Source organism: Triturus cristatus, chromosome 7 (genome assembly GCF_964204655.1).
Source record: "Triturus cristatus chromosome 7, aTriCri1.1, whole genome shotgun sequence".
NCBI classification, from domain to species: Eukaryota; Metazoa; Chordata; class Amphibia; order Caudata; family Salamandridae; genus Triturus; species Triturus cristatus.
The window spans coordinates 1,440,429,204-1,441,582,636 of NC_140590.1; the positions used below are offsets into that span (position 1 = coordinate 1,440,429,204).

General features: G+C 44.5%; 2 protein-coding genes and 1 non-coding gene across 9 annotated transcripts; all 3 read left to right on the forward strand.

The window, feature by feature from the left end:
* Positions 1-110,990: 110,990 nt before the first annotated feature.
* On the forward strand, positions 110,991-706,805 carry EPB41L1 (erythrocyte membrane protein band 4.1 like 1). 6 transcript variants are annotated; one of them, XM_085619170.1, is made up of 26 exons: positions 110,991-111,395; positions 221,381-221,429; positions 432,239-432,441; positions 458,347-458,505; positions 526,260-526,364; positions 558,500-558,542; positions 561,349-561,424; positions 565,558-565,776; positions 570,552-570,639; positions 572,337-572,489; positions 590,157-590,254; positions 603,820-603,995; positions 625,473-625,630; positions 635,382-635,417; positions 637,386-637,580; positions 640,341-640,442; positions 658,690-660,192; positions 660,734-660,829; positions 666,019-666,432; positions 678,505-678,618; positions 681,880-681,960; positions 682,986-683,111; positions 684,688-684,783; positions 689,512-689,592; positions 694,305-694,421; positions 704,541-706,805. In XM_085619170.1, exons 3-26 carry the CDS (start codon positions 432,253-432,255, stop codon positions 704,547-704,549), a joined length of 4,434 nt encoding a protein of 1,477 aa, XP_085475296.1. In that variant the 5' UTR covers positions 110,991-111,395; positions 221,381-221,429; positions 432,239-432,252; the 3' UTR covers positions 704,550-706,805. The 6 variants fall into 6 exon arrangements, with proteins under 6 accessions (XP_085475296.1, XP_085475298.1, XP_085475299.1 ...); XM_085619172.1 differs by lacking the exon at positions 635,382-635,417; XM_085619171.1 differs by lacking the exons at positions 110,991-111,395; positions 221,381-221,429 and adding an exon at positions 336,123-336,260.
* Positions 706,806-805,288: 98,483 nt separating this feature from the next.
* LOC146812161 (signal recognition particle RNA) lies at positions 805,289-805,588 on the forward strand. The gene has a single exon (XR_014967326.1).
* Positions 805,589-806,028: 440 nt separating this feature from the next.
* Positions 806,029-828,988, forward strand: AAR2 (AAR2 splicing factor). Of its 2 annotated transcripts, none has more exons than XM_085619176.1 (4): positions 806,029-806,169; positions 807,069-807,851; positions 812,904-813,133; positions 827,825-828,988. In XM_085619176.1, exons 1-4 carry the CDS (start codon positions 806,031-806,033, stop codon positions 827,990-827,992), a joined length of 1,320 nt encoding a protein of 439 aa, XP_085475302.1. In that variant the 5' UTR covers positions 806,029-806,030; the 3' UTR covers positions 827,993-828,988. The 2 variants fall into 2 exon arrangements, with proteins under 2 accessions (XP_085475302.1, XP_085475303.1); XM_085619177.1 differs by having other exon boundaries at positions 806,104-806,191.
* The last annotated feature ends 324,445 nt before the right edge of the window (positions 828,989-1,153,433 follow it).

The window sequence follows — 1,153,433 nt, forward strand, 5'->3', positions numbered from 1 at the left end:
TTATCTACTGTGATATAATGCTATTGTCCTCACCCCCCTCTGCTGGCTCACTTTGGGCTACCACGTGCCAACGGGCACATCCTTGCATCAAAGTACAGGGGTGTGTGTGTGTGAGGTCAATCATCGCTTTTGTACAGGAAGGGTACCCTTCCAGTGCAAAATACTATGCTTAGACATAGTTTAACACATTATCAGCTTTGTAGGGTGCTATATAATGCAGCATACATGCAAAGTTGAAAAGGTTTTGAGAAAAGAAATATTTTCAAACTTTACACCTGCCTCAAGGGGATATTAATTTTTGTTGTATGCACCCTTTTTTAGCAAATAGGGTTTTGCATCAAAATCCATGGCTAGTGGCTGAAGTAGACAAGCCCACTGCCCAGTAGTGGTCTGTGGAGGGAGTTCCGTGGGGCGGTGAGGCGGGGCGGGGGAGGGGCAGGGTGGGGAAATGTAAACACCGGAATATGGATGAACGGAGGTAAGTACACATTTAAATAAATAAAACAAATGTTGCTTGCGCTGCATCGCATTTTGCGATGCAGCGCGCTATGGAATTCGTTTTATTTATTTAAATGTGTACTTACCTCTGTTCATCCATATTCCGGTGTTTACATTTCCCCGCCCCGCCTCACGGAACTCCCTCCACAGACCGCTACTGCCACTGCCCCATTCTTCATGCTGTAGTGAGCAATAGCAGTATGTGAATGACACAACAAACCAAAGGATGAAGTGGGATGGCTGAAAGCCCCTTTAAGCATGTATATTATAGATATAATTTTCATAAAATCAAATGGTCTCAAGGTCTTGGCTAAGCCACACCTAAAGGAATATTCTTTGTATTATTCTTTTTAAATAACTGTGTGTGTGTGTAACATACTCTAAACCACGCCTTACATTGTAATCTGAAATCTGACATTGAACCACCTACCTTGCCCTGGGACTTTACAAAGTAAAACCCAAACATCCTTGGCAAATGAGTAAACTAAACTGGTTTTGTCAGTTTCCCTTGAATAAGACCTGCCCTGTAAATGGTATCTTTGCACAGTGAATATTTACCTCAATATGTCAGAACCGTTATAGCTTTAGGAGGTATGTCTCATTCTTTTTCTTTTTCTAGTCAGTGCACATGCCACATAATCATAGTGTGTTGCTGGTCCGCCAGAGCTGGATAAACATCAGATATTCAGGCCTGGAAGCAGCCTACTTTCCTTCTTCCAATACGCAAAACCAAAGCATTCATACCTGAAAAGTATCCACAAAAAGCTCTATAGCAGTCAAAAAATAAATGTACTACTTCGCAGTTATGTGTCCTAACTCCGTAAAATAACGCAGTCGTATATTCTAAGCGAGGATTGGCTGGACCAAGCCCTTGCTACCTGGAAGGAGTGCCACAAAACATAACCCCGCCCACAACTCCACGGTCAGTAAATTGAAACGTTTTAAAAACTTGCATGACTTAGTCGTGCTTCTATACCGCTGGAGCAGAGAACTGGAGAAGATTGAAATAAGTACTATGCCCATAAGTACCTTCAAGGGGCAGATTTGTAATTCCCTTTGTGAAATGCCGCTGCCCGCGTCCCACGCAGTGGGACATCAGCAGGGCAGCTTTCTAGTGGCTGCCCGTCGCAGCCTTCCCCCCCCTGTTCCGCCTCGCGAGCGAGGCCGCGCCCAGGGAGGGGAGCTCCCAATGAGTGTGCCGGTAGGAGGCGGGCCGATGGGGGGGCGAGGCTAGACCCCCCTACTTAGGCGTCTCTCTCTCCCAGTTCCTCCTCTGCTTCCTGCGCGCCGCTCCTGCCTGGCCACGCGTATTGCCTGCCGTCTGCACCACGCAACTACGATCGGGCCCCCCCCCCCTCAGCGTCGTCGTGCTCTTCGGGATACCATCTACTTTCGGTGAGTCTTGCTAACCTCTCCCACCCCGGCCCTGTCCCTGGGCATGACCAGGTGGACGGGGCTCTGTGGCCCGGATGGCCATGGGTGTGGGGGGCGCAAGCAGTGCCCCGCGTCCCTGCGGGGCGATGCGGGTGGTGCTGGGGGGGCATCTTCGCGGTGCGACTGCGGGGTGGCAGGCTATCGGGGAGGTCCAGTATCGGATCGGGCGGGTGGTTACGAGTGTGTCGTAGCAGCCACATGCGTTTCCCGTGCCGCTGTGCGGGTGTTTGTAACCACCCCCCATCCCGTGCGGCCATCTTGCCTTGGGGTTCCACGGTATCAAGGCTCTCGTGGAAAAGGTTTTTCGTCGACGCTCAATATTTAGCGCTGGTCACTCGGGCGGGTTCCCAATTATCCCATCGCGTTAGAATGTTGCACCCGGGCCTGGAAAGGAGATGGGTGACACGGCGCGAGTCGGGCCACTGCCGGGCCGCAGGAGGCCTCGAGGGAAGAGTGGGGGCTCCTCCACCACAGGGCGGGCCGCGGGGGGTTGTGTATCTGTTTGGACGTCGCGTCCACATCCTGTGATTCTGGGCAATAATTCAACCCCCCCCCGTACCTGAATGTGTAATGTAAATACGGTGATTGTGTAAAGCGCTCCAATACCGGCGGGTTGAGTTCGCGCTATATAGCAATACGCAACAAAATAAGAATGCTCTCTTTTCCCGCTAAATCTACACGGGCCATCGAACGATGTGGCGCGTTAACAGACCTGCTGGTCACGGGCTCGGATCCCGGCCAACCGAATCTTCAGACCAGCGCAGGTGACGCTCTAGCTTGTCGGCAAGCAGCGTGTATTGACATGCGATGCGCGCGTAGCCGTACAGTCACGTGGCCTCCGCGCGGACAGAGCGGTAATTAGCGCTCCCGGCTCTTTGCTCGCCCAACTGTTGGTGCCTTCTCAGACCGTGTATGGTACCAGTGGGGTAATCGGTATCGTTATCGGTCTTGCCTTAGCTCCGAACATCCCCCCCCCACCCCCCCCCGCACCCACGCCGCAAACTTCGAGCGCGTGCATGCAGCCCACAAGGTTAGAAGGGCAGCGGGGGGCAGGCTTTCACGCGGTAAAATACGCGCGAGCCGGACTCGGTGCACTATTATGACTGTTTAGCTAAGAATGCTTGAGCCTGCCAGGCACCAGGGCAAATTTTGTTGTCGGGTGGAATATTGCCGTGCGCCGCTCGGTGATCAATGACCATGGGCGGCAAGGGGCTGTGTTTGCATGCGCGGGTTTCTGCATCCGTTAGGCATCTCGCGCTCAAGGTTTTTTCCCTGGCTATGCCAGGGCTGGGGGCTGGGCCGCTGGGTAGGTCATTTACTGTCTCCGTTCCAGGAGTGCGGCGAACAAACTCGGTGCTTCAAAGATTTGGTTCTGTCACCAGGAGCTATAGCTCAATGGTAAGTCTGGTGCCCCCGGGCTATCTAGGCTTTCACAGGACGAGGGGGCGGGTCCCCCCCCCCCCTAAATGCTGTCGAAGTGCCATAAGATGGCAGATTTCAAACTCGGTTGGACAAAGGCCAGGCTGCGCATAAGTGTGTTGGGTTAGCGTCTATGTGGTTGTTGTTATATTTAATCGCACTGTTTCTCCCATCGTGCTAACTCCGTTCCTTTCCCCACCTACAGATCCGCTGAGGGACAGCCCGCAAACGTAGGGGCAGGGACCGAGGGGAAGGCGCAAGGGGGACGCGCGCTAGCAGTGACCGCAGAGTAGACCACCCGCATGGAGGATATCGGGACACCGGGTCCACTGTTCTCCCAGGAGACGTCGATCGAGGAGACGCAGTCGAGCGCACCGCAAGAAGGGGTTTGGGCGGACTTTATGGCGTTCGCCCGTGAGAAGGGCACGGCGTGGGCCCAGGGTTTCCTTGAGGGTCGCAGGCTGGAAGATTCGGGCGTGGTCGTAACCCCCCCCATCCGAGGGCGTCCAAGGCCCTTCGGGGTTAGAGCCCTGGAGGTCCACCCGGGTGCGTAAGCCCACATCAAAAGACATGCCCGAGGCCCCGCCGGCCAGGAAACGACAAGCGACCGCACCACGTACCGTCCTACCGGCAGTTGCAATACCGCCGGTGCACGACTCTGCCACAGGAATCACGGACATGGCCCAAATGGGCAAAGCCATGGACCACATGCTTAGCCTCATGTCCGTCTTTCAGAGCCGCTTGGACGCTTTATCTGCACCGCCACAGGTGCCCCCAGCGGCGGTGCCCGCGCCAGCCCAGGCACCCGTGCTCCAAGTCTGGGCTGGTCAGAGCACGGCCGTGGAACAGCGTAATGGTGAGCCTGGGGGAGCCCCGGGGTTATCACTCTCAGGGAATGCTGGTCCACCCGCAAGTATTGCAGCGAGTACATCCACGTCTGGCGCGTTGGCTTCCCTACCACCCCCACCTGCGAATGGCACGCCCACCACCTCCGTTGCTCCTGAGCCTACGCCCACCGCGGCACCAGGGTGTGCTGTGCCAGTAGGGGAGGGCATGGGCCAGGTTCCCAGACCCCTTGTCACCCAAGCGCCATTGGCATCAGGCCGCTGCTCCCTGGCATGGTTGGTACCGCAGGCCGCTAAGGAAGGGATATGGAGGCGAGAGTACATAGACATACTAACACTACTGATGCACGGGTCGGCAGGGGTGGACACAAGAAAGATGGGGCGTAAGGAAGAGGAAAGGGTCAGATATCAGCGATGGCCTGACAAGACAATCGAGAATTGGACGTCAGCATTTAACATATTGGCGGCGGTAGTAGTGCAGAAATTTCCTGAACAGAGCGAGGCCCTAATGCAATATGCCAGCACGATCCAAGAAGAGGCGCGGCTCTCTGGGGGGTTGGGCTGGTTCTATTACGACCAGGACTTCCGGAAAAGAATGGCCATATGCCCGGACCTGGGGTGGGATCAGAAGGAGATTCAACTTTGGGTAGAACACATGTGCCGACCCACACGGGATAGGAAGGATCAGGCATATAAGGGGCAAGGGGAGGCAGACGACAGGAAAAAGGACCAGTTTCCCAGGCGCCCCTTCAAGCAGTCTTTTCGTGGGGGCAGGGGGCGGGGGCAGAGGCAGGGCTCCAAGCGCTTCAATTCAGGCACATGCCGGCTTTACAACGGGGGCAACTGCACTTGGGGAAGGTCATGCAAATTCTCACACAGCTGCAGCAAGTGCGGCGCACAACACCCTGCTGCTGCTTGCCTCCCCAGCCAGGGCGCGCCACAGCCTTCCACACCCAACAGGACAGACTCACAACGCCAATGAGACCACAAGTGTGCCACCCCCCTCGCCAGGCCCCCCCACCACCACCACCGCCCCCTGCTTTCCTGGGCACACTGCACAGCGCCCCAGCCCTGCGAAGGGCCCTTCCCCCATCATCCTGGAAAATTTCATCCCGCTCATTAGGCGCTATCCATTGGTGCAGGACAGGGCCCTACTGGCGGGTGGGTTCCTTGATGGCTTTAGGATTCCCTACAAGGGACCGTTGGAGTCCAGGGACGCACGGAACCTGAAGTCAGCAAGGGATATGCCCGGGGTGGTGGACCAAAAGGTACGAAAGGAGTTGTCAGCAGGGAGGGTTGCGGGGCCGTTCAGCAGCCCGCCCCTGGACCATTTCTTGGTGTCACCGCTGGGAGTGGAACCTAAAAAACAGCAGGGTGCCTATCGCTTAATCCACCACCTATCGTACCCCGAGGGGAATTCTGTGAACCACTGGCTGGACGAGGGGATTTCTTCTGTGGCATACTGCTCCCTGGACATGGCCATTGACATGGTCCGGAGAGTAGGGAAGGGGGCGTGGCTGGCGAAGGCGGACATTGAGTCCGCATTCCGCCTGCTGCCGGTGCATCCAGCTAGTCAGCATCTGCTAGGCTTCAAGTGGGCGGGGCAGTTCTTCTATGATTGCTGCATGCCAATGGGTTGCGCAGTCTCCTGCGCCTACTTCGAAGCCTTCAGCTCGTTCCTTCAGTGGGCCTTGGGGGACCTTCACGGGATCACGCAGGTGACCCACTACCTGGATGATTTCTTGTTCTTTGGCCCGGATGGGACAGACGAGTGTGCGGTAGGCCTGAGTCGCTTTGAGGAGCTGGCAGAGTTTCTAGGAGTTCCCCTTGCCCCAGGTAAGACCGAGGGGCCGGCTCAGGTCCTGACCTTTTTAGGTGTGGAGCTAGACACGGTGAAAGGCGAATTGAGGCTCCCCGCTGAGAAAGTTCAGGGCTTGTTGCAGGACATCCAGGCGCTGCTGGGCAAGGACAAAGCGACCCTAGGGGCTGTCCAGAGCCTGGTTGGCAAATTGAACTTTGCAGCCAGGGTGATTCCAGCGGGCAGGGTATTCTCAAGGAGGCTGGCAGGGGCCACGGCAAATGTAAGACAGAAGCACCATTTTGTACGATTGACCGCCGGCTTGAAGGCGGATCTAGCAATGTGGGCAGAATTCCTCATTGGTTTCAATGGGACTGTGATTTGGAGGGCCCCGTGGATAGCCAGCCAGGAGCTTTGCTTGTTCTCTGATGCGTCTGGAAGGGAAGGTTTTGGCGTGATCCTGGGTGAAGAGTGGTGCGCTATGAGGTGGCCTAATGCATGGCGTAGAAAGAAGGTGACAAAGAACATTGCAGTGTTGGAACTCTTTCCTATTCTGGTAGCGCTGCACCTATGGCGGGCCACCCTAAGCAACATGAAGGTAGTCTTCTGGTCAGACAATATGGCGGTGGTGCACGCCATCAACGGCCTTACTGCCTCGTGCCCGCTAGTCCTAAGTCTGCTGAGGGAGTTAGTGAAAGAGGGTCTGTGCGGCAACATTGAGTTTAGGGCGCGGCACATCGCGGGTGTACGGAATGTGGCAGCTGACGCTCTTTCTCGCTTTCAGTGGCTCCGGTTTCGAGAGGCCTGGCCGCGGGCAAGGGCGGAGATGACACCATTCCCAGACCACCTTTGGCGCCTGCTTCAGTGGGGGAAAGACTGAGGAGGATGGGGGAGAGGTCCCTGGCGCCGGCGACGCGGAGGAAGTACGGCTCCCAGTTGGCAACGTTCAGAGCAGTAGTGGAGGCGCAGGGTGGCTTAGCCTTGGGGAGCAAGGATCAGGTGGAGACCTTTGTGGTGTTGGCCAAGGAGAACGGCAGATCGCACTCATGGACATGTGGTCACCTGGCAGCCGTGCGCCATGACGCCAAGCTAGATGGGGGTGTCGACCCAACGGGGTCATCCAAGATTAGGGCGGCCCTGAAGGGCTGGGCCAGGGACACCAGGGCACCCATTGAATTCATGGACCTACAGCTCATCCTGGACACTGTACCCCTGATTACTTTCTCCCCGTTCGAAGCAAGGCTCTTTTCAACGGCATTCTGCCTGGCATTCTTTGGCGCTTTTAGGGTTAGCGAGCTGGTGGCAAAATCGAAGGTTGACCTGTCTGGCACAGCGCTGGGTATCGCGGATGTGGCCCTTAATGTATCCCTGGAGCTCCGCATTCGCAAATCCAAGACAGACCAGGTGGGGAGGGGGAAGACAGTTGTTCTACAAGCCTTGGGGGACAACAGGTACTGCCCGGTCCACATGGTCAGGGAATACCTGGCCTTACGCCCAGCGGCCCCGGGCCCCTTCCTGATTCATGCAGATGGGTCCCCCCTCACCAGGTTTCAGTTTGACCGCATTCTGGGTGCCACCCTTGACAAGGCGGGCTTATCAGGGAGTGGGCGCAGATTCTCCTCGCACTCCTTCCGAATTGGCGCTGCCACTTCAGCGGCCAAAGCCGGCCTGGGCCCGGAGGGTGTGAAGGGGTAGGGCGCTGGGAGTCCGATTGTTTTAAGAGATATGTTCGACCTTGATGCTGCATGTGCAGTTCTGAGTTTTCCCACCCTAGTTTTCCTTTTCGGATGAACATATCTAATTTGGTGTGCAAATAAAGACACAACTACCTAAAAGCTGCTTCATCGTTTCATTGACAGGTCACCAGGTTTGGTTGATGGGACACTCCTACATCACGAGGTTGGAACGCTGGGCAGCACACAGGAACTGGTCGCAGAATATTGCTAACACACAGTTCGTGTGGTTGGGCTCCCCGGGGATGAAATGGAGTGAAGCACGGGGCACAATTGAACAGCATTTGGCTGCTGGGGGGGTACAGCCCTCGATCATCATCTTACACCTTGGGGGAAATGACCTTGTTTCCAGGGGAAGGAGGGCTCTTCTCATGTCCATGCAAACTGACCTGCCAGCCATTAGCCAGGTTGGGGGGTCATGCGAAGTGTGGTGGTCGGAGATTCTACCCCGCAGGATTTGGAGGGGGGCCAGGTCCCCGGCAGCAGTAGAGCGGTCACGCAGAAGGGTCAATAGGTCCATGCAAAAATTCATGGAACGCAGGGGCATGGGCTTCATCAGACATGCATTGATCCAAGAGAAGGTGGAGGGGTACTACGAGACGGATGGGGTGCACCTGTCCAGGGTAGGGATGGACATGTTCCTGCTGGACGTGCAAGAGGCGCTAGCAAGGGCAGGGCATCAGTAGCAGCTATGGAGGGAGGGGGGCTCTGGCAGCGGCGGTAGCCTCCCCAGAGCTGTGGCGGAGTTACAGGGCGTTCTGGAGGCAGAAGGGTACAGTAAGGGTACCTCTGCGACAGGCGGTAGAGTAAGGGTATCCCTGTCCGGCACAGTAAGGGTGCCCGAGCCAAGGTCCAGGAGCCGAAGGGGGTTCTGGGAAGACCGCGACGGCGCCCCGTTAGTCCTTCGGGCGGTTGGGGGGCCTGACCAACCGGGGGTGTGCCACAACACGCTCCGCCCCTGTCAAAAGGGGCGGGAGTAGGAGACAGATCACGTGACCCAGTGGATGATCTGAAAATAAATATGTGCCGCACTGCCGGGCATCGACCCACCGTGCGTGCTGGCTCACCAGGCGGGCGGAGCAGCGAGGGGCTGCTTGCCCTGGATCGCCCGTAAGATAACCCATTTATCGTCATACTTATGTTGTATGAAATAAACCTGCAGCAGTTCTTCACCCACAATGAAAGTGTCAGTGCAATCCTTGGGTGACGTCTGTGCATGCGTGTTGAGTGGAGCAGATGACGGTGTGGTCACTATGCCGCTGCCCGCGTCCCAAGCAGTGGGACATCAGCAGGGCAGCTTTCTAGTGGCCGCCCGTCGCAGCCTTCCCCCCCTGTTCCGCATCGCGAGCGAGGCCGCGCCCAGGGAGGGGAGCTCCCAATGAGTGTGCCGGTAGGAGGCGGGCCGATGGGGGGGCGAGGCTAGACCCCCCTACTTAGGCGTCTCTCTCTCCCAGTTCCTCCTCTGCTTCCTGCGCGCCGCTCCTGCCTGGCCACGCGTATTCCCACCCTTTCCGCTTACCCTGCGTGGCGGAGACAGCGCGTTATTGGAATGTTTTAATGTTTCTCTTTTGCGTTGCAGGCGGAGTTACAGGGCGATCTGGAGGCAGAAGGGTACAGTAAGGGTACCTCTGCGACAGGCGGTACAGTAAGGGTACCCCTGTCTGGCACAGTAAGGGTGCCCGAGCCAAGGTCCAGGAGCCGAAGGGGGTTCTGGGAAGACCGCGACGGCGCCCCGTTAGTCCTTCGGGCGGTTGGGGGGCCTGACCAACCGGGGGTGTGCCACAACACGCTCTGCCCCTGTCAAAAGGGGCGGGAGTAGGAGACAGATCACGTGACCCAGTGGATGATCTGAAAATAAATATGTGCCGCACTGCCGGGCATCGACCCACCGTGCGTGCTGGCTCACCAGGCGGGCGGAGCAGCGAGGGGCTGCTTGCCCTGGATCGCCCGTAAGATAACCCATTTATCGTCATACTTATGTTGTATGAAATAAACCTGCAGCAGTTCTTCACCCACAATGAAAGTGTCAGTGTAATCCTTGGGTGACGTCTGTGCATGCGTGTTGAGTGGAGCGGATGACGGTGTGGTCACTATGGTGTCTTGATGATTAGCATCCTTCCTGAAATCTTGTCACGTTAACCGCTTCAATGTGATTATTCTGGGTGCTCCAGCACCTTACGAACAGTCGCTGCTGGCATCTCTGGGGAGTGGAGGGGTGGGCAAATGGGTGGTGGGTAAAAATAATAAAATAAACATCCTTCAACGCGGCCTTTTCCTCGCTGCACATCCTCCTCCTCCTGCCCTAGTACGATGTTCAGCACAGGCCCCAGTCAACTGCCTTAACCAATCCTGTCGTTGCTATCATGCTGATGACCAGCAAGAGAGAAGGGCCAGGATTGGAGGGAACTGCCTCTTTCGGCACTCGAGAGGGCACTGGCTATAACCCAGCTGTCTTGTGAAAGCTCGGTTAGAGCTATCATAATGCGCATGTCTGGCTGTCCGTCACAAGACGGCTGGCCTAAGGGACATGTGCACTTTGAAAAATGCACAGGCAGCCCACCCTCCTCCCTGCTGCTGACTCAGCAACTTTCCGAGTCCTGACACTCAGTTCGGGATAGGGGGATGGAAAATAATATTGTAATTTTAATATTTTAATTTTCATCTCTAGGGCATTTGGGGGAATGTTAGGTGGCGGGGCAAAGCTCCTCCGCTCTCACGGAGCCCCTGCTTACAAAAGCAAAATAACTAATATTAGAAATGTAAATAAATAAATCCTTTTAACACATAGAGGTGGTTGAGCTGGATACTGCCTTTAACACATCCAATAAGGGCAAACCATTGTTATTCTCTTCAATCCCTTGCACCTTTGCAATTTCCTTTTCCCCGTCCCTAAAATTCTCTGAACAGGCAGTGGGGTGGATCTCTTTAAACAACCATCAATTAATAAGCAATCCTATTTTTAGCAATGCATAAGTAGTCTTATTATTAGCTTGTTTTACTGCTTTCTTTCTTGTGCTTTGGAGATGCACAGCGAATATTAGAGCATGTACTGTCACAGTCTTTGCATGCTCTTTTGGATAACGTTTTTCCTCACTCTTTATCTACAGACGGGAGAACTCTACAGACCATATCCCACTGTCCCATCTCTTATGTTATATGGTTGAAATTTCCTCGCTGCCCTTTGCAGGCGAGGTGCTGTGACAAAAGGATTTGGCATTATTTATTCCAACGGTTTGCGATCCATTGTCATCAGTGCCTAATTTGTGAAAACTATAAGGACAGGTAGGTTTCTTAAAGTTTTACTTAGAAGCCCAAACCGCCTGTGATGCCCAATACCAAGGCTACCTTCTCTTCTCTGCCTCTTTATGCCGCATTTGTAGGTTCCTTTAGATCCCTGTCTCCTCCCTCTTCCACTGTTTCTTATCTTTCTCTTCTCTTCTTTCTCTCTCCCTTTTCAGTCTTTCTATCTTGCTCTTAGTCAATGTCTGATAAGTTCCACTCTCCAAAAATGATTGCGACCAGCAACCACCTACATAAATTAAGCACTGAATGCAATCAACTGAATAAACGAAAAATAATTGTAATGGCCAGTGTTTTGAAGTCTGTCCTTATTTAAAGAAAGATTATAGTAACTCTGGTACATCACATGTAAACAAACAGTATACTGCAACAGGAAGTATAGCTTTGCTCTTAGCTTAGCTCTCAGAGATCTATTGAAGTGACTCTAGTTGAACAATACAACCTCAAAACACCATGGTCCTTATTCATGAAAAACTCGTAACAATATGGGTGGGAGGGGTTGGAGTACGTCTCTGAACAAATTACTCGCTGTTCTGTCTGCTCTGCCTGTACTCTTGGTTTTCAGGGGGCTGACGCCGCTTGAGATGCCTCCAGCCCATGTGCTTTAGCAGCTGAATGTGCTGCAGATGACCCCGTATGTGAAGATATGGCCAACAAGGATCAAGGTTCCCCTGATTGTAAATTCGATCTGGGAACCCAAGAGCCCTCACCCCCAGGATGACAGCATTACTTCAAGATGGCACCAGTAGCGGTCTTGCACTGAAGATCTGCAGAGGTGTAGATCTGGTGAGCCAGACAGGAGCCCTGAACAGTGATAGGTCCTGCGACTCCACTGTGGTGGACTCACCGAGAAGACAGGTGATCTTGATTTAAGTGGGCTGAGAGGAATGGGCACTTACTGTTTTCAAGTTGCATGTTGTGGTTAACACTAAACTGCGAGTCGCAGTAGATTACAACGATTTATTGTGCTAAGTCAAAAGCTGTGATTTATTGTTTCTTGAAAATTTCATTTCTCCGGAATCCTACAATGGATTTTTGTCTGTGAGGCGTCTATTTAAAGATAAAAGTACAAACTATTTTTGTAAATTGGATTCGGATTTATATTGTGTTGCGTTTTCTTCTTAGATGTTATGGTACTTCCTAATGCATTAGACTTGTTTCTTTGATCAAGCCTGACTGCTCTGAGCCACAGGTACTCATGACAGAGCTTTGATTTTTACAAACCAACCTGACTGGACCTTGTTCGGAATTGTATGTTTATTACATGGTGAGGTCGCACAACCACACCATATAATTTCCTAATAGATGGGAAATAACCACATTGACCCATTTCTATTCGACTTTTCTGGATTCCTGGGAAAAAAATTGCAAACATTTTCCACCAATTCTCTGCAATCTTAAAGTGACTAGAAAGTTCAAATGGTGGATGGAGGTATGGGATCTGGGAGCCATGAGTGAAGGTGGACTTTAGTCTGCCTGTGTGAGCATTGTCTGCTCCCCTTGCACTGCTGGACTAATTGAGCGGGACTGGGCTGTGATGATGCGCGCAGTTCCTGAAGCAGTGAAGAGAGGTCCAGGGTCTCCGGGCCTGGAATTATCAGGTCTAGAATTTGTGGAGCTGAGAGTACTATGGCCGGAGAGACTTGAAATTGCTGGTGACACAATGTCATCCCGAGTAATTCTTCCGGGTGAAACTCCATCACTCGTAATAAGAGCCCACGTGTAGTTTAAGCTGCCTTTGGATAACAAATACTAGATAATTATGGCCCATAATCAGTTGATTGTAAAGAGTATCATAATGACGATGCTAGGGACAGTGCTTGAAATGGAAAAATAGAAGTACAGGTACTCTGTATCAGAGTACCTGCTTGTTTCTGAGAAGTGCCGGTTCTCTCCAATTAAAAGTATAGCATTTCTCTTGAGAAGTGCCGGTACTCTCCCTCCCAAAATAAAAAAGTGCCGGTACTCCGTACCGGACAGTACCGGCCCATTTAAAGCACTGGCTAGGGGTTTTAATTAAAGCAAGCAGAATGTTGCCCACCGATCCACTCCTGCCCTTTATTAGACACTAGAATTCAGCCGTATTGTAGTGCAGAGGCCAGACCTTGGGCCGCAGTATCATTGCACATTCTGCATTACTGATAGCTATGTTTCTGGTTAGATGAATCCATGCTTAAGATTTTGGGGCAGGGTTACTAACTTTCCAACCAAATTGCTGCTCTGCCGTGAGTGAAAGGGAAAAGAGCAGAATAGCGCCATATCTACTACAATATAATGCTGCCCTCCGGTAGACTTTAGGCTACCATGTGCCAACGCACAAATCCTTGCATCTGTGTGTGCGTGAGGTGAGACATAGCTTTTGTACAGGAAGGGTACCTTTCTGATGCAAAAGACTAGCTTAGACATAGTGAACCCATTACCCACTTTGTAGTGTGCTATATAGTGAAGCATTTATGCAAAGTTGGAATGTTTTGAGAAACGAAACCTTTTCTCAAACTTTACACCTGCCTCGAGGGGTTATTATTTTTTGTCGTAAGAACCATTTTAGTAGATAGGGCTTTGCATCAAAATCCATGGGTAGTTGCGTAGGATTGCCAATGTCGCAACTGTGAAACTTCCTCATGAAGCAAAGTACTGCAAAGTATCTGAAAGTGCTACTTTGCATTACTTAAGGGCAGTGGCGTAACGAAAGTTCAAGGCCCCCCCCTGCAATATACACGGAGGGGCCCCCGCTCTGGATTTATTCCGGCGCGCTCAGGCATAAGTGCTGTGCCGAGGGGGCTGCCCGCACTGCGGGGGATGCGGGGGCCTGTGTTACGCCCATACTTAAGGGCAAACATCATCAAACTATTGGGCTGCAGTCCCAGAGTGCTGCAAATACCTCTGCAACTACTTGTAAATGAAGATGACCTGGAAGTGTGACTATGTTTATCTGGCACGTTTCCAGACAGTCTTCATTTACATGTAGCAGTTAAAGCACAGAAATAATGTATGTGGACTGTGATCCTGGATGCCATGGGTTCAGGGGTCAGTAACAGAGGAGCTGGGGACCTAAAAGTGGTTAAAAACAGTAAACTTTTGTGTAACTAGTTTTTTTTTCAGGTAATGACATATAAAATAAAATTTCACATGTTAAACTGATCAGTAGGAAATGTACTCTTTTCCGTTGTAAAACCTCGGTTGGCTAATGCGATCACTGCGGATGTCTGTGTGTTACGAAAGAGTCACAGGATTGAATTCTAGTTGTCGCAGTGGAAAATAGTGGCCTGTGTATTAATACTGCTACGAGGTCCCAGCCTGTGGCAGAAAGCACTGTGATTATGTAAGTAATTATTTACATTTATGTACTTTAGTAATAAGCAGGAATTATGTGATTCTGAAGCACCATTGTTTTCCACATACTTATGTATCTGCTGCATTTGCACATAATCCATCGTATGCTTCTAAATCTGCAGATTTTAACAAAAAAGCGATTTTGTTTCCAGCCCAACTGGATCAAAATGTTCTAAACCTTTGCAACATGTGTTCCTGCACAGTGGAAGGCTCCTCACAAAAGTTGACTGATCATCTTTCAGTTGCTTAATGCTGTATTTGGTTGTTAAATGGGTATTAATGAGCTTAAATCCTTCCCCAGACAGAATTACTATGAGTGTAAAAAAATTACAAAATAATGAATTAATACTATCTCAGAATGTGCGGTATAATTTGTGTTTGGGTATTGCAGAATTCAGTCAACCGTGCCAAATAATTTGGTCCTACCCAGCCGCATAATTCCTATGGCCCAGGTAATAAGTAATCAGCCTACACCTAAAATCATTTTTAGAAGTGTTAATAAAAGGACGCACTCCAGAACTCAGCTGGTAACGCCCACACAATCCAAATGACTTCATCAGATAAAGCCTGTACCGAATCCCAGGCAGACTTTATATTTGGTGATTAACCAATTGTACACATTTATATTTCTTTCAGGTAACAGGCCCATAGTGAAACGGCTTGCTTCTTATTTGGTTTTGTGGTCCAACCACATTACAGAGATTGCCTGACGAAGATAGGCAGGCAGGCAGGCAGGCAGGCGGGCCGGCGGGCGGACGGACGGACGGAGGGATGGATGGATGGATATGACATACAGAAGTGCAGTTATAAATGCTCTTCATTGCATATATAATAAAAAAGAGGATAACTTCATAAAGAACAGTTCCTTAAGGAAACAACCTGGCATGCTGTAAAACAGCAGCAGTCAGATAACCAAAGGTCACTCCAAACAAATTTTCGACAGCATTAATAAGAGAGAGGAACTAATAAATGTGGAATGTGCCCTGTGCTCAAATCAAAAGCATCTGTTAGAAAGCATCCTGCTGTTTATCAGGATCCAGACACAAAGGCAACACTAAAGTAATAAACAAGTAAAAACAAAAACACTGGCACTGATGGGAACTACCCTGTGTGCGGATGTGCACCTGGAAAAGAGCAAAACACATTCACTCAAAGTGAAGTAAGCCAGAGGCTGACGTAGGCTGGCCCACTGCCCCATGCTGTAGTGGGCAAAAGCATTAACAAACCAAAGGATGAAGTGGGCTGGCTGAAAGCCCCTTCAAGCTTGTATATTATACATATAATTTTCAGAAAATCAAAAGGTCGAAAGGTCTTGGCTAAGCCACACCTAAAGGAATATTATTTGTATTGTTCTTTTGAAATAACTGTGTGTGTGTGTGTGTGTTTGTGTGTAACATACTCTAAACCATGCCTTACACCGAATCTGAAATCTGACATTGACTCACATACTTTGCCCTGGGTATTTACAAAGTAAAACCCAAACATCCTTGGCAAATGAGTAAAATAAACTGGCTTTGTCAGTTTCTCTTGAATAAGACCTGCCCTGGAAATGGATTTTTTGCAGTGAAAATTCACCTCAATATGTCAGAACCGTTATAGCTTTAGGAGGTATTTCTCATTCCTTTTCTCTGTCTAGTCAGTGCATATGACACATAATCATCGTGTTTTGCTGGTCTGCCAGAGCTGGATAAACATCAGATATTCTGGTCTGGAAGCAGCTTGCTTTCCTTCTCCCAATATGCAAAACCAAAGCATTCATACCTGAAAAGTATCCATAAAAAGTTCTATAGCATTCAAAAATGAATTTACTGTTTCGCATTTACGTGTCACAACTCCGGTTAAGAACGCAGTAGTAGATTCAAAACAAGGAGCAAGGAGTGGGTGGACCCCGCCCACAATTCCACAGTCAGCAAATAGCAACATTTTAAAAACTCACATGACTTAGTAGTGCTTCTAGGCCACTGGGACAGCGAACTGCAGAACATTGAAAATAGGTATCATGCACAGAAGTATTTTCAAGCGTCAGATTTGGAATCTCCTTTGTGAAATGGGGCCTTGATTAGCATCCTTCCTGAACTCTCATCATGCTAACGACTTTAATGCAATGATTCTGGGTGCCCCAGCACCTTACAAACAGTCGCAGCTGGTATCTATGGGGAGTGGCGGGGTGGGCAAATGGGTAAAAATAAAAAATAAACACCCTTCAACACGGCATCTTCCTCGCTGAACGTCCTCCTGCTAACGCAGTCCGATGTTCAGCACGGGCCACATCCAACTGCCTTAACCAATCCTGATGCTGCTATCATGCTGTAACCAGAAAGAGAGAAGCGCCAGGATTGGAGGGAACAGCCTCTCTCAGCGATCCCAAGGGTACTGGAGGTCTGCACCTGCTATAACCCAGCTGTCTTAAGACAGCTTGGTTTGAGCTTTCAAAGGGCGCATGTCTGGCTGGCCATCACAAGACGGCCGGCCTAAGTGACATGCACACTTTAAAAAGTGCCCAGGCAGCCCACCCTCCTTCCTGCTGCTGACTCTGCAACTTCCCCAGTCCTGACCCTCATTTCGGGATGGGTGGATGAAAACTAAAAATTGTAATTTATTATCATTTTATTTTCCATCTCTGAGGCTTTTGGGGGCATTTTAGGTGGTGAGGCGAAGCTCCTCCGCTCTCATGGAGGAGCCGGCCCTGCTTACGAAAGCAAAAAAAAGAACAAAAATTTAAATAAAGGCAGGGGCGTGGCCAAGCGGTCCGCAAGACGGACACAGGTCTTTGAGGCTCCGCTCGGTGCCTGAGGCATGTCTTAGCTACGGGTAGCGGTGTTCGGTGTTCAAGTGTCTACTCCAATGGAATTGGTGTTCGAATGCGGGGAGACTGTCTTTTTCCTTTTTTAGGCTATTTTCAAGTCATTTACCCTGTCATTGCTCCCCCACATCACGAACCTCAGAATCGTCAGTTGAGGTTGCCATTTTGTCTAATGCAGAGTTCAATGGAGCCGGGTTCATGTGCCGGGTCGCGCTTGGATACATACGGCTCCCAATGTTATAATAGAAGCAGGGAAGCCTTGGAAATACAATCTTAACATATATTTGCCACTTTTAGAAGGACAGTCTATTGTAATTTGGCATGCCAGGTGTACATTACATTCATGGCATTGTATTCAGCTCCTTCTAATTAAAATAAATATTCTGGAGATAGAAAGTTTTGACTGCAAACCTTTCGGAAACTGCAATAAAATTCTTATTTGCTTGCTTTAACACTGCAATTGCCAGCAATCTAATACACAGGTGGGCTCACAGTTTGGATTATTTTTTATATCCGCTCATTCCACAATATTTTATTGTGCTCAGTCTTTAACTATTAGGTGCCACACTTGATACTTTGTAACAATGCTTACTCTTTAGATATTTCTCTGTGTGTGGCATTAGGTCTTCTTTACAGCCTTTTTTAAACTATTTTTTGCACGCTTAGGGAGTACTCTCCCTCTCCAGTCTGAAGGCTGTTACCTCATCTACCATCATGCCCACTGCTCGCAAAGACTCAAACGCTCCGACCAACAGGCAGAAAAAGGACCTTGATTCCCCTACTAAGTCGCCTCTACCTTTGACTTTGGAAGACCTTATGGAGGAGATCAAACATCTGAAACCCTTTGTCATGGAGATTAATATTACACTTCAATGTACTGAGAAAAAGTGGTCGACACTAGAGTCCAGGGTGTCAATTGTCGAACAACAGATTAGTGAAGGGCAGGATTCAGCTGTCAAAATTGATGGTATGACTAAGGACATAGCGCTCTTGAAGCAACAGACAGAAGATTTAGAAAACCGGAACAGGCTTAACATTCTTCCAATTCATGGTATTCCAGAAAGAACAGAGGGGTCAGACATGCTTGGTTTTTTTGGGGTACATATTCCCAAGCTGGTGAGCCTGAAAGAAGAAACTCATCTCAATGTACAATTTGCTCACTGAGCTGCTTATGGTTTTAACGGCAGCTAAGCAAAGGAAGCAAATTTCATGGTCTGGTCAGAGAGCCTTTATTTCCCAAGATGTAGCATGTGCAACTGTTGCTCCTCAGAAAGAATTTTTATCTTTCCGGCCAACTCTCTGATCTATGAATGCAAGATATGGACTTGTACACCCATGCTTCTTTAAAGTCACATTTAAGGACCAAACGTTTTCATTTTACTGTCCTGAAGACCTGAAGAAATGTATTCTCCAACATAAGGGCAAAGCAATGGATCTCGGAAAAGTTTGAACTTTTTGTTTGAATGTCACCTCACCTGTCATAGGCTTTTGACTTTGAACCTTGTATCTGAATTGAATACATGTTTTATCTTATAGAAATAATTATACCGTCATTAGTGATACCATTCTTAATTGTTATGGTATCTGTTTATGGTTGTTGTCCTTACCCAATTGGTCTATTTGTTTAACCTTCTAATTTATTAATTCCTTCTTGCAGCTGTCTGTTGTCCAATCTGGACTCCCTCCTTTGATGTGTTGTTCTCCAAGTACCTTCCTCCTAGACATACTGTTTCCATACTACCCTCGTGTTTAGTAAGTTGTATTCATAGAACATCTATGTACTATTCATTCCTATAGTTCACTTATTCGTCTTATTGTCTTACTGGTCATAGTTACGTGGATTGTTGCAGTGCTTTTATCTACTTTTTCCTTTTATTTATTTTTTCCTTCTCTCTTCATATTCTCTGTTTCTTCTCCATTATAACGATTGCCTCCGTCCCTATTGTTATGCAATCTAAATGGACTTTTGCCTGCTGTTCGTCTTTGGTCTTGCGCTTTTCTACCCCTTCATTATATTCTTCTTACACTGGATGTCTTACATTTTTCATTACTAAAGGTTTTTGGCTTTTTGTCATCTTTATTGTCTCTATCAGAGTTACTGTTCCTCTTCTTATTTTCATCTCCTCTACCTCTTTTTCTTTCCTTTCTCTTTTCCTTTTTTCATCTTTTCTTTTTTTAGTCTCATTACACATTATAGTTATTCATTTGATACGATGATTGGATCATTTTATCAGTTATATATCAGATGGTTTGTTGTTCTGGTTTCCTTTTTATGGATCCAGAAGGAAAGGGTGGCCTATTTTGCAGACGAAATCAGAAGCAGCAGCAATCCCGCAAAAAGTATTTTTTCAATAGTTAAAGATCTCAAAGCGTCAGGGTCTCCCATAGCGCCTCCAATTTCATCAGACCAGCAATGTGAGGATCTGGCCGCCTTCTTCATTAAGAAGGTGGATAACATCTATAGGACCTTCCTCCCTACTTCAATCTGATCAGGCCCTGTCCATAGACCTCTCTCCACCTCCACACTCGCTGTCCTCCCTTCGATCTCCCACGATGAGATGCGTACGTTCTGTAGTAGGGTCAAATCAGATTCTCCTGCAGATCCTCTTAAGCCTGAGCAATTTTTTAAATATTTGTCTTCACACCTTACACCTCAGTGTCAGCTGATCAATCTGTCACTGTCCATGGCGGCTGTCCCCAGGGCTTTGAAACAAGCCATGGTGGTCCCTCTGTTAAAAAAACCCACATTGGACGCCACCAAACCGGAGAACTTTTGTCCCATCTCTCTCCTGCCGTGGGTGTCCAAGATCACTGAGGCTTACATTAACTCCATTCTGAAAGGACACTTGGAAAACAACAGCTTGCTTGACTCCTCTCAGAATGGTTTTCGCCCGGGTCTTAGCACGGAGACTGCTCTCCTAGCTGTGACCGAACACCTGAGGGAGGCCTTGGATGCTGGATGTACCTCGGCGCTAATACTATTAGATCTCAGTGCTGCGTTTGACACAATATCACGTCAGATCCTGTTGCAACGGTTGGAGGAGGCTGGCAACGAGGGCCTGGCCCTGGGATGGTTCTCCTCTTTTCTCTCCGAGAGGACCTTCCAGGTGGCCGCTCCCCCTTTCGCCTCCCAGATTTATTTTATCAATCAAGGGGTTCCACAGGGCTCAGCGTTATTTCACTTGTATGTCCAACCTTTAGCAGCAGTGGCTAGGAGTAGAGGACTAACGGTGGTATCATATGCTGATGATACTCAGTTGGTAGTAGCACTCTCTGATTACTTCACGTGGGATGCTGTTAAGATCAGGAGCGATCTTGCTGCCTTCGCAGAGTGGATGACTGCCAGCTGCCTCCAGCTTAACGCTAGCAAATCCGAGATTCTGCTGATACCGAGCTGTGGAGTGAGAGCTGGTGGCTGGCGACCTTGGGTGCTCACTCGCCCCCAATCAGGTAGTTAAAAACCTGGGTGAATGGATCGACTCAGCCCTCAGTTTCCAGGTCCAAACCAAAAATGTTGCTGGGACCTGCTTTGGAGTCCTGCAAGGGCTCAAACCGCTGTTGGGCTTTTTTGATCCCACAGTCCGTCAAGTCATCATCCAGGCATCCATCATGTCTAGTCTAGACTATGCCAGTTCTCTCTTCCTGGGGGTGAATAAGCCTGAAATCCTTTGTCTGCAGAGGGTTCAAAAGTCGGCTGCTAGAACTCTTCTTGGCCTCCCTAGAACTTGCCCTACGACCAACACCATCCGCCAACTACATTGGCTGCTGGTGGCGAGGCGTATCGAGTTCAAGTCCCTATGCATTGCCTTCAAAATCATGAACTTCTCCTCCCCAGATATCCTGGCCAACCTGCTTTCCCCCTATACACCTACTAGCCTACTGCGATCTATGGGCCAGCATCTGGCGGTTGTCCCTCGGATGAGAAAGGTGCGTGCAGGAGGATGCTACTTCTGCACCCTGGCAGCAAAACTGTGGAATTCTCTTCCTGCGCACATCCGTAGCATTGACAACTATCTGGCATTCTGCAAGGCCATTAAAACACACCATTTCCCTTCGTTTTAGGCCTGGTCTTCTGGTAGTAGCCTCCCAACCTCTGTTTGTTAGTGCTGGGACGCCCCTTTGCTAGAGCAGCTGCGCGCTATACAAAACCTATAACATAACATAACATTGGTTTAATATATATGTTAAGGTATCACAATGGTAAACTCCCTTAACGTCATTACTTGGAATGTCAAGGGCTTGCGTAATCCTATTAAAAAACAGAGGGTTCTGACCCATTTAGCTCGGCTTAAATGTAATATTGCTCGATTAGAGGAAACGCACCTACTTGATAAAGATTTAAACTCACTGCATAAAAACTGGGTCGGTCACATTTTTTGTTCTCCAGCCCTTGTTCATAAAAATGGGGTTATTATTCTTGTTCACAACTCCCATGCCTTGGTAATAGAGAAAGAGGAAAGTGATGCGGAAGGCCGATGGGTCCTAATACATGCCACCATTCATCACATGCCTATTTCTTTACTGAATATTTATGGCCCCACTGGTATAGATGTACAATTTTGGGAACAAATGTCAGTTGCTCTATGCTCTTGTTCAAATCCAAATCTAGTAGTTGGTGGTGACCTTAATCAGACTGTTGACCCTTTCCTAGATAGAAAGTCTCAAGTTAAATATGTCCCTAACAAGATGCAGAAATCATTTACACTGTTTATTCACTCCAGAGGATTAGTTGATGCCTGGAGGCCATACTCTATGGACACGCTGGAATAAACATTGTACTCACTAACCCATAAATCCCAATCCAGAATTGACTACCTATTTCTTCCCCCCCCCCAGTTGCCTCACTTACTCATGCTCAAATTGGGTCAATATTAATTTCAGCTCATCCACCAGTGATGATAGATTTTGATTTACTATCTGAGGCCTCTAAACCTAATAGATGGTGCTTCAACAATAGCCTATTGAAAGAGAAGGACTTTGTACAGAATTTTGAATGCTTTATACAATAATTTTTTTCATACTGTTTGGGATACTTTCAAAGCCTCTGCCCGAGGACATATAATTAAGAAAAAAGCTATTAAAGAATCCTCATTACTGTTTCAGTCCATCAAACAATTAGGACACCCATTTTGTACTACCAACAATGATATTGAGCTTCAATGTTTAACGAGAACTAAATTTGAATTCAATAAAAGGTCAACAGAGGAAGCTGCTGGATCATTGTTACAACTTAATTCCAAGTTTTATGGTGGATGTAACAAGGCAGGCACATTAATTGCCAACTATCTGAAAGTTAAATCTCCAAAATCTAAAATAGTAAAGATTATAGATGATAATGGGTATTCTCATGTTAAAAACAACAACATTTTGAAATGTTTTACTGATTTCTATACAGAACATTACATGCCAGACCACTTCCCCACTGACGAAGCAATAGATTCCTACTTTCACTCTCTCCCACCAAGACAGCAACAGATGCAGGATCTTTAGTTTCTAGAAGAGCCTATTTCAATTTCTGAAATAAATCTGCTCTTTGTGCTTCCCAAGGATAAAGCACCAGGTCCGGATGGTTTTTCTTTTGAATTTTACTCCTGTTTTTCACATCTTTTGCTTCTATACTTACTTACTTTATATCAATGTTTTATCTCACAAGTTGAAGTTAAGGGGACGTTTTTGGAGGCTATGATTTGTTTGATCTCTAAGAAGGATATGGACCCCTCCTTATGTGCCAATTATAGGCCCATCTCCCTCATTAATCTAGATTGCAAACTTTCTGCCAAGATTTTGTCAATTAGACTCTCTCCCTTAATTCCTGATATGGTTGGATTTGAGCAGACAGGATTTGTTAAGGGTAGACACATGACTGACAATTCAAGGTTGTTTCTGGATATTTTATATATGGCCTCCTTTGACAATACACCTCTGGCTGCCGTAACTTTTGATGCCGAAAAGGCTTTTGACCGTGTCAACTGGAAGTTTATGATGCTGGCTCTAGAATGGCATGGTTTTAGTCCGGCTTTTCTCAAATATATAGCTATATTATATTCCTCCCCGATGACGTCTGTTTTTCTAAATGGTTCCCAGTCTTCATATTTTCCCCTTTTACGGGGTACCAGACAGGGATGTCCTTTATCTCCTTTGCTTTTTATTTTATCCCTTGAACCCTTTTTGCACACACTACGAAACTCCTAATCATTTCATGGCTTTCGACACAAAGATACTGAGACTAAGTTCTCGGCATACGCTGATGATGTGATCCTTTATGTCTCTAAAACGGAAATATCAATACCAACTTTTACTAATCGATTATCATCGTATTCTGGGTTATCTGGATATAATTAGAATTTTTCAAAATCGGAGATACTCTCTCTTAATAAGTATTGTCTGAAGGTTATGTTTGATGACACTGGACTTAAATGGTCTTCACAATTTAACGGGTGTTTGGGAATTAAATATTCTACTACCATGGCAAAGACTATTCAGATAAATTTAGAGGATGTTCATCATAAGATCCCTCAAATATCGGAGTAATGGTCCCCACTATATTTGTCTTGGTGGGGCAGTTTGACTCCTATACAGATGATGTTTTTACCGGTCATACATTTGTACCTGTCCATGTTGCCTATTAAATTACCTATAACATTTTTTAAACTACTGAATAAATCGATTGCAAATTTTTTGTGGAATGGTAAAAAGGTGCGCATCTCTTTAGCATCTCTATGTAAACCCAAAGAGTTGTGGGGTGTAAGTTTTCCAAATTTTCAGCAATAGCATAATGACTTTTTCTTAAAACAGGTTCTACCATGTATGGGAGACACTGATTCTCCATCCAATAATATCTGTCGCAAACTGGAGGATTCACTTGTGTCACCTTTTCCTTTATAATCTTTACTATATTTTCCAAAACCTCTTTGAGACTTCTCCGCTCCACCTATTAAATATTCCAATATGATATCTTCTCGTATTGTCACAAGGCCCTTGTCCCCAATACAAGAATTTTGGGAATCCTCTATACGACATAATAAATCTTGAATCAAACTATTTTCTGGAAACAATGGGTTCTGAAAGATATAATCCAAATAAAACAACTATTATGAGATATGACTCCTCTTCCTTTTTCCGTAATTCAAACCAAATTTGCTCTTCCTTCTACTTATGTCACTAACTATGAGTCTCTCAAGGATGCTCTTTTGTAAGCTATCTCCACACTCACTCAATCGCAACCTCATATAAGTTCCTCACCTCCTGATCCAATTGCACTCTTGTCATCACTTAAAGCATCACATATATATATATAAATATTTGCATTACATTACTCCTTCCCATCCCAAATCTAAAATTGAAGCATTGTAGGAATCTGCTCTTCAACATTCCTTATCTTTAAGGGTTTGGGGTTCAATTTGGACCAAAATACACCACACTTTACCCAATGCCAGCACTACACAAACCCTTTATTATCTTTATAATAGGTTATATATTACCCTGCTTTCTGTGCAAAAATATAACCCAATTCTTTCAAATGTGTGCTGGTCTGGTAGAACCCTCCCTGGCACATATCTTTATATGTTTTATCATTGTCCACCAACCGCTACTTTTTGGTCACAGGTCTATGGAAGTATTTCCAATATTTGCTCTATTAATTTCCCCTTTGATATCAACCATATTTTTCTGGGAAGTTCTTCATGCGCTTGGCCAGTACGCAAGGTAGGTACATTTTTGGATCTGTCACTTGCTATTGCGTTTCAAGTCATTACATCAAACTGGAAGAATGCCAAGAAAATTAATGTTACTAGTTGGTGGAATCTTCTTTGTTCTCATCATAGGCTTGATGCAGCATCAGCTACATCTACATTACAGATGATAAATAAAGACCTCTTTTGGTCTCCGCTTATTGGTTACTTAAATAAAATGCCTAAACCTTCCAAGGATTCTACAATGGTTTTTCAACCCCCATGATTGATTTTCCCTTTGTGTTTAATATCATACATAGTTATTTTACCATCATTATTATATGAGAAACATTGTTATATGAAATGAAGCTATTATACGGAATACGTTATAATATGTTATAAGGTTTATTATGTGATATATGTACAGATATGCAATATATATGGTATTATTCTTCCTTTCTTCTTTTTGCTTTCTTTCTCCTATTCTTTAACTTTTTTCTGTTTTCTTCTTCTTCCTTTCTCTCAAATACAAAATACAAAAATTGCAATATTATAAGTGCAGAATTATGATATTATCATAGTAAGTTTATTGTGCAACTTCTTCCATTGTATTTTATATATTATTTAGTGTTGCCTTTTCTGTTAAGTATTCTATTTCATAACTTGATTTTCCACTCTAAGTAACAGATAATTCTGTACATTTGCATTTCACTTTAATAAAGCTTTTATTAAACAAAAAAACAAAACAATTTAAATAAATAAATCCTTTTAGCACATAGAGGCGGTGGAGCTGGGCACTGCCTTTAACACATCCAATAAGAGCAAGCAGTTGTTATTCCCTTGCTCTGTTGCAATCTCCTTTTCCACGTCCCTAAAATTCTCTGAAGAGGCAGTGCGGTGGAGCTCTTTAAACAACCTTAAATGAATAAACAATCCTAATTTTAGCAATTAATATATACTCCTATTTTTAGCTCGTTTTACTGCTTTCTTTCTTGACTTTTAATATGGCAATGCACAGCCAATATCAGAGCATGTACTGTCACAGTCATTGTGTGCTGTTTTAATCAAGTTTCTCATCCTTTATATCCAGACAGGAGAACTCTACAGATCATATCCAACAGCCCTGTCTCTTATGTTACATGGTTGAAATGTTGTTGCTGCCCTTTTTAAACGAGGTGCTTGGACAGAAGGCTTCGGCATTATTCACTCCAACGGTTTGCTATCCATTGTTACCAGTGCCCAATTTGTGAAAAATATAAGCAAAGGTTGCTGAAAGTTTTACTTAAAAGCCCAAATCGCCTGTGATGCCCAGTACAAAGGCTTCCTTGTCTTCTCTGCCTCTTTACTGCGCTCCTTCAGGTTCCTTAACATCCATGTTTCCTTCCTCTGTCACTGTTTCCTATGTTTCTCTTTTATTTTTCTTTCTTTCTCCCATTTCAGTCTCCTTTTCTATCTTGCTCTTAGTCAATGTCTGATAAGTCCCAGTCCCCAACAAATGAGTGCCACCTGCATCCACCTACATAAATTAAGCATTGATTGCAATCACTAAAATGTACAGAATTTTAATGACCACTGTGTTGAAGTCTGGCCTTATATAGAGTGTCGCCCCCGGCTGCCAGTACAGCAAAAAAGACAATTAAAACAGTAATAAAATGAATTGCCATTTTATTTTTCATTGCTTCCAGCCCAAGCAGTGTTTGGGGGCAGGGTTGCTGCTGACTGGCTGCAGGGGAGTGGTGCTGACTCCACCAGTTTACACTGCGCAAGTCACTTTGGCTGGCCATCTTGTTACGGCCAGCCTGGCTTGTACAGTGTAAACCTCTCCACCTAGCTGTCTCCGACAGCTGGGTGGGGAGCAGGCACAGGCCCCCTGTGCCTGCTGGAGTGTTGAGTCAGCCCGCTCCAGCCAATCCTGGAGCTACTGTTCTGCTGCTCATCTGCAGCATGAGAGAAGCGTCAGGATTTGCAGAAGGGGCTTGCCTGAGGCTCCATGAGGTGCCACCAAGCTGACTCCAGAAGAAAGAAGAAAATGCGGAGCGAAATGTGGGTAAGAACATTTTTTGTAATTATCTCTTTGCCTCCCCCCCCCCCCCGGGTTTGTCTGTCTGTCTGTCTCCCTCCCATACCCCCTGGCCTCCATAGAATTGAGGGCCATGGCTCACCACTGCTAGAGGTACATTAAGTCTGGTGCATCACATATAAACAGTACAGTATGAGTATGGTCCATCAGGAGTTATGGCTCTGCTCTTAGCTTAGCCATCAGAGATCTAATCAACTGACACCAATTGAACAATACAACCTCAAAACACCATTGCCCTTATTCTTGAAAAAACTTGTAACATTATGGGTGGGAGGGGTGGAACATGTCACTGAACAAATGGCTTGCATTGCTGTCTGTTCTACTCATACTCTAGGTTTTGGGGGGCTGCGCCTCTAGTTCATGTGTTTTAGTAGCTGAAGGTTCTGTAGCTGATGCCATATGGAAGGATCTGGCCAACAAGAGTCAGGATCCCCTGATTGTAAACTTTGTCTGGGGACCCAGGGTGCCCTCACTCCCAGGATGAAAACGTAATTTCAAAATGTCACCAGTAGCAGCCTTGCACTGAAGATCTGCAGAGGTGTAGATGCGGTTCAACAAGACACGACCTCTGAACTGTAACAGGCCCTGCTACTCCACTGTGTTGGACTTCCACCTGAGAAGACAGGTGATTTTGAATAAAATGGGCTGGGAAGGAGTGGACACTCCCTGGAATGGAGGTGACATAGCTGTCTGAAGAAAACATGGAGAGAAGACCACTATCCCTTGTCTGTATCCACGCACCCAGTTGAAAGAATTTAGGAAGTTCTCTGAAACGTATATTCTGCTGACGAACACCCCACAGAATATTGGAAACACTATATATCGCAGACGCTTTTGTCTACACTCTCTCGTGAGCAACCAGAGGCTCTGAAGGCGACCATTACAGAAGGAGAGTTGCAATTGGCCATCTGTAATCTTAAACCCAATAAAGCAACTGCTTCAGACAGTAACACTTGCATCTTTTATAACATTTTTGCCTGTTTCTGCTCAGAAATCTAACTGCATTATATGACAACATTGCACAGGAGTAGAAGAGATACCCTCAATGAGTGAGATTGCAATTAAAGATATTCCTAAACCTGTCAAGGATCCTATGCTCATTTGTTTTGTAGGCTCACAGCTCTCCTTAATATCAATGTCTGAATGTTTACTAACATCCTGGCTCCTCGGCTGGAAGTTCTCATCCCAGATTTGTCCATGTGGACCAGTCATGCTTTGTCAAGGACAGGCAGGTTCATGACAATGTTTGAAGAGTCATTCGCTTGGTCAAATAAAGCCCAAAGAAAGGAGCTTCTGGTAATACTAGTGTCCTTGGATGCCAAAAAGGTTTTGATCAGGTGGAATATCAATTTCTTAGGACACTCCTGAGGAAATTAGGGTGGCACAATTTTTTTTACATGGTGATCGCTAGCTACTAAAATCCTATGGTGACAACTGTGTTGAATTTGACATAACTGATAACATTGCATAAAGGGGCCAAACAGGGATGCCTCTTATCCCTGATCCCAGTTGTAAGCATCAGCTCACCTGCATGCCATATTAGGCAATCGCAGGACACTCAGGATACACAGAAGCTAATTTTGTTTGTCGACAATGCCCTCCTAACCCAGGCTCATTCTGAGTCAACTCTAACGGCACAGGTCACTCAATTTCATTTGTTCCAAAATTTGATAGGTGAACAAAATTATCATATGAAAGTCTGAAATACTAAATCTGACAGTGCCTAGCACTAGAGTGCCCTGCTTATAAGAACAGTATGATTTTCAATGGGTCGCGAAACACATTATGTATTTTGGGTTAAAGATACCACCTAAAGTATCAAATCTGACCCAGCCAATTACCCCTGACTCTTAGTGGACAGCCACAGAGTCTTGGAGAGATGGCTGTCCCTATTTCTCTCCTGTCTTGGCAGGGGTGAAAATAAATGTTCTTTTTAGAGTCTTTTATTGTTTTCATTATGAAAATGGGGTGACCCAATTATAGTCTTGGACCTGGGTTCAAATTGATACAGAAAACAATGGTCCTAAACCTTCCTTTGAACAGTGTAAGTCAAATTTTCAGTAAACGTTTTATACAATTTTGAGCTTGCGTAGTGTCTGCTCATAGTAGTTAAAACATTCAATATAATAATGTGCAATTATCAAAAATTCTAAATAACATGAGTTTTAGTCAATCATAATTGGAACGGCAGAAGGAGTCTTACTGCGTTCTAGAAACAATGAAAGAAACAAAGAGAGGTTGCTCCAAGGGAACGTGCAGAAGGGGTGCTCTAGTGAAAGGAGTGGGAAGGATCCCAAGTAAGGTAAGGAAAATATTAAAAACAATTCATTGACTGGATTGATAGGAGAATTTCAATCTTGGTAAGCCTGGCCACAATTGACCAATAGTTCGCAAAGGTCTATTAACAAATATTTTTAAAATCCAGAGATGTATCATCATTTAGCACGGCATGGGTGGGGGCTTGTGATCCAGGCTTAATTGGTGTGGGCTTCGACGTTTCGTCCCGACTTGGGGCACAGAGGGTGTTTTGGGGCCTCGGCCTGCGGGTCTTCCTTAGGACAGGGATGGGCAACCAAATTCAGTGGTGTGGTGTCCGTGTTCCACACCTGGATAATTAACAAATAAGGTGTCAAGGTTGTGCACAAGATTAATTTACAGGATTTCAGGGTTACAAGGTAACCGTAGTGGCTTAGTCATTCAAGCTTACTCCCAAGTATTGTGAAGCAGGAGAGTGAATCCTCGTATTGGTCCATGGTTAACCTGGAGGCTATCATCCTCATCTGAAAACAATAGGGCTTATCAGTATATGATTCGTAAATGTTGAAACCTCTTTGCGGGAATTGAACACTTACCCGTTGATTAAGGGTAGTGTAACCGATTGACTCGATTCTGGGCATTGAATGCAGTAACTAAAGCAAACAAACAAACAGAAAAACGGCCGTCAGGAATGTGTCTGACACCAAATTAACTACTAAGATTAACTACGAGGCCCCAACAGGCGAGGGGCCCGTGGAGCGTGAAAATTACCTTTGGTGTCATTCTCCTTGAGCCGGGGAACCGCACAAGAGATAATTGCGGAATTGCTAGGAGCTTATAAGTAGCACTGGCCACGGGGGCGTTCACTTGAACGCTCCGCTTGCGTGAGTCTAACGCTGATAGAGCAATGGCAAGTCATGCCGCTAAAGATAGAGGAAAGACTATCACTCGTGTGTGTGTTGGGCAGGTATGGTGCTCTACCCTTCTAATAGTTCACGGATCACTGGTGAAAAGGAATTCACAATCAAAATATTGAACCAGCACGTGTGGAGATTATGTAACATGGAAGAAGAACTATGCAGAGTCAATATTGGTCATTTCTGTCCATGACATGCAGTTAGCCTGAATTACTTGGCGCACGGAATCATGTAATATAAATCTCCGGCGTGTGTAATACTGAACTGTTGAACATTAAAATGATCATATATGGACAGCACGGTTGAACAATATTACATGGGGCACAAAAAATATGACAGAGCAATATTTAAAATAGTGAGTATACGGCGCATCAAGTGATTACTTACAATTAAACATACAAGCGATATAAAGTCAGTGGTTGCTATTCATGTATCTATCTTCAGAATTGATGTCTCGCTTAATTGAAAGGGGGTAACCCCTTAGACTTCTCAAAAAGGCACGCAAATGTTCAAACAAGTTCAAATATTTTGCCCGGCCACTGACAATAATTTTTTGTGTGACTAATGATATCTGAGAGAGAGACTTAAACAGGAAATCTGGGAGTGGCAGTCCTATCAGTGCTTCATTTGTGAAAAAAAATGTTTAGAGGCCCAATATGATTCTCGTATATCAAGACTGACTAGAAAGAGGTGAGATTTCACCTCATATCTCTTCCACCACCCAACACTTTCTGTCTAATTAGGGGAGTCTCGCAGGTTATTTATCCCTTCTCTCCTAATTTGTTAGTTTCCTCTCTTTTTCTCCACCTTCCTTCTCTCTTTTTTGCCTTTCTCTCCTTGCTATGTGTCAAAGTCTGATGATGATAAACAATTTCTGAAACCAAAAATGGTGTCGAGGCCATGATTTAGAACCATTTGTCCTGGTGCAGTAATTGATGTGGTGTCAATTTTTTATCAGGTGGTCTACTGTCTAGAATTCATGAGAGTATTTTTAAGAAAATAAAGCATACCTGTCATTCCCTTCCATGTTGGCCATAATTATATCGCTGCATTTATATAGATTCCATCATAACTATCTAAAGTAGTTCATGTTTAGTAATGCAGATGTGTCTGCAGTTCAACAAATATATGCATGTAAGAACAAAAATAATAAATAAATTCCACATACCAGGCCATTTCTCTCAACCACAAGTGTATTTAGTTTTAGTAAGGCCTGCGGCAATTTTACGCACTCTACAATATCTGCGGCTGCCCGCGGCCCCCGCAGTGGGCCACCCTGAAAGGGTGGCACTTTAGTGCCATTTGGGCACTAACACACCCCTCACTAGTGGTTGGGTTCCTGTTAGGAGTCTGCTCGCCGTGGTGCGCCAAGGGAGTCACATCCGGTGCGCCGAAGTGGGGGAGGGTATATATGCCTCCCCGCCCTTCCTAGCGTCCTCTGTTCCCCAGCCACGCCGTCTCGAAGTGCTGTGTGATCGTCGCTGTTTGTAGCGAGTCAGGTTGCTCAATGTGGTTCCGGTCGTGCTCCGTGTGCTGCTACGCGACATCAGTCACGGTGAGTGCACTAAGCCCTCCCTATCTCCCTGTCTCAAGGACAGCCCCAGGAGGGCCACCATGGCCTGGGCGCGGGCTGCCGGGGGGAGGGGTGAGCTCTTTGTGAGCACGGCCAGCCCCCAGCGGCGGTGGCCAGTGCTCGGGCCAGCGGGGTACGGGCATGCCCGGGGGTGAAGGAGCATTCTCCCAGCCGTTACTTTACCCGTCTTCGGCTGGGCCCCTAGTGAAACAGGGATAGTGACCCATGGCCACTCAGCAGGGGATCGCGGGAGGGCCTCGACGATGAGGTGGGCCACAGCTTGCGCGTGAATTCCATTGTGTCAAAGGGGGCGGCGAGCGCCACCTGGAGCCGCTCCCTCCCTGGCGTAAGCGGCCTGCTGGGGGTAGTAACAGAGGATTCGGATGGGGGTTCAGGGTCACTGCAGGTTGAGGGTTCATGGGCCTGCTTAGAGACACCAGGCCCCGAGTGCTCCAGCACACACTGCCGGGATCACACACAGCACGACGTGCGTGATGTGCTAACTTGATTAAGATGCTCCAGGGCGAGGCTTTGTGCTGGTGGCTAGTGTGTACGTCCCATGTCGAGCCCCGAGGCCGGGCACGCGTCGTTCTCCCACAGGCGTGTGGGGTAGTGCGAGCGGAGCGATGGTTTAGCTTTCCGGTTTCTGCTGTCACGCACCTTTCCGTGCACTACATGGGCCTGCTCTCGGTGCCCGCCCTGGTGCCCCCACCCTGAGCGTTGCTGGGGCCTAGTGGTTGCGGCAGGGGCTTGCATTTTGATACCCGGTGCTCCAGGGGGCGAGAAGAATGGCGCTCGCTGTCTGACCCTACCGCGCCATTGATTACAGATCACCGGGTGACCCGGCATGAGAGCAGTTACCCGCGGCAGCGTTCTCTCGTGTGCCCCATGCATGGCTGTGCACCGCCCCAGCAGCCCGGCTAGGCTGGGGCGGTTCCAATCTGGGATTGGTGCTCAGGAATCCGACAACAGGCCGGAAGGTGGTGTAGGTCCTGAGGCGCAGGGCACGTTGCATGGGCGCCCCGAAGAGTGCTCGGGCGGATCGCGCTGCGGGCATTCCCAGGTATGGATATGGCAGCACAGGGCGCCTACGTAAGATGTAATCATTTAAGATTGATCATGATGTGGGTAATGGTAAAGCATGCCATACCACATAGAGGGGATCCAGGGCTCACCTGGTGCTGGGTCACAGTTGGTGGTTAGCTTTGGGTTGTTGCTTTTGTTATAAAAGGTATCTTTGCTTGCACCTCTTAAGTTATCTTGCCTTCTCCCTCAATCCAGGTAATTGCTACGAGGACGGGATCATAGGCCCAAAGTAGGATAACGGGCATCTGTCGCCGCTCAGACCCAGCTGTGATGTAAGTTGGGGATCGGGAGGCGGGGTTAATCTGCAGGTGGGGATCAGAACCGCTTCCGACTATGGAGTGTTCTGTGGGTAAACCAGGTCGACTGAAGAGGGGTGCGGCCTGGCTTACTGTGACCGCGGTGGTCCTGCATGGCTAGTGCACGGATAAAGGGAGCACTACCGATGCGGCTGAAGGCGCCAGGGGACGCCTGGCATGCAAGTAACGCTTTGTTTATTTATACCCAGAAGTTTTCAGCGAAGGGCGGCATGCGCAGCTTGTCCCCTGGACGATTGAAAGAACTCCATGCTAACGTTCGATTGCGGCACGATCAACGCCAACGAGTCGCGTAAGACAGGAGAGGCATCAATAGAGAGCAACTATAGCGGAATCAGACACCCCACCACTCTCACCACTGCACCCTTCCGCGGCTGACGCCAAAGACGATTTGAATCCCCAGGAGCCGAATCAGCAAGCTAGGTTGCCTAGGAAGCAAGTGGCGAAGGCTGGTAAAGGCACTCTGCCCGACAATCCCGAGACATGAACAGCCAAGGAACCCCCGCCCCCCTGTTTTGGCAAATCAGCTGTGTGGAGGAGTCCCAGCCCAGCACGTCGCAAGAGACAGTCTGGTAGATCTTTGTGGACATGGCTAAGGCCAGAGGAGTAGAGTGGGAGCAAGGTATTCTCAACTCCCGAGGTCAGGAGGACTCCAGGGTGGTGACGGACCCCCAGGGTACCGCACAGACAGGAACAGCGCACGTGGGATCTGCCAGACCCAAACGGGGGCGCAGGCCTACAAATAAGGAATTCCCTTTGTATCCACCCGCACCAAAGGTCAGGGTAGTGACCAACCCGCAGGAATCAGGGACCGCAGGGGCACCGGCACCCGCACCAAACACTGTCGTACCTGGCTCCGTGAACATTGAAACAATGGGTAAGGTGATGGACAATATGTTGAGTTTGATGGTGCAATTCCAAGCACGTTTAGATAACATCGCGCCACCCACCCGCTGGCGGCTCCAGTGCCTGGTGTAGTGGGGGCAGCTGCAATAACGCGGTCTGGGGTGGCCAGGCCAGCAGCACGAACATACAACCTCCACCGGATGCTGCCACTAAAGCTGTAGGAGCGGGGTCTCCCCTAGAGGCAGGGGCTGAGTCCAATGCAGCACAGGCCACCAATGACGCAGCGCTAGTCAACACTGCCCCGAGTTCGGGGGCCATTCAGCAGGCCACACCCTCATCGAATGCAATCCACATGGCCCTGCAGAGCCACCCACTGACCAGCGTTCTGGGGCTCCTGTCTGCCACCGCACAGGAGCCCCGCACCTCCGCCCCCCACTGAGCTCCAAAAACCAGCAGCAGCGACGACAGTGCCCCTGCCACTTATCACGGTGGCACCCCTGGCGTCGGGGTATTGCTCATTGGCTTGGGAGGTGCCCCTTGCTGCCAAAGAAGGGATATGGAGGTGGGAATTCCTAGATATCCTGACCTTATTAATGCACGGGGCAGGAGGGGTAGATACAAGGAAGGTGGGCGGAAAAGAGGAGGATAAGAATGTGAGATATCAACCCTGGCCTGAAAAAACGATTGACAAATGGGTGGAGGCATTCACCATCTTGAGTGCAGTGTTTATCGAGAAGTACCCAGAGCAGGGGCTGGCATTAGTGCAATGTTCCCGCACCATACAACAGGAGGCAAAACTGTCAGGCGGGTTTGGGTGGTTCAGCTATGATCAGGACTTCCGTAAGAGGAATCAAAAGGGGTGGGACAACCACAAGGGGCCTAAGCAGACTGGAATCGCCCTTTCAAACAGCCCTTTTGAGGCAGCCAGGGAGGGGGACAGAGGCAAGGAAGTAAGAGATTCAACTCCGGCACCTGCAGGCTGTACAATGCTGGGTCATGCTCCTGGGGCAAGGTCTGCAAGTTTGCCCACAGCTGCAGCAAGTTTGGGGCCACCCACCCGGCCGTGTTATTCAGTGTCAGGCGGGAGGGTCCACCACCTCCCACTAGAAAGCAGGATAGCTAGTAGAATAGAGAAGACAGGACCACCCCTTGAGCCCCCTACCCCCGCTCATCCCCCGCCCCCCCAGCGAGCGCCATCCCACCAACTTCCAATGTCAAGGGTCCCTCCCCCATCATCATACAGAACCTCCTCCCATTGCTCCGGTCTTACCCAAACTCTAAAGACAGGCTGCTCTTAGCTCAGGGCTTCGTGGAGGGTTTCACGATTCCATACTTAGGCCCTCTGGGTTGCAGAGATGCAGAGAATCTCAAGTCAGCCAGGGAATTGCAAGGAGTAGTAAGGGAGAAAGTTCAGAAGGAGGTGGCACTGGGCAGGGTAGTGGGTCTTTTCGATCACCCACCCCTTGAGCATTTCCTAATCTCCTTGCTGGGTGTGGTCCCCAAGAAAGAACCTGGTTCCTTCCGGTTGATTCACCATCTATCTTACCCGGACGGCAACTCGGTGAACCACTGGTTGAAAGAGGGGACATGTTCAGTTTCTTACTGGTCATTAGACATGGCGGTGAACATGGTAAGCAGAGCAGGTAAGGGGGCCTGGCTGCCCAAGGCTGACATTAAATCTGCTTTCCGCCTGCTGCCGGTTCACCCGGTCAGCCAGTACCTCCTGGGGTTCGAATGGCAGGGAGAGGTATTCTTAGACCCTTGCATGCCCATTGGCTGCACTGTGTCCTGCGCGTACTTTGAGGCCTTTCTTCAGTGGGCGCTCTCCTGGGCATATGGCATAGAGGGAGTGACTCACTACCTGGATGACTTCCTGTTCATCGGGGGCTTAGGGACTCAGGAGTGCAGCGAGGGAGTACAGTGATTCCAAGACCTGTCGGGGCATCTGGGGGTCCCCCTGGCACCGGGTAAGACTGAAGGTCTGGCACAGGTTCTCACGTTCTTGGGCATTGAGCTGGACACCATCAAGGTGAGTCCAGGCTCCCTGCCGAATATGATACGGGATCTGATACAGGATATCCAGGCGTTACTAGGCAAGGACAAGGCTACCCTGGGCGCTATCCAGTGTCTTCTGGGAAAACTTAATTTCGCGGCCAGAGTGAACCCGGCAGGAAGAGTATTCTCAAGAAGGCTAGCTAGGGCAACGGCCAAGGTACACAAGAAACACCACCTGGTTAGGCTGGGCAGAAGTTTGAGGGAGGAGCTGTTAATGTGGTTGATTTCCTACTGCACTTTAATGGGACAGTGATCTAGACAGCATCCTGGGCAGGCAGTCCTGAGCTGTGCCTCTTCACCGACGCCTCGGGGAGAGAGGGTTTCGGTGCCATAATGGGGGAAGAATGGTGTGCGCAGGAGTGGCCTAATGCATGGCGTCAGCGTAAGATAACCTTGAACATAACTGTACTTGAACTGTTCCCCATTGTGATTGCTCTACACTTGTGGCCCAAGGCGTTAGCAGATAGGAAGGTCATTTTCTGGTCTGTCAACATGACGGTGGTGCAGGCAATCAATGGGCAGACAGCGAGGTGCCCCGTGTTGCTGTGCTTGTTAAGAGAATTGGTCAGGGCCTGATTGCGATGTAACATCGAATTTAGGGCTAGGCACATCGAGGGGGTCAAAAATGTGGCAGCTGACGCTCTCGCTCGTTTTCAGTGGCTCCGTTTCCGGGAGGCCTGACCGCGAGCTAGAGCAGAGATGACCCTCTTTCCAGCACACCTATGGCGCATCTTGCACTGGGGCAGCCGTTGAGAGTGATAGGGGAACGCTCCTTGGCACTGGGGACCAGGAAGAGATACAAGGCCCATCTTACCAAATTCTTAAGCGTTTTAGAGACACTGTGCACAAACCCCCCGTTCCATGGACCAGAAGGTGCAGGCATTTGTATTATGGGCCAAAGATCAGGGGAAGAGTCACTAATGGGTCTGTGGTCACCTGGCGGCGGTGAGCCATGAGGCCCAGCTGATGGCTGGGCAGGACCCAACTAAATCCTTCCTGATCAGGGCGGCCCTCAAAGGGTGGGCCAGAGAGGAGGTTAGGGCTCCGGAAACTAGGGGTCCCATTGACTTTCCCACCCTCCAGGGGATGCTAGAGGTAGTCCATCAGGTCAAACACTCACAATTTGATGCCAGACTCCTCTCGGCAGCCTTCTGCCTGGCATTCTTTGGGGCGTTCAGGGTGAGCAAACTGGCAGCTAGATCAATATTAGACTTGTCTGGCGACGCCTTAAGCAACCAGGATGTTAAACAGGTGGACTTGCTGGTGATTCATATTAGGAAGTCCAAAACAGACCAGGCAGGGTGAGGGGCAGATGTAGTTCTGAGACCATTGGGGGACCCAAGGTATTGCCCAGTTGCCAGAGTTAAGGATTATATGGCCGTGCACCCCGGGGCACCGGGGTATTTCCTGATACATGCAGACTTGGGTCCCCTGACGAAATTCCAGGTAGATCGGATCATGGCCGCCTGCCTAGCACGCTTGGGCCTTGCCCGCCATGACAGAAAGTACTCCAGCCACTCCTTCAGGATTGGGGCGGCCACAGCGGCATTTAACGCAGGCATGGAGCCGGAGGGCATAAAGAGGGTTGGGCGCTGGCAATCGCGCTGTTTTCAGCGTTACATCCGCCCTTGAAAGCACAGCATGTAAATTATAAATATTGAGTGCAGTGGTTTGTAGTGATGTTGATAAAGTGTGATTTAATGGACATTAAACAGTGTGTAAAAGAGGGCGTCCGTTTATTCACTAGGTTCCCGAGTGTGGGTGATCGGCCATTCATTCGTTGCCAGGTTGGCTCAGTGGGCTGCACGCAGGAGTTGGATGCGGGGGTTTGCAAAAACGCAGTTTGTTTGGATGGGTTTTCCGGGAATGAGATGGAGCTGCATCACTAACAGACTGGAGCAACGACTGGCTCAGGGGGGAGCCCTCCCCAACATCTTGGTGATCCATTTAGGGGGCAACAACCTCATTCCCATGGGGAGGAGGGCACTATTACAAGCCATTAAGTCTGACTTGGGGGAAATCAGCAAACGCATGGGACAATGTGAGCTCTGGTGGTCTGAGATCATCCCTCGCAGAGACTGGCACGGGGCCAGGTCCAGCGAGGCAGTGGAACATTCCCGCAAGAGGGTCAATGGTTCTATGCGTAGGTTCACAGACCAGAGGGGCCTGAGTTTCATCAGACATGAGCTGATCCTGGCTAATGTCAAGGGATACTTTGAGAATGATGGGGTCCACTTGTCTCTAGTGGGGATGGACCAGTTCCTCCTGGACTTGCAGGAGGCCTTGGAAATGGCAGGTTGCAGGTGACTATACAGCTGTGTTGGTGGGGGGGCTCTGGTGGCGACGGGGGCCACCTCCAGAGCTGTGGTGGAGTTACAGGGTGATCTGGAAGCAGATGGGTACAGTAAGGGTACCTATGTGCAGCACAATAGGGGTGCCAGAGCCAAAGACCAGGAGCCTCAGGACAGGTTCCTGGAAAACCACGACGGCGCCCCGTTAGTTCTTCGGGCGGTTGGGGGCCTGACCAACCTGGGGTTTGCCCTGCTACGCTCCATCCTGAAAAGGGCGTGAGTAACAAGGGACCAATGTGTCACGTGATCCAGAGGAGGATCACCAAAAGGTGTAGCACCGACTGGGTGGCCCACAGTGCTGGCTCATCAGGCAGGTGGGACAGCATAGGTTGGTACAGCTGCCTGCCTTGGATCGCCCGTAAGATAACCCACCATATTGCATACTTTTGTATGGAATAATCCTGCAGCAATATTTTCCCATAACAAAAGTTGTCTTGTGTATTTATTTATTCACGCATGCTCAGACTGTGGGCGGGGGAAGTTACCGATAATGGCACTATGAACAATAATAAATTCTTCTGGCCTTAGCTCAAAAACAGATGGAGAATCTTTTTTTTAGATCTACCACGTTAGGAGTAAAGAATGCAAACACAGAAAATGTAATGCCTATAGGAGTGAGACCAATATGGTACTGTAAGAGGAAATTGGCAATTAATCCGAAGCTTCATGAGAACAGGTTTTCAAAGTTTTATGAAAATCTGAAAGATCTGGAAGTCACTGGACTTTGACTGCAGGAGCGTTATGCAGTCCAAGAGCCTTCGATGAGGTGATTCCACTTTTCTTTAAACCTGGAAGGTGGGACGACCAAACGAAATTGATCAGCATATGTCAGTCTGGGTGTGGGAACAGAGGGGTGGGTCTTCCTTTCGAAGTAGGGAAGGCTCACCTCATAAATGCATCTAGGACCTAATCCAAGCAGGAGGTTGTATTGCAATCGATGTGAAAACAGTTTACGCAGGTATCGAAATTATGAGTTGTAAGATTATTATCATACCCCTTGCTGCTTTCCTTGGCAGACTCCACCAGGTAAAACCTGTTTAAATGTATTGAGGGGAAAATACTTGGCAAAAAATGTCTAAATTTGCGAGATACCAATTTCACATGATATGCCTCATTTTTACCTGGAAAGGTTAGAATAAGTAGTAGTCAAGGGACCAGGAGTGAGCGGAGCCTGGGGAGTGGGTGGGGCCTTGAGCCCAATGCCTCCAGCAACCACGAAAGTGCTACGGAGATGGCATGGCCATTTGGAGGGACTGGTACTTTGTTAGGATTTGAACTACCCTAATACCCCACCCCCCAAAAAAACACCCCACCCCGCAAAAAACACCCACACAAACCAGGCTTCAAAAGCTGCAGCTGATGTCCTGGGGAGGTTGCAAATCCCCAGTGGACATCAGCAGTGATCAGCCTTTGACACAATGTGAGTTGGGTTTCCAACTCACACTGTCTGCCACCGTGTGATATTGGCTCCTCACTGGGTGACCGTATGGAAGGGAACAATATCAAGTGACACAGAGTGTAGTCGTGTGAGCTGGGAAGTCCAGAAATCAAAATCAGGGTCCTCAAGATTGCGCAGAGAATAAATGAAAAGAACAGTCTTGTCATCAGCGAGACAATGTAGCAGACTTCTAACAATTTGTGACAGTGTCTCCTTTGGATATGTCAAAAAAGCAGATAGTCAACTGCATTCTGAATACCCAGCAATCTCCATAATTGACAGACCCGTGATCTATTAAAAGTGTTGGCATAATCAAGCTGTCAAAAACTTAGATGACATCCTCAGGGCCCTGCCATTTATGGATGAAAGGTCACGTTTTTGCTGCTCGTTGAGAATAAAGAAATTTCCTTGTACATCTATTGATGAGATGTCCTGACCACAACAAAAGCTCCTCCGTTTTTACAGCAGTTATCATCAAACTACGGACTGCCTGCTATTAGCAAGTGCTATAAAAACTCACATGAATAAATTGAACAGCTCTATTGAAAATGATGTAGAAAGGAGATTACCCATAATTAGAGCAAGCATTAGAAATGCAATAGGTCTCGCATTTTTTGAGTTAGAGCTATTGGCATTGTAAATGGCATTTATTTTTAATCGTGTGTAATATATTAGTAACTAAAATCAATTTTTCATTCTGAAGAACTGTGAGCATCATAGGCAAGTTTATTTTATATTAAGCATTGGGTACCCTTTTGTTACAATGTTAATGAGGTTTTTGTGTAAACATAAACTGAAAAAATTAAATTAAAGCAAAATTATTAATTAAAAAAGAAAGTAGCACTGTAAGTTAATAAAGAGATGGACTTGGTTGCTAAGCAGTGCGAATGTGCTACTTGATACCACACTTAGTAGCAGTGGCATAGAAGACTGTCGAACAACAGCTGGACCAGATCCTGTATGCTACTAGGGGAACCAGATTTTTCCCAGTCCTAACTTTCTATTCACATCTTACTCTTTTCAGGATTGTTCAGTTAATCAACATGAACCGAGACTACAACTCCCAGAAAGCACTAGATTAATAAGAAATAGCTCTTGGCTAGAATACGTGATTGGTAAAGACCAGGAACATCAGGCTTTAATATTTCCCAATTAACTTTCACTTCATCCCATCAAGTGAAAGCTCACGCCATGGCACACTGAGCCTGACAAACACAAGCAAACATTTAGACACCGCAGCTCCAGACGGGCTGAAGAGAATGGTACCAGGTGCTAAGGCTACTGAAGAAACTTTAAGGGGCATATCAGCAACAGACGGCGATAAATATCGCAAACTGTGCTTAGCGCTTTTTTATTTATCGCTAGCTATCGCTGGAATTTATCGCCTGGTCAGTGCGAAATTAACAACGCGTTTCTCCAGGGCGATAAAATTCCAGCTATAGCGGCGTTGTAGGAGGGGATATCGCCGGAAATACAGCGAAAAGTCCACAGGAATGGCGAAAACGTAGTTGATAGGCCAAGGTGCACTCAGCCTGACAATCCACCTGCCATTGGATAATGCAGGTATGTCAGGTTTTCAGCAGACGTTAGTTTTCGGCAAAAACCGCGGTTAGCGTGGATTTTAAAATTGCTAACCGTGCTGTGGGCCGCCTTGTAAATATTGCAATGTGCACATAGCAATAATTGACATGGTATTCCGTGAGGGCTACGCCCAGTGACGCCCACTTGCATCTCATTAGAGATGCAGAGCAAGGCGTCGGGAAAACGGCTGCTAACATGCGCTAAAGCATGTTAGCACCGCCTTGTAAATAGGGCGAAAATATTATCTCCGCTTTTTTGGCTTTTAAAGCCAAAAAAGCGGAGATAAGGCCCTTGATAATATGCCCCTAAGTATTTCTCAGTGTTCTAACCCCTAAGGCATCCTGGTTTGGTTCAGTTAAACATGCACACACTCATGACAACGTGTAAAAGAAAAGCCCAGAACTGGTGCATTGCATCCCTGTTGACCTGGAGTCACCTGGAAGCCTTTCCAGAGCCACAGCTCAGCCCTGGTGTGTTCACCCATTCAACATGTATTCATAGCTGGGGAGGGAAGCGACAAGTCCTTCCCACCAGCTGCATTCCCACCCCATACCACTTCGCAATACTGAAACAGAAAGCAGGGATAAGCTACTTCCAGGGATGAAGAGGTGGGTTAACTCTGAACTTTGCATGGAAATAACGGTTGGAAATTTAGACAAATGCACATTGTCCCACAAAGAAGCTACCTCTCCCATTCCTGCCAAAGCACACCATGTCATTACACTCCACAAGCAGTCCTGGCCTTTTAGCTACAAGAACATTGCATTCTGAGACTTGTAGTTTTGTTTCTTTTCATAATAAAAAGGCCAGCAAATAATGGCAGGCCTGGCCAAATGAATTACAAAGATACCATGGAGGCCTTCTTAAAATAACAAAGCTCCAACAATAACACAATACGTCATAGCACAATGGCACGCACTGCGTATGGAACCAATTTATACAGTGCATGAAAGTGTATTTAAATTTTAAAGCCACTCTGAACACAGGGAAATCAGAACAGCAAGCATATTGGAGGGAGCAGCTCTCACCACCATTAAAACATGTTTTCTCAAACCAGTGCCTAGAAAATCAATGGGGCCTATTAGCAAGAAGTTGCGATATTTATCGCAAAACGCGATTAGCGTGTTTATTGTTATCGCTGCCTATTGCTGGATATTTTAGCGGGGAAAACATGCTATTAGCAACGTTTTTCTCCATTGTGCTAAAATATCCAGCGATAGCGGCGAAATGCGTGAATATCGCTGGAAATCCAGCGATATTCACGCATTAAAGCCAATGGGAACTTAACCTGAAGATCCGCCTCCCATTGGATAAACAGGTAATTCATGTTAATAGCCTGGCTATAAAGTACACCACTTCCAAAAAATACAAAGAGGACAGGTTTCGAAGAAATATTCCAAGCCTCGCACCATGAAACAAGAAGCAGGCGGAGGAAGCTGGCTGGGGAGATGGGGGGGGGGGTGTGTGGGGGGTGGTGCACACCTAGTCAGCTGGATGCTGCATCTTTGCTCGTTAACACCTCCCAGCATGAAAGTCAGACAGCTAGGGAGAAAGGCACTCAATCACCAGGCAGCCTGCCCCTGAGGCCGGGACAAAGACTCGGATCTCCATAAAGGGCCACTGTGGTGGCCACACAATGAAGTGACAGCTAGAACAGGTTTCACAGCCTTGATCCACAAGCTCTTACCTTCCCTGCAGTATGGGATTACATCACAGTGCTTCCGAGCCAATGTACGAGGTCTCATTGTGATAGATTTCTGCAGTAAACTAGGAAGCACTTAACGTGTTTTATTGGATCCTGTGCTTCTCTGAATTTCAACTAGAGTGATTTAAAAAATCCCTCTGCAAAGCGGGGCATAAAGCGGGCCTGCGGCCTCAAATGTGTCTATGAGCACGTCTGTTGGTGGGAGAAGGGTGGTGCTACTCGCTTCCTGGATGGGGGCACGCCCCTTGCTTGTAATGAACGATGGTGGACCAGGGATGATGGTATGTGCCGTAGTGGTCCGGGCTTGTGGTGTGCAGGGATGGTATGGGCTGTGTTGGGGCGGTCCTGGTGCACTTGAGCATATGAGCCTAAGCACTCTGATTCTGGGGGAAATGAGAGGCTGTCACACCTTCATCTCCATTATGTATCTGAACTTTAGTGGAGCAAGCATTCTTATGGACAGCCCCATCTGACTGCTGCGAGGGGAGACCCCCCCTTCCAGACTGTAGTACTCTGGAGGGGACTGGGGTGATGTGGCTAAAAGTCTTCATGGCGTGCCATGCAAAATAAAATAAAAATGCACTCTCCCATTGTTGTTGATCAGGCGTGGAGCACTGCATAAAGAAACATATAAACACCCCCCAAAAAAGATTTGGGCGAGCCACGCTATTTGAAAAGAAAGTAGCAGGGCCGCCATTGTTCAAGATCAAAGGGGGCATGCCGCTCTGCATGCTCAATTTTGCCAAGCATCGTGTACGAAAAATAAAAATGATGTGGTCGCTATTATTAAAGCTGAAGCGCAGCGTGAGGCACTGTATTCAAACTTTCTATATAAATGCTTGCCGTGGAGTGGAGAGGTGTCTTTAAAAGATAAAGCATGGCGTCCGTGATCGGGCACCACGCTCAGCCAGGAAAACCAGGGGAGTGGAGAGGCGGTGGACGCCACGCTAAAGCGCTGCTTTAAAGAGGCAGTGCTGTGTCTGGCTGGATATAAAAGAAGGCCGTCATTGCTATACACTCACACAGCATGTCGTGCCTGCTTCTGCAAGACATTAATTAAGTAAATAGTTCTCCCTAACTGCTAATGAAAGCTAGAGAGTAAAGACACATGTAAGAGGGGCTGTCCTTATAGGGGTTAACAACAGGAGAGAGGGAGGTACTAAGGAGGGACTACTAAGCCTATTGACAAATCAAAAGCCATCACTTACAAAGGACAGAAAGAGGAACTGTAGTATGGGAATAACGAAGAAATAATGCTGCAAGACGAGTTTTCTTTCTTTGTAAGAAAAGGATTTAATCCAGAGATATGAACCCACGACTTCTCCAACTCAAGATCCCAGTAAGAATGATATTGTACAAGTTACATTCCAAACTCTAGATTACACAGAACAAACACATTCTAATCTTTAAAGAGACATGTGTAAATAACAAGTACAATTACAGCATATAACACATCCCCCTTTTTACACAGAAAATGAAAACAATAAACAGCATTCAACATACCACATTAATAATAAACAAAATCCTTATTTCGAGAAGATGGGATTCTAATACGAGAACTTTGCCTTACACACCTGTGGTCACCAGAACCACTTACATTTCTAGTTTCACCATTGTCATTACAGATCATTAAATCGTTATTCCTAGAACCATTATCACCATCCCCCTCTCTTAACAAGGAATTAGAAAAATACGAAGACAACTCATTTTTATCATTCTTGCCATTCAGATCACCTAAATTGAACCAATCTGAATGATCAAACAATTTACCTTGAGACCTCAACTTATCACAAATAATTTTTGCTTGACCCTTTTTAAGTTTGATTAGAGCATTCCGATTCCACCATCCACGATCTTGCAACATAATTGACATTCTCGCCACCTTTATGACCCTAGCTGGTTCCGAAAATTTAGATTGACCTTTCCCAACTCTAATAGGTTTTTTAATGAGTACCCAATCTCCCGGAACCAAATCCATATCCTTGACATGTTTCCTAGCATCATAGTTAGCTTTATAAGAAAGCTGTTTTTCCTTTACAAATGTCCTAACTTTTTGCCAGTCAATCTCATGTTGATTACCTAGATCAACTTTACCCTTCAGCCATGATGGACAAAACATTGTGACCGGTTTCCTACCTCTCAATAACATGTATGGGGACAAGTTTGTAGTAGAATGGGGAGTCACATTATAACTCCAAATCTTATCACAGATATACTTATACACATCCAACCCATTATTCAAGGCAGTTTGTACCCCTTCCTTCAACATTCTGTTGGCTCTTTCAACCAACCCATTTGAGGCCGGACTATACAATGGCACTAAAATATGTTTTACAGAAACTTCACTCAAAAAGTTTTCAAAGTCATTAGAAACAAAGTGAGTACCATTGTCGGAAACAATCTGGGAAGGCAGCCCTTCAATCAAAAACAAACGCTGCAAAAAAGAAATAGCTGCCTTGGAATCTGCGCTCCTGACAAAAGAGAAATACAACCATTTAGAAAAATAGTCAATAGCCACAATCAAAAATTTGCAATCATTACCAAGTATGTTAAAAGGACCAGAAAAATCCAACCCCAGCTTCTGCCATGGTCCACTGGCCCATTCCACCGGACACAAAGGGGAAGTAGAATTACGCCAATGTTTGTCAGAACACAAACACTCGGGACATTTATCCACAAATAACTTAACCTGATTATCTATGCCTGGCCACCAATACACATCTTTGATTTTCCTAACTGTACTGGAAATTCCCAAATGTCCCTCATGCGCAAGAACTATAATTTTACTCCTTAAAGACTCGGGTGGTACAACTTTGTCATCTCTAAGAAGAATATCATTGACAACTGAAAGCTCATGCGCCACTTGCGAGAAACATTTATCCTGCATAGATAAACTCCTGTCACACGGCCATCCCTGAACCAAAAACTTCTTCACCCTTTCCAAGCAAGAATCTTTCTGTGCACCTTCCATCCATTCCTCTTCCGATAACTTAGTCATATGTGTGATATCACTAATACTAAACACCACATCAGAATCAGTATTGCTATCCGAAACTTCACACTCCAAAGGAATCCTAGACAAACAGTCAGCCCTGACATTTTTGCCACCTGGAATGTACTTGATATCAAAATGAAACTCCTGTAATCTAGCAAGTAGTCTGATTAAACGAGTGGAGGCTTTGTTGGAATTACTATCACCTAACATATATATCAATGGTTTATGATCAGTGAACAACTGAAATCTTGAACCCCAGATATACATTTTAAACTTCTCTACAGCCCAACAGCATGCTAGAGCTTCACGTTCTATAGTGCTGTAATTTAATTCAGCACTACTCAAGGACCTTGACGCGAATGCTATAGTGAATTCCTTTCCCTCCACCATTTGACTTAAAACTGCGCCTAGACCCTTTGAACTAGCATCTACAGTAACTACACAACTATGACCATGAGAAAAAGCTCTGATAGCCGGTGCTTCCAAAATTAATTTTTTGACCTTATCAAAGGACACTTGAGTTTCCTCAGACCACAAAAATTTCGCATTCTTTTTTAACAGGTCCCTCAGAGGTTGTACAATGATCGCATAACTTTGCACAAACCGAGCATAATACTCACTTAAACCTAAAAAGGCTCTCAAAGCATCCTTGTCTAATGGTCTCGGAGCTTCTTTAATGGCATTGATAAGAGATAATTTAGGTTTGATACCCTCAACAGAAATATTATGCCCCAGATAATCCACATCCTGAGTAATACATTTACATTTGCCTTTATTGACAGTCATACCAGCCTCTTCTAATATATGTAAAACTTTAATAAGTAGTGAATAGTGTGAGTCAAGAGTGGGAGTATGAATTAAAATATCATCTTGAAAAGCCTGAATGCCTTTAATTCCGGAAAACAACTTGTCCATGAGACGTTGGAATACACTAGCAGCCGATGCTAACCCGAACGGCATGCGTTTATACATAAAGACACCAAAAGGTGTAACAAAAGTGGTCAAAGATTGAGATTCCTTAGATAATGGAATTTGATGGTAAGCTGATTTTAAATCAATTGTGCTAAAGAATTTGCTACCACCTAAATTTGCTAACATCTCTTGGATTTTAGGAAGTGGATGGCAATCCACAACAATATTTCTATTCAAGACTCTCAAATCTGCACATAAGCGGATCTCGCCAGAACTTTTGCGAGCCACTACAGCCGCAGAAACCCATTCTGACGACTCAACAGGCATTATAATATCTTGTGCATACAAATCATTCAAAGTCTTCCGTAAATCTTCTCTAGCAGACAAAGGCACAGGTCTGCACTTTTGAACAATAGGCAAAGCATTTTTTTTAAGTTTGATAGTATGATGGAAATTTTTAACCAATCCTATCTTATCAGAAAACACCCTAGGATACTTTGCTACAACATCTTCTACACTGTGCTTTTCTAAATCATGTTTATGTACAATAGTTGATATAGGTAAATCACCTAAAGTAACAGGTTCTATATGTCCAGGTCTCAAAATAATTCCCAGATCTGCCTGATCTTGCCACCCCAGGATGTCCCTGCCATTCACAGCAACGTAAATCTTAGTGTAAATCTCTCTGCCCATAAACTTGATGGAGTCAGAAAAATATCCTTTCATGGTAATATCAAACCCCCCAAATGCTTTAGGATTTACATCAGTAGGTTTCAAAAGAACCTTTGACCAAAACTTACAAAATGTTATCTCATCTAAAATAGTTATGGGGGATCCTGAATCCGCCATGACATTTACATCAATAACCCCAATAGATACGCTACATAACGGTCCTTTACACCTTCTTACATCACCCCGTAAACTATTTACTTCAATAGTAGATAACAAGTTGTTCATGGCACTGCAAATATCCTCCTGTCCAATATCTACGCTATTGATCTGACTTTTATGTTTAGAAAATCTGCATACTGTGTAAAAGTGACCAATCTTCTTACATGTATTACATCTTTTTCCTTGTGCAGGGCAATTGGGTGAATTCCCCATGTGATACTTAGAACCACATCTATAACATGAACCTTTTTTTACAGAAGAACTGTTAACTTTCATTTTCGTAGACACTGCACTAATATTTGTTTCATTGTTGTTAGCACACACATCAACTTGTAAAACTTTAGAATCAACATTACTGGAAGAATTCTGTGTCAAAATTTTCGACGATACAACAGATCGTTCTATACTCCTTGCAATGTCCATCACCTCATCTAGTGAAGGATTCTTACATGTTAAAATACGTTCTTGTATTTTCTTATTATGACAGTTAAACACTAACTGGTCACGCAAATAAGTGTCCAATTGGGAAGCAAATTGACACTTTGCAGCAAGAACGCGTAGCACGGCTAAATAATCCTCAATGGATTCCTCTTGTGTTTGCTTACGCTTAAAAAATAGATGACGTTCAACCATAACAGAAGGCTCATCTACATATTGTTTACCTAATCTAGCCAAGGCCTCAGCGTATACATTCCAACCTTCATCCCTGGGTGGAGCTGTTACAACAGGTAAATTATCAAAAACATCCTGACCAGCATTACCTAAATGGTTAAACAATAATGCTTTTTTCCTTCCTGCAGAGTATTTTGTTGCATCAATAGCTTCCAAATAATTGTCAAAAATTCTAAACCATCTATGCCACGGTATAAGTGGTTTACCAGGATTTGTTAAAAATGGCGGTGGTTGCATCACATTGTTTGCTGAAGATGAAGACATCCTTAAAATATAATTATATGTCCAGAAAACAAAGAATGAATTTTGACAAATAGTTATTAATTACACCCAAAACTAATATATTTTTAGGTTAATTAATAATCATAACATCACCAATGCAAATGGTCTAGAACGTAAATATCATTAAAATAAAAGAAACAGATTAAGACAAAAGTACATGGCACTAGAAAAGCGAAGAAATGCTCCTTCAATGAGCTATACCGCCAATTGTTCCATATGCTCGATGTCCGTAATAAAAGAGAATCCAAAAAGCCAAAAAACGGGATATTTTCAATCCGTAATGTAAATGACGTTGTATCCCCAACCAAAGATGGCGGCTTGTGCGAGAATCTCGCAGTGACGAGCAAACGTGAAGTGAAGTCGACGTTGAGGCGTGACGTAGACGTAGACGATGAGCTGATGTTGCTGAGCCACGCGTCTGGTCCCGCGACTGCTCCCGCGACTCCAGTAGAACAATGGCGAGAATCCAAACATAAGCAAGCTGCAACGGGAACCACCGTCAAGGTAGAGTGCTTTCTATAAAATTTGATCAGCCACAGCGAATCTAACACTCACGAGTATCTCCGTGTAGATAACGCTGGCTGCGCACTTTTGACGAATTCAAAGCCACACAGTTTTCGCACTGAAGCAGTTCCAAATATGTCCACAGATTGTAAAATTAAAATGCTTAAGCTTAAGCAGAAATGCAGCGATGAAAAAAAATAGTCTCATAAGTTTTACATGAGAAAACACTCATGTAGGTGCCATTTGTCTTGAATCAGTTGAAAAATCAATAAAGTCGAAGATGAACTTTTGTAGATTGTCCAAACACGGTCGGTGGGTTCCTCAAAATGATCCCAATCGTCGCCAATATATGTAGTATGGGAATAACGAAGAAATAATGCTGCAAGACGAGTTTTCTTTCTTTGTAAGAAAAGGATTTAATCCAGAGATATGAACCCACGACTTCTCCAACTCAAGATCCCAGTAAGAATGATATTGTACAAGTTACATTCCAAACTCTAGATTACACAGAACAAACACATTCTAATCTTTAAAGAGACATGTGTAAATAACAAGTACAATTACAGCATATAACAGGAACCAATTATAAAGGTGAGTGGAACATGGGCAGAGCCTAAGACCCATATTCTGAATACAGCATGTCTCAAAGAGACAGCACAAGCGCTGCCTAGGCGAGACCTAAAAATGTGTAAGAAAACAGAAAAAAATATTAGTAACATAAATTGGGAACCAAGCAGTACAGATATTTAAATACATGAAACATTAGAAGTCCAAATTTCAATAAGAGAGTTACATACCTGTAGGAGAAGGGACTTGTCACAGAAATTCAGCATCTGACCTGACTAACAAGAGAATGAGAACTCTCGTTGAATGTGAAAGTAGACATAGGGGATGTATCACAAGGTGAACTAGCATTGGTAAATCCAATAGGTTTGCCTTGCACTTTGAGCCCTGACCAAAACATTAAAGAAAACCTGTCCTAGTAAAAAAACTAATTTAAAATTGTATCCGTAAGATAAGGATAATGCGTGGTAATTTTGTATTTTGCGATGTAATAGAGTACCTCATGATTTTGAAACCACACACTCTACATGAGGTGAAAAGATACACCAATAGCCTGAGGTAAGAGAGAAATACTCTTCTGGGTGGAGTCAAAGCCACTCTATGTACATTTAAAAGTATCAGTAACAAAAGTCCAAGTATATATCAATGCTGTCAACCAGACCTAACAATTAGGGGAATTTTGAAATAATTATGCAAGTGACTGGAATAAGGAGATCTGTGTTTTTTTCAATGCTACTATCACTCAGTGCCTGCAGCATTACTAGTTCACATCAACAGATGCCACTGTGGCTGAACCCAGTGCTTAATTTATATATTTTTTATTAGAAATTTACTCAAAAAGTGTGCTTCTTAGATCTCGCCTAGGCAGCGCTTGCGCTGTCTCTTCGAGACATGCTGTAGTTCAGATATGGGCATTAAGCTCGACCATGTTCTGCCCATGCTTTTAATTGGCTCCAATAAGTGTCTTTTGGAATTCTCTTGATTTCATTGGTTTATTTGTTTAGTAGTCCCTCTTTGTCCCTCTTTAGTACGTCCTTCTCTTCACTTGTAGCCTCCCATAAGGATAGCCCCTCTTACATGTGTCCTTACTCTGTATGTTTCATTAACTATTACTGAGCACTATTTAGTTAGGTTGTGCTTTGTTTGTAGTAGCTCTAGGAGGTAGGACATTCTCTTCCGCTTCTGCAAACCACCCTGTCTCACTGCATTGTGACTTCCCCCTTAGTACACTGCTCAGTAAGAGTGCATGGGGTAAAACATTGTATATTTTATTTTTACGGCACTCCGCACTTCATCTTTGACATGGTGGGCGCGGTTTCTAACAATATTTTTCTGTATTTTTGGCAGTGCGCCAATCCGCAATTTCACTTTCATAATAGCAGCTACACGCCTTTTTTTCTGCGCTGCCTGCTCAAATCAACTTTTCCAACATTATTTGTTTCTTACCAGCGCACCATGCTGCACTTTCACTTTCATAATCACTGTCACGTGCCTTGTTAACTTTTATCAGCTCCTTTCTTTTGGTCACACCGTGCTTGATCTTTAAAATGGCAGCCACGCTTTTATTATTATCTGTGTGGCTCGCTCAAATCAACCTTTCCAACATTATTTATTTCTTTTTTACCAACGCGGCATGGTGCACTTTCACTTTCATAATAGCAGCCATGAGCCTTGCTTTTGGTCACACCATGCTTGATCTTAAAAATGGCGGCTGCACTTTTATTTTCTTCGGCGTGACTCCCTCAGATCAACTTTTCAAACATTATTTATTTATTACCAGCGCGCCATGCCGCACTTTCACTTTAATAAAAGCACCTACATGCCTGCTTTGCGAACTTTGCCTTTCGCTACACAGTCCCTGGGCTACAAACCCATATTTTCTTGCTCAGCAGTGCTCACTTCAACTAGCCTCTGAAAGACTTCCTAAGCTGCAACCCCTTGTGACAGCTTCAGGTCCTCTAAGATGCATTTAACTGCTTTCATGACTTGAGATGTGCATTCTTATAATCTATCTATCAGCTTCTTTATAAGGAGTATTTTAACACGACAAATACTTAATAACAATGGTACCAGATTTTACCATCCATGACATATGCCCACCCCTTACAAAGCCACAGGGATGCTTTTTCTTTCTTCCAGGGCGTCTCTAGGTTAGACTCTCACGTATTGGTTTTTGTCATCGTGGTGGCATTTAGAAAATGTAATATGATAGTCTCTTTTCTCGTTCTGAATTAAAAAAAAAAATCTTCTGCCCGAGTAGGCAAATGAGAAATTCTACTCCACCACTGCAAACAAAAAAAAGGTTTAAAAAATTATCATTTACAACGCCAATAGCTCTAACTTTCACAAAAGCGTGACCTACTGCATTGCAAATGCTTATTGTGATTTGGTGTCAATCCTTTCAGACATTTTTGAGAAATTTGAGTTGAAAGAGGTGCACGGAATAGTCATGAAGGGATTAAAAAGTTATATATTTCTGGACAGTTCGTCCTGCGGGAGTCCCACAGATCGTCATTTAAAAAATGGGGAATTCTGGTTAGCCGTGGGAGCTTTTTTTTCTCTTAAGCCTTTTCGGTACTTCAGGACTGGGGATGGTCTTGCACTACAGAGGGATTTGGTTGGCTGGCCCCAATAAGAAGTAAATTGTTGCGGCAGCCAGTACAGGTCTTAGATTCCCAGCTGTGCGTAGTGGAGCTTTGGTCATTCTTGGGGGTGGGCGAGGGACAATCTACTGCTGCGCATTGCCACACGACATGCACAGTGGAGAATTGGTCTCAGGATTGACCTCCGGCCAGGACCTTCATCCAACTCCTCACGGATGCCCAACCAACATTTTGTTTGTTGTTTTTAATAGGAGTACTACCAACTCGTAACGTGGTGAGGTGCAGGGCCTGGCCAGAGGACAAGTCCTGTTGCCATCCTCTTACTATGTATGGCAAAATGCCATGTTCAGCGGGGTGTAGACTATCTGCAAGGGGGTTGGGTGTGTGTCCTGACTAGATGTCAGGTCCTTCAGCCTAACACCTTCTGTGCACAGTGGGGTTGGGTGCAGGTCCAAGCCGCAGACCAGGCCCTATAGCCAACCCACTCCAGTCACAGCCTTCAGCTGGTCAGTAAACTACACCACACATATTCCCAAGACGGGTAAAATTCGGTCGGTTGAGGCTTTTTTCAGAATAGCACCATAGCTATCAGGTGGGAAATGTACATGGTTGATGTTGGCAGGCTTTAGGGACACATTTCTGGGCAATATTTTTATATTGTACTTGTTGCTACTACGACAGGTCTGCAGGGTTACAGGCAGACATTCTGGGAACAAATAGGGAGTCACTGAAGGGCTTTCTTCACCACTGAGTGGACAAGCAATCTCAGTGCATTACCTGGGGCTGTTGTTTAGCTGTTGTTTAGCTATTATGCTTTGAGAAGAATGGGGGAAATGTAGAAGAGTGAGAGAGCAGGAATGTGGGAGGGTCAGTAATGAAAGTAAAGGAAAGTTGCCCGTAGGACTGTTTGAGGACAATTATGGAATTTGGGGGCATATTATCAAGAACGGCGTTAAAGATTATCGCCGGTTTAGCGGCAGAAAACTGCCGCTAAAGCGGCGATAATGGGCTTGATAATATGTCCTTGAGAATTCCAATAGAAGTCCATGTTCTGGTGTGAACATGGGCTTCTATTGGAATTCTCCAGGGCATGTTATCAAGCCCATTGTCACAGCTTTAGTGGCAGTTTTCTGCCGCTAAGCCGGAGATAATTTTAACGTCGTCCTTGATAATATGCCTCTTGGAGTGATAATGAATAGGGAGGGATTTAAAACAGGTGGTGAAGTCTTACTAACAGGAAAAATGTTTTATTAAAAGAAAAGTAGCACCAGTCCCTTCAACGGGCATAGGCTCCTTTTCAAGAAAATGTTTCCCATTTGAGAAAGCAGGGGCGGAAGTCTGCTGTCCCCTGTAGGATTCCATCCCTGCATTTGTAGCTAATTACAGGGTATTATAACATGCAACGGCTTAATTCATTAACAGGTCATTTTGCAATTAACTGCAAATCTATATGTAGCGCATTAGTACATAGATCACCAAGGGAGTAGCCACAAAATAAAATACTCTCCACTTTGAACTAAACGTCTGATGGTGTCAAGGGAAGCAAATGAGCCATACCCTCCCAGAGGAGCTCCTTTGTCTTTTCCATCCAAACATCTATCCATTCATCCTCTCACATTTCACCCACCCGCTGATATCCACTTTTTTACTTTTACATTCGGTCATCTATTCTTTCTTTCATCCATCATTCAATCTTACCCTGTTTCATCCATTCATCATTCCATCTATCCATCATTTTAGTCCCATACCCAGAAGTATATTTTCAGGGGGGCATGACCCCCAGGCATGACCAAACATTAAAGCTGTGCTCTAAATGTGAATTAGTTCCCAAATTACTAAATATCAACTCCCAGAATATTGTGGTACGAAAATATCAAGGATAGGATATTGAAAGGCAAGCGCATTTAGAGTGTAGATTTACTATTCCTAACTTCACATCTAAATAACTTGTAGATATATATTGCGTAGGTACATATATGTGTAATAAAGTATAACAAATCTATACCTACTTACCTATCAATGCTTTGGGTTCGATCTGTCCTTAGCATTCTATGGCATTAATATTGTGGTTTTGATATTCAGGTGTACAACGTGTAATTCTGTGTGAAGAAATATGTGGATTTTTTAAGGTACTTATTAAAGCACATCCTATCCATTAGATGGGATGAAAAGTAGAACGGTATAAGTGCTGGCTTGCAACTTTTTGTTTTGTAAACTGTTGAAGCTTTGAGTAATACAAACATAGCAGGTTCTTTTAAAAAAAAAAGCTGGCTTCACCTCAAAGCCCTTCCTCCCACAACTCTCACCACAGGTGGTGGATGTCCGGCCTCCACACTCAAATTTTGTTTGCTGGTGGATGTCCTAACTGGGATGTTCTGCATCAGGACATCATCCCACCTGGAAGGCCTGGGTGGATAAACCTTAGCTCACTCAATTTCGGAAGCTTCATCTGCTCGTACAGTGTGGTGTTTCCTAATTCTGACCAACTTCGTAAGTAAAGTTTTAATTAAAATACCACTAGGTTAAAATTGCTTTACAGAAAGCTTGAAGCATATGCATTAAGAACATTTTGGTAAAATAGTGGGGAACAGTGTGATTTCAACAATTTAGGCTGCAACAATGGTGATAATTAAATAGAATTTAAAAGTCATGTTACAGTGGATGTTGAGCAGATTCCACAAGGAATTTCACTTTAAGGTTGTAAGTAAAGATGGAGAGTTCAATTACATTTGATCAAAAGCACCTGTCAAAACAGCATGGACTTAAAGCAGGCTCCGACATTGGCATACACCCCTCATAGTTACAGGCAGGTTGTGCAAAATCGATTGTACAAAAGACATTGACCAGCAAGACAGGTAGGCATGGTGAAGGAGAGGTGATTGTGTGAGCCTGTGAGGGGACCATTAGAGGCCTGTGGCTTGGCTAGGGACACTAGTTCCATCTCCAGTTAGAGGAGTTGTTGATGGGCAGGCAGCAGCACTGCCTCTAATGCTCTTAATGGTGGGTTCATTGTTTCCATCTAAGATCCTGCTCTGTGATAACTGTAGGAATGTAGGATCTGCTTCTTATGGTTAGCACCACTTTCTGCCTGATGTTACACTGTTTTGACTAGTCTGACTGGGATCCTGCTAATCAGGACCCCAGTCTATCTGCTTTCTCCATGAAATGTTATGTCATGTACTTTGGTACACTCCAGATTGGATACTGGGGTACCCTTATAAGTCCCTAGTATATGGTACACATGGACCCAGGGCATAGGTACCCCATAGGCCTCCCATGGGCTGAAGCCTGTATTATGCCACCCATGCGAGCCCATGCAAAATCGAACTACAGGTCTGCCATTGCAGCCTATGTAAGTTGGTGCTCCCCTTGGGGTTAAGGACTCACTCCCCTGCATTTTCAGGCACCATAACACAACTGATCGGTCTGCTGACCCCGAGCACCTGCGGACTCCGAAGGCTCCAGCAACACAGGAGGTGGGTTCTGAAGTTCCTTGAGGTTGAGCTGCCCTCTCACTGAGTTTGAGGCCAGTATCTCTTGTGGGGACTGCATAACTCGAACCCCTGTGCACTGTGTTCTTTTTCAAGTGCATATTCTTGTTGGCGAATCCCAAGCTTGTGCATTACCCTGAGCAGTATTTTCACCAAAGAACTGCAGCCTCCTCATACCGAGTGCTCCGTGGGCTGGTACTTTGTGATCTTGCTCGAGGTCCCCTCGCGACTCCTGGTCATTCGACCTGTGGGTCCTCTTGAGGGTCATCTTGATTTCTATTGGGCTTCTCTGGTTGCTCTAGACGTTCCCTGACTCCCCATTGCTTGTTGAGTCTCCTGGACCTTGCTGGTCCACACCGTAACCTGCATGACCTTCCTGCGTGGGTTGCTGTTGCCAAGACTTGTTGGTGCTCCAGCCGGACACTGCCCCTCAGCACTCGACAACCTTTGTGGGACAGCTTGCCTCCAGCTCCTGTTTCCTGGACCTCGTGGCTGCAGATTCAAGCATCCCTTCTTCGCACCTGAAGCACCCGACATCGGTGGGCACTCGTCTACCGAGCCCCTGGTCATCCTGAAGTCACCCAGACTCTGTCCCCTCTGCTTTCAGGTTCCTTCCATCAGAATCCACCCTTGGATTCCAACTGATACTTTCTTCCTTATCGGCAGCAGCTCTTCTTTGAAGTCCTCCATTGAGAACGACGGCGGTTTCCACCACCACTCCAGCCCTATGCACCCGGCATTGTGCTACTTACAACTCTTTCTTTGCTAAAGTATTGTACCCTATATAACCCTATATAATACTCTCTAGTACCCTCATGTAGAGGGTACTAGAGAGTGTTATATAAATAAATACATATTTTATAACTACTGTGTGGTTCTCCTTTCAATTGATTAATACTAAAGGTGATGTTCTGGTAAAACAAGCTGCTTTACATTCCTTCAAGATTAAACCTAAAGGCTGCTCTCCACAGCTACCACTAGGATAGCTTTCTAAAGGTTATCTTTGACCTCACACATCATAAGGGTCATTTGGACGGCTGCAAGGTGCCCACTTTAATTAGTGGACAGCATATACCAGGCCAACTTCTCACAATAACATCTATGTTTGATGCTGCTTGCATGGTACCTGCCATTTGGATACTACAGGGTTGTCTTCTTCTGGAATTATGGATATTCTCTACTCTTTAATGAGCAGTAGACTTATTGCATTGAATCTTTCAAAGTGGCACCCTCTATGTAGCTAACATTGCTTGGACAAGCATGGAGTTTTCTGAGTGGTGAATGTAGAAAACAAAAAAGCCTGCCATGCGTACTGTAAATGGAAAATATTTACTTGGAGAGGGACTGTTCAGCATTAACACAGTTGTGGATTAAAGTCAAGCTGTGTGTTATGTAAGTAACAATGGTTACACTGAATTAGGATTTTAAAGACCACTCTGCAAGGTGAGTTTTGGATCTTACAATTTGATCTCTTTTAAAAAATAGAGTTCAAAATTGTGCTTTAAAATCAATAACTTTGAGCCAGGTCTATCAGCCAATAAATATAACCTACAAATTACACTTAAACTCTCCAATCAACATTTCTCTACATATACCTAGCTCTTATATGCTCATTTAGGCTCTCCTACATTCTCTATTCTCTCCCAACCTCTATTCACACTAACTCTCTCAACCTTTTCCCCACTGTCACTTTAGGTATGCGGCTGAATCTGTCTTCCCATTCCTATCTCTCCTGCTCTTTCTGTTCTTTTTCTATTTACTCTCCTTTCTTTCGCTCAATATTCTCTTTTACCTCTACTCTTCTCTTCTACCATCCTCACACTTCCTAATTTTTTTAATTCTCTCTCTAGCCCTCTTCTTCATAGACTTTGTATATCAACTGAAACTTTCTCTTGGCTGTGCATGGCCATTAGCAGTCACTGCTACCTTTCTGTGACCACTGTGCTTTTTTGCTGTTTCCCAGTCCCAGAAGGCTACAATTCTGGGGACCTCCTGGAATTGGAGAAGTCTCCTATGATAATGGAACAAAGAAGTTAGTGCAACGTGGCAGTTTGTTGTCAATTCTAGTTGGACAGGACATTAGGCTGCATGGATTTGGGTGGCTTTTAACTGCTTGATGGCAGACAACGCCTGTTGACTTGCTCCACACTACCTCCACTACCTCAATGGGCCATCCATAGCACTAGAAGAGAAAATGTTTCTGGTAAGAACACCAAATTCAAAGTCGGCATGCGAGGGAAATGCTTTGATTTTTCGTTTTGCTGTATTGTGCAGTGCAAGGATTTGGGTGTATTATATGGTATGGCTGTGTGGCCATACTGTGTAATACACTTGCAAAACCTGTTGTGGGTCTAGTCAAGCTTATTTGTAAAACCCAAAGCTCAACCCTGGGTAGCTATGACTTTCCGCAATGAGGTTTCAAGTAACTAGTGCAAAACATTTAACAGTATCAAAAAACGAAATAAGAAGCCACACAACATGAAAGAAATCTAACACCAAGTTATACAAATAGATTATATTTTTATGAATTGCTAGAGTCCAAGATGAGCAAAAGCCAGCAGAGGATTATGGAGATACAGATTTTGAAAGAACACTTAAATCTCACTTTAACCACGAACAAGCATTGGTAACCGTAAAGTTTGTAAACTTTTGAAAAGTTTGTAAGAGTTGAGTTCGACTCCTCAGGCCCGGCTTGGGCAACCACATCTGACAGGGGGAGGGTCTGGGGGGCCCAATGAGTATTTGAACAGTTACCTGGTCACCAAAACATTTTCCAGCTCAGTTTCAAACTTTACAGCACGACCACCATAGACTTCAATTGAGTGGTCTGGGTGCTGTAGATGCAGGAGCTGGAAGATGCTCAAGGATGTTCTGGGTGCTGTGCAGTTGATGAGGGTGGCTTCTCGGTTACTCCTTGGTCCATGGGTCTGGTGGGGCGATTTTGGCCACAGAGGTCGGGGTCTCTTGCAGTCCCCTTTAAGTAAGTGGAAGACCAGCTGCTGCTGGACTACTGGTCTCCATACACAGTGGTTCCTGTTATATCCTTTGGTGGAGGCTGGTGTCCCTCTTGGGTGACCAATCTGAACTCAGATGACACACCCATGTCTGGTTGACTTGGTGCACCTTTTGGCTGTTGAGGAGTGGTCTCTTGGGGCACCCAGTGGCAGTCAGTGGGGATATTCCTGAAGTTGCTACTGACTTGCTGAATTGGCCTACTTAAGCTTGGATGTCCCTGGTGCTGGTTCCAGAGGGTCAGCCAGCTGACCCTTGGAGTCACTTCTTTGGATGGGGCTGGGGCCTGGCTTCTCCCCAAGCCAGAAGCCACAGGCACAGTCCTCTCTTTGATAGTCCAAGATGCAACAGGTGTAGTCCAGCAGATGATGCAACTTCTCTCTAACAAGTCCAGGGGTCAGCAAGGCAGTCCTTCTTCGGTCCTTGTTCCAGTTCCTATGTGATCTGAGGTTCAGGGTGCCAGGGGTGCCCTATGTATTCCCACAAGAGGCCTGGTGGATTGATGTGGTCACAAGACAATGGTCTACCAGGTCCCCTCCCTCTTAGTGATGATTTCCAGGCTATGTGTGGCATTTGGCAATCCCAGAGTGCTCTATTCTGCCCACTCTCAAGATTTTGGGACCATTCCTTAGATTTTAGGAGCTTGGTAGACCACCCTAGAGGTGGGCTACCTGTGGGTTACACGCCTACTGGAAAACTCGGTCTGGACACTTGTTTCCCTTCTCTGTCCCCACTGCCAGTCTGTCTACCTGAACAGGAGTGTGATCAACATTTGCCCACCAAAGTTGGCTTCACCTTTAAAGCTTGCCTTTTGTTCTAACACTCTCAGTGGCTTCCTGAAAAGGGGAGTATTATACCTGGCATCTTTTGGCATGTTTCCCCCGTCTTTTTGCTTTCTGACCTCCTGGTTTTGACTCTGTTTTTGCTGGTTTAGTTATTTGCAAACTTTCTTACTGCTGTTCAGTGTTAAAGTGCAAGTGCTCCTATTGTAAATTGTATTATGGATTGGTGTGTCCATGATTGGCATATTTGATTTACCAGTAAGCCCCTAGTAAAATGCACTGAGTGTGCCGGGGCCTGTAAATCAAAGGCTGCTAATGGGCCTGCTGTACTGATTGTGCCACCCACACAAGCAGCCTTTAAAAGGGTTCTCAGACCTGCCACTGCAGCGTCTGCGCACCGTTTTTACTGCCATGTCAATTTGGCAAGTGCACCCACTTGTCAAGCCCTTACCTTCCCTTTTATTACATGTGAGTCACCCCTGAGGTAAGCCCAAGGTATCCCGGTGGGCAGGTTGTAGTGTATGTAAAAGGTAGGACAGGTACTGGTATGTTCTGATAGTGAAAGACAGTTTATTTAGCTTTTTCGCTATTGAAAGACTATTTGTCCCACAGGGTGGCATGGGAGTTTACTTAGAACATCTTATGAATATGTCTTCTCATTGGGACAAGATGGAGAAATGGAGTTTAGTATGCCTGAACTCAGAATGTAAAAATGCATCTTTTAGAAAAGATATTTTTATGTTCTGTGTTTGAAAATACCACTATTAGAAAGTGGGTATTTTCTTGTTTAGCCATCCTGTGTGCCTCTGCTGGGTTGTGGATTAACTGTCTGGCTTTGGAGTGACAGGGGCTGGAGATGTGCATTCTCTTCAGGAAACCACTGGGGAGGTCGAGGTGTGTCCTGCCTATCCTGGATGAGTCAGGGCAGGCTGAATAGACCTGAACTACATTTAGATTAGTGGGAGGAGATTTTCTTGCACCAGAAAGGGCCATGTCTGCCCTGGACAATGCTGTCTCCACCCCCTGCCAGGAAGCTGGGCCAGAGAGGATCAAACTGGTTTGGACTAAGCACAGACACTCTCTGCCAAAGAGAACAAAGAGTAACTGTGTATAAATATTAGGGCCCATACCCCAGAACATTAGAACTTGCTTGGAACAAGGAACCTGCCAATAAGAAGAGCTGGAAGAACTGCCAGGAGGAGTACTGCCCCTTTACTGTGTTGTTGCTTTGCTGGGTTGGCCTGCAGTTGCTGCTTCTGCCTTGGGAAGTGAAATGACCGGACTGAACTTTCTTCACTTGTCGCTGAGTGTCTCCAAGGGCTTGAAATAGAGCTTGCCTCCTGTTCACAAAGTCTCAGGGACAGCAAAGACTTCACTTCCCTTAGGGTACCTGTGGAATTTTCATACATATAGAATGTAAGGCTTGTTGCTAGGGTAGAATGTTATTGTTTGAAGTAGCTTAGTTAGAGCTGTGAAGCTGGAGGAGGAAGCTGGAGGTACCTGCTCTTATCCACTACAATAAAGACTACTTTCTTCATATCCTGCGTGGAGTAGATCTTTACACTGGTGACGAGCTGAACTCTATCCCCGCAGGGGGCAGACAACTCGTACCTCCACCCCTAGATACATCCTTTAAAGGAACTTTAATTTCCTCATTGTGAGTACTTTGCTTTTATTCTCGTTAACCAACCCTTCGCTACCATCAATCCTATTTACTGAACATTTGCGGCACCTTCGCTTTACCTCGTAATAATAATATTTCTTTACCAACTTTGATCTACTGTCACCCGGTACCAGGTGTACAGTTGATTTGTGGCATATGGAAAGTGATTTTATTGGGGAAAGAAGTGTACTACTGGGATTTGCTGTGGTTGGCTACGAGTGCGGAATAAAGAGCTGTAAAGCTGTGCAAAAGATTAAATTCAAATCGTTATAGCTGTTCATGGTGAATGCGAGCAACAAATACTTTGAAAAATAACAACTTACATTTCAACAGTGACAGAAAGGTGACTCTACGACTCGCGAGCGTTGCCTGGTGCTTAATCTACGCAATGTCACTCGTGCAGAGTCCAACGCGGGGAGGTACGTAAAGGACATAAACATAAACGACGTAACCAACGTAAACGACGTATGGAGGCGGCCATTTTAGAATGTTGGGAAAAACCTCTTCTTAAGCATAGGATTTGCGAGGTACTTTCTATTTTAATTATCGGCACGGAGGATGTTATTTTGAAAATCTCATCTCTTCGACAAGGTACTTTTCATCAGACATCCCGTCAAGGTGGAAATAATTAAGACGTTCTTTTTAATTGTTGCAGAGAACTTCGGAAGATTGACTGATTCAAACTGTTAGTCGTATTAACTGCTCCATCATACAAGGTTTTTATTTTAATTTTTTATGTTAGTTTATTTTATACGCTAACATTGATTTCTTGCAGATTGTGCACTAATTAAAGCAAATTCGTAGTTTATTTGATTATTTTTGTGGAAGTTAAGGTTTCTCATACAAAACTATTTCATTATTTATACTTAATTGTATTTAAAGTATATTTAACGCTTTGTTATGGGTGATCAAGCACTAGCTGCTCCTCCTTCTTTCCTTCCTACCTCTGGAGAGCCTGTCATTCCTTGGAAGGAATGGAAGAAGCTATTTGTAACATATATATTAGCAACTGGTGCAGATAAGAATGGTCCCGTATGCAAACAAGCCAATTTGCTCCACCATTTAGGTGTTGAGGGGCCACTCTTGTATGAAAATCTCCCTGAGATTTCTCTTGGTGTAGGTGATGGTCAATCTAGTAACGTTTATGATATGACTATGCAAATGCTAGAGTTGAGATTCATTACTATAGTGAACATTGTGTTCGAAAGGTATACGTTTTTCCTGTCGAACGCAAAAGGTAGATGAAGACATTGCAACGTATGTCGCTGCTCTTAGAGGTCTTTCTTTAACTTGTTGTTTTGAGAATTTAGGTGATTCTCTTCTAAGTGACCAAATAGTAAGGTGTACAAATAATAAGAGAGTGCGTGAAAAGTTGCTCATCAAAGATTCTACATTAGAGGAGGCAATACAGATAGCCAAAGGTCTTGAACACACTGACTTGTGGATAAAAGAGATGGACAAGTGTAGTAGTTCAATAATGTTGAAAGATTCTGTATCAAAGGATGTAAGTATTAAAGGATCTGATATCCATGCATGCATCGATGAGACTAAGGCCATGCAACCTGTTATAAAATCCCAATTTAAGCAATCACAATTTAAACCTTTTAACAAAACAAATGAAGCTCCTCGTAGCACTAATGCTGTCCCTGGAACAAACACACGTGTTGTAAAATGCTATCGATGTGGTGCGCCAGGTCATATTGCTTCCAGCACTATGTGTATGGGTAGGAACGCTATTTGAAGGGCATGTGGCAAGATAGGTCACCTTGCAAAAGCATGCAGGACAAAGATGCAATGTGTACAAGAAGTGGATGATTCTTGTGAGAGAGTTCATGAATTATTTTTATGTGTGGATGACATTAGTACTCTTGATGAAGTTAGTTACAACAGAGTGATGGAAAATAACATTATCACAGGGAGTACTGATAAATTAGAAAAAACCCATTGTACCATTAGTTTAGATTTGAATGATGTCAGGATGTTAGTTGATTCAGGTAGTTTATATACACTACTGTCAAAAGAAATGTATCTCAAAGTTTGGGGTGATATGAGTAATATGGAATCCTGAGACATGCCTGACATCAAGGTTGTAGGGTATGGTGGCAAAACCATTGACATCTTGGGACTTAAGTGGATGGTGATTTATTTTGAAGGAAAAAAAGTGTATGGACGTGTCTATTTAACAAAACAAGGTTCTAATTTATTAGGTTGGCGTCACCAAAAAGATTTGGGGATCATATTGGATCCTAATGCCACTGAGCCTGTGAAGTCTACCGTAGTGCATGATGTTGATAATTATGATTCATATGTAATGGAGAAATTCTCTAAAGTTTTCTCTGATGAATTGGGAAAACTTACACATTTTTCTCATAAAATTATTCTCATAAGGAATGCTATGCCCGTTGTGCATAAAGAGAGGTGTGTACCTCATCTCAGGAGTGGTCCTTTGCAAGAGGAGCTTGAGAAATTGTTAAAACAAGGAATGATTGAACCTATTGAAGCTTCAGAATGGTTGAGTCCGGTTGTGGTCGCACCTAAGGATGGTGGAAAAATGTGTTTGTGTGTCGACTTGCGCGATCTGAACAAAAATATATGGGTCGACAGGCAGCCCCTGCCTAATATTTCTGAAATGTTGACTGCTACGGGTGGTGGGGCTATATTCAGCGTAATTGACATGTCTGCAGCTTCCCACCAAATTGATCTCAGTGAAGAATCCAGACACCTCACCTCTTTTGTAACACCGCTGGGTGTGTTCCGCTATTGCAGAATGCCATTTGGTTTGGCATCTGCCTCAGCAGTGTTCCAGAGAGTCATGGAAGGAATTTTTGTAGGGTTGGAGGGTGTTCTGTTTTTTCAGGATGATTTATTGATTGTTGGGAAAAGCTATGAACATCATGACAAAATTATGGATGAGGTCCTAACTCGTATGCAAAAGCATGGATTGACCATTAAGAAAGAAAAGTGTCAATTGAGGAAAGTGTGTGTGACATATCTGGGACATGAGATTGTTTTTGTCGTCAGAGATGCCCCCATTCTCCTTAATAAGGAACACCTGAAATCTTTCTTAGGACTGGCAGAGTACTGCTCTAAATTTGTGAGTGATTTTACAGAAATTGTGGAGCGATTGAGGCTATTGATGAAGAATGGTGTTATTTGTAATTGGAATGAGGATTGCGACAAAGCATTTAATAAAATAAAAGCTGGCATTCTTCATGCGCCAACTTTGGGACATTTGAATGTCAAAGCTAGAACTTTCATTACAACTGATGCTAGTGCAGTAGGAATTGGTGCTGTTCTAACTCAAGTAAACGATAGGGAAAAAAAGATCATTGGGTTTGCCTCTAGGAGACTTCATGGAGCTGAAACATCACAGTCTGTTATTGAGAAGGAGGCCCTGGCATGCTGCTGGGGGATTAACACTTTAGGTATTTTGTTTGGGGTTTGCCTTTTAAGGTGCGGACTGATCATAAACCTTTAGTGCATTTGTTTAAAGGAGGCAAAGGTCTTGAGGGGAGCGTAACTAGGTGGATATTGTCAGTGCTTGAGTACAATTTTGGAATGGAATATATGAAAGGATTAAAGAATGTGGTGGCTGACTATTTATCTAGAAGGCCAGTAGAGGTTACCAGTGAGGAATTAGAGGTTGTTGTTGATGCGATTAAATGCAGTGAGGAGCAACCCTTTGATAAGGAAGAGTGGGATGCTGCCATGTTGCATGATGATATCTTACAGCGTGTCATGAATGGTGTGTCTGAAGAATGGAGAGGTGATCTTGTTCAAGATGCTCGTTTCAGGAGCTATTGCCATGTTGAAACGGAATTGAGTGTGAGTGAGGGAAAATTATGGAGAAGAAACCAGTTGGTACCACCAGAAACTCTGAGGACTAAGATTATAAAAATTGCTCATGAGGGACACTTGGTAAGAAACATGACTAAAAGACAAGTACATCAGTCATTTTGGTGGCCAAGCATGGATAAAGATATTGAAGTAGTCATTAAAGCTTGTTATGCGTGTGCCATGAGTGACAAAACAAAGGTTGTGAGGCAGCCCCCTCTTGCTTGTGTCGAGTTTACCAAACGTCCTTGGGAAAGGGTGGCGATTGATTTTCTTGGTCCTATTTCCAAACTTGGTTTACGTTGCAAATTCTTGATGGTTCTGGTGGACTACCACTCCAAGTGGTTTGTTGTTGAAACCCCTGATTGTATTGATTCTGAAAAGGTTAGGAGAGAATTTTTATGAACAAAGGGATCTCCAAAGTACTTGTATCTGATAATGGAGTCCAATTAGTATCAAGAAAGATGCAAGAATTTCTCTGCACGTTGGGTGTGAAGCATGAAAGAGTTGCCATGTTCAGGCCTCAAGCAAATGGCCTGGTTGAGAGAATTAACAGATTGATCATGGAGAATATTCAACTCTCGATTTCTAATGGTTTGTCATAGATGGAGGAATTTAAGAAATTGATGTGGTCTTACAGGGTGACGCCTCATTCGGTCACTGGGGTGTCGCCATTTGTCTCTCCCAAGGGGCGTGAACTGGGTGTGAAAGAGGTTCCAGGATGGCTTAAAAATAAGGATTGTGTGTGGGTTGATCGTGCTGCAATTTAGAGTGATGTTGCTAAACAGCAAATGACTGCTGCAAATACTACAATATTAAGAAAGGTGTCAAATCTCCTGACACAAAAGTTGGTGATTGGGTAGTTGTAAAACGCGGGGGAATAGTTAATAAAGGTGACAGCAAATTTTCCAAGCCTATGTAAGTTAGAACAGTAAAGAAAAATGTTCTCATTTTATCTGATGGATCTGCTTGGAGTGTTGGGAATGTATCTAAATGTTGTTCTCCCCGAACAGTTATTTGTGATTAATGTTCTTGCCATAAAATTCCATATTCTTGTACAATGTTTTTAAAATGATACATTGTTCTTGTTCTGCTATGTATAAGGGGGAGATGTGTGGAGTTTTCATACATATAGAATGTAAGGCGTGTTGCTAGGGTAGAATGTTACTGTTTGAAGTAGCTTAGAACTGTGAAGCTGGAGGTACCTGCTCTTATCCACTACAATAAAGACTAGTTTCTTCATATCCTGCGTGGAGTAGATCTTTACAATACCGCCTCTGGAACCGTGGGTTTCAGTTGCCACAGAGGCGGAAAGCAACCAACACGGTCACCGACACAGTTGCTGGTTCTGTTTCCTGAAGGCACCACAGAAAGCACTGCAGCACTGCAGCACCGCAATCCTGGTCTCACCGACAACCGCCACCAAGCCTCTGCTTGCACCATGGCCAGGGGGCACTGCACACTGCACCGCCTCGCTTCACTCTGCCACCCTGGTCTCAATGGCGCCATCGCTGCACTCAAAACTCGTGTCTGCACCGTGGTTTGGGGGCACTGCTCGTAAGTCAGATGACGCACTGCCCCATCCCACACCACTGTCTGGGCTGACAATGCCAGCTCACATCAACCGGCATTGTCGCTTGCTCTGTGACCTGTCAGCACTGCAACAAACACTGCCTCACTTCGCACCGCAGCACTGGTCTCACCAATGCCACTGGATGACCATCACTGAGCCACTGCCTGCACCGTAACCTGAGGGCACCGCACGCTGAACCGCTAAGCTTCACATTGCAACCGCGCTGGTTGCCATGACCGGCCCGCACCGACACGGTCGGCCGGAACCAAAGGTACTGTTTACAAGTCTGCTGGCACTGATACCGGCCCGCATTTACGTGGTTGGCCAGAACTGTTGGATTCTGTTGTTTTCAGTACCGCGGTAGCCCCGGACGGAGTTACCGCCTTTAAGGAATTGCATTTAAAGCCATTCTTGCACAGTGCATATTTTTGATTACTGTATGTTGGTCTTTTATCGTTTTGTTCTTGTTTGCACAGATAATATTGGTTATTTTTCTAAAACTGGTGAGGTGTTTTTTGTAGTGTTTTCACTGTATTTCTGTGTGTTATGTGCACATTCATCACACACTGCCTCTGAGATAATAAGCCTGACTGTTCGTGCCGAGCTACCGATGGGGTGAGCAGGGGTTATTTCAGTAGAGTATCTCCCTTATCCTGACTAGAAGGAAGGGTCCATATTCAAAGGTGCAAACCATTGCCAACTAGAGACCCCCATTTCTAACAGGGAGGTGACACCTCACCCTGTAGCAGGCTGCTATTCTTTCTAAGCCTGGGTGGCCAGTGACTGTGTGAGGCCAATAGACAAACTGGGTCACAGAGTGGAAATTTTCTAAAAGTTGCATTTCTTTAATAGTGACATTAGGTCCGACTTGGGCATCACATCGGGTTTAATGCCACAATTATTTTGATACCTTATAGTACTTATCTAAGTAGCCCTATTCAGAAACTAGCTGGGCTAAGTGGTCAGTCGGTAATGCTGTGTTAGCCAATTGGGCTACTAACTCGCCCACAGCAAAATGATCATTTAGAAGTTTTGCTGACAAATACATGCCTTACTTAATAATATACAGCTCCTTGCCTTAGATCTTCCCTAGGGAGGCTTACATTGTTAAGAAAAGTGCGGGCTTTACCATTGGTTTTAATGGCAAAGCTGAAATAACAGTGTTATCACTGCCTTTCCAGTCTGCAGTGGAATGTTGGGAGTCATTTTGAACCTTGTCACACACAGTGTGGCACAATTAGTGCTGCAGCCCTGGGTAGACACTCTGCCTTACATGCCCTGGGTTCCATATACTGGGACTTATGGGTTAGTCAGTTTCTGCCAATTAGGAGTAGCCAATTCGATATACACTTTGTAAGGGGTTAGGACACTGGTACTGAGGTCTGGTTTGCAGGCCTCTGTGCACTCTCAGAGTCAATTACACCAGCAGCTTCAATCCAAAAACGTGTGGGTGAACATGCAAAAAGAGGCATTTCCTTACACAAAACATGCTGTGCGCACTTATGTTACATAGCAAAACAAAAGTGAAAGCAGACAGTGCTAATGGAATCTGCGGGGACCTTTAAATGTATTAACATACAGTGTCCTTAAATGTCTCCCGATAACAATAGTACACCACTTGTGTGACTGAGCTATCACCTGTGAAAGGAAAGGCTTTCTAAGCCCCCTAAAATGTAACAAAACTTCAAGATTTTGCTTTGCAAATTGACCATTTCTGGCAATGTGGGCAGCTGCAGTATTTAGGCCCGTGCTTGGTCAGCACCCAGGTAAACCTACCATTGCCAGACATTTCTGAAAACAAGGTATCTAGGGTAGTCTGGGGTGGTGTAGCTTGCATGAATCCCAATACTTTTTCTTATAAATAATGTCCTGCAATCACCAAACATTGGCTAAATCACAATTTCCCCTCATATTTCTGTAAAGGAGAATTCAGGAACCTGTATGGATCTGTAAAATTCCTACCGTGCAGCATTCCTGCACTTCTCCCAATAAAAATGCTACCCCAAATGTTCACCAAATATTATGCATTGAGAATATTAATTACGTAGGACTACATAACAGCATTTTATTTGCTATGACCATAATTTAGATAAAGACTAAGCAGACTTTCAAAGGTGTCAATATATTTCAAAAAGCAGACTCATACTACTCAGATCTCAAATTACAATATAGAAAAATCAGAAAATGTTAGTTGATGTTCTGTGGATTTATCTAGAGAGGTACATTATAATTAGGGCTCCCGGTTATATGGTATTTATTTTTTTAATATTTCCATCTGAATTTATCCATATTTCTTTTTGGGCCATTTTATCTGTATTTTTCCATATTTATTTTGTGTTTTGCGTATAAATGAAGTTGAAAAGCTGCACATTTCCATATCTATTTAACTGATAGACGCGCACTCATACCTTGATGTCTGTCATGTTTTAGCTATTTAAGCTGTCAAATGTTACATAACAATACATCTACTGGTAAATACTAGCATTAGTCCATAAATGTATGTTGACATATGCCGTTATTTAAATACATTTCATCCTGTATTTTAATTTCCCATGCTGTCCATATGCTCAGCTGCTGGCCTATAACTCATCAAACACAGCATGGAGAGTCACTTTAAAGCAGCACAATTTTCTGTATCTATCCACTTTTAAAAATAAATGCATGCAGAAAACACATTGTTTTCTATATGTATTTATCTGTAATAGTACATAAAAACGGAAAACAGGGAGCCTTAATTATTATACAAATGCTTTGAGCCTCAGATGCCCTGATTATCGTTCCCATAATATTTGGTTCAAGGAATTAATCCCCAGAATGTTGAACATAGTAGGGTTCTCTAGATCGTAAACCATTTATGAAAGATAATTAGTCTGTTAAAGTAGCCCTTTGTGACATGGCAGGCTATATTAACAGTACTCCTAGTAAGGGTATTTGCAGCCCTCTGCAGCAAGAACAGTATCCTAACAAACTATCTGCCTCCTTCAAACAAGATTTCTAGAGAATGTGTATTATCTCACCACCCTGCATTCCACAATAGACCAGCATAGGCTAGAGCTATGTCAGTTAAGAGTCATAGCTAACTTGTGAAAACTCTGTCCTCGTAAAATAGGTTAATCAAAAAGCACTACGTAATATTGAAATCTAGAGATTTCCTGATTGGACATTGCTTCTGAATGACTGGTAGGTTTAAGTAGTGACAAACACTTATGTATCAGGAATAGGAAATATCAGGATATTGGTTGGCTTAAGAACAACATGACTCAATGTACTGTACAGTTGTGCAATCTCTTCACGCATCACATTCTTGTTTGACATACCATATGTGAAAAGTGAGAAGGGAGTTCAGCAAATGCCAATGGAATTCTTGGACTCTCAGCTGGGACAGTGAACTAGTGTTGATACCCATGACATTTGAGCTCCCCACAGACAACACTGTGGTGTCCCACAGGGGTCCATAATATCCCTGATAATATTCAACATCTGTCATCATTCAACCTCACCGGTTACAACTATGTAAATGGCACCCAAATCCTTTTTAAACATGGATGGTCTGGTAAACCTCTACAATTTAAAACTTGATGACTGCCTTTGGGCCCTAAACATAGGGCTGAAGAATAACCATCTAAAGCTAAATAACAGAAAGACATAGACCTATGGACAATGACAAAAATACCAAATGTTGTCAAAGGGCCTCTCCAATATATCAAGTGAAGTCAGAAACCTAGAGTTAACCATGGATTCAGACCTATATTTCATATCACATGTTAACAACGTAAAACAGAGTGCCTTCTTCACAATGAGAACACGACATTACACCCTCCCATACCTTGAATAACAACAAGAACTGCAAGTCAGCCTCACACTCATAATCTCTAAGCTTGACTGTGCCAACAGTCTACACCTTGGTGCACCCGCATTCATCATATGCAAAATACAGCTCATTCAAAATGCCGCTGCAAGACTTCTTCTCTGTCTTCACCCAAGAAAACACATGACTCTAGTTTTACAATGACACCTATAGCAAAAATGGCAATGTTCAAGACACTTTGCATTGTTCATAGAGCCTCCAAGGAAAAAAAAACTGCTATACCTACAAGCTAAATTCAGGCAATATAAACAAATTTGGACACTGCATTCCAAGCTAACACCACGTATGATCATGCCACCTTATCATAAAAAATCCATAGGAGGCATTGCTTTCTCAGTACAATTGCCAAGATCTGAATCTCAATACCTGCTACCATTCGAACCATCCAAGGAGCCTATACACTTCAGACGACAGTTGAAAACATAAATTAGGTAGGTCGCTCCCCCACGCCGCACAGCACCACCTGTGCATCCGTGCCCTGTGCTCACTGCCGCCGCTGACGCTGTAATGTCGAGGCCCCCTGCCTCTGTTGTGCTCTCTGCCTCCTCCGTGCCCCTGTGCCCCGCTGTTGCCTTTCTTTACTTTCTGTGCCCGTTGTTGCGCTCTTTATTTCTCTCTGTGCCCCACTGTTGTGTTATTTCATTTTGTGCCCCGTTGTTGCCTTTCTTTATTTTCTGTGCCTGTTGTTGCACTCTTTATTTCTCTCTGTGCCCCACTGTTGTGTTATTTCATTTTGTGCCCTGCTGTTGCCTTTCTTTATTTTCTGTGCCCGTTGTTGCACTTTTTATGTCTCTCTGTGCCCCACTGTTGTGTTATTTCATTTTGTGCCCCGCTGTAGCCTATCATTATTTTCTGTGTCCGTTGTTGCACTCTTTATTTCTCTCTGTGCCCCACTTTTGTGTTATTTCATTTTGTGCCCCGCTGTTGCCTTTCTTTATTTTCTGTGCCCGTTGTTGCGTTCTTTATTTCTCGCTGTGCCCCACTGTTGTGTTATTTCATTTTGTGCCCAGCTTTTGCCTATCTTTATTTTCTGTGCCCGTTGTTGCACTCTTTATTTCTCTCTGTGCCACACTGTTGTGTTATTTCATTTTGTGCCCCGCTGTTGCATTTTTTTATTTTCTGTGCCCGTTGTTGCGCTCTTAATTTCTCTCTGTGCCCCACTGTTGTGTTATTTCATTTTGTGCCCTGCTGTTGCCTTGCTTTATTTTCTGTGCCCGTTGTTGCACTTTTTATGTCTCTCTGTGCCCCACTGTTGTGTTATTTCATTTTGTGCCCCGCTGTAGCCTATCATTATTTTCTGTGTCCGTTGTTGCACTCTTTATTTCTCTCTGTGCCCCACTTTTGTGTTATTTCATTTTGTGCCCCGCTGTTGCCTTTCTTTATTTTCTGTGCCCGTTGTTGCGTTATTTATTTCTCGCTGTGCCCCACTGTTGTGTTATTTCATTTTGTGCCCAGCTTTTGCCTATCTTTATTTTCTGTGCCCGTTGTTGCACTCTTTATTTCTCTCTGTGCCACACTGTTGTGTTATTTCATTTTGTGCCCCGCTGTTGCATTTTTTTATTTTCTGTGCCCGTTGTTGCGCTCTTAATTTCTCTCTGTGCCCCACTGTTGTGTTATTTCATTTTGTGCCCCGCTGTTGCCTTTCTTTATTTTCTGTACCCGTTGTTGTGCTCTTTATTTCTCTCTGTGCCCCACTGTTGTGTTATTTCATTTTGTGCCCACTGCTGCTCTCCTCTCTGTGTCCCCCGTTGTCTCCTGCCTCCTCCGCTCCCCGCCCGTTCCCGCCGACTACATCCTCCTCTGAGACCTGAACTTCCACCTCGAGAACAACAACGACACGAGCTCCACCACCCTGATTGACAACCTCGCCAACCTCGGACTCAGACAGCTCATCACCCACTCCGCCGGCCACACACTTGACCCCATCTTCTCCGCAAGCTCCCACATCAACTTCAACCACACCACCGAACTCCACTTGACCGACCATCGCTGCATCCACTTCACCTTCCGGAAACCCACCAAGCACCATTGCACTCAACAGATCCCCCGCCGCAGCTAGAGCAAAGTCACCGAAGACCAGCTTAATACCACCCTCGCCTGAAGCCCACCCACCGACCCCACCGACTCCGACACTGCTGCCCGCAACCTCAGGCGATGGATCGACGACTGCGCCAACACTCTCGCCCCGATCAGGAAACACTCCAACAGACGCACTAACAAGAAAGCCAGCTGGTTCACCGCGGACCTCCAGGCCTCCAAGCAAACCTGCCGAAAACTAGAGAAGAAATGGCACCGCGAACAGACACCGGACAGCTATGAAGCCCACAAGAACGCCATCCGCAGACACCATCACCTCATCAGATCCGCAAAAAGGGTCTCCTTCAAGGACCACCTTGACAACAACGCGCACAACAGCAAAGAGCTCTTCAACGTTGTGAAGGAACTCTCCAACCCCAGCTCCAACACCAACGACATCCCACCATTGCAAGACCTGTGCGACTCCCTTGCCAACTTCTTCCATCGCAAGATCGCAGACATCCACGACAGGTTCTAAAACCCGGCCGCCCCGACAGCCCCCGGCCACCACCCACATCGCTCCCCTGCTCACCTGCTCACCTGGACCAACATAAACGATGACGACACCATCAAAATCATGAATACCATCCACTCCGGCTCTCCGTCAGACCCATGCCCACACCACATCTTCAACAAAGCTTGCGCCACCATCGCCCCCCATCTTCGCAAGGCCATCAACATCTCCTTCGAGACCGCAACCTTCCCGGAGAGCTGGAAGCACGCCGAGATCAACGCCTTACTCAAGAAACCCAAGGTGGATCCGAAGGACCTCAAGAACTTCCGGCCCATCTCCCTGCTCCTGGTCCCTGCGAAGGTCATCGAGAAGACCGTCAACGGACAACTGACCTGCTACCTTGAGGAGAACAACATCCTGGACCCGTTCCAGTCCGGGTCCCGCAGCAACCACAGTACCAAAACTGCCCTCATCGCCCCCACTGATGACATCAGGGCCCTGCTGGGCAACGGCGAAACCGCGGCCCTCATCATCCTAGACCTATCAGCCGCCTTCGACACTGTCTGTCATCGCACCCTAAGCACACGCCTCCACAACACAGGGATCCGAGACAAGGCTCTGGAATGGACCACCTACTTCCTCTCCGGCAGAACCCAGAGCGTCCGCCTCCCACCTTTCCGTTCCGTAGCCTCCGAGATCATCTGCGGCGTACCCCAAGGATCATCCCTCAGCCCGACATTGTTCAACGTCTACATGGCACCGCTCGCCCCGTCGCCCAACTGCACGACCTCAACATAATCTCTTATGCCGACAACACCCAGCTGATCCTCTCCCTCACCAAGGACCCCCTCACCGCCAAAACCAACCTCCATGAAGGAATGAAGGCCGTCGTCGAGAGGATGAAGAACAGCCGTCTGAAGCTGAACTCGGACAAGACAGAGGTCCTCATCCTCGGCTCCACCCCCTCAGCCTGGGATGACTCCTGGTGGCCGACCACACTGGGAGCAGCACTGACACCCACCGACCACGCACGCAACCTGGGGTTCATCCTCGACTCAACACTCTCCATGACCAAGCAGTCAACGCCGTCTCATCCTCCTGCTTCAACACCCTCCGCATGCTCCGCAAGATCTACAGGTGGATACCCACCGAAACAAGAAGAACGGTTACCCAGGCCCTCGTCAGCAGCAGGCTGGAATACGGAAACGCCCTCTACTCAGGAGCCTCGGCCAAACTCCTGAAACGACTTCAACGCATACAGAACGCATGCCTGATCTTCGACATCCCTCGCCACAGCCACATCACACCCCACCTGAGAGACCTGCACTGGCTTCCCGTCAACAAGAGGATCACCTTCAAGCTCCTCACCCACACACACAAGGCACTCCACAACACAGGACCGGCATACCTCAACAGACGACTCACCTTCTACACCCCGATCGCCAGCTCCGCTCCGCCGACCTCGCCACCGTCCCCCGCATCTGAAGAGTGACCACCGCCGGCAGATTATTCACCCACCTCGCCGCCAAGACCTGGAAAACCCTCCCCATCCTCCTACGGCAGACCCAGGACCTACTAACCTTCAGGAGGCTACTCAAGACCTGGCTATTCGAGCAGTAGCAGCACCCCTCCCCCCCCCCCCCCAGCTCCTTGAGACCCTCAAGGGTGAGTAGTGCGCTTTACAAATGATCTGATTGATTGATTGATTGATTGATTGATTGATTGATTGATTGATTGGTTGATTGATTGATTGATTGATGAATAGTTCCAAGAAAATTACAGCTCTATACATCCCGACAACAGAACTTGGAGAGACAGTTGCAATTTGAAGCTCAATCTTTAGCTTACAATCCACCGATTGGAAGCAACCATCATGCCAGCTTCGCCACAACTTTACACAACATTTCTGGTTGGACAACTCAGTTCAGTAACCAGCTAAGCAGACTATAATCATAAGAAATACAATAAAGTGACAAGTAGAGCTGTTCAAAGCAGCCAGTGCACTGAAAAACCATAAACTGTGCCTCTCTCACCTCATCATCCACCACACAGCTATGCCCTGCGTCTTAGAACACGATACCCGCACCCTGGTGGCCATCATGCAAGACATGGAAACACTTCACACATAGGATACAAAACAAAGGCAACAGACTTTCAACCACACACCACCGTATATGGCATAGCTTGCTGTCCACATAGGTAAGTGTTCAAGTGCCACACATAGGGGCAGGAAGTACTATACAAATTAATAATACAATACAATACAATAGTTTAATTTGTGCATCACCAAGATTGTTTTGAGCCTAATAAAATCTTTGGTTTCATCACATTTCAGAATTATAAAAAAAAGTGTGCTTCCTTTGTGCTTTCATAGCTACTTGCATATTTTGAAATATTTGTTCAGTTCCTTTATAGGTATTTACATTTTTAGTGAATTAAAAAAAAATGGACATCATACAGTATTTCGTTTCTCACTCCTTGTAAGCAAGGTCGCTGGAAATATGTGATTTTGTGGCTGTAGCATTTTCCCCATCAATATTAATTTGCTTAATTTGCTACATAATCCATCTGCTGCTGCATACTCTGCATAGTTTAACAAAAAACTATTTTTTTTCTAGCTCAAACTGATCAAAAATTGCTATAAATAGGGCAAAACGTGCTGCTGTACAGTGGACGGTCCTTCCCAAAGGTTGACATATCACCTTTCAGTTATAGCTGTATTTGGTGTGGAACTGGTTCCAATGCAGGGACACCTTTGCCCAGACAGTGCTCATGTGTAAAAAATACGAAATAATGAAGTGATAGTAATACATGTGCCACATAAGAACATAAAATGTGTGTTTTCTTGCCCCATAACTAAATTAACATTGCCCCATAATTTAGGCTTTCCCTGCCGCATAATTCCAGTGGCCCTGTCAGTACCCCAGCGAGATTGTTACATAGATCATTTTAAAAAATCGTATCTCTTCGCAGTCAAAGAAAGAAAAGTAAACAACATCTCCACATTGAACAAATAGGCTGGAGTTTATCAGAAGACTTAGCCTGACATTTAACCTATCTTGGAACATACAGGAAATGTAACAAGATAAAATAAATATTTAAAAGCATTTTTATTGTTCGTTCAACTTCTGAAGTCCTGCATCTCTAGATACTGTGCCAGCTGCCTTGGTTAGTGGGGGACAAATAGTGATATGGTTGGTCTAGCCCTCAAATGCCCCTTCGTGGCTACAGCCCTGCATCCATCCATCAATTCATACATCAATCTATCCATCTATCCACTCTGCAATCCATCCTTACATCCATCCATTCTGCTATCCATCCATTTATCCAGCCACTCTCTCATCCATCCATCCACTCTGCCATCCATACATTTACACTGCCATTACACCCTTCCATCTGCCATCCATCAATCCACTCTGCCATCCATCCACACTGCCTGCCATACACCAATCTATCCATCCACTTTGCCATTCATCCATTCACTCTGCCATCCATTCAGCTTACCTGCCACCCACCCATCCACCCAGACATTGAATTAATTGTCCATCCATCCACTCTGTCATCCGTTTACTCAACCATCCACTCTGCCATCCATTTACTCATCCTTTCACCCGCTCCTCCATCCTTCCCCTTACTCTGCCAAGCTTTGACTTCTCCATCCACCAATTCATTCCCTTACTCTGCATTCCTTTCACCTGTCCATCCACCTATCTATCATCCCCTTATGCTGGTATTTTGTCACCTGTCCATCCACATATCAACTCACTCATCTATCCATCCTTTACTCAGCTGCCCTTTTGCCTGTCCATCCACCTATCCATTCACCCATGCATTCACCCTCTCATTCATCCACCCACACACCAATCTCCATCCTTCCTTCCTTTATCACATCTTTCTAGTCAATATTCCTTCATTCTTTCCCATTTCTACTTACCTATCTTTTGTTCTTCCTAGCTCCTACATGTTCTTCTACTAACACTATTTTATAGTGTAAATTACGAGCTTTTATCTGCTGAGTTGAAGACGGAAGAGGCACATAAAGAACCCCACCCCTAGTGTAGTTGCAAAAAATGGGGTTTCATGACACCCCTGCAGATCACATTGCAGATAGCATTGCAATTCGAAAATCAGCTGTTGTGAAAATTGCACATCTCTAGTTTACAAATGGAAATAATAAATTGGCCCTAAGTGTCTTATTTGCTTGCTGTAGTTTCCACTTCTCTCCCATCTTCAGCAAATAGGAGAGCATCTCAGGCGCTGGGAGCGAGGCAATGGGTCAAGTTTGTGATATCATAGGGAGTCAAGGGGTCTGTGATGTCACCTCTGCTACTCCTGCCATTAATGTGAATGTACGTTGACGAGTGAAATAGCAGTTTATAATCAGAGGAGCAAGATGTTAAATGATCTTATATTATGGAAAATACAATTTCCAGCATCATGTTAAAGAGAACTTTTTGAAAATGTGTGTTTGTAGCTCCCATCCAGAGCAGCATGGTTCGGATACCGGCAAAACCAAGTTAGCCGTTCTCCTTTGCTCGGTCGATACTTTCACTGAGTTTAAAAAGTACAAACCTGTGGGTTTAGACCCTACATAAAACACTTGTATTAAGTCACCATCGAAAAATAATGAGAAGTTATATAAACCACAAGTAGGAAAACGGCTACCTACAGCTTTAGCTGTCTGGTGGTCAGAGCTATAGTTTCAAAATTACATAAACTGGACTATGGGACTGCCCCTTGCTCATGACTGGATGGCTTTGTTGTCTATCTCTCTTCCTTGCTCAATGGCTTTCCTCCCTATTTCTGTGTTTGCCTGCCCAGCAGCATTTTACTCACATTGTTCTGATTGGATAAGTTGTGTCCTTCCACTGCTTGTATGAGGGGTCTTTTCTTTTGTTTTTCCTACAGTACTCCATGAAAGTGTATGTAGATTCTTGTTTTCTCTCCCATGTGCTTCTCGTTCACATTGGACCCCAGCCATCAAAGATCATATGTTGCTTTCCAATCAGCCCGCGTTGCTCTGCTATTTTTTAAAAAGCAAACTTCCCTGCCTTTTCCTCTCACTCCTATGTTGCTTTCCAATCAGCCCGCGTTGCTCTGCTATTTTTTAAAAAGCAAACTTCCCTGCCTTTTCCTCTCACTCCTCAGCAACGTTCAGCTCCCCTACACTCAGGGGGGCCAGAATTACAAGAACTGACGCATCTCTGCATATCAGCAGAGATGCGTCAGTTAATTTGCGTCTCGCTAAAAAAACCTTGCGCCACTGTAGATGTGTTGAATTTACAATGCGGTGCACCGTGGCGCAAGGATTGACAGATGTGTGACGCATCTGTCGGCGTAAAGGTAATGCATTGCTGGAGTCGTGTCACAAGCGCGATGCAACTCCAGCAATGCTCAAGGGCGGCCTATACCTATTGTGCTGCGTCACTCCTTACGCCTGCTTCAAGCAGTGGCGTCTTAAAAGGGATACAGCGAAATCTTGTAGACTGCGTCACTTTTACGAGGCTTTCTTGCGTGGGAATGCCCACCCTGCAAACATTATGCCTGATGCAGGTATAATGTGACACAGGGCTTTACAACGTGACGCATCTTCCTAGATGCGTCACGTTGTAAATGTGTCGAAACGTGGCGCATTGTTTATGACTCTGCTGCATCACAAATGTGACGCAAAGGCGGTGTAAAAGTGTTGCACGGGGCTTGTAAATCTGCCCCCAAAATGGCAGCAGCGTCATAGTGAATCAAACAATCAATCAGGATTTGTAGAGCGCGGCTACTTCACCTGTGAGGGTCTCGAGGCGCTGTCGGATAGTGCTGTGTGTTCTTCTATTAGTTGAACATCCTTGTCTTCAGCTCCTTCCTGAATTGCTGGAGCAATGGTGAGGCTCTGAGGTGCATGTGCACACACTTGTCATGAAGTGCTCGCCTCACAATGCAAGTGTGAGCACGGCTCGTCATGCACAAGTCGTGCCTCTTGGTGCCAATCTTGCAGCTGATTTCATTTCGTAGGAACGACTTTTCAAGTTTGCCAGAAATGCGTAACGCATGCGTTTGCATGCCGATCCAAACAAGCGCTAGTAAAGCCTTAGTTTGGTATTTAAAGCACAGGCCTATTAGCTTCGCCAATGCTTGTTTTAAAATGATTTCTCGTCCCTGCTAAAATCTAGGAATATGCAACAGAGAAGGGTGGAAGGGCCTCACTCTCTCTAATGAAATAAATGCAAAGACTTTCCTCGTGAGATATGCCCGTCCTTCCGGAGAAAGGAAGACGATAACAAGGCCTTCGGAGCAGTTTCCAAGTCATAACATGGCAGTTATGAGAATTCTGCAGTACACACTTGTGCAGGGCGGGGGGAGGGGGAGGAAGAATGATACCAAGAATAAGAGAACTTTACACGAGAGTGGGGAGATGAAAAACAGGGAGAGGGGGAGAACTAGACAGAAAGAGAGAGAAACAGAAGAAAGTGTGCATGCTAAAGAATAGGAGACGAGAGAGTGAGAGAGACAGAGGCAAGAGAGGGCAGAGCGGAGAGAGTGAGAGAGAGGAGAAGGAAATTGAGACATAGAGTGACAGAATCATAAAGAAAGAGAGAGATAAAAGATGAGGACGATGGAAGAGACAGACAAGAAAGACGTGGATAGAGAAAGAGCCAGGAAGGACACATAAAGGCAGGCAGGCAGATTTGGTGGATATATTAGATAGATAGATAGATAGATAGATAGATAGATAGATAGATAGATAGATAGATAGATAGATAGATAGATAGATAGATAGATAGATAGATAGATAGGCAGCTAGAGATAGATAGATAGATAGATAGATAGATAGATAGATAGATAGATAGATAGATAGATAGATAGATAGATAGATAGATAGATAGATAGATAGATAGATAGATAGATAGATAGATAGATAGATAGATAGATAGGCAGCTAGAGATAGATAGATAGATAGATAGATAGATAGATAGATAGAGAGAGAGAGAGAGAGAGAGAGAGAGAGAGAGAGAGAGAGAGAGAGAGATAGATAGATAGATAGATACGTGGCAGTCTTTTTACTATAACAGGGCTGGATGACTGTTCAGCTCGCACTTCACTGCACCCAGCTGGCAGCGACCCCACCACTGTCAGGCACAAAGAGTCTTTTCAAGCACAGCACCAACAACTGGAGATGCATGAAAGGCTGCTAACATAGAAATCATTGGATGAGAGAGCAGCAGGCAGCGGGTTCCAAAAATAATTCCCCTTTGAAAAGAAATGTTTAATTCTGTTTGCATGATCTCTCTATACTCACACATCTAGGGAGGTCAGCCAAGGGCGCAATGCAGCAACCAGACATGCAGCCCACGTCAACAGGAAATACCACTGTATGCCATACAAGTCAGAGACAGAGCTCGCCTCGCATCAGTAAGGGTCCCAACAGGGTCGGAGTAGGACAAAAAATAGGCCAGGCACTGAAATAAAAGTGGCCCTCATTAGCGAACCAAATAGCTAAAAATGTGGGCCATATTTACAAATCAGGCCAGTTTTAAACTTGTAAAGACACGATGCATGGGTATTTTGCAAGGTATGGGAGACTATGCTGTTGTGCTTGCTGCAGGTAATGCTCGTAGTAATATCTGAGACATTAGCAGTAAAAACTGGCCCACCAGACCATAAAATAGGCCCATAAACTTCAAAACCAAGCATTGGCATAGCCAATAGGTCTCGCCTTTGGGACCTTATAAGTATTTAGTTATGCAGCACAATATCCTTACAATATCAAAACAACAATGTCTCAACCAGTAATTATAGGGACAATTTTAAACAAAGATGCATAAGTCATAAAGGAGGGAAACCAAGAGACCAAAGTATGAAAAAGTTTTTTAGTTATTATTATTATGCAAAAGAATTGTAACAGCACTATAATACAATTAAATCAAATTCTGGTAGCCAAACATACACCAGTTGTGTACTGACCGTGCTCGGTGTAAGTGATAAGTGCAGTGACACAAGTGATATATACAGTGTGGGCGGCGCAAAGTGAAAGGACAACATTAATCATGAGCAAATTACAAAAACACAATAAATAATTTGCAATAAGGTATAAATCCTTAGGAGGCCGTGGGTTACACTGGGATGTCGACGGCGTTTCGACCTTATGCACTTAAGGTCATCATCAGGACAATGGCTACAATTTGAAGAGTGCTGCAGAGAGGTAAAGAGAATAAAGAGTGGGTGGATCATCTTTTAAACTAAGGAAAGCAAGGAGCAAAAAATGGTTTAATAAAGACAGCAGTCAGTGGTGCGGGCAGTGAAAGTAGGGTAGGGCGGGGGGAAAAAGGGGTGTGTGGGGTGAGGGCAATTGGGAGAAAGAACGTGTAAATTTGGAGTGGAGGGGGAGGGGGGAAAAAAAGGAGGGGGAGGGAGAAAAGGGGATGAATTGGGAAGGAAACGAAGGAAGGGGACGATATTGATTTTTTTCTTAAAGAATTTGTTCCTTCAACTACCACCTTTGTACGAGACAGCACACATTTGATTAATATTATAGAGGATTTCCCATTCAATATCGATTCTGATCTTATGGTTGGTCTAGATATAGAATCTCTATATACAAATATTCCCCATGCTGAAGGACTCGCTGTTATTAAAGATCTCTTGGATACTAGACAAAGACCTGTCCGTATTCCCAGCGAGTTCATTTTAGAGTTGTTACATATTGCTCTAACCAACAACTACTTCCTTTACAAAGACACCTTTTATCTGCAGGTAAAGGGAGTTTCAATGGGGGCGTGCTTTGCTCCAAATTTTGCAATATTGTATGTTTACCATCTTGAAACTACTTTTGTTCTATCTACCCTTAATCCATTTTTGACTAATGTCAGACTTTGGCGTCGCTATATTGATGATGTTCTTTTGTTTTGGCATGGTACACATGAAGATTTGGAATCATTTATCATTTGGATAAATGGTTGTCAGAAGCATCTGACCTTCACGTCAGATATTAGAACAAACGATCTACCTTTCCTAGATTTGACTCTACATTGTGAGGATGGCATAGTGGGTACTAAACTTTACCGAAAACCCACGGAGCATAATACCTTGCTTATGTATACTAGTTACCACCCGCGAGGCTTGCGTGACGGCTTACCATATGGGCAGTTCCTTCGAATCAGAAGGAACTGTAAATGGAAAAAAGACTATGTACGTGAAGCAGCTACCTTGACTGAAAAACTTTTGTGTAGAGGATACCCTAAACATCTGGTACGCAGGGCCTCTAAGAGAGCCTGGTATTCTCATAGGGAAACGATCCGATCCCCTTCTGAAAGAACCCAAAACCAACGGATTCCATTTGTCAGTACATACAGTCCCTCGAGTAACAATGTAGGGAAAATAATCAAGAAAAACTGGACAATTCTTCGGACGTCTGGTTTATACAAGGACCCGCCTTTGTTCTCTTACAAAAGAGGTGATAACCTCTCAGACAAACTGGTACACGCAATAACGTGGCCTGTAAAAGAAAGTATAACTCCATCAGTTACATCTATGTGGGGTTTGCCTCCTGTTATTGGCCATTTTAAATGCCAGACATGCACCGCGTGCGACCTTACTTTTAACACCAAGTCCTTTGTTACAACTGATCGCACCTATACTCTAAAGCATTTTTCAAATTGTCGGACCACTAATGTAATTTATGCTATACGCTGTCCCTGCAACTTGCTATATATTGGTCAGACTACCCAGATGATTAAGCACCGAATCAGCCAACACAAGAGTCGCATCAGATGCTGTGTGGAGACCGCTCCATTGGTTACCCACTTCAAGCAATTTAATCATACAGAATCTGATTTCACATGGCAGGTAATCGATCATCCACAAATACCAACTAGAGGCGGTGATCTTCAACTTCTACTGAATAGATGTGAATGTCGCTGGATCACGCGCTGCAACACTGTGAATTGTGGTCTTAACTCCCTTGATGAATGGAATTCTGTTATGCCAACATCATAAGAAAACTCTGATTTATGTATGCTTTAATTCCTTGTACTTGAAAGCAACAGCGGGTATTGAATATGAGAACTTGTATCCCCTTCCCCTCCACTTCTTTTCCCACTATATCGGATGTAGGAGGGGCTTAATGTTTGTTCCGTTTACCACCACGGCACTATTATCTGTACCTTGTTTGTTATACTGTGGATTGCTTACATTGATGGTCTAAGCTACTGTGTTAATCTAAACCTTTTCCTCTGATTGTAACAACTGATGATCATGTGGATACTTGGTTTAGCAAGTTCAAATTAGACACTTGTTGACCAATGTGTTTGTTGTATATATATTGTTTATATATGTGAGCTCTCTAATGTTAATTGCCTTCAATTTCCTTTCTTTTCTTAATTCGCTCTTTCACGTCCCCTTTGCGCCCCTTTCCCCTCTTTCCCCTCTTCCCTCCCCTCTTCCACCCCCCTTTCCCGCTTTTCGACTTTTTTGTTTAATATTAGTTAGCCCTAACATTCAGTCAAGACCTATTCCTTCTTTCCTGTACCCGCTCCTGTCATCCGGTCCTTGCCCGTCGGCTTAAGTGCATTTACATCGGTTATTTAGTGTTTACTTGTTCCCCTGGGGCACTTGGGTCAGCCGGATGTTTACGGTCTAGTAGTTCCCCTTGATGGGCGCGCCTGCGCGCTTTTGACTTCCGCATTTGGCTGTATTTCCAGACCATGATTCTATCGCGGTTTGCGATTCAGTCACCCTGGCGTATTGGTTCCGCTCACTCTGCCGGCGATTTTTCGTCTGGTCTACCTGGAAAGAGTTTATTGGCTCCACTTAGCGGTCGTCGTGCTACCCTGGCACGCTCACGTACTCCCGTTCGGATAACTTCAGTGTTGGACATACCGGTTGGACTTTGACCCATAATAGTCGGTAAGGGCCCCCCTTTTATTTTATTATTACTTTTTTATTACTCTAACGCCAATTAATAATTGAGCTAAGGCCCGCGATTAATGTCCGCTATCTCCTGGTTTGTAGATTTGGGCACAATTCTCATACATTGTAGGCTGTCCATATGAACAGGACCCTTGACTGTACGACTGTAACGGACCCAGCATATCGGCCAATTTGGTATGTTTGTTCATTTTAGTCTAAATTACCTTGCCCCTCCGACCTGTGGTTACCTTGAATCCTAACCAGTTTCAATTTCCTCACAGTTCCCGAACGTAGTTCTGGCATTCCAAAGCATTTCGTGATACCGTCTTACGTAGAAGTTCCTGACGATCGCCCGGGCATTAGCGCTTTGTGCGTTTTCATTAGACCAGCACTCAGGTGAATTCCTACATCTGCTCACCGTACTATGATGTACCTTTAGTCATACTTTTCCTCCCTTTGTGATAATACACCTTTCCCCCTCGTCCCCTTCCTTCGTTTCCTTCCCAATTCATCCCCTTTTCTCCCTCCCCCTCCTTTTTTTCCCCCCCTCCCCCTCCACTCCAAATTTACACGTTCTTTCTCCCAATTGCCCTCACCCCACACACCCCTTTTTCCCCCCGCCCTACCCTACTTTCACTGCCCGCACCACTGACTGCTGTCTTTATTAAATCATTTTTTGCTCCTTGCTTTCCTTAGTTTAAAAGATGATCCACCCACTCTTTATTCTCTTTACCTCTCTGCAGCACTCTTCAAATTGTAGCCATTGTCCTGATGATGACCTTAAGTGCATAAGGTCGAAACGCCGTCGACATCCCAGTGTAACCCACGGCCTCCTAAGGATTTATACCTTATTGCAAATTATTTATTGTGTTTTTGTAATTTGTTCATGATTAATGTTGTCCTTTCACTTTGCGCCGCCCACACTGTATATATCACTTGTGTCACTGCACTTATCACTTACACCGAGCACGGTCAGTACACAACTGGTGTATGTTTGGCTACCAGAATTTGATTTAATTGTATTATAGTGCTGTTACAATTCTTTTGCATAATAATAATAACTAAAATACTTTTTCATACTTTGGTCTCTTGGTTTCCCTCCTTTATGACTTATGCATCTTTGTTTAAAATTGTCCCTATAATTACTGGTTGAGACATTGTTGTTTTGATATTATAATTCACCCGGTCTCAACTGGGTATACGGGTTTACTCCTGTTTCACGTTCTTGCACAATATCCTTACAGCAACAACATTAACTGTTGCATGGCTAAACACTCATAATGTCTCAAAGGCGAGACCTATTGGCTATGCCAATGCTTGTTCTTTCTCTTGCTCTTATTGTAGTCTGTTGCAACCTCAGACCAAATTGGCCCCTGCATCTCAACCACACACCTCTGAGCTGTTCTATATTGTAGTGAATAAACAAAGCAAGTGAACACCCACTGGGAGAAATTTCGGTAACATTCTGCACTTGAACTAGGGGTGGGCAAACAATTCTGTGCCGCAAGCGGAGTTTGGCCGGTTTTTTGTCGCGCAAAACAGAGAGAAATTGCATGCTAGACCACCTCCCGGAGAGATTTCTAAACGCGGGCGGTCGCGGCAGGTTGCTACCACTCGCATAGAGAAAGCTGCCACTCGTGTTGAGGAAGCTGTAGTTCGTGTAGAAAATCTACTCAAGATTCAGATAGAAGCAGTACCCTCTGATGCTCCACATGATGCTGTTCATGCTGTTTTACAACGCAGGAGAAACTCCTGGTGCTAAAAGTCAGCGCAAATAGCGCGACGTAGCACACTCCGCTGCTCGCAGAACTCCGCGTAGCGAGGCAGAGTTTTTCGACACTTCGCAGAGCTCTGCATAGTGCGACTCAGCAAACTCCGCCCAGGCCTAACTTGAACCTTGACTAGTGGGTTCAAAACCTGCCTTCTTCCACTGAACCAACAGCTATGTATTTGTGGACAGCTCACTGTATCTTCCTGTGCCTCAAGTTGGACTAATGTCTGGAATTTCATAAAAAGTAAAACAAAATAAAGAAAACTGTACAACTCTGCCTCGTAAAAAACTAACAGAACACGGAATTGTCGCAGCACTAGGTAGCGCACTGCACTGACTGCTTACGAATGTCCCTCACACCACATCCTGGTTTATACAATCTATTGTGCTACTGTTGGTACAAGACCTCATGTCTGAGATGCTGCTCCTGCTGCAATAAAAATGTACTCTTTAAAGTTCTTGGCTGCTTCTAGGTGCAATGTCTGATCTGTCGCAAATACCTAAAATAAAACTATTGCTGTCGTGTTGTGCCAGGGTTTGGCTAAATGCCCCAAGGTTGTGCTCATCACCATGGTGACACTAGCACTAAGGTGCTGCAAAATGTGCCAGGGGTGCCACTCAAAGATCCCATCAGGCCTGTTAAATGAGCAAGGGGTGGCACTCAAAGATCCCATAGGGCCTGTTAAATGAGCAAGGGGTGGCACTCAACAAGTCATGGTTCCATCCAATATTGTAGGGTAAATCCCCTGCCAAGTCTCCCAGGTCCATGCATGAGTGCTGCCTTTTGACTTTGAATTGCGGACTTGTAGTATTGTTTATTCCATTATAAAACAGAACTACAAGTCCCAGAATTCAAAGCCAAAAAACATGGACTGGTGAAGCACATCGCGCATGGACCTGAGAAACTTCGTAGCTATGAGGGTATCACCCAATGCACCACGGTGCTACATAGTATGCCAGGTGCTAAGGAGAAGCTTACAAAGCATTCCTAACTTTTGACGCCTACAACTGAGTCATTCAGGGGGCAAGGAGGAGCATCTCTTGAACAGTCCTTGGGGATTACAGGTGATGCATCTCAATGCCAGACACTAAAGCCTAACATTTGCACATCAACACCACTCATGACTAACAATCCCCTCAAAAACGTGAAGACACAATGCACACTCAGCACCCAGCAACAAACCAGGGGTACAACAGGCCTCTCACATCACTGGATACTTACATTAACTAGCACAGCCATGATAGCCCACAGCTACATTTTATTATCCAGGGGAGAAGAACACCCGTAGAATTAGAACACATGACCACCGAAAGAAACCTCAATCAACACGAGCAAAGAATATACTGAAAACGAATATAGACAAGAGCTCTCAGAATCTCCCGCCAACAGTGTAATAGGGTTAGCAGCACACATGCACTTGGACATCAAAGGTAAATGCACGAGGCATCCCCAAAAAAATCTTTCAAAACACAACTGCTTCAAGTCTAAAATACTTGTTTATTTAAATCAAAGAATTCATTTAATTTACAATATAATAACAAAGTTTCGCAACAACACGTGTTGGCAACATTATTATTGGAAGAAGTACACAACAAATAATCTACTGAGCTCTTAAATTATTATCTGAGTTTTGTATATTGTGAATGAAATGAACTCTTTGGTTTAAATACATTTATATATTTGGATTCAAAACCAATTGTATTTTGAAAGAATTTTTGGGAGGTGCCTCCTACTTTTACCTTTGATGTTAAACTGTTGATGGAAGAGGGCACCTACCATGTGGGGTACAGTAAGGCTTTCCTTTGCCACACATGCACTTGGACCCGGATTTCAAGGGCCGCGGAGGGAAGGGGTCTATCGCAGCACATACTCCAGAGATCAGAATATATGGTCTGCAATAATTATTGCCTATTACAAGTTTAACCCTGAAAAATGGGGCATAACATGCAGATTTTAGGGCATAAGGTGAGCCCATGGGTCCAACTGAGCGAAGATAGGACGGTGTTTGAAAGGGGTGAGGGGGTGGAGTGCAGCAGCAGACAAAAGAAACCCACACAGCATGAAGCGTGACACACATGTACCTAAAGTGCCCGCGCGGACAAAAACACAGTACAATGCCTGGTTGAGTGTGGGGGAAGCACTGCCGGAGTGAAAGCTTGGCGTGAGGGAATCACACGCCCCCTGGTGAAGCCTACAAGCGTGGAAGAAGGGATCGCAAGATAGCCCGCACAAAGGCAGGGCGCCGATGCGTTGTGGCTAGGAAGGTTAAAGAAAGGAGAGTGCGGCGGGTGAGAAGCATGACTGATGGTGCCCGCAAGTTAAGGCCCTGCCACCTCTCCTGACCCTCCTGCAAGAGGCGAGAGGCCTCCCCCATACATGAAGTGTCGATGTGGGTAGGTAAAAGGATTGCACCAATAGTGAAGCAGGTTAAGGGCACACCAGCGTGGTGAGTGGGAGCGGATAGAAAGTACGCTGGCTGTTAGTCTGTAGCACACCCCCGGTGTGGCCCAAAGTACTGTTGATAAGGCGTAGCGCGATTGGGTTGGGAGGAAGCCCAGAATGGAGACCTCGGCTTGAGGAGCCTGAAAATGAAGAAACTCCGGGGCAGCTGTGCCGCCGTGGACACATCCGTGCCCTCATCATCACTCACCTGCTTGCTCTGGGCTGCGCGGTTCTGGTAAGAGAAGGAGCGATATGGCGTGTGCCGTTCTGCTGTCCGTGAGTGCTGCTGGCTGTTGATGTGGCATTCAGCCAGCAGTAAAACTGGCCTGCACCGGCCAGGGGCTACTCAGGGCTGCATCGGCACCAAATGCCCCCAGCAATCTGCACGGCACCCGAATTGGCTGGAAGGTCAGCAGACTCTGTGAAACGCAAACAATTTTACAGCGAACGCGGCTGTGAAAATGAAACTGATCGTGCTACCTGGCTGAAAGGAGGCTGATAGGCAGTGAGTGGCCGGGAAAGGTGGGTTGTGTGTGTGCCGTAGGGGGGCCGGGTTGTGTGTTTATGCGTTGGTCGTGAGGAAAGGCTAGGCAGGGAAGGGGGTTGCTACAGAGGAGGAGGGCTGCGTGGGAGGGGGTAGTGACGGCTGTGTGGCAACCAAGCAAGGTGGAGAGAGGCACGCAAGGCTTAATGAGCCTTGACAGAAACCCTCATGGCAGCTGCGCGCATGAACGTTCGTGTGAACGCAAGCTTGAGGCCAGCAAAAGCCTCTGGTAGCACTTTGAAAAGCCACTCACTACATTTCTCGCAGTGTAGCGCATGCGCTGGCTCAGCGAGACCTAAAAACAACCTAAACACTGACCTCTCAGTACAGACCATCGGGCACTGCCTGATTGCCCAATAGGCAGGTCCGACCCAGGATCCCACTCAAACCACATCAAACAGGGCAATGGATGACCTTCCAAGCAGCGGCAGCGCCTTTGCTATGGTGGAGGAGCATAAACCCCCACCAGCCCCAAACTTGAAAACAAAACAATAAAACAGGTTTGTTATTGTTTTATTTTTCCAGTTCTAAGGGCCGGGCCAAGTCTAGGGGGAGGGGCCATCATAGGGGCAGTGTACCAGGGGGATTGGTGGGCACTGCTATAAGTGCGCATGTGGGTTTGGCCTGCCGTCTCAGGATAGTCAAACCGACATGTGCACTGAGCTGTCTCCAACCCGAGCTGCGTTGCCAGGTTGTAGACAGCAAGCACAGGCTCTCAGTCCCTCTAAGAACACAAATTCAGGGCGCTCAGGCCAATCCTGTTGCTGCTTTCATGCATGAGAGCAGGGTTAGGAGGGCTGCAGGGGAGTCTGGACGCCTGTGTTGCAGCAAAGACTCAGAGCAGAAGAGCGGCGGCGGGCAGGTATGTTCTGTTTTTTACTTTTTTTTCATGTTTTTGTCCGTCCTCCGGCCCCCGACACACCGCCCGCACACCAGCCGCTACTGCTCCCAAGAGGGTCCTCACTCATCACTTCCATCACAGCCCTGACTCTGCTAAAAAGGCCCACATCATCCTTCAAGAGTCAGAGCCCTAGCCGATGACACCAATTAGAGTATCCGGTGCCCTTTACCAGTTGGCTGAAAAATGGCCTGACAACCGATGCCACGAACATCGGTAATTCCAGGGAGGGTGGAAAAACTCCTGATTACATGTCTTTGGGAAATAACATACAGGACTCAGCATTTCTGTAATGTTCTCACACGAGGTCTGCTTCAATCACACCTACTTAGTGTGTTTTTCTTAATTTTGACCTTGACATTTTGCTTTCTTTCAGCAGGCGAAGTGTTTAGGTAGGAGCTGCCAGCATCCAGGGGCATAACACAGGCCCCCGCATCCCCGTGGTGCGGGGGGGGGGCCCAAGCTCCAGGGGGCCCCCTCAGCACAATGCTCCGGCCCGGGAGCTCCTGATTGAGCCCTGAGGGGGCCCCTCCACATACCTTGCAGGGGGGCCCCCTCAAGTTTTGTTATGCCACTGCCAGCATCGCTCGTGGGTGAGGGGGCGGGCGTGGGGGTCACGAGGGGGGTGGCTCGGGGGGTGTGTGGTAGTCTCGCTGGGGTGTTGTGCGGGGGAGGAGGGGGAATAAAAAAAAAACTTAAACTTGCCTCTCGTCTTCTCTGCTCCTGCCTCCAACAGGAACAGGAAACAGGCAGCCAGACTCCCTCCACTAAGCCAATCACAACTCTGCAGTGCAGTATTGTTATTGGTCTGAGCGCCATCACACGGCGCTCAGCCACAGGCTGGAGGGGTGGGCATGTTCTCCATGCGGGCTGTATTGCAGCCTGCATGGAGAACAGGGCAGTATGCATGACTGTTTTGGGCGGCCCGAAAAGGCTGACTAAACAGTCATTGTGCACTTAGGAGTGGGCAAACCTCTCCTCCCCTGCTCCCAGAGCAGAGCAGCCCCCCTCCCCCATCCGACTGCCCGCAAACGCAGATGGATATGAACCATAAAATGATCATAAATAAGTTATTATGATTTTATGTTTCTAAAGTTGCCAATGCTGTGAAGCAGTGGGGCGATGCTTCTCCGCCATGGCGGAGGAGCCACCACTGTGTTTGGGTGAAAACCTTGCAACTGGCAGTGTAATCCCGGTAGTCCGGTACCTTCTGTTACCAGCCCCACCAAGATTACAGCACACTCATGATGAGACCTTAACTCAGGCCACGTCCTTGCAGATCTAGCTATTCCATGTCAATCAAATATCTCCATTAACTCACAGAAGCAGAATCCTAATAGAACCCAAAGCATTTAAAGACATAAAGTAACTCGCATGAGTGAGAGCCCCAATTTTACGTCCACCCATATTTATTTCTAATTTAGCCTAAACAACCCATAGTCTGTCCAAGCTTCTGTCAACAAGATGCACTTATTTGAGCAACATCATAGAATTACCTTAAAATACACTCACATGAATGGAGACCCTCCACTAACCAACGTCAGGCCCCACCCTATCTCAGCCCTCAACACTAACTTAAACTACATCAGTCAGAGCCTCCTCTTAACCTACTGCAAAATGAGTCCAAACCTCATTTAGGTCAGAGCTCTCACTTAACCTTGATTAGGAACCAGTCATAAAATAATATACTTGATCAAACTGAGCACTAATAACACAAATCAAAGCCCTAACAAACCACTGTGTTCATAGACACAATATAACTCACTTAATGCACAGCCATTAAACTAATGCCAACCAGAGCCATAATGCAAACAATCAATTAGAGCCCAAATTTAACCAATAATAACCAAAATTCTAACATAGGTTAAACCTCTCCAATTTCACCATATCTGTCAGAACACCCCAGAGAGCAAAAAGCAAGTAAAGCTCTGCTTGCAAAACATCAAGGTGATCTGACTCAAAATGCATCTGGAAGAAACGCAACTCTTCAAATGCATTAGATGTGCCATTCAATAGAAAAAAATATTTTCTGAGCATCCCCTAACAAGCAGAAGTCCAACTCAATTTAAATCAATCACAACACTCACTTAACAGAAGTTCTTGTTTGATGGGGGCAGTTATGGACAAGAAGATCTGTGAATATTGTATTATGGACCAAAAGGCCCTCAAGGTGTAGTAGGTATTCCATACAATTAGGGCTAGATCTACAAAGATTTTGCATCTGGTTTGCTTTACTTTTATAATGCAGACTCGACGCAAAATCCTTTTCAGGGTTTACAAACCAATGGAAATCAACCAGGGCGAATTGCGGTTTTCGTTTCTCTGCGTCAAGGGGGTGTTCCATGGGTGGGACATGGGCATTCAGGTGTAAGCACCGATGGTTTTGACGCCCAACCCTATCTAGTAACCTCTGCTTAATTTGTAAAATATTAAGTGCGAGGGCACTGACCAGGAGGCAACTGCAGCTTGCACCACCCATCGGCCCTGCCATCGCTGCCAAAACAACTACTAATCATCTCTCTCACCTGCAAGTGCAACAGTTCAGATTATTCCAGGTCCCCAAAACTAAAGTAATGGCTGGGTAAGCAGGTAATAGTCATATTTAATGTATATTGTAATCATAAACAACCGTTGCTCTGCTCATCTCTTAATTAGATGAGCAGCAGCACCATGTGGCAGACTGTCATAAATATGGCGTTAATAATTAAGTACTGGTGCCGAGCACGGGAAACCAATTAAGTGCCTGTACCGAGCACCGGAAACCACCGGCTCAAATGAAGCACCTGCAGTAACAATAGTAGACAGGGTTGTGCACCCAAAATTAACATTACTTGAAAGCAGGCATTAAAAAGGATAAATTCTCTAATTTCTCGTATATTTCCCACTTTGCATGTGTGCTGCACTGTACAGCAGACATCCAAAGTGGGAAAAGTTTATCAAGGCTTAATATTTTGTTCTGAAAGAATAGCCTTCCAGTACAAACTTATACTAGACATATAAAGTAATGTAAGGTGCATTTGTAGAGATCTGGTTGTCACCAATGAGGGTATCCAGGCACTGAGTAGGTCAGTGTAGACGTGTGGTTAGGCTGGGTCTGAGTATAGACAGCCTCCATGGTCTCGCAATAAGACTAGGGTCGGACTGGCCGTAGCGGGCACCGGGCAATCCCCCGGTGCGCCGCACGGGTGGGGGCCGTTTTTGGGCCCCTGGGGGCCATTTTTGTTACAGGGCCGTTTTTGCAGCATAGCTGCAAAATCGGACCTGTAACAAAATAGGATGAAAACCGGCCCAGGCAATGAGCTCGGCGGCACCCCCAACCCCCCGCGAGGGGGGTAGGCGGGTGGCCGAGCACTTTGCCAGGGCCAATTTTGGTTCCCAGTCCGGCCCTGAATAAGACTAATTAAAAATCCAGATCTTCAGCTTCTTGCGGAATTCAAGAAGCCCTGATGTGTTGGAGGAAGTCGTTCAAGGATTTTGCATCTTGGTAGGAGAATGATCTACCTCCCATTCTGCTTCTGTGGATGCGGGGTGTGTGCGCGTGAGAGTGATGCTGAGGAAAGTTGTTTGGTGGGTTGGTGGAAGTGAAGCCAGTGACTGAGGTATGTGGGTCCCGTATTGTGTACTAACTTGAATGCATGTGTGAGAAGTTTGAACTGGCAGCACTTCTCGATGGGGAGCCAGTGGAGCTCTTCTAGGAGTTGTGTGGTGTAGGTTTGGCACAGTAGGTTGAGGACAAGTGTGGCAGTGGTGTTTTGGATAGGTTGAAGTCTGTGAAGAAGATGGGTTGGCTTGACAGTGTACAGTAAGTTGCCGTATTCCAACCTGCTTTCGATTAGGGCCTGTATGATGGTACATCTGGTGTCCATAGGGAGACACTTGAAGATATGCTGGATGTGAAAGCATGAGGAGTGCCAGCATTGACCTAGGGCTTTATGGTGAAGTTGGTGACCAGGATGAGGACTAGGTTCCTAGTGTGGTCGGATGGGGTGGGTGAGGGTCTGAGTTAGGCGAGTCACCAGGTGGAGTCCCAAGGTGAGCTCTTATTCCTGAAGATCAGCACTTCTGTTTTGTCGGTGCTGAGTTTGAAGCAGTTTTCTTTTATCTAATTGACAATGCCGATCATGCATTGTTTGAAGTTTGTCTTGGTAGTAAAGATGTTTTCTGAGAGGGAAAAAAAGAGCGGGGTGTTATCAGCGTAGGAGATGATGTTGATTGCATGGAATCTGATGATGTTATCCAGGGGAGTCATGTACAAGTTGAAAAGTGCGGGGCTGAGTGATAATCCCTTTGGGATCCCACAGATGAGGTCCATGGTTTCTGATGTAAACTGGTGGAAGCCTGACTTGCTGTGTTCTTCCCAAGAGGAAGCAAGCTATCCATTTGAGTGTCAGTCTTTGTATTACCACTATGTGTAATCTGGTGATGAGTGTGAGTGGGAGACTGTGTCGAAAGTGGCCGAGAGGTCAAGGAGGATGAGGGTGGCAGTCTGTTCAGGGTCGAGTATGCTGCGTATGTCATCTGTGGCAGCCATGACTGCTGTTTAGGTTCTGTGGAATCCTGATTGCGAGTCGTCCAGGACCTTGTGGTGTTCTAAGTGGTCAAAGAGTTGTCTGTTGATAGTCTTCTCAAAGACTTTGGCTGGGAAGGGTGCAGTTTGATGGGTAAGTAGTTACCGAGTACTTTGGGTTCGACTGAGGTTTTTTATAGGAGGGTGGTGACTTTGGCGTGTTTCCAGCTATCTGGGAAGGTAGCTGTTTTAAGGGAGGTGTTGATGATGGAAGTGAGGTTAGCACTGATCGTGGCTCTTCCAAGGTTGTAGATATGGGGCGGGCAGGAGTCTGTGAGCGCCCCAGAGTGGACTGTCTTCATTATTGCTGCAGTGTCCTTGATCGATAGAGGGTTCCATGCTGTCAGTTGATAGTCTTTGGTTAGTAAGTTTAGTAGACTGGGACATTTATGAGGGGTGGCTGGTGTTTGAAGTTGCTGTAGATCATAGTGATTTTTTTGTGGAAGAAGATGTAGAGGTTGTTGCAGAGTTCTTGTGTAGGGGTAATGGTGTTGCTTGCAGCTGTTGGGTGCATGAATTCCTTGGTGATGGCGAAAAGTTCCTTGCAGTTGTTGGAGCTAGATTTAATTCTCATGGTGAGGGCATTCTTCTTAGACTCTTTTACTTAATGGTGGTAGTGTGTTAATACGGCTTTGTAGGTGTTTCTTGTGGTGCTTCCTCGGGTGGTTCTCCATTTCCTTTCAAATTGTTTGCAAACTCTCTTGGATTCTCTGAGGTCAGCATTGTACCAGCAGGCTTGTTTGCTAGATCTTTTGGGTTTGGCGTTTATTTAGGGGCATCAGGGTATTGGCTCAGGTGGGGATCTAGTTGCTGAAGTTGTTTGTGTCATTGATGAGGTAGTTCGTTCATTCTGGATAGTTTAGTTGGAGAGCGTTGAGCCATTCCGTTACTGTAACTTTCTCCCAGTAGCATCTTGGGTGTTACTAGACTCGGTAGGGGTGGTTAGTGGCTCTGTTATGTGGAAGTGGATGATGGGGTGACCTGCCCAAATGAGTGGAGTGATGTGGATTTTTTTTCATCTTGTTGCTGGAGGAGAAAATGGGTTCCATCGTGTGTTCGGCGATGTGGGTGGGGCCTTGTACAAGTTGGGTAAGGCCGATTGTTCTGAGACTTTCAAGCATGTCCGTGAAGTTGGAGTCCGTGGGGTCGTTGAGATGAAAGTTAAGATCACCTAGGAGTATGAAATCTTTGGTTACAATGGCAAGGGTGCGGTGAGGTCGGTGAGGAAGTTGCTGAAGAGGGGTGTGAGGTCCTGGGGGCCAACAGGCGAGGGCGCCTTTGATAGTGGTTTTACTGTCTGCCTGAAACTTGTATTCCAAGTGTTCCATAAAAGTGGCTTTTGGGTCAGTGTAAGAGGTACACTTGATGAAGTCTCTGTGAATCATTGTTAGTCCTCCTCCTGGTTTATGGGGTCAGTCCTAGAGCAGATTTCTGTATTCTGTAGGGATGTCTGTGACGATGTCCGGCACTGAAGTGGGGTTGAGCCAGGTTTCAGTGAGGAAGAGGCGTTATGGTGCATTGGAGACGATGAGGTCCCAAATCTCAGTGGAGTGCTTGCTGAGTGAGCATGTGTTGAGGAGCATACATGCGAGTTAGTGTTAGTGTGCGAAGTGGGCGTGTGGTGCTGTGTGAGTGTGAGTCTTGAGTTCTGGCTTGGTTAAGGGTGCGGTGCATGTGTGTAGGCAGTGGGAGTTGGTGTGTGGAGGCATATGAAGTGGCAATGCAAACAGCCAAAGGTGCCCACCATGGACTGAGGTGTGGCTCGGCGGCAGCATTTGTGGTAGAGGCCAGGATGGAACTCATCAGCGGTGTAGCTGTTGGAGGCGTTTGGACCAGGGTTCCTGGCATTGGTTACAGTCCAGGTGTGGATGGGCGTAAACAGGCTTGTCTTTGATGCACCTTTAGAGTGCCCGCTGCACGCGCACATCCTTGTACAGCAACTTTGGGTAGTGTGCCTTGTTATGTGACAGCAAAAGAAACACAATTGATGGACGGAATGTAGAACAAATCAAAACATTCACCCCCAGTCAAGAGATCTGGGTTAAATCCATCATTCTTTTGCTCACCATGCAACAGCCCGAACTGCCAAGCCAGGTCCGCCCTGGACCGGAAACAAGCATCCTAGGACCGGTTTCGGAGTTTCACCCCTCCTCAGCTAGGATAGCTTGATTCCAGAGGCACAGTGAGCCCAGGACCCACGTCTAGGCATACCTGGCGCACTTAGGGCGAGAAAGCAAAAGACACACAATTGATGGACAGAATGCAGAACAAATCAAAACATTCACCCCCAGTCAAGAGATCTGGGTTAAATCCATCATTCTTTTGCTCACCATGCCATCCCAGTTTAGACCTGGCCATATGCAAATCAGTCTTGACCCTGTGCCTCATGGGAACAGTCCAACCGAACTGCCAAGCCAGGTCCGCCCTGGACCGGAAACAAGCATCCTAGGACCAGTTTCGGGGTTTCACCCCTCCTCAGCTAGGGTAGCTTGATTCCAGTGGCACAGTGAGCCCAGGACCCACGTCTAGGCACACCTGGCGCACTTAGGGCGAGAAAGCAAGACACACAATTGATGGACGGAATGCAGAACAAATCAAAACATTCACCCCCAGTCAAGAGATCTGGGTTAAATCCATCATTCTTTTGCTCACCATGCCACCCCAGTTTAGACCTGGCCATATGCAAATCAGTCTTGGCCCTGTGCCTCATGGGAACAGTCCAGCCCGAACTGCCAAGCCAGGTCTGCCCTGGACCGGAAACAAGCATCCTAGGACCGGTTTCGGGGTTCCACCCCTCCTCAACTAGGATAACTTGATTCCAGTGGCACAGTGCCCAGACGTGGGTCCCATGCTCAATACGTCACTGGAGTCAAGCTATCCTGGCTGCAGAGGGGTGAAACCACGAAACCGGTCTTAGGGTACTTGATTCCGGTCCAGGGAAGACAGGGCTTGGCAGTTCGGGCTAGACTGTTCCCATGAGGCACAGGGTCAAGACTGATTTGCATATGGCCATGTTTGAACTGGGGTGGCGTGGTGAGCAAAATAACGATGGATTAAACCCAGATCTGTGACTGGGGGTGAATGTTTTGCCAATGTGCAACATTCCGTCCATCATCTTGTGTGTTTTGCTGTTAGCGCTATGTGGGAAGGGTATGCCCAGATGAGGGTCCCGTGCTCACTACGCCACTGGAGTCAAGCTATCCTGGCTGAAGAAGGGTGAAACCCCAAAACCGGTCTTAGGATGCTTGATTCCATTCCAGGGAAGACATGGCTTGGCAGTTTGGGCTGGACTGTTCCCATAAGGCACAGGGTCAAGACTGATTTGCATATGGCCATGTTTGAACTGGGGTGGCGTGGTGAGCAAAATAACGAAGGATTAAACCCAGATCTGTGACTGGGGGTGAATGTTTTGCCAATGTGCAACATTCCGTCCATCGTCTTGTGTGTTTTGTTGTTATCTGACAGGTTCGTAAAGCTGGGACTTAATGAGATTACATTGTTTTCAGGACCCTTTAAAGTTGAAAGCTGAATGAAATAGGACAGAATTATAAAATAAATAGTGGAGCAGGGCCTGCTGGGTGATCAGGAAATGTCAGGAAATACAAGAGTTAAAGTGACACAATTAAAGGTTTTGCACAGCAATCATCAGACCTGACTATTATATATGAGTTATGCCCTAATAGGCTTAACACTTGTCCCAGGTGCTAACTATCTGGCTATGGTCTGAAAATGGCAGGAAATAGCAACATATTCTAGCACAGTTGTTCATAAAATGAAAACTGTAACTCTAAACATAGTTAAATTAAATATTACACGCTATATTCTGGGCTTGACCATGTGCCATGTAAAAGGAAAATGAGCTGCACATTTGCAGCATAATAAATACTACTTACCGTAAGAGAAGTGCAATATACTGGCTGCAATCAACCTATGCTTTGGAAGCTAAATGACGGGATGGGTGAATAAACAGACATTAGCAGAGGAGATCTGCATGCAAAGGACTATGGATACGATAAATCAATCAATAAAATACTTTATTTTGGTTCTTTTACAAACCATAAAAGTGCATAAACAATATACAATACTTTGTCACAGAAGAAAAAAACATACATTTCACCAAGTGCCAGTGCAAAGGAGGAAATACATTGATGATATAGGCACATAAAAAGGACAGAGTTTCACAATTTAAACATTACTGTTCCAGACAGTTTCTCAGTCTGACAGATAATTTTAAAAACTCCTTGATTTGGAGGATACTGTCACTGTGCAAAAGCTGCAAATACAAAAGTGCCGGCCTGATTTGTTTAAAACCAAGTTTTTTTAAAAGAGTTACTAAGTATCGCTTGCGTGGAAATTCATAAAATTGACATAAAAAAATAAAATGCAGCATATCCTGCGGAGACTTTCCGTCGCAGCCGCAAGGCGCTGCTGATTTATTAAAAATGTCAGTCTTAGGTCTAATAAGCAGGTGATGGAACAGATTAAACCTGAATCTGGTCAATAAGAATTTTTCATGTGTGGTCAGTGAACCTGCCAGGTATGGTTCAAGAGCCTCAGTAGTCTTTAGCATAACAAACCTCCTCACACTATGTTTCTGAAGCTCCACTTCTTCTCTCAGGGTCCTCCTGTCCACCAAGAAGGCCTGTTTAACGGACTCCAGATCTCCCTTTAAAATTAGGCATGGGTTGGCAAAAAGTTCAGGTCGTCCAAGTTTTGCAAAGTTTGACTTTAAATAGTTTAGCCAAGGGGAACACATTGCCTTGTCCAGGCCCATAAAGTCCTTCACAATTAAATGTGTTAGGGGTATGTCCTCATGTAGCCATAATTTGAGCCAGCAGGTCAAGGGACGTAGAGAAAACAGATCACATAAATATTGCGCCCCCAACTCCTCATGTACAACAAGGTTAGACGTACCAGTGGGGACACACAGTAGGCGCTTCATGAATAAATTTTCCACGATCTGTAATTTCTCCCGGCCAACATACCCCCAGATTTCTCTGCCATAGGATGCAGTTGCCACGGACTTAGCATTATACAATTTCAGCATGGCGCAAATGGGTTTTTTCCCCAGTTTGGCAGCAAGGTTGAAAATAGATGCATTAACCCTCACCATTTCTCCTTTCTTTTTTACAAGATGAGGTTCCCAATTTAGTCTTGTGTCAAAAAGAACTCCTAGATAGGAGAAAGTTTTAGATAAGGGAATTACTTCTTCACCAATCTTAAATGAGAAGGACCTTTTTGGTTGCTGACCAACTTGTAGAACAAACGATTTTGTATTATTTACCAGAAGGTCTCTGTCAGTCATAAACAAATTAAAAGCATTTAACAAGGATTGGAGCCCCTTCTCTGTTCTTGAAATTAAAACCGCATCATCTGCATAAAGAAGTATTGGAATTCCACGCCTGTCTACTCTTGGGCAGTCAGCACAAACATCCTGTAACACACCATCTAACTCATTAATATAAAAGTTAAAAAGAAAGGGGGCCAGAATACAGCCCTGCCGGACACCCTTTCCAATGCTAAAGTTATCTGTTACTCTCAGATCTTGGGAGTATCTCACGTTGGCTCTGGTATTACAATGTAAATCAACCAGAAAATCAACCAAACCGCTATCTACCCCCTTCGACCTCATGGACTGCCACAGCTTTCCCCTGTTTACACAGTCGAAAGCGGAAGACAAGTCCATAACGGCGAGATGGATGGTACCTTTTTGTATTACGGTGTATTTGCTTAATATCAAAAAGAGGTTGAGGCATTGGGTTATTGTCGAGCGGCCTTTACAGAAACCATACTGCGAGGGGGACATAATATTCTTTTCCTCAGCCCAATCCGTAAGTCTTTGCAGTACAATTCTTCCTACAATCTTGACCATAGAGTCTATCAGTGAAATGGGTCGGTAACAGTGTGGGCTACCCTTGTCCCCCTTCTTAAAAACCGGGACAATTGTAGAAACACCCCACGATTGTGGACATCCTTCTTTCACAGCAGCATTAAAGACAGACTCTAAGATGGGTGCCCAAAAATTAGGTTCAGACTTAAATAAGTCAGGGGGAATCCCATCAGGCCCAGGGGCTTTCCCACCTGTGAGCCCCAAAATGCCCTCAAAAACTTCACCTCTGTTAAAAACAATTTGTTCACCAGTATCAATACAGGCAGAAGTCGTAATCGCATCCACAGTACAACAGTATAACTTCTTAAAATGCGCTTCCCAATCCTCCTTGGATATATGGCTTTCTAGGCCGTCTCCCGGCTCCTGGGCCAGGAACGGTTTCCTCACCAAGGCCCACAATCCAGTACTACTCCGTAGGGTGGCAGGATCTAGAATCTCTGACCACGCCTCTTCCCTAAGGGATTCCTTATGTCTAGCAATAATATTTTTATAGGTCTTTCGACACAACTGGACATCAGCTTTAATCCTAGGTTTTGACGCCAGTACTGCTCTTAAATTTCTGGCGGCTTTTGAGCAGTCGTGATTGAACCACCTAGGTCCTTTAAAATCCGACTTCTTTACAGGTGCTGATAATAGCTGAAACACCTTATCTGCTAGACATTGGAAAGCATTTAAGACAGTATTTGGGAGTGCACCCTCTTGTGTACAAACCGTGATTTCATCTGCACATGTAACTTTAATTTCATTATACAGCAGATCGGGGGTAACCGTGGACCATCTCAACCGGCGTCTGCCGTCTGTGGTATTCACCCTACCAATAGAGGAGTCTTCTCTTTCTTTAGCTATCAGTGGACCCCTCATGAAAACAGTGAGAGGGTTATGGTCACTGAATTCATTAGCTTCAATGGAGAAGGATCCCACAAAAGACTGCATTACTGATGTTAACAGAACAAAGTCTATAAAGGTTCCCCTCCCATTCCCCTTAAAGGTCGGGGTATCCAAGCACTTGATAGGGGCCATCAAAGCCATCTTAGTTGTTAGGTCCAACTCTTTAAGCATATCATTTAAGTGTTCCCCCTCAGTTGTATGCTTGAAATGGAAATCCTCAAACCGTGAGCAATTAAGTTCTGTAATCATTTTAAAAAGGGGATCTCCACAGGGATGTACATTAAAATCCCCCATCACCATGAGGTTGTGAATGCAGTCCTTCATAGAGTTACTAATAAAGGTGTTCAGTGTTACTATCTGACTGGAAACAGTACTTAAATTAATAGCATTATAGAAATTGACCAGGCCGGCCCTGCAGTTATCCCCTGTTAAAACTAACCCAATAATACCAGTATGGTTTGTTGTGATTCTCCGCACCTTACAGCAAAGTGCTATAAAAAAAAACACAACCATTCCCCCTTTGGGTCTACCCCTAGTGGTCGCTACTGCAGGGACATAGTAAGCCTTATACCCTTCCAGAATATGATTGCAGTCAGTTGACCAGGTTTCCTGCAAACAGATAATTTGGTACTTCTTAATGTACCCAATCCAGTTGCAGTCCACCATTTTTATGCCTAAACCCGCAATATTTCAGGAGATTACGTTATTTGAGTTTGTTACTGCCAAGGTACTCTCCATACATCCCAGGTCCTCTGATGTTCGAGTTACCTGCCCAGCAGATACCTCATGTCAGTCACATGATTTTTTTCCCGAGAGAGCATCAAATCTATTATGTGTTGCAATATTGAGACCATTCCCACTCTGGCTACCAACATTGTGCAAGTAAGCTCCATTGGGGGTCAATGGCTGTAAAGATATACATGATCTAAGAGGCCCAGGGGTCGGTGGATTTTTAATCAGGTGGGAGTAGAAGTACCCCAGAGGGCGTATGCAAATGCTATTAGGAGTATGAACCATTGATGCTGCTCTTAGTAAAACTGTGGCAACATGTTGAGGATGCCTGAAGTTAACAATAATGCAGTCACCATTTGTTGACTTACTAGATGGTCTGATCCAATTCACCCTTCTTGTTGTTATTATTTGGTCAGCAAATTTAGCAGGAAACCCACAATTTTTATTGAGCCAAAAGACCGTTCTATTCTTTAAAGAATCATGAGTTTCCTCATGGGCCTGATATGCATGGGACTCAATGGGAGGGACATTTGTAAGTACAGCCACATAAGGTGCACAGTCAGGTGGCAGATTGACATGGCGAGTTTTCCTTACATAACTGTGGACTGGCATGCCCTCAGGAACTCCCGTAGCCCTTATGTTCTGCATGATTGGTGGGTTGGGATCAAATGGGGCAGGCTCAGCAGCAGATGTATACTGCCTAGTATTTTTTAGATTACCCCTGCCTGATCCCAGACCCTCAACAGTTGGTTTATTATTCTCTACATTTGAGTTTCCTGGTGCTAAAGCCAGATGCGATGTTAGCAGCCCACCTAGTCTTTCCACTTCCAGAGCCATTATGTCTAATTTAGATAACAGGGGTTGCATCAACTCAGTAATTTTTGCCTCTATTTTTTCTTCCAGAGAATGAATTAGAAGAGCAAATGGTTCCAAATCTATATTAATACTGGTGCCACCCATACCACTACCATCCTCTGGGTCCTTTCGAGCTACCACACTACTTGGGGCTAGATTGCTCTTTCCTGCTCTAGGTTTACAATTCTTCCCCCCACGTTTAAATTGTACCTTCCTGCACAATCTTACTGGCCTAAAGGGGGGTGATAGGGGTGGTGTCTCTTCTTCTGACGAGTCAGGTACTGTTTCTGGGTGGTCTTTAGTCTGATCTGCATGTACCTGCGCCTCAGTAGTTGTGATAACCCCATTACCCCCTTCCTGTCTATCTGTAGCAGCTAGATCCACCAGAGGGGGAGGCAACTCTGCTGATAAGACAGAATCATTACCTCGCCCTAGAGACGCTCTGCGGGTATTATTAATTTGATTAACCTTTTGTACAAGATAATTTTCCATGGAACCTGCCCCAATTACGGGTTTATTGGCCTTAACCTTAGCCATTTGCCAAGCTTGACAGTAATCCTCAGCACAACACAAGTTACCGGCGAATAAAGAACAAGCTACTAACTTCTAGTGACAAACAAATTAAAACTCACACTTTTGGTGAGTAAAACAGGTCCAAAGGCCAAAGGTCAAAGTACAGGGTCCGTGGCCCAGCCCAGCCTCTTCTGGCCTCTTCTGCTTAGCCCGGCTTGCTCCGGCGCGGGCAGTCAGGTAAGATTTATGCGCCTCCTGGCGCTCCTTTGCCTTTGCCGTAGGCAGCTTCCGGCCGCACTGCACGCTGGGACTCGTAGTCCCCACAGCCCTGGCTCCCCTCCACACTGCGGCCGCACAGGTGGCAGGAAGTGCGGCGGCGGGAGAGAAGTGAAAGGTACAAAACTTACATAAAGGGCAGCCACAGCAACCAACAATGGTCCTTTTCTATTCTTTTCTGCGGGAATCGGTAAGCTTTGTAACAAGGAAACGGAGGAGATGGAATGTCCCCCACGAATCCTCAAGCTGAAATCCGATGAAGAGTGAAGGAAAATGCACGTTCTCCACGCTGAAATCCGACGAAGAGAAACTGACTCGACGACCGGAAAGAAATCGGGTATGCGGAAGCAGGTTCGGGAGCTTGAACGCGCACAACAGACCTTCACTGACCAGCTGGAGGCTTGCGGTAAAATTCCCGCCGTAATATTAGTGTTGATTCCCTCAGTCGGCAGCAGTGCTTAGCGGGGGCCGCGGGGAGGACAAAACAATACTTTGTGGAGGCCGCAGGTAGCAGAACACCAGAGCTTTAACAAAGCCTCGGTGAAGTCAAAGCTTACGCGATTCCGCGCTTTTCCGTGGCTTCTCCTGCTCCCGCTCCTGCTCCTCCAGTGACTCCGGCAGCTCCAGTCAATTAAAGGAGTTAGCAAGAGCTATGTTGTTCTCCCCGACACATTTCTGCCATACTCGTTTGGTCGTTCTGAACGTGCACTTTGAGTTGTCTGATTGACAATCGTACACTGAAGTACAACATATGGTGTAGTTAATAGTTTAAAGACAGGCAATAGTTTGAACCCATTCCTGCTGTTGTGGATGTTTCCAGTGATTTGGTGTGCACCTATTTGATTCTGTTGTATTAAAACTAATAAAAAAAGTTCGAAAAACACAGAACTCATTGTAACCCACATTAATCAGAATCATATCTCAAATGACATTAAACAGAATCCAAGTCGAGCGACACCATACACAACCACTGCTCTTCCTGCATAATGAAACCACATCATGAAGAACTTTAGCTAAGCCCAAATCGTAAGCACACATCAAAAAGCACCGGAACTCAACTAACCACAATAAAAGCTGAAACTAAAACCGTGTCTAGAAGCATACTAACCTCTCCCGCATAAAGAAGCACATAATATTGGACAACTCGACCACATCCAAGACCGCCCAGCACAACTAAAATTAAAAAACACAATTCAAGCCGGATCAAGATATCCTTCAACTGAGCGCACATAAACACCTTGACTCAACATACATCAACAGCTACCAAAATGAGTCCATATAAAGAACAACCCTATGTAAGTCTCCACCAAGTAGAACTCCAACTACACCCTATTAGGAATCTAGAGATGACCAATATCAACCCATTTAGAGAAACACCTCAGCGGAGCCCACCTTTTTACATGCTTCTGGATACAGAATACAATGTAGCAGTGTTGGGGATGCACCAGGAAGGTGTGGGTGTGCTTTTTCACTTTCTTGGGTCCTGTGGCCGAGAATGAATCACAGAACTCATCAAGGATGTTTATGAAGGCACAGAAGCCAATGATAAGCACAAAGTGAGTCACTTGTATGTCCTCCACCATCACGCCGTAGAGCTCCATGATAATTCGTGTTAACTTCTTCCTCGTCATGTGAATATCTCCATCGATATCATGGGTTCTAGAGCATGGTAAGCATCTAATTTTGTACGGTGCCATGCAGCTTTGGCCCTGATTTCATCTTGTTGAACTGACCAGCTGCCATGATATTTACATCTGCCTCTGTGTACATCAATGTTCTCCTTTCCATGCTTTAACTGATGGTTTCGCATTTGGGACGTAGCCATTTTAATGATGTGCTTCCCATACTAAGAACACTTTATGTGCATCATCATCTTTCGATTCGTCCATCAGGGGCGCTTCGTGGTCTTCATCACCACCCCTCACTGCTCGGACAGACTCTCCCCAGGAATGTGTGTTTTTCTGGTATCCTCAACATCTATTTGATTGGAAGACTTTTGCAAAAGGATTCCTCTTCAAAGACACGCGCAACACACATTGAGTTATTTTTTGCATGAGCTGGGCAGGCAAATTTGTGTGGAAATGTTTTCAATGCAGCAACCGCAGACGTTGATCTGCTTTAAAGCATTGCCCTTTGATTTGAGTCTGGCAATGCCTGTTTCTAAATAACTAATGTGACCGATCACTGGATTCAGCCTTTAGCTTAACGCAAATGCCTCCATGTGGGCTTCACAGGATTTTGCTAAGTCCTAAAAAATTTCCCAACTCCAAGATTTTTTGAGTGATGTACGTGGCTCTTTAAGGAAGAACTGTTGGGAATGACTATTCAGAGGTGCTATGAAGGCTACAAATTCCATATCAGGCTCTTTGCAGCTGAGTTTCGGGAATGGACATCTTCATCAGCAAATGTAGCCGAGTGGAGCACCGGGCAAGATGTCCACCCACCAGAGTTTCCATCGTGAGGGGCTGGATGCTGGGAATCGAAAGTGAATGACACACCCCTTAGGCCGGGAATCCCCACATCCAATCAAGGTGGCAATGTGAAAGCTGCTCCCACTATGCCCAATACAACATGATTCATTCACATATTCCTCATCACCTATTGCTCCTGACCCTGATGAAGGAGTGTTTAGCGGGAAGTGACGTGAACACCTGGTTCTAAATTTTGGACTGTCTGCACGAGCACAGTTTTGTCCCATTTACTTTCCTGTGGGGATGCCTAGTGTCCCAGTTATAGGAGTCTGTAACAAAAAGGAGCCCGGTTCGCCTTCTAAAGGGGACCAAAGCCCTGATACAAAGTGGAAACACAAATTCACCCTATTCCTGTGAGTGGAAATGTGAGTGTGGGTTCAGTGCCATCTTACCTGCTGAAAGCTTAGCAGGTTCACCCTCTTTTTGTGGTAAAGACTCACAGTGCTAAGGTCAGTCCAGGAGGGTAGGACGCCCTAGGATGAGGACTGGTGAGAGGCCCTAGGCTGCGCTGGAACCAATATATTCCGGAGGTTTATACATTTTTTCAGATATGCATTTCTAGGGGTATTACCCAAAGGTGCAAGAGCACTTCACAATAAGCAAAGATTGTTACATACTGAGAAAAATTACAAAAAAAGCAAATCATTGCATAAGCACAGAATTACAAATGTACACTTTCAGCATTACAACTGTTAGCTTTATAATAAGCATACATTGTTGTATAAAGTCCAAAATAATAAAATGGTAGATCATTAGATAAGGCACAGAATTACAACTGTGCGCAGAAGTAGTTAGTATAAAATGGTAGGGTCTAATGCGACTGAGGTAGTGCAATAAATCTCATGTTCAGAGGCCAAGACATGTAAGTGAAAGAGCATATTCCCCAGGAGGGGAAGCTAGGATGTCATTAGCTGAAATGCCTTTGACGGAGAAGGGCTTTCAGCTCAATTTAGAAGCTAGTTTTGGGGGCAAGGATTACCATATTCTAGTTGCTTTGCCAGAGAAGCGTCCTGCCTTGAGTCATATCATTTTTTAAGATTGAAGGCTCAAGCACCAGACCTTTAACATTTTGCAATCGTCTTGTTCCTCCAGAGAGCTTAAATGTGTCCACCAGGTAATGAGGAGTGGATGAGTGTAGGGCCTCTGGGTGATACAATCAGTGGCATAACGAAACTTGTCGGGTCCCCTAAAAGGTACAAGGAGGGGGCCCCCCATTCCAGCCTCACCCAGGAGCTCTCAGGCTAGGGTACTGTGCTGAGGGGGGCCCCTGGAGCTCAGCCCCTCCGCACCGCAGGTGCTACGGGGACCTAAGTTACGCCACTGGATACAAGCCATCTTAACATGGTCCCTGATTTCATGGGCAACTGGCGGAGATTGACCAGCAACCGTGATTTGTGGTCATTCCTTATGGCCCAATAGACAAAGTGTGCTGCCAAATAAAGAACTGATTTAAGAGGGTGAGAAAGGTCTTGGGGAGACCAGTCAAGAGACACTTACAACAGCTGATTTTAAAGAGAACCAGTGATTGAACAAGAGATTTCAGGTCTTGCTCTAGAATGTAGCAACAGATTCCCCAGAGAAGACGCAGTTGAGATCGCGCATTTCAGGCCAATGTGCCAATTTACGATTATAATTAGTGTCTTTTCTTTAGGATTTCCACTACAGACGTGGCACTGTCAACAGTGGTGGGTATGCTGTCAAGGATGTTGAGTGAGTGCATCCAAGATTGAACCGGAAGTGGTGATTTTGAAGCAGAGATGAGGAGGAATAGTTTATTCCCAGTGACTTAAAGGATGCTGGCACATGACTTACAATCTCCAATGCTGATTGAAGGACAGATATATCCAAGGAGGAGTGGAGCAGGGACTGCTCAATGATCAGAGTAGTGCCAGGAAATGCTAGATTTAAATGTACACAATTTTAATTTTCACACAGCAATCATCTGACAATCATACAAAAACTATACCCTAATAGTCCTAACACTGGTCCTACTCTAACGCCTATCTGTCACCTGTAGGACCATGTTTGTAGTTGGTATTGAGACATTCTTTTGAACATTTGTATGTGAAAATCCCTTGATCAGTATGACAGACATTGCCACACAAGTAATGCTCATGGACAGGGCCACATAAAATGGTGGGTTCTCACTTTCATATGAGTCAGGAGAGAACATGCAGACGGCATATAAATATACACTACAGAACGAGGTATGCAATTACTTAAACATTTTAGTGATCAATACACTGTAGGGAAACAGTATTACTTTAAGTGTTTTCTAACTGAGAGTTTAGGTTGAATTAAGTAGATTTAGCACTGGGGAGAGGGGAGGAGGTTGGATGGCTTCTTGTTCAATGCCGCAATCTTGGTGGGACTGTCAGCCTGCCTGGTATCATCACACAAAGGACACCATCCTGATATCCCACTTTCCATCCCAGAACCTCCTCGGCCTGGGTCTCTTTGTTCCCTGATTTCAGGACCCTGACACCACTCAACATCTTCCAGAAACAACTTAACACCTGTTCAAGCAATATCTACTCTAATTCCTTGCAGTCAATCTATCAACTCAATCATCAGATGCTCAATCATCATTTTTAACTGCACTGTTTATTGCCAAGTTCATTTCCTGCCTCCCCATCCTCAAGTGATCCGTATTTTTTTTGGAAAGGTTCCACATTCCAAGTCCCTGGGGCTGTGCCCCAGCAGTGCTATGAACGTGTGTGCTTGCTTTTGGCTCCCCAAAGGCACTTTGGTTTTAAGGAATGGGCCACAGATGATTGTGGAACCCCTTGTGTAATGGAAATTGCGCCAGCGCAAAAGGTGCACGAATGCGGTCTAAAGAGGCGTTCCCTCATTCGCACTGGAGCAGAGATCCGTGAAAGTAAGTTGTAATAATGATGAAAGACACTCATAAGCAGGAAGTCATGAAGCCGGTAATGTAGAAAACAGGAGGAAGATTTATTGTAAAAGGGTAAGTCTGGGTTACGAGTAGATTCGATGGTAATTGCATAGCCCCACCAGGAACGGCCTCCTGCTGCTCAGCCCACTCTCAACTGATCTTTCAAAGCACACATAAACATTTTATATCATCACACTCACACTCTGAGCAGCAGGAAACTGGTAACCAGGGAGAGGATGCATGGCAACAAGTTAAGATACCAGATAAGGGAACCCATTGCTTTTGTGAATGTCCTTATCACAGCTGCGGGTGCAGAGGCAAGATATCCTTCGAATGTCACACTGACTGGACGCCACATGCGAGATAGCGCACAGCTGTGGTGGCCCAAGGATGCCCCTTGGGAGCAGCTACGAGTGGTCCCAGGGTGACCCAAGGGCATCTCCTGCCGGCGGGAGCGGTAACTTACTGGTCCCACATCTGTGGCGATCCTTGTCTTCGTCTTGATAGGGTCAACCACAGTCTGCAGTGAAAGACAGGAGGCTTCCACCAGATGGTCCCCAATCACTATTGCGCTGATCCCATTGCAGGCATGGATTTGCGTCTGGACTGGGAGCAGTAGATGGTTTAAAAGGCTGGCCTTGGTCTGTTTTACCAGCACAACTAGTAAAAGCTGAAACACGGTGCAAACCGGGCATACAATGCATCCCATTTGTAATACGGCTCCTGGTGCGCTATATAACTGTTCAACTGAAGAAACACAGCAGTGCTGCTATTTTGGAAAGCTGAAGTTCAAAACCAGGGGCGCCATTTTTGTTAGTTGTCAAACCAATCACTCTTGGTCCATAAGTTCTGAAATGTCACTGACACTGACTTTGTTCAGAGTCTCACTGTGTTAAATGGTGGCTGGCAGTCTCTATTTGTTGATGGTGTTCTTTGTGGTCGGTGCTTCTGCTCAGGGTTGGTTGTGAGAAGAAGTGCATGGTAGCAACTTCCGGTTGTTTGGAGCATAATCTGTCCAGTGTTCTAGGGCAGTGTTCATGCAATGGCGGAGGCATTGGTAACGGGAGACACACAGTGCTCTCTACTAGACTTCACACCAAGCTGTAGAACATTTTGTGTTAGTGGTTGGCAGTAGCTAACAACTGTTTGTCTGAGGCGTACTGCAATCCTTTGTTTGTTGCGATTGATGTGCCAGCACCTGAATTTACGTTGCACAGCAGAGGGTTGCCCTCTGTGGGTCAGGGACATCTTAAGGGTTTTGGGGGTCCTGGGCCAAACGCATTTTTGGGGTCCCTGCTCAGAATAGTTTTGAATTTATGATCCAATTTCAGCTCTTTCATGCACCCTTTGGCCAGGTCACTGACAGTGCACTCGTCCAAATTCTAAATGTGTTTACATCTAATATTCAGAGATAGTGATGTGTGTTTTCAATATTGTAACGCAGCAGCAGCTCACTAATAGTACTGCCAATAATCTCGGTGACACTCTCCCTTTTTTCATTTCTGAGGTCCTGTTTTGATCTAAAGGAAACTTTTTATGGACGTTGCAGGAAACATAAACACAGCATTTCTCTACAAAATGTCTGTAATAGACTCTCATATATAACTCACATTATAATAAGTTAAAGGAAAACGGTATTTAAAACACTCTGTTCAAGATGTATTCTGTGTCACCAGGGCAAGACTCTCTCCAGAACAGAGCTGGCTCTATCAGGGGGCCTCTGAAAAGCTGGGGCCCTGGGCCAGAGCTCACTTTGCCCATGCTTTAATGCTTTAAAACGCCTCTGCTGTGGGTTGTTCATTAGGGCGGTACCAACCTCTTGTCGGCGGTTGTGTGTTTACGAAGCTGCCTTGCTTCGGACGGCAGTCGAGTTAACTTTTAAATGTGGTACCTAGCTGTTGCTGTCATTGACCTGGTACTGGCCGGCAGCAATAGGCGCCCGCCCTCCATTGAGTGCCAGTGTCGGGCTGCATGCTGCATTGTAGCTTCTCTGTCCTGGTGAGCTGTGGGTCCTGCGGGCGCTGCCGATTACAGGATCTATCCCTCACCGAGGCACTAGGTGGTGTAAGTCGTGGAAGCGCCGGGTTCCCCCTGCTGTAATACAGTAGATCTGTGTGTTTTCTGCTGCTCCTGCTTAGGAGGTTGGTTTAGTCTCTCGTGACGTCTCCCTCGCTCTCTCTCTCGCTCTGTCATCTGCCTCCCTCCCTCGTCCAGATTCAGCCCTGTTTTCCAGATCAGCCGGATCTTTTCGCCTTGTGGCATCTGGCTTTGATTTATATATATTTTTTTTTTAAAACGAAGGAAAAAAAATCGCCGCCGAGATTACCATTTTTACGGCAGCCTTTTTACGCCTGGGATTGTTTTCTTTCTGATCGCTGCCATTTATTCGCGTTTTCGTGTCTCTGGGACTGATCAATCGCTGCATCCACACAGGGGGAGGCTGTGCGGCCGGGAACCCCCCTCTCCGTCCCACATGAGGAACAACACCCGGGACCACTGGATAGCCTGAGGCTGGCGGACTGCCCCGACCCCCTCCCGCAGGTAAGGCCGGGGGAAGCGGCGCCGGGGGCCCTGTCTGTGGTCGGCGGGAGGAGAGCAGCCCGGGTCAGGGGCAGGAGAAGCGGAGGGCGTGGGAGAGGGAGTAGGAAGACACGGAGGGGAGATGTAAGGCGAGGGCGTGGGGGAGGAGGCAGATGTGGAGAGAGGGAGCAGTCAAGGCAAGGAGAGGTGAAAGTACGCACAGGCAGGGAAAGGGGGACGTGAAAGGGAGGGAGAGAGGGGAAGAAATGAAAGTGCAAGAAAACGAGAGAGAGAAGAGGAGGAAGACGAAGAAGGAAGGGAAGGCGAGTAAGAGCAGGGGAAGGGCGGCAAGGAAAGGTAGTGTCTAAGAGGTAAGCAGAGATAGGAAAGAAGTAGGGGTGAATGCCATAAAACGAAGAAGGACATGAGCTTCAGGATGCGAAGGGGACAGAGAGATAACAACTAGGCTGCGGCTTGTAAGAGAAGGAAGGGGCAGAAGGGACAAGAGAAGTAAAGGAAGGCGAAATGAGAGGATGTAAACCAGGAAGGCAAAGAGAGATGGCGGCAGAGAGGGAGTGGGGAAGAGACGGCAGCTGAGCAGATTGTTGTACAGGTAGAGGAGGTAGCCTGGCTGCCAGAGCCAGGAAGGCCTGGGGAGGTAGAAGGGACTCGGTGCACATGTCTGGGGAGTGATGGGGTTGCGACAGGAGGAAAGTGGAAACAGGGAGATAGAGAGAAAGGAGTGTGGATTAGTCCAAGGCAAGACAGATAGGATGGTACAACACGGCAGAAGGGGGGACAGAGCGGTGTCTGAGGCTTCCTGTGCTTGCACGCCTGGCAGATGTCACATTGCACGTCATGTGGCACTTTTCACAGTGTGACTCTCCCCATGACAAGGCTACTGTCATCATTTTTTGACACTTGACACTTTATAGGGCACGTGTGACAGTAGGGCGTTTTACCATGTTACTAAGGTATGCGTTGTACTTTTACATGCATTTGTGATGCCAGTCTTAGCACGTTTACTATAAGAATGTTCAGTTTTAATACACATTTTATATCATGGATGTCGTTCGATACCTTCCACATAGCATTAACCCCTGTGTGCCGTGTGTGCACTCGGTAAAATGCTCATGAAAACGTATGGCATTCCAGCCTGCACGTGTTCACACCCTCAGTGCACATTTCAATGGAGTGCGGCACTACGCTCACTTCACAATACTCACGCTGTGGGTTGCAACGCACATTATCGAGCTCAGTCGCCTTGTGCTTTCCTCAGCTTTCCACTCCCTGCCCTCCCCACCCGGGCCTTGCCCGCCACGCCCCTCCAGCTGATCCAAACCCCAGCCAGGTTTGCCATCTTGTGTCTCTGCGTCCCCTGGTGCGCGTGCAAGGTGCATTTCCGTCGTGTGCGTGAACGCAGGGCACGCCCTGACGCCAGATGTCTGCTCTGATTTTCTGAGGGGCTACGTTGCGGGATTATTCCCCATGGACACCTTTCTCTCGGCTCTGTGGGCGCACGACCCCCGCTGATCGCAGCACGCCTGGCCAGATTGCATATCCTGGGTTATTTATTTGATGGTGGGGTTAGTAATATAACTGGAGCGGAATTCGTGGTCCTGTTTATTCTCTGATTTTTTTCCTTGCATGTGCGTGTTTTTTTTCTGGCAGTACTGGCCCGCTTCTGCTGTAGGGTAAAGCGAGGGAAGGGTAACAGAGCGGGGCAGGCTCCCTGTTTTCTGTCAGCATCATTGGTGGGGGAGAGAGGCACTGTGGGCGGGTACTCCGTAGTATCACCCACCGCTGCCCGATGTCCCCCACAAGAGGGAATGTCCTACGGTATCCATCGCTGTGCAGTGTTCCTGGGAAGGCGGGGTTGCCCATGCTGCTCCCATTGATGGCTGCTGTCGCTGTCCTTGCTGCGGTCACTGCTCGTGCTGCTGGGAGGAGACCTATCTCCTGCAGCTTGCGGATTTTGTGAGAGAAGGTATTATTTCTAAAACCCAAGGGCTATGTTATGTTCTGAGGGCCCACCACCAAGAATGGAGGGTGCAGTGCCACAGAGAGGAGGGGTTGCAACACTCACAGTGCCTATAGCTTGCAGTGTCCGCAGGGCTTTAAGTGGGATGAAAAAACCTGAGGGGTCTCCGAAAGGGGCGTGGCCGAGGTAATTAAGGGCGTGGCTTAAAAACACCGAAGCTAAAAATCTGTGCTTAGCATAGTGTGACGCTCAACTGGTATTTAGCTGTTTCTGTCATTTTATTCAGAAATAAGATACATCAAGTAACATTATAACTACAACAAGCCAGGACTATTGGCTTTGCCAATGGTTGTTAGTGCCATAAAATAAATAAGCAACAACTATGGCTTTGCTGCGTATAATATTGAAAATGCTTCACTTCTGAAATGATGAGACTGAAAGAGCTAAAACGAGTCTCTTTGAAGTTACATCAAAGGCTTTAGGCAGTGTTACTGCTGCAGAGTTAAGATTTTTTCATCCTCAGGTTGAGGGTAAATTGGAGAGCCCGACAGGGACCCGTCTCAGCACCCGCTTTTAAGAACTTCTGGTGGTGAGCATCGGCAGGACCTGGCCCTCTAAAGCCCTGAGTGTCAAACTGATAAGGGATTGTGCCAAATCCTTCCTGCGCTGTATAGCGCCTAGGGTTTGTGGACTGCTTTTACAGCACTCTGCGAGGAAGGGTTGCTCCTCACCCCACACAGGCTTTTCCGGAACCCTTAAATGAGGGTCTGGTTCTATAACACCCAGAGCTGGCAGTGTCTCTGTGATGAGCGGTTACCACTACAACACCCTGAGCCTGAAGTGTCCCTCGGAAGAGGGTTTGCAACCACAACCCCAGAGTGTTTGGTGCCACTGAGATTGCTGTTGAATTATTGGAGCGACCAAGGCGTGTACAGTTACTGAAAGAAGGTTGGCGGGGTGTGGGTTATACCAGGCCTATATACAAACAGCAAACCTCCCCCTATTCAATTCTTAATAGGTAATACATCCAAGAGTAATTCAAAACATCATTGTACCACAGAAAATATTTTCATTTTGGTTTATTTTATGAAAACAATAATATTGAGAAAAGATTGTGTTAAATATATATTAAATTCCTGGAATTTCTGCTTATAAATGTCGAATGAGCCAACCCTTCAGAGAGCAAAGATATAAAAGATACAAAAAGTCACACCTCACAAAACACACCCAAACAGGACATACATACCAACAATACATAAATGGGAAAGAAAGAAAAACAAGAATACATCAGATATACAATGGTCACAAAAATTACATTGGAGTTCAAACAACAAACATAGGACTACAAATAGCAAAGAAAATCCTTAATTTCAGTTGATAAACAAACAGAGCGCCTATATGCTTATACCAGACCTATGTCTATCATCCCCAGTAGTTGTGTATCATGCAAGATGGTGCTGGGTCCTCACGGTGCCCAGAACCAAGCACCGCTGCTTGGTCTAGCGTCAGTGTTTCTGATTTCTTGATCCACTTTATTACAATGTCATGTTTTATGAAAACATAAAACCTGCCAATGGGCACTATGATTGCTTTGTCGCGGTGCACCAACAAGGTGTGGTGCTAAAAAGAACTAAGCAAACACAGGGAGATGATGGACAGAGCGCTGAAACTTTTCAGACACTCACCCCCACTCACAGATCTGGGTTGAATCCATCATCGTTCTTAAAAAGAAGTATTCAGTCCAAGGGATGGAGTGTGGACCAGGGAGGACCCTACAGGGGCAGCGTGTTGACTCTGCTTGCGCGTTCTGCCCTCCTAGTGTTTATTCTGGCACGTACCAAGTTGTAGGCAGATGGTGATCTCCAGACTTGGACATTTGACCATAACATTCAGCAATGTCACCCAGTGGAGCTAGGGTGCAGGAGGCCATAGGATACTAGAAATATTCCCAGCCAACAGCAATGTGGACTTTTGTCAATACCTGGACACACATGCAAACACTAGAATTGTTTCACATGTGCTGTACCACTAGACCACAGCTTTGACTTCATACATTCTGCAGCAGAATACAAGAAAATCATTGCTGCCTGGACCATAATTCTCACGCCAAGGATTTTGAATATTAATAATGATGAATTGCTATCCGCTTTTCTGATCAAACAGACATGTTGTAAGTAGTACGTTGCTGCACATATACCATGACCAGATTTTTGGGGATCTTGGCATGTTACTCATTCCTCCCAAACTGTCACATTCATCAACACTACTTAATGAAGGTCAGGTGAACAATTTAAAGATTACAAAGATTGCATTTATTTTATTTTGCCATCAAAACCCATGTGAGGGGTGTTTGGTGGGGACAGGGCACCCAGACTAGAAGGTTAATTAATATGGAAGTGGCCCGGGTTGGGGAATGGCTGTGGATTCTCTCAGAAACTTAGGCGGGCATGCCAACGGGAGGTGTGGGAGTACATCCTTGCAAGACCTCAGTCTCACCATGCTCTCTCTGAACCAACATTACAGGTCATAAAACCTGCATGGGAACTATCATTCATTTGTTTTTCTTTTGTTAAAGGTGGTTTCTCCACCCAAAACACATCTCTGCAATTCTCTACCTCTTTCATTGTTTGAGTAAACAAAAGTATATGTTGCTTAGCTTAGGATTGTTTGGAATAAAACATATTGCAATCAAAATCAGAAGCCTCAGAAAATAATGGGAGGTATTTATTTGTTAAAGGTTATGTAAAATTATAGTCAAAAGAGAAATAAACACAAACTTGTCACCATGTTCAGTTGATGAGATACTTTGTCAAGTTCCACAACAAAAATCATTAGTATAAGTATAAGTATAAAAAGTCTTATATAGCGCTCTAATGCCAACGGCGTCTTGGCGCTGAGGTGTGAGAAGGAGGACCGTGCAACAGACAGAGAGACCTAAAAGACATTAAACAACCTGGACTTTAACGCTTTCCTAAAGGAAAGAAGATCCGGCTCCAGGCGGAGAGAGACAGGAAGCCTGTTCCATAGCTGCGCCGCACAGATGGAAAATGTGCGACCACCCCATCTAGCACGTTTATGTCTGGTGATGCACATAAGACCAAGGTTGGCCGAACGTAGATCGCGACGGGGGACATAGGGCTTGAACAGGTTATGACAAAGAATGGACCCACCCCCGTGGTATGCCTTGTGGCATTAAACAGGGCTGAAATCAGATTGTAACAGTTAGATATGAGGGACAGGAAGTCTTCATCGCATCTTCATATATCTCTACAGGAATAGCAAGGTACAACTCTCTGAACCTCTTGCCTTTCCTCACTCCTTACACTTAGATTGCTCACAATACCTTACACTTCAGGTATACGCTAATGTGAGCAGCATGAAAAATGCTTATATCCACCCACACAGCAGAAGTCCATGCTGGGTCCACCTCCGCCATGAGACATCAAGTCAGATGCCCCATACCGATATGTAGTAACTTATCCACACAATATAAGTAAACCCCACTCCCTCTCTGGTGCCCTCATGCTGTGGGCCGCTTCCTATTAGAGTGCTTTGATTCTGATGTCTTTCAAGGAGGGATGGGTTCAATTGTATTCCAATTCCTAGCAATCCCATGATTTGTCAAAACCAGTTTGAGGGGTAGAAATATTAATCTTGTACCACTTTTTCCATTTGATAAAGAATACTTAATAGACACATTTCCAGAAATGTGTTAAATTCTAGAAATCCCAAAACAAATCCCCAAAAACCTTATTGTCTTACAACCAACCTCGGTTGAATTTAGTTTCGAGTAAGTGAATTCCATGGCAATCAAGTTTATTGAACATATATAAAATATTGTTGGCTCTACACAAACGTAACGCACCAGTTTTCCCATTCAGTGGTTTCAACAGGTTTTGGACAGATGATCCCTAAACTAAAATATGCACAATACATTGAAAATGCAATGTGATATTCAATTCCCAATTTAGATAGGAATTGAAACTCATTACCTCTGCTTGGAGTAGAGACGATAATCTCAGCTATTCAATCAATTACCTTCTAACAGCAAATGTGTATGGCATCAAAAGTTGTTCTAGGATATTGTGACTTTTTACGCAAGCAGATCTTGTTTTTATTTCACATATGTCAGTTTCCTCTTTTGCTGGTTATTACTGGCTGCCTCCCTGGGATTGGCTATCCAAGCAAGGCAATGTACTTGTTCGGCCAGGGAATGCTAATGGGCACTAATATTTTGTTTTTGTGCTGTAAATTTGTTTACACCGTTGTTTTAAGTAATGTAAACATTTTTGTTACCATTGATTAAGTCTAGTCAAAGTCCATTGTACATGAATTAATAAATCCTGAAAATGTCTTATTGCTTATGAAACTGGATTTACTCTTAAAATATACAATTAAAGTATTAATAGCTAATTGAACCTGGAACGGATCTATTTATATCAAAAGTGATATGTGGTACTAGTGCTACAGTGGAGTAAATATAAGTAAGGATGTATTGCTGTGCATTTTTTAACGTGATTTTAAAAAAGAAAGATATCTCTATTTTATATGATTTGTAGGGTTTGTAAATCAAATGAAACTTAACAATAATAAACAAAAATAGCATTTGTGGATAACATTTTCACGCTCCATCAAACATGTGTAGGCTACTGGAGCTTTCCATAGATTTATCATGTGCAGTAAGACATTTATAGCGGCTTAGCTTAGAAAACATGTTTTGTGACACCATCTTGATAATTAACATGGCCCTGCTTCACTCATATAAGTTAGTGAACTAATTGAATATTATTTTATTGTTTTTGTGATGTCATGCTTCCAGGAGCCCTTTGGGATTCTGACCTTTCTTTAGTCCCACTGTAGTCTATTCAGCAAACAACAGCAATTACTCTATGTTAGTAATTTTCAAATTGCAGAAACCACAGAACTGATAAATTGATTTAAAACATGCACTGTCCTCATTTTGACACAACTTCAATCTGATCCTTGGTCAATACCCTAGAAAATGTATTAATAATAAAAAAAATGTGATAACCCCTGGGGCAAATTAGAAAATCGATTATTAGATTGTCAAGGTATCTAGCCACTCTCTCCACAGTGCCCAGTATAGTCCTTACATTTTGTGCTAGCATACCACATTCTTTAATACATGCCCTGGAAAATTCAGCAGAATGGTTAACACTACATTGATCATTCAGTTGTTCTATGGACTCGTAGTAAATCCAGAGACCACATGCTGCAATTCCATAATAGAAACAAGCTTTAAATTCTGGGGACCCTGCAACTACTTTGTCATACACCAGCCTGTTGCACTAAAGAGAGATTTTGGAAGTCCCACTGCACCAATGCAGATTATTTTCAGGTTGTATGTGCTATATAATTTAATAATAGATGCGCTAGAAATAATTATAGGGATCACTTATAAGCAGTAAACAGTCTGAGGTTGGCAATGGCATTAACATATTTCCTACCACTTGCCTGATATTTATTCCCAAACATTTATATGCAGTCTTTAGGTATACATGTTGGAGTAAATAGATTTACAGCTCATAGATATCCTTTTGTTAATGCCCTGCAAGGGTAAATTCAGACGGTGTTACATATAAACATACATTTTGCCTAATATAGAATTTATGAATTTGTCCCACCATAGAGATTCCAGCTTGATTCAGTGCCGCTAAGCAATGTTCAGCATCACTGTTATTCAATGGAAGCGCCTAAGGCAGAGCACCATGACAGCTAATCCTATGGCATCATATAAAGGATAAGCAGATGAGGCAAAATAACCACACCATTCACTGCTGCAAAGGAGAGTGCATTAATAATGAAGTAATAACACTCACAGCTCCAATGATAGCAACCAAGGCAGTAGGAGAGGTGTTCCTCTCAACTAGTGCTCGAGCCACATTCATCATGGACCACCAGCTGCAGTAAAATGGCATTGTTGCATCTGGTCTGCATTAGAATATATGGACAACCGGCATTAGTTTTGACATCCGCCTAGACTCCACCAAACCTTTCTCTGGTGTCCAGTCTACATTTTCGATCACCCCTCAAGATCTTCCATCTTGTTTGTTCTGATAACCTGAATGGATTGCCTAAACAAACCCTTACGCTTATGTGACAGTAGAGGATGTAAATCACTTAGACGTCACATACTTCATGGAGAACACAGCACACTCCAGGGAGTATAGATTTGACCTCATGTTCTCCTCACTTTACAATCTTATTATATCTACTTACCAGTATAATTTCCTCTATGTGAAAGATTCTAGTGTATTCCTATTTTCAACAATATGATGGTTAATACTTAACACATACAGTATCACCCAATCATCAGTTCCTACAATGAAGTTTATTAAATGTAGGTTGAGGACACATGGCTACAGGTTCAAACAACAAAATACATCAGAAGATAGGCAGCAATTTCACACTTGCCTTGAACTGGTACATGAATGAACTCAATGAACGTCTGCTTGAATACTCCCCGGACCTTTCTATAATATTTTGAAAATACTTGTTGATCCTTGCACACAGAGGAATTCTACATACCTTTCTCTGAAATATATTGTAGTGCATCGATTTAAATAGGATTTGTGTTCCGTTTACAAATCGCCTCTTGTCAGGTCTCAACTTATATGCCTCCTGAACAAAAAACAGAAGTCCTGTGCTCCTGCATCCTGAGGCAAGGCAGACAGGTCCTCCTGGATCCTCAATGTGGCTTGTCAGATTCAACTTGAATGTGTAACCCAAGCTAGCTCTCCTGATGATTCCCAAGCAACCCATTTGAAAGCTTATAAGAAGTTGTAGTGAGCCCTGAGCGGTCAGGCCCATTTGTACAGTCCGAAGAGTACCAGAAAGACTCTGCAGTGCAAGCATAAGCCATATTATTCTCCTTTAACCATCTGGTGACCTGTGGTAACCTTGAACTGAGGTCTTTATCTTAGTATTTTCACCATAGAATGCGAAGACTAAGTTTTGCTGCTCACTCAAGGTTTTGTTGCATCTGAGGTCTCCATCATGTTGGGTTTCAAAAGGATCACTGATTAACAAAATCGGAGAACACTATCTGCAGAACGTCCTACTTCCGTCACTTCCACACAGTCTCTTCCTCTTGGATGGAACCTTGTTAAGGGCATGGAGCTAGCGCCTTCTACTCCTTTTATTCACTCCTTCACATCCTACCCTCTTCTTCCCTTGTCTCCACTCACTCATGGTGATGGAGGTGAAGGTTGAGTCTATGGATCATATATGTTGTTTGTGGTTGACTTAGAACAACCACAAACAGTGATGCAGTTGCCCATCGTTACTAAGATATACAGTATCCTTGATAAATGTCGGAAAGCTACATTTGAAGATGGATACTGACTAGGGAAACAGATCAACCTGGGTGAAGGCTGCAGCATGAAAGCACTTGACCAGGAGGAATGCATGACTGGGAATAGAAGAAGGTACAACAACCTCCACATAAACCTATGAGAGGGGACATCCGTCACCTCTACTACTAAAGAATACAATTAATCCCAAAGAGCTCTGTAGTGGCATCTAACCAAATACAAGATATAAATCATGTTGCCATTTCTGTTCAATCTTAATCAGACAGTGACCACAAATAAATAAACCAATACGATATGAAAGCATGGAAATTACTGCATGTCCGTCAGCAAATTTAAAATACCGCTTTTCTACCATACAACCTCTTTCAAGGTCAGGGAAAGCATTGACCTTATGGAAAACAACAACAGCTACGGTACTACAATCTATAGTCACAACAACAGCTACGGTACTACAATCTATAGTCACAACAACAGCTACAGTACTACAATCTGGAGTCAGACATATACCTAAGAAGACCAAAAGATCCAAATGTCCAAAAGGTATTGCAATATGAATCATGGATTTGGGTTAGCAAATTTGTTAATTATTTCTCTCGCTTATTACACAAAATATATTTTACTGACTGCATAAAAATTCCTTGTCATAGAATATTTTGCATACACAAATCTCAGGTAATATTGATGGGAGATGGGTTAGAGCACAAAATTCCTCATTAGTTTCATAGTTTCTACAAGACATTTTCTGCTGGAACCAGTCTCCAGCAGACGACAATTACATGAAAAAGCAGAACTGAAAGGAAAAAACACAATAGGCAAAATAAGCAGGGCACAAGTCCTAAAAAAAGAAGTGGGGGGACGCTCCAAGTTAGGTGGTGTCACCGGAAGTGACCTCACAGCCGGAAGTGACGTCACGAGATGGAGTCCCCACTAATTAACAAAGGTTAGAAGGCGATGGGGGCAGGTTCAAAGGGCAAAGGAGAATGTTTACGTTGGAATTAGTCACCATATTGACACTCAAAGGAGCGGGGAAATTAAAGATGCGCTTATTCGGTGCGTATTTATTGCCCACAGTAAATTTGCCGGTCTCCGTCTGAAATGCATAAACACATACTGACCTTTTCTAATATACGGCCACGAGCGCCCGTCTGTCATACTGAACGGCTCCATCAACGTGAAACAACTTAAAGAGCTCTGTTCGCCCTCTCTCGACAATAGAAGGTTAGGTTTGGTGAGTGCTGAGCGCGCGCGCAGGCTCGGGTACCGGCTCCATCTTTTGGGCAGGGTGGACGGCGTCCACCCGGTAAAAACCCGGTAAAATAAGTGGGGGGACGCCGTCCACCCGCGTGGTACCCCGACTCGAGCCCTGAAAATAAGTAAAAGAAAAACGAAATAATCAGTAATCATGCAAGACTTCACCCGCATCAAAACAATTCCCTGAGCCTCATAAGGGAGACCGAGCTGTTTCCTCCCCTTAACTTGCACACACACTGCATTCAATGTACAGAATCGAAGAGATCACTCAGGACATTTGGAAAAGAAGCAACAGATTGAGCAGAATATAAAAAAACAACTGTGCAAAAATTCTGAAGAACACAAAATAAAAACCAACTAGAGAGCAGAAGTATAAGCAGCTATGCAGAAAAGAACTGAATCCTACCGACGAGAGACATAAGGGCAGCCCGGGAAAGTCACTTGGCACAAAATGCTTTTCAGCATTCACATAATACAAGTAAATGGGATAAATGTAGGTTTTGTGATAGTCAGTTGGAGACTGCCTCACAACAGGTTTCTGGCTAACAAGTAACCAGAGCAGAATAATGGTATACCAGCAGACACAACAAAGAAACGTGCCTCATCCATTGGCAATTATGTAGCTATTGTCACATCAGATAGACACAGGGATCTCGGCACCGCTAGAGCTAGAGAAACCTAAAGGTTTCAACAACATGGAACGTTCCAATCCCAAACGATAACAAATGTCCCAGTAAAAGGTACAATCTGAAATGACGCTATGATTATAGAGATGTCCCTCCCCCGTGATTACGCTGTCCTGTGCACAATATTATGAAACGCCTGAAGTTGAATACACTGTGGAAATAGAAACAATACCACTGAGTGTAGCTGGAATGAGGTTAATCAAGAGAAGACTGTCTGGGGCATATTTGCAAGCCCCTATCGTCACTTGTTTTGAAGCTCCGGTGGCATAGCGCCATTTTCAATATTTGCAATGTGGCACTAAGCCACCTTGTAAATATGCTCCTTTCCACTGGAGACCTCTGCAGCAGAGGGGCGTGCAATGGTTGCTGCTGTGGGCGTTCCACCGCAACACCCATTGCTTTTTGACGCTGCACCAGGTTTACAAGGAGGTGTACATCGGTGGCAGTGCCAAAAACTAACATGCAACAGCAGGCATTAGAATGGCGCACAAGGAGAAATGTTTTAATTTCTCCTCGTTTTTGCCTGTCTGTGTGCTGCAGAATGCAGCACACATAGAAAGAGTAAAAAGCCATTAATAATTGTTTATGTGCAGGAAGGTGTCCCTTTCGGCACATAAACACTCATTAAATAATGACGATTTTGCAGCACACATAGAAGTAACAAATCGCCATTAGTGATTGTTCATGTGCAGGAAGGGGAAGGGACACCTAAACAATAATTCCCTGCAACACAGGGCCCCTTGCACTATGGTGCAAGGGTGCCTGCATTGGTACTAGGAAACACCAATGTTTAGTGCCAGAGCTGGGAAAATACAAGGGTGCGTCGTATTGTAGTAAATACGGTGCATCCCTATGTTTTGAAAATATGGAGTTGCTCTGCGCTGCGACATTTTCTAGTAAATATGCCCCTCTGTTTTTTAGGTAGGTTGCCCATAGATGTGACAACAAACAAACTCCAGAGAGAAGGTATTTCTGGCACAATTAATAATATTAAAGAGAACACTCGATTCGCATTGAAGAGAAAAATGTTGCAAATTATCTAAACATGCAGTGACTGCAAGGAAGCCGGTCTGGCCTTGGAATGTATTCTTCGATACACTAGCCCAGGGTAAACAGTCCTGGCCTGTACTGTGTTTGACAGCCAGAAACCCAGATAGAATGTGTTACTTTCACCAAACTGAATAATAAAATAAACAAACAAAGTGTTCTTGAAAAACAGGAAAACCCTGACACGTTTGTTGTCAATGTTGTGGGAGAGCGGGCCAGGGCACAACCAGGGGCACACTGTACAACTCACTGAAGAAATTCATGCCCTCCTCACTTATCTTGCATGGCACAAGACAGAACCGGGAGACAATATTAACTCCTCGTAATAATGCATACATCATACCACCAACTCCCTATATGAAGCTCTATTTTTAATACCCAGAATCAAGGCATTCCCATAAGATGTGGAATTCTGCAAGTATGTCGTAGGCACCGGAATTGTTCTAGAATATTCCATGGCTTGATAGGAATGTGAACATGCTGGATCCCCGATTGTTTTTCTTTGACATACATTGGATTAGCTGAAAGGTTTGAAATGCACACTGTAAACAGCACCCGCTCTGATTGGAAAATGTAAATCAGACTCTCTAATGTAAGGATCAGCAAAGAGCTGAGCTGTTTGCATAAGATTGTTGGTTGATCTGTTTCATGAGATTTTTGTTCAACATGACTGCCTTTGCTGAATTGTTGAGTGATTTTAACCGTTTTGTTGAACTTATTACGGTCTGGACTTCAACTCGGGGAAATTAAAAAATTGTTTTTTATAACTTGCTCTGCTTTCGGCTGTTCAGTGTGTTGCCATCATGTGTGCTTTGTTGACAGTAGTAACAGTTCATGGCAGATCTTGACAGCAGCTGCCAACCGACAAACACCTGCAGGTAGACAGGTCATTGAACATGGATGTGCACAGTGTTTTGCATTGTCTCCCTAGTTTTTTAAACATATATGAGCCACTGAACCTAAAGAATTCGTTTATAAAATAAATGTCAGTAATTCGAATAATTCAGATGTGAATCACGAGTAATAAACTAGAGTCTGAAAGCCTGAACATGAGGACATTTTATGTTTGTTGACATACAGAAGTATTGTATAAGCAAACCCCAGCCAGAAAGCCATGAAGTGCTGAGCAGAGGACTGAGGCACATTCTTAGGAACTTTAAAAGATTTTACAAAATGCATTAACACAATGGATACCTAACGGTAAAAAAGGTAATGTTCCGAGTAGAGGGGCTTCAGTGTCTGAAATGCAGGGATGGTTACGTTCAATGAAGATGTGTGTCTTTAGTTTCCTGCCTCAATTGAAAGAGGGTGGCAATGGCGTAGCAAGGGGGGAGGTCCTCCCTGGGCAGCATGAGGTTTGTGGGCAGCGGCCTCCCCCGCTCTTATTAGTATCGCCGCGGTAATCGCCAGCAAATCCCCCCCATGCTTTTACCTGCAGCGGTGGCCGCCACGGGAATCTCCAGCACCCCCCTACACTTACCTGTGGCGGCCGTGGGAATGGCCAGCACCCTCTCCCCGTTCTTACATGCCACGCCCGTGGGCGGCAAACGCAGGGACCGCCACGGGCGCCACATGGTATAGCTACGCCACTGGAGGATGAGGACCATCCCGATTGATATAAATGGGAATGCTTTTCCAGATAAAATTAGTTCTATTCACATAGGTAAGTTTACACTCGATGATTTACTCAAGTGTAAATCTACACCTGCACCTAGGAGTAGCTTTCCACTTTTTTTGCTATTCACTATTTCAGAGTGTGAATTTACTCCCCATGGAGCCCCCTAGTACAGCTATTCTTAACCTTTTGACTTCTGAGGACCCCTGCAGAATCATTACTGGAATCCGAGGACCCCCACTGACTTATTATTAGAAGCTGAGGATCCCCGGGCTAAGCAGTTTCTACAATTTGAACTTTGATTAATTCGCAAAAATACAAAAACAAGCATGCACCAAACAAATGCTCAAATATTGAAATAGTATGTTTAATTTACACTCAAATATGGAAAACGATATCACATTTTCGATTTTGCATCTATATCTGTATTTACTTTATTAATTTTAATGAATTCACTTTTAATATTATTTAATTTTGTAACACAGTCATCGACCCCCTGAGTAGGTCTTGTGGACCCCCTGGGGTCCTCAGACCACATGTTGAGAACCACTGCTCTAGAATAAAATTTACAAGTATAAAGTTGCTGCTTGTATCTTTTCCAGCCGTGGCCCATGCACACAGAGTGGTGGGGCCAGGTGGGGGGGATTTCGACAGACAATGACGAGGGAAAATTAAATAAATAATTAATTTTTCCTCGTCATCGTCCGTCAAAATCCTCCCCCACAGGGCCCCACCTCCCCACCAATCTGACCTGCACAGGCAGCGGCTGATCTTTTCACATATAGGCAGAGGTGTCCTACAATAGGGCAGCTATATCCATGTGGTAAAGTACAGGACCATTTATTAAAGCTTATTCAACGTGAAAATACTATTACAATGTTATTATTTAATATTAATGTTATATATGTGTATATATTTATTTTAAATCTAAAATTAATCAAATAAAATGTTATATCACATTACCATAAATATGTATTGAATACGTATTCATTGAAATTATACTTAATTAATTTTAAAATAAAAATCCCTCCTACATAAAAAATATTTAATATGCATAACATTGTAAATACATAATTATTTACCAAACGTTTTAAAGATTTTAATTTTTATTATTTGAATGTTAAAATAACTTACATTTTAATAAAATAATAATTATTTCATTAAATGTATCTTTTTCAAATAAAAAAAATTATATATTCATAATAAAAGTAAATATAATTGTATTTATTTAATATTATTTCCTGTGGGGTGTTATTTATAGTCGATGCCTCCATTGTTTTCTATGGCAGTGTCTTTTAGTGTCTGAGTGGCCATGTGTAGTGCCGGCCTTACTCTAAGGCATGACTGGAGTACATTTACCACTGTTTGGGGACCTTTTTGGCTGTATCAACTTGATAACTACAGACTGTGAGTAGCAACAGGCGCTTATTCTTGTGTAGGTGTGTGTTTGTGCTTTGTGTCCCCCCCCCCCAGGATTCCATCCTTACCCCTCTTGAAAGCCTCTTATTTGGGTGAAAGTATTCCCCATTTTGCAGACACTTCTCATCTTTCCCTCTTACATTTGCTACTAAGATTTATACCTGTAGGGCTGTGATCTCCGCAATCGTGGTGGAGTTCTCCAAATGTAGGTCTGCAATTTGAATTTTGCAGTGCTGTGAGTAGTACTACTACACTTATATTAAAAGTACTACATAATTCAGTTTGTAAATTGGCCCTTCACTGTGTGTAATGTGAAGGCTTGACTTCTGATCATTTCTTTCGTTCAGTTCCTGGTATCCAGTCTGGCAAGGCCTTGCCGTGTGGATTTTGTCCTTTCTGCCCATGATGGCTGATTTCGCAGCTAGATATGAAATTTAATTTCTGACTAAAGTGAACTTACTGGTCTTGAAGATACTGAAGGACAGAGCGCAAGCCAATGTAGTATCTGCAGAGGTGGGTTGACATGGTTACATTTCTTCAGGGTTTAAGTGTGGTAAGTTGTGATGTGCAGGCTGTCTTTTTGGGGTGCCACCCTGGACTCACAGAGGCCACTAGGCCCATTGTTGCCTTTCTCCAAATGGGCAAATTAAAGTGCATTGTCCTGTTGACCTAACATTGGGTTGTGTTAGGAAGGGTTGCATTTTTTCAAGAGGGTACAACGCTGTGGTGTGCACTTGTAGTAATGCCCCTTAAAGGCAGGCTGAAATCAAGTGATTTTTCGTTAGTTGTCAGCTGAGGGGTGTCACCTTTGAAGATCATGACTGCGGGTATGGCTTCAGACAGATGTTGCTTGTTGCTGCTGGAGAACTGGAGGAATCTTTTTTTGTCAGGCTGAGTTTAAAGTAGGTGTCTGACATCCAGTTCTCAATGTTCCTATGGCCAGTGTTATTATATATATAGAGAGAGTGTGGATCAGAGATGATAATTTGAGATTGATTTGTGTGACGTCATCATACTGATAGATCGTGATGTCATCTATAAGTAAAGTATCTTGAGGTTCCATGGACAGGCAAAAGATTATAAGGAAAGGCATGGGTTCTTGGGGAAATCTTCAGGAAACAGGGAGTTTCTGGCATTGTTAGATTTCCAACGGGATGGACTAGAGCTGTTGGTGAGGTTGTGTTGCACCATTTTTCGACTCTAAAGACAAAGGTCATACATGTTTCCAGAGTGTTGATCAGTGCTTGCTGGTGAAAAGTGACAGAGGGATGGCTCCACTGAGCAGAATCAGGAGGCAGGGATCATTTGTATCATGGAAGAGGAGGGCTGCTTGCTTGTTTCCAAGCAGCAGAGTTGTCTACAGCCTGATTGGTAGATCTGCAGGAGGTTCTTCTTGTGGATCGGCATCTCAAATTGGATGGAAGCTGGTCCCTGGATTATTAGAGGACTGCGTATTAGTCATGGACAGGTTTTCATGAACAGCGATGACTATGTGCTATAAACAACTGATTTGCACCTGGGATTTCCAAATGTATGAGTTGCAGTAATTCCTTGTTGTAGTTTTACCTCACCATTCCACGAAGAGTGAGGTGCGGAGGGTGTAACAGCCACAGAAATCAGCGTGTCTACAGGTGATTCCAGGATGTTTTGCTCTCATGTACATGGCAAATATGTCATTTGAAACACGCTGTAAGGGTTCAATAGCACTGCACATATACATACTCACAGCTTACAATTGCAATTCGGCCAGTAGCTTCTGCAACTGGAATTGGGAGCCCCCCAAATCCCAGAATAAGGGCCTTGTACCCTACTCTGTTGTTGCGTATGCACTAGAAATTGTATCACTGTCATTGAAAGCCATTAGAATGACCCAGTACAGAAAAGGACCGCCTCCTGGTCTGAATCTGGGAACAGAGCACAAGTTCTGTGCTTCATTACAAAGGGCGCAGATAGTAGTGTAGTTGGAAATATGGTTGATGAAATACTCTGGAGGCAGACTGTTCTTGCACTTGAACTTCCAACATAAAGTTAGTTTGTGATGAATTGGCAACAAGCAAAGTGCTTGCCTTGCTGATGGAACATTGCTTCTTTTTCTGAGACCAACAGCGAGGCATATACTGGCATATTGCCAGAGGTGCCTAACCAGCAAAAATGCCCCCACAGAGACATCTGCCATAGTCCAGCATGGTGTTAATGGCATCTGCGAGGCAGACAGGAGTGGTAAGGTCAGTCTCTATTTGGGATGGGCTTGTTGGAAGTTACTCATGACTGAGCTGACCTGGGAAGAAAGGGAAATGTTGAGATTAAAAATTACCCCAAGATGTTTTAGTTCAAAAGCTGGGTTCAAATGTTGACCCTAATGCTCGGGACAGGCAGTGGGGATGCGTTGGATCTGACCTCGGCCCCATGCAAGGATACCTCCTTCTGACTGTTGTTGAGTATATGACATGTCTCACCTATCCAGGCTTCCACTTTCTGTAGGGTGGATTGGAGGTCTGTGATGGGGTTGTTGCTACTAGAGAACTTGATGTATTCCTGCGTGTCATTATCATAGAACTAAACCCTCAACTGTGAGGTCAATTAACAGTAAAAACAAGTGGGCCAGGTAGAGAAGGTAAAGAGAAGGGGAGAGAATAGTAATCCCCATTAAACCTCTCATCATAAAGTGGCTTGAGAAACAAAGGGACCAAGGGCCACTCTATACGAGTAGATAGATGAAAAAAGATAATAATTTATTATAATAATTTCTAAGTAACCTACCAAACATTGAGAGATGTTGAGGGGAGTAGGTGCATCATTACTGGGGACAGGAGAAATTTCAGGTATCAATTTGAGTTGCGCCTGCGTAATCTTGCATAATGTCGGTAATTTCGCATAATGCTTGCTCCGCAAAATTCCTAAAGTTACACTAATATACCATACAGTGTAATTCTGTACTGTTTCTTTCAAAAACGTAACATAAGAGCACAGGAACACGAACGACCAGAACGTGCTGGTGTTTTCCGCATATTATTTTAGCACAAAATGCATCCTGACATCCAGCATAAATGTGAGGATACATCATACACTAAAATGCGGCACCAAATGTCGATTTAGCATTTTGCGTAAATAATCAATAATTTTTTGAAAATTTCCTGTCATTGCATGAAGGCAAACTACATAAATTCCGCACAACCCTAAATTGAACACTCTTGTACCTTGTGGCACTGAAGGCGAATACATTTCTCAGCTGGCCAAAATGGTTTTCCCGGTGGTGAGTAAAAAATATGCACTAGTGGGGGAATCTGTGGATGCCTAGTGGCTATCACCTGTAGATATGGGTACTAAGTGACAGTCCAAAGGCGTAGATATAGGATGCAGGTAAGCAGGGCCCAGACTATGTCATAGCTTTTCCTTGAGTATGAGGTTTGTAAAAATCAGCAAATACTGGATACCTACCCAAGTCATATATCAGTGCCAATGACTGGGAAGAGTTCCACATTTCTTTCTGAATCATCTTGTAAAGCTCTTGCTGGTGTTAAAAAAATGTACCCGTAGAAATGCGCTACTCTCTTGTACTGTGTGACATTATTTTTAGAAAATGTACTTAAAAGGAAAATTATTTTCTAGCTCCCCATTTGAAGAGATCCTGAAACATGGGGTTGTTCCACTGGTGTACTTGGCTGCCCTTGGTGCTTATAAGATACACCATTTAAACCAGGGGTGTCAACCTAGGGTCTGATTCATGCAAGAGTGGTTAAACGCCCACTATGCAAATGAGCTTAAGCTCATTTTTGTCATAGACGGAATCCTCAAAGTCTGGCATGTATCTGGCCACATGGGCCTGCGTTGGACATCCCATTTAACCAATATCTTTCAGTAGATAATTTTTCGAGATCCGGCTTGCTTTCTGTATTCACCCTGTGACCAGTGGGATAAAAAAGGTTATGCCACATTAATACGAACATATGGCAGCATCGTCCATTGGATAGTCGTTTGAACTTGAGTATGGAGTTAAACGTTTTCAGTTGGTAGTTTTTTGTAACCGAGTTGTTTCACACAGAGTGGTTGATTGTAGTAAGAAATGGTTGTGTCCCTGCACTGACTAACTCAGTAATGACAATCATTTTTGTGACACCATACATTTGGTCTCTTTTTTTGAAAACGTATTTTGTTCATTAAAAATGCACGCAACATATTACTCCCGAGGCAGATTACACCACTGTAGATATGGCCATTATATTTAGGCCTGGGTGCAGTTCGCTGAAGTGAGCAAAGAACTCCACCGTGCTATGTGGAGTTCCGCAAGTCGCGGAGTACTGTGAAATCAATTCAAACGGCACCACGCGCAAGAGGGCGCTGCTTCTCTCTGCGGCTCGAGTAGATGTTCTACTTGAGCGGCTGCTTCCTCAACGTGAGCGGAATGTTTCTCAAAGCAAGCGGTAATGACCAGCCATACCACCTCATGTTGAGGATTGTCGCCAGGAGGTGGTCTGGAGTAAGATTTTCCTCGCTCGCCAACTTAACCTTGGTGAGCCGCCGTAGAGGAAATACTCCACTCTGTGCCACTGGGCGGAGTTTTTCTGAACTCCACGTTCTACGCTGAATCCTGAAAGAGAAAACCTCTGCAAACTCCACGACCGGAGTGGAATTTTACGTCCAGGCCTAATTATATTGGAAGAAGGTTTTTTCGATTGATAATAGCTTTGGCCCTGTTTGATTGATGTGAACACAACTTTCCCAATAATGTGTTTTATGTGCTTAGATTAATCTGTAAAAAATCCTCCAGATTGCTTGAAAGGGGATATGAGAAATGGAGGGGCCAGAAAGTCGCATTTTCAGTCCACATTTCCACAGCAGGATCTGATTTGTGTTACGGCTATTGCAGGACAAAATTACACCAACCTTAGCATAAAGATTGTGTTTATCACGCCACAGTATTGTTTCACAAATACATTTATTTTGTAACTTGCCGCTGTGCATAAAATCCGCCAAAGTTCATCCAACGTAATGCTTTTTTGTGTCAGTCAGTGCATGTCCAATTTTGGAAAGATTCGTTCTACCATGTAGAATTGTACAATGGTGATAAGGATGTCTTTTTTAAAGCACATGTGCGACACACTCACCTACATTACAAAACTAGCTGTGGGAATCCTGAAAAATTGTTTAGGAACAAATCTAACTTATGTAGTTCTATTTAAAATGCCATATAAATGTATCAAGGGTAGCAAGCGCTATATAAATACAAACCTTTTTCCCTCTTCTATCCCTCCACTATTTTTCTCAATCCAAATAACTGACTAACATATCCGCCACTCATATTACTTTCATATTTCCACTATACTAATTCATCACTAATTCTTTATGGGTTCCGGAGTAGCATGCTACTCGCCGAAAAAGCACTTTGACGCCTCGTCAGGGGTAGTAAGCGCTATATAAATGCAATTATAATACAATACATCTGGGGTTGAGTTAAATAACTGCACAGTAAATGTTGATAGTGTTTTTTTTAATGTAAAGTTAATCATAAAAGTGAGCGTCATGTCTATAGAGTATGATGGTGGAGGTCCTTTCCGTGAACATTATACATCTGTATTTTCGGCGGGTTTCCTGAACTGCTGATATGACTTTATTTGTCTACAGGAAGGCTGATTCGCTGAAGATAAGTGGGTATCGTTGATTCTCTTCAGATTTAGACTTGGGGTACCAAAGAACTAATTTTGTGTTTAGGTTGTGACAGTCTTAAGGGCCAATTCACTCATCATGCCAACTCAAATTCTATTTAATCTGTTAGAATAATTGAACTGAAGTATCAATCTGGGTTTTATGAAAATTTAGATAACGGGTAATTCACAATTAATGTGATACTCTGTGATATTTTTATCTATTAATCAACCTAAGGCCGTTTTGCTTTGTACCACGCAATGGGGTGCAAAAGAAATGCAACACCCTTAAAATGGGATTAATCAAGCGTCGCAAGGCCCCCTTGCTTGGCTCTGAGTGGCTTGATAAATCCAGAGAAACGCAACACAGCGTAAATCGCTGCAGTTGTTACTCTACCCCAGGGAAGAGTTCCAAGGGTGGTGCGTGGGTGTTCCCAAGTAAAACCCATGGATTTTGATGCATTCCTAGATTTACCATGAGTTTAGACCTGGGAATACACCAAAGCTGCTACTCATCGCCAGGGAAGAAGTAACAAGGAGAAATATCTTTATTTCTTGTTGTTTTTTCTTTTTTCTATGTGTGCTGCTAAGAAAGAGAAAAATGCCTCTAAGTGCCTCTTTTCGTCAGGAAGATGTCCCTTCCTGCACAAAAACAATCCTGCCTGCAAACCAGGCGGCCTTACACCATGGTGCAAGGGGGCCTGCGTTGGCAGCACATTGTGCGCTAGTGCTGGGAAAAGACAGGACTGCACCATATTATGTTAAATACGGCACATTCCTGCCCTTTCCCGGTCTCGCAGCGTGCAGCGTGACTTCTTCATAAATATGCGACTTACGGTTTATTTTTTTGTTTCAGTGTAATTGGTATGATGGTTTAATTACAATGGCTAAGAGAAGAAAGAGAATAAAAGAGAAATCAGGAAGGAGAGAGGACTAGAAAGTGTTTGACTCAATTTATAGAGTATAATTTTCTCCATGTCAGTTTCACAAAGATCCTAATCTTAGAATCCTTGTGCTAATCTAACCATCATTCATCTAATACTGCACTTTGAAATAGCCAAATGGCACAATGAATGCAATAATAAAACAATACATAAATAAATGTTCAATTAAAGGTGAAAAAAGGAACTGCTACAAAACCGTCTCAGTGGGAGCAGCACTTTGTATCTGAAGTCAGCAAATAAATCTGCGTGCCAAGGCAAATCCAAAATGAAAATGATAAAAGTTATGACAGGACTACTTCCTTTCCATTCTGCATACGTGCCAAGAAAGAGACAACTTCTGAGCAAATGCACCTGTATTTCAAGCAAAACTAATCCTGGGCTGATGGACGCAAATATTCTGGTGCTTCTGTCTTTCGAATAGTCTGTCTTTTCTAGGATGCTAGGCACCATTTCGAAAAAAACAGAGCAATGTAGGTCCCCTGATGGTTCGCAAACTTAAGGCTGTAAGTCTCCACCCTGGTGGTGAGATGCTCCTTTGGTGGTTAGGGTGATGCAAGTGGCAATGATGGTGTTGCCATTTGACAACCTGTACAACAGGTGGCGAGGACTTGCTTCGAGTGAGGGCCACTGGAGGTACTTCGTAGCCATGTAACTTGTTGCATCGTTGGTGCAGTTCTTCTTTTTCTTTGACATGTGTAGTTGCTAGCAGGGATGCCATCTGCCTCAAGCAGCTGGTGCCTGGGAACGGACTGTCGCACTTGGAAGCGTGAGGCAGGGACGCGGTTCGCGCTTGCTGGTGGCTTACATTTGGTTCTCCTGCTGAGCTGTTGCCAGGGATGTCGCTCCACTGCAGTGGCTGGCTTGCTTCTGTAACTGCAGTCAGTAGTGGCACATAGTAAGTGGCACAAGTACTCAGTCTTGTCGTCTTTGTTAATTTCTCCTGCACACTTGTGGTTGTAGGGATCTTCAGCGTGATAGGTCCGTCACAAGCCTTCCTCTTCAATTCTCCTTCGTGATGTGGCGTTGTGCCATGCTTGCCTCTTCTTTTGACCAGGTCTGATCACGCACACTCCTCTCTTCTCCTTTTTCTGTTCTCTCACTGCGATGTGGCACCCTGCCACATGTCTCGTGTTCACTTCACATGGGCCTCTCGCTGGTCACGTCCTATTCCTAGGACAGCATATATACTTCAATCGTGGACCTCTCGCCGGTCCAGTCCTGTTCATAGGACTGTACATTTTCTCCTATTGTGGATGTGGCAACCACCCACAATCCTCTTGCCCCCTTCCTCACGGATCATCTTGGTGCTCCGCTGCAGAGGTGGAGGGTCACTTTCCTTCAGCCTTTGCTCGAGGGTGCAGTGCTTGTGCTTCAAGGCTGCGCCATAGAGTACCCTTGCTCCTGGATAGGTTTGTGCGAGTATGTCAGGGTTGGGGCTCCAGTCATTCTCGGTGACGGGCCAATGGTGGCCATTCAGTGCTGGGGTGGGCAGCAGGTGTAGCCTCTTTCGTGCTGCATTTCTTCTCACCGTCTTAGGCCTCACTTCCTTTCTTGTGCGGGAAGTACTGCTGGGCATACACTACTAGTGTTCTTTCATAGACTTCTGTGATGCAGTCATAGATTGTCTCTGTGCCCCTTGAGTTTGTGCCATTTCTGTTGGATCCTTGCGTGCCTGCTCTTCTTTCTTGCGGTGGTGACTGTTCACCTCCAGGGGCTGTGCAGCGCTACACTCGTGAGTGAGGTGGTGGCAGACAGCCACGAGGGGGCATGCAGCGCTCTGTGCTCCTCCTGCCGTTTGTGGGCTTGCTGGCTGACTCGCAGGGCTTTTCATTGTTCAGGGGCTCACCCTTATCTGCTGGTTTCTGGTGGAGCAGGGCCCTGCGGGGCTGACAGTCTCCTTCTGCAGAGAGAGGCCAACAGTCTATGTTCCTATTTTGAAGCTTGGGAAGGACCCAACTCAGTGTCAATCCTATCGCCCCATATCACTACTAAACTGTGATTATAAGATCTTTGCAGGTATATTAAATGCTCGGCTTAGTAAGATAGTGGGGTCAATAATTCATCAAGATCAATACGGTTTTCTCCTGGGTAGGCAAATGCTGGACTTGGTTTACTCCTTAATAGGCTTGGTCGATCTGGCAACAATGCAAGGGCTTCCTCTCTCCATCATTACTGTTGATTCTGCAAAAGCCTTCAACCAAGTTAATTGGCCCTACCTAAATAACACCTTGAAGGCTTTTGGTTTTGGAGACATTTTCAGGGAAGTCCTTAAAAAAATATTTAATGCCCCCTGGGCCCAGATTTTGGTTAATGGAAATCTTACTGCGGCGGTAACAATACAGCGAGGCACGAGGCAAGGGTGTCCATTATCCCCTATTTTTTTCGATTTATACATCGAACCATTGGCCCAAAGTTTAAGGCAGAATGATAAAATTTCCCCTTTTAAAGTTAATGGGTTTACCAGGAAGGTAGCATTGTATGTGGACGATCTCATCTTATTATCCTCTAATGTCAACCCCATGTTATCCGAATTACTGTTTGAAGTACAGGTTTTTGATAAAATGTCGGAATATCAAGTCAACAGTGATAAGACCGAGATTATGGCTTGGAATACTCCAGCTCAGGGGGTGAGGCTTGCTAAAGAGCTAAGATACCTGGGAGTAATAATAACCCAGAACATAGGAAAGATCCCTAAAATAAACCTAGAGAAAGTTTCTAGGGAGGTGGAGATTTGATTGAAGAGATGGCAGAGCTTGCCGTTATCCCATTATGGGAGAGTCAATCTGATTAAAATATGTGTCCTACCCAAGTATGCCTACCTTTTTAATAATATTCCTTTGGAATTTGATAACGCTGATCTCCTTAAAATGCAGGGTAAGATCCCCTCATTCATCTGGGCAACTAAAGGAATCAGGCTGTCCTGGAAGAAACTAAGGCGGAAACTGTCACAGGGAGGTTTGGGTCTGCCGGACCTTCAGTTGTACTGCTGGGCATAACAATTAAAAAACTGCAGGATGTTACTTTTAAAACCAGACAGCTCCCTGATTGGCAGTATGTTTAAAGCTATGCTTTTAGATCTATATGAGGTGGGTTTTATGTACAAATTTGGTGCTCCTAAATATTTTTTAAAGGTTAGGTTAAAGACTTTATCTATGGCGGCTAAGCTATGGTCGGAGTGCCAGGCATGTTTGGGACTGTACTATTATAGTGAATGGGCTCCAGTGTGGGACTCCCCAGGAACACCAGAATGCCTCTTAGGCGCTCTAGCTCAGCCATTAAAGGAGGCTGGAGTCTCACATTAGAAGGACATAGTGGATGGCAACAACTGTTACCCCTGGGAAGTCTGGAGGAACCTCACTAGCAGAGCTCTCTCCAGATTCAAATTCTGTCAAATCTTTTCATGGTGTAAGAGCCAATGTTGGTCAATCCCTGAGGATACCACCATGGAAGATGAGTTGTAAGACCCAACTGTTAAGAGAAAGGAAGTAGGACGGTGATACCAATATCTTCTTGCGGCACCGGATAGAAAAATGGAGCGTCCATACCTGGTCTGGGAGAGGTGCTTGCCGAGTGAAGATCTGGAAAATGTATGGCAAGTATCCTTAGATATTTTATATCCATCGATTAAATCTGCTGCACTCAGGAAGAATCACTTTTTCACACTCCACAGGATATACTGGTCTCCCATGGAGCTTGCCAAAATAAGAGGCAATGGAGAAGCTAAGTGTACGAGATGCAGAGTCCCGAAAGCGGATGGCGTTCACATTTTTGTGGCTTGTCCCGCAATTCAAGAATTTTGGGGCAGTGTGGGTAAGACCTTGTCCGATGTTCTGGGCATGGAGGTTGAGGTAAGCCCTTCTCTTATCCTTTTTGGTATTATACTGAAGCCCGAAGGGGTGCTGGGGCTCCTGGGGCTACAAAGTAAGTTGGTATTTTATTTAGTTATTTTGGCAAGAAGGGAGATTAGTAAGTTATGGCACCAAGCCCTGCCCCCAACCTGGAGAGCCTGGTGGAATGCGGTACGATATTTTAGAGATTTGGACCAAAAGGTAATCTGAATAGAGATAGATCAGATTTGGGGTTGTTTTGGAATCTGTTAGATTGTACAGTCGCTGTTTAAATTATTTTGCACAATCCAATGATTATACCTCTTGGTCAGCTCATGATGTGTGGTGTGGCTGGGCTTCGCATAAATAACATCAGCTGAGTCTAGACCCCTTAAATAAGAGCAACAGAGGTGGCACAAATCGAGAGGTTGTTTCATCTACGGAGGTCATATGAGGATAAAAAAAACCCAAAAAAACAGTCTATGTTCATCCTTGCGGTAATTTGAACATTCATGCTCCCTCAGGGGAGCCGGGGGCGCTGTCTCGAGCAACCGCCAGGTGGCGCCAGAGTAATTTCAACATGGGCCATGGCAGCCTTACTGACACTGCGAAGCCACACTGCCTCTCACAGGCAACACAGTCTTTTATTCTAGGACTAGGTTTCTGAGTCACTGAAAGCTGTTCCAAATGTGGGGCGGCAGGTATGTTTATGCAAGTGTCTTAGTGGAAGCCCTTACTTATTCTTGGGTGCTGCCTTTTCGGCTTTGCTGCTTTGGGCTTGGCTGCCTTAGGTTTCACTACCGTGGCTGGGTATTAGTTTGGCTACTTGTGGCTTTACGGCCTTGGCTTTCGCTGGACTCTTGGCAGCTTTCTTGGCTGGGGCTGCTTTGGGCTTCTTCGGGTTCTTTGCTGCTGCTGGTCCCTTCACCTGGAGCTGCAGCCTTTTGTGGGGTGCTGATGCCCATGCGTGTCTGCACTGGCCTCCTCGGGTACTGTCCCTCAGTGTTTCTCCTGGCTTGCCGTTCGAGCCACATGTATCATCTCTCGGGCCAGGGTGCGGTGCAGCACGCGACTGTTAGGTGAGGCTGCAGCTACTCCTTCTATGTCATGGCAGCTTCGCTGATGCTGGGGGCCACCGCAGCGCTTGACAATCGGGTGCAGGGCTGGAACGCTGGTGCAGTGCTTTCTTCAGTGCTGGTGCAGGGTTTGCACACTGCAGGAGTGGCTTGTACATGTCCTGAGTCTCCGTTCAGTTGAGGGCCAGCTATTTTCAAACTGTGTTCATATTGTTGGTGCAGTACAGCAATTAGCCATTAGGGGGCACTGCGATCACTCTTCTCATGCTGTGGCATCTTTCCTCAAACTGTGGGCCATGCCGCATTCCTGGCGCAGCGCTCCTGTCTCGGTGTTCCAGAGTGCTGCAGGGTCTGTTCCTGCGGGCCCTTCAGCCATGTCACGGTAGGTGACTTTTTTTCGCCCACTTAGGCACTTCAGGGGTAGGGGGCTGTAATGGGGTAGAAGAGGAAGAAACACGAGAACCAGTGGGCCGTACTAATCTAGGGTTTATTAATTTCAATAAACATCTTCGTCGTGCAGTTAAAACATCATGGGCTGGTGCTTTCCCTCTCCTGGAAGCGGTAGACTCCACGTCGCGTCTTCTGTCCCGCCATCTCCCGGGAGTCTCCGTGGTGGGGTGATAAATAAAACAACAGAAAAGCAGTTTGATAATTTCTAAAATAAGGGTTGGGGGAGTGTAGGACCACCTCCCAATGTGCTACACACACTCCTATATAAACGGTGAGGTGAAGGGGAGCCGGGTGCGTTCTCGCGGTAGGGATTCATCAGGCAGAAGGGGGAATAAGGCGGTTAATCTTCCGGGCGCCCTTCCCGCCTCCCAATCCAACCCGATACCCGTTCCTGTACCTTAGAAAGCCACGCTCCTCCTGGAGCGTGGCGGGGCTGTTCGTGTTGTAGAGGGCTTCTCAGCTAACTCGGCTCTTCCTGTAGATTGGGCGTTCCGGGTGTTCTTTCTTCGGCAAACCCGCAGAGGATCGCGATCTGCCGCTCAGCGTCTTCTTCCTTGTCGGTGTGCATACACACTTCCTTCTTGTCGTGGGCCAATCTTATCGGGCGGTTTGACGACACGTCAGCAAAGGGCAGGGCTTCAGTGGACGCGATTCCCCAATTAAAGGGACCTACCTCCATTTCTTTTACTGTATTCCAGTGCGGTGCTGAAGCGTGGTTCCACTCTTCCTGTTGGGGAGAGAGAAGAGGGAAAGTGGGGGACGTTGCAATCCACCAGTCCTCACACATATTGCCCTCCTCTGATGTTAATCCCACCTCGTTACAGGGGCCTTATTCTGTGTAAGTGGGGGGAAAATGTAGGGAACTGTGGGCAGAGAATCAGAGGGCGGGAATAACCCGAGGATTGGGTCAGTGGGCCGAGTCAGAGGTGAGGCCAGAAAGAGCTAATCATTCTAATTTTTAGTATCCGTTTGGCATTTCACTGACCAGTTACAGCTTATTACGTTATTTAATTCAACCAATGGATACACGTTTATTTAAGGTTTAATATGAGTTATTGACATTAAAATACATTTGCAAAGGTGGATTTGTTTCCAATCTCAGAATGTCCCAAATACGCTTAAAAGTGGAATCACAAGCCATTTGTCTACGAGCCTTGGAGTTGGTAAAATATCCTAGTTTGCAATTGTTTTCTTAATAATTATGGCTAGGCAATATTTGCCACATAATTCATCAGCTGCTGCATAATTTGAGGATTTTAACTAATAATTTGTTTGTAGCTCAAACGGATCAAAAGTTTCTAAAAAATGTGACTTGTGTTTCTGTGAAGTGGACAGCCCTTTGCAAAGGTTAACTGATCACCTTTCTCACTGCTGCATTTGTATGTTACACTGGTACTAATATGGCAAAATCTGTGCAGAGACTGTTAGCAAGTGTAAAAATGTCAAAATAATAAAGTATCAGAAAATATACCGCATTATGCTGCAAGCCTTTTTTTTGCTGCATAATTTAGTCAACACTGCAGAATACTTTTGTCCTCCATTGCTGCATAATGCAAGTGGCTCCAAAGCAGGCATCACATGCTAATAGGGCTTGTGCATGAAGCAGAGAGACCGTGAAGTTTGTGAACTTAGTTTGGTGTGCATGCAAATCCTGCATTGCAGACCCCTGGTGAGTTGCAACTTCTACTGCTGAAACAAGGCCAATGGAGGTACCAATGGGTGAGGCGGACTGGCCTCAAGGGTTGGCTTTAGTGCTGGTGGAGCCCTGTGCGACAATGTTTGTTGGTGCCCCCAAATGACTTCCTCACTACCGCCCTTTAACAGTGCCCCTCAAGTCTCCATAACCACACTCTTGCTCAGATGCATTCAATTTGATTTACAGCGCCACTGATCCAAGTGTAGGATGTCAGAGCACTTTACATCACACACATTACACAGAGACAATCAATCATACGTGTGTAAATCACTGTATAGGAAATGTTACATAAGACAAAGGACTACAATGTGTAGGAGTCACATTACAACCATACTAGTAGTCAGTATAGTTTAACAGTGATTGGTCTGGAGAAACACAAACTCTGAATTTAGAAAATAATACCTTGGTTGGAGGTTCTCTTTAATAATCAGAATTGAATTCTATCACATGAACCCTTTTTGCAACATTAGGATAATCAAAGACCGTGGAAAAACAATAATGCTCTAATTTATACTTTGCAGTTTGCATGATGCTCTTAGATGACAGTTAATATCTCAATGTTCTATGTTAGGATTTTGACTTATAAAGTACAATTAACAAAAAGATCTCACTGACAAAAGCGGTAAACCACTGACCTATTTACATTATGTGCTGTTTGTGATCTGCATGGTACATGTACTTTGCAGCAGGCACATTAACCCATTGCGCTACCTTTCCACTAGTCAAAACTTCCACTTGACAAAATGACATCTCTTGCTAGGAAGAACATTAATCACCGAAGTTATCATGACATTTTTATTGTTGCCAGGAAGGAGGCAGGAAGTGCTTTTAAAAACATAATATATTAGCAAATATATTAGCAAACTTGACGCCCCCACCCGAAGCCAGCGCCCAGTGCGATCGCACTGGTTGCACCGCCCTAGAGCCGCCATGCTCAAGGGTCCTGTGACCTCAGTGACAGTCACTGTCGCACTTGGGTGTGCTGCTTCATAGGCCTGCCCGCAAGACTGGAGGTGAACTTCAGCATGGATTGTGGTGGACAGGCCTTCAAGGTTAACCCATGCTTGCCACCGCTAGGGTCCACCTGCTGGTGCTAAGACACCAGGGCTTCTAAGGTCTTGCAGGGCCTTCTAAGGTGTTTAGTAAGAGAATGTGCTCCCTCAGGAGTGTGGTCTGGTAGACTGGTCATAAAAGCTGAACCTGGTTCCCCAGTTCCAAATTCAGCAGCTCTGACCATCGTGGCACATCCTCTCCCCCATTGAACACCATACTGCCCCACTTAGAGAAACTCACACTGCCTTCAAGTACAACCCAATTGTTACCCGCTATAAACACCTGGATGCAACTCAATTCAAATTACGCACTAGAAAAGAGTAATATGCTGCCAAGAAAAACAGTAACAACATCCTGGAAAAAGCAAACACTCAAGGGAATGTAAGATTAAGTAAAGCATGTTAAATGTAAGAAGGAACAACATGGTTACCTTAACGCTTCTAAACTCATTATTCAGAAATCAATACGTGTTTTTCGTGAAAAGTTAAGTACATGACTATTGGGCCCAGAAGGGACCTTTTTCAATCACCATTGCTTATATTCTTACAAAACGTAAGCAGCATGGTTTAAAAAGACCACATCCCTGAACACAGAGCCACTGTACACAATTTGTTTTCCAATCCACGCATCAAGCATATATTGCACAGTACCTCCAGGATTGGTGCACTTCCCCACCTGGGGAAAACAATATTGTTCAAAGAAAGACAAGAAAACAAAAGTAGTGCTTCACTGGCAAACTCTGTAAACGTGTGTTTGTTTGGGTGTAAATAAAATCTATCTGGCAACTTTGCGACCACTCTATCTTGCTTTATTTAGTTATTTTTCACATTTTGAACTTTTTATTTCTCTCCATCCCAAGGCTGCACTTTGGAATAGAAAAAATGTCTGAAAAAGATGGCATGTCCAGCAAAAATGTTTTTCTTTTTTGGATCCATTTCACAGGGGAACAAATAAATGAAACGAGAGGTAAGAGGGAGTAATGACCATTTCTTAAAGTCACGGTTTTCAGTAAGTGAGGAGGAGCAAGACATAGAGAGAGAGGGAAGAAGAGTAAAAAGGGGGGGCAAAGTGGTAGAAGTGGACACGGCACTTGTCTTCTCTGGGCTAGAAGGAAAAGACAGAAACCTTTTCCTTCTCTGCTTGCCCGCCCGTCCTGAACGGCCACGAACGCTGAGCCTTATCTATAGGCCTTGGCTATTTCTGCTGTCCTGGGATGCATGTTTAAAAAATTTTAAAGTAGGGGAACTGAATCTATTAAATTAAAGAAGTAGGGGCCTGCCGATCCCAGCCACATAACCACTGCGTTGAGGATGCCCTGTCTCAGCTGCTGCACGCCACCCCCTTCCATGGATCTCCTGCATGCACAGCTTCACGCTGTTCTACCCGTTGGGCTTACCTCTTGGAGGGCGGGTCAGCAGGTACTTCTCCTGGTCCACCGCTGCCTTATTGGGGTTACTGCAGTAGAACATGAGGCCTGTTCTCTCATTTTCTTTTTACTCTTACTTCGGGGAACTTAGCCGATCGGTGTGCTGGCCAGGGCCGGACTAGCCGTAGCAGGCACCTGGCTTTTCCCCGGTGGGCTGCCTGGGTGGGGGCTGGTATTAGCCCCTAGGGGATGGTTTTGTTACTGGGGGCCGGTTTTGCAGTGTATGAATATCGGCCCCCAGCAACAAAAGCGGCACAAAGCTTTCCGCTAGCACCCCCTCCCCCCGTCGGCCGAGCTCTTTGGCAGGGCCGCTTTCGGTTCCCAGTCCAGCCTTGGTGCTGGCGCACGGCAGGCGGGCCACTGCAGGGGCATGAAGGCAGGACACCATCGTCCTTGCTCACTGGGTGGCCTTATTCTTGCCCTGTCCTGCCTCGGTCATTGTCTTGCAAGCAGCAGTTGCGGGAGTTCCTCGGACTAGGGCTATTCTTCCCCCCACTTGGAACTACAGAGCGGCTACAAGTGCACACGTGGGGTCAGACCTGCTCGTCGCAATAGTAGGATTCGGAGCCCTAGGCCCACATGCAGATGCAAGGATGGCACAGACACATAAATAGGGTACATACAACTACGTGCTCCCTGACCCTTTTATTGGCAGCCACCACCTCATTCATGACACCTGTGTTAGATGGGTGTGCGATGAGTGTGAGAACAGCCCACAGGGATTGGCTGGATACAGTGACGTGTCCAATAGGACACTACCAACAAGACTGGTTGTTTTCAGATGTAAAATGTATGTCTTATATTTGTTTGCACATCTAGGTAGGAGACATGACAACACCTATCCAAATGAAATGTATTGTTAGAGTGACTGTGGCCATGGGTTTGCCAATAGACTGTTAAAACCCTTCTGCTCTTTGCATTCAGAGATTTTCCATGCAGCATGGGGGCTTTTAAAATTTGTGGCAGCTCCGCGTCACATATCAGAGTCCAAACATCAACCTGCAGATATGACGAGAATTTTGACTACCAAAATATTGTGTAGGTAAATGTGTTTTCAAGGTAATTGTGTCAATTTACTCTTATTAACTCCGCCTTCTTAATATTGTGGGAGACAATATTATTGCTGCGATAGCTCTGCAGATCAGTATGTTGTGGGACTGCTCCTCTATGGCCTTAGTAGCAATCTGTCCTTTTCAAGGCACTTTTTGGTGCTGTCGTTTAAAGGATATATTGGTACATTTAAACACTTAAATGGCACTACCTGTACTACATTAATATTTTAGCTACATGCAGGAATAGATAAATGGTGGTGGGGCACAGTGCACCTTGATTCTCATTTAATAGAAAATTGCAGAACTTTATTATTATTCTGTCAGTATTTACTACCAGAAAAAAACACCTTGTAAAGCAAAGCTTAAATCACTCCCCTCACAATGAGATCACCCTTTTCCTCTCCTGGTGATATATTAGGAACCTCCCAGCCTTTGCAATGTATGTATATATAATACATGCTATTCTGCAGTCCCTGTATAAAAACATGTCTCTATTTTCTTTATAATTGAATAGGTGACTTGTGATGCATCCAGTCACTAATTATAAAGATATTACGTAGCTGCTCAACTGTAAAAACGTATTACATTCAGGTACTGAGGTCAAAATGACTTCTGTTTCTTCTGCTCTGTTTTTCGAGCTCTACAGTGACATGCAGAATGGTAATATTTATACCAACATATCTATTTTTTGCACTCCCTATGTAATTATAAACAGCTAGATTTGTTTTTTTTCTTGGGGGGGTGTTCATATTGCACGAACTCAACCCGAAGCTATTAGAGTGCTTTACATGTGCACTAGTTACGTTGCAGACTTACACATTCATTTTTGGCAGGCACAGGGAAATTAAGTGATATCCCAGAATCACAAGATGTTGAGCACCCATACCGAGACTTGAACCTGGTTCCCCAGCTTCAAGGACGACAGCTCTAGGTGTTAAGCCACATCCTCTCCATGTTTCTACACATTTGGAGCTAATGTATCTTATGTTTTGTTTTTTCAACTGACTTGTATGAAACTGATTCCAATATATTTTTGTAATAAATATCTAACTGCTTTAATGATGAGTTTAGCATTGTACTAGGGATTCTATTTGTATTCTTCATGTTTGCAAACATGCTCTCTCTATCATATGAAAGAGCTACACGCTAAAGATTTACGTGGTCTGTGGGAAAGATGATGATGTGACCGTGTATTATAAGAAATAATGAATCTCTTGCCATACATGATAAAGATATTTCAAGTTTCCTCTCAGATTCATAACCTTATAAAGAATATCGGCTTTCAGCCTTGTAAATCTACATGGTCATGGAAGTCCTTACGATATCCTTATAGTGAACCGCAGGGAGTAATTTATCCATATGACAGGCCTGGGCTGGGCTTCCTTCAACAGATTAAAAAGCTTATGATTGAAAACCTCTTTACTTTCATCTTGAATCATATGATAAGGAAACAGCACAAGAAATCCCATATCCAGACGCTGCTCTTTACATTCACTGCAATGAAAAGTTGGGAGAATGTCTGTTCTTTTCTTTATATTATTATAGGTGTTACCATTTATGCTTTCTCCAGTAATCGCTTTTTTAGTTATTCGTCTAAGTATAGCCATGCCATTTAATTGATAATAAAAAAACCTATGTCAATATCATTTAGTATTTGCTTCTCAGAAATAAATCAGAATGTATACTCACGCGAAAGTTTCTACTAACAGATGAAAACAAATTAGCAGAATTCTGACAGAATGGGGAATTGCCCTTCTTCGGTTCACCCTGACATTTTAGAATTCATTAGAGAGAGCAGGTTAACAAAAAACATACAGGTTTTAAAAAGTATGCTGCTCTGAGTATGGTACAGAGCCAACAGCTACAGTACCATTGGGGCTTAATCGTTGAGGCATTTGATTTGAACCAAAACTAGAGTTAGGGTTAAACTAAAACAATATGAAATGTGAAATTCAGTTACTAATTACATAAAAGATGAAAGGTGGGATATACTCCGTGAACTATCAAGTGCAAACAAACTGCAGATAACATCAGTTAAGTACACACAGCATGCCTATAGCATGCACAGTATAACGTAGGTATGGTTGATACTTATCAAAGCGCTTATGAGTGGTGATGGAGATACACTAATTGTATGCTAAACCTTCTGTCTGTATAGGTGGACAGGCAGGTGGATATGCAGACCAATTGATAGAATAGTGGACAGATTGAGGAATATGTAAACTGAAAGGTAGATGGACGAGGGAAGAAAGATGAATCAATGCACCAATTAGTAGGATGTCTGGTGAATAACTTGAGCAGGGTTATCTGGACTGAGGGACATATAGCCTAGGGAAACATGGATAAACAGATGCAGAGCTTGAGAGATTGACCAATCGATTGGCAGAGCAGTGAATAAACTGACAAGACAGGTAGAATGATTGATAGACAAATAGATTGTGAGATAGTAAGATGTGAAGATAGATCAGGGATGAACAAATGGATTTCTTTAGGAGTAGAGCAGTTGGGCTGGATATAGAGACACATGAATAGCATAGAAATGTGCTGATGGATAAATGCGCAAGAGCTTGATAGAGCAGATAAATTGATGCGGTGCATGGAATACTGAGCTGAATGGACAGATGTATGTACAGATGAAAATATGTGTTGATTGTTGGTCTTTAAAGCTGGCTAGAAAGACAGGTGGATATAGGAATGGAAATATATACAGGTGGGCTATTCAGCTTAAACAATATGCAAAGAAAATGGCCAGACATCGCAACAAGAGCTGGAAAGACAAATAGGTCGGTATATGACTGGGTAGATATATAGAAACAATAATTCGCAAAGTCTGTAGGTCTGGCGTTGGCTGCCAGCCCTTTGACTGTGTCATTGCTTTTTTGGTCATGTTTTTTGCAAAACGCTATTGTTGGGGAGGCTGCTGAGCCCTCATCAATCTGATAAAATAACATTAGCTAAGAGCAAAAATCACTTTTTGGTCTCTTAAAAGCACGCAGTGCCTTATTAGTCCTTGGCACCTAAGGGAACAACTTTGTTTGTGAGTGTAATCAAAAGTTCTTGGCTAGTCCGTTAGTAGGTAAATTGATGATCAGTAGATGTAAAGATATATACAGATCGTCAAATACTTTGGGGCAACTGCTCAGGGGTTTGGGCTTCTTTTGGGCTACGTTGTAGCCTAAGGGTATAAAACCAGGCATTTTGTATGCCAGCCACTATTTTGTCAGGTGGAAGTTTAAGCTTAGATAGGAAATTTAGAGGGCTAACAGGTTAATAGATGGGGTAAAGAGTGAAGGGTTTTTGGAGCTATCAGTTACATTCGAAAAGCCTGTTATCAGATACAATGTTGATGCATTAAGCTGCTATGAAGGGATACATTAGGGGTGGCAGGTAGATTAAAATAGGTTTAACTTTGTATAGTGAGGTTGTAGTTTTGTAATGCGAAGGCCTAGGTTAATTGTGATTGTGCACCTGTTTTTCCACACAAACCTGGTGTCAGTGGTCTGTGCTGCTCCCCTCTTCCCCAAAGAAGCACGACACACTCAATACTTTACCAGCGAGGGTGGAAAGTGGGAGCGGTGAAAGGGTAGGTAGTGGCCAAAAGGTGCATACAGAGAGGTTCCGCAACAGGTGAGCTGGTTTGCTGACAAGCTAGTGCCCTCAAGGTCAGCTGGAAGGGAAGCGGGACTTGGAATACCGAAACGCGCTCTGTGTACACATTCCTGCCCGACTGCCTACCCTTGCCCCTCCCTCTGTCGCTCGCGGCAGGTATTAACATACCATCAGATCTGACAGCCTGTGGCCACGCCCAACCCTGCTGTTTACAGCTGTACAGTTCCCCTGGCTTCCATCAAAGCGTCTCCTGACCCGCCCACGCAGCGTGACCTTTGTACGCACAGCGTTGCATGTTCAGCTTGTCGCGAGCCTCCCTTCTCTTCAAATGACACGATAGATTTCAAGCAGATTTGTCGCAGGTCCTCGCCTATTTATTTTCAATGAGAAAAAAATTCAAAACTGGTCTCGTAAAGGCTGAGGAATTCATTATGTTATTCTTATGCCGTATGTTTTGGCTGGAAGTGACTGATTTTGAGCAACTTAGCAAACATGCAACTCATTAGCGGTCGTGGAAATAGGAGCAAGAGGGAGCGGGGCGTTTTAGTTCTTCTCTTTCAGTTACAATCAGTGCTTATTTTATTTTTTGTTTTTGTAAGGGTTGGTGACGAAAACGTATCTTCGGAGGCTGATGTCTATGTTCCCCCACTGGCATTGCCCACTTCCATCACTGGCACCGCACTGCCCCTGCCTGCATAGAGAGTACCTAAGCTAGATTGCCCCGGGCAAGCAAAGCAAGTTAGACAGTTTCTCACAAGTAGGATTTGGTGGGGAGAACCCAACCTACAAAATCTCTTTGCACTTTCCAGATTTCAAATGCTGTGTAATTCATTAGCACACTGCAAATTGCAATGGGAACACATGTGCCTGTTACTATGTGCATTTTGCTGAGAGGCCCACGATTGGATGAGCATATATTATGAACACCTCTACGACACATTAACTGTCATTACTCTCAGAAACCTGGAAGGCTCTCACTCTCGACTCCAGAGCTCTTTATCAAGCCACCTCAATTGACTCCGACACCTAGAGGCAACCCAGTGCACAAAGTGCTCCATACCGGACTAATATGGTGCACGAAAAACAAAATCACAGAAACAACATCTAGGAAACGATCACTCTTGCGAAGCAGGGACTCATACAACATGCTGCATGATGTTAAACGTGAACTATAACCGTGTACGCCTCACAGACTTGCATTTCCTTAAGGGTTCTTGCACAGATTGTTGAGTAAGAACTCATTGTGTTTGCCTGTAAACTTAAGGACTTGAATGAGAAGGCCCTTTAGGGGCTCATTTAATTTCTGTTTGTAAATGCTGGTGGTGCTGAATAATACTGACCCTAAACAAAGCCCTGTTTAACACATATTCATGCTCTCTTATTTACACATTCGCCCCCTTACTCGCACTCGGGCTAGAATGACAGAGAGGCCATTAGTGTTGTGTGAACAGGGCAGCACCAGTCTCCCATAGTGTATACAAAGCTAACAGACTGTCGGAAAGAGGCCTGGTCCCCTACCAGTGGGGCCAACCTGCACCGACTGGCACAAATTTACCACTGGTTCCGACTGAGATCCTCTTTCTTTCCTTCGCTACCTAACCGTGCACTCCTTCACCCTTAGTCTTCTTTCCCCTGTCAGCCTGTGCTGCTCTTTTCCTCCAACAGCATCTTCTCTTCTTTCCCTCTGCATCCCCATCTCCATCAACCCAGGACCCCTCTCCTCAGCACCTCCCTGTCTCCCTTTTTTTTCATTGCCTCATCTCAGGTGGGCCTGATCTCTGTGAAACGACAAATGCCCCGGTAATCAGGGTAAACAGTAGATGACAAAGGTAACTTTTAAGGTGTGTACTTTCTAATCCAGGTGACAACCACCATTTATGGACAAATTGACAGCTTTGTGGCTCTGTATTCTTCTGAAAAGGCATGTTCTGAACGAGGAAGAGTCTGAACAGGCTTCTCATAATTAAAGTAAAGCACTGGCAGGAAAAGAGTGTAGAGGGGGTTCGGGGGCATAAATGCATTTTTGCTAGAGTTCTCTTGCACTGTTCCTGTGTCTGACGCAGGGGTGTCCTGATGCCCCCGCTTTGCAGCTACAGTGGGGTGGGGCTCTTTTTGAGCCTCTTCTGTCTGCAACTCGCCAGACAAAATCTCATAATTATGAAGCAATACTGCATCAACAGAAGAGCAAGAGGGGCAAGGAAAAACAAAAGAGGGGTACATAGAAAAGGGAAAGACAGAAGGAATATTGAATAGAAGGAAGGGTGAAAGGAAGGAGGGAAGGTCAGAGGAATAAGTAGGTGGATAAATGAGTGGGTGGACAAAAGGATGAACGAATGAATGAATGGATAGGTGGGTAGACAGGTGAAAGGATAGATAGATAGATAGATAGATAGATAGATAGATAGATAGATAGATAGATAGATAGATAGATAGATAGATAGATAGATAGATAGATAGATAGATAGATAGATAGATTAAAGAGATGAATTGGTGGATAGACAGGTGAACGGATGGTAGAGTGGATGAATGGATGGAAGAGTGGGTGAAAGGAAGAGCGAATGGATGGCAAAGTGGATAGAAGAGTGAATGGATGGCAAAGTGGATGAATGTCAGAGTGGATGGTAGGGTGATGGATAGATGGCATGTGAATAGATAGCAAGGTAGATGGATGGATTGTGTGATGGATGGATTGGTGGATGGAAGAATAGATGGATTGATTGGATGGGGAAAGACTGAATGATGAATGCAAAAATGAATTGATGTAAGAATGTAAAGGTGAAATAGTGGATATCAGTGGAAGGATAGGAAGGTAAAAGGATGAATGTACAGATTCCTGGATGGAAGAGACACGGGAGCTCTTCTAGTGAGAAGTCGGCTCACTTGTTTTGTGACATCAGAGCTTTTATTTCAAAGTGGGGGGTGCTTTCATTTTCTGTCTACTTCCTTTGTCTGATTGAACAAAATGGTTGGGTGGGTGAGATGAGAATGGTTTAGTTGACAAGTGGTGTTCTAGATGGAAATGGTGCTTGAGCAGACACCAGGCTAGGTGGAGAATATGTCCTCTGTCACAGCTCGACAAGTTGGTAGCACTGGTGCAACTGGAGCCGAGGAACAGCTAATGGGATATGCAGGACTCTGGATAGGGAGGAAAAAGGAAAGGGAACTGCTGTGGTGGACCAGAGATGAAGCATGCAGGACCAGTATGTATGGGCAGTAGCTGAATGGAACAGGTCAGAATGGGCCTGGAGAAGGCACATTAAGAAGCCAGGGACTCATCAAAATGAGACTGAAAGACAGGGGCAGTTTGGGCGGTGTGGAGGAGTAGCACAAAAGAACCAGGCAAAGTCAGGAGCGCACGGGGGGATTTGAAAAATCTGCGATGTTCCAGGTGAAGAAAGACCCAATACACAAAGTGGGGGCAAGGTGAGAGAACATACAAGGTGGATTCCCCTGCCTATGAAAGGCCTTGGGTGAAAGTAAGAGTTGGTGACTGGAAAGAGACCCAAACATCCACTGCAAAGTGGGGGGGACACTAAAATGAGTCTTGAAGGGATAGTTGAGGATTACTTTCTCCTCATCCTCCTCTCAGCATCAATATGGTGAATCTTTGGGAACATGCTCTAAAAGTGTGATGTTTTGAAGTTGCTGGTGAGGTGACTTTCCTTTTAGTGACTCGCTGCCCAGATTTAAGCTATATTTAAGCAGAGTCTGTTGGCTCAGTGGGTCAATGCATGTGGTCCAGTAACCTTTCTTTGACCACAAGGATGCAGGTTTAGATTCTGGTGGGTCCACGTAGCCTTTCATCCTCCTGTGATCAATTAAATGAGTACCATTGAGTTGGGTAACAATAAACTTCCGCTATTCAGTGCCAAGATTCCACAAGGCTTGTTCTTTAAATAGAAATGTTAAATTATTTTATTATCATTAATCTAATTCAGTTTGGATGTTGTCATCACACACTTCTACAGAAAAATAATGAATAAGTGAGGTGAAAAGTAACATCTCACACGAGAAGCATTAAACCAGCACCATCAACACAAGGGAAAGTCACTATATATCAGGAGAGTAGAAAAAGAGGAAAGGACAGATTGAAGGCACCAAAAAGAAGCATACCAACATAAAGGATGACTACCACCAATTGTCACACAGCAGTTCCGGTTATTGATTAAGAATTTACATGGAAATCACATGGTTATTCTAGACAAATTAAAATGATAGGAATAGTTGCTGGTCAAGAGAGAGAGAAATACTTTGCATCTGAAGAGATAACTGCCATTGACCGTTAACTGGTATACTAATGCAAGGAGAGATGAACTTCACAAAGAAAGATAAGTATCACCAAGAAATAAACTGGCCGCTAAGACGTAAACCTTGAAATATTTGCAAATGGATAAAGATGCAGTCATCAATAGACTTTATAGAGAAAACACAGGGCTAAGGGGAGCGAATATGAGCGATCGTAAAGCAAATTGAAAGCCAACATAGAATGGGGAAAGAAGCTAGTAGAGATAAGAGGTACAGACAAGGTACAGTTAATGGAGAAAGCACCATAGAACCGAGGATGGATAGTTTAGCACCTCTGGGATATAAAGCGGTAAACCACCATACACCAAGATATCAATAGAAAAGCATTTGAAGAGAAGAGAGGTGCCTCACACCAGCCAAAAAGACATCCCTTGCGGGGATTGAAAAAGAAGTACAATGCACCACTGCACTAGCTCAGAGGGGGAGTATGCTTCTCCATATTACTAACACTATACTAGCACCATGGCGGAGCATGCTAGTCCATATTAGGTATACTATACTAGCTCTAAGGGGGACCATGTTAGTCCATATTATATACACTATACTAGATCCATGGGAGAGCATTCTAATCCATATTATATACACTATACTAACTGTAAGGGGAAGAATTCTTGTCCATATTAGATACTCTATACTTGCTCGGAGGGGGAGCATGCTAGTCCATATAACAAACATTAAACTAGCTTCGAGGAGGAGCATGCTACTCCATTTTACTTACACTATACTATCCCCATTGGGGAGCCTGCTGGTCGATATTAAATAGATTAAACTAACTCTAAGGGGGAGAATTCTTGTCCATATTACATATACTATACTAACTCTAAGGGGGAGCGTGCTAGTCCATATGACAAACAATATACTAGCTCCAAGGAGGAGCGTGCTAGTCCATATTAGAAACAATATACTAGCACCAAGGGAGAGCATGCTAGTAAATATTACAAACAATATACTACCTCCAAGGGGGAGCATGCTAGTACATATTACAAACAATATACTAGCACCAAGGAGGAGCATGTTAGTTCATATTATATACACTATACTAGCTTCATGGGGGATCATGCTAGTCCATATTACATATACAATACTAGCTCTAAGTGGGACCATGCTAGTCCATATTATATACACTATACTAGCTCCAGGGGAGCGCATGCTAGTCCATATTACATATCCTATACTAGCTCAAAGGGGGAGAATTCTTGTCCATGTTATATACACTATACTAGCTCTAAGAAGGACCATGCTAGTTCATATTATATACACTATACTAGCTCCATGGGGGAGCCTGCTAGTCCATATTATATATACTATACTAATTCTAAGGGGGAGAATTCTTGTCCATGTTACATACACTATACTAGCTGTGAGGGGGAGCGCGCTAATCCATATTACAAACGATATACTAGCACCAAGGGGGGGACATGCTTGTCGATATTACAAACGATATTCTAGCTCCAAGAGGAGCATGCTAGCCCATATTACAAACAATATACTAGCAACAAGGGTGAGCATGCTAGTCCATATTACAAACAATATACTAGCTCCAAGGGGGAGCATGCTAGTCCATTTTGCAAACAATATACTAGCACCAAGAGGGGCATGCTAATCCATATTACAAACAATATGCTAGTGCCAAGGGTGAGCAAGCTAGTCTATATTACAAACAATACGCTAGTACCAAGGGTGAGCATGCTAGTCCATATTACAAACACTACGCTAGCACCAAGGAGGAGCATGCTAGTCCATATTACAAACAATACACTAGCATCAAGGGGGAGCATGCTAGTCCATATTACAAACACTACACTAGCACCAAGGGGGAACATGCTAGTCCATATTACAGACAATACACTAGCACCAAGGGGGGGCATGCTAGTCCATATAACAAACACTACACTAGCACCAAGGGGGGCATGCTAGTCCATATTACAAACACTACACTGACACCAAGGGGGAACATGCTAGTCCATATTACAAACACTACACTAGCACCAGGGGGAGCATGCTAGTCCATATTACAAACACTACACTAGCACCAAGGGGGAACATGCTAGTCCTTATTACAAACAATACACTAGCACCAAGGGGGGCATGCTAGTCCATATAACAAACACTACACTAGCACCAAGGGGGGCTAGCACCAAGGGGGAGCATGCTAGTCCATATTACAAACACTACACTAGCACCAAGGGGGAACATGCTAGTCCATATTACAAACACTACACTAGCACCAAGGGGGGCATGCTAGTCCATATTACAAACACTACACTAGCACCAAGGGGGAGCATGCTAGTCCATATTACAAACACTACACTAGCACCAAGGGGGGCATGCTAGTCCATATTACAAACACTACACTAGCACCAAGGGGGAGCATGCTAGTTCATATTGCAATCAATACACTAGCACCAAGGGGGAACATGCTAATTCATATTACAAACAATACATTAGCACCAAGGGGGATTATAAACACTATACTAGCTCTAAGGGGGACCATGCTAGTTCATATTATATACACCATACTAGCTCGATGGGGGAGCATGCTTGTCCATAATATATATGCTATACTAACTCTAAGGGGGAGAATTATTGTCCATATTACATACACTATACTAGCTCTAAGGGGGAGCGTGCTCGTTCATATTACAAACAATATGCTAGCACCAAGGGGGAGCATGCTAGTCCATATTACAAAACAATATGCTAACAGTCATATTTGGCAGCCCCGCCCCCACCAAATGTATGGCCCCTCTCCTACGATCAATGATTTTTGTAGGGGGTTAACGGGGTTCCTGACTTTTCTTGACGGGGCATTAGCAGAGTGCATGCTGTTGGCGTTTTATGTTGGATGTGCTGCCTGAAAGCTGGAAAATCTTCTGTCTGTGGTTGCCGTTTTGGGCATTTCAGCTTTTTTTCAGATGTGTACTGCTCACATTTGGGGTACGCATGTGTCTGTATTCAGTATGAGAGAGATGGCTAGTGTGTGTGCGCCGGGGGTTAAAGGGGGTGGGGGTGAACGGGGGCTGCCTCGGATTAAACAAGCTCTATCTTTTTAGTATACATACACAGGGTGAATAACACAAGATGGAAAAAATGAGCTCACGTTTGGTCTCTCTGAGCGTGTGATTTTTTTTTTTCTCTTTTGACTCCTTATGCATAATTGCTGGACACAAACTTGCCTTAATGTTCTGTGGTCAGTGTATACACACACAGGGTGAATAACACAAGATGGAAAAAATTAACTCACTTTGGGTCTCTCTGTCCCTGTGGGGACGTGTGAATGCCATTCTCAGCGTTTAACCTGCTCCCAAAATGTCTTGCTTTGAACTGGTCGCCTGGATCGTTTGTCATGGTTGAAAAGTGAGTTTGCGGGTATTATGATGTTTAAGGTACCAAGCAGGAATCTTTCCGTCACTTCCTGAAGATAATACGCAATATTAAATGGAGGGGTGCTGGTTCTAAAGTAGGCATTTTGTAGGGTTGAAATGCTGTCAGTGGCATGTTGGAGTAAGCATGCATATCCAGTGATCTCTCCTTGCTGCTTCCTGGTTGCTCACGGTGAAATGTATTGAATGCGAGTGTATTTTTTAAGCTTTGTGAACATTTAAAATGAAGTAGAATATAAGAAATGCGCACCACGAGGCATCATTTAAAAAGGTTCACATTTACATATATTTTAGTTGCCATCGTCACTGCATTGTTAATAACTTCAAAAACTGCTTACGCCAATTATACCAGTGGTTTGTGGGCATTCATATTTCTGCATGCACACTGCAGGGTGTGAGTCGTGGGTGAATACAAGTTGATTGGCCAAGGAGGCAATTTGATCTTTATATATGTATGCACACTATGCTATTATATACCTAGATACATATATAGACCAACATATATATGCACATATATACAAATACAATACATCTGCATATCTAAATAACGAAACCTCTAAATGCATGCATAAATATGCATATTATGTACATTGAAAAATGCTAACACAATAATAAAAACATTTCTAAAAAGAAACACCATTTGCTTAAAAAAATGCTCTAACTTTGACAAAGACGAGACCTGTTGCATTTTTAATGCTTGTTTTTGTTACCTGGTGATTCCTGGCGAGGCGACACTTTCAAGAATGCAATGAAGAAGAAATGGCGGACGTGTCACTTTTATTTTAGATCTGTAGGCAGAACCTATTTTAGCAGCAAAATGTTTTTCAAGGCATATGCTCTTAAGAGCCTGCCTGGATTGAAACTACATCTTTCCTATGTAATAAGCCTTTTGCTTGGACCTTTGTTCTGAGGTGATATGAAGACCTCACTACCTTTATATCCTCACCTCTTCAATAACGTGGTGGCTCCTGGATGTTCTCTGCGGATAGATTCCAAAGGGGAAGTTACCTCATTTTTGTTCTGGCATTTGTGAGATTCTCCATGGCGGATTTAAAGTTATTTATTATTTGAGAGTCTTGTAAAGCACTGATTGTCATATTTTGGTTCCCTCATTGCCCAAAATAGGGTAGAAAACTGTAGAGTCTGGAGAAAAAATAAAGTAGGGGTGAAAGTGTTCAATGAGATAGGTTAGGCTTCCATAAATGATATTCTGTGGTCATGAACTCTTGTCACTATAAAGGCCCATAGAAGGTGAGTCTATATAGTTCAGTATCCGAAGAGTACCTGAACCGTATCTGGTTGAGTTCTGACCGGCAGGAGTTGGTGAGGTACTTTCACGGTCTTCAGTCTTATACTCCCAGGTACCCATCTAAGTGTTTCATCCTCTTGAGTGACCGTTGCTTTGTATGATTAGCAGCGGATGAGTGAAGCTTTTACAGCCAGGTTGTAAGCATGGAGGTAGCTTTTGCAGGCTTTTGGCCCTTTTCCCAGAAGACTTTCCAGACTGTGCTCACAACCTTGAATTTTATCCTGGCTTGATGAGATCCTGCTTAATTAGGTTGAGAAAAATGTGGGCAGCCTTCTTTAGTAATCTTTCTACACTGGTAATGAGCATTCTAGGGAGGCCAGAATCTACATGTTACATCAGTTCAGTCAATACATGGCAGGGCTGTAGTCAACTCCACCGGATGGTCAGGTGGGGTAATAGGAGTATGTTGCAGAGTAGGGAGAGCTGGAGATTGATTCATTTGACCATTGCATTAACTGGTGGAATGGACAATAGTTTCTTGTTAAAGGGAATCCCCAGATTCTAAGCTTGCAGAATGTTAGAAGAAGGGCATGGTCCAAGGCCCCAAGGCCAACCAAAGTGTAATGAGATAGCTTCCCTTTCTCCCATTAGGAGGATTTCAATCATGTCCTTAATCCTGTGAAAGGTGAGGTCCAAGCATGAAGGGGTATTGTCCAGTGGCGGCTAGCAGAGGGAATGCTGTGGGACAGTGGGGCAGGATGGGGAGGGGTAGTGGAGTCGGACATACGACAGCAAAGAGTAAAGTAAGTAAATAAATAAACCTATTTACCTTGCGCTCGCTGCATCGCCAACTGGTATTGTCAGTGGTATTTAGGTGGGTGTTTTGGTGTTTTCTGTGTAAAACTTTGAAGTGCACTTGATATTGCTATAGGAGCTGCACCAGGGCCCATACATAAATGTTGAACAAGGGGCAGGACAGAAATGATCCTTGGAGGATGCCACAGGGTTCCGGGCATGAAGACTATTCTAAAATTCCAGTCCTGAATTTTTGGATGCAGTTGGAGAGAAAAGACTAAACCCATGATAGAGCAGTGCTCATTAGCCCGGCTGATTTTTCTGGCCTATCCTGTGGTTGTGTGGGGTCCAGCAGTGTCATATGCCGCAGATAGGTCAGGGAATAGGAGGATTGTTTTCTATCCTAATCAATTGGGAGGAGTAACTTTCCATAGGGGTTTAGGCTTTTATGCTAGTCCTCACTGGTTTAATCCCTGATTGGTGGTCACGGAGGAAGTGATTCTCTTGGAGCTGTGTTGTCACCTCCTTTTCCAAGATTATGCAGTGAAGAGAACGTTTGGAGAATGGCTTGTATGTAGCCCTGATCTGGGGGGTCTGTACTTGTGATTTGTTCAGTAATGGGTTGATAATATCATGCTTTAGAAGGTCAGGCATGACTCCTTATCAGAGTGAGGTGTTTATCAAGTTTGTAGGTTTCAGTGCAATGGAAGGAAGGAGTAATTTAAGACAACTGGCTGAATATAGGTCCATATGTGAATTTGCCATTTGTATCTTAATAGCAGTGTTCAGCATCTCATCCACCTTACAGGGTTTTAAGGAGGTGAATATGGGAGGCATTGGGGTTGGTAAAACATAGCAGTGGGTGTGGTGTGCTGGAGATGTTACCCAACATGAACTGGGGGCAGTGCTCTTCCCGAAGAAGCAATATTTCTTGGACACCCCAAACATTTGTACTTCCATAAAGCAGCCTTTTTGAAGGGAAGCTTGGAATCCATCAAATAAACAACCCCTTATGCCGAAAGCGAGTTTGTGGGGCATTGTCACTTTCCTACTACGTTTTACCCCAATCATTTATGGAGGTGCTGTATAGCAAACAGTGAAAAGGGAATGGATGATGTGCCCTTCTGTCTTCTGCTACTACGTGTTGGGCATTGGCAATTTTAACCGAGGAATATTCTCAAAATAGGTCACCCCCCAGTATCCCACCCTGTCCAACAGGACATATGTCTTCACAGTGTACTAGTTTGTACCGTCTATAGAGTATGGGCAAACAATTAAAGCCATCTACAAAACCTTCAGAAGAACCATAGAGCTTTGGGAACCCGCCAGTCTCCTGAAACATTTTTCAACATTTGGACCCCATCTAATTTAATCAGTCAATGAGCCCGTAATAATCCCTATGTATCAGGCTGGACTCGCAACCCCTTGCTGGTTAAGAGTACTGTCTTGAGGTTTTGGAGTCTGCTTCTAGAGTATGCAATCAGGTAAAACATTGTGGGCTACACAGAGAGCCCATCTGTTGCCAGTATAGGGTTTAAAGGATGTCATCATGGCATTTGAGATGGACAACTCCGAGTCAGGTCTTCTGCTGCAATTTAGAACAAATGAGTAACAGCACCAGCTCCAATGGATATTAGTTGACAATGCACCCTTTGTGATCCCTGGTTGTGAATGAATATGGAGGATAATGCGTCCAAATTTAATAAGAAATCGCATAGGATCACAATGCATGAAATGTGAAATTATGTATCTGTGAATTCTTTGTCCATGGTAGATAGAGGATGCTACATGTAAGGTTATTGGTGTCTTTAAAAAATGTCTTTAGATTTAGGTAAATACCAGTAGTAACAACAAATTCCAGGCAGTTGCAAAGGAATCCCTGATTACCATGTTCTTTAAGGAAGTGCAGTTTAGTTGAAGCAGGTGTTGAAGTGCTGCACCGAGCCTAAAACTAGTCCTTAGTGAAACAAACTCCCTCTTACTACATATATCCTAAAAGAATATGGGTGGGTAGAGGCACTTAGGAGAGTGATTGCTTTGCACTTGTGGTACTTCTGGTATCTATAGCGTGAGAGACTTTGATGGAAACGTTTGCCACACGCCATAGAAAGTTCTGTAGACAACAGTGGTTTCTTAAGGTGTTTTGCTAAGTGTGAATTCAACAACACACATAGAGTTGACTTGTAGTGCAGCGGAAGTGTGTCGTACAGACTGTAACCTCTTCTCTCGCTTCTATCAATATCAATCCAAATAGATGCCCCCATTAACTCATGCCAGAATAATTCAAAGAAGCAGGATCCTGATTCATTGTGGAGCTCTTGCCAAGCAAAATAACTACAAGAGGCTAGAAGCGAGGAGAACATTGTATGCTACACAGTGGTATATCTGTCTTGGAAACGTCCAATGCTAATGTCTTGTCATGCAGGCCTATAGGGAGTGATAGCCGTTGCTTGGCACTTATGAGAAATGTAATTAATTTATGGGTGGAAAGGGATCAATGCATGGATCAAGGAGACCATTATACAATCAATGAGACATGAGAATGTAGTATGGCACTTAATAATCCCAGGTTCTGTGATGGTCTGCGGGAAGTGGCTAACTGGATGAATTCCAACTGTCTCCAGTTAAACACCAAGAAGACGGAGATTATGGTGGTTGGTAAACAGGTGGCTTTGTGGGATGACAAATGGTGGCCTTCGGAGTTGGGTGTGACTCCCCTCCCAGCGGCAGAGATAAAAACTTGGGGGTGTGGCTTGATCCTTCTCTGAGTTTCATCTGTCATTCCAAGAAGGTGGCGGCTTCTTGCTATGGCATCATCAGAGGACTTCGACCCATCCTCAAATTCTTTGATGCACCCACAAGACAGCTGGTGGTCCAAGCATCAGTGCTGTCCAGGCTGGACTATGCCAGCTCCCTACTGGCGGGGATAAACCAGTCAGAATTTCTGCGGCTCCAGCGGGTTCAAAACGCTGCGGCCCGACTGGTGACAGGTCTGCCTAGGCGATGCTCGGTGTCCAATACTCTGCGCTCTCTCCACTGGCTCCCTGTGCAGCAGAGGATTAGATTTAAGGTTCTCTGCTTTGCATTTAAAATCCTAAAGGGTACTCCCCCACAAATCTTGGAGAAATTGCTGATCCCCTATGTCCCCTCTCGCACTCTTAGATCGCTAGGCCAGAACTTAGCAGTGGTCCCGCGTTTTAAGTTGAGCAGAATTGGTGGCCGCTCCTTTCGAGTCCTGGCAGCGAGTTGGTGGAATTCTCTTCCTCCACAAATCCGGGCCATCGATGAGCTCCTTCAGTTTAGACGGGCTATCAAGAACTTTTTATTTGTTTAGTTTATCTATTGTGTCTCGTCTCCTTTTGTCCGCTTTTAGTGCTGTGTTGTGTTCACCTTCTCAAAGCGCCAGGACGCCCCTTTGCTGGGGCAGCTGTGCGCGGTACAAATAAAAATAACATAACATAACATAACAATAATGACACTATAGTTTTTCCCTTTCTCACCACCCAGGATGCAGTCTGCTCTTGGCTCCTCAACGGGCTCATACGTAAAGATGGACTGACCTGTGAGGCATTGTGGTGATTTATTCACTCATCTGTACCTTGGAATGGCAATGGAGTTAGTCACATCATCAGCCAATCTATCTGTCCCATGATGTTACTTTTTTCACTATGATTTTCTTGTTCCGATCTGTCCTATCTTGCATAGTACTTGTCAAGCACTCGGGTGACCTCTCTGGGTTTTTTATGGTTTAGAAGACGTTACTGATGTTTATGGTAATAATAATTCCCTTGAACTGGGCTCTACTGATCCCAAGAGGAACCACCATGTCAAGGAATCTCTTGAATTGCCTGGAGGTCAGCTCACCTTAGTTAGTGTCAGTTTCTCTTGGCCGATTTAACCAAATTGAGATGTATTGCTGGGTGTGTCGAGTCTCTGGTAGACTAGTGACAGCAAAACCTGTAATTCTTGGTAGTTTCCCGAGAAATTTAACACATGCAGTTGGCAGTTTGAGGAGACACTGGAGTCTGGAGAAAGACTGTGCAGTGTTGGAACAAAAGATGAGGAGGGATTTCCGATCATTGCTGTCTACCCTGGAGAAGTTGGAATCACTGGTTCACTTATGTTTGCTAGTCCCAGCAATTATCCAGTAACGCTCCATGATCCTGATGTGGAAATCTGCAAATGTATGACCAAAGTGAGTGGATCAACACTAGCCATTAAGTGAAGGAGTTGGCATGCCTTATAAAATAGAGGGTTTTTCAAGGATTTATTTGTAAGCAGTGTTATTGGATAAGTAGCCACATGGTAGGGGTCCAGTCCCAGCTGTACAGAACAGGAGAATCAATATTTGACCCCCACACAGCCAGTCTGGCTTTTCATGGAATTTTGACATTTAGGTTCATAGCAAACGTAAAAACTATCCACCTTGCTGTGATCTCACGTATGTATAAGTGGAAGGTTTAAGATCAGAGTGTCTTAACTTATGTTGTAATGGACCTCAGTCATTCTCAATCCCCATGTGCCGAATCTGTTCGCCCACCAGAAAGTGAGGAATAATAGTGACACATCATAATATCCCCGCTCCTTCTCTGTCCCCTTGATGGACAGTTGTGCAGTGAAAGAAGGTTGACCAAGGTTGCATGGTCAATCTTTGTAGGGAAGTGGCTTCACAAGTGGTCCTGTTGTGGTGGGAAACACATTGACACAGAGGAGAGTGAGCCATGATGAACATCATGAGTGTGGGTGCACAGAGTTACAGACACAGGAAAGCACACAGCCACGTGCCCTGAGGTTTAGGACATCAGCAGGACTTCAGATTGAATTAGCCTGCAGATGGTGTGCTAGTTGGGCTGTTTGGCCAAAGCCATCTTGATGACTATCTGGAGATTCCGCATGCTACGAGCAGAGATTCTCATGAGGTGGCTGTAGGTAAGTTTCATTATTTGGCCTATTAATTGCGCATGTCTCTGGTACCCCCAGTACAATTTCAATTAAAGGATTCCAAGAGTTCAAGGTAAAAAAGTTTACCACATCTGTGCTACATGTGCAGCCACGTGTGTGCTGGATTCCTAGCGTGGTTTCTCTCAATGCTTTGCACTGCCTACTTGCATTTTAACCATCGCCGAGAGGGAGTACCTCTGGCCATCCTTTATTTCCTTCTCTCTATAGGTAAAGCTCCCTTGCAAGTATTCTCTCTCACCTTCCTTGGGGCTGATTTGCTTCCTTCCCACCTCTCTTAGGTGTTGGGTTCTCCTCTTCCTTTCTTACCTGAGCTGTGTCTTTGTTTCGCGCTCTCTGGTCCTTCGTTCTACCCGCTTAATGTACTTTTTGTTTTGTTTATTTGGTGTCAGGCCCTCATGGACATGCTCTGCTCCTTTATTGAGACTGCTGACGTGTTATATATCTAGTGAGCCAGAAGAGGTGTCAACAAAACCAATATGGTGATACCGGCACGTACTGTTAAAAAACACCACTGTGTAGAATGTGCCTTTAAACACTTCCAGTCGGTTACATCTCTTTACTAAATATCATTGTGCTGAGGAACTTTCGCTCAATACACAATTGAGAAGGAAATGCGCAGTAGACGTACTCATTGACCATGGGCACGGCCATGGCTTTTCTTCTACAGATACCTTAATTCATGGGGCAAAATCCATTGATGAAAATTGATAGAGCGTTTTTATGAATCTAGTGAATGTAACTTTTACCTAAAATATTATATTGGGTATTTTTCTCATATTTTTTCTTCTTTGTATCATTAAAGCTGTGTGAGGTTGAGCTAGAAGCGGGGTGCTGCCGCCTGCTCTCCCTCGCCCTGCACCGTGACGAGGTACAAGAAGCGTGGTAGACTAAGGACAGGAAGCCCTTGGAGATGCTAGTCACTCCCCCACCTATCCCGCCCTTAGGGTGGGGCCTAGCAGGGCTATGCTGTCAAGTAAAGGCTCAGACACATTTCATGACTAATCTCGCTTAGTTCCCGCCTTTTCCCACGTGTGGTGAGACGCACAGAGGCCCAGCTATCATGAGGATTATTGAATGACGCAGCCTTGTGTTGCGTGAGAGAGGGAGACATTTCTCCACCAGCCAGAATAAAGGGAAGACCATAAGTTGGTCTGCTGTGTTTGAATCCGATTAAATCTTTGCATCTGGAAGGCATCGTTTTAGGAGAGGCTGGAGCTTTGATTGGTTCTGGTGGCATGTTGTCAATTTACCTTATCTGTTGTTTGCAAAGCAAGAAGTTGCCACTGTTGTGGAAATATAGTGCTGCTGTGAGCTGGAGACCGCGTGAGTTCGGTGAGATGAGTGCAGTAAGTGCTGTCCCGTGTGGGAATAATTGGGGGTGGTTTGTGATGCGAGACAGACGTGTCTTGTCATCTTACAGGAGACATGTCTTCGCAGTTATGCACGCTAGAGTTGCACATGTGGCTTAAGATCCATATGGATTACCTGCTTCAAAGAAAAGAGAAGTAATAGAGGTGTGGTTAGAAACGTAGGAGTGATGCGTGACAGGGGCTCCGACCATTTCGGGGGGGGGGGGGGGTTGTTGCTGCAGCTAAGTGAGAGATTTAGGTGAATAGAGTATTCCATAGATACACGCCCTGATTTTTTGAGTGTCCTTTCAACCACACCTTGTTTGAATTTATATGGTTAGTTATAGACCACGAGTCCTTTGTGTCACTGGACCAAAGATGCTTAAGAAGCAAAACAAAGTGCGGAACTTATAGATACATGGCATAGCGTAGAAAAACAAACAGGCTCCTGTAATCTAAAAAGCTTTGCCAATACACAGTACATGAACTTCTACACGAAACAAACTACGGACAAAAAAGTAAATGAAGGTTATTGAGAAAAAAAACTGAAAATTCCTTTTTTCTTGGAGAAGTGGGAACTATCAACAATATGTTTTTGCAGACAGTTTCCCCCACAGTTGCAGCTTTGAAATGGTGACAAACTTGCGGCTTCATGACGTTGTAGTAGTTGTCACTTTTGGAAAAGTTCAGAGTATGGATTATAAATGTAAACACCCCTTTTCGTTAGGGCTTTTTGGAAGGTTAGAGGGAGTTCTATTTTTCTGAATCTAGCTCGTAAGGAATTCCACAATTTGTTGTTTCAGACCAAAATGGAGGGATCTCGTAGACCAGTTTTGTAAACATTCGAAATCGCCTCTTGGACCTCGGACCACTTTTAGTCTCACTCTCCTATTATATGGAGCAGCGTGATGGCTCAGCTGAACCTCTTTTTTCATTTATCTTCACCACTCTCTCTATGGGTGGGCATGTATTTAATGTTCTTATGCCCCCCAGGTGGCTTCTTCACTCTCCCCTTCCTGTGGTCTCTATATTGAATCTCGTCCGTTGCTTCCCTCGCACCACCATCCTTTTGGCTTTTTGATGATTTTTTTCACGTTTTTTTTTTTAAATATAAGCCCCCCTCCTATTACTCCCTCCACTGTGATCACTGTTACTCTCTCCACTCGTGGCATTTACTCCACCACCTCAACTACTCCACTATTCCTCCCCTACCAACCCCATCACAGCTTTTTTTTTATTATTTGCGTTTTTGGAGGCTGGTAGCTGCAAATTGCTGCTACCCCCCCACACTGAAAATACACTTCTAAAATGTCTAACATATCTGTTTAGGTCTCGCCTGGCGTTAGCAGCGCGCATGCCTGCCCAATCGCCTGAATTTCCTCTTAGGTTATTAGTGCGCTATACAAATCAAGATAACATAACATAATGTAGAGTGTGTGTGCGTGTGTGTTTGTGTGTGTGTGTGTGTGTGTGTGTGTGTGTGTGTGTTTGTGTGAGTTTTGCTTACAATGTCAAGTTGTGGGAGGAGCTAGGCTTCATTGGAACACCATGAAGGTACTGGAATATTTCATTGGTGCCTTTTCAGAACCTGTGGCCTTTTATCAAATTCATAATAAATTCTACTTTAAAATTCATATTTGAACCAATTTTTTACAAAGTGTTCTTGGGGCGGAGAATCCCACTTCTCCCACCCACACCACATCCCCAGCCATCCAACAAGTTGAGTTTGCTTGCTACGCTCGATCGCTGGAATTCAAGGCACAAATTTGCCCCGCCACATTTAGATATCACTAACCACCACTGCCCCTCAACATTCAAAGTCCCTCAATACCTTCATTTCCTCTAATCATCTCTTTAGTTTGGGCTGATCCTCCTTCCATGCCAAGACTCTAAAGCTTAGCTCCTAGAAGCACCACACATACGCCTCAGTCACCGTCTATCCCAGAGCCCTTCGTTTCGGTGTTTCAGCCACTGCCAGACACCAGAAGTGACTCAGTGAACATCTCTCCTCTGAATGAAGCAGCTGGAAACAGCTTCCTGCAGGAAATGGTCATTAATGAGAGCGGCAGGAAACCAATAACACTCGGACTCCACTGAATTTAATAAGCTCTCTGCCTCCATTACCAGGGTGGACGGCTGCTTGAGCATGGCAGCCGGCGTCGTGCTGAGACTGGGCTTCAGTGCGCTGTTGAATCTTCTGGCTTCATTTTAGAGGTTTACTATGTAGTGTTCGAATGGCCCCAGCTAACATGATCGTTTTTTTCTTATTTTCTTCTCAGTCTATACCATACAAGGTGCCTAGTTAGCCAGCTTGGCCATTAATTGAGGTAGTAATTGCTACTTCTGGCTACTATCCCTGGAGTCATAGCCCTTAGTTACTACCCTTGGTCTCAGAGGCCATGACCTCTGCGAAAGGAACAAGAGTTGATGCAGGCTTTACGAACCTGTAGTGCTCCTTCATTACTCATTCTCATAGTATGTCAGCAACAAATAGGAGAACACTGCAGGGTTACGTGGGAAACAATTGGGCCAGCCCTATGATGTTCATGGTCCCCAAATTAGTGATGATGTCTATCCCTCAATCGCTGTCATTTTAGTGACTCGACGGGCATGTTAGCAAGCATTTGCAATGCAATAGGTCTTGCGTTTGTGAGAGTTTAAGCTAATGCCATTGTAAATGACAATGCCTTTTATTTATCAGTTTTGATAATTAACACGTAAATAAAAGGCATTGGGCCAGATGTACGATGCGCAAAATAGCACTTCGCAAATTGCGAGTCTTTTGCGACTCACAATTTGCAAGGCGCTATTTTGCATATACAACAGTGTGTCTAACACTGTTTGCGATTCCTAATGGGGTCGCAAATTGCAAGGTTCATGAATATTAATAAGCCACTCGCTATTTGCGAGCCCATTGGGAACGACAGACCCTCCCAGGGATGGTGGCCTGCTGAGCTCAGCAGACCACCATGTCTGGGATTGTTTTTAAATAAAGCAGCTTTCTTTTTAAAATAAAGCAGCTTTTTTTTTAAATGCAGCCCGTGTTCCTTAAAGGAAAACAGAATGCATTTAAAAAAAAAAAAAAGAAACGTTTTTGTTTTATATTTTAAGGGCAGGCAGTGGTTCCTGGGACCACTGCCTGCCCTTAAAATTTTGGAGGGGAATCAGTCACAAAGGGGAAGGGGTCCTCGGGGGACCCCTTCCCATTTGCGACTTCATTACCACCCTCTTGAAGGGGGCGGTGATTTGCGAGTGTTTTGCGTCCGCAATTGCGGTTGCAAAACATTCATACAAGGCTCTGCGGTCGCTATTAGGAAGGGAACGCCCCTTCCTAATAGCAAGTCGCAATACACTATTTTGCGAGTCGCTAATTATTGACGATTAGCAAAATAGTGTAAGTATATGGCCCAGACTAAAATTGCAGGCGCAAACGGGTCGCAAACCCATTTGCACATGCAATTTTACGTCGTATGTCTGGCCCATAGTCATTTACAATGCCAATAGCTCTAACGCTTGTAAATGCAGACCTATTTCATTTCAAAGAAGCGGCTGCCATTGTCCCGGGCTGCTTAGAACGTGAAAGCACGCATGGTGCACTGAATGTTGCAAGAAAGCTTGTCGTGCCTGCAGTAGGAGAAATTCATTAAAGAAAATCGTACTTACAGACTAAATAAGACATACCGTGTAACAACAGAAGTAAAAGGGCCAGTCCCCATGTGAGGTTACAAATGAAGACAAGGTGGTACTAAGGAGGGACTTACAAGCCTATTAACGAATAAAGAAGCCAGCATTTACAAAGGAGAATGACACATGTGAATGAAAAATATGGGCTGAGAGTGGGCAGAGCTTCAAGTCCATACTCTAATACAGCATGCCTCCTAGAACAGCGCATGTGCTGCCAAGGCTCGACCTAAAAAGGGAATCCCTGGTAGGATGATGCCAATGAAAGTCTGGCATGGATGTGGGAAAACCAGCTACATATTAGGTTCGATCCTGCATTTAATGACATCGGCCTATCAGCTATCCCTCTATTTCCCTGTCTACTAGTACCAGTCTGTATATTACTTGAGCTTGCTAGACTGAATATTTGTCAAAGAATCGAAAACGCAGGTCTGTCTACATAAATGCAGATCTTTTCCCTCCAATATCTTTCTCAATCCAAAAAACTGACTAACATATCCACCGCTCTAATTACTTCCATATTTGACTATACTAATTCACCACTAATCCTTTATGGGTTCTGAAGTAGCGTGCTACTCGCCGAAAAAAAGGGCTTCAACACCTCATCAGGGGATCAAGCGCTATATAAGTGCAAACCTTTTCACTCTTCTATCCCTCCAGTATCTTTCTCAATCCGAATAACTGACTAACATATCTACCGCTCTTATTACTTTCATATTTCACTATACTAATTCACCACTAATCCTATATGGGGTTTGGAGTAGCATGCTACTCACCGAAAAAGCGTTTCGACGCCTCATCAGGGGTCGTTGGCGCTATCTAAATTCAATTAATTACAGTACAATACATTACAGTGTGATTGTTCTGTACAGGTAAACAGCCTTTAGTGCGCGGCTGCTACTGCGTATACCATTATTTCGCAAGCGTTACTACGCTTGCGATGTTACAACGCGTACCATTAGTACACAAGTTGTTACATCGCAAGCGTTGTTACTACGCATGCGTTGTAATGGTATGCTTGAAAAGAAAACGATCCATGTCGTTGTAAGGCAACTGAAGCTGTTTCCTCACAACGATGTGCACCGCCCCTCGGAGACGATGTGAGGAAGGTCCCAGGAGGAGAGAGGAACCATGAGGAGAGTGAGGTAAGGGGGATGTAGTGTGTTTTTGTAGAGTAGGGGGTCGTGCTGTGGGTACAGTTTAAGGATTGAGGGTAGTGTTAAGGGGTATGTGTAGTGTTTAATGTTTGAGTGTAGGGTTTAGGGTAGTGTTGTGGTGTATGTGTAGAGTAGGGGGTTGTGCTGGGGTAGTGTTTTAGGGTTTAGGGTAGAGTTGTGGTGTATGTGTAGTTTAGGTTAGTGTTTTAGGGTTAAGGGTAGTGTAGGTGGGTCGAATGGTATGGTTTAGGGTAGTGTTTTGGTGTATATGTAGTGTAGGGGGTCGCGCTGGGAGTGGCGTATTAGGGTTCAGGGTAGTGTTGTGTTTTTGTAGTGTAGGAAGTTGTGCTGGGGGTAGTGATTTAGGGTTTAGGGAAGAGTAGTGGTGTGTAGTGTTAAAGGTTTCAGTGTAGTGTCGTCATGTATGTGTAGTGTAGGGACATGTACACATAGTAGTGGAATGCGAAGTAATGGTCTGCGCATTAAAATACATTTGTTATATTATTCATGCTTTTACGAAGTTAAGGTAAGCGTAGTAATATTATGCGTACTAATGCCGTTTGCGATGTAAAAAAATCGCACTAAATGCATGCGTAGTAATGGCATGCTAAGTATCGTCATACATTCTTCTGTACATGCTCAAGCGGCTATCGAACAACTAGACCAGTGAGCTGAATGAGAAAAAATGGCCTCCGTACCAGAATCTGCCTTAGAGAAAAAATTAAGTTCAACATGCTGAGATAACAGACCAGAAGTAGGTTACCCACCTCAACAAAAAAGTGGCAGCAGATCGGGAAACATTAGCATCAGAAGAATACACACACAAATAATTGACAATCCACAATTAACTATTTAAAACAGGAATTAAAAAGATCAAGTCTAGTCAGTTAATGCAGGGCCACTGAAATAGGCCCAAAACCAACAATTTGTCTTCAGACAAACTCTTAATAGAACCCTTTGCACCAACAAACTTCAAAATGCTGATTTGTAAATGGAAAGCCCTGGGCTGGAATATTCAGTAGGTGGCATGGGGTGAGTTATAATTATTCTGAAAAAGCGGATACAACTGGTCTTGCAGAGAGGCATAGATACTTGCAAGATGAAGACAGAAAAGGACCGTCCGTCTCATCTAGGCTGTCACTATCTTCACCTGCTGCAGTATCTCAGAACCATCCATATATTCTGGCTTTACCCCAGCTGTTTCTACCACTTACTGCTTGTTGTGAGACAGGTTTATTTTATTTATACCTTACTTGGACTAATTCCGCATTTTTCTTGCACCTCGCTTCTGGACTTCACCGTTTGCCTCTCATGGAGGTCTTGAAGAACACTTGCCCTAATGTCTGCCAGAAAGGAGAGAGGGTGAGATATGTTCAAAATATTTAAACACTTTAGGGGTGTAAATACAGCAGAGAAGGCAAGCTTATTTCACAGTAAGTGTAGTTATACAACAAGGATTCATGATGTAAGTGGATAACGAGGAAACTTAAGAGTCTACCTATTGGAAACTCATTAGAACATAACATGTATTTGTAAATTGCGTACCCACCCCATGGGGCGCCTTTGTACTAAATAACAGATGTTAGTTTAATCCAACTCAGTGCTACTCGTTTTATTAACCTCCGATGGATGAAAGGCTGAGTGGACCCACCGGGATTTGATCCTGTGACCATGAGGTCAAACACAGGTTGCTTTTGCGGATTTATTAGGCCACCAAGTCACCAAAACAGATGTGTCCTACATAGACTGAGAAGAAGCACAGCTCATTTGATCTAAATTCATACTATGTGGATACCCTCAATATGGGTCTTGGGTTTCAGCAGAGCAGCTGGTACTCCTCTAACCTACAGTCTGTCTATTAACATTCTAAAGCACCTAGACAAATCTAAGGATTGTCACCCTTCTCTTAACAGTCTCAGTCGGCCCATTTAGTTAAAATCTAAACAGAAAGTGGTGAGTTGAAGCTGTTGATACCCTTGTGAGTCAGGAAGTGAGTAGGGCCTCCCTTTCTGATAAGGGATTGCACCACAAACTAGAAAATATATTGCTACTCACCCAATACCCCAACCAGCTCATTGTTAGGTCAAATGCCTGCAAGTCTTGATGTTTCCAATATACTAACATACAGAAAAGGAGTACTTTGGCTATGCCCAGAATACATTTTTCTCTCACTCCATTCTATTGGCTGAATGGTGCATTATTCCGCCTCCTAGGAAAGGGTTCCATTGTACTGCATTAGATACTATTTTGCATCAGAAAAGTACTCTCAGTGAACACATTTTCTGTCACATTGTGTTTTTTTATCTTGTAAAAACATTCTGAAGGCCGCTGGAAGCCCCATTTTTACAGCAGCCTGTGTTCCTCTTTTTGTGCCCTCCTGTTGCTTATATATCAATACGTCATCTTCGCAGTCCTTTCAGTGAAGAAAGGAAAAGTTCACTCTTCCCAAAACTTGGCCAAATGCTTAATCGGCAGATTACATCATTGTTTGATGTAGTTTCCCAAAACGAAGCCGCCAGCACAATAAAGTCAGTCCTTCTTCACTTTTGATTCGATCATCCTACTTTGCTGAAAAACAGCCAGCTAAACTTTAACAGCAAATGCCGCCTACTTCTCATAATAATTATAACAGCTCGTTTTTTCGCTCCAAATAAATGATGTAATCATTAATAACCTTGAGTATTACTGCTCTAAATAACACACGTATTCGTTACACACTTTATGTTAGTCAGTTTAGGATAAAAGGTTGAGTCTGCCTTCAGAGAAATCTAACTCATGACCTCTGGTACACCTCGTTTAGTTAGTGGCATGCACACTGCTCTCTCAGCCATCCTAATACCTAAATAGTCAATACATCACGTTAGCACGTCAGCAATCCTGGCTTTAATGTACTGACATATGCAGCAGACTTTGAGCATGTCTGTATTTTCATGCTTTAACTGATTTAAGTCACATACTTGCTTTGCCGGTGCATGTTAGTCTAGGAGCTAGCACTCCGAAGTGGACGAAAGGGCACGTTGAGGAAAATAAATAAGACAAAAATAATAAAAATATAGAATGGATGAAGCCCTTCTTGACCTCCTTTGGCCAACCTTGAAGACATTGTCTTCGATTTTAACAAGCAGGTAATTATGCACAGCTTATAAAGCTGGTGGCCCATATCTGGCATTATTCATGCCCTGTCCAGCTCTCTTCGTTGTATGAATGTTGTATTTTATCACTTTCTATTCACCATTCTGGTAGTGTTATTGACCAATGGTACGAAAATACATTATTTTCCCCCCAAAATCACCCTTTGTGTTGGTTTCAAATTTCATCTGGAATATGTAGGCAGGAAATCAGTCGGCCCCTGTTCTCCACATCTCATCTGATGCCAGACGTCACTGATAGTCGAGAACTCTTCAACTTGAGGTGCGCGCGCTGGCCCTCAGTGCACAGTGGCGTTCCAGTGTCAGCTGAACCACTTCCTGAACACATTTAGGGCATTCATGGCTTGAGGCAAGTCTGTAACTGACAGTCTACAGACAGTGGTTGAAAAAGAATCGTTATTGAATGACGTGAGCATCTCACTGCTAGAAAGTGAGTAAGAGGTCGAAGGAAAAGGAAGAAAGACTACATACATATATAATGAATGATTTTCCTTTAGACTGTAAATTCTACCTAGGGTATTGTATACAATCAGGGTATGCTGGACTGTACTTTGTGGGGTTGCCTGTCTGTAGACGTGGTAAAGCAGTAAGAAGGGTTGAAATCATGAAAGACCCCAAAAGAGACACAGCATAGATAAGGCAGAAGGATTCCCCTTGAAGGGTCCGCCAATTTGATATGAACATGGAAGACCCCCTGAGGGACTGAATCGCCTGTTGATGCCCGCCTGTGAAATTATTTTCTATCATCCTGTTTACTTAAGTTCCCTCGCCAGTGGTTAATTTGTTCAAAATAAAAGTGCAGTAGTACAATTCTTTCTTAGGAGCCATCCCCTCTGCCTCCCCCCAACCACCACCACCAGAGCTGCAAAATGCCAAGGATAACGATTACCAAGGTTGCTAAGTTCTCAAGTTCTCATACCAGTTCATGTCTTGTTCTTCCACCACACTCTGTTTCCTGCCTCTGTCTCCTTCTTGCATGTTTTTTTTACCTGCTTTATTTGTTTGTGAATGTTTTCTTATCTTTCTCTACTACTTTTATTTCTATCTTTTCTGCCTTTCTCTGAGCCAAAGTCTGATAATGAAAAATAGGTCCCAGACCCCAAAAATGTGTGCTGGTGCCCACCAACTGCAACTACTTGCACAAATTAAGCACTGCCCACAGCCAAGATTCCAATCTTCTGAAGATTGCTGTTTGCCTCTGTGCTGCCTGTATTTGGGCAGGTCCCCAGGGTGTGTCGTTACATGGTGATGCAAGGCGTGTTGCTGTGTGTGGTTTGACTGCAAGTGCTCTTGGGAGTCCCTCCTTTGCATTTGTTCGGTTGCCAAGCTTCGCCTCACCCTGTCTCTGCATACAGAGCTCTGAAGCCACAGACACTGCATGTATTTCTTTTCCAGGCAAGGAGTCGCCCACCATTGAGCAAGCCCCTCAGTCCTTCCATCTAGGAATATGTTGTCAAACATCATCTTGAGATGAATCACCTTTTTGTTAATTTAGTTATAGCAGATAAAATTGTATTTTTTGCTTCTTGCAGTATCCTTGGTAGATCTACACATGGCTTCTTTTTTACTGATACAGGCTCTCTGCTGAAATTGCCTTTGTCTTTTCGCCCCTCTGCTGTGCCCGAAGGATATCACCAGCCACTTGGTGAAAACATTACGAATGCCACTTCTTGGGCCAAACAGGGCAGATTGCATCAGTGTGCCGCAAGCCTGTGTAAGGACTCAGTGAAACTGTATGATTGTTTTTAGTAATGTTCGTTATCTCTGATTTTCCCTTCCTCGTCCCAGTATTTACTCCATGAGTAGAGGCCCTGCCTCCATGGATAGAACCCTATAATAAAGTATATCAAAACCAACCTTTTCAGTGACCCCCTTCTCTTGCCCTCTGCTTTGACCTTAAAGGTAACCTGCCAAAGTCTACATGATGCCCTGTGTTACTCACTACCACCTCTATATTTTAGGGACCCTCTTTTAATAGGACAAAGCCACTGCAGCACATAAAAAGAATGGGAAGTGTTAGTTCTGGTGAATAAATCCCATAAAATCCCTAATCTGGTGAAGTTGGGCCCACTCCCAGCAAGTGACCCAGCCAACCCCAGCACGGCTTGTAGCACCTGAGCGCTGATGAGACTCCAGGCCAGGACCGCTTCACCCAACGGACCCTCAGTCTTAAAACCATCCTTCTCTAAACGTCTCACTGGTCCCATGTAGTTTACTACTACATAGAATCTAGTCATTTTGGGTGTTATATGGTTACCTAATTCAAGGACTATAAACAGGGCCACTGGAATTATGCGGCAGGAGAGGGCCAATTTATGCAGCAGGGTTGAGTAAATTATTAAACAAAAGGCAAATTATGGGGTGTAAAACGCCACCTTTTTTAATAGTATTACTTCATTAGTGTGTACTTTTTACACTTGTTTACACTGTTTGGGCATTGGGTGCACCTCATTGGCACCAGTTTCATACTCAAATATAGCAATATACAACAGAAAAGTGACCAGTCAACCTTTGCAAAAGGCCTTCCCCTGCGCCACAACACCTGCCTTTACGTGTTTAGTAACCTTTGAACCGTTTGAGCTAAAAACACATTGTTTTGTTGTTAAAATCTGCAGGATTATGCAGCAGATGATGGATTATGTGTCAAATGCGAAAAACGCCGCAACCCCACAATTGCATGATTCCAGTGGCCAAGACTAGAAGAGAGAGAATAACCTACCAACTGAGTGTCTAGGGAGCCTTTTCGTGTCCTTCCTGTGTGGTACAGTGTATAATGGCTCTAAGAAGCTTTAAAGTGCCACCTAAACTATCACCAGAATGGAGGATAGGTAGGGGGTTCAATGAAGCTGAGTACATCCACTTGGTGTTTTTCAACAGGGCAAGGAAGGAGAGCGCTGTTCCTGGATGGGCGAGGATCATCGGCGTTGTAGTTTTAAATTATGAGTGAAACACTTTTTTTTAATAGTGTTAATGATGATCCATTTGGGCCTTTAGAACCTGCTCCACCTTTCATTATTGCTCCTCAGACAAGTACTGGACTCCTGTGCGTCAGTGCAGGATTCCAGCTCTAACTAACCAATGGCAGAACACATTTTAAAGCAGTGGGATTTTTCAAAGGGTCATCTATTGTCTTTTAACTAAGGCACAAAAAATAACAAGCATTGGAAAATCCAATAGGTCTCGCCTTCGACATACTGGCTTTGCTATGCTTTTAGCTGAAGCTACTCAGTATCAGTAAAAAGCAAACATTTTGCTGTGACATGAGCATATTGTTTACTGAGCAAAGATGGCAGGCAATATTTGGATCAGTAGATAAAAAAATGGTCTCCATGAATGGGCTTTTGGAGGGGGAGCTGGTCAGGCGTCCGATATGTAGGACAGGGGAGGCAGTGCCAGGGAGGGTAGTAATAGGTTGGTGTTGGACAAGGGAAAATTGAATTGAATTGAATTGAAAGGGCATTTATAGAGCGCATGGATACCCTAGAGCGTCCCAGCGCTATAGCAGAACAAAGAATAGTATAATCCATGTCACGTATAACTCTGCTTGTAACAAGAATCCTCTGTGGCACTATTAAATGTTTTATCCAGGCTTTCAAATAGTTTAATCTCCCTAGGGCACATGGCGTGTCAAAGCAGGAGAGCGGGAAATATGCGGCTGCTAGGGACCAGAAGTGGTGGAGCAGCGGTGTGGTGAAAATGAAAAAAGAAAGATCACTTTGCGGTGTGGCCACCGCGTCTCCTCCGTCCTCTTCTGTTCCTGACTCCCTGCAGCACACAAGCTCCAAGACTCCACTAAGCCAATCACAACGCTGCTGTCATTTGGTAATAGTATTACCAACATAACAGAAGTGCTACGATTAGTCTGAGCGGCCTTGTTTGCCCCTCAGACAATGCCTGGGAGCATGGGACTGTTCTCCACCCGGCCGTGCAACACTGCTGGGTAGAGAAATGCTAAGTTTTCATGATGGTTTGGTCATTCTAAGACGGCCGACCGAACCATCAGGCGCACTTATGGTGCCCGCCACTCCTCCTCCCTGCTGGCTGTTGCTGTGGGTCAGGATAGCACAGCCCTGCCCCGCCCTGGCTCAGTACTGAAAAATAAAAGGATAATAGCATTGTGTTATTAACAGTTTATTTTTCCTTTTTGCACTGCTCAGAGAGCGGTGAGGCGACGCTCCCCCGCCTTAATGGATGAGCCATCGCTGTATAACCACTGACCTCTGATTAGGTTTTCACAAGGCAGTACTGCTAGGTCACAGAAAATAAATTGTAATATTTTTCTTCAGCATTATAAGAGGAAGATGAAAGGGGGAAGGAAACCAATAAAGGGCAGAATGTCTCTGGATATAATTTTTACAGTTAAAAAATAATTATTGAAAGGAGCTGTGCACTAGCACTCCATACCACGATCTAGAGGCTGTGTGGCACTGTGAGCCGCATGCAGTGCTTAATTTGAGCCAGTGGTTTCAGGTTCTCTGCACCGTCACTTAATTGTGAGCACCAGTACTTATGACAGTCCACCACATGGTGGCAGTGTCTGTATAATTTTGAAATGAGCACATCAGCAGTTGTTTAATAATTGTTTAAACATTACAAATAACTAAGACCTGTCACACAAGCCATTCTTATAGCTTTGAGTGGTGTGAACTAGTCCAAATTGTCACCCTTGTAGAAATGCCAAGGTTAGTAGTTGTTACTGCCAGCGCAGGCAGTGGCAACAGGTGGTGCAAGCTGCAGTGGCCTCATGACAAGGGCCCTGGCACTTCTTTTTTTTTACAAATTAAGCACTGGCTGCACGTGTTCCAGTGGTGCTCACTGGTACTGATTTATCCGACCTGGGAATGATGAAGGGCCAAGGGAATCCGGCAGTTTGCTCCTTTACAGCAGAACTACCTTGACTTTGAAAATGCAATTATTTTAAAAATGGGAAAGTGTCACTCATATTGACTGGCAGCTGTGTCGCTAGCTGATCTCTGTTCATGGGAAGCCTTAAAACCTGCATGCACGTGCAGCGTGTACCTAATCATTGCGCTGTTTGGGGGAAGGTGAGGACGTGGGGTTGCCAGCATGAGGGGAATCGGCGCAATTGTTCATCTGCTCCCCTATGTAAATAATACAGCCTCTCAGACCTTGGGTAAAAGCCACTCTGAAATGAGAATCCCTGCATGGCAGACTCCCTGCTGCTTTCAAAATCACTATGATTGTTTGCTGTGCACTCTTTGCATACCAGGCCCAGCGGGGAATGTGAAGGAACTCTCTGCTCGTACTGCCACTCCCATCCAAAACTGCTGCCTCTGAAACTGTGAGTCTCGGCGCCTGCTCAACATCGTGTGATTCTGGACAAACTGCTTAATATTTCCGTACCTAAAACACACAAAAATGAAGGTGTGCTTGTGCAATGTAACTGGTGCTTGTGTAAAGCACTCCAATATCTTCGGTTCGAGTTAAGCGGATACTTAAAAAAATATATTATAATAAAAATGCGCTCCCAGTTGAGTCCTCTCTGAAGGTATCTAGGAGTTATGTCCAACGCTGACAGCAAAGGATGTCAATATTTTGCCTCATTTTTCATGTGGGAGGCGTATCATTCATAATCCTAGAAGCAATTTAGTATGTGATGGGCGCTATGTAAAGGGCGAGATCTATAAACTGCTGTATAGCTCCATTATTATTAGACGTCCAACGCCCTTGAGCAATGGACGAATGTAACCTGAATGATAGTGGGACCCCAGAGGGAAATGCTGTTGACCAATTGCAAATGGTTGGATTGCATCCAAGGTCTGACGTGGATTTTTGAACACCTGGTGCACAGCAAAAACAAGAATTTAATAGTGCAAGCGCTACTGAGGGAGCAGCAGGCAGTTGGGGTGGGTAGTCTGGGGTACCCCGCTTATTACCTCAATCGAGTGGGGCGCAGCGGATGGACACATTAACTTAAATCAAGCAGTGGAGGCTCCTCTGTTAAGGCGAGGATCGCTGCCCCACTGAGCAGGGGGAAAGAGTGGTGGGCACTCTGTTAGTGTGCATGAATGTTTGTCCGGCTGTCTCGGGCCGGCCAAATAGTCATGCACATTTCGAATGTTCTCCACCCAGGCTGTAGAAATGACGAGGAGAGATGCTGTGGTGAGGTACATTTATTTTTATGCACACCCATCCAATCCCTCCCTCCCAGTCCCGCCTAGCCACCCTGATCCTTGCCATCCGCCACTGAAATCAAGCTGTGCTTGGTCCCTGCTTCACAGCAAGCATCGTATGTGATGTTTTGGCTGCACTGGCCAATTAAGGAGGCTGTAAATGAGAGTGATGTGAAGCCAACAAATGGTAAGCAGTGGGCGGGCTCCAATCCGTTTTGTATACAGTAGTGTCTTGCAAGCAAGATGCATTCGCTAGCCCAAGCTCTCGCAGGCTCGACCCTAAAAATACCTAGAGATGTACAATGCCCAAATACAGATATGTAGTAGTTTGCACCTTTAAAATACAGTATCTATACTGTACACATATACATATGTGCACTTTACTGCTGTCTTGGCACTCAATATATTTTTAGGTCTCGCCTACGCAGCGCGCATGCGCTTTTTAGGAGGGCCTTTTAGCCATCGCTCTTTACTTTTTCAAGCACTGCACTCGTGCTTGTGGCGGCATCCACCTTGCGGGAGCGCGCAGTGACGCGCCACAAGCACGAGTGAAGTGCTTGAAAAAGTGAAGACTGCTCTCGCGGCCGCGCATCTTGTTTTACTTTGCACGCACTTTATGGCCGCTCTGAGTGCCTTTACCTTGCTTCAACGCTCCTCCCCCTCCCCCACCACAGAGCGCATCTGTGGTGGGGGAGCCCTTTCTGTGGGCTGTCCCATGTATGCACCGTTCTTACATCTATGCGTTGGTGCTACTCTTAAGGTAAACACCCAGCCGTTTCCCGTTGTAAATTCTAAAAGCTTCACTAGCCGATGCTTTTGGAGGCTGATAATAGTCATATTCTTATGTAGGAAAATTGAAAATAGATTCTAAATTGTGTGGACTGTGTTCCTTTAGAGCAGCATCTCCTATTTGAACCGAAAATCGACATTACGTAGTGCAAAACGTGAGTTCACAAGCGGAAAATGTGTACCATATAAATAATCTAAATTGAAATTAATTGCAGTCTGTCATCCTGAAAATGTGGCATAAAGAAGTCCTTCGTGGGCAAAGTCTGGCAACCCCTGAATTTGAGTATCTTTTGCAGAAGCGTAACTTTTTGTGGCTCTGAAGGTAGTTGAAAGTGCTATCATTTACAGTACTTCGATAAAAATGCATGTAATATTAACGGTTCAGTTTAGAAAACTACCTTTTAGCTGAAGAAACAATTTAGAGGTCTGAAAGTCACTGACAAGAATTTCCCTCTTTAGATTTCTAAATTCCAATTATGTGTGTTCCTCTTCCCCCACGCTTTCTCTCAAAGATGCACAAACCAGTGAACCCCATGCGGGCATTTAAGTGCTTAACTGTTTGTGACACCATCCACATTTGGATGTCAGTATTCAGTCAATGACTTGCAATCACAGTTGAGGTCACAATCTGTTATATTTAATGTATTTAATTACAAATTATTTGGAAGTGGAAATGCTTATTTAAGGCCCCGTTTTCCTAACTATTCGTAATAGTTCACATAGTGTATATTTCTACAAAGGAATTTTGAAAATTTATTTGATTTTGAAAGCTTTTGCTTTAGTGAATTTCAAACAAGCATTGGCATAGCCAATAGGTCTCGCCTTTGGTACCTTATAAGTGTTTAGCCATGCAACACTTGATGTTGTTGCACCAAGGATATAGTGCTGGATAACTAAACACTTATAAGGTCCCAAAGTCGAGACCTATTGGCTATGCCAATGCTTGTTTCTATTTTAACCATCTACCACACCGCTTATTACACACGTACAGCAAAAACTGTAATGTTTCTTACACAATCTCATACTCTGTGCACTCTTACACTTGATCAGTTTGGTTGCGAGTGAGGTATTCTGAAAATGGCGGGAAAGTGCAGCCAGACTGCATTGCACTTCCCTGGCCATGGCCATTCCTGGGCCCATTCGTTTCTCTAATCTAAAGGTTCATTTAGTATTGGACACATATGCTGCTAACAGCGCCCACTCATCTGCTCAGGATCAATTATCGCACATGACAAACGCTTTCGTGCTCTTAAGACTTGAAGTACAATTACCCAGGGGAAATGCTTTATTATGAGTCTGCCTCACGGAGCTTAAATGCGTAGTAATGACTCCAAGCGGTCCACTCCTGACTCCACACCCTGTGGTCTAATCATGGAACCACCCCAGCCTCCCAGTTGAGATAGTCTCTCTGCAGCCCTCTCGTGCTGCTTGCAAACAAGAGAAGACAGGTATATTTAAAGTGGTGTAGAGAGATTCGGGTCGGTTAATGTGAGTGATACGCAGAGGGCGTGGCGTGGATAGCCCGGGGCGGGGACAGGGCCGCGTGCAACGCATGCGAGGACTGGCTGATGAGGAGAGGGCTCGAGGCCTCCGAGCGGCGGGGATTCCAGAGCAGGGGCTGCCGGGTGAAACGTGTAAGACTTGTTTGCTCTCGCTGGCAGTGACAGCCCTTGGCTAGGCCTCCGCCGGTCCGCCCCACGTGGCAGGAGGCTCTCCGAGGAAGAGACAACAAGCAGCTCTTTGAGCTTCGCCCGGCCTCAGTACAAGCGATTTACCGGCGCCCAGGGGAGGACAGTGAGGCTTTATTTTAACACCATGTGACGTCTTGAGAAAGCCCGTGATCCCTTGTGATTCCACGAGAACTCGTGAACATGGGAAAATTGTTTGATGATGAGGGCGAGGGGGAAAGGCTGCCTGGAGACGTGCACTAAACTTTGCTTGGCTGACTCAACTCCGTTATGACGTGCGGTGGCCTCTGGCTGCCGGGGTCGGCATGTAAATTACTATTATTAAATTAATGAGGGGACCCAATTTTTTTCCTTAGGAGCCCTCCGCCAGCTCTCCTGAATGATAGGTTGACAAATATCAAGGATGTGTGTCTTGATTTCACCCACATACCTCTTTCTTCCACTGCTTCGCATTTCAGGAGTATAACTATCACTTGCGCAGCAGGCGCACTTGCACCGGGTTCCAGGAGTATGATGATCCTTGAGCATCCATGTTACGGCTGACTTTGACTACAACATGAGCACCCAAGTAGGCCGTTTCCTTGGTTGTTTTACAACTCACAGCATCCTTCCTCTGCCACTGCTACAATTGTTTTTTTTAACTCCCACTTGCAGGTTAGTAGGCCGATCCTACCACACAGAGCAAGCGAGGCTTATTGGCTTTACCAATGCTTGTTTTTCATTCAGTTCCTCGTCAGGGGTAGTAAGACCTATACATATATGCAATTCCAATTCCTGCTTTCTCTCTGTCACTGTTTTGCTGTCTTTCCCTTACACCTTATTTGACTTCATGGTAATATTTTTATGAATTTTGAACCAAGAAATTACTTTCTCCTTTTCTCTCTATTGCTCTGGGGCAACATCTGATTATGAAAAGTAATTTCAGGTCTCCAAAAAATGACTGCTAATCCCCATCATGTTTAAAAACTTGCACAAGTGTGGAGTGCACGCCAAGAAAAACCAAAATACGAGGCAAGGGGTTGCCCTCAGAAACATGAGTGGTGGGCATATAATAGGCTGTGATGATAAATGTTGTTAACTATGATTGTACTGTTACACTATTTTGTCCTGACGCAAATTAAATTAAGCTTTTTGTTTTTCGGTGGGTTATGACTTGTAATATGAAAACCAATAAAATGTGGTTATTAAAAAAAACATGCACAACATAAGCAGTGGCCAGATTTTCATTTTTAGGCCCCACTTACCAGACAGTGCAAGCTGCCTCATTGCAGAAGACCTATTGTGGACTTACCAATAACTTACAGGGGCTTGCAACCCACCCATTCCATACCATAATTTGGTTTAATTGCCACTTACTTCTGCTTGCTTCAGTGTAAATGGCTTTCCTTGTCTGTTTTGTGTTTGTTCTTCTCCTGGAGCACACCTCTTGCCCATCTCTCTCATTGGCTGGTGCTATCCTTCCTATCCATTGCTCTCGTAATAAGGTGGATGGGATATCCATCATGTTTGTGACTGAGTAACCTGCCCGTGACCTGTAACCCATATGATTCACGACCAGATATTTAGAGCAAGTTAATGCACAGAAATCTGATGTGTCTAAAATGTCTATATGGGCTTGGGACTCGGCGATAGTCCCTAAAGGTGCTGCATTGTGGGCATCTCCTTGCCTTCGCCATCTTCTTGGCAGCATATAGTTAACCGCAGAATTGATAAAAGGAGAAGAAGACTGAAAGATCAATAAAAAGGGATAAAACTTCAGACAGACACCAGACTTGGTCTCCTTACATGTGTTTGGGCCTATGCATTTCTACAACTTAAGACATGTATGTATCTCCTTAACAGAATCATAGTATTGTTGAAGCCCGCCGGACAAATAAGACACACAAACTTTTCTAGAAGACACGCCACACACAGGTCATTCATAACTTGGACATTCCACCTTGTGGTGTTAAAACTGCATGGTACGTATGAGTCATGAGGTAAACTCATTTCAGACTATAAAAGTGTCCTACATTGTAAATCAGTTTCAGATATCAAGGGAGTAAAGATATAATAAGCTCTTGATGATGGGTGCTGAAGGAGGCAAGTTACATGTGTTACACAGGCGCAAAGAATAAAAGGTGCACACTTTGCTTTCCTACAAAGCAGCACGCCGCCCGCTTTTATATTTTTCATAGTAATTTCACCACTAATCCTTTATGGGTTCCGGAGTAGCATGCTACTTACCGAAAAGCGCGTTGACGCCTCATCAGGGGTAGTAAGCGCTATATAAATGCAATTACAATTACACTTAATTTTAATTCTCTGAACATAATCCAAATTCGAATGGGAAAAAGAAGTTACATATCATAGAATACACTACTTTTGTTTTAGACGTGAGATCCTACTACTGTCTATGCCCCACCGACAATTTATGTAGACGTTGGCAAGTAGTATGCTGCTCTCACGCCAACCAATTCTGTACTGGCAGATTCTGTATGACTATCGCAGATAGTCGTTTTTCAGCCAGTTCTACTCCTGGTACAGGTAGTTTCAATGATGTTACTTTGTTTCTTATCATTATTTCAGATATTGCTACTGCTTTTAAAGTCGAGCCTGGGCAGGGCATTCGCTGCTCTGCGAGGCACGCTGTTTTGAGGTGTGGAATAGAAGTTCCGCCCATTTCCCACCCATCTTTTCAATTGGCTCCTGTTACTATCCTTATCGTTGCTTTTGAGTGATAAATAGTCTTAGTAGTCCCTCCCTGGTACTGCCTTGTCTGCATTTTTAACCTCCCATAAGGACTGGACTTTATATTTGTGTTGTTACATGGTCTTCTTTATCTAGTCTGTGGGCACTATTTTCTTTAATGATCTTCCACTATTCCACCCACGAGGTGCTTTCCTACATGTCAGCATGCCGCCTGCTTTGATATTTTTCATAGTAATGGCTGCAGGTCTGCTTTAACTATAGCGGCAGCACATATTTATTTAATTTGCAGCGTGGTATGTTTTAACTATAGCGGCCGCGCTTATTTATTTATTTAATTTGCAGCTCTGTCCGCTTTAACTTTAGAGGACGCGCTTTTTTATTTATTGAATTTTCCAGCGTGGTCCACTTTACCTTTAGTGGCAGCGCTACAGAACCTTTGTTTATTTATTCGTAATTTTTGGCTGTAATCTCGCCATACCGCGCTTTCACTTTAAAGTTGGCTGCGCCCCTTTCTTTAGACGCTGCTCACTGTAACCTGAATATGGGGATCCGCGTCTAAAGAAAGGGGCGCGTATAAAGAAAGGGGCGCGGCCACCATCAAAGTGGTCTCGCATTTGCAAGAGTTTGAGCTATTGGCATTATAAATAACAATGTCTTTCATATGTGTGTTGGTTTTAAAAACACACAAATAAAAGGCATTGCCATTTACAATGCCAATAGCTTATACTTTCAAATGCAAGACCTATTGCATTGAAAATGCCTGTTCATTTTTACCTCCAGGAGGTATTATGTGGCTGTTTCACTCTCTCTGTGCACTCAGTGCCGTTAGCACTGCTGCTGTCACAGTTGTTCTGTACACTAGGCACTGGTATTATTGCACTTCTCACACTGTTTCAGCTCACCAAGTACCATTAATACTGCTTCTGATACATTGTTTTTAGGTTCCTTCATCTACCTTCTCTTATCACTCTCTTTCTCTGTATCAGACGACCCATTCTCCGACCAAGGTTTCTCTCATATTCTTCTTCTTTTCATCTCTTATGCTTCTTTCTGTTTCTCAATCTCCTTAATTTTCCCTGTTCCTCGATTACACCTGAACTCACAACTGTATTCACCATTCATCTGCCTGTCATCTTTTCATGTGTCTCATTTTCTCCAATCCTGAGTTTCTCTATATCTCGGTTTCTCAATCCACACTTGATTCCTTTAACTGCTATGTTGTACATTTTCTTTATTTTTAACTTGGTGCCTCTGCTTCTGCCCCTCCCCCTTTGCACAGAGTCTACATTAGGACCTTTCTACACAGTTGCCTTGTAATAGTACCACAAATGACCATAAGAGGGTGCCAGATTGCAACAAATGACCTAAAAAGCATTACTGGAAAGGACAAGGGAGCACCTAGTCTGCATAATATATTTTTTTCTGAAAAGGGTTACACCACATCTGCCAAGCCAGTCAAATTCTCCTTTTTTCTCCTCTCAGTTGTTTAATACTCTTTGTCTCCATTCACTTTTTATTTTTCTGTTTTAAAATTTTTCTTATTAACACTTTTCTCCGTACCTTTGCAACACAGTTTCTTTCTGTCTAAATCCAACCCAGTACTGGAAATTAAATTAACATGGACTTTGGGAACCATGCATAAGGGATGTCAGCAGAAGGTGTGCGTAGTCACGGGTGATAGTGTCTTGAGGCGTGCAGAATGAAGGAAAGCCTATGCCAGTCGATTCATTCTTTATTCGTCCTTCCGAAGACAGGTCATAAAAGCCTATGAATTTTTTCAAACTCTTTACCCAACAAAATGGACAGCAAAGGAAATGTGATAGTGTCTTTAATTTACTTTGATAGTAAATCTATTTTGGCTTACTTGGTCACAAGTAGAATATATTATAATGTTGCAGCTGTAGAACATACTGCCATGCTTATACTTTAAAGATGGCGTACTCAGTCACAAATGTGACGGATATCCTGTGCTCTTTATTACAAGTACATTATATCCAATGGCAATTGTAATATGGCAGACAGGATATCTGTCACATTTGCGATGGAGTATCCCATCCACCAAAGTCTAAATCAGGCCCATACTGTGTAATTGTAGGCCTCAGATTCAAATTTTACATAATAAAGCTTAGTGTGTTTACATTTTTGTTTCTGGTACCTGTAATGTTACCTTCAAGTTATAATCCTGATAAAATAATGTGTAAATTGTGCACCCACTGTAAATACCTTTCTGTGACCTCCAAAACATAAACTGGAAATTTTTCACGGATTAACTCAATTGTCCATAATTGTATGATTAGTAATATACACATTATCAAGTAGCAAAAAATGTATTTTGCTTTGAGTGAAATATAATTGAGGAGTATTATCTATGCTCATTCTAAAAACAAAGCCATGAAGTAGAATTAGTAATCCCATGAAGCAAAGAATTTGAATTTACCTCCCTATGTTTCACTCCCACACGTTGCCTCCAAAGCAACAGCGGGACACAGCGGCACTTGCACTCTTTAACCCTGAGAGTGGTACGAGTGACTGTAATCGCTCATCATTATCCCCTGCTCGGAGGTCTTTGACCACCAATTGGAGCAAATGCCAAATCGATTTACATTGCAACCCCTGAAAGATCACAGAACTTTCTTCTTTGCCTTCATCGAATGAACCTGCTGGCAGTGCTTCATTTGTAAAAGAATAAGTGCCGGAGCCTAACGTTTTGCTCAGAAACCCATGGCCAGTGTTATCGAATGTCAGGGGTGCTGAACTCCAAGGCTGTGTAGTCATGTACTCTTTCTTCCACCATTAGATAGATAGTCCCCTTTCCTTTATCTCGCTCATTCAGGATCTTTTTAAATTTTGCTTTCTTTCTTTGACACTGTCCTAAGACTTCTCTCTTCCTCCTTCCTCCCCCCTTGTGTGTTTTCCCTCTCTTGCTTTGGATCAAAGTCTGATGACAAAAATATGTGTCAGTCCCCAAAAATGAATCCCAGTGAGCCCCACCTTCAACTATTGACTCAGATTCAGAGCTGCCTGCTGGACACCTCTGAACAAAAGAACAACCAGAGCAGGGATTTATTTGCTGAATGCCGCTGGGACGGATGTACAATCGATAACACCACCAATATTCACCATGACTGCCAATTGTATACCAAGTGCAAGTAAACATTTGTCGGTGAGATACTGACATCAGTCCATCTAGAGAATGTTTTCCTAAACTGTGGGTCGCAAGCCCATTTTTGATGGGCCATGAAAGTCCAAGTGATAAATAAAGATGCCTTTAAATTCTATAGTTATCTTATCACTTTTTCTGCGGTGTAAAGATAGAGGTCAAATTGCTGGGTGTGTCTTCTGATAAATTGGTGCTTATGTTTTTTAACATGAAGATTGTTGTTTACAAACTCTTCTCACTTTGCAGTCAGAGAAAGAAAAGTGAATTATGTGACAGTCTTACTGAGGTACAGGGAAGTGTCAGGAAAGAATGTAAAATATAATTTTTTGCAGCATGCAACAAAATGTAAATACCTGTAAATGAACTATGAACATTCAGCAGTAAGGAAAGCAAAAATGAAGCCCAACATTTGTAATTCAGGAATGTTGATGATACAAAGATTTTAACAGGATCAAAACAAATCAAAACACTTTACTTGGTAATGCACAAAAGATAAATATTAATTGAAACCCAATTTCCATACATTATCATTTGTGTGCAATATAGTCAGGACCATTAGAATTATGCAGCAGTATGGAGGTACAGCACCAAATTATGCATCGGAGTTGACTAAATTACGAGGCCAGAAAAGTCAAATTATGCTGCATAATGCAGCACATTTTTGCCTGTTTTACTGCATTATTCTGTAAGAATTATGCATGGTATTATTTTCTGTGCAAAGATTTTAACTCAATAGTACCAGTTTAACAGCCAAATACAGAAATAAGCAACTCTAATATGACCAGTTAATCTCTTTGTGTAAGACCTTCTACTGCGAATGAACAATTTTTAGTAATTTTGTATCCATTTGAGCTAGAAATTCTATTTTGCTCTAATCTCCAGATTATGCAGCAGAAGATGGATTGTGTGGCAAATGCGTAAAATCCATAATTATGCAAAAAATGCCATGGTTGCAGAATCATACATTTCCAGTGGCCCTGAATATAGTTTTATCAGTAAAACCATATGTCTACGCAAATCTTGTGGCCATTTCATTGGAACATGCGCGGTCTGTAAATGATAATGTTCTACCACACTATCCTTTAGTTATAATGAAAAATTGCCTGCCTCATGTCAATTAAAGCTAGGTGGTTCATGAAAGTATGTAATTCTGAAAAGTGGGTTGTGTCTCTAAAAAATTTAGGAAGCACTGATCTGGAGGCTCGTCCAGGTATGCTGGCCTACTTCCTGTGGACCATTCCTAGAGATCATATGAAAAGTCACTGCTTTGCTGCTGAGTGCATAAGAAATCAGAAAAGGGACATTTGTCCCCCTGTGAAACATCTATAAAGAATCCAGCAGTGGCTGGTTGCATTACAAAATTAACATAATATAATGCCTCATGCCATCAGAAATAGTTGGCATATAAATGATGACAGTAGCAAGAAAAGCTGTAGGGTAAAAAAGTAGATTTAATACAAAGGGAAGAGCTGAAGAGAATTTATTGCCTTCAAAATGATCTGACTAATAACCTGGGAACAACCTTCTATTGGACAATGGTCGCTTCAGCAAAAGGGTTGAACATTGTTAAGTTCTGCTCTGGTGGTGGGCCAGTAGTTGTATTCTCTTCCTCTCTTTTTCACTTGCCCACTATTTAATGGCACTTGGTTGTGTTCTCCTTTCCGGTATATCACTTTGACTTGACACTACTAGTGGTTTTAATTATCAATTTCACTTTTGTATGCAACAGGCCAAGTGACTGAGTAGGCAAAACTGCGGTACAAAATAGAACCTGTTGAGTCAATGGCATTGCGTCAATGGTTCCCCATCAGCCCCATCACTTCCAGCGAACACTCACTTCTGCCTGGTAGGAGAAAAGCAGGAGAAGCAGCTGGAGCGATGCAGAGGAGAAAGGACACTACTTATCTATAAATTACCAAAAACAGGTAGCCCCTGTCTGGTTATTGCCAACTTTTCTGATAGCTCTCACTGAGTTACACTGTTCATAGGATGCACACAAGAGAACGTAAAGACCATTAGCATACCAGATAATTGATACAGCAATGCTGTAGGACCATAAACGTCAGAGCACACTTACCAGTAGCCCACCCATAATGTTCCTGATCCAGGAGCACACCCAGAACCTGCTGCAGAACCAAAACCGCTGGAATACTTAAGGTACAGAGTGTGTATCGATGGCAGAGAAAGCCCCAAAAACTCAAGGCCAAATGGCATGTGAGTGAACAGAAGAATGGGAGAAACAAAGTTGCTAGATCGAATATATGACATTACAATGCAAACATTTACAACGCATGCTTTTACAACCCGGTTTTTAAATCGCAGCTACCATTACAATGCATGATTTTACAACGCATGCCATTACAACGCATTTTTAGAAACTACATTTACAATGCATTCCATTACAACACTTACCATTACAATGCATAATACCTTTAGGGCAACAGTAGGGTAAGTGTTGGATAGTGTAGGGGTAAAAATTACTATTCCCACTCCAGTGAGTGCAACAGTAGGGAAAGTGTTGGATAGTGTAGGGGTAAAAATTACTATTCCCATGTACCCCAAAACCTATACCCACCCTAAAACGTAAAATATCTCCATCACTTACCTTATAATGCGTTGTAATGGCATGCGTTGTAATGGTATGCGTTGTAATGGCATGCAGTGCAGTGACTTGCGTTGTAATGTCTGTATTGTAATGGCATGTGATGTAATGGGAGTGCGCTGTATCAGCTGCGTTGTAAAGGTAGTGTGTTGTTATGACTGCATTGTAATGGATAATAGATGTCTCTACGTTGTTAACCCAGATAAGCAGCAATCCAGCATTTTTTAATCACTAGACCACTAATGGCGCTGGAGGCTAAGTGCCACCTCTCAGGCCACCATAATTTCCATCCTCTGTGTGTTGCACACTGAGGCAATCATCTGCCTATTGTTGGACTGAAAATGTGTGTGGCTGACTTCTTTTAGCATTATGCGAGTTAAGTTAGCATTTGCGGCATCATTTTGTATTCAGCCGGCATTTTGTGCCATGGTCGAAATTAAGCTTCTGTCTCACACCGTTTGCCTCAGCGGAAAACAGCCTTGATTGTTCTTTTTTTAATTCAAGGTTGAACTTCGTTGCACTAATGAATAGCTCATTCTGTGTTTGCATGACTTTCCTCGTATGTAGCCCGGCTGCCACTCAGAGAGACTGGCACGGGCTGAGTAACCTTGAAGCTAAGATAGTGTGTACCTGTCTCAGGATGGTAGGTCATCTTTCTGTACCTCCTTTGTTCATCTGCACCCAGGCTGGAAAATTCCAGTTTGGGCATGTCTTAGGGGGTTTTGGAAATGTATATCTAACTTTACCTTGTGGACAGGGGTCAGTCCCTTGGCAGCTATCTAAGGATGCTGATCAGACTTTTGGTTTGTATTCTCTACTGGCTGACCATCTCTTTGTTTGTATGGAAGGCTGAGAGGTGGTTGTGAGTGACCCGGGTGGCCGTAATCGGGTCACTTCCTTCACTAGCCTCTTCATAGCAGGCTCTGTGGTGCTACTGTACCTGTGCATTTTTTCCCCCACTGGATTCTGACACCTGTTTTCCATAGAGCACATGAAAGTCAAAAACACTTTAAAACCTCTATTTGGTTCTTAGTAACTTGTGAAGCTACATTGCAGGAAGTTTCTTTCTGTGTCTTGATGGGATGCCTGGTGTTGAAGCCAAGCCTGGTAGATGTTCCTCCTGGGCTGCATTTGACCTTCATCAGTTTCCAGCCAGGATCCATTTTGGAAACAAAAGTCATGCCAGTCCTTGCAGTGAGGCCGTCTGCAGCTTCCTATGGCGATGTGCACAGAATCTGCAGATACTGCGGCCTGTGTCCGGATATTGGCACACTGGGAGGCAAACAGGCTGGATGGACTCTCCTTTCTGTTCTGCTGTCCCTCGGAGGGTGACAAATCATTGTCTGCCACTGTTTTATCAGTTAGGCACGAGAAGGTGCAATGCGTGCCTGCGTGCTAGGTTGCATGGTGCAAAGTGGGACTGTGTATGATATCAATAATAACCAAGCTGACTTTAGTGCCCACATCTCCACCACAAGATGGTGCATGCACAGGGTCGGATTTGGATCACAATTATGACCAGACACTCCCAAAAAAGTGGCCCATATTCCCTGATCATCCTTTTCATGGATCACCATCTGGTTAGTCTCATTCCAAAGTCATTAGAGCAATGTACATGAGCACCACCAGTTACACAGAATCAATTTTTTTTTTTAGGTATGGAGATTAAGTGATTTGCCCAGAATCACAGGATGTTGAGCCGATGCTGGGACTTGAACCTGGAGGCTTATTTACAAGCCCCTTGCGCCTCTGTTGTGGCACTTTCAATATGGGAAAAAGTGATGCACCTGCGGTACATGGGGCTTGTAAATAAGCCCCTAAAGTTCCAACGTCTGCAGCTCTGATCATAACGCTACATCCAATTTTATGCAATCCTCTCTTCCTCCCCAACAATGCCTAAAGGACACTGAAGCTAGGGCGTCAACACTTGGCCGCTAGGGAAGCCACTTCTCTTACTTCCCAGCCCACTATAGCCTCAGGGCAAAGACCTGCCACATGAGGTGTCAAGAAAAGCACCCTGCTGCTGCTCCAGGGGGGCTCAGGTGAGACTGGCCCAGTGTAACAAAATCACCTGCCCCCGCAAGGCCCCTGCATGCTCCCACCCTCCTCACACCCACCATGGCCTAAAGGTTATAGCCCTGCGGGGCATGACACTGCTAATGGCAGGGCAGGCCACACGAGGCAGGTGAGAATGTCCCAAAGGCCAAATCCACAACCAGCCACCAGCCTCAATGTACAGCATCGCAGGGGAGTGACCAAGAACAAGACACCATATTAAAGTGGCCTGCCAGGGACTGGGGAAGAAAGTAAGTCTCTCAGGACCGTTTACAGAGGGAAGGCGTGCAACATATATTGGGCTGAAAGAGCTTTAGCCCCCCCCCCCCCCCCCACGCCCCTGTTGTCTGCTGTAGCCCGGGCTGTGCAGCTTTAGCTTTGAGGACAGAAGGTGTTGTGGACTGGGCATGGGGTGGCCCCTTAGACACATTTGAAGTATTTTGCAGCTCTTCTAAAGGCCATTTAACAGCTATCGAGTCTTTTGTATGTTTTCACTCCATCCTTTGCCCCTGCCGCCTGCAGCCTGCACTCTTTTAAAGGACTGTTGCTGCCACAGTGGGATAATATGTATTTCAGGGAAAATACAGAGGTAAGTAAGTAGAAAATCAATAGGGAGTGCCAAGCCAGAGCACATTAAATTATTGGGCTTGCCTCTAAGCGCTATAACACAAGCAAAGTCCTCTGCGTGATATGTAAATCTGCTGGGTAATTTTAATACCTTTTGCCAGGAGCGGGGATTGGAACTCAACAGTGTGAAAACTAAATGTATGGATTTTAACTCGGTTAGAGCTAAAAGCTACGAATGCAAACTCTTTGTCAATACAGATCCAACAGAGCAGGTATGTAATTTTGAATACCCAGGGCTAAGGCTCAGACCCAGCCTAGATTGGTCCATGCAAGTACAAAAGGCAGATTGCACATTAATACATCACGATTGTTAAAGCTATGGGTCATCTATCATTCAATTGGACGGACTCTCTACCCCTAGCCCTCCCTACACCCCTTCTTGTTATCTTTCATCTCTCGGGCTCAACCACTGATTTCATCTGACGTGACTCAGTTGCTCTGTATATACTTGTTATCTTTTATGTGAACATTTACTGTTGTAAAGCGCTCTAAGACTCTTAAATAAATAAAATATATAATAAAGCATTCTCCAAGAAGGTCAGTCCAGCGATTGAGATCTATAATATAAAGGATCTGGGAGCAGTGGAGATTTGGGGACATGCTAATTGCAGCTAATTGCATACTGAGAATAGGTGTATTAGGCCGTTTGCGCTCCCTAAGAGCACACCGCTGGCTCCATTGTATTTCAACATGGCACTTAGGAAAATCTCTGGGAAGGTCGAGCTTAGACCTTTACTATACTGGCATAGGATATGGACCTCACCCACTCTAGAAGACTATAGAGACTCCCTTAAAGACATATTAGCCCTAGCTGACATCCGACGCATGCCATGGTTCACGCATATTAGGTCCTTGTTCAGGAAGCTGGGTCTGGAAAGCTTCTGGGCAGCACCAAAGTACGTACATCTGGCTCTAAAATGCTAAATAAATCAGCCTACTGGCAGAAGGTACACCAAGACGTTATTGGCACTAGTAGAGGTACCTTGACATTGGACTTTTTGGAGTTTAAGCTGTCTCCTAGCAATGAGGATTCAATTGTTGAGATCACTCCCCCTCTAGCTAGGAAATTGTTTTTAAAATTTAGATATCAGTCCTTACCCATCTTTCTGTGCTAAGTGGGCAAATGCAAAATATCAGAGCACAGAGTGCCCGGTGTGCAAGGGGCCTCCTGAAGATTTACGTCACCTTTTGTACTTCTGCCCAGTGTAAGTTTTCCAGAGGAGAAAATGGCTATTGCCCCCGTGTAGGACCCTGGGTGTTGGGAGATACTTGGCCGCCAGCAGGATTTTACGTTGTGATACCTCTAGGCTGGTGTTGTTTGTGGTCGTAAAATACCTCCAGGCAGCCTGGGGTTGGCGGTCAAAGTGCATTTGTGCAAATGATGTGAGAGCATCCCAGGTAAATCACTAAGAGGGGCCAGGTGGTCTTTCCACAACAGTCATTCTTGAGTAGAGGCATAGCTGTTTATGGGACTCACCCTTAGCCCCAGTTTATTGATGTTTTAGGCCTTTTCCCCTTGCACCTTTTTTTGTACTAAGTTTTATATAATTTATTATTACTCTATGAATGTTTTTATATCTTTGGAGTCTCTCTGTAAAAAAGGGCCTATTGATGGAACAGGGTTGCCATTTCACTATGTAAGTACTGGGGATGTCATGTGTCCCTACAGTGATGTGTTTTTTAAAGTTATTTTTATGGTTTTGTGCTTTTATGATCTTTTGTAGATCGAAATAAATTTATATGATGATGATATGGAAAGCGTGGTGTAAAATGTGCTAAAGACTTTTTGAAATTCAAAAAGTATATTTCTTTAATGTGGAAGTGTTTCACTTCAGGACACTAAAATGAGCTGCTGCATTAAGTGACATTTATCAGAAGTCTTAGAGTAGATTCAGTAACATTATGCACTGGGGGGCAGATTTACAAGGAAGTGCCGCAGCACGGCAACGCAAGCCCTTTGACTATGTCGCATTCCTGTGCTCTCCCCTGCGCTGGCGCACAAACTGCTGCCATGCGCCAGCGCAGGCACCCTTGCACCATGGTGCAAGGATGCCTGCGTTATGGGGAGATTGTTTTTGTGCAGGAAGGGGCACCTTCTTGCACAAAAACAATAACTACAGGCATTTTCCTCTTTCAATGCGTGCTGTAAAATGCAACATGCATTGAAAGAGGTAAAAACGAGGAGAAATGAAAACATTTCTCCTCGTTGCGCCTCGCTAGGGTGGCGTAGCATTCAGACGCATTTCCAGATTTGCGATTCCTTGTAAATCTGGAAATATGTCTTGTTCCATTGGTGATGCGTGGGAACAGCCACAGCAACACACATGTAACGCCCCTTTCTTGCAAAGTGCTGCGTGTAAAGGGGCCATATTTACAAGGACAGGAAAAGTCACGCAGGGTGGCTTTTCCTGTCCTTGTAAATATGGAGCAGTAACAAAAAGTGACGTACTGGTGGCGCAGGGGGCTTGTAAATCTGCCCCTGGGTTTGCAAAAGTTTATTAAGAATTTACGTGTCAGGACAAAACTTGTTTGGGCCGCAATGATGTCTGCTTTACTTTACTTTGCGTTAACGGGATGTTTCAAAGGGCAGTACATGAGTGTTCCATGTTTCCAAGGTTTTTAATGCAAAGTCCTATCTACTAACAATAGTAGAGAGGGGTTTTGTGCCCAAAAATATTGCCTCTTTGAGGCAGGGCGTTATAAAGAAGAATTTTTTTTATTGCTCCATACATTTCCATCTTTGCATCTGCTGCTTTGCACAGCATGTATTCAAATTGGGAAAAGCTTTAAAGTTTTCTTAGGTAAAGTATTTAGAACTGGAATAGTACCCTTCCAGTGCAACACCTATGGTAGACATCATGCATACTCCCTTGCACTATCGTGCAAAGATGCGTGTGTGGCAACAGGAAGCCTGAATGTACATCATTGTTAACTTAAAAGATATGGACCTGCCCTGCTCTCTCCTCTCACGCAATGCAGTGCAGCATCTTTGGTTGCTGTGCTGCGTTGCATGGCTTTTTAGTAAATCTGCCCCACAGTTTCTAAACATAAACCTAGAAACATGAATGTCTCTAATGATGATGCTATTAGTGAACCAAGATACAAGTAAATTATCATGTGAACCTTGCTAAGGCTTTAATAACGAGGAGCAACATTACAATCTATCGAAACATACACAAGTGAGGTTTTTGTACAGTACACATCTAAACTGAGTTTTTTTTAATGTACACTCAAATGAAATGACAAAGGAAAAGGAGGTGCAATTAAATAAGGCAATTGCCTTGAATCGCATAATTTTGTCACAGATGAAACCCTTTGATCCCAGGTATCTTAGTTTCACGTTGCACAATTTAACCACTAGATGAAGGAACAGGGCAGGGGTTTGGTGATTTACAAAAGGGAAGCAGAAGCCTCATGAAGACTTGGCTTGTTTTTGGTTAGATGTTACAAAAATCTTCCTGAGTCAGAGCTCAGGAGTTGGCTCTGGCCTTCAGTAGCTCGCACACCTCCATAAAGGTGAATTTAGGCATGTCCAAAAAGCTAACATTTTGTTGCAGGACCAAGTGATGATTTATTTTCTCAACTAAAGTTACTTATTGACATCATAAATAATCGTAGTTTAAATTATCCCCGAAACTTCACTTGCCAATCGCCAGTAACATGGTGAGTTACTTAAAGGTCTCGGGATACACTGTCCTGCATTCACAGAACTCACACTCCTCCATCTACACTCACACAGATTCACCACTCACTGAACTCACATGACACTCCGCTCACCCATTACACGCACAGTTCACCCTTCACATACATGGACACACTGGTCACCCAGTGGTCACCCAGCTATCACATGGGCACCCACCTCACCCTGCACTCATTTATGCACACCTTCCACTCAGCACTCACAACGCTCACCATACATTCACAGCACTCACTGTCACCAAGCACTTACATGGGCACACCTTTCACACTTGTAAACATGCACGTATGTCTACAAACGCACCCACAGAATATCTGCACTTTCCGTAGATCTAGATGCCCATTCATTTCCATCCACAACCACAGGGCGGGTGTACGAGGGAAGAATGTACTGAGGTTGTGGGATGGAATGGGGAGAGGGATTGGGCTGAGGCTGTGAGGGCTGGTGTGGGGGGGAGATCAGTCTTAGTCTATGGGGTGAGCCAGGAGGGAGTGGTGCTTACAGGAGTGGACTTTAGGTGAAAGCTGCTGGAGGGATATCAAGCACTACAGGCTAAGGGCGAAGCACTTCTTCTGAGGCTGTGGGCTGGTGTGAGAGTTGAATGGGACTGCAGGCTAAGAGTGTGAAGCAGGTGGGCACAGGCTGTTGATGTACTAGTTGGTAGTGCACATAAGCCTTGTTGGTCTTCATACTGGCTGCTCTGAAGGAAGGAGGTGGGGTACCACTGGCCAGACCTGTTTTTGCTGCTTCTGAAGCCACAATGTAGACCAGCATCTGAACATATTGGTCTGCATAGTGGCAGTGCACTGCAGGGGCTGCTACTGGAGGGAAGAGCAAGCGGAGGCTGTTGGGGCTAGCATGGGATGGGGGAATGGGTATGGAGGAGCTGGTGTAGTTGGGGAGAGTGAACTGAGGCTGTGGGTTGGTGTGGGAGGAGCGGGTATTGGTGGGAGGCATATTAGGATGTCCACACACAAGCTATAACTGAAGCAAACAGCACATCCATTGTAGTGCCTGTAAAGGTGGGTGTTTTTCTGCACGTCATAAATGCAGATCGGGAAGAAAAAACGTAAAGAGGCACCGACGTCATCACGCTGTATGCAGCAGTCATTTTAATGAGGAGTAAATCCTTATCGACAAGCTCTATTCACCAATACTACTACCGGTCATACTGCTGCTAGATCACGGAGCAATACTAATAGACAATACTTTTACATCATGATTGAGGGGACTTCCTCTGGCGAATCGGGAACATCGAACTCAAGCAGATTGCATCTTTCTATCAGACAGATCATCATCTCACTTTATCCCTTCAGGTCGCCCCATTCACAACTAATGTGCCTAACACTCTACCTCCCCTTTAACACTTGCCTTGGCTCTCCACCAGACCTAATCTCGTCTGTCAACCTCAGCTATTACTTTTATACATATAATACACAAATCAGATTTAAGTATGAAAACCCATCTGACTTTGGCTCATACTTAAATGGGGTTTGTTTACCCCAAGAGGTCACATAAAGCATGAATTGGAGCCTCAGGAAAATAAACATAACCCAAACTGAAATGTCACTTCTTTTCCTCATATTGACTATAAAGATACCTCTTCCCTCATTGCTTGATATTCTTGACCCGCACCTCTGGCTGGAAGTGTTAGCCCCCCCCCCCCCAAAGGTTGGGTCTAGTTGCGTCGCTGAGAGAAGCCCTAAAAAAACAGCCCGACAGGTGACCCTGAGGCACTGGCCCACCGAATGCCCACCTCCGCAGTCCGGTCCTGTGCATGCAAAGCACACAGAGCAGCACGGAAACACTGCTGTTCTGTGTTCATGCCACTGGTGATCTAACTTAGAACAGGAGCAGCGGCTCGTTGCCTGTCTGCATTGGCACTCTGTCCCACTCTGCACCTGTCCCTCTTCAGTACCTTTTCAGAGCCATGGTTCAATCCCCCTCCCACCCACCCCCAATTAAAAGGCTCTGGTGGAAGGAGCACTAATGTCACATATCCTGGATTCCTACTACAGGTAGTGCTGTTGGAAGCACACCTTTTTCGCTAGGCCTTATTCTACCACTATTCTTTCGCACAGTGGATGACTGGTCACGGTAGTGTGGTAGGCGTGACTGTTGTTCTGTCACTGGACTTTTGTATGTGGGTGCAGGTAGTACTGCTGTTGTCACACGTTTTATGTTCTCATCATTGTGCAGGTGGTGGTGGTGGCGGCACCCTGAATGTGTGTAGTCCATACTGTAAACAATGTCCTAAATTAATCGTAAACAAAGTACATTGGCACCTTGAACTTACGTTACCCTGAAGTGTGTGGAATGATTCAGTTGACCTGCTCAGTGCTGCCTATATGGCCTCAAGGCACTTGGATGAATCTGAGGTATAGGTTTGATGAGGCTTGTTTTCCACAACTTCCTTATTTGGTATATTCAGCAAATAATTTCATGAGCATTCTTAAGAACGATGTATCAGCTCATAGTACTTAATACATTATTCAAAATTAAACAAAGTAATGCAACAAACCATAATCTAATTCACCATGCATTTTATTCTCATGTCAATTGGTGAAATAATCAGAAAGTTTGACTGTACGTTTTTCAAATAGCAGGGGAGGTTGCTCCAGAGGGAACGTGCCTGAAGGAAGGGTGCTCAACTGTGAGCAACAACGACATCACACCGTCACAAGACCTCTGCAACTCCCTCGCCACATTCTTCCACCGTAAGATCGCAGATATACACGACAGCTTTGGACCCCATTCTCCGCCTCCAGCCACCGAACCAACGACTCCCACCACCACCATCAGCGCTTGGACCCCCATCAGTACTGAAGACACCACGCACGTCATGAACACCATCCACTCTGGATCCCCCTCTGACCCATGCCCCCATCACATCTTCAACAAAGCCGACAACATCACTGCACCCCACCTCCGGAACGTCATAAACAACTCCTTCACGTCAGCCACCTTCCCTGAAAGCTGGAAGCACGCCGAAATCAACGCCCTTCTGAAAAAACCCACAGCGGACCCCAAAGACCTCAAGAACTTCCGCCCCATCTCTCTTCTTCCCTTCCTGGCTAAAGTCATCGAGAAAACCGTCAATGAACAGCTGACTGATTTCCTCGAGACAAATAACTCACTCGACCCATCACAGTCCGGATTTCGAACCAACCACAGCACCGAGACCGCCCTCATCGCAGCCACCAACGACATCAGGACCTTGATGGACAAAGGAGAAACAACCGCCCTCATTCTCCTAGACCTCTAGGCAGCTTTTGACACCGTCTGCCACCGCACCCTGATAATCCGCCTCTTCCACACCGGGATCCAAGGAAAGGCCCTGGAATGGATCACCTCCTTCCTCTCCCACAGAACCCAGGGAGTTCGCCTCCCTCCCTTCCGCTCAACGGCCACCAAGATCATCTGCGGTGTACCCCAGGGCTCCTCGCTCAGCCCAACACTCTTCAATATCTACATGAGCCCCCTCGCCGCCATCGCACGCAAACACAACATCAACATCATCTCCTACGCCGACGACACCCAACTGATACTCTCCCTCACCAAGGACCCAGCCACCGCCAAAACCACCCTCCAGGAAGGAATGAAAGACGTCGCAGAATGGATGAAGCTCAGTCGCCTGAAGCTGAACTCAGACAAGACGGAAATCCTCATCCTCGGACATTCCCCCTCCGCCTGGGACGACTCCTGGTGGCCCACAGCACTGGGCTCCGCACCTACTCCACTGACCACACACGTAACCTGGGATTCATCCTGGACTCCTCCCTCTCGATGACCAAGCAAGTCAACGCCGTCTCATCATCCTGTTTCAACACCCTACGCATGCTCTGAAAAATCTTCAGATGGATCCCCACCGAAACCAGAAAAACCATCACCTAGGCCCTCGTCACCAGCCGACTGGACTACGGAAACGCCCTCTACGCAGGAACCACAGCCAAACTTCAGAAACGACTCCAGCGCATACAGAACGCTTCCGCCCAACTCATCCTTGACATCCCCCGCCACAGCCACATATCCGCCCACCTGAGAAACCTGCACTGGCTCCCCGTCAGCAAGAGGATCACATTCAGGCTCCTCACCCACGCACACAAAGCGCTCCACGACAAAGGACCCGAATACCTCAACAACCGCCTCTCTTTCTACACTCCCACCCGCCAGCTCCGATCAGCTGGCCTCGCCCTCGCCGCCGTCCCACGGAGCCACAGAACCACCGCCGGAGGAAGATCGTTCTCCTACCTGGCCGCCAAGACATGGAACTCACTCCCCACACACCTACGAATGACCCAGGACCACCTCACCTTCAGAAAACACCTCAAGACCTGGCTATTCGAGCAGTTACAGCACCCCTCCCCTTAGCGCCTTGAGACCCTCACGGGTGAGTAGCGCGCTCTATAAATGTTTTGATTGATTGATTGATTGATTGAGGTGGTGAAAGAGAGTATTCAATGTGGTGACATAAGGGAAGAAACTTAATACATTTAAACAGTTGGACTGGTTGTAATTCACCATCCTATCGGGCCTGGCCACATTTACAATAAAAACCTCAAATTTGTTACAGTTTTCATTTACATAGAAATATATTCTTGTGTGGCACGTTGGGGGTGAATTCGGGGTCCAGGCCAATTACAAGGGCGTCAACATTTTGACCCGTATTGTAGCCATAAGTGTGGTTTGAACCTTGGCCTTGCGGGTCTTCTTCAGGACAGAGTGGGGCAACCTGGGTAGGTATTGGGCCTTGTCACATACCTGCCGTAACTCGCGGGATGTGGATTTTTAGTCAAAGTGAAGGGGTGGCGGTCCACATAGTTCTATGGCTGTGTGGGCAATTCCGCTGGTAATCGCGCTTACAGACAGTGGCTTGAAGCTTAATTCAGCTAAGTCAGTCAAGATCCAATAGTTAAATGAAGATGGTCCACGTAGTTAGTTGACCGTCAGTGAATACGGAAATCAATTCCAAAACTTGAGTCGCTGTAAGACCGCATCCAGGTTCCGCCTCGAATAGCTGGAGTTACCAGCGGAATTGCCCACACGGCCATAAAATTATGTGGACCGCCACCCCTTCACTTTGACTAAGAATCCACATCCCACGAGTTACGGCGGGTATGTGACAAGGCCCAATACCTACCCAGGTTGCCCCACTCTGTCCTGAAGAAGACCCGCAAGGCCAAGGTTCAAACCACCCTTATGGCCACAAGACGGGTCGAAACGTCGACGCCCCTGTAATTGGCCTGGACCCCAAATTCACCCCTAACGTGCCACACAAGAATATATTTCTATATAAATTAAAACTGTAACAAATTTGAGGTTTTTATTGTAAACGTGGCCAGGCCCGATAGGACGGTGAATTACAACCAGTCCAACTGTTTAAATGTATTAAGTTTCTTACCTTATGTCACCACATTGAATACTCTCTTTCACCACCTTACACTTGAGCACCCTTCCTTCACGCACGTTCCCTCTGGAGCAACCTCCCCTGCTATTTGAAAAACATACAGTCTAACTTTCTGATTGTGTCACCAAGTGACATGAGAATAAAATGCATGGTGAATTAGATTATGATTTTTTGCACTTCTTTGTTTAATTTTGAATAATGTATTAAGTACTATGAGCTGATACATCGTCCTTAAGAATGCTCATGAAATTATTTGCTGAATATACCAAATAAGGAAATTGATTTATGTCTTTTCAAAGTAAGGTCTAGGACCATTGTTTTTTGTATCGTACTGTACCCAGGTCCGTGACCTCGATTGGGTTACCCCATTTTTGTAATGTTTTCCACAGCAACTGCGCGGTAGATCACATCATCCTATGTGGTGACTGAGAGTGGAGCACCTGAAAGGACCAGAAGGTGGATGGGTCAGAGTCATATACGGGTTGCAGTATGCATACTAAATTTCAGAAGTCTTTTGAGCAACATTTATGGACAAATTGCATGTTTTGTAGGAAAGAACTTCAGGTTGCATATTAAGGAAGAGAGTGGCAGAAAATACATGATTCATAGATCTGACAGAAACACAGCAATATGCTGTATAAATATTTCATTATTGTGCATCACATACCTCGGACTTAGGCGCGGGATATCACACGCACACGCACACACACAAACACATTGAAAAACAGACACAGGAACATACATACAAATACTCCTTTCATAGCACTCTTTCTCACACTCCCACTCTCCCTCTGTTCTGTTAGGATGATTTTATGTTCTGCCAGAGATACTATGTTGCAATCTTGTCCCTTCTGGTAACCAAAGGGCTTAGAAACGAGAATTCAAACTTTCTGTAGGCAGATCTAACAAGCATTAGCAAAGCCAATGGGTCTTTCGTTTGGGTTGGGACCCACCCCGCCCAGCTAAAGAATTTTAAAAAAGCCATTTGATCCAGCCAACCATGTCATTTTGTGGGTGCGAGCACCATACATGCATGTGCCTGCAAAATGACGTGCCCACTTTTAAGTACTTTCTAGTTCCCAAAGTGAGTTGGATTGGTAACCGAAATGAAAATAAAAATGGACAAAAGCATTTTTTTAAAGCAGTGCGAGGGGTAACAATGGTGGGGCGGAAGCCATGTGGGGGTGCAAATGGGGGAAATCAGATGACAAGAGGGGGCAAAGTGGATTGCTTGAGGGAGCAAATCGGTGAAGAGAAACTGGAAGCAAGAGAGGAAGAAGCACACTGGTGAGAAAACCGTTGGTTGTTTTTTCCCCATAGTTTTATATAGCGCAAACTTGGCCTGAAGGTTTCAGGTATCAGAGCGCTTTACATGAGCACCAGTTGTGTTACACAAAGACACATTCATTTTTTTTGTTTGGCATGGGTAGATTACGTTATTTGCCCAGAATCACAGGATGTTGAGCGTCCCTGCCGAGACTTGAACCTGGTTCCCCAGTGTCGAGGTCGACCGCTCTAGCCATAAGGCCACATCCTTTCCCTAATTGGATGGGAGTATATGAGGGCGAGGGCAACATCGCAGGGAGAAGAATACAGGTGACATTGAGCAACATAAAGTGCAGGCAGAGAGAAACACATGAGGAAAACAGCTGGACAACACATGCCTACCCATGGAGAGCTTTACTAAAAGAAAAAAGTAATGCTTGGAAAGCAAGCATTGGAAGCATAGAAGCCAGTCCATGAAAAGAGATGGAAAAGAGGGAGAAACACAAGATTGACTAGCGGGGGCATGAATAAGAAGCAGGCATAAAAGAGTGACAGGAAAGCTAACCAATGGTCAGCAATGGGCAGGGCCCAATCTCCTGAATGTCCTTGATAAGCTGACAATATTTCTCACAACAGACAGTAGATGTGCTATCTAGGAGGCAAGACCTAAAAATGAATGTTGTGAACTTCGAAATGTGACATATCCTTTGAACTGGCTAGGAGCTGCTGATTGCCTGTAATTGAAGTTATAAATCAATGCAACTTCAGCAACTTTAAATAGATTGGCTCACCATTACATATGTCTAAATTGTTTTTCTCTAGCAGATGGTTTGCCAAATTTCCCTTATCTTTCCACAAAAACGGGGCGAAGTGCATCTAGAATTGAAAAGCGTGCCTTGCAGTTCCGCCTCCGGGTCAGCTACACTGTTTCACTGTTAACTACTGAGATTGTTTAAACTGTCTAGTCTGGACAGTGCGAGCTGCTGAGCGATTTCCTGTTTACATGGCATCAAAAGATTGGAAATGGGCTCAGTGATAAGTTGCCCTTATTTCCATGGATAGGTTCTCATTCTCTTGTTCACTTGTATGCCAATAGAGGAGAGGTCTTCAAAAACTAAGGGGCGGACCCCTGGGAAGGGGGTCTTAAGTGATCTCAGGGGGTCGCCAGTCTCTGGCCAAGAGAAGCATAATACTTTGTTTTAAGTGTTAAAAACATGAGAAGCAGTAAGCCACCTTGTAATGGCATTACTAACAACTTTTGTCATTTATATACTGACTGGGAGTATTTGTAACAAGCATTGGCATAGCCAATAGGTCTCCCCTTTGGGACCTTATTAGTTTAGTTATCCAGCACAATATCCTTGGTACAACAACATCAAGTGTTGCATGGCTAAACATTTATAAGGCCCCAAAGGCGAGACCTATTGACTATGCCAATGCTTGTTTTTATATTGATGGGGCCCCATGCCGCTTTCCCAAAATATAAAAGTTTGTAAAAAACAGGGGGGGGAAAAACACTGACAAAGTCAATAGGCTAGCGGCCAATGTCAGACCTACTGGATTTGCAAATGCATGTGCTACTTCTGAGCTATCAATAATACAGATACTGGCATAGAAGTTATAGCTCACAGTGGGAATAGCTAAACAAAAGAAGACTAAATTGCTGTTTTTGTGTTTTTTTTGTTTTTAATTAAACACAGACAGAACAGGAGGAAAAAAACTCACAAACTCTTAATCAGACCTTCTCCTGCCAAGCACTTCGAGTCTGGAACCACCTCCCAGCAGAAGTCAGACTCACATGAACTGGATGGCTTTGTGAAACTGGTTGAAAACGCATTCATTCGAAACAAATTTGAATCTTATAGCTGGAATATCCCCTTCCACTCTCCTGTGTTTTTTATTTCTTCAAAGTGGACATACACTGTTAAATGTAAAAGCACTACACTGCCACTATGGCGAGGTTCCCCTAATGTAAATATCTATAATAATAAATCAATAAAATGTTATCTATGTTGATGCTTAACAATTTATAAAAAAACAAAAACTGGGTGGATTTGTGGAGACTGATGATGCTGAAGAGAAGGATGGGGGTGAGCAGACAGGGAGGTCAAACTAGTCAGTTAGTCAGTTAATGTTATGCAGCCACAGTCAGGACGCTCTTGGTTAAGTGATCTGCCATGACTAAATGAGCTCCCGGAGAAAAAAAAATACCGAAAGTGAAGCCAAAGTTAATGCAGCATTAATAATGGCGAGGGTGACTCAGTGCAGGGGACAGGCAAGGCGAGAGACAAAGAGCAGCGAAAAATGGGGCCAGGGGATGATGATGAAGCAGGCCCGCCAGGAACGCCCCAAATTCTCATTGGATGAAGTCATGTCCAGAGCGGATGAGAGAACATTTTGAATTAAGGGGTCTGGGTAGAAACAAGGGCCCAGAACTACAACTTATTCAACTTAAACCAGAGAGGGAAGCATTTCTGTTCGAATGCTGAACCTTGTGGCCACAATGAGAACAAGCATTGGCCGCGCAGCCGTGAAAGTAACACGGCCGCGAAAGTGAAAGTGATAGCGATCGCGATCAACCACGGCGAGCGATGCAAGCATTGGCCGTTCACGAGCGGCCGCGAGAAGTGATCTGTGGTGGGGGAAGGGGAGAAGCCGGAGTTGTGTGATGGAGGAAAGACAGATGGCGGCTGCGCGCGTGCACGCACGTAAGCTTGAGGCCACCAAAAGCCTGTGGTGGCACTTTCAAAAGCCGCTTACTAAATGTCTCGCAGGGCAGCGCATGCGCTGGCTCAGGCGAGACCTAAAAAGGGGTAACAGAGCTTAATTGCAATGTTTATGTTTAGACATATTTAATTATTGCCAATTTAGCAGAATAATTGTGAAAAAGTTGAGGGTGGCCCAGTTTTTGTTTTTACAGGGTTGGGTGCAGCATTAAAACGTTTGAAGACCACTGCGGTAGAGTGACCGGCTAACAAACTCTTGGTACTTGTGTGTCACAGTCCCTTTGTGCTGAAGAAAGCACAGCATAAATAAGACTAAAGGCTGCTCCATGTTTGTCTGCAGGTGCACCATGAACATTTTTTGCAAGAGGATTTTCTTACAATTTTTTTCCCTCCAGAGTATTATTCAGCAAATTGTGTAGTTCTGGAGTTTTTCTTGTACCACCCATTTTTTTGCAGAATAAATTGTAACCATTATATTATTTTCTAAAACGTCACCGATTTTTGAATGTTTGCAAAGATTGCACCGATTTCTAAAAACTTCATAAAGGTGTAGTTTAAAAACCTTTGCAACTTGGTGCACCCGTTGTAGACAGAATGTGTAGGGCAGGAGAGCTGGATAATTATCTACCTTTTTACAATCATATCTAAGACATTTTCACCAATGTACTGTTTCAGAACAGAAGTTTCAAATTTGGACAAGAAAGAGGAATTAATTGCTCGGACTTTGTAGTCGATAAGTTGAAAGGTCAAATGCTTTTATGCCCATGGAAACAGTACCTCTTTCAGAGCTGGATAGCCAACATCTACCTCAACCCACCAATACCAAAGACTTTTCTTATTTTCCAACAGCAAGCAACAACTAGCATAAAACTGACTGTTTTACTTTAACCTGTATTGATTCTGTACCCAACTTTTAACTAATGCCAATGGACTCAAATTCACCTTGACACCGTCCTCACACTTACGCGACACAACTCAAATTCACCCATGATTCTGATCTCACCCTCAATCAACATAGTGCCAAGTGAAGTAAAGTGGCTTGGGAACAGCTCTCTATACTGAACAAAGCTAAACCATTCCTCTCAGAAAGTTACTTCAGAACCGAGTATCAAGCAAGTAACAAGCATTGGCATAGCTAATAGGTCTCGCCTTTGGGACCTTATAAGTGTTTAGCCATGCAACAGTTGTGTAACTAAATACTTATAAGCTCCCAAACGCGAGACCTATTGCCTATGCCAAGCGGCCTTGCGGCCGCGAAAGTGAAAGTGATCGCGATCGCGATCAACATCAAAGCGGCCTTGCGGCCGCGAAAGTGAAATTAATTGCGGTAAAACGCGGCGCGCGCGCCCGCGCACACGCACTGTAGCTCTAGGCTGGCCTGGTAGCACTTTTTGGAGCCCTCTCAATAAGTCTCGCCAGACCAGAGCATGCGCTGGGTCAGGCGAGACCTAAAAAGCTAGGCAATAAGCCATGTCAATATGTGCACCCAGAATCTGAAATTGTATCTCCGTATCTATCTCCATATCTATTGGTAAAGACTCTACATGTCTTCAATTTGGGAAAGAGCTGATGACACACCTCTTTAAATAACACTAATAGTGACACCTTCTTTAATATCTACCTTACACTACTTGCCCTACTTGCTGAGGCCTTGGGAGCAAAAATCTCCTATGGTGATGCAACCCAGTAACCGTTCTCTTGGAATCGGGATGCAGAGATCCCTGGTGAAAAAAATCTGAACCTGCCTGTCAGCAGTTTACCAGTGGCTAACACACCACCAGCTCAAATGTAACCCAGGAGTGAAGGCCTCAGAAACATGGCAGTCCTTTTGGCCTTATGACGCCCCCTGAAGACGCCCCCTCTCCGGGGTGCCAGGTGAATTCAGTAAAGAATTCAGCCATCAAATTTGATGGCTGTCTTTTTTTTCTACCTCAAGTGAATTCAGTGGTGGGGACTTGCTTTTGACTATTGTGTGGTTTAAAAATGTTTCCGCACTTCTTTTCTTTCACAGCTAGGAAACAGGTGATACAGGCTTTAGTATGATCAAGGCTTGATTATGGTAATACCTTGTGTCTGTGTATTCCTGATAATCTCACCAAGAAATTGCAGGTGGTCCAAAATGCAGCAGCTCTCACTCTTTAGTGCTTGCCTCTGAGATCTCATGTGTCCCTGCATCTGAGGATTTGCACTGGCTCCCTATAAAAAACAAGCATTGGCATAGCCAATAGGTCTCGCCTTTGGGACCTTATAAGTGTTTAGCCATGCAACAGTTGCATAACTAAATACTTATAAGGTCCCAAAAGCGAGACCTATTGGCTATGCCAAGCTGCCGTGCGGCCGCGAAAGTGATCGCGATCAAACATCAAAGGCCCTGCGGCCGCGAAAGTGAAAGTAATTGCGATCAAGCGCGGCGCGCGCGCCTGCGCACATGCACTGTAGCTCTAGGCTGGCCTGGTAGCCCTTTTTGGAGCCCTCACAAAAAGTCTCGCCAGACCAGCGCATGCGCTGGGTCAGGCGAGACCTAAAAAGAGAATTGTATTTAAGACCCTTTTGCTGGTCCACAGGGCTCTTTATCAGACTGGAGCTGGATACCTCAGGGCAAGGATTAGTGTCTGTTTTCCCTCTAGGTGCCTTCGCTCAGCCTATGTCTTTCTAGCCAAAACTCCTAGGATCTGGCGTCTAGGGCTCTCCATTAAGGGCCTTCAGCTTGGAATAAACGGCCTCCTGAGCTTCGGATCATCATAGCCACTCCTCAGTTCAGAAAGAAACTGAAGACAAGGCTCTTTAACCAGGTCTAACTATTTAGGCCTTCTGTGCAGTGACGGTAGAGGTGCAGAGGGACAGGACACTCCCCGCAGTAACAGTGCACTTTATACGTGCCCTTTCATTCATTCATTCATTCACAGAACATACTCCACCTGTCCTCTCAGAACCCAGCACCTCGTTCCAAGTTCACTCTGATTCTGTCAGTGCCTTGAACCCTGTACAACACTTTGCTGCCTTTCAGCTATGTTAGCGCTATTCAAATACTTCATACATTCTTATCCACTCTTGCCAGTTGGCCTGTGTAATCTGTTCGCGTCTCATGCCATTCTGAATGAAGTCACAATAAATATTAGACAATCTACTCAGCTGATAAGTGAAAAAAATATGAAAAGGAAGAAATCTTCCCACCATCAAAAAATATAAACCATAGTTTCATGTCTGTGCAGTCAAGTTGTGGAATTGTAACTCTTTATTCCATCAGTCCATTCACAGTATTCTTTTTCAGACATGTTGAACTCCAAAATTAATCTACGGTCCAAATATTCGGCCCAAAATGAACCGTTTTAGTTTTGGCCGCACCTTTTTGCCTTTTAAATGCAAGTTTTGTTTTGTAACGGTTTTTTGCAAAAAATTTGGGAAGCTGTCAGGTCCTCACCAATGCAAAAGAAAAACATTGGTTTAAACCAAAAATGTTTTTTAGTTTAAAAAAGCACACAATACCATAGTAGTTACTAGGCATAAGGGAAGTATTTGGTGAGTGGATGTATTCCTTGTGCAAATGCAGAATGCTGTCAATCCCAATAAAGTCATCCAATAACTTTCCCATGCTGTATGATGTTTTGGGAGGAAGAAAAACATGCATGTCAGAGTAACAGACCAATGAGTGAAGAGTGCTGGTTGAAAGCTCTTCTAAGAAAGTGAATTATTCATATAAATTTAGTCAAATGAAAGGTCTTGGCCACTGCAGGACCTAAAGAGTAGCTAACGCAAAAATGAAAGGTAGAACAGTCCTGGTTCCAGCGCATACACCGAATCTTCTGCAGAACCAAAACCGCTGGTACCCTCACGGTACAGAGGGTATTGATTGCACATGAGGGATGAATCATTAACTATGAAAAACAGCGTGATCATTGTGTGTACTTTTTAGATGTAAAATAGTCCCTTGCAATGGGCGCACATCCTGAAAGTTGGAATGATACACCAGATACCCAGTAACAGGAGGTGAGAGAGAAATTCTCCTCTGGGGAAGCCAAAATCCCTTTCTATGTACTTTTTAGTTTTAAATCTGTTTGTTTGCGTACAGTGCAGTACCATCTACATCCAAAGGCTGGTGGATTCAGTATCCATGAAATAGCGTATAAGAGAAGAAAAACCCAAAAGTAGAAAGAAAACTGGGGGCACCTGTCCCCAACTGCAGCCTCAGCCTTCCCTCCACCAACTAGACTACCCCACGCATGCCACTACCCCTTGTTTATGATGTCCAATATTGCCCAATTCCACTGCAGTGTAGCCCGGCAATGATTGTTGTATGTTCCCCCTGTGCCTGATAGCGCTCGCGGGTAGCGAAGGGTATAACTTTGCAGTGACACTTACGGCCATGAGGCGATGCACCCTTAGATACCTAGGACACGTGAGTTCTTTATATTACAGCTGGAGGCAGGCGATGCACTGTCCTCAAGTTTTCTCAAATGATGCCTCTTTCATCTCAAGTGCCACTGTTCCATCCCCAGCAGGTTCCAGAGATGGAGTAACCATGACCCATAATCTGGAACTGTGCCTTTGCCCCAGAGTGCCACAATGACCTGTCTAGCTGCACTAAAGCCAAAACTTTCGCTCTTTCACGGTATGAGCATAGCAGGAATGTAAGTGCATTGGGCAGGCCCAGTAAGGTACAGGCTTGAAATGGGGGGATGTCTTTATGAAAGATAGTGTTAATGCAGTGAAGGACTTCTGTCCAATGTGCCCGTAGATTCGGCAATTTCACAAGAGGTGTGTAAGCGTGCCAGGCAAGTCGCATCCTCTCCCAACACTCCTGAGACTTAGTCAAATACCAATAATAGATCTGGGTGGGTGTGTAATACCAGTAATGTGTGACCCTGATCATGGCTTCCCATCTGGTGGCACAGGTCAACATTGTATGGTTATGACGGTATATAGCCTTCCACTTTTTGTCTGTGAATGTGTGCTTCAGCTAATTTTCCCATCTCTTCTGGGCAGCTGTTCGTGCTTATGGGATTACTCCTAGAAGTAGCTTATAGAGATAGGAGATCAAATGTTTGTCAACAGATTTGGTGAACAGCCATTTTTCAAAATGGATCAGGGATGGGCCTGGGGTCTTCTTATCTCGAGCTGTGTTACCAAGTAGCGTATTTGCATGCAGTGCATGTCTCCCTGTCTGGGATGCCATAGCCTCTCCGTAGCTGTTTAAAGGACTGTAACCCCAATGCTTTTACAGTTTGCTAGTTGCGAAGCCATAAATGCGTTACCATCTTTGGCTGGTGAGACATTGGCGTTGCCTAGTATACGAGTCATTAGGGAAGGAATGGACGTCAGGCTCAATTGAAGTGTGGTGCCATCCAAGGCCAAGACGATGGGCCGCTTTACAGGGGGAGATATATACTCTCCTGGGTCTGTGCCTTTTGGGCAGCCAGGGGATCAATCAATCAATCAGTAATTTGTAGAGCGCACTACTCAACGTGAGGGTCTCAAGGCGCTAAGGGGGGAGCTGCTATTGCTCGAACAGCCAGGTCTTGAGAAGTCTCCTGAAGGTCAGCAGGTCCTGGGTCTGTCGCAAGTGGATGGGGAGGGTGTTCCATGTCTTGGCGGCAAGGTGGGAGAAAGATCTGCCACCGGTGGTCATTTGGTGGATACGTGGAACGGTGGCGAGGCCGAGGTCAGCGTAGCGAAGCTGGCGGATGGGAGTGTAGAAGGTGAGTCGTTTGTTGAGGTATGTAGGTCCGGTGTCGTGGAGTGCTTTGTGAGCATGGGTGAGGAGCTTGAAGGTGATCCTCTTGTTGACGGGAAGCCAGTGCAGGTCTCTCAGGTGGCGGGGATGTCGAGGACGAGGCGTGTGCGGAGGCATTCTGTATGCGTTGAAGTCTTTTCTGGAGTTTAGCCATGGTTCCTGCGTAGAGGGTGTTGCCATAGTCGAGCCTGGTAGTGACGGAGGCCTGGGTGACCGTCCTTCTGGTTCCGGTGGGGATCCATCTGTAGATCTTGCGAAGCATGCGGAGGGTGTTGAAGCAGCAGGAGGAGACGGCATTGACTTGCTGGGTCATTGACAGGGATGAGTCCAGAATGAACCCCAGGTTGCGTGCGTCGTCGGTGGCTGTCGGCGCAGCTCCCAGTGACGCCGGCCACCAGGAGTCGTCCCAGGTCGGAGGGGGTGGAGCCAAGGATGAGGACCTCCGTATTGTCCGAGTGCAGTTTCAGGCGAGTGTTCTTCATGCTGATGACTGACTGATCCATAAATCCCCACTATTTTTCGGAGGTCTTATGGTGCCATTCCACAATGTAGCACAATTGAGTGTCCGTATAGTAGTGCCTGAGGTATGGGATCCCCATTTCGCAGTCTGACGACAGGAACATATTGTTGCTGACTCGGCATTTGGGGTTACTTTCCTTTCCAGATGAACCCCTCTAATACATTTTGCTTCGTGAGTAGCCTGACCCAAGATGGTTGCAGAGGGAACACCTGCATGACATACAGTATTTTCGGCAGAAGTGTTATCTTAATCGCTGCCATCTGCCCTAAGTATGAGAGACCCCCATCTGCTAGCTCTGTAGGTTCTTACGAGTTGTGTGGAGAAGATTAATATAGTTCTGGTCTGGTGTGCATTCAACAGTTGAGCACCTTTTTATAACCAAGTAGGTGAGGTGGCGTTGCACCCAGGAGAGAGAAGAGGCTCAGCTCTTGAAAGGTAGCCTGTTTCTCCACCACGGGTATTGAGTGCTAGTACCAGCAACTTTTGTGCCGTTACCTTGAACGCTGAGAATGTCCAACTTCCATAGGAGGGGCAGGAAGGTGGTTGGTCAATGTCAAAAGGACATCCTCTGCATAGAGTGCTATTTTGTGTTCTCTTTGTCCAGATGTAACACCGGTAATGTGTGTGTTTCCCTCTGCTAGGGGTTCCATGTAGAGAGTGAAAAAAAAGAGGAGACAGCCTTAATGGGTACCCCTCTGTATCACAATGGAGCCTGATGTCATCACATTGAGTCGGACCCGAGTATCTGGTTGATTTTAGGCTGAACATCCATGTCTGGAATTTAGGAAGCATTTCACTTCTAGATAGAACTTCTCTAAGAAAGGGACACAGTATGATAGAAAGTCTGACAATTTGGCGCAGGAGGTTTGTGCATAATGTCCAGAATGTGTTTCGTGTTATCTGAGCTTCCTCTGACCTATAAGGTCTTGCATATAAGACGCTAGTCACCGGGCCAGGATGCCTGTGAAGATCCTTGCTTCTACATTGAAGAGCGAGAAAGGGTGGTATGATGAGCAGTCAGAGGGGTACTTGCCCGTTTTGGGAATCACCATGAATAGGGTTGTCTGCATCGTTGGGGTGAGCATTGCCATGTTTGCAAAGGAGTTGTACAACTTAGTCAGTGTGAGTGCAAATTGTGTTCTAAACTTTTTGTAGAAGGCTACTGTGAATTGGCTTTCCCAATGAGTAATTTGGGTATGCCAGTGATGACTTCTTCTGTCTTTATGTCTCCCTCAGTTTGTGGTGTTGTGAGGGATGGCAGTCGAATCGCGCCTAAGTATGTCTGGGTGGCCTCAATGGGGGAGGGATCTGTGGAGTAAAGTGTGGAGTAGTGTATGCAGAACTCCTCTTCTATTTCCTCTGGGGTGTAGGCAGTGTCCCCTGTGTAAGTGGTGATTTGAGCAACATTAATATCCCTTTGCTGTTTTACCCTTTTACCCTGTTTACAGTTTACTAGTTTACCCGCCTTATCCCTCCGGTATAGAGTATATATGCTTAGTGTGTAATGACGTGTATTTTGTGGCATTCCAGTCTAGGGCGTCCACCTATTGTCTCGCTGCCGTAAGTTGATGCCAGATCATATGTGTGCATGATCTTTTCTGTTGAGCCTCAAGGTTGATCCCTGACTCTTCCAACTCCCTATATTTTGCCCTCATATCTGTATGGAGTTTGGTTGCAATGGATATATATTCTCCCCATAAAACTGCCTTAAAGGCATCACATAGGGTAGCAATTTGCAAGACTGATCCCTCATTTTCGACCATGTAAGATGTAACACAGATGCAGAGAGATTCCACAACCTCTGCCCGCCCCAAGAGGGTGTCATTTAGTCTCCAATGCCGGGAGTGTGGAGTTAATCCAGATCACTAAGCATGAGCAATACTGGAGCATGGTCAGACAGGGAGATAACACCTATATTAGCCTGCTGTACCCTTGGCATAAGTTGTGTCATGCCCAGATAAAAATCCAGTCTATTGGAAGTCTGATGTGACGCTGAAAAAAACGTATAGCCTCTGGTTGTGGTATGGTGGGTTCGCCATATATCTACCAACCCAGGGTCTTTGAGACACTCACCGGTGGCCGCTGAGAAAGATCCCTTATGCGCAGTTCTGTGCACTGATCGGTTAAGATCTGTGTCCATTACTATGTTGAAATCACCTCCTAGGAGTATCTCTGCATCTGTGGTTGTCAGAGTCAGAAATAGTGCCTTGTGGAGGAAGCCTTCTTGGTTTTCATCAGGGGCATATACATGACAAAGTGGGAATGATCATGTATGGGGCAATATGCTTATCGCTAGCAATCTGCCTGGGATTTCTGCCACAGTGGCAAGTATTTTGACAGTGAATGTGTTTGCTAGCATTATGGCCGGTCCCCCCCCGCCCCCTTTTTAACCACTCCAGAAGACAGGACCTGTCAGGAAAACCAGTGTGAACATAGCTGGGTTCAGTCCTTCTTAAGCAGATGTGTTTCTCGCAATATACATATGTCACATCCAGAGTCTTTAAGCATTCGTAACACTGAGTCGCTCTTTGCTGGGGTGCTAAATTTCAAGCTAAGGACCCGCCGGGTTAGGCATGAGTGGAATTGCCCGGCATCCCCATCTGTGGGTGGGGATGTTGTTACGTGAAACTAGGACCGCGTGTTTATTGGCGAATATATAATAGGAATCATGATGTGGTTCCCCAGATCCCCTAATAACATAACAAGTATTAACAAACTTTTACTTACCCCAACTGGAGCAATCCATACAAATTGTGAGTCAGTAGTATGTACTTATGGCACATGGTCTAGGGACCAGGCATCCATGTGTCACCGGCCCCCTGGTAAGCTGTAGCATAACGCTTATGTTCAGTGCCCACAGCAGGGAGGTGCCAAGCCGGTGATCATGTTCTCACAGTCCGGCCTCCTGGTTGTCAGCCTGCAGCTTGTTCAGGAATGCTTGTCATTCTTTCTGTATCTCGTCCTCTGCGGGTTTAACCATTGATGCCTTCTGTGACATTCTGGTCCACTTCCCAGTTGTTGCGGTGGGTATTCTGTCTTGGGCGGTGTGGCTGGTTGTGCTGTTGGTTCGGACAGTTCCGGAAGGCCGATGATTGTGGTCTTCTCTGCAAGGGGGCAGATCCCGCATGCCTCACCATGCCAGGTGAAGAGCAGTCAGAAGCTATGTGCTGAGTGGTTCATTACTGATTTACTCGCAAGGAAATTAATTAGCGGTTTGAGTTGCTGACTGCGCTACATTGTGCCATGTCTTGGTAGAGGTGTATTGTAGTGCCTTAAAATTCGATGGCAGTCATTTGGCGAGCGGCTTCCATTATGGCTTCCTTCTGGCGGTAGTAGTGCAGACAGGTGAAAACGCCTGGTGGTGATCTGCTGGCGCTCGAAGCTCTATGGACCTTATGGATCCTATCAAGTTTCAAGTACATTTCAATGTTCCCATTTTCCATCCCCTGGGGGACTCCTCGGATGCAGATGTTAGATCTTATAGATCTGTTCTCCAGGACCTTCAGGTGAGCCTGCAGCAAGAGGTTCTGGTCTTGCAGGTCAAGTTCCTGTGTGTTGGCATCTAGCTCTTCCTAACCTGTGTCACTGGCATCCTCCAGGGTGGATATCCTTTATCCCAGGTCTCGCAGGTTTGGCCGCATATCTTTCGTGTCCTTTGAGATTTCTGTGTGGATGAGAGTAATGCCTTGACAAAATTTATCGAAGAGTTCCACCATGAAGGCACTAGTTAGTGGGGGCTCCACCCTTGTAAGTGAGGTGCCACATGATTAGGATTCTCTGCTTTCCTCCTTTTAGGGGCTCTGCGCGCACTGGCCATCTGCTTTCTTCGAGGGAGCCCTATTAAGTCTTTTATGGTTGAGTCTTTTCCGGACCAGTGGGCCGCATTGCCTGCAACGGATTAGGTGGTGTGTGCGTCCCTTGGGGTGACAGAGGCCTGTCTCTACCTCACTCCGCAAACTTCAGAATGTGTAGTTGCTTCCTCTGGGGGCTGTCAGAGAGTAGGGTCAAGCCCAGGTCTGGTTGAGCTGTAGACTCACCGCTGGACAGCAAGGTCTCTGACTGGCACCTTGACCAGGCCCACGGTACTGAAGAGGGTGCCCAGCAGTCAGGCAAGCACTGGTTCTCAACCCGCAGGGTGACAGCACAAACCCCGGCGATGTTTTGTCCAGTATCAGGCTCCACCAGGTTCAGGTAGCCCCCAGTTGCTTCCGGATCATTAGGACCTTGCTCCTGCAGAGTTCTTCTCTCAGGAGCCTGCTGGGGTGTCTCTCATTCCCTGAAGCAGGCTTGTGCCTAGAGTGCAGGGCCCCCAGGATTCCTGCCGCGGCTCCAGCCCTGCTCACAGGTCAATCCAGGGGCAGCTGGGTTGAGGGGCAGAAGCAGGAGCAGTAGTTTCACTTTCCGGGGATTCAGCTCTTTGAGATGCGGGTTCTACAGTTGCGCCCAAAGCGAGCCCTGCCTGCTCACCCCTTGGATGCTTCCAGTTTGGTCGAGCTATTCCTCTCACAAGCTCTGGCAGTTGCAGGGTTGCCGCCCTGGTCCTTTGCGGAGAGAGAGTAGTCACCTTCACCCAGTAGAGGGGAAATCCTCCTCACTGCAGCATCCGCTTCTCGTAAGCTAAAGTACAGGCTGCGTGGTCCGGCAATATGAAAATTAGAGATGTCCTGTTTCTGAATGATCTAGAATGTAGCAATATACAAAAGACAGTAGGCTACAGAGTCAAAGAGATGGGAGTCCATTTCTTTGGAATATAATGCCCTCACACACCCAGTTGGGTGTCATGCTTCATCATCGGGCTGCTCCTCGTCTGGCCGGCGCTGCAATGCCTGTCGGGCTCCCGATGAGGGGCACTTTGGCGGAGATCTTTTTCCAAATAGCCGTTTGGTGCCGTGGGGGTAAGAGATTTAGTGAGTGTAGATGAATGAGTGGTATGTGATGTTTATGTGAGTTAAAACAGGGTTGGGAGTACCAGCAAAAATAATTTTAATTGTGGGGTCACCTACCCTGATTAAAATAAAGAGGTAAGGCGCAATGCTAATTTAATGTCTTGGGTGTGGCGCTCTTCCGTGTGGTTGGTCAACATGTTTCTTCGCAATTCTACAAGTCTAGAGGCGATTAGTCAGGACCTAAAGTTAAAAATCTATCTACACTAAGGTGGACCGAAAACCAATAATGAACTAATGTTTGAGATTTATGCCACCATGACTTACTCTGTCCAATGACTGGTAGTACTGGTTCTACCCTATTTGGGAAATACTACTGCTTCATCAATCCCCGGCAGGTCAAGATATGAGGAACTTCCCCATATAGTTTGCGTAGTACGCAATATGTCCAAGGACCTACCCACTGCTGCCGGTACCAGGAGCCATTTTCTAGCGGGAGACATGTGGCAGTGTGGGGATCATTCCAACAGCTGCTCTGTGGGTGTCAGCCATGCCAGCATGACTCACTTCACTTCAGCGAGGGCTCCAGCTAGCAGGCAGGGGCAGCCAAATCTGGGAACCGATAGTCTGGGCACAGAATGGAGGAGAAATACTCCTACCTTGCCACCATCTTGGCCACACATCCCTCTATGACCATTTAAAAGACTTGATATCAACAGATCTAGCGTACAGCTGCACTGCCAACCCATGCCTAAAAATATATAACAAATAAGTCCTTGCTAGAGTCTTACAGTAATCACCATACTAGGGGAGTAAAGGTGGGACACAAAATGGCAGGCAATACAGATGTTACAAGAACCAATGTAACTTAAGCGTCTGCTGAAAGCACCCAAAATCTGGGACAGAGGTCAAGCTCAGTGACCAGAGGGGATTAAGGGTGTCACAGCATAGTGTAACCCACCAGTCAAGGCCTTTATCATAAAATCCATATCATTTAATCAATGGTCTCTCGGTTTAGAGGTGGCACACTAGATTAGTTTAAATAATATTTCTTTGAACAAGCTTAGCTAAGGCCTCACATGTACTTACAAAAATTCTGTTGCTCAAACAAGTTGAGTAGCATCGTATCCACTGCTATGTGTGACTCGAAGGTAGTTAAGTTATGTCTCTGTACCCTCTGTTAACCAGTATTGGAAAATTGGCTGGGGGTGTAAGAAATTCTTCTCTCCACACATTTATCAAAGTGATGTTTATGGAGAAGAATTGTCCTCAGCATCACCTGCGTCTCCTACCTCCTCACAATCTCACCAAATGAAGATTAAAACCTTCTCTAAGGTAAGTTGCTGGGAAAATCCATGGGCACAGTACACCAAGGAAAGTAAAGAAGAGTAAGAAAAAATAGTATTTAAGGCAAAGGAAGTACAATTGTATATAATCTTTTAACTGGTGTCTTAACCACACCTCCCTGTGGCAATGTCTTGATGTTGATCTATATAATACAAAAATAGGGGTTAGGGAGTTTAACGTGGCCCAAAATACACCCTCTCTATCCTAACTAGCCACACAAGACTATCTATCTGACCCTGGGAAGATAACTAGGCATATCAGCTAAAAGCGGTCCGAATAGGGGATTTTTCATAAAAAGGACTTTCTGTGCATCCTGATGAATGCCCTGGCCTTGTAGGGCCCCGCATTAATCGCAGGAACAAGGTGACAAAACTACAAGGATCAAGGATTATAAAGGACCCTTACGTCCTACTGGTTTCTATTGATGCGACTGAGAGGTAGGTGGCAATAAAATCCAACGTTACTTGGATGTATTTTTAATCCTTCCTTTTGGTTATGGTCCCAGTGCTCCTAACAAGAAAAGAGTAATTAATTCAAAAATAATAATCTTGCAGAGAGATTCAGGTGGAGCCCACCACATCCTCCAAAAATTCGGGGACGGTGGTGAAGGGGCCCCATGATAAAGCATGCTATCTAGGTGAATGAGGGCCTATGTCCTTTTTAGGAAACATTGTGTAAATAACTTACATCCAGAGCATTTGTAACTAATACACTTAGTTATCTTCCAAGTACCAGATACCCTTGTGTGGCTAGTTACTTTTTATCTAGCTAGTTGCAAACTACAGTTCCAGCATTTTTTAGAACCCTTCCTCTATTGCCTTTGGGTCACCAAGAAGAGATAGGATGGAGCGTGCTCTGGACGCAGATAGTTGTGGTTCCCTGCCCCTCACCTTCCGGGTTCCAGTATAATACATTCTTAAAACCTCTCAGAAATCTTAGTTTTTCCAATTTGGTCTTAAACCATCACACTAAGGACTGATTCATAAAGATCCCGCACACTTGTAGCGAAGGCTCCACAGTTGTGGCGGGCTTTCTACACTTTAGGCAGAATCTCCGCAATGAGAAACTGCAATGCGGCGATCCTGCCACGAATGCAGAGATGACTGGGTAGCCTCTGCCACATATGCCGAGGCTCTTTGTGAATCAGGCCCAAACAGTGAAGTACCTGGGGGGGGGGGGTGGTCGGCACTGTTTTTGGGGGATTTGGAGGTGAGCAAGTCGTGTCTGTTGACTATCCCCATCCCCTTGTCCACGGAGAGCAGGTCGTCTGTCGGCCGCCCTCCCCCCAGAACAAGTTGTCTGCTGGCTGTCACCCCCTCCCCCGCTCTTACCTGCACCGGGCGGCAAACGTAGGGTCCGCCCCGGGTGGCAGGAGTTCTAGCTATGCCACTGAGCCAAAAGATCTGTTATTTAGAGCTAGGAGCAAGATCAGAAAGCTCTTATTGCATCATAACCAGCCAGGTCAAATCCATTATTTGCATATCCTATTTGACTTGTGCTACTCATGCATCTGTCTCTTTGCCATATTTTTACATTTTGTTTCAGTAGTGTCTTGAAAGACTGTTCTGTATTTTGACATTGTAATTAAAAATAATCGATGCCAGATAATCTCTGTAGATCTTTCTGCAAAAATACCCAAAATGTGTTTACTAAATTAGACAGCATAGCAAACATACAACGTAAGCTAATGTACCAAACATACAACATACTTCATGCACTGTGGCCAAGAGAGATGGGTCCCTATGAAGTATAGAAAACTGAAGATATCCAGTGTTGCCTTGATGCAAAGCATCAAGGCGACATGCACAGAAAGACCAGTCAGCATAGCCCCTACCCTGGTTATTAACTAGGGTTTCGGCAGGACTATGCAGTGTCCAGAGTCCCCTAGTCCTCAATATTATGCAAGAACTTCATAGTCTCCCACCTAACGTAAGAAAACAGCCACCATTGTGTTACCCAAATCTTGATAAAGTGTTTCATGATGCAGCCATCTTCTTTGCGGGTCACAACTCTGCATTTTGTGGCTGATGTCCTCAACTGCTGGGGTCTCTGCAAACAAGACCCGCCCCTCATTTCATGGGTGTTTGTTCAGGATTGAAATACGCAGTACCTAGGGGCGAAAGTTATTCCATGCCAGGGGAGGCTGTGTCACCCAGCTCTTTATAGCCCTCCTTTCTATTTCCCACAATACGCTCAGCAGTCTGAGAGTGCAATGGGGGTGCTTCATGACCCTAACAATCACCGACACAGGAATAGGCTTGTAATGCCAGCGGCTATAGTTTGCAACGCTGTGCTTCATCTGAAAGTATCTAATTGGGCAAGGCCCTAGGCCGTGTTCCAATCCGTCCTCCCCACTCACCCAGCGAAACACCGCATGATTCCAAAACCATGGCCTGATGAACGGTATAGGAGACCTTGTTATTCGTCTTCAATTAGAGATAGGTTCAAGTGTTAACAAGCATTGGCATAGCCAATAGGTCTCGCCTTTGGGACCTTATAAGTGTTTAGCCATGACACAGTTACATAACTAAACACTTATAAGGTCCCAAAAGCAAGACCTATTGGCTATGCCAATGCTTGTTTTAACTGCTAGAATCTATTGAAGCCTCACGGAGAACATCAAAGCGGCCGCGAAAGTGAAAGAAATTGCAGTAAAGCACGACGCGCGCGCCCGCGCACATGCACTGTAGCTCTAGCCTGGCCTGGTAGCACTTTTTGGAGTCCTCACAAAATCTCTAGCCAGACCAGCGCATGCGCTGGGTCAGGGGAGACCTAAAAATGATGTTTAAGTTTGGGGTTACGGGAGTAAGGGTTAAGGTAGGATAAGGTTTATTGAGGGAATTACGGTAAGAATGGGGTAAGGGTGTAGGCTTCATGTTAAGGCTAGCATCATGGCTTCATAAAGGTTAGTTAACGGTTGATAAGGCTTAGGGTCATAGTAATGAATGAGGTTAGGCTTAAATATAGGTTTAGGGTCAGGGTCAGGGCGGAAGCCATCGAAGCTGCATTGTCCAGATTCTGATATGCATTCTTTACTATACTAAGTTGACTGATGCCAAAATGAAACATTTGTAGTTATAGTTTGTTTATTACCATGTTCTTTATTATAGCATTCTTCATTTTAATTTAGATCTGTCTTTACTGATCAAACTATGTAAGTTGCAGTTCACATTTTCCAACTATGGACCTTCTGCAACTCGATTAGAAATAACTGGCTGTTATTAAATTTATAATCTATGCAGAAGGAAATTTCACACAAAGGATCATGCATCTGTGTCTCCTTATTTGAAAACTGAACATCGAATATTTATCAGCTCAATTTTTTAAAAATTGAAATATAAAATAAAATATAGGATGTAAATACTGCTCCAGTTGTTTTACTCTAGCTTATAACTATATCATATTTTTCAATTTGTTTTGGAATTGCCAAAAATATTAGGGGCATATCTACAAGGACGGCGATAAAGCGCGCTTAGCGCTTATCTATTTATCGCCGTCTATCGCTTGATTATATCGCCCTGTTAGCGCGTTATTTACAGCGCGTTTACCAAGGGCGATATAATTGCCAGCGATAACGGGGAGATCGCTGTTTTGCAGGGAACATCGCTGGTTTTCCAGCGATGTTCCCTGCAAAACGGCGATAACCTTGCTGATACGACCCACAGGGTCGTAACAGCACAATCCACTCCCATTATAGGTATGACTAAGTCTGCATTTCAGCAGACGTTTAGTTTTTGGATAAAACAGCGGTTTTCTCCAAAAACTAACGTGTGCTAAAATGCTGGGGCAGCCTTGTAAATATCGCGATGTGGACATCAGCGATATTTACAAGGTTGTCCTGCCCAGTGTCGCCCACTTTGCATGTCATTAGAGATGCAAAGGGAGGCGTCGGGTAAAAGGGTGCTAACATGTGCTAATGCATGTTGTCACCCTCTTGTAAATAGGGCGATATTTTTATCTCCGCTTTTTGGGCTTTAAAAGCCAAAAAAGCGGAGATAAAGCCCTTGTAAATATGCCCCTTAATCTTTCTGGGAATGAGTAAAAGAGTTACTTAAACGCTGTGGCTTTAACCAAATCACATGGGTTACTATTACCAAACTCAATGCTATTCAATTTGTCAGCCTGGAGTAGGTACATGCAGCATTCAGTGATGAAAGGGGGAATAGTACCTGTAGGGATGCAACCCCTTGCTTTCAGGTTGTGCACACATCTAGGCAGTAGGCACCTTAAGCCACTGATGTGTCTTGCTGCATTAAGTATCTGTCCAGCAGTATGGTTCCCTTGGCAATCAATGAGTTCTGTATCCCACAGGTAGTTCAGAGGCACCCCTCAAGTTGAGAATGTTGTCACTGATCGAAAATCCAATACTCTTTTCTAGTCAATGTCCAAGCATTGATATCACAAGGTCTTTCCCCCTCTACAGACCATCACATTCTCTTCTGGGAGGGTTCTTTTAAGGGCCATGTAGTTTGCCACATGTACATTTGCTGCTGTCCCTTTTTTGCATAAAATTAATGGTTGTTTTTCTTTCTTTCTGTATACTAGGCCCCGTACAGCACAACTGGCAGACTCCAAGGACAGAGCGAAAAATACAGTGAGTAGACGTTTTGCACTGAAACTATTTTCTGGTTTCATTTGATGAGTATAACATAAATTAAAATTAACTTTGTTGGCTTGGCAAGTTATACTACAGTTGCCAAAGTTAGTCAGTGACATAAAACCAACAGACAAAAGCCAAGATCAATAAATTGTTGCATTTCAGATTAGACGTAAAAGGATACACGTAGAGTTAAATCTAGTTGGGTAGGTGTTCATGAGTTTAGATTTTGTGTTGAGCTTAATAACAGCATATACCTTAGATGCAGCCATTGTTGTTGCCTCTGTGTGCTCTTCTAAGGTGTTTTAGTGTTTTTCTTCAACATTTTTCTTGAATGTTGTATTCTTCTCTTACATTTTTGGGGAGTTTGTTTCTCTCAGATCTTTTTACCTTGGAAGGTGTGGGAGAAAATTACTGTTGGTGTCTATTTCTCCCTTGCATCACTTGCTGCACAGAATGACTTTTCTCTCGACGTTTTTATTTCTGATTGTATTGAACTGTTTCGATTTGCAAAGTATGGTCGCTAAGCAGTGCTTAATTTGTTTTTTTTTTAAAGTGTGTGCAGGAGTCCAATTTTTTTTAAGATCCTGCTGCCCAAATGCCAGTGTTGCCAAGTCCCACGGCTGCTTAATCTTGATTCCAAATCATGCTCTTTTTTCCCCCCACCATATACATCCTCTCTCTTTATCTGACTCTTGCAGGTCATTTTCCACCCCTCCTTTCTCTCTCTTTTTTTTTTTTTTACAGTTTTGCTATCATTCACTGTCTCAAATTAAGCACTGTCCATAAGTCTATACCTGTTAAGTATGTGGCTGTGTTTTGCATTCCTGAAAAGAGGTGAGATACTGTCCTGTACTGTAATATGTAGGCACAAATTATTACATTCCCCTCAGTGTGGTTCTCCGGTGGCCTGCACCCAAGGGAGACAAGCCGTCTTTGCTCTTTCTCTCATCTTTTTAGAGTGTGGACACACAGGAAAATCACTGCCTTGAAATGCAGAGTCAGTAGACCTCTTGGATCGTCATTTCCAAAGACTGTGCTCTGTGAACCATCATGGACTAGTGTTTCCTTGGACTTGCGACTACCAAAAACACTTATATACTACTGTATCACGAAGAGCACCTGGGTCTCCGTGTAATACTGTATTACCTAAAGGATGCTTTGGACTAGCTCCCCTAAACCTTTTGCTCATCCCCAAGGGAGTAACCAGAACAATTAAATACCCCCCACTGTGAACCAAAGCTCTTATGGCACCAAGCAAACAAAGCAAGTCATCACGATCCTCCCCAAAAGAGCTGTCTTGCCTCTTATCTCCAGGCATCTATCCATTCATCATTCCATCCACGTGCAGATATCCACAATTCCACCTTTATATTCAGTCATCCATTCAATCTTTTATCTATAATTCAGCCTTTTGTCATTCCTTCATTCCACCCATCCATATCCAACCCTATGCATCCATCTCCAAGCCTATCCTTCCATTTATTTATCCATCCATGTACCCTTTCACTCATCCTTCTCTCCATCCACCCATTTACTCATCAGTCCATCCTTTCTGCCATCCATCTATCATCCTTGCACTCATCCATCAGCCTTCCTCTCACTCACTCGTCCATCCAGCCACCCTTTCACTCAGCAATCCAATCATCAATCCTGCCACTCATCCTTTCACCTAACTACTCTTCCACCCACCCATTTACCCTTTCACTCATCCATTCATCCACACACCCATCCAAGCTTTCATTCACCCATCTACACTTCCTCACACTCATCCATCCATTCTTTCACTAATCCATCCATCTCCCTTTCATCCTTTCACTAATCCATGCTTTCACTCATTCATCCATCCAACCTTTCATCCTTCCACCCACCCACCCACCCTTACTCCCTTTCATTCATCCATACACACTTTCATCCATCCATTCTTTCAATCATCCATATATCCTTTCACTCCATCCATCCCTCCACACTTTCATTCCATCCATCGGTCCATCCTCTCTTTTACTTATCCCATCCATCAATCCATCTACCCTCTCTTTCACTCAGCCATTCATCCTTTCCCTCACTCATCCATACACCCTTTCACTCAACCATCCAGCCTTTTACCATCCATCCACCCTTTCACTAATGCAGTCATTCTTTCACTCATCCACCTTTTGATCGATCCGTTAAGTTCATCCATCTTCCCATTGACCATCCTTTAACTCACCCATCCATCCACCCTTTCACTCACACACCCATTCTTTCACTCTCTCCCCTTTGCCTGGCAAGTTGCAGACAGAAGAGGCCCGTCAAGAACTCCACCCCGCTGTAGCTTATAAAGTTGAGGGTTCGTGGCATCCCAGAATCCATCCTTTCACCCATCATCCATCCACCCTTTCAATGCGTCCATCTGCCCACCCTTTCACTCCACCCATCCTTACACTAATCCATCCTTTCTCATCATCCATCCACTCTTTCACTCATCCATCCACTCTTTCACTCATCCATCCATTCAATCTTTCATCCATCAACCCTCCCATGTATTCATTCATCTATTCTTTCACTTATCCATCCATCCACACTTTTATCCACCCACCCCTTCAATGTATCCATTCATTCTTTGACTCATCAATCCTTACATTCATCTTTTCATTCTTTCATTCATTCATCCATCCACCATTGGACTTACCCATCCACCCTTTCACTCACACACCTATCTATCAGTCCTCTCACTTACTAACCCAACCAACCACTCACCTTTCACGTTAATTATTCCGTTGGGGAGAGGATGTGGTCTCATAGCTAGACTGCCAACCTTGGAGCTGAAAACCCAAGATTCGACCATCGGGGTCGACTCCACATCCTGTGATTCTGGGCAAATCACTTAATCTCCTTTTGCCTACCGAAAAAAATGAATGTGTCGTTCTGTAACGTAACTGGTGCTTATATAAAGCGCTCCAATACCTTCGGGTCGAGTTCGCTCTATATAAATCTGCAAAAAAAAAAAAAATAGAGCCTTTTTTCACAGACAGAAGAGGCCCATCACAAATTCCACCCCGCATTAGCTGCTAAAGGCGGGGTTCATGACACACCTATGTCATCCCCATGTGACTTACATGAACAAAAAATTGAATTTCGATTCTCATGGATGAAGATTCATACGCTTATGTTGAAGATAGCCATACTTGATGAACTTTTCCAAAAGAGAAAAAAGTACATTTAGGTATGGCCTCCCCACCCCTTGCAGAGCACCACCTGTCTACTTTAGCGATTCATGAGTACGGTTGAGCTGTCGGTGTGAGTGTGTGTACAGCAGCTCCACTGTAGGCTGAAGGAGATACCAACCTGGTACCCTGTTGTCTTAGCTTCCCTCTGGATTTCTGTTTGTTTTTCAAAAACAAACTCCCAAGGTGGTCCCAAGCAGAGAAACCTAGTGCGGGTCACCCCACACTAGTTAGGACAGATTGAGCCTTACTATGACCTGGCGTATCGTCTGTCAGACCCAGCTGAGGCTCTGCAGCTTAAACCCCCTGCTTCTCACACCTCTAAAGGGGGAACCATGAGTTTGGAGGGTGAATGAACCACCATCTTATGATGTTTCACCTGCTCTGCCAAACTCCAGATGAGGCTCATGGTCTGCAACAGGCAAAAGAAGATATATAGAAATTGTTTATTCTAGTGGGCCATCTGTGCAAACTGTTGTGAATGTCTACAAAGCCTGGGCTTTTGGGATATTCAGAAACAGTTCCCATTGTATGTCACTCCATTAAAGCACACAAAAAGCCAGCAATGAGTATGATTTTCTAAATGGGAAAGCTAAGGAAACACACCCATTGTTAACGACGCACAGGGGTGAGGGTGTCTGTACCAGGCAAAATATTTTCCTTGGTGGTAGTAAAGTAAATTGATATGAGTGCAATTGCGCATTTCTGATACATTTAGTCATGTGCAGTGAACTGTTCATCTAGTGGACAATCTAGATTAGGAAGTGGGTTTCTGTGACATGCTCATGATATATTTTGTGCGAAAGGCAGTAATGTTTTTGTATTATTTGCAGAAAGCACCATCTTATACATTTCAAATTTCACTCACAAACCCATATTTTTCCATACCAGCACCAAATCTAGTCCAAACATTAGAGGAAACCGAGATTTTTGAAACAGCCATAGGATATTTGTCTTGGACAGCGTTGTGTTTGACTTTGTACTCAATGGTGCAGGGTGATGGACTTGTGTTCTGTGCACTCTGCATAATGTCATCTTAGGTTCTAGTAAGATATAAAGCTCGTGTGTCTTAGCATCCCTTCCACAGTGAAACTTTAATCACAATGGAGATCTCTCTGGAAGTGTCTGGATCATGAAAAGTCATTTATGAATGAGCTCTTGACCTTGTAAAAGGCAAATTTTGATGTTTACGGTTTTCGTTCTAGATTCTAAGCAGCCTGCATGTACAGCCCCTTTGTCTATGGCTGTTTTCTCAAAAGCGCAGCTAGATACTTGAGTACAGTGTGAGTGGTAGAGGTGGGCGAGCAACTTAAAGCTCGAGCCAGGCTTGAGCCAGAGGCTGGGCTCTGGCTCTGGCTCGAATGGAGGTCCTCATGGAACCTCCAGCCTAAAACAAGCGAAATTGTCATGTGGCCTTCCTCTACCCTCATGCACAAAGTTAATAAAAACACAGCGTTAGCATTTGAGGTAAAAAGAAGAGGTAAATAGATACCAATGCAATGAATGATGTGTGCAAAGTGAAGCCAGAAAACCTGAGATTATTCCCGAGTTCTCTGCTTAACCAAACAGTGTGATCTTAGGCAAATATTTTCTTTGAGCAATCCCTCTTTTTCTTCATTACCTCTCAATAACCTAAAGTGTAACTTATTAAGGTCAAAACTGCTGCATTTTAAATAAATTCACTTTTTTCTAATTCCGAAGAGACTTTATCATATTTTATGTGATGTTTGTTGAATAATTTACTTGGCAGCTATTCCTAGGGTGTGGCTCATGCACAGGCACTTAGAGCAGACGCAGACCCTTGGCTCGGCTCTCCCTGTTATTTTGTTGGCTCACCCACCACTAGTGAGTGCTACGCATTGTACCCTTTATGCAAGAGAACGAATCAGGACCTCAAGTGAGATGGTCATGTAAGCGCTTTGATCAAGATCGATGAGCTGTGCTGCCACTATGATCTAAAATTGATCTTTAGAGACAACAGTCAACGTAGTTTCAGAGCCATGAGAGGGACAACTTAAAGATTGCAATTGATCCAGAAATTGATTTGCCTCTATGAATGAAAAAAACTCAAAGGTAACTTCCTTTTCTACTATTTTGGTAAGGAGTGGAAGCAGCAAAAGTAGGTGAAATATAGTAAGTACTTTGGGGTCTGGAGTCACTTTAAAAAAATGAGAAACTGCAGAAGCTTTTTCAGTTGGTGAGACAGCTCATCTCGATGAGTGACAGAGGGAGGGATCAGGTGTGTACTCCTCCTTAGGTAGGAGGCAGCATGGGTGTGCACCTTGCCTTTCTTCGCTTACAGCCCATCACAGCAGTTTCTGTGTTCCTTTCACGTCCCCCTGGGCAGAGCTCAAACCTGTCAAACAGCTATTCTTACTCTGCAGAGCAAGCATCTGGTGTTATTGTGCTCACTATGATATGCAAAGAGGTGGTTGGTGACAACAGCATCTGTGACCTCCAAAACCACAAGGCGATCTGGCCAGTGTATCCTATGTGCCTCCCGTGAACAGAGCGTACAGCTTATACCACACTTGGGATAAGATGTTGGGTGGCTACAGAGAAGCTTCTTTATTGCTTTTGAGAACATACAGATGCCTGCTGAGAACGTGACCAAATATTGATCTAAGACTCTATAAACATAATTTTTGTTAATGGCAAAACAGTGATACTTCGGATCTTCAAACAAACTTGAACCTAAACATAAAGTAGTGGATATCAGAGCTTACACCCATCCTAGACAGAGTAACCTGTGAACCAGGGAACTAATGTAGAGGCTCAAATAAAGGTAGAATACAAATCTAAAACTTATGAACATGTCCTCTGTTAGAAAGAAAGCATCCACTATAGTAGAATGGTAACTGCTAGAATTACTTTAGTACTTCCACGCAAGGGGAATCATGACACTTCACATGGAACTGATTGGTTTCCGAGTCCGATTCCTTGCAAAAAAATGCTTGATAAAGGATGGAGAAGAGTTGTAGTGTGTGTGAGAGAGAGTGGAAGGGAGGTAGAGAGAGAGAGAGAGGGAGAGAGAAAACGTGAGAGAGAGAGAGAGAGAGAGAGAGAGAGAGAGGAGAAAGAGACAAAGAAATCAAGAGAGTGAGTGATGGTGAGAGAGCGAGAAAAGTCAGTGACATCACTGGTGACATCATCCACAGAACCTCTAACACACCCACTCACACCCCCATACATTTTCTCGTATGCCCACTCACTTACCCACACAACCACTCACATACCCATTCACAGACCCATACCAGTACTCACACACCCACTCACTTCTCCATAGAGCCACTCACACATCTACTGGTTCACTCATGCAGCCCCTCAAACAACCATTCACTCACTCAAACAGCTGCTGATACAAGCACTCACTCACCCATACAGCCACTCACACAGCCACACACTCAGCCATTAAAGCTACTCACACACCCCCTTATTCACCTACACAGCCGCTCACACACTCACTCACACACCCACATAATCATGTACATACCCAGTCACACATACAAAGAAGCACTCACACATCCACTCACTCACCTATGCAGCCATTCACACAGCTACTCACTCACCAATACAGCCACTCATACACCGACTCACTTAACCAAACAGCCACTCGCTCACTCATACAGCCACTTACACACCCAGTCACTCACCCATACGGTCACTACACACTCACTTACCCACCCACCCATAAAGCCACTCATGCTGCCATTCACTCACCCATACAGTCACTAACACACCCACTCACTCACCAGTACAGCCACTCACACCATCTCACTCACTCACACAGCTACTCACACACCCATGTATACACCCATACAGCAACTCACAGACCCATACACGCAAGGATACATACAGTCACTCACAATATATGTTAGAAGTAGTATCACTCAGTAGTAGTGCACATAAATGAACTTTTGTAGTAGGTTAGTATATATGTTTAACACCCTTAAACTCTTAAAAACACTTCCACTAGCTGGATGATGCAATCAGTGGAGTCATTTGAGATGTCATCAGGGATGTCACTGACCATGTCATGTTTGATGTAATATGTGAGGTCATGCAATGCATTGTGAGTGCGTAAATTATAGTTAGCTCAGGTAACTATAACTGCTGAATTTCACTGATTTTGTATGAGTGAAATCTGAGCCTAATTAGAATGTTGCTGTAACCTTTGGTTTTTTTGCAGTGAATATATGTTTTTATATCAAATGAAAAGGAGCATTCAGGTCTATACAGGATTATCTGTTACAAAATCAACAGGTGGTTAAACTGTTCTCTAGCAATAGTTTTGCGAGTTGCTTGATTCCAATTTTATAAAAAAAATGCCAATGTGACAGAAGCAATCCATTCGGCCCAGCCAACGCGTTTCGTCCCTGTGGGACTTCATCAGGGCTTGATCAATATCCCAATGTTTTCATCCACCCAGTGTTGGCTCCTGTTATCTCGTAAATCCTCATAGATACAATTTTGTACCACTGGATGGCGTGTTGCGCTCCCATCTTATCTTCATCCTTTCGGCTTCCTGGTTCGAATGTTCTATGAGTTCACGTTGAGTTGAAATGTGTAACCTATATGCTATATGTGTCTTTAGTTAAAATAGATGTTAGAAACAATTGTTTTGTATGGTGTGAGTTTTTTGGGAGTTGAAGTGTAACTGGTGATAACTTTCTGCTACATGATCAGCCCAGCCTGCACCCATTCATTTCTGTGAAATCATTGAGTTGCCAGCACATGTCGAAGTGAAATAAATCCAGTGTTTCCTGAGGTGGTGTTTGAAAAACGTGTTTGGTTATTGTGGATATGGGTGTGTTTTCTCTGAAGAGGGTGTGATTGCACAGAGAAACATGTAATCTGAAGATTTCAGGAAGATATACAAAGGGAGAGACTGTGCCCTTCTGACTATGCGTCAGTCTCTGGTAACAGGAGTCCCTCCTTCCTTTGTTCGCTAGTTGTCAATTCCCCGCCTTGTGTGAGCCAGAATAATTCATATTTTCCCTTGTGCTTCAATTCCTGTATGTGCAAAGACTGGGGGCTTTCATAAATGTTGTATGTCACAATATTCAGCAGAAAAAATATCAACCCATATTTATTATTTATTTAGTGTTTTATCGAGCGCGAGCGCGAGCGTGACCCGTTAGGGTATCAGAGCGCTTTACAGGGATAACACGTTGTATACAAGTATGAAGTAGTCAATGAAAAAAAACAAATAAAAACGTGAGTAGAAGGAGGTGAAACATTTGGGGAATAACAGGGTGTATACAATGTTCAGATCATAATGCAGAGACATCCAGCAAATACATTTGTGGGAGTACAAGGTCAGTACAAGATGCATAGCAGGCATATCTATACAGAGTGCAGAATGCCGACTATTTATTGTCGTAAAGGTAAGTATATATAGGTAAGTGTAGGTTAGTCCACATTTATGTGCTCTATATGTATGTATCTTACCAAGTTGCATAGATGTGGAGTTAAGTCTAGTAAATCTGTCATACATATATATACGTATCTGTATGACATAGTAGTACTCTAAAATGTGCACTCAGTATTGCTGCAGGTGGACAGCCAGCTCCTATTATTGTGATTGAGCACTCTTAAAAGAGGCTGACTTCATTTCTAAGTGTAATAATATCCATACACTTACTTGAATGAGGTCCTCTGCCTCTATGAACATTTTAATAGAAACACCAAGCAAAATGACCTACAGGTTTGGCTGAGAGCAGTGGGATGCTGAATGGTGGTCAGCCAGTCTTCCTTTCTCATTGACCTGTCAGGAACGAGGTCAAATGGTTTCCTTGTGCTCCCACCCACCTCACGCACAGAAACGCCTTACGTGGAGGCCAGTGTTGACCAGGCAGAGGGGTCAGTGTGGGGGTGTGGTACACACCATGCTGTTTTTATAGTTCCTCTACCACATTTTTAACAGTGTGCAGGAGTAAAGCTAAGCAAAAAGTAGGAGCGAAAATTCCTTAATGTTGACTGCTGTGAACAGACGAGAAGTTATTAAATAAGTGGATGTTAACAGGTTGAGGAGAGACTGTGTGATGCAGCAGCTTCCTTTAAAGGTCACAGTTTGACCCTCATGCTTACCATGGCGATCCATGTTGATGGATGTGCTACACTTTATGCACTCAGCTTCCAAGTGAGCCATCTCCTGAGTCTCTAGTCTGAGGGAGACCAGAGATACCGACTGCCACCTAATGCGGGGACGGTGACTGAGACTGATAGAGGCGTGAATTGCCCTATTGCACAAGCATTTTCTGATGTGCATCCACAATTTCTCCTGGGCACACATTGTTTGATACCAAATACTTGCATATCCTATTACAGAGGAGTAATGTTTTGGGGTGCAATGTCAAACCTTTTAAAAATTGCGTTATTTCATGAGATCCTTTTTCAAAATATCTGTTCAACCCAAGGATTTTACCCAATGTATCTGAAAAAAATCTTTGCAAACCATTATTTAGACCTATTCTTGTTTAAAAGGTTCTTCATTAAAAAAAAATCTCATCCTACTTTCCTTGACATGGGACAAAAAATGAGTGATTCAGTTGCTGTTTTTGGTGAAATTGGGAATTAGATGGAAAGATGGATTGCATATTATTCCCCAGGTCTAATAAAGCTCGGACGTCTTGTTTGCAGAAGATATGAGTTTGCTGCAAGTCAGATCCGGAAACTAAAAAATAGGACAAACTTTGACATTTTGGAATTGGGCTTGTGCGACTGCACACTTAAAAATTTTGAGCACGTGGTATGTATTAGAGTCTTTGATTTATATACTAAAATTCATTTTGTTGAATTTTTTAAAGAGAAAGCAAGTAGTGATTGGCATCTGGCTCTCTAGCAGCCTTGTTTCCATTAAAAGTAGCCGTTTTAAGTACAACAACACCTGAAAGCCAGAGTTTATTTAATGCATCTTTAATCTACAAATGCTTACTTTGTTATGCATCTATATACCTTCCATGTATTTATGGATCTATATATTTATCTCTTTTCTTCTAATTCAGCATATCCAATGTGCTACCCTATTTCTCATCCTATACCTCTCTCAATATATCCCCTACCTCAAGTTTCTGACTCATCTCAAACCTCTTTCTACTACTCTTTCCAATGCACTGCCCTATTTCTCACCATATTCCTCTATCAATGTATCCTCTACCCCACTCTCTCATTCATCCCAAACCCCATACCACTACTATGATCCCCAAAATAACCCTTTATAGACTGTTTCCTACTCTACCCCTCCTTGCATCATCTCATACCTCTTTTACTATTCAGATCCCCCCCAAAAAGCCTTTCTAAACCCTTCCCTCTGACTCTTCCCCCTCCACATCCCTTTTACTCATCCCAAGCCTCCTCCTACTGCTATGACCTCCAAAACAAGCAAAAAAGTATAAATTCTTTCCTCTTTTATCCCTCCACTATCCTTTTCAATACAAATACCTGACTAACATGTCCACCTCTGAAATTAATTTAATATTTTACTATACTAATTCACCACCAATCCTTTATGAGTTCTGTAGTAGCGTGCTACTCGCCAAAAAAGTGCTTCAACACCTCATCAGGGGTCGCAAGCGCTATATAAATGCAAACTTTTTTCCCTCTTCTATCCTTCCGCTATCCTTCTCAATCCAAACAACTGACCAACATATCCACCACTCAAATTTCTTTCATATTTCACTATACTAATTCATCACTAATCCTTTATGGGTTCCGGAGAAGAGTGTTTTTCAGAGAAAACACTTCAACACCCCATCAGGGGTAGCAAGCGCTATATAAATGCAAACCTTTTTCCCTCTTCTATCCCTCCACTATCCTTCTGAATCCAAATAACTGACTAACATATCCCCCACTCAAATTAATTTCATATTTCACTATACTAGTTCACCACTAATCCTTTATGGGTTCTGGAGTAGTGTGCAACTGGCAGAAAAAGCACTTGGATGCCTCATCAGGGGTAGTAAGCGCTATGCAATTACAATACAATACAATACAATACAATTGTGGTTAAACTAACTGATTAGTCGCATGAGGTGAGGCATCTACACATTATTAAGTGAACCCCTGACTGGGAACTCTGGTGAATTCTAAAAGCTCCTATTGTTATTTGTCTAGAGGCTTTAGGCCGAACCTCCAAAGAAATCTATTCTTGTAATTCAGGCTTATATATGAAAATGTATCAATTTAAAGGCCCCATTCTCTAACAAAATTCTGAAATCTAAGCTCAGCGATTAATTCACTTACATGTGTGCAGGTTTACAAATGTTTTGAAGTTTCAAAGCATACTCCTGGACACCTGCGGCAGTGGCAGGATGGCAGGAAATGAATGAAAGCCAGGAGCGGGTTAGGGATGCACCTGGATGGCTGTTGGCTGTTTCCCTGGGATTTTTTCTGGTTGTTCCAGAACAGGAGTGGGTGTAACCCTGTGAGCCTCGAGCACAGGCATCAACAAGGTGTGCTCTTGTGCCCGAGGCTTGTTGTTCAGCAGACGCCTGTTTACCTGGTGCAGGAGGGAGGAAGAAGGAGGTGTGCCAGAAATAAGGGACGGTGGGCACTGGGCAGTGCAGAGCTATTCTGGAGCAGGCTGCTGCAGGACTCGCTGGCATTGTGACACCTTTCCGACCTTCGTTGCTGTGGCCTTGAGCTGTCTTTCCGCTTACTGACAAGGCACTTCCTGGCCTGTATCCTGACATGGAGCAGACATAACACACTGCCCATTTCGTCACAACACAGCAGAGAAGTGCTTTGCCTCCCCAGACTGTGATAGTCGCTTCCCTCTCTGCTTCAAAAGCTGGGCTGTTTTTTCTTAGTATATGTTTGTGGTACTCTAAGCCAGTTACGGCCAGATTCACTACAATTTTGCATTGGGGTTTGAACACTTTTTTGGCTCAGCCCCAAGACAAAATCATTTTTGCCATTTACTAAGCCACTGTGCCTGCTTTAGTAAATAGAAAGTAATGCAAGGCAGTGCATAGATCTACCTTGCATCACATTGCATCAGGTGGATGCTACACAGGTGGAGCATGGACGTTCCCATACATCCACCCAGATTAAAAAGGACTTGTACACCTGGGTTTGCGCCAAAATGGTCCACCTAGCTGAGGCTGGCGTAATGAGGAGAAATTGCGTTATTTCTCCTCGTTACTTCCTCTTTCCATGTATTTTGCATCCTGCAGCACACATAGAAAGAGGAATGAATATGCATCTAAGGATTGTTTTTGGACAGGAACTGTCCCTTCCTTCACAAAAACAATCCAGTGGGCAGTGCAGGCAACCATGCACTATATTGTGTGTTGCCACTAGGCAGCACACAGTGCGCCAACACAAAGAGTGAGTAGAAATTATCCCTATCTTTGTAAATATGGAGCATTTCTGCTCTCTCCCTTAAACACAACACAGCACAGCAAGTTCCCTTGGTGCACCACATTGCGTGAAATAATAATGGATGTGCCCCCTAGGGCTTATTCTGTCCTACTGGATGGCACCTTTTTATTTTATTATTTTATTTCAATGTGATTATAGTTCTAGATTCAGTACAGGGCTCTCGTACCCTCAGCCTTATGTTTTGTAACTATCATAACATGTATGTATGTATTTCTATAGAGCAACACTAGCAAAAAGGCAGTAGAGACCTGTACATGGTCAAAGACAAGCATAAAGACAACAAGAAAAGAGGAAGCAGGGTTGTGAGAGGTTGATGCATTATGATGCAGTGTTCTTTAAAGACGTGAGTCTTCAGCCGTAAAATAAATATCAAAGTCACAGACCATAAGTCTCACGCATAACGAATATGTCCCATCTTTAGAGGTCAGATTAAGGGCCAGATCTAGAAGCAAACTATATAAAGTCAGTCACTAAGGCGAAGGACGTTGCGTTTGCCATCCTGACGGACAACCGTTTACTAACAGTTACAGATCACTCCTTCTATGTCCCATGATAGGAACCACAATTATGGTGGTTCCTCTCAATGTACAAAAATACAAAAGGTTTAGTGAGTGAAAAGCCTCCATCAGTTTTGATGGCCTTCCACCAAACTCTTGCAAACCTTTTGTTTTTCAATAGCAAACTCCTAAAGTGGGAATTCGTTAATGAGAAACAAAACAATAATGGCCCCCACCCACGCCCAGGGAGTTTTTCCCTTGGAGGTCGGGGTCATTATTTGTTTTTTTCTGTCCCTCATCTCCCAGGCAGACAGGCAAAAACATATCTATCCATCCTCCCAAAATAGGATGGGCAATGTAATGCTCTTCTTCCGGCGGACCCTACTTGGTCAGAGGAAGCTGACCATCAACGAAGCCAATGGGTGCTCCATCAACAGAAATCTAACCCTTAATAGGATGGACAGACCATATGTTTGCCAGGCAGAGTAACTCTGTTGCATTTGTAACAGGGTACCCTTTCCGCCAAACTCGAAATCACCCCCTCAGTCCTCAGTAACAGTAGACTAAATGCCACATCTGCAGAGCGGCAATAGAACTTGAACTCTAAATACAGCTCAGTTCAGAGCTCCACATTGTGCAGAGAAGTTCTTTGGAGTTGTACAGACTTCACAAAGTAATTCCACCACAGGGAAATCCCCATACAGTTCCTTTAAGTTGTTTAAAGAAGCTGCTTTGAAAACGTAAAGTTTTGTTTCATTACTTTTGTAAACCAATAGTCTAATGTAGTCAGGATTAGTGTTGGCCTACTTATTTAAATTAATTATGAATCTTTATGTAAATTCACTGTTCTCGCTTCATGTAGTGTCATGGTTGTCAGTTATGGGACATCACTTCCTGTGACATCATAAAATATGCTAATTAGTTCCTACTGCTGAGAAACTTCTAAGCTCTGTATAGTACAAGAGTATAAGTCATTAGACCAGAAATGTTAGAAGTTGAGGACCGAGAAAGAGAGGGAAGGACAGAGGGAGAGAGTAAGAGAAATTAAAGGAAAAGAAAGTTCCAAAAGGGAATCAGGAGTTATAAAATGGAAAGACATGAATGACTTGGGGGAAAAAGAGGAGAGATACCAGAGTTAAGGTCTAACTTATTGCATAAAAATACAGACCAGCATCAGTGGGTATCATATTACACACCAGCATCAGTGGTCATCATAGCGCTGCTACAGCTGCCACTCTTCCATAGGGATAGCAAAATGTCATTTAACCTAAGGTGGCAGAAATCCTCTTAATGTCCATGATGAGAATTGGCAGAAGATGAGCGGACTAACAAAGAAAAGACTGATAGACACACCTGGGAACTTCTGGATTTGATTCACCCTACGATTGGTCACCAAGCCATTGCTGATGTGTGTGACCTGCTACTGTACATCAGAGAACATGCAGTTGATGATTAAATATTAACAATCCACACATATATTTATAACAGCACACATTATAACATGTTTATCGAGCAACTAAGAAGAAACTGAGCTATAAATACAGTAGGATCAAGAGATGTTGCATTCAAATATGTCACTGAGAAAATAACCTCTGGTCCTTAGGTAGGATCTAAATCCCAGAGAACTAAAACTAAGCCCTGAAAGTTCCTATGTTTGCTCATAGAAGTATATATACTACACAGAGCAGCAAGTGGCCAATCAAAGAAGAGGAGACAGTATAAAGGAAGAATGTTTTGAAAGTTATCGATAACAGATTTTGAAGTCATGGAGAGAGAGAAACAACAGGAAGAATAATGGTAGTATAAGAGTGGGTAGGGATAATGGAGGTGCATTACAGACAGAGTCGAAAGTTTGAAGGTGTACATTGGTGCTAGGAAGATTATGGCTTGAGGATAAGCTAAGAAAGAGGAACAGTGAGAAGACAAGGATAGAAGAGAGCCATGATAGGAGAAAAGCTTGGAGTGGTGATGAATGTCTGAAAGAAGTGAAGAGGCAGCGATGAATTGTGGGAGGTGGTACTGTGCACACTAGAAGCAAAGAGAGTGAAAAGCAGGTTTAAAAATATGAAAAGGATGTCACGACTGAGACAGGAAGGGAGTAGAAGGGGATTCGCTGTCTGCAAAGAGCTGCGATTGAGATGGCAGATCCTGGGTGGAAAAAGTGACAAAGAATGTGATTTTATATGAACAGTAAAAACAGAAACAGAGGTAAGGAATAATATAGAAATACAATGAGGTCTATATAAATTTTGGACAAAGAGTCTTTAATGTCTTTATGTTAAAAAAAAATCACGCACACTGAACATACAAGTGGAGACACATTTGTAGTGAAAAATAAAAGCAAAAGAAGAAGGCTCAGGCATTTACAGGGGCTTGGATTTAAATGTACAATTGTCCACGCAAATACAAAGAGCAACACCATAGCACAATACAATGAGCAATTATGAAAGTGTCAAGGTGTACAGAGTCGACGAAGTTTCAATCCCACTTAACTTGATACTGGGATCATCATCAAGACATAAGATTATATGCCCGAGATTAATGCCTATAAAACAGTTCTGAATGTCCACAAATAGAGGACCCGGATATTAGCTAGTCCATCCGACACTCCCGTGAGTGCTGAAGTTTCTGCGGGGTTCCTGAGGGAACAGATTCCCTATGTGTGTGCTGTGCGATCCGTGGTGGGTTCATCTATGCCGGAACTTTGGGAGGAGTCAAGACAAACGTGTCCCCGATTTTATGTTCTGTGTGCGTGATTCTTCTTCAATATAAAGACGTTAAAAGACTTTGTCCGGATGGACAAAAAAATGTATATAGATCTCATTGTACTGAAACATCTACACATTTTTTCTTTTTAAAGTACACAGCTATTACTTTATAATGCTCTCTGGTCTGTCGTAGGTTCTAGTTTGTACTACATAAAATAAATAAAAACAATTATTTTCTATCACTGGATGATGGGAGAAATCAGACCTATTGCAAAGTGGATATCAGTCACGTGTTATCTGAGTCTGTGAGTAACCCTATGTTTGTGGACTATGGAGCTACAGATTAGTTTTATTTAACCTGGGCATTTACTTTTTATTGTGTATGTTTTTATGTAGCCTGGGTATTTACTTTGTAATGCGTATGTATGTGTGTATGGTTAATGTGGTATTTCTATAGCACGGACCTAACCAAAAAGTATTGAAGTTCTGTACAGTGTCCAAGAAAAGCATAAAGTCAATGAGCAATAGAATAGGTAACTGATTTGTGGACAATTAATACATTCATATGTGGTGTTCTTTAAAGAGGTGTGGCAACAACTCTTTCCTAAGGTAGAGCGGCATTGGGCCAGTCGTGATGAATATGGGGACGTAGTTCCGGATCCTGGGTGCTTAGATGGGAAAGACCTGCTGCCTTGTTTTTTGTATCTTTTACACTTCTTAGACTGCAGTCTTATGGTGTCCTGACTGTAGTTGTGCCGAGAGCCACTAGAAATGGTAAGCTTGTCTGCAAGATAAGTAGGGTGCTGGTCGTGATGGCATTGTAAATGTTGCAGCTGGTTATGAAGGTGGTGAGGGCTGGCAAGAAGAGCCAATGATGTAGGAAAAAATGGTTCCCTAGGAGTTACAAAACATAGGCACTGGAGGAGGTGTTGTGCCTCCTCATCAGAGCCTAAATATTGATGGAGGCTCTCAAAGGCCCTGATGAAAGGGGAAAAGGGAAAACTAAGAAATGTGGGCTAAAAGTGGCAGAGAGATATGAGTTGTCAAGAGAAGCGGTGTTGAATGTTGTATTAGCCAGAGAGGTGATCTAGAAATTTCATAGACGGAATAGTTAGAATACTGCTTCAGCTGCTGGGTTCTGTGCTTGACCCCATCATCACAGTTTCAAATCTCAGTGGTTCAACTCAGCTTTTCTTCCTTCCGAGGTTAATAAAATGAGTACATGAAACACCTTTATCTATGAGAAGCTCCAGGAAATCTCTTGGAGGGAAAGTTTTAAAAATTCATCTGTTTTGTAATTTTGGAATTACTGGTAGAAAGAGACAAACAAAAACAAACTGGAGAAGGGAAAATAGTAGCCTGGATTCATAGAGTCCTGAGCTGCAGAAATGGTGAGAGAGGACAAGGAGGCGAGTGGGATGGAAGACCTAGAGTTGTCTTAGAGATGGCAAAGAAGGGCTAGACTTGCTTGGAGGGAGAGAGAGAGAGGGCCAGCAGAAAGTCAGGCGAGGCAGTGTGTGTCTTAGGGAGGATATGGAAGAGATAAACAGATGAAGACAGAGCAGGTAAATGAAATTGAAGACAGGGAGATGTTCTGGAGAGTGCAAAGTGGAGCTTAATTGGAGGGGAGCAAGAAATGAGAGAGAGTGAGAAACAGTGCAAGTAACTTGAAGGGGAACAGAGTTGTGACCTTTCAGGGGCAGAGGTAGAGAAGGAGAAGATGGCATTGAAAGAGACAAAGGCCTGATACCTGGCAGAGAGAGTAAGAAGGAATTGGTGTATAGAAGGCAAGCAGACAGGAGATGCTGAAGAAAGAGAGTGTTGCGCCCTGGTGAACAGAACAGCTGCAGATAGGTGTCTTAGAGATGGATGGCAAGGAAGACTTAGGATCCGATGGGGGTGAGGGACCAATAAAAGCTGAGGGGAAACAGAAAAAGATTGAGCGTGATCAATCACAGTGAGGTTAGAGTCAGCTCTTGATGGACAAAATGAATGGAGGACAAAGGGGACATCAGACAGAGAGGCAGTGTGGGAAGAGAAACTGACATTAATACATTAAAGAGTGTGAAAGGAAAGAGCAGGAAAGGAAGAAAAGGGTGAAAGAAGGAAAACAGTGAAAAATTACAAGAATTGGAGGAGAGATATAAAGGAGAGCGGGAGGGGCAGACTCAGAAGAGACGAGTGACGTAAGACTCGAACAGAATTAGGAGGTTCACCTTGATTCCACCCTTCCCCGCTCTCTTTGTTAATCCTGCCTCTGGGAGCGGGAACAGTTACTGCGTTCAGACTTCACCCTGTCCTTTCAGCAGATGAAAGCAGGAGCGGATGAAAGCTTTGTATCTGGAGATGTGAGGGGTAGGAGCAGAAGTCAGCCTCTTCCTTTCACACAGAGGGATACGGAGGCTTAACTGCGGCTGGCAGTCATCAATAATTGCACATAACCCGGGCTACAATTACAAGCGATGGATGGGTCCATCTCTCTGGAGATTGTGGCTCTAGGGGGTAAGGAGCTGTGCAGGAACAAGGAGGGGGCCTGAGATCAGCCCAACTGAGCTTCTCAAGCGCAGTAGGGGACTACCAGTACGCCCATGACAGTACCCAGGCTTTCAGTTGCTTCTCATATATTTTATTATGATATGCTGTCAATTTGCTTTAGGATTTATTTTTAATTCCTGGAACCTTAAAGTAAATGGAAATTTTCATCTATCATTTAAAAGGGAACTCCAGCTCTGAACTATGTCCATATATCCATTCGAAGGTCATATATCTACACTGATCTCACGTAGCAAATGAAAGAAGGTCATAATGCTGCATAAGCAATAGCACGGAATGTTTGTGTAATTTTAGTGCTGCATATTTATGAGGCGGTGCATCAAACACACCGCTCTCAAACACTTGGAATCGGATAAAAGGGATCATGCTTTCTAACCTTGTGTCTCTAGATAAAGAAGAAGGAAATACCCTCAGTAATAGAAAGTTATAGGTCTCTGTGATGGATAGCTGTGTGCCACAACTTTTATTCAGAAATATCATCTAATAAAACTATTTTTCAATAAATATAATCTACAAAAAAGTTGACCCACTCAAGGTAGAGTTCTTTTATTTACTCTTTTGGGGCAGTATATTTTTTTAAGATATCTAGGACACGATAATAATGTCAGACGATAATCAGACAACAATATATCAGTACCACACCGTGATGGATACCAGTCGGGCAGAGGATAATAAAAGGAATGGGATCTGTTTTTTTTGTGCATATGGACCAGGACCAGGGAGGGCAATATGACCAGATTAAGGCCTGAGTTAGTGGAGGTTGGTAATGTAGGATCATGTGAAAACGTTGGTAGTTGAATTTCCTCCCTAAATGTGTTTACTTTGAAGAAAGGAAAATATTAAAATTACAAAGGCTGCTTGTCGGTGGGAGGATCCCTGATGCACCAGGTGAACTTAAAGGGGATGACACGTTGAAGGTGACATAAAGCTAGAAGGAATGGTATAAACTCGGAAAATAAGAAAAATACATTTCAACATTAAGAAAAGGTTTCTAAGCAGATGAGTAAGTAACCTGCAGTATTAGGTGGGTGGACATTCATCACAACTTCAAACATGTCCTTGTTCTTGATTAAGTAATAGGCACTTTTGTATAGAGGTTGTGCCTCGCCTAAAGATAGTACTTTGTAATGATGATTCATAACCACAAAAAAACACCTCTCTTATGTGAATGTGTGGCTTTACTATTCACAGGAATACATTATTCAATCAAAAATGAAAAATCTACTTGAATAAGGGAACATTTTTATTAGTCTAAAATTTAAATTTGCTCTTTATCTGGCTGTGCTCCCAATACGTTTATAGCTATCTTCATAAAAACACTGTTTTCAGGACTTTTAAGCCTGCACGAATGCTTCTACCAAACCAAGGCGTATCCCACAGTTTGTGTGATCCTTGGATTAAGTCAAATGTTTGATTGTGCCAATTGATGCAAAAGCTGCAGGATTATTTAATCTTGGAAAAATTATCACCTGTGATGGTTGTTAAAATGAGGGCTGATCCAATCATTAATATCCTTTTCTCAAGAAGAGGACCAATCACACATTTCCTTGTTTTAAAAATCAACATACACCGTCGCTTGCATACTGTAACCATGTATTTTGTAAAGTTCTAGCTGTTCACCGCTGCAGCTTACGAGTGCTGATAACAGATGGATATTCTTGCTAAACTCAATATTGCGCATTCTTTTGACCTCAGAAGGTAGAATGGCTGAGTCTAGAGGGTTCAACACAGATCACCAGACTGACACCTCAAAGAAACCAGACTGGATGAAAATCTGATCTCTTCATTAACTGAGCTGATTTTTCTTGGTGGGACCAACAAGCTCATATTGTGCTACTAGATGTGAAAGTGAAGATGTCATTGTGCGGATCGTGCTGATTGGGAAGTATGGCCTTGGAAACTTAGGGCTTCATCAGGATGTCGGTCTCTTCGAAAGTGGTCGGACTGACCGCCGAATTACGATGCATGCTGAATACAGTCTGACTGACCACTGGACAACCGTCGACATTCGGCAGCCTTTCTCCGACCGCTGAGGTGGTTATCGGAGAAAAGCAACAGCCATAGAGCTGTACAGGGAGGTCTGACTGCCGTCCGGATTACGATGTGCCTTTCTGAGGAGCCGACCGTGGTGGTCCAACTGGCTGCCTTGACTTATCAAAAAAATAATGATTTGGGGAGCATACTGACCCGAATCATTGTCTCCCCGACATTCTCTGGCATGGATCCCTTTCTCCAGGTCCCCTCCACACCGCAGCAGCTGAACCCCGAAGACTACAAACCTGCGTGCACCGGAATGCAATTAAGTCAATAGGTGGTATGTATCCCCATTGACTAGACTGAGTACAGATCATCACATCCTAGCAATGGGGTTCATGCAGCACAATGCATATCCCCACATATGTCATGGATTTGTGTACATATCACATGTTTCCTGTGAGTTGGTATGCTCTTGCAGCAACATATTCAGGGATATGTGCACCGCCATGGAGGAGACTGCCACAGTAGCAGCGGCTGCATCGTAATACGGTGGGGGTAACTTTTACGGCCACGACAGTCTAAATCAGATCGCGATCGCGGTGGTCGTAATGAGGCCCTTAGTATGGGTTTAGACAGGTCCACTGTTAAAACATGGACTCTATATCCCTGTTGACTGACTCTCCAGTCGCCTGCTGCTTTAATATGTCTTTAACGTCTGCCTTTCTAGCAAAGCTGTGATCTAGATCTTTGATTAGCTCTTTCCACTGATTGCACCATTTTTCTTCTTGCACATCTCCTTCTTAGACCTCAGAGAACCAATCAGACTTCTGGAATCGCAACCATTCATTCCTCTGCTTGAGGTTATACCTATGTGCCTCATTTCAAATATGTCTGGCATGGTTTCAATTTGTGTTAGTACATTGAGGTTCTTCACCTATACTACAAATACCACTGCACTTTATAAAGAAATCAGACCCGAAGTGTGAAATTCCGCAGCTAGTGCTTCTGTCCTAGATGGTGATTTATGCAATGGCGGCTCCTCCGCTATGGCGGAGGTATGTCGCCTCACTGCTTTGCAGCAGTGAAATGAAGGAAACATAAAATGATAATAGCTCAAAGTTATTAGGGTTGTATGCTTTCCTGCAGCAGCAGCTTTAAGGGTGGGACAGGGCTGGGCTGCTCACACAGAAGCAGGGGGAGGGGCGGTTTGCCCACTCCAAGTGCGCATGACTGTTTGGCCAGCCTTCTTGGGCCGGCCAAACGTTCATGCGCACTTTGCATGTTCTCCACCCAGGCTGTATTACAACCTGGGTGGAGCACATGCCCAGGCTCCCACTGCTTGTCTGAGTACCAACTCACGGCACTCAGATCGCTCAAAACGCTGCATGGCAGCGTTGTGATTAGCTATGGTGAGCCTGGTGCTTGCTGCTTTCTGTTCTGGCTGGAAGAGACGACGGAGGAGACACGCAGCAATCAGGTATGATTTATTTTCTTTTTTTACACCCCTCACACCTCACCCACCCCAATTAGTGCCAGCCGCCACTAGATTTATGTGTATAATCACCCAGCTTATGCTTGGGTCTGTTTTCTGATTATTGGCTTCTGGTTACAACACACATCCATCAACCGGTTGCTTTGATTGATTAAAAATGATGCATGAAATTATTTGCAATTTGTCTAGGACTAGTGGAAAGGTACTGGTATGAAAATGCTGGGAACGAATATCGCTAGGAATCTAGGGGAAAGCACAATGTTATAAAAGTCACTAACCTGCCAACGCACTTGAGCTATGCAATGAATGAACAAACCGACAGGCTGAAGTGTTATTGACTGCCACTTGGTGTTTCTAGTTCTGAGGAGTAATTGACTGCCTTTGTGTTTCTACTACTAAGGAATTATCAACTGACTTGGCGTTTCTAGTTCTGATGTATTGTTGACTGCGTTGATATGTGCTTTTATGGCTGTGTTTCACTGCCGAAATAAAGTGCTATCTGATCTGACTGCGTTGATTTTTCTAGTTCTGAGGTGGTATTGACTGCGGGGGTTTTCTAGTTCTGATAAGGTATTGACTGCCTTGGTGTTTCTAGTACTGAGGTGTTATTGACTGCCCTATTGTTTCTAGTTCTGAGGAGTTATTGACTGCCTTGGTGTTTCTACTACTGAGGTGCTATTGACTGCCTTGGTGTTTCTAGTTCTGATGTGGTATTGACTGCCTTGGTTTTTCTAGTTGTGAGGTGTTATTGACTGCCTGGATGTGAGGAGTTATTGACTGCCTTGGTGTTTCTACTACTGAGGTGTTATTGACTGCCTTGGTGTTTCTAGTTCTGATGTGGTATAGACTGCTTTGGTGTTTCTAGGTCTGATGTGGTATTGACTGCCTTGGTATTTCTAGTTCTGATGTGGCATTAACTGCCTTGGTTTTTCTAGTTCTGAGTTGTTTTCTAGTCGTGAGGTGTTATTGACTGCCTGGGTGTTTCACTACTGAGTTGTTATGACTGCCTTGGTGTTTCTAGTTCTGATGTGGTATTGACTGCTTTGGTGTTTCTAGTTCTGATGTGGTATTGACTGTATTGACTGCCTTGGTATTTCTAGTTCTGATGTGGTATTGACTGCCTTAGTTTTTCTAGTTCTGAGTTGTTAATGACTACCTGGGTGTTTATAGTTTCCATGGCACCCTCTCTTAAGGCATAAGACATACAGCACGTTCTGCAGAGCATCTCCACAAGGGACTTTGTAAAATGTGGGTTTCCATGCTTGAATATGTTGTATCCTACTTGCAAACACTAAAATAATTTTTCCTACTCCCTGTAGTTTTTGTGACTGTGTCTTTCTCATGTGGCTGCAAAGTCTTCACGCAGACTGCTGTGTGTTCATGTGAAGCTGCTACGGCGCTTCCAAGATGAGGTACCCACAGGGCTTTAAGTGGGGTGAGAAAACTGTGTGTGGGGGGGTCTCCCATAGGGGCGTGGCCTATGTAATTAAGGGCTTGGCTTAAAACATACGCTAAAAATCTGTGCTGAGCATAGGGGGCCGACTGGTATTTTGCTGCTTCTGTCCATTCATCCAGAAATATAATACAACAATTAACATTACACGTACAAATTAGGAACTGGTGCTAATGTTTGCATGATATAAAACCTTAAAATGAGTCACTTTGAAATGACATCAAAAGCAGCAACGAGTGCTACTTTTCCAGAGTTCATTTTTTGTCTTTTCCCCACCCCGAGGATAAAAATGGAGAGCCCGATATGGACCTGTTTCAGTACCTGCTTTTTAGGTCTCGCTGAGACAGTGAAAGCTGTCTCTTTGAGACATTTTGTAAGAGGGTTTTCAAAAGTGCTACCCACATGGTTTTACTGGCCTAGAGCTTGAGTGCACGATGGCGTGCACGTGCACAGCTGCTCCTCTGCTCCTTGCATTTTCCGAGATGACTTTCACTTTTGCAGCCGTGCGGCCGCTTTGATGTTTGATCGCGATTGCGATCACTTTCGCTGCCGCACGGCCACTTATTTCTTTCTCTCTCTTAATATCTCCGCTACCATTGTTATCTCACTTCTCTTTTCCGAGATTACTTTCACTTTTGCGGCCGTGGGGCCGCTTTGATGTTTGATCGCGATCACTTTCGCGGGCCGCACGGCCGCTTGTTTCTCTCTCTCTCTTAATATCTCCGCTACCATTGCATTGGAGTGACCTCTTGGAATCACTCCAGGCTTTTGTGGAAACTCGTGCATGTTTTGCACTGTTTCCAATGCGCACTCGTGCATGTACGGCGTTTACTATGCGGGAGCGGCCAGCGGCGTCATCCGTTTGTAATTATCGCGCTTACTCCCGCAAGGTAAACGCTGTACATGGACTGAGCCCGCAGCATCGCCCCAAGGAAGTCGCCTCGCGTTATCTCCTCTCCCCCTCACACGCTAGCGCTCATATAACACGGAGACCTATTTACCCGTTTTTAAACAGCGGGTATTTTTCGCAAATTACATATTTGTATATATACTCCAGCTTTCATGAGCCCTACTGCTTGTGCCACCGCAGCTCCGCTTTGAACTTTTACTCCTCTACACAATATACTTTGAATTTTGAAGACCCTTCCAGCTGCAGTCTCTTTATTCCTCAAGCATCCTTTTGTTTATTTATTCATTTTCATTTGCAAAGAAAACTTCACAAGATTTTTTTAGTGGTTCGAGTCTTTGTGCAGAAATGGATTTTGAACAGATCTTCAGTGATTTCGGCCCCTGCAACTGGCAGGACGTGGCCGGGGGATCTTGCGCCCCTCATGCTGCCAGGGGTCTCTTCTGAACACAGTCTGGAGGGGCTGTGTCCCCTGGTCACCAACCTGACACTCGACCTCAACAAGCTGGGCGGTCTGGGCAGGTAAGGACGGCGCCTTCGCCAACTTTGCAACAACCCCACTTTTTCTGCTCTCTACCGTGCTTTTGCACTGTCCTGTCTTCACCACTCCCCGCCCCCCCCTCCAACTACTGCACTGACACTACACCCATCACCCAAACTCTGTACCGCTTTTGGAGTTTGTTGATAACTAGGCCTGGTTCTTGGCCCTGCGTTATTTTGTTAAGTTTGCATCGGTGCTGGCATGTATTCTTTGTGTAGCTCCTAATAGTGGTTGCGGAGTCCATGGCCCACTAGGGAAACTGCTTCTTGTGTGTGCAAAACAGGCCTTGCATGCACCCTGCAGCTCCTACTATATTGCGTTGAAGTCCCCTCCTCATTAGATTTGTGTTTGCATTGTGCCCCCTGCATTAGATTTTCACAGTGAGTCTATTTCTGTCCACAACATTTTATTGCTAGACTATGTGCATGTTCAGTTATTTGTCCATCACACAATTCATTCATCAGCTTTGCTGTTAGGTGTGTTTTATGAACACCTAGTCACTGCCACTAATCCTTCACTAGCTCTCCTGAATGTGAACTTTGGTGTGTACGTTATGACAAAGTTGGTAGAATATCCACCAGTTGTGTTTTTACAATAGGGGCCTGTGCTATGAGAGAAGTCCTGCCTCTGCCCGTATCCTGGGGGGTGGCAGGCTCCTTCTGCACCCCCTCTTTTCTCTTAAGGGTAAAGGCCCAGGAGTAGTGCATTCACACACATTGTGAATCTGTGTTTTGTTTTTACACTAGTGATCCTTACTAGGAGGGCATCGCAGCCTCTGCCTGTGTGCTGTGGTCATTTCCCAGCTGCAGTGGGATGGCAGGTTCCTTCGGCACCCCCTCTTTTCTCTTAAGGGTTAAGGTTCAGGGGTAGTAGATTCACAAACATTGTGGACCTGTTTGTTTTTTTACACCAGTGATCTTTGTTAAGATAGGAAATGCACCACGTGCCAGTGCGTGTTATAATCAGTGCCAAGCGGCAGTGCGATGAAAGGCACCCCCTCCTCTCTGTTAAGGGTTATGGCCGCGCAGTATTCCATCCACACACCCTGTGACTGTGTTTTGTTTTACAATAGTGATCTTTGGTACAAGAGAAGTCCACCCGCTGTCTGTGTGCTGTGGTCATTTCCCAGCTGCGATGAGATGGGGGCTTCCTCTTTTGCAGCCCCTCTTCTCCCAATGGTTAGGGAGTGTTGCAGTCACGTGCTGCGACGCTGTCCTTTGTTTTACACTAGTGATCTTTCTGTGCCCGGTTCATTTCTCCCCTGGTGCCCCGCCGGCGGCCTGTGCAGCGCTGATCTATCGGGGGACGCTGCATCCCTTAACTTCTGAGGATTATGGACCTGCATAATCACTGTGGGGCTGAGTGACAATCTTGGAATCACTCCAGGCTTAGCCAATAGGTCTCGCCTTTGGGACCTTATAAGTATTTAATTATGCAGCACAATATCCTTGGTGCAACATCAACTGTTGCATGGCTAAACACTTCTAATGTCCCAAAGGCGAGACCTATTGGCTATGCCAATGCTTGTTAAAACTGCAAGACCCGGCACACTTAAACCCTGGGTACCCAGACTATTCAATCAACAAGTGAAATGTGCAGTTTACCACCATCTTGTGAAGCGTACAACGTGTCACTGGCGAGGACTCCATTAATAACACATTCAAGTTCCAAGCATAAAATAAACCTAAGCATACAAAAACTAACGCACGCATTCAGTTGTTGAGCGCCTTGGATGAAAATAGAGGGTTAGTAGGAAAACAGCCGGGTGGCACGGCTGTACGCACAACGCAGGCACCTTCCTTGCTCCCTCTCCACGCATTCTGTGCTGAACACAATATCACTTATGAATTTCCAGAGGAAAATGGGGAGGGGGAGCCCACCGTAATCCTATTACGGATTCAGCCGAGTTTATTTAACATGGGACCACTCTGCAACCACCGAGAAGGGGACCATTGTCTCTGTTGCCATGGCAACCCATCTCGGATGCGACCCAGTCGAAGAGAGCGGATTGGCTGCTGTTTATTTCTCAAGGTGTAGTTCCCCGCGTGAAGAAACTGCTGCGTCTGATATGCGTGTTCCCGGCAGGGTCCCCACAGCCACACTTTGTTGTCAAGCAAGCTAGATTGAGAAACTGCACTCAAAAGGGAAAACTCAGCTGCAGAGGAATCTTTATATGTCGATCTCAGCTGCTGATCAGTGATTGCCGCGCCGAGACATCGCTGGCAGTTGCAAGCACCAGGATAAAGTGTATAAACAGCGACGCTTCCAATAAGAAAACTAGGCGAATAATATGAAAAAAAGACATTCTTTCAGCAGAGGCATACAAGTGGCATGCAGCGTAATATGGAGAATAAGTAGCTTGTTTATGGTGTGGGCACAATTGATACAGACATGAAGCAACACTTCATTATACATTAATTCAGTCTTGCATTGTGTTCAGTGCCCTCTGGTTCTCAGACGCAGCTGCTCATACAAAAATAACCAACTATTAACACACAGGGCATTCCTGTAGTCTAACCCTTGCAGCCTCTCCACAGAGCTCGGCCTCTTATCCCTGAGCAAATGTAAATACAGTGACAAAGAGGAGGGTAATGCGCTTTTTTTTAGCCAGGCACAAACAAGGAATTGTCAGGCCCGCATCTCAGGGCTGCAGACCAGGCAGCTCCTCTGAAGTAAAAACATCTCTTTCACGCTGAATTTCTTCATCTATCCGAGTTGTGTTAGCCGTAAAGGTGCACCGAGGTGGTGCCACTAGTCATATTGCACACACATATGCTGGAGAATGCTGAGGTGGGTCACACAGAGAGGGCGCGCCCAATCGCCCCCACACAGCACAGGAGATGCTCAAGTGGATAGCACAGAGGTGGTCCTGCTCGCCTCATTCTCTACACATAAGGCAGCGAAATGCTGAAGTGGTTTTCCCTGAAAGGCTACTACTGTACTTGTCTCCCATGCATACCTCACATTAATGCTGAAAAGGATCGCACAGAGAACTGACAGGTGGCATTGTCCCCCAGGCGTACCCCTGATGATGCAGAAGTGGTCCACAGCACAGCGATGGTTACCACTGTCATTATTATCAATGTGTACCCCAGATAAATGCTGAAGTGGTTCGCACAGAGGTGGTACTACAGGACTTAGGCTAAATGCATATGCAGATAGATTCTTAAGTGGTTCGCACAGAGGTGGTACCACTGGCCTTAGTCTCCATGCGTACGCAGAGCAATAATTAAGTGTTTCGCACAGAGGTGGTACCACAGGCCTTAGGCTAAATGCATATGCAGATAGATTCTTAAGTGGTTCGCACAGAGGTGGTACCATTGGCCTTAGTCTCCATGCGTACGCAGAGCAATACTTAAGTGTTTCGCACAGAGGTGGTACCACAGGCCTTAGGCTAAATGCATATGCAGATAGATTGTTAAGTGGTTCGCACAGAGGTGGTACCATTGGCCTTAGTCTCCATGCATATGCAGATATATTCTTAAATGGTTCACACAGAGGTGGTACCACTGGCCTTAGTCTTCACATGTATGCAGATGAATGCTTAAGTGGTTCACACAGAGGTGGTACCACTGACCTAAGTCTTCACATGTACGCAGATGAATGCTTAAGCGGTTCGCACAGAGGTGGTACCACTGGCCTTAGTCTCCACATGTATGCAGATGAATGCTTAAGTGGTTCACACAGAGGTGGTACCACTAGCCTTAGTCTCCATATGTACACAGATGAATGCTTAAGTGGTTCGCACAGAGGTGGTACCGCTGGCCTTATTCTCCACACGTACCCTGAGGAATGCTGAAGTGGTTTGCACAGAGGTGGTACCAATGACCTTAGTCTCCACATGTATGCAGATGAATGCTTAAGTGGGTCGCACAGAGGTGGTACCGCTGGCCTTAGTCTCCACGTGTATGCAGATGAATGCTTAAATGGTTCGCACAGAGGTGGTACCGCTGGCCTTAGTCTCCACATGTATGCAGATGAATGCTTAAGTGGTTCACACAGAGGTGGTACCACTAGCCTTAGTCTCCACATGTACACAGATGAATGCTTAAGTGGTTCGCACAGAGGTGGTACCGCTGGCCTTATTCTCCATACGTACCCTGAGGAATGCTGAAGTCGTTTGCACAGAGGTGGTACCAATGGCCTTAGTCTGCACATGTACGCAGATGAATGCTTAAGTGGGTCGCACAGAGGTGGTACCGCTGGCCTTAGTCTCCACGTGTATGCAGATGAATGCTTAAATGGTTCGCACAGAGGTGGTACCTCTGGCCTTAGTCTCCACATGTATGCAGATGAATACTGAAGTGGTTTGCACAGAGGTGGTACCACTGGCGTTAGTCTCAACGCGTACGCAGATGAATGCTTAAATGGTTCGCACAGAGGTGGTACCACTGGCCTTATTCTCCACACGTACCTTGAGGAATGCTGAAGTGGTTCTCACAGAGGTTGTTCCACTGGCCTTATTCTCCACACGTTCCCTGAGGAATGCTGAAGTGGTTCCCACAGAGGTGGGTACCGATAGCCATAGTCTCCAAGAGTACCCAAATTAATGATGGAGTGTTGCACACAGAGGTGGTACAGATGGCATTAGTCTCCAAGCATACCCAAATAAATGCTGAAGTGGTGCACACAAGGGAAGTACTGCTGGCCTTATTCTCCACGCGTACCCAGATGAATGGTGAAGTGGTGCCCATAGGGGTAGTACCACTGTGCCTATACTCCACGTGTACCCACATGAATGCTAAAGTGGTTTGCACAGAGGTGGTACTGCTGACATTATTCTACATTCATACCACAGATGAATCCTAAAGTCATTCACACAGAGGTGGTGCCGCTGACCTTATTCTCCACACATACCCAGATGAATCCTGAAGTGATTTCAACAGTGGTTGTACTGCTGACTTTATTCTTCACAGCGGAAGTGGTTTAATCATCAGAGGAGGTGCAGCTGGACTCATAGCCAACACATAAACCGAGGTTAACACTGAAGTAGTTCACTCAGGGATGGTACCACTGGCCTAACTATACATGTGTTCGCCACAGATATGCTGAGCCTGTGCTCATATTGATGGCACCTCTGGTTTTCTTCTCCATGCATTATCCAGGGGAATGCTGAGGTGGGTCCATCACTAGTGGTACCTTCAATAAATCGACTTTACATAGCTTTATGGGCTGAATCAAACCAATTGCAGTTCAATAATACCGGAACACTGAATTTGCTTTTGATCAAACTTAACTGTATCCTTTGGAAATAAGAGCTAGTGATACAAGTTTATGGACAGGATTGGTCACACCAACAAAATATTAAATAGCCCATTTCTGTGTGCTCATCTTAACGTCAGCCACTATAGCATAGAAATCCGAGAAAAAGAGAACGATGGTGAAACAAACAAATATTTTGCTCATGTACCTCAAGAGAATGATGAAGAGGGTCCCAGATAAGTGATACCAATCCGCCTTTTTCCCTGTGTGTACCTCTATAACTATCCTGAAGTGGTTTCCACACCAGTGGTCTCCAATGACAAAGCCAGGTCTGGTGGCTCAGTGGACTAATGCATCCACTGCAGGGGCCTGTGTTCGTCCTCATAGTCACAAGTTCAAATCCCAGCAGGTCCATTCAGCCTTTCATCCATCTGAGGTCGATAAAAAGAGTACCATTGAGTTGGGTAACAATAAACACCTGTTATTCAGTGCCAAGATGCCCCGTCAGGGGTGAATGTATGCTTACAAATATATGTTATGTTTCACAAGCTGCCTGCTTATTGAACCATTCATGCGAATGAATATTTTATGTCTCTTCCGAGTGACTTAAAGGTATATTGGTGCCGGACTTTGCAGCTTTCACTACTACACTGATTCGCTTTTTCAACAAGGCATAAACCACATCAAGACCTCTTTGCAAGCTGCAATGATAACATCACTTAATGGGCATTTCTTGAAATGCCCCACGGGATTTCATGGCACTATATAATAGAGGTTTATGGTTACCCAACTCAATGTTCCTCAGAATCTTAGGAGGACAAAAGGTTGAATTCACCCGCTGTGATTTCAACCTGTGACCTTCCACGTAGTACATGCATCAGTCTGCGGCGTCAGAGACAGGCAAAGTAATGCAGTGCTTGCAAGTTAGCATTTGTCATGCTGTCAGGAGCTTAATAACCATGTGAAGCAACTAACCCCTTTTTGCATGGTACTGGTCTTAGCCTTCTCTGAACTTTTCCGAGAGGTGTGGTACTCTTTGCGTGGGTGCCTCTCTTTGTGTACACATAATGATGCATAAGTGTTTTGTGCGGCTACTCAAAGTAGGGGCCAAAAGGTGAGTATGTTGTAAGTATACGATTTTGCACGCCGCCTTGGTGTCAGGGATTCAGAAACAATGGAAGATGGGGCTGTCGGAACCCCCAACTTCTTTGGGGTGTCAATACGTCACTATGGCGGCAGGTACATTCAGGGCCATCACTTGTCTCTATAGGCGGCTGTCCACGGAGAGGTTGTCACCTATGGATGCCTTGCGGGGTAAATGGGAGGGGGATCTTGGTAGGCCCATTCCTGAGACGACGTGGGCACAGCTGTTACGGCGGGCCTGGAAGGGCACGCGCAACGCTAGATTTCAATTGGTCCAATTTTATACTCTCCACAGGGCTTAATTAACTCCGGTCAAAATCTTGCGGTACTTCGGAGGCTCCCAATCGCCGTGCTCCCGGTGCAGAATGGAAGGTGCTGATTTTAGTCAGATGTTTTGGTCCTGCCTGGGACTGGGCTCTTATTTGGTGGATGTGGTGGAGTGTCTGAATCAAGTGACTGAGCGCGAGCTGGAAGTGGAGATGGGGACTTGCCTTTTGTTATGGTTTCCGCACACCCCCAGTACCAAAATTACGAGCAAGTTTTACGATTTGGGCTTGATATTGGCGAAGAGAGCGCTCACTATGCATTGGAAGGCTAGGGCCGGTCCGAGCTTTCGGAGATGGAAGGCGAGTTTCTTGTTCTGGGCGGGGAGTGAAGGGACGCTTCGTCTACAGCTGGCCAGGCGAGCATCTAATGACAAGGCGCTGGATGCGGCGCGGGCGTGGGGGGCTCTGGTAGACGGGCTTCGTTCTTTGGAGGAGTTGACTGAGGGGGATAGGGATCCTGTAGACATGGACCGGAGTGTGGAGCCTGGGGTGGGGCCCTCCGGGGCTACTGGAGAGACCGCGTAGGACGAGGCCACTTAGGTACACTCATGGAGGACTCAGCCTCTGCACTCTATATTGAGAACTGTCGAGTGGGCATGGTGGGATCATTGGGCGTAAATGGGCATCAAGGCGGGGCCTCTTGTTTCCTGAGAACAATGAAAGTGCTCTTCTGCTTGTTTTGAGTTAGGATTTCTTGGACTGTGGGACTCTACATGTAGAGGTTGAGGAGGGGTTGCTGCGGGCACACTGACAGGAGGGGGTGGGGGTAGAGAGGGTGGTGGGCGGGGGAACTAGGGAGGAAGCATGGATGAACCGATTTCTCCTTACATGTACATCGATGGTTGGGTCTCCTATACGATGCTATTGTATGTAGTATTGGTTTTGTGGTGCACTGCTTTGAAAACTCAATAAAAATCTTTAAAAAAATAAAATGTTGTAAGTATCCGAGGCATCAGAACCTCTGAACTTAAAGAGTACTTTCTTGCAGCATGAACCTGTTCTAGACTTACATGTATCTTATTTGCTAATTGTTGGTTGGTGTCCGGAAGTGCAAAGGGTATGATTTAGAGTTTGGTATATTTTACTCTTTCACAAATGTGACGAATATCCCATCCACCTTATTGCAAGTGCATTAGAAAATAATGCACTTGGCTCCAACAATAGGAGGAATCATTATGGCTCACCCTGACGTCTAACATAAGCACAAAATGCACCATTAAGCAATCCACAATTTAAGATCCTTTTTTCCACCAAGGAGTCAGGCATGAATTATGAGCTGTTGAGAGAAAAATAGATTGTTACTACCTTCTTCTTCAAGGTACACTTGAGAGGTCCCTTCAGGACACCACTCACTTTGTTGACAGTTTGAGGCGACCTACGTGTTACCAGGAAAAATTGATGTAGAAGGTACCAATCTAATCGGCACATTCATTTGTGGGTGAAATATTGTGCTTCTTTGTGCTTCTTTGCGTGAAGTAGCTGGTCTTCGGAAGGATTCATTCAGTAGTGGCTGGTGTGTGGATAGACTGGAGGGGCAGAGGGGGAGGGGACGGATGAATGAAACATATAAAAAAAAATGTAAAAACACTTACCTGCATCAACCACATCACGCCCCTCTCTTCTGCAAGCACAGGCTCCCAGGGTGCACTGCAGCCAATCCTGACGCTGCTTTCACGTTGCTGAAAGCAGTGTAAGGATTGGGCTGAGCACCGAGGATTTGTTCTCGCAGTTAGACTGGGAGCCTGTGCCTGCTCCCTCCAACCCTCCAATGCAGCTCAAGTTGGAGAGAGCTTCTGTGCGCATGAGGGTTTAGCCGGCCTGAGATGGCCGGGCAGACCGTCATGCGCACTGAATTGCACTGCAAAACACTCCACCAGCCTGTCATCCCTCTTGCCACGCCCCCAAGCCTCGGCTCCTGAACAAAAATAAAATGATAATAAACAAGGGTTTATTATTGCTTTATTTTCCTTTTTTTTTTTAGCAGGTGGGGCGACGCACCTCCTCCTCCATAATGGAGGAGCCGCTGCTGGATTCATTGCTCCCATTGGTGGCTCAAGAAGAAGAGCACCTCTCGCAGCTCTGAATCAAGGCGCTGTTGAATGTTTCAAAGGCTCTGCTGCATTGAAAATGTACAGGTATTTTGTGTAGGTGACTTTGCTTCGGAGGTAGCTAGTGCTCGCTGGTGAAGCGATCTGGGCACATTGCTGCTATGTTGCTGCTATGTTCTAGGTTATGCAGACCTGAATGTCTGATGTATACTGTGTTCAGGTTACTATGAAGCTGTCCGCACTTAACGAAGAGAGCCATGCAGAATGTATCCATGGCAGTTAGACTGTCTAGCCAGACCCCAAGGATCTAGTCATTGGAGTCTTTATCTAATGGTTGTGTGTGCTCACTAATGACTGAGGCATCTGAGCATGCCATGCAGGGTTTTCAGAGGCACTTTGTCCAATTCTTTCCTTATATCTTCATTATGTAGACGCAGTGCATGCAGGGGTCCGTGGCCATCATATAATCCTACATGGTGTAGAATTGCTTGGGGCCATTGGACTGTCCACAGGGATCGCAAACAAGCACTGGCAATAAGGTCCGGCCAGCCCCCGGAGGGTTTTGCGGGAGTACCGGCAGGAACATTGCTGCTGTGTCTGCTGTTGTTACTGTGGCAGATTTTGCAGCACTGCTGCAAAACCAGCACCTGTGACAAAAACGGCCCTCACTGGTCCAAAATTGGCCCCCACCCTTCAGGACCACCTGGGAAACGCCCGGTGCCCGCTACGGCCAGTCCGGCCCTGGTTCTCTGTAATTCCACTTTATTTAAAGTGTTTGAAGGTAAGCACAGTTGCAAGGCTTACACTGGTGGAACATGACACCTCCTTTTAATTGTATGTGGCCTCTAGTGTTCTGCTCCAGCAAGGGCTTGTGCAAGTGGTACATGGGTCTAATGGCTCTGCTCAAGAGCCAGTGCATTTGGGGGTCATTTTGTTCTGCCCCTGCCTACAACTTATCTGCCGAGGGTGCAGCAACCTTTCTTGGCCAGGCTGGACATTGCAAAGGCCTGACCTGGCAAAGTAAACAATAAAGGAGCTTCTAGTACAAGTTCTGTCTGCAAGGTGCAGTGATGCGTTCTGGCCTACTGGGCATTAAACATAAAAATAGGACTGCACACCAACAAATAGACTCGGTTAATTGATGGGCCCACAGTTATAGAAATGGAAGACTGATTTTGCTATTCTGCAGTGTTACCATGAGTGTTCCGTGGAATTATTGCTTTATTCTTAAGTTGCATTTTGGATGCTTTTACATATAACTGCATGTAAGTGGTTTTCTTTACTTGTTTGCACAACAATATTATGCCGTTTCACTAGTGGTTCATTTTGCTTTTGCAGATTGTTCATTTTTGGTACTAATGGTTTGCCAATGATTTTATTAGTATATTTATCCTCAATATTATTGGTTTCATTATATGAGTTTTATGTGTCTCTGCATTTGATAATTTTACTGTTATGTTCAATTTTTGTTTCCTATTGGCTGCATTTGTTCCCTTGTTGCTTTCCCTGGGAGGGTGAATGATGGGATACGTGCTACTTTTCTTGTATGGTGCCTACTTCACCAGGTAGTATGTCCATCGCCTGTGATTTGTTTGAGGAGGGTGCTGAACTGTACTAGCTGGGTTAACCATTGGGTCAGATGTTTATGTGGAAAATATGTGCTCCACCAAGTGGGATGCCTTTTGTTCTGCAATGTGGGCATGGAGGGTGCTGATCTTGACTAGGTAGAACAGCTCTAGCTATATGCATGCATGGACAGGTTGAGCTGTCCAAGCATGCTCCATCAAGAGGAGTGTGAGGCATACATGGCCGGTGCTTAACTGTACTAGGTGGGATACTGGGCTGCCTAATGGTTTTGGGTACATTCATGGATATAATCTAATACACTGTTCTATGATGAGTGTGTGGATTGCTGTTGTGCTTTCTGTGGCGTGGTACAAAAGCGAGGATTTTCCTGTTCCCTTCCTGTAGCCCTTATTTTTATTTTAGTCCAATCAGGAGGTGCTGCTCTATCCAGTGGCGGCTGCCACATATAAAGGGTGGTGAGGCGGGTGCAGGGAGTGTGTGGGGGGTCTCATGCCCGAGGGGGAGGGGTTAGAAATAATAGATTTAAAGAAACTTACGTACATCCGCCGGCCACCTCCAGCGTTGCGCCGCCTCTCCTCTTCCTGGGTCCCAGCAGGCCCTGGGGCAGACTCTGTCCAGTCCCCATGCTGCAGAGTAGTGCGGGGATGGCCTGAGCGGGCTGGAAAGATGCTCCTCTCAGGCCAGGGAGTCTGTGGGGTTTCTCCAGCCCGGCTGCTCAATGCAGCTGGGCTGGAGAAACCCTAAGTGCACATGTGTTGTGGTTGGCGTAAGACAGCCGGCCAAACACACATGAGCGCTTAGGGAGTGGAGTGCACGTAGCACTTCTCCTCCCCCCCCCATGCCTTGGCCCCGCCCCTCCCTAGAGCGCTGGCTAAGAACCGGCAAATGCAAAATAAAACAATGCAAGAACATCATTTTATTTTACATTTGCTGGCTCTGAGCCAGGCAGTGCGACGACGCTCCTCCTCCATTGCAGGGGAGCCACACTGGCTCTATCTGGGTTTGTGTGCAGATGCTTGTAGGTGTGTGTAGTGATACATAAGGTGTGTTTTTGTCTTTAAATGTATGTGTTGCCTGAGCGATAGTGATGCTGTCTGCTTTGGTTTATGTTTATCATTTGAAGAAGTTATGTGTTGTTGTGTTGCTTCACTTCTTCCACTGTAGGCTTGTTTTTGTTTTTGTTTGTAACAATGAAACTTAATGGATTTAACGTATGCTTCATGCACTGTATGTGGTAAGTGTTTATTTGCCTGCAAATGTGTGATTTAACTGTGTGTCTTTGAGCACAATATGCTTTCTTTATTTAGTGAGATACTTACATACTTCATTACTAATGATCATTATGTAAGGTGAAGATGGGTGAAATTGTCTGTGTATTGTCTATGTTGTCCCTGTATGTCTTAGTTTATGTGAAAGTGATGAAGTGTGAGTGTTCTTTGGAATACAGTGCTGGCTTTTATTGATGAAAGCAGAGACAAAGCTTTGAAAATTTGCTGTTCCTGGTGGAACATCATAGTTCTGGATCCGCTTGAATAAAGACATCTACATGTGAGGGAACTATGATACTCTCTTCATCCTACTACACCTGGGAGGTCACTTGAGGACAACACAAGTGTTTTGCTTTGCCTAGATGTCGCCATAGTATCAATATATGATATTGCCCAAGAATTGGTTCTGTCAAATTTACTTTGTATACGTCAAAAAGCAATTGATTACTTTCTACATACACACAAAGGAGAGGTACAAACGAAAAAATAGCAATTTATGACTGTATCAAACTCATTCAGTTGTTCACAATAATCTCGAAATTGTAGAGAAGGGTGCTCCGTGGTTTGTGCAAAAGTGCTTGTGCAGTATCAACTGGTGTATGATACAAGAGGATGAATAAAGATGTTTTCTATACATAGTCACAAACAATATTTTGACAAAATCGCCTGGTCAACAACAAATTTGATTAAAGTCTCTGCTATTGGGATTTTGTACTGTATTCACAAAATCTGTTGTCCTAAAAGAATATCTTTCAGGATCCAGGCATACACAAGGATTCTGTCGACGTCTCGACCCACCAGAAGAAAGTGTCTGTAGTGCATCAAAAAGGGGTCTTCATCAGGACAGAAAATGAATAAAAGGAACACCCAGGTCGTCATCATGAAACAGCAAAAAATGATTGTGTCAATGATTGAGTGGGTACATATTCCCTTTACCACTAGATGGCAAAAATGATTCCAGCAATGCCCAGAGTCAATAGCATCCAGGCACCCTCCATGGAGATGTGCAAGCGAGTTAGTGATTTCTTGGTGAAAGTCGCATCTCAAGGATGATCTGCAAAAAGTGTCAGCTTCTAGAATTTGCTACCGGACATTATCTATCTTAGTGGGAGACCAGTGCTGTAAACAAGTAATAAAAGTTAGTTTGGGTGGCTTCAATACTATTGTTGCAGGTAGCTATTCAGGAGCAACCATTTGACTTATTTTTTGAATGAGGAGGTCGAAGGGTTAGATCTGAATTCGGGAGGAAGAGCATTCCATGATCTTGGAGCAAGACCTGAGAAGGCGCAGTTGTATGTTCTCTTCTTTTTGAATTTATGAGGTTTCAGCAGAAGAGTGTTAGATCTTCTTAGGGCCCGAATTATACCAGATAGGTTGAATGTTTTTGCCAGGTAAACGGGAGTGTTATGATGAAGCGCTTTGTGCGTCAAGCATGCTATCTTGAACTGAATCCTTGCTTCGAGAGAGAGCCAATTGAGTTGAAACAGATGTGGTATGATGTGATCACGTTTTCTTGATCCTGTGATGAGCCTGGCAGCAAAGTTCAGAGTAACCCTCAAAGGTACCAGTCTAGCTTTGGGTAGCCCTGCCAGGGTCACACTTCCGTAATCTAAAAAGGAAATAATTAGGGATTGGATTGCTAGCTGCATGTCATCAGAAGGCAGGAATGGTTTGATTTTCCTTAGAGTGTTCAGTTGGTGATTGGCTCCTCTAGTTGTTGCACTGATGTGGTCTTGCATATTCATGTATTTGTCAAGAGTTAGGCCTAAAGATCTAGTGGAGTCAACAATATGTGGAGCGCAGTTGAGAGCCATTAGTTGTTTGAGCCAATCATGAATGGGGGCAGCATGATTGTGGGAGCCAATTACGAGGAATTCCTTCTTGAGTGTATTTAGCATAAGTTGATTGTGACTTAACCACTGTTGAGTTTTCAGAAATGCACAGTTAAGAGTTTTGATATCATCTGGTGAAGAAATTGTCATATACAATTGAGTGTCATCGGCCTACATGTGATAGTGTATGTTTGAGCAGTTCAGATTTCGGTGAGAGGTTCCATGAACAAGGTGAAAGCGTGTGTGAGAGTGCGGATCCTTGAGGCATTCCATTGAGACTGGCGTACTGTTAGAGAGAGAATGGTTGACTTTGATTCTTTCCGTTGTATTATGTTGGAACGAGGCAGACCAATGTAAAACTGGACCTGGTATCCCCATCCGTTTTTTCAAGAAGATCAATCATGTTTTCATGTTTTACCTTGTCAAAAACCAAGGAAAGATCAAGAAATATAAACAGGCTGGTTCGTTTTGGTCAGGTAATCTCAGGGCGTCATAAACAATGAGTGTTAGAGCCGTTTCAGTACTGTGTCCCTATCTGAAGCCCGATTGGTATCGGTCAAGAAGCTGAAACTGTTTGATGTGATTGCAAAGTTGTATGTGTACGCATGTCTCAAGAAGTTTGGCTAAAGTTACGATATTATAAATTGGACGGAAGTTGTTAGGATCAGATAAGTCTGCATTTGGCTTCTTTGAAATGGGGGTGACTTGTCGTATCTTTAGGCAATCAGGATTCATACCCTGCACAAGAGATTCATGTACAATCTTAGAACAGAGTGGGAGAAGGGCAGATCTAAGCTCTTTGAAGAACTTGGTGGGCAGTGGATCAATGAAATGAGTTGAGGTTTTAATAAAGTCTGTTGAGTAGCTTGGCATCTTCTGGCAATATAAAGGTATTCCACAACATATTATTTAATTAAGTATAATCCATAGAGCCAGAAAGAGGGGAACTTGCAAAGGGCAGCCATGGAGAGGGAGTGGGCTGGGTTTGATAATGTGGATTTGGTTAGATGAGTTGCAGTTCTAGTTAAATCTTTCTTGGCTTTTCAACGAGGTGTGCAGGGAACTCCTCACCACTAGGAAGTGAGACCTTGAGTGCAGAGTGTTGGTTGGTTGAGTGGTTAGCTTGTTGTTTGATGATTTAGAAATTATTTTTTAGTCTGTTTTTGGCATTGTCAAGCTATGATCTAAAGTGATCGGCTTTGACGCTATGGATAGGTTTGTTATACGCACTTCTTGTCATCCACAACTGCTTGAGGTTTGTTATGGATGGAGAGTTTCTCCATGATCTCTCCACAAACCTTAGTTTGCATCGTTCCTCATTAAGGGAATAATTGAACCAGGGTTTGGACTGTTTGCTGGGCATCCTTTTGAGTTGCTTCGGAGCAATTGTGTTGAATATCTTTGTCACAGAGTGGATGTAATATTCAGTTATGTCATCCAGATTTGTCATGTTAGGGGGCGGAGGAAGGAGGTTATTACTAATGGAGGTTAGATCATTACATTGATGTCCCTCAGGTCTGGAGACCATTGTTTGGTCTTATGATGTTCTCCTTGTCTAATCATCACCCTTTTCAAGAAGAGAAAAGCGATTAGGTAGTGATCCGACCGGCGATATGGCATCTAGTTGTATAACGTTATATTTAGCTATGATTAGCTGATGCAAAACAGGGTGAAGTTTAGGTTGGAGAGGAAAGCCTTGAAGGTGCACAGTAAGGGATCAGTTGCATTGTTCCAGTGTAAGTTGAAATCCCTAAGAAAGATATGGTTAGGGTGTTGGTCAGCATATATGGTCTCCATTATTTCTTCAATGAAAAAATGATTATCGCCTGGGTCATTGTTCCAGATTTCAAAGCCCAGGTGTTCGCAGGAGAACATTGGAGCAGTTTGTTTATATCTCAGGGTGAGAATGGAGCGATAGATGCTGCTATGCCGCTCCCAACTTTAACAGGTCTACCCAGTCTGATGATGTCACAGGGAACTAAAATGTCCAAAATTGATGAGGAGGTTTCACTGAGCCAAGTTTCAATTAAGATCAGGAGGGCCAGTTCTTGTGTAAGTATGAGGTTGGGAATATCAGCTGCATCCCTTACCACAGACTGCAGATAAGAAGCATTGATTTGATGTGAGATTGAGTTTCTACGGCTTCTAAGTATGATGTTGGGCCAGGTAATAAATTATCCTTGTTCATAGTTCTGAGGTTGACACTAGATTCTCTAAACGCGTTGGAAGGAATAGTTTGTATATTGAATAGTGAGGATGACGAGTCACTGTGAGAGGCACTGTAAGATAGTAGTAGGGATTGAATGTCAGCATCAGATAGACGGTTAGTAATCCTTTGGGGCCTGGAGCAGTGATTAAGATGTGGCTGTGATTTCCAGTGCAGGCTCAAGGGTTTTCCATGGACAAAGTTTTTCTCCGACAGTGTTTATTCATTGCGGGAAGGCTTGGTTGATTAGTCCCAGAGGTCATAATTAGATTCCAAAGCTTCTCCATCTTCATAGAGAAGTGTAAAGAGTTCTGGAGGCCATTGTTCACTAGTTGAAGATCATGCTTGAGGTCTGCCAGCTCATCCTCAATGGAGGGCGGGTTTAAAGTATGGATGGATGGTCTAGGGTAAATAAGGCCCCTCAAAGGAGAGAGTGTTGGTATGCAATGTGATTCCTAATAGGTAAGGAGGTAGGGGAGGTGACAGGAAGTTGCGGGCTAGTGGATGGTGTACTGGAGGAGGAGAGTGGAAGAGGGGTAGGAAGAGGTGCCAGATTTGTTTCGTCGATAGGCCTCTTGTGATGCAGAGCAGTTGAAACCTGTTGGTATAGGAATGCAGTGTATGAGTGGGGCGCCCATTGGAGTTAACGCGATGGTGAGTAGTTAGTAGACATGAAGTTCCCCAAATTGTTGTCGAACGCTTTAGGGGAGAGCATTGTGTTCAAATCTCATGTGAGAAGAGGGAGAAGGCAAGTCCCCCAACTTGGTACTCAGGCAGACTTTAGATGTGATACAAGGCCTAGGTTCGTCAACAATGGTTTCATCGTTGGTGCAAGTGGACTGGTCATGACGAGTCAGACTAAGTGAGGAAGAGGTGGAGGAGGTGGTAGAGGTGGTAGATGATGCATGATGTTTCAATGTGGAGGGAAGCATTTGATTTGGTAGAGTAGACGCTACATTGTTAGCCACTGTATTTTTAATCCTCATGAAGATGTTGTCAAACTGTTCAAGATTTCAGTCTGATGCTTGTATAAGGATGTTTCCATTGTTGTATAGGGAGATGGCGAGATCAGCATTAAATTCTGGTGAAGGTATTGTGGTTGTTTGAAAACCGTGAGGTGTTTTCCTCATTGGTTTGCATCGGAGCATGGAAGTTAAGACTTTTCTACATTGGGCTCTTCTGTTAGTAAAGAAGATTAGTTCATTAACCACAACAGCTTTTGAAGTGCAAAAGTAGGCATCGGAGACAAGGGTTTCGGTATACCATTTGAGAAGATTATGTTTGAAGTTCTTAGCAGCGTTTTTAGATAGGTCAGGGGGGTAAACAATCTTAAATACATAATGACCAACAGGTGACAGCAGGTTATGGTTGAGGCTAGTGTTAATTGGAGCCATGGTGGAAATAGAAATAACGCTGTGAGATGTGAAGAACTCTAAGTTGGAAAATGTATTTTCAAAAGCCAATTATAGGATAGCAAATCATATTTGTGTAAAAATAGAGCTGTTGCTCAACTAGTCCTATGTTTGTTCTATGTCTTGAGGTATCTGTTGTCCTTTTTCAAATTATGAATTCTATTCAAACAAAGAATAGGTATGTTAGCATGGGAATTACTTTTGTTTCAATGCATCATGGATACTGCATACGGTTCAATGAATAAACCAGGTTTATAATTGGCAATGAAGAGGCACCATTACAAGATAGCCGCTACTTATATGTACTAAAGTGAATAGTCCTACCTTTCTTTTAATGCGATGGCAAGTTGCACGGAGTCCTACTTTACTTTCAGTGCATGTGCTAGAATGCAAGTCCTATGTCTATTTTCATCAAGTTAGTCGGGCCACCATCTTGTAGAATGCTAACAAACATCTCCATTTAAATTCATAGAATCATAGAATTATTAATATAAGAAATAAACAATAAACATCAATACTAAACTATTTTTTAAAAAAATGAAAAACTATGAATTCTCATACAAAACATAAAACTATGCATTAAAGTTAAAAATACGACTTCATCAAAAAATATTATATTAATGAATACTGGGAACCAAATAAACACACATATAGAACCTCAATCCAAAATATTGAATCATAATCATTCAGTAAATTAATAATCAATTTCCCCAATTAATAATTGATACATACAATTAGCCATTAATATTACACAATAACACATAAAAATAATAATTATATTAAAATGTATTAGGCATAATAAACACAAACACAATATAATTTAAAAAATAATAACACTAGCAGCAATAATTTAACTTTTGTCATTTCTCACACCAACCAAATATCATAATACTTTCAGAAAATAATTCATTAAAATAATATATTTTTCTGTACTGTTATAGACAACACGAACCTGTTCCAAAGGCATTATAGCGCTTTGAATGAGCACAAGAACACATTACACAAGGTAAAACGTTTTTAGGCACAGGGAGGTTCAGTAATTTGCCCAGAGCCACTCTCAAGACTCGAACCGGGTTCCCCACACCCAAGGTTGGCCACATCTCATCCCTATTAATAATAATAATATAGATTTTCATTAACTTCTCACTGTACTCCCTTACAAATCCAACAACCTGCCAATAAATAAAAAAAATAGAAATTAATGGAAATATAATTTTTGAAATATATGACCAGACCAAAAAAAAGAGCTTATACGAAAAATAATTAGCAAAAATAATAATAATAACTTATAAAATTCACATTGATAAAATATCTTAAAAACTGCAGTGCAATATTGATTCCAGCAATATTCAATAAAATCATATTAAATACTCTGATATTTTTAACTAATGTACAAAAAAATATTCCGACTTGCAATATTATGCCCCATGATATTCTAGACATCATGGTATTTTTGCAACAATATTAAAGACTAACGATATTTTTGAAAAAATTATATTACGATCAAAAATCAGACCATAAGAGGGCAATAGTGTAATGGGTGGCCAGCTGGAGAAACAGTGTTTTGGGTAAAGCATCACTTATAGGCTGCAAATCCTAAATCTTATACCTACTGCTGTTAGAGGAGATATGTTAAGGTCAGTTATAGCCTGCATAGCAATGTTGTTGGGAGGGAGCTAAGCTGTCTTGAATTCTTTATGGTAAGGGTTGTATAGTGAGAAGATTTGTGGGGAAGGAGAAAGTGATGGGGCGGGGTAAAAGATTGACGAAGGGCGGTCAACGGATTGATTTGGATGTGTTTGGACTACAGGAGCAAAAGGGCATGTGTACACTTGACTAAACACATTGGATGCAAAAGTCTTACTCATGGACGTCCACAATTCTCTCACTGGCTTATATTGACGCCCCTCTTTTTGGAAATAGTAATTTAGGCACATATCATGCGAATCTTTAGCATAAAGGCCAATGATTAAGCAGATATTACAGACATGCAAGCCTTTTTCTATTGGCAGTAATCTGCCTAAATGTCTGATCAGGCTCAAGAGTTCCTGCCTCTAAGAACAGCCATGCCCTTTTAAAGCAAGTAGCAACAATTCCAATGCATGGATTGCCCAGTCAGTATTGGACTGACTGTGTCTTCACATACTGGACTAGGGCCTTTCCTCTTCAGATCCTGCCAGCTTCTTGCTCCACATAACTAAATTGACTGTACAGCACTAGAATATTGGCAATGGAATCATCCACAGAGCTGCACAATTTCCATGGCTGTTCACATTCCTGGGCTAGTTTCCTCCCACGCTGAGGGTGCCCAAGCATTGCATTAATAAGTCAAGTCTGAGCTTCTGTTTGCTTTGGCTCACAGCAGAACCAATCTCCAGCTCTGCCAAGGGTCGAAGGGTCCCTTTTCTCTCCTTTTGCAAATCGGCGCCATGATTTCTTCGGAGTGTATAAATAGAGCATGTGCTGCAGGCTGGCACGCACAGAGAGTTAGCACTAAGGCAGCAGAGACAGCCGGCCCTAGCTCCATGCCATGAGTCCATTAACTTGTAATGAGGGTGGAGAATGGGGAACATGTGACGAGAACCCTGGGACCTCTGATTGTGCCTTGAGAGCGGGAATAAAATCACATGACCGAGATCACCAGGGGTGTGGGAGAAAGATGCATCTATAATCATGTGGTCCTTTCTTCCCTTTTTCTTGGAAGTGTAGAAACTCCCACAAGAAACAGAAAGGCGGTAAAGGGAGAAAGGAAGAGGAAGGTGAAGATAGGAAAACAGTGACAAAGAGAAAGATGGGATGAAAAGGAACTTGCAGGAGTCAGACAGGAAGTGTAGGTTTATGGAAGAAAGAGGCACGAAGAGAAATCAAGACCAGGCAGCCTTGATTTTTTGGCGACCCGGGTATAAGGCTCCTTGGGAAAATCTTGTGAATCTGGAAAAAAGCAGCGTCAATTAAACATCTGGAAGCGAAACATCTCTGGCATGCGAGCTTACCTCACCGGTCTTTCAAGCTAGTGTCGAACACCCAAATCAAGCCGCTCTCCTGGCGAAAAGACAAAGCCAAATAAATTCAGGTTGCGCAACCACGCATGGATGACCATCCACACCTACAAGGCATTGATTGTGCAAACGTATATGAACGCCATTGTAAGAAATTATATAAAAAATAAAAGTGCGCCAAGCCAGATTTGGGTTTCTACCATCAATCGACGCACTTGCAAAATGGCACCAGCCAATGGAGAGCAGAGTTTAGGCTTTGCCAATATCCTTTAGAAGACTTTCTCCATGTACTTAGGGGGAGATTTAGTAAGCTTTTGTGCCGTTTTTGCATCACAAAAGTGACGCAAAACGACGCCACGCCTTTTTTTTGTAATTTACTTTCCAGCGCTAAACTTTAGCGCTGGAAATAACGTAAAAGTAATGCAAAGCAGCGCATTGCGCTTCTTCGCGTTACTTTGTGCTATGGGGGCGTAGCAAGGGTGGTGCATGGGCGTTCCCATGCAACCTCAAATGGTTCGTCACGCTAAACCCAATTTACTAAAAACAGTAGATTGGGTTTAGCGTGAGAAAACTGCGCCCTTTTCAACTAGGCGCAAGGAAGGAGAAATGCTTTCATTCTGCCTTCCTTTTCTGTGCACTGTGCAGCACGCATACAAAGTGGGAAACGCTTTCCCTTGTGTCCAGCATAGTATTTTGTAGAGGAAGGGTACCCTTCCTGTACAAAACCTATGCTGGACTCGTGCCCACACCCTAGCGCTGCGGCGCTAAGGTGTGTGCATGGCGCACGGCAACTGTAATCAGCGCCGGCACAAGGGAAAGGGAAGTAGATAGCCATATCTTTGGAGATATGGCGCTCTCCTGGCTCCCTCCCTGTCGCGCAACGCAGCACAGCCTCACGGGGGATGCACTGCGTTGCGTGACTTTTTTAGTGAATCTCCTCCTATGTATCTGCCCAGTTTTACTGCCTTGGCATAAACTCTATCTTCGAAATTGCTTCAATTACAATGGCATTAGACCCTGTCTCTAAGCAATTCTGTTTTTCATGAAAGGTTTGACACCACAAACCATGGCGTGTTTTGCAAAATGTCTTATGAAAGCAGAGACACTTATCAAACAGACTACAATTAGACCTGCCTCCATGATTGGTCACCCGCCTTTGGGCCAAAAGACCTGGACTGTCAAAATCGACAGATTTTACGTACACCATACAAACTTGTTCAACTTGTTAAAACGTGGAATCTGAGCCTGCCGACGGCCATCAGGTCCTTGAATGTGTACAAAGTGTTTCCTCGTTTCAGAACTGCTCACCTGGAAGTAGCAATATCTCGGGTGCTCTGAGCAGCATCCATGAGTAAACCAGCAATCAGTTGCCATTTCACTTCCTAAATGTCTTTTACAGCCAGCATTGTTTCCTGGCCTAAGACTTTGATAATGCCAAAACAACTGCACTTTAGCAACTTGTCGTGCAATAATAAACAATGAAATGCACTTTGGCCTTGGTGACATAGGGAAGGGATGATTTAACTATGCCAGGATGAGTGTCAGCGAGGTATCGCACATCCTTTTGTTGCACAGCGCCTTAAGTGGAAGCATGGCACTTCAGCACTTTACCTTTTCTTGGTTTTGGACTAGGATAATTACTGATGCATTGCATTTTAGATTTTTACAGTTTCCTTATCCAACGTCGTTATATTGTATTTTAAAGTCTTGTGTTTTCAGCTCTCCACGATGATTTTAATATTATTTTTCTTTTTTTCGTTCTTTCTTGTATCTGTTTTTCTATTTTCGATGTTGCTAACATACTGGTCACGTTTATTTTTTAGTATCCGATTTCAATTGTTTTTTTTTAATTAAATTGTGCAAATAAAGTATTCAAATCCTTGTGAACCTGAACTTTTTAATTAAACACTGGTTGTAGTCCAGTGGCTCAGTTGTCAATAGAAGAATCAGGATGCCCGACCTCCAATCTACATTTCACCACTTTAAAAACAAGCTCTGGCAAAGCCAATTGGTCACACCGTTAAAAAACAAGTGGCAAGCTATTGCGTTGCCATTGCTTGTTTGATATGGCAGATGCAAAAAGTAAATGGCTACCTTGGGTGTGTATTGACATCAGGACGCATGCACAAACTACTACATCCATCTTTGAAAGGGTTTGCAACAAAGTAGGGGTGCAATGGAGAAGATGGCAAGGAAAGACATACACTTTCATGGCAAGCTAACATTCAAAGAAAAAAGTTGGTTCTTGATGTGAGCAGTGAAAGGATACAAGTCAACCAGTCTACAATATGGTAGAGAGGCAGAACAAACACAGTATAGGGAGCATGCAGGGTCGGCAATGATCTCTATATATGACAGGTGAGAGTCTGACCAGGGTGATGGATGTAATAACCCCTTTCACCCTGTCGGACAGCAGCCCACCCAGCCATACCTTAAATCCGACCATAGTTCTTCGACGAAAGACAGCTAAAACTGTCTGTAGGCATGACCTAAACAAGCATTTGCAATGCAATAGGTCTCGCATTTATAAGAGTTTGAGCTATTGGCATTGTAAAATTACAATGCCTTTCATTTATGTTTTGGTTTTAAAAGAAATAAAAGGCATTGTCATTTACAATGTCAGTAGCATAAACTCGCATAAAAGCAGTGTGTGGAGTGCAGCAGTGTGCTGCGTGCAGCAGTGTGTGGCGTGCAGCAGTGTGTGGCGTGCAGCGGCATGCAGCAGTGTGTGGCGTGCAGCAGTGTGTGGCGTGCAGCAGTGTGTCGTGCAGCAGTGTGTGGCGTGCAGCAGTGTGTGGCGTGCAGCAGTGTGAGGCGTGCAGCAGTGTGAGGCGTGCAGCAGTGTTTCGGGTAGCAGTGTGAGGTGTACAGCAGTGTGCAGCATGCAGCAGTGTGCGGCGTGCAGCAGTGTGTAATGCAGCAGTGTGTAATGCAGCAGTGTGCGCAGCAGTGTGCGGCGTGCAGTAGTGTGCGGCGTGCAGCAGTGTGTGGCGTGCAGCAGGGGGAACAACCTTTACAACGCAACTTTTACAACGCACTACCATTACAACGAAACTGTTACAACGCGAGTGCATTGACAACGCAGGACATTACAACGCAAGTCTTTACATCGACTTGCACTAGATGGCGTGCTAACATTAAAAATAGTGTAGTTTACTATCCCAACACCTTCCCTACTGTTACGTGGACTGGAGTTGGAATAGTAAATTACACTTTTTTAATGTTAGCACGCCATCTAGTGCAAGTCGATGTAAAGACTTGCGTTGTAATGTCCTGCGTTGTCAATGCACTCGCGTTGTAAAACTTTCGTTGTAACAGCATGCGTTGTAACAGCATGCGTTGTAACGTCATACATCCGTGCAGCAGTGTGTGGCGTGCAGCAGTGTGTGGCGTGCAGCAGTGTGTGGCGTGGTTTGTAAACAACAAGAAAAGCGGACATCAAAGGAAGGGTGGGAGGGAACGAGCATATGGGGTGTGAGTTATAACGAAAGTTAATTGTTTTAAGAGGGGATGCAGGAAGTGAGGCCGAGCTAGCACTGGCGAAAGCAGTCTGCTGCTTTCAAGTCCGATGCCAGATGCCAACTTCGCGCTTGAATGCCTCACATGCACTGGCCATAAACCGCATTCCTAAGGTCTTATGCCCCTTACTAAATCTCTCTGAATGCGTGAGGCGGCGCACGCGCAGGAAGTAGCTGGTGGCAAATGGAATGCGCGTGGTTGTGCGCGTTACCGCCACCCGATCCGCCTGGGAAGCCTTTGGGAGCATTTTCTGAAGCCCCTACATAAGTCTCGCTGTGCGATCGCTTACGCGATAGCCAGGCGAGACCTAAAACGGTGTTGACCCAGGAGACAGTATCATCTACCTGTGCTCTGTTTCAATTATCTTCTGTATTTCGAAGCTACAAAAGATGAAAAAACTATATATTAAAATTAATCCTTTGCTAGTGTACAGAGTTCAATTTGTGTACTTACTCTTAAAAATATCAGTCTAATTTTCAGTGCGATTTTTCCTTTGCTTTAATTTGATATATTTCCTGGCTTGATGTTAAGGAGGAGGAATTGGAGAGGCGAGGGAGCGGTGCTCTCCGTCACTGATTCTTGAGGCAACGGGGAAAAGCCCCCTTTTTTGACCAACCACAAATGCGTCTTCTATTTTAGGTCGAGCCTGGGCAGTGCATGCGCTGCTGAAAGGCATGCAGTAGTGGAGTATGGCTTTGGAGCCTCGCCCACTCTCCGCCCATATTTTTAATTGGCTTGTGTCATTGTCCTTCATAAGCGCTGGCTTCTGAGTGGTTATTAGGCTTGTTAGTCCCTGCTTGGTACCGCCTAGTCTGCATTTGTTACCTCCCATTACGGCTGGACCTTTTAGTGGTGTTATTACATGGTCTGCTTTATAAGTTGGTGAGCACTATTTTATTTAATGCTCGTCCCCTATTCCACCCACTACCTCGCAGCACGCCGCCCGCTTTTATTTACATTTTTACTAATGGCGGTCCGACTTAAATAGCGGCCACGCTTTTTTATTTATTCATTTTAGCAGCATGATCCGCATTTAGCAGCCGGGCTTATTTATTTATTTATTTAGTTTACCTGCACCCATGCGGCGCTATCACATTAATAGAGGCTGTGCCCCTTTCTTTACACAAACCGCATCAAAAGAAAGGTACGCGGCCAACATTAAAGTGAAAGCGCGACATGGGCACATTTACCAAAAAAACATCAGTTTGTCAACTTGGCAAACAGATACTTTTTTTCGTCAAAGCCCACATGCAGTGTTTTCACTTTAATGTCGGACACACCATTTTCTTTATATGCGGCTTGTCTAAAGAAAGGGGCGCAGCCTTCCTGAATGTGAAAGCACTGCATGGGCTCTAGCAAAAAAACAAATATTTGCAATGCAATAGGTCTTGCATTTGCGATAGTGTAAGCTATTGCATTGCCAATAGCTTAAACTCTCTGGAATGTGAGACCTATTGCATTGCAAATGCTTGTTTCTTTCTGTTTCTACAATGTTGTTTTGCTACTGTCATCCCAGATAAGTTTTATTTTACTTTGAGTCAGGTCCCATTTCTACCTACCATGCATTAAAGAATTGCAATAGGAAAGAAAACAGTTTGTATTTTCAATCCGAAAAAACGCTCATATCTTTAATTTCACATACCAGTTAGCCTGAATCTTAGATTTGTGTTACAAAGAAGTTCTTTTGTAAGGAAAAGGAAAAGTGGGTGAACAAAGCAGGTGCACAAAAGGTACACAATGTTGGAATTTCCTTGCAGAAATCATTTTCCTATTTAGTAGTGATATGTACAATTACAAAATTAGGCCCTGAATTATGCATCCAGAATGCCTGGGTAGCATAGTGTTTGCGGGGGGCAGTCATTCCTCTGCAATATTACTTTCTATTGGAAAATGATGCATGTTTCAAAAATAAATTAGTGTTCCTTTCCTCGCCATCGTATGGATTCCCAAGGGAAGATAATTACACCCTAAGAATGTTCTCCTCCACTTCAAAGCATAGATCCCAGAAGAGCTTTTCCGATGAGTATAGGTGTTTAGCCTGTTTTGAGTCATCTCCAGTTTTGGCAAATATGGGAATAAGCCGTAGGACTTACAGCAATTTGTCCTGGATCTCACAATTCACAGTCAGATGACGAAGCCACTGTTTCTGCTTACATCTACTTGCTCCACTGTTGGCAACTAAATCACTAAAACACTACTCCTAGATGGTGCATTGTAATTGGCAATGACTAATAGGATTCTATATGGCCAGGTATCTCTGAGGCCCAGTCCAGTGGCGTAGCTACAGGGGGCAGTATGCCCCAGGCGGCACTGTTTTTGGAGGCGGAGGGAGTCGTGTAAGTCGACTACCACCATCCCCACAGCCCGAGAAGAAGTGGTTCGTCAGCCGCCACCATCCCCTACCCCCCCCCGGGAGCAAGTCGTCCATCTGGTGCTCCCCCCCCCAACAAGTTAGCCACCACCCCCGCTCTTACTTGCACCTGGGTGGCAAACTTAGGGGTTGCCCCAGGTACCACTAGCTACGCCACTGCCCATCCCCAGTAATGCCAGCCTCCCTTCAAACTTCCCCACATTGTTTTTTTACTCCGCCGCCCCCTTTATGGGCGAGGCCATGGCGCAAATCCTGAGTCACGACCCCGGAATCACTACAACCGCTTCCGGGGGCACGCACCTGACAGACCCAATCACCGCCTGCCATTTGAGAAAGTGGCAATGGCGAGGTCACATGCCGCCACCCCCTCCCCACCCCAATGCTGGCCCTGGCAAGACCATTATACATGTGGCTCACCCGAATTGGGCCAGCCTTTGGCATATGTGGCTCCCAAGTAACAATTTATAGTCAAAGATTTTCCTCAGAATTTGAGGGGACTCCCCTTCTTTTTTTCTCTAATTTTGGGTTTCAATTCTTAGCTATGGCAATGAAAGCTAAAATATTTCAAGCATAAAGGTACTGGCAGTTCATTGAATACAGACCGAAGATTTATCAACACCACATTGCACTATGTGCCGACCAGGTGCGAGCTGGCCCACGGTTTATCTCACATTCACAGCCACAGCCTGTGGCTTGCCAGGACATGATAATACGACCCAAGGTTTGCTTAAATGTCACACCCACACAGTGTAGCAAGCACGGCACAGCCCCAGCCACCCTGTGTGTTCTCTGTGTCACGCTGAGGTCATGAATATGCACTAGGTTTGTAAGCTTGTCAGGATCTGAAGAGTTAATCTCCTACCCCCATGGTGAGATATACTCGCTGGAGCAGTTTATTTGATTACAGTGATCATACAATTTTAACACCCTCCCTTGCTGCCGGGCTTGTCCTTCTCTTCCTGATACCACTGCTGGCTCTTATTCCAGACCCACTCCTACCCTACAGTTACCCATGGCGGGACTGGTCACGTGGGACACAGACACCATAACAGGTGGAGCACTGGGGTGCTGCTTTAAGGGGTGAATGAAAGAAGACATCATCAACTGTGCAGCCTGACCCAATTCCCTGAAGAAACACATGAAACTTTATTGTACACACATATATCATTTACTCCCTTGTCCTCAAATCCTCCTTCAGATGGTCAGACTCACTTACTACTCTCACTCGGTACAATAAGGGACTGCTATGAGCACTTTTTTTTAGGTCAAGCCTAGCGGCAGCGCTCATCCGCTGCTCGCTCAGCGAGACATGCTGTAGTCGAGTATGCTGTGGAAGCCTCGCCTACTCTCCTCCCATATTTTTCATTGGCTGATGTCATTGTCCTTGGCAAATGCTAGCTTCCGATTGATAATGAGGCTTGTTAGTCCCTCCTTGTTACCTCTCTGTCTCCATTTGTGACCGCCCATGACGACTGGATCTTTTACTTGGCTCCGTACACGGTCAGCTTTATCTAGGTGGCGAGTACTATTTTGTTTATGGGCACTTATGGGGACAATGGTGGCTGCTATTCTTTTTGTATTTGGAACCTGAGCGCGTTGCCCGCTTTAGGGACACCGCACCCAGTTTATCTAAGTATTTATTTTAATTTAATACTGAGCACGGTGTGGACTTCTGGGACACCGCTCTCTGTTGAATGTTTTTTTAAAAACTTTCATAGTGAGCGCGGTGCCCATCTTCAGGGACATTGCGCTGTCTTTTTTTTTTTTTTTTAACTGTAAAACTGAGCGCAGTGCCACATCAAGGACACTGCACTCGATTTCTTTATTTTTAAAAAAACGTTAACACTGAACGCGGCGCCAACTTCAAGGACACCGCGCTCAGTGTTAAAGTTATAAAAAAAGAAAAAGAAACCGGGCGCGGTGTCCTTGAAGCGGTGCCACGCTCAGTTTTAAACGTAAACAAGTATTTGCAATGCAATAGGTCTCGCATTTACGCGAGTTTAAATTATTGGCATTGTAGGTGACAATAACTTTTCGTTTTGGAGTTGGCCAAGCCCTTTTGATTTCACTAAAATTATATGCATATTATAAATAGATAGGGTGACCACCGAGCTCTTATTGATACGTACTGACCATGATATGGGCAAAGGTCAGTTAGCAATTCTTTAACAGAGAGCATTTGTCCGTAATTGTCCTCCCTGCCCATTAAAGCATCACTCTTCCCAGCAGTGAGGCTGGGTAAGGAGGTGAGGCTTCAACTGAGGCCAGAATGTATGGAATTCAAAAGTCTGAGTAAGTGGGTACCAGCATGAAGGCAGAGACTGGGCATGATGTGTATATCACTTTGACAAATTGTAGTTCCAGGCTGCATTTTTATAGATTGTTCTGTCATAGACAACTTCCAAATTGAGGTAAAAATGTATTTACAGTAAAGTACGCAGGGTAGTCTTGAGCTAGTGTGGTTCTCCATTAAAAGCATGGATTACAGTAGTTTCCAAGTGCTCAACCTTGTGTCCGAGCCTAGGATTCTGAAATGATCTCCGGATGAATATTGAATTATAATGGCGAGCAGGTTAGCCTGAAAAAAATGGGCATCTTGTGTTGGTTCACAAAACACCTGGGTTTTAATTGTATATGTTAAATATTAAATTGCATGTACAGACCAGAGTGAAAGCACAATTCTGCAATCTGTTCTGTCCCTTGACCCCTGCCTAAAAATACATTTACATACGATTGTGTTTTGATCACTATTATAAATTAATAAGAAAATTTGAAAACCCCCATAAAAATGATAACTTTATTTGTTAAGGAAGTGGATCTAATAGGCAGCTGTGCCTAATACAAACTGGCAGGGGTGCCACGTTAGCTTTCAGAGGTGGATCTTGCAGCATACACATACCTGACATCAGTTCTCTTGCCTGGAGCCTACATCTGAAATTCCAGAATGACTGGTAAGTTTGGCCTCACTCTCTCCTCCGCCACCATAGCATGCACACTTTTAGGAAAAGTGCATGCATGAAGTTGGCCCTGATATTGGCTCTCAAAGGCTGCTTAGTGTCTATGTTTACAATTTAAATAACTCCATTTACATGTGAATCTTTGAATTCTACTGTTATTTATAATACAAAACGAAACACATAATCGTATTTTAACTTGTACTCGTGTTGGCGTCTAATTACCTAGTTTCCTATTTCTGCGTGACCTTCACAAATGTGTCTGTAAAATAGACCTTATTCCAGAATTTTGTCCAGAATTTTTTATATTAACTGCCCAGAATTTTCCTTCAGTCCAGGAGGTCACCCTAGGTATAGAGACTTTGAGCCAGTCCTCTTCATCCATTTGTCTGTTAATGTGTCAATTATATTTTTATTCTGTCCACCACACTATACAGCATTAGGCAAAAGTTAATTCCACTTCAGTCAGTGGCTGACTTCAATGTGTGTGTCAGCATTATGTATGTTCACAAAGAGCACGTACACACACAAAGTATTGATAGGTTGAGTTATGAGACAATGCAGCTGTTTGGTTGTGAAATAAATAAATATTGTGGGCATACCAAGAACTTGCAGAGTCATGAAGCCCGCCCATTGCTTACCGTTGGTTGGCTTTCCTATCACTCTCATTTCACTGCTTCTTATTTGATGTCTTTTTCATCAATCTTGTGTTTGTCCCTTCCATAGAGCACAGACTCTTTACCAATCTATTTGATTGACTATTTTATAGGCTCAGACTTCCTGCTTTTATAAAAACAACTTTTTAATTTTCTCTTCAGCACTCCATGAGAGTGCATGTGTTACCCGGCTGTCTACCTGTGTGCTATTCTTACCCCTTCACTTTGCTCTCTCAACCATGCTCTTCTCGTCCCCAACTACTGTTGTGCTCTTTCCCCAACTTTCTCCTGCAACTAGATCAGCTATTTTAAATTAAAAAGAGCGGGCAGCGTTGTGATTGGTCTGAGCACTGTGGTTCGGCGCTCAGACGGGGACTGGGAGGCTTTGCATGTTCCTAACCAGGCTGTGTAAAGCAAGCCTATTGGGGAAGCTGCAAAGTGCGCAGGACTGTTTGGCTGGCCTAGAAGGGCTGGCCAAGCTGTCATGTGCACTTAAGGAGTGCAAACCACTCCTCTCCCCGCTCTGGCCAGCCCCGCCGAGAGCCGCAACCTTCAATGGGAAAAATAAAATGATAATAACAATAGATCACTATCATTTTATTTTTATTTTTGATCAGTGGGGGCAACGCTCCTCTGCCTTAGGGGAGAAGCCGCCACTGACCATGACAAAACAAGCATTGCCAAATCCAAACGGCTGATAGTCAACGCAATACCTTTAATCTTTGCCAGTGTTACTTTTAGGATGCTCTTCATGGGAGTAGGAACTAGGGGAAGGAGAAATGCATCCTTGCCTCACCCCACTGTACTAGGCCCCACTGCTCAGACGCACACCAATCTGGTGAAGCATACGATGGTCCCAGATGCATGGACAGGGGCGTAACACAGGCTCCTGCATCCCCCGCAGTGCGGGGGGGCCCCAAGCTCCAGGGGCCCCCCTCAGCACTGCACTTCGGCTGGGGAGCTCCTGATAGAGTTCAGAGGGGGCCCCTCCACGTACCCTGCAGGGGGGCCCCCTCAATTATCGTGACGCCACTGTGTATGGACCGCATTACACCGGTCAGATACAAGCTTCCGCAATCAGTGTGAGGTGAGCATTTAGAGAGGTGTTCGTACATTAAGCACCCAAGTTGTCCATTATTTAAGAAACATCGAACAATCCTAAACGTGTTTGCTGCAATCAAACATCAATTTAGTTGACATATTTTTCTGCATATCTTTGCATAAATCTGAAAGTCGACAGCTGTTTCTTTTATTTTAAATAAATGAACTATAGAAAGTCCATGAACGGCATGCTTTTCTTACTGAAACATCAGGTGAACTTTCACATTTCTATGTTCAACCCAGTCTTTTATCGTCGTCAAGCAATACATTTTTAACTAAAAAGTAAAACAGAAAAAATACTTTGAGAAAGTAGAAATATCTCCTGTAAAATGTATATCTGCTACGAACAGGGTCTTTGGAAAAAGTGAAATAAATTAATGTTTCTGAATTGCTGTGTGCTTTGTTGAACTGGAACTTGAACAGGGAATCCATTAGAAAGTAAAATGTTTACCCCTTGAAGTCACTTGTGCTATGTCATCACGTTGGGCAGTGGTGGGTTAGAGTTAGTCATTCCATTGGAGCATTGATAGGGAAAATATATTATTTAGAAGCTACGCAGCAAATTTGAGAACCAGGAGATTATTTTGAAATCCTGCCTTTTACATTTTATCAAATTGTGTGATCTTGGAAATCTCTTTCTGCCTGTCTATTCCCTTGTCCTTGTCCATTGGCCTAAAAATGAATAGTGCCTAGAGGTAATGTGAAACTTCCCCAGATTTCCCGGGTTGTTCTTTTTCAAGTGTGAGTAGTTGGTTTATCCAAATCTGTCTTTATTGTTTCCTGCCTGATACTTGTAATCTTTAGAAACACAGAACTATGGAACCACAATTGAGCGAAAAAACAAGGCAGGGTGATGTATTTATGTCTGGCGTTGTCTCTCTTACAGTGACTGTCAATGTTGGCAATTGTTCCAGTCTGTGATTAAGGTCTGAGATAAAGAAAGCCTATTAATATTCATAGATTGGGATGGTAGCCATAATATTCACTCCTTGGATGGTGGTCCTGGGCAAGTAAATCAATCAGTGGTTCCTATGTGTAGGGAGGAAACTCCCTAAGCGCCAAGGCAATTGATTTTATTTGTTTTACACTAACAAACTCCAGCTTTGAAATGTATCTGTGTAAACCCAAAAAGATTGTTGCAGAGCTGGCATAAAGACAAGGTGCCTGCTGGGAATACTCTTCTGCCTCCAGAGTAATTGTCGCACAAGTGGTTGATGTGAACGCTCTCTAAATCGGATGAGTAATCCTTTGTCAGCGGAGTCGATGCCACAGCCCTTGCTGACTTGGAGGGCCATTCAGGGCTGCCCAGTGTATGAATGGTGCCATTCATTTGTAAAAGAAAAAACTTGGAGTGGCTTTGCAGATTGACTGATGCCACATAACAAGATATATATGAAGAGGACAGTAACTTACATCCTTAAGAATCAAAGGCATTTAGGCCCTACTTTTATAGGTTCTTTTCAAGGCGGAGTTACTCTTTTTTGAGAGTTTCTGTGGTGTGCTATTTCTTTGCGACCTATTGATGAGGTGGATCCTGCAGTTTTTTTTCCTAGTACTCTTCTGTATAGACTTAACCTTGACCAGGCAAGAGAGCTTGGGCAGGTCACAGCAGTAGAGTCACAAATCTTGACACACTGTAGCACATCACTGGTCTCACAGGTTCAGCTAGAAAAACTGATAACCAGATAGTGCATGGTTGCAAAGTACCACCTGAGTCTGAGTGGAGTGGTCAAGGAAGATTTTTTTCTAGCTCAGATCTGTATGCATAGATATTGAACCAACCTGGTGGTCCACCATAAAAGTGATCAAGGTCAGCAAAAACAGTTAGTCCCAGCTTGCCTATCGTACTGCTGGCCTCAAGAATATCCCAGTCAAGGAGGACTCTGTAGACCATCTAAGCCTAGCAACACCAGCAATCCATGGTCCAGGGCTGCTACAATACTCCACAGCGTCCGCTAGTAGGGCAAGAGGCAGCCAAGAAGAAGCAAATGCCTGAAAGAGTGCACAGGCAGCAGGCACTCTGCTAAATTTGCATAGCTGTTTAACTTTCACAGTAGCTTGCAGGGTGAAACCCAACACTATTGGTGCTAGGGTACTCGAACAACATAGCATTCCTCAAAAAGTGTCTTCTTAGTTTTAGATCTCCGCGCTGTGCGTTCCATGTAAAAACACATTCTGCATCTCTAATTCATCTTTCAACGTTTTACTTCCTAACTGTGCACTTTCATATGCATGCACATGTTAATAGGGACTTGCAGGTTTCCTTATAAGTCCGATGGCAATTTTGGTAGGGTCAAAACTACAGTCTCAAAGGTAATCTTGTCCCCCATGGAATTTAAGTGTCTCTTACACACATGATGCATATAGCTTCCATTGCACCATTGTGGTTATTGTCTTCTTAGGTCTCAGGTGGTTTACCCGTCTCGGGCCCTCTGCTGAAATTGAGGCCTGTAGTGCATGCTGGCTGTCCAGCGTACCTGCAGTAAATACCCTGCGGGTTGGTTTGTAGTGGCCAATTGAGAAGAGAGGGTTTTTTTCATCTTCTTTCTCACCAATGATGGATCTAACTGCAGACCATTCACTACTTCAAAAAAGCTTAAATAAGGGCCCAAGTTCAATTTTTCAAATAAAGATTTGATACACAGGAAACCCGACACTAATCTCTGCCAATATTACAATATAAATGGAGTGAATAAAATGGCAGGCCTTCCTGAGTTTACACATTTCTATCCAATAAGGGATGTTTGGTGAAGCAGTCAGGTATCCTAGTTACACAACTGACAATTTAACTACTAGACGGGTTGCACCCTGAATATCGAACCCAGGATATCAAGCAATGCAAATATCGAGAAAAGAAAATTCTAATATATAGTAGGTAGATGTGGAGTTAGGAAAAATAAATCTATACTTACCTATATGAAGTTACCATTCGCTATTTTGTCTCTCGATAGCCTGTCCACAATGTTCTTGTATGTCGGTATTCTTGGGCTTCATATTCAGTAGGACAATCCTACTAGACCACATCCTCCACCTTTTTTCCACCACAGTACTTTCAGCATCCTGCCTCTGCATGCCCACAAACACTGGATCATACCCTTTTTACTGCTCCAAGAAAACCCAACGATGAAATCATCTAAGAAATCTGCAGAGGCTAAGCATACTTTATGGAAGAGGGAATGCACATGGATCATAAAACACATTGAAAGACTAAATGTCTCGTCCAATGGATGAATGGCTCCTTGATTTGACATAAATCAATACCTTTCATTGATTCAAAACCCACATTACTATGGTGCAGACTATACGGTTTCAGTGCAATGTATTCATGTTGATTTTCATTTGATGGCCATTCCGGGTCCGCATGAAAGGGCACCCTGTTTTGGAATGCTCTTCATATTCTACCAGTGGCGCTGAGCTCCGTACAGAAACCAATAACACAACATAACATATAATGGCCTCCCCTGCTCACCATCAGAATGGAGTAAGAGTGGCGGCAGAAGGATCTAGAACAGTGATACTCAAACTATGGCCCAGTGGCCGCATGCGGCCCTCCTGACCTTTACATGTGGCCCCCTGGTCAACAGCAGCACTGGGCTGTTGATTACTTAACTCAGCACTATGACTAGATAGATTATTTAAACATTAAATGAAGTTAAAGAAAGGAAGTAAATATGTTGTCCTGCACTGCTTAACTTCCGGAGCACCTTCATTTTTAGGTCTCGCCTGACCCAGCGCATGCGCTGGTCTGGCGAGACTTATTGAGAGGGCTCCAAAAAGTGCTACCAGGCCAACCTAGAGCTACAGTGCATGTGCGCGGGCGCCACTTTTACAGCGATTACTTTCACTTTCGCGGCTGCACGGCCGCTTTGATGTTTGATCGCGATCATTTTCGCGGCCGCACAGCCGCTTGGCATAGCCAATAGGTCTCGCTTTTGGGACCTTATAAGTATTTAGTTATGCAACTGTTGCATGGCTAAACACTTATAAGGTCCCAAAGGCGAGACCTATTGGCTATGCCAATGCTTGTTAAAGACATGTTGCAGAAAAAGGGTAAAAATATGATAGCATCTCTTCAAAAATCAAAAAGTGCATGTCACTAACATGCAAAATATTTTCACCTTAGTACATCAGATTATAGCAGTGCATTGAGAAGTATTTTCTTTTTAAGTGATAGTTTTCAAACATAAATTCAGAAACATTCATTCTTCCCCCCACCCTGAAAACAATACCAATGGTGAACTAAGAGGCAAGTCAGTTATTATGTGCCCTCTTTGGGTGGTTTGGGTACTCATTATACATGAACTACATTATAATTTAATAAATCAAACACAGAAGATTTTGTCCAGTGCAGATCCTGAAGTCATGCATTTTCAGGTTCTCTTATATGCGATAATAAGGAAAAAACAATTGCCTAGGATCACACAATTTGGTAGAGTGGGAAGCTGGGATCAATCCCAGGTTTTCTGGTTTCACATTGTGAAATTCAGACACTAGATGTATATGCTTTGCTTCCCCTACACCCACCATACTGCCACAATCCCCATCGCCCCTCCCCCAAAATGCCCCACTCATGACTGCCACCATATTAGCATCAATGCGGCCCTTGGTCACATCACAAACCAAACTTTGTGGCCCTCGGGAAAATGTGAGTACCCATGATCTAGAAAAAGGATATCAAAAGATGCTAGCGGGAGAACTTTAAAGCAAATAAAAACAGATCAAACAACCCCCATGTGAGATGAGAAAAGAAGACGCTGGCCTCTGGGAAAAACAGAGCGAACACAGGTACAGGGAACCACAAGAACCAAGGGCAGGGGGCTGTGAGGAATACTGCTCCAAACGCTAGGGGAGATCTGAGCATCCTAAATAAATTGACAACAGAGCTAAAACCACCACATATAAGGACACGTTCAGGTCATTCTACTAATATTGCTTAAGTCTATTCTTTATTGTGAGGTTAATAAAAACATACAATAAAAAAACTATAGAGTGTACTGGACTCAGCAGTTGAGAAACTAAAAAATGGTTAATCGCAGTAATACCCTCCTTTTAAAAAATTTGCTCTCTGTTGTTAATTCTAATTGTCGATTAACTGCAACAATTGAAACATAAATGAATGAGAATATATTATGTTTCATTTTCATCCTGAAAGTTAAGGTTTTCTTTCAAAATGGTGTTCATATCCTCAGAAAATATTGGAATGACTGCTTGAATGTGATTTGAGGGCCCCTCAAAAAGTAGTCCAGCTCCATCCAGGCTGGGAGCTTTACCATGAGGTCCCAAAAATGGATGCAGTCTTTTTCCACAAGATGCCAGCTCACCATTCAGTTGAAGAACAACTCCTCAAAGGCTGGTTCCAATTGCCCCAACTGCACGCACAGTGCAATCACTCCACCAAACATAGGAAAGACAGTAAACAGCGGTAAACAACGTTTACCCCGAAACCTTTTCAATGCAGGGAATCACAACGCGGTCGTTACAACGACCGCGTTGTGATTCCGCATACCATTGATCTGCAAGTCAGAACAACGACTTGCGGAGGGGGTGGGGAGGTGTTGGATTTAAAATCCAACACCTTCACTAGTGTCCGCACAGACTGGTGTTGGAATAGTAAATTATACTATTCCAACATCCAGCGCCTCCCCTCCCCTGCGGGGAAAAAGGCTGCGGAATAACGTCATAGATTCGTAAACAGCCAGTGCATTATAGGGTCTGTTGACTTTCGGAGTGATGGGCTGCTTTTCCAAGGCTGACTTGCTTAAGGCGAAGACTCAGCTGACGTGCATCCCCTTCAATGCACACTGCAGAAACAACCCAAACACATCCCAGCTCCACGCAGGGCTGGACAGTAAGACAGGGCCGCTGGAATTATGCGATCGTGCAGCAGCAGCGGTTTTCGCATAATTATAGATTTGCCACATTTGCCACATAATCCTCATCTGCTGCATAATCTGCAGATTTTCACAAAAGAAAGTTTCTGTTTCTAGCTCAAATGGTTCAAAAGTGACTAAAAATGCAACAGCACATATTGCCGCTCAGTGGAAGGCCGTTTTCAAAGCTGGACTGGTCACCTTTCTGTTACTTATTGCTATATTTGGATGTTAAACTGGTACTAACAAGATGCAACCAATGCCCACACAGCGTTACTTGAGTTTAAAAATGATGAATTAATGAAGTAACACTTTGCAAAATGTGCTGCATTATGCCGCATAATTTGCTTTTTCTTGGTGCATACTTTACATAGCCCTGCAGCCAAAGTCAAAGTCAAATAAACTTTATTCGGATAAAAATATGGCCCTCTCCTGCCACATAAATCCAGTGGTCCTGAGGTTACAAGACCCTAGAATCCACTTGCCGTTCACATTCTCCAGAAAATCACTAAACTCACTCCACGACACACTTACTCATGGGCCTGGACATGTACATAAAAATCCCTCATATGGAGTCCCACCCACAATCGAAGCCAAACTCTGCACCAAACCGCTAATAGGTCAAGCACTAGGTGAAAATATGTAGTACAGAAACATAACATAAACATCTCAGTGTAACTAATGGGCCTTGGAAGGTGACAAGGCAAATCAAATCGATATTTTAACTGTGAATAACAGTTGTTATTATGATATGCTGAATACTCATTTAAGGGGGTTTGGGCTTGGTATCTTGAAAGGGTCTGTACCAGTCACGTGTTCAGACAGCCGACTTGGCACTCATTTCGACTGCAGAAAGATGAAAAGCTGGCTTAGCACTTCTGAACCTCGTACCCTCTCCAGCTCACTGAGGCAACTCTGCAGCGACAGCGTTAACACGCTGAGCTATTTTACCAGCCCACGGCCTGGAAACTTTGGCCTACGTCCTTATGGTGCGCGCATTATACAACTAATATATGCAGAAGTACAAAACGTCATTATTTGTAACACTTGGGATTTGGCAACGAGACTCGGATGTCCTATTCTTGTAAAAGGAACACAGTTTGATGGTCCCCTGGAGTCATATTATGCCTGTCTGAAGATCTTATCCATTAGAGACAGAAACATAAAATCACTGAATTGGGCTTTAAATGTGTGTGTGAGAAAGAACATTGTTAGCAAAGTAATCAAATATTTTCCCTTAACGCAGATTCTTCTGCAGTGGATATTTGTTTTAGAAATGCCATACTCGTTTTGTACTTCATTTGTAATGAGAAAAATGGTAAGTCAATGAAGATTGAGGGGACTCGAAGTCGAGATGGATTTGTTGGAAATGAAGTCTGTCAGTTATTGAAAAGCATGAATGGATGCGGGCTCTGGATCCATGAATGAAGCTGCCAGGAGAGTGGCTTCTGAAGCGTACGACCTCACAGAGTGAAGGATGGATGGGTTTCAGTATTAATGCACCAAGGAGGCTGGAAGTATGAGTGAATGGCTTCATGCCTGGGGTCTTTGGCAGTAAAAATGATGAACAACTGGAACAGGTTTTTGATATGATGCCATTAATTGGATAGATCAAAGAAAAGGTGATGGAGGAATGTTGATAGCCTTAGAGCCCGTGTTGCGGGCTCTACCGGCCATTGAAGGCCCGCTCCAGAGTTAAAGGCCCGAGCCAAAGGTTCTAAGGCTATTAGAGCATTTCACCCCTAGAGGGCAGAATGTTCTAATTTGTAAAACAAAGGCCTCTTGGAGCCCGAGGGTATTGCTATCCCCTTGGGCTCCAAGCGCCTTTTGCTTACAGCAACAGCTCCCAGGGACGTAACAAAGGCCCCTGCATCCCCTGCATGCGGGGGGCCACGAGCAGCAGGGGCCCCCTTAGCACAGTACTCAGGCCTTAGAGCTTCGGATTAAATCCGGAGTGGGGGCCCCTCTGTGTACCTTGCAGGGGGGCCCCCTCAGCTTTTGTTACGTCACAGCTCCGGGCTTCCACTGGTCGTTAGAAGCCTGGAGCACTCCACTGTTTTCTATGGAGCGCTCAACATTCCTATGTTCTAATAAAAGTGAAACCACTGGCAATCGCTTGTGGCTGCATTCCAACCCATTGTTCTTTTGACCACCATGACAGTTTGGAATGAGCCACACACAAAGCAGTCTTGACCCTTCTCCACTAGGAACAGTCCAGTCAAACTGTCAGGTGAGTTCCTGCCTGAACCGTGACACAAGCAACTCAAGATCAGGTCCGTCCTCATTGGGGCTCGTCAGTCGGGTGGAGCTTAGATTTAGTGGCATAGTGAACACTGGACCCACATCTGGGCATACCCTTTGCCACCTAGGGCAATTATGAATTTAATAGAGCCACCTCATATTTGTTTTTTAGTTCCTCAGACCCCTTCACTGCAATGATCCTACACTTTTACTGAATTTCCTGTTTAGGGAAAGAACTGAGGGGCATATTATCAAGCACGGCGTTAAAATTATCGCCGCTTTAGCGGCAGAAAACTGCAGCTAAAGCTGCGATAATGGGCTTGATAATATGCCGGTGAGATTTCCAATAGAAGCCCATGTTCACACCAGAACATGGGCTTCTATTGGAATTCTCTACGGCATATTATCAAGCCCATTATCGCCGCTTTAGCGGCAGTTTTCTGACGCTAAAGCGGCGATAATTTTAACGCCGTTTCTTGATAATATGCCCCTGTATGATAGTAGCTCTTTTATCGTGCACCAGTGTGCAGTGACTGGGTACGTTTATAGAAGCATGGCCTGTGTGGTCATGCTGTGGACGTTTAGGTGGGTGTCCTGTACGTATGTGATGGTGCTTGGCATATTGGGTGTGTGTGCAGGGTGAAGCCTGGCCTTTAATTCTAGCTGGAAGAAGGATGGAGTCTCCCACTGAGCTGTTATTTTCTTAACAATTCCTTGTTCACGTTTTTTCATTTTTTTTAATACGAATTTTTTTAAGATAGTCTTGTTGGTATGGCATCCTCCAAGGCACTCATCTTTCTACAGAATTGTATTGCACTTGCTGTGACAATGTATTTCACTAGTGCTCTTGACAAATTATCATATGCCTCTTTTCTATTTGTAAAGTGTCACACAATAGCAAGGAAGGAGAATGATGGTGAAAGGGATTCCAGGGGGTTGGGGGGAAGTGGACATTAATCCACAGTCCCTATGTTTTTTTAAGGTCATCACAGTCATGCTACAAAAGTTATTTACAGACGTTGAAGCAAAACGTCCTGTTTATTAATAATGAGGCAGCTGACACAACTATAACACTACATGGCAGCAGCTGGTGAACCAGGCATGATTTCTATTTTCCTGGAGGATATATATTTTTAATTTAAATACAGGCGCTTATGCAATGTGGAGCTCTGACTGAAATGTTTTACAGGGCCCTGCAAAAACTTGTCACATGATTCGATGATGATTGCAACGTGTTAACTTTAGGCTGTTAAAGTAGGAAAAATGACAGCAGTTATAGTTAAAATATAATATGGTTAGCTGATTCTTGGATTTTGTACTATTGGTGTCTCAGTTCAAAAAAGCGTGTGGTGAACCTTCCCTTTTAATTCTTTAATCAACTGGCTGCTTGATAGGGAAGTGCAGTTGTGTATGGTCCATCAGCTGCCATTCATTAAAAACCATTTTGAGCTGTGGTTAGATGAAAGACCAATAAATGCCTCTGTTTTTGCATGTGGAAAAAAGGTGATTGATTTGATTAATAAGTAAAATACATTGAATGCGGAGTGAAGGGTTGCATGTGGTGCTTCCATCGTATTATCCCTAAAGAGGGACCGTATGAAAGGATCCTCAAAACTGCCCATTGTATTCCCTCTCTTGAGGTTCTTCACAAATCTGCTTCCTGCAGTCTTCAAAGTCTTTTTCGCTTTGCTTCGCCCACTCATCATCATTATCCTCATCATGGGTTTTTATAGCTCGCTAATCAAACTTATATGTAGGAATACGAGCGAAGAAAGTCAGCATGAAAACAGAGGGTTTCTAGACCAATGTCTTGAACTTCTTCCTGAATTTTATTCTGTTCTTTCCTTACAACTCCACAGGACTCCCGTCTTCCAGGAGATCTTTTGAAACATCTCAGCGTCATATGCTTGGACACCTCATGTATTCAGTGATCCTGCTCCTCTCTTTCCCATCCAGGCTAGACCTATTCTTGATGTCGCCGTTGTGAGATTCCTAGGTGTTTCTCTGGTGCTGGGGCCTGGAGACAGACATCAGGGGAGAGACAGACATCTCGGAGTACGCTCTCGTCACACTTAAAAAGAGTTTATTGTGTAAGGGCCTGGTTTTAGTCCTGACTGATCGAACAGACTTTTTCATTTTGGAGAAAACTGTACTTTTTTTTTTTAGAACCATCAGACTCAAGCATTTTTTAAGAATAAACCGGACATGCAGCCCTCACAGTTTGAGCCCCCGCCCCCAATCTTATGATCGCAGAAATGATAGCATTTAAGAACATTGTTTTAAAGTAGCTCAAGGAATTGGAGAGCAAGAAAAGTTTTATTCCTTACAACATCTCTAAAGATGAAAAGGATACCTTCGATTAGTTGGCAAACAACACTAGCATTACAATTAAACCAGATGATTAAGGTGGGGCCATTATTGTTCAAGATACCTTTGATTCCGAAGGAGAGATGCATAGGCAATTAAGAGGCAACAGACATTATGAGAAATTGACTACAGATACCTTGAGAAAGATTCAGGTTTAGATCAGACTAATTACTTCTGAGGCTTCGAACGAAGGCACGATCGAATATAAGGAATACACCTACCGTAACCAACCACACCAAAGGATACCCGTGATTTGCACATTGCTTAAGATCCATAAAGATATATACAAACCCCCTGTGTCATCTGATAGTATTGGGGTGTGGCTCGGTTTTAGAGCCTCCTTGCAAATATATTGATCAATATATTAAATGGGAAGTCCCAAAATACAGTCCTATGTTCGAGACAGCATGCAGTCCATCAATCTGGTAGATGGATTGAGGACACTGACTTGTTAGTGACAATGGATGTTTAATCGTTGTATGGAAACATCCCTCAGGATGAGGCGATAGAAGTCATCAGTAAGTGTGTGAGGCATACTGGCTTGTAAGAGTCAAGGTGTGAACTAATAATGACACTAGCAAGGGTCGCCCTTAAGAAGAAGAACTGCTTTTTTGTTTTTTTTTTAAAAGACATGTACATACAAAAGAAGGGAGTGGCAATGGGAACTTATTTTGCTCCAGACATGGCAAACATATTTGTGAGCAAATTTGAAGACAAGATCATACATGGTTACTCTGACCCATAACATTGCACACATTAGGAAATGGAGATGATACAATGATGATGCCTTCTTCATTTGGCATGGTGGAGAACAGGAACTGAGAGCCTTTTTAACATGGCTGAACAATCAGAGTCAGAATTTACATTTTACCATGCATCATAGCAGCCAGTAGATTAATTACCTTGATCTGTTGGTCAGACATATGGATGGGAAGGTATATAACACCTTACACAAGAAACCCACTGAAACAAATTACTTGTTATTCTGCAATAATCATCACCCTAGGGCACTGAAAGACAACCTACTCTTCGGACAGTTCCTACATATATGTGGGAGCTGCACATTCAAAAACCTTAAATGAGGCAGAGCTACTCAAACAGAAATTGTTGGACAAAGGTTGCCCCCCAAAAATAATCTCGAGGGCAGTCCAGAGAACATGGTTCTGCCCATGTGATAGAATACTGACTACCAGACCAAGGAATAAGGAGCAAAAGAGAGTTGTGATGCTCAGTACTTTTTCCCCGGTGAGCATTGAAGTGAAGAAAATCTTAGACACTGGCCATTATTAAGTGATGTTTGTGAGGAAGCCCCGCTTTTGGAATTCAAGAGAAACAGAAAAATCAAAGATTACGTGCTTAGGGCTTAAAGGGAACCCACCAACATAAGTGACATTAAATTGTTGTGGGGTCTCCCAAGTGTTTCATGGAACAAAGCCACGCCATGGATGACATCTACTGGCAGGTCGCAGAGGAGATCTCTCTCTCAAGGAAGGGAGGGGACTTTGCTGATCAATTGACCATCAGAGAATGCAAATGGATGGACCTACGTGAAGGCACCAACAAGGGACTTAATGACCATAATGACACGATGTGCCTATGCCTGGTGCAGTTCTAATGTACTTTGGTAGATATTCCATGTCTAAACATTTGTGAGGTTTCACTTGACCGGATGTGTAGATCTACATGTGCGTCTGTTATCACTGACCATCGATATGACACGTATAAGATAGACTTTTGATAATGAAAAACAGAATTTGATTGTTTTTACTACTGTGGTGTGGGTCTAATTCTACAATCGCTGTCTGGATACACTGTGAATGGTATAGCAGATGTTAGAGGTTCTAGCCCAATACAGTGCGGATGTATGAAGTGGGGCACCGTGCGCAATATTCCATTGCAGTTGGGTCATACCTCACATATCTCACATATCTTGGGGAGGACCAATGCTAGGTGCGAGTGTGAAGGATGTTTGCTGCCCTTTGTATGAGATGGAAGGTTTTCTGGACCTTTGGGGTGCTGATGCTCTGTACACCAGCAAGTGACTACCTTTTGTGGATTACTAGAGCTGGCCTTGATATGTTGTGGGCATTTTTTACATTTGCACACAATCTAGAATATTCTAAGGAAGATGGGGTACACGTTCCCTAGAGTAGAGCGTTGTAGGTCAGCAGATATATATCGGGTATAAGCGGAGAAAACCCCCAATATTTCAGCCCCCGATTATTGGTCTAGAAGTTGGACTTACAGTAGCAGTGACAATGGAGCCGCGTCTGCTGCGTCTTCCTGACGCATCACAAATGGGAGCTGTTGCTTTGCAATGAGGAGTATGGCTGTCTCCCATTGGTGAGTTTTCCTATTAATATGTAGCCCATAATGTGTTGAGCTGCATATTTGATCAAGCTTGACAATAATAGATTTGGGATTTATCCAACATAATTGTTTCCAAACAGCTAAATAGAGACGGCGACTGATGCATGCCGGTGGAAGTTGTGTTGAATTCCGTAACTTCATTTGTGAACACTTAAGCTGAATGATGTGGCTTGACTATGGTTGCTCACCTTTTTGGGTGACATTAAGACATATTATATAGCGGATAGATGCTTGCTCACGTTTTGGTGATAATGATTAACATAGAAGTCTGGAAGGTGCATGGATTCACATGTAACGGTTACCGCAGACCTCGGTTTGTTTTACTGATGGGGTGAGTGCTTAGCTGATAGCGAGGGAGCTATTACACCGCTGATGGCTGCGTGGACTCTCAAACTCGGACTGCCTGGTGGCACAGATGTGTCCCGGATTAAGTTGGAGGTAGTTTGATGACTGATGTATAGGTACCACCTTAGACCCATGTGGGGGTAATTATGGACCTCTTTTTGATTTTATCCTAGATTGAAAATAGGATACTTCAACACCGTGGTTGTGAGTTGAGTTGTTAGGCCACCACTGGCTTGCCCATTGTTGCCCATATGTGATTTCATTAAATGGAGAGTGTTGGTAATTAAGTTCACACTTCATATGTGAGAGTTGGATGACGGCATCCTGAGGAGACCCCTCAAAGTTATTGGGGTCGAAACGTCGACAGCGCCCCCCCCCCCCCTCCCCCCTCGAATGGTTGAGCACAGTAATGAACAGAAGGGGCTGGCTAATTTCATAAAAGCTCTCACCAATACTTTAAACCCTTGGCTGTGCATATAACTATTGGGGATTGCGCAGGTTGCTGGTGTTGCAAATATTATGTATTCTGTGTATTATGCGAGCACTGGGTCCTCTGTACTATTGATTCACTTTTTCACACTAAACCTGTATTTGTTCTTAAATGTTTGAATGCATATATCATGGAAATTCTGCCTGTAGAGCGAGCAATTTATTGAAAATATTTGTTTATCAGTATTTAGTAATTGACACTGGAGAATGGTTGTGGTTGAAATTAACTGTAAATTGTAAGTGAAGAAGTAGAAATCAGAGCCTTCATACCGCTGGATGATTACTCTGGCTTACAATAAGTCCCATGAGACATTCTCTATGTATTGATTTATGTTTACCAATGGCCCGTGGGCATATTGGGTTGCACTTGTTATGGATCTATAATATGTTTCATGCAACATCCATGAAAAACTTTCTTTTAGATCAAAACGACCTCACACATGAGAAATGGGAGGGTGTCACAGAGATTATTTGCAGTAGTATTAGTGACCTGCTGCTGTGTTGCAATATCCAAAAGACGTCACTATCCCTGAATATTAGATGTAAACAGGTTTAGAATTTGGACAAGTGTGCCTGTGCGCTGTCAGTGACCTTGTCAAAGAGGGCGTGAAAGACCTGAAATTGGATCATAAATTCAAAGTTGATCAAAATAGGCGCCCTCAAAATACGTTAGGCCCTGGGCCCCAAATCCTTAAAATGTCCCTGCAAACAGATGTTGTTTTAGTCTAAAGTTCTTATTAATCAAGATGCAACATATCTGATCTAGCATAGCTTAGAGGTACTGAAGTTGACTTTTCGATAATGAGATAGAGAAATATAGCCACTACTTGAAAAGGGAAAACAGAAGTGCAGGCACCCTGTACCAGAGTGCCTGTTTACTTCTGAGAAGTGCCGGTACTCTCCAATTAAAAGTATTACACCTTTGCTTAGAAGTGCTGCTACTCTTCCTTTCTCAATGAAGAAGTGCGCGTAGGAAGGTATAAGACAGTACCAGCCCATTCAAAGCACTGAATATAGGAAAACAGCACAGCATACATTTAGCCCAAAAGTAATGCATAAATTCCTCACACACACCATTGATGAAGAGACACAGTAATGTCCACCCAGCACAATAGTTTCTCTTTATATGAGAACAGCGCCGCCTTATGGACAATACCAAAACCTGTGTCAAGGTAGGGGGAGATAAGGTTTATTAAGTGCCACATACTTTAGTATGTTTGCAGTGCCTCTCATTTTCATTCTGAGCTTTAATTCTTTAGTGAGTTCATGCCACAGAGTCCTGATTTCGAAGGTTTATCCGACAGGAGCTACACATTCTTGGCGTCCACTAGTGAGTGCATCTGAGTGCACATCCAGGGCACGAGTCGGGGGTACACGCCGGTGGATGGCGTCCACCCACTATTCCACTATTTTCACAGGGTGGACGCCGCCCCCCCGCCAAGAAGTTGGGCCCCACAGAAATATTTTGAACTTGTCCCATTGTGAGACCCCGGAGCGCGTAGCAATTTGCGATGCAGGGCACGCTACGGAATTCGTTTTATTTATTTAATTGTTTACTTACCTCCAATTATCCATATTCCGGTTTTTAGTACCCCCCACGCTGCCCCTCCCATGCCCCGCCTTTCCACCCCACGGAACTTCCTCCACGGGCCGCGGCTGCCCGGGACACGTTCAGCAGCGCCTGGCCTGCACGTTATCTGCTTTCCATTTCCAGCAGCAACGTGCAGGTAGCGAGGGGGCTTTTTTTCACCTCCAGCTAGGCCAAAGTTAAGGGCCCATTAGGCCTCCTTTTTTTAATATCTTGACTGGAGGCGGCATGGAACCTCACACTTAAATGTAAATGCCTCAGAGGGAAACAAACAAATGCACACAGGTTGCTATCTCTTTACTGGTACTTAAGAGAGGCATGCTTTTGCCTTTGTTCTGCCCCTGTATATGAGTGCAGACACTGTAAGACTGTCACATGGGGTCCCAGTATTTACACAAATAACTTAAATAGCACTTTTTCATTTCATTTATAGCCCTACCTCGTGTCGTCATGTGCTGAGATGGCACACGCCATGATGTCACTTGCATAGTGTATAACTTGGTCAGTCCCCCCACTTCTTTTTATAGGACTTGTGCCCTGTGCACATCATTTCAGTGCCATGCATTAAAATGGGTTTTATGAACGTAGTGGGTGATAAGTAGTTTCTGGTTGATAATTTTGCTGGTGTCCTGTCAGCAGCACAGTGTCTGTCATGAGCATCTTTCTGCAACCATCAACAGATTTATAGCATCTCACAGGCCTGGTGCACATCGGGGCATTTTCACACAAACACCACTATTTTCATGTCTCCAAAAGCAATGCTTCACATGATAGGGTAAATAAAGGTAAAAGTTTTTATGATGTTGCAGTTGCATTTTTATAGCGTTTCATACCCCTTTGTGGGGTGCGAAGCCCATTATTGGACAGGTAGCACGCAACACTGTGGTGCAGGTCTTTATTGGAAGGGCTTTGTACTGACTTTGAACCTATGTGGGAAGCGTTTTGGTGTTGTGCGTGAGTGATCAGAGCAGGGCTCATGTCGATTTGCTGTGTAATGGAGGAAGGGTAAGCGAAAGATCGATAGAAAGCGTACAGGCTTTAATTAGGTGGCCGCTGTAAATTGCTCTGCAGGTTCCTTTTGAGTTTGTGGTGGTTACAGATGAATTTCAGTCCACCTCCTATGCTCTGTGAAGCATTTAGTCCATATAAACTTTGGACTGTGTAAGTCCAGAGAGAATGAGGATAGGGCAGAAAGAGATAGGCGCTCCACCTGAATATAGCCTGGAGCCCGACGTACCGGGCTCTACGACCATTAAAGGCCCGCTTCAGTGTTTAAGGCCAGAGCTGAAGGCGAGCGACTTTAACAATGATATTGTTAAAGGCTCTTAGAATATTCCACCCTAGAGGGCAGAATGTTCTAATTTGTAAAAAACAAAAGCCTCTCGGAGCCTGAGGAAGTTTAAATTCTCTTGGGCTCCGATAGACCTATATTCCCAGCAACAGCTGTGAATGAAAAAAACATTGGAATGTTGCTCTACCAGCCATTAAAAGTCCAAGCACTTCATTGTCTTCAATAGAGCGCTAAACATTCCAATGTTCTAATATAGCCTTATAGCCCACCGTAGCGGGCTATACCGGCCATTAAAGGCCCGCTCCAGCATTAAAGGCCCAAGCCAGAGGCAAGGGCCTTTAACAAGGGACCAGGACTTTAATGGCCGGTATAGCCCAGTTACGAAGGACTATAAGGCTATTAGAACATTCTGTTACTAGAGGGCAGAATGTTCTAACAAATAAAGCAAAGGCCTCTCAGAGCCCAAGGGGAATGAAATTCCCTAGGGCTCCGAGAGGCCTTTGATCAAACAACATTGGATTGTTGCTCTGTCGGCTTTTACCGGCTCGTAGAAGCACGGAGCACTCCATTGTATTCAATGGAATGCTCCACATGCCAATGTTCTAATATTATGTATTACAGTCATCACCATATGAGTAATGCTTTAGAGCGTCTAATCTTGAATTTGAAGTGGTTTTAGGACAGGAGCTGAATGAATGTCAGGCTTTCTTTTCCAGTTGTGGAATACCAAGAGTAACAATAAGGTGTGGGACATAAATTATGTCAGGCTTTGATTGTCCCTTGATGATGACTCTCATTAATCATCCGGATGTAATTTGGGATTCAACATGGATGGAAGTTTAATTAATTATCATTAGCGATGCTTTTTCTTCAGCCCTCTTCTTTTGAGGAACTGTGGCCTCAGTTTGTCTGGGCCATGGCTCCCCAAGCACAAATCAGGATGTTGCCCTGGAATCAGGAGTGATGTCTGCCCTCTTGTGCTGGCGATGACAACCATGGACTCCCCCTGATGAATTGAACTCATAGAGGTGAACAGTCTAGCTCCGGCAAGACAATAAGTGTGGTTGCAGATGTAATGCGATGTACAACCATAGTGTAATAGAAACAATTACTTGGGATACCTAAAGAGGTGTTGCACATATTGATGTCTGGTAATTGTCTACAGTGATCATAAAAAAGCTTGCACAGTTGCCGGTTTCGTCAACAACATTCCCAGCCCTACGGTGTGTGCATATCCTCTAATGGTTCTGGCCAAGAGCGTTGGGTGGGAAGTGTCTTCACACTGTAGAAAATCTACCATCTGTACAATTTGAAAAGTGGAATTCCCAAGTGAAAAGTACTGCATCTGCGTAACCAAAAACCTTGTAATTCTCAATCGGACTGGTAACCCTGTTTCTCGCTAGATCAGGAATTCTGAGGACCTTATAATTGGCACAAAGTTACAACATTATGGCAATCCACACATATTCTAAATGCAATTGACATCCCTAAATAAGCAACTTTTATCAACCCAAAAAAGGTTGACGTAAGTTTGAAAATAGAATCAGAAAGTTTACCACATTCCTCATATTAACAAAATGTCTAGGGTAATGAATTTCACCACATGGAATAATGTTTTCTAGTTACAGAAGAAAAAGGGAGTGGAAGTTATAATTGCCCCTTCATCCATAATTGTTGCCATCATTGCAGATAGTCTGACCAGGGGCAATAGAAATATGTACTGGAATCAATGACTTTTGCTTGGTTCTTAACTTACTCCTTAGTATTTGTTGGACCCAAAAATAATTACTTCTTCATGTGTCTTTGGTGATGGGTTTAGATGCAGAGGTTTTATAATCTTTTTGTGAATTGACCCAAAGTCTTTAAATGCAAACTCTAGTCTTTTGCTTTAGTTCTATCTTAAAGCATTTTCTAGAGAGACAGCTTAAATTTATGATAAATAATCTTTTATATTAATTTGTGTCAAATGTCATTTTGATTGTAATTGACTTGTGGTTTCTGAAAAAGTACAAAGAACATTATTTGTTTTATCTTCACATTTCTTTTTACACTCAGTGTGTTTGCACTGAATCACATGAACGACACAAGGTCATCAACTTATAAGACATTTAAAAGATATATTCACTTGAGAAGTTTCAACATCCTAATAGTCAATTTGTTTTGAAATTGCTGTATAAAATACACAATTCTGCAGTAATTGGGATATTAAAAATACTTTCTAGCTTTTCTATCTGGAATAAAATGAACATTTTGCAATTACATTTTTTGTACTTTAGATACTAATAATTTATAACTTTTTTACTTATGTTGTGGGCTGTTTAAGTACTGACCTCCAATGCCACTTCCAATAAAATGTATATAGAACAAACTTACAAGGAGCAGGTGAGAATTAGATGAACAGCGCACATGAGTATTCCAATTCTAGGCCGCCATTTTGGATTTGGAAGCAGCAACTAAGCCTGTAAACGTATTTTTGGTCGGCCACTTACTGACGACATTCACTCATGACAGCTTAATTGTAGGTGATGCTGTTTCCCGCAATGCTGCTGCCATGAAGTCCTGCTGAAGGGCACACTGTATCCGTCCTGTATTACAGAGTTCTATTACTGAATTATTTGCTTATGAATGTAGCACTACCAGGACAAGGAGGTATGGCTTACTACTAATACTGGCCTATTTGCTGGTTTGGTGCATAGTATGAATATTAAAAGTAATGGCAATAAAGGATGTAATTCCTGATTTCGTCTTCTAAAGGTATAATCAAAGTTTCTAAATAACACAACAAATTTACTGAGAAAAATGGCAGTAATATTTGAACCACAATGTTTTACAGGATTCACAAATACTATTCTAGATTTGCTAATCTTGGACCCTACTAAAGTCTTGCGGACTCATGATCCAGGATTTGCATATTCAACATAGGATTGATAATCCCACAGTAAAATACATTGTTAAATATGTATTTTATTGTTGGGGAGGTTCTCTTGTGGCCTCCACGTGTGTATTGGATGTAGGGTGATCTACCCCTCAGTTGCCCTTTTTGGGTCGAGCCTAGAGCAGCGCATGCGCTGCTTGCTCGACTTTTAGTAAAGGGGTAAAAAAAAGTGCTACCAGATGCTGCCATGGCCGGCCTAGAGCTTGAGTGCATGTGCGCGGGCGCGCTCTTTGCGTGCCTCTCTCCGCACTTCAATTCCCTCCCCCTCCCCCACCACAGATCTCGTCACTCTGCTGGCCTCATTAAGTGCATCGCGATCACTTTCACTTTTGCACACAACTCCCGGGCTTCTCTTGTTGCATTAGTTTGTCAGTTCAAAGGTCAGAGTAAAAATTACCCTCGCCAATGCAAACTTGTTTTATCTTGTCCCAGGTGTATACTCTACCCATCCAATGGGTGTTATGCAAGATAAGGCTGCCAGCTGACTGGCTCTTCTCAAACCCCCACTGTTCTTCATTTCGGGCAATCAGGAAGCTTTCACACTTTCTTACCGACGAGTCTAACATCTGAGCTCAGAGTCTGCAGACCCCCCCTGTCCTGTTTGGAGCTCCCAAGCCTTAGATAAGCAGTTATGTCTACCTGGGCTCTGCCTGTCCACGGAGATACAGTCTCGTGCACCTCCCTCCGCACGCTGGCTCTGCTCTGTTTCTTCCACACACATTGCCAGTTGTTTGTGAGAGGGAGCCCTCACCAGGACACCGGCTATTCAGCTTTCAAGAAAAGGTTTCTCTAAACAGGTTTATATATTTACGGTTATACTATCTGTTTCATTTTATTTGTATGGATGCGCACTCCAATGAGAAGTCGCTAAACATAGTACCAGAAACAGCAAATTGTAGTTAGTTATTATGGTAAGTTCATGGTAAATACATATTTTGTCGCTTTAACAGCAAACATATCGGAATAAACATCTTCCTGATGCTCTTTGGCTTTTTCTTGGGATGTATAAGCTTTTCTTTAGCATTACTCTATTTCTTTAAAGGGGCCATTTAGTGAATGATTTCCCAATAAGTCTTACACCCCAAACGAGCTTCATCAAATATAGACATTTCAGAGCCTTTAGTGTTGGACATTGTGGATGATGTAGATGTGGGTTAGGAGAGATTCAGCCTCTTAGGAATCTGGTTCCAGGCAGAGGGCAGGCTTCCACTTATGATGCAAGAACAGCCCTTTATAGGTCTCACCTGAGACAGTGCATGCTCTGTCTCTTGCAAGACGTTTGGTTATCTTACAGGAGGGAGAGGTGCGGGGGGGCTTAGAGGCCTCCCGTTGCTTACCAGTGGCTGATTTTAATGTTACTCTCATTTTTTTAAAATTATTGGTCAGCTTCCATAGGCTTCCTTCCTCATCCTCTTTGACTTTGTCCCTCCCCTGGAGCATTGATGTATCCTTCCACTGCATATTTTCTCAGGTGCTAATGTTATATTTTTGTTAAACACTCTACAAGACTGTGTTTTTCAGCTATCTCCCTTTTGTACTTCTCCCCCCGTATTCCTCTTGCCTGCTGACCCGCCTTTGTCCATCTGCTTGCCCCAGCTCCTCTCTCCCAACCTCCATTGTCCATCTACTTCTCCCAGACTTTCCCTCCCATTCTCCGTTGTCCCTCTGCTTGCCCACTGTCCTTCCCTGCCACCTTCCATTGTCCGTCTACCATCTACCTACCACCAGCCCCGCCATCTCACCCTTTGTTGTGTGTGTGCTCCCTTCATTGCCCATCGCTTGCCCGGAGCTACTCCGACACACCCTCCATTGCCCATATGCCCGCGACCTTGCCTCCCGCCATTAGTGTTGCCTCCCTCTCTCTGTGTTGCCTCGGGGAGCAATAACAAATTATATGATGTGGCTAGTGCTGGTCAAATCATAGCACTTTTAAAAATTACTTTTAGCCATGCTGCACAGCAGATGCACTGCTGTACAACATGGCTAGAAAGCATTAACAAAGACAATAGTATTTGTTGGCGTGACCTATTGGCTTTGCCAAAGCTTTTTTCATTCTGACCAAATACCCACAGAGTGTCTTGTGTATCGATTTTTTACCACAGTATAGCTCAGAAGGGGGACAAGAAAATCTGTGAGTGTCTAAGAAGGTTTAGAAAGAAATGTATGTTTAATAACAATAATATTAATAACAATAATGATAACAGTAATGCTATTAATTATTATTATACGGGATTCCACAAACTGACTTGAATGTCTGCTCTTAATTGACTGATGATACAATTAGCCTACTAAATGAGACTTGTTTTATCAACCTCTGTTAGGACAAAGTGGAAGAGAGCTCTGCTGGGATTTCAATCTCTGACCTGCATTACCACATATGTTTCTGCAGTGGTTTAGGAACCATCCATGGAAACTGTGCAGAGAGGAGAAACATTAAGGAGGCAAAAATTTGGGAACCCGAGACCCAATAAAGTGAGCAGCGGTGTCGCCATAGCGCGAGTGCTGATGCAACTCACTAAAAAATCATACTACCTTTAGAATTATGAATAAGTGTTTGCGCAAGCACTCTGAATGTATTACAACACCTGAGAACAGCTTTCCAACTAAATAAGCAAAGAAACCAAAGAGGGAAAATATTACTTACGTTATAAAAAGTAATGCATATGATGCTTACTAATCTGCCACGGCCAGAGAGACTCCAACTTAAGAATTTGGAGCGAGGACAGCAGCTATCAACAGTTTATCAATATGGGAAGTCTTCAAAACTTTAGAAATGCACTCCTTATGCCTGAGAAAAGCTTTATGAGTTTGTCACTTAGGGCCTTAGTTTGAAATTGGCAGGCAGGCTACTCCATCAAATATTTGGTGGTTATTCCTCCCCTGTAGTATAAATCCAATGTAGCCTATGGCACTTATATTAAGGTGGACAGGCTATCTGCTAGTTTGTGACACAGTATCCCATCTGCCAAACTTTAAACAAGCATTGGCATAGCCAATAGGTCTCGCCTTTAGGACCTTATACGTTTTAGCCATGCAACATGTATGTTGTTGCACCAAGGATATTGTGCTGCATAACTAAATACTTATAAGATCCCAAAAGCGAGACCTATTGGCTATGCCAATGCTTGTTCTTTTTCCCAATGTAAGCACTTGATGCACCTCGGTGGGTAATGTCAGTTAATGGCAGCCCCAAGACACACATATTTCTGTGAATGCCTGACAATCAGAGTGTGTTGGATTTGCAAATATGCAACCTTATGCATAAATCCTAAATGCATGGCATAAGAAAATGCTGTCTTCCAAAAGTGACCCTTTAATTTTTAGAGTGGAACCTGTGAGAGCATGCATCTTGCTTGCAAGATACTGTTGTGTACATACCAGGACTTGGAGCACGCCCGTTGCTTACCATTTGTTGGCTTGCATGGCACTCTTCTTTTCAACCTTGTAAGTTGTCAAGGCAGACCTAACATCATTTCCATTCCTCTCTGCGAAGCAGAGACCAAGCACTGATTGATTCAACTTAATCCGGACCCGTCTGCTGCTCCTGATGTGATTGAGGTACTGGTTTGTTCTATTTAAATTTAGTACCCTGCAAATAGAAGGCGGGAGACTGACAAAAACATGCCCAGCAGGACACACAAAATTGCAAAGATTCATTTTCTATAGTTAAGTTTCTTTTGTTTTGCCAAGTCTTTTCTCACTTTTCACTCATATTTTCTGTTGTTTTTGCTTGTGGACGCTGTTTTCAAAAGATGAGGCTTATTTTATTGCAAAGCAACATTGTTTCTTATGTGTAATTTCTGAAGGATCCCTTAACACATAATTGTGCAGTACGCCTCAACCCACCCCACTCCAATCCAAGCCAATCCACCTCTCCTTCTCTCACCCCACACCAATTTGCCCTCCTTAGTCCACTCCACCCCAGATCAATCCAATCCAATCGACTGCACTCCAATCCAAACCATTCACCCAAATCCAATCTACCACACTCCAATCCTCCCAAAACAGCCCACTCCAATCTGCCCCTCTCTAGTTCACCCTTCTCCAATTCAAAACAATCTGCCCCACTCCAGTCTGCCTATTCAGCCCAAAACAATGTGCCCTACTCCAATCTAAAACAATCTGCCACACTCCAATCTGTCCCACTCCAATCCAGAACAGTCTACCCACTCGAATCCAAAACAATCTGCCCCACTCAAACCAAAACATTCTCCCCTACTCCAATCTGACCCACTCCAATCAACCCCACTCAAATTTGCCCCACTCTGCTCCAATCCACCTCACCCCAATCTAATCTACCCCACACTATCCCAAATCCACTCTAATACAATCCACCCTACTCCAATCCACAACAATCTGGCCACTATAATCCAAACAATCTGCCCCACTCCAATCTGCGCCACTCCAATGCAAAGCAGTTTGCCCACTCAAATCTCCCCCACTCCAATCTAAAACAATGTGCCCAACTCCAATCAACTCCAATACAAAAACAATCTGCCCCACTCCAATCTGCACCACTACAGCATGCCCCACCCCAATTCAAAACAATCTGCCCCACTCCAAACCAAAACAACCCACCCCACTCCAATCCACCCCACTCCATTCTAATCCACCTCACCCCAATGCAATCCAACTCACCTCTTGCCAATCCAATCCACCATGCTCCAATCAAAACTATCCAAATCCTATCCAACCAAATCCATTCTACCCCACTCCAATCCACCCACAACCCAACCACACTCTAATCCACCCCACCCCAATCCAATCCACTTCAATCCAATCTACCCCATCCAACCCAGTCCAGTTAACCCCACTCCAATCGAATCCACGTCAATCCAGGCCACCCCAATCAACCCAATTCACCTCACTCCAATCCAATCCACCTCACCCACTCCAATCCATTCTATTCCACTCCACTCCAATCCAATCCACCCCACACCACACCAATCCAATTCAGCCCACTCCATGCCACCCTCTCCTTTCCACCCCACTTCAGTCCAGCATACCCCATTGTAGTCCACCCCACCCCACACTATTCCAACCCACCCCACTCCAATATTACCCACCCAAATACAATCCACCCCAACCACCCCATTTCAATCCACCCGTCCCACTCCAATCTAATCCATCTCATCCAGTCCACCGAACCCCACTCCAATAAAACCCACTCCACTGCAGTCCAATCCAATCCAGCCCATTCTACTCCAATTCACCCCACCCTACTCTACCCCAATCCACCCCACCCCAGTTCAATCCACCGCACTTAATCCAATCCATCCAACTCACCAAACTCCAACCCACCCCACCCTTCAGCAGTCCAATCCACCCCACTCCAATCCAATCCACCACATCTAGTCCACTCATTCCAATCCACCCTATTCCATGTAGTCCAACCCACTCTACCCCAATCCAATTCACCCCAATCTACTCCAATCCACTCCACCCCACTAAAGCAAACCACTCCAACCCACTCCACCCTATTCCACTTCACTTCACTGTATGGCACTCCACTCTTATCCACTCCACTCTATGAAACTGCACCCTACTGCACTTCTTCCCACTGAACCCCTGAACTCTACTCCCCTCTACCCTACTCTACAATACTATACACCCCTTACTCCACTCTATGACACTCTACTTCAACAAATCCAATCTAGGCCACTCTACTCCCCCCATTCCACTCGAGGACACTCCACGCCACTAACTTTTAGCCATGCTGAACTGCAGCCACACTGGTGTACAACATGGCAAAACACATTGCCAAAGCCATACCTAGTGGCTTTGACAATGCTTGTTATAATTAGATTCGGATATGCAAAGCAACTTTCTAGATAAAACTTAAATGTTTTCACAGGCATCTAGTGGGCTTTCTGCCCCCCTCGTGGCGGGGTAGACTTAGGGTAATTGCTTCCCTGTGGCAATCCCCAAACAGGGATCCACTGGGAAGAGGTAGCATTGGCAAGGGGAGATTCTCCCATTTCCAAGGATACCTTTCCCTCCCCAATCAGTGTTTCGGGGTTGGGATATGCTCCCCCGACCACCGATTCAGTGAAAGTAAAATGAGTCCTTTTGCTTGTTTACTTTCACTTTACTATAATGACATCAGTACGCCCTGCACACTGATGAGCTTTACAGTAAAGTTAAAAAACACACTCAAGCTGCTTGGGAAGCTCTTCTCAAGCAGCACCAGCTTAAAATGAAATAAAGGACTCCCATTGGTGCAATGCAGTAGAGAGGCCTTTATTTACCTCGCCAGTGTTGGCCAATAGTGGACACCCATGCTGGGGAGGTAGTGCGCTTGTCGGCTATTGGCCTACACCCTCACCCAACGGATTCAGCATAGGCTTATAAAAGTCTCAGAAGTGCATTTAAAAAGCATAGTTAAAGTTACAGTAACAAGTTAAAACTACAAATGCTCTAACATTCTCAAATTATAGTTAGGATCATAATACATGTTTCAGGAAACCGAGATGCCCCCGGGTGAGTCGTGCGCTATAGAAGAATACTTAACATAACATAACATAACAATACATAGGCACAGCAACAATGTCAACTTTTACTCACACAATAAATGCAATGCTAATGACCTCACAATATTTATATCAATAAATAAAAACGCCTAAAAACACTACATAGATAAATAACGACATATAGTCATAGCAGTAAACAATAGTATATAAAACGTTCTCTTTTCCATGCGGTTATGGGTAATGTAGTATGTGATCTCGTCAGTAAGATTATTTACAACTTTTCTAATTGCATCAAGGGTGAACACAGTGGAAAATTATTTATTTAAAACATTTTTTACACCGGTATGTGTCCCCTCTCCCTGAGCCCAGAGCCAGAGGCAGGGAATACTAACCCTGTCCTCCTGAGGCTCCATTAATTTTTTCATAGGATACCGGCCACGGTCCCCATGTCCTGTTATGGCGGTGACATAATTTTTCCTAAAATTTTGTCCAGTCAATCAGAAAGATTCAGGTCTGAGGATTCAGCTTGGGTTTGCACACCCAAACTGGCTGACGGGAGAATAAGCTCCTTCATCCAATCAGATTTTAATATTTCTGAGGCTTTTGTCTGCTGAGGTCTGCAAAACTGGCTTTGCACACCTCTGCGAAGTAATGTCCAGATAGTTCTATCATTTAACCCTTCATGCCCACCAAAAAAGTTTTAAATGCTAAGTTCTTGAAAAAAACGAAACTGATTTATACCAAACCACTTGACAAATCTGTATGAACCTTACCATTCTGAACCCAAAGCATATAAACCTTTTGTTAGACCTGTCAGCCCTTTGGGTGGTCCCTCCTCATCATTATTTCTTTTGTCCCACTTTTGCCTCAAACCCTGTTTGAATTTTTCCTTTTTGGGAACCACCAGACTTTTTAGTGTTGCTGCAGATTCAGGGAGCCATTTTACCTACCCCTGAAACTTCTGTCTGAGGGCCTGGAGCACAAAATGGTGGCCACCTGTGACATCACCAGCATCCACTGGAACCTACCAGCACCTTCCAGAACATTCCAGAACCCTGTGACCGTTGGAGGCGGTTTAGAATGTTGGGAAGCTAAGACAGAGAGTTGGCAGTTGGAGCTGGCAGTTGGCACCTGACTGGTGAGGAGTGAGCAGCAGAAACTTGAAGGAGGAAGGAGTGAAGCAGCAGGGGTGGAAACTTGTGCCTGGAGTGGGGTCCATAAACCCACCCTTGATACTAGTCCCTACTGACGGAGCCCAGCCTAGAGCCCTGTGTGGGAAGAAGTCAGAAAAACCATCCTGAGGACCTGGACAGCAGGAACAGGCCTTAGAAACAAGAGAACAGCAAGATCCTGACCTGGAAGCTGGTTTCCCTGAAGTCCGACGTCGAGTAGCCTAAGACCTGGAGCCCGAGGTGGAGAAGCGGCGCTGACTGGAAAAGCAGACGTCGTACCCGGAGCCGCCAGAGGTCGAGAGAGGGCGCCGTCAGAGGTCGTGAGGAATACCAGAGGTCGAGGAGGAAGTCACCCGAGGTCGAGTGAGCGGCGTCATCGGAGGAGTGAAGTCCGCCCTCCGGAGTCGTCGGAGACCGAGGTGAAGGGTAACGGAGGTCGGGAGTGAGGATCGCACTCCGGAGTCGCCGGAACCTGTGAGAATCGTGCCGGAGGTCGGGAGTGGAGGTCGCACTCCGGAGTCGCCGGAAACCTGTGAGGAGCACCGGAGGTCGGGAGTGAGGATCGCACTCCGGAGCCGCCGGAAGTCGACATCGAGGCAAGGCCGGCCGACGTCATCGAAGCCGAAGTCGCCATCGGACCGGAGCCGCCCGAAGTCGACATCGAGTAAGACTGCCCGACGCCATCGAATCGGAGGTCGAGATCGAACCGAGGCCGCTGACATCGAGACCGGATCCGCCTGCCGGCGTCGTCAAAGAACTGACATTGTGCCGAGGCCGCCGACATCGAACCGGAACCGCCTCACGGCATCGATACGACTCCAGCGGCGTCGGAGCATCAGAAAAAGGGCAGTAAGTGGAGTAGAGGGCGCCTAAGGCCCTGTGGAGACCTGAGAGACTGCTCTAAGGGGCTAGGGAGGTGCTGGAACCAACCTGACTGTGCCAGGGGTGAACTGGGACTAATCTAGAGAAGTTGTGTGGAGAGAGAGAGCCAGGTCTCTGGTATTTTCCCCCTTTATCTACCTCAGTTTAGGCCTCAGCCTTGACCAAGCCAGGGAGTAGACACCCCCAAGCCTTCCACATCCCCACAAGCTGTGCCTGGGCCAAATCAGCCCTTAGGAATTCAAAAGTGATCTGAATCCATGAGTGTCACTGTCAGCTTTTGAGTATTTATTAGGGGCACTGTATTTATTGTATTTAACCTATTTATTGTTCCACTGTATTTATTGGTCCACAGTATTTATTGATGCACAATATTTATTGGTTACAGTATTTATTGCCTCAGAATATTTAATTGCCTGTCTGTATTGCACTTTTATTTATGCCTTCAGTATTTATGATCACCCCTATTTATTGAATCATTAAGCCAGTATTTATTTGTCCTGCACTTTCTAAAAAGTTTGTATATTGTGATTGTTATTTATTTTCTCCAATCAGCAACTACGAGAAAAAGCAGATAAAGAAAGTTATTTTCATAATTTTTACGGTGTAGAGTCGTTTTTGGAACGGATGCACGCATGGTTATTGTTTGGGTATGTTGTATGCTTAGCACGGAGCCTGATTCCTGACCACTCGAGCCAAGCTACCACAGTGTGTCCGGAAGACCACCACCACCCCTTCTAGTGTGGGAGTGGTTTTCCAACATAAATTGTAGTTCAGTGGTGGGATAGAGCTGTGCCTACGCATACTCAACAATAACTGTGGGTAGTCCATAGGCCTACACCGGGAGTTTTCTCAAGAGCGGCCTTCCTAATTGTGGGTTTTTGTTTTTTCCAAATTTACTCTGGTGGTGGGAGGAGGTATTATTAAAGGTACCCCCCTGCATAGTTACTGCACAAAACCTGTCCTCTAACCTGAGTGGGCGAGATGGAGTTTGTACTAGAAAATCTATAAACGTACACTGTGGCCCAACTCAGGGAGTTTTGCCAGCGGGAGGGGGTGTACTGTCCCCCAGGAGCAAAGAAGGGTGCACTCCAAACCAGCTTAAGGGCTTGGGGGGAGGCACGCCGAGAAAGCAAGGCTGAGAAGGAAGACAGGGATGGAGAGCCTGACACCGAGGGGGCTGAGATGTACCAACCTGAGGTGGGGAACCTGTCAGCAGGGCCCAGAACCATTTCTAGGAAGGGCAGCAGTGCCTCTAGCGGTGGCTTGTCTGAGGTGGAGTTAACAGACCGGAGGGAGAAAAGACAGCTCACATGGGACCTAGCAAGGCTGGAAAAAGAGAAGGAGGAGCAGAGGATGGCCCATGAATTACGACTGAAAGAAATAGATCTTCAGATCTTGAGAATCGGGGCACAACCTGTTCCTAATGGTGGCAGCCAGACCCAAGAGACCACCAGGGAATCTAAACCATACCTGCCAAAGGACATAGTAGCTAGCTATGGTGTGGGCGACGATATCGCCAAGTGGCTAGCGGCCTATGAGGTCTCACTGAGGGCCCATGGGGTTCCAGAGAAGTACTGGGGAGGGGGATTGTACAAGTACATGCCTCCAGCTGGTAGGGATGCTTTATTGGCCCTCGAAGAGGATGAGCAGACCCACTACCCCACCATGAAACTGGCGCTCATCAGAAAGTTTGGACTAACACCTGAAAAGTACAGACAGAAGTTCAGGGGTAGTCACAAACTGGGCACGCAGAATTGGGTGGACTTCCTGGACTATGCAAAGAAGGCAATGGAAGGTTGGATTCAGGGCAGTGAAGTGAGGAACTACGAGGGGCTGTTTGACCTAGTACTGAAGGAACACCTGCTCGAGAAATGTTTCCCTGAACTGCGGCAACACCTGGTGGATAGCAAGCTGACCAGTCCCCGGAAGCTTGCTGAGGAGGCGGACATTTGGGCTAGTACCCGGGTGTCCACAAGGGGGACTGGAGGGGATACTCAAAAGGCCGGACAGGGCGCCCCCCAGAAGAAAGAGGGAGGGGAAAAGAAAAAGGAGTTCTCCAAAGGCCCCCAAAATAACTTCCAAGGGAAGGGAACAGGATTCACCCCTAAGGCTAACCCGCCCAGAAACCCTAATCCTGGCCAGAGTCAGCAGCCAAGGGTTGTCCATTGCTATGAGTGCGGTGGCGTTGGACACTATAAAGGAGATCCGAAGTGCTTGAAACGACCACCCCCTCCCACTGGAGGAAAGACCCCCGGAGTAGCTAGTGTAGTGCTCGGGGAGGAGATGCCCTTAACTAAGGGAAGGGAGTGGGCGGGTGTCACTTTAGTGTCCCTGGGAGAACGGGAGATGGTTCCTAAGATCCAGGTGCCCGCAAATACTGCAAAGTATGGGCAGTGGGTCACCATCAACGGCCAAAGAGGGGAGGCTCTGAGAGACACAGGAGCCAGTATGACTATGGTGCGTAGCCAACTGGTGTCTCCAGAGCAGGTAATTCCCGATGTACTCCACCTAGCCGCGATGGCTGACGGCAGAACAGGCCACTATCCAGTGGCCGAGGTTCCCTTTGAATGGGGGGGGGTTGCAGGTTCACTTCGAGTTGCCGTAAGCCCTGCCGTGCCAGTCGATTGTCTGCTGGGGAATGACATGGAGCACAACGCTTGGAAGGAGGTGGAATACCGGACTCACACCGAGATGCTGGGTACACCTGACTGGGCCTGTGTTAGCACAAGGTCCGCGACTACCCGAAGAGGGAGTTCGTTTCGGCTGGAGCCTGGAACAAAGGCCCAGCCAGCTGCCAGTCAAGGGAAGAACCGAGGACAGGAGGAGCCTGCCTCGGCGTCCCCACCCCGTAGGACGGATAGGCCACTGGAGGTGGTGGACCAGGAGTCTGCGGTGGGGGACGTTACCAACCTGGAGGACCTACCCATCCCGGCCGAGTGGCACGTGGAGGGAGGCCCGTCCAGGGAGGAATTCTGCCAGGGCCAGAGGGAGTGCCCTACCCTTGAGGGGCTAAGGCGACAGGCCGAAGCCCAGGCAGCAGGGAACGTTGAAGGGAACTACAGTGTTTACTGGGAGGATGGCCTCCTCTACAGTGAACCCAAGGCACCCCTACACGGATCGTCACGAGCCTTGGTAGTTCCTCAACGTTATCGAGCCTTCCTTCTGGAGTTGGCTCACGAGATACCATTGGCAGGACACTTGGGGCAAGACAAGACCTTCGCCCGTCTTGTCCCACACTTTTATTGGCCTCAGATGAAAGTGTCGTCCGATACCTACTGCCGGACATGTGTGTCTTGCCAAGCCAGTGGGAAAACAGGGGTGAAGCTGAAAGCTCCCCTGGAACCACTTCCTGTCGTTAGCACCCCCTTTGAAAGGGTGGGCATCGACATTGTGGGTCCATTAGATCCGCCAACTACAGCTGGTCACAGGTTTATCCTGGTTCTGGTGGATCATGCCACACGGTACCCAGAGGCAATACCTCTGAGGACCATAACAGCACCTGTTGTGGCTAGGGCCCTGATGGGAATCTTTACCCGAGTGGGTTTTCCCAAGGAAGTTGTGTCCGACAGGGGGACCAACTTCATGTCAGCGTATATGCGGGCGATGTGGAAGGAGTGTGGAGTGACATACCGGTTCACCACTCCTTACCTCCCCCAGACCAATGGTCTGGTGGAGAGGTTTAACAAAACCTTAAAGGGCATGATCAGAAGTCTGCCTGAAAGCCTGCGGAGGAAATGGGACGTCCTCCTACCCTGTTTACTTTTTTCCTACAGGGAAGTGCCACAGAAGGGAGTGGGCTTCAGCTCCTTCGAGCTTCTGTATGGGCACCCTGTGCGTGGACCTCTCAACCTGGTGAGAGACGGATGGGAAAGAACTCCCAGAAAGCTTCCCCAGGATGTGGTGAGCTACATGCTGGCCTTCCGGAGCCAAATGGCTAAGTTGTGGAAGCAAGCTTCTGACAACTTGGAAGCCAGCCAAGCAGTGATGAAGGCGTGGTATGACCACAATGCTCACCCGGTGGAGTTGGAGCCTGGCCAGAAGGTGTGGGTGATCGAACCGGGAGAGCTTAGTGCCCTCCAGGATCGCTGGTCAGGACCCTTTGAGGTGTTGGAGAAGAAGGGTAAGGCTACCTACTTGGTGGACCTGAAGACCCCTCGTCAGCCCCTGCGGGTGCTGCATGCCAACCGCCTCAAACCCCACCACGAGAGGCCCGAAGTCATCTTGATGATGGTGACTGACGGAGGAGAGGACGTGGAAAGCGAGCCTCTCCCCGATTTGTTTGCGTCTCAAGAGAAGGATGGGTCGGTGGAGGGAGTGATTCTCTCCCCATCTCTAACTCCTGAACAGCAGGAGGACTGTCGCCAGGTCCTGGGGCAGTACTCCTCGTTGTTCTCCCTTGTCCCGGGTAGGACTCACCTGTGCGTCCATAATGTGGACACAGGAGACAGCCCACCTGTGAAGTCCAAGATCTACCGGATGTCAGACAAGGTGAAGGCCAGCATTCATAGTGAAGTCACTAAGATGCTGGAGCTAGGAGTGATCGAACCTTCTAGCAGCCCCTGGTCCAGTCCGGTGGTACTAGTACCAAAAGCTGCACCACCGGGTGCCCAACCAGAACTGAGGTTCTGTGTGGACTACCGGGGACTGAATTCAGTGACCAAAACTGATGCTCATCCGATCCCTAGGGCGGATGAATTGATTGACCGGCTGGCAGCTGCCCAATATCTAAGTACCTTTGACCTTACTTCAGGGTACTGGCAGATCTCTTTGACTGATGGAGCAAGGGAAAGGTCAGCCTTCTCCACGCCCAATGGCCACTACCAGTTCTGTGTGATGCCCTTTGGGCTCAAGAACGCACCTGCCACGTTTCAGCGCCTGGTAAACCAGATCCTCACCGGAATGGAGAGTTTCTCTGCTGCTTATCTGGATGACATAGCCGTCTTCAGTAACAGCTGGGAGGATCACTTGCGTCACCTGCAAGCTGTTCTCCAGGCCCTGAGACAAGCTGGATTGACGATCAAGGCCAGCAAGTGCCAGATCGGGCAGGGGTCGGTAGTGTACCTTGGACACTTGGTGGGTAGGGGAGCGGTGCAACCCCTCCAGGCGAAGATCGAGGCCATCATGGCCTGGGAACCCCCCAAGACACAGACTGAGGTCCGAGCATTTTTGGGCCTCACGGGATACTACCGCCGCTTCGTGAAGGGGTACGGTACCATCGTAGCCCCCCTCACGGAGCTCACGTCCAAGAAACAACCTCGACGGGTAGTCTGGACGGAGGCTTGTCAGCAAGCCTTTGAGAGATTGAAGAAAGCCATGTGCGAGGCCCCGGTCTTAAGGGCCCCAGACTTTTCCAAGGAGTTCATTGTCCAGACAGATGCATCAGAACATGGCATTGGGGCAGTGTTATCGCAACTCAACGAAGAGGGTCTGGATCAACCCGTGGTCTTCCTATCCCGGAGACTACTTCCCAGGGAACAGAAGTGGAGTGCAATAGAGCGTGAAGCCTTTGCAGTGGTATGGGCTCTGAAGAAGTTGCGGCCATACCTGTTTGGCTCGCACTTCCTGGTTCAGACCGACCACAGACCCCTTCGTTGGCTGATGCAAATGAAGGGGGAGAATCCCAAGTTGTTGAGGTGGTCCATTGCCCTACAGGGAATGGGCTTTCAGGTGGAACATCGGCCTGGAGTGGACCACGCCAATGCAGACGGTCTCTCAAGGTATTTCCGCCTTAGTGATGAGAACTCCCAAGGGGTTGGGTAGCTCTCCCCACTTTCAGCTGGGGGGGACGCGTGTTAGACCTGTCAGCCCTTTGGGTGGTCCCTCCTCATCATTATTTCTTTTGTCCCACTTTTGCCTCAAACCCTGTTTGAATTTTTCCTTTTTGGGAACCACCAGACTTTTTAGTGTTGCTGCAGATTCAGGGAGCCATTTTACCTACCCCTGAAACTTCTGTCTGAGGGCCTGGAGCACAAAATGGTGGCCACCTGTGACATCACCAGCATCCACTGGAACCTACCAGCACCTTCCAGAACATTCCAGAACCCTGTGACCGTTGGAGGCGGTTTAGAATGTTGGGAAGCTAAGACAGAGAGTTGGCAGTTGGAGCTGGCAGTTGGCACCTGACTGGTGAGGAGTGAGCAGCAGAAACTTGAAGGAGGAAGGAGTGAAGCAGCAGGGGTGGAAACTTGTGCCTGGAGTGGGGTCCATAAACCCACCCTTGATACTAGTCCCTACTGACGGAGCCCAGCCTAGAGCCCTGTGTGGGAAGAAGTCAGAAAAACCATCCTGAGGACCTGGACAGCAGGAACAGGCCTTAGAAACAAGAGAACAGCAAGATCCTGACCTGGAAGCTGGTTTCCCTGAAGTCCGACGTCGAGTAGCCTAAGACCTGGAGCCCGAGGTGGAGAAGCGGCGCTGACTGGAAAAGCAGACGTCGTACCCGGAGCCGCTAGAGGTCGAGAGAGGGCGCCGTCAGAGGTCGTGAGGAATACCAGAGGTCGAGGAGGAAGTCACCCGAGGTCGAGTGAGCGGCGTCATCGGAGGAGTGAAGTCCGCCCTCCGGAGTCGTCGGAGACCGAGGTGAAGGGTAACGGAGGTCGGGAGTGAGGATCGCACTCCGGAGTCGCCGGAACCTGTGAGAATCGTGCCGGAGGTCGGGAGTGGAGGTCGCACTCCGGAGTCGCCGGAAACCTGTGAGGAGCACCGGAGGTCGGGAGTGAGGATCGCACTCCGGAGCCGCCGGAAGTCGACATCGAGGCAAGGCCGGCCGACGTCATCGAAGCCGAGGTCGCCATCGGACCGGAGCCGCCCGAAGTCGACATCGAGTAAGACTGCCCGACGCCATCGAATCGGAGGTCGAGATCGAACCGAGGCCGCTGACATCGAGACCGGATCCGCCTGCCGGCGTCGTCAAAGAACTGACATTGTGCCGAGGCCGCCGACATCGAACCGGAACCGCCTCACGGCATCGATACGACTCCAGCGGCGTCGGAGCATCAGAAAAAGGGCAGTAAGTGGAGTAGAGGGCGCCTAAGGCCCTGTGGAGACCTGAGAGACTGCTCTAAGGGGCTAGGGAGGTGCTGGAACCAACCTGACTGTGCCAGGGGTGAACTGGGACTAATCTAGGGAAGTTGTGTGGAGAGAGAGAGCCAGGTCTCTGGTATTTTCCCCCTTTATCTACCTCAGTTTAGGCCTCAGCCTTGACCAAGCCAGGGAGTAGACACCTCCAAGCCTTCCACATCCCCACAAGCTGTGCCTGGGCCAAATCAGCCCTTAGGAATTCAAAAGTGATCTGAATCCATGAGTGTCACTGTCAGCTTTTGAGTATTTATTAGGGGCACTGTATTTATTGTATTTAACCTATTTATTGTTCCACTGTATTTATTGGTCCACAGTATTTATTGATGCACAATATTTATTGGTTACAGTATTTATTGCCTCAGAATATTTAATTGCCTGTCTGTATTGCACTTTTATTTATGCCTTCAGTATTTATGATCACCCCTATTTATTGAATCATTAAGCCAGTATTTATTTGTCCTGCACTTTCTAAAAAGTTTGTATATTGTGATTGTTATTTATTTTCTCCAATCAGCAACTAAGAGAAAAAGCAGATAAAGAAAGTTATTTTCATAATTTTTACGGTGTAGAGTCGTTTTTGGAACGGATGCACGCATGGTTATTGTTTGGGTATGTTGTATGCTTAGCACGGAGCCTGATTCCTGACCACTCGAGCCAAGCTACCACAGTGTGTCCGGAAGACCACCACCACCCCTTCTAGTGTGGGAGTGGTTTTCCAACACCTTTTATTTGGAAAATGTCATACCCACTTGTAGAACAATGCCAAGTATATTAGGAAAACGTAAAGAAAAGTATTTTCAGTGGAAAAATTTAATTCCGACCTGATCATAACTATAACTGCGCTATTGCTACCTGTGCCCAAGAAAAAAAGGGATTCCAAAACATTGACTTCCTATATTAATTCCAGTAAGACATTTTTGCAAGTGATACAGAAAAAAATTGCTGAACGGAATAAAACCTCAGATGTCATCAGTGATGTCATCAATGATGTAACCTAATGTCATGGGTGATGTAATATGTGAAATCATGCAGTGCATGGTGGGGGCTCGCGTTATAGTAAGCTCAGTAAATTATAGCTGGTGAATTTCATTTTTTTGTTTGTTTATTTAATGTTAATTTTTACCTTATTTCAAGACCTATCTATAACACCAGTTTAACCTTTGTTTTTTTCATTGAATTTATATACATAATACTACACCTCCTGATGATCAAAGACCAACTAACTTGCCCCTCTTTTTACTACATGACAATTAAAGTCCTCAATTGATTCTAGATTCAGTCCTCTGATGAAGCTTGGCACTGAAGTAGTAGGCATTAATATCTTGTTTGGGTAAAAACGCAGGTAAAGTTTGGGTGGTTGGAGGTCTTTGAGAGCCCGCCACACACTGACTTGAGTTGAAAAGATCAGCATCCTGTCAGTTTTTATCTTGACTGAAATAGTGTCTTGTTGATATTTTGTGACAGACCTCTCTGGGTTTGTAGGTTAATAGTGAACCTTTGTAAAGATACTTCAGGTGTGCTGTGCATTAATAAACCCCTGAGGGTAAAAAACATTTGCAAAGGAAGCTGGAGGCACTGGCGTAACGAAACGTGGAGGGGCCCCCTACGGGCTCAATCAGGAGCTCTGCAGCTAGAGTGCTGTGCTGAGGGGCCCCCCTGGAGCTTGGGGGCCCCCCCGCACCGTGGGTCCTCGGGGACCTGTGTTAGGCCCCGCCCGGAGGCCAGATCGGATTCATGACAATGCTGAATGCCAGGATATGGACACCAACCACAGCACCAACCTAATAGGGTGTGTACTCAGATTGTGCGGCACAAGATAAGTGCATACTCTTCCAAACTGATGGGTTAATATTTATAGATGGTCCACCACATAATTTGGTGCTGCTGACAATTCACATGCATGTAGGATGGTTCAGTGGTATCATTTCATGAAAAGAGGCTGCTCCTCCTGGTTGTGCCGGGGGTATCATAGTCTGCTAAAGACATTCATTTGTTTTCACAGTCAGTCTCTTGCCTGGTAAATCACCACACCTACTGACAAGAAGAAGAACTGTAAAGCCTCAGAGTACCATCTCAGCCATCATCTTGGGTGAACTTTCATGAAACAGCAGGGGCCGGATGTATAAAGTATTTTAACAGTCATAAGCAGTTCAGCATTTGCAACCATCAAAATGCTTTTTCTTATGTGCTAATTTGCGTTTTCTTATGTGCTAATTCCATTTTAGGACTCTGAAAATGTTTAAAAAATATTTTCAACACCTAAAACTTGATTACGAATGTATACCTGTTCAGTATCTGGAAGAATTATGTTGCAGATGATTCTTCCAAATATCAGACTGGTATCAAACTAATCAATGCAATGGTATTTTACTCACGCCTCAAAAGAGGTGGTAATACATTTGTAAAAGTGAAGGGGCCCCCTTTGCGAATGTAAAGAATAGTTTGGAAATGGTACCCGGGACTACTGGCAACACTTAAACAAAAAAAAATAATAAACTTTCTGTCTAAATGCAGTCTAGGCTCCTTCAAAAAAAAAGTCTTGCATTTAAAAAAAAGTTTACTTTATTAAAAAGCAATCACAGACATGGTGGTCGCCTGGCTCCAGCAAGTAACTATCCTTGTGATGACCTCCAATCACAATTTGTATCCATTAACATTCATGAGGTAGATCAGACTGTGACCCATTCTTATTGGGATTTTTAAGAACTGCCCTATTAGTACATAGGTCAAATCTTAAGATATTTGCTGTCTGCAAAAATACTAGTCTAAATTTGCGACCAGATATTTGTAAATCTGCCCTAGGTTACGTTACTCAGTAGAACACGGAACTTTATAAGCCATCAACCTAGTAAACATAATGATCACAACCACTTTCTTTTGGCCTCCCTCAACGGCCAGCTTCAATCAGTACATGGCACCAACGTTGCTTAATTCGTGCTAGTAGCTAGTTGGAAGGGGTGGACACCAGCAATCATTTTGGGGACCAAAACGTATTCTGCATCATTAAACTTTGATCTGCAGTGACAGAAAAGCAGAAAAGAGAGATTGGGTTAAAGGGCAAATAATCTGTAAAAGTGGGATAAAGAGTTAGGAAGTTTATGAAGCATAGGATGGCGACAGAAGAAGAAGGAATGAGGTGGAATCAAGTCTAGGCATTCCTGTATCCTTGGTCTCCCACACTTTCTAACACATTAGGCAATGCCCACTACCATCTAAAAAGATAACACAATTTCAAGAAGAGAATAAGAAATCTGGCCCATCTCTGTCACTGCGATGGACGTGCATGGCAAACGTTGCTCACAGAAGAATTACACACTCGTCCACCCATAAAAGGAGAAATTTAGTGTATAGTACACATAAGACCACAAATAGCAGTTGTGTACCTGGCTTTTTGTACGTTTATTCTAGTTCATTTAGCAGCAAGTAGGTAACAGGATACATCCTAGCAAGGCTGAACAGGTTCCATTCAAGTAATACAGACAACCTCTTGGTTACCTATAAGGAATAGCTTGTTGACCAGTTGTTCATGGTGCTGGATGATGCATGGACTTCAAAACACAGGGCCATTGATACATGTTTCCCCAAACCAAGAGAGATATGTACATCTCCTAAAGTGTCACCTCTAAACAACAAAATAAAAGTGGCATTTTTTAATATAATCATTTCACCTAAAACAAAATTCTCCTAAGGAGCATGCTAAAGCATGTTTATTATAAGGGCTCCCAGTTTTCCGTTTTTACTGATTTCTACAGGCAAATACAGCCAGAGAACAATGTGTTTCCTGTCTGCATTTAAATTTAAATGCAGAAAAATACAGAAAAGTATGCTTCTTGTGGGTGACTATCCTGTCCTTCATGACTTCCAGGCCAACAGCTGAGCACAAAGACATCATGGGGAGGTAAAAAATGGGAAGAGTATCCTTAAATACAGGAATAGCTTAAAATATATTTGTATATAATGCCAATATTTACCCTTGGGTGTAATGTTTTGTTATTTTTGGCTTCCTAATTTGCTGAAACGCGTCAGACATCAAAATATAAGTGCAAGTTTATCAGCTAAATAAATGTGAAAATATACCATTTTACAACTCTACTCTCAAAACACAAAACCAATACGGATAAATACCAATAACATGGGTAAAGCATAAATATGGATAAATACAGGGGGAAATGTTAAAAAAATAAATACCATAAAATTGGGTGCCCAATTTATTATGCATTTTAAGCTATTGTTTCAAAGATGTATTCATTATTCAAAAGCAACAACCAGCACTGCAAAAGCATTAATGCTGGGTAAGTGGAAAAGTGTGTAAGTGCCCAAGAGGAAACTGGATGCTCAGCAGAAACATGAATGTTTGAGATCCGCGCAGAAATACATGACTTTATAGATGCTGAGACTGGAGTTTAAGTTCCAATCATGATTATTGTCTCTGTTAATCTATCCTCATTGACATTTGTGAGGGGCAGCTGAGAGCAATTGATGCTGTCTGGCAGCCCTAATACCGCCTGACCTCTAAATGGCGTATGATATAGTCAATCACTTCATCCTACTTTGTTGTCTCCAAGACTAATTAGACACTTTGCTGGGGCAGCTGTGCGCGGTACAAATAAAAATAACATAACATAACATAACATAACTTTGAGGCTTTACTTGGTGTGCATCAAGTCATTCCCACAGGGCGATACACAATAAATAAACGTGGCTTGCATATCTTGGAAATCCAGGGAATATTATGGGAGGTCCTAAAATGATAGCCTCTGTCCCATTGGCTCATTAATTCATGCTTTCCTCACCTGATGACAGTGGTGGCTGACACAATCAAAAGGTGGTGAGGTGGGTGTAGGGTGTACAGGGAGGAGGAGTGCGGGAGGTGGAGCATGGGGGAGGGTGTTTGATAATAAAAATGTTTTAAAAAGACTTATCTGCTGGTCACCAACAAAACTGCATAAAGCTGGCTTGCTTCCCCATTCAAACTGCTGGAGATGTGATAGTACGTCTTGTAACATTTCTCATATCATTTGCGGATGTCCAGTGATCCAACCCTTTTGGAATTATATAGGTAAAACCTTACATTCCACGATGCCTCTACAAACTCCACTTTCGCATGCTACCATTCTTCTGCATGATACACGTCAATCACAATCACTCTCTAAACCACAAGCCCGACTCTTACACACAGCCTTAGCTACAGCCAAAATTTGTATACTACGGCAATGGAAGTCACCTCAACCACCATCACAAGAAATATGGATGGTGGCCATGATTCAAACAGCTTCCTACGAACGTATTATATACAACATACAGGATCAATCTGATCTCTTTCTTCGAGTATGGTCACCTTTTCTAGCTTTAAATACCGATGCTAATATTAATGACCCATCTACACAGTAATTTAATTCTTATCCCTTTTCATTCTCATTCATCATTCATTATTGGTGGTTAATAAATCTTAATACATATTGTGTCTACCTATTTGTTGTTGTTTTTAATAGCTACTCACCAGAACACTTACATATAATTCTGTATCTTTTAATATATATATTTATACATCAAGTGAAATTATTATCCCTTATATTCATCTTTTCTCTATTCTTATTGGTTTTCTAGAGTGTCTTCTTTTCTCAGGAACATATTTATATAGCTTTATATAGCATTATGTCTTATATTTGTGTACATTTTCATTTATCGTTTTCTTTTGTGTTCCCTTCTTTGCCTTCCCTTTCTCTCTCCTCCCCCCCTTCCCGTAATTCCATCTTTTATGGCCTCAATATAAAGTCAAATATTTGTTTTTGCATGGATCTGTTTATGTGTTTATTAAATTATATAATATGATTAATTATTCAGAAAGTTTTATTATATGCTTATATATAACAATTTTCTTATATATTTATTGTATGATAATGCAAACAGTTATTATACTATGTGTATTCTTTTGTAAATTTCAATAAAAAATTGAACCACAAAAAAAAGAAAAAAATAAATAAATAAATAAATAAAAAAAAAAAAAAAAAAAAAAGACTTATCTGAAGCTTCTGGCTGCCCCACGCCTCGGGGTTCCTCTGCTTCCTGTCCCAGCAGATACTGGTACAGCAACAGAGACTCCCGGTCCCATCCCCACGCTGCTCTTATGCTATGAGAGCAGCGTGGGGATTGGCCTGAGAGGGCTGGATTAACGCTCGCTCAGGCACAGGGAGTCTGGGATTTGTCTGTGCAATACAGCTTGTTTGGAGATACCTAAGTGCGCATGTCTGTTTGACCGGCCTAAGACGGCCGGCCAAACAGACATGCGCACTTAGAAGTGCACAAACCACTCCTCCTCTACCCTCCCATGGCCCGGCCACTTCCTACAAAGGCTGGCTCAGCCAGCAGCTGAAAAATAAAACATTATTATGATATTGCTTTATTTTTCAGCTGCTCGCTCTGAGCTAGTGGGGCGACGCTCCTCCGCCATTGCGGAGGAGCTGCCGCTGCTGACTGATGCCATCAGCTGAACAAGATGATGTTTCAAACTCTGTAGATGTATACATACATTCTGATATGCTTATCAGGAGACTGGGCACACTACCTGTACATTAACTTGCCATGGCCTGAAGAGAGAAGGCAAACTATGCTCCAGCAGCTTAATATCAGACAATATGCTATTGGGAAAAACGGCTCAAATCAACTATCGTTCATGATTCACCATAGGTGTGCAACCCACTAATCCCATACCCCAAAGCACGTAACGTAGATATCATCTTTGACCCAGTGCCTTTGTTCATCTCTCTCATGTTGAAGCATTGATGAAGGATGCACAACCCCACAAGCATATATTTAGCCAATCAGTATTTATCTTAAAGCGGGCCCCATCAGTACACTCATATTAATCTGATATACACTTGTAATAGCATTACGCATAAGCCTCCCAGAGAAGGGACTAAACAGGTTCTACTAGAACTGATCCTAGTGACTTGACTGTCCCTTGGCTTTAATGGCCCGGGGACATCACACCTCTTTGTGTGCCTTACGTCATCTTCATTTTGGAATTTAGTGAAGTATTATTAACAAACAACATTTGTTTACCCTAATTGTACATTGTTCTATTTAGTCTGCATAGATATTCAGTGCCTTATTTAGACTTTGGCGAATGGGATGCTTTTTCAAAATGCAGCAGATGTTCCATCCTCCATAGTACAAGTATTGAAGGTTATAATGCACTTGTAATACACCGAGCAGGTAATCCACCATGTTTGTGATGGAGTATCCTTTCCACCGAGCTCTAAATACAGCCTTTAGACACTTTTCCCACGTCCTGAAGGGATGTGTGCATGCTTTGAAAGAGGAGGATGGTCAAATAGAGTACGGAGAAATGAGTACAGAAAAAATAATATTAACTAAAAGTTCATTATGACATTGAATAATTAGATTTTATTAGGAATGAACTATACAATATGGATGCATGTATACTTAGGAAAGATGATTAATATTTGAGAAAGTTAGTACTAATCACTTTATGGGGCAAAGTTCAATGATTTCAGAATCATACAAGAATGAGACTGCTCTGAAGGATTTCAAACATATGGCCTTTAGATCACTGGAGATAATATGCATGAGCATTTAATCAGTGAAACCTCTAGCCTGCTTTAATGCAGACAAATTATGGACGACGAGACGTACGGTGATCAGCAATTTTGAAATACTGGAAATCCCCTTGTCTCTTCTCTTCTCTTCTCTTCTCTTCTTTTCTCTTCTCTTCTCTTCTCCTCTCTTCCCTCCTCTCTTCCCTCATCCCTCCCCTTCCCTCCCCTCTCCTCACCACTCTCCGCCCTCTCCTCCTCGCATCTCTTCTTCCCTTTACTTATCTTATTTTTATGAGCTACATATCATTTATTTAATTTATGGTATTATTTTTGCATGTAAGGCATGTTTACAAAATGCTTAAATAAAACTGTGTTTGCAATTAGATGATAACACAGGTTTTTCAAAGTGGGTCATCAGCTGCTCTGGATTTTCAGACAAAGGCATCCAAGTGATGTGTAACTGTTTTGTTTATGACTCACATATGTGAAACATAAATATGGGCGACTGTTGTGTGAATAATCCTGGAATTGGTTTGATGTTTGTATTTTGTTAAGAATTATTAAACTGAAGAAGGACAAAAAACAAATAACCGTAAACCACACATTGATAAATAGAGTAAGGGAAATTAGAATAATAAAGTGTGGTCCAAAACTGTCTATTTTTTAAGATTATCTTTTATTATGCTTCTCCAAACCCACACATGCTTCATCACATTAAGCTGCCTTTTATGAGAAATATGTTCAAAATGTTGAATTTAATGAATATTATGATGCGTTTTTTAATGACAGGAATTCCAGAAACGAATCAGAAAATTGTTTATCAATTATTTAACTATCTAGAAATGTTTTTCAAACGTACTATGTTCAATTAGTATGGAGATTTCTAGACTCAATTCTAAAAATGCTTACTAATATGATCCATAATTGTGCACTGAAGACACTCTCGTTAATTGATAAAGGAAATGCTCTTAAGATAATACAGCCATCACCACTCATACATTTACCAGAAAACAAATCTTTGATATTGATCTGGCTTAAATGATTAGTACAAGTACGTGTCTTGAGGAAAAGGCAGGCTTGATAATGAATAGAAGAGTTGGCGAAGAAGAAAAGCACGTTTTTGCCTTTTGCAAGTGCAATCAAGCAACATTTTCCCATGCCTAGGACAATTCAAATGAGGGATCATTGATGATTTATAGAAATCACAAGCGTGTTAAATTTTGTTGGACTATGAAAGAATATCTAAGAGGACAGATCAGTACATGGATTTGAAAGCACCGATTGTTTGTTTTGTTTTTTGAGATTTAGTGACCAATTTTAATTTCACAAGTATGTTATTTCCTCAGAAATTAGAAATTTAAAAAAGAAAAATGAGAATAATTTAGAGGTCTACATGTCAGACAGTGAAAATACTTTTGATAATTTTCTGCCTCCTGAATTAGGAAACTTGATCACAATGTCAATTTAGGTAATGAATTAGGCCAAGTTGAACATTATGTTGATAGGCGTTTTGTGTCATTGAATGGCCAGAAGAGGAGTACAATAAGGGTGTTAATGGGTTATAGGCAAAATTATACTTTGAAGAGTTAACCATTAAAACTGACCACATATGTAAAAAACATCATCGGCTTCAAGAAGCAAATCAGTCTTTTGTTAGTAAATCAAAATGTAAGGTAGCCACAAGTTCAAGAAGTATTGCGATAACGGGGGATAAAGAATCTGCTGTGATGCATGTGGCATTCAAATTTTTGCTGAGCCAGTGCTGCAAAGGGAGTTAGTGACTATAGTACAGTGTTTTGGCCCAATAACCTGTGGTCTTACATTAATACATGAATTGCAAATTGGTCTGGTGAACTTTAACTCCCTAATAATCGTGATGGTCAGGGGCTTTAACATAGTACTTCAGATCATGAGTCTATCTGATCTACAACTACTTTATTAAATAATCGAAGGTTTCCAATGTGTCCACACTTCAGAATTTGGTAGTAGAATATGTTTTGCAGGATGCATGGCAGGCACAACAACATTCCCTAAGTTAGTAAACAGTTCAAAAGTAAAATTCCTTTTGATTATTTCCAGAACCGCTGTAGTGCCTGTACTCCGCCGTCTACCTGCAGTACTATCTGGTCTCTCGCGAGCCACACTTCACTACTGTCTTTAATCCATTCTCCTTCGAATTCAGGACTTTCTGATCTTTCCCTGGTCTCAATTGAATGCTCTTTCAAAAAATGATCCCCTTCAAATTCTGTCTCCGGCCTTTAGCTACTAGAAGGGTTATTTCTAATAAAAGAAGAATTTGCTATGATTTATGTGACGTTTGTGATTTATGATAGTTCATAAGTAGCTCCAATGCCATGATAGCTATGTAGGAAGCCCTTAAGCATTTTTCTGAAAGCAGTTTGTTTGATATGGTGCTAGGAAAAGGAAAAATGAAGAAGACAAGTAAATCTACAGGTCTCAGAGGGATTGGGTCAGGTTGGTGTGTAGGTGAGTGAGCTCATGAAGTTGTACTCCAAAATATGTATATTTAAACTGTAAGATGTTACACCATAAGAAATAAACCAAAGGTGTTATGAAGAAAGAAAGAAAGTGTGGCAATTACTGGTATGTTCGTGCTTAAGCAGCAAAAACAAAATCTTACAATAGATATTTTCAATCACTGTTAGGGGAGGGTTTAGTCCCACCCAAACAATGCTTTCAGGGGTTGTCTTTATTTTTATGTTGCACTGTTTAAGGAAGTTTAGACACATAATGTTAATACCAGATTTTGTAACAATGTTGGTAATCTCTGCTATCCGTCTCTGATCACAAGCCAATGATTGGAAATTTGTTTAGGGAAGGAAATCTCGGAGACCTTTGTTCATTCACCTCAGGCAAGACTATCGGGGAGAATGGTGTTGTCAGGAAACAATTTTCAATAACTTTTGGTACTAACATTCCATTACATGTATAATGGATGCCTGGATAACTCTTTGCCTCCTCCATGTGCGGGTGCATTAGTAACCTTTTCAAAATGTAAAAACGTGGATTTCATTGTCTAATACCCTTACTAAATTCAAGCTAGAGGTTTACAACGCAGGGCCCGATTCACAGAACTACATAATCCTAAACTTACTACTTTTGGTATTCACAGAAGGCATTTAGTAGTAGTAAAGTTAGGAATTTGTCTTTTTAAGTCTGTCCTAGTTTGTCTTAAGTCTGTCTTAAGTCTGTATTACGTCTGTCCTAAGTTTGTCTTAAGTCTGTCATAAGTCTGTCCTAAGTTTGTCTTAAGTTTGTCTTAAGTCTGTCTTAAGTCTGTCTTAAGTCAAACTTAAGACAAAATCCTAACTTTACTACTACTAAAGGCCTTCTGTGAATACCAAAAGTAGTAAGTTTAGAATTTTGTCTCAGATTAGTTCTGTGAATTGGCCCCGAAGATATTGGGCAGCTGACTCGCCAAAAGTAATTATAAATTGAACTGAACAGAGTCAGTTTGTGAACAGTCTTATCCACTGATATGCACTATGTGTTGGAGGTAGTGGCCATTGCAGATATTTTTTTTCTGCCCCTTGACATACTTGACTCAAATGATTGAGTTGGTGACTTGGGAGTTTGTACCTAAAGTAATGTGTATTTTGTGTATGTTCCTTTCAAATTCGTTAGGTTTCTCCTTTCTTTCACCACTCTTTCAGGAGTGGTGAAGAATTTAAAAATTAGAGTTGAAGTCAATAGAGTTGCCCATTGTCCTTACTACTCTTAGCCGTCCATATTTAACAACTGCCAAGATTTATTAGTGGTGAACTGAAAATTCTGGGCACCGCAGGGGGTCACAGATGTCTACTAATTGTAGTTCTATTAATGTGATGTGGCTGTTTTGCAAAACTGGGAAACATTTTGATGCTTTATTCTCAGTAATCAGGAAACATCCCTGTACATCATGATAAGGATTTAATTCCTCCAAGACAGATTTATTTTTGGTTTATGCGGGTTTCGACACATTGATAAGAGTGTTTGTACGGGAAAGATTTATGTGGCACATAATGTGAATTAATCTTATACACTGAAATATAAAGCAGTATTGAAGAATAATGAGAAACACTTTGAAATGTATCAGCTTGCCCCCATGCCTTTGGCTGGTTGGGTTAACATTACATAAGAAAGAATCGTCTGTCTCAAAATAATTTTCGTCCAGACCCTATAAATATATGTTCACTCTGCCTAATGTAATCAGAATAATGTCATTAATTTGGGCGGGCAGTCCTTACAGAAAGGCAGAAAACAAAATCAGACTCAACCATTCACTTGCCACCCCTACCAGCTCTGGGGGTTGTTTCCATGTGTCCTGCCCCCTTCAGTGTCAGTGCTAGACTAGACCTCTATGGTGCATACACAGACATCCTCCAGTGTGAAGCCAACTCGTTAAGGTCACCAGAGCATATTCTTCCATGAGTTTTGCCTCCCTCACTGGTGCCCAGGAATAATTCCCATGTTTTCCCTGCCATTCAAATGGCAGGAAAATAACAAGAATATAGAATTTGGAGAAATAACATGCAGGAATCTATATTACCGCATAATCCCTATTATTTGCCATTGAATTTTCAGAGAGATTCCAGCTGCTTTCAGCAGCCAACACTTCCTAGTGGAAATACCACAATTCATAAATGCAATGGGCGGAGTAGCTTCCATTACCAAGCCCATCAGAATTAGCAGGCCGCTTGTAATCGAGATCATAGCATTGGATACATGAGCTTCCAAATTGTTCAAAGTGATAAAAGTTTAAATCAAAATGCGGAAGGACTGGTTACTGTTTTTGATGAGTAAAACTAATGTTTTTGCTTCTTCTGCAGCTGTCCCTCTCATCCTCCCTTTGGCTCACATTATGGTGGCAATACGTGGGACATCAGGCTAAATAATGTGGAAGGTTCTGCCCTAAAATATTGTTAGGACCCAGGCCTCACTAGCCCATACACCGTGGCCCCGTTGATTGGGGATCCATGTGTTCTGTCCTACAGAAGTTCCTGCCTTTTAACCAAAGACAGTACATTAGCTGCCTCCTCGTGAAGGCTGGAAACCTGAGAGAGGTTTATTTTGCAGGCCCCCTTTCATTTGGGAACCCGAGAGAGGGTTTATTTTGCAGGCCCCCTTTCATTTGGGAACCCGAGAGAGGGTTTATTTTGCAGGCCCCTTCCATTTGGGAACCCCAGAGAGGGTTTATTTTGCAGGCCCCTTTTCATTTGGGAACCTGAGAGAGGGTTTATTTGGCAGGCCACCTTTCGTTTGGTTTCTCTCTTTCTGAAAGAGTCAAGGGGCATATCAACAACAACCGGCGATAATTATCGCTAAGCGCACTTAGCGCTAGGATAATTATCGCCGGCTAGCGTGGATTCTTATCGCTGAGATAGCGTGCTATTAGCAACGCTTATCTCAAAGGCGATAAAAATCCTCACGCTAACTGCCTAACGTGAGATTATCGCTGGAAACCCAGCGATAATCTCACGCAATGTGGCGTTAGCTTGTTGATAGGGACTCACAAACGTAGCCATGATATCCACCTTACATAGGATATCATGGCCAAGTCAGTCCTGAAGCAGGCGTAAGGAAAGTAGCGATAACAGGGGTTATCGCTACTTTTCTTGCCTGCTATGCTTCATAGCGTGGGGCTTGATGATAGGAGAACTCCTGTCATGTCGGGTCAGGAACGCCCACTTTGCATCTCATTAGAGATGCAATGCTGGGCGTTAGGAATTCGTGCACTAATGCAAGTTTTCACGCGTTAGCGTGAGGTTGCTAATTAGGCGATAAAATTATCACCGCTTTTCGGACGAAAGCGGACGCAAAAGCGGCGATAATTCTATTGCCTCGCCTTGCTGATATGCCCCCAAGTCAGTTAAGTATTCTGGCTCAGTGGTGCACAGTAGTATCTCCTGACTCTCCTCGGCCAGAGATTCCTACCCATAGTGTGCACGCTGCCTGCCTTGTCCCTCCATTGCTCTTTAAACACTGAATTAAGCATCTTGTTCCAATGTGTTTGTTGCCTGAAGTAAACAGCATCTTTCCACCAAGATCTACTGCGCGCTCCAGCAAGAACTCGCCATCCTTCTGGCCTCAGTGCAGTCCACTTTGTGGAGGTTTATGAACAGTTTGCGGTTAATAATTACTGCAAGAGAATTGCTTGAACTTTCCGTACGTGGGATACCAAATGCTAGGTGCAATTCCCTCCAGGCACAATCCAATTCCAATTACACTGAAACGCTCTGATTGGCTGCAAACTGTGTATGTAATGGTTTGCTATGGATTGCCTAAAGTTAATAATCTATTTCAAGTGGGAAAGAGAGTTTTCTCTGCTTCAGAGCAGTTTTTCATTTGGTATTTCCATTCGAGTACCAGCACTCAGTTTTGGGGACTGGGATTTTGGGACCACAAGTCTCCTCGTCTAGTAATTATCCAGATGTATTTTTTCCAGCCATTGGATATTTCAATTATCTGTTTTATTGACACTATTTGCAAGAGTGCAAAATACAGGCGTTGTGGATCTACTGAATGCGTGTGTGATTGACCGTTGTTATTCTCTTTTCATTGGTCATTCACCAGCCTACATAGCAATGGAACGTTTCATTGAACCTCTCATATTTGGCTTTCAGCATGACCCGCTCCCTTTGAACCTCCTCTCGCCTCGCCCTGAGTCTCTGGCAATTAGTGCAGAATGCAGACTCTGCATTACATAACAAGCCCAGTTTTGGTTATAACTAGGTGCAGTTCCCTTCTGTCACCACTGGGGTCTGTTTGAGCTGCACTCATTTCCTGAGCCTGGTGCTGACTCGAACACTCCTTCTCCAGGTCAGCTCCACACATTAGCCGTGCTGCAGGAATGTTATTGTCAGGGCTTTAAGTGGGCCGGGTCTGTCTGACTGGCAGTTAGTTCTAAAAAGCAGGTGCGGAAACTGGTCTCTATCGGGCTCTCCATTTTTGCTCTCACCCTCGAGGTGAAAAAAACATCTTTAACTCTGCAGCAATACCACCCTTCACTGCCTTTGAGGTAACTTCAAAGAGACTCGTTATAGTTCTTTCAGTCTGATCATTTCTGAACGGAAGTATTTTCAATATTATATGCATCAAAGCCATAGTTGCTGCTTATATATCTTATGCAACTAACAGCCATTGACAAAGCCAATAGCCCTAGCTTGTTGTAGGTAATCTTACTTTTTGTATTATATATCTGGATTCAATCACAGAAGCAGCAAAATGCCAGCCAGGCAGCACAGGCTGTGCCGCCTTCTATGCTGGCACAGATTTTTAGCTTATGCGTTTCAAGCCATGCCCTTAATTACATCTGCCACGCCTCTTTGAGTGGCCCCCAGTTTTTTCATCCCACTTAAAGCCTGGTTATTTTCAAAGGCATACGTATGTCTGCCCTTGATTTTGTTTCACCAAATGTTCTTTTTTGTTGGTTGTATCAAGATATTTGATGTGGGGGTTCCTGAATTTACAACGCCCTCCTAAAATGTTGAACCCTCTTCCACTCGGTCTCCAATAATGATATGAATCATATTCCGCAGCATTGACCCTGAACACCGGAATATTGCCTTTTAAGCATTTAAAGCTGGAAATGCCGCTCAATAGATTGTGTATTACTTCCTGAAATACTGTAACTGTTATGTTATGTTATGTTAAAATCGCTTATAAAGCGCGCAGCTGCCTCAACGAAGGGGCGTCCCGGCGCTAGTAGCAGTTTCCAGAAAAAGAGAGAATGATCAGGTCTTGGGAAAGAGGAAGGTTTTTATAGCTTTCCGAAAGGAGGTCAGACATTCCAGGCTGTGGATCTTTAGAGGAAGGGAGTTCCGTAGCTTGGCTGCCAAGAGACGAAAAGACTTGCCCCCAGCTCTCGATCTCTTGACTCTGGGAACAGATGCTAGGATCAATTCGGAAGAGCGCAGCATACGGCTAGGGATGTACGGGGTGATCAGGCCAGACAAGATCTCGGGGGTGGAGAGTTTTAGGATTTTAAAAGTGAGACATAGGGATTTGTAGTCAACCCTTTTTGAGATAGGCAGCCAATGAAGGCGTAGGACAGCCCCAATTCCTGAACACGATCTCGAGAGACCGAGGATAGCGCGGGCTGCAGAATTCTGAATGCGCTGAAGACGATTCAGTTCCGCCTTATTGGCGCCTAGCAGCAGAGAATTGGCGTAATCTAGCCTCGAGAGGATAGTGGCCTGGACTATAAGTTGACGTGTAGCCGGGTCAAAAAAACGGAGAGTGGGTCTTAAGGTACGTAAAAGACCAAAGCATGTGCCGGCTATTTTTTTGGTGTGCTCTTGGAAGCGCAGGGTTGAATCAAACAGGAATCCGAGGTTCTTTACCACCAATTTGGGGGAGGGGGCAGGGCCCAGAGACGGAGGCCACCATTAGGAGTTCCAGAGCTCCCTATCCCTGCCTACCAGAAGGACCTCGGATTTACTGGCGTTGAGCTGGAGACAATTCTCTGTCAGCCAACCCGCGATAGCCTCAAGGCCTAACCGAAAGTGAGAGGCATTGTGGGCATGATCGTCCGAAAGAGCCACCATAAGCTGGGTGTCGTCCGCATAGGAGACCATGGAAAGACCATGGTGACGGGCGACAGCAGCTAAGGGTTGCACGTAAAGGTTAAACAGGGCCGGACTTAACCCCGAGCCCTGAGGAACCCCCTGCTCAATGGGTTTGATGGAGGAAGCAAAAGGGGGGGCGGAAACTTGGAAGGATCTGTCTGACAGGAAGGAGCGGAACCATTCAAGGGCACGGTCTTTTATTCCCGCTTCCTCTAGCCAACGCAGGAGGATCCGATGAGAGACCGTGTCGAACGCGGCACTCAGGTCGAGCAATACGAGTGCCGCTGTTTGACCTTTGTCAAGGATAGAACGTAGGTTTTCGCTCACTGCTAGCAGGGCCGTTTCGGTACTGTACCCCGCACGGAATCCATTCTGGGATTGATCAAGGATTTTATTTTTGATTATGTGGTCAGAGAGAACTTTATTGGCATGTGCTTCTGCTACTTTGGCAACCCACGGCAGAAGAGAAATTGGTCTGAAATTCTCGGGCTTGGTGGGGTCCAAAAGAGGTTTTTTCAGCAGTGGAAGCACCTTAGCCTGTTTCCAAGCCGGGGGCACCAGTGCCGTACTGAAAGAGGAGTTAATAGTCGAGAGTAATGGGAAAAGAAGCACCGAAAGGCACTCTCGAAATTGGGCTGGTCTCATGGGGTCAAGAGGAGACCCAGATTTGACTTTGGTACTGAGAGCAAGGAACTCCTCCTGTGAGATAGGAGGGATGCTCTCCAGGGAGGAGTAGGATGTAGGGGTTGGAAGGGCTTCTGGCAACCCAGGGCATTTGGAGAAAGACTTATAAATATTAGCAACTTTTTGAACGAAATAGGTAGCAAGTTCTTCGCATTGTTTTCCGGAGGTGATATGAGCGGTGAGTGGGTCTTTCCTTTTTTTCAGGTCATTGAGGATCTTAAATATACATTTTGTGGGATTGTTGCTAGCTGCAATCTGATTAGTAAAGAAATCAGTACGCGCTAACTGTATGGCTTTGTGGTAACTTTTGATTGCGGCCTGATATTGTTTCTTCACTAAGGGACAGTAGTCCTTGCGCCAGGCTCGCTCACGTTGTTTACAAGCGCTCCGCAAAGCGGCAAGGGAATCCGTGTACCAGGGATTGGAGCCAGAGTCACGGCCCTTGGACCATTTTGCCGGAATAAGGGAGTCGAGTGCCGCGTATATCCACTCACAGATAGCGTTGTAGGCTTGTTCTGGGTCGGATTTGTCAAGGGTGGGAGGGCCGGAAGACAAGAGGGCCAGAAGATCCTCCAGCTTAAGTTTGTGCCAGCTGCGTTTAAACACAGCCCTAGACGTAGCTGTAGGTGTGGTCGCCACCTGTGGGAGGAAGATAGCGATAAGGTAGTGGTCGGACGAGCAGACTGGGCTAAGGGGTTTGACCTGGAGGGAAGAAATAGTAGAAAAGACAGGGTATAATAAGTATCCAGCCGAATGAGTGGGTTCCAGCACCAGTTGTTTGAGTTGACAGGCTTCAAGATCAGCGAGCATAGCTGTAGCACCAGATCAAACAACATCCTGAGTAATCTATATGCGCCCTCTGTAGTTTTGCAAATCATGTACCCTCAAGACTCTAGGGGTGCAGCGTGATCCGTGATATTCCACAGATAAATCCAGGATCACAAAAACCCTAGCATATGCTAGAAGATTGATCATATCTCCAATGGTGAGGAAGGGGTGTCTGTTTACACCCTTTTACTTGTTCAGTCCATCAAATCGACAGAAACAAATGTGCTTTCATCCTCGTCAGCTGTATACGTATTTAGAAGAATTAAGTGAATTTAGGTACCTCTATGCACCCACTGCTTAATTTGAGCCGGTGGTTTCCGGTGCTCAGCACGAGCACTTAATTGTCAACCCCGGTACTTATGAGAGTCGGCCACATGGTGGCGCAGTTTGTCTCATTTAGAGATGAGCACAACAACAGTTGTTTATTAAACCAATATACATTAACAATTACAAATACCTTCTTATAGCTTTGGGGGCCTGTGATAGTCTGAATTGTTATATTTGCAGAATTGTGATGCTTAGTAGTTGTGTTGGTAGTATCATTGGCAGTGCTGACAGGGTCAATGTTTTGTGCAAGCTGCAGTGACCTGACAAGAGCCCTAGCACTTATTTTTTCACACATTAAGCATTGATAGCATCCCATCTTTAGTATCTCATAGCAGTCACCCCTCAGACAGAATTGAACCCTCTATAAACATTTTATATATAAATCCCACAGTGATGCAGACACACACAATGATCTGGTGTCGGGAGACAAGGCTACAGGTAAAGCTTTAACATATCATATACACACATTTGCAGAACTACTTAAATGGTTAAGATATCACATTCATGATTGTTGTATGCTTCTTTAAAACTTTATTTGGCCGCATTATGGCCATAAAAGTAGGTTTACACAAGGAGTAACCAGTACAAATACATAATAAAAACAGAGCAAAACTACTGTTACATATGCAGTTGTTTTTAAAACGGTTACTTACCCCCATATACATGTGGTGTAACGTAATAAAACCTATAGTACCAGCAAATACCTTACTAAAAAGAAATATTATCCAATATCAATACTAAGTTAAAAAGGTCATCAAACATGTTTAAAAGCGTTTTTTTATTCGGCTCAACAAAACCCAATTCATTTCTACCGGCGATCCATATTTTTCCTTCTGCGTACAGCCCCAGCTAAAAAGCTCGCAACCCCATCACATATCAAAGGGGATGAAAGCATTTGCAGATAAATCAGGGCAGTTCTTACTTGTGCAACCTGGTACGTCACAAAGAGGAGCATGGTCTTCAGCAAAACGGCCAAATTTCTTATCCAAAAATTTGACATATTGTATACCACAATCTTAGGCATCTTATCTGTCCAAGTGTCCATATTTGCCAAAGCTGTGTGAATCCTGTAGCTCACTGTTCTGTAGGACTCAAGCTACCCCTCACTGATGATGTCTGAAACCGTTGCATGGTTGTGCGTGTTCCCGCTCAGCGGGACCGTGACCTGGCAGTTGGATAGGACCGTTCCTACGGGAGGTGGACCAGGAATTATTGGCATGTGGCTGCAACCTACAAAGGAGGCAGCCAGAAAGTAATGGACTGGAATGCAGCCCAGAATAATTAACAGTGCCTGAGTTTAGTTCTAGAATTTCACCCCTCGCTTTTATTGATATCATATACTAATTCAACAACCCAATTTCATGTAATAGCTACCTAACGGTGTATAATTAGGCATTTTTCCTTTGACGGAGTTGGTCTCAATTTTGGACTCGCGTTCATTCATTTGCACCATTGGGCATCCTCAGTGGTGTGGTTTTTTTTCATCTTAAATTGGCTCTTTGACTGGCAAATTAGATGTATTTTGTGAAAAAGTTGGGCTTTATCTCTGGCACAATTATTTTGGTATTCTTCGACAGCATGGAGGTAGATGCTGTGCCATTACTGTCAATATGGGCTTTTAAAAAAATAAAAGAAGACACACACAAAGGGGAAATCATGAAGAGATAAACTTGAAAGCAACCGACTGAAGTGAGATCTTTCATCAGTATCTTTTTCATAAGTGTTAGAAATATACGGTAACAATGCCAATGATTTGTGATAAATGGTCAACGAAAACACACACCCTCAAAGCAAATCAAAACTAACACGCTGCCACTCTCCAGGCTCATCCCAATGGTGTTATGCATTTCAATCCAGTGAAAAACAAACACGTAGCCAGACGCATTGGCCCTGTCACTGCTTGTTTAATGATGTGTTTTCAAAACTGGAGCTGGGATCAGGATGCGAGCCCTCCCCCTGCTGTGGCGTTCTGTTTTATATGCCGAGAGCCGTGGTCTCATTAACTGAGGGAGCAAAAAGCACAGCAGACGCTGGTGACAGGCTGCAGGAAGTGAGCGATAAAGAAAAACACACAAAAGAGACAGAACAAAAATGCGGGCTCATCAGGCGTGCTAGCAGCCTGTCACGCTTAGCTTCTGGGCCCACCTTTGTAGCTGTCTGTGATGGTCTCTTCTTCTCCCTGTTACCTTTTACAAATCATATGTATTGGTTAGTCCCCATTTGTCATCCTTTTTTTCTTGCGTTATTGTCATCGTTGTGTTTATTTATCTCCCCTTCACCTCTCTCTTTTACTCTATGTCTGTCTCCCTCTCTCTGCATTTGGGACATTTGAGGTAATTTTTTCCACCCAGAACTGTTGATACCGCAGACATATTTAGGTATTGGGTGGAAGAATTACTCCACATTGATAGTTTTGGGGGAATAACATGCAATAATTGGTGTTTATTTCGCTCACAGACATTAGATAAAGTCTTCAGGTGGAAGCCACGGCCTTCCTGCACGTGTTGGGTTCCCGGTGGAGCAGGTACTCCTGTTATTGGCCCGGTCACTCTGGTTACCGGCCAACTGGGATTACTCATTAAGGATAATGGGGCAACCCAGTAACCCTCAGAACCTGGGCGTAATAGTGAAAGCAAAGAACAATGGCTCTGTCGGGAAGTAAGCAAACTTGCTTGGACATGTACTGAATACACTTTAGAACTGTACGGGACACACACAGACCCAAAGAAACAGAAATGAATTCGTGTTGCTGGATGGAATAGTATTAATTATTGTAATGAAAACACCGAAGTGTTTACTGGGATTACTGGCTCATACACAATGAAGGCCTATGTTGGTAGCAACTCAGAATTAATAACTAGGTCAATTAAGCTGTAAGAGTATCACTTTTTTAAATGAATGATTATGTTACCAATGAACAATCCAGTGGCGTAGCAAGGAGGGACGGGGGAAGTCCGCCCTGGGCGGCACGAGATATGGGGTGGCGGCCTATCCCTGCCACACCCTCCGCTCTTACTTGCAGCCGTTGCAGGCGGCAAAAGGGCTGCCAGCCACCCATTACATTCGGCCGCCTCGGGCGGCAAATGAAGGGACCGCCATGGGCGGCAAAAGGGCTAGCTTCGCCACTGGAACAATCAGAACGCAATCTGAAAGAAATTCAGACGGGCACTTATGCTTGTCCCTGATGGTGTACAATACCAGGAGGTGTTCTTGCATTTCAGTATAAAATAACCATAAATATATTTGTTCTTCAATGCAATCAAAGCTGCACGACAAATCTATGGAAAAACATGACTGGAGCTAGTTCTTTAGCCAAGGAATTGCCTTTATTTGGTTTGGATGATTTTTGGGAATATTTGCGTGAAAGGGCAGGAATGCACCATATTTAACATCATACGATCTATTCCTGTCCTTTCCTTGAGCTGGCGCACTTTTGGGTGCCCAGCACTAATGCAAGCACCCTTCCGTCATGGCGCAAGGGCGCCTGCGTCGTAGGCAGGATTGTTTTGTGCAGGAAGGGACACCTTGCGAAATGGCTTTGCATGGCTTGATGAATCTCACTTAGGTTTCGTGTCGCCATTGCGCCCCCTTGCGTAATGAATCTGGCCCACTGGGTCTCTAATTTCATAAAAACTGGAGTGAAGAAACATGTTGTTATGCCATTTGAGAATGGTGCCACGCTCCACAAGCCCTAAGGGATAAGAGTACACACTCACCAGAAGGGTGGAAACACCATATTTCTCCCCAAAAACTCAAGAAGCAGAGTTCAAGACATGATTCTAGATTTAAAAACTGCTATACACTTTCTTGGATATACTTTTTTGCTATTGCTATTTATTACAATTGTTGAATGTGTGGAGAAACGATATCTCAAGAGAGGGTCAATATGCCTGCCCCTCCTCATTCCAGTGCTTAATTTGAGCTGGTGGTTTCCGATGCTCGGCACCAGCACTTAATTGGTTTCTGGTGCTTGGCACCACTTATTCGTCAACACCGCACGTATGACAGCCTGCCACATGGTGGCGCTGCTCATCTAATTCAGAGATGAGCAGAACAATAGTTGTTTATTAATACAATATATAATACCTGCCTCTCCAGCCATTCCTTTAGCTTTGGGGACCTGAAATATTCGGAGCTGTTGCACTTGCCGGTGAGAGAGATGGTTAGTAGTTGTTTTGGCAGTGATGGCAGGGGCGATGGGTGGTACAAGCTGCAGTCTCCTCCTGGTCAGGGCCCTAGCAGTTATTATTTTACAAATCAAGACCTGCCTCATCCTCAGAAACGGTTAAATAGAATTTTACATTCCACGCATCTGCATATATGGTCTATTTTACTTGTATCTGCCAAAAAAGTAACTAAAACGAGGATGTAAGGGGTTAAATGTATGCCGAAAGCTAAAATCAGACTGAAGGGGCCTCGTGATTAAGCAGTAGAGCTGTTTTCATTTGTAAAAATGTGTACAAGGCAGAATCCCTCCAAAACTGAACTCCTCCTCCTCTCCTCCTCACTTTCTCCTCCCCTGGTTCAATCATGGATGAACCAGATGAATCTACTTAACAATAAACCCATCATTGTCGACAGCGCAAAATCCCTTGGTGTCATACTCGACAAAAAACTCAATCTACTCTCCCACATCGATTCCATTGCAAAGTCTGCTCGATACCAACTGCGCCTTCTTTGGGGGATTTGTCGCTTCTTCCCGGAGCAAGACCTTAAAACCCTGGTCCAATCGCTGGTTCTCTCCAGATTGGACTACTGCAATTCTCTTCTTACTGGCCTCCCCAAATCCCACCTGTCCCCCCTTAAGTCTGTTCTCCATTCAACTGCTCGTGTCATATATGGGGCCAAAAGAAGCGACCACATCACACCCATTTTATCCATCCTCTGTTGGCTTCCCATCGTGGCAAGATCTATCTACAAGACTGCCTGTATCACCCACAAAGCCTTGCACTCCTCCTCCCCTCGCTACCGGGCGAATAAACTGAAACTCTCTGGAGGCTCCAGACCATCACGTAATGCAGAAAATGTATTGCTTGAACCTCCCACTTTCAAGAAGGAAAGATCGATGGCCCAATCCTTTTCAGGCAACGCGGTGAAAATCTGGAACTCACTTCCGCCTCAGCTCCAGGCCACCACCTCTTCCCAGGCCTTCAAAACTGACCTCAAAGCTCTCCTCCTTCAAAGACACCCCCAAATTTAATCCACGCCCTCTATTATCTAAAGGAAGTCCTTCCATTATAGGAAATTCTGTTCTCCATGCCTATAGAAGTGCCTTCCCAGTGTGTTTCTGTGTTTTGAGTGTCTGCCATTTAGTGCAGTATTATACCTCTACTTGTACTTTGTACTCTTTTGTAAAATGCACACGTCACCTTGCCTTTTGTAATGTATCGTTTGCTACCTCTTGTATTTTGTTTGCTTTTGATACATGCACAATTGCCACCATTGCCTCATGTAACGTAACGTTTGTTTTAGTGTTTTGAGTGTCTGCCATTTATTGCAGTTTTTTACCTCTACTTGTACTTTGTATGCTTTTGCAACCTGCACACGTCACTTTTTCCTTTTGTAACGTATCGTTTGCTACCTCTTGTATTTTGTTTGCTTTTGATACATGCACAGTTGCCACCATTACCTCATGTAACGTAACGTTTGTTTTAGTGTTTTCAGTGCCTGCCATTTATTGCAGTATTTTACCTCTACTTGTACTTTGTATGCTTTTTTAACCTGCACACGTCACTTTTTCCTTTTGTAACGTATCGTTTGCTACCTCTTGTACTTACTTTGCTCTTGATACTTGCACAATTGTCACTATTGCCTCATGTAACGTAACGTTTGCTTTTGTAACATGCTCACTTGTAATTTTCGCCTCATGTATCATTACTGTTCCTATTGTGAAGCGCTCTGACGCCTTCGGGTAAAGTCCGCGCTATATGAAAACGCATAAAATATATAAATAAATAAACATAATCATTTTCTCATCTGATGTTCATGCTGCTGTGGTAATAAACTGGAATCTGACCTTTCCACTGTAGTAATAAACGTGGAGTATGCGGTAACGTTCACTACGGAGAAGAGCTAGCGGCATAGGTGTGGGCAGTGCATTTGTATTGTAACGGGGGCATCATCTCAGCCATAAAATACGGGATTGGGGAGTGATACACAGCGCACCGAGTGCCGGAGGGAATGATAGGCAAAGTGAGAGAGCGGAAAGTGAGAGGAAGCGGCACCCCACTGGCCTGGAAGTGGGAACTCAGCCCAGCGCGTGGCTGTGTGCAGTGAGGTGTGCCCTGCTGCGGCTGCAGCATGCATCAATCAATGCAGCTCCCGGCGGCCCCTGCGGAGGGCACTGCGTTGTACACAATTCACGGACGGCTCGTGTGATGGGGGGGAGTACCGCAGGGAGGACGGGGACCCCCCCTGGAAGGTAGGACCGTCGACGCGGGAGGGGAGGGGGGCAACGGTGCGACACAGGAGGAGACAGAGTGAGAGGGGCGGGTAACAAGATCTATGAGGGAGAGAGGGGTGGGAGAAAGAGGGGGGCTGAGGAAGAGAGGGAGGGGAGGCTTTGAGAACGGGGGTTGGGGGGTGAAGGCGCTTAGAGAGTGGAGAAGAGAGGGTCGGTAGCAAGCATGGAGTGCGAGGCGAAGAGTGGAGGCGGCAGCAAGGCGAAGAGTGTGAAGAGGAGGTGGATGAAGCAGCGCTGAAAATACTGTCAGGAATGAAAAGCTTTATTTAGGATGTAGATATGTGTCCTTTTATGGGGTTTTTCTCTCTTTCTGAATATCCGCCCCTCATTCACCTACCGGCTCCGTGGAACAAAACGCGTCTCCCCCACCAGGCGCTTCTCAAACCAACAATAAATACAGATAGTGAATGGGGGAACACCCAGGGGATGGCGGAGTGAGGAAGAATGCTAGAGTAGAAAGATAGGCGAGCAAGAGGATGAGAACGAAGGGGAGAGAATGGCGAGAATTTAAGAGTGAAAAAGGGAGAGTTGAAACGTTGAACTGAGTGAGGGTGAAAACAGGGAGAAGAGAAAGGGTGAGTAAGGGTAGTAACAAACAGAGAGGAGAGAAAGGGTAAGAAATGGAGCTAGGGAGTGAAGAAGCTTAATAGGTTGCAATACTCGATAGATGGAGAGAGAGGGTAGTACACAAAGTGCCTGCGAATGCCCAGTGTGAGGGGCTCTGCATAGCATGGATACGTGGGCCCTGACGCAAGCGAGGATATTTGGACCACCCTGCCCCGGAGTCGGTCTACCTTTGTAATGTTCTGGGTAGGGGAGGGCAGATCACACGGACACATGCATGGTGCTAACCTAGGCTTCTTTTTTAAAAGCCCTCCTTGTTACTTGGCTCTTCGACTTGGAGCTTGTCTCCACGCATGTTGTTCCTTCCACGCATGTTGTTGCTGCGCTGTCCTACTCTGGGATCCTGTGCCCCCCCCCCTTCCTTTCCAGTCCCTAGGCAGGAAGTGGTGTCCGGTGTCCAGGCTGTGGACCTGGGGAGGCTTCAACCTGCAGGGTCCTAATGTACCCAACGCATGACAAAATCCCGCAGCCCCACCTACTCGGTGGCCTGGACCATGTCTACTGCACCCCTCTATGCTTGTTTTTCGGCCATCTTGAACTCAGGCCTCCAACCCTTGCATACCTTTAAAGAGCACAGGGTACCATGCTGTGTAGGTATGAGGAATGGCCTCGTTGCAGAGAGTCCCATGCCTCACACGGATTTGCTACTGACGCCAGGAGAGCCCCACTTCACCCGTTTCAACTTGCGGCCAGGCACAAGGATTGTATTCTGGCCACTTGGGATGTAACTGTGGTAGTGCCTCACTCTGAACCTTTATTGAGTCTGGTGTGGCTAAAAAGTGCCACCCTTCCCCTCGCCCCATGAGAATTTGCATCCTCAAGACATACTATGCATTGCTTTTGAGGAGAAGCTTTCAATAAAGGGCTGCAGTAGGCTATCATGTCCTAAATAAGGTTCCCAAAATATATTCCACTTGGTGTAGATTTTCTGTTATTAAATGCAGTGTGGCAATAAGATTGTTCTAACAAGAATATTGAGGTACCCACACCTTGATGCGCTACCATATAAATTTCACATATATTGCATCAAAATTTGTCTCGGAGCTCCAAGCAATAAGCAAGCGGATATTAAGGTTCCTCACATGCACTTTTTCCTATTTTACGGGTCTGTAAAGCTTTCAGAATCTAGGCAACCAGCTGTTGTAGGGTTCTCGTCCAGGGACATCTTAAGGGTTTTGGGGCCCTGGGCCAAACGCATTTTTGGGGTCCCTGCTCAGAATAGTTTTGAATTTATGATCCAATTTCAGCTCTTTCATGCACCCTTTGGCCAGGTCACTGACAGTGCACTCGTCCAAATTCTAAATGTGTTTATATCTAATATTCAGAGATAGTGATGTGTGTTTTCAATATTGTAACACAGCAGCAGCTCACTAATAGTACTGCCAATAATCTCGGTGGCACTCTCCCTTTTTTAATTTCTGAGGTCCTGTTTTTATCGAAAGAAAACTTTTTATGGACGTTGCAGGAAACATAAACACAGCATTTCTCTACAAAATGTCTGTAATAGACTCTCACATATAACTCACATTATAATAAATTAAAGGATCTGTTTAAGATTTATTCATTGTCAACGGGGCAAGACTCTCTACAGAACAGAGCTGGCTCTATCAGGAGGGCCCTGAAAGGCTGGGGCCCTGGGCCAGAGCCAGGGCCGGACTGGCCTTAGCGGGCACTGGGCATTTCCCCGGTGGGCTGCCAGGGTTTAGGGGCCTGGTTTTGGGACCCAGCGGGCCGATTTTGTTACAGGGCAGTTTTTGCAGCATAGTGACGAAATCTGCCGAAACAGGTCCTGGCAAACATCTCGGCCGCACCCCCAAGCCCCCGGGGGCCGGGCGAGCACTTTGCCCATGCTTTTAAAAGGCCTCTATTCTCGTCCACAAGACTCAAAAAGAGTGGTCGGTTGACACTGTATCTTATTTATTTATTTAAAAGTTTCTATAGCGCGAACAAGACCCCGAAGGGTATGGGAGCGCTTCACAGTAATGGAAGGGGTAACAAAGGAGGGGAATGTTGAGGTAGGAGAGGCTAACATGTTGAGCTAATAACATATCTGGTAGTGTTTCATTTGTTTAATGGTGTGTCATAGTGGATAGGTGCCAACAATGTTAGACTTGACTAGCGTAATATGTGTGGAGCCTCATGGCCATGGAGATGCGTGCTGAAGAGTATATATGGCGTTACACTCCTTTTCATTTATACATAATATGGGGACCAGAGGCTCAATGCTTTTCCTGCCTGGTGCAAACGATTATGTCAATTTCATTGTGGTCATTTCCTCAAAAAGTACATTAACTATGAGAGACAATTTACAACAATCAATCTCATAGAATTCCAAGTTCACTTATTAAATATATAAACGTGAAACACAATACAGAGCATAAGTAGGGAATATTTTCTAATCTAAAAGTAGTCTTCCGTCACTAGTACTACAACGACTATGACTGCGCTTACTAGTGTTACTACTTCTGCTTATCCAGCACTATTAGGGTTTGTATCACTTGTCTTGTTTGTGCTATCAGATAGAACTTTCTGTGGCAATATGTCCATGTTTTTACTGATGTAACTATATGTTTATTTAATGTGACAAAACCTATACAAGAGTTCTCTGGTAAACTGCTTGTTTGCAGGGGTGGAACAACTATGGGCACTTGGAGGGGGTACTGCTGCACCCCATAAAAGTTGAAAAACTTTAGAAGGAAAATGTACAATAAGGGGGCCTTTCAAATGTTTTTCTTCTGGCAGCATTTGTTATGTTGCCAAAGGCAGTCTGTCGAGTGTACCCTTTGCATTTAGTAAAATGATATTGTCTAGCACCCCCACTCTAAACATTGTTCCAGCATCACTGCTTGTATGAAGTAGTAACTTTCCTTAGACATTTTATCGGGCATATCCACGTTACGTAAATATGCATATACATAAATAAGTATCAGGCTTATTTTTGTTACTACAAGTACTGACTATGCTCTAACTAGTAATGGTACTCCAAGTTCTCATAGTTATTCTAGCACTACCACTGGTTTTATGTCTATACATGCTAACACTATTACTATAATTGTGAACGGTACTCCAGATCCTCCAGCTGATAGTAATACAGCAAGTACAACTACACATATTAACACCACTCATGGCAGCACTGCTATGGCTATTTTTACTCTTCTCACTACTACTGGCACCACTAGTACTAATCCTGCACTTCCTACTATTGCTAGAGGTACCTCAGCGTTCATTAGTATTGCTAAAGCTGCCACTCATATCATTAGCATGTTTAATACCAGCTCTACTTCTGTTGTTACATATGCAGATACTCCTTGTACTCCTACTGTTCCCAGTTTGACCAGTATGCTTCGAGCTCCCTTTCAACAATAATATCCCTTTACATTCTTTACTTTGTCTTTTATCTGATCACTTACTTCTCAAAGTCCACGAAGAATAACCCTGAAGATAAACAATTTAGTGCATGTTTAGGTTATGAAGTTGACTCGGTGTAAAGAATAATCAATGCGTTTCAGATGAATGATTTGATTAATGACAGCGTCAGGAGTTGGAATGTGTAGCTGGCTAGTGAAGTTATCAACTGGACATAGCATGTGGTGTACTCTGTTCTGCCCTGCTCAAGCAGACCACACGATTTGTAATTTTATTTTCTGTGATTTTACTGCTTTCATTACATGGCGCTTTAAAGTACTTAGCAGCGCTTACTATAGTGCATAGCAACACAAAGGCCAATCGAAACAGACTTGATTTCAGGGCTTACCTGAATCCCAGGTAGTCTGTTTCGAGGGAGAGATCCACAGAGAGCAGCCTATTGTGCATACACTTCTGCCCCCAAAACATTTGTATCTCAGTAGCAGTACGTAGCCCGCCATCCTCCCACTTTAGGTATCCAATTGCAGTGTATGGTGACTTCCGGTTGGAAGAGTATGGTGGGTCTCAACCGTGTATGGCCTTAAGCATGATTCATGGCATCTTGAACTGGGTTTGTTCTATGATCTGGAGCCAGTGAAGGGAAATCAGTGGGGTGAGATATGATAAAGGGCTCCCGGTATTTTTTTCCTTTACATTTCCATCTGTATTTATCCCTATTTATTTTTTGCTATTTTTATCTGTATTTATCCATATTTATTTTGGGATTTGTGGAAAAATGAAGCTGAAATTAGTATATTTACACATTTATTTAACCAGTAAATATGCACTCATGCTTGAATGCCTGCTAAGTTTCAATGTTGTAAACCCCCACAGAAGATGAATCAATGCACTGATTAAAAATATGCATATTTCAGTATCAATTGTGTGCATATCTACTGCTGTTAAAGCCTCTTAGCTAAAATAAGTCTCTTTTTTTAGTCCCCTTACCTAGCAATCCACACAACAATTGGCTTGGCAGTAATGGCAGACAGTAATTAGAATTACTCAAAATGCAACCCAATTTCCGTTTTTATCCAGATTTAAAAATAAATACAGAAAATAAAATAAATGTTTTCTGACTGTATTTATCTGTAAAAATCAGTAAAAACGGAAAACAGGGAGCGTTAGATATGAACTGTGTGTTTTGGTCTAGGAATAATGCTGGTAGCATGATGTTGTGCTATTCGTAGCCTTGATATGCAGGTTGCATAAATTGTGATGCACTGATTATCTTAGAGATGACTTCTGATTAAACAAAGCTGACCTACTGTGGCCGGATAAACTGTGGAAGGATTCTAAAACTGCAAGTGTAATAGAAGCGGATCTAAGCATGGTCCTTTTCCTGTCGAATAGTTACAGGTTTGGATTCAGGCTGGATTCAGGCTGTTGACTGATTGAGAAGAAGATGATGACAGGGGCCCAAAGACATTGGCCAGGGCCATTCTAGTGGAAGCAGAGCAACGTTGCCAAACCTAGAAGGAGGGCTTTAATCATCAAAGTGTTTAGCCAAAATCAATTTTGGTGTACCCAATTTTGAAAATCTATCAGGCCATTCTGCACTTGATGATAATGAGCGGGGGTCTAAAGCAAATTTGAATCTCCTCAGCATGTTCACATGATAGTCAATATTGGATTCTCTAAGGTTTTTGTCAAGGGTATTATTTAGATTAAAGTAGGTGCTAGTCCATATTCTCATGGTACTCCCCAGGTGATGAAGATGGTGGTGATCAAATAGGGGAATAATCTTAGATGGTAGGATCTGTAAGTGAGGAAGCAGGTTAACCTTTAAAGGTCTGTTCCTTGGACACCACAGTCTTTTGTGAACTAGTCTTGAACAATTTTGTGCTTGATCCTATTAAATGCCTCTGTGAGTCATGGCGTATTAGTTCACATATGTGGCCCTGGTCAAAAATGGTCTAAAATATTTAGCTCTTTTTTGATGTTTATTAGAATGATAATGAAGATTGTTCTGGTGGGTATATATTTGGATTTTAGCTAAAGCCTCAAGAGTTCTAGCTTGAAATGGGTCTTGAGTTATCTTGTGACTAGGACTCACAATAGGAGTTTTGAAGAGCAGGGTTGTTCCCTTATGTTTGAGCTTTATGGCTATGTCTCATACTTTGAGTGGCAAATTGATAAAGTGTAAAATAGGTGGTTTAGGACAGGTTGACATTGCTTAATGATCTTTGCCTCTAAGTTTTTTAAACAATTTTTCCTAAATCATTTACAAGAATTGTGACCTCTGTACCGAACCACCTTCTAGTACATTCAGTTCATCTCTTACCTTAGTACATTTAGCTCATCTCTGCATCGGTTCAGAAATGTACATTTTTCCAAATGCCTGTGTTGTAAATGCTGTTTGGTACGTCTAGTGGTACGGTTCCTAATGAGTGATGTGAATCAAGAACACTTGAAACGTGAAATAAGAAAAGCATTTGGGCAAAAGCCAGGAAAAGAACTTTATTGCTGGCACGATAGCACAGTTGGTGCTAATCCTTCTTCAGGGATCCATGCGGAGCTTGGAGTTAACAGGTATGGTGACTCATGCTTTCATCCTTCTGGGGTGATGAAAATGAAGTACCGTATTTGATTGGTAATAGTAGACCTCGGGCACCCACTGTGAATCTGAGAAACTGTGCCTTAGAGTGCTGTGTTCTATGGAAGTACAGATATTATTATTATTAATAAAATTGCGTAGGAAAGTGGTTCTTAACCTGTGGTCCACGGATCCCTTATTCAGGGGGCCCGCTGATCCATATAAGTTCTAGACATTATTTTCCATCAACATTCATAAGCATTTGGAGCTACCTTCTCATATAAAGGTGGATCCTCCTACCAGGAGAATAGCCTTATCAATTAACAATAATGCTTCCTTGAAATCTATATATTCAATATGTGTATAAATCAAATCAATAAAGACATACTTGAAAATAATCATAGACATTTAAAAAACGTATTTAGTCTGAAGCTAATGCTAGCTCTGGACAGCGCGAATGGGCACAGCCACTTTTCTCCTTCAAACATGCTCAGACCTGAACTAGCAATCAGCTTCTGACTAAAAACAATTTTAAATTGCCACTCATTTTCTAGAAAATCATATGCATTTGCACACTTAGAAAACCCGTTTTCTATGCTCTCAGTGGTGTATGCATGTATACTCACGTGGACTGCACTAAAGGCCCTTCCAGGATGCACGTTCTGCCAGCCACTACTTTACATTGGCTGGCACTTACCTCCAAGCACATACACTCCTTTTTGAAGGGGGGGGGGTATGCACTCTTCTGCTTATCTGAAATACTTCCAGAGACAGAGTATCTAGGCTGACCAGATTTTCAAAACAAACAAGCATTGGCATAGCCAATAGGTCTCGCTTTTGGTATTTTGTATGTGGTTAGTTATCCGGTAGATATTCTTACGTGTAGTAATATAAAGTGTTGCATGTCTAAAGATGTATAAGGTCTTGAAGGTGATATGTAGTGTTTTTTATGTTATGTGTGGAGTTCAATAGTGTGGCCTGGAACTGTGGTGTTGAGTGAAATTATGCTTAGTGAAATTGTATCATGGTGGGCAGTGCATTTATGTTGATTGGTGGTATGTGGTATAGAGTGAATTTATGTGGAGTGCATTTATGTTACATTGAGTATAGTGCAATTATTTGGCGTGTAATTATGTGGCACTGAGTGGTACTTGGAGTGTATGTTGCATTGAGTGCATTGTAACTATGTAGCATATAAGTATGTGTCACTGTGTGGTATTATGGCTCAGTTCAAGGTCCTATTCGACCCTCAAGTCTAAAGCAAGCTGAGCTTTCATGTAGCGCCTACGTTAATGCGCCAAGAATTATGTGCAAACCAGTAACCTTCAATGTGAAAAGGGCTAGACAAAGAGATACTCTTCTATGGGTTAAACTATGCAATTAGGAACTAGAAAACCTGCGATCAAGCCAAGCTTTCCTGCTTTATAAAAGTGTGATCCTTGGCAAGTATTTTATTTCACTGAACTTCGTTTTTTAATCATTACATATGAGAACACCTTTAAATATGCAAGTGTAGGATGTGGCTGCACGAAATATTCTTGGGTTTGGTTTAATAGATTAGAATGCTGCTTCGTCTAAGAATCTAAGCACATACACATGACCAGTGACTCACCCCTTAATTTACCGATGGCATTGTCAGGGCGCCAGGAATGGTTAAATACTATCACTTTTTACAAACGCCTGTCGATGCAGTGATAGGATCAGATGTACAAGGGCGAAACGCTTATGAATCTTGAATATATAGACTTAAAAAAAAAATGTGAAGAAAGGTTCTCATATTTTTGCAAGATGTTTTATAATGAGCATGCCAATTGCCAAATACTTTCAGGGCTCGGCTTGAGCACAGGCTCGTAGAGCTTAGCCAGACCCTTGGCTCGGCTCTCCCTGTTAGTTTGCTGGCTGACCCACCTCTATGTCACAGTGCTAGAAATGTGCTTGTGAATGTTTCTTTGTGTCACAGCAGTGCTCCACTACAGTAACATGTGGTATCGGGTTGGGTGAAGTCAGACGGGTCACGGGTGTGTAGTTTATGGGCGCAGTCTGGGGTGTGTGGGGGTGTCACCTCACCTCTCATCTGCTCCCTTTATGTTGTGTGCCAGCCAGGTCCCATGAATAAAGTGCAAAAGCAGGGGCTACCTATAATCCATTCCTTGGATGGGTGTCCGTGAGCTGCTGCACAGCGGAATGGTTGTGGATAGCCATGTGTTCATCAGGCAGATACGTAGAGCAGAAGGGGTGCTCAAATGTGTAGGCAACTTTGCACTGGACAGACAGAGGGACTGCTACCAAGAGCAGACAGTTTTCCGTGGGTAGACGGCTGCGACTACAGGTATGGTGAGGTGGGCAGAGGGGTGCTCTGGACAGCAGGCACCTTTATAGGGGGTATTCGCCAGCAGGAACTGGGGGCTAAGAGGGTGCAGGAGACTTCACAAGGGACACAGAGGGATGCTGCCAAGAGCAGACAGGCTCCCATGGGAAAGAGGGGTGGTACAACCGGCAGCTTTAGGGGGCAGAGTGGTGGTCGCAGGAGCCGGCAGCTGTACAGGAGGCGATCCCAGCAGCAGGCAGGTTTACAAGGGACAGAGGGGCACGGGATGCCGCTGATCCCATGCACTGGGGGGGAGGGGGGGGCAGTGAAACCACGAGTCCAACAAAAATGCACAGTGTGACCAGTGAGCAGACGGGCTGCAGCAGCCCTCCCTACAGACCTAAGACACGCATCATGCCCCCCACTGACAGCACACGGGCAAGAAGTACAAACATGGAGCAGTAAATGAAATTAACTTTTTTACCTTTCCCGGCCGGCGACGGTTCTCAAAACCAGGCTCGCAGTGGAAAGATCGAGTCAGCGACCCCTTGTGGTTGAGTCGCCCAAGTGTCACTGGGTGCCCAAGACTGGCTCTGCTCATGGTCGCACGAGCACATTGCCTCCCCTGGTAACTGAGCAGCAGCTAAGTCTGGGCGCGGCCCCCCGGCAGCTGGTGGATGCGGAGCGCCTCGGGTGTATCCCGGGAGCTCCTCACCCAGCTGCGTTCACAGGAGGCACTCAGAGGAAGCAGCAGCGCTTCAAGCACGCAACGTCTCCCAGGACATCCAAAGCTGTGCACTCCTTACCTGCGCTCAGCAGCGACTATCCCGGGTCTGCATTAAAATGCCGTGGAGTCTGGCCGTCCTGCAAAAGTGTATCCGAAAGAGCCAGGCAGGGCGCCCTGCACAGGATTAGAAAACAGCTAGGCTATGTGTATCAAGCAAAGAGGACGGTACCGCTTCTGGGCAGCTTTTTTCCAAAACATCCTGTATGTAAAGAGAAAACAAGCCCATGAGTGGTGCGCGCGCGCAAGCCAAAGCGAGCGATCTGTTTTCAATTATCGCGCCCGTGTCTGGGCACGATAATTGAAAACAGATGTGGCCTGTGCGGGTAACCACAAGCAATAGGTCGTGGGCAGAGCAAAGGCGGGACATGCACCCGCCTTTGCCCAATTGCGTGCTGTCTTTCTTAGAGAGACGCACGCAAAGCCCAATAGCCTGGGAGACAAACGAAAGCACACGCACAAGTGTGTGGTGAGCTTTCTAAAGCCCATTACTAAAAGTCGAGCAAGCAGCGCATGCGCGCTGCTCTAGGCACGACATAAAAACCGGTACTGCCATTGATATAGAAATAGTACTAAATGATGGCACTGGTCAGTGCAGTGTAAACATTTAGTCTTATTTCTCTGTCAATAGCTTTTCCGATATATGTATGTATGTGTGTATATATATACGGAGGATCCACGCACCCTCCCGATCACGAGCTTCATGCTAATTGGCTGTCAACACTCCAAACCAGGAAGTGTTGGCAGCCATGTTGTGCCTCGGTAGAACCGAGGCACAAGAAAACTGAAAAACAAACGCGTAAAACACGAAAAGGGGGCAGGGTAGAAACACCCTGACCTCCTAGTGACTGTATAGGACTATTGCTGAATGAGTGGATGTGTGTGTAGATCTTGGAATTACTGAATAGGTGTGTTGTAACTGGTATTGGTGTGTCCATTGTTTTGAAAATGTTAGTTTCTATTTTTGAGTGGGTGTATCAAAGGTTATATTAGGGTGAGAGGAGGTCTACCACTCTATCACAAGGATGATGCCATCAGTGATGTCATTTAAGATGTCATCAGTGATGTCATGAGTGATATCACTGACCATGTCATGAGTGATGTAATATATGACGTCATCAGCAGTGCATTGCGGGCGCGCGAGTTATACTTAGCTGAACTAACTATAATGGGGGAATTTCTATGGTTTTGTACGAGTGAAATGTCCAACTAACTATAACGCCTCTGAAACCTATGGTTTTATCAGTGAATTTCTAAGGTTTTTTAAATGCTAATTTCTAACTATAACGTGCCTGAAACCTATGTTTTTTTAGTGAATATATATATATATGGACCACACCACAGCACCGCTGAGCAAGTCTTTAATCTTCTTGCTACTGAGGTCTATGCACACACACCACAGTAGCATGAAAATGTAAGACTTCCTTGACCAAGCTGGGGCATGTTGCTAGGGGAGCTTTTTAGGTCTTGTTCCTAGCATTGCAGTGTGCAACACTGCTCGCGCTGCGAGAGACCTCTTGTAGGGGGTTTGAAAATGAACCTAGGAATCGCACACGCTCATGCGTGTGCTTTTTCTTTTGGGCCACGCTATTGGCCTTTGCGTGCGTCTTTTTATCAAAGACAGCACGCAATTGGCCAAAGCCGGGCGCATTGCTCCGCCCATGGCCTATTGGTGTCTGTTATGCTCACCCCTGCCATGTGGTTTCAATTATCGTACCCAGACATGGGCGCGATAAGTGAAACCACATGTCTTGCTGTGGCGCGCGCGCACCACTTGTGGACTTGTTACGTTTGTTTTCCCTCTTCTGTGTCAATCTCACCTTTGTTTCCTGCATTTACATGTTGCTGCAATCTCCTTCGCCTCCCTACATAAATAAAGTGCGGGATGTTTTTGTCTGATGTACAATTGTATGGTGTGGCTTCGTCAGGGGTGGGGGATGGGAAAACTGCGCGATGGCGATCACTCATGTTACTGCACCTCCTGCACGTACAGCATGCTGCGAAATGGCATCTCCTTCCCTTGATTCCTGTAAGGTGCAGGCGGTGGGTGTAGTACCGCTTACCACGGGGATCCCTTTGGCACCATCTCTAGTCTGCATATTTTCAATTTTTTTTTTATCTAACAAATATATGAAACAGAAAAGGGTTTTGATTGTCTGATTATTTAACGCCGTATCTGATGTTAACTTTAACAAACACCAAGTCCAGTTTGACAGTAGGTGCCATAGCGCTGCGGGGTCCAATATCCACTTTGGGTCTTGGCCCCCGTACACAGGTTAGTGCGTGGTGGTAGCTGCCCAGGTACTCGGCTGTCACATTGCGCTGTCAGTAGCAGACTTTCACGGTGTCACCAGGAGATGACATTGTGTCTATACTGCTGCTGGTGCCAGTGGGCCGTCACACCCAAGTGTTCTGCCGAAAGTCACTGCTGGCCTGGTCCCCTATGTACAGTTCCCTCCAGGCAGCTAACCTGTTCACCAGCAGTCATGGAACCGGAAATATTTAGTGTAGGAACCCACTGTGGCGTGTGGCAAGAGGTGCAGGAGTAGGTTGTATGTCACCATGCCAGGTATGTAATACCCAACCGAAACACACTTTAAAAGGCCCTTTGCCGCCAGATCCAAGCACACCTCAGTGCAGCAGCCCTGCTTCAAATGTAATTAACAACGCTAATGCTATTGAGACGGTCCGATGCACTTGTAAAGGCAGTAGCAGTACCTGAAGTTACCGGAGGAGCTCTTACTCTGTGGCTGAAGGGACATTTACGGTCGGGCTCCAAGTCATTACAGGTGCTTTTTCTGGTACGAGTACTGTTCAGCTTCAAACTATTGTTTTATAAAAAAATAAAAATCCATCGATTTTGAAACAAACACCAGGTGTTTAACAGCACACCTACAAACATATCTTCATTAGAGTGGATACGCATGCGTACTAGTATTTAAATGCACTTGTACAGTGTCGCCTCTTCTGAGTGATCCGGAAAAACTGCGCAACGCCAATCACGCATGTTACTGCACCTCCCGCACTTAAAACTCGCTGTGAAAAGGCAGGCGGGGGCAGTTAAAAATGTTTTGCAGTGAAGGACTATTACTGGGGACAAGCAGGCTAATGCAAAGAAGATCGCGTGGGCATGATGCATGTTTCTATGCCTTATTCTGCGAGCCTACATTGCACGACCTATTTGATAATTGAACCTACCATTTCACTTGAGTTAGAAAAAAGCATTATTTATAGTTATTTCATATTATAGGCAATTAAATATTACATGCCTGCTACGTTTAAAACGATGCTATGGATTTGCGCAGTTTTAGTCCTACTTCTGTTACACTTTTACTACTGACTAACTTCCTGTTTGATTCAGTACTTTACAACACTCTTGGAGCTCAAAATAAAGTTTGTTATATTTTTCTGTCCAAAAACCATACCAGGAGGCGCATTATTTGTTTTAATCATCAGTTGAAATACTTTTAATATAAAAAAGATCGGCATTACAGAGTTATATTATCCATTCATGCCTGCATATTACAAGCATTTGCAATGCAATAGGTCTCGCATTACTGAAAGTTTGAGCTATTGGCGTTGCTTTATTACTTACATAACCAACAGCTCAAACTTTCAGTAATGCGAGACCTATTGCATTGCAAATGCTTGTTAATTCTGGCCTTGGGTGCGCTGCAGGGACTGATTCACCCTCTCCCCCCCAAGTTTAATCCTGCTGAGCTGCCTGAATAAAGTCAGGCAGCACAGTAGGAGACTCTTTCAAACACATTGTCCCTGGTGTCATGAAATGGCCGGTGTGAACGTGAGACTTCACAGCACAGTTGTATGGGCCACAACCGGGACATTTCTTTGTTTTAGTAGAAAGTGAAAAACCGGGACTGTTCGGGCAAATCCGGGACGTCTGGTCACCCTAAGAGTGTCACTTCCCAGTAGGCAGCATATACTCTTGCATAATGAGCACCTGGTCCTTCTAGCTGATATCTGATCACTGTCTTTATCAGCTTTTGAATTAAAGACCCTGTTTAGTCTCCATCTTTGTTCATACCAAGACCAATGTCAATCCAGTTATTACCTCTGCCCCACCACTTCTGCTGAGAGCTATTATTTCACACAATTACCTATTACTTTGTGAATAACTCCCTGGCCATATCATGATGTGCAGTCGCTCTCATACTTAAACATGCAGTTGCAGAGGAAAGCAGATCTGCTGAGTTCATATAGCATATACTTGTTTGTGTATTATCTTAGGTGCACAAATTATAAAAATGACTTGGGGGTGTCTGTCTTCCAGTTGTGATACAGTGGGGTCTGCAATAAAAAAAGCTAAGAACCACTGGCTTAGGGAGATTGGTAGTGCAGAAGGTATTGGCTTCCTTTCTCACTCCCACGAGCACACATAAATGGCAGCAGTCCTGTGGAGGGTGGGGTACTCCTGATTCTTTTAAAATAATGACTTGTTAATGAAGGTTACTGCTTTCAATACATATGTTTACGTAACATTTGATGTACATTCTTTAATAAGCACAAGCACATATCTACAATGAATCCAAGAGTATGGCAAAACCTCCAGTAAATTCTGAATCTAATCAGCAATAGTTTCTATGTATTGATCAGCATATATGCTAGTAATAATATTTATATAAAGATGCTCATATTTTTAAGTTACAAATTGTGTGTGTTTTTTTAACTTGCTGTCGCCTTCAAAAAATACTCCACTTGACATGCAAGAAAGTGCTGAAATTGAACTCAGCCATTATGTATGTGAACCCCCCTCCCAGGTGCTTCAAAATGCTGACATTTTTAAGTCTGGCAGACCAGACCCCCAAATTATATATTTTTTCATTTTATTGTAGTTTACTTTTTATTCCAGTTGTGTAGTGTTATGTGAAGCAGTTGTCATGCTGGTGGCATCATCGTGCTGTATAAGATTTTTAAAAGTAGGTACAACGACATTAAGGTATTCATTGAGATTTGGTTGGTGGTTGGTGAAATTCCACCAGTGGCGCCTTCTGGTTTAGTACTTCTTTGAGAGATCAGAGGGTTTCCCTTTCCTACTCATCTCTAAATTATGCCAGTAACTAAACATTCTGGACAGTGCTGTGGACCCTAGAAGTGAGTTGCATTGATAGTTAAATTCTAATAAATTGTTTACAAAAAGTAAGGTGTGGCCAATAAGAAATGCTGAGAGCACCGTGGTAAACACGCTGGATTAATGAGGGGTTCCTACCCAAGGTTCCCTATGCCCAGGGCCAGTATTGTATTTAGTTGTATTTTATTGTATTGTAGAATTTATATAGCACTTATTACCCCTATTTGAGGCGTGAAAGCACCTACCTGCATAAGTAGCACACTACACCACGTAAGGTGTGTGGTTGGAAGGAAGTTGTCTTTGCTTTGATCCTTTGTGGAAAGTGTCTCCATGCCCTGCGGGATGACCACCAAGGTACGGTTATAGTGTTATGAGATGCAACGCGTAGCACTGGCTGTGCTATGCCTCCCAACTCCTATGAAAAGGCACTGCATCCTGAACAACACACAATGCCATGTAGCATGCCTCGGAGAAGAGGATGTGGCAGCACAAGGATTATAGAAAAAACCATGGCTGGATGAGTCACCCTCATCCTCTCCCCTCCCCCGCTACCACCTTCTCCCAGTCCCCTCCCTTCCCTCACTGCTCCACCTACCCTGAGATAAGCTGCATCCATGCTGCTTCTGCAGCCCCTGCTCCACTGTATGGCAGGCTGCTGGGGACAGACAGTCTGAAGTCCCCGCTGATGAGGGGGGATTAGACAGGAGAGGAGGGGTGGATGACAAGATGGACACGACAGGAGAGAGCAGAGGTGCTTTTGAAAGGGGGGGGTAAACAGAACACAAGAAACAGAGGGATGGGGGAAATGGGAGCGAAGAAATGGAAGAGATGAGTGGAAAGAAATAAAGACAAATGAGTGCCACCCATGACGGAAAGGACTAGGGGGATAAGAATAGGCAGCAGAAGGTGGGAGAACATGATGCGAGACAGGAAGATACTAAGAAGGGAAAAGATGAGAGAAGCGAAATTATTATAGGGGAGGAAAATAAGAGGGTTGAAGAAGAGGAGTAATTGAAAGGAAAGAAGGAGAAAATAATTGGTATGGGGATAACAGAGGTAAAAAAAGGAAAGGACAGGTGAGTAAGAGTGATGAGCGAAGAAGATAGATATGGAAATAGAGTAAAAGGATAAGAGAAGCGAGTAGACAAGAGAATAAGGGAAGAATTAAGGATAGAGGAGCAAGGATTGTTATGGAAGAGAACACTATAAGCACAGCACAGGGAGCCAGATAAGTTGAAAAGAGGGGAGAAAAGAAAAGAGAATCCTGGAGTAGTTTTTTTGGATGGAAAACATTTGATTTTGTGTGATTTTGTCAAAGGTCACGGGATGTAATTTCTGGTAACATCATCATTATGCACACACGTGGTGTCGAAACTTGAAAACGCCTATCTGTTTTGAAGCATGCATCCCTCAGTCCGGGGTTGAATTAGTTCCTACCTACCCCAGAGGGTCGGAGGGAGCATTATTTCCATCCCCATCATCTGGTTTGAAGGGCTGTTGTGTTCATGGGGTCCTCTGCTGAATGCCCTCATCACTGAAGATGGGTTGAATGAAAGCAAGATGCTTGGGGGCAGATTTACAAGGTCTGGCGCATCTCTGCAAATCAGCAGGGATGCGCCAGAAAACTTGCGACACGCAAAACTACCTGTGCGCCACCACGGATGTGCTGCATTTACAATGTGGCGCGCCGTGGGGCACATATAGGCATATGCGTGTCGTATCTGCCTGCGTAAGGTTGGCGCAGTGCTAGTGTCATGTCACGTGCGTGACACAACTCCAGCACTGTTCCAACCCGGCCTATGTCTAACATGCTGCATCTCGCCTTACTCCTGCTTCAAGCAGGCACAAGGTTTGGACGCAGCGGCGTCGGAAAAGTCACTGAGTGAAATCTTGTAGATTTCACTCAGGCACTTTTCCGAGGCTTTCCTGTGACGGACCACTCACACTGCGACGGTACGCCCACATTATACCTGATGCAGGTATAATGTGGCCTAGGGGTTTACGGCGTGATGGATCTCCAGAGATGCGTCACATTGTAAATCCGTCGCAGCATGGCGCTTGCTTTACTATGCCGCTGCGTCATAGAAGTGACTCAGCGGCGGCGCAAATGCGGCGCAAGTGCCTCGTAAATCTGCCCCTTGGTATCTTCCCTCTCCATCCAGTGGTCTTCAAATGTTTTCATTTTGAGTCAGGCAGGGCCCCAAAAAGTGAGTTACCATTTTCAATCAATTATTATGTAAAATGTTAACTATTTCCAGTACTTAAGTTGTAAAATATTAAGTGCTCTGACCAGGAGGCCACTGCAGCTTGCACCACCCATCGCCCTTGTCATCGCTACCAAAACAACTACTAACCATCTCTCGCTTATGTAAATGCGACAGTTAATTTTATTCCAGGTCCCCAAAGCTAAAGGAATGGCTGTATTAGCCATTTTAATGTATATTGTAGTCCTAAACTACCATTGTTCTGCTCATTTCTAGATTAGATGAGCAGCCCCACTATGTGGTGGACTGTTCTTAATATGGTGTTGAGAATTAGGTGCCGGTGCCGAGCACCGGAAAGCATCAGCTCAAATTAAGCAGTGACTATTTCAAATATTTTATAGGACCTGTTGGCTTTTTCTCTGTGTACCAGTTTCTCCCAAACTGTGGGTCGAGCTAATTATTGGTGGGTCTGAAAGTCAGAGCAATACATAACGATGCCTTTAAAATCTGTGTTTAACTTGTGTGCCAGTCATTCAAAGACAGAGGTCAAATGTCAGTCTGATTTATTATTTTAACATGGGGATTGGTGTTTACTTCTCTTTCTCTGACTGCAAAGCATGAGGAGATTTGAAAGTGAATTATGTGACAATACAGAATGCCCCTTTTTGCAATACACATTCAGCAGTTAGGAAAAGAAAAATGAAGCATTTGTAATTCTGAAGTGCCCTGGAAACAGAGATTTTAATAGAATCAAAGCAATTCAAGACACTGACTTGGTGATGCACAAATGATAGATATCCACAGAAACCGGATTTCCATACATTATGGTTTGTGTGCTATATAGTTGTATCCGTAAACTGTATGTCTGTGCAAATTTAGTGCCCATTTCAATATAAATATGCTGTCTGTAAATGACAATGCGCTACTACACAATGCTTTAGTAATATTTAAAAAATTGCCCCACCTCTTGTCCATTAAAGTTAGATGGGTCGTGAAAGTTTGTTGTTTTAAAAAGTGGGTCTTGGTTCTAAAAAGTTTGGGGACCAAGTGTCTGTAATGTGATGCAACACATTTGGAATCCTTAGTGCATTTTTTCCAGTAAATGGTATTGTATATGTTTCTTGGCACTCGTTTCTTGGAAGATAGCTTGTTTGAGTCAATAGGTTTGGTCAAGTTTTGCTTTAGGATTGGTGTCACCAATATTTAGTTTTATTGTAGATACAGTTCCTGGTTTGAATGAGGTATTCATGAGCATTTAATTCTTGTTTTAAACTGTGTTTAAAAAAAAAAAAGCAGTACCTAACATGTAGTCAACACCACAAAGAACAGACAAGATATGAGTAATATACACTTACACATATAAACTTTGACAGGCATGCATTTGCCACTGAAAAGACATCTTTTGCCAGGCCCAATGGACAACCCTCAGTAGTTTGGGAAAATACAGTATGCACAGTCTTGAGGTAGATACAACCGCATATAAACATAGCGCCATGCTTACACCACCAGCGTGAGACAACCCACTTTTAAGTGGGACACCCCTACAACCTATGTTTTTGAATAATCTGCAACGCCCCAAAATCTTCAGTGAAGTTATGGAAATAAACCTCCACACTGTATAAACAGCCTCACTCAACTGAATTTGTCTATAGCACAGTATTTCAACTATCTAACTTGGACACATGCCCAGATATCCACTGTTGCATAGTCTTTTGAGAACAGAAGCTTTGGCCTTTCTCACAGATTTCTTGGAAGAGGTGTTGGCATTAAGCCACAACCTATTCCTAAACATACCTCTACAGCCAACATCAGATGTGCTCAGCCTTTACCTTGTTTAATATGGAATAATACCTGCACCCAAAACTTTAATTATTGGTAATTAATGCACCATATAAACTTCAACATGCATTATCACTCTAGCCTCCTGGGTTTAAAGTCTTTCCATGCTGTGGACCCACACATGTACATTTCATAACCCCATGCTGTATATGACATACCCCTGTATGTTAAGCAGTGCACCCCCAGCCACCATTTTGTGTTAACAAGTCAGTGAAACCAGCCCCCCTCCCCTCCTCAGCAACACGGATATTCTACATCAGAGGGTGCTCTGAGACAGCAGTAATCTGCTGCGAGATGTTTAAACTGTATTTAATAGGGACTGTGCACTTCGTTTTTTGGCCAGGAGAGGGTGTAAAGTTTTATTCAAGCAGTATTGTTAAAGGACAAGTTTGTTAGGCCCTTACCAGCAGAAGTCCAAAGTGTGGATTGAGCCTGTCTGTCTTCTAGGAGATTTCTGAATAGAGCAGCAGCTTCCAACTCCCTGGCCAGCAAACCTTGTCTGAGGTAGCTGGGACCTTATATAGTCTGCTATTGTTTGGTACATGTGTACACTGATTGGCGGTTTCATCTGGTGTTTCAATTGGATTAGGGTTAGTGTCCTCATCGGTTGGGTATTTGAGGGTTCTGATTGGTTTCTGGGTCTGCGATTCAATCAGTGTAAGGTTGGGGCTAGGGCTAGAATTTCTGTTGGAAGTAGGGACTAGGGCTTCCTGTGTTATTGGTTGTTGGGACTAGGGTGGGACTAGGGCTAGGATTAGGCCTTTAATTGAAAGTAGCGATTAGGGCTTCTGGTGTGATTGTTTGCGGGACTCGGTGTGAGACTAAGAGTAGGGTTAGGCTTTCTATTGGAAGTAGGGCTTCCTGTGCCATTGATTGCTTGGACTTGGGTTGGGACTACTGGTAGGGCTAGGGCCTCTATTGGACATAGCGTTCAGGGTTTTTTAAACTGGTTGGTTGCTTGGACTAGGGCTAAGATTGGCTGTAAGGTCCTGGTCTCCTACTGGTTCCAGATTTTAGGGGTAGTGTTGAGATTGGATAGTGTTAGGACTAGGGTTCTATTGGCTGAAGGGGTCACCTGATTACTAGAGCTATAAACGGCCAGGGTTAGGGCGTCTCAGCCCGGGCATCGAGGTTAAGGGTGGAGAGGACAAGGGTGGTTGCCTGATTGAGCCTGTTCGAGACTGGTCGGGACAAGGGCCAGAAATGCTGCCCATGTTCCCATTCAGTAATACCCACCAACAATTTATTTTCACTATAGATATGTACCTATCTGTATTGCTTTGTATAAACATGTAGAATAACTATGTTGTTAAAAAAAATCATCTTTGGTCTACATGTACTTGCTTCCATTGTGCAAATATGTACCTCCATGTACTTGGATCTGTGTGTCTTTTACTTTTCTCCTGAAAAAGCATATCCAATGCACTACCCTGTTTTTCATCCTGTATCTCTATCAATATCTTTAATCTACATATAGTTACCTCCTTTATGTATCTATATACTTTCAATGTACTTATGGATCTATATTTATCACTTTCTTCTAAATTGGCATTTCCAATGCACTACCCTATTTCTCAGCCTATACTTCTCTCAATATATCTTCTAGCCCAACTTTCTGACTCATCTCAAACTATTTTCACCTACTCTTTTCAATGCACTACCCTATCTCTCACCTTCTACATCTATCAATATATCCTCTACTTCCACTCTCTCATTCATCCCAAACCCCATACCACTACTATGATCCCCAAAATAACCCTTTCTAGACTCCCACCTACTCTACCCCTCTTTGCATCATCTGACACCTCTTTTACTATACCGATACCCCAAAACAAACCTCTCTAAACTCTTCCCCTCCAAAACCCCTTTTTACTCATCCAAAAGCCTCCTCCTACTGATATGACCTAAAAAAAAAGAAAATAAATCGTTCACTCTTCTATCCCTCCACTATCCTTTTCAATCAAAATAACAGACTAACATGTTCACTTCTCAAATTCCATATTCCACTATACTAACTCACCATTAATACTTTATGGGTTCCAGAGTAGCATGCTACTCGCCAATAAAGCATTTCAACACCCCATCAGGGTTACAAGCGCTATATAAATGCAAAAGGAGGGGGTGAACGGCCCAGAGATCCTAATGCTGGATATGAATCCCTAGTATACGTGGAGGAACTTCGCTCAAGGCTCTGGACCTTAACAAAGACAATTTTGGGGAAGGTTATGAGCAGGTATTCCTCCTTTCCAGCCTTAGAAACGTATCACAAGGGTAGTTCCATGTTTTAAATTAACTCAGTAATCCAAGTTGATTTGAGTGTATAGGGATTCTTTTTATTCACCACATTGTCTTGTTCATTTCACTCTTTTATAGTTTTTCATAAATTAAAGTATAGAAACGATGAGCAGCCGACACGTGTTTCGCCCTATATGGCAGGTAGGGTTAGAGCTTTCTCAAGACTGCATTGGAGAAGAGAGAAAAAATATTATTGAGTAATAGAACAGACGGTTCCCCAAAGCGAAGAAAAAAACGAGAAGGGAGACACCAAACGAGTGTGCTATGTGGTGAGTGAATCTAGAGGAAAATAATTTTACTCGTGGAATTCAATAATTAGATTAATTTAGAAAGAGGAAGAAAGTGCCTTTGAGAGAAAGAAAATCTTTTAAAAAGATTACCTTAAGACTAAAAGTGGAGGAGGAGTGGGCATAGCGTGTACCATCATTTCCTTAAGCATGCTTTTCTTCAGAGAGAAGAAAAAAGAGAAGAATTAAAATACAAAAGAAGAGGGGGGGCTGGTGCTGTCATGAAGATGAATTAGAAAAAGGAGGTTCAGCTAAAAGAATGAATTATATTAATGTCATTGGAATTGATGTGATGAGATCTTTTGTTTAACAAATATTAATAATGTGCAAGAGTGAATGGATACATGCAGAGTTAAATCATGCTAATCAGAATGGAAGCTATGTTAGGAAAAGGGTTTGCAGTACCTAGTCTTTACAGTCCAACATCGTGGTATCAACGAAATGGCTATACATTTTCAGGTTTGTGGTAAGGCTGTGTATTTAGCATCCAATTTCTGCAAGGACAAGTGTATTATTTGCAACATGTTTCAAATTTTTTAGAACAAAAGCTGATCTAACAGTCTATCAAAGAAAGCATTAAAAAAGGTCTATTCTTTGTTAATACTTATCCACAGTTTGTACAAAAAAGTTGTGAAAGCAACTAGTATTGGCGTGACACTTGTTTTCTGTTCATTATGGTTGAAAGTAGACATAGTGCACCATTGACAACAAACATAATTCATAATTAATGGTGCTGTGGTTGCATATCTAACTATGAGTTCATAGACAAATCACTATTTAGTCAGCTTGAAGGACTCGTCGGCATTTTTGCTTTTGTAGAACAACCTGGCGTGTCCCACAAACCTCGGGATGGAGAACACAAATATGTGCTGGAAGGTGCCATACAAGCAAAGAGATTGAATATCAGAATGTGCTGTAAATGGACTTAACGTTGTGGTGCAAGTCTGATCAAAGAACGAGAAGGCGGCCACGGGAGGATACAAATAATAGCCATAATAGTTCAATTTTGTGCTGTTAATAGGAAGTGCAGCAGCGAACAAAATTAGCGCGCTAGATTGTAGCGGATAGAGGAAGTCAGGGAGAATTTCATTCTATAGCTGCCAGGTTACTTATTACAAGGACGCACAGCCTGTAAGTGGGAGTAGTCAGTTTGGACAACTGGGTCTGCTTGAAATTAACTTGCCGTATATGCGTGCGGCCGATCAGGGCAGAAAAAAACTTTTTTCTTTTTTAAACCCCCCCAACCCTTCTCATTCCAAGTAACTGACTAACACATCCACCACTCAAATTAATTTTATGTTTCACCATACTAATTCAACACTAATCTATATGGGTTCCAGAGTAGCGTGCTACTCGCCAAAAAAGCGCTTCAATACCCCATCAGGAGCAGCAAGTGCTATATAAATACAAACCTCTTTCCCTCTTCTATCCCACAGCCTACCCTTCTCCATCCAAATAACTGAAAAACATATCCACCACTCAAATTACTTCATATTTTACTATACTAACTTTCAGCACTAATCCTTTATGGGTTCCAGAGTAGCGTGCTACTCGCCAGAAAAGCGCTTCAACACCCATTGATGAGTACAGGCCCCAGCTAGGCCCGCAGGACACAAGGGTTCGCTCTCCTGTAATGGAATCTATAAGGAAGTTGGCACGGAAACTGCAAAGTACAAAGACAGCATTTATTAACCCTTAAGGGTGGTCCTACAATCCACACAACACTCTTCAGTATTGCATAGAGTAGCACAAAGAACTTACGTACATGGTCCCCTTTTATACACAATAGAGGGGCTCATAAGTGGGTGGATACAACATGAGGCCGAAGAACATTACCATTTATGGTCATTTTCGATACTGAATCAATATGTGGGCGGAGCTAACACACTCCTTGAGCCCGCGAAAACATGGTCAAGCAAGGCTAACTGATAACAGATGTGGTCAAGTCTGGGCATGCGCCAGACGGACAAAGGAGCTATTTATAGACTGTTACTAGGCAAATTACAAGAGCAACTAACACAGAGATTGGACTCGTCTCGTGGGGAACACGTGGAAGTATGACAATACAAAATGGAGTCCGAACTTCGGTCAACATAACAGAGAAAACATGATCTAAAGTAAGGGGATTAATGTCTTTAGTAAATGCTTAATCACATCGTTGTTTCAATTTACAACAGACGACCCTTTCAGCATTTACTGAAGACATCCGGTTTGTTAGGATAATCATCATATATGTCAATTGTCATCATTTCTTCAACTTCTTTAGCTAAACGTTTCTGGTGAGCAACATCGGCAATAGCTTTCTTATCAGGGATACAGAATGATACGCATACAGAACAGAGCAGGGGACCACACTGAACACAGATACAGCAAGAAAATAAAATTGCTATAATTATGCAGAGACCAGTCAGAACCTTCCATCCCCAGGCAGTAATTAATGCCCAAAACCATCCAGAAAAGGACCAAGTGCCGTTTTCTGTATGGATTTCAGCTGCAATTTTATGTAGTTTGTTGATGGCATTACAAACTGATGGCGTATGATCAGGGATAAACACACAACAGCTACTTCCAATAATTTTACATGCTCCTCCTCTGTCAGCTAGCATAACGTCTAATACCATACGATTCTGCAATGCAACAATTCTAGTAATTTGCAATTCCTCCGTAAGATTCCCAAGAGCAGCAGCAGTCTGATTTGTCACAGCCTCTACCACTCTTGTTAATCTTCGGATCTTCCTACTGTTCAGGGCAGCTCCAACAAAGAAAAACAGTCCTAAGTTAAATTCAATATACTGTTGCAGACTGGTATCAGTCTGATCTACATCATCAATTGATAAAGTACGTTTATACCTATTTACAGTCACATTATTCAATAATTTCAGATCCTTATGATAAGATGCGGGTGCTAGGAATACAGGAGGTAATAGAAATGATACATAGCATACCCCAGACCACCCAGCCGGCAGACGGTAATAACCTTTATTTCCACACACAAAGTACGTATTATGGGAGGCTAAAAAGGTACTATTGTTCAACCCATCAATGTTCAGAACAGTAATACAATCACTAACACCAACAGGGATAAAACCCACACTCTGGACACACAAGTCCGCTTGAGCTTGTGCTACTTGAATCACAAATTTGTCCTTTCCCACAGTGTCTCTTGTGTTCGTGAAGATGTAGGGAATGGATTCATTGTCTGGTCGGTACTCTTCCCACTCCCAAATTGTCCCATTCGCTTGCGGATACCCATTTTTATCTTGGTGACATTCTTTATTGAGTCTGAAGAGCAATCGTCCCACTGTCGGTTTCCGAGTGGCAAAAAGCAAAGTGTACCATGCTCTACAAGAGCCATTATGAGAGAAAGGAAGTGGTATAAATGGCGTTCCCCCTTTCTTCTGATGGGCTGGCATCATCCCACATATCCAACAGTTCGTAGCGTTCGTAGCAACGTGGGTATGATGCAGCATCTGGATGAAAGTGTTATTCAAATAAGACTGTCGATGCTTCAACTCTTGATACGGTAATGTATAAAAGTAGTGCTCCTCAGGCACCGGAGTTGTCAACACAAGTATTTTCCGAGCGGGAGTTACATCCTCCACAAACCATGTGGTTATCCCAACAATAGCTACTGTCAACATAAACCCTAATGCACAAAGGATTTTCTTTTTCTCCATGTCAAAAATAAAAACCCAATATCTTCCTGAAACTAAAAGTCTGTCAGAACTCTTCCCACTTGGGCAGCGGTCGATTTCTTCACCAGCGGGCCAAGACGGGTGTCGCTACACTAATGCAGGGCTGATCCCCCCCCCTTGCCTCATCGGCTCTCCGTTTCACTAACCCAAGGGCCGTTCTGACAGTATGTCCCGGTACTGGAGAACTCACTTCCTTGGTCGAAGATGATATCGCCTTCCTCCAGGAGTCGCGTGGTCCGGAAAGAGCTCCTCAGTGGCGTTTGGCTCCGCAGCACGGCCTGTCTCTGCAGCCAAGATTTCTCGTTGATCGGTCAGCACGGCAGGTTCCACCAATCCGGGCGGCACCTTCCTACAGTGCAGGGAATGGATCCAATTCTTTCTGTTGGAGACTCGCACAGCCGTCCTCGTTGCGAGGAGGACCTGCTCAGGACCCACCCATCTCGGTTCCAAGCTGTTTGTTCTGTCAAAGATTTTCACCATCACGTGGTCACCAGGTCGGAGACCATGCCCTTCACCAGTGGACCGATCAGGGAGCGCCTCTCGGACCTGTTGATGAATAGAAACCAAGTTATCCGTTAACTGTGCCAGATAATCGTTCATCATTACACAAGGTACATCATACACAGCTTTAGGTTTCGGTGGACCCCAAATATTCATTGGGCGTCCAAAGACAATCTTGTACGGTGTAAGGCCAGTTCGAGAGTGTGGTACCGATCTAATTGACAATAACGCCAGCGGTAGAGCATCTGGCCAAGTCAAAGACGTCGAAGCTTGAATTTTAGCAATCTTGAGCTTCAGTGTACCATTATACTTCTCGACTAGTCCCGCAGACTGAGGGTGGAATACCGCGTGAAACTTGTGGGTGATGCCCAGGCCCTTCAAGACATACTTTATAACATCCGCTACAAAGTGAGGCCCATTATCACTCCACAGAAGTCTACAGACGCCATATCGAGGGAAGAACTCCTTCAGCAGCAGCTTCGCAGTAGTCATTGCAGTATTGTCTTTCGTAGGGTACGCTTCAACCCATTTACTGAAGGCCCAAACCACTACTAGAACATACTTCAAATTGTTACAGCGCTCGAGCTGGATGTAATCCATCTGCAAAACCTCGAAGGGTGCAGTGGGTGTCACGAATCCTCCTGCTGGAGTTCGAGTACCCTTTCCTGGGTTATACCTCAAGCAGATCATACAAGTCTGCACCACCCTCTTTGCCGTGCTAGCAATCTCTGGATGCTCCCAGACTTGGGTAAGCAATTTTACAATTGCGGAAGCTCCAACATGTGCTAGCCCATGTGCCATCTGAACCATAGGTTGTACAAAGGCCGTGGGTAATTTCCATCTATCCATCTGCTTATTTCTCCAGCAGCCCTCATCATCCAGTTCTCCCTCACTAGCCCATTGTTCCCGTTCTTTGTCAGAAGCGGTCCTTTGCATTTCCCGCACTTCCTCCTTCGCATCATGCCATCTTTCCACCTGTGACTTTACTACATACATGGCAGTAGCACCGGGCTGCATCGCAGTCTCCCGTGCTACTCGATCTGCCAACGCATTCCCTTCTCCAACTTTGTCAACTACTTTCCTATGGGCGCTACACTTAACGATGGCAATTTTCTTTGGGTATGTCAATGCAGTTAAAAGATTGTGAACTAACTCTCCATGCATTATCTGTACTCCATGTGACGTTAAAAACCCTCTCTCCTTCCAGAGTAGGCCGAAGTCATGCGCTACTCCGAAGGCATAGCGGCTATCTGTTTAAACATTCACACATAATCCTGTACTGAGCTCACATGCTCGTGTTAATGCTATCAGTTCCGCTGCTTGAGCTGATTTCTGTGGTATGCGTGCAGTCTCCACTATCGTTTGCAATGTGGTAATTGCATACGCCGCTGAAGTCGTACCATCTGGTAGCTTTAGACATGATCCGTCCACCCACAGTTCTCCATCTACATCTGGAAAGGGCGTATCCTGGAGATCAATACGACCCTTTGTTTGTTCCTCAGTCACAAGAATACAATCATGTGTTCTCCGCGCCTCAGGCTGGGTTTCGGGGTATGGCAACAATGTTGCCGGGTTTAACGTTACGCACCTTTTCAACGTAATATGAGGAGCCAAAAGCGTCAACTCATATCCCGTTAAGCGAGCACTGGTCAAATGCTGCGTCTTCGTTTGATTAAGCAGGGCATCGACAGCATGGGGGACTAATACCAACAACTTATGAGATAACACAATTCCCTCACTTTGGCGTATTGACACAGCTGTCGCCGCAACCGAGCGAAAACACCCTGGTAATGCTCGGGCGACAGGATCAAGTACAGCCGAAAAGTATGCACAAGGGCGCTGCTTATCGCCGTGCATCTGCACTAAAACTGACAATGCACATCCATCTTTCTCATGCACATACAACGAAAAGGGTTTTGCATAATCAGGGGTCCCTAACACTGGTGCTGAACAAAGGGCCTGTCGTAGTTGCTGAAAAGCAGTATCACACTCATCTGACCAAGGGATTGGGATAGGCGTGTCCTTTGTCAAGAGGGCTAACAATGGCTTAGCTATATGTGAAAACCCCAATATCCACTGTCTACAAAAAGAAACAAGACCCAAAAATGCACGCACGTCCTTCTGCGTGGACGGTCTCGGTGTGTCCAAAATTACTTGGATACGATCCGGTGTGAGTGCACGTCCCTCCTTAGACAAAAGGTGACCCAAATAAGTCACCTTTGGTCTACAGAATTGCAATTTCTTCCTAGATACCTTATGATTGTGGGATGCTAAAAAAGAAAGTAAGGATAACGTACTTTTTTCACACAACTCCAGGGTGTCAGCCGCCAGCAAGATGTCATCGACATATTGAATGAGGGCGACCCCCTCGAGCAGAACAAAGGAATCCAATTGTCTTTTCAAAGCCTGACTGTAAATGCTAGGGCTTTCTGTGTAGCCCTGGGGAATCCTACAAAAACGATAAGATCTATTATTTAATGTAAACCCAAAAAGATATCGGCTATCAGGGTGAATGGGAATGGAAAAGAAGGCATTCTTCAAATCGATCACTGAGAACATAGTCGCCGTAGGCGGGACCAAAGTAAGCAACGTCGTGATATCGGAAACCACTGGATACTGAGGTATCACGATCTTGTTTACTTCTCTCAAATCAATTATAAACCGATAAACTCTGGCATCCGTATCCTTTTTCAGTATGGGAAGAATCGGACTGTTACAGATGTTGTAGGGAACTTCCTCCACTACCCCTACCGCCATCAAATCCTGCACTATCTGTATGAGAGCCTCCTCGCCCTCCTGGGAAATACGGTACTGTGGGAGGCGTGGTAACACCGCCCCCTCCTGGACACTAATGTGGACCGGTGGAATCACCATTTGTCCCACATCAGTATCCGACGTTGCCCACAAAGCACGAGGGAGGGTAGCTAACAGCGCATCCTCTGACATCACACACATCCGTTCAGACCGGGGGTAATTGTCATTCAATATTACCCGCACACCAGCAGGGGAGCAGCGGATCGTAGCCCTAAAATGCTTTAACATATCAAGGCCCATGATGTTGTCCGGTGTGTACGGGGCAAGTAGAAACGGACGGGGTGCAGAAAAAGAATCAACCTTAAACATGAGGGGCTGCGAAAGAGGGCTTCGGGAGAGTGTACCGTCAAACCCTACCGATGTGACCATTAAGCCGGATGGGGGAGCCCCCGGAACCAATTGCTTAGACAGCGCACTACGTGTCGCTCCTGTATCCACTAGGAACTGATCAGTAGAGCCCAAAACCTCAGCCGATACATAAGGACCCTTCTGATCGACCGGCACCTCAACTGATTCTAACCCCCATCCAACGCATTCCTATGCATGCTGAGAGTCATGGTACCCCGATCGGTCAATCCCCGACACTTGATACTGATGCTGGCGATCGAAAACATTTGGTCTATCTCGGTGCTGCCCAGCAGAATCAGAACGAGCCTGTTCGTTAGAATTCCCTCTAAAATTGGAGAAACCCCCTCTACCTCGCGGGCCACCCTGAGTATGCCCCTGACGCGGAGCATGCAACACCGGGCAGTCCCTAGCCCAATGACCCGATTGCTTACAATACGCACATTGGTTCCTATTCAAATCAGATCGGCCCGGGGGAGGACCATAAGATCCTCCCCTACCTCTATTACTACCCCGTCGGGGCGGGCCATATACTTGTGCCAACATCACCTTTGTTTTTAAATCTTTCGATTTCTTTTCCTCCTGGCCCTTTGCTTCTTGCTCCTGACGCTCATAATACTGAGCGATAGTCAGGAGGGCCGTCGGTGTTGCGGAAGACCAAGAACTTTCACTCGCTTTTAAACGAGCCGCAACTGCCGGCAGCAGATTAGCCACATATTTATCCGCAAAGAGGTGGCGACCCGTATCATCAGTAAGCGACTGGCCACTAAAATCATGAAACGTCTCTTCAAAACGCGTAAAGAAGTCCGCAACTGACTCGTCAACTTTCTGTTTACATGAAGCTAACATATTCCAGTCAATCTTTTTAGGGGGGATAATTGTCTTCAACTTAGTCAGAATAGCAGCAGGGAGGTCTAAGATACTCTGGGGTGGTTTCTGCGCGGGCTTCCGTTCCCTATCCTCATCCTCAAGGTCAGACCACCGAGCCTTAAAGGCAACTATATCATCTACCTTTCGGACAGATCGCCACATATCCGGTGGTAGAATAAGGCCAAAGAACAGGTCTATATCTGCTAAGGTCATAACGCAAGAATTTCAAGGCCCCCTCGACTTCTTCGGGATCAGGCAACGCATTCTTTAAGGCCATAACATCAGCTCTATGCCAAGGAGTATAAACCCAATTATACACAAAATATCCCTTAGCATCGGCGGAGGTAATGTCCGAGCTAGTCCCCGCTCCTTTAGGAGGAACATACAAAGGCGCCGCCTCTCGCATTGGTTTAACATGCACTATGCCATCCTTATCTGACTGGGAGGTGGATGAGTGGCCTTCTGCTGTGCATGGATCCGACTGCTTCACCTCCCCTGCTTGTTGGCGCGCTTTTCCTTTAAGGGCCAGCACCGCGTCCCGCAAAGCAAACAGCCGCCGAGCCGTGTCAGGAGCCTTAGAGGGAGAGAAAACACCATTATGCAATGCTTTAGCATCCAATGTCACATCATCAGGCTCAAAAACACTGGAATATTTCCGGTAAGCAGCAGTCACTTCATCAGCAAAGTGACCCAAAAAATACAATTTCTCTCTCTCCTGCCACGGCCCCCAAGTATGGAACAATTCATCCAGGGACACCTTGCCCTTAAGTGCTCGGAAGGAAACTTGCCGAAGCTCAGCCATTTGCTCAGCCGACAGGATGGACCGCGTGTCTACCTTACCCGGAACCGGGTCAGAATCTTGTGGCCTCGGAGCAGATGCGCCCACATAAGGGGGCGGAGAGCGATCTAGTAAATAAAAATCATCATCAGGATTATTAAGGACAGGATAAAGTGGCTGCCGAACAGCATATTGACCCGAGACTTGCAGCCTACGCTCTTTCTCTTGTCTCTCCGTTTGTTCTTTGTCCTCCCGACGCCTCGCTTCCTGTGCTCGCACATGATCATTCTTCCGTTGTTCTTTATCAAACAGCGCTTTCTCACGCTTCTCTCGCTCACGCACTTCCTTCACCCACAACCGCACACACTCAAACATATCCTGCCGAGCACGCCGTTTACACATACACTGTTCCACATACTCAATCTTACGTATATCAAACGATCCATACAAAGGCCATCGCAACTCAGGATCTTTTTTAGTATATTTCCTCCATACTGTGCTGTACATTATGGAAGAAAGACCATGCTTTACATACATATCCCTATTAGGAGTCCCCTCTGGGGGAGCCGGAGCAGAGTCCTCGAGGTTCAACCGGTTTCCAAAGCAGCAACACCACTTACGGAGTGCGCTAAAAGCAGGCATGCTCAGAAATAATGCAAAATATGCAATATTATAAAGAAAATGGCACTTAATCGTTGCGCCGTTCAAGGTTACACAGTTCCGGAGAAATCTCTCCACATTACCTGCCTATATGTGTTGCAACGCATATATTTTCACAAAGACAAATACAAAATATGACTAGTCATCACAAATCAAACTCAAATAGCCAGACCAGGCTTCAAAAACTCGGAGCAAGTACCGTACAACGGTTCTTACCAATCAAGAGTCCAGATTCCAACTGCCAAGCTCCAAAATCGCCCAAACGGCTTTCACGGCAGGACCGACAGAAGAGGTCTCAGTCGAGGACCGGCGCCACCCAGACGGTCAGCTCGGAAGGGAAGGAAGAAAAACCTCGGGATGCCAGGGCTAAGACGCCGCTGGCAGTGATCACGTCCCTGGCCAAATTCCTCACCTTCGTCGCGACCAGTCCTTCGAGCATCCGAGTCGCCGATGAGCCCCACGTGACGGGCGCCAATTGATGAGTACAGGCCCCAGCTAGGCCCGCAGGACACAAGGGTTCGCTCTCCTGTAATGGAATCTATAAGGAAGTTGGCACGGAAACTGCAAAGTACAAAGACAGCATTTATTAACCCTTAAGGGTGGTCCTACAATCCACACAACACTCTTCAGTATTGCATAGAGTAGCACAAAGAACTTACGTACATGGTCCCCTTTTATACACAATAGAGGGGCTCATAAGTGGGTGGATACAACATGAGGCCGAAGAACATTACCATTTATGGTCATTTTCGATACTGAATCAATATGTGGGCGGAGCTAACACACTCCTTGAGCCCGCGAAAACATGGTCAAGCAAGGCTAACTGATAACAGATGTGGTCAAGTCTGGGCATGCGCCAGACGGACAAAGGAGCTATTTATAGACTGTTACTAGGCAAATTACAAGAGCAACTAACACAGAGATTGGACTCGTCTCGTGGGGAACACGTGGAAGTATGACAATACAAAATGGAGTCCGAACTTCGGTCAACATAACAGAGAAAACATGATCTAAAGTAAGGGGATTAATGTCTTTAGTAAATGCTTAATCACATCGTTGTTTCAATTTACAACACCATCAGGGGTAACATGCGCTATATGAATGTAAACCTTTCTTCCCCTTCTATCCCTCCGCTATCCTTCTCACTCCAAATAACTGACTAATATCCACCACTCAAATTACTTTCATATTTCACTATATTAATTCACCACTAATCCTTTATGGGTTTCCGGAGTAGCGTGCTTGAACACCCCATCAGGGGTAACAAGCGCTAAATAAATAGAAACCTTTTTTTCCTCTTCTATCCTTCTGCTATCCTTCCGAATCCAAATAACTGACTAACCTATCCACCACTTATAATTTACTTGCATGTTTCACTATACTAATCCTCTATGGGTCCCGGAGTAGCATGCTACTCACCGAAAAAAGCGCTTTGACGCCTCGTCAGGGGTAGTAAGCGCTAAACAAATGCAATTACAATTACAACATGCAATTACAATATGACTAATGTGTTATCAGTGATGTCATCAAGGAAATAATTTGAGATGTTATCAGTGATGTCATCAGTGATGTCATTTACTATGTCATGAGTGCTATAATATGTGATTTCCTAAGCAGTGCCTGGCATGGGTGCAAGTAATAGTTTGCTCATTAAACTATAGACATGCTCACTTGAGTTATGCAGGAGAGGAAGACCAAAGTAGGCAGCAGGAATGACTAAATTATGAGGCAAGAAAAGGCAATTTATGCTGGACAGTGCAGCACAAGTTGTGCTAGTATTACTTCATTATTTTGTCATTTTAACTCCTGGTAACTGTGTCTGGGAAAAGGGTTTATCCTATTAACACTAATGTAACTCCAAAATAGAGCAATAAGCAACAGAATGATGACCAGTTAGCCTTTACAGAAAGCCTTCCAGTTCTCAGGAACCCAAGTCGCTATATCTTTTTGTAATTTTTGATCCGGCTAGAAAAATTTTTTTTGTTAAAATCTGCAGATTAGCCAGCAGATGATAGATTAAGTGGCAAATAAAGTGAATTCATAATTATGACAAAATGGTTGTGGCGGCAGAATCAAATAATTCCAGTGGCCCTGACTATGCATGGTGAATTACTATGTTTTTTTAATGGTAGTATTTATCATATTTCAACTCCAGAATATGACCTCACTTTAACTTTTTTTTGTGAAAAAATAAATAAATAAATATACATATATTCAGTCACAGCCACAGTTCACCGCCGCTGCTCCACTTGCCTCGGGTGCTTGTTCCAGCGGTGGTGAGCCGCTATTCGTATTGCCACACCAGTAGACGATCCAGGTCCACCGAAAAAGGAGAGCACTCACGTGAATTCTGCAGTGAAAAAGTCTTTAATGTGCGAAACCTCCACTGCACCAATAGACGTGTTTCGGTGTTGCCGCCTTCTTCGATAACATCGAAGAAGGCGGCAACGCTGAAACACGTCTGTGACAGTCACCACTCTGTAGTTATAGTTAGAACTGTGTTTCCATAGGAAATGGCTTATTTGCTTCGCTAATTACTTTGGTGCAATTTGGTGAAGCTTCACAAAACGTTCCCAAAAAGTGCCCAAACGCAATATCCCCATTCAATATCCTTAGCGTTTTTTGGAAAGAGCCACAGCAAAAATGGCTGAATGGAATTATACCAGATTTGGCAGGAAGCTAGATCTTGGTACGCAGATTATGCTTTTTGTGATTTGGTTTAAATCTGTTCAGTTGTTTTTTTTGTTGAAATTATGGTTAAAAACTTTGGCTATCTGGACGGTTGGGTTCACGAGAGGCTTGCAAGAAGCCCACAGTGTTGCAAAATAAAAAAGTTGAGCAATCATTTTTTTCCAACAGCCATTTCACTTCTGCGGGAGCCTTCACGCTGTGATTGTCTAGCTGCAACACGAAGAGAAATGTTTCAACTGCCATTTCAGGACACGGGTCTCTGGACAAAGCTCATGGGGGTGTTGAAAGCACAGCTTGGCCACAAGCCAGGTCTAGCTACCAAACCCACGCTGCGCATGACCTTTGTGGGGTTGGCATTACTTTTGGAAAGAAAATAATACTTTACGTTAAAAAAAGCACTGAAATTCACAGAAAAAACAAAGGTTAAGAAGATGCTATAGTTAAGTGAAAATGTCAGGTTTAAACCAACATAATCACTGAAATCCACCAGTTATAGTGACCTCAAGTAACTATAACTTGTGCCCTAAATTACCTATACCTTGGACCCTCATCATGCCCTGCTAAGTGCCTCACATATTATATCACTCATGGCATGTTCTGTGATACCGTTGATAGCATGAATGCAGCATCTGAAATTACTTCATTGATGGCAACACTGTGCATGTCAGAGGCACGAGTTATAGTTAATTTATGGAACGACTAATAGTTACTTAAAAAAAGTATAACTGGTGGATTTCAGAGAGAGTTAGTGAAAACATAATAGGCAGCTGTTTAATATGGTACTATATTACATCAGTGGGATCTGGGGACTTTATAAAATTAAGCAACTGACAGCCGAGTGCCTTGTAATTTTCACCAGAACCCCAAGATGGCAACAGATCACCATAATACATGTTACCGGTTAAGTATTTTTTTATATTATATGTTTATTTTAGAGTAGTTTACTGGATGAAGCTGTTTTCTTCAAAGTGTACCTAACGGTTGGCACTGGATGTAATTAGAATGTTTAGGTTTCGTCTACTTTTCATGAAGAAATTGTTTGACAAAGCTTGGATTGGAATGGTGCATTGAGGAATTGATACCTTAATAACATTGTTTGGTAACACGGAGCCAAGTGTTCCCATATGTAGATTAAAGAGAGAGTAGCGGAGACGAAGGTCCTTGAGGGACCCTATGGTGATGCTTATAATGAGGTCGCTTTTTAGATCTGGCTTGACAGTGCACCTCTCGCCTGACCTTATGTGGTCAACAAAAAGATCTCACAGTACTACTGAGAGAGGAGCTCAGGCCCCACCCTTATGTTGGTTTGAGTGCAGGATTTGGTTGGGCCAAATGTTTTTGTTTCCATTCAAACGAGTTGTGTATTTCACTTTTTGGCTTGTGTCAAAATAGCCAAATTGAGTAGGTTATGGCATAAAGCAAATGATCATGGCTCTAGGCATTATCTGTTTAACATGAAATTTTCTTTAAAAGTACGTAGGGCTGACACATTTCTGGTGAAAATCATACGTTAACATCAACCCATTTAAGAGTGTATTGCTATCATTCTGTATAACAGCACGAAGAGAAGAATTCTGTTACATGGAATCTCACAGATTACTGTAATAGGCAATGGTTTTGGTGTTGGTTACCCAATGTGACAACCTGTGGATACAGAAGGTTCTTTCTGTGAAACTCCTTGTTAGCCCCTCTGAGTAGATATGGTATTTTGACAAATCTATTTTTTGCTGCCTTTGTAATTTCATGGCTGTGTGCTTGATGGCAGTGCTGAACATGAGCCGGTGGTTTAAGGTGCTCGGCACTGGCACCAAATTGCCAGCAACAGGGCTTATGACTGTCTGCCACATGGTGGCACTGTCTGGCTGATGTAGGTATGAGCACAACAGCACGCATTTATTAGTTTATTTACATGTACAGTGACTAATACCAGCCTCCCTTGCCATTCTCATAGTTTTGGGGGCCTAGAATAATCCGAATTGTGGCACATGTAGGAGTACGAAGTTTAGCAGTTGTTTTGTTACTATCATTGACAGCATGGCAGAGGCAATGTGTGGTGAAAGCTGCAGTAGTCTCCCAATGAGAGCCCCGACACGTATTCTTTTACAAATTAAGCACTGCTTGATGGTTACCTTCTGGTAATGCTTACATTTAAAACAGTTGGCCTGACTTGGTTATGGTGAGAAATATAGGTGTAATTGGTTCACTGGGTAAAACTATGTCCAGTGCAATTGGTCTGATCTGTTTATTATGAGAAATTATGATGAAGTTAGTAAGCCTAGCATTTTTATTGTGAAGAGCATTTGGTAAAGGCAGCAGGCCTTTAAGAGTGGATTGCTATCACAATATGTCACAGGCTATAGACAGGTTTTTTGTTACATGTAATCTCCAAGATTACTGTAGTAGGCAAGGGTTTAGGTACTGGCCTACGACAAACCCTAGAGTTTTTCACTTTGATGACTCTTGTTAGCCCTATTTAGAGGTGGTGTACCTTATTTTCCAAACTGCTTTTTTTCTTTGTATTTGTAATTTAATTTTTTTAACTGTATACATGATGTTTTCCATTGTAAGCGTGCTTGAATAGGCCTGTGTGGGTTTTAGTGTCAAGACAGGCGTTAATAGCTAATTAGGAAGAGTTATGCCAGATTCCGTAAGTATGATATGTTTATTATGAAACATTGTGACAAAGCCAGAAGGCCCGACTTACACATTACGAAAAGCATGTTTTAAATGCAGTCAGCTGTTAAGGATGTACTGTTATTACATTGTGCTATAGCCTGCTCGCAGATATTTTTGAATCTCACAGGTGACCGTAGTAGGCAATGGTTTTGATGTGGTGACCCATCCAAATAAAATTTAGGGATAGAGGATTTGCACCATGATAATCCTTAATATGCTCTTTTAGGAAGGATTGTAACTTCTTTTGACAAATGTAATTCTACACATATTTGTAATTGTATTATGGTATACCAGATGTTCGCCTTGTGGGAAAGTTTATACACAGCGCTGTAGGTCTAAGCTGGTAATGGTAACAAGCCAATGATAACGGATACATGCCTGAAAATAACAAGCATTTGCAATGCAATAGACACCTATTGCATTGCAAATGCTTGTTTGTAAAAACACCCATGCAGCGTTTTAACTTTAATGTTGGCCGCGCCCCTTTCCTTAAATGTAAATGTAGTGCATTTATATAGCGCTCCGCACACCCCCGAAAGGGTCTCTCAGGCGCTGTGCACATACCGCTGTGGAACCCTTCCTGGCCTTTCCCTGTGAAGTGCCCACTCCTGGGCATCCCCAAGGTGAAGCCAAGCATCCTAGCGCTTTTGGGGCCGTTGTGGAGATTAAGCAAGCTATTGCCCAGAGTTGCAGAGTGGGACCCATGATTAGAATAGGCACCAAGGCGAGAATGATCGGGTCCGGGGAAATTGAGCCCAAGACCCGCCGAGGCGGGAATTGAACCCTGGTCCGGGCCAGGCCTCTGCATCAGGGTCTGCCGCTCTAACCATTGAGCCACACTTCTCAACCTTGGACAAGCCATCTCTAAAGAAAGTGGCATGGCTGCCATTAAAGTGAAAGCGCTTTTACAAAAAAATATGTTGTTTATCAAGTTGACAAACAAATGCTTTTTTTTTGGTAACAGTGCCCCATGCCGCGCTTTCACTTTAATAGCGACCACGCCCCTTTCTTTAGACACAGCTCATCTAAAGAAAGGAGCACGGCCGTTATTAAAGTGTGAGTGCGGCATGGGGCAATATAAATAAAAATAGAAAAAAAAACAGTAACAAAAAAAAACAAGTGCCCGCGTTTGGCGCAGAAAATAAAGCAAAGACAAGGCCGCCACTATAATGTAGCGTAGCGAGAGAGCGTGTCCTGCCTGCAACAGCAGGCATGTGAAAACTATTAAATGAAATAGTGCTCAGAGGCTGTAATTAAAGCCTACCGAACAACAACACATGTAAAAGGGGGTGTCTTCATGGGAGGTTACAAATGTGACAAGGTACTAAGGAGTAGCTGCTAAGCCTATTGAACAATGAAAAGCCACATTTTCTGAAGGACAATGAAAAATCTGGGCGGAGCTTCAAGTCCATACCTGAATGCAACATGCCTTGCAGAGCAGCTCATACGCTGCCCAGGCTTGACCTAAAAATTGCCCCAGGTTGCAATCGAAATAGCTATAAAAGTTGCCCACGTTTAAAAATCAGGCCAGAGTTGAACTTATAAAGACACACTGTATTGGTTTTTTGCAAGATATGTGAGACTGCGTGCATGTGTACTTGCTGCACGCAATGTGTGGGATAATATTAAGAAAATCAAAAGTAAAGACCAGTCCACCCGGCCAAAAAACAGGCCAACAAACTGCTAAAAAACAAGCCGACACACTAATCTTTCAGCCCATCCCAGTGGGCATGCCTGATTGCCCTAGAGGCCAATCCGACCCTGAGAAAGAGCTTTTAAGTTTATTTTCAAATTGTTTCCATTTGCTGGGAGTACAAAGAGAGAGTTAGAGTCTCATTCAGTTTTTTGAGAAATTGCTGTTTTTAAAAATGAAGTTTGGTGTTTAGGTTTCGTTTCCTCGCATGCGTTGTCTTGTGTGTCGAATCAATGTTTAATTTATTTTCTCTAACTTTTGTTCTGTTCATCACCTCACTCACTATAACTTACATTCCTCCCAGCCTCCTTTACACTTCCTACTTGTTTTCTGCTCTTTTTTTACTTTGTTTCCTGTTTCTTCTTCAATCTTTCTTCCGTTTGAAAGAGAAAATAGACTACCACCAGAATATTTCTCATGTAATCTTTTATTGTTTTCAATTCTCTTATACACATACATCTACAGCCATTTTAGGAATTGTAAAAAAGTTTGTGTTTTTTTATTATTTTGTTTTCAGTTTGGACCATGGATTAATACTAGATTTGGTACTGTTAGTCATGAAAATCGTAATTTTGACAAATCATCTAATTGTTCGTTGGTTTTTCATACGTATCGGTCCTATAGACTGGTATTCTCTATTTCAGAAAGTCATGATTATGAGATAATCCCAGCATTAAATGCTAGTACCAAACTCGCCCACACCCAGTGAACTTTTGTGGCTTCAGTAAGGGACAGTTGTGTTTAGAACTGAGCAGTTATTTTGCCAGAGTTCTGCCGCCTCCGGGGAGTGCCTGCCAGGCTGGGCCCTGTGCCGTGCTCACAGATGAGTGACCGCAGACAAGGTCAGGTTGTTTTTCATACTGATGGGCAGACTGTCAAGCTGAGGAGGAGTCAGGTAGCTCTTCCATAGCTGCAAGGTCTAATTTTCTGTTCCAGGCATGGATGGAAGATGACAGAGCTGCAGGTTAAATCTCCAGTCCAAATAACTTTTCTTCCCACCCAAATTTCAAACCTCGCCTTTTAGCCTAAAGAACATTTCATTCTGAATATTTTTAAGACTGTACTTATTTTGAGAACGTCAAGGTCTGTGTCTCGCTCTCTCTGTCCAAATATGCGTCTGGTGCTATTGACGTGCTTAACGCAGAGGCTTTGGGAATCGACAAGAGACAGCCAGGGTATGTAGAGGTTTTTTTTTGCATACTTATGGATTCACCGCATTTACCACATAATGGATTATCTGCTGCACAATCTGCAGATTTGATTTAGAAAATCGTTTCTAGCTCAAACTGATCAAAAGTTACAAAAAACCTTACGATGTGTTGTGCGCAGTAGAAGGTTCTTCTCAAAGGTTAAGTGGTCATCTTTCAGTTGCTTATTTTTGTATTTGGTTCTTAAACTGGTACTAATGAGGCAGAATATTTCCCTTAACAGTATTACCATGTGTGAAAATTACAAAGTAATGTCATGCAATCAGAAATTGGGCTGCATTATGATACATAATTAGCCATTTCTTGCCACATAATTTAATCAACCCGGCCGCATAATTTAGTGCTCCCCTGCTGCATAATTCCAGTAGCCCTGGGTATGATGGACCCATATTGAACTTGTGATTGGTAGACTTTGCTGTTGGAATTTAAGAACAGTGGGAATGAGGAAGTAAATGGGTTGCAACAGCCATAAATGCAAGCCTGACCATATGGCTGTGAAACTGCTCTTAAGGTCCGAATGCCCCTAGTTTTGGGCACAAGTCTGTTGGACATCTTCCAGCATAACTCATGGAATTTATTTGCTGTATTGTTATGTTTATTGCATGAAACTAAACTTGTAGGTCTCATTTCAGCTCATATAATTACCGATTGCACCTAATCAACTGTTCTACTTTACGTTCATTGAATGAAACTGACCAGGCTTGACAAAAGAAATGAACTTTAGTGCCCAGTAGTGTATCAAGGATGCAATGGGCCTTGTGCAAACAAGAACAAGCCTTTTCAATGCAATAGGTCTCACATTTGCGAGAATTTAAGCTATTGGCATTGTAAAATACACTGCCTTTTATTTATGTTTTCAAAACCAGTACATATATAAAAGACATTGTTATTTATAATGCCAATAGCTCAAACTCTCGCAAATGCGAAACCGCTTTAACCCCTTCCCTGCTCATGACGGAACCACTCCGTCATGAGCCACGGTTGCGCTGTGCTCATGACGGAGTGGTTCCGTCATGCTGCGGCCGTTGGCCGCCGCTCCGCCCACGCGGCGCTAATTCCCCGCCTGTGCGGGCGATTAGCGCAGTGGGCGGAGACGTGACAGAACCACTCCGTCATGAGCACAGCTCAACTGTGGCTCGTGACGGAGCGGTTCCATCACAAGCACAGCGCCACCGCGCTGCCCCCAAACCCCCCCCAGCGCCGCGGCGGAATTCCTGCCGCGGCGAAGGGGTTAATGATGGCCACGGCCCTTTCTTTAGACGCTGCTCTCCGTATTCAGGTTACAGTGAGCAGCGTCTAAAGAAAGAGGCGCGGCCAACATTAAAGTGAAAGCGCCATATGGGGTGCTTTCACCCAAAAATAAAAAAATAAATAAACAAAGGTTCTTTAGCGCGACCGCTAAAGTTCATGCGGACCGCGCTGGAAAATGAAATAAATAAAAAAGCACTTCCGCTATAGTTAAAGCGGACCGCACTGGAAATTAAAAAAATAAATAAGCACTACTGCTATAGTAAAAGCGGACCACGTTGCATATTAAATAAACAAATAAGCACGCCCGCTATAGTTAAAGGGGACCCGCAGCCATTTCTATTAAAAATATAAAAGCGGGCACGTGCTGCCTTGTAGGAAAGCACGCCGTGGGTGGAATACTGGAAGATCATTAACGAAAATAGTGTTCACAGACTAGATAAAGCAGACCGTGTAACAACAAAAGTAAAAAGTCTAGTCCTTATGGGAGGTTACAAATGCAGACAAGGCCGTACCAAGGAGGGACTACTAAGCCTATTGATCAATCAAAAGAAATGATTTTGAAAGGACAGTAACAGGAGCTAATTGAAAAGATGGGCAGGAAATGGGAGGCGCGTCTCTTCCATACCTCAATACAGCATGCCTCACAAACAGCGCAAGTACTGCCCAGCCTCGACATAAAAATTGCCCCTTTGACTGATGTTAGGGTAGTAACATACAGCAATAATTAGAGTTCAGTGGGCCCCTGTGTGCCACTGCACCTGCTGCACCAATTTTATCTACACCCCTGATAGTGCAGAATATAATGCTTGACTCAACTTAATTTAATTTGCATGTATACTGTTCAGTTCAGTAAATCTTTATTTCGATGGTTAAAAATCATCATAAAAATAAATTTTATAAAAAATCATGTAATTTACGTTTCTGAACTTCATTAGGATAAAATGCAAACACCAAACAGAGCTGATACAATTCATACAAAAGAGGTAAAATATTATGTACATCATTGCTTAATCTCTTGTGTTCCTTAACCTTACTGCTACTCTCAAAAAGCTTATTACTGAGCATAAAGTGCGCGTGTCATTTGCTCTTTGAAGAAACAGTAATGCGGATTTAGCATGACGAAATTTTCCCTCTCTTAAAATATCAACGAAGAACGTGCGCCGAGGGATACGATAAAATGGACACAATAATACAAAATGAAGGGTGTCCTGCGGAGACCTATTGTCGCAGCCGCAGGCACGCTTCTGCTCAATAGTTACAGTAAAACCAGATGGATAAGATAAAATATTAGGTAACAAATTGAGCCTAAAACGACACATTAAAAACCTGTCCTGCTGATTATACATCAGAAATAGATAGGGTTCCATGCCCTCCCCATTTTTGACCAGGCAATAAGCCGCTACTGAGCGCTTTAGTAATGCAGGGGCTGCTCTGACAGTTTCCAATTTTTCCAGCAGGAGTTTTTTAATTTGTGGTTTCCGGGTCATAGAAATTGTGCATGGATTGCTAAAGAGAGTATGCTGGTCTATAGTCTCTAGTGTTGTTTTAACATATTTCAGCCAGGGGATATGCATCCCCTTATCCCTTTGCAAACAATCTGTAACAATTTCCCTGCTCAGTTCCGCCTCTGGATTGGCCCAAATTCTGAGCCATGCCTTAACCGGCCTAATCTTTACCTGGTCTGTAATATACGGGATTCCAAGTTCTGAGTGTGCAATTTCCGCTGGTGTAGACTGTGGGATCTTTAGGATTCTACGGAGAAATTTATCTTCCTCTTGCTGTAAGTGTTTAGCATCCCTAAAGCCCCATACCTCGGCTCCATACAATGCCTTTGCGGTACTTATTGAGCTATATAGGCTCATTACTTGTTCTGGGGACCAACGTCCCAACCTGCGAGCAAAATTTAATATTGCACCATTTGAGGAGACCAGTTTAGTACAACGTTCCTCAATCAGCGAATTAAACTGAATCTCACCATCAAATAAAAGGCCTAAATAGGGAAAAGTACTTACAGTGCCCATTATATGGGTCCCTATTTTAAACACACATTTCTTAATGGGCCTTTTGCCTGCAACCATCGCAAATGATTTGCTCAGATTCACTGACAGGTCTAAGTTGTCCATGAACTTTACAAATCCATCGATGAGCGATTGTAGACTTCATGGAGTTCGTGCAAGCAGGACCGTGTCATCCGCGTACAGAAGTACCGGAATTTGACGCTTCCCTACTTTGGGACAGTCTACATTCTGGCCAATAAGGCTTATCTCTAGATCATTGATGTACAATGAGAACAGAAAAGGAGCGAGAATACACCCTTGCCTTACTCCGCTTGTGCATGGAAATGGGTCAGTTCGCCCCCCCTCCGCACTGAAACGGACCCTGGCGGTGGTATTCCAGTGCAGCTCTCTCAAAATTTTTATAAGGCCCGGGTCTATTCCCATATTATTCATCATTGCCCACAATTTGTTCCTATTCACATTATCAAAGGCTGCAGCCAGATCCATAAATCCCATATAAATGGAGCCATTACTTGCTTTGGTGTACTTTGCAACCAGTAAGTATAGATTTAAACATTGGTCACTTGTCGATTTTCCCGCTCTAAACCCATACTGTGTGTCGGCTATTGTATGACGCTCTTCTGTCCAGGTCATAAGACGGTTCAAAACCACCCGTATTTTGGCTGAGACGTCAAACAACATGTATACTGAAAAAAGTCACTGAGAAATTTGGAGATAATAACTGCTGTAACAATCACAACATGATGTGAAAGCTACTGATGCTATGTAATATGAAATGATGCACCTGTGTTTTATTATTACCTTAAAATCAGTAAACAGATGTTTGAATTTTAAAAAAGGATGGCAAAGCACCTGTAATTCTTTGATATTGATGCGCTTTTAGGGTCGCGTCTTAGATGAAAATAGGGACCTTAAATTAAAACGCAGCATGAACCATACTGACTGTTTTGACTGAGTATTTCTACTTTACTAGAAACATTGAAGGGTCCTGGTTCCCTCCATCTAATTGGCAGAGTTTCCGCACCAGGACATAATCTTAAGGCATGTTTAGGGATCATCTGCAGTGTGTCATGGTTTTTCACGATACCTATATATATTTTTATAACATTGTATTGTATTGTATTGTAATTGCATTTGCATAGCGCTTACTACCCCTGGCGAGGCGTCAAAGTACTTTTTTCGGCAAGTAGCATGCTACTCCAGGACCCATAGAGGATTAGTGTTGAATTAGTATAGTGAAACATGCAAGTACATTTTAAGTGGTGGATAGGTTAGTCAGTTATTTGGATTCAGAAGGATAGCGGAGGGATAGAAGACCCCTGATGGGGTGTTGAAGCATGCTACTCCGGAAACCCATAAAGGATTAGTGGTGAATTAATATAGTGAAATATGAAAGTAATTTGAGTGGTGGATATTAGTCAGTTATTTGGAGTGAGAAGGATAGCGGAGGGATAGAAGGAGAAGAAAGGTTTGCATTCATATAGCGCGTGTTACCCCTGATGGGTGTTGAAGCGCTTTTCTGGTGAGTAGCACGTTACTCTGGAACCCATAAAGGATTAGTGCTGAAAATTAGTATAGTGAAATATGAAGTAATTTAAGTAGTGGATATGTTATTCAGTTATTTGGATAGAGAAGGGTAGTCGGCTGGATAGAAGAGGGAAAGAGGTTTGTATTTATATAGCGCTTGCTACCCCTGATGGGGTTTTGAAGCGCTTTTTTGGCGAGTAGCACCCTACTCTGGAACCCATAAGGATTAGTGTTGAATTAGTATGGTGAAACATGAAATTAATTTGAGTGGTGTTATGTGAGTCAGTTATTTGGATTGAGAAGGGTTGGGGAGGGGTAGAAAAGGGAAAAGGTTTGCATTTATATAGCGCTTGTAACCCTGATGGGGTGTTGAAACGCTTTATTGACGAGTAGCACGCTATTTTTATTGAAAAGGACAGTTGAGGAATAGAAGGGTGAAGGACTTTTATTTTTTTTATTTCTTTTTAGGTCATAGCAGTAGGAGGATGAGGAAACAAGGGTTTTTGGAGGGAAGAGTTTAGAGAGAATTGTTTTGGGGGATAGGTATAGTAAAAGAGGTGTCAGATGATGCAAGGAGGGGTAGAGTAGGAGAGAGTCTAGAAAGGGTTATTTTGGGGATCATAGTAGTCATATGGGGTTTGGGATAAATGAGAGAGTGGATGTAGAGGATATATAGATAGATGTATAGGGTGAGAGATAGGGTAGTGCATTTGAAAGAGTAGAAGAAAGTAGTTTGAGATGAGTCAGAAGGTTGAGCTGGAAGATATATTGAGAGAAGTATAGGCTGAGAAATAGGGTAGTGCATTGGAAATGCCAAATTAGAAGAAAGTGATAAATATATAGATCCATAAGTACATTGAAAGTATATAGATCCATAAAGGAGTTAAGTATATATAGATTAAATATATTGATAGGGGTACAGGATGAGAAATAGGGTAGTGAATTGAATATGCTTTTTCAGGAGAAAAGTAACAGACACACAGATCCAAGTACATGGAGGTGCATAGATCCACAATGGAAGCAAGTACATGTAGACCAAAGATGATTTTTTTTTAACAACAATTATTCTACATGTTTATACAAAGCAATACACTAAGATAGGTACATATCTATATTGAATATAAATTGTGGGTGGGTATAACTGAATGGGAACATGGGCAGCATTTCAGGCCCTGGTTCCGTCCAGGCACAAACAGGCAACTGGCCTTGTCCTCTCCGCCCTTTGCCTCGACGTCCGGGCTGAGATGCCCTAACCCTGGCCTTTTATAGCCTTAGTAATCAGGTGACCCCTCCAGCCAATGGGAACCCTAGCCCCAACACTATCCAATCACAACACTACCCCCTAAAATCTGGAACCAGTAGGAGACCAGGACCTTACAGCCAATCTTAGCCCTAGTCTAAGCAACCAATCAGTTTAAAAAACCCTGATCTCTACGTCCAGTAGAGGCCCTAGCCCTACTAATAGTCCCAAGCCAAGTCCAAGCAACCAATGGCACAGGAAGCCCTAGTCCCTACTTCCAATAGAAAGCCTAACCCTATTCTTAGTCCCACACCTAGTCCAGCAACCAATCACAACACAACCCTAATCGCTACTTCCAATTAAAGGCCTAAACCTAGCCCTGGTAAGAACCAATATGATGATGCTTGTCTTGGTGGAGGGTGAAGGATACAATGGTCTATGTGCCTGAGATGTAGTTGATATGGTTAAACGTGGTTATGACACCCTTTTTAGAGACTTTATGCAGAAGTTTCTCTTTAGCTATCACAAAACGCACCTTTTAATAGGCGGGTAGCGAAAATGTTGCAATAAGATTTTCGTTCGCAGCACAGATTTTAATCCCTTTTGTTCATTTTCAGCAAGGATGCGAACATATAGTAGCACATTTTGTAGCCTAAATGCATCGTTTTATAGTTCTTTAATTAGGCTGTTTTTGGCAGGCATTAAGCTTTGTTTAAAGTATTATGATCAGACTGTTGGGTCTGACAGGTGCAGATAAAAAGCTCTATTTTGGCGCTGTTTAGCTTGAGCCAGCTGATTGCCTTTCAGTTTTCTGTTTCTCTTAGACATCTGCTCGTGTACATCATACAGTATTGAACAACAAAAGTGCAGTACACCGGAGGTACAGAATTCCCAGTACAATATTGTTACAGCAGACCGATCTGCTGGGTCGACATTATCTAGAAAAACATGAAGACCAATTAAACGCATGCAGCGACAGAGAGCCTTGTTACACTAAAGGCCTCTGGGTATGACACTTCATGGAGCTTCGAGTGGATTTAATGCTGAGAGCTCTGATGTCAAAAATTAAAATGCCCAAGCGGAAACAAAACGCTCAGAAGCTTAGGCTGGCATTTAAATCATGAAAAACAGACAGCGGATGTCTGGGTGTTTTGCAATACATCAATCCACCTGGGATAATCTAAATTTACCATGGTAGGGGTTTCAGGTGAATTCCCTAGTTCCAAATGGACAATCCCCACTTTTGCTTTGCATATTGAAAGGGTATCGCTGGCAGAAGAGAGATTTGGCGGGAATTGCAGTAAACTGATGTGCTGGAGAGCCAGTGTTACAGCAAACAAATGATGGACGGAATGCTGACAATACAAACATTCTCCCCCAGTCAAAAGATCTGGGTTAAATCCATCGTTCTTTATCCCACTACGCCACCCCAGTTTGGACCCAGCCATATGCAAATCAGTCGTGACCCTGTGCCCCATGGGAACAGTCTAAACCGAACTGCCAGGCCAGGTCCTCCCTGGACCGGAAACAAGCATCCTGGGACTGGTTTCAGGGAATGTCACCCTTCTTCAGCCAGGCTAGCTTGAATCCAGTGGTACAGTGAGCAAGGGACCCACGTCTGGGCATACCCATCCCACTTAGGGCGAAAAGTGTTACAGCAAACAAATGACGGACGGAATGCTGACAATGCAAACATTCCACCCCAGTCAAAAGATCTGGGTTAAATCCATTGTTCTTTTGCCCACTACACCACCCCAGTTTGGACCCGGCCATATGCAAATCAGTTTTGACTCTGTGCCCCATGGGAACAGTCCAGACCGAACTGCCAGGCCAGGTCCTCCCTGGACCGGAAACAAGCATCCTGGGACCAGTTTCAGGGTATGTCACCCTTCTTCAGCCAGGCTAGCTTGAATCCAGTGGCACAGTGAGCAAGGGACCCATGTGTGGGCATACCCATCCCACTTAAGGCGAAAAGTGTTACAGCAAACAAATGATTGACGGAATGCTGACAATGCAAACATTCCCCCCCAGTCAAAAGATCTGGGTTAAATCCATTGTTCTTTTGCCCACTACGCCACCCCAGTTTGGACCCAGCCATATGCAAATCAGTCTTGACCCTGTGCCCCATGGGAACAGCCCAGATCGAACTGCCAGGCCAGGTCCTCCCTGGACTGAAAACAAGCATCCTGGGACCGGTTTCAGGGTATGTCACCTTTCTTCAGCCAGGCTAGCTTGAATCCAGTGGCAGGGCACTGTATTTTCAGGGTGCTTGTGCTTTCTGGGCTGGTTTTCTTTGCCACCCCTGCCTCTGCTTCTAAATGTTCATGGTATTTATGCATACTGGTGTCAAAGACTTTGGAGAATTCAAACAGGATCTCCGACCACTCAAAAAAGCGATCATATGTCGAGGTCGTGGTATCAACTGTTCTTTTATGGCAGTATCCAATTCGTAGTCTTTATACTTAGACTTTTCACTTGCCCAGTTGCCAACATGTTTCGTCTTAAGCTGTAATCGTGACAGCAGACTTCCTCAGGGCTCAATGTCAGAGTACTCGGGAGTGGTCATCAGGTTGAGGATATCTAGTAAACGGGATGCCAGGGACCCTACACAAGATTTGCCCACTCCTGTAAGGAGACCTCGACCTTACCTCGTACCCCTAACCGGTTTACACTCTAGAATATTGGGAAATACCACAATATAGGGCTGATCTATTTTGCTACACCTACCGGAATCGAATTTATAGGATTTACTAGATATCCTGAACATCATGACCACTCTCGGGTACTCTGACATTGAGCCCTGAGGAAGTCTGCTATCACGATTACAGCTTGGGACAAAACACATGTTGGCAATTGGGCAAGTGAAAAGTCTGGGTGTAAGGACTAGAAATGGATACAATGCTTGTTCAAGAAGTATGACCACGAGAACTAAAGTGAGCAAAATAGAGAGGCAGGAGGAGGAGGCTGTTTAGCATGTACAAAGGAAATCACTAGGTGAACGGCGACGGTGAGGCTCGGCGGCTGAGCCTGTTTACCGAGGCATACTGTCTGCCGCTCACCCCCCGGAGAGAGACAGGCGCCTTTTGTTAGTCCCTTTCGCCCCCCCCCCCCCTTCCTTGCCCTCTCATCCCAGGGGGAGGGCCTCACCTGCCACAATAAGCGAGTGTCTTCCAGCCTGGAAACCAGCGGCAGGCTCACTTGAAGCACCAAAGTTTTCTCTGCTCCTTCCTCCCTTTTACTTTCATAAATATTTTATTTGCCTGCCTTCAAAGGGCGCATTATGATGAAAACTGGGAGGGGCGACTAGCTCTGCCGTGGTGGTGGTGATGGGGGGTTACAAACAGGATTCACAATGCCTCATTATGCAGTAAAATTCAGTCCTGCTCGTGGCTGCTTCATAACGTCTCTCGTGACGTTCTCTTATAAAAGACTGCAGCGATTATAGGGTATTTTACCGAGCTGTGAGCAATTCCCAGCTCACAAAGCAACCACTGCAGTGTGTGACCTTCACCAGGCCAGGTCTCAATTATCATCCCTGACAGCGCACCCTACTGGGGAAGCGGAGCCTCAAGTACACATAACCTACGTAGAATTAGTGCACCCATGCTGGATGCCTCCGGTGTCTCCAGCTGAAAGCGCACAAACTGTCAAACACATTAATTAACTCACCACATGTAGCGCCTTGATACAGTACAGTGTCTCCCACTAGTGGAAAACACACAGAAGGACACAAGAGATGACCATTAGCGATCCTCCATTGTCAGACATGCCAACCCTCCCGATTCAGGCGGGAGCCTACCATTTCAAGGCTAGTCTCCCGCCTCCCGATTCCTGCAAGCAAAAACCCGATTCCTCTGGGTTTCAGCTGACAGGGTTTGGTATTGTGTAGCGTGCTAATTCTTCCAGCAATAGTCAGAGTGGTGATGCAGGGGCTCTAGAAGGGGTGAAAAACCATCAAAGCTCCATTAGTCTTTTAAAGACCTGTGAAGTGCTGGGGGCGGCTGTGTGTAAGCTGTTTCAGCCCGGGCTGCCACAAACGGGGGGGGGGAGGGGGGAGGGGTTATGCACAGCCAGCAACCTGCCAGGCCAGTGCACAACTCTTGCATCACCCTGTTGGGCACATTCTCTCACTCGCTGCAGCTGGTCCTAACGCACTACATGAAAGGTGCCACCCAGTGAAGGAAGTAGAGACCGTCGGTCATGAAGTGTCAGGGCCTCGTGCACCTCAGCCAACTCTTCTCACACAATCTTGCACTGCTCAGTCAAAAATACAGGTACGCCTCACCCCCGCTCCAGACAATTGGGGTGCTAAAATGTCACACCAGTGGCTGTTGTGCTAGCTAATGTAACTTCTACTCACCACAGCTAGGGCTAATGCACCATAACTGAGTTCATGGTGCCTTTCTGTGGAAAAAGCCCTTCGAACTTCCCGCACGTGACCTCACCATATGGTGCCTCCCACGCGGAGAAGCCCAAAATGAAGGACAAGAGCTCGGCGCTGCTAGCAGTCATGCGCAGATTACAGGACTAATACTTGTGAAAGCGTTGTCTCCCGTAGGAGTAACGACCTTTACTCAGCACTCCCTTTTATTTGTTGAGTTTCAAATAACGGTGATTCAATTGTTGTAATTTTCTTACATGATTTATTTTCAAATTCAAGTTCTTGATAATTTCATTGACATTCATACAATTTCCGACATGGTATTGTTCAACATGAAATTCAAATTTCAATTTTCACTGTATTTCAGCCCTATGCATTTCGGGCGAACCCTTCTTCAGGGGACTTACATCTCTGAAAGCAGAAAAATAATATTCAAATAACCATATACAACATTTATATCATCAAAACGTTTTACATACGTATTTACACTAGCATCTATTTCGGTGGTTGGAAGAATGGTTTAAAAAATTGTGGACGGAAGAGTACCGGACTGAAATAATTCATGTGGTGAGTCAGTAATTAAAGTTATGTGACACCTGATAACATAAACTGTGATTGAAAGTGGAGCGTAAATGACTGTAGGACGAAAACACAGGTGGATATGTGTAAACGCTCTGTCATTAGCAACGGTATTGACCTGTAACTAAGATGGTTAAAGTTCTAGAACTAAACCCCGTTGAGGTAAATTTATCTTCAACAGTAACGGCTCACGGATTTAACGATATCGATAGCTTGAGTGTACTAAGAATCAAAGCTAACCTTTCAGTAAGCAAACAATCTCATCCGCCCGTCTGCCATGGCGAACAGTGTTACTTCCTCTAAAAAGAAAGAGGAATGGTGCGAATAAGTAAAGTTGGATGTACCAGATTTTGCGAACCACTCGTGCAGGTGTAAAGATTTCTTACCTCGTATACGGCTACGGTCGAGTTGAATAGAGGGGTCCTGTTTGCAAAAATGTCGAAAGCGTCTGCTTTCTTATATATTCGCGATATCATGAGTCATTCGTCACGTGACGATAGAAAGTGAAAAAAGACGATTTCTACTTGTACTTTATGCGATTAATTCAAAAGTTGTTGTGATTACAAAGAATGTAATTCAACGAATATAAAAGAGATTGTTTCTCAACCAATATAAAGAGATTGTTTGATAAGCCTGATCAATAACTATGAAAGCCAGTCTTAGGGATGTGTTCTGGAACTCGAGGTGCCGATGTATCGATAAAGTTTCAGGTAAAAAAATGATGTGAAAAAAGGGTTGACAACAGGGTGAAACTTTTAACAACGTGCTTGTCGTGACTCAGTGTATACTCGCTTATATCTCCTAACGGTCAATGTGATATTATAACGAGTATGAACAAATTATAATGGAATTAGAGGTACGTGGGGGGGTTTCCCGTGCTTATGAAAGATAATGTAAATGGTGTGTTCTGATAAATTGGTACTTTAAATGAGACTTAGTATTGGGACCGTGGAAAAGTATACGAAAATTACAAAATGAACATATACGTCTGTTAACATTGTTTTTAGTATACACAGTAATAATGGTACTTAAGTTCAAGCTACAGTAGATGAAATACGTAACATCATAATCTTCCTACAGGAAACAATGTAATTCAAAACGATCATTTAGACCTTTTGGTTGAAGCGTATTAAGATGGGATATCCAAAATATTTCTCTTCTCAAGAGATGTTGAGAATTGTCTCTTCCTGGGAGGATGGGTACCTGTTCTAGTATGCAAAATCGCAGTTGACTGGGATTGTGATGGTGTTCAGTAAAATGGGAAGCAACTGTGGATTTAGTGTTCTTGAGTCTTATGTTGCTTTTGTGCTCGATAATCCTGGTCTTTAGTTTTCTTTGCGTTTTGCCCACATAAGGTAAACCACATGGGCATTTCAATAAATAGATCACATTGCTGCTGTCACATGTACCAGATACCCGTAGTTTGATTTTTGTTCCTTGTGAAGGATGTAATATTTCACTGCCCTGTATTATAGCATGGCAATTACTACAGTTGTAGCATGGAATAGTTCCTCGATGTTTAACAGGGTTAACTTCCTCTTTGGGTCTGAGCAATTCTTTGAGATTACGAGTGCGTTTGTACGCAAATCTTGGGGTGTTGTTGAATATTCCTCTGAAGTCTTCTTCTTGTGTAAGTAATGGCCAATGTTTTAATATGATCCTTTTGATGTTAAAACTTCTTGTAGAAAATTTGGAAACAAATACTGATCTTTGCGGATCATTTTTAAGTTGTGTTGTCAAAAGCTGTGTTCGTTCCAGATTCCGGACTCTTTCCTGTGCTTGATTTAAAATGGTTTCTGGATATCCTCTTTGTCTAAATTTCTGGATGGTTGTGATTTTAGATTGATTGTAATGGTCTGTATTGGAAGCAATTCTTTTAAGACGTAGAAGTTGTGAAAATGGCAAGTGTTTTTTTAAGGAAGGCTGATGAAAGCTTGCGAAGTGTAGAAAGTTGTTTTTATCAGTTGGTTTGGTAAATACTTTGGTTTCAAGGTTACCTTCATTGTTAATGACTAGAACATCTAGGAATGGAATTTCTCTTTTATTGATGTGATGTGTAAAGCCAATTCTTTCATCGACCTGATTCAATTTTTCAATGGCTGTTAACAGTTGTATTTCCGTGCCATTCCACAGTAAAAAAATATCGTCAATGTACCTTCCGTACATGATGATGTGTCTGTGCCAGTTGGGGTTTGATAAAATGTAATCCTGCTCAAATTTGTACATGAAAAGATTAGCATATACCGGTGCTGCACAATTACCCATGGAAGTTCCTGAGGATTGAATAAAATATTGGTCTTCCCATTTGAAGTAACTGTGGTACAGCGTAAAATGTAAAAGTTCCATCAGAAATACTTTGAACATTTCCTCATGGTCACTTGTGGTTAAGTAGTGTTCAACGGCTTGTAAGCCCAGATCGTGGGGTATGGACGTGTACAAAGATTTTACGTCAATGGTACACATGATCATGTCATCTGTAAATGATGGTCTGTGAGTCTCCAGAAGGTTGAGAAAGTGAGTAGTGTCTTTGATGTAAGTACTCATTTTTTGAACGAGTGGTTGAAGATGTTTATCTAGAAACTTTCCCACTGGCTCATGGATGGAATTTATAGTAGAAACAATTGGACGGAACGGTGGAACTTTGGCGTTTTTGTGTACTTTGGGAATCATATAGATATATGGAGTTGCCGGGTTGGATTTGATCAAGTAATCTTTCTCTTTGGTACCAATGATTCCCTGAGAAATTGCTGTATTCACTATTAAGTTCAAGGTATTCTTGAATTCGATGGTGGGATCCCTGTTTTGTCTTGAATAGATGTTTAGGTCATTAACATGTTGGTTGACGTTGTTTTTGTAGAAATCTGTATCCATGATTACAAGGGCACCGCCCTTGTCTGCTTGTCGAATGGTGATCTCATTGTTTTTGGACAATTTTTCCAATGTTTGTCTTTCTTTTTGAGTTAGGTTGGAAGTTTTTGAACGCGGTTGTTTGAAGGTGTCTTGTATTTCCTTTAACACGACTTTTTCAAAGGCATCCAGTACCTTGTGGCTCGTGGGTGGAATGAATTTGCTAGGGTTCCTTAGGCCCATCAATTTATTCTGTGGTTGTTCTGCTGTAGGTTCTGACACGTTGGAAAAAAAGTGTCTAAGCCTGAGTGTACGTAAAAATTTATATACGCTGACTTGTGTCTCTAGTAAATTGGAGTGATAGGTTGGTACATAGGAGGTTATCGACTTGGAGAGGTGTATACATGGGCAGACATATATGCCCGACGCAGACAACAGCGATCAAACACAGGAAGATCTTCGGAAGAAACTTCTTCTTCAGATGAAGCTCAATATAGAAAAAGGCCTCCACCAATGAACACAGAGAGATCAGACAGACCATCTGTCCCCACAGCACAAGACCAGGAGCCTTCAACAAGCAGAGACACCTCTTCTTCTTCTTTTTTAGAACGCGGCACCCTCCAACAAGAAGAACCCGGAGGAGCAGGTCCAAAAAGAAAACCAATGACGGACACGATTGCCAAGAACACAAGGAGTCAGAGACCCTAGTAATGAACATCTCAAAAGTATCAATCTCAAGTGTTCAACTGCAAACATTACAGAAAGGAACCTCCTATGTACCAACCTATCACTCCAATTTACTAGAGACACAAGTCAGCGTATATAAATTTTTACGTACACTCAGGCTTAGACACTTTTTTTCCAACGTGTCAGAACCTACAGCAGAACAACCACAGAATAAATTGATGGGCCTAAGGAACCCTAGCAAATTCATTCCACCCACGAGCCACAAGGTACTGGATGCCTTTGAAAAAGTCGTGTTAAAGGAAATACAAGACACCTTCAAACAACCGCGTTCAAAAACTTCCAACCTAACTCAAAAAGAAAGACAAACATTGGAAAAATTGTCCAAAAACAATGAGATCACCATTCGACAAGCAGACAAGGGCGGTGCCCTTGTAATCATGGATACAGATTTCTACAAAAACAACGTCAACCAACATGTTAATGACCTAAACATCTATTCAAGACAAAACAGGGATCCCACCATCGAATTCAAGAATACCTTGAACTTAATAGTGAATACAGCAATTTCTCAGGGAATCATTGGTACCAAAGAGAAAGATTACTTGATCAAATCCAACCCGGCAACTCCATATATCTATATGATTCCCAAAGTACACAAAAACGCCAAAGTTCCACCGTTCCGTCCAATTGTTTCTACTATAAATTCCATCCATGAGCCAGTGGGAAAGTTTCTAGATAAACATCTTCAACCACTCGTTCAAAAAATGAGTACTTACATCAAAGACACTACTCACTTTCTCAACCTTCTGGAGACTCACAGACCATCATTTACAGATGACATGATCATGTGTACCATTGACGTAAAATCTTTGTACACGTCCATACCCCACGATCTGGGCTTACAAGCCGTTGAACACTACTTAACCACAAGTGACCATGAGGAAATGTTCAAAGTATTTCTGATGGAACTTTTACATTTTACGCTGTACCACAGTTACTTCAAATGGGAAGACCAATATTTTATTCAATCCTCAGGAACTTCCATGGGTAATTGTGCAGCACCGGTATATGCTAATCTTTTCATGTACAAATTTGAGCAGGATTACATTTTATCAAACCCCAACTGGCACAGACACATCATCATGTACGGAAGGTACATTGACGATATTTTTTTACTGTGGAATGGCACGGAAATACAACTGTTAACAGCCATTGAAAAATTGAATCAGGTCGATGAAAGAATTGGCTTTACACATCACATCAATAAAAGAGAAATTCCATTCCTAGATGTTCTAGTCATTAACAATGAAGGTAACCTTGAAACCAAAGTATTTACCAAACCAACTGATAAAAACAACTTTCTACACTTCGCAAGCTTTCATCAGCCTTCCTTAAAAAAACACTTGCCATTTTCACAACTTCTACGTCTTAAAAGAATTGCTTCCAATACAGACCATTACAATCAATCTAAAATCACAACCATCCAGAAATTTAGACAAAGAGGATATCCAGAAACCATTTTAAATCAAGCACAGGAAAGAGTCCGGAATCTGGAACGAACACAGCTTTTGACAACACTACTTAAAAATGATCCGCAAAGATCAGTATTTGTTTCCAAATTTTCTACAAGAAGTTTTAACATCAAAAGGATCATATTAAAACATTGGCCATTACTTACACAAGAAGAAGACTTCAGAGGAATATTCAATAACACCCCAAGATTTGCGTACAAACGCACTCGTAATCTCAAAGAATTGCTCAGACCCAAAGAGGAAGTTAACCCTGTTAAACATCGAGGAACTATTCCATGCTACAACTGTAGTAATTGCCATGCTATAATACAGGGCAGTGAAATATTACATCCTTCACAAGGAACAAAAATCAAACTACGGGTATCTGGTACATGTGACAGCAGCAATGTGATCTATTTATTGAAATGCCCATGTGGTTTACCTTATGTGGGCAAAACGCAAAGAAAACTAAAGACCAGGATTATCGAGCACAAAAGCAACATAAGACTCAAGAACACTAAATCCACAGTTGCTTCCCATTTTACTGAACACCATCACAATCCCAGTCAACTGCGATTTTGCATACTAGAACAGGTACCCATCCTCCCAGGAAGAGACAATTCTCAACATCTCTTGAGAAGAGAAATATTTTGGATATCCCATCTTAATACGCTTCAACCAAAAGGTCTAAATGATCGTTTTGAATTACATTGTTTCCTGTAGGAAGATTATGATGTTACGTATTTCATCTACTGTAGCTTGAACTTAAGTACCATTATTACTGTGTATACTAAAAACAATGTTAACAGACGTATATGTTCATTTTGTAATTTTCGTATACTTTTCCACGGTCCCAATACTAAGTCTCATTTAAAGTACCAATTGATCAGAACACACCATTTACATTATCTTTCATAAGCACGGGAAACCCCCCCACGTACCTCTAATTCCATTATAATTTGTTCATACTCGTTATAATATCACATTGACCGTTAGGAGATATAAGCGAGTATACACTGAGTCACGACAAGCACGTTGTTAAAAGTTTCACCCTGTTGTCAACCCTTTTTTCACATCATTTTTTTACCTGAAACTTTATCGATACATCGGCACCTCGAGTTCCAGAACACATCCCTAAGACTGGCTTTCATAGTTATTGATCAGGCTTATCAAACAATCTCTTTATATTGGTTGAGAAACAATCTCTTTTATATTCGTTGAATTACATTCTTTGTAATCACAACAACTTTTGAATTAATCGCATAAAGTACAAGTAGAAATCGTCTTTTTTCACTTTCTATCGTCACGTGACGAATGACTCATGATATCGCGAATATATAAGAAAGCAGACGCTTTCGACATTTTTGCAAACAGGACCCCTCTATTCAACTCGACCGTAGCCGTATACGAGGTAAGAAATCTTTACACCTGCACGAGTGGTTCGCAAAATCTGGTACATCCAACTTTACTTATTCGCACCATTCCTCTTTCTTTTTAGAGGAAGTAACACTGTTCGCCATGGCAGACGGGCGGATGAGATTGTTTGCTTACTGAAAGGTTAGCTTTGATTCTTAGTACACTCAAGCTATCGATATCGTTAAATCCGTGAGCCGTTACTGTTGAAGATAAATTTACCTCAACGGGGTTTAGTTCTAGAACTTTAACCATCTTAGTTACAGGTCAATACCGTTGCTAATGACAGAGCGTTTACACATATCCACCTGTGTTTTCGTCCTACAGTCATTTACGCTCCACTTTCAATCACAGTTTATGTTATCAGGTGTCACATAACTTTAATTGCTGACTCACCACATGAATTATTTCAGTCCGGTACTCTTCCGTCCACAATTTTTTAAACCATTCTTCCAACCACCGAAATAGATGCTAGTGTAAATACGTATGTAAAACGTTTTGATGATATAAATGTTGTATATGGTTATTTGAATATTATTTTTCTGCTTTCAGAGATGTAAGTCCCCTGAAGAAGGGTTCGCCCGAAATGCATAGGGCTGAAATACAGTGAAAATTGAAATTTGAATTTCATGTTGAACAATACCATGTCGGAAATTGTATGAATGTCAATGAAATTATCAAGAACTTGAATTTGAAAATAAATCATGTAAGAAAATTACAACAATTGAATCACCGTTATTTGAAACTCAACAAATAAAAGGGAGTGCTGAGTAAAGGTCGTTACTCCTACGGGAGACAACGCTTTCACAAGTATTAGTTTTCGCCTCTTGGCTCAAGAGGTCATTTACCAGGCACCCTAAATAAATTCAACAGCATTTACCTATCATAACCAGGAGTGCGACGTTCCACAATCCATTTGGAGTTCCGCATTATCTACAGAGCCAACGTGGACACGCACCCACAAACAAAATGCAATTTGAAGATATTGCACAAACGTCAGACCAACGTGCCGACACGTTCGTATTTACCGAGGAAGACACCAAACGAATCTATTCCTTAATAGATGACCCTGAAAGCACCACAACAACAACAGGATCAACTCAATCAAATATCAAACAACTGATGTACATGTCAAAACGTATTTTAAATCAACGGTTGCACGCTAGCACACTAATAAAATATCATAAAGCTCAAAGAATTCCAAGAGGTCTACGGATATCCCTCAAATCAACATTGTGCAAAAACAACGCACGCTTTACAGAAAAGTGGTTCGCAATTCTGAACAAATGTTCCTTAGACTTAATATTACTTATTGTTGAAGAATTAGCCAAACTAATTGACGAATTAAACAAAGAAGCAACTGTACTAAAAGAAGAACTAAACAAGTCTTTAACCAAGGAGGAGTGGGACAACGTCCTTCAAGACATCAATAACCAACTCGATACATATTCCAAAGAAATAAATGATCGTAAGATCAGGAAATTCAAACGAGACACCACCGATTATCGACTTGGAGAGGTGTATACATGGGCAGACATATATGCCCGACGCAGACAACAGCGATCAAACACAGGAAGATCTTCGGAAGAAACTTCTTCTTCAGATGAAGCTCAATATAGAAAAAGGCCTCCACCAATGAACACAGAGAGATCAGACAGACCATCTGTCCCCACAGCACAAGACCAGGAGCCTTCAACAAGCAGAGACACCTCTTCTTCTTCTTTTTTAGAACGCGGCACCCTCCAACAAGAAGAACCCGGAGGAGCAGGTCCAAAAAGAAAACCAATGACGGACACGATTGCCAAGAACACAAGGAGTCAGAGACCCTAGTAATGAACATCTCAAAAGTATCAATCTCAAGTGTTCAACTGCAAACATTACAGAAAGGAACCTCCTATGTACCAACCTATCACTCCAATTTACTAGAGACACAAGTCAGCGTATATAAATTTTTACGTACACTCAGGCTTAGACACTTTTTTTCCAACGTGTCAGAACCTACAGCAGAACAACCACAGAATAAATTGATGGGCCTAAGGAACCCTAGCAAATTCATTCCACCCACGAGCCACAAGGTACTGGATGCCTTTGAAAAAGTCGTGTTAAAGGAAATACAAGACACCTTCAAACAACCGCGTTCAAAAACTTCCAACCTAACTCAAAAAGAAAGACAAACATTGGAAAAATTGTCCAAAAACAATGAGATCACCATTCGACAAGCAGACAAGGGCGGTGCCCTTGTAATCATGGATACAGATTTCTACAAAAACAACGTCAACCAACATGTTAATGACCTAAACATCTATTCAAGACAAAACAGGGATCCCACCATCGAATTCAAGAATACCTTGAACTTAATAGTGAATACAGCAATTTCTCAGGGAATCATTGGTACCAAAGAGAAAGATTACTTGATCAAATCCAACCCGGCAACTCCATATATCTATATGATTCCCAAAGTACACAAAAACGCCAAAGTTCCACCGTTCCGTCCAATTGTTTCTACTATAAATTCCATCCATGAGCCAGTGGGAAAGTTTCTAGATAAACATCTTCAACCACTCGTTCAAAAAATGAGTACTTACATCAAAGACACTACTCACTTTCTCAACCTTCTGGAGACTCACAGACCATCATTTACAGATGACATGATCATGTGTACCATTGACGTAAAATCTTTGTACACGTCCATACCCCACGATCTGGGCTTACAAGCCGTTGAACACTACTTAACCACAAGTGACCATGAGGAAATGTTCAAAGTATTTCTGATGGAACTTTTACATTTTACGCTGTACCACAGTTACTTCAAATGGGAAGACCAATATTTTATTCAATCCTCAGGAACTTCCATGGGTAATTGTGCAGCACCGGTATATGCTAATCTTTTCATGTACAAATTTGAGCAGGATTACATTTTATCAAACCCCAACTGGCACAGACACATCATCATGTACGGAAGGTACATTGACGATATTTTTTTACTGTGGAATGGCACGGAAATACAACTGTTAACAGCCATTGAAAAATTGAATCAGGTCGATGAAAGAATTGGCTTTACACATCACATCAATAAAAGAGAAATTCCATTCCTAGATGTTCTAGTCATTAACAATGAAGGTAACCTTGAAACCAAAGTATTTACCAAACCAACTGATAAAAACAACTTTCTACACTTCGCAAGCTTTCATCAGCCTTCCTTAAAAAAACACTTGCCATTTTCACAACTTCTACGTCTTAAAAGAATTGCTTCCAATACAGACCATTACAATCAATCTAAAATCACAACCATCCAGAAATTTAGACAAAGAGGATATCCAGAAACCATTTTAAATCAAGCACAGGAAAGAGTCCGGAATCTGGAACGAACACAGCTTTTGACAACACTACTTAAAAATGATCCGCAAAGATCAGTATTTGTTTCCAAATTTTCTACAAGAAGTTTTAACATCAAAAGGATCATATTAAAACATTGGCCATTACTTACACAAGAAGAAGACTTCAGAGGAATATTCAACAACACCCCAAGATTTGCGTACAAACGCACTCGTAATCTCAAAGAATTGCTCAGACCCAAAGAGGAAGTTAACCCTGTTAAACATCGAGGAACTATTCCATGCTACAACTGTAGTAATTGCCATGCTATAATACAGGGCAGTGAAATATTACATCCTTCACAAGGAACAAAAATCAAACTACGGGTATCTGGTACATGTGACAGCAGCAATGTGATCTATTTATTGAAATGCCCATGTGGTTTACCTTATGTGGGCAAAACGCAAAGAAAACTAAAGACCAGGATTATCGAGCACAAAAGCAACATAAGACTCAAGAACACTAAATCCACAGTTGCTTCCCATTTTACTGAACACCATCACAATCCCAGTCAACTGCGATTTTGCATACTAGAACAGGTACCCATCCTCCCAGGAAGAGACAATTCTCAACATCTCTTGAGAAGAGAAATATTTTGGATATCCCATCTTAATACGCTTCAACCAAAAGGTCTAAATGATCGTTTTGAATTACATTGTTTCCTGTAGGAAGATTATGATGTTACGTATTTCATCTACTGTAGCTTGAACTTAAGTACCATTATTACTGTGTATACTAAAAACAATGTTAACAGACGTATATGTTCATTTTGTAATTTTCGTATACTTTTCCACGGTCCCAATACTAAGTCTCATTTAAAGTACCAATTGATCAGAACACACCATTTACATTATCTTTCATAAGCACGGGAAACCCCCCCACGTACCTCTAATTCCATTATAATTTGTTCATACTCGTTATAATATCACATTGACCGTTAGGAGATATAAGCGAGTATACACTGAGTCACGACAAGCACGTTGTTAAAAGTTTCACCCTGTTGTCAACCCTTTTTTCACATCATTTTTTTACCTGAAACTTTATCGATACATCGGCACCTCGAGTTCCAGAACACATCCCTAAGACTGGCTTTCATAGTTATTGATCAGGCTTATCAAACAATCTCTTTATATTGGTTGAGAAACAATCTCTTTTATATTCGTTGAATTACATTCTTTGTAATCACAACAACTTTTGAATTAATCGCATAAAGTACAAGTAGAAATCGTCTTTTTTCACTTTCTATCGTCACGTGACGAATGACTCATGATATCGCGAATATATAAGAAAGCAGACGCTTTCGACATTTTTGCAAACAGGACCCCTCTATTCAACTCGACCGTAGCCGTATACGAGGTAAGAAATCTTTACACCTGCACGAGTGGTTCGCAAAATCTGGTACATCCAACTTTACTTATTCGCACCATTCCTCTTTCTTTTTAGAGGAAGTAACACTGTTCGCCATGGCAGACGGGCGGATGAGATTGTTTGCTTACTGAAAGGTTAGCTTTGATTCTTAGTACACTCAAGCTATCGATATCGTTAAATCCGTGAGCCGTTACTGTTGAAGATAAATTTACCTCAACGGGGTTTAGTTCTAGAACTTTAACCATCTTAGTTACAGGTCAATACCGTTGCTAATGACAGAGCGTTTACACATATCCACCTGTGTTTTCGTCCTACAGTCATTTACGCTCCACTTTCAATCACAGTTTATGTTATCAGGTGTCACATAACTTTAATTGCTGACTCACCACATGAATTATTTCAGTCCGGTACTCTTCCGTCCACAATTTTTTAAACCATTCTTCCAACCACCGAAATAGATGCTAGTGTAAATACGTATGTAAAACGTTTTGATGATATAAATGTTGTATATGGTTATTTGAATATTATTTTTCTGCTTTCAGAGATGTAAGTCCCCTGAAGAAGGGTTCGCCCGAAATGCATAGGGCTGAAATACAGTGAAAATTGAAATTTGAATTTCATGTTGAACAATACCATGTCGGAAATTGTATGAATGTCAATGAAATTATCAAGAACTTGAATTTGAAAATAAATCATGTAAGAAAATTACAACAATTGAATCACCGTTATTTGAAACTCAACAAATAAAAGGGAGTGCTGAGTAAAGGTCGTTACTCCTACGGGAGACAACGCTTTCACAAGTATTAGTTTTCGCCTCTTGGCTCAAGAGGTCATTTACCAGGCACCCTAAATAAATTCAACAGCATTTACCTATCATAACCAGGAGTGCGACGTTCCACAATCCATTTGGAGTTCCAGATTACAGGACTGCCATGTCTCACACTGGCAACAGCAACAATTGCTGGACATGTGCGCTCACCGCATCTAATCCATAAATACCACAGCATACAGTGCCTTCCGCTGCAGGAAACGGAGTTGGTGGGAGATGCTATCGCTTGTTCTCCATACCTGGGCCACTGGAATTATGCGGCGCAGGAGGACCCAATTATATGGCAGTGTTTTGTAAACTATTCAGCAAGAAAAGTCAAATTATGTGCCATAATGCGGCACATTTTGGGATAGTATTACCTCACTATGTTATCATTTTTGTCACTTTTGAACACAAACTGGGCAAAGGTTTCACCTCATTAGTACTAGTAGACACCCAAATACAGCTATAAGCAGCAGAACGTTTACCAGTCATCCTTAGCAAAGGGCCTATAACTGACACAATGTGTTGCCGCGTGTTTAGTAACTTTTTATCCTTTGGAGCGAAAAAAGAATGTTTTTAAAAGAAAAAATTATGCAGCACATGATGGATTATGTGGCAAATGCGGCAAATCCACGAATATGCAGAAAACGGTGCAATCACATAATTGTAGTGGGCCTGACCACATCAATCGGCCTTCTACTGTGAGAAGCAGACACTGCAAAACTTGTGAACTCTCTACAGAAAGCAGTTGTGCGCCATTACCTAAGGAGCCTGCCACTGGGAAAACAGTTAGACACATAAACTCATCGCACACGTGTACCATTCCATATGATGACTGCTATCAAGGAAAGCATAGGTTGCAGGGCATGCTATCAGTCACTACACAATCACTTACAGTGCCTTCTACTGTGATAAGCAGACACTGCAAAACTTGTGGATTCTCTATAGAAAGGCTGTGTGCACCATTACCTACAGAGCCAGCTACTGGTAAACAGAGACTGTTGGAGACATGAACTCTTGCATTCAAGCAACAAACCATGTTATGCCTACCACTGAGGGAAGCTAAGACTGCAGGATATGGGAACATACCACAGCTAGTACTGGGTTTATGCACAGAGGAAGTCCAAAAGTAGTGGCACCGTTGACTAAACTGTGCAGCAAGAAAAGGCTAATTATGCAGCGTAATGCAACATATTTTTATAGCATTACTTCATTATTTTGTAATTTGTACATTTGATCTATTTGAGCTTAAAACATTTTTTGTTGAAATCTGTACATTATGCAGCAGATGATGAATTATGTGGCAAATGCTTCAAATTCATAATTATGCAGAAAACGCCACAGCTGCAGTATCACATAATTCCAGGGGCTCTGACTTTACTATACTGTATGGTGACTCTTGTTAGTGAAGCAGAGACAGAAGGACATATGAACTCCCACCAGCTAATCCTCTTGAACTATAATTTACGCTGCCACCTATTGGTTCAAGGAGAGAATGTAGGCCACCTAAACGTGCTAAAGTGAGCTCTTCTACACAATCAATAACATAAAATAATTAAACATAACTTTGGTTTCTTCATTAGTGTGGTGAACTGGGTGTGTTATTGTTGATTAGGTTATGTTATGTTTCCCTCAATTGTAAAGTACATTCCTGGCACTAGTAGGACCTGCTAACGTTTCAGAAATACTGCACCCGTTTCACACGTTTCCGGGAGTTTCTTTGCTTTGGCTTTAGTCCTTGTGGTCTCCTGTGAGTGTGACTGGTTAGTGAAAGTCGGTCAGTTTGATGCCATGTACAGTAGTGGTTGGTGTTGGTTCACTGGAGTGAGTATGATGTGTCTGTGGAACTAAGAACATGTCAGCAGTAAGGGTGCTGGTGAGTTTGAGTTCACTCTACAGAGATGGAGGTGAACAATGCAGTGCCACGGATGTAAAAATTAAGCCTGGGTAGAGTACGCAGAGTTTTACTCCGCAGAACTTGGTGAAGTGCCAGAAAAACTCCGCCGCGCCCTGCGGAGTTCCACCCGCAGCGGGGTCAGTTAGGTTGCGCTGCTCACACTGATATTTACCGCCGGGAGTTTGTCACACGCTTTAAAATCAGCATGAACGGCACTAACCGTCCCGCCAGAGGACACTGCAGCTTTCTGCTGGCTCGAGTAGACATTTTACTTGAGCGTCGGCTTCCTCAACGTAAATGGCAGATTTCTGAACGCGAGTGGTCGCGACCTGCTGCGACTGCCCGAGATAAGATATCTCGCCGGGAGGAGATCTAGAGCGTGATACTTTCTTGCGAGCGCTCACCAATTTACCAATGGCGAACCGTGTCACTTCGCAGAGTTTTTCAGCACTCCGCACAGAGCTCAGAGTGTGCAAAGCTCCGCGAACTCCACTGGCGGAGCGGAATTCTCCGCACTCCCCTAAAAAGAATCTGACGCCATCTTTTAAATCGATTTTCAACCACATTGCAGAGTGGCTGGCATGGAAGTTTTAAGCCATGCTTTCTGGTTGCACCAATTTTGGCAAGTGAGCTACAAACTACATTTAGTGGTGAAAAGGGGAGTGGGGATAAAACTGAAAGAGTAGATAGAGAGGTAGAATCCAAGATTCCACGTGCGCATACTCATGTATTTTGGGATATAGAAGCCAGAGAGGACAATTGCAGAAAACAGAAGAGGAAGTTGGAACTTCATGCTGAAGAGTGACCATGGAGTCATTTTATGTGATTACCTCAACATTTTCATCAGCAACAAGAAATTAGGGAGAGCCTTGTGACTGCTGAGCTCACAGAGCACACTGGGGAAGTTCACGTGAACCTATCACTCATCCTTGCACACGGTGTCATCAAAACCATATAATGGCAAACATCTCTGAAATATAACAGGCAACAGAAACCAAGCATCAGACAACTTTAATAAATCATAGAGGTAATGCCCTTCAGCACACAGGTGCGTGTACACAATGCTGCACACACAAACACAATAGGATCCAGCTGGTCATCGCCCAGTGTAAACCAACAGCACACATTAATACACTAGTCTATATTAACCTCTCTGTGCATTGTCTCCCCGTGATTCACCTCTGAACAAGAAGAAATGGAACCAAACAGAATTTCAGAGGACCTCCTGGACGCCGGTTAGTGAGCCTCCTGGACCTGTAAAGGGCACCTAGGCTCTGGAAGTGCCACAGGACCACAGAGTGTGGAAGAAGCGCTATGCAAATTCAAATAACGTAACATAACAAAGAGATGCAGGGCTGTCAGACCATAGCATGGCTGAACCTATCAGAAGAGGTTAACTTCTGGAAGCCTCCTCATCTCTAAAAGGATCCTCGTAGATTAAGATAATGGGTGGTAGCTGCTGAGAGGATTCGAGGCCTAAATGGGAAAAAATACACCTTTTGGGCAGAGATGCCTGAAGGTGAAGGAATCAGATGAAGAGAAGAATGCATTTTAATGCTCAAGAGGTAAAGACCATTGCAGGCAGTGAGTACTGTGAACTTTTTGATCTGGCTTTAGCCAACTCCTTTTGATTCTAATAAAATTCTATACACATTATACTTCTAGGGGTTTTAAGCGAGCTCTGTTCATCCATTGGTCTGTTTTTGTGTCATTCACATTTTTCTTCCACCCACCACAGTATAGAGCAGGCGAAAATGGATCCGCCCTTTCTGCTGTTTCACAAAGAATACATCTGCACACAAGGTATCTCTGTCCAGTGCCAGTGACCGCTATGGCAATGTGTGCATTATGAGATCATTTTTTTTTATTTTTATTTACCCACAGGTGTGTTTTTAGAATGATAAGGGCCCGCGTCTTCCCCAATAATATTTGGCAAAAGCTGTGACAAAACAAGCATTGACAAAGACAGACGACTAACAGCCATAGCCTACCCTATTCTCTTTGCTAATGTTTTTTAAGTTTGACACCAGGTGGTCATGCTATAAAATGTGATTGGGTACGTGGGTGTTTATCGACATAGGAGTATCGTCAGGAAGTAGCTCTTCAGAGAAAGAAGGGGTAAATCACTGGAACACCTCCAGCCTGAGCAGGCGGGGCTAAATGGCTAACAGAATTGTGAAAGAGCTGTGACCCACGAGACAAGAGGTGGTTGGGAGAGAAAACACAAAAGTGAAGTCTGTGGTGTGAAAGTTTCAAGAGAAATCGGTCAGATGGAGCAGCCTGCCAGCTCCGGTCAACAGACCATATATATATATATATATATATATGTCTTTATAAAAGTATGAATACCCATCCCAGGGACATCCCTCTTTCCCCAAAGTGCATTGTCCGTTCTGAAGTAGATATTCCCGCCTCGGTTCGACCACCTTGCATGTCTCCTGTGTTTGTGCATGGGCCCTGCCTGTTTGCTGTCTGTGAAAAGGGCGCGCCTGTTCATGCTATGCAAATAAATACAAGTGTGATATCTGTGGGCGGGCTCCGTGCCAGCCTCGGGTGTTTCCGTCTCCTGGTGCCCGCTACCAGCTTGCAAAAGGCCCTCGGCAAGACTACAAACTGTACCGGCTGCTACTAAAGACTGCAAACGGTATCACCTGCTACTACATGCACTCTCTCCCTACCCTTTCTCTCAGGGTCACCAGGGCTTTAAATGGGCCGGGTCCTGCCGGTTCTGAGCACCGGTAGTTCTTAAAAGCAAGTGCTGAGACGACGGGTCTCTATCGGGCTCTCCATTTTTGCCCTCACGCTCAGGGTTAAAACATTTTTTTTTAACTCTGCAGCAGTGACACCCTTCACTACCTTTGATGTAACTTCAAAGAAACTCGTTTAAGTTCTTTCACAGTCTCATCATTTCAGAACTGAAACATTTTCAATATTATATACAACAAATCCATAGTTGTTGCTTAATTATTTTATGCAACTAACAGACGTTGACAAAGCCAATAGTTCTGACTTGTTGTAGGTATGATGTTACTTGTATCATATATCTAGATGCAATGACAGAAACAGCAAAATAGACTATGCTAAGCTCAGATTTTTAGCTTATGTGTTTTTAAGCCACACCCTCAATTACATTGGCCACGCCCCTTTGGGAGACGTCTCAGTTTTTTCATCCCACTTAAAGCCCTGGGGGTCCCCAAGGCACAAATAGAAAATAAAGAAAGGTTGAAACGTCCTGTGCACTTTGGATATTTTTCACTTCTAGTGATTCCTCCACACTGCACAATGGTAGGCTGTTCAGGGACTAGGGGTTGGGAAGGAGGAGTTAAACGGTGTGTGCTTTCACTACCTCTATATTTTGGGCAAACCAGTGTAAGAACTCTACCGTCATCCTTTTAAACCTGCCAATATATGTAATAATGCCATCTTTGTCTTGTCTTTTCACCTCTAGATCTTGTGTCCTCTTGCCTTGTCACAAACCACACTTGCCCCTAATAGGAACAGTTCTCTCCATTCCATTCATCCCCATCACCTGTCCCTGTGCTCCAGAGGTCATATGTGCCATGCTCAACCTCCAGCCACATATTCGCTCAAGCCCATTCTCAAGTCCGAATACTGCTTTGGAATATTCCTTCCATGTTTTGTACTTGCTCTTTTCCTATTGGCTCTTACTACCCGTTGTGTTTTTCCTGCTCCTCCCTGTCTTCTTTTTGTTGCATTTGTTTCCTGGGTCAAACTGCCTTTGGATATTCTCTTCAGTATGAATATGACCAGTCACTTCTCTACTCACCTCAAGTGGTCTGTCCCTCCATCGCTGCTCTCTGTCTGCTTTCTACCTCTCCTTTCTGTCCATGTATTTATCCCAACTGCCCCACCAAGGTTCCTGGTGCTCACGAGAGTAATTGTTTAAAATTATTTTGAGTTTTATATAGATCCAGCTAGACTGAAGGTATCAGAGTGCTTTACATGTTATGTGATAATGTTTGCAAGAGGTACATGAGTGGATTAATAAGAGTCATCGTTGAACAATACCGCATTAAGTGGTTACAAAGTCACACAAGTATAACACAAGGACGCATTGAGGAATGGCATCGGGAGACAGAACAGGAGACTGAAAGACTCATGTGTCTGTCTTGAAGGAAGTAGTCAAAGAGGGAAACGTAGAACAGCTTGTGCGTTTGTTGAAGTAGTTGTTGAGGAGTAGAAATTTAAAGTCCAGCGGACAACGTCTGTTAAAAACGCATCAAGAATACATCAGACAGACATCTTCGTAGCATGCAGCATGCGTATTCTGTCTATTGTGTGTTCTGTGAACCTCTGTTCTGCTCAATGTTTGCCTCTCTTTCGCCCCATGTGGTGTCCTATTCCTCTCCCTTCACTTATTGCTGAGATTGGAATACACCCGTTTCAAGGCCTTCTTGCCCGCTGTTTCTCTCTATTCACTTTCTTGCGTTGTTGCGTGGAATCATTCTTACCTGTAACCAGTCTCGTTTTACTCTCTACTTGCGTAAGAGTTCTCAGTCCTGTCTGCTCCCTCCTTCAGAGCTCTCCATTCATCTTCTTCTGTGGAACACTTCCTTGTTTAAGCTCTACTTTCTGATTCTGAACCATTCAGCATCTCAATTCTTCTCGGAGTAGATCTGGGACCCTTCTGGTAGCATTCAACAACTCTTACCTGAACTAGAACCTCTCCAACTGGAAAAACGGGATGCATTTAAAAAAGAAAAAATGAAACTTTGTAGGTTATTTTTTTTAAAAAGAACTGCCATCTCTTATTTATAATCGCAATGGGGAAGGGGTCACCAGGGGACCCTCCCCTTTGGGAATGGGTTACCAGCAGTTTTAAACAGGTGGTAAAGTATTACGGTTTTTGCAAAACAGTAATACATACCATACAGATCCAGTATTTTGAAATGACGCGCTAACACACCTCTTCCAAATATATGATCACAAATGTAAATAGTGATTTGGTATCAAGTTACCGAATCATATTGTGCATTTTGTACATTAAAAAAGCATTTTTCTGGTCGCAGACGGCCAGATTCTGCAAATCGTTCCTTTTGCGACCGGAAAAATGCTTTGTACATCTGGCCCTATGTCCATGGTATCCCATACCAATATGTACTCCTGGTAAGTATGTATAGAGAAGAAGAGATTGACTGTACTTAACTCCAGTCTACATAACTTGACAATATGTTGGTAGTCGATATTGTGGATACGATTTTTTGGCACATTGATATTTTGACCACAATATTGTGATATGAAATATTTTATATGGCTCCTCTATCGAGTTAATTTTCCGTTTTGTTTTTTTAGTTTAAAGATTTTTTTATTAATTTCAGACAAAAGCAACAAAATAGCAGAAACGGGGACTAAATACTTTGCTTAACATGAAAAAGGAAAAACAAAAAAATAACAGGACAGTTAGTGGCAAAACAAAACATAATATACTTAATCAAGAAGAGACCAATTGTCTAAACAGAATAATACATATTCTTCCAAAAATAGAAAAAAAAGAGACACATTCATGTACTAAATAATCATAAGTAGGTGTAGGGGAACACCGAGAAAAAAAAGAAAAATGGGAAGAAAAAATGAAAAAGATAAAAGAGAGTGTGATTAAGCGGGCATATCCTGTTGAGCAGCTACATTGGCCAGCCAGCCCCGGACGGGGTCCCAACTCCGAATGGACTTTCTCCTGCGAAAGTCTTTTTTAGTTAATACAATCTCCAGTCTACTTATGCACAGGAATTCACGCCACCAGATTTATGAATCAGGAGACTCACTAGAGAGCCAAAATCGTGCCAGAACCAGTAAAAAGTATATGCCCAATAGGTAAGGGTAGACAACTGGTCGGGTCTGGTGGCTCAGTGGACTAATGCGTCCATTGCAGGGGCCTGTGTTTGACCACATGGTCACAGGTTCAAATCCTGGTGAGTCCACTCAGCCTTTTATCCATCTGTGGTTGATAAAATGAGTACTGTTGGATTCCAATAAACATCTGTTATTCAGTGCCAAGATACCTCTGGGTGAACGTGCGCTTTACAAATACACATGGTATGGTATGTTATGTTACTGGTGAATGCCCCAAGAGGTCATTTTCCAATATGCCCCCCGCAACGCTAGAGGCCACCACGTTTGCTCCTCAGACTGGTGGTCCCGACCTATCCATCGACAGAGGCACACATGTATAACAAACGCTGCATCATCGTTCCCCTGAATTCTGGTGCCACAGAGGGTCCTGGAGGCGCACTGAAATGTATTTCAACCACAACCTGCGTTGTTTCTCATTGCTCCCCAGCACGAGCTTAAGGGGAAATTAGAGGCAGCAAGTCTCGTTTGCCAGAGCAAAGAGCCCCAACGAACAAAGCTAATTTCTGAGCGAGGGAGAACCATGGGTGTTAGTTGCTGCCAACAACCCATGGGGCGCATTAGCAGACACTAGGAGCGACGAGCTGTCAGTCAAGCTCTGCCTCACTCGTAGGGGATTGTGCTGTACCAGCTTATCATGTTCACATTATGTGTGAACTTCATAGTTAGGTACAGAGGAGGAAATCGGTGATAAGACAAAAAAAGAATTAAAAAAAGAAAAACATATTGAGAAGGTGGGAGAGTGTATAAAACTAAACGAGGAAACAGAACAGTAATAAAGGGAGGAAATAAAGATAAATGGGCAGAAAAAAACTAGAAAGCAAATAGGGAATGGAAGAAAACAACAAGCATTGGAAATGCAATAGGTCTCGCCTTTGTTTAAATGTAAGCAATTTGTTTTGCGAATGGTATTTTATTTGAGCCTTTTAAACCTTTTTTTAACTCCCCAAAAGGTCCCTTGCTTTCTTTTCCTATCGTTAGAAACACCTTCAGCTAAGTGTTACATCCAACCGCCCTCACCTTTATTACACTTTTATTAAGCCAAATTGTGACAGAGCAGTTATGGGCTGTGTGCTCGGTTAACGAAATAAAAACAAGCATTGGTAAATAAGAATGTTGATCTGTTAACTGTGACAATATCTGTAAATTATCGTTTAAAACAAGTAAAAGGTGTAGCTTTTTATTATTTTAATCCAACGTTTTAAAGTACCTATTGTAGCTGTTTAAATTGAAACTGGGGCACAGGAGCTTTTATAAAAATATCCTTTGTGTTTCTGATCTCTGAGGGTCAGGGCCAATTGCGCCATACCTGCTCGCTCTATTCACAGGTTCTGAGTTTTCATAAAATGTCGTGTCTAAAGAAAGGGGTGAGGCCGTCATTAAAGTGAAAGCGCGTTAAGGGACGTTTGTACAACAAAAAGCATTTTTTTTTCGTAAAAGCGCCCCATGCCACGGTTTCACTTTATTGGCACGGCCGCCACTGTATGAGCATGCCGTGCTATGAACAACAACAAAAATTATAGCAATGGGGGAGAGCGTGGCAGGAGAAAACCATTTAAGCAAATAGTAGTCAGAGGCTGTAATTAAAGCCTACCGAGGAACAACACATCTGGAAGTTGAGAACTACAGTTGCATTGCTATAAGGTAGTCCAGCTGTCCAATATAATAGGAACAGACCTGAAGAGAGTCAAATGTAAACCCTATAATAGCCCTGAGCACATTTGTTGTGACTGAAACGTATCTGTCAATAGAGACGAGTGATGGAAAGGAGTTGGCCTGGGCGGGAGGTTGGAATGATGCAGCATAGTGGGTTTCAAGGTTAATACGTTGGGATCCATTTTACAAAGTCACGGGATTATTAGACCTATGGGAAGTGGGAGGAAAAGAGTTGCACTTTGAAAGGGTGAAAGATATGGGAGTACAGATATTAAAGCAGCATGTTGTCTTGTGCGTTACAGAATGGCAGATTAAATTACAAAATGGTAGGTTGAATTACAAAAGGGAGACTGAATTTCTCAATGCTTGTGGGCAGTGCCCAATTTGTTAAAAACAGAAATAAATAAGTGCAGGAGACACTGTCAAATGCTTGGGTTGCCAAATACTAATTCCCTCTAGCCTTGGATCCACCCCATGCCCCTTACCTCTTCCACCATGCACTTACTATCTCTTAATCTCACACATGCAGGTTCTCTGTCTTTTGTTCTTCCATTGTTCTCCATTTTCTGCCTTTCTCTCTCTAACTTTGTGTCAAAATATGGCGTAACGTGAACCCCGGTCACCAAAAATGAGTATCAGGGTACCAAATCAGCAACTGACATCACAAATTAAGTTCTACAGGTGTGTGAGTTACAAAACTAGGGATATAATTTAGAGAATGAAAACCTATATTTCAGAACATAATTTGCGAGTATCGAAATGGTCAATGGGAGTTACAAGAGGTTAGGGGTGAAAGTTACAGAATGGGGACTTAGGAAATGAAGAGAGAGGAGCAACAAACTAAGCCATGAGAACCACAGCATTATTTTACAGATTATAAGAGAAGATAACAGAGCAAGGAATGTTTGGAGTAACCACAGTGAGTTTAACATTTATGAAGCAGAGCAAATGGAGTTACTTGGGCCAGATGTACAACTGTAAAATTGTATTTTTTTGGGACTTGCAAATTGTGAGTCACAAACATTGATGTAAAACAGCGTCTGAGACACTGTTTGTGATTCCCAAATAGGTTGCAAAGGACCTGCCTCATTAACATTCATGAGGCAGGTCACATTTTGCGACCCATTGGACAGACCCCCCAGGATATTGCGGCATGGATTAGCAAATTTAGTGGCACAAATATGGAAATTTAGCGGCACAAATATGGAAATTTAGCGGCTTTTTTGCGGCACTTAATTTTACTCATAATCATTCATTTTCAGTCTGAAATCAATGGAAACTGTTTCATCAGAATATTCCACTTTGCAATAGGCATGTTTAAAGTGTCTGCAGCTCTACGAAAGCACAGCTCCAGTCCTAAGCTCGCGGGAGGGAGCTGGATTTCTCCCGGAGATGTTCTAGTGCCCATGTAGGCACCCCTGCCAGGACACCGCTGCCTCCCGGATCTGTGAGGCAGGAAACCTCTTCCTCAGGCACCCTAGGGTGCATGATCCTAGTGGCTGATCCCAATAAGTGTACATTATCAGGTGCAATCTTCCCGGGATAGAGGGTTTACAGACAGGTAAGCATACTTCCACGAGTCATCTCTCTACATTCCTCCCTCGCACCCTCCCAGTTCGGCGTTAAAGAAGAGAAATCAGTCAATAAAGATGACATAGCATACAGATGATGCTAGTCCAACTATGCTCAGCAGGCGAGCACTAGGCCCCGAAAGGGGACCGCTCCCCCTCCCCACTCCAAATCAACTTCACCCTCATTTGAAGCCCTATACTGAAGATCAGTAGACATGGGCTCCTTTCCCATGTCTAATGGAACTGTCCAACAAATTGAGAGAAAGTTTTTAAAATGGATTTAATGATAATCAACCTGCTAGCGCTGCGAAGAATCTTTAAAAGAATGGAAGAGTACTAGCACTTCTCTTTAGAAAACAGATATTCTGAGATAGTGAGTACATGTAGTTTTATATTTCTGTTTCAGTCACTGGATGAAACACATGACCCTGACCAGTGTTAAAAAGGCAGGTACAGTGGGTGCCAAGTTCCAGCACTTCTTACATTTGAAAGGGAGAGATTTACAGGGGCGGCTCCTCAATTAGGGCGGAGGAGCGCTGCCCCACTGCTTTCTCACAGTGCGAGAAGCAGAAAATAAAATGGTATTTTAAAAACCATTTTATTTTCTGCTTCTCGCGCTGTGAGAAAGCAGACAGGGGTATGCCTGGTTGGGGGCGGGTTTGAGCATATGCCTGGTTGGGGGCGGGCGGGTCGGGGAGGAGTGGCATGCCCTGGGGCCAACCAAAGCAGTCATGCACACTCTTCATTTTCTCTAAATTTTCTCTATGTAGGGTGCGTGCAGCCTACATAGAGAAAATGGCCTCCCTACAGACGCCCGGCTGGGCGCTGCCCGCGACTCCGCACTAATCACAACGCTGCCATTGCAGCGTTGTGATTAGCTACAGGAGGGGAGGGAGCATGCGTATTCCAGACAGCCCCGGGAGCAGTGGTGGCGCAGGACCGGTATCAGGTAAGTTTTAGTTATATTCTACCCCATACCCCCGTACCACCTGCCCAACATCCCTTGCCCCCCCCCGCGAGAATTGCGATCGGCCACTGACCGGACATGTTTTCCTGTTCTGGGGGACTGCAAATATTGTCACTAATTAGCAGGAGCTGAAACCGCGCTAGAGGGATGTGTTGCTGTTATACCTCTCACCTCAGGGTAATTGTCAGAAATGTCTGGAAGCCAATCTCTGGCGCTATTTCATAAAACAACGTAACATTTTCTAGATATTGCAGATGGCTGCTGATTAATTTATTATGACCCCACTCATTTCCGGAATGTTCTAAAAACATTATCGATCTTGTGACTAAATTATGACATTCTTGACTCTGGTGCTGTAGTCATTACAATTTTAATTGCCGATTTCTTTTTTTTTTAATCAGTTATTCAAATCCGAGTGAAGGGTAGATGAGTAAAAGGCAGAACTTTGCATCCTTTTAACACCATTTGAAGTTTTGAGGGACACGTAAATAACACATTTTGCATTTTTTGCAAGCATACACTGGGTGGTCTGCTTAGAGTTAAGACAAGGCAGAGATAATCAACACAGCAAGCGTAGAGATCAGACTGGAACACTGATGGAAGGCTTTGCTTCCTAGATATCTGTGTTGTTCCGCAAGGGAAATACAAAGGACTGCCAGGCCATTGCCTTGGTGAAATATGAGACTGAACAGCTGCAAACTGGCGTGTGATCAGTGAACGAAGATTTTAAAGGAATGTTCATAAAGCCACATGATGGCACACACATGTGATATAAAATGACACAGCACCACCTTCATCAAAATTGATATGCATGGCACATAGAAAATACAATGAAATAGCTTCATCGATGTATGCACATGCATGGCATGGCGCACATGACAACGGCGTGGCACGTGTTATAAAATTGCATGGAACATCCTTCACGATGGCATATCACATAGACTAGGCGTAGGTGACATAACATTGTATGGAACAACCTTCAATCAGGATAAGGGGAAGCCTGATAAATATTGGCGTGGCATGGCCCATGGGTGACGTAAAATTGTATGGCACAACCTTCAGCCACATAAAGAAATTAATGACAGACGTGATAAACAATGAGGTGACTCAGGTGATATAACCATGTGCATACTTTCGGCTAGATATATATATGCATATCGCACACAATAAACAGAGATGTGGCACGGCGCGCACAGCCTTCATCAAAGTATATAAATACATATCACACACAATAACAGTGACGTTACACAGCGTGTACAACCTTCGTCAAGTTATATACACGCACATCACGCAGGATAAACAGTGACGTGGCACGGGTGCTATAAAATGGCGTGGACAAACATTCACTAAGACATGGAACAGCATGGCTCAGTTCCACTCACTGCTGCTGCCTCGAAGCTACGGGACCGGGCAGTGCCAAGGCCTATTCCAGCCACGGTGACTTAGAACCTTGCAGCACTTTTAATAGAATAATACTGGTACTTCTAAGATGCAGCAAGTACTCTGAGACAGTGAAAACCAGCACTTTTATATTTTCAGTTTCAGCACTTGGTACAGTGGGTGAAAATCTGCCCCATTCCTAGAGCTCTAAAATTACGACCACAGCTAGCTTTACACCGAGTTATGCAGAGGAAGCAGTGATCTTATGGCTGCACGGCGACACCTAGTGACGCGTGTGCCGCGTGCAACCAATAATAAGCCTTAATTATTTCCTTTCTTCAGGGAGACCCTTTTTAGCGGCCAAATCGGCAAATATCGCGGCCATCGCGCTAATCTGCCGATTTCGCGATTTTTTCGTGAATCGCGAAATCGCGAAATGCTGGAGGGTCTGATTGGGAATGGCCGGCACTCACAGGGATGGTGGCCTGCTGGAGTCAGCAGACCACCATGTATGTGACTGCTTTTTCAATAAATCAGCTTTGTTTTTTTAAAGTGCAGGCCGTTTTCCTTAAAGGAAAATGGGATGCATTAAAAAACATAAAAACGAAACGTTTCAGTTTCATTTTTGAAGAGCAGGCTGCGGTCGTGGGACCACTGCCTACGCTGCCTACTCTTAAAACATTTTTGCTGCCATTCACAAAGGGGTCCTGTTTGCGACTAGCTTACCACCAATTTAAAATTGGTGGTAAATGCAATTCTTTTGCGATTTCATTTGCTTTCGGAAAAGGATCTTACATCCCCCTGCGACTCGCTATTTGGAAGCGACACCCTTGGCACGCCTCTTCCAAAAAGCGACTTGCAAAACCTATTTTGCAAGTCGTTAATAGGTTACCGACTTGCAAAATATGTTTGGTACATGCTACAGCCCTGTTTAGCTGTCACAAACGGGCCAATTTCCCTTCTGCAACTGCTAAAAATGGTTGTACATCTGGCCCTTGGCGCCTGGAAAAACATACTCGGAAAGCGAAGGTTTTGAATGCAAATTGGAGTTTCATAAAGTGGCTGTATGAGTTACAGTATGGGTTGAAGAGGAGTTATATAATGAGTTGGGGGCGAGTTACAGAATGGCGGAGGATGGAAGCTGCAGATTGGGAGTTAAAGAAATTATACAGGATGGGTGCTATAATGCAGAGTGATGAAAGTTACAGGCTGGGGTAAAGGACTAGCAAAGTGCAACGATGAGAGGTACGCAGTGATAGTTAGGCCCATCCCCTTTCCTCCCCTTTGGTTCGGCATTGTTTGTGTTGTGTTATGACATAGCTATTTGGTCAATAGCCATCGGGGGAATAGCACAGCTACAAGGTAATTATGAGAGCGCTTGAACTAAAGTTGAGTACATATAGATAGGCAACCTATGCATATATGCAATGGCCCACTGTCAATGTTGAATGTAAGAATTATTAAACAAGTGCTATTCAATGTAAGATTCAATTGTAATCCTGAAGTGTTTATACATATCGGGCCCGATTCACAGAACTAACTTAAGACAAAATCCTAAACTTACTACCATTTTGGTATTCACAGAAGGTACTTACTCATTTTGGTATTCACAGAAGGCACTTACTCATTTCGGTATTCACAGAAGTTAGGAGTCCTAACTTTAGGACTCCTAAATGCCTTCTGTGAATACCGAAAGCCTTAAAATTAGGATTTTTCTTAGTTTAGTAGTAGTATAGTTAGGACTCCTAACTTTAGGACTCCTAAATGCCTTCTGTGAATACCGAAAGTCTTAAAATTAGGATTTTTCTCAATTTAGTAGTCGTAAAGTTAGGACTCCTAACTTTAGGACTCCTAAATGCCTTCTGTGAATACCGAAAGCCTTAAAATTAGGATTTTTCACAGTTTAGGAGTAGTAAAGTTAGGACTCCTAACTTTAGGACTCCTAAACTGAGAAAAATTCTAACTTTAAGACTTTCGGTATTCACAGAAGGCATTTAGGAGTCCTAAAGTTAGGACTCCTAACTTCTGTGAATACCGAAATGAGTAAGTGCCTTCTGTGAATACCAAAATGAGTAAGTGCCTTCTGTGAATACCAAAATGGTAGTAAGTTTAGGATTTTGTCTTAAGTTAGTTCTGTGAATCGGGCCCATCATTTGTAAATCTATAATAGAAAGGACATGTACAAAATGCCCCTCAATTTGGCTATGTACTGGTGCGTATCATTTAAGTTTGTAATGTCTTTAATCTCTCTAAAAAAGGCTAATAAAACAGATCAAACAAAAAATGAGAGGTACACAGTGATGAGGGATAGGACTATGTGTTACAGAGTAGAGGTAGAAATACAGTGTCAACGGATGTGGTGTACCAAGTGTATTTTAAGAGTTAGAGGCTCGAAGGATTTACTGACTGGAAATAGACATGAATTACAGAATTAGGTAATGAAGTTGGAGAAGAAGTGTTGAGTGTTACTAAATGATCGATGAGACATACCGAATAGGGTGGATGGAGGGTGGCTCAAAACTGCAGTTTGGGAGGATTTGAGTCACAAAATTGAGCTGTTGAGTTATAGAATTGGGTCCAGTATCTTGCAGAATCAGTAGAGTTTCAAACTGGGGTGGATGGGAGTTAGAGTTTAAGGCTGTGGTTTACAGAATAGGAGCGGCGACAGTCACAGAATGTGTTGTCATTTGAGTTACGAAATAGGAATGGGTACTACACAATGATGGGGGCGGAGTTTGTTAATGAGAAGGTGGGGCTTTAGTGGAGAGTGGTTTTACCACCCAACTTACCACACAAATGTGCTATCTAAAATAATAAGACACGCGTGTGAAATGCAGGAAATGAGTCAAGAGTGGCACCAATTATTTAGATAACAATTTAGACAATCAGTGTCAAAAGCATATTATTAAAAAATATAACATTGTGCATTCTAGGAGATAATGAGTGTCAGAGACACATCTTAGATGAAAAGCTAAACCATGCAATTTTGTAAGTTTAAAATCATGGCACCCACCCACCACAGGCGTCACTGGTCAGGTAAACCTGTTAGTAAAGGGGGCCAGGCGCACGCTCCAGAGGGCAGTTGCCAGTACCCTACACACTATGGGCATCATGTAGGAAGCCAAATACCGGTCGGTAACGGCCGATTTTCGGTAATTATACCGTTACCGACCGGTATTTTGGCTTTTGAGATGTAGGGGGAGAATTTCATGATTCGGTATTTACCGAATCGGTAAAATTACCGAATCGGTAATATTACAGATTCGGTAAATATACCGATTCGGTAAATACCGAATCATGAAATGAGATGTAGGGGGAGTGTGTGGTGGGTGTGGGGATTCGTTATTTACCACCAACTAAAGGTTGGTGGTAAATGACGAATAGGTGACAAAAAGCATTTTTGTGCACGTTTAAGTGTGCAATGTGGCAGACATACATGCCCTTAGGGCATGTATGTGCGCCACATGTGCACACATGGCCGAATCAGGGGTGCAACAGGGTGTCAATGTGACACCCTGCCACCCTTGCATGTGCTCCCCCATTACCGAATCGGTATTTACCGATTCGGTAATGAGGTATACCTTCCCATCAATGGGAAGGTATGCCTCATTACCGAATCGGTAAATACCGATTCGGTAATTACCGAATTTTTCCGAATCGGTAATATTTACCGACTCATTACCTACATTGCATTTACCACTTCATAAATACCGAATCGGTATGATTCGGTATTTATGAAGTGGTAAATGCAAGCCCACCTACATAAGGCCCTATGTCTGTATGCTTTTTTTCCTAAGTATCTGGGCCCAGCGCCCACTAGTCTACAAACTGAAGAGCTAGGTGCAGCCAAACCAATAAACTTGAGTTCCTTTTACAAGAAATTACACATTTTCTTTAAAAGGCGAGCAGACCTTTTCCAATGAAAAATCAGAAGCCTTTAGTTGCATATTATAACTTAAAAAAAACACAAGGAAAATTATAGAAAGTAATGTTATTAGAAAGTAATATTATTAGAAAGCTATGTAATACACAATTGCATATATATTGTCTTGAATAACTTAATAGTACTGTACCTTAAAAGAGAGTAATTGGTTTAAATGAAAGAGTCATTCCTCTATTGTCAGTAGAAAATAGGCACTTTTTCATATAGCTGAATAAATATCAGTTAGCAGGAAAAGAACAGCCGAGCACAACAATGTGGGACCTCTTGTGTTCCAGGAGTGCCTAAATAACAAAAAGGTGACATTTTAATTTGTGATAGATAGAGAAAGCCGGCATTCTTAGCAGGTTTTCTTTCATCGCTATGCACGTTTGAATACCCTTTAAGTTTTGGCTTCACAGAAGTGCCCTCTTAAGACAGTGTATATGGAATGTTGCTTACTGGCAGAAATGTGAGGCAATAACTTGCATTAATTAGCATAAATAGAGAGCCATCTCCAGATGGAATTCAGAGAGTGTTCTTAAGTGCATTTTTGGCCAGACTTCAATATTTCCTTTTAAAACAATCGATCCTGTTGCATTTAGGAGAGGGTCATTAGAATAAGGGGAATATTGTGCCAATAAGAAAAAAGAAGCTAGTCAAACCCTGACACCATACAACTACTTTCGGAAGAACTTGAGTCCATTTTTATGGGAAAGCCAACAATTTTCACTTTGAATACACAGTTAGCATAGTCAATCGGAGTCTCTATGATTTGTTTGTGCCAGTCAAATAGATACTCCACTCCACCTATTTACCACCCCCTTAATCCCTATTTGCAGAGTCTCCCTCCTACTTTGTGAACATGTCCTTACATCTGTAGTTCTTCTCATGTGTAGACATGTTTGTTTCCCCCCCATGCTCACTTACTGCCCGTCATAATCTATAGCTCCGCTTTCTTCCACTTTTCCCACTATGCCTTACATGGGGCATGTTTATAAGTCCCTTTTGCCATGGGAGCGTCACTTTTTTGATGCTCGGGCAGCGTAGCGTCATTTCACATATTTACAAGGAGGCGCTAAGCCACTTAGCGTGACTTAATGCCACCTTGTAAATATGCCCCTTTTCGCCTCAGTCCTCTGTGGCAAAAGGGCGTGCAATGGGCGTTGCAGTGGGTGTTCCACTGCAATACCCATTGCTTTTTAACGCTTCCTCAGATTTACAAAGCTGAGGCAGCATCAAAACTAATACCGGGAATGCCTGGTCTTAGCATGGCGATATGTATGTTGCTCTTTCCATGTGTGCGGCATTCTGCAGCACACATACAAAGGGCAAATCGCCTTAAATGATTGTTAATGTGCAGGAAGGTGTCCCTTCTTGCACATAAACAATTGTCCCTGCAGCGCAGGCACCCTTTCTACATGGAGGCAGGATGCCTGTGCTGGCGGCAGGCCGCTTTTAAGCGCTAGGGGAAATGCAAGGGTGAGCCGCGGCATTGCCAAAGTTGGCATAACACTGTGCTCTGATTTTTTAAATAAATATGCCTCTTGGTCCCCTTCTTTCTATCCCACCTTGCATGTCATGTCATCCTTTATGCTGCAGTTTAGCCTCCACCCTTCTTCCCTCTATTACTCCAATCAAACATGAAGAGCATACAATCGAAGTTGAACCATACTTACTTTGAAATAGTCTGAAAATGGAATAAGGTCGACCCTTGGCAATAATAAAAACCCTTAATAATACACAGCCTCTATTGGGAACATATTTGAAGATGCTGAAACAGAATACCCTCCCTACTTAAAGGAAGCAGGCACAGTGCATGCTCCCAGAGTGAAGTCATGAGTTAAAACATAGGTAAATCCGCTCCATGCTTTACTCATGAGCTGATGGAGGCAAAAATCTACGCAACCTGAACGGCAATGGAAAACAAAATATGACAAAACTGGTAAAAACAGTTTTGAACGGAGTATGCTGGATTATAAAAAGAATATTCACTGTAAAGACCATCTATTACACCAACAATGTTTCTGAAGAAACCAATATCCAGAAAGAGGTCTTTAAAATAGTAAATTATCTCTAATCAGTTTCATCTTGATGGTAAAATCTCTACGCAAGTGGCCTTCCGAAAGGTGATGTGCTTCATGTGGAGATGGATGAGCAGCAATCACCTAAACTGAAGGCAGAACAACAGAAGCAGTAGTCATTAACAACAGGCTTGACTTCTGGTTAACTACTACTGATGCTCAGTAGCGGCCCATCCTCTGCCAAAGTGGTGAGCAGGCGGGGTCGGAGGAGGGAGGTAGGGAGGGTTTGGGCACAAAAAAATAAAATACAAGTAAACTTACCTAAATGCTGCTGCCGCTGCCATCTCCCGGGCATCAGATCTTCGTGCTTCTGGCTCTGGGGCAGGGCTCAGGCTCCCAGCCTGCCCTCCAGCCAATCCTGAAGCTGCTCTTGCATGAAAGCAGCTTCAGTATTGGCCTGAACATTTGTAACTTGCGCTCCCAGGCAGACAGGGAGCCTGTGCGTGCTCTCTCCAGCCCCAGCAATGCTGCTGAGGCTTAGGAGAGCTTCTCTGCGCATGAGGGGTTTGGCCGGCCTGAGACGGCTGGCCAAACACCTCATGCACAGTGAATGGAGTGCCCACCACTTCCCTACCTGCAGTGTTATCAGAGTCAGAGTCCTGGGGGTGGGTCCAGGGAATTAAAATATATACAATAATTAAACGGTTTTAAAACCCGTTTCATTATCGTTTTATGTACAAGTGGTGGCGCTCCTCCGCCCTAATGGAGCGGCCGCCGCTGCTGATGCTTGTAAATGAGGCCCCTTCCCACCCAGACAAACTCTGCAAAAAGTCTGGATGTGAAAGTGGATAGTAGTCTTAGAAAAACACCTAAGATTGTCTTGGTGGTTTCCAAATGTATGTTTTTGCTCTTGTTTATTAGGAAGCTGGCGTCATGCCTGTCCGCAGAAGCCCTTAAATTGGTAATGGTAGCAATGTTTGGCTCGAGGTTGGACTGTGCCATTCCTTATATGGGGTTCTGCCTAATACTAATCTTTTTAGGCTTCAAGCAGTTGAAAATATGGCTGAAGACCTCATGATACACCTCTGTTGAAACAGTTACATTGGTTAACTGTGGATCAAAGTATACAGTTTAAAATATTCTGCCCAAACTTTAAAGCACTGCATAATCTTCATTTATAGCAAAGGGCATTTCACTGTATGCACTAACTCACACTCTACAATATATGCAAAAATCGGAGCAGGAGAGCGAAGCTTCTCTGTGCACGGAACTCACTGTGGAACTCGCCGCATCAACAGATTTGCGCTGAGACTGATGTTAACTCTTTTAGAAATCACTTGATTTACAAGGAATGGCACATCCCTGCATATTAGCAGGGATGAGCCAGTAAAGATGCGACATGCAGGAATACCCTTGAGCCACCACAGATGCGTCGCATTTACAATGCGATGCACCGTGGCGTAAGGATAGTCAGATGTGTGCCGCATCTTCTGGTGGAAGGGCAGCGCATTGCAGGAGTTGTGTCGCAAGCGCGACAAGACTCCAGCAATGCTCAGGGGCGCCCTATATCTAACATCCTGTGTCACACCTTACGCCTGCTTCAAGCAGGCGTAAGGTTTTGACGCAGCATGGACGTAAAAGTGAATCTTATAGATTTCACTGTGTCACTTTTACAGGGCTTCCTTGCGACGGAACGCCAACCCTGCATACATTCTACCTGACGCACGTATAATGTAGCGCAGGGCCAGTGGCGACTGGTGGAATTTGAAAGTGGTAGGGCGTAAAACTAGTCAACACATGTTTTTATGCTAGTGACCGTAGGAAGTGTACTCGAAATTTTCTAGGGGTTTTGATCCTCCCCACCCTGAGAAAAGTTCTTTAAAAACTTGGTGTAAAATAGTACATTTACCACCACAATTTCTAAAATAAATGTATGAAAACAAAGTTCTTATTGGCCTCTTATGGCTGTCAACGCCACATGCTGCTGTTAGGCTCTATGCTGTACACTGTGAGACTAAAGTGCATTTACCATAGAGTGGGCACTCATATCTCAATGCAGATACATATCTAACATTTTCTGAAGACTTTCTATATCCCAAAATAGTTGCTCATTTCTGTAGCTCAAGCAGATGTGTCTGTCTGTTGGGGCTTGAATCATATATGTGGTACTTATCAACCTGAACCTCAGAAGGATGAAACGTCAATTGGGTCTGACTGGATTGGGTTTTGAGACCTACTAGATCACAGGCATGGGTCTGCAAGAAGTGTGTTAACCAAAGGAGCGATCTTATCTCTGTGTTAGATAAGATTATTATTGTGTGTATTTGGCGACCAGGCATGCCCTTTCCTTGTGACTGGTGAAAGTAGCATCACTCATGTGCTTGCTGCCAGGTGCCATTTCTGCAGATAGTATGCTGTGTGTATGAGAGTCCCAGCTCAAAATCCTCTGACCAAGACACCCCAAGTCCTCTGACCAAGACACCCCAATTCCCATGATTCCCACTCACTCCACCACAACAGTCATACAGCCAGCAATAAACTAAAAACATTAAAATTGGAAATGCAAGAATCCAATTACTAGAACTTTTCAGGCTTTCCTTTCTTTTCACAACACTGAACACTCTCTACATGGAAATAGTTTGCACTGAAATTTACCTGTCAAGCACTTCCCACCAGCCAAGGTTTCGCATGAAGCCAAAGGTATCATAAAACTAGAACATCAAACTGAGATTGCCTGCCAAGCGCAACAGTGCGATTGTGAACCGAGGCCGAGCAAACAAACACAAGAACATACAATTGTCGCGTTGTGTATGTGTTTAAATTCATTAGCAAACCAGCAATGTATTTGAAATCTCGTTGAATTTGCCCCAATTAAGTGCTCCACAACAGATATAAAATCAGAATATTGTCCCCGTGAGTCGAACACACTCCAAACAGCGTTTAACCGTGTTCTGCAAAACGTCCAAACTCTTTAATCCCAAATTTGCCAACAAACTTGGTCAGCAATCCATCAGCGTCCTTTATGCTCATCTGCCTCTGCATTTCTTTAATGACCGTTATCGCTGACGGTTCACATGTATCTTAAGAGGAAAGGGTTACAGTTAAGTAAAAGTAAAATCATCACGAGTGTGTCAGTTAGCACGAGTCAGGATAATAAAATAAAAGAGCCCCAAAAAAAAATTAGCAGTCACGGCCGGCATTACGGGTGGGTGGGAGGGGGGGGTGGAAATGGGGTCATCGCATGGGGATGTGGGGGAGGCGGGAGGGGTTTAATTAAATTAAAATGTAAAATAAAACTTACCGTCCCGCTTCTGGATGGGTCCCGAGTCCGACGCCCGCTCCTGCCGTCCACCAGTTTCCAATTCCGAGCTGCAGCCCTCGTCATCAAGGAAAGGCAGCCTCCCTCCCTCCCCTCCGCCAATCACAACGCTGCAATGGCAGCGTTGTGATTGCTGAGGCGAGGAGTGCACCCCACCCAGGCCATTTTCTCTATGTAAACTGCTGCATGCAGCAGCCTACATAGAGAACAAGCATTGTCATAGCCAATAGGTCTCGCCTTTGGGGCCTTATAAGTGTTTAGCCATGCAACTAAATACTTATAAGGTCCCAAAAGCGAGACCTATTGGCTATGCCATGCGGCCGCGAAAGTGAAAGTGATTGCGATCAAACATCAAAGTGAAAGTAATCGCGGTCAAGCGCGGCGCGCGCACACCAACGCACATGCACTGTAGTTCTAGGCTGGCCTGGTAGCACTTTTTGGAGCCCTCTCATTAAGTCTCGCCAGACCAGCGCATACGCTGGGTCAGGCGAGACCTAAAAAGGGAGCGTGGGCGGTCCTGCTCGAGGGCAGGGGGGAGTGGGTTTTCCACTGTTGTGCATACTGACTGTTTGGTCGGCCACAGGGCCGACCAAACAGTCATTATGCACAACAGTGGGAAAGCCACTCCCTCCCTGCCCTCGAGCAGGACCGCCCATCCCCAACCAGACACTTCTGCTTTCTCGCCGTGCGAGAAGGCAGAAACATAAAATGGTAGTTATTACCATGGGGGAGCCGCCACTGCGCAGGGCTTTATAACGTGACATATTTCACTAGATGCGTCACGTTGTAAATCTGTTGCATAGTGGCGCATTGTTAACGACTCCGCTGCGTCACAAAAGTGACGCAACGGTGTCGTAAAGATGATGCAAGGGGCTGGTAAATCTGCCCCCTAGTTTTTAAGCTGGCAAAAGCATCGTGGAGGAGTGTGCAAAGTTTTACTCCTGGAACACCCTTTTACATATTCCTATATGCATTTAGGAATTGATCCTAAAATGCCTAGAATAGGGAGAACATGAGAATGTACAATAAACTGTCATGTACAATTAGAACACATAGAAGTGAATTTTGCCCTCTTTCCCCTTTTGCTAAAAGATAGTTGGGTGTTTCGTGAAGGATGCACAAAGACATGTAAGAGCGCTTCAAATGCAACATCTGTACGACTACTTCCGGTACTCACAAATGCTTTTAGAACTCAACTCCCATATTGTCTAATCAACAAAATATTCTTCATGCTAATAAAACACAAGCATGGTAAGTGCAAGGAACACTGTGTCTAATAACAACAAGGATGCTTGATGGTTACAAAAGACACATACACAAAGAAACACACACACGTACAGTCTCTCCTGGCATGGTTGAGATGATAAAGGACACACACTAGCATACTTGCCCAAACTATTTGTTTTTTGAAAATGTATAATCAGTTTAACTGAAAACAATGGAAACACATTACATAATCAGTGACTGGATATGAAATTCAGCTGTGAAGTGGGCGATCTTACAGGACATGACACGCTTGGGTCTAGGAGCCGAATGGATTGGTTTGCTCTTGCATCTAAATATTTAACAGTATGAAAGAGGAATGGACTTTACAAGTAAACTCAACATAATGATTACTACTCTGTAAAGCTATTACTAGAGTTGGACTGGTGGCAGTGCGGATGTAATCGCTTTCTTCCCTCAATGATTGTGAGGCCATTGTGAAGAACAACCCATGGTGTGTGTATATATATATATATATATATTACCTACTGGCGGTCGCCAGTAGGTAGTTATAGTTAGGACCACGTTTCCATAGGAAATCCGCAACATTCTATTTTGAATAACTTTGGCGCCGGTCGACGAATCCTCGTGAATTTTTCAAAATAGGTGGGGCGCTACGCTCCGCTCCTACCCTGAAACTCTCGGGGGGATTCGTCAAGCGGGGGCTGAGATAAAAGGGGGGTCCCAAAACGCGTTTTTCCCATGCATTTTTCCATAGGACCTTTAGACAGGGCTACAGCCCGAACGGCTGAACAGAATTTAATGAAATTTGGCAGAGAGGTAGTCCCCAGGTCAAGGAAGTGCCTTTTGTAGGTTTGGTGTAAATCTGTTCAGTAGATTCTGAGAAAATAGCCTTTAAATCAATATATATATCTGTGGCAGCTTACGGTGCGCTTACGGTGCGCTTACCGTAAGCTTACCGTACGCGTACGGTGGCGTGCGCGAGCGCAATTCTGATTGGCTCTTAGATCTTAGTAAACATTCGAGTCGGTCGAAACCAGGAAGCGGCGGCCGCCATTTTCTCTCTCGCTTCCTGAGTTGGGCAGCAAAAACGTACCCCAAATATATGTAAAGAGGCAGTTTCATGAGATCCTAACCACCCAGCATTGATACAGGGGGTCCCCAAACCACCCCCAAGCCCAAAAAAAAATAAAAAAAAATTTTTCGGAAAATCGCCGATTACGCTTACCGTACGCGCACGGTAAAAAATTATAAAAAAAAAAAAACTATCCACATTCTCCCCACCCCGTGTGCAAATGGTGCCCGAAGAATACATTTCACAAAGATGCGCAAAATATGTCCCCCATGTGCGCACGGTGCGCGAAGCGCATCGTGCGTACATGGCCCATCCCCCTTAACGTGGGCACGCGGTGCGCGCAGCGCACCGCGTGACCACTGTGCGTGCACGGCACTAACTGCGTAAAGTGGGCGCGTGGTGCGCCAAGCGCACCGCGTGCTCACTGTGCGCGCACGGTGCGCGAAGCGCACCGTGCGCGCACGGAACGAACTGCGTTAACTGGGCGCGCACGCCACGAATGGCGTAAAGTAACTTAGCATTTAAAAAACCTTGCAAATTCACTGAAAAAACCATAGGTTTCACACATGTTATAGTTAGCTGGACATTTTACTGATAAAAAACCAATGAAATTCCCCCGTTATAGTTACTGCAGGCAACTATACCTCACGCGACCGCAATCTTCTGCTGATGACATATGTGTCTTTATGAAAAAAAAATATTTGTAATATATGTAAAGCTAAAATTTAATGGAAGAAGACATGGGCAAATAAGTGTCTAAATACAGTATTAGCATCAGCAGAGGATTGCGGTCGCGTGAGTTATAGTTGCCTGCAGTAACTATAACGGGGGGAATTTCATTGGTTTTTTATCAGTAAAATGTCCAGCTAACTATAACATGTGTGAAACCTATGGTTTTTTCAGTGAATATATATATATATATATATATATATATATATACACTGAAAAAACCATAGGTTTCACACAAGTTATAGTTAGCGGACATTTTACTGATAAAAAACTATTGTAATTCCCTCGTTATAGTTAGTGCAGGCAACTATAACTCACGCGACCGCAATCCTCTGCTGATGCTAATACTGTATTTAGACACTTATTTACCCATGTCTTCTTCCATAAATTTTTAGCTATACATATATTACAAATATTTTTTTTTCATAAAGACACATATGTCATCAGCAGAGGATTGCGGTCGCGTGAGTTATAGTTGCCTGCACTAACTATAACGGGGGAATTTCAATGGTTTTTTATCAGTAAAATGTCCGCTAACTATAACTTGTGTGAAACCTATGGTTTTTTCAGTGAATATATATATATATATCACTTTCTTCTCCACATCCGACAAAAATCCACACCGAACAGATGGACACGGACCCAATGTGAGTGCTAAGGTGATTTTACTTAACTCCTTTTGTCGCCATGACGCGTTTCAGCTCCACAGAGCCTTGTTCACAGGACATATATATATATATATATTACCTACTGGCGGTCGCCAGTAGGTAGTTATAGTTAGGACCCTGTTTCCATAGGAAATCCGCAACATTCTATTTGGAATAACTTTGGCGTCGGTCGACGAATCCTCGCGAAATTTTCAAAACTAATGGGGCGCTACGCTCCGCTCCTACCCTGAAAGTCTCGGGGGGATTCATCAAGCGGGGGCTGAGAAAAAAGGGGGGTCCCAAAACGCGTTTTCCCCATGCATTTTTCCATAGGACCTTTAGACACAGCTACAGCCCGAACGGCTGAACAGAATTACTTGTAATTTGGCAGAGAGGTAGTCCTCAGGTCAAGGAAGTGCCTTTTGTAGGTCTGGTGTAAATCTGTTCTGTAGTTCCTGAGAAAATAGCATTTAAATCAATATATATATCTGTAAGCGCGCTCCGAGCGCGCACCGTAAGCTTACCGTACGCGTACGGTGCCGTGCGCGAGCGCGATTCTGATTGGCTGTTAGATCTTAGTAAACATTCGAATCGGTCGAAACCAGGAAGTGTCGGCCGCCATTTTCCCTCTCGCACTCGGAGTGGTGGAGGAAAAACAAAGTTGGATATCATAAAAAGGGGGCAGGCTAGACAGCTCCTAACCACCTAGCCTTGGTTATGGTGTGCCAGAAGGCCATCCAAGGCCAAAAAATATATTTTTTTTTTTGAAAAAACGCCGAATACGCTTACCGTACGCGTACGGTACAAAATTAATTTAAAAAATTCAAAATCCATATTTTCGCCCCCCCGTTTGCAAAAGGTGCCCGCAGGGCACCTGTTGTGCATGGCATATGTCACCTTAGTGAACATTTAACAGAAAACCTTTTCTGAACGAAGCGCATAATATGTCCTCCGTGTGCGGACGGTGCGCGAAGGGCATCATGCGTACATGGCCCATCCAGCCTAACGTGGGCACGCGGTGGGCGTAGCGCACCGCGTGCCCACCGTGCGTGCACGGCACTAACTGCGTTAAGTGGGCGCGCGGTGCGCGAAGCGCACCGCGTGCTCACTGTGCGCGCACGGAACGAACTGCGTGAAGTGGGCGCGCACGGCACGAACGGCGTAAAGTAACTTAGCATTTAAAAAAACGTACAAATTCACTGAAAAAACCATAGGTTTCACACACGTTATAGTTAGGAATTAGCATTTAAAAAACCTTGCAAATTCACTGAAAAAACCATAGGTTTCACACAAGTTATAGTTAGCTGTACATTTCGCTCGTAAAAAACCAATGAAATTCCACGTTATAGTTAGTGCAGGCAACTATAACTCACGCGACCGCAATCCTCTGCTAATGACATATGTGTCTTTATGAAAAAAAAATATTTGTAATATATGTATAGCTAAAATTTAATGGAAGAAGACATGGGCAAATAAGTGTCTAAATACAGTATTAGCATCAGCAGAGGATTGCGGTCGCGTGAGTTATAGTTGCCTGCACTAACTATAACGTGGAATTTCATTGGTTTTTTACGAGTGAAATGTACAGCTAACTATAACTTGTGTGAAACCTATGGTTTTTTCAGTGAATTTGCAAGGTTTTTTAAATGCTAATTCCTAACTATAACGTGTGTGAAACCTATGGTTTTTTCAGTGAATATATATATATATATATATCAATCAAAAAGTCTCCTGTAGCGAGAGGTACTGTTTTCTAGAATTGATACTGCAGCAAGGCACAAGGGCCCTTCTTAATAGAAAGCGACTAACAAAATATTTTGTTGAAATTATGTTGTAACCAGGAATTTAAGTTAGGTCAGTAACATGTGGGTCACTGATAGGTAATGGCAGTGAAACCCTTCTTGGGGGTTCGCATAGGAACCTGGAAGGAGCCACAAGGTCGACGTCCCATGGGCTCCTCACATAAGGTATTCATATCCTGCAGTTCAAGGGTTGTGAACAACTGTGGTGGGCACAATATTGGACCAAGTAACATCTCCCAATTCAGGACTCTCACGCAAGTCATTAATCGAACCGGTAGCCTCTGTTCATGCGTCAGCAGCCATATAGTCTGTGCAGACGCTGAAGTACAACCCAACAGAAACATGTTTAAGGAATCAGGAAGCCTCCAAGCAGTTGTAATGTTTTGTGGAAAGGCTGATGTTGCACTTATCGGTGGTATCTCCAGACCCAGTTCTTAGGCACTCCTTCCCAGCTGATGGACCTGGATCATTATCTTTTATCCATCAAAGCATAGGTGACTGCAAGTTATCAGCAGATAAAAACCAAAGCAAAATAGAGCTACTCTTTAGTCAGTGTGCAGAATGGCTCAGCAGGTTCAACCATTGTTTGTTGAAAGGCTTCTTGACACTCCAGACCCTTGTATTAATCACAAACTTGGAACTAATCCCACTGCTATGTTCTAAAGTTTGTTCTTAAACCATACCCTACTCCACCCGAATTATTCCACTTCTAGCCTAAGTCACTTTGCACTCCGGTGGCTCCCTAAGATCCATGTCATATACTTACTAATGCAGGCACAGAATTCAGAATTGTAATTACTACTGTATCCAATGATGTAGGTCCTCAAAAGAATCCGTGCTGATTAATAACAACAACTATTGTACAATTTTGTGCTGTGGCTTTCCAAATGTGATCTGAGAGTCCCTGTATTAAAGTAAACTGGTAAACAGAAATAGGCAGAGCTTAATTTGAACTGGTGGTTGCAGGTGGGGCCCACCAGAACTAATTTTTGGGGATCAGCACTTATTTTTCCTTAAAACGACAAAACGGGGAAAGAAGTAGGAAGACAAAGATGAATAAACAGTGCCAAAGAAAGAAAGCAGGGATACAAAAAAGAACATAAAAGAATAAAGTTAAAGGGGCAGGGAGTGTAAGAGGCATGAGATGGTATCAAGAATGCAGCCTTAGTATCTGGTACCACCCACGCCATACAATAGCACCAGCTGTGAGTTTCTAACTAAAGTGTTGGACCCCGTTGCCTCTCTTGAAATAACATAACATATATTTGTAAAGCGCTCGTTCACCCAAGGGTATCTTGGTGCTGAATAACAGATGTTTATTGTTACCCAACTCAATCGTACTGGACTGAGATTGTCTTCATTTGCTTGTGGACGCATTTCCCTTCGCTTCCATCAGCCCAAACCCGTGTATCGGAACAGACATCTTTATTTGAGTCTGCAGTTTTTTTCTCTGCACTTCAGTGGTGTAACATGCCTGGGCCAGGAACAGAAGCCGAGTGGAGAGTTCACACTGTCGCTCCGACTTTCATGATTGCAGGTGGGTCGCACAACTCCTTCTTGATGATGGGTTTTAAAGCCCTGGTGCCAAGTTTACTGTGTGAGACCATGCTGTCAGAATCAGGGGGCTGGAAGAAGAAAGAGCCAAGTGTATCCGCAAAGTCTCACAAGTGGTATCAAAGCCAACAAGGCAGTGGAGGTTTTGGTACTAGCGAGTGAAAGAGAAGTAGTTCTCTTCTCGAGCTTTCAAGACCAAGGTTTAGCAACACGATGCTCTGTGTGACTAAAGAATAGCAATTATGTATCGTTCGAACCTAAAGCTGTCATCTTGTTTGATTCAGTGCCTGGCCTCGTCTGGGTTTTTTATCATCACTCCTTTGCTTTCCTTTTGCCCTTTTCTCTGACCTACACATAGTAAAAAAATGACCAATCTTTTTACAATTGTTGCATCTTTTGCCTTGAGCTGGGCAATTAGGAAAATTTCCCACATGAAATTTTGAACCACACCTGTAACAAAAAATGTTAGGTCTACGCTCATACACTTTTTTATCTTTAAAACGATTTTTTACAGCATTAATCTCAATTTGGTTACTATTATCAGACGATAAACTCATAACATTGGCGTTATTTGGTGCACAAGCAGTCTCGGATAAAATTCTTTGTGATGTAACAGAGCACTCAATACTTTTTGCAATAACCACAACTTCATCCAAGGTTGGGTTTTTACAAGTCAAAATGCGCTCCTGTATTTTTTTGTTGAAACAGTTAAATACTAATTGATCCCTGAGTGCAGTATCTAAATAGGATCCAAAATCACATTTTGTAGCCAAAACCCTTAACGTTGCCAAATAATCCTCTATAGATTCTTCTGATGACTGCTTTCGTTTAAAAAAAACATGTCTCTCAACCATTATGGAGGGCTCATCTTTGAATTGATTACCCATGCGAGCTAAAGCTTCCGAATATACATTCCAAGAGTCATCAGAGGTCGGATGTTGAACAGAAGGTAGGCTATCAAATAATTGTTGGCCGGCATCACCAAGATGATTAAATAAAATAGCTCTTTTCCTTGAAGAAGAGTACTCAAGAGCATCAATTGCTTCCAAATAATTAGTGAACACCCTTAACCACTTGTGCCAAGGTGTAGGTGGCTTACCTGCAACCTTCAAAAAAGCTGGTGGAGCCACAATGCTCTCATTGGAATTAGGCATTGTGAAAACTAAAGGTTTCTTTTTTTTTTTTTTTTTAAACTGTTCTTTCACAGACTGTGTCCGGAAATATGCAGAGAAAGAAAAAAAAACGAGAAGAAAAAAAAACGATCAAAAAGTATGACGTGGCTCCAATGCTTTCCAATACAAACTATCCCAATCCAACAAAATGGCCGCCCAAACGTGATGATGTAATCACGCGTTGCCGTGTCACAGACGTTCGACGTGAAGCAGGAAAGCAGGCTTTCGAAGAATCAGCTGGAATTAGAATACCAGCGCGGACCACGCAGCAGCATGCGCACAGAATCCAGGGAGCAATTCAAATCATGCCCAATCAACCAACAGGCACGAAGTAAGCCGTTGAATTAAAAAGACGGGTGAGTGAAATAATCGTACTCACAAGTGTCAAGTTGCATTAAATGCCAAAATACACAGGATGCATCGGTCGGTGGGTCTTTTATCCTCTTCTTTGTAAATTTGGATGTGAAAATCGGTTAAACGCTTCCTTGAATCGACAGCGTTCTTGCCAAATGAATCCCAATCCTAGCGTCGCCAAAATATGTAGTATGCGTCTTCCAGCAGTAAAGATAATAAAGAACTCCAGGAACACAGGAAGACGTTAAAATGTTAGGAGGTTTAATCCAAGTACAGCAGACCCACGACGTGCTCTATTCGCAACCAAGTCTTCATCTGGATGTCACACACCGACATTCCAGAATCATACTAAGTCACACAGAACACTCACATGAATTCCACATCTTAAAGCAACAACAACCATAATAAATGAATTACATTAAATACACACTTACTACACTAGGCAAGACAATATCCCTTCCGGTGCATTGATGCACAGGCAGAGACATCCAATAAAAGAGCTACATCGTTAGGAATAGTGAATCTATACAAAGCTACGTATACCTAATTTCACAGTATTGTGGTAGTCAATATTTTAGATGCGACATTTTTTGTAGCGCCATATTCTTCCACACAATATTCTGACATTAGCCTTATAAAGTGCGCCTCCCAGAGGAGGATTCGATACTTTCTCTTTTTGGTTTTCCTTTACTCCCTTGAGTTAGGCTTTCATCGGACTCCTCTGGCCACACTGAAAACGCACCACTCAGAAGCACGCACATTTTAGATCACCTGTCCATTAGCTCCTCTGCACGAGAGATGTGCTCGCGCCCTCACAGCAGCTTTGCAGTCATTGCTAGAGCGGGGCGGATATGAATCCTGTTCTGTTACCGAAGAATAATGGCTGATAGGACTGGCTGCTTCATTGGCCCTCTCTGGGTTGATGTCACAAAGTGCCTCATTGTGACGTAGGATGTCGATGCTCTTCACACAGACTCCCAGTGAAGAGATATGATCACATGGTGACGTCATAATTTATTTGACTTGCTGAGTGTCCGCTTTAGGACACCGTAGCATTTGTGTCGTCACGCGTCATCAGCTGGCATTTCTGGAATGTTTCCAAATTTCAGTTGGTGAACAGAAGTCAGCTGATTACTGAGCTTATCGGACGTGCACTGCTTCCTGTGCGACATGGCCCTCTTTGAAGTATGTATTGGATTTTTGAATAAAGACACGTTTTATATGAATTGCGTGTGAAGTGTCTTTACAGGTGAACACTGCAGTGAGCTTAAATTCTTGGATGTAAAACTCCGACCTGTTGTAGTCCATTTCAACATCCCCCAGGAAATGGCAGGCAGCCTCGGATGACTTTATTTGTGTTATTGGTAACGTGTGGTGAATCCTAATGTGATGGATAACAGCAGTGCATAGCTTCTCAAATCAGCATTCTCATTCCTTAGTTTGTGTTTTATTGCATGGCAGGTATAAATACAATTCAATAAAATACATATATTTTAATACATTCATGGATTATATTGGAATTTTAGGATTTTGTATGACCTCAAATATTGACTGCTTTGCAGTGGTAAGTAGGCAGACATCTATGTATGGTTTATATTTAAAAAAAATTTTTTTATCATATACTCACATTAAAAAGTATGACATTATTGTAAAGTTTGTACCTCCTCTGTGACAGCAGAAAGGGTATCATATCAAGAAAAAGGACAGACCTTCCTATGATGAAGTAGCATCATCGCACCTCTTCTATGCTAATCAGCACCTCAACAGTTTTTTTAGGACTTGCTTCTTGCTTTTTTCTGTTCAAAAGAAGGAGTTCTGGGTGTCAAGAGCTGGGTAGCTTGATTTGCACGACTCACAATGAATAAATGTGTGGTGTACCTCAAGATATTTTCCATGGGCTAGCGGGCACATACGTTTGGGGTGTAGTACCAGAATATCTTTGTCCGAATGTCGCCTCGCATACGTAACGTGTCTGGAATATTTTTTTGCAAAATATCACCCTATTGGAGTTAATAATAGAAAATCTACACCCTATTTTTGAAAATAATTTTTAAGGCACAATATTTCTGGTGGGCGATGTTTATGTATATGGTAATCTGAGATACATCCAAATCTGTACATCTGGCTGTAATAATCATCAAAATTTAGAGAGTGGCAGGCAGGATGAGGGGGCAGAGACTCACTCTGATTTCAGGCTGAAGGTCAGGCTTGTTGCTTCTTTTCTCTTTCCAGGCAGATGTACATGGGTGACCTTTTTTCATTAATCAATGCAAATTCCTGCCCAGAAGCTCCAAAGCGTACATTAGTAAATAATCTTTCAGGCGTGAGGTGGGGGCCATGTGCTCCTTCATGATGTCTGCTTCACTTATCAAAGACAGCAGGGATTTAGCATTTAATTTCCTCATTCAGTCACTTACTTTCTCTTTCTCTCTCTCTCTCTCTTGCCCTTGTGTATGGAAATCTTCTAGAATAATTAGTAACCATGACGACGGAGACGGACCCAGATTCTGAGTTGAAGAATGCCCATGAGGAGCCACCACAGCAGCTAGAAGTGGCAGCAGCGGTGGTGCCATCAGCGGCCTCCACGCCAACAAATCCAGGGCCACGGGCAAACAATCTGGATGCCCAGGAGAAGTCAGGAGCCAATGCTGACTCATCGAAAGGCGAACAGGTGCGTGCCCTACATACCATGTGAGCAAAGGGTGCTTTCCATATATTCACCTACTGACTTCTGCTTACATTTGGTTGGATTTTTTTGTGAATCTCATTTCCTTGTATCTTATTTAGATGCGTTCCATCCCCTTCTTGCGTTTGTCTCTATCACTGGCATAGCTTCTCTACCATCCTTTTGATTGGATGACTTGTATCCTTACACTGCCTACATTCAGGGAACTACATAAGAGGGCATGTGTTTTCCTGCTCTCTTCCCTGTGTGCTACTCCCCATTACATCGCCACCCCTTGCACGCTCAGTGTTCCTCTCCAAATCCAAGCTCAGCCAGTTGCGAAACACAGGCACCCGCAGCCCCCGCGGTGCGGGAGGGGCAAGCTCCAGGGGCCCTTCAGCACAGTACTCTAGCCATGAGCTCCTGGTGGATTCCGGAGGGGGCCCCTTCAAGTACCTAGCAGGGGGGGCCCTCAAGTTTCGTTACGGCAGTGAGCTCAGCTGCTGGTTTTCTCGCCCCTCCTGCTCGTCTTGTGTGGGTAGGTATTTTATCATTAGCCTACCCCTCACTTTAGTTGCTTTTCCTACCTCCTCATTGCTGCAACAGCTCTGGGGTGTTTACTTTATAAGCCCACATACAATTCCTTCCCGGTCCTTCCCCCTTGCTTAGCTTGTTTAAAAAAAATATTTTACTCCCACCCCAACTCTTCTGTTGATCACCCTGCGCCCCTTGCTGCTGCTCAGTCGCATTCACATTTTACCACATACCCGCTTCACCATTGTTCTCCCACCGATGCCCCTCTCAAAATACTCAGGCCTGTTGCGTGTGTAGGTATTTAGGTATTTATGTACTGCACCGTGTGTCTGACGTCACTGAATTTCACTCTTTGTGTATGACATCACTGTGGATCAGTCTGTAAGTATCACATCATTGTTTATATCAGTGATGATCTCTTTGTTTGTATGACATCACTGATGATTCCTGACAAGAAATAATCTCAGGTGTGAATGCAGTACACTGAGGATTGGTGAGATATGTTAAGAATTGATCCAGTCGCGAGGCAGAAGGGCTAGAACTAAGCCTGGCCAGCTTCTGCTTATGCGTCAAACATCTACACCACGATAGAATCTACAAAAGAAAGCAATCATGGTGAACATTACTGATTGCCAGTTTGTGATCCTGCTGCAAACACCACAGACGATTAAAGGGCTGTCACCCACATCGCTCTTTGGAACGGGGTAGTACCATACGCAATCAGTGATTCTTTGTACAGATGCCCTAAGCACAATCACAAATAAAGAGCTTCCTTAATCAAGGTTGAGCCCCTCCTGACGTATCTACATTCCGGGTGAAGTGTCAGTGATGAAGCATGCTACAACAGTGCTGTGGGGGAGAGTCCTTGTAAAAAAGCAGACATGTCTGTAGTGTTTATCTGGATCCCAAAATACCAATCACCAGCATGCTCCTTGATTAGTTCTTAACCTCTTCAGTGCCCATGACGAGATAGTCTCGTCATGGAGCACGGTTGCGCTGTGCCCATGACGAGACTATCTCGTCATGAACCCCACCCACTAGTGCAACGCCCGGCACAGGAGGGGGAAAGGGCGTGGCACTGAAGGGGTTAATAGAGGCCTATGTCACGGCACAGATGAATATGTCTTAGATCCACTTTGTGTGTCTGATGTCACAGAGGACAGCTAAGTATGTTTGACAGCACAGAGGACTGTGCGTGCGTGTGTATTACTTCACTGAGAATTGCTAAGTGTGTATGACGTCACTGAGGACCACTCGGCACAAATGACATCACTCAGTACAAGTAATCACCGAGGACTGCTCGGTCTGCATTGGTGTACACTGATGAGCAATGCTTAGTATGTGATGCATCATTGGGGCAGCGCTGTTTGTATTCTACTACAGCGCACTGTTGCGTGTGTGTGGTTGTGTGCATGTGTGTGTGTTATCACCAACACCAACAGTGAATAATGATCTGTAGCCAGGGTCGTACTAGGAAACATAAAAGGCCTGGGCACCAAAATAAAAGTGGCCCCCTATTAGCGAATCGGAGAGCTAACAAGGTGGTCCATGTTTGAAAATTGTGGCAGTTGTACAGACAGCCTGTCTAGGTGTTATCCATGGGAGATTGTATTCAATTGTGCTTGCTGCAGGCAGTGTTTTCGATAATGTCAGGGAAATTAACAATAAAAACTGGCACACCAGACCATAAAACATGCCCAAAGGCGGCCAAAAATCTGGCCCACATTTTAACCAGTTAGACAAGCCTTTCAGACACTGCCAAAGAGCTCTGTAGGCCAGTCCAAAAATGTTCGGTAGCACGGTTCATCTCAAGTCTCACTAGTGCAACAAATTAATTGGGTTATGGTCATGAAAGTTAAGCTGTGTTAGACAGGAACAAGATTTGATATCTTGTGTACTCCCTTTACAAACACATATGCATTCTCTCTCTGTCTCTCATACACACTGCTCCCAAATCTTAATAAAGGAGTCATGATGGCTGCACAGGTATGTCCCTTCATCAAGGCAGAAGCACATGCTTCCGGGAATGTCTAACTATTGTAACATCACTGCAGAAATAGGTGGGAAAATATCAGGGAAAAAACATAGAAACCATTGCCGTAAGAGTAGCCAGTGATAGCGAAGATGCGAATAGTGCTGCAAGGCTAGTGGCAGACTCAGAGAGGAAACAATAGGTACTCAACACGTCCCAGAGACTATGGAGAGAGAATGAGAAAGATGCTTGTTTCTCTGTCCTTGCTCAACGACCTTCAGCATAAGCGCCATTTGTAGTAGGAAGAGAAAGGATGGGCAATAAATACCACCTCCCTCAGCTGGCAGTCAAAGGAAGGCTTGCTCAAGGTCTGTACCTTGGCAGGATGGCACATCTGCTACCAGGAAGAGTGAGTGAATTAGAGGAAACATTTACCTTGTGATTCAGTTTATAACAGTGGGTAGAGCTAATGGAGTTATAGTGACCTTGGCAAAATGGAAGGCACTCCAGACCCACTTACTTGCGGAGGAGCAGTTAGAGCAGCCCTGTGTGCAGACGTTCATTGGAAGTGTAGGACCAGACAGTTATCCTCTAGGCTCTTGACCAGCAGCGGCCTGCCCTTTTAGGCTCCGGGGCCACGCCCCCACCTTTTTCCTGGCAAGAAGAGTGTCTGTCAGGATAAACAAAGGTCAGCCTGACAGACACTGTTCTTGTTCAGGTCATGCAGCAAGGAGCTTAACATGTGTAAAATGCTCAGGCTGCCTGAACTGAACTTTGGCAGGCTGAGGATTTCACAGCCCTGTGGGAGGGACCTCCTCAGCCTGGCAAAAGTGCCTCAAGGCCCTCCCCCTCATGACGAGGGGAAGTGTTAGTGAATGCCTCAGAACTGGGCACCTCAGTTTTAAGCCCTGAAGTGCCCAGGGTCGAGTTTAATCAGCAACATCTCGTCACAGAGAGGAGTAGGATTAGCAAGTCTCACCGACCTCATCCTGTGACGAGTGTGGGACTGCTGCCGTCCCTCATTGACTGACCGAAGGCAGCAGTCCCATCCCTCCTGGGAACTCAAGGGCTTTCCTCTCCGGGACCTGCATGGCAAATACGTTTATGTTTTTGAATGTTTGGGGGGTGAGTGTGTGTATGTATAAATGTATGAATTTTTTGTGAGTGAGTGTTGTGTGTGCATGTGAATGCATGGGAGTGAGAGAGTGTGTATGTGTGCACCCCCCGCCCCCGGTAAAATTACCGGCCACCACTGCTCTTGACTCATCCTGTCCTATGAGACTACCTGCTTGGGATGAAGCTTCTGTCATAAGGGGTGCTGGGACACAAAAAGGTGCTCATCCACAAAGAGACAGATCTTTTCCCTTCTGAGTATAGAACTACAGACATACAAAGAGCTCCTTCTTCACCTGCTTGCTTCCATCTGTGCCAACTTTCCAGCTGGGTACAATGAAAAGGCTAGGTTACTAAAAAAGGATTCAGCAATCCTGGAGAAACATTCTTATCTTGTATAGCATTCGGTCTTGCAGACCTGCACAGGAAAGGACACACACACACACGCACGCATGTGCGCGCGCACACACACACCCATGCACACACACACAAAATTACAAGATACCAGACACCTCCACCTTTAATAATCAAGTCAATAAAACATTAATATATCTCGAGTTTCTCTAAAATATAATGTCAAGATGAAACCTCTTCCACTGTGCCTTGTCCAGGAATCCACCTGAGCGCCCTATGAAAAAGTATTCTTTTCTCTCCATTCACCTCTTCATTAAGTATCAAAACCATGCTTAAGTTAAATACCCAACCGTCTGACATCTCTTTCTTTACAATACTTGGGATTTTCACTTTGCCTCAGCCTCTCCCAGAATGATGCCTCACTTTCCTCATTCTTCTCAACCACTTTGGGCTATTGGGTAAATTTAGTCTCCCTTCACTTCAGTTCTCAAAAGGCAATCCCATAGTTAGATAACTCATCAGCTCTTCCAAACTGGTTATAGTTATCTTTGAACCAGATTATATTAACATCCTGATTTCCACTCCATTAATGAACAATGTGCCATAGGGTCCACCCTTACTTTCTGGTCCACATCCAGACCATCATCTTCTAGCTCTGTGACCATGTGCAATTTCCACCACCCTCCAGCTTTACAAAATGTTAAAGCCACCAGTTCTGTTGTAGATTATACATTAGAGGCCGTACAGTCTGTCAAATGCGTTGATGCTTGTACATCTAAAAGCACAACTCCCACATCTTTTAATCCTTTCACTGCTGTATGTTTCAACTATTCTGCTTACTCTTAGTCCCATGCTCCCCAAAGCATGAACATCACACTACTGTAATTCATCACTCACACACTCCATGCATAGAGCGCTCTGTTAGATACCCCCAAAATATTTTGCAATCCTGGGTCTTCTTTCAACGCCCAGTCTTCCTGTACCTGTGGACAACTGCAGGGAAGCATTCCTTGGTTGCCTATCATTTCCAGGAAGTGATTACACATTTTGTTGATGCCAAAAACATAAAGACATGAACCGTCACATACTGCATGATTAATGATAACCTAGATACTTTACCAACATTTCAATGCCAAGGATACTTCCTAGATGGATCCTTGCTTCTGCCAATAATGAAACACAATGCTTTGCGATAACCAGCATACCTACACATCCTGTGTCTTCAGAATGCATGGCATTCGTGAGCTGTGTGTATGTGGCATACTACCATGCATACAATGTCCTTATCTGTTTGTTCTTGTGCACAGTGTTGGGTGCTCATGCTCTACAAAAATGCAACTGTAGCGCATAAGTCTCCGACAGAGGTGTAAAAAGGAGATGGAAAATTCGCTAAGGGATCAAGGACATATCTTGCATCTTGCAGCAGCATGTAACGTTGTACGATAGAAATATGCAGGGAAATACATCGCATGCCTTAACCACGCATTTTTTACCCCGCATTGTTTTACAACGCTTATGCTTTCACAGCATATGCCATTACCGCGCATTATATATATAATAGCTCTGCTCCTGAATACCGAGAAGGAACAAAAAGTCACTGGCAAAAGGTGATGAGGAGAATACTGTGGAAATGTGCCCTACCTGTAAATTTCAACTGCTTTCCAGTGCTTATGAGGCGAAGCCTTGTCTTATTCACCGTCACCGGCAATCCTAAAGAACAGAAAAGAGGACAGTATTAGGCTTGTAATAATACTACCCGCTGTTTTCAGCAGCAGGTAAACTTGGAATCAGCTTGTTATATAGCCTGTAACTTGACTGTGGTGAAATTTGTGCTTGAGAGAATGGTGATCCAGCCGTGTGACATCCACAAATATTCAAGTGGAAGGCGACTGTTTATTTTGTTCCGATGTGAAACTGTGCATGTGAGAAGGTAGAGGTGACTTCTGCTCCAGTGAACATAAATAGGTGGGAGGGTGGTGAAGGAAACATTTCTTTGCTACTTTTGCACTAAAACTTAGAACTGATAAAGAAGCAGGAGAGAAATGGCGGCCTTGTGGAACAGTTTAGATCAGAAACGATGCAGGGATTAACAGCTCTATAAGCAAAAAAACCTATTTTTTCTGCGATGATCCCCGCATCTATAGACTCGAGCTGTTCTTCGGGTTATTCATAGCGCTCTCTACTGCCTCTAGTATAGGTGCATTAAGGCTTATTCTGCCTTAGAAGATGTACCTTGTTAAGCTCTCCTGAACAGTAGAACCCCCTCTATTGAACAGGACAGGGCCACCATGATCCAATCAGAGGCGTAGCTAGACTTTTTGCCTTTCAGGACGATCCCTGTCATTGCTACTCAGTGACGGCCAGAGCGCTGGCGACAGACGATGATGACGGGGGGGGGGGGGGGGGGGGGGGGTCAACAGACGACGAGGGAGAGTAAAAAAAAACATGAAAGCTCATACCTTCCCCCCAGCCACGCCACTGGATCCAATCTTGGAAATGTATTGTGGTTAATCACAGTGTTTACCATGTTACGTTTGTAGATGGAATATGTGATTTTTGTTCTTTGGTCAGTTTCCTACACCTGTGTCATAGTAATAACGGTGAATGAGCTTACATTTTTGATAAGGTCATAAGTAGGTTACACTGCAATGCAGAGGCAATTGTGAGTGGTAGATTACTTCGAAAAAGGAGTTGACTTTTAGCAAAATGTGCGTGGTTGCCAATATAACAATGGAGGAGATCTAAACAAAAACTTAAGTTATGGGAATCAAAAAAGCCTTAAAGGTAATGAATAAGGTTTGCAGTTAAATTACAGCTGAGTCTGCCAAGAGCCAAACCCAAAACAGGTTTTTCATCTGGAAATTGGTAGTGTTCCGTCTTACCACGGAGTGAATTGCAGGATAACATTGAAACTATGTCGTGAGAAACTCCCCTGATATGCTTCCGCCTGATACTAGGAAGAATCTTTGTACACAAAAAACTCATGCAAAGACAAAGCTAAAAAGTCTGTATTTGTTGTAGGATATGCACAGGCAATCAAAACTGACAGAACTCAAAGAGGACATGCATACAGGCACACATGTCAACCTAATACACAATACTAAAAGTACACACGCACACATAGCATTGCCACATTTTTTGTGTGTCCTTTACAAATACATTAAAGGGGCTTAAGCAAGCTTAACCACGCATGGTAGTTCAGCCCCAGACACATCAGTAGTGCAAGGCTAACTCAATGGGGATAAAAAGATAAGGATGAACGTGCAATCGTTGCCACTAGATTGTCTGACCTCCCAGAAAACTGGAAAAAGGATAAATGGCCACAGATAAAAAATAAATAAAAAAAATAACCCATTTCAGACCATCTGCTTTTGGTCAGAACTGCAATGTTATGAGAAATATAAATACCGGCCACATTTTATTTCCTCTTGGAACTTTGTCTTCCTGAACTGCTAAAATAACTCAGTGGCTCACCTGATAATGAAATGTCTCTGCTCTTTCCTCAACCCAAGTTTGAATCCGAGCAAGATGAAGTGAATCCCACCAAGCTGCAATCCTATTGTCTCCTGTTAAACGCCGTGGAGGCGGCAAGCACTACAAGTAAATAAAATACACTTTATGTTCCAAACTAGTTGCTGTCGAACTGAAATTAAGAGAACCGTGTTTTGTTGCTGAAAAAATTCAGACATGCTGAACTAACTAACTTGAATCTGCAGGATCCCAACTTCCCAAGATGTTTTCTTATCGTGGGCTAATTACTTGTATCTGTTTTAATACTAACTTCTGATCTGTTGCCCTGGCCTCCAGATGGAATTGCAACAATCGATATAACCCTTCCCTACTGCGTACTACTGCTGCAGATTTAAAATATGCATTTTAAAATAGGAATAATTTAATAATATGTGCATAGGTGCTGAAAGTAAGGGTGCAGTGGGTCTGCAATACCCCCAAAAATAACCATGCTCGAGTTCAGAAGGTAAAGGAGGAATAAAGGTGCCTTCTAATTGTGGCTGTATCTTGTTACATTTGCTGTGGTTTACGCTGTAGGATGTAATTTTTTCCCGTGCACAATCACATTTAAATACATGTAAATGTATTGTACAAATATTTCAAAATGTACCAGCAGTTAAGAAAGCACATATCAATTACTGTTTTTGTAATTCTGAAGTGTGATGAAAGAAGAGATTTTCAATAGGATCAAAATAAAACAAGACACTTTTCTTATTTCTGTGTAAATTATAGTTAGTCGTTGAAAGCGGATTTCCGCACATTTCAGCAAAATTGCATTTCAATGGAAAGTGTGCTGTCTGTAAATGACAGTGCACTACTCTGGCATGCTATATTAATTTATTTTCAACAGTGTGTTCCTGATCACATCATTACATACTACACCTTTACTACTCTCCTGCTGATTTAGTGTGACTCATTTGCTACACATATTCTCTGTGCGATGGCTGGATTTTTCACATCTGGCTTTGCAGATATGGCAGCAGCCCTGGTCTGAAAATTGTTCCATCACCACTGAGACTATAGTAAATGGGTTGCTGGATAACATTCAGAAAAGCTTAGGGCACAGGTCATAAAGGTAAACTTAGAAATTAAGTTTAAGTTTAGACCTGAAGGCCAAGTTTAAACCTGAAGTCTAAGGGCCCACTTCACAAAAGTAAACGAAGACCTGAAGTCTAAGTTTAGACTTGTAGTCTAATTTTAGACCTGAAATCTAAGTTCAGACCTGAAGTCCGAGGGCCCAATACACAAAGGTAAACTTAGACCTGAAGTCTAATTTTAGACCTGTTGTCTAATTTTAGAACAGAAATCTAAGTTTAGACCTAAAGTTGAAGTTTAAACCTGAAGTCAAAAGGCCCATTTCACAAAGGTAAACTTGGACTTCAGCTCTAAGTTTACCTTTGTGAATTGGGCCCTGAGTAATTTAAGAGAACACCCAGACATATTAAAACTTCTCTCAGTGCGTCACCGATAAAATGGCAATGTGTCTTATTGTCTGTAGCAAACCTTGTGTAAAGGATTGTTACAGTGAAGCAGTGGCTGATGGGAGATGCCACCAAGCACATGGCTCGCCTCTGTGCAGGGCACTGCCTTCTCAGTGCCCTCAGGGCTGTTATGGAAAATGTGACAGTACTGTGACATTTTGCCTGATTTTGACAAAACCTCCAGTGCAAATAATATTTGGTCTGGTTTGCGTAGAGTTTATTGTAAGATCTCTTTCCTTCATCCTTTAAGCCTGCAGCAATGCGCAGCTTTAGTCAAAGATACCTCCTTCTTGTAGCTCTAAACTGTATGCTCTCTTCAGGAAACCTGCCTAGCTAGCAACAGATGCATATCAGAGAAAAACAGCGAAGAAAATGCTGTTGTGAAAGAACTTGTGGAGGAACGTAAAGTCCGGTGTAATGTTAAATCATCTTATGGACACAATTCCACTCTGCTGCCCTGCGCATCGAAGTCTTCTGTCAACAAAATACTAATCCATCCAAAGTCCATCTACCCACCAAACAAATGTCAAATTGTGCCTTCTGGCTTCATTCAACAGCAAAATCATTTTTACTCCTCAGCAGCACCTGGACTCCAAGCATCATTAATGTGGCACTCAAACCAGAGAAATGTACAGAATTCAAATTAAGAAGGGTAGTCAGAAGTTCGGGGAAAGTCCATTTGAGTCTTTCACTCGGGGAAAGTCCATTTGAGTTTTTCACTGTTGTGCGGATCGGTCACTTACATCAATGTTATTTTAAGAATTTTCATAATGATCATGCACATCAGGTTTAATTGTGAATATATGACGTTACAATACATGCAATTACAACGCATGCTTTTACAACTCAGTCTTTACATTGCAACTACCATTACATTGCATTATTTTACAACGCATGCCATTACAATGCACTTTTAAAAACTTACATTACAACGCATTCCATTACAACGCATACCATTACAACGCATAATACTTTTGGGACAACAGTTGGGTAAGTGTTGGATAGTGTACGGGTAAAAATTACTACTCCCACTCCAGTGAGTGCAACAGTAGGGTAAGTGTTGGATAGTGTAGGGGTAAAAATAACTATTCCCATGTACCCCAAAACCCATACCCACCCCAATACTAAAACATCTCAATTACTTACCTTATAATGCGTTGTAATGGAATGCATTGTAATGGTATACCAGAGTAATAATATAGTTTGCGAGAAATAAGCATGCGTGCAGGCAAAAGGGTAGACTAGATAGATAGGATAGATTAAGTCCTGGAGTATAGTCATGCGTTCACCGGCATATATTTGTTTATCAGTATCCTTTTGACTTCTTTCTTGAATGAGGCAGTTGAGGGATTCATTCTGATTTCAGGGGAATGGGCGTTCCAAATCCTCGGGCCATGCCTGAGAATGTTGGGTTGTAAGTTTTCTTTTTATGAAATTTTGGTGGTTTCAGCAAAAGGGAACTAGTGCTAGCCACCAGACCCCTCTAGTTTTTGTTTAAGGTACTGTTGAATAGTAATTAGAACTACTCTTCAAAAATACATTTAACATAATGCATACTTTTATTTTTTTGGAGCAACCGTGTAGATATAATTTTATTGGATTCAAAAGTGATTTTTTGGAATGAAACAGTTCTTCCCCTATAACATAAAAACAATGCTCTGTGAACTTTCTGTGTATACGCTTGTAGAAAGACTGCAAGTCCCTTGATACTATTCGGCTATCAGAGCTTGACGGTGCAAAAAACACTGCAGTTAATAAAAAATTAGCGACGTGGTATTGCTTTATCGTAGCCTCAGTCTGTTGCCAAACTTGTGTTGTCAAATTCGCTAAAATATTTTGTACTTGCCACATAGAAAGAAAACCTCAGGTTTCTGTAGCAACCGAGATCTGAGGACCCCAAAAATAGAATGAAATGCCAATGCAGCAAAACATATCCTAGTTAGCACAATGCCTGGAGGTATTTAAGGAAAACCTCCGACGACCCGTACACATATTCTTCTGAAGAGAATGAGGCAGTTCTATTAGTTTAAGTATCTCTATTTAGGGAAAGTCTATAGACACCAGTGAATTTCCCTATACTTTTCAACTTTGATCTGAAAATTGTATTTTTTACCTGAAGATAAAGTCTGGATATCTACTCCTGGCATACAACAAGCAAGACTATACATTTTATCGTCCTGAAGTGTTTTCACATCCTATATGGTGTCAAGAAAACAATTACATATATCAGAGGTTCAAAGGCAAAGAATTGCAGGTTTTAGTCTACTTACAGATGTTGACTACATAAGAGCAAAAACTGTCATCTATAGTATTGCAGAACTGCAAAACTATCAAACAGGCACCCTAGAAAGTTATTATTAATAGATATTTTAATATTCTTTCTGGGATAATGCCAGTAGTATTACAGAAGGCAATAATAAACAATTGCTTCATCTAAGAGTATTGTATGTTAATCTTTCTGTATGGCAACAGCTCATACACTAGAAAACAATTCTGTACTCAACCTGCAGACAAGCCAGTGCTATGTCCAGAGTGGTCCATTCGTTTAAACCCAGCCTCTTTAACAAGTTTTGGATCATGCAATATGTGTATGCATGCATGTGCATGCGTGAATGCATGAGTAATGTGTTTATATTCGTGCCACCCTCATGGCACGTTCACGGCAGGTATCGGGATCTGTTCAACCTCTTACCAGCTTCTATGTCATTTTAATCTCTGGGTCAGGGATCAGAGATCCTGAAAAGCAATATCGGGCTGGCCTGTGGGGTAAACAGGCAGTGCCTGATGGACTGGTCTGACAGATCATTGTGTGGGCTGGGGGTTTAGCAGTTTGTTGGCTGGTTTAATGGCCTGGTGGACTGGTATTATTGTTGATTTTCCTGTTAATACCACAAGCATTGCAGCAAACACAAACGCATACAGTCTCCCATACCTTGCAAAGTACCTAAAAAGCATGTCTTCACAAGTTCAAAATTGGCTGATTTGCAAATTTGGGCCAGTCCAAACTGGGGTGGCAAAGTGGGCTAAAGAATGATGATGGATTCAACCCAGCTGTGACTGGGGGTGAGTGTCTGAAAAGTTTCAGCACTCCGTCCAGTCCATCATCTCCATGTGTTTGCTAATGGTGACCACTTTTATTTTGGTGCCGGGCCAATTTTCTCTCCCAGTCCAACCGTGCTGAAAAGGAGTGATGTAGACATTTACAGCTGGGAGGGGTGTGTCAGACTTTCAAGTCCTATAAGGGGACCACGAGCTCAGCTCTTCTGTGCTAAGCATGGCCAGATGAGGCCCACGGCTGCCCTTGGCCTTAGCTAAATTTTATATTGAAAGAACCTTATGCGGCACGAATCTGGAGGTGTGGCAGAGAGAGCCTCTTCATGAACGTGTGGGTGGCCTAACATCAAACATTATCTCTTTTGCAGCTCAAAGAAAATTAGGTGGTACTTGAAACAAGCATTGGAATTGTCATTGGAACAAAATAAGCTAGGTATTACTGCAGGCTCACTGGTTTGCTTCGAAATTGAGCTAGTAGCAAGATTGCAGTTATTGCAAGGGGGTTGATATCCAAGTTGGTATGAAGGGGAGAGGAAATTAGAGCAAGAAAGTCTGAAGGAGAAATAGAGAGCAGGGAGATAGTAAGAGGTTGTGGGGCATAGGGAGCGAAAGTGAAAGTAAGTGAGGGATGGTGGAAGAGAAAGTGATATAGGGAGAGGTGGAAAAGGAGAAAGAGAGAGAGAGAAGAGAGAAAGTCATAAGCGTCATCTACAGGTCTCCAGGGGTCGCTGGTTGAGAAACCTGGCCTGGCCCTTGTGACCAATAGTACTGCCATTGCGACCCCTGGCCTTAGAGATGACAAAAGGACTACCTGAAACAGAAAGGCAGCAAATCCTAATGGATGTCGGTTGGGGCTCCACTTTTCTGGATTTCTGTCAATTTATTTATTGCATAAATAGTGAATAATATTATTCTCTATTTGTGTAATATTGTATTTGTGTAATAAACAATGAAGTTCAATTGGAGGGAATATGACCCAAGCTGGCAGTCCATGTAAGTAAAAAATGCATTTAAATGTATGTTGTATGCACCGAGAGAGAGAGAGAGAGAGACAGAGAGAGAGAGACAGAGACAGAGACATATGGCATGCGATGTTTCTTCTGCTACCCCTGGCCTTTTGGTGAACTGACACCCATAGAGAAAGCGAAGTCAAAAAGAAACAATGGCGAGAAAGAGAGACATAGAGAGTGGAAGAAGGGGTGAGTGAGAGAGTTCGCAAGAGATGGAAAAACATGAAGCAGTAGGAGGGAGATTGAGAGAAATGCAAGAGAATAAGCATTTTGGTACTTTTGGTGGCTTGGCCCTTGGTTAGGCTCTTAGAGCCAAGTTGGACCTTGGTTCGGCAATGGCTCTACTCCTCTAAGTAACTCTCTGGCTTGGCCACCTCTAATTTTAAAGTGAGTACATCAAATGTCCAATTGTCGTGGTTATAAATGTAAAGGAATTGCACCTCCTTATTTTCGTTTTTTAAAATAAATTATTTGTATTAATATAACAGGCAGATATACCATCAGGCATGCAATACATTCGATGAGGTTAGACATTACAGTTGGAAATCAGGTATCAGACATACCTAAGGAGAGCAATTTAGTTGTAGACCATATTTTACAACTCCTGGTTATTGTGGGTGGCGACATCAACTCAGGATAGTGTTGGGGGCGGCGTGCATAAATAGCCCCTGGAAGCGTCCCATTTGCCCCAAATCTGCATCCACTTCTTTGGACAGCCCCTACTTTCGTAGATTGTTTTTTCAGTAACCATACACCAATCCATGTCCCGCTCGCATGGTTGAAGTGTTGGCACTTGCAGGGCCCCCCACAATTTTGCAATGTTACTTTTGGCTATCATTATTCACAGGGTGGCCCAGGTTCTTTCTTTGCTGTTCAACTCCATCTCTCCCCATATATTTAGCAGGCATTATTTTAAGTCAGGTTCTATAATTTTCTCCAGAGTTTCCCCAATAGAGTGTGTTACCTGCCCCAATAGTTCTGAATGCGTGAACATTCCCAGATTGTGTGGTAAAAATGCCTTCCCGTCCACATCGTCTCCTGCATGTCGAATCTACCAGGTTTAACTTGGCAAGAGCACGACCAGAATAGTATATTCTATGCAGTATCTTAAGTTATACCAGGCTAATTCATGCAGGAATTGCCACCACTCTGGGTGAGTACATAGCCTCCTTCCATTCCTCTTCCTCTAGTTTCTCAACGTCTTGCGCCCAGCGCTCTCTGAGTGGAGTAAGGGGATCTGGGGCGTTATGAATTAGTTTTTAATAAATATACTTCAACACAAAGAGAGAAAGGGTAAATTTGGAACGACTCCTAGTCCCCTTAAAGAATAAATGTAATCAACAAAGAAAGAGCAATTCCAGAAAAGGATTACTGCTGACTCAAAAGAAAAAAGTAATTCCTTTTTAAAAAAAAAAAAAAGAACCCTCACTCACCAACCTAGTTGGTGACATGCTTCATCATAGAGTTCCCACCCGAGGGGCTGAATGCATCCCGGGTGTGCTGTGATGCCTGACTACAGCGGAGCAGTTTTTTTTGTGCAAAGTGAGTGCTCAGTGAAAGGTGATTTAAGATTGCCTCTATGAACCCTATACATTTAATGATGGGGTCATAGGGCAAGATTAAAACATACATGGATGTCCTATATGGTTGAATTGACCAATGGCATCCATGATGTACTTGTGACAAGGTCTACATGTTTCAGCCTTCTCATGCGTTATCGCAAGGCTTTCTTCAGGATCAGTGAGAACAAAGAGGTGTGCAGTCGCTAAGGTGCACCCACACTGTGCAAAGCTAACAGCAAACTTACAGTTCAGCTCACAACAATTATTTATAAGATGCAGTTGTTATGACTCTATTCAGCAAGGTCCTAGGTGTTGCCAGATACAACAGTATGTCGTCAGCATACAGGGAGATTCGGTCTTCCCATTCCTCTGTCCAGTGTGCAGCCCTCGTATTGTTAATTATCACCTATGCTAGTGGATTATTGTAGAGCAGTAAAAACCCATGCCAAAAGGTTTGGTCCAAATCCCATTTTTCCCAAAACTGCAAACAGGTAATGCCACTCAGTGGTTTTTAATGCCATTTTAGCAGCCAATGACTCTACGATTTCATTCTCCCTGAGCGTCTGTACGCGTCCCAATACCCTATGTAGTCAGCGCAGGTTCAGAGCAGTGTTCCTTCCAAGCATAGAGCCGGATTGGTCTGGGTGCAATAATTTGGGTCTAATCTGTATTAGCCGTGTGGGCAGTAGTTTCGCCAATATCTTCGCTTCCGTATTTAGTAGGCAAATGGGGCGGTAAGAAGTGCACCGACCTCTGGGTTTTACTTCTATGTTTTTGACCACGATAGTGGCCAATCGCTGGTCTCGCAAGAGGATGCCCAGCGTCTGGCTTTCGATGTACATATTCCTGAGATAGGAGGCTAGGTTTGTCGCTCCCATCTTATACAGCTCGATTGGGAGGCCATTTGGCCCCATTGTTTTCCCCGGTCAGAGTGCACAGATGGCCTGAGTTATTTTGTCTTCTGTTATGCCTGACTCTAAGAATTCTAGGTCATTAGAGCTGAGGGATGGCAGTTGCATATCAGAAAGGAGCTCTGTGGATGCTTTCCCATCAGAGGTGTTGCTTGGGTAGTAAAGGCGCTCATAAAAATTTGCAAACTCCTCCGCTATCAGCTGCGGGTCTTGGAGCATCCCCCCGAGATCTGTTTTGACTTTGGTCACTAATCTACTTGCTCGTAATATGTCTCATTACATCGCAATGCATTACATCACGTGCTTTTACAACGCGGTCGTTACAACGACTGCGACGTTAGTGCGCGATGCATCTACATCGCAAGTCATTACAACGACTTGCACTAGGGGCCGCGCTGGACTTAGGAATAGAAATAATTACTATTCCTACTCCAGTTTGCGCAACAGTAAGGAAGGTGTTGGAATTCATTTCCAATACCTCAGCGCTTCCTAGTGCAAGTCGTCGTAATGACTTGCAATGTAAATGCATCGCGTACTAACAACGTGGTCGTTCGGAGGGAGGAGCCAAGATGGCGACCGGAGCAGACGCTTGAGCGCCCGGCTCCGTCGGTCCGTGGCCTCGGACTACTATCCTGATGCCCATCCTCGCCGATTCTCGAGGTGCACCGTGTGCGAAGACGCGCTGACCGCGCTGCTGCCTTCCCGGAGTCTCAACCCGCCCGGATGCCCGAGTTCTGGGTGCTTTTGTCCTCGGCACTGAAACCCTGCGCCCTTACGGCCTTTGCCGGCCTCCTGGAAGCTCCGCAGTTACCGGACCAGCTAGCGCTAACCTGAGCCCCGCGGTCCCGATCTCGCCTCGCACCATGGATCGTTGCCGGATGAGCCCGGGGAGAGACGGCCGGACACCTTCTGCACCCTGTGCCTGACGGGCTGGAGCTGTGGGGTGGGCCCCGGTGCGGTGAGTCTCCTGCCCCGCTCTGAGGACCGAGCTGTGGGGGGCTGCTGCCCCCTTTGCCTATTGCCTAGCCAGCGGCGAGGGGGACCGGCGAGAAGATAAGCGACTGTCGGCCTTTCCTGTTGCGGCGTAGACCTGAGGGGAATTGACCCCTTGCCACGACCCCCCCCCCCTGGCCATTGCACCGTATAGCGGCAAAACATGGCGTTGAGTGCCTGCTCGCGGCTGGGGGGTGATACTCCGGTCTCGCCCGCTGCCCACTTCGCCCTCCCTCTTCCGGACACCAGCTCCACAGTGCCGTCCCGGATTGCTGCCGATGTTGGGGCCCAGCTTCCGCTGACATGCGGCTCCGTTCTGGCTGTCCTGCGGGACTTTCAACTACAGATGTGCGCTGGCCTGCAGGCGCTGAGTGAGAGGTTTGACCCCATACTGTCGGCTGCGGGCCGTGAGCGCACTGTTTGTCATCCACAGGGCGTGGGTCCTCCGGTGCTCTTGTCCTCTTGCGGGGACGCAGCGGCGGTGTATGATTGTGCTACACTGGTGCCTTCATCTAGCGCTCCCGGCGCCCAGGGTCCACCGCTCTCCACCTCAACTGCGGATACTTTGTCCCCCTGGTCATGGCTGCCTGCTTCATTGTTCCCTGCCTCACCGCGTCCGCGAGGATATCCTGCTGAGCGATACCTAACGGCTTCGAGGGACCGTCCGCGGTGGCCCACTGCTGCCTTTTTGTGGAACTCCTGTACCTTACTTGCCAGGTTTGGATTTTATGTGGTGCAACGAGGGACCTCAATCGATGGTCGGCGGCCATTTCGTGATCCTACTTCACCATCCTCTCACAAGCGGCCATCTTGTCTTTGTCTGCTCGGGACACGGGGCCTTCACGCAGGAGCTGGTTTAATCCCAAGCCCGCGATCGGGCCAGGGCTAGACTGACTTCTATCGCTATGGTTTATGGACGGGCTGGCCTGGGACTGGGACTGTATGTATGTTTTGCGCGCACTCGTCGCGACTTGTATCCCTTGCTTAAACTGTGGTGCCATGGTATCTTTGCATGCCGTTTTTTGGCGTAGAGGGCTCTCAGGGTGTGGGGGCCATAACTGGCTGATGGTTCGGGGCGCTCTGGTGTCCAGTGGGCTCCTACCCACCTTCTTTTCTGTTTTCTTCCCTTCTTTACTCTGTTCCTACTTTCTCTCTTCTCTATATTTCGGGTTCATTGGGCGACAGGCACTATGCTGGGGGGGGGGTAGGCCGTAGCCTCCGCATTGGTGTAGGGTGGGGGGGTAATACTCTGTTCTCAATTAGTTCTATGGGCCTTTCTTCTTTTATGTCTCTGTGCTCTACTTTCTTCGATTCGGGGTCCGGGTGTGGGGTGGATCGAGTGGGGGCGGCTCTGGAGGGGCGCGTACTTGCTCATGTGACTATCCTGATATATCTCTGCACCGCCTCACTGATTGAGATTTTACTCCCATTGTTGTTCTTACTGATGTTGCTGCTCGCCCGTGTGGTGAAGCTATCTTGCGGACTCGAATCTACTTTGCTCTTATCCTTCATTGACTTTTTTCTCTGATAAAATTATCAAAAAACTTAAAATTAACCTTCACTTCTCCTTCCCCTGGTGTCAAGGATCTCTCCAGTATATAACTCATAACCTGTTGTTAATCCTGACCGTTGATGCACGGGGGCTGTAATGTGGGTATCAGTGCTTTACTGTATCGTGGCCGGCCTGACGGTTGTAGGCCCGTATTTGTTCTTTTAAGATGCACGAATAAAGGTTTTTAAAAAAAAAACAAAAAAAAAAAAAAACAACGTGGTCGTTGTAATAGTAGCGCGATGTAATGACAGCGTTGTAAACGCTGTTTCCCCTTGCTCATTCACGGGAATCTTGCCAGGCAAGTAGTTTCCCCGCCTTGTCTCCCACTTCATATCTCTTTTGCCTTGTTGCTCTGTCTCTGGCTTCTTCCCCAACTAGGTCTTTGTATTCTTTCAATTTAACCTGCAATGTATGTTTGACTCCCCCAGTATCATCTCCCGGCAACTCCCTTTCCAAGTGCGTGATTTCATTTTCAAGCTTTTCCACTAGTGCCCTTTTAACCCCCACTATTAGGGAGATGGTAATCCCCCTGACCACCACATTGAATGCTTCCCAGATAGTTGATGCTGAGTCCACCGAATCTTTGTTTTCACGAAAATAATGGTCTATATCTGTCATTAGCCTGGCCTATACTTGGGGCTGTTTAAGGTACCATGGGTTAATCCTTGGCACCCCCCACTACACTGCGCTCCCAATGGGTAATATGCCCAGAGGAGGGAATGATCAGATATGCCCCTTGCCAGATGACGTATCTCTTTGAACCATGTCGCCTGATCTGCCACTGTAAGGATATAGTCAATTCTAGACATGCTATTGTGAGCCCCAAAGTGGAATGTGAATTGCTTTCTGTCTGGATTATGCACCTTGTGGTCAAAAGGAGGGACGTGGAGCCAAGTTTGTGAGGTCCTGCTCATAGGCCCCAATGGAACAGTAGAAAAGGAATGAGCAGTTCCTGGGGAAATGCTCATTCCTTTTCTACTGGATTATGCACCTGCCAGACATCCACCAGACCAAATGCTTCTAGAAACTCAGAGAACTGTGAGGCTTTACCGTCAGGTCCCCGATGGGGATGACGGTCGTGTGGTCCAGACAGTGCCGCGCTAAAGTCTCCACCTATAATCAGTCTCCCCAAGTTTCAAGAACAGATCTCCTAGGTCTTGGAATGCAATGTTATGGAGTGCCAAGGGAATATAGACAGTCACAATTGGAAGTTGGTGTCCTCCCCATAGTCCAGTAACAGCTGCATATCTCCCCTGTGTGCCTGGTCTATTGTAAGGGGGGAAGGTATTCCGCAAAAGTATCCCCACCCCTCTGAAGCCAGTGGTAAACCCGGAGCGGGCCACTAGTCTATAACCCCAGCGTGTTAATGCCTTGCAAGTATTGCCCACAAGATGCATTTCCTGCAGTAGGACAAAATCTGGCTAAAGTTGTTTGGTGTATTGCAATACAATCCCTTGTGTAAGCTTGTTTCCCATCCCATTCACATTTGAGGACAGGAGCCTAAGTCCCTCATCTTACGTCGTCACCATTTTGCCAGGCATAGGGTCTAGCTACTGTCTTCCCTACTATGTCCCTAGCGTGCATTTTGGTGAATTTGTATTTTGGTGTTCTGAATGTATGCTCTAATGTGTCCTCGTCCCCCCCCCCCCTCCCCGGGGTTTCCGGAGGTGGCAATTGAATCGTGTATCAGCTAATTTACAACAAGAGTCTCTATTTTAATGCATTGCATTTAGTATATCCATAGTGCCTTCAAACTTGCATAGTGTATTATCAACAGACCTACCTCCCCCTCCCTGCTTCCCTGCACTTCAGGCCTAAAACTACCCGGTTCCTCAACTATGCAGATCGCCTGTTGCTCCATTCCCAACTAGTCTACAAGAAGAAAAAACAAAAGGAGGGGTAGTACCTGTGCCACTACTTCGTTGGCCCCTCCCTCCATGCCTGACGCAATAATTTCAAAGGTTTAGATTAACGTGTCAAGGATATTGTCCCTTATGCAACCCCGTTACTTCATCTTCCGAGATCCTTAAAGTCATCTGTGTCTCGAGTCCACTGAATATGCAGGTTCTGAGTTGATTGTTCCGGGTTCAACATGGCCAGGAGTCTCTTTGTGAGGTTTCTCTCTGCACGTTCTGGACCCGTGCCTCCCACTGATCACCATCCTTCAAGCCACTCATGTGCTGCCTCGAGAGTGTCAAAGAACCAAACTTTCCCTTCTGCTTCAGCCCTAAGTCGTGCTGGAAATAGCATAGCGTATTTCACCCCCTTGTCTCGGAGCATTATTTTGACTTCCAAGAAGGGTCTGCGTAGCTTTTGGACCCTAATTGTAAAATCTGGAAAAAATGTGAGCGTGCTATTCTCATATAAGACTGGGGAGGCGGCCCGGGCTGTCTGCAGTATAATATCTTGATCCCTGAAGTGGAACACTCTAGCTAGTTGAGGTCTTGGGGGACGCCCAGGCCTGGGACTCTGTGGGCCCTTTCAGTCAGGAAAACGCTTGATAGATCTTTTCCCTGAAGATATTGCTTCACAAGCTTCTCTACAAAGAATTTACACCGCATGCCCCTCCGCCCATTCTGAGACACCTAGGATTCTGATGTTGTTGCGGCGTGATCTTCCTTTATGGTCATCAAGCTTCATTTCTAGTGTATGACTGGCGGCCTGTTGTGGTGCAACTCGTTTTTTTAAAGTGTCTGCAACCGACTGCAATTCCGCCATAGTTCTTTCTATATTTTTTACTTTGTCACTCATGTTGCGTATGTCAGCTCTGATTGGCGTCATCTGAGCCATGATGGAGTCCATCCTATTCTCAAGGGATGTACGTACCCCTCCTATTGCCTCCATTATGTCTTGGAGGGTGGGTTCCCCTTTGGTGCTGGTGGTCTCTTCTAGTGTAGCTGAGCTCGCGATAGTTGGGGCATCAGCCTCTAAGTTATTGAGGGTCATGTACTTATCCAGTTTGGTTTGGTGAGTATCTCTATTTCCTTTAGCGCTGGGCATTGTAACAGCTGATGAGTGGATCTCGACTCGGGTGTTATGTTCTTCCAGGTGGTCACCGCCACCTGACTGTGGGGCAAATGCACCCCACTAGGCCTGTGGGGTTTCCACAAGGTATTAGGAGCGTCTCTATGGGGGTGCGCTGGGTCCACCTGCCGTCCCTGTGATATTTCTTATTTCCTCTTGGTGGCCTGGCTCTATGGCCACTGTGGATAACTATTCCCTGTAGCTAAATTTACTGAAGGTCAGTGCTTATTTAGCTCCTAGTGGAACGCAATGGCGGCGTGTCATTCATCAATTGAATTTGATTGTGGTAACCTCTTGGTTGCAGCGTGCCTGCTGTGATCAGCTCTTCAGTGGTTGGCTACCACTCTGCGTGCCTCTGTCTTTCCCCCAGCTCCGATGGTTTCTGTTTCGTTGAACCCCAGATTATGGCTCGATGTCAGCACGCCGGGCACTCTCAGTGGGGGGGGGGGGGGGGGGCTTCACGGGACAGCAATCAAGCAAAGCAGTGCCTCCTTATCTTTCCCTGGTTGGCATTGTCAAGTTTAGCAGGCGGCCTTGTTGATATTCTGGGCCCGTCTGATCTCTGTGGAGACCCTTCACTGCGGCTGTTGCTCTGCTCCGCAACCACCACCGCCCTCTCCTCTCCCGTACCTCTCGGCTTTGGTTTCCCTTCTCCCAGCTTTGGTCTAATCACTGGTGAGAAAGGCTTGCACAGGCGGCGTGTCGCCCAGTTCGCAGGGTTTTGTTACAGCACGGTCGCCGGCGTTCGGTTTTGATGGACAAACACTTAAGAAGCGTTTAGTTGCTACATTTGTTTTGTGATTGTAAGACCTCAGTGTGTGTATGTGGACGTTCTACATTTCTGATTGGTTCAACTGCTGTATCATGCTACAGGGATGGATTTTTGCTTGTGTTTCTCATCCTTCATGCAGTATATGCATTTTTTCATTGGCTTGCCTCAGGTAAAAAGAGGTATTTCTTGACAGCAAACATTTTGAGAGCAGCCATTTGTTCTCGGGCTATCTACATAAATTCCAGTGCCCTTGCCAGTGGAGCAAATTAGCTACTTAAAGGTTTTTGCCGGCAAAAAGATTTATAAAGTGCCATCGGTTTGCAAGGAAAAGTAAAAACTACAATTTTTGGAGTACACAACATAAACATATTTAGCTTATCAATCACAATCTTTTTCATCTTTCTGGGTCTTGGAAAACGACTGACAATATATAATCACTGCATAATGACTACATTCTTAGTTACATATTTTCTTATCGCACTTTGAAATGGCTAATAAAATTTGACGAGAGAAGCAAAGCAAAGCAAAGTAAATGAATCTAAATTAAATTGTTATCTAAGAAACCGTTCGTCTCGTTTTTTTTGCTTTTCTTCCAAGTGAACTTTGCATTCTGGGGCCTTTTAGTTTTGTTTCAGCTATTATACACATGGATTTAAAAACCTCAGGATACAAATGCCACCTGCTATTAAAGCAGCACTAGACTGGCTCAAGGTCTCACAGATGACATCTTCCTCCCAGTGTATATAACCATGTACTCCCAAATGCACATTACTCTCTGGACCTATATTTCACACATCCCTGTACTTCTAAGCAGTGCTTAATTTGCAAACAATCAAATGCCATGGGCCTTTTCGGAACGCCACTGCAGCTTGCACCAACCATACCCTGCCAGAACTGTCAATTGTGGTACCAACAGAACACCTAGCCATTGCACTCCTACAAGTGTGACAATTCAGACTATTTCATCCCACACACATCTGTAATAATGGCATGAGAGGCAAGTATAATTCATGTGGCGGACTGTCACTAGAGCCGGTGCTGACAATTAAGTGCCGGTGCTGAGCACCCGAAACACTGGCACAAATTAAGCACTGCTCCTAAGCCGTACTTCATCAAATGCTGATGCACAGCACTCAAAGGACCATTTAGACCCTGTCACACGAACGGCTGGTCTGGCGGTGGAGGGAAGGTCATGGTTTCCTCCTCCCTTGCTGATTTACAGATTCCCAAATGCCTGGCGAGGATCTCAGTTATTCGAAAAATAGTGTTGCTTCAGCAGCTTCCTTCGCAGCACTAGAGTGTTGCAGGGATGGGCCCCATGTTTAAAGCATTCGCTCTGCAAAAGCTTTAGTTTATTTTCTCTAAACAAAGAACAAGTGATCCAACACAAAAAGTGTTCTCTTCCTACACATGGAGGCCATTCTCTATTTTTCCTGCCTGTGCACGCATGCCTCTCATGGCAGGCAAAAAAAGGATGGGTTAAAATGCTAACCGAGCGATTGCCAGTGATTAGATGTATTGCAAGCATTCCTCCCATCACCATTTGTGTGTTTGTTGTGAAGCCTAATGTGCTTAAGGGTATTCCCAGATGTTGGCCCCTTGCTTTCTGTGCCACTGGAACCAAGATTCACCAGACTGAATAGCCCCAACCAGGGCCAAACCAGTCTTGGGTTTCCTGTGTTCCTGTTTTCAGGGAAGACCTGGCCTTTCGATTAGGGCTGGATTGTTTCTATTGGAACAGGATGAAGACTGATTTTCATTTGACTGGGTCCAACTGAGATGGCATAGTGGGTAAAAGAGCAAAGAGATGGAATCCTACCCGAGCGATTACTAGTAGATAGACTTATTGCAAGAAACAGCACTTCATATTTAGGTGGTCATTCTTATTCCGCTGATGAATATTTAGCAGGTAATTCTTATTCCGCTGATGAAAATGATGTGGTAATACCATACCTGGGATTAACAATAGGGCAGAGTGGGGTCATTACTAGGCACTTCATTCTGCACCTCGGAACAGATGATACTTTGATAACTAGGCATGTGTTCCCTGTTCAGACGTGTGAAAACCCAGAATAAGTTTTTACCCCTGCATGGATTCCATCAGGTTGTATTGAAAATCATGAGAAAAAAACACCAGTGTGGCAATTAAATCAAAATCCAGATTCACAATTTGGGTACAAACTTCTATTTGCACCCAGATTTCAATGTCTGTGGGACAGAATGAAGCCCAACAATGTTGCTAGGCTCTTCAGTGAAGGACAACCAGCAGCCTCCGATGCAGAGTATTTTTAGAGTTTTGAGATTTTCTATACATGCAAGCTTATGAATTAGAATATTCATATATAAAAAAGTACATTTTAGGAGCTTAACAGTACAGCATCAAAGACTTGATTTCACAAGAGCTTATAGGTTATAGATTGTGCTCACAAGATTTTAAATGGAACCCTTGCATGGGCAGAGAACCAATGATCTGCTGATACTAAATGCCCCTCATAGGTACTTACCCAAGCCATATATTCTGTGACATGAAGGAGGCCGGACACCCTTGGGTTTGATTGCCATGGGTTCTGACCTTTCCAAAAGGTATGAGGGCTAGCAAGTCTAGACCATAGAGAAAAGCATGATAATTCTAATGTTTAATACAACAAGGATAATGCAGTGCGTGTAGTTGTTAGTCTATCGGGATCTCTGAAGTTTGTGGCACCGTTCCCTGGGATTCAAAAGCTCATTTCATTTGCTCAGCCTTCAGTATCTTCACTATTTGCCTGGTTACGTGATAAGAATCCACCACTGAATTCTACATGCATCCGTTGAGCAGGGTGTCTCAGATAAGGACGAAAACGCATAACATGAAAAATTTTAATAACGGTCAAGGAGTTCAGAGGACTGCAAGTAATAATTTCAAACATTCTACAGACTTCTGAATTTTAACATTACATTTACTCTCTCATGGGTGAACTTTTTTATTAAATCTTTGCACTGTCCATGTTAATTTATCATGCCAACAGTCCATGAGCTCACATTAAGTACATGACCAGCTGGTTTGTATTCTTCCCAATGATCTCCCCTTCAACACGTGAACACAGCTCTTGGTTAGTGCATGATAGTGCAGGCACAGAAGTGAGGTATAGCAGCTTGATGTTGGGCACGAGGAGTAAGAAACTGCACAGTAACAGACTCCTGTGCCTATTGCAAATACTTCCTATCGCCTGCTTAGGATACTGGTCTAAACTGACAACCGGTATCCTACTTACAACCTTAGTATAGTGTCCTGTGCCTGCTCATTCCTATAAGTGTGGCTGCCTGGAATGATGAGGGTGAATGAAGGGGTAATGTGATGATGATGTGGTGTGTGTGGAGTGGAAGTTGGGGAAAGGGATAGTTGAGATGAAGAAGCCCTAACTAGAGGTACTGCCCTCATGCTGTGTATAAGGACTTAACAAGTTAATAAAGGCAATACTATCCTCTCTCTGTATGACTTGTGACTCTTCCCTCAAGAATTGCGCACAGCAGGGCTGACCAACCATAATAAAGGTTTATGGATGAGATGTACAAGTATGCACCTGATGTATTAAAGGCTCAGGTATTGCACGCTCACACATGTACCTTTACTGTACAACTGGTTAGAAAGAAGCCAGTTTTACTTCCTGATGAATCTCTCCATATTCCACTGTTACTGCCCGCTAGAGAATTGTGGACATGCTAAAGCTCTGGCCACCACATTTTCCTCTGCAATTCTCCAAGTATACAGCTTGATGAATCCTGGGGACTTTGATCCATGTTCCATTTGGACCTAAAATAGAACCTTTGACACTCGGATATTAAAGAACAGATCTTGAACTTTGCTCTATTAACTAAACACTCAGTATTCACAAACCTGTTCCTAAAATGTCCATTATGATTACGCCTTATTGTGAGATATAAGAAAAGTAAAATCTTTGTGCTGGTCATTTGTGGTTCTACATTCAATGCAATTTGTAGGCAGAATTGCTACTCTCTTTGCTCCCATAACTCAAATTCTAACAATATTACATTTGATTTGATTGTGATGTATGTGTCTTATTGCCAGGACATGGAAGACAAGGACTACACTGATACGGATGGCCTATCAGAGAAGACAACCCCAAGTCGAACACAGCGATCTCCACAGAAATCCTCAAAGAGGCTGAAGAGCGCCTTCTGCCGAGTAGTCTTGCTCGATTCTTCCGAGTATGAGTGTGAAGTGGAGGTAAGAAGCCTGGCATGTCCTTCTGCCCTCTTATTTTTATGTCAATATCCCTGATCAATCTTGGGAAAAGTCCTTAATCTGGCACTGCGAATTGACTGATGATCCAAACCTTAGAGAAGTTCTGTCAGATCACTCTTGACAATTTGTTCCAGCATGCAGGGGCCTCTGCCAATTGTCCCGTTATGTTCTGCATATTCGCAAGTGCGTATTCCAATTTTCTATCATTTGCGTCTTCGAACTCCTCAGCTCTATCTCACTGTGCTCACAGCACTCTATGAAAAGATGTTTGTAGCATGTAACACTCAGATACAACTGTTCCTAGATAATTAGATTGTCCGCCAAGCACGGTAACAAGAATGCATGAAGAGAAAATTAAGTACCAATATCTCATTACTGGAATCTGCCATGTTGAAGAACCTCCCGTCAAGCTTTTCATTTCAAATTGATAGATCACGGGATGCCGAAACCACAGAACAAGGAACTTGATGCAACCATATTAAATAAGCAGGATTTTTTGGTTCCGGATCCTTACATTCTGTTCCAGGTAGAATGTAGAATAATGCACTAGTGTAGATATTCACAGATTCTCCCACCTGTTTACAGGAGACATAATATGAACAATGGGCACATCAATGCATGCCTGCACTATTGTGACATTGTCTATCCAAACAGGAAGATGCAAATCATAGGCTCAAAGTTGTGCTTCATGCACTTGAAGACCTACCTGTTGGACAATAGCATTTACATTCATGATCATGATGGTGACTAACATTCACTTCAGTGCATTTTAATGGTAAATACAAGATAAATGTTTAGTCTCTATGTTGGGCTCTTGGCAAGGGGATTTTGTCATGGATAATGTGAGGCTGGGATTTCTCTACGTGAAATTAAAAAGGAAGTCAAGTAATGTCTGTTCATGGCAACCTGTACTAAACTTATGTCACTAGATTGGTGGAATTGCAAAAGGATGGCCTTCATTGATGTCTAGTTGTCTTTTGGAAGTATCTATTTATTTACCCCATAAGTACCTCTTTGAAATGAAAGAGCAAAGATAGCGCAAAATATGTGATTGATCAATTGAAGACACCTTCTACGCACACATTACAGAGAGAGATTTTTTGTGGCAAGTGATATTTTAAGGCCACTTAGTTAGCCTTCTGAGGTGCACACTGACCCGAATAAGTACTAGAGGAAGTTTGGAAAAGCACAGTAGGTCTGTTTTTAATGCATTTTGGCCTAGAACGTTTGCAGACAGATGTTGGTTGCATGTCCCATCCTGAACTTTGGTGTTCGGATTCCCATCTCTGTCTAAGGTACTTTGAAAACAGGAAGGGGTGTATCAGTAAGAATGGAATATATTCGTCTAAATAGGGGTATGAACCATGCCACAGAGTTCAATTAACACACATCAAAATGTCTATTTTTCCCGAACCTGCATATGGCCGAGTAAGGATAAACCTATTTGTTGGAAGTGTCCTGAAGAGGTCCAAGCAAGAAAATTAAAAAGCTATAGCCTTTTCTAAAAAAGAAGACTCTGCAAGGTTTACCTTTGTGAGATGTTAGTGATCTATTTTTACAAATCCAAAACTCCTTCCCTAATTTGGAACTTGTGTCTTTTCTGTCTAACTCTGACGTTCAGGGTATTATGCCAGTGCCACACTTTTCTTCTGATCTTTTATAAGCAAGCACTGAGGCAGCCTTTCTCAATTCTTAGCCTCATCAAGCATGGGCGTATAATTTATTTATTTCCCAAAAAAATATCTTATTGAAATATATAGAATATTTTTAAGCAACCGATAAAATAACAGAAGGTTTCCAAAATCATACATCATAAAATGGCCTAATACCATGTATACTGGTTCAATTTAGAAAATGCAGCTACACATTTAATATTAAAAGCATATATAAAATGTGACGCCTTCAAACAAGTAGACAACCCTTATGATAACACACAAAATGTTTAATTGAAAATAAAGTGACTTGTGCTACGCTATTAGTTCTGATACCATATGTCTTGAAAGTGTGGCGAATTATTTTTCCCTCGCATTAAGAAAAAGTAAACAGTCTAAGAAGAGATGGATTGTTAATTATTTGCTTTAAGATCACAAGTGCAGCAGCAGTTATTAGCAAAAATTCTACCCCTGAGGCCTGAAATTCTCAAACCTGGATCAAGTGTAATGCAAATTTGCAATATCGATTCTAGATTTGTTTATTCGGAATATAGTACAAAAAAGGAAAGCCCCCTTTGTCCTCGTGGCTAGAGATGAAATGAGACACAGTCTTTTTTGAGAGCACTGTCGCTGATTTGGCTAGCATCCCTTACCCTTTTACTGAGAAGACTCCTTATTTTGAAAAAAGAATCGGAATTTGGGGGCTGATTAGGATGGCGGCCGGACTTCTGTCTGACCTCCACCCTATCCTAAATGGACCGCCCAACAGGCTGTCGGCTTTCCCGCCAGGGGTATTAGGATGTGACTCATGGTGGTCACAATGCCTATTTTTTGCATTGCTGTGGGTGCTGCTGGCTGCAGCACATGCCGCAATACAAATAGGGGACACTTTACATATCCCTGCACTACGTGTCAAGCACCATGCGGATTGAGGGGGAAGGGGGGCCACTACGGGCCCCCAAATTCCCTTTCCGCCTGCCTTTTTTCATGGCGGGTGAACCGCCATGAAAAGGCGAGCGGAAAGGGACATTGTAATCCCTAAGGTGGTGCCTGGCAGGCACCGCCACCATTGCAGGGAATACAACCACCTCTGCCGTACCGGTGGGCTCAAGGAGCCTGTCGGATGCGTGATGGTCGGTCTTTCCAACCGCCAACCAACTGCCCGCCATTGTAATATGACAAAGTGGTTGCTAGTGTCCCTGTTTTATTCAGTTCACTACGTAAATTATAGGTGAAATACATACAGCATTGGCGCTTGTTTTGTTATTTAGATTGTAATATGGTGGGCGGAGAACCTGGGTCCGATGGTGGTGGGACCGCCACCGATGGGCTGTCGGTGGCGGCCCCACCGTCCTCGTAATCAGCCCCTAGTTTCTTAGTTGAAAATGTCAAGTCTTGGACTTGGCAAGAAAGTTAGAGATAATGGCGTGAAACATATCTGGCCGAGACACTATATCCCTTATAGATATCACTGAAAGATTGTCTATGACTAGTAAGGAAAAGGAATGTAAGCCTAACTTCAACCTTAGAGCCTGGATCCTTGAAATAGGAGGGGCAGTTACAAGATATTACAAGCATTGACTTTGTCAGAACTCCCAGTTCAGTTGCTGATCCAGCGTAAGCAGTTCAGCACCATAGAGGGCTTTAGGTATTAATTTGCCCGTGATTGCCTTTTTTTAAAGGTTCGACTGAATAACCCTCAAAACTGGTATCAAACCTTTTAAGAGCATTAGCAGTAGAGAGTAGGGAAATTTTTAGTACAGGTTGATGGTTGTCCCATTTCAAATTATTGGCAAAGTAGAGATCAAAGATTTTTGGAAGCGCTGACCTTTTTGAGGGACATTATTGAGAAACCAAGTAAACCTCTTTGTAAATCTTAGTAACGATTAGCATCTTGGTCTTCTCCATTTTGGCAATTAAACTATTAGAATCACAGTATTTTCTAAGGGCTTGAAGTTTCCTTGTTAAATCTGCTGGGGTATAGTCTTTCAAGACTAAATCATCCAAATACAGAAGATACTGGATATGTATTTTACAAACTTTCTGCAAAAGCAATTGTTTTCGGTAGTACAGTAGGAAGAGCTTAGATAGAAAAAAGGATAAATAGTAAGGGCGCTAAGACACACCTCTGCCTCTGACCATTCTTAACTGGGATTTTTTCAGATAATACTCCAAGTCTATTCAAGTCAACCTGAAGCCAATTACAGGAATGCAACAGGTGGATCATAAACAGCAAGTTCTGCGGTATGTTTCAATTCTGTAATTTATTCCATAATAAACCCCGATCAACCAGGTTGAAAGTGGCACGGAAATCTACAAAGCCACAGCATAATTTACCAACTGTTGCAATGGATCTCCTCGCCGCTGTCCAAAGAGCCTCACTGTGGTCCACAGTGGAATCATTTTGTCTTTCCCACACTGTTCTCTAAGGATAATACTATCAGCAAATGCCCAACTCTGAAAACGTTTTAACAATGTTTGCACATACATCTTTGGAAGGATTAACCTATAATTAGCGGTCTTCCCGCAATGCCTTTCTTGTGGATTAGCTTGATAATTGCACCCTGACATCAATCAGGTATCTTCCCTGTAAATGAGACCCATTTAAAACAAGCATTGGCAAAGCTAATTGGTCTCTCCTATACAAGAGCTATTGGGTTTGGCAATATGTTTTTGCCATGTTGTACACCAGTATGGCTGCTGTTCAGCATGGTTCCAAGTTAGTGGCATGGAGAGTCCTAGAGTGAAGTGGGGGGAGTAGAGTATCATAACCTGGATTTGTTGGAGTAGAGTGGAGTCTGGGAATTAGAGTATCGTAGAGTTGAATAGAGGGGAGTAGAGTTCAGTGGTTCAGTGGTAGAAAGTGTGGTAGAGTGCTGTTTCTTAGAGTGCAGTGTTGTGTGGAATGGAGTGATGTAGAGTGGAGTGAAGTGGGGTGGGGTGGAGTAGGGTGGAGTGGATTGGATTGGATTGAGGTAGTTGGTGGATTGGATTTGTGGATACTAAGGTGGATTTGATTGGGGTGGATTTGGTGGAGTTGAGTGGGGTATGGTGGATTAGAGTAGGTGGACTGGATGGGGTGGGGTGGATTGAAATGGGGCAGGTGAATTGGATTGCAAGGTGGATTGGATTGGGGTGGATTGGAGTGAGGTGGGGTGGATTTGACTGGTTTGGAGAGGATGTACTGGATTAGGGTAGGGTGGTTTTAAGTGGGGTGAATTAGAGTGGAGTGGAGGGGTTGGATTGGACTGGACTGAAGGGGGTGGATTGGCCTGGAGTGGGATGGAATGGACTGAAGTGGGGATGATTGAATTGGAGTGGGGGGATTGGATTGAAGTGGGGTGAATTGGAGTGTGGTGATCTGGCTGGATTGGATTGAGTGGGGTGGACTATACTGGAGTGAGGATTATTGGAATGGATTGGGGTTAGAGTGAGGTGGATTGTAGTAGGGTGGGGTGGATTGGAGTGGAGTGGGGTGGGGTGGAATGGAGTGGGATGGATTGGTGTGGCTGGGGTGGATTGGAGTGGAGTAGATTGGATTGTAGTGGGGTGGATTGGAGTGAGGTGGACTGGATTGTAGTGAGGTGGATTGGATTGGGGTAGGGTAGATTGGAGTAGGGTGGGTTGGATTGGAAAGGGTGGACTGGATGAGGTGGATTGGATTGGGGTGGACTGGATGGGGTGGATTCGATTGGAGTGGGTTGGAGTGAAATAGGTTTGCATAGATTGAGAGGAGTGGGGTGGATTGGAGTGTGGTGAACTGGATGGATTGGATTGAGTGGGGTGTACTGAACTGTGGTGGGGTGGATTGGATTGCGGTAGAGTGGGGCAGATCGAAGTAGAGTGGGGTAGATTGGAGTGCAGTGGATTGGATGGATTGGAGTGGAGTGGAGTGGATGGGGTGGGTTCAGTTGGAATGTGTTAGAGTGAAATAGTTTGGGTGGATTGAGAGGAGTGGATGGATTGGAGTGGAGTGGGATGGACTGGAGTGGGTGGAATGTAGTCGGTGGGGTGGGTGGATTGGAGTGGAGTAGATTGGATTGACTGGGGTGGACTGGATTGGGTTTGATTGGATTGAGGTGGACTGGCTTGGGGTCAGGTGGGGTGGTTTGGAGGGCTGTGGGGTGGGTTGGACTGGAATGGAATGGGGTAGATTAAATTTGGCTGGATTGGGGTAGATTGTATTGGGGTGGGGTGGATTGCATTGGAGTGGTTTGGAGTGAGGTGGATTGGATTGGAGTGGGGTGGATTGGAGTGGGGCAGATTAGAGTGGGACAGATTGTTTTGGGTTGGATTAGGCAGACGGTTTTGGATTGAAGGGGGGCAGACTGGAGTGCTGCAGATTGGAGTGGGGCAGACTGGTTTGGATTGGAGTGGGGCAGATTGTTTTGGATTGGGGCAGATAGTTTTGGACTGAAGTGGTGCAGATTAGAGCGAGGCAGATTATTTTGGATTGTGTGTGGTATATTGTTTTGGATTGGAGTGGGGCACATTGCTGTGGGGCAGATTGTTTTGGATTCGAGTGGTATGGAATGGATTGGAGTGGGGTGGATTGGGGAACTGCGGGGTGGAGTTGGGTGAGGTGGTTTGAATTGGAGTGAGGTAGATTAGATTGGGGTGAATTGGATTTTGTGAGGTGGATTGGAATGGAATGGAGTGGAGTGGTGCGTATTGCGGTGGGGCAGATTGGAGTGGAGCAGATTGTTTTGGATTTGAGTGGTGTAGATTGGAGTGGAGTAGATTTAATTGAGTGAGGTGGACTGGATTGGGGTTGACTGGATTGGGGTTGTTTGGATTGAGGTGGAATGGATTGGGGTGAAGTGGGGTAAATTGGGGTGGGATGGGGTGGGTTGGAGGTGTGTGGGTTGGGTTAGATTGGAATTTGGAGATTGGATTTGGCTGGATTGGGGTAGATTGGTTTGGGTTGGGGTGAATTGGATAGGAGTGGTGTGGTTTGGATTGGATTGGGGTGGGATGGATTAGATTATGGTGAGGTGGATTGGATTGGAGTGGGACGGACTGTTTTGGGGTCGAACGGGCAGACTGGAGTGGTGCGGACTGGAGTGAGGCAGATTGGTTTGGATTAGAGCTGATTGTGGTTGGGTAGATTGTTTTGGATTGGAGTGTGGGAGATTGTTTTGGATTGGAGTGGTGCAGATTGGAGTGGGGCACATTGTTTTGGACTGTAGTGAGGCACATTGTTTTGGATTGGAATGGGGCAGATTGTTTTGGATTGTGTAGGGCACATTGTTTTGGATTGGAGTGGGACAAATTGTTGTGGGAAGAATGTTTTGAATTGGAGTGGGGTGGATTGCATTGGACTGGAGTGGGGTGGATTGGGGAGGTAGTGGGGTGGATTGTATTGTATTGGGGTGAGATGGTTTGAATTGGAGTGGAGTAGATTGGATTGGGGTGGATTAGGGTGGATTGTATTGGTGTCAGGTGGATTGGATTGGAGTGGGGTGAATTGGGATGGAGCGGATGGATTGGAATGGAGTGGAGTGGTGCGTATTGCTGTGGGGCATATTGGAGAGAAGTAGATTGTTTTGGATTGGAGTGGGGCAGATTATATTGGGTTCAGAGGGGCAGATTGTTTTGGATTGGAGTGGTGTAGATTGTTTTGGATTGGTGTGGTGAAGATTGTTTTGCATTGGAGTGGGGAAGATTGGAGTGCAGCAGACTATTTTGTATTGGACTGGGGCAGATTGAAGTGGGGCAGATTGTTTTTGTTCGGAGTGGGGCTCATTGTTTTGGATTAGAGCAGGGCAGATTGTTTTGGACTGGAGTAGGGCAGATTGGAGTGGAGTGGTTTGGAGTGAAAGAGGATTGAAGTGTGGTGGATTGAAGAAGATTTGATTCAGTGAGAGGTTTGGATTGGAGTGGGGTGGATTCAAAGCCGGACTGGTCGTAGCGGGCACCGGGCGTTTCCCCGGTGGCCGCCAGGGTGAGGTTCGTTTTTGTTACCGAGGCCCTACAATATCGGCCCCCAGTAAAAAATCGCCTGAAACCGGCCCTTGTAAACAGCTCGGCCTCACCCCATCTGCCCCCCTAGGGGGGCCAGCCGAGCAGTTTGCCAGGGCCAGTTTTGCAATGTTTGCAACGCCCACAGAAAAAACAAAAGAAAACATGAGTGCAAAGTGAGAAAAGAAAACTTGGCAGAATAAAAGAATCTTAACTATAAAAAATAAATCTTTACAATTTTGTTTGTCCTGCTGGGCATATTTTTGCCAGTAACACGCCTTTTGTTTGCAGGGCACTAAAAGTTAAGCAGAGCAAAATAGTACCTCAATCACGTCGGGAGCAGCGGACGGGCACTGATTAAGTTGAATCAATCAGTGCCTGGTCCCTGCTCCACAGAGAGGAGGAGAAAAAATGTTGGGCCTGCCTTGAAGAAATATGAGGCTGTAAAGAAGAGTGCCATGCAAACCAACAAATGGTAAGCAGCAGGCGGCCTCCCAGCCCTTTTACGTATACAAGTGTCTTGCAAGTAAGACGCATGCACTACTGCATGTTCTCGCGGGCTCGACCCAAAAAAGGGCTTTAATCATTAGCCCATTCATGGGGGTCTGCCTTAGATATTCAATCAGTAAACTATCCGGGTCCCTGCCCAAGAGGATTTCATATTACAAATTATCTCTGAAATGATCCCTGATTTCTGTTGTTACATCGCCTGCTCACTCACAAGATATTCATTACACAGAGAAAGTGATTTTCAAAGAGTGACTTTTGTATAATTCTGTAATAAAACCCATCCCCTGAGCTTCACAGACTTGAGTCTCTCAATTACAAGGAGACATAAGCTCAGTCTCATCAAGTGACGACGTTTAGAAAATTGCCTCATGTCGGGAAGAGCATAGCTTCAAATTCAAAAATGCATTTGAGATTACTTCAAAATTAGGAATGGACAATGTTGAATAAAGTAGTTTAAATCTGAGGAATCAACAAGTTTATACTTTTGCCTAGGAGACTGATGAAACCAAAAGTTGTATCAGGTTTGGGTAAATGCTTTTTTGTGTCATTTTCAGTTGGTTCTTTTTTTATTGGGTCTGACCTGTAGTTGATAACATTATTGTGTACAAAACCAGAAGGGTCAGCCCATTGCTTACCATTGGTTGGTCTTCTTGTCAATCTCATTTGCTTGTTTCTTTTACAAATTCTTTCCTTCCTGTTCTTGCTTTTTTCTCTACCCTGAAGCACAGCTTCTTTGCCATCATTTTGACTTGATAACTTGTATCATTCTATGACTTCACATTGGGGAACTCCATTTTCTTTTGCTTGCATCCACTCGCCCCTCTCACCTTTATGCTGCTTCATCCTTTGCATCCCAACCTCATGCTCTCTGTGTAGCTCATCAGCCATTTGGCTTATCTGTTGCTTCGCCAACTCTCTCTTCGCCACTCATTGCCATCAGGGCCGGACTGGAAACTTAAAACAGCCCAGGCATGAATCAGAAATTCAGCCCCCATGTGCAGATCTGCTAATGCGCGCTAGAACCAGAGCATCTCTTTTAAGTTGCAGCCGAATCCCGTAATATGCACCACCACTCCTGGAGGGCTACCCCGGCCTCTAAGTGTCAAAACCAGCCTCATGGAGCTCCAGCCTACCAGGGGATTGCCTGGTTGCCTGTTTGGCCAGTCCAGCTATGATTGCCAGCATTCAATTGATTTCCCAACTCCCCCACTGCTCCTCTGTTGATCCCTTCACCTCTCCCTGTCCCTTTTTTACAAATGTTTATTTTTTTGGTAACTCTTTAGGAGGGCCCATCTACTTCGATTTGGCATTGACCTGCTTTTTTCACTAAATGTGCTTTAACACATTTAATTTTTTTTTTATTTACTTCTCCATAATGGGCATCCGTCCTGTTGGATAATTAAATCAAAATATATAAAATTGCCACCACTTCATAGTGTATGTGCATACATAAATCATCACCCTGGGGCCAAAGTCAAAATGGCAGACAGGTCAAGACATATGCACGTGCATTGGGGCATGGCCAGGCTACCGACCAACATGGCCGCACGGCGCTGAAGCTCCGCCGAACCGCCCGCACACAACTAATTTATCCCTCATTATCGAGCCACTGACTTCAACTATGCGGCACCAGCCTGTTGCGGGAGTGCTGTTGAACATATGCGGAGCTCCCGAGTTGCGGAGATGATGCCTGGCCGTGACGAGAGAGGGCCGTAACCTGCCAAGGAAGATACGCCATCACGATCGGTAGGGGGACGCAGGCCCGGCATGGATCCGGGCCTCTTACATGCTAGCGTTGTGCTGCTCCTGCCTGCCCAGGAATAAGATTGCGGTGAGTGCACTTGGTGCGGGCTGCTGGTGACTCCCTCCTCCCCCACTTCACTGTCTCCTTTGTCCACATGAGCGGAAAGTGCCTTGTGCGCTCCCGATACTCCCGAGGCCAGCAGAAGAGCCTGGGAGGCAGCCGCCCGGCTGTGGGATTGTGCACCGGGGGGAGGTGAGCGGCAGAGTTAGCTGTGCGCTGCACACAGCCACCCTGCACGGAGCTGCACAATTTGACCGCCACCAGAGAGCATACCATTTTCGCCTCACTAGTCAGCCATCTAACGCTGGCCCCGACATTTGATCCGGCCAGTGGCCGTCATTTTGAGGTCCTTAGCTGCGGTTCCACCTACTGAAAGGTACTCAGCGCCACATTGGACGTAGCTGCGCTACATTATTGGGCGTAATAGTGCTGCTACTGCTGGACCGTGGTGACACCTTTGTCCTCCGAATTGGCTGCCCCGTCCCACTTCTACAGCATTGCGCATAGCACCTGGCCACTGTGCTGATCCTTCTGGGCGCCCCTCGCAGCGCACCAAGTCATTCTCTTAACACAGGCCTTGGCACCTACATGTGGTACAGTTGCCACTGCGCCTGTCTGTCCTTACGCAACGGCATGGGCTGTAAGGATCCCAAGCAAAGGGTCCTGCCATTTGAAAAGCTGTCGGACAAAACACAAAACGCAGGCCCAGACATGGCAGAGGGTGGGCAGGGTGCTGGTGTGGGTGGTGAGTCCTCGACCGCTGCTGACTCGCTGTTGCAGGAGATGAGGGCCGGCTTCAGAGCGCTGGATGGCAGATTCAACTCTCTTGGCAAACAACTGGAGGGGCTGGGGGCACAATTAGAGGTACATGAGAAATGGCTTGATGTAGCAGAGGCCAGGATCTCGGACATTGAGGATAATTCAGCCCAGTCATTAAAGCGCCTAGACAGAGTGGAGCGCATTGTCAAGAAGGTTGCTGACAAAAATGAGGACTTGGAAGCGCGTAGTTGCCGCAACAATGTACGCATTTTGGGGGTGCCGGAATCTAAGAACACGAGCCGCATGGACACTTTCGATGAAACAGTACTCATTGACCTATTTGGCAGAGAAGCTTTCACCCCTGGATTCATGGTCGCGCGCGCTCACTGTACCCTGGGCCCTCGATCTAACCCTGGCTGTCCACCCCGACCCATCCTGGACCAAATCATGAACAACCGAGATCGGGACACTGCCCTGCGACTGACCAGGGTGCAGGGGGACACGACCTGGCAGGGGTCCCTGTACCCAGACTTTACAGTTATGATGCAGGAGGCCAGGCGTAAATACAACGGAGTCAAAGCCACTCTCAGAAACCTTGGTCTCAAATATGGCATGCTCTATCCGGCGCGGCTGTGTGTGGACATTAATGGCAGGTCTCACATTTTTGAATCACCCAATGATGTACAGGAATTTTGCCGGACTTATAAAAATAAGGGCGGCCAGCAGACAGCTGATGGGGCAGGGCCCTCTCTTCCGCGGCGTGGCTCGAATGCTAACATGGAACTCTTCTCCACTGAATGAACAGGCATAAACGCAATGCAGCTTGAGGTGCCCATTATTTGGGATGTATGTTTGTTGGAATAATATCATGTCTACAACTTGTACAGTTTCATTGTGCTGGGTAATCGGCGGGGCGTTGCCTACCCCCCTGGTGTAAAATTTGAGGATCTCAATTTGGTATCTAGTAAACTGTTGCTTCTACTTACTGCACCAATTTAAATGTTCCTGGGAGGTTTGGTATAATAGTTTGTTAGGGTTTGCTCCTCGTGATTAGACACGCGAGGCTGGGTGGCAGGAGGGGGGGTAATATGTTGGGGACACATGTGTTATGACTCAGTTTGCACTATGCTCACGGTTCAGCTACACCTTTTTTTAGTTCACAACTTTCACTTTGACACTTAATTTACTCAGATGGCTAGGATAGGCGCTATTGTGGGCCCGTCAGACCTGGCCCTAATGTCTTGGAGTGTTAGAGGGCTCAATGACAACAGGAAGTGGAAACGTCCTACATTACCTGCAGCGACATAAGATAGACATTGCATTTCTTCAAGAAACGCACTTGCCCAAAGTAGAGAACACACAATTTGCAGTAAGTTGGGGGCAGCGCCGTTATTTTTCCAACAGAGCAAAAACCAAAGGAAATGATGGACGGAGTGTTGAACATTGCAAGCACTCACCCCCAGTTAACCGATCTGGGTTTTATCCATCACCGTTCTTTAGCCCACTCTGCCACCCCAGTTCAGACATGGCCATATGCAAATCAGTCTGACCCTGTGCCTCATGGGAACAGTCCAGCCCGAACTGCCAAGCCATGTCTTCCCTGGACCGGAAACAAGCTTCCTAGGACCGGTTTCTGGCATTTCAGCCGTCTTGAGCCAGGCTTGCTTGAATCCAGTGGCAAAGTGAGCAAGGGACTCACGTCTGAGCATACCCTGCCAACTTATGGCGAACAAAGCAAAAACCAAAGGAAATGATGGACGGAGTGTTGAACATTGCAAGCACTCACCCCCAGTCAACTGATCTGGGTTTAATCCATCACCGTCCTTTAGCCCACTCTGCCACCCCAGTTCAGACATGGCCATATGCAAATCGGTCTGACCCTGTGCCTCATGGGAACAGTCCAGCCTGAACTGCCAAGCCATGTCTTCCCTGGACCGGCAACAAGCTTCCTAGGACCGGTTTCTGGCATTTCAGCCGTTTTCAGCCAGGCTTGCTTGAATCCAGTGGCAAAGTGAGCAAGGGACTCACGTCTGAGCATACCCTGCCAACTTATGGCAAACAAAGCAAAAACCAAAGGAAATGATGGATGGAGTGTTGAACATTGCAAGCACTCACCCCCAGTCAACTGATCTGGGTTTAATCCATCACCGTTCTTTAGCCCACTCTGCCACCCCAGTTCAGACATGGCCATATGCAAATCAGTCTGACCCTGTGCCTCATGGGAACAGTCCAGCCCGAACTGCCAAGCCATATCTTCCCTGGACCGGAAACAAGCTTCCTAGGACCGGTTTCTGGCATTTCAGCCGTCTTCAGCCAGGCTTGCTTGAATCCAGTGGCAAAGTGAGCAAGGGACTCACGTCTGAGCATACCCTGCCAACTTATGGCGAACAAAGCAAAAACCAAAGGAAATGATGGACGGAGTGTTGAACATTGCAAGCACTCACCCCCAGTCAACTGATCTGGGTTTAATCCATCACCGTTCTTTAGCCCACTCTGCCACCCCAGTTCAGACATGGCCATATGCAAATCAGTCTGACCCTGTGCCTCATGGTAACAGTCCAGCCCGAACTGGCAAGCCATGTCTTTCCTGGACCGGAAACAAGCTTTCTAGGACCGGTTTCTGGCATTTCAGCCGTCTTCAGCCAGGCTTGCTTGAAGCTAGTGGCAAAGTGAGCAAGGGACTCACATCTGAGCATACCCTGCCAACTTATGGCGAACAAAGCAAAAACCAAAGGAAATGATGGACGGAGTGCACTCACCCCCAGTCAACTGATCTGGGTTTAATCCATCACCGTCCTTTAGCCCACTCTGCCACCCCAGTTCAGACATGGCCATATGCAAATCAGTCTGACCCTGTGCCTCATGGGAACAGTCCAGCCCGAACTGCCAAGCCATGTCTTCCCTGGACCGGAAACAAGCTTCCTAGGACCGGTTTCTGGCATTTCAGCCGTCTTCAGCCAGGCTTGCTTGAATCCAGTGGCAAAGTGAGCAAGGGACTCACGTCTGAGCATACCCTGCCAACTTATGGCGAACAAAGCAAAAACCAAAGGAAATGATGGACGGAGTGTTGAACTTTGCAAGCACTCACCCCCAATCAACTGATCTGGGTTTAATCCATCACCATTCTTTAGCCCACTCTGCCACCCCAGTTCAGACATGGCCATATGCAAATCAGTCTGACCCTGTGCCTCATGGGAACAGCCCAGCCCGAACTGCCAAGCCGTGTCTTCCCTGGACCGGAACAAGCTTCCTAGGACCGGTTTCTGGCATTTCAGCCGTCTTCAGCCATGCTTGCTTGAATCCAGTGGCAAAGTGAGCAAGGGACTCACGTCTGAACATACCCTGCCAACTTATGGCGAACAAAGCAAAAACCAAAGGAAATGATGGACGGATTGTTGAACATTGCAAGCACTCACCCCTAGTCAACTGATCTGGGTTTAATCCATCACCGTTCTTTAGCCCACTCTGCCACCCCAGTTCAGACATGGCCATATGCAAATCAGTCTGACCCTGTGCCTCATGGGAACAGTCCAGCCCGAACTGCCAAGCCATGTCTTCCCTGGACCGGAAACAAGCTTCCTAGGACCGGTTTCTGGCATTTCAGCCGTCTTCAGCCAGGCTTGCTTGAATCCAGTGGCAAAGTGAGCAAGGGACTCACGTCTAAGCATACCCTGCCAACTTATGGCGAACAAAGCAAAAACCAAAGGAAATGATGGACGGAGTGTTGAACGTTGCAAGCACTCACCCACAATCAACTGATCTGGGTTTAATCCATCACCGTTCTTTAGCCCACTCTGCCACCCCAGTTCAGACATGGCCATATGCAAATCAGTCTGACCCTGTGCCTCATGGGAACAGCCCAGCCCGAACTGCCAAGCCGTGTCTTCCCTGGACCGGAAACAAGCTTCCTAGGACCGGTTTCTGGCATTTCAGCCGTCTTCAGCCAGGCTTGCTTGAATCCAGTGGCAAAGTGAGCAAGGGACTCACGTCTGAACATACCCTGCCAACTTATGGCGAACAAAGCAAAAACCAAAGGAAATGATGGACGGATTGTTGAACATTGCAAGCACTCACCCCTAGTCAACTGATCTGGGTTTAATCCATCACCGTTCTTTAGCCCACTCTGCCACCCCAGTTCAGACATGGCCATATGCAAATCAGTCTGACCCTGTGCCTCATGGGAACAGTCCAGCCCGAACTGCCAAGCCATGTCTTCCCTGGACCGGAAACAAGCTTCAGTAATTACGTCAGGGGAATGGTGATCCTCATACACAAAAGGGTCCCATTTCATCTATATTCCATCGTTCGTGACAGAGAAGGCCGCTATACTATTGCTACGGGGAAATTGAAGGGACACAACCTCACATTGCTATGCATTTACGCACCTAACACTGACTGCCCCGACTTCTTCCATGAGCTACAGTCGCAGATTGTCCGACTAGATGCGAGTAACTTGATAGTCGGCGGGGATCTGAATTTTGATATTGAACCCCTCCCTGAACTGCTCGTCTGCCTCCACTACTGCTAAACCACGCGCACATAGGGCGTTCCTCGAAATTTGTGACTTTAATCGATAGTTGGCAGCAGCGAAACCCCTCCACCGCTGCTTACACACACTAAGCGGCCCAATAAAATACATGGACCAGGATTGACTTTTGGTTACTTACGACGAAACAACGGCTCATATTGTTAACAGACTTCAAGGACTCAGCAGAGTGAGAATCCAATTTTTTAAGTAAATATGCGATTGCCCGTAGATATGGAGAGGGAGAACGCCCGGGTCGTACGCTGGCACACATGCTGCGTCCCCCATATAACAAGGCTTACATCACTGAACTGAGATCTACCTCGGGTCAGCTCATTAACACCACTACTGAGATCCGTGACAAATTTTTAGACTACTACACGACTATATACACCTCCAGGACTGCACAGGATTCCACCGCACTCTGTCTGAGATAGCTCTGGTTTATTTGGAGAAATACATGCAGAACTTCCTGGCGGAACCCTTCTCGAAGGATGAACTCATTAGTGCTATAGAGGCTTTGAATGGTTCTACAGCTCCTGGTGACCAGGGCTCGACAAATCCACTGGCCAGCTCGCATTTGCGAGGGAGAATTGATGAGGACGAGCTATTTTTAGGTCCTACTCGCCCTTTCTGGCGAGTAGGAAGACAAACCAACTTTTGTCCTCTGTCTTTTAAAACGGAGCAAAAGTGACAAGATAACAAGATTTACAGGCATTTTTATTGCTCACAAAGGGAATGAGCAATAAAGATGCCTTTAAATCTTGTTATCTTGTCACTTTTGCTCCGTTTTCAGAAACGAAGGTCAAGTAGGTTGCAGTGTGGTTGAGGAGATTTTCCAAGGGACTAGACCTGCAGGACTAGTACCATTTTTCGGATTTATCGAGCCCTGTGGTCTGGATGGCTTCACGGGCATTTTTTATAAGACCTTTAAAGACTTGCTGGCCCCTAAGTTAATAGAAGTGTACGCCGAATCGCTTGAGCGGAACATATTGCTACCTACGCTCAGAGACGCAGTCATTATACTTATCCCTAAGCCAGGCAAAGACCCCTTATGTTGCGCCTCGTATCGGCCGCTCTCCCTATTGAATCTGGACTACAAAATACTCGCAAAAATGATCGCACTGTGCCTCGCCCTTTTGATGGACAAGATCATTGCCCCAGCGAAATCAGGATTTGTTCCTCAAAGATCTACCTCACTTAATCTCCGCACCCTCTTTGCGGTCCTGCAGAGAATAAACCCTGAGGTCCCTGCCTCGGCCATTCTATTAGACACGGAGAAGGCTTTCGACTCCTTGGAATGGCCCTTCTTTGTGTCCGTGATGCTACGTATGGGTAAGGGATTCGTAGCCAACACGGCGATGCTATACAGTAGTCCAACTGGGAGATTGCGACTCAACGGTTCCCTGTCCCGCCCCTTCCCGTTGTCACGAGGCACCAGGCAGGGTTGCCCCCTGTTGCCGCTTTTATTCATCCTTACAATGGACCCGTTAGTCTGCCATTTTCAAGAAAAGCATCTGCACAGGGACCTGCAGTTCAATACTGGACCGTCGCTGGTTTCTTTATAAGCGGATGATGTTATACTTTATGTGCGGGAGCCTGGGGGGAATATAGACCCCTTGATACGGGAAATCATACATTTTGGACAATTTTCTGGTTTAGGTATAAACTGGCGGAAATCAGTAATATTCCCCCTAACATCTAGCACGGTACAGTGGGATTGTGAGTTCCCACTTGATTGGTGCATGGACTCTACCAAATACTTGGGCATGCACATCGATCTGGACACTGCCCAAATACTTAGGCTCAATTATGGTCAGGCGATTCACAACTTGGAGACACAGGTTGAAAAATGGCTGCGCCTACCCCTCTCCCTTGTGGGACGGGTCGCCCTGATCAAAATGATTGTGCTGCCAACATTTTTATACCTCTTTAACAACATCCCGATCCCTTTACCGAACAGTTTCTTTTTAACATTACGCTCTCATCTAATTAGACTGACATAGGTGGACAAGCGACCGAGGGTGAGGTGGCAGATATTGACATTGCCCTATGATAGGGGATGGTTCAGCGTCCCAGATCTTAAGCTCTATTATTTAGTTGACCAGTGCAGCTATGCATGTGCTTGGTATCATCCAGATGCCAGAATTCCTTATCTACGACCAGAGGCGGACTTGGTACTCCCGGACGCCTTACGCTTTGTGTTACCCAAGGGCCTGGCCAGGGACCCCAAGGACATTCGAACTGTTCCACCTCTAGTTGGGCTATGGACAAGCTGCGACGCACTGCCGGCACCCACCTCTTGTATTCCTCGGCACTGCCCATTCCTAATAATCACTGGATACCGATCATGGGGGAGAAATTGGTGCAGCGCCTACTAGCCAAATTCGACATTGTTAAATTTGGAGACCTGTTCCCAGGAGGACATGTCTTCCAGATGACGGAAGAAGGTTTTCATTCCGCCACTTTCATGGATAGATTTGTCATGGACCGGCTATGCTCGGCTCTTAAGGCAACTTTGCCCAGTTTCCTTCTTGAACCAGATTCGTTCACCCCCTCACGATGTCACGATGACAATAGAGAATGTCAAGGGCACGCACTTAAAGGCTATACCGGGAATACTCATCCACAATCCCTATCGCAGATGATAAACTCCGGAGGGTCTGGGAGGAGGACCTGGGGAACCCCATTCTCGATGACCAGTGGGTCAAATGCTGTTCCATGGCAAAAACGGTTTCCTTAAATAGCCGCCACAAACGTATTCATTTTAAATTCCTACGCAGGATATATGTGACCCCAGCGACAACCCACAGATTAGACTTGACCAGACCACACACCTGCTTGAAATGCGGGGCTCTGCAGGCATACTTTGTTCACCTCACTTGGACATGCACCAAGATACAAGCTTATTGGGAAGAGGTACATAAGGTGCTTGGGGACATGATAGAATTGGATGTAGTGCCAACACCTGAGGTGGCATTACTGGGTTACATGGCCAACTTTCCTAAAACAGTCCGGAAATTTGTCGCCCTCAGCTTATTACTGGCGAAAAGAGAGATTGCCTTACACTGGGGGCGTAAAGCCGCTCCTACATTTAAAAATTGGCTGAGCAGCTTAACATACTGCAACACAAATAGCGACCTATATGCCACTACTTTGCCACGCTCCTCGCGGCCTAAAGACATTTGGGGTCCACACAAGAACAATGGGGCCACGGAGAGACTGCTCCCATCCACACCACTTGAACAGGGCATAGTCCCCACTGGGGTGGGTTAATTACATCAATGGGCCAGATGAGACATCTTTCTCACCCTACTAGACATGGAATAGTATAGTTATATTCAGGTGCCCTGGGGATACGCTGCATGACATTGCCCAGACTGGGGAATGCTGGGATGATTGCAAGTAGCCTTCTGGGATTGTGTTTGATACTCTTTTGTGATTATTGTATATGCCATTATATTTATGCTGATGTACTGCTACAGTGAGCTATATGGTTTTATTTTCAGATGCCGTATGACACAAAATGATAAATAAAGTAAAAAAAAAAAAAAAGACATATGCATGTGCATTGGGTGATGCATGCCCTTACATGTGTCATCAAGCTGGGGTGGCTTCGGCCTATTTTTCCAATGTTCATCAATCACCAGCAAGCTTTTTTTTTTTTTTTTTAAATGATTCTTGTTAGCATTAGCAACAAACATTAACAAAACGAAAATGTCAGCTAAAACCAAAGAAAATACCTATTGGCTTTGCCAATACTTGTTTATTTGGCCACGTTAGCAACGTTACCTTCAGTCCCGTCCACAAAAATAAACAACTCTTCCACAATATCAAGTGAACAGGTGCAGGCCTTATAGTAAGTAAAGTGTGATGCATTTGTACTTCTGTTTTTTGTATTTTATTTGGATTGTGTTAGCTGCTTTCTTATTCTCTAGCTATGATTTTGACACATTGCACCAACCAGGCATCGATACCAGGAAGAAAGGACCCAGGTGCCACGTGCCAAACCCTTCAATTGAGGACTTTTAGCATTTGAGAGTGAGACCTGTGAATGCAATATAATCATGAGGAATCTGGGTGCAGAGATGTACCTTTATTTTGCAGAGATGATGGAAATTGGTTCGAAATGAAATAAGTACACTTTTGGGTTTGGATTGCAGAAAGTGACTGCTTTAGCAGGCTTTAGATAGGTACACACAGTATTGCTTCCCCCAAGGATATGTGAGTCAGGGAAGTGTATACTTGTGGTACTTTTTATTGTGTGAATCTCTTCTTGGCTCCCTTCTACTTGTAGTCCTTCCTACATGTGTTCACACTTCTCTATCTCCCTCAGATAAACTCAATAAATTATGACGGCTGCCTTGATCCGCCCAGGAATGTTTGGAAATGGGCCATTCTGGCCACAGTTGAGCAGTGAAAATTATCCATATTTGGGATGTAGAGGATCCCTCATAGTCCTGGGACCCGATGCCACTGCGCCTGCAGAGCCATTAATAGTTGTGAAATTGGACACAGTGAAGCCACTCATATTCATTCTCCACACATTCAGTCACTTACTCAGTCGCCTACACATTTTTAAATGCTCTTGCGCATTCTAATGCAGAAATGTCTGCCATACTGTTCCTCCACTGATATACTACCACGAAGTGCAAAACTCAGCACTCTCTCTCATCCCATCACTCACTGTATGAATCGCTCTTCAGCAGCAATCCCAGTTACTGAAAGTCAGTCTGAAATGGGCAAGGGTCTGCAGCTTGCACCCTTTGCCCCACAGACTCACTACACGTCACTGCACAGAACTCACTCACCCAATAACTTTGAACTAGTAGTCAAATATCCTAAAATAATGCACTGTACTCAGTAACTCACTCTCTCAGTCACCCTCCCTTAGCAGTGCAAAATCATACAATTCTTGAAGCAAAACAAATAGCAGTTTGTGCACTGCATCCTTACATGTGTCCCACTCATACCCTAAAGTGAGCCTATCCCTTAGCGGAAACAAGAGCATTGGGCTCCCTAGAGCTGCCACTAAACCACCCTGCGGTGAGGTACCACACTCTAGCAGATTATCCCTCTGCATCCTAACCTGTGGGAGTGCCAAAAGCAAGGCCTCTAGTTTCTGATCTGATACCTCTGCTTCCAAGAAGTAAGAGCACCTAGGGAACGAGGGGGAGTGTACCATTAACTCGAGCTGTAGCACTCACCATCCTTTTTTCAGTCGATATATTTACCAGTGAGTCACTCCCTTGAGGATTTTCTTGGCGGATATCCAATTACTTGTGGTTGCAGCCCAATTTCTGTCACCGCACTGATGGGGACACACACACAGTATGTTGTGTTATTGGAGTTTTTATAGTGCGCTTATCACCAACCAGGGTATCCAGGCGCTCTGTAGCAGGCGTGTAAAGCCAGCCCAGGAGGGCTTGCTTAAAAAGTCTGGTCTTCAGCTTCATGCAAAAGTAAAGAAGAGTGGAGGAGGTTTTGATGTGTTGTGGGAGGTTGTTCTAGGTTTTGGAAGCCAAGTTTGAGAAGGCGTGGCTCCCTTCTCTGCTTTTGTGTATGCTTGGGGTGTGTGCTAATGAGAGACAGGCAGAGCAGAGGTGCCCAGAAGGTTGGTGGAAGGTAATGCAACTGTTCAGGTAGCCAGGGCCTGTGTTGTGGAGTGATTTGTAGGTGTGGGTAAAGAGTTTGAAGTGTGCATGCTTATGAATCGGGAGACAGTGGAGTTCCCTAAGGTGTAGGGTAATGTGGGCTTGGCATGGGAGGTTGAGGAGTAGTCTGGCTGCTGGGTTTTGGACTGTCTGTAGTTGTTTTGTGTGGTGGTTAATGATCCCTGTATACAAGGTGTTACCATGGTCTAGTCTGCTGGTGATGAGGGCTTTGGTGATTGCTATACTGGCGTTGTCTGGTATTCACTTGAAGATTTTATTCAGACTCTGTGGGGCGTTGAAGCAGGATAAGACCACTTCGTTGATTTGGGTGGTCATGTCCAGTCTGTTGTCTATGATGATTCTGAGATTTCTTACTTGCATGCAAAGTGTATGGTGGGTCCAAGGTCTGTTGGCCACCAAGTGGAGTCCCATGGCAAGGTGTATTTCGCAAAGACCATGACCTTGGTTTTGGCCGAGTTCGGTTTAAGGCAATTGGGGTTCATCTAGGTGGCCACTTCAGTCAGAGAGGGACAGTATCAGTTGTGTGTCGTTGGTGTAAGTGAGGATGATTATTTTGAAAGATTGTAAGCTGTCGGAAAAGGAGTCATGTAGATGTTGAAGAGCATCTAACCTAGGAAGGAGCCCTGCTGGACTCGCAGATAAAATCTTGTTCTTCAATGGAGTAGGGGGCATATTGATGGTTTGGGTTCCTCCTTTGAGAAAGGAGCAAAGCCATTTGAGGGCGTGATGCATTCTAGAGTCAGCAGACTAGAATGGTATGAAAGATGAATTTTGCAAAAACAAAGGACAGTTGGGTTTATCGTGCTGATGCAGCACCAATATGGAGAGTACTACCAACAATCAAAAATCGAAATTGTGTGCAAATTCTGAAAACACCCTCTGTCCAATGGTGCTACCTACAAAAGGAAACAAACAATTTTTACTAGATCAGAATTGCACCACGGTTTCACACATAAATATTAAATGTCCATAAATTCTCATTAGGTCCAATACATATAGGAGAAGCCACTTGATCCAATTGATGATTTTTATTATTGAAACAATCCTTCAGCCAACGCTGTTGGAAATCTACTGCTGAACTAAGAACTGTATTAATATTACTCTGACTCCATCTGAACGTCTGTCCGGCTATCATACTGGATGAGATGGCTGTTTCTCTGGGACTGGAATGATGCCACCCTCTCTATACTTGTTCTTGATGTTGGTGATTTCCTCCAATTTAATAATAAGTGGAATAACAAAGAACTATAATACCTTTGAAAACGATCGATCTCGCGATATATGATCTCTTCATCTTTGAGGATCGTCACCAAGATTACTTAGCGCCCTGAAGAAGTCCTACCAGAATAGGACGAAACGCGTTGGCTGAAGGATTGTTTGAATAATAAAAATCATCAATTGGATCAAGTGGCTTCTCCTATATGTATTGGACCTAATGAGAATTTATGGACATTTAATATTTATGTGTGAAATCGTGTTGCAATTCTGATCTAGTAAAAAATGGTATGAAAGATGGTCTAGAAGGAATGGGACTGCCTTCCCACCCATCGAGGATCATCCACATGTCATCCATTGCTGCTATGAGGGCTGTTTTCATGCTGTGGTTGGGTCTAAATCCTGATTTATGGCATAGAGAAGTTGGAGTTTGGCCAGGTGGTCAGTGTGGTGCTTGTTGATGGCTTTTTCAAAGACTTTGGCTGGGTAGGGAAGGAGGGATATCAGTCAGTAATTGCCGAGGGTGGTCAGGTTGGTCGAGGGTTTCTTTAGGAGGACATTGACAACTGTGTGTTTCCATACACATAATTTGTCACTCACCCACAGACTCAAATTTGCACTCTGATTTCATTGCTCTCTCTTTCTCCCTCTTGTGCTCTCTGTAGCTCTGTCTCTTAACACCAAAAGACACACAATTGATGGACGGAATTCAAAACAAATCAAAACATTCATTTCGTCCCGGGCTCTCTGTGCCACTGGATTCAAGCTATCCTGGCTCAAGAGGGTTGAAACCCCGAAACTGATCCTAGGATGCTTGTTTCCGGTCCAGGGAGGACCTGGCTTGGCAGTTCGGGCTGGACTGTTCCCATGAGGCACAGGGTCAACACTGATTTGCATATGGCCAGGTCTAAAGTGGGGTGGCATGGTGAGCAAAAGAATGATGGATTTAACCCAGATCTCTTGACTGGGGGTGAATGTTTTGATTTGTTCTGCATTCCGTCCATCAATTGTGTGTCTTTTGCTTTCTCGCCATAAGTGCGCTGGATATGCCCAGACGTGGGTCCCGGGCTCACTGTGCCACTGGATTCAAGCTATCCTGGCTGAAAAGGGGTGAAACCCCTAAACCGGTCCTAGGATGCTTGTTTATGGTCCAGGGAGACCTGGCTTGGCAGTTTGGGCTGGACTGTTTCAATAAGGCACAGGGTCAAGACTGATTTGCATATGGCCAGGTCTAAACTGGGGTGGCATGGTGAGCAAAAGAATGATGGATTTAACCCAGATCTCTTGAATGGGGATGAATGTTTTGATTTGTTCTGCATTCCGTCCATCAATTGTGTGTCTTTTGCTTTCTAGCCATAAGTGCCCCCAGGTATGCCGAGACGTGGGTCCCGGGCTCATTGTTCCACTGGATTCAAGCTATCCTGGCGGAAGAGGGGTGAAACCCCGAAACCGCTCCTAGGATGCTTGTTTCCGGTCCAGGAAGGCCCTAGCTTGGAAGTTCAGGCTGGACTGTTCCCATGAGGCACAGGGTCAAGACTGATTTGCATATGGCCAGGTATAAACTGGGGTGGCATGGTGAGCAAAAGAATGATGGATTTAACCCAGATCTCTTGACTGGGGGTGAATGTTTTGATTTGTTCTGCATTCCGTCCATCAATTGTGTGTCTTTTGCTTTCTCGCCATTAGTACGCCGGGTATGCGCAAACATGGGTCCTGGGCTCACTGTGCCACTGGATTCAAGCTATCCTGGCTGAAGAGGGGTGAAACCCCGAAACCGGTCCAAAGATGCTTGTTTCTGGTCCAGAGAGGACCTGGCTTAGCAGTTTGGGATTGACTGTTCCCATGAGGCACAGGGTCATGACTGATTTGCATATGGCAAGGTCTAAACTGGGGTGGCATGGTGAGCAAAAGAATGATGGATTTAACCCAGATCTCTTGACTGGGGGTAAATGTTTTGATTAGTTCTGCATTCTGTCCATCAATTGTATGTCTTTTGCTTTCACGCCATAAGTGCAGGGTATGCCCAGACGTGGGTCCCATGCTCACTGTGCCACTGGATTCAAGCTATCCTTGCTGAAGAGGGGTGAAGCCCCGAAACCGGTCCCGGGATGCTTGTTTCCGGTCCAGGGAGGACCTTGCTTGGCGATTTGGGCTGGCCTGTTCCCATGAGGCACAGAGTCATGACTGATTTGCATATAGCCAGGTCTGAACTGGGGTGGCATGGTGAGCAAAAGAATGATGGATTTAACCCAGATTTCTTGACTGGGGATTAATGTTTTGATTTGTTCTGCATTCCGTCCATGAATTGTGTGTCTTTTGCTTTCTTGCCATAAGTGCGCCGGGTATGCCCAGATATGGGCCCCGGGCTCACTGTGCCACTGGATTCAAGCTATCCTGGCTAAAGAGGGGTGAAACCCAGAAACCGGTCCTAAAATGTTTTTTTCCGGTCCAGGGAGGACCTGGCTTGGCAGTGTGGGCTGGACTGTTCCCATGAGGCACAGGGTCAAGACTGATTTGCATATGGCCAGGTTTAAACTGGGGTGGCATGGTGAGCAAAAGAATGATGGATTTAACCCAGATCTCTTGACTGGGGTTGAATGTTTTGATTTGTTCTGCATTCCGTCCATCAATTGTGTTTCTTTTGCTGTCTCTTAACCCAGCAGATGACCATATGAAAATGCTGCCCAGATTAAGAAGCCCTTTGGTGCCATTCTATTGGTTGAATACACAATACAAATGCTGATAAAATAACATTGCGTTTATTTATATGCTGCCATGCTTTGGCTGACAGGCTGTCTGCATGCCCGCCAGGAGGGAAAGGCTAATGGTGGCCTCGACTAGCTGTATCTGTCTGGTGGTATACCCTGCAAGACCATGTGGGCTGTGTTCTGAATTCCCTTTATCAAAATTGCAACATGCTCACAAGTTATCCCAACAGTACCCTAAAACCAACATACCACGTGCACTCAACTACAGCTCAGAGATGCCTTAAATTGCTGACTTGAGGCCCCAGCAGCACTCAACCCCAACTCACATTAGATGAAACACCTGGCACTGTAATGTGCATGATACAGCTCCAAGAAATGTTGTAGGCTAAGCATTTGCCACGTACATTTTACACCTATTCACCTGCATTCACATAGGGCCAGATGTATGATCATTCCATTTTGTGGGTCGCAAATTGAGATATTTTTGACTCGCAAAACGAAATGTACACACATTTAGCGATTCCCAATGGGGTCACGAATGACCTGCATCATCAATATTCATGAGGCAAGTCGCAATTTGTGACCCATTGGGAATGGGCTACAATCAGAGGGATGGTGGCCTGCTGGTGACAGCAGACCACCATATTTGTGTTTGCTTTTTAAATAAAGTAACTTTTTTTCTCAAATGCAGCCTGTTTTCCCTAAAGGAAAATGGGATGCATTTAAAAGAAAAAAACAAAAACCACTGCCTGCTCTTAAAAAATATTTTCGCACACTTTCACAAAGGGGAGACGCCTTCCCGTTTGTGACTGTCTTAGCACCTAATTGAAGTAGGTGGTAAACTGCAATTGTTTTGCAACCGCAATCATACATCCCCCTGCGACTCGCTATTAGGATAGGGATGCCCTTTGCAAGCCACTTCCTAATAGCGACTTGCAATCCCTTTTTTCGCACGTTGGGAATAGTTTACTGACTCGCAAAGCAGCGTTTGTACATACTAAACCCATTTAGTGGTCTCAAACGGCCCGATTTTCCATTTGTGATCGCTAGAAACGGTTGTACCTCTTGTCCATATATAAGGGTGTGGAAAGATGCCTCGAAACAAAACATCCTGAAGCCATGCAAGCGACAACTGCACAACCCAGCATTATGAAACAAATGCCAATATCTTTCTGCAATTGCGTCCATGCAGGTGCATACACCCCATGGATCTATAACTGATTCTAGCTAACCACTATGCCTTACAATCCATCAAAAACAATACAATAGTGTACTCCAAACTTGAAGGCCATTGCCCAATATGGCTAACATATAAATAACAGGGAGCACAACCAAATACAGTTATCATCTATCCACTTTGGTTCTAGAGAACATGAATCCCAGAACAGTAATGTGTACCCAGATACAAAAAGAGCTTCTTAACAACACAAATAGATGGGAAGCGCTATCCAAATTCACTTACAAAATAATACATTTGATTAACACCTCAGTCCTCTGACGAAGTCCAGAAGTGCTTTGCAGTGATTGCGGAAGGTACATGGTAACACTGTGAAAAGGAAGACGCATATTGTACATTGGATACAATTAGAATTATTCAGACAAACAAGAAGGGTAATGAAGTCTATGAGGATGTAGAAACACAGAGATGGTTTAAGGAACACATATGAAGCGCAACCACATACATGAACCGCAATATAAAGGATGGAGTGACGGAAGACAAACAGTGCATCTATGAGGTCCCAATTATAAGTTGGGCCGAGTGGTTTCCTATGGTGGGATAGTATAATTATTACTGGCCAGGTGTTTCCACACCCTGATTTCTCAGATGTAGGAACCCAGGCACAATTTTATGGGCAAAAAATCCTGCTGGTAAAATCACACTTGGCTCTAAGTGCAAGAAGACACAGGGCCCTGGCTTGTGGACTCACCTGACCAGTGCTTAATTTGTTTAAAAAATAAAATTGTGCTATGGCAAAAAGTATATCGCAAAACACGCCAACTGGCACAACCCACAACTCCCGACACTGCGACTGAATGCCAGTGTCAACATTACCTGCCAACAATCACACTAAAACAAGTGGGATTTTTTTAGACTATTCTAGATCATCTCAAACAGTAGAGATGGCCTGGAAGTGCTAGTCCTATCCTTTTGTTTTTTACGGTTTATTAAATAGTTATCCACTATACTAACAAAATCTGCAGTACCGGGGCGGCTCCACCGCTAAGGTAGAGCAGCGTCGCCCCACTACTCTTTGAGCAGGAAAAAAAAAACGGTAATAACGTAGTTAATATCGTTTTAATTTTTACAGGTTCGGAGCTGGGTGAGGAGGAGCTGGAGGCCAGGGAAAGGAATAGTTTGTGCACTCTAAGTGCACATGACTGCTTGGCCAGCTGTCTGGGAACAGCCAAACAGTAATACACACTTAGCATGTTCCCCACCAGACTGCATTACACAGCTTGGTGGGGAACATGCCCAAGCCCCCAGTACCCAACTGAGCGCCAATCCACGGCACTCACACCAATGACAATGCTGGCTTAGGGGAGCCAATCACACATTGCAGCATTGTGAGTGGCTATGGGAAGCCTGATTGCTTCCTGGTTCCCGGACTCAGGAGAAGCGAGGAAAGACGGCCGGTGGAAGAGGTAAGTGGTATTTTTTTCATTATTATGTTCCCCCCACTACTTCCCCTTCCCCCTCCTCTCCACACTCATTCCATGCCAGCCGCTGCTTCTGCAGTAAAATAGACACAGATCGCCTCCATGTGGTGAACTTTTCTAATTTTGTGCCGGTGTTTAGAAATAAGTGCCGGTGCCGAGTATGGACAAACATGGGCACAGACTAAGCACTGCACCTGACCATCCCCTGCGAAGGAGCGAGCACAGCAGCCGCGGTCGGTAGTAAGAGTAACTGCAGGGTGGTGACGTGGGGAGGGGGAGGGGCAGGGTGGGGGGTAGTAAACTATGGATTACGGAGGTTTACAGGTAAGTTAACATATAAATTAATAAAACGAATTTCGTTGCGTGCACTGCATCGCATGTGCAAATCCATAGTTTCCTACCCTCCACCCTGCCCCTATCCCTCCTCACGTCACCGCCCTGCTGTTACTCCTACTACCGACCGCAGCTGGAGCACAGCAGGCTTTCTGCTGCCTCAGACCAGCCTCCCTGCCCCGTCACACCTTCTCCACTCCCCAGGCCATACAGTGCACCACCCCTCCCCCCCCTCCGCAAGTGGTAAATGGGAGTACTAAACCCAATGGAAAAGGGACTATCATGCAGAATTTGGGCCAGACAAAATGAGTCTGCAAGGTTATTCCCAGTTCTGTGGAGATTTATTTTGTAATTGCAAACTACTGGCTGGGTGTTAGTGCAAAGTACCAGTGTTCATGGGTGCAGAGTTTGTACCCTGCCAGTATTAAGTAACCCACAATCCTGATCAGGGATGAGAAGAAGGGAAAATTGTGTACAACTATCACTGAAGCAAGCTAGGCGGATTAGTAAAAAAAAAAAAGAAATGACGCCCAAGTAAACAGCTGTGCAATCAAAGCTACCATTTAATCTTGGAGAAAATATCAGGAAGCTTGCACAGTACAGGCAGGACTCAGCTCATGCACAGAGCTCAGGCTTGGTAATGTCATAGCAAAGGATCACTAAAGGTGAATACACTGGCAATAATAACGATAAGGCTGAATGCTGAGCTAGTACCAGCGTAACCAAGACTCCGAAACACTCAACAGATCAGCAAAGGATTAATCGAAGATGCATGAATAGCATGAAACAGGTCTGAAGCATGTTCTTTCCAGCCCCCAGTCATGTCATCAGTACATCCGGGGACTTGTAGCAATACATTAATAATAATATAAATGTTTCATGAATATTAAAATATATAGAGGTATTGCTTAATCAAAGGGGGAGCAATCTATTGACATGTCAGGCAAAAATCACCCCCTGTCTTTCTGTGAAATCATCCCTTTGATACACAAGTAGAGTTCCAGCATTGCACTTAAAAATAAAGAAAGCCTACGGCATCTTAGGTCAAGGTTTTATAAAATAGCATTATATTATTTTACTGAAGAGAAGTGTATCATTGACTGAAGAGAGGTAGCATCACACTGGAAAGGTGTTAGATCATCTGAATGGACCCAGCCAGCAGTATAGCATTACCACAGCGCCATCTGCCTAAGCCTGGTTCCTAGCAATCGATTTAGAGTGCAGACATTATTTACCCATAGTAGATAGTTCTCACAGATTGTACCATCTTCCAGAGGAGATAAGACCTGATCGAATGTTTAATTAGCTCTGTTTCCTCAAGTTCGTCCACGCTTCGCACCACAAATCCTCTCCTAGTCCAGATTGTATCAGCTTTAGTGATCTGTCACGAGTAGATAAACATAGATGACCCCCAACCACCGCAACACAGCCATACGAAGGAGATCGTGGAATGTTCCCCCCCTGATCTAAAGTCATCATATCTTTAAGTACTATCTGCATTGTCAGCAATCTCATTGCTCCGCATATTCGCCTACAGCACCTAAGGTCCCTGCATTACTCTCGACGACATGTACGTAAGTGATGTTTCTCATTGAAAGCTAAAGCTAATAGTGGTTGCGGGAGCCTAATAATCTCCTCAGAAATTGATTCCACTGTCCTTGCAACTGGGATGGATCCACATATCCTCATATTTCCATACACCAGAATGCACTTGAGCCACTCTTTGCCCTACATACCATGTGTTCATTTGTTTTCCACCATAAAACTATACAGATCTAGATAAAATGCTGTTATGTTGCACTGGCTTCTCCATTTCTTTGTGTGAATTAAGTGAGTCAGTACATATATAAGGGGTGAAGTACCAGCTGCCGTACATAATAAGGATACTGCAGCACTGAGGAGTTCTGTGAACATTAAGAAGGGTGGAGCCAAAGGCCTAATTCCCTTATAAGGTCATGGAACATCGAAGTAACTTGCTACATCCTTTTAAAGTGTCACAGAGGATATTTTATTCCTTCTAATACACAATCACACCATCAACATTGCCAGAAACCAATTAAATCATTAGTGACCTGCTCTTTCATATGAAAGAGATAGTATGGTTTCAGACATGAAACATAAAAGTGAAGTCTGTATTGGGAAATGAAAAACACCAAAAGCAGTTAGTAATTTGTTGCAAAAGGGTATTAGAGTCAATTTAATGGAAGTCAGATAAAATGTTTTGGAGATCAGAATGTGTACAAATATGCAGAAAGATTCTATCGTTCCCGGATGATCTATAGCCAGGACCTCTGTAATGATGTGATGTTGTGGCTGTGGCTTTTGCTGCATAATTATAGATTTGCCGCATTTACCAAATGATCCATAATCTGCAGATTTTAACAAAAAAACGTGTTTCTTGCTCAAACGGAAAGAAAGTTGCCTCGCAGTGGGAGTCCCCACATGTTAGAGATGGGGGTCTCTAGTTGGCAAGGGCTTGCACATTGGTCCAAGTAGGGACCCTTCTTCCTAGTCAGGATAAGGGAGTTACACTCCTAAAATAACCCTTGCTCACCTCCTTGGTAGCTTGGCACGAGCAGTCAGGCTTATCATAGAGGCAGTGTGTAAAGTATTTGCACATAACCAACAGTAATACAGTGTAAGCACTACAAACGGACACCACACCAGTTTAGAAAAATATCCAATATGTTTATATACTTCAGACAAGAACAACAAGCATTGGCATAGCCAATAGGTCTCACTTTTGGGACCTTATAAGTATTTAGTTATGCAGCACAATATCCTTGGTGCAACAACATCAACTGTTGCATGGCTAAACACTTATAAGGTACCAAAGGCGAGACCTATTGGCTTGCCGATGCTTGTTTACTTGGCCACTGGTCGGTTGGGTATTTCAATCTCTTATATATCCCTCTTGGTCCACCTGGTTTGTTGAATGGTCAATAAATGCATGTTGTTCTTCTTCAGATGCACAGCTGTGTTTTAATAAAAATGGTGATTGTTATTGTTTGATTTACTTTGTGTTGTGTTTTTGTATACAAAAGTTAAATTCACAAAAAACGAATTCAGTCACCAACTATTCTTAGCACATTTCATTTAGGGATGTGTGAAGGTTTTGTTAAGCGCCCAGAGTCTTGTATAGATCTCGATAATTTAATTATATGTAGATCGCTGACTTTCCTGCAATTACGCCCTGGTCTAGTTTGTCCCAGTAAACGGGCAATATTTCCTTGAAGTGCTAGTTATTGTTAGAAATGGTTGTGCCTTTTTCTCACGAATTAACTTTAGAACTGTTTCTTTACTTTGCAACTGCATGGATGTTGACAGTCTGTTTTTTTCAAACAAATTTAAAGGCGCTTGGAAAGTCTCATTTTTCAGTGATAACTCATGGGGTAAAATGTTGCTGTAGCAATCAAAGTATTTATAGCACTCGGAACAATTACAGCAAGCTCACACTATAAAACTTCGTCTTACACCCCTAATTTCAAGAGGTAATCTATTTCTGGGGAGATTTAGTTCTTGGCTTTATCTCCACCAAGCTATCTAAAATGGTAGTACACTTCCAAACGTAAATGCACACCAAAGATCGAAAATAGAGTTGGTTACTTGATGGTGAATAGGTCACATCGAAGTACAAAGATTAACAGCCTCATTTAGAGTTCTGTGTTAATGTAGGGTGCAAAAACTCCATTTTAAAATACCAGTTGTGCAAGTTGTCAGGTCAAATTTTTCGTTTGTTTGCTACTTTTGTGATTTTTAGGGGGGATTGCAGTCTTTGTGGCACTGCCTGTTGGCCCTTTGTTCTGCCTGGACCTCATTCTGTCACGCTTGCTCTAATAGCGAAAGACACTTATTTATAGATGGACTCCATTTCACTCCTGCTTATTTTAAAACTCCCGTTTTGTCGTCTAGGTTATTTTTGGTTAGCACTATTTTTCCCCTGTTTTTAACATTGCCGGCCACGCTTACCTGCATGCTGTCATCCTTACTTGCACGGTAATTTGGAAAGCACCGCATTTCGCGGGTCCCTCGCCATTGTCTCGTTGGCGGCCATATTAGGTGAGGGGTGAGCCACATCGCGGTCTAGTCCTCATTTAGGAGGCTCGACCAGCATAAATAGCAGGCAAATCTTAGGCGAGCTCTCATTCAGCCTCGGCGCATTCCCTTGCAGCGCTTTGTCATTGTGTAGCTCCTGCTTATTTTAAAACTCCCGTTTTGTCGTCTAGGTTATTTTTGGTTAGCACTATTTTTCCCCTGTTTTTAACATTGCCGGCCACGCTTACCTGCATGCTGTCATCCTTACTTGCACGGTAATTTGGAAAGCACCGCATTTCGCGGGTCCCTCGCCATTGTCTCGTTGGCGGCCATATTAGGTGAGGGGTGAGCCACATCGCGGTCTAGTCCTCATTTAGGAGGCTCGACCAGCATAAATAGCAGGCAAATCTTGGGCGAGCTCTCATTCAGCCTCGGCGCATTCCCTTGCAGCGCTTTGTCATTGTGAAGCTCCTGCTTATTTTAAAACTCCCGTTTTGTCGTCTAGGTTATTTTTGGTTAGCACTATTTTTCCCCTGTTTTTAACATTGCCGGCCACGCTTATCTGCATGCTGTCATCCTTACTTGCACGGTAATTTGGAAAGCACCGCATTTCGCGGGTCCCTCGCCATTGTCTCGTTGGCGGCCATATTAGGTGAGGGGTGAGCCACATCGCGGTCTAGTCCTCATTTAGGAGGCTCGACCAGCATAAATAGCAGGCAAATCTTAGGCGAGCTCTCATTCAGCCTCGGCGCATTCCCTTGCAGCGCTTTGTCATTGTGTAGCTCCTGCTTATTTTAAAACTCCCGTTTTGTCGTCTAGGTTATTTTTGGTTAGCACTATTTTTCCCCTGTTTTTAACATTGCCGGCCACGCTTACCTGCATGCTGTCATCCTTACTTGCACGGTAATTTGGAAAGCACCGCATTTCGCGGGTCCCTCGCCATTGTCTCGTTGGCGGCCATATTAGGTGAGGGGTGAGCCACATCGCGGTCTAGTACTCATTTAGGAGGCTCGACCAGCATAAATAGCAGGCAAATCTTGGGCGAGCTCTCATTCAGCCTCGGCGCATTCCCTTGCAGCGCTTTGTCATTGTGTAGCTCCTGCTTATATTAAAACTCCCGTTTTGTCGTCTAGGTTATTTTTGGTTAGCACTATTTTTCCCCTGTTTTTAACATTGCCGGCCACGCTTACCTGCATGCTGTCATCCTTACTTGCACGGTAATTTGGAAAGCACCGCATTTCGCGGGTCCCTCGCCATTGTCTCGTTGCCGGCCATATTAGGTGAGGGGTGAGCCACATCGCGGTCTAGTCCTCATTTAGGAGGCTCCACCAACATAAATAGCAGCCATGCCTACGCGCAGCGTCATCGCGCAGCGGGATCGCCGGACTTCCGCCGGAGTTACGCCTGAGTTCAGCCCGTCTGTGCCCGTCCGCGCTGAGGACGTACTGCAGGGCGGGCTGGACTCGGCTGGCAACCCCCCTCCACTCTATGAGGTGCCTAGGCAATACTCTATGTCGGAACTCATGGCTTTTAGACCATCAGTGCAGCGATGCTCTCACCGCTTTTCTCCTGAAGGCATCTTACATTCTCAGCGATGCATGACATGTAAGGTTTCCTTTCGCTGCCCCACTCCCAGTACTATTAGATCCCATTCGCGCTCGGGATGTCTTTCTGTTTCGCTGCCTAAAACCGGTTTCCTAATTAATGCGCGATCGCTGATCAAGCACAATGTTGCCTTCCACGAATTTGTGGAAGAAAGACAGCCGGACTGGGTCTTTATCACGGAGACCTGGGCTTCGGATTCCTCCGGTCACGATCTACTCTTGGCCATTCCTGATGGCTATTCTCTCCATAGGCAGGATAGACCACTGCGTAGAGGTGGAGGAATTGCCGTTCTTTTTAAATCTTCTTTTTCTTGCACTGTTAAATCTCTATCAATGCCTGGAGATCGCTTTGAGGCACTCTATTTTTGCATTTTGTGTGCTCCATCTGTCTCTTTTACTGGGATACTCATATACAGGCCACCCGGCCCTAGGGCTAGTTTTTCTTCAGATCTCCTCAGAATCCTAGAACCTTATTTTGGAAAATCCTATCTTTCCATCTTGGGTGATTTCAATTTCCATCTTGATGAAATCAACTCAAAGGATACCCTGACATTAATTGAGTCACTCGGAGCTTGTGACCTCGTTCAGTTGGTGAGCAGCCCAACACACAAGGCTGGCTATATTCTTGATGGGGTATTTTCTAGTGATTCTAGGCTATCCACTGGCCCGCCTCTGCCGTTGGTCTGGACAGATCATTTTGCAGTACCGCTTGAACTCGCTCTCCCTGCCCTGCCCTTAGCTAATCATGTCGCTACTTCATTTACTCTTAGGAGAAACTTTAGAAATATTACCGATGACACTATTGCTTCTCACATTCAGATCTCGGAATCTTTCTCCTTGAAGGATGCGGATGAGGCAGCTCAAGAACTTATGGACTCTATTACCAATGCAGTGGAAAAGCTTGCCCCCGCCTCCCTTCGATATGTAGCTCGGCAGAAACTCACTGCACCCTGGTTCTCTGAACATCTGAGACTCCTAAGGCAGGGGTGTAGGAGCAGCGAGAGAAGCTGGAGGAAATCCTGGGATCCGAAAGATCGAGAGGTTCATAAGTCCGCTTTACGGGACTACAAACAGAGAGTTGTAGTGGAAAAGCAGGAGTACTTCTCCAATCTTACAGGTTCCCTAACCTCATCCAGGGAACTTTTTAAAATTGCTGATTCACTATGCTCTCTCCAACTCCCTGATCCTGTAGTTAGCTCTCAGGATCTTTGTAATAACATCTCTGACTTCTTTCACAGCAAAATCTCGGACATTCACATCGCCTTAGAAGCCCAATGCCACTCCTTGGATAAGGATATTCCTTCTGCTATAGCCAGTCTGGACAGTTTGGGTGAAGGCCCTTCCAAACTATTCAGGCAATTTCCCTTATTGTCTTTGGAAGGACTGAACCTCCTACTCGATAGGACTAAATCTTCCTCCCCAATGGATCCTTTACCACTAAAAATACTGAAGGAGTGCAGAACCAGCATTCTTCCGCCCATGTTGGAAGTCATGAATAGGGCTATTGTCCAGGGTTCCTTTCCATCAGTGTGGAAGAAGGCTATTGTAAAGCCTCTCCTTAAGAAACCGTCTTTGGATCCTGGCCTTCTTAAAAACTTCAGGCCAATCTCTCTGCTCCCTGCCCCTGCAAAAATATTGGAGGCACACCTCAACTCCCACCTCTCCACTTTTCTTGAGACCAGTGAGTATCTTGATAACACACAGCACGGATTCAGAAAGTACCACAGTACCGAATCCGCACTCACTGTTGTAGTAGACAACATCCGACGTAAAGTGGATAGTGGCCAAACTACAATACTGGTCCTATTAGATCTCACAGCCGCGTTCGATACCCTGTCTCCCGCCATTTTAACATCTCGGCTTAGGGAGGCAGGGGTTACTGGGCCGGCCTTGAATCTTCTTAACTCCTTTCTCCTTGGTAGAGAACAGAGAGTAAAGCTTGGAAATTTCCTCTCCCCTGCCAAGTCATTGCAATGTGGGGTGCCACAGGGGTCGGCCCTTAGTCCGACCCTGTTTAACATCTATGTGGCCCCCCTTGCTAGACTAGTAAGATCGCAGGAGATGGAGGTGGTGTCCTACGCCGACGACACCCAGATCATGGTGTCACTGGCTCATTCCTCTGTCCATACATCCGCCATTAGCTTTAGGTCATGCATGCAGCATGTGGCAGATTGGATGATCATCAATTCCCTAAAGCTAAACGGCGATAAGACAGAGGTCTTGGTCTTTGGGAAAGACCAAGATGTTTGGTCGAGCGAGTGGTGGCCTTCATCTCTTGGCACCTGCCCCACTCCCTCCCAATCAGCCAGAAATCTCGGCGTGGTATTTGACACCTCACTCTCTATGATGCTCCAAGTAAATAGGACCGTGGCCACATGCTGGGGTGTTATCAGGATTCTAAATAGGATCCGTAACTATCTTTCTCTCCAGGCTCGTAAGCAGATTGCAGTCGCTCTTGTTGGCTCCAGGCTCGATTATTGCAACTCCCTGTATGTGGAGTCCAACAAGGGCCTTATCAATCGACTGCAAATCGTGCAGAATGCTGCAGCACGTTTTGTTCTGGCCCTTCCCTTGGCATCTTCAGCCACGACTGCTAGGAGAGATCTTCATTGGCTCCCTGTTCAGCATAGAGTCTTTTTTAAGATTCTATGTCTTACATACAGAGCTCTTGCGGCTGGCACGGACGATGCACTTGGGTCTCTGCTTACCCGCTATATCCCAACCAGATCTCTTCGATCTGCTGGGTTATTTCAACTGGTAGTGCCCCGCACAAGGCTAGCCAGATGGGGAGCGAGAGCTTTTTCTGTTGCCGCTCCTAAGCTCTGGAACTCTCTTCCAATTGAGGTCAAAACCCTTCCCTCAATTGATCTGTTCAAAAAGGCCCTTAAGACGTGGTACTTTACCAAAGCCTACCAATGAGAGAATGCTGGTTTGATTTGCGAGCTGTATTATTTGAATTAGGCGCCTTGACGCCCATTGGGCAAAGTTTGCGCATGACAAAACTCATTTCATTCATTCATTCAGGTAGGATATTATCTCAAAATGAGCGCCTAAGTGCTGGTGGTATGATGAATTCTCCGATATTGCTTTATTAAAGAAAGGACAGGAAAGGAAGGATCGTGTGGTAATGTGATCAGTGCACATTTCTGTCATTTTCGCACTATCAGAACGAATGCAAACGTTATGTCGCAGAAGATTGTGTAAAGCAACGCTCTACTGAAGATAACTTTTGCTTTACAAGGAGAAAAATCATGAAATGGAAACTCCTTAAACAGACAAATCTGGGCTGCATTTGATTTCTTAGAATATCTTTTTCTTTATTTTGGCAACCTGTTGGTTGAGATGATGTATTGAAATTGTGCTTCTTGGACTCCTTACACCCTGAATGTTGTTAGATAATAGGCTGATAATAAACCACACAGTACTCAAAATGTAGAACCTGCATCATGCAGAGCCCTAAAAAAGGTGAAACATGTATGTGATTGTTGAACGTACTTTAAGACAGGTCACTTTATATCTTCTAGAGCTGCATTTACGGTGGTGCAGCCTTTGAAATTGACACTGATCTAAAGATTAAATAAAGAGCTACTGCCTTGAGCAGGTGGCCGTTCTTCTGTGTTAGTCCACATTTCGATACGTGAGGCACAGAGAACAAGACTCGACATTCATCGCACACCCATAAACGTTTGACAAGTTGTGTGTTTGCTGTAATACAATTTATGATGGATTCATTTGCCAGTGTATTCCTCACCTTGTGAATATCCCCTGCGCCAGCAACATTCGGAAAATGTTGTAGCTCTCCATGCCGACGAGGACGACGTCACAGAAGCACGGCTCCACACGCGGCTCCGCTGACGTCACTGGATCCATAACAGGACCTCGTCGGCGTGATGACGTCAGTTCCCTTTTTTCCGCGCCGTCGACGCTAACGGTTTTCTGGGACTCTCCGTAGCTTTACTGGTTACTTTGTGTTTCTGCTGGTGTTTCTGCTTTCTTCTTGCTTCTTTTTCAAGATGTCAACGAAGAAGTCAGGATTCAAGCCGTGTAGAGAGTGTGGTAAACACATGTCCATTATGGATCCACACGAGGATTGTGTCTGGTGCCTGTCGTCGGATCACGACGTCGAGGGATGCTCTTGCTGCCGCAAGATGAATCCAAAGGCATTAAAGGACAGAGAATCTAATCTAGTTATAGCGAAGATGTGAAAGGCGAAGAGAGGTCGAAGACGCTCAAGATTGAGGTTGGGATCGATGTCGACGTCGGGTCATGCTTCGAAGTCGAAGAAACATAAAAAGAAGAAGAGGCTCGTCTCTCAACGCCGTTCGGATAAGGAGACGGCTCAGAGATCGACTTAACCTGCTCCTCGACGTCGTAAGACTATGTTTCTCCCTCTCCTTCTGTGTCAAATCCGGCTTCTCCTGTTTGCCTGACTTCGCCTGTGGCTTCTCCGGAGCGCTCTCCGGCTCCATCACCGACGCCGACGCATTCTCCGGCTCCGGTGGAAGAGGCTCTGGCTCCTGATGAGTCTTCGACTCCATTGGCTCCACCGTCAGCGCCGATTGGCCAGAGTCCGGTAATGCCTCAATCTGAGGCTTACCCCCCCTTTCCAGGCCCGGGACAAGACCCATTAATCTGGGGGTCCCTCAGGCCTACGCTCAGGCTCCATTTATGCCATTCTTCCCAGCGATGCCGTCTTGGCATTTCCCGGCGCCGAGGTTGTCGACGCCGCTCCCTTCTTCTCTGGCTCCAGCTCGACCTCGTTCGACTCCGGCTGCTCCTCCGGATCCGTGTTCGACTTAGGCTCCGGCTCCGTCGGAGTCGGTTGCGGCACCGCCTACGCCGGTCCTGAGGATTAGGTCCAGGCGAGAAGCACAGAGAATTTTGGAGGATCAAAGGTACCAGGTGGAAGAAATGGAAGAGGGTGAGCGTATGGAGTCAGATGACTTGTTTGAGGAACTGAAAGAGGCAACTGGCCTAGATTTGTCACCGGAATGGGAGCTTACTCCTCCTACTGATGCTCCCTCTAAGGATGTGGCTCCTTACCACACGGTCATACGGAAAGCAGCGGAGCTTTTGGACTTACAGCTACCAACTGCTGAATTTAAACCTAACATAACATCCTTACTGAGGTTCTGCATTCTCCCTTTACTGCCATTTAATGATGCCATCACTGAGCCAGTCATGGAGGTTTGGCATAAGCCCTTTTCGGCTCCTGCAGTATCTAAGTCTGTTGCTAGGAGGTACAGGGCGGCTCCAGGAGATCCGGACTTTCTTACTTCCCATCCTTCTCCTAAAAGTCTGGTGGTTCAGGCTGCCTGCTCAAAGAAGTCTTCTGGGGCCTTTCCACAGGTTCCTGGTGATAGGGACTCTAAAGAGCTTGACCAATCGGCCAAGAAAGTGTTCTCCTCCGTGAGTATGGCCTTAAAGTTAACAAATGCCACCTGTCTTTTGGGCCGTTATATCCACACTCTCATGGATTCTGCTACACAGCTGGCTCCTAAGTTATCTGAGGAGGACAGCCAGAATTTTAATGAAGTCCTGTCGGACACTCAGGTGGCTGCGCATCAGGTTATCCAGAGTGGCCTGGACACTGCGGACTCTGTTGCCAGGATCATGGGCTCCTCGGTCGCCACAAGGAGGAGTGCTTGGCTTAAATCTTCAGAGTTCTCCACAGAGGGGCAGGCAATGCTTATGGACCTGCCTTTTGATGGTTCTTGGCTGTTCGGGACAAAGGCGGATGATTCCTAGGAAAGGTTCAAGGACAGCAATGCCACGGCCAAGTCTCTGGGCCAGCACAGCCTAGAGGTTCTTCTTATAGGAGGTACAGAGGTTTTGGGATCCTTTCGGACCTACAGGCAGCCTCAGCAGCAGCAACAGCAGCAGCAAAATACCCTGTATAAGAGCTACAGGGGCAGGAACAGGGGTCGTGCTCGAGGTCGTCAGCTCTCCTCCTCCTTCTCTTCCTCCCTCCCTCCTACCACTGCAAAGCAGCCCTAGATCCACCATTCTGGATCATGTTGGTCCTGTGGGGGGGTCGGCTTACCCATTTTCTACAAGATTGGGAATCGGTCACTACAGACCTTTGGGTTCTAAATCTTGTAGAGAATGGGTATGCTCTTCCCTTTCGGGAATTCCCTCTGAATTACCCTCCTTGCCAGGGTGCTTGCTCGAAGGACCACCTTCTTCTCCTGCAGGAGGAAGTCTTAACGTTACTGAAAAAATGTGCGATAGAGGTGGTTCACGAGCAGGAAAGGGGTCAGGGATGCTACTCCCGGTATTTCCTGATTCCGAAGAAGGATGGCAGGCTGCGTCCAATCCTGGACCTCAGGATCTTGAACCTTTTCTGAAGCAGGAGAAGTTCAAGATGCTCTCCCTTGCGCAGGTTCTTCAAGCGCTGCAACAGGAGTACTGGATGGTGTCGATCAACTTGCAGGATGCGTACTTCCACATCCCCATCCTGAAGTCGCACAGGAAGTATCTCAGTTTTACGGTAGGGTCGCAACATTATCAGTTTGCGGTCCTTTCGTTTAGTCTTACTACTGCACCTCGAGTCTTCACCAAGGTGATGGCAGGGGTGGTAGCCCATCTCAGAAGGTCGGGGATTCCAGTTTTCCCCTATCTGGACGACTGGCTGATCAAAGCGGAGTCGCCAGAGAAGGTGCTTCATCATCTGCAGGTTACAACTCAGCTGTTGTACATATTGGGTTTCTCGATTAACGTGCCCAAATCTCACCTGGTGCCCTCTCAGCGCAACCTGTTCATAGGGGCGGTACTGGACACTACTGTGTGTCGAGCATTCCCGCCTCCTCAAAGGAATCTCGATATACAGGAAATGATTCCTTTGTTTTACAATGGAGCGGTCGTTCCAGTCCTGAAGGTCCTTCGTCTGCTCGGTCTGTTTGCTTCCTGCATTCTATTGGTCAACCATGCACGCTGGCACATGAGGGCGCTCCAGTGGTGCCTCCGCAGACAGTGGTATCAGCACAACGGAGATCTCAGGGAGTCTGTGAGGATATCCAGAGAAGCTGCAGCGTATCTGTCTTGGTGGAGCGTGGAGGGCAATCTGTCTCAAAGAAAGCCCTGTCATCTACCTCCATTGGTGGCCACAATGATAACGGATGCATCCACTTTAGGGTGGGGTGCGCATCTGGGGGATCTGGAGATCAAGGGTCTTTGGTCTCCAGAGGAAAGGTTGCTTCACATCAACCTTTTGGAGTTGTGGGCGATACGTTTGGCACTCAAGGCCTTCCTCCCTTCCCTTCGCGGTCAGTCGGTTCAAGTCCTGACGGACAACACTACCGCAATGTGGTATGTCAACAAGCAGGGAGGAGTGGGGTCGCATTGTCTCTGCAGAGAAGCTCTGCGTCTCAGGTCCTGGGTTCAGGATCATCAGATTTGTCTGATGGCAAATAATCTGACCGGAGTTCTGAACGTCCGTGCAGACAGTCTCAGTCGGCAGTTCACTGCCGACCACGAGTGGAGGCTCCATCCGGAGGTGGTTCGTCACGTCTTTCAGACGTGGGGAACTCCTCGGGTGGACCTGTTTGCCACTCACGAGAATGCTCACTGCCCATCATTCTGCAGTCTCCAGTATCCGATGCAGGGAGCTTTGGGGGACGCGTTTCAGTTGAGATGGGACTCGCATCTCCTTTACGCATTTCCTCCCATACCCTTGATTCCTCGGGTTCTGAGGAAGATTCGCCAAGACCGGGCCCAAGTCATATGGATCGCTCAGGACTGGCCTAGAAGTCTATCTATTCCTATAGGTGGTCTAAATTTGTCCTTTGGTGTGGAGAGAAGTCTATTGACCCTTTGAGGGCTCGTTTATCCAACATCCTTCAGTTTGCTCTCTCTCTTGCTCAGCAGGGCTTTGCTGTAGCTACTGTGAAGGGTTATTTATAGGCTTTGTCTGCATTCCTTTGTTTGCCGGATCAGCCGTCCTTGTTTAAGTCACCTATTGTATTACGGTTCATTAAGAGCTTGACCAACAAATTTCCGCCCACTCCATTTATTGTGCCTCAATGGGACTTAAATCTTGTCTTAACTTACTTGATGGGTTCTCCCTTTGAGCCCTTGCACAAGTGTCCCTTAAGGCTGTTGTCTTTCAAAACAGTTTTTCTTATTGCCATTACCTCGGCAAGGAGGGTAAGTGAGCTTCAAGCTCTGAGTTCGAAACTCCCGTTCTTGACCATTCATGCTGAAAGAATGGTACTCAGGACCAGGGCTGCTTTTCTGCCTAAGTTGGTAACTCCTTTCCATCTTGGGCAGTCCATTACCCTTCCTACCTTCTATCCTCCCCCTCACCCTTCCAAGGAGGAGGAGCGGCTTCGCCGCTTGGACCCTAAGAGGGCGGTGAGCTTTTACCTCAATAAGACTAAAGACTTTCGAGTGGATGATCAGCTGTTCGTGGGCTTTGTTGGCTGCAGGAAAGGCAGAGTGCTGCACAAGCGCACCCTTTCCAGATGGATTATCTTGTGCATCAAGATATGTTACTCTTTGGCCGGGAAGGAACCTCCAGAGGGTATAAGGGCTCATTCTACCAGGGCAAAGTCTTCTACATCTGCCTTATCTAGAGATCTTCCTGTGGAGGACATTTGTAGAGCGGCAACTTGGGCCTCCCTTCACACTTTTGCGAAGCATTACTGCTTGGATTCCGAGGTGAGGAGGGACGGACACTTTGCTCGTTCCGTCCTTCAGGACTGTTTGGTATAGAAGGGTGGACACCCTCCTCCGGGAGTGGGACTGCTGTGGGAATCTTTTCACAAGGTGAGGAATCCACTGGCAGATGTATCCATCAGAAGAACAAGTTACTTACCTTCGCTAATGCTTTTTCTGGTGGCTACAGTATCTGCCTGTGGATTGCTCACTGACCCACCCGCCTCCCCGTTGTCCACCCTTGTATACCTACAATAGTGATGGTGTGTAAAAATGTATTTATTACTGTCATAGGAAGTGTGTATTATGTACTGTGTATACTGTATATATATTGTTGTCAGTCCTTCCGTGTGCCCCGAAGGCATGGAAAAAAGGGCGGAACTGATGTCATCATGCCGACGAGGTCCTCTTATGGATCCAGTGACGTCAGCGGAGCCGCGTGTGAAGCCGTGCTTCTGTAACGTCGTCCTCGTCGGTGTGGAGAGCTACAAAAGTTTCTGAATGTTGCTGGCACTGGGGATATTCACAAGGTGAGGAATCCACAGACAGATACTGTATCCACTAGAAAAAGCGTTACCGAAGGTAAGTAACTTGTTCATTACCACTAGATGTCAGGAGAGCCATACTGTTAAACAAAATGAAGTTAGGCAGTGCTAATATTGATGAAAAACTCGAAGCGCAAAGATGGAAACTGTCTGTCAATAGCTTGATGGTACTTGGTGAAAACGCTAAACAGCGTTTACCTGCCTGCAATGGTCTACCACCCTCTCAAATAATTTATAACAGAACTATTAAACGACGCCCCATGGACCTGAATTGATATATGAACATTAATGGTGGGACGAGCACCAAAACCAAACAAGCATTGGCTGCGTGGTCGTGAATGTGACACGGGCGCGCGGCCGCGAAAGTGATCGTGATCAAGCACGGCGAGCGATGCGCTTAATGACCATGACGAGGAAAGCCATATGGCGCCTCTGCTCTGACCCACCTAGACTATCCGGAGCCACTGCTGCTCCCCAGCCCCTGTCATCCAAAACCCAGACAGTCAATCCACAAACCCAGCAGAGGCCTGCTGGATGGCTGAGCAAGAAAATACCTACTTTCTAAAAGTGGTATTTTCAAACACAGAATGTAAAAACCACCTTCACTAAAAGATGCATCTTTAGATTCTGAGTTCAGGCATACTAAACTTTATTTTCCCACCTAGTTCCCAGGGCCAGTTATGTTTATAAGATTTTATAAACAAACTCCCCATTCTGCCCTATGGGGAACAGGTAGCCTTGCAGTAGTGAAAAACGAAATTGGCAGTAATTTACTATCAGGACATGCCACACACACCACGGCATGTCCTACCTTTCACATACACTGCATCCTGCCCACAGGGTGCAGTGTATGTGCACCCCTAAGGTAGGCACAGTACCTTGGGCCTACCTTAGGGGTGACTGACATGTAAGAAAAGGGAAGGTTAGGGCCTGGCAAGTGGGTGCACTTGCCAAGTCGACATGGCAGTACCAGACTGCACACAGGCTCTGAAATGGGTGGCACAATCCAGTGCTGCAGCCCACTAACAGCATTTGATTTACAGGCCCTGGCACACTCAGTGCACTTTACTAGGGACTGACACATAAATCGAATAGGCCAATCATGGAAACACCAATCCATACACATTTTACAACAGGAGCACTTGCACTTTACCACTGATCAGCAATGAGAAAAGTGCGCAGAAACACTAATCCAGCACAAAAAGAGTCAGAACCGGGGGGTCAGAAAGCAAAATCTCTGGGGAAACACGTAAAAAGATGCCAAGTCTAACACCACACAAAAGTTAATTGGTCACCTTTCTGTTGCTTTTTTTTATACTTGGGTGTTAAACTGGTACCAATGAGATTAAACCTATGCTAGGACAGTATTGTCAAGAGTAAAAAAGTACAGTACAAATTAATAAAGTAATCAGTGCAAAATGTGCAGAAAAAGATAATTTTCTTGCCACATAATTAAGTCAACTCTACCACATCATTTGTTCCTCCCATGCTGCATAATTCCAGTGGCTCAGCCTATAGTCTGCAAAAAATAAACATTGTGTGATCAATATCTCCTTTCTGCTGATCACAGTTTGTGTTAAGAAAAACAGATCAGAAGAAAGAAAGCCAGTTCTCCTTTTCATTGTTTAAACTGCAGCTGTAAGTATGCACTGTGAGCTGCCTTTCACTTTGCCTGCTACCTCTGACATAACTATTTAACAGTAATAACTTATTACAATTAAGTAGCTACATCATTTTCTTAATACATATGACTACAGACGGCACAGCTCGACTGTAATAAGAAAATCAGAGACAGGCTTTTTTTTACAGGGATTGCTGGCTTCTATATATTGAAACACAAACTCTATTCCTAAGTCTGGATTTATTGGTCCATTATTAACGAAGTTGCCCTGGAATCTCATAAACAGGATCTTGTGATTTTGCTGCCTCGGGGACATTATATTGGACTTTGCAGTATTAGTAGCAAGACACAAACTGCACACATTATGAACATATGTATTTATCAATTGTTGCAGACTCGCTGCAGCAGCCAATCAAAGCAGATAAACATACACATTGCATGTTATTTCACAAGTTGGCTAAAACACATAAAAATAATTTTATTAAGCTCTCTATGTAAATAAAATGTACTTTCATGCATGTGATTTAATTAACAGTGACATTATTATTATTAGTGCGATTTATAAAGCGCACGGCTACCCCAAATAGGGGTGTCCCGGCGCTAGAGACAGCTGAGTTGCGACCTAAAAAAGCCCAGGGCCTAAAAGAGCCATGTTTTCAGTATTTTTCTAGAGCTGGATTCAGTATTTACCTTCCGCAGGAGGCTCTGGTAGGGTGTTCCACAGTGATGCTGCACCCACTGTGAAAGTCCTCCCTCCCAAGCGAGCCTTCACAAAACGAGGGACTTGCAGCAGCATCTGAGAGTTTGAGCGTAACACCCGATTTTGTTTATATATGCTTAATCTTACCTTTAGATAGTTAGGATAGTTTCCTTTTAGGGCCCGATACGCCAGAATCATGGCCTTAAATTGGATTCGCTTCTCCACCTTAAACCAGTGGAGCTTCTGTAAATACGGAGAGACATGACGTTTGAAAGGTATTCGTAGCACCAGTCTCGCAGCCGCATTCTGAATCATCTGGAGACGTCCTATGGCATATTTGGGTAGGCCAAGATAAAGACTATTAGCATAGTCTAACCTGGACGTGACTGTAGCATGTACTATAGATTTCCGACAATCCTCCGGTAAAAAGTGCAGGATTTTCCGCAAATTTTTCAAAGTGCTAAAACAGCCCGAAGACACCTGCTTAATTTGAGCAGAAAGGGAGAAATTTGCCTCCCATTTCACGCCCAAATTCCTGGTGCACGAGCCAGGTATTGGTGGTGTCCCCATCTCTGATGGCCACCACAGTGCTGGATCTGGAGCTAAGCCCTTGCCAAAAAACATAACTTCGGTTTTTCCGGCATTGAGCTTTAATTTGTTAGCATTCATCCAGCATGCTATATCTTGAAGGCACCCCTTGAAATTCCTAAAAGTATCTGCTGACCGCTCCTTAAATGGAAAAACCAACTGGGTGTCATCAGCGTACGAGATCGCCTTGACACCCCAGTTGGCGATAAGAGTGAAAGGCGGAGCTAGGTAGACATTAAACAACAGGGGGCTTAGGGCTGAGCCCTGAGGGACACCACGTTTAATTTGCTTAGGTCTAGAAGCAAATGATTGTAAAGCAACTTTCTGGGAGCGCCCACTTAGGTAAGATTGTACCCAAGCTAGCACCGTCCCACCAAGACCCGCATCTTGTAATCTCTGGACCAAGATGGCATGGTCTACAGTATCGAAGGCCGCGGATAGGTCCAGGAGCACCAGCAATGCCGATGCTCCTGAATCCAATGTCCATTTTACCGACTCTGCCACCTCAAGAAGAGCGGTCTCAGTACTGAAGCCTGCCCGAAAGCCAGATTGAGTGTCATGTAGAGCCCGGTTTCGCTCTAAAAAAGAGGTCAGTTGGCGTTGAACCATTTTCTCTAACATCTTACCCGGGGCAGGAAGCAGGGAAATGGGCCTCAAATTGCTAAGGTCGCCCGGGTCACCATTAACTTTCTTCTTCAGAGGGAGGAGAGTTGCGTGTTTCCAGGAGTCGGGAAAGATACCTGTCTCTAAGGAGGTATTCCAGATATGGCGAAGGCCCTCGGTCAGAGATGGAGCTAACATTTTCCAAAACTTTGGAGGGCAGAGATCATCTGGTGCGCCCGACCTACATTTCAGTATTTCTGCTAATGCCTCCTGGTACGAGAGCTGGGTAAAATTTAAGAGTGTTGCCCTCACGCCACCATCTGCAGGTGTTTCCAATTTTACAGTGTCCTCGGAGGGAGTAAAGGAGTCATAAACTTTAGAGATTTTGTCGTCAAAATAGTTAGCAATTTTTTCGCATCGTTCTACAGAAGCTGTAACCTCCAATTCACTAGCCTTAGGTTTAAAAAAGGATTGAACTACTTTAAAAACTTCTGTGCCGGAGTGGTCCGCATTCTGAATGCGTGCTACAAGGTAATCCCGTCTGGCAACTTTTAGAGCCTTATGAAGTTCTTTTATCGCTTTTTTATAAACCACTTTGGCTAAATCACAGTAGGCTGCTCTCCATTGGCGTTCCAGTTTTTTGCAGTTACTTTTTTGTTCTTTCAGGGAAGCGGAAAACCAAGGTGCCGAGAGTGAGCATCTAGCGGGTTTCCCCATTCTGATAGGTGCAACAGCTTCCATTGCATCCCCAATCCATTGGTGCAGTCTAACTGCATCCAGATTGGAGTCCTGAGACAGCTGAGGATGACTCTCCCTCAGTATGGGACTTAAGGATACCACCGACAGTTTCTTCCAGTCTCTTTTTTGCACAGTCTGGATATTTTTTAATAACTTAACAGTCGGAAGGGTAATTGAAAAGGGGATTAGGGAGTGGTCCGACCAGGTCAGTGGAAGTGGAGACCCTATTTCAGTATTTTTAATATTGGAAAAAATAAGGTCTAAGGTATGACCCGCAATGTGTGTCTGAAAAAACACCCCTTGTGGGAGGTTAGCCCCCTCTGGAGATGACACAAGTTGTGCCGCTTGTACGCAATCTGGGTCGTCTACATGTAAGTTAAAGTCACCCAAAACCAAAAAATTAGAATAAGCCACTGATTTTTGGGCAATCAGATCACATCGAGACTGCACGGCGGTTGCTGCACACGCAGGCGGTCTATAAATGAGAATGCCAGCTAGGGCAAATGCGGGGGTAATCTGGAAGCAAAAATGTAAGCCTTCAATACCATGCAGGAGCAGCGAGGCAGAAGACACAAGCTCCCAGGAGTCTCTGAAGATAATTGCCACACCCCCACCTCTTTTTCCCCCTTCACGATTAGCAAAACATATTTTAAACCCTGGCGGGATAGCTAGTGAGATCGATGTCATTGCGTCAACGCACAGCCAGGTTTCTGTAAGGAACAGGGCATCCCAATTCTCTTCAATTAAAGTTGACCAAATCTCCTCAGCATGTCTAGGTAGCGATCTACAATTAACTAAACCTAAACTGATTAAGGACTTCTGATCAGACAAAGAACCCTGGGAAGCCTGCCCTGCTCTGTCCACCTTACTTTGAAACAGCGTCTGACCGCATTCTATGCAATAGTGTGGCAGTGGGGAGCGAGCCAGATCGAGCTGATGCGCCCTCCTACAAACATCACCCTGGAGGCTGAGGAGTAGCTCTCGTGACCACCTGATGTGGCTCATTCTAGCAATCCCAGCAGCGTGGCTGGCGCTGGCCGCGCTCCGGACGCGGACAGGCGCAGACGGGCTTGCCTTGGGCGCGCCAGCGGCGCGCCCGCTGGGCACGTCCGCTGCACGGCCGCCGAGTCTTGCCCAGCATATACCCCCCGCACCGGAAGTAATGTGGGAAGTGGGCGGAGTCGCGTCTGTCCCTCCGCAACAATCGGCACTAGTATGCCGTGACGGACCGGGGACTGCGACCCGCCAGAATACTGACACCACCAAGCTATCGCCCCCCGAAAGTGACAAAGTGCAGCAGCAGCAAAGATTAGCAACAGAATAAAACGTTTAAAAGGTCAGTGCAGAAAAAGGCTGTTAACTGGTTAAAACAGTATAGAAACAAGTTAAAAAATAGATTTGGCAGTTTTCGGTCACCACGCACTTCAATACAAACTGCCAATTGCATTCAATGCTCTGTAAGAATAGAGGTGGGCGAGCCTACAAATTAGCTAGAGGAGCTAAGCCAAGGGTCTGGCTTGCCTCTAAGAGCCCTACACGAGCAGAGCCCTGAAAATAGTTGACATGTAAATCACCCAACAAACATAATTTAAATATATGAAAAACTCTCTTCAAACGTCCAAAAAGTGCATTACTTTAAAAGGCGGAAGCGTTTGGCCTTACTGCATCAAAGAACATCACTGCATTGAGAGGTAATTATTTTAAATGATTGCTTTGAAATATGAACTTAGTAACATGCCTGCCCATCATGCCCTGTCGATAATGCTATTAGGCAAGTCATTTGTCATCTCTACCCTAGATGTGGTCTAGGGTCTTATTAAAAATGGAGCCACAATATAGTCTATTAAATCAAACAAAAGAGGTTTTTACACAGCCCAGCTCAGGTAGTTGAAGGTGCCGTCATATGTGATCAAGAAGAGGAGGCTCATTGAAGTAAAACATTTGCCTAGGATCACACAATATGATCAAGCGGGGAATCCAGGACTAATAGATACCAGGTTTTCCGGTGTCACCGTATGCATTTAAGCTACTAGGGGCCTGATTATAAGCTTAGGTATTATTTATCGCCCCTGATAAATAACGATACCATGAGGTACATTATTTATCAGGTGCGATAAATAACACCTATTACAAGTTCATGGGTAAGAAGATGTGGATTTTGTGGTTTAACACACCAAAATCTACATGAGCCGGTAAATACTCTATATTTTCCCCGGTTAATTTCGGCAGGTTTGACCTACCGAAATTTAACAATGGTAGAGTTATTTAACGCATCTAGGGGCATATCATCAAGGCAGCGCTATGAAATAATCTCCGCTTGGATTTCCAGCGATAATCGCACATTGGCAGCTTGCGCCTGAAATTTTATCGCTGTTGAGATAAGCGTTGCTGATAGCACGCTATCTCAGCGATAAAATTCAGCGTTAGCCGGCGATAATTATCCTCCCGCTAAGCGCGCTGAGCGATAATTATCGCCAGCCCTTGCTGATATGCCCCCTGATTATTATAGGATGCGTTAAATAACTTAAAACTTGTAGTTCCAACCCATGCGTAAACAGGAGTTTGCACATGGATCGGAATACTATGAGGAACTCGTAATCAGGCCCTCAGTGGGTATCTCTTTCCTCTCATGGCGAATGAGGGTATAGAGTGGGTGGCAGACAGAAGCCCCATGAAAGCTTGGCTTGAGGGTCCAATGGGACGTGTAATTGAGCTAGAGCCAGGCCTCAGGCTGGAGACAGCCTCGAGTGCCCTCTGGCGTGCCCGCCTCTTTGCAAAAGGCATGGAACCTTTAACGCAATCAAATTTTGAATCAAACAGAGACCAAAAATTAAACACAGATCTCTGCAGCATTTTTCAACCCCTGAGCTATCTTTCCAGTATTGCAACCTTGCTGACTACACGATGAAGTGTAAATCAAGGGGCTGAACAAATTGACTAAGCTCTCTTAAAATACTGTTTGTGACCAATAAAGTGGGCCGGAACGGCCGTACTATCGTGTTTTCCTGGTGTCAATTTTGTATGAGAGCAGCACTGGCAAATGTAATGTATATATGCAAATGTACAGGCAGGTCAAAGGCTTTCTGTCAGTCAATCTGTTCCGAAAGGCTGCCTCTCATGACACCAGCCTTCCTGAATCCTGCTCTCTTTCCCCACCCCTCCAATTTGTGGGTGCTTGAATGAAATGTTATTGTTGTCAGTTGTGCGCGCGGCTGCCCTCGGAGGTCCACGTCTCCTGAGGTGCCCTCGGGACAGGATCCTGTTGCAGGTGATTATTGCTGTGGAAGGGGCCTGCGCGTGCTGTGTGAGTGCCGAGGCGCGTGAGTGTGTGTGGGGGAAGGGGGGAGCTGTTGAGGGGCCTCTAACGCTGATTGGCACCGGCGAGGGCTACTGCGCGGGAAGGCGCGCTCAGCATCTCTCCTGATTAGCCTGTCAGCGAAGGCCTGATAAGGGCGCCTGAGCGCCGGCCTTCGCGCAGGAGGCGGCGGCAGTGCTGGCTGGCTGTGTGCAGTGCGGCTGCCTGTTCATTTATCCTCCACAGAGGGGGATGGGAAGGCCACGGCCACTCGAGGATTAACCCGTCCCTCGTGGTAAATGCCGGAGCCCAAAGCATTCTGGGATTAGAGTTTCCACCCAATCCTCCTGTGGCCTGCCTCGCTGCTTCCTCTCCTGACGAAGAGTTCTAAGACTTGCCTTTGACGGATTCACTTTAATTATTGTCCTCGAGCAAATTCCGAACACGCAGCTAGCTGTCAAATCTCTTGGGAAATATATCAAAAAAATTGAGCAGACCTCTCTTCTTTTCCAGTCTCTTACTCTGTCTAGTTCAACTCGTCAAGTTTACCCTTCCTGCCTCTTTTTGTACAACTCCTTCCCTGCACCTGTCTCACATGACAACTCATTGAAGCAGGAAAGAGGGGGGATTTGTGAAATAATTTGGGACAATGTATTGTACGCGTTGACTTGCAACTAAAATAAAACAATATGTAGCTTAAAAGTGCAGGGGGCATAATATCAACAGAATGCGAGAATTATCGCAAATCGCACTTAGCGCGTTTTCTTTTATCGCCGTCTATCGCTGGTTGACATCGCCGTGTTAGCGGCATATTAGCAACGCTTTGATCAGAGGCGAAGTCAAATCCAGCGCTAGACGGCGATAAGTAGCAATAGCGTGAGAAACCAAACGATAATTAGTAAGCTCTAATGAAAGGCTTGCTAATAGGCAAATGTGAACTTAACCACACAATCCACCTCCAATACAAAAGAGGGTAGTCAACTTTTAAACAGGTGTTAAATTCCTGCGATTACCGCGGTTAGCGCGGCTTTTTTAATCACTTCGCGGTCCGGTGCCGCATTGTTAATAGTGCGAAGTTGTGTTTGCAACTGTTTTCATGTAGTATTGGTGAGGAACGCCTACTTTGCATGTCATTAGTGACAAATATCGCTGACATGCAAAGCAAAAAAATTAACGGCAGCTATCTCAAGAAACCAAGCGCTAAAGCATGTTAGCGTGTTCTTGTTGTTAGTGCGATAGAAAAATCACTGCGCTTTCGGTGATATGTGTCGCTAAAGTGGCGAAAGATTTCTTGATAGTATGCCCCCAGGAATCTGATGCCTGAATCGGGTGTGTTGGCATCTGTGCTGTCTACCTCTCTGTTTCTCAGAGCCCATCTTCTTGTGTGCCTCTGTTTTCCTTCCAACTCTGGGGCATATTATCAAGGGCAGTATTGTCGCTTTAGCGGCAGTTTTTGCCGCTAAAGCGGCGATATTCTTATCGCCCTATTAACAAGGCGGCTCTACCATGCATCAGCGCATGTTAGCAGCCGATTTTCTAACGCTACGATATACATCGCTAATGAGATGCAAAGTAGGCGTTCCTTACAATAACTTAATTGAAAAACGTCGCAAACACAACTTCGCTGTATTATCAACGCTGCCCCGGACCCGCGTAGCGATGAGAAAAGGCACGCAAAGCCCCCATTATCGCATGATCCTAACGCCTGAGTAAAACCTGACTTACCATTATTGCCTATGGGAGGTGGATTGTATGGTTAAGTACACACTCTCCTATTACCAAGCTTTTCATTAGCGCTGTGAAATCATCGCTGGATTTCACACGCTAATGAGGATTATGGCAGTCTATCTCTGGATTGTACTTCGCCTGTTAGCAAAGCGTTGCTAATACGCCGCTAACACGGCGATGTAATTCAGCGATAGATGGCGATAATGTAACACGCGCTAAGCGCGTTTTGCGATATTTATCGCAGTTTGTAGATAATATGCCCCTCTGTCTTTCTCACGCTATACTGCTGCCTATACCACACTCCTTCCTCTCCTCTCTCCTCCATCCCCTTACCTTACTATACCTTTCCCCTCGGCTCTTGTGTCCATCCCCTTACCTTACTTTACTTTTCCCCCCTCTGCTGTTGTGTTTCCCCCTCCTAGAACACCTCTTATCTCCATTTACTTTATTTCTGCTCATTTGTTCAAACTGTTTTTCCCTCTCCTGTCCCTGTTCTTCCCTTTCATCCCTGGTCTTTCCACCTCACTCAGTGACAGCTCCTCCATGTGGGCGGAGGAGCATCGCCCCACTGTTTTTTCGCAGTGCGAGAAGCAGAAACATTAAATAGTATTTTAAATACCATCTTATGTTTCTGTTTCTCTCACTGCGAGAAAGCAGAAGAGCATGTTTGGTTGGGGGCAGGCGGTTGGGCGTTCCTGCTCCAGGCTGGGGAGGATTGGCTTGCCTACTGTTGTTGGCGCTGACTGTTTAGTCGGCCCCAGGGCCGACCAAACCAGTCATGTACACTCTGCATTTCCTCTATGTAGGCTGCATGCAGCCTACATAGAGAAAATTGACTCCTCATAGAGGCCTGTGGGGTCGGGATCCTTGCCAATCACAATGCTGCCATTGCAGCGCAGTGATTGGCTATGTGGAGGAGAGGGAGGCTGCCTGCTTCTTGTAAGGCATTAGGCACAGAGAGTAGATGGGGCGCGGGACCAGAGGCGAAGGTAAGTGCAATTATTTTTTTAAATCAACTGCCCTCCCCGCGTGACCCACCCGCGAGTCATGCCGGCCGCTACTGCTGTAGGCCTTCCCTCCCGCTTAGCTGTTATTTTCTCTAGCTATCAAATATACCCCACAGGGTTCTAATCTCTCTTTTGTACTTCTTATCAGTCTCTTTAGTTCTCCACAATTTTCTCCTTTCTTCCCATAGTCTTTTTTCCCACTCTTATTTTTGCACAGCACTATTTTGTCTGCATAGGCACTATTGTCTCTTTTATTCTAACTCTTTATTTGGTCTTATTTCCCCGCGCTTGTCTTTGCAACTTTTTTCCCTCACTTCTTCTCACGCTACTGGCTCTCTTTTTTTTCCTCAACATGCATCAGTTTCTATGAGTTCTCCCAACATATTGTGTCTTATTTTACCTAGCTCTACCCTTTCTGTTGTTTTCTTGCTGTACTCTGTCTCTTCTCACCATAATCGGTGCTGCCTCTTCTTCCTTTAAGGTGCTTTGTGGCATCCAGCACAGAATCCCCCACCTCCCCTATCAAGGAGTAGCTTTAAAGTTTTAGCGTTTCATCACTATATCTCTGATTTCAAGACAAGATTGGACATTTTCGCAATCTGATATCTCCCATTTCTCGTAGGGAAGACAATCCTGTTGGAAGAGGAGGCCAGTCACCAACATCCATCATATAGGTTTTTTTTCCAAACGTGTTCGAGTAAGCTCAAGTTCTCCTAGAAAACACCCAGATCTGCATCCAGATACCAGAGAAAGCCAGACAATGGAGGATAAGCATCTGTCCAGCAGTCCAGTTCAGAAGTGGTTTTAGGCACGAACACAGACGTGTTTCTCCTCCCTAAGGAGGGTTGTAAGATTGCTCTTTTTCTTATCAGACTCAGCAAACCTATTGTAACAAACTGGGTTATTAGTTGAGAAGGATGTGAGTCCTTCAAAAGCAATAGGCCCGAAATTGTTTTATTACTTAGAACCAAATACCTGATGGTAGAATGTGACTCTCTCAGGGTACCAAAGCAGAGCCGTCCAGGGCCTTCTCAGGGGAAAAGTTGTGAGTTAGCAATCCCACTTCGCTGGCTCACAACAACAGCGCTCAATAAATTATTGTCCAGTTAGTTCTTTATTCTTAAAAAGGAAAAGTACTTTTATTACACACATTACTAAATGCTACACATTAAATTACAACTATGTACACCAGGCAGATGGAAGTACCTTTGAGACACTCTCATATCACATTACACCGCTAGTGGATCCTGAACTCCATATTCACAATACTCCCCACCTATACTAAATGCAACATAACAATATAAGGGGGGTCATTTTGAATGAGGCAGGCCTACTGGCTTTGTCAAGGCATCACCACATTAATAACAATAATTACAAGTTATACTTTGTCATTGTAACGCATAAGGGGTGTCAGTATATGTAAAGCAGGCTATTGGATTTTACAGGATGTCACCACATTAAGAAAGTTAAATCAGCCATGTTTCAATATTATAACACCATTAAAATGAGTAAGCACAGTATTAATGATCAATACTTTTCATCAGAATGGTAAATGTTCATTAGTAAACATCAGTGTCACTAAATCATATTGACTTCAAAAAACACGTGTCAGTCTTTCTTTACAATCTAAAGGCCACCAAATACAGCTTAAGCACCAGCCACAAGGGGTTTCACATTTTAGGGCCCAGAAGCAAAAGCTGAAGTTCTGTGGGTGCTTAAAATTAAGTAAAACCTCACTCAGGGTCATGTATACCTTTACCTGGGTGAGTTAGGGCAATACAGACAAACCATTCTTGAGGGGGAGGGAGGCTTTTGCATGCAGCTCACGCAATATTTGTAACTGTCGGTGGGGCTGCTGCCCCTCCTTGGAGCACCGTGGTGAAGAAAAGTAAGCGAAAAAGCCACCTAGTCAGGCATTATGGGGTGCTCTAACCCAACAAGGTGAATATTTCTGAGCAGGTTCTCTTACTGTTCCTTCTTATTAAATCAGCCTTGTGCCATCGTACTGCTTTTTCTTTGGGTGCCCCGGCACAACCTGGAGCTCACACGTGTTGCAGGGCACTTTGGGCCCTGCAGAGGGAGTCTTGAGGTCCCTGAAAACTCGCTGGCTCCCCGCATATGCTGCACTCTCGCTGGCATTTTGTTTTCTGCATCCACTATGGAGGGAGCAATTGCTGTTGTGCTTGTGTGGTCGGAGCAGCACTGCCTTCTGCTCCTGCTCCAATAGCAGGAGGTAATCAGTGTTTAATTTGAGCTGGTGGTTTCTGGTGGTCGGCACTGGCACCTAATTGTCAACACCGGCACTTAAGACAGTCTGCCATATGGTGGCGCTGCTTCTCTGATTTACTGGTTAGCACAAGAACAGTTGTTTATTAACTGAATATACATTAGAAAATAGTAAACGTGCCACCCAAGTAATTCTTATGGGTTTGGGGGACTGGAATAGACCGAATTATTACACTTGTTGGAATGTGATGGTTAGTAGTACTGTCACTGGCTGCGCTGGCATGGGCAGCTGCAGTGGCCTCCAGACAAGGGCCCTGGCACTTATTGTTTTACAAATTAAGCACTGAGTGAGGTATTGGGTGCGACCGCTCCCCTCAGACATGGGCAGTGGGGTGGCAACACTTCGGCAATGAGGCCCAGAGCTAGAAAAAAGAAAGTTGCATCAGCCCCCAGGAAGATGGGGGCCTGCTGGGCATTCTGAATCTGGGAAGGTTGCCCCAAGTGTGCCCCCATCCCAAATGGATTTAATGAAATAAACATGCCTCGACCTCTGGATCCTTGTTCCGCTCAACTCCCCCTCCCCTCGGGGTAATTTTGGAAATAGTGGCAGGGAGCCAAGCACTTAGTTTTTAGGTCTCGCCTGATTTGCGCTGGTCTGGCGAGACTTATTGAGAGGGCTCCAAAAAGTGCTACCAGGCCAGCCTGGAGCTACAGTGCATGTGCGCGGACGTGCGCGCCGCGCTTGACCGCGATTACCTTCACTTTCGCGGCCGCTTGGCATAGCCAATAGGTCTCGCTTTTGGGACCTTATAAGTATTTAGTTATGCAACTGTTGCATGGCTAAACACTTATAAGGTCCCAAAGGCGAGACCTATTGGCTATGCCAATGCTTGTTATGTTTCTTTCCTGTTGAAAAGCATATCTCAGAAGAAGCATATCTTTGACCTTGTTAGGCTGATTTTCTTCATCTATATTTTCCTCAGGCCTGCTGGCCGGCATCTAAAGGATGCTTTCCACGAGGAGCTGAATTTGTACTGCTCCCTGCCTACTTATTTTATAAGGCCTACCGCAGGTCAGTACCAATCCTGTTGTGAGTCCAGTCTTTGATAGGCTACCTGTGTGAAAATACTGAGTTGTGCACAATGGTAGTCGCATATGTGCACACGCGCTTTTCACATTTGAGGTTGGCAACCATCAAAGAGGCCTTGGGCACCTCAACATTCAAAGCTAGAGCCTGCCAAATAGATCTTTAAAAAATTTGGACTGCGTGCTATGTTATTTTAGTGCATCAAGTCCCATATTGCCAGAAATGGCTTCTTGTTACTGTTATTGACGTGATCGCCATGGAATGACGGGAAAATAGCATTTTGGGATTTTAAAGATTTTTCTTGGAGTATTTCACTTCAGTGTCCCTGAAGTTAAGGAGCATTGCATTCCCAAGGCAAGGCAAAATCCATAATATTGAGCTGTTCATTCATCGACCCATGAATCATAATTAAACAGTTGTTGCACACATTTGCTCAAAACCACATACAGGATAATATTTTGAAAGGTGAATTTGGCTTCTCTCTCGTGATCTAGATGTCCTATTAGTTATTGAAAGGCTGTCTCTACCAATGTTTAGGCCTACAGCTTCTTGGACATTAAACGTGCTTTTGATCACTTAATACAACCACCTTTTAATTCCACTTACCTGGTGTCCTTTAGAGACTTGTGGTATTTTAATGTCATTAATTTTGTTTCCTTTGCTTCTGCTAGAATCATTAACGAATTGCAGATGTTCTATTCAACCACTCTTTTATGGATTTAAACGGATTCAATTAAAAGCAGAAACTACTACAATTCCATGATATAATAATGTAAATCTTAAAAAGTTGAAATAGTAATTTGCTTCTCATGTCTATACTGTCTTCACGAGGCATCTAGTACAATGATCACTGAACAGAATGTATAAGCGAGTAAGAGAAAGACGGGGGATGATTGGTTAAGGTCACTGGCCATTGCACTGTAAAACAGTCAGAGGATTGCTTTGAAATCACACTGTAAATTTCACACGTTAATCATTTACAAACATGCAAACTTGATATGAATGTAATGTTTAAGTATGTTTAGTTGGAAACTGCTTTGAAACTATTGCGTGACGTGCTTGTATTAAGTGATATGGCTGCATTCATTCTAAAATGCAGATGCTGCTGCAGACAATCCCGGCGATCAGCCTGGCAATTTTCCTTTCGACTGGTTTATTAAAGATGGAATATGTCCTCGACGACCCCCTAATTGGGTCATGTAAATGAGGATCCTGAGGTGAATGTCTTCAATCACATCTACACAGCATACAGGCAACGATTACATCTGTAATTTATTTAATCAGAATCCTTCCAAGAGATCACCTTCCATATATGACAAACTAAGACAGCTTCCCTCAAATGTCATCCAATTACAGAGGTTGACAGTTTACGCAATGAGTATCTATACGACTATGACTACCACCTCCTGTAATAAGAGCCTTATACATGAGGTTTAGTTTGAACAGCCTGCTGTAACCAGCTTTAAGTGGGAGTCTGGAGCACTTGGACCCTCCTGCCCACGTACAGTTATGTGATAAGGCCTCCCTGAAAAATGGCAAGGGCCCTGGTATTGAGGCCCCCGTGAGTCTTTTTTATGCTAGGGCCCCTAGTTGTACTGAGATAGCTTCTGCCATCGGTGGCATTGGTATGGTATCCACAATTTCTATCTATAGAGGGAACATATTTTTAGGTGGCATTTGGGAATCGTAGGCGTCTAATCTTATTTTAGGAAAATTTAAGCCTTTGACAAGAGCTCGAGGATGTGCATGTTCGTATTAGAATTAGCTACACAGATGATTGCTGACCTATTTATATCAAACCTCTACAGATTTTTCTCATCAAATAATTGTTCATGTCCAAATTCGTGTTTTATAAAAAAGTAATTTCTGTTTCCTCTGGAGGAGCGTAAATAGATAGTAACTATATGCAGGACTGCACACTCTCTAAGAATTCAGTCAGCTAGTTTTAACTTTAAATTCTATTATGGAGTGCATAATAAATTGCATATTTATGTGAATTTAAAGGCCGTTTGATCAGAGGTTTTGACGACTATTACTACACCATACTCAAACGGAACTGAAAGGCCACACCTATCATCATCATCAATAGGGGATACTTATGCATGGTCTTTGAAGACATTTATAGGTGACAAATTAAGGAAATCTTGTAAACCCATTTACTTATGCCCTTTAAAATGCTAGACTTTTAAATTTCATTTTTTCTTTTCTTCACTAGCACATCGCTGTAAAATAGTTTAATAAATAAAAAGGTAATACACAAAAATAATTAATTATTGAATAATACACAAAGTATGAACTATGAACCTTTTAGCTGTGACCCACATTTTATCAGGGTCTTTCTAAGATATTGCCGCTCCAGAGGTGAGGTACATTATTTGCTCTGCCCCTTCTTTTGTGTACATGTCACTCACCCGGACTTGCCCACAAACTCACCACAAAGTTTTAATCAAGCTACAGTGATGCACTTTTTGCATAGTTTTCTTAATGATCTATTATGTTATTTGTCCATGTTTTATTAGGCTACAGTGATGCACATTTTTCTTCTTTTCAATTTCCAAAATTATAGAGTATTTTTTCTTCTCGGTGCTCATTTCCTTTCAGTTGCCACAATCTGGCTTTATCTTGCCAAGCTTATTCTAGCCCATTGTCTACAATTTTGCACAAAAGAGCAATTTTGACTTGTTTCTACCTTTTCAGTGGAAACACATTATTAGTTTGTCAGACACAAATGGACTATCAAACCAGCTTACCCATCTAGTGCTTCTCCACTCCGTTGTCAAAGTCTCTTCCAGTGCTATCCTTTTGTCCCCATACCAAATCCTCATACGTACTAGCATCTCAGAGTGAGTCTTGGGATGTGTCTTTAGTCACTTTTGATACCTTCATCCTCTGTAGCTACTGGAGGAAGCATATTCAAAAAGCAATGGGGTAACCCAGTATCCCTCAGAACCTGGGCGGTAAGTTTATAAGGTAACAATGGTTCTGTTGGGTGAAAGTATTGCTTTGCACTTACGGTTTAGTCAAGCATTTTTTCACAGAGTACATTAATTTGACTTTAAGCAACACACAAGACAGTTCAAATGCAACCAAAAAATTCTTTATATATGAATTGCGTCATTCATATATGCATACATCAATATTATACGAGTGGCCGTCATGCAATGATGTGCTGACAGTAGTGACACAGTGAGAAATCGGTGCTCAGTGACAATGTGCGTGATATGTGCAGTAGTTTAAAAGCGATTTTTTCGTGAGTGGCCAGGATGTGTCGAATAGTAAGACTGCGCTGTGGAGGAGTTCTTTTTTGGCACAGGTTCTATATGAAGGTCCACAAATTAGTCGACGTTTCAACCCTAGTACTGCCCTCTTGATAGGTCAGTGCGGGTCTTCATCAGGACTTGAATATAAGCGTGACGGCCTTGGGAGGTATAGGTCTATGGAGTAGGTAAAAATCCGGCGTGAGTATACTCCAATGGTTTATCATATAGACGGGCCCTGGTTAATTCACTTTGGGCTCCATCTTAGTGTTTGAAATTGAGGTGATTCACCTCAGACGAGCCAGGACCTACAGGCCGGCTTTTCGTCTCTTCAGAAGAAGTAATAATTCGTCTGAAGAAGCCCATCCCTACCTACACTTTGAGGTATTAGGATCTGGATTATAGACAGCGCCGCCCAAACAAATAGACCCCTTCAATTTCAAACACTAAGATGGAGCCCAAAGTGAATTAACCAGGGCCCGTCTATATGATAAACCATTGGAGTATACTCACGCCGGATTTTTACCTACTCCATAGACCTATACCTCCCAAGGCCGTCACGCTTATATTCAAGTCCTGATGAAGACCCGCACTGACCTATCAAGAGGGCAGTACTAGGGTTGAAACGTCGACTAATTTGTGGACCTTCATATAGAACCTGTGCCAAAAAAGAACTCCTCCACAGCGCAGTCTTACTATTCGACACATCCTGGCCACTCACGAAAAAATCGCTTTTAAACTACTGCACATATCACGCACATTGTCACTGAGCACCGATTTCTCACTGTGTCACTACTGTCAGCACATCATTGCATGACGGCCACTCGTATAATATTGATGTATGCATATATGAATGACGCAATTCATATATAAAGAATTTTTTGGTTGCATTTGAACTGTCTTGTGTGTTGCTTAAAGTCAAATTAATGTACTCTGTGAAAAAATGCTTGACTAAACCGTAAGTGCAAAGCAATACTTTCACCCAATACTGGAGGAAGCAGGCACAGACCATCAAGAAAGAACAGCACACGGCTTCAACTAAGGATTGCAGGCAGGCAGGGAGACAGCTATCCTCTCCCTGACACCCAATGCTTTGCCACAATTTTCCTCTGTGAACCCCTCCTACTGAACAGTGCTGTGTTGATGGGCAGCTAAGTTTATAGTTTCACATAATAATAATAATTCATGATATCATGTCTAATCTATTGAAGCTGTGGAGAGACCAAAATGACCAGTGGTTAGGTTCTCAGACTTTGTTTTGTCTCTCTAGAGAATTAAAAGCATTTCTGGGAAACACAGTAGTTTTGACGGGATCTGTTCTGGTGATAACGTACACTTCCTAGAAATTCTCAGACATGTCTCCAACAGCACTTTGCAGCCAGAGGACATGTGTGGCAGCCTCAGGAAAACACTTAAAATACATCTCTTCTGTTGATTTTCCCTTCATCTAGTTCTTGTTAGTAAACCATGATAGCTAGTGGGTGCCTACTTTGCCATAATTCTCTCTAGGTAACCCAGTGCTTTCTGAATAATTCATTTCCACAATCTTTTCTAAATAAGATCTATATCCTTGTTTTGCAGTGCTGAGCATCGCTCTTGCCCAGTATGCACTTGGCTACTTGTGAATATACATCAGCCAATCTGATGAAGATTTTGTATGTGGACTAGTGTGTGTATGTTTGGATGGCTACTCTTTCTCCTCTTCCTCCTCTTTTTGGCTCTGATGAGCAGCACTTGTGCTCTTCGCTTATGCATCTCAGGAGGAGGTGCTGGTAGCGATACTGTGTTGTGTATACATTGAGCTAAGAAAATTGTGTAGATGCAAATTGCATTTAATTAGAAGAAATATAAAAAATATTATGATGTAAATATGTAACTCTTAACCAGTCGACATAAATATTCTGATAAGTGGGTGTTTGATAAAATTTAGACTACCAGGTTCTGATAGGTTGGCCAGATTAGTAGAGAGCACAAAAGGCACACTTGAAAAGGTTCAACTATTTGATCTGAAATTTGTAGTCTAATTGCAGGTAAATCAATTTTACCAGTGATAGTAGTTCAGGCTGCTAGGTGAACGCTTCATTCAGAGTTGGCTGGAAACTCTGTAACTGGGTGCAAATGGTATTTGTGCCCCATCCCTTCTTATTCTAAATTTGCTCTCAGATGCAGTGTTTTACCGGGGCAAATCCTTCCTGGTGTCACTTAGTGGAACTTACATGGGAAAATGCTTGTTTCAATGGCCTGTAGAACGACATTTGCATTTTATGCACTGAAAGTCGGAACATAGCACTAAAGTCAACTATGATCAAGCCAGAACTGTCTGGTAACAGAATTCCCCCTAGAGGAGGTTTACATCACCAAAGATCACAGGACTCGAAGTGAGCCTGTTGCTGTTTAAATTTGTAATGTCTGACATTCACTATTGAGAATATTTCTATATGTCTGTATAATGATCAAGATGAATGTGTGAGGAGACGCACACCTATATAAACCTGTTAACTACCTATTCTTCTTAGAGACTAGGGTGCTGCAGTGTAACACTTGCTGTCTGACCAAGTGTTTATATTAAAAGCAGAAGAAACACACAACCAACGAGGTCATGAACACTGCGCACTATTCCTATAGGGGAACACCCCTTCGAGAGATGTACATCAAATAGCAATTCTTACATAAAATTAAAACGCGAAATTATACTTCAAACACAATATTTTAGTGCAAATCACATATTAGGTCATGTATAACAATTCAATGTAAATTTGCTTCTATTTTGTACGAACATAAATGATGTGATCATGACATAATATAATCACATAATAATGGCATCAGAAACAATTTGGCATTGATAGTTGAAATTTTGAAATTTTTGAAGTCATGCCCGATGCATTTCGGGACTGATGCGTCCCTTCTTCAGGGAAAACCGTACGTGAGGGTAAATGTTGATAGCCTTCTGCAGGATGTTGAATCTAAGTTCCTGTAAAAGCGCTACAATGTAGGTTACCGGGTAGATGAAAAGACAGCTTGCCGACATCGACTGTTTCGCCATTGTTACTGACGAGGAATCAGTAGCAATGGCGTAGCGTTGGACTTCAATCTCCGCTATATTCAGAAACAGTCGATGTCGGCAAGCTGTCTTTTCATCTACCCGGTAACCTACATTGTAGCGCTTTTACAGGAACTTAGATTCAACATCCTGCAGAAGGCTATCAACATTTACCCTCACGTACGGTTTTCCCTGAAGAAGGGACGCATCAGTCCCGAAATGCATCGGGCATGACTTCAAAAATTTCAAAATTTCAACTATCAATGCCAAATTGTTTCTGATGCCATTATTATGTGATTATATTATGTCATGATCACATCATTTATGTTTGTATAAAATAGAAGCAAATTTACATTGGATTGTTATACATGACCTAATATGTGATTTGCACTAAAATATTGTGTTTGAAGTATAATTTCGCGTTTTAATTTTATGTAAGAATTGCTATTTAATGTACATCTCATGAATAGGAATAGTGCGCAGTGTTCATGACCTCGTTGGTTGTGTGTTTTTTCTGTATAATGATCAATACTTTATGTTCCTGTGAAGCATAAAGTCACTAGGCTGTGTTCACACAGGTACCTCTACACATGTATACTTAACTCATGTGTACATTTACTCTTGCATCTAGGAGTAACATTACACTTTTTTGCTGTTCCTCATTTCCATGCATAAAATTACTCCTAGGTGCAGACTTATATGTGTGCACCCCCTGGTTAAGCTCATAGAACAGGATTTACAAGTGTAAAGCTCAAAACCTTTTTACACGTAGGCAAAGATCTCCACTGTCGGCATAGACATCTCCTTAAGGTAAGTGTAGAAAATGTTATTCAGCTTAAAACAATACTTAAACATTTTATGAAATATTATTGCAAAATAATTTGATATATTTATTTTAAATCTAGATTTAGTCTAATATAATGTTAACATCACATTAACTTACTTGTATATTAAATAAAGAATTTCTTATAATACATTTATTTTATTTACAAATAACATCCCTAAGAAAAAATAAAAAAAATACCACCTGCATTACATTTTTGTACTTTAATATGTATTTACCTCTGTTAAAAGTTATGTATAGAAATCATTTTAAAATCACAATAACTGTTTAAGAAAACATTTAAAAACTTTTATAATTTTAATATTAAAATAACTTTATTAAAATGTTTATTAATTATATATATTTTTTATTTTCAAATGAAACCAAATGGATATATTTATTTTAAAAGGCAAAGTAATTGTATTTATTTTAGCATCATTTCCTTTTGAGGTCTATGTCTACATTATTTTCTCTGGGAGTGTGTTACAATACCTGTGAATAGAAATGTGTGGTGCAGAACTTCCTGGAAGGCAGACTGTTGCACTATTTACAAGTGTTTTGGACCTTTTTGGCTGTAGTAATTTTAGAAATGCAGTTTGTGAATAGCAATGGGCTTACTCTTGTGTGGGTGGATGTTTTATGTTTCCATGTCCCTCCGTAAACACTTTTATAACCCTTTGGAAACCCCCTCCTTTTGAATGTAAGTATACCCAGTTTGTCCAGCCACTCCCCTGTCTCTGTATCAAAACGTAGATGTATGTATGCTGAGAGTCCACCACATAGAGGAGATCTCTGCATAGGAAAGATAAGAGAGATCTGCACGCATAGGTTTATGAATTGCATTTTGTCGTGTTAGTTCATACAACACAGTTTGGGAATTGTGCCCACTTTATTCTAAGACCCTACTCTTTTTTTAATTCTCTTTATATTGATATTTTTCCATTAACAATAAAACAACCGTGACAAGACTTTGAGCCAAGCACATTTACATTCACTGTAACACAAATATATAAGTGAGTATTTCTGTCACATTATACATCATAGTCTTTTTCCCCACACCCTTTGCACACGATTCATATATTTAAATTAAAAAGAGATGTCCAGGTGCCCCAAATTCTAGCATGCTTCTTAGGAGGATGGGCTCTCACTAGCTATGACCCTTCTAATAAAGGAAAGGTGCTAAAACTATTTAAATAATGGAAACACAAACGTGGGCACAATGCCAAATCAGTCATCAGAATAACATTTCTGTGATTAGGCTGCCTTCTCCGTAGAATTAGAGCTTGCCAAGGCCACTGTAACTTTTTGTTTGCTCCTGCTTCAGCCTACTTCGTCAGTGGCTGCAACATTTTGTAGGTCTCCCATTAGGTGGATATATTCACTGTTTAGAGCAGGGCTTACATCATGACTGATGTGAATGATTTTATTGTCAACGACAATATGATCAGAGATTCCCTAACGCTTTAATGAGAAGTTGTTCATTTCTGACAGTGACAGAGAACCAAAGAAGTCATGTCATTCTCCTTCTGGAAAGCCCCGCATTCAAGAACAATCAAACAGTATTTCAAGTCTTCTTTTGTAAGGCATCAGCATATGGAATATTCACTCATGAAACACATTCCTTTCCCATCTCTCCGCCAGTGCAGAAAGAGCATTGGTTTTTATGTCAGCATCCATATGGTGATGCCCTCATATACATTGCTAGATGGTTGTGGATTAATCACTGATCCTCAATCTGACCCCTTTCTCTACCAGCCCTCCTTAATGTCACCCCTCTCATGCCAACATCGGGTCAACTCTGAGGCACCTGCCATCTGGAACTCATTACCAGTCGTTCTGAGAGGCTCCAAGGACCTCTTCTGATTTCGCAATTACTAAAACCATACTTTTTAAATGTTTACTGTAGCTGATTTCCTTTGACGACCCCTTATTTTTTCTCAAGTTCCTTTCAACCCCTCCTTAAACTCCATCTCTCCATCGTGCCTCTTCCTTGTCTTCATCTCCTCCTCTCCTACTACTTTTTAATGCTCTCTCTATACTTAAACTCTTGGGGCCATATTATCAAGAACGGCGCATACATTATCGCCGCTTTAGCGGCAGGAAACTGCCGCTAAAGCGGCCATAAGGGGCTTGATAATATGCCCTAGAGAATTCCAATAGAAGCCCAGGTTCTGCTGTCAAGGACATCAAACCTGGGCTTCTATTGGAATTCTCTAGGGCATATTATCAAGCCCCTAATCGGCGCTTTAGTGGCAGTTTCCTGCCGCTAAAGCTGCGATAATATTTGCGCCGTTCTTGATAATATGGCCCTTGGTCCGCTTTATGCCTCTATTCTAACTAACGCGGCATTTTCCCTTCTTAAATTCTATTTCTCAATCTGTTGTTTGTTACCTCACCCCTGGTTTTGTAACTCTCACGCTCTTTACATGAGCTTAGTGGCTGTAGTCATTCTGCCTACCCTGAGCACTCACCTTCCGCCACTGTTTTTTGTTCCTGCAGCAGCTTAGAGCCAACACTGCTCATATTATTCTCTGTAGACATTCTTCAGTGCACTGCTGAGTCTGCTACTGAATTGTTGTTGTCTTGTGATATGTTGCCTTCCTTTGTTACTTTTTGGTTCTATGCAAATAGCTGACATGAGCCCGCGTGTTCTACTGACGTATAGTGCACATTGAGTGTGCTTTAGAAAAATGGGAGGGGGGTTAATAAAAAAATATTTTTGCGTTACAATTACGCTTCATAAAATTGGGGGGGGGATAAAATACTTTTAGTTTCTATTTCAATACTTTATTTTAAAGGTCGCATGTGTCTTGCTGGAACTTGTATGCTAAAACATTTGATTGCTTACTTGGTTCTTAATGGCATTGTATGAAGTAGGGAGGCAGTTGCCTGGTTTTGAAAGGGAGTTGCATAAACCTACTACTGTTTAATCAGGCACCTTGGTCTTCTTCTTGTGAAAGAAAGCTCCATGGCTCAGGTCAGTGCCTGGAGTCAGGCTAGATTCATAGCCTGGATAGAACAGATACTCATGTTTTATGATTCATTTCTCAGGGCTGAGCAGAAAGTCACGGTTTGAGCAAACCAAAATACTGAGTGTCTGTGGTTCTTTTCTACTTTTGCATGCAAGGTAGGAGTAGAAGCATTGTTTTTACAAAACAAAGGGCCACCTGTATGCGTATATACGTATGAATGTGTGTATGTATGTGAGGATACTTGCATTACACAATTTTAGGTCTAAGGCAACGCAGCATTGCAGGTGGTTGGAGGAGGTACAAATCTTAAATGGGGTACAGATAAAGAAGTCTTTCTTGAAGCCATGCCTGGTGCTTTGAACAAAGGAGATGTGGCATCTTGTGCACAGGGTGTTTCTTGAAGAGACAGACATTGTGTCCCTACATGAAGCGGTGGAGTGATGGTGATGACTAGATCTGCTGCAGGATGCTACTTCAAATCCCTTAGTAAGTAGAAGAAAAGTGTAGTCTTTTGGTCTTCTCGTTTTGTAGCCTAACAATGTCTACTTGCTTAGTGCTGGTCATTAGAGTTCTTAATTGTGGGAAACCATTGGAATGGTGTTCAAAAAGGAGGGCACCCTCTGCCAATGCAGCTGTGTCTCAGATCATCCTTCCCAACATAGTACGAAGACTTTCCCATCAAATCAATTTAACAGTATCATTGAACAAATTACTGAAAACATCAAAGATTCAGAAACTGCCACATTTCCACCATATGTTTAAGAAACAAACTGCTCAAAAGGTAGTGTAGGTTAATAAATAAATCCTGTAGGTGTGGCATGTCTTACTGGATTTTCATGAAAAGTGTATTGTGCTCAGGGCAGTCAGACACCCAGCAAGTCAGCCGCAAGGCAGGGTAGGGTACTTATTTAAATTACGTCCTGGTATATGAAAGGCTGCCATTCAGGAATTCTTGTGATGTGACATGGTGTCATCCCTGTGAGTCAATTTAATGAGTATCTTAACCTAAGGTTGCCTGAAAAAGCTAAAGCTCGTTCTCCTTGGCCCTAAAAATGAGGATCACTCAATAATTTTTCAGTGCTCTTAAATTTCCCAGGTCTATGCCTGAGTAACTCATGTAAGCCTAGATTGTCTTTGTACTTTGGAGCCTGGTATCCTGTTCATCCCTAAATAAGGACCACAATTCTTGGAAGGCAAAGCAAAAACCTGGCCTGGATGAGCTTTTCCACGCATGGGCCAGGAAAGTACTAGAGCACTGCTTTTATTGATTTTTGATGGCCTGGATGAGACATTTTACAGTTAATAGCTATGTATGTTGGAATGTGTTCTTTTACATCATACTATCATTCTGAAACTTGCACTGTGTGGAATGAAGCAGTACTTAATGCGCTTACTTGGTTTCTTCCTCCCAGAAACACGCTAGGGGGCAGGCTCTGTTTGACACAGTCTGTGAACACTTGAACCTGCTGGAAAAGGACTACTTCGGCCTCACTTTCTGCGACTCGGACAGCCAAAAGGTAAGTGTGTGGTCCAAATTTATATTTTTAAAAATACATATTTTTATTAAACATGCTCATCACATAATACCAGAGTGAACAATACACAGCAGTTGCAGAGATACATCGCAGTGCATTGCCATCGGAAGGTCGATTCTCGTCATTACAAATCAGAACAGACGGATCATTTGAAATCAAAATACACATACAAGCAAAAGGGGCACTCCTAATTTACACCTCGTCCCCTTAACTGCAAACGTTAACCCACATCTTGAGATTGTCTTCCATCAAAGTTCATTCCCCGATATATCTGCCATGGGTTCCATATTTCCCACCATTTTTGGTGCATCCCCTACTGCGATACACCACTTTTCTGACCTTTGACACCAGTCTCTTTCTTTTTCCCAATCAGCCACCGTATGGTCCAAATTCAAACCAAAGTGTCCTGCTAGTGTGCGCTATGGAGAGAAGTCATACTGTAAACACTTTTGGCTCTATACAGGTCGATGAAGGCCATTGCTTCTTTCATGAGGACTATTTAGTAAACAAATGATGGGAGCAGCTTTTTTGTGGAAACCTGAGTTTCAGTAATTCCTTTCTGATGTGGCGTAGCATAGTGTAGGCAGCAGTGCTGTAGAGCAAGTGCACCTCTTTCATATATATCATAGATGTATGCATTTATTTGTTATTAGTTGATCCTTGGGCACCACGTGACAGAATGCACCTAACTCAAAAATATCTTCGGGAAAAACCGACATAGCCATCTTGATTGTAGTCGCCCTATGAGGTGCTATTGAACTTATTGCATCCAGTAGAGTTCCGGTAGCGAGATCTCTGGATAGACGAGTGGGCTTCAGTAAGAAAAACTGGAAGGAACAGAAACTGTTAGAGAATTTATACTACAATAGGAAGGTGATCTAGGTGTTACATTTGGAGGAGGAGGTTTCACTGTGTTGTGAATCAGTGAATGTGCAATTTAAACAACACCTCCTTACTGCATCTATTTCATCTACATAGGCCTGATTACAGGTTTCCTGGACCGGGATTCGGGTGGGGGTGGGGTGTAATATCTCAGACCCAAAATAGTTAAGTCTTCACACTTCAGACCTTATAACTCTGGGCCTGGACTTCGGAGTGGATGGATGTGCGGGAACTGCTAGTAGCTGCTGTGCTCAGCCCCCATGTGATTATTGCAGCTTGAGGGGTGCAGCAAAGGATCCAGCAGTTGTTATATTAGCCACTCTGATATCCGGCATCACTCCACTCACCGCATTTCAAAAACAGCCCTGCACACATTTACCACTTGCTGCAAGCAGGTAGTCAACATGAGCAAATTTGAGCCTGTTATTTCCCATTGAAAGGGAAAAAATCCGGAATCGTACTCAGTGTTTCTAGCCCCAATCCAATGGAAATAATTTATGATCCCTAGATTTAGGTGCTGGTATGCTGACAGGAACTGCAGATTCTGGGCCTTTGGCATCCATGCACTTCAGCCGGGGACGTCGAAATCAGACCCATTATGCCTCTGTCTACAATCTGAGATTTTTAACAGAAAAATCTCTTCAAAAAGTGTTTTGTTAAAACAACACTGGTTAAAAATGCAGCAACAGCTTACCCTAACCACTGTTCTGTGGACCATCTAACATGCCTCCACTTTGCTGATGTTATTGATTGAAGGAGTGTGGTGCTAGCCTAGTTCCCTCACTTGTAAGTGTAGGCTTCAGAAGGGGCTGATATTCCCTTTCAGTTAAAAAATGCATGTTTAAAAAGTGCAACCTATTATCCAAATATATAAAAATCAGCCTCTGTAGCAGTCTGCTGTCCTGAAAGGCTAAAGAGGGGCTTCAGTGTGGAAGCCGTGTTGGTGCCCAGTCCTTAGAGCACCCAGAGTATCCAAGCCCTCTCAAAAGTTGCTTACGCAGACCGTGCCTGTGCCTTCTGGCCTTTGAAATATGCCTGTAGCTCCCCACCAAGTTGGATGAATTCAAGGGTTGCACTCACCCTCATTGTGGCCAAGTTCAGGTTCCACCCTGTAGTGTCAGTTTGCCCCACTTTGCCAATACACCATTGGTCATGTATATTCTCCCTTCCGTATGAGATTTCTTCGCCTCATCTAATCTTCCCCAAGGGTTAAAGGCAGCAGCCCTGAGGGAAGAGCCTCATGCATCATTTATGTTTAAGATTTTTATAGATCCACAGGGCACTGGGAAAACCAATCGAACAAGAAGATGTGGAAAGAACATTGATACCACCCACTTGCCTCACCCTTCAAGCCTAGAAGTAATTTAGGAGATTATATAGAGGTTGGCGACGAGTCCAGAAGCCCGCCATGATAGAGAAGGAATTTCCTCCACTGCTCTCATGGAAGACTGACCGCCATATTTAGAGATCTCTGCCAAGCAGGTGGGTATCTTAATGCCTTCAACAGAGCTGCTGTTGTGCCGCATCTGGTAAAGGTACCAAAGGTTTGCTGATCTGCTGGCATGTGAAATGCGGCTGCTCAGCAATATTTGTGATCCTTCAGAAACAAATTCCCAAGCAAGGGTTAATTTTTGAAAAACAAAATAAATGTTCATGTTGTGAGTTCCTCCGTGTGTGTGGGGGTAATTTTTGCACTTCAGTTAGGCACCCCCAGTCTTTCTGTGGTGATCCTGCTCAGGTAAAAAGTACCTTGGAATGTCCACCCAAAATAGGGCAGATGACTTTAGGCACTTTGACTGATGGCTCAGTGTAATTCAAACCATCAATCAAAAGTTCTTCCAGTGAAACCAGCGGAGGCTCCGTCAACAAAAGCATAACGTTTCACATGTCTCTAAATACAGCGGGCCTACCATGAGGTTGGCAGACAGGGTACTCTACGACGTCTGTAGTGTGTGTTTAGCAGACTGGATTCTCCACAACTCGAGTTTGCCACACAGGATACTCCATGAGTCTAAATAAGTTCCTAAATCTGATACTCACCTAAGATACATTAGATCACCCTTACCAGCACCACTTCTCTAACCTAGACTCAGGTCTGTGATTGAGAGTTTGGAACCATTTGAAAAGCCGTTTCTGGATTACCAGAAGTGCTGAGAAGCCACACTAATGGCAGATTGTGTGCTGTATGACACTATGGAGACTATCTATACTTCCACTCATGCATCATGCAGTCACAACATTAAAATTTTTGCTGATGATCAGTGATAATGCTGCTTTTATTTGGGTGGGGAACCATAACTCAGTGATTAGAATGCCCCATGGAGGTATCACCAGGAAACCACCTTCTAGACATTCATTAAAGGGCAGTCTCCGCCGTATACCTATAGAAGGGCTTGTCCCCTGAATGTTTGCATGTATGGACAGTGTCCATACTGAGTAGTGATCAAGGTCCTGATGATTGCCACGGACCCTGTTTTAGGTCCACTTGGCAGAAACATGTTGACCACTGTCGTGCAGGAGTATTAGCTCTCCTTTAGCACCAGATGTTTTCTTTAAACCACCCCCGTGGTCCGCCAGGAACAAATCAGCTTCAGAGATACCTGGGAGATTTGTAATCACATATTCTGAGATCCTTGTTTAATTTCCTACACATGGCAGAGTCTAAAAGTGTTTTCCTTCTTTAAGGAAGCCCGCTCAACATTAGTACGAAAGCTTGAGAAAAAAGCACGACACCTAGATAGGATACGAGGGCTTACCTGACATTGAACTGCTCACCATGAACTAACACAAAGAACAATCAGTTACTGTTACCATCCTGTGGGCAAGCTTTCAGCCTTTGGGCACATTGTCGATTAGTCAGGTTTGTATTTTTAAAAATGTACCTACAACCTTCCTTCGCATAAAGTGCCTTGGGTTTTTGTAACCATGGTGGGGCCAGCAAGCGCTCAACACAACAGAGTTTTCATGGAGGCTATTGTGGCTGCAACGGTCATAATTAAGCCTTCTGCCAGCCCCTGCACCATACAGCCAACCTGTCACACAGAGGAAAGAAGTTACACATACTGGCAGAAAACGATACAGTAATTCCAACATTCATCAGAAACTGTGGGCTACAAATTGAGGAACATTATTATTACGTTCCTCAATTTTGACAGTGGCTAGTGAGTCATGGTACTCTACAATACTCATTAATACCTAGGAATATATAAAGGATTTCCATTACCACTTGCTGTAATTCAATTAATGCAAACTTTGATAGCCACAGTGGGGTATGTAATACAGTCTTGAGATATGTCCTTGTCTAGCCTGCATTTTAGGATATGAAAACTAATGAACCTGTCAAAAGAGTTTAGGCGATACGCGTGCTGTTGTACAAGGATTGGTTTTTAATGTGGATAAAAAGGACGCGTGTAGAACACCTCATCTAACCTGCAATGAGGGACTCAAATCAAATAGTGAACAGGTGAGGAGAACCACCTTTCACTACTTAATTACAAAACATGATGGGCCCATATTCAAACAAATGTACTATTTGTGGAATACTCACAAGGATGTGTTTTAAGACTTTAAGGGGCAGCAAAAATTGTTACCTTCCCCTAACTCTTCTTTGTCCCAAGCTCTATAACAAAAGAGAGAAATGCTTCTTTATCAGGACCCTCGCTGATATGTGGCCCTTCCTGAGGCTGAGCGCAAAGTCAGCTTTATGTCTAATAAACCTCCTGGACTATATTTACTGTCTCTTCTGAGACTGGGACCATTTGCCCAAAAGACCATATGCAGGGCTTGGGCTCTAACCTTTACACAAGAGGTTCACCTTCCCGCTACTTCACAGCAGGGGGCTGGTGGAAGAAGAGGTAGGTTATAATCACCATCTCCAATATACCCTTTGTATCCCTTGGTAGTTATCATTTGACAATAGTATTGCACCAACTGCTTCAGCCTAACCACTACATTCCAAAGTAAGTCTATGTAAAAATAGATGTGAAGTTAGGAATAGCAAATATATACTTGCCCTAGTGATGTAGAGGCAGTTGATAAAGTGTTTGCAATATTTGTGTAGGTTGTTACTGTTGATCTCAATACAGTGTCATACAACCACAGCTCCCTAGCACTCTGGCAGCTGAGAGTTCCAATTTAATGAATAAGGTGTCACAGGTTATTGACTTCTAATATCATGAATGTATGGAGGGACAAAGAAAGAGTAAGCATTTGCCTTAATTTCAGTATGTAAAAGTCAAATGGAAGGCTGGATGAGATGGTAGTGTGGCTTGCAGCTTTTCATGTTTACTTCCAACTCCTTGATTTACAAAACGAAGAATGCAAAAACACCAAGGTGATGGATGAAATGTTTGAATTAATATCAGCCACTGGCAATCACTCTGGCCATATCCCAAGCCATAATTTTTCACCCACCATGCCACCTCAGTTTAGACCCGGCCATATGCAATTCAGTCTTGACCCAACTCCTCATGGGAACAGTCCAGCCCGAACTGCCGGGCCAGGTCCTTCCTGAACCAGAACACACGCAACATATGACCTGTTTAACCCTAGTTAGGGCTCTTCAGCCAGGTATAACTTGATTCCAGTGGCACAGTGAGCCCGGGGCCCATGTCTGGGTTTTCCCAGTGCATTTAGGACATCAAATACAAAAACAACAAGGTGGTAGATGGAATGCTTGAATTAATCTCAGCCACTGGCAATCGCCCGGTCCACATCCCAATCCATTGTTTTTTGCCCACCATGCTATCTCAGTTTGGACCCAGCCATACGAAAATTATCTTGACCCAGCTCCTCATGTGTTTGATGTGACATGGGTATCACCAGACATTGGTCCCATGTTCACTGTATCACTAACTACGCTGTACCTAGCTGAAAGAATGAAGGCCGTCGCCGAGTGGATGAAGAACAGCCGTCTGAAGCTGAACTCGGACAAGACGGAGGTCCTCATCCTCGGCTCCACCCCCTCAGCCTGGAACGACTCCTGGTGGCCGACCGCACTGGGAGCAGCAACGACACCCACCGACCATGCACGCAACCTGGGATTATCCTTCACTCAACACTCTCCATGACCAAGCAAGTCAACATCGTCTTGTCCTCCTGCTTCAACACCCTCCGCATGCTCTGCAAGATCTACAGGTGGATCCCCACCGAAACAAGAAGAACGGTCACCCAGGCCCTCGTCTCCAGCAGGCTGGACTAGGGAAACGCGCTCTACGCAGGAGCCTCTGACAAACTCCTGAAACGACTACAGCGCATACAGAACCCCTCTGCACGCCTGATCCTCGACATCCCTCGCCACAGCTACATCACACACCACCAGAGAGACCTGCACTGGCTTCCCGTCAACAAGAGGATCACCTTCAAGCGTCTCACCCATGCACACAAGGCACTCCACAACACCGAACCGACATACCTCAACAGACGACTCACCTTGTACACCCCGGACCGCCAGCTCCGCTCCGCCGACCTCGCCCTCGCCACCGTCCCACGCATCCGAAGAGCGACCACCGGTGGCAGATCGTTCTCCCACCACGCCGCCAAGACCTGGAACACCCTCTCCATCCTCCTACGGCAGACCCAGGACCTACTAACCTTCAGGAGGCTGCTCAAGACCTGGCTATTCGAGCAGTAGCAGCACCCCTCCCCCCCCCTAGCTCCTTGAGACCCTCATGGGTAAGTAGTGCGCTTTACAAATGTTCTGATTGATTGATGAGCCCTGGGTTGCTTGTGTTCCAGTTCAGGGAGGACCTGGCTTGGCAGGACATTTCTCATTAGGGCAGGATTAAGACTGAGTTGCATATGGCTGCGTCCAAACTGAGGTGGCATGGTCACCAAAATAACGATGGGTTGGGATGCTACCACGAGCGATTGCCAGTGGTTAGACAAATTGCATGCATGCCTTCCATCAACTTTTCTGTTTTTCATGTACCGCCTTAAGTGGCATGGGTACACCCAGATATGGGTCTGTGCTCACTGTGTCACTGAAACCAAGCTGTACCCAGCTGATAAGCCCATGACTCGGATGATGCTGGTCCTGGGTTGCCTGGGTTCTGGTTCAGGGAGGAACCGGCCTGGTAGTTTGGGCTGGACTGCTCCCACGAGGAGCAGAGTCAAGACCTATTTGCATAGAGCTGGGTCTAAACTTGGGTGGAATGGTGAAGAAAAGAACTATGGAGCTAACCCAGAACTCCTGTGTAGGGGTACATGTTTGATTGCTTTTGCATTCCATCTGTCATTTGTGTGTCTCATGCTTTTTCACCCTAAGTGCTCCTGGTATGCCCAGAAGTGGGTCCCAGGCCTACTGTGCCACTGGATTGAAGCTAGCCTTGTTGATGAGAAGTGATAACCGAAACCATTTCCAGGCTGCTTGTTTCTGGTACAGGGGGGACCAGGCCTAGCAATTAGGGCTGGACTGTTCTCTTGAGGAGCAGGGTCAAGACTGATTTGCATATGGCTGGGTCTAAACTGGCATTTGCAAATGTTAAGAGCTGCCTATTGGTGTCACCCATGCCAGTCCCCTATAACAAGCTTTTTTCTTTTATCCATGTGGGACTTTGATGTCAAATATATATACCTTCTGGCATGGGTAGATGATTTTTGTACAGAATGCACGTTTAACAGGTGGTCACAGCCACACTGGAAGTTAGGAATTCCCTCTACACTTTCTGGCCCCATTGTTGTGTGAAAGGGAGCTCCCCTGTAGGTTAACAGGTAGTAAAACGAGGCACCCTCTCTTGCCTTTGTGTCTTTGGTTTGGGTTTCTCCGGCCTGGGGGATCCCTTCTCAATGCCTCCATCTCAAGCAACAAAGTGACACTCACCACTGGGAGTCCTTATCAAATATGGTACCAGATGGCATCCTCAAGAGCAAACGATTTTGAAACACTTTACTTAAAAATAAAAGGTGCAAATGTTTTAGTGCTCACAAAAGTATACATGCAATCCCTTGAACTGAGAGAAAAGAGACAAGGTAGTAGACTAAATTCATAGGACAGATACATAAAGACTAAAAACAGTATATTTTATTTCAATCTACTCCACTTCCCAGAACTGCAACTGTTTAAGCCACACGTACACCCGCCACAACATTTACCACATTATGCTGTATTTTATTTTTTTCAAATAACGTTGTAGCAGTTAATACAAAACAATCTGAAGTTATGAGGCCAGCCTTATGGTTTAGTGTATGTTTGGTACTAGCAATCTAATTTAGCCTTTGGAAGGCCAGCTTCAATGCGCTGGTGTGGTTGACATACCACGTCTTCTATACGTGTGGCAGGCGGACCATTAAATGCATAGGTGCAGAAAGTAGGGTTGCGAGAATTCCAGAAAATGAATGAACAATACCTCTTCTGACAAATGGCTCCTTATATTTTTTTAATGGAGACTGGTGTTTTCTTTTCCTTCTCTGACTGCAAAGTTGGAGGATTTTCTAAAGTGAACTATCTGACAATCGCGCTGGGGTACAGGAAGTGTGAAAGGAATGGCAGTAGGAGTTCATTTTTTTCTAACACACAACACTTACATACCTTTTTTAAAAGGATCAAAATGATTCAAGACACATTCCTTGGTGATTTGCAAATAATAAATACTCTCTGAAAACTGTTTTCCACATATTATCCTTTTAACTCTACATAGCTTTATCAGTAAAACTGCATGTCTGCAAATTTAGTTGGCATTTCAAAGGAAAATGTCCTGCTGTCTGTAGGTTACAGTGCGCACCCACATTATGAATTAGTAATATGTTTGCAAGAGTGTGTTCTAAAATTCACCACTTTAAATCTTCACATAAAGAAACCCATGATATGGCCACTTCCTCAGTCACAGTCTTGTTGCCTGTTCAATTTCTTTCCAATGGTCACATCGTCATCGTCATCGTAATCGGACCGGCTGGAGTGACGATGTGACCATTGGAAAGAAATTGAGCAGGCAACAAGACTGCGACTGAGGAAGTGGCCATATCATGGGTTTCTTTATGTGAAGATTTAAAGGAATAAGAGGAAAAAGCAAGAAAATAATGCACAGACGATAGTCTAGGTGGTTATAAAAGTGACGCTTGGAACAAGTAGGAGCCCTGATGATGTCCCAAAAGGGACGAAACGCGTTGGCTGTGGTTGCTTAAAATATGGCTATGGTTGCTTAGAGTTTATAATCAACCTATTGAATTTGCACAAATTGTGAATATATAGGAGAAAGATCGCTTATGGAAATTCTTGAAAGAATTAAGGCTCTGATTGTTGCAATCAACTTGGTGGATATGTACTAATCACGACAATTTGTTGGAGTAATCCATTTGAAAATATTCAAAAAATATAAATAAAAGAATCTAACTGGAAGAAGATCGTTTTGGACTGCATCTTTTGGATTGCAATATTTAATTGCTTGAATTGCTATTATTATTATTCCGCTCCTTCTACTATTTGTTTATCTAATAATTTTGTGAGTCAAATCAGAATACACATGGAAATACCAGAATTCTCCATCAGGAAAAATAGTACAGTTAGCTTATACTCAGTTTGCATTAATTAATTCTTGCAATGACAGTAGCTGAGGAGAGAAAAGATAGAGAGCAAGTATGGAGCATTTACCCTACAATTATATTTACCTAGAATGGTGTGAGGACCCCGACATCAGAGTGTCAAAGATTCAGGATCAGCTCAGGACAGGGAAAGTGACTTCTTCTAGTGTAACACCAGCGTTTCACCCCTCTCTGGTGCTACTCTCTCCGCTCGGGCTCGTCCGGACCCCTTCCTAGATGTGCCTCCTCAGTTGTTCCACAAATTTCCCTAGTGTTGGGTTCTTCAGTCAGATTGCAGCAAACTCGGGCAGCATCTCAGCATAGCATCAGCATCTCAGCATCAAGTGTGTTTAACTAACTAGAACTTACCTCTGTTATACCAATTCAAATGTATGATTCACCCCCAAATGTTTCAATTTCACGTTCACCCGCAATTTGATTGGGCCAAGCAGTGGGGTGAGGACATCACACCATACTAAGTGCAATATTTTTCTTTAGTCTATTGTCTAACTTCCCGCACCTTAATTTTAATACTCACAAGCTTTATTCCCACAAGCATTTCATATGTGGATCGATAAGTCTATATAACAATGTAGCGTCCTCTTCCTCTCGTAGGGTCAAAAGTTGGGTTGCCCATGTCCTTGCTGGGCTTAGGGTTTGGCAGTCAGTCAATTACTTCACTTGTTCCAGGATAAGCAACCAAACCACAAGGAAACAGAGACGCGGTCACCCTCCAAGGCCCAAATACGAACTATTAATAAAGTCAGAGAAGAACATGTTAGAATATAAAATTTAATGAATTCACTGTATACCACTTACTTCTACTCTAACCCCATTTATTTAATATCTTTTGCATTAATGGATTAGTAAAACTTGCATAGGTTAGTTTCAGCACAGCATGTGCGTTAGTGCGTTACTCTGAAACAGCCATTTTAGAAGCTATTGCGCAGCTAAAGAGTTTTCCCCCAAGCGACAGAAAACGTCATACTACGTAGATGTAGTAGACGCATGCGCAGAAGAGTTCCCAAGTTTTTGGCGGCCATTTTTAGGGCACTCTGGTTATTCATTAGTGAAACACATATGAAAGCTTCCCCTAGATTCAAATGTAAAATATGGTGCACTATTAATACTCACAAACGGGTTGATTATAATGTTACAGGTTATTTGAGAGGATTGCATATGAGCAAGTGTCTCTTTATGCGAGACCTTGCTCCATCACAGTCTACTAGATGCAAATCTAGACACTGCTCTCACACTGGTTATGCAGCATGAGAGCAGCACCCTGATTGGCCTGAGCGGGCTTGTTTAATGCTTGCTCAGGTCCTAGGGGCCTGTGTCTGTACTCTATCTGGCTGTACAACACAGCTCTGGTGTAGAGAGATCAAAGTGCGCATGGCGCTTTGGCCGGCCTTAGACAGCCGGCCAAATGGTCATGCGCACTTAAAATGTGCACTACTCTTCCCCCTGCTCTCATCATAGCACCACCTGCCCAGACTTGGCGGACTTTAGCGGAAAGAAATATAAAATAATGTTATTATCATTTAATTTTTTTGTTTCCGTCAGCTGCCTGGCTCTCAGCAATGGGGCGACGCTCCTCCGCCTTTGCCGAGGAGCCGCCACTGCATTTATTCTTTGTGTGATGCTTTGATTTTTCCCAATCCCTACGACTTCTGTGATGTTATATTGATGGCTTCACATTCACTCTGAAAATTGTCCCAGCACTACTGATTAAATGTCAAGTGGTTCTCCCTTCCGCAGGGAATTCTTCTTGAATTTTTTCCACCTCTGTTCCATAAGCCGCTTCAGAGGAATTAAGAATGTGGCAACAAGACCTCTGTGCAGAGCTGTCATTTGGTCTTGTAGTACAGGAAACTGACTTCTAAAATAGGAGTGCATTTGTAGGACCCACATTATAAAGGCTCCTAATAAGCGCAAAGATTTCTCCTAGCACACAGGAAATATTTAAAAAGGTTCCTGTGTCGGACCACCTTAGTATTATATTAATGGCTGTCCGTTACAGCAGGGACACTGCACAGTGCATGAAATGGAAAAAAACAGTGCAGGTACCCTATATCAGAGTACCTACTTGTTTCTGAAAAGTGCTGATACTCTCCAATTGAAAGTAATGCATCTCTGCTAAGAAGTGCAGGTACTCTCTCTCTCAAAATAAAGAAGTGCAGGTTCTCAGTACCTGACATTTAAAGCACTTGACACTTCCATCCGAAGGACTGCTCTAAAGTGGGAGGCTTGCCCGATACCACTCACATCAATTTCAGATCTGATGATGGGGAACTGGGGAATTTTTTCATGGCAGAGATGTCATTACCGCCGTCCTCTAAATAAGGCCGTAAACCAGAGCATTAAGGGAACATTTATAGGAAACAGGAATGGCTAGTCTGGCTATCTTGGATGCAGAGACGACCCTCGAGCACTGCATGGCGGGAGATTGCATGCAGGACTGAATAGACTGATCTACACCTTGGTTTGCTGGATAACTTTGGGATATTTTGCGGTGGAAAAATAATCCTCCTCTTCATGGAGTAAAATATAATTTCAGCAGTTTCTTTTTAGAACTGCTTTTGCAACCTATGACCTTTTAGTAGCCAATATATGTGGTCAATGGTGCTGTGAAACTATAAAATACATAATTCAGCCACTTTTTACTCTGGGCAAAGGCCATCCATTTGGCCTGCCCCTGGGATATGTCCGGACTCATTTGCTGCCGTGCTAGCTGGTATTACATCATTTTCCAGGGCTGCTTCCAGTCTCAGCGGAGGCCTGGAGCCAGGCAGACACCAACAGAGACGGAGGTAGGTGCCAGGACGTGGGCAGGCACTGAGCAGGAGGTCGTTGAACCGGCAATCTGGGCCCTGAGTGGGGAAACGCCTTTGAAAGCGGCTGTCTCAGTAGCTACAGGTCAGATTCAGTTTACAGTTTATTTACTCTTGAGCGTGGGGCTAGTTTTCTGTTAATATTTGAGACAGGTTGCCAGCAAGCCAGACTTTTTCCAGCTGTCAGCTGATATTGAAGTTGCAGTTGGCAGGAACTATTTTAGTCACAGAAAAAAGGATTTTTTTTCCAGGCGTTTAATCAGTTTGACAGTTGTAGATGTCAATAAAATAGTGGGCTGTTATTTACATCCCACATCGGGTCTCTTTTCCCACCCACGTACCAATTTTCATGCTTTGCAGTCAGATGCGCATATGAAATCTATCACGTAACTTTAAAGCTCATTTTGAAAAGTTGCCAAATGCCAGGAAAGACCCTGCTGCAGTTCTTGCTAAATGTAATTTATTTCACCTAAAATCAGACACAAACTTGATATATGGAGTCAGCCAGAGGCACCAAGTAAATCCAGGGGGTACCAGTACCTGTGATTAAAGATATTTTTGAATTATAGGCCAATGTCATAATTTCTGGCAAACATGCACCTAAAAATCAAGGGTTGCCTGCCAAAACTGCTCTAATAATTCCAGAGTACTGAATAAAAAATAGCTTTTGCCATGTTTGCTTCTGAAAAAAAATCAAAAATCAACAAACTGTGATCCAAAATGGTGGCATCACATGACTAAGAGAGGGTCTTTGAAATTTGAGTTGGGCAAAAATCTGTCAGCCAATATTATAATTGAACTTTTCCATAGTTTTGTAGGTGTGGCTGCTATCAGAAAACCCTGCAACAACTCACATTTCCGAGAGGTAACCTACCTGGGAAATCTGTGGTGGAATCACTCATTTGAAAGAGCACTAATACAGCAAAATAGTAATGTCTAGTGGCAAAACATTAGACGATATGGTCCTAAGAACAGCAGATCTCAGAAGTATAATAACCACACACAAGTAGCCCAAAACATTGTAGTTATTATAGCTGGGCTAGAGACAGCTTCAGTTGTCTGGCCAACCTCAAGTGAAAACAAATGAAAAAAATCATAAATAAAATAAGCACTGGTAAAGCCAACAGGTTTGTTTTTGACAAGTGTGGGATTTTTTTAAAATTAATTAACTTTATTTGCAACCATATGTAACAGGCAAAGAAAAGTGGAAAACGTAAAAATACAAAAAGTAAAGTAGAGGTGCATCAGCCCAGGAACAGGAATACACTGCATTTCAGGCAGCTCTGCACTTGTGATCAATCATCTTTCAGAACAAGCCAGTCAGTTGATAACGTGGGGTGACCCACTTCCCTATGCTGTATGCTATGGTGGAGGGAGACAAAATGTGAATAACACCGGCACAGACCAGTTCATGAAGAGGGCTGACTGAAAGCTCTGCATGCATGTATACATGTATTGACATCATTATTGTGATTTTGTTTGGGGGGGATATGAGGCTGGCAAGACTATGAAAGCTGTCTGTCAGCCTGATCTAAAAATACATACTTAGAGACTTATATAGAGGGGCTCTGGGTCAGCCGTTTTCATCCATTGGTCTTTTGATCTTTCCCTCAAATTTTGCTTCTGCCTGCTACAGCATACAGCATGGGCCAATGACTCAGCCTACATCAGTCAATGACACTCTTGCACTGTGAAAGATGGTGATGGCATTTTACCAGATCACATGTGCATATTCACCTAACAATTAAGGCTATTTCAGTACCAGAACTGGTGGACCACTGTTTTTTTTTCATTACATTCTTAATCCCTTTTAAATTTTAGTCACCCTTGTGTGTTTAAATGTGTCTTCAGGTTACAGTAATACGAAAACTATTGTTCCATTCCTTTGCACCACTAAGAATTATATTTTCCCGTGATATGCATGAAAACAGGTCTCTAGAACTGTTCTAAGTACACCTGTCGGCTAAGAAGGACCCATGCTGTGGCATGCAATTGGTATTTTGTATTTGCATTTTTTTATTGCAAGTATATGACCACCATATTTAGGAGAGGCATGTTTTTTTAAAAAGAAAACAAATGTAATTATTGTGACAACTTGCCAAGGCCAGATCTATTGGTTTTGCCAAAGTTTGTTACTTTTGTACTGAGTAAAAAAGTCCTGAAAGATACACACATTTTACTGGTTGAAATGACAAGCTGGCACCTTTTTAAAAGTAGTTACACCTTTGCAACTGACGGGGCACAGACGTGGCATGGTTTAAATATATATTTCTGAAATGAAGAACGGGGGGGTGGAATTCGAGAGGGCCCTGAATGTTCTTCTTCAAGAAAGCAATGTCACCATTCTGAATTTAACAGTTCACGATCAGTAAATTAAGATGTACTTAAAAGGAGGATAATTCATGTTGGTCCATTCTCGAGTCTCATACATTTCCAGCTATGTCATTATTGATTTATTTTGCTGCAGAGTGGACAGAAGTATATGGAGAGACCGTGCATACCTATTTTCTTACGCAGTTCTTCACACTTCTTTGAGTTCTTTCTGGTCCCTCTTGTATCACAATATTTTTGTCATACTGGATGTCAATAGTAATCCTATGGATACTGGTTTAAGATGACATGGTGTTTTCAGCATCTCCTTGTCCAGCTTGGTATGCTTTTTTAAGGAGAGTCTTTAAATTTATGTAAATGCTCCCTTTGAAGTCCATTGAAGCATAGGGCGGCTTTCGAGAAGGGACAGACGCTTTGCTGCACATGACACTGGTATGAAATTTGAGAAAAGCTCTCTTATCCTACCTCTGTCAGATGCTACACTTGTGTGTACAGAGGTGCCACAGAAAAGAGTCTCCCTTTGTATGGAATATACCCTCAGTTGCACCCTATTTGACCCCACATTCCCAAAGTGGATATTCCACTTAAATCAATTTCCAGTTTTAATGCTGGAAACAGATAGGTGGAGCAGCAGGGGAAGAATTTTGTCAAAATTTTAAGACAAAAGTCTATTAAGATGGTTTTCTTGTTAATAGAACCATCACCATTCTTTTTGCTTTCGGATTGAAAGAATGTGGACTGTATAGATCACGAACACAGAATCCTGCCCTCTGCTTTTATGTGACTATGCTAATGCATTGTGGGTGTTGTACTCTTGGTTTGATCCAGTCAGTAATTAGACAAACACACGTCATGGCAATGATTTATAGGTTGAAAGCCCAAGACATAGAGCGAGGTGGCCACCTTAGTGCCAATGCGACAAATGTCTTGAGGATGGTTATAAGCCAGTCCCTTTTTTCAGCTAACTGCACTTGCTAACTCTTGTAGGTTTGTTTTCCCATCACAAACATGGGCCCAGCAGTCCCAGCATGATCCTGTTCGCTTAAAAAAGAGGGCTGCCTAAAGTAACTGTTCAAAGAAAGATTATCTTATAGAAAATTGTCATTATTTAACTCCTAAAATGAAGACTGAAAAAAGAAGTAGAGAATGAAAAGCCTGCGTAGGCCACAATGGTATAGGGCCTTACTGAATCCACCCACTCTTTAGAAGGTCTCAGTGCTTAATTTTGAAAATATTAATTACCACGGCTTTCTTCAGGAGGCCAATGCAGCTTGCACCACCCAGTGCCCCTGTCAGCGCTGCCAGTGACAGTACTAACACAGCTATCAACTCCTAAAAGTGTGTAAATTCAGACTGTTCTAGGTCCCCAAAGCTGTAAGAATTGCATCGGTGGCAGGTATTAGTCATTTTAATGTATAGTTAATTAATAAACTACTGTTGTTGTGCTCATCTCTAGATTAGACAGGCAGTGCCACTATGTGGTAGACCATCGTAAGTGCTGGTGTTGACAATTAAGTGCCAGTGCAGAGCATTGGAAACCAGTGTCTCAAATTAAGCACTGTAAGGTCAATGCTACTTTGTATAGAGGCAACTACAATCTTTGTTGATGTCTTTGGGACTTGCAGCTTGATGGCTCAGTGATCTGTGCTGTCTGGTTGTTCCCATGCGAGGAACAGGTTCTTTTGGTAAGTTACCATCTACATTGTTCTGCAGCATTCATAGTCAACGCCTCTTAACAAGATTTAGATCCATTGAAGATCCATAATGAAAGCAAAACATCTTGATATCAGGAGATTATCTCAGTGTAAATGTAGCTGTATTGAAGAAGAAATGAATGTCGAGCAGCGTTTAGGGTCAGATATATTAAAGGGTTTTACCCATTCTGTGTCTATGGGAAAATGTGTTCAAACGTATGGCCCTTAATTGCAAAAATGAATATTGAGATAGAAATTGAAAGGACTGCATCTACCACAATACTGCGGCCCCTGCTGAAAGTATGAACCTCTGATATGTTTTGTGCTGCTTCGTCTGAGCTGCTACCACCATCAGTGTTGTCGGTTGAAGATCAATCGATCAGGAGATTTGTAGAGCGCTACTTGTCACTCGTGAGGGTAGATCACCATCATGCTGCATGGAAGTGGACTGCTATGTCACAGTGCTCAGCATAAGGCTGCTGGTCTAAAGCTTGCCTGGACAAAAGGTCACAGCATTAAAGTGGAGAGCTTATCTTTAATCGTATCGATTTCCCTAGCCCTCCAACACCATTAGTGAGATCTAATAATAGCGTGAAATTGTGTGTGAGACCCTATTGCATAGAAGATTGTGCACGGTGTCTGACTCATAGTTTATTGCCCGTGTTTCTTAAAAGCCTCCAGAAGCTTTGGGATAATACATGTGGCCTACACACTGCAAAAAAAATCACATCAAATGTAGAAATTCTATGCATTCCCCCTGCAGCCAATGACCGCTGCGTATTCCTGCTGATGTGCGCGCACATTGTACAACACACTTGTCAAGAAAGTGTTAAAAATGCACGTTCTCTAAGAACGGTTTTTGATGTCGCATGCCTCTCTGAGTCGACCAGTACGTAGGTAAACCTGTATTAGCATTACAAAACCAAGAAAGCTATACAGATCAGCGTCTTTTCAACGTTTTTTAAGAACTTCGGGCAGATTTACAAGCCCCGTATGCCACATTTGCGCCGCCTTTGCGTCACTTTTGTAATGCATGCTGCCGGGTATTGACAACGTGACCCAGCTAGGGAGCTGCGTCACATTGTAAAGCCCTGTGCCACATGTGGGCGTTCCGGGGCGGGGGGGGTGTTTCGGCGCAGGAACGCCTCCTAAAAGTGGCTGAGTGAAATGTACAAGATTTCACTCAGTCACTTTTACGGCCATGCTGCGTCAAAACCCTGCGCCTGCTTGAAGCAGGTGTAAGGATTGACACAGCATGTTAGGCATAAGGGCACCCGAGCCTTGCTGGAGCTGCGTTGCGCTTACGACGCGACTCCAGCAATGCGTCACCTTTACGGCAGCAGATGCGTCACGCACCTATCTGTTCTTGCCCCATGGTGCGCCGCATTATAAATGCGGCGCATCCATGGTGGCGCAAGAGGTGTCTGCCGTGATGCAAAATAACTGGCGCATCCCTGCTGATATGCAGGGATGCGCCAGTTATTGTAAATCTGCCCCTGAGCTTTGCAGAGAAAGGAGCTTAGTTACTTATTTGCTTGATTTACACCAAGCATATGAATCAAACCAATTTCATTTCGTCATAACCGAAGTGCTATCTGTCAATGTGTCCACATAGACGAGGTTGTGCCCTGAGACTTCAACCCAAGCTTCCTACTTAAAAATAACGTTTTTTTTTCATTCTCAATTGTGTAAGCGGTCCAACAAAATAATACTCTCCATCAAATTTATGGAAACACGCTTCTACAAGCCACCTGCAGTATGATTGGAGCACACAGCCAAGCTTCAAACACGACAACTGATGCTTCACATATAGACTACACTGTAAACCCATGCTCTTCAAACCATGCACAACAAACTCAGGGCTCTGTTCACAAAGGTAAACTTAGACATGAAGTCTGTTTAGACAAGACTAGAAGTCTAAGTTTAGAGCTGAAGTTTAAGGGCCCAATTCACAAAAGGTAAGCTCAGACCTTAAGTCTAAGTTTACCTTTGTGAATTGGGCCCTAAGACTTCAGGTCGAAACTTAGACTTCAGGTCGAAACTTAGGGCCCTATTCACAAAGGTAAACCTAACCCTGAAGTCTAAGTTTAGACCTAAAGTCTAAGTTTAGACCTAAAGTCTAGCTTTACACCGGAAGTCTAACTTTAAACCTAAAGTCTAACTTTACTACCTTTTGTTATTCACAAAGGTAAGTTACTATTAGTAAACTTACTAGTAATAAAGCTACTAGTGGTTAAGTTCATAGTAGTAGCTTACCTTTATGAATACCGAAAAGTAGTAAAGTTAGACTTTTGTTCTAAGTTAGACACAAAGGGCCTCCGCACTCGTGTTGGAGGCCCTTCAGTCGTGGCGGGGTCCTTTACTCATGGCGGCACCTCTGTAATGGCAGTTTAAAAAAAAAATATTTTTATTGACAGTGCGAAAAAATAGGATCACTGTACATACTCTTTCAAAGCACAAGTAACCAACCATATGTTTGCCCTGCATGGGCACCGCCTACACATCTCTTACAATTACATGTTGGCAAGTTGAGGCATATCATGTACACAGAAAATTATTGTTCCCTGCCCCCATCATTGATAGATCTTTTCTAATATACCCACAGGAGTGAGCTCATCCTTGCATTGTCCATCCTGCCTCCCCCTGATATGGGTGTGGGCCTCGCCTGTATCCATGCAAGGCAGAGCCCGTGTGCACTTCCCCTGCTGCCCTTGTTATCTTATCTTATTGGTCTTGTGGAATACTCTTTTCATAGTTTCTGCACACTTGTCATTATACCTGTTTCCCCATTGGGTTAACTGAACTTCATAACTTCATAACTTAACTGACAGTGACCCCATCCGGCAGTTACTGCGCCCTCCCCAGCATTACAGTCTATAGTCTCTTATTGGGTTTAGAGAGAGACATTTGCGTTTTGCTTAATCCCCCTATCCTGTTTGAAGGTGCGTCAGGGTGGGTGGGGGGTGGTGTGGTGGGGGGCTTGATTGGCGGACCGATTGGGGGAGAAGTCGTAGTTAGTCAGAAAGGCTGACGATACAGTAGCATGTGGGCTGGTTAGTGGTCAATACTAATGTCTCTGTTGTTTGCAGGAGAGTTTCATTCAATGGGAGGTGGGGTCGGATGCAGTGGTCACTGTAGGTCTGCAGGGGGGGGTGAGGTGCCCATCGGTGAGTTCCTCTGTGTGTGTGCAAGGGTCCCACTCTCAGACTGTTCAGGGTCCCTCCCTCCAGGATGATCTGTCATCTGTGCCCTCTCCAGCATTATTCCCCAAGTCTCTAGGTCTCTGTCAGCGTTCTCATCTGTGCGGGCAGTGCGTAAGCGGCGTTCCTCCGCAACTCCCCATTCTCGCAGGTCTGCCCTCCAAGTCTCTGGAAGAGGGGTTGCGGTCTGCTTCCAGTAAATGGCTATGCAGTGTTTCGCTAGCACCAGTCCCAGCATGGTGAATTTATGCTGCATACGGTTTGGGTTGTGGCCTTGGGGGTCGGCAGTACGCCCAACAAACAGCGCTTTATTTTGGCTCAACTGGGAGCTTTGTCGCTTTCTGCAAAGTCTCGAGGACTGTGCTCCAATAAAACTGAGCAGGGGGCAGTCCCATGTCACGTGTACGAAGTGGGCTGGAGAGGCACCGCATCTTGGGCAGTTGGGCGAGTGTAAAGGGTCAATCCTCGATAATCACAGGGGGGTCAGGTAGGTGCGGTGGAGGTAATTGAATTGTGTGAGTTTAAACCTGGGCGAATGCTCGTTTCCATTCCCCCACGGGTAAATCCTCCGAACACTTGCCCTGGATCCCTGCTAAGTCGATTCTGTGATCAGTTTTCAGGGCTGTGTATAGCCGAGATATTAGTCCCCTAAAGGAGCCTGGGTCTATGATCGTGCACAGTATGCTTAGTATATTGCAAGAAGTGGTCTTTTCGAAACCTGGTAAGTTTCTTTCGCAGCCTCAGTGGAGAGGAATTTTCATTTAAATAGAGTTATCTAGCTGAGGTACATCCACCTTCGTAGCAACCGGCAACGTCCATTATTGATTGTGTATGGCGAAAGCCTGGAAGTCATTTTAAGGGAAGTGCGTTGGCATATGGGGCTTTCCGTAATACAAGGGTGACCACTCGTGACCAAGCCCAGGTAACCTGTTTTATCTCAAATGGGCAGTCTCGGGGGGTCCTCGAGACCATCATAAGGTATTTTGGCAGGTCTGCCTCTGGGGACCAGCCTGCAAGTAATCTGTTTTCAGTATTCGGGCCGTCTGCACACCATTGCGCCGTATATTGGAAAAGTCCTGCAACATAATAGAGGCGCAAATCTAAGAGCCTCAGGCCGCCCTGACCCATGTCTAGTTTTAGGGAATCAAGTTTGACTCTGCGGTGTTTACCAGCCCAAACAAGTAGACCAGGTGACTGTTTATGGTGGTAAAGGTGTTGTTAGGGATGCGGCAGAGGGAGTTTTGCAATGTATATTGGCAGCGGGGCAGTAGCACCAACTTCGCCAATGCTACCCGTCCCATGACTGACAACAGTAGTCAGTTCCAAAAGAGTATTGACTCCTTTAAACCTTTGAGGGTTTTTCCAATGTTCAAGGCATATTGGCCTTCGGCCGTGTCGGCTATCTGCATCCCCAGGTATCGAAAACGGTGACCCTCCCAAGTGAATGCCAGAGGAGGGAGTTCTGTCATGTTTTTCCCCACTAGTCCTGCCAATGGAAACGCAAATTACTTTTGTTGGTTAATCGTCAGTCCTGACAATGTCTCAAAGTCAGCCAGTACTGTCAGGAGTTCTTGGGTAGCTTCTGCGGGGTGATGCATATCTAGCAATGCATCGTCTGCGTAGAGAGATAAGATATGCGTGCGCCCTCCTACTACCAGGCCCCAGTGTTAAGTGTCTCTCTACAGACGGATTACTAGAGGTTCCATTTCGAGCTCAAATAAGAGTGGGGATAGGGGGCATCCCTGTCTTGTACCTTGTTCAGTAGATATTAGAGTGGAGGCTAGTCAACCACTGCGCACTCTGGCAGTAGGGTGTTAGGTGCACCCAGGCAATAAAGTCCAAGCCTAGTCCCATTTTGAGTAGTACTTCCCATAGGAACTCCCATTGCAAGGTATCAAAAGCTTTTTTTTATATCTAAGGAGATCACCGCTGCCGGTATATCCAAGCTCACAATGGAGTGTAGTACATGTGCGAGTCTGCCCAGGTTTATGTGGGTTCCCCGTCCTAGCATGAACCCGCAATGATCTTCCTGTGCTTGTAGGGTTTCTACTCTGTTCAATCTCGATGCCAAGACTTTGGCCAGGATTTTAGTGTCCACTCCAAGCATAGAGATGGGGCGGTAGGAGATCAGTGATGTGTGGTCTTTGCCCGGTTTGATTAGCATGACTATTTGGACTCCTCGTATGGACTTTGGGATGTCCCCGCGCACTTTGCCTCGCACAAGGTCTCCAGCAGTTTTGGGAGTAGAGTTTTCGCAAATGTCTGATAATATTCTACTGGGAGGCAGTCCGGCCAGGGTACTTACCACTTGCCATGTCCCGCACCGCTTCTTGGAGGTCTTCGAAGCTGATCTCCCCCAGAATCTTGCTTTGCTCATCTGTGCGACGCGGTAGGCGTATCCCATCCAAAAACTGCTCTATGCCCACCCTTTCAGCTACTTGGCCTCTTTTGTATACCTCTGGCAGATGTGTGCATAGCCGTGAGTTTATGGCAAACTGTGTGTGCATGAGAGTACCATCTGTCTGACTTAGTGCTAATATAATGGGGGGTGGATGCTCTATCTTAAGGAGCCATGCTGACAGCTTCCCGCACGTATCAACTTCTCCATGTAGGAGCTGCCAGTATTCCTGTTTCTCTGACTCGGCTGAGGGCACTCAGTATTTCCTCATCCTCCATTCCTAAATCTGAGCCTGAACTTTGAAGTGTAGTCAAGGTATTCTTGGCTTCCATAAGGTCCTTCGCCAATCGCTGTCTCATACCACCCACCTTTGACAAGCATTCTCCACGCAGCACCACTTTCACTGAAACCCATTCCAACCCTCTAGTGTCTGTAGACAGCCAGTTACTGTCAAGATAGTTATTGATTGAGTCACCGAGCTCTGCTTGGAAAATGTCATCTTTCAGCGCTCTGGGCAGTAGTCGCCAAAGTGGGACCTCAGGCCTACAGCACCTGGCGCCCCATTGGAAGAACACTGGGGCGTGGTCCGATAGGAATCTACCTTGTATTTGTATACTCTGATCGGCCTCAGCTGTGTCACTAGTAAGCAGGAAGCAGTCTAGGCGGCTGTAGACCGAATGAGTTGGAGTGTAGCACGTGTATTCGTGCTTTGTCAGGTGTACTGTCCTCCAACAGTCCATGCATCCCTGTCATTGCATTACCCCCCTGGAGGGCTGCTGTCATATTGGGTTTTGTGTGTAGTTTCGGGGGGTGCCTATCAATAGAGCCATCTAGCATGCAATTAAAATCACCAGCCCACAAGAGAGGTGTGCCAGTGTTTATATACCAGTAGTTCTTCTAGACCTAAATAAAAAACGCCGTCATCCACATTCGGGGCATAGATATTCAGCAGACTTCCCTGCCATCTAGCACTCCGTGTACCAATATATGCTGCCCCTCTATGTCCGCTGTGTAGCCCAGGACCTGAAATGGAGTCTGTGGGGCTATCCAGATTGCTACCCCTCAAGTGTAATTGGAGTAAGTTGCGAAGTACATCTGGCCTCTCCATTTTTTGTGTAGTTTTTGGGCCTTGTTATCAATCAGATGAGTTCCTGCAGCATGGCTGTGTGAGTCCGCTGTGTACAGAGATATGTTTGTGCCCTATATCTTTTTTCAAATGTGTTAAGCCCCCGTACGTTCCAGGTAACAATATTAAAACCAGCCATTTCTTATCTGCGTATTTGGACTAAGGCTGTCATGCTGTCCCCACCAGAGCTTTTGTCAAACCAAGTTATCATACCTGAACTGTTTCCCCCCACCCGCCGGGTAAACACATGATGAATCTGGTCATAATATTTTAACACCCACTTAAAAAGTCAAAAACAAAACTTATTGAGCATACAGCCTGCTAATATATCAATATGAAAACTTGACACAAAAAAGACATACAATGCTCTTTCACTACCTCTCCTGCCAGCCACAAGCTTTCACAACCTGTCGTGCCACACTCACTCTACAACTATCCCTGCGCAGGGGTGCTACGACTGCCCACCGATGGAAAGCTGCCGGCATTCCCGTGCCCCTACCGCAGCGTCACTCACTCAATCACTCACATTGCTATATCACGCTTACTCCAAATCTCGTCTCATAGAGTGTCCCAATATCCAAACGAAGCGTAGGAATTCAAAAGAAGAGAAAAAAAGGGGGGGATGGGGAGAAGGGGACAGCAAGAAGGGGAAATGGAATAGGAGAAGAGTTGGAGACAAAGAGAATAGGGGAAGAGGAGTAGGGGTTGAGGCATCTGAGTTGGCTGCCTGTAGTGCAGGGCTGAAAGGGAAGACTCTGTGGAGGAACAGATAGGAGAGAGAGGGGCGATCCAATGGGGTGCCATGAGGCATTTCAAATCCGTCCTTGGCGAATATTAGGGGAGTTTCTGAGGGGTTTCTTCTTTATGTTTGTTCTACTTCTTTATCCCATTCACCAGGCCGTCCCTGGAGTGCTATGAAGCTCAAGCTGGGAAACATGAGGCCTCTGATCCATGTGGTGGGTTCAAGTGTTGGTGGTTTGGGGGTATCTTCCACTATGTTCCCAGCACTGGCTTCCTAACTGGCTGCTGTCACCACCTCCACCAGGGCTCTGGCTTCCTCGTGCTCCACCTGAAGCAGTGATTGACTTACTTGGGCCGTCTGACGGCCCTCACTGTTGGAGCCGGTGTGTTCCAGGTCCAGGGAGCCATCTCGTCGCAACACCACTCTTTGGGTGGCCTGTGAGGTTTGTTTGTTCCGTGCTTCTGAGGCTTTGCCAGTGCCCAAGGCTCTGATGGGAGTCTGATGAGCACATTGGAGCTGGTATCCGGTGGTCTCCCCTCACCTCAAACCAGTCCCCGGCTGCCTCAGGAGTTGTGAAGTAGTGGGCTTTTTCCTTGTGAATAACTTTTAGTTTTGACTTATAGTTTTGTGTGGCATAGCAACATATACTGCAGATTCAGTGCCCTAAGTTTCTGCCTCGAAGGACATCCTTTGTTGCTGGACAATGCATGTGTTGTCAGAAAAGATATGATGATGTGGTTCTCAAAGGTCAGATCATCCCTATGCCTGGCCTCTCGAAGGATGTGATCGCGGTCTCTATTAATGAGAGTCTTAGCAATGAGAGTGCGAGGTGCAGCTCCCAATTGGGGAGGGGGCCCCAGCTCCTGGTGCACCCGCTCTGTCACAAAGCAGGGGGGAAAGGGGCGTCTTGGGCAGTGTTGTTTTGATCCAATTTTCCAGAAACAGTTCAGGTTTAGAGCCCTCCGCTCCCTCCGAGAAGCCCACAAAATGTAGGTTACATCTGCGGGAGCGACCCTCTGCATCTTCAATCCTGCGCTCCAGCATGGTTGTTTTCACTGTTAAATCTGTTAGAGTTGCTTTTAGAGAGGATACATCTGTCTCCAACGTCGATACCTTTTGGTCAGTGGCTAGGGACCTTTTCGCCACCGCTCGTGGGTCGACTCGGGCAGGACCACATCTAGTGATACTGCCTCTATCTTGGCCTGAACCAATAGCTGGAGGCCTTTATAGCAGCGAGAATCTGGGTGTCTGAGGGCTCACCCGCGGGGCCCATAGTTGCGGCCGTGTACACCCCCGGAGGCTCTGAGCGTATCGTTGGGTTCTGCCCTGTGAATTGGTCTATTTTGGTTTGTTGGACTCCTCTCTGTGGCCTGTCTTTCCCTATTCTTGCGTCACTGAATTAATTTCTCTTCCAACCTTCAACTCGCAGGGTTTTCATGTTGGACTTGCCTACTGTTGTTGTTAAAGATTAATGCACGTGGGCAGAGGGCAGCCCGCAACCCCTGTGTTGTGGTGTCGGGCCTGATGATCTTCCACGAACAGTCACCCCAGAGATCCTTGCCTGCTGCCACTGCCGCAGTTTTCCCAGAGGGCCCCGAGGGGGGTGATCCGGCCCGCATGTCCACCTGTGGAGAGAGGGCTCAGTGTCTCAGGTGATTGTGGGTCTTTGGCCCTCCTGCTGTCTCTGCTGTCTCACCCATACGTTTGTTATGGTGTGATCTCAAGATCTGGTCCGTAGGGAGCCCGGGGGGGGGGAAGGGGTGCGCCGCAGTGCCACTTCACTCTATTCTTCCGGAGTGAGTAAGGGGACAGGGAGAGGGTGCAAGGGCTGCCGTTCTGCCCTCCTAATGGCCAGCCCCCTTAGTTCTTATGTGCCGCCCGGCGGGTGAATCCCTGGTGAATCTAGACAGCTTTGCGTGCCACCCGCCATGGTTCCTGCCTGTTGTGATGCTCCCTCTTCTCGACACCCAGGCCAGCACAGTCACTGGGGTTGCATCAGGGGGCCCCTCCGTTACCTCTTTGGTGCCTCTATCCTCACTCCGATGGAGCCAGTCCCAGAGAGGCCCACACTGTTGTCCGCTGCCCCAGAGACCTCTGTCGTTTCTGATTAGGGCCTCCGATCAGGGGCGCGTTGTTGCTTCGTCTACCAGCAGTGGGTATCCGACCACTCCGGGGGGCAACAGTACCAGAGCCACCCTGTCCCCAGCTAGATCTCCTGCCACAATACCGCTCGCCGCCGCATCCATGGAGCCCCACACCGCACACCAGGCACTCCGTCACCTTCGATTCCTCAGCGCTGCTCCTCCTAGGGTTCTGCAGGCTGCGGCCTCCTCGCTCCCTCGTCTGTGCTCAGGGCCTCCCGCCAATGCTCTCAGCTTACTCTGGGCCTTGCTCTGCCCACGCCATTCTGGGCTCCTTCCTCCCATCTTCCGAGGCCCCGGATTAGGCCCATCTCTGCAGCCCTTGGCCCTGGCATCGGTGGGGCAGGTCTGCTATGCGGCCCGCAGCACTCAGGCCGCCCAGCCACCAGCAGGGCCGCACGCTCCAGAATCGCTGCTTCAATCTCATCGGGCCCTGGTCTGCTTATTGGGCACCCCGTCGCTGCTAGCCTTTTAATGTCTCTCAACTTGATTGCGGGCTTCTGTAGTGTCTGTTGGTCACTAGGGCATTCCACCATTCCGATCGGCCGCAAGCCCTCTCTGTGAGTACCCGGCTACGCAGGCCTCGCTACTTCTACCATCCGCAACGGGCCCCACAGAGTATTCTTTTGGGGCTCCGTTAGACTTGGGCTGGCCACCGACTGTCTGCGGGCAAATTCTGCTGGCACCCTGGGTCCAGAAGGTATTTTTGTATTTATTTATTTATTTAAATTATTTAGTGCATTTTTATAAAGCGCGGACATTACCCAAAGGTGTCAGAGCACTGTACAATAGAGCTAGTTACGTTACAAGAGAAAAGTGGTACATAATATAACATTACACAGACTAAAAATGAAGGGTACACAAACACAAAATCCAACACAGCACACAGGTGTGAGAAATGTACAGGAAAAATTACAAATTTACAACGAAGAGCGAACTTCCAAGAGGGGCCTGAGAATAAAGGATACACAAACACAAAATCCAACACAGCATGCAGGGGTGAGGGATGCACAGGAAAAAATACAGATTTACAATGAAGAGCGAATTTCCAAGAGGGGCCGGAGTATGAAAGTATTAGTTCTGAAAGTGTCTTTGGAAGAGAAGAGTTTTGAGTTCAGCTTTGAAGATCCGGGTAGAGGAGGTGGCACGGAGCAATGGGGGAAGTGAGTTCCATATTCTCACCGCATTGCCTGAGAAGGATTGCGCCATCGATCTTTCCCTTTTGAAGACGGGGGGCTCAAGCAGAAGCTTTTCTGCATTACGAGAGGGTCGAGAGTCTCCGGACAATTTCAATTTATTTGCCAGGTAACGAGGGGAGGACGTGTGCAAGGCTTTGTGTGTGATGCAGGCAGTTTTGTAAATAGATCTTGCCTCAATCGGAAGCCATCGAAGAGAGGACAGGATAGGAGTGATGTGGTCGGTTCGTTTAGACCCTGAAATGAAGCGAGCTGCTGAATGGAGGATGGATTTGAGAGGGGAGAGGTGGGATTTGGGTAGGCCCGTCAGAAGAGAAATGCAATAATCCAGTCTTGAGAGAACCAGCGATTGTACCAAGGTTTTTAAGTCATTCTCCAGGAAGAACTGACGGATCCCCCATAGAAGGCGCAACTGGTACCGTGCGTTCTTGGCAATAGAGTTGATGTGGGAGATTAAGTTGAGTCTTTTGTCAAGAATGACACCTAGAGATTTATCGCTGTCGACAATGATGGGTTTGTTGTTGAGCAGGTTCAGCTGATCCATCCACGATTGAACAGGAGGAGGTGAGAGAGAAGTCGAAAGGAGGAGGAATTCAGTTTTGGCGGGATTTAGAATGAGTTGGTGAGCTAACATCCAGTTGTGGATGGAGTTGAGAGTAGAGTCGAGTAAAGAGAGATCGTGTGCGGAAGACACCTTGAGGTAGATTTGAGTGTCATCCGCTTAAAGATGGTAATGGATCCCAGATTTGCTTAGGAGGTTCCCTAATGGTTCCAGGTAGAGATTAAACAGAGTGGGTGCCAGGATAGAGCCTTGAGGGACACCTTGACCTACAGCCAATGGAGATGAAAGACTGTTCGCTATCCTAATCATTTGGGATCTGTCTGAGAGGAAAGAGGCAATCCATTTAAGCACTGTGCCATCCAATCCCATTCTCTGTTGAAGAGTGTTGAGGAGGGTGCTGTGATTAACAGTGTCAAAGGCTGCAGAGAGGTCAAGAAGAATCAGAAGGCAGGATTCCCCGGAGTCGAGTATATGCAACACATCATCAATCACTTGCAGCAGGGCTGTTTCAGTGCTGCAATTTTGGATGAATCCGGCACGGAGCTCATTGCAAAGCATCTGTCTCGGCGGCCATCTTGGCCTCTGTAATTGCAATTAACCATTGCCGAGGTCCTGCCATGACTATGGGTCCTCCGCAATGAGTACGGAGGCCCTTTGTTAATCAGTCCCTTAGACTTCCGGTCTAAGTTTACTTTTGTGAATTGGGTCCTCAGTAGCCATATTGCCAACCATCAGAATGTGATTTGAGTTCTTGATAGGCTTTCAAGTGCTTTTGAAATGCTCCATTACAGTACAGTGGGGGAGACCCAGCGTAGAGCTGGAAGGCAAGGAGAGTGATTGGTACATCCACCAGGACAAGCAGGAACTGGAGTATTGAATGAATCTGCTAATTAATCAGGGTGTTACCTCTAAGTCCCACTTCATTGGTCAGGTGATGTAATTTATAGGGAAATGCCTAGGCACTTCCTAGAGAAGTAATCCATAAGGAACAGAGTCCATGATCCTTTAAGGAAACACAAAATATAACTATTATACCAGTGAATTGAGTACTGATGTTTACCCACCAGCAGCTAACGATAAGAAACTCCATGGCCACGGCTGCAATAAACCCTAGCCCTCTGTAACCACCTAATCACATAGCTAGCCGAACTGTGATTCAAAGTTAACGGTATACACCCAGTCTAAACACCCACCCTGGAAGGGATCCAGGGCAGCATTCAGAGGCCAATGAAACGGATGGTTGAGTGCCCCTTTAAATCTTTACTATGCGAAAAGGGTAGGAGAGCTGGGATGACCACCTTGAGCAGAGTACATTTGAATCAACCTCAGAAGGATGGAGGTTTGATCGTTCTATTTCATAACTGAACTGACCAGGGCATCTGACAGTATGAGCAGTGAGCAAATGAGTCACTCAGCCACCTTAGGGGCAGGAAAGCCAGGCTGAAAAACAGAAGCCAGGTCAATAATTCCTGCATAAGTTAGAAATACTAACCAAGACTAATACCAAGGAAATAAAGAAAACGAAATGAAGACAAAACTGAAACTTAGCCGTCATAAAGAGAAAGTAAGCAGCACAGTTCAAGTTCATACTCCAGGAAAATAGCAGTGAAAATCTTAGTAATTCCATCCCAATCTTTGAAACATTAGATTAGAACTAAGAGGGCCGGCCAAACAGTCATGAGCACTTGGGGGCATATGTATCAAATTCCGTTTTTGCGATTCTCAAATAGCGAATTTTAGGGAATCGCTATTTGAGAACCGCAAAACGGGATGTAATAAAAAATTTGCAAATGTTTTGCGATTCCTTGGCATTCCTTAATTGCGATTAGCAAATTGCTAATCGCAATTAAGGAATACCTTCTCATTCATTCCTATGGGCTAGGAGACTCATAGGAATGAATGGGAAGGCATTCTCATTTTGCGATTCACAATTTGAGAATCGCAAAATGAGAATGCAATTTCAAGGGTGCCAGGGTGTCAAAAGGACACCCTGTTGCACCCCTGAAATATGTATGTGTGCACATGTGGCACACATACATGCCCTAAGGGCATGTCTGTGCGTCACATGGGACTTAGAACAATTCCAAAAAGTGAATTTTTCAAAGAAATCCCAAATTACCACCAACTTGAAGTTGGTGGTAATTTGCGATTCCTTACGGCCAAATTGCACTTTTTCTAGGCTTCATACATTGCATTTAAGGAATCTCAATTTGCGATTCCTTAAATGCAATCGCAAAATAGAGAATCGTAAATTTTGCGATTCTCTAATTTGCGATGCCCTTTTGGGATGATACATCACAAAAGACCTTTTCTCGTTCGCAAGCGGGCCGATTCTGAGAATCGGCCCGTTTGCGAACGGGAAAAGGTTTTGATACATATGCCCCTTAGTGAGTGCAAACCAATCCTCCCCTTGCTCTGGCCAGCCTCGCCCCACCACTGACTGCAATAGTAAAGAATAAAATAATAATAACGTTAGATTATTATCATATTATTTTCCCGTTTGAGCAGTGGGGTGACGCTCCTCTGCCATAGTGCAGGAGCTGCCACTGCTACTAAATTCCTACCCTTAAGGACATTCACAGGCCCATAAAAGTCTTCATAGTGGATGCAGAGAAAGTCGCCATGCAGTGAGGCTGCCATTCAGATGTCCCATTGGAAATTGAGTTACAGTGACAACCTGTAGCATGCTGAAACAGGTTACTTGTGGCAATGGAACTGTAAAATGTCACACATCTGTGTGGCAGTGCAAGGCTGAAAAGGTTGTACAGTACTTAGGCTCATCACAACTTATTTTTAATTAAGGACACGTCTTTTATTGCCATGTAATTAGTTTTCATCTTCTGCTCTATTATACAAATTTCTTTTTACTGGGGTATTGAGGCTCTGAGTATATAGTGGTAGGGTAATATTTCAAATGCTCTGATGCTGGTAGGTAATTTGCACATCATGTACAAAAGCTATTTGATGCGGTAGACAGTAGTCTGTGACATGGAGTATAGAGAGGCGACTGACAGATGAAGGTAAATGAAGTCTCGTGAGTGAAGTCTCAGTGCTGTGTGGTTTCTGGTCACATAATTCCTGAACAGCTGAATCTTGAGCTCTTTCCTGAATTGGGGTTGAGGTGGTCAGTCTGATTTGGGTGGGCATGCTTATCCACAGTACTGGAGCATAGACAGAGAATGTTTTTTCTCAGGGTCTCTTCTATATCATTCTTGTTGATTGAGAGTTTTTTCTGTTGTGTTTGCCACTGGATTGAGTGAGTCACACACACATACTGATAATTTTGCCATTCATGCTTTGTACATATGTGAGGAAACATCGCTTCAGAATTATTGGAGCTTGCTGTGGAATCCGTGAATAGACATCAAATGATGTGTTCTAACTTATGCTAAAGTTTGAAGATATGTGCAGCACAATGGAAGAGTTATTTGGCTGAGGCAGATTAGCGAGTAAGACTCTGGCTAGTTGAAATAAGACCAAGGTTTGAATGGGACTTGGCGTTTGGCTTGTAGTGTTTAACAATGAACCCTAGGGAGATCTGGCACCAGAGGTTTTCTCTCAGCAATTATTGTTTTGAAAGAGAGATGGCACACTAGATCAGTGGATGGGAGGTGGCTTTGAGCTTCATATGAAGAAGACTTGGATTGGATGTTTGGGAAACCCACATCATAAGTTGATGATACCTTAAGGAAGAGTCTGGCATCATCAGCAAAGAGGTGGATGTGAAGTTGGTGGTTGTCGAAAAGAGCTCTCACTGGTCCCGGCTCCATGAACAGATTGAGAGTTCCATGAGAAATATTGGGGTCTGGGGAAAATTCACAGATGACATGTATGGCTGCCCATGCACTGGTGCAATCACGAAGGATTAGATTAGGTACATTTTAGGGCTTAGTCTTCAATGCCTGCATGCCTCAGGAGGATGGTGTGAGTGTCTGATTATGGACAGTTTGGAAGGTGGCTGCGAAGTGAGGTATGCAGAGGGCATCAACAATCTGCTGAAATGGGCTGTTTGTGTTTTGTTGTATCTGCTTGGCAGGACTGAAGAGATTGTGTCTGCCTATGTAAATCTGCGCTTGCATCACCATTGCCCTGTCAAACCCGTTGGCAAACAATATGGGTGACGTATTTTAACTACCAAGGGTTCTGGGCTAAAATTTGTTTCTAGAAAGGCAGTGTTTCTCCAATTTAAGAGAAAATGATGTGAAAGAGGTATTGGTGAAGGAGACATTAAATGAGGTGCAATGCAGAGGTTTTCTTATGATTGTAGATCAGAGGATTGTCGTCATAGGTGGCTGCTTTCAGTGATGACAGAAGCAATAGAGTGATCCATGACTCTTTGGTTCTTTAAAAACTAATAGACATTAGTGTCATCAGCATCAGATAGGGAAGAGGAAATTTAAACAATGTAGGCTACATACGAAATATTTAATGTAGCATGATCTATTAACTGAATACGTGTTTTTATGAACTACTGGAGATGTTTCTTCTTTTTTTCAGAATTGGCTGGATCCCTCTAAAGAAATCAAGAAGCAGATAAGAAGTAAGTGGTGTATGCTTCTTAAATGCTCTCTCTTTCTCTCTGCATGATAATTCAATGGTTGTCATACCCACTCTTACCACCAGAGCACGCAGCCCCTGTGAAGCATCTACTTTGGTGTATACAGGCTTTTTAATCCACTTTTTTTTCTGAGATCATTATCATGTAGGATAACAAACTTCACACTGTGCTTGACATGTGGAGTAAGTAGGCTTTGTACCCTGCCTTACCTAAACATATTCTGATTGGCATTTCTAACCGCAGATTTCTCTCCATTTAGAATATTCTCCAGTCACTAGACTGGATTTGGAAACTTTCATTGCCGTGCTCCTGCTTGCCTCTAGGTAGCCCCATGCGCATCCACCTTGGCTTGACTCCGCCCAGAAGTGACGGGCAGAGCCATCAGTTCTTTTCTTACTGCACCTTCAAATTTAGATCGAGAGCACCACTTCCATTTTAGTTGGTCTTTCAACAACTCCCAAATACTGAAGGTGGTGTGCAAGGGAAATGGCCCCAACAGAACTACCAGTTTCAAACTATGCCGTGGCTGCAGATGCAGGTCATAACGAGGTGTGCCTTTTGTGTTTGGGCTAGAGGCATGAATCCAAGTCATGGGATGCATGCTCTCTCATGTACCCCAAAACGATCAGACACTGTGAAGTAAAGCCGTATATCATCAAGTACAGGAAGAAGTCACAGATGTCACATAATTCCCACTCTAGATTAAAGTCCAGTTCGCCAATGTGATCCCAAGGCAGCTCCCATAGGAGGTCATCTTTTCAGACCAAGTCTTCCTGTAAGTCAAATTCATAGTCTTAGTGGAATTCTGCCACACTTTACTTAAAGAGAAGTCCTGTGGGCATCAATTTGCAGCTCATTCTTGCTCCCGATCCTTGATTGAGGAACCAATTCCGTAGGTGGTCCTGATGAGCCACGAATTCCTCAGGACATTGGTGATGCTACTGCAGGTCGAGGCCTTTAAGGAGGCCATGCTGTGCATATTTGGTACTCTTTCGCTCCCTGTGGAGCGCCTGTGGGCCCCAAAGGGTCCATAGGGGCCTTCAGTCAAGTTACTGCCAGTGGATTGGCCCTCTGTGCCATCTGAGCCCCTGAAACCGATCTCAGATTCCACACACAATCTGGTGCAGATTTCCATTCCAGCTCCAAGACGTGTGCTGGGCCCTTCCCCATCGACTTTGGTCCCAGGACCTTAGACAGATCTAGTGCCGACTCTACTGTGTGACACCATGCCAACTTTGTCTCAACCCCATCTAAGGTCATGCTCTGAAGCTGCTGTGACACACCCAGTCTCCTTACGCAGTCTGATCCTCTGCCTCCATTACCATGGAGGCATACCCAAATACCCCATTGTCTACTTGGCTCTGATTCTAACCCGGTCTTGACAATTGTGGTGATAGGGATAATTTACCTCCTCACTATGATGAAGACAGTTTCTACATGGACTTAGAGGAGGCCAGTAGGCTTGAAACTTCCCCAGAAACACAGTTAAGTTTACCTCTTGTGCCCCAATTGAAGGAGAGTGCTTTCTTGGCTGTGGTGAATCAACATGCTGCTGATGTCCTGGACCTACGGCTGCCTTATTTTGAAGTTAAGACAAATGTCCTTACAGAAGTTTTGGAACCTGGGCCTTCTTCACTTGAGCCCTTTATCCTGTTCATGGTCACTTGGTATAAGTATTGGTTTTCTCTGCCAATGAATAGGCAGGTGGGCGGACTCCACATACCGGCACCTAGCAACCCTGACGTCCTTGCCCACCATCCTACTTCAGAGAGCCTGGTGATCCAGGATTTCACCTGTTCATTCCCTACGTCACCCCCCACCCCTCACCCGAATGTGGCTCCAGCATAAAAGAAAAGAATATGGTGCCTCGAATTCTTGGCATGAGGATCCGTCCCCCAATCAGGCTACAACTCAGGAGGACCTTCTGTCACAGCAGCATCTGCACCGAAACTTGCAAATCTACACCTCTGTGCATGGAGGTCGAGCACCATGCAGTTGACTGAGTTCAGTCTACCACATGAGGTTGTTGATGTCATCTTTGCTGCTAAGCATTAACATGCAACGTCCATTTATGCCAGGCTCTGGGACAAATATGGGGCCTGGTGTAGTGTCTTCAAGGCAGGTTATTTTCAAACTAAGGGGCCGATTCACAGAACTAATCTGAGATAAAATCCTAAACTTACTACTTTTGTTATTCACAGAAGGCATTTACACCATCTAGTGGCATGTGGAAGCACTGCAATGAATAGTTATCAAACCCAGTCAGGTTTTGAATTACCCCTCCCAACTGGTGACATAAGCGGGTTTGTGCCATTTCTAATCTACGACATAGAGAGGTCTATATTAACAGATTTAATGCAAAGGGCTCTCTAATCCTTGATGTCTGGATTATGCAATTATGTGACATATTGTGTAGGCTGTTCCACTCTGCCAACTGCAGAGTACACAAGTTTGAATCCTCTCTTATACGTCGTATATGCAGCTTATTCACCATCTCTAGCCATTGCTCTTCATGCGTTTTGTACTCACCACTGTTAACCTATGGTGGTGCAGGCTTAGTAAACTTTCTGACCAGGAGGGTATGTGTGTTTTCATGTTTCCCCATCTGTCTGTGAAGCCTTTGTTTTTGTGGCAATCTGTCTTTCCATGTCTCTCTCTCCACAACTACCATTTGCACCTCCACTTTCGCTGCTCATCTTCTGTTTCCTTTCTCCTTCCTCTCATTTTGTCTAGAGCTTTTCTGCTTTGGTCTTTCACATTTTCATCCTTTCCTATTTAATTTTCTCAGGTGCTTCCTGGATTTTTGGCTTTACCGTGAAATTTTACCCTCCGGACCCTTCCCAGCTGACAGAAGATATTACCAGGTGAGGTGTGGCACTGCCAGCTTTTCAGCAGGCCTGACAGCTCTCACTTTTTAAGAGAAAAACATTAAGATATCTGAAACTATAAGAAGCTGTACAGCAAGATTCTGTACTTTACCAGTGTAAGAATCCCTCTCAGTGAAAAATGCTAAAGGTAAAAGTCCTTTCAGGGGTTTGCCAAAGCATACATGAAAATGAACAGTGGGAAGGAGGCTCATGGGGTCTGTATTAGGTTAGCCAACAAATCAATGTGCATGATTGAGTTATTTGCACATCAGTCCTGAATACTTCCTGACCCTTAAAACTGGAGATGAAAAATAGATATGATATATTGACTTTCGAAGTTCATTCTAAAGGTGATTAAGAAAGGGATATTTCTTGCTAATTGCTTCTTTAACCTCTTCTGTGCCCATGACGAGATAGTCTCGTCATGGAGCACGGTCGCGCTGTGCCCATGACGAGACTATCTCGTCATGAACCCCACCCACTAATGCAACGCCCGGCACAGGAGGGGGAAAGGGTGTGGCACAGAAGGGGTTAACTTGAAATAGAATAGCTTAGGAAGCAAATCAACAAAAGCAGAAAAATATTAAATCACTACGAACATATAAAAGTACACTTATGAAATTAAATACAATCAGGATGGATTCCAACCATTGTATACGAGAATCAAGGAAGATTTTTTTGACATTTAAAACTGTAACTGTCAGAACCCCTTTCAGGGGGCTTCTGGCCCAACCGTAGCGGTTGAGGCCTTTTACTCCTGATGTCCTGGGGTCTGGCCTACTATGGATCCCAAACAACTGGGCCAAGTACCAATTCTGCACTTGACTCTCAGTGGTAGCTGTGGTGAAGTAGTCAAGGTTCTGTCGGGGGAGGGGCGGGGGAGTGTAGATACAGTGAACACGACTCTTAACTAAAAATGCAAACAGTATGAACAATAAATAAGTGTCCACCCTAGTACTTGCTTTTATAAGAAAAGTAACATTTTATTTATAATTCTGCAAATACAAGCGAATACAACATTCAGAAGCAACACCGCATTCCCCTCGAGGTCAGGGCTCTAGCAGTCCCACCCTCCTCTGAGTAACGTGTCTACAGTTAATCCCCACTCACTGGTGGCCACATCAGGAAATGCAAACTATTAAGCTGTAAGAGCACTCCCTTCTGGCCTTTTAGGAACTTAGTCGAAGGTGTGTATGGTGACACAGCACCATTAGCAGCAAGTCCCCCGGGACCCCAAAGACCCAGTTTCAGTCTTACCCACTCGTGCAGTATGGCTGTGTTCAATGGTGCATCGAGTGTCCTCTCCTCTGGTGTCCCAAAACAGGGCCTGCTCTAGGGCGGTGCGACCGGTGCCATCACACCGGGTGCTGGCTTCCTGGGAGCGTCGTGTTTGCAACTTTATTATGCTTTTAAAGCACCTGCTGCCACGTTCCTTTCCTCCTGCAATTACGGGGCCTCACAAAAATGTCAAGGTAACACCTGTGATTAATGTTCTTCCTGGACAGAGAGATCAGAGTTTTGTGTAGTTGAGTTTTTTTACTAATGTGAAGATAGCACAGGGGGTTAATATGCCTACTGCAAAGGACGTGTACCAAGTAGATTACAGAGTGCATTTAATGTAAATAGATCAGCAGGTTACTGCTTTTAAAAGAGCCATCCTTTTGTTACTTGCAATTTATAACTTAACGTTCTAATATAGAATAGTGAGGTATTATTTAACTTTCACCATAGAACTGCATACACTCTGCAAAGTAAAGAACATTGATTAATGTTGCAAAAAGGGTTAATTTGGGTAGAAATGGATTCTTATTATTAAAGAAAACTCCCAACTATGCTGTTTCTTTTTCAACTCTGAGTTTGTGCTCTTCCACACCAAACACTCCTAAACTATATTGCCTACCCGTATGGATGACATTTTACTCCTACACTTTTTGTCCTTTGGATTATGTAACATTTCCTATACACTGATTTACAATCAAGTATGATTGATTGTCTGTGTAGTGTGTGTGATGCAAAGTGCTCTGACATACTTTACTGGTATGAGTAGCGCTATATATCGAATTCAATGCATCTGAGAGAGAGTGGTTATGGAGACTTAGTCACTGGTAAAGGGTGCTACTGAGAGAATTTGTGGAGGAGGTGGTCATTGGGGGCGCCAACTCCCATTGTCGCACTGGGCGCCACCAGCGCTAAAGCTGGCCCAGCCCCCAAATCTGGATCTGGTGAAGTCGGGCCGCTCACGACAGGTGAAGCAGCACCCAGCAGCACAGGCTCTTCCTGTTAAGCGGTGCTGCCGGGTGGTTTGCAGTGATTGGAGCTGCTCCCGCTCTGCAGCCAAAAAGAGGTAAGTTGCTCTTCCTCCTAACGGGGAAAGGGGATTGGTGGTGATGGGAGGGATCCTCAGCAGTGTGAACCTCAGGAACTTTGCCAGCAAGAGCAGATCACAGCGTGTGGGCCCAACCCACTGGTCACAGTAGTTCTTAAATCCAGGTTGATGGCCCGAACTGTTGGCCAAAGCGGTACCGGCAGCCCCTCCTGACATACGGGGTTGCAGTTGTACTCACAATCAGGGCATAGACTATCCATAAGAGATCACACTCACTACTGCAGCCTCTCCTGGCATCCTGGTTGCAGATCTTGGCAGTCCCAGGTTCTGCACACCTGGCCAAAACTCACTTCACCCATGGCCCCATCTGGCATACGGGGTCACCTAAGGACAGCGGTCCTGCTTGATGCTTTCAGCCAAGTGCTTCCGATAAGACTCAAAACAACATGGCTCCTCTCCTGGCATACAAAGATCGCAGAGCCGATACTGCACATGGGTAACAGCCCAATCAGTGCACAGTCTCACACTTTGCTCAGGAAATCCTCCTACAGGGCTCAACACTGGACCTCACTCCCTCCAACTCTCTCCTCTCCCTCATAGGGCACACTGGTCTTGGCAAGCTGGCAGGCAATGGTGCTCCAGGCTGTAAGGCAGGTGATATTGTTGTCCTGGGTTATGTCCACTCACCCAGCAGGGAGACTAGAAGGCCTTTGCCCCCATTCCTGGTCACAGTCAGAAGTCTTGCAGAGCTTCCCCTTGTCACACAGACTGTCTGGCTGCTTGGCAGATGACACATTTTTGGGGACTCAACCTCCCCTTCTTATAGTCCTTTTCCCAGGGGCCGCTCTTCCGCCATATAAAATTCTAATAACTCTAAGCTATTATCATTTTATGCTTCCTGACGTGTCCTGCTGCTATGCAGTGGGTGGGCGGGGCTGCTCTGCTCTCCGAGCAGGGCAGGGGAGGAGTGGTTTGCCCACTCCAAAGTGCGCAATGATTTTTGGTCGTCCCTCTCGGGCCGCCCAAACAGTCATGCGCACTTCCCTGTTCTTAATCCAGGCTGCATTACAGCCTGCATGGAGAACATGCCCACCCCTTCATAGCTCAGACCAATCACAACGCTGCATTGGCCTGCTTCCTGTCGAAGGCAGGAGAGCAGGAGCTTAGAAGATGCGGGACCTGGCCTCGAGGTAAGTTTAGAATTTTTATTTTTATTACTTTGCCCCCCCGGCGTGACACCACCCGCGACACCACCCTCCTCCCGCTGCTCCCCGTCGCGAACCTTGTCCCCGCACCCACCCGTGAGCCATGCTGGCCGCCGCTGCCTTTTCCAGATACCAAATGTAATTTAGGGTCTGGGTCTTTTAAGTTTTATGTTGGGGTTCTACTTCTTTGGAAGTGGGCACTTCTCCTTTTCATCTTTCTTGATGAACGAGGTCTGTCACACAGGCATGATTCCGAAGCTGATTGTCCACAACCTAATTCATGGGATTGCCCAGTGTTTACACCTGGACATCAGCCGCAATGTGATGTGCATCAAAGGGTTACTCCCAGACCCCCTTTATGGTTCTCTTATCAGCCCCATCTATTTGTAAATCAAATTTTGCGGAATTCTACAAGTTATTTGCACTAATAATAACATTATCATTATTATAATCATCATTATTATTACTGTTGTTATTATTATACAATAATAATAATAACAACAACAGTAATAATAATGATAATAATACTACTACTACTAATAATAATAATAAAATGTGGTTTCTTCTTTTTTTCTTTGTTGTTCCTGGCGCAACTTTAGGTATTACCTCTGTCTGCAGCTTAGATCCGACATCATCAGCGGGCGCCTACCCTGCTCCTTTGTCACACATGCACTGCTTGGTTCATACGCGGTTCAGGCAGAGCTTGGGGACTATGACCCAGAGGAGCACGCTAGCAACTACATCAGCGAACTACGATTTGCACCCAACCAAACCAAAGATCTTGAGGACCGAATCATGGAGCTTCACAGGACCTACAGGTGAGAGGATCACAACACTCTCCCATGTCATGCTCATCAAAGGAATGTACAAAGTATGGCACTTTGATGAGTCTCCTTGGAATAGCTACCCAACACAACACTGAGCACAAAGACAGAATGAGAGAGAGCAGGAGATTCATACAATATGCAGGTCAACCTAGTCTAATACATAGCTAAATCCAAGTATATTAATTTATCTGTTGGTCACAACATTTGGAAAATGTGAAAATGTGTCCACTATTTTTGGGAATCCGACTTCTGATTATCACTTTGCTGTTTCTTCAACAATGCTTGTGCCATCCTTCAACCATAATTCATCTTTGTCCACACACCCAGAGCATTATTTTATCTGTGTTTGATGGAACTAGACTTGAATGATTTTTTCCTGAAATCAGTTTTGTGAATATGAAAGTTGATTTTGTGGAGGAAGGATATCTGTTACCATGCTCTGTTTTCTTGAGAATATGTATTCCGAAGAAGAGGATCTGTTGATGATGAATGTCAGTGATTTGGCATAAACCATGCATTGTGTGGAGAAGCTGTCGATATTCATGTTGGAGAAACATACTTAAAGCCGTGCTTGTGTGGTGTTATTGTCCACTGGGATGAACTCAGTGTTGGGTAGGTTCAGCTTCAGGAACACAAGATATTACATGATTTCTTATTTTTTGTATTAATTTGGTCCTCATAGCTGCCATTGCATTAGAGTCGCATGATAGTAAGCAGACTAGGATTTGCTCGATGTAGTGTTTCATGGCTTTAAAAAAGACCAAGTTTCTGTTTGAGGTAATGGTTTTGTATTATGAAGATAAGGAACCTATGTGTGTGAGGGTTAAGGTTTTTTTATGAGGGGACTAGGGAAACTCATCTGTATGCTAGGCCAGGGTGATGTGTGCTCTTCTCTTTACATGGGTAATGCATCTGGCTTAACCTTTTCAAATTCTGCAGTTTTGTTGCAGCGCCCTGTAAATAGCATATTCTGGTGCTACTGGGTTGCTTCACTCATTGTATGACCATAGTGGTAGCTGTGTCAAGGATTTTATAAAATGAGTATCCTAAGAAATTTTTTGTCAATGACGACCTATAGAATTGCAGGAGTATTTCAGTTCCTCCAATTTGTGATTTATTTTGGGCTGTGTTGGTGAATGGGTTGATTTGGATGTAATGAAACAAATCAGTAAGCATCTCTCTATGGAATATGGTCCCAACTCACAAAGGTAAACTTAGACCTGAAGTCTAAGTTTAGACCTGAAGTTTAACTGTAGACCTGAAGTCTAACTTTAGACCTGAAGTTTAATTTTACACCAAAAGTCTAACTTTACGCCTGAAGTCTAACTTTAGATCGGAAGTCTAACTTTAGACCCGAAGTCTAACTTTAGACCTGAAGTCTAAGTTTAGACTTCAGGTCTAAACTTAGACTTCTGGTCTAAACACAGACTTCAGGTCTAAGTTTACCTTTGTGAATTGGGCCTATGTTCGGGTACAGGATAGAAGGGCCTACAACACTTCTGACTTGTTGTTAGGCCCTGCATTTTCTCATAGTGGCCACTCATGTCTCTTCCAGCCGTCCCTTCAGCTCTTATGTGCATTTCTGACAGATGATTAAGTTTATGATGTAACAAGTAGCCAACATAACCTGGAAATGATATATGAAGGAACATATTTTTTCTCATTTGAGTAGCCGTTAACAAAGGCCTCAATGATTATCTATGTCTCCACTAATTGAATCGCAGCTTGATTTAGAACAGAGTAAACCTTATTCAGCCTCTGTATTTTTCCAAACAACCCCTTACCCTCACTCCAAGCTCCATTTCCCATGCTCAGACCCCTGTTTCGTTGGATATTCCTGGTGCTCTAATATTCTGCTAAATTATTCTGGTTCTCTTGACTTATTCTAACCATTACGAGGACTTATGTGTTTTGAGTAGTAACTAACCTCATCAAATATGCTACAAAACAATCTCTAGCCTTAGACACTGTCCCTGCCTTTGTTGCATTTGTTGGACCAATCTCTTTTTACATTCATTGCCTTGTGGGAGTAACTAATTTCTCTGCTCCCACAATTTCATGATGTTTTCATAAAAGACAAATCTTCTATAGCCAAGAGGAGGCGAGGGTTCATAAAGAAGGCTTGCGCCCGAATTAAGCAATACTTACACAGGGAAGCCTTGCATTGTAATTGGGAGGACCACAAGGTCTTTCGTCTTTGTTTGGCACAGTCTAATTTTAAGATCCAGGTTGCTGACTGACTCATGTGTATCAGTATTCTAAAACAGACCATCATAGTGAGCAGTTCAACTGGTGCTTCCTAATCATGTATCATTCATCTATAAAAATTGCCCAACTAGATAGTCACTCCATGTTGCTAGCAGTTTCAGGAGACAGCACGAGGGACAGCATCCCTGTGTTTTTTTGATGGCGGAGTCATCTGGATGGCTATTTATTAGTGTGTACAGACGAGTTCCAATCATGACACTGAAGCGAATCTGTTCTAGAATTACAGACTTTAACTCTTGCTTACCCTTACCAAAGGCTTATGAAATCCTTTTTTCCCAACCTCATGCATTTTTTACTTTCCCAATATCCACACTGGTGTGCTTCTATCCCACGGATTTGGTATCTCCTGGCTGCCCCTGACTGCTCTTTTTCCTGCTCCTTCCACAGCTATAACCATCACAAACAACCAATGCTACAGGCCTACCCACACAATATGGCGACCCTGAAAAAACTCAACTGAGCTCCCAGCCTCCAAGGATATGGCCAAAAACCTCACAACAGTCACAAATAGGGGTATTTGGGTGAAAACTGTCACAACAGGGGTATTTGGTCTGTGATTAAGATGACATTCAGCCAACTTATCCTACATTCATCTTTTCTACTGAAAGGGTATGGGCCCATTTACTCAGAAATCCCCTAATGGCGAACACTTGATGGTCCTTTTTATGCAGCATGAAAGTGTAAAGGGGAACAAGACAATTCCACAATCTAATTGAATATACAGTGTAACCAGTGTGGCTACACAATAACCCAGGTCGACAACCAAATAAAGTTTAGTCAAAATGTATTACAAGTTAAAAAATAGGTGGACATTCACGAATCTCAGCATAAAGGGTATAAAAGTACATAGGAAAAAGAAGGAATCAAAATTTTCAGAAAAAATTCACTCTATAGAGCAAGAAAATGACCACAAACTCTATAATTACTACATAGATAGTCAGAAAGCAAAAATTGAGATTTCCTTGCATCAGTAATTCGTTGGGACTTAGCATTTAAGTCCTATCCAACCCTACACTTACACTAAAGTGGCATCCTTATTTTAGAATTTAGATCAGAAGGTTAAGAAAAGGTGTCAGGTGTAGAGCCTTCCTAAGAAATCAGTCCACCATCAGATGGGTCAAGTAACATAAAAGCCACTAACAGGAAAAAGCAAGTTAGCACTCAAGTAAAATGGAAAAAGGCAAAATGGAATGGGCTGGCTAACCCTCCCTACCACGGGTCATATACCAAATCTCTTTCGACAGATGCCCCATGATACTTATCTCAAACGTTTTCCCACAATAGGCTCAACCGGGGTTTTTTCCATGAAATTGATTCCTTCCATGGCCTTCTCCATGCAACAATTCGTCCTTGGTCTCCTCTCCTCCTCCCATGCTAACGCACCTCCTTCGACCTTTTCTTCGCTACACTATGCCAACTGTAGTTTCTTCATACCTCAACTATCTAGTGAAACAATGACCTTACTCTTTTCTAATGAAGCGTAGTTCACCTACAGTGTAAAGCACGAAAGCATGTAACATTTCTACGAAATTTGCATGGGAATCTAATCATTAATCCAGAAATGTGAATGTCCCAAAAATTTGTTCTGAAATCAGGCCTACGACTTAAGCTAAAATAATAAATGCACCATGTCAGTTATGATTCATGATTAACATTTTCATAAGTTCATTAGCATTTTCAATAGACACTTTTCCTAAACTACATTAAATCGATTATTCCAATTACATCATTAGCATAATAAAAATTCAAAATGCATTTAACATGTCAGTTTACCACATCGCTAATAAAACCTATGTAAGTACGTTACATCATTTTATGTAGTTATTACAATTCTATAAATCATTTGTTAAGCTCTCATTGAATCACGTTAATTTCACAAAGGTGCATCAATTAGTTCACATTTCTTCTACCATCTAATTTAATCTATAACACTAAATCATATGAGAGTGCATACTACAAGTGGTTATGTCCTAAGCAGTATAGAATTTCTACTCTCTCACTACCTTGTTGACACACACTACCAGCTCCCGTATTACTACTAGTAAGGTTGCAGAATAGCTCACAGTTGGCATTTCCTGCCAGCAGGCATTTTTTCCAAGGAAGAAACTTTAAAAAACAAATTGACTGATTAATCTCCATACTTCCTTTAATTTCTGCACAGTGTTCTAGATTCCCCAAACAAACCAGCACCCTAGTGAATAGGGGTATGGTTAACACATCTACTTGACATTGTCTCTTTTTATTATTTATAATTTCTATTAAACAAATTAGGTATTAATGTAACTCCAGTGTTTTGGCCTGTAACACATCTACTTGACATTGTTTCTTATTGCTATTCATAATTTCTCTTAAACTAATTGGGTATTAATGTAACTCCAGTGTTTTGGCCTGTGGCGTTTAGGGGCTCAGGCAACGGAGTGTGAAGGACAGCATACAGTGTTCCTCTGTCCTTCTGATTGATCTTTGATTGCTGTCTATCTTCTCTCTTTACTTTGCAGAGGGATGACGCCAGGTGAAGCAGAAATACATTTCCTTGAGAACGCAAAAAAACTTTCCATGTATGGAGTAGATCTACATCATGCCAAGGTGCGGCTCTGGAGAGAAAGGAAGGAAGGGCCAGAGAGCAAAGCAGGGAGGGACTTAGAAGGTCAGAGAAACACAAAGCGGGAGTGTGATGAACGAAAAAAGTGAATTGGGCAAAAAAGATAGTGGAAATGAGAGCCAAGCAGGAACTGAGGTAAAAAGTGAGACATTTAAGGTAAAATTAGCTGGAGAAAAAGTGAGGCGGGACTAGAACAAGCTGAGCGAAAGACAAACTGGAGAGGTGAACAATAACATTGTGACGATAACAGGAGAATGAGCAGAAAGGAAGAGCGAGATTCCATGAGTCAGTGGAATACATGTGGAGAGATAAGAAAAGTCGACGAGATGAAGTGAAGAAATAGAGTATCACAAACAATCTGTAAGAGGAGAGAGGATTGAGACAAATGACAAGTCTGTGGAAGAGAGAGCAAAAAAAGATATGAGCATGATAATACTTTAGGGAGGAGAATGGGAATCGCCAGCAAATCAGTGCTTAATTTGAGCCGGTGGTTTCCGGTGCTCGGTACTACCACTTAATTGTCAACAACAGCACCTATCACAGTCTGCCACATGGTTGTGCTGATTGTCTATCACAACAGTTGTGTGTTAATTCAAAATACACTAAAAAGGACTAATATATGCCACCAAAGTCATTAGTCTGGCTTGTAGAAGTGTGGTGGTTAGTAGTTGTGTTGTTACTGTAATTGGCAGCACTGACAGCGACAATGGGCTGTGCAAGCTGAAGTGGCCTCCTGACAATTTCCCTGGCACTTATGGTTTTTATTGCAAATTAAGTGCTGCCAGCAATCGCCTTGATATCTTGCCCTCTCATTTTCATGTCCATGTTGCTAAATAATCATACATTCCACTCCAAGATTTTTTTTCTGCTTCAAGATTTGTAGTGGTGTGCCCATGTCAGGCTTCACTTCCCACCTCATACCAGCCATGGCCCGTGCAGGTAGGAGCAGTTGGGGGGGGGGGCATTTTGACAGACGGCGGTGAGGGGAAATGTATTATTTATTTAATTTTCCCTCATGGTTGTCTGTCGAATCCCCCACCCCCCCACCCCCAACATGGCCTACCGGCCACATGCACAGTGAGGCTGAGAAGGGAATGGTGTTTTCCTTCTTTGAGTGAGGCCTGATGTATACATAATCCACAAAGAGATAGTGGAAGGGCAGACACCACGTGGCTTGCAAATAATCTCCAGAGCAGATATATACAGGTAACCACAGGTAATTCTCAGGTAAGAAATAGTATCACATTTGTTACTTCATTCGTGGGTAGGGTGATGAGCAATACTGCACATCTAATAAAGCTACAATGGGAAGATAGAGAAAAGTAATGTCCTTTTTTGAAAAAGGAAAGAAAACGGAGCACAATTTTCTGTTGAGGGTTAGTGTGATGTTATCAAAACCATATGCAAACCTGGAAAGCGACTTTCTAGGATACTTGGGTAACATATGAGACCACGTCAATATGATTTCTCCCCGTACCATGTAATGGTAAAAACGCTTCATTACGTAAAATGCATTTATGGAGTGTTGCAACTGAGACGCCAGGAGATTCAAAGTGATAAACATACATTTCCATGGTGCCCACTATTTGCGCCATAGAATAATGCGTATTATCAAGTTCTCTCTGGTCTGGCCTCCATTAGCAGTGCAGTGGTTCTTACAGATCTACTATTTTCCTTACAGGATTCTGAGGGCATTGATATCATGCTAGGGGTCTGTGCAAATGGATTGCTCATCTACCGGGACAGGTTACGGATTAACCGCTTCGCATGGCCCAAGATCCTGAAGATTTCCTACAAGAGAAGCAACTTCTACATAAAGATTCGACCTGGAGAGGTGGGTGTGTTCGATTATGACATATAAAATGTGAATAGAATGAAAATACACGTATATAAAATTACAGAATGTGAGTAAAAAGATTTAAAAAAATCAAAATTGTATTTTGATGACTACAGCTAGGGATGGCGAGCAACAGTTTGAGTGCAGGTGATGAGAGATTTTAGAACAATGCATTTGCAATGATGGTGAGTTGTTGGAACATGGACTCCTGCAACATGGAGAGACCTTGGAACAGTACCCCCTCCACGGTGGGAGAATTCTGGGAACAGTCATTCTGTGCTACTGGGCAGAGTTTGAACTAACTATGTATTCTGTTTGCTGGAGAGAGATATAGCATAGCTTCAGTGGCGGCTAGTAGGGAATGGGGGTGGGGGAGATGATGACAGGGGGGTTAAAAATATATATTTTTTAAACACACTTACCTTTTCTCCGCTGGCCGCATCGCTCCTCTGCTTCTCTACTCTTCCTGACTGCAGTCCAGAAGAAGCTGCAGAGGCTCCACTGACCCAATCACAACACTGCAATGCAGCGTTGTGATTGGTCTAAACGCCATGGATCGGTGCTCAGATCAGGACAGGGAGCCTATGCATATTTCCTGTCTATTACAGCCTGGTAGGGAATATGCAAAGTGCACATGACTGCTTGGCCAGCCAAAACGGCCGGCCAAGCAGTCATCCGCACTTTAGGGGCTGATTACGATGCGTTAGGATACGGCTCCAACTGTTGGTTGGACCCATTCCTACTGCATCGTAATCAGCTGGTCGTATTCCTTTCCGACCGACCCATTAGGATGGTGACGGTCGGAAAGGAATCATACCGGTCATTACGACTGGCTTCGAAGGGCTCAGAGAGCCTGTCCGCCAGTCGGAATTACTTTAGCAATCCCAAGGGTGGCTCTTTCCGCCCGAAGGATTACAATGTCATATTCCTACAGCCTTTCTGTGCTGGCCTTTCCTACACAGAATGTCTGCGTAAAGTTGACTTTCGGGAGGGCCCCCCATGGGTGCACAGACTCCAGTTGGAGGCCGAGGGGTCACTTATGGTGACCTCTGTTGATCCCTGCACCCCGTGGCAGGCACCTCAAGGTGCCTGCCACGGGGTGCAAGGATGAACTGCACCTCGCCGTTTTACAATGAGGGCAAGCATTCCCAGTCAGAATGCATGCTCTCATTGTAAAGAATAGGAGTGCGACCCAACAGTGTTTGGTCGCATCCTAATTGTTTGGGTGGGACCGCCGACAGGAGGTCAGTCGGTAGTTCCAAGTACCAAAACAATGCCGGGTGGACTTAAGTCCACCCGACATTGTAATAAGGACCTTAGTGTGCATAGTCCATTCCTCCTCCCACCCTGAGCCACCAGCCCTGACCCGCCCTAACACAGCCTGCAAAAACTCCAAGTAAAACACCTTAGCGGAAGAGCCTCCACTGCATAGCTTAAAACAATGGCAATACGTTTAATTAAGATAGGGAGGAGGAAAATAAATGGCAAAGTGGGAAAGTGCAGTGTGCTGGCTCACTGTGCAAAGTTCACATATTTAAGTGACATATCCAAATCAAATCAGTGCCTTTTTGCACTTGGCACAAACACTTCTGTGGCTCGATTCTGAAGTTAGATATTCTCCACTGTAATTGGGTTGGATCACATGATGGTAAGTCAGGGCGCAAGGGGTCAGTCCAGACGATTACATCACAAGACCCAGAACATTATGCCAGAGGGGGAAAATAAAACATAGATTAAAAACTATATTGATGGAAATAATGTCTCAACATGAGAATCGGTCTTATTATCCGATCTTTCCTGTTAAGCAACTGGATGTCATTATCAAATTTGTATCAAAGACAATAGTTATGTTGCCTTATTTGCTGACTGTAGGTATTTACAATAATTTCTGCTAAGTAGTTCTGGGAGCCATAAGAAAACATAAAGGTTTAGAGGAGGCATGCAAAGGCTATTTGAAGTAAACGGTTTCCAAGTAGCCTCTTTTCTTCCAAACTTCCTACATGTGTAGCTTCATTAAAACCCACTTTTTCAAAAGTTGTACACTTTTTCTTTTATTTACTGTTAGGAGCAGCACCAAGTGTCCCTTCCTTTGCTTCACATCCAGTACAAAAGTCCGGAGAGAAAAATCTTTAGGTGTGTTTGCCTTCACATTAGGCTGTCTCCTATAGTGAGCGCAGATAACCTAATTTCCTTTGGGTTTGACAATTTATTTACAGACAGTATACTAAGTACATGCCGTTTCCATCAATCCTATCTTTTCTTATTTTTTCAGTGTCTATTGGATACGTTTCATTTAGTTTACCATGTTCATGTGCTCTTTCTACACATTATCAGATGGTCTGAATAGGACATGATCTGTCTTGTGATGTAACAAGGGAGGGTCTCTTCGTATTTTGTTGACTTGGCGGTTATCATCTTCGTTTACACATTCCACGCCTAGAGTTGGAAAGCCTTTTGTAAAAGTGGGGGAAAGCAGTAGTCTTTCAAGAGAATGTATCCACAACTCCTTTCATTTAAGTTAAGAGCATCAAAGGCCCCAAGCACGCCAACAGCCAAAGTCATGTCAGGTCGGCACAGCCTCTCCGATCAGAATACCCCCCTCATTACATTTCATAAATGATGCGGTGGTTACGGAATATATCGCAAATAATCACGTGGTTACAGAACACCACATCACCTCCCTCACCCAACACACCTAAACACCAACCTAAACACACTCTAAAACAATAAATCAAAATATCCATGAAAATGAGCAACTATGTACAAATTTTTTCAGAATAACAGGAACAATTTGCTTGGATAAAGAGAATGAAAGGAAAGACACATCTGAACATAATCTTGCAAATGGACTGGGTTCCTCCTGATCCATGTGGTCTCATACTTTGACTTTGTAATAAACCATCAACAGTGGAGCTAGAATCCTCACACTCCACAGGATAGTAGTTGGCCACGCTGTTGAGATTCCAGATCCTGTGATCACTTGTTCTTATTGCATTTTTAAACAGTTTTATGGCCTTGAACGGCTGACTAAATTTGAAAGCTTTACTCTCCTTCCTTGGGGACTTGATTTTTATCCAATCACATACTTGCACCAGTCTACTTAACAGCTTTCCACACATCATAAAGTTTCTTCCCTCTCACCTACTTCTCTCTCTCTCTTTTTCTCTCTCTCTCTCTCTCTCTCTCTAAACCCTTCCACTCCTCCCACCTGACCATCCACTTCTTTTCTTCTCTCATTCACCTATCCACGAACCGTCTCACAACTGGGAATCCATCCCTTAAACAAATGGAGTGGGGAAACACCAGTGGTGGAGTGCGGTTCCAAACGGTATTCTTTCACTTTCTTTCTCATCTCATTTTCCCAGCCCACCCCACACAGCAGGAATTGTTGCAAGCTCTCCTTAAGTACTCTGATAAAGCGTTCAACAACATAATTTGTTTCAGGGTGGTACATCGCTGCCTTCTTATGCTTTACGCCTCTACATCTCAAAAACTCTTCAGCCTCTTCAGAAGTTAGTTGTACCCCATTGTCTGTAGTGCAAGTGTGGTGGAAGGGGAACTTTCTCTCTCAAACAGATCTTCTAAAAGAACTATGATCTGCCTAGACACCACTGAATTTACTATCTTTATCTCCGGAAAACACAATAACATATTGATGCACACCATAACCTATTTGCACATGATTTCACCATGACAGGACCAAGAATGTCCAACACTATATCCACCCATGAACCAGAGGCATCTTCCCTCGGAACCATGGGTGGTGTCCTGCACTTAAGAACTTTATCGCTACACACACACTCTACACAATTTCTCACCTCCCTGTCAATCATCAAATCCATGGCCGGCCACAAATAAATTTCTCTGGCCCTCTCTTTAGATTTGGATAATCCCATATGACTAGCATGGGTGTATTCCACCAATCTTTTCTTCTTCATCAAAATCTTCTCTAAAATAGTCTTCAATCTCTGGACTATCCTCCTCGTGCCCATGGCACACCTTCTAAAAACAGTCTGCTTGTAATTTACATTCACCAGGCACACAGGGCACCTCAAATTCAAACTCCTTAATTGCCGCCACCCGTTTGTGAATGCGATTACAGACCAGATAATTTTTTTTCTTAAAAAAAACATTTTTAAGAGGCTTGTGATCTGTTTCAATTTCCAATCTGTACCACCATAGACATTTCTTGAGCTTCCTCACTGCCCAATGTACTCCTAAGGCCTCTTTCCAACAATGGAGTAATTGAGCTCAGCTCCTCTCAAACCCCGCAAGACAAGTCCTGCTCTGTCCGCTTGATGTCTGTATCAGAACTGCCCCCAAGACTTTCAAGCTGGTGTCTGTCACGATCAAAGTTTTGTCTTTGGTATCAAAACTTCCCAAGTCTGACACATTTTCCAAACTGGTTTTTACATCTTTAAATTCTTGCTCACTTGACTTTCACCAGACAAATTCCTTGCCTTTTCTGAGTAGAGCCCTCAAGTATGCTGTTCTTTCGGCAAACCTGGGAATAAACTTCTCACCACATCTAAAAACACTTCCCATCATATGAACCCCCCCCCCCACTTCATCATCCTCTCTGGTGTGTAATACAATTAAATAACTTCTTGAAGTGCTGGGCTTTAAAGTTAGCTGACATCAAAATTCTCCCTGCAATATCAATTGATTGCTGCATATGGACAGCTTCCTGCCCTAACCGAGCACACCATTTACTAACTTGTGCGGCCAGATCATCCTGTTGTACATCGATTAGTATACCATACAATACCCCTATCCTTGCCCTTCCTTTAATTACCTCAACTAACGATTTAGTAATCATTCCCTCCTGCTTATAATGTTTGAATAAAAAGTCCTGAATTTGCCAATACTTGAAGAACTCATTTTGTTGCAATCCGTATCCGTCAACTAGATCTGAGAATGAGGCTAATACACCACCCTCAAATAAGTCTCCTAATTGCCTAATCCCCTTAACCCTCCATATCTCCATCCTTAAATCCCAAAATATAGCAGGGAGTGTAAGCGTCAAATTTATCGGAGAGTAATAACATATCCATGGAATGGCTAACATCTTTCAAACTGATTTCCAAACCATATATGCTGCCAACAAACCTTAAAGCGTGTTTTTTTTAAATAGCTAGGCTCAGAGAGCTTAAATAGACACATTTCTGACCTCCGCCCCCAACAGCATCTGACATATTGATGGTGTTTCCGCCACTGCCACATCTTCCCCCGTTAACAATATCCGCATATTTTGGAGCAGACATGCATAATAATAAAATGTAAAATTTGGCACGGCCCATCCCCCCTGTCACCTGGTTGCATCATAAACTTGAACACCTGACGAGCTTTCCTTTGTCCCCATAAAAACCTATCACTTATAGATTGCACTTTCTGCTGTTGCATTCTAGTCAACTCTGGAGGCACCGCCCTAAAATAGTACATGATTTTGGGAAGGATACTCATCTTGAGCACATTGCACCTCCCCACCAGTGAAAGATGCAGGCGATCCAGTTGCTGTTGAATCCCAGAAACTATACCTCTCCAATTGACCTCAATTAAATCTTTCAGAGACATCCTAACTTTAATACCCAGATATCTGGCTTTGTCAGTTACCCGAGAATCTCCCGGGCATGCCATTTTAGTACATACATGCCATTTTAGTACATACAATCTATGTTTTGGTTGGATTCAGTTTATACCCTGAAACCTCCCCAAATGCGTAGGCCAGACTTTCTATCTCTGCAACTGCTTGCTCTGGTTCTGAGGTTGCCACCGCAATGTCATCTGCATAAGCTAAAGCCCGCACCTGATATTGCCCACATACCATAGAGGTAATTCGCTCACTCTGTTGTAACATTACCAGGAACGGGTTAATGTATTGTTGGAAAGGCGTTCGCCGGAGGGGGGTTTGATGCACGTCTTGCCCACCCCTTTGACCCACCTCTCCCAAGTAAGCCGAACCAGGCGCGCACACCCTGAGCTGCACTGTGAACAGAGGGACACCACACGTATTCTTTGTAGGACGATAAGTTCTTTTATCGATGATTTCAGGGATCTTTATGACCCAAAAGGCAAATAGTACAGCAGTGGCACAACGTACCACAATTCAGTCGTGGGGAACGGGGGTAGCGGGACAGTCTTTCAAGATAGTGTCTCTGTGAAATACCCTGCGGAAGCTCACAATCCTCGAGCTGGAGGGTGTCGTGTCTCTGGGCGATCTCTTATCGAGTCGTCCTCAAGGGGAGCGCCGCGAGTCTCTCAGCAGGCACAGGTGGTCGGAGTTCAGGAGCCGCGATTCCGTCAGCAGCCTCAGATGGTTCAATGCTGGGGGCCGCGAGTCGCTCAGCAGGCCTAGATGGTTCAATGCTGGGGGCCGCGAGTCGCTCAGCAGGCCTAGGTGGTTCAGGGTTCGGGAGCCGCGACCTCGTCCGCAGGGCTCAGATGGTTCAATAGCAAGAGGCCGCGAGTCACTCAGCAGGCCCAGGTGACTTCAGCGTTCAGGAGCCGCGACCGCGTCAGCAGGCTCAGATGGTTCCAGGTCTTCTCTGTCCTTGTTCCTCCGGCACCCCTTGTTATACTCCGCTGGTTCTTTGAAGTCCGGAGTGCTCGCAGAGGGGGGACTGGCATGACGGAGGGGGTTCGGCGGGATTTCCTGCCGCTCACTTCTTGGTCTTTTCAGGTGGGTCTGGGAGGGACCCCAGACGCTCGGTAGGGGAGGCGCCTGCTCCCCAGGGGCCTAGTGGCCGATTGAGTCCTCCCGGGGAAGGCGACCCGAGGTGTGACTGGGCTGGCGCCTCTGGGTCTGGCTCGAGGGTTCCCGCTCCCTCGGTTGGGCATGCGTGGTAGGGTGTTGAGTCTGTCAGGTCTCTGGCCGGCCCGTGGATCGGGGGTGGCTGGGGCGGCCGGAGTCGGGGATGTCGGGTCTTGAGGGTGGTTGCAGGTTGGCGGGATGATGGAGAGGGCCACGCCGTGAGGCCGGTCTCACACGCGTCCCCCCCAGCTGAAAGGCGGGGAGAACTACCCATCCACTGGGGGGTTCTCCTCGCCGAAGCGGAAGAACCGGGACAGGCCGTCGGCGTTGGCATGATCCGTCCCGGGGCGATGTTCGACAGTGAAGTCCATCCCTTGGAGAGAGATGGACCATCGTAGTAGCTTGGGGTTCTCCCCCCTCATCCGCATTAGCCACTGCAAGGGCCGGTGGTCCGTCTGTACTCGAAAATGGGTTCCGAACAAGTAGGGCCGCAGCTTCTTGAGGGCCCAGACTACGGCAAAGGCCTCTCGCTCTATAGTGCTCCAACGCTGCTCTCTCGGCAGCAGCCTTCGGCTGATGAAGGCTATGGGCTGATCAATGCCCTTGTCGTCGAACTGCGAGAGCACGGCCCCAATGCCATGTTCGGATGCATCGGTCTGGACCACGAACTCTCGGGAGTAGTCGGGGGCCTTGAGTACGGGAGCGGTGCACATGGCGGTTTTCAAGGCGTCGAACGCCTGCTGGCACTGGGGGGTCCACTGCACCTTCTGCGGAAGTTTTTTGGAGGTCAACTCTGTGAGGGGCCCTGCGATACTACCATAACTTTTAATGAACCTCCGGTAGTACCCCGTAAGGCCCAGGAAGGCCCGAACCTCTGTCTGCGTGGTGGGGGGCTCCCAGGACTTGATGGCCTCGATCTTCGGCTGGAGAGGGGCGACCTGGCCGCTGCCCACCTGATGCCCCAGGTAGACCACGGAGCCTTGTCCGAGCTGGCATTTGCTGGCTTTCACTGTCAGGCCCGCTTGGCGCAGGGCCATCAGTACTCGTCGGAGGTGCTGGAGATGCTCGTGCCATTGAGAGCTGAATACGGCGATGTCGTCAAGGTACGTTGCGCTGAACTCCTCGAGTCCGGCCAGGACCTTGTTCACCAACCGCTGGAACGTGGCTGGGGCGTTTTTCATCCCGAACGGCATGACCCTGAAGCGGTAGTGGCCATCTGGCGTGGAGAAGGCAGAGCGCTCTCTCGCCCCTTCCGTGAGAGCGATCTGCCAGTACCCGCAGGTCAGGTCGAAAGTGCTGAGGAACTGGGCGGCCCCCAGGCGGTCGATGAGCTCGTCGGCTCGGGGAATAGGGTGAGCGTCTGCGCGGGTGACCGCATTGAGCCCCCGATAGTCTACACAGAATCTTAGTTCGGGGGCGACCCCTGGGGAGGCAGCCTTCGGGACCAGAACCACCGGGCTGGCCCAGGGGCTGTCGGAGGGCTCGATGACCCCCAGGTTGAGCATTTTCTGTACCTCGGTCTTGATGCAGGTGCGGACCCGGTCAGGCACCCGGTAGGCTCTGTGTCTCACAGGCGGGCAGTCGCCGGTGTCTACGTCGTGGACACACCAGTCGGTCACCCTTGGAATGAGGGAGAAAAGGTCTGCGAATTGTCCGAGCAGCTGGCGGCAGTCGTCGGCCTGCTGGGGAGTGAGGGTGTCCGACAGTTTCACACCCTCCACGGAACCGTCCAGTTCTTTTGTGTACAGGAGATCGGGCAGGGGTTCAGTGTCCTCTTCTGCCCCCTCATCGGTGGCCAGTAGCAAACTCAGTTCTGTCCTTACGAAGTGGGGCTTGAGACGGTTTACGTGGAGGACCCGGAGGGGGTTCCGTGGGGATTGTACGTCGACCAGATACGTGACCTGGCTCTTCCGTTCGACCACCTTGAATGGACCAGTCCATTTGTCTTCGCGGGAGGGCCCCCCTTCGCAGTGCCACTGGGCCAACTCGGGCAGTTCTTCGGGTTCCATCGGGGCCTCTGGGGCGGAAGGTTCCGGTCCTTCCCCTGGGTTAGTGTCTCCTACTTCCTCGGAAGGAGGGTTGTCTGCGTCTGGTAGGGGGTCCCTGTTCTCGGGGAAAGTGTTCGGCAAGAGGGCTTCACCGCCCTTGGAGGGGGCCACTCGTGCGGTCATGGAGCGCGTGGTGGCGCAGACCCACTCCGGTAGGCCCATCATCTCTAGGTGGGCTCTTCGTTCCACCTGCCCCCACGGGGAGTTTTCCAGGTCGTTGCCCAGGAGGCAGTCTACGGGCTGCGAGGTCCGGACCGCTACCTTCAGTTCTCCGGAGACCCCTCCCCACTCGAAGGGCACCAGGGCCATCTGGCAGAGGCTCTCAGAATTGTCGGAGGATACGACCGGGCAGAGGGCCCCGGCTAGGATCTGGTCTTCTGCAATCAGGCTGCGGTGGACCGCGGTGACACTCGCCCCGGTGTCGCGAAGGCCCTCGACTCGGTGGCCGTTGATAGTCACCTGCTGTCGGTATTTCTCTGTGTTGGCGGGCAAGGGTGTCCCGGGGACCATTTCTCGATCCCCAAGGGAGACGTAGGGCCATGGCCGCCGGTTCCCATTCCTCGGAGTCTTCCATTTCTTCCCCCAGAGCCACGGAGGCCATCTGCCGGGTCGTGGGGTTGGTCGTTGTGGTTCGCTGATACTGGGGACACTGGGGGTCATTGGCGAAGTGTCCGGGCTGCTGGCAGCGGAAGCAGGTGATCCTAGCTCGTGGACCTGGTCGTCCTGGGGCTCCGGTGCTGGCTGGAGACTGGGCCGAACCCGCCGTTGGTGGGCTGCTGGGGGGGCTGGTGGAGGACCCCCCGGCAAAGTCTCTTGGTCGGCCGTGGTTCCCTCCGCCCCTCTGGCGGGGGGGACCCTGACTGTTGCGGCCGTAGTCCCCCACGGGGCCCCGGGTGGCCCGGGTGTTCACCCAACGATCAGCCTCAGCGGCCAGCTTCCGAGGGTCGGTGAGTTTACTGTCTAGGAGATGCTGGCGCAGTTCTATAAAGCAATTGGCCGCTAAATGTTCCCAGGCGATCAGATCGAACAGTTCTTCGAAGGTGGAGACCTTGCTGCCCTTGATCCATCCGTCCAGAGCTCGGCTGTAAAAGTTCCCGTATTCGACCCACGTGGTGCCCGGTATCTTTTTGCAATCTCGGAACCGTTGTCGGTACATTTCGGGGGTGAGTCCGTACCGGCCCACGAGGGCTTCCTTCATGTGGCTGTAGGAGTTCATGACCGCGGAGGGCAGATCGAGCAGAGTGTCTCTTCCTTCGCTTAAGAACCGGCCCCATAGGCCAGCCCCCCAATCCTTCTGCGGGACTCGGTGAGAGGTCATGGCGACTTCGTAGGCTTTAAACCACTGCTGGATATCATCGTTCTTATAATACTCCTTGACCACATCCTTGGGGATGTGGACTTTGGTTTCCCCGGCGGGAGCGGGCTGGGGATTCCCGGGCGGCTGTGACTTTTCGTGTCTAGCCCGCCACTCTATTTCCTTCAGGCCGCGTTCATGTTCTAGCTGGAGTTTCTTTTCGTCGTGCTCCCTTTGGAGTCTCTTCTCTTCGAGTTCCCCTTGTAGCCGTAACTGCTTGACGGCTAACTTCTTCTCTGCCAGTTTTATCTCTCCCTCGATTTTTAGTTTTGCCAGTTCCAGTTCGTGGTTGCGGCTTCTCTCTCGGTCCGCTAGTTACTCGGCGGACAGGTTCCTCTCTGGCCCGTTGTTTCTCGCCGGGGTGCTTGTTTGTTCATGGGTAGAGTCTCTTTCCGTTTGGGTCGGGGGCGCCCCCGTCTCGACCCAGGCTTTCAGTACTTTCTGGTAGTCTTCCTTTGTGCTCAGTCCGGTGGTAGCGATGCCAAGGTCTTTGCAAAACTGTTTTAGTTCTCTATGCGTGTAATAGTCCAATTGATCTTCTCGGAACGGTGAGCTTATTTCGGTACCTGTGGCACCCAGGGAGGTTTCTCCTTCCATTTCTGTTTGGTAGTGCGTCAGTCGTTTACTGCACGCTCTCCTTCGGTGTCGGCTCGGATCCCGTCGTCTGCCACCAAATGTTGGAAAGGCGTTCGCCGGAGGGGGGTTTGATGCACGTCTTGCCCACCCCTTTGACCCACCTCTCCCAAGTAAGCCGAACCAGGCGCGCACACCCTGAGCTGCACTGTGAACAGAGGGACACCACACGTATTCTTTGTAGGACGATAAGTTCTTTTATCGATGATTTCAGGGATCTTTCTGACCCAAAAGGCAAATAGTACAGCAGTGGCACAACGTACCACAATTCAGTCGTGGGGAACGGGGGTAGCGGGACAGTCTTTCAAGATAGTGTCTCTGCGAAATACCCTGCGGAAGCTCACAATCCTCGAGCTGGAGGGTGTCGTGTCTCTGGGCGATCTCTTATCGAGTCGTCCTCAAGGGGAGCGCCGCGAGTCTCTCAGCAGGCACAGGTGGTCGGAGTTCAGGAGCCGCGATTCCGTCAGCAGGCTCAGATGGTTCAATGCTGGGGGCCGCGAGTCGCTCAGCAGGCCTAGATGGTTCAATGCTGGGGGCCGCGAGTCACTCAGCAGGCCTAGGTGGTTCAGGGTTCGGGAGCCGCGACCTCGTCCGCAGGGCTCAGATGGTTCAATAGCAAGAGGCCGCGAGTCACTCAGCAGGCCCAGGTGACTTCAGCGTTCAGGAGCCGCGACCGCGTCAGCAGGCTCAGATGGTTCCAGGTCTTCTCTGTCCTTGTTCCTCCGGCACCCCTTGTTATACTCCGCTGGTTCTTTGAAGTCCGGAGTGCTCGCAGAGGGGGGACTGGCATGACGGAGGGGGTTCGGCGGGATTTCCTGCCGCTCACTTCTTGGTCTTTTCAGGTGGGTCTGGGAGGGACCCCAGACGCTCGGTAGGGGAGGCGCCTGCTCCCCAGGGGCCTAGTGGCCGATTGAGTCCTCCCGAGGAAGGCGACCCGAGGTGTGACTGGGCTGGCGCCTCTGGGTCTGGCTCGAGGGTTCCCGCTCCCTCGGTTGGGCATGCGTGGTAGGTTGTTGAGTCTGTCAGGTCTCTGGCCGGCCCGTGGATCGGGGGTGGCTGGGGCGGCCGGAGTCGGGGATGTCGGGTCTTGAGGGTGGTTGCAGGTTGGCGGGATGATGGAGAGGGCCACGCCGTGAGGCCGGTCTCACATGTATATAGCAAATAACAACGGAGAGCAAGGACAGCCCTGTCATGTACCCCTAATGATGTACACGGGCTCTGATTCTCTACCCATTACACAAACCCTGGATCGGGGTGATTTATACATAATTTGTATAGCCCTAATATGGCGTGGCCCAAACCCTGTCTTCCGCATGACAGCCCATAAAAGCGGCCAGGAGACATGGTCAAACGCTTTACCCACGTCAAGAAAAATCAAACCTAACCTGCTATGATGTGTATTAGCATAATCTAGCAGGTAACTACTCTATTTATGTGATTGACCGTGCTCCTGCCAGGTATAAATCCATGCTGATAAATGGATACCAAGGGTGTGATTACTCGTGCCAGCCTTGTTACAAGTATTTTCGCATACACTTTGCAATCCGCGTTTAACAAGAAATTGGTCTATATGACCCTGGCAGATTTGGGGGCTTATCTTTCTTTTTAAAAAACACTATATTAGCCTCGTCCCATGAGGGAGGCGGATTCCCAGATTGTGCCTCTTGAAATGTAGCCAACATATCTTCCTTGAGTACTTGAAAAAGCATTTGATAAAACTCAAGTGACAGCTTGTCTGGTCCTACCGCTTTACCACTATCCAATGACCCTATTGCCTCCTCAAGCTCCTCCATAGTTATCGGGGCTTCCAATAGCATCTGCTCTTCTCGTCTTAACCCCACTAAATCCAAGTGTAGACAAAATATCTCTATGTCTTGCTCATTACATTCACTCTGTGTATACAGTTCTTTATAGAAATCATAGAATACCCCCAAGATACCCTCCATAGTTTCAACCGTATTACCAGCTATATCCACCAGTGCTGTTATTTTCTGTGAAGACTGTTTTACTCTTAACCTCTGTGCCAAGCGTTGCCCTGTGGCTTCACTATATTAATACCTATCCTTTTTGTACAACTTATACTGATGAGCAATTCCCTTACTCCATACCCAATTGATTTTAGCTTTACAACACGCAATCTTGGTTTGTATTTCCTTGACTTCTTCTCCCATCCTTATCACCTTTGTAAGTTCCTGCTCCGCATACCTGGGAACAAATTTGTAAAATTCTGCCATACCAGAAATTTTACTAACTCCTCCTTACCCTGAGGGGGTGGAAGGTTCTTGATGGCGCTCACCAACCCACTTTTGGGTCAAATACCAGATCCTGTGACTACATGTCTCAAATACTCGCTCTCACCAACACTTCACACAAACATCCATTGTGTTAAACAACACTAGTCCCAAACACCAACACATCGTCCTAGTAAACCTTCACCCCCTCTACACCTTTCAAAATCTTCTCCATGGCCCTCTGAAAAACAGATGAGGGGAGCAATTTTATCTGGTCGTACGCAAATGTTAAATCGAGTGATGACAAACACTTAGTGCTATTAAGTGAACACAGCATTTGGTTAATACTAGGAAGTGGAAAGCAATCCACCACAACAGACTTGTTGTGTTTCCTAAGGTCCACACATAGCCTGACCTCCCTATTGGCCTTGCGGGCTATCACAACAGGCACAAGCCATTCTGAGGCTTCCACCTCCTGAATAGTCCAGCTGTCGATCAACTTGTCCAGTTCTTACTTCATGCTTTCTCACCAATAACGGGATGCTCCTCACTTTGGCAATCTTGGGTTGACCTTTTTGTTTGAGTCTGATCGTATACACATTGCCTTTAAGACACCCCAGACTATTCTTAAATACTTCAGGAAAAATGTTCAACCACTCTTCTCATTCTTCTGATACACTCCCAACAGTCAGAATCTCCTTTATTCTGACATGGGAATTCTCATTAGGGTCTACGTAAACAAACAAGTCAGACTGGTGAATCAACTAATGGGAGAATCCCCTTTGATAGACACATACATATTTTCGGGTGTAATGCAATCCTTAAACTCAATAGTTCCGCATCATGCCCTTTAGGTTTTACATCCGGCTTCATCAGTCTAACTTACATTTTTAGGTTTTCTTCATAGAACATCTTTGGAATGAATGTTCTCTTTGCACCACAATCAAACAAAATCCAGACGGATTAACCATTAACCTGGATTGACTATAAGGAGCCCTCAAATAAATCCTCTTTTGTCTGAAGTGTTGTGAATTCCCCAACTATTTTATCATCGCCATCTCGTATTCAACTTCCCTTACCTTCTCAGTATTGTTTCCTGACTTGCAACATTTCTCCAAGTGGCCCTTCTTCCTACACTTCCTGCACACTGCTTTTCCACCCAGGACTCTCTTTGTAATTGGCCATATGAACTGCATTCCCACACCGAAAGTATTTAAATGAAAAGGTTTTTTGTGGGCTTGGCAACCGTCTTGTGTTTCTTTGATTAACATAGCTTTATCTTGTACAACTTTAACTGCTACACTTTCCGCCTCATCAGTAAGACTGATGCTACTTCGAATAACCTCCAAACAGGCCTTGGAATGCTCATGCACTATTGCGAGCACTTCTTGTAAGGATGTATTGTCCTTCTCCCAAATGTTGTCCTTTGCCTTTTCTAGCTGACACCCCAACATAACTTGTCTCGTAATCGCTCTTCATTGAAACCGCCAAAGCTGCAGATGGAGGCCAACCTGCGTAGTTCAGTCATACATCGCTTAGTAGTCTCCCCTTGGTGTTGCATCTTCTTCCCGAATTGGTAGTACTCAAGAACAATGCTCAACTTGGGAAGATAATGCAGGTCCAATTTTTTTAAACATTCCTCTTACTCGTTAAGGTTTGTCGGACCGGTGAGGAAGGTGCTCAAATACTTCCTGACCTTCAGAATCCAAGCAGTGCATCAGCAGTGACAATCTAAGTACATCAATGAGTGAAGTGCCACATACCCTTGCATAATGACTGAACACCTTTTTCCACTTCAGCTACGGTATTGGTGGATTGCCTGGTGATGCTAAAATTAATGGGGGTGCAGTGACATTCTGCATGACACCAACATGAAAGAACGAGTGTGTCTACAATGCGTAGAGTAACTAAGTGGGAAGAAGTATGAAGAAAAAGAAAAGAAAAAATATATGTATGCACAAACCAAACTAATTAGTGTCAGTATTCGACTCGATACCTGAGTTGCTAAAGACCCCACTGAAAAGTTCACATGGTTCAGATGTATTCCCAGGTAAAGTCAAAGTCTCGAAGGTGATATAACTGTTGTCCTTTTTTTGTTTCTTATTTACGAAAAATGTTTAGCAAGCTTAAGGAGCGCAGCGTTGTAAGGTTTTTACCTTTTCTTCTTTGTGTGCACTGTACCAAAATGCTATGTGTCATTCTAGGGGGGGTGTGTGCGCCGCTTTCAATATGGTTTTCTTAAGATTATTGTTCCAGATGCCGTAAACCAAGCACGCTCTGACTTTGCTCTCAAGCGTATGTTGTTGCTTGGTAAAAGGGAGCCGAGGCCATCCTACGTTGTTGCTTAGCAACAGGGAGGAAACTAAGCATGCTCTGACTACTCTCTTGAATGCCGCTGGGCAACACTTAGTCGAAGCAGTACACACCAATTCAGGTCCACTGAGGTATATGACCCCTTTGTTCGTGCACAATCAGACGCACTCGGAAGTCTCAACCTTTTAACGGCCACTGTCACCCAGTTTATTGAAAAAGCATTAAGAATACCTTTCTATCCAGCAAAGTATTGTTGTGGTGGTCATGTTGGGGCCACGCTGATCACAACAGGTTGATCTTCAATATGCAGTGAAAGTTCACATTGAATGCAAGAGGGTGATCCCTACTGTGCTGTAGAGGTTTGAGGTCTGCTTAATAGACCGCAAAGGACGTCGCTCATCGGCAATGTGAAAGTGGGGGAAAGCAGTAGTCTTTCACGAGAATGTTTCCACAACTCCTTTAATTTAAGTTAAGAGCATCAAAGGCCCCAACCACGCCGGCAGCCAAAGGCAGGTCAGCTCGTCACAGTGTTCCCAATCAGAATGCCTTCCTCATAATATTCAAGGGTTGAGTGGCAGAATACTGCATCATCACCTGGTTACAGAACACCACACCTTTCTTAATTTTACTCTTTATGACGGGCCAGTTTCCTGACTTATTGGTCCAGTCCTGATATTTCAGGCACCACATACTAAACTCCCAGCCCCACACCCACTTTTGTCTGGTGATACCATCAAGCTCGAAGTAACATTATTCATGTGCTTTTTGACAAACCTTATGACCGCACTGACAAGCAGTTTTTCATTGTCTTTGGGGTATGTGATGGGGGTATTCCATTTCAGGTGGTAATTTGGATCTCCAGATGCCGGTGCTAGGTAGTTGTTGGACGAGTGTTTTTATTATTATTGTTATTATTATTATTAATAATATTATTAATATTATTATTATTAGCAGTAGTAATAATAGTAATAGTATCAGAAGTAATAGTAGTATTGACCATTCCCATTTTTTTCAGGACAATAGGATTATGAAAAGAGAGGGATTTGGTTGTACAATTCCATTCTCTTAAAGAAGCATTAGCAAAGCCAATAGCTTATCTGTGTCAAACATTTGGCTTTGCCAGTGCTTGTGTCCTATGAATGGTTTTGAATAAAGTATAACAAAAAGCATTTAAAGAAACCTGCCCAAACTAGCTCATGCATGCATATCCATGGTTAGCCATCTTGGAATGGTTTTAAAGCCTATTTAAAGGTTTGCCCAGATCGTAGTACCCTTGAGGAATACAGTGAAGTCAGAGAGTCTGGAATGTCCAATAACAGTGCTTGCAAAACAAGGTCTAAATGACACTGAAGAGACCAGTAGATGCTAAGGGATGGCTGAAAGCCCCTCTATGTATGCACAGGTATGTATTTGGTTGGAATTTATGGAAAACAAAAGGTCTTGGCTAACAGAAGACCTAACAAGCAGACTGTGCAGATCATGCCCATTTTTTTAGAGATGAATGGCAGTATTGGCCTAGTCTAGTCTGGTAAGAAAGGGGCATATTAGCAAGGGCTGGCGATCAAATTATCGCCGCTTTAGCGTCCGTTTTCAGGTGAAAAGCGGCGATAATTTTATCGCAGTATTAGCAAGGGCACGCTAGCACGTGTTTCCTTGTCTTAGTGCCCGTTTCACTAACGCCATGCATCGCATCGCTAATGAGATGCAAAGTAGGCATTCCTGGCTAAACTGCACGGGTAAACTTCGCTAAGCCAGCTTCGTGATATTTACAACATGCCCCGGACCCGCGAAGCGATATTCAAATTTCGCGCTAGGCACCCCTTAACGCTGGATTCTAACGTCTGGTATTTTCTTGACTACACTATGTTTACTATGGGAGGTGGAATCTAGGGTTGAGGCCACAGGACCCTGTCATCAAGCTTATCTCCATTTTTGCTGGATTATCGCTGGTTTTACAGCGATGTTGCCCCATATTGCCGGCTATCGCTGGAATTATTATCGCCAAAGCGCTAAGCGTTGTTGATGCAGCACAAGCCTTTCAATAATTTCCAGCGATAGACGGCGATAGTAAAAAAACACCCTAAGCGCCTTCAGCGATAATTATCGCTGCAGCTTGCTAATATGCCCTGAAATGAGGCAAGGTTGTTTGAGTTCATTCTCTGAATGTGTGCTTGGTTGACCCACACAATGTCCTTTCAATGAGGAGGAAAACGTGCTTTTGAAAGTCCACCATATCAACATATGAGTTTTACTGGGCAGGATTTGGTTGATGTGTCCTAGATATGAACATGATCATTCTCCACGTTTCTGAATCATACAATTTGTTACTTTCAGTATGAACAATTTGAAAGTACCATCGGCTTCAAACTCCCCAACCACCGAGCGTCAAAAAGGCTCTGGAAAGTCTGCATAGAGCACCACACATTTTTCAGGTATGAGAAAGATCTGCTAACTTTGCATGTGTAAAAAAGAACAGCATTACACGTAGATTAAAGAATGTTGGCAATCATTTTACATTACATTACTGCTTATTACTTCCCTTTGTGAATGTAAGAAGATGGGTAGTTATAAGAGGTGACCTGTCTATTACTCACAGCATCACTACTCAGGGTATGATGTTACCTCGGTGTACATTTTAACAGCTTTTAGGAGCTCTCCGTACATGACATGTTATACAGATAATCAGCTAGAATAAAGTCTAAACTACAATTCTAGATGCTACTTTTTTATAGTTTACCATGTTCCCCAACCGACTGGGCACAGTACTGACAGGCGACGGCAGAGGAATTGGTTTAGTACACATTTGTATTTTTGTTTTTTTTAACAAATGTTATGCTGTGAAGTTTTATTGGAGAATCTGGGTGGATCTTCAAATAAAGAAAATTACAATGTGGAATACATATATGTATATTTAAAAACATTTACAACTTTGTGTAGTTAAAATGTTTTTCTATGAGAGGTAAATGTGTCAATAATCTTGAGTCACACAAGTGGTTTGTGTATGTGCGCAAAGTTTCACTGCATTTCTGCCCTGGAATTCCAAATCACATCCCACCGAATTTGATCTACTCGCATGAGTACGTTTGTAGCATAGAACCACCTATTGTAACTGTCCAAAAAATTGTACACTCCGAAAAGCAGTGCTGTTGGGGAACTAACATACGCAAATAGATCTCGAAGTTGTGTGCTAAATATCCCGCTAAAAATGGTACTTCTGTTTGTTAGTCATATTACCATGACTCACGTCAATTGTATCTGAAAGAGACACGTTAGTGATAGATTCCTTACCTTAGAATATCCCCAGGCGTCAGACTGGATCCAGAAAGTTTTCGTCAGCAGTACCCCTGCTCGTCGGTAGGCGTCGTCGTGCGTCTCCGCGTACGTCACTGGCATCGTAGTCGCTGAGATGACGTCGGAGCTACGTAGACGCACCCACGCGCGCTGTCGTGAGTTCTTTCTGTTTCCGCGCAAGCAAGTGCAGATCCGAGAGAGAGTGATACTCCTAGTTAATATTTGACTTGGTTTCTGACTCTTGTTTTGTCGAGAAATCGACTTCTGGTGCAGTAGGGATGCCCAGGTTCAAGTCCTGTAGGGACTGCCGTCGGAACATGTTGGTGGCGGTCCCGCATGACGTGTGTCTCTTCTGCTTGGGGCACGCCCATAACCCCGAGATGTGTCCCGAATGTCTGGCCATGGCGTTGAAGGCTTTGCGGGAGCGTTCCCGTAAGTTGGTGGAGGCCCGCAAATCGGTTACGCGACACACTAGGTCCCGCTCCCGTGGGAGGTCGAGGGACCGGGCGCGGAGCCGATACCATCATTCGTCGGAATCAGGGACAGGTAAGTCGAGGCGCCATAAAAAGTCAAAGAAGCGGCGTCACTCTTCGTCTACCCCTCACCGGACGCGGGACACATGGAGGGGGCGGGTGGTCACTTCCCCGCAGCTCCGATGGAGCCTCTGTTGTTGCCTACAGCCTACCCGCCCTTCCCGGGGCCAGGCGCAATTTCGGAAGAAATACAGGGTTTCCTCTCCGCCATGGGCTGTTTATTTGCTCCATAGGGTCCCTGCAGAGCGCCTTCGGGCCCCGTGGACCCATTGGGTGGTTCTGCCCCCATGCCGCCGCCTTTGGCCCCGGCTGCGACGGCCAGATACCCTGCGGCGCCGTTGGCACCGGCCTCGGCGCTGCCTCCTGCGTTGGGGCCGACGCCAGACACGACGCTGTTGCCCCTGGGTCCGAACTACATCGAGCCTGGATTGGTCTATTATCCTCCGATTCCTATTCCAGGGGGTGAATTTATTCCCTTTCCCTGGGCCCCTCATCCTTACCAGCCTCTTAAGCAGACGGTGGACGAAGGGGAGACTGGGAGGGGTCTGGGGACCCTCTCGCAGCCCAGTGTGAGGATGAACTGGACTGGGAGGGCGATGTGGAGAGTCCTGGTGATTTGGATTTCTCTCCGCACCCTGGTACGCTGTCCTCTTCTTCCGTAGTTACAGAGGAGGTTGGGTCCTTTTCTGTGGTGTTGAATAGGGCGGCTGAGGCTCTTAACCTTGAGCTCCCATCGGTGCCTATCAGGACCAATCTCCTAATTGAGGTGCTAAGGCCGGCGACCTCCTCGGCGGGGCCCCTACTGCCCTTTAACGACGCACTTATAGAAATTCTGTTAAGCACCTGGAACAAACCTAACACAGGGGTTCCTGTGGATAGGGGTGTGGTGCGGGGTGACCCCGGTTTTCTGATGGATACATCTGCCAGTGGATTCCTCACCTTGTGAATATCCCCTGCGCCAGCAACATTCGGAAACTTTTGTAGCAGTCCACGCCGATAAGGTCGAAGACGACGTCACAGACACACGGCTCCACTCGCGACTCCGCTGAAATCACCGGCTCCATAAGAAGACCTCGTCAGCGTGATGACGTCAGTTCCCTTTTTTCCGCACCGTCGACGCCAACGGATTTCGGGAATCTCTCTCTGTAGCTATACTGGTTACTTTGTTTTTTGCTGGTTTCTCTTTGTCTTCTTCTGCGGAATGTCGACTAAGAAGTCAGGATTTAAACCCTGTCGTGAATGTGGGAAACACATGTCCATAACGGATCCGCATGACGACTGCGTGTGGTGCCTCTCATCGGACCATGATGTCGAGGGATGTTCTACCTGCTGCAAGATGAGTTCCAATGCTCTTAAGGAGAGGGAAGCAAAGCTCTTCATCGCTAGGATGAAGAAAGAAAAAAGAGGCCGGAGAAAATCAAGGTCGAGGTCGAGGTCGGCGTCGAAGTCGACTTCGGGGCATGCTTCCAAATCCAGGAAGCACAAGAAGAAGAGAAGGCATTCATCCTGATGTCACTCGGATAGGGATGCGGCTCCGAGATCGGCATCACCCTCCCGACGCCGTAAGGACTTTGTGTCTCCCGCACCTTTTCCGGATTTCCCTACTGGCCTGTCGTCACCTGTGGCTTCACCGGAACATTCCCCGGCTCCAGCCCCGGCTCCATCTCCGACGCCGGCTCCATCTCCGGTCCTGGCTTCATCCCCGGTCCTGTGTGAGGAGCCTCCAACCCCGAGTGAGCCTTCGGCTCCACTGAATCCACCGACGGCGCCTGTCGGCCCGAGTCCGGTGATGCCTGAGCAGTATCCTGCGTTTCCAGGACCAGGTCAGGACCCCACGCATTATCTTAATGCGATGTATGGGGTATTCTCTAGAGGCATGTACCCCTCTGGTGCACCTTTGGGTCCTATGGGTCCTATGGCCTTCAGTTCGGGGGTTCCGCAAGCCTATCCTCAGGCTCCCTTCATGCCATTTTTTCCGTCGACGCCGTCTTGGCATCTACCGGCACCGAGGACGTCGACGCCGCTCCCTTCTTCACCGGCGCTGACTTAACCTCGTTCGACGCCAGCTGTTCCTTTGGATCCTCGCTCGACGCCGGCTCCGGCGCTGTCGGATTCGGTCACGGAGCCGCCGACGCCGATTGTAAAAATCAGGTCTAGGAGGGAGGCTCAGAGTGCTGGATGAGCAAAGATACCTAATGGAGGAGGTAGAAGAAGGGGAGCTCATGGAATCGGATGATGTTTTTGAGGAGTTGAAGGAGGCTAGTGGCCTGGACTTATCTCCTGAATGGGAGATTACTCCTCCTTCTTATGCTCCTTCAAAGGATGTGGCGCCATACCATGCGGTTATAAGAAAAGCAGCTGAACTTTTAGATCTGCCGTTGCCTTCAGCAGAATTCAAACCGAACATCTTAACGGAAGTGCTGCACTCTCTCACTACTGTTTCTCAGCATTTACTCCCCTTTAACAAAGCCATCATAGGGCCAGTGATGGAGGTGTGGCGTAAGCCCTTTTCTGCTCCGGCAGTTTCTAAAATCATTGCCAGGAGGTATAGGGCAGCTCCGGGGGACCCAGAATTTTCAACTTCTCACCCATCTCCTGAGAGTCTGGTGGTTCAGGCGGCATGTTCAAGGAAATCTTCAGGTTTGTTTCCCCAGGTCCCGAATGACAGGGAGGCTAAAAAACTGGATCAGTCGGCCAAGAAGGTCTTTTCTTCGGCCAGCATGGCCCTTAAATCAACGAATGCCACCTGTCTCTTGGGACGCTATATACATGCTCTCATGGACTCAGCGAAGCAGCTAGCCCCAAAACTATCAGAGGAGGATAGGATTGGTTTTAATGAGGTCCTTTCGGATGCCCAGGCGGCTGCGCGTCAGGTGATCCAGAGTGGATTGGACACAGCTGACTCGGTAGCAAGAGTCATGGGATCTTCTGTTGCCACTAGGAGGAGTGAGTGGCTCAGGTCATCGGAATTTTCCCCTGATGTCCAATCAACGCTGTTGGACTTGCCTTTTGATGGCTCCGGACTCTTTGGCAAGAAGGCGGATGCTGCGCTTGAGCGTTTTAAAGAAAATAAGGCCACAGCTAAATCTTTGGGCCTTCAATCCCAGTCAAGGGGTTCGTTCTAGAGGTACAGGGGTTTCGGAAGGTCAACCTTTCGTACTTACAGGCAGCCCCAGCAGCAGCAACAGCAACAAGGCACTTTGTATAAGAGCTACAGAGGTAGACTCAGGGGTTGCTCTCGAGGTCGAAAGCACTCCTCCTCTTCCTCCTCCTCCTCAGCCCCTCCCACCACCGCAAAGCAGCCCTAGATCCACCATTCTGGATCATGTTGGTCCTGTGGGGAGCCGGCTTACCCATTTTCTACAAGATTGGGAATTGGTTACTACAGACATTTGGGTTCGAAATCTTGTAGAAAATGGGTATGCCCTTCCCTTTCGGGAATTTCCTCCAAATTACCCTCTTTGTCAAGGTGCTTGGTCGGAGGACCACCGCCTTCTCCTGCAGGAGGAAGTCCTGTCGTTACTAAGAAAAGGCATGATAGAGGTGGTCCCAGAGCAGGAGAGGGGTCAGGGATGCTACTCTCGGTATTTACTGATTTCGAAAAAGGACGGCAGGTTGCGTCCGATATTGGACCTCAGGATCTTGAATCTTTATCTGAAGCAAGAGAAGTTCAAGATGCTCACCCTTGCGCAGGTTCTTCAGGTGCTGAATCAGGAAGACTGGATGGTGTTGATCGACTTGCAGGATGCGTATTTCCACATCCCCATCCTGAAGTCGCAAAGGAAGTATCTCCGGTTTACGGTAGGGTCGCAACACTAGCAGTTTGCGGTCCTTCCCTTTGGTCTTACTACTGCACCTCGAGTCTTCACCAAGGTGATGGCAGTGGTGGCAGCCCATCTCAGAAGGTCGGGGATTTCAGTCTTCTCCTATCTGGACGACTGGCTGATCAAAGCGGAGTCGCCAGAGAAGGTGCTTCATCATCTGCAGGTTACAACTCAGCTGTTATACAAATTGGGTTTTTCGATAAACGTGCCCAAATCTCACCTGGTGCCCTCTCAGCGCAACCTGTTTATAGGGGCAGTACTGGACACTACTGTGTGTGGAGCATTCCCACCTCCGCAAATGATTCTCGACATACAGGAAATGATTCCTTTGTTTTACAATGGGGCGGTCGTTCCAGTCCTGAAGGTCCTTCGCCTGCTCGGTCTGTTTGCTTCCTGCATTCTGTTGGTCAACCATGCATGCTGGCACATGAGGGTGCTCCAGTGGTGCCTCCGCAGGCAGTGGTATCAGCACAAAGGAGATCTCAGGGAGTCTGTGAGGATCTCCAGAGAAGCTGCAGCGGATCTGTCTTGGTGGAGCGTGGAGGGCAATCTGTCTCGAGGAAAGCCTTTCCATCAACCTCCATTGGTGGCCACAGTGATAACGGATGCATCCACTTTAGGGTGGGGTGCGCATCTGGGGGATCTGGAGATCAAGGGTCTTTGGTCTCCAGAGGAAAGGTTGCTTCACATCAACCTTCTTGAATTGCGGGTGATACGTTTGGCACTCAAGGCCTTCCTCCCTTCCATTCGCGGTCAGTCGGTTCAAGTCCTGACGGACAACACTACCGTGGTGTGGTATGTCAACAAGCAGGGAGGAGTGGGGTCTCTTTGTCTCTGCAGAGAGGCTCTGCGCTTCTGGTCCTGGGCTCAGGATCATCAGATTTGTCTGATGGCAAATCATCTGGCCGGAGTTCTGAACGTGCGTGCAGACAGTCTCAGTCGGCAGTTCTCCGCCGACCACGAGTGGAAACTTCATCCGGAGGTGGTTCATCATGTATTTCGGATGTGGGGAACTCCTCGGGTGGATCTGTTTGCCACTCACGAAAATGCTCACTGCCCGTCATTTTGCAGTCTCCAGTATCCGATGCAGGGAGCGTTGGGGGACGCTATTCAGTTGAGATGGGACTCACATCTCCTTTACGCGTTTCCTCCCATACCCTTGATTCCTCGGGTTCTGAGGAAGATTCGCCAAGACCGGGCCCAAGTCATATTGATCGCTCCGGATTGGCCAAGAAGGGTGTGGTATACAGATCTTCTCCATCTCTCCTCATGCCCTCCGCTCCGTCTCCCTCTGAGGGCAGACCTCCTCTCGCAGTCGGAGGGGCAGGTTCTACACCCCAACTTCCAGAGCTTACACCTTCATGCCTGGAGATTGAACGGGCCAACCTGAATTCTTTTTCTCTCCCGCCTGATGTGGTAGATGTAATTTTGTCTGCCAGACGTCGTTCTACCAAGTCTATCTATTCCTATAGTTGGTCTAAATGTGGGCTCTTGTGTGGGGAGAAGTCAATTGATCCTTTGAGGGCTCGTTTATCTGACATTCTACAGTTTGCCCTTTCTCTTGCTCAGCAAGGTTTTGCTGTAGCCACTGTTAAGGGATATCTTTCAGCTTTCGGTTTTTCTTATTGCAATTACCTCTGCAAGGAGGGTAAGTGAGCTTCAAGCTCTGAGTTCAAAACCCCCGTTCTTGACCATTCATGCTGAAAGAATGGTACTCAGGACCAGGGCTGCTTTTCTGCCTAAAGTGGTAACTCCCTTCCATCTGAGGCAGTCCATTACCCTCCCTACCTTCTATCCTCCCCCTCACCCTTCCAAGGAGGAGGAGCGGCTGCACCATCTGGAACCTAAGAGGGCGGGGAGCTTCTACCTTGACAGGACAAAAGACTTTCGAGTTGATGACCAGTTCTTCGTGGGCTTTGTTGGCTGCAGGAAGGGCAGAGCGGTGCACAAGCGTACCCTTTCCAGATGGATTGTCTTGTGCATCAAGATATGCTACTCTTTGGCCGGTAAAGAACCTCCAGAGGGTTTAAGGGCTCATTCTACTAGAGCTAAGTCTTCCACGTCTGCTTTGTCTAGAGGCGTTTCTGTGGAGGACATTTGTAGGGTGGCAACTTGGGCCTCCCTCCATACTTTCGCAAAGCATTACTGCTTGGATTCCGAGGTGAGGAGGAACGGACACTTTGCTCGTTCTGTCCTTCAGGATTTTCTGGTATAGAAGGGTGGACACCCTCCTCTGGGAGTGGGACTGCTGTGGGAATCTTTTCACGAGGTGAGGAATCCACTGGCAGATGTATCCATCAGAAGAACAAGTTACTTACCTTCGGTAACGCTTTTTCTGGTGGATACAGTATCTGCCTGTGGATTCCTCACTGACCCACCCGCCTCCCCGTTGTCCACCCTTGTATACCTACAATTCTAATGATGTTGTTTCAAACTGTATTTGTTACTGTCAAAGGCATTGTGCTATTTTTTTTGCCTTCCTATTTATTCTTCACACTGTGTGTGTTGTATTGTATATTATGTACTGTGTATACTGTGTATATATTGCTGTCAGTCCGTCCGTGTGCCTCGAAGGCACGGAAAAAAAGGGCGGAACTGACGTCATCACGCCGACGAGGTCTTCTTATGGAGCCGGTGACGTCAGCCGAGCCGTGTCTCTGTGACGTCGTCTTCGACCTCATCGGCGTGGACTGCTACAAAAGTTTCCGAATGTTGCTGGCGCAGGGGATATTCACAAGGTGAGGAATCCACAGGCAGATACTGTATCCACCAGAAAAAGCGTTACCGAAGGTAAGTAACTTGTTCTTCTCACAAAACACCCAACGCCTGAGAGTCTGGTTGTCCAGGCCTCTGCCTCTACAAGCGCATTCCCTTCCGCTCCTCCGGACAAGGAATCCAAAAAACTTGAGCAGTTTGGGAAAAAGATTTTCTCCTCTGCCAGTTCAGGGTTGTGGGCGGTCAATACTGCATGCCTTTTGGGCCACTATTCACACTCTGTGTGGGACACAGTGGCACAGGCGCTGCCTCAGTGTCCGGCAGACACCTGGGCGGTGCTCTCCCAAGCCATTACCGAGGGGAGAGATGCTGCGAAGTTCACTATCCGTTGTGGTCTTGACACCGCCGACTCCCTCGGCAGGGCAATTTCCACTACAGTGGCGCTTCACCGTTACGCCTGGCTTAGGACAACTGGCTTCTCAGGGGATGTCCAGAACTTTTTGGTAGACATGCCCTTTGATGGCACGCGCCTCTTTTGTGACAAAGCGGATAGCACATTGGAACGCTTTAAAGACTCCCGGGCTACGGCCAAGTCCTTGGGCCTTGCCACGACACGCACACCCTTGGGGTCTGCTTTTCGCTCCTTTCGGGTTCAGGGTAGAGGCACCGAGACGCTTTCCTTTCAGAGTCGTCGGCCTGCGCAGCAACAGTCTCAGCGCAGCCGCGGACGGGGGGCCCGCCGCGGTGGGTCACGGGGCCAGCGGGCGGGTCAGTCCACCACCGCCCCTGCCACCGCTGCCTCAAGACCTTCCTAGTCCGGTGTTTCAGGCCCACCACATGCCAGTGGGTGGCAGGATTCGCCATCACTTCCCCCACTGGCCCACCATTACTTCGGACAGGTGGGTTCTGCAATTAGTCCGGAAGGGCTACTCCCTCACCTTCGCCTCTGCACCTCCAGCAATGCCACCTAAATACCACCGCATGTCGGGGGATCACTTTGCACTTCTCCAGCAGGAAGTTGCGTCCCTCTTGGCCAAAGGGGCCATCGAGCATGTTCCAACGCCAGAAGTAGGTTGTGGTTGTTATTCCCACTACTTCTTGATTCCGAAGAAGGACAAGGGCCTGTGTCCTATCTTAGACCTCCGGAATATCAATCGCTTCCTGCGGAAGGAGAAGTTCAAGATGCTCACTCTTGTCTGCCCTAGACCCGCAAGACTAGATGGTATCATTGGACTTGCAGGATGCGTATTTTCATATCCCCATCCTGCCGGCCCACCGGAGTTACCTACGGTTCAAGGTAGGCCATGAGCCCTTTCAGTTCACCATGCCCCCTTTCGGCCTTACCAGCACCCTTCGGGTGTTCACGAAAGTGATGGCGTTGGTCGCAGCCCATCTGCGCAGATCAGGGGTTTCTGATGGATACATCTGCCAGTGGATTCCTCACCTTGTGAATATCCCCTGCGCCAGCAACATTCGGAAACTTTTGTAGCAGTCCACGCCGATGAGGTCGAAGACGATGTCACAGAGACACGGCTCCGTCGCGACTCCGCTGACGTCACTGGCTCCATAAGAAGACCTCGTCGGCGTGATGACGTCAGTTCCCTTTTTTCCGCGCCGTCGACGCCAACGGATTTCGGGAATCTCTATCTGTAGCTTCACTGTTACTTTGTTTTTCTACTGCTTTTCTTTGTCTTCTTCTGTGAAAATGTCGACAAAGAAGTCAGGATTCAAGCCCTGTCATGAATGTGGGAAGCATATGTCCATCACGGATCCACATGACGACTGCGTATGGTGCCTATCATCGGACCATGATGTAGAGGGATGTTCTTGCTGCCACAAGATGAGTTCCAAGGCTCTTAAGGAGAGGGAAGCAAAGCTCTTCATCGCGAGGATGAAGAAAGAAAAAAGACGCCGGAGACTGGCTGTTGAAGGCGGGCTCGCCCCAGGCAGTCGTCTCCCACCTCCAGACTACGGCCAACCTCTTGCATTTGCTGGGGTTCTCCATCAACATGCCAAAGTCGCATCTTATTCCCTCTCAGAAACTCCTCTTCATCGTAGCGGTTCTGGACACGGCGCAATTTCAGGTTTATCCTCCCGAACAGCAAGTCCAGGACATTTGGGCTATGATTCCAATCTTTCAGCCCTTGTCCTGGGTTTTGGTCAGGAAGACACTGAGGCTGCTGGGCCTCATGAACTCCTGCATACTGCTGATCAATCATGCCAGATGGCATATGCGGGCTCTGCAGTGGGACCTGAAGTTCCAGTGGACGCAGCATCAGGGAAACCTGTCCGAGTACGTCCCGATCTCGGAGGGCACTGCACAAGACTTGCAGTGGTGGCTCACGGACCAGCGTTGGGTCAGCGGCAGATCCCTCTACCTTCCCCAACCGGAGCACACAGTGGTGATGGATGCATCTCTCCTGGTTTGGGGCAGCCACATGGGAGAGGCGGAGATCTGAGGCCTCTGGTCTCCGGCGGAGTCCAAGCTCCATTTCAATCTTTTGGAACTCAGGGCGATCCGACTTGCACTGAAAGCATTCCTTCCCTCTGTCCAGGGGAGAGTAGTGCAGGTGTTCACGGATAACACCACCGCCATGTGGTACTGCAACAAGCAAGGCGGGGTGGGGTCGTGGACCCTATGTCAGGATGCTCTGCACTTCTGGACATGGCTGGAACGCCAGGGTGTTCTCCTGGTGGTTCAACTCTTGGCAGGTTCTTTGAATGCCAGGGCGGACAAACTCAGCCGCCGGTGCATGCTGGATCACAAATGGCGTCTTCACTCGGAGGTGGTGCAAGGTCAAGTGGGGAAAACCTTGGTTAGATCTATTCGCCACTGAAGAGAACGCGCAATGTTAGCAGTTCTGCGCGTTGGAGTTTCCAAGGCGGCACTCGCTCGGAGACGCTTTTCGTCGCGAGTGGAGTTGCGGTCTGTTGTACGCTTTTCCGCCTATACCACTTCTGCCCACAGTGCTGAAGAAGATCAGACGCAACCGGGCCCAAGTCGTTCTTGTGGCGCCGGACTGGGCTCGAAGAGTTTGGTATCCCCAGCTACTCAGTATGAGCGTGGATCTCCCGATCCGACTGCCTCTTTGGGAGCATCTGGTGTCGCAGCAGCAGGGGGCGATTCTCCACCCGAACCTGTCCAGCCTCCACCTCCTTGCGTGGTGATTGAGCGGCGACAGTTGATTCGTTTCGACTTGCCTCCTGAAGTCTGTAATGTGATTCTGGCAGCCAGGCGTCCCTCAATTAAGACTGTATACGCCTGCCGGTGGAACAAATTTATGACATGGTGCACAGCGAAAGCTGTAGATCCCCTTTCTGCACCTCTTTCTGAGGTCCTATTGTTCCTTCTCTCTTTGGCCCAGCAGGGCTCTGCTCTGGGCACTATTAAGCGCTACCTTTCTGCTCTTTCAGCCTTTCTCAGGCTGCCTGATCAGCCCTCTCTTTTCAAGTCCCCTGTTGTCAATAGATTTCTCAAAGGCATTACTCACCTTTTCCCTCCTATTCCTTTTGTTATGCCTCATTGGGACTTGAACCTGGTTCTCAGATACTTAATGTGTGCTCCCTTTGAGCCTCTTCATAACTGTCCTTTAAGGTTATTGACTTTGAAAACTGTCTTCCTGGTGGCTATCACCTCCGCTAGGCACGTGAGTGAACTCCAGGCTCTTTCGTGCAAACGTCCTTTCATGGTCGTTCATCCGGGCAAGGTTGTGCTTCGGCCACGTCCTTCCTTTCTTCCAAATGTAGTCATTGTCTTTCATCTAGGGCAAACTGTCACTCTGCCCACTTTCTTTCTGCCTCCGTACCCTTCCAGAGAGGAAGTGAGGCTCCACCGTCTGGACCCAAAACGTGCGCTTTCATTCTACCTCAACCCCACACAACCTTTCCAAGTGGATGACCAGCTCTTTGTTGGCTACGTGGGCGCCAAGAAAGGCCGGGCTGTGCACAAGAGGACTATCTCCCGCTGGGTTACCTTGTGTATTCAAGCCTTTTACTCTTTGGCTAAAAAGGAGCCTCCGGTAGGGTTGTGCGCCCATTCCACCAGGGCGACAGCGGCTACTACGGCATTGGGACGTGGTGTCCCACTGCAAGACATCTGTCAGGCAGCCACGTGGGCCTCGCTGCATACTTTCACTAAGCACTATTGCCTTGAAAGTCAAGTCCGGAGGGACGGCTTCTTTGGCCTTTCGGTTCACAGTGACTTTCTGGTGTACTCCACTTCGCAGACCCACCACCAGGGTTGGTATTGCTTGGGTATGTATTCTAAGGTAAGGAATCTATCACTAACGTGTCTCTTTCAGATGCACAAGTTACTTACTTGTGTAACGATATATCTGTAAGAGACATTAGCTAGTGTTCCTCACCGCCCGCCCATCCTCCACGTTCTGCGAATTGGTCTCCAGGGTTCAGGTCATCCCGTTCGGGGCTCTAATTCTATTGCACCAGTAGTCGGTCTCTAGCATGGCTCTGCGTTCCTGGCGCGGAAAGTCGTGTACAGAACTCACGTCAGCGTGCGTCTAAGTAGCTCCGACGAAGTCATCTCGGTGACTACGACACCAGCGACGTACGCGGAGCCACACGACGACGCCTACCGACGCGCAGGGGTACTGCTGACGAAAACTTTCCGAATCCAGTCTGACGCCTGGGGATATTCTAAGGTAAGGAATCTATCACTAACTAATGTCTCTTATAGATATATTGTTACACAAGTAAGTACTTGTGCTTTAGCATTTATGTGTAAATATGTACAAAAAACTCTGAAAAACAATCGTCAAACATAAAAAGTGGGTACTAAATAGAGGAAAATATGTTAATAGTTTAATAAGGCAATCCCAGGATGTTAATGCCCAAATGCCCTAGGGTCAAACCAGTGACATACCTAGGGCTTTTGCTGCCCGGGGCAATACCACAGTTTGACGACCCATGCCGGTAAGAGTGCGGGGGGGGGGGGGTTCTGGCATCAGACGACAACAATCGGGGGCGGCGGCAAGGGAGAATACAAAAAATAAAAAACGTATCTTGCGCTCATGGCTCACAGATTCCCCCAAAAAAGTGACGCCTGAGGCAGACTTTCTGGGGCCTGACTTAAGATATAATATTCAGTATCTCTCATCTAAAAAAAACAAATCTGCCAATAAGGATGATTTATTTCTCAATTGTTCACGATTGCTGCCAAACTTACCAGATGAAATGAGGCCTGCTGGTTTTAGCCACCCACGTTAACTTACACATCTTGATTTATATAAAACATTCTTAGATCAAGGTGAGGCTACTCATGTTTGAAAATGTTCACCTCCTTTTTGGAAGATTTCTTTGTAGCCCCCAATTTCTTGAGAGAGGGAAGCTGATGGTGGTAGCCTGTATGAACACCATTTCCGCATAGACACCCCCAGACAAAAATCTAGAAGTAAAACGATAAATGAATATTTTTAATTAAGAGTACAACTTAACCATCCTTAATAGCTAATCACTATTTTTTAGTGCTGAAGACACATAAGTGAGAATATACAGTGGAGCAGAGCTAGAGAAGTAAAATGTAATGAAATAAAAATGCTTTCTTCAATTGTCTGTTTCTGTTTCTTCAATTGTCTGTTTCTGTTTTGCTACATCCTCTTCTTGTACTTACCTTTTCAGGTTGGTGTCTCCAGAACCTCCTCCTAAAGGCTTTTTGGTGATGGGCTCCAAATTCCGGTACAGCGGCAGGACGCAGGCACAGACCAAGGAAGCGAGTGCACTCATTGATCGGCCCGCTCCCTTCTTTGAGCGCTCCTCTAGCAAAAGATACACCTTGTCTCGCAGCTTAGATGGAGGTATGTGCAGCACATGGACCATCAAGTACAACTGCTTTTCTGGTGGTCAGAGGAGTGGATGAAGTTTTAGGAAGGAAAGTGGCCATAACATGGTTGAACTGAGAGCTAAAAGCTGACTGCAGCTAGGTTTTAATACTAATCCTATGTTGCACAGAATGAGCAAGCCTGACTTCCTCCACTGGAGTTCGTGGGGGGGGGGGGCAGGGGGGAGTTGAAAAGGATAGGGTGTACACTCAAACTTTATTTTTTTAATAGAGTCTAAACCAATAATTTTACTTTCCATCTTTTGAAATACAATAGCTACACAACCATTAGTTTTCCAGAATTTATGAAGAAGTGTATTCCAGAATTCAGTGAAAGGGTCACTCAGGCATCTGTGGCTGTAAGAAAATTATGCAGAGCTGCCTTAAGACTGCTAACAGGGCTTGATAGACTTAAAGCTCCCAGCCTTAAAAACAGCCCACTATCTTCCAGCCTACCCAATGTTTTCTGAGTGTTCCATGTGCCAAACAACTTGGTACCTGATTTGACCAAGGCCTAGTAGAGACAGTGCATAATTTTTTGACCTTAAGGTTTCAATTAATATATATATATATATATATATATATATATATATATATATATATATATATATATATATATATATATATATACATATATATTATATATATATATATTATCTACTGGCGGTCGCCAGTAGATAGTTATAGTTAGGACCGTGTTTCCATAGGAAATCTGCAACATTCTATTTGGAATAACTTCAAAATAGGTGGGGCGCTCCGCTCCTACCCTGAAAGTCTCGGGGGGATTCGTCAAGCGGGGGCTGAGAAAAAAGGGGGGTCCCAAAACGCGTTTTCCCCATGCAATTTTCCATAGGGATCTTTAGTCCAAGGTACAGCCTGAACGGCTGAACAGAATTACTTGAAATTTGGCAGAGAGATAGTCCTCAGTTCAGGGAAGTGTCTTTTGCAGGTCTGGTGTCAATCTGTTCAGTAGTTCCTGAGAAAATCAAAAGTAAAATCATATACATATGTGGGCGGAGCCTAACCACACATCTCATCCTGAGATCTGATTGGCTGTCAGCACTTCATCCAAGAAGTGTTGGCAGCCATCTTGGGACCAATATACATGATAGCACCTCATTAAAAAGCATTGCAGTTAATAGAAGGTTTTAAGACTTTAGTTACATTATAAATCATTTGTTGATGGTATCATACTCATTTTAGGAATTGTGGTATGTTCTAAGGTGATTTCACCATGTGAAAAAGCCTTCTGCTGGGATATCATGATTGAGAGAAAAATATTTTCTCATGCTTTTCCCACAGAGGTTTGGAAGGTGATCTATAAGCTAAACTGAGAGCTTATTTTCTGTAAATTCACATTATCTTTCTCAGTCATGTGAGAATGAAGTCTGACATTCTCAGTAAAACATGTACATCCAACAAGGGCAGAGACTGTCAGTTGATTCCTTTGTGTTCTACTGCAGCTTCCCAGAGTGTTCCAAAGAACAACTAGAGCGCTAACAGTCCTACTTATGATAAACATATGGCACACCTGAAGCCATCTTGCTTGGATTAAAGTGGTAACTCTTAAAACATTTAATTTAAAAAGGAACAAAATGAGGGGGTTCATTTTTCCATAAAAAGTATGATTAGTGCTGCAGAAAGAAAAATTAAGGCACATTTTGAGTGACTTCTCAAATCATCTTCTATTTCATTAAAAAATTCTGACATGCAGGCTGAAACTTGCACTTTCAATACCAGCAGCAGTTTTCCCTGGTGAGCAGTAGCTTTACTACAGTGATCTAATGAGCAAAAAGAGTGCTAACATTCTGAATTTATGGCAAATGTGTGACACATCTGAATACCTTCATGATGGAATCAAAGTAAAAAACTGGAAGTATTTCTACTGAGGAGACTGCAGTACATGAGGAAATTAGGAAACTTCATAACAAATAAGTCTCCCAACATGGCCACCAGAGACAAAAGAGCCCAAATGTAGCCCAAAATCACCCAGATGTAGCCCAAATATAGCCCAATGACAGAAGTGTGCAAAACACTTATTATTTTGTGTTTTTGCAGTGTTATATAGTGCAGACTTGTCAGGTATTGGAGTGCTTTACATGAGCATTGGTTACATCACACGAGAAAAAATTCATTTTGGTTGTAGACATGGGGAGACTAAGTGATTTGACCAGAATCACAGAATGTCGAGCTGAAGCAGAAACTCCAAACTGGTTCCCCAGTTGCAAAGTCTGCAGTTCTGGAAGTAACACCACATCCTCTCCCCTAAGTGCAACATTTAATCAAGTGGTCAACTGGATGAAAAAACATAAAGATAACAAATAATTTAAAAGTGCTTTGTCGCTATTTGAAAACTCAGAAAATATGTCCTTATTTTAGTCTTTTAGAGCACTAATAATTTTGATGCCAATAAGACCCTCTCATATATGTAATTTCTAAAGGAAATGCTCTAGGTATTACAGTTTTGATTACATCAAGATGACGTCAGGCGTTCCACACTTTGGTAATAAATATAGAATGTTAGCAATCTAGTTGTTCATTAGGATACTTTTGAGAGGCAGAGGCCAGGGGCACGGACTCTGAAAATTGAAGGCAGGTAGGAGGGTGCAAAGGCAACAATTTAACCACACTGAGCAGGCAGGAAGGGCCGTGGCAGCACAACAGACTATGGAGGGCAGTGGAAAGGGGAGCAGGGGCAACAAACCAACAATACAGGACTTGCAAGAGAGGCTGTGGCAATGTAATAGACCATTGTGGGCGGAAGGAAGAGGCAATGGTAGTACAACCATACATGCCAACAGACCCGATTCAGCCAGGAAACGTCCAATGTTTTTAAGCTCAAATGGGCTTTATTTGATCTGTCTCCTGTCTGCAATCTCCTCTTTTTCAATGTAACTCAAAGGGGAAAATCAATACCCCAGTTTTTTTTCAAAATCTCCCTCTTACCAAGTTCAAAACGTTCGCAAGTATGGTACATTGGATCATGGAAGGAAATGGGGTAGGGACATGGACTTGGATAACAGAGGACAGGAGGGACATGGAGAGGTGCACCAAACTGACCCTGCAGGGCAGGCATCAGGGTTTGCAGCAGCACAATACACCACACAGGGCATGCGGGACGGGAGTGCGGCACAACAATCCATAGAAAGCAAGAGGGAGGGGACAGGACCATGCACATGGACAACAGAGAACAGTGGGGCAAGAGGCAATGGTAGCTAGCTGACCATAATGGACAGACAGGAGAGAAAACTGCAGCATAACAGACCATAAAGGGCAGGAGGGACGGATCAGGGGAATTACAATGGAACAGACAAGCCAGGAGGGAGGGAGTAGGGGTCTGCACATGTAAACAGAGGGCTGGGGGCAAGGGGGCAGGGCAGGAGCAGCAAGATAACCATGGAGGTCAGGCAGGATGGGCACTCGAAGCAAGACACATCATGAAGAGCAACACTGAGACTGTGATGGCATACACACAGACCATGGAGGGAAGGTGGGAGGGGGTCAGGGGCAGCTAACTGACCACACAGGGAAGGTGGGAGGGGCCATGGCAGCACAGAAGACCATGCATGGCAAGTGGGAGGGTTAGTGGCAGCACAATGGCTATGATGGGCAAGAAGGAGGTTGCAGGGGCATGCACAAAGGACGATGGAGGATAGAAGGGAGGGTCAGGACCTGTGCACATACAAGAAAGTTCAGGGGAAGGGGCCTCACAACAGACCGCACGGGGCAGGCAGGAGGAGCAGTTGCAGCACAACAGACCAGGGAGGGCAGAAGGGTGTGGCAGTACAATGGACCATGTACGACAGGAGGAAGAGGATAGGGGCATGGCATGGGGACAGGCAGGGTGGAGGTGGCAGGGACAGGTTACAGTCATCTGACAATGCTAGGCAGGTGGGAGGGGAGTGGCAGCTCAACAGAACACTCAGAGTAGATAGGAGGTCCATGGAACATGGTAGGCAAAAAGGATGGAGCAGGGGCATGCACAAAGACATCGGAGGGCAGGGGGAAGGAGAATAGGGGCAGCAAGCTAAGCACAGAGTTTAAGCAGGAGGTCAATGATGGGGCATATAATTGGGCAATGGAGGGCAGGAGGAGTGGACTGGTACATCATACTAAATTGAGGGCAGTGGCAGCACATCAGACCATGCATGGCAGGAGGGAGGAGGCTAGTCCATGGATTCACATAACAGAGGATAGGGAGGAGGGGGATGGGGCAGCAAGCTAACTGTTCAGAGAAGGCGGGTATTAGGAACTTTATTGTTTTTAAAACGTGTGTCTGTGCGAACTACTTAAAATATGAACAAGTATGCAGCATAATCTCACTTTTATTCAGGAAGAAGAGGACGTTTGTGACTGTGACTCCGGGCTCACTTGGCAGAAACACCCCCTGACCCTCCACCCCCTATCGCAAAATGTAATGCCCGTGAAAAGGGTAGGTGAACACAGTGTTATATAGAACATAGTCCTGAGAGCACGATTGAAAATGAAAACTAGATATAGTGTATGGTATAAACTATGCACCAAAAAGTGTGATATAAGATTAACCGGGCGTGAAATATAATATGCAATACATTGTGCGCAATTACAGATTCATTGGAGAGAGTGAGATAGCACAGGCACTAGCGCGTGCTATGCGATATGTGCCTTGGAGTGTAATATGCACAGGGCAGTGTTGTGTAACCTAACTAGTCTCTAAAGTTGTAATATAAAATATGTGCTGGGGAGTGTAACGTTGCATATGCACTGTGACAAAGATATGGATCCCAGATTGTAATATGTATGGCATAGCACTGTGCGTTATAACATAGGCATCGAGGAAGGCACGTTAGATGGGGCAATATAACCCGTGCGAAGACAAGTGTGGCATGACATATTCACGGGGTGGTGTTACAGTGCACATGGGCTAGAGAGTGTCATAGCATATGCACTAGCTAGTGGAATACAACACAGAGGTGTGTGGCACTCAGCAGGCAATGGTGGGTGTAACACAGCATTGGGCTCTGCCAGGAGCGCGCTGTGACTCTCAAGTGATGTTCGTCCCCTTTCCAGAAAGTAAAATAAAAAGTATTACACATCCGGCAGTGGATGTGTGTTTTATTAACCGTGAGGGGGGTTTCTTGCATAGTTTTGGTCGAATTTTTGTCGAATCCCCTTTGAATGGCTTGGTGTGCATGTGTATTAAATGTGCCCGTCAATTGCTACCCATGTTTGTATAAATAAACGACAACCGGGGTTGCAATTAGCTCTTCGGAGGGATGACGAAAAAGCGCTGGCGACGGCCCGTGCGTGGGAGGCGCTGGTGGTGGAACTTCAGGGGCTGATGGCTAACAACGGGACAGAGGGGGACACATCTGGCGGGCAGGAGGAGGCGGGGAACGGGGAGTAGAAGGGGAGTAGTAGCGAGCACTGGAAGCAAGGGTGTGGCTAAAGCGCTTGGGAAGGCCATGGTTCTCTAGTGGAGGGTGGGCACCCATGTCTGATTTATGGCAGGGAGGGGGCACATCAGGAGCGAGGCGAAAGACAGGAGGCACACTGACATGGGGTGGGGAGGGAGGGGGGAAGGCCCGTATGGGCTGGACGCTTATTCTCCCGGATATTGGCTGGTAACTCTGTATGTGCAATATATTCTTTGGCCGGGGAGGAAGCGGGGTTTGTACTGAGTTGTTGCTATGAAAACAATAAAAAATGTTTCAACAAAAAAAAAAAGAATGAGTGACTCACTGTTTGTATGTGTTGAAGACAGCATGTGTGCAGGACTGTATGGGTGGATAAGTGTGTGCATGGGTGTGTTAGTGAGTGAATGACTGTCTCAATAGTGTCTTTATGAGTAACTACATATGTTTTAAACTAGTATATGTGACTATTGGTGTATATAAGTGAGTATATGTGAGAGTGAGAGATTGAAAGAGTTCCTGTATGAATAAGTATGTGTTTCTATAAGTGATTGTTTAAAAGACTAAGTATGTGTAAGTTTCTGTAGAAGTAAGTGTGGTGGTGTGTGTATAACTGTATATGCAAGTAAATGGATGTTTGATTCTTTAATAGCATGAGTGACTATGTGTGTGAGTAACTCTATGGATGAGTGGCTTTGTGTAACAGGATGTATAGGTGTATGAGTACATATGATGAGTGAGTACATGTATGAGTGACTGTATAGGATTGTTGGTGAATGAGTGGATGTGTATGTGGATCTTAGAATTACTGAATAGGTTGTTGTAACTGATATTGGTATGTCCATTGTTTTGAAAATTTTAGTTTCTATTTTTGAATGTGTCTATCGAAGGTTATATTAGGGGGAGAGGAGGTTTGCCACTCTATCACAAGGATGATATCATCAGTGATGTCATTTGAGATGTCATGAGTGATGTCATGAGTGATGTCACTGACCATGTCATGAGTGATGTAATATGTGACGTCATCAGCAGTGCATTGCGGGGGCGCGAGTTATAGTTAGCTGAACTAACTATAACAGGGGAATTTCAATGGTTTTGTACGTGTGAAAACTCCAGCTAACTATAACGCCCCTGAAACCTATTGTTGTTTCAGTGAATTTCTAAGGTTTTTTAAATGCTAATTCCTAACTATAACGTGCCTGAAACCTATGGTTTTTTCTGTGAATTTCAAAGGTTTTTTAAATGCTAATTTCTAACTATGTCTACAGAGATAGGACATGTGAAGAAAGAAGAAAAAATGCACAGAAAGAAAAAAAAGAAATGCAGAAAGAAGCAACAGAAGTCCTCAAAGACGAAGAAAAGTGCAGGAAGAAGGATAAAGTGCAGAAAGAACAAACAGAAGAGCAGAAAGAAGCCTTGTTGCAAAATCATCCTGTACCCTGAACTTTTTTTAAACGGATACTGGTGGTAACTGAGTCTGACTAACCAGTCCTAGAGCCAGTGCTATGTTAAAAGACACTCAGAATACAGTGAAAACACCTACATACACTTGGGAAAACTATGCGTTGGGGTCCCCCTGTGATCAGCACGACCTCCTCTGTAAGCCCCTAGTATATAATAGGGCAGGGGATTAAAACTACCTCTTAAAACGCGCCACAGGGCATGTTTGCACACATCACCTCAGGCCCCGTCCCCTCACTTCCCCACTGTGTAAACACGCCCTGTGGCCGTTTTAAATTGGGAGATTAAGTTCTCTTGATTCCTGAGGGTCCCTAGGGTCCAACTAGACCACTAGGTACCTCCAATAAGTGCCACAGAGCTGCGTTGCAGAGAGATGTAAAAAGGGGCACGGCCTAGACCACCTCTCTGCAACGCAGCGCAGTGGCGCTTACTGGAAGCACCTGGTGGGCTAGTTGGTCCTCGGGGTCCCTCAGGATTGAAGGGGAATTATTTCCCCAACTTAAAACGCGCCACAGGGCTTGTTTGCATACGTTAACTCAGGCCCCGTTCCCTCCCTTCACCACTGTGTAAACACGCCCTGTGGCCGTTTTTAGTTGGGAGATTAAGTTCATTTGAATCCTGAGGGTCCCTAGGGTCCAGCTAGCCCACTAGGTACCTCCAGTAAGCGCCACAGAGCTGCGTTGCAGAGAGGTGTAAAAAGTGGCACGGCCTAGACCACCTCTCTGCAACGCAGAGCAGTGGTGCTTACTGGAAGCACCTGGTGGGCTAGTTGGCCCCCAGGGTCCCTCAGGATTGAAAGGGAATTATTTCCCCAACTTAAAACGCGCCACAGGGCGTGTTTGCACATGTTACCTCAGACCCCATCTCCTCCCTTCACTACTGTGTTAACGCGCCCTGTGACTGTTCTAAATTGAGAGATTAAGTCCCCTTGAATCCTAAGGGTCCCAAGGGTAAACTAGCCCACTAGGTACCATCAGTAAGCGCCACAGAGCTGCGTTGCATAGAGGTGTAAAAAGGGGCGTGGCCTCAGAACACCTGTCTGCAACGCAGCTCCCTGGCGCATACTGGAGATACCTGTTGGGCTAGTTGGCGCTCAGGGACCCTCAGTATTGAAGGGGAATTAATTCCCCAGCTTACAACTGGCCAGGGGGCGCGTTTGCAGAGTGCTGCAAGGAGGGGGCGTGGCCTCCGGCACGATGCCGGTCTTTTATTTATTTTATTTTTTTAAGAGGGAGGGCTGTGTGGCCCCCCTTCTTTTTCTAATTTACTGGCCCTGGGGACCCCATCCCCCAGGGCCTGCACCCTAATTTTTTTTGTTGAAAAAAATAAATTTGGCCCTCCCAAGGCCTTAATCGTCCCCGGGGACCCCAACCCCCGGGTCATGGCCTTTTTTTTTTTTTATTCTTTGGGAGGGGGCTGCGTTGCCCCCCTCCTCAGGCCACTTATGGCCCCGGGGACCGCATCCCCCAGGGCCGGGCTTTGTTTTTTATTATTTAAAAAAAATATATATTTATAGAAACACCTAGGACATGCTGGACAAACCGTACGTACCTATCACCATGACGATTTGTGTGATATTCATTAAAAGGCGACTATGCATAGAATTAATCCACATGGAATGTATTTACACCGCTAGTGAAGCTCTGACGTGTCTGACGCCCTACCGTGCCTAATCCCGGCACCCCCGCCGGTTGGTACTCTCCAAGTAGACACCCTTGTCGTTTATTTATACAAATATGGGTAGCTATTGACGGGCACATTTAATATACACGCACACCAAGCCATTCAAAGGGGATTCGACAAAAATTCGACCAAACTATGCAAGAAACCCCCCTCACGGTTACTAAAATACACATCCACCGCCGGATGTGTTATACTTTTTATTTTACTCTCTGGAAAGGAGACAAACCTCACTTGAGAGTCACAGCGTGCTCCTGGCTGAGACCAATGCTGTGTTACACCCACCTGTGCCCGCCGAGTGCCTCACACCTCTGTGTTGTATTCCACCAGCTAGTGCGTATGCTATGACACTCTCTAGCCCATGTGCACTGTAACACCTCCCCCGTGAATATGTCATGCCACACTTGCCTTCGCACGGGTTATATTGCCCCATCTAACGTGCCTTCCTTGATGCCTATGTTATAACGCACAGCGCTATGCCATACATATTACAATCTGGGATCCATATCTTTGTCACAGTGCATATGCAACGTTACACTCCCCAGCACATATTTTATATTACAACTTTAGAGACTAGTTAGGTTACACAACACTGCCCTGTGCATACTCCAAGGCGCATATCGCATAGCACGCGCTAGTGCCTGTGCTATCTCGCGCTTTCCAATGAATCTGTCATTGCGCACAATGTATTGCATATTATATTTCACGGCCCGGTTCATCTTATATCACACTTTTTGGTGCATAGTTTATACCATATACTATATCTAGTTTTCATTTTCAATCGTGCTCTCAGGACTATGTTCTATATAACACTGCGTCCACCTACCCTTTTCACGGGAATTACATTTTGCGATGGGGGGTGGAGGGTCAGGGGGTGTTTCTGCCAAGTGAGCCCGGAGTCACAGTCACAAACGTCCTCTTCTTCCTGAATAAAAGTGAGATTATGCTGCATACTTGTTCATATTTTAAGTAGTTCGCACAGACACACATTTTAAAAACAATAAAGTTCCTAATACCCACCTTCTCTGAACAGTTAGCTTGCTGCCCCATCCACCTCCTCCCTCTCCTCTGTTGTCTGAATCCATGGACTAGCCTCCTCCCTCCTGCCATGCATGGTCTGATGTGCTGCCACTGCCCTCCATTTAGCATGATGTACCAGTCCACTCCTCCTGCCCTCCATTGCCCAATTATATGGCCCATCATTGACCTCCTGCTTAGCCTCTGTGCTTAGCTTGCTGCCCCTATTCTCCTTCCCCCTGCCCTCCGATGTCTTTGTGCATGCCCCTGCTCCATCCTTTTTGCCCACCATGTTCCATGGACCTGCCACTCCTATCTACTCTGAGTGTTCTGTTGAGGTGCCACTCCTCTCCCACCTGCCTAGCATTGTCAGATGACTGTAACCTGTCCCTGCCACCTCCACCCTGCCTGTCCACATTCCATGCCCCTATCCCCTTCCACCTGTCCTCCATGGGCCATTTTACTGCCACACCCTTCTGCCCTCCCTGGTCTGTTGTGCTGCAACTGCTCCTCCTGCCTGCCCCGCGTGGTCTGTTGTGAGGCCCCTTCCCCTGAACTCCCTTGTCTGTGCCCAGGTCCTGACCCTCCCTTCTATCCTCCATGGTCCTTTGTGCATGCCCCTGCACCCTCCTTCTTGCGCATCATAGCCATTGTGCTGCCACTAACCCTCCCGCTTGCCATGCATGGTCTTCAGTGCTGCCACGGTCCCTCCCACCTTCCCTGTGTGGTCAGCTAGCTGCCCCTGACCCCCTCCCACCTTCCCTCCATGGTCTGTGTGTATGCCATTATAGTCTCACTGTTGCTCCCCATGGTGTGTCTTGCTTCTAGTGCCCATCCTGCCTGACCTCCATGGTCATCTTGCTGCTCCTGCCGTGCCCCCTTGCCCCCAGCCCTCTGTTTCCATGTGCAGACCCCTTTTCCCTCCCTCCTGGCTTGTCTGTTCCATTTTAATGCTCATGATCCGTCCCTCCTGCCCTTTATGGTCTGTTATGCTGCAGCTTTCTCTCCTGTCTGTCCATTATGGTCAGCTAGCTACCATTGCCTCTTTCCCCTCTGTTCTAGCTCTGTGCATGGTCCTCTCCCTATTGCTTTCTATGGATTGTTGTGCTGCACTCCCATCCCGCATGCCCTGTGTGGTGTATTGTGCTGCTGCAAATCCTGAGTCCTGCCCTGTAGGGTCAGTTTGGTGCACCTCTCCATGTCCCTCCTGTCCTCTGTTATCCGAGTCCATGTCCCTACCCCAATTCCTCCTGCCTTCCATGATCCAATGTACCATACTTGCGAACATTTTGAACTTGGTAAGAGGGAGATTTTGAAAAAAAACTGGGTATTGATTTTCCCCTTTGAGTTACATTGAAAAAGAGGAGATTGTAGACAGGAGACAAATCAAATAACGCCCATTTGAGCTTAAAAACATTGGACGTTTCCTGGTTGAATCGGGTCTGTTGGCATGTATGGTTGTACTACCACTGCCTCTTCCTTCTGGCCACAATTGCTTATTATATTGCCACAGCCTATCTTGCCAGTCCTGTATTGTTGGTTTGTTGTCCCTGCCCCCTTTCCACTGCCCTCCATAGTCTGTTGTGCTGCCACTGCCCTTCCTGCCTGCCCAGTGTGGGCAAATTGTTGCCTCTGCACCCTCCTACCTGCCTTCAATTTTCAGAGTCTGTGCCCCTGGCCTCTGCCTCTCAACAGTATCCTAATGAACAACTAGGTTGCTAACATTCTATATTTATTACAAAATTGTGGAACGGCTGACGTCGTCTTGATGTAATCAAAACTGTAATACCTAGAGCATTTCCTTTAGAAATTACATATATGAGAGGGTCTTATTTGCATCAAAATTATGGTTAGTGCTCTAAAAAACTCATATGAGGACATATTTTCTGAGTTTTCAAATAGCGACAAAGCACTTTTAAATTATTTGTTATCTTTATTTTTTTTATCCAGTTGACCACTTGATTAAATGTTGCACTTAGGGGAGAGGATGTGGTGTTACTTCCAGAGCTGCAGACTTTGCAACTGGGGAACCAGGTTGGAGTTTCTGCTTCAGCTCCACATTCTGTGATTCTGGTCAAATCACTTAATCTCCCCATGTCTACAACCAAAATGAATTTGTTCCTGTGTGATGTAACCAATGCTCATGTAAAGCACTCCAATACCTGACAAGTCTGCACTATATAAAACTGCAAAAACACAAAAAATAAGTGTTTTGCACACTTCTGTCATTGGGCTACATGTGGGCTACATCTAGGTGATATTTGGGCTGCATTTGGGCTCTTTTGGGTCTGGTGGCCATCTTGGGAGATTTATTTATTATGAAGTTTCCTAATTTCCTCATTTACTGCAGTCTCCGGGGAATACTTTCAGTTTTTTATTTTGGTTCCATCAAGAAGGCATTCAGATGTGTCACACGTTTGCCATAAATTCTGAATGTTAGCACTCTATTTGCTCATTAGATCACTGTAGTAAAGCTACTGCTCACCAGTGAAGTCTGCTGCTGGTATTCAAAGTGCATGTTTCAGTCTGCATGTCAGAATTTTTTAATGAAATAGAAGAGGATTTAAGAAGTCAAAATGTGCCCTAATTTTTCCTTCTGCAGCACTAATCATACTTTCTATGGCAAAATTAACCCCCTCATTGTGTTCCTTTGCAAATTAAATGTTTTTAGAGTTACCACTTTATTCCAATCAAGATGGCTTCAGGTATGCAATACGTTTGTCACAAGTAGGACTGTTAGCGCTCTAGTAGTTCTTTAGCACACTCTGGGAAGCTGCAGTAGAACACAAAGAAATCAACTGACAGTCTCTGCCCTTGTTAGATGTACATGTTTTACTGAGAATGTCAGACTTCATTCTCACATGACTGAGAAAGATAATGTTAATTTACAGAAAATATGCTCTCAGTTTAGCTTATAGATCACCTTCCAAACCTCTGTGGGAAAAGGATGAGAAAATAGTTTTTTCTCAAACATGATTCATGATATCCCAGCAGAAGGCTTTTTCACATGGTAAAATCACCTTAGAACACACCACAATTCCTAAAATGAGTATGGTACCATCAACAAAGGTTTTATAATGTAACTAAGTCTTAAAACCTTCTATTAACTGCAATGCTTTTTAATGAGGTGCTATCATGTATATTGGTCCCAAGATGGCTGCCAACTCTTTTTGGATAAAGTGCTGACAGCCAATCAGATCTCACGATGAGATGTGTGGTTAGGCTCCGCCCAGATATATATGTGATTTTACTTTTGTTTTTCTCAGGAACTACCAAACGGATTTACACCATTTAACCAAAAGGCACGACTCTGAACCAAGGGCTACCTTTTTGCCACATTTGGTGTAATTCCGTTCAGCAATTCGGGCTGTAGCTGCGACTAATGGTTCCTATGGAAAATTGCATGGGGAAAACACATTTTGGGACTTCCCTTTTTACTTGCCCCCGCTTGACGAATCAACCTGAGACTTTCAGGATTGGAGCGGACCGGAGCTGACCAAAAGTTTTGAAAATTTCGCGAAGATTCATCAACCTCGCCAAAGTTATTGGGAATAGAATGTTGCGGATTTCCTATGGAAAATAGGTCCTAACTATAACTACCTACTGGCGACCGTCATATAAATTATCTACTGGCGGTCGCCAGTAGATAGTTATAGTTAGGACCGAGTTTCCATAGGAAATCTGAAAATTCTATTTTGAATAACTTTGGCGCCGGTTGACGAATCCACGCGAAATTTTCAAAACTAATGGGGCGCTCCGCTCAGCTCCTACCCTGAAAGTCTTGGGGTGATTCATCAAGCGGGGGCTGAGAAAAAAGGGGGGTCCCAAAACGCGTTTTCCCCATGCATTTTCCCATAGGACCTTTAGTCGAAGGTACAGCCTGAACGGCTGAACAGAATTACTTGAAATTTGGCAGAGAGGTAGTCCTCAGGTCAGGCATGTGCCTTTTGCATATATGGTGTCAATCTGTTCAGTAGTTCCTGAGAAAATTGCAGTTAAAAGCACATAAATATCTATAAGCGCGCACGGTGCGCGCACGGTGCGCGCACCGTGCGTGCACCCTAACGTGCGCAAGCGTAATTCTGATTGGTGGTTACATGTCAGTCAACGTTCGAATCGGTCAAAATCAGGAAGTGTCGGCCGCCATTTTCTGTGTTTTGGTTATGTGACAGTGAAAAAGAAAGGTGGAGAACGTGAAAAGGGGGCAGGGTAGAGAGTTCCTGACCCCCTAGCCTTTGTCAGGGGGTCCCTGAAGGACCCTGAAGGATGAAAAAAACATTTTATTTTTTTTTCAAAAAATCGCGGGTTGCGCGCACGGTGAAAAACCTTAAAAAAATATATATATATTTTAAATAAGCCATTCCATATTACAGGATACAGTCAATCTATAACTATATACATAGGTAGTTTATTGTAAAATAAATATATAAAAAATATAATAATACATACATAACTTAGCATTTAAAAAACCTTACAAATTCACTTAAAAAACCATACGTTTCACACACGTTATAGTTAGGAATTAGCATTTAAAAAACCTTGCAAATTCACTTAAAAAACCATAGGTTTCACACATGTTATAGTTAGCTGGACATTTCACTCGTAAAAAACCATTGAAATTCCCCCGTTATAGTTAGTTCAGATAGCTATAACTCGCGCGACCGCCACTCTATCACAAGGATGATGTCATCAGTGATGTCATGAGTGATGCCACTGACCATGTCATGAGTGATGTAATATGTGACGTCATGAGCAGTGGATTGCGGGCGCGCGAGTTATAGTTATCTGAACTAACTATAACGGGGGAATTTCAATGGTTTTTTACGAGTGAAATGTCCAGCTAACAATAAAATGTGTGAAACCTATGGTTTTTTAAGTGAATATATATATGTTTATACATATCTCACCCACTGAGATGGATTCTGTATCTCCATCTATACCAAATGGCAATACACGTACAGTCTCTCTCACTAAAATGAAAAGTATTGAAATCCTAAGGTCCATTAAGATGTCAATTCAATCTGCTCCTTGGATAGAGGCTTTTCTCTTGCATTACTTGCCCAATATGGATTCCTCGGTTCCACTGAAAGCCAGTCCTGCTAGTTGGATGAAGGCTGCAATCATTTTCATTATGCACAAGAACAATTGACAATGTATACTGGGTAATGGGCACATGCCTCAACCTCCAGAAGGATCTTTTTTTTTTTTTCAGGTAAGTGAACTTTATTATTTTTGAATTTTTTTTAAAATCGATCTTCCTCCGCCCTGCCATTTATTTTCCAAAGCGGCCGCCACTGAGTAAATCTGTCTCTCAGTGATTATAAGTATGCAACTTTTTTTTTTTAACATACTTTATTGATGACTTCAACGGTTTGAAATGTAATAGTCATTCTACAGAGACAATCTTTTGCTTTTATATTCAGAACATTATACATATGACTTATAATGGCTATGTGTGTCAGTTCTTGAACGATAAAATCGAAGATAGTGATCTCCAATGGCGTTGTTAACATCACTACAATTTGATCTGACAATATAAATCGACAATAGAAGACAACTACATTCCAATGAACAAGGGAACTTCATTAAACCATCCCCTCCCCCCCTCCCTAGCCCACCCTCTCCCCACTCCTGGTCAATCGTGTTTTTGTTTCACCAACTATCTCTCTGCGGCGTTATGATATAGACCTCAAAGAGTAGCATTGCCTTCGGGTTAGCAAAGCTGTGTGTCTGGGTCACGAAACCTATCATGAAAGGGTCTTATAGGAATCCTGCTAGCTACTGGGTTGGGATATTCTGTGGGGGTAGTAGATCGAGTGGCTCCAGCTTAAGCAGCATAGCCTCCCAGTCCATCGAGATGGGTTGTTTCCTGAGTCCCCTATCCTCTTCCCTGCGAAGAGCTGCACCCTCTGCCCTCCCCCACTGAATCATGTCACTCTGCCACGTGAATACCGCCGGGCTCCTAGGAGACTTCCATCGCATGGTAAGAGCTCTCACTGCCATGATAAGGGCCAGGTCTACAAACCGCAACTGCACTTTCTGCACTTTTGTGCGTCTACGGAGGCCTGCGAGACAATATAATGCGTCTTCTGGGACAGGGAGTCTAGTGACTGCGCTCAAGGCATCTCAAACCCCTACCCAATAGTCACTAAGGCAGGGACAGGACCATAACATATGTAGGAAGTCTGCCTCTTCCCCCCTACAGCGGGGGCAATGATGTGGGGATTCTGGAAATATACGATGAATCCTCTTAGGGGTAAGGTACGCTCTATGGAGGATCATCATCTGTATAAACTTCAGTCTTGCGTTACGTGATACTTTTTTGGGGGGTTCAACCATACATTCCCAGGCTTTTTCCGTAAGAGCACTATTGGCGTCCTTGGACCAACGTGCCCTAAGGGCCGAGAGTGGAATTGCTGCATGTGTTCGGATCCCGGTGTACAGCCATCTGACCAGGTGTCCTCCATTCCCCATATAATACAGAAGATGTACCAGATTATGTTGTGAGGGTTCGATCCCCTGTGGGGCCCAGGCGCGTTTAATATAGTGGGACACAGTAGCGTGTAGCAAATATAGACGTGGTGGTGCACCTGTATTTTGCCGGAAGAGATCATGGTCCAGTAAAGCACCATCGCCAAAGAAAGCCCCAACGTCATCCACACCTGCATCCGCCCAATCCCGCAATCTGGTTTTTGTAAGTCTACCTTGTGGTGTGGAAATCCCCAAGAGGGGAATGTTCGGTGCATAAGGGGCGCCTGGGGAGGTGTACGATAGTGCGCTTCTCCAGCATTGTAGAGCTGTCGTCAATAGGGGAACCTCCAGAAGGATCATACATTATACTTATTCTACATTGAACCTTCCTCTACCCAAAAAAACAATCAGGCTTAGGACTACTTTAGTTCTGGCTATCACAGAACATGTCCCTGGATAAGAAACAGACTGTCTGCTGAGTGTGCTGACCTGCATGTAACCTCCATGACACATAGTTTTTGTGTGGACATGGCTTCTCCATATTTCATGTTACTGTGTAGCATTAACAGCTACACAACCATTCTTTGATCTTTATAAATAGCCAGTACAGTTGATTGCTCCCTCACATCTGTTAGTACTCTGCTCCCCCTAGCTGAAAAGGATATGGAAGGTGGTATATTTTTGTCAGACCTAGAGGAATAGCTGTTTCACCTGTGCGGTGTGTGGTATTTGTGGATTTTCACTCCTCTCTGTCAATGCACCGCATTCAGCTCATTGGTGGAAACAGTGTGCGTAGCTTCTGTGCCAAGACAGTTAATCTTTGCTCAGTATTACACAAATGCTGTGGAAAGTCATATTCTGACTTTCAACATACCCTGCTCTATCAGGCTAAATGACTCTCTAGTGCTGTTTAGGCTTGGACAGGTGTGCCGCCTCCTACTGCAAGAAAGGGCTCTATACCTAAATCCGATAGTGGACCTCAATTTTGACTCCCAGTGTGTTGTATAAATGATGCCTTAAAAATCCCTTTAAGCTCTGACACTTCAATTGAGTCCTGACCTGCAACAAATAGTGCTATTCCGTTATGTATCATGGTAGAAAACAGGGCAGATAAAACGGAGCAGGTTTGGTCCTCGCCATCTCCAAACAGTTCAATACGGTCCATTTCTGTAATAATTACAATAACTTCTGTGAAAGACTATTGTAATATGTTCTGTTTAGACTAATATTATGGTGGAGCCACCACAGTCTCCCCCATCTCCCTTGTGTATAAACTAGTGCAAGTCGTGCAGACTATAGTTATGGAGGTTATAAAGGATTGAGCTGGCTAGCAAGAGGATGCAAAGTCACAGAGAGTGACTGATGATGAGGAGAATTGTACACTCATTTCTCAGGCCACCAGCTAAATGGCTGTTTACAGAATCATCAGATCTTCAGATCTATCTCTGTGAAGCGTCTTAATGACCTTTGATATTGTAGGAATATGAAAGCAGCAAGTCACTTCATGTTGTGAGAGTGCACTTTATAGAATGACCTCACTGTAGATATTAAGTTGGTAAAAGTTCTAATATTCTTTAAGAAAGGTTTGAAGACTCGTCTTTTCAAGATTGTCTTCATTGTTTCTGGTGTCTGCTTGTGCCTGGACACTCTGGTGCATTTTAAGAGTATTGGAATGGTTAGGTCTGGCCTGGAATTTATGAAATCGACACAGTTCTGATCATTTATTATCTCCAGTCTATCTCCCCATCACCTCCAAGCCTTCAAAGTTCATGATATTGAAAGCCAATTTTCTATAAGGACTTCGGCTTGGTTGTTGACTTCATTAGTCCTTTTGCTGATTTCATTTTCCACCTCACTTCTTCTCTAGTGACAGTGTTTCACCAAATAGCACATCCAATTCATATTTTGTCCAAAATGAGCTCTCATAAAATGGGTTTGTAGTTTAGTGAATACTTGATGGCTGTCAGAGAAAGAAGGAAACAGTCAGATGGGAAATTTAGAAAATTGTACAAGGAGCCACATGGAGTGTCTTGTAGAATTGGTCAAAGTTCTTAAAACAATTTAATTGTAGGGAAATAGGGGCATCTTGCCAAAGTTAATGAGAATGTTTCCTGTTGCTTTAGTTGTTTAAAGAGCTAACAACTCCAGTGTGCATGCAGAATGTATGCACATAGTCATTAAGTCTTCCTATGTGATGGCTGAGAGCCTGGCTTCTTTTTTTGAAAATAAAGTAACCAGAATCATAAAAACCTCTCGGGCTCAGGCGGAAGGTCTGTTGACCAATAACTCCATCTGGACTGTATCACTGGCAACTGTCTAGTTGGGAAAATGTATTAAATACAAGTCACACATTTCACTGAAGGACTATGCTATTCCTCTTGCGCTTTGGAACCTGGTTCAATATCTGTCATACCCTGACAATCATGGTGATTCTTCATGTGGTTTTTAATATGGTGGACATACCAACTACTTTTAAATTAGCTCTGTTGACCATTTACTGTCTGTGGACAGCTAAAAAAAAACGCCCAGTCTAGTTTCCTTGTGGACTTGCTGATACTAAACATTTAGATGAACTTTTGTTAGTCAGGGACGAAGGCAAGTAATGAAGTTTATTTTGCTAGACCTGTTGGGGAAATGTTTGACACACAAAAGGCCTAGTTCTACTTCTTTCTTGCATATGGTTGCCAAAATGATTCAGGTCTCTTCTTTTGTCGCAAGCAGTGAATTGTGGTGCACCTCAATGGCCACCTCCCTTGAAACCTTTGTTTAGCATCTGCATCAAACCAGTGGCTGAGATATCAAGAAAACAAGAGCTGGATTTATAGATGTGACCCAATGATGCACTTTTAGCCACTCACGTGGGGAGTGTTGTGAACAACACAAGCTCACAGAGGCATCTGGATATCCCAAGAAGATACAGCTTAGCATGTTGACCCGAAATGGGTTCAAGTTGGAAGTTGTGCTGGTGGCCAGGTACTCCTCCTTTTCTATTGGCCTGAATCTATCGACATCTCTCCAACTTTCAGTCTGCATGTTAAAATATTGGTGCCTGATTGAACCTTGACATATCTAGTTAAGAAGTGATTTGAGAAGTGAATAAAAGATGCAATTTGTTTGCAGCAAGATTAGAACAGTTTACATTAAATGCTCAAATATGTGCCACCCTCATCAGAGCAATGGTGTTAGTTGTTATTTCAGATAGATTACTGCTATTCTTTCTACATCAAAAGCACTATGTATACCTCAGCCTGTCTGCTCCATGTGCAGATTCGAGCGGTCTGGGTTATCTGCAAATTGAGGCCTCAGGATCTTGCATCTATTGACAGGGCTCTCTTACATTGGTTGACAGTGGTAGTCTCTGAAAGGTTTACAACTCTCACCTTTTCTTGAAACAATCTATAATGATTGCAGCTTCACAACTGACCTGCAGGTTAAAGTCAGCCACAGCCAGGGTCGAACTGGCTTTTAGGGCAATCAGGCAGCGCCCTATGGGCTGGTCTGACAGATCAGTATGTGAGACGGTATTTTAGCTGTTAATAGGCCTGTTTTATGGTTTGCTGGGGCCGGATTTTACTGTTGATTTCCCTGATATTAAAACAAATATTGCCTGCAGCAAGCTCAATACCATGCATTCTTTCATACCTTTCAAAACATGTGTACATCATGTCTTTATAAAGTCAAAACTGCCTCAATTTCGAAACATGGGCCATTTTTATTTTGGTGCCTGGGCATATTTTCTGTCCCAGTCCGACCCTGGCCACAGCTTGCCCCATTCGAGGGTCTAGATTTCAGGATTTAAGTGGTCATAGGTGGTTCCTTGAAGTACCTGTGGCCAGCCTATGGGATGCTTTAAATCATGTGCTACAGAAAATCGGAGAACACTTTAGTTTTAGCTGGGCTATAAGGTTCACCCGATTCAGAAATCCTACCCCTATGGTTTAACCCATTGGTATAAGAGGTGGGCTCAAACGCTCTCTCCCTGCCACTTTTGACCCTCAGTCCAAGGAATACTAACCCATGCACCATCAAGCGCCTTCAGATGAATGTGGGTGCATTCACCATAAATGGCTGATAATAAATCTTGGATAGCTCCGTCAGTGTACCTCAGACTTGACCTACCCCTCACTTTGCTTACCAGTCATTGTAAAGCCTGATGTGACATGCCATTTCATTTTAAGCGGGACATACAGCACATGTTGCTATTATGCAATGGAAAACTCACTGGGCTCTGATAATGCACCTCATTCATGACCTGAGGCACTGTTTGCTTTAGTAGCAAAGGACACCTACTATGCTCAGTACACCTCAGTACAACTGAGAATTGGACTTGCTTTTGTTTGCCAATTCCCTTTAGAGACATTGTAAATCTGGCATACACAGCAGGGAGTTTACGTTGATAATGAGTAAAACAACTCAATTTAGATGTAAGACACGAGAAATATTATTATTATTATTATTATCTGTTCTTATATAGCGCTCAACTCCTCAACTATTAATGTGTGCAGGCTGTGACATATAAGCAAACACTGAATTTTAAGAGACCAACATTATGTTAATGAGGCTCTGTTGAAGAGTATCAGCTGATAGACAGAGATCTCTATTGAAGATAATGAGACTTGTAACGACAGGATGTACATTGAAGGGTATTAGCGCATCAGCAAGGGATCCCTATGGACGTTTATAGGACTGGTGCTAAATAGGACATATATATATTGTGATATATGATATAAATTCTGAGGGAATAAGAAATGCACAAACAAATAACAGGCGTCTTAGGCCAGGCATGTAAGACGAAAGAGATTCCACTGAAGTGGTTAATTTTGTGAGCATGTGGGAAAAATGAGAAGAGTTCAAGAAAATGAGTACAGGATGGAGGAGGTCTCCACCTCAATGCAGTTTCAATTAGTGATAATCTCTGGCGTTTATATCAAGTCTTTCGTTGAGGACTTTGTGAGAACTTTATGCAAGTCAATGTGGCTTGTGAAGTAGGCTCGGAGAAAACACTGATGTTAAGAAAGGGAAGCAGAACCCAGGAGATTAGAACTTTGAGCATGCCCGAAACATCATGCTAATGATGAAAAAAGGCAATTATTCATTTAGGACTCAATGGCATTGTTTATGTTCAGTGATGCAGAAATGAGATTGCCTTCTTCAATGAGTTTGTGGCTTTTGGTATCAGGTCTGTGGAAATGTTCCTTTAAGTTAAATTTTATGGAATTGAATATGAGTTACATCATCATGCGAAATATGAGTTGCCAATGAGTTGGGATGGCTGTGGTGCATATTAAGTTTCTATGGTTTAACATAGGTTGAGGTTCACAAATTCTAAAATTAAGACATCACTATTTGGTAGGGATGAGTTACAGGACCTCCAACTGGTTGTTGTCCAGAAGATCTAAATAGTCTCATCAAATTTCTGCTTACCTTTACAGAATTCTCTCGGCCCACTTCTGTGAGTGAGAACCATGATGGTGGCCCTGACTCCGAGAAACGGGACCATGGAGACATGGAGATGGATGGGATGAGGAATAAGCACGATGCCGACGATGAGGATGAGGTGACAACACCTACGAAGATCAAGGAGCTGAAGGTGTGGATGTGTCGGCCTGGGGAATGGGTGGGGTGTTAATGATTTAAACATAGGAGGAGGAAGACAAGATGGATGCTATTATCCAGTTAATAATTGAGAGATAAGGCTCTCTCAGGCACTAAAATACATCCCAGTTGAACTTTTGCAATCTCTGGGCAGACATTTCAACCAATTTATAATAAATATCATGTCACCAGACACAGTAATGCAGTGCCAGTGTTTATGATGATGTGTTCTTATAGCCGTCTTCGCACATGAGAGTATCAATCTATATCTTGTAAACCTTTCTTATTTGCACAGAAGTGCCCTGCCATTTAATGCCAGTGTGACTGTAGGAGTCTACCTCCTCAAAGTCCACAGCCTCTTCTGCACCCCAGGATAGATTTATTGAAGCAACATAGTCATGATCAAAAGCATTTATAGATATAAATCATATACAATACAGACTTCCAAATCCAAGAAATATATATTTTGTTAAAAAAGGAATTCCATAGTCATTCATTTCTTGAAACATAGTGTAACAAAGTGATAACCCAAGTAGTCAGCTCATTTTCTTTCTCCAGGACACATGGCCAAGTTCTGTATCCTCTCTGGGTAAACGTTGATGCATGCAATGCATTTTCATAGATTGTTGTTATGACAATAAGAAGCACAGTAAGTGATTGTCATATAGTAGTCTCGTAGCCTCAGTGATAAGCGATAGCACATGAGATACATAGATAGGAAAATATTGCATTGCCCCTGCACTGAATCACATGCATCAGATTTTTCATTCATTGTTACTTTACATACCCGGACCCAAAATACACATCAGACAAGGCTGTTGCGCTCAACAACAGTGGGTCTCACAAAAAGCCGGCCTGCCCAGTATCATTAGATAGATCCGGGTGTAGATGTTCTAGCAATCAAAGTGCTCAAGATCAGCACACCATTTGGAAATTATGCTAGTCTTGACTACATGCAAATTGAAATCTTATTACAGGTGTTTTAAACAATTCCACATGGATACAACAAGCCACACAAACAGGTGTATATGAATACACATACACACATGCGCACACGCACAAACACACACACACACACTCAGTGCATACCCATCTACACGAATGGACACATTCATTTGCTCATATTCACATTCAATAATTGTCCAAAGCCAAGCAATAAAGTTAGCCACATTGCTAGGGGTGATCGTTAGGAAAGCGCCTCATTGCCTTTGGTGACAAAAATACCTTATTTGTCTAAACGCCCCTTACACTGGTACAGACGCAGATGGGCGCATACTGAATATACTAAGTGTGTTATACGCAAAACACACACATACTCAATGTATATAAAACAATGTTGCCTTTTCTTTACTCTTCGTGGCTCTCTGAGTCCCTCTCTGTAAACTCCCTAAAAACGGAGGAAAAGAGTTACATTTATTTGAATCAGCAGTCGAAGTGCATACAAAAAAGTATAGGAAGTATGATCTTGAGTGCAATGGTGGATGGGGGTTATTAGTGAGTGTAGGAGCATAGTCAACATTGGGCTAATAATAATAAAATATTCTGCAACTATTTTGTTGGTCTGTCTCTTTCAGGTAAGAACGTATAAAATAATGTACACGCCTTAAATGAAAAATAAATGCAAGGTAAACTAATCAGGGTCAAATGCACTATTTTCCATTATGAAACCTCTGTTTGCTAATGTGATCACTGCAGGTGGTTGTGTGTGTAACCAGAGAGATACAGTATAGAATATTGGTTGGTGCAGTGGGGAATAGTGACCTATGTATTTTTAGTGCTATGAGTTCCCAGCCTGTGACAGAAAGCACTGTGAATATGTAAATTAAAATGTTAAACTTGCCATACACAGAACATAAGATAGGCTGCTGCAAAATGTGCAAACATGTATAGGTTTAAAATAAAACAAGTGCTTCCAACGTATTGATTTTAGTAGTAGTCAACTAGACTGCACCTAGTGCAAATGTTTTATGTATCAAGAACTCCAGAAATCAGCTGGTAACCTCTCAAAAAGATTATCTCTTTGTCCTCATCCATCAATCAAAGCCTAAATTGGCCCCCAAGCAAACTTTACATCTAGTGATTAACCAGTTGCACACACTTAAATTTTTTCAAGAGCTGGTATCCCGATGAGAATACCTGTATCTTTGTTAGCTCTCTGTTCCTCCGTCAGCACCATAGAAGACCCCTCCCTTTCACTTTCTGCCTTGCCATTTCAGCTGTCTGTGTTAAGTATTCTGGGATGGTTAATTTTTTAACAAAAATAAGTGGAACTCGTTTTATTAAATTAAAAAAGTATGGTCATAGATCCTGCCCAATTTGAGCTCTGATTGGAATAGCATTTTATGTCGACGGGAAAGGCACATAGAAGGAAGCGTGGGATACTCTGTCACTAACAATATATATGTACTGCAGGCATCGGTATACATTCACATGCTCCCAGCTTGGCATTGGATGTGTACACGCCACAGCAAAATGTGCATTAGTGGAGCCACTTCTCCAGGAGACTGCATTCCAGAACTCTGCAAAGCAGAACAGTCTGTCAGAGAGGATAGCTTATGGCAGAAAATGGTAAACTGACTGCTAGTGCACAGTCTCTTGGCACACATAAAAGTGTGCCCTTAAATTCTGCATCGCCTGTGGTGGCTTGTCTGAAATCTGTAGTTGAAACGGATAAGTTTGCTTTGCCTACCACAGAGAATGTGGTGCCTTATTCTGTTTCTCACACTGTCACATATATTTAGTGCTTTAAATAGAAATGTAGAAGTGCAGGTACTTCCTAGTCAGAGTTGCCATTTGCTCCCAAGAAGCAGCTGTGGCCTGTTCAGGTAAGAGCGGTGGGGCCTGGTGGGGGAGGATTTCGACATACGACCAAGAGAGAAAATTAATTATTTCTTTAATTTTCTCTCGTAGTCGTCTGTCCAGTGCCTCCCCCCCCCCACAACCTGGCCCCACTGTCGCACTACTCTTACCTGCACGGGCCGCGGCTGCCAAGAAATGCCATTGCTCTCCCATTAAATGTATTGCAGCAGTGCTGATAAGTGCAGGTACCTGCCCATTTAAAGCACAGCCTAATGCTAATACAAGAATAGCCTTTTGAATTACCCAGGAACCCACAATAAAGAAATAAGACAAATCATTGGTTGTTGAAAAATCAAATAAAAAGCAATAAATCAAGTTACAACTCAAAGAAAAATGTCATACCAGGATGCTAATACTATGAGTCTATGTATATACATATGTATTCACACAAAGTTACATTGCATAAAAGGTAGAGAGAGGGATATTAAACATTGTGTGGCGACGAAGAGTATGTGATCGCTAGAGAACTAGTCAAGAATTGGAAGAATTGTACTGCTTCCTTCAATATCACACCAGAAAAACAAATAAAAAGAGGTGAGCCAACTCAGTGCAAAAAGGACCATAACAATGGGTCTGGGGCCATGACGGTGCCGCATGAGTTGTGGTCCTACCGGGTGAGGTGGAGAGGCAAAGGTACTCTTAGGATGAAGTCTCACCACTGTAACAGCGATTCCCTGAGTAGAGTAAAAGCCACACGATGATCACACTAGTGGCAATAGATCAGGGCGCAAGAGGCATCCCAATTAAGGCGCTTGAGAAAAGCCAGGGGCAGCAGATTATACAGGCCCCTAGCGAGGGAGGCTTGAGGAACAAAATGGACCAGCAGTGTGAATTCTCTGTTTTTGTATGATTTTTCCAAAATATATTAGTTCAGGAACCATTGTTTTATCAGATTTCACCTGTGCTCCCATTGCTCCACGGCATAAACAACAATTGGTTCTGTCGGGTAAGACAATTTCTTTGTAATTCATAACATTGATGTGGATTAATGGATCAAAGGACAACGCTTAGAACACATATAAAGTGACAAAGTAATCTATGACTTCAAAAATATTTTTTTAACTTTTGCTTATAAAACTTTTTATTAGAAGGTTTTTTGTTTTCACCACAAAATTAACACAGAAGCAGGCTGTCTGTTTATTCATTGAATGAAACGGCGCAAGTGAAAATTATTTACCCAAGTGACAGAATCAGTGTGTTGTACAAAAAATTAAGAAAATACACATGGAAAATACATTTAAAAAAGAGGGGGAAGAGTTTGTGGGTAGGTCACATTTCAACTGTATAAGTGTCTCTAGCTCAGGACTTGATTCCTTAATGATTGCAAGCTGCAAGACTTATTGATGTATGGACATGTAAAACCGTCGACGTTTCGACCCTGACAGGAGCATTATTAGAGGATTGTCATAGTGGGTCTTCTTCAAGACAAGGGAGTTAGTTGAGCAGACAGCCTGAAGAAAGAGAATTCAAAGGAAATAGGTGTTCAGTGCGTATGTCGTAAAGCATACTAGGGCGAAGCGTGCCCAAATGCAACTCACCGATTCTGTAAATTAATCGATGTCAGTGGGAGTATCAATGAATGTTCAGGTGGACATAAAAGTCCTACCGAAAGGCCTTGGGGTGAAAAAAGAACCTAATTAGTGTGCGCATGTTTAGGAGTCAGCATTTAATGCAACCCATTGAAAGGAATTCATACCTGGACTGTATTTGGTATGTGGCTCCTAAAAAGAGAAAAAGAAACGGAGAAAGGGACTTTGTAAACTTCCATTACAGACCGCATGCCCACCCGGATCTATTCGTTGACAATAAACTGCTGGTAAAAGCACATACCTGGTGGCACTGGAGAACCAGGTGCTTATAGGGGGCGAGATTTCAGTAAGGCTCAAGTGATCTCTTATGGTTGATGTGATAAAACCTCTTTATTTTGAGGCGAAGTCGAGTAGGTCACGAATGAATCGTGGACCCGATCAATTGCTGCGGGGGAGAAAGAAAACAGAAAACAAATGAGGGGTTCTGGGATGTACGCGGTAAAGGCCTACAGTTTTTCTTGTTGTCACTTAAGCGTAACGTATCTTTGGAATAGCAAACCGCAAGACGGCAGAAAGTCCGATGCTGTTTCATGCTGCCGCGGAATAGAATGCCTTTATGGAAAGAAACTAGCGGTGCGTCAAGTCTACGCCCGCATCTAGCATCCACGGTGATGTGCAGCAGCTAGATCCAACAGTACCCCGTACAGGGGACAGAAAGGAAAGACTATCTTGTGTGATAGTAGATTCAATGGATGTCAATGATAGAAAACTTCAAGTGAGCCAAATGATTCTCTGGACATGCTAAACATATACATATAAGACAACAATCAAATACAGAACAGATTGTCAGATTTACACTGAGCAAAAGTCAAAGTCATTAGGAACAGAAATTTATCAGTTTAAACAGAAACAAAACATTTTAACAGGTTGGAGGGTGGATTCAAACATGACGAAACACTTTAGATTACAATAATGTACAAATTAGTAAATCATTGCGAACAAATATAATCAGATTATCCACTTTTGGATATAACGATCTAAAAGAAAAGAAACATATTTGAAAGTTAATAACAGCCTGAAAAAAGATGGATAATTTCATGCACACAAATAGCTTCAAGTTAACATTGATGACTGACTGAGGGAACTACACAAACACTCAAAAGAGTCATATGGAAGGGTCGATGACCGACCAGGGTAGTTAAACAATTACTCGCCAATGGTATGGCGTCAGACAGCATTGGCTTGTGTTGAATTGCCGACTAACATTGTGGACCTAGTATCATCTATTGCTCAGTTGGCCCATTTGTTTATGTGTTTCCTCTATCTCGTTCAAGCCAGAGTTTACTGTCTTCAAAGAATGATTCAATGAAGACACCAAATTTCCTCCCCTGGGCTGTATGCGTACTTTCTCAAGTACCACCCACTTAAGGCTCTCTGGGTGATGGTCTAGGCTTACAAAATGCTCAACTAAGGGTGCCCCTTGAACTTGACATCTGATTCTACTAATGTGTTGCAAGATTCTACATTTGGTTTTCTGGGTACTTTGTCCCACGTATAGTTTATCGCAAGGGCATTTGATGGTGTTAATTACGTTAGTGCAATTGCAGTTTGTGTAATGTGGCAATGGGTAGGTAAGGTTGGCGTGCGAGAAACTATTTACTTCAAGTTTCAAAGCGCTGGCATTACAATGGCGTCATCTGTGGTGGCCGGTCAGTGGTGGTAAGTTCTTAACATTCTTTCCATGTTTGAAGGCAAATATGGGATCTTCCGTAATGCCAATCTCTGTAGATACCAGATTCCAATACTTTTTGATTATTCTCTTGATTTTGTGACTTTTTGGGTTGTACGATCTCACGCATACTATCTTGTCTTTTTGGGTTTCCTTGGGCTTGACTTCCAGTAATGCTTCACGTGGGCAGTACCACACCCTTTTTTTAGCACGTTTCATTAGGCCAGTTGGGTAACCTCTATCCTTCAGGCGTTGGGTCAATATATCAGCCTCCTTAAAGTAATCGGATCTGCGCAAACATTTACGCCGTAACTGCAAGAATTGCCCATATGGCAAATTATCACGAAGGCTCCTTGGGTGACTTGAATCGTATTTGAGCAGGGTGTTACGCTCGGTTGGTTTCCTGTATAGGCTGGTGAAAATCAACCCTTCCTCCTCCTGCAATGTGATATCCAAGAAGATGATTCATTCTTTATTGAATGACATTGTAAATTGGATATCATTAGATCTCCCATTCATCCAATTGCAAAATTCAAACAATGACGTTTCACTACCTGACCAAATCCTCACCACGTCATCGATATACCTCTTCCACATATTGATGTTATCTATGTGGGGGTTATCTTGACTGTAGAGGTATGCGTCTTCATAGGCGTCCATGAACAGTTTAGCTAGGCTGGAAGCGAACCCTGCTCCCATAGCCAAGCCTCTGCACTGAAAGTAACGGTGGTTTTGAAAGACACGATAGTTTTTGGACATTGCTATTTCTAGCAATGATATCAGAAAGTCAGTAGAAACCCAATGGGGTGTGGGGTATTTACCCAAGACTCCTCTGGTCACTTGCAATGTTCTGTTTTGTGGGATGCTGGTGTAAAGCGAAGAAACATCAAGCGTCACCTAGATTTGTGTCGTCTGGTCAAAAGGTTGGTTTTCCACAACTTGAATCATGTGCATGGTGTCTCTTAAGTATGACCTTGTTTGTTGGCTGGAGGAAATGATCAATATATTGGTTCAAGGGTTCCAAGATCGATCCGCAACCTGAAACGATAGGTCTTCCCGGCGGCTTCTCTAGGTTTTTATGTACCTTGGGCAAAGAATACGTTGGGGGATCCTGGGATTCTTTTTATTCAGGAAACCATGTATCTGACTCACTGAGGTATCCCTCTGCTAGTCCTTTTCTAGTGAGATCTTGAATTAGCTTCCTGATATCAGGTGTGGCATAGGCATTTAGCTATTGTGATCACTCAGCTGTAGTAAAATCTCTCTGATGCAATTGTCGGTATTTTGCACCACCACCGAGCCTCCCTTATCTGCTGCTTTAATGACGATGTTGTTGTTTTGTTGAGTGACTCTAATGCTTGTTTCTCTTCTATGCTTGTATTGTATTGGATTAATTTGCGTTTTTTCAGAGTATCCATCGTCTCTTTAAGGACAATTTATTTGTGGCACCATTCATAAGGCCTCTCTAAACTGCTGACAGCAAGCAGGTCAAAAAGGTGTCCACATTGACTTCTTAAAAAAAGATTCGCTGAAACCTGGTGAGATAACAAATGCTTTAGGCCAGAATGCTCCACATGCCAGGCTCCTAGCTTCCAAATTCCTTCAAAGCCATTACCTTTCAAAACTCTTGAGCAAAGTTTTGAGGAATCACTTGCAAATGCTTAATCAAGTAGCTCTGTACTTTTTTACCTTTGTCAGCCTGGTAGCTTGGTATTATTTAACCAGCTTTGATTTTTATTTTGCCAGCACTTCTCTCATCACAGTGCCAGAATCATGTGTTCCATCCGGGGCCAGCTGTTCGCTGTGGATCACAAACTATTTTCCAGGACAATACCTCTGCTGACCAATGCTTTTAAAATTTGTAATGGGCAAGTGATGCACCATTGGCTTGACTTTGCCTTGCCACCATTCTGTTAACAACTGAACAGTGAATTATTATGGCCCACAAAAGTAAGGCAGTATATCATCTTTGCAGGCATCTTTAAGAATGCAATAGAATTATTACATGTTGAACATGTTACAGCTGACATGATCACAATCTTTCTCATAGCTCTAAAGAATTCAAGTTATCTAGAGCCTTGGGCGATAACTGTTTGATTCTCGGAATCGAAAAAAAGTAGCCTGAACAAGTGCTTTATCAGTCTGGGCTCTATAAAGAATTTTTAAGTGAATGTGGGTAATTTATTAAGTGAGTTTGAGAATAAAGCTGCTTGGAGTCAGCCTACTTAGCTAGATTTTATTTCCATTTGTGTCACACTGATTGTGGGGTAGGTCTAGTTATGTCCTATCCTGTCATGGCATCAGGATCTTACAACATATGTTGTTGTATTGTGTTTAAGTACCTGTGGTGTCACAAATGTCAGCATTCGTGTGATGTAATTAAATTTTTCAGTAATGTTGTCTACTGTGCTAATTAGTCACTTGGATATCTTATAAAACGGTCTGTTTTTGTCATTGTGACGCCAACCAGACATTGTGATGAGTATATACCGATAGCTAATGTTACTGTGAGAGAGGAATCACAGTTAGAGTCCTAAAGCAACCACAGGTTTCTGCTGTGCAAACCCTATTACAAACCATACCACTCTTACTATATGGTACTTCACTGCAGACCTCCACTATAACCGTATGACACCCCACACTCCATCACATAGTATCAGAAAACACTGCACTCAACGCCTCACAACCTCCATGCTACCGCAGCTTCTTCAGGTAATACTGTTTAACAAACTCATATATACACACACACACTGCCACATATATTCACAATACCCATGTCCATCCACATTGGTTCAGAAGTAGGTCACAGGACCTAACCCCCCTTTGAAGCTCCTCTAATGGGACTACCTGCCTCACCTCTTCTAAGAAAGCTCACACACAAACTTCCTCCAATGACACTGTTTGTCTTACGCCTTGCACGACTTCTCATACATGCGGCCAGATGACATTACATCTACTCTTTCATCTGCAAGCTGTGCCTACCTACTACACCCCTGTGTTCGGTGGAAGGTGACAAACACCCCTCCTCCTGGACGATGCTCCCTTGTGACTACCCACAACACAGACAGACACACCACCATGCTAGCATATAGTTGATCCCTGGAACACTTGTGCATTATGAACTTGGCTCAAAGCTCAAGACACAGACTACAAAGGAAGTTGTTAACTGGCACAATAAAAGCAACAAAAGGTCTGGTAATACATGATCACTGCTAAAATAAAGTAACATAATATAACGTTGCAGGAGTCTTGCAGCTTTAGCACAACACAGCTATGGTGGAGCCCCTGCTGGTTGTGTCATATAGCAATAGTCAGGCAATAGATATAAAAACTTGTACATTGTTGGATGCCGCTGCTAAGAGAATTCCCAACAATAGAGGGTGGTTCTAGTTCATAAACATGGTAATGCTGGTTGGGGCTTAGCTCTGCTGAACTCCAAATCATTATATATGTTGCCTATGGTGGAGAGTCTTCCATAAAAACAGTGATAGTAGTTTAATAAACAACGTGGTAATGCAGTCAACTGGCATTACTCTAGAACCTTCCCTGGGTTAAAATGGACAGGCTGCTTATGTAATAACATCACATTGATCCCCCACTGCTTATTTTAAATCCCTATCCGCTGCCAGTCGGAACAGGAAACCACACCACGGCACAAGCAGGAGGTATTCAACGTTTGTCCGTGGAGTCCCTCTCCTTCTGCACGTTTTGTTACCTCAACAATGCATGCCCTCAATCTATCTTCCTCCAGATGTGTGTTTAGTGGAATACCAGACGTCTCATCCTGGACTTTCATATCACTATGCTGTTAACTTTAAGGTTCTTAGAGCTTTGCTATAATGTGCAGTTCATTACTTCATAAAGCATTCTGACCTTCATAATGCAATTTGTGATTATCTGGAGCTCGTAGAACCGTGTCTATATCAACTATGAAATGTTAAGGTTACATAATCTGTACAATATATGGCAATGCTTACAAAATGTGCCATTAAGCCAAGGTTTTCTACACTCCCTCCCCTGGCTATCCAGAACAAACGTCTGATATTCCAATAAATAGAACAATTCTCTTTGTTTCAAACCTTTCCCAATTCCTCTTTCTGCCACTCATAACATTTAAACATATATCCCTCCTAGATTTCACTGTGGCATGCAGCTCTGCAGCCAGAGTGTCCATGTTTGATTGGCTAATCGCTGCAAGCCCTAATTGGGTATTTATGGGCAAATGGTTTGTGAAGGCCAGGCAAATAATTATAGCCTATCCTTGTAGTTCTAACCTAGTGGGGTGTCCATGGTAGAATGGGGTATCTTCCAATAGCCAGTTTATCATGAATCGATTGTTATTACTCTTCAGGCTGGTGTATTGACACAAGAATAGGATCTTTGTTCTCCTTGGCTGATAATAGCAGATTGGGGTGTCAGTGACCTCCTGAGAAACCGATATCTGACAGGATTTTATTCCTTTCTGATCGTGTGTCATACCTATACCTCAGTGCTTTATGTCAACGCACTACTGTTGCGTCTCTGCTGGATAGATTACTTTTGTCAGAGTGTGAAAGTATATTACATACAGACATTTATGAGTGGGTTGAATGACTATTACAGACTTAGCCATGTAAACCTCTCTGTAGTATCATTGAATAGCAGCATATTTCAGCCATGGAAATTGTTACTCAGAGATTCGTGACTGATTTTGGAATCTATATTCTAGAGGCACATGCATTAAATACAGTAGTATCCAAATGGACCACCGATTTTATAGGAATATACATTTGGTATTGAGCACTCCTTTATAAATATTTGTCTTCAATAGATATAGTTTCAGTCTTTGTTTTGCAACCTACATCTTTGAACAAAATGCATGTTTTGTAGTGGTTCATCTTTTAGGCCTTCAGAAAAATCCCACTGAAATCCATATACTTTTCCTCATTGCATGGGCATGTCCATAGAATCACACACTATCATTTATTGCTTCTCTACAATTTTGCATGTGTTTTGTGGTCATTCCTTAACCAACATCTCTTTCTCTCTTACAATACTTTATGTATCTTTTCTCACTGTGCTTGACCTTTCCCAAGGATGGTGTCCATTTTATATTGTAGTTGACTTAACTGCTTAATTCCATTCCCTCATCAATCCCTCTTGGCGTTATATTACCATTTTCTTACCCTGAATAAATGCCATAAATATTCTAAGTGGTTATTATTATTGGCATTTTCTTGATTGCCCCTAACTCTCCTGCCATCAGATCACTCATCCACTTAGCATCCATTTCTATTTCATCAACCATAGCCCAGTTAGATTCTTAAGCGAACTCATCGTCCTCATATATCTTATCTTGTGACTTTTACTCATACTTCATGGGTAAGCAAAGGCCATATCACCAAGGCACTCTCTTCCTTTCCACATTTCATGAATTGCTTTTAAAATCTACTCTCATGCAATCTGCTCCATTGTAAAGAGTGAATTATCGTGATGGTTGGTGAGTAGGTCCACTTTATCCCATCATGTTATTTGAGTTTTTTAATGCAAATGTTTCCTACTGCAAATGATGAATACTGTGTTTAGCTTAAGGATTGCGTACTAACAGCTTCTGTCCTCTTCTATCTCTCTACGCCCATTCTTTTCTACTAAAGTTTTTAGACAAATCTCAGGATGTTCTGCTGAAGCACCAAGCCAGTATCAATGAACTGAAGAGGACGCTGAAGGAGCCAAACAGCAAGTTGGTGCATCGAGAAAAAAACAGGGAAAAAAGGTTGCCTTCCTCACCAACATCTTCCTCACCTAAGCAGGAGGAGTCACCACAGGGGACACCTGAGAAGTTCACTGAGGTCAGTTTGAAAAGAAATTTTGATTGATACCTTTTGTATTATTTGTTTGCCCATTCATTTCTCTTCATCATCTAGCCATTTCATCCTTATTTTATCACTTACACTTATAATTTTTGTCCTTCTAGAATCCATTGTCCCAAGCTGAGCTAAATGCAAGCCTCATATCAGAAGTAATGCCAAAAAGATGTTCTTCTTCTTTTGAAGTCAAAATCGCTTAGCTTAAATTAAATATTTTTGTGCTTTTTGTAGATTGTTGCAATTTTTTAGTGTTGTTCCTTATTTGATTTTCTCTAATAAATGTCAGCCATATTAAGTTGTTTAGGTAGTGTTAAATCAGGCATTTGTAATTTTGCCATCTTTGCCCTAACACAAAGGTGTTTCTCAATCTGTTAATACTTCTTTGTAGCACCCGAAATCTTGGAGCTGTCTATAGATTTGCAATGTATTCTGTCTGATGGGGAAATGGGCTGCCTCTATTGAAGCTTGGCCAAATGGTGTTTAGGAAATGGTTGGTTATCAGTGATTGCGGTGAAGCCCAGTCTTTGCTTTCTTTCTACTTGTAGCACAAGGTAGGGAGTAACATTGAGAAAATGATTCATACTTTTCCACTTCGGCATTGTTAGTGGCAAACATTGAGCGAGGAGTCCAATGGTGGCATACCACAGGCTGGCCACAATTCTAATGGGTCTCTCAAAATAGACAGATGGCAGTATGGTGGCCTTCATTTCTCTACCAATGGTGACCTAGTGTGTTTTCTAAGCCTCTACACACACAGAACAACCTCTGCCATAGCCTGTGAGAGAATCGTTTTCTGAACATTTAGTTTAGTAAATATGTTGAGGCCCAAAACAGCTGAACACGCCCATATGTCTGCCAACGCACTGATAGCAGAAATATCAAGGCTTTAGAAAGTGTGTAAGATCTCCCAGTTGATGATTTACTTTCTTTTGTAATCTCTAGTGAGATGAACATTTGATATAGGAGATTACTTTCCATGTCTTTCTTGAAAGAACTTGAGAATAGAATGATCTGTGAATACCCTTCTTATCCATGGCAACCTTTTCCCTTTCTCTCTTTGTTGGTATGTGTGTGGCTCTTAGCAAATGTGAATTTATTTGTTGCCATACAATGTGTGGTGGTGCAATTATATTCAAAACAAGTGATATCTATAGTGAGTGTACTGGACAGTCAAAATATAAACCCTGTTCTTTATTCAACCTATCTATAAATGTCTTGTTTGAAAATTTGGGTGGAGAGTGAATGGCCACTGTAGCAAGAGGGAATTATGATTTTGTGTTAATCACTGAACTAATCCAGAAAAAGTATGTTTGCTATTTTTATCTGTGACACCTGCCGTGAATTTTCTACAATCTGTAATCATTGCCTTGCCACGTAAAACCATCAGAAGACTTCTGAAAGCCCACAGAGCAATCTAATATCATGCCAATGGAAGTCTTAGTTCTATGAAGCAATGGAACAAATTTTAAAAGCCACTGTGGAATCGATGGAAATTTGCATGTGAATTAACAATGCTGACTTGAATCGTGCATGAAGCTTTGTTGATTACAATAGCATGAAAGCTTTAGCGATTAACAAGCATTTCCAATGAATTAGCATTGGCAATTTAAGCACAGGCATGGAAACTTTGAGGATTATCTCGCAAGACTTGTTGGTGAGCATGAAGATCTGTGTATAAGCATGGACAGTGCAGGAAAACATCTGATGATCTAAGAATTTAGGGGGAAGCTTATAATTAACATGGAAGTCACCACGGTTGGCATGCCGGTGACTGTTCCATCAGCATGTTTATCTTGGATGATAAGCACATCAGACCTGCCTTGAAAACATGACGTTGAAGCTTCTCGTGTGGTTGAGCTTGACCATTGACAACATTGCAATGAAAAAGCAAAATACTCCTTCGAAGCTCACCTCACTGAGAGGAGGATATCAAATTCGTACAAGAAAGTGAATTGTCTTAACTTGCATGATGGTTAAGCCAATTTAGGGACTGTTGTGAGAGCATTAAGTTCTGTCCCCCTTATTTTACACTTTCCTGCTTGCGGGTGGAGGTGTTTATTTTTGCACATCCCTCCTACTTACGTTATCAATAGGGATCATTCACACTGCTATTTTGCGGCACTTGTGGGCATTCCACTTACCCACTTTTTTATTGGATGGTTGTTTCTTAGGTACCTCGAGCAGAGTACTGAAGTCCTCAATTCTCTCTGCATGTTCTGTAGGCAGACATTCATATTTTTCACTGCATGCTGTTTAAGCTTTTTTTCATGCTAGGCACTTTGTAATTTTGTTTATTGACTTGGTCCTTCAAGAACTTATTTTCTTCAAAACTGCTGAAAGGTGAACAGGAGGACGTAATTCTTTTACCATTTCAGACCTGTTCCTGATTTCACAGTGCGTTCACAAAGTTTACACAGAACTCTTTGCTTGGCAAGGACAGGGCATCATCTATGATAGATGGGACTACCAATTGTAAAAGCGTCTGATTTTACTTTCTGTCAGTTGACACCAATTGGCTCAGACACTATACAAAATATTAAGAACAATCTAAATTCAGGTTGGAGGCCCCACAGCAGATGTTGACATTTTTCCTTCACGGATACTTAAATTACAGTCACTGTCGAAGAAACAAAAATAAAAAGTTTGGGTCAGAGCAATTTATAGATGTTGGTGTCTTTTTTCTCTCCTTTCTCTCCTCTCTTTTGGGTATTTGGTATCCTCTCCTTATATATGCTGGATCAGGGATTGGAAGAGGAGGATGAAAACGACAACTTTGAAGCTGAGTCGGCTGCACCATTAGACATGGAGACTTTATTGCAAAAAAGTCCTGCCTCTTCTCCTGAGGTTGTCAATATTTTGTTTTACCTGATTTGTTTAGTATTTAGTTTAGCTTCTTTCCTGTCTTCCTACCAGTATCCTTCTCATTCTTTTCTCTTTTTGATCTTTCTTTAAAGCATTGCTTAAAAGTATCATCCTTTATTTACTTCTTTGTGAACCCCACCTTTCTTTAACCAGAAAACTTCAATCTCTAAATCTACCTTTGGACACAAGTTGGTGTCTCTCATTTTTGTTTCTCTCCAAGAATCTTTCTTCTAATTGCGATGACCAAATAAGATTAAATGCAGACGTGCTTTGGAAAAATAGCCCCCAGTTCTGCCTCCTTTTGCAAATTTGGGTAAGGGGCATGGCATACCTTGAAGAAAGTTAGACGCCATAAGGAGATTAGGAGGTGTGTGGAAGAGCATCGTCTTGTTATGGGTGATGGCAAAAAGGTTCCTTTGATTTGCCTTCCAAAAGTATGTATATTTCATCTGTGTTTCTGCAGTCACAATAAGGTTTCCATGAAGACTATGAATCACCTTTTGTTGCTTTACTCATAATTAATGGACATCCAACTTGCATGAGCGAGCTGACTGTGCCAGATAGCCAGGTAATCAGGCCTGCATTTTGACCTCATAATTCTGGAGTGAAGTGGTTCTCGTGATATAGCCCAGACTGAGGCCTTGTTTTGAAAAAGTCAAGGTATTTTTCTCACGTTGCTTTTGAAGCTAAATCCTCCCCTTTTCATAGATGAACCTGATTAAATTCTCTGTGCTATCTCTTTCACAGCTGCTCAACAAGATGGTTTTTTTTGCCTCAATGAGATCATGCATTAATTCACAGAATTAATCAAAAATTAAAAAGGATACGTTTGCTACAGATGAAAGACTGGGCGAGGATGTCACACTTCAAAGCAGACCCTGTTCTTATCTTATGAAGTCTTTGAATTTGAAGATGAAATGTTGAATGTAGTCTCAGTTTAAGCCACAAGCGTCACTAAGCCATGCACTCTAGGACACATCTGACAGAGCTGCATTGACAGCCACTGGAGGAGGTGGCTATGTGACAATTGGTGATCTGGCCAAGGCTTTTTGATATTACCTACTCGATTTTCCAGACTACAACCAACCTGACTTAGAGGCAATTCTTAGATATGTAGCTTGAAAGTGAGCAAGCTCGTGTAGAGTTCCTGTTGTACATGCCCTTGTGCAATTTATTTTTCTTTTTAATGCTACATTTACGCCAAATTTCTTTCGGTATTTCGTTCACTATGGATGGTCGGCACCTGTTTACAGGAACTAGTAAACAGGCTAGTGTATGTCCCTACATTTTTATATCAGCTTTTATTGATTTGCCGAACCATACATCACAGTGATCCACATGTACTAAACACTAAGCAATTTGTGGCCAATATTTTTGCAACCAGGGTGGAATTCTACAAAGCGACTTATGAACTAATTGGTTGGCTCACAAAATTCGGAATCGTAGTGGATCGCAATCCGCCCTACCTCATCAATATTCATGAGCTAGGTCACAAATTTATACCCAGTACGATTGAATGCCATTATTTGGGATGGTGCCCTGCAAGCGTCAGCAGGCCACTATGTCTGTGATCGCATTTTAATACGTTATTTGTATTCACATGCAGCCTGTTTTCCACAAGGTAAAAAGGGATGCTTTTAAAAAAAATTAGGGAACTGGGCTTTTGTTGAAGTAGTCCCCCTACTTTTTAACTGGTATTTGATGAAACTTTGACTGACGTGCACTAGTTTTCTGCTTATAAGGTCCTCAGTGCCAATGTTTTTTCTGTCAAAACAAGACACCTAGTCACTTGATCCCTTGACCAGGCCTTTAGCACACCTGTACGTTCCTGGTAAGTGGTACCTCTGGTACCTAGGGTATAGCTACTAAAGAGGCTCACTAAGAGCTGCAGCCTATCTTGTGCAACTCTAAAGGACTCAGCACCAAACTCATGCAGACTGCTACTGCAGGGTGCGTGACAAGGTGCCCAAAAAAGTGAAAACATAACATGACACAATTGTGTGCCATGTCCCCTAAACATTGCATGTAATATTTGTAAGTCACCCCAACAGCAGGCCTTACAATAAGGCAGGGTGCATTATAATACATGTGAAGGTATCACTGCATGAGCAGATTTGTCCCTGTGCTTACCAGCTCCATTACTGACAGTACATGTGAACAGCGAGTCCATTTTAAGGTATGTACTTGGCATTGGTCAAAACAAATATCCTAGCTACATGATGGCTTCACTGAAACTAGGGATGTTTGGTATCAAACATCTCATATTAATAAACTCACACTAATTCCAGTGATGGATTTATCAATACATGACACCTTAAAGGTACCTGCTGAAAAACAACCAACTGCTGGTGTACTGTCAGTGGTTTTCGCCCGCCTGCCACCACAGACAAATTACTGACCCCCAGGGGTGAGGGCCTTTGCTCTCAGGAGGTCAGGAACAAAGCCTGCTTGGGCAAAGTTTGTTTATACCTTCTCCCACAGGATGACCTGCAAATGAGCATTCCAAGGCAGGGAGATTCATAGAGCCCACTGCCTTTTGTATGCAAAGCTGGCTTCCGTCACAGGAGAGGAGGCTGACCCCCCCTTCCCTGGGCCATGTGGCACCAGGAAAGGTGGGAAAATTAGCTATGCCGGAGGCGTGTTGAATTGTCAGACTGGACACACCTCTAGGGTGACCAGCTGGAAGTGAATGCAACTTTAAAGATTCCACCATCTTGTGTGTGGTGGAATTAGGAATTCTGGGGCTGGGTGATGCCAACTCCTCAAAGGAGGTGCTCAGGAAGGGGGTGTAGTGACCCCAGGGGTGAATAGCCAATTGGCTTCTACTCAATCCCCTTAACAGCCATTATTTGAGAATGATAGGGACACCCTGATACCAGGACTTCAGATTTCTGTGGACAAAGATGAAGAAGTGGACAAATAAGAAGAACTGAGAACTGAGGAGCACAACTGACTTGGTGCCAACACTGCCAGCCTGCCTGCTGCACTCAACACTCGTGGAGCAATTGATTCATCCTGCCACTGTGCAGACCTCAAGAAACATGGAGGGCTATCAGTGCTATGCCAATTGCCAAAGGAACTCCCTTGGAGTAGAGGAGCTTATTACCCAGCACCTGCAGGCAACAAAGAAGCAAGACCTGGTACCCCGACCTGCCACTGGAGTCTACCGAAGCCGCAGCAACCAAGGAAGAGTTAGCAGTGCTTCTGCAGGTCAGATCCGTCTTCCCTCCAAATGTGGGGACACCAGGCCCAACCGGAGCCGCACAGTGCCAGTCCCTGGGGTACTGGACCCCTCGCTGAAGCCAAGGCTTGTTTTGTTCAGCCCAGACACCAACTCCAGGGAAGACCGACCTGCACATCGAGGGACTTCAGTGACAGTGATACCCACATCGAAAGTGGTCTAGCTGCCCTGTTTGCCACTCTGCAGCAAAACCAAAGACCAAGAGTTAGTCTGCAGCCGCCACCACCCGATGCCTCAAAGCACCTATGCACCCGCACCCCAGAGCCCGAGTCCAAGGGAGGTGACAGTGCCTATGGGGTCTCCAGATCCACAAGAGTTAAACCTGTCCTTGGATTTGACAAGACTGGACTTCCAGTCGCCACCTACAGCCTTTTTCTGCAGGCCTTCTCCATCCGTGAGAGACTGCAGCACCGGATCCGACGCCAAAAGACACCTCTGCACCCGAGCCCCACAGCCCAAGGAGATGTGAACCAAGGGTGTCCCTGCGTGCCCGAGGATGTTAAGGGTCAAGCCCCACCTGTGGGTTCCCCCGGACTGGCCCCCAGTCCCACCTTGCAGCCTCTCTCCGACCGGACCGTTTTCCTATTGAAGTGAATGGGACACCTGATGCCGTGACACACCTCTGCACCCGTACGACCCAGAGCCTCCCGGGGAGGCCTGTTGGAGTGGCCTTGGACCTTGTCCCATACTCACCTTATGTCCCGGAGAACAGTCCCGTAAGTCGTTGTTAAATGCCTGAGTGCCGTATACATGTTGTACCCCTAATGATAACATTACCACTCCAGAAATGGCACTAAGTGTGAACTTTTGAAATCTATAAAAATTCATAACTCAAAAAGTAATTACCTGATTCTGATGATCTTGGTATCTAAATTCATATAAAAATATGTGTTATTTTTATAAATTAGTCTCAGATTTAGTTATTGAGTGTGTGTCTCACTTACTGCTTTGTGTGTGTGTAAAAAATGCTTAGCACGATCCACTAATATGCCGAAGTGCTCACCCTCCCATCGGCAGAGACGGATGCACTTCAATAGACATGAGGATGAAAGCACCCGTTGGGCTCCTCTAAAGTTGTGACTGTGTTTCTCCTTCTTAAGATCCATATACAGCTAATTTGGAAACTTGGAGTTCATTTGGGCCCCAAGCCAATTTAAAATGTAAAATAGTTTACTTTTGTGTTTCATGAGGCAATTTTCAAGAGGGAAGAACCCTCACCAATGAATCCAAGTGCCATCAATCCGCTCTCTGCTTTTGGAGCCTACGGGCCCGCATACAGCATTTCCACCATCCAGTTGAGGGTGGCGCATGGTGCAGACCCAGGTGTAAGGATTAAAGTAGCCTACTTTGTTTTGGGGTCGAAACATTGACTGTGTCATTGACTGTGTCACATTGACAGTGCATTTCTTATCATGGCTATGTATTTGTCATCATTCAACTGCAAGGCTTAGAAAAGGCAGTTTTATTATAAATATTGGTGTGATGGATATATTGTCACTACCTTTCCTTTTCACTCTTCCAACCCTCACTTGATGCACACTACCTTCTCCCCTTTTCGTCTTCCCCTTTGCGTGGGGCACTTGTTCAGTACATTTTTCCAAGTTGTTTGCTGATTTATAAGTATCTCAGGATGTTCAATGTGATTAAATAACATTGAATAATATAAATATGGTGTACAAGTGTATTAATGCCTGCTGGTATTTAATTGTGTGTGTTCTTTAGAATTGTTCTACTGGGACCCACTTTGTACTGTACTGTGGCAGCCACACAAGAGAGCATCTGTGGTGTCATGTGTGCCTCTGTAAGTCATTTGGGGTTTGCCTGGACTCTTTACACAATGTACCTCTTTTTGGTCCAATATAAGAAAGAGCCAACTTACAACAAAAAAGAAATGAAAAGTTTCATAAAGCGTTCTTGGAGGAAGCAGTCGTCCTATGGACCCCTGCCTACTCCTAAAACGGATTTTGTCAGCATTCACAAAGGGGAAGGGGTCCCTTTGAGGCCCCTTCCCGTTTGAGAATGGGTTATCACTACTTTTGTGTGGCTGGTAAAATAATAATATTTGGTGACCGGATTTTGGTCCCAAATCATTACTACATCCCATTGCGACTCTCTGTTGGGAAGGGACGACCTAAATAACCCCTTTCTAAATAGTGTTTCACTATGTACATCTCATACCGAAATTATGATTCACTAAAGTGTTACTGAATCAATATTTGTTTTTTGTACATATCAGACATGATTTAGCAGTCCTAAATGCTCCGATTTAGGGAATCTGAGCCTTTGCGACAGCAGAATACCTTAGTACATCTGTCCCTTAGTTATACCCCTTCAAGAAAATAGAATCTAGTGACAGTCTGTTTACTATGCGAAAGTCATGCGGGCACAGACAGCAGTCCACCATATTCTACTGTCCCTATATTTCAGGAGAGGATAGTACTTTACTCAGTATGGATGGAAGATCAACAGGTGAATGTAGCTGGACAAGGCAAGCATATTTTTTTTTTTTTTTTTTTTTTTTTTTTTTTTAAAAACCTTTATTTCGGTAGATGCACAATACACAGCGTCTGCCTACAACCCCTCGGGGCCGGCCGCTATGACATTGGAGAACATAGAACAATAATGTCAGGATAAGAAAAGGTTTAATTTTATGGTTTTGTCGAGTACAACGTAGTGTACTTCGAAAAGAGTCGAAGCTAATCACTGATCAGGAGAGACATCACCGTTCACGGAGCACCCAGAAGGAGGCGTTGTATAGGAAGGCATTGGTAAGGAGACAGGTGGCCACCATCCAGGAACTAAGAGCATACACTATACCACAGAATGATAGAACACAATAAGCTCCTTACTAACACTGAACCCCGACCCCGAAGAAACGAAGAAACATAAAAGAAAAAGAGACCAAAGAGGAAGAGAGAAAGAAAGAGAGAGAGGGCCATAGAGACAAAGAAGACATAGAACACATCCCATCCCCCCACCCTGCATACCAGCGGAAGGCCACGGCCCACCCCCCCCCAATAGGCATGCCTGTCGCCCCAAATGAACCCCAAGTAGGAAAGAGAGTCTGGAGAGTGGGAAATAACCTCCCAGTCTCCGACTCCCGGAGAAGGCAGGAGGAGGAAATGTTACATACTCCCGGTCACCACAGCCCCTTAAGCATCCCCCACCCTGAATATCATCAGCACAACTGAAGAAGCAAGCAAAGCGGCAGGTGGGGAGACTCCATTCCAAATGTGCGAGCAACGCAGATAATTAGCAGTCTCATCCTAGTCCCCGCCCGCCAATACGTACAACAAACTAAAGGGAATCGCCCAGCCCCGGCCCGATCCTGAGCGGCCCCACAGATCCACCCCGCGGTAAACAGTAGCAATTTACACACATGCGGCACAACCGATACATAAGCCAATATTCTAGTCCGGGTCATGCCAGGCGGTCAAGCAGGATCATCAAGGGAGGCAACATCAACCCTGGCCTGAACGCGGAGACCCCACCAAACATGGCCGCCGCTGGGAGTGTACCTCAGGCAGAACAAAGGAGCAAGATGGCCGCTCCCGGCAAAGAAGACGCAGAGGGAGAAGAAGCGAGAGTTCCCAGTCATGGACCATCACCACATCGATAGTGACAAACACAGTTTTCCCCACCGAACGGCACACACTCCGGCGATGTTGGGGCAGACACGGCAACACCCGCAGAGGCAGAGTCTCAGCTTGTAAAGTGGAAGGGAGCTTTGTATCTGCAACTTTATCATTAGAAAAACCCTCGACACTGTAACCAGGGAGAGGACGTTCCACAGTATCCCCCTGTCGCCAATTTGTATCCGCCTCGAAGGGAATGAGAGGCATTGGGGGGTCAGACAACCGCAGTAGTTCCCTGGATGGCATAGCAGCATCGATCCTCCGCTCCAGTTCTCGAGTGCGTTGGCACCATGTCGCCCGCAAGTCCCCCAGGGCTAGAAGGATATCACCATGGGTCAGGTCCGCTCCCTGCTGCAGCATGCCGACAGTATGTAAAGGCGCCACCGGGACACCCTCCAGCTCGACAGCAGGCAGTGAAGCCTGCGTCAGGGACATGGCGGCCTCCGCCTCTCCGGCGAAGTAGACCGGCACCGACACCATTGCCGCCGCCAGCCCACCCCGGTGGGGTGAGGGCGACTCCATAGGACGGAGGAACAGTAGTGAGGGCAAGGGGAGTTGCTGCTCGCTATACGGGGCTCACACGATGGGAGAGCCCTCGGCTGTATTGCAATGCGGGTGGTGGGCGCTCTCAAACGGATACCGCTCTGACCGCTGGTAGGAGGACAAAGGAAGATTCGCCAGCCCGGACCCAATCGTACAGGAATTCTCTCCGTCGCGAAGAAGGCTCCGCCAGGCCGCCCACTCCACGTCCGGTCACATTTCCCCCGGCGCCGGTCCAGCCCCAGGTCGTCTCACCGTACGTGATAAGCGGTGTCCGGCGGTGGTGGTCGGGCCAGAATGCGTGGGCAAAGTCCAAAGTCGGCAAACTCTATGAATCCTCGACCAAAAAAGCCGGCGGGAACATCGGAGGAATGCGGAAAGTATCAGCGCATTAGTGGTTACATTTGCTCGCGCCGTAGGCAGGATTAAAGATCAGGATGTCATGTAAACAGCAGACGGGCTGCGGAGCCGGGAGCTCAGACGTCCTGTCCGTCCGCCATCTTGGCTCCTCCCAAGCATATTTTTTTTATTTGTAACAGTTTATTGCCCAGTGCGATCTGTTCAGCAAAGTCAACTCAATGCCAATTTTGCTGACAAATATCTTGTCATCCACCTAGACATTTTCATGACGCCTCAACACTTTTCTGGAGCTGCAACTCTACATTCTAAAACACAAACAATGGTAGACTTGTTCCAGGACCTCAGCTTCATTTTATAAAACTGCTTCACTGATCCCACATTTGATAAACTGATCTATATCTATGAGGTGCACTATGTTCAACCATACAAAATGTATTTGTCATGCAACCGGTATCTTCTCATGGCAGTATTTGTCATGAATCTGGAGTACTGCTTCTGGCACTTCTTTGCTTCCCTGCAAAGAAGAGAGTCGTACTCCTGCTCTCCTACCAACCTCTACATACGTTGATGAATCCCAGCACCCATTTTTCACTTACACCCAGCTGACTACTCTGAAGACCTTGAGTAGTGGTCTGCCTTTCTAAAATCTGAAGATGTCTCCATTCTGGTGGGCAAGTACCAACATAGGTGGATGCTCCTTTGTGGGATGTACCACCACTCTCAAGAATCTGCCCAGTTCCACTCGGATTTATCTTTTTTCAACGTGTCACTAATCTGTAGACAGCATCCCCCAGTTCCACTTTTATGGAGGCTATAGTGAGAGTATTCTGTATGTGCATCACTATAGCATTCATTTGATTACACACAACGAACCAAGCTTAAATAGTTGCAGTTTTACTGATTTATACCCATAGATCTCCAACGCCTTAACTTCATTATGAGGGTCAATCCGTACTTGAATGCTACGCCCAGCATGGCATGCACCAGTGTGTGTGTTCGAAGTGAGAAAAGGACCAAGATACAGAGCACAGGGTGTTCTCAAAGGCCAATCCTTGTGTCCAGTGTCCTAATGCATACCCGAGGGGCTTTCCAGGATGGAACATTGGACCCTTGTTCATTGCCTATAGGGCACTGAGGCTGTCTGTGCCCTGTGAATCCAAGAGCTGGGATACTGGGGAAAGACCGCAATTGGCAGGTTCGACAACAAATAATAAAGTGAGGGATAGAAACCACTTATATTGGCAAGTTAATTTTTTCTTCAAACATCAGACACCAGTGAAATGCTCATGACATGACAGATGATGTTATAAATTACTTGAGCAGTAACCTCACTACAGTCAGCAAGTACGTGTTCACGAAGATTACTGAGAGAAAAGTTGCAGTATCACAAATTTCCTCATGAACACCATTTCAAGACTTTAATGTAAACCTTGAGATGCATCTTTGAGGCAGATCATTCCTGCTCAGCCCTAACCTTCCTTCTCTCCGAATATTACTTTGAGCACCTTGTTTTTTTGCTCTCCATCCCAGTGCAATTTTTTTCAAACCATATATCTTCCTTATCTATCATTTAATGCACAGACATAAATCCGTCAATGACAACACAGTTAATTGCTCAGCCACATAGACCTGGTTTCTAAATAATAAATAATGCCCCTTGATGCTTTACAGTACCAAGTCTCTCTTTGTTCACAATGTATACTTCCCTCATGTTTTCCTCCTCCTGAATTCTGTAGCCCGCATTTATCCAATAATTTTAACCGATATCCCACGATGAGCCCACTCTTTAATGTGTGATGGATCCTGTTACTGTATATTAGCTCCAAGTTTTCTCAAACACAGTCCCTTCAAAATTGAAGTATATAGAGGTCCGGATTCGACCAATAACGCGTTTTAATGTTGTTGATCATCTAACCTAGACTTTGCTGACATGTCGTGCAGCGACCTCGTCCTTTCGACTTGAGTAATGGTGGTTAATGACTCAGTGTTTAGGCTCTGAAATGGCTGCCACTAGTGCCACTGAAATTTCTACTTCAAGCATGCAGGCATTTTTACCTGTATCCGTCTTGGGAGGCTTCCTCTTGACTTTCCATCTTAAGGGGTTGTGCAGTTCCTCAAATACATGTTGAACACCTTCCATGGACACCTAGAAAAAGAGCCGGAAAATGAGACTGAATGGCCAGTTCTCCTGACACAAGTACACACCCTTGTTTTGATAGAAAATGTAATGAGCATGTTTAACAATATGTATGTATGTATGTATAAAATATTTATAAAGCGCACTGCAACCCTACGGGCATCCTGGCGCTGACGACAAAGTGAAGGGAAGGAGGACGAGAGTTTATGCTCTAGGAAAGAGCCAGGTCTTGAGCTGCCTACGGAATGATGTCACTTCTTGGACCTGTCTGAGCTCCAAAGGGAGACTGTTCCAGAGACGAGCTGCCGCAGCACTAAAGGCACGTCCCCCCAAAGTAGATCTCTTTGTCTTAGGAATTTTGGCCAGCCTGGCTGCCGAAGAGCGCAGGCTGCGCATGGGAGTATACCAACCAAACAGATTTTGTAGCGGCCCGGGGCCAAGGCCATGAAGAGCTGTGAAGACTATGCACAGAGATTTAAACAGAATTCTCTGTTGTACCGGGAGCCAGTGGAGATCAGAAAGTGCCCTAGTGCTAGAAGAAATACGAGGTCTCAGAAGGGCAAGTTTTGCAGCAGCTGACTGAATACGTTGGAGTCGTTGGATCAAATATCCTGGGGATTCGAGCATCAGGGCGTTACAATAATCCAGCCGGCTGAGAATTGTACACCGAACCACTGTTCCTCTAACATGGGGAGGGAGCAGTGGTAGGAGTCTACGTAGGCCTCTCATAATCATGTGGCAATGCGAGGCCACCTTATTGACGTGTGACTCCAGACTCAGCTTCTCATTGAAGCAGACCCCCAGATTACGCACGGTTTTCACAGGGACCAAGGGAGTGTCCAAGGGGAGGGGCCAGAAATTAGAAGGTAGGACTTGTGGCACTTTACCTACCGAGCAATGTAAAATCTCGGTCTTGGCACTATTGAACTGTAGGGTATTAGTTCTCAACCACAAAGTCATTTCCCGCATGCAGTTGTGGAAGGAAGTTAAAGAGTCCACCTGGTCACCATCCAGGGAAACAATCAGCTGCGTGTCATCAGCATAGTTGACAGCCATGATGTTGCTAGAATTGATAAGTTTAACTAGTGGTTGCATATAAACGTTAAACAAAATCGGGCTGATTGAAGAACCCTGAGGGACACCATGTTTATTAGGCAGAAAATCTGATTGGTACGGAGGCAGAGTTACTGCCTGCCGTCTGTCTGAGAGATAGGAACAGAGCCACTTCAGAGCCAGATCAGTAACCCCCACCTCTGCGAGTCTGTGTAGGAGGATGTTATGATTAACCGTGTCGAATGCGGCGGATAAGTCTAGCAAAATCAGGGTTGCAGAGTGCCCCTTATCCGCACGCACTCGAAGATCATCCAAGGCGGTAATCAATGCAGTTTCGGTTCCGTGCCCAGGCCGGAAACCGAATTGATTCTCCTCCAGCTTACAATTGCTCTCCAAGAAGCACGAGAGCTCATGGCTCACCAAGCGCTCAGCTATCTTGGCCGGGAAAGGCAGCAAAGAGATAGGGCGATAGTTCTCGTAACATGCGGGGTCCAGCGAGGGTTTTTTCAAAAGAGGGGAGACCAGAGCGACCTTCCAACAAGCCGGAACCACACCGCAAGTTAGTGACTGATTGATAATCTGGTAGAGGTACGGAAAGGTATCCGATCCTACTTCCTTCCAGAGTTTCTGTGGCAGGGGGTCCAGCGGAGAACCCGAACAAACTATCTTGACTATATTGGAAAACTCCTCCATGGAAGGGCAGGTCCAGCGATCTAGCCAAGGTCCTGCCAGAGACTCAGACTCTATCAAAGGGCCTGTGCCGCCGGGCAGATCGGTTTGCGGCAGATCCGCTCCAACCTTAGTACCAATCACAGGGGCGGAGTGTAGACCCTCAATGATACCCTCTATTTTGTTGTGGAAGAAGGCTGCCAGTCCATTACAAAGCTCCTGGGAAGGGATGATCTTATTACCCAGACACTCTGGATTAGTAAGGCCTTTCAGGATGTTAAAGACACATTTAGCACTGTTCGGGGCGTTCAGGATAAGTTCCGCAAAATACGACGCCTTAGCAGCTGCGATGGCTTGTTTATACCTGACTAGCAGTTCTCGCCAGGCAATCTTGTCACTGGCTAGATACTGCCTGCGCCACCACCTCTCAGCGTGTTTGCACTGAATCTTAAGGGCTCGGAGTTCCTCCGAGAACCATGGTGCCGAGGGAAAACCTCGTTTCCTACGCCGTTTCAGAGGGGCAGACAGATTGATGGTATTAGCCATGTAGCTGCATAGCTCCCCATAATTAACATCAACCGACTTCCCTGGGTCCGGGAAGGGGGCTGCATCGAAAAGAGGAGCGGATTGCGCTATCCGCCGAAGGGCTTTCCAATCCCTAGTCTGGACAAAATTATCCTTAATAGGGAAGAACCTAATTCTAGGGATTGAGAGCAGTCGAAAGATGATCAGATGGTGGTCAGACCAATCCATCGGTAAAATATTGTCGATACGCACTACTTTTTCTCCAGCAAATATTAAATCAAGTGCATGTCCTGCCATATGAGTGGGCTCCAACACATGTTGTGGAAGGTTTAAATTAACACAGGACTGTACAATATTATAAAAGGCTGTTTTCAGCATTGCACTAGGCCAGAGATTAAAGTCACCCAGAATCATCAGTCTCTGATGAGTAAGTGCCAGATTGCTAATCACGTCCAACAGTTGCTGTTGTGATTGTTCACATATAGTCCCCGGGGGTCTATAACAAAGAATCCCAGTCACGGCATGGCTGGATCTGTCTTTCAGACAGAAACCCAGTGTTTCAAACTGCACAATCTCATCAATATCAAATTGCGAGAGATCCCAAATGTCTTTATAAATGATCCCAATACCGCCCCCTCTACCGCTGGATCTAGGCTTATGAAAAGCTTTAAAGCCAACGGGACAGGCAGTGCCCAGTTCTAAGTCAAGCCCAGGCGCTAACCAGGTTTCTGTCATAAACAGAATGTCTAGCTTATGGTCGTCGATTAGCATTTGAATTTCTGTAGAGTGCCGGGGAAGAGATCTGACATTGAGGAGTCCACATTGCAAACCTGCCCCGTGAGATAAGGATACATTCCTCAGTGCAGGCTCTATTTCCGGTGTTATTAGCTGCGAGCAGCCCCTGTCAAGCTCGAACAACTCAGTCCCTGAGTAACAGATCCGTGCGGTGGTCAACGCCTCACCTGACAAAGAAGTGGATGCAACATTATGGGTGGCGACCGGCGCGACCGAGGCGCGGACGGGCGCAGACGGGCTTGCCTTTGGCGCGCCTTTGGCGCGCCGCCGGCGCGCCCGCTGCGCGCGTCCGCTGCGCGGTCGCTCCATAGCGGCGTTAAGTAGGCGCCAATAGGAAAAGACTAGACTGCTAACCTTCTAGCAGGCAGCACTAGTTCCGGTCGGAATCGAGGAAACGGATTCCAGTAATGAACAAAACAATCTTGTGAGCGGGAAAGCAGGTAACAGTAAAATTATTTGTTTTAAAAATATGCAAGATCACAAAGTGAGTGCAAAAACGCAAGCAAAAGTAACAAGCAGCAGCAGAAAATTGTATTGTTAAAAATACGAGGTCACAGTTAAAAATACAGTTCTCAATTCTCAATTCCCCGTTCAACTCCCCCAAGGCGTCACTCCCTTCTAATGTCTAATAGTGCGCGGTCGCTCCATAGCGGCGTTAAGTAGGCGCCAATAGGAAAAGACTAGACTGCTAACCTTCTAGCAGGCAGCACTAGTTCCGGTCGGAATCGAGAAAACGGATTCCAGTAATGAACAAAACAATCTTGTGAGCGGGAAAGCAGGTAACAGTAAAATTATTTGTTTTAAAAATATGCAAGATCACAAAGTGAGTGCAAAAACGCAAGCAAAAGTAACAAGCAGCAGCAGAAAATTGTATTGTTAAAAATACGAGGTCACAGTTAAAAATACAGTTTTCAATTCTCAATTCCCCGTTCAACTCCCCCAAGGCGTCACTCCCTTCTAATGTCTAATAGTGCGCGGTCGCTCCATAGCGGCGTTAAGTAGGCGCCAATAGGAAAAGACTAGACTGCTAACCTTCTAGCAGGCAGCACTAGTTCCGGTCGGAATCGAGGAAACGGATTCCAGTAATGAACAAAACAATCTTGTGAGCGGGAAAGCAGGTAACAGTAAAATTATTTGTTTTAAAAATATGCAAGATCACAAAGTGAGTGCAAAAACGCAAGCAAAAGTAACAAGCAGCAGCAGAAAATTGTATTGTTAAAAATACGAGGTCACAGTTAAAAATACAGTTCTCAATTCTCAATTCCCCGTTCAACTCCCCCAAGGCGTCACTCCCTTCTAATGTCTAATAGTGCGCGGTCGCTCCATAGCGGCGTTAAGTAGGCGCCAATAGGAAAAGACTAGACTGCTAACCTTCTAGCAGGCAGCACTAGTTCCGGTCGGAATCGAGAAAACGGATTCCAGTAATGAACAAAACAATCTTGTGAGCGGGAAAGCAGGTAACAGTAAAATTATTTGTTTTAAAAATATGCAAGATCACAAAGTGAGTGCAAAAACGCAAGCAAAAGTAACAAGCAGCAGCAGAAAATTGTATTGTTAAAAATACGAGGTCACAGTTAAAAATACAGTTCTCAATTCTCGATTCCCCGTTCAACTCCCCCAAGGCGTCACTCCCTTCTAATGTCTAATATCAATTTCAATGCCATTCCCTTGCTCCCCTCTACCAAGCTGGTCATCCACCATATGGGGGAACACTACAGTTTTCCTCCTAGATTCTGGATAGAAAGCACCACTGGTGAAAGTCCACCAGGATGATGTTCCATAATAAATGTCCTATTAACTACCCAGTGAAATTGTATCAAGGCCAATTTTAATATGTTTCAATTTATAGATCTTTTAGATATTGTATAGAGTTCATCAAATTATTTGATAGTAGTTGTCCTTTTGCATATTTTTATTACAAGCAATGTATGCGATGCAAGAAAAGATCAAGCATTTATGGTTGCTTATTATTCACTTGCGTCTGTCTTTGTGTAACTGCATGTTGTCTTCCAGCAGCTAAATGCAAATTTTCCAAATGTTCTTGTGATCTCCTTAAACACCTGCCAGTTCTTTTTTGTGTGCCAATTTTAATAAATTGACAGCTTCATATTTGCAAAATGTCTCTTCTGCAAAAAATGTATTTTAGAACTGAAATCGTCAATGAGTGTATATTATGGCTTAATTCTACAGACCCTCTATTATAAGAAGCTGTTTTGTCTCTCTGGATTTAACCCATTTTGTTGAATTTTTCAGAGGTTCTTATTTTTAGGAAGTTCGTATAGTAATCATAGACTCTTGACTAGGAGTGTTCCAAAATTATATCAAAAGGTAAAGCCCAAGCAGTACCTACCTAAGGCTGGCACAGGAAGTCATGCGCCATTTATAAGGTCCTGTAAAAAGAGCCAGAGATCAGATTAAAGACAAGTTGCTCTGACAATAGATAACTTCCCAACAGGTCATAGAACCTTTAATTTTCAGTCTATCAAGAAACTTACTGACAGCATCATACACCATGGTGATGAGTTAGGGACTGAGAGGTTGCGAGCGATTGTGTGTAGGACGCAGAGGAAAATAGGTCTATGGACAAAGTCGACAATTTCATTTTGGCCGGTGCTTTGTAGTTCATGCCTAGTGACAACTTTTAGCTGTGGTGTGGAAACCTATTGCGGACATTACCAATACTTACACTGGGCTTTGGGTCAGCCCATTCTCACCATAGTTTGCTTTCTTGTCAATCCTATTTGCTTGCTCTTTACTCGATGGCTTCTTGTGTCTGTTCCTCCTCTGGAGCATAGCTACTTTACAATTTTTTTGGCTAGAGGATTTGTATCCTTTCACTGCTCATACTCAGGGAACTACTTTTTTCTTTTACTCTTAATCCTCCCTGGGAGTGCTTGTGTTTTTTTTTTTTTGCTCTTTCTCTCGTGCTCTTTCACCCCCTGCACTCTCCTCAGCCTCTTCCATTGCTTCCCTGCCCTCTTTGTCTATCTTTTTTTATGCCTCCACTCAGCTTTTCCATGGCTCTTCTAATACTCTTTTGCTCTTCTTGCTCAGTGGTATGTTTGTTTACTACCAATCCCCGCTCCTTCCACATTTTCTCCTCTGCCCTTCCCTGTCTCATCCTTTTTTTTTTTTATTGTTTTGGAAGGCTCGATAGCTGCACTTAGCTGCTGGGTTTCTCCTTTCTCCAAAAGTGTTCTTTCCATCACATTTTATTAATGTGTTTAAATTAACCTCTCCAACATGAACAGCCACCATCTTGTAACTGTAAATAAAAAAAAACAAATGTTGGCAGCATCATGACGTATGTGTGGTCATGCGTGGTGACACATATATATCGTATATATCATTATGTTTGCTCTCTGAAACATCATGAAACATATGTGTGAATGCATGATGCACCATATCAATGTACTCCTAATCACTGATATGTCGCATCAGCATTTCACTCTTTTTATGCCACTGCTGATCATGGCAGCCATAAACATTATTTTTTGCTGAAAAGCATTGGCAAAGGCCACTGCCAAAGTCAATGGACCTGCATTGATAAAGCCAAAAGGCTAGGCCGATTGGGTTTTAGCAGCGTTAGTATCATGTAGGCAGGAAAGATTTCTGACTTGTATTACTATACCCTATCTCCATAAGCATTTGCAAGCTATCGACCTATTGTAAAATATCCTGATTTCCTCACATGCTAGCCCACGCCTGTATACAGAGAAAGGCGCACAGGCCCATCATTCATACCTAGAGGGGGCTGCGTGAAGAGATAATCCTGTGGGTGATAACAGGGCTATGGCATACGCTTACCAGACTATTTTTCCCCGAGTGATTTGGGTAGGATGATTACTTAATAAAGATCAGGGAATCTCCTGACTCTCGAAGTGATGTGTATATACATCCTTGACCCTCTGACTAAGAGATCGGTCCAAAATGAACCACTCACTTGCAGTGACTAGAACATGCCTAGGCAGCATCATCATGTGTTCAACAAAGATGTGTTTGTCATGGAGATCAGAAACTGATGGGTGAGGCGACATATGAGATGCATTTTTACAAAATAACAAAGTAAAAAATCATTAATGTTTGTTTGCCCATTGGCACTCTTCTCTAGAGTACTATTTCTGCAAATATATTCTTCATGCTGTAACAAAGTAATAATATATCTGCAATATGTATGAATAGGTGTCAGTGACAATAGCAATATATATTCATACAAGTTCATAGCCTGTTCCTTATGCACCTCTTTGTAAATATGTACCAGTGTGTGGTAAAGCATTGCTCCAGTATTAAAAAACTGTTTGTACGCCTAAAACTGATGCTCTAGAACATGTCCAACATTCTTTGAATGATATGCTGTATTGAAAGCCATGGCTACTTTCTACTTTAAGGGCTATGTACTCTTTATACATTTATAAGATAACCCTGAGAAGAACATGAAATTCTAACTCAGAGACTTTCATCAGTTGTTACTGTAAGGTTAGAAACTTTTGTTATGATTTCGAAAATTTAAAACAGGATTTAAAAAAAAGGCGAAATGTGCTTCTGCTCTTTCTTACGATCAGTCCTCCAGAAAGCGCTTCATTAAGGGTGCCCAAGATTTTGGTGCGGTAATGCAACACCCATTAAATGTGTATACTCCTGGTGCAGTCTTCAATGGCGGTGATATTCCCCCCTTAATCTTATCTTTCCATCTCTTAGCCACAGATTTCCAGTAGCTTTAGGGTGCACTGATGCCGCAGAATGTGAAGGGAAAATTGGAGGTGTGGTAAATTCCAAAAACATCTCAGTCCTGATTCAGGATTTTACGAAACTACAGATTGGAGACAACTGTCAGGGTCGGGTCAAGATTTGTAACAAAGGATTCTGGTAGAAGCCATGTATAGAATTTGTTTCCAGGTCAGACTTAACTCTGAGTTGTTGTTTTTTAGGAAATCGTTAGTTGTAGGTTGAATAAGAAATATAGAAATTTCTCCTCACATAAGCCCACAAAGGGCTTGCAGTTCTGGAATAAACAATGGTGTGTTGCCAGAAGCAGGAGTTCCAAACTCGTATGCCATCTTGCAATTTGATAGTTTTTTATGAATGTTTGCAGAGCTACACCAGTATCATGTAACTTATCTAGGGGGCCATGCAGCAATGCGTTGGAATTTGAGTGCATGTCTAGTCTTTGTTACTAAGTCTGTTGCTTTGCAGAAGCAATCTGAAAAAAACCATATCACTATTTGTCTGTTTTCAGTTTTGATGCTAACTTTTCTTGCTCCAATTGAAATGCAGGATTCTGGCCGCTGGGTCTTTGTCGAGACTCAGGCACCCAGCTTTGGAGAACATATTCAAAAGGACATTGAGAAAAAAGAGCCTTGCGAGGGTACAGCTCAGGAGAAGACAAGTGAGCACCTGTCAATAATGGAAATCACTCATGAACAGCATGAGAAAGGACTACCAAAGGAAGACCATGATAAACTACTCGGTTCAGCAAAGCAGAAGGAAGATCATGACGTTTCTAAGGGTACCCGTTACCCAGATCACGCTGAACTTCAGATCATGGCTGGAAAAGATTCAGGCAGCAAAGAGAATGTTGAAAAACCTAGAACGGAAGCAAAACGCCAGCAAACCCCAAAGAGGAGAGAGCAGAGGTATAGGGAAGAGAGGGTAGTGGTGTTAATCACTAACCAAGAGCAAGGGATGTGTCAGATGGAAGACATAGCAGGAGCAGGTTCCAAAATGGTAGAGAACCAAGATCAGGTGGTAAACAGGCAAGAAAAGGCAATGCCTGAAACGCCAGATTCCCAGACAATTAAGGTGGTGACAGATCACAGTAATAGAAAAATAAATGAGGATCTGGACCCTAGTATGTGCACTTCAAAATTTGATGATGAAGCAAAAAATGAAGAGTCTAGTTTGTATTCTTCTACCAAGAACTTGCAAGACAGTCCTTGCAGTGAATTTCTGGGTGAGTTGGGGTTCAGTACCTCATTACCAACAATGACAAATAGTGAGATGCATAAAAAGGAGAAGGATGACATGAAATCCTTGCTTGGGAGTGAGCGCTTGGAAACAATCGAAATACATGAACATATTGCAAGAAAGAAGAATTTCATTTTTGTTGTTCCTGAAACAAATAAAGAGCAAAAGGATTTGGAGAACAAGAAGCTATCTAAGATGCTTCTTGAAACTGAAAGCAATAAAAGTGCACATAAGTTAGGAGAGTCTCCAAATACCTCATTTTCTAAAGAGGATCCTGCTTCTCAGACAGGAACCGTTGAGGGCTTTGAGATCATGAATGGTAGAAAATTGCTAACAGAACTAACTGCCAAGACGTCGACGGCTCATGCGGAATGTACGACTTACCCCTTTGATCAAGTTGGAGTGGAATGCTTGTACAAACTAGAAGAAGATAAACAAATTACCATGGATTTCAAAATGAAGGACCACAAGGAAAATACTCCAGTTGTCTCTGTGTCTACTGAGCAAGTGGAAGCACGGAATGATACAGTGGTCGATGAGCCATCAAAGGAGGTAGATACAGAAGATCGTTTGGATGCACAGAGTTGCTTCAAGCATCAGCCAACAAAAGTTGCAGATGGGAAATCAAAGCTTCTTGAGAAAACACTAGCCATGGATTTCCTAATCATCCAGCAAGGAGCCACTGACAAAGAACCATCTCAAGATGAAAGCTTCCAAGAAGGCAGCTCTGCTGGGTCTGAACATGAAGGGGAACCAGGAGATGAACTTGCATCTCCCGACTCCGGATGTGAAATCACGCTGACAGAAGCTGTGGTAACTCTTGCAAGCAACTCTTCCAATGGAAAGTTCACAGCATGTCCCCACTGCCGCTTATTTCTTTTTGTATTCTTCATCACAAAAAAAGTTCAACATATTCATTGGCCACTACACCAAAGAGATGGTTGCTTCGCATCACTGTCTGAATGCTTCGTGTATTGTCACACAGCTTATACCTATACACAGAAATGCAAACCAACCAGTACATCTGCTTTTTTTTCGTGCTCCAAGGGTTTGCCCCTTACAGTATCGACCATGAATGCAAACCTGGCATATACGCAGCATGCAAAGGAAAGAGCCAAGGAGTCTGAATATTTACGTATCCAACTTTGCTTTTGGCCTGTACCATTACCCGCAAATATTAATTTTATTCCCTGTCTTGCTTTGCCTGTAAAGTTCCCCTTTGCCCATCCCCAATGTTCCCTTGGCATAGGCTGGGCATTGAGATCGCTTTTGAGCTGCTCTGCAAGATGCTCGTGCAACACCCTTACTCTAGCTTACTTGTGCACCTTAAGACTAATACTTTTCTCTGATTCAGAGCCAGCCTCAGGAGCCCGCATGGGAGGAATTATCTGGTCCAACAATAAAAGCTACGCAGATGGATGAAAGCATAAAGATGCCATTGATCCCTCAGGTCTCAATGTTTTTATTAACCAACTCTAACCACGGTTCAAACGCCTAACCAAATCTACTAAGAACTGCTTCTTCTACATCTCTTCCCCAGCTCAATACTGCTGTCTGTATTCTTTCAGCCTGTTTTAAATTTCATTCTCAGACTGCACCTCTCAATTTAATTCAGTTTAATTGACTTGCTTGTCCAACGTGGCAAGATGTGCCAAACTTCAATGGCATTGAAATTTCTTAATAGAAATGATGGCCATCTGGAACTGTTATACTATGAGTGTAAACTGTAGAACATAACTTGATGTGACCTTTTACCTCCAACGTGTATCCTCTCGACAATGGAATCTAATTTGAACGAGGATGCCGTCATGAGTTCGGAGAGGTCTGTGGCTAAATTGAGATGTGCCATCTGTATTCAAATTTGGCGCATGATCAGACACTGACATGCAGTTCTGTTCATAAGCAAAACACAATTATTAAAACCCCATCCACACTTAGGAATTGAAGTGATCCTGCGAGTGAAGGACTGCATGGGATTAGTGCATGACTTTGGATCATTGCTAGGATATTTGAGAGGTGTGTGTCCCTTTTGCGAGGATCTTGCTGATGACGCATCTTCCACCCTTGTGCTATGACCCTGCTGTCAATTCCACTGATTTATGGAGATTTATTATTTTTAATCACCCTCGATATGAGGGTGGGGCAAACTTTGGTTCCAATGAGCAAAGGTTTTAACGTTTCTCCAAACAATTCTCTAAACACAGGTATTCTGAATGCCCTGACCCAAAATAGGCAAACAGGCAGCCAAGATACAAAGGCAAGCATCTGCAATTTGGAATGTGCAGGTTAGCTGATCAGAATGAAACGGATGGGAAATGTTTGCTCTTAAGGTTGAAAATCTGCATACATAAAAAGAACCTATATATAGGCCTTAAGAAAGACACTTTTTCAATACCTTTTCATATAGTTGCTTTGCATGATAAGATGGGACCTGACTATACTCGTGGCCAAATCCACAGTGGCTCCTGTTTGTTTCGGAAGGGACCAAATATTATTTTGGGAATAGCTGCTAGGAGAAGAATATTTCTTGGCAATCAAGTAAATACAAGCTACACCTGGTCTACTCCTTTTTATGAACTCCATTATTCCTCTTTTTGGAAGCAAGCATCTCAACCAGAATCCTATTTCCAGAAATGGTGTCAGGCTAATTATCCCTAAAGCGGGCCCACACCTTAATCGTCACTCTATACTAGAAACAGCAAATCTAAAGCCCTAATCACTCTGTGCTTGCTTTTCATCGATACCATACAGGTGCGGAGCTCCCAGCTCTATGATAAGACTAGTATTTTGGTAGTACCCTTTCCTTAGACTTCAGATAGGTAGATAGATAGATAGACAGACAGACAGACAGACAGACAGACAGACAGACAGACAGACAGACAGACAGACAGATAGATAGATAGATAGATAGATAGATAGATAGATAGATAGATAGATAGATAGATAGATAGATAGATAGATAGATAGATAGATAGATAGATAGATAGATAGATAGATAGATAGATAGATAGATAGATAGATTATTGTACAATTAATTAAAATCATTACAATAGAGCCCCCAGGCTCCTCGACAAGCACAATATAGGCAGTTAAAAACCTGCTCACTTTACCTCTAGTGTACATTCCGATGCTAATGCCTATATAAAGTGCAGTATATTATGGTGCTTTCAGTGCCTAAGATGCTTACTTTGCTTCAAGTATGAGTATAAATTCCAAAGCTCAGCCTAGGTGAATAAAGTGTTTAAAATGTGATGTTTTAACTGCATGTTAAATTAGAGGGACTACTTTGGAAATAGAGTTAACTGACCTCCCATGGTCAGGAATGCTCGGATTAACTCTTTTGCGGGTTCCCATGCTGATGCACATGAATAGTGCAATATATTTAAAGTGCATTGGTATTGACAGCCTGTTCAATTAAAAAGCCTGCTTTGGAAATGGTAGAGTCTAGCCTCCATAGGCTAAAGGTGCTCTATTTGCCTCTAGTAGATGGACTAGAAATAAGGCCTAATTTAAAGTGCAAGGTTTTTTGAGACATCTTAACTTAAAATAAGTTTGGGACTATTAAGTATGTTATATAAAAAAGGCTACGATGGAACTAGTATAATGGATAAAAAGGCCTACGATGGGGTTAGTATTATCTAGCTCCATGATAATAAAGACCATGAGGGGCGTGAAGTACTCAATTTACCTGTATCCCCAATGCCTAACATGCCATCTTATCTGGTCTGCGAGGTCAACTTTTAATGCTCATGTAAAGTGCAATGTTTTTAATCTTTAGTTTTTAGCAGCATGTTAGAAATTCAGAGTCTACTGCATTGGCGAGAGGTGCTAGTGTAGTTTTCATAAATTTCAGAATTCAGACCACTAGTTGCGATGAGTCGCCTCTCAGACAGGCTTGCACGGTGCATTGACAGGTTCTGATATTTTATGTCCACCATAATGGCCACAACCAGGACTTTCTTAACGGGAGAAGCTTTTCCCAGATACAGAGAATGTGAGTCTGTGATTCCTCTCCTTTTACGCAGAAACAACATTGTCTGTTGGCGTCATTAAGGTTCTTCCGGCCACACCAGTAGGTTTTCAAAGGGATTAGTCCAAATCGTAGACAGATCAGCTGTTTTTTCATGGCCTTACCAAAATGCAGTGAAAAAGAAGGTCGTCGGCAGTACCCCTGGTTCATACAGTGTTGTAGCCAAAGTACCATGTGCCAGTTTCTTCAGGGCGTGCCAGCCTCAGTCCGTGCAGGTAACAGCGGTGGGGCCGTGTAAGGGGGGATTCCGAGGGAAAATTAAATAAATAATAAATTTTTCCTTGGCATCGTCACTCGGAAACCCCCCTTACACGGCCCCACCGCACCACCGCTGTTACCATCACGGACCGAGGCTGGCCCCTGCACATTCTGGGGCATATCATCAAGGCGATTATAGCCGCTTTAGCGGCCGTTTTCGGCCGTAAAGTGGCGATAATCCTAACGCGTTATCAGCAAGGGCACGCTAACCGGCTTTAGCGTGTGTTACCTTGTTGCATCGCACATTTCACTAACGCCTTGCATCTCATCGCTAATGAGATGCAAGGTAGGCGTTCCTGACATTCACTACACATCAGAACATCGATATCGCGGCTTCGCACTATCAACAAGGATGCCCCATTTCCACGTTGCGACTATGAAAGTCACGCAAAGACCCAATTAACGCTGGTTTCTAACGCCAGGTTAATTTCTGATTTACCCATATTGCCCTATGGGGAGTGGATTGTCATGCTGAATCCCCCACGGCTTATCAACAAGGACTACCCTATCACTGACATGTTATCGCTGGATTACCAGCAATGTTGCAGCATTTTGCCGCTATCGCTGGATATTTTATCACTTTGGAGATAGCCGTTGATGATAACGCACTATCTCAGCGATAATATCCAGCGATAACTTCAATCGCGCTAAGCGCAATTAGCGATATTTATCGCGGGCCTTGTAGATATGCCCCCCAATTCGTGGTTTAGGTACCTATGCCAGTTTGTCAGGGGGTTGTTTATTGCTTCCCAGATTACCTGTGTCGTCGTATTATTCTTTACCTGCTTGGATTTCAGGCAGTAAGCCAGGGATTTCGCTTTCAATATCAAATGCTGCGGGAACAGGCAGAATTCTTGTTGAATTTGGACTTTTTGAGGTGCAATTAGGCAAGGAAAATAATCTTCTATAGGAGGTGGATTGTGCCCTATGTAGCCAGTTAGCCCTCCTCTCTCTGAATGTTATTGCTCTGTAGGCGATAGTAGGTTTAAGTCTGCTGCCCATCACCTTAAGGAGGGGCCCTAGATCAGGATTTACCATTGATTTCTGTAGTTTGCGAAATGCCCTTTCCAAGGAGTTTACTGCTGTCTGCTCGGCGTGGCTGTACGGTGCAATGCGGGCCCTACAGTCCAGCCATACCCCCAGGTACTTGTATGTGTCAAGGCTTCAGAGCTGCATGGGTGGTGGTCATTAAAACACATGCAAAGCCCCAATAGAAATGTATTCTCTCAGCTGAACCGTAAAGTGTAGGCCTAACTACCATGCATGCACATGGACCCTTCAACCTACACCAGCCATTAGTCGCTAATGGAAGGAACTTTCTAAATGAACTAGGTTAGATGATTATCTGTGGGTGTTCGTGTCTGCTTGCTAATGTGGATTGCACCAGTGGATGGGACAGACGAGGGATAGTCCTTAGAGATATCAGGTGATAGTCTGATATGTGTGTGTCTTTGGGAGATCAGAGGAGTTGTGTCTCTTCACATATATGCACAACCAATCAAATGTCGCCAGAAATGTGATTGTCTAAGGACATGCCCTTCCAACCTTTTAGAGGCACCCACCTTTTGTAATGACGTCGTATTTCCCTATATCTCTGTAGCCTCAACGGTAGTCCTGCCAGTGCCATACTAGGCCTTTGATAGAAACAGTCCCTAGTGTCACGTGTGGTAGAAGGAGGCAGTCAGTGTCTTCTTTAGTCCGATTTACTCACACGGCCACCAAGCAAAAACAACTAGGTTTTCATGTTGTGTATAAACTGAAATCCTTCAGAGAAAACACCAGAGCTGAACTGAATCGATCTTTTAGCTTGTATCTTTCCTCCAGAGCCCATGTGGGGTTTGCCTCAGTGAAATTGACAAGTCTGCTTGCTTCGCCCTTGATCTTTCCAAAATCTAACCAGCTTTTCCTTCCATGTCCTGCTCGCGACCTCTTCTCCCTCACCTCTCTTTTTTTGGCTCGGTCATGCCTGACATGATGCTACCTGACAGGGCTGAGGCTGGAACCTAGAAGGACACATTTCTGATCCATGTACTGCGTTTGTATGTTTGGTTTCGTTTTCTCTATCTAAGTCTGCTCCTGTCTTCCTCAGAGATGTGCCTGCGGGCATGCCAGTGCATCAGTTTGAGCTTGATCTGTAAATTGTTGTTCTATAAAACAAATTGGCTAAAATGTATGAAAACAATATGCCATGTCACCGCTTTTGAGACGATGTTTTGTTTCCATGCTTAACACACCGTCATCTGTTTTCTTTGTCTTTTTTATTTCAATTGTTTTTTCGTCCATCAGCAGTCCATAACCAGCCGTCTGGTACTTACAATGTTGGTGTCTCTCTGATATTGTGTTTCCTTCAGAGAGCCGGAATGAGGGAGGGCTTGGAGGAGAAAAGGAAGCCTGCCCGGCACAAGGGGGCGGACAGCGATGCAGGCGAGGACGACCAAGACCAGGAGAAGGACTCAGTCTTTCTAAAGGACAACCATCTGGCCATCGAGCGAAAGTGCTCCAGCATCACCGTGAGCTCCACCTCCAGCCTGGAGGCTGAGGTGGACTTCACAGTGATCGGAGACTTCCATGGCATGGCCTTTGAAGACTTCTCGAAGAGCCTACCGGACCTTGATAAAGACAAGAGCTACACAGAAGCAGAGACAGAAGATGGCCAACACCATGAAGATTCGGAACAGCAACCTGATGTCCTAGAAGCTAACCATGAGCCCAGCTGCACCCCAGAAAAAGTCTCCCACCATACCCCAGAAAAATCGCTCTTTGAGGTACCAGGCAGAACCATGCCAGAATGCCATGTATTCTTTGGGCATGTCTTGACATGTGACAAGGCATGCAGAGCATGCCCTTCAGAAGCCTATTCCAAAGAAGCATGACAATTTTTCATTAAGCGCAGAGGCGCCATTCAGTTCTTTATTGACTCCTGCCGCCAGAGCCACACTGAAGACTGCATGCTTCGCTTCCATTGCATGTGTTTTGGGCATGTGCATATGTTTACATCATTCCTTTCTGCCACCTACCATGTTGCAACTCAATATGTTCATCTGTCTGTTCCATGCATCCACTTACTGTCACATCCATCACCATATGCATGCGACTTGCATTGTTGCATGTCTGTTCAGGCGCACGCAAGTCTGTGTGCACATATATAAATATAAATATATATATATATATATATATATATATATATATATATATATATCTTTATGTGTTTGTGTATATGTAAATATTAAAAATGTTTATATGTTTGCATATATACATATGTGTGTCTATGTGTAGGAACGTGTATGTTGATGTGTAGTTTAAGTACAATTATTTAGATAGTTAAGTGGTATGTGTTAGTTAAAAGTGTTAATCATCCAAAATGGCCCGGATTGTTGGGCAGCAGTTCAGTTGAAGCGTCATAAGGTACTACACCTCGATCATGTTAAGGGCACCCATTTCAAGGAGTGCATGTTTGATGCGCCGTAGTGTGGGCTCGTACTGTTCATGCCCACTGTATATTGTTTAGATAAGGTAGGAATAGGTAGGTATGGCGATTGGTCTAGTACCAGACTTGGAAGGAGTTGAAAGGACAGCACTAGACAACTTGCAGCTCTTCAGAAGCACTCACACGTCTTCATTCACCAATTGTCCTCCCGCTCCTATAAATAGGGCAGGAGGTAGAAATGGTGTATTCTTTTGCTTGAAACGTTTGGTGCCGCTACTGAATGATTATGTTTTCAGTGAATTGACTTTTCATTTTGGCTTTTATTTAGATAGGCAGGTAACTTGGCTATCTCGTGTCTTCATACTCTCATTTCCCCATTTAACAACTTGTTTAAAGGCTGTATATAGCACGGATGGGTCCTATCATATGTTCTTTGGAGAGAAGGGTTCTCTGCCCACAGGGAGTGCATCAGAATTCGATGTTTATGATATATGTAGTGAGGAGCATGAACGGGGCATATGTGAACATCGAAAGCCACCCCCATTGTCAAACAGTATATAAGGATGGCTGGCTGGACAGAGGAGCAAGGGGAGTGGAGGCTAACTCCTTGAAAATTCAGTTATGATATATTTCCGTGCTTGATCAGGACATTTAACTTTCATTATCCATCGTCCCACTTTACATCAAGGAAGTCAATATTGGCGTCAAAGTGTATCTTGATGACACAGGATGGATCTTCTGCCTCCAATATTCTTTGTAAATTGCTGCAACTACACTTTAAGGGAAGATACTGCTTTGGGAACAGAGTGGGTCAACAATAAATGGCCTGTTTGTGAGAAATACCTTGGTCTGAAACAAAACATGCCATCTGCAGCCTTACATATGGGTCTTTTGTGTCCCTTAGCCCCTTCGGTGCCCGCCCCTTTCCCCGCCCTGTGCCGGCCGTTGCATTAGCGGGCGGGGTTTGTGACGAGCTGGACTCGTCATGGGCACAGCGCCACCGCGGCCCATGACGAGTCCAGCTCGTCACGGGCACCGAAGAGGTTAATTGTTGGCAGTGTATCGTTCTGCCTAGGAAAGCAAGAAGGAAATATGTATTGTTCCTCAAAAGCATCAACGAGCTGTTAGTAGATTGCACACACTCGGTGAGTGCCTCAAACCAGTCCTATAATTATATCCCTGCAATTCCACACTTTGGGGAGTATTTACTAGGAAGTGGCGGAGCGCCATGTTAGCCACCTTGGTTTAATGCCGCACTCCGCCGCTTCCAAAATGCAGGGCTGCATCGTATTTACAAGGATACAGGGCAGCCCTGTGTTTCCGCTGCGCTACCACTAATTTTAGCAGCCTAGCGCCAATCCAGGCACCCTTGCAACCATAGTGCAAGGGTGCCTGCGTTGTAGGGGAAGATTGTTTATGTGCAGGAAGATGTCCCTTCCTGCACATCAACAATCTGAAATTGCGTTTTGTAACTTCTATGTGTGTTGCTTAATGCAGCACACATAGAAGTTGCAAAATGTCATTTTTTTTAATTGATTGTTTATGTGCAGGAACAGTCCCCTTCCTGCACATAAACAATCAATGGCCTTTTGCTGTTTCTATGTGTGTTGCACAACGCAGCACACATAGAAACAGCAAAAACGAGTATAAATGAAACATTTCTCCTTGTTTCGCCTGTTTAAGGACCAGGTTTTCCCTGATCTTTATTTTGCCACTGCCCCATGTTTACACTGCCCTTGTAAATATGGGGCAGCGTCAAAATTAATGGGTGTTGCAGTGGAACACCCACCACAACACCCATTGCTCGCCCCTTTCACGCTAAGTATATAGTGTAAGGGAGCCTTATTTACAAGGCAGCGTTAAGCCATGTTAAGTGGCTTAACGTTGCCTTGTAAATAAGTTGACAAATGCAAAAACAACAGTTGATGGACAGAATGCAGAACAATGTCATACATTCACCCCAGTACAGAGATCTGGGCCTAAATCCATCGTTTTTTTTTATCACCATTCTATTCCAGTTTGAACCCAGCCATATGCAAATCAGTTTTGACCCTGTGCCTCATGGGAACAGTCCAGCCCAAACTGCCAAGCCAGGTCCTCCCTGGACTGGAAACAAGCATCCTATGAACGATTTCGGGGTTTCACCCCTCTTCAGCCAGGATAGCTTGATTCCAGTGGCATGGAGAGCACGGGACCCACGTCTGGGCATACCCGTCCCACTCGGGGTGAAAAATGCAAAAACAACAGTTGATGGACAGAATGCAGAGCAATGTCATGCATTCACCCCAGTACAGAGATCTGGGCCTAAATCCATCGTTTTATTGCTCACCATGCCATTCCTGTTTGAACCCAGCCATATGCAAATCAGTCTTGACCCTGTGCCTCATGGGAGCAGTCCAGCCCGAACTACCAAGCCAGGTCCTCCCTAGACTGGAAACAAGCATCCTAGGACCAGTTTCGGGGGTTCCCCCTCTTCAGCCATGATAGCTTGGTTCCAGTGGCATGGAGAGCACGGGATCCACGTCTGGGCATACCCGTCCCACTCGGGGTGACAAATGCAGAAACAACAGTTGATAAACAGAATGCAGAACAATGTCATACATTCACCCCAGTACAGAGATCTGGGCCTAAATCCATAGTTTTTTTGCTCACCATGCCATTCCAGTTTGAACCCAGCCATATGCAAATCAGTCTTGACCCTGTGCCTCATGGGAACAGTCCAGCCCGAACTGTTGAGGCCCATATCGTCACAGGAACGTCACTAAAAGTGACTTTCCTGTGGCAATAGGGACTTGTAAATTTGCCCCTTCATTCCCTTTTTATTTACGGTCCCAGAGACCGGAAAGCAGTATCTTGCAGCCTAAAATGTGTACCTTTCAGCTCAGTTAGCTCACTCCATTTTGGGTTAGATGATGCTTGCAGTTCCTCACCTATCTTAACTGATTTTGTTTGTCATTAGTGTGTGATTCTCAGGTGCCATGGCATTTCAGATAAAGGTCTAGACATTTAAGGCTTTATTTTCAGAAACAGATTCTCTGAGATTCTGCTTTGCTATCTTGGTGTGGCGCTCCCTCAGTAGCATGTTCAGAAATGAACTAAGGTAGTAGGTAACACTAAGTTGGTACTATTTTCCAGAAGGTCACAGACCAATAGCACTATATCTGGTACTGGTAATGTATATAGAATAGTATCTGAAGTCCCGTCAAGATGCTACAAGCTCACCTGAAGGGTCCAACCATGACAGCATAGGTGTTCTCGCTTTGGAAGTCAGACCACACTACGTTTGGATAGGCTCCATCACAGGAGTAGTTTTATTTCTTTGGGAAAACAGGGCTCTGGTTCATTTGACGCAATGTGACACACTTTATTTGACACACTAGTGGAGATCTGACTGGCAAACTTCCACTTCTGGCAAAAATTCCCTAACTGTGAGGATTCGTCCTAAGCAGTCATGCTTGCACAGATGAGGAGTAGTGGATTCATCAATGTTTAACAGTCTTTCAAATGGAGATGTGGGGTGGGCTCCTTCAGGTATGTCGTGCCTTAGACAGTAGCATCTCTGCAGTCACCCATCAGGTCACTCTGCCACACCTCTAAGCTGTGCACTGCGGTCCACTGCTTGGCTTAGGGGTGATGTAACAGGGTTGCCTCTGCACCAACCATGCATCTAGACTAGGCAGGATCTGCTGCCCTAGTAGGAGGAAGAGGTATATATTTGACATTTTATGGTTGTATCTTTTTCCAACCAAATAAAGTTTATTTACTGAACTGACACTGAGAGATCAGTTATTGCTTTGGTTTCCTGACACCATCATTGCCCAAGACTCCTTTGTGTTTGCGGGTACAAAAGATAAAGCCATTTTAATCCTTTATAGGATAACCAAAGTGCAACAGAAACATTGCTACTGTAGGCCTACATTCCTTAATATGAGAAAGTGTTCTCTTTCACCCCTTAAAATGCCTGAATAGGTAACTAATGAGAAGTGCCAAAGAGTACACACACGGCTGCCTAAAGGTCTTCTGGGTACTTGCTACGATAGTCACCTTTGCATCTTGAGCCTTCGAAGTCTGGTATCTTTATTCTCCAGGGGAAGCCTTAGTGGGGAGTTCCAGGGAGTACTATTAACCACTTTGAATGGTCCATGGAATCAGTTACCTCATCAGATATCATCATGTCGTATTCTTGCATGTCCTTGGTGTCACCCTTTCTTGATTTTACCTTGAGCCCTTCTGCTTTCCTACTTTCGTTTTATATTTCCTCGTTCTGTTTATCAATCAAGTATACATAGCATTTCTACTGTACTCCGAGTTCACTTGGCTACTGCTGTAGAAAAAGCACAGTCTCCATGAGTGACCGATGTGGTCCTAGTGGAGGCAGGCAAGAATTCATTTGCTGATCTGAGAGTGCATGACAGTTGATAAAAGCAGAATTTACTGGCCGGAACGGAGAGTGATCTGAAGTGTAGGGCTTTGTGGACTACTGCTGGGGTCTTAAATGTTACCTAAGCTTGAATGGGTAGCCATTGTAGAGGTTGCAGTACTGGTGGCTTATGCACTCTACTGGCAGTTTTTTGTAGACTGCAGCAGCTTTCTGAGCAAGTTGCAGTCAGCGTAACATTGTGTCTGGAGATTCAAGTCAGATTGAATTAGCATAGTCAAGTCAAGTCAAGTCAATTAATCTTTATTCGGGTATAAAAATATCCACAAAAGAACATGACATTTAGCAAAATCCAACATTTCATCATTAAAACAAATTATACATAGATTAAGCATTTAAAATATTTCATATTATCAGAAATTGGCCAAAGCAACAGCATTAAAACAGGCAGAACGTGGGTCGCTTTGTTGACAAATACCCCTAAAATAGCAGATTATAAAGTGCAGGATTATAGCCAATTTAAAACAAAGTGCTACAACCTTTGTAAACATCATGCCACGCCCTAAAAACAATATGCCAGTCCATACAGAAATTGGCCAAAGCAACAGCATTAAAACATGAAGAACGTGGGTCGCTTTGTTGAAAAGTACCCCTGAGGTAGCAGCAATATATGATATTATAAAGTGCAGGATTTTAGCCAATTTAAAACAGAGTGCTACAAGATGGACCAAGTCTTTGTAAACATCATGACACGCCCTAAAAACAATATGCCAGTCCATACATAATATGGGTGAATCCTTGGCTAGGTCAATGTTAAGAAAAAACAAACAAAGAAACTACATAAAAACAACTACATTTATGAGGCCCGACCATCCCTACCCTCTAGCATAGTCAAAATGTAATCACAGTCGTATGGTAGCACTCACTACTAGTGTATGCAAATAGGCAACAGTGATGGGAAGGATCTGTTTTAGAATATGGGTGAAAGAGGTGTTGCCCTCATTCCTGGATTTGGCTTCTAGGGAGGGTTCTGTTAAAAAAGACTCCTAAATTTCTCACCGGTGATGAAGGATCTGTTGTGCTGCCCATTTTATCTGATCATAAGATTGTAGAAAAGTAAGAAAATGATCACTTGTAATCACCCTGAAATGAAAAATGTCATCCACTTCATGACCATGCCAGTGAAACCCGCTGCTTCAGTGTTCTTAAAGAGGATCTTGAGGTTAATTGTATCAAATGCGCAGGACAAGTATAAGAAGGGTAGTATGCCACTTTTTTTCTCCTTTATCAATGAACTTGTGAAGATTCAATGGTTGATAGAGGAAAGCTGCTTGTGCAGTCCATTATGTCATCAAATTCTGCAAAGTTCTGATGCTGTTGCAGGGCACTTATTCTATGAGTTTGACTATGTAAGACAGCAATGATATGAGTCTAAGATTGTCATGTTGTTGACTCCCCGTGTCTTCGTCTTTAGCAGAGGTCTCACTGCGTCTGCCTTTCAGAGGAATGAAAAAAGGTCATGCTTTAATGAGCTGTTAAAGACAGTCAGGAAGATGCCATATGCAGCTAAAAGGAGTGCCTTTAGATGCCGTGCTGGAAAAGGATCATATGGGAACTAGAAGAGAGGCCGTTGGTTATGGTTGGCAAGAGTTCCTCTTTGGTTAATTTGTGTGAAGGAGCCTAGACACTTCCTGTTTGCAAAATAGATTTATATAGTGAAGTAGGCTTAGGAAGTGGATCATTAATGATGGAGTCTCAGATAGTAGGTATTTTCTCTGAGAAAAAGGGCAATATTGTCACAAAGTACAATAACGATATTGCACATTTTATAGCCACAAGGTGATGAAGTTCAGAGACAATGCCAAAGAGTGCTGTAGATAGTTGGTGGAATCATAAACCCTTTCATAGAAGAAGGACATTTACTCAGCTTTAAGTTTTACTTTATGAGAGCATTATAGAGTGAAATGCTTCCTTACCCGAGGGCTTCATTGTCTGTAGTCCCTTCTAGATTACATTTTGGCTCTCCAAACTTCTAGTTTAAGGTTTTGTAGCTCACCTTAAAACCAACAATTATTTCTGCTTTGCAGGTGTGAAGATTTGTATCCCCAGATTGGCAATCCTACATCAAGGGCTGCAAGGAGTAAGGCGTTGAAGTAATGAAACAGAACATTAGGGTTGGAATCTGTTGGTGGTGTGCCTTGTTAGGCCCATAGATTAATTATTTCTGCGGCAATCTTGGCCTGGGATAAAGATGATTGCAGTTGCATCTGCTAGTTGTTGCCAAGGGTTTATAGCTACCATTGGGTTTTATTATTTGTATACAAAAGTTCTAAAGTTGTGAAACCAGTTTGGAGGAGTTTTGTGCACTGTAAATAGATTGGCCAAGGTCAAAAATGCATCTAATGTATGTCTTGCAGAGTGGGTGGGCTCCTTGTTCAGTAATTCAAGTTTTAGGGTGGCCATGTCACATCTAAAATGTCATATCTAAAATGTGTAGGATTGTTCATAGGTTTAAAACCCAAATGAGCAAAATCATTTTTGTATAAATATTTATGTCTGATAGTTCTCCATATAGGAAAGTGAAAGTTGACCAAGGGGAGTCAGGTAGCCTGTAAATCAGTATGAAATTCATGCCAGCTGTTTCCAATGAACAAATAATAACAATTAATTCTTGTTGGGAATTCAGTTGCTGAGAAAGTGTTTGTCTACTATAAATCATGTGCAATAATTGCTAAATTGCATAAATTAGGAGACCGTGGCTCACCGAAGAAAGAGTTACTATACTCAGCGAGACACGTTTCTCTTAAAAATAGCATGTTAAGTCACTGCACATGGATAAGATCAGCAGTTTGGTTTGTATGTTTAATTGCTGAACATGCATTACATCACATGGCATTAATATGAATGTTTAAACAATGTTTTAAATAGTCACTATAGGACACTGATTCCAATAGAATTGAGTGGTAAAGGTTACTGACCCTAAGGATTGGAATGGTTGCTGGTGTCAATGTTACTGAGGTGGGAAACACTCTGTGGAGTAAGTTCTATGTTTGCTCTCCCCTTCTCTAGACATTTGGACAACACTACTGGTGGTATCCAGGTGGAGACAGGTACAGATGTGCTGAAGCGCTAGCCTTTGGCACATCAGTTGCAGGGCTGTAATCAGAGAGTGGTTAAAAAGCCAATGATTACAGCTAGACAGTGGATCGACCGAAGGTGGCAGTCAAAAAAGTGTGTTTTTAAAAACACTGTACAGCTTAAAATAAGAACACAATATGGAGTAGATTTCTAAAGTAACCCTAACTAAAGAAAATAAGGTACACATACTAACGGGCGACACCATTTACCAAAAAACATCGCAATAGAGACAGAGTGCAAAGATTTTGTTTGATTGCATATATAGAAGAAAAACAATTTACAAACAAAAGTTACTAACCCAATGGTTTTAAAGTGATGGAAACACAGGCTCCACTACAATTCTGGTGCGCAGCTGCGATCGAAGAGTGATGAATCAATTGACTGTGGACAACTGAACAGCTGACTGACCCAAGATGGTAGCCAATAATGGCAAATCTGGATGCTCACAAAGTTACTTCAGTGAAAAAAAGGCGCAAGTCTGGGTAGTTTGCTTTCTTTAGTGGAAGAACTTTACAAAACGAATTAAAAACTGTAGTACTGTAGGTGGAATGATACAATTCCTTGCTATTTCCTGCTTGGCAGGTACTGCACTCTAGCTAATTCTGTGGTTAAAGGTTTTGTTGGAAACTATCAAAAGGCTTTCTACTGTTGAAGCATGATTTGCATTTGAGCTAATTTATTTCACAATGTTACTAGAAAAATATATTTTTGAGATAGGCAGATAAAGAATGATGGTGGTGTATGGAAAAACCTCATGAGAATGAGCAGCTCTCCGCCTAAAGACAGTGATCTAGCTATAGGCTCGTGCACACACACGTGTGAAGACAGTCAGGCTCATTGTAAGTACCGGCTTAAAAGATTAGCCTGGCAACAAAAGTGGTTGTAAGACCCAATATTGTAAATAGCACTGTCAGCCAACCAATGACAGTCAGCAGAGAATAGTACGAGTAGTAATAAAAATTGATATACAATGCAGTTTGTAGCAAAGGCTTTACTATGCAATATCGCCCGATGGCAGTCATAACAACATATGAACTTAGCCTAGAGTGAGAATGTGGAAAAGAAGCTTCTCAAGCTAGCCAAGTGGAGGCCCTAATTCATGTCCGTCCAATAACGTAAGGCAGTGCTTAATTTGTAAAATATTAAATGCCAGGGCTCTGACCAGGAGGCCACTGCAGCTTGCACCACCCATCGCCCTTGACATCGCTGCCAAAATAACTACTAACCATCTCTCTTGCATATAAATGCGACAGTTAAGATTATTCCAGGTCCCCAAAGCAAAAGGTATGACTGGGGAGGGAGGTATTAGCAATTTAAATGTATATTGTATTCCTAAACTACCGTTTTTCTGCTCATCTCTAAATTAGATGAGCAGCCCCACCATGTGGTGGACTGTTCTACGTATGGTGTTGACAATTAGGTGCCGGTGCCGAGCACCGGAAACCAATTACGTGCCGGTGCTGAGCACCGGAAAGCACCGGCTCAAATTAAGCACTGACGTGAGGTCTATGTGAAAAGTGCTGCGTTTTGGAACTGTCTCCAGGACAGGATTTCTTCTATAAAAGCAAGTACACCCACAAGTAAAATACAGTTTATCCACTCCTAATGTGTGGACTTGGAGACGTGAGTTTCATGTCCTTATCACCATGGATGGCATTATTCAAGCAATTCCCTCCACCCTGAATCCTCACTCTTATTACTTGAAAGCTGCCTGCCACAGAGAAAGTTTGTTTATGTTTAACTACTTGTCCATGAGTGGAAACATCTATTACAATGCAGGCATTACAACGAAATGCCTCTACGATGCAGTCAATACTGCGCAAGTTCCATTGAAAGGCATGCCATTACAACGCATATCCCTCACTGACCAGCACCTTCTCTGAGGTAAGCACCTGGCGGTGTTAGAATAGTAATTTTCGTTGTAATGGAACATGCGTTGTAATTTCTTGCTTTGTAATGGAATGCGTTATAATGGAAGTTGTATTGTAAAAACCGTATTGTAAAAGGTATGCATTGTAATAGTTTGAGTTGTAACGTCATACATCCGTCCATGAGATTGCGCTTTAAAACCAGCATTTAGCATTGTTTAAGTGTCCAGCAATATGGATTGAGCCACTGGTGTTAAAGTAATTTGTCCTTAGTGCGTGCTGGGCTAGTAGTTGACTACCACTTGGCTCTGGACTGGATTGGACTCTGGGTTGGACTGGGCTTTTGTCCGTGCAGTGGTGGCATATGCAGTGGGCTGGGCTACTGCGGACGTGGAGCAGAGCCTCGGATTCCTGGGTTCACTGCTGAGTTTAAGTAGGTTCTGTGCTTGAATGTTGCTTGGGATCAGTAGAGATCAAAACTGGTCTGCCTCTGAGTTGGCCTAACTATCTGTTGAGTGGGATGTGTATTGGACCCTTCATGGCTCTGATCTAGGCTAGAACATAGTAAGAATGTGGAAGAGCAAACTTTTTGCCACCATTTTTCATCATAAAAAGCCAGCAAAATAGCTCCGTGGGGATCGTGCCTGGCAAGAGAAACAGGTTTCAATATCGGGGCACTGACTCTGTCCTATGTCCTTTCAAGCTCGATACAGTGAATGTCTTTGATTTTGGTTATAAAACAATTTTATTTTAGGTTTAGAATCAAATAAGATTGTCCTGTTGTAAGTAGATCCTGCTATCAATGTTGACAATAGTCAAATTGCTCACAAATCGATTAAGCACAATATTGGCCTAATTTTGAAAACAACATAAACTCAATCATTCTCAACATAATCCTAATACCGTGTCTGATTTTGAATGGTGGTGTACAGAGCAAGTGGAATATACCAGTATATATATATATATACCAGTATATATAGTAATATAGTTAGTTAGAACAGCTACAATTCTCTCTAAAAAGAATGATCACAATGGCCAGTGATGTCCTGCGTCTAAATTTATGCTTGTATGACAGCTGCCATTTTGGACATCAATTAATACAATGTGTCCTACACTCAATACCAATCTCCTGAGAAGACCCAAACGAATCCTAAACTCTTCCAAAGGATCCAGCTATTCCATGTGTCATTCTGGCATGTAGTTGTTAGTCTTCCCTCACCATATTTGGAGTGGGTTATAGCAGTTTTTTCTAGTTTCAAGAAATAAGCTAAAAGGGTCTTTATTTCTGGTAAACAACTCTCCTACGCTACCTGTATTTGACACTGAATCAATTTTTCTGACCTTTTTTAGTGCACAGTGCAGTTAACCTGTTATTTGGCATAGTCCATACAGGCCCTGATCTTGGAAACAAATTGCTTTATTAGCCCTTAGAATCTGCCCTACCAGATGCACCCTGGGTGCGAGGACTCACAAGTCTCATACATGTTTTGACTAGACTTTGCCCTTTGGCCTCATTCGTTTTTTGTTGTGGATCTACCAATCTTCAGCCTTGTGCTTTGTTGCCTTAGTCCTTGACATGTACCCTATGATCATTTTTCCTTGGGATAGTCAACCAGTCTGAAATGTGAACTACAGGTCTCCATCCTGACCTGGTATTGTTTGTCATAAGACTGTGTGTGTCATATGGACCAGTTTTCTTTATCACTGTGCACAGTTGCAAGAGCCTCTGACTTTAGCCAAGTTTATCAACCATTTTTTGACATGTACTCTACCAGTACTTAGAATGCTCCCCCCACCAGCCTCATAATTTTCTTTGAAGAGTTCATTTGCAGTGTTGATCTCTTTGGATATTTTAAAACAGAAAACAAAACTCTAATGCCAGGGGGGCAAATGGGGAGCTTTCTCGCACGCCACAGGAAGTTGAGTTTCTTTGCATGTGCTGCCCGTTCTGCTAGGCATCCAGCACTGGGCGTTGAGGTGACAGTGACTAATTATTCTTTTTTTACTTTTGTATACTTCATTTCAGAAAACAGAAACAGTGACAGTGAGCACAGCGTCAGTGGTGAAGACAGCAGAGGCATCAAGGGCAAAACCTGAGGATCAGGAGGAGATGAAGAAAGTGTCCGTAGAAACTTCACTGGTAATTACAGTGTTCTCCGTAGTCCTGGCTGTGTTATTTTTTTTTATTAAAAACAAATACATGTTTAGGTGTGATTTCAACTGGGATGTCAAATATGTAGCAGGTGAGAAATAATTTACATCACACAGGCCAGAAGATGAGAGTTTCAGTACTGAGGGGCAGATTTACGTTCCCTGGCGCATCCCTGCAAATCAGCAGGGATGCGCCAGGGAAAATGCATCACGCAAGTTTGCCCTTGCGCCACCGCAGATGCGCCACATTTACAATGCGGTGCATCGTGGCGCAAGGACAAGCAGATGCGTGACGCATCTGCCAGCATAAGGTTGGCGCAGTGCTGAAGTTGTGTCTCAAGCGCGACGCAACTCCAGCACTGTTCCAACCTGCCCTATCCCTAACATGGTGCGTCATGCCTTACGCCTGCTTGAAGCAGGCGTAAGGATTTGACGCACCAGCATCGGAAAAGTGACTGCGTATCTTGTAGATTTCACTGCGTCACTTTTCCGAGGCTTTTTCCGATGTAACGCCCACCCTGCATATATTAAACCTGACGCGGGTTTAATGTGGCGCAGGGCTTTACAACGTGACGCATCTCCCTAGATGCGTCACGTTGTAAATCTGTCGCAGCATGGCGCTAGCTTTGTGCCGCCGCTGCGTCACAAAAGTGACGCAACGGCGGCGCAAAAGTGGCGCACAGGGCTTGTAAATCTGCCCCTGAGTTTTTAATTCCGGCCTGCAACAAGATTGACTACACAACATCAACTACAACCTATTACAGAGGTAAGTAGATCTCAAGTGAAATTGTAAATTTATATTTCACTATACAATTAACTTGATGATATAGGTGCAGTCAATATTGTTGAGTCGATATTTGTGAAGGCCGATATTTTTGTACTGATATGGTACAGTTAAACCAATCAGTTTATGTGAATGTATTTTTCTCAGTACTAAAGCCTCAGAACAGCCAACTAGTGTTGAGAACCCTTTTGAAGCGCTCCAGGTGCGGCTGTTGAGCACATGTAGAGTTTATTCCACATAAGGACCACCTACCAACAACCCAGCTCCCGAATGCACCATTTTTCCCACCGCCGACAGGATATACATTCTAAACACTACACTAAGTACACCCTATATTCCATGGAACATAGGCTGTGTGCAACAGGTATTGTAGACCCTGCCCCAACATGACTCTGCTCACGCCTTCTGCAAAGCATCCATAAACAAAAGGCCCAATTGGATCAGCACTTTGGAAGTTTTTTAAATGAGGTGCCAACATACTCCTTCGAGCACTCAAATATCCTGACTGTAGTACGGTACTTCAAGTGTGTCTGTGCTTTCCCCATTACAAGTGGCACTTACCTTTGGCTCTACAGAAATCCTTTTTCCGAGTTCTTGAAACACTCCAATTCCGTGGAACAACATTGGTAAAGAACACCCAAAACAATCCTTTCTGGATTCAGAGACTCTTCTTCGCACAGTCTTTCAATCGTTATGGCTTTGGTTCTATTCCATCAATGACCGTTTTCCACTTACACCGCTTCCTGGCAAATATCAATAACTGTTGTATGCCCCAAAAAAGTGTCCGGCCCTCCCTGACCTTCAATACTTTTGCTCCTTTTTCTCGGTCTGAAAATGAAATTCATCCTTTCTCATTCTCTTTTTAACCTCCACTCTTTTCCGAAAATCTTCAAGCCAAAAAGGATTCACTGAATGCCTTTTGTCATCTCATCCTAGACTTCAGCCATACCGGATACAAATTGGTTACATCCGTTCTACCCTTAATTAATGCAAAGGGCAACCCACCTGTAGTGGAACAGTGTGGTTCCTCTAAGACCGAAGATTTGTTGGAGTATCATGTTATTACTAGTTGAATCCCGGATGTTTCTTGATGTAATTGGTTTGTCAGAAAGATAAGAATTGAATGCTGTTACTATCAACCAGTAAATAGGATTTCCCTTTTTCTACTGAACCAAAACCATTTGATAACATTCGCAGTAGTATGCCATTCCTTAACTAAACTCATCTGGAATAGTAATCTGTAAGGGAACAATAAAACTTTATACAAAACACTGTAAATTGGGTTAAAGTTCACCAAAACAGATAAAGGTGTGTACAACTGAGGAATGAGAGGACATGGACAACCAATTGTCTATAGCATGATTTGCCTCTGGTAATGATCATTCACATGCTTTAATCTTTCGCTAAGTCCCGGCCAGTCGCCTGTCTTCCTTAATGTTTGCTGCCACAACAAAGTCCTATTAAAAGGACATCCAGGGATAACCCGACAACTTCCCTGTAACCGAGGTTCCTCAGAGTTAATGAGAAAATGACATTGCACTTTAGTAACTGGCTGTGGTGACACAAGTGAGCAACTCAAGGCAGGCCAGGTAAGTAGAATCCAGCAAACTCAGGAGTAACATGCCAGGGACTTGAAGCATTCAACTCATGGGAAACTTTGAGACAGGGTGCAGAAGGGTTCCACTGTAAGCTGTGCTGCAAATGCAAACACAAAAACAAAGAGGCAAACGAAAGTGCAAGTATTCAGGACCCAAAGCCTTGACGCCTTCGGGCAAAGCAGCGCATTATAAATCCTTCTTCATTCATTCATTCATTCATTCATTCAAAGCGAAAATCAAGAACACAATAAAAGATGCACAGAGGACTGAGTGCAAACAGTGTATGCTCAATGATAACCCATCAATATGCAATCATAGCAGGTAAAGCCAGAATGCCTGTGTCAGCTTTCCCAGTGACTGCTTAGTTATCACTCTAAAGAGAAAGTGATAAATCAACTCTGTAGTGGACCCCGCCTTGGACTGAACAGTCACTGGGGAATAAACAGCATGTGTAGAGCTAGAGTCTCCCATTTTGATTTAGGGGACACACAGGAATCCTAAAACTCCTTGTCTATATATCAACTGTTTCCTGTCCATGATACTTTCCATTCCCCCAATGCCATTCCACATGACTGTCTTCCCTTTAGTATACTGAACAACACGGCCATGAGCCTTCCGCCCCCTTCCTGACTCCTGGCGACGCTCATTCCTCGCAATTGCATGTCAAACTTACAGGTTATTCCTTGCATTTGTCCAGTGTGGAGGCAAGGGGACTTTGGCAAATAGACTCAGTAGTTCAGCAACTGAAGAGGGTAATATTAAGGAAAGCACAAAAGGGAAAAGGAGAAATGTTTGTGTTTAGCTAATTAGACATGCGTATTCCAATAATATTTGTGCATTTCTGAGAAGCTCTCTTTTCTCATGGTAGATCGATGGCAACATCATTGGCGGGAAAGAAATACAACTGACCTCCCATACCATAAACACTGAAACGGTATCAACGTCGTCTGTGAGTATTCAGCGTTTAATGGACCTTGGCCCCACATCTGTCATGCACAGTTTCTACTGAGATAGGGACGTAATTATTACGCGTGCTGTTATATGGTCTTATGCATACTTTTTCACATATGCATCTTTACATCAATGTGCATGCCACTATCCTTTTTCTGTACTACCACTTTGTTGCTCATTTGTGCTTGTCACGCCATAGTCAGTATGCAGGTAAAAGTCACGGGCACCAGTATGCAGGTATCGGTCAGGGAAATCAGCCGCAGTACCTCACCTAACTTGTGATTTTCTTTGTTAACCCTGCTGTAATTTGCCAATGCATGCAGCTTGCAGTTCCTTGTAGTAGAATATTAGCTCTTTTCCAGATGCTACACTATGTTACTTTGCACATAGTCTCCATTATCCTTTATGGCATACTTCCTTAAGGATGCTGATATCTTCCCTAATGTTGCTGTTTTATCGTCTTTCCATGTTTAATATTATATACTGTAAAGCAATATCAGGTATAGTTTTAACCTATCCTAATACAACAGTGATCACTTACAAGGATTGTAGATGGCAAGGTGAGGGGCCAAGTGGAGGAAGCACTGTGGGGCTTTTTCTTTTGGAAACACTTGGATTGTGAAAAACATATTTTTACCCCTACTATGTCTTTGTAGTCAAACTTCATGGGGCTTTATCTTTTATTTCACAAAAGAGGGCATCCGTCTGCTCAGGGATATGTTAAGAGCAGGTGATTGGCTCACAAGGATGGATTTGAAAGTCACAGAAATGTCGAGCTTGCTGTTCCAGTTTATGGTTGCGGCTATTTTTTCTTTAAGGCATCCATAAAAGCACCTAAAGCACCTACACTTGCAGATAGCCAGGATCAAGATTGTTTCTTGGAACAAGTAATGTAAAGGCAGGAGCCACCCCATTACTGTATCCAAAAGAATGTATCTGCGTCTATAGGTGTCCACATTATTGTTTGGGTAGTTTCAATTTTTTCAGAAATGGGTAACTATTTTCTTTCTAAATGTTTTTCAGGATCAAATTACAAAGAAAAGGAAAGAGGCCATCACCGCAACTGTGCTTGGGTCTACAGCCACAGTCCCTGGGTTGGCAGCACCTAGTTCCCAACCCACCTTGACCGAAACAAGGTCCCTCTCGCCTGTAAGTTGGGAGCAACTTCAAGGTCCAAAAAGAGTTTTTAAGTACTGTAGGGGGCAGTGTGCTTTGGGTGGGTTAGAAACAAGTATCTTTGTAACACTAAAATTAAGAATAGCAGGTGCATGGTGGTCTGTCTGACAAGTCTCCCTGCTTGTAGAATGAGTGATAGCCAAGGACTGAAGATGCGATTGGTTCAAGTAGAGCTTCATCCTCGATTGGCAATGATTGAAAAACGGTGCTATTCTCAGGGCCTTTCAAATTTTCTGAGGCAAGAGTTCCAGTAATGTAGTCTGTGCATTAATTGCTCCTAGAAAACAAATAAGGTGTTAGGATAGGGAAAGGGAAGACTGTGCATAAAGGAAAGTGGATATGCCTGTGGGCTCTCAGATCTCCAAACACCAGCTTATGGAGACGGTATTAGATGCAGAGTAGTGGACTTAGGGAAATTCCCATTTAGCTCTGAAGATACAGTTGAATTAAATCAATAGTGCGGCTAACTAATCTTAGCAAAAAGTCACAAGTGGGCTTAGGAAAGGTGTACACATTAGAATTCACCTTGCACTGAGATGGAAAGGTAGCTGTACTGGGTAGAGCCAAGAAAGAATTAGGTAGCGGTGGAATGCAGTGTGCTTAGAACCGGTTTAACTGGTGCTGGTGCATGCAGGTGGTGTGCACCAGTATTCATTTCTGGAGATCAGGACTTATTGGTCATCACCCAACTTTGACCCAGAGCAGGAGAGCAAAAGACATTAATGGGTGAAAGAAGGAGGAAAATAAAGATGGAAAAACAGTGACAAAATTAAAAAGGAGGGATGAAATTAAACTGCAAGAATGAAACAGAGATACATGAAGTGTAGGGCGATGGAAGAAAAAGGAATGATGTTGAATCAAAACTCGGCTGCATCAGTATTCAGCTACCCTAGCATTCAGCAGATCTGACAGCCAACTCCTATGAGGTCCCTCCATTTACATTTTTATGTATTTTTTTTTAGATATTAATAACTGTGTAAGGACGTCTCCAGTAATGATGAGAGCTGTAGGAAAGGGTGCTAGGGGAAGTTAAAAGAACGAAAAGGAGAAAAGTAGTCTTGAAAAGTTTTGTTATTCTTGATAAGTTACAAACTAATAAGGGCCATATTATCAAGGAACGGCGATAACATTATCGCCGCTTTAGCGGCAGTTGTGAATTCACATAGAAGCCCAGGTTCACACCAGAACCTGGGCTTCTATTGGAATTCACAAGGACATATTATCAAGCCCATTATCGCCGTTTTAGTGGCAGTTTCCTGCCGCTAAAGCAGCGATAATGTTATCGCCGTTCCTTGATAATATGGCCCCACGTGTCTAGCTGACTGATGGGAATTTAGCATTGTCAAGAACCAATGCAACAGTGTTTTCTGTTGAGCCAAGAGGCTAGTGGTATATAATTTGGCACTAGAATGGTGCTAAAATGGTTCTGACTTGGATAGCTTGTTTAATTTAGGAGTATGATAAAAATAGAATTAGTCTGGCTAACAAGCCCCGCCCTCTACTACTACTGTGCCTCCTAAAACCAGAATGTCTTTCTATCCATCTCCAGGTATCCATTAGTGCTGCCAACAAGGACGGCATCACCTGCACTCACACCGCCTTGGCAGAGACCCTTTCAACATCCACTACAACCCATGTTACCAAGGTAACTAGCCCACTGTCATAGCTTGTATGTGATTCTGGCATCATCTTCAAATCCGCCCACACTTCAGCTTGCACTGTAGTACAACTGAAAACATAGACCACAGTGCTGGAAGGAAAGCGTCTCAAGGGACAAAGAGGAGAATAAAGTGGAATATTGGGTTGTGGGGAAGTTTTTGTATTTCCTAATAGGCTATCAAATATAAGGTTTTCAGAATTGCCTTTTTCAGTCTAACAAGCAGTATTTTAAAATTCGTTAGAGCAGAAGCATCCAAGCAGCTAAAACCAATCGCTACTCCTTAAGATTCACCACCTTTGAAGACCGTCTCATTGTACACCATCTTGAATATTATTTTAGAGCTCCAGCCCATGTTAAGCTCTCTATTGCTTTCTAGCTAGGTTTGTGCACTACAGATACCTTCACAAACATATCCATTTTTGCGAGAATCATCAATTATTGTGGAGGATGGTAAAAACCTAGGAATTAAAATAAGATGTACACGATTGAAATCCTTGCTGATAGGTATGCAGTTTGTGTGTGCACTAGTCATTAATGCGACAAAGTAGTATTTGTCTCTGGTCATTGCCGCTATGAAGTCAAGGTTGACAAGTTAACCATTCCCAGTTTTAGTGACATGAGAACTCAAACACCTTTAGTCAAGTGAGTAAAAAAAGAAGAGGGCATTTAAAATCAAGGCAGAGTAATACACTGGAGTTGCATCTTGCACAGCATCTTGAATAGATGGAGATTCGAGACCTCTAGTGAGACGAGGTGTCATGTAGTGGCCACCGAACATAGAAAAGTGTCAACGATAAGTACTGTGCGTGGAATGGCTCTAAAGGCTATGGGGATTATTTTAATGAGGAGTGTCTCGGCTGAAAAATAATGAAAGCACTGGCCCTGTAGGGTTTGTTGGCAACCATTTCTCAAAATAGGCAGATTCTGGCCAGAGGTTGTTTTTTACTCGACACCTAATGCTAAGAGTAGGATTTAAGCAATGACTGCGTCACATCTGTGACACAGTCACTTGTTTTGATGCATCAGAAGCATCACACATACAATGTACACATGGAGCCAAGCAATACTTACTCGCTATCTTTGGCCTTTGTTTATGGCCTACATATCTCATCATCTATGGTTTCTAAGCAGAGACATGCCATCAAAATAGGAAAGATTACATCATTTCGGAAATCATGTAGCATTTAATTATATCTTAGCTGGTTCAATAGCTTACAGAGGAAAAAGTTAAAAATAAGGAAACCCCTTTCATAGCTGGACAATAAGTCTGTAACTAAACCTATAACATATTAAAAACGAGCTTAAATCCAAATACACAAAATGAAAAAACAATTCAGCAGGATACAGACACAAGTGAGAGGCCCGTTTGTAGTCTCTCTCGCTCTGTCTCTCTCCTTTTCTCTCACCTCACACACCCTCTCGCTGTCTTTCTCTTTCTCTATATCTCTCTGTGTCTTTTAAATGTCCCTCTCCCAATAAATGTCCTAATATTGTAAACTTATTCAATTGTAGGTAACCATCTTGCTTAAAATGCTTTTCTTTTTTCTCATATTCTCCAAATTACATGCCTGAATACAAGCTGTACCGGATGTAGTGTATTAATCTGTATGGGTTGCCTGCGACAAAGACTTATAACTCATGTCAGTCCTTTATCAACTGATATTGCTTTTCGGAAGCGGGTTATAATGCTGCATTGAAGATGGGTGCATCCATCAAATATTGCACATCATTTAATATAATAATGTTTGAACTAATTGCCACCAAATATGCAGTCCCCAGAGAGGTTGGAAAAATTCCTCATACTTGTAAACTTGACTAAAGATTGTATTTTTTTTTGCAAAGGAATTTACATTTATTGTTATCTGGTCATTTGATCGACACACATAAGAGACATATGGCTATTTTTCCTTATAGTTTTCCTTAGTTTGAGCTATTTGAGGCATGTCATGTTTTACTTTATGATAAGTTGTGGACTTCCTAATAATATAGGTCTTTAGCTGTTATGAACAGGCAAACTCTCCTCTATTTAATGAATGAAAGTTGTATTGCATAATTACTTAAAATCATTTGCATTATTTCTTACATCAATAAAATTACAGTAACATTTCTATTTGAATCACACATTAAAATCATATAGAATGTTTGGACATCTTTAAAAAAGCATTGTTTTAGCAGCACTGATTAAAGGTAAATGTCAATTCTCTGTCTTGAGGCCGTCATGCGGCAGTATTGGAAGAGGGTGATGGCATCTATACGACCCGCCAGTATGTCTAACCGCCTCAGGGTTAAAGTGACCAAGTGCTTGTACCGCATAATGAACTTGATGTTAGAACTGCCTGGCGAGTCTCTTCCCTGTTTGCTTACTTGTTGCTTGTGCAAGACACGCTAGTGTAATCAGAGCCCTCTTTCTCAGCGAGCCGAGCACGCAACTCGGCCAATACTTCCCATATTTGGCCAATTCTGTTGGTACTGTGCTAGAGAACAAATCAGATATTGCTTCTTTTGCACGTCCGAGCCCCTTTAGATAGACACTTCAGTTTTAACAACTTCTTACGTATTGGTAGAGGACCAGGGCAACATCACACCAAATGCTGCTGGGACTCTTTTCTGTAATTGAAGATTCCACACCTTTTTATAGAGGCCAGGGATTTCCATCCGGAATTTAGTTTTTTGATTGGAAGGGGCACTAGCCTAGCCCATTGAATATTTTTTAGTGCCTTCCTCCCCAATGTTTGCTTCAGGTAAGGCTGTATTTCATGCTCTTTGTATGATGTAATCAGCCCAGAGAGGCCTCTCCTAGCTGTATAGTTTGATAAGTCTTCTTCCAGTGATAATTGCGGAATTTGTTTATTGAGCGCATTTTTGATTGCCATGTAGCTTAATCTTTCTTGGCCCCAGTTTTGTGTTGTCAGACCAAGTGTTTCCACCGCTTTTTGCATGTAAGATTTCCATGGGTTGGTTGTCCCTTCATAGATGGGTTTCAGCATGTTCTTCACGTTTTCAATGGGCGCTTTCGGAACATGGTAATAGTATTTCGCCTGCGTTCCCAGGCATTCATGGTTTGCTGCACCAGGCCGAACTCCAGGCGAATCAGGCTGTTGAAGGTGTGCTTTGGCAGCTTAAATATGCGTTTATACGACTGACATTGTGATTTCTCAAGCAGGCTATCCATTTTACCTGGGAATGCCTGCTGCACGCAAACGGCTATTGACATTATTTAGTTATTTTACGTTGTATGACTCTTCTTATTGGTACTGTCGTTGGACTCTGCAGCTTCTCATAGAGTTTGCACAAAGACCTTATATTGTGGACCTTCATTCATATCCAATATTTCATCAAGTGATGTAGGGTAAGATCATTCATGAAATCAAGGGCCATATGTAGGTAAATTACATTTACCGATTCTTAAATACCGAATGTTACCGATTCGGTATTTATGAATCGGTAAATGTAATGTAGGTAAATTATTACCGATTCGGTAAATGTCGGTATTTTAGAATCGGTAATGGCAACTGGCTGGAGGCCCATAGGAATGAATGGGAAGCCAGTTGCCATTACCGATTCGGTAAATACCGAATCGGTAATGGGGGAGGCATCATCATGGGTGGCAGGGTGTCACATTGACACCCTGTTGCACCCCTGATTCGTCCATGTGTGCACATGTGGCGCACATACATGCCCTAAGGGCATGTATGTCTGCCACATTGCACACTTCAAATTGCACAAAAATGCTTTTATACAGGTATTCGTCATTTACCATCAACTTTTAGTTGGTGGTAAATAATGAATCCCCACACCAACGAGACACTCCCCCTACATATCATTTCAGGATTCGGTATTTACCGAATCGGTAAAATTACCGATTCGGTAATTTTACCGATTCGGTAAATTACCGAATCCTGAAATATGCCCCCTACATAGCAAAAGCCTAAATACCGGTCGGTAACGGGATATTTACCGAAAATCGGCCGTTACCGACCGGTATTTGGCTTCCTACATATGGCCCTATATGCTTGTTACATGAAATTTCCAAAATAGTGCCATAACGCCTGTTAGTGTAATTAAAGACCATTCTGGTAAAAATCCAATTGCAGGAACACAGGAACAATGCAAACGGGCAGATAGCAAGCAGCTGTTATTTCCGACATGTACTTTTGCTTTGCTTTTTTCCATTGCAAAATGCGTCCTCATGCAAAATGGATGCAAGGAGGCATCTTGCACCAAAATATAGTGCTAGATGCCTTATTTCCATTTAATGTAATTTTTTTAGAAATTTGATGTTATTACCATAAAGGAAATTACTCCAATTTCGCACACCCTACTGCAAATGAAATAATTTCCTCACATGTGCATATGTGTATTCACAGGTTTATACAAACACAACAAGCACAAACAAAGACACACAGTGATCAGTCTGGATATAGTTTGTGGTTTAGGTGGGTTAGCACCGTACACCAAATCAAAAATTACCACTATAAGTATGTTAACAGCAGAACTGTGATGTCACAGGCTGGAGCTTCACTGATTCTATATCTTTGGCTAGATTTATACCTTGAGCTTGGCATTACTAATGCTTGAAAATAACTTCTATAATTCTGAATCTATAATGAGCACAATAAAGTTAAAACTATTTGCAAAAATGACAGCTGTGTGGGAATGCTGGAGAGTGGTTGATTTGGGAACAAATGCAAATTGCTCTTGCCTTCCTTTTAGACGGTGAAAGGGGGCTTTTCTGAAACGAGGATAGAAAAGAGGATCATCATCACAGGAGATGAAGATGTGGACCAAGACCAGGTAGGACGCGGACAGAGTGAACAGTTTCATTAAAAACCCTTTGACCCGAGGGCGGCATCTCAGGAAATGGCATTATATGACACTGCATCTTACTAATGAACCGAGACTGATAACAGCTATAACTAGTCACTAAAATACTCAAAAGCACCAATACATTGGCAAGCAGATTGACGCGGGCATCTAGTGATAGCCCTGTAAGCACTTATGGTTAGAACTTTCAGTGTGGGGGCTTACCTGGTTGGTTAGCTTTGTTGTTTGTGACCTCACTCCTTATGTTGCATCTGTTCTCGCTGATTAATAATAATTAAATAAAAAAGTCACATTTTTTGGCGAGTGGCCAACCCATTAAAACAAATATTGGTTGTAGACATGGACTAACACATATTTCAGATTAGTCTATCCCTTGTCTCTTGGCGGTGCTCTTTTGAGAGTGTGTTAAAACCCCGAGATAGCTTTGAGGTTTGTGCGTGTGTGTGTGTATGCGTGTGTGTGTTTGTGTGTGCGTGTGTATGTTAGACTCACTAATGCCTTCTTTGTGTGACCTATGAAGGTCTCTTTGCAAGTTCCATTCCAGGATGGAATTATAGGCAACAGTATCAGATGTGGTAGCTGATCGACAGGTAGAAGCCTTTATATTTACTCAACAGTAACCCTTCCGGTACTTTTTTGAATATCTTTGAAGTCTCTCACCAATTGGATCTGGAAATTGTAGTCACATCAATTCAGACTAGGATAATATAACCTAAGTACTTATAAAAAAAGTTTCTTCTTTAGTTTAAGTAAGGTTTTTTCGGGACCATTCTGACATTTCTCTGAGGAATCCTGATTCCTACATATGCCAATATGGATCCCTTATCTGGATTACACGGGAAAATGTACAACGTTAACTGTCTGTGCAGGTTTGAGGCCCTAAGCTTTACTTTGCAGCAACTTTGCCCTAAGCTAATGAATCAGACTACACAAGACTGTTGGCGGTGAAATGCCGGTTCATGAAAATATTACCCACCCAACATAACCGTAAACAATGCCAGATGGATATCAAAGTTCATTCTCTGGCCAGAAACCAAAACACAGAACTCATATAATACTCCACACAATAGACAATAATGTATTGCTTACGATCTTCTCAAATGTGCATAAGATCATGATTAGACATAAACTCTCCAGAGACTAAAGATTAACTACAAGTGAACTAGTCGCTTAAGGGGAAATCTACTTCACGGTTGTATTAAACCGAAGTAGTAAAGGTACAATCCATACTCTATATATTTATACAAGTTCTTGCCAGTCTGTGCACCCATGCCATAAAGCTGGTTAGGAAACAACCAATAAAGGCTTGAATGAGAAGGCAGACCTCCAAGCCAATCCAACAACAGCTCCACCAAGACATTTCACTTCAACCACATCATGCAACTGTATAGAACTGGTATGGCAAGTCCAAAGTGTTACCTCCTTATCACCATTGTGAAAGCTGGCTAATCCAGTGCAGAACTAAACACTTCTCGGGTGAGTCAAACGATCACATGCATTGTTCTACACTCCATACAGTTTGGAAATGCAGTGGCTAAATCTTGTACGAAGAAGACAGTTAGTCATTGCATGTATGTTATGTTATGTTATTTTCATTTATACAGCGCACAGCTACTTGGAAGTGTCCCGTCGCTATAGACTGCTGGGGAACCCGTCCTGGCTATCCCTGTGAGATGGTCCCTTTCTGGGTATCTCCCCGGCGTCTGTGGGGGGCCGTTGTAGAGATGAGGCAAGCTTAATGCCCAGAGTTGCCGAGTGTGTTCCTAGTTAGAGTAGGTACCGAGGCGAGAATTGTCGAGTCCGTTTTGACCCTGGTCCTCGACCCTGCCACGTCGGGAATTGAACCCTGGTCCCTGGCCGATTCTCTGCTTACGGACCTGCCACCTCTAACCAGTGAGCCACACCTCTCCACTGTAGACATGTAGAGGCAAGAAGACTTAGGGGCAGATTTACAAGCCCCGTACACCACTTTTGCGGCGCCGTTGCGTCACTTCTGTGAAGCAGCGGCGACGTAAAGCCATCGCCATGCAGCGGGGTATTTACAACGTGTCGCATCTAGGGAGATGCGTCACGTTGTTAAGCCCTGCACCACATGAAATCTACGTCACGTTTCATGTGGGCGTTTTGGCGCAGGAGGGGGGGCGTCCCGGCACAGGAACGCCTCGGAAAAGTGGCTGAGTGAAATCTACGAGATTTCACTCAGTCACTTTTCCAAAACCCCTGCGTCAAAACCTTGTGCCTGCTTGAAGCAGGCGTAAGACTTGACACACCATGTCAGACATAGGCAGGGTTGGCACAGTGCTGAAGCTGCGTCGTACCCGCGACACAACTCCAGCACTGCACCAACCGTATGGCAGCAGATGCGACACGCATCTGCATTCCCTTGCGCCATGATGCGCCGCATTGTAAATGCGGCGCATCCGTGGTGGCGCAAGGATTGAGATGCGTGTTGCAAGTTTCCTGCCGCATCCCTGCTGATTTGCAGGGATGCCCCAGGAAACGTAAATCTGCCCCTTTATCTGTAGAGGCAAGAAGCTCTCATCCCTAGAGGCAAAAGGCCTCATCTTTAGAGGCAAGAAACCCTCTTGTCTAGAGCCAAGAAGCCCTGATCCCAGAAGGAAAAGCTTTCTTCTCTAAACACAAGAAGCCCTCACCTGTAGAGGTACGAAGCCCTCATGGATGGACTACAGCAGATAAAGTATCATATAATTTACCTTCAAAAAGAGGCTAAGCACATTAAAACCCTTCACAAGTATAGTATGAGGTGCTCAGCTATACCAATGTGAACTCAGTAATTAAGCTATACTTCTGAATGTCTACATGCATCAGCCATATATATATGCCAAAGATCCAGGTGTTCCTCGTCAAGTTAAGCTATTTCCAACTATGCCAGTTTGTGAATGATTAGCAATAAGCAGTTTTAGTATATGAGATTTAGAAAATGACCATGGCTGTTGCTGCACCGGCAAAAAGTACATCCACTCAGGGGCCCTATCGGACCCCTGCCCCCACCACGCCTTCTGCAGAGGATTGTGCTCCGTCAGCACCATAATTACATTCATTCTAAATACCTCCACCTCTTCTGTGACCGTCCCAGATGCTTTCAATCATACAACTATCCTCCCATTGCTGAAAAAACCCTCCACAGATGCCTCAACCTTCTGCAACTACAGACCAATCTCACTGCTGCAGTTCCTGGCCAAGGTCTTAGAGAAAATCATCAAAAGACACCTCACAAAATACCTCAACAACCACAACTCCTTGACAAAGCACAGAAACTGCCCTCATCACTACCACAGATGAAATACACGTGACTCTGGACGGGAGAGACATGGCGGCCCTCATTCTCCTAGACCTCCTCAGCATTTGACATGGTCTTTCATCCATCCTCATCCAATGCCTACACAACACCGGAATCCAATGACACATACTCCGATGGATGTGCCCGTTCCTGACTGGAAGAATTCAGTCAGTTAGGCTTTCGTCATACATCTCAAACGCCCTTGATCTCAACTGATGAGTTCCGCAAGGGTCCTCCTCTTTGATGCATACACAATCCCTCAGCCAGCAACATCCGCTTTCATGACATCAACGTCCTCTCCTCTACACCGACAAGACACAGCTTATTTTTTCCCTCACAATCAAGATTTCCAGTACCCAGGTCAAGTTCAATGCCTGCATGACCGAAATAGCTCACTGGGTGAAGTAGAGACAAAACCAAAATCACGATCTTTGGAAAGAGCACTTCACCATGGGACTCAACCTGGTAGCCAACGTAGCTAGGACTGACAACCACCCCCACCACTCGCGCCAAGAACCGCGGGTTCTTCATCAACAGCAAACTCAACATAACGGCCCATGTCACTGCCATCCCCACTCCATGCTTCCATACCCTGAAGATGCTGAGGAAGATTTCCAAATGGCACCCAGTCAGCCCCCAGAAAACCGTCATGCAACAATCATCACAAGCAGGCTGGACTACAGGAACATCCCGCTGCAGACCATTTAGAACTTGGCAGCCAGAATGACTTTCAACTTCCCACGTCGCTCCCATATCACACCACTGCTTAAGGAGCTACACTGGAGCCCCATAGAAAAAGGAGCACAATTCAAACTTCTAACTCACACTTTCAAGGTCCAACATAACAATGGCCCCAAGTACCTCAACCATAACATCTACTTTCAAAACCATCCAGACACCTTCGCTTATCCAGACTCCTATTTAAACACATCGTGGGTATTTGGAATGCCAGTTCAAGAGGTAAGTCTTTTCCTATGTCGCTCCTAAAGCATGAACTACCTGCCACTATACATGATAGCCACCTTGCTTCTTGAATTTATCAAGGAGCTGAAGACCTAGCTTTTTTAGTCCCACTAGACCTTAGGTTTAGCCAGACTCACACCTGCTCAGCGTCAGGATACCCTCCCAGGTGATAGAGTGCTCTACAAATCTGCATAAATAACATAATACAAAACATTCAGATGTACATCTCTATTTCTGCCCTCGTAGAAAACATTAAGGTACCTGCTGGTGTAAGAATACATGTGAGACTGGTGCAGCCTGCTGGTTTGTTTGCATAAGCTCAACATAAGAGCCAGAATCCTTGCATTAGCTATTGATTTATTCTATGTTAGAGACCTATGTAACACAAATTAAATACCATTCACTTTCCTCCTCCCAGGCACTGGCTTTGGCGATCAAAGAGGCAAAGCTGCAGCACCCAGACATGCTGGTGACCAAAGCAGTGGTGTACAGAGAGACGGATCCATCACCAGAGGAGAAGGAAAAGAAACCTCAGGTATGGAACAGAAAAGCAGACTAAATCGGACTACAGCAGGCAGAAATAGCTGTAAAGAGCACTTGATGTGTTTTTTATTTGAAAATGTATTGCACATTGAATGGGTTGAACTAGAATGGCAAGTCTTCATCACTGTTTCATACACATATTTGACAGTTTTGTAGAAATCACTGTTGGACAATATTTCCTCAAACTGAAATAGCCAATGATGCAGGTTAGCATGTGCCATGCTTAAACGAAAATCCTGAATTTAATTGCTGTCACTTTCATTCATCAATCATATCCATCATATCTAAACATTCATATAGCCTACATTTCCATTTAGTCAAGGCATAGTTAACACAGTTGATCCTTTACTAGTCTATCATGTAGGGCAAATGCAAGCCAAGATTTGTGTTAAAGATTTGCTCAAATAGAACTGCTGGGGATTTGCCTAGATAACCAAACAATGACAGGAGAGTCGGTGGAGGAGGTGGAGACAGAGATAGGAATCCTGCTGCAGTTAGGAGATGAGCGTGGATGGGGGACAGATTCTCACATTGTGAAGAAACTCATTAGCCGAAACCCGTACTCTGCCCCTGTTGTGCAATTCTGCCTCTGGGGGACACCTGTTTGCTGGTAAGAAGCATACCAATAGGTCTACAGATGCTGAGCCTTTAGTTGTCAGTCTATAAAAGTTGGGGCTAGTGTATTTCAGGGTTAAAGAAAACAAAACGTTACCAGCAGTATTCACTTTAAGGCACCTGCAGGAAACATGCTAATAGCTCTGTAGTCTATATCAATGGTTGATTACCTACTTGATGGAGCTTGCTGGCTGACCAGCAGGAAGGCTCATTTGGGCATGGGCACCTGACTCGTTTAGAAACCAGTTTTCTGAATAAAGATGAGAATCCATTTGGTGGATCTTTATTACCCAGTGCTGTTGTTTTCCAATGCCTAGGACAGTTGGTTGTGTGGAGTGTAGGGAGGGCACCAAGTGTTATCTCTATTAGCTGCAGAATTCCAGCAGAAGGGAACAACGCCACCGTCCCTGGCAGCTCATTTGGTGAGCTTTACCATTCACATTTTTTAAACAATTTTGATTAAGGGTTTTTCTACAGCAGCAATAACAAAGATGAAAATAAATTGTAGCCAAGGATCACAATGTAGACGTAAATGTGGCTCTACACAACTCGGAGGAACAGGAGACAAAACTAAGGAGGTCATAGGAGTGTTAACATTCTTGATCCAAAGAGTTGCTAACCCAGAGAGGGTAGACACAGGAGCTCAGTCTTCTGGAAGGGTTCCGCCTTTCATAGCCTGAGAGCGAACCAGCAGAATACAGAGACAGTGAAGATCAAGGTGAAGGAGCTGGTGACATCTGAAATAAATGTAATTTATAGTCTGAGCCCTCTTCAAGTGGCATTAAGAGAGCCTGGAAACCTCCATCAATCTGAGGCATATGAGAGGCAAAGGTCTTGTCAAAATGTGCAAAGGTTGTAGCTACAGCAGCTGTCTTTAATGAGGTTTCCACCTTTTACTCAATTTAACGAGAAGGTGTTCCATCCTTTGTCATCCATCATTATGCCTGTAAGGCTCGGTAGAAGAAAATCAATACTTAGTGTATCTAGAAAGTCAGGCTCAAATCCATTTTGGATCATTACTGAGAAATAAAGAGTTTCTCTGCCTTCTTCCTTAGCAGTAGAATCCTCTTACTTTATCTCTTGCTATTAGGCAAATTTAGCAAAGACAGCTGATTAGTACCTATTGCAAACAGAGCAATTTGTGGAGATGTATGTCTGGCCCTCACCCATGAAAACTCAGATTTTATCAAATGTGGTTACAGCTTCTCAAAGAATATTCTGCTTGATGTATTTCTGACTGGACTCATTTTTGTTATGTCAGTCAGGTAGTCCACCTCATGCACGTCTATGACAGAGACCCAAAAGTTTCTGCCCGTTGGTTCTGATAATGTTTCTGTCTGTTAACTATCTCAGCTAGTCATAGAGATGGTCGTTGGCATACCATGTCCCTCAGGTGCAGGTAATTGGTGCAGTCCTGCTAGGCAAATTGAACTGTGTCTCTCAATTAAACCAATTAAACTATATAAATTAAAATTTATACACAAAGCGTTTTATACATTTTTCAGTCTTTTATCATCAATATACATTTTCACATTTTTTGCATTCAAATTGGAAGAGACTGACAAGATACACCACCAGAAAAGTAATTCTGCTTAGTGAATGTGAAAAAATAGGAGAAATGAAAAAATGCTAACTTAGGCAATCAGAGGGAGTCGCAATTTGCATCCTGCCTAATTAATATTCAATTGCAGATTGTTCTGCTACCCGCTTCTAATTCCTTATTTTGCGAACCAGTACATAGGTCAGCTTGCAAAACAAGTAATTGGTCGCAGAAGGTCAGTGCACAATTTGCAATCTGGTCACTTTTTGCGACCAGATTTGTGATACAGCTGGCCTTCTACATGTGACCAAATGTTTATTTAAAAAAACTAAAAATAACACCAGGAAGACCCATTGTTTTCATATGTCACTTTTTACTTGATTCCATCTCAATATACTTTGATATATTCTTGAAGCCCTTTGTGCAATCAACCAAATCTTACATATAGGATATGAAGGACTTTATTAGGAAGATAGAAGGAACACCATTAAGCCACACCTCAAGAATTCTAGTCAGCTGGATGTCATTTTCCTCTACATGAATATTACACAAGATGAAGCCTTTGAAGTGACTGAACTTTACTTGTAAGGAAGAGAAAATAGCCACAGAATTCCTTCTATCATTGGCAAAGATAGCATTATGACAATGCCTTTTTTTATCCTAGTAAAATGGAGTACCATGGGTCATACTTTTTTATGGCAGAAGATGAAGAAAAATGTATCTATCAGAACAATCCATTCAAAGAGAAAATAAAAGTGAGGTACGGGTTCATTGATGATGTATTGACTGGAACTGAGGAACAGCAGAATGAATTTTCGGTCTGAACAAACATTCAGCAGACATTAAGTTTAGTATGCCCAAAAATAAAAATACTAGATATGTGCACTAAAGAAGAAAAAACTATTCTTATAGCCACTTTGTTAGCCAAACCAACAGATAAAGACATTCTCCCTCAATATGAAAGTTTTCGCCATAGGCGTTTGCGAGACAATCGCCAATACACACAATTCCTGTGAGTAAGACAAATCTGCACTAAAAAGCAAGACTTCTTTGACAAATTGCAAATCCTGATAAACAAGCTCAAAAGTAGAGGATAACCCAAAAACTGCTGAAGAACTCCTGTAAAAGGGCTTTGCCGACACCTCAAGAAACTGCCCTGACAAAAGGTTACAAGGATGAGCAAAATCCAAAGGTATGTGTCACACACTTATGACCAAATACCCATGAGTTCAAAATAATCATATCCCAGAACTGGCTCATCCTAGCGCTCATGAAATGCCAGATCCAGAATCCCATTTACATTTATGAGATGTTCTTGTGGGGGCCTACACATTACCAGAACTAGGATCTAGCATCTATTTGAAAGTCACACACCATGTTAGGTCACCACAATTGTGGGGCATGTTCAGTCTGTGATCAACTTATTAACGGAATTGACATTTCTTACAATAACAAGGGAATAAATCATCTGAGATTTTCAAACAGCGAAGCTAAAACACTTTATGGAATCCAATGCTCATGTGGAAAACTGTAGTGCGAAAAAACAATCTGGTAATTCAGAAAATAATCTGCCAGCATAAATCACATCATGTACACATTACCCACATCATCAATTGTCCAGCACTTTATAAAGCTGAGGCAAACGGAAAACCAACTCAAACACACTGATCTGAAATTATTAAACAAAACCCAAGTGGCAGAAATATTGAAAAACGCTCTTTAAGAGCAAGGCAACACTTATCCTCAGACTAAATACTCTATGCAATGGCCTAAATGAAATTTCAGAAAATGCTGAATATTTACCAAAACAAGTACATCTCTGCACGGGTACAACTATAAAAGTCTGTTTGCCTGTATCCTCTCCACTCGATAATATATGACAAGTTACTCACAATTACAACTCCGGGTGTGCCTCGGATTTCCATTGAGTGACACGCCATCTTTGTTTTGCAGTTTTTATACAGCAAAAACTTGGTCCAATGGCATTAGAATGCTTTGCATGAGCACCGGATTACATTTCACAGGGTCAGATTCACTAGAACTTCCAAATGCAGTGAGTCATTGACGTTAGTCGACCTGGATAGGGACATGGTCTATAAGCACCATGTTCCTGTGCATCTAACTACGTCACTCTTACTAAGAACCTACAACAATCTGATCAATGCTACAAACAAATGTGCATTACCAGGAGTGACAGATAACCTTGACCTAGGATCATTAGTGTTCCCCTGAGATATGACATAAATACAAGCTGCACAAAAGAGAACCTGTATATCCCAGTTTGCCTATAGACAGTGGTCAGCGGCCCAGACATACGATCTGAAGTGCCACCACACTGTACATAAACTGTAGAATGAGTCCCAAAACAGACAAATCACACCAACAGGCTCTCATTTAACTTGACAACAGTCAGGCTTCAGTACTTCAAAAACAGACTACTAGAATGCACTCATCGCTCAGCTTCCAGCAGCTATGGCAACAAAAAAGAATACCTGCAGACCAACAGATGCTCTATACATGAACATTGTTGTTAGTGCTTGGCGGTTGTTTGCTGGCCACAACCGAGGATACATCATTCATTTACATACATCTATGCATCACTCGCAAACTTATCATTCTTTTTCTTCATTGAAACAGTATATCACAAAAACAGATGAAAGATGAATAACAGCAAGCAGCATTATTGCTAAAAAAAACCTTTGCTCTTTTAAAATATTGGACTGTCCCCATTGTACATGCTTTATAACAATGTGTTCCCACTATCTCTAAAATAACTAGTGTATGTCACTAAGTGATAGAGGTTTCTCACTATATTGAGGTATGCCACACAAAGCACTTAGGGGTTGCCACTTATTTAATCCAATACCATCTGCAATTTTAAAAGAAGATTATTCCTTTACCTTTTTTCAACAGCAGAAATCACGAGTTTCTAGTCCTGAGAAGACCCCGAAATGTTCTGAGGGTCAAAACGCGTCAACAATGATATCATTGGGAGGACTGAGATCTGTGATCACAACCACAGAACACTAGTGGAAATTCTTTTATCAAACATTTTGATAAACAAGTGCTTCAAGTGTACCTCTTCAGCCTCCTATGAAAGCCAAAAGGAGACACCACAATAAATGTACACATTAGTCCGTATGCCCAAGTGATTGTACGGATTGGTGTTATAATAGTTATAGTTCTTTAATTCCTTTTATTTCTTCAATTTGACGAAGCAGAATCCCTTTTCTGATGCGGGTTTTTGTGAAACCCTTCCAATTTTATACAAAAATGTGTAAAAATGTTTATTGATGGATAATTAAATGATACAATGTTCTTTAGTTCATCAAAATGATGACTGTAAAATAATATGTGTTGTAAATCACTGTTATAACACTGAAAAACATCTGAAACACTATATATATAAATATATCAGTATGAATAGTTACATTTCTACAACTGAGAGACATAGTTCTAGCTTGTATGCAAATTTAAATCATGGGCTGAAGGAGTTTTCTTATTTATACTACCAATCTGTATCAAGGGTCCAACTCACCAATGCTCAAAAATGGCCTTGCCACGTTTTTAGGTCGAGCATTCGAGACCTCTTGTATATACTTTAGTATATACTTGTTATATACTTATATGTGTATGTACTGTGTGGGCTCTGGAGATCAGCCATAGGACTTGTCTGCTTCCGCTTAGGGACTTTTTTTCTTTTCAACTGCCTCTATTTAACTGTCTTTATAGAAAACGACCAGCAGAGGTCAATAAAATACCAGAATTGCTTTCTGCTGAGGGACTTTCTTTTTTTTCTGGCAACTGTCTCTATTTAAATTTCTTGATCGAAAACGACTACTCTAGGTCAGTAAAATACCAAAATCACTTAAGCATTCTCTAGATTCCATTCCATAGAAATTGTCTTCCATGAGCACCCTTAGACAATAATATTTTTTTCAAATCTTGTATTTTCAGTGATGTGACCACCGAAGGCCCTGATTGTATATTAAAAACAGAGCTTTGGACTATACCATTTCCTACTGGAAGGCAATATTTCTCTCCATATGGTCCCATACCTGGCATGTCAGGCGTGTCATGCAGTTTGGTCCTTACTTTTCCTTTATGTTAAAAAACAGTAGATGTTCCAGCACCCAAGCAAATGTGCTGCATAGCTAAATACATATAAGGTCCCAAAGGCGAGACCGATTGCATTGCAAATGCTTGTTGTCCACATTGCTACTAGGGCACCCACAGGCAGTGTTGAAAAGATTAAAGACTTTTGATCGAACATGGATGGGCAAGGCCTGTAGTCGAATTAGGTACAGCTAAAATACCCCAGTAGAGGAAGGCTCTTTTGCATATGAGGAGTGAAAGGGTAATATGGTGTGATACGCATTCCACTTGTACATCTGTACTCACCCATATCTTTATAATGTTTAGGGGGAATGTGCTCTCTATGTACAGGAATGCTTTCTCTTCTCTGCTGTCCATGATGCTGTCGAGAGAAATAAGAACTGAAACAATGTCTGTGTTGCCGCTTATCAGCAGACATAAAGACACATTGTTTCCATTTATTGTGTTCTTTAAAAACTTTAAGGCATTTATAGTGGAGCACAGCCACGCTTCCCTGCTGCCATCCCGTGTGGCATCCCGTCTGACTTTCATAATTTTGGTTCAGAGACCAGCCTGGTTGTGAATCATAGACCTTAACTTCTGTCTTGCAAATTCAGGATTTTTTAGTACCTCTTGCACTCCTAGGGTTGTGTTTCAGCAGTTGCATCTCAGAATATCTTTAGCAAAAATATAGTCTGATATAACTGTCATGTGCTTAGATTTTCTGTTATTAATGCCAATTGAGTGATATTTTTGTTAACGATGTTTAGAGCAGACATTTTTCTTAGATATTGAGGCCGCAATTTTCTGGTACACTCCAGTTTCAATTCTTCTGCATGTTGTATAATATTTGTGTTTTAGTTCTTGAATTTCGATTTACCGATCTGCTGAAGTGCCACAAAGCTAGTTGTAGCAAAAACCAAAGGAAATGAAATGATGGACGGAGTGTTGAACATTGCAAGCACTCACCCCCAGTCAACTGATCTGGGTGTAATCCATCACCGTTCTTTAGCCCACTCTGCCACCCCAGTTCAGACATGGCCATATGAAAATCAGTCTGACCCTGTGCCTCATGGAAACAGTCCAGCCCGAACTCCCAAGCCATGTCTTCCCTGAACCGGAAACAAGCTTCCTAGGACCGGTTTCTGGCATTTCAGCCGTCTTCTGCCAGGCTTGCATGAATCCAGTGGCAAAGTGAGCAAGGGACTCGCGTCTGAGCATACCCTGCCAACTTATGGCGAACAAAGCAAAAACCAAAGGAAATGATGGACGGAGTGTTGAACATTGCAAGCACTCACCCCCAGTCAACTGATCTGGGTTTAATCCATCACCGTTCTTTATCCCACGCAAATATGCCCATATGCAAATCAGTCTGACCCTGTGCCTCATGGGAACAGTCCAGCCCGAACTAGCTAGTTGTATTCACCTCTACAGATAGACCATGGTGCTAATTTTAACAGAAACCACAGTAGCCTTCAAAGAGGAGAAAAGGGGAAGGGGAAGGGGAAGAGAGAGAAAGCACTAATGGAAGTTTATACGAAACAATGTCAGATTAGTAAAGAATCCTGTATCATCAATATAATACACAGCCCTTCTATCTAATTGCCTGAATTAATAAGTACTCTAACACAGCCCTTTCTTCTATAAACCTTGATGTAGTTCTTTCGTTGAAACATAGGAAAACAATTAGTACTATTGTCCTTTGGAATCCATGTGATGTGGTTTTCAAGTATGACTCTACAAACATAATATAGAATTCAATGCACAGTACTCCAAACTAGTTAGTGCAATGGAGGTAATGAAAACCGGAGAGACACTAGTGCAAAGTAAGAATGTTCTCGAAAGACTATAAATGTGATAAAATGAGAGCATGCAAATATATATGCAAATATACAAGGCCTTGAAAAATCATAACCAATTGCAAGTACGATCTGAATTTGCAAGATAGTGCAAAAGAGGCTGGATTACTTGTTGTTGAGAATGTGACGTTAAAAATACCCCTGAGGTCAGAAAGTGTGAAGTTCATTCTAGTCGTTTGGTGATCTATTCTTCCATAACAAAGAGTTAACTGGCTCAAAGCAGCATCCTTTGACCGATATGGTTTATCAAACAGATAGGGGAGAAACTCACTGGGGATGACAGAAGGCTGTGCTATGAACGCCCAACCAATTATAATTTATACAACCTAACTGATGTTAAAAACTGAGGTAAAAGGACTTCTAAAGTCTTCTACTACTACCCGAAAGGCTCAGGAAAATAGAGAAAAGCCACGACCCTCATAGCCCAAGATGCATAGGGGTACTTAATCATATATTCACACAATATAGGAGTGCCCTATCATCTGTAAATATTAGTCACCAATACACAACACACTTGGAAGAGTGGTGGAAAAACCTATTGCACTTGACTCTAAGGCAGATGGTGATCATAGTGGAGGCGGGAGAATGTAGACATACCCATACACTAGTGGCAATGGGTATGATAGCCGCTAAGCGAGACAATGCATGCACCAGGCATGCGCCAGATAAGGCATCTCAATTTACAGAATAGCTTAGAGGCATGGACTATTGTAGCAAGGCAGAAGAACCCATCTACAAAGCTAGATGGTGCCCAAAAACCATGAGAACATTAGGGGACACTGGTGGGAGTACTTTCACGGAATACTACCTATCTTTCATTACTACCAAACTAAAATTGCAATCTCGTTTCTACTTGCTAAACATTAACTATTCTACGTGCAGCACTGTTCTTAAACACTTTTCAAATGTTGTGAGACAGTGACATACTGAGAAACATGCTGCATTATTGTTTTGAAAAACAATACAAATATTTATTTTAAAAAAGATCGTGCCAGAATTAGGTAGTCAAATTTCCAACCAAACGCTCCTACCACAAGATGCTGTCTCTTCAATGACCCTCCAACAAATGCCAACCACAGCCTGCTTTGGGAAGCACTGAGTCTCCTACACCATTTTCCATTTATATGATATCTAAGATGCCCGCCGATTCCAAAATCCAGTTTCCTGTGAGATTCAAGTTAGTTTAATCATTTTGCAGCTTTCACCGCTGCACACCCCACCTCTGATGGTTATCATATCTAGCACTCCAATTAAGGCAACCATCAAGCAAACACCATTTAAGCTTGTTATTTACTATAGCTCTAAAGTTCCTGACACCACTATGTTGTGTAATCGTGACACCTTGTTCCTAAAGGATAAAATAAAGAAAGGAGACATGGTCCCCACCAAGATGTCCTCACTTGGAGGTTAGTGTCTTCAAGTGTGCAAGGTCGCCTGCTGCTGGGTAGACAGGGACAAAAACAAACCTGTTTTTGCTTATACCCTTCAATTGACAGAGGTAAGGAGCCAGAAATGTATTTAAATTATCTAGGAAGCTGCAAAATGTTTGTTACATGGATTTATAGGCCTCATGTCATAAGGATATGGAACTGAAGTGAAACAAAGTGGTAATATGTCTACACTACATCCAATAATCACATTTGCTCTATTTTGTTTCAAAACATTTGATTTCAAAACCCAACTGCTGTTCCTTAAAAAGTTCCAAAAACTTGTAAAGAAAGGCCTTGTTATCCGAATATACTCTTGCGCGTAATGAAAATTGAGGGGGCCTCCCTGCACGGAGCTCTCTGGCCAGAGTGCAGCGTGCAGTGCTGAGGGGGCCCCCTGGAGCTTGGGGCCACCCCGCACCACGGGGGCTGCGGGGCCTGTGTTACGCCACACACACACTCACTCACACAGGCACACCGCGCTCTCTCAGTTTCTCTCTCTTGCTCTTTCTCTCTGAATGCAAACTTATTGACTCCTTGTTGTACTCGTCACTCTCTGTTTCTGCCTTTTCCAGGACTCTTGACCTCCGCACTGAGAAGTTGGTGTCGTGACTCAAACCCCAACTTTGTGAAGAGCCAAGGCGTCCACAACCGTGCTACATTCCTCCATGAGAATATCCAGACACACTGACCGCCAGGACTCCCTCGTCGACAGAGAGACAAAAAGAATTAAAACGTTTTACTATTTCTTGGGATCAAAAAATGTGACCTTGCAAAGATGCTGCAAAGTTGAGGTCGCAATCTTTTTGAGAGAAAAAACTCATGCGAAAGGAACACCCGTACCCCATTCCGGCATTGCCTGTTCGACCCCTGTTCAGCATTTGAGTGAGAGGACAGACCTTCACACAACAGCATTACCTTATTGTGGGTCACATAAGCTACCCACCCTGCCGCACGGAGTAACACTTTGCATGCCGCATTGGAGCTGGCCACAGGCTATTAAGAAATGTATCGTGAGGAACAGATGGTGGTTGTCATGTATGTGTGTGTGTGTGTGTGTGTGAGAGAGAGAGAGAGAGAGAGAGAGAGAGAGAGAGAGAGAGAGAGAGAGAGAGAGAATCTACTTTGAAATGCAAAGGCCAACCATCCATCTCTCCCACTTCCAATAATTCCCTATTATTTTCCTGGGTAGAGGGCAGACTAGGTTAGTTTCACTAATGAGGTCATCAAGTCACTAATCATTGCACTTGAAGGGAGGAAGATTCAAGAAGAATGTGTTGAGGATTTGGAACAGATGGTCTGAAAAAACAGTTTAAACATCAAGCGCATCTCATGCATTGCAACTTGCTTGCCAGTAGCCTATGTAAAGAAAATATATTTTTTTCACCAATATATTAAGCCTTAAAGTTACAGCTGGGTACCATAATACAATGGACCCTATGATATCATGTCTTTGAGAAAAAGGTTAGTCGTACACTATGTTGGACTCATTGCATCTGAATGTTAACGCACTGAAGACAAATAAGAAAGTGTTCTGTCTTTAGAGAAGAATGCTGGGCACGGTCATGCTGGTCACATTTGTTTGGTGTGGGGGGGGGTCCCTTTTCTTACCTGGCAGAATGCCTGATCGAAGCTTGCAGTTCCCACATTAAATTTAGCCTCCTAATTTAAATGCATAAGACCTATGTGTAACAGGATGGAAACGTCCATTTTGAGTCTTTGTGGTAGTCTGCTTTAAAAAGCAACTCACTTCTTGCGCACACACCAACACACAACTACACACCCATTGGATTATGCCTCTGCATTTCAATCAAGGATTCCTGTCACCGTGCACTGTGCCTGCATGGCAGAATGCTAGAGAGGAATAGATTAATAATGCAAGACATTTCGTCTATGAGTATCTACCTGGGGATATGTCCGGGTGTGAAAAGGCAAGTCATACACAAGAGTAGAGCTTTACACCGTATTGCAACCATCAAAGTTCCAGGTTGATCTAGCATCACTGTTATCGCCACAGTGTCTTACTAGCATGGCTCGAACAAACAGATTGATTCCACAATACTGTGCATCTGTAATTCTGTATGATGCATGTCCACATTGATCTCAGAACTTCGTAGGTGTATATACAAAGTAGGGTAGAATTTGTGGCACAGACTGGCTTGTCCCACATTATTGTGGCTCTCTATATTTAACACCCTCCTGGGACATAGAGCTGAAATAATTCAACGGGCAGTCTGTACACCTGTGTGGTGTTCCCTGGCACTGAGAGGATGATATCACACAGCGGCAGATCTCTGTACTTATCTGGTTACATGGCTGTGAGAGATAGCCTGATGAACAGACAGGTAAGTGTGCAGTGTCCAGGTCAAACTCGTTGGTCGTACTCAATCAGTACTATTTCTGTATGGAATAACTTTTGGGCAAGGTGGTGACATGGTAGATCAGGTTGATATGTCTGTCAAGAAGCACTGCCGACAACAAGGTGGTGAAGGTAGACTACCCTACCGACATTTTATGGGCAAGTTCCATAAATATATGTTGTGGAATTTTAACAATCAATGTTTTTAGTCATTTAAATTCCACTAGTTCATCTGATAGTGGGGGCGACATTAGCAAATGAATTGTGGCTGGGGTTCCCTAAGAAGTGGTTTTCACCACATCTGCTCCGATCTACAACGGAGTGTGTCAGTCTACAGCATTATATAGTAATCCAATCAAGTGGTCTGTATTCAGTTCTGGTGACCCAGAAATGCAGAGTTCCATATTTGTAAACAAAGATATCTATTTAAGAATGTAAATGAGTCCTACGAAGCACTGATTAGAAACATGGTACAAGTGGTTAACGTTTCCGATTTGGTTGATGCATCTGCGTTTCTTTTGTGATGCCTGTTCCCTTGGTGAATATTTTGTGCGGCGATAAATACCTGAAATCTTCCCTAATGTGGACCTTGGGCATGGAGAGCCATCAGATCTCACCTGGCAGGGGCACAAGGGTGTATAAAGAGCCATCTAGGCTCCCTGGCAGTGTAGAGCAGGGATCTCCAACCTTTTCTGTATTAAGAAATAACTATGTTAAATGAAAACCCTCCTGAGCTACTAATTGTAGTGTTTGACTACGAATATTAGTGTTGTGATGGTGACCATGGCAGACATGATTACAGTGGAGGCCACCTATGCAAGATTACAAGCAGTGATCACCTCGGTGCATCAGGCAGGGTAGCTAGCAGTAATGCAAAAAATATTTTTCAGTTTGGAATGCTTTTACCTGGGTAACACGACAGCTGCAATGCCCCTGACACAAAGGTTATAATATTAGTAATATTGCATGATTTATCACTCAAATATCAGCCTATCTATTTTGGAAATCCATTATTTGCAAAGACCAGCTTATGAGTTCGGAAATTACATACATTTTCAACCCGAACACATGCTTTCCATACATACATCAATTCAAGCAAACATAGGCTTCTAATTTAGTAGGCTGGACTGCACAGAGGAGAGCTTTCCAGATAGCTGGAGAGCTACCAGTAGCTCCGAAGCTGCTCATTTGAGAATCCTGGTGTAGAGAATTGCATACAAAGATTGTGTTTGCACTACTGCGGTGTAGGGTTGTACACAAAGAAGTCACCTGAGCTTTGGTGATGAGCAGTCTTGAACAGAGGGCTTTCTGAGCTCTTGTGCATCATCTGATACACTGTGTGGATGCTGCTCCAGCTACCGATGTGAATTTATAGTACTGATTCTCCTTAAGAAAAGCATATTCTTTCAATGTTACATAGTGGTCATGCAACCAAGACTGTTCAGCAGCCTATAGCTATTTATACTAATCTTTTGCCTCTCACTACAATAATGTGTACTGATATAATATATATTCATATACAAGGAGGGCAGTATTTCATCCCCAAAATGATGTCTCAGTAAAAATGGTAAATGTTCACCCTTTAGAAAGGTCCATTTTCATCCCATCATCATAAAATCTTTATTCGGTTGACAACAACAGCCATCAAAGAGCACAGAGAACATTACATAAAATCATACTTACATAACAAATGAGCGTAAAATACATATATTTTAAAAGCCAGATAACAGTAAAAACGAATAAGAAGCATCCTGTATTCAGCAATACAATGACCAGTCAGGTCTCGATCGCATGGAATTCAGTCCTGCTCTTAAAAGACAGGAAACAGCAAATAGAACATATTCATTGGGGAGCATCTGCAGGTAAATGAGAGCAGGATGTACTTGAATGAAGTTCAAGGATTTCAATGGTGGTGCTAAAATCTGCTTCTAGGCCTTCTAAAATAGTTGCAAAACATTACAAAATGTAAAGCGTTCTGCAGAGACCTATTGTCACAACCGCAGGGCAACCTAAGACCAGGGTTTACCCATCCAATAGGTAAGGCCAGGAGATGGTGTTAAATCTGAATTTGGCCAATAAAAACCTATCATAATGTTGGGTACCTTTATTAAGTAATGCTCCATACCCTGAACAGTCTTTAAAAGCTTGTATCCCCTCACCAAGGGTTTCAGCAGCTCAGCCTGTTCCCTGGTTAACAAAGCCAGCTCAAGGACCAGCACCTTTACACTTTTCAATTCTTGGGGTACCAGCGAGTGGTGATCAGAATAAAAATTATCTCTCCCTAGAGAGGCAAAAGCTGCCTACACATAAGCTATCCAGGGGATTCGATGTGCAAAGTCAAGGGACAGATATTTCGAGAGAATCAGTCTGTTAAGTTTAAGATCCTCTCTGGTCCAGACCTTAACCCAACACAGCCGTGGGCCAAGGGCAGCTGTGTCAGCTAGATAACTTATTCCAAGCTCCTCGTGAACTGAGAAGGCCGGTGTATAGGTCTACTCTAGTGCGGGACCTGCACAAGTCGTCTTACAAATTGATGATCTTCTGCCTGTATTTTATCATTCTTCGCCTACCCCCAAACCTCACTGCCATATTGGATCTGGGATACACATTTGGCCAGGTAAATCTTCACTAGGACACTCTGTGACCAAAAACCCAACCTATGTGCAAAACTAGCCACTGCCCTGGTGGATTCAACAAGCTCGGATTTCCTTCCCTCGATCAGTGTCTTCCAGTTATTCTTCATGTCATATAGTACCCCTAATAAGGGAAAGGCTAGGCCTTTTCCCAAGGTGTGATTTGCCACTTTAAAGGTTTTAGAATTGGTAGACTGCGGGCCAACAACCATGACATAAGATTTGGTAAAATTTACTGCCAGATCCAGACTCCCCATGAAGGCAACAAACATCCAAAAGTAGCTGCAACCCCTTGGTTGTACGGGCCATGAGAACTGCATCATCGGCATATAACAATACAGGAAGCAATCTCGCTCTTAACCTCGGGCAGTCTGCCTGAGCCAAATGGAGAGCTTGCTCAAGCCCAATACTGTATACGGTGAACAGAAAGGGCGCAAGAATTTAGTGGGAAAGGACCAGGTCCGGGCAGCGCCTTGCAAAAAGTGCACCGATGCGGAGGAATCAGAGTGTAGGTCGGCTAAAAGAGCCAATGTGATCAGGTCTACCCCTAGTGCAAAAAGTAGAGCCCACAATTTTGTGCGATTAACCAGTGGTGGCTGGCATGGATCGGGATGGTGGCATGGAAGAGGGGTGATAGGGTTTAGAAAACAAAATTACTTACCTCTTTGGCTGGTCACGTCTATTCCCCACTTCCCTCCCGACGAGTCCCGGGATGGAAGCAGGAAGCACACAGGTTCCCTTAAGCCAATCACGACACTGCTGTCACGTCACTATGACAGCAGCATTGTGATTGGTTTACCTGAGTCCATTTCAGTCTTCCGCCTGATCAACAATAGGAAACCCCCTATGAATCCCCACTGTGCTCTAAAACCAGCAATAAACCGGTCGATGGCTAGGAACAAGGGATTGTGATCACTGAATGTGCTGTAAATGATGTTAAAATTGGAGATGTACGGAAACAGGGGCAGAGAAACAAAAATAAAGTCAATAATTGACATACATCCCCTCCCCTTGAATATTGGAAACATGAGAGGATTGAATGAGTTAACTAGTTTTTCTAGTGCAAACACCAGATTATGGGAGTTTAAATAAGCACCAAGTTCTAGGCCCTCCTGGGAGTGTGCGAAATGGAGCCCCTTCAACAGCATGCATTTGGGTTTAAAGACGTCAGACGCTAAATGGCTTCCACATAAGTGGCAGTTAAGATCCCCCACTTACATAAATATCTCCCTCCCGGTGCAAGACTCCATCAGGGAGTTCAGGGCCATTTTATACGATGAAGGCTGGAAACCCCATCAGGCCCAGCCCTTGCATTATAGAAGTTAACTAGTACTATGGGGAGGATACCTGGCACCGATATCTTTAGCCCCTACAACATCTGCGCTTCCCAGTACAAATCCGATACATGCTCACTCAGTTCCACTGCTACAAAAGAAATCAGTCCAACTCTGGCCCTCCTGGCCATGGAGGGCACTGTGGGGGAAAAGTAGGTCTTGTAACCTTCCAAAAAAGAAGGTGCTCCTCACCTCCCATGATTCCTAAAAGCAACTGATCTGATAGGATTTAGCAAACTGAACCCAGTTGGGATCGGTGAACTTTGCTAATAACCCCACAATATTCCATGCCAGCGGCTTCAGGTCCTTGAGGTTCTGAGCGAGATGGCTGCTAGAGGGGTAGAGGGCATGGCGACTGATGGAGGTGAATCAATGGTCCCCAGTCAGACGCACAACTCAAGACTGCTCAAAGGGGCAAATCTATTCGAAAGGCTCGGGATGGAGACTGCCAGGGTACTGAGCAATTACTACTACGAGAACCCTGCGTCTGCCATACCTGGTATCTAGGTGGGTGACATTCTCATGGGGAGGGCTACAATGCCAGGTGGGTCAATTAACCTCAGTGAAGATTAGACGGCCAGAACATGTGCCACGAATGAAGATTGGCTGAAATTTCCTACCACGCAGTTCCTCGCCCATCTTTTGCTGTCCACACCCACCCAGCTTACACTACGAACAATGATTATTGACTCAGAGATCCCAAAATTAACATGGAAATGCGAATTAAGCCAGTGCACAACTTAATCAGGGTTATTATTTTTTGCTACATCCTGGGGGTCAGATGGACACGTAGTACGGCGAGGTTGACGCATCTGTTGGTAATCTATTGTTAGAACAACATAATGAAGGGAAAAGCTACTACACAGACTAGTTTATAAAATATATGTTATTGTAACTTGAGTGATCAGAGTGATCACAGTTTTTAGGGATGTAATTCCCATATGTTTATCTGATGGGGACCAGAGGATAGCACATTAATTGTGGCTGTAGATTCCAGGAGCAGTGGCTAGGCAGAAGTCCTTGATCTAGTCTCCAGGGATTCCCCAGGATGTGGCCTGCACCTCATCTGTAATAATCCAACACAGGGTGTGTTTCTGTATAGAGTTGTACAGTAGTCCAATCCAGCAATTTGCATTAAGTTCAGGTGCCCTAAACGCTCAGCCTTTAATATTTATAAACATAATCAACACAGCCATCTCTTCTCACTTTCAGATTTTGATTCCTATTAGTGAAGGTATCGTTTCAGACATGGACAAACTCATCATTCTATTGCTGGAAATGTTGGTGTATCTTCAGTGAGGCTGGATAGTTTGGAATGCCACTGTGAAGTAGAAAATAATTATGTGTAACAAACCTTAATCTGACATATTGTAAAGTAACATATCGTAACAATTTGTTTTCATTTTTACCCAAAATCCTTTTTCAGGGACCTGTGTTATTAGCTTCAACACAATTTTCCTTTGACCTAGTATTGACGTATATATCTTTCAGTTCTTTCTTTTTGTCAGTCTGTGTCTCTCCTTCCATTGAAGGTAATTTGGGAGTAGCTCTGGGTAACATAAACATGGCTGATATGAATATGGTTTCTTCACGTGTAAGATAAGGCGGCCTCTAGGGATTCTTCTTTATGGATGCGCTTCAGAGTTATGTATATTATATATAACAAAAAAATAACCAAAAAAAGCCAGAAAAATCATGATACTCAATAAGTCCTTGTGCTGGTGTGTATGATGTTTTTAAATTATGTGTCGACTGACTGTGGCATTCCTAGTAACATTTTCCCTTCTCAAAAGAAAACATAGACAACAGACTTCATTCTCTCAAAATCAACAGAACTTTATCACGGATTGAATCCTCTATCTCCCTTGGCCAGGTTAACATATTGACTTGGATGGTTGCTATCAAAGGTGGAGCATCTGGCGAGGATTTGCACGGAGGGGCATGGGCATGCAGGCCCTGATCGCTCCACTGAACACTTCTCAGCCAAATCAACTGTGATGTTATAAAAGAGAAGATCTTCAGAACTATATAATAGACTTGTTCTAGGAAAGGGCGCTATGATCAGATTGTGCTGGTGTCTTGGTTTCGCTGACGCACTATATAAAGGGAGTGGAGCATGGGACCAACCACGATCAATGTAAAAACCTCAAAGATCACTAAGGCAGAGACAGCTTCCTGAATACCCTTGTAGCAAAATTAGTAAGTACTCAAACGCTGTGGAATTTGCACTTACTCGATAGAGTGCGGTGCACTTTACAGGACTGAGGCATACACAACCACCGCAATCTTTTTGTGATACATTCTAGACAGGGCAGCTCATCTGGAGGGAAGTTTTCTTCATTTTGATGCCTGACTGTTGTTAATCAGAAAGAGACTCCCGGAAATGAATTGTACCTCTTCCATCTTTATTGTGAAGGATGCTTCTTTCCTGGGCCACGTTTGTGGAGACTAGTAAATCAGATGTGTATGGGTTGTGCTTTGGATGCTCTGCCGCTGTCCCTTAACAATGCAGATGAAAAATCTGTATCTAGCCAGAAAGCTTGACATGTGTTTGAGTTGGTCCCCATGCTCCACTCCCCTATTCTCACCTAGCTGGCTTTCGAAAAGTGACATGTTCTAAGTTAAGAGATGTGTGTGTGTGTCTGTGTGTGTGTGTGTTTGAGGCCAGATGTTGGGGTCTGAAGAGAATGCCAGAGAGTGTCAGGGAAGATTGTTAACAACCTGCAGCTTACATCAGATGCCAGTCTGAGATTGCATGAGTATTAAGAACTATAAAATTGCACCTTACCAGCCAAATGCAATGCCACGTCGTCCCTTCACTCTCTCCTCCCCTGCTCCCGTCACAACCCTGCCTCCTTCTGTTCCCTTCAGCTTCCCTTTCCCTCTCAGTGCTTGGTGATGTATGCGTGTGTGTTCACTGGTCTTGTATCCAATAAAAGTGAAATAAATGTGTGGTACCGATTTGTCCATCTATCTTTTTTATTTCTCTGACTGCTAAATGTGTCTCTGGCATAAACAGAACAATTAAAATTGGAATGTCACAATAGTGCTTGTACCATAACTTTGTGATGTCAAGCTACAACTGCACTCACAAATTCACTTCTGTGTCTTAATAGTTTACAGAGTTTCGCCAATTGCCGCACACTTCACCATCAGGCGTGTTCTGGTGGTGCTCCACCAGTTATGGGTAGTCACTTCATCATGTTACACATATATCATCTACAACAACAGCAACCTGGGTAATTTAGGAGATGCTGGCTCAGCCTGGGTGCAGTTTTCAAAGTACCTATGCCTGCCCTGAAGCTCCAGATTAAACTGAATTTAGAACATGTGGAGGCACGCCCAAAAAAGTCACAATTTTATCAATAAATTGAATTTTCTGGCCTTTAAATTCTTCATTATTCTCCAATTGTCTTTCCTTCAGTAAAGATATTCCAATTTCTGAAAATCAGTCTCATTCCATGTCACATTGTTTATATATAGTATTTCTTCAGCAAGGATTTCCCAGTTCATGGAATTCAATTTCATTCTGTACAGAATAGTTCAAATGCAGGCACATTTCCAAGACTAAAACACTTTTTTTAAGCCTGCTTACAAAACTTTTGTCTAATCAGTGGATTATGTGCCACAGTAATTGGCATTTCATATGAAATTGGTGGATCTGTAGGTTCTCTGAAAATTCGGAAAAAACTATGGCAGCAGGAAAAGAGGCCTGCCCCTGTGTCGTGAGGGCCGAGAGGCAATCTCTTGTGGGAGTACGTCCTCCCATGTTAGACACTATTCCACACTAAGTATCCCATGGTCTGGTGAATAAGGTTCATGAGTTCCTAAAGTTAACTCCGGTGAGTTAGATATGGGAAGATCCTATTTGAAGCAATCAGATGTTACACACTACAGAGTGGGGATAATAAATAAATAAAATGCAACTGAAAAAAGAAACTACCCTCAGCATGGGGCAAGTAATCTGCTCAAATTAAGGAAAAGTTACTGTCAATCCATGATGGAACCAATGGTTTGGTTCCTAGTGAAGGGGGGCCTCTGCCGCATTGTGAGGACATTGTCCAAATAACTTCAGTAGGAGCTGAACCATACAATCCTTCATTTATAGAGACCTAATCTTCCCTGCTGACAGGGTGAACACTTACTAGTTTTACTGAGGTATAATTTTCAGAGACTGTTCCACACTAAGTATGCCATGGTCTGGTAAACAAGGTTCACGAGTTCCTAAACTTAAGCCCAGTGAGTTAGATATGGGAAGATCCTATTTGAAGCAATCAGATGTTACACACTAGAGAGTGGGGAAGGAAACAAGTCCTTTTGTTTATATTACCCTCACACACTCTAGTGGTGTCATGCTTCATCATCGGGTCACCCTGACACCTAGAAGTCAGGGTGGGCTCAACCGTATTCCAGGGAGCTCTTGCTGACATATGGCCAGGGGGAGTTAAAGATTAAAAATCCGCAGACAGATCCCAGTATCCCTTTATTTGTGGAACTGTCAGGGATATTAAAATCCAAAATGGGGGTTCACTGGGAGTTTTATGGTCCTATGACTCTAGTGCCAACATGTTTCAGTCCTTGTATGGCCAAAACGTCCTGGACTTTCTTCAGGGCAAGAACAACGCAATCTCCTCCCTGGATATAGGCAGAAAGGGGAGTCCCTATCCTGCTTTAAATGTAAGGGCAGGTAGCTGCTCCTTGGAGACAAGCAATAGATCAATGTATCTTTGTTTTCATTTCTTTACTTCATCTGTAAGTAAAAGAAATATAGGAGATCATAGAGTAACATATTTGTGTCATGAGCTCCACACTTCCCATGTGTGATGTGCTAATGGAACACCCATGCTTTCAGTCTGGTAGGGTGTGAGGATGACATCACTCAACATACCTGCTTAGTATGCGTCTTTTGTACTATATAAAACTACCAAACAGAACTCAGTGGTATATATAGTGTTGTGGCAAAAACATTCGTATTCTGTCATAGTTAACACTATTGTGCGTGTGTAGTCACATAAAAGAAACACGCTGCTGTCACTCTCATCAAACTATACAATACTGCTATCAATCGCCGTTATTTTCACACTCAATCCTGTCATGCAACACTCTCTCTCTTACCCCTCTTTGGGAGAGAACATGAATCACTGGGGACTCCGGTATGTGTGGGGAGCCCTTTAGTCACACACTGTTATGCCCATATGTCACGCAAATATGTAAAAAAACACATGGTGGGAGATAAAAACAAACACAGAAACACATCCTGAATTTTAAGCTCAAAAAGTTGTATTATGGCGGTGGTTCAAAGCGTACCTGAATCGATGATTCTCGCTATTTATTTCTGGCTACTTAGGCCAACAAGGGACCTGCCCCTTGATTCCACCTCTTTGGTCCGAGTCCCCGGGCTTTCACCCCGAGGCTCAGACAAATTCAGCTTAAATGGCAGGTGATTCTCCGGGCGCGCTGAGGTAAAGTCCCGCCCCCCTGCGAGGTGCAGCCGGAATGGCGCTTTTCCCTGGAAGTGGGAATGACATGGCACCGTGGGTAATATGGGAACTGTAGTTCCCAGGTGTGGGTGTTACACCAAATTCGGGTTTATGCTTTATAGAATGTTCCCTGGGAATTAAAAAACTTTTTGAGAAGATTTTTATACAAATGAAGAAGCCTCCTAAAAAGGATATTAACATATATTCAACGTTATATTTTATTATTATAACTCGGGTCATGCACGCAAATGAAATCTGCCAAAATTAATAAGAATGGGCCATGAGTACTACCAAACAGCATCTTGACTGATGCTTGGGGATGAACGTGTTCCTATTATGTTTTCCAATGTGAGTGAGTATCTAGATACTAAAGGGACACTGTATGTGTCATGCTTGTTAATCTCCCAGTTAACGCAGTGCATCATGGTCAATACTCTACATATGGCAGCACGTGGACTTGTAGTAAAGACAGTGTGCTTATATATGCTAAGATTGTATGATGGGAATATCATCATGTATTGTCTGGTGAGGAAGAGTGGAACATTACTCACTTTTATCCGTCGAGTGTTTAACAATCAGAATTAAGATAACCAAAGATAAGGTTATAGTGAACGTGAATTTAGTCTTCGGTTGAAAGGACACCGGTCCGTGAGACTAAATAGAATAGTTATGCTGTGTTAAGAGGAGTAGGAGCCAAATATTGCAGAGCCCTTCATTGATTCAACTGGTTCCATGGGATGGAATCATTAAGCCCATTTTCGTGGGTCTTCAGATGATATAGCCAACGTTGGTCATGATCTAGTAGTCTCTTAGTCTCTTAGTCAGGCTGCCAGTGCCATTTATTTTTTCAATAATGGTCCACTTCAAATCTGTGTCACTGTGGCCTTTCTCAAGGTAATGGGCTGTGAGTTTGGTCGCTGTTACTTCCTGCCTGATGGTACTGCGATGCTCATTTATTCGTACTTTTATTTTTCTGCTGGTCATTCCAATGTACATCAATTGGCATGGACACCTAATCAAGTACACAACATTGTCGCTGTTACAATTTGTGTGTGACCGCTGTTCCCACGGGTACGTCAATCCTAAATCAATGTGTTTAGTGTGTTCAGTTACATGGGTAATGGCCCATGACTGGAGGTTGGTTCCACAATGTAAGTTGGTTGGTGTTTTTAGGTCTATGTGTGTTTGTACGTACCAACGTGTCCCTCAGACTTTTGTTCCTTCTGAAGGAGAACATGGGTCTATCAAAAGCGAGTTTGTTAGATGTTAAAATTGGCAATTTCCTATTTATGATTTTCTTCACTTCATTGGAGGAGGAATTATACGTGGTAACACATATTAATATGTTTGTCTCCGGTCTCAGATTTGTTTCTAACAGGGCCTGTCTTGGTGTGTTGCGTGACCTTTCCTTTGCCCTGTCAGTGATTCTCTTTGGATAAGCTTTTTGTTGCAGTTTAGATGTCAGTACTTCAGCCTCTTTCTTATATTCGGTCAGGTCTGCGCAATTTCTACATATCCTAAGGAACTGCCCTAAAGGCAGGTTTTCCTTCAAGGAACGTGGATGAGCACTGTCAAAATGCAACAGACTGTTTTTGTCTGTAGGTTTTGTATATAAAAAGCTGACCAGTGTGCCACCCCTTGCTGTCAGGTTAATGTCTAGGAATGAGACTGATTTGCTGTTTCTAGTCATGGTGAAGTATAGTTGTGGCTTGAGCTGGGAACAATAAAAGTATGAATAAGCGAGCATCGCAGTACCATCAGGCGGGCAGTATCAGCGACCAAACTCACAGCCCATTGCCTTGAGAAAGGCCACAGTGACACAGATTTGAAGTGGACCATTATTGAAAAAATAAATAGCACTGGCAGCCTGACTAAGAGACTACTAGAGCGTTAGCAACGTTGGGTATATCGTCTGAAGACCCACGAAAATGGGCCTAATGATTCCATCCCATGGAACCAGTTGAATCAATGAAGGACTCTGCAATACTTGGCTCCTACTCCTCTTAACACAGCATAACTATTCTATTTAGTCTCACGGACTGGTGTCCTTTCAACCGAAGACTAAATTCACGTTCACTATAACCTTATCTTTGGTTATCTAAATTTTGATTGTTAAACACTCGATGGATAAAAGTGAGTAATGTTCCACTCTTACTCACCAGACAATACATAATGATATTCCCATCATACAATCTTAGTATGTGTAAGCACACTGTCTTTACTACAAGTCCACATGCGGCCATATGTATAATATTGACCATGATGCACTGCGTTAACTGGGAGATTAACAAGCACGACACATACAGTGTCCCTTTAGTATCTATATACTCACTCACATTGAAAAACATAATAGGAGCACGTTCATCCCCAAGCATCAGTCAAGATGCTGTTTGGTAGTACTCACGGCCCATACTAATTAATTTGGGCCGATTTCAATTGCGTGCATGACCCGATTTATAATAATAAAATATACGTTGAATATATGTTACTATCCTTTTTAGGAGCGCTCAGTTTACGTTATTAGGCTCCTTCATTTGTATAAAAATCTTCTCAAAATGTTTTTAAATTCCCATGGAATATACTATAAAGAATAGACCCGATTTTGGTGTAACACACATGCCTGGGAACTACAGTTCCCATACTACCCACGATGCCACGTCATTCCCTCTTCCGGGGCAAAGTGCCCTTCTGGCTGCACCTCACAGGGGGCAGGACTTTACCTCAGCGCGCCCGGAAAATCACCGGCCATTTAAGCTGAATTAGTCCGACCCTTGGGCGCAAGCCCGGTGACTCTGACCAAATAGGTGGCATCACTGGGCAGGACCCTTGAGTAGCTGGAAATAAATAGCGAGATTCATTGATTCAGGTACTCTTTGAACCACCGCCAGAATACAGCTTTTTTTAGCTTAAAATTCACGATGTGTTTATGTGTTTGTTTTTATCTCCCACCATGCGTTTTTTTACATATTTGGGCGACATATGGACATAACAGTGTGTGACTAAAGGGCTCCCCACACATACCGGAGTCCCCAGTGATTCATGTTCTCTCCCAAAGAGGGGTAAGAGAGAGAGTGTTGCATGACGGGATTGAGTGTGAAAATAACGGCGATTGATAGCAATATATTATAGTTTGATGAGAGTGACAGCAGCGTGTTTCTTTTATGTGACTACACACGCACAATAGTGTGAACTATGACAGAATGTGAAGGTTTTCGCCACAACACTATATATACCACTGTGTTGTGTGTGGTAGTTTTATATAGTACAAAAGACGCATGCCAAGCTGGTATGTTGAGTGATGTCATCCTCACACCCTACCAGACTGAAAGCATGGGTGTTCCATTTGCACATCACACATGGGAAGTGTGGAGCTCATGACACAAATATGTTACTCTATGGTCTCCTATATTTCTTTTACTTACAGATGGAGTAAAGAAATAAAAACAAAAATACATTGATCTATTGATTGTCTCTAAGGAGCAGCTACCTGCCCTTACATTTAAAACAGGATAGGGACTCCCCTTTCCGCCTACAACCAGGGAGGAGATTGCGTTCTTCTTGCCCTGAAGAAAGCCCAGGACCGTTTTGGCTATACAAGGACTGAAACATGTTGGCACTAGGGTCATAGGACCATAAATCTCCCAGTGACCCCCCCCCCCCCTCATTTTGGATTTTAATATCCCTGACAGTTCCACAAATAAAGGGATACTGGGATCTGTCTGCAGATTTTTTATCTTTAACTACCCCTGGCCATATCTCACCAAGAACTCCCTGTAATACGGTTGAGACCACCCTGAATTCTAGACGTCAGGGTGACCCGATGATGAAGCATGACACCACTAGGGTGTGTGAGGGTAATATAAACAAAAGGACTTGTTTCCTTCCCCACTCTCTAGTGTGTAACATCTGATTGCTTCAAATAGGATCTTCCCATATCTAACTCCCTGGGGTTAACTTTAGGAACTAGTAAACCTTGTTCACCAGACCATGGGATACATAGTGTGGAATAGTCTCTGAAAATGATACCTCAGTAAAACTAGTAGGTGTTCACCCTGTCATCAGGGAAGATTAGGTCTCTATAAATGAAGGATTGTATAATTCAGCTCCTACTGAAGTTATTGGGACAAAGTCCTCACAATGCGGCAGAGGTCCCCCTTCACTAGGAACCAAACCATTGGTTCCATCATGGATGGACAGTAGCTTTTCCTTAATTTGAGCAGATTACTTGCCCCATCCTGTGGGTAGTTTCTTTTCTCAGTTGCATTTTATTTATTTATTATCTGTCATACAAGATGGGCTGAGACGTTCTTTACCTAAAAATCAATGAGCTTTGACTCCGTGGCGGAAATTCAGAATGAGGAAACTTTCTAGCTTGTTTTGAAGATTAATGTCTTGCCATTAACAAATAATTGGTTGCAGCATTACTCACCAAAATGTTCATCCAGGGCATAGGCACATTCATCAGCTCACTTTGAAAATGAATAAATACTTAAAAAGCACTGCCATTCCTATCAGTCCCAAAAATTGCTACTGCCCACAATTTTATTACAAGGAAAGGCATCATTCATCTTTGAAGTTACTGCCCAATTTAGCCATTCCCAAGAAACATAGGGGCATCATAAACCGTGAGGCCAAAGGCAAAGTGGTTTGTGAATGTCTCTAGAATACAATTTAGCAAGATAGGAACATACCACACGTTACCCCTTATATGTGTTTTTTTACATTATGGTTACTTGGATGCAATTGTAGTGACAAGGAGAGTGCCCACCATGCTCAGCCTTCATACTTCCCTTCATCAGATTCCCTGGGCTAGATCCCTTTGCTGTAGAGGCAAATATAGATTTTAAAGCTGATTACAAGTAGCCTGTTAGGGGGAAGGCCAGAAGAATGTCTAAAAGATGGGTGCTCAGTTAACCTCCAAAAACAAGTTTAAAGGTCTCCCGCTTGAAATAAATATACAAAGTGGCCCTTTTTCACAACGGTTGAATGCAAAACAGTTGTTAATGTGCACCAGTGGGCCCAACTGGCACCTATTTTTAGGAACAGTGACTCTTTCAGTCCCTCCAACAGGTAGTGTTACTATTTTGGAGGTGAACAGCATGGCACCACGGAAGTGGCAGTGCTAGTCGTTAGTCGTACACATATGCCACACGGGCAGAGAAACACCTGCTGCAACACCTGGAACCAGACACGCCAAGCCATCAGCGACTGAGGGTCTCTGCATGGCCAGGAGCCAGAGTTGCCAATGTCCTTTCCTCTTGCTGTTACTGCGCCTCTGTGTCATGTTCCAACTGTCTACAGGCAGTACATGAAAGCCACATTAGATTGAATCATTTACCCAGCTAAACCTCGGAGGGTCAGGACATGGGTCCACCTAGCAACTCCACACAAGCCTGCGGAAAGTTGCCCCCCAGGGGAAGTGACCGTCGCGGGCTAGTCTTCCCCCGGGGTGCTTTGTGCATGTCAGGCACGGTACACGGAGGAATAGGCTACTTAAGGGGAAGGGTGGGGTGATTAGGGGGTTATAAAGGTGTCAGGGAGAGTGTGTTTGGCTTCTTCCTGTGTCCTACGCACCACTGGGAGGGCTAATTTTATTGCACCCACTCTTCATATTTGAGGCTATGTTGGGGAGGTTTTTTGACAGTGTGTTGCCAATTTAGGTCAAGTTGCAGAGTGTAGGCGGTATTTTGGGGGTGGTGAGTCACATGCAGGCATACCCATCCCTTGGGGGGAGCACAGGTGACCGAAGAAGGTGAGAGGGATGAAAAGATCTTTATTCAAGGATGTTTGGCAGAGCAACTGAGGGGGAGTGACTGGGTATGTGTAGCAAGATCAAGGAGTGGCAGGGGGAAGAATGAAGCATGACATCAGGGTTTGGATTGGAAAGTGGCGTGAGGTTTGATGATGCGGGTAGGAATGGGACTATTATAGTGATGTCATATTTAGGAAGTTTGAGGTTGTTGCTAATGTTAATAAGTTCAGTAACTGTTGCAACCCTGTCCTAATAAATGGCCTTTTGCACTAAATCAACGATGTGTTGTGTGGTTATTGCACGAAGCTCCCAATGTGAAAATAATGCAGAATGGCCATTTGTGCCAACACCAAAATGTCAGAGAAGAAAATCATATGCTATGCTTTGTAGTTGTTCAGAGAGCACCTGTAGGTCGATAACAAGGCAATCGGTCAGTGCCCTGTGCACATGCAAAGCGAGGAGCAAAAGGTTAGGTTGTACAGCAGCACTTGAATTATGAGATCACACCTGTATGTTCAACTGAACAAAGATATACACACATATATTTCTTAACTTAAACAAAGTATGTCCATCCCATGTTTTTTTGTATAGCAACGATGTTGGCGCCTTATTATTACTTTGAGACTTTGTAGGTTTAAAAAACTGCAAAAGTCTGGAGAAGATGATTGCATGATTGCAAAGGTCAGGGAGTACAGACTGTTGCCACAGAGTGCCTGATATGGTGAAGTGGTAATTTAATGCTTAGAACTATCTGCATTCATCCTCTTCCAGTGTATGCTGATTGGGTGCCTGGAAAAAGATGGGGCAGCTCAATTGATAAAAGACCCGGGGGATCGGGGGAGAGAGGGCTTGTGAGGGTTAGAGTGGAGATTGAAAAGAGCAAAGGTAAAAGGTAGCGATAACTGAGAATGGATGGAAAGGGAGAGTAAAAATAGCACATGTAACTGGAGAGAAAGGACATTAGAAATGGAGAGTGAGAGTTGACAAAAGTGGCAAAAGAAACAGAGAAAGGAGTTAAAGTCTAGTGGTCATAATTAGTATTACCAGAGAAGAGGGCATAGTGAGTAGTGGCAGAGGATGGGCAGGAGTGGGCATCCATGGTGAAATTAGATGGGGGGTGGTGTCTGTAGAAATATTTTGACTATTGACACATATTCAGAATGTTTCTCTTATTGGTGGCGTGGCCAAAAGCAAATTAAATATTTTCTAAACCAAGCACCTGGAGCCATATTGTGCATTGTGCCTAGAATGGAGTAGAGTTGCCTAGAGTGAAGCAGCGTAGAGTAGAGTGGTGTAGAGTGGAGTGGAGTAGAGTGGAATACATTGGAGTGGCTTAGAGTAGAGTGAAGGGGCGTAGAGTGGAGTAAAGTGTCTTAGAGTGGAGTGGAGTAAGGTGCCATAGAATGGAGTGGAGTACCATAGAGTGGAGTGCCATAGCGTAGAGTAAAGTGTCATAGAGTGGAGTGGCATAGAGTGGAGTGGTATAGAGTGTCATGGAGTGTTATAGAATGATGTGAAGTGTAGTGGAGTGTCGTAGAGTGGAGCGTCTTAGAGTATCATGGAGTTGTGTAGAGTGTCAAACTGGAGTGGCGCACAATACAGTGTTGTAGAGTAGAGTGTTGTAGAGCGTCATAGAGTGGAGTGTCGTCGAGTGGAATGTCATATAGTGGAGTGGTGTAGAGTGGAGTGGCGAGGAGGGGAGTAGAGTGGCCTAGAGGGAAGTGGCACAGAGTAACATAGTGTAATTGACTGGCATAGAGCAGCGTAGCATACACTGGAGTAGAGTGTTGTGGAGTGGAACAGAATATAGGGGAGTAAAGTGGAGGAGCGTAGAATGTTGTGGAGTAGAGTGGGTCTCTTTCACAAAATAAACACCTGGGTCTTAAAACAAGAGAGGAAAAGAGGGGAGAGGAGGACTCAGAGAAGAACCTAGCAAAAGGGGGATAAAGGACCTGGCATAGTGTCATAGAGTGGAGTGTTGTAGTGTGTCATGGAGTGTCGCAGAGTGTTGTGAAGTGTAGTGGAGTGTTGCAGAGTGGAGGCTTATAGAGTGAAGTGGAGTAGAGTGGCCTAGAGTGAAGCAGCGTAGAGTGTTGTAGAGTGTAGTGGTGTCTAGTGTAGTGGAATAGAGTGGAGTGGCTTTGAGTGGAGTAGAGGGCCATAGATTGGAGTAAAGTGTTGTAGAGTGGAGTAGAGTAAACTGCCATAGAATGGAGTGGAGTGGCATAGAGTGGAGTAACGTAATGTGACATAGAGTGGAGAGGCATAGAGTGTCATAGAGTGGAGTGGTGTAGAGTGTCTTGGAGTGGCATAGAGTGTTGTGAAGTGTTGTAGAGTGGAGGGTCATAGAGTGTCAGAGTGGAGTGGAGTAGAGTGGCCTAGAGGGAAGGGGCATAGAGTGGAGTGTTGTAGAGTGGAATGGAGCAGAATGGAATAGAGTGGAGTGGCTTAGAGTAGAGTGGATGTGCATAGAGTGGAGTAAAGTGTCTAAGAGTGGGGTAGAGTAAAGTGCCATATAATGGAGCGGAGTAATGTAGAGTGGGGTGCCTTAACGTAAAGTGTCATAGAGTGGAGTGGCGTAGAGTGGAGTAACATGACATAGAGTGGAGTGGAGTGGTGTAGAATGTCATAGAGTGGAGGGTTATAGAGTGTCATAGAGTGGAGTGGAGAAGAGAGACCAGGAGTGAAGTGGCATAGACTGTCATAGAGTGGAGTGGTGTAGAGTGTAGAGTGCCAAAGTGGAGTGGCGCACAGTAGAGTAGTGTGGAATGGAATAGAGTGGAGTGGTGAGAAGTGGAGTAGAGTGGCCTAGAGTGAAGTGGCACAGAGTGACATAGAGTGTCATAGACTGGCATAGAGCAGAGTGGCATGCACTGGAGTAGAGTGTTGTGGAGTGAAGCAGAATGGAAGGACGTAGAGTGAAGGAGCATAGTATATTGTGGAGTAGAGTGGGTGTCTTTCACAAAATAAGCACCTGGTTCTTAAAACAAGAAATTAAAAGAGGGGAGAGGAGGACTTAGAGAAGTACCTAGCTTAAGGGGGATACTCCTTTTGAAGGACGATTTCCGTTACCCACCAGAGCTTTATCATCGGAAATCTCCTCGCACTGTGACAGCTGATCCAGGCGCAGGCTACAATCCCCTCACTGTGAACAAGGATCTCAACAGATGTTTTTTTAGAGAAATGGTACATTCCTGTGGTGAGCTCACACGTCGTAAGGTAAGCAGTGTGTGTAAGTGATAGTGATTAAAACTTACTGCAGAGTGTGTGAATAACTGTTAGTGCACACCTGGGTCAGGGTTAAAACAGGACACAACAGGAGTCAATTAGTCCTGTTTCATTGTGTCACAAGAAAAGGTCAACATGTTTCTGCCATTTTACCCTCAGTTGAGGTGGTTTGGCATTCTTCAGGACCTGTGAATAAAGTGCTACTCCTCAAGGAAAGTATTTAGAAATACAAATCCAGACAGTGGTCTGTCATCATAGTCAAAATCGATTCACCGCTAGTCAACCTGTAGGAAAATTAAAATGAGCTAGGTATTAGTTCATATTGACGTGGCACTACTCATATTGTGGCACCAATCACTTCAATAGATGCGAAGGACCAAAGCAGTCTTAGCGCTCATACATGAGTAGCCCAACACAAAGTCAATTTCTAGCAACCTGGTGCAATTGCTTAGAAATCAGTCACATACAGGCGTTCATTCAAAACTCCCCAAAAAATTGGGCTTACCTGCAGTCATTGATTGAGTTGCCTCAACTCAGGAACCCTGACGTGGGGCTCAGAGTGCAGTCTTTCATAAAGTGAGGATATAGGAAAGAGTAGAATGAATGAAGAAAGGCTCTCAGGAACTGGGGCATTTTAAATATTGCCATGTTGGAATTTGGGGTATTAAAACAATACAAATTTTCCATACTAAAAGAAAAGGTCTTGTATACAAAAGGCCAATGAGTGAGGCATGAAAAGATGGTAAACAAATATATGATAAATAGACCATGGTGAGTTGGCAGTGCAAACCAGAAGGGACGCGAGTGGTGTCACAGTGCAACACTAGCTAGTGAGCTGTAGCACCATCACAGTTCTGAAACGGATGGTAAAGAAGGGAAGTACCATTAACTACTCTAGTATTCTTGATGAGTGCACAGACACCTTGAGTTTTAACAGATGCAAGTGAGCCAAGGTCGGGAAGGTGGTATAAGACCAATGAAGGACCTTCCTTAGTGGTGCAACGCCAGTTGTAGAGCTATAGTGTCTAAATGGATGTGAGTAGTAATGCTGTGAGCAAGAAACATGCAGGTCAGCAGCAGACTGGTGAGGACGCCGGCAATGTGAGGCAACTAACACCATGCTATGCAGAACAGAGACAGACAGAAGTTAAAAATACTATGAGGGCAAGTCCCGGCATCAGAGTGTGCCTTGCTGTAGTGCAAATGTGAGCCACTGGTAAACAGCATATTCTGAGCAGACACAATCTAATTGTGGGAATGAGTGAAAGGTGCTGGCCATAGTCGACATTGGGACATGTCATGCGGAAGAGGAAAATTGGTCAAAGGGGAGCAGACACAACTTTTAAATGCTTCTTAACGTCAGAGGTGTGGCACCGGTAAGGAGCATGACATGCGGACACAAGCCAAAAGGGGATAGGGGGAATGGATGGAAGCAACCACCAACAATGGGACACGCCATGCGGGAGCCGAGCTGCTGGGTGAGTGAGAGTTGAACAAAAGGGAGCATATGCTGCTCCTAAGTGCTACTCACCTTGGTAGAGGACTCAACGTGCAACCATCCATAGCTGGGTTTGAAGACACTGGCGGTGGCTTGGAGCTGCTTTTGTTTGCAAAAATGGAAGCAACTCGGCGTGTCACAGAGTGTCGTAGAGTGAAGTGTCTTAGAGTTGAGTGATATAGAGTGGGGTAGAGTGGAGTAGAGTCATAGTGGAGTGAAATAGAGTGGAGGGGCAGAGTGTGGCATAGCATAGAGTGGAGAAAAGTGTTGTAGAGTGGAGAGGCCTCAGGGGCAGCTCCTCCACTATGGCGCAGGAGCATTCACCCCCCCCCCCCCCTCACCAGCAGGGCAAAAACAAACTGATAATAAACCTGGTTTATTATCATTTTGGTTTGTTTCCCAGAGTCTTGTGGGCGGAGCCAGGGGGGTGACAGGCACCCAAAGGGAGTGATATGCACTGTTATTAGTGTGCAAAATGGTTTGGCCTGCTGTATCAGGCCAGCCAAAGCGTCATGCGCACTGAAACTCTCTCCAATGCAGCTGTGTTGCTGGGTTGGAGACCACAAGGCACAGGCTTCCAGTCTCTCTCTGGGAGCGCAAATCATCGGCGCTCAGGCCAGTCGAGAAGCTGCTCTCAGCTATGAGAGCAGCTTCAGGTTTGGCTGCAGGGGAGTCTGGGAGCCTCTGCCTGCAGTGGAGCCATGAGAGAAACAGAAGACGGTTATGCACCGGGCTGCAGGCGGCAGGAAAGTTCTTTCTTTTTCTCCTTTGTTCTTCGCCATCTCTCCCCGGCCCGCCCTTATCTTCTGACACCGGCCACTACTGAGTGGCCTAGGTTAGAGTGGAGTAAAGGGTCAAGGAGTGGCCTAGCATGGAGTGGCATAGTGTGGACTAAAGTAGTGTACAGTGAAGTGCAATAGAGTGGAGTGTGGTAGAGTGGTGTTGTGAAGAGTGTTGTAGAGTGGAGTGGAGTAGAGTGTTGTAGTTTGGAGTGGTGTAAAGTGGTGTAGAGTGTTGTAGAGTTGAAAAGAGTAGAATATCACAGAGTATCATGGAGTGAAGTGTCGTAGAGTGGAGGGTCATAGGAGTGGAGTGGCATAGAGTGAAGAGACGTGACATAGAGTGATGTAGTGTGGCATAGAGTGCTGTAGAAGTGAGTGTAATAGAGAGGAGTGGCGTAGACTGGAGTGGAGTAGAGGGTTGAAAAGTGGAGTGGTGTAGAGTGGAGTTGTATAGAGTTGCTTTGAGTGATGTAGAGAGGAAAGGCACCATAGTTGTTAGGATAACAGGTACAGGTACTGCAAAAAAGGAGGAAATGCTAGTGAAACATGCCAACGGAAGGGTGCGGGCCAAGGATGATATTGCTAATAGTTTAATGTTCCAGTAAAATTTAAATGAGAATAAAACTCAAAAGGATGCTAGGGCACAAACGAGGACAGTGGGGTAGAGACAAACTTGCAGGTCAGAAGCGGACTGGTGAGGATGCTGACATTGTGAGGAAACTTACACCATGCCGTACAGAAAAGAGTCAAATAGAAGTTAAATATACAATAAGGGCGAGCGCCGGCATTGGAGCGTGCCGTGCTGTAGTGCAAATGTGAGCTGCCAATAAAAAGCATGGAATAGAGTGGAGTGGCATTGACTGGAGTGGAGTAGAGTGCGGAAAAGTGGAGTGGTGTAGAGTGGAATGAAGTTGCATAGAGTGGTGTAGAGAGGAGTAGTTTAGATTGGCGTAAAGTGGAGGGTCGTAGAAATGAGTCGGTTGGAGTGGCATAGCTTAGAGAGGAGTACAGTGTTGTAGTGTGTTGTCCAGCAGAGTGTTGTAGAGTGGACTTGCATTCAGTGTTGTAGAGTGGAGTTGCAGAGGGTGGAGTGTGCTTGGTGTGGTAGCGCATTGCCATTACAGACAACACATTTTTTATTGAAATGACCGTTACATTTGCATAGACCAACAGCTTTACTGACACTACTATATAGTGCACAAACAATGATATGTAGAAATTACATCAAGTGTATTGATATGTTTTGATCGTATTAAAATATTTGTTTTCCCCACACTTCTGAACTAAAACAAATCTGCTTCATTTGTGCATTCCTTATTCTGATATATTAATTTACAGACATTTAAATGTAGTTGTGTGCTAGAAAAAATATACCTTTCTCTCATACGAGTGCCCAGAAGGATTGTCACATAAATCCTCTCACTTTGAAGTCAGAGAAAGAAAAGTAATCACCAAGGTCCCTGGAAGATAGAGTCTGACATTTGACCTCTGTCTTTGAATGCACAGCAAGTGCAAAAAGACAAGAACAACATTTAAAGCCCTGTTTCCAGAAAGCAAGCAAGCAGTAGTGGAAGAATACAAGGAGTGACAGCAAACAGGCGATGCTCCACAGGATGGACATAGACATGCTGGACAGCCTAAAACAAATAAAGCCAGCAACTAGAAAGCAAAATGTGTGTTACAAACCACAAAGTCAATGGTAAGCAATGGATGGAATGCATTCCCACAGAAGCATTCAGAATTGAAGGAAGTGACCCGAATCGCATTACCCGGGTCACTTGCGACCACCTCTCAGCCTTCCAAACAAATGAAGAGTCTGTCAGACAGTAGAGAATACAAACCAAAGTTATTTATTAGTCATACACTTGAGCAGAGTCCAGTGTGACCAGCCTCCTTGGATTGCTGCAGAAGGACTGACCCCCGCCAACATGGTAATACATAATATAAATTTCCACTACCCCTAAGGACATGCTCAGACTGGAATTTTCCAGTTAGTAGCTGGTGAACAAAGGAGACACAGAAGGATGAGCTGCAATCCTGAGATCTGGTACATGCTATCTCAGTTTCAAGGTTACTCTGCCAGTGCCCGCCACTTTAAGGGTGGAAGTAGGCCTTTATATCGGGAAAGGTATGTAATGACATAACAGTCTATTCATTAGTGCAGCAAAGCTCAACCTTTAAGGAACAGAAAAAAAATATAGAGACTGCTTTCTGCTGAGGCAAAAAGAAGGAGACAGAAGTTTAGTTTCGGCCAAGATACAAAATGACGGCTGAATAAAAAATGATGCTGCAAATGCTAACTTTAATCGTACATTGCATTGAGTAGTCTACCAAAAACATTAACCATTCCAACAGAATGTCCCCAAGACGTCTTTGCAAACCAGACAGCTACGCCGTCTGGTAGGCTTCGACATGAAACCTTCTTTTAAGATGCTGAGTTCAATCAATCATTCACTCATTATAATCTATAAATTATAACCACGAAAAATGTTTTTAAATAATAAGTAAAAAAGTAAATAAGTAAAAAATGGGGTTTCGAAATAATTATCTTAATCTTACCTAATGAGAATGATCCTTTTCCTTAAAGATCATGCAAACATTCCCTGTAGCCAAGTTTTGTTACTTGCATATAACCCCTTTAGTCATTCCAAAGTTCCGGTTTGTTCACAGTTGTTTATTGCAAAAAAAGAGGAAACGTGCTCAAACAAAGGAACTCATAATGGAATAAAGTATCAAAATGTATGTCGTATAGATCAAAACTGTTGAATTGGGGTCCATGCTATTGCTAATGCAGTACCATAGATGGATCAACTACTTACCAAAAACCAATGCATCCAACACGGACACAGTAAATGAACGGTCTGCTTGGGCAGTGTCCATGTGTCCACTATTGAACACCAGTCACATGATCTAAGTGGCATCATACAAATCAATACGCCTTTATGTTAGTCCCCTCAGATTCAGAGATTGACTAGACCATGTTCTAACAGAATTTAAAAGTACTACACATTTCGGCGGCCATCTTTAATTGCTCATCTTGCTTGCTATTGCCTTACGCATAACAATGCACGAGGTGCATTTATCTTCAGTGTACCATCAAGTGGAATACATTCAATTTTTCAAGCATGTTGTTATAATAATACTTCAACTCTTTTTTCTACTAAATCGCAAACTATGGCATACATGCAATGAACTTGTCATGTAAATAATGAAATACAGATTGCTTGCATACACACTGAAAGCATGAACTAAAAGACTTTCTCAATTTTGTCTGCTGGGGGGTTAGATAGAGGACAGTTAGAAATAAGGGAGGCATACACTTGGACTGCAGATACGGACCGGAAGTCCAGAGCGACTTTGGCCCCTTTATTTAAAGCCTTCTGGCCACGCCTGGCCAGAAGGTGATACATTGTGTGCATCAGGTTCCGGGTTGGGGTCTACGTGGTATAGGGCGGTCAACGACTAGACCGCTACATCCCTTCCCAAATCAGTTTGAAACAATAAACAAAATAATCTTAGCACACATAGTCAATGAGCTTTTGATTGGGCTTCGAATGGGGTCTCAGATTGTAGTGATGCTGTTGACTGTCATTTCTCAGGTTCACTGGCCCTGCTATCTCTGACTGTCTTGCGGGCCTGCGCTCTCTTGGGTTTTCCAGAACCTCTCCGTTCACGCTTGGTCCACCGGAGACATTCCGACTTCCATCGGGCCGTTCACTATCTCTGTTAGGGACGTCCTCAATTATTGGTCTCTCCCTTTCCGAGTTCGGCACCCTCTTGAACCAAGATATGTTCCGAGTGTTGACTTCTCCATCTTTTTCAGCTGTCACCGCAGTGCCTCTCACGCCTTTAACTAGCCACAGCCCTGGCTCATAGGGAGTGTGGAATTTCCCCCCGTGCGACGATTTCTCATGAGGACGGCACACCCTGGTGATATTGGTCTGACCTGTGCTCTTTGCCGCTTACTCGCTTTGTCATTGTTGGCTGACCTTCTTGCTTGCGTACTTGCCGGGTCATACGGTTCAGGTTCCCAGTTCTCGGCTACTGGAATGTTGTCTTGCCTTTGCCCAGCTAGCATCAGTGACCACGGGACCTTTGAGTGGTGCAGTGTGGAGTGCTACGATATTCCCTTAGGAAACTCTGGAGTGTGACTTCGGGATCGGATTGTTCGGCCACAGATATGCGTAACACTTTGTTCAGCGTCCGCATGAATCTCTCTGCCTCTCCGTTCGCTTGCAGCCACTGCGGTGTAATGCGATGATGTTTGACGCCGAGTCGCACCAGAAAGTCCTTACATTCGTGCCCTTGGAATGGGGGACCATTGTCTGTTTTGACCACATGAAGTAGTCCGAATAGTGCGAATGTCTTATCCAACATTGGTAGTAGGTGGTTGAACGCAGTCGATGGTAGCACTTCCACCACTGGGTACTTTGTATATCCATCTATCAAGACCGCAGTCACTCTTCCATCAGGGAAGCTCCCAAAGTCGAGGCTGCTCCACGACCAGGGTGACGGTGCTGGCTCCTCTGTTATCACTGGAGCGGGAGCCGCCGCGCCTCCTGTGAGCTGACAGGCCCGGCACCTGCGTACAAAGTCGTCTACGTTCTCTTCTAGTTTCGGGAACCAAATCTTCTCCCTCAGCCTGGCTTTCATTCGTCTGGTGCCTTGATGACCTTCATGGGCTAGGGCAGTTATCCGATCCTGGAGGGCCAGGGGTATGACAATGCGCGAGCCTCTCAGCACTACTCCATTTGCTGCGGCGCTTAGTTCTTCGTGGACTCGCCACATTTTCCCAAGGCGAGCTCTGTCGGTTTCGGTACATCCGCTGATATCATGGAGAAACCCAGTGCATGAGCCTTTCTGTATTGATCCCAGTACTTTCTTTAACACCATGTCCGACTGGGTATGGGTCTCAATTTCTGATAGTGTTAGGGACTTTGGGCACGCCCACTGGGTGACCATGCTGACAAATTCCTCCGTCAGTTGCTCTTGGTCGCCTGGTTCTGCTGGGGCAGCAGCTGGATGCTGGGATAGGAAATCCGCTGGGTTATTGGCACCCGGCCTGTAGACTAGATTGAACTGGTAGTGCTGGAGTTGGATCGCCCATCTTTCGATCCGTAGCGGTGGGTGAGGCGCAGTTCACTTGAATAGTGGAACCAGCGGTTGGTGATCCGTTACTACCCGGAATGGGTGTCCACTCAGATACAAATGAAAATGGTTGCAGGCCCACTTGATGGCCAGCGCTTCCCGTTCAATTTGGGAATATCTTGTCTCTGTGGCCGTCAGTGATTTGCTGGCGAACGCTAACGGGACCCACGTCCCTGGGCTTGTTTCTTGGGACAGCAGAGCTCCGAGGCCTACAGGGCTCGCGTCCACTACTAGCTCAGTTGGCCGCTTGGTGTCGAAATATGCCATGGTCGTTTTTTCTAACAACGTGGACTTCACCTTGCCGAATGCTTCCTGTTCCTCGGGCCCCACTTCCACACGCTGTCTTTCTTGGTGAGGTTTCTCAATGGCTCTGCTACCGTTGCAAGGTTGAGTATAAATCTCCTGCAGTATGTTGCCATACCTAGAAAACTCCGAACCTCTGATGCTGTCATGGGAGCCGGGGCTAGTTGGATCGCCTGCGATTTTCGGGGGTCCACCTTGACACCCTCTTGGCTGAACACATATCCGAAGAATTCAATGGTCCTTCTGAAGAACTGGCATTTGTCTTTATGGAGAGTCACTCCGTGCTCCGCGAGCCGTTGGAGCGTGGCTCTGAGTCGCCAGTGATGATCTTCTAGGGTCGCTGAGTGTATTAATATGTCATTACTGACATTTAGCACCCCTTGGAGCCCAGACAGGACTTCCCGTACAGCGTTTTGGAAAATCTCGGCAGCTGACGATATCCCAAAATGTAGTCTTTTATATCGTCTGAGCCCCAGGTGGGTTGAGAAGGTTGTTATGTACCTGCTTTCCTCCGCCAACCTCAGCTGGTGATATCCTGCGTTAAGGTCTAGTTTAGAAAACCACCTGGACCTGTTCAGATCAGCAATGATATCATCCACCGTGGGAGTCAAGTGTCTTTCCCGTTTTATTGCCTGGTTAGGCATGCTCATGTCTATGCAAAGCCTGATTTGTCCAGGCTGTTTCGGCTTTTCAGCAATTACCATGGGTGACACCCAGGGGGTTGGTCCGATTACTTTCTCTATCACCCCTTGTTGTTCTAGCTAGATTAGCTCCTGTTCAAACAGAGGCCGTAGGTGAAATGGGATGCCTCTGTGCCTCAGGGCCATGGGTTTTACTGACGTGTCGATGTGCAGTCGCACTGGAGGTTGTTTCATGCTGCCTAGCCCGTTGAACAGCTGTGGGAACAGCTCCAGGATGTCTTCTGTTTGTGACACTCTTACTGCATTTGCGAATGTTACTAGGCTTAGGTCTTCAGCGGTGTGGCTCCCCACCAGGATGTCCGCTTCTTTGTCAACCACATGGAATGTGGTGGTTATTTCGTGACTGTCCGACTTTACTTGCACCGTCATTTTCCCTTTTAGCGGCAGTGGTTTCTGACTCCCATACATGAGGGTTCTCACCTTGGGCGGTGTGAGCGGGGGTCTGGGGCTTAGCTTTTTGTAGTGTTAGCTCCCCATCACATTGACCGATGCTCCGGTGTCAATGAGGGCTGTCACGGGGGATCCTGCGATCTCAATTGCACACGTCGGTTGGGGGCGTCGCCTCCGCTTTAGATCACTTGCAAATGATATGAGGAGACATTCTTCCTCTTCATCAGCAGACGGGTCTTCGAGGTAGGCCCTGTGTGGTGGGGACACCTTCCGGGCCCGTGCCATGTCGGATTCTTCAAGTGATAGTTGTCTCACTGCCTTCGTCGGTGGCCATCGTCCGGCGCTTTCTCTGCCCCGCGTGCCCCCTCGGCACACACTAGAGAAGTGATTGGGAATCCCACACTTCGAACAAGTCTTCCCTCGGGCAGGGCACTCGTTCGGGGCATGTTCTTCTTTGCCGCAGTATCCACACTGCGCTTGACGTGGCCTCCTCGTGGGCCATCGCCCTCTGCTGCCACGCCCTGGGGTGTAGGCTGCGTCGACGTGCTGTTTTCACGGCCACTGCTTGACTTGTTGCGGGCATGAGCGCCGCCTCCATCGCTGAGGAACGGACTTCGGACAGGTCGTGTGACCGTGCTAGGAAGAACATGTCTTATAGGGAGATCCTGTGTTGTTGAAGAATGAGCGTCTGCAACGTTTTGTTTCGGCACCCTTGTATGAGTTGCGCGTGCACCTCTTTGACTTGATCGTCTTCCGTGCACGTGCTAGCCAGCTCTCTCAAGCGTGCTTGGAATGCATCCATCGACTCCCCCTCTCTCTGACGGGCTTGTCGCAATTTGAATCGTTCATAATCGGGGTTTAGTTGAGGGTCAAAATGGGGATTGAGAGCCCTCACCGCTGGGTCGTAATCATTGGGGGCCCCAGTGTTTGGCAGGTGTGCGAACAGTTTGTATATCTCATCCCCTGCGAAATGCAGTAACACCGACCTCTTAACGGCGCATCCGTTTCCCTGGTGGCAATGAAATAGTTATCCAGCCGGCTAATCCACACATTCCACCTTGGTGACACCGTGGCAGGATCGATTAGCTCACTAAACGGCGGCAATGCGCTAACCTGAGAGTGTATGGGCGTTGCTGGGGCTGGCGCTGCTGCTTGCTGTGGGGCTGCTGCTGCCCCTGCCTGGTCCGTCATGGCTGTGTGTTGTTGCACCCCCTTCCGGGCTCCTGGCAGCCTCTGCGGTGTGCGTCCTGGCGAACTCCGATTGTTGCGCTTGCCAGTGCTTTTTGGAGGTCTTCCACCATGTGTGCACGCGCCTCCCGATATTGCCGGGGCCGCCAGGCGCTCCTCCCAAGGCACAAAACGTGGATCGTCACAGTCGTTCTGGGGATCCCACTGCGCATGCGTGCTTCACCCGCTGTAGCGCAGGCCTTCGCATGCGGCAGCAGTTACGGTGCGGGCCTCGTGGAGAGCACAGCTCAGAGCGAATCCGCGATGGGTGGTGGCGGCTGGGCAGTACCTCGTTTCACCGACGGGTGGGTTGCCACGCCATGAGTCGCTACATCGTTGGCCGCACACGGAGGTCCGCAGGAGGGCAGCCGGAACAGACGCTGCAGCAGACGGGGGAAGACGAGTCGTTGCCAAGGTGAGGGGTTTATGCACACACCCTCGTCGCCATTGTTGGGGGGGGCAGATAGCGGACAATTAGAAATAAGGGAGGCATACACTTGGACTGCAGATACGGACCGGAAGTCCCGAGCGACTTCGGACCCTTTATTTAAAGCCTTCTGGCCACGCCTGGCCAGAAGGTGATACATTGTGTGAATCAGGTTCCGGGTTGGGGTCTACGTGGTATAGGGCGGTCAACGACTAGACCGCTACAATTATCCACAATCTGGTCACACAGTCTTCACAAAATTCCACAGATATACCAACCATGAACGGTCAATGGCTTTCCGATTGTGGATAACACTGGAAATTGTAACAGAAGCACAGCATAATTTGCCAATGTGATTAACTTATAGCATTACATAATTAATGTACATGATCATTCAACTCATTCATGAGTCAAGCAGTCCCAAATTCAATTCCTCATTGAAAATGTGGGAAATGCAATTAATTTTAAAAATACAACAGGCTTTTTGGCTATTTAATTTTCTTGTCATAGCTCCTGTTCGTGGTAAGGCATCGCTTGTTGTATAAAATACGCTTTCAACTCATCTTCAGTATCTTAGTTGTAATAAAATGAATCACCAATGGTGGTGCTACTATCTTGTTTCGAATACAGCATCTATGCTCTATAATTCTAGTCCTGGCATGTCTCTTTGTTGGGCTTACATTAGGCAGATTACAGGTACATGGACGGCTCCTCCGCTAAGGTGGAGGGGCATCATCCCACTGCTTTGCAGCAGTGTAATAAAGGAAAAATAAAATGATGATAACTCAAGGTTATTACCATTTTATTTTCTCAATGCTGCTGCAGCTTTGCAGGCAGGGCAGAGATGCTCTGCTGACAGAGCAGGTGAAAGGTCAGGGTGCATAAGGTTCTGGACCCATTCAAGAGTCAACATCCGATGGTTCTTTTTAGAAGCACGAAAGCGTAGAGGGGAGAAAATGTGTTATTGTTGTCAATCAAATGATCGAGAAATCCCTTGGTCACCTATTAACCACAAACAACTCCTTAAGGTTAGTTAATTTATTACAATGCCAAAAACAACTGAATATAAAGACACCTCAAAATGAGCGTATAGAAATACATCAGAATCAGCATGAAAACAAATCTGCATATCCAATTGAGATGATGTAGCATAAACCAGAGAATTAACTCAAGAAACCGGATGCAGAGGATCAGAAAGCATGATTCAAAATGTTCCTGTATCGAGGGTTGGTGAGAAAAAAACATTAATTTATCCCTATCGCTAAGTGACATCCCTACTTCAGCACCTTCAGAAAGGAAAGGAAAAAGGTGTCAGTCTGTGGAGTCTCCCTAAGAAGTCTCTTCACAGTTAATGGGTCACGTAGCATAAAGCTACTGAGACAGGGCTCGTTCTCAGAAGGTTTCTCTCCAAAGGCAGAAGAAGTGGGCACTTTCCCTACTTTTAACATCTCAGTATTGCAGGTATCCTTCCCAAGAGTCTTTGCGGGTCACGCCATCTGCTCTGAGTACGATCTTAAAGGTAGTTCTCCATGGGATAACAGTGTTCTTGTTTTTCAACTGATTGGCCTTGGTTCCCAGGCCTTCTTCTGTGTGAAACACAATAGCCTTCCTTTATCGGCTCAAGTTTACGATGTAACTTCTCTCCTTGCCTGACTAATAAAACAAAGACATTATTCTAGATAACAAGGGCGCCTCTTTCACCTGCAACACAAAACGTGAGAAAGAACGGATCCCACAGCACACATGAAATTCAGCTTTTAATTCTAAAGCAAAAGTTTCCAGGGATATGCATTCCAGGCCTACAAGATTCAGCTAACATAAGAAACCAGCATGTGAACTTTACAAATTTGAATAGAGAAATAAGGCAAACTCAATTAATACATTTACCTACATGGAAAATGACACAAATAATAAACATATTTTACTACATGAATAAATGTCAATATCACAACATGGGCTCTTCACGTTAATGTTTTCTGCTATTACCATTCACTTTCTACATTAATTCTCCATGTTACTTTCACATGGACCTAGGCACATCACGTTTCAGGTTAATACGTTCCAAACTCTTACCACTTCATGTTATTACAACAAAGGATACATGCGGGTGCGCTCTGCACGTGTGATTATAATACACCCCTACAAGTAAAATGTGATTTCTGCTACATCACAGGGGAGGAGTGGCTTGCACTCCCTGAGTGCGCATGAATGTTTGGCCGGCCGTCTCCCATTCCTTGGCTGAGTGTCGAACTACGGCGCTCAGACCAATCACAACGCTGTATTGCAGTATTGTGATGGGCTCAGGGGAGCCTCATCCTGGGTGTTTTCTATTCCTGGAACACTGGCAGGAGCAAGAGGCGCAGCGAGGGGGTACGTTTTGTTTTTCTTTTTTTACACCCTTCTTAACTCCACTCCACTCCCACCTCTGCCCCCCACTCCACCCCCCTGATCCGTGCGAGACGCTACTGACATAATACTTCCTCTATAAAAAATTGGCTTTTGCAGTTGGTATGTTCATAAACCCATATATTGATGCCATTTAATCTTCTATTATGACTGTTAGTAGTGAACCCACAGACACTGCAACATCTGCATTTTAAATTTTCTTCAACTTTCTTTGATCATAAGCAGTCTATTAAAGCAGATGCAATTGTTTGGCCCTGCACCTGCATCTGTGTATACACTAGTTAATCCCTAAGATTTTTGCTTCTATGATAGGCAATCAATGGTTTTCCCAAAAATTGCCTGTGACTTACAGGGAGAAAGAGCCAAAGCCATCTAATCAAATTAGCAATGGTTTGCTACCTGAATTCCAAATGGACACAAAAACAATTCTTTGCTTTTGTTGTAAACTTTCTACTTTACAGGCCACAGCTCTCATGATCAAGGTGCTGCTTCGACTACTTTACAACAATAACTTCTATGAAGAAATGTTCATTGTAATACCATTGCATGTATATTATAGTCATACAGAAAGGTACAGTTGTGTCTTAACCATTAAAACTGCCCAGTGGAACACTATTTTGAGGACTTCAGGATGAGCACTCTTAGAATGCAATCATGAGTTACTTCGGATAGTTTCATATACAGATCTGTATATCATGTCCCATCCAAATGATTTATCTAAACATACAAAAATGGGATTGCATCTTCGTTGCAATGACTGGTAAGCTTTAAATGTTTGAGTACAAGAATTTAACCAGGCAACAAAGTTGGTTAATTCAGTGGCTGCATCCCCTAAATAAAGAAAAGCTCATACATGCAACAGCACCACAATCTCACCAGATAGAAGTGTGGTGTTGCTGCATTAAAAACAAATCTTTCAAAATCGTCCACATTAACTATTGCCATGCTTTGGGTGAGGGTGACAGCCATCCTTGTACTCTATCTTTGTAAATAAAATAAATTCAGAAACTGAAAAATGTTTCTTTTCTGAGCTATCTTTGCAAAAGTCAAAACAAAATTACTTGCCACCTTGCACTCATGTTGCATATGATCTCACGTTTTACATTTATTCTTCAAGTTACACATTCGCATGTATAACTGTAGTGTAGTTCCTTTTTCCCTTATAGGCTCTTCGCATTGGAATAATATACACTATAGTTTTTGCATAGGACTAAGTTCAGTATGCCTCTATCGAGTACATTAAACTTAATTACTTTATGTGGCAGCTTACTCAGAGGTCACTAGAAACAAGAATAAACAAGAAGGGAGTAGTTTCTGACAACCGCATAAACATGACAACTTTGTTTCCCTTAGAATTGGAACGTGTCTCAGAATCGTGGAAACAATAGATAACAGTTTCACTCAGTCAATTGTGCATGCTTAGTTTGTTCAGAGTTACACAGAAATAGATAGACGGGTGTTTCAATAAAAGGATTTATTGAACAGTCTTGTTTCTCGTGTAAGAGATATGAGCTGTTACAATCATTAGACAGTAAGCAAGATATAATATGCACAGTGTAGGCAGTGAGAAGAAATAATACTGCCATAGCATTGTCTTTTAGCTATGAAATATATTCATATATACACACATAAATAACACAGGCTAAAAAGTGAATACTCGTCTGATGCTTCTAAATAGTTTTATCCCAGTGTACCTAACCTAAGTGTACTACAAGGTAAGAAGCAGGTGCTGTTTTCTATAGTATGGTATATGCTACGTTTATATGCCAAGAGTCCCTCTAGGTTCTAGTCAGCTCCATACCTTAGAATGAGAGAGGTGGGAATCTCTTTCTGAATCTCAAACTCCAACACCCCGTGAAGGGAGTCAGAACACTGGAAGTTGGATTCTCTGCAAGCAGGGATGACAGCATCTGGTCAGTGCGTCAAACGGGAACTCAAATCCCTTCCGAACTTGCTGTGGCGAGCCGTATCGAGCTGAGCCGCGCCGTGCTTGCCATGGTAAGGAAAGGTATATTTATACATCGAAGGTGCTTAGGAATGCTAGCATTGATGTACAGTCGGGCAGAGAAAGACTTCATGAATGAACCCCTAAGGGATAGTAGTTCATGCATAATAGATGAGTTCTTGGAGAAATCAATAATCCTAGCTAGGTAATGTCCCAATGGCTTAACGGTCTGGTTTCCAAGAATTCGTTGTGGAGTGGGATGGACGGATGTAGGTGACCATGCCTGTATTTGGATTGCATGGCTAATGCCTAAATAAGGACTGGGATTCTATTCCTAAATAAGGGTGATGCGAATTGTGCCTATATAAGGACATGATTCAGATAAACCTATGTAGGGCATCTAAATCGAAACACAACACGCACTCCATTGACGAATGATTGATATTACTAAATGCTAAACATGCTAAACACATAAAATTGAGTATCACATGTTTACTAAAAACATTTCTAAAAGCAAACTTAAAAATAAGTTCATGTTGGGGAGCGCTAGAGGACGCCCAGCAAGATGGCTGCATTCTAGTGCTGCTCTGCCCGGCCGGGCACGAATCCATCTAATATCTGCCTGAATCGTACACATCTCTCTCCGGAACGGAACTGTGCAGTGGTGTGACGTGTGTCGGCACTGAACGGAGGTGAATTCTGCCATCTTTGTCAACTGCTCGTGGCAGGACACGGACAATTCAGCTCCTCAGCGGGCGCTCATAAAATGACGTTGATCTGGAGCTCTTGAGCAGAGGAATCTCTGCGGCGTTTAACAGCTGCAGCTAGATCCAGGCGTAAAGTTGGGGTGTCACTGGGTAGTGGATCAACTGGATGCAGCCACTGCTTAGTGTGATGAGGAGTGACGGTTTGGACACGGCGGAGGCGGAGCGGAGAGATCGCCCGACGGCTTCCCTGCTGGCCTGAAGTCTGGCAGGTGCCTGGCTGCTCCTGGGCGACTGGCAGTGGGGAGTGGGGTGCAGCGCATGGCTTGGCCAGCGGCTGAGTAGGCGGGTGGAGGCTATCGGGCGGCTATGTGCTCTCCAAGCTATAGCTGTGCCTTGTGAAGCGAGACTGACTCGGGCTGCATGCAATGTGCGATTACGCTGCCTGCTGCAGTGGTGATTTGGAGCTTCGCTGAATGCTGGAGGGGCGCGCTCACATTCTCCCGACAGCCTCTGACTCTTCTTGCTGTCCTTTTTCCCATGTGACACGAGACAGGGGGAGAAAAAAAGAGACATAAATCAAGGAACGATACCTAATAGATAAAAGAGATCCGGCTTTCAGGGAATACAGTGGCATAAGTGGGGACTTACATGCAACGCTGTACCTGAATGGCAGTGTGTTACTGACTGTTGCTCTCTTGAATGCATTATCCGTCTCTCCCTGGCATATGTGCATTGTGTCTGCGAGGACTGCCATTGAGGCTCCAGAGTCGTTAAGTGCTGGACTATTGCGGACTTGGGCAGGCGGTAGACTTCAGATCTCTGCGGTTGCGGCCCTGCCAGCAGACTGTCCACGGGAATATACAAAGGGAGCCCGCACATTGGTCGGCAACCCCATATCTCGCCCGCTAGGGGCCCTGTGAAGATTCATCCCTGGCCTCCGATTTGCCGCAAAGAGTGTGTGCACATTACCAATTTCCAGCATGGGGAGAATGGACAAGTCACAGCCTCGCCTCACGTTTGAGGCACGCAAACCATCCAAGTCCTCACAGAAGGCCGCCTCGAACTCGGAGGCATAAGTGCATGGAGATAGTCGCTCTACACTGGAGGCCACATTGCTGGCGATGTAGCACAGCTTACAATCCATAGAAGGCATGATGGTGGCTGTGAACCACTGCCTAGATTATATGTACGCACAACTTGAAAAACAAAATGCCCATATGGGAGAGGTGGAGCCACAGAAGACGGGCTCAGCGAGGTATCTTGTAAAACGCTGAACATGGAGAAGGTGTTGTCCCTCATCCAGGCCAAGAATGAGGATTTGGAGGCGTGGTCCCGGCGCAATAGCATCAGGTTGACTGGGCTGCCGGAGTCCACGAACGTAGGGAGAATGGAAACATATATTGAGACACTTATTAAAGATATTTTTGGCGCTGAGCAACTGTCACCCATGTTTATTGTGGAGAGTGCGCATCGCTCCCTAGCGGCAAGACCACCTCCTGGAGCCGCTCCCTGCCCTGTCATAGCACGACTTTTAAACTATAGGGCCTGGGACACTGTGCTGCGTTTAGCTAGAGATAAAGGGACCATTGACCACCAAGGAAATACACTAGCCTTCTTTCCTTATTTTACAGTGGTTGTACAGGCTGCCAGACAGGAGTTCAGTCCGATAAAGAAGTTCTTGCAAGCGGAGGGAGTGTCTTATGCCATGCTGTACCCCGCACGCCTATGAGTAGGGCCAGATGGTGATTCCAAGATATTCGCTAATCCCAAAGCCGCCATGGACCATGCCAAACAATTGAAACGCAGACGGCGCGAGACCGTCACACCTCAGGAGGAAGATGATTGATATGTAACGATTTCTTTTGTGGTTTCTCTGCTTAATGTCCACTGTGCTTACTCAGGGATGCGCTGCATCACTGTTCATCTGTGTGTATATACTGTTGGCGGGATTGCCCTGGAAGGTATTGTATTCTATATACTGTGTGATGCATAAATCAGTGTGTACACTCTGAAAAAAATCTAGACCTGCCCGGCCTCCTCCTACTTAGTGGGAGGCTAGTAGCACTCTGCGCCCCCTTCATTGGGTGTACCCCACAGAACTACGGTTTTGTTATGGGTATGTTGGGGAGGGGGGTCGTTCTATTGGGATGGCTTTGGTGAGTTGGGGTTGTTGAAGTGGGTGGGGGGTTGGGGGGCTTTGCTTGGGGGACTGTGGAACACAAATGTGGATATGTTAAGCGTCAAATGTTCTGCAATATGCTGGCATTACAGACTTGCATTGTATACGGTATTGTACAGGTGTCACTTGATAGCAACATGTGATTATGAATAGCACAATTAAATTACTCACCTGGAATTTACGTGGGCTTAACACACCCAAAAAAATCAGATCTGTATTTCCGTATTTGGACCGCATGGGGTTGCGGTGCCATTACTGCAGGAAACTCATCTAACTAGTGACTCAGTGAAATGAATCAGTGGGCGTTGGGCAGGTACTAAAGTGGTATCATCTTACTCTACTTACTCCAGGGGTGTGTTGATTCTGGTGAAGAAGGGTGTTCCCTTCACTGCGATTCGCTCCGACTCAAATGAGCAGGGGCGAGTTGCACTCCTCCATGGGCGATTGGGTGGTATGAGTGTTCTCTTAGTAAATGTGTATGGTCCAAACACAGATGCCCCGTCCTTTTATTCTGATGTGTGGTGTAGGATCTGTGTATTTCCACAGGCTGCAGTTATATGGGGAGGAGATTTTAATGTCTGGATGCAAATGTGGATAGGGCTGGACAGAGCAAGGCGAGACCTAAACAAGCTGCGGTAGTGCTGCAGGGGTTATTAGAGGCAGGAAGCCTGCGTGATATTTGCCGGCTTTGGCATCTCGCGGGTCGGGAGAGCACGCTTGTATCTTCTGTCCATGGGTCCAGATCCCGCATTGATTTTTGGCTCGTTTCAGAGATGGTTTGCACCTGGACGGTTGAGGTGAGTCACGGGGCTCACACGCTGCCAGACCACTCTCCAGTTGTCCTTGACTTACAGGTTCCCACTTGTGAACTTCCGCCCTTCACATGGCGACTACAACCAACTGAGTTAACAGATATAGTGTTAAGGCAGGCAATTGCAGACGCGACCAGGAATTTTTTTAGAGAAAATGAAGGGTCTGTGGTAAGTGCAGAGATGTTATGGGAGGCGTTTAGGGTAACCATCAGAGGGGCTTGCATAGGGGCAGTCGGGTGTACTACGTGATATCCGACGCCAAATTAACCAATTGCCGTCTGACATCTCCAATCTGGAATGAGAATTTCCCCAACGAAATTGGTGGAAATACGAGTGCTTGTCACTGAACATAACGAAACATTTGGCCAGGAGTTACTGCACTGTTCCCGTCGGAAAAAGGTGCGATATTATGGAGAGGGAGGTCGTCCCAGCCGTTCCTTAGTGCAACAATTAGCAGCGCCGCGTAGTCAAGAACACATAACCAAATTAATTGATACGGACGGGGTGGCCCATTATTCGACTCCGGAGATAAGTGACGCAATATTGCAATTCTACTCCCAGCTATATGCTGCTAGCTGCTCCCCACCGCCGGAGGAGATCGACTCATATTTGGACGATGTTGCATTGGGATGGCTCTATAATGCACATCGTGCATACCTTACACAAACATTTGATGAGGAGGATGTGAAGTTAGCCATAATGTCCCTGCCAACAAGCAAGGCCGCCGGGATGGATGGGCTGCCTAGTGAGTTTTATAAGGCCTATGTGTCGGATCTCGCCCCTCGGCTTTTAGAGGTGTACGCGGAGGTGTACGAGACGGGACGATTACCACCCTCCCTTAGGGAAGCCCTGCTTGTGACACTGTTGAAACCAGATAAGCCTCGGAATCGGTGCGAGTCTTATAGGCCTCTTTCGCTCATTAATATAGAAGCGAAGATACTGGCAAAAATTATTGCAACTAGAATACAACCACTGTTCCCACTTTTGGTCTTGCCTGATCAGTCGGGGTTCGTAACCGCGTGCTCTAGGACTCACAACTTGCGCACGGTTTTCTCCACCTTACATTATTTTGAACCTGACTTCCAAGCAGTTGCAGTGCTGTTAGATGCAGCAAAAGCTTTTGATTCCTTGCAATGGCCTTACATGTTCACGGTCTTGACCAGGATGGGCTTCCCCCCATTTTTCCTTCAATGGCTTCGGGTGCTTTACAACGATCCGGATGCCAGGGTGCGTGTAAATGGGTGGGTGTCATCGCCGTTCCATATTGAGCGAGGCAGGAGGCAGGGGTGCCCACTGTCATCAATGCTCTTCTCGCTCGCCCTTGAAACTCTGGCATGTAAACTCCGACAAACGCATGCAGCAGCTGCCTTGCGTTTTCGGCAGAGACCACTCGTAGTCTCATTATACGCGGATGATATGTTGCTTTATGTTCGCAAACCTGCCGTGTTTCTGCCTGAATTGCTCAGAGAGTATGTTAAATTTGAGAGGTACTCGGGTCTTGGGATCAATTTGTCGAAGTCGGTGGTGTTCCCCTTGATGGCGCATACGAAGAAGGTGGAGCTGGATTACCCCCTGACCTGGACGTCAGATCCCATGAAATATCTAGGAGTCTGGCTACACAGGGATCCCACTGTAGTGATATCTGAGAACTATGGTCGCATGATCACACGGATCACTGAATTGGCTGATCGTTGGGCACATCTGCAACTCTCTCTGGCAGATAGGATAGCGGTTGTAAAAATGGACTTTCTCCCTAAAACTGTTTTATTTCTTTGTTAATATTCCAATAAAATTTAATGTGGCACTGTTTAAAACCCTTCAATCGTTGCTACTAACATTTGTGTGGGGCGGTAAGAAACCATGATGCAGGTGGGACCTTCTAGTGCAGCCCTTCGATCGAGGCGGATTCGAGATCCCAGATCTTCGACTTTACTATTTTTGTGCACAAGCGCAATTTGCACATTATTGGCACTTCCCCCAGCGGTTTCAGCCGCATGTTGCTATCGAAGCAGATGCAGTTCTTCCAATGCCGCTACAGGCAGCGACACTGTCGGGCGGTGCGGGAGGTCCGTGGAATGAAATTAACCCTGTACTGTGCACGGCGTGGGCTTGGCGAATGTTGGCCAAACGGGATAAACTTCCCTACTTGTATGCACCTTTGCTGCCGTTGGCCTCACACCCAGATATTTCAGCGGCACAGGAGAAACAGGCTTTACGTGCTTTGGCTGATGCGGGTATCTCCCGGATGGGAGATTTGTATACGAATGGCCAATTCAGGTCTCTACAAGATGCACAGAATGGTAGGGATCGCGGCTTAATGTTCGGCTTCACACATGTCAGAGTGAGACAGGCTATTAGGGCTGTCTATCCGGAATATCCAGCTGAACCCACTACTCTACGGGCATTGCAGGCAATGCTGGCGGGAGAAGGGCGTCGGGGCTTAATAACTAGACTATATAACGCTTCATTGCGTGAGCGAGAACAAGTTGATCACCCCTCTTGCCTTAAATGGCAGGCAGTATTGGGAGTCACCCTGGCGCCTGGAGTTTGGACGGCATGCTGTGCCCTCACTGGCCGGTTAACAGCAATCTACAACATCAGAATAATTCACTTCAAATTTTTACACCAATTATATTATACTCCTGTGCAACTTTGCAAGTATGGCTTGCGAGAATCTGCTAACTGCGTGAGGTGTGGTAGGACGGATGCAGATTTTATACATGTAGGATGGCTGTGTGCGGGAGTGTTTGCCTTCTGGACTGCGGTGGTAAAAATGCTTTCTGAGGTTGTGATGGAACCTGTGCAATGCACTCCAGAGATGTGTCTGCTTGGATATGTTAAACACCTTAAGCTGTGTAACAGACGTATAGTTGCAGTGTCTACTTTGTTTGCAAAGAGGGCTGTGGTGCAGTGTTGGGGTGCCAAGGCCATTCCAACGGTAAAGAAATGGCTTCATGACCTAATTTACTGTAGGGACCAGTTGCTGATCTATGAGGAGGAGTTACCTGAGAAGTCTCGCCCCAAAGACTTCTGGGCCCCTCTTACTACATACCTGCTGTCTCGTCCGGACTTGCTGTAAGTTTGTTGAAACGTTATACTTTTCTCTTTTTTGCTGTTTCACTTACACCTATGTGGGGGAATTTGTCAACTACCTTAGCCACTGATTTTACCTCAATGTCCGCATCAGGAGCGCTTACTATCTGTTAGTATGAGTGGACTTACTGGAGGAATTCGCCAGCTGCCATCACTATTACTGTTTTGTATATGCCTGTCTATTGCTACATCGGTTTTCTTTGAATGCACTAGAATAATGACCTTGTTCTGCCTGAGGGGGGGTGTGGGGTGGTTGGGGTGGAGGGAATTAATTCACTGTAATTTCTATGCATCAAATTTGCATCTTTTCGATGTCATTGTTTTTGCTGAAACTAATAAATAACGTTTAAAGAAAAAAGTTAATGTTAAAAACTCTCAGCTAAACATGGAATGCAAAGGTGCTGTACATATTTAAAGTAATGTGTCATCCGAAGCATATGTTTACAATCGATGCTAAATGTTAAATGAATGCACAGAAATATACACATATACAATGAAATGGTCCATTTTACAGAAAGGAAACAAATAGTTCAGAGCCATTTCATGTCATAATTACATAAATGCGAAGAAAAGGTGACAATGTGTCCCTGGAAGTGTTCAAAGAAATCTGTTCTCTATGAATAGTTCTACTGTAAACAGATTACTTTGCCATAAAAAGAATTAAATTTTTGGAGAGAAAAAAATTAATCATATGAAAAAGTTCCAAGGTTTTGCCTTTGCTTTGAAAAATGAGGGCCAAATTCAAAGATTAGCCGGTACACTGTGAGCCAAATCAAAAGTCAGTGTAAGATGCTGGTAAAAACATGAAATCTTCTATTCCGGTAGACAAAAAATCGTCTACCCATGTCGGTGATAGGTCGACTACCTCGTTTAGAAGAATAACTGCACATAGATGTGACGCATTGTCAGTAGCAGTGTTTCTTACCTATGTTACCTGTGTGCCTGTTGATCCATCTCGTACCTCAGCAGTAGCATGTTGCATCTGTGAGATCTCAACGAATGCCGTTATCAGGGTTGGTAGCCTCTGGGGACAACACAGAGCATGGGCCGTTATCGGGTCCAGCAGAGTATCGATATCCATTGGCATGACTGATGGGAGCGTTAGACAGATGTCTAGCACGCATTCTTCACCGCAAAGCAGGCAGCGTAGAACAGATAAGATGCAATCTTGTCAGATTGGTCTGAACGACAGAAACCATGTGGTATTCAGTTCTCGTAGATGAGGTAAACCCAATAGCTGTATTATGCGCTCACGACACTTCCTCTCCAGGAGAGCTTTCTCCAAGTCGCAGGGAGTGACACTGGTGAATTGGCTTGCCATAGCGTAGTGGTAGGAATAAAAATAGGATTCCTGCAACGAGTGCTAAAATTAGCGGCAGACCACCAAACACCGAGTGCATGAAGTTTGGAATGATTCAGAGGACTCCTTGAAAAGGTGTTAACAGTCCTGAACATATCGTCTTAAATACATGCACAATACTGCTCGTATCAGACATGTTTAAGATACGTCCCAACATTTCTGTGAAATCTGTAGGGCAGTTTGTCCTTAACAGAGCCTGTATCTCAGCCGAAGTCCTTGCAATTTGTAGATCATAGGTTTCTTTGGCCGAGGTCAAAGGCACCGTTTGTTGCAAAAGAATGGCTTTTATTCTGCTTAAAGTATCAGTTCGTATAGAAGAAACCGTTACTAGATATGGGATACCTGGCAACATGCCACAACAGCTCTGATCATTCAACATGAGGTAACTCCCATTTGAAGTTGTCCAAACATTGGATTAATCACAGCGGCCAGTGAACCTTGCTGGTGGCAGGATAAATTTGCAGTGGAACCGCTACAGGCCCCGTGTAAACTAATATCCCGACATATGAGTGAACCGCTCAGTGTATTTTCACAGTGTGTACCGCTAAGAAACTTTTCAGGCCCCCCACTCCAACATCTGTGTGTGTAAGGTAAATCCCAGGATGTCCTGATGTATTCTTTACCCAACCTTTCATATTTGCCTGCTGGCATGTGTTTGAGGCAATACCGAAAATGGAAAGTTGTAACAGGCAGAGTTATTTTGCCATGAATTATCCATTCTGTTGCTGGTTTTTCTGCTACCGTAAATGGCAATTATTCCAGTTTTTTCAATGCTCAGCACTGTATACTTTGCTCCCTTTTGTGCCAGTTCGATCTGTTTATCAGTGAGATTGTATTCAGAAAACAGAGAAGATGAAACACCAAGGCACATAGCCTGCACGCAGGTTTTGTAGCGTCCAGCCTAATGACAGAGACTGGCCTTGTCGCAGTAGGACCAAATTTTGTTCCACAATGTCTATAGCAGAGGATAGAATGTTGCCCAATGAATATTTCCTGGATGACAGAGTCGTTAACCCATTGTCGACCACAGCGAGAGATTTCTCTAAATTAATACGATCAATTTCTCATATTCTTTCTGTGGCTATTCCATATTTCATTCTAAGCAGCATAGATGCCCGCATATATGAAATGTTTTGACGCGGTTTTCTTGGACCTAGCAAGAAATCCCTAAGGTTTGCGTCTTCTTTAAGTAAAGATAAGTGTTGTTTAACATCCTCTAGTGTAGATGTCTGTAGCCAATCAAGGCATAATTTTCCTACACTGCATGTTGTTACTACCCCTGGATGCTGTCTGTGAACATAGCGTGGGTCTGGCCTATTGATAGTAAAACCCTGTATTTTGTTCAGGAATCTTTCTTGACAGATGTTTGTGTTTGTGGGCCAGAGCAACCATTTTTTCCATTCAGGATCTGATCTGTTTTTTTGTAAAATTGTATGCACGTCGACCTCCCCCTGTGTAGTGCTATTACTTGCAGGTGTAGGTATGGACGGTGTGTTGATCTCTTTGATCTTGGCTAACCCAAAACAAGACGTTTGTTGGACAGTGTCATTCAAAAACATTATTTGCTGTGGGATGATACAGGCTCTAAACAAAGCTTCTCTCCCCTGCACTTGCCAATCTTTTGTACCCCAGACAGATTTTGTGTCAATTGTGTTTTTCCAAAACTCAAAACCCTGTCTAGACAGTTGGGCTATAAAGGCTGCAGAATAAATCTGTTTTGTAATAGTTAACATATTTTTCATTCCTGTTTTGTTCACATTTTTAAAGTAAAACGTTTCCGGATTGGATGTATTGTACCCTGAAAAATATGGAAACTTCATTACAAATGTTTTTGAGCTACCCCTTGGTGGTGTAGGACAATGTTCCCATTGGTTATACATAAATACATTTCTAGGTGTTGCAGATTTATGCAAGAAATGATGACCATAGTGGTTATAACAATAAAGCTGTTCAAGTATTCGTGGTTAGAGAATGCACCAGACCTTTCTGAATCAGACATCATGTTATTAACAGTCTCAAAGTCCCAATCATCAGAATAGGTACTGGAGGTAATAAAGTCACTTAATGAAATTTTAAATGAGTGTGGAATCTTCAAAACTTCCGACGGACCGAATTTATCATAATCCGTTTTGTCTCAAACTATACCATCTTGTATAGGAACGGCTGTGATGTTCACTGCTGACAAGTCTCTTGCTTCACGATGGGATGTTTTATGTGGTTTCAAAAGTAAGTTCACATTTTTACTTCCTGTGTCCAAATGAATATATCTTCCATTTATCAGCATGCTCAGAGTCATCACTAAAGCTAGCCAAAGCAGAAAGAAAAATATTCCAGAAATAATCCATAGTTCAATCCATGGTGAAACTAGATAAGTCTTTTTCACGTGATGAAAGAAGACTTCTGCTCGTTCTTTGAAAGTTCTTTTGGCTGGCGTTGTTTCTAGTTCACTTGGATCCTCAGAAAACTTATCAAAGTTAATGAAATAGCCAGAGGCAGTTCTGTTAATGGTTGAAATTGTATCAGGATTCGTTGAAATCGCTGGCACAGTTGATAACGTGTTACGTTGGTGTAGAAAGGTGTATTAGGACGAACTGCTATTTGGGTTTCAAGAGGAATGAGTTCCATAGCATTGTTGCTTAGTCCTTCATTTCTTACTGCTGAACTCTCAACGGTGATGAGTCTTTCAGTTTGAACCTCTTGGATAGTAGCTAGAGGAGTGCTTCTGCTACTTGGTCGGAGTCCACAAGGCCTACTGCTTAGTATTGGCCACATAGTGGGGTTTGATGAGGTCGATGGACACAAATCTTTTCTCCTTTTTACCAACAAGGGGCGGCAGAAGTACTGTTCTTGTTCCGTGAATGGCTACAACAGGTACTGGTTGTCTGTAAGAAGGCCCAAATTTCTTCTTGTTCGCAATCCTCTCTCTGACTAGATCCCCAAGCTTTGGGATCCAGACAGGCCTTGCTGGGACGGCTGGATTTTCCCCAGTGGTGGTTGGCTTCAGGAACACGTTGCTTTGTTTCGATCTTAGTTCATTTAAGTCCTGTAACACAGCCAAACGATCTTTGATATCAAATGGTTTATTTTCCACCACTGTGCCTTTACATTCGAGATCAGGAATCCACATTCTTGTCCCAAATAGGACCTCATATGGAGTGACCCCCCCCTAGAGAACTTCTTGGCAAATTGTTTAATGAGCGTTGGACCCCATAAAGATGTTTGACCCACCCATCACCCAAACCTAATACTCTAGCTGTTATAGACCGCTTTATGTCCCGGTTTTTCCTTTCCACAACAGAATTTCCCTCAGGATGGAATGGAGAGGAGTACCACAATGCAACGCCCAAACTGGCCATGGCTTCTTTGTAAGCCCGAGAGCTAAACGAAGGGCCCTGGTCAGAGTGTAGTGTGCCTATTGCGTATGTGCCGATAAAGACTCGCAAATCTTTTATAACAGTTCGAGCGTCAGCCGAGCACTGAGGCCACATCTATAGGAACCTTGACTAAGTGTTTGTGGGATTGCATTTGTCCAAGAGGACGCCTGCACGTAGATAGTCTAATGCTGTCTAACAATGGTGTCTGTACTGGGCAGGGTACTTCGTAGTCTGGTGGCGTTCTGCACTGCGATCTCTCATGCAGTCTATGCAGTTATTGATGAAGATGTGAATCAGTGTATTCATTCCAGGCCACCAGTACATCTCTTTTAATGTTAATATAGTTTTAGAGATCCCCTGATGTGACAGACCCTCTCCCAGATGTGCTTCATAAATCAAAGCTGCTCTACGTTCCATGTTTGGAATTTTTTAGGTAATGCTGCGCCACTGCCTTTGCTTGAAGCATAGACAGCCAACAATATCTCACTGTCTATTCTCATTTTTGAACGAGTGATCGCAGCTACGGAAGCCGTTTGCACAGCCCCCTTTGCGGCTTCGTCAGCCAATGAATTCCCTGCAACGTGAACGCCATCACATTGATGACTCAGCGTGTGTATCACGTGAGTGTTTTGTAGTCCGTCTCGCAACTGAACTACATGTTCCCAAAGTGTTTTATGCTTGATTGTGACACCTTTTGCATCTTTGAACCATTTTGAAGCCAATTCTGTAAATATTCATTGTATGACTGAACACAGTAAAAAGAATTGCACACTATAAGTGTGGGGAATACGCAATCCGTATTTTCAAGTGCCAATTTGAATGCCTGTAGTTCAGCTCGCTGAGCTGTACAATCTCCTAGAGATTGTGTTTTAGTGACCATCGGTCGGAATTTACCATCGTGCATGCGACCTTTAACGATTGCGCACGCTGCACTGTAAGCTTGCTTACTTTCCGTAGTGGGTTGTGCTGATCCGTCAGTATAAATTATAAATTCATACTGATCAAGAGGGAGAATCTGAATAGGCAGAGGACATTCGTGTTCGTATTGCAGGAATGCTTGTGTTTTTAAATTAGGATCAAAAACGTATTCAACATCTGTTGCAGCAAGAGAATTAACCCATTGTATCCATCTTGAATGTAAAGCTTTTGCATTTGGAATGCTTGATTTTGTAACTGCCTCTAAGGCTGGTACCGGAGTCACGACAATAATGCGTTTCCTTTGAGCTAGAGCTTTTTCTTTTGCTACAGCGGTTTGAACTGCTGTCAGAATTTTTGCCGTCGAAGTTAAGCGCATTTCCGCTTGTGTATACAAATGTGATTTGTATGCAATTGGTACTTTTTCACCTTCATTAAAAGTTAAATATGTGAATCCACATTGACCGGAAATTATTCGGATCACTAAATTACGTGTATTTACGCGTGTTTATTAGTGATTTGTTGCTAACGTATCAGCTTATAGTGAACGCAGGATGTCTGTGTGTTCCTGTGTCCAATTTTGGATTTTGAAATCAGGTTTGATTAGTTTGTAGAGAGGTTCAATCCTTTCTGCGTAATTTAGAATGTAAGTTCTTCCAAAATTTAGGAAACCTAGAATCGACTGTAAATTTTTCAGCGTTTTTGGAGGTTGAAGCAGAGCACATTTTTCTAAAACGTTTGCTGACAGGCTTTTGCCTTCACTTGAAAGCTATTATCCTAGGAGAAAGGACATTGAGATGGGCAATTCTTGATTTTTTTTAATTGAATTTGTAGCTCTCAGAGGAAAAGCCAGGTATAATGGTAATTACCCTGTTCAAGTGCCTATCCAGGTCATAGTCTGTCAGATAGATATCATCGACATATGACAATGCCTCGTCATCATAAATTTGTAGTAACTCTGTTACTCTTGCTGAGAATAACCACGGGCTGTTCTTGAACCCTTGTGGGAGTCGACAGAAGTGACCCTGAGTCCCCATTATTGAGAAAGCTGTCAATTACCTACTTTCAGGTGCTATGTTTTGACAAAAGAAACCATTTGAAATATCTAATGTGGTTTTATATTTTTTACGCACAATGTTATTCATTAATGCTGTACTGTGTGCATTTTGCACAGCAAATGTCTTAGAACAAGTGTTCACGTGTCTGCAATCCAAATCTAGACGATATGTATTGTGTGGTTTGGAAACAGGAAACAAAGGATTGTTCATTGATGAGGTGCATTTTTCAATCACCCCTTGGTATTCAAGTTGATCTAAGATCTCCCTGACCTGTTTTTAGCTTCCTCCTTAATTGGGTACTGTCTTTGTGCAGTAGGTTGACATTTTAATTGGATTTTGTGGTGAAGTGAGTCCTCATCTCATCCTACATGATTTTTGTATAGTGCTGGGGCCTGGGCTACTGACCATTTCCTGGCATAAGTATACTTTAGGTGTATTGGAACATGGTTGGAGAAGGCTGGCATAACGATGTCTTCACCATGTGGGCACTCCCTGACAAATTTTGGTGGCCAGTCCCGTTCTGCTAGAAGTATGTCATAACCCCTTGAAAGTTTTTCCCAAAAGAGTGCTTTCACTTTGTGTTATTTCATATAACCTTTGTGGAGTACTAACCCTGGTGTCTACAGTCTCAACTGTGATGTACTCATTCAATTCCACTATCTCCAGAAGTTCCTTCAGGTTCTGGTGAGCTATTGTTACTTCTGCTGCACTGTCCAGCATTGTCTGAACTCATTCTCCGTTCTTGAGTTGTGTTCTCAGAATTCTCGGCATGTCTGATCTTCAGACCTGCTACCTTTTTTTAGTGAATTGAGGTTTTGGTTTGCTTTTTTGAAAGTGTTGATCGTCTTTGGACTTCACGCGTTCTTCTTTGTGATCTGACCGTCCTCTTCTTTCGGATGTCTGTGACAATATCTGAAAGGTACGAGAGGAACGTGTATCAGTATCTTGATACCTGTCAGGTTTTCTCAAATGATCCCTATTCCTGAGGTTATACCTCCTTTCAGAGGGCTCCTTTTGAGGAGATCGACCTCGGGATTGAGAACGTTTCTCTTTTGAATGTTGTTTGTTATTTTCCCACTTCTTTTAGAAGATGTAGGATTAGAGTCCTTCTCAGGACCTTCAGACAGTTGTGGTTTAACTGGTTTTCCACCTAAACTGTCTCTGCCTAATTCTTCGTAGGATTTTTCTATTATTCTGGGTAGTTCTTGTTGATGTTCTGTTACATCAAATTCCCTTAAGCGTTGGTGGATCGTCACTGATGCTGTCTCCCCTTTAATATTAGATAATATTATTGTTGAGACCTGGTCGAAGATTTTTAGTAATTTCATACCTAAAGTCAGAGCAGGCTCATTTTGAATTTGTTTCAGGACATCAGGTATTACCGCAATAGACGGAACACCATGTGTTTTAGTATAGATGGCAGCAAAGACTGTGCCCCAATTGGTGCAGTCTTCCATATGGTGTGTGATCCCCATTGGTAGACAGATTGTTAGGATTCTGTGTTTCTCATAAGGGCTAGTATTAGGAAATACTGCTTCGATTTGAGTAATTGTTTGAGCTATCCATAATGGAATTTGTTCACGTTTTGTGGGCATTTTACCCATGACTGCGTGTAAAGTCTGTGGAGTAATTTTTAGTGTATTTCCCTGATGAGGGGTTTGATTTGGAATGGTTATTTGTGGTTGGACTGTAAAAGTCCGCATGACATATTGTACTAACTGTCTGTAAATTATTATTAACTCTTTAAGTTGAGTGAGTAATTCATCGTCTGACATTGCTTCAATGTCAGGATGAGGTGTGTAGCCGGCTAAAATCGGCCATGTTGCTCCTGGTCTACCTAGTGGACCAAGCCTGGTAATGTGATTGTAATGTTTTAGGGCGCCTTTAAACCAGAGCTGATGCTCCTGGTATGTGAGTGGAATTTCAACATCCTCGAAGGGAATGTATTCCTCAGGTGGTTCATCTTCTTTGAAGAAGTGAAACATATGTGTTACTGGATTTGATTCTGGGAATGTAATCCATGAATAGAATACCTCTGTCTGAAAAGATTCATGTGCCTTTATCACAAAAACTGCTCTACCACCTCTTGGTGTTAAGCCATGTTTTATAAGTTTTAGAGTGATGGCTCTCCTTAAGTTTGGATGGATGTTTATAACACACTCATCGGTTTCATTTAAACCTGTAGTATTAAAAGCTGTTACGACTGGATCAGTCGCAGCCTCACTGGTTACGGCATTATTATCCATGTTTTGGGACATTGTTTTTTGAAAATGTAGAACAAGTTTCAAGGAAACAAAGATAAGTTGCACAATATTTTGGAACACTGTATCCTTCAACGTTGAAGAAACCAAACAGCTAATACATAGGATTCTCGTCCTACTCAGCTTTGGTGGATATTAACCCTACCCACTCCAGATGTCTTATGGAGAATTATGAGTAGGGGTCTCTGAGAAAAGCACGACTGAGTTACTTCAGTATCTAGTGTTAAATTAGTGCCTTACCAAACCGTTGGGCGCCATGTAGTGTAGTTCCTATTTCCCTTATAGGCTCTGCGTATTGGAATAATATACACTATAGTTTTTGCATAGGACTACGGTCAGTATGCCTCTTTCGAGTACATTAAATGTATTTACTTTATGTGCCAGCTAACTCAGAGGTCACTAGAAACTTCTCGAATAAACAAGAAGGGAGTCGTTTCTGACAACCGCATAAACATGACAACTTTGTTTCCCTTAGAATCGGAACGTGTCTCAGAATCGTGGAAACAATAGATAACAGTTTCACTTAGTCAATCGTGCATGCTTAGTTTCTTCAGAGTTACACAGAAATAGATAGACGGGAGTTTCAATAAAAGGATTTATTGAACAGTCTTATTTCTCTTGTAAGAGATATGAGCTGTTACAATCATTAGACAGTAAGCAAGATATAATACGCACAGCGTAAGCAGTGAGAAGAAATAATACTGCAATAGCATTGTCTTTTAGCTATGACATATATTCATATATACATACATAAATAACAGGCTAAAAAGTGAATACTCCTCTGATGCTTCTAAATAGTTCTACCTCCGTGTGTACCTAACTTAAGTGTAGTACAAGGTAAGAAGTAGGTGCTATTTTCTATGGTATGGTATATACTAAGTTTATTTGCCAAGAGTCCCACTAGGTTGTAGTCAGCTCCATACCTTAGAATGAGAGAGGTGGGAATCTCTTTCCGAATCTCAAACTTCATCACCCCGCGAAGGGAGTCAGAACACTGGAAGCTGGATTATCTGTGAGCAGGGAGGACAACGTCTGGTTAGTGCGTCAGGCGGGAACTCGAATCCCTTCCAAACTTGCCGTGGCGAGCCGTTTTGAGCTGAGCCGTGCCATGCTTGCCATGGTAAGCGAAGGTATATTTATACCTGGAAGGTGATTAGGAATGCTAGCATTGACGTAAAGTCGGGCAGAGGAAGACGTCATGAATGAACCCCTAAGGAGTAGTAGTTCATGAATAATAGATGAGTTCTTGGAGAAATCAATAATCCTAGCTAGGGAAAGTGCCGATGGCTTAAGGGTCTGGTTTCTAAGAACTCGTAGTGACGTGGGATGGACGGATGTAGGTGACCATGCCTGTATTTGGATAGCATGGCTAATGCCTAAATAAGGACTGGGATTCTATGCCTAAATAAGGGCAATATACATTGTGCCTATATAAGGACATGATTCAGGGAAACCTATGTACGGGCATCTAAATCGAAACACAACATAACCATGTGTTGGAAAGTGCATATTAAGTGCTTAATTAAAGTTAGCCTGACTATAGGCCTCAGTTGAAATGCATTTTGCTGTGCCAGCATTTTTCCTTTTCTTACAGGTTTATTATTTTGTTAGTTAGAGAAAGGCTTATTGTTTTCAGTGGACTGCTGATAGAGAGACCTGGGGGGGACTTTGCAGTGATAGTGGAGAAACAATGTTCATCATGTGACAGGATGGCAAGATGTTCAAGGTTGAGAACCACGGTCCCAGTTAGATGCATTGGGAAACTGATGCAATGTTGCAGATGCACTCTGATTGGTCCCTGGTGATAGGAAACGAGATAAGGAAGTTTCTGAATCTGCTGTTGCTTATACATTGGTGTTCACACAATTAGACACAGAAGAGATTAGACTTTGAGAGGTACAAGCCTCTCTTCTTGCTTTATTTTTGCAAGTGTGAAGCTTTATGCTAAACACTTATTTCCTTTTTCATAGACTTCTTCTGAAGTCGATTATGCTGACACCTTCTGTGCTCCCGAATTAAAGACCCTTGATAGATGATCCTATCCTGTTCTATGTTTAGAAGAGGGAAGGGAAGTTTCTTTATGGAACACCTGTTTTCTTTGATTTTTTTTTTGTTTTATTGTGGCTATCACATTTCTGTATCTCACTCTGTTAAGCCTTGAGTTACTGAGATATTTCAGCTTACCTATTGTATTACTATACTTACTGAATTTATTTTTGGTTTGAATATATACTGGATTGATTGGTAATACAAATAAAACTCTTTAACCCTATTTATTCAGCAATTCCTGGTCCTTATTGTGGAGACATATTGGCTTCACAAGTTATAAATATATTGTTGATGTCTTCTCACTTTCAGTGCTACACGTCAGCTAACAAAGGTCCATACGACCAATGGGGAAAAATCTTTAATGACTTTACTAAGAGATTACGCTGTAAGGCCTAGTAGTATACTTTCCAGTGTAATCTTGTCTGTTGACCAAAACTACACCTCCTCCTTTGTCAGCTACCTTGATTACAAGTTCAGCATTACTTTTCAGGCTTTTAAGCACTTTTATTTCTGAATAGGAAATATAGTTTTTGATTGTTTTGCAATTCAGGGAAACACATTGCATCCCTTTAATCACCATTCTTCCAAAACACAGACTTCAGGCCCCTTGTCAGATAAAGGTGGTTAATTCTGGATGGTCTATAATGTCCTGTGGTGTCAATGTGCCTATCATCCGCATAATCCTAGAATAGTGTTTTCAATCTAACTTTGCGAGCAAAAGAAGTATGTATATCCAAATGTGTCTAAAAAAATAGTTCTGGGCGATGGCACAATTCCTACTATGCCCATACTGAAAAGGGGCATTCTTGCTTTTCCAAGTGAATTGTTTGAAAGGTTACAAATACAGATTGTAGGAGAATAATTTGAACTTATTTAAGCTGAAACTAATTATAATGCCTCATTAGTATTCACTTTATGATTATTAAAGTCCTACCTCTCCTGTTGCCCTGATTTCTGTATCCCTTTTGGTTGTTCCGTATCAATTAATTTTGTTTGCCCTGGGGAAAAAACATATTCCTTGTTGTCAGAGTGGTTGTTTACCTCCTAGCGTTATATCTTCAGAAATACAAGCATTTATTTTAGGAATATCAAAGGGCAGCCTATATAGGATTATCTTCATCATCTGATCCACAGGAACCGGTATCAGAAAATGTGACAAACCTTCTTTGTCCTTAATCTGTATTGAAATAAAGATCATGTTACAAATAAGGATATCTTTTTCATTTGCTGAATTTTTTTATCCCCTTGTTAAATCAGCCAGTTTTTTATTCAACGCATTCTTTTTAACCCCTTCGCTGCTAGGCCTTTTCCCCTCCGGTGCTAAGCCTTTTTTGGGCTATTTGGGGTAGTACGCGCTTAGGCCCCTGTAACATTTTGACCACATTAGGTATCCACGCCAAATTTGCGTCCTTTTCTTCCAACATCATGGGGATTCTAACGGTACCCAGGGTTTGTGGCTTCTCCTAGAGGGTTCCCAGAAATTAGTCAAAATCCAGCAAAATTTTGTTTTTTTTGTGAAAAATGGGAAAAACTGGCTGCAAATGAAAGCGTCTGGGTTTTTCTCTGCAAATGGTATCAAAAAAGGGTTTGTGAGGCTGAAATCACCATTTCTCCAGCTTTTAGGGAATGACAGATTTTTGTCAGAAATCCAACATTTTTTACACAGTTTTGGCATTTTTCTGGGACATACCCTATTTTTGCTATTTTTTGTGCTTTCAACTTCCTTCCAGTTAATGGTAGAAATGGGTACAAAAGCAATAATGGATCCTGGAAAGCTATACATTTTTGAAAAGTAGACGAAATTCTGAATTCAGCAAGGGGTCATTTGTGTAGATCCATCAAGGTTTCTTTATAGAAACTAACAGTTAAATATAGGAAAAATTAAAAATTAGTTGAAAAAAGCAGCCTTTTGTGTCAACGTTTTCACCTGTAACTTCTTCTAATTATGACTAAGCCTGGGCAAAGCACTACGCTACGCTCGCGTAGTTTGCGAAGTTCGCGCTACTTTGCACTACGCAAATTGCACGTAGCACAGTGCGAACACGCGTAGCGTAGTGTTGCGTAGAGCTGCGGTCATTTTTTGCTTGCTCGCGGTCCTCAACGTCAAGTTGGCAAACGTGAGCAATCAAAATGACATTCCGGCGAGACTTTTTCCTTGTTCGCGATCAGCAACATCAAGTTGGCGATCGCGAGCATGGATAATAAACCTCCCGGCGAGATTCCCAACGCGAGGAGGTCAGGTTTCTCATTGCGAGTGGTCGCGTATGCTCGCGACCGCTCGCGATGAGAAACTACCAGTTCGCGTTGAGAAAGCTGCCGCTCAAGTAAAAATCTACTCGAGCAGCAGAAAACTACAGCTCGCACTGTGCAATATGCCATTTTCAATGATTGCACAGTGCCGGTTGCTTGTCCGCACTGTGCAATCATTGAAAACGACATCTGGCACAGTGCGAACGAGGTACTACGCAGTTCGCGAAGTGCTACGCGTAGCTCGCGTAGTGCGAAGTGCACTTTGCGTAGCTTCGCGAAGTGCTACTTCGCGAACTACGCCCAGGGTTAATTATGACATCTCTTTGAAAGCAATGTACCGTTACATCCGCTGGACCTTCCTGGTTGTGGGGATATATAGGACTTGTAGGTTCACCAAGAGCCCAACGAACCCAGAGTTAAAAACTGAGCAGCATTTTGTAATGGTTTTTTATTATGTTCCGGGTATATAGCAATTATTGTGGGAAAATGTATACATGGAAAAATCGGTATGAAAGACACCTATGTATTTCTGAAATGGGAACAAATTACAGAGTTTAGAAACAGTGCATATTTGCACATTTTCGAAATTGGTAATATTCATACTAGCATGAGAATTATTGGTCATTTTTCAAAATTACTTTTTTTTTACACAATGTCTTTCATTTGGAAGGGATAAATGCATCAAAAATCAATAGGTAATAACAGTTGCTTTACAAATCTGAACTACCCTAAGTCTCCCGATAAAAATGGTACCTCGCTTGTGTGGGTAGGCATAGTGCCCACAACAGGAAATTTACACATTTTTTGCGAAGAGTCTAGCTGTAGTTTTTTAACCCTAGCTCTGCCGGCACCTAGGGAAACCTAGCAAACCTATACATTTTTGAAAAGTAGACACCCAGGGGAATCCAGGATGGGGTGACTTGACTGCCTCCCACCATGATCTGTTACCCAGAATCCCTTGCAAACCTAAAAGTTGACAAAAAAAACACTTTTTCCCCACATTTCTGTGGTGGAAAGTTCTGGAATCTGCGTGGATCCATACATTTCCACCCACCCCGTGTTGCCCAAAGTCTTACGAGAACAATGGTACCTCACTTGTGCAGGTTGGCCTACTGCCCACGACAGGAAATTGCACAAAATGCAATGTGGTCACACCTCAATTTCGTAGTGAAAAATGACCCTTTTTTGGCAAAGTGCCTAGCTGTAGTTTTTGAGCCTTAGCTCTGCCGGCACCTTGTGAAACCTAGCAAACCTATATATTTTTGAAAACTAGACACCGAGGGGAATCCAGGATGGGGTGACTTGAGTGCCTCCCACTATGGTCTGTTACCCAGAATACCTTGCAAACCTAAACAATTGACAAATAAAACACATTTTCCCCACATTTCTGTGATGGAAACTTCTGGAATCTGCGTGGATCCACAAATTTCCACCCACCCCGCGTTCCCCAAAGTCCTACGAGAAAAATGGTACCTCACTTGTGCGGGTCAGCCTAGTGCCCGCGACAGGAAACGGCGCAAAACGCAACGTGGTCACACCTCAATTTTGCAGTGAAAAATGACCCTTTTTTGGCAAAGTGCCTAGCTGTAGTTTTTGAACCCTAGCTCTGCCGGCACCTAGGGAAACCGAGCAAACCTATATATTTTTGAAAACTAGACACCCAGGGGAATCCAGGATGGGGCGACTTGAGTGCCTCCCACCATGGTCTGTTACCCAGAATCCCTTGCAAACCTAAAACATTGACAAAAAAAACACATGTTCCCCACATTTCTGTGATGGAAACAGTGCTTAATTTGTAAAATATGAAGTGCAGGTGCTCAAATGTTTGTCAGAGGCCACGCCTTCTTTTCTCCAGCTCCACCCACTTCCACCATTGGCTCCACCCACTTACTCTATTATCTCCACCCACATCCTCAACTGGCACTGCAAAAAGTCATATTAAAGTTTTGATCACACTAGAGGAATATTTTTTTACGGAGCACAATAGAGTACATTTTCACCAAAACCTTGGCCTACAAATTACAAGCATTGCTCAAAGGTGTTGAACAATCACAGACGTTTAACACCCTGTTTGGGAGTATAATGTTGTGGATGCTATAATAAAGGGTGAGAATTCAGCTCAAAACGTATGATTTAGACAATCTCGATGCACAAATGGGTGCAATGTCTTATATGTATATGTTTCTAATCTCTCGTCTTCATTGCTTGATTTTGCTCATAAGGAAGTGTCATTCATAGTCGTTGAAATGTCAGTCATAATTACACTGAATTGAATGAAATTATGAAAATGGCACTCATAGCAATCTCAAACCTTGGCAGCTATGCGGCGGGTCTCAGTGTCACTGGGTGAAGGGTGCACTGCACTGCAACGAGAGCAGAAGGACTTCACTACCTGGCAAATGAAACTCTCCACTGTGAGCCCTGCTGCCAAGAGAAGAACACTTCCTTCCAGGCCTGGCTGTTCCCCATTTACTCACCCAGCCTCTGTCTGCAAGGGAACCAAACTGCTTCCTGCACCAGACATTGTATCCTGCTACCAATGTCTATACTTGCTGTTAAAGGCGCCCTACCCGAGTTAAGGGCCTAACTCAAAGGCCTATAAGGGATAAAGTGCAACCCTTTAACAAGTGGTATTGACATACATGCACAGAAGGTTAATAAAGCTGTTAGCATTTTGCCCAATGGTAATATGATATTTAAAACTGGAGCTAAAAGTCTTCCAAGGCAGTGCAAGCAGGCACCTCAATCCGTCGGTCTATGGTATGGGCCCCAGGCATGCATAGGTAAATGCAGAGAACAAATTGATGCCAAACTACACTCAACTGCTAAAGCCCCCAGGACCCTGCTATCTACAGAAACCTAAAGAAATGCCTCCATGCAAATGAGGAAAACCTTTTTTCTCTGTGCAGCCTCTCTACGCAACCGCATGGAGATATCAGTGCAGGGCAAAGGAGCAGACAGGGGCCGCACTGTGTGCCTCATATGAGTTGGCGCACTGATTGTGGCACCCCTTGAAAGGGGAGAAAAAGAGGTACCGTGGATGCCCCAAACATCCCTCTCCAGGCAGGTGCAGTAACAACAGGCCGTGTTGCCATTAAATTGTGAAAAGTGGAACAGCTACTTTAGTCAGCTGGTCAATGTTTTTCACTAATGTGCTGCCTCCATAGCAGTGTCCGTCAAGTGAGGTAGGGTATCAATCTTCTGAAGTGGAGGGTCTCTCAGTCCAGTGAGGGGAAAGTTTCGGCCCATTCATTTGAGGGTTTCTCAGGCTAACAGAAAGGAGTCTAAGAGACCAGTGAAACAAGAGTGCAGCTGAGTGAAGAGGTATTCGACCATTATTAAGGCAGGCATTTAAGGCCAGTGGCATGCTAGTATCAGTCAAGTGAGTGAGGTGGATGTCTCACAGGTGACAGGAGGCGTATCAGTCTATTTAGGAGGGTTGCTAATTGTGATGATGAAAGAGAGTGTCTGACCAATGTGAGTAGGTATTTTGCAGTAAAATGGTGTTTTAGACAAAAGTGGTGTCTTGGTTCACATAGGTACTTGGGGGGCTCATAACAAGTGATGTACGATGCGAATACATTGCGAAATGGACTTGGAGGCTTTTTGTGTAATCTTGGAGTTGCAGATTATATGAAGTTAGGTGGAGGTCTCATTATATTGAGTTTGGAGTCCTATCCGGTCTGCAAGTATGGAGAAATCACACGCCTTCAGGTTATGTGGCATCAGCCATGGCATTAGGACCCGGGTCTCCTTTGGGGCCGGGCCCACATCCTCCCTTGCTTGTTCTCATGATTCTTTGCCCGGGGAGCTGCTAGTGTAAGGATACATGAGGCACTTTATTTGTCTGTGATACTGATAGGTGACGGACTTCCAGTCTGTTGAAATACTTCTAGACTCCTCAAACTTTTGACCCTGCTGTAAGACCAAAGGCAGAGGAGCAGCTTTAAAACAAGCACGTAGCCAGGAAAATATCATTCTGATGCTCAGTATATCCAATATGGCCACCCCAAATCCTATATACAAATGAAAATGTATATGGAGCCAGTTGCACACAGTTTGGCGCCACACCTTTGTGGACTGAAGGCATAACAAATTGATCAGTCTGTATCTGGTACTCAGTAGCATGTCATCGGTATGGTAGCATTGGTAAACAAATGAATATCAATTGGAGACTGACGGAGGCTCATATGAGGAAATAGATGCATGTGCCTAAGAGCAGCTTCACAGAAGACACAATTAACTTAAATTCAGCGGTCATGCCGCTATTTAGTTCTGGCATGATTTCATTCCTGGAACTTAATCTATACTCACATGGATGGTCAAGAAGTCATACAATAACTGCAAGAACTGATGGTGAGGCAAACAGAGTGAGACCTACACAGTCAGGAAAACCACATTCTGAGTACACCCTGGTGCCCCTTGAATCATAGTGAGTTGAGTACATAATACATTGAAACTTCTACGCTCTTGCACAATGAATGAGTAAATGCTCTGGGATACAGGTTGGGCTTCCAGCTCCATGTCTGGCAAGTGTGGGGCTGGGGTCGGACGGCAGAAAGGTGACTGCTCAAGCTGCCTGCGCGACGTGCATGTCACTCCCGGTGTTGCAATGATAATGGGCTATTATGCCCTCAGCCTGCATCGGATTGGGCTTTCCGGCTAGGCCATCGCATCATCATAACTGTAACTCCTGTTGTGCCCACAGGAATTGCTTCAATAATTCAGCTTCATTTTGCCGTTTTGTGTGCTAGGGCCTAGGGTGATTGATAACGCATTCTCAGTGGAGTGGACAGTGGACTCTGTTAGGCTATTTATTTTGGAGCAGCAGTAAGGGACCAGAATAGGACCGCATTTCAGTGATTGCCCTTTATTTACTGATAATCATCCATTCCGATTTCAGTACCTGAACTAGCGCTATCAAATAATGTTTATGTAACGGCGCAAGAAAATTGTAATTCAAACAGTGTCACGAAGCTCGACAGCCCCGTACACAGGCGCTGGTGCAGTGCCACACCAAGAGGCTCATTTGGCAGCCCAAGCCAGGGCCGGCTTTAGCGCTGGTGGCACCCTGTGCGACAATGTTTGTTGGCGCCCCCCCAAATGACCACCTCCACCACGGATTCTCTCACTAGCACCCTTTAACAGTGAACAAGTCTCCATAACCACACTCTCTCAGATGCATTGAATTACCAGTGTAGGGTGTCAGAGCACTTTGCATCACACACACATTACGCAGAGACAATCAAACATACAGGTGTAAATCAGTGTATAGGAAATGTTTACATAAGCCAAAGGACTAACAGTGTAGGAGTCACATGTCATCCATACTGGTGGGCAGTATAGTTTAAGAGTGCTTGGTGTGGAGAAGCACAAACTCAGAGTCGAAAAAGAAACAGCATAGGTGGGAGTTTTCTTTAATAATAAGAATCGATTTCTAGTCAATTTAAACCCTTTATGCAACATTAATCAATGTTCTAATGTATGCTTTGCAGTGTGTATGCAGTTCTATGATGAAAGTTAATAGCTCACTGTTGAATATTAGGACTTTAAGTTATAAATTGCAAGTAACAAATGCATGTCTCTTTTAAAATCAGTAATCTGCTGATCTATTTACATTATATGCACTCTGTAATCTACTTGATACACGTTCTCTGCAGCAGGCATATTAACCCTCTGTGCTAGCTTCACGGAGGTCAAAAACCCAACTATACAAAATGTTGATCTCTCTCCAGGAAAATAATTAATCACAGGAGTTATCTCGACATTTTTGTGAGGCCTGGGAATTGCCGGAGGAAAGAAACGGTGCAGCAGGTGCTTCAAAAACATAATAAACTTGCAAAAACAACGCCGCCCTAGAGCCGGCCCTGGCCCAAGCTATGGCTGGAGGGGGACAGTAACGAAGACGCGTTTATTGATCCTACTGCTTACTATAAAAGGAATACTGCTAATTATTAGTACTTACTACTTACGGTTACTTGGACTGGGCCGGGCACACTGCCTTAGAGCCATCATTAATAAACCGGCCTGGGCCTGGTGCTACTGGCTGCCGCCTGCCATCAACGTCGTTGTGCTGCGGCCGCTGCCTTCAATGATGATGACTGCGGGTGTGCTGGGGCGTGGCAATGTGAATAAAATATGCGCATGTTGCCGCAAAGCCACTACCCGCGAACAAACAAATCCCTCCCAATGCCCCAATCTCAATGTCCCGCCCACCTGCAACAGCAAAATTGAATTAAGGGCCGGCCGAGGCTGCCAATGCCGTGATTGTCATCAAATTGAATCTTCTGTTCTTGGCCGAATCAATGGCTCAAACTCTTTCAGCCGCCACTCTTCTTCACCGGGACTCGGGAGCAGAGCCGGACTCGGGACCTATCAAAACACTCTGCGCCGAGACAGTGAGTTATATAATATTTATATATATGTGAATAATACTGGGTGCAGCAGGCGCGTTGACCCGGCCCTGATAAATAAGTGCTGGTGCTAAGCACCGGAAGGCACCGGCACAAATTAAGCACTGGATGGAAAGTTCTGGAATCTGCGTGGGTCCACAAATTTCCACCCACCCTGCGTTCCCCAAAGTCCTACGAGAAAAATGGTACCTCACTTGTGCGGGTCGGCCTAGTGCCCGCGACAGGAAACGGCGCAAAACGCAACGTGGTCACACCTCAATTTTGCAGTGAAAAATGACCCTTTTTTGGCAAAGTGCCTAGCTGTAGTTTTTTAACCCTAGCTCTGCCGGCACCTAGGGAAACCTAGCAAACCTATATATTTTTGAAAACTAGACACCCAGGGGAATCCAGGATGGGGTGACTTGAGTGCCTCCCACCATGGTCTGTTAGCCAGAATCCCTTGCAAACCTAAAAAATTGACAAAAAAAACACATTTTCCCCACATTTCTGTGATGGAAAGTTCTGGAATCTGCGTGGATCCACAAATTTCCACCCACCCCACGTTCCCCAAAGTCCTACGAGAAAAATGGTACCTCACTTGTGCGGGTCGGCCTAGTGCCCGCGACAGAAAACGGCGCAAAACGCAACGTGGTCACACCTCAATTTTGCAGTGAAAAATGACCCTTTTTTGGCAAAGTGCCTAGCTGTAGTTTTTGAACTCTAGCCCTGCCGGCACCTAGAGAAAACCTAGCAAACCTATATATTTTTGAAAACTAGACACCCAGGGGAATCCAGGATGGGGTGACTTAAGTGCCTCCCACCAGGGTCTGTTACCCAGAATCCCTTGCAAACGTAAAACATTGACAAAAAAACACATTTTCCCCACATTTCTGTGATGGAAAGTTCTGGAATCTGCATGGATCCACAAATTTCCACCCACCCCGCGTTCCTCAAAGTCCTACGACAAAAATGGTACCTCACTTGTGCGGGTCGGCCTAGTGCCCGCGACAGGAAATGGCGCAAAATGCAACATGGTCACACCTCAATTTTGCAGTGAAAAATGACCCTTTTTTGGCAAAGTGACTAGCTGTAGTTTTTGAACCCTAGCTCTTCCGGCACCTAGGGAAACCTAGCAAACCTATATATTTTTGAAAACTAGACACCCATGGGAATCCAGGATGGCGTGACTTGAGTGCCTTCCACCATGGTCTGTTACCCAAAATCCCTTGCAAACCTAACAAATTGACAAAAAAAACACATTTTCCCCACATTTCTGTGATGGAAAGTTCTGGAATCTGCGTGGATCCACAAATTTCCACCCACCCCGCGTTCCCCAAAGTCCTACAAGAAAAATGGTACCTCACTTGTGCGGGTCGGCCTAGTGCCCGTGACAGAAAACGGCGCAAAACGCAATGTGGTCACACCTCAATTTTGCAGTGAAAAATGACCCTTTTTTGGCAAAGTGACTAGCTGTAGTTTTTGAACCCTAGCCCTGCCGGCACCTAGGGAAACCTAGCAAACCTATATATTTTTGAAAACTAGACACCCGGCGGCTTCCAGGGAGGTATGGCTTGTGTGGATCCCCCAACGTTTCCTTACCCAGAATCCCCTGCAAACCTCAATTTTAGCTGAAAAAATCACTTTTTTCACACATTTTGGTGTGGGAAAGTTGTGGCATCACCGGGCTCAAACAAATTCACCACCACCCAGCGTTCCCCCAGGTCTCCCGGTAAAAATGGTGCCTCACTTGTGTGGGAGGCCCAAATACCCGCGGCAGGCAAGGGCCCAAAACGTAGTGAGGCGACATCAAAATGGCCTATCGCAAAACCACCTGGTTTTGCAAGGGGGGTCACTTGGGTTTTTGGCCCGGTGCCCGGCGGCCATCTAGGGAAACCTACCAAACCCATACATTTCTGAAAACTAGACACCTGGCGGCTTCCAGGGAGGTATGGCTTGCGTAGATCCCCCAACGTTTCCTTACCCAGAATCCCCTGCAAACCTCAATTTTTGCTGAAAAAAACACTTTTTTCACACATTTAGATGTGGGAAAGTTGTGGCATCACCGGGCTCACACAAATTTACCACCACCCAGCATTCACCCAGGTCTCCCGGTAAAAATGGTGCCTCACTTGTGTGGGAGGCCCAAGTACCCGCGGCAGGCAAGGGCCCAAAACGTAGTGAGGCGACATCAAAATGGCCTATCGCAAAACCACCTGGTTTTGCAAGGGGGGGGTCACTTGGGTTTTTGGCCCGGCGCTCTGCGGCCATCTAGGGAAACCTACCAAACCCATACATTTCTGAAAACTAGACACCCGGCGGCTACCAGGGAGGTATGGCTTGCGTGGATCCCCCAACGTTTCCTTACCCAGAATCCCCTGCAAACCTCAATTTTAGCTGAAAAAATCACTTTTTTCACACATTTTGGTGTCGGAAAGTTGTGGCATCACCGGGCTCACACAAATTTACCACCACCCAGCGTTTCCCCAGGTCTCCCGGTAAAAATGGTGCCTCACTTGTGTGGGGTGTCTAGTTTTCAGAAATGTATGGGTTTGGTAGGTTTCCCTAGATGGCCGCCGAGCACCGGGCCAAAAACCCAAGTGACCCCCCTTGCAAAACCAGATTGTTTAGACATAATTATTGGTTTGTTTCTACAGCGTGAGAATTTTGGAACAATATTGCAATGAAAATGTGACAGACATTTTGAGGTTTGCAGGACATTAGGGATAAAAAAAACTTTTTGAATTCACAACAGAGACATCACCATGAACTCCCATGGGTTTACAACAATATCTACAGTTGGTGGGTTATTCTTACATGGAAAGTACACCTTGGCAGAGAAACTAAAGACAAAGATTCCTGCACAACCATCTATTCCTCAAACACACACACATACTGGTTGTATTTGGCACGAGGGCGAGTCATGGTTCAGTGTATTAAATTTTATTAACAAGAGATTTCACAAAAATGAAATGCACTGTCAATAATTAAATTCACAAAAAACCAAACCAATGACTCGCAGCTCGCGAGCTGTAAAGCCACGTCAAGGCACCAACCACTTTACAGGCCATTCACACACCTTTCATACGTGATCCAAACAAGACCATTCACACCACCAGGCACAAAAGCAACAAATTACAAAATTCACAAAAAGGGACAAGGTACACCCTGCTTCAGAAAGACAAATATTACTGCACAGCCATCTAATCCTCAAGCACACACACATACTGGTTGGATTTGGCACAAGGGTGAGTGATGGTTCAGTATATACAATTGTATTAGCAAGTGATTTCACAAAAATGAAATGCACTGTTAATAATTGAAAGGGCGAGAAACTGAACAATTGACTCACAGCTCGTGAGCTGTAAAGCCACGACAAGGCACCAACCTCTTTACAGGCCATTCATACACCTTTCATAAGTGTGAGACATACAAAACCATTCACACCGCCAGCCGCGGGCCCATCAAATAACAAAACTCACACCAGCACACAGCGCCATTCAAGGGCCCATCACTTTCACACGCCCATATTCCTGACACAGCAACTACACAAGCTGATGGATTGCGTGGAGTGGCACTCAGCTAGCAGTGTGTGTAGTGACCAGCAGCAAGTCACTACTCACACACAGCCAGACGAGTGTCAGTCCACACACACCGCTAGCATAGCGCCAGTCCACGCACACCGCTAGCCAAACACCAGTCCACGCACACCACTAGCCAAGCGCCAGTCCAGGCACGCTGCCAGCCAATCGCCAGTCCAGGCACATCTGCAGCCAATCGCCAATCCACGCACACCGCCAGCCAAGCTCCAGTCCACGCACACCACCAGCCAAGCACCAGTCCACGCACACCGCCAGTCCACGCACACCACCAGCTAAGTACCAGTCCATGCACACTGCCAGCCAAGCACCATTCCACGCACACCACCAGCCAAGCTCCAGTCCACGCACACCACCAGCCAAGCACCAGTCCACGCACACCGCCAGTCCACGCACACCACCAGCCAAGTACCAGTCCACGCACACCGCCAGCCAAGCACCATTCCACGCACACCGCCAGCCAAGCTCCAGTCCACACACACCACCAGCCAAGCACCAGTCCACGCACACCGCCAGTCCATGCACACCACCAGCCAAGTACCAGTCCACGCACACTGCCAGCCAAGCACCATTCCACACACACCGTCAACCAAGTGCCAGTCCACACACACCAACAGCCAAGCGCCAGCCTACACACACCGCCATCACATTTAGGATTTTTTTAGACAAAAATCAAAACACAAACAAATCGCAAATAGATACAAATCTACAAACACAAAATCAGCAACTAAATACATTGCACTAACGCCAACCTTGAAACAGAATAAAATTTTCAAAAGAATACAGACCAGGCAGTTCACTTTACCACTCATGAATGCTCCCAAAAATTATTTTGCGTGTGGTACGCTCTAAAACAAGCAGGGACACACAGCCCAGGTTTAGAAGGACAGTTGGGGCAGTACATACGAATCTCCTTCCGCGTACCTCTTCGCCAACAGACTCTACATCTCCTACTGGGAAAATCTTTTGAGGGTGTGGGAGGAATGTGAACAGGAAAGTGGCGATCTCTCAATCAAGCAACATCCTCCACCACTCCAACTCTAGGAACACTTGTCTGTTCCACTACAACAAGGCTGCCAATTACAGACTCCTGAAACTTAGCAAAAGTCATCTTTGAATCAGGGCAAGAATCCTGGAACACAACAAAAGCATTAAAGATTGCCAAGTGGAAAAGATGGATAGCCAACTTCTTGTACCAAATGTAAGCCTTACGAAGAGCAGCGTAAGGTTCCAACCTCTGATCTACTCTGTCAACACCACCCATAGGCCTATTATAGTCTAAAATGCACACAGGTTTGCGCACTTCAGCGACCTGACCCCAAACAGTCAAAGGTGCAGTGCTTTCATCATGGATGGTAGTCAGCATGTAGACATCTCTCCTGTCTGAAAACTTCACAGCAAGAAGCTCCTCGCAACGCAACGCACTGCCCCCGCACAAGCTTTTGACAAACAAGTTCTTTTGGGAAACCTTTACGGTTAGAGCGGATTGTGCCACAAGCAACAGTGTCCACTTTGGCCAATTCCCTGAACAACCGCACACCAGTGTAGAAGTTATCTACATATAAATGGTGGCCTTTGTTAAAAAATCCTCTACCAAGTTCCCAAACAATTTTCTCAGTCACTCCAAAAGTGGACGGACAACCAGGGGGGTTAATCCTGGATTCCTTACCGGTGTACACCCTGAAATTAGAGACATATCCAATCCTACTGTCACACAGCATATACAGCTTAATTCCATAGCATGTCCTCTTACTAGGAATGTATTGCCTAAAAACCAAGCGGCCCTTGAACAACACCACAGACTCATCCACTGCAATTTCTTTCCCAGGCGCATAGATCTCAGAAAATCGATCAACAAAGTGATCAAGGACAGGCCTAATCTTAAAAAGACGGTCACACTTAGTGTGATCTCGTGGCAACACTAAACCATTATCAACAAAATGCATCATCCGAAGCAGAAGCAAATACCTGTCACGACTCATGACTGCCGGAAAAATAGCAGTTGCCATCAAGGAACTAGTAGACCAATATGAAGACATTGATGGCTTCCTTAGCAAGCCCATCAAAAAAGTTAAACCCAAGAACTTCTTCATCTCTTCAAGATTTGTGGGAGTCCACCGGGTAGCTCTAGAGTGTGGCTTAAGATTGGCACTGTTGTCCCTCAAAAACTGTTCTTTAGTCTGCTCAACAATCTCTGCCAAAAACACATCGTCCATAAACAACTGAAAACAATTTATCGGCAAAAAGCTTTCAGTATTCACTCTACACCCTGGAACATCAGTAAAGTCTGGCAATGCAGGCTGCACCATGTCAGGGGCAACCCAGAGGTCATCACTTTCAAAGGGAAGCCTTGCAGCCCCAGCCTGCAGCTCAGATGCCTCTTGCCGCACTACACCGACGGGAAGCCTTGCAGCCGCAGGCTGCAGCCCACAAGCCTCTTGCCGCACTACACCAACGGGAAGCCTTGCAGCCCCAGGCTGCAGCCCAGATGCCTCTTGCCGCACTATCGGCACATCAGTCTCCTCCTCTAACACAGGCACTTCATCCGCACTAAGAGTATCTTCATCATCCGATGACTCTATATGGAGAGAAAACTCACTGCCAGAATTGTCCCCTGCCTCCTCTGCCTCAGATGCAGAGTCAGTCTCTGAACCATGGTCAGAGGAAGACTCAAAAAGCAAACCAACAACCTGCTGAGCAGTACTCCTGCGGCTAGCCATTATACTTACTAAGATAGAAGACTGCACAAACAAGTCAACAACAACCAACAATGTGCAAACCAAGTAAGTAAAGAAATGTGTACCTTTATCACAAAGATCAATGTACTCAAAAACTATAGAATTCAATTACAAGAGACAGCTACACTCACCAGAATCTCCTCTGCAGTGACACAGCAAAAACCAACGATATCCAACTAGAAAGAAGAAAAAAAAACAAATTAATCACAAGACAACAAAATACACATCGAGCACCAATGCAAAAAGTTTTTGACACTCAAAAACCAAACATACTGCTATTATTACACCATTTGCAAAAAAAAACAGGCAGAGAAATCAAACACATTTACATTGCACAAAAAAACAGTCTCTTACCAAACTACACAAACAGCAGAACCACCAGTAACGGAACCGCAAACTGGAAAGAGCAAAAGCCTTCACCTAGAACAAAAAAGTCACAAAAAAACATTACAATTGCAATTCACAAAAAATATAACAATAAACATTATAATATGCTATGTTACTACCCAAATGGTCAATCGGGTTGTGTGCCAGTTGGGGCAGAAAACAGCAGGAAAAAAAAAAACAGGCTAATCTATCCCGGGGAGGGGGGGGGCCAAATACATAGTATAAAAAATTGCCCCCTGGAAGCGACCCTTGCCCAAGGGATCACTTCCATTTTTATTTAAACTAATTCCCTGGTGTCTAGTGGGCTTTTCTGCCCCCCCCTGAGACCAGAAACGGCTACAAAAAAGACCGATCTGCCCCCAGGGGGGGCAGAAAAGTCTTAATAAAAATTTGGGCCCCCAGGAAGCGACCCTTGCCCAAGGGGTCGCTTCCTTTACGCAAACAAATAACATCCCTGGTGTCTAGTGGGCTTTTCTGCCCCCCCTGCGACCAGAAACGGCTACACAAAAAACCGATCTGCCCCCAGGGCGGGCAGAAAAGTCTTGATAAATATTTGGGCCCCCAGGAAGCGACCCTTGCCCAAGGGGTCGCTTCCTTTACTCAAAAAATAACATCCCTGGTGTCTAGTGGGCTTTTCTGCCCCCCCTGAGAGCAAAAACGGCTACATAAACGACCGATCTGCCCCCAGGGGGGGCAGAAAAGTCTTAATATTAATTTGGGCCCCCAGGAAGCGACCCTTGCCCAAGGGGTCGCTTCCTTAATGCTACCAAGACATCCCTGGTGTCTAGTGGGGCATCCCTGCTCCACGATCGCGACGCTGTGCGCGATCGTGAAGCAGGAATGCCCAGCATTGAGACATCAGGGGAGAGGAAATACTCTTTCCTCTCCCCCGATGCCTCAAGGCATCCCAATTTCCACCCCCCCCGCCCCACCGGAGGCAAACACGTACCTCGTTCGTTGGACGCACTGGAAGAAATGAATTCCAGCGCGTCCAACGCTTCCTGATGACGTTGGCGCGCGCTGTGCGCGCTGACGTCATGGAGAAGCGTGGGGGGGGGCGCGGGGGTGGCAGCGGAAACTCTTCCGCTGCCATCCCCCTCTTTGGGGGCAAGATCGATGCACCAGGGGGGAGCGCCAGCGCTTCCCCCAGAGGCTGTGCTCATGACGGAGCGGTTCCGTCATAAGCACAGCCCAACCGATGCTCATGACGGAACCACTCCGTCATGAGCATCGAAGGGGTTAAACATCAATTCTCATATGTCATGACAACTAGAAGTTCAAATCAAGAGTAATTTTTGTTGCACAAACTTGCTTTCTTTACCCTCCATTCATGGAACATGAGCCAGTAAATGATGGCTCATCCTTAAACATTTACAGAATAATGCCAAATAATTTTAAGTTATACTCGGAACCACAAAAATTATGCGGCAAAGGAAGAACAAATTATGCAGTAGCGTTCTCTAAATTATAGAGCTAGAAAAGGCAAAGTATGTGGTGTAATGCGTCACATTCTGTGGACATATTGCGTCTCCATTTGATCATTTTTGCCCATGTGAATACTTTCTGGACAAAGGTTTCACCTCATTGATATCAGTTTAAAACTTTACTGTTATGTTGTTATGTTATGTTAGTTACATTTTAATGCGCACAGCTGCTCCAGCGAAGGAACAGCTGAAATGTGATTGGCCACTCCCTGGCAAAGGTGGCGCCACTGTGTGGAAGCACATGTGGATGCGTTTTAGTAACTTTTGATCTGTTTCATCTCCAAAGGAATTTTTGGTAAAAGATAATGGATAATGTGGCAAGTGTGGGAAACCCATATTTATACAGAAAATGCTGCAGCCACAGAATTGGCAAACTGATAATAGGGGGTAATGAAGCGGAAATTTCATTCTATTTGTAGGGGTGCATTAAAATCATGTTTGGAACGCATCCGCATATAATCTTGCAAATTATGTTAACATGAGATGTTAGAATTTGAACCGTAATAATGCAAATTTGTGATGTGCTCTAGTTCATGGATTTGTAGCATGGAAAATTAACGTAGAAAGTGAATGTGACTAGCAGAACACGTCAAAACTTAAAACTTGTGCCATGAAGCTGACACTGCTCACATATTATACGTGCCTTGCAATTGATATTCCTTATTAGTAGGTAAATGTATTAATTGAAATGCTTTAATGGTTATCTGAAATGTACTGCTGGAACTAACCTATTCTCATGTTAACTTAAGTTGCAGACCTGAGATGCCAGTCCCTGAAAACTCTCACTTTAGAATTAATAGTTGAATTTCATGTGTGCTGTGCAATCAGTTCTTTCTCACATTTTGCATTGCAGATGGAGAGGAATTCTTTTAGTTAGAATAATTGTCTATGTTTTAGTAAGTTAGGCAAGGAGAGAAGAAGTTACAAGCGTGTGGCTTGAGTCAATAAAGGAAGGCCTGGGAACCAAGGACAAACTGTTGTAAGGAAAGTATACCGTCAACACCGTGGAAAAATACCTTCAGGAGTGTACCCAGAGTGGAAGGGTGTGACTTGAAATGCATCTTGGGAGTGCTACTTGTGGATAATTGAGTGTTGAAACTAGGAAAACAACCCCATTTCTTGTTGCCTTAAGAGAGATAGTGGCTTTATGCTACTTGGCCCATTGATGGTGAAGTGACTTCTTAGGAAGACTCCACGCACTGACAGCTTCTTCTGTTTCCATTGAAAGTGTGCAGATAGGGATGTCACCTTGGAGCTAGAGTAGGAATAGACTTAATACTTTTTAGCCACCAACCCTCGATGCAGGGAAACTTGAATTCATGCTTCCTGATTTTCTGTATCTTACTTCTTGAATTAAGTGTCTTGCTTATGCTACACCATCTAGATTTGGTTTCATGCTAATTCCGTTATATTTTTACACCCTCGTGTTGGGGTGTCTTTATGACCAGTTATTTTTGGCTTTGTAATAAACTAACTATCCTTAAGTAGTAGTCAGTGAGTTATTATGTAGCAAGGCGAAGTATTGGCTAATTGACAATTGTATTAACAGTATTATCCCCTTTACGCTTACATGCTGCGAAAAAGAACCATCAGAGTGTGACCCTAGAACAGGTCTAGAACATGAGGCCCTTTCAGTTGGTAGCAGAGTAGGATGATTCACACATGAAGCAAGGGGAAAATCTAGTAGTAGTCTAAAATAAGTGGAACTTAGAATCCCAAAGCCCTGAATTAATGCCCAATAATCGAGAACGGAAGGCGACGAAATCGGGCGGAGACTGACGGAGTATGATGGTGTGGCGAGATCAGTTGTGGAAGGAGGTGTGAGTATTAACAGGGTGCAGTGGCAGATCCTCCGCCAAGGTGGAGGAGCGTCGCCCCACTGGTTAAAAGGAAAAATTAAATTGTAATAATGTATAGTTTTTATCATTTTATTTTCCCTATTTCAGTCAATGGTGGGTAAAGGTGGGGCTGGCCAGAGCAGGGGAGGAGTGGTGTTCACTCACTAAGTGTGCATGAACTGTTTGGCCGGCCCTCTTGGGTCGAACAAACAGTTCATGCGTACTTTGCATGTCATACTAGGCTGCATTACACAACCTGGTAAGGAACATGCACAGGCTCCCTGTTCCAGTCTGAGGGCCGATCCATGATGCTCATACCAATCATAATGCTGCACTGCTGACTTGTGATTGGCTCAGAGAATCCTGTGTGTCTGGGTGTTTCCTGCTGCAGGAAGATGATTGGAATGGAGACGGAGGAGAGGCAGCGGCCGGCCGTTAAAGGTAAGTTTGATTTTTTAGAACATTCCTCTCCCCCCTTTGCACCACCACCCCTGTCCAGTAGCAGCCGCTACTGACAGGGTGTATGTAGTATGTTAGATTGCGGGAATGATTTAATTGTGTGATGCCTTGCAGAGTTAGTGTGAGAGACGAGTGAATGTGGTTTCGGTTCAGACGTGGCGCAAGAATTGATATTTGAAGTGTAGGTCCCGAAGTGGTCTAAGATCCTGAGATATATTAAATGGTGTAGAAGACACTTAGATTGTGATTGTCTGACAGAGGAATTGAGGAGTTTTCGTGAGACGTCATCGGAACTTCCACCTAAGACAGGTACCTTTGAGTGAAGGGAATGTATGGGAATTGTCTAGTGGATCTCTTGTACAGGTGTTAACTATACTGATTCAGGTGATCCACGCTGGTCATGGATTACTGTGTGTGAATGTTCTTGAGTGATTGAATGCTATTGATCATTTAGATTGGCAGTCAATTAAGGATTTAAGAAGATTGCGAGAGTGAATGTGTATGGCGAAGTTGTAAAGGAGAGTGAGCCGCTGCAGAGGGGGTGAGGGTGATGTTAGAGTGTGCCGCACTGCGATAGGTCATTTGGTGTAATGCCACGCTCTGATTGGTTGGTAGTCATTGGTAAGTTGTGGTTGAAAAGTATTGGTCCGTCGTAATCAGTTGAGCGAAAATTGAATTTTGAAATCATGCAATGCTTTAGTGTGTTACAAGATCTGTTCAGAGGTGATGAAGGGGTTGTTACTCAAATGGGCGAAGAGCCACCACCGAGGATACTCCAGCACACTATATGGCGACAAAAGTTGGGATCCATGTGTCTCCAAAATTGGCATAAGTTCACTGAGAAGGAGGGTGAATTGTCATTTCTACGCTTTGGTTCATTCCGGTTGGATGTATTGAATCAGCTTAGAGGAACAATATGTGCGCTGTGACCCTTGCATAAACTCACACAGTTTGAGGCGTTAGATACATGGATGTGTGAAGCTCATTCAACGCAGAGACAAAAATATCAAGGGAGGATGAAGAAAACTGTGAATGCATATCAGGATTCACAGTGGGAAGCGAGGCTTAAGTGGTGGAGAGTGGATACCATTAAGGGAGAGCATAAGGACAAATGGGAGCGATAGCAGTGATAATAAAGACAGCTTGATGGATGGGTTTTTGCCTGAGCGTCTGCCACCTTACAGTCCACAAACGGGTGAAGGGGGATGAACCACTGAAGCCACTGAGGATATGGGAAGCGTATCAGTCCCAGTAGCTCCTGATTCAGTGGTTGTGGGAAGGATTTCAGCAGGAGTAGGGGTGACGGGAGTGTCCGCCTAGGGAGGTATGGGACAGAATGGTGTCAATGCTGCTTCACGATTCCCGGAAGCTCTCCCAGTATCAGTTACCAATGGTCCTGTCATTCCTGTTTAAGACCCAGGCTCATTGGAGGCTTTAGTCAGAGATGCTACATACAGGCCTAAGGGACTGGGTTAGGAAGAACAGAGAGCACTAATGGAAATGGCCTTCATTAATGCCTATGGAATCTAGCACCCCTTTAACGACTACTGGTATATACCCATGGTAAGCGGTAGTTCAGGTCTGCAAATGTGTGAGACACCAGTGAGAGGACCAAGTGGCGCGACTCTAGAAGCAAGCACAAGTCAGAGAACCTCTGATAATCAGCATGTTCTAGACGTTGCAAAATTAGAGTCATGGTTGAGGGGACATAATAACAACAAGGAGAGTCTGAATAGTAGGTCGAGTCAGGGGACCATAAAGGCTGTAATGAAGGCGATGTTAGTGGATGTGATTAGACTGAAGGCTGAACTGGAGGAAATAATAAGTGGGAGTCTACCTTCAGACAGAATAGAGACCTAGGAGCCAGACGAATTGCTGTTCGTAGCTAAGGATGTTACCCGAAGGGCAAGACAGGCACATAAGAAGTTGTTGCAATTGGCTCAGAGGTATGGAGTAGACTTGTCTTGAACGAAGACATTATAGGGAAACCATAGGCTTGCTTACAGTGACCAGGAGCTAGAAGAAAAGAGAATGACTGTGTTGAAGACGCACATCCCAGAATTGGTAATAGGAATAAGGGCTTGCTGTACGCTGGATAAGTGGGAGGAGAGATGGTCCAAGAACAAGAGCGTAACAAAGGCTACAGGAGAGACACCACCTCCTGGAGAGGGAACGCAGGGAGTAGTGGCATATCCGTTATGGAAAGTGCCTAGTGGAGGATATGTACATGTTCCCTGGAGTCGGGGTGATCTTGCTGCATTCACAAATGATTTCCCCAGGTCTTGGATATTTTCAGACCTAGAGTCCTGGTTGAGGATCCCAGTAACAGCAAGGAGAGTCAGAAAATGTATCAAGTCAAAGAACTATCAAGGCTGCAGTAAAGGCAAAGCTATTGTATGTGCTGAAGTTGAAGGCTGATTATAATAAATGGGGTCACACGGTAAAGTCAAAAGGACCTGGGTATTGATCGATATAGAAACAAGTGGTCCTAGACAAACCTAACTCCTATTTATGTAAACAATACATAGGAGTCTGTTGACACATTCAGAAAAACCATCAAACCATAAAACGGAGGCCACTACAAAATTACTTAAATAGCCAACATCAATTTATTTGCGCTAAGTATTCATTCACAAATTGAACCATATATGCAAAGGCATAATATGCAACATTGTACACAATTATTGTCAAAAGGAGAAAGAAAAAGTGTGAGAATAAGTGCTCATGTGGAGAGTAGAAAAGAAAATCATTAAGAGGCATAAGGTAACAATTCAATTATTTTGTGGCAAAAAAGGGGATCCAGATAAATTCATCAAAACCGGTATCCCTACGGTATGGGGCCTACCCCTACACACAGTTACAATTTCTGAAAGTTTTTCAAAAGTTCTTGTCACAGTGTAACTTCTTCTGTGGTTGGGGGATAAGTGTTGGGTCAAGGCCCACTCAGGGGGTGTCGACGTTTCGACCCTAACGCAAAAGGGTAAGTGGATTCCTCTGCTGCGGGTCTTCCTCAGGAAAGGGAAGGGGGAACCTGAAAATAAACGTAGAGTTCAAAAGGAGTGGCCTGGTCAAAGTGTACAACCCCCAAAAACGAGGTGGGCTTAAAATATGTGCCAATAGATTTTTTCTTTAAAGTTAATTGCTCACCAAGATGAAGGTCGCGGTGAGAGACCAAGAGCCTACTTCATAGTTATTAGTGATTGGTTTTAATCCAGCAGATTCATCACGGTTGGGGATGAGTCCCACAGTGCTAGGAAGTCATAAAAAATTTCAGGAAATTAAAACTAACTAGGGTATGTGCAGACAAACAGGGAAATTACATAGAGTAAAATTTAATAAATTAGAACGTGCACCAGCGCCCTATTGTAGACTCACCCGTTAAGTTGGAGCGGCGAGAGACCTTCTATCGGATTTTCGCAGTATGGAAGTTCTATTCTGTAAGAATGACAGCTTTACTAATACAGAAGAATTGAACGGGTTAAGGTCCAATAACAAGAAAGACCAGCCTGTCTAATTACCTTTTAGTACTTGATCATGCCACTGGGGGAGACGTACCGCATCTGTCGGCGTCCCAAAGAACTGCAAGAAGAACGTGTGTTAGGTCCCGGCTTAAAAGGACCAGCGTGCACTTTATCCAAACGGAGCGCGCTGGTCTACAGCTGTTACGCTCCGTTGGGTTGGTATGACAACAGACTACGCTGGGGCGTGAGCTCACCCGGTGTCAGCCGCGGTGCGTCCATTGGGGCGCTGGGGCGTAGCCCCACTAGACACATCGCCCTAATTCGTGCAAGCACCACTCTCGTGCTGCCGCTGATAAAAGACGGCAGACGCTACTATTCTAAACATGCGCGGCAATCGGCCACTGAAGGGGGTGGGGGCGGGGCTGCAGCAGCACTCAACAAGGTTTGAGTGACAGACAGTCACTGTATCTGATAGCAGAACGTAGTGCGCATGCTCGGGTTTAGGTTGTGACCAGCCAGAACATGCGCATTGTCAGCCACTAGTATAGGTTCAGTAGGAGAGCGAGGGAGGGGGGACCCGAGAGGCCGTCGCAGCCCCCCGGTCTCCTAGTGGGCGGGCCGTATCTGTGCCCTAGCCAATGAATCCAGTGGCGCCAGCCAATCCAGACGCTGCAGACACCTGCCGCGCAGTCTGAAGTTGTTCCTGCTGCAGACGGACTTGCCCAGACCTTCTCCTGCTCCGGAGTCCGAACCGACCCAGGAACTGGACGCAGAGGTGGCACGCGCGGGATCGGGATCAGGTAAGTCAAGTTTTTTATTTTACATTAAACCCCAACCCCCGCCCCCGAGAATTGCGTGCCGCGAGTGCCGCGACTGTGGTTAGATTACCTATTACAAAGGCAGTTTTTAAAAAAATCATGGACTGACCAGAGAACGGACTTTGTAACCTTGCAGTACATAAAATAATTTTAACCAAAACATATTTTTCCGGACTTATGAGAAATGACAGCACTTTGATTTTGCATTCAGTTATTTGTACTCGTTTTTAGGAGACTTTTATTCAATGGTAAGAAAATACAAAAAGACTCGATATTTCCCAGCTTATTCTTTCCCCTCGTCTACTCATGTGACATGTTGAAAAACAATTAACTGAACAAGTGTTGCAATATTGGGCAGATTGTTGTTAGGCTATTGAGGGATGGACAGGTGTGCTATTGCATAAAAACCATGTCGGAAATGTTCGCTTGTATTTATTGTGAGCCTTAGACCATAGGAATGTTGGTGGTCAGGGATTTTTGTAATGTTTTTCCATATCTGTTTCTCCCCTCTGTCACCTTCACTTACATTTCCCACACCGTATATCCCTTTCCACTCCCAAGCTATTATACCGCACCCCAGGTGTAATTAATATTGTTTTTTTTTTTTTACCTCAGACCATTTCATTACCTATATATTTATCTTGAGCTTTCGAAAGTGCAAATAGTTGCCTGTGGACATTTTGCTGCTATATTGAGTGGGACCAGAACTAAACAGTTGAAATCAGTCAGTATGTTTAAAGACTGGTCCTTAGGGCCTTTCCAAATTTTATGTTTTCTGGAAATAGAAGAATGTTCCTCCTAGACAAGTGTTTTTATGTTGGGAACAGGATATTTGAGCGGGAATCAGGCACACCCTTCTGAACCAGACAGATGGTCTTTAATGTCTGCACTCTTTAACAGATACTCAGACAAGAGTGACTCCAGTTCATGTTTTTTTTTTATTGCAGCAAGGTGTTTCTTCCGGAGCGTTCAAAGTTGCGGTTTGTCCGTGGGTTTCTGAGGTATTGGTTCTTCTTACGCGTGGTCTTTGATTGAATGTATGCCATCTGTCTTTGGATTGAGTGTGGGACTTGTTAATTTGGCGTTTTTGTTTATGCTTGGGTGGTAGGCATTGTTTTGAGTCATTGAGCCCATTGGCTTTCAATCCTTTGACTTTTGAACCTGGGATTGGTTGTCTTCTATCTCGTGTTGAACTCCGGCCCTGGATTTACCTATTGCATTCTGCTGCATTCTGGGTGTTGTATTCCTGATTCACTAAGCCTTTTACATGCCACTCCACAGCAGTAGTTTACGTAACGTTCGAAGACACTTTGGTGTTGGCTCACATGGCCCTTTTGACTCATGTCAATATCCAAGCATCGCATTTCATGTTGCGGTACTTGCCTGTATTTTTTAATGTGACCAGGCTATCGAGCTGTACGCCACATGGGAAACTTCACTGAATGCTGCGCACAATGCACGTGATAGGAATTGCATTTGGCTGCTATAATGAATTTTTTAAAATGTAGGCCGGCAACATGTAATGCAATGTTTGGATATTGACACGAGTTTGCGCGAGTCGGGAACAGGAGGATTTTCGCTATGCCCTTTGATTCAGTGAGTCTCATGGCGGCAATTGATTCATATGTATAATTTCTTTGTTTTTCTTACATGTTTTATATGGAATGACGAACATTTTTCTTTGAGTGTTTGTTTGTTTTATTTTCGGCTTTATACTTCAAACGGATGGACATGAGTAGAACTATATGCTTGGTGGGCAATTTTTTCCATGTGCATCTCTGCACGGTGGCGATTGGAAACAAAAATGCACAATGCCTCGCCAGCGTATGGGTTGTTCTAATTTTCTTTTTTTCTTCACATGAAGGTTATTGCGTCCTCATCCATTTTTTTCTGCCTTTATACTAAATATTGAGCACCTCCTGCAGCATTTAATTAAATGTAATGAGCCAGAGGAAATTACTTTGAGATGCTTTTGGCCACCATACAGACATGATAAACAAAGCAGGGGAAGGAGGACTTTAAATTTTATTTTTCTGTCAGACAATTTTTCTAAAGTCTTTTATGTATTTATTACTGTTTTTTTTTAACACACAAGGGTCTGGGAGATGACATTTTTAGCAGGATAATCCCACTGGGTTTCCAGTTTTTGCTCTATTCTTCCCTAGTGCTAAACGCCAGAAACATAGTGACAAATGCTGGTTTTGTTTTATGTTGAAGCACCATGCCAACTAAAGTTTCATTGCTTGACACTCAACACAAATATTCCGAGGGTTCTGGGAGCAGAGATGGGACTCCATTTGAAATCTTCCTTCACAGAGGAGTACCGTGTGCTTTTGGTAATCATAAAGACAGTAAAATCAGGCAGTAAGATGGTTTTGCGGCAGCATGACCATGTCGTTCAGACTAGAAATAAATTATGTAAGTTTGAAGGCTACACTAATATATGGTGCCATTTATAGGCGGCCGCCATTATCTGCCATGTTGCGATTATGCCACAAAAGCAAGCAAGACCTGTTTTTATAATGTATACATTTGAAGCAGCAACGAAGGGCCTTGTAAAGTACAGTCCTAAATCAAAAGCCCCTTCTGTCTGACGGCCCTGTGTAAAATGCATGCTGTCTCTTTAAATAAGTGTACCCTTTACTATTATGTTTTTCTATTAGATGTTATCTCTGATTTGAGGCTGGCGCTTCCCTAACGGTAGCTAAGGTATCCATTTTAGGGTGCAGCAAAAAGCAACACACGTTACACAAAATTGCCATTTTCTAAAGCAGGGGTCCAGGAGAGCCGGATCCATCATCACAGATTCAAAATATCTAATTAGTATGTAAATGAGTAGCATTTAGATTAATTCTACCGACACTTATTTTATCCTGAAAATCTGGCGTGGATTTGGCCCTCCTGGAACTATGTTGGACACATCTACTCTTAGAGCTGAGATTTCCATGAGTCTTATAGTCTGAATTCAGCACCTGAGCATAATAGGACAGAATGTATGAAGCTCTGTGGTAATACTCAATAAGCAGCTACCTATGTTATGCCATCTATTAATGTAATAACTGCACTTTCACAATTGCTTTATTAACCTTCCTGCTTTCTCAAATTTGCTTGAAAATGCACGCTTTTTCTTCTTTTTTTCCAAAATTTTCTTGGGGGGGGTAACCCCCCAAAACCCCCCTTTTGGGGTTCGGGCTCGCTCGCTGCGAACGCTCGCTACGGTGCTGTATGCTAATTCGTTTGCGCCCCACCACTTTAAAATCTCACCCACCGCCCCTGCCCGGTGTGGGAAGAAAGACTGCGAGCAGCTAGGAAAACCTTTTCTATGTGCTAAATAAAAGGTCACACTCATCAAGGGTGGTTTCGCTAAGGGGCATAATTATGTAAGTGCTGTACATACAGATAATACAGATAGGATATTTACAATATACGCGAAGAAATGCATCATAATGCATCAATTACACATTGTATAGGTTGCTATACCGACAGACAACACAAAAGATGATATTTACAATGTGCGCGAGGGAGTACAGAAACTTTCATCATAATGCATCAAATACACATCGTATTGAGTGATTAACACAAATATATACACTTGAATGTCCTTAACTTTGGCGAAGACATGGAGAGACACAATTCCCCTATTAATAGCATTGCTAAAGACATGATAAATGTTGAGCACAACCAGAGTGATTATGTTAGAGGGCACAATATGGTCCCTGGAGGCATAACATAAGGCCAAATGCTACATCGACATTGAGTAATACATATAGTACAAGTGCAGAAAATCAAACATATGCGAGATATTACAAACCATCATAGCAACATATTTCAGACTATATATAAGTGAGTGTCTCTAACCAATCTGGAGAGTAGATATTTGTCTAGTAATCTCCTTATATTCGTTGAGGCCCCTATGTACTGTGTCAAAAATGTGTATCCATTTGCACTCACGGGCGTTCAGAATGTTTGCGAATTTACCCCCCGTGGGTTGGTACAGAAGTTTTCCACAACCCACCACCTCAGACTCTCAGCCGAGTGTCCGAAGGTGTTGAAGTGTTCGACAAGGGGTGCGCCCAGGACCCTACAACGTATCCTGCTACAGTGCTGCAGGATACGGGACTTGATTTTTTGCACAGTGTGCCCAATGTATAAAAAATCACACGGGCAAGCTATAGCATAGATCACACCAGCCGAGTTGCAGTTAGTGTGTTGTCTCAGAGTGTGTACATAGTTGTTATATGTGCATTGCTTCAGTTCTTTGGTAAGACGGCATGCCTTACATGACCCGCATTTATAATGTCCTAGGACTAGTGGAATATTCCAGAGGGTCGTTTGACTTTCCTTAGGTTTCGTGGGTAGTAGTGATTTTGCCACATAGTCCCTAATGTTTCTTCCTTTCTTGAACGCATGCATTGGTGGATATGCAATGGCAATTTTGTCTGCCACCAGATGCCAATGCTGGTTCAAGATCTTTTTAACCTCGTTGCTCCTGGTGCAGAAAGTGGTGGCGCATATGAGTCTTTCTTGCTCAGGTCGGTTCTTGGAATGGGGTTCTAACAGGAATTCACGGTGGCAGAACCAAGCCCAATTGGTGCTTTTTTAAGAAGGCTTCTGGGGTAACCCCTATCACTGAGGCGTTCTACGAGATCAGCAGACTCCTCAAAGAAATCCTGTTTACGACTACAATTCCTGCGCAACCTCAGGAATTGACCAAATGGTAGGTTATCCCTAAGGTTGCATGGATGATGGCTAGTGTAGCGCAGGAGGGTATTTCTCTCACTGGGTTTTCTGTAGAATGTGGTGTGCAATTTTCCATCCTCTTCTTTGATTGAGATATCCAGAAAGTTAATCAGTTTGTTGCTAAAATCAAGGGAGAACTGAATGTCCTGTGACTGAGCGTTGAGCCAACCATTGAAATTCGAGAGCTGTAGTTCATTCCCTTTCCATATCGTTAAAACATCGTCGATATATCGACGCCATAATAAGATGCATTCTCTGTAGGGGTTAGTCTCACTGAAGATATGTGTGTGCTCATAGGTGTCCATAAAGATAATGGCTAGATCCGGGGCGAAACTCGCCCCCATCGCCACACCTTTGGTTTGTATATAGTGTTCGCCTTCAAAGTAGAAGAAATTTCTGGTCATGGCGATCTCTAGAAGGTGGATTATGAAATCAATGGGGACTTGACATGGTCTGGGCCGTTTATCGAGTGCCATTCTAATGGTGTCTAGTGCTGCTAGTTGAGGGATGTTAGTATATAACAACTTTATATTCATGGTGACCAGTATGTTTTCTCTGAGATTAAAGGAATGCTCATCCACTAACTGTATTGTCTGCATAGTATCCCTTAAGTATGCTGTTGTATTTTCTGTGATGGATTTCAAGAACACATCGATATACTTACATAGGGGCTCCAGGACTGACCCACACCCTGAAATGATAGGTCTCCCTGGTGGGTTGTTGAGTCGTATAAGTACTTTAGAAAGTGTGTATATGGTAGGCATCCTTGGTTGTTCATTATTAAGGTATGCATACTCATGTTTAGAGAGAAAACCGTTGTGCAGTCCACTCTCAGTGACCCGTCTAATGTTAGCTGCTACTTCTTTCGTGGGGTCCATTCTCAATTTACAGTAGTTGCCTTCCACCCCAAGTTGTGAGAGTATCTGTCTTTTAGTCCTCCCAAGCCCTGGATGACAATGGCCCCACCCTTGTCGGCCGGCTTGATCACTATGTCGGTGTTGTTTTTGATTGAATCAAGAGCCTGACATTCCAGTTTGTAGATGTTGTATTTGACGTAGTGTCTTTCTGTGAGTAGTTTATTGATATCTCTCATGACCACCTGCTCATAGGCTAGAATCCTGTATGACATTAGTTGAGGTGGTGGAGTGAAGGCGGACGGGGGACGTAAGCCTGTGTTGGAAAAAGTGGGTTTATATGGAGTCTTATTGAAGTAGTGTTTTAGATGTACCTTTCTGAAAAATTGATGTAACTCAATTTTCAGATTGAAAGTGTTAGGTGGATTAGTCGGTACAAACGATAGGTCTTTTGCACAAAGCGTCGCTGAGATTCAGTTGGGTTTCGGGCCACAGAGTCCCGGGGCAAACCTGACAAAGGTCTCAGGCTGCAAAAAGCACACGCACACAGCGCCGCTGAGATACACTTGGAAACTTTGATGTTCCTGAGTTTCTACAACAGGGAGCCAGTTCTCCTCGGGCCCTTGGGGACAAGTTACTTCAGGACACAGCAAAGTCCTTTCAAGCAGGGGGACACAGCACACACCAAAGGGGTCCCTTAGCCTCTCCTTAGTTAGATCAGCAAACTGCAGGCCAGCCCCAGAACACACAGAAAGGGTCAGTCCTTTTCTTCAGTCTCTTCAGCTGTTCTTCCTTGGCAGAGGTTCCTCTTGACCACGAAGTAGTTTCAATCCATTTCAGTCTTGATCAGTCCAACATTCAGGGGTTTCAGCTCTCATAGTTATACCCCTAAATGTCTTTGAAGTCTTTGTGTTCAGGGGGGCACTGACCCCTATCCAAACCTGTTCTAGGTGTCTCTGGGCCAGTGACACCTTCTTCCTTTCATTAGTGGGGTCTGGTTCCTCAATCACTCAGCGGGAGGTGGAGTTGTTGTTTTATGGAGGCAGCCCAGGCCTCTTTGCCTCCAGGGGCTACTCCTCCCCCCTACACTCCAGATGCAGGTCGCCTGTTGCTGTCTTACTTCCTCCCCTGGGTCAAGACATTTCACAGATCCTATCACATTCAAATCCAGACAGTCAGTCCACAACCAGGCAGAGACACACAGAATTGTTAGAACAAAAAAAACAGCCACTTCTAAAAGTGCGGTTTTTAAACACACAATGCAAAAACCACCTTCACAAAAAGATGTGTTATTAAATTGTGAGTTCATGCACACTAAACTTCACCTCTCCATCTTAAGCCTATGGGAAGAAAGGCTGGAAACATATTACATACCCTTCCCCATTCTGTCCTATGGGCAAGATGGCCTTGCAACAGTGAATAACGAAATGGAGAGTATTTCACTGTCAGGACATGGTACACACCTCAGTACATGTCCTACCTTTCACAGACACTGCACCTTGCCTAGGGGGGTACCCTGGACCTACCATAGGGGTGTCTGATGTGCATGGAAAGGGAAGGGTAAGGCCTGGCAAGTGGGTGCACTTGTCAGGACAACATGGCAGTTAGCAAACTGCGTGCAGGCACTGCAGTGGCAGGCTTGAGTTCTTTCTTTAGGGCTACTTGTGTGGTTGGCACAATTAGTGCTGCAGGCCCACGAGTAGCGTTTGCATCACCAGCCCTGGCACACATAGTGCACTTTACTAGGGACTTTACTAGTAAGGCAAACATACCAATTATGGACAACCAATTACCATAACACTTTATACAGGGAGCACTTGCACTTTGACACTGATCAGCAGTGGCAAAGTGCCCAAAGCATCCAAGTCGGCAACATAATGTCAGAAAAAGGTCTAGGAGGAAGGCAAAAAGTTTAGGAACTTTAGCCACAAAGGGCCAAGTCCAACAACCCCTTAGTATGTTTTATGGAAAAGGCCATTACATGTACTACTTCGCAAACAATGGTGTGATACTTTCCACAATTCCTGTATATAAACAACTGAACAAATATGATTATTATAAGCAGATAGAAAGAATGGAAAATTACTTCTCACCCACTAGACACTGCTTACTCGCATAGGCATAACTGAACCTTCAAACTAGCAGACATAGAAAAGAAATGTGTAGATCAACTAGAGGATAGATGTAGAGGATTAGTTGTCAGTACTGACAATAAAGATAAAAATTCGGAGTGGACAAAGGAGAAGTTAGCTCACAAGGCTAAGGGCAGTTCTAGTCCTATAGCTTTCGATTGGGAACAATGAGGCAAGCTTTGCATACGGCAAGTTGTGAGTAGGTGGGATTCTGTGTTTGTGGGACAGAGTGTGTGTGATCATATTGTCTCAATTAATGGCCCATGGAAGACATTTTTGCAAGAATCAGTTCGAATGGTACCAGGAGTATATTTTGTGTATGGAAAGAATGCATATGTTCGGGTACCGGGCAAATGATATGGTACATGCTATTTGGCTGTTGTGTTTCTAAAAATTTACCATGTGGAAGATTTGAAGAGTTTGGAAAGGAAAGCCAACAGCAGGAAGAAATGTGGATTGAGTGCAGGTGAGGTTGTAAGAGATATATTTGGAGGGATAATACCTAGTTTAGGAGTGGTATTGAATGACTTCAAAATTAGAAGGCTCTCTACAATAGTGAATAAGTTATTTGTTAACATGGCTCAGTCCTCGTTACTCCTAGATGGGAAGATGGTCTAGATAAGGGCGATGGTGATGCAGAATCGTCTTGCATTAGATGTATTACTGGCAAAAGAAGGTGCAGTCTGATGTATGCATTATAATCATGGGTAGAATGCATCCGCCTATAATCTTGAAAATTATGTTAACATGAAACGTTAGAATTTGAGCCATAATCATGAAGGGTAATGACTTCATGGATGTGTAGCATGGGAAGTTAACGTAGAAACTGAATGTAACTAGCAGAAAACGTAAAAACGTCAACCGTGTGCCGTGAAGCTGACACTACTCACATATTATATGTGGCTGACAATTGATATTCTTTATTAGTAGGTAAATGTATTAATTGAAATGCTATAATGGTTATGTGAAATGTACTGCTGGAAGTACCCTATTCTTATGTTAGCTTAAGTTGCAGACCTGAGATGCCAGTCCCTGAAAACTCTCGCTTTAGAATTAATAGTTGAATTTCATGTGTGCTGTGGAATCAGTTCTTTCTCACATTTTGCATTGCAGGTGGAGAGGCATTCTTTTAGTTAGAATAATTGTCTATGTTTAATAAGTTGGGCAAGAAGAGAAGAAGTTACAATTGTGTGGATTGAGTCGATAAAGGAAGATCGTTACGTTTTGCACAGGAGAAAGACTGGGAACCAAGGACAAACTGTTGTATGGAAAGTATACCATCAACATCGTGGAAAAATGCCTTCAGAACTGTACCTAGAGTGGATGGCGTGACTCGAAATGCATCTTGGGAATGCTACCTGTGGATAATTGATTATTGGAACGAGGGTAAGAGACTCACTTCTTTCTTGCCTTCAGAGAGAGAGCGTCTCAGAACCTGCTCTCACTAACGATAGTGGCTATATGCTACTTGACCCATTGATGGTGGAGCGACTTCTTATGAAGACTCCACACACTAACACCTTTTCCTCTTTCCAATGAAAATACATAAATAGGAATGTCACCTTAGAGCTAGAGTAAGGATAAACATAATGCTTTTTACCCACCAACCCTCGATGCAGGAAAAATTGGACTGATGCCTCCTGATTTTCTGTATTCTACTTCTTGAATTAATTGTCTTCCTTATGCTGCACCATCTAAATTGGATGAGCCGATTGGGCCTCATGCTAATTCCGTTATATATTTATAACCTCATGTTGAGATGTCTTTATGGCCAGTTATTTTTGGCTTTGTTGTAAACTAACCTTAAGTAGTAGTCCATGAGTTATTATGCATCATTGAGAAGTATTGGCTAATTGACAATGGTATTGATGATTTTCTCCACTTTACGCTTACATGCTACGAAAAAGAACCATCGGAGGGTGTCTCTAGAACAGGTCTGGAACATATGGACCAGGCTCTTTCAGGGGCTAACCCAGCATTTCTGTGACCCTGGATACAAAATCAAAAAATCAACATTGCTTCTTAGGCAAAAATAATGTAGAATTACACAAAAGTAATAAACAGGCAGTTAATTTCTGCTACTACATTCAACAGGAACAGAATTCAAAACATAGGTGCTCCAAAAATCAGCCCACTGAAAGTGAACAGTGACAAAGGTGAATCATAAAGTGTGCAAGTGCCAGGGAAACCAACAATGCTGACTCAGTTGCCTTCAAATATACAAAAATTACTCAAAATTAGAATTCTATATTGTCACCTCTAATTCATGTCAGTCAGCCAGTTATTACGTCGATGTTTTGAATCCTATGTATTGCCTTGAAGGGGTCTCCATCTGGATGAATGAGGAAGCAACCTCCCAGCCACAGGAAAGTTCCTAACAGTCAATGGCAAATTATTTGTTTCGATTTGAATCTTCGATCACTAATGATCTTCACTTATGACGTAAATCTAGTTGCGATGGAGCAGCAAGTGTCGTGGAAATGGAAAGCAGTCACCTGGGTTGATATCATAAGTAAAAAAAGAAATATATCCTGAGCATATTCCACAGTTAGTCAAAGTTCTTAATGAATCAACACCAAGTGATCTCCTTAATCTGCTTTTATTTCTTAAAACTTCTCCAAGAGCAGTCCTAGCCAACACGTGTTTCGTCTCTTTGTGGTGTGAACCACAGACTTCCTCAGGGCTAATGTTACACAGTGTTCGACCATTAAAGTCCAAATTAAATAGCGACTATAATGAAGTATATCAAATTTCCAAGGATTTAATATGGTCCTGTTCCACGGGACAAGGTATATAGTCTCTCAAGTTTTCTTTGTGTTTCAAGAAAAACTTAACAGGTACCCGTAAATAGCAACGTTACAAGTGGCGAAGTGTGAAAACACGGCGTCTAGCGATATCATAAGTAATGATCATTAGTGATCAGAGACGCAGATCTCCAACTGTGAATTTGCCAGACAAAGGTGAGGGAACAGACTTGAAGGTAGGTGCTGTGTCTGCAACTATGGATGATCTTGAGTCACCACACAGATGATAGGAGACAACCTCCTTCGCTGATACTTGAGAAACACCCAGCCTGCCTGAGAGGCACAGTGGAAGTCCAGTGACCACAGCTCACCTTGACAAGACTGTGCTGACTTGGCAAACTAACGGAATACAAAATGCTTGAGTAACCTAACGCCCTGCATGGACAAGCAGAGAAGAGAATTTGATGTTTGAAAGTATTGTATCTGGAGATGACAGCTGTTGAGACAAAGCAATACAAATGTCTCAGAGAAGACCACTCCGACCATCAAAGGTCATAGACAATACAAAAGGCAATGAAGAACAAAGTACAGATGGGCATAGTGCATAATTTGTGAAAGAAAAATAAGGGCCAAGGTCCAAGATGTTTCTCAGAAGGCCACCACAGCTTGCACCAACCACTACCCGTGAGCGTGCTGAGAAATGCCAGTACCAATGTTGTATGCAAGTCATCACACTCCTAAAAATTTGACAAATTGCACTTTTCTAGATCGTCCAAGCTGTAAAAATAGCCTGGGCACACTGGCATTATTTTTAAAATGTTTATTGAATTATTAAATAGATAGACAGTGCCACCATGTGCAAGAATGTTATAAATATCTGTGCGTGAGTTATGGAGCGCATCTTGTAATCCATATTTGGGAGCTGGTAGCGACTTTTCATCCATGGGATTGAAGAGTGGTGATCTCTGCATCGCAGGATGATGTCTGATAACAGTTGGAGGTGGAAGACAGACCCTGGGCAATGGAGGGCCCAGCAGAAAACAGAGGGGGGAAGCAATTAGACATGCCCTTCATGCTTCTAAATCTAGACAGCAGGGGCCAGGAGATGCTAAAAAACAAAGGCATGGGACTTGGGTGCACAGTTCCTCACTTTGTGTAGGGCTAGCCAACAAAGCAGAACATTGGAAAGGTTCTCCCAAAATTGATTCCAGAGGTGCTCAGTGCATTAGTGCATTACATGGCATGCACCATGACGCATAGTCATTCGCATTCCTATGCTTAAAGACTTTGAGGTAGAAATGACAAAAGAACCGGAGTAATTGGTGCAACCACAGTAACCAGCGTCATACAATGACATGACCGTTAATTGGATTAGTTCAGTTATGACATATGTGGTTATGTTAGGACTCTTGGATTTGTAGATTTTTGTATTTACATCTCTATGCTTTTGGGTGTTTACGTGGTTGCTGTTAAAAATAAAGCAAAGAGAAGAATGAGGCATTAGATGCCTCCAGCCCTGACATAGAATCGAAGCAGATTTGTTCTCACAGGACACTTGGATCTTCTTTTTGAGTAGGTCTGATTGCCCTGTGTAGCATATTGATGTTATGCACACTAGGACCTTGTAGCTCTGGGCGGACTCTGAAGCGGAGGTGCATAATATACTGGAAACAGCGGCAGCCAGCCCAGGTAAGCGGGGTGGGGCAGGACACGGCATGGTGGGGGGGAAGTCGACAGACGGCGGAATAGGTATTATTTATTTATTTTATATTACCTATTCCGTTGTCTGTAAACTTACTGTCCCCACCCCGCCCCACCACCCCACCTGTGCTGGCCACAGCTGACAGGGAGGTGTTAGGATGTGCTCAATTATGTAATGTGCAGTGTGTCAGTGTATGCTGAGGAATAAAGTAATATTTGGCCGAAGCTCCAGTGTGGTGTAATTCATCTGCATGCTCCTGGGTTGGGGAAGACACTACAACTGGAGACGAGGATAGGATACGTGCCTCAGAAGACAAAACTGCTCTCTTTGAGAGTTTGCAACAATACGGCAAACTGCTTTTGCATTGTACGTGTGCCTAGAGTTGATGCAGAGCAGTCTGCAACCGGCACATGTGGAATCAAAGTCCTGCTCAAGCTCATACATAGCTGCAGAAGAAATCGAAGACCCTACAGAGAAGCCTATTCAAACACCCACCAAAACCACTTACAAGGTGGACCACAGAGACGTTGCGCCGTGCCCCACACACAGAATGATTATTCAGACTAAGGAAAAAGGATCATGACAGTGAGAATATGTAACGTTACAAGGCGATCAAAATGATCGGGGAACGTTACATCGCATTTTTTACAACGCAAGTCATTACAACGACTTGCGCTGGAGGGCGCTGGACTTAGGAATAGTAAGATTTACTATTCTAACACCAGTCTACATACAGTAGGGAAGGTGTTGGAATAGTAAATCCTACTATTCCTAAGGTTAGAGCGCCATCCACGACTTGCGTTGTATTACCCGCGATGTAAAGGCATTGCGATGCAATACCCGCGTGGTAATGGATGTTTCCCTGACAGTGACAATAAAGTTCAAGAAACAGATAACTTACTCACCATCAAGGGCGATTGAAGCAGTCTGCGACCCAGGTTCTGTCAGAAAGCTAGGACTTGCAGAAGTTGCCAGTGCCGCCCTGCACAGCGAAAGCTGTCTGAACAGCACTTGCTCTTAATGGTGGCAGAAGGGAGCGCAAAATACAATGCAGCCATATTCCTGAAGCCACCGCAGCCTTTCTACACTTCTAAAAAGCAAATAATTGGTGCCAGGTGGGCTGTGTCAATCGAAACATTTAATGACTTCATAGATGCGCTAGAGGAAGAAGATAGCAAGATCGTCAAATATTTGAAAAACCTTGTAGGTAATGGAGTGAAATAAGTGCTAAAGAAAATCTCACAGACTGATGTAAAATCGTACCAAAAGGTAAAAGAAGCATTGGAGGCCAAGTTAAATCCAATACTGACTGTAGACTATAAAAGGTATATCTTCAACGAACCACGACAACAGGTTGGTCAAAGAATGGACGAGTTTATTGAAAGACTTGATGCAGTCATTAAACATTGCAAGTTCTGTGACTTCACTGATGAAGAAGCCATGCGCCTCAGTCATTGATGGCTGCCATATAGATTCATTTAGAAGGCTCATGCTGAGAGAAACACACAGTCTACAGAAAATGCTGATGGCTGAGAGAACAGAAGAACAAGCAGACAGACAGGCTGCTGACATGGAAGCAGGAACATTTACACAGTGAATCAGCTTTTACCCTGAAAAGCAAGCACATGCATAAATAAGATACACATAAGTCAACGTCGTCAAAGAAAACAAAGCTATGTTTCTGATGTGTATTTTCATTTCCCTTTGAAGGTAAATGTCCAGCTATAGAACAAGTCTGCAAAAGTTGTGAGAAAGAGAACCATTTTATAACTGTGTGCTGAGCTAAAGAAAAATCAAGTGCCTCAAGCCAGCAAGAAAATATTAATGCAAGAACATTCCAGAAACATTCTCACCACACCCGTAAAACCAAAAAAAGCAAATCAGCTACGACAAGCAGAAGCCAGGCAAAATCAATTGTAGTCAAGCTCATCGCAACAAAGGTTCTCCAACGTCACTATCGAGTACCAGCAAAGAAGATGGGTGTGCGCTGATGATATCTACCAAAGGAAGGCGTACACAATTGGGATTAGCTGCCTATAAAGAAGATCACGATTCAAGGAGACTTCACCAAACAAAGCGACAAACTTCATTTGGACACTTTCCCAAAATCACATTGTAAGGGATCGATCACCCAATAACTTTCATCATAGACAGTGGTGCATCGATTCATATAATGCCAGTGGAAACATTTAACAGCCTATCCCCTGTGTCACGCCTCACTACATCAGGCATGAAAGTATATACCTTGGCCGCTTCTGAGCCCTTGGAAAGGCAAAGGTCATTCACAGCGACAATGCAACAAAAAGGGACATCTGTGTTATTTGGTCTCAATCATAACATCTGTTCAGAAGCTCATGCTGAATGATCTGGAAGGACTCTGTACAACGTACTGATGGAACCATGTTATTATTGAACTGTAACCTCTGCCCTTTGTGCAATGGATTGTGCGCTAGGGTCAGACTTGCTCCTGAACAAACAATGTCATAGATATACATGATCTGCTTAACATCCGCTCAACAGTAATGTTTCTCAAGTATTGGTAGATGGTCCAATGTATACATGGTTCTCAGAAAGTATGTTGCCTTTCATAAATATGTATAATCAAAAGTCAATAAAAACAGATTTAACCAAAAAGAACAAAGGGACATCTGTGTGAGCCAAAATTCATGTACTACAAGGGACTTTTTTGAGCACCTCAGTTTTGCCACCACTGCTGGCATGAGGTTAATATCCCTCAACTACAACCTCTGTGCTCAGTCTGAGATACTGAGCTGATTCCCGTTGTGGTTCCATGGCCTGGGAAAACTCAAGAAAATGAAAGTACAACTTCTTATCCATAAAGACAGTTGTCCTGTTGATCAGGGGCGCCGAAATGTGACTTTTCAGCAACAAAAAGCTGCAGAGAAAGAATTGGAAGCACTCCTAAAACATAACATCATTGAAAGCTCCACAGGCCCGACACCATGGGCTTTGCCCAAAGTAGATCAAAAAAGGACAGTAGCGGAGCGGTGCGCATTTGCATTGACATGCGCCAGACAAACAAAGCCATTGAGAGGGAGAGACACCCTGGTCCACACATACCGGACATTATCATGCAACTGAATGGAGCAGAGGTTAATGTGGAAAAAAATAAGTGCTAGGGCTCTCACTAGGAGGCCACTGCAGCTTGCCCAACACATTGTCCCCTGCCATGCTGCCAATGACAGTAATAACACAACTATTAACCATCACACTCATACAACTGAGACAATTCTGACTATTCCAGGCCCCCAAAGCTATAAGAATGGCTTGGGCGGCAGGTAATAGTCATTTTAATGTATATTGAATTAACATTCAATATTGTATACGCAACATAGTGTTAAAGATGTTGTTGTGGTCATGTCTAAATTAGACAGACAGTGCCACCTTGTGACAGACTGTCACATGCCCCAGTGTAGACAATTATGTGCCGATGTCGAGCACCGGAAACCTTTGGCTCAAATTAAGCAGTATATAAATCAATAGGGGGTAGAAAGAAGGGCTAGTGACCCACTCAGCTTCTTTTCAAATGTCCACATATCAGGTAGAGAGTGGATCACTGGTCCTGAAAGAACCAGGGTAAACATAAACAGTACAGAGTACTGTTAAGAAACCCTCAATCACGTTTTTGCAGGTGGAATGTAGCGGTATATTTTGATTATCCGCTCTGTGCTTGACAACGTGACAGCATCATCATCGGGTTAATGAATGCTTCCTCCACCCAGAGGTTTTTCCTCTGGTTTTTTCAGTAGTGATCGTAGAAAGTGTAATGTGCGGTGAAGTGACTTATAGTGAATAAAGATTAAGAAACTCGTAAAGCCAGTTTCGCTTAGCGTCTTACCTGTTGTGGAGGTGCTGTCTTCCTTCGCTGCCACCCAGGAGCGGCTGCCTGCTACCGCTGTTGTGTCCGGAGGCGTTGAGGAGGGCTTGAGGCACGACGCGGGACTCCGTGTCCCAGGAGCCCATGCTCGGTTGCACCTGTGCTCTTTCCCCGCCCATCCGACCTGGACTGCTGATAAGACCTCGCGGAACCCGCTGGCGCGGGTCCCGCATCGCTTAGCGTCTTACCTGTTGTGGAGGTGCTGTCTTCCTTCGCTGCCACCCAGGAGGGGCTGCCTGCTACCGCTGTTGTGTCCGGAGGCGTTGAGGAGGGCTTGAGGCACGACGCGGGACTCCGTGTCCCAGGAGCCCGTGCTCGGTTGCACCTGTGCTCTTTCCCCGCCCCATCCGACCTGGACTGCTGATAAGACCTCGCGGAACCCGCTGGCGTGGGTCCCGCATCGCTTAGCGTCTTACCTGTTGTGGAGGTGCTGTCTTCCTTCGCTACCACCCAGGAGGGGCTGCCTGCTACCGCTGTTGTGTCCGGAGGCGTTGAGGAGGGCTTGAGGCACGACGCGGGACTCCGTGTCCCAGGAGCCCGTGCTCGGTTGCACCTGTGCTCTTTCCCCGCCCATCCGACCTGGACTGCTGATAAGACCTCGCGGAACCCGCTGGCGCGGGTCCCGCATCGCTTAGCGTCTTACCTGTTGTGGAGGTGCTGTCTTCCTTCGCTGCCACCCAGGAGGGGCTGCCTGCTACCGCTGTTGTGTCCGGAGGCGTTGAGGAGGGCTTGAGGCACGACGCGGGACTCCGTGTCCCAGGAGCCCGTGCTCGGTTGCACCTGTGCTCTTTCCCCGCCCATCCGACCTGGACTGCTGATAAGACCTCGCGGAACCCGCTGGCGCGGGTCCCGCATCGCTTAGCGTCTTACCTGTTGTGGAGGTGCTGTCTTCCTTCGCTGCCACCCAGGAGGGGCTGCCTGCTACCGCTGTTGTGTCCGGAGGCGTTGAGGAGGGCTTGAGGCACGACGCGGGACTCCGTGTCCCAGGAGCCCGTGCTCGGTTGCACCTGTGCTCTTTCCCCGCCCATCCGACCTGGACTGCTGATAAGACCTCGCGGAACCCGCTGGCGCGGGTCCCGCATCGCTTAGCGTCTTACCTGTTGTGGAGGTGCTGTCTTCCTTCGCTGCCACCCAGGAGGGGCTGCCTGCTACCGCTGTTGTGTCCGGAGGCGTTGAGGAGGGCTTGAGGCACGACGCGGGACTCCGTGTCCCAGGAGCCCGTGCTCGGTTGCACCTGTGCTCTTTCCCCGCCCATCCGACCTGGACTGCTGATAAGACCTCGCGGAACCCGCTGGCGCGGGTCCCGCATCGCTTATCGTCTTACCTGTTGTGGAGGTGCTGTCTTCCTTCGCTGCCACCCAGGAGGGGCTGCCTGCTACCGCTGTTGTGTCCGGAGGCGTTGAGGAGGGCTTGAGGCACGACGCGGGACTCCGTGTCCCAGGAGCCCGTGCTCGGTTGCACCTGTGCTCTTTCCCCGCCCATCGGACTTAGTCCTGCCACGTCCCATAAAAGTGGAGGCGTCAACCGCTACGCGGGACGCGAGCGGGACGCGCCGGACGAAGCCCGGACAAAGGGCGGGCCGTCTGTGGCCGTCCGAGGACGACAGAGGACGGGACGGGCCACTTCTCTTCTGACTGTGGTTGAGTGAGTTTTACATCGATACCAAGTCCGCTAGGCACCATTGTTGACTGAACTACTTACAGCTTCCACTATTACATTACGAACTGCTATTAGATTCTGTTACAGCCCTGTGGTAGCATGTCGAAATCAAAAAAGTCCTTAAATTCAAACACTATGGACAATTACTTGGTGCAAATTGTTAGTAAAATTAATAACGACAGGAGGGTTTCATTGGGGTTAAATTGTTCTTCAAATCTTTCTTTACCGATCCCCCTGTCTGATTCGCTGCTGGCTTCTCCCTCATTGGTTAACAGTAGCACTCCAATTGAAACAGAGGTCTTAGATAGCGACATTCTTGAGTTAAGCGTCCACCCAACAGTTAACTCACAACCTACTCCTGATGTAGACTTGGATACGGATGCTGAATTAGTTGATCCTAAATCTCCCGCTCCTCCCCCTAGAACTAGGGTAGTCAGAGCCTGTAGGAAACCCCAGGTTAGAAGCAATGGGACCCGCCCAGGGAAAAAAAAGGCAACCTCCGTATCTAAAAGCCTGAGTAAGACAGAGATACCAGAGTCACAAGCTGCTAAAAACTCTGAGAACGAACTATCTATGAAAATAGCAAATATGATTGACACTAAAATTGACAGCATCATTACTCCCTTGGTAGCCAAAATTGATAAATTAACGGCAGAGGTAGCCAGATTGAGTGCCTTACTAAATAGACCTGCAGAAGAAGTGACCAGAGTTACGTCCCCGGTACCAAGTAGATCTACCTCGAATGTGCTGCCTGCTAGAGGGGAGGGAAGGGCTGCGCTAAAAGAGATAGTGAATCCCCCACCTTTGCAATCCAGAATTGATGAGAATTCCCAGAAGGTATCTAAACCAGGTCCCCCTCTTGACCGTTTTGCCTCGCGCCTAGCGAATGACCAATTGCAATGTACCGTTGAGGCCCTTCCCATTACATTGGTCCTTGCCAATGTTCCTACTTTGCCGCTTGACAAAATAGAAACCACATCTTCTCTCATTAGCAAATCTTTGCATTGGTTGATAAAAAATATGAGGATGTCCCCCTGGGGAGCGCGACAATTAGCTGGGGAAATTATTATGGCAAGAAGAGTCTCATGGCTAGGCCATAATCCTAAAAAGTACGCAGGGGACTGTGTGGTTCTCAATTTTTCTAACCCAGCAGTTCTCCCCAATGTCCTGTACAATATATTTCCCCCTCAACGGAGACATGGTGCTATCATTCCTCTAACACTAAAATATTTTTATTGTGGGAGGAATTGGGAAGCTAACCGAGCGACAGCGAGGAAAGGGTGGACCCCAATGCCTAGTATAGGGGGTGGGAGTGACTCCACTAGGATGTGGAACATCAGTTTAGAAAACAGGTTTGGGGTCCTGTCAGATTTAAATGATTGCGATTGACTTGATGGGGAGGTTAGACTCGAGAATAAAACATTGGTATCGTACGATAGCTTATCTACTCCTATAGCCTCAGCCAGCTGTCAAGATAATATTGTAATAAGCAACTCCAGTATTACCCAGCAAAATGCAATTGAATCCTATAGATTAACATCGCCCAGCCACTTAGGATTTGGAAACATAGCATCAAAGGCATTAATAAATGAATCATTAGGTATCCCACGCAGTAATGTTGAACACGTGAATAGGATTGATAGTGAGTTTCAAAGTCCATCAACATTAAATGAGTTTCCTTGTCCTCTTGAATCTGAGTCACGCCTGTCCTTTTTATCCTGGAACCTTGCAGGAATTGGCAATAAGCTACATTCAACCGAATGGCATGCTTTTGTTGACCAGTTCGACATAATCTTATTCCAAGAGTCGTGGTCTATGGACCCGGTTTATTGTCTGGGATTCCTTAATTTTTATATACCTGCTACCAAAAAAACTAAAGGTCGTCCATCAGGTGGCCTGATAACTTGGATCCGCCAATCCTTATGTTGTAAGATTAACCAACATAGCCTTCAATCTAATGACATTTTGTCATTAAATATCACTTGGCCTAATGACCAGGGAATGGTTATATCTAATATTTATGCTAGAGGGATGGTTGGAGGCACTTTATCCGACGCGACATCCGCCCTAGATCATCACCTTTCTGCACTACCATCGGAGAAGCTCATTGTAGTGGGTGGTGACTTTTATACGACGTTCGAGCCCCTTGGCCCTGAGGACCAGTTTCTCGCTGAAGAGGAGGACAGTAGATGGGGTGTTCCCCAGCTGGATCTTCCCCCAGTCAAGAGATGGACCGCTGCGGCCATTCAACTTAAAGCACTCTGTTTAGAGAGAGGGCTCAGAGCTGCCAATGGACGTACCCGGTCAGATCGCCAGGGTGCTAGTACATTTGATAATGGCAGATCCACTAGCCGTATAGATTATTTCCTGGTGGATATAAGGATTTGGCATAGATTGAATGATATGACTATAATCGCACGGGAAGACAGTGATCATAACGCCCTGTGCTTGGAATTACAAACTCCCAATGGGCTCACAGAACCCAAAATTGATGGGGCGAAAATCAGCCTGGATATTGTCGTATCAAACAACATGAGGCATGTCAAATGGGGTAGATTTATAGAAAAGCCGGAGAAATTAGAGGATCTCAAAAAAGTGGTAATTGACGAAGTGGCTAAATTAAATGCCCAACCGTCTGATAATAACTTCCCTTCATCTATGGATGAGGTCCATACTACCTTTTTTTCAAATCTCCAAGAGTTTTTCATGAAACCCCCTGAGGGTGGGAAAGCTAACAAGGGCAAACAACCTGTGGTGGGATGGTTCAATAAATCTTGTAGAGCAGCTCGCCAGAGTTTAAGCTTAGCCCTTAGATCAAGAAACATCGAAGATGTGAGATCTGCTAGAAAGCAATACAGACACGTACAGCTAGTGGCTAAGAAGGAATGGGATGAGGAGCACTGGCAGGACTTGAAATCTGCTTGTCTGGCCAAGGATCAAAAGCAGTTTTGGGCAATAGTGAAGTGGGATAGAGGTGGGGTTGCGCCATCACCCCAAAACAACGTGGCAAAAAACCAGTGGGTTGACTTCTTCAGACCGCAATATGCTTCAGTCTCATCTGAAGGAGAGCACCCACTCCCTCCCGCTATCTATTTTCACACGCAGGTGTTCACGATTAAGGATGTTAATCTAGCACTAGATTGTATAACCGGGGGCCGTGCTCCTGGGATGGATGGGATACCTGCGGACGTATTTTTAACTGATAGATCATCCTGGTGTCAGTACTTTCAATGGCTAGCCAATTCCATAGCTATGGGTGCACCTGTTCCCCCCTCATGGAAAGGGGCTGAAATAATCCCAGTTTTTAAAAAAGGGGACAAACCATTACCCAGCAACTATAGACCTATCAGTCTTATTGACTCTGCCCAAAAACTGATAGGTCGATTAGTACAAAATAAATTACAAACTTGGATTGAAGAAAACAATATTTTGTCCCCGTTTCAGGCTGGGTTTAGACCATGTACTAGTTCGGTTGACCAGGTATTTTATTTCTTAGCACTCTATTGGAGGAATGTGAAGCTGACTAATGGGACCCTTTATGCGGTTTTTATAGACTTAAAATCTGCATTTGATTTAGTGCCCCGCTCCAAACTTGGGAGGGTTCTCGATGAAGCAGGGATAGCACCGGAACTACTAACGTTACTTGTCCGCTTGCATGAGAACAATTATGCACGAATTAGGTGGGGAACTCAGGGGGAGGTGACTGACACATTTCCTGTAGAGCGTGGTGTTCGGCAGGGATGTGTCTTGGCACCCACGTTGTTCTCCCTGTTCATAAATGGCATTGTAGAATATCTGAGCCGTTCGCCCACAGACGCTCCTGTATTGGCTGGGTCTCGCGTGCCTGTTCTCATGTTTGAGGACGACACGCTGATAGTTTCGCGGACACCTAGTGGCCTGCAGAAGGCGCTAAATGCATTTGGTGACTTTTGTCGAGAACGTGGTCTTGAAATAAACACCTCCAAAACTAAGTTCATGTGTTTAAATCAGCGGCAAAATTTTAGAGGTGTTATTAATTTTAACGGCACCCCGCTGGAGCAAGTTGAGGCATTTACATATTTAGGGATATCCCTTCAGAACAATATGAAATGGACAAACCATATTGACATGGCTGTCTTAAAATTTCATCAGCTAGCGGGAGCAATTGTTTCCAAATATAAATCCTCCTTGACTAAACCCATCACTCCAGCCTTGGAAATCTATAACATGAAAGTTATTAGTGCTGCATTATATGGATCGGAACTATGGGGCTTTGGTAACCTGAATCAACTAAGATTAGCTGAAAACAAGTTTTTACGTTGTATAACAGGAGTTCCCCGAAGTACCCCAATGATTCCATTAGCATACGATCTTGGCAGGAAAAGAGTTGAGGATTTGGCACGATTGCGCCCACTCCTTTATTGGCGGCGGATTATGGTCACACCGGAACTAGCGCATTATGCCATTGCCCTAAAAGATATCATTAGGGCTGATCGTTTTCATTCCATTACATGGCTCAAAGAAATTAGAGATTTGCTAACAAAATTAGACATGGGGCATCTATGGAATGATTTAAATGGCTTAAATTTTCCATCTAAGTCTGCATTCAAAAAAATGTACTGGGATATGATCTTAACATCTGCTTTTAGCTCTGGCCAGAATTCCAATCTAACAGGTCGTTATTTTGACATTAAATTTATCCCATCTTGTGAGGCATTCTGGGATTTTATAGAGAGGCCCATTGATAGAAAACTGTATTTTCAGTTTAGAATTGGGTCTCTCCCTGTAAAAGCATTCACCCATAGATGGTTACCTAATCAGGACAATAAATGTCCTCACTGTCGAGATTTGATTGAGGATCCTGGCCATCTACTGTTTGTCTGTCCATTGTATGTCGTTCCACGTCATAGGTGGATAAAACCAGTATGTTCAAATTTGGGAATACGCAGATATAAGGAAGCCCTAAGGATACTTGAATCTGATTGTACCCCTTGTTTGGTTATTGCTGTTGCAAATTTTTTGGGGTGGGCATGGACAATACGCACTCGTACCCTAAAAATGTTAGAAGCTGGACAATGAGTATCTGACACTAAATGTTATTGATCCTTTTTTAATATTAAGATTTTATTTTTTTAATAGACAAATTGATGTTACTAAATTCATTGGAACTATTCGCCAGCATTATGGTTTAATGTAATTTTAAAATTTATACATTGTATTTTAAAATAGTATTTATATTTATGGTATTGTTAGGATGTTAAGATGCTTTTATGACATGCTGTCGAATAAAGCTTTGAAACTTGTAATTTAATAAGACTGGGTTTGAGTTGGTTAAAAACGCTTTTCGTGCACTAGGCAGACAAATTAGGGTCTGGTGCACTATAAAAATGTGTCCATAAAAGAGGTGGAGGAAGCATTCATGAACCCGATGATGATGCTGTCACGTTGTCAAGCACAGAGCGGATAATCAATATATACCGCTCTCTACCTGATATTTGGTCAAATTAAGCAGTAACAAAGGGAGAGATGTTGTATCTTGATGTTATGCGCCCCAAGATCCTCTTGGTTCTGGGTGGACTCTGAATAGGAAGTACGCAATATGCGGGGAGGTGTTAGGGTGTGTTTAATGGGAAGTATGATGTAATGCGCAGTGTGCGAGTGTATGCTGAAGAATAAAGTGATGCTTGACCGCAGCTCCGGTGTGGCGTAATTCACCTGCATGCTCCTAGTTGGGGAAGACTCTGCACCCTGCATCTGAAGATCTTATCCCCTTCTGTTGATCACCAGAGATCTAGATCAAGATCTGTTGATAGTGGAAAATTAACTATGATTTGTTTATTTTATTATTTTTGAACATACTTACTTAAAACTTCTGGTAAGTATGTATTGGTAGGGTGGAAGTCTGGGTTTGGCTGTCTGTTTAGATTCCATCATCCAATCAGTGTGTATTATGCATGTATGGGTCAACTGGCTTGCCCATGCCCTTGTCACGAGACCCCCATAGCCTTCTCACTGTGGTACACAGCAAGCTGGAATTTCCGTGGTCCTGACACTACCCAAGACAAATAACACAGTCTGGTCTTGGACTCCAGCGTTAAGCTAGGAATTTGGAATACAGCACAGGGCATCAGACTGGCCTCTGCCGCTCCCCCCCCCCCCCCCTCTATTTTCCCAGAAATACGGGTGAAGCAATGCCAACATTGTTGTCAGTAAATCTAGACCTCGGGAAAATAGTTAACGCCCCTTATTTGCTGATAGAAATAATAAGAGAGATCGATACGGAGGTGCGCATTATTAGGGTACCAAGACTTCTGCATGCCACGCTTGGCTGAGCTGTCTTGAGCATCCGCTGTTGGTGCAGACCACGAGAGTGCCCTCTTTCAAGAGGGTGTATTGTGCTATTGAAAAGTAGGGGGATACTGTAAGAATGAAAATGAATGCAGCGGCTTTCACCATCATTTATTCTGATGTTGCAAATTAGAAGGAAAACATAAGATGAAATTAAAATGCAGTTTCTATATCTTTATCTATAATTAAATGCTGCAGTAGTGACATCACATTAGATTGAAGAACATTGCCTGTCAGCCTTGACCGAAAATATTCAGCAGATGGCACTATACCCACTAAAGTCACATCATAGTAGCCCACCATAGCCTTGAAAAGAAAAACACTGCAGTGTCTTGACTTACAATAGCCACCAGATGGCAGTACATCCACCATGACGTTTCCTGTGTCTACATATCTAGTACGGAACTGTAAGCATTAGCCTTCGCCGGGTGCTGTGGCGTGTACCTGTAATCCCAGCTACTTGGGAGGCTGAGGCTGTTGGATCGCTTGAGTCCAGGAGTTCTGGGCTGCTGTGTGCTATGTCGATCGGGTGTCCACACTAAGTTCGGCATCGATATGGTAATTCTGCGGGAGCGTGGAATAACCAGGTTGGCTAAGGCGGGGTGAATCGGCCCAGGTCGGAAACGGAGCAGGTCAAAACCCCCGTGCTGATCAGTAGTGGGATCGCGCCTGTGAATAGCCACTGTAAACCAGCCTGCGCAATACAGTGAGACACAGTCTTTTAGTGTCTTTATTTCGCATTTATTTTCGCTTCCAGTAATAATAATAATATGTCAACATACAAATGTTTTTTATGTCGCGTGTAAATTCCAATTAATACTAATATTAACATATAATCGTGCACTATATTCACATGGATATTAAGCAACCCGAACAATATGGCTAATGAATATAACCTTGCTCGTTTTCCAGTACATTCATTCAAACGAATCATGAAATACAAAAAAACATATAGTGGCATAGACATAGAAGACATACCAGTCAAAACAGAATTAATACTCATTCACTACTGGATATGTGTCTGGTACGTGTACATTTAAATTAAATATACAAATAGAACTATCTTCATTGCAAAAATAAAGCGAAAAAATGCATTTCTACAAAGGAACTGTTATATTGTGCCCAGACTATTATATTGTGTAAATTGAACATTTCTCTTTACAACATGGCCGATCTTTTGTTACGTCGCCCGTGGGTATTCGGGGACTCTTTAAGTCCGTTGTCTGTGTTAACTGCAGACCGTTCTTCTGGTCAGGCAGCTGTGGAACTGCGGTTCGGGTGCCGGTCGGTTATCTGCGCACACGGTATGTTCTAGAGCTGGGGCAGGTAAGGTGGTAAAGTGTTTGGTACCGAGTATGTTGGCTTCCGAACGCGATTCTCTAACGTTAAACGGTTCAGAGTTTGAAGAGCAGTATTATGGTTTCAATCAGTGCTTTAAATGGAAATACAGAAGTGCGGGTACTCTCGCTTTAGAGTACTTGTTTGCGACTTAGAAGTGCTAATACTCTCCCATTAAATGTAATGCAGCAGTACTGTAAAGAGCAGGTACTCTCCCTTTCAAAAATCCAAGAAGTGGAAGTTCACAGTACCTGCGCGTTCAAAGCACTGGTTTTAACAGTTAGGGATTTTCTCTCAAGAGGAATTGCTGTATATTTTAGAACTGGGCTAAACCCTTCCTTAGATTCTAAGCATATACCTTCCGCCAGTTGCTTTCACCTTTTGCTGTTTCTCTTGCTTATCTTTCTCCCACAAATCCGGCTTCTCATGCATGCTTCAAGCTCTTCAGTTGCACTTCCAAAATAGCTTCTCTCGTTCGTAGAACTGGACTTGTCTTTCTTAACTTTGGGTTATTGAACTTCAGATGAGTGTTTACTGATGAGCCAGTGTAGTGTATGCCTTTAAGTTGAAGTTGTTTTCCTTTAACACGTGTAAGTAGAGCGTGGCGTGGAATCCCTGTATGGGTTCTGGACAGTTTCCAATCCAGAACGTCAGATACTGGCTGATGTCCTGGAGAGGAAACTGTCTAGCCTGGCGCTCGCCTGTTCTTCTGTATTAAATAAATATCATTTGGATTCCAATACTGCACTGCGTACTTTACTTCAATTGGCGACGAGGATGGGATACGAACCCACGCGTGCAAAGCACAATGGATTAGCAATAGCGGTATAACTTCTCTATTTTGTCTTCCTTCTGTCCTTTCCAGATACAAATAGGTTGTTCAATACAAACATGACAACAGTGGACATGGACCCCGAGCTCGCAAAACGCCTGTTTTTTGAGGGAGCCACTTTAATGATTCTAAACATGCCAGAGGGAACTGAGTTTGGCATAGACTACAACAGCTGGCAGACAGGCCCTAAGTTCAGAGGCGTTAAAATGATCCCTCCTGGTATTCATTTTATTCATTACAGCTCGGCCAGCCAAGGCAGTCCTGGGGCCAGCGGGCCACGTTCAGGGTTTTTTCTTAATATAAAGCAACGCGACCTTCTGGTTCTGCGATGGAACCCTGAAATCGAGGAGGTGGACCTCACACCAGCGCCAGAGGAGGAAACGGAGCGTATGCGGGCAGATCTCCAGAACTTAGACCAGTTCTTAGGCCCTTATCCATACGAGACTCTGAAGAAGTGGATTTCTCTCACCAACATGATCACTGAGTCAGTGATGGTGAAGCTGCAACCAGAAAGCCGTCACATCTGTGCTTTTGCAGAGGTGTTGCCAGTGGAGGCTATGACACATACTAAAGATCGAGAAGAGCAGAACCTGCCCCGTTATGACACAGAATGCAAGAGCTACCAAGAGGGTCTTGCACGTCTGCCTGTGATGAAGCAGAAGGCTGGAACAGAGATTCGATTCACTGAGATACCTAAAAAGATGTTCCCTGAAGGGGCGACTCCTGCAGAAGTCACCCAACACAGCATGGACCTCAGCTACGCGCTGGTGACCTTGATCGACCAGCATTATGGAAGCCAGCCCCAAGGGATTTTGGGTAAGTATGAAGTTTCTTTCCACATATTTGTCTGCTGGCCAAAATCATGTATATCTATGCTTTATGCGGATAAAAAAAGTTGGAGACTAGATACTACCGTATGTGTTCTAAGTGTTTGTTCCAGTACACATAAAGCGAAGACCAATCATAGTTAGTTTCCATATTTCCATTTTTACAAATAGATACAGACCGAAAATAATTCGTTCTGTCTATCTTTTAAAACCGAGTAATGCAGATACCAGCTTTTCATTTTTCACTCTCTCTGTGCCATCAATTATGTCTGCCTTGCTTTAACTGTGCATATTGATTTCAAAGAGCGCGAAAGTAAGCATGGGGCTTCATAAATAAACTTCAGCATCTGAAGATATGCACCTGTGTTCATAATAAAACGCTACTTTTTTCAGGTGATTGTATTGTTTTTTGTATATAGCTTCTTAGCACACCAAATGCCAACAAATTGCAAAATGTGAATATGCATTTATCAGTTAAATGATTGTGAGTAGTTTGCTAGTTACAGCTTCATTTCCACCCATTAAAAACAAAACCAGATTAATACTGATAAGATGAGGCAAATGTATACTTATGGATACGTAGTTTAAATGGAAAAAATGACAGAGAACGTTTGACCTTCAGTACGTTTAACACAAGACTTGATAGCATCCTAGCACTTGCTAAGGTTAAAGTTTGTTTAATCTTTTTAGGAAAAATATTAGGAGTTAATAATCAAAAAAATCTTGTTGCTTTACATGCACCTTTTAAGTTTGAAATCATGTTTTGCAATTACTTCTACATTGCTTGAATACAGATTTGAAAGTAAAGTCAAACTCTCAATTTTTTACCCAAGTGATCTACATTTACTTAATTTATATTAACCATAGCTTAATTTGCTGTTACGCGGCACCTGTGTGTAAAATATTTTTGCATACTGAGGATGCCTGAATGCATAAATGTGCTGGGTTATTTCATCTGTAAGAAAGATTACTGTACAAATAATTGAACTGAATTGAGTAATTGAAACACATTATTTACCGAGCTATAATATTAATAAACAAAAGACCTGTCATGGAAATTAAAAACATGTATTTTCAAAATAGTCAGTCTATAAGACGCACCTTCATGAACACACTGCTTGGTTTGCATGTCAGTAGAATACATTAGAAATCTAGAATAATAGTGTTGCTCTAGAAACTTTTCCTCAGACTGTCTTACTGTAGAACTGAGCACTTCCCCCAACTCTTAGCTTTCCTCATTATCTCTTTGACTGCTGGGTCATGGGCTAATGACGTGTTCATTTCTATTAGGGATGATTTTCTATCTTTGTCCAGAGAATTGATTGCTCTAACTCTGCCAGGGCAAGTTCAGTGCTCCTTGTAGTCATGCACCCCAACTAATTATTGTACAGCATTGTTCTAACTCCCTTTCCACAGATTACTGGGTTTGATATGTTGGAAATAAGGCTGGTAGTAAATCAAGACTTGTAGGAGCGAAGACTATGTAAACTCCTTTTAGACTGGAAGATTCATTGTGATTGAACTCGCTTCTGTGGATGAAAGAGGAATTGCCTAACGCACAAGAGCACAGATTTAGTTTATGTCGCACTCGAAGGGAAGTAAGTTCACAAGATATAATTTGGGCACTTGGAGGGTTGTGTATTTTTCGGGTGGCCAGGTTAGGACTTTCACTGTTTGACCATAAAAATCTCCCGTGCTGTACCCATATCATCACTTATTACACATAGATGATCCATTTTTTTTGGTGTCTATTTACTTTTATATTGTAAACTGAATAAGGGTAAAAAACTATGTTCACCACAGAAAGATGGTGATCAACCATTGATGCTCCCTGAATATCAGATTCTCTAAATGTCCTGAATTATAACTATTTCCATGTTCTATTTGTTCACTTACTTTATCATTCTCTACGAGGAACAGTATTTCTATGGGAAAATGTTTGTGACTATTCTGTATTTCTAACTTTGACCTTCCATTGAAAATATTCTTGTTTTTTTTGTTAAATACCCACAGTCACACAAAATTAATCCAAGCAGTGTACACAAAATTTGTATTTTTTTCTATAAAACTTCCATCTACCACACTCGTGGGAAAAAAAGCAAGTAATTGCATAAAATGTTGATCATCCCCATACATACTTAATCAATTCCACAAGAAAGAGTAAAATACATTTTCCCATACTACTTTATGACAGGCAGCCGATTAGCAGTTGTTTGTTCATGATCAGTTCTCTAATTGTAATATAGTGTCACTGTCTTTAACGTAAACGTTCTTGAACAATAATTTAAAAAAAATATTAAAAAAGAACTGACAATGTTGGGATCCACACTTTAACACAGTTGCAGCGTAATTGGAGATACCACATTTGGTGGCTAAATCCTAATCCAAGGATTCTCGAAAATAATGCCCCATGATATAAATAAATATTATGCAGTGCTCCTGCGCTCTACTTTTTAGGTCATCTCTGGTTCTTCAAAGATAAATATGGGCACCCGTGCCCAAATAAAGGTCTTCTCCTGTATCAAGTTATTTGAAGTGAGCCTCCTATGTTAAAGTCTGAAATTAATCATAACTAAGTTTTTAAGTAATTAACATTGCAACTACTTATTTTGCTCTCCTGGTCAAAGTTAGGTAAGTCTAGTTGTTTCAAATCCTTACACACCTGCTTACAGAACTTTTGGTAATTAAAATAGTTTCATATTAATACATATTTCGATTCCAAAACATTGTAACAGAGTTAATATCATTTGATGTGTCGACCATTCTTCATTCAATGGCAAATGTACTTTTTTTATCCTTAATAATGTTGAATCAAGATACCGGTGGAAATTCTTCTTTTTCCTTAACTTAAACACCCTATTCAAACGTCAATATTTGTGATGTATAACACATCAGCTACATATGAAGATTTTCTTTTATACACACTTCATCCCTATGTCCTTGCCAATGTTTGTTTATTTAAATTATGCCCATAGGTTTTCGACGTATAGTGAGATTCATGAAAAAAGCCAGTTTGAATTTCACTGGGACCAGATGTTGAATTGTTTTTCATGATCTCCCAGTCGCTTGAGCAAATTGATAAACTTTTGAGATTGCCGCAAAAAGCCTATACCCCAATGAAACAATTCTCAAGAGCCATGCTCAAAAAGCTTTTACCCCAGTGAAAGAATTTTCCGAGCCAAGCTTATTTCTAAAAGCCCTATTATGATTGGAAGCAAGATCTGTAAGTGTTATTTTTGTCATCTGAGAAAGATATTGGTGGATAGAGAACCCCTCTGATTCCTTGCATCACCTCCAGTAGCCTGTTAATACAAAACATGCACATTAATTTTTTTTATTTTACAATAAATCTGTCTTGTAGTGTCAAGAGAACAAACAGCCTGTTAAAAAATATTTCATTTTCTTTTTAAATACTGCAACAACACTTGCCTTGGGAAGTAGGTATCACTCCACGGTCATACCAGTAAGATAAAAACGTCTAAAACCAGCTATTGAATCCTCCAGTAAAGCACTTCTGGATATCAATAGCTGTTCTAGAAGCCATTGCATTTTGCAAGCTCTTAAACCTTTTCTCCATTTCATACAAATACATTGTATTCACCATTACATATTTGTTTCTGTTTTTTAGAGTCCACTGTTTTCTTATTGCATCATATTGTTCAGCTGTACACCCTTTTTATTGTCACTCCCAGCCTTGCAAATGAGAGGTAAATTGCAAGAAAGAAAGAAACAAAATGGTAAAAACTTATTTGTGTTGTCTATGAAGTAGGAGAAAAAATATGAACTGAACAGTAGCACATTTACTTTTGTGTTTGAAGAAACAAAATGAAACTCATGAGACCAAGTTCTGGTTAGTGGTCAGGTAGCTAAATTGTGTGCTAGAGAAATAGTAAAGTATCATAAATTGATGAAAGGCATGGAGCCTTTGAGAACTACTGGTTGAAGCAGAGTAGTATTGTTTTACTTTCATGGTGGAAGACTAGTCGGTCAATATCAGGGTAGCATGGGCCGTTGAGAAAGAAAACATTAAATTAGAAGGAAACAGAACTTAAAGTTATAGAAGGTGTAGCAGGAATAGGATAAGAATGACATGAATACCAATATCCTTATAACTCAACATTCCAACACACCCTCTGATATCTTGTACAGAATTGGAATTATGGTAAAAGCAGCTTCAAAAAAGTGCTTGACGAAAAAGCCAAGTTTCAGCACAGATAGGATTTATTGAGGGGCAGAAATGCATCTGAAGCAATGAATATAAGAATGTTCTTTTATGTACCAATGCAGCAGAGCAAAACACACTAAGGCCAAATCAAAACTAACACATGGAGAAGCATAGTGATTGCATGCCGGATATAGTCTCTGGCAATGCTAAGCACTCTCCCCGATCCTCTAATGACAATCATAAAGGGTGCGTGTTTTGTTGTTATTTGTGCAGTTCTCAGGTTCATGCCACCCTCAGAACTTTCCTTATGTCACATGGTAAAAAGGAACATGCACAGCAGAGTCCTTGCTATAGTACAGTAGTAATTGCACCTGGTTCCAGATGGAGTGAGACTTCTTTGACGGTAGGTCGCTGAGGAATATGACAGGCTCCTCAAAACTCTGACATAGTGAAGAAAACGTGGGCCATCAGACTAGCAGTTGGACTTTTAGCCTGAACTTCAGCAATATTTCTGTTGCCTAATATGAAGATGCCGAGCCCCTTTATTGCCTCTGCATCACGGTGTGTGGGAAACCAGGGTGCACAACATCAGTCTTCTGCACTTCAGTAAGTAGAAGTTCACATGTGCAGTCAGTCCCACACAAATGCAGACGAATGAGGTATGTGGGGGCACTTGACTTATAGTACTGTCATATACTCAGAATTCTGTTACCCAACATTACCCTGAGATTTATACTAATAGGTTCATTTTTCCTTTACTTAATTTGAGAACAGATCCTCACATCTAGTTTGAGGCACTTGCTACAAATGTAAAGTCTTTTTGATCAGTTGCTTTGAAGTAATTCAACCACTGTTTAATTCCTTGTCCAACTGAAGGTGAGTTGCAGTTTGCCTTCGTCTGCTTCCTGATCGGGAACGTATACGAGTCCTTCGAGCACTGGAAGAAACTGTTGAACCTATTGTGCCGTTCAGAAGATGCTGTAAGGACACATGAGAGCATGTACAACAGCCTCATCTCGGTCTTGTACCACCAGCTGGGTGAAATCCCTCCTGACTTTTTCGTAGATATAGTCTCCCACGATAACTTTTTAACAAGCACTTTACAGGTAAGAAGGCTGTTGTGGAAGGGATAGATGCAAGATTATGATTAAGTGAGAATGGGGATATGTACATCAGTTTATTGGGTACACAAAAACTGTTTAGTGCTCTTGGTGTAGATTTGGTTTTGGTGATGTAATTGCAGTATTTGATGATCCTTGCTGCACTATGAAGACCTATTTCTCATTAAATTTTTCAGAACTGAAACTAAATCTGTACATTGATGTACATCTTGCATTACCACACCTGGGTTTTCTGTCATCCACTATTGGCATCCCAGCAGTTCCACTCACCCTTTCTTCGTCATGAGATCGATAACATAATTACAATTGCGCCAGATAACAATAAACGTCGAAGGTTGAGGGATGGCAAATCACCAAAAATAGTAAATTTGCATTAGTAAAAGTACTCCCATGAACGGGAGAATATATAACACTTTTTGCAATTCACAAACATTGTCATATATGACTGGAAAGCTGCACCAGGTATCTGGGTTCCATTTCCTTAATGTATAATTATACAAACGTAGGCTTGATACCGATGTGCACATGCACATTTCTTTGCCTTATTCTTTTCTTCCAAATCCTCTCCAAGTTTAGAGGTGAAATGTTCCCTATCGCACTATGGGTGGAGAGTTAATCCAGCCCTTTGCTGGAATAAATATCCAACCATTTCGAAGGTGGGAACGTTTTGGATCCGAGTTTGTAAGTCCTCAAGTGTACAAGTTTGTAAGCGTTCAGGCTAACCACACTTTGTTCCATTCACTTTCCATCATTTTACTACTGTGTATTCCTCTGCGGTCATGGTGGTGCACTATATGCTATAGAACCCATCTATGCCTGTCCAGATTCCTTTTGTATAGTCCACCAAGCGGTAAAAAAAGGTGTTTTCAGACCTTAATTTACTTTTTAGGGCTTAAAAATGCTTTTGAGAATTGTTCCCTGGATTCAGCACCAAGATACTCCATGGTGTGAACTTGCGCTTTAAAGTACAAGTTATCTGATTGTGGATGAAGTATGCTCCTGTAATGTTCGTAAAACTCAAGGGACCATGATGTGATCACTCAGAATTAAGCTGTGTATAAATCTTTTCATCTATTGGTGCACATATATGAATCTCTGCTTTGAACACTTGCTGCAGAAGTACTGTATGACATGTTTTTTGTGGTCTGTGTCTCATTTGATGTACGTCTGCTATTACCCAGTTATGCATACATTTGGATGCCTAACACTGGGGATACATCCATCCAATATTCTTTTGTGACTTCAACTTTCACCTGAATAACCACAGTCAAATTCTCAGCTGAAAGCATGTGATCTGACTGACTGTTGGGTTGTTTGCTTAAAAGTGAACTGCAGTATCAGCACAAAGGGCTGGGCTAAGTGCCCGCTATCAGCGGACGTAGATGGCTGCGCTAAGCTCTACCTGGCCTGGTTGGTGCAGTGTGTGGACTGAATACATCTGTGTGAATGCATCTCTATGAGATTTGCAACTAAAGGTCTCCCAGAGGTTGAAACAGGTAACCCATCTCCAGGGCCATATGATCACCAACAGAACCGCCCTTATCTACACTCTTAATGAGTCAATCCACACTTCCCATTAAGGTCAATAGAGCATAACGGTTATGGGTTGCAACCTTGGGCTAAGTTTCATCCAACTTCCGGAGAGGTACAATAGGGGGAGCTCTTTTATTTCTGTTTAATGCCATAGGGTGCTTGAAATAAACAAGTGGTAAAGCAGTGACCTGGAGAGGAGAAAGATTTGGAAACCAGGTCTCCCACAAAATAGTATTTACCAGTCTAGGTGACTTGAAGAACATAACTATACAGTAACCAGAATATATTTTACCCCCCCTTACCAACCAACTTTACCCGCCCAACCATTTTAATGCCATTAAAAAGGGTCTTGGTGAGCCCCGTTTTCTTGCCCACCCAATGAATTGATTTATTTCTCAAATTCTCCCATGTTTCAAGGTCTGGTTGATCTAGCCACCCTCTGGCAAGTTTACACACCGAGCTTAGAAGTAGGCTGAAAACAGGAATTCAAAGGTAGGAATATCCTGGAAGACTGTCCATACCCACAAACTAACATGTTTAAGGAAATACTCCAAGTGTTCTCCTATCTCGCCCTACATTGGAAAAGGTTGGACATTTACTCTTGAGAAGAGAAGGAGTACATTTTTATTGCTCAGAGAGCATTCTTGGACCACTGTAAAAGCCTCAAATTGTAACATTTTTTTAAACGCATGTACACCTGTCATAATGCATGCTGAGCTCATTGCTCGCTATTTTTCCTCAAGGTGCTTACGATAATAGGGAAGGCTTTAGTCTTAAAGTATAATCATATGTACACTTTTGAACAACTGATATATGTTGACACAAATTACTTTAGTAGCAGACACACTTTTTTTATGGGTCATGTTGAAAACCGGGCAACCGGGTTAGCAGTCACCAGGTTCCCAGCACGGTGGTAGCTTGGCTCGAGCGGTCGGGGTCAGGCACCGTGCTAAGCGTACGTCACACCCTCACAATAACCATGCGTTCATCCTTTCCAAAAACGACACTACACCGTAAAAATTATGAAAGAAAGTAGTTTGTCTTTATCTTATTTTCTCTTAGTTGCAGGTTTCAAAACATACATACAATACCATAAGACTTTTCTTGAAAATAGCAGGTCAAATAAATAATACCACAGTGGGGTTTCAATAAATAGGATCAGGTCATAAATAAGCAAGGAATAAATATAGGTGCAATAAATACAGATGGCAAATAAATACAGTCAGGATTAAATACAGTGCAGGAATAAATACAGTGCAGGACAATAAATAAAGCACCCTCAATAACTTAAATAACACAATCAATGACAATTACAGTTCACAACCCTTTCACGAGGTAGATTGGTTTCACTTTGCCCAAGTACAGCTTGTGGTCATTTGGATGACATGGGGGGGTGTCCCACCTAGATTGGTCAAGGCTGGGCCTGAACTGAGGTAGAATAAGGGTAACCTAGGGATCTGGCTCTCCCAAAATACACAACCCCTCACAGAGGTCACTGCACCAGTCTCAGTTCACCCCTGGCACTCCCAGGCTGGTTCTTACACCCCTCTAGCCCCTAGAATGGTCTTTGAGGGCTCCACAGGGCCTCAGATGCCCTTTCTGCCACTTACTGCCCTTCTCACGATGATCGGCTCTGCTCGGCTCCGGTTCGGTGTCGCTGGGCGGCTCCGGTTCGGTGTCGCTGGGCGGCCTCGGTTCGGTGTCGCTGGGCGGCCTCGGTTCGGTGTCGCTGGGCGGCTCCGGATCGATGTAGCTGGGCTGTTCCGGATCGATGTCGCTGGGCGACCTCGGCTCGATGTCGCTGGGCTGCTCCGGCTCGATGTCGCTGGACTGCTCCGGCTCGATGTCGCCTTCCGGCGTCGCAGGGTCACGGCCTCCCCGCTTCCGGGTGTCTCCGGAGTGCGACCTCCACTCCCGACCTCCGGCGCGCTTCACCTCAGATTCCGGCGTCTCCAGAGTGCGATCTCCACTCCCGACCTCCGGCGCGCTTCACCTCGACCTCAGGTGACTCCTTACTCGACCTCCGGCGCCTCTCCACGACCTCCGTCGGCGCCCTCACCCGACCTCGGGTGACTCCTTACTCGACCTCCGGTGCCTCTCCACGACCTCCGTCGGCGCCCTCTCTCGACCTCTGACGGCTCCAGGTACGACGTCTGTTTTCTGTCAGCGCCGCTTCTCCGCCTCAGGTCTCCAGGCTTCTCGACGTCAGGACTCCAGGAGGACACTGCTGAACAGGTCAGGAACTTGCTGTTCTTCTTCTTTAAGGCCTGTTTCAACTTTTCAGTCCTTTAAGATGGTTCTTCTTGTCTTGATCCCACACAGGGCTTTAGGTTGGGCTTGGTCAGTAGAGACTAGCATCAAGGGTGGGTTTCTGGACCCCCACTCCAAGCCCTGGTTTCCACCTCTGCTGCCTTACTCCGACCTCCTTCTGAGCTGGTCCTCTTAGTACTGCCTGCTATAAGTTTCCCAAAGTAAAGATATGAATTTACCACCTCCAGCTTTTCAAGACCAATATGCCACTTAAAATAACTTGATTTGTTACTTCTATTACATTTCATGATTAGGATTCTACTTTTTGATACGTTTTATCTTCAAGAAATGAGCCACAGTGTAATTATGAAATGATATCCGCTTTTTATTCAGCCCAATAGGGGTTAGGTCCATCACTACTATATCGTCTGCATATAGGAGATGTGCAAAAGGGTGGCTACCTATTTTTGGTGCATCTCCCTCTAACTGAGAAAACCAATCTGGTAAATCTGCCATATATAAGGAGAATAGCAGCAGTGCTAATAAGCAACCTTGTTTTAAGCCATTTTCTATGGGAATTACAGATGATAGACCTCGATTTCCCTCCATTAATACCTGGCACCAAGTTTGAGAATGTAATGCGATAATTAAGGATAGCAGGGGAGAGAAGGCAGTCCCATTTTATGCAATTTTCTCCATAGTAGTGGTCGATCTACCCTATTGAAGGCCGTTAAAGTCTATGAAGGCCGTGTAAACGTTTGACCTACGTGAAATTAGTTTTAACCTGGAGATGTTATCCAGGGTGGAATTATTTTTTCTAAAACGTGCTTGTTCTATAGGGAGAACCTTCTTCTCCATCACCCATTTCGTGAGGTGATCGAAAATACTACTTGCGAATATTTTCCCCGTCGCATCCAATAAGGCTATTAGCCTGTAATTACCCGGCTGTGTTCTAGGGCCCTTTTTGTGCAGAGGGATTAAAATACTTACGGACCAAGATGGTGGTGTCTTCCCCTGAGAGTAGCAAAAATTAAACAGTGGAACTAGGTAAGTGGCCCACAAAACTGGCTCCTTTTTAATTACCGTCATGGAGATTTAATCGGGACCTATTGATCCTGAGGATCTCATTTTTGTAATAGATCCAACCACCTCACTCATTGAGTGTACCTAGTTGAATACAGGGGTTTTAAACGGGGCGAGTGCAGCGGGGACAGAGCTGGTAGAATTAAAATACGCAGAGTAGAGTTCTACCAGATGAAGGTTCCATTCCTCTTCTTTAATAGGGATGGGAAGAGATTCCACTCTTGTGCCACAGCAGTCAGCAATTATTTCCCAATACCTTTTGGAGTTACTTTTTGAGGCCGCCTCTTTTAACTTCACCCATACGCCATCTTCCTTTATTGGTTTTAGGGAGAGTTTCTTCCTGTCTTTTCCTTTTTAACAGGTTTATTAAATTACTTCGTTCGATTGGAAAATTCAGGAACTGGGCCCTCACTAATTTATTTATTTCCCTATTTATAGTAAGCATTGGTTTAAAATGTGATCTCCGTTTAGCTGGAACATGCGATGATTTACATGATGTAGCCAAAGAACCTACATTATGGGAAAAGGCTTAAAAAAAATCTGATTTGGGAGAGTCGTACTCTGCCATTTCTAAGTGCTGCTGATCCCTTATCAGAGTCGTTAAGTTGGCTTTTCATTTAGTGGTCGCTTGAGTATTCCAATGAATTCTACCATTTGTTGCATTGAACCCTACTGTGCTGCCTTTAAAGTTCCAGGAGCCTACCTTACCACAAGTAAATTCAAATTTGGAACAGATCAACATATAGGGCCTCATGTAGGTAGCGAAATACCGGTCGGTAACGGCCGATTTTCGGTAAATATGCCGTTACCGACCGGTATTCAGACAAGTGAGATGTAGGAGTCCAAAAACCACTTTTCGGTAAATATGAGGCGGTAAATACCGATTCATAGTTACCGAATTCCAAAATACCGATTCATGTTTACCGAATACATAATTAACGAATCGGTAAATATGAAGTGGTAAATATGAAGTGGTAAAAATTTAAAATGACATGTAGGAGCAGGCGGTAATTAAGAAATCCAGGAAAATCGGTAAATAAGAGTCGGTAATTAACACGGATAGAAAGCAGGTGGTAACCATCAACAATGCACATAAGCAATCCCAAAATGCAACAGCGTGGACAACATGGCCGCCATGTACGTCATCGCAAGGCGCCTACGTCTACAGGCAGCAGGACTGAGGGTGTGGCGACGGGAGGAACAAATCTACAGACAGCGCATCACACTATTACAGCTGACTGATGCAGAGATACATGAGAGGTACAGGCTACACCCCGAAACCATCATGGACCTGATAAGGGACCTGCACCCACTCCTGGACCAGCCAACAAGAAGGGCGCACGCCATACCACCACATGCGCAGGTGCTCTGCAGCCTACATCTACTGGCATCCGGCAGTTATCAGGTGGTGATAGCTGCGGTGGGTGGTGTATCCCAGAGTTGCCTGTCCCGTTTCTTCAGGAAGTTCCTGGATGCCATGATGCAGAGAATGCACCACTACATAAGCTTCCCAAACACACAGGCTGCACTGCAGAAAACAAAAACAGACTTTTATCACATGGCACAGTTCCCCCATGTCATCGGCTGTATTGATGGTACACACATCCCAATCTGTCCACCAGCTGATACAGAGCACATCTACAGGAACAGGAAGTCCACCCACTCCATCAATGTGCAGGTGATCTGTGATGCAGGGAACATCATCACAGATATTGTTGCAAAGTTTCCTGGGAGCACCCACGACTCTTACATCTTCCAGAATAGTGGGATCTACACACGACTGAGTGCCGGCGAATTCGGAGAGGGATACCTGCTGGGTAAGTAACAGTGACGCCCCTTGAAACCTGCAAATCAGAGTGTATAGAGGCATGTAACTGATGGTTCCCTCTTACTCATCCAGGCGACAGTGCATATGCATGCCGTTCATTCATCCTCACTCCCTACCTACACCCAGCAACCCAGAGTGAGAGACGATACAACGTGGCCCACAAAACAACACGCAATGTGGTGGAGCGCACGTTTGGACTACTGAAGAGCAGGTTCCGCTGCCTCCACAAGAGCGGAGGCGCACGCCAGTACAAACCCATCACCTGCTGCAAGATTATTGCCACTTGTGCAATGCTGCACAACCTTGCCACGAAAAAAGGTACAGATGTGGAACTAACATATTTTGAGGACAACGAGGATGAGTCAGGCCAGCCAGAGGGCAGCGCAGCTAGAGTGCCAACTGCAATCGATGGGAGAGAGAGACGGGCAGAGATCACATGCAACTATTTCTGAGTAAGTGAGGGGACACAGCGAGTTGTGAGAAGTCATGACGTAGTTTAATGTGGCACCACGCCATGAACACATGAACAGGCCAATCTGGCAATATACCATCTATACAAGGAGTATGTCCAGGGTTACGTCACCCAATGGGAAGTGGCTAAGCAGGGCCACATCAATGTTTGCGCATACGCGCTGCAGTGGTGGATTGCACGGCCTGTGCATCCTCACTAGAGCCAACCCCAAGCCGCCTGCTGCTCCTGCGTGCTTCTGGGACGGGGGGTGTGATGCTGCTGCTGGTGTCGATGCGCTCCGCAGCATCCCCTGCAGCAGTTGTCGACGCCTGACTAGTCAATAGCACCCCTAGTGCACTTGTCACCTGCACCATCCCCCGAGACAGGTCGCTGCAGCACTGTGTTAGGCCCTCCTGCATCGTCACAGAGCGCCGGCAAAGTAGGGAAGTCGCAGTTGCCAGACGGTTGAGTGCCCTGCTGGTAGTGTCCCTTCTCTGGCGTTCCCGGCGCCGTGCTTCGATGTCAGCATCTAATTTGCTGCACAACTGCTGGATTGACTGGGACATGTCCCGAATGCCCGCAGCCATGCCGCCAATGTTTGTGTCCATGTTGACTAAGCTTGTCTTCATCACCCGCATGTGCCTCTGGACTGACATAACTGCCTTTGATTGCAGGCGCTGTTGCTTCAACATTTGGCCCTCGAGCCCCAAGAAGACACCATGGCCGTCAGTGGGTGCTGGTGGACTCTGGACACGCGACCTGCGGCGCCCTCTTGCTCCCGTCTGTGCTGCCTGTGAGGTGTGGGGCACAGTGGGATGGCTCCCTCCCTGGTGCCCGGTGCGGTCTTCTGGGCCCATGCTGTCGTCTGACGAGGTGTCGAAGGCTCGTAGCCTGGCTGCTGGACGCCTCCTCATTCTCACACCTGCAAGCGGAGATGTGGCCGGTGATTCGAACATGAGTGGCGATGCTGGCTGTGGTTGTGGTGATGCTGGCTCTCGGTGAGGTGATGCTGGCTCTGTGTGCGGCGAGGCTGGCTGTGTTGGTGGTGCGGCTGCCAGTGGGCCTGCTCCCTGGTCTGAACTCGTGCTGGCTAGAGGTGATTTTTGTGGCAGGTGTGCCGTCTCCCCTGCAGCATGCCCTGTACTGCATGATGTCACATCTGTGGACAGAAAAACAACATTGGCTCAGTGTCCCCGAAGGGCTGCATTGCAAGCGTCACAATAAATCATTTCACATTCCAATCTGTCCTCTGTCTCCTTGTGCCTCGAGTGCGTGACATGCCCTGTTGCCCTGTGACATTTACGTCATGGTTAGTGTTGCCCTGACTACATCTCCCGGAATGCATTGCCTGTCTGCACTGACACGTGTGGACTGCAGTGTGATTCTCGTTTCACAATGGGGGATGTGGGATAGGGGTAGGGGGGGCTACATTGCTGTGCTTTCGTCTTACCTTGGTGTGTTGCGGCTCTGGCAGAGCTGTCGGCGTCCCCAAGACCCACGACGCTCTCTTGCTCGATTGTGGCCGCCACCAGCTCCTCCAGTTCGGTGAGGGCAGGTGCCCTGTTGGTTCCACCTCCGGTCTGGCTGGCCTCCTTCTGGATGTCGCCCATCTTCCTCTTGGTCACAATCCTCAGGTCATACCAGCGCTTTTTGAGGACCTCAATGTCCCTGTGGGTCACTCCCACAGCATTGACCTGCGCCTGGATGGCCAGCCATATGTTGCGCTTTTCGGCCTCAGGCACTTGCAGGGATTGCCTCCCAAACAGCTTCTGGTGCTGCTTCACCACCTCCTCCACCAGCACCTGGAGTTCCTTGGGGCTGAATTTGAGCTTCCTCCTCCTTTCCCCTCCGTCTTTCTGTGTTCTCTGGCTGGACATGCTGTTCGTTTCCCGCTCGCACATGCAACTGCTCCCTGCCTCTCCTCTGCACTCCAAGCCTCTCCAGGGTCGGCTAATTATGTACACCTGCCTGGGTGTGGCCACGTCGGCTAATTGTGTACACCTGCCTGGGTGTGGGCAGTTCCTGGTTGGGTGGGCTGTCGTTGCACAGGATTAGCTGTTTCGTCAAGTCATGTGCTGTTATTTACCGAATCCGTACATACCGATTCGGTATTTTCCGATTCGGTGGATACCACCTCGGTCTTTTCCGAATCGGTAGATACCACCTCGGTATTTTCCGATTCGGTAATTATCACCTCGGTATTTACCGATTCGGTGAATTCGGATTCGTATTTACCGAATGTTACCGAATCGGTAACTGTTACCGAATTTTTACCTACATATAACTTACCGATTCTAATTTACCGATTCGGTACGGCTCGGTATTTAAGAACCGGTAAAATTTATTTACCTACATGAGGCCCCTGGTCACTAAAATCATTTTCCAGAACTTTCATGCTGATGAGTTTACAAAAAAAATCTGCAGAAAAAATTAGATAATCTATAATAGATCTCCCAGTTGGCGCCTTATGAGTATAATTTGCTGGAATATCATTTTCTAACCTCCCATTAGCAATTATAAGATCTAAGCTTCTCGGACCTTCGAGTAATGAGGCTCCTCTTTTATCTGTCCTTCTTTTATTCAGAAATTGGGCATTGGGGATGTTCAGTGCGTCGTTTTTTGCATTGTTCGAGAATACCCTTGTACTATGAGAAGAGACTTTAGAATTCAAATCTCCAACTAGCATTAGGAACCTGCAGTCTTCACTTTCCAAGGTAGAGGAGATAAAAACAAACAGTTCTTTTAATTGGTGAGAGTAAGATGCATCAGGAGTTAAATATGCATTTACGATCAGCAGGGAGTTCGAATGGTCCTGGGCTACCTTGAGATCTAGCTTAATCCCCTGAATTAAGTTGGAAGCGTGATCAAATTATTTAGATGACCAACTTAGACTTGTACTTGGCATAATAGCAATACCTCATTTAGCATGTCCTCTATTCACAGGGAGTGCAGGCCGGCTCAGCACTATATAATCTTCAGTGGACCAATCCTTTGAGATCCAAGTCTCTTGTAGATCTATTATGTCCGCATTCTGCTCTTTCAAGATTAAGGGTTTATTTTTGTTGGTGCTTAAGCCGGCTGCTTTCCAAGATATCATATTAATATCCTTGCTAGGAAGAATTTCCACATTTTAAGCCTAAGGCTCTATTTGTATTAAGAACACCTGCTACCAAACGCCATTTCTTATCTTCCTCATCTGCAGAAAGTACATACTGAGTATTTTTCTCTGTGAGAAGCGAGACCCTCCTTCCTTCTTTACCAAGGAAGACCTGTAATATACTCTCTCTCTCCACAAGGCGGTTGCCCCTTGTGACGATTTCTGAATGGGTGTTAGACTGCTTATTTTGGATTACTTTTTTTAAGGCTAGCTCCTCTTCACGTATTAGAACATCAATGCCACAACAACGTAATTTCTCACTGTGTGACATTATCAGATGGGAGATAGTTTAGGATGCAAACGTTACTTTTGCTCCCCTGCGATTATTATATTTTTGAACCTCGACCAGAGCAATGTCATTGCTTCGGATCATTTGAAGGCCTGGGATTTCAGCAAAGCAACCCAACAGAAAGGGCCTATTCATAAATGGTTCATGGTAAAAAATAAATAAAAAATCCAGGGTAAAAGGGGCAAAAGGTGGGTTATTAAATTGGCGAGTTACCTCAGGAATATTTTCAGTAGGGTTATAAATTACATTATTACCTAAGGAGGAAGCAAATAGTGAAGCATTAGGGGTCAAGATACTCTGAGCAGTAGGGGGAGCGCTTATATCTAATACAAATGCGTCTTGGATGGATTTATTGGGGCACTTGGGTTCAAAAAAGAAGAACAAGGTCCCGATGGGTTGAGTTCTGCTTGACCATCTTCCTTCTTCAAAACGTTTGATTCGGAGATTGATGGTATATTGCGGATTAGGTTAGGGTCGAAGCGTAGTCCCTTTGTCCTTTTTTTTATTTATCCTTAGTTTTTCCCTTTTTTCCTTCTTCTTGCAGACGCTATTACTTTTATTCTTAGAATCCTTTCCCTTAGTGGGTGAGCAATCAACTTGTAGTCCCTCCTCTACTGGATGCTCTGCAGATTTTGTACCTGTTGTTAGGAAAATGGAGAAAACCTTTCGAATTGTACTTGAATTTTCCTCCTTGGCTTGCATGCGGGATGTAGATACAGCCACTGAAGCTAAAATCTCAGGATCAAAAAGCTGCTGTAGAGCGAAGGGGTGTAGTTTGTCAAGTTTATCTTCATTTTCTTTCAATTTGATTTTGTTTTTCCTACTTAAAAAATGCTTACCAGCCTGAATGCCAATGTCACGCTCTTTAGCGTTGGAAAGGGAGCCTCTTTGAGTAGGATAGAACTGATTGGGGTTATCCTCCAATAATAGAGGAGGAGAGAGGACCCCTTCCCTGGATTAGGTTTACGGGAAGGAAGTAGGCTGGCTTTACCAGGCGATAGACTTTGTTCAGAGGCTATGAACTTAGTCAGGGCCAAAAGAGAATCCAGAATGAAGTTTGAGTTACTTACTGATTTCTCTATTAAGGTTAAGATAGAAGACAGTACTCTTTCCAGGCAAAGTAATGATTCCGATTATCAGCATTTTTGATTCTGGATTATTAATTAAAGGGAGAAAATTTGGGGATAGATCAGGAGTAGATTAGCCCTGTGAATTTAATATGCTTGTTCCGCTGGGTGTGCTACTGAACAGCTGCATTTTTACAGGACGATCCTGAGATGGATCACGAGAATTGGAGGAAAGTGAAGTAGCAGGAATATGTATCCTGGAAGATTCAAGATTAGGTGCGTGAGGCATCTTAGGAGACTGATTTATTGCCAGGGAACGTAAAATCTTCCATTATGGGTTCTCCCGCTTTTGGCACTAGCTGAGATACACCTTCGAGTTGGGAGTCTCCATTTGCAAGGGAGTGAATGGTTAAGTTTGCCAGCAGTTTTGGGAGATAATTTACTGGGTACTACTGGCACTGATTTTCCAGGGACTACTTTAGCCTCTCCATGAGCTTCACGAGTAGACTCCAACATCCCTGCTGAAATTAAGCTTGTTTATTTTTCTGGAAAGAAGGAGGGGATGGTATTGAAACTTTTCAAGATGTTTATTTGTAGTGAGTTGTTCCTTAAAGGATTAGCTCTAGTAGTTTTTTTACACGCTCTTGTATACACTAATCTACCAGAGCGCAATTTCTTTGCTGTCATATCTTAGTCCTTATAGCTCAGTTTCTGTTTCCGCCGCTCGCCGTTTCGCAGTTCGCTGCCTTTCACTGCTCACTGCAGGTCCCCGCTTACTCCACAGCTCCGTCAGCCTGCACTCTCAGAAATCTGAAACGTTGCAGAAACGTTGCGAGAGCCTTGCAGCAGTATTAGCAGTATTGGCAGGTGGCAATGCGGCGGAATGGATGCACTACTATCGGAGGCTTGGCTGGCTGGCTGGGAAGTGCGAAGAGCTGCCAGTTGCAAAGGTTGCGGGGGGCTGCGGGGAGCCTCAGCGGTGCTCAGCAGCTCCTTAAAGGGTTCGGCAGGGGTAAAAGCAGGAAGAAGCAGCGAGGAGCGGCGTCCTCCACCTCCTCGCTCGCACAACATCTGGAAGCAATCGCGACAACCGCAAAACCTGGACGGACCACACAATAGACTCAGTAATGGAAATAAGACGAGTCGCAAATTATTTGCAACTTGCAAAATAGTGTAAGTACGTGGCCCAGACTAAAATTGCATGCGCAAATGGGTCGCAAACCAGTTTGCGCATGCAATTTTACGTTGCATCTGTCCCTCAGTCATTTATGTCATTCCCCTAAAAACATGCAAGCTGATCGTGAACACTGGAAATAAACTATTCAGACTAGTGTTTTAAGCAGTAGTCCACCATCCACCCCTCTGTCTGAGCTGCTTCTATGCCACTACATTCAGCTAACTGCTAACATATTCTAAATACCTTAGTGTTTAGGGCATTTTAGCTTGGCCCTGTCTGCTAGGCTGCCCTCCCTAAATTAGTTTGAGCACCCTCTACACTACCTGGGTTGCAATATGCCCCCAGAACCCAACCACTTAGGCTAAAAAACATAGCCAGACAATGCGGTCCTTCCATTCCTATACCCCAAAATGTGCCTATATTTAGCCCTTCCGTCAGAAGGTATCACTGATTCTAAATAAACAAATATTACAAAACTGGAGAAATGCCTAGTATTAGGTGAATTATAGGAGTGTGCCAGCACTTGTTGATTTGAGTTGCCCACTGAGGGCAGTTTCAACTAACTCCTCTCGGCTAGACAGATTTTACCTTACCACTTGTGAAACATTGGAATGTTATTTTCTGGTAAAGCATCAGACAGCAGTATCTTGTCTGTGAGGACGGATAATCTCACCCACACCTCCCACCGGTCTTCATCTAATATTTCTTAAAATGTGAGCATAGAGATTTTCAACTAGAAGTGTTTTGATCTGGCAGAATGAGTCACAAACCTTTTTCAAGGCTAATGGACATTGAAATAATAGAGCACACTCTAAGTTTGTTGAAAGTGACTGGATGTATGGTCAAGTTGTGTTTACATGAGTAAAACCGTAACATAAGAAACATGGTGTGTCCGGGTGACGTTGTTGAGATACGGTTAATAGGCATTGGCAAAGTCAGTACCACTGGCTTGTATTTTCTCTCCTGACTAAAACATTGAAAAAAGCCTGCTGCAGTGAAACGCAAAACTAAAAATACTGTTTCTGTGAGATAAAGAATCTAACTTGTGATGATTCATTGTACTTTTGAAATGTAAAAAAAAAAAAAGTCTCTTGTGCTTTGAAAGGCGAGCGCTCTTGTCTGATGTGGACCAAGGCAAGTGAAACGTGATTATAACTGCAAAAATAATGCCATGGTGAATTTTATATGAGAATTTGTAAGTGTGCAAAGATTGGTGGCAAGCATAGTTCCTTAATCTTTGGAAGATGTTCATTTTCTGAAACTGTGTACAGTGGACTTACACAACACATATTTGGTAATAGATATGGTCTTTCTGTGAAATTCCATAAACAGTGTGATTACTTTGACAGGGGCGTGAGCTGCTGAAAAGGTGAATGGCTGAGGGAAAAGGGCCAATTATTCATTAATAGTGCAGAAAAACGTGCCATCTAAATGAGAAATTGGTTGCTTGCCCTATCTCTGTACTGAGCTATTTGTTTATTTTTATGATTATGTTGTCATTAACAATTTTTTTCTTCATTTTCAAATATTTAACGTAATGTACAAAGGTATTTCTGACACATGCACTAATAAATTGGAAAATGACACAGCTATTTGTCAGTGACTACAGCAAATATTTTTTTTCTTTCAAGACTTATATGTGCTGTTATAAAAAGGAAGTGACTCACATAGCTGTCATAGATAACATTCTTCAATGTAATTCGTCATTCGTCATTGTCCATTCCTGCATAAGTGCCAAGCCAGCACTACTTGAGCACTGTCTGCTCACATACCCAAAACCCGTGTATAGTGTGTCTTAGGTAACTAATCAATCTAATGGGTTTTGATGTATTCCCTTGCAGACATTCTTCTCCTACACCTGCAGCTCATCCACCGAGCGGACTCTGAGAAAGAAAGCAGAGAAGTTTAAAATGCATCTAACCAAGAAATTTAAATGGGACTTTGAGGTGGATCTGGAAGACTGTGCTCCTGTGGTGGTGGAGGTACCAGAAGGAATGGTCCTTGGCTGAAAGGAGTGGAAGTACAGCAGGATATGTCATCTGTGCATGGTTTACTTGGTTACGATCCTTTACAAACAAACCCTTTCTTGAGGACTCTGACTTTTTGCAACTTGTATAGTTATCCTTTCTTCAGAGACTTTGTACCAACATTCCATGGTAAGATGCAAATTGTACTAAGAGTTTGGAGCCCAATGATCTGTCATTTACTTTGGCTTTTTCAAAATGTGTTGTGATTCTTTTTCCAACAAAAGGTAAAAGAATGCTTCAGCAATTACAGCTCCACCCTGGACACAATACTCCATACAGCCTTTTGAGGACACTTGACAGCCTCTGCTTGATTCAGCAAACCAGCATTCCACCGAGAGAAGTGATTAAATAGTTTAAACCTATCTGCTGTGTCATGAGATTTTGGCTGTATCAAGTTGGTATTGAGAATCTTTTTTCCCAATTAAAGAAAATGGTTACATCATGTAAACATTGCTCGGTGCAGTGTTTTGAGAAATGTAAGGTACTACTTCCTGATCCAACAACCATCATTGTGCATGACCGCATTGCATGCATTCTGTTTTTCCTTAAAGCTTTGCTGATATGCCAGTACCTTCACAAAACAAAACACAACCCCACAGCATAATTGTCTGCTCTCTTCAAGGATTCTGCTGGTATAGTTATTGATTGACCGAGGCAGTAGTGCACCATTTGCAAAACCTGTTTTAACAAATGAAAACAATTAGTAATGCAATGCTCTTCTAACACTCTTTGTTGTTTTCCCTTAACCCTTTTTCTCAATCTTACCAAAGGGGAAGGCAACTGTACTCATTTCTTAAGAAGTAGTTATGATAATCGATTTGTTGTTGAATCACATTAGCTTTATGTATAACTTATTTTCTGAACTTGTAACCAAGAGTTTATAATAGTTGGAATGTTGTAAAACAGTTTTCACGGAGAGCGCTCTATGCAGTAAGATTCAAAATAAAATGGATTCTCATGATCTGCTGCACAAAATAATATGGTCTGATCAAATTGTTTTTTTTTTGTGACGGTAACATAGAGGTAACAAAGGGGCCATTATAACAACAGCAAGTTAATATATTACACCAAAGCTGTGATTGTCGCACTGTGGAACAAGCCCTGACTGAAACTTTACACCATGTAAGTATGCTGTGGAGTGGTCAATCCTAATCCATGCCTCTCAAAATCTGTGAATTACTTTGCACCAAAGCTATTCGAGATTGCCTTGTTTTGCACTCTGGATGTCATTTTTACCCAAACAAAGTCTCAAATACACAATGTAACATGATGGTGTAATTTTAGGCCTTTTGCGTAACTTGAAATGCTGCATATTACAGAGATTGAGCAGGTTTAAACAAAATTAAAAGTTAAAAATTATGTGAAACGACAACATGCGTTCAAGGTATTTAGGGAACGCGTCTCATGTTTAATGTGCTATGAAGGTCTTAATTTAACATATCTGTTCAGAAAGAAAATGCCTGTTCCATTTCATCATCATTGTTTATGATAAATGGCTGAAGTGACCGTAAAACAAAAACCTTCTGACGGAAAAGAATGAAATATGCTGTGATCCCAGGTGGAGAGACCTGCTCCATTAAAAGTGGAGTCCTGTTTGTACCACTACAGATCATATATTTCCCTTTTTGAGTTGTACAGCAGAAATGAATTAATTTTTATGCCACAAGATGCTCACAGCAATGCAGAAGCGGGGTTGCAAAAAGCCAAAACACCTCTGCAGACTAGAGAGGGACTCCTATTAGACTAAAAGTATGTAGATGCCAAGCAGTAGGCCACAGATGCCATTAATACGATGTTCACCTATGTAGGAAAGACATTCTTTTTGCCCTGATCACCCACATTTGTGGAATGATGCTTGTGAATACTGACTCTGAAAATGCTCTGGAATTGAAAGCTCTTCCAAAGTCTAAAACTACCTTTTTATTATGTATAAGTCACCCTTAAGGTCTGCTCTCGGTGCCCCAGGGTATGGGGCATAGTTGTAAAAAGTGTGGACAATATAAAGGATATTTTATATGCCCTGGTAAGGAAACCCAGCCAAAGTTGTTTTTCCCTATTGTACTACTACAAGCCCCATAGGTTAACATGTGGAAGGCATTATTACATTTTATAAAGTCTAATTTTGGATTGAGCTTGTTAGTCGTATCATTCAAAGTATCAAATCAATAGTTACATTAAACCCAACAACCTGCCAAAGTTGAATTTAATAGAACCATACCAGGAAAGTAATTTTAGAACTTACTCTTCTGAAGTTACCAAAAAGCAGCCCTGTAGCAACCTCTACTGATCTGGTCAGCCTTTGATAGCCTGAGCCAAGCCGCTGCCTGAAGAGGGCTGGCGCTGAAGCAATACAGTCATTTAGTGGGAGAAGATCTTCCTGGAGAGGAAGGGGTCCCGGTAGATAAGCTAGAATTCAAAGGTGGTAGCCTCTGCAGAAAATAGATGTCAAAGGAAACAGACCACCACCCAATTCCTCTAGCCAGATGGAAGCCCCCAGAGAGGGGCTAGAAGGAGAGTGTAGTCAGTTGTTAGCACACCTTTTGGTTTGGGTTACACAGACACACACAATGGGACCAATAGGGGGAACAAGGAGTCAGACTGCCCCTCAATCAATTATAAACAGTATAATTACACAGACACACACCCAAGTATAGATTTTCTCCATTTTGATTTGTGGAAGAATGTTGCATTTTTGTCCAGAAGTATGCCACACTTCACAGGAAGTGGTCATAGCAGAGAGCGGTAGCTTTACCCCACCCCTGCCAGCCCAGAATGGAGGATAAATATTAGAGCTGCAGAAGGTTCTCAGACCACGACATGGAAAAGAAGAAGAGAAAAAGGACTGCCCTTCTGTACCCCTGGACAGCACCAAATAGAGGACTGCAGATTGAAAGACTGGAGGTTTGAAATAGACATCATTTCTAGGAAGGTAAAGAATCGGATGGTCTGCAGTTGTGTGCTTGAGGTCTCAATAGGAACAGAGCAGTGACGAGGCAAAAATAGGTTGGCTGATAGATTACCTAAAACACTTAAGTGATCCTGCTTAGAAAAACCTGTAAGTATTTCTCTAATCAGCTTGCGATGTTGACTTTGAGGTTCAGACTGCAGTCCACATTCCAGAGTGAGAAGCTAAGACCGCAACCCTAGACAGGCAACTTTGGTGTGACAGTGCTAAAACAGACATCCTGAAGAAGAAACTTCAAGAAGGGAGAGAATCGGGCACATGGCTGTTTGAATAGAAAAGCAGTGGCTGTTTCAAATCCAGAGGATTGGTCGTAAAAATCTGAAGCGGATGAATCTTTCCAGCAAAGCTAAGTCAAAAAAGACCTGTAGAACTGACTGACGAGGAAGAAATCCTTGAGTCATAGTCTTGGTGGGTAGACCAAACTGTCTCTCCAGCTAGGCCTAAACCATTTTAAGAGGTGTCACAATGTGGAAATCTATTCAGCTTCAGTGTTTCACAGAGAAAAGTACATCTAAAACCAGTGGATCACACCACCCTATTATCAGGAAGGTAGGCTCAGTGCTGTATTGACAAGACCATTCCCGCCAAGATGTCCAGCTGTTGGACGAGATTCAGTATTACAAGTGCGTATTCTGTTATGTTATAAAGGTTTGTGTAGCAGTGTGTTACCATTTATATGGCTTCACAGTACCTTCTAAGGTTTCAGGTACCGTCTCAACCTTGATTCCATGATACCTTCTTAGATCAAAGTCTGTTTTGATTTATGAATCCTGAGCGGGATCATCAGCTGTGTTCGTGTATGCTTTTGGTTGTATGTATGTTTTATTAGCTATTGTTTGATAGCTGTGTGTGTACTCTGAGGAGTTTACTACTTTGGGTATGTGCCATCAGGATGATTGTTCTATACATTGCCTGGCTTCAGATATGTTTCTGAGGTTTAATAGTTATGATGTCTAGTTGGGGTTCACAGTGTCCCTGTATATAAGTTGGGCACTGTGATTATTATAGTTGGTACTGTTGCGAGCTCTGTAATACGGATCTGTGTGGAGCTATGTTGAGTGTTCATATGGAGAACATCATTAGATGTCCCATGGTTCCTGAATCTCATACAGCCCACCGTAGGAACATGCTCTAAAAATAACTGATCCACATGCAGGATTTCAGAATTTGTATTACTGAAGCCACTGCTAAAAGATGTTTGATTTAAGCAAAAAAGGCAGGATCGCACAATTTCACACTTTTTTATGCACCATTAACAAGGAAGCAGCTGCTTCTTATAAGACCGTCATCTAGCAACTTATAGTAGGAAAAACACAAACAAGGAGCTTCTGCAGACATAGTGTGCTAGCTGCTTGGCCACAACGCCCACAGTTTACATTCGAAGAACTGTCATCACCTTCTGTGTTGTTATTATTTTGATGTTTGCATTGGATTCATGACACTTGTGTGCAAATGTGTTAACTGCTATTGATAGCTCTAAATCAGGTTCACGTTATCTTTCCGCCTTCCTGTTCTTACAGCGCTTCCCTTATGCACATGTTGTGTTTTACCATACTGAAGTATTGCCTTGTGGCATTTTCTTTCTTTCAAGGGAACCAGTCTAGCATTAAAGAAGCATACCATCTGGAAGTAAGAGTAATAATTCGGCTGGATCATGAGTGTAACAAAGTTACAATGGACATGACATGGATGGCTGTAATTCTGCAAAGAAACCCCTCAGATGACATCATCACATTCTAAAGCTGCAAGCACATATTGTACTTCAGTTAAAATCTTATATATGGACAGTGCTCTTCACCTTTTCTTCTTTCCACTGGAGAATGTAATGGTTGCATGGATGGTTGTAATGCCTACATACAAACCCCATTTTGTAATCTTACCCAGTCTTGGTCTATTTTAGTGGTTGAAAATGTTTTAAGCACACCAGTTGGTTGGCAATATTTTTTCCAAGGAATTCTTGCTGAGGAACTTCGAGGCCCTTTTTAAAGTGTTATTAATGTCTCCATGTTTTGCGCCAATGTTTTTTGCACGCAACTTTAAAATACACCTTTGAGCACTTTGTATCTTGGTGATTTCATGTTGAACCGCTTAATGCCTCTTCGAGTGATCTTTGAATCCTTTCATATTTTACTATTGTGTTCTAATGCCATGTCACTATTATCTCAAAGAATCTCGTCAGGGGAATTCTCTCATTCTCTATAATTTGGTGATTATGTCCTTTCCATATTTTAACAAGCATTTGTAATGCAATAGGTATCGCATTTGAGAGAGTTTTAGCTATTGCCATTGTAATTGACAATGTCTTTTATCTGTTTTGATAACTAACACATAAATAAAAGGCATTGTCATTTACAATGCCAGTAGCTCAAACTCTTGTAAATGCGAGACCTATTTCATTTCAAAGAAGCGTCTAGCGATGTCTCTGGCTGCTTGGAAAGTGAAAGCGCACATGGTGCGCTGAATGTTGCAGGAAAGCATGTAGTGCCTGCATTTGGAGAACCTCACTAAAGAAAATTGTGCGTCTTTTACAGATTAAATAAGACACACAGTGTAACACAGAAGTAAAAGGACCAGTCCTCATGGGAGGTTACAAATGAAGACAAGGCGGTACTAACAAGCCTGTTAACAAATCAGAAGCCAGCTTTTACAAAGGACAATGACACAAGCCAATGAAAAATATGGGCGTAGAGTGGGCTGTGGTTCAAGTCCATACTCAAACACAGCATGCCTCGCACATGTGCTGTCCAGGCTCGACCTAAAAATGGACAAGCCCAGTAGCAGGAGGTACTTAAGGTACTACACATACAAGTGAAGTGTACCTTGGGGTCAGACTGAAATCAGATAACAAGCACTGGCAAAGCCAGTAGCTTTGGCTTTCATTTTCAGTTATAAGTCATAAGTCATATATTTTGGCTTTACGAAAGCTGTCTGTGTGCTGAATTTGTGGTTCTGGATGAAGGAGCAGGAGCACAGTCAGCGGTCCTGAATCTTAAAACATAACAGTGCATGTAGATTTGTAAAGCAGACGTTCATCCAGAAGGGCATCTTGGTGCTGAATAACAGATGTTTGTTTCCCAACTCAGTGGTACTCATTTTATTGACTGCTGAAGGATGAAAGGGTGAGTGGGCCCACCAGGATTTGAACCTGTGACCATGAGGTCAAACACAGGCGCCTAAAATGGAGTCGTAAGTGTACTAAGAAACCAGACCCGGCTTATGTGGTTGAATGCGGTTGCTGGATATGCCAAAATTTGTTCCTGCAATGGAAACCATTGGAGGAACAACCATATAATAACAATGTATCGATAATGAGGACAATAGACAAGCTGTTGGACCCGGCCTCGTGGCATGGTCCTTACCCCCGTGGATTGTGCCCGTTCCCCGCCCCGGCCTTCACGGGCCACCCTTCTGAACTGCACCGAGGCCCTTCATCCTGAGCTGCACGAGGTTGCATACCCCTCGTGGCTCCGCCATCTTGTTGGCACCCACGTGACTCTGTGCACCAGCCAGCGCGACCCCGCTCAACCCGGCCTCGACCCCAGCGAAGCCCCGACATCGAGGCACCACGAACTGGCCAGGGGGTGCCGCAGGAACCATTCATCGCCCCCGGCGGAGGACAGTATCGATGGGACCCCCAACTGTCCTCCCCTCTCGAGGTGTGATCGCCCTGCAACTCCCTTGGGCCTGGCGCCTCTCCTGCTGGGCGTCTGGCCACCTCCACCCGGCCCCTCCGCCCCCACCGGGCGCCTGGGTCCGGACATCAAAGGGCTCCAGACCTATATCTGGGGCGACCCCGCCACAGATCGGCAGTTGTATCCCGGAGTCGAGAGCCCTGCTGATTGAATCGCGGCTGACCCCACGGAGAAGAACTCTTGTCGGAACCATCACGAGCCCTGCTGACTGCGTCGCGGCTCCTTCTTGTGAACACTTTGAAGCCACCTGGAACATCGGAGCCCTGCTGACGCTGTCGCGGACCAACCTCGCTGAAACCTCCCTCGGAGCCCTGCTGACAACGTCGCGGCTCGAGCTGAGCAGAAACCATCTTGAGAGCCCTGCTGATTGGATCGCGGCTCTCCCCGAACTGTACGCCAGAGCCCTGCTGACGCCGTCGCGGCTCGACCCCTCCGAGATCCGGAGGTCCTCCAGCTTGAGGATAAGAACTGGGCCCCAGGTACCCTCGTACCGCACTCCTGCCAAAGACTGTCCCGCTACCCCTACCCTTCCAAAGAGACACTGAGACTTTTGGTGGATCCCTCGATCCCTTCGTGTAAATATTGACCTCGTAACCTTTTTATTGCTGATAAAGAATTGCTTGTCTTGAGACAACCTCCTTGAGTCCGGTGTGGTGGTGTTACTGTGCTAGTACGTGATAGGAGAAGGATCTCTCAGGAGACTTCTCTGCAGTGCTCGGCTACTTCGTACAGTGTGAGGGCCCCCCTTGGTGGTCTCGCCGACTCCTCAGGGTCCGCCTTCCAACATTTGGTGGCCAGCGACGGGATCCGAGCCGAACGCAGTACGTACCAGCCAGTACCCACTAGCTACCCATCCAAACGTACAGTAATCATGAGCAGCCAGGAAAACAACGCGACAATGGAGTTCCAGCCCGAACGGCTGGAAGAATATACGCACAAAGAGTTAAAACAGTTCTGCAAAGACAAAGGCATTGCAACCACCGGCCTAGGTACCAAAGAGGACATGCAGAAAGCTCTGAGGACATGGCTGGAGGCCGGGGCAGGCCCCTCCCAGGAAGAAGGTCCCTTGCCCCTGACTGAGACCACATCAACCGCACTGACTCCGGCAACCGGAGGAAGAAAGAGCCTAGAAACCGGCCTCTCCGAAGAAGAAATACGAGAGCGGGAGAAGGTCCGGAACCACGAGCTAGAGCTCGCACGACTGCGGCTGGACGGCGAACTCCAGCTGGCGGAAAAGAAGCTGGCCCTAGAGCAGCTACGGCTTCAAGAGGAGATAGAGGAGAAGAGGCGACACCGGGAGTTGGAGGAAAGGAAACTGACCCTTGAGCACGAGCGCAGTCTCAAGGAGCTCGAAATCAAGGCCAAGAACGGAGGGACCAACGCCCCCAGTACTAGAGACACTCTACCGCCTGCCGAGACCAAGGTACATATCCCGAAAGAGGTCGTCAAGGAGTACTACAAGAATGACGACATCCAACAATGGTTCAAGGCCTACGAGGTGGCCATGACCTCTCATCGGGTGCCACGAAAAGACTGGGGCGCGGGCCTGTGGGGGCGGTTCCTGAGTGAGGGTCGAGACACACTGCTCCAGCTGCCGGAGGAGGTGATGACCTCCTACGATCACATGAAGGAGGCTCTGCTCACCCGCTACGGGCTAACCGCAGAAATGTACCGCCAGCGGTTCAGAGACTGCAAGAAAATCCCGGGCACCACCTGGGTGGAATATGTGGACTTTTTCAGTCGGGCCCTAGAAGGGTGGATCAGAGGTAGCAAAGTAACCACCTACGGGCAGCTGGTCGACCTCATCGTGTGGGAACATCTCTCCAACAATTGCTTCGTGGAACTGAGACAGCACCTCCTCGACAGCAAAATGACCGACCCGCGAAAACTCGCCGTCGAGGCCGATCGATGGGTCAACTCCCGGGTCCCCCGGAACTCAATGGGGGAGTACCAGAGGAACCCCACCGGACCCCCCCGCCAACGCGGTGGAGGGGGAGGGCCGAACAGGAACCGAGACCCTCCCGCCGGGGCCCCCAGGAGCCCCCCTCGAGGGCCACCGCAGCAACAACTCTCCCCGAGCCTAGCCCGAAGGGGGGCGCCCCCGGCCAGACCCGGACCACGGCCACCAGTAACGTGCTACGGCTGCCACCTGGTGACCCCCGAACAGATCCTACCGAATGTGCTGTGTCCCATCCGGACGGCCGACAACAGCGAAAGCCTGTGCCAGATGGCCCTGGTACCCTTCGAGTGGGGAGGGGTGACGGGCCTGCTGAAGGTGACGGTACGCGACGACGCCCCCGTCGACTGCCTCCTGGGGAACGACTTGGAGAGTTCCCCCTGGGCTCAAGTAGAGCGACGAGAGCACCTCCGAATGCTGGGACTATCTGACTGTGCCTGTGCCATCACCCGGTCCATGACCGCCCCGCCCCCCGCTCATCCTCGGCCTCCGGGGCCACCCAGCCCGAGGGGCTCGCACCACCTCCCGCCAGCAGCGAGGGGGAGGCGGACACCGACCCTGGACCTAGTGAATCCTCCCCCGAAGAGATGGCTTCCCCGTGCGCCCTACCAGAGCTGACACAATGGCGACACGAAGGGGGCCCCACCCGGGAGCAGTTCCAACAAGAGCAGCAGTCCTGCCCCACTCTCGAAGGGGTCCGCCAACAAGCGTCCGCCCAAACCAACGGGGACCAGACCGGCACCCACTGGGTCTACTGGGCCGAGGGCCTGCTATACAGTGAGCAGAAAGTGGCAGAACTCGGGGCCAGCCGAGTGTTGGTGGTCCCCCTCCGCTTCCGGGAGTTCCTGCTCAACCTGGCACATGATGTGCCCCTCGCCGGACACTTGGGGCAAGACAAAACGTACAGCGGTCTGGTGACCCACTTCTACTGGCCCCGGATGCGGAGAGACGTGGACAACCACTGCCGGTCCTGCCAGACCTGCCAAGCCAGCGGGAAGACGGGGGGTCGGGTCAAGGCCCCCCTCCAACCCTTTCCAGCCGTCAGCACCCCGTTCGAACGGGTCGGAATCGATATCGTGGGGCCCCTGGACCCCCAGACAGCCCTGGGCCACCGCTTCATCCTGGTCCTCGTGGACCACGCCACCAGGTACCCGGAGGCGGTCCCGCTAAGAACTATAACGGCCCCCGTGGTAGGCCGGACCTTAATGGGGATCTTCTCCCGAGTGGGATTTCCCCACGAAGTGGTGAGCGACAGAGGCACGAACTTTATTTCCAGATACATGCGGTCCCTGTGGCAGCAGTGCGGGGTCACATACAAGTTCACGACCCCCTATCACCCTCAGGGGAACGGACTGGTTGAGCGGTTTAACAGAACATTAAAGGGAATGATCCAGCGCCTAGAAGAGCCCCTCAGGCGGAGATGGGATGTCCTGCTGCCATGCCTCCTGTTTGCCTATCGGGAGGTCCCGCAGAAGTCCCTGGGGTTCAGCCCGTTTGAACTATTGTACGGACACCCGGTCCGCGGACCGCTCAGCCTGGTCAAAGAGGGCTGGGAGACGAAGCCCCAAGGCGCCCCTCCTGACGTCTACCGATACCTCCTGACCCTCCGAAACCAGACCCGCAAGTTCCGAGCCATGGCCGAAGCCAACCTCGAGGCCAGCCAGGAAAACATGAAGCGGTGGTACGATCGGAACTCCTCTACCATAGAACTCGAGCCAGGTCAGAAGGTATGGGTCATGGCCCCGGTTGAACCCGGCGCCCTCCAGGACAAGTGGACCGGACCCTTCAAGGTAGTGGAGAAGAAAAGTCCCGTCACCTACCTGGTCGACCTGGAGTCCCCCCGGAACCCCCTCCGGGTCCTACATGCTAACAGGCTAAAACCCCACTTTGCCCGGACCGAACTGAGCCTGCTACTGGCGACCGACGGGGGGGGGCGAGGACGACTCCGAGCCCCTGCCCGACCTCTTGCAGTCCAACGTCCATGATGGAACAATCGAGGGTGTCCAACTCGCCTCTTCCCTGACTCCGGAACAGCGCAACGACTGCCAGCAACTGCTGCAGGACTACGCAGCCCTCTTCTCCCTCACCCCGGGGGTGACCCACTGGTGCGTCCACGACGTCGACACCGGGGAGAGCCCCCCCGTGCGACACAGAGCCTACCGGGTACCCGACCGAGTGCGGGCATGCATCCAGGCCGAAGTAACGAAGATGCTGGCCCTGGGGGTCATCGAACCCTCCGACAGCCCGTGGGCCAGTCCTGTCGTCCTGGTGCCAAAGGCCGCAGCTCCCGGCCACCCCCCGGAGTTGCGATTCTGCGTGGACTACCGAGCCCTGAATGCAGTGACCAAGACGGACGCCCACCCTATACCCAGGGCCGACGAACTCATCGACCGCTTAGGGGCCGCTCGCTACTTGAGCACGCTGGACCTCACCGCCGGGTACTGGCAGATCCAGCTCACCCCCGGCGCCCAAGAAAGATCTGCCTTTTCGACCCCGGATGGGCATTACCACTTTCGGGTGATGCCCTTCGGAATGAAGAACGCCCCGGCCACTTTTCAAAGACTGGTGAACAGTTTTGGCCGGGCTTGAGGCCTTCAGCGCGGCCTACCTAGATGACATTGCCGTGTACAGCAACCACTGGGCAGAGCACCTCCTTCACATTAAAGCCGTCCTGGCCGCCCTCCAGCGGGCCGGGCTCACAATCAAGGCCAGCAAATGCCAGATTGGCCACGGATCCGTGACCTACCTGGGCCATCAAGTGGGGAGCGGGCAGGTGGCCCCTCTCCAACCGAAAATAGATGCCATCCAGGCCTGGGAACCCCCCACTACCCAGACCGCTGTCCGGGCCTTCCTGGGTCTAACCGGATACTACCGGCGGTTTATCCGGGACTATGGGAGCATTGTTGGCCCCCTCACAGAGCTAACGTCCAAAAAGCAGCCCAAGAAGGTGCACTGGACACCCCGCTGCCAAGCAGCCTTCGACACCCTAAAGAACGCAATGTGTACTGCCCCGGTGCTACAGGCCCCTGACTACAATAAGGAGTTCGTGGTGCAGACGGACGCCTCCGAGTATGGGATCGGGGCCGTCCTGTCCCAGGCCGATGAAAAGGGGCTCGACCGACCAGTGGCCTTCATCAGCCGACGGCTACTGCCCCGGGAGCAACGATGGAGCACCATCGAGCGTGAGGCCTTCGCTGTGGTGTGGGCCCTCAAGAAACTCCGGCCCTACCTCTTCGGTACCCACTTCCGGGTCCAGACCGACCACCGGCCCCTGCGGTGGTTAATGCAAATGCGGGGCGAGAACCCCAAGCTGCTGCGGTGGTCCATCTCGCTACAAGGGATGGACTTTGACGTTGAACACCGGCCCGGCAATGACCACGCCAACGCCGACGGCCTGTCCCGCTTCTTCCGCCTTGACGAGGAGAATCCCCAAGGAGATGGGTGACTCTCCATGCCTTCGGCTGGGGGGGACGCCTGTTGGACCCGGCCTCGTGGCATGGTCCTTACCCCCGTGGATTGTGCCCGTTCCCCGCCCCGGCCTTCACGGGCCACCCTTCTGAACTGCACCGAGGCCCTTCATCCTGAGCTGCACGAGGTCGCATACCCCTCGTGGCTCCGCCATCTTGTTGGCACCCACGTGACTCTGTGCACCAGCCAGCGCGACCCCGCTCAACCCGGCCTCGACCCCAGCGAAGCCCCGACATCGAGGCACCACGAACTGGCCAGGGGGTGCCGCAGGAACCATTCATCGCCCCCGGCGGAGGACAGTATCGATGGGACCCCCAACTGTCCTCCCCTCTCGAGGTGTGATCGCCCTGCAACTCCCTTGGGCCTGGCTCCTCTCCTGCTGGGCGTCTGGCCACCTCCACCCGGCCCCTCCGCCCCCACCGGGCGCCTGGGTCCGGACATCAAAGGGCTCCAGACCTATATCTGGGGCGACCCCGCCACAGATCGGCAGTTGTATCCCGGAGTCGAGAGCCCTGCTGATTGAATCGCGGCTGACCCCACGGAGAAGAACTCTTGTCGGAACCATCACGAGCCCTGCTGACTGCGTCGCGGCTCCTTCTTGTGAACACTTTGAAGCCACCTGGAACATCGGAGCCCTGCTGACGCTGTCGCGGCCCAACCTTGCTGAAACCTCCCTCGGAGCCCTGCTGAGGACGTCGCGGCTCGAGCTGAGCAGAAACCATCTTGAGAGCCCTGCTGATTGGATCGCGGCTCTCCCCGAACTGTACGCCAGAGCCCTGCTGACGCCGTCGCGGCTCGACCCCTCCGAGATCCGGAGGTCCTCCAGCTTGAGGATAAGAACTGGGCCCCAGGTACCCTCGTACCGCACTCCTGCCAAAGACTGTCCCACTACCCCTACCCTTCCAAAGAGACACTGAGACTTTTGGTGGATCCCTCGATCCCTTCGTGTAAATATTGACCTCGTAACCTTTTTATTGCTGATAAAGAATTGCTTGTCTTGAGACAACCTCCTTGAGTCCGGTGTGGTGGTGTTACTGTGCTAGTACGTGATAGGAGAAGGATCTCTCAGGAGACTTCTCGGCAGCGCTCGGCTACTTCGTACAGTGTGAGGGCCCCCCTTGGTGGTCTCGCCGACTACTCGGGGTCCGCCTTCCAACACAAGCCATAAGAAATACAACATGTTATGCTCTTGCTCATGTAGCTCCTCCACACAGAATGTCGTAACGGTCACCCATTAGTCACCAAACCTCACCAACAATGCAAAGCAGTGGGTGTGGGGTTTGCATAGACAGACAGGAGGGGAAGGGTAGGAGAAACAGAAAGACTACAAGGAAAATAGAACACAAACCAAGACTTGCACATTATAATAAAGTATAATCTAACCACATAACATGTTTACACGTCCACTTGCCAATATCGCATCTTCTTCCTCTCTTGAAAGAAATCACTCAACCAAATAACACTTTTTACCTGACAGGCATTCACACGTTGCATGACAATAGTTCAATTGATCTCCTTGTGCCCTCCCCTATGGTATTGGAAGGATCACTCAGACAGTCAAGTCACAATGTCATACCAGGTGGTGATAGCTTTTCTACCAGGCCTAGAATGTGTGAAGTTCCCCTAGATTTGCTTCTTGTGTTTACCCATTGAGTGGCCCCAGATACAAGTGGAAGAGATCCGTTACCAGGAAATACTTTCATGGCATGTGACATATTCCACCAATAAAGTTTACTGAACATTATAGAGGACCCAGAAGTTTGGGAATCCCAAATTTGCACTACTGGATTTGTTGTCCGAGGCTGATAATAGCCCCAACAGATATCTTAGTAGAGTTTGCAGCTTTTCTCTGATTGTAATAACATTTCATTTTGGCTTGATTCTTTTCAATCTTGTACCTCATGGCTTCCACACCATTTCCCATTACTTCTATGGAAACTCCCTTTGTCCCTTTTTTTTTAAAACAATGGGGAGGAAATTAGGTGGAAGCAAGCCTACTTCTCAACCATTCATATGGGACGGGGCTACCTGTTACACTAACCGGAGTAGTGCAATATGCTCAGAGACCAGTTCTCAAAGCATTCCCTATAGGTAGGCTAACTTTCAAAGCCAATTGTGTGGTTTCTTTTGAGATACATATGGCAAGTTCCACCGTTACTCTGGGGGTGGTATGAGAATGCTTTGGAGTGAGTAACATTGCATAAGCTAAGGAATTCAGATATTTCAGGAGAAAGGAACTGGGTGCTATTGTCCCCAACTATCTCTAGGTGGAACAATTCCCTACAAAACACCTGTTTGAAAAATGGGAGTATATTTTCCTTGGTAGGAGAATCAAGAAATCCCATATATATCAATTTACTATAATAGACGATCATGACTTTTGCATAACGGATAGTTGAAGACACTTTATTCATTGGTCCAATCAAATCAACATCCAATTTCTGCTAAGGTTACCCAGAGAGTGGAACAGGAAAAAAGGCCACCAGCAATTCATTCTCATGTGTTTCTTAGTACCAGTTATACCTAATTGCCTTAAATGTGCTAAAGCAATAAGATGTGGTCTCAAGTGGATGGGAGCTACTAGCATTTCATTCCTGGCAATGACTGTATTCAATCGTCAACTCTTCCCATACTTCCTTGTATGGCCTAAGGGTTACATCCCTGGGCCAACCATTATGAACGAGTGCAGACACATTTGAATACTCTTTCTTTAGTAACACAGCCATCCACTCAGTTCTACTCGGAGAATGCTTGCAAAAGGGCTCGTCCAACAAGACTTATGGAGCAGATTTATCATTATCGCTTTCATACTCGTGGTAAGAGAGCTAAATAGTCGGCAGTCCCATTGGATTTACCTGTAATATAGCAAACACATTGTGAACCGTTCTCATGAGAATTGGTCTACCTAGTAAGAAATGTTTACATTTAGTCATGGCTCACACACTTGCCAATACCTCATGTTCCATGACTGAGTACTTAGTTTCAGAACCCTTTAACTTGTGAGATGTAAAGGTGATGAGACAATCCTCATCCTGCGCATCCTGGATAAGAACAGCACCCAACCCTACTTGACTGGCGTCAACAGTCACCACAGAGAGCAGAGATTCATCAAAGAATTTTTAAAAATGATACTCTTTGAATTTTCTGCTAATTGCCAAGAAAATTCTCTCTAGATTTTATCTGTCAAAACGTGAGCAAATGATCTGGAATACGTAATTTACTCATGGGTAAATGGCACAAGTGCAATTGGCACATAGATAATTACTGCTTGAAATCACTTTCTTATGTGCAAATAGATTTGTGCACCAAAGTGGAATTAGCCATGCAAGCAGGTGTGCAACCCTTCTCCTAGTTTGTCCAAATATTTGCTACCTGGCCTTCTACATATGGAGTGGAGAGGTGGCAGATGCAGGAAATTGTTCTGTTGGTGATTTACACCCCATAATCCCCATGGACCCACCAACCCCACAACCTTAAGTTGCTGCTGACTCGGACCTGGGGATCCCGGTTTGCATCTCTGCTCAACATCCCATGATTCTGGGCAAATCACTTAATCTCCCCGTGCCCATGAGCAGGTCCTGGACATGGGTGATAAGACGCGCTATATAAATCAGCAAATTATTATAGAGCAGAGAACAACAATTCCACCAGTGACTGTTGGCTATATGAGCCTGTGGGGTGAAAATGTGAAACAAGGTTGCACCCATCACGTGATAGGCAATGGATTCTGGTTGGAATCCTACTGCGAGTGGCTTAACTAGGGTACTGTTGAGTTTCTTGTTTATTATTTCAGAATCATATTTCTGAATAAAGGATGAAGAATCCACAGGAATATGTTTCTGTAGTTTATTATATTTCTGTTATAAATCATGTTCCTACTTTAGAATCCATTTAAAAAAAAGAGAAATGTTCAATGTGTATTTGAACCAACAATTCCTTTACAATGAACTAATTCTAAATCAGGACCGGAGGCGAGGATTATGCGCAACATTCTTTTATTTCTTTCCAGCAGTCTTCAACATGTTCATATCAATAAACTACATTTCCCATCAACCCATGGGAAAGAAACTACAAGTAATTTTGACCAATTAACTGTCTCTCAACAGTCCTGATAACGAGTGTCTTCCATAATTCCTTCCTTCTCCAGCAGCAGATAAGTGCTTTTATATGCCTCTGTATATTTTTCCATGCATAATGGTCTATGGTTATTGTATGACTTTTAATTATTGCAGGCTCCTCCCTGGGAATGAGTTTAGTGCTCCTTTTGCGGCTAGTTCATTACTCTGCTTCATCTCCCTGGGCCGCGTGAGTGCGGTGAGCATAAAGGCCCGCTAGAGTGCGTAGTGACTGGAGACACGTTGGCTGCATCTCTGTGGACCACGGGTGACATGCTCTGGATCAGAGAAAGCATTCAGTCATTCTGATTTCCCCGGGCCACCTGGAAGCCGATACAGCCCAGCTTGGTCTGTACTCTCCAAATGACTGGGAAAAAGGTGCGACAAGACCAGGCGAGTCGGTATTTTAAGATTCTTTTGTATAATTAGACTAATTTGCCGTAGCTTAAGGGACCCGGCCATGGTGGGGTGTTTGGAACACTTCTAAGTTTACATAGGGTGTTGCTTGGCCCCAGGCAATTTGCCAATGCGTGCTTTAGTATGCCCATACATAAACTGGTTCCATCTAGTGCCACATCAGTCCCTTAGAGGGTTTTCACATTATACTTGCAAGTTGACTTGCCTTTTAAGAAAATGGAGGCTGAGTATGTAGAAGAGGAGTCCCTGTCGGCCCTTCCTCTTGACAATGAGTACTGTGAGGCAGTAGATGCCTCAGTTCAGCAGGCTGTCACCTCAGCAATCGCACCACTAGAGACACCTCATTAGATTTGCCTACCCCTGCCCGTCCCCTCTCCCAATGTCACTAAACCCACTCCCTTGCAATGAGTCCCTTACAAGACCTGATGACGGTGCCCTAAGACCCCAAAAGCACAAGGCGGACACAGGTTGATCTAATTGCTTTTGACAAGCTTAAGAAAGCCTTCATTTCCAGTCCCCCCCCCTTTCCAACCTTCATAAGGACCAAGGGGGGCACTGTGCCCGAGACTCCAACCCCCCCATCAAGAAGGGGACAAAGATGACTCCCATGGGGATTCCAACGATGAGGCGGGCGCTATGAGGCCATGGCTCCCACCCCTTGCCGCCACGCCAGTCCTAGCACCCGATGACCAGCATGGTCAATCTGATATGTTAGACCCAGATGATGTCATCCACCACAGATCAACGGAATTGTCACCTTCCACCAAAGTGTCATAGTATGTAGTGGCCCTCCTCCGTAAACCCCTCTTAAAGGAGGTGCATGCCCATCCCAGGGTAGAATGTCTGCATCCTTCTTTGGCAGGGTAGGTGGCCTGCACTCCGGACATTGACACCAGAATGGCGACATTTCTACCAAAATATATTTGTGACCCCCAAAAAGAGTCTAGATCGGTCCTGCAGCTCCTGCTAGGACAAACTCCTTGATGTAATAAGACCTTTGACAAAAATCCTTGACCTGGCAGAGCAGGAAAAATTCTCTGGTAACCCCATCTTGCCAGAAGCCCTCTCTGAATGCCCACAATGCGCTGTAATCTTTCTGGGCAATGCAAATTGTGCACTGTCCACAGAGAGGAGACGCTCCCTTCTGATTAAGATCGACCCCAAGCTGGGGGATCTGGCCAGCAGAAGTGGGGTCGGTGGCCCAAGGGGAACTATTTGGGTATTCATATATAAAGGAGTTGGGGAAGTTTGTCGCTACCATTACGTCCCTCGACAAAGCACTGGTCTCCTTTAAAAAGATAATCCATTCTCAAATTGTTATCGGGGCTGGTCGTGGCAGGGGACACTTGACCGGCTGCTTCTGTGTATAAGCCTTTTCCCAAGGGCAAGGCTACCACAAGACACACTGTCAGGACCAGTCCCGCCAGGGGGAAGTCAACCCAGCTGTGGTGCATGAGGCTCCTCCAGAGGGTAATTCCATGATGCGTAATCAGGTGAGTGTTTGCCTGTCTTCTTCCCGACAAAAGGTGGGCGGTCGGTTAGCTCTTTTCCTTCACAATTGAGAGGCATTGACCTCTGATTTGTGGGTCCTACAGACCATGTAGGGGGTTCACATCGAGTTCTATGGCTCCCCTGTACAAATCTTTCGGCCATGTCTGCTGGTCTTTTCCGAACCGAAGCTCTCTTGTAGATCGAGAGGTGTCAGACTTATTGAGCAAGGACGTTATCACCTAGTCTTTTCTTTACCCAAGGGGTTCTTAGCAATATTTTTCTGGTGGAGGATGAGGGTCCACGTCCTGTAATCAACCTCAAAGAGTTCAACGGCAGGTTAGTTTCAGCCATTTCAAGATGGAGAGCATCCATCTTCAGCAAGATTTGCTTCAACTGGAGAATTAGATGTTGCGTCTGTATCTCAAGGACGACTATCTAACAGTGCGCCCATTTTTGCACCCCACCGCAGATTCCTTCAATTCCAATTGCGGGGACAGGTTTGCGGATTAAAATCTCTGCCTTTCGGTCTTTCTTGAGCACTGTGGTGTTTTACCAAGGTGCTCAAATTGGCGATGGAGTTCATTCGAGCCCAATGTTTCAGATTTATCATTTACTTGGATGAGCTTTTTCTCATGAATCAATGTCCCATCAGGTTGCAGGAACAACTGCAAACAAGGACCTACCTGCTGGAAAGCTTGGGGTTCATCAAAAACGGGAAGAAATCTTCGTTGATCCCGTCCAGGCAAACCACCTTACTGGGATTTGTTATCGATTTCACTGGAAAAGTTGCCCTCATGAAAGATGGTGATGATTCGGAGGGAACTTCAACTGACTCTCTCCAAGTAGTTGACTTTGCTGTACAAGATATCCCCAGTTCTTCGACCTTTAGCATCCTCAAACAGGTGATATTTCCTGGCCCGCTGCATTACAGAGCCCTTCAGAGGCTCTGGAGCTTTCATCTCTGCAGAGGTTTTTAGTATTCTGAACAAATCCCTCTGACGAAAGAAGTCCGGGAAGAGATGCAGTGGTGGGTGGCCCTAATGGATGCATGTAATGGTAGAGCCATCTTCGGTTCAGGTCCGGACATTGTCATCGAGTCCAATGTCAGGAAATTCAGATGGTGAGTATGTTGCAGGGACTCCTTCAAAGGAGAAAAATGGTCCGCAGGGGAACAATGTCTCCACATAAAATGCCTGGAATTAATGGCAGGATCCTTCGCTGTTTAGTGGTGAACTGAGGAGAGAGTACATTGGTGTGTCCTCCTGAAGATGGACAGTGTATCGGCTGTTCGGTAATCGGTACATCAATCTCCTGAGAAGTCCCTGGTCAAAGATCCTGGGGGACCTGGCCAAGTAGTTTGGGACCTTTTGCATGGCCAACAGCATATCGGTCACAGCGGGATATCTTACGGGTGTATCCATTGAAGCAGCGGATTGATGTTCGAGGGAATGGTCAGAAATGAGTCTCTCTGCTGGATCAACAGAAGTTCATTTGGAAGTCATTTGGAAGCCAGATCCTCTGGCAACGGATGCCTTTTCTTACATTTGAGATGATCATGAGGTTGTTTACCCAGGTGAGGAGACAACAGGTAAGGGTAGTTCTCATCACACCCTTTTGGAGGTTGCAAGTATTGTTTCCAGTTCTTCTGTAACTTTCTTGGGATTTTCCAATTCATCAGCCCCACGCTCAGGATCTCCTTTAAGATCGTCTAGGTGATCCTCACTCGTTAGTACTGCAGGGCAGGTTACCTCTCATGTCTTGGAGGATTACAAGGAAAGATGGGGAATCTTAGGGCTTTTGAAGGAAACTAAAAGAATGTTGCCCACCGCATGGGCTGACCGTATCACCAAATGATACAAATCAGCGTGGTTGCAATGGGTTAGTTGGTGTGTACAAAAAGGTTGTGATCCCATGGGGCCCGATGTTGTTCAGGTCATGAATTTCCTGCCATCTCTGGCTTCACAGGACCTGGCTTATAGGACAAGAAATACCTTCAGGTCTGCTATTTTGGCAGGTCTATCAGGTAGGTGAACATCCAATGTTATGCAAATAAATGAGAGGAATCAGTTTCACGCTGCCACCAGAACCTAGATATTCTGCACTATGGGACATCATTCAAGTCCTAAATCTTTTTAAGTCATGGCAGAGAAATACATTTTTGTTTTGGAAAGAGATATCTGTCCATGTAGTGTCTGGCTTCATGCCGCAGGGTCTCAAATTTCTGGGCTCGGGATATTACGGGCAGATTTTTCACCCCAGAAGGAGTGACTTTTCATCTATCAAGCTGAACAAAACCCAATTCTAGGATGGTCTTTTACCCGGCCTTTGATAGATCAGCTGTGTGTGGCTTCCTGCCTGAAAACATATGAGAGTATGGCGGAAGAATTTCACCCTTAGGGGGAAAGGCAGTTGTTAATATCACTCAAGAAACCTTCAAAGCTGTTTTTTTTCTCCAACTATTGCCCGTTGAGTCTGCTCTATAATGCCGGAAGTGGGTATTAATGTGTCACAATTTGGGGTTCATTCATTGAGAGTCATTACTTCAAAAGCATTTACTTTGGGTGCTAGATTGGAGGATTTTCTGGATGCGGCCGCAGGTCATCATATTCCATGTTTAAGAGATTTTACTTTAATCCATTCTTGGATATGGTGTCTTTAGTGGTGGACAAGCTATGAACGTGCATAATCTTTGCCTCCGTTCCTGACAGAATGTAAAATTTCCTAGCATTTGTAATCAAGTTTCAATTCTGTTAAGCACATGGCGGCGAGTATTATTACCACCCAAGTTTTTCTGAGGATACCTTTTTACATATTTGAGGGGGGTGGAACTATTCAGGTACGATATCCTGAATTAGGAATAATTTGTTCGTCATAAGGTGTGAGCATACTTGCAACTGTGGTAAACTAATGTTTGAAACTAAGAATTATATTTTCTCTTTATATCTTTATGGTACAACTAAAATTTTATAGTGCTAATTGCTCTACTGTTTATTCTTATGGCATAAATGATACATATATCAGATGTTGGTCTCAAAGAATAAGATTTTTTTTCTCCCAGGATCCGATTCCATTAAGGGAAAGTGAGAAATTCCTTTGGAATCTTTACTGTCGCAGGAAGGCAAGAGGAAGGGATTATCAGAGATGCTCGTTATGAGGACTGTTGAGAGACTGTTAATTTGTCAAAATTGTTTGTTCCTTTCCCGTGGGTTGGTGGGAAAGGTTGTTTTCTTACAAAAACATGTTGAAGTCTGCTGGACAGAAATAAAAGAAAGAAGTTGAGCATAATCCTTGCCTCACTGTCCTCAATAGAATTGAAACCTTCCCTTACGAATGCTAGGAAATTTGTGATTATGGCTATCTTGAGAAGAAATATATACAGTAATATGAGCAATAATTTAATGGACCTCCCGTAAGCTCTAGGTCTTCATTGTAATCTGATTCACTCTTCATGACATATATTACCTGTCAAATCCTGCCGAACAAAAGACATGCTGCCTTCTGGTTCCTGTTCTCCTGTTTCCTTTGTTCTATTTAGCTTGTGATGTGATGCAGACACTTCTTTGCTTTTTCCTATTACCTTTCAGGAATTCTTATTAGTCACATGGTCCTAGAGTATTGCAAAGCTTTTGTTGAAGTCTTTCTTTCGATCATCGTTTAACAAGCCTCATTTTATGTCTACATATCAAACACATCCTCACCATTTTCACACATAATGTGTCCATGAATGCTTCATCGGACCCGGTTGCATTTCAAATACAAATACTCAATCCACAATGGTTCTTGTGTCAACACTGTTTTCACATTGCCATCTCGAGGTGAAGTCTTTATCTGTCTTTAACACAATTACATTTTAACAAATAAATGACTTACTCGGATTTGCTGGTTGTGTAAAGCCTTAAATGTATATTCACCCATTTTGTATGCACTAATATAAGACCTTTAATTCTGTTATTACATGAGTTTTTTTAATGGTATTACAAGTTTAAGAAAGTCATACATTGGCTACCAACCTTTCCATTTTTCTGTACGGCTGAGGTTCCTCGGATGGTTGAGGCCCGGAAACTGCTTCCTTTTAATCGAAGATAGATTAGTTGTCCTTAGGAATCTCAATGTTCTCCATAGGAATACGGGAAAGTGCTCTGTACTTTCAAAATAGTGTGGAGCTAACGTAGTGACCATATGTGTGAAGTAAATATGACATACCTGTTTTATGTTTAACTTTGTTTTATTGATTTTTGGCATTGAAGCAAATACATTACAATTCTCATAGGCTCCCATGTAGGTACGTTAAAGATTAACCCCGGGCTCCAACCCGTCCCCCTTATATCGACGCAATTTAGCAAAAGTTCGTCGGGGCAGCGAGTGTCCATGGGTGCAGGCGGGGCCGAGGCTCCCGCTAATTGGTCGCATATCCACCCCCAAAATGCCCAAAAAGAATAAAAACTTCCCTTGCCCTAGAACCCCTCCCCTAACCGGTGTGCCATGTCTTTGTCTCCTTAGGTCATCATATGTGAGGACAGCCAGATGTCTAATTTCCAGGGGTATCTTTTGGGGTCATTGTGTCGGTAAGTCGCAAGAGGCGAAGATACTTTGGGCAGGTAACTTCATTGAGTTCCGTTGATAGGAGTGACAGAATAGGTTGCCAGACCGTGTTGAAGGATGCCGTAGACTGCGTGAGAGTAGCTTGAATGCGTTCCATACCCAACGTGTGCCATAGTTTATGTAGCCAACCCGTGTGGGTGGGCCGTGTTTGTGTACCCCAGAGTGATAAGATGTGCTGAACCGCCGTGCTCATGGCCAGACCCATCTGTCTCCCCCTGATTGATTTCAGTGGAAATGTGAGTGCGTTGGGCTGCCCTAGAAGTGTGTAGGCGGGGAAGCGGGGAATTTCGGTATCAAAGTGTTTGTCAATGTCGTTAAGGACTGCTGTCCAGTATCCCGTCACATCCCATAGTAGGTGAGTCAATGTGCCCTCTTTATCACATCCACTCCAGCAAGTTGGACTACGGTTAGGGTTTCCCTTATTTAACCTTACCGGTGTCAAATACCAGTACATCGCGACTTTCACCGCAGATTCCCTGCTGGCAGTGTTCCTGGCTGTGTGGTTGGCCCTATAATATATAGCTTGCTATTCCTTGTCCGTGAGGGTTCTCCTCAGCTCTCCTTCCCACCGCCTCTGACCGGCAGAGCGACGCAAATCGATAGGCGGACAAATCATCTTGTATAATTCCGTGATCAGCTTACGGTCCAACTCTTTGATAATTAGCCACTTTTCAAAAGCTGTCAGCTTTCTACCGACTAGCGGGCGTATTTCGGGCAGTGTCAACCAATGTCGAATTTGAAAATATTGAAACCATTGCGGGGCTTTGATGCCGTAAAGCTGTGGTAGATCGGAGAGCTGGACGAACCCCTCGAGATCGAATAGATGGCCCGTGCATCTACAGTCTGACATCCGCCACTGCTGGAACGCTCGCCTCTCTTACCCCGGAGTAAATTCAGGGTTATCGAACAAAGGTGTAAGCGGTGAAGGGAAAGTGGTGAGCCCCCTCCTAACCGCTACTGTATCCCACACATGCATCACTGTGCGAGTGATGGGGGATTTCTGAAGGTATGCCAGCCTATCAGAGCGCTTTAGGAAAGGTATCTTCCAGAGTGATGTTTGCGCCATCGCTCTATCCTGAAACAGCCACCTCTTCTGACTCGGGCCGGCTCCATTCTACCAGGTATCGCAATTGCGCCGCCTGGAAGTATTGCTGTAGGTTTGGGATCCCCAGGCCTCCCTCGTCAGGAGGTCGGTAGGATAGGTCTCTACGCATCCTAGGCCTTTTTTTGGCCCATACAAATTGTTGCACCGCTTCTTGTAATTTTTTTTTATGGTGCCCAAGGAGTTTGGGTAGGACGGACATCTTTACCGCAGCGACGCGCCCAGGTAGTGATAGGGGTTGTTACTGCCATCTCCTTAAGTCCCCCTGTACCTGGGAGGTGATATTCGTGTGATTCAGAGTAACTGTCCGCTCAGGAGGCGTTTAGTGTTATCACTGCATTGTCTGCCGGGGATGAAGCCAAATTGATCCAGCTCGATGAGGCCGGGAAGCCGTGGTCCAAGTCTGGAAGCGAGAACCCCTATGAAGAGTTTAAGGTCTAGGTTGATTAGGGAGATTGGCATATAAGCGGCGCATTGGGTGGAGTCTTTGCCTGGCTTAGGTAGTACAATGATATCGGCCTATAACATATCAGAAGGTATCAAACCAGGCCCTTGGAATGAGTTAAAGAGTCGGGTTAGAAGCGGTGCTAGTAACGGACAAAAGGTTTTATAAAAGCCGGCTGAGAAGCCATCTGACCCAGGCGACTTCAAGGGTTTGAGGCGGGATATCGCTCCGAAAACCTCCTCTATCCTGATAGGCGCATCCAGTGAGGCGGCGCCAGCTGGATTGAGAGCAGTCGTTGCTGCCCTACTCAGGTAAGCCTCTTCATCTTTGTCAAGAGACCGATCTGTGCTGTATAGCGATGCATAGAACTCAGGCCTCAGCTATCTGGTCGTCGCTACTCAGCTTCTCTCCCCGATCGTCGTAAAAGGGTTGTGATTTTAGACCGTTGGACTCTAGCTCTAAGTGCACTTGCGAGGAGACGCCCTGTTTTATCGCCTCCCACGTAGTATGTGTGACGGAGCTTCAGGGCTGCATATTCGGCGCAATCGATGTCTAGTCCAGCTAGTTGCGCCCTAGCAGCTTTCAATTACCTCCATATCCTGGGAGCACCCGTGTGGCTGTGCACTCTCTCGAGTTCGACCACCTTAGCTGTTAAGGATTCCCGCTTTTCTTTACGCTCTTTGGCTTCCGCCGCCGAGACGGCTATCAGCTCACCTCTTACTACTGCCTTAAGTGCTCTCCAGACTGCAGTCAAGGGTGTGTCTGGTTTATCGTTAAGTATGAGATAGTCAGTGATGCTTTTGTGTAGTTGTTGGGTTACCCCCTTCCTTTGTAGTAGGGCCTCCCGCAGTCTCCACCTTCCCCCCTGCTGCCTTGGTCTGGAGGACCCTTATAGTCACTACCACGGCGTCATGATCCAATATAGCAGCTGGAATAATATCTACTTCATCTACTATTGTGTGAAGCTCTGAGGAGCCTCTAAAGAGGTCTAGTCTGGCATAGGTATGGTGCACGTGGGAGAAGAATGTGTATTGCGTATTTCGAGGGTATGCCTCCTGCCAAAGATCCACCAGTCCTCTTTGAACCATCCAGTCCTTCCCCTCTGGTGAGATCGCTCCCGTTGAGCCAAAGCGATGGCCTGATCTATCTGCCTCCCGGTCCATGACCAGGTTGATGTTGCCTCCCATGAGTGTGTATCTGGCTTGGGGACTTAGAATCTCCGATAGGGCGCCCTTAGGAAAGGATTCTTGACCTGACTTGGGGACATATAGGGACCCTACGATCATGGACATGCCACCCACCCGTATATTATGTGCTAGCAGCCTGCCTTTGATCTCCCCTACTTTATCTCCCACTTGACCGTGAAAGTGCTTAGCAAATAATATTGCTACCCCCGCTTTCTTATCAGTGGTAGAGGAGTAGAACTGCTGAGGGAACGCCCGGCACCTCATCCGATGCCAGTCTTTGGATAGGAGGTGTGTTTCCTGTAATAGACCTATCGAGGCGCCGGAGTTCTCCAGGTACGATAAAACAGCACACCTTTTAATGGGGTTATTGAGCCCTCTTACATTTACGGTAATAACTTTCAGAGTGGCCCCGGTCATTCTGCTTGCCTGCCTGGGGATAGTATAGTCATAGGGGGACAACCCCTGCATAGCGTCTCACCAAGAGCCTCCTGGCCCATGGCACACTGGTTCCCTCCCCCCACCCGCTGCTCCCGGATCCCCCAGCCCCAACCATCCCCCGTCCCAAACTTTTACCAAACTGCTGACCATTGCCCCTCCACCCCCCGCCCTAACCCCAACTGAGCATTCCCAACAATTTACCATAGTCCAAAGCCTGCCCACTCGTACCACAGGCCTTTGGGGATGTTACCTGTATGAGCGTGTAGCTCCAGCAACCCCGGACCCCCGTCCCCCCCCCCAGCCAGCTAAGAGACAGTGCGAATGTTTCCCCATCTGTAGAGCAAATAATTTAATAGGTGAGGTGTTTCTAGTCACCGCATTGAGGGCCGCGGCACGTTCCTGCGATATAGTCATGCCGTCCGCTTTCAGTTCTGCCATAGGCTGTCATCTTCGGCCCACCTGTTGCCATCCTCCCCTCGGAGATTTTTGAGAGCGATCTGGGGAGGCGTCCGGCTCGCTGCGCTCAAGACCCAGTATGGCGCAAGTCTCTTGAAGGGATCTCATTTGATGCAGCGCCCCATTCCATTTGAAGATCAAGCGGAAGGGATGACCAGACGCATAAGGTATCCCTTTGTCTCTCAGGAATGAAGTGACTTCTTTGAAGGCTTTCTGTTTTTGAAGAGTGGTGGCAGACCGGTCCTGGAATAGCGCCACTGAGTGTCCTTGGTGTTGGAGAGGTTGTTTCAACCGCGCTTCCGGCAGGATCCGCTCCTTTAGTAGAAAGTCTGGTAGGAAGGCCAAGATATCCGAAGGGGGAGCGGGTGCACGCCGCGCCAGACCCACTCTGTGCGCACGATCGATGTGAATTTCGAAGTCAGAACTTTCGCCAAGTATCTCCTGAAAGAGGCCCTGCAGGTATTGGGTTACATCAGCCCCCTCTGCTTTCAATGGGACACCTCGGACCCGAATGTTATTGCGTCTCGACCTGTTCTCGAAGTCTTCAGCGTGCGCTTGCAGGTCCACCTGCTGATCCTTAAGGCAAATGAGTTTTTGTTGGAGGTGATCAATTTCTTCGCTTCTGGTGTGGTCACTGTCCTCCACAGCTGCCACCCGCTCCCCTAGACCATCTACTTCACAATGTATCTCCCTCACTTCCCCTGCCACCTCCTGTTTGAGCGTGTGAAAGTCCTTGCGTAGAGAGTTGAAAAGGGCCTCCAGGAACACCCGGGTGATCAGCACCTCCCCATCCCCGTGGTCTGTCTGCTGCTTTGGGGTCGAGGGGACGGGGAGCCCTCTGTCTCCTTTGTTAGGGCCTTTGAGAAGCATGTCGGTCAGCGTGCGCTCCCCCTTCTTTCGTGTTGTGGCCATGACGGGGTGCTTCCACTTGGGGCTCTGCTCCTGCTGATCGCAGGTACCTCGAGAGGACTTATACCTCAGGCCCTAGTCCGTGGTAACTGGTATGTTCACCTTTTCTTCGAGGTTGTGTGGCAACGCTGTGCCAACCTCCGAGCCAGGCTTATACTCACTCTTGGGGGAAGGGGCACCTAGAAAATCTAGGGCTCACCGCACTTCGATCTGCTGGGCGACAGGTAGGTGTAGCTCTGGTGCAGGTGCATGCTCAAGCTATCTGGTATGGCCTTCTCTCGAGGATGGGGCATGGCTGTTCCGGCAGGGTCCCGTAAGATAAGTGCTGCAGGGTGGCACCTGTTGGACCGTATGTCGGTGGCGTCAGTGTCTTTTCACCCCCCTGGGTCCTGTTGACGTCACCGTCACCGGTGTTGGGGGTGGCCCTGCCCCTGCTGCACACCGGTGGGACTTGCCAGCGCAGGCCTAGTCCTCTGCTTAAGCACTGTGAGTGCGCTTTGAAGCCCTGCTGCTTTCACATGCCTCCCCTCCGTAGCGCTCTCTGCAGTGAGGACCATCACGTGCAGACCTGACCCAGGCCTCTATGTTGCTTTTGCGTGTCCTGGGGGTCCTACTATCGTGAAATGTTGCTCCTGCTTCCCCCTTGCGAGTCCGCTATGCTCCTGTGATTCACAGCCTCCTGCCCCCTCGCCTCCGCTCCATGGCATGTGTTAAGCCCTCTCACTACCCGTAGTTCTGCTAGGGGGTTGCCGGCTCCGATTCCTCGCTGCTGTCGTTAGGTAGTGCTTCCCAGGGCCCAATGTGCTGTGTGCAGGTGAAAAGTGTAGGCTTGGCTGTTCTCCCAGTCGTTATCCCTCTGATCATGGGGGCCCTTCAACTGCTCCCCTGATGCCTTTATTTTTTATTTTATTTTTTTAATCATTTTTTTTTATTGACTGTTATACAATAATTTACATTCGTGGATGGAAGGAACAGGATAGTAACATTCCACTTATGTGACATGTGTCGTTTGCATGTACATCAATTATTAGCATGACTTTAATGACATACTTGAAAAGCTTTAAACAGTTAGTAAATATCAGTGCCACAGTTCTCGGATGTCACAGGATAGTTCCAACCTTTCAAAAAATGTGCAAGCTTGTGTATCAATCGCCTCCAACCAGAAAAAATTAAAATAATATGATAAACAGTCATTTTATGTCCGTTTGAGTGTATAAAAGCAAATCTTCACATTTGGTGACTAACCTACCAAAACACTAATACCCCATCCCTCCCTCCTCCCGCATGCCCGGCCATCTCGTCCCAGCAATACTTTAGGCACCTGCTCATATCGTGATCCTGCGTGGACAGTTCCTCCACAGGTACTACTGTTTGCGCCTCACACCTCACTATAACGCAAAATACTACTGTTGCTGACTTGTGCAGTTATCCACTCTGGGCTGGGGCTCCACTAGGCGCACTTAAGATCCCTCAATAGGACAATATGTCAATCGTGGCAAAATCCTTCAACATGACATTCCAAGCCATAGATATTGGTGTCCGTCGCAAACCCCTTCTTTCTTCTCTTTGTAATTCTGCCCCTTCCGTTTTTCCCCACCTCACCATTTCCGCATGCCGTTCTTGCAAGGTTGGCGCCCTGGTAGCTTTCCACCGTGTCGTAATGTTCCTTTTAGCTGGTAAAAGCGCGAGGTTAGAGAACCTATATGTTGGATTACCCTTTTTTCCCCGGGGTCCCAGTCCCAATATACAATATTCCATAGCGTCGTTATTGCGCACTGGGGCAATTTCCGTCAGTATCTGGCACACTGACATCCAATAGCGTCCTAATCTCGGGCAATCCCATATCATGTGTACCAGTCCTATGTTAGGTGCAGCACATAGCAGGCATGTATCTCTAGTTCCCAGAAACATCGAGCACAATCTACGTGAGGTCAGATAGGCCCTATGTAATAGCATCAGTTGGATGAATTTAAATTTGGGGTTCCGAGACACCTTCCTGGGGTAGCCTATTATAGTGTCCCATTCTTTGACGGTAAACACGCGACCTGCGTCTCTTACCCATTTGTCTCGGAGCGGTTGCAACGAGACCGTCACTTCAGAGCAGATCCCGTGAGTCAGCCATCTGGTCAGGTGTGCTCCATGTCCCATCAAATATTGCATAGTGAGTAGTGTGTTCGTAGCAGGTTCGACGCCCTCCCGTGCCCATGTGTCTCGGATAAATTGGGATATACTTGCGTGTAATAAGAACAGTCGATCCGAAACTCCGTGCTCATGCACAAAGTCTTCATGGGGCATGAGGGTACCCTCCGGGAAAAATGCCCCTATTGTAGTAATTCCCGCATTGGCCCATACCCTTATTTTGTGATGAGTAACTATTCCTGACCTCGTGGGGACACCTAGTAGCGGAATAGTAGGGACATAAGGTGGAGTCCGATTTGTGTATCTCAGTGCATTTTTCCAGTATTTGATTGCTATTCGTAACAGGTGGGGTAGCGATGTGGAAATGGAAGCCTTGGGCATCAGGAGCCTGTGAATGTCTCCCTGATCCCATTCCCTCTGTGACATATCCAACTCCTGTAAGTTACGTCCTGCCAACCAATACGCCAGCCACTGTAGCTGGCTAGCGTAGCAGTATGCCTTCAAATCCGGCACCCCCAGTCCACCCTGTCTCGTGCTTAATTGTAATTTCGGTAGGCCAATCCGTCTGCGTCCTGTACCCCAGATCAGTTCTGACATCAAAGAATTTAATGATTTAAAGATCCCTGCTGGCACTAATATAGGCAAATTGGTAAAATAATAAAGCAGTCTTGGTAACAACACCATCTTAGTTATGGTGACCCGTCCTGCCACAGACAGAGGCAACGAGGTCCAAAACTTGACTTGGGACCCAAGAGCAGTTATCGCTCGAGACAAATTGTCGTCCAATAAATCTGTTGCATCTCGATAGATCTGAATCCCCAGATATCGAAAGGTATCAGGCGCTAGTTGGAAATTCCAGCGTACGAACTTAAACAGTCCAACACGCGTGGGATCGTCAAAGTAATAGGCATAAGATTTGGTTGCATTTATGGCCAGGCCAGACAGTTCTTGAAAAAGCTCAAACATCGAGGGCAATGTTTCGAGATCCATATCCTTTATATATAAAATGAGATCCTCCGCATAAGCAGAGACAATATGCGTCGTGCATCCGCGTATTATCCCCTTGCACCCCAATAAGGAATGTAATCTGTGCAGTAGAGGTTCCGGCACCAATATAAATAGTAGCGGCGATAACGGGCACCCTGTCTGGTACCCCTATCCACATTATACTGCTGAGAAATATGCTGTCCTGTACGTACACGCGCCGTGGGGTTCGTATATAATAACCGCACCTATTTAATATACTCATCTGGTATACGAAACCTTGAGAGAGCATAAAACATGAAATCCCAATGCAATGAGTCGAACGCCTGACGCAGGTCAAGCGATAAACAGCCCTCCTTTGTACCCGTGTTAAATGTACCGATCATAATTTGATGCAATCGTCTAATGTTAAGTGCCGTACTCCTACCCGGTACGAACCCACATTGATCAGTGTGTATCAGTTTTGGGATGAACTGACATAGTCGGTTAGCTAACAGTTTGCTTAATATTTTGTAATCCGTGTTTAGTAACGATAAGGGCCTATACCCCGACATATCTGCACCGTCCCTCCCAGGTTTCAGTAATGAAACCAGAGTCGCTTGCAATGTGGTAGAGGGGAGCATACCCGTCCCCAATGACTTGTGGTATAAGCGTTGTAACTGTGGCACTAATAAATCAGCGTATGTCGCATAAAACTCAACAGGGAGGCTGTCGTTACCCGGGGTTTTATTACGCGGCAGAGCTTTGATTGCCTGTCGAATTTCCACCCCCGTTACCTGTCATGTTAGTGCCTCACTTTGCTGTTGTATGAGTTGCGTCAATTGTAACCCGTCAAAGAGGGGTGCAAAGTCTGCGTCTACATGTTCCACTGGGCATCTGTAAAGGTGTGCGTAATAGTCCCTAAATGCAGTGTTGATGTCCAGCTGTGTATTAACTACTGTACCCACATTGTTCTGAATCTCTAGAATAGGAGTCGATGGGGGGAACATTCTTAACTAGCCTTGCCAATAGAGGGCCCGCTCTGTCCGCCTGCGTGTGTTTCTGCGTATAGAGTCTGTAATCTACTATGCGCAGCTCCTCTAGGAGTTCCGCGTATTGTATGTTAGCCTCCTGCAGCTGGGTCAGTTGCTCATTTGTCCCTGCCGCCTCCCCCTCCAACGCATTCAGCTTACTTTCAATCTCTGAGATCTGCTCTATGAGAGCAAGTCTAACTCCTGTCTTTGTGCCAATCGCTACTCCCCGTATTACAGTTTTGAAGGCGTCCCACTCCAATTGGCGGGTACTAGCAGAGCCCGTGTTCTCAGAGAAGTAATTTTCTATCACCTCAGCTAGCGCTCTACGGAATACCTGGTCCTCCAGCAGTTAGGGCTGTAATTTCCAGCTCGGTATCGGGATCGGGGTCTTGCCCCATTGAAGTGTTAACTCTACGGGGTTATGATCCAATAGAGTTTTGCCCATATGTATCACACCGACAACTGAGCCCAATAAAGCCCCAGAACAAAAAAATCTTACTATCCGGGTATGTAGGCGGTGTGGCGGGGAGTAAAAGGAGTATTCCCTATTTCCTGGGTTTCTCATTCACCAGATATCGTAGATTTCCAAGCCTTCCGCCCAGCCTCTTAGCGCCTCTGCTTGCCTCCTACTTTCAGCTGCATGCAGTGGGGGGTGTAATCTATCTAGAACAATATCCAATACTGCATTAAAATCACCTCCCAGCACCCAGTGATGGTCAGACCAGTCCGTCAGTGCTACACTAAGGGCTGCCAAATATCTATCTAGGTCAGTGTTTGGAGCATAGATACACCCAAGAACTATGTGCGCCCCGTCTAACAAGCCATGAAGCAAAACATACCGCCCATTGATGTCCAGCAGCTTGAAGGGGATGTTATTTTGCATCAATAAACCTAGTGAAAAAAGGGGTCTAAGGGAATATAGTTTATAGACCTGCCCAAGTACCACTCCCCTACTAATAACTTATGTACAAAACAACAGGAACTGGGGGTCTTATAACAGACAGCACAAAGATAATAGGTGAAGATAGACTGTAGTGCAACAGACCAAATCAAACCTGGCCACGAGCAGAGCATGGATTACCATCAATCTTACTCGGAGTACAGAGCAAATAGTGAGAGAAAGGTGGCTCTCATGATCAGTAATATCATTTGGTGATCCAACTATTTGGCAGAGGTATGTCCCATGATCATGGGGACTGCCTCGCTAGTTTGAAGCTCTGTTGTTATCTCAGGCTGGTAAGTATTAGCCAGCAACACATGAAGTGTAAGAGGTTGTGAACAACAAGGATCGTGATCCTATAGTGTGCAGTGCAAGAAATAGAAAAAGTGAGAACTAAAAAAGGTTGTGTAGAGAGGACAAATCTTAATGTGCCAAGTACTCCACACACCTTAATTAAAAAGGTGTAACAGGTTATAGCAGTACTAGCAAGTGACTACTATTTAAAGGTCAACATGTTTCAGCCATCCGGGTTTGACTCCCTACGGCTTTCGTCAGGACCTGTGTTGCACTGAAACAAGCTACTGCAAAAAGTACAGAAAGCACATTACTAGGCGTGAAAGAATCACACTTATCTTCAATTTTAGGTTGAATAGAATTGGAAAAATACAACCTTCAACGCTCAAAATCCTCAGAGGCGTAGAGTGTAATCATCACCTAGAAAATAAAGCACCCGTTGCACATAGTCCAAAATACACCAAAACAAAAGTGCTGTCATTTTAAAGCAAGACTCTTTCTTGACATTATCAATCAGCATATCAAAATTGCTTACCCAACGTGCTCTAGGATAGTGCCTCACCTACCCTGGAACCATGCTCGGGTGTAGGAGGCCCCGCTCTGTGACGTGGGTAACAAAAAAGCAAAACACAAGCAGAGATTTTCTTAAATTTTCCATTGTTTTGTAATTATTTCATTTTTTTGTATATTTACAATTTTTTCGATCAACCGTGATTATTGGTTTAGCTTAGAGGCGCTCCCCTAGTGTACCCCTGTGTAGTTCTGGCTTAACATCCAGAATAAAAACACACTGCACTCTCACTACAATTAAATCACCCTGAGGACAATCCTGACTACCAGTTTAACATAAAGCTACTATTTAAATCAGGCTGCAATCTCAGCCAAGCGCTATTAACTAAAAAACTAAAAAACTAAAGAACTAAAAACAAGGCACCAGGTCCAATGAGTTCTCTGCTTACAATACGCGCACACCTTGTGAAGGAAAACGCATCCATTCTGAATAGATAGGAACGCTTACCTCTCCGTCGTTGCCCCAGACCTGGTCGAGCTGGGTGGGAGGCAGCGAGTAGACTGAGGAGTGCGCTTAAATCGCGTTGTCTGTCTCGCCTCGTAACGATCAGCGGTGGCTGCCACGCCCACTGAGGTCACCCCTCGCTGTCTGTGAGTGGCGTATATTGAGAACTACAAAGTGACGTCATGCTGCTAGGGAAATGTAGTTCTGATGGAAGGGAAACCTGTCCATACTTCGCCGCTAAGATTACACATGATATGTAATGCGCAATGCTCAATGTCATAGGGCTGAGTAAACTACAATCAAGTAATAAATTCAAGTAATGAAATCATAAAGTAATGAAATGAAGTAATGAAATTCGCCCGTTGCTAAGAACCTGCAGCGTCTGCTCGAGGCTGCTATCTGCGGACAATGTCACATTAATAGTGTAAAGCCTCTGGCATAGGTTCCCTTTTGGAACCTTTGTCTACTTTCGTGGACCATTTTCTAAGACCCATTGTCCAGAAAATGCCAACATATTTACAGGACACTAAGGATGTCCTGCGACTGCTTCCACACGTTGAATTCGTCGTCGAGACAGATTTCCTAGTCTCCTTTGACGTCGAGTCTCTTTATACATCAATCCCTCAAAATGAGACACTCGACACAATATGCACTATTTTGGAAGCCACTGATTTACAGTCCATTACACCAGTACATTTCATTATGTCTTTGGCACGCATAGCAATGAAAGAAAACTTTTTCAAATTTGAGAACACCATCTATTTGCAGGTCTCAGGTACCAGCATGGGCAGCGTTTTCGCGCCCAGCTTAGCGAACCTGTACGTGCATTCCTTTGAACAGGAACATGTGTTGGCCCCCACCAATCCCTTCCTCACATCGATTCGCTTATGGAAGTAATGAAATCATAAAGTAATGAAATGAAGTAATGAAATTCGCCTTTAGTTCTTTAGTTTTTTAGTTAATAGCGCTTGGCTGAGATTGCAGCCTGATTTAAATAGTAGCTTTATGTTAAACTGGTAGTCAGGATTGTCCTCAGGGTGATTTAATTGTAGTGAGAGTGCAGTGTGTTTTTATTCTGGATGTTAAGCCAGAACTACACAGGGGTACACTAGGGGAGCGCCTCTAAGCTAAACCAATAATCACGGTTGATCGAAAAAATTGTAAATATACAAAAAAATGAAATAATTACAAAACAATGGAAAATTTAAGAAAATCTCTTTGCTTGTGTTTTGCTTTTTTGTTACCCACGTCACAGAGCGGGGCCTCCTACACCCGAGCATGGTTCCAGGGTAGGTGAGGCACTATCCTAGAGCACGTTGGGTAAGCAATTTTGATATGCTGATTGATAATGTCAAGAAAGAGTCTTGCTTTAAAATGACAGCACTTTTGTTTTGGTGTATTTTGGACTATGTGCAACGGGTGCTTTATTTTCTAGGTGATGATTACACTCTACGCCTCTGAGGATTTTGAGCGTTGAAGGTTGTATTTTTCCAATTCTATTCAACCTAAAATTGAAGATAAGTGTGATTCTTTCACGCCTAGTAATGTACTTTCTGTACTTTTTGCAGTAGCTTGTTTCAGTGCAACACAGGTCCTGACGAAAGCCGTAGGGAGTCAAACCCGGATGGCTGAAACATGTTGACCTTTAAATAGTAGTCACTTGCTAGTACTGCTATAACCTGTTACACCTTTTTAATTAAGGTGTGTGGAGTACTTGGCACATTAAGATTTGTCCTCTCTACACAACCTTTTTTAGTTCTCACTTTTTCTATTTCTTGCACTGCACACTATAGGATCACGATCCTTGTTGTTCACAACCTCTTACACTTCATGTGTTGCTGGCTAATACTTACCAGCCTGAGATAACAACAGAGCTTCAAACTAGCGAGGCAGTCCACATGATCATGGGACATACCTCTGCCAAATAGTTGGATCACCAAATGATATTACTGATCATGAGAGCCACCTTTCTCTCACCATTTGCTCTGTACTCCGAGTAAGATTGATGGTAATCCATGCTCTGCTCGTGGCCAGGTTTGATTTGGTCTGTTGCACTACAGTCTATCTTCACCTATTACCTTTGTGCTGTCTGTTATAAGACCCCCAGTTCCTGTTGTTTTGTACAGATGTTATTTTGCACCCAGATGGCTGTCCCCCGGACAAATGCAGAGTAGGTCGTGGAAAACAGTTGCCCCCTCCATTTTTTCTGCATCTTTGACGCCTCATCACTACTGAGGTGAGTATCTTGTAGGAAAGCTATATTAATCCTCCTTCTATTCAGCTGCGCCAGAATACGGTGTCTCTTGTGGACTGATCCCATGCCCCTTACATTCCAGGTGCAATTTGTATATTTGTCATGTGGCGACATCTTGAGACAGGTGGTATATTTCCCTTGCGGCAAGTGCTGTATGAAGCCTATGAATCCCCCTGTGTGTGAGAGCCGAGCATGCATATCTAACTGAACTCCCCAATACTAAGGTCCCCCAGAGAACATCACAGGACCAAACCTGAAAAAACTGTTCAACATGAACTCTAAACCATAAATGCCATATTGCAATCGCTAGGGGGGGTGGAGGCAACAACTGCCTCATTCCGAACAGGCATTATACTGCACAGTAGAAGAATAAATTTTGTATATATCGATACATTTCCCCATAAAGCATGTAAGGACTGAACCTTTTTAAAATATCTAACAACTTCTCAGCATAATGCGGAACATCTTATACATTATCACTCGCGGCCATCCCCGAATACAGTTTGAGTAGTCTCTGGTAATTTGTGCAGTTATCAACAGGAACAATGTCAAACTAGTGTCAGATTCAGAGCGTATTGTATCCGTATCCGACGATTGCTTCGAGGTCGCTGCAGCTTGGGCATCATGTGCCGCCAACGCCACTGCCGTCAAAATCACATCACGCTGGCTGTTCGTAACTTGTTCCGGAGTTGGGCCAGTTCCTTTAGCTTCCGTGGTATGCCCGTTTTTCAACATGCTGGCCCCGGCATCCCGCTGCAAGGGGGACCGACTCATCTGGCCCGCCGGAAGTGAGGTCTGTGAAGTCACCGGTGTAAATGTTATCTCGAGCCAGTCTGCCGCTTCTTCAGGGCTGTCGAAAAAAATGGCTTTCTGTCCGTATATAACTTTCAGACGGGCCGCGAAAAGCAGTGCATATTTCAAATTGCGTGCTCTCAAGTCTCTCTTTACTTCCTGAAAAGTAGCTCTGGCTTTCTGAACCGCCAAAGTAAAATCCGGGTACAGGGAGATCGTTTTGTTTTCAAAACGTATGGGAGCATTCTCTCTAGCAGCCCGCAATATCGTGTTGCGATCTTTATAATGCAGGATGCGCGCTATTAATGGTCTCGGCGGGGCTCCTGGCTGAGGCGGCCTCGGCGGCACTCGATGCGCCCTTTCTACACTGTAGAGGGCCGTCAGTCCTTCCTTTGCCACATGATCTCGTAACCAGTCTTCCACAAATTGGGTGGGGTTAGACCCCTCGCTGCGTTCCGGTATTCCAAGAATTCGGACATTATTACGTCGAGATCTCCCCTCTGCATCGTCCACTCTTGTCTTGCAAGCCCTTCAACTGGCGTTGAAATTGTTCGAGCTGTGAGGTGTGCTTGGTTTGCTGCGGTATCAAGTCGTCCAAAGCCAGCTTATTCGACTTAACTTTGTCCGTCAGTTTTTTATGGTCCGCTTGCAGTAAGTTTAGATTCGTGGATAGCGTTCCCATTTGCGCTTCAATCGCTGTACGGGAATCCCGTATCTCTTTTAAAATGAGATCCAGCTTGGCAGCATGTTGATCAGTTCCCGTAGGAGGTATCACCTCTTTGTCCGAGCTGTTGGAAGGGTCGCTGCTAGGTGCCCGGTGCTTGTCTTCACCAGAGGCGGCATCAGGCTGTTTAGCTCTGGGGCGTCCCATGTTGTCGCAGCGGCCGTGTGTGCTTCTCTGTTCCAGGATATTCCTCTAGGGGCCGTTGAAGCACTCTGCGCCGCAGATGCTCTTTTCCCCCAAGGCCAAGCCAATCCCCCAGGTCAGGCGGGGGTAGTGTACCTGTGTGTTCCTGCCACACCCTTCAACAGTGTCCTTCTCTGAACCTTTCAGGGCAGACTGTAAGGGCCACAACTCCGTTCGTAATCGCGCTGAGGAGAGCCTGATCACAGCTGTAGCCAGCCCGATGATGCCTCCATTACACTCCTGCACTCCATGCCTTCAATGATTGCCCCTTTATTTCAAAGCGCTGACAGGTCTTGACCACCACACCAGTATACACCTCCGCTTGCACGGCAGACGACCAGAAGACTTTACCCCTCAGTATGGGTCGCAGTAGCGGCAGCAATGACAACGTGTGCAGCTCTCTCTTTTAAAAACTTGTCAGTTTCTGCCCCCAGTCGAGCCCAGCAATCACAGTTCTCAACGAGCTCCCTTCTTCTTCCGCCTTACGAGACACACATGAAGCCACAGCTGCGCCTGCCGTATGATGTCACCTACTCTCCACTCTGCTTCTCGGGCCGTGTAATTACTGCCAGCACCGCGGCGCAAATGGCATAGTCTGCGTGCCGCCACAGAGGGGGATCCTCTATTCACACTGGCTTTTCTGCGCAGTGCCGGTAGCTACAGAGTGCGCTCGGCCCACATCTAACCGCCACAGCCGGCCTCTAACGGGAAGCAGATCCAGGCCACGGACACCCACATCCGCAATCTTGTCCTCACCACTCGGCAGCACGCAGTAAGTCCGGCCATCTTCTCCCCCGTCCCGGATCCATTCACCACTTGTTCATACCAGGACCTGCACCACGATTCCGTAAGTTGTCCACAGTTCAACACGCCCTTCGGTGCCCACAGTCACAGGCAGCTTCTTCCATTCCGAGACGCGGCTCCGCCCACCATCACCGTGTCTGCTCTGCACTGTCCCGATCCATTGTTTTCACGGATGCCAGGGGTCTCAGGTCGCGGCCAGTGATTCTGTAAGTGTCCTGCTGCCGTAGAATAGTGGATTCCAGTTCATAGGTCCAGGTAAATGCCTATTTAATTGTCAAGTGTCGGGGTGTGGAACGGAGCTCTTTCAGCTCACATCCTCCATGCTCGACAGTTGGCCACGCCCCCGATGCCTTTATATTGTCCTCGGGGCTGCCGCCGCTGCTCCTGCCTTTGATGGGACCACACGCCCTCCACTATGTGGACGCCCTTGGGGGTATTGACCTCGTGCTCACAGGCTATCTTCAGCTGTGTGCCCCCGAGGTGCCGCTAGCCTGGATCGGCGATCCCGCTCTACACTCCTGCAGTCTCGATAATTCGCGCTGGGGTCTGTGCGTCGAGGCCTTGCGGCCTCTTGCCTCCTTACCTCCCCTCCGTGGCGGATCTGTGGCCTAGCCTGTGCGTAGCTTCACTTGGGGTCGCCGGCTCCGATTCCACGCTGCCTTCGCCAATGTGCGCCTACCGGGGATCAGCGCTGGTGTCCCCGTCCCACCGCCAAGGTGAGTGGCGTCCGTGCGCGCCCTCGTAGGCCCGACTGCCCCGACCTCAATTTTTGCGCCTCCGCACCGGGACACCCTGCCGCTCAGCGCTGCTGGAGCTCCTCCAGAACTTCGATTCTGCTACTTTGCCGCTGCTGCTGCCCCCTCACTGTTCGCTGGGGCTGACGATCGGCGGTCCGTGGGTTGCCACCGGAGCCTTGATATCCCCACCGTTGGGCTCAATCTCGACCCCATCGGTGCTCGCTCAGCCAGGGTGCCATTTCGCGTCTGCGAGCTGCGGGCCACTGCGGGGTCTCTCCGGGGTATCTGGCCTCTGAAACTGCACACAGGTTGGGCTCCTTGTCTCCCCTCAACTCTCTGCCAGTTTTAGTGCATAGATGGGGATATTTATGCTTGAATTGGCCGGAGAAGGAGATTCGGTGCGAGGAGCCTCAGGGTCTTGCGTCCTCCTAGCTCGCCATCTTGGCCACGCCCCTCCACCATACCTGTTTTAAGGCTTTAACTTACCAGGAATTTAGGGCAACCGACAAGGATACCCCTCTCCCCTATAATATTTAAATTAGCAATTGAGCCCCTTGCATGCGCACTATGCCAACGGGCACCAGAGGGGGTATATGTGTATACAATAAATGGCATGTGGTATCGCTGTATGCGGACGATGCACTGGTTTACTTACGAGACAAGATTACGATCCCCCCAGAACTGATGAGATTACTAACTCTATTTGGGCGAGCATCGGGTCTAAATGTCAACTGGGACAAATCGTTATTATTCCCAATGACATACCAAACACCAGATAAAAGAGGGGCACTCCCGTCCACTCCTCTCCCCATGTCCTATAATACATTTAAATACCTGGGGGTACAAATATACCATGTTCCCAAGGACCTCCTAGAGGGAAACCTGGGCAAGACGCTGAGAAGCACTAGAAACTCATTGCCCTTCTGGACAGGTCTACCCCTCTCCCCAATGGGCCTCATCGCAATTTCTAAGATGCTGCTGTTACCCAGACTATTGTATTTTTTCACCACCATTCCTTTGCAAGTATTTCCGAAAATATTTAGAGAGCTAAAACCAATACAGTCGAATCTGATCTGGGGGATCAATAGAAAGCAGGTCTCAAAAAGCTGTATGCACCACTAACAGAAGGGGGAATAGGAGCTCCAAACTTCAAATATTACTATGCAGCAGCCCAACTACAATGGCTACTGAAATTGCTAGTTGACCAAAATCTCTTTGAACTGGGAAATTGAACTACCCCACCCTGCACAACCCCTGTCTCAGAGTGGTTAATAAGCAAAAAAAAACAGATAAATCAGAACCAAAATAATCTATTGAAATCAACTGCACGCCTCAACAGGCAATATTATCTACACAAGGGTAAATTACTTACCCCCTATGCACCAGTATTACCCATTGAGATAAAGGTGGGAAACACGCCACAGAGACATAGATCGTAACTAGCAGTATGGGACACAGCGGGCCTATACAAATGGAGCGACATGTTCGTAGACAAAAGAATATGCACATTCGAGGAGCTGATGGAGGATTATAGGGTACCAGCGGGCACATTTCTCCTTTATGCCTCACTGACTAAACAGATGCATTAAAAACTGGGGACAGATACAGGAGGAACCAGCTATCTCCAACTAGCTCCAAACGCGTTTAACTCATGGTGCAGCACGCCACGCTATCACCATGTTATACACTTCACTAAGGCAAGACGGGACTTCTCCATTGATGACATTACGGACATACTGTTCACAGCATTTGGAGTCACGTTGACTGATAAACAGTGGGAGCAATGTCCAGGGATCCCGAAGATCATCTCAATCAATGCAAGACTAAAATACACACAACTTAACTACCTGCACCACATGTATTTTAACCCACAGAGGATAGCAGAAATGGTCCCGGGTGCAGCAGATACTTGCCCAAGATGTGACACCCATGAAGCCTCTTTTACACATATGGTATGGTCATGCAACATATCAATCAATCAGGACATTTGTATAGCGCACTACTCCTCTGCGAGGGTCTCAAGGCGCTGGGGGGGAGGGGTGCTGCTACTGCTTGATATAGCCAGGTCTTGAGTAGCTTCCTGAAGGTTAGAAGGTCCTGGGTCTGCCGTAGGAGGATGGGGAGGGTTTTCCAGATCTTGGCGGCGAGGTGGGAGAATGATCTGCCGGCGGTGGTCGCTCGTTGGATGCGGGGGATGGTGGCGAGGGCGAGGTCGGCGGAGCAGAGCTGGCGGTTCGGGTTGTAGAAGGTGAGTTGTCTGTTGAGGTATGCTGGTCCGGTGTTGTGGAGTGCCTTGTGTGCGTGGGTGAGGAGCTTGAAGGTGATCCTCTTGTTGACGGGAAGCCAGTGCAGGTCTCTCAGGTGGGGTGTGATGTGGCTGTGGCGAGGGATGTCGAGGATCAGGCGTGCAGAGGCGTTCTGTATGCGTTGTAGTCGTTTCAGGAGTTTGGCCGAGGCTCCAGCGTAGAGGGCATTTCCGTAGTCCAGTCTGCTGCTGGTGAGGGCCAGGGTGACTGTTTTTCTTGTCTCGTGGGGATCCACCTGTAGATCTTGTGGAGCATGCGGAGGGTATTGAAGCAGGAGGCTGAGACGGCGTTAACTTGGTTGTTCATGGAGTGTTGAGTCGAGGATGAACCCCAGGTTGCGTTCGTGGTCGGTGGGTGTTGGTGCAGCTCCCAGTGCGGTCGGTCACCAGGAGTCATCCCAGGCTGAGGGGGTGGAGCCGAGGATGAGGACCTCAGTTTTGTCCGAGTTCAGCTTCAGATGGCTGTTCTTCATCCCCGCGGCGACAGCTTTCATTCCTTCGAGGAGGTTGGTTTTGGCGGTGAGGGGGTCCTTGGTGAGGGAGAGGATCAGCTGGGTGTCATCGGCATAAGAGATGATGTTGAGGTCGTGCAGTCGGGCGACGTGGGCGAGCGGTGCCATGTAGATGTTGAACAATGTTGGGCTGAGGGATGATCCTTGGGGTACGCCGCAGATGATTTCGGATGCTTCGGAACGGAAAGGAGGAGGTGGACGCTCTGGGTTCTGCTGGAGAGGAAGGAGGTGGTCCATTCCAGAGCCTTGCCTCGGATCCCTGCTTTGTGGAGGCATGTACGTAGGGTGCGGTGGCAGACAGTGTTGAAGGCAGCTGATAGGTCCAGGAGGATGAGGGCCGTGGTTTCGGTACTGTGGTTGCTGTGGAACCCGGACTGGGACGGGTCCAGGATGTTGTTCTCCTCGAAGTAGCGGGTCAGCTGTCTGATGACGGTTTTCTCGATGATCTTCGCCGGGAACGGGAGCAGGGAGATGGGCCGGAAGTTCTTGAGGTCCCTCAGGTCCGCCTTGGGTTTCTTGAGTAAGGCTTTGATCTCGGCGTGCTTCCAGCTCTCCGGGAAGGTCGTGGTCTCGAAGGAGATGTTGATGGCCTTGTGGAGATTGGGTGCGATGGTGGCGCTAGCTTTGTTGAAGATGTGGTGTGGGCATGGATTTGACAGAGAACCGGAGGGGATGGTGTTCATGAATTTGATGGTGTCGTCGTCGTTTATGTTGGTCCAGGTGAGCAGGGGGTTGATGTGGGTGGTGTCCATGTGGTCTGAGGTGTCTGTGGCTGTCGAACGGTCTGGTTGTTGAAGCTGTCGTGAATGTCTGCAATCTTGCGATGGAAGAAGGTGGCAAGGGAGTCGCACAGGTCATGCGATGGTGGGATGTCGTTGGTTTTGGAGCTAGGGTTGGAGAGTTCCTTCATGATGTTGAAGAGGTCTTTGCTGTTGTGTGCATTGTTATCGAGGCAGTCCTTGTAGGAGGCCTTTTTGGCGTATCTGATGAGGTGATGGTGTCTGCGGATGGCATTCTTGTGGGCTGCGTGGCTGTCCAGTGTCTGTTCGTGGTGCCATTTCTTCTCTAGTTTTCGTCCGGTTTGCTTGGAGGCCTGGAGGTCCGCGGTTAACCAGCTGGCTTTCTTGTTAGTGCGTCTGTTGGAGTGTTTCTTGATCGGGGTGAGAGTGTTGGCACAGTCGTCGATCCAACACCTGAGGTTGAGTGCGTCGGTGTCGGTGGGGTTGGCGGTGGGTTTCAGGCGAGGGTGGTTTTTAGCTGGTCTTCAGTGATTTTGCTCCAGCTGCGGCGGGGGATCTGTTGAGTGCGGTGGTGCGTGGTGGGCTTCCAGAAGGTGAAGTGGATGCAGCGATGGTTGGTCCAGTGGAGTTCGGTGGTGTGGCTGAAGGTGACGTGGGAGCTTGCAGAGAAGATGGGGTCAAGCGTGTGGCAGGCGGAGTGGGTGGGTGTTGTGATGAGCTGTCTGAGACCGAGGTTGGCGAGGTTGTCAATCAGGGTGGTGGAGTTGGTGTCGTTGTTGTTCTCGAGGTGGAAGTTCAGGTCTCTGAGGAGGATGTAGTCTGTGGAGGCAAGGGTGTGCGTGTTGACGAAGTCAGCGATGGAGTCGTTGAACTGAGGCCCGGGTCTGGGGGGTCTGTAGACGAGAGTTCCTCTGAGGGTGGTGTTGGGATCGGTGTGGATGTGGAAGTGTAGATGTTCGGCTGTGCTGAGGGAGTCGTCGGTGCTGGTCGAGACCCTGAGCGTGTTCTTGTGGATGATGGCGATTTCACCTCCTACTCCATTAGTGCGGTCCCTGCGGGTGATCTTGTAGCTGCCCGGGATGGCTATGGCGATGTCGGGTGCCAAGGAGGCATTCATCCAGGTCTCTGTCAGGAAGGTGACGTCCGGGGAGTATGTGTCGAGCAGGTCCCAGAGTTCAACGGCGTGTTTGCGTGCGGAGCGGATGTTCAGTAGTATGCATATGAGGTGGTTGCGTCCTGTCCTGGTGGGTGAATTGGCAACTCGAAGGCTTGTGAAGCTGCAGCTCCGGCAGGAGAAGGCTCCTTTGGTGTGCTTCGGGGCAGCCAGGAAGTAGGTGTGCGCTCGTCTGGTGTTGAGTGGGAGGAGGGTGCTGGTGTCGTAGCGGCATCGGGTGTCGTGGCGTTCGCGGGGGCCAAGGGGCCTGGTGCTGGGCGTGGTCCAGGCACAGACGGGCGCACACAGGCTTGCCTTAGGCGCGCCTGAGGTGGGCCAGCTGCCTGCGGCTGCCATATAAGGAGAGGTGGGAGGGAGGAGCAGCTGGGAGGCGGCAGCAGGGCAGCGAATGGGCGAGCAGGGGGGCGGACCGCAGCGGCGGGAAAATGGGAGGGTAGAGCGGGCGGAGGGTACAGAAAGCAAAAAGAGGGGTACAACAGTACAACAGTGCAAAAAAAGGGAAAAAAGGTGAATACAACTAATACCAATACAGGAGCAGAAGCACAATTACAGCAAGGCAGACAGGGGGCAGATTGAGCGCAGAAAGCTTCCGGCCTGCCACTGGCCACCAGGGATGAGGCGCAGGTGGTAGCCTGTGGGTGGAGGCGGGCCTTGAACTTCTGGCAAGCGGCAACAGTGGGCTCAGGGGCACGGACACACAGGTGGTGTTGTGCGGCGTGGGGGAGCGCCCTGCCTGAAAACAGGGTCAAGGGTCACTCACCTCAACACGCAGCGGCTGCCATATAAGAGGAGGTGGGAGGAAGGAGCAGCTGGGAGGCGGGAGCGGGGCGGCGAATGGGTGATCCGGGGGGCGGGGACGCAGGGGACGCAGCAGCGTGAAAACGGGAGGGTAGAGCGGGCGGAGGGTACAGAAAGCAAAAAGAGGGGTACAACAGTGCAAAACAAGGGAAAAAAGGTGAATACAGCTAATACCAATACAGGAGCAGAAGCACAATTACAGCAAGGCAGACAGGGGGCAGATCGAGCGGAGAGAGCTTACGGCCTGCCACTGGCCACCAAGGATGAGGCGTTAGTGGAAGCCTGTGGGTGAAGGTGGGCCTCGAACTTCTGGCAAGTGATAGCAGCGGGCTCAGGGGCACGGACACACAGGTGGTGCTGTGCGGCGTGGGGGCGTGCCCTGCCTGAAAACAGGGTCAAGGGTCGCTCACCTCAATGCGCAGCAGCCACCATATAAGGGGAAGTGGGAGGGAGGAGCAGCTAGGAGGTGGGAGCAGGGTGGCGAATGGGCGAGCAGGGGGGCAGGCCGCAGGGGATGCAGCGGCGGGAAAACGGGAGAGTAGAGCGGGCGGAAGGTACAGAAAGCAAAAAGAGGGGTACAACAGTGCAAAAAAGGGATAAAAGGTGAAAACGACTAATACCAATGCAGAAGCACAATTACAGCAAGGCAGACAGGGGGCAGATCGAGCGCAGAGAGCTTACGGCCTTCCACTGGTCACCAGGGATGAGGCGCAGGTGGTGGCCTGCGGGTGGAGGCGGGCCTCAAACTTCTGGCAAGAGGCAGCAGTGGGCTCAGAGGCACGGACACACAGGTGGTGCTGTGCGGCATGGGGGAGCGACCTGCCTGAAAACAGGGTCAAGGGTCGCTCCAATATAAATGCATACTGGATGGACATAGCAGCCATTTTAACAGAAGCCACCAATATGATGTTACAAGCGACCTGGTTACATTTTATATTGGGGATTACCAAACAAACATCTAAATGCAAAGCTTTGAACAAATTTATAGATTTAGAACTGGTGGTAGCCATGTGCAGACTGGCCCTGAGCTGGAAGGCACGCCAGTGCCCCCTGGTCTCCCTATGGCTTAAGGACATGTGCACTGCCCTAATAGCTGAAGTGGAGAGAATGAAAGCTGTAACTCCGTAACGCACAAGTGTTCAAAATACACCAGACTTGAGAGCATACCTTACTGCCATAGAGACCAAACTGATAAGCAATTCCACCATGACAGCCTGATAGCAGAGTAGACCACCATAAACAAATGATCGGGAGACGATTCATAGTCAGCAAGCACAATGTAGAGATTCTACAGCCCCGAATGAATATGGTAGATCAAACAACAGGAATCCCCCCGAAATATAGTCACTACCATCCCCTCCATCAACTCATGGCATTACTACATAGATTACCAGGAATACTGCAATAATACGCAACACCAACATAATAACACAAATAGATGTTTTTCGATGTTAACTGTATTACAAATAAGGCTTCCAGTTTTCCATTTTTACTGGTTTTTACAGATGAATATAGACAGAAAACAATGTGTTTCCTGTCTGTTTTTATTTTTAAAAGCGGAAAAGTATGGAAAATTGTGCTTCTTTTTGGTGACTCACCATGCTGTTTTTCATAATTTCCAGGACAACAGTTGAGCAGATAGACAGTATGGGAAGTTAAAAATAGGTTGAGATTTCCCTAAATGCAGGCGAATGTCAACATATTTGTATTATAATGATGATATTTACCTCTAGATGTACTGTTTTGCTACATTTGGCTGCTTAATTTGCTAAAACACGATAGGCAGAAAAGTATGAGTGCGTGTTTATCAGTTAAATAAATGTGGAAATATACCATTTTCAGACTCCATATATTCACAAAACACAAAATAAATAAGGATAAATACCAATAACATGGCCAAAAAATAAATATGGATAAATACAGACGGAAATGTTAAAAAACTAAATACCGTAAAACCGGTAGCCCTAGCCTAACTACAAAGCAGAGCGTACAGTGATAAAATGTGAGACAACAACCTTGAATGGTGTTATTAATAAGTTTAATTATGTTTTACGTTCTAATTGGGTTTTTTGGGGCTGTAACGTGGATGCAAATTTTGCAACATCAAAAACACATGCTATACAAAAGACCGGGAATTACTTCTGCCTTAAACTGTGGATTAAGGGTAGGCGGAAATTGCGTAATCTCGTTACGCAAATCTCCGCGAACACGGCGAAATATCGCGAAGACGCGGAAGTTTTTGTCCTGCCTGTTCGCGATATTTTTTGCGTGATCGCGTTGGAAATGTGTCGCCAACTTGCCCATGCGGTCGCTAATGGGCGTGGCCATCTTGTTTTCACTTGTCCCGCCCGCACGCAATGCTATTTCCTGTTCCAGGTCACGCAATGCATGCTTGCGCCCGTTCGTGATAGGTATTTCCTGTTCGGGAACGCGTATGCGATGCTTTTTGCGTGCTCGGGGGGAAAATATCTTGTGAACTTGCCAATGCGGTCGCAATGGGCGCAGCCATCTTGTTTTTCACTCTATGCTATGGTTCTGGGGCCTGCTTTTCAATCCTCTCTCTATCTTTTCAATCCTTTGTTTCTGAAAACTTTTTTTGATCTTTTTTATTTATTATCTCTCTCTCTATTTTCCTGATTCTATATTTTTTGTTTTTGTCTACTTTTTGTGTATTTATTAACTACTTTTTCACTCTTTTTCTATTACCTGCTTTTTTCATTTCTTTTACTTACTTTTTTAATTTTTACCTTTTCTTTTCTGCTTCCCTTCTACCCCAGAACCATGGCAAAGGGCCACAGGGTGCATCGCAGCCAGAGCCGACAAGGGGTACAGGCACGGGCCTTATTCAGGGCCGGACTGGGAACCAAAACCGGCCCTGGCAAAGTGCTCGGCCGCCCCCCCTCCCCTCCCCCCGTGGGGGGTTGGGGGTGCCGCCGAGCTCTTTGCCAGGGCCGGTTTTTGGCCGATTTTGTTACAGGGCCGATTTTGCAGCTATGCAGCAAAAACGGCCCCCAGGGAGGCCAAAAACGGCCCCCACCCATGCGGCGCACTGGGGGATTTCCCGGTGCCCGCTATGGCCAGTCCGGCCTTGGCATTATTTGGGGAGGTGGAGTTGGCTGCACTGGTTTTTTTTGTGCAGCGCCACCTCCCCTTAACCCTGGCAGCAGGCGGCAGGCCTGGGTCCGGGTACGGGCTCCGGGAGCGTCAGCAGTGGTGGGAAAGGGTGCGCCGGGCAGTGTTTCGCTGCCCTGGTGTCCGGCGCAGCCAGAACCAGTTGACGCACCGGTGGTCCGATATCCTGGACCGGGTGCAGGACCTGCTGGACCTGCTAGGAGTGGAGGTTCCGGGTCTTGGTGAGTAGCTATTTAATTGTTACCACTTTGTGTCTGTTCTTCTGCTCTGTGTTATATATTGCGAATATATTTTTTTTCTGACCAGCTAGAATGCTGCTGCTTACATTACAGGTAATTTACGTTTAAAAGTCTTCTGTGATTGTTATGAGACAGGTGCTCTGCACTACTAATCTTATTTGCAACTTTGCATTTGTGCTTGTTTTGCGTGATTATGTAAGAGTTTATTTTAGAATACTTTAGTTAGGTAATGCTAGAGAGACTCTAGTCCTTCCTTTGTCCTGTCACTAAGAGATAGGGGTGGATTGATACTTAGGTTTAGTTACTTATTATAAGTTTGTCATTTTTTAGTGGTCTGAGACGCGTGACGCCCCCTTTGTTACGTCAAGTGCTGCTGAGTGATGCTAGTGCTTACCCCAGTCCTTAGTAGAACTTTTTGTAGTTTGTTCAATGAGTGGTAATAGGCTTAGCACTAGCAGAACATCAGCATCAACCAACCAAAAATTTGGTGTATGCAAAAATGCAGGCATATGCCCTCCATTTATGCATTTTTGAGGACTAAAAGAAGTGAAAATGCTTACTTAACGTACAATTGGCACGCCTGGAATAGGTGGGCTAGGTCAGGTGGTACGTACTACTTAGGCTTAGTTAGTATTCTGGATTCAGAATGGAACACTGGATTAGTGTAGATAAATAATAACTAGTCGGTCCGCGAATACCCAGATACTACTTGTCGACCAGATTAGATAGGTCAATTTTATTGCAATTGTTGTCTTAAAAAATATTTTATTTGTTTCACACCAATCATCAATGTTTGTCTCATTCTTTCTTATATCTTTCATGATCAGCACTCAGGGGCATGAAGACGGGGGCAGAGTCGGCGGGAGCAGTTCCAGAACACCAAGGACAGGAGGACCAGAACGAGGGCTCTTCTGCTGGCCCCAGTAAGTCTTCCTGTTTTTAATATGAATAATTATTATTCACTAACTTTTACTGCACCGTATTTTTTTCCCGAACTATTGTTTCTGTTTCCTAATGCTATTTATTACCAACAATTATCCTTTGATCTAGATTATCTGTTTCTAAATTCTTGTTATCCCTGCCTCTAACTACCTCTGCTATGACACTCTGTACTACTACTATTAGTCTGTCTGTAGCTAAGCATGCCCAGTTGGCCACTCTTTATTTAAAAGGATTTAAATAAAACTCAGATTCACCAGTAGCTCTAGCCATTGAGTCCAGTCCTTTGGGTTGTCCTCTTGTACTCCTTCTATTCTTCTTAATCTTTGAGGCTTTATTAATCTTGATGTTTTTCGACAATTCCCACCAACAAAATGCCCAACCAGATTTTACTATTTTGATAGGATAGGACATACTACTACTGTTGTAGGGATTTTCCACATACAGAACTTTGCACAAGAAAATAGGATGTTGGTGATGGGAGGTTGGACCTTCCTCACACCTCAATCAGAACAGAACCCACCACAATCCCCTGCCCGTCAAGTTATAATAGTGTTTCATTACTATTAGCTCTCCTAACCCCCCCAAGATACCCAATAAGTAGACAACCCAGAACATAACACTCCCGACCTCTCTGTCGTGGAAGCATTGCACGTGCACAGTTTGCACACCCTTCCTTTTGCTCGCTCACTCGTGTAAGTCCATCCACACCAAATACCACCGAGTCTATGTAAGTTCAAAAGTTTTATTTGCAACTGACAAGCTCTGTACGTTGTTATATAATGCAGCACCAACAGCAAAATGCATAATATTAAAACTATAAACATTGTTATACTTAGTTACACTTACAACAACTACAAGTCCATAGAACGAAGAAAAACAAATGCGAAATCATGATAACTGGACAGTGGTGGAAGCACCACCATCCCCTTTGTAGGAATATAGTTTATATAAAATTATAATTGGAGATCTCTGAGCGAATTCTGTGGACCCCTCGCCTTAGAAGAACCTACTACTGGGTACATCATAAGCTCTGCAAAGCTCTGGTTCGTAGAAGGGAATCTTCCGTCTATTAGGAGAAAAATGGTGCGCGTTAGTATATTGCAAGCATTTCTCAGTCGTGCCAAAAAGTGTAGCATTTTGGATAAGCAATATGGACTAACACCAGAACTCCATAACAAAATGGCTTGTTTTGTTTGACCTTGTACGCAGCGCTTAGGCAGTAGCAGTATGAGCTCATGTGGGCTCAAAGACGTCACTCTTTATACAACAAGCTGCGAGGTAACGACGCGTGTGCAAAAATAAAAGGCACAAAGGTAAAATGGTAGCATGGCTCGGGATAACTAAGAAAAGACTAGAATGACCCTAGGGACCATATAACTACTAGTGTCTACTCTAGTACTACATGATTTGTACTAGTGATGTATGTTGTATATGTATGTATTACTATTAACTCATTTTTCAATCTTGCTAGTGAAAAATAGGGGGAGGTGTATATGACACCTAAAAAATGTGTGATGTTTTTTCAAGGCGCACTACCAACCACCGGTGCAGGGGCCAGCGGCGAAGGTGACTTGGCTGCTGACGGAGGAGAGGATGCAGCAGTTGCAGGAGGAGCTGCAGGGGGTGAGTCAGCAGCAGTGGTGGGCGGTGGTAAGTTAGATTCCTAATCCTTACTTATTGACATTGCACTCACTGCAAGGGTGTACTGTATAATGCTGTACAGTTGAGACTTACTAAGTAAGAAGTTGTTGTGAACGGTTGAAGACACCCTTTACTTAGCATTAGTAAAAGCATTAGTGGTGGGAGTGTTGAATAACCAAAGGCCTCTTCTATCTGATTTCAACTCAGCTGTGAAAGTTTTATGGAGAAGACTAAAAGTCAGATCAGATGACCTTGATGGATGGGTTGAACGAAAAGGGAAAGAAGACTGGAAGGAAGAAGGACCGTTGAGATTTAATATTTATGATTGGCAGAGAAGGATTCGTGGAATGCATGCACCATGCATAGGTGGCTGATAGGAATCAGATGCATGGTTGGTTGAATGCCTCAAACTCCCACAAATGTTAAAGTTCAAGAAAGTGGGAGGATAGATACATACCACAAATGTTATGTACTGTGCTTGCTAGTGCTACCGTGACACTATGTGTAGAAATAATTTGTCTTACTGCTTTGCTAAGAGTATATTTTACAAAAGTCTTGTTTTTTCTTCATCATATATAGCTACTACTTTCAAGGGGAAACCTGACTGGAAGGAGTTGGCAGCCAAGGCCCGGCGACGGACGCTGGAGGCCATACAGACTGAATATCGGCTGGTGGTTCTGGAAGAGGAAGAGGAGGAGGAGGCGGCAGCAGTTGCAGCCTCCTCCAATGCCCCGGGCCCCAGCCACTGTCCTCCAGTGGTACGGCGCCACTGTTTGGCAGCTGCCCGCCGCCGCCCCTCTATCAGTGCTGCCCCTCCCCCTGTGGATGCAACTGCTGTGCATTGAAGCGCTGTGTTGCCCGCCTGGAGGAGCAAGTTTGTGTCCTCCTGAGTCAAGCCCGCCGAACGTAGACCTTGTTTATTGCCCCTTTTTAAAATTATTCTTTGGGCGGGTGGGAATCGGCCATTGGGTTTTCTTTTTTCATTGGACAATTGGACATTTTCTTTACGGACATTGGTTGGGGTTAGGGAGAGGTGTGGGTCAGGTGTTGTGGGATTTTTTTACATAGTTTTTTTTGTTAGGGTATTAAATAATATATTTCTACTTTACATACGACAATGTTAATGTTTTCTGGGTGGGGTTACTGTATCCTTCTTTCCTTGCTGGAGCAGGGCCGCCCACAGCCAGTGTTTGATTTTAATAATTGGATGACTTTGTAAGACAGAAACAGATAGATGTGGCACCCCTCACTGAGTGACTTGTCCTGCTAGTACTGTCAGTCTCTTCTACTCTAGGCACTCTGCAACTGGACTCAAAGGGGTGTGTGAAATTGAATTAATGAAAACAAGTCCATTATTAATTATGCCTCCCCCAAACTTCTCTTACCTTTGCTTTATGTTTAACTTGGGCATAGCGATGGCTGCATGGTGATGCTGGTTTTCTTTCCCTAACATGCCATGGTTGTGGTGGTGGTGGTGGTGGTGGTAGTAGTAGTAGTAGACACTGGCAGCAGCATTTGCAAAAAAAGAAAATGAGAGTCAGTAGCCTGAGAGAGACTCTTCGAGGAGTAGTAGAATGAAGTACAGTACTGAACTTACTGCCAAACAATAATATGCAAAAATACAACAAAACATAATAGTGGTGGGGATAGCCTAGTAGTACACAGAGTTATAAACTCCAGTTGTGTTGAGTCACTTGACTAGGCCTACAGTACACTGGACACAAGCGTAACTGTTAGTGCTGTGTAGGAGGATGACAACAAATGAAATCCATTAATCCAATCAATGCCGGCAATTAATGCTGATGTATTAGGTTCGTTTGGTAAAAAAATTACCTCACAAATATACTGCTCATGGGTGGGCAAGCAGAAGAAATCCCCGCCCTGCCTTGAAACTGAAGTACTCTTGCTTTTGCCACATCCGCCCCAGCAAGCGTGTGATAAATTATTGGTGTACATTTAATGTAGTCATACCTCAATAAGTCACACAGCCCGGGGGAAGAGGGTTAGGGTTTGTTGAATGGTTGGGAAGGGGGGTTTGGGGAAAGGTTTGAGAATAAAAAACAGTACGCATGGACAAACATCAAACAACAGAATCTTTGTAGACTACCATCTCCATTTTAATATGTTAAGGGAGAAAAAGGAAATGCATGCATGATGATGATAAGGAGACCCGGATTACATACAGTTTGTGTTCAGTGTTACCGGGCTTACTTTTACAGATAGCAAAGAACATTTTAAAATATCTGTAGGGATGAATTCTAGACAGAGAGCAAACCTAATGATAATAATAGTAATAACAACAAGAACACACTGTTGTAATGATTGTAGACAAAAAAATGAATCAAATTATTTAAAAGATGATGAAAGTTGATACTGTTACTGTGTTATCCTTGTCAAATGGGGAGTTGAATCTCGGCACTCCTCTTGGTCCTCCCTTCCATGGATGCTCCGTCCAGCAATCTTGGGTGACGCCACTGCCTGCCTGGCAGATGTAGATTCCTTGGTAAGGTAAGTGTGCATTGTTTTCCCAAGTATAGCACAGGGTAAGGCCCGGCCTGTAATTGTAGATGCAAAAACAAAAGGGATATTGAGAAACCAAATTGAAAAAAATGCACAAGTTATGGTGTAGTGCAACAAGAACACTTTCCGAGGCGACATGGATCCATCATCTCTACTCTAGTCTGTTTCCAGCATTAACCTACAACACCAACAGGACAGAGCAGGCCTACTGTGACGGCACCCTTTGCACATCCTCCATTTAGCGTACATATTTTTAAAGAGTTGGACAAAGCACATATCCAGCAACATAGCATTTTATAATTTAACTGACTAAATCAATGCACCACAGTCATACCACTGCTACACTTAACTCCGCCGCTACACAGGCATTTAGGTCTGCTGTGGTTGTTGTTTACTTGTTTACCTTTTATGCCACTCATGAAACGCCCTGACTTATTCCATCAATCATCCCAGATCAGTGTACTGAGTGACTGTGAAGATACTATGTCACTGTGGTCATCATGATGGTGTTGTTCAACTCAGTCTGCAGTGTACCGAGTGAGTCCCCTTCCTATATTCAAAATGCAATGTATCGGCTTGCAGTAGAAGTACAAATTTGTTATTAAAAAAACAAGAAGGGAAAAGGGACTTGAGTTACTTTTAGTGTGTAGATTATTACATAAAGTACACAATGAAGTAACTTCATGCACAACAAACAACAACAAAATCACTCAGTCAGCATCCAATGTATGGCATCATTCATTACCTGTTCCTTCTCATCTTCAGTTAATGGGCAGTCTCTCTTGGATCAGAAAGGAGGATAGCTATAGTAGTCATCAGCAATCATGTTCCACTTCTTTTGGAGGGACTAGGAAATATTTTCTTTTTTCATCTATTTTGCATCATCCAATCATCATCTGTCTTCTTGAGGGCAAAGGATTTAGGGAGATTCAGGAGGATGGAGGAGCAGGATTCGGAGGAGTGTACTGTGATATGCAGACAGACGAAACTTGTATATGGCAATAAAACAATTAGAAGACGGTGGTGATGGATTTGTTGTGATTCGAAGTTTCTAACCAGAAAGACAGACACAAAAATAAAAGAAAATAAGGGAGGAAGACAGTAAGAACTGGAAGTGCAAGCCTAATTGTCAGGGAAGTATAGCTCGTCCTCAAACTCTGGGGGTTCAACCAGAAGTAGGTAATCATCATCTAACACACCACTTCCGTCACCTGAGCCGCCGTTCTCATCTTCCTCCCTTGATTCATGTATTGTGTAATTCAGTGGTATAAAGTGCTGATTCATTTTGATCATGGTTAACCTCTCCTCGTTTTTGGGCGAGAGACTTGTTCTTCTCACTGTTACAATAGAACCAGCAGCACTGAAAACACGTTCCGAAGAGACACTTGCGACAAGGCAAGCCAGACAGTTTTTCGCCAGCCTGCTGAGCAGTGGCCATTGGCCCCTTTTCCCATACCAATACCGCAATGGGTTTTGATCAATGTACACCTCTGTTGGGTTGTCCAGATAGGCCTGGACCATCCGCTCAATGTTCAGGGGTGCTAAACTTTTTTTGGGCTCTTTTCTCGTTGCATCCGCACTGGACTTACCAAGGCCTTGCTGTAAATACCAATCCTGTAATGATTTTACTGTGCCTGAAGATCCAGTTCTTGCTGTTGTTGATAGTGTTGGTGAGTGTTCTGAGCCAAACGCACTGCCCTCAAGCTCCGAAGTTGAACTTGGCGCTGGATGCCCTGCTGCAGTACTTGTTTTGGGTTTATCTAGCGGGCTTTTAATTAGCAGCCGTTCATTTTCCAACTTACTCGCTGACTCAGCTATCCAAGTTTTGTACCGGGCAACATCCATTTCTGAAAAAGGAATTAATGTCTTCAGTGCCCATTTTGTCCGTGGATCCAGAATTGTGGCACAAATGTAATGTTTTTGTGACAAAATCCTATTTTGCACCCTTGTATTGTCAGCTAAGCGACGGGCTAAGCTCTCCACCAACTCATATGCTTCTTTCTTTTCATCTACATCTTTGTATGTTTCAGATACCTCCTTCAGCTGATGCGCTAGCATTTGCAACAATGGGATAGCTTGGCCCATAGTACAGTCCTCCTTGCTGACTTCACGTGTGAAGACCTTGAAAGGAAGAAGCATCTCAGTCAGGCATTTAACTAGGCACCATTGGTCCATCTGTAGGGTCATGCCTTTCACAGTAGCATCCCCTCTTCGCATGACATATTCATTGATTGGCCTGTACTGCTCAAACAGACGGTCAAGCTTGTAATAAGTTGAGTTCCAACGTGTTGCCACCTCCTGGATGAGTGCTTTGACTGGCATTCTATAGTCACGTTAAATGATCCTCAGCTGCTTCCGAGCTTTAAAAGAATGGCTGAAATGAGTGCAAATTCTTCAGCAGGTGGTCAGTAAGTTGCTGACTATGGCTTCTTTTTTCAGAAAGTCTTGAACAATAATGTTAATGCAGTGCACCAAACACGGAACCCTGAAATGGGAACCAAGCTCCATGTCCTTAAGTACATTACTGCCATTATCTGTGGAAACAAAACCAATCTTAAGCCCTCTTGGGTGCAGCCATTCAAAAACCTTGCTGTGAAACTCTTCCAATATGTTTACAGCAGTATGAGATTTCTCCATGGCGAACATGGATACAGTTGCATGTTTCCCAGTAGCTTTAAAAATCTCAGCTGTGTCAACAGCACCAAATTCAGATAGCTTATCTCTAACCCCCACAAATGAGACCCAGTGTGCAGTGATGCACATGTAATCAGTGGCTTGGCAACTGGTCCACATGTCTGTTGTTAGGTGGATATTGTGAATAGCACTCTGCTGCAAAGCTTGTCCAACCAATTCCAGCACATCATGATGTAGTGCTGGAACAGCACCTCTTGCGAAATAGGACCGGCTGGGAACCTTCCATTTAGGGCAGATGGTTGACACAAATTCAAGGAAACCCACCCCTTCCACAAATGAAAAAGGGAGAAGGTCCAGCGCTAACATTTTAGCCAGCTTCGCATTGTACAATGGTGCTGTTGGGTGGTTGCGTTGGTACTGCCCCTCCAACCTAAGCATGCTGTCAATGGTAGGCTGGATTATTTTCCTTTGTGGTGCAGTTGTTTTCTTTAACCAGTTAGCCTCAACAACGCACTTTGTTTCATTGCAGTACTACTCGGTCGCCTTGGTGTCTCAGCCTGACTCTTACTGCGTGCCACTGAGATGTTGCTGAGGAGGATGTGGGCGGTACCACTACACTACTGGGGACAAGGCTAGAAATGTCTCCCTCTTGTTCACCTTCCACCGCGATAATATCATCCCCTGATTCTTCATGCCCAACAACAATGGGTTGAGTTTTACTTTGTTCTAAGCGAAGTAGGTGTGCCTCCCACACGATAGTGTGGTGTATTTTGAGATGACTTGTTTGGCCTCTGGTACCATAGTTTGTACCAAGCTTACCCCGCCTAAAAGCATGTCGAAAAATTGAGCATATAGCAATGTTCTCCTCCTTACTGCTAACCGAAAAGAAGTCCCAAACTGGGGAGGAGATCTTTCTGGTGCTGCTGGATGTGCCACTTTCAATACCAGATGAACTGGAGGGTGTGCTTGGAATGTGACTCTGTGAAGCTACACTGTGACCTCTACCACTACCTACTGAGGTGGTGGTTGAGCTGGATGTAGGTCCCTGTCTTTCCTTTGAAAATGAAAATATGGAAGCTGAAGGTTGTGGTGGTGTTACCTGTGTTGGTGGTATCCGTGGTACATCCCTTGCAGCCATTTTAGATAGGGTAATAATGTTGGTCTCCATATCCTTTGGGCCGGGAGTGATGTCCGTGATGACTGGCTCGTCATCATCATCATCATCCCCCTCTTGTACATCTACCTCCATAACTCTAAGGCTTTCTGGAACCTTCCTTTTCACTAGCCTTGTCTTGTGGCGTGCATCACTCTCAGACTGAGCTGGTGGCTTCCAAGTGGCATCAAGATCATCAGAAGCAGGGCTTGAAGAAGAAGATGATGGACTAACCCTCCTTTTCCTTGCTGGAGGTCTGGAAGACAATGGATCTTCTGAAACAGTGGCTTGCCCCTCTTTGTCTGCAGGAAGCTCTATTTCCTGAAATGCCCCTACTTCAGGAGGAACAACTACTATTGTGGGCTGTTGTTGTGGTTGTTCTTGTGGCTGCGGCTGTTCTTGTGGCTGCAGCTGTTTTTGCGGCTGCGGCTGTTCTTGCGGCTGCGGCTGTTCTTGCGGCTGCGGCTGTTCTTGCGGCTGCTGCTGTTCTTGCCGCTGCGCCTGCTACTGCAGACTTATCCGCTGAGTTTCCGCCTACGTTGATTGTGTACTACTTTGTGATAATGACATTTCAACATTGCTGCTCGTTAGTAGACTGGCTACCTCTGCGACACTCAAGGGCTTGGGCCTAGGTTGGTGGGGTTGGTCCGCTGGTGCGGATGTGCTGCTCCCAGCTTGGTTCCCGCCGGACAATGCTGCTGCAGGCGTGTGTTTTTTGGTCCCAAAAAACACATTTGCCTGCACGCCAGTCGTAGTTAGTGCCTCTTGCTTTTTCTGTTCCTTCTTCTTCTCACCGGCAACTTTCTTGGTACTGGAGGACCTGGTACCTTTCTTTGGGTCCATTTTCTTCAAAGGTTAGACAGGACGCAGGTGTACAAGTTGCAGAGATGTCTGTGGTCACAGTTGGACGTGATGTGGTGCGCAGCAGGACTTCTGTCTGGCAGTACAACGGATGATGTTGATAGTTACCTCCTCCTCTGTCTTTTTGTGCACCTAAAAGCAAATAAGCCAGGAGAAGAACATCAGTGACATGTTGCATTTGTTGTTGTGGTTCAATTACTACTACTGGTACAAACAAACAAATAAAAGATATAGTGTAGCCATTTGTGAGACTTTGGCAACAAGGGCTATGGTATACTACTTACTGTGTACAGTGTACACACTACACTCTCAGGAAGGATAGGAAAGAATAAGAACAACAACCAAAATACAAATGTAATGGAAGGGAGCTGCTGCTGGCAAAGGGGATGGCTGGAAGCAGTAAGCCAATAGGAAACCATGCAGCCCATGTTAACTCCCACCAGAAAAGGCCACCAGTCACATGGACACTCACAAGCAACAAGCAGGAGGCCTGGGAAACAATGAACTGCCAAAAGGCCGATAAAAGAAGCCAGGCAAAAGATGCATGCTAAACCACACTGCTGTGTTTTTTTAATGCAATAAAATGCAAAAATGAAAATCCACAGGGCAAAACAAGGTCTGCAGGGTGCACACCAACACACCAGGCACACACAACAAAGGCACTTCTTTAACACACACCCAAAAACAGAAATACCCCCCGAAAACACATTTTCCAACTCAATCCAATGCCATCCATGCCCTAAATTATGTTTAAATTCAACAGAACACACAGATAAACACTTGTTTAATGCACCTGTGGCTACCTGCTCTGAGCCTACTGGATGAACGCAGGGCCGTGGGCAGACAAGGCCACACAAGCTTGCAGGCTTAGGCTTCAAAATGGCTACCAGCCACATGGTCAGGCCCTCCCAACTACAATAAACAGAAGACAGACAATCCAGGCCTGTTGCAAAAAACACACTGCCTGCCATCAAAATGGCCGCCAGCCTCATGGCCAGGCCCACAACAAGAAGCCTAGGCCACAAAGAAATACCATGCAGGCCTATATATGGCAAAAGCAGCACACTAATAACTCCCACCAGAAAAGGCCACCAGCCACATGGACACTCACAAATCACAAGCAACAAGCAGGAGACCTGGGAAACAATGAACTGCTAAAAGGCCTATAAAGAAGCCAAGCAAAAGATGCATTCTAAACCACACTGCTGTGCCTTTTTAATGCAATAAAATGCAAAAACGAACATCCACAGGGCAAAACAAGGTCTGCAGGATACACACCAGGCACACACAACAAAGGCATTTCTTTAACACACACCCAAAAACAGAAATACCACCCAAAAAACACATTTTCCAACTCAATCCAATGCCATCCATGCCCTAAATGATGTTTAAATTCAACAGAACACACAGCTAAACACTTGTTTAATGCACCTGTGGCTACCTGCTCTGAGCCTACTGGATGAAAGCAGGCCCGTGGGTAGACAAGGCCACACAAGCTTGCAGGCCTAGGCTTCAAAATGGCCACCAGCCACATGGCCAGGCCCACCCAACTACAAGAAACAGAAGACAGACAATGCAGGCCTGTTGCAATAAACACACTGCCTGCTTTCAAAATGGCCGCCAGCCTCATGGCCAGGCCCACAACAAGAAGCCTAGGCCACAAAGGAATACCATGCAGGCCTATACCTATATGTGGCAAAAGCAGCACACTAATAACTCCCACCAGAAAAGGCCACCAGCCACATGGACACTCACAAATCACAAGCAACAAGCAGGAGGCCTAGGAAACAATGAACTGCCAAAAGGCCTATAAAAGAAGCCAGGCAAAAGATGCATGCTAAACCACACTGCTGTGCCTTTTTAATGCAATAAAATGCAAAAACGAAAACCCACAGTGCAAAACAAGGTCTGCAGGGTGCACACCAACACACCAGGCACACACAACAAAGGCATTTCTTTAACACACAACCAAAAACAGAAATACCCCCCAAAAAACACATTTTCCAGCTCAATCCAATGCCATCCATGCCCTAAATGATGTTTAAATTCAACAGAAGACACAGATAAACACTTGTTTAATGCACCCGTGGCTAGCTGCTCTGAGCCTACTGGATGAAAGCAGGCCCGTGGGTAGACAAGGCCACACAAGCTTGCAGGCCTAGGCTTCAAAATGGCCACCAGCCACATGGCCAGGCCCACCCAACTACAAGAAACAGAAGACAGACAATGCAGGCCTGTTGCAAAAAACACACTGCCTGTCTTCAAAATGGCTGCCGGCCTCATGGCCAGGCCCACAACAAGAAGCCTAGGCCACAAAGAAATACCATGCAGGCCTATATATGGCAAAAGCAGCACACTAATAACTCCCACCAGAAAAGGCCACCAGCCACATGGACACTCACAAATCACAAGCAACAAGCAGGAGACCTGGGAAACAATGAACTGCTAAAAGGCCTATAAAGAAGCCAAGCAAAAGATGCATTCTAAACCACACTGCTGTGCTTTTTTAATGCAATAAAATGCAAAAACGAAAATCCACAGGGCAAAACAAGATCTGCAGGATACACACCAGGCACACACAACAAAGGCATTTCTTTAACACACACCCTAAAACAGAAATACCACCCAAAAACACATTTTCCAACTCAATCCAATGCCATCCATGCCCTAAATGATGTTTAAATTCAACAGAACACACAGATAAACACTTGTTTAATGCACCTGTGGCTACCTGCTCTGAGCCTACTGGATGAAAGCAGGCCCGTGGGTAGACAAGGCCACACAAGCTTGCAGGCCTAGGCTTCAAAATGGCCACCAGCCACATGGCCAGGCCCACCCAACTACAAGAAACAGAAGACAGACAATGCAGGCCTGTTGCAAAAAACACACTGCCTGCTTTCAAAATGGCCGCCAGCCTCATGGCCAGGCCCACAACAAGAAGCCTAGGCCACAAAGGAATACCATGCAGGCCTATACCTATATGTGGCAAAAGTAGCACACTAATAACTCCCACCAGAAAAGGCCACCAGCCACATGGACACTCACAAATCACAAGCAACAAGCAGGAGGCGTGGGAAACAATGAACTGCCAAAAGGCTTATAAAAGAAGCCAGGCAAAAGATGCATGCTAAACCACACTGCTGTGCCTTTTTAATGCAATAAAATGCAAAAACGAAAATCCACAGTGCAAAACAAGGTCTGCAGGGTGCACACCAACACACCAGGCACACACAACAAAGGCATTTCTTTAACACACAACCAAAAACAGAAATACCCCCCAAAAAACACATTTTCCAGCTCAATCCAATGCCATCCATGCCCTAAATGATGTTTAAATTCAACAGAACACACAGATAAACACTTGTTTAATGCACCTGTGGCTACCTGCTCTGAGCCTACTGGATGAAAGCAGGCCCGTGGGTAGACAAGGCCACACAAGCTTGCAGGCCTAGGCTTCAAAATGGCCACCAGCCACATGGCCAGGCCCACCCAACTACAAGAAACAGAAGACAGACAATGCAGGCCTGTTGCAAAAAACACACTGCCTGTCTTCAAAATGGCTGCCGGCCTCATGGCCAGGCCCACAACAAGAAGCCTAGGCCACAAAGAAATACCATGCAGGCCTATATATGGCAAAAGCAGCACACTAATAACTCCCACCAGAAAAGGCCACCAGCCACATGGACACTCACAAATCACAAGCAACAAGCAGGAGACCTGGGAAACAATGAACTGCTAAAAGGCCTATAAAGAAGCCAAGCAAAAGATGCATTCTAAACCACACTGCTGTGCTTTTTTAATGCAATAAAATGCAAAAACGAAAATCCACAGGGCAAAACAAGATCTGCAGGATACACACCAGGCACACACAACAAAGGCATTTCTTTAACACACACCCTAAAACAGAAATACCACCCAAAAACACATTTTCCAACTCAATCCAATGCCATCCATGCCCTAAATGATGTTTAAATTCAACAGAACACACAGATAAACACTTGTTTAATGCACCTGTGGCTACCTGCTCTGAGCCTACTGGATGAAAGCAGGCCCGTGGGTAGACAAGGCCACACAAGCTTGCAGGCCTAGGCTTCAAAATGGCCACCAGCCACATGGCCAGGCCCACCCAACTACAAGAAACAGAAGACAGACAATGCAGGCCTGTTGCAAAAAACACACTGCCTGCTTTCAAAATGGCCGCCAGCCTCATGGCCAGGCCCACAACAAGAAGCCTAGGCCACAAAGGAATACCATGCAGGCCTATACCTATATGTGGCAAAAGTAGCACACTAATAACTCCCACCAGAAAAGGCCACCAGCCACATGGACACTCACAAATCACAAGCAACAAGCAGGAGGCGTGGGAAACAATGAACTGCCAAAAGGCTTATAAAAGAAGCCAGGCAAAAGATGCATGCTAAACCACACTGCTGTGCCTTTTTAATGCAATAAAATGCAAAAACGAAAATCCACAGTGCAAAACAAGGTCTGCAGGGTGCACACCAACACACCAGGCACACACAACAAAGGCATTTCTTTAACACACAACCAAAAACAGAAATACCCCCCAAAAAACACATTTTCCAGCTCAATCCAATGCCATCCATGCCCTAAATGATGTTTAAATTCAACAGAACACACAGATAAACACTTGTTTAATGCACCCGTGGCTAGCTGCTCAGAGCCTACTGGATGAAAGCAGGCCTGTGGGTAGACAAGGCCACACAAGCTTGCAGGCCTAGGCTTCAAAATGGCCACCAGCCACATGGCCAGGCCCACCCAACTACAAGAAACAGAAGACAGACAATGCAGGCCTGTTGCAAAAAACACACTGCCTGTCTTCAAAATGGCTGCCGGCCTCATGGCCAGGCCCACAACAAGAAGCCTAGGCCACAAAGAAATACCATGCAGGCCTATATATGGCAAAAGCAGCACACTAATAACTCCCACCAGAAAAGGCCACCAGCCACATGGACACTCACAAATCACAAGCAACAAGCAGGAGACCTGGGAAACAATGAACTGCTAAAAGGCCTATAAAGAAGCCAAGCAAAAGATGCATTCTAAACCACACTGCTGTGCCTTTTTAATGCAATAAAATGCAAAAACGAAAATCCACAGGGCAAAACAAGGTATGCAGGATACACACCAGGCACACACAACAAAGGCATTTCTTTAACACACACCCAAAAACAGAAATACCACCCAAAAAACACATTTTCCAACTCAATCCAATGCCATCCATGCCCTAAATGATGTTTAAATTCAACAGAACACACAGATAAACACTTGTTTAATGCACCTGCGGCTACCTGCTCTGAGCCTACTGGATGAAAGCAGGCCCGTGGGTAGACAAGGCCACACAAGCTTGCAGGCCTAGGCTTCAAAATGGCCACCAGCCACATGGCCAGGCCCACCCAACTACAAGAAACAGAAGACAGACAATTCAGGCCTGTTGCAAAAAACACACTGCCTGCTTTCAAAATGGCCGCCAGCCTCATGGCCAGGCCCACAACAAGAAGCCTAGGCCACAAAGGAATACCATGCAGGCCTATACCTATATGTGGCAAAAGCAGCACACTAATAACTCCCACCAGAAAAGGCCACCAGCCACATGGACACTCACAAATCACAAGCAACAAGCAGGAGGCCTGGGAAACAATGAACTGCCAAAAGGCCTATAAAAGAAGCCAGGCAAAAGATGCATGCTAAACCACACTGCTGTGCCTTTTTAATGCAATAAAATGCAAAAACGAAAATCCACAGTGCAAAACAAGGTCTGCAGGGTGCACACCAACACACCAGGCACACACAACAAAGGCATTTCTTTAACACACAACCAAAAACAGAAATACCCCCCAAAAACACATTTTCCAGCTCAATCCAATGCCATCCATGCCCTAAATGATGTTTAAATTCAACAGAACACACAGATAAACACTTGTTTAATGCACCTGTGGCTACCTGCTCTGAGCCTACTGGATGAAAGCAGGCCCGTGGGTAGACAAGGCCACACAAGCTTGCAGGCCTAGGCTTCAAAATGGCCACCAGCCACATGGCCAGGCCCACCCAACTACAAGAAACAGAAGACAGACAATGCAGGCCTGTTGCAAAAAACACACTGCCTGCTTTCAAAATGGCCGCCAGCCTCATGGCCAGGCCCACAACAAGAAGCCTAGGCCACAAAGGAATACCATGCAGGCCTATACCTATATGTGGCAAAAGTAGCACACTAATAACTCCCACCAGAAAAGGCCACCAGCCACATGGACACTCACAAATCACAAGCAACAAGCAGGAGGCGTGGGAAACAATGAACTGCCAAAAGGCTTATAAAAGAAGCCAGGCAAAAGATGCATGCTAAACCACTCTGCTGTGCCTTTTTAATGCAATAAAATGCAAAAACGAAAATCCACAGTGCAAAACAAGGTCTGCAGGGTGCACACCAACACACCAGGCACACACAACAAAGGCATTTCTTTAACACACAACCAAAAACAGAAATACCCCCCAAAAAACACATTTTCCAGCTCAATCCAATGCCATCCATGCCCTAAATGATGTTTAAATTCAACAGAACACACAGATAAACACTTGTTTAATGCACCTGTGGCTACCTGCTCTGAGCCTACTGGATGAAAGCAGGCCCGTGGGTAGACAAGGCCACACAAGCTTGCAGGCCTAGGCTTCAAAATGGCCACCAGCCACATGGCCAGGCCCACCCAACTACAAGAAACAGAAGACAGACAATGCAGGCCTGTTGCAAAAAACACACTGCCTGCTTTCAAAATGGCCGCCAGCCTCATGGCCAGGCCCACAACAAGAAGCCTAGGCCACAAAGGAATACCATGCAGGCCTATACCTATATGTGGCAAAAGCAGCACACTAATAACTCCCACCAGAAAAGGCCACCAGCCACATGGACACTCACAAATCACAAGCAACAAGCAGGAGGCCTGGGAAACAATGAACTGCCAAAAGGCCTATAAAAGAAGCCAGGCAAAAGATGCATGCTAAACCACACTGCTGTGCCTTTTTAATGAAATAAAATGCAAAAACGAAAATCCACAGGGCAAAACAAGGTCTGCAGGGTGCACACCAACACACCAGGCACACACAACAAAGGCATTTCTTTAACACACACCCAAAAACAGAAATACCCCCCAAAAAACACATTTTCCAGCTCAATCCAATGCCATCCATGCCCTAAATGATGTTTAAATTCAACAGAACACACAGATAAACACTTGTTTAATGCACCCGTGGCTAGCTGCTCTGAGCCTATTGGATGAAAGCAGGCCCGTGGGTAGACAAGGCCACACAAGCTTGCAGGCCTAGGCTTCAAAATGGCCACCAGCCACATGGCCAGGCCCACCCAACTACAAGAAACAGAAGACAGACAATGCAGGCCTGCTGCAAAAAACACACTGCCTGTCTTCAAAATGGCCGCCAGCCTCATGGCCAGGCCCACAACAAGAAGCCTAGGCCGCAAAGGAATACCATGCAGGTCTATATATGGCAAAAGCAGCACACTAATAACTCCCACCAGAAAAGGCCACCGGCCACATGGACACTCGCAAATCACAAGCAACAAGCAGGAGACAGGAGGCCTGGGAAACAACAATGAACTGACAAAAGGCATATAAAAGAAGCCAGGCAAAAGATACATGCTAAACCACACCGCTGTGCCTTTTTAATGCAATAAAATGCAAAAACGAAAATCCACAGGGCAAAACAAGGTCTGCAGGGTGCACACCAACACACCCAAAAACAGAAATACCCCCCAGAAACACATTTTCCAACTCAATCCAATGCCATCCATGCCCTAAATGATGTTTAAAAAACATTCAACACACACGAAAGGAACAGTTGCTTCATCATGCACCCACCCATGACTAGCTCGGGGCCTACTGGCTACCCCCAACAATTAAAAAAAAAAAAAGAATGATAAGTACCAAAATTGTAGTTGCAGCAACTGCAATGCCCCAAATCAAACAGACACAACACCAACTTACTTGTAAAATATCAAATTCAAAAGTCCTCAAATCCAATGATAATGATGCAGCAGACACAAAGAGTGATCCTTCCAGCTGAAATCCAAAGGCAGAATGAACAGGAGATGGACAAAGCACTGGGAGGAGCCTGCTGGACAGGAACAGGAAGTTGGAGACTCTGTGGCACTTCCTCCCTCTCCCCCCAAAAAGTTTTTTTTTTTTTAAAAGGACTCCTTGCACAAAAAAGGACAGTCTAATGTCAATCTGAGGAGTTTTTTTCCATCCAAATCATTATTTAAAGAAGGTTTTATGCAGCTAGAGTTAATATTCTTCTCCAAGTTGAAAATTTGGCGTGTTCGCGATCGCGACCTTCACCACACTTCCGTCGGATGTCGATGGCGCGTCCAAAATGACATGTTCGCGATCTCATGCTCTTTGTCGCGGTGGAGATTGACGTGTTTGCGACCTCACGCTCTCTCTCGCGGTGGAAAATGACGTGTTCGCGATCTCAGACTCTCGCGGTGTCTGATGGCGAGGCGAACGACGTGATCGCGATCTCCCACGGGATAGCGCGACCAGCTATCAACATCTCATGGAGCACGCGAACGGATTGGAAAACTAATCGGCGAACGCAGGGATCCCGGTAAGGCGATCACGCCCACAAGAACGCATTTTCAAACCGTGAACATGAAAAAAATCTTCGCAACGCGGCAAATAGCGGAAATTTTGGCATTTTCGTGCTCTCCGCGGAACGCGAAAATGTCAAAATATCACAAATTCTGCGAGCGGAATGGAACTTGACACCCACCCTTACTGTGGATATTAGTATAGGCCAAAATTAAGAAATGCTATACAATTACAAGATGCTTCTTTTTCTGTACTATAAGAAAAATTTGGTAATATGGATGCTATATACATGTATCATACTACAAAGGCAACAATGAAAGAAATTGTATGCAGATATGTACAACAAATCTAACAATATGTAAAAAACCAATAAAGATGTATTATAAAAAAAAAACTTACCAGGAACTAAACGCGGCCTTTGAATCTTTGCTAATTAATTCCTGGCCCTTTATAGTTACACATTGGACCCCTGGCAGACTCTATTAATTTGAATTTAAAAACTTTTATTCAGCGCTCTTTTACCAGGCGGTTTCATGGCGCTATGTGTGATGCAGTGGACGGCAGCAGCTGGAAGGGCTAGGCAGTGTAAGCTCGCACAAATAGGAAGGTTTTGAGATCCTTCCGGAACTGTAGATAAGAAGGCGATGTGCGGAGGGCAGCAGGAAGGGAATTCCAGAAGACTGGAGCAAGAACAGCGAACTTCGCTCCACCAGACTTCTGTTTTTTAAAACGGGGGATAGCTAAAAGAGCCATATGAGTGGAGCGAAGTTCTCTGCCCGGAAGGTAGGGCTTAATGGTCCCCTCAAATGCTTCTACAATAAGATTTCAACAAAGAAAAGGCCAGAATGTGTATGTTTATTATTTGCCATGTTAGAGTCAATGTTTTAACTGACAACTGAAATACATCAGACCTTCAAAAATCTGGAAATATTGCACATAAAATGTCCCACAAAGAACAAAACAATTGCAAATGCAGAATATCCCTTATCACAATGTAAGCCTTTTCTACCTCCTTCCTCCTAGGAAAAGTATGCAAATACGAATCTTCTATTTATTGGCTGTGGTATGATCTTATTCCAACAGATTCCTATTTTCCAATTTTAAATAGACTTCCCAAATGTTTTCAGTGATAAATGTGGTTAAGCTCCTCCTCTCTGGTCACTCCCTGTAAGATGATGTAATTGCATTGATGGTGAAGTTAAAATGGGCAGTACATTCAATTTTTTTTGTCTGTGACCTTGTACTATGTTGTATAATGTCAGGTAACGATACCTACAAGAGCTTCTTTTTCATATCAACAACTTTGGTGATTTCAGAAGTGAATTCTCTTAAGATCGCTGATGAGTGGCTTATTCCAATTGATTTTCAAAACAATTAATTATTCTAACGTTAGTCAATCGCCAAATGAGGTGGCGCTCAACACAAATGAGCAATGCGAAACGGGTGTATACTTATTGAAGCACATATTTATGTAAAGAAAATTTGAAACAAAAAAAGGGTACATATTACAATTCACATATATACAAAAGTGACTGAGAAGGACATTCATTTAGTACACCTTTTTTCTCATCAGCACTTTTGTCATAACTCATGTCACATAATTTGAAGAACAGGGAAATTGTCGTTGGCTTTACAGAGAACAATTCCTGAGATAAAAATCACAGAGAAAATGGGTTGGGTTGTCGGCGCTTCCATCTTTGGTGTGAAAACATGCATAAGACCATCTTCAGGACCGATTGTTCTTCTGTGGACTGAAGACCCCTTGGACGACTGAGCAGGTAGTCTCAAGTTGTAAAGTAGAGAGCTGTTCAATGCAGTGACTGAGGTTAAAAGTACTCCAAGTATCAGAAATGAAATGGTAGTGACTTTAATCAGGCGAACGCTCTTCAAGAAATTCTTAATTTATTGTAGCATGCTCTCAACATTCAGGTGAGGATTGCTGCCCGACAAACCACTCAAATATAAATTGAGAGTGGCCAGGGTCCTCGTTGAAGACACTGCTTGTCCGGTCGACGTGACCTTGTACAGCATTAAGACATATACATGGAGTTTAGAAGTGTAGGCCCTGACTAGATTTGCTTTTTTGCCTTCTACAATGTACATTAGTTTCTCTAACTATCGGCTTATCTGTGTCAAAAGTATACATTCTATAAACACGAAAATTGAACATTTTTGTTTTTTTGTTTTTTTGTTTTATTAAGTATTGTCACCATTATGTGCAGCCTGTGAATAAAGCCATTCAGTCCTCATCTGTTACCACTTTTCACATCTCCCACACATTATAAGTTCTCACTTGACTTTCCCTCTTTATTAATCTTGATAAATATTATCTGGTAACTCATAAGGGAGTGTACTTGCCAAATTTTTGGTAGATTCCAATATCTATCGTACCGTACCATAAATAATTTTAAAATTCACAATAGTGTATTTGTACATAAATTGCTTGCTTGGGAGTGGTTTGCTCCAACTGAGCTAAGTAGTTAGAATCTCCTACAAACGATAGCCCTAAAATATATCTGAACAATTGAGAAGGCAAACTTTTCCTCAACATCTGTTTTTGCATGTATCTCCATGACATTCTAGGGGTGTGTTTACAAACACATGATACTGCAGCAGATTGAAAACGTCAAAAGAATTATTTATTTTTTTAAGAGGAAATGCCAGAAGAAAAAAAAAGGTGGGGGAGCAACACCTCTTTTTTAGGTCTCGCGCCTAGCGTTGCAGTGTGCAGTACTGCTCGCGCAGCGCAAGACCTCTTGTACAGGGTTTAGAAAGCTATCCACACGCTCTTGCGTGTGGTTTTGCTTTCCCCATCTGGCAATGGCTTGCGCGCGTTTAAAAAAAAAAAACGGCACGTGATTGGGCAAAAGCGGGATAGTCCGCCTTTGAAACGCCCATTTCCGACAGTGACCAGCACGCGCAGCAGCGCGCGTTCGCCTTGCTGTCGCTGCCGCGCTCCCTCCCCCCTCCTCTGTGGTGCACGCGCACGACTAGTTGTTGACAATAGCGATCGCGACACGATCACTTTCAGTGCCGCTTGTTTTTTTTACTTATGGTATAATCGCGGCACCCGCGCTTTACTTTTGATGTTATAAGTAAAGCGCGGGTGCCGCGATTATACTAAATGTAAAGAAATAGAAAAAAACAGCTATTTCTTTACTTTTGCTATAATCGCGGCACCCGCGCTTTACTTTTAACATTAAAAGTAAAGCGCAGGTGCCGCGATTATACCAAAAGTAAAGAAATAGATTTTGTTTCTATTTCTTTACTTTTGGTATAATCGCGGCACCCGCGCTTTACTTTTAATGTTATAAGTAAAGTGCAGGTGCCGCGATTATACCAAAAGTAAAGAAATAGAAAAAAACATCTATTTCTTTACTTTTGGTATAATCGCGGCACCCGCGCTTTACTTTTAACATTAAAAGTAAAGCGTCGGTGCCGCGATGCTTGTTATTTATGTTTTTGATACAAGGCCTAAATCAGGCGGAGGGGGTGTAACATAGGCAGCAATTTAGCCTTTGTTAGAAAGTGTGTTCTTTTAATCTGCCATTGCTTCAGAGTAACAGTGTAGTTAAAAGCTTGCTGCGCCAGCCCTGCAACTGTCACTGTTGGGCCTTAACCTCAGGGCCAACTGCCGCGGTCCCTAACCGTGTGAACCACACACTGCAGCTTTGCATAACCGCCTCATTTCGGAGGTCTCCCGTTAGAGGGAAAACAGTCATCGTCATCACCTCTCCTCAGGCAGAGGCGCGCCCTTATCACTTCCGGTATCTCACTGGTCTCTCACCTCAGAACTAGGACAAACTGCTTGTGGCTCTGCTCGTGACACCATTACACACTATTACACAATCAGTCAGGACCAGAAGCCTTTCAGGAAGGGATGAGGCGTCATTTTGTCAACGCAACAAAGAAACCGACAGCCTCTCTGGTCAATGTGGCTACCGGTAGAGAGATAAAACATGTCCGCCGGTCGAGTTAGGAACAAATAGTGCAGATTGGAGTTAAAAATATTGGGGAATTCCTAATATGAATAGACTTTTAAGATTTAGGCCTTATTACGAAGGGTCCGCTGACTGGGCTGATTTCTATCAAACCCGATCAGTGATGGAAATGGAACAAATTTAATCCATGAACCAAATAATTAAGGGGCAAGATGTGGTAGTAGAAAGGGGTGGAATCACACGTGACAGTACCATGAAAAGTGGAGTCTGAGTCAACATACATTTTTTTTTTAAACTCTACTACAAATAAATAGAAACAAGGGCAAATGTGACAGTGTGTCTTTTCTTGGTCACAAAGAGGTTATCATTTAAAATTGTCTCACAGGAGAAGGCACCTGCTGCAGAGATCTTTGTGTGCCCAGCAATATTCATGGGAAAGTATTAACAATAAGACGACTCTGGTTGTTATTGCGCTTGCTGGAGAGATCTGTGTTATGTCTGTCACAGTTTTGTCTCATAAAGGCAGAGAGGGATAATGTGCATGCTGCACAGCACCTCGTGTAACATGCATATCACAGATTTGTATTTTCTTTAGATAAGCATGTTGCTGCTTTTGACACAGAGATGCTTTTGTTACTTGCAGTATGTAAGTTACATTCTTTCTAATACAGCACAATGAGCTCTGAACCTGCATCCAAATATTACATGCCGATTGCAAGTGTGCAATAGGTCTCGCATTTGCAGACTTTAAGCAGTTGGCATAGTAAATGACAATGGATTTTATTTATCTGTTTAAGAACGACTCATAACTAAATGGCATTGTCATTTGCAATACCAATAGCTCAAACTCTCGTAAATGCGAGACCTATTGCATTGCAAATGCTTGTTTAACTATTCTGCCACCAAGGTTTAAATATTTTAATTCCCACCTCCATAGGTTGTGAGAATCTGCTGCTATATTAAAGTATAGTTAGCTGAATACAGCTGGTAGTGTCTTTCCATAATTTTTAATTCATTTGCCATTTATTTTGTTACCAGACTATGCTGACAGTGTATTGTATAACCCAAGAATCGTATTAAAGGATCTCACTTTTATCTTCTCCCCTATATTTCTTCCTCTTTTCCCTCATTCGTTCTTCCTCCTCCTCTCAGTTTGACATAACACACTTTTCTGTTTCTTTTTCTTCCTTTTCGGTAAATGCACATTATTTGGGGTTGTAATGAGCGGCCCTCCGAGATGTGAAGTATCTTTAGAAGAGTGGGATAGTGTGGTATCCTGGATGTCATGGTGATACTGTGACTGTGACACCTAGATCTATGTCTCCTGGTTATGACATGGGAATGTTCTATGTGGAGTTTCCAAGGTTTTGGAATGTAATGGTTTGAAGTGCGGTCTAACAGCATAAACTGTTTGGAGCTAGAGCTGGCTGGGGTTTTGGATGGGTCCTAATGTACTTTGGATTAAACCTGCATGTTCCTGTTCAATCTCCTGACTCAAGTGTCCTTATTCTACCTGACGGAGATTCTTACATTGGCGTAGTCGGCAGCTGACCAAAGAAGGACCCAACATCCTCAACGCTCTGCCTTATTTTTTTTCACATAAGGTACTGTAATCTATGTCATTTAAGGGGCTGGGAGCATTCACTGTGAATCTACATAAGATAGGCTTTATGTAAATATATCGTCACGGGCTCGTCCCATTCATTCATATTTCTTTAATAACTATCACTCAAACAAAGAAATTGTCATTGATTCCCTGGTGAGGAGACTATCTGCTTAAAGTATTGTGTCTCTTTAAAGAACAGACATGTGGTGATTTCATCTACCTTGTTGTAGTTCTGTGCCTTTTTCAATGTTCAAACGTGTGGTGGCATTGTCGGCATAGGCGTGGTCTCGTGCTGTTGATTGTCACACCGAAGCTCTTCATCCATCGACCTCTCTGGATAAATGATGACGTATTAGAATTCAACAAGGGGATTCAGCGCTCAGCCTTCGTCATCGGAATTCGAGTGGCTCACAGTAAATACATCTACGTAAACAAACTCCTTTGGCAGATTTGTCAAATAAAAAAAAATAAGAAGAGGAAGAATGTCTTTACGCAAGCTGAAGCGTCACCACGATAAGTTGCTTTTAGAACGTGTATCTGTTAAAGCAACTGGATTTCTGCTCATGTCATCTGGCGCTTATTTCCTGTGTTTAAGTTTTTTTTTAATACTACGAGGCTACGAAGGTTCATGTATTCTTCAGGTACATTTTGTGCAAATGCCATGTTTTGACATTCACGAAGAGTCTTTTTCGTTCGTGTTGATGGTCAAGCTATAACCGGCATCTCTTCTTTTAATTACATGACACTTGGAATTGATATTTGTGCTCAGCAGTTGGTGACTTGAAACACAGCTAATAATAGATTTGTATTTTTCTTTTTCGTTCGTTTCTCTGTGTGAGCTTTTGTAAGACAGCAGTTATACAGGATTGAGGTATTGGATCTATCTTTTGCTAGAGTAATACTGCCATCTAGTGTACAATAACTTCAAGGTTGCTCTACAGTTTGATGAGCTGTTTCCTCATTTTAGCCTTACATTGTATGACTGTGACATCATTTAAAGTGTTGTACGATGTTTACAATTTCAAATCGCTCCATGTAACAATTTTTTTTAAAATTATTTTTTTTTTTAATTATTTGGTTGTTTTCTTTTATTTTCTCATTGGCATTATTACTCCATAGCAATTAATTATGCAGAATGTGACCGCTCCACCTTTCTTTTCATCTGAACCAGGTGAGCCCAATATCAAATGGAAGAAATGGAAAAAGGTATTTGAGCGATATGCCAAAGTTTGTGGGGTGAGTCTCAGTGCAGAAAGAAGAACTTCTCTTCTTTTACATTGTCTCGGGTCTGAGGGACAAGATGTTTTTGATCATTTGGCAGATCTTTCTGATGCTAAAGGCAGGGGTCTTAATGCATTTGAGATCTGTATTAAGAAACTAGACAACCATTATCTACCTAAAGTTAGCACGATACTGGAGAGGTATCAGTTCACAAAAAGGGTCCAAAATGAGGGTGAATCGGTGGAGGTGTATGTTACTCAACTCAGAAAGCTTGCGTCTTCTTGTTAGTTTGATCAACTGTTAGATGAGAGAATAAGGGATCAGTTTATGCTAGGTTGTAATTTAGAAAAAGTTCGGGAAGAGCTTTGGTTAAGAGATGAACCATCTTTAGATGAAATATTACAAGTGGCGAAAAGGATAGAACACTCCTTGAAGTGTGTCGACACTTTAAAGAAGGATGTGCAAGTCTCTGTACAAACTGTTAAGGAAGGGAACACAAGTAAAAGTGTCTCTAAAGGTGATGATAATGTTAAATCAAAAACTAAACCTTTTTTTCCGAAATGTTTTAGATGTGACAAAGTTGGGCATTATGCCAATGACAAAAAATCTCCTGCTTTGAAAGTAATTTGTGCTAAATGTAAACGAAAGGGTAAAACAAAAAATTCAGCTAACAATGTCAAGTCTGTGGAAACTGAAATTCAGGAAGAGGACTTTGTCTGTGGACAAATTGTAGTTCAGGTCAATTCTGATGTACAAGAAAATGTGGCTAGTGAGCGAAAATCGTGTCCTTTGGATACAATACAAGTAGAGGGGGAATCAACTAAAGTACTTTTTGATTCAGGGGCCAAGATTACTATTGTCTCTAAAGCATTTTTTCAGACTAAGCTTGCAGGGAAGGTCACACTGCTTAAAGCGGATATATGTCCATTGGCATATGGGGGTGAACCCATCCCACTGTGTGGATATTTTGTGGGTTTAATTGAATACTGTGGACGATATGTGTCGGGGAAGGTGTATGTCTCTAGAAAGGGGGACAGTATCATAAGCTGGTTCCACCAGGCTGATTTAGGGGTCATGTTAGACCCAGGGAATCCCTCTCCCATCATTCTTAAACTGAATGTTCAAACTGTTCATCTCAATCCTGATGGTGATATTGTGAATGATATTAAGAGTAAGTTTCCGAGAGTATTCAGAGAGGAATTCGGATGTCTTAAAGGCTTTAAATTGAACATTCCTTTACGTCCTAACTCACAACCTTCTACATGTAAAGTTAGGGGTGTACCCTTAGCAGTGAGAGAGGAGATGAAGAAAGAATTAGAGAAGCTTATAGATGGTGGAATAATTGAAGAGGTCACCAACACTGAATGGCTTGCTCCGATTGTCGCTGCACACAAGGCTAATGGGTCTCTACGCTTATGTGTGGACTTGAGAAAAACTAAATAAGTGGGTGATTGTGGACAAGTATCCACTACCTAACATCTCGGAGTTACTCACATTACTAGGAGGTGCCAAAGTTTTCAGCACAATTGATTTAGCCTCTGCATACCACCAAATTGAGCTGGAGACGTCTTCTAGGGATCTGACTTCCTTTATCACGCCTTTTGGAACTTATAGATTTGTTAGGATGCCGTTTGGTCTAGTGTCGGCGGCATCTGTTTTTCAACGTGCTATGGAAAAAGTTCTTGAATGGTGTGGTGGGGTTTGTGTCTATCAAGATGACATTTTGTTTTTTGCCAAGGATCACAAGGAGCATAGGAAATTGCTTTATGATGTTTTAAACAGACTTGATAATGCCAATCTAACTATAAAATTAGAGAAATGTTGCTTTGCGACCTCTTCTATCCATTATTTAGGGCACACAATTTCAGGTGCAGGGATTTCTCCAAAATCTGAGTTAGTTGACACAATTTCTCTTATGCCACCTCCATCTTCCAGAGAAGAACTAATGAAGTTCTTTGGCATGGCAGTGTATTATAATACATTTGTTGAGGGTTTTGCAGAAAAATGCTCAAGTATGAGAGCACTTTTGAAGAAAGGTGTGGAGTTCAAATGGTCAGAAGATTGTGATAAGGAATTTGTTTGTCTTAAAAAGAAACTCAATGATGCACCTAACCTAAAAGGTTTTAGTCCTTCTAGAACATCTGTAGTAACCACAGATGCAAGTGTTAAAGGTTTGGGTGCAGTGCTGCAACAGGAGAGTGAAAATGGATTAGAAACCATTTCCTTTATTTCTAGAGGTTTGAAAGATACAGAATCACGCTATTCTGTAATTGAGCGCGAAGCTCTTGCTGTGTTTTGGGCCATCAAAAAACATAAGAAATTTTTGTGGGGAACTACATTTTTTGTTAAGTCAGATCATAAGCCTCTATGTGAGATATTTTCAAAGAAAGGTATTGACCAAGTTTCTGGTAGAATTAGTAAATGGGTCATAGCACTTCAAGAGTATGATTTTGAAGTAAAATACATCCCTGGTATTGAGAAAACAGTAGCCGATGCTCTTTCTAGGCTTGTAGAGGGTTCTGTTAATGAAGAAGATGCTGATGATTGGATGGATAATGACTCATGTGTGTGTTTGGTGAGTGCTGGTATCATTGATGAGAATCAATGGCGGATTAAGTTATCCCAGGATCTGGTATTGACTGAGGTACTAAATCTAATTCAGAATGGATGGCACAAGAAAAATGTTGGATCAAATGAAGCTTCAAAGTTTTGGGGTGTGAAAGATGAATTGGGAGTGAGCAATGGTTTGCTCTTACGTGGGACTCGATTGATACCTCCTTGTGAAATCAGGAAAGTTTTGGTGGATATGGCTCAGGAATTGCACTCTGGTATGTCCAGGACCAAAGAGAGACTTCATGCCTCTTATTGGTGGCCCGGTATGGACTTACAGGTTGAAAGGGTTATCAGAGATTGCATGGTGTGTGCCACAAGTGAAAAGTCAAAACTTGTCAGAGTTCAACCTATGATTATCAGTGAACATCCTTGTGGGCCTTGGAAAAAAGTAGCACTAGACATTGTGGGCCCCATTCATTCTAACGGGCAACAAACTTTCATTTTAGTGCTTTTGGATTTGTATTCAACTTGGCCTGAGATACAATTTACACCTGGTATAGAAACTAATCATGTGATTACATTTCTTGAGACTCTCATGGCTAGAGAGGAATACCCAGAATCCATTTTGACCGATAATGGAGTACAATTGGTTTCAAAAGAAATGGAGATCTTTCTTAAAAGAAGAGGCATAAAACATAAAAAATGTTCTCTTTACCATTCGGAAACCAATGGAATGGTTGAGAGATTCAATAGGGTAACCAAGGAAACAATCTCATTGGCAAAATGTTCAGGGAAAAATTGGAAAGGAAAGGTGTTAAAGAGAATTGAAGACTATAGGATGACTCCGCATAGTTCAACGGGTCAGTCTCCCTTTGTTCTTTTTAAAGGGAGGGCTCCTTGTACTCATGTTGAACCTTCGTGGGTTAGACGTTTGGAAGAGTCTATTTCTGGTTCCTCATCTAATAAGAACACTGAGGGGTGGAGGAATAGAGAAGTTAAAAAAATGCCTAGACAGGAAAGTCAATTTTGATGCAAGGAAGTCTACTAAACGTACAGAAGTAAAGGTTGGAGACAAGGTAGTTATTAGACTTCCAGGATCCAAACTGAAATTCTCAAAACCTATGTATGTTACTAAAGTTTTTAATAATGCTGTAAGAACCAATGACCATAAGATTTGGAATTTAGGAAGAATCTCTTTGTGTTCTGATTTTCTTGTAGAAGGAGAGAATACACTGATAGATGGTAGTGTCTTGTCTGACTTTCCAAGGAAATCTGCTAGGATTCCCAGGAAGCCTGAATATTTGAAAGATTATATTTCTTGATCTGCTGTTCTCTTGTTGTGTAAATATTACTTTCTCTTTCGTTTAAGTTTGATTACTCATGCAGTAATTAATTTAATTATTTGTTTTTCATTCCTGTTGTTAACGGGGGGAGGTGTGTGGTATCCTGGGTGTCATGGTGATACTGTGACTGTGACACCTAGATCTCTGTCTCCTGGTTATGACATGGGAATGTTCTATGTGGAGTTTCCAAGGTTTTGGAATGTAATGGTTTGAAGTGCAGTCTAACAGCATAAACTGTTTGGAGCTAGAGCTGGCTGGGGTTTTGGATGGGTCCTAATGTACTTTGGATTAAACCTGCATGTTCCTGTTCAATCTCCTGACTCAAGTGTCCTTATTCTACCTGACGGAGATTCTTACAGATAGGTCAACCCACATATTTCTACATTAGGCTTAGGAGAAGGGGATGAGGTATTCGGTTTAGGAGGAAGACGATTGGAAAGAAGACAGAGGAGGGGAGAACAGCAAGGAAGTTTGTTGGGAAAGAAGGGAGCAGGAATACAAGGGGATGAAGTGATCGGCAATGGGGAAGGCCTTCTGGAGGTTCTCAGGCTTTAAAATGGCTTTGGAGAAAATTGTCAAATCTGTAGCAGATTATATAAGAAGTTATGAGGTGAGATATTAGGTGTTTAACTTAAAGGGCAGAATTCCATATAAACTGAGCCGCTTTAGTTATCCTCCTTTTTCACGTGGTCTCTGAACGAAAATGCATGTGTTTGTGTACCCCAACATTCTTTTGAATGGCTATGCCTGTTTTGTTTCTGATAGGCTACTGAGCCCACCCCAGTGTGGGTGCTCTGACCCTTACAGATGGAGAACAATTGGACAACCCTTATTGGCATAGCTGATTTTTCGATAATGAGAGGTAAAGTAGCACAGGAACTGCAGTGGTGGCATAATAGTCAGATGTCACATGTGAGCTGAAGTGCGAGTTTCTACCACTCATGAGTGACTCGAAAAACATGGCTCGGGTCCTAAACTGCTGTTGGCTTATATCCGAAGAAACGTTTCTGGCACTCAGAAGTCTGCTCTAACACCATCAGGGCACCTGTGAAATGTGCTGTGCAGACAACAAGGTCTGTGTGGCTAATGTTTTCCAATATGCCAACTATGAGGCTGGTGCATCTGCCATAATAGAATCCTAAAGTACTTTCTTACCTCAAAGGTGGAACACTTCTGCAACATGAAATGTGGCCGGCCTTACTCGTACAAGTAGACTGGTGATGATTTGCATGTGCAATTGTTATTTCTATTGTGTAAGACCTATGACCCCCAACCTTTGATTTATAGAATTGTTTTGCATATTGCCACAGGTTCTGCTTATGTTTTGCTTTCAGCAGTTCCAACAGCTAAACGCGCTCTAGCTTTAAACTGCATTTATATATAAAAGATGCCCACCGTTATCTTTTTGACAGCAAGGCCAATGTAAAAGGCCCTCTTATACGAGTATGATGCATATAGATGTCTCTCTTTATTATCACATTATTGTCCACTGTGCAACAAAAAATAGGTTGGGTCCTTATAAGGTAAGAGAGGCTGGACCTCTAGTAAATTAATCAAAACACACAGCTGACTCCTATGATCAGCACATTTGACCACAGTTAGATGAGCAGTATGAATAGATCTATTGGATCAGATGAAAACACACGTTTTCTCGAGCTATATTCATAGACGATTGATTGCATGTACTTATTGAAAGCAGTACCAGCAAGTGTTACAATCTATATTGCCATGAAAAGTTTGCATAAATCACCTTCTGTGCGATAAATATTCACCAGTGTGATCAGTGAAAAATAAGTGAGATAGTGATGTAAGTAAAAACAAAATAAAACCAAGGGCTCTTTTTTGTTATTTAAACAATCCTAAAGTCATGAGATGAATTGTTACACATATGATCAGTTGCTACGATTAAGACACCAGCCCAATGTTTAGATAACAAAGTGGGACTAAAACCAATTAAGGTAGTTCATGGGTCCCAATGTCAATGTTTATACGCATTGATATGGACCCTCTTTGCTTTAGTTGGGGTCAATGTCAATGTTTATAAGCATTGATATGGACCCTCTTTGCTTTAGTTGGGGTCAAGCTTACAAGAAATGCATAAAATCATCTGGATAGCCGGGCTTAACTGGTAAAAGGTTCTTTGTGGTCCAGGTTTCCTTGACACGTTGCGCTGACATGTTGCGACCCCTATCAATGGAGGGGGTCTCTGCAGACGGGCGCTGGTGTTCAATGTTTGGATCTCAGGAGAAGATTCCAAGCTTGCAGGGGTACATGTTACCTGAAAAGTCTGGTAACAGGTGTAGGATAGTGAATGGTGGTTGTGAATAAAACACAGGTTCCAAAATACAGTGGCAAATCGCCTGTGGTGTCGTGGGGTTGTTTAAAGGCATGGTGTCACTGTATGTGGAAACGCTGTACTTGGAAAGGATGGCAGGTAATAGAGGGCATCTCAAATGATTTGAGACTGATTTTGATTTGAAATTATTGTCCACGGCACAAGTCATGAACACGAGAACATTTGTCATGAATCCCAAGGTTAAGAGATGCAAAAGTACATGGTGCTCTGTCTTCTGGGCAGAAGGATCTGCAAGAACATTTGGAAGTCACCGAGGAATTGCCAGTACATTTGTGTGCTGGGCTGCTCTCAGTATTGGTTTCAAGTATGCAGATTATGTATCTCATCTCCTAATGAAAGATCTTCAAGCGAAACTAATAATTAGGGCGAGATTACAAAGTGAAAATATCCAAAACTAACAAAATACCCATTTTTTTCTGAATATATTTTTTATGTTCGCTAGTGCATATGTATGTTTGTGATCCTTATTACTATTGTGGTATTTCTTTTTTTGTACTAGATCGAAGTACAATAAAAGCCTTTAGTTTACCAGTCTATATGTTTCCAAGTATGTGCTAACCTGAGAGGTAGTCTAGAGGAGCCTTAGGAGAATTAATCATTAACCTCCCCATTATCTCTGGCAGGGCTGACTGTACGTCCTAAAATGAATTCTTCTTCATTCAATATATAAATGATGGGTCATGGAGCACTTCTCAGTTTCTTCTGATCTCTAAAGCTGATAGCATGCCTTAACTGCCCGCGGCCTAAGGGGTATCTCCAGTGTGTGACCAAAATCGTTGGGACACAACATGATGGTGGAGTGTGTCCTTCCTCTTAATATGGAGCTAGCCTCAAAGAGCGAGAGAATTATGACTACAGAGAGGCTGTGTGAGGATGAGGATGTACCGGAGAGCTTCATCCACTAAATGAATAGGCAGGCGGAGCCGGCATGCTCTCCTTGCATTCCAAAGACCAGAGCGGAGAAAGGATTCAATGATGTAGGTCTTTCTTCAGATACAGTGATTTTTAAATATTGGGAGAGGGGGGGTGACCATATCAATTGAATTAATGGGCTTCAGAAGCATCACCTCCCACTGCTGTGTTTGCCCTAGAACTATGGCCACCCACCTCAAAGGAGGGAGAATGCTGGTGGACTTTGACGATAGGGACAGAAGGTTGACAAGCAGCAGCGTTTGGAAGCAAGAAGACAGACCAATTTAGGGGCATATCAGCAACAACTGGCGATAATTATCGCTAAGTGCACTTAGCGCTAGGATAATTATCGCCGGCTAGCGTGGATTTTTATCGCTGAGATAGCGTGCTACTAGCAACGCTTATCTCAAAAGCGATAAAAATCCTTGCTCTAACTGCCTAACGTGAGATTATCTCTGGAAACCCAGCGATAATCTCATGCAATGTGGCGTTAGCTTGATGATAGGGACTCACAAACTTAGCCATGATATCATTATTCCATAGGATATCATGGCTAAGTCAGTCCTGAAGCAGGCGTAAGGAAAGTAGCGATAACAGGGGTTATCGCTACTTTTCTTGCCGCTATGCTTCATAGCGTGGGGCTTGATGATAGGAGAAATATCGCTTAGCGACATTTCTCCTGTAATGTCAGGTCAGGAACGCCCACTTTGCATCTCATTAGAGATGCAAAGCTGGGCGTTAGGAATCCTGACGCTAAAGCAAGTTGTCACGCATTAGCGTGAGTTTGCTAATTAGGCGATAAAATTATCGCCGCTTTTCGGCCAAAAACGTCCGCAAAAGCGGCGGTAATTCTATCACCTCGCCTTGCTGATATGCCCCTTAGCTCATACAGTAGCTAGCACTGCACTCCCTCCCTCTCTCTCTGTAGGTTTAATAGTGCCAAACCCATACCTCTCCTACAGGACAAGTGAGGAGTGAATGTGCTGTGCTTCTTTGGGTGCTGTACTGGCCCTTGGAAGAATGAACTACTCAGACTACCCGGATCCTAAAGTCTCCCCTGTGAAGAGGCTGTTTAACTCAGGTGGGCGGGAGAACTGCTTGTGCTCAGTGATGAGTGAGTGCCCGACCAGACAGAGGGGGCTGAGGAGTACAGTAAGGTTAGGCTTTCCTGTTTTCAGTTTCTATTTTTGGTAAATTCTGGTGGGGTTTTTTCAGTGTTTTCAAGTGATTTCAATACCTTAAAAAACAGTTGTTATCAGTGGTTACACATTTGTGAGCTACTAAAAACAACAGAAAAAGTGTTTTTCTGGTGTTTATGGAACGTTTTGCTTTTATTATTGCTTGCTTTTTGCACTGATAGAACATGATATATAGACAGTGTACATGTAGTGTATATGAGGTCCAAATGGATTTTTGCAAATTAAACTTATTGTAGTACACCATACAATACTTCTTCAGTGAGTCTCTGGTCATGTGCGCTCGATCTTTCCTTCCCACATAAACTTCTGTGAAAAGGCCCTCTCAACATTGGAACTTGAGAAGGGCAACGCCAAAACAGCCAGTACACAATTTGTTAACTCTGGCCACTGAGATAGCTTTCCATGCCAATACTGGTGCACTTGAAGATTGCGATTCTCAGGGCAGGTTCTGCAACATTTGCATTGAGCTTGGCGCTTATGCCCTAAGAGTTATTGAAGCAGTCAAAAATAAAGCAGCACTTTTGAAACTACGGAGGAAATTCCCCTTTACTGAAGGGATCTTGAACTATTACAGAGTACCACAGTGAGTTTTCATTGACTTCAAATGCCATTGGTGGTGAAGGGACATTTCTATGCATCATTGCAAGCCATTTCTCATACATTGTAAAATAAACGTTCCTGAATTGCTCTTCAACATTGCTTTGCTTACCAAGTGGCAAGCACTCTAACATGGAACATGTTGCAGTGCCAAAGTCATTAAAGGTGTCGCCCAGCCTACTCTCAAGGAGCTGTTTCACATCTACACCAATTATGCTGAACACTTGGCAGACAAGGGTTTTTTCAGATTCCAGTTTTTTTATTATGTCTGCTACAGCAGTTATGTTTTCCTGTAAAAATCTAATAATGCAGTAGAGTGCACTTTTTTTCACATCACTATCAATATGCGACCAAAGATCCTCACATTTCTTGCCTTTGGCATCATCACTCAGCAAAAAGTCTGTAAACGGTTGCCACATGGATAATATAGCATTAATAGCCCCTTGGACTGAGAACCATCAGCTAAGGGACACAGTTGGGATGATTCTTTCTTTGATGCCACACAAAGCAAAAAATGATAAATATTTGAGTTTTAGTTCCAGTGCATAAGAAAACAGTGCACCAGAATGGACTAAAAAGTCAATAGCATCCCTCATATACTCTGAAGATTGTAAAGATGCTTTCAGCATACCATCTAACAAGTGACAAGGATCTCCTACAAGGAATCACTTCAGCTCGGGTATCAATTTTGACAGGCCATCACACATTGTTTTTATATACGTAGCTGAATCACAGCAAATACAAACAATATCACTCCAATTTTTGTTGAACTTGGAAAGAACCTTTTTTGCAGAGCATTCCAAGTGAAACTGCATTCCATTTCTTCCAAAAGTCTGGTGTCATGTTTTCACCACTATCCCAGATGCTTGGTGATAGCGCTCTTTATGCATATACTTGTCACTATACCTTGCATTGAATGTTTAAAGCCTGAGGTGTTGGCAATTCACCTACTATCAATACTGACCTACTAGAAAATGTGGGCTGATGTATTAAGGGTTTTTACCCATTCTCTGTGGGTAAATGTGATGCCACATATTAGGAAAGATTTTTATGAAACCAGCCATTTTACCTATCAGTGAAAAATCAAAGGCAGCTAAAATATCAAATATGATTTTGATATTTCCTGATTCTCTACAGTTTATAAAATAATTAAACAAGACCTAAAATATGCTTCTAAACCCTGCATCTTTAGACCAAAGATCACAAAACTGAAAAAAGCAAAAGGAAGAAGAAACAATATTTTAGTGGCATCTTTAAACAACAAAACTCAAGCAGAACAATGTTAGCCCAGTTGTACTTACTGCTAGCTTGTGTAGCAAAGTTACATTGTATTGCCCCTTCAGGAAGAAAAAAAATGACTCTTTCATTCTCTTTCTTCTTTTCTTTGAATGGCATTTAGTTTGTGGTTGTGCAGGTGTTTTTTCAGTGTTTATATGTTTTCACTAGTGAGGGCTATTTCTCTTTCAGTGGGGTTTAATCAGTTAATATAGGTTTAAACCTAAAACCCCACAGCCTAAGTAAGGTCTATGGTGGAATGCATGCTCTTGGTTTACTGTGCTTGAAATCAGCCAGATGCTGCAAGCTGGAATAGAGAGCATCGAAATCACCCCCGCCCTCTATGCAAAACCTGAAAAACTACCAGCTGATTAATTGAAAGGACAAGTGAATGAGGTTCAGCTTAGTTTATCAAACACAGGCAAAGCCACTTGGTCTAGCCTCTAAGAGCTATTTGCTTTGTTGGTGGTTTTTAGTGATGCTGTGCAACTTGATTAATGAGGAAATTTAAAAAAAGTGCTATGAAGCAGTGGCTGTGTTATTTTTTAAGTGAATGTAGTATGCGTACATGCGACTACAAAGGGCCTGGGGGCTTTTTTTTCTTTTTGTTTACTGATCCAAGATTAACTGGTAAATAAAAAAGAAATGTAGTGCCAAAGCATTTTTTGTAAATAAAAAAAAGGGGTGGGGGTAAGCAACATGGAGAGTGAGGGTGGGGGCAAGGATTTTGGGGACGGGTCGAAGGCACCATGGAGGGTGTAGTATCCTGCTGGATACAGTCTAGTGTTCCTACTACCTGTAAACCCACACTAAACACCCACCCACCACAGGCGTCACCAGTTAGGTGACTCTGATAATAAAAGGGGCCGAGCGCACGTGCTCCTGGCCAGTTAACTACTATACATCCAGTGTCTGTGTGGTTCTTCATTAAGTATCCGGGCCTAGCGCCCCCACCACTGTACAATGGTGACGAGTTGGTCTTATCCCACGTGTGCAGAGGCCCCGGGCAGCGTGGGAACAAAGGAGCTGCTGCGGGCGGGGAGAGCAAAGTTAAATAAGCGGGTGGCAGGCGGCAAAACGAAGGCGGATTGAAGCGCTAATCAATAAAATAAGCACGAAGAGCGCGAGGTGCCCCCAGGCGGTCTCCACAGCTAACGGGAGACCAAACAGTGTACGCGCCGCCCAAAAGCGGAAAAGAAGCGGGAAATTCACCGGGGCAGGCTGAATTGCCAGGGAGCCTCCAGGACAGTCCAGGGGGGTCTGCAGCGGGGAGGAATCAAGTTAGAAGGTGAAGGCAGCACCCACCACGAGTTGACAGCTCTCCCCCATCTGCTCCAACTACGCTGGTGCAAAGGCTGAATCAGGAAACCAGCGAGGTTGCAGGAACAAGGAAAAACGGCCTGAACTGCCACAAGTCAACCCTGCACTGCCATCTAGTGGCCAAAGTGCAATAGCGTGCCCACAAAATAAATGACTATGAAAAGAGTATAACGGCTGCAATAAGGTTAAAGGAGCTGAGGCACAAAGATAGTACACACAGGAAAAAAAGTAAGGCAATCCTGGACAGTGGGGACCGCCAAGTGCATAAAGAGTGCACAGTAAAGCTGCCATGCCGGAGTGGCGCCAAGCCATCACACAGCCTTTGAGGATGAGGAGACAAGGTGCAGGAAGGCGCCAGGAGTGCAGGAACTCCACACAGAGGCAGTTGTAGGTACGCTACCCAAAGCAGATGAGTACAGTGAACTGAGACCCCAAGAAGAGAAGCAGAGCACAGTCGCTAGCGTGCAAAAGGGAGTAACCAGGAGCAGGTCGACGCAGCGGTGGCGCAGACCACCAGAAGCACTGAACTGAGGTGAGGCCGAGAGAGAGCGTAGCGGTACCTAGTCGCCACAGGTTGTCGCTGCAGCAGAAGGAAGAGACCGGAGCACCACCACCCAAACAAACGGTGCTCCACGAACAAAGGAGGTAGAGGAACGCGCAGCGAGTGTACCCAGGAAGGTAATGGAAGAGCGCCATAAGAAGCGCGCCACAGCAACGTGATTGCGGATAAGAAGAGGTGGTTGCGAGAGCCACCAGAAGCACGAAGACCCGGGAAAGGGAGAAGAAGCCGACCAGTCAGATGGTCGCCAGCGAAGAGAAGAAGCCGAACAGCCAGATGGTCAACAGCGAAGAGAAGAAGCCGACCTGCCAAATGGTCGCCAGCAAAGAGAAGAAGCCGACCAGACAGATGGTCGCCAGTAAAGAGAAAAAGCCGACCAGCCAGATGGTCGCCAGTGAGAAGAAGAAGCCGACCAGCCATACGGTCGCCAGTGAGAAGAAGAAGCCGACCAGCCAGATGGTCGCCAAAAAAAAGAAGCGGACCAGCCAGATGGTCGTCAGAGAGGAGAGGGCTGACAAGAGGTCTGATCATAAGAATGGAGAAGAAGTCCGTGATGTGTGTGATGAAGAGAAGGTCTGCGAAGAGGACCAGAAAGAGACGGATGAGAAGTTCTACATTAGAAACTAGAAGTTAGAAGGAATCAAAAGAAGAAGGTCGCGATGACCGGTCCAGTCACATAGTGGAAAGAAGACAGTGTCCCAGTCCTGGGACAAGACCAGAGGGAAACGTGTAGAGTGCACGCTACACGGAGAAGCCTGGTTAGGAGGAGAAAGAATGCGAGAGGACCAGACTGCGTCGCAAAGGAAGGAAAGAAGAGAAGGAGAGTGAGTGGCAAGACACCATGAAGAAAGAAGAGGATGACAAGATGTCAGCCTACAAAGGAGGAAGGTACAGTGGCACCGCGCCACAGGCAGACAACCAACACAAGCGTGTGAGCGACAATGAGGCGAAGTGACCGGGCAGAGTACTCGCATCATCACAGAAGAGAACACCCCGAGACATCGGACCGCCGCCTACTGCCCCATCAAAGAATAGTGGTGAAGTCATCACCACCATCAAGGAGCAGCACAACACCTAAGGTAGTCCACACACTCCAGGCAACCGGAGTCCAAGAAGGCAGGCCGCCCAGGAACCGTCTGTGCCCCCCTGTCAGCCTGCGGCATACGGAAGTAGAGCACATCCGGGCATTAGAAGATCCACCCCTTGGGATAAAACAAGATTAGGCCGTGGCCCTGTTGGGAGTTCTGAAGCGACCCCTACGCGCAGCCTACACGAAGGCCCGCACAGCCCACGTGGTCAAGTAGAAATCCAGGGGCAAGGGGCCTCGGCAGAATTCCAGTGAAATGGAGTCCGAGTGGGAGAGATGTTCGACAGCAGCTCCTCGACATGCGCAGGATGCACGGAGGCCACAGCCGGAGACTGGTTGCCCTGCAACCCTGAGAGGAAGACACAGAACCGGATGCCTGATGGTGAAGGCACCGAGATGGAACATCACCCTTGGCGGACACATGAGCGACTAGGCTGTGAGTCCCATTGGCAGTTCGGAAGTAACGCCTTAATGCGGCCCACGCGGAGCCCGCATGGTCCACACGGTCCCATGACCGCCCAGCAGGAAAGCCCACACGGAGGCGCCGGTGAGAGAGGTGCCCAAGTGAGAGAGGCAAGTCGGAAGCATCTTGGCCGTCAAGATACTGAAACAGCTAGTACGTCACCTCCAGGCGGGAACCTCATGCCAAGAATCATCACAGAGTGGATCTCATCACAGCTCCCACTATCCTGATGAAGGACTCTTGTACATAGACATTGTTACTGATAGACCAGGTTGGTCTCAGGTAGTTTGCCAAAACGAACCCGAACGTCACGAACAGTGGTGGTCCAAGAAATCCAACACTGCCGGACTGCGGCCTGAAGTTAAGGCTACTTGTGGTTTGTTTTTGGTGTCTGTTTTCCTTTACAGGTTGGACTTAGAATATTTATTTTATCCAAAGTTGGGAGGGATGTAGTATCCTTCTGGATACAGTCTAGTGTTCCTACTGCCTGTAAACCCACACTAAACACCCACCCAGTCAGGTGACCCTGATAATAAAAGGGGCCGAGCGCACGTGCTCCTGGCCAGTTAACTACTATACATCCAGTGTCTGTGTGGTCCTTCATTAAGTATGCGGGCCTAGCGCCCCCACCACGGTACAGAAGGTAGTGCGAGGAGTACTCAACATGGGCAAGAGAGAGCAACGTGGAGCCCGAGGGAACCGAAGCACACAGGGAAGAGAGCACAACGTGGAATGGGGGAGAAGCACATGGGAGAGAAAACAATGCTGGAGTAAAAGCGCACAATGGCAAGCAAAACATGGAGGGTGGGTGTGAGAAACACACAGGAGAGAGCAACATTGAGCATGGTGTAGGGGTGAAGAGAAGTATAAGAGAGAGAGGCAGCTGAAAAACATATGCACTCTTATGGACCGGTAAACCAAAAAAGGAAAGAGGAGAGACTGAAAGTAAGCAGTGGAAGCACACAAATAATTAGGCCATGCTCCAGGGGAGAGACAAACACAAGAAGTGAAATGGAAGACCACACAACAGGTCTTTGAAACAAGATTGACAGGGTTTGTAAATTGCTTTATTAAAAGCAAGCAACATAATTTGATGACCACTTCTTGTTACTGTTCTTATTCCTACTGAACAGCAATGTAAAATGTACATATCAATCAAATATTAAGTTTATGCAAATATGAATTTTCCCAGCGAACACTTGCCCTATGGTTCGAAGCACAATCCTACCATAGAGTTCCCAGCTCAATGTTCACATGCTGATTTCCATAGATAACGCCAACAGGTTGATAGATAGCTATAGAAGATGTGTAAATGTTTCTTTAGATGTATAGTTTCAGGGAAGAACAAGTTACACAAGAGTAAACAACTGAAAACATAGCCCAGAACTTTCCATGAAAACAACAATTAAGTATTCAGTTGAAAATGTTTTTTAAAAACTTAAGACCTTCTACAGGAATTGAGAGCCATGTTGAGTGAAAGGGTAGTGGTGGCTAGGGTAGGGAGGTTAGGGTGTTAGCAAGGTGATGGTGGTTGGGGTTGCGAGTTATGGTGGTTGTGGTGAGGCTGGTGGTGAGGTGATCGTGGTTAGGGTAGGGAGGTTTTAGTAGTGGTGGTGAGTGTAAGGGTGGTGATTAGGGTGATGGTGTGAGAACAGTGAGCGGTGTGAGGATAGTGGTCTGGGTCATGGTGGTGTGGTGGTGGTTAGAATGGTGGTGGTGAGGGTGGTGGTGGTAGAGTAGTGATGGTGGTGTGATGTTTATGGTGGTGGTGATGGGTGGGTAGTTTGGTGGTTAGGATAGGATGGTGGTGATGGTGGTTAGGTTGGTGTAATAGGAATAGGTTTGAGGTGGTAGTAAAGGTGATGGCTAGGGTGATGAGGTTGGTAATGGTGGTGAGGGAGGTGTTTATAGTGGAGTTAGTGTGGTGGGTAGGGTGCTCTTGATGGTTAGGGTGAAGGTAGTGGTTAGGGTAGGTGGTGGTCGTTTCAGTTTGGTGGTATGGTGGTGGGTTGGTGATTAGATGGTGGTGGTAGTTATGGTGGTGTTCAGGTAGGTGATGGTTAGGGTGGTTGTTAGGGTGGTGTTTAGGGAGTGTGTGTCAAGGGTGGTGGTGGTTATGGTCATATGGTGGTGGTGATGGAGTGGTTGTAGTTTGGTGATGATCTGAGGGTGGTTATGGTGGTGGTGGTTTGGTGTTGGTGGTGGTTAGGGTGTTTGTGGTAATTAGGGTGGTGGTGAGGTTAGAGTGGTGGTTGTTAGGGTAGGGCGGTGTGTAGGATGTGGTAGGTGGGTGATGGTGGTAGTTTGTAGCATGGTGGTTAGGGTGTTGGTGTAAGTTAGGATAGTCGTAGAGTTGTGAAGGTTGTTACGTTGATAGGGTGGTGGTGATGGTTAGGGTATGGTGTTGGGTAGGGAGAATGTGGCCAATTTGGAGGTGGTTAGGGTGGTGGTTGTGATCCGGGTGGCTGTGGTGGTTATGATGTTAGGGTGGTCACTGGGGTATGCTGGTGGTAGGGGTAGAGTGGTGTTTAGGGTGGTTGTGTTTGGGGTGGTGGTGGTTAGGTTGGTGGTAATGGAGTGCAGGTAGGGTAGAGATAGGGAGTTGAGGGTGGTAAAGTATTGGCTAGGGTGGTGATAGGGTGAATGGGTGGTGGTAAGGGTGTTGGTGATTATAATTGTAGTGACAAGGGTGGTGCTGAGGGTGGTGGTTGGGGAGAGGCTGGTGATGGAAGAGCGGTTAAATGAGGGTATTTAAAGTGGTGGTTAGGATGTTGGTGGTTAGGATCATGGTGGTTAGGGTTGGTTGGTGGTAAGGTTAGCATGGTGGTGGTTAGAGTCGTGTGGTGTGGTTATGGTGGTGGTTCACGGCACTGTGGTGGGTTGGATGGTGGTGGGTGAGTGGTGATGGTATGGTTAGAATGCGGTGGTGTTGGTTAGGGTAGTGGTAGGGTGGTGGTCAGGGTGGTGAAGGTGGAAAAGGTGATAGGGTGGTTAGGGTGGTGGTGGTTAAGGCATGGTGTTGGGTAGGGTGGTGGTGGTTAAGTTGCCAATGGTTAGGGTAGTGGTTGTGGTAAGGGTGGTTTTGGTGGTTAGGGTGTTAGGGCAATAGTGGCCACTGGGTAATGGTGGTGGTGCTTAGGACTGTAGTGGTTATGGTGGAGGTATTCATAGGGTTATGGTAGTAGAGTGGTGGTGAGGTTGGTAGTTTGAGTGATGGTGATTAGGGTTAAGGTGGTGGTGCTGAAGGTGGTGGTTAGGGCGGTAGATATTAGGTTTGGGTGATAGTGGTGGTTAGTAAGGTGGGGTAGGGGTGGTAAGGGAGGTAATTAGGGTGTTGTTGTGAAGGTGGTAGTGGTGGTTATGATGGTGGTAGGGTGATGGATAGTGTCGGTTGGTGGTTGTTAGTGTGGTGATGTTGTTTAGGGTTGTGTTGATTAGATGGTGGTGGTAGGGTTATGGTGGTACTAGGGTGGTGGTGATTAGGGTGGTATTTTCCATGGTGGTTAGGGCAGTGGTGTTTAAGATGGTGGTGGTGGCTAGGTTGAGGGTGATTAGAATTAAGGTGATGGTTGTGGGGGTTAGTGTGGTGGTGGTGGTTGTTGAGGCATTGGTGGTTAGGGTGGTGCTGTTTAGGGTAGGGTGTTGTTGGTGGTATGGTTAGGGTAGTCTGGCAGTGGTGGAGGTGCTTGTGGTTATGGTGGTTAGGGTGGTGGAGTGGGATGTGTTAGTGGATGGCAGGGTGGTAGGGGTAGGATGGTTGCAGACTGATGGAGTGATGGTGATTAGGGTGGTGTTTAGGGTTGGGATGATTAGGGTGGTGGTGGTTAGGGTAGTGGTGGTGGTTAGGGTAGTGTGAGGATTGGTGGTTGGGGATGGTGGGGTGGGGGTGATGGTGATGGTGGTGGTTAGGGTGAGGTGTGTATGGTTAAGTTGTTGGTGGTGAAGATGATGATGTGGTGGTTATTGAGGTGGTGGTTAGGGTCAGGTAGAGGTGGTTAGGATGCTGTAGTTGGTTAGGGTATGGTGGTTGTGGAGATGGTGGGGAGGGTGGTAGTTAGGATGGTGGCTAGGGTCAAGTTGGTAAGGGTGATGATGGTTAGGGCGTTGGTAGTGGTGGTGGTTATGGTGGTGGTTAAGTTGGGGTAGAGGTGGGTATACTGTTGGTTAGGGAAAGGTAGTGTTGTTGGTTAGAAAGGTGTGTGGTAGTTAGCATATTGTTAGGGCGATCATGGTTAGGATGGTGAAGGTTAGTATTGAGTGGTGGTGGTAGATAGTGGTACACATACTGATGTGGAGGGGGTAGGGTAGTAGCAAAAACCAAGATGATGGAGGAGTAGCAAGAAAAAAACTACCTCCATCCCAGTGTGAGCAGCGGAAGGACACCAATCAACAAGCATTGGCAAAGCCAACAGGTCTTGCCTATGCAAGAACTACTGCCTTTGGCAATGCGTTTTAACCACTTTGCACAACAGCGTGGCTGCTGCTCAGCATGGCTAAAAGGGAGTAGAGTGGAGTGTCATAGAGTGTATTGAAGTGGAGCAGTGTAGAGTGGCATGGAATAGAGTCATAGAGTGAAGTGGCATTGAAAGTTGCTGAGTGGTGTGTCATAGAGTGGCATGCAGTAGCATAGAGTGGAGTGGCATAGATAGTCATAGAATTGAATGACGCAGAGTGGAGTAGAGTTTTGTACAGTAGAGTAAACTGGAGTGGCATATAGTGGAGTTGTATTGTAGAGTGGAGTGGTGTGGTGTAGTGTGTTGTAGAGTGAAATATGGTGTTCTATAGTAGAGTAGATGGAGTGCTGTGGAGTTCTGTGTTGCAGAGTGAAATAGGGTGTTATAGAATAGAGTAAACTAGAGTACAGTGTCGCACAGAGGAGGGGCATAGACTGGAGTAAAGTGGCATAGAGTGGTATGTCGCAGAGTGGAGTTGAAATGAAGAGGGAATTCGTTGGGAAAAGGAGTGGAGAGAGGGAAAGGAATGGGAAGGCTTATAGGAAAGGGAGTATGAAGTAAAGGTAGTGAGGGGCAATAATAGAGAAGATGCAGTGGAAAGAAGAAGGACTGTGGTAGATGGTGATAAAGGCAAGGGGAGAAAAGGGGAGGTGGGTGAGGCGTAGGGAGCTGGAGGGTAAGAGACAGGCTTATGACTGGATGGGGCGATGAGAGAATGTTATGAAGAGACTGAAGAGGGTGGGATTGCGACTGAAGTGGATAGGAGGCTGGAACAGAGAAATGAGGGGAAGAAGGAGAGGAAATGTCAAGAATAGGAGAGGCAAAGGAATAGGAGGGAGAAGAGAGGGTTAAAGTAAAGAAAGAAAAACAACGGAGGGTGTGGATGCAAAAGTAAGGGTATCTGGTGAGGTGAGGTCGAAAGATAAGTTGGGTAGGGAGATTGTAGGGGAATTGTGGACTATCAGCGAAGAGAAGACGAAGTGAGAGGTGGGGTGGGGTTAGAGGTGGATGGGGAAGTGCAGGTGTGTAGGAAGGACAACAGATGGAAAGGAAGGAAAGGAAATAAACCGATATGGGGGGAGGGGCATGAGTAGAGGAGGGGAAGTAGCAGTTAACAGAATGAACTAAGCTAATGGGGAAGTGACGAAGAGGTGGAGGGTGAATAACGCAATTAGCAGAAGTGTTTGTGCGAAAAAGAAAGGGAACTGTGTGGGTAGGGCCCGGAAGGGGAAAACGAGAAAAGGGTAGGTGAGGGGAGCGGGAGGTACTAAAACGTTGGATTAAAGTGCCCAGCTGGTGAATGATGTCATAGTTGGTTTTAGAACCCAACCATAAGTCATCAAACAGGGAAACATTCTGGACACTTGTTGATAATGTAGGATTATGTAAGAAGGCACCCTTTTTACTTTTCATTGGATATCCCCTTGAAGAGTTCACTGTAGCACTGACCTTCCGGGCAGTCTGGCACTACCAGATGGGGCAGCTTGAAAGTGCCAATGTTTGGGCTCGTTTATTGTTTCATCACGGCCCACAGGACCAAGAGAAAGTTCCACACACCTGGCCCTTCCAACCTGACCCCTCTAGGCAGTGCCAGGCTGTCCACAAGGTCAGTCCAACACTGGAAGGTGGGATGGAGTGTGATAGAAGGGATTGGTATTGTGAAGGAACATGAATTGGACTGGAAGATTAAAGGTGGTGTTTTTTGTTTCATTTGTTTTAGTCACTTACCTTGTCCCCAGAATCTCACCCCTTCGGACTGCATGTTATCTTTCTCCAGCCTCGGTTCTGCCCGGCCGTAGTAGCGTCTCTCAGGTGACCATCCTTTTATACGAGGGATATGTCATAATAGAGATCTTACCACATGTCAAGATGACGTCACAGAACGTGGGGGATACCACTATCTTTCAATTTAAAGTGGAAGTGAATGTTTTCCAGTTTCTTTACAGAATCTTATTAAGTCTCTACAATGTATTTTTACAACTATTCAATCTTAAATAAGGCCTCGTTTTCTCTGAAAGACTGTTCTACCAGTGGCCTGCATGTTACTGCTCTACAATGGCGGCGTCACCTGTGAATGCTAAATGTTCGTTGCATCCCTCTCGCCTCATGACATCATAGTGCTTTGTCTATGATGCAGTCAGTGTGCGCCACCGAGTTCCATTCAAGTGATGCTCAGAAAGGTCAGACAGTCTTTCAAATAAAACGTACAATAATTTAAGTTGTTGTCTGATGATTTCCTGTTAAATCTCAATATTATATGCAAGCCACAGTTGCTGCTCATTCATCTTATGCAACTAACATCCACTGACAAAGCCAATAGTCTCGACTTGTAGGTATGATGTCACTTGTTGTATCATATATCTGGATGCAATGACAGAACCTTCAAAATACAAGTCGGGCGGCACACTATGCTATTCACAGATTTTTGGCTTACGTGTTTTAAGCCACCCCCCTTATTACATTGACCACGCCCCTTTGAGAGCCCCCCACAGGTTTTTTTTTCCACTTAAAGCCCTGCTTCCTCCCCATTCCTAAGCATGCACCCCTCAACTAACAAGTACAATGATTTTTATTGCACCACCTGTCCGTGTCCGGATGGTCCTTTGTGAATTGCCAACGAAGGGGGCCCTCCTAAGTGGGCGGCCCCCCCCTTAGTGCCACAGGATGGCACACAACAGTCAGCCTCCCAGTGTTGGGGACTATGGAGGGTCCCCCTGGCACGCGTCACTTCCGGGAAAGAAGGGGCGGAGGGAGAGGTACTTATACCTCTCCCGCCCCCTGCTTGACCTCTTTCTCTTGCTGCCCTGATGCCGTTTCCCTCCCCACCGCTTACCCGGCGTTCAGGCGGGGGGGGGGGGGGGAGTTTCACTAACTTATAATTTTGTGTTGCAGGCAGAGTTACAGGGCGATTCAGAGGCTGTAAGGTACAGAACGGTATCCTCTGCATAAGCACAGTAAGGGTGCTAAAGCCTAATATCCCCAGGGAGGTCCTCGCGTTGGACCCTGGAGGAGCGACGGCGCCCCGTTAGTCCTACGGGCGGTTGTGGACCTGAGCAACCTGGGGTTGCCTGCAACACTCCGCCCCCCTTTAGCTGGGGGGGCGTGAGTAAGAGGGTGGACTGGTGGTCCACCGGTGGGAAGGGCTAACACCTCCCCCAAATTCGACAAACACCGGTTGGCTAAGGCCATGGTGTAATTTGGCTCATCAGGTGGGCGGGCGGCGAGGGGCTGCCTGCCCTGGGATCCTCCGTAAGATAGCCCACCATGTTGGCATATTTGTTATGCATATAAACCTGCAGCAATTTTCTCCACTAAGAATGTGTCTTGTCTGATTATTTATCCAAAGTATTGCTGTGGGAGGTATGGGGAGTGTTGCCGATATTGGCACTAAATACACTGACGTTTTCGGCGATTTCTCGACGTTTTTAGCTGCTCTTCTAACCAAAGTCCATAAATACTATTTTCTGCTCCGGGTAAGGTTGTGAGATAAGTAATGGGAGAAGATGTGGTCCGTCGGCTAGACTGCTGTCTTTGGTGCTGGAAACCACGGTTCGAGCCTGGGGGTCGCGTCCACATCCTGTGATTCTGGGCAAATCACTTAGGGGCATATTTACAAGCCAGGCGATAAAATTATCGCGGCTTTAGCGGCAGAAAACTGCCGCTAAAACGGCGATAATGGGCTTGATAATATGCTCTATGGAATTCCAATTGAAGCCCAGGTTAAATGTGAAGGGCGTCTAACATGGGTTTCAATTGGAATTCCATAGAGCATATTATCAAGCCCATTATCGCCGCTTTAGCGGCAGTTTTCTGCCGCTAAAGCAGCGATAATTTTATCGCCTGGCTTGTAACTATGCCCCAATATCTCCCTGTGCCTGAAAGTGTAATGTAAATACGGTGCTCATGTAAAGTGCTCCAAAACCTTCGGGTCGAGTTCGCGCTATAAAAATATGCAAAAAATAAAAAGTACCAGGCTGACTTTTTAAAGTTTCTCCGCCAGCGGATTCAGGATAACAATATTATTTTAAAATATGTCTGTGGTGTTTTTGCTCCCAGACATGGGGTGAATCGGAAACTCTCTGAGACATACCTCCTCCTTAAAACTTATTTGTTTCCATAAACTCATCTGTTTTTGCTCCTACCTAGGCTCTTCCTCCTCTTGGGCTCGCGCTGGGACACTCTTCGGAGTAACTACTGCGCGCTAAAAAAATATTTTAACATAACATAACATACCATATCTCCCACGTGCATGTAGTGAAGTGATGATGTTTGGGTGGACAAGACCACTATTGGCCCTGTTAACCTGCATACCTGCCATCTCGCACGGTGCCACCGTGTGACATGTTATCGACTCCCATCACACGGTCTCCAGGCGAGGAGCCGATATCACACGGTGACAGGGGAAACGAGCTGGAAAACACTGTAAATAAGGGTTTTCCAGCTCATTTCCCGAGGCTTTGAACTGCCGGCGTCCGTTTAGAGGTGTGAAAACACACCAGGACGTCGGCACCAGCCCCAGCAAGGTTTTTTTTGTTTTTGGCAGAATGGGGGCTTGGGGGCGGGGTGGTGGGGGCTCCCCACACTGTGAGATTAGTCTTTAAATTGGCAGGTAAGTAACCCGGTCGTTTCCTTTTCCCTCTCCATGGCCACGTCCGCAAAGTTCTGTTCAGTTTTAAGGTTTACCCTATTCTGTCAAACCTCAAGGCTCAAAATAAAAACAATACCCCTCCAACCACACATCTTACACTGGGTAGCTTGCAAATTTGAATCTGCGTGGATACACGCTTCTGTGTTCCACACATAGCTAGAATTAATATTTAATTAACAGTGCGCGCTAGCATTGGCACAGGAAACGTTCAATGGGCCATAATGAAAAGAAGGAGAGTGGACACTAGAGGGCAGTCTTGTTTCATTGAAAACCAGCATCGTACAGAGATGGCTGTGCATATCACATGTCATAAATTTTTTTCCGGTTGTTGAAATGTCAGTATAGTTCAAGAAACACATCCTGGTTTCCTATTCTGGCTGGGTATTAGACATGTCAATATCCTGGCTCCGTTTTCAGGCTATTTGAATTTGATATAATGCAAGATTTATACTATGAACTCATGATACAGTTGCCAAGTGTGGGAATCGGAACATATTGCACACTGTGGAAGGGCTCGCGATTCCTTAAATTTGGATCTTTTTAATCTATATCTACCTCCTGGCCTGAAGTAAGAAAACTGGCTCTAGTCTAGTGGTTGGAGTACAATCTTCATGGGGCATATCATCAAGCCCCGCAGATAAAATTATCGCTGCTTAAGCGTCCGTTTTCGTACAGAAAGCGGCGATAATTCTATCACCTAATCAGCAAGGTCACGCTATCGCGTGAATCCTTGCATTAATTGCCCTTACCCCCAACGCCCATCTTTGCATCTCTAATGAGATGCAAAGTGGGCGTTCCTGCCCTGACATAACTGGAGAAATGTCGCTAAGCGACATTTCTCCAATTATCAATGGGCACGCTAACCTGCAGAGCGACAAGCAAAGTAGCGATAATCCCTGTTATCGCTACTTTCCTTACGCCTGCTTCAAAACTGACTTAGCCATGATATCCAATGTAAGGTGAATATCATGGCTAAGTATGTCTTGCCCTATCAGCAAGTTTTCGACAAACCTTGTGCGATTATCGCTGCATTTCCAGCGTTAATCGCACAATTGGCAGCTTGCGCTTTGAATTTTATCGCTTTGGCGATAAGCGTTGCTGATAGCACGCTATCTCCGCGATAAAATTCAGAGTTGGCCGGCGATAATTATCCTCGTGCTAAGAGCGCTGAGTGATAATTATCGCATGGCCTTGATGATATGCCCCCATGTACGTACTGCCAGGGCTTTAAGTGGGATGAAAAAACTGGGGGGAGGGGGTGGGGTCTCTCAAAGGGGCGTGGCCAATGTAATTAAGGGTGTGGCTTAAAAACACCCAAGCTAAAAGTCTGTGCTTAGCATAGTGTGCCGCCAGACTTATATTTTGCTGTTTCTGTCATTGCATCCAGATGTATGATACAAAAATTACATCATACTTACAAGTTAGGACTATTTGCTTTGTTAATGGTTGTTAGTTGCATAAGATAAATAAGTAGCAAATATGGCTTGTATATAATATTGAAAAAGCTTCCACTTAAAGCCCTAGTGACACCACAACAATGTTTCTGCTCCTGAGTTTCAAAAAGAGAAGGGAAACCTAGAGAGAAAAGGACTCTCTTTAAAGGATTTCCCTTCCCCTACAACGCTCACCTGGCATGACGTCATGTCGTAACTTCTCTACTAGTGAGAAGTGAGCAGTGTGAGCAGCGCACATCGATGTGCCTGCTGTCACTGCAGTCTGGGTAAAAACGGACCGCCTGTGCCAGGGTTCAAAACAGAGCCTGATAGAGACCCTTTTCGTGACCCCCTTTAAAAAACTGCCGGTGCTGAGCACCAGTGAGACCCGGCACACTTAAAGCCCTGCGTACTGCCTGTGATTTGCAGAGGCTGATGCCTAACTTCTTTGCAAGCCTGAGAATAACTTCAGTTCACTGAAACTCTCACCTCAGCCACACCCACACCCTGCCCTGTGCCTTCCAGAAGTGAAGCTGTGGTTGCCTATTTTCATTAGACTGGGACGATACTTCAGTGGGAGTGACTACTTGCCCTCTCCGACTGGAAGCTCCTAGCCAATCCAAAGAGCCCAGCTATAGTGCCTTGAGCTGCATCTACAAGTGCAAGTGAATTGAGTGGTGACTCTGGTTTGTGAGCATGTTCTCCCTTTTGGAACCTTTTCTTTCAAATCTTTGGTCTCATCAGCTATCCCTGGCCTCCCTCCTTTGTGGTGCTGATAATCAGGGCCAGACAGGCCTTTTATTCCAGCAGGCATTTCCCTGGGGGGCTGGAGATCTTGGTGGGTTGTTTTGAAAGCCCAGTGCTGTCCCTTTCCCCATGTCCCCAAGTTTAACTGCAGCAGGCACAAGGAGGCTTCAAGAGTGAGAGAGAAGGAGGGCAGTGGCGTAGCTAGGGGGGGCGGTGGGGGTGGTCCGCCCCAGGCGGCACTATGTTGGGGGCATTCAGATAAGGCTCGGCTTGCTTTCGTGGAAGTTCGGGGACGGGCAGAGAGGGAATAGGACTCGGGTAATGTCCTCTTCTTTTTTGTGCTGGCAGCTGTCCCCCCCTCGCTTCCTATTATTCCCTCTCTCTCTGTCTTGCTCCTCACTTACTGAAAACCGTAACTTGAAGAAACCGTTCACAACCTCTTTCCTTCTTTCATTTAGTTGCTTCCCTGTGAAATGGATCCAAAAAAGAAAAACACTCTTGCGGGAAATGCCCTTTTTCTGACATTTTTCGATTCCAAAGTGCAGCGTGATGGAGAGAAATAGAAGGTTTTAAATATGAAAAATAAATACATAACTAAATAAAGCAAGACAGAGTGGTTGAAAAGTGGCCAGATTCTTTTTATTCACATCCAAACACATCAGCCTCACTTGACAGACTTTGCAGTGAAGCGCTACTTTTGTTTTCTCGTCTTTCTTTCAACAGCATTGTTGTCCCCAGGTGGGGAAGTGCACCATTCCTGGAGGTACTGCAATACCTGGTTAATGGATGGATTGGAAAACAAAATGTGTACCATGGCTCTGTTTATGGATGTGGTCTTTTTAAACCCTTCAGCGCGGCGCGGATTACCGCGCTGTGCTGAAGGGTTCGTGCGCGGGCGGGGCCGTAACGGAGCGGTTCCGTCATCCGCACAGCGCGACCGACGTGCATGATGGAACCGCTCCGTCACACGCATCGAAGGGGTTAAACCATACTGCTTACGTTTATTAAGGTTCCCTACAGGGCCCTGTAGTCATGTCCTTAACATTTCAGGTAAAATCAATCGTTTATTTCTGAATAGAGAGTAAGAGATCGTTAAGGTAACCATGTTGTTTCTGATTACATTTCGCTTTACTTAATCTTGCATTTCCTATGAGTGTTTGCTTTTACTTTTTTTTTTAGGCAGCATATTACTCTTATCAAGTGCATAATTTGAATTGAGCCACATCCAAGTGTTTATAGTGGGCACAATTAGGTTGTAGCTGAAGGTAGTGCGAGTTTCTCTCAGTGGGGAAGTATGGTGTTCAGTGGGGGAGAGGATGTGGCACTGTGGCTAGAGCTGTCGAATTTGGAACTGGAGAACTGGGTTCAGCCTTCATGACCAGTCCACCAGACCACTCTACTGAGGGAGCATATTCCCATGCTAGACCTTACAAGGCCCCACTAGACCTTAGAAGGCTTGATGTCTTATCACAAGCAGGTGTACCCTAGTAGTGTCAATTGTGAGTTAACGTTGAAGGCCTGTCCACCACAATCCATACTGAAGTTCATCTCCAGTCTTGCGGGCAGGCCTACGAAGCAGCACACCCTAGAGCAACAGTGATCCAGTCACTGTGACTCTGTCACTGAGGTCACATGAACCTTGAGCAGGTTAGGGCGGTGCAAACGGTGTGACCCCACTGGGTACCTATTTCGGGTGGGTGCGTAGTGTTTGCAAGTATATTATGGTTTAAAAAAAACTTGCTGCCACCTTCCTGGCCTCCAGCAATTTTCAGAAACAATAAAAATGTCATGATAACTTCGGTGATTAATGTTCTTCCTAGAGAGAGATCCGAGTTTTGTCTAGTGGAAGGGTTGACTCCTGGAAAGGAAGCACAGATGGTTAATATGCCTGCTACAAAGAACATGTACCATGCAGATCACAAAGTGCACTGCTTTAATGGGAGGACCATGATGAATGGTCATTTAATGTCAGCTGTAGATGATGGATCCCTGAACAGTGTCATCTATGTGCATGTTTGCATTGTGCTGAGGGGATTACCAGGTAATTGTTCACGCAGCTCTCTGATGGATGTCATATGCGGTTAGATAGATCATGCAGTCTGTGTGTTCTCCTTTGTACTGCCAGTCACTGCCAGTCACCGGTGTATTCCACTGTGTAGCCTTGGACCGTGTCATGTATGTGCATGTAACTTGCATGATCGAGGTAACTATTAGCGGCGATACTACGTGTCTCTCGGTCCTCTTTCAAGTGCGTGCCGTCCTTTTGCCCCAGCAACCCCCCCCCCCCCCCAAGGGGCGGCAATCTGAGTGATTGCCCCGGGCGCCACAAGCTCTAGCTATGCCTCTGAAGGAGGGAGAGGGAAGACTGAGAGAAAGCAATCAGAGAGGGATGAGGGAGAGAGTAGAGGGGATAGAAAGAGAATGGATAAATGGAGAGACATAGCACAAGGAGATGAAGAGATCAATCTGGTTTGACCATATTTCCCAGGGCTGCTTGTAGTTCCCGAGTGCAGACCTTCTGATAATAGGATCCCATCAGCTCAACAGCCTTGATGCAGGAAGGTATGAGCTATCTTTGGGCGTCTCACCACCCCTGCCTGCTGTGCTCGTGGTCAGCCTCGACTTGCATGCTTAGCTGCCAGATACAAGGTTGGAGAAGGTCCTGATTGTTTTTTGTTCTGCCAGCTGACTCTTGTGCTCACAGTATAATTTCTCTTGAGAGTCAGAGCCCTGCCTGAACCCATTCACTGTTCTGACTCAGAGCTGTTAACCAGGGTTTCAAACAACAGGGCAAATTTGGAGCCGATGTTTGCAGATCGTGGGCACAGGCACCTCCATTTTTGCAGGCCACCACTTACTTTTCATCATCAGACTTTGACCCAGAGCAAGTGGGAGAAGAACACAAATGGGTAAAGGTGGTGGAAGAGAAAAGAGAAGGAGGTAAAACAGTAAGAAAGGGACAAAGAAGGGATGAAAAAGAATCTGGAAGTGATTAAGGAGCATGGTGTAGCCGTGAGACGGAAGATAACCGGGCTTGTGCCGCCCTCACCACCTAGCGGCCTTTTGTTTCTGGGCTGCTTTCGGAGGTGCTGGGGAGCCATGGGGAGGAGCAGCACTGCCTGGCGCTCGCAGTGGCCTAGGATATCCCGACATGAAGGACATCGAGAAAAGTATTAATAAGCATACTTCTCTGCGGGACGCGCTTACTCACCTGCAGCCACAGCCGTGAGGGGAACGGCTTCTTTCCTCACCATTCCTCCCTTTGCTCCACACCAGCCGTGAGGGGAACGGCTTGTGATTTCTTCTTGCCATCGGACCAAGCCGTGAGGGGAATGGCTTTCTGCATTACATTTTCCAGCGGGCGCTGGGTGACGCTTGCAGAGCGCATTATCGTGGCGCCAGGAGGCGATACAAAGGGTGAGCAGGCCTCCCGTGGTGCGGGACGCGCAAGCGCGGGCGTGCCCGGGCAAAGGGCGGGCCCGTCCATGCCCGTCAGAGGCCGAAGGAGGCTGGGGCTGGGCCACCCCTCTAAACACCTGAAGGAGAGCTGACCTGATCCCGGGCGAGGAAGCCAGCAAGTCCTTATCTAGGTCAGTGATTTAAGGCCCCTTGTTTTTAGCTGGTATATTAACTGAGCCTTAGCAAGTATGGGAAGGCGAGCTGGGGTGGGAAAGTCTAATGTTGCCCCTGTACAGCCGGCCTCCTCCATACAGCAGACTTCAATAGATCGTATGCTCCAGAGAGCCATTAGTGTAGTCGCAAATGAGATCGAACTAACAGAAAGTTGGCTTTCACTTACTCCTAACCTTGCTGTACCCTTAAGCCCTCTCGAACTAACACAATCGCCCTTCTCTATGGATAAGGATCTTGCTTCAAGTGACGCAGGACTTCCTTCGGAAAGTAGGATGGATGCTACACATCCTAGGGGGGCTTCACCTGATGTAGGACCTTCCACAGAAATCAAGATGGACATCATACACCCTGGGGGGGCTCGTTCAAAAAAGGGAAACCCAGAGTTGTCATTCCAAAAGGGACCAAAAAAAAAACCTCCGGCCCCTGTGACCTTACCCACGACAAGTATGAATGGCCATAGCCCATCAATGAATGAAGTTCTAGAACAGCCAACATGGGTAATGGACATGGTCATAGATTTGCAGGTTCAAGTTAGGACCATAGTGAGAGACGAACTGAAAAACCTATGGGATCGGGTGGACAATTTGGCAAAATTGGTAGAATGTTGGGTCGACAGGACCGAGCTGATTTTGAAAGAAAAGACCCCAGTTAACACATTGTTATACCCAGGACCCTTATCCCAGAAGCTAACATTGCCCCTCCCAACAAACCAACACAACCTAAGCTGGAGAAGGAGGGCAGGCAACACCGCACCCATAAGGAGATGAAGTCCACCAATGTTATGCAGGCCAAGGAGCTTAGACAGGGATCTCAGAAGGGTAAGACCCTTGTTGGAGGGGTTATAGGGTCCTCAGAAAATCCCACGACAGGTACCAGGGGCAGATCCACAAATATGCCAAAGGAGAGACCCCAACAGGCAGGGTGCGTCCTACCATGTATTAGTTTACCCCCAGTGTCAATCCCTTATGTTGTTATCTTAACGGGAGTCCCAGAATTAAAGATTGGTACCAGGGAAACCCATTTGGAGCTAAGGACAAATGCATCCACTGGTTAACCAATAACAAACAGTTCTCTACAAGAGATACAAATGGAATCATCATGACCCGCAGAGTGGGTTGGGTAGGCTGGAGACCTAAAGACATTTCTGGTGACTGCGTTATTATTAATTTCAGGAATAGGGGGATTGTTAACTATCTCTTAGACCATCACTTAGCCATATATGGGAGTTCTGTTAATCTATTGCCCCTCGGCTACTTCTTTCCCCCTTACCTGTATCATCAACAGATCAGTGGAGCCTACTATCCGATCTGGGAAAAAATCCAGAACATTCAGCCCTTTTCTGCCCCGCAGGCCAAACCGACCCTTCCTTATTTTAACATCCCAGTGAACAACAGGTTTAGTCCCCTTGAGTCAGTTGACTGACTAACGGGAGTGGTAGCCCACCCCCTGGAAAAAGTCCAACTCAGTAAGACCACAACCAAGTTAGAAGGGATGGCCCTGAGGTGTGACCCTCTAACATTTCATAAGGCCTCAGAGCAACCCCTTGAGGTAGGGAATAGTAATCCATCCAAAGTTAGATTGAATCTGGATGTCGATGGCACAGCGAACAAAGTTAAACCCATTGCAGTCATGCACCTATATAAGACAGCAACTAGCGATGGTAAACCATCCCTTGTAAGTAGAAACTCACCTAACCTAAATTCAAATACAAATTCACTTCACCAAAAAGAACTTGTCTTAGACTGCATTTTCCCTGACCCCCCCTCAATGGTGGCCATAGGGCATCCTCCAAGCATAAACATTCTCTCCTGGAACATAGCAGGATTAGCGTCCAAACTGGATAACCCCGATTGGGGATTATTCATTAAACAACATGAAATCTGCATGTTCCAGGAAACCTGGTCTAGAGATGATCTGAGTAGGCCAGGGTTCGCCGTTTTCAATATCTCGGCGACCCACGCAGGGAAAGGTAGACCCTCTGGTGGATTATCGACCTGGGTCGGTGTCCATGTAGGCTGTGAGACCAAACTTATAGAAAGCTCTTCATGGGACATCCTATGTGTACTCTTAACTACCCAGTCAAACCAAAGCATTTTGCTTATAAATCTTTATTCATGCTCGACCCCTCGGGGCCAGGAATCCCCCACCTTGGAACAACTTAACACCATCCTTCCAATCTTTCCATCACATTGTGGTATAATTATTGGGGGTGATTTTAATAGTCAATTCGAGTCGCTGGATGGACTGTCAGGGGGACTATTTGAAGAGGAGGACCAATACTGGCTAATTCCTGATTCTAACATCCCGTCAGTAAGGGCTTGGACCCCATTAGCTCTACAGATCCAAGCTCTAACACTGAACTATTCTTTAAGAGCATGCAATGGACGCACTAGATCACATAGCCCTGGAAATTACACCTATAACAGACCTGGCCATACTTCAATTATCGATTATGAAATGATAGACCTGCAGTCCTGGCACAAGTTAATAGATTTTAAAATCACGCCGTGTCATGATAGCGACCATAACGCCCTTACTTTGGAAATGGTCTCCCCATGCACTATCACAACCCATGATGTCCCCCAGATACCAGCGCAAAGCCTGATACAGACCAATGGTGGGAGAAGAGTTTGTTGGGCCGAAATCTCCAAATCACATGACACAATGGCTAAACTCTACCAGCAAGTAGTGCCCTATTTTATAACCATTTCCAGTTCGCTAGACAACCTCGGATCATCAAATTCCCTTGCTAAGATACTACAAAATCATTATGAGTTGGTTGGCATCCTGGCCAATTTTTCTACCAAAATAAAAAGCATAGAGCACCCAAAAGCTTAAACACAATTGGTACAATGCCAACTGCCGCGCCCTCAAAACCCAATTAATAACTGCCATCAAAAGCAGCGATATAGATAGAATCAAGAAAGCCAGATCTGCATATAAAAGTACCACAACTAAAGCTAAACAACAATGGGAAACTCAAAAGTGGGAAGACCTCAGAATCGCACTAAATACCCACGATCTGAGGTCCTTCTGGAATATCGTAAATAATGATTCTAAGGCCGGCAAATTAGCCATAGAACCAAACATTGATGAATCTGTCTGGAGGGCTCACTTTGAAACCCTTTACAGAAGGGACGAGCGAGTGGAAGCTAGTAATATTAGGGTCTTGGATAATCCAGGCCCAACTCAGGAACCCACCCCCCTACTCTTGGTAAAAGAAACCATTGTTGCACTAGGGAAGATCCTTCCTGCAAAAGCGGCTGGATTGGATAGAATCCCTGGTGATCTCTATCGAACAGAACCCACCATATGGGCACCTTACCTGGCTATGCTGTTTAATGCCCTACCACAAGGCATGGCAATTCCTAATACCTGGTTGGGAGCTGAAATAATACCAATCTTTAAAAAGGGATCCCCTCTCTTGCCTGCCAATTACTGCCTGATCAGCCTAATCGACATAGGGCAGAACATTTTTGCACGAGTTCTTCTGGGGCGTTTACAAACTTAGATGGATGAACATAATACCCTGACTCACCTCCAAGCCGGATTCCGGGCTAGGATATCTACAATAGATCAACTATTTAGGTTACAGTTGATCTATTGGAAAACTGTTACCATTGAGGGAGGTAGTCTTTACCTTATCTTTGTAGATTTAAAATCTGCTTTTGATTTGGTCCAGAGGGAAAAACTATGGGCAATCTTAAGAGATATGGGAGTTCCAGAGTACTTGTGCCACCAGATAGAACGTCTCCATGAGGACAATTATGCTCGTATTAGATTCGGAAAGAATGGAGAACTCACAGCTCCCTTGCCCGTGGAAAGAGGAGTTCGACAGGGTTGTGTCCTGGCACCTACCCTCTTTTCCCTCTACATCAATGGGTTAATAGACTTCCTGAGTGGTGGGGAAAACATCGACGCCCCCAGGTTGGCCCAGAGAAAGATCCCGGCCTTGATGTTTGCAGATGATACGCTCCTCCTTGCAAAATCGCCGACGGGAATTCAGAGGACTCTAAAAACAACTTTAGCGACTTCTGCAAACTTCAGGGCCTGGAAATTAATCTGCAAAAAACGAAGTATATGGCCTTCAATGTGGGTAGATCTACTCGTCCTAATCCTTGCTTGGATGGTAGACCCCTTGAACGAGTAAACATCTTTGATTACTTGGGCCTCACTTTGACTGAGAAAATGGACTGGGGTGCCCAAATAAACAAAGCAGGCCTGAAACTTACACAAACAATGGGGGGCATCCTAAAACTATACAGGAACTGCTCTAAAAAACACTTAGTCCAGTATTAGAAATCTATAAGGTGCAGGCTAGGTCTGCTGCCCTCTATGGAGCGGAACTTTGGGGTCAATGTGAAGTGAGCCCCCTAACTCGAATAGAGAACACTTTCATTAGACAATTATTAAGCCTCCCTAACAGTACCCCACTAATTCCCCTTCATTTAGACCTTGGGGTTAGGCCAATAGTGGAAGAGGTGGCCCTCAGACCCCTCCTTTACTGGCGCCGTCTTTGGAGCACCCCGGAGCTAGCTGCCTATAGGGACGATTTAATTGACGTCATGGGTATGCGTGGCTCAGGGAGGATACCTTGGTTGACCAACATCAGAAAACATCTGTGTGGGCTTGGGGCAGGGCGACCTTTGGAACAACGCGGAGGCTACATCTTTAAAGACAGCAAGAAAGACCCTGATGGAGAGTTATAGAGAGGCCAAGCTTAATGAGCTCGAACGAAGATCCACAACTGGTCGTTTGACAGTGGAATTCTTAGCAATAAAAGGCAGGTATAAACTAGAATTCGTTTTGGATGATATCCAGCCTCTCCTCGCCAAAAAACGTTATGTCCAGTTCAGGCATGGAGTGCTCCCGTTACGTACCTTCTCCCGAAAATGGGAGAGGACTTCAAATAGGGGCTGCCCGGCATGTGACCACCCCGATGAATCTGATCTTCATGTATTATTTTTTTGTAGGGGGTATTCAAAGGCAAGAAAACGTTGGTTAATTCAAACTTGCAGAAATCTGGGGACACGTCGCTATTCTGAAGCGTACAGGATTTTTAAAACAAATACGCACGTGCCTATTGTTTACTCCATTTCACGTTTTCTTTTCAGTATGTGGTGCACCCGCAGGGCCATCATTTAACTGTCTCAGTAATTTGATAAACCAGGACCTGTATGAACAAGCTGTATAACATATCTCTGTTTTTACCCAGGGACCATTCGTGGGGTTTTAACATTGAACGCGCTGATTTGACCATCTTTTAAACTTTACTTTTTAATCTTCCATTTATATAATGAAATCAATGTACTTTTATTGGCTGTTTTTACTGTGCTTTTATGGCTTATTGTATGCCTAAATAAAGTTTTATGATGATGATGATAAAGGAGCAGTGAGTGTAAGGCGGGGGAATAAAGAGGCATGAGGTGAGATCCAGGCTATAAAGACTTGAGGGCAGATTTACAAGCCCCTTGCGCTGCCAGAACATCACTTTTTGTGACGCACTGGCAGCACATTTCTGTGCCCCTACGTGGCTTTTCCTGTCCTTGTCAATATGGCCCCTTTACAAGCAGCACTTTGTGTGAAAGGGGCGTTCCATGGGTGTTGCTGTGGGTGTTCCCACGCAACATCCATGAAACCAAACACATTTCCAGATTTACGAGGAATGGTAAACCTGGAAATGCGCCAGTAAGCTACGCCACCCTAGGGGTGGCGTAGCGAGGTGCAACGAGGAGAAATATTTTAATTTCTCCTCGTTTTTTTCCTCTTTCAATGCTTGCTGCATTCTAGAGCACACATTGAAAGAGGAAAATGCCTGTAGTGATTGTTTTCGTGCAGGAAGGTGCCCCTTTCTGCACAAAAACAATCTTCTCATGACGCAGGCATCCTTGCACCATGGTGCAAGGGTGCCTGCGCAGGTGCATGGCAGCTGTTTGTGCGTCAGCGCAGGGAGAGCACAGGAATGTGACATATCTTTGTAAATATGCCGCATTCTTGTGCTCTGAAAGTGGCGCTGCGTGGCGCAGTCAAAGGGCTTGCGATGCCTCGCTGCAGCACTTTCTCGTAAATCTGCCCCTTGGTATTCAGCAATCCCTACATTCATCAGCACCGCCTGCATGCTTTTGAAAACAACTCATGACAGTGCCACTTATTGTTTACAAAGTCTGAATTGCACTGAGTGGCCTGCAGAGCTAAACCCTCAGTCAGTTTTAAAACTGGTAGCCGTGGGCAGCGGAGCCCAAGGAGTCAGTTGGCTTGCAGTGTGTTGCAGCAGAGCCTAGGGGGAAGTGGGAGCATTTCTGGCAGCAACCAAAGGACAAGCGGCAAGGTGGCGTAGCTATCATTAGTGCAGACGGTGCAACTGCACCAGCAGCAGAGTTTGAACAGACCCACCAAACCCAAATTATAGCTGTTTTTGTACCTGTCAAGGTAGGGGATTGATGCCCCATTTTTCGTGCTCACTTTAGGGCCTAGGGTACCCTTGCTACTGCATTGCAGGGACAAGTATTAAGAACATAATACGGAGATTTGTGTGTGTGGGGGATACCAAAGGTGAGCCACTCCGGCCTAGAGAAACATTGGGGCAGATTTATGTTCCCTGGCACATCCCTGCAAATCAGCATGGATGCGCCAGGGAAGATGCGTCACGCATGTTTTCCCTTGCGCCACCGCAGATGCGCCGCATTTACAATGCGGTGCATCGTGGCGTATGGACAAGCAGATACGTGACTCATCTGCCGGCGTAAGGTTGGCGCAGTGCTGAAGTTGCGTCGCTAGCGCGACGCAACTCCAGCACTGTTCCAACCTACCCTATCCCTAACATGGTGCATCAAGCCTTACGCCTGCTTCAAGCAGGCGCAGGGTTTTGACGCATCAGCGTTGGGAAAGTGACTCAGTGAAATCTTATAGATTTCACTGAGTCACTTTTCAGGGGCGTTCCTGTGACGGAACGCCCCCCCTGAGTAGACACGCCCACATGAACCCTGACGCAGGTTTCATGTGGCGCAGGGCTTTACACCGTGACGCATCTCCATAGATGCATCACGATGTAAATGGGGCACAACATGGCGCAGGGTTTACGCCGCCGCTGCATCACAAAAGTGACGCAACGGCGGCATAAAAATGGCGCACGTCTGATATAAATCTGCCCCATTGTCTTCTGCCTCTTCCTGTTGGGCAAGCCACAGAAAATGGAAAGCCCGGGTTCCGTGTGAGATTAATTAGCAAGCTCACGCTAACGCATGAAAACTTGCGTTAGCGTAGGAATTCCTAACGCCCAGCTTTGCATCTCTAATGAGATGCAAAGTGGGCGTTCCTGACCTGACATGACAGGAGAAATGTCGCTAAGCGACATTTCTCTTATCATCAAGCCCCACGCTATGAAGCATAGCGGCAAGAAAAGTAGCGATAACCCCTGTTATCGCTACTTTCCTCACGCCTGCTTCAGGACTGACTTAGCCATGATATCCTATGGAAGGTGGATATCATGGCTAAGTTTGTGAGTCCCTATCATCAAGCTAACGCCACAGTGCGTGAGATTATCACTGGGTTTCCAGCGATAATCTCATGTTAGGCAGTTAGCGTGAGGATTTTTATCGCTTTTGAGATAAGCGTTGCTAATAGCACGCTATCTCAGCGATAAAAATCCATGCTAGCCGGCGATAATTATCCTAGCGCTAAGTGCGCTTAGCGATAATTATCGCCGGTTGTTGTTGATATGCCCCCTAAGCTACCAGAAGAGTCAAGAAGGCTCTGGCGGTCATCTTTCCATCTCAGACCATGTCCCATCATCCTGCTTATTAAACTACACGTGCCAGATCCCCTCAGTTTTTCTAGGAGGTTTCTGCATGTTAATATGAGCAGTTATACATTTCTGACATATAAACAAAAATGCACATTGCTCACTTCAAATTTCGGTCTACTTGAATGCATCTAGAGGAGACACACGTTTTGTTTTCTTTGACCACCAGTTGCTTGATTTGAGAGGAACACCAGTGTTTTTTTCTGTTCTGATTTCTAAGATGCATGCATGAGTTTGTGATGTAATCCAAAAGAAGTCCAGAAGTAGCCATGAGATAGGTAATAAGTAAGAGGTTTATTTAAGCTTAGTTACAGGTCAGGTTTATATGGTAGGTAGAAGATATGAAGTTGAGCCCCACCAGGAGCAGCATCCTTGCTGCTCAGCCCACACACTCCACCTGCCTCTCTCTCTCTCCACCCTATCAGGCACTCCAGCATTCCACTACCTCATCAAGCATGCCAACATTCCACACACATCACATTCATACTGGCTGAGCAGCAGGGAATGCGTAACCAGGGAAAGGATGCATTATAAGAAATCAAGGTATAACACATCCCCTTCCCTTGGGAAAACAATAAATAATGATTTCTACAACAATGCACAATAAGAGTACAGTACGAAAGAGAAATATGCAATATACAAGTGATAATTGTACTAATAATAATTGCAAATTTTAGATCTTTACAATAGAAGTGCAGTACAAAAGAGAAATATGCAATATACAAGTTATAACTGCACATTTAAAAGAACTAAGGATAGGAGCATTATCCACTTGCCAACAATGCTGAATAACAATAGAAATTACACAGTGGTAATATTGTGCAGGACTGGGAGAATGGAGGACACCAATGAGATGTAAACCCCTCACCACTCACCCCCTTCTGCACATTACACATACCTGAGACAAACAGTTTCATGCAAAAACACAGCACAGGCTACACACCCCCTCAACTCACACCTAGGCAAAATAACAGTACAGAGTACATGACCCCTCAATGCACACCTAGGCAAAACACACCACAGGGTACACGACCCCTCAACACATACCTAGGTAAAATAAAAATACAAAGTACACAACCCCTAAACGCACACCTAGGCAAAACACAGCACAGGGTACACAACCCTTCAACGCACATCTAGGTAAAATAACAGTACAGGGTACACGACCCCTAAATGCACCCCTAGGTAAAACAAATGTACAGGGTACACAACCCCTCAACGCACCCCTAGGTAAACCAATGTACAGGGAACATGACCCCTAAAATGCCCCTAGGTAAAACAAAGCAACCAAATTTCACAAAAGCACAACCACACACCATTCACGACAAGGTATGTAAGCGATCACAGACAAAACCATATAGCAAGTAGAAAAAACCTACCACAAAGTATGCATACAAGCAGGTTTTACATTCAGATAGCAGAAAGATACTAGATAGCACGTTTGAATTTTGAAGTCAGAACATGCGCTGTAAAAAAACACATGGTACAGTACACATAGGCTCTAAAGAAGAGATCACCTCACTAAGGGCCATATGTAGGTAAATAATTTTTACCGATTCTTAAATACCGAATTTTACCGAATCGGTATTTAAGAATCGGTAAGTTATATGTAGGTCAACAATCGGTAAACATTACCGATTCGGTAAAATTCGGTAAACATGAATCGGAATTTACCGAATCGGTAAATACCGAAGTGGTATTTTCCAAATCGGTAAATACCGAAGTGGTATTTTCCGATTCGGTAAATACCGAATCGGTAAATACCGAATCGGTAGTTCAAAAACACATGACTTGAATCAGCCAATCCTGTGCTACCTAAACCCCACCCAACCAGGGAGTGGCCACACCCAGGCAGGTGCACACCATCAGCAGACTCTGGAGAGGCTGGGAGTGCTGAGGAGAGGAAGAGAGCAACTGCCTGATTCAGCCCTGGAGACTGCAAGAATGGCCAGCCAGGACACAGAGAGGGAAGGAGGGGAGAGGAAGCGAAAGCTGAAATTCAGCCAAAAGGAGCTGCAAGTACTGGTGGAGGAGGTCGTGAAGCAGCACCAGAAGCTTTTTGGAAAACAGTCACAGCAAGTGCCTGAGTCAGAGAAACGCAAGATCTGGCTTGGAATCCAGGCACAGGTGAATGCCATGGGAGTGACCCCCCGGGACATCGATGTCCTCAAGAAGCGGTGGTACGACATCCGCATCATCACGAAGAGGAAGGTGGCAGAATTAAAAAAAGAGGCCAGCCAGACAGGAGGTGGACGCAGCAGGGCACCAGCCCTGACGGAACTGGAGGAGCTAGTGGAGACAACCATTGAGCCAGAAAGCATCGTGGGGATTGGGGACGCTGACAGCTCCGCCAGAGGCACCTCCAAACAAGGTAAGACGCTTGCACAGCAATGTGCCCCCCCCCTACCCCTATCCCAACTCCCCAAATGTGCTATGAGAATCACACTCCAGTACAGGAATTAGTGCATGCCTGCAATGCATCATGGGAGATGTAGTCCCTGAAAGCCCAAACATGATACGATTAGCACAGAATAACAGGGCATGTGACACACAGTAGCGAGAAGCAGGCAGAGGACATAGAGATACTGTACAGAAAATGTATTGTCATGTCATCAAGACAATGCTTCAGGTACACTTAGCTGATGTCGCTTTTCTGTCCACAGGCACTACTGCGCACAGAACTGGCCATGACAAGGGAGAGAGGGCACACCACAAACCCAGCGCAGAGAAGGCCACCACCAGCACTGCCCAGGGAACGGCACCACAGGCAGTCACACCACCCCAGCCAGCATCGCCGCTCCTGCCAGTATCCCCACTCCTGCAGGTGTCACCACCATCTTCACCACCTGCATTGCACAGGTTGAGGAGGCGTCCTGCAGCCAGGTTGGATGTGACCGACTCATCATCCGAGGACTCGAGGGGGCCGGAAACGTCCACTGTACCCCAGGATGTAACCCATGCCAGTGTGCCTTCCGACTCTGAGGGTGAACACACAGTTGGCAGACGGCGCTGCAGGGCTCGGCCGCAGAGTCCACCTCCCCTTGGGCAGGGCCATGGAGTGTTCTCAGGGCTTGAGGGCACCATGGTGAAAATACAACGCATCCAGGCAAGGGCAATGGTGTCCGTACAGCGACAAATGCGTGGCCTCAACAATACCTTTGGAATCATTGAAAAGGGCATCAGCACCATGGCAGGGGGCATGGCTGAGATGGCAGCGGGCATGCGGGACATGTCCCAATCCATCATGCTGCTGTGCTCAAAGTACGATGAGGACAGGGCAGCACGGCGCAGGGGACATCAGAGAAAGGATCTGACCTCGAGGGCAGTGAACCGGCTGGCGACTGCCACATCGCTGCTCTGCAGGCGCTCTGTGGCGATGCAGGAGGGCCTTGCACACTGCAGCACAGATGTGTCCAGGGGAATGGTTAGGGTCACGAGTGCACTAGAAGTGCTGCTCACCAGCCAGTCTGCAACAACTGGCGCTTTGGATGCTGGTGACACAGAAGACACGACCAGCAGGAGCAGCATAACCCCCCCTGTCCCAGACACTCGTCGGAGCAACAGGCGTCAACGTGGTGCCACTGGTACCCCAGCCAGTGAGGACGCTCCCTCAATTCCATCCCGCACTGGTGCGCGTGGGCGCAAACATTAAAGCGTCAGGCAAAACAATGACACAATTGGGTGAAGTAATCCTTAACTGACAAAATTTTATTTTTCATTGTTGTTGGAATACGTTTTCCTTTGTGTCGTGGCGTAGTGCTGCCTGATTAAACTACGTTATGGCATCCAACTACTGGCTGTGTCCCCTTACTCATTCAGAAATAGTTGCATGTGATCACTGCCCGTCTCACTCTCCCATCTGTTGCTGTTGGCACTCCTGCTGCGTTGGCCTCTGCCTGTGCAGACTCATCATCATTGTCCTCAATATATGTCATTTCGACCTCTGTGCCTCTCTTTGTGGCAAGGTTGTGCAGCATTGCACAAGTGGCAATTATCTTGCAGCAGAGGATGGGTGTGTACTGGCGTGCACCTCCACTCTTATGGAGGCAGCGAAACTTGCTCTTCAATAGTCCAAACGTGCGCTCCACCACATTGCGTGTAGATTTGTGTGCCACATTATATCGTCTCTCACTCTGGGTTGATGGGTGTAGGTAGGGAGTGAGGATGAATGACCGCACGGCATATGCACTGTCCCCTAGGTGAGTAGAAGGGAGACATCAGTCACATGCCTCAATACACTATGATTTGCACTGAGTACTATGGAGCATCACTGTTACTTACCTAGCAGGTATCCTTCTCCAAATTCTCCCGCAAGCAGTCGTGTGTAGATCCCACTGTTCTGGAAGATGTAGGAGTCATGGGTGCTCCCAGGGAATTTGGCAACAATATCAGTGATGATGTTCCCTGCATCGCAGATTACCTGCACATTGATGGAGTGGGTGGACTTTCGGTTTCTGTAGATGTGCTCAGTGGCAGCTGGTGGGCAGATTGGGATGTGTGTGCCATCTATACAGCCAATGACATGGGGGAACTGTGCCATGTGATAAAAGTCAGTTTTAGTTTTCTGCAGTTCAGCCTATGTGTTTGGAAAGCTGATGTAGTGGTGCATTCTCTGCATCATGGCATCCAGGAACTTCCTGAAGAAACGGGACAGGCAACTCTGGGATACACCGCCCACCGCAGCTATCACCCCCTGGTAACTTATTTTGCACATTTGTAGAGCGCTCTGATACCCGGAGGTGTCCTGGCGCTAGAAAGATAGACTGGTGTGTTGAGGCGAGCTTACTGAGTGAAGAGCCATGTTTTTAGTGCTTTTCTAAAGGCCATCAGATTCTGGATTTGTCTAAGCGCAAGGGGAAGTTTATTCCAGGCCTCCGCGGCCCCAAGAGAGAAACTCCTGCCTCCCCAGCGAGCTCTTTTAATTCTGGGGACCGTGACCAGCGCCAGTTGTCCTGACCTCAGAGTTCTTGCTGGTTTGTGCCAGCGGAAAAGGGATTTCAAGTGCCGAGGTCCCGAATCGTGGAGGGCCTTAAAGACCATGCAGAGTGCCTTAAAAATGATTCTTTTACGGACCGGCAACCAATGAAGCTTATCCAGTAACTGCCAGATGCAAGTAGTTGTAGGCTGCAGAGAACCTGCACATGTGGTGGTATGGCATGCGCCCTTCTTGTTGGCTGGTCCAGGAGTGGGTGCAGGTCCCTTATCAGGTCCATGATGGTTTGGGGGTGTAGCCTGTACCTTTCATGTATCTCTGCGTCAGTCAGTTGGAAAAGTGTGATGCGCTGTCTGTAGATGCGTTCCTCCCGTCTCCATAACCTCAGTCCTGCTGCCTGTAGACGTAGCCGCCTTGCAATGACATACAGAGCGGCCATGGTGTCCACGCTGTTGCATTTTGGGATTGCTTATATGCACTGTTGATGATTACCACCTGCTTTCTATCAGTGTTAATTACCGACTCTTATTTACCGATTTTCAAGGATTTCTTAATTACCAAATTTACCTACATATCTTTTTCCGTTTTACCACTTCATATTTACCACTTCATATTTACCGACTCGGAAAATATGTATTCGGTAAATTTGAAGCGGTATTTTAGAATTCGGTAAATATGAATCGGTATTTACCGATTCATATTTACCGAATATGGGTTTTTGGCCTCCTACATCTCAACTATCTAAATACCGGTCGGTAACGTGTTTTTTACCGAATTTCGGCCGTTACCGACCGATATTTAGCTACCTACATGAGGCCCTAAGTGCACAAAGCACAAATAACAATACACTCAGTAAGAGCACGGCATACATGGCAGCACATTGAGCATGGCATATATAATACGATGACAGCAAATAGAACATGGCATAACAACATGTCAGCAAACAGCAAATACATTATGAGCTGAAAAAAACCCAATTACAGCAGTAAACATGTTCAGGAGAAAAAGGCCTGTATCCAGAGTGCAGTTCCTCCAAGGCGAATAAGGAATTAGAGCAGTACACATATTCAGGATAAAAAAACCTGTATCCAGAGTGCAATTCCTCAAAGGCAAAAAAGGAATCACTGTCCTACCAACTCTGGAGATAGAAGCATGACAACTCAGTAATGACTCCTCCTTGATTCCACCATATTGACCACGCACGTATTTCCGCCTTCCGTCACGATGACGAGCAAAGTCACATCTAAGCACGTTCGTAGCTAGGTCGTGCATCAACACATGCACCAGGACGGCATTCTGTTGCTGGGAGACGCTCAAGATTCCTTTGTGCCTCACATCGTGGGTGCATCACAGTGCTTGTCTAGGAGCGGAGAACGGAGAGCATCACTCCGACGTATGCTTCAGCACTCCCATTATGGCCTACGCTGCACTCAATGAAGTCTCTCTCACTGATCACGCTGATTCCTCATAGAACACGACTCCATGTGATTAATCAAAAGGTTTGCGTTCTAGTCTTTGCATCCGTGATGTCACCACGTAGCATCGCCATCTTCATTCCTGCACTCGTGCCGAAGGCTTGCTGAGTCAACAGTAAATCTACGAATAGCGTATTGCAGCCTCGCAGCGGATTTGAATGTCGCACAAACTGCACAACAAAATGGTACGGAGACACACGCCCTAATGCCGTTCACTAGCAGCCGAGGTTCGATCGTTACCTCCGGTGGCTGATGCTGCGCAGCTCCAAGTTAATTCAAATAAACACACAGTCAAAGGTTTGTTGGGTGCATTTATATATATATATATATATTCACTGAAAAACCATAGGTTTCAGGGGTGTATAGTTAGCTGGACATTTACCTCGTACAAAACCCTAGAAATTCCCCTGTTATAGTTAGTTCAGCTAACTATAACTTGCGCCCCCGCAATGCACTGCTGATGACGTCACATATTACATCACTCATGACATGGTCAGTGACATCACTGATGACATCTCAAATGACATCACTGATGACATCACTGATGATGTCATCCAGTGACTGTGTGTTTCTGTAAAGTTTAAATATGTTTTATATATTTATAGTGAAAGAACCTGTGGAAGAATGAGTGGGTTTACAAGTGTGTGAATGGATGATTTTCTAGGTGCGTAACTGACTCTATAAGTGAGTCATTAAATGTATCTTACTGCCTACTAGTGACTAAACTGTGTGAATGTCTGTATGTGTCTGTGTATAGGTGTATACGTGGCTGCATGGTTTTCTGAATACCTATATGAGTGTCTATATGGGTTATTGATTGGTTGTCTGAGTATCTGTATGAGTGCCTGAGTGTTTGTGTGGGTAGGGTGTGTGTGACTCTATGCATAGATGTGTGAGTGGGTGATTCTATGGGTGCATGGTTTTAAGAGTGCATCTGTGATGAACTGTATGGTTGGGTGAGTGTATGTATGGGTGTGTTAGGGATTGAATGTATATCTCAGTGGTACATCTGTGACTAACTACATATGGGAAAGGCAGTATATATGTGTGTAAGAGTATATAAGTGGGTATATGTGAGAGTGTGTGATAGTGATAGTGGCTGTATGGATGAGTGTGTGCTTGTATCAATGATTGTATAAGAGCGTAAGAATGTGGTACTTTTTTATGAGTAAGTGAACTTGAGTGTGTTTAACTTTATAGGTGAGTAAATTCGACTGTGTTTAATTACTTGCACGACTGACTAGGTGTGTCAGTTCCTTAATGTATGATTGGCGGTGTGTGAGTGTCTATATCGGTGTATAAATGCATATGATAGTCTTGTACGGAGTGACTGTAAGTATGAGTGACTGTACAGGTGAGTGAGTGGAGGTGTATGTAGACCTAAGAATTAATGAGTGGGTATGTAGTTATTGGTATTGGAGTATCTATGGTTTTCAAAATGGCCGTCTGAAATTTTGAGTCAGTGTATCAAAGGTTAAATTAGGGTGTGTGAAGATGCACTAATTTATCACATGGATGATGTCATGAGTGATGTCATCAGTGATGTCATTTGAGAAGTCATCAGTGATGTCATCAGTGATGTCACTGACCATGTCATGAGTGATGTAATATGTGACGTCATCAGCAGTGCATTGCAGGGGCGCAAGTTATACTTAGCTGAACTAACTATAACAGGGGAGTTTCTAGGGTTTTGTATGAGGGAAATGTCCAGCTAACTATAACACCCCTGAAACCTATGGTTTTTTTCAGTGAATTGCTAAGGTTTTTTAAATGCCAATTCCTAACTATAACGCCCCTGAAACCTTTGGTTTTTTCAGTGAATTTCAAAGGTTTTTTAAATGCCAATTCCTAACTATAACGTGCATGAAACCTATGGTTTTTTCAGTGACTTTCAAAGGTTTTTTAAATGCTAATTCCTATCTTTAACTTATCTCTGAAGATATCATGTTTAATGATTTTGATTGGATTTCTATATTTTTCAAATTCAGTGTGTCAATTTAAATTTTGTTTTTTAAATACTTTTTTATCACCATTTTTTAAATTTATTTTTTCAATTATTTGAATTTTATGGGTTTTTCAAACATATTTTTTTCAAAATATTTTTTAAACTATATGTTCAAAACGTTATTTTATATTTTTTTCCCATGTTTTTGGATCTGCACACCCTAAGCGCACCGTTCTCAAACCCTACGCGTCAGCATCTGCGCACGGTATGCGTCGGGTACGTGTTTAGTGCGCGATCGCAATGCGACCGGTACGCGACTCCCAGCCTATGCGCGACACGTTCGATGTACTTAATGCGACGTTTACGCGCTTCCGAGATGCGTCATCTGCGTCTATGACGCAGTAGGTGCGCGGATCCCGCGAAATATTTAACATTTAAAAAAACACATATATGTATTTCATGTGAATATTAATTGAAGACAAACTCTACTACTAGTCTTAAAACTAATATATTTTTACATCTAATCCTATATTTTTTTCAAATTCAATTTCACGGATGCGTACTGGGTGCGTGCTGCATATGCGCAGGGTGCGCGGATCCCATGTGACCTGCAAAAAAAGAGATTTGATTGGTTCATTACACATCCTGTTCTAACTATTGAAAGACCCCACCCAATTCAATCATTCTTCTTTCACCTACTTTGGAGGAGCATCTCTTTGCAGAGAAGAAGATTTTTTAGACTAAGTATACACTTAGCTCTAACTTTTTTCAACTAAAAATGGCTTCAGGGCAGCAGGCATCACCTGCATCTCCTCACTCATCTGAGGATGAATTTTTGGTGGAGGCACCACCCAAAGAACGTTTTTCTTCAGTGGTGTGGAAATTTTTTACTTTTCCCGAGGGGCAGAATAAGACCAATGCCACCTTGGTCACGTGCAAGATTTGCAAAAGAGTGCTGTCACGAGGGGATCCTAACAAGAAATTCTCGTGCGGCACAGCAAGTATGATGAAGCACCTGAGGACCCTTCATCCAAACAATCTTGCATGACAAGAGTGCAAACGGATGAGAAACACTCCTGCTCCTGCGCCTTCCACCTCATCGCAGCCGAGCACCTCAAGATTGCATCCATCAGCCCAAAATTTGGACATCCGTCCTCAATTTCAATATTTAAAAGTGCTCTGCACTAAGTACAATGCGACTTTGTGCTACGGTGAGCAGTCGATCGATCTGATCTGCCGCCAGCAAGAAAGTCACATTTGCTAGTTTTTTTTTTCTTTTGTTCCCTGAAGTACATTGTTTGGTTCCTCCTGGTTTTTTTTCCAGAAAAACCAAAAAAATCACAAAATTGTTAGAAAACCCCTCAAAAAAATATAAAAGAAGAAAGAAGAAAAAAAAAGTTTGTGTAAGAACTAACTTTGCTGGTTTAAAAAAAGAGCTAAATTTCTTTGTAGTGTGTGAAAGTTTAGATGAATGTATGTGTAGTATGTAATTGAGTGAATGAATGCATTAGTAGCGTATGGTGAATGTATAAGTGCAGAACCATGAGGATGTGCTGCAGCATCACACAGTAACCTCTTTAACTGTAGTGTGCTGTAGTACTTCCGAAGCACAGGGATGCAACATATGTACATAAAGATGTTGCAAATCTATGCTTCTCTCTGCACGGCTGCTTAAACTGCAGCCATGTGGTGACACAGGCACCCTTGCACCATAGTGCAAGGATATCTCTGTCATGTGCTCTTTGTTTTTCTACAGGAAGACACACCTTCCTGCACAAAAACAATGAGAAATTGCATTTTTCTCCTTCAATGTATGCTGAACATTTCAGCATGCATTGAAGATCTAAAAATGTGGAGAAATTAAAACAATTCTCCTTGTTGTGCTTTCCTACACCAATTTTAGAATGGTGCAGCATTCATAGACATATCGAGATTTATGATTTCTGATAAATCTAGACATGTGTCTTGTTCTATGAGTATTCAGTGCAATCATGCACAACAACACTTATAGAACACCCTTTCAATGCAAAGTGGTGTGCATAATGAGGTTGTATTTACATGGAGTAGAAAAAGTACACGGAGTGCCTTTTCCTCTCTTTGTAAATATAAAAGAGTGTCTTGCGCAATAACTATGTTTCAAAAAGTGACATATTTCCGGTTTTAAAATTCTTCGCAAATGATAGAAGGTAATCACAGAGTTTTGTCTGCAAAGATGTTCAAAGAAGAATGATTGAAATGATTGCGGTGCTTCAATAGCTAAAATGGGAAATATTATGAACCCCTCAAATCTCTTTTTTTGCAGGTCACATGATATCTGATTATGGTCAGATTTCAAAACTACATAGGTATAAACAGAGTGTTTTTAGAAACGTGTTTCAACTTTGTAGCTTCTTGCAGACCTCCTTATTTTACATATTGAGACTTAGTTAAACTTACCTTCACAGTAATAGGAATAAAAAATGGTATACATTTTTTTCAGATTTGCATTCCAATCTAAATTCATATAAATTGCTTATTTTAAAATTTGGATCTGTGAAAGAAAAGAAAAAAAAAATATAACATGTAATAATAATTTTTTTACAACACAGCATAATTTCCACAAAGTAAATTGTTTGCCTTTTTTGCTGTTCTCAGAATATATTAAATTTCACTAAAAATAGTGATTTCAATCGTACTCATCACTTAACAGCGGGCAAAAAAAAAACAATCACAATGATTGTTAAAAAACAACAACATGCTATTCTCAACAAAATACCACAAGATACAAATCACAGATATATAAAATGCTTACAGCTAACAAAATTTTATAAGTTTAACTTACAAAAACTGTAAATGTTGTCGCTTTAAAATATTCACTGAATCTAAGGATGAATTTTTGGAGGACGACCACGCCCACAACGTTTTCCTTCAGTGGTGTGGAAATTTTGTACTTTTCCAGAGGGGCAAACAAAGACCAATGCCACCTTGATCACGTGCAAGATTTGCAAAAGAGTTCTGTTGCAAGGGGATCCTAACAAGAAATACTCGTACGGCAGTATGATGAAACACCGAAGGACCCTTTATCCAAGCAATCTTGCACGAGAAGAGTGCAAACAGATGAGAAACACTCCTGTTCTGTATCTGTAAAAAAGAATCACAAATAAATGTATATTAATAACTTTCAAATTTATACTATTTCATTACTGTACAAACACATTTTATATAAAAACTGACTAAGAAACTATAGCCCTGAACCACAAGTGTGACGATCGTTAAAACACTACATGCATAGTGTATACTACTTTGAAGCAGTTCATGCCCTAAAGCCTACCTCACTAAAATACTACATGCTAACTGACTAAATGATTACAGTACTAAAAGGAGACACACTGGGTGAGTGACAGGGTGTTTGCTAGAAGTGTATGAATACTAACTGGGGAATTGAAGGTGTAAAAGACAACTGTATAGGTGATTAGAGGACTGCATGCATACTGCATAGGAATTTAAAGCAGTCCATGTGCTAAGGCCTGGCTCACTGCATGAGTACTTGGGTACTGACTGAATGATTAGAGTACAGCAAGGAGAGTGCCTGGTTGAATTTATAAGTGGTAGGCTTTTGGCACAGGGAATGGATTAGTTCTTGGTACTGAATGGGTCACTAGAGGAGTGCAAAGGGAGTGACAGAATGTTTGCTGGACTGTACGGATACTGACTAGGGAATTGAAAGTGTGAAAGACAAGTGTCTAGGTGGTTAGAAGACTGCATGCATAGTGGATAGGGGTTTGAAGCAGTCCATGTGCTAAGGCCTGGCTCAGTGCATGAATACTTAGGCACTGACTGAATGATTAGAGTACTGCAAAAAGAGTGTCTTGGTGAATTTATAAGTGTTTGGGTTTTGGCACAGTGAATGGATTAGTACATGGTGCTGAATGGGTCACTAGAGGACTGCAAAGGGAGTTACAGAGTGTTTCCTGGAAGTGTATGGATACTGACTAGGGAATTGAAAATGTAAAAGACAAGTGTATAGTATGTTGGGAGACTGCATGCATACTGCATAGACATTTGAAGCAGTCTATGTGGTAATGTATGGTTCACAACATGAGTACTTGGAAACTGACTAAATCATCAGACTACTGCTAGGTTAGTGCCTGGGTAAAACTTTTAAAGTTTCAGTTCTGGCACAGTGAAGAGAATAGTACATGGTACTGCACTTTAGTGTCAAACCCTGACTCATTTTATCAATGCATAAGCAAAGAATAGCTTCTAAAGCTACTAAAACTTGACAACATGACCGATTTTAAAACAGTTATCTGTCAGCAAATACACTATGTTACCAAATGCTTCTCTCACAATGGTTCCCAAATGCACACAGGCTCACAGTTTGATTCTAGACAAGCAACACTATCCCTAGCAGCTTACCAAAACTCATTCGCTACTGTGGAAGGGGTAAGGGGACTGCACACAATCTACATATTTCAGTACTGCATTTTAGTGTCAAAGCATGAATCATTTTATCAATGCATAACCAAAGACTGGCTTCTAATGCGTCTAAAACTGGACAACATGACAGGTTTTAAAAGAGTTATCTGTCACCAAATACACAATGTTACCAAATGCTTCTCTCACAGTGGTTCCCAAATGCACACATACTCACAGTGTGATTTTAGACAAACAACACTATCCCTTGCACTATACCAAAACACATTTCTTCATCTAGAAGGACTACTACATTTTAATATAGAAACATAACTCATTTCACAAATTCATAAACAATGACTGGTTTCTAATTCTACCAAAATATAAAAACAGCGCAGCTATCTGTCTGCAAACACATGAAAAACACAAATGCTTATCACAGAATGGTTTCTACATGCACACACACTATCAATAAGATTGTAGAGAAAAAAAAGTACTCCCTACACTTTAGCAGGAGAAATACATTAGTCTGATTAAAATCAAAATAGTCTACATACATCCCCTCACAATTAAATAACTCACCTTTCAAGTTGTTTTGTAGATTAAGAAGTATATCAGTCACACACCAGATTTTCTTTTACAGAATCTCTGCACTGTGCACCTCTCAGCAAAAACAAAAAATGGAAAAGTTTCCCTTTCATTTTCCACACATATACATGTAAACATCAAATCACAATCCTTCACACATAAACTCAAAAGCAAACATACATTTCTATTGGTTAAACATTTCAACCCTTTCCAACTGAAATACATTTCAACCCTTCCCCCAATCTGCCTTTTGCCTGTTACCATAGAAACAGGTCATGGAACACTGCACTGAGCACACAGGTCACAAGTTCAGCACACAATGTTACTAAACAAGACAGCAAGTGTGCTTGACTTTTCAACATATCAGCTTATCATATATAATGTTCCTTACAATCTGTTTTTGTTAACCAATAAGAATTATACCTTTAAAAAACAGAAATATACACCCTACCTTTCAGTGTAGAAAGTAGTCATACAACCAATGATTTCTTGTCTTTTCTCAAATTTTTTTTCCGTGGATCCGCGCACCCAACACGAGAGAATCGGAGGACCCAACGCGATAGGATGCGCGCACCGCCGTTTAAAAAAAAAAAAAAAAGGGGGCCCCAGGGGGTCCTTATGGGACCCCCTAAGCACCTCTAAAGGGTCAGAGTATTTCCACTCTGCCCCCTTTATATGTTTTACACACTTATTCCCCTTGCTTCTTCAGCCTCGCTTCTACCGAGGCAGAAAATGGCCGCCAACAGTTCCTGGTTTCGAATGTAGACAGACACTCGACAGCCAATTAGCATTCAGCGCGCGATCGGGAGGATGCGCGCTTGGTTCGGGGAGGGGGCGCATACGGTGCGGGTAGGGTCCGCGAATCCTCCCCGGCCATAGATATTTATGAACTGAACAGATTCACACCATTTATGCAAAAGGCACGAGTCTGAACTGAGGACTACCTCTTTGCCAAATTTGGTGTCATTCCGTTCAGTGGTTCGGGCTGTAGCTGCGACAACAGATCCTATGGGAAATTGCATGGGGAAAACGCGTTTTGAGACCCCCCTTTTTTCTCGGCCCCCGCTTGACGAATCACCACAACACTTTCAGGGTAGGAGCGGAGCGGAGCTGGCCAAAAGTTTGGAAAATTTTGCGAGGATTCATCAACCAGCGCCAGACTTATTGGGAATAGAATGTTGCGGATTTCCTATGGAAAATAGGTCCTAACTATAACTATCTACTGGCGACCACCAGTAGATAATATAGCTCGTTGCACCTATACTAAACCATACATTGTGGATAACTCACCCATATGTTGACATGTGCAAAGAACACCAGGCTGCCTGCTTCCTCAAAATTCACGATGCTGCTGACTCATTGTTGATCGCTGCTCAAATAAAGATGCCAGTTCTCTCCCAATGACTGCTAGAACTGTAGTCAACAACAGGATTGTAGGCTGGCTGGTCTCACTCACTGGTGTTTATAGGCCAGCTGGTTTTACTTACTGGTGTTTGTAGGCCGGCTGGTTTGAAGCCACACAATGTCCTTTCAGAAGGCTGTCAATCTTCAAAGTACACTGGTTTGCGCCCAATTGATGTTCACATCATGGATGTAAGGAAAGTGAAATGCCCTAGGCAGGCTGTCCAGGTGGTAAAGGACACTGCTGGGGCTAGCGAGGGCGTTCTTTTTCTTCAAGTTTCAAGCTTTGTTACCTCAAGTTTCCTTAGTAGTTTCCAGTAGTACAGTTCATTATCATCTTCTTTCAAATTTCAAGTATCTTCACCTCAGGTACACTTAATCTTTCAGAACACGTAGGTTTTTTCCGTGCATACATTTGAAAATATGAATGTACAATGAGCTCTCAGCAGCAATGTAACTGCCAGCCTTCAGTTATGTTTGCACTCATTCAAAAAGCAAATTAAGTTTTAAAGCCACTCTTTATTCCTGGCTACCGGTTCACACTCAGTGAGATCAAAGAAGTACTGGTTAGCACTGATGAAACTGTATTGTCCCATAATAAAGAAATTAAGATTTTTCTGGTGAGAATGCACAATGACAGAATTCGTTTTTGTCAGTCTAACCAAAAGAATGGGCACTTATAATGTTCTCAGCTGATTTAACTCTTGCTGCCAAAATAAGATAACAGGTTGCAGTAAAATCAGCATGAATCATTTTAAGAAATGTCCAGAAAGATTTAGATCTTGGACTTAATGCAAATTTTGTGATCCCCAAGATCTCTGCAAATTATGGAAACCAACAAAAATGCCTGATGTGGTCTTACATTTTTTTACATCATTGTTTAAGATCAACAATGCAAAACTGTTATAAACTAAAGCCCTTGAGTTTGGAACAGAAACTGACAACATTGATGATGGCTTTGAAGATATAAGCAAAGAAGTGGAAGACAGTCCCATGAACTGACAAGCTTTTGCTGTGCAAATGTACTGTCTTTACTAAATCATGTTGTATGATTTACATCACGGCAAAACGAAAACATCGCTACACATGATGACTGCCCACGTAATCTATGACAAGTGCAAAAGTATACAGCCAATCACTTCAAAGAATAGGATTGGGGTATCAACAAGTTATAATGACATAGTTTCAGAGCAGGAACTTGTTAGCAGCTCATGCTGTAAAATCTTGTGAATGAAGTAGCATGTCCCAGTCTACCAGAAAGTTTCAAAGTGGCTGAGAACATGGATCTCCTTCTACCTGATGCTGCGTTCCACAAAGCAGATGTAACTGAATTTATCATATCATTTATTCGGTGTGGACTGAAGGATGAAGACAAGCCAGTTTCTCTGTGGGCTGGAATTCATGCTATGATCTCCCAGAATACCATCCCATGAAGAAGGTTGGGTTTTTACCAGTAATACCATCTCCAGTCACAAACTACACAACAAACTACACAGCTCTAAAAAAAATCAAAAATGTTCATACTAAGCTTGAAGACCAACCTATCCTCACAATTTTCTGCGATAAAGGTGTTTTCCGTATTGTAGCTGGCAATTTTAAGAGCAATTCAGTAGAATTGATAATCTTTATCCAATGATGGGTATTTTCCACATGACAAAAGTTGCATTGGGGTGTGCAAGAAGTTATCACAGTGGATGTGACAAAGACGATGCACTTATTGAGGCTGAAATCTTTGGAAGCAAAACTGCCCAGTTCTTTATTGACTAGAACTCATTATGTTCATTCTTTACATGGTAAGCTATAGAAACATTGCTTTGGAATGCTTTCTGGAACAAGAATGCCAAATTAAATTTTGCATATCTTATCTCAGAAGTGAACAAGGCACAAGGTGCACTTCATTCAAAAGGCATAATGCAATGCCAGGCAATGTTCAATAAACTCAGTTAAAAATCAGAAAACTAAGGGGCATATCGACAAGGCGGCGATAAAAAATTATTGCCACTTTTGCGGTCGAAAAGCGGCAATAATTTTATCGCTATATCAGCAAGGTCACGCTATCGCGTGAATCCGTGCCTTAGCGCCTGTGTTCTGAACGCCCAGCTTTGCATCTCTAATGAGATGCAAAGTGGGCGTTCCTTCCCGAAATAACTGGAGAAATGTCGCTAACCGACATTTCTCCAATTATCAAGTGAATCGCTAACAAGCATAGCAATAAGAAAAGTAGCGCTAACCATGGTTATCGCTACTTTCCTTACACCTGCTTTAGTTCTGACTTAGCCATGTAATCCAATGGGAGGTGGATTACATGGCTTAGACCACCCTGCCCTATCGCGATAATCACACTGCTTTACAGCTAACGCTTGCATTTCTATCGCTTTAAAGATAAGCTTTGCTGATAGCACGCTATCTCTGCGATAGAAAGCAGCGATAGCCGGTGATAATTATCCTAGCGCTAAGTGAGCTTAGCGATAATTATCGCCGGCCATGCTGATATGCCCCCAAGTTTGTTGAGTTTGTCAAAGAATGCGAAGAAAAATCTGAACTTTGCAAGTACTGTGGAAATGTTTTACACATGATAGCTCTAGTGCACGGGTACTCATAGTACGGCCCGTGGGCCGCCAGCGGCCCGGCAAGCCTTCCTTGGCGGCCCGTGGAGCTTGCAGACAATATACCTGTGTTCTTTTCTTTTTTTTTAAAGTGCCAGCAAACACCGCCGTTGCAGCAGCCCAGACTCCGAGAGGGGGCCGGGCAATTCCAGTGATAGTAAGAGTGGAGCTGCGGGGGCGCTAAGAGGTGAAGTACAACAAAGGCTTGTTAGCAAGTGAATGGTCTTTTAAAGACCTGTGAAGTACTCGGGTGCAGCTGTGTGTGTTTGCCCGGGAGGCTCTGTCACAGCAGGGTCGGAAATGATTCTACTTCTTTCAAGCAACATTTGCAATTTCTAGAGCCATTGATAAAGATTACATGTTCACATTTAGAACCTTTGTAGAAGACATTTATTAAGGGCCTAACATCAGATGTGTCCTACAAAATAACAAACACCCCCGCCCAGCATTCTTATGACCGAGGCACCAGCAAGGTGTATCCCATTTCACTCAGGCCATATGGATTCAAAACAATTAGCAATTCCCAAATCTCTGATTTACATACCTCATTAGTGTACATGTTCATGACGTACGGAGCAATGTATACAGAAGACATGCCAACCCTCCCGATTCAGGCGGGAGACTACCGATTTCAAGGCTAGTCTCCCGCCTCCCGATTCCTGCATGCAAAAACCCGATTCTTCGGGGTTTCAGCAGACAGGGGGTTTGGTATTGTGTAATGTGCTAATTCTTCCAGCAATATTCAGAGTGGTGATGCAGGGGCTCTAGAAGGGGTGAAAAACCAACAAAGCCCCATTAACAAGCGAATGGTCTTTTAAAGACCTGTGAAGTACTGGGGGCGGCTGTGTGTGTGTCTGGGCTGCCACACAGGTGGGGGGTGGGTGGTATATGCACTGCCAGCAACCTGCCAGGCCAGTGAGTGCAGAACACTTGCATCACCTTCTCTCTGCCTGCCATTGCGCTCCATGCTTCTGAAAAGTAAGAAAAACACGTGCATTTGCGTTTCAAATGTCCTATCCTGCAGCAGCACACTTCGAAGGCCCATACATGACAGTAACCCGATTCAAGGCCCCATTCTCCCGATTTTTTTAAAAGAATCTCCCACTTTGCTCTTCTGAAATTTTGGCATGTATGGTAATACAGTGATTAATAAATAAGCGCAACAGGAACCACCTGCACCAACAGACTACTCATTTTTCCATGGGTGCCACAGCCCGCCATCCAGTACAGTAATAAAAGGCCTTAATAGAAAGATTAGGCTACAATTCAATTATAAAGGTAGCGAGACAACGTTCCTCCGCGACATCAGTTTCTTCCGCAAGCTATGGATTCCTCATGCTGCGAGTGTCCTGGCCCTATTCCAAGTGTCGTGGTGGTGAGGTGGCAGAGGACAGCAGGGTGTGAGAGTGAGGTGACAGAGGGCAGCAGGGAGTGAGAGCCGGGTGAGGTGACAGAGGGACACAGGGAGTGAGAGCCGGGTGAGGTGACAGAGGGATGCAGGGAGTGAGAGCCGGGTGAGGTGACGGAGGGCAGCAGGGTGTGAGAGTGAGGTGACAGAGGGCAGCAGGGTGTGAGAGTGAGGTGACAGAGGGCAGCAGGGAGTGACAGCCGGGTGAGGTGACAGAGGGCAGCAGGGTGTGAGAGTGAGGTGAAAGAGGACAGCAGGGAGTGACAGCCGGGTGAGGTGACAGAGGGCAGCAGGGACTGAGAGCCAGATGAGGGGACAGAGGGTGACAGAGGGCAGTAGGGACTGAGAGACGGGTGAGGTGACAGAGGGGAGTAGGGTGTGAGAACCGGGTGAGGTGGCAGAGGGCAGCAGGGACCGAGAGCTGGGTGAGGTGACAGAGGGCAGCAGGGACTTAGAGCCAGGTGAGGTGACAGAGGGCAGCAGGGACTGAGAGCCAGGTGAGGTGACAGAGGGTTGCAGGGAGTGAGAGCCGGGTGAGGTGATAGAGGGCAGTAGGGAGTGAGAGCCGGGTGAGATGTGCATTAAGAGCCTGTGATGTGATGTTTCCCGCCAGCCTGTAGTCAGACGGTTGAGCCAAGGCCAGGGAGCTCAGGCCTGGTCTCCGCTCTCGCTGCACAGCGCACAAATGCTCACCGCCAGGTTGGCACTATATATAATTGATGCATGCATACCTACACGGACGGGTGACTGGCGCCAAAAGGGGGCTTTGATCCGACAGCTCGGGTGAGAGTCAGAATTAAAGCCAGCGACAGATGTGACCCCAGGCCCAGTGGTGGGACACAAACCCCGCGAAGCAGCAAATTCAGAGAGAAAACGATCTGGATTTTACATTGCACAGGGAGCGGGGGGGAGTGGGGGGCTGTCTCTGGGCTGGTGACGGGGACGTGTAGACACAGTAGGTGTGCACTGCCCGAGGCACAGAGATAGACAGAGACAGGCAGAGACAGATTGACAGACAGAGACAGATAGACGCAGAGACAGATAGAGGCAGGGACAGATAGAGGCAGGGACAGATAGAGGCAGGGCCAGACAGATAGAGGCATGGACAGACAAATAGAGGCAGGGACAGACAGAGGGAGAGGGAGAGGAAGAGATAGAGATATGCATGCCGGGTCTGGTGGTTCAGTGGACGAAGGCATCCGCTGCAGGGGCCTGTGTTCAAGCTCATGGTCACAGTTTTTTCTAGCCCCGCCCCCTCCCCCCCTGACCCCTCCCCCACCGGTGCTGCCCTCGGCCACAAACCACACTCTAAATTTTGCTCCCGAGAGAAAGTTTGTGAGTACCCATGCTCTAGTGAAACACTTGGGACGTGCTGATTTGAAAGGTGATTGTGAGCTGCATGTGACAACTATGGAGTCACTGATTACTCTGTTTTGTGAGTTTGATTCCACAAACTACCTGAGATATGGGTCCTGGTATTTGGAAATAAGCTAGAGAGGGAAAAACCATACCTCTGCATAACATTAATCCAAAGACATTTTGTGATGAAAGACAGAGATGGAAGGTCCATGCAGTGGCTCGAGATATGAAACTGGAACAGATGATCCAGAGATCACAGAAAAGCTCCGAGGAAATTGTTGGTCAAACAAATAAAAGTGAATATGTTGCTCAATGGCAGCTAGTTTACCATGAAGTCATTTCTATTTGCACTGTTTTCAGAGAGATGACAAATTCAAAATTGATGGACCATTGTTAAACTGTTCCTCACCACGACCTTGAGGGAAAGAGAGGGGAAAGTTAAAATAAACATTTTGACAGCCTTCTTCATTAAATACAACAGCAAGAAAACTCCTTTGAAATAACTGAGTCTGCGCGACTACTCAACTTTGTGACCAAACAATATGTGGATGATGATTTAAAGACACGTCTGCTAGATGTCCTGGAACATGGACTGAAACTATACGAAGAACAGAAGCAGGAGAGGTTCGTATTGAAAGAGGAAAAGCTGTTTGACATAATCACTAATGCTAAACTTCCACGCTTTAGTTGCCATAGTAAGAATTTCGCCCAACCAGCCACTACAAAACAGGGTACAATAAAACAATTTTCACAATAGAATATAAGGGTTGAATTTATTAAGGACATTCTGTCACATGATCTTCCAACAAACGCATTTTTTGATGGAGATGCTGCAACCAAACCAATGAAGCACAAACTCATACAAGAGCTCAAAAAAACCTTTCACCTAAAGAATTTCAATTAAAAAAGATGTCCTCATTGAAAACTGCTGTGGTTGTTGACTATATGTCACAATTGCGAATGGTCAAGATTTCATCCATGCCAAACTTCGGTGAGGTCGTTCAGACTATTCTGCAGATATCAAAGTGCACACTCGCAAGAACTGCACAATGTCTTTGACAGTCATCTAGAACTATCTGTCAAAGAATGTGAGAGAATCAGACGAATGCCTACAAGTGGAAAAATTGACCTTGCCTGCATCAAAAAGTTGACACCTATACTTGTGCAACTTGATGAATTCTGGTCATCAACATCGAACAAGATGAATTAGGAGATGTTAACTTGCCAAAACATTGCTGGTGCTTCAGTGAACACTGAATTTTCAATTATTGCAAGTGGAAAGATTGTCAATGAGGAGTTGGTGCCTGCAGAGATATAGTCTAAATGTATGGGCCATATTGTTCAAGAACTTAACAGCAAACTGGAGGTAGCAGACTTTTGTGTTGTGCCACATGTTGAGTAGGCTGTTCAAAATGGTTCGAGTCAAGTCATTGTACTGTCAAATGACACAGATGTTATTATTGTGATGTGTTACAATGTTCATAAGTCAAGGATTGTCAGAGTTATGGAACAGGTGAGAAAAGACACTTAATACTGCTTCATATTCTTTAAAAGAAACTTGACCCAGAGATGCCCAGTGTTCTTATCAAGGCACATATTCTTACAGCTGAAGAAACTATGAGCATAATTGGAACAAAGCTTGGAGCTTTCACTGCTGAACCTGTGAAGTTTCTAATTGGGTTTGCTGAGGCAGAAGAAGAATGTGACTTTAAAGACCTGGAAAAATACCTTGTCTGGCTGTCAAACATTTGAAGATCATCGGTACAGTGAATTCAAGAGATCAGCCCATTAAGTGACCATCCACCAGTGTCATATTCTGTGTGTGGACACATTGAAAGAGCATTCCACTTGAAAAGAAGATGCGTAAAAGTTTTGAATCATTCATATGTAGAGAGAGAGAGATCTTTGTGAATTTGATTGGGAAGATATTAATAGGGTGATAAATCCTACGCAATTTCTAAAGCCTCTACTCATAGGACTTACACGTACATGTACTTGCAAAACTTGTGCTACATTAAGATGCCCCTGTTGATATTCTCTACTCAAATGTTCAACAATCTGCAAATGTACCACGAGCAATTTGGAAAACAAATAAAGTGAAATAGAAAAATGTGTCTAAAACAGGAGTGATAAACATTATTTTTGTTCATATTTGGATCATAAATATTGTTTGGTAGATACACAAAAGGATTAAAAAACATTATTTGTTTCATTTCCATATATGTCTCTTCTTTCTCTATTACAGCTGTCATTTTGGAAAATGGCAAAAGAGTTGCTCTGAGGAGTTATTTTCTGTCTCTATAAGACTACTTGACCCCCGAAACTTATGTTTTGACACCAAAATGAAGCATATAGGTCTCATGGTTCCTGAAATATTACATCATCACTGCAACACATCCGCCATTTTTTAAAATGTTGTCAAGAAAAATTCAGCCCAGATAAGAAATGTCTACCCAAGCTAAAATGCTCTCTAATGATCTAAAAACAAAAATAAAAATGAAAATCTCTGGACAACAATCTTTTTACGAAGGTATTACAGGGGCCCGGATTATATGGGTGGGAGATGTATTGGGGCATATTCTCAAGGAGCTATCTCCGAGTTATCGGCACTTTATCGCAGCCAAACTCGCGATAAATTTACCGCCCCATTCACAAGCCGATGCTATCAGCCCATATCACCAGTTTTCCGGCGATCGCACCTCAAAAAACATCGCCACGGATGACCCCGGAAACTGTCGCTAATGAGATGCAGAGTAGGTGTTGCCGAGCACAAAGCCGTGACAACACCACTCCATAACATTCTCAACGACCAGCCAGATCGGCGATTAGATAACAAAACAGACGATAAGGCACGTTAGCAGCAGGCAACTAACACCTGCTCTGACCTGGTGTAAAGTCGGACAACAACCGGCAGCAGCCAAGGGAGCACAGCCCATAGCCAAACATGAAGAACAACAGATGCCCCCGAGCAACTGAACATGCAGCCCGGAGCCCCAATAGGGCAACAACACCCACCATCACCACCCCCGGACCCCACCACCCGCCCCCCCTTCCCTTGGACAAAGAGAATGCACATCAACACCACGAAACCATGAACCAAGCAAATCCCCTGAAGTCCCACAATCACAACACCTAACATACAGGTGCGGCCAGAAAAATGGAAATCATACATCCAAATCATATAATCCAAATAAAAACTTTATTGCAGATCAATCAAAAAACAAAAATCTCTTAGAGGCACGGCAGTTCTTCACTGGGCATTCCGTAAGTCACAGCCTGCAAGACAGAAATACAGATAAGAAGGTGTGTCAGGCACCCATCGAAGTACAGAGAGAGCGAAAGAGAGAGAGAGAGAGAGGTGGGGAGAGGGGGGAGAGAGAAAGAGTGGGAGAGAGAGGGGGAGAGGGGTAGAGGGGGAGAGGGGGAGAGGGGGAGAGAGTTAGAGATAGAGGGAGCGGGAAAGAGAGAGAGAGAGAAAGAGAGGGAGAGTGAGAGAGAAAGAAACAGAGAGAAAGAGATGGAGAGAGCGTTCCGACACTGCAGACCCAGGCCTCACTGCTCAGTTGCAGCCACCGGTGTGTCTCGAACCACATGCCGGTACACACTGTAGTCCCCCAGGTCCCTCATCTGAAACAGTTGCCAGAGACATGAATGGCAGAGTCCATACAGTAGCATACGCTATCTGCACTTGCCCACCCCTGCGCACACAGGCTGCTGCACCCCAGCCCCTCCTGCCACCCAGCAGTGATTGCCCGCCCCTGCGCAACCAGGCCTCCCTGCCCACCTTCCACCACCGGCGTGTCTCCTAGAGTGCCCACCAAGTGCCGCTGGGAGCACCAAGCCCGGGGCCTGCGACCATGGCACCCTCCACATCATGCAGCCCCGCACCGTGGGCCACCAGGTCACACACTTGATTCTGGGTCTTGATTTCACTATGGCAGAGAACATATCAGTGCACCCGGCCTCATCGCTGGCTGCACACCCACTCAGCACTGGCGCCACGTGGCGGGAGGCCCGCACTGCCCACTGGCTTCGGCTTACACTGCGGTCCAGCAGGGCTCACACCAATGCCACCATTCTGTACCGCCTGGACGGCGCATCATCGCAGGCTGCACGCCCGCTCAGCACTTACGGTGTCCCTACCTCAGTGCACCGAAAGACACCGTCCTGTGGCGGTGTGCCTGTGCCTGCCACAGTGTATCCGGTGCCACCAAGTGTGTGCACCGCAAACCATGGACCCTTTATGATAAAGTCCCATGGTGCGGACGCCATCATGTCACCCCTGCACTGTGCAATGTGCTATGGCAGGGCCCTAGGCCCTCAGGCAGAAAGGATACCCACACAGAGAAACCCAGTGACAGAGTGGAAATGGCATCCAGCACATGCACCAGGCCCTTTTCATTGGCAGGGTCACATGTCCTGTGACGCCGGTGCTGAATGGATGTGGTGTGGGTGTGAACCAGCTGTGAGGGAGTGGCTGTGGCATGCTGGCAACTTGACCTGTGAGCAGCAGATCCCTACAGGGAAGGTCTGGGACATGCAGCGTTGTAGTCCCCGCCTGTGAACGTAAGCCAAGTTGGCTGGCCTGGCGCAAGCCAGTCCAGTGTAAGGGTGTGAACAATGACCCCGGGCTCTGGGCGTGCTTATGTTCTGGGCTGGACAGGGAAGTGACTAATGCGTGTGTCTCCATTCTAGTGTCGGCGCCACCTGGAACGCAATAGGCAATGTGTCACCCTGAGACCCAAGTCCCACAACATGAGCAACATGGAAAAAGGGGGAATCATTGACCCAACATTCATCCATACCTCCACACGTGCAAGATCATCGACATGACATATCGGTGTGACAATGAATGTTTAATGCACATTCAATGGAGTGTCATAGTTGGAGCAGTACAGGGCCATGCAAACCCCACACCACATTAACAGCTCATGGAGGGCCAGCCAGAGTCCTTCAGGGAATGACAAGTACATCATTAGAGGAGGAGTCCAGTCAGCAGTCTGATAGCTGTGTCATTGGTGACCAAACAGAATATGGCAGTCCATGTCGAGGTCCAAGGTAAGTGTCGCTGAGTGCATCGGGGGACAGTGGAAGGTGAAGATGCAGAGGTCAGAACCAAGCAGAAACCGGCCATATGGCGGAGATGGATGCAACCGCTTCCTTCTGGCCACAAGGGCAGATTCATCCGCATCTTCGTCCTCTGCTGTTTCAGGTGCCCCACATGTGGGTGGTGGAGTTCTGTCTCCAGCACTGTGTGGCACTGACACATCAGGGGCCGGGGATGTGGAACGGAGTGGTAGCAGCAGCATGCATCAGCGCCAGGCCTTGTGGCAACAACGCCATGAGGAGGGTCTTTATGGCATTGGGGGACCCAGCTACCTCTCGCTCGTGTGCAGCCATGGCAGCCGATCTTTCCGCCCGCGTCCGCTCCATTTTCTCCATGAGCCTCCGCATGAGTCCCAACTCTCGGGCAAGCTCACTGGAGCCACTCTGACTAGACAGTCATTCTTGTTGCAGAGTCAGGACTCTGGCGATGTCAGCCATGGTTCATTGGAGGGCATGGAGCGGACTGTCGGTGTCCATTAGGGACTGTGAGTGGTCCCTGATGGGACTCAGACACCCACGTATGGCATCTAGTTTGTCTGCCATGCGGTCGAACACCACCTGCACCTGTTCAGCCAGCTTCTCCTGGCACCCCAAGACACACAGTTGGAAGGCCATGTGTTCGTCGTGGGCATCCTGGGAGGCAGCCGTGGTGGTGGGTGCTGCCTGCTGTGTGTACTGTGCAGGGGGTGGGTTCTCCTCGAAGCAGCTGGGCTGCCCTGCTCCTGGAAGTGGCCACTCCACGAGCTGTTGGAGGGCGTCGGAGTCAAAGGTGTCGTGGTCCTCTTCGTCATCAGAGAAGAGAGGTTGGGACTGCTCTGCAGGAGGTGTTGAATTTCCCTCTGCAATGTGAAGGGGAGATGCAGTTTAACATTGAGTTCACATGCATGTTGTCGCTTTGTACATGTTTACATTCAGACTGCATGACAGTGTACATTGTGACTGTTTGTGGCTAGCTGCCTATATGGTGCGGGACAGTGGACATTCCGACAACATCACGGATGTGTTTGTACTTGTACATTGTCAACTCACATTTCCCTTCTATGCCACTTGTGATTGGCCAGTTTCTGCACACAAGCAACACCAGTTGTGTCCTCTGTTCTGTGGTGGACATGTTGCAGATTGTGCCACATCATTGTAGATGTGCTCTGCAGGTGATGTGTGTGAGCCGCATTTTGGGTGAGTCGCCCCTGCAGCTTTGATTTGGCTGACCCTTATCTCTTACATGCGGTGTGCCTCCGACTTCTATGCTTATACAGTGCGGGGATGTTGCATACTTGGGTGCATTGGTCCCTTTGTGAGAGTTGGGGGTCTGGGGCATGGTTTGTCTGCAGATGTGCTATGCTTAATTGTGCATGTATGCCATTGTGCCCATTTCCCCCCATTCCCCCAGTCCCTGGTCGTTACTCACCCTGTTGCTGTTGTGTCCGGTCATGTTGAGCAGTGTCCGGGTCCCCAACTCCTGCCACCATCTCCCCACAGATGACTGTGGACACCATTTCATCCATCTCGTCCAGCTCCTCCTGTGGCGCTGGGCTCCCACCTCCAGTCAGCATTGCTGCCTTCCAGTTGTTTGCGAGTTTCTGCTTGGTTTTGCGCTTGACATCATTCCAGCACCTCTTAACCGCTTCCATTGTCCTCTTCAGCACTCCGACTGCATTCACCTTGTCCATGATGGTCTGCCATATTCCATTTTTGGTTCCCAGTGACACAGTGGAGTTGGCAAACAGTAGTTGATGGTGTTCTATCACCTCCGTTGTCAGGATCCTGTTTTCCTGCAGACTGAACCTTTTCTTCCTACTTTTCTTCTCTTTGCCCTTCCCTGACCCCGAGGTCCCAAGCTGGTCCTCAGGGGGGCTTGTGGGGTTCTGGTTGTCCTCTGCACTTGCTCTATTGTGCTTCGCTGTTGTTTGGCTTTTGTATGTGTTTTTTTTCCCAACATTTGTAGTGCATTTTCCCGCATGTCGCATGGGGATTGCAGGCCTGTGGCTGGTTTTCGCTGATTTCTGTATCGTGATTTGCATCATCGCCGCTTTTTTCGCGTTGGTGTTTCGCATTTTTGCGGCGTCGCGTTGATTTTAAAGCGTTCATTTATCGCGTTGTGAAGTGTTGCGTTAAGCTACTTTTGCGGTAGTTATCACACATTCTTGAGAATATCCCCTGTATTGTATTTTATGTTGGGTAGCTTTAAGGGTAGAATTTACTTGGGAGTGGGGGAATCAGTTGTTGCTGTCACTTTGTGGGCTTCAGTTGTAGGTGACCTGCCTTGTCACAATAAATCCTAATTTAAACAACATCTGTGGATGTATCCCTTCAAGGGAGAGTAAACAGATTTATAGGAGCAAAATATACCTCATCTTAGTGTAAATGTACGTATACTCAAACTTTAATCCGGAAACTGAGTTTGTAGTATTTGTTCTGTTTGCAACAAGCACTGTATTTTGCTTGGATGCAGCCGTGTCTCATATGATATCTTCATCTTTAGCCTCTAGAGGTCGCACATTATTCATAGTTTAAAGCATTACCACAGATCTGCAAGTGTTTTCTCTCGGTATCCGTGGGTGCCCTAGCATTGCACTTTCGCCTTACTGGTTATTACAATATTCTGTTGTTTGGTCATGTACTGGATTCTCCCTCTATTGGTTTCAGGCATGTGCAGTTCTACCGTCTCACCTTCCCCGAAAAAACTGAGGAAGACTGTGGAGGATTTGCAATTGGTGGCAGCTAGCACAGCAGATAATGCTCGAGTTTTAGTTGTGTACAGGGCAGTGGCAACTGAATGCCAAGAAAAGGGATACGGTGAGTTTAGTGTTAGCGGAAAGTGCCAGATCTAGAGCACGGGGAAGTGTACGGATCCCCACAACCTACCAAGGTGCATGAATTTGCACAACAAAGTTAAGTGTAGATGCCGTGCTCATTTGATCGATGGCCTCTCTGCTGAGAGAGCCAGCAAGGAAATCTTTTTCTTTCAGATGTGGAGGTGTTTTTGGTATGACATGCTCGAATCCCATTGGAACTCGATTGAGTCCGCCAATTTACTTGATTTATAAATGGAAGGACAAAGGATTTCTCGAGACTGTCTCAGGCCAAAGATTTGGCTCCGGTTCAGCTATGAATCTCATTTGAAGGACAAGTCAGAGTCGAGCCACAGACCCTCTCTTTCACCTCCCTAGTGCAGTTTTGTAAAGAAAAAACACAACAACACTTGCTAAACCAAAGCAGGCTTCTGTAACTCATTGGGGGCACAGATCAGATGTATAAAGGATATACCGTATACTATAGCCTCCACCGAAACTACTGTTTAAAATGAGCATAGCAATACTGAAATTGAGCTCAGTTGCACGGAAATTATCTGGATAAAATGTTGAGTTGTAAATATTGGTAGACAGAAATATCGACAAAAATATTGCAATATAAGAATATTGTGATGCAGAAATATGGTTGTTAAGAATATCTTTTTTCAGGTTAGTAATATCTTTATTAAGAATATCATTTTTGTGAATTTCGTTATCAATAATATAATTGTAAAGAATATTGTTTTTAATTACTTTGCTGTGGTTTAGTTTCTATACTAATTTCACGTGCTAGTATTGTTTGTATAATTATTGCTCATTTTTTTATCGAATTGATTATTAATTATGTAAATTGCGTTCAATTTATTTATTTCCATTATATTTTAGGAGTGGGTTGCTATGTTTGTGAGGGTAGAGAGTGGAAAGTTGAGTAATAATAAAATAACCATAAATTCTTACATTATTTAATGAATTTTGTAAATTGGATAATTGTTGTTTATTTTTGTAATTTCTATATATATATATATATATTGTTAAGCAATACTATTTATATTTTTATATATTTTGTGAATTAATAGGGTTATTCAAATATGTAATATGTTTGAAGTGAAGTAGTTTACCTTCTGTTGCTTAGACTGGTGTAGTAATATTACATTTAACACTCTGAAGTCAAATGCTTTCCCTACTGTTGCACCGACTGGAGTGGGAATAGTAAATTTTACTCCACCAAAGTCCAACGCTTTCTCTACTGTTCCACAGACTGGCATGGGAATAGGGAATGTTACCTCTCCAAAGTCTAACACTTTCCCTACTGTTGCGATATTTGGAGTGGTAATAATATATTCAACCACTCAGAAGTCCTACAGTGTCTCTACTGTTGCATAAGCTGGAGTGGGAAAAGTATATATATTATTCTCAGACTCCAATACATTGCCTAATATTGGCTAAATATATTTTTTATTAATGTTTGTTTTTAATTTTAATTTTGTAGCATTTGTTTATAGTTGCATTAGTTTTTACATTTTTATAATATTTTTTGTAAATGTGATTTTTTCATTTTTTCTTTTCCTTTTGTATTTGGTAATTTATTTAATGTCGCTGCTGCTTATTCTGCACCCGACATGGGTGCTCAGGAGGTGGGAAGCAGAGCATTTGAACAATCGGACCATTTTGACCTGTTTTTAGATCACCGCTTGCGTGATAGATGCACTGTGGGAAACCCTGGTAATATCTGGTAGAGTGAACCATGCTGTCTTGCAAGTGAGTGCCTGCACCTCCCTGGGGTGTCCATGGGTGGATGAGGCCTGCCTAATGCTTCCCCTACGCCCCTGTGAGCAAGAATAAACTATTGTCTACAGGCTTCACCTGAGGGGCCGATTCTCCCACACTACTTCTGTTTGCCTCCTGAAGGCTCTGTATACTTGGGGTTGCCCCCCCCCCCGCTGACTGTGTCTAGTATTTCGATATTTTACATACACACAGTAAAAAGAAATTGCAGAGCACCACTATTACAATGGAGAGGCCTATGATCCTGACAAGGAGGAGGAGCAGCTCCTCCTTGAAGAAAACCTTGTGGATGCTTTGGGTGCCTCAGTCACCCAGTCAGTCAATAGAGCCCTTGCAGCAGCCCCCTAAACATTCCCACGCCATCTGCAGTGGTATGCTCTCAGTTCACCCCCTCCTCCTCCATCCCAGGACGATGGCGGCTCCCATTCAGGTGACTGGCCTTACATGGTGCTATGGCGTGCATAACCCATTCTTTCCCCTCTGACTACGCGTATTCAGCATGCGCCATTTTGATGGAAGCTGTTGCAAATCCCTCTCCTTCCCAAGACATTGACTCTGACCAGTGCTTCCCCAACCAGACACCGATGACTCACCTTACCCTCAACGGAAGCGATAAAAAAAGAGCCAAACGCAACTATTCATGCTCTTCTACTTCCACCCACACCCCTCGAATCCTCTGGAGTTTGACCCAGACTCCATCGTCCACCCTCGTTCCTCTGACTGGAATCCCTTTACCTCTGTCACGGACTACATCCAATGCCGCGTCCACAAAGGTTACCGTAAGGGGGTGTGAAACCGTTTGCACTCCCATTGCCCCCACCCCAACATTCAGATTGGGTGACAGAAACCCCAGAATTAGACCCCAATCTAGCGACCTTCCTCAAATGCTCATCTAAGGACTCCTAGAAAGGGCCCAGCAGGTCTTGGAAGGCCTGTCAAGATAAGGTTCTCCACTTACCTGGGCTCCTTTGAAAATTCTAGAGATGGTAGTTACTGCCAAGGAAATGGGCTTCCTCATTGACCCCAACACTTTGGCCGGCAGGGCCCAGCTGGTATTATGCTTGCTGGGAAACACTAACTGAGCTCTGTCAGTGGAGCACCAAAGGTCCATACTCATTCGAATAGACCCAAAGTTGGCTGAACTAGCCACTGCAGAACCAAGCCCAAAGGCTAACAGTCTCCTCTTTGAAGACAAATTTGTCAAGCACAGTGGAAAATTTGACCATACATTCATGGCCCTTCACAAGGTGCAGTCCTCAATGCATAAGGTGTTCCATGGCCAACACGCTTTTGGACAGGCTGTTTGATACAGCGGTTGTTCGCCCGGCTGTCCATAAACACCAGGTCCTTCCAAAGCGTATCAGGGCAGAAGTCACACCTATGGTGGTGAGTCACGCACCACTTTCTACCCCTCCAGAGGCTGCGTCGGGTGCTTCCGCTATAGCAGAGGCTCTTTCCGAGCCAAAGGAAATGTCAACGCTGCATTTGGTGCCTCAGGTAGGACTCATTCCTTGTTCATCATTAAAGGTAGGGGACAGGACAAAAGATTTCCTTCCCACATGGAGGTCCATCACACTAGATTCATGGGTTCTGGAGATCGTCTTCGGTTTCATACTGGAATTTTTTGGGATGCCCCTTCAGCCCTCCCTCCCACAACCCCTCATTTTTCCCTTCAAGATCAGTCCTGTATTCAGGATGAAATTCTCCAACTACTCCAGAAAGGAGCAATTTGCCACTCTCACCCCGATCACTACAGGTTCTGCAGCATCATATTTGTGGTCCCCAAAAAATGAAAAGATTCCAGTTTGATTATCAATCTGAACGAATTCAACAGTTGGACCCATCAGCGCATTTTCAAGATGTAGGGGATTCACATCGTCAGAGATATTTTCCAAGAGGGACAATAGATTTGAAAGACAAGTACCTCTCAATTCCTATATTTTCCCAACATTGCAAATTCCTCCAGTTTGTTTGGGAAAGTCATGGTATCATTTCAAAGTCCTTCCCTTTGGTCTTTCCTCCGTACTGTGGTGCTTCACCAAGGTGATGGGTCCAGTCGTGGAACACCTTTGCCCCAGAGAAGTCTGTCTTATCATATATCTCAACAATATTCTCCTGATGGTGCAAGATAGGTACCTATTAATGAGCCATCTGTCCTTGTCTATCCAATTGCTCCAAGAACTGAGTTTCCTAGTAACAAAGAAAAAGTCTGTCCTTTCTCCCACTCAATGCATAGAGTTCCTGGGCTTCCAAATCTATTCAATGTCAGCTCTCCTCTTCCTTCCTTGGCAGAAGATCAAGTCAGTCCAAAAAGAGATTTATTCCATCCTCTACACATACAAATTCTCCCTGAGTGTGCTTACCAGGATTGTGGGCCTGCTGGCATCCTCAATGCAGATCTTTCCAGAACCCCTGCACTACAGGGCCCTTCAACGTTTAAAAATCCATCAAGACCATCAATATCTCTCACATTCAGAAATGATCAATCTCACCTTGGACACCAGAGCAGAAATACAATGGTGGCTCGACCACATGTCAGCCATTTTCAGCTCCCGTCCAGATGTAGTGATCGAATCGGATGCCAGCTAGTGGGGTTGGGGGGTCATATGCGTAAGTACCTCCACTGGTGGCCGATGGAACATTGACGAATCACACCTTCACATAAATTGCCAAGAGCTCCTGGCAGGCTTGTTCGCCATTAAGACCCTAGCTCCGCGCACCTCCAGTTGTGTGCTGCTCAACAGACTGGGAGGGACCAAATCACAGGTTCTGCTGGAGATTGCCAAAGAGTTTTGGTATTATTGCCTCCTCTACCGCATCTCAGTGATTGCAGAATATCTCCCAGATCGCAACAACTTAGTAGCGGATTGGAACTCGTGGCATCTCCAAGACACCAGCGAGTGGAAGCTTCACCAGTCCATCTTCCTATTGCTCTAGAATCAATGGGGCCAGTACGATACTGATTGTTTGCCTCTTGCCGCTCAAATCAACTTCCCAAATTCTTCTCCTTGTGCCCGGATCTAGTGACTCCAGCCACAGATGCCTTTCTGCAGGACTAGAACGGTCCTCTGCATTAGACCTTTCCCCCTTTCCTCCTGATTCCCAGAATTTTAGCTCAAGCCCGCAGCCAAAATGCAGAGTTAACTCTAATCGCTCCACTATCGAGATGTCAACCCTGGTTTCCTATTCTGTTGGAGATGTCCTGCAATTGCCCATCCTAGATTCTTCCATTCCCAGATCACCTCATAGATGCGGAAGGCCTTCAACATTCCTTGGAGAAGCAGGACCATCTGCTTCTCATGATGTGGCATATTTCAGGGATTGCTGGTTCCTGGTGGGCCTTTCGGAGTATACTCAATCCTTTCAGCTCCGTTACTGGTCAGACACCACTCACAAATGCTACACATCAGCTTGGCAACATTGGTTGGGTTGGTGCAACGAATGGGGTCTGGATTTCCTGGGTGCCCATTATCTATGTCATCAACTTCTTAGAAGAATTGACTTCTTTAGGGCTAGCCTATTCCTCAGTTAACAACTATCGCGCTGCAATTTCTGCTGGGCATTCCTTAGTGAATGGAAAACCTTTGGGGGATCACCCCTTGGTGAGTTGAGTCATGAGAGGTATTCACTTATTTAACCCTCCGCATCCCAAGTATTCATACTTGTGGGATGTGAACATTGTTCTTTTGTTTTTACAAAGATGGCCCGTTAATTCAGACATTTAGCGGAAACAACTTTCAGCAAAACTAACCATGCTTCTTTGTTTGGTGTCCTGCAGTAGAGTATCAGATGTAAAAGCAGTGGATTTGACATGTAGAGTGTTTTCCCCAAATGGGGTCTCTTTGACTTCATTCAGGAGAACAAAAACTGATTCCAGACAGATTACATGTCCACACTTTTAGAATAATCATAAATTATGCATTGTGCAGTGTCTGAAAGAATATGAGGATCAGACTAGGGAAATCCACCAATCCATTGGTGGCGGATTGTTAATTTACCATCAGAAGCCTTTTAACCCAGTTTCTTCAGCCACTCTAGCAAGATGGGGGAAGTGACTCTTGGGGGAGGTAGGTGCTGAAACCAGTAGATTCGATGCTCACTAGGTCAGGGGATCAATGGCTTCTAAATCATTTCTTTTGGGTTCACAATTACAGAATATCATGAGAGCTGCTGATTGGTCCTCCAATTCTACCTTTAGGACCTTTTACTGCAAGCCTATATTATATGTAGCCTCCGTGGTGTTAGATCAGCTTTGAACAAACATAATCCGAAGCCTCCGGTCCTGACATAGAATGACAATGTTTCTAGCTAACGTGTCTAGAATTTTCAAATTTAGTAAGGACTCGGAGGCAAGGATAATCCCACCCAGAAAATTATACAGGTAATATTGTTGGATGGCGCATGATGTATTATACCCACCCTAATGTCTGCTTGACGATGTTGTTGAAAGTAATTTGTTGTTGAGATGCATTTAGTGGTGGATTAGGAATTACATGTTTTTTCTTCACTTTAAGTTATGAACCGAAGCAGGAATAGGAAAATTCTAGTAGGTTGAACTGCATTCCAGTTATCCTTCCGGACGTTTCGGCAGAATGTTTTGCCCCAGACCATTAGTCGAGTGGGCTGTCTTACTACAGTTTAAATGGACAACAAGGCTACCCAAGTTCATGAGACGGTTCGCTGCCATTTGGTAAAGAAAGAGGATTTAAGATGGCTACATAACATTATATTGGCACGGGTATAGATGGATTGGTGTATTGCTGGTGACCTCATTAAAGGAATGTTAAGAAATGTAGTCTTTATGAATTTTAAAATGTAAATACCTGCTTTGAAAATTATTTTAATAAACAGGAAAGAAAGAGAAAGCATAATCCTCGCCTCTGAGCCCTTAATAGAATTGGAAATTCTAGACGCGTTAGCAAAAATAAATATTGAAATTCACACTATCTTAGCAGTGGCATAGCTAGACCATGTGTTGCCCGTGGCATGGTGTGCGTTGTGAAAGCGAGAGGGTGCTGGCGGTTCCCAGAATGTGACGGCCGTAGGTAAGAGCAGTGGGTAGGTGCTGGTGATTCCCGCAGTTGGCACAGGTTAGGGGGGAGACGCTGCCCCCAAAAACGTGTGCCTCCTGAGACGGACCGCAACTCCCACCCCCCCTTGCTTATACCACTGTTTCTCAGCCATGTGAGAATTAGGTCTGACATTCTCAGTAAAACATTAGCATCCATCAGGAGCAGCATGTCAGTTGATTCCCCTGTGTTCTACTGCAGCATCCACGTTGTTCTAAAGAGCAACTACAGTGCTATCAGTCTTACTTATGGCAAAAGTATGGCACACCTGAAGCCATCTTGATTGACTCAAATTGGTAAAACTTAAAACATATAATTGAGAAGGAAGCAAAATGAGAGGGGTAATTTTGTCATAGATATTACGGTTAGTGCTGTCGACACACAATTAGGACACATTTTAAATGAGTTCCCGAATATCTTCCTCTTCTATTTCATTAAAACATTCTGACTTGCAGACTGAAACAAGCACTTTCAACACTAGCAGCTGACTGCCAGTTAATTCCTTGGTGATCAACTGCAGCTTTACCACAGTATTCTAAACAGCAATTTGTGTGCTAATATTCTGAATTTTTGCCAAAAGTGTGACACATTTGAACACCATATTGATGGAATTTAAAAAGAAAACTGAAAGCATTTTCTACTGAGGATACTGCAGTAAAGAAGCACATTAGGGAGATTCATACCAAAAAAGTCTCCCAAGATGTCCATCAGAGAAAAAAGAGCCCAAATGTAGCACAAATATCACACAACTGTAGTCCAAGTATAGCCCAAGGACAGAAGTGTACAAAATGCTTCATTTGTTCATTTCTTTTTGCAGTTATGTATAGTGTGGACTTGACCAAAAGGTATTGGAGTGATTCACATGAGCATCATTTACATTACACAAGGACACACTCATTTTTGGTTTTAGGCCTTGGGAGATAAAGTGATTTGCCCATATTTTAAGCTGACAGCGAAACTCAAACCTGGTTCCCCAGTTGCAAAGTTAGCAGCTCTGGCTGTAACGTCATGTCCTCTCCCCTAAGTGCAACAAATAATCAAGTGTTCAGCTGCATTACAAAAAAACATTAATATAGCAAATACTGTAAAAGCTTTTTTTGCTATTTTAGAACTCAGAAAATGTCTCCTCATTTTATATTTTTAGAGCACTAATTCCTATGGGAAAAAGACCCACTAATTTTCACAATTTCAAAAGGAAATGCTTTAGGTAGTACAGTTTTGATTACATCAAGATGACTTCAAAAGTGCCACTCTTTTGTAATAAGTATAGAATGTTAGCAATCTAGTTGTTCAGTAGAACACTGTGGGGACACAGAGGTCAGGGGCACAGAGTCAGACAATTGAGGACATGGAGGAGGGGGCAAAGGCAGCAAGTTGACCATGCCTGACTGGTGGGAGAGCCAGTGGCAGTACATTGGTCCATGGAGGGCATGGAGGGAGTCTGTTGTAAACTTAAAAAATGCCATTTATGATTTTACTCATAGTCTCCCAGAAGCTAGGTAGCGAGAGTCAAGTAAAGAACACATGATCATTATTAGCTTTGGGAAATCCACATCATCTGCATCCAGGAGCTTGTTTTTTGTAAATCTTGCCATCTTTTGAATAGTCCAAAATATCCTGTTGAAGGTGAAAATATGATTCCTTTTTAGGTTGGCAGGCCCGACTGTATAATACATTAATTTGAGGAATTATTGCCATAAATGCTGTAACTTTGACCCTGGTATCATCTCTTCGCAGATCACGTATAGGGACCTTAAAATTTAACTCCTCCACACCCAGAAGTTTCCAGTACCATATGGAAACCTCTTTTTTTTTATAGGTTGCACATCCTGCAATCTAGACTTGAGCTCCCGGAAACCTCCAATTTCCTGTTTCCTGTTTGTGTAGCAAAAGGCCAACTGGACATATTTGAATCTAGATAGAAGACCATCAGTCCTGACTGTAAGTAACTCCCAGGGTATTCGGCCCTGGACCTTTAGTAGTTGCTTCCATATGGTTATACCAGCAAAAGACACTCTGGGGTGCCTGGGTAGTCTCATATAGATGAGAAGTCTAAGTAATATTTGATGCGCAGGGTCTTCCTAACTCTATACCATAGACTAAAAGCAGCCTTTAGTACTTTAAACCAGAATATTTTGGAACCCCAAACCTGTATAAAAAGCCAATGGTTCCCAGCTAGTCATATCTGTCAATATTCTACCCCAAGTTGAGCCATCCAGTCTCCCTAACAGCACCCTGAAGTTCTTACCCTGAAAAGCGTCACATTAAAGCCTCAATTCAGGCAATGCAAGCCCCTCTTTTATTAATCTATGCCTCACCTTTTTCCAGGAAAGCCTAACTGCCCCAGAAGCCCAAATAAAAGTTCTTCCCCTGTATTTTGGAGGTACATGTTATGGGGAAAGAAAGTGGAATACAGATCAAAAGATATGTCAATATGGGAGTATGGACATTTTATTTAGGTTCACCCTGCCATAGGTTGTAAGTGGAAAATTCCTCCACTTGGTAAGCAGCAGATCCATATCTTTAGCCACCTCTCCTAAGTTATATGTCACAATTGCTTCCAGGGAATGAACTAAAGAAAATGCCCAAATAACTTTTGTTTTGTGTAATAATTTTGTATTGAATTTTTAGAGAAAGAAAAACATTATCAAACAAATGAACACTTTACAAATATGATATAACCATAATATTTGGAGAAAATGTGTGCGAATAGTTTAAGAGAAAAGAAAGAAGAAGAAAAGAAAAACAAAAGGAAAAAGAAAAGGAAAGGAAGGAGCCAGGCACAAAATATGAAATTAATATATAAAAGGGAAAGAGAAAAGATATAAAAAGATTAAGATACCAACTAAGATGCAGGTACATCTGAGGAGAGGAAGGAAGTAAAAGGTAAACACAGTAGATCAGATGTAATTTTCTGAGATAAGGAAAGAGCAGAAACATTGGCAATTCTGTTTTTTTTATTTTTTTATTTTTTTTTTATTTGGAGGAGTAAGCACAATAAACGTAAAAACATCAAGATCATAACAGCATACAGTACATATACAGGGGAAAGAGAAAAATAAAGGGGAAAAAGAAAAAAAGTGGCATTATATATTAGGTAAATAGATGAGCATATGAGGGTAATAAGAAAAAGTTAATCAGATGAAATGTAGAAATAAACAAATATTCAAGAGATATATTTTTGTGTAATTTAGCAAGGTCCCCAAATTCGGAAAAACTTCTTCCCAGATCGAATGCCTCTGCTCTTAGCAATAGCCATCTCTCTCTCAAGAATCTCCCTTAACATTGCCCACCATTCAAAAACACTAGGCGGAGTTTTAGATATCCAAGCGCGGGCCTTGCAAAGTTGTGCTGTTACAAGCATAATCGATATTAAAGGTCTTAATCCTAGGGATACATCTGATTTATAGCCAAACATAATCTCTTTCTCTGCTAGATATAAATTAATTTTTAGATGATCAGCTATGGTGCCCTGTACGTCTTTCCAAAGAGCGGCCAAGTCTGGACAGGTAACAAATGTGTAGACAATTTGCAGCTATCATTCCGCATTTTGCGCCTTTACATTTATCATTCGTATTTATATTGCTAGGATCTATCCATTTAACTATGCGTTCTGGTGTATAATAAAGCATGAACACTGTTTTAAACTGTTGCAACTTGAGGTTGATAGAATGAACTGCACTGTCTAAACTCTCCAGTGATTCTTCTATGTCAGCTGAACTAACATCTTGGCCAAATAGCTCAGCCCATTTTAATGCTATCTTTAGATTATCATTCTCCCAAGATTGGGAGAATAATTGATACACCTTACTAATAGTCAGTTTTGATTCTGAATGTATATACTGCAGTATATCTGATCCCATAGGTTGTTTTATACCTCTGTGTCCCAGTAAATAGCCTCTTATCTGTAAGTATTTATAAAACATATTTTTAGGGAGGCCAAATGAAGTCTGCAGATCTAAAAATGTACGAAACCCGGCAGTATTATACAGATGGCTGAGCTGTCTAATACCAAATCTATCCCAGGATTTAGCTAGCGTGTCATGAAAGATATCAGGGAACATAGGATTACACCATAATGCTATGTTGAGATGTATCAAAGGCAGAGAGCAGTTAACCGAGATTTCGCGCCATATATAGGTTATATCCTTAAGAGTCTTAAATCGCACTCTCTTAAAGTAATTTCGGTAATTTATTCTATACATGAACATAGTACTATCATTGCCAATGGCAAGGTTGTAACAGCATTGATGTCTTCTAGAATCAAGGAAATCTCACAAACGTACTACAAAAGAAGCCCAAAAATATAGCTTAAAATCCGGCAATTTGAATCCGCCCTTGCTATAAGGAAATTTTAAGTACTTTATAGCACATCTCGCTCCAAATAAAACTACTAATAACCCCCCTCAAGTTTTTTAAAGAAATAGTTTGGAACTCTCAAAGGTATTGCCCTAAATAAATATAGAAATTTAGGCAAAACAATCATTTTTATAATATTGCAGCGTCCTATAATACTAATAGGCAGCTTATGCCAGTCCCTCATTTTAGAAACCATTAATTTAAGTAAGGTATCGTAGTTCAGTTATATGACCTGCCGTATATCTGAAGTAATCTGAACGCCTCAGTAAATGGCTGACGCACATGCCCCGATTATCGCCCTTCCTGATTGAAAGTTAAGGACAGTCTGAGTTTTACTAACATTATGCTTATATCCGGAAAAGTTTTCAAATATTCTTGCTTCCGATTGAATTGCTTCTATTGCCCAACTGGGTCTGTAGAAAATCCAGCAATATCATCGGTATAAGCAGTAATTTTCAGTTCTTCAGAGCCTAGGGAAACTGGGGGAATAGATGGATTAGAGACCAATGATTTGATATATGGTTCTATGTATAGAGCAAAAAGTAAGGGTGATAAAGGGCACCCTTGCCGAGTGCCCCTCAGAACCCTAAATGGTTTAGACTGATAGGCTAAGTAGATTAATTTGGCACTCGGACATCTACATAAGGCTTTAACCCAATCATAAAAGCGACCATGAATATTATATGCCGTAAGTGTAGCCCAGAGACAATCCCATGTTACACGGTCGAATGCCTTTTCTGCGTCGAGCATGATCATTCCTATGCCCAAGTTAGTTTTAGAGACAACGTCAAAGGCAACAATAGCGGTATTCACATGTGCTGTCGTATCTCTGCCGGGTATAAATCCATGTTGCGTGGCGCGTTGCCAATATTTTTGATATTTTTTTTTCGCATCAGCATTTATTAATGATATCGGGCGGTATGATCCACACTCTTCTCTCGGGCTTATTCTTCTTTTAGAAAAAAACAATATTTGTCAAATCTCAGGTCTGAGGTACCGACCCTTTTACACTAATGTGGTTCATAACTTTCAGCATTACAGAGATTAGACTGGCCTTAAAAGTCTTATAGAATTCAACCGGTAAAGTATCTTCACCGGCTGCTTTCCCAAAGGGAAGACCGTCAATGGCCTCCGATATTTCTTCCACTGTGATTTCTGAGTTGAGTAAATTTGCCTGCTCTGTTTCCAATCTATGAATCGTTTCATTAAATCTACACCTTTCCATATAGCTAAGATTTTTTTTTATAAGACACATTAGGATTACTATATAAAGGCTGATAAAAACCAGAGAATTGTTCAACAATCTATTCGGGTTGTGTGTAGAGTAACCCACCATCACCTCTTATGCCCTTTATTACTCACTCTGCCCGTTTATCGGAAAGTTGGTGTGCAAGCACTTTTCCAACTTGCTCGCCATATTCATACTGTAGAGCTTTGTGTTTATTATAATTTGCAGCCGTTCTTTCTTTTAAGGACCGGCTTAGCGTGGCACGATTTTCAATTAAAAGTAAATATGTTTGGGAATATATGGAAGTTGTCATATGTTGAGTAGTACCATGTATGATTTCATCCGCGTGTGCTACTTGTAGTTGTCAAATAGCATCTCTAGTGTCCTTATTTGCCCGGTTTTTAATTCGGTTTTGTCTTAAAACATATTGCTGCGTAGCCCCCCTTATGCAGCCCTTAAGTGATTCCCAGACAGAAAAAAGAGAGGCAGAGCCTTCATTGTCCTGTATGAAATTGCTAATACATTCCATCATAAATACTTTGTATTCTCTAACTTTCAGCAAATAATGAGGCAAGGAAAATTGGCGTACTTGTTTAGTAGATAAGCTAAGTGTAAGGGTCAGTAGTAAGGGGTTGTGATCTGAGACTATTTTAGGTCAGACTTCACACCTAGCTATTTTAAGGATAGAATTACTGATAAAAAACATATTGATTCTTGAATATGATCGATGTGGTGCACTATAATAAGTATACCCAGGTGATGAAGGATGCAGTGACCGCCAGACATCTTACAAGCTGTGCAATTGAGCCATTTCCACAATAGTAGCCCTAACTTTCCTCATTCTGACCGAGGCACCTTGGTTTGTCAAGTCGATTCAAGGGTTCATAGTGCAGTTAAAATTGCCCATAATTATTAAATCTCCCTGCCAATCAAAAAGCTCCAAGGTTAAAGTCTCAAAGATAGATGGATCATCAGTATTGGGTCCATAGAGAGCACAAAACAAAAATTTATGTCCATTAATAAGTAGCTGCGTTATTATCCACCTGCCTCGATTATCATAGGAGACTCTAAGCACAGTATAGTCAAGCCATTTATCAACTAAAATAACAGCCCCTCTAATGGAAACCGTTTGAGATGCGCAAGCAACTGTCTTGTAATCCAGTTGTTTAAGTAAATTTCTGTCTTTGTATACCAGGTGTGTTTCGACCAAAGCAACAACATGAGGTTTATAATTTTGAATTTCTACCCGAGCCATCTGACGTTTATTTGCTGAATTTAGCCCAGCAACATTCCAGGATAAACACTTTATGACCTCCATTTTTTTAAATATTAAAGTCATACAAGAGCCCAGAAACCATAAGACAAATCTAACTGTAGTTCCTTTGTCATAATTTTACATAAAATAAGATACATTAGGCATTCCTAGCATTCCATGCCGTATATGTTATTGCAACTATAAAATGTCAAGTCAAACATATTCCTTTTGCTTACTCCTTCTGATATTTTTTATTTAGCCCCCTCCACCCCAGCACCCCCATGCGAAGAGGAACTCACTCGCCCCACCCCATTTTCTAGAGAAGAAATCACCACTAACAGGCTGTCAAGGGACCTGACAGCCATTAGAGAGCATGTGCAAACTCTGATTGCTACCCGCATAACTTATGCCCAGCCATAAAAAAGAAAACAAAAGGAGAGAGAGAGAAAGCGGAGTCTTTTGCAAAAAAGGGAAAATTCAAAGATAACCTTACAAGAATAAGGGAGAGAAAAAAAGAAAAGGAGGAAAAAATGTTGAGAAATAAATTCAATCAGAGCGCTATATAGCTCAAGATGGAATCAAAAGAATCCGTTATATATATATTCAAATTTTCTGGTTTCTCCCCCTTTTAAGGAGCATCCTTCTCCTTCTCCGATGGCCGCCAAGAGTTAAGAGTCTGCTGAGCCTCACTTGCTGTATGAAAAATCAAGGTATGGCCCCCACGTATGACCTTGAGTCGAGCTGGCTCTTGAATAAATGCTTGTCCACCGGCTGCCTTCATAGGATCTATCAGTTGACGCAGTTGACGCAGCTTCCAGCGCCGCTCCATTATCTCTTTAGAGCCCGAGCAGGCACAACTAGTACACTCCCATTTTCAGTCAGGTCAGACTTGTGTAAAGCAACTCTGTGTTCATCACAAATATAATTCCACCATGTTAACAAAGATAGTTTATAATGATCTTTCCAGCAAGACAAAATTACTTTAAATGCTAGGGTAATAAAAAGATCCAGCAACAAAGAATTCGGAGAAGAAACATCAAAAGCCGGTGAGGCAGTACCCAAAAAAACATTTTGCAGTAATAATCGAATATTACATTGAAATATTCTCATGCATTTAGACAAAATAGATTGCCAAAATGTCAATACATTAGGACATTCATTTAATTGGTGAATCAGGGTTCCAGTGGATGCAGAATACGACCAGCAAAGGGAAGAGGAGGAAGGGGAAAACTTGGATATACATACAGGAGTAATGAGAGCTCTACTGTAAATAAAATATAAAGATTGAGGATGCGGGCAGCACCAGAGGTTTTAAATAATATAAGCCAAAATGTATCCCATGAGGAAATAGGAAGAGATACAGATAATTCTGCTTCCCAAAGTAATTCCGTATTTGATTTAGAACATGCAGGAACAGGTGTCAACAGCATCTTATAAATAGAAGCAGCTTTAGGTCTGAGGTCATGAGCAATACTATAAATGGAAGTAGTTGGGATAAGTGAAGGAGAGGTTGGGGGTATTATTAATTGTTAAATAGGACTGTAATGCATCTGATAATAAAAGGTATTCATGAAGAAACAAGTTAGGTAAATCATACTGAGACTGTAATTGGGAAAAGCGAATAACAGAGTTCTGAGAAACCAACTGATAAATAAACATAATTCCCTTCTCCTTCCAGTGTTTGTAGTAGAACGATTTACGTCTGAATTTAATACATTTATTATACCAAATAGTAGAGGATAAAAAACATTGGTATGACTCAAAACCAGCTGAATAAGTATTATACAATTATTGTTGGGAACATTTCAAAATAGGATTGTTTGATATGAAAGTGCAGTTAGACATACCGATTATATTCTTGAAAGAAAAGTCCTTCAATAAGGAGCGTTGAAATGTAATCCAGCGGGGTACAGGTTCATCAGCAAAATCATGAAATAAGGCAAAATTCTGTCTAATTAAAAATGCAGAGTGATAAAGCTTAAACTCAGGGAAGCGGACACCCCCTTCAGACTTGGGACATTTAAGTTTCATAAGGACAATAAGGGGATGTTTGTTATTCCATAAAAATTTAATACAAATAGAATACATTTTAGAAAAATATGAAACTGGAATCTGAAAAGGTAACATGGATAATGTGTAAAGGGCATGGGGAACAATCATCATTTTAATCATGTCTAATCTACCCCACCATGATAAGTGGAGAGGAGACCAACAAAAAATAAATTTCTGTAATTTGGTTATTAATGTATTAAACGAATAACTTAGTGTATTAAAAAGAGTAGAGGAGAACCAAACACCAAGGTATTTTATTTTTGCAGGACACCAGGTAAAGTTAGTATTTGCGAACCTATATTGATAACAATGGGAGTTCAAAGGAAGTATCTCTGTTTTGGAAAAATTTAGGGGCATATCAACAAGGGCTGGTGATATAATTATCGCCGCTTTAGTGTCCGTTTTTGGGCGAAAAGCGGTGATAATTATATTGCATAATTTACAAGGACACGCTATCGCGTGTTTCCTTGATTCAGCTCCCTTTTAGTTCGCGCCTCGCTTTGCATCTCTAATGAGATGCAAAGTAGGCGTTCCCTGCAAAAACTAAGGGAAAATGATCGCTAACTGTCCTTCTCCGTATTTATAATACGGCCCAGGACACCCATAGCGATATAAAAAACAGCGCTACCCGCTGTTATCGCAGGTATTTTAAGTCTGCTATTTTTTATGACTACCCTATCTATGACATGGGAGGTGGATGGATTCAGTGGCTGAATCCACATCTCCCTATCATCAAGATTTATTCTATCGCTGTGGGAATATCGCTGGATTAACAGCGATATTCCCGTATAACGCTGCTTTAGATGTATAATTTATCACCCTGGAGTAACGCGTTGTTGATAACGCGTTATCTGGGCGATAAATTACAGCGATAGGCGGCGATAAATATAAAAGCGCTAAGCGCGCTTTGCAATATTTATCGCCGTCTGTTGCTGATATGCCCCTTAACTTGTATCCAGAAATGCTAGAATACAATTGAACTTCATGTAGAAAGGGAGGTAGGGAAGAGATGGGATTAGACATATAAATCAAAATATCATCAGCATATGCTGATAACTTAGATTCAGTGGAATTATGAATAAATCCCGAAATAAGCGAATTAACACGGATGCGTTCAAGGAAGGGCTCTAAACAAAGAACAAATAATAGGGGTGAAAGAGGACAGCCCTGACGAGTACCTCTATACAAGGGACACTATTTGGAGAAATGATTCTTCACAAATATATTGTCACGAGGGGAAGAATATAACAATTTAATATAAGAAATACATTTCGGACCAAAACCAAACCATTGAAGGGTACTAAACATGTTTTGCAAATTAATACGATCGAAAGCTTTCTCTACATCTAGGGACAATGCTGTAAGGGGGGACTTGTACTTTTTGCCAAAGGAGATAACATTGGAAAACATTCTAGCATTGTCTGCAGCCAATCTGCCCCTTAACACAACCAGAGTGATCAGTTTTAACTAATACTGGGACAATACTCTCAAGTTGAGAGGAAAGGATTTGAGCAAATATCTTTTAGTCATAGTTGATTAAAGGAATAGGGTGATAGTTTTTACATAGGGTGTGTTCTTTATCAGGTTTGGGAATAAGAACAATCAAGGCTTCCATAAAGGAACCAGATGCTTTAGAATCTTCAAGAAAGGAGTTAAATAGAGCAAGAAGTTTAGGAGCAAAAATAGAAGAAAAAGTTGAAAAGAATTCAACTGAGAGGCCATCAGGGTCAGGTGTTTTAGATGTTTTTAATGATTTAATGGCATCCAATATTTTTTGAATCATAAACTCTGCTTCTAATGAATCAGATGTGTCAAACACATATGAAGGTTTGGGAAGGCCATTAAAAAGGTGTGTATATTCTGATTAAAGGGGTTTGTGTCATCAGAATAGAGTGATTGGTAATAATCATGAAACGTTTTGGAAATATCTTCATCAGAGGACACAAATTTATTGGTAAATTCATTAAGGATAGGATCAATATTTTTACGTTCAGATTTAATTTTTAAAAATTGGCCAAAATTTTGCCAGCTTTGTTTTGGCCCCCATGGTACTTGGACTTGATTTTAAGAAGGACATTGCAAGCATCAACCGTGGCAAGTTTGTTAAGAGCAGATTTGACCTTAATTAATTCATGAAGAGTCAAAGGGGATTTAGAAGAAAAATAACTGTGTTCTAGTAACTGAGTTGTTGTAAAAGAGAAGTATACTTGGCCTTGGCCGTTTTCTTCTTTCTGGCAGAGAATGCAATCGTGAAGGCCCGAAAAGAAGTCTTAAAAGCGTCCCAGGTGTTGGGAAAAGAAGTGTCCAAGGGGTTATTAATATTAAAAAACTCGTTGAAAAAGTCAGTGGCTTCAGAAATGAAGTTACTATCTGACAACAAAAAATTATTTCATTTCCAAAGACCAAATTTTGGAGTATTTAAGGACAGGTCAAAAATGGAAAGCACAGGAGCATGATCAGAAATAAAAATAGACCCAATCTCGGAAGATTGGATGGAAGGGAGTAAGGGTTTACTTACCAAAATATAATCAATTCTATAATGAGTATTATGGACATTAGAAAAAAAGTAAATTCAGAGGAATCAGGGTTACAAGTCTTCGAACCATCAAATAATGGACGTGAGGCAATGGCAGATTGGAAAAATTTGTGAGATTTATCGGGATTAAATTTGCATTTAGACTGTCTATTGAAAACGGGTCTAACCATTGGTTGAAATCACCAGCAACAATAATGTTAGGGTTATCAATGGAGGAGAGTAAGATCTTAATACTATTCCAAAAGTCTGGATCTGGCTTAACAGGCCCATAAATATTAAGTCAAACAAGTTCTTTATTGTGAATGACAATCTTAGCCATTACCTAGCATTCATCAACATCGCACTGTGTAGATAAAATTTGTACCTTTAAAGACTTATGAAAAAGAATAGCAACACCACCCTTACGATTAGAAGCTGGAGAATATACAATTTGACCCACCCACTGTCTTTTTAGTTTAAGAGATTCCACATCATTACAATGAGTTTCTTGTATGAACGCACCATGGGAATTCAATCTAGACAAATGAGAGAGTACCTTTTGTCTTTTAACGGAGTGTCCCAGACCACGAACGTTCCATGTGACAACACTACACATATTGGGAGGAAGGGTAGGTAGTACATGAATGGAGATGATACACTTCAGGGATACAGCTGGAAACAAAAAAACACCATTTATTAAAAAAATATGAAAAACAATGTACACAACAACAAATGACGCAAATGAGCACAAGCATCATGAAAAATTTAAAGGAGGAACAAACAGTGAAGAAAAGAAAAAGAGAAGGAAGTAGTAAGAAAAAGGAATAGATCAAGGAAAGAAATCCAGAATTAAGATGAAGAGAAAACAGACTGAGCATTGGGTGCAACAGCACTGAGAACAGACAGAACGACAGAGAGAAAAATATTAAAAAGTAAGAAAATGAACAGCCATAAGGAACCAAGTATAGAAGAATGCAAAAAAATTAAGGACGTTGAATAGAACCATCAACAGAACTCAATGAAATCTTCTGAAGAAAAGACTTCAATTTAACAAGATCATCAAATGAACGAATATAACCCTCATGAGTAATTTTACACAAACAAGGGTGCAAAATGCCATAACGAATATGACACTTTTCTAGACTCTTATGAACCCCCGTGAAGAAAAGAACTCGGATGGAACCAAACCCGTGGGCCTTTACTATAGGTCTAGGTCACTATGGAACTTTTTTGAGTCTTTACTAAAGTAACAGCTGTGTATCTGTTCTCAAGGGGATTGTCTCATGGGTACACTCAATGGTCTGCCTTGTGATGTAAATTTGCCAATGTTGTACATCCTTATGCGCCCAAATGTATAGTCATGCAAATGTGATACTATGGCTCGCCTTCCCGTGCATCCTCCCTCTCTTCTTTTCTCTTCTCTTTTCCTTTCCTTTACCCTTTCCTTTGCCTGTCCTGTCTATCAGCCACCAAGGGGCACTGGGTTAGGTCTGTGATAATCATGAATAGTACCACCCTTGCAGGACATATGTACATGTAAAAATTTGCCTGGGATAACCTTGTGCACACAGCTATATGATTCTGTATACCATGTTAAAAAAAAAATACATATTTGAAAAAAACCCACAAAAAAATGAATATGCAACTGTCTCATTTGAGGGCGGAGAGCCAAAAATTCCTTTCTTCTTGAATTAGTGGCACTGGAGAGATCCTGTGAAAGATAAACCATGTGACCAGATCATATGAGGCGACATTTCACTTTTGCTGCCTGAAGAACATGCATGAGATCTGTGAATTCCAGGAATAATATTATAATTCCTCTGGGTCTCGAAGAGTTTGGTTGAAAACGTCCAAGACGATGCGCACATTGGATATTCATTGAAGGTTCTAACGGAAGATCTAAAAGGTCTGGCAGGAACCTCCTAAGGAAAGCAGGAGGTGTGGACCCTCCAGATTCTCTGGTAAACCATATAGACGAAGGTTATTACGTCTGTTACAATTTTCAAGATCTTCTGTGTGGAGCTTGAGACGTTAGATCTCCTGTTCTAAAATAGGAATCTTGGTAGAAACGCCATGTAAATCACTGATGTGTTGTTTCATGTCGAACACTTATCTTCCATACTAATCCAACTGTCTTCAATTTGTTGGAGCTTCTCATTAGTAGAAGACATAAAAGATTTCAGCCCCCTCACCTCATCCAGAATGGTATCAAGAACAGGATTTTGAGATGACAAGATGGGTGGGGGGGTCGTTTTTAGCCCTCTTGGGGTTTAGTACCAGAAGATGAAGCTCTACAGGGGTTGGAATTTCACTAGCCATCATGAAATGTCGAGAAGGACGATGAAGCACTTTAAATGGGGGTCGCAACCTGCCCATACACTGAATAAGCACACTGCAAGGATGAACAAGGACGCAGAAGGAATGTTAATGAATCACAAAAAGCATTCGCACAGTCCTCCTTGCTCAAGGAAAAAAAGAAAAGAGTTCTCAGCCAACATACTCATTGCAGAAAAAGTGGAGTAAGCAGCACCACATGCAGGAAATGGTAGAGGATGAAAGCCCAATCATTCACAATGTGCCAATATAAAATAGGCAAAGCTGACAAAGCCGGTGTTCATAGTGAAAAGTAGCAACAGTTACAATAGAAAAAGGAAGGGAAAAAAAACATTGCAGCGCGTTAGAGAACAGAAACGCCGGTTTTACCTCAGTAGGAGGTCTGAAACAGCAAGCAGCAAGCACAAAGTGGCAGCCGCCCGTGTTTATGAAGAGAAATTCACCGCCGTTGGGTCACACAGGACTGCAGAGAACGTCGGAACGGCTCCAAATGCCGCTCCGACCACTCAGAGGCATCAGGACGATGTCGTCTGGCCTCCAACGCTGCCAAAAACGGCAAAAATATCAGGAAGAGCTCTGTGTCTGAGCGAAGCTCAACTCAGAGCCGCCATCCTGCACGGCGCGTGACCACGCCCCCAATGCCCAAATAACTAATCTCTGACTTTACCTCCCTGCTGCAGTCAGTTGTATTCCAATTTATAATCTCTGATTTAGCTCTTTAAATAGGATATCCAGAAAGAGACCCAAACTCCTCAGCTAGCTCCTTCACTCCTGGGATGGTCTTAACGGGGTCCTACGTGTAAATTATAAGATCGTCGGGTATATTCCTGAACCCCTGCGAGTTAGAGGGAGCTACTTGTCAATCCCCCCTGAGTAGCTGGGTAAATAGTTTGATGTAGATATCGAACAAGAGGGGAGACAGAGGGCACCCTTGACTAGTACCTCGGGAGATACTAAACCTCTTACTCAGGGACTTGTTAAATAAAATTAGAGCTGATGAATTTCCATACAATTTCTGGAGGGTCGATATAAAGGTCGGTCTGAAATTCAACAATTATATAACCTCCCAGAGGTATTCCCACCAGACTCTACAGAAAGCCTTGGTGGCGTCGATTGTTACTACTGCCAAGGGGTCCGTATAAGTAGAAGCAAGGTCCATTGAACCAACTAGTTGTTGAGTGAGCTTGTGGATCTGTCATTTAGGAACAAAGCCCTTCTGGGTTAATTGAGGCACTAGATTGGCCAGTCTACTAACACCGCTACAGGCAAATACCTTATAGTCAGCATTTAATAGCGAAATTGGCCCATATGAGTCAGCCTTTTTAGGATCCTTGGCAGGTTTTAAAATTAACACCAAGGTGGCTTCTCCCCATGAGTCTGGTGTCTGGGAATTCCCAAGGTAAATAGAATTGAGCAAGCAAATTACCCAGGATAGGTATTATCACCTCCTTTCGTAGCTTATTGAGTCCCAGAGGATAGCATCTGAGCCCAATGCCTTCCCATTCTTGGCTCATTTCAGGTGTCCCCAGATTTCAGCCTCAGTAATCCGAGCTGCTAAGGAATCCTTTTACAGATCTGTAAGCCTAGGGAGGCTCTTATCACTCAACCACCCCCTAAACTTATTTAAATCTGGATGGACCTCCTCGGTAAAGAGTGTTGAGAATAGGGCGACCAGTTAGTCCTGCATTTCCCCAACCTTATTAGAGATATCACCCCTGGGGTTAGTTACCAGTTCTTTAATGTTATTTCTGGACCTCTTCACTCTTGCCTACCATGCCAATAGTGGCCCGCACCTCTTCCCATCATCAAATGGCCTTGAACACTTGACCTGCCATTTCTCTCAACACCTTCCTTTAACCTTGGAGGTTGGAAGAGCTGCACCTCTTCCAACCTCTTAAGTGCTTGCTCTCTATCCACAAAAGGGTTTGGCGCCTGCAAGGTGGTCTCCAGTGTCCCTATTTCTTGCTCTAAAGAGCTAATACAGAAAATCGGGTCCCTGCAAAGTTACTCAGTTGTTAATAATACAGATGCACCGAGTATATCAGCTGGCCTTGAAGCAGCTGAACCCACTCAGTATGAGTCCCAGATAACCATCTGTTACTGATTTGAGGTACTTTTAAGCTCTGTGAGGAGTGAGGGGGAAGGAGAGCCTTGTTGGGGAGAACAGCAGGAGAAGGTAGCTTCCTCACTGGTTAGCAATGGCTTAGACGGGACCTAGATGAGTCTGATGCAGCCTGATGGATATTTGGCGCCAATTTAACTGGGCCTCAAAGCTGAGATTAAAAATAGATTTAGGTCTCTGAGGCTAATCTGTAGGGGATTTAAGCCTTCTGCCAGGCCCTGAGTAAAAAGTTGGATGAGGTGGTCGAACAAACTAGAGTGCTGGAAGAGGTGATGACCCGGGCTAAGCAGGATATACAAAAGAATGCAACAGGCATTGATGCACTGGTAAAGCAAAAAAAAGTTTGAAAAAGGATATGGAAAGGATAGAGAATCATTCACAGAGGAATAACCTTTGAATCGTCAATTTCCCAGAGGTAGAGGAGAAAGGGTACGTGAAGAGTTTAATCATAACGCTCCTCAGAGATATGGTACTCAAATATCTGCCTGGTGTGAATCTCGAGCAAGAGATTCAGAGAGCTCATAGAGATACATTCAGTAGAATCACGAGGCATCAAAAGCCTAGGAAGATTTTGGTAAATATTTTGTCTTACATGTATAAGAGCTTATTCTAGGCATTGCACTAAAGAGTGGTCCCTTTACTGGTAGGATCTCACCTTTAATGTGAGGTCAGACATTTGCAAAGCCACAGAACAATGACAGAGGGCTCTGGGCAGGAAAACGAAGGAATTCCATAAGCTACATAACAAGGCTCAATTAAAATTCCCAGCCATGCTCCCTCATAATGTGGAATATCCAAATGTATGACTATTGCAGCCTGAAAGATGTTGATGCCCTGATAGCTTCTATCAAAAAAGACACAAACCCCTGAGATGGTTTCAGGATATGCCATCACAGGCAGGGCATGGTGTAGAGTAGGGGGCACGATGGGGGTGGGTGGGGCTGGATTTCAATCTCTAGTTGTATAGTTTCTCTTTTCATCCTCTCTCTGTTTGGTGTTCATATGGCATTCAAACTGAAAATTAGTAGTGAGATGTCTTTCTAGGGGTGGGGTGGGGGGCTGGGGCAAGGTTGGGCATTGGGTGGGGAGCTTTAGGAAATAAAAAAAAATAAGTCCTCATGGTCATTGTTTTTCCTGTGACGTAAACACAGTTTGGCTCATAAATAACATCATTTGGATAGGTGTCACCTGTACACATTTCTGGATTAATTGGGGGCAGGCAGAGAGTTAGGGTTTTTAACTTGGAATTTAAATGGCCTCAGGTCCACAGGGACGCCGAGATCTGTGCTACAGGACTTGGAAGATAGCATAGCATGGCCCTATAATGTTCTTACAAGAGACCCACTTGATGGCAATCGAGAGTAAGGACCTTTTTCTAAAACAAAAGTGGATAGAGAATTATGCATTCTCTGAACAAGCCGAATACTCCAAAGGGGTCGCAATTCTTTTAAGGAAACGAATGGGGGTGGAATTGCTGAACTCTAAAACTGATAGTTCAGGTTGGTGGGTTTTGAGGTGTATGAGATGCTCTAAGTATAATTTTCTGTCTGCAGGTTTTTATGGCTCCAACACCGATGACCCATCCTACCAGGCAGGCCTTGGAAATCATTCTACAAGATATGGGGTTTGTGGATGTGTGGCGACATGGAATGGGTCAGAAGAGGGGGCACACATACCCTAGTAAGAAGTATGGCCACTTTTCTAGGCTAGATTATTTCTTTGTTGATACTACTGTTGTGGAAGTGGTTAAAAAGGTCAAGCATTTGCCAGGCACATCTCTGATCATTCAGCCGTGGCTATCCTTTTGGAGTGTCCTGTTCAACGGTAACACCTTAGCGGGACGGTTAACCAGGCTATTCTCCTAGGCATAGGAATTGATCATATCCTGGAGAATGTCAGTGGTAATTTTTTTCTCAGATAATATAGTGTCTGCCTCTGTAGCCACTGTCTGGGATACCTTCAAGGCTTTTATGTGAGGAGTCCTGCGTAGCCAAGCATCCTCTAAAAACAAGCTGGCTAGAGAAGAGCTCAGCTCTCTGGAGCAAGAACTGCCATATTACGGGGCAGATTTACGTTTCCTGGAGCATCCCTGCAAATCAGCAGGGATATGCCAGGAAACTTGCGATACGCATCTCAATCCTTGCGCCACCACGGATGCGCCGCATTTACAATGTGGTGCATCATGGCGCAGGAAAATGCAGGTGCGTGTCGCATCTGCTGCCGTAACATTGGCGCAGTGCTTAAGTGTTGTCGCGGGCGCGACTCACCTCCAGCACTGTGCCAACCCTGCCTATGTCTAACATGGTGCGTCAAGCCTTATGCCTGCTTCATGCAGGTGCAAGGTTTTGACGCAGGGGGGTCGGAAAAGTGACTGAGTGAAATCTTGTAGATTTCACGCAGCCACTTTTCCGAGGCGTTCCTGCGCCGGAATGCCCCCCCTGCGCCAAAACGCCCACATGAAACTTGACGCAGGTTTCATGTGGTGCAGGGCTTTACAATGTGACACATCTCCCTAGATGCGTCACGTTGTAAATACCCCGCAGCAAGGCACTGGCTTTACGCCGACGCTGCGTCACAGAAGTGATGCAACGGAGGTGCAAAAGTGGCATACGGGGCTTGTAAATCTTCGCCTACATTTCTACCTAATTATGTACAGCCTGTGTTTAGCTAATAGATTTAAGTGTTTACAAAACACACGTGCTCCTAATGCACCATTGGTCTGTAGGGGCCCTGAACACGTTATTATAAATCATTGTATTGAATAGTAACTCTATGTGCAGGTGACAGATGACGACTTGTGTTCATTATATTCCACACAAGTTTTTGGGTACGGCAGAAAATGTTTCTTGCAGGGCAACGATTATACGTACTACATACTCAGTTGTCTCGACATGACAATTTTAAATACCCTTTGGTGTATTACTCATGATAGTTTCACTATCTGCAAACAGTGTGGTACAGAGTAAACTCTCTCTCCATAGAGTAAATAGTATTAAACGTACCCACCTTTCTACTTATATAAACTTATTTTCTCAATATAGGTTCAGTAACTGTCAGGGGTTTGATACAGTTAAAGTCTGTCCATATTAGGGCATTTGTTCTGTAGCAGGGCTCAGTATCTGGAGGAACTTGGTTTTCCTTAAACAGATGTATCCAGATTGAACACTGCTTGCAGGTTAGGTTACACATTTGTGGTTCATAGTCAACATGAACTTGGATACCCATGAAGTGTATGGTATAGGGTGAATTTTGCACATAACACAAGCTTGCTTTACCGACGGAAGTGTATGTATGATAGAAATAACAATGCTTCATATTATTGTGAGCTATTTTGCACTTACTTTCATAGCTCAAATTCTATACCCATTCCTTAGAGCAATGTGTACAAAAGAAGCTTGGCTAATGTCATCAGTGATGTCAACAATTCTGCTATTTGAGATTTCATCAGTGATGTCATAAATGATGTCTTAAAACATGTCATGAGGTATGTAATATGTGAAGTCATAAGCAGTAATTGGTGGGGGCGCAAGTTATAGCTACCTCTCCTAACTATAACTGGTACATTTCTGAATTATTTTTAGTTCAAAACATTTAATGTTGTCACTGACATGTTGACCTTACTATAACGTTACTTTAACTTAGTTTTTTTAGTGGTTTTATATATATATATATATATATATATATATATATATATTCACTGAAAAAACTATTGGTTTCAGGGGTGTTATAGTTAGCTGGACATTTCCCTCGTACAAAACCCTAGAAATTCCCCTGTTATAGTTAGTTCAGTTAACTATAACTCGCGCCCCCGCAATGCACTGCTGATGACGTCACATATTACATCATTCATGACATGGTCAGTGACATCACTGATGACAACTGATGACATCTCAAATGACATCACTGATGACATCACTGATGATGATCCATGTGATAAATTAGTGCATCTTCTCACACCCTTATATAACCTTTGATACAGCGACTCAAAATTTCAGACGGTCATTTTGACAACCATAGATACTCCAATACCAATAACTACTCACCCACTCATTGACTTTGAGGTCTACATACATCTCCACTCACTCACCTGTACAGTCACTCATACTTACAGTCACTCTGTGCATTTATACACCTATATAGACACTCACACACCGCCAATCATCCATTGAGGTACTGATACATCTAGTCAGTCATGTAAATAATTAATCACAGTAAAATTTACTCACCTATACAGCTAAAAACACTCAAGTTCACTTACTCATAAAAATACTAACAAATTCTGTGTCTTCCTGCAGAAAAACAAACAGCACATGACACAGATATCCTTGCACTATGGCGCATACAGCCACTCCCAAAATCACACACTCTCACATATAGATAGTTATATACTCTTACACACATATACACTGCGTTTCACATATGTAGTTACTGACACATGTACAACTTAGATATACATTCAATCACCAACACACCCATACATACACTCACCCAACCATACAGTCCATCACAGATGCACTCTTAAAAACATGCACCCACTGAATCACCCACTCACACATCTAGTCACAGAGTCACACACACCCTACCCACACAAACACTCAGGCACCCATACAGATAGTCAGACAACCAATCAATAACCCATATACACTCATATAGCTATTCACAAAACCATGCAGCCACTTATACACCAACACACAGACACATACAGACATTCACACAGTTTAGTCACTAGTCTGCACTAAGATACATTTAATGACTCACTTATAGACTCAGTTTCGCACCTAGAAAATCATCCATTCACACACTTGTACACCCACTTATTTTTCAACAGGCCTTTCCCTATATATATTAAACATAATAAAACTGTTCAAAAACACATACTCAATGGATGACGTCATCAGTGATGTCATCAGTGATGTCATTTGAGATGTCATCAGTGATGTCATGAGTGATGTCACTGACCATGTCATGAGTGATGTAATATGTGACGTCATCAGCAGTGCATTGCGGGGGCGCGATTTATAGTTAGCTGAACTAACTATAACAGGGGAATTTCTAGGGTTTTGTACGAGGGAAATGTCCAGCTAACTATAACACCCCTGAAACCAATGGTTTTTTCAGTGAATTTCTAAGGTTTTTTAAATGCCAATTCCTAACTATAACGCCCCTGAAACCTTTGTTTTTTTCAGTGAATATATATATATATATATATATATATATATATATTCACTGAAAAAACCATAGGTTTCACACACGTTATAGTTAGGAATTATCATTTACAAAACCTTGCAAATTCACTTAAAAAACCATAGGTTTCACACATGTTATAGTTAGCTGTACATTTCACTCGTAAAAAACCAATGAAATTCCACGTTATAGTTAGATCAGGTAACTATAACTTGCGCGCCCACAATAAACTGCTGATTACGTCACATAGTACATCACTCATGACATGGTCAGTGACATCACTCATGACATCAATGATGACATCTGAAATTACACATTGTGGATTGCGGTCACGCAAGTTATAGTTACCTGATCTAACTATAACGTGGAATTTCATTAGTTTTTTACGAGTGAAATGTACAGCTAACTATAACATGTGTGAAACCTATGGTTTTTTAAGTGAATTTGCAAGGTTTTGTAAATGACAATTCCTAACTATAACGTGTGTGAAACCTAGGGTTTTTTCAGTGAATTTGTACGTTTTTTTAAATGCTAAGTTATGTATTTATTTTTTATTTTTTTTTCTGGTTTTTCACTATGCGCACACCCTGCGCGCACCGTGCGCTTCGCGCACCGAGCGCCCACGTTGCGCAGTCCATGCCGTGCGCACCTCGCCTTTTTTTATGCAGTAATATTTGTTTTTTTCTCCCTTGTGGGTCCTTTAATTTATTTAATAAATGTGATTGTTACTTCTTTATTTATTTATTTTTATTTTTTTTGCCGTGCGCGTACGGTAAGCTTACCGTACGCCTACCCCGCGATTTTTTTTTGAAATTATTAAATTTATTTTTCGTACTTTTGGGTCCTTCTTGGACCCCCTGACAAACACTAGGGGGTCTGCAACTCTCTTCGTTGCCCCCGTTTCACGTTCCCCACCTTTGTTTCTCAGTGCGAGAGACAGAAAGTGGCGGCCGACACTTCCTGATTTCGACCGATTCGAATGTTTACAGTCATGTAACCACCAATCAGAATTGAGCTCGCGCACGGCACCGTACGCGTACGGTAAGCTTACGGTAAGCGCACGGAGCGCGCTTACAGATATATATATTGATTTAAATGCTATTTTCTCAGGACCTACTGAACAGATTTACACCAGACCTACAAAAGGCACCTCCTTGACCTGAGGACTACCTCTCTGCCAAATTTCAAGTAATTCTGTTCAGCCGTTCGGGCTGTAGCTGTATCTAAAGGTCCTATGGAAAAATGCATGGGGAAAACGCGTTTTGGGACCCCCCTTTTTTCTCAGCCCCCGCTCGACGAATCTCCCCGAGACTTTCAGGGTAGGAGCGGAGCATAGCGCCCCCTTAGTTTTGAAAATTTCGCGAGGATTCGTCGACCGGCGCCAAAGTTATTCCAAATAGAATGTTGCGGATTTCCTATGGAAACACGGTCCTATCTATAACTATCTACTGGCGACCGCCAGTAGATAATATATATATATATATATATATATTATCTACTGGCGGTCGCCAGTAGATAGTTATAGTTAGGACCGTGTTTCCATAGGAAATCCGCAACATTCTATTTGGAATAACTTTAGTGCCGGTTGATGAATCCTCGCGAAATTTTTAAAATAGGTGGGACGCTCTGCTCCGCTCCTACCCTGAAAGTCTCGGGGGGATTCGTCAAGCGGGGGCTGAGAAAAAAGGGGAAACGCGTTTTCCCCATGCAATTTTCCATAGGGACCTTTAGTCCAAGGTACAGCCCGAACGGCTGAACAGAATTACTTGAAATTTGGCAAAGAGGTAGTCCTCAGGTCAGGCATGTGCCTTTTGCATATATGGTGTCAATCTGTTCAGTAGTTCCTGAGAAAATCAAAAGTAAAATCATATACATATCTGGGCGGAGCCTAACCACACATCTCATCGTGAGATCTGATTGGCTGTCAGTACTTCATCCAAGAAGTGTTGGCAGCCATCTTGGGACCAATATACATGATAGCACCTCATTAAAAAGCATTGCAGTTAATAGAAGGTTTTAAGACTTTAGTTACATTATAAATCATTTGTTGATGGTACCATACTCATTTTAGGAATTGTGGTGTGTTCTAAGGTGATTTTACCATGTGAAAAAGCCTTCTGCTGTGATATCACGAACCATGTTTGAGAGAAAACTATTTTCTCAAACTTTTCCCACAGAGGCAGGGGTGGGGGAATCATATCGCCCTACGCCCGAACCATGTTGTTTATATTGACGGGCAAGAAGATTTATTGTCTCTTTATGTCCGAAGGACATGTAGACATTAATCACGTTTTAATCACGTTAAAACAACAGGCTGTGGGCACTCTGGGGCTCACAGCCAATCCGAAGCTTGCAGAGAGCCTTTGGCGGCATCTGATTGGCTAGCAGCCCATGACTGGGCTCTAGCCAGTGATTGGCCTGGGGAGTGAAACGTCACTCAGCCTCTGCAAGCAGTAGTCCGTGGCAGTCACGAGGCTTGCAATAAGCATTCAGGTAAAATAAGTAGTTTTGCCCGCTTGAATTGTGTGATATTGTGACGGAGGTGCTGCGATTTTCTTTTATTTATATTTTTAGCAACCGTGCGTGGGTAGATTAATTAGTACAAAAGCCTAGGCCTGGCCCGCCTCGGCGCCTCAGATGAGGACGTCAAAAAAGCGTATTGCAAGCAGGCGCGCTGCGCTACCACCGCTTCATGGGGGAAACACCCATTACAACTAATTCAGATTCACGCGCTGCCATCGCAACGCGGGTTTAACATCGCGGGTCTGGAGCCTTCATACCGTAGATGGAAACAGATCTGCAGATTAATGCTTTCAAAAGAGACATCTGTTGGTGACTTGCAATTTATAACTTAAAGTCCTAATATAGAATAGTGAACTATTAACTTTCAGCCCAGAACTGCATAAACACACCGACAAATATACATTACAAAATTGATTAATGTTGCAAAGAGGGTACATTTGGCGAAAAAAACGATTCTTATTATTAAAGGAAGCTCCCAACTTTGCTGTTTCTTTTTCGACTCTGCGTTTGTGCTTCTCCACACCAAGCACTCTTAAACTCTTGCCTACCAGTATGGGTGACATGTGACTCCCACACTTTCACTCCTTTGGCTTATGGGCAAAAAACATTGTCGCACACGGCGCAGCCAGCACTAAAAGCTTTCGAAGCACCTGCTGCAGCGTTTCTTTCCGCCGGCAATTACCAGGCCTCACAGAAATGTGTAGAAAACTCATGTGATGAATTACCATCCTGGAAAGAGATCCGTGTTTTGTATAGTTGAGGTTGGGACCTCTGTGAAGTTAGTGCAGAGGGTTAATATGCCTGCTGCAAAGAACATGTACGAAGTCGATTACAGAGTGCATAGGATGGAAACAGATCTGCAGATTAATGCTTTCAAATGAGACATCCGTTGGTGACTTGCAATTTATAACTTAAAGTCCTAATATAGAATAGTTAGCTATTAACTTTCAGCCCAGAACTGCGTAAACACACCGACAAATATACATTACAAAATTGATTAATGTTGCAAAGAGGGTACATTTGGCGAAAACACAATTCTTATTATTAAAGGAAGCTCCCAACTTTGCTGTTTCTTTTTCGACTCTGCGTTTGTGCATCTCCACACCAAGCACTCTTAAACTACTGCCTACCAGTATGGGTGACATGTGACTCCTACACTTTCACTCCTTTGGCTTATGGGCAAAAAAACATTGTCGCACACGGCGCAGCCAGCACTAAAAGCTTTTGAAGCACCTGCTGCAGCGTTTCTTTCCGCCGGCAATTACCAGGCCTCACAGAAATGTGTAGAAAACTCGTGTGATGAATTACCATCCTGGAAAGAGATCCGTGTTTTGTATAGTTGAGGTTGTGACCTCTGTGAAGTTAGTGCAGAGGGTTAATATGCCTGCTGCAAAGAACATGTACGAAGTCGATTAGAGAGTGCATAGGATGGAAACAGATCTGCAGATTAATGCTTTCAAAAGAGACATCAGTTGGTGACTTGCAATTTATAACTTAAAGTCCTAATATAGAATAGTGAGCTATTAACTTTCAGCCCATAACTGCGTAAACACACCGACAAATATACATTACACAATTGATTAATGTTGCAAAGAAGGGTACATTTGGCAAAAAAACGATTCTTATTATTAAAGGAAGCTCCCAATTTTGCTGTTTCTTTTTCGATACAACTTACCGATTCGCAAGGAACGTAGGGATCACGTCTGGCCAGCTGCAAAAGTGAGGGGGAAATGGCAGGAGGCACGCTCGCTGACACCTTTTATATCCCACCCATACGTTTTTACAAGGGTGACGGTAAATTAGTACATTACGTATGGTTTGAAATGTACGTATTTTGGGGGAATAAATACACAGCCAAGGGTGACGGTAAATTAGTACATTACGTATGGTTTGAAATGTACGCATTTTGTGGGAATAAATACACAGCCCAAAAAAATGGAAAAAAAGGGGAATAGAAATAAAAGAATTGCCGTCAGGGTTAAGGGGAGGGGGCGCAGCGGGGCAGGGACGAGATAATATCGCTTGACAAGTTTTCCTTTAGCATTATTATTGCACAGCATTCAATGGTTTACTAATTTTAATAAAGCAAAAATATATTAATGTTTCTCTGTCAGCCGGAGCCCTTACGTTAAATGTAAAAAATGTAAATTTGATACTTGTATAGCGCACTACTCACCCGCAAGGGTCTCAAGGCGCTTGTACGAATACCGCTGTGGAACCCATCCTGGCTTTCCCTGTGAGGCATCCACTCCTGGGCACCCCAAGGTGGAGGCCAGGCATCCTTAGCGTTGTGAGGGCCGTTGTGGAGATTAAGCAAGCTATTGCCCAGAGTTGCAGAGTGGGACTCCATGATTGGAATAGGCACCGAGGTGAGAATTATCAGGTCCGTGGAATTTTTTGAGCCCAAGACCCGCCGAGGCGGGGAATTGAACCCTGGTCCCGGGCTAGACCTCTGCCTCAGAGTCTGCCGCTCTAATCATTGAGCCACACTTCTTCTCAGGTTTGATGTGGAACGGGGGTAGGTGGGACAAGTGGATTTTACAGGACATGTAGATCTCAGTGGCATTTTGTCCCTTGGACAACTAGATTATTTGGAAAATTCCACACCTCTGCAGAGGTTTGGAAGGTGATCTATAAGCTAAACTGAGAGCATATTTTCTGTAAATTCACATTATCTTTCTCAGTCATGTAAGAATGAAGTCTGATATTCTCAGTAAAACATGTACATCCAACAAGGGCAGAGACTGTAAGTTGATTCCTTTGTGTTCTACTGCAGCTTCCCAGAGTGCTCTAAAGAACAACTAGAGCGCTAACAGTCTTACTTATGACAAAAGTATGGCACACCTGAAGCCATCTTGATTGGAATAAAGTGGTAACACTTAAAACATTTAATTTACAAAGGAACAAAATGAGGGGGTTCATTTTGCCATATAAATTATGATTAGTGCTATGATATTGAAGATACAGAAGAGATGGAACTATTGGTGAAAAAAGCAAAACGGTTACAAGCCATTAAAGATCTGAAAGCAAATGCAAAAGCGACTTCGACAGGGCAGCCAACTACTTTGCAGCCAAGCATACGGAATATCTTTAGCCCACTACCCTAAGGGTCAAGCAGTGTACTAACAGTCCAGGAATCAACAATACAGAATGGGGGAAATCAAAAACATACGCTGGGGATGAACACTCATGGAATTCTGAATTCCCCCTCAGATATAGGGCCTTCGCCGGAAACAGCTTTATACTTACCATCACATTCAGAAGAATCTGACGCAGATATTTATGAAACGGGTATTTCGACTTCTAGTGACACAAGCGAAGCTAACAAAGGTCAAGACCAAGACCGAGATCAAGGTGTCTCAACTCAAGATATATCCAGCTGTTCGGGTATAAGGAAATCGAGCGATCCTGGGCAAGGAAGTACGCCAAGGAAAAAACTTGAAACAAGAAAAATAAGGAATAAAAGACTAAATAAATCTACCTACGAAGAAACGATCGATCAAGGAAGCGATCCTGAACCTAGTAATCCTCGGAAAACCGCAAAACCCCAAAAATCAAAGGGAAAAATAGTGGCCCAAGAAAATGGTGTGGACTCAATTGGGGTCATCACTCAATATGATGTAGCAGCAGAAACAGACGAGCCGTCTCTGAGAGATATATTAAGCTCAATCAGGAAACTTCATAAAGATGTTAAAACGGATACTCAAAGAAATCATTTAGCTATCCAAAAGTTACAAGGTGCTGTAAATAAGGTGGGCAGCACATGTCTAGAGATATCTGAAAGAATGGTGTCAGTTGAAACACGAATTGACCACCTGGAGAATGATGTTGTTTATCTACAAAGGCAAGAAAAGAAGCAAGAAGGCATTATACAGGACTTACTGACAAAGGTTGAGGATCAGGAGAACAGATCAAGACGAAATAACTTGCGATTTTTGGGGCTTCCTGAGGGCGTTGAAGACAATGATCCAAGGGGGTATGTAATTAGACTTCTTAAATCAGCCCTCCCTGAATTGAAAAACTGGGAACTAGAGAGAGAAGTCCAACGAGCCCATCGGTTCCCCCTTACTCAATCCAGGAAAACACAGAATCAATCTAAATTTCCAAGGGCAATGCTGGTGTTCTTTGGAAATTTCTTACTCCGAGAATCTACCTATGACTTAGCCCGCCCTACAAGCAAGAGAGAATACAATGGCACTATTTTTTTTGTTCGACCAGATTTTGCTCATGCGACTGTTGAAAGGAGGTGGAGGTTGAGGCAGCTATTTTCCCCTTTTGAGCAAATTGGCGCAAAGGCTTTCCTACAGAACCCTGCCAGATTGAAGATAATTTTTAGGGGCTCAATCCGCAGCTTTACGAGCGAAATACAGGCCGAACATTATCTTAAAGAAATCTCAGAGACTGTAAAGAAGAATGCCGGTAAATGATTAAGAGGGAAAAAAGAAAAAAATACACGCAGGGCTGGAGGGGCGGGTGCACTGAGGTGCCGTGATCAATCGACGCCCACACCTGGACCCGATTGGATCCAGGATGCCTCAAGGGGGGATGCTTCAAGGGGTGGTAAGGGAGGGGGAGGGGTGGGTGGGTCTCTGGGGGAGAAAAGGGGGGGTAAAATCATCATCAGAGAAAGAAAGGGAACAGAAATGGAGGGAAAAAAAGAAAAATGATGCGCATAGTCACAATTAATGTATGTGGTTTAAATGATGCAAGAAAAAGAAGGGATTTGAAAGAATATTTCAGAACACTGCAAGCTGATTTAATCTGTGTTTAGGAGACGCACATAGAGATCTCGCAAAAATATTTATTGGAACAACTGGGGTATAAAGTACTGACTTGTACGACTCAGGGCACTAGAACTCGCGGGGTTGCAATATTAGCACGTGGAAAAAAGATTACATTAAAAAAACAACAGGTAGATAGACATGGTCGCTGGGTCTTAGCGGAGTGCCAAATTCAAAATTTTAATTTTACTCTATGCTCTATCTATGCACCAACAGTTGATGACCCTGAAACTTTTATCCATATAAATTCTCAATTGCCCAATTGGCCTCTCCCCATAATACTATGTGGCGATTTAAATATAAATGGCCTCAATGGGTTGTGGAAAGACAATCCTGCAAGATTTATTGGTAAAAAGAAGAAAACCCACAGAGCGCTAATACAGCTCATGCAGGACAATGGGTTGATCGATATTTGGGAATATTTAAACGGAGGGGGAGGCTGCACATACTATTCTGCCCCCCATAAAACTCTAGCACGGCTAGATTATTTTTTGATTTCCCCCTCGATGATACCGATGGTGAAAATTAAAAAAATGCCTAGATTGATGTCAGATCATAACCCGCTCTCCATGGAGATCTCTATACCATATTCACAGAACAGTATAAATAGCTGGACCTTTGAAAGAGCTTTGCTACTGGATGTAAATTATGTTACTTACATGGAAATTTGGTTAAAAGAATTTCTGGAAAACAATAGGGGCACAGCATCACCGCAAATAGTATGGGATACTATGAAGGCAGGTATTAGGGGGGAAACCTTAAGTTACTCTCTTAGACGGAGTAAGCGGGAAAAAGAAACCATAGAGAAAATGATAAATCTAGTAGCAAAGCTAGAGGAAGAACTGGTAAGAAGTATAAGAGAGAAAGAGGATGTGACAAAAGTAATGCAAAAACTAGCCTTGGCTAAAGCAGCAGTGGGTGAAGTATATGCTGAAAAGGCAGCTGGTAAATATTTGGCCAGGAGGGAAGAGCAGCATGAATATAGCGAACAGGTAGGACGAATCCTAGCGATTAGAACCCGGCAGGCGGCCACTCAGGGGCAGATAACAGAAATGACTACGGAGGCAGGGACAATAGTAAAAACACCAAAGGAAATCTGTGCTGTATTTCAGAATTTTTATAAGAAATTATACAGTCAGAATAATGGGGATCCAGATCTAGTGAAAATTGACGAATATTTAAACTCTGCCTCCCTAGATAAGCTTACAGAGGAGGATAATAACTCCCTCGAGATCAACTTTACCCCAGAAGAAGTACAAAGAGCCTTTAAGGATCTCCCATCAGGAAAAGCAGTGGGACCCGATTTTATACCGTTAGAATTCTATAAAAAGTTCTATTTAATCTTAGTAGCAGACATTAATCGACTCATGGTTTTAATACAGAATGGTGCTGCACCTCCGGAGTCTTGGGGAGAAGCTTTAATGGTGGTGTTTCTAAAAAAGAATAAATGCCCTACGGATCCTGGGTCATATAGACCAATTAGCTTAATGAATAGTGACACTAAGGCCTATTCTAAAATCTTGACAAACAGGCTGAGCTTGGTAATTGGTAAGATAGTCTCACCCTGGCAGCACGGGTTTATACCGGGGAGGGGCACTGCCGATCACATCAGAAGGGTCTTCGCGCTGCTGGATGGTACTAATGTCTCACGAGACCCTATGTCCTTAATATTGCTGGACGCTGAAAAAGCTTTCGATAGGGTCTCGTGGGACTTTCTTTGGGCAACAATGTATAAATATAATTTTGGGAAATTATGTGTAGGAGCGTTGAAAGCCCTTTATAGAAGTCCGAGCATTAGTCTGAGAGTGGGAGGGGAGTTGAGCGAGGCAATAAAAATCGAGCGTGGAACTAGGCAAGGATGCCCCTGTTCCCCTCTACTATTCGCCTGTTATATAGACTCATTTATTAGACGCATACAAAAAAATAAAAACATTTGTCCAACAGTGCTGAATGGATATGAGACTAAAATATTGGGATACGCAGATGATTTAGCAATTACATCATCAATACCAATAATAGCGATAGGGGAAATCGAGAATGAGGCAAAAACATATGGACCTCTATCAGGATATAAATTAAATCAAGGAAAAACACAAATAGTTGTAAATCAATTTGCTCCGATTAACGATGAGAGAGTTGTAGAGTCCGCGGTTTATTTGGGAGTTACTATAACATCTGACCTATCTAAGGTTGTGGAGGAAAATCTGACCCCAGTAATCAAAAAGGCAAAATTAGACTTAGATAGGATGGACAATTTACGTTTATCAATCATCGGTCGCTGCAATGTTATAAAGATGGTGTTTTTGCCTAAAAGTCTATATTTATTCCGTACAATTCCTTTATCATTTTCTAACAATTGGGTTAAGGAAATAGAGGGGATTTGTAATCGCTTTATATGGGCTAAGGGCAGAACTCGCAGAGCCATAAAGAGGATGGCACTCTCTAAAGACCGGGGGGGCCTTGCAGTACCTGACTTTAAGGCATATTATTTTGCGTCAGTCCTTCAGTATTGCAAAGGACTTCTCGGCGGGAATACGAAAGACATCTGGAGGGGTAGGGTTGGCAGTCCGGATATATATGAGCTCTTGGTTTTGGACTCTAATAAGGGACTTCTCACATTCAAGGAACTAAACTACTATAAAAGAACAAAATTCAAGCTGTTGGGGGCGGTCATATCGGTTTGGTCAATGATCCGGAAGAAAATTAAATTAGGGAGAATGAACTTCTATACCCCTTTATATATGAATGAACTCCTCCCAGAAGTACTCCATGATCAAGTGATGAGGCATTGGGATAATCTTGGGGTTAGTACAATTGGCGATATCATGGATCAGTCAGGGTTAATTTCATTTGAGAGGGCGCAACAACTATATAACTTGGATCTGAGAGATTTTTTTAAATACTTACAGATAAGATCAGTATTGCAGAGGAAACAGGCAGGTAATTGTAAGTATGCTAGGGTAGATCTAATGGAAATTGTTCAAGATGATGAGGGATGTTCAATCTCTCAACTTTATGGTGCATTGTGCGAGTATAATGAGGATGATAGAGGAAAGGTATTTGATAAATGGAGAACTAAACTAGATTTAGTCGGGAATGAGGGCGAAAAATCACTTCGGCTTGGAAATTCTATCCTGAAGGTTGCAACCCTGCAAGCACAATACTTTAAGACTTTACATGAACTATATTATACACCACATAGAATAGCTCGTTGGGGTGGTACTATTGGGATCTTCTGCCCAAGATGTCAGAGTTTGGAGGCAGACACGATACATATGTTTGCAGCCTGCCCTAATTTAGATCCCTTTAAACTAGCTATGGTAAACTTCTTTAAAGATGAATTGGAGATTTCAATTAAATTAACTAATGAGATTATGGTTCTTGGAGTGGCAAAGGAGGGACAGGAGATACCCCATCAAGAATTTTTGTTTATTGCAATGACGCTGAGCCGGCTTTGTATCGCAACGGTATGGAAAGACTCTAATCCCCCTTCGTTTCAACAATGGCTCTCAAAATTATTAGCTATTTACACCTTAGAGAAATCTTTATATGAAAAAAAAGGAGCGAATGCAAGACAGCTTGGGAAACGGGTACGGGCCCCAGTTGAAAAATGGAAACTTAAACTAGATGGCTAATCTAAAGGGTGATAAGTACATGCTTACTCTGTTAGGACTAAAGCTGGCGGTTTTTTCTTTCTTTTTTTTCAGATTTAGCAATTTTTCTTCTTTCAAGTAATTATAATTAAATTATGTATTGCATCATGTTGTTTAATTTAAGTGATTAAGCTGTAATTGAAGGATTTCTGTTGTATTAGATATATATGTCAAAGCAATTAATTGTTTATACTTTATTTTTCTGATGATGAACAATACAAATATTAAAAAAAAAAAAAATTATGATTAGTGCTGCAGAAAGAAAAACTAGGGCACATTTTGACTTCTGAAATCCTCTTTTATTTCATAAAAACATTCTGACATGCAGGCTGAAACATGCACTTTGAATACCAGCAGCAGACTTGCCTGGTGAGCAGTAGCTTTACTACAGTGATCTAATGAGCAACTAGAGTGCTAACATTCAGAATTTATGGAAAATGTGTGACACATCTGAATGCCTTCTTGATGGAATCAAAGTAAAAAACTGAAATTATTTCCTACTGAGGAGACTGCAGTAAATGAGGAAATTAGGAAACTTCATAACAAATAAATCTCCCAAGATGGCCACCAGAGACAAAAGAGCCCAAATGTAGCCCAAATATCACCCAGATGTAGCCCAAGTATAGCCCAATGACAGAATGTCCCAGAGTGTTCTTAAGAACAACTAGAGCGCTTACTGTCTTACTTATGACAAAAGTATGGCACACCTGAAGCCATCTTGATTGGAATAAACTGGTAACACTTAAAACATTTAATTTAAAAAGCAACACAATGAGGGGGTTCATTTTGCCATAGAAATTATGATTAGTGCTGAAGAAAGAAAAATTAGGGCACATTTTGAGTGACTTCTCAAATCCTCTTCTATTTCATTAAAAAATTCTGATATGCAGACTGAAACATGCACTTCTAATACTAGCAGCAGACCTCCGTGGTGAGCAGTAGCTTTACTACAGTGATCTAATGAGCAACTAGAGTGCTAACATTCAGAATTTATGGCAAATGTGTGACATATCTAAATACCTTCTTGATGGAATCAAAGTAAAAAACTGAAAGCATTTCCTACTGAGGAGACTGCAGTAAATGAGGAAGTTAGGAAACTTCATAACAAATAAATCTCCTAAAATGGCCACCAGAGACAAAAGAGCCCAAATGTAGCCCAAATATCACCCAGATGTCGCCCAAATGTAGCCCTATGACAGAAGTGTGCAAAACACTTATTTTTTGTGTATTTGCAGTTTTATATAGTGACTTGTCAGGTATTGGAGTGCTTTACATGAACATTGGTTACATCACACAAGATCAAATTCATTTTGGTGGTAGACATGGGGAGATTAAGTGATTTGAACAGAATCACAGAATGTTGAGCTGAAGCAGAAACTCCAACCTGGTTCCCCAGTTGCAAAGTCTGCAGCTCTGGAAGTAACACCACACACTCTCCCCTTGGATGCAACATTTAATCAAGTGGTCAACAGGATAAAAAAACTAAGATTACAAATAATTTAAAAGTTCTTTGTCGCTATTTGAAAACTCAGAAAATATGTCCTCATTTTAGTTTTTTAGAGCACTAACCATAATTTTGATGCAAATAAGACCCTCTCATATATGTAATTTCTAAAGGAAATGCTCTAGGCATTACAGTTTTGATTACATCAAGATGACGTCAGGCATTCCACACTTTTGTAATAAATATAGAATGTTAGCAATCTAGTTGTTCATTGGGATACTGTTGAGAGGCAGAGGCCAGGGACACGGACTCTGAAAATTGAAGGCAGGTAGGAGAGTGCAGAGGCAACAATTTGACCACACTAGGCAGGCAGGAAGGGCAGTGGCAGCACAAGAGACTATGGCGGGCAGTGGAAAGGGGGGCAGGGGCAACAAACCAACAATACAGGACTGGCAAGAGAGGCTGTGGCAATATAATAGACCATTGTGGGCAGAAGGAAGAGGCTGTGGTCATACAACCATACATGCCAACAGACCCGTTTCAGCCTGGAAACGTCCAATGTTTTTAAGCTCAAATGGGCTTTACTTGATCTGTTTCCTGTCTACAATCTTCTCTTTTTCAATGTAACTCAAAGGGGAAAATCAATACTCCAGTTTTATTTCAAAATCTCCCTCTTACCATGTTCAAAATGTTCGCAAGTATGGTACATTGGATCATGGTAGGCAGGAGGAATTGGGGTAGGGACATGGACTCGGATAACAGAGGACAGGAGGGACATTGAGAGGTGCACCAAACTGACCCCACAGGGCAGGCATCAGGGTTTGCAGCAGCACAATACACCACACAGGGCATGCGGGACGGTACTGCAGCACAACAAGACATAGAAAGCAATAGGGAGGGGACAGGACCATGCACATGGACAACAGACAACAGAGGGGAAAGAGGCAATGGTAGCTAGCTCACCATAATGGACAGACAGGAGAGAAAGCTGCAGCATAACAGACCATAAAGGGCAGGAGGGACGGATCAGGGGCATTACAATGGAACCGACAAGCCACAAGGGAGGGAATAGGGGTCTGCACATGGAAACAGAGGGCTGGGGCAAGGGGGCAGGGCAGGAGCAGCAAGATGACCATGGAGGTCAGGCAGGATGGGCACTAGAAACAAGACACACCATGGAGAGCAACAGTGAGACTATGATGGCATACACACAGACCATGGAGGGAAGGTGGGAGGGGGTCAGGAGCAGCTAGCTGACCACACAGGGAAGGTGGGAGGGGCCATGGCAGCACAGAAGACCATGCATGGCAAGCGGGAGGGTTAGTGGCAGCACAATGGCTATGATGGGCAAGAAGGAGGGTGCAGGGGCATGCACAAAGGACCATGGAGGATAGAAGGGAGGGTCAGGACCTGGGCACAGACAAGAGAGTTCAGGGGAAGGGGCCTCACAACAGACCGCGTGGGGCAGGCAGGAGGAGCAGTTGCAGCACAACAGACCAGGGAGGGCAGAAGGGTGTGGCAGTAAAATGGACCATGGAGGACAGGCGGAAGGTGATAGGGGCATGGCATGTGGACAGGCAGGGTGGAGGTGGCAGGGACAGGTTACAGTCATCTGACAATGCTAGGCAGGTGGTAGGGGAGTGGCAGCTCAACAGAACACTCAGAGTAGATAGGAGTGGCAGGTCCATGGAACATGGTGGTCAAAAAGGATGGAGCAGGGGCATGCACAAAGACATCGGAGGGCAGGGGGAAGGAAAATAGGGGCAGCACCAAAGCACAGAGGCTAAGCAGGAGGTCAATGATGGGCCATAGAATTGGGCAATGGAGGGCAGGATGAGTGGACTGGTACATCATGCTAAATGCAGGGCAGTGGCCGCACATCAGACCATGCATGGCAGGAGGGAGGAGGCTAGTCCATGGATTCAGACAACAGAGGATAGGGAGGAGGTGGATGGGGCAGCAAGCTGACTGTTCATAGATGGTGGGTATTAGGAACTTTATTGTTTTTAAAATGTGTGTCTGTGCGAACTACTTAAAATATGAACAAGTATGCAGTAAGGGTGGGCGTAGTTCGCGAAGTAGCACTTCGCGAAGCTACGCAAAGTGAAGTTCGCACTACGCGAGCTACGCGTAGCACTTCGCGAACTGCGAAGTAACATGTTCGCACTGTGCAAGATGTTGTTTTCAATGATTGCACAGTGCGGACAAGCAACCGGCACTGTGCAATCATTGAAAATGGCATCTTGCACAGTGCGAGCTGTAGTTTTCTGCTGCTCGAGTAGATTTTTACTCGAGCTGCAGCTTTCTCAACGCGAACTGGTAGTTTCTCATCGCGAGCGGTCGCGAGCATACGCGTCCCCTCGCAATGAGAAACCTGACCTTCTCGCGTTGGGAATCTCGCCGGGAGGTTTATTTTCCATGCTCGCGATCGCGAACAAGGAAAAAGTCTCGCCAGGATGTCATTTTGCTTGCTCGCGGTCGCCAACTTGACGTTGAGGACCGCGAGCAAGCAAAAAATGACCGCAGCACTACGCAACACTACGCTACGCGTGTTCGCACTGTGCTACGTGCAGTTCGCGTAGCGCGAAGTAGCGCGAACTTCGCAAACTACGCGAGCGTAGCGTAGTGCTTCGCCCAGGCCTAGTATGCAGCATAATCTCACTTTTATTCAGGAAGAAGAGGACGTTTGGGACTGTGACTCCGGGCTCACTTGGCAGAAACATCCCCTGACCCTCCACCCCCCATCGCAAAATGTAATGCCCGTGAAAAGGGTAGGTGGACGCAGTGTTATATAGAACATAGTCCTGAGAGCATGATTGAAAATGAAAACTAGATATAGTATATGGTATAAACTATGCACCAAAAAGTGTGATATAAGATGAACCGGGGCGTGAAATATAATATGCAATACATTGTGCGCAATGACAGATTCATTGGAGAGCGCAAGATAGCACAAGCACTAGCGCTTGCTATGTGATATGCGCCTTGGAGTGTAATATGCACAGGGCAGTGTTGTGTAACCTAAGTAGTCTCTAAAGTTGTAATATACAATATGTGCTGGGTAGTGTAACATTGCATATGCACTGTGACAAAGATATGGATCCCAGATTGTAATATGTATGGCATAGCGCTGTGGTTTATAACTAGGCTGTCCGGTTTTAGGTTTAAACCTATAATAACTGATTAAACCCCACTGATGGAGAAACAGCCCTCACCAGTGAAAACATATAAACACTGAAAAAACACCTGAACAACCACAAACTAAATGCCATTCAAAGAAAGGAAAGAGAGAGTGAAAGAGTCATTTTTTTCTTCCTGAAGGGGCCAATACAATGTAACTTTGTTATACTAACTAGCAGTAAGAAAGTCTGGGCTAACATTATTCTGCTTGAGTTTTTTTGTTTAGGGATGCCACTAAAATATTGTTTCTTCTTCCTTTCGTTTTTTCAGTTTTGTGGTCTTTGGTCTAAAGATGCAGGGTTTAGAAGCATGTTTTAGGTCTTGTTTAATTATTTTATAAACTGTAGAGGATCAGGAAACATCAAAATCATATTTGATATTTTGGCTGTGTTTGATTCTTTCACAGATAGGTAAAATGGCTGGTTTCATAAGAATCTTTCCAAATATGTGTCATCACATTTACCCACATAGAATAGGTCAAAACCATTAATACATCAGCCCCAAATTTCTGGTGAGTCAGTATTGATAGTAGGTGAATTGCCAACACCTCAGGCTTTAAACATTCAATGCAAGGTGTAGTGACAAGAATATGTGAAAAGAGGGTTATCACCAAGCATCTGGGATAGTGGTTAAAACATGACACCAGACTTTTGGAAAACACGGAACGCAGTGTCACTTGGAATGCTCTCCAAAAAAGGTTATTTCCAAGTTCAACAAAGATTAGAGTCTGAAAACACCCTTGTCTGCCAAGTGTTCAGCATAATTGGTGTAGATGTGAAACATCTTCTTGAGAGTAGGCTAGGTGACACCTTTAGTGACTTTGGCCCTGCAACATGTTCCATGTTAGAGTGCTTGTCACTTGGTAAGCAAAGCAATGGTGAAGAGCAATTCAGGAACTTTTATTTTACAATGTATGAGAAATGGCTTACTGTGATGCATAGAAATGTCCCTCACCACCAATGGCTATTGAAGTCAATGAAACCTCACTGTGGTAGTCTGTTCTAGATCCCTTCCGTAAAGGGGAATTTCTTCCGTAGTTTCAAAAGTGCTGCTTCATTTTTGACTGCTTCAGTATCTCGGAGTGCACAAGCGCCCAGATCAGCGCAAATGTTGCAGAACCTGCCCTGAGAATCGCAATCTTCAAATGAACCAGTCTTGGCATGGAAAGCTATGTCAGTAGCCAGAGTTAATAAATTGTCTACCGGCTGGTTTGGGGTTACACATCTCAAGTGCCAATGTTGAGAGGGCCTTTTCACAGAAGTTTACATGGGAAGGAAAGAGAGATCGCACTTGACCAAAGACTCACTGAAGAAGTATTGTATGGTGTACTACAATAAGTTTACTTTGCAAAAATCTATTTGGACATCATATACACTATACTTACACTGTCTATATACCTACGCTATCAGTGCAGAAAGCAAGCAATAAAAGCAAAACGTTCCATAAACACCGGAAAAACACTGTTTCTGTAGTTTTTAATGGCGTGAAAATGTGTAACCACTGATAACCACTGTTTTTTTAAAGTATTGAAATCACTTGAAAACACTGACAAAACCCCACCAGAATTTACCAGAAATAGAAACTGAAAACAGGAAAGCATATTTATAACATAGGCATCGAGGAAGGCACGTTAGATGGGGCAATATAACCCGTGCGAAGGCAAGTGTGGAACGTCATATGCACGGGGTGGTGTTACAGTGCACATGGGCTAGAGAGTGTCATAGCATACGCACTAGCTGGTGGAATACAACACAGAGGTGTGTGGAACTCGGCGGGCACTGGTGGGTGTAACACAGCATTGGGCTCAGCCAGGAGCACGCTGTGACTCTCAAGTGAGGTTTGTCTCCTTTCCAGAGAGTAAAATAAAAAGTATTACACATCCGGCGGTGGATGTGTGTTTTATTAACCGTGAGGGGGTTTCTTGCATAGTTTGGTCGAATTTTTGTCAAATTCCCTTTGAATGGCTTGGTGTGCATGTGTATTAAATGTGCCCGTCAATAGCTACCCATGTTAGTATAAATAAACGACAAGGGTGTCTACTTGGAGAGTACCCACCAGCGGGGGCACCGGGATTAGGCACGGTAGGGTGTCAGACATGTCAGAGCTTCACTAGCGGTGTGAATACATTCTACGTGGATTCATTGTATGCATAGTCGCCTTTTAATGAATATCACGCAAATCGTCATGGTGATAGGTACATACGGTTTGTCCAGCATGTCCTAGGTGTTTCTATAAATATATTTAAAAAAAAACAAAAAAAAAAAACAAAGGCCGGCCCGGGGGATGGGGTCCCCGGGGCCATAAGTGGCCTGAGGAGGGGGGCAACACAGCCCCCCTCCTAAAGAATAAAAAATTTAAAAAAAGGCCATGACCTGGGGGTTGGGGTCCCCGGGGCCGATTAAGGCCTTGGGAGGGCCAAATTAATTTTTTTCAACAAAACAAATTAGGGTGCAGGCCCTGGGGGATGGGGTCCCCAGGGCTAATAAATTAGAAAAAGAAAGGGGGCCACACAGCCCTCCTTCTTAAAAATAAATAAATAAAAGACCGGCATCGCGCGGGAGGCCACGCCACCTCCTTGCAGCACTCTGCAAACGCGCCCCCTGGCGAGTTGTAAGTTGAGGAATTAATTCCCCTTCAATACTGAGGGTCCCTGAGGGCCAACTAGCCCAACAGGTATCTCCAGTATGCGCCAGGGAGTTGCGTTGCAGACAGGTGTTCTGAGGCCACGCCCCTTTTTACACCTCCATGCAACGCAGCTCTGTGGCGCTTACTGGAGGTACCTAGTGGCCTAGTTTGACCCTAGGGACCCTTAGGATTCAAGGGGACTTAATCTCTCAACTCAGAATGCCCACAGGCCCTGTGGCGCGTTTTTAAGTTGGGGAAATAATTCCCTTTCAATCCTGAGGGACCCTGGGGTCCAACTAGCCCACCAGGGGCTTCCAGTAAGCACCACTGCTCTGCGTTGCAGGGAGGTGGTGCAGGCCGTGCCACTTTTTACACCTCTCTGCAACGCAGCTCTGTGGCGCTTACTGGAGGTACCTAGTGGTCTAGTTGGACCCTAGGGACCCTCAGGATTCAAGGGGACTTAATCTCCCAACTTAAAACGGCTACAGGGGGTGTTTACACAGTGGGGAAGGGAGGGGACGGGGCATGAGGTGACGTGTTCAAACACGCCCTGTGGTGCGTTTTAAGAGGTAGTTTTAATCCCCTGCCCTATTATATACTAGGGGCTTACAGAGGAGGTCATGCTAATCACAGGGGGACCCCAACACATAGTGTGCCCTAGTGTATGTAGGTGTTTTCACTGTATTCTGAGTGTCTTTTAACATAGCACTGGCTCTAGGACTGGTTAGTCAGACTCAGTTACCACCAGTATCCATCTGAAAAAGTTGAGGGTACAGGATGATTTTGCAACAAGGCTTGTTTCTGCTCTTCTGTTTGTTCTTTCTGCACGTTATACTTCTTCCTGCACTTTTCTTCGTCTTTGAGGACTTCTGTTGCTTCTTTTTGCATTTTTTTTTTTCTTTCTGTGCATTTTTCCTTCTTTCTTCACATGTCCTATCTCTATAGGCATAGCTAGAAATTAGCATTTAAAAAACCTTTGAAATTCACTGGAAAAAACATAGGTTTCAGGCACGTTATAGCTAGGAATTAGCATTTAAAAAAACCTTAGAAATTCACTGAAAAAACCATAGGTTTCAGGGGCGTTATAGTTAGCTGGACTTTTCACTCGTACAAAACCATAGAAATTCCCCCGTTATAGTTAGTTCAGCTAACTATAACTCGCGCGCCCGCAATGCACTGCTGATGACGTCACATACTACATCACTCATGACATGGTCAGTGACATCACTCATGACATCACTCATGACATCACTGATGACATCATCCTTGTGATAGAGTGGCAGACCTCCTCTCCCCCTAATATAACCTTTGATATACACATTCAAAAATAGAAATTAAAATTTTCAAAACAATGGACATACCAATACCAGTTACAACAACCTATTCAGTTATTGTAAGATCCACATCCACATCCACTCATTCACCAACAGTCCTATACAGTCACTCATACATGTACTCACTCATCATATGTACTCATACAACTATACATCCTGTTACACAACGCCACTCATCCATAAAGTTACTCACACACATAGTCACTCATGCTAATAAAGAATCAAACATCCGTTTACCTGCATATACAGTTATACACACACCACCACACTTACTTCTACAGAAACTTACACATACTTAGTCTTTTTAACAATCACTTATAGAAACACATACTTATTCATACAGGAACTCTTTCAATCTCTCACTCTCACATATACTCACTTATATACACCAATAGTCACATATACTAGTTTAAAACATATGTAGTTACTCATAGAGACACTATTGAGACACTCATTCACTCACTAACACACCCATGCACACGCTCATCCACCCATACAGTCCTGCACACATGCTGTCTTCAACACATACAAACAGTGAGTCACTCATTCATGCACCTATGCACTACGTAATACCCCCCACCGAACCATACAGACATCAGACACTTATACTGATACTCAAAAAAACAACTAATAACCTATATAGACACTCATGTAGCTACTCACCAACCCATGCAGCCACTTATACACAAAGTGAGAGACTGATACAGATATTTATATATTTAAACATTACTCACTAAGCCATGTATTCACTAAGATACACTTAATCAGTCAGTTATACAATCAATTTTTCAAAAACAAATCATCCATTTAGACACTTATATACCCATTTATTCTTCCATCGACCTTGAGATATACATACATAAAACATATGTAATTTTCAGAAAAACACACATTCACTGGATGATGACATCAGTGATGTCATCAGTGATGTCATTTGAGATGTCATCAGTGATGTCATCAGTGATGTCACTGACCATGTCATGAGTGATGTAATATGTGACGTCATCAGCAGTGCAGTGCATTGCGGGCGCGCGAGTTATAGTTAGCTGAACTAACTATAACGGGGGAATTTCTATGGTTTTGTACGAGTGAAAAGTCCAGCTAACTATAACGCCCCTGAAACCTATGGTTTTTTCAGTGAATATATATATATATATATATATATATATATATATATATATATATATATATTAACGCTGCAACTCTCCTCCTCACAATAGATTTCTCTGGAGAAAGAAAGCACTTGCGGGGGGCCGTTTCCGTGATTTTATTAACCGGAAACCTTTTCACGTTGGCAAAAACAAACAGACGCGTTTCGGTATTAACCTTTCTCTATGTTTACCGAAGCGCCAACGAGCCATGATTTTAAACAACAGTCAATTACATAGACATCAAAAAAGGACTGTCGAAAATGACGAAGTTCCTTCGCATTTCCTCCACCTAGTTTACGCCATCTTGAAATGTCAAATGAATATACAGACAACTCAAGAAACTATGGTACTCAAACATATGAGTGCAAAACAAACTCATCAAAGGTAATATATTAAATCAATACAACCCTCTAATGGGTGATGTGTGTAAACTAGCGCCATTTCAAAAATATTATTTTTCAAAATTCAACAACTCACAACATGAAGCCCTGTATGGGCATACCCTTGGTGACAGTTCTTAGTGAAAAATACCACTATTTGACAAAAGATATAATCATGCCTCAAGCAGCCTTATTATACGTCCTACTACATCTTAGATAAATCTTCACAATTGATTACAAATATATACAAATATATACAGATGGGCTAAAGCTACCTTTTCCAAAACAAGATTGTCTCAGCAAATCCGTGATAAAAGAGAGAAGAAATGAAATAAAGAGAGATAAGACAAAAGAAAGAATCAAGTAGACAGGCAAAGAAGGAAAAGAATAGTAAAAATTCAGAGTTCATAATATACAATTATACAAATATACAGATCAAAATTTCAAAATTTTCAAATTTTCAAATCTTCAGAAACATGGACTATGGAGAGTATTCAGAGAGCACATCGACCGTTAAATGCTGTAAATACATTCAGTAGTTCCTGAGAAATTCAAAAAATAGAGGCCAAAAAATCAATTTCCCATAGGAAACTTGAGACACGGCTACAGCTCGAACTGCTGAACGGAATTACACCAAATTTGGCAAAAGGTAGTTTCGATATTTATGGCCGCGGTGGATCCGCGCACTCTCACAATCACGAGCTGCATTCTAATTGGCTGTCAACACTCCAATCCAGGATGTGTTGGCAGCCATCTTGTGCCTCGGTAGAACCGAGGCAAAAGAAAACAGTAAAACAAATGCGTAAAACAAGAAAAGGGGGCAGGATAGAAACACCCTGACCCCCTAGGCTTGCTCAGGGGGTCCCACAAGGATCCCTAGGGCCCCAAAAAGCATTTTTTTTAAAAATTTGGCCGAATTTGCACTGGGTGCGCCAATCTGGCCAAAAATTTTAAAAAACGAAGCGCGGGCTTCCGCGCTTCGTTATTGTTTAGCCCCTGGGTGGGCCAAGTCCGGGGGCATGCTCAAATTGAATTGCGGGGGCCCATGGGGACACCCACAGTCCCGGGGACCACCACCCCCTGGGGCTTTGAGAAAATATTTGCAGGGGGCACACGGACCCCGCGCAGCCCCAGGGATGGTTACCCCCGGGGCTTCTTTTCTTAATGTATGCCCCCCAAGCCCCGGTGACCGCCACCCCCTGGGGCTTTCATTAATTATTTGCGGAGGGCACACTGCCCCCCCGCAACCCCGGGGAACGCCATCTCCCGGGGTTTCTTTTAAAAAAAATATAGCTGTGTGGTGGGCTCGAGCCCCCCCACATGCCCCGGGGACCACCACCTCCCCGGGGTACTAATATTTAAATTTGGGGGTCCGTAACGGACCCCAGAGCCCCGGGGACCACCACCTCCCCGAGGCTGTGCAGATGTTGGGAGGTGGCCCTGGGGACCACCAACCCCCAGGGCCGACTCCTGCAGTGTCCGGGGGTGCTCACCCCGGGACACTGCAGTTTGCTATGGCAGGGCGGGCGCAGTGCGACTTCCGCCCTGTCATAGCAAACTCTGGTTTGGATTTTGGAAGAGAGAGCAGTAAACCTGCTCTCTCTTCCAAAATTCAAACCACATTGCTTTTCCACACGGGGAGCTGCTTGTCAGCAGCTCCCCGTGTGGAAAAGCAATGCCGGCTCCCGCAGGAGGCGGGGAGCCGGCTGGGAACGTGGGGGCATTGGGGCTCCCCCCACGATCCCCAAAGAAGTGGCCAGGCCCCAGGGGATGGGGTCCCCGGGGCAAGAAAAGGCCCGGGAAGGGGGCCACACAGCCCCCCTCACCCTTAATTAAAATAATTAAATAATAATAATAAAAAACACACAAAGACCGGCCTGGGGGATGGGGTCCCCAGGGCCATAAAGGGCCTGATGAGGGGGCCACGCAGCCCCCCTCCAAAGATATTAAAAAAATAAACACTGGCCATGCCCCAGGGGATGGGTTCCCTGGGGCCGAATATGGCCTAGAAAATAAAAATAAAATTAGGGGTCAGGCCCTGGAGGATGGGGTCCCCAGGGCCAATAAAATAGGACAGGAAGGGGGGCCACACAGCTCCCCTTCTTAATTTTTTTTTTTTTTTAAACACCGGCATCGCTGATGCCCCGCCCCCTCCCAGCAACACTCTGCAAACATGCCCTGTGACACGTTTTAAGTTGGTAAATTAATTCCCCTTCAATACTGGGGGTTCCTGGGGGCCAACTAGCCCACCTGGTACCTCCAGTAAGCATCACAGGGCTGCGTTGCAGATAGGTGGTCAAGGCCACGCCCCTTTTTTCATCTCTCTGCAACGCAGCTCTGTGGCGCTTACTGGAGGTACCTGTTGGGCTAGTTGGCCCCCAGGGACCGTCAGGATTCGAGGGGACTTAATCCCCCAACTTAAAACTCGCCAAAGAGTGCGTTTGCACAGTGGTGAAGGGAGGGGGCGGGGCCTGATGTGACATGTGTGCAAACAGGCCCTGTTGCACGTTTTAAGGTGTGGATTTAATTCCCCTTCAATCCTGAGGGTCCCTGGGGGCCAACTAGCCCACCAGGTACTGCCAGTAAGCGCCACAGGGCTGCGTTGCAGAGAGGTGGTCCAGGCCACGCCCCTTTTTACACCTCTCTGCAATGCGGTTCTGTGGCACTTACTGGAGGTACCTGGTGGGCTAGTTGGTCCCCAGGGGCCTTCAGGATTCAAGGAGACCTAATCTCTCAACTTGAAACGCGCCACAGGACGCGTTTGCACAGTGGTGAAGGAAGGGAGCGGGGTCTGAAGTGACATGTGTGCAAACACGCCCTGTGGCGCTTTTTAAGTTGAGGAATTAATTCCCCTTCAATCCTGAGGGCCCCTGGGGGCCAACTAGCCCACCAGGTACATCCAGTAAGCACCAGAGGCCTGTGTTGCAGATAGGTGGTCCAGGCCATTCTCCTTTTTACACCTCTCTGCAACGGAGCTTTGTGGCGCTTACTGGATATACCTGGTGGGCTAGTTGGACCCCAGGGACCCTCAGGATTCAAGGGGACTTAATCCCCCAACTTAAAACGTGCCACGGGGCATGTTTGAACAGTGGTGAAGGGAGGGGGCGGGCCTGTAGTGATGTGTGCAAACACACCCTGTCTCGCGTTTTAAGTTGGGGAACTAATTCCCCTTCAATCCTGAGGGACCTGGGGGCCAACTAGCCCACCAGGTATCTCCAGTAAGCGCCACAGAGCTGCGTTGTAGGGGAATTTCTATGTTTTCGTACAAGTGAAATGTCCAACTAACTATTACTTTCCCTAAAACCTATGTTTTTTTCAGTGAATTTCTAAGGTTTTTTAAATGTTAATTTCTAACTATAACATGCCTGAAACCTATGGTTTTTTCAGTGAATCTATATATATATATCATATATATACACGTTTCTTACTTCTCGCCAATACTGCCATTCACTCTTGGGCGGGTGCTGCTACTTTGGGGTGGCGAAACTGCGACCCATAAATGAAACACTCCTTGCCGTCGCAAAGCTAGTAGCGCACACTCGAATCCAATTCAAATACTTTATTTCATCACCTTTGCTGACAAATGCATTTCGGCCAGGACGGACTTTGTCAGCATTTTTGTTTTGCCAATAACTTTGGCATTGTTTGCCGAATCTTCGCGCAATTTTCAAAACTAGTTCGATGCTCACTTCAGGTGCTGTCTTGAAATCAGGGTGATCCGTCAAGCGGGGGCCGAGAAATCACATTTTCCTCATGTTAATTTCCATAGGAAACTTTAGACAAGCTAACAGCCTAAACTGCTCTACGGAATGACACCACATTTGTCAGAAAGTTAGCTGTTGGTTCAGAAAGCAACCTTTTTGTGCAATTGGTGTAAATCCGTTCAGTAGTTTTGGAGTTATTTAAAGGTTTTTCACATACATAACACTGGACACAGAGGATCCACGACCCATCCTGAGATCTTGTGCTGAGATCTGATTGGCTGCAACACTTTAAAGCAGAAAGTGTTGGTAGCCATCTTGTGACTGGTTGAACCAAGTCACATAAAAAACATTAATAAAAAGTAAAGGGGGCAGGGTAGAAACACCTTGATCCCCTAGGCCTCTTGGGTGGGGTCAGGGTGTTTTGGTGTGAGTCAAACTGAAGCCGCGGCTCCTGACAAAAAATATCCATTTGTAATCGGCCTCTGGGTGGGCCAGGTCCTGGGGACATGGGTAAAATATATAGATGGGGCCGCATGGGGCCACCAGCCTTGGAGCCTTAAAGCCTTGGGACTGCCGCCTCCCAGGGATATTTTCATTAAATTATATGGGGTTTGCCGTGTAATCTTTGTTTTTTTTCAGTGGCTATCTATATATATAAGACTAAGGCCGAAATATTTGCATGCAAACAGTGTGGGGAACAGCATTTGCACAAATATATAATCCTTAATTTGGTGTGTCCAAATCTGCTTTGCTCCTAATTCAGGATTGGCTCAGCCTTTAGAACACCCAGTTCTGTAATGAAAAATAATGACTGTATTGGGGAATTTAAACCCCAATGGGCTTGTTAATGGCAGTTACTGAGCCCAGCGAAATCAGAAGTTGTAGGAGAACCATAAAATTCACCCGTAAAAAGGACAACAATGTACTTAGTGTGGAAATATCAATTGCAGCATGTTATTTCAAATTATTTTGTAATCAGACATAGCCCCCCTCCCCTTCCAGTGGGGAGGAGTGGATACCACCTAAATTAGCAGCCTACTTGTGATGGGGACCCTAGTGTCTGCTTGGATATGCATACACTTTGCAAGTCAGCTTTATAGAACACAGTGTACTAATTAATTTTTTTAAAGACAGCTGTGCAGAATGAATTTTTCAACCCCATAAAAGTAAAGACTGAAGGAAATAATCCCTCTGGTCTAATTACTGATGTGTGACCTGGAAAGCTGTCCTCGCATTCCAGCTTTCCCTCCTAGGCAGATTGTACGATTCTGAAAAACCACCTTAGCTGTCTAGGCCTTATCTTCATTAACAGGAAACTATGGCAACAGCTAGCAGTGAGTCAGTTCAGAGTGTGTAATATGCAAAAGTATATATGGTTTAATATACCAATGTTTCTCATACAGAATTATGGATGGGTAACAGTAAATTCCGCGGGTATTTGTCACCCAGGTGTTCTGAATGACATCAAATAGACATCAAGAGTGAAGCTCAAATTGCCTATGATATCACTTAACCTGTTTCACCCTTCATTTTTTTGGTCTCTCCAAACTTTCTCTTTCGGTTCTGTACCAGTTTTAAGTAAAGTGCTCCGCTGCTCTTGTGGCCTCCTCTGTGGTGTACAAAAAAACCTATGAAAATAAATAAAAACGTAATTGTCTCTTGTTTCATTCAGGCCAACAAGGGGTGGGTGTAACTCATGTAATGTGCTGTAATGTAATTATAACAAAATTACGTGACATTATGTAGAATTAAGTGATATGTGTAACCCACCATGTAGTGCTATCTCCTTAGCGCAAAATGCACCAAGGATGCATTTTGTTTTAAACCAAAAGTGTTAAATGTAACAAGAAAAGAACAGCCCCAGCCACTCATGATCACTAAGAGGGATATTAACAATAAAATGTCAGAGCACAGGGATGCGCCATATTTACAAAAATACAGCGCACCCCTGTGTTTCCCCTAGCCCTGGCGCTATAAATCTGCCTAACACCAGCGCAGGCACTCTTGCGCCATGCTGCATCCCCATCATAAAACCAGGTTTTTACCTGGCCTTAGTTTTTGGCACTGCCACATCCTTGTAAATATGGGGCAGCGTCAAAAAGAAATGGGTGTTGTGGCAGAACACCCATAGCAATACTTGTGTTTTCAATCAAGATTACCCACTGGGACCAAGATGAATGTAGAGGTAAAGTCTAGGATAGCCACGTAAAAATAATCACCTTTCTATTTTTTTGTACTCTGCTATAAATGCTTTTAGGAAGAATCTTTTGTCAATAGTGCCTTTATCATGTCTGGTGCTACAGCAACAAATGTTGGACGGAATGTTGAATGAATCAAAATTCACCCCAATTCAAGAGATCTGGGTTAAATCCATAGTTCTTTTGCTCACTATGTGACCCCAGTTTGGACCCACCCATATGCATATCAGTTTTGACCCTGCTCCTCATGAGAATAGTCCAGCCCGATCTGCCAAGCCGGGTCCTCCCTGGACCAGAAACAAGCATCCTGGGACCGGTTTCAGGGTAACACCCCATATCAGCCAGGCTAGCTCGAATCCAGTGTCACAGCTAGCAAGGGGCTCACATCTGGGCATATCCATCCCACTTAGGGGGTGAAAAGTGCTGCAGCATATATCATGTTTGGAGCCTCCCTGAAGTGTGATTGAATCCTCCCATATGTGGTTACTAGATTCTCAGTCATAATATAATACCTCAAATCTCTTGGATTGGCAGGATGGGAAAATTAGAAGAGGTGCAGGAGAGTAATGATAAAAGATGTTACTTACATATTAAAAATTGATAAGAGGCCAAATCAAATTGCATGCCCAGATTATTTGAACTGACTAAAAAACCTACAACATTTTGGACCTTTTATGCCATAGTTTTACCAGATTTTGTTGAGGGGATGTGTGGGACCCCCAACAAACTGGGATCGATTAGACCTGCATGGATCACCACAAAACGTTTTGGATAGTTTATGAGAGCACTTCATAAGGTAAAACCAATTGCTTTTTAGAGAACGTATAATAAATAATTCCATAAAAGACACACTTCACTCCATTTTTAGGTCTGATGTTAGCCAATTTTACTAAAGGTACATATATGATATTCCTCCTTATAAGGGCTTTCAGTCAGCCCTCTTCATCCTTTGGTCTGTTGCATCATTCAAATTTTCCTTCCATCCACTACAGCATACATAATGGGGCAGTTGGTCAGCCCACTTCAGTCATTGGCTAATTTCAATTTCATGAACACATCCAAATGCAAAGTCGTTCCCTTTATGCTGGAGGCATGGGAATATGTGCTTTTCCAAACCCCAAAAATATTTTTGTTTTTACATAATTTGTTTTCTTGGGCCCCACAGTGCACCCAAAAGTATATATGTCCAAAATCAATGAGGAAATAAACCAAAACATTGGCAAAACCAAAAGTTTAGCAGTTAATGTCAGGACTATTGACTTTTGCAGTGCTTGTTTCAAAATATTCTTGGGGAAGAATCGGATAAATCTCACGGACATCAGTGGGGCTTGATTGATTTGCTCACTCACTCATTGAAATTCTGCCCAACTATTTATTCCCCAAAACTTTAAAAGTTCACCAGCCATTACTGGGTATTGGCAAGCTGTTTCTTGTGCTGCTGTACGAAGTAACATTTCATATCAAGGGTGAAAACGATCGAAAATCAGAGGGGGCATTGATCAATGAACAATTGCATCCACCCAACTTCCTTTTATAGGAAGAGAACCGCCACATTTTCATATCATCTGCCTCAGTCATAGAGAACACAAGAGACTCAATGCTGGGAAAGCCACCTTTTTACTTATCCGCGCTCTAGCTGCTGATCACATCACCTTCCTCTGTTGAAGAGACTTGATCGAATCACTTTTCAGCCCCCTTCTCTCTCGCTATTCCTGGCGCACTCCATGCCAGGGCAGTACAGTTTGGTTCTTCTAGCAGGCCCTCATCAAAACTTAGGGGCTCATTACAATGGTGGTGAAACCGCCACTGGCAGCGTGCCGGTGGCAGTTTCACCATCATCTCAAAGCACTTCTCCGCCCATCATATTACGATAGTGGGTGGTGTGCTGGCAAACGCAAAATCCGTCTGCCACGGGTCCGCCACTAGCAGTCATTACGATTGCCTGGCGGACCCACCAAGCATCTATAAAATGGTGGTAGTGCCTAGCAGGCACCGTCCTCCTGATTAGGATGCTGCATCCCAACCAGCCTGTGTATGGCGGGTCAACCTCCATTTACAGGCTGGCAGGGATGTACTTTGGGGGCCCCTAGCAGGCACCCCTTCAGCAGGGGCACTTAAGTGTTTTACTTGGGGGCACCAACATTTCCCTGCACCATGTGGCAGGTACCGCATGGTGCCTGCCACGTAGTGCAAGGAAATGCAAAACTTACATTTTCACCATTGCGGCGGGAACTGCAGCCAGCAGCACCCTCCGCAATGGTAAAAATGCACAATGCAACCCTCAAAGTGAAGGTCGCATTGTAATTCCATATGCAGGATCGCTGCCATATAGGCAGACGGTCTCAAGCCCCGGGACAATGGCGGACGGAATAAAGTCCGTCTGCCATCGTAATGAGCTCCTTAATGTTTCTGCTTTCAACTCTATGTTAGAGGATAATTGCCCGTCATTGAATAAGTCAGTAATTCTTGACGCTCCGATTATTGAGGGTTGGATACAGTATGCACTTGACTTTTTTATCCCGATTATGGCCAAAAAGCAACATAGAATATTCTGGTTTGATGAAAACTTGTGAGAGAATAAAAAAATCTGCAAAACTCTTGAAAGAATCTTACGTAAATCATACTTCTGCAGGATAAAGCAAAATCTAAGTTGGCCTTAAAAGATTACCACAAAAAATGTTGAGCAACTAGAGCTGCCTTTTTTTCTCGAACAAAGTCAGTTTGTCTCATAATTGTCCGAAAAATCTCTTCCAAGTAGTAAAGTCACTATCCAATCCTGCGAGCACGACTCCAGCCATCTCCCTCTCACGATCTCAGTGTGAAAAGTTAGGCACTTTCTTGTCAAAGAAAGTGGTAGATATCCAGGCCTCCTTTCCTTCTGCACTGGAACCCGTCTTTCAAATTGGAAACTTAGCTGGGCCCTGCCATTTGAGCACATTTCAGCCCCTGGACCTTCCATTCTTTGTATCCCTCCACACCACTGCTAAGTCAGGCTCCCCTCTTGACCCATGCCCCCCCCCCCCCCCTCGGTGTTGGGTAAATGTGGAGTAAAATCTATGGACCTGCTCACCCAACTTTCAAATGCTTCTTTTATGGAAGGTACTGTTTCAAAGGCCTGGAAACACGTGATGGTAAGGCCTTTACCTAAAAAAGCCTGATTTTGACCTGTTTATCATAAACTTAAAAAAGGATGGTGCACCAGAAATGAAATTGATATAGCATATTTTAGTCCGTCATCTTCTTTTATTAGTGAAAATTTGTAGCATATGAATTAAAATCAGCCCTCAGCCAACACGTTTCATTCCTGTCACAAAAGGAACTTCATCAGGGCTTCATATACTAAATATTGTGTTCAGAAACATTTTCATTAGACCCGTTGTGTTGTCACCAGGATAGTCACCCGAAAATAAGGGTGTACACTCAAATTATGTCCCAGCTCGAAATCTGAGTAGTTGGGAATCCCTGCTTTCATTGTCATACATGAAAGCAGGCGATTCTACTTTTAGCAGGATTCCCAACTACTCAGATTTCAAGCTGGGACTTAATTTGAATCTGTAAACTGTAAATATGGCCCTGTTCACTTTTTCCCATTAGCCCAGCTAGACTGCATGAATGTTAGCTGATCAAGCCCTTGAGTACAGTGAATCTGCAGTTAGCAGTTGCGTTAGATCGATTTGTATGGTGCGACTTATCACCCGTGAGAATTTCCAGGTGCTGAAGCTGGAACATAGGTCGGGCGGAACTCCTAGTTACTCCTAGAGCTCCTAGTTGAACAGCCAGCCAGGTTCAACCGGCAGCTATACTACTCTGAAGCAGTATAACTTAAGAGTGCTTCAGTGTTGCACCATCTCTCCGGGGTGTAATTGTAGTGCATCATCAGTGAGATTAAATACTGCTTGAGGCATGTAGGGATCCAGGGACGCAGAATCAGCACCAAAAGGCCTAACCCAAGTAATGAGGATGACTCTCAGTGAGTCGTGCCTTTTCACCTCACAACACAGTGGGCCCGATTCTCAAAGGTAAACTGAGACAAAAGTCTAACTTTACGACTTTGGGTATTCACAAAGGGAGTTTATGAGTAGTAAAGTTAGACTTTTGTCTCAGTTTTGATCTCAGTTAAACTTAAGACCAAATCTTAAGTTTAACTGAGACAAAAGTCTAACTTTGCTACTTGTAAATGCCATTTGTGAATACCAAAAGTCGTAAAAATAGACTTTCGTCTTAGTTTACCTTTGTGAATCGGGCCCAGTGACTTCTAGTCCCACACAGCTAATAGGAAAAGTTAAGCTTTCAATCCCAAAATGCTTAATTCTATTGTTTGGTAGCATCTCTACCCACTCATACTTACTATTATTGTGGTGTGAAAGCCACAGACCCAACCCAAATGGCCACCTCTCCTCCCACTGCATATTAAAAACATAAGGAGAAGTTGGCGGTAGTACTCAACCAGGCTGCAGAACAGCATGTCTCCAGCATTACACTGATAGTTACTTACACACGTGAAATATTATACAAAAGTGGTGCGCTGGGATGGCACCTCCGTAAGGAGAGGTAACGCAATAGCCTTTTTGTGCCATCCAGTGGATTCACCAAATTATTGCAAAAGGGCCACAAATAGCCTCTTTTAATCATATGGGGAGCAGTACGGGAGGCAAATTTCTATTTTACCTGAAAGAAAGAATATGTTTGCACTGAGCATGGTGGGCCCGATTCACAGAACTAACTTAAGACAAAATCCTAAGCTTACCACCATTTTGTTATTCACAGAAGGCACTTACTCATTTTGGTATTCACAGAAAGCACTTACTCATTTTGGTATTCACAGAAGGCAATTTCTCATCAATGAGTAAGTGCCTTCTGAGGCACCCACACATTTTGGTATTCACGGAAGGCGCTTACTCATTATTGAGAAAGTGCTTTCTGTGAATACCAAAATGAGTAAGTGCCTTCTGTGAATACCAAAATGAGTAAGTGCCTTCTGTGAATACCAAATGATAGTAAGTTTAGGATTTTGTCTTAAGTTAGTTCTATGAATCGGGCCAGGAGTTTTCAATCATGGTTCATGTATAGTGTGAGAGGTGAATGTATGTAAAATGTATGTTCACTTCTCTCAATGCTATGGGAGCTGAGAAGAAAGAGTGATTAAATATGCGTGAGAATGTGGCCACCTTCAGACGCTGACATCTGCCAATGATCTGAAATAGATATTTTAGGAAACAAGGAGAAAAATCTGAGAACCAGCTAATAATGTCAAATTATGGATGTTTAGAACTTCGACAACAAAAGGAAAAAATAAATAATCATGCAAAAATGGAAATCAAATTCCAATCCTTATATAGAATTTTGCCGAACAGATGTGCTGTCTAACTACAATGAGGAAGATAGTCTTCTGTGAAGACAAGAAACAGCTTTTCTGAGATAAGGCAGTAAGCGTTCACTCCTTGCACTCATTAACCTTTTCAACATTGATAAGTACTCAAGTATCGAGGAGGACACATCAGTTGATCGTATCATGGGCTCTTTTCAGCCCATTATCACCTTTTACTTTTTCACAGCTGTCACTTTGCTACAATACCTTGTACAGCGAAACTAATGAGCACAATTTCTAGAATAATTACATAATTTCAGCTTGGCTAAAAATATACCATTGAAATATCAATTTTCCATGATGCAGGAAAGTGGAGTTGTGCATAACAATGCTGCAAACATTTGCAGCTGAAGTATATCATTGAATACTAATTTACTACACCAGATTAGAGAAAAGATTGGGGTATACTGTTAGCACTTTTTGGCATGTTAGAACTGTGTTGTAGGGTCTGCTTTAGGTGAGAAATGAAGGGCACTGGAAAACTGTGTAAGATCGGAATTTAAAAATACTTCAATCTGGGGGCGTGGCCAGCGCCCGAAGAAGATGGCGGACGATCCTTAGCTCTCCCGATTCACGGGAGAAAACGACCGACCTGGCGTGTCACTAATTACCTGCACGGACTCCTAATTACCTTCTTCAATCGGCGGAAGGGAGGCTTCACACGACATGGTGTTTATTATCAGCAACAGCATTCAGTAAGAGTCACTTTTCTGTTTCGCGCGCTGAGCCCTCCTGTCATAGTGGCGGCCGCCATTACAAATCGCGCTCTGAGAGGAAATTTTACCGCGAATTTCGCGCGCGAAGCCCTCTGCTTGCCACACACATGTTTCTCACCTAATTGAAAGGTTTCACTGCTGCCACAATGGAACGCTTTATCTTTTCGGATTCTGGCTCACTTTAGAAATGTAATTTTTGCCTAATACACCGAGGCTGACTTCCTCGTGAGGCTCGTTTCTCAGGGACTTTTCATCAGCTCAACAGCCTTCAGGAACCCTGTTCATAAGGGAACGCTGCCATCTAGTGTCCAATCGCCTCAAGCATGCAATGGTATTATTTCACACACGAGGGATACCATGGTCATTGTGGAACATTTCACTTTATTCTTTTGACGGGGGGATGTGCCCCATTGCCAGTGAGAGGTTATTATAACAGACTGTTCCTATTTCATATTCTGTGTCTATATATAACAAACCTCAACTGCATCTACTCCTCTAAATAAGTTCTGATACTTTAACATTCACCCTCACAGACATATTCCGATCTTCAGTCTGTTTATCAATCCTAAATGATCTGAATTTTTATTCAATAGGAATACTGCACAAATGAGTGAGGGGTAACAACAACATTTTCTGTCAACTTCAATAGAAGATGTGAATAGACTGAAAGGTTTTTTCCTAACGTATGGTGAGCACTTCTTGACTTTCAAAGATACTTGAGGGACTGTTATTATGAGTGCGGCTGAACACTGAAGGAGACGTCATACATGCTTGTGACTCGTGAGACTTCATCATTGTGATTTCGGGGAGACGTGATCGACGCTCGACGAGAAGGGCAACGTTGGAGTGACACTTCCGGAACCAGCTGAATGAATATGTGCTTACAGGCTTCTTGATATATAACTATTCAGAGGAAGGACTCGCTGATTTATCGCTCATCTTCAAGCAATTTCGTCTGCTGCTTCCCGGGATAGGTGACGTTGATCCCACAAGAACTCTCATGGGAAAACTCCGGAATTTGAAACTGGCTACCTCTTCTCAACCCCTTGCGGACTCGGATTCAGACTCTCCTCTTCGGGACATGGTGGATGCCATAGTACCAAAAGCAGATCCAAAACGGGGAGCCATTCCAAAAGCGCGCAACAAGGAAAAATTACCGTCCTCTCTAGCTTCCTCTAAACGTCTGAAGAAGGATCCACCATCCCCTGGCAGTAACTCCTCATCCGCTTCCATGGATCTCATTTTGGAAGAACTTCGTGCGTTCAAACCCTTTATGGAGGCTACCACAAAGAACATGCAGGCCATGCAGGAAAAATGGTCATCTCTGGAGTCGCGTGTTCAAACCTTAGAATCCTTCACAGACTCTGTGCAATCCTCTTGTTCCCATATTTCGTCAATGGAGACGGAGATACGTTTACTTAAGCGCCAGACGGAGGATTTGGAAAACAGAAATCGTAGGAACAACCTACGTCTATATGGTCTTCCAGAACTTACAGAAGGGTCAAACCCCACCGTCTTCTTCCAATCCTTTCTGGCCAAGATCTTAGACGCCCCGGCTTTAACCTCCGTTAATATTCAGAGGGCTCATCGCCTTGGCCCGAAGATTACCAGTAAACCTAGAGGTGTCATTATGTTATTCCTACAATACACTGACCTTCTGCAGGTCCTTTCAGCTGCCAAGCTCAAGAAACAAATTGTATGGGAAGGTCACCGCCTCTATCTTTCACAAGATGTCTCCAAGGCCACTGCAGATCGAAGGAAGAAGTTTCTGGACATGCGACCTCAACTACGTGCCCTGAATGCTAGATATGGACTATTACATCCTTGCCTCTTCAAGGTCACATATAAAGACAACACTACCACGTATGAAGATCCTGCGGCCCTACAGGCGTTTCTCCAACGGCATGGCCAAGATGTTATGGATGTATCCAGACCTGGTTGACGGGTCCTGCTTCTTCCTTTCTGGAATTCGTTGTGTTATGATTCCGTTGTCTCTCCACTTGCACTGATGTTGTGAATCCCTTATTGTTTCTTCTCCCAATGGCCGTTTTCACTTTTATGTGTTCCCTCTGTAATTCACTTGTAGTTGTTTATTCTCGCTTCCCTGTGGCACGTCTTCCCTTCAGACATATATTTCTTTTGTTTTTACAGACATCTCCTTCCTCCCTCCTACCCTGATGTGCCTTGTTACTCTCTACTCGCTGCGTTTTTCTGAACCATGGTCTCTGGAGTCTGTCTATCTGCTCTGGTTGTTGTCGTCGCTGTCTCCCGGTGCCATCGCCCCATCCTCGTTTTTGAGTTTTTCTTTCCGTAAGTATGTTTTTCAGTCGTTCTCTTCGAACGTGTACTGTCTTCTTGATGGTCTTTATTTCTGTCTTTTTTCCTATATTCGATCTCCTACCTTTTGCTTTTCATAATGGTTCTTTCCTTCTTTTCCTTACACTTCTTTTCCTTCATGCTTTTTCCCCCTTGGTTTTTTCTTCTTCATCATTTGTTACATTTCTCTCAGTTTCCTCAAGTAATTATTCTGTTATAATAAGCATGTTGCTATTAGCTGTCTCTCTTGCCTGTTCCATTCCGTGTTACATCGTGGAACGTTAAAGGTTTAAACAACCCTATTAAAAGGCAAAGGGTTTTATCACACTTGGCGAGACTTAAATCTGATGTTGCCCTCCTTCAGGAGTCTCATCTCTCTGAAGCGGAGGCTTTGAAACTTAAACGTTCTTGGGTGGGTCATGTTTTCTGCTCCCCCACAGTTTCCAAGAAAAATGGTGTTGTGATTTTATTACACAAAAAGTTAAATGTTTCGTTAACTTCCCATGAATGTGATGTAGATGGACGATGGGTTATTGTTACACTGCTCATAGATAATATTCCTATCACCCTTTTTAATGTGTATGCCCCGACAGGAATTGATAGATTATTTTGGCCCTCTATCTCAACAAAGCTGTCCTCCCTTTCAGGTGACTACATACTTCTCGGGGGAGATTGTAACCAAGTTGTTGATCCCTTCCTTGACCGCCATTCCAATGTTAAATTTATCCCCTCTCGGATGCATTCCCAATTTGTTCACACCTTCCAAAATAATGCCATGGTGGATATTTGGAGATTGTGTAATCCTGATCTTAAAGAATACAGTTTCTACTCCCCTCCGCATCAATCACAATCTCGTATTGATCATATTTTCCTTAGTAAATCCCTATCCCAACACGCTATTCGCTCTGAGATTGGCTCCATTCTAATTTCAGACCATGCTCCAATTCACGTAGATCTTGACCTAATCCCTTTCTCCCCTCACCCTGGCAGATGGCGTTTCAACAATGCTTTGCTTTTGGAACCTACTTTTTGTTCCGAATTTAAGGCCTTTGCCACTGAATTTTTCCTCCTCAATCATACCCCTGATTCCTCTTTTGTTACTGTTTGGGATTCCTTTAAAGCGGCCTCTAGGGGTTTTATTATTAATTTTGTAGCCCGACAAAAGAAACTTCGAGAAACCAAATCCAACCGTATTTTGGAGAATATCAAGATCTTAGAGCTTGATTATTATGTGTCTAAATCTGAGTCCTCTCTTAAAAAACTTATTGATGCGAAAATCTCCTTCAACAGGTTTACAACTGAAGCTGCCTCTAATCTTTTGCTAAAATGCAATTCCAGGTACTATGGAGGTAAGAATAAAATGGGGAAACTTTTGGCCAACTACTTAAAGATAAGGAAGGAGCGTACAAGGATTGAATCCATTAAGACTTCCACTGGGAGCTCCTGTTTCAAAGACGTAGATATTCTCTCTGAATTCGTTAAATTCTATGATAATCTTTATTCTCCCGAACTCATTCCAGAGACGGCGGATCTTCTCTCATATTTTCATTCAATTCCCCCCCCCCCGACCACCCATGTTGATTTCACCGCTCTAGAACGGGACATTTCGCTTTCCGAGATCTCCTATGCTGCCTCAAAGTTGCGGCTTGGTAAATCTCCAGGCCCTGATGGTTTCACTATTGAATTTTATAACCACTTTGCCTCTCTACTTCTCCCTAAACTGTTACTATTATTCCAATCTTTTCTTACGACTGGTTCTTCCAGCGGCTCCTTCCAACAGGCCTTAATTTGTTTAATTCCCAAGGAAGACAAGGATCACTCATTGTGCAAAAATTACAGACCAATTTCTTTGGTCAATACGGATTATAAAATTCTGGCTAAGATTTTGGCATTGCGTATCGACCCTCTTTTACCTGATCTCATTGGCCCTGAACAATCAGGTTTTGTCAAGGGCCGCCTCTCATCCGATAACTCCCGTGTTTTTCTTAATATTCTTAGCAGGGCTTCCTCTTTGTCACTCCCCTTTGCGGCTATTTCTTTAGACGCGGAAAAAGCTTTTGATAGGATTGGATGGGACTTTATGTTCCAGGCCTTGCACTGGATCGGTTTTTCTTCTAAATTCATCTCTACCATTTCTTTACTCTATTATAATCCTCAGGCCTCCATTTTTGTCAATGGAATGGCCTCGGATTATTTCTCGTTACATAGGGGAGTGCGTCAGGGCTGTCCTCTTTCCCCCCTACTTTTTGTTTTGGCCTTGGAACCCTTTCTCACCAAAATTCGCCTGGACAACACTATTTCTGGTTTTAAATTTGATACTCATCAGGTTAAACTCTCGGTCTATGCTGACGATATTCTTTTTTACTGCTCTGATCCTACTTCCTCTATTCCCTCCTTCCTCCAGCAGGTATCTTCCTTCTCTGCGGTTTCTGGCTATCGCCTAAATGCTGATAAGTGCGAGATTCTACCTTTAAACCCTAATTGTCAAAGGCATCTTTTTTCCCAAACCGGCTTCTCATGGCAACCATCTAAGATCAAATATCTGGGTGTCTGGTTCGCCCCCTCTTTGTCTGATACGCTTAAACTGAACTTTGATTATGTCTTCAAGAAAATGGATTCGGCTATTCAACGTTGGAACCCGCTCTTTCTATCCTGGTGGGGTCGTCTCAATTCTATAAAAATGATGTTATCCCCTCTTCTTCTTTATACCATTTCCATGCTTCCAGTGCATATTCCAGTTTCCTTCTTTCGACGGATCGACTCCTTATTGCTGAAATTTCTATGGAATGGCAAGCGCTCCCGAATAGCTTTAGCGTCTTTGCGTAAAGATAAGGCCCAGTCTGGTGTGCGTTTTCCAGATTTCAAAGAATACCATCGAGCTTTTTCTTTGAAACAATCGACTCTTTGGTTCTCTTCTGACCTTCCACATTATCCGCCCGTCTGGCTAAATATGGAATCTTCGTTTCTGTCCCCTTTTACCTTTCGCGAGTTCTTATCCTTCACGTCTCCTTTAGCTCGTTTCCGTACGCCTGTTATTTCTCATTCCCGTACTCTTCTTTTCCCTTATATAATATCATCTTACCCCTCCCTCCTTTCCATTCACGAACAACCGATATGGCACAATTCTCTTCTCAAAATTCGTAACCGCACCATATTTTGGAGGACATGGCATTCTAGAGGATTGTGTTGGATCTCTCAATTAATTTCTCAAGACACTCCCCTTTCATTCCAAGAACTTCAGTCCTCTTTTTCACTGCCCTCTTCTGCCCGACCACAATATAATGCTCTTCTCCCAGTCCTAATTTTATATCTTCGCTCCTTGACTCCTTCTACTGATTTTCCTTTGAACCGCAAAGCTACTTCTTTATTATTGGAGACGTCCCCCTCTGCCTCTGCTATTTATAACTCTTTTCAATATTCCGCTGATAGACTAAAATCTAAAACCGAGAATGCATGGGAATTGGATCTCTCTCAGGATTGGCCAATACCCTTCTGGGACAAAATTTGGGCTAAACTTCATAAAACCTCTAGAGCTGCTAATACTACCCAAACCCTATATTTTATTTATAACAGAGCTTTATGTACTCCACTTGCTTTATCCCGTTTCTCACCCGCAACACCCCCTATTTGTTGGTCCTGTTCCTGTCTCGTTGCAGATCTTAAACATATGTTGTTTGAATGCCCTCCTATCTCCAAGTTCTGGCACCTAGTTTGGACGCAAATACAAAAATTATTCCAACTCCAAATTCCCTTTTCCCCTTTGCAAGTTTTTCTAGGTTCCCTGTCACCGAACCTTCCACAATCTTCTTCTCATTACCTATTACTTGACCTTCTGGTAGCCGTGGCTTTCCATACCATTACCTCTAATTGGAAGCGGGCTGCAAAGGTCTCCTACCTTTCTTGGTGGAATGCAGTTTGCTTCCATCATCGCCTAGATACTAATTACGTATCTCCCGCTTCCCTAGCAGTTAAACGTGATCAGATTTGGCTTCCTCTGGTATCCTATCTCTCCTCCTCTGCTCCAACTCACGCCTCTCCAAATATCGACACAGTTGAGGTGCGTAAACCCCCATGATTTTCTTGTTTCACTGATGCCTTTTTGTTATGATATCTCGTTCTTATGATATTATACAGTATTTTTCGCTTCTATACGAAGGTTATGTTCATGTAAACTCCATGCTTGTTATATTTATTTTTAATTGAGAGCTTATATGTATTGCTTATTATCTGTATATGCCTATCACGATGATTATACTCCTTTCCCTCTCTTTTCCCCTTCCCCTCTTTCTTTCTTTAATAAACTCAAACTTAAAAAAAAAAAAATACTTCAATCTGCAATAGTCTTCATACAGGTGCATTGGCAGGGGTATGCGGGTAATCCTTAAAAGACTAAAACAAGGTGGATCAGAGCAGGAGTGAGGGACCGTCCTAGATCATTTTGGTGCACATGTCCTAGAAACTGGTGGAGCGCGGTGTTACGCCAAAATTAGTAACACCAAGCACTGTCAGTTTCAAAGCACAGGGATGCGCGGTTGGAAAGAGAAAAATACGCGGAGAAATTAAATATTTTTCTTTGTATAGCCTGTTTAAGACCAGGTATTTCCTTGTCCTATTTTTGACTCCGCCCCATTCCCTGTAAATATGGGGCAGTGTCAAAAAGCAGTGGGTGTTGCGGCAGAACGCCCACTGCAACACCCAGTGCATGCACCTTTCATGCTAAATGCTTCATGAATAGGGCATTATTTATAATGTGGCGTAACCTAAGCCACTTTTGGTGGCTTAACGCCGCCTTGTAAATAAGGCGAAGGACTTGGTGCCACCAGAATGTCACTAAATGTGACGTCTGGTGGCGTTTAGTCCTTGCAAATATGCCGCTTTTTGTGAAAGTATTCTTACAGTACATGAGGTTAGGGTCAGATTTCTGGCAGATTGGCCAAGCTGTCCATAAGTTTTGCGGCAGTATGGCCGCGGTATTATAGAACAAAATTTAGGAGATTTAGCAGAGCTCAACATGAGGCCATATTGCATGTGATATATCACACAGAAAAACATTGCATCCACCTCATCGACCTACCCACTGCACACCAAAGTAAGTCTAGGTAAATAGATGTGGAGTTAAACCTAGTAGAGATAAACTTACCATAACGACATAGCTATGTAGCGGGGTACAATATTTTTGTAGCTTGCTATTGATGACCTCGATATTGTGACATTGACCACCAGAAGATCAACGTGAACTGTAAAAGGAGCCCAGGCTCTGAAAGCTCTATTGGACCTTGCAAAGGGTAGAAGTGTGCTGCATAATGATAATAATATAATTTCAGGAGGTGGGTTATTAATTTAGGAAAGGGGACCCTTACCAACCTAATAAAAACCCCAGCTTAGTTCCGAACAGAAATCTCTGTGAAACTCAGTGTAAATCCTGGTGGTTGTGGCACAAAAGGCAAGCACACAACAAAATAAAATTCACAAACCAATTCATATAAAGAAAGAAAAAGGTTTAAGGAACAAACACAAATGATCAAAATCAGATAACAGGAACTATCGATATTAATTTAAAATTTTGAAGATAATATGCTCCCTAAAAAGAAAACTGCCATTGGAAAATATCATTTTGTCGTTCACCGGGTCCGGCGTAATTTTAGACTGATCATGTTGGAGCACAGGTCAGATACACCAAGCAAGTCCGCCCTGTCAAAGCATTTAGCTCCTGAATTAGTCTCTGTTCTAGAGGTTACATTTTTGGGCAGGGTAAGGTCAAAGGCTAAAGTTGTCAAGGGTCCCTCAAAGTTGAATATGCCATCGTCGACCTCCCACTGAACCCATGCAGCAAGTGAGCAATACATGCAATTATGGTGCACTCTACAACACATTTTCATTACAACCTTGTTTCAATCATTGAATGGGCAGAGATTGGACACATGGCCCAATGAATGATTGAATAGTTGGATGGGAAAGGAGTGGGTGGATGAATTAATAAAAAAAATGGATGACAATGAATAAAGACTTTTAGCTACGTGGAGCTAAAGGCGTCAATGCATTGACCAAGGGTAGTTACTATGGTTTTCATGTTTAGCTTCTGCATTACAACACGTTCCCCAAACAGTACCACCTCCAATCCTTATGAAATTTGCATAGCCCGGATGGATTTAACACACTGAGCTGAATTAGGGCCGCAAATAATTAAATGCAATGAATTAAGCTTTGATCTAAAGCAGGAGTAAAAAAGATATAACTATATGACGCTGAATTGCACAATGGGAAACCATTCATCATTTACTACTTCCACTTGATCACACTGTGTGATCCTGGGCAACTGATTTTTTTTCAAAGTGTCTACTTTTCCTTCATCATCACATGAGCACACTTTTAAATACATCAGTTCAAGATGTGTGTTGTACAAAAATAAAATGCTGTATTATTACTCCATCTATAATAACACTCTAGGCCACATATAGTGGCCAAAAACAGCTCACTTTCATCTTGCAACAGTCATTATAAATGAATTTTTAAGGGGTCTTAACCATATAAGTACTGGACTCTCACAGCTGAGAAACAGTGGGATCCCTCATCTCCCTTCCCCCTGAACCCTTGAATGTCAAAGGCTCGTGGTGACCCTGCATGAGGCAGAAACCACCTGAATGCAAAAATAAATAGTTTTTAAGTCCACCTGATCTGACTGGCCATGTTTTAATGCAATTTGTTTTGAGTTCTTTAATGCTTATGGCCTTAAGAGCATACAGGAAACACTGCCATCCTGGGCCCATCCACAAAAGCGGAGCCCACAAGTAGCAAAACTGGGCCCCACCCGCCAGCCCAGCGGGACAATTCCTGGTGTCATGTATGGTCAGTCCGGGCCTGTCTGGATACCTTCACAGTCACATCCTGCTGAATTTGTTTTCAGTTGGTCAAAAAGCTCTAAGCAGGTCAAATGTGTTTTTGCCTGCCTAGAGTGCAAACTCCTTTGGTAAGTTTCAGCACTACATCCTGGTCTTCACAAAAGCTCAAAACAGAGCAAATATGTTTTTATGCCTGCCTAAGGTGTAACTTCCTTGGGTAAGTCTCAGCACCATATTCTGCTCCTCCAGAGGTGGGAAAGATGACTAAGCCCTAATTTTATCCAACTATTAGGAAAGTTCCTCGTGGTCACTCCAGTAGCCTTCACGTCCTCAGGTCAGTTTTCTGGGTACTAGGTCTCCCTCCAACTAGGGCCCAAAAAGGGTACAGTCCTCAGTGGTCAACATTGCCCTCTTGGAGTAAGGAGTCCTTATTTTTTGTGTGTCCCTGATGCAAGCAAACAGAAACTCAACCACCTGACTCTTGGAGAATGGCTTCAATCTCTGGGAGCCGGCTGGTGTCAGAAGTCCCGTGTCTTTTTTCATCCTATAGGGCCATCTTCAGGTGTAGCCTTCCCCAGTCCATGAATGTTCTGAAACATGGTATGAGGTACAAGTCTTAACATTTGCACTAGCCAATGATTGGAAAAACAAATTCTAACTAATCCTGCCTGATTCTCTACATATTCCTCCTCCATTTGGCCACTCTTCCCCTTCATTTTGCTGTTAAATTTCCCAGACACACTAAATAAAAAATTGCTAACTACTGCCTTCCATCAGAAGGGTCTTTTGGTCCCCCTAAACCATTTAGATGAGGTCTCCAGCCTTTTTCAGGGCTTAGATGTGCCCCCCCACACTGAGCCTACAGCTAGGGAGTTTAAGAGGGCCCTGGAAAAGAATGAGAGCGGATCCCTTCAGTCCCATTTACCATCTTTAATTTATAAGAGGTATTGTGAAATCTGTCGTTTGTTCTACCAAATATTCCTGTGTCCTAGATGGCTAATCACTGTTAAGTGGCCCGTTTTTTACAACAACCATTCATTCCTGAAGCCAGAGTCCAAACCATTGCTCTTTTGAGAGGAGGGTTGTTTATTCCATCCAGGAATATGTATTCTGCAGCAAGATGACCGCCGAGTAGGAGCTCTTCCCCAGAGCTCCTGGTTGGGGATTTCCTTATCGGGTCATATTCCTGCAATAACCAGCCATCCAACTACAAAGATTACTCCTTTACTTCACTGAACACCCAATAATTTGCATCTACGATTTTGACGCCGCTTACCGCAAAAATCGATCTCCCAGGATCCATTAACGTTCTCGGCAGGATTGGACCCACGAGTTTGAGGCCGTTCGTTCCCTTGCAGAAGAGACCCCCGACGACTCAGCTGATCTTTTCTGGTTGCAGCTGTTCCCCCATCCCACACATCCCCGGCTCTCATGTGGTGACGGTCCCTGCAAGGAACGGACTTCTGGGTGAGTCGGCCCCTCCGTGGTTGGAGTTGACCACCCCTCTCACGGACACTTCCCCTGGTGCCGCTGACTCCCACCTTGAAGCTACTGACTAAAGCGTGGGCCTGCTTGAAACCGACCTCCCTGCCTCTTCCATGGCAGCCCACGAAAGGCAGGGATCAGAACTCCGGCAGCCCACAAATCAACACGGATCTGGCTAAAGACGCTTCCCATGTCACCGCCGACTCTTGCCTTCCAGCCGCTCACTGAGCGCGGTGCTGGACTTGACTGCAGTGCTGCAATCGGACCCGGATCGGGAGCTCACCGACTGCATTGATCGGACGATTGTTTACCAGGTACCTGATTGCCCTCCGAGTGATCAGTGAGGCAGCCTACCCTCCATCTTGCTTGAGTTCCGGGACCCGCTCCTCTCATCACAGGTCACTCGTCACTCCGCCCAGATCACCAATACTGCTATCTGGACTGACGGTAAGGGCATTCCTGTGCTCTTCTCTCTACATATTTCTGCCCCTGAGAATTACATTGTCGAATGCTGGGCTGACAGCGAGGGATGTTGGTCAGACATCCCTGCTTGCATTACCCGGGGCTTGGCTCTCCCTTTATGTAGCTTTTAATGTCAAGCACTGTCCCCTCCTGCCCCCGCTATCCTTCTTTTGCTGAGATGATCTACGCTGCACCAGCTTCAGCTCGACTGCCTAGGTGCCCGCTGCCTCTCGACCCTGATGTCCACTCCGGAGCCCTGAGGATACTTTTGAGATCCTCCAGAACATAGCAGCACTCGCTTTTCTCAGCCTAAGGGATTGCCGCTGCCCGCGTCCCAAGCAGTGGGACATCAGCAGGGCAGCATTTTAGTGGCCGCCCGTCGGAGCTTCCCCCCTTGCGGCCTACGCCCACTAGGGTTATGACCCCCTATAGTGTCGAGCTGGAGGCGGGCCGTTGGGGGGCGGGGGGGCGCGGCTTGCCCCCCTACTTAGGGGGCCCTCTCGCCCAGTTCCTCCTCTGTTTCCTGCGCGCCGCTCCTGCCTGGATCGCTGGGATGCCGGCGTGTCCTCTCTCAAAGGCGCTGTTGACTGCCCCGAATGCGCGACCGCTTGGTGGGGCAGCGGGGGAGACTTGTGGTATGCCACTTGCTGTGTCTATCGCGTGGCGCTATTGTCGGTTTCCTTGAGCCCTGGCGAATTATGGGGTAGAGTGCGAGTGTGCATCGGTGTATAGTAGGTGTTGCCAGGGCCGGAGGACTCTTAAGTGTGGGAGTCTCGTGTCGTCCCTACTGGTGGGCAGTGTAGTTAGGGTGGCTTGGTGTGGTAATGCACAAGCTCAGAGTTATAGCTCACTGTTGAATATTACGACTTTAAGTTCCAAATGGGAAGTAACAAAGGGATGCCACTTGTAGGGACAGTGACCTCTGACCTATTTACATCAGGCACACTCTGTAGTCTGTTTGGGGCCCGTCCGTTGCATCAGGCAACTGAAACAGTAGCTTGTTTAGTGGGTGAGGGTGGCGTTGGCAATGGCTGCGATGAATATGTAAGGTACCTGGGCTCATGCGTAGCGTTTCAATGCCTTGACATCTACATACACGTGCTATTTGTAGAATAGATAGGTAACTCACAATGTGCGTTGGATTAATGCTAGTGAGGGCGGAGCGCCAAGGTGTCCACGGGACTGAATGCCATAGTCAGTGCCTGAGCAAGCTGGGTAGCCCTGCAGATTAGTTTTTTCCCAGAGGCCACCATCACTATTCACACTATTGTCCCCAAGCTTTCCTTTGGTTCCTGGCTTCATGTTGAAAATGCATGGCTTTATATTTCTATTGTACTCCTTTGCGGCCCACTCGCCATTTGACTAGGGAAGTAGGCCCAGGCTGATTGTGATTAAGTTATTCACATGTGGTCACAGATTGGTAAAGGTTGGTTTTTAAATACACGGTTGTTGGATAGGCACCAGGGCCAGATGACATTCCAGTGCATTGTGTCCTGGGAACTGGGATAGGGTCCAATTTTGTAAGCACGGGGAGTGGTAAATATTTGGTGTCACTCATGAGATGCACTGTGTTGGGGTGAATGATATCTGAGCAGCTAGGGGTCATGGTGCAAAATCTAGAAAGTCAATTTGTAAGTAACCCACCAATACTGCTCTAACTTATACATTCAGCGATGTTAATGTGTTGACGTGAAATGTTCACCTTGGCCACGTCACGACCCACAAGAATAAAACTACCTGTGGCTTCCCCAGGGATCCTCCACAGGGACACCCTCTGGTGGAACAAGGTTTAGCGCACCAGGTCACTCATATTGGAACCCCCCCACCTCCAGAGATTGGGTCCCGCACAGACCTCATGACTTCCCGCAAAGTCTTTAAAACATGGCTAGTTAGACAGGTACATGAGTACATACCACCCTAGCCGGTTTCAGAGTAGCGCCAGGGAACCATTTGGACGGGGCCCATCAAATTTGGTAAAACATAACAAATGTTGGATTGGTTTTCATAATCTTTTAGGAGCAGAACATAGAGTGTTTGTTGCACAAACTGAGAGATTCGAAAACAGCTGCGTAATCACACAGGATGTTTCACAAGGTGACAGCAAGCCGTACTGTGGGAATATACAAATAACGAAAAAAGAATTTACATTATTTTGAAATTAATTGAATGGATGTCAACAAGTTTAACGATATGTTGGACGGATAGTGATGGTTAAAGGTGAGATAAGGTTACATTGTTTAACAAAAGCAATGCTAAATTGCAGTGCCAGTTGTAGCAGTCGATAACATCAAATAACAACATTACATACCGATCAGTACACAAACGGTAGAATTGTCAGTGCCGCTTAAAAGACTTTGCGCATATGTTCCCGATTGTTGTGGTTAGCATTAGGTTTTGAATTTGGGAAGGAGGTGCCGAGCCAATTCGCGTATTAAAACGGTTTGATTGCTACAAATATTGGTTCAAATTAGGCATATGATTGATTGGCTCGGCGGATTCTGTGTAAGATGCAAAGTTCGGGGACACCCTACACGGGGAGGAGTGGCACTATATAACTAATTCAATGCATCTGAGAGTGTGGGCAGGGAAACGTGGTCAGCAGTAACTTCTGGTATTTCTTGCCCTGCGCAAGTGAGTTCATTTCTCTCCAGTTCCCTGGGAAAGGTTTGGGGGGGCCAGGGTGATAGTTTTTACTAGTTTAGCTTTGGGCCAATGGTAGTTTTTGTCATCCAGATTCAGAATAGCGGGTATTGCAGGATACTAGAGGCGGTTGGGTGTATGTCCAAGTTAGGGAATGGCATGCTTTGCCGATTAATTGATTAAAGGAATAAAGTCGCATGGTCTAGCTCGAGCAGAGCAACTGTTACTAATCGCAATGACATGAGCACACGCACTCGAGAGCCCCCCCCCCCCCTTTTTTGCATTTATTCCCTGGTATCTTTGGCCCAAAATGCAGCATTTAGTAGGATTATCCGGTACTAGGGGGGAATCTCGTGGGCATTAGTTCCATGCCGGTGGGTACAAAGTGACGAAGCTGTGTCCCAAGTGGTGAAACAGGATAAGGGAAGGGATACATGTAGATTGATGTTCCCTGGCAGCAGGTGTACAAATATGTCAAGGTTCAGCCTAAAACCCAGTCTCAACCATGAGGCAATGGTCAGCTTGTGTAAAGGTGTAACACAGAAATTGAGCGCCCAATGTTATTATTGTAGGTTCAACGCTTGAGTCAAGAGATGCTGCTGTCTCTCATCTTTGCCTTGTTATTTAAAAACAGCTGGGGGTAAGGTTTCACCCAAATTAGTCATAGTAGCAGCTTAGTATTATGGAAAAGTCAGCAGCCGGTGCTGTGTTGAGGCAAGTTGTAGGCCTGGGTTTTGTGTGTCATACATAACGTATAGAAGGTATTTTGTGAGTTCCACGCTTAAGTCAAGAGATGTGGCTACCTTCAGCCAGCCTAGGTTAACACCCATCTACTCCAAGCTAATTGTTCTTGGTGGTATTGGGCCGCAGTTACACAGCCCAGTATATCGCCCCTGGGGTTGTCAGTGTCGTGAATTACCAAATCTCACTGAACTGGAGGTGTGGCCGGGTTTTACACTAGCAGAAGTTTGGGAGTGCAAGCCTCCACCTAGGGGGGGGCTGGCTGAATCTGATGAACTACTTCAAATGGTTCACGGCACTGCACGTGGGAGAGTGGCAATGACCTGTGCGTACTTCAACCAGACCCCCGTGAACGGCATGCCCTCAGCTACATGGTGATGATTGAGAGAGCAGAGAGCGACCATACTTCTTGAATTGTGCACTTAAACTTTCTAGTAATGGAAAGGGCTTAACACCTTCTGAAATTAGCATGACCAGAGATGTGCTGCTCTCCACAGACATTTGACAGGTCAATGGGCAAGGCTGGCGGAAAAGCCAGATGTATTGTCGTCATTTAAGGCGGACGTGACCCAGGTATTGGCGTGATAGAGGCACTGCTCGCTATGAAGATATGAACGGAATCATCACGGGGGCTCACAACTTATTATTTGATTAAATAAGACGTTTCATTTTCAAGCCTCGATGTCGGTGCAACGAATTACCTATAGTACAGCAACAACGGTATAACATGGACTGTAGGCAAACCTATTAACTCCTTTCAGCAGCGGTAAAGTCCCGAAGCTAGCTTCTATTCAACAGGCAAGGAAAGTGGTTACGCTGTCCCAGTGGAGAGTAAGAAAAGATTGGGATACGCAGCGGGACTAGTATAAGACGCTATCGTCGAATTTAATGTTACGTAATTTGCAAGTAGAAAGGCTAAAGCAAGGAGATGTTGCTAGAGATATGGGTCAGTTTTTAATAAACAATAGGATAATAAGTTCTGTAGGGAAGAAATTGAGACACCGGTGATGTCAGCTTGTGTTTATATATGTAGGTAAAGTGGTTAACTCACACGTTACCTTCACCCTGCTTATTGTACTGTAGCTGTTGGGAACACCATTCCGAGTCAGGAAGGCACCTAATTTGGCCAATTGGAAAATCTTATTAGGATTGCAGGTCCACAAGCGCCTATTTCACCAACGCCTTGTTACCCATGCCATATTTTCCAGCCTGAGAATCAGATTTAGGTGTTGCTCTCCTCGCTCAGCCTCTCCTTGGAGCCAGGGAGGTGGGATACGTTCACAAATTTAGTCCTCGAGCTGAGAGATGTATGCTTCGGCAGCTCAGTCAGTCAGTACCCTGGACGGGGTGCACCTGCCCAGGGTAGGGATGGACATGTTCCTGCTTGACGTACAGGAGGCACTGGCTAGCAAGGGACACCAGTAACACTTATTAGGAGAGGGGGGCTCTGGCAGCGACGGTAGCCTCCCCAGAGCTGTGGCGGAGTTACAGGGCGATCTGGATGCAGACGGGTACAGTAAGGGTACCTCTGCGACAGGCGGTACAGTAAGGGTACCCCTGTCCGGCACAGTAAGGGTGCCCGAGCCAAGGTCCAGGAGCCGAAGGGGGTTCTGGGAGGACCGCGACGGCGCCCCGTTAGTCCTTCGGGCGGTTGGGGGGCCTGACCAACCGGGGGTGTGCCACAACACGCTCCGCCCCTGCCGGAAGGGGCGGGAGTAGGAGACAGATCACGTGACCCAGTGGATGATCTGTAAATAATTATGTGCCACACTGCCGGGCATCGACCCACCGTGTGTGCTGGCTCACCAGGCGGGCGGAGCAGCAAGGGGCTGCCTGCCCTGGATCGCCCGTAAGATAACCCAATTTTATTATCATACTGTGTTGTATGAAATAAACCTGCAGCAGTTCTTCACCCACAAATAAAGTGTCAGTGTAATCTTTGGGTGACGTCTGTGTATGCGTGTTGACTGAAGCGGATGGCGGTGTGGTCACTATGCCGCTGCCCGCGTCCCAAGCAGTGGGACATCAGCAGGGCAGCATTTTAGTGGCCGCCTGTCGGAGCTTCCCCCCTTGCTGCCTCGCGCGCGAGGCCTACGCCCACTAGGGTTATGACCCCCTATAGTGTCGAGCTGGAGGCGGGCCGTTGGGGGGCGGGGGGGGCGCGGCTTGCCCCCCTACTTAGGGGGCCCTCTCGCCCAGTTCCTCCTCTGTTTCCTGCGCGCCGCTCCTGCCTGGACACGCGTTTTCCCACCCTTTCCACTTACCCCACGTGTCAGGCACAGCGCGTTATTGGAATGTTTTAATGTTTCTTTTTGCGTTGCAGGCGGAGTTACAGGGCGATCTGGATGCAGACGGGTACAGTAAGGGTACCTCTGCGACAGGCGGTACAGTAAGGGTACCCCTGTCCGGCACAGTAAGGGTGCCCGAGCCAAGGTCCAGGAGCCGAAGGGGGTTCTGGGAGGACCGCGACGGCGCCCCGTTAGTCCTTCGGGCGGTTGGGGGGCCTGACCAACCGGGGGTGTGCCACAACACGCTCCGCCCCTGCCGGAAGGGGCGGGAGTAGGAGACAGATCACGTGACCCAGTGGATGATCTGTAAATAATTATGTGCCACACTGCCGGGCATCGACCCACCGTGTGTGCTGGCTCACCAGGCGGGCGGAGCAGCAAGGGGCTGCCTGCCCTGGATCGCCCGTAAGATAACCCAATTTTATTATCATACTGTGTTGTATGAAATAAACCTGCAGCAGTTCTTCACCCACAAATAAAGTGTCAGTGTAATCTTTGGGTGACGTCTGTGTATGCGTGTTGACTGAAGCGGATGGCGGTGTGGTCACTAAGCGTCTCGCTGACGCCAGCTGGTATCCGGTTCTATTTGCCAGCTTGCTTTGATCCGATTCGGATTAAACCCGGGATCCCTGCTCCTGCAGCCGCTAAAGGGACCGCAGTTTTGGCGACACTATCCGGTTTACCGGCTCCTCTTGGCAGCCTGCTTCCCTGGCCTAGCCAAAGCTGCCTCGTGGAGCCTGAACCAGGATACCAGCCCACTGCTCTGCCTTCTCGGCCCAAACCCGGCTTAGTGCCCAGCTGTCCGGCAGGAGCTGCTACGTGAGTACTATACTGCAGCTTCATCCCCGCTGGCTGCTTCATACCCAGATTAGCATTGGAGCTGCGGCACCAATTTGTGTGGTGGCGCCATTTTGCCCCGCTGCCTGTCCCTGAACATGACCTCTGACCCGCTCACTATTGTTGCCCTACTTCCCTACTCTCCTGGAGGGGCTGCCACTTCACCCATCCCGGAGTCCAGATGCCCAGCGAGGCAATCAACAATATATAGCCTCAACAATGCGGCTGGTGCCTATATCCAGGTGAGCCTGCCCCTTAAATTTGAAATGCGGTGTTCGCTCTGCAGGCTGGGGCCCGACCGACGACTTTGGCTGTTTGATCTCCATTTGGCAGCCTGCTGCACCATTTCAATCTGACCCGGAGCCACCGATGCCAGATAGGACCTGTTTTCCCTGTCCGTCTGTCCTGGAACTGCTCCCTATTGCTACCTTGCCTCATTGCTCTTCTGACTAGGGCTGCAACTCTATACAGTTACCCGGCGAGGGTTGCTCTCTCTGCAGCTTCTACAATGTGGCCTACAATACCCTTGTGAGCCTGCCCCTTTAAAATTAAACTGCGGCCTCGCTCGGCTGTCCGACACAGATCCTACGGACGACTTTGACTGTCCCTAGGGCTGTCCCCTCGCCCTGATTTAATTTTCAGCCCTGCCTAGCTTTTTGGGAATATTCCAAAATCTATAATTATAAACACTGGCCGTTAATCTTACTCTTTTTGCTAACTCTGTAGCAACTAGTCTTATACTATGTGTCTTGCAAGTTTAAAACCATGGCTTAGGTGTAGCAGCCTATCTTATACTGTGTGTTATGCTAGCTTAAAATAATGACTTACATGCAGCAACCTGTCTTATATTGTGTGTTGTGCAAGTTTAAACAACTACCTATATGTAGCAGCCTGTCTTGTACTATGTGTTATGATAGTTGAATACTATGTGTCATACAAGTTTAAAACCACGACTTATATGCAGCCGCTTGTCTTATACTGTATGTTATGCTAACTTAAAATAATGACTTGCATGTAGCAGCCTGTTTTATACTTTGTGCTATGCAAGTTTACAACAACGACTTATATGTAGCAGTCGGTCTTATACTGTGTGTCATGCTAGTTTAAAATAATTATTTAACCCCTTGCCTGCGGGGTTAATTCCCCCGTGGCGCGGGGGGGCCGCGGTGCTTGTGACGAGCTCAGGTCGTCATGACTCACAGCGGAGCTGTGCTCATGACGAGCTAAGCTCGTCACGACCCCGCCCACTGATTATTTCTCCCGCACAGGCGGGGAATTAATCGTGCGTGGGCCGTTATGACGAGCTCATCTCATCATGAGCACAGCTCCACTGTGACTCATGACGAGCTGAGCTCGTCATGAACATGCATCAGGTTAAACGTAGCAGCCTATCTTATACTGTATGTTATATTAGCTTAAAATAATGACCTACACGTAGCAGTCGGTCTCTTAATGTGTGCTACGCAAGTTTAAAGCAACAACTTATATGTAGCAACCTGTCATATATTGTGTTAGGCTAGATTAAAATAACTGCTTACATGTAGTAGCCTGTCTTATATTGTGTGTTATTCCAAGTTTAAAATAACAACTTACTTGTTCACTTATCCCCCCAATAGCTACTCGATCCTTGCATCTGCTCTCTACCTCACCCCCCTTAATTCCGACCTCCCTCTCTCACCTTCTCGTCCCCTGTCTCTCCATCTTCAACTCAGTGGCCTAACATTCCCCCCCTTGATCACACCCTCACCCCCCGAGACTCAACCCTAATCAGACATGGCCCCAACTCATGGTCCATTACTTACCCTCCTAATATCTCTAAAAATTCTAAGAAAATTTTGAAACATAAATTGCTAATTCGGCATCCTGAAACACTCATTGGAGACAACTACCTCAGCCTTTCCTCCCCGATAAAAAACAACTACATCTTCCACTCCAAACGCCCCTCCAAATGGAAGAGCATCTTCCTTCAACACCTCCCAATATCTAAATCTATTAAAATTCCTTATGGATTCAAACTATCCACTACCCCGTCCCCAATTTTTCACGCAGAAATTGAAATCTCCATATTAAAAACCTCTAACATTCTCATACAATCCTCCGAACAACACCTCTCCATCTTTGAGCAGCACTTCCAGACTCTGTCCTTCCATCTATCCAAACCCTTGTCTAACTCCCCTACTACTCAACCCCTCAATGCCCTTTGGCACTCTCCATCTCCCCCGACTCAAATCCTCCCTCCCCACAACGTCTCTACAGCTAATGCTGTACCCCAACTCTCTTCATCCAGTCACACAGTCTCTCCTGAGAGCCTCCCCCCCCCGGCCCCTAAACTACATCATCCGTCTCCCTAACTCTTGCGCTCTCCGATGACTTTCCCCCTCTAACCCCTAATGTTTCCCCAGACCACACTCCTACTGCCGTTTCCCCCTCCCCGGAACCCTCTAATTCTCCTCATTTGACCCAGACCCCTGTCTTACCCTCTCTGAACTGCAGTCCGCCCCCTACACCCGCTGCCGCATACCCCCTCCTCATCACGGCTTTGCACCTTCTCAAGCCCCTCCTCTGAACTCTAGGAATGTCCCGACCTCCCCATCAGACATCCATACTTCTTACAATCCAGACTCTCCTCCGATCCCCCTTCCCGAACTGTCTCCATCACCTCACACCAGGTCTTCTCCGACCAATACAGAAGCCTTCCTTCCCCCCACCCCTTCCCTAACTGCGCTCTCCCACACCCTTTTAATTCAGACTCTGTCCAACATTGAACACAATCTCACAACCTTGACGACTGAACTCACACGGCTGAGAGAAGATGTCAACTCCCTCTACTTCAAATCCCTATCTAACCGCTCTAACTCCGTCGACCCTGGCCCTCAACACTTATCGAATCCTCAACTGTGGAACACCACTCCCCTTGGCTGCAGTTCTCATAGGCCTCACCGCACATTGAATCATCTCACCGCCTCCGACCTTCATACCCTCTGCAACACCTACCCTCCTAACTCCTCTAGTTACGTTTCTCTCCCTCCTCACTCCAACATCCCCATTACTTTGGAGACCAGCAGATTCCCCCTCTCCTGTCTCCCCCAGTCCCCCTCCCCAATGCACCACCATCCATTCATGCTTTCCCCTCACTGACTTCCCTAAACCCCTCTCCTGCATTCTCCCCAGCTCCAACATTCCTGTCATTGTAGGGACCACCAGATCCCCACCCTCTCCCGTCTCCCCCAGACCCCATCCCAAACACACCACCATCCATCCACGCTCTCCCCCTACAGACTTCCCTAAACCCCTCTCCTGCATGCTCCCTAGCTCCAACATTCCTGTCATTGTAGTGACCACCAGACCCCAACCCTCTCCCATCTCCCCCAGACCCCCACCCCAACGTACTACCATCCATTCATGCCCTCCCCCCAAAGACTCTACTAAACCCCTCGCCTGCATGCTAGTGAACTGCCGTTCGGCTGTCAGGCATGCAACTGAAATTTCAGAAACCATTTTTAGCGAAAACATTGACATAGCCTTCCTCACGGAAACCTGGCTCAATGACCACTCTACTTCCAGCCTTGACTTACTTCCCCCCCCGGGTTACTCTATCACCAGAAAAGACAGGACAGAGAGAATAGGGGGTGGACTAGCGATTATTTTTAAAAATGAACTCCAACTTTCCCTTGTCAAAAATCCTGACCGCAATACCTTAGAATACCTTGAAACAAAACTTAAGTCTCAAGGTTTTCCCCCGATTTGATTGCACAATATCTACCACCCACCTGGTGACCCACTCCCCTTTGTCAAGGAACTATCCGAACTTCTTAACCAATCCTCTCTCTCTAACAACAAAAATCTCTTCCTTGGAGATTTTAATCTCCACTGGAACGTGACTGATGACTCCTCAGTCCACCTCCTCACCAATCTTCTTGAGATCAATGAACTCAAACAACTCTGCCACTCTCCCACCCACTCCAAAGGAGCCACTCTTGACGCCATCATTACCAGCAACCACTTGGCTTCCCTCTCTGACATCATACCCATTGACTGGTCTGATCATCACCTCATTCTGCTCTCTATCGCAAACATTGGCCCATCCCCCCTCACCAATAACATTAAAGTCTCAAAAAGGACCAGAAATCTTAATCACATCCTCCCTGGTGAACTTGAATCTAAACTCCAAACCCAACTTCTGCTCACCCCTCTCTCCCTAAATGCTAATGAACTCACTGAACATTTTAACAAAACCGTCATCAATGTCCTAGACCAAATTGCCCCATCCAAATTTAAACCCTAAGAAACATTCCATCCAAATCATGGTACAATTCCAATCTCAATGACGAAAGGCGTGCTCTTAGACTCGCTGAAAGAACATGGAGACAACACCCTTCCCCCACCCATCTATCTTGCTCTCCTCAGATCCGCCAGAGCCACATATAAGAAACACATTTTCTCGGAAAAGTCCTCCTTCTTCTGTACCCAACTCGATCGAGCGAAAAATCGACCCAGAGAGCTATTTATCATAGTTCGAAACCAAACCTCCTCGGCCTCTCCAACCCTGATGGCCACAACTGACAAATGCGAAGAAATTGCTAACTTCTTCTCTGAAAAAATAGCCATTATAGACCAATCCTTCCTAGCATCCCTGCCACACCCCCTATCTATCGATGTCTCTACTACTCAACCTCCCTCCCTATCAACTCCCCCCTCCTTCCTCCCTCCTGCTGCTACCCCTCCAGACTCCAGCCTTTCTAACCCTCAGCCTAAAAACAATGCCTCCTGGCTCACTTTTCACCCCGTTACGGAACTCAAAGTCTCTAACATCAGCTCCAAACTTAAACCTTCCTCACACACCAAAGACCCTCTTCCCGCTAACCTCGTTCAGGAGCTCAAGCGCATCATTGCTCCTTATTGGACCTCTATCATCAACTCCTCCTTTACCTCGGGATGTGTCCCTCCCTCCCTCTAACACAGACAAATCACTCCCATTTTTTAAAATCCTAATGCTGACCCTAATGACCTAAATAATCTCCACCCCATCTCCAACCTCCCCCTCCTTTCTAAAGCTCTTGAAAAATGTGCCCTTCATCAACTGGATAAACACATTGTCTCCTTTAACCTACTTGACTCCTTACAATCTGGATTCCGAAAAGGCTGCTGTACAGAAACTGCCATGCTAAGTATTGTTGACGACATCCATCACTCCCTTGACAACAGCGAGACCTGCCTACTCATTCTCCTTGACCTCTCTGCAGCGTTTGACACGGTTAACCACCCTGCCTTACTTAATGCGCTCAAAGTGAGATTTGGCCTTAATGGCCTGGTACTTAAATGGTTCTCCTCCTTCCTACACCACAGAAGTCAACAAATCAAAATCTACAGTTGCCTCTCTAACCCCACACCCATCTTCCTAGGTGTCCCTCAGGGTTCTATTCTCTCCCCCTCGCTCTTCAACCTCTTTATGGAGCCCCTTACCCTCATTCTAAAACAAGCTGGTATCAACTACCACCTATATGCCGATGACACCCAACTATACTATAAGATCAAATCCCACTCTGACGTTCTACACCTTAATAACACCCTGTCTAAAATCCAATCCTGGTTCCACTCTAACCATCTCAAACTTAACCCTAAAAAAACGGAAATCATTCTCTTCTCTCCCAAAAACAACCCTCTTCCTATCCAAACATGGATCTCTGACCTTAATGCCCTCAACTGTCACCTCACCATATCAAGCTCAGTTAAATCACTTGGCATCACCATTGACAACAGCCTAACACTCCAGGCCCACATAAAAAATTCGACCAAAGGAGCACGCTTCACCCTACGCCATCTCAAGAAAATCAAACCCTTCATCCCAGCTGACGACTTTAAATCGGTTGTCCAATCACTGGTCCTCTCAAAAATTGATTATGGTAACGCCCTCTTCTAGGAGCCCCAAAAGTTCATCTAGCCCCACTCAAATCTGTGCTAAACCTAGCTGCCAGGCTGATCACTGACTTCAAATGCTTCAGCCACATCTCCCCAGCCCTTAAGGCCCTTAAATGGCTGCCCATTGACGGCAGATCCACCTATAAGATGGCATGCATTACGCACAAAGCCCTTCACCAAAGAGCCCCACTTTATCTTACTGATAAACTCAACAAAGCAGGATGTGCCCGACCGTTGAGAAGCACCAACGCCCTCCTCCTCATCCCACCTCTGACAAAAAAGAAAACCACTCAGTCTCGCTCTTTCTCTGGAAATGCCCCCAGCATAAGGAATGTCCTCCCCAAAGACCTGCGCTGCAACTCCTCCCACATCAGCTTAAAAAAAAGACCTCAAACTGCACTTGCTCAAGAAATATTGGGGTCCATAATCGTTTCTTTCCCCTACTTTTCCCTCCCTTCCCTCCTCCTTTTCCTCTCTTTTCCCCTACCTGCCTTACCTCCTAGCCCTCCTCCATCTCAGGATACTATATACTACTCAACCACTTGTACCCATTTATTTCTGTTTCTTATCCCTCTCGCGGCGTCATTTTGTTTATTTGTAATTTGCTACTTGTTCTCCTCAATCGAACCTATGTTATCCCCATGATCTGAACAATTGCAATATGCCTGTATTATCTTCACTCATGTAAAACGCTCTGATACCCCTGGGTCCAGCCAGCACTACATAAAACCTTTAAAATAAATAACTAAATAAATAACTAAATAAATAAATGTATTGAGCCTCAGGAGATGAGATGAGTGTCAAATATGCTTCTAACTGAATTTTGTCTGAGGTGAAAGTACATTTTTTTAAAGTTATGTTTCCATCAAATTATATAAAATCTGATTTCACTATTTTACCTAGTTATTGCAGCCAGCGTAATAAACATATATTAATCAGATGCAGTTGCTACTGTGTATAGTCCAGGCAAAGTTTCCATAGAAAAGGCATTTTTTATTTCTTTAATAATGTTGAGGCCGTTTGATAAATCTGCAAGGAACATTCCCCAACAACATTTATCCACTTTGGGTCATTCATGGAAAGTTTTGAGATGATCCTTCTACCATGAGCCTAGATTTGCTCTCCAAAACTGAAAAAAATGGCTGAACAAAATGACACAGAATTTGTCAAAAAGTTAGAATTTTACTCAAAAGCACGGTTTTTGCTATTTAGCATTAATCCGCTCAGTCTTTTTGTTTTGGAAATTTGCAGTTCAAAAGGTGCTCGGTGTGCATGAAGGGGTTAATGCTGGTCAAATATGGAGATAATTGGACTGTTGATGTCCACATATGCTCTGATTTGCCCATTAAAAGTGGATGGGTTGAGCCTGATAGGCTGGTCAAAACATGGATAAAGGTTTGTGGCAGCCACTATAGGACTCCTGGAAAAAACATGAACGGCCACATAAGGGTGTAGGGAGAGCACACCATCACACTCAGAGCCATGTGGGGAACTGGCAAGTCTAGAGATACCCATCCAGGTGGCTTGACAAGGCAACCAGGAACAAAAGGACACCAGAAACGCCAGAAACAACCCACAGTGGCTTAGAAAATACTAAATGAAGCTCAGACTCCTGCAGGCACTGGGAATGAGTAGCGCACCACTCCTAGAGCTTCCTGAGCCCCCCGGGGGGGGGGGTGTTTAGACAAAATACATAGTTTAAAATATTGGTAGATATAAATATAATAAATTAACTATTGTGACACACAAATATCGTGATGTACTAATATTGTAGACAAGACTACTATTTATTGAGGTAAGTAAGATCATTTTAAGGAATATAAATGCTTTAAATATTGTTTACAGTGATGTAGTTGTTAAAAATATTGCTTTTGAAATTATTTTAGTGTGTTTCAGTTGATATTTTAATTTTATATGTAACTATTGTTTATATAAATGTTTTTTTTAAACATAGCTTGTAAATGTAAGCGATTTTCGAATTCTTTATTTAATTAATAATAGTCATTTAGCGTGTTGAAGCAGGCTGTTGGGTTTGTATTGATTATAATCTAGTTACGGGCTTCTAGGTATGTAGGGTCTAGAGTGGGAAGTTAATAATGTAATAATTATTTAACCATTTATCATTAACTAGTTATTTATTTGATTTGCAATTCTTTAAAATATGAATATTGATTTGTTTTACTTATATGTTAGTTGAAGATGCTTGGTTTGTTGGGGTCTAGGGTGGGAAGTTAATTAAGAAATAATTAATTAACAATTATTTATTAATTGTTTATAAATATGTAAATTATGCAATATTTATATTTCTTAGTCATAATAAAAGTGCAGGCTGTAGGGTGGGAAGTTCATTAATTAATAATTAAATACAATGATTTATTAGTGTTTAGTTTTTTAGCATATATATTTCATGTTAATGAATAATTTGTATATTAAGAAAATTATATATTATCTACATTCATGGGATGACTCAAACTTGCAATGTTTTTGAAGTGAAGTACTTTCCCTACTCTTGCTTAGACTGCAGTAGGAATAGTGCAATTAACCTCTTCGCAGTTCAACGTTTTCCTTTCTGCTGCGCTGTTTGGAGAGGGGATCGTAAATTTCACCCCTCCGAAATTGTGTTTTTGAGTTTAAGATGTTTAATATTGCATTTATTGCCTAAATTAATACATTAATTAATATGTTTTTTGTTATTAAATTGTTTACTATATATATATATGTATATATATTATCTACTGGCGGTCGCCAGTATATAGTTATAGTTAGGACCGAGTTCCCATAGGAAATCTGAAAATTCTATTTTGAATAACTTTGGCGCCGGTTGACTTATCTTCGTGAAATTTTCAAAACTAATGGGGCGCTCCGCTCAGCTCCTACCATGAAAGTCTCGGGGTGATTCGTCAAGCGGGGGCTGTGAAAAAAGGGGGGTCCCAAAACGCGTTTTCCCCGTGCATTTTCCCATAGGACCTTTAGTCGAAGGTACAACCCGAACGGCTGAACAGAATTACTTGAAATTTGACAAAGAGGTAGTCCTCAGGTCAGGCATGTGCCTTTTGCATATATGGTGTCAATCTGTTCAGTAGTTCCTGAGAAAATTGCAGTTAAAAGTACATAAATATCTATATGCGCGCACCGTGCGCGCACCAAATGTCCGCGAGCGTAATTCTGATTGGTGGTTAGATGTCAGTCAACATTCCAATCGGTCAAAATCAGGAAGTGTTGGATGCCATTTTGTGTGTGACAGTGAAAAAGAAAGGTGGAGAACGTGAAAAGGGGGCAGGGTAGAGAGTTCCTGACCCCCTAGCCTTTGTCAGGGGGTCCCTGAAGGACCCCGAAGGGTGAAATTTTTTTTTTATTTTTTTCAAAACATCGCGGGGTGCCTGCACGGTGCACGCACCCCCCAGCCGCCATTTTGAGTTTTAGAGGCAGAAGAGAGCTAAAAACACAAGTGGAGAATGTGAAAAGGGGGCAGGGTAGAGAGAGAGTAGTAAGTACCGATGCAGAGTCTAAAGTTCAAGAGGAAGGCTCTGTTCCCTTCATCTGTGAAATGTACACCGTCTCCTCTATAAATGCCTTGCATGTTGTAACGCAAGTTGTTGTGGTATATAGAACCCATACCATAGTCTCTGAGGAATGCAGAAACAGACTTATTGACGTGCTTTTTTGCTTTCTCAATCTGCGGACAATATTGGTTGGACCAGTTCCACTTTTGCCTTTGGCATATTTTAGAATATACAAAGGTAGTTTGTGGAAAAAGTGACATCAATTGCACAAAGGTGTCCTTAACAAGCATTTCCAGACCTACCCCAGTTAAAGTGCCTAGGTCATTTCCACCACAGTGCACAATTATAAGGTCAGGCTTTGGGAGATGTAGAAAGGATTTCACCAAAGGCATTAATTGGTGCCACTTTAACCCTCTCTGACCAATCCATTTAATGTCTACATTTGGCAAAGCAAGGTCTTTCACAATACCTCTTTTTTCCACATACTTTTCACTCCAGTAGACATAGCTATGAACTACAATCCACACTGTGAACATCTTTCAAGGAGATCTGGATGCACTCAGAAGGTGTCTTTCAGTAGAATGGCAATATGAAAAGAAAGATAGTTGTAAAATGGAGGCTTACATACTTTTTTAAAAATAAAAATAACTCATTGGCTGTTTCAGACCATTCAACACTAAAAACTAGGCTGTATGTTTACATTTTTAAAAGCATGTTTTGTATTGGTTCAGAAAAATGTGTTCCCACAGAAGATTACTTTGGATATGCTGTTAGGTTTTAAAAGTCAAGCACTCTTGCTCTTTGGATTAGAAACATTGTGTGCTGAACTTCTGACCTCTCTGCTCACACCAGTGTTCCATGATCTGTTGCTATGGTAGCAGGCAGAAGTGATGTTGGGGGTAGGAATCATTTGAAAAGGGTTGAAATTTGCAACCAATAGAAATGTGTGTTTCCATTTAAAAAAATGTGGGAAGCAATGTGATTTGAAGTTAACATGTATATGTGTGAAAAAAGAGAGGGAAATGTTGCCATTTAGTGGTTCTGGTGAGAGGAGTACAGCTCAGAGATTCTGGCTCTGATAATCTGCTGTGTGAGTGGCACATTTCTTTCTCAACTAACTACTTTTAAAGGTGAGTTATGAATTTGAGAGGGGATGTATGTGGTGTATTTTGATATAAATAATAGAAATTTGTTTCTTCTTTTAAAGTTGTGTTTTACATTTTATGTTTTGGAAGATATTTAACGGCCTTGAACTTGTAAGATATTATGGAGTATGTCTTCACCATAAGTTAAGGTGTACTGGTATAACCCAGGAATACTGTTTTGTGCCTAGAATCACACCATGGGTCTGTGTGCACACAGGAATTGTTGTCAGAGATTTAATTTGTGTTGCTCTTGTTCTGTAAGACTTGCACTCGTAGGAAAGGGGCAGCTTGTTTTCTTGAACTGTGATGGTTAGCATACAGCACACATCACCATCTCACAGATGAGAGGCAAATGCTAACACATTTGAAAACAACAGGGTAGATTTTCCTTGCAGTACTGTAATGAGTGAGGTAGTTCCTACATGTTCATAAGCCCAATTAACCCTTACCATATATGCTCTTACATACATCTCTGCAGTCTTCATGCAGTTGTGCAAGCGTCCATGCAGATCTCTCTTGCACCTGACAATACACAGTTTCCAGAAACACACTCTTAGCACACAGGCAGCTGCTTCTCCTGCATTTCCATGCTTACTATTCAGCACTGTGTGGTATTTCAGATAGCAGTGTGTAACGCTAACACATTCAACATCACCAAGGCTCATTTCCTTTACTCTAGTCTGATCACTCACCCAGGTTCCACATGCTCATGGTCTCAAGTAGCTGTTAGGACATGTGTTCTTTTCTGCCTCTATAAACTATAAGGAAAATGTGTCAGGCTGTTACAGTAATTATCACTTGCTCTACCACAGTAGTTAATGTGCTTTGAAATTGCCAATCAAATATCATTTTCTGCCTAGAATCACACCATGAGTCTGTGTGCACACAGGAATTGTTGTCAGAGATTTAATTTGTGTTGCTCTTGTTCTGTAAGACTTGCACTCGTAGGAAAGGGGCAGCTTGTTTTCTTGAACTGTGATGGTTAGCATGCAGCACACATCACCATCTCACAGATGAGAGGCAAATGCTAACACATTTGAAAACAACAGGGTGGATTTTCCTTGCGGTACTGTAATGAGTGAGGTAGTTCCTACATGTTCATAAGCCAAATTAACCCTTACCACATGTGCTCTTTCATACATCTCTGCAGTCTTCATGCAGTTGTGCAAGCGTCCATGCAGATCTCTCTTGCACCTGACAATATACAGTCTCCAGAAACACACTCTTAGCACACAGGCAGCTGCTTCTCCTGCATTCCCATGCTTACTATTCAGCACTGTGTGGTATTTCAGATAGCAGTGTGTAACGCTAAGACATTCAACATCACCAAGGCTCATTTCCTTTGCTCTAGTCTAATCACTCACCCAGGTTCAACATGCTCATGGTCTCAAGTAGCTGTCAGGAGATGTCCTCTTTTCTGCCTCTCTAAACTATAAGGAAAATGTGTCAGGCTCTTACAGTAATTATCACTTGCTCTACCACAGTAGTAAATGTGCTTTGAAATTGCCAATCAAATATCGTTTTCTGCCTAGAATCACACCATGAGTCTGTGTGCACACAGGAATTGTTGCCAGAGATTTAATTTGTGTTGCTCTTGTTCTGTAAGCCTTGCACTCGTAGGAAAGGGGCAGCTTGTTTTCTTGAACTGTGATGGTTAGCATACAGCACACATCACCTTCTCACAGATGAGAGGCAAATGCTAACACATTTGAAAACAACAGGGTAGATTTTCCTTGCAGTACTGTAATGAGTGAGGTAGTTCCTACATGTTCATAAGCCCAATTAACCCTTACCACATGTGCTCTTCATGCAGTTGTGCAAGCGTCCATGCAGATCTCTCTTGCACCTGACAATACACAGTCTCCAGAAACACACTCTTAGCACACAGGCAGCTGTTTCTCCTGCACTCCCATGCTTACTATTCAGCACTGTGTGGTATTTCAGATAGCAGTGTGTAACGCTAACACATTCAACATCACCAAGGCTCATTTCCTTTGCTCTAGTCTAATCAGTCACCCAGGTTCCACATGCTCATGGTCTCAAGTAGCTGTTAGGACATGTGCTCTTTTCTGCCTCTCGAAACTATAAGGAAAATGTGTCAGGCTGTTACAGTAATTTTCACTTGCTCTACCACAGTAGTAAATGTGCTTTGAACTTGCCAATCAAATATCGTTTTCTGCCTAGAATCACACCATGAGTCTGTGTGCACACAGGAATTGTTGTCAGAGATTTAATTTTTTTTTTTTTTTTTTTTTTTTTTTTTTCTTTTTTTAATTATATTTTTTATTTTTCATAAAAAGCACAGCAATTAATCATATATTTCATTTTACACTGGGTACATGAGAAGAAAAAGAAACCAAAATGGGGGGAAAAAAAAAAAGACTAAATAATAAAAGACTAAAACATAATACAACATAGATTTAGAGGTACATTGCAAAAAAGAGTAAAGCTAAGTGCGTTCCTTTTTCTTTAGACTATAAATCACAAAATTAATTAGCTCGTACAGTACTACCTTGTAGCTCTTTCTTCCAATTCTGTACAGGACCCCAAATACGTTCCCCTAATATCCTCCCCTTCTTCCCTTTCCGATCATAAATTCCTCTTTCGAGGTTGAAGATTGAAAGAAGCCTGGAAATCCATTGCTGAAAGGTTGGTGGGTTAGGATCTAACCACGCCGTGCAGATACAGATTCGTAAGACCGCCATAGATAGAAATATAAAATATTCTGAGGTCCTTAATGCTGCATCTTCTTCCCCAATTCCCAACAGGATTATTGCTGAGTTAAGATGCAGCTTAATTTTTAGAGAATGGATAAAAAAATTCTCAATTTCTCCTTTTAAGTTCTTCAGATTAGGACAGGTTGACATCATATGGATCAAATCTGCCTCATTACACTCGCATCTAGGGCACGTAATTCCCTCCTGCCCGCCCCATTGGGCGATTTTTGCAGGAGTATAATATAATGAAAAAATAGTTTTATAGTGTTGGGCCTGTAATCCTGCTAAACAAAGAACAGTTTGTCCCAGTTCTAGTGACCTTTCAAAAACCTCCTGTTTTATACCAAGTTTATCTCCCCATTTTTTACCATGTTTTTCAATGTCATCAGCCTTTAATAAAGCCAGATCAGAATATATTTTCTTAATAGTACATTCTTGACCCTTTTTTAGTGTATCCATAATTTTTATTGGGGAGAACCCAATCACCCCACCTGTCTTCTCCTTTAAAAAACTACGGATCTGTAGATATTTAAAGAAGTGTATTTTATCCACCCCATATGAAGCCTGGATTTCCGCAAAAGAAAAGATTCCCCTTACCCCCATAATGTCTCCAACCTTTTGGATTCCCAGTCGCCCCCAATCTGCCATAACTCTATCGGAAAAAGTTTCCGGAAAATTGGGGTTCTTATATAACTGTGTATAGTAATGTATCCTACCAATACCTATTTTCTTCCCTAATGCCCTCCAAATTTTATAAGCTGCCAAGATTGTCTTGAATCTAGTCCGCTTAAAGTAGCTAGGTTCTTTAAATTGTAGAAAACAATTAGTTGCTTCTTCTCCTAACAATAGTTTGTATATCTCTGGAAGACCATTTGATAGTTCCTTATCCTGCGCACCAACTAGAATCCCCATATATTGTAGAGCTGCAGCCCAATAATACATCCGAAAGTCAGGAACTGACCAGCCTCCTCTTTCCCTCGGGAGTGACATAAATCGCATTGCTCTTCTTGTTTTGCCATGGGCCCATATAAATCTGTTAACCAGATGTTCTAAGGTTACAAACCATCTTTTCTCAAATTCCAGAGGGATTGTCCTGAAAAGATATAGAATTTTGGGCAATATTATCATCTTAACAACATTAGTACATCCAACTATTGATAAATGGAGATTATTCATTCTATCCAAATCTTTTGTAACTTGTTGTATAATTGGTTTGATATTTCTCTCTACTAAAATATCCAAATCTGCGGTTATAACTATACCAAGATATGTTGCCGAGTCTACCACCCTAGAATCATCAATCACAGTCAGCTTATTTTTCACAATTTGCGTTTTTGTTTGATTAAGCGCATATCCAGAAACCGACCCGAAGACTGAAGCTTCGTTTTCAATTGCCACTAATGCTTCCCCAGGTTTAGAGGTTATCACCGCGATATCATCCGCGTAGGCCAGTATCTTAGACTCCAGTCCCTGTGATATAATTGGGTGTATTCCTTCAATGGCCTCTAATCTTCGGATAAGTGGATCGATATACAAAGCGAAAAGCAAGGGTGAAGATGGACAACCCTGCCGTGTACCACGCTTGATCGCCAAAGGTTCCGTATATCCGCCATTTATTTTTAGATGAGCCATTGGATCTCGATAGAGAGCCTGTATTGCATTTATATATCCAGCTCCGATCCCAAACCAGCTTAAAACAGCCCATAAATAGCCCCATGAGACCCGGTCAAAGGCTTTTTCAGCATCCATTAAAATTAAAGCCATAGGTTCTCCCGAGACTATTGTGGAGTCGAATAGTGTTATAACTCTACGTATATGTTGAGTAGTCCCTCTCCCTGATATAAATCCATGTTGACAGGGATGTACCATTTTGCCAATAATTAAATTAAGCCGCATTGCTAAAACCTTAGAATAGATCTTTGCATCACTATTCATTAGTGTGATAGGCCTATAGGAGCCAGGATCTCTTGGTAGCTTGCCTTTTTTAAGGAAGACTATTATCTCGGCCTTTGACCAGGATTCGGGCACAGCATGGCCTAACTGAGCCATCTTGATAATATTTATCAGGTCTGGGCCGATAGCCTCCTTAAATATTTTGTAAAATTCGAGAGGAATTCTATCAGGCCCAGCAGCTTTACCCGAGGGTAGGTCACTAAGTGCTGCGTAGATTTCATCCTGCGTAATTTCTCCTTCCAGGCTATCCCTTTCTATTTCTGTGATAGTTTCCCTAGAAATTTCTCCCAAATATTCTTGGATCCCGTTCTCCTCCATCAACTGCTCCTCGCTATATAAATTTAGATAATAGTTACGAAACACATTGCGAATCTCAGGTATGCTTGTTACAAGGGAGCCGTTACTATCGTTGATCTCAGAAATTTCTCCGATAGCACTCATTTGCCTTGTTCTAGCAGCTAATATTTGCCCCACCTTTTCACTATATTCATGACATATTTGTCTTTTTGCTAAGTATCGCGCAGCTATCTTTATTGTTGAGATATCCCCTATCTCTGATCGTATGGCTGCAATTCTAAGCATAATACTCTCCAATGAGTTGCAAGTAGCAATTGCGGTCAGCAATTCCTCTTCTGCCAATGCTAATGCTTTACAGAGTTTATCCAAAAGTGCTGCTTCCTTTTTTTGGCGTAGCAGACTATAACTTAGAGTTTCACCTCTCACTCCAGCCTTAAAGGCGTCCCAGACCATTCCTGCCCCTGTACTACCACGATTAACCCTCCAAAAAAGCGGTATCCATTGATTCATATGAGTTAGATATTCCGGTTCCACCAAGAGCCCTCTTTCAAATATTTAACGGCCTTGAACTTGTAAGATATTATGGAGTATGTCTTCACCATAAGTTAAGGTGTACTGGTATAACCCAGGAATACTGTTTTGTGCCTAGAATCACACCATGGGTCTGTGTGCACACAGGAATTGTTGTCAGAGATTTAATTTGTGTTGCTCTTGTTCTGTAAGACTTGCACTCGTAGGAAAGGGGCAGCTTGTTTTCTTGATCTGTGATGGTTAGCTTACAGCACACATCACCATCTCACAGATGAAAGGCAAATGCTAACACATTTGAAAACAACAGGGTAGATTTCCCTTGCAGTACTGTAATGAGTGAGATAGTTCCTACATGTTCATAAGCCCAATTAACCCTTACCACATGTGCTCTTTCATACATCTCTGCAGTCTTCATTCAGTTGTGCAAGCGTCCATGCAGATCTCTCTTGCACCTGACAATACACAGTCTCCAGAAACACACTCTTAGCACACAGGCAGCTGCTTGTCCTGCCTCTCATGCTTACTATTCAGCACTGTGTGGTACTTCAGATAGCAGTGTGTAACGCTAACATATTCAACATCACCAAGGCTCATTTCCTTTGCTCTAGTCTAATCACTCACCCAGGTTCCACATGCTCATGGTCTCAAGTAGCTGTTAGGACATGTGCTCTTTTCTGCCTCTCTAAACTATAAGGAAAATGTGTCAGGCTGTTACAGTTATTATCACTTGCTCTACCACAGTAGTAAATGTGCTTTGAAATTGCCAATCAAATATCGTTGTCTGCCTAGAATCACACCATGAGTCTGTGTGCACACAGGAATTGTTGTCAGAGATTTAATTTGTGTTGCTCTTGTTCTGTAAGACTTGCACTCGTAGGAAAGGGGCAGCTTGTTTTCTTGAACTGTGATGGTTAGCATGCAGCACACATCACTATCTCACCGATGAGAGGCAAATGCTAACACATTTGAAAACAACAGGGTAGATTTTCCTTGCAGTACTGTAATGAGTGAGGTAGTTCCTACATGTTCATAAGCCAAATTAACCCTTACCACATGTGCTCTTTCATACATCTCTGCAGTCTTCATGCAGTTGTGCAAGCGTCCATGCAGATCTCTCTTGCACCTGACAATACACAGTCTCCAGAAAGACGCTCTTAGCACACATGCAGCTGCTTCTCCTGCATTCCCATGCTTACTATTCAGCGCAGTGTGGTATTTTAGATAGCAGTGTGTAACGCTAACACATTCAACATCACCAAGGCTCATTTCTTGCACTCATAGGAAAGGGGCAGCTCATATGATAGGATTTGAAAAGCTCAAAAAATATAGTAATCTATTTAAATTACATAAAGGTATTTTTTTTTTAGTTTCCTTTAGGTATTGCTGAACAACACTGAAAGAAATTAAACATGCCTATAAAATCAAGAAAGAGAAAAGAACAGCAAAAACATCTATATTTGAAGACAACTGGACAACAAAAATTAGTTGAAGAACCTCATGTTGGAAAAAAGAAAATGTCTTTAGGTAAGCAGAATAAGGATTTTTTAAAAAATGTCCTCAAACAAAGAAAAAATGTACAAAGTATATCCACTGCAAATAGTGTTTCAAGAAGAAAACAACAAGACAATAGAAAGAAAATACTAAATGCTAATGTACAATCAGAAGCAAGAAAGAATGACTTAAAAAGAAAAACAGAATTTCAAATCATTCGTAAAAAATGTTTTAGAGAAGAGTGGTGTTCAATTTGCTAAAGGATGTGAAAAAATATAGGAAGAAAGCAATATTTTATAAGAAAAAGAAACATATTGAATCAATTGTTGCAACGGCTTTGGAATTAAAAAGAAAACTATTCATTTTAATTTTGAACAGATCCGTACATTAGATAAAATAGTCAAGTCAAAAAGCAAAAGGAAAAAGTAGTGAAAAAAATAACTTTTGTAATGTGTTCTTAGGAGAATGGAAGCATAGTTCAAGTACTGAACCATTTTTTAATGAAGAGAGTTATCTTCAAAGTAATAGTTTGCTGCATGCAGTTGACACCAGTGGTCGAACTTATGAAGTTAAAGATGGTTGTGTAATGGAAATGGAGAAAATGGTTCCAAGAAATGAGGAAGAAGTGTTAGCTGATGAGGTTATGGGGAAACGTCCTAAAGCCCCAGTGTACACTTGGAATTGTAGTAGTATTTGCACTGTACGACAAGAATCTATTGATAAATTACGTGACTTTCTAAGAGAATATAGTAAAAAAAGTGTAAAACAGAAGATTAAGGTGCTTCAAAGACTAGATCCATGCAGAGTGAGAAAGAATACTGGTTTGCAAGGAGATTCTCTGGCTTGTCTTTCTAGTAAAGTTTGTCAAAGTGTTTTTCACCATTTTAGGATGCTGGCAGTACATCATACTGAAATGAGAAAGTTTGTGAGAAGATTGTATTTTGCTAAAAGTCCAGCACTAAAGTTAAATGAGTTGAATAGTGCTCTGTTGCGTGGATCTGTATAAGATGTAGAGAAGGTTACTGATGATATTCAGTTTTGTTACTTTGGTCCAGAACAAGAAAGTGCAGGAAATGACAGAGTTATTAAAGAAAATGTGGAAGAGAATGTAGAACCCACTGTTAGTAAAAATTTTGAAGATCAAATGACAAAATTTACTATCATCGATAATGAAAGACCAAATATTACTTGTATTTGTTGCCGGAGAAGCCATTATAAAACTCAAACAAGGAATGTTGATCTCTATAAAAAAAGTGAAAAAGAAAATAATTATGAGTGGAAGGATTTTGCTACATATTTGTTTCTGGAAAATTGTTTTGATTTGGGTGAAGATCGGCGTATTTGTAAATACTGTTATAACAAGTTAGAAGAAAATAAAATGCCAGCTAGAGCTGTACATAATAATTTAGAATTGGTTGATGTTCCTGCAGAACTTAGTGATTTAAATACGTATGAGTCTATACTCATTCAATGTGTCCCTCCTTTTCAGACTATAGTTCGTATGGAGCCCAAAACAGGTAAATTACCTCCTTTAGATTTACAAAGAGGTTTAAAAGGAAGAGTTGTCTATTTGCCATTAGATTTGAAAAAAAATGTTGAAACAATTGATGCAAATAGTTTGGAAACTGAACCATTAGTTATTCTGGTTAATGGTGTACCTACAAAGAATAAGAAAATTTGGCAGGAGCTAGTATATGTACGAAAAGTACAAAGAGCAAATTTATATTTGAAAAGAAATAATAAGTACTATGAATCAATTTATATGGATGAAGAAGTTTTACTAGCAGACACAGGAATACCAACTGGGCAAATTGAAAAAGTGGATAAGTCAAAAGAAGAAGAAATTTATGAACATTTCAGCATACATCCTCTTCATTCTAAAGAAGTTATGGGAAACACTATTGATCTGTTTCAGATGAAAAGAGCAAAAGGAACTCCTGTGAGTGTATGGGAGGAGAGCTTGGAAGCTCGTTGTTTTCCCCAGCTGTTTCCTACAGGAAAAGGTGGACGATATGATGAACATCCAGTACAGATTCCTGCTTCTGAGTATCGGACTACAAGATTATATGCAGAAGATCCAAGATTTCGTCAAAGTATTCCTTATTTGTTCCATCTTTTATTTGAAAGTGACTTGACTGCACTATCTTATGCAGTAAATCACATTTTAAAAACTGGAGTACATCTACATAATGTGTCTGCAAAGGATTTTATGAACAAAGTGCAACAGCGAGATGATCATTTGGAATGTCAATTGATTAATCTGATGGCTTGTCAGCGTGGAACTAATGAATATTGGTACCGACGCCATGGAGAATTGAAATGTATGTTACGGAATTTAGGAACTCCTACATGGTTCCTTACCCTAAACTGTGCTGAGTACGCTTGGGATGATTTACTGGATTTTCTTCGAGAGGCAAATTCAAATATTGAAAACATCCAATACAAGACAGCAGGAGAATTGTGCTCATTGGATCCGGTTAATGTTTGCAGATATTTCAATCATAGATTTGAGGCTATGATATCCTTCATCTGCAATAAAAAAAATCCACCTCTTGGAGAAGTTGTGGATTTCTTTTGGAGAAAAGAGTACCAAGCAAGAGGTGCTCCTCATATTCATATGCTGTTGTGGATCAAGGATGCTCCAAAATTTGGAACAGATTCTGATGATGCAGTTTTATCTTTCATTGAAAAATATGCAACATGTGCTATACCTAAAAGCACAGAAGAAAAAAACTTAAAAGAGCAAGTTTTACGTTTACAAAGTCATCGGTGTGGAAATTACTGTCGACGAAAGTACAAGAGTAAAGATAAATTCTACACAAAATGTCGATTTGGATATCCACGACCTGTTCTTTCAAGAGGAAGAGTAAACAGTTTTATGTCAGCTGTGCGACATACCATTACAAGAAAATCTCCGAAAAATACCTACAACCTAAGAAGAAAAGAAGGGTCAAAATATATAAATGACTACAACCCAGTCATTTTATCCATGTGGAATGCTAACATGGATATTCAGTATGTAGCTGACAATTCTATTGCTGTTGCTCGGTATGTCACATCTTACATCACAAAATCTGAGAAAACGGAATTGAAAAAAATGTGGGAAGAGATTTCTCACAAGAAGACTGTCAGTAAAAAGCTATACAGTTTCAGTTTAAAGATGTTATCGCATCGAGAAATTGGGTCATACGAATGCTCAGATAGGTTATCATCTGCAAGTCTGTACTCCAATCCAGAAGAATAATTTGGGTAAGTTTAGGCCTTTCAGGAATGCAAAATCGGGTACTGAAATCTATTCGAGAAATTTAATATTTAACAGAGAACGAACCAGAAAGTACAGACATTTTGAAAACAAATATGTTGGACACATATTACCCAAACAGAAGTCATCATCTTGAGAACATGTGTCTCTATGAAGTGCTGCAGAGCTACATGTTTACACGGAATGCCACAGAAGACATCAACAATTGAAAATATAAAGTCATTGGTGAGGAAGGATGTTTGGTGAAACAAACAAAAGGAAGTTTGATTAATCACAGGAAGCTGAGTTGGGACACTACTGACAAAAAGGAATTTTACTTCTTAGCACTTTTACAGCTGTTTAAACCATGGCGTTCAGAGGATGAATTACTTGGAGATTTTCAGAGCTTTGAAGATTCCTTTAATGCATGTAAAGATAGCATAGAATGCAGTACTTTCACAAATTATGTACAAATGTTAAATGAAGAAATTGAACAAGAAGCTACAATTGCAGCTGAAGTAGCTAGAGACAGTTCTCAAGACAGTCAAAGTTCTGGTACGCTCAGTCAAGATCCCCTAGGACAACCAATCGTAGAAAATGAAGCTGCAATAGCTATGACTGAAGTAGAAACAGCTATGAATCAAGCTCAGGAAGATTTAACCCTTTCCGTGCTCATGACGGAACCACTCCGTCATGAGCCACGGGTGCCGTGTGCTCATCATGGAGTGGTTCCGTCATGCTGCGGCCGTTGGCGGCCGCTCCGCCCACGCGGCGCTAATTCCCCGCTTGTGCGGGCGATTAGCGCAGTGGGCGGAGACGTGACGGAACCACTCCTTCATGAGCACAGCTCACCCGTGGCTCGTGACGCAGTGGTTCCGTCATGAGCACAGCGCCCCCGCACCTGCCCCCAAACTCCCCCAGCGCCGCGGCAGAATTCCTGCCGCGGCGAAGGGGTTAATAGACTTACCAAATTTGGAACAACAGCTGAATGATGAACAACAACAAATTTATGAAGAAGTCACAAAACAAATTGATCAAGGATTACTACATGAAAATAAAGAGTGCTCATACACATCATTTGAACCAATCAGAATGTATGTGCGTGGACAAGCTGGAACTGCAAAAAGTTTCTTAATTAAAAAAATTAGAAGCTACCTACAGAAAAAAACTGATTCAACTTTGTCTTGAGTTGTTACTCCTCCAACTGGGTTAGCAGCATATAACATAAAAGGAATTACCTTACATCGTTTGCTAATGTTACCAGTAGAGCATGAGAACAAAATAGAATACCACAAGCTAACAAGAGAAGCATGTTTTGAAGTTTCAAGAGTGTTGAAGAAAATGAAAGTTGTCATTATTGATGAGGGAAGCATGGTATCAAACTTAATGCTTGCCTTTGTGCATTTAAGAATGCAGCAAATTCTAAAGACAGACTATGACGTGTTATTTGGAGGAAAACATGTTATAGTTGTTGGGGATCTACTGCAGCTCACTCCAGTTAAAGGACAACCAGTATTTAATACTCTTGCACATGAAGACACGAAAAAGTCATTAGGAAGTATAGGTAATGTGAATATTTGGTCATACTTTGAGTACAAAGAACTCATTACCAATATGCGGCAAGCAAATGATGATGATTATGCAAGTATTCTCAAAGATATCAGAATTGGACTACTCACAGAACATGGCAGAAAAGCTTTACAGAGTCGATTGCTATGTAATTTGTTTCCAACAGAACAAATAGTTCCAGAGAAAATATACAAGAAAATTGCAGAAAAAATACTGTGATCTGCTTAATGCCACCACTACATGAATGCTCTATATTCAATGAAGAACTTTTGAAATTGGAAAATGAAGAGATTATAAAATGGAAGCCGTGGATAAAATACAGCATTAAGGAATAACTATTATATTGACAGGCAAATTGAAAACTAAATTGGATTCTCTAGAGAAAAACATATCGAAAACAGCTGGTTTAGAAAAGAATCTTTATGTATGTATGAACTGGCGAGTAATTTTAAGACGTAATTTGAATGTAGAAAAAAGTTTAGTGAATGGAGCTATGGGTAAAGTTGTGGGTTTTGTTAATTACCAGAAAAAAGATGGAATTTAATTTTTAAAAATAAAATTTGATCAGATTGATGAGGTTAAAGACATTAGTCGTTGTTCAGTTCGTTTTTTGCTTGTGAAAGAGTTATATGTACGTAGGAAGCAGTGTCCGTTTTCTCTAGCATATGCTGTAACTATTCACAAATCTCAAGGATTAACTGTAGATAGTGCTTTTGTAAACATTGGATCTAGTGTGTTTAAAGAAGGTATTGCATATGTTGCTTTATCACGAGTGAAACAATTATCTGGTTTATTCCTGATAGACTTTGATGACTCAAAAGTTAGTGCTGATGCAAATTGTGTAAAGGAGTATAATAGATTAAGAAGAAGCTTTGAGAATATCTGTAATGAGGATGTACAGAAGAGAAAACAAAAAGAGAGTGATGTGATTGCAAGCAAAAAGAAAAAGGACAATGTTGAAGAGGTTGTTGGTTGTCATTTTGAAAATAGCTCTGCTGTCAACTGCTACGCGAATGTAGTGCTGAATGTTGTATTTTATCTTGAAAGTTTGCAAGAGCAGATAATACTAAATCATGAAAAAAGATTTTGTTTTCTGCTGAGTTTCCTTTATGAGAAGTTGAGTAATGATAAAACTAAAATAGAAAGTGCTTCTGATGCTAGAAATCGTTTAGATGTATGTTCTGGATGTACACAGTTTACATAAAATGTCCAGCAAGATGCACAGGAATTCTTAATGTATATGCTTATGGTACTGGAAGATGAAGGGGTAGAAATAGAAAATATGTTTGGTCTCTCTTATAAATGGGAACATTGTTGTGAAAACTGTATGAACACATGCAGCACTAATGTTGATTCTGAAAGGTTCATACATTTAACATTACCAGAGAGTAAATCAGTGACTTTTAGTAAATTAGTTAAAGATGCAAATCACAACATGGAATGTTCTCAATGTAAATCAGAAATTTTATCAACGTTATTTTTAAAGAAATATGGACAGTATATAATTTTAATGATGCAACGTTGTAGAGCTGTTGGAACAAAATTGGTCACTTTAACAAAGAAGTTTGTAGGAAATCAATTATCAATATCAGGAAAGACTTTTGTTGCAGTTGCAATAATTTTCCATGATGGACCTTCTATAACTTCTGGTCATTACACAGTTTATCTAAAATGTGAAAAAGGCTGGACACTGTGTAATGATTCTCAATTGATTTTCAAGCAATGTTTGCCTGCAGAATTACCAAATTCCTACTTAATTTTTCTAAAACCAAAATTTTAGATACAAATTGCAGCATCTGAAGAAACCATTATTTCGATTTTATAGGATTACCATTGGATATTTCACCTAAAAAGGATTTTAAAATTACCATTTGGCCTCATGGAAAGGTAAATGTTTCTATTGTGGACTTCTTTGACAGATATTATTTTGGTGTATGTGCTTAAGCAACAAGATTTACAGACGTTATTTATTGCAAATAGTTATTGTTCTTAGAAGATATTTTTAATATATATGTTACATTTCTATCAAGGTATGTTTTACTGAGGATAGAATCAGGGCTTTTTTAAACAATCTTTCAGATTGTTTATTTTTTTGCCCGCTGTTAAGTGATGAATACAATTGATATCACTATTTTCAGTGAAATTCAATATATTCTGAAAACAGCAAAAAAAGGACAAAAAATGACTTTGTTAAATATGAAAATATGTGTACTGTATTCTAAAATGTATTGTTAACTATTACTACTTTTTTCTTTTTTTTCAGATCTAGAAAGAAAATTTAGGAAATTGAATCCATTTTTCTTGTAATTAAAAAAAAACATTTATTTATAATTAAGTTATTTTGTTGGTCAGGTAAGTTTAAAATATCTGTATTTCTCATCCCTTCACTTTCATGCTCCCTTTTCTTCACTTCTCCTCACTCTGCTTTTCTCATTCCCCTTCCCTCTCTCTTCTTCCTTTACTGCTCTTTCGTAACTCCCTCACTCCTTCTCTACTACTCCCCTAGGTTTACTGCCTCCATCACTATTTTTTCAACCATGTTTCTCTCCCTGTCTCCATATGTCTCAGTCATTCTTACTGCCTTACTCCTTCTCAGTTCCTTGCTCTCTGTCTCTGTTTCTGTCTCTCTCCCTTTGTCTGTCTTACCCTTAATTTCCTTAACATCTCTGTTTCTACCACTCCTCCTCTCTCTATCACTCATTTTCCATCTATGTTAATTTTTTAACCTTCTCCGTCATTCTCCTTCCCTCACCTTCCCTAACTGTCAATTTCCTTTACTCATAGTCACTCCTATTCTCCTACTTCACTTCCTCCTGTCTGTATCTCACACCCCTTCACCTTTTTGCATTCTTTCCTTCACTCTACCTCACTCTCCTTTGCTCATTGAAATCCTGACTCCCTTTCTCTCACTCCAGTTTCCTAAATCCCTCCATCCCCTCACTCCCCATCTCTCACTTTCCCTTACCCCCTTTTCTAATCCTCATACCCCTTATCTCACCATCACTCCACTTCTCTTACTTTCAATCCCTTTACCCTGCTGTACTTCATCCGCTTCATCTGTTATTCCCTTTTCCTATCTCCGTCCCTTACTCTCCTTTTCTCACTCCCCCTCCATCACTCTCCGATACTCACTGCCATTCCCTTACTCATTCACTCGTCTTACCTGTATCCTCTACCCTTAGTCCTTTTGTTGCAGTCAGTCTTTCACTTCCCTTTCATGACTGATCATACTTTCCTTTTCTCACTCATTCTGACTGTCCTTTCCTCCTCTTCACTCAGTCATTTCAATCATTCATGTATACACTAGACATTCATTCAATAAAATTACAACACAGTATATTAGGAATTTAGCTCTTCTTGGAGAAGTGAAGTGAGTTCTGAAAATAACTGTTTTTTTTGTCTTTTTTGTTTTGTATGTTTTTTTAGTTTTTTAACAATTTTGCATTTTTTTTAAATTCTTTTAGAGCACCCCAAAAAACTGGTAATGAAAAACTGTTCAACAGGAACAAAAACAATAAATGAAAAAAATTATGGGCTGGAGCATGTGTGCTGCTGTATTTTGTTTTCGTTCAAGTTAATACTGCTCTCACCGTAGCAAAGAACAGCATTGCACACATTACAATGTATGTGCACCTTCTGGAAAAGTGGGCGAATGTCCAGTGGCCTGGTACACGGAGAATCTGCGGCCGCAGATGATGTGCTCGGCTGAGCAGGTGGAGAGTTGTCTCTTAGGGCTCTAGTTGTCTCTCAAACATAAGGTACAGGATACACTGTCTTGAAGTGTCTCAACATTGAATAAATACTAAACGAGTATTTCTTGGTGGGATCTCCTCTGGATAACACACTTCCACAAATAGTGCATGTCACCTTCGGGGCATTTACCTTCTTTTGGCCCTCTGGAAAGGTGAAGAATTTCCATATAAAAGAGACTTTTTGTTTGGTGTGCCTTGGTGGTACCACAAAGGTCTCTTCCTCACTCCCTGAAGTAGACTGCTGTTCTGCCATTTTCAAGTAGAATAGCTGTTCAGCTCCTTGTCCCAGGAAATAAGAATAACTAGTGAGGGGAGTGGGTGTGGTGTTTGAAGATTCTGGAACAGAAACTACTATGAACCAATGAAAAGTGTTGTTTCGTAATCACATGACTTGCCGTGCACCACGCATGCGTGCACTGTGATCGCACGCATGCGCGCACGTGCTCGCACGCATGCGCGCACTGTGCATGCACGCATCAGAAATGAATTACTTTTAACCCGATTTCTAAAACATGAAAAGGAGGCAGGGAAGACACTCCCTGACCCCCTAGACCTTCTCAGGGGGTCCCTAAAGGACCTCGTAAATAAAAAAAAAACATTTCGTTTAATAAAACCGCACCGTGAAAAACCCTTTAAAAAAAAAACATTTTAAACTGTTTATTAGTTTATAGAAGATATTAACTATGCTGTTCAACTTTATCCAAATTCAAAAAAAAAGAGCTGAGCCATTCCATATTTCAGGATACAGTCAATCTATAACTCTTTACATAGGTAGTTTATTGTAAAATAAATATATGAAAAATATAATAATACATACATAAATTAGCATTTAAAAAACCTTACAAATTCACTACAACAACCATAGGTTTCACACACGTTATAATTAGAAATTAGCATTTAAAAAACCTTGCAAATTCCCTAAAAAAACCATAGGTTTCACACACATTATAGTTAGGAATTAGCATTTAAAAAACCTTGCAAATTCACTCAAAAAACCATAGGTTTCACACACGTTATAGTTAGGATTTAGCATTTAAAAAACCTTACAAATTCACTGAAAAAACCATAGGTTTCACACATGTTATAGTTAGCTGGACATTTCACTCGTACTAAACCATTGAAATTCCCCCTTTATAGTTAGTTCAGCTAACTATAACTCGCGCCCGCAATGCACTGCTGATGACGTCACATATTACATCACTCATGACATGGTCAGTGACATCACTCATGACATCACTGATGACATCTCAAATGACATCACTGATGACATCATCCTTGTGATAGAGTGGCAGACCTCCTCTCCCCCTAATATAACCTTTGATACACACATTCAAAAATAGAAACTAACATTTTCAAAACAATGGACATACCAATACCAGTTACAACAACCTATTCAGTAATTCTAAGATCCACATACACATCCACTCATTCACCAACAGTCCTATACAGTCACTCATACATGTACTCACTCATCATATGTACTCATACACCTATACATCCTGTTACACAACGCCACTCATCCATAGAGTTACTCACACACATAGTCACTCATGCTAATAAAGAATCAAACATCCATTTACTTCCATATACAGTTATACACACACCACCACACTTACTTCTACAGAAACTTACAAATACTTAGTCTTTTAAACAATCACTTATAGAAACACATACTTATTGATACAGGAACTCTTTCAATCTCTCACTCTCACATATACTCACTTATATACACCAATAGTCACATATACTAGTTTAAAACATATGTAGTTACCCTTAAAGATACTATTGAGACAGTCATTCACTCACTACCACACCCATGCACACACTCATCCACCCATACAGCCCTGCACACATGCTGTCTTCAACACATACAAACAGTGAGTCACTCATTCATGCACCTATGCACTACGTAATACCCCCCACCGAACCATACAGACACTCAGACACTCATACTGATACTCAAAAAACCAACTAATAACCTATATAGACACTCATGTAGCTACTTACCAACCCATGCAGCCACTTATACACAAAGTGAGAGACTGATACAGATATTTACATATTTAAACATTACTCACTAAGCCATGTATTCACTAAGATACACTTAATCAGTCAGTTATACAATCAATTTTTCAAAAACAAATCATCCATTTAGACACTTATATACCCATTTAATCTTCCATCGACCTTGAGATATACATATATAAAACATATGTAATTTTCAGAAAAACACACATTCACTGGATGATGTCATCAGTGATGTTACCAGTGATGTCATTTGAGATGTCATCAGTGATGTCATGAGTGATGTCACTGACCATGTCATGAGTGATGTAATATGTGACATCATCAGCAGTGTATTGCGGGCGCGCGAGTTATAGTTAGCTGAACTAACTATAACGGGGGAATTTCAATGGTTTTGTACGAGTGAAATGTCCAGCTAACTATAACATGTGTGAAACCTATGTTTTTGTCAGTGAATTTGCAAGGTTTTTTAAATGCTAATTCCTAACTATAACGTGTGTGAAACCTATGGTTTTTTCAGTGAATATATATTATCTACTGGCGGTCGCCAGTAGATAGTTATAGTTAGGACCGAGTTCCCATAGGAAATCTGAATATTCTATTTTGAATAACTTTGGCGCCGGTTGACTTATCTTCGTCAAATTTTCAAAACTAATGGGGCGCTCCGCTCAGCTCCTACCCTGAAAGTCTCGGGGTGATTCGTCAAGCGGGGGCTGAGAAAAAAGGGGGGTCCCAAAATGTGTTTTCCCCATGCATTTTCCCTTAGGACCTTTAGTCGAAGGTACAGCCCGAACGGCTGAAGAGAATTACTTGAAATTTGGCAAAGAGGTAGTCCTCAGGTCAGGAATGTGCCTTTTGCTTAAATGGTGTAAATCCGTTCAGTAGTTCCTGAGAAAATCAAAAGTAAAATCACATATTTATCTGGGCAGAGCCTAACCACACACCTCATCGTGAGATCTGATTGGCTGTCAGCACTTCATCCAAGAAGTGTTGGCAGCCGTCTTGGGACCAATATACATGATAGCACCTCATTAAAAAGCATTGCAGTTAATAGAAGGTTTTAAGACTTTAGTTACATTATAAATCATTTGTTGATGGTACAGTACTCATTTCAGGAATTGTGGTGTGTTCTAAGGTGATTTTACCATGTGAAAAACCCTTCTGCTGTGATATCATGAATCATTTGAGAGAAAACTATTTTCTCATGCTTTTCCCACAGAGGTTTGGAAGGTGATCTATAAGCTAACTGAGAGCATATTTTCTGTAAATTCACATTATCTTTCTCAGTCATTTGAGAATGAAGTCTGACATTCTCAGTAAAACATGTACATCCAACAAGGGCAGAGACTGTCAGTTGATTCCTTTGTGTTCTACTGCAGCTTCCCAGAGTGTTCTAAAGAACAACTAGGGCGCTAACAGTCCTACTTATGACAAACGTATGGCACACCTGAAGCCATCTTGGTTGGAATAAAGTGGTAATTCTTAAAACATTTAATTTAAAAAGGAACAAAAAGAGGGGGTTCATTTTGCCATAGAAAGTATGATTAGTGCTGCAGAAAGAAAAATGAGGGCACATTTTGAATGACTTCTCAAATCCTCTTCTATTTCATTAAAAAATTCTGAAATGCAGACTGAAACATGCACTTTCAATACCAGCAGCAGACTTCCCTGGTGAGCAGTAGCTTTACTACAGTGATCTAATAAGCAACTAGAGTGCTAACATTCTGAATGTATGGCAAATTTGTGACACATCTGAATGCCTTCTTGATGGAATCAAAGTAAAAAACTGAAAGTATTTCCTACTGAGGAGACTGTAGTAAATGAGGAAATTAGGAAACATCATAACAAATAAGTCTCCCAAAATGGCCACCAGTGACAAAAGAGCCCTAATGTAGCCCAAATATCACCCAGATGTAGCCCAAGTATAGCCCAATGACAGAATGTCCCAGAGTGTTCTAACGAACAGCTAGAGCGCTAACAGTCTTACTTATGACAAAAGTATGGCACTCCTGAAGCTATCTTGAATGGAATAAAGTGGTAACACTTAAAACATTTAATTTACAAAGGAACACAATGAGGGGATTCATTTTGCCATAGAAATTATGATTAGTGCTGCAGAAAGAAAAATTAGGGCACATTTTGACTTCTCAAATCCTCTTCTATGTCATACAAATATTCTGACATGCAGACTGAAACATGCACTTTGAATACCAGCAGCAGACTTCCCTGGTGAGCAGTAGCTTTACTACAGTGATATAATGAGCAACTAGAGTGCTAACATTCAGAATTTATGGCAAATGTGTGACACATCTGAATGCCTTCTTGATGGAACCAAGTAAAAAACTGAAAGTATTTCCTACTGAGAAGACTGCAATAAATTAGGAAATTAGGAAAGTTCATAACAAATAAATCTCCCAAGATGGCCACCAGAGACAAAAGAGCCCAAATGTAGCCCAAATATCACCCAGATGTAGCCCAAGTATAGCTCAATGACAGAATGTCCCAGAGTGTTCTAACGAACAACTAGAGCGCTAACAGTCTTACTTATGACAAAAGTATGGCACAACTGAAGCCATCTTGATTGGAATAAACTGGTAACACTTAAAACATTTAATTTATAAAGGAACACAATGAGGGGGTTCATTTTGCCATAGAAATTATGATTAGTTCTGCAGAAAGAAAAATTAGGGCACATTTTGACTTCTCAAATCCTCTTCTATTTCATAAACAAATTCTGACATGCAGACTGAAACATGCACTTTGAATACCAGCAGCAGACTTCCCTGGGGAGCAGTAGTTTTACTACAGTGATCTAATGAGCAACTAGAGTGCTAACATTCAGAATTTATGGCAAATGTGTGACACATCTGAATGCCTTCTTGATGGAACCAAAATAAAAAACTGAAAGTATTCCCACTGAGGAGACTGCAGTAAATGAGGAAATTAGGAAACTTCATAACAAATAAATCTCCCAAGATGGCCACCAGAGACAAAAGAGCCCAAATGTAGCCCAAATATCACCCAGATGTAGCCCAAGTATAGCCTAATGACAGAATGTCCCAGAGTGTTCTTAAGAACAACTAGAGCGCTTACTGTCTTACTTATGACAAAAGTATGGCACACCTGAAGCCATCTTGATTGGAATAAACTGGTAACACTTAAAACATTTAATTTAAAAAGGAACAAAAAGAGGGGGTTCATTTTGCCATAGAAAGTATGATTAGTGCTGCAGAAAGAAAAATGAGGGCACATTTTGAGTGACTTCTCAAATCCTCATCTATTTCATTAAAAAATTCTGAAATGCAGACTGAAACATGCACTTTCAATACCAGCAGCAGACTTCCCTGGTGAGCAGTAGCTTTACTACAGTGATCTAATAAGCAACTAGAGTGCTAACATTCTGAATTTATGGCAAATTTGTGACACATCTGAATGCCTTCTTGATGGAATCAAAGTAAAAAACTGAAAGTATTTCCTACTGAGGAGACTGTAGTAAATGAGGAAATTAGGAAACATCATAACAAATAAGTCTCCCAAAATGGCCACCAGTGACAAAAGAGCCCTAATGTAGCCCAAATATCACCCAGATGTAGCCCAAGTATAGCCCAATGACAGAATGTCCCAGAGTGTTCTAACGAACAACTAGAGTGCTAACAGTCTTACTTATGACAAAAGTATGGCACTCCTGAAGCCATCTTGAATGGAATAAAGTGGTAACACTTAAAACATTTAATTTACAAAGGAACACAATGAGGGGATTCATTTTGCCATAGAAATTATGATTAGTGCTGCAGAAAGAAAAATTAGGGCACATTTTGACTTCTCAAATCCTCTTCTATGTCATAAAAATATACTGACATGCAGACTGAAACATGCACTTTGAATACCAGCAGCAGACTTCCCTGGTGAGCAGTAGCTTTACTACAGTGATATAATGAGCAACTAGAGTGCTAACATTCAGAATTTATGGCAAATGTGTGACACATCTGAATGCCTTCTTGATGGAACCAAGTAAAAAACTGAAAGTATTTCCTACTGAGGAGACTGCAATAAATGAGGAAATTAGGAAAGTTCATAACAAACAAATCTCCCAAGATGGCCACCAGAGACAAAAGAGCCCAAATGTAGCCCAATATCACCCAGATGTAGCCAAAGTATAGCCCAATGACAGAATGTCCCAGAGTGTTCTAACGAACAACTAGAGCGCTAACAGTCTTACTTATGACAAAAGTATGGCACACCTGAAGCCATCTTGATTGGAATAAAGTGGTAACACTTAAAACATTTAATTTACAAAGGAACACAATGAGGGGGTTCATTTTGCCATAGAAATTATGATTAGTTCTGCAGAAAGAAAAATTAGGGCACATTTTGACTTCTCAAATCCTCTTCTATTTCATAAACAAATTCTGACATGCAGACTGAAACATGCACTTTGAATACCAGCAGCAGACTTCCTTGGGGAGCAGTAGTTTTACTACAGTGATCTAATGAGCAACTAGAGTGCTAACATTCAGAATTTATGGCAAATGTGTGACACATCTGAATGCCTTCTTGATGGAACCAAAATAAAAAACTGAAAGTATTCCCACTGAGGAGACTGCAGTAAATGAGGAAATTAGGAAACTTCATAACAAATAAATCTCCCAAGATGGCCACCAGAGACAAAAGAGCCCAAATGTAGCCCAAATATCACCCAGATGTAGCCCAAGTATAGCCTAATGACAGAATGTCCCAGAGTGTTCTTAAGAACAACTAGAGCGCTTACTGTCTTACTTATGACAAAAGTATGGCACACCTGAAGCCATCTTGATTGGAATAAACTGGTAACACTTAAAACATTTAATTTAAAAAGGAACACAATGAGGGGGTTCATTTTGCCATAGAAATTATGATTAGTGCTGAAGAAAGAAAAATTAGGGCACATTTTGAGTGACTTCTCAAATCCTCTTCTATTTCATTAAAAAATTCTGATATGCAGACTGAAACATGCACTTTTAATACCAGCAGCAGACTTCCGTGGTGAGCAGTAGCTTTACTACAGTGATCTAATGAGCAACTAGAGTGCTAACATTCTGAATTCATGGCAAATGTGTGACATATCTGAATACCTTCTTGATGGAATCAAAGTAAAAAACTGAAAGCATTTCCTACTGAGGAGACTGCAGTAAATTAGGAAATTAGGAAACGTCATAACAAATAAATCTCCAAAGATGGCCACCAGACACAAAAGAGCCTAAATGCAGCACAAATATCACTCAGATGTAGCCCACATGTAGCCTAATGACAGAAGTGTGCAAAACACTTATTTTTTGTGTATTTTCAGTTTTATATAGTGCAGACTTGTCAGGTATTGGAATGCTTTACATGAGCATTGGTTACATCACACAAGATCAAATTCAGTTTGGTTGTAGACACGGGGAGATTAAGTGATTTGACCACAATCACAGAATGTTGAGCTGAAGCAGAAACTCCAACCTGGTTCCCCAGTTGCAAAGTCTGCAGCTCTGGAAGTAACACCACATCCTCTCGCCAAGGTGCAACATTTAATCAAGTGGTCAACTGGATAAAAAAACATAAAGATTACAAATAATTTAAAAGTTCTTTGTGGCTATTTGAAAACTCAGAAAATATGTCCTCATTTTAGTTTTTTAGAGCACTAACCATAATTTTGATGCAAATAAGACCCTCTCATAAATGTAATTTCTAAAGGAAATACTCTAGGTATTACAGTTTTGATTACATCAAGATGACGTCAGGCATTCCACACTTTTGTAATAATAGAATGATAGCAATCTAGTTGTTCATTGGGATACTGTTGAGAGGCAGAGGCCAGGGGCACGGACTCTGAAAATTGAAGGCAGGTAGGAGAGTGCAGAGGCAACAATTTGACCACACTGGGCAGGCAGGAAGGGCAGTGGCAGCACAACAGACTATGGATGGCAGTGGAAAGGGGGGCAGGGGCAACAAACCAACAATACAGGACTGGCAAGAGAGGCTGTGGCAATATAATAGACCATTGTGGGCAGAAGGAAGAGGCAGGGGTAGTACAACCATACATGCCAACAGACCCGTTTCATCCAGGAAACGTCCAATGTTTTTAAGCTCAAATGGGCTTTATTTGATCTGTCTCCTGTCTACAATCTCCTCTTTTTCAATGTAACTCAAAGGGGAAAATCAATACCCCAGTTTTTTTTTCAAAATCTCCCTCTTACCAAGTTCAAAATGTTCGCAAGTATGGTACATTGAATCATGGTAGGCAGGAGGAATTGGGGTAGGGACATGGACTCGGATAACAGAGGACAGGAGGGATATGGAGAGGTGCACCAAACTGACCCTACAGGGGAGGCATCAGGGTTTGCAGCAGCACAATACACCACACAGCGCATGCGGGACGGGAGTGCAGCACAACAATCCATAGAAAGCAATAGGGAGGGGACAGGACCATGCACATGGACAACAGAGAACAGATGGGAAAGAGGGAATGGTAGTTAGGAGGGGTGTTTCCAATAATATAGTAAGGGGGGTCTCTAGTCCCTTTCAGGAAGAGAAAGAAGAGGGCATTATTGAGGGGCCTGTAACTATTGTTCCCAATAACCAGATCGTTGGTAGCGTAGCGATCCTTCCCCCAGATTCTCCCCTGATCACAAAAATGGAGGAAATAATGAAATCTCTACTCCTTCCAGTACTTGACAAAATTAGAGGGCTAACTGAGCGAGTAGATAAAATGGAGCAGAAAACCCTAAACAACTTTTTTTCACTAAAATCATTTATAAAATTGCAGTTAAGAACGAGGGATGATGGCCTGGGGGGGGTCTTGATTAAGGGTGGGCGTAGTTCGCGAAGTAGCACTTCGCGAAGCTACGCAAAGTGAAGTTCGCACTACGCGAGCTACGCGTAGCACTTCGCGAACTACGTAGTAACATGTTCGCACTGTGCAAGATGTTGTTTTCAATGATTGCACAGTGCGGACAAGCAACCGGCACTGTGCAATCATTGAAAATGGCATCTTGCACAGTGCGAGCTGTAGTTTTCTGCTGCTCGAGTAGATTTTTACTCGAGCGGCAGCTTTCTCAACGCGAACTGGTAGTTTCTCATCGCGAGCGGTCGCGAGCATACGTGACCCCTCGCAATGAGAAACCTGATCTCCTCGCGTTGGGAATCTCGCCGGGAGGTTTATTTTCCATGCTCGCGATCGCCAACTTGATGTTGCTGATCGCGAACAAGGAAAAAGTCTCGTCAGGATGTCATTTTGCTTGCTCGCAGTCGCCAACTTGACGTTGAGGACCGCGAGCAAGCAAAAAATTACCGCAGCACTACGCAACACTACGCTACGCGTGTTCGCACTGTGCTACGTGCAGTTCGCGTAGTGCGAAGTAGCGTGAACTTCGCAAACTACGCGAGCGTAGCGTAGTGCTTCGCCCAGGCCTAGTCTTGATAATAAGGTAACGTCCACTGTTGAACATAGTGTAGCCACCACAGCTGACAACCCACTAGTCGCTTTGGAAGCGAATAGCCGTAACTTGTGCCCCACTGTGTTGGCGGCAGGTACTTTCAGTAACCCTGGCTATTCTTTTTTTAAGCCTACAGAGAAACTTAAGTCCCCTAAGGTTACTACTATTAACCCAGGCAAAAAGACAGCACTTCCCCCAGCCTCGGTTTTTACAGGCAAGGATAATTCTACTCCTATAGCCACTTCTCTAGTAGTCCATAATGTATTTGAGACCCCAATTGTTAATCCAGCTGAAACTGTAAAGGCCCATGTGTTGCAGCCAGGTGAGGGCCCTCTTTGTGGGAGGGATCTCAATATAAATCTCCCCCCTGATTGTCAGCCCTATGTAGTTGTGCTGACCGGGGTACCGGTGCTTAGTCCGGGTAAGCGTGAGCCTTATACTGAATTATTCAACAAGACTTTATTCTGGCTCAAAGAGAATAGACCCTTGCCCGAGTTTTGGGAGGGCCGGATCATCCATGTACGTAGAGTTGGATGGATTGGCACTAGGAAAAAATTGATAAACGGGGACTGTATCATAGTGAATTTTGAAGATCCAAGGATTGTTAGCTTTATATGCAGGGGTCCTGAGAAGGAAGACAGCTTAGCAGGTAGCACGGGCTCAATTGGCACTTGTGACCTCAGTTACTTTAACCCCCCAATCCCGCCCGTGAGGCAAACTGGAATCCATACGTGGGAGGGCTGGGAGAGCAGACAATCTCGCGGCTGCATTTCTAAATTTAGTCTATTTAATAATAGCTTTAGCCAGTCGCAGGGCCAATTTTGGCAAAATAATTGACAGGTAATCTGCCCTACACGGGAGTTGTATATTTAAGTTTCTGGGGAGTCACAAATTGACAGTTTACCTAATGGAGAGCAGCAGGTGACCCCTCCCGTTATTACTTTCCCCCCTCTATTCACTTCCAGGGGATACACACAGGTGGTGCCCCAGCACAGTAGGGAGTCGCCTGTCGATGGCTCCCAAACCCCTTGTGATGTGACATCACCTGTTGATGAAAGGGACATTACCATTGACAATACCCCCACTATAAGAGTATTAGATTTAGGGCAGGGAGGGGTCTCTAACATGCCCCTGAAGGTAGCTAGCTGGAATATTGCTGGCCTAGCTCGGAATATAAATATCCCAGACTGGAACACATTTATCGAATCCTTCGGGATTTGCCTGTTCCAGGAAACTTGGTGCCTGGAACCACAGCACAAGCTGGGTTATACCACCTACTTCGTACCAGCTGTGCGACCGAACGGAGGTAAGGGACGCCCCTCAGGAGGTCTGTTAATTTGGGTAAGCATTTCCCTGCGGTATTCTATTAAATGTATAGCCACTACTTCTCCGGACCTTCAGAGACTTTCAGTGAGAGACCCGTGTGGAGGAGGAGTGCTCGAAATATTTAATATCTATGTTAGAGGCACTAGGGGTGGCTTACCTACTCTCTACCCAACGGGCATCGACGAGGAACTTAAGAGCTGTGGTCCAGATTCCTTTGTTTTACTAGCCGGGGATTTTAATTGTACATTTGAACCTCTTGCTGTGGATGATGTGTTGGGCACTAGTGACGATGATGCAAGGAGAGGCATCCCTCCGCTGTCAATTGCTCCAATTAAAAGGCGGACTCAAAACGCAATTGACCTTAATGCCCTTTGTCTGGAGCATGGTCTTAGAGCAACCAATGGTAGATCCAAATCAGATCAAATGGGGGCTCACACGTTTAATAGAATAGGCCATTCCTCCAGGATTGACTACATCATGTTGAACCTTCGGTTGTGGTCTTTCCTGGTGGATATGGAGGTTCGGCCATCCATCGACAGCGACCATAACCCTCTGGCTCTGTCTTTGTCTCCTTTGTGGAAGGCCAGCTCCCCTCTCTCAATCCCCCATGTGTGGAAATCAACACACGAAGTGTGCCCCTCGAATTGTGGCAGGCGCCTGAAATGGAAGAATATAATCGGCAATGAGGGCAAGATGCGGGAGGTACAATCTATAATGGCTAAACTTATACCCCGCCTAGATTCTCCCTCTTTAAGTGCGCTGGAGGTATCTGCAGTTTTTGTACAAACCACAAAGGCTATAGGTGAGTTATTTATAGCCAACAATATGGGAAAGGGGGCCTATAAGAGAGGTGGCAGGAAGGTTCCTGCTGGGTGGTTCTCAGCTGCATGCCGAGCAGCCAAATCGGAACTAATAAAGGCAGTAAAATCCAAGAATAGAGCCCTGGTTTGCACCGCAAGGGGCAACTATAGGAGGGCCCTAACAAAGGCAAAGGTAGAATGGGAAGACCAGTTCTGGTGGGACCTGAAGGCCGCAAGCTTAAGGAAGGATGCAAAGGGTTTTTGGGACCTACTAAGATCTAGGGAGAAACCAGTGGACACAATGATTACATGTAACGTACCTGAGAGTGCGTGGGTTGACCACTTCTCCCAACTTTATTTAATGGTACAGGACGAGGAGGAATGTATGAGAGCACGACATCCTCATGCTTCTTCCCAGCCTAAGGACGAGCTTCTGTTTACATCTAAGGAAGTGGTGGGGGCGATCAATAGCCTGGTGCCCAACAAAGCAGCAGGTCCGGACGGTATACCTGGAGATTTGCTTCGCATCAACCCGGAAGAATGGGGAAAACTTATCTCCGCCCTATTGAACTCCAGTCTCAAAGGGGCATCATTCCCGACCTCATGGAAGGGTGCTGAGGTCGTCCCAATTTTTAAGAAAGGCTGTCGGAACGATCCAGCCAACTACCGCCCAATAAGCCTTTTAGACACCTCACAAAAGGTGGATGGAAAAGTGATCTTGACCAGAATATTGCAATGGGTAGAGGAAAAGGGCATTCTCTCAGACTTTCAGGCTGGTTTTTAGATCTGGCACGGGGACAATAGAGCAATCCTTTCGACTTATGATGCTATACTGGAAAGTGGTTTTACTGGGCAAGGGTAGTCTGTATCTCGCTTTTATAGATTTACGGACTGCCTTTGACCTAGTTCCCCGCAGCCAACTATGGAGTGTGCTTGACAAACAGGGTATTCCACCCTATTTGTTAAGCATGTTGATAAATCTCCATGCTGACAATTTTGCACAGATCAGATGGGGTAATCAGGGGCAAAAAACAGTACGTATACCTGTAAATAGAGGGGTACGCCAGGGATGTGTCCTCGCTCCCACCCTGTTCTCATTGTATGTCAATGGAGTGGTGGAGCATCTGCTACAACATCCTGCAGATGCACCATCCCTGGCTGGTAGAAGAATACCCACCCTTCTATTTGCAGATGATACCCTCCTGATTTCTAAAACTCAGGCAGGTTTGCAGAGCTTACTAGCTAACTTTAAGTTTTTCTGCGATGCAAGAGGGTTAGTCAGCAACACAGCGAAGACCAAGTATTTGGTCCTTAACCCTCCGAAAAAGTTGGCCAAACCACCGACTCTGGATTCTGTTGCCCTTGAGAGAATCTCAGAGTTCGATTACCTCGGTATTCGTCTCTGCGACTCCATGAGCTGGAAATGCCACCACCAAAAGATGCTGTTGACTCATAAGAGGGTGGTGGGTGCACTCCTCAAGGAACATCGTGCCTCATCCCTGAAACCCATTTCTCCTGTTCTAGACATCTACAGGGCAAGGGGTGTTAGCGCTGCTCTATATGGGGCTGAACTATGGGGGGTTTATAAGGTGGATCATTTATCCCGCTCCGAAAGCAAATTCCTTAAAGATCTAATGGGGCTCCCCTATAGCACCCCAACCCTCCCACTGCTTTTAGATACAGGAACTCGGCCAATTAGCGACCAGGCTAGGCTTCGCCCTCTTCTTTTATGGGCGAGAATCTGGAGAACATCAGAATTATCCAGTTATGCGGACAGCCTATCCGATGTGTTGGGGTCACCAGGCTGGGCCAAGATCCCTTGGTTGAGGGAAGTCAAGCGTCTTCTCTTCAGCCTCGGCCTCGGCCTCGGCCTTGGCGAGGACTGGAACAATAGAACTGCACCCCCTAAGTCTGAGCTGAAAAAGATCTATTGGAGCTGGGTAGCCGGCACCAGAAGTAGCAATGCCAATCTATGTAGGTCCACAACGGATTTTCTCTTGATTAAGGATGTGCACCTCTGCAAACCCTTCCTGGATGTCATCTTAAACCGTAAGGACAGGGCATTATATTTCCAATTCAGAATTGGCTTACTTCCTCTTGGTGAACTGACTTCAAGGTGGAAAGTACCAACTCAGACAATTTCCTCTTGCCCTTCTTGCGAAAAAAGGTTCGAGTCTGTTGCTCACTTTCTGTTCGAATGCCCGGCCTATGCAGCCCCTCGGAGTAGATGGTTAAAACCACTATGTAGAAATTTAGGAACCAGACACTATCTAGTGGCTCTACGAATTTTAAAAAACGATCCAAGGCCCCTCTTTGCTTGTGGTTTAGCCAAGTTCCTAGGATGGGCTTGGCGTATCAGATCAACTAGGCTTTTGTATCCTGTTTAATCTGTTTTTTTTTTAAACAAAATATATATGGTTTTTAGCTAATTTATTGGCACCTGTAGTACTATGAAATGTTTGTTTACTTCTCCATGCACTGGTTCCTTTTTATAATTTTATTGTCTATTATCCTATTTCTGCTTTTTAAGATATATTTATATCGAAATAAAGCCTTCTTGACTGATATAAAATATGTGCTGGGGAGTGTAACGTTGCATATGCACTGTCACAAAGATATGGATCCCAGATTGTAATATGTATGGCATAGCGCTGTGCGTTATAACATACACATCGAGGAAGGCACGTTAGATGGGGCAATATAACCCGTGCGAAGGCAAGTGTGGCATGACATATTCACGGGGTGGTGTTACAGTGCACATGGGCTAGAGAGTGTCATAGCATACGCAAAAGCTGGTGGAATACAACACAGAGGTGTGAGGCAATCGGCAGGCACTGGTGGCTGTAACACAGCATTGGGCTCAGCCAGGAGCACGCTGTGACTCTCAAGTGAGGTTCGTCTCCTTTCCAGAGAGTAAAATAAAAAGTATTACACATCCGGCGGTGGATCTGTTTTTTATTAACCGTGAGGGGCGTTTCTTGCATAGTTTGGTCGAATTTTTGTCGAATCCCCTTTGAATGGCTTGGTGTGCATGTATATTAAATGTGCCCGTCAATAGCTACCCATGTTTGTATAAATAAACGACAAGGGTGTCTACTTGGAGAGTACACACCGGCGGGAGCGCCGGGATTAGGCACGGTAGGGCGTCAGACACGTCAGAGCTTCACTAGCGGTGTAAATACATTCCATGTGGATTCATTCTATGCATAGTCGCCTTTTAATGAATATCACGCAAATCGTCATGGTGATAGGTACATACGGCTTGTCGAGCATGTCCTAGGTGTTTCTATAAATATATATATTTAAAAAAAAATAAAAAACAAAGGCCGGCCCCGGGGGATGGGGTCCCCGGAGCCATAAGTGGCCTGAGGAGGGGGGCAACGCAGCCCCCTCCTAAAGAATTTAAATAAAAAAAGGCCATGACCCGGGGGTTTCAACATAAAAAATTAGGGTGCAGGCCCTGGGGGATGGGGTCCCCAGGGCCAGTAAATTAGAAAAAGAAGTTGGGCCACACAGCCCTCCTTCTTAAAAAAATTAAATAAATAAAAGACTGGCATCGCGCTGGATGCCACGCCCCCTCCTTGCAGCACTCTGCAAACGCGCCCCCTGGCCAGTTGTAAGTTGGGGAATTAATTCCCCTTCAATACTGAGGGTCCCTGAGGGCCAACTAGCCCAACAGGTATCTCCAGTGTGCGCCAGGGAGCTGCGTTGCAGACAGGTGTTCTGAGGCCACGCCCCTTTTTACACCTCTATGCCACGCAGCTCTGTGGCGCTTACTGGCGGTACCTAGTGGGCTAGTTTGACCCTAGGGACCCTTAGGATTCAAGGGGACTTAATCTCTCAACTTAGAACGGCCACAGGGCGCGTTTACACAGTGGCGAAGGGAAGGGACGTGGCCTGAGGTGACATGTGCAAACACGCCCTGTGGCGCGTTTTAAGTTGGGGAAATAATTCCCTTTCAATCCTGGGGGACCCTGGGGGCCAACTAGCCCACCAGGTGCTTCCAGTAAGTGCCACTGCTCTGCGTTGCAGAGAGGTGGTGCAGGCCGTGCCCCTTTTTACACCTCTCTGCAACGCAGCTCTGTGGCGCATACTGGAGGTACCTAGTGGGCTAGTTGGACCCTAGGGACCCTCATGATTCAAAATAACTTAATCTCCCAACTAAAAACGGCCACAGGGCTTGTTTACACAGTGGTGAAGAAGGGAGGGGACGGGGCTTGAGTTAACGTGTGCAAACAAGCCCTGTGGCGCGTTTTAAATTGGGGAAATAATTCCCCTTCAATCCTGAGGGCCCCTGGGGGCTAACTAGCCCACCAGGTGCTTCCAGTAAGCGCCACTGAGCTGCGTTGCAGAGAGGTGGTCCAGGCCGTGCCACTTTTTACACCTCTCTGCAACACAGCTCTGTGGCGTATACTGGAGGTAGCTAGTGGGCTAGTTGGACCCTAGGGACCCTCAGGATTCAAATGAACTTAATCTCTCAACTAAAAACGGCCACAGGGCATGTTTACACAGTGGTGAAGGGAGGGGACGGGACCTGAGTTAACGTGTGCAAACAAGCCCTGTGGCGTGTTTTAAGTTGGGGAAATAATTCCCCTTCAATCCTGAGGGACCCTGGGGGCCAACTAGCCCACCAGGTGCTTCCAGTAAGCACCACTCCGCTGCGTTGCAGAGAGGTGGCCTAGGCCGTGCCCCTTTTTACATCTCTCTGCAACGCAGCTCTGTGGCGCTTACTGGAGGTACCTAGTGGTCTAGTTGGACCCTAGGGACCCTCAGGATTCAAGGGGACTTAATCTCCCAACTTAAAACGGCCACAGGGTGTGTTTACACAGTGGGGAAGTGAGGGGACGGGGCCTGAGGTGACGTGTGCAAACACGCCCTGTGGCGCGTTTTAAGAGGTAGTTTTAATCCCCTGCCCTATTATATACTAGGGGCTTACAGAGGAGGTCATGCTGATCACAGGGGGACCCAAACGCATAGTGTTCCCTAGTGTATGTAGGTGTTTTCACTGTATTCTGAGTGTCTTTTAACATAGCACTGGCTCTAGGACTGGTTAGTCAGACTCAGTTACCACTAGTATCCGTCTGAAAAAGTTGAGGGTACAGGATGATTTTGCAACAAGGCTTCTTTCTGCTCTTCTGTTTGTTCTTTCTGCACGTTATCCTTCTTCCTGCACTTTTCTTTGTCTTTGTGGACTTCTGTTGCTTCTTTCTGCATTTCTTTTTTTTCTTTCTGTGCGTTTTTTCTTCTTTCTTCACATGTCCTATCTCTGTAGGCATAGTTAGAAATTAGCATTTAAAAAACCTTAGAAATTCACTGAAAAAACCATAGGTTTCAGGGGCGTTATAGTTAGCTGGACTTTTCACTCGTACAAAACCATTGAAATTCCCCCGTTATAGTTAGTTCAGCTAACTATAACTCGCGCGCCCGCAATGCACTGCTGATGACGTCACATATTACATCACTCATGACATGGTCAGTGACATCACTCATGACATCACTGATGACATCTCAAATGACATCACTAATGACATCACTGATGACATCATCCTTGTGATAGAGTGGCAGACCTCCTCTTCCCCTAATATAACCTTTGATACACACATTCAAAAATAGAAACTACAATGTTTAAAACAATGGACATACCAATAGCAGTTACAACAACCTATTCAGTAATTCTAAGATCCACATACACATCCACTCATTCACCAACAGTCCTATACAGTCACTCATACATGTACTCACTCATCATATGTACTCACACACCTATACATCCTGTTACACAACGCCACTCATCCATAGAGTTACTCACACACATAGTCACGCATTCTAATAAAGAATCAAACATCCATTTACTTCCATATACAGTTATACACACACCACCACACTTACTTCTACAGAAACTTACACATACTTAGTCTTTTAAACAATCACTTATAGAAACACATACTTATTCATACAGGAACTCTTTCAATCTCTCACTCTCACATATACTCACTTATATACACCAATAGTCACATTTACTAGTTTAAAACATATGTAGTTACTCATAAAGACACTATTGAGACAGTCTAGCACTCACTAACACACCCATGCACACACTCATCCACCCATTCAGTCCTGCACACATGCTGTCTTCAACACATACAAACAGTGAGTTACTCATTCATGCACCTATGCACTACGTAATACCCCCCACCGAACCATACAGACACTCAGACAGTCATACTGATACTCAAAATACCAACTAATAACCTATATAGACACTCATGTAGCTACTCACTAACCCATGCAGCCACTTATACACAAAGTGAGAGACTGATACAGATATTTACACATTTAAACATTACTCACTAAGCCATGTATTCACTAAGATACACTTAATCAGTCAGTTATACAATCAATTTTTCAAAAACAAATCATCCATTTAGACACTTATATACCCATTTATTCTTCCATCGACCTTGAGATATACATATATAAAACATATGTAATTTTCAGAAAAACACACATTCACTGGATGATGTCATCAGAGATGTCATTTGAGATGTCATCAGTGATGTCACTGACCATGTCATGAGTGATGTAATATGTGACGTCATCAGCGGTGCATTGCGGGCGCGCGAGTTATAGTTAGCTGAACTAACTATAACGGGGGAATTTCAATGATTTTGTACGAGTGAAAAGTCCAGCTAACTATAACGCCCCTGAAACCTATGGTTTTTTCAGTGAATTTCTAAGGTTTTTTAAATGCTAATTCCTAACTATAACGTGCCTTAAACCTATGGTTTTTTCAGTGAATATATATATATTTATATTCGCTCACCACACTACATTAACTAAACTCACCCCTTCACCAAGCACTACCTATACCCTTGCATAGTACAGAAGTTATACCATATGAAATGATTACATTAATAACAACACTTATGACATATGAAAAGATACAATGTGTCAGAACATAGTGCCTCATTACGATGGCGGTGGGACTGCCACCTTCAGGCCGTCTGTCGTGGTGCCACCGCCATTGGATCATGTAAGAACGCCTGCCGCATTAGGATGGCGGGCGGATGGTCTGCTGGCAGAGAGACTGTCCGACACTAATCGGACAGGCTCAAGGAGCCTGTTGGACCATTGGACGGACTGTAATCCCTACAATGGTGGCTGTGCCTGCTCAGGTACCGCCATAGGGATTACAATGTCAGTTTCCGAAGGGCGTTTCATGGCGGTTAACCCGCCATGAAACGCCAGGCGGAAAGTGACTTGGTGGCCCATAGTGGGATCCCTTTCTCCCTGGACCTCTGCCATGGGCCCTAGGGTGAACCTATGGTGCCCCCCTAAACATTCCTGCACCATGTGTCAGGCACCACATGGTGTCTGCCACATAGTGCAGGGATGCTTGAAATGTGTTTTTCTTTTGTATTGCGGCGTGTGCTACAGCATAGAGCACATGATGCAATACAAAAGATACACATTGCGACCGACTTGAAGGCGGTGGCATCATAATACCGGTAGCGGGATGCCCGACAGCTAGTCGGCCTGTCCCATTCCTGATAGGATGCCACCATCATAATAAGGCCCTTGGGGCATGGTACAATGGCAAGTGAGTTGAGGAGACTGTGCATGGAAGTGGGGGGGTCTAAGAATTTAAAGGTGGTGCGAAAGTAAAAAGTGACTTATAAGTATGACGTATTAATTTGAAAGTGGTACATATCTGATAAATTAAAAATATAAATATAACTTTAGAATGTCTAATGCCTGTGTAGTTTAAGTTAGATTTGTATAGCAAATATAAATAAAGTTTTCCTAACAATAACTTATCTTTAACCTTAGTTTTGTTGTGTGAATTTCATTTTTTTTTAATGTTAGTTACAAATTTGGAATGTTTGTTCAGTTTAGATTTGTGGAATGAAGTGTTATTAGGTGGAGTGTGTTACACTGGAGTAGAGTGTTGTGAAGTGTACTATGATGCAATTTTTTGTGGTATAGTGGAGTGGAGTTAAGTGGAATCTGGTCCACTGGAGCAGCGTACTGTGAACTGGCACACAGTGGAGTGGCTTGGAGTAAATTAGAATAGAGTACAGTGGCATATATTGGAGTGGCATAGAATGTAGTGGTATATACTACAATGTTGTACAGTGGAATAGTATACAATGAAGTGTGGAAAGGTAGAGTTAAGTTTTGTAAATATTGTAGATTGCAATTGAGTCCACTCTACTGGTGAACAGTGGAGTCATGTGCACTGTAGGAGCATATACTGGAATATTGCATACTGAAATAACATACAGTTGAGTGGTATGCAGTAGACTCTGGCACAGTGGAGTGGTGTAAAGTGGAATGGTATACACTGGAGTGGAGTACCATGGAGACCATATAGTAGAGTGGATCCAAATTAGTGGTGTACAGTGGGCTTACTTAAAGTTGAGTATGGTATGGTGTAGTATTGTAAACTAAAATCTGTAAAATGCAATGGGGTATATTTGAGTGCCGTACAGTTCCGTGGTGCAGAACAGGATAGTGCACAGTAGAGTGGCATACTGTGCTATGGCGTATACTGGAGTACCATTAAGTGTAGTGCCATACACTGAAGTAGCATATAGTTCAGTAGTCTTCAGTGTAATAACATTCAGTTTAGTGGCTTGAAATCTTCAAACATATATTGGAGTGGCATATACTGGAGTACCCTACAGTAGAGTGTTGTGCAATTGAGTAAGATTAATAGGGTTAATTATCGGAGTGTAGAGTCTAGTAATATACAGTGAAGTGTCGTTTAGTACAGTGGCACAGAATGTAGTCTTGTAAAGTGTAATAGCATACAGTGGACTGTAGTACAGTACAGTGGAAGATACTTAATTGAAGTACAATGGAGCGCCATAGAGTGGAGTAGCATACAGTGGTATAGCGTACACTCCAGTAATGTACTATGAAGTGGGGCATAATTGTATATCATATAGTGGAATAGCGTAAACTAGAGTTGCCTACAATAAATAGCGTACAGTTGCGAGCAGTACAGGTGTCCAGAAACTGCCAGACACAAATATTTAATAGAATACAGTAGTGCACAGTATAATAGAATGAGTAAAGTGTTGTAGATTGGAATGATGTACAGTGGAGTTTAGTGGAGTGGAATGGGTTATCGTACAGTACATTAGTGTACAATGTAGTGGCATATACTGGAGTGTCATAAAGTGGAGTTGCATATCTCAAACAGAGTACAGTTGAGTGGCACAAAATCAATTGTTATAAAGTAGAATGTGTAAATTAAAGAAAACATAGGTTTAAAGTGTGTGAAAAAAATCAATTTTAAATCTGCAAAATATATATTATAATATGTAGATGTACATTTTCTAGTTGTATATGTAACTAGTGTAATTAATGTTAACCTTATATGTTATATAAAACATACTTATATATTGTACTATGGTGAACTGTGCTAAGTTCACAGTATATCAAGGTACACAGGGCTTACAACTGGGTTTGTGATTGTCTCAGGGCTGTGTTTACCAAAGGTAAAAATCAGCCATATAGATTTTATCACAAATTTCTATTATTGTCCGGTCAGCGTTTTGCTGAATTATGGCTTAAGGTGTTAAATATAAATAAGTATTATGTTTTATTGTTATTAGCAACCTATTACACTTTATTTCACCTATTGTGGACCAGCTTGCTGAGTCTCCGCAAAAGTTTGCATACATGTTCCTCCCATTTCATTGTAAAAGGAGTAAAGGTTTTGAGTGTTTAGACAATGGCGTCCAGAGAAAAAAGTGGGGTCCCAAAACGTGTCAAAACATGCTTAATTGGAATGTATTATTGGATGTAGGGCTGAGGGTTTTGTGCCTGATTGGCTGCTGGGACTAGGGCTGTGATTGACTGTAAGAGGCTGGTGTCCTATTGGTTGTAGGACTAAGGTTTAGAATTGTGACTGGTTAGGGTTAGGGCTAGGGTTAGCGCTCCTATTGGCCAAAATAGTCACCTGATTTCTAGTACTATTTAAGCTGAGGGTTCAGGGCATTTCAGCCCAGGCATCAAGGATAAGGGCAGCGAGGACAAGGGCAGTTGCCTGTGTTGCCTGTTCGAGACTGGCCAGAAATGCTGTCCAAATTCACATACACCAGCACCCACCCTACCCCATCCACATCCACAACCAGATTAACACACTCACAGCACATGGACTCTACTCATTTACAACAAACTAACCCTACATGAAGTTCAATGTCTCAACACCCATTACAAGACCCCATAAACCACACCTATACACCCTTCTACCCCAGCTACCACACATTTGCACTGTCACTTACAAACAATACACCGCTCTATCCTATACCACTAACCAATCCACTCACAATAAACACAACCCAAATTCACACCATGTTTTACTATATCCCATCCAGACACACACTCCCTGATCTAATTACTGCAAACAGACCCTTCCTTGTCACCAACAAACCTATACTCACCCTTCCAGTTTTTCATTCACCAACACCCTCCTCTTCTTTCTACCGCAATGATACAACTGCACAACACTTACACTCCACTGCACCACACTTATTACCTCTTTCCACAATAAAATCAAACAAAAACACTCCTCACTCTAGTTCACCTCTCTTGCACACCGCATACACTCGATTCACAAACACATCACCACCCCTTTACCTCACAATTTCCACTCGCAAACAATACTTTACATACAAATCCTTCTCTTAAAACAAATCCATCAGCACTACCTTTCATAACTCATCAAAAGCGAAAAAACACACACACCAGCACAACAAAATCTCCCATGCTTAACACCTTATAATACTCTCATCACAAACTACAAACATACACCTACACCCACCTTCCAGACTACACAAATGATACACACCATGAACAAACACCAATGGCAAGCTTTCTCTCTTCCCCCACTCCTAACACATATACAGCAACTCAGCTACTCTCTTTTAACTGCCTCTCATCCACTTAGCAAATTAGAGCCTTACAACATGACCCACATGCTGAACCACCACCTCTATCTCATACAACTTCTGCCCTAAACAGACACCAACAAAATAAGCAGCATGCCACTCCTCACAACTTCGCTTCTCCATGTCTACTGCACAACAAGGCTATACTACAAATACAACACAGCTCACCAACTAAACCACTATCTCCACCACCTAACGCAGACCCATTGAAATGCTTTCTTAGCCTGCTGGACGAGGAACATGATACAGAACAGCTACACTATTGCTCTCCTTATACAGCTAATACCAGCACTAAGGACATACCAGCTATAAGTCCACAAGATACTGCTCACTCTTCTACAAAACAAAGTCACACTATCACAAAACCACGTTCTCTAAACTACCTACTAATAAATGCTCTATCACTCTATAAAAACAAGCATCACATCAACGACCTTATCACTGACACAAAACCAGACATACTCTTCATAACTGAATTGTGGTTGGGAGATGAAATGGTTCCAGTCTTGCATGAAGCCATTCCTAAAGGCTATCAAACTATCACCACAAATCATATAGGCAAAAGAGGAGGTGGCCTAGCTGTTGTGTTCTGGCACACATTAAATATCACTGAACCTGAAGATGTCTCCATGCAAAATTGTGAGGTCCTCTTCAGCAGATGCAGCCCCACACCATCCTCCTCCTGTAACTTCCTGTTCCTTTACAGACCTCCACCTAGCAATGCAAAATTCCCAGACACACTTCTAGACACAGTTTCAAACCTAATAACACTACACTCCAAACTATGCATTCTGGATGACCTCAACATTTGGTTTGACAACCCTAATATGCCCCATCCTAAAACAATCCTCAATGGCCTAGATGCACTGAACCTGTATCAGATCATCCACAAACTCACTCACATTGCTGGACACATCCTAGATGTTATTTTTGCAAATAGCTTTTTAAAAACAGTGAATATTTTGCCATATTAAAAACAATTTATAGGACAATTCAATAAAAATCGTTTGTTAAGGTTGTATTTTAAAAATGATGTATTGTACTGTAATTTTAATTGTTTTACTCATATGATATGTTTTGATTTTATGATGTAAATGATCACACATTTGATCTAAATAATATATATGTATATATTTTTGCAAATACAGAACTAATTACCTTTCAAACAATGACTCCATTCACATGGTGAGACCACCATTTGCTTGCTTTCCAACATAAAACAACACTAAGCAAAACACCTAAAACCATCTTACGTGCATCCACCTATTGACCGTGGAACAAACGCAATTTTGAACACTTAGAAACACAGCTAAAATCAAGAACAGATCAGACACAATAACCTCTGTTCAAATGAGTGGCTACAGGAAGTTTTTGATATCCTAATACCACTAAAAATGACACAACAGAACAAAAGAAAAAAGGCACCTTGGAAAAATACAGAGATAAAACAGATAAAACAACAAATTAGAAAGCTGCAAAGTGCCTAGCTCAAAACAAACACCAATCAAGACAAACTTCACCTACAGTAATTTAAAAGATTATACAATTCAGCTATCAAAAAGCTAAGAAAAGGTACTATTCAGACAAAATTGAAAATTCTGAATGTGCAAATAAAGAATTCTATAAAATTCTCACTGAATTTCACAAATCAAATTGCATAGAAGGAGCTCATCCAGTTATTCAAGATTTCACAGAAAAACTGGCAATTCATTTCACAGCCAAAGCAGACAAGTTGGACTCATATTTAAAACAAAGAAAAACCACCAGCATCGACCCTTGTCGAAAACAACAATTCAATAATACACTAACCCAGCTTCTCCATTCCCTCCAACAAATTTCACACAATGAATTTGTGGACCTGGTCAAAGCAAGCAGGCCTGCTGGCAGTCCTTCTGACCCCTGTCCACCACAAACCTTCAAAGACATTCTTCTAACAACCTCTGCTGCCACACCAGTAAGAAGAATTATCAACAATTCCTTGATTACCGGAATATTTCCAGAAGAATTAAAAAAGTAATACATTCACCCATTACTGAAGAAAACAAGCCTGGATCCACTGAACCCGGAAAACTACAGACCGATTACAATTGGACCTTTCCTGAGCAAACTGTCAGAAAGAGCAGCATTCGCCCAAATGTCACAATTATTTGAAAATAATGCAATACTTTCAGACTTCCAAATGGGATTCCGTACAGGAAGAGGCACAGAATCTGCCCTCGTTGCCATCTTGGATGCCCTTAAGAATACACTTGACTGCAATGGGGTTGCTGCACTACTTCTCTTGGACCTCTCAGCTCCCTTTGACATGGTTGACCATGATACAAAGACTCTATGAAGACGGCATCGAGGGAACTGCTCTTGACTGGCTCATATCCTACCGTCACAACAGATCTAATGTCAACTATTCTCCCCCTTTCTCCTCCAAACCGTACCTCACAAAAGCAGGGGTCCCAAAAGGCTCTATTATTTCACCCATGCTTTTCAACATCTACATGAAGTCATTACTGGCATCCATCAATCCATTTAACCTCAAGTGCTATAACTATGCAGATTACACACAATTACTCCTTCAACAGGAATGCCCCATAGACATTGGAAACTCAACACTTATCAGTTGTGTCAGAGCTGTGGATTAATGGATGACATAGCACCATCTGAAATTGAATACTTCGAAAACAGAAATACTCACATGTGGTGATTGGAAAAATTATGACCAACTGGCCACATGGCCTGATGATCCAGGAACGCAGCCTAAAGTATCAAAGGAAGTAAGAAACCTCGGAATGACCATGGACTCCAAGCTATCAATGAATGCCCAAGTGGACAAACTAGCAAGATCAAGCTTTGTTACTATAAAAACTCTGTGGCACATCTTCTCCTATCTGGGATTCCACACAAGGTCCAGGATACCATCTGTCTTGTTCGGTCCAAACTCAATTAGGCCAATAGCCTCTACCCCAGATCACCTTTAATAACTATGAAAAGACTACAACGGATTCAGAACTCGGCTGACAGACTACTCTTACTTATAAAACCACAAGCCCACATCTCCCCTGCCGTGAGAGTCCTACATTGGCTACCAGTTACCAGAAGATACCCATTCAAGCTGCTTTGTATCACCCACAAAGCGATAAATGGAACAGGAGCACTCTTCAACAGGAATAAAATCACAAAATGCATTCAACACAGGAGCCTCCACTCTCGAGTACCACCTTGCCTCAAAATCCCACAATACAAGAAAAAAAACATGGGTGGCACATCCTTCTCTGTTCAAGCAGTCAAACTATGAAACTCTTCAACTCCGAACATAAGATCTACGGATAACAACCTTATCTTTAGAAAACTACTAAAGAAATGTCTCTTCCCCACATAAACACCGTACTCAAAAATAATATACTCCAAAAACCTCTATATGTAAACATTTATTTGTAATATAGATGTGTACCTACATATGTGTATTGCTATGTATAAATGTGTATAATAATTATGTTTTTAAAAATATCGGTATTCGCTAGTTCTGCTTAACAAATGTACATATTACTTATAGTTATATTATTCTATGTTTAGCATGTATATAAGTGATTGCATAAAAAGTAAATCTTTTCTCATAACCAGTTATCTACAATTGCTTCACTATTGAATTACACCCCAATTTGTTTGTTTAACTGCTGCAACACTTGAAAGTCCGACTTTATTAAATACAACTTTAATCTACATATATTACCTTCCTTATGCACGTATACCTTCCATGTACTTATGATATACCTTCCATATACTTATGTATCTTTATATTTATTACTTTGCTTCTAATTCAATATAACTAATGCACAACCCTATATCCAATCCAATCCAATCTTACTTTATTTGGGTCCGTGGACCAGAAAAATACATTGCCAAAATATACACTACCCTATATCTCTCCCTATATCTCTCGCAATATATCCTCTAACTTGACTCATCTCAAACCTCATGCCACTACTCTCTCCAATGTACTACCCTATTTATCACCCTATACCTCTCAGTATATCCTCTACTTCCATTCCCCCACTTACCCCAAACTCCATACTGCTACTATGATCCCCAAAATAACCCTTTCTAGACTGTTCCCTCCTCTATCCCTCCTTGCACCATCTCATACCTCTTTTACTATTCAGACCTCCCAATTAAGCCTTTCTAAAGCCTTCCCTCTGAATTGTTCCCCTCCACCTCCCCTTTACTCATCCCAAACCCCCTTCTACCGCTATGAACTCAAAATATATATATATTTCTTGACCCTTGTTTCTTCTATCACTCCACTATTCCTTTTACAATCGTAATAACAGACTAAAATGTCCACCGCTCACATCAAATTAATTTAATATTTTCATACATTAATTCACCACTAATCCTTTTTGGGGTCCAGTGTAGCCTGCTACTTGCTGAAAGGTGCTACAACACCTCATCAGGGGAGCAAACGCTATATAAATGCAAACCCCTCCCTCTTTCATCCCTCCACTATTCTTTCCAATCCAAATAACAGACTAACATGTCCACTGCTCAAATTAATTTCATACTTCCCTAGACTAATTCACCACTCATCCTTTTCTGGCTCCAGAGTAGCATGCTACTTGCTGAAAACGCACTTCAACATCTCATCAGGGGTAGCAATCGCTATATTAATGCAAACCTTTTCTTATTCTATCCCTCTACTTTCTTTCTCAATCTAAAGAACGGACTAACAAATCCACCACTCAAATTAATTTAACATTTCGCTATACTAATTCACCACTAATCCTGTTTGGGTTCTGGAGTAGCGTGTTTCTCGCTGAAAAAGAGCTTTGACACCTCGTCAGGGGTAGTAAGCACTAAATAAATGCGATTACAATACTATACAATAGAATACACTTTTGTATTTTCTGTTCTGCAAAAACCGTCAGTCTAATTTTGTTACAATGTGGCAGGATTTTATATTGTAGTACCCACATAATTATTTTGTGTAGTTAAGGTAAGTATTGCAACTAATTCATAAGTTGTAAGGTATTTAAAGTTAGTGATACCTGCTGTTGCATTCTTTTAGCAAAATATGGGGGTATTTCGCATTAGCATCAAAGTACATAGTGATTACAAGTCATTAGATGATTGTGTAATCATTGGCTTTAAAAAACTTAAACATATCTATGTTGTTTTTAGGTACACTTGCCCATGTTCTGCATTACGCCTTCGGATGTAGGTAAGTATTAGGTGTGGTATTTTTGCCCTATCTATTACCACTTTATTAAAGTGGAAATAGGTAAATCAAAATATTTATGTTTCTATAAATATAGAGCTTGATAGTACCACAGTACCCCAAAAATATTTTGTACGATTACCATTTTTATTTTTTTATTTCTATACATTTTTATAGCAGTGTACTCTGAACTGCATTTTTTTGTAAAGTCCGTACACTTTTTTGTACACATTTAACTATGTAAAAAAATTGAAAAAACATTATAGCACGTGTTGGCCCAGATTCACAAAGGTTTAACGTTGGGTTAGCGTTACTTTTTTAACACACACCCGATGCTTAATCTGCTTAGGGATTAACAAACCAATGCAACTTGGTGTTTGCCTTGGTTTGTATGGGAAAAGTAATGCAAAGCAGTGCAAAGCACTGCTTTGCATTGCTGTGCCCAAGGGCATCACATGGGTGGTATATGGGTGTTGCAATACAACCACCCATGCTTTTTTATGAAAAACCATATTTACTAACATTAGTAGACAGGGTTTAGTGCCAAGACTTGATGCAGCTGAAAATCTGGCGTTATGTTATCATTTCTCCTTACTTTTGTGACTTTGAATGTGTGCTCCACTGTACATCTCACATACAAAGTAGGAAAAGGTTTTAAACTTGTCTAGCCATGGCATTTTGTTCAGGATGGGTACCCTTCCTGTACAAAATGTATAGTAGACTCAGGCACGCACCCTAGCTCTATGGTGCTAAGGTGTGTGCTTGGCGCACAGCAGCAAAAATCAGCACTTAGCTAGGTGGAGGGGAGGAGAATGCCATATCTCTGTGAATATGGCGCTCTCCTGCTCTCTCCCTGTCACACATCGCAAAAGAGCATCTTTGAGTGCTACGCTGTATTGCAGATACCTTTGTAAATTGGGGCCTATATTTACGAAATATAGTGTCTTATAGTGTATTTGCATTTTGTTTTGATACCGCAGTTCTCCCTATTTTTTCAAAATATATATAAACATATAAATATTCTTCTCTACCTATTACAATTCAATTCAATATTACTTTATTGCGGCTATTCCACCCATAAAAGTACAGATTTTTTTTTACAGCATTAAAAAAACATACTCCGATCAAGTAAAAAAGGGATAGTATCAACAGGGTGTTATATACATAGTTATAGATGCCAGGGCTTCAGGAGGGCAGAATAAAAGATACTTTATAATTGTTACTAATAGTTACAAATAGGAATTTAATACTATAAATTAATATAAAAACGTTAAAATATCATTAAGCCATTCCTCGTTGGAAGTATCTTCGATTGCCAGTGTGGCCAGTGGGAAGAGCTTGATCTATTTCACATGTAATAGTTACAACAGTAGCATTGCGCTCTATAATTGTGGCAAAATAGAATATCGATGTTAACTATTTTGTACTTTTAACAGATACTTTCTTTTAATCCACATGGCCAAAAGGAATTTCGAAATTGCAACAACAAAAAGTGGATTCATATCAGATTTGAGAATTCTATAAAATTGGCGAAATTCCCTTATTCCCAAATTTTTGCAGAGTTGTAGGATCCATTTAGACCTAGACTTTTATATGCCGGACAAAAAAATAATACATGAATCTCTGATTCCTCCTCCCTGCGACATCCAGGACAAAGGCTAGGCAGGTCCCCTACCCACTTATTTGTTTTTACCAGAAGTGTAAGGGTTCCATACCTAAATTGGAGGAACAGCTTCTTGGCTAGCACTGGCTGTATTATGTCTAACACCTGCTCAAACTGGTAATCTAACTTCAAATCCAGGAAGGCATAGGTTAGACTATTTGCTCTGGTGGCCCCAATTAGTTTACTCAGCTGGTACTCTTTCAATGATCTTGCCAAACAGTTTTTGGAAGTAGTTAGACACGGTTCTTCCAGTGCATCCCATAGATGCCCCCTTCCCATGTCGCGCAAAGAGTCCCTCACAAAAGACAACCAGGGTATACCTCTAACAGCACCCGGTATAAGCATTACCACTTTGAGTTCCTCCCTGGAGTGTCTCAACTCAGGCGTGCTCCATAGTCGACGCCAGTAAAGCAATGGGTGACTCGAAATCAGATCCACCACTGGGCGGATACCCAAGTCCATTATCAAAGGAACTAGCAGGGTACTTACTGGAAGCGCCATGATTTGCCTAATGAACTTATTTTCAGTTAGGGTCAATGCATGCTTTGGGCAATGTCCCCAGAGTTCTGCCCCGTATAGTGAAGCCGACCGCGCTTGCACTCTATATATTTCAAGCGGGGGACTTATGATCTTTTGGGTACAACTATTCTGAACTTTCAATATACCACCTATTACTTGGGTTAGTTTCAGGTTCGCCCTGTCGATTTGGGTACTCCAACCCATTTTGTCATTTAGGGAGACACCCAGGTATTCAAAGGTCTGGACCCGCTCTAGCAGTATATTATTAAAATTGGGAACAGGGAAGTTAGTATGAGCTGAATTAAAAGCCATATATTTAGTTTTATTTATATTAACCACAAGATTCCTTTTTTTGCAGAACTCACTAAATTCTTTCAATAGTCGTTGCATCCCCATCGGGGACTTCGAGAGGAGCAGGGTATCGTCCGCAAACATTAGTGCAGGAAACTTGCGGGACGACAATTTGGGCGAATCCAGATCCTTTGCGGCCAAGAGGTCATTAACTAGGCCGTTTAGGAAGAGGGAGAAAAGAGTAGGAGCAAGAACGCAGCCTTGCCTCACCCCCTTACCAACAGGGAAGGGGGCTGTCAGTTGACCATTCTTGCCAAATCTGACTCTGGCATATGTGCCCTCGTGGAGGCGTTTGAATTGGAGACATAAGTAGGATGGAACTCCCATGCCCAGCAGGATCTTCCACAGCTGGTCACGGTCAACCAGGTCAAACGCAGATTTTAAGTCCACGAAGGTAAGGTATAAACTCCCTTTTTCCAAGACCACATGTTTCCAGTATATTATCTGCAGTCTAAATAACTGGTCAATTGTTGAGATCTTGGCTCTAAAGCCTGCTTGCAGCGGGGTCAGGACATCCGAATCTTCAATTCAATCCTGCAATCTCGCCAGCAAAACCCTCCCAAAGATTTTTTGGGACACATCTATAAGGCTAATAGGCCTATAGTTCGCTGGTTCGATCGGCGATCCCTTTTTAAAAATTGGAACGATCTCAGCGCCAGCCCATGTTGCTGGTGCAGGTAGGCCATACAAAATTGCATTAAATAGTGCTAATAAATATGGGGCCCAAACTACTTGTTCACTTTTATGTAAATCCCCGGGAATTCTATCCAGTCCGGGGGCATTATTTGGCTGGAGTTTCGCGAGGGCAGAGGTAACCTCGCTCATAGTGCATAGGGGAATATCACAGACAGACTCAGGAGTGGAGGGGCAGGGCAACAGCTTCACCGCACTTACATCGTTAAAGGGACTGGAGTAAAGTTCCTTAAAGTGCTGGTGCCATATATCCTCATCGATGTTAGGATCAATGAAGGTCCTACCTTCGGCTTGGCCATGATGGACCAAATTCCAAAAACTTCTACTGTCTTTTAGCTCCAAAGCCATCTTAATGTTTGACCATCTCTCGGTTTCCCACTCTGCCTTTGCACTTGCTGTAATTTTCTTTTTTTTTTAAACTGGCATCCCGAATATTCTTGCTATCGGCCTCTTTTAGAGAGTTAAACAAAAGTTGTTTTGCCTCCCTACAACTCTTATTAAACCATGATTTTCTATCCCTTAGAAGTTTAGGTTTATTATTAATAAAAACATTACTAGAAAAAAAACCAGAGAGAGCCTGTACCATCTCTTGATGGATTCTCCCGGCATTTCTGGCACTATTTGGAATAGGAAAGTGTTGCGCTTCAAGGCTGGCCTGATCTAGAAGGGGTATAATAGTTGCGTACAATTTGGGCAGTGCATCCCTCGAGTGGATAATTTTTGTCCATCTGATTCTCCTCCCTCCATTGACCACAGCAAATTTATTTGAGTTAAACATTTCGGGATTTTGATCATGGAACCCCATCTGAAATTTTAATGTTAGAACCAGGGGTCACCTATTACCACTTTGCTAAAATGGTAAAATGTATAGGAAAAATACTAAACCTAATACCTACCTACACTGAATTGCGTAAAGCAGAACACAGGGAAAATGTAACTGAAAAAAACATACTGCTGTTACCTTTTGTAAAGGCAGTTATTAGCCAATTAGCTATTGACTTGCCATCACTATGTGTCTCAGAAGCACTGCAGTACTACCTCGGCCACAGATATAGCTAAATTAAAAACACTTAAGACATATAAAATACTTATCCTACTTACCTGCAGTACTCCAAAGAATAATCTGTGCATCATAATATACAATCCTTCCCAATGTGGTAAAAATCTGACTGACAGCTTTTGTGCCACGTGAAATAAAATAATCTATGTAAAATGCATTGGATTTTACACCCATTTTGAGAACCTATTTTTCTTTGCACCCCCTTGATGAACCACCTCAAAACTTTCAGGACTTCAAGAATGAAATGGGGGCAGTAGGTCTGCAAAGTTTTTTTTTGGACAATCATCAAATGGATGCAAATTGATTAAGGGCCAAAAATCCCCAAAACTCCTATCTCCGGTCACCATAACTATGACTAAATATATGTTTTCATAGTAATACCTTTAAAATAGTAAATTGGCTGGGTTTGAGTATACTGGCATCTACTTTTGCAGCAGGGAGTGTTGTCATCTCAAGTTCAGACAAGACATTTGCTTCTGTCAAATTAACCATAATACTGTAAATTTATAATTTCAAAATATAGGTTTACAGTGCTTAATTTGTAAAAGAAAAAAGTGCCAGGGCTCTCATCAGGAGGCCACTGCATCTTACATCACCCATTGCCCTGTCGGTGCTGCTAATGATAGTAACAACACATCTACTGAACATAACACTCCTGCAAGCATGCCAATTAGGACTATTTCAAGCTTCCAGAGCTATAAGAAGATATTTGGCAAAGGGTAATAGTAATTACTAATGTAAACTGAATGAGTAATTACCTGTTGTTGAGGTCAACTCTAAATTAGCCAGACAGTGCCACCTTGAGGCAGATGGTCAAAAGCACTGGTGTTGACAATTAGGTGCCTGGTGCCGAACACTGGAAACCACTGACTCAAATTAAGCACTGGGGATTTTTTAATGACCCATCCCTGTAGTAGTGTATCAGCTAAGGGTCGTGACAAGCATAATTTGCGGTGCAGAGCTTTGAGGCCTTCTAATGGAAATAAAATGTCCTGTTCAACTGCTATCTGAAAGCGTTTGTAACCTTCCAGAGCATTCCCTTGTGATTGCAAAGAAGAGGAATTTCAGGTCAAATGTTTTTTCCACTGATGCTTTGAAACTGGTTCCTTGATGGCTGCTCGACTGGTGTAATCCAGTTTTGAATGATTATATGGGGAAGAGAGCCCTTTATAGCCATGGCATGGCATGCCAGCTCCCATGGCTCCACGATATATTAAAGGCCTTCCTGCTGCACTACCCTACGGCAAAGAAAAGGGCAGGAATGAGCCGTATCTATCAGATCCGGCACATTACTCTCCTTTCCCCTGTGCCGGCGCACAATGGGCTGCCGTGCACCAACACAGGCACCCGTGCACCATATTGCAAGGGTACCTGCTATGAGGGGTGCTTTTTTGAGCAGGAAGGGAAGCCTTCCTGCACAAAAACAATCACAAGAGGATTTTTCCTCCATCTATGTGTGCTGCAGAATTCAGCACACATAGAAAAAGGAAAAACAAGGAGAAATAAATATATTTCACCTCGTTGTGTCTCCCTTACATCTCCCATATCTGCCTCCGATTTACGATTTCTCATAAATCTGGTGCAGTGTCAAAAAGCCATAGATGTTGTTGGGAATGCCCCTAGCAACACCCATTTCATACCCTTTTAATGTAGAAAACTGCATTAAAGGGAACAATATTTATCAGGCAGGATTAAGCGCATAAAAGTGGCTTAGTGCTGCCTGATAAATTTTGTATAGGCTCCTGCGCGACGGAACTTCGCAAAAAGTGACACCTCAGTGGCACAAGGGGCCTCATAAATGAGGCCCTTCACTGTTACCCCCAACAGCCCTAGCTAAAATCAAACTAATGTTTTTTTCTGTGAATATATTAATATATTAAACATAAGCATAAATGTACAAATACTTTCCTGTGTGCATAAGTAAAACGTTTCTCTGCAACTTGTCTTGACCTCTGCCCTTCACAAACTGCAATACTATTTGAAAAGCAGAGTGTAGAGCTCATGGTGGAGAGCAGATGGCAGAGCCCTCTTTTCACCTCTAATGAGAACCCAGCAGTTGAATGTTGGTACATGCTGAGCTGAGTTCCCTGTGGAAGGGGAAGCAGTTGGTAGGAAACAGGAGCATGCACATCATCTGTTTATAAACACCAGAAGGGCGTATGAAAACAAAGAAACATAGAAACAGAGGCAACAATCATGCCAATTTGAGAATTAAGACAAGAATTAAGCTTTTACAGTTTAAAAAAAAACAAAGATTAAAGGGACGTTATTGTTAGACTCAGATTTCACTTCTACAAAACCTTAGAAATTTAGCAGTTATAGTTACCTGAGTCAACTATAATGTACACCCCTTCAATGCACTGCTCATGACCTCACATATTATATTACTTATGACATGGTTAGTGACATCATTGATGACATCTCAAATGACATCACTGATCACATCATCCAGTGAGTGTAAGTGCTTCATAAACATTTCTGAGACTTAGATATATACTAAGCTACTGCATAAGTTGTATTACTAGTTTTGATGTACTACTAATGAGTGATACTATTTCTAACATATAGCATCTGAGTGGTTGTATGACTGCATCAGTGTGTGAGTGGGTGTCTGAGTGGTTATATCGGTGTGCGAGTGGCTGTATGGATCTGTCAGTGGGTGAGTGAGTGGCTGATTAAGTCTGTCAGTGGGTATGTGGGTGGCTGTATGGGTCTGTTAATGGGGTTGTGTGTGGTTTTCTGGGTGTGTGGTTGGCTAAGTGAGTGGTTGTATGGTTTTGATTTTGTGAGAGTGGTTGTATGACGGTGTGAGTGGTTGATTGGGTATGTGAGTGGTTGTGTGAGTGACTGTTTAATTGGGTGTTTGGTTAAGTTATTTGGTGTGTGAGTGGCTGTATTGGAGAGTTAGTGTCTGTGTGAGTTGCTGTATGGGTTAGTGAGCTGGTATGTTATTGGTTGTATGGATGCGTGAATGGGTATGTAAATGGCTGTGTGGGTGTGTGAGTGGCTGTGTGAGTGGTTGTATCGGTGAATGAGTAGCTGTGTTAAGAGGCTGTATGGGTAAGTGAGTGGGTGTGAGTGGCTGTATGAGTGAATTGTATTATATTCTATTGTAATTGCATTTATATAGTGCTTTCTATCCCTGATGAGGCATCACAGCACTTTTTTTGGCAAGCAGCACACTACTCCGGAACCCATAAAGGATTATTGGTGAATAAGTAAAGTGAAATATGAAGTAATTTGAGTGGTGGATATGTTAGTCAGTTATTTGAATTGATAAGGATAGTGGAGGGATAGAAGAGGGAAATAAGGTTGGCATTTAAATAGCACTTGCTACATCCGGTGGGGTGTTGAAGCATGTTTTCGGCGAGTAGCATGCTACTCCGAACGCATAAAGGATTAGTTGTGAATTAGTATAGTGAAATATGAAGGTAATATGAATGGTGGATATCTTAGTCAGTTATTTGGATTGAGAAGGATAGCTGCGGGATAGAAGAGGGAAAAAGGTTTGCATTTATATAGCGCTTGCTACCCCTGATAAGGTGTTGAAGTGCTTTTTCGGCAAATAGCCTGCTACTCCGGGATCCATAAAGGATTAGTGGTGAATTAGTATAGTGAAAATATAAAAGTAATTTGAGTGGTGGATATGTTAGTCAGTTATGTGGATTGAGAAGGATAGTGGAGGGATAGAAGAAGGAAAAGGTTTGCATTTATATAGTGCCTGCTATCCCTAATGAGGTGTTGAAGCGCTTTTTCAGCAAGTAGCACGCTACTCAGAAGCCATAAATGGATTAGTGGTGAATTCGTCTAGGGAAGTATGAAACTAATTTGAGTGGTGGACTTGTTAGTCTGTTATTTGGATTGAAAAGTATTGTTGAGGGATAGAAGAGGGAAGGATTCAGACATTTTATGGGGGAGCTCACAGTAGGAGGAGGAGGCTTGGGATGAGTAAAAGGGAGGTGTAGGGGGAAGAGTCAGAGGTAAGGGTTTAGAAAGGTTTGTACGGGAGATCTGAATAGTAAAGAGGTATGAGATGATGCAAGGAGGGATAGAGGAGGGACAAGTCTAGGAATGGTTATTTTGGGGATCATAGTGGCATGGGGTTTGGGATGAATGGCAGAGTGGAGGTAGAGGATATATTGACAGAGGTATAGGGTGATAAATAGGGTTGTACATTGGAGACAGTAGTAGAATGAGGTTTGTGATGAGTCAGCGAGTTGAGATAGAGGATACATTGAGAGCAGTAAAGGGTGAAAAATAGGGTAGTGCTTTGGAGAGAGTAGTGGAATGAGGTTTGAGATGAGTGAGAGAGTTGAGGTAGAGGATATATTGAAAGTGGTATAGGGTGAGAAATTGGGTAATGCATTGGATATGCTGAATTAGAGGAAAAGTAATACATATATAGATACATAAGTACATGGAAGGTATATATATGTAGATTAAAGATGCATTTATCTCACTTTCAAGTGTTGTTGTACTTTAAATTAATAACTTTGTTTGTAATTCAATAGTGAACTAATTGTAAATTAATAGTCATGATAAAAGATGTGCTTATTTATGCAGTCACTTATATACATGTAAATAACATAGAATAATGTAATAATCAGTAATATGTACATTTGTTAAGCAGAACTAATGAATATCTATATTTTTTTTAAACATCATTATTATACACCTTTATACAAAGCAATATATATAGGAACATATCTTTAGTACAGATAAATGCTTATATGCAGGGGTATATGCTGTATTTTTCTGTTTGCGTATGGTGGTTATGTGGGGAATGAGCCAATCCTGGAGTCGTTTTCTGAAGATAAGGTGGTTAACTATGAATCTTATGTTAGGGGGTAAAGAGTTCCATAGTTTGGAGGCTTGAACAGAGAAGGATGTGCCACTCATGGTATTTTTTTTTTGTACATTAGGATTTTGAGACGAGATGCCACTCTAGAGTGGAGGTTCCTTTGTTGAATGTGTTTGGTGATCTTATTCCCGATGAAGACAGGTCCTGTTCCATGTATCGCTTTGTGGTTGATATAAAGCAGCTTGAATGTGGATCTTCTGGCAACCTGTAACCAATGTGGGGCTTTGAAGGCAGGGGAGATACGGTCTAGCGGCTTCATATGTAAGAGTAGTCTGGCAGCCAAGTTCTGAATCCGTTGTAGTCTTTTCATAATCGTTAAAGGTGATCCGTGTTTGAGGCTATTGGCATAATCGAGTTTGGACAGAAGAAGAGAGATGGTAGCCTGGACCTTGTGGAAATCCCAAATGGGGGCAGATTTGTTGCAGAGTTTTTATAGTAACAAAGCTTGATCTTGCTAGTTTGTCCACTTGGGCATTCATTGAAAGCTTGAGTCCATAGTCATTCTGTGGTTTCTTACTTCCTTCAATACTTTAGGCGGTGTTCCCATATCATCAGGCCAGAAGGAGCGTGGGTCATAATTTTTCCAATCGCCGCACGTGAGTATTTCTGTTTTGGAAGCATTCAATTTGAGATGGCTCCATGTCATCCATTGATCCACAGCTCTGAGCCAGCTGAAAATAGGTGACGTTCCAATGTCTTTGGGGCATTCCAGTTGACGGAGTATTTGCGTGTAATCTGCATAGTTATAGCAAAGAGGTGAAATTAATTGATCAGTGCTGGAAATGACATCATGTAGATGTTGAAAAGCATGGGTGAAATGATAGAGCCTTGAGGGACCCCTGCTTTTGTGAAGTATGGTTTGGACGAGAAAGGGGGTATGGATGACATTAGTTCTGTTATGACAGTAGGGTATGATCCAGTCTAGAGCAGTCCTCTCTATACCAGCTTCGTAGAACCTTTGTATCAGAGTGTCATGGTCTACCGTATCAAAGGCAGTAGAGAGGTCCAAGAGATCAAGCGCAGCAACCCCGTTTTGGTCAACTGTGTTCTTCAGGCCATCCCAGATGGCAATGAGGGCAGATTCGGTGCCTCTTCCTGGACGGAATCCCGTTTCGAAGTCTGAAAATATGGCATTATCTTCAATGAATCGTAACATCTGGGCGAATGCTGCTCTTTCTATTAGTTTGCCCAGGAAAGGTCCATTTGTAATTGGTCTGTAGTTGTCAGGGTTCAGCAGGTCCAAGTTTGTTTTCTTCAGTAATGGGCGTATGTATGACTTTTTGTGTTCTTCTGGAAATTTTCCAGTAGTTAAGAAATTTTGATGATGCTTCTTACTGGTGTGGCAGCAGAGATTGTTGGAAGAATTGTCTTGAAAGTTTGCGGAGGACACGGGTCCACAGGGCTGCCAGCAGGCCTGCTTGCTTTGACCAGGTCCATAAATTCATTGTGTGAAATGTGTTGGAAGGAACAGAGTGGCTGGATTAGGGTATTCTTGGATTGTGTTTTGTAAAAGGGTCAGTGCTGGTGCTTTGTTTTAAATATGAGTCCAACGTGTCTGCTTTGGCCGTATAATGATTTGCCTGTTTTTCTCTGATATCCCGAGTAATGGGATGTACTCCTCCTAGCAATTTGGTTTACGAAATTCAGTTAGAATTTCATAGAACTCTTAATTTGCACATTTAGCATTTTGAATTCTGTCTGCATAATACCTTTGCTTAGCTTTTTTTTTATAACCGACTTGTATAATCTGCTAATTTTCTGTCGGCTATTTTTGTCTTGATTTTTGTTTGTTCTGAGCCCGGCATGTTGCAGCTTTATAATTAGTTGTTGTATCTCCTTTATCTCTGTATTTCTCCAAGGGGCTTGTTTTCTTTTTTTCTGTTGTGTTGTTTTTGGTGGTGTTAGGATATCAAAAGCTTCTTGTAGCTACTCATATAGGGGCATATTAGCAAGGGCGTGCGATAAATATCGCAAATCGCGCAAAGCGCATATTTTTTTATCGCCGTCTATCGCTGGATCCTATTGCGGAGATAGCGCGTTATTACCAACGTATATATCTCCAATGTGATAAAAGATCCTGCGATAGCGGAGAAATCCACCAAAAACACAAGTAGAACAGCGATAAAACTTTTATCGCTAACCTAAAGCTTGCTAATAGGCAGGGGAGGATTCGGTCTTAGAATCCACCCCCCATTGAGCATAATGACTAAGTCAGGATTTTAGCAGGTGTAGAAATTCCTGCGATAACCCAGGTTAGCGTGACTTTTGTCATTGCTAACCAGGGCCGGGGCCTCATTGCTAATAGGCGTTGGGTCTGTTAGCTGCTGTTTCCGTGGTCTTTTGGTCAGAAACGCCTACTTTGCATGTCATTAGCGATGAATATCGCTGACATGCAAAGCAGCCCCCAAAACAGTCGCTTTTGCTAGAAAGCTGTTGCTAACAGCTGTTAGCGACAGCTTGCTGATAGGGGGATTAAAATATCGCCGCTTTAGCAGCAAAAAGTGCCGCTAAAGCGGCAAAGATACCCTTACTAATATGCCCCATAGTTTTATAACAGAATGTACTGTGTCTAGATGTGTACTTGATGTTAGTTGTGCTTCTAAGTGTTCCACGGTCGATAGGTGGATGCACGTAAGGTGGTTTAAGGTGCATCGCTTAGTGTTGTTTTATGTTTGAAAGCAAGCAAATGATGGTCTGACCATGTGACTGGAGTCATTGTTTGAAAGGTAACTGTTAGGCATGGCACCATTGGCGTGGGTCTCCCCTGCATCTTTTTCTTTTTGCATCTTGAGAACTGCCAATTTTCACCATGAGCAAACGAGCATCACTTGCATCTGTGGATATTGAATTTGAAGAGGAAAGGGTTGATACCTACACTGTGCCACAACTTAAAGCTGTCTGTAAAAAATGTAAAATCTCTGTGAGAGTCCTCACCAGAAAGGAGGAATACCAAAAGGCACTGAGGGCCTGGTTGGAATCAAGAAATGCCAGTGAGCATACCGAAGAGCTTTTGGTGGAGGGAGAGAATTTAGATGGGCAGCAGGAGAGACTATTAGGCCTGACTGGGGGGAAGGTGCAATGTATCTTCAAAGGGTCTGTCTCCAGAGAAGTTGGAGGATAGGGAGAGAAGCAGAGTGCATGAGATGGAGCTTGCAAAGCTCTGGCTGGGGAAGGAGTGTGACATTGAGTGTAAGAAATTGGAGTTGGAGAGCAGGAAATCGGCCATGGAGGAGAAAAAGATGCTTTTAGAGAATGAGAGAGGGTTGAGGGAGTTGGATCCGAAAACAAAAGGTTTAGAGATCAATCCCTCTGGTGGCAGCGCACCATCAGTGACTGGAGAAGGAAAGGTATACATTCCCAAAGATGTTATTAAGGATTTCATGAAGCATGAGGACATTGGTCCGTGGGTCAAGGCCTATGAGGTAGCAATGAGGTCCCATCGGGTCCCTGAGCAAGATTGGGGAGTGGGGTTGTGGGGCTGCTTTTGCAGTGAAGGAAGGGAAACATTGCTTAATTTGCCCACTGAGGATCAGATGTCCTATGCCCCAATGAAGGAAGCCCTGATAGCCAGGTATGGGTTGACTCCAGAGCTGTATAGGCAGAAATGTAGAAACTGCAAGAAGCTGGAGTCAAGTACTTGGGTGGAGTACGTGTCCTATTTTTGCAGAGCACTGGATGGTTGGGTGAAGGGTAGCAAGGTGAATGATTTGCAGGGGCTCTATGGCTTGGTTGCATGAGACCACTTGTCAGATAATTGTTTTCCAGAGCTACGCCAGCACCTGATTGACAGTAAGATGACTGACCCTTGGAAGCTTGCTGTAGAGGCGGACTGCTGGGTCAGCACCAGGGTCCAAAAAGGTTGTGTGGGAGACTCAACCAAAGGTGGGCAGGGTCCCCAGCAGAAGAGTGGGGGGGGCAAGGATAAACAGAAGATGTTACAAAAAGGGCCTCAAAGGAATCCCCAAGGGAACCATGGTATGGGTTCCTAGCCTCCCACTGAGAAGAAGCCATGGATCCCGACAGGTAAGCCTGCTCATCAGGCTTCCAAGGCATGTTTTGGTTGTGGTCAGGTGGGTCACTTCCAAGGGGATTCTAGGTGTCTGAAAAATGTTACCACTGGTGCACCGCCCTGGCAAATGGCTAGTGTTGCCTTGGGGTAGGAGTCGGGTGACCAACCAGGGTGGGGTCCCGCAGAGATGTCCCTGGTCTCTTTAGGAGACAGTGATATTGTCCCAAGAGCTCATCTGCCTGATAACACTAAAAAGTACAGGCAGTGGGTGACCATTAATGGCCATAGTGTGGAGGCTCTGCGGGACACCAGAACCAGTGTCACAGCTGTCAGTTGTCGGCTGGTGTCTGAAGAGCAGGTGGTCCCCAACGCATTCTACCCAGTAGTTGCTGCTGACAATTCAGAGTGCCTCTGTAAAGTGGCACAGATTCCTTTTGAGTGGGGGGGTCTCAGGTACCTTGAATTTAGCTGTGAGGCCAGCCATGCTTGTTGACTGTCTCCTAGGCAATGATTTGGAGAGCTCCCCTTGGGCGAAGGTGGAGCGGAGGTCTCATTTTGAGATGTTGGGTCTGCCTGAGTGGGAGTGTGTGACCACTCGGTCAATGGCAGCCGGTAAGGGCATTTAAGAGGACCTGGAGCCTGAAAGAGTGGCTCAGGTGCCTGCCAGAAAGAGAAGAGACAGGGGCACGGGAAACTGGCCCCCAAAGTTCCCACCATCTAGGAGGAGGCAAACCTTGAGGGGGATGCCCTGGAGCCTAGAGGGGAACAAGTGGCTGAAATGGGGGACCTGCCTGAGCTGACCCATTGACAGCAGGAAGGAGGCCCCACCAGGGAGGAATTCTGCCAGGAGCAGCAGAAGTGCCCTTCTCCTTTTGGTTTTGGGCAACAGGCTGCAAACCAGGCAGTAGGTGATCAGTCTGGATCACATTGGATATACTGGGAGAATGGTCTCCTGTATAGCGAGCCTAAGGTGGCTGAGCCGGGGTCAGCCTGTGTGCTGGTGGTACACCACCACTTCAGAGCCTTCCTACTTGGTCTGGCTCATGATGTGCTTTTGGCAGGACATTTGGGACAAGACAAGACATTTGAAAAGCTTGGCACCCACTTTTACTGGCCCTAAATGCGTAAGAGTTCTGATATTCACTGCAGTTCTTGCCAAACCTGACAGGCAAGTGGTAAAAGTGGGAGGAAGTGTAAGGCTCCTCTTCAACCTTTCCCTGTGGTCAGCACCCGCTTTGAGAGGGTGGGTATTGACATTTTGGGGCCTCTGCATCCCAAGACAGCCATGGGCAACATGTTTATTCTGGTCTTTGTGCACCAAGCCACCCGGTACCCGGAAGCGATCCCTCTCTGGACTGTGACGGCCCCCATGGTGGGTCGAGCGTTGATGGGGATTTTCTCCCGTGTGGGGTTCCCCAGAGAGGTGGTGTCCGACAGTGGTACCAACTTCATATCTAAGTAAATGAAGTCACTGTGGCAGGAGTGCTGTGTTACATACAAGTTCACTACTTCTTACCACACCCAAGGTAATGGGCTGGTTGAAAGATTCAACCAGACCCTGAAGGGCAATATTTTGGGTCTTGGTGAACCTATGAGGTGTGAGTGGGATATCCTCTTACTATGCCTTTTATTTGCTTACTGAGAGGTACCATGAAGTCCTTAGGGTTTAGTCCCTTTGAGCTCCTGTATGGGCATTCTGTAAGAGGATCTCTAAGTCTGGTCAAAGAAGGCTGGGAGAAAACTCTCAGTAAACCTCCACAGGATGTATATAGCTACATGCCTTCAGGAATCATACTAAGCGCCTCAGACAACTCACTCAGGCGAATCTGGAAGCCTGCCAGGAGGAGATGAAACGTTGGTATGATCAGAATGCCACTGATTGAGTTTCAGCCTGGACAGAAAGTATGGGTCATGGCACCAGTGGAGCCTTGTGCGCTCCAGGATAAGTGGACCGGACCATTTGAGGTGGTGGAACGCAAGAGTAATGTCACCTACTTGGTGGACCTGCAGTCTCCTAGGAACCCTTTGCGGGTCCTGTATGAGAACCGCCTAAAGCCCCACTTGGAGAGGTCCGAAGTGGGCATGCTCGTAGCAACGGTTTTTGGAATGGAAGAGGAGACTGAGCCTCTTCCTGACCTTCTGTCTGCAAAGGAGCACAATGGGTCAGTGGATGGTGTATCAGTCTCCCCCGCCCTGACCCCTGAACAGCAAAGTGACTGTTGCCAACTGTTGGGACTGTTTGCTGCTCTATTCTCCCTGACCCCTGGTGTCACTCAGTGGTATGTCCATGATGTTGACACTGGGGACAGTCCTCCTGTAAAACAAATGAATTACAGAGTGACTGACAGGGTCGAGGCTTGCATCAAGGAGGAGGTCTCCAAGATGTTAGCACTAGGGGTGATTGAGCCCTCAAACAGCCCTTGGGACAGCCCAGTGGTCTTGGTCCCAAAAGCTGCAGCACCCGGTGCCACGCTAGAACTCCGACTATGTGTGGACTACTGAGGGCTCAATTTGGTCACCAGGACTGATGCGCACCCCATCCCCAGAGCTGATGAGCTCATAGATCAGTTATCGGTTGGGAACTGACCGGTACCTCAGTACGTTTGACTTAACGTCTGGGTACTGGCCTTAAATGATGGGGCAAAGGAGAGGTCAGCATTCTCAATGCCAGAGGGGCACTATCAAGTCCAGGTGATGCCCTTGGGTTGAAGAATGCCCCTGCCACCTTTCAGAGGTTAGTCAACCATGTGTTGGCTGGACTGGAGGATTTCAGTGCCGCCTACCTGGATGACACCGCAGTGTTCAGTACCACTTGACAAGAACCGCTGCACCACCTCTGGGAAGTGTTGAAGGTTCTGCAGTGCCTCATGATCGAGGCGAGTACGTGCCAGATCGGGCAGGGTTCTGTGGGGTACTTGGGAAACCAGGTGGGCAGCGGCCAGGTGGCACCCCTATAGCCCAAGATTGATACCATTCTGGCTTGAGAACCCCCAAGACCCAGACAGAGGTGAAAGCCTTTTTAGGACTCACAGGGTATTACAGGAGATTTGTCAAGGGCTATGGCACCATTGTTACCCCCTTGACAGAGCTGACTTCCTGGAAGCAGCCCAAGAAAGGTGAATTGGACTGACGCCTGCCAGAAGGCTTTTGATGCCCTGAAATCTGCTATGTGCACGGCACCCGTGCTTTAGGCGCCCAACTTCTCAAGGGAATTCATTGGTGTCAGTTGTGAGACCAGCCACTCACCTGAATTCCAGGAGCATCTGTGGGAGCGATGCTTTATCCACAACCCAACTGGAACAACTCTCAGCGCTACTGATAACAGGAACCCTGGCAGTTGTCCAAAGGGGAAGGGGAATGGGATGAGAGAGAAATAAGAAGAGAAGAGACTGCCACCGTCTGCCACCTGGGCCAGCCAGGATCCAAGTTCTTAAGAGCAGGAGCAACACCTAGAGGTTAAAAGAAATGAGTAACCACCAGTTCAATTCTATTTCCAAAGTGTTTTAATTGATTACCTCAAATGACTTGTGTGGGTACGTGTTCTCTGTTGGGTTCTATTGTTTCTCCCAAGGAATCTTGAATCAGGGATTCTTTAATGTAAACACTTTAAAAGACACGACAAAGTATCATATTCTTGTGTTCCCTTAGTTTTCTGACATATGTATAAAATATCTGAATGACACTCACCACTACACATCTATTTGCATATCTGTAACAAGATCCAATCGACTAGCGTATAACATGTATGCAATAGAGAGAGATTGTCTATGGTTTTCTCAGCTGTCACAAAGCAGACTAATAGCAGCTTAGACTTCTGTACAGAATGTGACTTAAAATGAAACAATGACCGAAGTACAATAATAATTAAACAAACAAATCTCAAAGTCAATCGGTGCTTGAAGTTTCGAGTTCCAAAGGTCAAGTATGCCAAAAGAATTATGATTCAAGGTCTAAGTATATCAAGTCAAGCGGAGTTCAATTAAAAACAGTTAAAACGTTCAAACGTTCTTGACTTAGCTCTTTGAAGGATTTCTGCTGAAGCCGGCTTCCAGCAGATACAGGGACTGATGCGCTGCTCTCTGCTGCCAAGCGTAGAGTCGATCAGCTGCAGAGGAGATGCGTTGCGGTGATTCTGAGCAAGGAAACGGACGCGCTGCTCCTAGTGCTGACACGTGAAGACGATCAACTGTTGAGTAGATGCGTCATGGTGATTCCGAGCAAGGAAACTGATGCGCTGCTCCTTGTGCTGACACGGAAGACGATCAGCTGTTGAGTAGACGCGTCGCGTTGATTCCTCGTTGTTGACGCGGTAAGGCAAAAAGCCAAGCACCGTGTTAGGATGGGTGTGGCTATTTATAGCCTTTGCTACGGGCGTTGTCAAGCGTGTGGGAAACGTGACAACGGCGATATTAAACACGTGTAGTTATGCGTGCTAGAGTTTAACAGCGGTTCTGTGGTGCATTACATAAGGTGACATAAGGAACACAAGTAAAGTGAATAAGAAGACATGATATAAAAGCAAGTAACAAATTACAGTGGCATTTTGACGCACATGATTAGTCCAAGCAGTTTATACATACTTGATAAATGATAAGCTTGTATTTTAAATGTGCAGAAGAACGTGATTCAGTAAGTGACCATGGGGATGAGTACAAATGACACAAACTGTATCACTGACAGCCTGGTTCCTAACAGTCCTCCCCGGCAAAGATCCTACCACCTGAAGAGGTTTAGAAGGGTTCTGTAGATGAAACAATCGCACCAATCGAGGGGCATGAACAGAGGATGCGGGTTCCCATGAGTTTTCCTCTGGTCCATAACCTTTCCAAGCCAAGAGATAGTGTAAAATCCCCCGTACACGTCCAGAATCAAGTATCTTAGCTACCTCAAACTCCCAGTTGTCATTAACCTTAATAGGGGGTGGAGGTGGACCATCTGGAGTGGTGGGAGAGTGCGGTCTAAGCAGGGAGAAATGGAACACAGGGTGGATTCGTAAGTCTATAGGGAGCTCTAATTTGACAGTGACTGGATTAATGACCTTTGTAATAGAGGTGGGACACATTTTCTGACATTGTTTGCTACGAGACCTACCAGAGCCTCCCGGGTCCAGGGTCCAGTGTGGGGCATTATTGTCGGGCTGCCAAACGCTGTGTATCTCCCCCGCCGCCAACGAAGATCCTCGGCCGCAGTTGGGGGAGAGTACAGCTCCCGTGATCCTTTGCGCCCCAGCCTACTTTCAGCCAATAGCGCGCCCGGAGGCGCTTCAAAAGCACCGCCTCCCTCGGCAGAGTGGTGGGACACATTTTCTGACATTGTTTGCTACGAGACCTACCAGAGCCTCCCGGGTCCAGGGTCCAGTGTGGGGCATTATTGTCGGGCTGCCAAACGCTGTGTATCTCCCCCGCCGCCAACGAAGATCCTCGGCCGCAGTTGGGGGAGAGTACAGCTCCCGTGATCCTTTGCGCCCCAGCCTACTTTCGGCCAATAGCGCGCCCGGAGGCGCTTCAAAAGCACCGCCTCCCTCGGCGGAGCGGTGGGACACATTTTCTGACATTGTTTGCTACGATACCTACAAGAGCCTCCCGGGTCCAGGGTCCAGTGTGGGGCATTATTGTCGGGCTGCCAAACGCTGTGTATCTCTCCCGCCGCCAACGAAGATCCTCGGCCGCAGTTGGGGGAGACTACAGCTCCCGTGATCCTTTGCGCCCCAGCCTACTTTCGGCCAATAGCGCGCCCGGAGGTGCTTCAAAAGCACCGCCTCCCCCCGCGTCGCGGGACGCGCGCGGGCGCCGCCGGGCTGAGCCCGGGCAGAGGGCGGGCCGTCTGTGGCCGTGCGGGGCCAGAGGATGCCGGGTCGGGCCACCCCCTTTACTCCCGCAACCTTTGCCATCATCTCATAATCCAGCTGACGCTATTATAAGGTACTGTGTTGCTACTGTTGGGACCTATGCAATTTAATTGTATGTTTGAAGCCTTGGCATTGGCCCGCTACTGACTGTGTTGATCTGGCCTGTGCCCCCTGCCTGTCACACGATTACAATCTTGGAGTGCATTTGGACGCTAACACTCTGCTGTTTCCCAGAACATTGGCCTACTCCTGGATTAAAACAAAACAGCACCCCTAAAATTAGTTGCCAATCTAGGGGTATGATACTGGTTGTTGTATATTGTATTTTTAAAATTTGTGTTGTTTAAAGTCATTTCATATTAAGCGCTTTCCTCATCTGGCAGTATTTCGTGCTGGTTATTTTTATCTTTGTTTAAGGCAACATGCCTAAGTCAGTCGGGAATTGCCGCCCTATTGTCTCTACCCTTGACAACTACTTAGTTAAAGTAGTAGACAAGATTAATAAGGAACGAAGACTATCCCTGGGCCTTGGGAGTGTCCCCGAGTCTACGAGTCAATTAGTCTCTGTTGAGACCCCTGCCCCTCTGCCTACCCCCCAGTTGATTCCTACCACTGATGATAGTTGTGTAGTGGTCTCTACGGATTTTCCAACCAGGGAGGGTACCAATGAAATAGAGCCATCACAGGATCTCCTTGTCATTGAGGACCCCCACAAGGAATCCGATACAAACAAGTCTCTTAATGACTCTGACACCCTGGGTTCCGTGGTCCCCAAACCTCATAGAGTGTTGAGGTCAGGGAGACATCTAAATAGACCTGTTTTGTCTAAAAAGGGGGGTCGTAAAAGTAAAAAGAACATTGTCTCTGTATCAAATGGGGGCCCCACCGAGCTAAATTGTTTACATAATGACGTTAATTCTACTCACTTGAAACTAGCTCCGGATCAGCTTGAGCTGCTTATTGGTGTGATTGATGCCAAGTTAGACAAAATTGTCCTTCCACTCTTGGATAAACTCGAGGCTGTTTCTAGGGAAGTGATTAGATTGGGTGTGTTGGTGCAATCTGGCTTGAAACTAAACAATAGCCCGCAACCAGCCGCTGTGGCTGCTGTGGCTGGGGGCAGGACTAGTAAGCCTGTGCAATACAACAAAGACACATCCAGTGTTGGAGTGGTTTGTGCAGGCTCTAGCATCCCTGCACAGCCAAATAGTAGTCCCATAACAGTTATCGAGCAGCAGGGCGTAACTGGCAAATCAAAACTACCATCCACAGGGGACATTATCAATGTCATTCCAAAAACACCTTTATGCTCAATTGATACCCCTTTAAACCACCCCCACTACCTGTGCCCTGGGGAATGAGTTGAAGATTTCTGATAGGGAGAAGTTTAATAATTGTGGCCTCTCTCAACTAAACCTCCCACCGGACTGCGCACCATATGTAGCAGTCCTGACTAACGTTACACCTATCAGGGAGGATGGGCTTTACCGCTCCATGGAATCACATGACTCCCTTAAATATAAAACTGTGGCATGGCTTAATCGGGAGTGTGGCTTTCCAGTGGCTCTGGCGGACCAAATTTTGGCTACCACCAGAACCAACTGGATTGGCACGTCCCCGAAGAACATCCCTGGGGATTGCGTTATTATTAATTTCAGTAATCCACACCTTGCTACGACAGCTCTGATTCGAGCCACCTCTCGCCCCTGCAACGATCAGTGCATTTCACTCCGTCCTTTGGGCTTTTTCTATAGACAACACACTAGCCATTATTCTAGGAAATGCGGGGGGGGGAGAATGAGGGGAGAAGCTTTGCATAGCTTTGCAAAAAGTTTCCAGGTGAACACCGTTAATCGTTTCCAATGTCTCAGTGGGTTGGAACAAAACGACTGACTGGAGCTATGTAACACCCCTGGGATAACTGTAGACTGTACACCTATGGGCAAGGAGGGGGATCCAGTAGGGTGCTCGGAATCATTAATGGAGTTGGGTATGGTACCCCCAGAAATCTCGGTGAGTCAGGTTTTGTCTGGTATGGGTCAAAGTGTTTGTATCTCAGGGCCTATGGTTAACATTTCTGGGACAACTGTAGATTGTACTCCTATGGGTAAGGAGGGTGATCCAGCAGGTCGCCAAGAGTCAGTATTGGAGACCTCAAATACTGCTATTTCCCAACAGGGTAGTAACTGTTTCCTTATGGGGTCAGGTGCCCCTGGTTTTTCCAGCTTTTATATTGCCAGTTGGAATATTGCGGGTATTAGATCCAAATCAGATTGTCTGGGTTGGACGGAATTTTTAGCTCTTTTTGATATTATCTGTTTACAGGAAACTTGGTGTAGGGACTTTAAAGGATATAATGGTTTTGTCTCATACCAGTTACCTGCTACCGGTTCAGTATCAGGTAGAGCTAAGGGGGGCCTTTTGATCTTGATTTCCGTCCAAACTCCTCTGTTGGTTAAAAAATACGTACAAGTTGGGGTTCACTCCCAGATTTTATGGCTGTACAAAACAGGAGGTAGGAATATTCTTTTAATACATTTTTATAATAATCTTTTTGATGATACCAGGGATCAGGTGGTTAGAGCACTATCAAGTGCACTGGATGACATCCTTAAGGATTCCAATGTAATCTTTGATTTATTCATGGCAGGGGACTTTAACGCCACTACCTGTTCACTCTCAGATGTCAATGTATGTGGGATGGCGGACTGTCATGGTGATGGAATCCTCCATTTTCAACATAACCACTATGGCGATGCCTTAAACAGTCTCCTTGCCTCACATAATATGTATATTATGGCTAACGAGAAAAACGAACAGGAGGAGATTTGTCCAACTTTCACAGGCCGGGGAGCGAATTCAGTTATTGATTTTATTTGTATCTCCTCGAGTCTAGAGGCCTGGACTACGGCACCTAAAGTTATAGATATCCAGCTTAGTGACCATAACTGCCTGATAGTAGAGGCTATGTTATGGGAAAACCAAGGGACCCGTATTCCGGGCTGTACTGTTAACAGCATTGAGCCTGTGCGCCCTAATGGCACCAGACTCAGGTGGAAGGGGGATAAGGCTGAAATTATGTCTGATTATTACTAGTTGTCTAGCAGGCATTACAGGGATTTTAAAAGACAATCAAGGCACCACTGGCTCTATTGAGTATTTTATTGGCATAAATGCGGTCATCGACTCCAAGCTTACTAGTACATGCAAGTATAAGGAGGATCGTCCGCGGGGGTGGTTCAATTCAGCCTGTACCCTGGCCTTAAAGGAACTAAAATCGGCTTTATCAGTAACGCCAAGAGATAAGGGTTTGGTTGTAGACCTAAGAGCCAGATATAAAGAAACCCTCAAACGGAGGAAATCGGAACTCCAACAGGAGGCGTGGGATAATTTGACCCTGGCTGCTGAATTGAATGATTGTACCCTGTTCTGGAAAACAGTTAATTCCCCATTCCTCAAAGATGATAAAATCCCTGAATTAACTTCCAACGTTATGAAGGAAGAGTGGGTTTCTCATTTTTCTAAAATCTTTGATTCTGACAGTGCATCTAGGGATATAGGGGATAGGTGGCCGCATTCGCCACTGAATATCACCGTCCAAGAGGTTTTAGATAGCATAAGGGTCAGTAAAGGAGGAAAAGCACAGGGTCCAGACGGGGTACAAATCGATGTTTATAAATTGGTCCCTGAAGTATGGGGACCTTTGTTAACTAATATTTTCAATGCAGCAGTCCGTAATGAGGTGCCCCCTACCTGGGGAGAATCCATTCTAATTCCAATATATAAGAAAGGAAATCGAGGGGACGTTAAGAACTATCGTCCAATCTCTTTGTTGGATTCTTCCGTAAAAGTAATGAGTAGAGTGCTTCTAGTAAGGTTGGAATAATGCGCGGAGGAAAGTGGCATTCTAGCAGAGAGCAGAGAGCCAGTTTGGGTTCAGGAAGGGTCGTGGTACGATTGAGCAGTGTCTAAATTTAGACCTGCTCATCGGTAAATATACCTTGGCAAAGACCGGCACTATTTATCTCTGCTTTGCAGATTTGAGTAGTGCCTTCGACCTGGTGGACCATGGCATTCTCTGGGCAAAGCTAATTGAAATTGGGGCTCCCGAGGGCATTGTGTTCTTACTAGCACGTCTTTATATCAAATTACGAGCCTGTGTCCGTTACGGTTCCAAAGGGGAATGTACAACCAAGTTTAAGATTGGGCGTGGAATTAGACAGGGATGTGTGTTGGCCCCTCTGCTTTTTACTCTTTTCATTAATGAGATTGATTCTTTTCTCAAATCTCTGGCAGTGGACTCTCCCAAAATTAACTAGGATTACGTCCCTGTGCTACTCTACGCGGATGACGCGGTTCTAATTTCACGCACCCCAAACGGCCTTCAACAGCTGATGGATGGCTTTTTGCAATTTATTAAAAGCAGAAAGTTAGTGTTAAATAAATCTAAAACTTATGTTATGGAATGCGGACGTAGGAATAGAAAGAAACAGTTCTCATTTTTTATAGAGGGACAGAAGGTCCAGGCTGTTGACAATTTTTCGTACTTGGGGGTCACTTTTTCAAATAAAAACACTTGGGCCAATGAACACAAGAATGTCCGGGCTAAGATGGCGAGGAGTGCTCATGGAATTTTTACAATGGCTACGAAATTGGGAGACAGGCGGGTTAACGATATGCTGAACATTTTTCAGTCCCGTTGTGTTTCGATTGCCTTGTACGGAGCCGGCATTTGGGGCCATACCCTGGCAGGGTCTCTTCAGGTTGAGGAGAACGAATTCCTGAAAAAACTTCTGTGCCTGCCTAGCTCTGTTTCAAATGCCTTAGTGCACAATGAACTGGGTATTCACCATCTTGCCGACTTAATTCTCCTAAGGCCACTGATGCTTTGGCGCTCCATTTGGATAAAAGAAGAGACCTCTTTGTGCAGAGCTATTATTTCTGATTGTCTCTCTTTTGACCATCATTTAAAGATCCCATGGTTAAAATATATTGTGGATAATTTTCGCGAGATCTTTAACATTAACATCATTGCGGATCAATATGGGGCTACCGAGCTGTCTAAAATCGAACTTAAGCAGTGTTTTTTACAACAGCTTTCCACCAGGAGGCATCAAAATTTCTCTGAACTTTCATCCTGTGTTTTTTATTATGATTTAAATGAATTTGTGGGTTTCCAACCATATTTGTCACAAGTGACCTGGAAGGCACATCGGTTTGTGTTGGCTAGACTTAGAATGGGTGTAGTCCACAACCTTGTTGCTTTCCCCTCTCTGCATCTACATCCCGCTGGCCCTTGTCCATGTGACAACACTACCTCTCAAAGCACTGTGCACTTTCTTTTGCTTTGTCGGCTGTATAAACACCTGCGGACTGCATATTTGAAACCCCTGTTTGCTAAATTTGGAGTCAGGTCAATACGAGACTGCATGAGCTTGCTTTTTAATTTACATCACCCTGATGTTTGCTTTTATACGGCTACCTTTCTCCTTAAATCAATTAATGCAAGGAAAAGTATGCTTTTTTAAACGTTTTAAACTGTTATATCTCCTGCTTTCGACTGATGTTTTATACTGTTGTCTTTTTAATGTTGTGCTTTTATGGACTTGTCTTTTGTTCGAATAAAGCCTTATGAAATGAAATGAAATGAATGCGTGCTAGAGTTTAACAGCGGTTCTGTGGTGCATTACATAAGGTGACATAAGGAACACAAGTAAAGTGAATAAGAAGACATGATATAAAAGCAAGTAACAAATTACAGTGGCATTTTGACGCACATGATTAGTCCAAGCAGTTTGTACATACTTGATAAATGATAAGCTTGTATTTTAAATGTGCAGAAGAACATGATTCAGTAAGTGACCATGGGGATGAGTACAAATGACACAAACTGTATCACTGACAGCCTGCTTCCTAACAGTCCTCCCCGGCAAAGATCCTACCACCTGCCGAGGTTTAGAAGGGTTCTGTAGATGAAACAATCGCACCAATCGAGGGGCATGAACAGAGGATGCGGGTTCCCATGAGTTTTCCTCTGGTCCATAACCTTTCCAAGCCAAGAGATAGTGTAAAATCCCCCGTACACGTCCAGAATCAAGTATCTTAGCTACCTCAAACTCCCAGTTGTCATTAACCTTAATAGGGGGTGGAGGTGGACCATCTGGAGTGGTGGGAGAGTGCGGTCTAAGCAGGGAGAATTCGTAAGTCTATAGGGAGCTCTAATGTGACAGTGACTGGATTATTGACCTTTGTAATAGAGAATGGACCCAAGTACCTTGGATGCAATTTACGTGACCCACCCAGTCTTACATTCTTGGTGGAGAGCCAACCCTGATCCCCAACATCGTATACAGGAACTGGTTGTCTATGCTTATCTGCCTGAGTCTTCATCTGTTTTTGGCATGTTGTCAAATGTTGTTGAACTTGGGTTTGAATGTGTAGTAAAGTTTTTTGATGTTCCTGGACTGCTGGAGGTGAGGTGGTTTCAGCTTTCGTAGTTACTAGGAGCATTCGAGGGTGATATCCTAGTAAACAAAAGAAAGGAGAGACCCCTGTTGCTGAGTGTTTGGTGTTATTGTACACAAACTCTACCATGGGTAAGGTCTTATCCCATTCTGTAGTCCAAGTGGAAAGAAAGCAACGCAAGATTTGTTCCATTGTTTGATTCAATCTTTCGGTTTGTCCGTCAGTCTGGGGATGATAGGCTGAGGATAATCGGGCATCAATAATTTAGAAATGAATTGGGGCTCTCTATCGGAAATTATGGTGGTCGGAAGTCCATGTGCCCTGACTATTAGTTGGATGAATAATGTAGCCAGTTCCTTAGCTGAAGGCATATGCTTTATGGATAGAAGTGTGCCATTTTAGCTAAATAATCTACTACAACCCAAATGATAGAAAACCCATTGGATACAGGAAGGTCTGTGATGAAATCCATACTTAACATATGCCAGGGCATGGGTGGTATAGGCATGGGCTGTAAGAGACCGGCAGGGGCTACATGGGAAGCTTTTGCTTGCATACAGGTTGAACAGGACTGAACATATTCTTTGACATCAGTTATCATGGAGGGCCACCAGAATTCCCTTAGACACAATTCCAAGGTTTTTTTATAACCCGGGTGACCAGTAAGAGAAGTGTCATGATTCCAATGTAAAATCGTTTATTGTAAAGATGGTGTGGGAATGTACAGATGATTATCAACATAGAGGTAAAGGTTCAGTTTGTACTGCTTGTTATAATTGAGTAAAAAACTCTTGAGAAGGTCATAGAGCAAAGATTTTTTGTTCAGGAATAATGGAGTCAGATGGAATCATTGTCAAGTCTGAGTTGGGATAACTTAAATGAGATAATGTGTCTGACTTAAGTTTCTCTTTCCCTGGTCTGATTATAAAATCAAATTCATTGTAAAACAAGAGCCATGAAGTTGGTGTGGTATTAACGCCTTTACATTTTGGTATAATTGGAGATTGCGGTGGTCAGAGTAGATAGTGACTGTGTGACGAGCTCCTAATAAATAGAGTCGCCATTCTTGGAAGGCTAGTTTGATCGCTAGCAATTCGCGCTCAGCCACCGTATAATGTTGCTCTGCGGGAAGGAGTTTTTTTTAGAAAAATAGGCCACTGGATGTAGGTTACCAGTCTCTAAATCTCTTTGGGAAAGGACCCCTCCAACAGCTACTTGAGAAGCATCAGCATCCACGTAGAAGGGCTGTGAAGGGTCGGGATGACGCAATATGGGTGCTTTGGTGAAGGTTGTCTTTAATATCTGAAATGCATGTTCTACTTCTGGAGACCAATGGAATTCAACCCCTTTTTTAAAAAGGTGGGTGATGGGAGAGACAATGGAGGAAAAGTTAGGAATAAAACACCGATAAAAATTGGCGAAGCCTAGGAACCGTTGAATGTCCTTTAGAGATCCAGGGGTTTCCCATCGTAGTATGGCATGCACGTTTGAATGATCCATTGAAATGCCTTCTGGAGAAATCACATAGCCGCAGAACTCGATGTTAGTAGAATGGAAAACACACTTATGAAGTTTAGCGGATGTGTTCTCGCATTCGTTGCAACACTGCCCTGACATGACTGATGTGTTCTTCTGTGGAGGATGAGTAGATGAGAATGTCATTGATGTAACAGATAACAAACACATCTAAGAAGTCATGTAGCACTTCAGTAATGAAAAATTGGAAGGCTGCAGGTGCATTGCACAATCCGAAGGGCATCATGGTATACCCAAATAAGCTGAATTTTGTTCGGAAGGCGGTTTTCCACTTGTCTCCAGATTTTACTCGTATTAAATGGTACGCGCCTCGCAGATCCAATTTAGTAAAAATGGTGGATTGACGCACTTGGTCAAGAAGAACCGGTATCAAAGGGAGGGAATACCTATTCTTGCTGGTGACTATATTAATAGCGCGATAATCGATGCAAGCGCGCAACTCATTATTCTTTTTCTGGACAAAAACATGTGGAGAACTCACAGGTCACGTGGCGTGTCTGATGAATCCTTTGAGTAAAAGGTCATCAAGGTATTCTTTGAGATACAGAGTCTCATGTTCGGACAGGGCATATACTCTGCTACATGGCAACGAGGCCCCCGGAATCAAATCGATGTTACAATCATATGACCTATGGGGGGGTAATTCAGTTGCCTGCTTTTCAGAAAATACATCCTGGAAATCCTCATAGGTTGTTGGTAAGCTAATACTCTTATCAGTAGGGGGTGTAAGTTTAGGTGATTCTTGAGTGGAAGCACAATGCAGAGGAATAACCGTCTGTTGTCTTTTTTTATAACAAGAATGCCAGCAGTGCGTGGAGTCTAGAGTAACCGTGCGTTTAACCCAATCAATTTTTGGGTTATGTAACTGCAGCCATGGTATGCCTAATATGGCTCCAGAAACAGGGGTATCAATTAGATCAAACTGAATTAATTCAGAGTGACCATCTGCACACAGCATAGTTAAAGCGCAGTTTGATGGAGAATTAAGCCAGAGAATAGTTCAGATCCGTCTATTGCTCTTACAGGTTCAGGAGTTTCTTTTTGAATGGTGGGAATATTAAGAGTGCCTGCTAAACCAATATCCACAAAACAAAATTTCCTGTAGCCCCAGAGACTAACAGGATAGGTATTACCTTCCTCATTTGATTTGAAATAACCAAAGGTTCAATGAGAGTAAGGTGACGTGGCGTAGCTGCTTTAGTGTTTGCCAGATAATGATATGAGGCTGTGTCGCTCAGCATGTATGATAAGGGGGCCTCAGTTCTTATCGGGCCAGAGGGTTTTCCGAGTATGCACTATTGTTATCTACGACAAGAATTGGAGGAGTCGTAAGACCTCTCACTTTTGGAGAAGGGGTTTTGGCTAAACAGTCCCGAGCAAAATGTCCTGCACGACCACAGTAGAGACATAGATTTAACCGCCTTCACCGGTCTTTTTCGTCTTTTGAAAGGGGGCCCCTGACACCACCAATCTGCATTGGTTCTGAGAAGTCAGGAGAAGGGGTTTTCTTTTTTATCGCTCTTAACAATAACCACTCGAGAAAAATCCCCACAATTTTTTTCGCCTCTGCGTTCCCCAAGACGATGATCCAGCCGGACCACGAAATCAATAAATTCTGTACGGTCTGTAGGTGGAGCCACAATTTCTGTGATTACATCCTTCAGTTCATCACGGAGACCACGATAAAAAAGGGATGTCCTTTTTTCTTTCTGCCATTCTGTTTCCGCGAGAAGTCGGTTGAAGGCGGTAATATAAGATAGAAAATCTTGTTTTCCTTGCCGTGAGTTCAATAGTTCCTTCTCACTTGCTTGGACAAACTGGTGTTTAGCGAAGAGTTTATGCATGGTTTCCTTAAACTTACTAAAATGATGTAAAATAGGATTGTTTTGTTCTAAAAAAGGGAAATGACCACGTAGCCGCGGTCCCACCCAGATAAGAAAGAATGAACACTACCTTGGATGTATCGTCAGGAAATGCAGATGGTCGACATAATAAATGCAGCTGGCATTGATTCATTGCGTATTTGGACTGATCCCCAAAAAATCGTTCCGGGGGGGCTAAAGGGACCGGGGTAGGAGTGGTGACTGAAATGGTTATAGGTTGGGAGCCAATGCATCTGTGGTTACTGAGGAGAACTGAAAATGTGGTGGTTGTAATACTGGTTTAGGTTTAGCAGTAGTAGTATCCCAAGGTGATTCCCGTGGTTTGTATCTGTGTAATTCACACTGTAAAGCATGATTGGTCTGTTTTAGGACTACTACCTCCTGCTGTAGCCCCTCAAAGGCCTTGGCTAATTCCTGTAATGAGATAGTTTGATCGACAGAGGGATCCATTGCTCAGACAGACTAATTTTGTGTGGCTTGGCTTTATGTCAGTTGTGAGACCAGCCACTCACCTGAATTCCAGGAGCGTCTGTGGGAGCGATGCTTTATCCACAACCCACCTGGAATAACTCTCAGCGCTACTGATAACAGGAGCCCTGGCAGTTATCCCAAGGGGAAGGGGAATGGGATGAGAGAAAAATAAGAAGAGAAGAGACTGCCCCCGTCTGCCACCTGGACCAGCCAGGATCCAAGTTCTTAAGAGCAGGAGTGACACCTAGGGGTTAAAAGAAATGAGTAACCACCAGTTCAGTTCTATTTCCAAAGTGTATTCATTCATTTTAAAAGTCCCACTCTGTTTACTAATTATGAATCATGAATTACCTCTAATGACTTGTGTGGGTACGTGTTCTCTGTTGGGTTCTATTGTTTCTCCCAAGGAATCTTGAATCAGGGATTATTGAATGTAAACACTTTAAAAGACACGACAAAGTATCATATTCTTGTGTTCCCTTAGTTTTCTGACATATGTATAAAATATCTGAATGACACTCACCACTACACATCTATATGCATATCTGTAACAAGATCCAATCGACTAGCGTATAACATGTATGTAATAGAGAGAGATTGTCTATGGTTTTCTCAGCTGTTGCAAAGAAGACTAATAGCAGCTTAGACTTCTGTACAGAATGTGACTTAAAATGAAACAATGACCGAAGTAAAAAAATAATTAAACCAACAAATCTCAAAGTCAATCGGTGCTTGAAGGTTTGAGTTCCAAAGGTCAAGTATGCCAAAAGAATTATGATTCAAGGTCTAAGTATATCAAGTCAAGCAGAGTTCAATTAAAAACAGTTTAAAACGTTCAAACATTCTTGACTTAGCTCTTTGAAGGATTTTTGCTGAAGCCGGCTTCCAGCAGACAAAGGAACTGACGTACTGCTCTCTGCTGCCAAGCGTAGAGTCGATCAGCTGCCGATGAGACGCGTTGCGGTGATTTCGAGCAAGGAAACTGACGCGCTGCTCCTTGTGCTGACACGTGAAGACGATCAGCTGGTGAGGAGACGTGTCGCGGTGATTCCTCGTTCTTGACGCGGTAAGGCAAAAAGCCAAGCACCGTGTTAGGATGGGTGTGGCTATTTATAGCCTTTGCTACGGGGGGTTTTAAATGCTTAGAAGAACATGATTCAGTAAGTGACCATGGGGATGAGTACAAATGATACAAACTGTTTCACTGCGAGCCTGGTTCCTAACAATTGGCAGATAGATGCTTCAGAGCATGGTGTTGGAGCTGTCCTCTCACAGCTAAATAAAGAGGGCCCAGACCAACCTGTAGCCTTCATTAGTAGGAGGTTACTTCCACGGGAACAGAGGTGTAGTGCGATTGAGCGTGAGTTATTTGCTGTGGTCTGGGCACCTGAAGAAGCTGAGGCCGTACTTCTTTGGGACTCACTTCCGGGTTCAGACCGACCACATGGATGATGAAAATGAGGGTGAGAATCCAAAGTTGTTGAGGTGGTCCATTTCCCTACAGGGGATGGACTTCATGGGGGAACACCACAATGGTACAGAACACGCCAATGCAGATGGCCTGTCCAGATTTTTCTGCCTTAGTGAAGAGAATTCCCAAGAGGGTGGGTAGTTCTCCCCACATTTCAGCTGGAAGGGACTCGTGTTAGACCTGTCACCATTGGCATGGGTCCCCCTGCATTTTTTGCTTTTGCCTCCTATGTTTTTGCTGTGTGTTGGACTCCATTTTGCTGGTCTAGATGCTTTGTACACTTTGCTACTGCAGTTCAGTGCCAAAGAGCAAGTGCTCCCTTTGTAAATTGTTGTATGAATTAATGATTCCATGATTGGCATATTTGATTTACTAGTCAGACCCTAGTACAGTGCACTGCGTGTGCCCAGGGCCTGTAAATCAAATGCGGCTAGTGGGCTGCAGCACTGATTGTGCCACCCACAGAAGTAGCCTGTAAAATGTGACTCTGGCCTGCCATTGCAGAGCCTGTGGGCAGTCTAGTACTGCCATGTCGACTTTGAAAATACACCCACTTGCCAGGCCTAACCTTCTATTTTCTTACATGTCAGTCATCCCTAAGGTAGGCCCAAGGTTCCCCTGTGGGCAGGGTGCAGTGTGTGTGAAAGGTAGGACATACCCTGGTGTGTGTTTGGCATGTTCTGACAGTGAATTTCTGCCAATTGCGTTATTCACTATTGCAAGGCTACCTGTTCCCATAGGGCAGAATGGGGAGTTTGTTTATAACATCTTATAAACATAACTGGCCCTGGGAACAAGGTAGGAAAATAAGGTTTAGTATGCCTGAATCAGAATGTTAAAATGCATTTTTTAGTGAGGGGGATTTTTACATTCTATGTTTGAAAATACCAGTTTTAGAAAGCAGGGGGCAGATTTACGAGGAAGTGCCTCACTGCAGCAAAGCAAGCCCTTTTGCTGCGCCTCACTGCGGCACATCCAAAGCATAGGAAAGCAACATAGTTACAATAATATGTCGCATTCTTCTGCTCTCCCCTGTGCAGGCGCACAAACAGCTGCCATACGCCTTCACAGGCACTCTTGCACCATGGTGCAAGGATACCTGCGTCATGGGGAGATTGTTTTTGTGCAGGGAGGGGCACCTTCCTGCAATAAAACAATCACTGCAGGCATTTTCCTCTTTCAATGCGTGCTGTAGAATGCAGCACACATTGAAAGAGGAAAAACTAGCAGAAATTAAAACATTTCTCCTCGTTGTGCCTCCCTACACCTCCACTGGGGAGGCATAGCATTCAGACGCATTTTCAGATTTACGATTCCTCGTACATCTGGAAATGTGTCTGGTTCCATGGGTGTTGCGTGGGAACACCCACAGCAACGCCCATGGAACGCCCCTCTCACGCAAAGTGCTGTGTGTAAAGGGCCATATTTACAAGGACAGGAAAAGCCACACAAGGTACTGTTCTTTGTGTGTCTGCTTGACTCCGCGCCCGATACCATACACCTCGCGGTCGGCACCGTACTTTGGGATTTGTATCTGCCACAACATCGTACTAACTCCAGGTGGAGTAATTTGTTGCTAGAAACTTTAATTGAGTGAATAACCTTTTTTTGAGGATATATTGATAACTGTATTGTGGTTTTGTGTTGTTTGGTCTTGTTTTGGTTTAAATAAAGATTACTTATTTTTCTAAACTGGTATGGTGTCCATTTGTAGTGTTTTCACTGTATTACTGTATGTGTTCACAAATGCTTTACAAACTGCCTCTGAGATAAGCCTGTCTGCTCGGGCCAAACTACCAAGGGGGTGAGCAGGGGTTATTTAGAAGTGTATCCACCTTACCCTGACTAGAAGCAAGGATCCCTATTTAGACAAAGGTACCTACCTCTGCCAACTAGAGACCACCATTTCTAACAGTAACTAGTTCTGTATTAGTAAAAATGACATCTAGGATGTGTCCAGCAATGTGTGTGGGTTTGTGGACGATCTGATGCAGGTTCAGTGCGTCTAGGCCAGCGATGATTGTTCTTGGATGGAGTGCATTGGGTTTACCTATCCAAATTTTGAGGACACCCAGAACGCATAGGTTGGGGTGTAGTGTTATCAAGTCTGAAACCGTGTCTAGAAGTGAGTCTGGGAATGTTGCATTGCCAGGTGGAGGTCTGTAAAGGAGCAGGAAGTTACAGGAGGAAGACGGTGTAGGAGATCTTTTTTTAAAAAGGGCCTCACAATCTTTTATGAAGACTTCATCAGCATTAGTGATATGTAATGTATGCCTGAACACCACAGCTAGGCCACCTCCTTTTTTGCCTATACAATTTTGGGTAATAGTTTGATTGCCTAGAGTAGAGGCATCATGCAGGACTGGAGCCATAACGACCAACCATGATTCAGTTATGAATTTGTCAGGGAGAAGGTCGAAGATGTGATGTTTTTTTTAGAGATCGATCAAACATTTATTAGTAGACAGTTCAGAGAACGTGCCTTGGCGATAGTATGACTTTGCTTTGTAGAAAAGGCAGCAATATTTTGTGGACTTTCCAGCAGGTGTGTCCTTAGTGTTGGTATTAGCAATTGGGTAGCTGTTCTGTATCGTGTTCCTTATCCAGCAGGCTAAGAAGTTATTTTGGGGGTCTGCATGTGTAGGTGGTGGAGACGGTGTTTGAGAGTGAGTTAGTGCACCATGTTGTTTTTTGTAGTGTAACCTTGTTTGCACTAGACATAGAGAAGTGAAGTTGTGAGGTATGGCATGCCGCTTATTTTGTTTGCGTCTGTTTAGGGAGGAAGGTGTATGAGTTAGGAGTGGTGGTTCAGCATGTGGGTCATGTAGTAAGGTTCTACATTGTCCAATGGATTAAAGATGGTTCAAAGAGAGTTGATGTATTGGTATATATGTATTAGGTGTGGTGGAAGAGAGAAATCTTGGCATTGGTGTTTGCTCATTTGTGTAGTTTGAAAGGTGGGTGTATGTTTGTAGTTTATAGTTTGTGATGTAAAGTATTATGAGGTGTTGCGTTTGCGAGATTTTGTTGTGCTGGTGTGTGCTATATTTTGTTTTTGAGGAGTAGTGAAGCAAGGTGCTGATGTATTTTGGTTTATGAGATGGATATGTTTGTATAATATTGTTGACGTTGTAAGGAAAAGGGAGAGGTGATGTGTTTGTGAGTAAAGTCTATGGGGTATATTCTCAAGAACGTGTGAAAACCAATGGCAAAAGTTACTTAACGCAAACCTCAACATTGCAGTCCATCGCAGGAATATTACGCCGTGTTAAGCAGGTATTCACAGCACAGCGGTACCATGTGATAGTCACCAGATAACGCGTCAAATTGCCGTGATAAAATCAACATCGCGCCGCAAAAATGCAAAACAGCAACGCAAAAAAAAGCTGCGATGAGGCCAAGCGCGATACAAAAAGCTGCGCAAAACCAGCCACGGGCCTGCACATCCCACACGTCTGGTGGGAAAATGCAACATAAAAGTTGAGTAAACAAACGGTGAGATGACAACCTGCGAGCACAACCCCACAGCTGTGACGCAGAACAAATGACCATTGTCCAAATCAGATAGGCATTTTCCCACAAACAGCCACAATGCACATAGACATGCATCCAGTATGTAACCTGTGCCAATGCGGAAACAAACATGGGACACACTGTGAAACCGCATCTCCCCCTCACATTGCAGAGGGACAAACAACACACCCTGCACACTGATGTGCCATGCACACGATCAAACAAGATTGAAAGCACGGACTAATGCAGGTGCCTTGACTCCCCCTTACGCACATGTTGCCCATGTCGTTGGCCTTGAGTCACAGGGTGCATCCCTGCATCATGGTGGCACATTTCAGAGTACAAAGGAATCCCTGTTGTCACCTGTAAGCCACAAATGACAGCCAACATGGAATGCTTTTGGACAAATGTGAAACGCAGAAGTTACAACTGTGACACACAGAACTGACAGTTAGAACACGTGACACCATAAACGGCCTCACTGCACAGAGGTGACACACCCAACATCCATCAACAAATCACTCAATTGACAACACAACATGTCACACCCACACTTGTCTGAGTGAAGTGCCTGTACAGATGAGTGACATGCACGCAGGGAATGTGTATCGGAATGCTTTTATTGCCATTACTGCGAAGGACCCACACAATGTGATGTCAACCAGAGAAGAAACTGTCAATGCTGCGGCTGAAGTTGGGTGTGGTCCACTTGCCTCATCTTCATCATCATCTTCCGGTGCATCTGGCACTCGTATCCATGGGGCTTTGCTGCGTACACATATGTTGTGCAACACACAACATGCAACGATCATCTTGCACACGAGGTCTGGGCTGTACAGGAGCTTACCACCTGTGATGTCCAGGCACCTGAAACGAGACTTCAACACGCCAAATGTTCGTTCCACGATGCCCCTGGTGCGTTTGTGGGCCAAATTGTACTGCCTCTGGGCCTGTATGTTCGGGGCTCGGAGGGGTGTCTTCATCTAAGCGCAAAATGCATATCCTTGGTCACCTGTGACAGTGCAGAGAGACATGAGTCACGACTGCATACTGCATGATGTGTTGGCAGGCTCACTGGTCCATTGGTGTGTGATATGTGTAACTTAGTGATTGCTGTATGACATGTACTGCATGTTGCAAATGAGCTACATCACTGCTGCACCTCCCCCCGAGCACATTCACTAGTGTGTGCAGCGTGAGTACATCACATGCACCCCTACGGCACAAAATTGACATGCCTGCCTGCGCATGTCTACAAGCCAGAGTACGAGACAGTGATGATGCTGCGCAGAATGTGGCCGGCCACATGTGTGTCGGCCCTTTGCACAGACAGTGCTGACACAGATGTAGAGCACCTGCCTGGCTGAACTCGACATGCCTTTGACGGTACATCTTTGGCTCATGCTGCGCTAATAGCGACACACACTACAGTTGGCATGTGTGATCCCTGAGCCTGAGCGGGCATGCCCTCCCCCATGTACCCCTTCGGCCAACCATGCACACCGGGGACTTGCCACATAGCAACATTGTCGATTGCGTGATGGGTTGTGAAGACACCACAACAGAGACACATGCATCAAACACATCCTTGACAAGGCCCACACTGGACCACACCCAGATCCATGTGTGGAGGAGCCACACCCCTACACAGTACTGTTGTACACCTGTCCACCCCGCTTACGCTCACCTGAAGGTACGACATGGTTACATGTCCCAGGTTTACACCACTGCCTGCAGTGACATGGTTGCGCACACTGTACGTAGCACAATGTACTGTGGAATAGCCCTGGTCCCACATGCATATATAATGACCACACGGACACACTGAGTGAGTTTCTGGGACTGGCTACGGGCATGTGCGCCCGGCCATATAATTGCCATGGTCACATCTCCAGTGACGCTTGTGCTGGATGGGTGTTGGGTAGTGTAAGCCACCACACAGAGGTTGGTTGGTGCTGGCAAAAACCACAACAGTGAGCAGACAATCAGCAGTACAAGGTACAGACATCATGGGTCCCTGACTTGAGCACCACAGGTTTTATGGTCCCGATGCACAGCAGCCTGTACAGGCACACCGCCATGGGACGGTGACTTGTGGTGCACTGAGGTAGGGCTACGCGAGCTGAGCGTGTATTCGTCCATGTCCATGGGGAATGTCGCGGAGGGTTGCGGGGGACAGTGGAAGGTGTGCCTCCAGGGCATGATGCAGAGGGCAGAAGCAAGCAGGAACAGGCAAATTGTGGAGTTGAATGCTACAGACTCCACTTTTTCACCTTGTCAGTATCAGCTACATGTAGAGGAAGACAACCTTCAGCTCATGGGCACAAACACCACAGACGTACAGACATATATCGACCATGAATTTGAGGGCACACACTCAGGGGCAACAGAGCTGGAAGGGGATGCAGTATGCAATGAGGCCTGTACAATGGCATAGACTCTGCCATGTAGAGGGCATGACTCAGTTCCAAATGTGTGACCTACTAGTCTGCTGTGTATGCCAGTGGAGTACGTCAACGAGAAAGGAGTACTGCGGACCTGTGTCGCGGAGGCTGTGATGGTCTGAGGAGGCTGCCAAGGTCACGGGCCTCGGCTTGGAGCTTGCACCGGCACATGGTGGGCCCTCTTCGACACACGTCGGTGTCTGCAGCTGGGCATTGAGGGCTGGGTGCGCAGGGGCGGGCAAAACTGGTTCTGGAACCAGCTGCCTGAGGTGCATCAGGCCCACAGGATCGCAGGCAACACTGCTCATGGCGACGGTGTCAGCCTTGTGGTAGGTCAAGAGGCGCCGCCCTGGCAGTGAATTTTGGCAATCCGGAAGAGGACCACCCCCAGAGTTATGTGCCTTTTATTCACACCCCTCTCCTGGCCTGGCGTACGCCGGGCCAAGCCATTCCACTCACGCTTACAGGGGGGATGTAACAAGCTATATTTCCCCACTGGCTGGGGTGACATGGTTGCGTCCACTGTCCACTACACTCCATACACCAGCGGTGTGTGTCAACATGGTTGGTCTGCATACTGCAGTCTGGCCAGCACATCCATACCACACTTGGCATTGTGTACATGCTTATTAATGGGTCACTTGCCTCCTTCCCACATGCCTGGTTCCCACCTCTTCCCACAATCTGCTGTTGTGTGGCTGAGGTGCCATGCCGTTGATGGCTTGCATACATGGCTAGCCCGGGTTACCACAGTAAGTTGTGCTGTCGTATCTGGTAGGTGGGCATGTTGTTTGGCATGTTGAATGTGAGTTTGTGATGTGTGCATTCCCAGTGTTGTGAGTTGCACGATTGTGGAGTTGAGGTGTGCGGTGTGTTCATTTGGTACTTACCAACGAGCAGGGCATTTCCGTAGGTGCCATCTTTGAAGTGCCGGTTGATGATGGACTGTCGGAAGATGTATGAATCATGCAAACTGCCTGGGTAGTTGGCGACGACATTGGTGAAGAGTCCCCGGCAGTCCACTATTGCCTGCACATTGATGGAATGAGTGTGCTTTCTGTTGCGGTAGTTGTGTGAAGTGTCAGCAGATTTCTACCGCTGAGAGCAACCTGGAAGGAAGCCCAGGGTAACGACGGAGAGAGCGTTGCCTCACGCCCTGAGTTGTGACCAGGAGCGGCAGGCGGTAGTCCCGATTTAATACGGGTACCTATCTTCTTGTCCTGTAGTGCTCTATACAATAGAATCTACACTCAGGTACCAAGTTGGTTGTATCGTTTTGATTTAATATAGTTTTTTGTGACAATTATACACATTAGTGATTTAGGCACCAAGTTTTGGCTGCAGTAGTTTTTTTGTATGGCCCTGAAGAAAGCCATGATCACAATCTTTTGATCTATATTGGCTGAAACATGTAGACCTTTGTTTGGTACACTGTATGGGCGCTCGCAAATTCATTCAGACCGCGCTACTACTGTTCTTTTAACATTGGCACCGGGAAATCTTTATTAAAGTTTTCTTTCCCTGTAGTCAATTTTATATCACTTTTTTCCTACACTGCACTTGATTTTCACCTTACCTACCTGGGCAAGTGGCAGTCCCCTGGGCTGAGAACGGCCCCTCCCATCTTTTAAAAAAGAAGTTGGCCCAGGGAGGCGGTGGTCCACAGGGCCCGGGGGAGTTCCTTAAACTACCCATTACAAATTGAGTATGGCCCCGAGGTGGTGGTCCCTGGGGCCCAGGGGCTCCACAAGACCCCCCAATATATGTTTAGAATGCAGACCCCCAGGGAGGTGGAGGTCCTGGGGTGATCCAGACAGGTACCCCCCCTTTAACAATAAATAAGCCCCAGGGAGGTGGTGGACCCAGGGGCATTAATAAGCCCCTGGAGGAGGGGGCCATGCCCCCCCTCCTTAACTTTCAAAATGCCCCGGGGACCTGGCCCACCCAGGGGGTGATTACTAAAGGAGTGCAGGAGCCTGAGCTTCATTTTTTAAATTTTTCGGTCGGGAGCCGTGGCTCATCGTGACTCCTGCCAAAATTTTATTTAAACCCTCCCAAGAGGCCATGGGGGTCAGGGTATTTACACCCTGCCCCCTTCTCTTATTTTTTTATAATTTCTCTAGGACTCAGATCAAGCAAAGCTCTTATATGGCTGCCAACACTTCCTGGTTTGAAGTGTTGGCAGCCAATCAGATTTGAGTACGGGGACTGTCGGACCCTCAGAGGATCCACAGCCCTATATATAAAAATTAAGGGGCATATTATCAAGAAAGGCGTTAAAATTATCGCCGCTTTAGCGGCAGGAAACTGCAGCTAAAGTAGAGATAATGGGCTTGATAATATGCCCTTAAGAATTCCAATAGGAACCCATGTTCTGGTGTGAACATGGGTGTCTATTGGAATTCTCAAGGGCATATTATCAAGCAAATCGGCGATAATGTTATCACCCTTCTTGATAATATGGCCCTTAGATTTTGGAAAATATCTCTAAAACTACTGAACGGATTACACAAAAAGGCACTTCACTGGACCAATATCTACCTTTCAGCCAAGTTCAGTGTAATTCCGTTCAGCAGTTCGGACTGTAGCCGTGTCTAAAGTTCCTTTGGGAATTAACTTGGGAAATGCTTGTTTTTTGGCCACTCCACCTTTTACTCAGCCCCCGCTTGATGGATAACCCCAAAACTTTAAATGCACAACAAGAATCAGCGGGGCACTTTAAAAAAAAAAAATTGTGAAGATTCATCAAATGAGGTCAAATATATAGGCAGGCAAAAAACGCTTTTCCTATAAAAACTATGTCCTAGCTATAACTACCTACTGGCGACCACCAGTAGGTAATATATATATGCATGATCTGTCAAGCAGGGGCGTAGAAAAAGGGGAGGTCCTAAAACACCTTTACCCCTGTTGGACTTGGCCCTTTTGGCAGGTTCACCCCTAAACTTTTTGCATTTATCCTAGCCTTTTTCCCTATGTTGTGTTAGTGGTTTTAGGCCTCTAGGCACTTTAGCACTGTGTCCCAGTGTAAAGTGCGTGCGCTCTGAGTTACATTTAGTGAGACTGGCCTGCCCTCCCATAGGAATGCATTGGGGATTCCCTTCTCAGTGTGTGTCCATGGTAATTCCTGGTGAGAGAGCAATGCAGGGTTCGAGTCTAGTATGTGCGAACTCGTGAGAATAAATGCTGCGCAATGGTGTGCGCAGATTTATTGTGACTAGTGGAGAAGTGCCACTTTTAGCAGTTGGCATTTCTGTGTGCTATGTGTCTGCCTGCCTGATGTGGAGTGCATGTCTGACTTGTGATTGACAGGTGCTGTTTGGTGTGGGGAATTCCAGGAGCCACGGTGAGTCAGCCCAGTGGTGAATAGAGACATCTGCTTCCAGATGGGAGGGAGGAGTTGCACCTGGGACCTGAATAGGGCTGTGCCTTCCCTCCACAATGCTGGCTCCACCTCCTGTGGTACGTCTGATGTTCCTGCCCTGCACTGTGAAAGGGGAAGAGGAGCTGAGCAAAACAAGGTGCTCCAAAACTCCCCTATACCAGTTCTAACTGGTATTCCTAAACCCTGTGCTGTGACACAAAGGGGAAAAGTGGTATAAATGAAGGGGATGTGACCCCATGAAAATGTTCTCTGTGTGCTTGTCCTGACACTGGGGGCTGCTTCTGCTGGGCTCCAGGAGGAACCGCCACAAGGGACTGCATCCCTGCTGGAGGGCCCTGTGTGCTGGCCTGCCTGAGCCCAGCCTTGTGCCCCCTGAACCTTTTCCTGGAAACCCAGGACGTAGCGCCTGGAAGAGCGCTTTACTTTCCTGTATTTTGAAGAGCGCTTTACTTATCCTTGCAGAGCGCTGGACTTTTGCCCCGTGGGAGCGCTGTATTTTGACCCAGGAGGACTGCTGGTGGCTTACAGCGTGAGACTGCCTTGCGGGGGATTCCCCTGCTTAGCGTGGGGAAAGCGGGAGCCCACCCTGCATTATTGCAGCGTATTGGTGCTGGTTTTTACTAGGAGGCAGGTGCCCACCCCGCGTGTTTCTGCAATCGCGGGTGCCCACCCCGCTCTATATTTTTAATATTGAGAGGGAGCCTACCCCTCATTGCTTGCTTTGCTTTATTTTTAACTGCGGGTGCCCACCCCGCGTTTCTGCCGCCTTTCTACTTATGCCGGTATAGCAGGAGCCCACCCCACGTTCGTGTTTCGTTGGCAGCGGGAGCCTACCCCGCTTTTGCCAGAAAAGAGAGATCATCCTGAGGATCACCGCCACGCTGCCCGCGGCAACCCTGAAGTAAAGAAGATCCCACCCGGATGTGGGCGGGGCCGACTCCAGATGTGCTGTGGATCGCGGGGCTCCCATGCACTGAGGTGAGCCCGCAAGTACTGCAGCAGTCTGACAGCAGAGGAGGAGGGGGCACGAGGCACATTAGCGGTGCCTGCCCCCACCACAGAGGAAGACGTGCTGCCACCGGAGCCTCCCCAGCAGAGGAGAAGCTCCACAGTACCGCTGCGAGACCGGAGGAGAAGACCCAAGGAGACTCTCCCCCCCCCAGGCAAAGAGCCCGGTGAGTGAGGCCTTCTCCTTTGGGTGCCTTGTTTGTTGAGCGGACCCGCGGGAGAGCGGGCCGCTCCAACGTTGGGGGAGAAGAGGCAAATTGGTTACTGGAGCCCAGCAGCAGGGCTCCAGAGCGCAGTTCCTCGCAACAGCTGCACCACCATAGCGGGCAGCTGCAATGATGCCCATAATGTATTCTTAGGGCCCCAGTGAGGGGCCAGGGGCACAGTGGTGCCCGAGTGTGCATTGCTAATTTCAGCTGCCCTGTGAGAGTGCAGGCAGCTGCAATGCTTTGGGGCATTCATCTTCTCTGTTAGAGTCCCAGAGAGAGCTCAGGGGGCACGCTGGTGTTCATGCTCATTTTCACAGCTGCCCAGCAATTAGTGGGCAGCTGCCACGTTTAGGCCTGATCTTTTGCTTTTGCTGCGTGCGCAGGCAGCCTGGACATTCTGGCCATTGGGCATTTGAGCCCCCTGTGAGAGGCCAGTTGGCCTGGGGCCAGGTTCAGTGTGTTGTGCCCCCGATTGGGGCACACTGCTTTTATGCTAATCTGTGGCCTAAGGTGTTTACGCTTGTGAGGCCTAATGTGAGGCTATGGCGCTTAGGCATAATGTATTGATGCCCCTGAGGTTTATGCAGGGTATGTTTTATACCTAATACTACTGTGATGATGCTGAGGTAACTATTGCGCCAGTAATTACTGGTTATGCTCTACAGCTATAATTTGTGCTATAGTTAGTATATGTTCTACATTTGCTAATTTCCCTGTGATTGTTCTGACAGTGGCCCAATTGGCCCTGTCATGTGTATATAATCCCCTGTAGATACTGCCCAGTGCCAGTTGGCATGGTGTACATTGTGTGATTATGATCTAATGTGTTTATGGTAATACAAAGGCTATTATTATATATAACCTTGTGTGGAGTTCCTTTTTGTGGTGTGCCTAGTGTGTTGCTGGTGTGTGTGTGTTGCGCAAACGCTTTACACATTGCCTCCGGGATAAGCCTGACTGCTCGTGCCAAGCTACCAAGGGGGTGAGCAGGGGTTATCTTTGGCGTGTAACTCCCTTGCCCTGACTAGAGTGGTGGTCTCTGCCTGGCTTTGGCGCAAGCCTTAGCCAACCAGAGATCCCATTTCTAACATCCCCATTAATATTTACATAGGAAAATTAAACTCAAAATTAGACACAGCTACAGCCAAAACAGCTGACCAGAATTGCATCAAATTTGCCAGAAAGCTAGATCTTTGTCCTCAAGGAGTAATTTTTGTGATTTGGTGTAAATCTGTTTGGTAGGTTTGATGAAATTAAGGTTAAAAATTTCTGCATTTTTCATGTCTTCCAAACCCCGGGGACAGAAGCATTTTCTAAAAAAATTACAACAAATTCATGCAGGATCTGCATATCTGAAGTAAAGAAAAACAGATTGCACTTTAAAAAAACACATACACCCAGATAGGCCGGGGACCAGGGGTTGCTGTTTTGATATTTTTTGGGGAGTGGGTTGTGTTGCTTCCTTCTCCGAGCCTTTTTTCTGGCCCCTGGGATCCCAACCACAAGGACCGCATTTTAGTAAAGGGGAAGGGGGCACGCAGTCTCCCTCCACCAAGCCATTATCCGGCTCCAAGTACCCCAAACCCCATTGTAGCATTTAATTTTAAGGGGAGAGGGGATGCGGCCCACCCTCCCCAAGCCATTATTTCCCCCTGGGGAGCCCATTTCCTGGGGCTGTGTTATCAATTATGGTGATGAGGGCAAGCATGCATCCCTCGATGATCCACTGCATGGACCCTGGGACCTCATACCTAGGGACGAGCTCCATGCCGGTGTCCCTCCAGGGACATACATCCCTAGGACACCATTGTTTTCCTGGCCATGACAGCACAGTCATCAGCACTTTATCGCAGCCAAAGTGGTGATACATTTACCTCCCCATTCACAAGCTGGTGCTAACAGCCCACAGCACCAGTTTACCCGCAATAGCAGCAGCAAAAAACATCGCCACAGAGGACCCCCGCAACTATCGCTAATGAGATGCAGAATGGGCGTTCCCGTGCCAAAAGCCGCAACCACACCACACCTCAACATTCTCAACAACCAGACAGATCGGCAATAGAAACACAAAACAGGCGATAAGGCGCATTAGCACCAGGAAATCTACACCTGCTCTGACCTGGTGTTAAGTCGGACGGCAGCCAGCACCACAAAAGGGAGACCAGCCCAGGGCCACATCGGAAGGGCAACAGATGCTATGGAGCCACCCATCATGCAGTCCGGACACCCAAGAGGGCCACAACACCCACCGACACCACCCCAGAACCTCACCCCACACCTGGAACACCTCCCCAGACAACCACAGAGGCAGCACAGACAAAGACAGCGGAACCCCAGGAAGCATACCAGCCACCCAGACTCAACCTCTGACAATGTCACCGTCCACCACAGGCTGAAAGGGACAACCGCCCCACACATCTCAACCATCATCGCCCAACAGGTGTACGGCACCAACACAGCGGACAACCAACATCCCACCCCACACCAAGCTGTGGGCTTGGCTGAACCTGTTGGCCAATGGCACCCCCAACCAATACCTGCCAGAGTCAGAGGAGTCCCTGCCAGCCACATCCAAGTCCCTTGCACCTGCCCTGGACATCACCATCACCCTGGTACCCCAGTCCCCATACATCCAACACAATGTGCAGGTCACGCTGGAGACGAAGGAAGGATCATACGCCATAGCAGGATGCACGCACATGTTGGGGGCATGACTCACCTGTGCCCCCCGGTGACACTGCACACAATCACCGCAACAGAAAGCGCACGTCCCACCCGAATGTGCAGGCAAAAACAGAACACCGTGGAACCTCCAACAATGTCACCTTCAAATACACAGTGTGCATGATTCCTCTATCCTCCGGCAGTCCATCAGCAAACAGAATTCCCAGGATGGAACAAAGGGAAATGCACAGCCCCTTGGCAAGTTTCAAATGAACACCCCGCTCACCTCAACTCCACAACCATGCAATTCACAACTCTGGCAATGCACACGTCACAAAATCACAACCAACATGCACAACAACATGCCCAGCCACCAGACACGACAGAACAACTCACAATGGTTACCTGGCCAAGCCGTGAACATGAGCCTTCAACGGCACGGCACCTCAGCCACACAACAGCCTAATGTGCGGAGAGGTGGGAAACAGGCATGTGTGATGGATGCAGTAGTACCTTGATTGGGAAAGTACACAATGCCAAGAGTGGCGTAGATGTGATGGACAGAGCGCAGTATGCAGCACACACCCATATCCATGGCGACGTACACCTCTGGTGCATGGAGTGTAGTGGACAGTGGACGCAACCATGTCACCACAGCCAGTGGGGGACCTCGCAGAAATCTTGCCTGTTATGCCCCCCTCTAAGTGTGACCGGAGTGGGATGGCCCGGCGTACGCCGCGCCAGCGTAGGGGTGTGAATAAGTAGCATGTAGCCCTGGGTGTGGTCCTCTTCCGGTAAGCCCAACATCTCTGCCAGGGCGGAACCTCTCACCCCGCCACAAGGCCGACGCCGTCCTCTAGAGTGGAGTTGTCTGCGAAGCTGTGCGCCTGCCGGACCACGAACCCGTCAGGCCCACCCCTGGAAGCCTCCTCAGACCATCACGGCCTCCACGACACAGGCCCGCTTTACTCCTTTTTCATTGACGTACTCTACTGCCGCCTCTGGCCTACTCCTCAGCCCAGTAGGTCTCATGTGTGAAACTGTGTCCTGAGTCATGAATGGCAGTGGCCCCAAACCCGGGACACCCACAACAGCACCAGACTCCATTCGATCAGTGAGGCATAGTTCCATATAGGCTTCTTGTGACAGGTGGTGCCACTAACCCTGTTCAACGCCTGCCGGTGACAAGTGGTGCCACTAACCCTGTTCAACGCTCACCGGCGACACGTGGTGCCACTATCCCTATTCAATGCCAGCCGGCGACACGTGGTGCCACTGAACCTGAACTATGCAGGCCGGTGGGGCCATCCAACCTATGCCAGCGACACCCGGTGAATGGGCCATGCTGACCGCTGCCTCAGGCCTAAACCACGGTCAGGTAGGTCACACATTTGGAACTGAATATCCGTCATTCAAAAGGCAGAATACATGTCATCGCATGCACGGAGAGGATTAAGAGGATGACGCATTGCAGTCCGGAGGGAACAAGATCATCGTTACGGAGGTGTTCGAACAATACCGACAACTTCCCTTGTGTCACTAACTCTGTGCCGCTCCAGCCAATGACACGTGGCTGTGGGCCACTGCTGACCGCTGCCTCCGGCCTACACTGCGGTCCAGTAGGTCACAGAGTCTTCATTTTGCAATGGCTGAGTTCGTATCAGCGTACCGGCATCATCGCAGACAGCATCCCCTCTCAGCAACGGTGCCACTAAGTCTGTTCCCCGACAATCAAGGACACTCTCTGGTCAAACTTTGGTGGCGTCTGAACCTATTGACTATGGGGTAGTTTTCATCCTCATGTAGCTGATACCTAATTGGTGGTGGCAACGAGGCTGTCGCATTCCACTCCTCCATTTGCTGCTTCTGGATAAAATCAAACCTTTCGGCGTCATGCCCTGGAGGACACCTTCCACTGTCCCCCGATACCCTCCGCAACATACACCCCGCTCATGACGCATGGCCCATCTGACTGCACCGCAAGTCACCGTCCCGTGGCTAGGTGCCTGTGCCTGCCGCAGTGCATTCGGGGTCACTAATTCTGTGCTGGTCCGTTCCGGGACCCCTTCTTCTGAGATATTGGATGGCCCCTGAAACATTGGACTTGGGGTCATCAACGCCATTTCTCTGTGGCCCTGCGCTGTACGTACCCTCCGGGCCCAATAGAGTCCCACCAGGCCTCACACACCAAATCGAGTCATGACCAGCCCGAATGTGGCATCACCGCAGGAGGCACATGCCAACACTGCAAGGACCACCTCCAACAGCCATCTGCCTGAGTTGAAAAGGTGGTCCTGACAGACATGCGGAGTTGCTCAGACCTGTCGTGGATGCCATCATCAGCCTGATACCCTGCTCAGCACTCCAGGTGCCAGTGACTCAGTGCACCGCAAGCCATTCTCCATTACTGGTTGAGTTTTGCGCTGTGGAGTGGTTGAGCAGCTATGTCACCTCAAGCAGTGTGGTGGCCCTGAGACGTTGATGGGGAAGATGATGCAAGTATGACACACCCCACTGCATCTGCATCAGGTATCTGTTGGAGGGACACAATCCGAGACTTTTCTTCACATGGGCGCGCTCATCTCTGGTGTCCTATCCCTAGTGCACTGCAACTCACGGATACTTCTGTTTGCATGTTGGCTGTCCTCTGGACTTTCTCTGGCTCCCTCCATGTTGCTCAGCAGTTGACTCTTTTATGCATGTGTTTTCTGTTTACGTTGCACTGGTGTCTAATGTTCAAGTGGGTGCCAGCACCAGACATTCTTTGCATGCTGGCTTACACTCACCCTACACACATCCAGTACAGGCGTCACTATACATGTGGCCCTGCCAATAAAGGGGCCGGGTGCACGTGCCCGTAGCCAGTTCAACATGATGTCTGCGTGTGTCCCTGTGGTCTTGTTGTATGCATGAGGGCCCCTGGGCCCTACACCATTACATTTTGCTGTGTACATCAGATGAAGACGTGTCACCGCAGGCAGCGGGGTGGAGCTTGGACATGTAGCTTTGTCATCCCCCACTCAATTCGTAAGGGGAGTGTCCAGGGCCGTCGTATGCAGAGCCAACATGAGTGTGGGACAACAATTTGAGCACCCCTGCCCGTGGTTCTGTACTGTGAGTGTGCAACTGCATGTGTCTCTATGGCAGTGTGGGTCTCCTTAGTGTGGTGTTAGTGGCCCCTGAAGGGTGATGGACACCTACGTATGTGTCCTGGTTTGCATTCCATGGGTTCAGCCACCACCCACACCTGTTGGGCCACCTCCTTTTGGCATGCAGAAACATGGCATTGGGGTGTGATGTGTGTGTGGGTGAAGTGTCTTGGGCCAGCTGTGCTTGCGGGTGCTTCCTGCTGTGTGGTCTGTTGCAGGCTTGGGGTTTTCCTCTGAGTAGCTTGGCTGTCCAGGTCCTGGTGGGGGGTTGTGTGGGATATCCATGTGCTGTTGTAGGGCGTCGGTGTTGATGGTATGGTGGTCCTCTCCGGCATCACTGATATGTTGTATTCTGTGCTCTGCTGAAGGTGTTGTGTGCCCCTCTGCGATGTGAAGGGGAGGTGCGTATTGACTTTGCGTTGACATGTATGTTGGCGCATTGTGCAGGTTTGCATGCAGACTGTATGGCAATGTACATTGTGACTGTTTGGGGGTACTGGATTCTTCTGCAAGACAGTGTACATTTGGTCTACATGATGGATCTGATGTCATACGGGTACATTACCATTTCACAGTTTCCAGGTCGGTCAGATGTAGTGGGCATGTTTCTGTGCATGTGCAGAGCCGTTTGTGTCCTCTGTTCTGCAGTGTCGGCTATGCGCATTGTTCCTCGTTGTCGGCAATGTGGGTGTGCTGTTTGTGCTATGGGGCAGATTTTCAACTTCTTGCGCATCTCTCCAAATCAGCAGGGATGCGCCAGTACAGATGCGTCACGTAATCCCCCCCTTGTACCACCGCGGAAGCGTCGCATGGTGCAAGGAGGGGAAGATGCGTGACGCATGCGTGATGCATGACGCATCTTGTGGCGTACAGGTAGCGCATTGCTGGAGTCGCATCGCAAGTGCAACGCAACTCCTGCAATGCACAGGGGCCGCCCATACTTAACGTGGTGTGTAACTCCTTACGCCTGCTTCAAGCAGGCGTAAGGATTTGATGCAGCAGCATCGTAAAACTGACTCAGTGAAATCTTGTAGATTTCAGTTTTACGGGGCTTTCCTGCGAGGGAACGCCCACCCTGCGAAAGAACGCCCACATGAAACCTGCTGCAGGTTTCATGTGGCGCAGGGCTTTACAGCGTGACGCATCTGCCTAGATACGTCACGTTGTAAATAAGTCGCAATGTGGTGCATGGTTTACGCCGTCACTGCGTCACAAAAGTGACGCAACGGCTGCGTAAATGTGTTGCATGGGGCTTCTAAATCTGCACCTCTGTGTGTGTGCTGCAGTGTGCCAAGGGGATCGCATGTTTTTTGCATTCGCTTATCGCTTTTATGCGGCGTGGCGTTGATTTTTACGCAGACAGTTTGCACGTTATCTGCTGACTATCGCATGCTACCGCCTTGTTGTGAATCCCACGTTGTTACGGGGTTATTTTCCCGCGATGGGCCGCAATATTGAAAGTTGCGTTACGCTACTCTTGAGGTAGTTATCACACATTCTTGTGAATATACCCCAAAATTGTTCTCGGCACACCAAAGATGGGTGCAGGCAGTGTAACCAGTGGGACAGCAGGGGTGATAGCCCTCCCTGCAGCCCTCAACTTGGCAGATGTTGTTGGTGGCTCCTGGGTGGGCACTGAGGCACCACATTATTTAAAACTAAATAAAGATGGCCAGCTTCTGTACTTGCAGGGATCCAGCAGGGCTGTGTGGGCCCAGGAACTCCATCTGTGGTCCAAGAAAGTAAAAATAGTGCTGGGGTCCCAGGTGGGTACCGAGACACCCCAAGTGAAACAAAAGTTAAAAATGGTTTTGCTGGCTCCTACAAAGCCTATGGGTTCACTTGGCAAGATCTGGCGGAGCCATGGGGGCCTCGGGGCTCCCACCGCAGCCCTAAAAAAAAGTAAGGATTCGGTTGCCCTGGGTGAGTATTGGGATACCCAAAAAATAACAAAAAAATAAAAGAATACTAAATGAGCTTTTTATCTACCCCCCAGGGGAGTAAATGGTAGGTTTACCTTGCACTAGAGTCCAGAGCACTTTTGTTTTGAGAGAGGCACCAAGGATTGGGAGGCATTTTTTCCCTCTCTATGGAGATGTGATATATGGTTCAGGTCTTGGCATGATGTCCCACCAGTGGAGGGGTAAAATAAACAGACTTGCTATTCTGCTTTGCAGGGCCATAGCAGTCAGAGAAGGAGCTGCATTTGCACCTTGAGTCAGAGGCGTGAGGCTTCATAATTATATAGTACAGAGTTTTTGATCAATTTCAGTTTTCGTTTGATGATTTTGCGGTACTAGAATGTTCACACTGAGTGTGTATTATGGCTAAATAAAAGGTACTGCTGATAGTATTTCATAGGCTCCACCGCTTACCCCTAGTCCCCTCCCTTATCAAAAATGTGTTAATTTTAGGGGAAGTCCCAATTTGTAAGCATTTTTTCAGGGAGGAGGCATGGAACAATTTTTTTTAAGTCTATTGGTCTACAGCAAAGCATGAACTGATAGCAGAAGGAATGGTAGAGGTTTTAAATGCATGTGTAAGAGCCATGGGGCATATTTACAAGGGCTTTATCTCTGCTTTTTTGGCTTTTAAAGCCAAAAAAGCAGAGACACAACTATCGCCCTATTAACAAGAGGGTGCTAACATGCATTAGTGCATGTTAGCACCCTTTTACCCAACGCCTCCCTTTGCATCTCTAATGAGATGCAAAGTGGGCGTCACTGGGCAGGACAATCTTGTAAATATCGCTGATGTTCACATCGCAATATTTACAAGGCTGCCCCAGCATTTTAGCACACGTTAGTTTTTGGAGAAAACCGCGGTTTTCTCCAAAAACTAAGGGGCATATTATCAAGGTCCGGCGTTAAAATTATTGCCGCTTTATCGGCAGAAAAATGCCGCTAATGCGGCGATAAGGGGCTTGATAATATGCCCTTGAGAATTCCAATAGAAGCCCATGTTCACTACCGAAACACCACTGCACTAGACTAAACCCTAAAACTCTACCCCCAGCATGACCCCTACACTGCCCAAACACCGCTGCGCTACCTTAAACCCTAAAACACTACCCCCAGCACGACTCCCTACACTACCCAAACACCAATGCGCTACCCTAAACCCTATTACACCACCACCAGCACAACACCCTACACTACCCAAACACCACTAGGCTACCCAAAACTCCACCTCCAGCATGACCCCCTACACTATCCAAACACCATTGCGCTACCCAAAACCCCAAAACACCACCCCCAGCACGACCCCCTACACTACCCAAACACCACTGCGCTGCCCTAAACCTTAAAACACTACCCCAGCATGACCCCCTACATTACCCAAACACTACTGCGCTACCCTAAACCCTAAAACACTACCCCCAGCACGACCCCCTACAGTACGCAAACACCACTGCACTACCCTAAACCCTAAAAAACTAACCCCAGCTCGACCCCTACACTACACAAACACCACTGCACTACCCTAAACCCTAATACACTACCCCTAGCATGACCCTCTAAACTACCCAAACATCACTGAGCCACCATAAACCCTAAAACACTACCCCCAGCACGACCCCCTACTCTACCCAAACACCTCTGCGTTACCCTAAACCATAATACACTACCCCCGCATGAACCTTTAAACTACCCAAACACCACTGCACTACCCTAAACCCTAAAACTCTACCCCGGCATGACCCCCTACACTACCCAAACACCACTGCACTACCCTAAACCCTAAAACACTACCCCAGCATGACCCCCTACATTACCCAAACACTACTGCGCTACCCTAAACCCTAAAACACTACCCCCAGCACGACCCCCTACAGTACGGAAACACCACTGCACTACCCTAAACCCTAAAACACTACCCCCAGCTCGACCCCCTACACTACACAAACACCACTGTGCTGCCCTAAACCCTAAAACACTACCCCAGCATGACACCCTACATTACCCAAACACTACTGCGCTACCCTAAACCCTAAAACACTACCCCCAGCATGACCCCCTACAGTACGCAAACACCACTGCACTACCCTAAACCCTAAAGCACTACCCCCAGCTCGACCCCTACACTACACAAACACCACTGCACTACCCTAAACCCTAATACACTACCCCCAGCATGACCCTCTAAACTACCCAAACATCACTGAGCCACCATAAACCCTAAAACACTACCCCCAGCACGACCCCTACACTACCCAAACACCACTGTGCTACACTACAGGCTAAAACACTACCCCCAGCTCGACCCCCTACACTGCCCAAACACCAACGCGCTACCCTAAACCCTAAAGCACTACCACCAGCATGACACCCTACAGTAGCCAAACACCACTGGGCTACTCAATACCCCAAAACACTACCCCCAGCACGACCCCCTACACCACCCAAACACCACTGTGCTACCCACAACCCAAAAACACCACCCCAGCACGCCCCCCTACACTACCCAAACACCACTGCGCTGTCCCAAACCCTAAAACACTACCCCAGCATGACCCCCTACATTACCCAGACACCACTGCACTACCCTAAACCCTAAAACACTACCCCCAGCGTGACCCCCTGCACTACCCAAACATCAAAGCGGTACCCTAAACCCTAAACCACTACCCCAGCACAACCCCCTACACTACCCAAACACCAATGCGCTACCCTAAACCCTAAAACACTACCACCAGCGGGACACCCTACACTACCCAAACACCACTGTGCTACACAAAACCACAAAACACCACCCCCAGCACAACCCCATACACTACCCAAACACCACTGCGCTACCCAAAACCCTAAAACAAACCCCCCAGTACACCCCACTACTACTAAACACCACTGCGCTACCCTAAATCCTAAAACACTACACCCAGCACGACCCCCTACACTAACCAAACACCACTGCACTACCCTAAACCATAAATCTACCCCCAGAATGACCCCTACACTACCCAAACACCACTGTGCTACCCTAAACCCTAAAACACGTCCCCCTATACTCCACAAACACCACTGCACTACCCTTAACCATAAAACACTACCCCCAGCATGACCCCCTACACTACACAAAAACCACAGCACTGCCTTAAACCCTAACACACTACCCCCTACACTACACAGACACAACTGCACTACCCTAAACCCTAAAACACTACCCCAGCACGAACCCCCAAACACTACCCAAATACCACTGCACTACCCTAAACCCTAAATCTACCCCCAGCACGACCCCTACACTACCCAAACACCACTGCACTACCCTAAACCATAAAACACTATCCCAAGCATGACCCCCTACACTACTCAAACACCACTGCACTGCCCTAAACCCTAAAACACTACCCCCATCACGACCCCTGCACTACCCAAATACCACTGCACCACCCTAAACCTTAAAACACTACCCCTGCACGACCCCCTACACTAACCAAACACCACTGCACTAACCTAAACCCTAAAACACCACCCCCAGCCTGACCCCCTACACTACATAAACACCAGGGCGCTACCTAAACCCTAAAACACTACCCCCAGCATGACCCCCTACACTCCCCAAACACCACTGTGGTAAATTAAAACACTACCCCTAGCATGACCCCATACACTCCCCAAACAACACTGTGGTACATTAAAACACTACCCCCAGCATGACCCCCTACACTACCCAAACACCACTGCGCTGCCCTAAACCCTAAAACACTACCCCAGCATGATCGCTACACTACCCAAACATCACTACAATACCCTAAACCCTAAAACACGACCCCCTAAACTTCACAACCACCACTGCACTAACCTAAACCCTAAAACACTACCCCCTACACTACACACACACACCAATGCACTACTCTAAAGCCTAAAACTGTGCCCCAGCACAACCCCATACACTATACAAACACTTCTGCACTACCCTAAACCCTAAACACTACCCCCAGTACGACCCCCTACAGTACACAAACACCATTACACTACCTAAACCCTAAATCTACCCCCAGCATGACCCCCTACACTACCCAAACACCTCTGCTCTACCCTAAACCCTAAAACACTACCCCCAGCATGACCCCCTACACTAAACAAACACCACTGCACTACCCAAAACCCTAATACACTACCCCCAGCACAACCCTCTAAATTACCCAAACACCACTGCACTACCCTAAACCCTAAAACTCTATCCCCAGCATGACCCCCTACACTCCACAAACACCACTGCGCTAAACTAAAACACTACCCCACCACAACTCCCTACACTACCCAAACACCACTGCACTACCCTAAACCATACCTCTACCCCCAGCATGACCCCCTACACTACCCAAACACCACTGCACTACCCTAAACTCTAAAACACAACCCCTTACACTCCAAAAACACCACTGCACAATCCTTAACCATAAAACACTACCCCCAGCATGACCCCCTACACTACACCAACACCACTGCACTACCTTAAACCCTAAAGCACTATCCCCTACACTACACAGACACAACTGCACTACCCTAAACCCTAAAACACTACCCCAGCACGACCCCCTACACTACCCAGCCACCACTGCACTACCCTAAACCCTAAATCTAGCCCCAGCATGACCCCCTGCACTACATAAACACCACTGCACTACCCTAAACCCTAAAACACTACCCCCAGCACTACCCCCTACACTTCACACACTCCACTGCACCACCCTAAACCTTAAAACACTAACCCAGCATGACCCCCTACACTCCCCAAACACCACTGTGGTAAATTAAAACACTACCCCCAGCATGAACCCCTACACTCCCCAAACACCACTGTGGTAAATTAAAACACTACCCCCAGCATGACCCCCTACACTACCCAAACACCACTGCACTGCCCTAAACCCTAAAACACTACCCCAGCACGATCGCTACACTACCCAAACATCACTGCAATACCCTAAACCCTAAAACACGACCCCCTAAACTTCACAACCACCACTGCACTAACCTAAACCCTAAAACACTACCCCCTACACTAAACACACACCAATGCACTACTCTAAAGCCTAAAACTGTGCCCCAGCACAACCCCATACACTATACAAACACTTCTGCACTACCCTAAACCCTAAACACTACCCCCAGTACGACCCCCTACAGTACACAAACACCATTACACTACCTAAACCCTAAATCTACCCCCAGCATAACCCCCTACACTACCCAAACACCTCTGCTCTACCCTAAACCCTAAAACACTACCCCCAGCATGACCCCCTACACTACACAAACACCACTGCACTACCCTAAACCCTAAAACACTACCCCCAGCACAACCCTCTAAATTACCCAAACACCACTGCACTGCCCTAAACCCTAAAACTCTATCCCCAGCATGACCCCCTACACTCCACAAACACCACTGCGCTAAACTAAAACACTACCCCACCAAAACCCCCTACACTACCCAAACACCACTGCACTACCCTAAACCCTGAACACTACCCCCAGTACGACCCCCTACAGCACACAAACACCATTGCACTACCTAAACCCTAAATATACTCCCAGCATGACCCACTACACATCCCAAACACCACTGCACTAACCTAAACCCTAAAACACTACCCCCTACACTACACAAACTGCACTGCACTACTCTAAAGCCTAAAACACTACCCCAAGCACAACAATCTACACTATACAAACATTACAGCACTACCCTAAACCCTAAACACTACCCCTAGTACGACCCCCTACAGTACGCAAACATCACTGCACTACCCTAAACCCTAAATCTACCCCCAGCACGACTCCCTATACTACCCAAACACCACTGCACTACCCTAAACCCTAAAAGACTACACCCAGTAGGACCCCCTACACTACTCAAACACCACTGCACTACCCTAAACCCTCAAACACTACCCCCAGCTCGACCCCCTACACTACACAAACACCACTGCACTATCCTAAACTCTAATACACTACCCCAGCACAACCCTCTAAACCACCCAAACACCACTGCACTGCCGTAAACCCTAAAACTCTATCCCCAGCATGACCCCCTACACTCCACAAACACCACTGTGCTACCTAAACCCTAAAACACTACCCCCAGCATGACCCCCTGCATATCGAAACACCACTGTGCTAAACTAAAACACTACCCCTAGCACGACACCCTACACTACCCAAACACCACTGCGCTACCATAAACCCTAAAACACTACCCC

What these genes read in the sequence shown, in the direction of transcription:
- EPB41L1 (XM_085619170.1), top strand. Translation starts at nt 432,253, where the DNA reads ATGACGACGGAGACGGACCCAGATTCTGAGTTGAAGAATGCCCATGAG. An exon ending in TAGATCTACATCATGCCAAG is followed by an intron (nt 570,640 to 572,336) that starts GTGCGGCTCTGG and finishes TTTTCCTTACAG; the next exon opens with GATTCTGAGGGCATTGATAT. An exon ending in CACCACGGCACAAGCAGGAG is followed by an intron (nt 635,418 to 637,385) that starts GTATTCAACGTT and finishes TTTCTACTAAAG; the next exon opens with TTTTTAGACAAATCTCAGGA.
- AAR2 (XM_085619176.1), top strand. Translation starts at nt 806,031, where the DNA reads ATGGCCGATCTTTTGTTACGTCGCCCGTGGGTATTCGGGGACTCTTTA. An exon ending in GTCGGTTATCTGCGCACACG is followed by an intron (nt 806,170 to 807,068) that starts GTATGTTCTAGA and finishes TGTCCTTTCCAG; the next exon opens with ATACAAATAGGTTGTTCAAT. An exon ending in TTTTAACAAGCACTTTACAG is followed by an intron (nt 813,134 to 827,824) that starts GTAAGAAGGCTG and finishes ATTCCCTTGCAG; the next exon opens with ACATTCTTCTCCTACACCTG.